Source organism: Eleutherodactylus coqui, chromosome 1, assembly GCF_035609145.1.
Source record: "Eleutherodactylus coqui strain aEleCoq1 chromosome 1, aEleCoq1.hap1, whole genome shotgun sequence".
Taxonomy (NCBI): Eukaryota; Metazoa; Chordata; class Amphibia; order Anura; family Eleutherodactylidae; genus Eleutherodactylus; species Eleutherodactylus coqui.
In genome coordinates this window covers 251,149,287-252,168,890 of record NC_089837.1, presented here as the reverse complement: position 1 = coordinate 252,168,890, position 1,019,604 = coordinate 251,149,287, and the positions used below count along the sequence as shown (strand labels likewise).

At 42.2% G+C, this 1,019,604-nt stretch overlaps 1 protein-coding gene across 1 annotated transcript; it reads left to right on the top strand.

Annotated features, from left to right (window-relative positions):
* Window positions 1–62,682: 62,682 nt before the first annotated feature.
* Window positions 62,683–905,753, top strand: GRIK2 (glutamate ionotropic receptor kainate type subunit 2). Its single transcript, XM_066608100.1, has 16 exons — window positions 62,683–63,053; window positions 321,616–321,783; window positions 327,740–327,997; window positions 417,076–417,257; window positions 425,076–425,129; window positions 433,703–433,876; window positions 552,564–552,707; window positions 552,923–553,030; window positions 577,786–577,899; window positions 585,347–585,553; window positions 662,795–663,018; window positions 703,198–703,316; window positions 746,505–746,722; window positions 823,635–823,860; window positions 874,715–874,965; window positions 905,274–905,753. The coding sequence occupies exons 1-16, from the start codon at window positions 62,924–62,926 to the stop codon at window positions 905,436–905,438; spliced, it is 2,742 nt and encodes a 913-aa protein (XP_066464197.1). The 5' UTR covers window positions 62,683–62,923; the 3' UTR covers window positions 905,439–905,753.
* Window positions 905,754–1,019,604: the final 113,851 nt, after the last annotated feature.

The following is a 1,019,604-nucleotide window of genomic DNA, read 5'->3' as shown; positions in this document are numbered from 1 at the left end:
AATTCCTGTGCTTTATTCCCCAAAGGGACGATTTAGTTAAAAATTCATCAATGATGGAGGAGTTAGGCTGAGAAATGGAGAGATCTTCCCCCAGATTATATAATTTTGAATAGTAGGTCTTGAATTCTTCTGCAATATGTTGGGGGTGAGATATCTCGGAAAGAAGATCGATAGAATCCACCAGGTAAGGGATTTTAGTTTTCACCCTTTAAGACTTATCCGTATTTGAGTAAAAATCGGCCTTATAGTAGATGGAGTCTTTTTTATAATTTTCTAAAAGGATTGATTTAAGTTTGTGTCTAAGTGCCATCAGATCTTCCGTAAGAGAGTTATTTCCTGAAGTCACCTGCAAATTTTGTTCTAATCTTTTTATTTTATTTTGGAGTTCCTTAATGTGCTTCTTTCTATTCTTCCTATATTGGCTACTAATTTTTATCATTATTCCCCTTATGATTGCTTTAAGCGCATTCCATATCGTAAAATTACCCATTTCTGGCTCTGTATTTAAATAAAATATTCATCTATAGCGTTGCAAATTATTTTTGGATTTTGGAGGATTTAAGTAGGTTTACATCATGTCGGCAAATTTTAACATTATTGTGGGAGTCTCCCAATTCGAGTTTTAATAGGATGGGTGATTCCTATGTCTGCTGCTCGAACACGGGGAAGCATCTATCTTTCTAACAGAAAAAGATCTATTCTTGAAAACGTTTTGTGATGTGGGGAGAAATAGGTATATTGTTTAGATGAGGAATTTAGACAGCGAAATACGTCATACAGGTTTTCCTTGTGAAGCCATGGGTTCAGTGTGCGTGCTGTTCTACGTTTATCTGTGGTGTCAATTGACTTATCTGAAATTATGTTGAAATCTCCACAGATTAATAATTTCCGCTTCTGAATTTTTTCAATTTTCCTAATTATATTTGTGCATTGTTGGATGCATAAATATTTACTAGAGTGATAACATGACCATGAAGATTGCCCAATAAAATTATATATCTACCATTTGGGTCTGAAATATGTTCGTGTAACACAAAGTTACTGTTTTGTCTAAACATAATGAGAACTTCTGCTTGTTTTTTTTAACAAATTCCATAAATATTTGTGGAAATTTTTGGAGGAAAATTTTGGACACGTTAACTCTGCAAAATGAGTCTCCTGAACACAAAATATATCACCATTTTTCTCCTTCGCCTCGCTCCATATCATCGCTCTCTTAAAGGGGGATTTCAGGCCCTTAGCATTTTGCGATAATATCCTGTCATGGTACATATAAAAGCGTATGGTTGCCACCTGAATCAGTGGTTTAGGGACAAGATTAATAAACTTAACACATATAAAAAACATTGCATACTCAGTAGCTTGTCTTTTCTCTGTACTTTTTGTTGTTGGACGTTGCTGTTCTTTGTACCTGTAGAACAAAAACAAAAACACAGAAAAAAACAAATAAACAACATCCAATAGGTACCAGTATCAGAACAGGTTGTAACACCTGCATGTGTTTTTGGGGGATAAGAAAAGTTCACCTGGACTTCAGCCTTTTTGGTCATTGATTCAGGGAAATACCAGCAGGGATTTTTCTTGATATAAAACGATTGATCAGAAAAAGCTGTTGACTTATCAATCAGGAGAAACACATGCCGTTGAGCTCTGCAGCTTTTTATGCTGTAGCGGATTTGTGGCCAGTAGTGTTTTTACCATCTGGATTCCCCATTTCGCGAGCATGGACTTCCCCTCCTTTGAGTTTAGTGGGAAAGCCCCATCTGTACGGAATATTGACCACTCTTAATAATGCAGTGATTTGTGCAAAGGCCTTTCTGCTTTGAACTGTGAATGCAGAGAGGTCTGCAAACAGATGTATGTTGGAGTAAGGGCTGGGTAGAGAACTAGATTTTCTTGCCGCAACATAAGTTGCCTCTTTAACGTGGAAGAAATGCACTCTCGTTATTACATCGCGTTGAGTAGCTTCCGATAGAAATTTCGGTTTAGGCAGTCTATGCACTCTGTCGATTATACGGTCATGTTCGAAGGTATTTGGCAGAAGAGTCGCCATGAATTTGGAGAGATAATTTTTTAGCTCAGACTGTCCAACATTCTCCACAATGCCTCTAAGTTTAATGTTATTCCTCCTGTTTCTGTCCTCTAGATCTGCCAATTTGTGTTTAATAGACATTACTTCCTCCTCTAAAGCATAGAGCGCATCAATTACATTATTATGCAAAGTTGTGAATTCCGCCATTTTGTTCTCAACATGGTCAGTACGTTCTCCTATTTCTTGGAGAGAATGATGAAATGTGGAGGATAAGTGCTTTATGTTATTTTGCAATTTGCCTCTTAGCAATAATAATCAGAATTTTGATAAAGTCTTCTGATGCAGGTGTATTAGATGCGGGAACTTTTACAATAAAATCTTCATCTTCCTCAGAGTCTTGCTGCAAATAAGGAGGTGTAGAGAGCCTGGGTTTTTGTTTTTTCAGGGCTATTTGAGGGAGATTGTGGCTGGGATGGAGGGTCAGAGAGCGGAGATGCAGCCATTTTATGTTTCTGCTTATTCATTGCGTGAGCAGCTGCAGGGCTTCTGTCTCCCTGAGTAATCTTTCCCTCATCTCCTGTGCATCTCAGAGATGTTCCCTGCTGTGGCAAGTGGGTGTCTCTGCATTTGTTTTGTGAGCCACTTACTGCTGAGGTGGGGCCATCAGGGAGCTCCCAGGCACCATGTTAAGTGAGCCCTGCAGTGATCTGTCACCTTCCCATCTCTCCTCGCTTCCCTCTCTTCTCTTCGGGCTCTTCTTGAAGGCAGGAATGATCTGGTGTCAGTAGCTGGACCTCCGATACCTGCGGCGGCCGTACTAGGCTTCCTCCCTACTTCTTCATCGGGCTCCGAGACTGTGGGGGATGGCAGCTTCTGGTTGAGCGCAGCCCGCTCCCAATCTTCAGAGCGCATCGGGAAGGAGTCGGAGACCTTCTGCAGTGGCTCTTTGAACAACTTCCTCTTTGGCATGGTGAGTAGGAGGTTTGGTGCTTGCTAAGAAGGGATGATCTTGCTGCTGGTATCGGGTATTAGTTGCTTTCAGGCTGGGTAGAGATGGAGCTCAGCCCGAGACATTCGTCTTCTCTCTGTCAGGCCACGCCCCCTAATAGGTACCATATTTTGAGCCATACGACATTTTGATTGCTTTCTATTCCATTTTTTCGTAAAGCAAATGGTCAAAGTTAGCTTTTTTTGCCATGTTTTTAATATTTTTTTCATGCAATAAAATATGATCTGCTCTATTGTTCTGCATATTGCTCAGAAAAGGTCGCCATAGAAGACTTTGAGAGATGCGCAGATACACAAGGGGAATAGTGGGGTTTTGACTTTTTTATTTTTTACTTTGCCCCTCCCCGCCCCTTGTCTGCCGCCAGCAATGGGAGGGGGCAGGAGGGGGGCAGAGCCAAACTCTGCCCCATTCCACCCCCTCACTTTGCAAACAGCCAGAAGGGAGGAGGGAGGCAGAGAGCTGGTAAGGGGGAGGGAAGACAGCCTAGATAGTAGCGTATATCGGCCAGCCGTAAAAACAGCGGCCAATAAACGCTCCTGTGAATAAGCCTTCAATCAAAGATTGAGCCTCCTAGGCAACTGTACCTGGCTGATACGAAGGCCGTCTTCAAACCTCTGGGTGCCATAGTACATTGTGGGGTCCAGTGGGTGACAGAGGGAGACTTCTCTCTGTGTAAGCCCTTTATATACCACTGTCACATTGAGCACAGAATGTAAAGGGTTAAACAAGTTTCTTTGATCCCTGCTGTTAAAGCAAGTGCCAGTCTGTCATCCAACAGCTAAACCTCCACTCTTCCTGGTACAAGAGACCTGTGCCTGGCTTTTGATGCAGCACCATCAAAACGTGTATACATCAGATTAAAGCCCCTTAAAAGCAGCCAACAAAAGGCGAATGGGCAGTCGTTAAGGGCTTAACAGCTGTTTCCATAAGCTGCACTCACATTACTTTTTACTACATACATTGGTGTTACATATAGTCTTCTTTTCAGGCTTCTTCACACAAGCTTGTTCGTGGAGAGAATAGAACCAATTGTTTTAAATGGGTGCATCCTCACTGTCGCTTTTACTCATGCATTCACACTCACAAAAAATTCACTATAGGAGTCTTTGGGAGGTGCACAAATGAGAGCTCACGGTCAATTGCAGAATGAACACACCGAGTACTAATTAGGCTGCACAAAAAATACAGTGTAACATGCAGATATGCATGCGATAGCGTGACTTTTTTGCACATTGAACATCAAGCTACCAGGTTAGTTTTTGCATTTACACTCCCGTGAAACTGGCCTAACTCTTCACTATTTGTAATATCTTAACCCCTTAGTGACCAAGCCTGTTTGCGCCTTAATGACCAGGCCAAATTTTGCAAATCTGACATGTGTCACTTTAACATGGAAAAACACCAGAAAGGTTTTGCATATCCAAGCGATTCTGACATTGTTTTTTCGCCACATGTTGTGCTTCATTTAGGCGGAAAAAATAGACCGATAGAAATTGTGTTTATTTATTAAAAGCGCCAAAATTGGGAAAATTTTGAAAAAATCGTCATTTTTTCACATTTCCAACTGCAATATCTTAAATATGTGCAAACATAATATAGAAATTTTTGCTAAGATTTATATTTCCACCCGTTTACTTTATTTTGGGCGCACATTGGAAAAACTTTCGTTTTTTTTTAACTATTTAGGAGACGTACAAATTTAACATTACTTTTTAGCATTTTGAGGAACACTTTGTTTTCCTATACCAAGCCGAGATTGGAAAGGCTCATGAGTGTCAGAATAATAGATACCCCCCCAAATGACCTCATTTTAAAAACTACACCCCTTAATGTATTCACTGAGGGGTGTCATGAGTATTTTGACCCCACAGTTTTTTTTCAGGAATTAATTCAATTTAGAGGAGAAAAAGTAAAATTTCATATTTTTGCAAATCTGTCATTTTAAAGACATATTTTTTTCCTATAGTTTACATGAAAATCAGGATTTACACCCCAAAATGGATACCCCTATTTCTCCCGTGTTCAGAAATATACCCATTGTGGCCCTATTGTTATATCTGAGTCCACAACGGGGCCCAAAATGAAAGGAGTAGTCAGTGTCTTTCAAAACAGAAATTTTGCTTGAAGTCCTTTTAGGCCCCATAGCACACATGTAGAGTTCTTGAGCGGCCAAAACCATAGAAAACCCCCACAAATGACCCCATTTTGAAAACTAGACCCCTTAAGGAATTTATCTAGGGGTGTACTGCATATTTTGACCCCACAGTTTTTGAATGAATTCAAACCAAGCAAAAGGAAAAAATTGTGATTTTCGTTTTTTCGGCAATTCTGTCATTTTAAAAACAGCTTTTTTTGTACAGCACACATATGAAGGAAGACTTGCACCCAAAAATGGATACCCCTGTTTGTCCCGTGTTCAGAGACATACCCATTGTGGCCCTAATCTTATGTCTGGATACACAACGGAGCCCAAAATGAAAGGAGCGACCGGTGGCTTTCGGAACACAAATTTTGCTTGAAGTCCTTTTAGGCCCCATTGCCCACTTGTAGAGTTCTTGAGCGCCCAAAACCATAGAGAATCCCCACAAATGACCCCATTTTGAAAACTAGACTCCTTAACGAATTTATCTAGGGGTGTACTGCGCATTTTGACCCCACAGTTTTTGAATAAATTCAAGCAAAGCAAAAGGAAAAAATTTGGATTTTTGTTTTTTTGGCAATTTTGTCATTTTAAAAACAGCTTTTTTTGTACAGCACACATATGAAGGAAGACTTACACCCCGAAATGGATACCCCTGTTTGTGCTGTTTTCAGAAATATACCCATTGTGGCCCTAATCTTATGTCCGCATGCACAACGGGGCCCAAAATAAAAGGAGTAATCGGTGGCTTTCAGAACATAGATTTTGCTTGAAGTCCTTTTAGGCCCCATTGCCCACTTGTAGAGTTCTTGAGCGCCCAAAACCATATAGAACCCCCACAAATGACCCCATTTTGAAAACTAGACCCCTTAACGAATTTATCTAGGGATGTACTGCATATTTTGACCCCACAGTTTTTGAATAAATTCAAGCAAAGCAAAAGGAAAAAAATAGGATTTTCATTTTTTGGGCTATTGTGTCAATTTAAAAACAGTTTTTTTTGTACAGCACACATATAAATGAAGGCTTTCACCCCAAAATGGATACCCCTGTTTGTCCCGTGTTCAGAAACATACCCATTGTGGCCCTAATAGACTTACAGGACCCATGGCTAGGCCTACAATGAAAGGAATACCCGTTGGATTTCAGGGTACCACTGAATAAATTTCAGGCCCCATTGCCCACTTATAGAGCCATTGAGCGGCCAAAACTATAAAGAACCCCCTCAAATGACCCCATTTTGAAAACTAGACCCCTTAACGAATTCATCTAGGGGTGTACTGCGTATTTTGACCCCACAGTATTTGAATGAATCTAAGCAAAGCAGAAGGAAAAAGTTACGATTTTCAATTTTTTTGGCAATTTTTTCAATTTAAAAACAGTTTTTTTGTACAGTGCACATAGGAATGAAGACGTTCACCCCAAAATGGATACCCCCGTTTGTCCCGAGTTCAGAAACATACCCATTGTGGCCCTAATCTACTTACAGGACGCATGGCAAGGCCTATAAAGGACGGAACACCTGTTGGATTTTAGGGCACAACTGAATAAATTCCAGGCCCCATTGCTTATTTGTACAGAATAAAGATTGACTCCCTAAAAATTCCCCCCCTCCCCCTCCACGCCCTTTTTGGCGTTCGCAAATCTTAGATAAAAGTAAAAATGTGAACTGTGTAGTATTTCCGAAGACAGGGGTAATTACGGAGGCTGGTTGGAATGGGCCCATGGGGCAATAAAACCGGGTATCCCCCCCCCCCTCTCATGCTTTTTGGGGGTATTTCATGACCTCAGTGGCGGGTATGGGGTGTAAAAAGTGGCGTTCCGTGAGTCTCCGTAAGCTTGATGAGGTGCGGCGGTCTCACACAGAAGGCGCTCAACAAGGTGCTCCTGGAACTGCAGGAAAGCGAGCGTTCCCGGGGCTTCTTGTAAAATACGTATTACAGGTAGCGGTCTGAATAACGCCGGGCTCACACTGGTGCAGGCGGAATCCGCTTGCGGAGGCCCACAGCGGATCCCATCTGTGAGCCCGGCTGTGACCCTGCGTACGGCTGCGTAATGTACTGCGCATAACTGCCTACTCACACAGGCGGTCATGCACAGTACACCTTTGTTTGTATTTCCCGCACCATCGCTTAGCGATGACGTGGGTACCCGCAGCCCGTATACAATGTAGTTGCGTATGGACTGCGGGTATATCCGCGACCATGGAGCACAATGGGCTCTATGTTGCCGATATCCGCAGTAAAATAGAACCTGCTGCGTTCTCTTTTCTGCGAGTGGATTACGCAATTCTGACCCGCTAATGTGAGCGGAATTGTGTAATCCAATGCGATTGATCTGCGTATTACCACGGATCAGACGCATGCGGAATCCGTCATTCCTATCCGGTCATGTGAGACCGGCCTATGGTAGATCGCTACCTTTTTATCACGTGACCGGGGACCGCTCAACGAGGCCATCCGTCACTGCTCCAGGCTCTCTGTGACCGTTGGTCGCTGGGAGCAAGGAGATTTTAAGTTTCCTGGGCTCCCTGACTCCTGCGCATGTGTCTGGCTTTTTGCCGGCAATCGCATGTGCAGAATCCTGGAAGGTCCACGGAGGAAGATCGCGTCGGGATTCAAATACGCAGGCCTCCGGTAAAAAGATTCATCTCCTCTCACCGATCGCATCAGTGAGGGGAGATGAAACTTCAAATTTTTTTTAAAACTTTTACGTGATCGCCATTATTGGATAATGGCGAACACGTGACCAGGAACCGCTCACCGCGGACCCCCATTAAATCTCCATGCTCTTGGCTACGTTTTGTAGCCAGGAGCAGGGAGAATTTAAATTATCCTGGCAATCCACAGCTTTTGCGCATGCGCCCGCCATTTTGGCGACGGGCGCGTGTGCAGAAGCTGTGGTAAGGTCCGCGGATAAATCTGGGGGCCTTAGGTACGTACTTTCATCCTCCCTCACGGATATGATCCATGAGGGGAGATGAAACGTACGCTTTTTAAACTTTTAAAAACTTTTTTTTACTTTTTTTTTTTTTTACACTTTTTTTTCACTTTACATGATCACTGTCATCCATTGGATGACAGTGATCATGTCCCCGGTATAATCTCTCTGCTCCTAGCTACACATGGCAGCCAGAAGCAGAGGGATTTTAAATTCCCCGGGGCTCGAGCCCGTCTGTGCACGCGCCCGATGTCAATCATCGGGCGCGCATGCGCAGACGGGGATTCGGGTCCCGGGACATCGGGACACCGCTGAGGACTGGGGGTGAGTATTTTCACCTCCCCTCATGGATCCGATCCATGAGGGGAGGTGAAACTGACTTTTTTAAAACTTTTTTTTAACTTTTTCGCGATCGCCGCTAACCATTGGATAACGGCGATCGCGGTACCGGGGACCGCTCACCGCAGTCCCCGCTGACATCTCCTGCCTCCCGGCTACCTACAGGAGCCGGGAGCCAGGAGATTTTAAATCTCCCGCGCCGCCGGGCCTTCTGCGCATGCGGCTGACGTAATGCCGCCTGGCGCGCATGCGCAGAAGACCGGCTTCGGGCCCCGGAGCGGCAGGAGAGCGGGGAGCAGCGTGCAGGACCTGGGTGAGTAATTTCAGCTGCTCCGATGGATCCGATCCATCAGAGCAGCTGAATCTTTAACTTTTATGTACTTTTATTTACTTTTTTTGCGATCGGCGCTATCCATTGCATAGCGCCGATCGCAATGCCGGGGGGGGCTCCGAACACCCCGGGATGACAGCTCCATGCTGTCAGCTACCTGCGGACACCGACAGCATGGAGCTGTCACGTCCACAGCCCGAGGGGCACTATTCTCTGCAGGAAGCATGTTTTTACGTCCTCAGAGAATAGAGCCCACTTCGGGAGGACGTAAAAACACTATGGGCTGGTCGTTAAGGGGTTAAGGGCTTAACGCATTATATAGCATGTCTGTGGTAATAAAATGTCATAATACTACCTATTGGAGGTTCTTTAATCACTCCATCCTAAGAAGGTGCAGTATTAATTTCAAATTTTCTATGTCTGAGGGACAGATCTTTAATTAGAAGTTAAGATTTCTCAGCAGCAATACATTAATTACCATCTTAAATTGTCATTATTCATCAACGTGGCAGAAGGGAGGTTATAAATCAGAGATCTAGTGAGTTAATAGAAAGCATGGGGAATCCCAGTCTTTGCATTTTTTTTCAGTAAATGAGATTTGAGGCCTCTTGGATTCTGATAAACTGTAAGTGATAACAGCTGATTTGATATTTTGGCTTATGAAACAGGGTAAGCCATATGGTAATTGCTAATGCTGGTGCCCATCTGAACATCTTTGACTATGGATTATAACACTCACCTTGTGAAAATACAAACATATTATTAATGGATAAAGGTTCCTAAGTTTGCTGGTACAGTGCTGTTGTGCATCAGTTACTATGTTACCGTTGCAAAGCATCACTAAAAGACACAATATGAAATCTGCAAGTTATACCTATTCTAATGAATCCTACCATTGATATGTACTTTAGGCTTCTTTCCCACGAGCGTATATTGGCCCGCCATTTTCACTGTCAGCTGATATACGCTGTGATCTTATGCATTGAATTCCAATACGTCAGATCACATGGCCGTATTTACGTATTTAGCGTGGCTGCTAAACTCCCTCCCTCTGCTTTCCTCTCCACTAGCTCCACCCCCATCCTGCCGCCTCCCATTGCAAAGAGCGAGCGGGGAGGGGAGAGGAGAGGTAACTCTTCGAAAGGGAGGGGGGGGGGGGGAAGGTGCAATGGCATAGCAGACTCAGCATATATGTGCCAGGGCCCATGCCGTGTGAACGGGCATACAAACGTTAGATTTGTGCGCCCATTCACGAGCTTTAACGCCACAGATGGTAGCGTATATCGGCTGACTGTTAAAACTGTGGCCAATATACCCTTGTGGGAAAGAAGCCTTACACTCATTCATACATGGTCAATGAAGGAGACAGTAGTATAAAACGGTGGTGCAGTTGCTAAAAAAATATAGCAAAAGTTGGGGAAAAATGCCTCACTGGAAAACGCCAAAATATTGTATAAGGTCTTTTCAAAGAATAATGACGGTATGAGATAGAAATTCCATGATTTCCTATTGTACACATGGCCACTGTAGTAAAACTAAGGCCAGCTTCACACAGACGAGAAAATCGTGTGAGAATTGTATGTTTCGAGACACACAAATGTTGCACAAATATGAACCTCATTCTTTTGAATGGGGTCATACACATGAGCAATTTTTTTCCTGCATTGCACTGCGATGTGATGTGGGAATCAAATCACAACCTGTCCTATCTTGTGCGTGCTCTCTAGAGGTGAGCGAGCATATTCGTCCGAGCTTGATGCTCGTTCGAGTATTAGGGTGTTCGAGATACTCGAGTCAATTACATTTCCTTCCCTGAAAGTTCTGTGCCATTTTCTGGCCAATAGACATGCAGGGAAGGCATTACAACTTCCTCCTGTGACGTTCCAGCCCCATCCCACCCCCCTGCAGTCAGTGGATGGTGAGAACAAGTGACCGCTGAGTATTTAAAGCTTTCCCGCCGGCTGCTCGCCTCAGACACACGCTGACGGAGATTAGGGAGGGTGCTGCTGCTATAGTTAGAGTGTTGCCGTCTTCAAGAACCCCAACGGTCCTTCTTAGGGCCACATCTGACCGTGTGCATTACTGTTGTGGTTGCTGGGAGCAGTTTTGCAATTTTTTTTTTTTTAATCGGGTGTGCAGGCTATAGCGTTATCAGGCTGCAGTCTGTACTACGTAGTATAGGGGCAGTATTGGTCAGGCAGGGACAGTGGTAGCGTGAAATCCTGTCTAGAAGAACCTCAACGGTCCTTCTTAGGGCCACATCTTACCGTGTGCATTACTGTTGTGGCTGCTGGGAGCAGTTTTGCACCAATTTTTTTTTTCATCTTGGGCTCTGCAGACTATTGTGTTCTCAGTCTGCAGCCAATTATACAGAGTATAGGGGAAGTATTGGTGAGGCAGGGACAGTGCTACTGTAGAATCCTGTCAATGAGTACCCCAAAAAAGCTCCTGTTTAGGGCTATCTGTGATTGTGTGCATTTAACTCCGTGGCTGCTGGCAGTTGTAGTACCTCACTATTGCACAGCTAGGTCTGCTTGCAGGCTTCTGTATTATTTTTTTCCTGGGTGCAGTTTGCGCAACATAAGCGCTGTTTCCCTCCAACTGCACGACAATAATTCAAAAAAATTTTAAACCGCTGTGTATCTGCCATCAACTGCATGCACAGTGGACGGCAACAGCCCCCGATAGAGGGAAACTCAGATAGACGCTATATAGCCTGCATTGCATTTCCCAAAAATTTTTAAAAAACCAAACTTCTTACGGCTAGCTGTGACTCTGCATTTCACTGCGTGGCTGCTCTATTCGTAATCCACCATGCTGAGGGGTAGGGGTAGGCCTAGAGGACAAGGACGTGGGCGAGGACGCGTCCAAGTGAGGGTGTGGGCATAGGCCGAGTTCCTGATCCAGGTGAATCGCAGCCGGCTGCTGCGGGATTAGGAGAGAGGAAAGTTTCTGGGGTCCGCAGCTTCATATGACAATTTTTGGGTCCACGTCGTAGACCTTTATTACAAAATGAGCAGTGTGAGCAGATCCTGTCGTGGATAGCAAAAAGTGCATCCAGCAATGTATCGACCACCCAGTCTTCCACGCTGTCCACTGCTGCAACTCTGAATCTTCTCGCTGCTGCTCCTCCTTCCTCCCAGCCTCCTCACTCCATGAAAATGACACATTCTGATGAGCAGGCAGACTCCCAGGAACTGTTCTCGGGCCCCTGCCCTGATTGGGAAAAAATGGTTCCTCTCCCACCTGAGGAGTTTGTCGTGACCGATGCTCAACCTTTGGAAAGTTCCCGGGGTCCGGGTGATGAGGCTGTGGACTCCTGGCAACTTTCTCAAGAGCTTTCAGTGGGTGACGAGGTCGATGATGATGAGACACAGTTGTCTATCAGTGAGGCAGTAGTAAGGGCAGTCAATCTGAGGGAGGAGCGCACAGAGGATTTGGAGGAAGAGCCGCTGGACGATGAGGTGACTGATCCCACCTGGTTTGATAAGCCAACTGAGGACAGGTCTTCAGAGGGGGAGGCAACAGCAGCACCAAGACAGGTTGGAAGAGGCAGTGGGGTGGCCAGTGGTAGAGACAGGGCCATAACGAATAATCCCCCAACGGTTTCCCAAAGCACCCCATCGCTCCAAGCCACCATGCAGAGGCCAAGGTGCTCAAAGGTGTGGCAGTTTTTCACTGATAGCGTGGACGACTGACGAACAGTGGTGTGCAACCTTTGTCGTGCCAAGATCAGCCGGGGAGCCACCACTACCAGCCTTACGACCACCAGCATGCGCAGGCATATGATGGCCAAGCACCCCACAAGGTGGGACGAAGGCCATTCAACACCTCCGGGTTGCACCACTGCCTCTCCCGCAGTGCCCCAACCGGCCACTGAGATCCAACCCCCCTCTCAGGACACAGGCACAAGCGTCTCCCGGCCTGCACCCACACCCTCATCTCCGCTGTCCTCAGCCCCATCCAGCAATGTCTCTAAGCGCAGCGTCCAGTTGTTGCTAGCACAAGCGTTGGAGAGAAAGCGCAAATACGCCGCCATGCACCCGCACACTCAAGCTTTAAACATGCACATTGCCAAATGGATCAGTCTGGAGATGCTGCCATACAGGCTTGTGGAAACGGAGGCTTTCAAAAACATGATGGCAGCGGCGGCACCGCGCTACTTGGTCCCCAATCGCCACTACTTTTCACGGTGTGCCGTCCCAGCCCTGCACGACCACGTCTCCCGCAACATTGTACACGCCCTCACCAACGCCATTACTGGAAAGGTCCACTTAACAACGGACACGTGGACAAGCACAGGCGGGCAGGGCCACTATATCTCCCTGACGGCACATTGGGTGAATTTAGTGGAGGCTGGGACCGAGTCAGAGCCTGGGACCGCTCACGTCCTACCCACCCCCATAATAGTGGGTCCCAGCTCGGTGCAGGTATCTGCCGCGGTGTATGCCACCTCCACTAAACCTTCCCCCTCCTCCTCCTCCAACGCTTCCTCCTCCTACGCAATTAAGATGTGTCAGCAGCACGTCGCCAGCAGTCGGTTTCGCACGGTGCGAAAGCACAGCGGTGGGCAAGCGTCAGCAGGCCGTGCTGAAATTAATCAGCTTAGGAGAGAAGAGGCACATGGCCCACGAACTGTTACATGGTCTGACAGAGCAGACCGACCGCTGGCTTTCGCCGCTGAGCCTCCAACCGGGCATGGTCGTGTGTGACAACGGCCGTAACCTGGTGGCGGCTCTGCAGCTCGACAGCCTCACGCACGTGCCATGCCTGGCCCACGTCTTTAATTTGGTGGTTCAGCGGTTTCTGAAAAACTACCCACACTTGTCAGACCTCCTCGGCAAGGTGCGCCGGGTTAGCGCACATTTCCGCAAGTCCAACCCTGCGGACCCAGCAACATCGGTTTAATCTGCCAGTGCACCGACTGTTGTGCAACGTGCCCACACGGTGGAACTGTCCGCGGCACATATTGGCCAGGCTGTATGAGCAGCGTAGAGCTATAGTGGAATACCAACTACAACATGGGTGGCGTAGTGGGAGTCAGCCTCCTCAATTCTTTACAGCGGAGTGGGCATGGATGGCAGATATCTGCCAGGTCCTTGGAAACTTTGAGGAGTCTACCCAGATGGTGAGCGACGATGCTGCAATCATTCGTGTCACCATTCCTCTGCTATGCCTGTTGAGAAGTTCCCTGCAAAGCATAAAGGCTGATGCTTTGCTGTCAGAACAGGAGACGGGGGAAGACAGTATGTCGCTGGATAGTCAAGGCACCCTCATGTCTTAGCGCGTTTTGGAGGATAAGTAGGAGGGGGGAGGAGCCAGAGGAGGAGGGGGAAGAGACAGCTGGGCCCACTGCAGAGGGTACCCATGCTGCTTGCCTCTCATCTGTTCAGCGTGTATGGCCTGTGGAGGAGGAGGAGGATCCGGAAAGTGATCTTCCTAGTGAGGACAGCGATGTGTTGCGTACTGGTACCCCGGCACACATGGCTGACTTCATGTTAGGCTGTCTTTCTCGTGACCCTCGTGTTAGATGCACTCTGATCACTACAGATTACTGGGTGTACACCCTTCTTGACCCCCGGTATAAGGAGAACCTTTCCACTCTGGGGTACATTTGTACTGTTGGTACAGCAATTTTTTGGGCGCTCGCCTACAATGTAATCCAAGTAATGTTTCTGGCCTTCGCCTACACTCATGGTACACCAATGTGTCAGGGGTTGGCCTAAACTCTTGCTACAGAAGTGTCTCCCGGGTCTGCCTGCCTGTACTTCTGCCACAGTAATGCTACAAGGGTCTGCCTATACTTCTGCTCCTAAAAAATGTTACTGGGCTCATCCTACACTGCTGCAAATGAAATGTTACTGGGGTATGTCTATACTGTTACTACTGAAATGTTACTGGGCTCTGTCTACACTGCTGCTACTGAAATGTTACTGGGGTCGGTCTATACTGCTGCAACTAAAATGTTTTTGGGGTCCGTCTATACTGTTACTACTGAAATGTTACTGGGGTCTGTCTATACTGCTGCAACGGAAATGTTTTTGGGATCTGTCTATACTGTTACTTCTGAAATGTTACTAGGCTCTGCCTACACTGCTGCTACTGAAACGTTACTGGGGTCTGTCTATACTGCTGTAAATGAAATGTTAGTGGGGTCTGTCTATACTGTTACTACTGAAATGCTACTGGGTTCTGCCTACACTGCTGCTACTGAAATGTTACTGAGGTCTGTTTATACTGCTGCAACTGAAATGTTTTTGGGGTTTGTCTATACTGTTACTACTGAAATGTTACTGGGCTCTGAATATACTGTTACTATTGAAATGTTACTGGGCTCTGCCTACACTGCTGCTACTGAAATGTTACTGGGGTCTGTCTACACTGCTGCTACTGAAATGTTACTGGGCTGTCTATACTGCTGCTACTGAAATGTTACTGGGGTCTGTCTACACTGCTGCTACTGAAATGTTACTGGGCTGTCTATACTGCTGCTACTGAAATGTTACTGGGGTCTGTCTATACTGCTGCAACTAAAATGTTTTTGGGGTCTGTCTATACTGTTATTACTGAAATGTTACTGTGCTCTGTCTATACTGTTACTCCTGAAATGTTACTGGGCTCTGCCTACACTGCTGCTACTGAAATGTTACTGGGGTCTGTCTATACTGCTGCAACTGAAATGTTTTTGGGGTCTGTCTATACTGTTACTACTGAAATGTTACTGGGCTCTGTCTATACTGTTACTACTGAAATGTTACTGGGGTCTGTCTATACTGCTGCAACTGAAATCTTTTCGGGGTCTGTCATACTGTTACTACTGAAATGTTACTGGGCTCTGCCTACACTGCTGTTACTGAAATGTTACTGGGGTCTGTCTATACTGCTGCAACTGAAATGTTACTGGGGTCTGTCTATACTGTTACTACTGAAATGTTACTGGGCTCTGCCTACACTGCTGCTACTGAAATGTTACTGGGGTCTGTCTATAATGCTGCAAGTGAAATGTTACTGTGGTCTGTCTGTACTGTTACTACTGAAATGTTACTAATACTGGGCTTTGCCTATACTGCTGCAACTGAAATGGGATTTATTAATGTACCGTCGGTGGCTTCCTGAGACCCACCCATGCTGTGGGTCCACTCCACACAGACTTCCCATAGGGGAGTTGTACCTGCCTGTGACTATTAATTTAAAAAACCCAGTCTGACTGGGGCATGCAGTGTGGGCCGAAGCCCACCTGTATTTTATCTGACGTTAGCTTAGCTGTCGGGGGCCCTGCAATGGGATTTATTAATGTACCGTCAGTGGTTTCCTGGGACCCACCCATGCTGTGGGTCCACTCCACACAGACTTCCCATAGAGGAGTTGTACCTGCCTGTGTCTATTTATAAAAAACAGTCTGACTGGGGCATGCAGTGTGGGCCGAAGCCCACCTGTATTTTATCTGATGTTAGCTCAGCTGTCGGGTGCCCTGCAATGGGATTTATTAATGTACCGTCGGTGGTTTCCTGGGACCCACCCATGCTGTGGGTCCACACAGACTTCCCTGAGCGGAGTTGTACCTGCCTGTGACTATTAATTAAAAAAAAACAGTCTGACTGGGGCATGCAGTGTGGGCCGAAGCCCACCTGTATTTTATCTGATGTTAGCTCTGCTATCTGGGGCACTGCAATGGGATTTATTTGCCGGCTGGACGCGGCTGAGCCCTCGCAGCTGAAGAAAGGTGTGCATTCTTTTTTTTTTATTTTATTCATCATTTCTTCTTGCTTTTCAGGCAAGGGCTTCTGTTTAAAGCCCTTCCCTGAAAAACAATTATTGGGTGCCGGCAGCAGGATCCTCTACCACAGCTGTCATCTGTGGCAGGTGCAGCAGGGAATTTTTTTTCCTCACGGCGATGAAGGAAACATCTGCAGCGGCAGACAAGTAAGCTTTTTTTTTTTACTTTTTTACACTAAAATTGTTGTTTTTTATTGAAGGGCTTATGTTTAAAGCCCTTCCTTGAAAACCAATGACGAGATGCCGGCAGCAGGATCCTCTACTGCAGCTGTCATATGTGACAGCTGCGGTTGGGAATTGAAGACTTCCTCTGCTGTATCTGTCACAGATGTGGCATGTGCAGCAGCGGGAAATTCTTTTTACTAGCGGGGATGAAGGAAACATCTGCTGCATGCGGAGGGTAAGTTTTTGGGGTTTTTTTACACTAAAATTATCGTTTATGTAAAGCCCTTCCCTGAAAAACAATTCAGGGGTGGCAGACCATTGTTTTCAATGGAGCTGCCGGCGGCAGCCACAGCTCCATTGAAAACAATGCAGAGCATGGGTCACCTTGAAAAATGCTCAAGTCTCCCATTAACTTCAACGGGCTTCATTACTTGAAACGAGGTCTCGAGTATTACGAAAAGCTCGGCTCGAGTAATGAGCAGCCAAGCATTTTGATGCTCGCTCATCTCTACACGTCACCTTTGATCTCTAAAGGTAACTATACTGTAATCACTGTCACTGTGTAGAAGGAATACTTGAATATCAAACCTTATTGAGGCAGACGTATTTCATTCCCTAGTCATACACTATTGAGGTAGCAAACCGATTCAAACTGCTTGACACTTTAGAAAATCATCCAGAGGAACTATGGCATGATATACAGTCCACAGTTCTGGAAACAGCCAGTAAGCATCTCATCTACAAGAAGCAGGAAAAACAACACTCTTGGTTGTCCAAGCAAATCCTCAGAATAGCTTATAAAAGAAGAGCAGCAAAGGCGGAGGGCACCAAAGTCAAAGTTTGGCAACTAAATGCTGATTTTCAGCAAGCAGCAAGGAAAGACAAGGAAATGGACTGGAATGAGCGTTACAAACAACTCGAAGCAGAAGCCATGAAAGGCCATATGCGAGGCCTATTCCCACAGGTCAAGATGGCCCAAAAACCTTTCTGGGCACACAACTGCACAATCAAAGGCAAAAATTGGAAGGAACTAAATGACCAACAGAGTATCAAGGATAGGTGAAGGGAATACTCAGAGTAACTATATGCCTGCAACCACATACCTGGACCATTGCATGAGATGGAACCTGTGGACTTGGAGCCATCCATTATGGAGTCAGAAGTTGTTATGGCAATGAATGAAATAACTAGCCAAAAAAAGCATCAGGCATAGATAACATATCAGCAGAGCTATTGCTGCCAGTACCAGTGAAAATCATCACAGCGCTGTGCCAGGCAGTATGAGTATCCAAACAATGTTCAAAGAACTGGAAAAAACTGTCTTCATCCCTTTACTCCCGAGGTGACTCCCGAACAATAGCCCTCATTCTGCATGCAAGCAAGATTCTTCTCAAAATTATACAGGAAAGATTGAGATTAGTAGTTGAAGCGGCACTCCCTGATGCACAGACAAGATTTTCGCAAGGACGCGGCACCCGTAATCATATTGCGGACCTTTGATAGACCATGGAAAAACCTCAAGAATACCAAAAGAATATCTACATGAGCTTCATCGACTACATCGAGGTCTTTGACTATGTCGACCATAACAAGCTATGGCAGGCCCTACAAGAGCTGGATGTATTAGCACATCTAGACAAGCTAATAAAATCACTTTATACTAATATAGAAGCCACTGTGAGAACACAGTATGGGGACACAGAGTGGTCTGGGATCGGCAAAGGCGTCAGACAGGCTGCGACCTCTCACCCTTCTTGTTTAACCTATATGTGGAAGTGATCATGTGGAAAATGGACATAGACAAATTGGAAATTGGGGTGAAAGTAGGTAAAGAAACATCAACAATCTCCGTTATGTGGATGACTCTGCTTGCAGAAACAGAAGCAGGTCTGAAGCAACTGATATGTAAGATTAAAACAAAAAGTGAAAAAATGGACCCTTAATGGGAATTTAAAGAATACTAAAATTATGACAACTGCAAAAAATGGCTAAATTGAAATCAGAATCGATAATGAGGTCATAGAATGCTTGCAAGACTTCATCTTCTTTGGCTAGAGATTTGATATCCATAGCACGTCTATTTAGGGTGGGGTCACACGAGTGTGTTTTTGTGTGTGCGTACCCACGCGCAAAAACACTCTTGTATTTGCAACATTGCATTCCCTATAGTGTGTGCACATGTCTGTACTTTGCAGGTGCGTGCCTGCAAAGATAGGACATGCATGTACCATTGGGAATGCACGCATTGTTTTCAATGGAGCCTCGGTTGCTGCCAGCGGCTCCATTGAAAACAATGGTCTGCCGGCACCCCTGCATTCTTTTTCAGGGAAGAGCTTTACATATAAGCACTTCTCTGAAAAAGAAACATTTTAGTGTAAAAAAAAAAAAAGTTAAAAAAAACGTACCTCTCCGTCACTGCCATGTCCCGCGGGGATGCAGAACACATCTGTGACAGATGCAGAAGAGGAATTCTAAATCCCTGCGGGAAATAAAGGATTCCCTACCGATTCTGCTGCCGGCACCCCTGAAATGTTTTTCAGGGAAGGGCTTTAAATATAAGCCCTTCCCTGAAAAACAAAGAAGAGTGTTAAAAAAAAATTTTAAAAACCCATACTTAACTCCCTTCGGCTCCTGGGCGCAGCCGCGTCTTCTCCTGGCTGTCCCCAACTCTGTAGATCTCAGCTATCAGCAGGTGGGGATTTAAAATGAGCACTTCAGCCAATCACAATCAGAGCTACCAGCAGGCAAGGATTTTAAATCCCTGCATGCTGATAGCTGAGATCTAGAGAGTCAGGGACAGTGACAGAAGTCAACGCTGAACCCCAGCAGCCGTCAATGGCTTTTCAGGGAAGGGCTTCAAAAGCCCTTCCCTGAAAAGCCATTTAAAAAAGTGTAAAAAAATAAATACTCACCAGCCGGGGCTCAGCCGCGACTTCTGCCGCTGTCCCCGGCTCTGTAGTTCTGAGCTATTAGCAGCCAGAGATTTAAAATCCCCGACTGCTGGTAGCTCTGATTGTGATTGGCTGAAGTCGCCGCTGAGGCCCGGCAGCCGAAGGGAGGTATTGATTTTTTTTTTAGACTATTTTAAATGGCTTTTCAGGGAAGGGCTTATGAAGGCCTTCCCTGAAAAGCCATTGATGGCTGCCGGTGCTTAGCGGCGACTTCTGCCACTGTCCCCGACTCTGTAGATCTCAGCTATCAGCCAGGGATTTAAAATCCCAGCCTGCTGGTAGCTCTGATTGTGATTGGCTGAAGCGCTCAGCCAATCACAATCAGAGCTACCAGCAGACAGGGATTTTAAATCCCCGGCTGCTGATAGCTCAGAACTACAGAGCCGGAGACAGCGTCAGAAGTCGCCAGTGAGCCCCGGCAGCCGAAGGGAGGTGAGTATTTATTCATTTTTTTTTACACTATTTTAAATGGCTTTTCAGGGAAGGGCTTATGAAGCCCTTCCCTGAAAAGCCATTGACGGGGATGCCGGCAGCAGGATTCTCTACCACAGCTGTCATGTTTGACTGCTGCGGTTGAGAATTGATGAATTCCTCTGCTGCATCTGCCACAGATGTGGCAAATGTAACAGCAGGGAATTCTTTTAACTAGCGGGGGTGAAGGAAACATCTGCCGCATGGCAGCGGCGGAGAGATACGTTTTGTTTTTTTTTATCCTAAAATGTTTTTTTTCAGGGAAGGGCTTCTATGTAAAGCCCTTCCCTGAAAAAGAATGCAGGAGTGCCGGCAGAACATTGTTTTCAATAGAGCCAGCGCTCCATTGAAAACAAGCACGCAGCTGCATACACGCGTGTTTTTGCTCGTACGTAGGTGCACACCTATGTATGCACCTATGTACGCGCGAGAACACGCTCATGTGACCCCACCCTCATGCTGTAGATTTAAACCTTTGAAATAAAACTCATGGCAGTACTGCAACAAAAATCGTTGCAAAATCTGCATTATTTAGGTACAGATTTGGACACTAGATTTGCAGTGTATTTGCTGCAGGTTTTCTGCTGTGGAAATTCCACTGCAGATAAACTATGTGCTAAGGTACTGATTTTTTTTTCCCCATTAATGCCCTGTGCAGTAAAAGCATCATACACTACACATTTAGACATTAAAAAACTAACTAACTAACCTTTTTATTTTGCTAACCTTTTTATTCCTTTTCTTTCCCTTATAAAGCTGGCCTGAAGAATTTTTCAAAGATGGCGCCACTGGGTAGTTCCCATGATGCACTCCCGATGACACATGACTTGAAGACCAGCGTCGTTATGGAGATCCACGCTTCACTGCTTTGAATGGAGCCGGCAGCTGGCCGGCCACATTCAAAGCAATGGGAGAGCAGGGCGAAGCAGTGCGATCTCCTGCTACTGCTGTGACAGCTGTAGCAGGAGAGTCCTTCATCTCCCTAGCATGTCCCCTCATCACTGGACACTGTGACAACAGTGTCCCACTTTCCAGTGATGAGGGGACATGCTTAGGAGATGAAGGAATCTCCTGCTACAGCTGTCAGAGCAGAAGCAGGAGATCGCAATCTCTAGCATTACTTTCATTGAAAGTGAAAGTAGCACCAAACATGCCCTAAACACACACATTCCCCTCCCCCCTCACAGTGCCCCCTCCACACTGCCCCCACACACATGCCCCCTCCACAGCGCCCTCCACAGTACCCACCTTAGTTTCCCCTCCCACAGTCTCCCCCTCCACAGTGTCCCCCACATTCCCACCCTCCACAGTGTCCCCCTCTAGTGCCCACACACAGTGCACCCCCAAAGTGCCCAAACACAGTGCACCCCCCACAATGACCTCCCCACAGTTCCGCCACACAGTGCAACCCCCCCAATGACCCCCCCAAAAGTGCCCTCCACAGTACACCCCCTCAGTGCCCCCACCACACACATGTTCCTCCACAATGTCACCCCCCACAGTGCCCACACACAGTGCACCACCCACAATGACCCCCCACAGTGCCCTCACCACAGAGTTCCCCTCCACAGTGTCCCCCCCATAATGATCCCTCTCTATGCACCCCTCCACAGTGCCCCCTCAACAGTGCTCCCCCCCACAGTGCCCACACACAGTGCACCCCCCACAGTGCCCTCCACAGTACACCTCCACCACACACATGCCCCTCCACAGTGACACCCCCCCACAGTGCACCCCCCACAATGATCCCCCCACAGTGCCCCTCCACGGTGCCCCTACCACAGTGCCCCCCATAAAGACTCCCCCACAATGACCCCTCTCAGTGCACCCCTCCACAGTGCCCCCTCAACAGTGCTCCCCTCACAGTGCCCACACACAGTGCCCCCTCACCCCCCACAGTGCCCTCCCCAGTAGCCCCCCACAGTGTCCCCCCCAAGTGCCCCCCCCCACAGTGCACCCCCCACAATGACCCCTCCACAGTACCCACCCACAGTGTTCTCCACAGTATCCCCCACAATGACCCCCCTAAGTGCCCCCACCCCACAGGGCCCACACACAGTGCACGCCCCACAGTGCCCTCCACACTACCCCTCCTCCACAGTCACCCCCACTCCACAGTGCCCTGCCCACAGTGCCCCCACCACAGTGTCCCCCACAATGCCCACACACAAGTGCACTGACGGCACCCCCCCCCCCAACAAGTACAGTGACACAGGTATATAGATAACACAGGACCCACCTTTCACATTAGACACAGCTCACCTCCTCCCCTCCCTGCACAGGCAGGATTACACCCTGTGATAAATGACAGTGACAGCCCCCCCAGCGTGACAAATTACTGTCACAGCCCCCCTCCCAGTCCACGCGACAAATTACTGTGACAACACCCCCCCCACTCTTTCCCCGGCGACAACTCTATGTGACAGCACACCCACAGTGACAAGTCTATGTGACAGCACCCCCACCCCCGGCAAGAAGTCTATGTCACAGCACTCAACAGTGACAAGTCTATGTGACAGCACACTCCACAGCGACAATTCTATGTGACAGCACCCTCACCCCCGGCAAGAAGTCTATGTGGCAGCACCCAACAGCGACAAGTCTATGTGACAACACATCCCACAGCAACAAGTCCATGTGACAGCACAACCCATGGCGACAAGTCTATGTGACAGCCCACCCTACGGCGACAAGTCTATGTGACAGCACACTCCACAGCGACAAGTCTATGTGACAGCACACCCACCCCCCGCAAGAAGTCTATGTGACAGCACTCAACAGTGACACGTTTATGTGACAGTACACTCCACAACGACAAGTCAATGTGACAGCACAACCACCCCTGGCAAGAAGTCTATGTGACAGCACACCCCACGGCGACAAGTCTATGTGACAGCACACTCCACAGCGACAAGTCTATGTGACAGCACACTCCACAGCGACAAGTCTATGTGACAGCACCCCCACCCCCTGCAAGAAGTCTATGTGACAGCACTCAACAGTGACAAGTTTATGTGACAGCACACTCCACAGCGACAAGTCTATGTGACAGCACACTCACCCCTGGCAAGACGTCTATGTGACAGCACACTCCACAGTGACAAGTCTATGTGACAGCACCCCCACCCCCCGCAAGAAGTCTATGTGACAGCACTCAACAGTGACAAGTGTATGTGACAGGACACTCCACATTGACAAGTCTATGTGACAGCATGCTCAACCCCGGCAAGAAGTCTACGTGACAGCACCTAACAGCGACAAGTCTATGTGACAGCACACCCCACAGCGACAAGTCTATGTGGCAGCACACCCACCCCCGGCAAGAAGTCTATGTGACATCACTCCACAGCGACAAGTCTATGTGACAGCCCCCTCCCTCGTGCAAGAAATCCTCGTGACAGCACTCAACAGTGACAAGTCTATGTGACAGCAAACCCCACAGCGACAATTCTATGTGACAGCACACCCCACAGTGACAAGTTTATGTGACAGCACACCCCACAGCAACAAGTCTATGTGACAGCACCCCCACCCACCACAAGAAGTCTATGTGAGAGAACTCATCACCGACAAGTCTATGTGACAGCACGCCCACCCCCAGCAAGAAGTCTATGTGACAGCACCTAACAACGACAAGTCTTTGTGACAGCACTCAACAGTGATAAGTCTATGAGACAGCACACCCCACAGCGACAAGTCTATGTGACAGCACACCCCAAAGCGACAAGTCTATGTGACAGCACCCAACAGCAACAAGTCTATGTGACAGCACACTCCACAGCGACAAGTCTGTGTGACAGCACCCCCCCTCATGCAAGACGTCCTTGTGACAGCACTCAACAGTGACAAGTCTATGTGACAGCAAACCCCACAGCGACAATTCTATGTGACAGCACACCCCACAGTGACAAGTTTATGTGACAGCACACCCCACAGCAACAAGTCTATGTGACAGCACCCCCACCCACCGCAAGAAGTCTATGTGACAGCACTCATCACCAACAAGTCTATGTGAGAGCACGCCCACCCCCAGCAAGAAGTCTATGTGACAGCACCTAACACCGACAAGTCTTTGTGACAGCACTCAACAGTGATAAGTCTATGTGACAGCACACCCCAAAGCGACAAGTCTATGTGACAGCACACTCCACAGCGACAAGTCTATGTGACAGCTCGCCCCACAGCGACAAGTCTATGTGACAGCACACTCCACAGCGACAAGTCTATGTGACAGCACACCCCATAGCGACAAGTCTATGTGACAGCACCCCCACCCCCCGCAAGAAGTCTGTGTGACAGCACTCAACAGTGACAAGTTTATGTGACCGCACACTCCACAGCGACAAGTCTATATGACAGCACACCCCATAGCGACAAGTCTATGTGACAGCACACCCCACAGCGACAAGTCTATGTGACAGCACACCCCACAGCGACAAGTCTATGTGACAGCACACCCCACAGCGACAAGTCTATGTGACAGCACCCAACAGCGACAAGTCTATGTGACAGCACACTCCACAGCGACAAGTCTATGTGACAGCTTGCCCCACAGCGACAAGTCTATGTGACAGCACACTCCACAGCGACAAGTCTATGTGACAGCACACCCCATAGCGACAAGTCTATATGACAGCACACCCCATAGCGACAAGTCTATATGACAGCACACCCCATAGCGACAAGTCTATGTGACAGCACACCCCATAGCCACAAGTCTATGTGACAGCACCCCCACCCCCCGCAAGAAGTCTATGTGACAGCACTCAACAGTGACAAGTTTATGTGACTGCACACTCCACAGCGACAAGTCTATGTGACAGCACACTCCACAGCAACAAGTCTATGTGACAGCACACCCCACAGCGACAAGTCTATGTGACAGCACACTCCACAGCAACAAGTCTATGTGACAGCACACCCCACAGCGACAAGTCTATGTGACAGCACACCCCACAGCGACAAGTCTATGTGACAGCACACTCCACAGCGACAAGTCTATGTGACAGCACCCCCACCCCCCGCAAGAAGTCTATGTGACAGCCCTCAACAGTGACAAGTCTATGTGACAGCACACACTATGGCGACAGCACTATCCTTCCCGGGCAATACATTGACATCAACACCCCCCCCCCCTGCCACCATCAAGGAAACCTGCACTTTGAGAGCCCCCGCAGGCACCCGACCAGCACACTGACAGCCCCCCCCTCACCAATAGGAACCCCGACCAGCACACTGACAGCCCTCCCTTTACCCCCCAGGCACCCCGACCAGCACACTGACAGCCTCCCCTTCCCCCCCCCCAGGCACCCGAAAAGCACATTGACAGGCCCCCCGCCTCCCCCCAGGCATCCAACCAGCACACTGACAGCCCCCCCTCTACCCCCCCCCCCCCCAGGCATCCGACCAGCACACTGACAGCCCCCCCTCCCCCCAGGCATCCGACCAGCATACTGACAGTAGCCCCCCCTCCCCCGAGGCACCTGACCAGCACATTGACAGCAGCCCCCCCCACCCCCACCCCCAGGCACCCGACCAGGACACTGACAGCAGCCCCCCCCCTCACCTCCAGGCACCCGACCAACACACTGACAGCAGCCCACCCTCCCCCCCAGGCACCCGATCAGCACACTGACAGCAGCCCCCCACCCCAGACACCCGACGAGAACACTGACAGCAGCCCCCCTCCCCCAGACACCCGACCAGCACACTGTCAGCAGCCGTCCCTTCCCCCAGACACCCGACCAGCCCACTGACAGCAGTCCCCCCTTCCCCCAAACACCCGACCAGCACACTGACAGCAGCCCCCCCTCCCTGCACACACGCGACCAGCACACTGACAGACCCCCCCCCCAGCACACTGACAGCCCCCCTTCCCACCTCCATGACAGCTGGACACTTGTAATCCTCACCGCAGCAGACCTGGACTGAAAAGAGCTACTGGGCATGCACGAAGAATACCAGGCTTGTCCACGGAAGGAGGGTCTCTACTGTGTATGTACGACTACTGGAGAAGCCGGCTGGAAGAAATAGTCGTATCCAGGGACGTCAGAATCGTCAACACAGCAGGGGCACCCCTGTAGGTGAGTACATAACTTCTGTATGGCCAATTTACAATGCACAATGTATATTACAAAGTGCATTGTAATGGCCATACAGAAGTGGACACACCCACTACACACATTAGTACCACCCCTTTAAGGCGGGACGCTGCTTGTGGGCCAGTGGCCTGTGCTTGCTAACCAGGCTAAAATTTGCCAGCCATCCCTTAGGAAAAGGAATAGTAGTTTAATTTCAGCTATAATAAAACCTTCTGAGGCTTCTTTCCCACAAGCGTATATCGGCCGGCCATTTTTACGGCCCATGGCAGCTAAGGGAGCCCATGGCAGTGGCCACAAGTGAGAGGGAGTTTAGCAGCGTGGCTGCTAAACTCCCTGCCTCTTCTCTCCTTGCCCTGTGCAGACTCACCTCTCCTCTCCTCCCCACTCGTTCTTTGCAATGAGAGGGGGCGGGGGGCAGAGCTAAGCACCGTCCCGTCCCGCTTCATCCCATTGCAGGCTGTGGACAAGTGGCGGGACGTGGGTGGAGTTAAGCTCCCGCCCTCTCCCTGTCCCTTGTCCGTAGCCATCTATGGGAGGAGGCGGGAAGGGCCTAATAGCCCCGTCCCACCCCTTCCCGTTGCAAAGAGCGAGCAGAGAGGAGAAGAGAGGTGAGCCTGTGATGGGGAGGGAGGGAAAAGGGGCGACGGCATGGTAGTCTCGGTGTATGTATATGCGCCGGGACCCATGCCGTCTAAATGGGTGCATAAACATTTGATTTATGTGCCCATTCACCAGTTTTATCTCTCCTAACGTAGTGTATATTGGCTGGCCGTGAAAACGGCAGCCAATATACACTCGGGGGGAAAGAAGCCTGAGTAGTAAAGGCAGTGAGACCATTGATAAGCATGTGCTTTTCAAGCCTAATTAATCTCCCAATAAGTGTTTGCAATATGTGTTTATAGTGGAAAATATAGCATATAGCAAACTATAAATACACAATGACTCCAGTCATTTTAAAACATAAAACCAGAACACTTGTGTGTCATTATTTTTCATGTTTATTAAATAAACTCACTCTCATATATTATCTCTTAGATTTCATCTAGGATCAAATAATTAGCAATTCATATCTTAGCCCTTGCTGTTAATTTAGTTTCATCTAGGGTTATACAATAGAAGAGACAGAAGGAAAGCTTATTGCTTGCTTAACGTTATTTGAAAACCCCATTGAAATCAATGGTGGAAAAAATGCAACTACCCTGTTTCCCTGAAAATAAGACATACCCTGAAAATAAGACCTAGCATGATTTTCCAGAATTTTGGAGGATGCAAAATGATTTTTCAGGCTTTTTAAGGATGCTTCAAATATAAGGCCTACTCCAAAATTAAGCCCTGCTAACAGTTAATTAAAAAAGTCAATTTAAATAGTGTCCAGGCAGCTATACATGTAAAAAAGTTAAACCTTTTTGAACAAAAATTAATATAAGACACTGTCTTATTTTCAGTGAAACACGGTATTTAATTTCGCCTTATGCTTTCTCTCCCAAACTAGGAACAGAGAAAGAAAGCCTGAACAGAAGCTAAACACTAGTATGAAGCAACACAGATCATCACAGGTATAACACTGAAAAAGTAGATGCTTTGAAAGGCAGACTATGGAACTCTCTGTCTGAGGACATGGTGATGGCTAATTCTACTATATTTCATGTTATAGTCACAAATTACTTCAGAAGGGTTGTTGATCCAGAGATTATTCCAATTGCCAGACTTGAAGTCAGGATATTTTTTTTTCCCTTAAAGGGGGAAAATTGGCTTCTACTTCATTAGGGTGTTTCGCCTTCCTCTGGATCAACAGTGGGCAGGTCGTAGGCTAAACTAGATGGACATGTTTTTTTTCAGCCTAACATACTATGTTAGCATAAACAAGTATATTAAACTGCAAATATTTTCATCATATATTGAATACACTGAATGCAGTACAGTAGTTTGTTAAAATACTGTTTCATAATCATAATTGTTTTGTTTTACAATAAAAAAGCTATTAGGAAACATGGATCGATTATTGCTTTACCCTTGATACCCAGCCACTGCTTCCCTGAAATGAAAAGATTTTCCTTTCAGACAAGTCACCACAATAATTCTAAAATATATTTCAGGTTTGGATTCAAAATAATAAAAGATGTCTTCAACAAAAGTAAAGCCTATCAATATTAAGATAAGAATACAGCAATGCAAAAGGGAAATCTGTTTTCTATTCTCAAAGCTTCTTTAAAGCTGTGCTGTAATAAATCAACACAATGTATATCAGCTCAATTCAGTTAAATTCCGAGGTTGGGTATAGTAGTTTTTTGTATTTTTTTTACATAAACTTATGGTGCAAAGTGTTCTTTTCAGTTGTCTTGCTCCTTAGGTTACTACAGCGTTTCCCCGATTATGAGAACCTGTCTTATATTAATTTTTGCCCCAAAAAATGCATAGGGTCTTATTTTCAGGAGGTGTCTCATACTCACCTAGCAGGCGCTGCCCAGGTTCCTCCTGCTAGTGTCCGGCACTCCGGCAGGCTTCTGTGTCGGCCTTAAAGCAGATGGAGCATCTCTTGCTGGTGATGGGGCTTAAATACCCCGCCTCCAGCAAGCGATTAGACTGATTGGTTCACGAGCACCGCCTCAGCCAATCAAAGCCAGTGCTTGATGAACCAATCACAGTCATTCAATGATGTCGTTCAATGAATGGCTAAAAAAAGCAACTAGGCAGCATAGATAGGTGCAAATAGCGTTGCTTCTTCTTTTCTCCCATAAAGCACAGATACAGTGACATTTCGACCATTCCGGTCTTTGTCTAGATTGATATTGTGAATACTGAAAAGCAAATCAGGGGGAAATCTCAGCATCAAGATGGTACCTAATAAGCATTTTTGCCAGAATGGTTCCTAAATTTTCCAGAGGTATAATGCATATGAGCAGTTGTGGGGCGTGGCTTGGCCATGCGAGAAGATGGCAGCGTGAACCTGGAGCTCCGTGCCGTTACTCACCTAGAGTGACTCTGCAGCAACACTTTGGGACCCTTTCAGCCTTAAAGTGCTCCCCTGCCTTCTCTGTCTCGTCACAGAGCCTCCCGATCCCAGCTGCAGTGTCTGGATGAGTTCTTTTCTGCACCTGAAGTCCCGCGTGCGAGTGTGGAGAACTCCTCAGACTTCTCTGCTACACTGTCGGGAGAAAGGGAAACTGAAGCAGCAGCTTCAGATTCAGCCACTGGATCCTCTCCAGAGAAAGAGCCAGAAGGACGGGTAAGTACTCAATCCACCTCCCCAACACACAATCAATTCGGAGGGAAACGTCAGAGCCCCCACTCACATCACCAGCCAAAATGGTGCTGTCCTCATCCCCTCATGGCTTCTCCCCTTCAGTAAGCCCACTAAAGCAGAGGCCCTGAAAGGAGGATTTTAACCCCTCAACTACTCAGTCCCCCTCTTTTAGGAACCATATTAAATCCCTGCCGTCATCAGCCCAGCCAGCCTCTGAGTCATTCATAAAAGATATGATGGTGGCACTGAGCGACTCTTTCCGCTCTAGCTTCACATCTCTCAACTCATCTCTCACCGCCACAATAGAGGCCATAGGTGAACGAGTGGCTCATACAGAAAACAAGATGGGCAAAATTACGCAAGTTGACATAACGTTTCAATAAATAGATACTAGAGGCAGATATTTGATGCTGTCAGGCTCCCTGAACCAAAAATCATTTACACTTGTTAATCTTTATGCTCCAAATAATGCTCAATTAAAACTTTTAAACAAAACTATTGAGAAGATTAGGAGGCACGAAGTGGGTAACCTCATTATATGCGGTGATTTTAAATTGTACCTAGTAAATTACTAGATTCTACAAGAGGATCCCTGAGATCGACTTATCACCGTGGTTATATAAAGAAACACTATGACACTTTTATATGCTTAAACACTTCTTCTAAGGAGTTTTTTTATTCGCCAAGATATAAGTCTTTCTCGAGAATAGATTTAATCCTGGTAAATAGATCCACTCTTTCCCATGTTATATCAGCCCAGGTCTGCACTACAATGTGGTCCGACCATGCACCGGTCACGATTACTTTTTTCATGGAAGGACTAGATAGGGGACCAAAAAATTTGAGAAACAATGTGTTTCTACTAAAACTTCCTAAATATAATACCATTATCTCGTCCACCTTGGAAGATTATTTTAAAAATAATGTCACTACTAATGTGTCTCCACTCACTATCTGGAATGGTCACAAGGCATTTATTAGAGGGGTCCTTATTAAAATTGGTTCACAACACAAAAGGGAAAAAACCCAACAAACTAACAGATTGATGGACCAAATTTCCACTATTGAAGACCAAATTTCAAGAGCTCCCTCTGAATCCCTTCATAAAGAACTATTTAATTTCAGACAAGCACTCAGAGTTAACATTATGGACAATTTCGACAAAGAAATGAGATCCTCCAGGGCATCTTTCTATGCGTCCAATAACAAACCTTCCCGAATGATGGCCAAACTTGTTAAAAAACAGATACAAAAATCTAAAATCCCGTACATTTTGGACCCCAAAAAATCCATCAGTTAAACTGCATCACTCCTCACAGATTATTGAATCTTTTTGTCAATATTACGAAATACTCTACAATCTGAAAGATGATAACAACACTCCTCAGCCATCCACCTTTACTATTGAGAAATTTCTAAGACACATTAATCTCCCAACTATCTCGGAAGTCCAACTTAATTTTCTTAACACTCCATTGCTCCCCTCAGAAATCACACATAATATTAAAACTCTAAAATCTCAAAAAGCCCCAGGCCCAGGCGGTTTCTCTAAGGACTATAATAAAATATTTTCGATCCCACTTGTTCCTCATATGTCTCGAGCCTTTAACTGGGGAATTACAGATGGCTATTTTCCTAAAGAAACTTTGGAAGCGATAATTGTAGCAAATCCCAAACCAAGCAAAGATCTTACCTCTCCCGCCAATTTTAGGCCTATTTCCCTTTTAAATTGTGACATTAAGATATATGCTAAAGTGTTAGCGCAGAGGCTTCTAGATATTTTGTCTGATATTATACACTCAGATCAGGTGGGATTTACAAAAGGGAGACAAGCCTCTGACGGGACCAGAAGAATATTAAATCTCCACAAACTCAAGCATACGCGTCTCCCAACAGTACTGGTTACTCTTGATGCTGAAAAATTTGACAGACTACATTGGGAATACGCATTCGCTACTCTCAAAAAGTTTGGATTTTCGGGCAATATATTTAATGCTTTTTGAGCTTTATACACCAATCCTTCAGCAAAAGTCCTAGTTGATGGTTCGCATATGAGCAGTTGCATAGCTACAGTGAATATATTAATATCCTGTTCTGGGGCTTCAATGGGTCCAAATATAGACAGTAGTGCATGGAGGTCGTATCAGACTATCAAACTATAGAATGACAGAGAGAAAAGCAGACAAATATTCTCAGGATTTTTTGTGACCTTCAGCACTTCAGATGCACTTCTTGATGATCTGTTTGTAAATAGTACAGCTTAACATTTACACATAATACGAAGGGAGAAAAATTTATTAAGGCACTTGCATCAATCTTTGTGATGTAAAGAAGTTGCAGATTTTGGTGCACACCTTCTTTGTACAAAATGTGTGACTTTTTTCAGTTTCACACAGCACTCACTACTTTTTTAAAAAGTGGGCAGGTCCTAAAGGGTAGCACATAACCTCACATGGCCCAACAAATTTACTTTATTTAAACTAGGAGATGGCGCAGATTATGGTTCAAAAACTGAGCTTGTTCATAGTTTGTGAAGAATTGATTTTCTGGCGCATGGAACCTTCTGTCGCGGAACCTTCCTTTGCGGAACCACGGCTTACTCAATTTGGAATGTTTACACCCTTCCATATTAATTCTGAATTGATAATGCGCATAAGAAGTTTTCACACTGACACAAGGTTCAGCATGCATAGCTTCCTCAATTCTAACTTTAATGATCGGCGTGTAGCCTATTTTAAGAGTTTAACACATCCGCCCATCTGGGCAGGTCAAAGATTACATAGATACAACGTATTGTTTAATTATTGGATAAGCATCTTGCAATTCTTCCATCCTCCGGTCATCTGTGATTGGCCATCAGGTGGTGGATGAAATGAGTGGGTTGTCTTGGAGCCACATGTGGTTCCTTCGATATGATTGGATGTTACATCATGAACTATAAATTGCACAAACCTCCCATGTTATTTGCATACGTTTCCAGTAAAATTGCTTGGGTAATTTCTGCGGTAACTGTTTCAGACTGCGGTTGTCCATGTCTGAGTTAACTGTCCTCCAAAATTGCAAAACAGATGGAAAATGTAACGTGTTTATACTATATATTATCTTGTCAGCGTTTTGAGAACAGAAGTTTCATGTTGGCTTCCCCATGTCAGCAGAGTTATAAAACAGATATTTTCATATGAGCGGAAGTACCTATTGCATAACTGTAAGAACATTATATTTGTAGCAAGACAGAAAGCGAATATGTATACAGAATGTTAAATTGACAACTGTCTACTGCCAAGGCCCACCGATCCATATAGATATATACTGGGCTTCCACCACAGACCCCCCTTGAAACTATCTGTTTCACTAAACTCGCCCTGCTCCGTCCCACCCCCACCGCTGACCCTAGACTCGCATTGTGTTGTACACTGGAGCTAGTGCTGCCATGGGGGTATAGGATGGTTCGACATCATTGTATTCTGGATCCATGATGACGACGTTTGCGCTGACAGTGGGCTTTTTGTTGGACGTCGTAGTGGGACAGGTGGACCAGGCAGTCATCAGGGTCGGAATACACTGTATGCAACAACAAACAGAAATTAGGATGACTATAAAGGTGACAAATATAATCAGGTTAGGAGAGGTGCGACTTTCACTATTTCAGGTAAACACTGCATAACTTGTATAGAACCCCGCCTTCTTGACGTTACCTCGATTCATCAACAAGAGTGCAAAATCAGGACTATCTAATAACTGATCAACATGACTGAACCCCTGTCTTATTAGTACGTGCATTATCATATATATTAGTCTGGAAGGAAAGAGCTACAAGGTGATTATTCCCACTTCCCTTTTCCAGAGGCGGCAAGGTAACAGGACCAGGGGCATTGTAACACCGGTATGTTGCGTGGACATAAGCAGAGTGCACTGCAGATAAAATAAAGCAAAATCTTAGCGAAAACCTATCACAGTGTTCTAAATACACAATGTTTTAAAACTTATTTTTCTATATTTTTCCCTTCTCCTGTTAGGTACCTAACTGAGGAAAACAGACTAAGGTTAGCTCTTTTTAGTTAGTGCGGTCAGCTTCTTAATGGCAACTGCGTCTTTACCTGTGGGTCACGTTTTGTCTGGAATGTAGGTACAAGTCTCCCCTATCATCTTACAGACACTCCCTTTTTTGGCTAAAATCGTACCTAGTGCCTTTCTATTTTGAAAAGTCATAGTCGAGGTAGGTCCTATTGGTCGACTAGTCCCTATAAGGCGTCTCTAGTATAATTTATAAACCGCTGTTAATTATAATAAACATAATTAATCCAGTCAACATTTATTTACCCTAATGATCGGGAAAATGGACTCGAATCTAGTTTTAACTTGGTCTCTAATTTTTAAAACTTGTCAGGTACCCCCCTTGGCTATCCTATGATGTCAATGTATACGTGTAGATCAAAACTACCACCAGGGGTCTCTCTTCTCGCTCTAGCATAATGTTACAATACTAGTAGCGTGCACAGGTACGCACGGCGTGGGACTCCCTAATCTTCACCCACACCAATGTCCCTCCTGGAGATAGTCCTAATGGTGAACACGTCCAGGTCGCCTCACCCTTGCGTCAGGGTTTTCCCACTGCCCGTAAGTCCCTACTCCTAGGAGGGGGGGATCCCTACCTCACCTCAGAGGGAGGCCATGGATTCCCTGGGCTCATTTCCAGGCATCCATACCCTCTATCTGTACAAGTTAACACCCCACAGGGTGTGCCCTCGCCGGAACCTAAGGTCTTCTGCACTATCCCTTGGCAAATGGGAATTCCACTGACAATCCATCTTAGGAGATTGGGGCAGGCACAGTACTAGTACATTTCTCCTTTTCTTTGGTAGCGTATGTGGTTGGCATTATCGGAACTGGCTCTTCATCTTTTTTAAACAAGGGAAATATTGGTGAGTTCCCCAAAAATCTCCCTCTACCCTGCCTAATTGCCTGGCAGGTGTAGTTTCCAGGGTAGTCAGTAATACTCTCTCTGGCGCAAAACACTTAAGTAGTTATAGAGTATTCCTTCTTCCATTTCTCACGGACAGTGTAATTAGCGGAAATGTTCGTGAAGAGACTAATAAACCACTCTTCAGCATCTACAGGGAGATTTAGGGGGACCATCCCCGAGTGTAGTCGGGCACTACCGCACACGCAACAGTTAGACTTGTTGCTCCTGTTAGCATTGTACCTCATCAACTCCAACCAGAGATTCTGGTCAGAGTAGCCAGTCGCTACTGTCAAGGTGTCCTCAAAAGGTAGGGTCGGCTATGATCATCATGTTCGTCAAGGTCTTTATCTTACGGCGGAGGGGGTTAATTATGGGCATGGGACTAAGTGAAGGCTTCCATTCGGCTGCATCTACCATACCCCTTATTTTAAACTTCCCTAAGGGATCTGTCCTCCCGTACCGGTATGTCCCCAGACAATAGTCGAAGGAATATGCGGCTACTTGAGCATTGAGCGAGTTATACTAGAAGGTAACCATACCCCCATATTCTTCCGACTAAGGATTCCAGTTGCCACCCTCCTCTCTCACTAGCCCTAACCAGAGTAATGTCCTTGGCACAACTAAGACTGGTCTCCCGGATCTGAAGCTTTCTTACAGTATGAAGCATGGATGGATCCATGTAAGTCTTTCGGCTAGTTTCACAGCTGTGGCAGTAGTCAGAAGCACCTGGTAGGGGCCATCAAATCGGGGCTCAGGAGGGTGCTTCCTGGGGAACTCCTTGATGCGCACCCAATCCCCAGGCTGCAAGATATGTGTCCCAGTGTCTGCCTCTGAGTCTGGAAGAGAACACCTGTGTACCTTCGTTTACCTCATTCACTTCCGGTACCCTGTATCTGCAGATTACCTCATCCATGAGCTTCTGTGTGGTTATCTGCTCATTTACCTTAGTATCAGGGTGGGCCTCCAACCTGAAAAAGACTCGAGCAACAACAAGCACATGTTCATACTCCCCAACAGGTGTGAGCTGAATTTGGTCAAATTGGCAATCTCTGAAATGGGTAGAGTGGTCAAGGCAAGTGTTATATGGCCACCTTACTTCTGTCCGGACTTGCATATGGCAAAGATCATGCTAACTGGACAAATGATGCAGCAGCTACAGAGAACCCAGGTGTCACCCATTCTTGTTCAGTGTCGCCGTCATCGCTGCTTTTGATTCTGGGTACCAGTTGGGCCATCATGGGGAACAGGGACCTCTGTAGGCAAGTTCTGTTGATTGTTCGCCATACGCCGTCCTGTTCTGTCGCTCCCGTCTTTTAGCCCATCTGCTTTCCTTAGTCGTTGACTTGTAACTGTAAAGTCCTTGACATATCAAAGTCCAAAGTTTTTATCAAAGTCCAAAGTTTTTATCAAAGTCCAAAGGTTTTATCAAAGTCCAAAGGTTTTATCAAAGTCCAAAGTTTTTATCACTGACTCATGCTGTCAGTATTTATTCTTCTTTCTTCCACCGCTGCCTTTGCTGTGTTGTCGGCGAGGATGTCATCTCTCGCGTCTCCGTTGTAGAAATCGGTGTGGATTCTCCATTGCCAGGTAGTAGTAGTAGGGTTTCCATGAGACTCTGCACCGCTGCACCATTCTTAATTGGCTGTCCTACTGAGATAACAAGCTGTCTGGCCTTCCATATTGGGCCATAATCATGAGCTATGCCAAATGCATTCCAGGAGTCAGTGTAAAAAGTTGCCGACTTACCTTCTACCACTCCACACGCCTCAGTGAGGGCCTCCGGTTCCGCTTCTTGCCCTGAGACATGCGGAGGCAGAGCTTCTGCGTTTAGGACATCTTGTTGTGTGACCTCTGCATATATGGTTCAGAATCATCAATCCTCACCCTGATACCATCTACAAAAGAAAACTCAAAATATGCATCATTAACAGTGTGTACATCACTACAATAATGTCAGAATCTTGTTGCACAGAATTTTTAAATAATTTTAAAAAAATAGCTGATCTGCCATACTCAGATCACCTATGCCTCCCCTCCCCCCAGGAATACCTGATTAAAAGAAGAGTAGCCGAGTTCAAGGTATTACAACATTGGGAAGAAATATTGGGGGAGGCATGGAAAGAGCACATTGTAGCCGGATCTAATAGGCCAGAGATAAGTGCTTGGGTTGCACTTGCATGAGTATGTTCTGGGTGTCATTTGGGGTGTGGACCACTAGGGGATAGTCCAATACCAACTTAGAAGATTTGTCAGCCATTGCCTGTACTGCTGCCACCGCACAAGCAGATGAGGGAGCTCCTCAAGTCATTGGATCTAACCTCATCTGCTGTGGGCTTGTGCGGAATTTGGCAACGGGTGTAAGTACGGGTATGGCCTGCAGAACTTGGTTAGTCTTTGGAGGCCTCCAGGCCTTACAGCCTTCTGCAAGAGAAATTAACAGTGAAATTGTGGCCGGTTGGCAGTTTTTTCAAAGCATCAGCACACAGCACCTGATCTGCGTGGCTGACCCTTCCCCCCTGGACCCTCAGATTTTTTTTTTAAACTAGGGGGATACTGTTTGACCCAGGGGTGTGTATCTGGGTCTCGTATATATTATCATGGTGGGTATATTCAATTTTCCTATGTCTGTCATGTAGTTGTCCCATAATTTGTCAGGAACCGTGGAAAGCTGAGTTTGGGACAGGAGAAAAAACAAAACTTTTTCTTCTGGCTATCTATGATTCTTACCCCCTCCTTGGATAAGAGACGTGTTCTTGCATCATCTAGCTCCACCCCTCTGAATCAGGCTAATCCCTTACTTCCTTATTCTCTCATTCAAGTTTGGCAGTCCTTGGGTACACATCACAACCCAATAAAGATAAAGTCTTATGCATCACACAATTTACATTTTACAAATTACGGGTCAATCTGCCCCGTTCCTCCTGTGGATACCTGGCCTTATCGTTACCTGCTTGTTTCCTATTCCTTGGCTTCTCTACCGTTTCTCTACAGTTTCTCTTACTCCCTGTAGTTTATTTATTTATTTTATATTGTCTGTGAATATACGTTACTTGTGCTGGGACTACAGGGCAAGTAACTTCCTCTTTTTAAGTCTCTCGCTCATGTGACAGCCCAGCGACAGGATTATAAGGGAGATAACGGGAGAACGTGGCTAATTTTTACTTTTACAACAGTTTTTTTGTCCCAGACTTCCGGCGACCGGGCAGATGCAGTCTCAGATGCCGGGCATCTCCATCTGATTGGTAATGTACTGCAATTCTCTCTATCCACTAAACTGTTATATTGAACGCTGGTGTCTTTGGCGTGTATTAATACAGACGCCATTTCAACCCACCTTCTCTTCCTCTTTTCTGACACTTAGGGAAATTCTAACGTCTAATGCATAAATCACATATATTATGTTGTAACTTTACGGTCACAGCGGTGACCACCTAACATTGTATGTGGTTACAATTGAATTGGGGGCTGCTAACATGTACGCTGTTGGGGACTTGGCAAACATAGACGTATTTTCTTGTGGGCATGGTGGGCTACGCAGTCTGTTACAGTTACAGTTTGTATTCTTAAGAGCCCCCTCAGGATGTGAGTGGCATATAACTTTTTACATTTGTATGACGGACGTATAGTTTATTTATTTATTACAGCACAGGAATTGCTTCCCTTCTATCAAGAGTTATGGCACTTCCTCTTTTTAAATGAAGTTAGCAGCCTTTTTTTTTTTTCCTTTCTAAACAATTACGGGCACAGTTGAGCAGGACTGATACTACTTCTATATGACAGACAAACAAACTATTCCTATATAACAACTCAGCAGGATTAGCTCTACACAACAGACAAGCACACTAACTTTATATAACGGACAGGTAGGACACACAGAAAGATTGCTTGATTAATCAATGATAACTTGACTCTCCACCCCTTCCACACTTTCCTGGAGGATGGAAGAATTGACCTTGGTACAATGTTTGTTGCCTTTCAATTTCAATCATGGCTGCCAGATTCATGATTATAAAAGTCTCCTCAGACGCCGGACATAATATGCCCCGCCCTAGAGTCTCTAGCATTTCTGTCGCTACACAGTTTATCAATCTACCCTCAGACGGAGGGACCTACTCGTGGACATTTAAACAATAAACAAATATTTGTGGACCACCATCCTCAAACAGTGGACCGTAACCACAGCGGTGGGCGGGGTAGGAATTATTCTGACCCATCCGAGGGTACTTTTCGTCAATAACAATCCTTTTTGGCAATTTGGGCAAGACATGGGTGGTATTCTCATACAATTAGACAGACAAATAGACGGAGCACCAGTACGGCTGGTTTAGTCTAAACTGCCCCTCGGGATACTGTCTGGCAGCCCCTCTGTCCTAGGTCTTTTACCAGACTTTACCGGAGCAGCGGTGCCTGTCCAGACGTTTGACCGTTTCCTGACTCTAAGGTTTTAGACTCCAAACCTGACCCGAGCAGGACCTCCTAGTCAAACTACCCCGACAGGTCCCCTTACTCTAAGGTTTTAGACACCAAACCTGACCCGAGCAAGGGGCCCTACGGGGACTTCCTCTCCCTTAAAGCAATTCACTGACCTTGCCAACCGACCAGTACTCTCAAAACGACAGGCATGTAAACATTCCTTTATATCTTATGACAGGTTCTTATCGAGTGATCGAGACTTATAAATACCTGTCGTTTGGTTCCAAATCGCTTGGCCTTGACATGGCACATAGGCGAGCCTGAACTTAGCCACACAGGTATAGATAATTAATTTATCTTATCGTGTTCTGAAGATTTTTATTGGGCCCACCAAGTCCAAGGTCGCATATGTCCGTGTCTCCTGTCCAAGCTCTATGGAACCCATCGATCACTCCCCGTACGGGCCACCAGCTGTCGCGGAACCTTCCTTTGCGGAACCACGGCTTACTCAATTTGGAATGTTTACACCCTTCCATATTAATTCTGAATTGATAATGCGCATAAGAAGTTTTCACACTGACACAAGGTTCAGCATGCATAGCTTCCTCAATTCTAACTTTAATGATCGGCGTGTAGCCTATTTTAAGAGTTTAACACATCCGCCCATCTGGGCAGGTCAAAGATTACATAGATACAACGTATTGTTTAATTATTGGATAAGCATCTTGCAATTCTTCCATCCTCCGGTCATCTGTGATTGGCCATCAGGTGGTGGATGAAATGAGTGGGTTGTCTTGGAGCCACGTGTGGTTCCTTCGATATGATTGGATGTTACATCATGAACTATAAATTGCACAAACCTCCCATGTTATTTGCATATGTTTCCAGTAAAATTGCTTGGGTAATTTCTGCGGTAACTGTTTCAGACTGCGGTTGTCCATGTCTGAGTTAACTGTCCTCCAAAATTGCAAAACAGATGGAAAATGTAACGTGTTTATACTATATATTATCTTGTCAGCGTTTTGAGAACAGAAGTTTCATGTTGGCTTCCCCATGTCAGCAGAGTTATAAAACAGATATTTTCATATGAGCGGAAGTACCTATTGCATAACTGTAAGAACATTATATTTGTAGCAAGACAGAAAGCGAATATGTATACAGAATGTTAAATTGACAACTGTCTACTGCCAAGGCCCACCGATCCATATAGATATATACTGGGCTTCCACCACAGATAGGCAAAAGATGAATCAAATTAGGTGCATCTTACATCAACCATATAAACTGTATGGCAAGAAGTCTGATCAGTAAAGTAGGTGAACTTGAAGTGAGAATTTCTGAAGAAAACTAGTATATAGTAGGAATAATGGAAACATGGCTTGATGAAAAATGCGACTGGGCAGCGAATATACAGGGTTACAATCTCTTCAAGAGAGATTGTGGGAACCAGAAAGGGGGAGGGGAGGTCTGTATGTTAAATCCCACCAAGGACTATGATGGCAACATGAGGGCATCCTCTACGCTTAGAGGAAAGAAGGTTACATGACCAATCACCAACCTAGAAGGGGGTTCTTTACTGTAAGTGCAGTGGAACTGTGGAACTCTGCCTGAAGACGTGGTGATGGTAAAATCAATAGAGTGGTTTAAGAAGGGAATAGACATCTTTTTAGAGCACTACATCATTACAGGATAAATAACTAGAAGGGTATTTGATCTGAGTATCTCTGACTGCTGGTCTTGGAATGTTGATCCAGGGATTATTCTGCCATTATGGAGTCGGGAAGGAATTTTTTCCCCCAAAATGAGGTAAATTGGCTCCTGCCTCATTGGGGTTTTTTGTCTTCCTCTGGATCAACAAGAAGTGGGGGGCAGAAACAGGCAGAACTAGATAAACATTTGTCTTTTTTCATTGTAGCATACTATGTTACTGTGTTATTAATAGGCATCAGACTAATACCATAATTTATGCATATGAACTGAAAATCAAAATATCCTTGTTTTATTACTAATATTGTTATTGTTGTTATTATTATTATATTACAGAATACTTTGAAGAAATTGTTTTCACAGAATTGTCTTCAGAGACCAGATAGTATTTATGATATATACTTTGGCACTGGATTTATCTCCACTTGATACAAGTGGATACATGATAATGTTTAATAATTACAACCAGAGCTATTGATATTGGCAGCATAGTTAAATGCAGGAAATATATTTTCGGTCTCTTGAATGATTAACCCTTTGCTGACAAGGGTTTTTGAATATTTAGCACCTTCAGTACTCAGGAGAATTTTCATCTTTTTGACGTGTACAATTCCTACTAAAAATAAGAGCTCAAAATGTGCAGAGTTCATATATACCAGGAATTACACACCTTGAAAAGTGCACTCCTAAAACTATTACATTCCCTGAAACAAGACAACCCGCTAGTTGCAGTAGTCTTGAGAGACTGTTACCATCTATGTCCACCATCACAAAACTTTGTGACAAGCAGGATTTGTTTATGCATTGAAACACACTGTAAATTTCTGCCTAAATATTAGAAGCAAGCAGAAAAACAAGGAAAATATAATACATCACAGTGTGAAAAGCATATATATATATATATATATATATATATATATATATATATATATGTGTGTGTGTGTGTGTATGTATATGAACAAGAGCTTGTATTCTCAAAAATGTTAGAATCGAGGTCATGCACTGTTTGTCTGTTATCCATGTACGTGTTAAAAATTAGGGATGAGCGAGCACCAAAATGCTCGTGTGCTCGTTACTCAGGACGAAATTATCGCGATGCTCGAGGGTTCGTTTCGAGTAACGAACCCCATTGAAGTCAATGGGCGACTCGAGCATTTTTGTATATCGCCGATGCTCGCTAAGGTTTCCATTTGTGAAAATCGGGGCAATTCAAGAAAGTGATGGGAACGACACAGCAACGGATAGGGCAGGCGAGGGGCTACATGTTGGGCTGCATCTCAAGTTCCCAGGTCCCACTATTAAGCCACAATAGCGGCAAGAGTGGCCCCCCCAACAACTTTTACTTCTGAAAAGCCCTCATTAGCAATGCATACCTTAGCTAATCACCACACTACCTCCAACAAAGCACAATCACTGCCTGCATGACACTCCGCTGCCACTTCTCCTGGGTTACATGCTGCCCAACCCGCCCCCCCCACCCGCGCACGACGCAGTGTCCAAAGCGCACACCAAAGTGTCCCTGCACAGCCTTCAGCTGCCCTCATGCCACACGACCCTCATGTCTATTTATAAGTGCGTCTGCCATGAGGAGGAACCGCAGGCATACACTGCAGAGGGTTGGCACGGCTAGGCAGCGACCCTCTTTAAAAGGGGCGGGGCGATAGCCCACAATGCTGTACAGAAGCAATGAGAAATATAATCCTGTGCCACCGCCATCAGGAGCTGCACACGTGGGCATAGCAATGGGGAACCTATGTGCCACACACTATTCATTCTGTCAAGGTGTCTGCATGCCCCAGTCAGACCGCGGTTTTTTATAAATAGTCACAGGCAGGTACAACTCCGCAATGGGAATTCCGTGTGCACCCACGGCATGGGTGGCTCCCTGGAACCCACCGGCTGTACATTAATGTATCCCATTGCAGTGCCCATCACAGCTGAGGTAACGTCCGATTAAATGCAGGTGGGCTTCGGCCCACACTGCATGCCCCAGTCAGACTGGGGTTCTTTAGAAGTGGACACATGCAGTTACAACTTCGTGTGGACCCACAGCATGGGTGGCTCCCTGGAACCCACCGGCGGTACATAAATATATGCCATTGCAGTGCCCAACACAGCTGATGTAACGTCAACTGTAATGCAGGTGGGCTAAAAATTAATTGGATTACACTGTAGGCGAGGGCCCCCAAAAATTGGTGTACCAATAGTACTAATGTGCCTCAGAAAAATTGCCCATGCCCAACCAAGAGGGCAGGTGAAACCCATTAATCGCTTTGGTTAATGTGGCTTAATTTGTAACTAGGCCTGGAGGCAGCCCAGTTAAAGTAAAAATTGGTTCAGGTGCAAGTTTCAACGCTTTAATGAGCATTGAAACGTATAAAAATTGTTTAGAAAAATTATATGACTGAGCCTTGTGGGCCTAAGAAAAATTGCCCGTTTGGCGTGATTATGTGAGGTTTCAGGAGGAGAAGCAGGAGGAGGAGGAGGAATATTATACACAGATTGATGAAGCAAAAATGTCCCCGTTTTTGATGGTGATAGAGAACGATGCTTCCATCCGCGGGTGCAGCCTACGTATTGCTTACGTATCGCTGCTGTCCGCTGGTGAAGAAGAGAAGTCTGGGGAAATCCAGGCTTTGTTCATCTTGATGAGTGTAAGCCTGTCGGCACTGTCGGTTGACAGGCGGGTACGCTTATCCGTGATGCTTCCCCCAACCGCACTAAACACCCTCTCTGACAAGACGCTAGCCGCAGGACAAGCAAGCACCTCCAGGGCATACAGCGCGAGTTCAGGCCACGTGTCCAGCTTCGACACCCAGTAGTTGTAGGGGGCAGAGGCGTCACCGAGGACGGTCGTGCGATCGGCTACGTACTCCCTCACCATCCTTTTACAGTGCTCCCGCCGACTCAGCCTTGACTGGGGAGCGGTGACACAGTCTTGCTGGGGAGCCAGAAAGCTGTCAAAGGCCTTATAGAGTGTTCCCCTGCCTGTGCTGTACATGCTGCCTGATCTCCGCGCCTCCCCTGCTACCTGGCCCTCGGAACTGCGCCTTCTGCCACTAGCGCTGTCGGATGGGAATTTTACCATCAGCTTGTCCGCTAGGGTCCTGTGGTATAGCATCACTCTTGAACCCCTTTCCTCTTCGGGAATGAGAGTGGAAAGGTTCTCCTTATACCGTGGGTCGAGCAGTGTGTACACCCAGTAATCCGTAGTGGCCAGAATGCGTGTAATGCGAGGGTCACGAGAAAGGCATCCTAACATGAAGTCAGCCATGTGTGCCAGGGTACCTGTACGCAACACATGGCTGTCCTCACTAGGAAGATCACTTTCAGGATCCTCCTCCTCCTACTCCTCCGGCCATACACGCTGAAAGGATGACAGGCAAGCAGCATGTGTACCCTCAGCAGTGGCCCAAGCTGTCTCTTCCCCCTCCTCCTCATGCTCCTCCTCCTCAACGTGCTGAGATATAGACATGAGGGTGCTCTGACTATCCAGCAACATACTGTCTTCTCACGCCTCCGTTTCCGAGTGCAAAGCGTCTGCCTTTATGCTTTGCAGGGAACTTCTCAAGAGGCATAGCAGAGGAATGGTGACACTGATGATTGCAGCATCCCCGCTCACCATCTGGGTAGACTCCTCAAAGTTTCCAAGGACCTGGCAGATGTCTGCCAACCAGGCCCACTCTTCTGTAAAGAATTGAGGAGGCTGACTCTCACTACGCCGCCCATGTTGGAGTTGGTATTCCACTATAGCTCTACGCTGCTCATAGAGCCTGGCCAACATGTGGAGCGTAGAGTTCCACCGTGTGGGCACGTCGCACAGCAGTCGGTGCACTGGCAGATTAAACCGATGTTGCAGGTTCCGCAGGGTGGTAGCGTCCGTCTTGGAGTTGCGGAAATGTGCGCTGACCCGGCGCACCTTTCCGAGCAGGTATGACAAGTGTGGGGAGCTTTTCAGAAAGCGCTGAACCACCAAATTAAAGACATGGGCCAGGCATGGCACGTGCGTGAGGCTGCCGAGCTGCAGAGCCTCCACCAGGTTACGGCCGTTGTCACACACGACCATGCTCGGTTGGAGGCGCAAGCCAGCGGTCGGTCTGCTGTGTCAGACCCTGCAGCAGTTCGTGGGCCATGTGCCTCCTATCTCCTAAGCTGAGTAGTTTCAGCACGGCCTGCTGACGCTTGCCCACCGCTGTGCTGCCACGCCGCGCGACACCGACTGCTGGCGACGTGCTGCTGCTGCTGACACATCTTGATTGCGAGACAGAGGTTGCGTTGGAGGAGGAGGAGGGTGCTTTAGTGGAGGAAGCATACACCGCCGCAGATACCAGCACCGAGCTGGGGCCCGCAATTCTGGGGTGGGTAGGACGTGAGCGGTCCCAGGCTCTGACTCGGTCCCAGCCTCCACTAAATTCACCCAATGTGCCGTCAGGGAGATATAGTGGCCCTGCCCGCCTGTGCTTGTCCACGTGTCCGTTGTTAAGTGGACCTTGGCAGTAACCGCGTTGGTGAGGGCGCGTACAATGTTGCGGGAGACGTGGTCGTGCAGGGCTGGGACGGCACATCGGGAAAAGTAGTGGGAACTGGGAACCGAGTAGCGCGGGGCCACCGCCGCCATCATGCTTTTGAAAGCCTCCGTTTCCACAAGCCTATACGGCAGCATCTCCAGGCTGATCAATTTGGCAATGTGCACGTTTAACGCTTGAGCGTGCGGGTGCGTGGCGGCGTACTTGCGCTTGCGCTCAAACAGTGGCGCTAGCGACGTCTGGACACTGCGCTGAGAGACATTGCTGGATGGGGCCGAGGACAGCGGAGGTGAGGGTGTGGGTGCAGGCCAGGAGACGGTAGCGCCTGTGTCCTCAGAGGGGGGTTGGATCTCAGTGGCAGGTTGGGGCACAGGGGGAGAGGCAGTGGTGCAAACCGGAGGCGGTGAACGGCCTTCGTCCCACCTTGTGGGGTGTTTGGCCATCATATGCCTGCGCATGCTGGTGGTGGTGGCTCCCCAGCTGATCTTGGCGCGACAATGGTTGCACACCACTGTTCGTCGGACGTCAGACGTCTCTGTGAAAAACTGCCACACCGTAGAGCACCTTTACCTCTGCAGGGTGGCATGGCGCGAGGGGGCGCTTTGGGAAACAGTTGGTGGATTATTCGGTCTGGCCCTGCCTCTACCCCTGGCCACCGCACTGGCTCGGCCTGTGCCCACACCCTGACTTGGGCCTCCGCGTCCTCGCCTGCGTCCACGTCCTCTAGGCCTACCCCTACCCCTCAGCATGGTTTATTACCAGTAGTGCAGAAACAGAACACTGTAATTAAATGTGCCGCTTATTGGCCTGTGGTTGGAGGCTGACTTCGCTTACTGAACGCACAGCAGAGCCAGGAAATAATTTTGCGCAAGCCTGCTGTAACACTTAGCTGGCTGCGTATGAATTAGGAGGACAACTACACCCAGCACAGACCCAGTACACTGAGGACAGTCACAGGCAGCCCAAATTGATTTTTTCCCCCAAATGTTTTTGGAAAGGCCCACTGCCTATATTCAATAAATATGTCTTCTGTCCCTGCGTCACCACTACTGGCCCTGGAGTATGTAAAATAACTGCAGACTGTTGCACTGTGGACTGGAATACAGCGGTGATTTAACAGCCAACACAGAGCCAGGAAATAATTTTGCGCAAGCCTGCTGTAACACTTAGCTGGTTGCGTATGAATTAGGAGGACAACTACACCCAGCACAGACCCAGTACACTGAGGACAGTCACAGGCAGCCCAAATTGATTTTTTTTCCCAAATGTTTTTGGAAAGGCCCACTGCCTATATTCAATAAATATGTCTTCTGTCCCTGCGTCACCACTACTGGCCCTGGAGTATGTAAAATAACTGCAGACTGTTGCACTGTGGACTGGAATACAGCGGTGATTTAACAGCCAACACAGAGCCAGGAAATAATTTTGTGCAAGCCTGCTGTAACACTTAGCTGGCTGCGTATGAATTAGGAGGACAACTACACCCAGCACAGACCCAGTACACTGAGGACAGTCACAGGCAGCCCAAATTGATTTTTTTCCCCAAATGTTTTTGGAAAGGCCCACTGCCTATATTCAATAAATATGTCTTCTGTCCCTGCATCACCACTACTGGCCCTGGAGTATGTAAAATAACTGCAGACTGTTGCGCTGTGGACTGGAATACAGCGGTGATTTAACAGCCAACACAGAGCCAGGAAATAATTTTGCGCAAGCCTGCTGTAACACTTAGCTGGCTGCGTATGAATTAGGAGGACAACTACACCCAGCACAGACCCAGTACACTGAGGACGGTCACAGGCAGCCCAAATAGATTTTTTTCCCCAAATGTTTTTGGAAAGGCCCACTGCCTATATTCAATAAATATATGTCTTCTGTCCCTGCCTCACCACCACTACTAGCCCTGGAGTATGTATAATTACTGCAGGGCGCAATGCTCTGCACGGCCGATATACAAAAAAAAAAAAAAAAGTGCAACACTGCAAAAAGCAGCCTCCACACTACTGCACACGGTTAGATGTGGCCCTAAGAAGGACCGTTGGGGTTTCTGAAGCCTAAAATACTCCTAACACTCTCCCTATAGCAACTCCAGCAAGACAGCACTTTCCCTGATCTCTGTCAGAACGCATCTGTGGCGAGCCGCGGGAGGGGCCGATTTATATACTCGGGTGACACCTGATCTCGCCAGCCACTCACTGCAGGGGGGTGGTATAGGGCTTGAACGTCGCAGGGGGAAGTTGTAATGCCTTCCCTGTCTTTCTATTGGCCAGAAAAGCGCGCTAACGTCTCAGAGATGAAAGTGAAAGTAACTCGAACATGGCGTGGTACTCGTTACGAGTAACGAGCATCTCGAACACGCTAATACTCGAACGAGTATCAAGCTCGGACGAGTACGTTCGCTCATCTCTATTAAAAATATATACTATACACCGCAAGCAGCTACCAAAATTAATATGCTATAGAGCATACACAGCATACTGTTTATAAAAATATATTTATACACATAACCACCTTCAGGCAACTTTGTTTATAAGTGAAAATTCTAATTTACAAGTAAAATACATACAATTTTTCTACTGATGAAAACTTTTCCATCTGTCAGGAGGGCATTAGACATTCCTTTGTAGTGATCATAAGCACTATGACTGTAACATGTAATGGGTATTACCAGAGAAGCATTCACCATATTCAGCATAGTTTACAGTAAAGATTGGGGCTGTGTAAATTGTAAACTTTATTGATATTTATTATAGATAAGCGAGTATACTCGCTAAAGGCAACTGCTCGAGCGAGCATTGCCTTTAGCGAGTATCTCCCCCGCTCGAGACTGCAGGTTCGGGTGCCGGCAGCGGGCACGGAGCTGCGGGGGAGAGCGGGGCAGAACGGAGGGGAGATCTCTCTCTCCCTCTCTCCACCCTGCTCCGTCCTGCTGACAGCCGCTACTCACCGCTCCCCCGCGCCGGCACCTGAACCTGCAGTCTCGAGCGGGGGAGATACTTGCTAAAGGCAATGCTCGCTCGAGCAATTGCCTTTAGCGAATATACTCGCTGATCTCTAATATTTATCTTTGTGGTGCGAGTATTTGTGCGACTTACCTGCTACTACGATCTGGACGTTGGTAAGTGTCTGGGTCGTGGAGTCAATAAATAGTCAAAATTAGTTGAACAGGAATGAAGAGTTGGATAAACTCATTTTCTAAAGAAAAAATTAGACTCCCATATATGACAACTGGAGAACAAGCATAGTCTGAATTGTTAGGCCAGGCTCATATGAGTGGGACGGATTTTGCATGCGGAAATCTGCAGCAGTAAACTACTTGCACATGGTCGCGTATGCATGCGAGTTTCTGCATGGATGTTCGTGGATGGACAGTGTATTGTCCGTGCGAAAAACGAACAAAAGCAGGGAATAACATCAGAAAGTAGTTCAACTCCCTGGAAACATCTTAGATCGCTCAGGCGACCGCTCAAGTGACATTCCCTTGTGCTATCATAGTGTGAGCTCTTCTGAGAGCCCTCAGCACGGGATACTGCTCTCTAGGCTTGGCTGCTTTTATACTTAAAAAAAACCCACATTCTTCTGGAAGAAGAGTCCATAAGAATAAGCAGAGGTTGCAGACAGGAGTCTGGACGGGTATGCTGCTCCCTAAACTCTGTTTTGCATGGTCTGCCCACAAACTCCTGCTTTCTTTATTCCACTTGTATCTGATCTCTTAGCAACGTGCGTATGAATCCACGACCATACGCAATGTTAATTGCGTATGCACTGTGGATTGAATGCATCCATAGAGATCAATGGAGCTCATACGCACGGAATCTGCAGTAAAATAGAGCATGCTGCGATTTTTCTTCCACTCTCAAAATCCACAATTCCTACTCGCAAATGTAGGCAAACTAGCGAAATTCAATGCATTTCAATGCCCGCATATTACTGAAATCGTGGAATACGTAATTAAAATCAGCTCATGTAAGACCTTTCCATTAAGGGGGGTGATAACATGAATAAAATTCCATGTTGCCCCTTCCCCTGGAGTGGTATGCAGTTATACAAAGACACAGCAGGATTTCATTTGCCTCCTTGCAGTTGTCACTGAAGTGAAATTTAAAGCTGTCTGAAAAAGGAGGGGGTTGTTTGTATCTCAGGATCTATCCTACCTACAACTTTGATTGTGGGCCTGTTTTAAAGTAAAGATTCTTGACTTCATAATCTAGTCTCTTCCTATAATACAGCCTGAGATAAAGTAATTCATAGCAAAGATGTAGGAGAAATGTGCTTGACAGAAAAGCATATACTGTATACAACTAGTGTATTGTATTGCCCTAAGTGCTATGGTCAATATTTTTTGTTACAACTGTATAAGAAAAAAAATATGTGAACCCTTTTGAATTTCTCAGATTACTAATAAAATTTGCCTTATTGGTGTTTAAATCACTATTACAGATAAACACAATGTAACTAAACTAATGATACACAAATAATTGTGACATTCATGTCTTTTACTGAGCACATTGAATAAACTTCTACAGTAGAGAGAGAAAAAGTAAATTAATCCTTACATTTAATAATCTATGAATCTATCTTTGAAGCAACGACCTTCACCGAAAATTTCCAGCAGCTTCATATAACGGTGCCTCCACACAGGTATTTACGTTTCTGGGCGGGCGAAAAACGCAGCAATAAGGCATATGTGTGTCTGCTTTGTAAAGTGCGTTGTTGTGCCTTTTTTCACACAAATCGAGCTAATGATGGCTTCATATGGAAACATAGGTGCATAAAAAGGCAAAAAAAGATGCAAATGTAAATGAAACCATTGAAAGACGTTGGTTTCATAAAACTGTTTTTTTACTCACTCTCACATAGAGCAAAAAAAGGCAGCATTTTAGTGTCCGTGGGGAGGCACCCTTAGGGCTCAGTCACATGGGCATTTGTAACGGGCGTCTTTCCGCACGTCAAAAAATTCACACTAGATAGAACCAATGCTTTTCAATAGCAGCGGTTACATCTGCAAATTTTATATACGGAAAAATGCCTGCGGCAAAAATTATGGGACACCAGTTCGCAAAACGCATGTAACTGCGTTCTGCAGCAAACCGGTTTTCAGTGTATGTGAAACCTTGAGCCTAATGGTGCCGGCAACCCCATTGAGAACATATAGTGAAGATCACGATCCTCTGCCACAGCTGGTTTTCAGGGAAGGGCTTATATTTTAAGCCCTTCCCCGAAAATCACTGCAGCGCTGGCCGGCAGCCCATTGCTTTCAATTGAGCCAGTTGTATTGCCGGCTCCATCGAAGTCAATAGGAGAACTAGACACTGTGACAATGGGACTCTCCGCAGAGATGAAGAAATCCTCTACCACAGCTATCACAGCTGTGGAAGAGGAGAGCGATGTTCTCTGTATGAAACCCCAGGTGAAACCCCTGGATGTGACAGAATCCAGGGGTTTCGCAACCAAGGAATCCGCTGCTGCAGCTGTCACAGTTGCAGCAGGGGATAGCGGGCAGCGCTCTGTTTGAGTGGATAAATGCTACTTGCAGCATTTTTTCCGCCGTGACGCCCGCTTCGGTCAGTCAAATTTTTGAACGCATAACTGATGCGTTCAAAAGTTTGTGCGTCAAAACGCCCGCGTGACTGAGCCCTTAGAGTTGTACAATGCTGAGGACGAATTTTGGACTCTCAGACTCAGACTTGGCCATTATGAATTGCAAATCTTTTTCATTTTCAACCAGTCTCTAGTTGATTTACTTGTGTGCTTAGGGTCAAGTATCACCCAACATTTTTTCAGCTTGAGAACATGGACTGCTGCCCTTACATTCTTCTGTAAAATGTTTTGATACACTTTAGAATTTATTCTCAGTGATTTCAAGGCATCCAGGCCTAGAGACAGCAAAGCTGACCCAAACCATGTTGCTCCCTCCCCAAGCTTCACATTTGGCATGAGGTTTTTGTGTTGGTGTGCAGAGTTCCATGTATTTGTCCTTGTCTTCTGACCATGCCACTTCCCTGCTACTTTTTTGGAGTAGTAGCAATCCTTTTCTCTGTGAACATTCGGTTTGTGCTTGGTTCTCCCTTGCTGTGAGCAATGGTGACACCATAGGCAACAGGGATTGTTTCAGGAGGGACACGTAGTGTCCCCATTGGGTTTTTATTCTAGTTTATGTAAATGTCTGAGAAAACAATGGCCACTGTGAAGGTATCCTGCATTTTAGGCATGTAGCTTGCCCTGCTAGTTTCCCCCAAACTATATAATTTTGGGCCGCCCTAGCTTAGATACTGTGCCAGCTTTATCAGTAGTGGATTTAAGCTTACCACGAATGCCCTGCCAATATCTATCCTTTTTTGATATTGTGTGTACCAACAGAAGAGCAATGCAGGAACAGGGCGGGCCATGGTCAGCCAGCCCCAGCTGTGAACAGGGAACCCTGACCTCTGACCTCAGACCCCTCCATTACAAGCTTTTTGGAAGGACCAAATCCAAGACATACTTCATGGTATGGCTGCATTGTTTTTGACCCCTTTAACACGTTATTTGTCCCCTTGCAGCAGAGAAGCCCCTGGCTCAGTTCTCACCATAGCTAGAGGCTTCCCAGGCATCGGTGGCTCCTCTCTGCTCCCCCTCAGCCCCTGGTGGAGGAGCCTGTGATCTGGGTCCTGGAGTCCCGCTCTGTGCCTGGTTAATCCCAAGTGCATGCTGGTCACTGTTCCCTTTAATATGGCCTGTGTAGACAGACCAAAGATTATATCACTATTTTTGTCTGGCCAACTGATGGAGCTGGTGAAATATTCATGAGCTGTTTCACAGATGGGGAGCGCATTATGATTGTGCCAGTGTCAATCAAATAATCGTCTTGCACTTTTAAGTGATCTTCTCTCACCTTTTAGGGGTTAATCAATGAGCGCACACCTTTATAAGGTCGCAGATAGTGCCCAAGACACCATTATTGTTCAATACGCCAGCCCAATAAGCCCCGCCAAATTGGCCTTGATACTTTCATGTACTATCCTTTTAAAATGTTTTTCATAATGAAAGAAACTGGCCACTCAATCATCTACTGAGCCTTTTTTTACAAGGTGCCTTAGACACAAAGGGACCTGCTGAACAACAGCTTGCGTGGATTAAAAAGCTGAAGGATAGATTATGGATCCTTACTGGCTCAAGAAGGCGAAGCTTAAAGGTAGCTCATAGAGCAGGAGATGGGGAGCCGTGTTTAAGAATAGTAGCAGCCCCCCTGCAGACCTTCTGCCTAGTATAATGCTGCTTTTATTTTTTTTTTTAAGGGTGTTTGTTAAAGGCAACTGGCACTTACAATCCTTCTTTTCCCAACACCGTTGCCACCAATTCCACATAGTGCGGGGACCACATGGTTCTTCAGGAACTTAGGCGCACACACTCTGCAGGTGGAAGTGTCCTTGCAGGTCTCCTGGAGCACCTTGCTGCCACCCATTGCTGGAGAGTTTAGAACTTACCTCTGGAAGTTTGAGGTCGCTCCATTTCGTGGCCGCTCCCACCAGTTCCTCCCCATCATCTCAAGATGCCTCAGGATCCTTGGCATCTGGGAAGTTATGTGCAGATAGGGCTCCTTTCACCGTTTGTTATGTGCTGCCCATTAGCTGGAGTAATTGTTCAGTTTCCTGCTGTCCCAATTTTTAAAGTTATATTTTGCTATTTACAGCTGTTTGTATTTTTTTAAGAGCAAAACAATACAAAAACAAATATTTTGTCAACAGACCCCAAAAACAAATCTGCCCTCTCAATTCTTTGTAGAGGAAAAATATAGCACATACAACTGTCCTCCAAATAGTCCAGCTCATGGCACATCCCACATTAGTAAAGAAAGGCTATTTGCTCAACCCAGCTGTCCAAAATGCAGATAGCTTATAGCTGAGCTGGGCAAAGTGATTAGATTTCCAAAGGATTAAAGTTAAAACAGTTTAATATGTTGTGGAGCCCCCACTCTTGCCCTGTTGCCTTTAAATGGGTACCCAAAAGTAAGTTCCAAAGGTTGACATTGGTAAAGAGGAATATCAGCTAGGTGGCCCATGTTGTGTCGAGCGATTGAGGCTTCCAGGTAATGACTAACACTTCATATCATTAGGAAGAAATATACATTGCATGCAGCTCAACCAATCAGACCAAGCACTCAAAAAACTAGTCACAGCTATTCTTTGAATCACTGAATGTCTGTTATTGGTTCCTCAAGTGCCAGCTCTGAATGGCTGAACCACATGCTTGGAAACCAATCAGAGGCAGAGCTTCCTGGAGGCCGGGGAAATGTCAGCACCGGAGAGGTGATGTATTCATTTTTTTTACGTAGCTACGGCTTATTTTCGGGGTAGGGCTTATATTTCAAGCGCCCCCCCCCCAAAAAAAAATCTTTGCACGTGGTGCTATAAAGTCGCGTTACTTTGTAGCAACACAAAAAAGATCTAAAATTAACCATTTTGCTGATAGATGCCTGCTGGTGTTTATACATATGAAGAAGAAACAATGGCTTTGTCCAAGCAGTTTAAAAATTTTACCGCTTTGGGTGTAGCAACATGTTTTGCACCTGCAAAGTGAAGATAAAGTAATGACTTTTTAGAAGCTGTCAAAAAATTATCCCATTTTGGGGAGTTGCAACAGGATTGGCATCTTGGAAAGTGAAGAAGTAGCTTTTTTTATGAATAGAGGGCCGAAAAAATGATCCCTTTCTGACATGACCTGGTTGATCTGTGTTTGGGTAGGGCTGGTAGTAGCAGCAGCAGGGGTCTTAGTAAAAGTAGCAGCAACATCAGTTGCACAGTATTAAATAAGCAATCGGACAGGAGATCTGTGGCTTAAAATCCTCTGCAATCCATGCCTGATTTATTTTTACAAACGCAAGTTTTTCCAAGATTTTGCTTGCCAGGTGACGACACCACCTGCTGCACTGAATACCCTCTCTGATACTACACGGCAGGGTGGACAAAATAGTATACCCATGAAAAACTCGGCCAGTTCTTGCCAATGTTTAAATCTGCTCACCCTAGAAGTCCATGGGGTCTAGGCTCAGGGTATAAGTTAGAGAATGGGTGCAGTCCTGGTATGACTGAACCTGGTTGTTTAGTTGGTAGTGGTGGTGAATATTCCTTTAGTGATGATGATGATTATTTGTGTTAGGTCGGCATATTGCATGTAAAATGTTTGTCATCAAGTTTTCTAAACTGAATGGGCAGTAGCGCTGGCAGAGGTGATGGATTGTTGACTCACTTGCAACAGGTGCCTGCCATTTGAAGGCCATCACAAACTGGCTGCATAGCTTGTCTCGATAATAAGCTGATTTTGCCTCGCTCTTAGAAGGCAGAAAAATTTCCTCCATTCTGATTTTACACCAATGGTCTAAAAGAATGGCTATCATGTATTCATCTCTTTGCTTCATGCTAATAATATGGCTGTCAGCACACAAGCAATAGTGCAAACAACTCGCTATACTCACCAGCATTTCTAAGGAACCACCAAGTTCACCCCATACTGCCATTGTTGTACATCATCATCATCACCATGGTCATCATCATAATCATCATCACTGTCATCATGTTGGGTATCTGACTTGTCCCCTATCCTTTCTTGTGATAACTCCATCTACAAATTTACCAGCTCCTCAACAATAGTGCTGATGCAAGCCAGATCTGATCCTTCTATCATCTCTTGCTGAATCATTGTCATGAGCGTTTGCTAGAATGAATATCCGCGACATAAAATTCTTCATTCCACTGTTGCCTCTACTGACAAATATTGTCACCTCTTCAAAAGGCCTGAACACATGACAAACATTAATGATCAGCTGCCAATTCTTGATCTGAAAATCACACTGGCTCCAAAATCTGCCCATCTGCTGCTGACAAAATAATTCACAGCTTTCCGCTGTTCGTACAGACGGTCCAACATGTGTAAGGTGGAATTCCAGTGCATTAGAACGTCACATATCAAGCTGTGTTCATTTTGTTGTTGCAACTCTAGGAGGACATGCTTAAACTCATAGGAACGGCTAAAGTGATTGCAAATTGGCCAGCATATGCTTCAACACAAAACATGTGTTTAAGAAATGTGTTATGACCAGATTGACCACATGTGCCATGCAAGCAGCATGTGTTATGTGGCCTACACACAGTGCAGAGACAATACTCTTCCTGTTATTAGAGACCACATTGCCCAGTGTGAGCTTGCAAGGAGACAGCCAGCATGGGATTTCCTTCTCTTTTCGTCCAGACACAGCAGGAGTAATTCCACGCTTCACCTTGCATCTATGAAAGCAGGGAGGAGCAGTGTAAGCTATGTTGATTGAGGAAGAAATATAGCAGGACTCAGAGAATAGGCTCTTGGTGTCGGAAAGTATCCTTAACACTCGCTCAACTGTAGAGGTGTTAGTAATGTCCTACCTTGTTGCTGTGGTACATCATACTGCTAAATATTGATCCAGCAGGCCATGAAAGTCTTGCACTATCCCTAGCCATTGTTGCTACTCCACAATTCAATGGTGGTGTGCACCTTGTGCACACTGACAATTGCGAGAACAGGCCCAGCCTCTCCTCCACATGATTGTACAAGAGAGGAATGGATTTCTTGGAGAAGTAATAGTGGCTAGGTATATGCCACCTAGGCTAAGCGTACTTAAAGGGGTTGTCCCGCGCCGAAACGTTTTTTGGTTTTTTTTCAATAGCCCCCCCGTTCGGTGCGAGACAAACCCGATGCAGGGGTTTAAAAAAAAAACGGATAGTACTTACCCGAATCCCCGCGCTCCGGTGACTTCTTACTTACCTTGCGAAGATGGCCGCCGGGATCTTCACCCTCGGTGGACAGCAGGTCTTCTGTGCGGTCCATTGCCGATTCCAGCCTCCTGATTGGCTGGAATCGGCACACGTGACGGGGCGGAGCTACGAGGAGCAGCTCTCTGGCACGAGCGGCCCCATTCAGAAGGGAGAAGACCGGACTGCGCAAGCGCGTCTAATCGGGCGATTAGACGCTGAAAATTAGACGGCACCATGGAGACGAGGACGCTAGCAACGGAACAGGTAAGTGAATAACTTCTGTATGGCTCATAATTAATGCACAATGTACATTACAAAGTGCATTAATATGGCCATACAGAAGTGTATACCCCAACTTTGTTTCGCGGGACAACCCCTTTAATCAGTTGCCTAAAGGCAATGGACTCAACCAGGCAGTATGGTTGTCACTGCACCACCAACAACTTGGCCAGGTGTGAGTTCATGGCAACTGGATAGCTGGCTCATAGTGTTGTTTGTTGGTCATAGATTCAATAATGGATATGTTACGGTATACTACCCTTGATACGCCAGCCCTGGTGCCCTAGATCTCACCCACAATCCCTGTCCCTGCCTGCTTGCCCCCACTCCTGGCTAACCCCAGGCAGGCAACTGGGCGGCGGTCCCTACTCTCACTAGGGACCGAAAAGGGATGCTGGCATACCTGAATGGAAAGAGTAGAATACCGTCAGAAAAGGCAGATGTAAATGACCAACACGAACAATACAAAGCAGAATTGAGGCAGATGGAAAAACCTGGCAAACACCAGCAAAGTATAGCAGACAAGATGACAGAGGCAGGAGACCAACACAGGCAGACTAGCTAGCACTCTGAGGGAAACCAATAACTGGCAGCTGGACAACAAGCCGGGGGGACGCGCCTCGACCGCCGGACCCCGCACACCGTCACCCAGGGAGGACCAGCAACCGCCGCATGGTAACAGGATAACTGATAGAACAGGGGAAGATAATAGTAATGATGACAACAATGATACTATGCTGCCTGTGGATGAGTCCTAGCTACTAGTCAAATGTCAGGGATTTGGAGCATTACACATACCTTGGGACTTTATATTGTGTAGCCTTGTGATACTGCTTCATGTGCTAATGTAGAGCCACAGCTTCTATGTTTGTGCCCTGGCCACGCATTACTTTCTGCTGCAGATCCAGCACAATGCCATGTTTTGTTTCATCGGGGAGGTATAGAAGAATTGCCATATGTAAGAGTACTGGAAACAGCTTGTATTACCACCACCTGAGCTTGGCCCTCCTCTGGAAGGAGCTGATCATACCTGCATGCCTACTCCTGGGATGTTTTGCAGATGTTCTGGCCCTACCTATGTGTCTCTGCCACTGCTTTCAGCTCCACAACACACTCAATAACCTGAGCTGACCTCACACAACTCCTCATCACTATGCTGTTGTTGAGTATCTTCCTTATTTTTATCACCTCGGGTGGCACCACACTAAGAGGGTCCAGTGGGGACAGAGATGATGGAAGGGAAAGGCTAATTGTCTCTAACAGTGTGCCAAGTAACTGCAGAAGAGTAGAAATCCACTGGATCTTGGCTTAAAAAGCATTGGAGTCTTCCTCCAGACATGACCAGAAGCAAGCCAGCCAGTCCATAATGGCTGTAGCATCCTCCAGAAATAACACGACAAATTGAAAAGACAGACAACCCTGTCTTGCTGGTGCAGCTAATATTTCAAGGCACATGGGTGTTGCTACTAGTACTGGACCTGTGCACTGCTTGCACTGTCACCAATATCTTTACTGGCAGAGGATGTGGGCCAGATGTTTGTCTCTACCATGTACTTTCCCAACTTTTCTGTTACCAAGCATTTTCATTTCTAATTTTGAAAACAGACACACACCACTGTGTGCACTGCTTGTAACTGCCCAAAGCTGTGTGGGCTACTCGAACAGAAAACATGTCTGAAGAACTTACATTCTTCCACTCCTCTAATAAATTGCACTGGAATAGATTGTGTGCAGATTACAACAGACACAAAACTCTGCCTTCAATTGCCCCAGCAAAGTACACTGTTGTCTCACACGGAGAGCTCCTTCAGATGAGCGTATGCACAAATGCACACCTTTCAACGCAATATATTTGCGCAGTGAACAAGGCTGATATGCAAGCGTCTGTAGTTTTCTGTCCCTTTATCTGCACACAGGACCTGGTCATATGCACTTAATACACCACCACCCTGATTTAAATAGGTCCAGATGTGTTCTCTGTAGCATGGATTTGTGCAGCGTAATGCACATTTGCATACTTCTAATAGACTTCTATGGGTAAGTTGCTGCGCAAATAGGCACAGAGAAATGTATTTGTGCGTGCATGAAATGCGCACACAAAATCGGGAAACGCGAATGAACTCTTGATATCAATGTGTTCTATTCTCAGTGTATTGTGCGCTTATATTTTGCGTGCACAAAAATGCACACAAAAATGTCCGTCTGAAGCTGCCCCGACACTGTCCCTCAGAAATCGGATGCTGCAGCTCTGTGCACAGCATATAAGGGCTCACTCAGACAAGCATAATTATCCTGCATATTACATGTGTATTCTTTTTACCCAGGTAATATACAATACACAGCAAATATGCATGTAAAGGCTCCTTCAGATGGGTGTATATGCAATTACGCATGCCTCAGCGCAACGCATTGGCACTGTGCACACCCCCGCCATGATTTAAAAAGCTATTTAGCCTAATAAGGTGCAGATTAAGGATGAGCGAGTATACTCGCTAAGGCACTACTCGTTCGAGTAATGTGCCTTAGACGAGTATCTCCCTGCTCGTCCATAAAGATTCGGGGACTGCCGCGGCTGACAGGTGAGTCGCGGCGGGGAGCAGGGGAGAGCGGGCGGGAGAGAGGGAGAGAGAGATCTCCCCTCCGTTCCTCCCTGCTCTCCCCCGCAGCTCCCTGCCCCGCAGCGGCTCCCGAATCTTTGAGGACGAGCAGGGGGATACTCGGCTAAGGCATATTACTCGAACGAGTAGTGCCTTAGCGAGTATACTCGCTCATCCTTAATGCAGATGTGTTCTTTTCCCTGCAGTTTTGCACTTTAAATTTACGTATCACCTTGCCTATTGTGAGTGCATTTAGCCAACCCCATAGACTTCTATGGGACCCTTTTGTGTGTAAACACACACAAAATAGAGCATGTTCTATTTTTTGGAGCATGCAAGAAAAGGAAATGAGAAAAAACCTGTTACAGATAGCAAAAGTGGACCCACTGTGCTAACCAACCAGTCTGGCTTTTGGACCAGACCTGGTGTGACTGGTAGCTGACCCCAGTGGTCAGAGGTACCTCTGCAACGCAATCTCAGATGGTGAATTTTGCAATTAGCTAATCAGAAAGATAGGAAGACCCCTGCCTAAAAGCTGTATAGGCGTCCTGATAAGAATGGCCCCACTATCTTCACCACAGGGCTAACTATTCCTAAATACATGTGTAAGGGCTCCTTCAGAGGTTCATATGCGCAACTGACTTGCAGGAATGCTGCTTTGCAATAAATGGCGTTGTAGAGACATTATTCTATTTCTTCATTTGCATAAATTTGAATGCATGGCCTTATAAAGTCTCCTCTCTAGGAACTCTTCCTAAGGAAAAACTGTACCTTCCCTGATTAACCTTAAAAACACAGTTGGCAAATAATGCTATAAAATGGGAAAAAAGTCATACTGACCCTTCCACTGACATCTCCCATCCAGCACCGCTCAGCTGTCATTCAATGAATGACTGAGCACTGCCTCTGATTGGTTACAGCGCTCAACCAATTAGAGGCAGCACTTTCTGTAGGCAGGGATTTTTCAATCCCTGGCCACCAGAATACAGAAGAAGACTGGTGGGCACCGGGGAGTAGAGCCAGACAGCGCTTCTAGGTGAGATAATTTTTTTTTCTTCTTTTCTACAGCTAGGGATGATTTTCGGGATGGGGCTATTATTTCAAGTCCTCCCCCCACCCCCTTGGAAATCATCGCTGCAGGGTTTGCCTTGTTCCCATTGCTTTCAATGGGATGGTAGCAAAGCCGGCCCCATTGAAAGCAATGGGATAGCATTGCGCATCTCTGCCACAGCTGTGACAGGGAATTCTTTCATTCCTGCGGGGAGTCCCCTCATCACTGAACACTGTGACAGTGCTTTCACAGTGTTCAGTGATGAGGGGACTTCCCACGGGGATTAACGGAACCCTCAGGGAGTGCCCTCATCCCAGTGGGGACCAAGGGGTTAACAGCTTCTGGCCGGAAGCACCTTTTAAATGCCCTGCTGTAAGCAGCGGGTAAGCTATACCGTGCGCAGGAGTTTCCATTAACTCCTGTTACCATAGTAGTCAATGGAAACTCCTGCAAAACATGCACCTATGTCCTACATTTTTAGGTGTGCGCTGTTTTGCACTTCAAATTCTGCGCATATGAACACTTCTATAGGAACCCATTAGTTCTTTTAGAAATATGCATTATGCGTGCACAAAACACACGCTCGTGTGAATGAGACCTCAATGTGTATACTTGTTATCCCTTTTATTGCTAAGGATACATATAATACACCATGAGTTTAAAGGGGTATTCTATGGAGAAAAATTAAACTAAAACCTGCTCAACACTGTATGAAAACATAAAAAATTAACACCTCACCTGATCCCCCGCAGCAATCGTTCTGATGGTGCCTGGTCCCCTGCTGCACTTTTATACCAGCTCCATCAGGTGAAGTGAGTATGACGGTTTATTTTTTTAGACAGTGCTGATCAGGTTTCAGTTCTTTTTTTTTGCCCTTGACTATTTTTTTAAATGCTCACTCTACAGTTTTAGCTTTCAAATCATACCAGGCTCATTAATATACAGCTGTAGCAGAGTTTAACTTGAGATTTTGGGGTGAATGCAGACGGCCGGGTCGGATTCCGACTGCGAGATTCTCGCAGCGGGATGCGACCTGTGCTCCTGCAGTGAAGCACGGCTTACCTGTCTGGCGTCTTCGCTTTGCTCTGCGGATGTGCCAGCAGGCACACAGCCATGTATGTGCAGTGCAGAGCGCGTCAGTGATGACGTGGCAGTGCGAGCCTCGCGCACTGAAATAGAATATGCCGCAATTTTGTTATCGCGTGAGTTTTCCGCAATCAAAATTGTGTCTGTCTGCATAGGATTGCATAAACCAATGCAATTCTATGGCAGCGTGCAACGACGGAAATTCCGCGTGAAATCTTGTCGTGGAATTACTGCCCTGTGCATGCAGCCTTAACATGCTAACTTTCTGTGCCACAGTTTGTTTATCATTCTATTTGCTTTACAATGGATTCTATTACATTAAGATAATGGGTCAAGACAACTTGTCACAAAAAGTTATTACACAAAAAGTACATCAGTGCAATATTTGGGGGCAGCGTTCAATCAGAGTCAGGGAGCATGATGAAAAGTTTTACCTCTTGGTCCTGTGTGTGGTAGGGGGAGCTGCAAGTGGCATCAGGAAGGAAGAACCTAGAGAGATATATGTCCTCTAACTGTCACATTTGAGGGGGGGGGAGCCTTTTATTGTTTTTCGCATAAAGAAGAGAAAATGAACAGTTACATATCAGGCACCCCCTGTGTCTAATCAGGCCGTATATTGACTCTGTCGCGTAAATATTATTGGCATCTGGATCAGAGATATTTACTCTCATCAGTTCTGATGAATGAATATAGGAATATATAGCTGTATTATTTTTTTTTAGGAGGTTTTGCTACATCGTAGGCTCTGCATGTTTTTTGAATCAATGTTACAGTTTGATTGAAAATTACACAAAGGCCCCCATGGCATTGCTGGGTGGCATTTTCACAATGTGCCAAGTGTCTGCTTTCAGAAAATATAGAGGTATGGGGGCGTTGTATGATTTTTAAAATTTTATGATTACGCTTTTATTTGCCTATATCCGATGTATATATGCTGTGGCAAGAAAGGGTTAATTTATCGTGTTACACTAAATGTGCCTGCTACATTTCTTAAACGGTTTATTGGTTTAAGAGTAAATTTCGATGTTAGCGAATAAGAAGCAAAGTGTAGGTGTAAACTACGTTAGGTTCCAGATACTAGCAAGCAATGGTGTCTCATATGAAAGTTTCTCTCTCTGATGAGAAATATCACTGCCTTCACCAATGATTTCAATAGAATAGTATAGGAAACGTTTACTGGGATTAACCTATTCAGTGCTAAAGTGGCCACACATGCCTACTTACCTACTATAATGCATGCAGTAGCTTTCATCTGAGAAGGGGTTAAATGGCTGAGCGAGGAAGAGAGCTAACTGGGGGATTGAGTTCCCATCCTTCCGATGCACATTACACCTAATGTAAAACTACAATCACAAGCGAAACATGCTAATATCCAGCAGAAGTGGCATACTGTAGGCAGCTAGTGCTATCTGTGTGATGGCATAAAGATAGTCTCCAGTGCTACGAGTCTTGCTGGGAAAGCAATGCTCTCTGCCCATGAAGAAAGGCAAGCAGCTTTTCAGCACGGGCATATCAGATCAGTTGCTTAATACAAATTGGGAAAGGCTGTCTGGCTGGCAGCCTTAAAAGAGAGGAGCTATCTCAATTTCTCTCACTTAATCTTGGCTGCACGTCAGGAGCTGTGCAGCAGTGCAGCAGAAAGGGAAAGCAGCAGACCCCTTCTACTAGCACACACACTTCCCTTATGCTACCATAGCTCAGCGATTTTTCCGAGCTGGATTATCTATTGATTGCCTTCCCTCCCCCTTCATCCCTTCCAGGCTCACCGGGATGTACATATACATTTGGATTTCTCAAGGATTCTCCCCCCTCTAACATGGATGTCCCACCATTCCTTGCAGTTGAAGGTTGCTCCTTGGTGCAGTGAATGAAGAACATGCAGGGATTGCTAATGGGTTTGGGAAGCGGATCCTCCTTGCTCATGTTGTCTCTGTGACCATGCCGTGATCGTGTCTGAGGGCCATCAGTCTATGTCCTCTCATTCTTCTTGCCCTACCGGGGAACCTGACACTTTATAGGGGAAAGGAGCCAAGCGGATGTACAGTGGAACCATGAAGGTTATGTGCCCTCTTCTAACTCATTCATTCTTCAGGTGCACCCTACGATTTGTCGCCTGCTTGTTTTGGATTGGGTATACTCAAGGGACCACACATGTTCTACGGTTTGGTAAGATTGCCTTTTACTTTGCTATGTCTTGAATGTAGTAAGCACAGTGGAAACAATAAACAGATGTCTGCTAGGTGGGTTTATTGCAGCCAGGTCTTTCTCGTGCACAATGAAAACACACTAATCTATCTCTGGTGTCTGCAGAAATGGATTATTGTCACTGCAGTCCAATGAATGGAACACTGACAGCTCTGTGATAATGAGGGATAGAATGGGAATGTGTCATTGTAGCTTAAGCAGGATTCTAGGAAGCTCTAATCACTGTCTTTTGCTATATGTTAGTCATCCACTCTTGTGGGAAGTGTGTAGTAAAGGGGAAAATCTAGTCAACAGTCTAGTAAATACATCAAAGATTATTTGTATAGTCTCAGTAAGCTCCTAACTCTTCTTATAAGATGTTTATTGGGAGTAAATTCCCTCAACAAGCCAATGAATGCCTTTATAAGCTCTGAGAGTAAGTCGCTCTTTATATCAAGACATGTGGGATAGAAGCACTAAAAAGTCTATGCTATCTGAAATAGGTAACATTTTCTGAATCTGTTCAATAATAGGTGATGAAGTACTATCAATAGTTGTTCTAGATGTATCTATGATCTTCAGGGCAATCATACATCAAGAGTAGTTAAAGTTTGTCCAAGTGGTTTCAGATAAAGCAAACAAGTGATAAACTGCTGGCAGAACAGAATAGACATCACAACTGAAATCATCTAGATAAACTGTGCATTAATATATATGAAAGCAAAGCGTTACTTATTCCTTTAAGTCTATCAGATTGAAAGGGAGCTAAACATCTATTACAATGCCAATTAATATTAGCAACAAAAAGATGAGTAGCTGTAGATATATAAAAAGTCATCAGCCTAATAAATAGAATTTAATGGTGCTGAATCCAAAGTGTGACTTCTTTCTGCCGCCATCTGGTTCTAAAGGTGATGCTTGAGGCATGTTACTAATAGCAACCATCTCTAGGAATGCTTGTTTCTTTGGAAGCAGTTACACACGTCTATATTTTGCACGTTGCAAGCAGAACCTAAGTATTACAATAGGACTCATGCTCTGGCATGAGTATTGATGATACAATGACATGAAATACAATTCACATAATGCCACTCATGCATTGAATCAATCACATGCTAGAGTACAGTCTCTTCTCAACTTATCAACACCCAAAGGTGCAGTTCTACCTATTAGGAATTATGGAAAGATCCCTTGTTCTCCATAAATCACATACAACAGAAGGAATCCACTGTCAAGAAGGACAACAAGTAACATAAAAATAGGAAGTCATGATGACAGTAATAAATTAGGATCCATTGTCACACCTATAATGTGCAGGGATGGCTGGGGAGTGAATTGCTGAATGGATTCTTAGTGATAGTAATGTGAACCTTGCCTAGCACCACACCAGGGAACATTTATTCTCTGATAGAAATGCTTAGAGGAGATTTCCCTTCGACACTGCTATGTATCTTGACCAAGACAGATGGTTTGCGGATGTGACTCAGTCATCCTGGTACCATGTTTTCCCACATCAGTGCCCTTTTTGCTCCACAAAAGACTATTCAATGCATTCTTCCTTTTTCTTTTTACAGAACATTTAACAATATTAATAACAATAGTAATGTGCAGTCCTGTGTTCCTTTCTGCTTGGCTGAGGTCAACAGTTGTCTGAAGAGAGTCTTCAAAGGACAACTAGCCGCTGATTTTCTGCCTCAGCCTGCAGCACTATGGCAACAGGCGAGTCCTTAAACAATTGCTCGGCTTTGAGCAGCTTGTGTGCAAGATACCGTACTCTCCTACCATAGCCCTGCTAACTGCACCCTACAGAATAGCATGCTGCTGGTTTGTAGTATAAGGTCCGCATGCATTCCCATATTTATGCTATCTATCTATCTATCATCTATCTATCTGTCTATTGATATATAAATATATATATATATATATATATATATATATATATATATATATATATATATATAATCATTCACACTTACTTCATGTAAGATTACACTACTGTTACCGGTGTATTGTAGTATGCTGTGAAGCTCTACTGCACTATTATTAAAGCATTTAAGCAACTCTACACTATCTTAGTGGCTTAACACTTTGGAAAAATAACTAAATAGCTTAATAGTCTTGATTCTGTACACTAATATATATATTTACTGTGGAAGCCAGAGATGTTTCCTATCACAACATAAAAGGCAGCCTGTTAAAAAGCAAAATCCATTGCTAGATAACAAGTAAATCCATTACAGATGATTTATTCTTTCCCATATGCTATTAGTCATAGATTCAATACTTTGCCAATGCCAGTCTGTATGCAACGTGGTGTCAGCCATGCATGTGAGCCAAGAAAATCATAAAATGTTATTCTCATAAGGCAAGAGTATCATTGGCATGGGTTATAGCTCTTAGTATTTTCACCGATAACAATAAGACTGGTGGGATATTATTCTCCCAGTTATAATGCAAGATGACTGACATGATGTAGAACCATCTGTTCAAAATATGCAGCTATTTATACAAAATTCATACACTTAATGTTAGTTAATTATATTTGCAGGTTTAAGAAATTAATCATTTTTAAGAAAAATTAGTCTCTCTCTCCCTCTCATCTCTCTTTCTGTCTGTCTACCTAGAGAGATCACTAACATCTCTAATAAGTTATAGATATGATTAATATATAAAACGTACAACTGGCCTTGCTTTAAAGAAGGACAGATAAAAAAAAGTCAATAAGTCAATAAAAGCTGAAATTACAGAAGTTGCTTTTGTCACTCTATATTAAATGTACTACTATAGAATTTGCACTAGTAAGTTCTCATTTGTTGCTGTCATTTTTTCTAATGGTTAATAATGAAGATATGTAATGACCGATAAAACAATAACATATCTTTTTTGACTGCCTTTATATGTAACTCATGAACAATAATGTTCTTGACTGATAGTTATTGCGGGTAATGCGGCACGACATGTTCTGAATGTCGGCTTTTATGCAGTGTAGTGTGGCATTGTGCACTGCTTCAGAATTAAATCCACCATGGTACTGACAGAAAAATAAGGAATACTACGCAGTTTAATATTTTGAACATTATTATAATTTTAATTACACATTATTAGTGTATTTTGGTAAATTTTGTATACATATGCCCTCTAGAAATCCATGCATTTCATCTATCTATCTATCTATCTATCTATCTATCTATCTATCTATCTATCTATCTGTCTGTCTATCTACTACTATTCTAATCTATCAAAAATGCTTAGCCGTTGAATTTAGTTATTTCAGCCTACTCAGAAAAGCTGATGTCCATCAGTGCATCAAGGTTACATCAACTCGGACAATACTGATTATGAACCAAAGGGACAGTTCATGTTCATCATCATCTCAAGAACTTTCAAACACAGTAAAAACCTTGGGATGAACGTGAGGTTGAATACCCCTTGAAGGGAAGAGTTTAGGAGCATTTTTATTGACTGGTCCAGATTAAACATTAGAGAGAAAGATTTCAATTTGATAACGTCACATCCCTTCCTGTTTTTCTTAGCTTTTTTCTACTGACAATTTTGTAAGGTAATTAAATTGGCTGATTGAAGTCACAGTGGTCATGGGGCGATAAAGACTATTTGGATTTAATGGAATTTAAAAACAACAGTGAACAGCATACAAGTCTTACAGACCAAGAATTTTAATGGCCCATTCAGGTGCTGACTAAATAGAACAAGCTGAACAAGTTTAATTGAAAGGGCAAACTGGATTAGCTGTATACAATCTTTATAGCTGCAGATAGGGGAATTAAAATTATTATCCCTTTAAAAGACTCATTATTACATTATCAAGATTTAATGTAGGTTAAGTAAGCTTCCTTCAGCTCAGAGTTTCTAGAACAGAAATGATTTAATAACAACAACTGATACAAAAGAATCAGGTAGCATTAATGTAACTCAATAAAGTGCCCCCTCATTCTGTTAAAGCAGTTGTTATAGCAAAGAGCAAATGAAAGGGAAAGGGGGAGACTAGGGGTTATGCTACTAGACATATGCTTTATTCTGCATTAACTGTCATTATCATAAAACCCACACTTCTCAGGTTTACCTTGCAGTATAGGAAATATTTGAATTCTTGCTTCTTTTGCCTTGATTCCTTGTACTGGGCTTTAATCTGTTCTTCTAGATTATTTTATATATATATATATATATATATATATATATATATATATATATATATATATAAAATCCTCAGGTGCACTATCATCTTCTATAACACTTTGAGTATGAGAGATGGTGACAGTCATCTGCGCTGTATTAGCACGGTATGTGCACTATTAGTCTTCTCAGTTCAGAGACTGGACCTGAGGTTCCCAATTGCTACAGAGTACTTGTAAAATTAGTGTCAAATTAGAAATTTTCATGTATCATATCAAGGGTAAGACTTATACAGATTTGATATATACCTAGACCTGGGGATACATATTATTATTTCAATGTACTTTTCTTTGTGTTATTCATATTATGCCTCATAGTGCAAGCTCCTCGTAATTTTTTCTCAGCATTTAGTGCAATGTTAGGAGGCACGCAAGCAATATGCCTATCGGTGACCTATTCAGCTTTTATATTGCTGTATGGTATCTTAGACATTATTCATTAGTGCTATGTTTTTGAATGTAAGAAAAATGCTTTTATTAAAAAATAACTGACAAAAATGTGACAATAGCACAACGTAATTACATTTTACGTATGACAAAGGATACTTCAAATGCTCATTGAATAGTACCACATATACATACTCAGTTTACCAGTGCAAATGGAAAATTATATTTAACATGTTACAGTAAATAAATCCTATGGTTTATGTACAGAGCCCATTTACAAATAGTAAAGTTCATAGACAAGTGCTATTTTTTGATTAAATATGTCAATGGTTGGGACTTTTAGTCTTTATTGTCGCCATGATCTGTTTGAAATTCATTGCAGCTCATTAAAATAATTTATTTCTATGGAAATGTTAGTTTTACAGGATAATGCTATCAGTGGTCTTTCCTTCTCTAAGGGTGAGGTTGCCATGTGATGTCATCTACTTGCCATTTACAAAAAGAAGTCAAAAGTTTAATGGGAAAACTACACAAAGATGAGGAACAAAACCAAGCTGCATGGCGTCTGGGAGGGAAGCCACCAGACATCTTAAGACACATATTACCCAGTGGGACCAATGGCTGCTTCATCCAGTTTTTTAAGCACTGGTCTTACTGGGGTTAATAAATAAGCATACACTGTACAGTCAATCTGAATCAATGATTCAAGTGGCCATTTTGTCTGATGGTTAGTGGATGATCGGCTTTACCATCTATTAAGCGTATTGACTACAGTACAACAGGGCTATCCATCTGCTGACTGGCCTCTTATCACCTTAAAGTATTCATGATCAACAACCTTTTTCTCATTAATAGGAGAGACCTCTGAGAGCTGTCAGCTGCAAAAATACTATTTTACATCTTTACTAAAAGTGCACATTTGGGACTATTAGGTAGTTTTTGCTTTCAGCTCGTAGGTTTGACCTATAAATAATAAGTAAGTGGCAAAATGGAAATAGGCAATGGCAGGGAGAAATGTGTCATCTATCACCAAGACTTATAAGAGTAGCAGAGTGTTTTAATAGAATATGATTGCTGTCAATGAAGTACAAAGTGAGTGAAAGAAATGAATGAATATCTAGTAGGTTGTAACTTCTGCCAACATTCTGTATGTTCATAAGGACCACTACTTGGATATGTGCGTTCACTCAAGGAAAGCCACTTCCGTTGTGTGTTGCCCCTATACGTTGTGTACACACTATTACAATGTGCAAATACATCTAGTGCTCAGTTATAAATGTCATAAAGTATATTTTTTTTAAGCTTTGACCCCAATTTAAGCTATTAATGTAGATACTATTGTGCATTCCAAACATCAAATGTTTTCTTTAAAAAAATACATACTCAACTTGCCATGCGTATTTATGTTTATTGTGTTCACAGTTCTGGTGATTAAGAGAAACAATAGCGATCAATGGAAAAATCTAAATAAGTTGTTCACTATTTCCCCTGGAGATCAAGGAGACTGAGGGTTGATAATTCTACTTTTACGTAGTGCTAATTATTATTTTACATTATCAGCCATTTCAGGCTGCGAGAGGCTGTTTGCAATTTCATCTAATGGGTTTATTACTGGACATGAAGGCTCATGGAAATACCAAGTTATACAGACTAAATCACAAGCTTATTTCAAATATTGTGAATAGTGATACACTGAGAAATGTTATATTCATTTATGTAATAGTGAGTAATATCAGTATCTTTTTATGAAGATGTCAACATTTTAGATTTAATGTGACTTTAAATCTTTGCCTAAAGTGATAATAATAGCAAATAACTGCAGTTTAAAAAAAAAAATCTGAAGTGAAGAAGGTAATGATTTGAAATGAAGTGAAGGATTAAGCATGCTAACTGGCTACACACCAGAAACTGTCTTGTAAATCAAAAGCACAATAGCTTTCTCAGGTCTATTTCATTAGCTTCATGTAGGCTAGTTCCCACACTGCAAAAACCGTCTGTACCTGAAGCCCCACCCAGCCATGGCTGCCAATAGCTGCATGATCTTGCCGACATTATACACAAGGTCGTGTGGCCATTGGCTACTGTGGCTTGACAGGTTTTCATCTGCAAAAGCTTTTTGCTGTGTGGAATAGCAGCCATAGAGAAACACAGCCATATCTTTTTTTTGCCACAAATCAGAGGAAGACATGTAGAAAATTCTTAGATGGAATGTTTCAAAATTGATTCTATCTGGAAGAATATATACCCCATTGATGTCCAGCTACTTACCCCACTGTAGCAAAAAAAAATTATATGGCACTTAGGTAGCTTCAGCGTCCTGAAAACAATGCCTTGGCACTTGACAAAGAATACGTTCATCTCACCCACCTCACACGTGAAAGTATCAATGGGTTGTATACATTTATACTCCACTAACATGCTTACCTATGTTTGGGTATAATTGGGATATTTAAGACCCACTTCAGGAATGCCCCCAAAACAGGCTAAAAGTCACATTTTGATGGGGTTTGCATAAACCCCACTCCATTTGTAGTCCGAATCAGGTAACTGTTGCACAAAATCAGGTCTGTATGCAAGTTTGCACTAACAGCTTTCAAATCTCATAGGCACAATCAACTAAGTGTCTTACGTAGTGAAAGAGTGGAGCATGCAAAGTACTGTGACATCAAAATTATTGCTTTGGTGGCTAACAACCCCCCGAAGGCATAACAACCTAAACTTCCTAATTTTTTTTATTAAACTGATCTTTAAATGCGATGGCAGATCAAAAAAGCTCTTCATTGGTTTTCAAATGTAAAATAAAGAAAACTATAAAGAAATGAACTTAAAAATAAAGAAACTTACTAAGATACGTTAATTTTCAAAATTACATTGATTGCTGGATTTGACCCCTGTCATGTGTTGCTGGAAGTGAAGTTTCTCCTTCTAACGGGTTTTTGTCATTAAAAAAATCACTACTTACATATTCCTCCCCTGTCAGTCTTCTTTCCGCATCTTCTCCTCGCCGGTTTTCTCCTGACGCCTGCAATTCCCTGGATCACGTCCCCTCCAGCCGGCTGGATCCTCTTCTTCCTGGTATGTAGCATACATTCACAGGCAGTTTCCTTCCTGCAGGTCATTGTTCGCTAAGTCATTAGTGACGTAGCGTTCACTGCCTAGCAGGGAATGAAAAATCCTATGTCGGGCTATTGCCGAGACTGCACATGCACGCTGTATCACGACAATAGTGCACGAACACTTGTGGTGAGACAGCGCGCATGCGCTGTCTCAGCGATGGCTTGGCATTCTCTGCTAGGCGGTGAATGCTACAACCCTTGGAAGACAGGAGAATGCTGAGAATAGATGCTCCATAACAGGAAGAAGAGGATCCGTCCGGCTTGCGGTGAGGTGACAGGGACTGGGGAGACCGGCGGGGAGAAGGTGCATAAAAAGACTAGGGGGAGGAATAGGTAAGTATTGATTTTTTTTTATGACAGAACCCCTTTATTGTCTAAAGGGGCAGGGACTTTCCTTCCTCTCTTTGCGTGTGACCTGTGTAAAGACCTGGCCTATCTGCCCTACTCATCAGCTAAGCAATTTCCCCTTCTCTTTCCTTTTATCAACTGTGACAGAGAAGGGGGCTGACTTAGCTAATGAACTCATACAGGCAGCCAGCCCTGTCATACACATCACCTACATATAAAGAGCAGGAGGACGCTCAACGCCATCTGACAATGGGTCACAATGTCACTATTAACAGGAGAGGCTTCACTTCTGGAACTATGGGACCATCTGTTTAGTTTTAAAAATCTAAATATATTGGTACTTTTCTTCATTTTAAATTTGCAAAATAATGAAACATTTATTCTAGTGTCAAGCAACCATTTTAAGTAACTCTGCTCAGTAACTGGAAACTAAGGGCTACAATAATAAGAAATTGATACAAAGCTGACAACTAGAATATTTCATATATTTGTGGTGAAAAAGTGGTTCTCTCAAATAATAAATCTCAAATTGTTTTTCCAGAGAAATCTAACTAGTAATGCAGGCTGAGTTGATTAATAGCATTGAGTGATGTTTGCCAAGCTTCTTCACCCTTTCTCCATAAAGTGTCATCTGGTTGCTATGAATACATTGATAAACGGTCACATAGGTATGTAAGACAGCTAGTTCTTTCCAGTTTATCTAAGGCAACTAGTCTACCTGAGACCACATAAAATATTCAGGTGAAGGTCAAATTGACACTGAGCAAAGAGCAAAAACCAAGCAAGGATGCTTAATAGCAAGTCCAGGTGCTTGGAAGTGAGCTGTGAACCGCATGTGATTACAGCAGATCAACCACTGCATGTACGGGCACCCTAACATACATTTCATGTTTTAACATTTCTAGTTCGTCGGACAATCATTATTACCAACACTGGCTGCAATTTATTGAGGTGAAAGGATCAATATCAAGGTTCAGTAATGACTGGGGTTGTACTGTATGACTGCATATTAAGTAGATTCATGGTGAGGTTGATTTTTTTAGAAGCCACTTTTACTGTGGTACTTAGAGGGAATGTGTCATCAGAAAATGACCAATTGCATAAATCGGACTTTTATGCTTAACAGATTTTTAAAAGAATTTTTGGTGATTTTTTTCACATTTTCGATGTCATAATTCATATTAAAAAAACAGCTAAAATCAGTTTTTTTTCACGTTGACCACTAAGAGTATAATAATAGACTATTCTGTAGAGAAGACTTTAGCAGTCATCTTATTATCATCACAGGCAGAATTAAAATTAAAGTGACATCTATTGCTAACACAGAATCCCCCCCCCCCCCCCAGTTACAACAGGTGATGGCAGGTGATGGCTACAACTTACCTCCAACCTTTACGTGTACTATGACCTTTGTACAGAGCATACATAGAATAGTCTCCTACAGAAGTCAATGGGTTAACTCCTGTCCATTGTGTGAATGGCCATGAGGCTATTGTAGATCATATCTCTAAAATCTGCTGTAAAGCATACTTCTGCAACAAAGGCAAGGTTGGTCCACCCCCATAGTCATGTACAGACTATAAAATAAAAAAATCTACAATAGGAAAATAAAAACAGATTAAATAAATGGAATATGTTTCACTATCTGGTTTTAATAAGTAAAAAATATAGGTGATTTTTTTCTAATACCGTTCCCCAGTAGCATCCGTCGTTAGTGTTGAGTGAGCTAATACAACATGGTAGAGGGAATAACTTGTAAATGTGATACAACCCTTTTAAGCTTTTTCACAATAAAGTTATGTGACATTTGTGATTAGCACGTTTCATATAAGCAAGACAATTATAGCAAAAGAATATTATTGGGGTAAGGAGGTAAACTTCAAAACTTCAAAATTTAAGACAAATTTTATATTACATTACACTGTAATGCAAGTACATATCAAATCTAAATGAAAAATCTGTTTTTCTGTGTTATGTAGCAAATGTCTAATAAATACTATAAAAGAAACATTGCAAGCTTCTTTTAATATTCAAGGATGAATGATAATAATCTAAAAATAATGAAAGTAGACTGAGCAGGCAAGACACAATATTACTATTATTATTATTGTTGTTCTTGTTATTATGATTATCATTATTGCCACTGATAATTCTATTGGTTTAAAGATTGTAAGCATCCGTGCATCCATCTATGTTTAATGGAATAGGTAACACAGAGTACATGGAGTCTAGATATCAATAGATATTGAGGAATGGGGCAAATTCAGTTCACATATTAAAAAGGCATCTATATGCCTCTTTCAACTACATATTTTCCTGAACTTACTTTCATATCTGCTCGCATCCACACAATCTCAATAAGAATAGGTGTGAGATGTGAAAGTGGACTTAGGGCCCTTTTGCATTGAAAAGTTATTGTTCTGATTATCGTTAGATTGTGCGAAACTGAACAATCGTCTGTACAGAGGTGTAACTAGGCGCTCTTGGGCCCTGTTGCAAAATCTGTTAGAGAGTGGGCTCCTTACCTACCATGTGCTATTTACAATACTGGTGTCTTCTTATGTGATGGAGGCGTCTTTGGGCCCCCTAACATTGCAGGACCTTGTAGAGACTGCTACCCCTGCACCCCCTAAAGCTAGACCCCTGGTCGTGTAAATGCTTCCAGCGACTGAACAATGTACAATAATACATTCACTTATCTTCAGATTTCAGTTTAGCCATGCATACAAACTGAACACCATTCATCTATGAATGACTGCCTGTTTATTGTGAATGGAGAGAGGCGGCCAGAAGCGATCTCTGAACGATTATAGCTAATGTGTTAAAATACAGTCAGTCGCTCAATAATCATCCCATCTAAAAGGACCCTTGGGGTAGTCTCAGACAAGCATAAGCACAATAACGCTCGCTCCTACACACTGGATTTACACAGTAAGGAAGTGTTTTGTGCGTGCATGCCTGCGCAAATACTGTACATTTTGCGCAGACACCACTTCTTCACATGGGCAGAGGGTGATTCCCGACACGCTGATTTAAAGTGATGTTAAGCCAAATGAGGTCCCAGCGTTCACGAGTATGCGCAGTGTTTTGCGTTAACCTGGGCGTACATTTGCACCCCCCCTTAAGATCCTAAGGAGACCTTTGATGCGCAAATGAGCACAAAAACAGAACATGTCGTGCAAGCGAAAGGTGAGAATGATCCCATTGAAAACAATGGGTACTATTCTCTGCGCAATGCATGCACAAACACGGTTGTGTGAGAGAGCCCTTAGGCCACTCTCACACCACCATTTTTTTAACCGCAATTACCTTTTGAATGCTACGTAATCACGGTATAAGTCTCCCATTGATTTCTATCATGCACAATTTTGGGAGGCTGCCTGCTCTATTTTACTGCGATTAACACACCTCATCATCCATCACAATGATAGGGCGCATTAAAAACCGCTGTCAGACGCAGTAGCCTGCGTCCAAAAACGGCGGTCAAAATAGGTGGCAAAATGCCACGATTCAAATTGCGGCGTTTTGCTGGCCTTGTGTGTGAGAGTGGCCTAAGATAGAGATATTTTAACGAATTTTACTGATATAAGTGTGCATGTAAACAAGACAGCAATTTTTGTTTAGTAAATTAAACAGAATATTTATTACATCATATTTTTTCTTCTAGGCTTATTAGTAGTAATACTACTTATAGTTTGTTTAACCCCTTCCCTCCATTTCACGTAAGGGTACGTCCTAGGAGCGGGGTACTTCCCGCAAAATGACGTACCCTTATGTCATAGGGATAGCACGAGATCATGACAAATCTCGCGCTATCCCACAGCGGGAGCTGGCTGTCGCTGACAGCCGGCCTCCTGCTGCAACAGCAGGGGTGCATCTCCGATGCACCCCCCGCTGTTAAACCCTTCCCTGCCGCGATCTATGTAGATCGCGGCATGGAAAGGGTTCACAGAGGGACCGCGCTCCCTCTGTGAAGTTGCCGGGCTCTCGCGATATATTCACAGAGAGCCCGGCTGATTGTTATGGCAACAGGACGCCAGACATTGACGTCCTGTATTGCCAGAGCCTGTGATTGCTGTATTGTTTTTACCTCTCAAAAAAAGCAATAAAAGTGATCAAAAAAGCTGTATGTTCCCCAAAATACCTATAAAAACTACAGCTCGTCTCGCAAAATATAAGCCCTCACAGAGCTCCGTATATAGAAAATTAAAAAAGTTACAGGACTTTGAATGCAGTGATTTAGAAAAAAAAAGTTTTCGAAAAAAAGGGTTTTTATTGCAGAAAAGTGTAAAAACCTAACGAAAAAGAATTTTGGTATCATTGTAATCGTACCGGCCCGCAGAAAAAATGTATTGTATCACTTATGCTGCATGATTGAGGCCTTAGTCACACGGGCGTAAATACGAGCGTATATACGCGCATAAAAACCCACGGGTGTTTTTACGCGCGTATATACGCGTGTAAAAACGCACCTACAAAAGATAGAAGATATTGGTGGCAATGGACATGGTCACGCGTTTTTTTACGCGCGTATATACGCGAGTATTTACGCCCGTGTGACTAAGGCCTAAGGACTCCGCCGATGCGCCCGTGTGACTGCAGGAAGGAGACGGACGTACCTGCAGATGGCCGTCTCTCTGCAGCGCTGGAGGAAAGAACATGTGACCGGCCTCATTGCCGGTCATCTGTTCTGTCCTCCGGCGCTGCAGAGAGACGGCCGTCTGCAGGTACGTCCGTCTCCTTCCTGCAGTCACACGGGCGCATCGGCGCCGGTGTACGGGTGCCGATGCACCCGTGTGACTGAGGCCTATCGCTGTAAAAAAAAAATGCCCAAAATCGATGGCAGAATTGATGCGTTTTCTCTCCCTGTTATCATTAAAAAAAATAATACAAAGTTGTACAATATAGTCCATGTACCCAAAAATGGCACCATCAAAAACTACAGTTCGCCACGCAAAAAAAAGCCCTTATATGGCCGCGTCGACAGACAAGTAAAAAACTTATGGCTTTTGAAAAATTGAGATGAAAATCCGCCAAAAATTGTTGCGTTCTTAAGCCCAAAATAGGCCATGTCTTTAAGGGATTAAAATCAATCAATATTCTCTCATAAGGAATAGTATAAGTGCTGTACAGTCCTAATTTTGTTCTATGATGAAAATCCTTGGTACATGAAATAATATTTCTCAAAAAAGCTGAAAATCTTTACATAATAAACGTTTATCTAATAGATACATGGAATATTAACAGAATTATATTTTGAGTTGTCTGTGTTTATACCTGCTCTCAGGGAGCTTTACAGAGCCTGTGGTGTAATACCTCTAAAAACAAGTGAAGTGTCAACAGATGTTGAAATACTCATCAACATATCACTATGCCCATCACACCATGAACACCCAGGGTACTTACTTCAAAGGTTAGATTTACACTGGACAAAATGTGATACATTTTTAACCTAGTGTTTTGAACACTGTAATAAGTAATTTCAGTACCCTCTTCATAGATCTTTTGATATACTGATTATTATTCTGAAGAATGCTCATCACAGACAATGTTCAAATGACTGTTATCTCAAATTGGGAAAAATAAGATACTTATTTTCCAAAAATGTTTATTGAATATAAATAGCTATAATATGAAAATAGGAAACTAATCCATCAAAATTTGAAATCAAGTTGTAGTGTATGGAAATTGTACATGTTGTCTGACCTTTATTGCTTAAAGTAATATTGTTAAACATTATTAATATTATTAGACACTGAATCCGTTTTACTGCTCTGTTTTGGAAGCAGGAAAACAGAATCCTCATGATGAACAAATCCGTCTCACAATGGAACCAAACTGTGCTGAATAGACCCCATTGACTATAATGGGCTCAGTTCGGGTTTCACCCACCTGGCATTTTTACTGGACAAAAAGTCTTGCTAGCAGAATAGATGGATAGATAGATAGATAGGTAGATAGATAGATAGATAGATAGATAGATAGATAGATAGATAGATAGATAGATAGATAGATAGATAGATAGATAGATAGATATGCAGCAAACAAAAGCAGCATTCTGCTAAGATAGGGTCACAAGAGATGAGCGAGCACCAAAATGCTCGAGTGCTCGTTACTCGAGTCGAACTTCCCGCGATGCTCGAGGGTTCGTTTCGAGTAACGAACCCCATTAAAGTCAATGGGCGACTCAAGCATTTTTGTATATCGCCGATGCTCGCTAATGTTTTCATTTGTGAAAATCTGGGAAATTCACAAAAGTGATGGGAACGACACAGAAACGGATAGGGCAGGCGAGGGGCTACATGTTGGGCTGCATCTCAAGTTCCCAGGTCCCACTATTAAGCCACAATAGCGGCAAGAGCGCCCCCCCCCCCCCCCCCGCACTGTGAGCATAAAGATCATTCTCCTCTGCCACAGCTGTAACAGCTGTGGCTAGGAAGAACGATGTTAGCCCATTGAATTCAATGGAGCCGGCAATACAGCCGGCTCCATTGAAAGCAATGCGCTGCTGGCAATCGCGGGATGAATTGTCGGGAAGGGGTTAAATATATAAGCCCTTCCCTGCAATTCATCCAGAAATGTGTAAAAATAAAAAAAATATATATACTCACCCGGTCCCGGCAGACGGAGCTCAGCGGCGGCCCGCGGCAGTTCTCTGAACTGCTCTCTGTAGTATTCAGCAGCCGGGGATTTAAAATCCCCACCTGCTGAATGAGCTGCCTCTGATTGGTCACAGCCTGACCAATCAGAGGCAGGTCTCACTCACACACCCATTCACGAATTCATGAATGGGTGAGTGACTGCTGCCTCTCATTGGCTCAGCGGGACCAATCAGTAACGAGTAACGAGCATCTTGAGCACCCTAATACTCGAACGAGCATCAAGCTCGGACGAGTATGCTCGCTCATCTCTAGTCACAACCACAATTCAGCCAGGCTTGAAAATAGCCCAAGTGCGAGAGCTGAAACATTGCGTCTATGGGGGAATACATACACTGATTATTTTACCAGACTTGGATGTGTTGCATAGTTTTGAGATAGATAGATAGATAGATAGATAGATAGATAGATAGATAGATAGATAGATAGATAGATAGCATAAACAATACTCAAAACACAAATGAGCTACTTTCCATAGGTAGAATGCCCATTATCTACCTATCTATCTATCTATCTATCTATCTCTCATATAAATGAATAGTGTTGCCTTGAGACAATGTAGGGCAGTGACCTACACTGTTTCTGCCACTTTGGAGATGCGAAAACAACATAACTTGCTGTTCTATGCTGTTTCCTTACTTCCAGTCATTTCTGAAGGACTAATGGAAATAGTGTAGAGCAGCCAGTTCAGTTGTGGTTGTGGCGTATGAACTGGTATTCCCATCTCAGCCATACAGTATTTTACTTAGATGGGAATACTCCTTTAAGAAAAATGTACTCTGTTCCTGTACTCCTTTAGCTATAGTTGCAATGTTCTACACTGTAGTGAAATTGCCCAAATTAGTAAGTAAAATGAACTTTAAATACTTTTATACTGAATATGTACAGTTCACTTTATTTCAGTTTGATTGGGTTGTTGTATAAAATATCCTATACTGAGAGACTGGTTATATTGTTCTCTGTAGACAACTTTGCTCATTTTTGCATATTTCTACAGTATGACATTTAACTTGGAAATATAACTGCCAGAAAACTTTTATTTAGCAATAAAGAGGAATATGTTTTGCTTTGTGCTTTTATATCTTACAATGCTACTGGAATATCAATGATGCTTCAGCTGTTATATGTGTAGAAATGGAGGGAACAGGATGAATGGTGTTTTTGACTAAGTGACAAGAGCATTTCTTCTGGAAAGAATTGTCCATTACATCAAATTTTCTGTCAACCCCTGTGTCTAAAGGTTATGGATAGCTATTCACTGATTTTTTTAAATTATTTATTTGCTTCCTAATTACAAAATTAAGCAATTTTCTAAATAGTCTTCACTAAAAATTTCATGTTACTGCTTAAGGTATGCTCACTTGACACAAATGACACAGATGACACAGATGACACAAAATTATACAATATAATTAATGCAATGGAGGACAATGTGCGGCTACAAACGGACCTGGATAAGATGGGGGCTTGGGCGGAAAAATGGCAAATGAAGTTCAATGTTGAAAAATGTAAGACTATGCACATGGGCAGGAGAAACGGATGTCACCAATATTCACTTATTGGGGTACCACTAGGGAAAAGTGATATGGAAAAGGATCTGGGGGTATTAGTGGATAATAGACTAAACTGGAGTAACCAATGCCAGTCAGCTGCTGCAAAGGCAAATAAAGTCTTGGGGTGCATTAAAAGAGGTATAGGGGCGAAGGACGAGAACATTATCCTTCCACTATATAAGGCACTTGTCAGGCCTCACATGGAATACTGCGTACAATTCTGGACACCGGTGCTCAGGAAAGATGTCACAGTGCTTGAAGGGGTTCAAAGAAGGGCAACTAAACTAATACATGGAATGACGGGACTGGAATACCCAGAGAGGCTATCCAAATTGGGACTATTTACTCTAGAAAAAAGAAGGTTAAGAGGCGACCAAATAACCATGTATAAGTACATGAGGGGACAACACATGGATCTCTCCCGTGATCTGTTTACACCCAGGACCACAAAGGTAACAAGAGGACATCCGCTACGATTAGAGGAAAGTAGGTTTCATCACCAACATAGAAAGGGGTTCTTTACTGTAAGAGCAGTTAGACTGTGGAACTCTCTACCGGAGGAAGTGGTGATGGCAAAATCGATAGAGGAGTTTAAAAGGGGACTTGATGTCTTTCTGGAGAAGAAGGATATTACAGGATATAAATATTAGGTTAAGTGTCAATCCTGGTATACAGGCAGGTAGGAACTATTAGGGGTTGATCCAGGGAACAGTCTGATTGCCATTAGGGAGTCGGGAAGGAATTTTTCCCCCAAAAGGGCTAATTGGCTTCTGGCCTTGGGGTTTTTTGCCTTCCTCTGGATCAACACAGTAGGATAGACAGGCTGGACTAGATGGACAATGTCTTCATTCGGCCTTACATACTATGTTACTATGTTACTATGTTACTTGGGAGAGATGCGCTGCGAATTTTCAGCAATGGGTTTCAAAAAATGCAAATACTCCACATTGTAATACAGTAGCACTAAAGTGGAAGAGATTTAGCAAAACTCATCCACACACAGTGCAAAATAATCTGTGCAGATACCATGCAGAAATTGGCCAGCAGTGCAGATTTATGCTGCCGTGAGAAAAAATACATGGGAAATATGAAAGTAACATATGCAGATTTTGCCATGGATTCAACATGAATTTCACAGCAGAGTTGTAGCAAGATCTCTAACATATTTTTTGCACTACATGGAAGTCTTGTTAGGGTCTGTGGATACTTCGTATGAGCCTTATATTTAGCATGTACATTTGGAAGGCTCCTGGTATAGATGCTAACTAAATGTATCCATAGGGTGTGATTAAATTGATGTAAAAAAGTGTCTTTGCCAGGCTAGTATGCAATGACATTCCTTTTGTTTAACTGTACAGGAAAACATTTACTGTGCTTTCCTATACGAAAGGTCGCTAAATACTTAGCAAGGAAAGAAGTGCATTTAGCAGCTTGCAAGGGAAGAAAAAAATATTTCACAGGATATGTGTGTGCAGAATAAAAGCAGAGTACCGAAAACAAAGTCTGAGGACACTGGTGGTAGTGAGGAAGGGAATCATACACTCATTAGCATCAGTGTGTGTGTCATTACAAGGGAAAAAACAGCTGTTGAAAAGGAAATCAGTCCAATGAGGAATTGTGTTAACAAAATAGTTCTCTCACACAGGGTTTTACAGGATGCATAATATTGTCCCGCTTCTTTATCAGTCTCGGTTTACATGGTGTGGATTCTGCTCAATCAAAAAAAGAAATGGTGAGATCTCAGCTGGGAAGTAAAGTACTCTTTCAGTGTCTCAGAGATAAATGCCAAACCTCAGATTTTCCATTCAACAGTTATACCATCTTGTTTTTAAACAGAATGTCAATTAAAGTATTAAAAAGGTGAAATGACTTTTTGTACTTAAAGGTATCCACCAGGAGCAGATAGGGAACTTAAAATGATCCTGCAAAAAATCTAAAAGTGACTTTGAATTGTTGTTGGTTGATCCAAAATTGCAGAGAATGGGCCAGCAAACCATTAGTTGTAGCCACATTGGTGGTTGATAGAGCCAATACAAAAATACATCTACCATAGAGCCCTATTGTGAGATAATGTAAACAATATAGTGAGGTATGGAGTACTATTACTATACATACAGTCCTATAGTAATATGGGACAGTTTCAAGGGAATTTAGTCAACAGGGCAAACATTAAAGTAGCTCCCAAACATCAAATAATGCTGACGATGTTAATAATGCTACATATGTATTGTGTAGGGGGTTGGTTATGTTGTGTCAATCAGGCAGGCAATTTGCAGCAAACGTTAAACATTTTACTATTCACATGTTTACATACTTCAGAGGAGGACATATTTCTTTCTGTGTTGCAAATAAACTACATACTACAGCTCATGGTATCATAAATCACAGGTCATGGGTCACTTATATACAAAGTATCTTTTTACTTCCAGTCCCAAGGTGTTCCTTTATAATACAGGAGTGATATAGGTGGCTATTCTTACCTGGGGTATCTTGTAAAAATCACAATAAGAATCAGTGCATTGAAAATGATTTTTTTTTTACCAGTTTTAAACACTAAAAATAACATGCGAAAATGGAAGAACAGAAGGCGCTGCCATACTGAATATGTAATAGCAGTATAGAGTTCAGACAGAAGTATTTTTTTTAATGAATACAGTTGAACAATGGCTATTTACAGTATTTTGTGATCTAACAGTGTAAGTGAATATTTAATTGTGGGACAACGCAATTAATACAAAAAGAAGAATGGTGTGGCCCTATTGCTGCCAAGTTTCTCTTCTTTCTTTTCTGGTGTCAGCACAATGTTAGTTTTGAAGTGAACATCCCAGTCAAATGTGATAGACCTGTTACTATAAAAAAAATATCTAACAGCTCTTTGAGGGAAAAAAAGGTAAGTAATCATCTTACAAGGACATAAAGGGCTTTGTCACAAGAAAAACTATTGGTGACCTATTCTCAGATGGAGCCCAGCATGACAGGAGTCCACCACTAGCGATCCTGGCCGATCAGCTAATAAGAAGTTGGTGAGGACAGCTGGAACTGTTAAAATGTCATGCATAGTGCATTGGTCCAGTTTGGTATTGCTGCTCTCTCCCAATGACGTTAATGAAAGAGAGCCGCAACACCAAACTGGACCACTGTTCGACAGTTGGTGTTTTGACAGTCCCATCCATAACAGCTTCTCATTGGTTGGTAGGCAGGGGTCCAAAGCTGTAGTTTACCGCCAATCTGCTATTGGTGACCTATCCTGTAGATAGGTTACCAATAGTTTTTCTCTGGAAAACCCCTTTTTAAACATTATATTAATACTAGCATCTTTTTTTTGTACAGTCATAATATTTAGATTACTTTATAAGAAAAAGCAAACCTATTTTTAGGAGAGTCCTGCGCGCATACAGTTGTACATGTATTTGTCCTGTGAAACAAGAATGGCAATGGCATTTGAATAAAGTTCCTTTCTTTAGACATTTCAAGGTGATGAACTCATGGCTTTGTCATTTCTAGTGACTTCTTAAAGCCTGTCAAATGACTGTTTACTTAATGAATGGTGGAGCAGTAAGCTCAAATGTCAGTTTATAGAGAAAAAACTACACTGCTAATCCCAACTGTTTGATCATTTATTTAATGTTAGGCATGGCTTTATTGCTTTTTAGCAATTGGGATTTGATGCCATTTGATATCAACTGCTCAAATGTTGTCTACCTCATGTTACGATCAACTCTAGTCTCTCACTATAACTACATAGAAGCTGAGGCTGGAAGCAGGCCAGAAGATGATGAGCAATCAACTAACTGAGAAATTAAACTGCAAAGCTCCCTGTGACTGCCAAATATCCAAACCTCCTTCTACTAAACCAATCTTAGACACTGTGTATATATAATTTTTGAAAAAAAAATCTTACTTTGCAGCACTTTCCCCACACCTGCCTAAAGGTTTTGCTCAGAACTATATATATAATACTGTATGCTCAGGACTGTATATATACAGTACTGAGGAAATCTTTTAGGCAGGCGTGGAGAAAATGCTGCAAAGTAAGACATTTTTCAAAAATAGAAGGCTTCTGTTTCACTCCAGTTTACTAATGCGCCAAAAATAAAGCCTAGAACCTGCTGATGAAGGCATGTTCTATTGTTCTCCTTGGTTACCCTGAATATTTGGCTATTATTACTATTTGTTTAGTATTGTTTTATCCTGCTATGTGTAGCAAGCTATTTTGTCTTAAGTAATTCCCTGAACAATACTCTAATTCAAATAAGCAGATATTTTATTTTACAGTTGACCAGCTTTAACACACAAATGGCATCTTTCTAATGAATGAATGTACTATGTACAGTGAATGAGAGGTGAAATTACCATATGTATAATCTCTGCAGACAGATCTTGGAGGCAAGGGGAATGAGACACTGCTAACAAAAAATAGAGCTATTTAATATTAGTCAATAAATTATTGCAGTCTTTATTTCCAAGTATTTTTTCAATATAACACCTATATATGTATATGACGTACATTGTATAACACCTACATATGTACATAGACGTACATTGTCTATGGAGTTGTGATCAGGCACTCATGAAGATACGCGGGGCTTTACTGTGATTTCATATGCAGACATGTAAGGGAAATTTATCATGATAAACATGCATAAAAATGAATTTTTGGTGAAAGGCTAGCATGCCCAAAAAATTGCAACTCTTTAAACTTATGCCACCTTGTGCCACTTTTTAAAAAAATTGGGCATGACTTGCCCACCTTTTAAAAAAGCGACACAAGGTGTTGTAAATTGAGGAAATATACCAGAAATGTACTACAGCCCATGGCTGGCATAGATTTCTATGTAGGTGCACATATGGCCCGAGATGCACCAATATATGAGGCAAGAATCTCTCAATACAGTATATGTATCATGTGCCGCCGGGGATCATATTAAGACTGGTGTTTGAAATGCCAGTTTTAATAAATTCCCCCACTAAGTTTTAATCCTGTCACATTCCAGTTGAATTCAACAGAACAGAATTCTGGCAAGCATTATTGTATGCTGTATTGTGAAGTATCCTACCTGACATACAGCATCTGATAGTTGCAGTTTTGGGGTTGGCACACTGACAACAGATATTCTGTATATCCATGAATGAGGTGATCAGCAACTCACACTCCATTACCTGTCAGTGTCCACCTCTGCAGTGAATATTAGTATAAAGAAGAAGACAAAAATTAAACAAATGGAAGTGTATACGTAATTATTTTTATTTAGTGTAACAGGAGACAATTAATGTAATATTTGAATAAGCATTATTACAATATTTGTACTTCTTTTTCTAATATGATTATTATTTTGTATTAAATGTTGTAATTTTTGAAATAAGGATAGATATGTTTATGTCAATGATTGTGCAATGTGCTTCTCCTCTTAAGCTATTTCTTTTACTTAGATTTATGTATCAAACACGTAGTGTTCTACAACTCACAACATTGCTAAGTATATACATGGTAGTACTATGTATTTACCAGTCTACTAAATCATCGCCATTGCATTGCTCGACAAAAATGAGTCTTATATTTTAATTAGCTTCCCACAGCTCTTGTGTTTTTGTTCTGTAATGAATGTTGGGTCAAAGGTAACACAGGAGTTTGCTTCAAGCATTCTATTATATGGTGCCTTCATCCTTTGAGTTAAATAACTGCTCTTTAAGTATGGCACTTATGTTGCATTAATATGTATATGTCATCATTTGGTAGTTATTCTCAGTGCCAATAAAAGTAAAAATAACACAATCTCAGCGCTACTAGGAACTATAATGATGGTAATTAATCATGAAAGTAATGATAATTTTGTGTTTATTATACAAAGCAAAGGGCTTTTATGTTAAACTTTATTTAGATACTTTGAAGACAAACAAGATGGAAATCAAAAGACATATGTACCATCAGTTTGTATTTGTTAAATGTCTAATCTACATTATTTGGGGGTATAGTCACTCTATATGATATACTTAAATCTACTATACTATAAAGATGTGTGGACCCTTACCTTTCCAAGAATTTTGTTAAGAACTCGTAAGAATTTCTGACAATACACTCTCATGACATGTTACCAAAAGGAAGTGTAAGGAAGGACATAGCTGTATTTTGGTCTACCAATTTTAATTAAAATGACCAAAGAAAGTGTATATGTGATGTTTCCCATTATTGTCTTTTTTCCAATTTAGGGTTCAGTCAGACGAGCGTTATTTTACTGCATAAATAGGTGCATGAAAAAAAACGCAAAAAGCATTTATAAAAAACGCGTGACTAAAGCTTTGCGTTTTTAATTCACACTTATTGTGCGGTCACATTGGCCCTATTGAAAGCAATGGGGGAGAATTGCTATCCCCAGCTGCGGCTATGACAGCTACAGCAGGGGATTCCTTGGATGTGACAGCAGCTGTCACATCCAGGGGCTTCACCTTGTTGTCCATGGGGCCAGCGGCAGCCTTGGTGCCTTCTCCCCATTGAAAGAAATGGAGAAGATTGCACTCCTCTGCCAGTGCTGTGACAGCAGTGGCAGGGGATTCCTTCATCTCCACAAAGAGTCCCCTCATTGCTTTCAATGGGGCCACACTATATTTGTGCGAATTTTACTATCGTGTGACCGCACAACAAGTGCATATTAAAAACAAGTCTGAAGCTTCGGTCACACGCTTTTTATACATGCTGCTGCTCCATTGAAAGCAATCTAATGAAGGCAACCCCTGCAGGGGGGGGGGGGGAGTGGCTTGAAATATAAGCCCTACTTAGAAGAAAAACCCTAGTTGCAGGAAAAAACCCCATAAAAATAATACATCACCCAGAAGAGCTGTCCATCTTCTCCCCTGTTCTTCTTCATTTCTTCTGGCTGGGAATTGAAAGATCCCCGCCTCCTGGAGGGGCTGCCTCTGATTGGTTGAGCGCTTTGACCAATCACAGCCTTTTTGGTCAAAGTGCTCAGCCAATCAGAGGCAGTGCTTCCAGGAGGCAGGGATTTTTCAATCCCCGCCCAGAAGAAAATGAAAAAAAAGAGTGCCGTGGAACCGAGAGAACACACGCCGGAGCTGACAGCACTTCTAGGTGATGTATTATATATTTTTTCCCTGCAGCTAGTGCATATTAAAAGGCTTTGACAGTAGGATTTCCTACTGTCAAAGTTGCGTCGTTTCACATGAAAACCATTGTCCTATTTTTTGCAGGTGCAAATTTTTCGCACTAATAAAACACGGACATGTAACCGCTTTCATTGGAAAGCAGTCACACGGCACATTGGCGCCGGTGTACGGGTGCCGATGCGCCCGTGTGACTGAGGCCTAAAAGAGACGTTTTTTTTTTTAATGCACCTATACATGCGTTTAAAAAAACGCTCATCTGACCTTGAGCCCTTATATAAATTTTAATATACACAAAGGATTCAGTAACTTATTCAGTAATTTCTACCTAATCTTTATCTATCACTATATAGAATATAAAGTATAAACACTTATCAGCTGTGCCATTAAAACTACCTACCTAATATTGTTTAGGTACCCCTTGTGCCTCCTCATGTGGCTTTAACTCATCAAGGTGTGGACTCTGAAGGTTCTTGTGGTATCTGGGACCAAGATGTTAGCGCCTGATCCTATAAGTCCTAGAACTTTCCAAGTGGGCCTCTAGGGATCAGACTTGTCTTCTCAGTATATCCCACACATGCTTATATATGGGGATTTTTGAAGCCAATTCAACATCTTGAGGTCTTTGTCATGTTCTTCAAACCATATCTAAATAATTTTTGTAGTGTAGCAAAACATATTATCCTGCTTCCATTAGGGAATATTGTTCCCATGAAGTATATGTTACCATATGGTACATGTCAAAATAACATCTATATAAATGCCTTGAGACACAAGGTTTCGCAGCAGAAAACTGCTCAGAATATTACATTGTCTTCACCAGCTTGCCTTCTTTCCTTTATGCTTCCTGATGACATCTGTTCTCCAGGTAAGCAAGGCACATGCACTCAGCCATGCACAACATGTAAAAGGAGTGTGAGTCATCAAACCAGGCCACCTTCCTCAATTGTTCCATGGTCTAATTTTGATGCTCATATTCCTATTATAGTCACCTTTGGCAGTAGAAAAGGTTCAACATGGTCTCTCTGAACAGCATTGTACTTAGAAAGCTGTGATGCATCATGTACTATCGTTCTGTTCTGATCTAGCAGAAGTGCTACTGTAGCGCAAATTGCTGAAAATGTGATAGAAGGTGTCATAATACATGATGCATTATTCCTATTATGCATCATGTATTATGACACCTTCTATCACATTTTCAGTAATTTGTGCTACAGTAGCGCTTCTGTTAGATCAGAACAGACGGCTAAGCCTTCTCTCCACATGCACAATAATGTGGCTTGGACACCCATGACTGTTACTTTAGGTAGGTACTAACCAATGCATACTTGGCACACCCCTGAATACCTACTTTTTGGCTACGTTCACATGCTGATTTTGTTGTAACAAATATCATCCCTTCATTTTGAATTCAATTGAAAAGATAAAAGACATCGCTGGCTTCTCGCTCAGTATCACCTCTTATGTGCAGCACTGAGCAGGGAGTGTTTACACGTAACGATAAGCCAGTAATCCAGGGATAGTTTTTTCACTGACTGAAAATCAGCAATAAACAACCGCAAATGAATAGAAAGCTATTTTTTTGCATTTACTTTGAGCGAATATTGCTCAAGTTCATTCATTTGAACAAATTTGAGCAATAATTGTTATGTGTAAATGGGCCAAAAGTACACAGCAAATCAGTGATGAAGTTAAATGTAAAGCTCCATTTATACAGGACGAATGTCGGTCAAACGATGCCCGACACTTGTCCCTGTGTTTCCTCGCTCCCGTGCTCTTGCTTGGGAGCTAGCAGAGCTGTCTCGTTCCACTCCCCCGCTCCTCTCCATTGAGATAACACAGCAGCCGTTCGCTACTGAACGGCCGCTGTTTAAACTAAATGATGAGCGATGACCTCATTGCTGATCTTTTATGCTGCATAAATGATGAGCAGTGAGCTCATCGTTCAGTTTAAACAGCAGCCATTTAGTAGCGAACGGACGCTGTTATCTCAATAGAGAGGGGTAGGGGAGTGAGAGGAGTGCTTAAAGGGGTTCTGACACAAATAATGTTTTTATGCTTTAGCAGCCATTGTTCCCTGGTGTGCCTAATGGACCCAGGGAACCTACGGTTTAATGGCTGCTAAAGCATAAAAAGATAATACTTACCTGTTCTCCTGTTGTTGTTGACATCAGGGGGGTCATCTCCCGGCAGGCGCTGTTCCTCCTCTTCTGTCTGCACGAGCCGCGCCGCTCCGGGATCGCGCGCATGCGCAGTGGAGAGGTGCCCTCTGACAGGAGTCAGGACGGGCTGCGTCTCCACTGCACATGCGCAGCACTCCGGAGTTCAGCAGGACGGACGGGCCGCCCACAGCAAGCACTGCTTGTGACGTGCTTGCTGTGGGCGGTCCGTTCGTTCACCTCGGAAGTGCCTGACGGACGGACCAGCGCAGGAAGCGGTCTTTTTGATCGCTCCTGCTCTACTTTAAAGGCACAGAAGAAGATGCCGGCTGGAGGGGACATGCCTGGCGATCGGGCCAGGCCAGGCAAGGTGTGTACAATTTTTTTGTTTGATGTCAGAACCCCTTTAAGCATAGAAGCCTCTAGAATTGTTAACCTAATATTTTTAAGAGCTAAAATAACTACAGTACAATATTACATGCTTTATCTATATAAAGATCATACTAAAATACAAATTTACCTTTTGAACAACATTTTACAATTTACATATACAGTGTACAGAATCTACATAAAATGTTTGGCAATCGATTTCTTTACAATATGTATTTTATACTGATCATATGGTATTCTAATCCACCACACAGTATATAATTCAGTACAATATTGGGCTAAAGTCTCAGAGGATGCCCATGAGCATACAATGCTTGCCATTCAAGGCCAATAATACCAACATACAGCACAGTACAAACATGTCATGCCCAAATAAAACCCAAATACCAAATAGTACTCAAACATAATGGACAAAAACAGGGCTGTATTGTCCCTTTTTAATTATGTCTTTATTAGCCTGTTGAACAGTTTGCCAAATCAAGTAAACTCTTGAGAGGTCACCAGAGTATATATATTTTTTGCCCCTGTCTATATTTACTTCTAATCTGCACTAATTATGGCCCAAAGGGAAGTTTGCTAAATGCTTGCCATTTGGCTTAAAGGGGTTGTCCCGCGCCGAAACGTTTTTTTTTTAACCCACCCCCCCACCCCCCCGTTCGGCGCGAGACAACCCCGATGCAGGGGTTAAAAAAACAAACCGGAGAGTGCTTACCTGAATCCCGGCGGTCCGGCGTCTTCATACTCACCTGCTGAAGATGGCCGCCGGGGTCTGCTCCCTCCGTGGACCGCAGCTCTTCTGTGCGGTCCATTGCCGATTCCAGCCTCCTGATTGGCTGGAATCGGCACGTGACGGGGCGGAGCTACACGGAGCCGGCATTCTGCACGAGCGGCCCCATTGAAGACAGCAGAAGACCCGGACTGCGCAAGCGCGGCTAATTTGGCCATCGGAGGCCGAAAATTAGTCGGCACCATGGAGACGAGGACGCCAGCAACGGAGCAGGTAAGTATAAAACTTTTGATAACTTCTGTATGGCTCATAATTAATGCACAATGTACATTACAAAGTACATTAATATGGCCATACAGAAGTGTATAGACCCACTTGCTGCCGCGGGACAACCCCTTTAAGCTTGAGAGAGAAGGCACATACTATATAGGTATTTTGGAAATTAATTAAGGGTTTTGCACCAGCTTCCTGGCACACATTGTAATTGCCCAAAACTGTGCGACCATTTTAATTTTTTGCCACACTTAAAAGAAAATGGATAGTGTTAACTGAAGGCCCTTGGCTATCATTAGAAATGGGAACTTATTATTTATTATGTTTTACAGTAGATGGGTGCATTCCCATGAACGTATATCGTCCTCATCTGCAGGGGGGGGTGGGATAGAAAAGCCAGGAGCAAGAACTGAGCTCCCGCCCCCTCTCCGCCCCTCTGCACTATTTGCAATGGGGAGAGGCGGGACGGGGGCGGGGCTAATTCTCAGAACTTTATTAATGTTGGGAAAATTACTGTGAATGGTGGGAAAATTTCTTGACTACAGTCACCAATCACCGTGCGTGATACATTTCTTCGACTTTAAACTTTTGACTGCAGATCAAGTTATTAACAATTGATTTTGTAAATTTTTAATTTAAAAGTGTAGGTACAACACTTTTTCCATAAACCAAGTTCAACAGATGATCACAATTCAACTAAACCAAACACCAAAATAAGATAAACAATATTACATTAACTATTACATTAAAGATGTACTGTATCTACAGTACTGTGCAAAACATTTAAGTAGGTGTGCAAAAAAGGTATGAATTTTCAAAAATAGAAGTGTTATTAGTTTATTTTTGTCAGTTTACAAAATGAAAAGTGAATAAACAAAAGATTAATCTAAATCGAATTATTATTTGGTGTGACCACCCTTTGCCTTTCAAACAGCATCAATTCTTCTGGGTAACTTGCATAAAGTCAGAGATTTTGTAGGATTGTATTCAGTTGGATAATTGATGAATTACACCAAACAGTATAGTCGAATCATCATTTTTATATGTAGGTTAAAATACAGTAATTAACTGAAACAGAAAAAGTTGTGTATGAGGCTTAAAACTGGGTGAAAACAACCAAATGCTGCTACAAAGGAGAAGTTGTGGAAAACAATTTCATGTCACAGGTAATACACCATGGGAAGACTGAGCACAGCAACAAGACATAATGTAGTTATACTGCATCAGAAAGGTCTCTCCCAGGCAAAGATTTCAAAGCAGACTGGAGTTTCAAGATGTGTTGTTTATGCTCTTTTGAAGAAGCTCAAAGAAACGGGCAACCTTGAGGATTGTAGACTCAGTAGTCAGTTAACGAAAATCAGTGCAGCTTATGAAATACACATCATGCTTACTTCTCTTAAAAACTGGAAGATGTCCAGCAGTGCCATCAGCTCTGAACTGGCAGAAACCAGTGGGACCCTGGTACACAAATTTACTGTTCAAAGAAGTCCTGCCAGGAGTTGTCTTCATCGAAAAATTATGGCCAAAAAGTCATACCTTTGACTTGGAAACAAGGCCAAATGACACAACTATGTACCAAAACATAAGAACTAGGGTGCTGAAAAGTGCCAGCAGCTGCTCTGGACTAAAGAGTCAAAATTTTTGGATTTCGCCACAAGAAAATCGCAGCAATATCCCATCGGTGGTTTGTGCGATATCACTGCGTTTTCTCGCAACGATAATGTGATTTTGTGGCGCTACAAGGTTGCAAGTGGTGTTACAAAGTCAATTTTTGGGAGAGGACTTGAAATATAAGCCCTACCCCGAAAGTAAGCCCTAGCTGCAGAAAAAACCCCCAAAAAAAAAAAAACCACATACATCACCTAGAAGTGCTGTCCAGCTCCACTGCGTCTTCTCACCGGTCCCCCGCAGTAGTCTTCAAGCATGTCTTGGAAAATCCCCGCCTCCAGGAAGAGCTGCCTCTGATTGGCTGAGGGCCACATCTCAGCCAATCAAAGCAAGCGCTTGATGAACCTATCACAGGCAGCGCTTTCTGGGGGCAGAGATTTTCCAATACCCAGCCAGAAAACATGCTAACTTTAATTTTTCCAGTCCGAAGATCGGTGTATTATATATCACATTGCTTGTAATGAAGAAAAATCTCTATGTTAAAATGAGAACAAATAAAGTTATAATTCTCTGCCAGTTCAATATACCACACACCTATCTTCCCACTGGAAAAATTATAGTTGAATTAAAGATGTAAGGTTTCAAAATTACAATCATTTGGAACCATGGTCTAACAGGTTTCCCCCTCCTGCATATTGTATGCAAAATTGGGTCCCCGTCTGCCAAACTGTTTTTATTCTTTATGGGTACTTCAACACTTTTGAGACACCCTGGATATACTTAAAGCACATTCCCAATGACCTGGACAAAGAAGGGAATGTGCCGTTGCTACAACAAAATTACTATAGTTTTCTAATACAATTTAGATTTGTAAAAGAAAGTGCCCAAATTAGCTGCATGTAGTATTACTGTAACTTCCTTATTGACATTATTGAAATACACTATTTAGCTGTGAGGTAGTACATTTGAAAGATTCAATGTAATACGCTGCGCAAATACGCTCATATAAATGAGCCCTAACTATACAATGACAATCAGCCCTGTGAAGGCAATCAAAAGGCTAAAGTGGCCCTTGGTGAAAATGAGTTTTAACACTCCTGATATAGATTTCCAATAGTCCAAATAGTATAACAAGTCATTTGCAGCACTCACCGACATTTGCATAGTATGCAAGACTGAAAAACGACAAATGTCTATCCAGTTCAGCCTGTTTCCACCCCCCCCCCTCCCCCTTGTTGATCCAGAGGAAGGCAAAAAAAAACAGTGCGACAGAAGTTAATTTCCCCCATTTTGGGGGAAATATTCCTTCCCAACTCCATAATGTCAGTCAGAATAATCCCTGGATCAATGTTTGAAGGTTCCTACCTGACTCCAATACTCGGATCAACAACCCCGCTTCTTATTTAATGTCTAAATCCTGCAGTGTTGTAGAGCTCCAAAAAGACATCTAGTCCCCTCTTAAACCCCTACATTGATTTTGCCATCACCACATCTTCAGGCAGAGAGTTCCACAGTCTCACTACTCGTACAGTAAAGAACCCCCTTCTATGTTGGTAATGAGACCTTCTTTCCTCTAAACGTAGAGGATGCTCTCTTGTTGCTTTCGTAGTCCTGAGTATAAACAGATCATGGGAGAGATCCTTGTATTGTCCCCTAATTTTTGTACACATAGTTATTTGGTTGTCCAATGCAATTATTTTATTCCATAATTTTAATTCAAGTTCAATCCAGAGACGTGTTTCACGTGCAACTCTGTCAGTTTGATATAGCACACACCTAACTTCCCAGTTTGAAAAATTAGAGTTGAACCCAAGATGAAGGTATACAAAATGACCATCATGTTGGTAACTGGCATAACAGGTTCCCCTATGTCCCTGCAACCTGTATGCAAAATCGTATCACTGTGTGCCAAACAGTTTTCATTCTATATGGGTGTTTCTACACTTTTGAGGTACTCTGTGTTGTATTGAGTGATGACTTACCAGACACATAATAACGTCATGTATTTTAGTGAGAAAGTATTACACGGTACTTATATTTACTTTGCATCCTCAGGATCTGAAATTGTGTTGTTTTCTCTCTTGAATGAGTACTGTATGTGATCCAGATGATTACTTGATAAGCTTAATGAAGATGCAATAAGACCATGCCCAGTGTAAAATTTCACATTACCTGCAAGGAGAAAGTTTCATGTTGTTTTTAAAACTTGCAAAACCCAGAGGGATTCATGAAAAATCTCTGAGTGACAATGTGTGTGAATATATAAATCATTTTTAAAAAGACCTCTCAGACGCTAACCCTTTATCTTTCCATCAAATACACATCAGAGGAAAACTATTTTGACATTTTCTTCTTTTCTATTCACACACAGAATCTTAAGGAAAAAAAAATGTCAAAGATACTTTTGGAAAAAAAGCCAAGGTTGGTTCTAGGCTAGTGAAGAGTTGTAATAGTATTTTGACTGATAACTAGATTTCACAATGCACATTTTATAGTGATTTTTCTATTTTTCTTCTCTTTTAGCAAAATGCTAGTCTGTCTAGTTTAATCAGCTAATCACATCAGCCAGAGCATGATACATAGACTGATTTCACCTTGTGAAGCAAGATGATCAATTATTTTATCTTGAACACTTAATCAATATTAAAACAAAAGACTTGAAAGAGAAAAGAAGGAAAAAATTATAATAGTTGTTACAATCCCCGACAAGCTAAGCACTTAAGACTCAGATGGGCGCATGTTATCTGCGCATTTAACACGCATTTTCTATGTGCGTATTACTTAGTGCTAAAACCCCATTGACTTATATTGAGCCCTTCAAACCTGTGTTTTTCACATGCATGTTTTACACACATGAAAAAAAAAATGCAACATGTAGTATTTTTGTGCTTAATATGCACCATTATAGACTATGCTTGCGTGAAATCCGCAGCGAATACAGATACTGCATGCATAATATGTAGCCAAAATACACTTGTGTGGGTGAGCTCTAACACTTTGATTATAACATAGGGATGTTACATGCATTGATGTAGTTGGCTTTCTTAAATGTTTGCTGCTTGAAAACTGTAATACAGTAAATACATCCAGAAATGCATTTCTCAAATATAAAGCCCTTAGCTTCAAATGTGATGATTTAGGGCTTATTCACATGAACACATTTATGCAGCATATTGCACATGTAAATTTGTGCGCACATTTGGCAATGAATAGAACCCATTTATTTCAATGGGTACATTCTCATGAATGTATACGTTCGCATTTCGTTCACACAAAAAAATGCAGCATGTACATTTTAAACTAATTTAACTTAATTGCCCATTGAAATCAATGGAAGCATTCTAGCGTGTTTTTTGCATACACAAACACAAGCAACATGCGCGTGTCAAAAATACAGTGCCAAAAATACACACAGGTGCATGCAAAAATGCAACGCCCATCACATAAATATGCAGCATAAATGCACGCATAAATGTGCTTATGTCCGTGTAAAGCCGGCCTAAAGAGGTATTCCCAAGATTTTTTGGCATATTTACAGGATGCAGATTTTACCTCCGTGAGCCACACCTATCTCTACTGCCCCCTGCCACCCTGAATGCAATGGCTAGAGTGGATCGGGGGAACAGAAATAGCTGAACACCCTGCACTATGGTGTTTTTGTAGCTCCCATAGAAGTCAATGGGAGTTCTGCAAGCTATGAAGCACAGCCAGATACACTTTTTTGTAACTCAGGAGCTGTAAACACCATGTAGCTCACTGTACTACGCTATATGTCTAACTCTTTTGGAGTTACAAAAACACCATAGCCCAGCTGAGCTTGGCTGTTGCCGTCATCCACCTAACTCTTATTCAGTAGTATTCCCATTTCAAAAATGTTTGACCATGATAGGAACACACCTTTAATTTTTTTTATACATCATTATAATGGTGTGAGTTCAGTTTTCCTAATAGGGCATCACATTCCTTCCACTAAGAAAGAGTTAAAGGTTTACTCTATGGTTGTAGTTGCCACTACTGAAGCATAGGGTTAGAAAAACATTGCTGCTTTTTCCAAACACAGCACCACTCTTGTTCATAGGGTTGTGTATGGTATTGCAGCTCAGCTCCATTGAAGTGAAAGGGATCTGAGCTGCAATACCAGACGCAATCCATGGAAAAGGGTGGCGCTGTGTTAAGAAGAAAGTAGTCATTATATTCTAACCCTGGCTTTAATGCATACCATTTAATTTCATCTACATCAGAAGAAAAGAAGAGTATTAAATAATACAATGTAATAAAAAAATTACTACTGTGTATTTTTTGTTAAAGACTACCTGGGTTTTCAAAAAATTTCTAAAGCAGCCCAAATTTTTATTGGTAGCTGCTTTGCTGCTGTTTGCACCCAGTTTGAGCTCTAGCAATTCAGTTTTTCATGTAGATTTTCCTACTTTTCTGTTGGCCTCCTGTGACAATCCACTTACAGCTGTTGGGCATAACCTAAATTGTCATTCTGTCTGTACTGTACTGGCATAGACTTCTTTTTCCACACTTCCCATGCTGCCTTGCACAGTCCTACTCCAATCAGCTGGAAGGCAGTATGTGAATGCTGCCCCTTTGTTGCATGAAGTAACTAGCAATGTCACCATGTTGCTGTTACCAATGTTCCCTCTAAATTGGGCAGTCTGGAATTTAAGAAGTTAGGGTACATAGGTGAGCACAAAACCAAGCACCCACGTATGTGCACAAACACTCGTGAATGCAGGGCCGTGCCCATTGTCTTCAATTGGGCCGCGGCTGCTGCCGGTGGCCCCATTGAAAGAATTGGGCTGCTGGCAACCCCTGCAGTGATTTTCGGGGAAGGGCTTTAAATATAAGCCCTTCCCTGAAAAACATCGCTGGTTTGTGTAAAAAAAAACCAAAACATATACTCACCTGTCCGCCGCTTCCGGGGCTCAGCCACCACTTCTCTGCTTGGTCCCCCGCAGTGTAGTGTAGTTCTTTGCAAGGGATTCCTTGGATGTGAAACATCTGGATGCTGTCACATCTAGGGGTTTCACCCTGTGGTCAAAGGGGCCGGTGGCAGCAGCGGTGGCCCTAGTAATAACATACAGAAAAGATCGCGATCCTCTGCTACAGCTGTGACAGCTGTGGCTGAGGATTTCTTCATCTCCGCAGGGAGTTCCCTCAACACTGAACACTGTGACAGCACTGTCACAGTGTTCAGTGACAAGAGGACTCCCTGCGGGCTAAAGAATTTCTCTACTACAGCTGTGGCGCAGGACTGCAATGTTCTCCCATTGCTTTCAATGGGACTGGCACTTCTGCAGCTCCATTGAAAGCAATGGGCTGTCGGCAAGCCCTGCAGGGATTTTCGTGGAAGGGCTTTAAATATAAGCCCTTCCCTGAAAATCATCCCTAGAATGTGTTTAAAATAAAATATATATATATATATATATATATATATATATATATATATACTCACCTCTCCGCAGCTGATGGGGCTTAGGCGCGTCCAGAAAGGTCTTCTCCCTGCACTGCTCTGAATCTTTTTCAGCAGGCGGGGATTTTAAATCCCCGCCTGCTGAAAGGGCTATATCTGATTGGCTGAGCGCTCAGCCAGTCACAGGCAGCGCTCAGCCATTCATTAAATGACAAATAAGCGCTGCCTGTGATTAGTCCCAGCACTCAGACAGTGCTGTCACAGTGTTCAGTGATGAGGAGAAATCCTCGGCCACAGTTGTGACAGCTGTGGCAGGGGATTCTTTACTCCCCACGGTGAGTCCCCTTGTCACTGGACACTGTGACAATGCTGTCACAGTGTACAATGATGAGGGGACTCCCCATGGGGAATATTGATACGTACAATTGACCTTTAGTGCACACATGTCCTATGTTTTGCAGGTACATGCGTTTGCATGCCTGTAAAACACAGACATGTGGACACACCATAGGGAATCAATGGTTCTAAAAGACGTGTTGTTTTGTGCTCACCTATGTAATAATAATAATAATAATAATCTTTATTTGTATAGCGCCAACTTATTCCGCACAGGCTTGTGTGAATGCACCCTTAAGACAACATACTATTGAGGTCAGTGAGACCAGTTGTGGCATTTTTTAACAATCAGTTTCCTATTGGCAGAAAAATGACTTTCTCTAACTGCTATATCACCCATCAAGTACTGGGCAAAAATCTTCATGTAGGTTTCGCTTAACAATACAAGATGTCTGGTGAGTTTTTCACATACTGCAGCAGGTATTTTATGTAGGAGCTGTAGTTTTTCAAAGTCTTATAGAAATCTGAACATAAATCTGACATTGCACACAGGTACAGGACTGAAGCAGTGCACCGCAGACCTAATGGACAGCATTATAGTACTAAAAATCAGGTGCTTTCAAGAGGTGACAATCTCAAATATGTCAAAACCAGAACACTTTTTTTTTAAAGTAAGGCACAGATAACGAAAAGTACCCATCACCATGGACCCATTTTTTGTGTTTGCGACCTTTAAAATATATCCCATCATTTTTCTAAAATAACTAATTACAGGGAATAATTGAGTAAATTCCCACAGAAATGGTTTATCTTGATAATTAATGTAATAATTTATTTTTGCAAAAAAAACCATTTCAATTTGATTATCATTTTACCCACGCTATCCACATTTTAACATTATAGGAGGAAACAATGATCCAAATAAGAACAAGCAAATTGATTAGTTTATTAGTGACAGTAATAAGAGTGCAGATAAAGAATTGGCATTTTCATGTTGTCCATGAAACAAAAGTCTATTGTCTGTTTTATACAAGCAACACATTTCCCCTTTAAGCGTGTGTTTCATGTCAAATGAATCATTTATATTAATAGCACAGTATTGGATTTTCTAAATGCTTTTATATGATTAATCCTTGCAGTATTGTATCAGAGAATAAAATCAAATATTATTCTTTCATTTAAAACAGATCTTCACCTTCCTGTCACTTTCCGAACTCAATTTAGTATCGGCCTCTCGCTTCATTGCACACAGTTATAACTAGCAGTAATAATAATGGCTTGACATAGCAGTGAGAATCCAGAGTACAGAATCTTGCCAATAGTAGCCATGAATTAATAAGGTAAAATTTTATTCTCCCTTTCAAGCTATTAAAACTTGGCACAAAGTTGAAAAAAATTCTAACAAATCCAATTCAACTCTACACAAAGATGAAAGTTTGGCTTCTGCATCTGTTTATTTTCAGTTACATGGCATATTTACCAGTCTTATAAAAGCCAGTATGTTTTCTGACAATTGTTGTTAAATTCAAAATTGTCTTATCAATATTAATAACAGCGATAACAAGAGTAAGAGTTTGTTATGACTTCTTGGAAAATCATCACCTTTTACATCTTAAATGCACAAAGTACATTGCAAAATGTCATTTTAAACATTATTATGGCGACAGTTTTACAATCCTGAGAAGCAGTGCTTGAAAAATACAAAGCACAGGGGTTATTTTAAGCACTATATTTTTCCTTCGAGAAGAGGACTTTCATAATGTGGCATGGGAAGGAGCATGCCACAGTTTCTTCCTGTGGAGTTTCATACAATGTATAAGAAAATCGTGCAGGGAAACAGAACATTCTATTCTTATGGATTCCATGAAAATTCCATGAGAAAATTGAAAACTGTGTTATGTATGGATCAGTACAAAAGCCCTAAATCATTTTATCAGCATTGCATAGAACTAATTATTGTAATCAAAGAGATTCATTTTACATGTCAAAATACCAGAGAAGCACAATGAAGAAAGAAGGCATCACAGTACAATCAAAACTGCCCCTCCTTGTAGAAACCTTACAACAGTTGCTTTAACCCTTTGCAATCCAATTTTGGATTCAGGGTTTCCTAGGCGGCTTGCTTTTTCTGCTGTTATACAATGGTGCCATCTGCTGGCTAGAGCCAGTACTGATGTATGGGACATGCTGGAGAGGCCCCCGACAACAGAGCGGTCAGTAATATACAGTAAGAATACCCTGCCGGCCGTCTTCCAACATCAGAGCTGTATAGCCTTCAATTGAAACGTCAGTCAGTGGATTGGAAAGGGTTAACATGTCCAAAAATGTACAGGAACATGCGTGAAAGCACCTGATCGCACTCTATTCAGAGCACAGTCATGTCATCGTCTACAAGAGCGTTTCTATGCATATGCTCATGTACAGGAGCCCTTAAAGAAGCTTGCTAGCTCTCCTGGTATGTTTTAGTAAATACTTGCATTGTTATTTCATGAGGAATACAACTAGACCAATTTTATCAATCTCGGAAATGTAGGAAAATGTATACATTGTGTTTTCTTATGCAGAACCCGAATAGGCATGCATGATAAGTGAATTGAAAGAACACCAAACCGACAGTCGCTGTGTTCTGTGCTGCCTCCTCCTGTCATGCACTAGGCATAACACAGTATATCAGTTGTGTTGTTTTGGATAGCATCCTTTTTTTATTTGGGAGTCAGAAGAGGAAATCTCAAGTATTTCAAATTTTCTCTTAATATTGCTCATCAGTGAGGAGTGATGAGTAATCAGGGATATGAGTTGGTTATTATAGAAACACGAAAAGAGAAAATGAGAAAAATATGTTTTTGTGCTTTATGAAAATTGCACATATTGCATGCATTAGTTCTAAAATTAACCCATTCACTGTTCGTCAGACTTCCTTGCAATAAATGTATTTAGTACATACTATTGAATACACACTAGTGCATATTATGTTATAAAAGTATGAAAAATACAAAAGTGATCATATTTGGTATGATAGTTATCATAGATAAAATAATGATTATTTCTTTGAAAAGAGCATACTCACCTGTCTTCAGCCTCACAGCTAAGTGGCTCCTGCTGCCCCAGCTCCGGCAGCTAATATGGATGTCTAAACTAATGGTGTGAGTACGCACATCCCGGACACCATAATGGTAGAAGTTTTAGATTGTGACACTGCTGCCCCTGATTGGCTGCAGTTGTCAAGTGAATTCCACAAGACATCCACACTGACAGCCAGAGTCCAGACCCCGGAAGCCACTCAGCCGTGTCATATTTAGCATACCGTATGTCCACATTATTGTTGGGCAGTAATGACAGTGTCTTCCCTACAGCAGAGATTGTACAGACTATAGGTAAGGCGTGTAAAACTCATTTTCATTAAGGGCTACATCAGCATTAAGGCTGCTTTCAAACGGCCATTTATAAAAGCTCATGCATACGGGCGTATTCATGCTTCATATCACGCATGTATTTTTTGCGTGTGTAATATGGACAGCTTAAACACCACTGATTTGCATTGCAATATTCAGACATGTTTTTCACATGAAAAAGACTCACAGCATGTACTATTCATGCATGAATGTAGCAGAAATCTACAGGACCTTCTTGCATTTTTTTGTGCATGTGAAAAACATAGTGGATATGTGTAAAAAATAGTGAAAGTCCAAATATGCAGGGAATATGCAGAGTTTCAGTCTGAAAATCACCTCATGTGAGCAGTTCATTCCCTTTAAAAATAAAAGAATCTCAACTAAAAGGAAACCAATGTGGCTCGACAAGACGGTAAAATGGGCAATAAATGAAAAAAAGAAAGCGTTCAAACTACTAAAGCAACAAGGCTGCGAATAAGCGCTAAAATCGTACAGGGAAAAAAATAAAATATGCAAAGATAGGATTAAAATCGCCAAGGATGAGGCGGAAAGACTGATCGCCAAAGAGAGCAAAAACAACCCAAAACTATTTTTCAACTGTATTAACATCAAAAGGATTTGCAGGGAGAGCACTGGCCCTTTAACAAATAATGCAGGGGAAATCATTCAAGATGATGGAGGGAAGGCAAATCTATTAAATAGTTTCTTTTCAAGCGTATTCACAAACGAAAAGGAAATACCACACGAGATACAGGGGAATAAAATAAACCCCTCACAAAATATGTCATACCTAATGCAAGAGGAAGTGCGGAACCGATTAAAGAAGATTAAAATCGATAAATCGCCAGGCCCAGATGGAATACACCCAAGGGTACTAAGGGAACTAAGTGATGAGATAGCTAGGCCGCTATACCTAATATTTCTAGACACTATCAAGACCAGTGTTGTACCATTGGATTGACGCATTGCCAACGTAGTTCCAATTTACAAAAAGGGGACCAAAAGTGAGCCTAGTAACTACAGGGCGGTAGACGGTAACGGGAACATTTTTTGAGGGGATTCTGAGAGACGCCATCAATGCGCACCTCAAGGAGAACGAGGGAATAACTCCTCACCAGCATGGATTCATGAAGGGTCACTCATGTCAGACAAATACGATCAGTTTCTATGATGAAGTAAGCTCTAGGCTGGACCTGGGAGAATCTATTAATCTCGTATATCTGGACTTCTCTAAAGCATTTGACACCGTGCCACATAATAGGCTAATATACAAAATGAGACTGCTCGGATTGGGTGAAAACGTGTGTAATTAGGTAAAAAATTGGCTCAATGATAGAAAGCAGAGGGTGGTAATAAATGGCTCATACTCTGATTGGGCCACCGTCTCTAGAGGGGTGCCACAGGGCTCAGTATTGGGCCTCATTCTGTTCAATATATTTATCAACGACCTGATAGATGGGCTGCACAGCAAAATTTCAATATTTGCAGATGACACAAAATTATACAATATAATTAATGCAATGGAGGACAATGTGCAGCTACAATTGGACCTAGATAAGCTGGGGGCTTGGGCAGAAAAATGGCAAATGAAGTTCAATGTTGATAAATGCAAGGTTATGCACACGGGCAGCAAAAGTGGATGTTACCAATATACATTTAATGGGGCACTGCTAGGGAAAAGTGATATGGAAAAAGACCTGGGGGTACTAGTGGATAGTAGACTAAACTGGAGCAATCAATGCCAATCAGCTGCTGCAAAGGCAAATAAAGTTTTGGGATGCATTAAAAGAGGTATAGGGGCGAAGGACGAGAACATTATCCTTCCATTATATAAGGCACTTGTCAGGCCCCATATGGAATACTGTGTACAGTTCTGGTCACCGGTGCTCAGAAAAGATGTTACGGTATTGGAGGGGGTTCAAAGAAGAGCGACTAAGCTAGTAAATGGAATGACGGGACTAGAATACCCAGAGAGGCTATCAAAATTGGGACTATTTACTCTAGAAAAAAGAAGGTTAAGGGGCGACCAAATAACCATGTATAAGTACATGAGGGGACAATACAAGGATCTCTCCCAGGATTTGTTTATACCCAGGACTACGATGGTAACAAGAGGGCATCCGCTACGATAAGAAGAAAGCAGGTTTCATCACCAACATAGAAAAGGGTTCTTTACTGTTAGAGTAGTTAGACTGTGGAACTCTCTGCCTGAGGACGTAGTGATGGCAAAATCCATAGAGGAGTTTAAAAGGGGACTTGATGTCTTTCTGGAGAGGAAGGATATTATAGGCTATTAATCTAAGGTTAATTGTTAATCCAGGTATACAGGCAGGTAGGAACTATTAGGGGTTGATCCAGGGAACAGTCTGATTGCCATTAGGGAGTCGGGAAGGAATTTTTTCCCCAAAAGGGCTAATTGGCTTCTGCTCTTGGGGTTTTTTGCCTTCCTCTGGATCAACAAAACAGGAGGCTAAACAGGCTGGACTAGATGGACATTGTCTTCATTCAGCCTTACGAACTATGTTACTATGAAAACACTGCACATTTTATGGACTGAAAAGGCATATGCACATGTGACTGTGCGTACTTCTTAAAATGGCTATGCATTCTAATGGTGTTTCTACTCTTCCACCTCTTTTGCACCAAGCTTCCTACTTTGGAAGGTGGCTAGAGTGCCTGGGTAGGGCCGTCAGAGCTGTGTCACCACCTTTGAGCTGCTGAACAGAGTGGTGTGGAGATATGCGCTGGAGCTCTGAATCCAAGATTGCACTCACTCTCTGTGTTGGTGCTGCCCCCTCTGCCATGCACTGCCATTTTCCTTGGTGTTCAGCCAGTCCTTCTGCGTATGGAGCTCATAGCAGGCCACATAAAATGATTTGGCGGACCGCATTCAGCTTGCAGACCTTGAGTTTAACACATATGCTGTAGGCTGGGATGTGCCGGTGTATCATGGGATTGATAGCACAAAATAATGAATGTGAAAGCAGGGAAAAATGTCAGCATCCAGATTGATAAACATCAGACAGGAGGCCATGCTGCTTGGAAGTGACAGCAGTATACATGGGATACAAGTGTGACTGGCAATCAGGTAAGGGATGCAGAGAGAGAAAAATTAGTCTTCACCAGAGTGGCTCTTTAACTATTTAATTGTTTCTGATATTTAAATGTAGTGATCAGGACTGAAGTGTTCTGATGAGAATATGTGGTGCTGTTTAGGTGTCATGGTAGCCTGGGACTTTTTGATGGCCTCCAGGGCTGCAATGAATTTAATGAATGGCTGAGCACTGCCTCTAATTAGCTGGGTGCTGTGACCAATCAGACCCAGTGCTTTCTGGAGGTGGGGATTTTTAAATCCCTGCCCAGGAGAATATACTTCAGGAGAGTGCTGAGAGCCAGGGAGAAGACACCCCGGAGCTGGACAGCATCGGAGAGGTAATCTATATATATATAAAAAAAAAATTCAAGCAGTGTGGGCTTATTTTCAGGGAAGGGCTTATTATCAAGCCCTTCCCAGAAAATCACTGTGGGGGGTGCCTTGATCCGATTGTTTTTAATGGAGTGGCAGCAGCGCCGACCCCATTAAAAGCAATGGGAGAACATTGCGATCCTCTGCCACAGCTGTGGCAGGTTATTTTTTTATCCCGCTGCAGTCCCCTCATCACTGAACACTGTGACATTGCTAGTGATGGGGGGACTCCCTGTCACATGACTCAATGTTACATACAGTACAGACGTACTGGTGGGTGCATGTTCTTTCTTGTGCAGGTGCGAGTATTTTGTGCCTGTAAAAAAAGGACATGTGACCACGTCATAGGGAACCAATAGTTCTAATAGATGCAATTTTTTGTGTGCACATAGGTGCGCGCAAAAAGACACTCGTTTGACTTCGGCGTTGTGTGCACAAGTTATTTTACTGGTTTGAAAAGCACTTGCCTACAAGGACATTAAAAGTAAACAATGATCAAACAAGTTCCTATATTCTGTAAAAATATTGTACATACGGAGTGGTAATAAAGTTGTTTTTTTATATTAAAGGGGTTGTCCCGCGCCGAAACGGGTTTTTTTTTTTTTTTCAACCCCCCCCCCCCCCCGTTCGGCGCGAGACAACCCCGATGCAGGGGTTAAAAAAGAACACCGGACAGCGCTTACCTGAATCCCCGCGCTCCGGTGACTTCTTACTTACCTGCTGAAGATGGCCGCCGGGATCTTCTCCCTCGGTGGACAGCAGGGCTTCTGTGCGGTCCATTGCCGATTCCAGCCTCCTGATTGGCTGGAATTGGCACGTGACGGGGCGGAGCTACACGGAGCCCCATTGAGAAAAGGAGAAGACCCGGACTGCGCAAGCGCGTCTAATTTGGCCATTAGACGCTGAAAATTAGACGGCAACCATGGAGACGAGGACGCCAGCAACGGAACAGGTAAGTGAATAACTTTTGATAACTTCTGTATGGCTCATAATTAATGTACATTACAAAGTGCATTAATATGGCCATACAGAAGTGTATAGACCCACTTTGTTTCGCGGGACAACCCCTTTAATATACAAATAACTTTATTTTCATAAAATCCCTGGAGAAAACTAATTTTCATTACTTTAATTATGTGTAAAGGCTACTTGGTAGTTACAATATGAAATATTAGTTTGTGGAATCTTTATTCACAATTTATTAATTTGACTTTACTTTAATGTTTAGTATTTTCTAACTGTTTTTGTAGTGTTTTTCTAGACTCTATAGCATATCATAAGATACTTATGAGAAAATAGTACCATACATGTTAAAATGCAATCTATGCTGTTCAAGCTCAATAATTTATGTATATATTTACTATATTTGCACAGTTAGGGCTTAGTCACACGGGCGTTTTTTCACGCGATTTGCGCATCGCATGACGGATGCGCATGCGCAAATCGCGTGACCGGCGCCGAAAAATCGGCCCAAAAATCGCCCGAAAATCTGCTCCTAGCCGCGTTTCATTAGAAACGGGCCGGAGCTGTCCAGCGCATTGCATTCAATGGAGCCGGCAATACAGCGGCTCCATTGAATGCAAGCGCTGCGGGCGAGTGTGGGATGAATTGTCGGGGAGGGGTTAAATATATAACCCCTTCCCTGCAATGCATCCTTAAATGTGAAAAAATAAAAAAAAAGGATGTACTCACCAGCTCCCGGCAGCTGGAGATCCCGGCGGCCGTCCTGCAGTGGGTGTGAAGGAGGTGTGACTCAGACTTGCCCCTGATTGGCTCAGCGCTGAGCCAATCAGAAGCAAGTCTCAGTCACACCCATTCATGAATTCATGAATGGGTGTGACTGAGATCAGCCTCTGATTGGCTCAGGCTGAGCCAATCAGGGGCCAGTCTGAGTCACACCCTTTCACACCCACTGCAGGCCGGCCGCCGGGATCTCCAGCTGCCGGGAGCTGGTGAGTACATCCTTTTTTTTTATTTTTTCACATTTAAGGATGCATTGCAGGGAAGGGGTTATATATTTAACCCCTCCCCGACAATTCACCCCGCGCACGCCGGCAGCCCATTGCTTTCAATGGAGTCGGCTGTATTGCCGCTCCATTGAATTTAATGGGCAAACATTGTTCTTCTCTGCCACAGCTGTTACAGCTGTGGCAGAGAAGAATGATTTGTCTTCTGTATGTTCTCAATGGGGTCGGCGCTGCTGCCGCCGGCCCCATTGAGCGCATATAGAGAAGAGAACAGGAATCGCAGATCGCAGATAGGTGCGATCTGCGATTTCTGTTCTCTAATTTATCGGCCGAGCGCATAAAAAGCGCTCATGTGTCCGATACCATTGCAAAGCAATGGTTTTAAAAAATCGCCGGACGCATGCGCATGCGCAAATCGCGGCAATAAACGCCCGTGTGACTAAGCCCTTATACATGAATTTAAAAAGACAATAATGATGGTGGAGGTAAAATAAATGGCCAGATGCTCCATTGGAGTCTTAATGGTTAGAAGAGCTCATACTTCTTTTAAGGCCTCGGTCACACGGGCGATTTTCCGTGTGACCTGCGCCTGCGCATGCGATCTGCGATCTAAGAGAACCATTGCTTTGCAATGGTATCGGACACATGAGCGCTTTTTATGCACTCGTTCGATAAATTATAGAACAGAAATCGCAGACCGCGCCTATCTGTGATCTGCGACTCCTGTTCTCTTCTCTATATGCGCTCAATGGGGCCGGCGGCACGGGCGATTTTCCGTGTGACCTGCGCCTGCGCATGCGATCTGCGATCTAAGAGAACCATTGCTTTGCAATGGTATCGGACACATGAGCGCTTTTTATGCACTCGTCCGATAAATTATAGAACAGAAATCGCAGACCGCGCCTATCTGTGATCTGCGACTCCTGTTCTCTTCTCTATATGCGCTCAATGGGGCCGGCGGCAGCAGCGCCGACCCCATTGAGAACATATAGTAGACAAATCATTCTCCTCTGCCACAGCTGTAACAGCTGTGGCAGAGAAGAATGATGTTTTTCCATTGAATTCAATGGAGCCGGCAATACAGCCGCTCCATTGAAAGCAATGGGCTGCCGGCAATCGCACCGAATGACAGCTGAGAGCTGCCCCTGATTGGTCCCTGCGCTGAGCCAATCAGAGGCAGCACTCACTCACCCATTCATGAATTCATGAATGGGTAAGTGAGAGCTGCCTCTGACTGGTGAGGCTGTGACCAATCAATGCGCTGGACAGCTCCGGCCCATTTCTAAGGAAACGCGGCTAGGAGCAGTTTTTTCGGACGATTTTTCGGCCCCGGTCACGCGATTTGCGGATGCGTTTCCGTCATGCAATCCGCAAATCGCGGGAAAAAACGCCCGTGTGACCGAGGCCTTGTAGGAAACAGTAAATGACTATGTTATGGCCTTCAAATGCCTGCAATTGTGCAACAACTTACATAATATCTTAGTCTTTCTTTCCAAAGATTTAATCCCTGATGATTCAATAAAATTTGAACAGTTTCCATACCCCTCACTGACAGGCACATCATCTATTCCAAGCGTAATAGTATTTTCTTCTTAACACTGTATGCTTTATTATTTTGAGCTTATAAGAATGGAATGACCCTCCGTTGTGAGAGTCCTGATTGGGGGATCCCCTCTATGATGTCCATATGCTTTAGGGATATGCGCAGGATTTCAATTAATTACTTTGATTGGTGCGTCCAGTGATGGCTGTGATTGGTTAAGCCAGCTGTCACTCAGCCAACTCAGCCAATCAGAGCAAGCAAAGATCACTAGCAAAAGATCCTCTGTCGGCTTGACAAGTGCTTCGCAGCCACCCCAGAACTACAGAAAACCGTGGCAGGGACCCCGACAGCAGCTGCTTGGTGACTATTGATTTTTTTTTCAGCCAAAACGCTGGCATAGTGCATGCCAGCACCTCTGAAACCAGGCAGAATCTGCAGTAAACACAGCACTGAAAAACGCTGCCTTTGTGCAAACACCTATGTGAGGGAGGCCTCATTATATGTGAAGCACCGAGCGAGGAACGTTTAGACACAGCAGGAAGTATGCGAACCAGCAATGATATTTATGCTGGTTGAAAGCGACTGTCAAGTGGGAACTGAATGAATAGTAAACAATCGCTTTGCATTTAGACATAACGATTATCGCACATTTTTTCATTTGAGTGAATTTTGCGTAATAATCATTCAGTGTAAATGGCCATTAAGGGAAATGCGATTGTTATCCTAATTAGGGACAGAGATTGATGTGAGTGATTGGAATCTCTAAAAAATACTATGGCAAATATTTGAGCTATATAAGGAAAAGGGAAAAAGAAGAAGAAATACAAAGCAGCACCATTTGCCCTTTTCTATTCCTTCAAAAAAATTAAGCTTCTTTGAAATTGAGCTAATTCTTTGCAGATATCATTGTATCCCAGCTTGCTATCTGCCTGTGTATATTCAGGGACTTCCATGCTGCAGATCACACAGAAATAGTTATAGTAAATGAGCAACCAGCCGCTACGAACACTTTAATCTATTGGAGCTAGATACTATCTAAACACATACTTTAGCAAAAACAGAATATATATGTAGCTCTATAGCTATTACTCTGCATATCAAAATGTATTCATAGCAGATTATTACCATTCACTTTGTAGACCCCAAAGAATAATTGTGAGCATTAAATAGACTTGCCCTGAAAACATTAAATACATATCTCATTTTATTATCAGTCTTTTCATTATTTTTTAAGGATTTACTTGAACTTTTGACTGCTATGGAAATGTAACTGTACATTGCTTTTTATTTCTACTTCTCAGCAGCATTTAGATGTACATATTAAGTTGGTGTTGTAGTTTTATTTCAATATCAGCTTCTTTAAGGTACTGTCTGAAATATTAGTATGATCTGCTTTAGAACTATTGTCTTAGAATAGATATGACCCAGTTTTTAAAGTCTTGCTGTAAATCATTCATTGTGCATAAATGATTCATAGTGCCTTCAAATGTATAATAACACCACTAAAGGTTATTTACTAGCTTCTGAATGGCAAAACAGCTGCACTGTAAATACAAACAAACCAAAGGGTATAGCCACTAGCTAGAAAAAGAATTTGTGGCTAGACTGGACTAGGAAGGCTGTAAATTCAATTGTGATAAGTTACCTGTAATTCAATGTATATTGAAAGTTAAGAACTTTAAATACAGGAAACCATTGAATGTCACCATATTATTGTGATTACCTTAAAAAAAAGTATTATGAAACCATAGGCACTCTGTTTGCCACTGTATGGTTCCTTTATATTGCACTGTATCAGCTTACCCAAGTTTTCACAGTGAAGGGTCCAAAATAAGACCTTACAGTCCCAGAAAAATCCAAAGGCAAGATATAAATCTCTCTAAACGGTAAGTGGAACCATTAATTCTGTCCCTAGCACTTCCTATTGGCTATTATGCCTATGGAGGCTATGAATGGCCATTTATAGACTAGTATATTTGTTTTATACAGAACTTGGGGACATTTAAATCAATTGGTTTCTTGGTCGCCTTCCACACTTAGGTAGATTGATATACATTTTTTGGTAAATACCGTATTTTTCGCCTTATAAGACGCACCCCCGTTTTAGAACGGAAAAATAGGGAGAAAAAATCATTACTCACCTCCCCCGGCGTTCTGCGGCGCTGCTGCAGGCTGTCGCTCCCTCCTGGTCCCCGGCAGAGCATTGCTTTCTGGATGCAGGGCTTGAAATCCCCACCTCCAGAAAGCTAATACTGTGATTGGCTAAAATGACATCATTGAATGGCTGTGATTGGCTGAAGGCGCACGTGTGTTAGCCAATCACAGCCATTCAATGATGTCATGAGGCAGGGATTTCAAGCCCCGCGTACAGAAAGCAATGCTCTGCCGGGAACCAGGAGGGAGCGACAGCCTGCAGCAGCGCCGCAGAATGCCGGGGGAGGTAAGGATTTTTTTTTTTTGACAGGAGGAGAGAAATCTTCTAACTGATCGCACATTTGTTCGTGCAATCGCGAATTTAACGCGCAATCGCGCTAAATAAATCGCGTCCGCGTGTTAAATTCGCACTAAAAATGGCGATCGTAACAAATTTTCAGCACATTCGCTTTATAAGACGCAGGAACTTTTCCCCTCCGCTTTGGAGGCGGAAAAAGTGCGTCTTATAAAGCGAAAAATACGGTATATATTTGATATGAGATATATCCAGGTATTTTGCATATTCATATTCATTGATTATGAGTACTATATGTATACCATTGTGAGCTATAGTTCAATAGTGGTGACATCTGTATCAGGATATCCTAACACTAATGTTAAAGGGATTTAATAAAATTAGATTTTTTCCTTTTTCTGTTTTTTTTGTATTCATAATTGAAGGCTAGCAGCACAATCGTGTTCCCTCTGTGTTTTGGGTTTTTTTTGTTTGTCAAATACATAAGATATAATCTGTGATGCACAGTCATGTAAATGAATCAATGGATTTAGGAATCCAGGGACTATGGATGTAATAATTTTAAAATGTCATACTTCAGCTATTAACTCCAAATATAAAACCTGTACTTAACTCAAGCGATGGTAATCTTTAAATAACATTTGCAATAAAATTCTTAATTAAAACATTGCTAAAAAAAAATCTGCAGATAATTGAATCTATGTTCAAGAGCAGCATAAGGCAACTCATTTTTTTTTCACAGAAGTGATGCCTGTGCAAAAATAAACCATGAAACAAGTACTGCAAAGCTTTAGAAGGTCTGAACATATGCATGTTGAAAGGAAGACATATGGACTTCCATATGTTATGATGCTTAGTCCGAGATGTTAAGAAAACTGCACACAAAGGCTAAACACATGGTACCAGTAACAAGTGTGTTTTGCCTATATTACTTACGTCTGATACTATTGATGTGGAAACTATTATTCATACACTTAGTATAATGATGTTAATCTTATTTTAAATGGTTGAAGGATTTCAGTAATGAGTTTCATCAAATAATGACTTGTTATATTTTTCTGAATAAAATACAAGATGTGAATTTACATTAGCCTTTCTTTGTGTCATATAGCTGTATAAACCAGCCTTGAATATTTCAAATAGCCACTATTTATTATTTCCCCAGAACATGGTATGATAGGGAATAACTTTATGATTGGTGGGGGTCCTAACACTTACATGAGAATGGGGGTCCTGAAGGTCCATGCATAAATACAGCGGAGGATCTGCATGCACACACCAGACCATTTATTTCAATGAATGTGCTGGTAACAGCTAAATGCAAGCAATCTCTGAAGTCTTCGGCTCCATTCATGCGGGGACCCTTAGGACCTCCATTCTCAGGTGGGCATCCCAGTGTTCATACCCCCACGATCATAATGTTATTCCATAGCCTGTGGATAGGGAATTAATGTTATCTCTTGGAATAATCTTTTTAACAGTGGTGTCATATGCAGGTTTTTGAGGCAGTTTTTTAGCCAAAGCCAGAACAGAATACAAAAGATATACGCTTCCGATAGATTACTTCTGGCTGTGGCTCAAAATACTTCTTCAAAAACCTGTGCATGAAATCAACTTTAGACTTGTTCTACGCAGTCTTTTTTTGCAAAAACGCCACTATGTGCACATTGTAAAACAAAAAACACTGTATAGCTGTCTTCTGTAAGTAATAAACTAGAAAATGCCCTGTCTCCAGCAGTCCCAGTAAAGATAAATGGAGCAGCACCCATGCATGCTTGACTGCTGCTTTACTCAATCTCCTGCTCACTTTAGGGTATGCAGTGAGCCCACAGTGAGGAAGAGAGTAGGACTTTATCTAGAGTACAAATGTATTTAAAGTAGATAAAGCTCATTATTGGATTCCACTTTGATGGATCACATGTCTTTTTATTGAGACATCACAGTAAGATATGAATAATCCTTGACCCTTATGACTTGCCACAACAAAGATATGGTGGAATGCTTGTTGGAACATGTATCCAGCTCAGAAATAAATCTGTCACTGATAGTCTTATAGACATTCAAATACAATGTTTACAACCATATCATAGATAATTGACATATACAAGTATATTCATAGTAACCAAATGTGGGAACTTTTTAAATACTGCAAAATGCACAGTAAATACACCAATTCCCTTAAATGTACTTACATTCATTTATTTCCATTAATTTCTCTTTCCATTAATCTTTCGGTTTTATCCAACCTTTGCAATTTCCAGCTACAGAAAACAAATTAGGGAAAAATCAGTTAATTGACTTTATTTGCTTTAATGCTGCCAGTCTATATTATCTGCTTTTTCTTAAATTGAGTTTGGGACTGCCAACTTTGATGGTATTACACTGCGTCTTGATATGCTGCCAGCATATCCTCAGCAAATATATTTAAATGAAAGCTAAGCTTCTTAAAATATTCATGTTATGCTCTAAGTATGGTTTATAGAAATTTGAAACCATTTAAGACTTTGAAACCTGTTATTTAGCCAAAAATAGTTCAACTGTGAAGCATACATAGGGTGTTCATAACTGTGTGCATGACTTACCTGAGGAACGTCTCATCTTTTTATTGTACACCATATACACTTTTATGAAACATGACAAGCTTTTTACAAAGTTTATTATCTGAGCTACTATAAAAGATCAGTTTTATGACATATGAAAATGAAGCACAGCTTGGAACACCCCAAGGCCATATCTCCCTAATTAAATGATTTAACCTTAAAGTCAGTGAGAAAACCATTGTTTTAAACAGGAAATTAAAAAACAATTCAATGCTAATTTTTAATGTTTATGCATAAGATGTTGGGTACAAATGCATGATGTTACCACATCATGGGCTCAGCATAGTCAAGCCCAAAGCAACAGGAATCTATTATAGTAGTATAGCTTTATTTTCTGAATGAATTAAAATGAATGATTTTGAAGTAGTCTAAGGGAGCATTGAGAAATGTGCACATGTAAGTAGCTTCAAACAGAGGCGTAACTTGAAGCTCCCGGGCCCCGATGCAAAACTTGTAAGAGGACCCCCAACTATAATGCTTTACTCATAGTACTGGGTTCCGTATATGGAGAGGAGAGGCCTTATGGGCCCCCTAAGGCTCCTGGGCCTGGGTGCAACCGCATCCCCTGCATCCTCTATAGTTAAGCCCCTGGCTTCAAATAGTTAAATCTTATGTTCTGTATAAAAAAAAAAAGTAGCATATACACATTATGGTACTGTAATTTTTTTTGGTGTGTGGGTGCGCATCTATTTCACATCATGTCCTCCTGTCTGTATCAGTCAATCAAATAACATAATTTCTTGTCTCAGTGATCAGTGCCCTAACAATCTTGGGTCACAGACAATAATTCAAATAGTGTCTATGAAGAGAAAAAACAGGCAAAATTCACCCATGAAACCAGAATCAGATATAGAAGGTAGCGAGTATCCTTGTTGCACAGGAGCGAGTATCATTGGCTTGCAGAGGAGGGCCAGAGGAGATTTCTCTCCTTGCTCTTCCCCGCCCCTCTGCATTCGCTTAACACAGCGCCCATTCAGTACTGAACAGCTGCTGTTTACACTCATCGTTTAGCTCATCTTTCATCATTTATACAGCCTAAATGATGAAAGATGAGCCAAACAATGATCTTCATTGTAAACAGCAGCCGTTCAGTACTGTGTTAAGTGAATGGAGAGGGGCTGGGGAGAGCAAGGAGAGAAATCTCCTCCAGCCTTCCTGGCCCCCTGCTTGCCGCTCTGTCAGAGAGCCAGCAATACTCGCTCCTGTGCAGCAGCATGGAAGCGGGTATATGTGGGGAACGAGTGTCGCACATCATTTGCCCAACATTTGTCCCATGTAAATGGAGCTTAAGTCCTGGGCAAAGTTTGGAGAATTTGTAAATTAAAAAATAGGGTTGTAGTGTGCATAAAGCTAGGAGTTTTATTAGACTAGTAATGGACGATTTTATTTAAAAATAATAGCCAACACTATAGATGAAGACTAGTGATAAGTGAAAAGTTTGGGTGGTTTACCTAACTTTTGCAAAAAGTTTGTTTCAGTCTGAGTTAGTTTGTACTGAACCGGAAATTTACCAGAATCACTAAAACTGGTATGTAATATTGTCTAAGAGCCATAGTGTTATACAGGGCTTTTATTGCTCTTAGACAGTGTTATACACCAGTGTTCAGGAATAGTGTTGAGCAAAGCAAACCAGCAAAACCCTGTTTTGGGCAGAAGTTTATTAAAAGCTTGATTTGGGTTTGTAGTGAACCAATCTGTTTGTCCTGGACTGCAGACAAGACCCTGTGGAGATTTGGTACCAGAGCAGGATGGGCATGTTGGCTTCCTATTCAGATGGCTAGACACAGGAGCTAACAAAACCAAGGGGTAAGAAATGAGTGGAGCACTCTGAACCCCTCTGACAAAACCCACCTCGAAGTGGAGCACCTGTCCTGAAAGGGACAACCCTACTACTTCCATGATGACCGGTCCACGGTCAGAGGGGAACCAGACTAGAGAAAATCAGGGACAAACAGAAACTGACAAATAATAAAAGACGAGAATACACCGAATATAAAACAAACAGAAACACAGAGAACTAACCAGAAAACAGGAATCAGAGTATAGACAGGAGAATTGAGTAAGCTTAATTAACCAAGACAACTAAACATAACCAGCAACTCCCAGCCAGGAAGAGTTGGATTATATAGAGAAAAGAGAGCAGCTCATTGGCTGACAAAACTGTCAATCACCAGCCACTACCTCAGCTGCAAGACTAATAAACCTGAACCAGTAAGCACAGGGGATATTAACTGTAGCTAGTCCGGATAGAACCCACCGTAACAAACATGTGCTGGCAGAAACTTGACAGTGTGCTGGCTGTAACATGACACAAACGTTTAGCAAAATTTGACCTGAGACAGAGATCTACTGGATTGGTTCACTCAACCTTAATGAGGATCATTGAACTTTTGGAACATACCATAGACTTCATACGATTTGATTTTGTTGTAACAGTATTTTTTAGTTGTGTTTCTTTCACAAAATGGCAAAGAGTATTTGAACAATTATTGGGGATATCATGCGATTTGCCAAGATAGACTGAAATCAATTACATTTTTCTTAGAAATGAATAAATAAATAAATGATAGCATAGTTTGTGAGGATTATTAATATTGTCATATTTCTTGGCTGATTCATTAACTTTCTGATCTTATACAGCTTCAATTGCATTTTGTTATACTATTTTTCAGCTTAAAGAGTACTTACATTTTTAAACTTATTTTCATAAAACAATAGCATAAGTGAATGTAAGATGTCTCTTCCCCCCCAACATCTGCTTCGTCCTTCCACCTCCCATGGACTTTTGTAGTTAAATGTGATCTGTCTGTGCATAAACTTTAGTGTATAGATGTAATCAGAACATGCAAAGTGAGTAATCAATGCATGAAGTCGAGGAGGAGAAGTGGCTAATAAGTGAAGAAAGGCATTTTTCTCTAGTAAGATATATTACAAAGTATCTATATTTGCCCGTACTATTGATTTATGGATAGTACAACATTATACAATAGTATTCTGGTTGGCTAAGTGAGAGGCTATCAAAGTGAGTCTGGAGGAGCATTGGCAATGTTTCTATTTGTAGAGAGCATCACAGGAGACAGCACCAGAAGTGTTTAAACAAAATTTCACAGCTGCATAATGTTCGTGTGAAACACAAAATAGGAGAAAAACTGATCAACTTGATGAAAGAAAAAAATCACTGGAGGCAAGCATAACCTTCCCCAATAGCTGGTATACAACCTCAGAAGGGTTCTACACTAGAGATGAGCGAGCACCAAAATGCTCGGGTGCGCGTTACTCGGGACGAAATTATCGCGATGCTCGAGGGTTCGTTTCGAGTAACGAACCCCATTGAAGTCAATGGGCGACCCGAGCATTTTTGTATATCGCCGATGCTCGCTAAGGTTTTCATTTGTGAAAATCTGGGCAATTCAAGAAAGTGATGGGAACGACACAGCAACGGATAGGGCAGGCGAGGGGCTACATGTTGGGCTGCATCTCAAGTTCCCAGGTCCCACTTTTAAGCCACAATAGCGGAAAGAGTGGGCCCCCCCCTCCCAACAACTTTTACTTCTAAAAAGCCCTCATTAGCAATGCATACCTTAGCTAAGCACCACACTACCTCCAACAAAGCACAATCACTGCCTGCATGACATTCCGCTGCCACTTCTCCTGGGTTACATGCTGCCCCCCCCCCCCCCGCACGACCCAGTGTCCACAGCGCACACCAAAGTGTCCCTGTGCAGCCTTCAGCTGCACTCATGCCACACCACCCTCATGTCTATTTATAAGTGCGTCTGCCATGAGGAGGAACCGCAGGCACACACTGCAGAGGGTTGGCATGGCTAGGCAGCGACCCTCTTTAAAAGGGGCGGGGCGATAGCCCACAATGCTGTACAGAAGCAATGAGAAATATAATCCTGTGCCACCGCCATCAGGAGCTGCACACGTGGGCATAGCAATGGGGAACCTATGTGCCACACACTATTCATTCTGTCAAGGTGTCTGCATGCCCCAGTCAGACCGCGGTGTTTTATAAATAGTCACAGGCAGGTACAACTTCGCAATGGGAATTCCGTGTGCACCCACAGCATGGGTGGCTCCCTGGAACCCACCGGCTGTACATAAATGTATCCCATTGCAGTGCCCATCACAGCTGAGGTAACGTCCGATTAAATGCAGGTGGGCTTCGGCCCACACTGCATGCCCCAGTCAGACTGGGGTTCTTTAGAAGTGGACACATGCAGTTACAACTCCGTGTGGACCCACAGCATGGGTGGGTGCCAGGAAGCCACCGGCGGCACATAAATATATCCCATTGCATTGCCCATCACAGCTGATGTAACGTCAGCTTTAATGCAGGTGGGCAAAAAATTAATTCGATTACACTGTAGGCGAGGGCCCCAAAAAATTGGTGTACCAACAGTACTAATGTACCTCAGAAAAATTGCCCATGCCCAACCAAGAGGGCAGGTGAAACCGATTAATCGCTTTGGTTAATGTGGCTTAATTTGTAACTAGGCCTGGAGGCAGCCCAGTTAAAATAAAAATTGGTTCAGGTGAAAGTTTCAACGCTCTAATGAGCATTGAAACGTATAAAAATTGTTTACAAAAATTATATGACTGAGCCTTGTGGGCCTAAGAGAAATTGCCCGTTCGGCGTGATTACGTGAGGTTTCAGGAGGAGGAGCAGGAGGAGGAGGATGAATAGAATACACAGATTGATGAAGCAAAAAGGTCCCCGTTTTTGATGGTGATAGAGAACGATGCTTCCATCCGTGGGTGCAGCCTACGTATTGCTTAGGTATCGCTGCTGTCCGCTGGTGGAGAAGAGAAGTCTGGGGAAATCCAGGCTTTGTTCATCTTGATGAGTGTAAGCCTGTCGGCACTGTCGGTTGACAGGTGGGTACGCTTATCTGTGATGATTCCCCCAGCCGCACTAAACACCCTCTCTGACAAGACGCTAGCCGCAGGACAAGCAAGCACCTCCAGGGCATACAGCGCGAGTTCAGGCCACGTGTCCAGCTTCGACACCCAGTAGTTGTAGGGGGCAGAGGCGTCACCGAGGACGGTCGTGCGATCGGCTACGTACTCCCTCACCATCCTTTTACAGTGCTCCCGCCAACTCAGCCTTGACTGGGGAGCGGTGACACAGTCTTACTGGGGAGCCATAAAGCTGGCAAAGGCCTTGGAGAATGTTTCCCTGCCTGCGCTGTACATGCTGCCTGATCTCTGCGCCTCCCCTGCTACCTGGCCCTCGGAACTGCACCTTCTGCCACTAGCGCTGTCGGATGGGAATGTTACCATCAGTTTGTCCGCCAGGGTCCTGTGGTATAGCATCACTCTCGAACCCCTTTCCTCTTCGGGTATGAGAGTGGAAAGGTTCTCCTTATACCGTAGGTCGAGCAGTGTGTACACCCAGTAATCCGTAGTGGCCAGAATGCGTGTAACGCGAGGGTCTCGAGAAAGGCATCCTAACATGAAGTCAGCCATGTGTGCCAGGGTACCTGTACGCAACACATGGCTGTCCTCACTAGGAAGATCACTTTCAGGATCCTCCTCCTCCTCCTCCGGCCATACACGCTGAAAGGATGACAGGCAAGCAGCATGGGTACCCTCAGCAGTGGGCCAAGCTGTCTCTTCCCCCTCCTCCTCATGCTCCTCCCCCTCCTCCTCAACACGCTGAGATATAGACATGAGGGTGCTCTGACTATTCAGTGACATACTGTCTTCCCCCGCCTCCATTTCCAAGCGCAAAGCATCTGCCTTTATGCTTTGCAGGGAACTTCTCAAGAGGCATAGCAGAGGAATCGTGACGCTAATGATTGCAGCATCCCCGCTCACCATCTGGGTAGACTCCTCAAAGTTTCCAAGGACCTGGCAGATGGCTGCCAACCAGGCCCACTCTTCTGTAAAGAATTGAGGAGGCTGACTCCCACTACGCCGCCCATGTTGGAGTTGGTATTCCACTATAGCTCTACGCTGCTCATAGAGTCTGGCCAACATGTGGAGCGTAGAGTTCCACAGTGTGGGCACGTCGCACAGCAGTCGGTGCACTGGCAGATTAAACCGATGTTGCAGGGTCCGCAGGGTGGCAGCGTCCGTCTTGGACTTGCGGAAATGTGCGCTGACCCGGCGCACCTTTCCGAGCAGGTATGACAAGTGTGGGTAGCTTTTCAGAAAGCGCTGAACCACCAAATTAAAGACATGGGCCAGGCATGGCACGTGCGTGAGGCTGCCGAGCTGCAGAGCCGCCACCAGGTTACGGCCGTTGTCACACACGACCATGCCCGGTTGGAGGCTCAGCGGCGAAAGCCAGCGGTCGGTCTGCTCTGTCAGACCCTGCAGCAGTTCGTGGGCCATGTGCCTCTTCTCTCCTAAGCTGAGTAGTTTAAGCACGGCCTGCTGACGCTTGCCCACCGCTGTGCTGCCACGCCGCGCGACACCGACTTCTGGCGACGTGCTGCTGCTGCTGACACATCTTGATTGCGAGACAGAGGTTGCGTTGGAGGAGGAGGAGGAGGAGGGTGGTTTAGTGGAGGAAGCATACACCGCCGCAGATACCAGCACTGAGCTGGGGCCCGCAATTCTGGGGGTGGGTAGGACGTGAGCGGTCCCAGGCTCTGACTCTGTCCCAGCCTCCACTAAATTCACCCAATGTGCCGTCAGGGAGATATAGTGGCCCTGCCCGCCTGTGCTTGTCCACATGTCCATTGTTAAGTGGACCTTGGCAGTAACCGCGTTGGTGAGGGCGCGTACAATGTTGCGGGAGACGTGGTCGTGCAGGGCTGGGACGGCACATCGGGAAAAGTAAAAGAATTTTTCGCAAGCCTGCTGTAACACTTAGCTGGCTGTGTATGAATTAGGACAACTACCCCCAGCAGAGACCCAGTACACTTGTGGACAGGAATACAGCGGTGATGTAAGAGGCAACACAGAGGCAGGAAAGAATTTTGCGCAAGTCTGCTGTAACACTTAGCTGGCTGCGTATGAATTAGGACAACTACCCCCAGCAGAGACCCAGTACACTTGTGGACAGGAATACAGCGGTGATGTAAGAGGCAAGACAGAGGCAGGAAAGAATTTTGCGCAAGCCTGCTGTAACACTTAGCTGGCTGCGTATGAATTAGGACAAGTACTCCCAGCAGAGACCCAGTACACTTGTGGACAGGAATACAGCGGTGATGTAAGAGGCAAGACAGAGGCAGGAAAGAATTTTGCGCAATTCTGCTGTAACACTTAGCTGGCTGCGTATGAATTAGGACAAGTACTCCCAGCAGAGACCCAGTACACTTGTGGACAGGAATACAGCGGTGATGTAAGAGGCAACACAGAGGCAGGAAAGAATTTTGGGCAAGCTTGCTGTAACACTTAGCTGGCTGCGTATGAATTAGGACAACTACCCCCAGCAGAGACCCAGTACACTTGTGGACAGGAATACAGCGGTGATGTAAGAGGCAAGACAGAGGCAGGAAAGAATTTTGCGCAAGCCTGCTGTAACACTTAGCTGGCTGCGTATGAATTAGACAACTACCCCCAGCAGAGACCCAGTACACTTGTGGACAGGAATACAGCGGTGATGTAAGAGGCAACACAGAGGCAGGAAAGAATTTTGCGCAATTCTGCTGTAACACTTAGCTGGCTGCGTATGAATTAGGACAACTACCCCCAGCAGAGACCCAGTACACTTGTGGACAGGAATACAGTGGTGATGTAAGAGGCAACACAGAGGCAGGAAAGAATTTTGCGCAAGCCTGCTGTAACACTTAGCTGGCTGCGTATGAATTAGGACAAGTACTCCCAGCAGAGACCCAGTACACTTGTGGACAGGAATACAGCGGTGATGTAAGAGGCAAGACAGAGGCAGGAAAGAATTTTGCGCAATTCTGCTGTAACACTTAGCTGGCTGCGTATGAATTAGGACAAGTACTCCCAGCAGAGACCCAGTACACTTGTGGACAGGAATACAGCGGTGATGTAAGAGGCAACACAGAGGCAGGAAAGAATTTTGGGCAAGCTTGCTGTAACACTTAGCTGGCTGCGTATGAATTAGGACAACTACCCCCAGCAGAGACCCAGTACACTTGTGGACAGGAATACAGCGGTGATGTAAGAGGCAAGACAGAGGCAGGAAAGAATTTTGCGCAAGCCTGCTGTAACACTTAGCTGGCTGCGTATGAATTAGGACAACTACCCCCAGCAGAGACCCAGTACACTTGTGGACAGGAATACAGCGGTGATGTAAGAGGCAACACAGAGGCAGGAAAGAATTTTGCGCAAGCCTGCTGTAACACTTAGCTGGCTGCGTATGAATTAGGACAACTACCCCCAGCAGAGACCCAGTACACTTGTGGACAGGAATACAGCGGTGATGTAAGAGGCAACACAGAGGCAGGAAAGAATTTTGCGCAAGCCTGCTGTAACACTTAGCTGGCTGCGTATGAATTAGGACAACTACCCCCAGCAGAGACTCAGTACACTTGTGAACAGGAATACAGCGGTGATGTAAGAGGCAACACAGAGGCAGGAAAGAATTTTGCGCAAGCCTGCTGTAACACTTAGCTGGCTGCGTATGAATTAGGACAACTACCCCCAGCAGAGACCCAGTATACTTGTGGACAGGAATACAGCGGTGATGTAAGAGGCAACACAGAGACAGGAAAGAATTTTGCGCAAGCCTGCTGTAACACTTAACTGGCTGCGTATGAATTAGGACAACTACCCCCAGCAGAGACCCAGTACACTGAGGATGGTCACAGGCAGCCCAAATAGATTTTTTTTCCCAAATGTTTTTGGAAAGGCCCACTGCCTATATACACTAAATATGTCTTCTGTCCCTGCCTCACCACTACTGGCCTTGGACAATGTAAAATTACTGCAGGACGCAATGCTCTGCATGGCCGATATACAAAAAAAAAAATAAAATGTGCAACACTGCAAAAAGCAGCCTCCACACTACTGCACACGGTTAGATGTGGCCCTAAGAAGGACCGTTGGGGTTCTTGAAGCCTAAAATAACTCCTAACGCTCTCCCTATAGCAGCTCCGGCACCAGCAGCACTGTCCCTCATCTCTGTCAGAATGCATCTGTGGCGAGCCGCGGGAGGGGCCGATTTATATACTCGGGTGACACCTGATCTCGCCAGCCACTCACTGCAGGGGGGTGGTATAGGGCTTGAACGTCGCAGGGGGAAGTTGTAATGCCTTCCCTGTCTTTCTATTGGCCAGAAAAGCGCGCTAACGCCTCAGAGATGAAAGTGAAAGTAACTCGAACATCGCGTGGTACTCGTCTCGAGTAACGAGCATCTCGAACACGCTAATACTCGAACGAGTATCAAGCTCGGACGAGTACGTTCGCTCATCTCTATTCTACACCCATCATATAGCAACAGAAGCCTGTACTAGTAATGCCTCTCCCACCAGAAGAAGATTCCTATTTCTTTTGGTTATCCGCTTGTATAAACAGCTATTCAGGTTTGGATTACATCTCTAGCTATGTTGCAGGGTCTTTTGAAATGTCAGATATTCCTCTTACTTTCTATTGTTTCAATAGATGATGTTGTGGAGGATTAAAGTTTAAACACATTCGATAAATTAGGTGCCAGTCTAGTCAATTTATGATTGTTGTATACTCAGCTAGTGATGAATCTATTGTAGAAAAAAAATCCTCAAAATTATATTATAATTGTTAGATGTTATCCAAAATAAATTGTCTATTTTTCAAAAATCAAACTTGATATACTGCTATAACATTTACTGGCCCATTTACACATTCATAATCTGAAGCAAAATCCTCATCAGATTTGTGCACAATGAACCTCCAATGCAATGGAATGTGGCTTCTGTAAACCCCTTTAACTTCTGTAGAAAAGAAAATCGTTGCAGATTTTTGTTAGGGCTGTGGAAAAAAAACATTCTCAAGAAGAATGAACATGTTCATTCTTCTGGTGAATTCTGCCTGTAGAAAACGTGAATTAGCCCTACCTATATTAGCCCCACTAAATGTGACCAATACTCATGTACATTTCCTAGCACATTAACTGCACAACTACAATAGAAATCCAAGTTTCAAGCTCAGGTTTCTGCTGAGAATCCTTTTTAAATATACAACAGATTTGCTATAGGCAAATCCATGACAAGTTACATACCCTAAGGATATCAGCATCGTCAGTAAATTTTTATGTTGCAGAAATAGTTTGCATAACCAATGTACAGATGTATCCACCCTTAACTTTTTTGTATTGATTTAAGTTATACAATTTGTCATGATACCAATTTAATACAGCCTCATGACATGCACTAGAAAATGTATATGTTAATGTATAAGTTTTTTTTTTAACCTAGGAGCCTATGAGTGATAGATGGCTGATGGATGGAATTCATCAAGAAAACTGTTGGACTTACACATTTATTTTTTTATGTTTGTTTAGACATGTTGAGTTTAGAGACAAGGAACAGCACATTTGTTTATCATCTTATGATCAGTGCTTCCTTTGTAGTATATGGAGGGTAGCCTCCCTTTTAATGTGAGTTTACAAATAATAGGAAAGAAACTGGAAAAGGCCAAAAGGCTTGAAATAAGTGCATAGGGATGTAAAGTATGTCTTCTGTGATTGAGGTCATCATCACTATCATTGTTTGAAAATTGTTGAATAATGTAGTGAGCAATGAAATGACATACTTTAAAAGCCTTGACTCATAGTTGCTCATTTTTAAGTTTTTACTTTATGATGCCTCAAATGTATGCTGATGGTACTTCGACATGAAAATTGTTGCATCAATATTTTACACAATAACTGTCACATTTTCACATTAAAGCAGAGATATTATATACAAGGGTAGCTTTTCATTTCAGTTTCATGTCATACACCACATTTTGCTTGAAATTATTTTCTGTCCTTGCTGCCTCAGTCAACATTTTTTAGCATTTCATTTTTCATGGTTCGGAATAAATTTGCAAATTCTAAGTTCTGTTAGAACATAAACATTCAATAACTAGTCTGTAAACTGTGGTCACATATAATAGCCATAAAGAGAGTTTTGTTGTGACTGTGCAAACACATTAGCAGAACAAAAATCTATTATATTTTGGAAGAAGTTAAAAAATAAACTGTCCAATTTATATATTAATTTCTAATATGTAAACATATACTGTAGAAAACTTGAACATGCAGTAGCTTGTAGGTCAGTATTATCTTTATTATAAAATTGCTAAAGGGTACCTCCAATTTTAAGTCCAAAATTTTGTGCTGCCTTATTTCATAATATATTTTTATAGTGGTTCGAAATTTCATCTATCTGATACAGAGCTCCTCATAAACTATCTATTCATTAAGTTTTGTAACAATGACTGGAAATATGAGCCAAATCCAGAGTCTTCTCCAGAAAAAAAATAGAACCATGTGCAGACAGACTGTTTCGGGGTGCTCTACCTAAGGAGTATCTATTCCTTTCCTGGCTCATAGCATAGACCTCTCACCTAGCCCAACAGCAACCTACTGCACACTACTGAAGGGTAAAAACTTTGCATTGTTCTCTTTTCCTGGAAGATTATAAAAATACTTTTAAAGTTATACCCATGACACCAATTTATATAAATTATAAACTTACTCCTTTCATCCTAAACTACATGTTTCATCCCTAGATTTAAGGGGCTCATCAGGGACCACAAATCCCCAACTTGTGTCACGATCAAAGTTGTATAGATAATGATGAATGTAACCACATTTCTGACAGTATTTACATTGACAAAAAAAAAAAAGTTATGACCACTGGAACACAAAAAACGAAACGATTTACTGGCTCTTGAGGCTAAAATTAATTATGTCACTAAGGGTTTAAAAATGCTTTTAAGACAATGGAGTTCTGTACCAAATATATTAACATGAGACATAAATTCAAAATCTACAACAAAAAAAGTGATTTTTTCAGTAGGGTTTTTCCAAATTTAATTTGACTGTTGAGGGCTATAGTAATCTCACTGCATACTGATAAAAGATTCCCCAAATCAGTATTTTAGTAGGAAATTGAGTTTTAATATAATGTATTTATTAAATTGGATGTAAGTTGGTTCCAACTGTTGCCAAGCTTCCAAAGACATAAAGTTATACTCTCATGAATGTTAGCATGCATCTCTCCATCCCTCAATTTACAATCAGTGATGGGAAAGACACTAGAACTACCCAATACCTGTAGCCAGACGTGCAGATCTGTGCAACTCATGAGAGTATCATCTGTAAAGTTAGGTGTACACTATTCATAAGTACAAGTTGTAGCCAAGAGATTTAGATGCAGCTTGCATTGGACAGCACACGGACACCAATCCATGTGTAGTTCGATAAGCATGAACACAACACATTGACATGCACTGGCATGTCCTATATCTTGTCTGTGAAAAAGACAGGCATGAGTTTTTTCATGTGTATCAGCAGTCCATGTGCACAAAAGTTCATGCTTACAGGCTATAATAGGGCCGTGTGCTATCTGTTGAATTATATGTACAATAAACAGCCCCTAAATACTCTAGGGTGCCAGGAGCCTTAACTACAGCATAAAAGGTACAATTTTCTATAGACAGTTGAACAGCACTGTACAATAAAATAATTATGCAAATTTCTAGACTGACACTATCTGCCCTGTAGAAAGTAAAGCATACCATTTTTTTCTTATTTCTATGCACAAATAGATAACCGCTTCATTTTTTTTGTAACATCCCACACAGACAGAAGATGTCTAAGGATAAATAACCACAAGGTCATTTGCTTTTCTCTTCCGAATTGTATAAAAAAGCACAGTAGCCTCACACAACTCGTGGTAATCAATGACATATTTAACATTTCCTGTTGTAAATTTCATGTAGACATAATAATGAGTCACAATGTACTTCCAAGTACTCACCATTCATTCAAGGTTATTATGTGGTAACAAAGCAGTTCATTTAAAAAGAGCCTCTTCTGTCTGATTTCACTTGTTAGAAAAAAGAATATATCAAGATTAAAGCTAAATGAATGTCATCATGCTGCAAAATTGCAAAACCACATGGTATTATTACCAGCTTTACACTATTTAGATAAAATAATTTTCCTTTGATATTATCACTTTATTATTAGTGAAATAGCAGACATTTATCTTTTAATGAGCCAAGTGTGTCCATCACTAAATGTTTTTGTATCTACAAAGAAGCTTCATCCAATTGTCTCTTAGTAGCTTGTTATATTTCCTGTTCATATTATATTCTTTTCAATAGACCTCAAAAACAAGAAACAGAAAATATATTAAGTCAAAATAAATATTATTATAGGTAGTATACTAGTAAGATGGACAGGACAATCATAAATTATAGGTCCGAGATTATGTCCCATTTAGATAGGACCGCAGTCGTCTTAACGACTGCACGAGGCCTGACATCACCGCTAGCATTTAGACAGGCAGATTATTGCTGGCCTCTCGCTCAGCACTTCCCATTCTTTATGAAGTCCCAAATGGGGAGAGCGTACACTCAGTGAGAAGTCAGCGAGCCAGCATTGAGTTTCAAGCTGGTTGAAAGTGAATGACCAGCAAACTGCAAATGAATACTGCACAATGGCTGTGCATTTAGATGCAACATTTATCGCGCAAATTCAGTACTTCGAATGAATTTTGCTCGATAATCATCTCATGTAAATAGCCCTTTAGTTGGAAAGCAGACAATAGGGATGTTTGTAAATTAATGATTCACTGTCTTTTAAACACTTATTGTGAGACCAAGAGAGCAAGAGAGGTAAAACCCCTGCCATAGGCACCAAGGCAGCTTGTCCCATCCAGGTTTGAAATGTATTGTATTTTTTGCTTTAGAAGATGCCCTTTTCTTCCTCCCAAAGCGGGGGAAAAAAGTCGCTGCATCTTATAAAGCGTATGTGACAAAATTTGTTCACATTTAAGCACATAATCGCGCTAAACAATTTGTGGTCGCGCTAACAAACTTGCATACCCGCGAACAAATGTGTGATCAGTTACCAGTTTTCTCTCCTCCCCACTGCCACCCACATGTGCCGCTGATTGGTCATGAGTGCCAGTGGGAATTGCTGCTGCTTTCCTGCCTCAACCAATCAGTTTCTTCCCTTCCTCCTGTTGAACAAGCGGCGCTGGGACGCGGAGCTCTGGTGTTTCGGACCTCTGCCGCTCCTTCTGCTCCATCGCCCAGTACTATCCCCTGCACTGTCCCTGGGTGAGTTCAAATAATTTTTTCCCTGTTTTCCCCCTCTAAAACAGGGTGCATCTTATCATCCAGTGCATCCTATAAAGTGAAAAATACGGTAACCAAAGGTTTGAGCTGTTTGTTGTAGAAAATTGAACGCCAATTTAAAGAGAAGATATAAGAACAGAGCTTAGGCAGATGCTAGGGCTTATTATTCATGTGCAGGCAATGGCAGACTTTGCATAAATATAAATGCTTTATAGTTTTGAGATAGGCATGGGGCACATTGTGACCCTGTTGCTCAAAGACTGATGTGTATATATAAGGCTGTTTGAATGTTTTCCGATCATCTGGTGAACAAGTAAACACTTGTTCATTATTTGAATAGTTCGTTTGTGCTGAGGTAAAAACCATCATTGTCAACATCACATCTCCTTATGGGCCATTTTGCATGGGCAGAATATTTCCACATTCGGTAGCTAAAAACATAGCTAAATCTTATGCTATGAATTTCCACTCCCATTATCTGCTTGTATTCATGCAGATCTTGGTGCAGAATTGCCTGCATCTTTAGCTGTGGAATCCAGAAATATTCCACCCCTTTTGAAAGGGCCCTATGTGTACCGGGGAACAGGAGATGTGCTGTCAACAGTAATTAAGAGTGTATGGGGGATGGATAATCAATCATATAAAAGCTCATCCGACTCCATGTTGTCAGCATTAGCCTATGCAAAGGCCCTTTAAATGCTTAATTGTACACATCAAATGGTAGTCATCTGCCTGTGCAAAAGTGCCCTAAACCTAGGAATATAAAAGTAAACACATTATACATATTCTCACTACCAACACTGTTAGTTGGCTTGAGAGGTTTTTTGCATAATTTATCCAAACTATCTAACAGTAAGATTATCCTTGTTACCCACAGGAAACCAATCAGAGCTCACACTTAATTTTTAGGAAATGAAAACTGAGCTTAAGTATCCAAACTAACAGTCTTAGTGTTAGACAGTTTGGATAATTGAGGTGCATAGTCTTGTAAAAACCTGCAAAGAACTCAAAAGGTTAATTGCCTACTAATTTTTTCTATTTTTGGCTGGGAAATGACTGAGAGGTGGATGGGGTTTAACCAGAGGCAGGGCTTAGCTATGTGTTCTACTTCAGTCACAGCAGATAGAGGAGACTCCTGCTGCAGCTAGTTGGCTTATAGACAAACAAGTCAATGAGGAAGAGGAACAATATAGGACTAAGCTTCTGAATGCATAGAGAAGAATCCTTTAAATATTTCCGTTTTAATTGCAATATGAAAAAAAATGAGATTAATGGAAAGAAGAGGATTAACGTAGGAGATGCTGGTATTTTTGGAAATCTTTTTAGAATACCATAAACAGCCCATGGTAATAGATAAATAGACAGAAAACAAGTTTAAATATATTCATAAAGGATTGTTTTCATGCTATAACTATACAGTTTGCTGCCATTTACTAGCATTAACCCCTTCCCGATATGCGCAGTACATGTATGGCGTAGCAGGCCAGTAGTTCCTGCATCCTGCTATATATGTACAGCATTGATAACCAAGTGGCACCCCAAAATGATACCAATTAAAATGTCAGTTTATTCGACAAAAAAACACGCTTTTACGCAGTCTCGTAGATAGAAAAAGAAAAAAAATGGGTTATCTGAATATGAAAAATTGGCCCAATAAAAGGAAAGCCCCAAAATCTACAAGGTGCAGCTTGATTTCTGAGGCCTGTGTTTGAGTTATGTTACACACTAGTGCCACATGTGGGATATTTATAAAAACTGTTGATTCAGGGTAATAAATATTGAGTTTTACTTATCTGCTGCTTTCTGATAAAGAGAAAAAAAATTAAAATTAAAAATCTGAAAGAAAAATAAAATTTGCATATTTGTCCTTCCTTTTGTTTTAGCTCATGTTTAAAACCTAAAGAGTTAACAAAATTTGTAAATGCCATTTTTAAAAATTTTGAGGGGTGCACTTTTTAAAATGGGGTGATTTATAGGAATTTCTAATAAAGAGAATCTCTTTTATAAGTGATCGCAAAACATATCAACCAAAATTCAAAGTAATATAAAGTACAATGTATCAAAAAAAAACATTCACAGAAAAACTTTCATAAGTAAAAGCATAACAAAGTTATTACCACAGCAATTTCCCCGTGCCTAGAGAAACAAAGATGGCTAAACCGCTTCTTTAGCTACTAGATGCATGCTGTGTATAGATTGTATTGGTAGCCTTAAGACACTACATGCTGTTTTGACTGATCAGGACTGCTCATGTGGACAACACTGGTTAATCAAAGTAGGTGTAGTGTCATATACTAATGATGCATACTGGTGGATAGTGTGCATCAGGTAGTCACAGAAGCTGGTGTGGCTATTTCAGTTCCTCCAAGCTCGGAAAGTCGTTTTAAAGTAACACATGTTAATTTTGCAAAACGTGGCCTAGTCAGGAATGCCAAAATTGCCTACAGGGAAAAAGGGTTAAAAGAAAAACGAAGTAAATTTCACTGTGCAGGGTCCATGCAGGAACGAGCAAATGGCATTTACTTGTAGGGAATGTTCAATAACTACTCACTTGTTCATTAATCTCCACTGGAAAAGGTTCTACTTCTATTGGATTTCATTGACTTCATTAACTACTTAAATTATCCCACTTTTTGCTCGACTGACAGTGACTTTGAGGGATTTTTGCTGCAGTGCTTAAAGTTGCCATTGTTCTAGCAGCAGATAAAACTGTTTGTAAAACTGTCCCTTAATTAAGTAAATGTCAGACTTTTTTTTATTCACAGTTCTTGAATACACTTATGAATTTACTGGGGGGGGGGGGGGGGTTAAGCATGTATATGTCTAAATGTACCTGTCTTTTTAATCACTGCATTTTTTTGCTGGATCCCTCATTACTATTTCTTATACAGTCATTAAATGGCATTACTCATTTGTGGTGAAGGTAGAACACTTTTTTCATGGACACTGGTTTGGAATGCAGAGTGAATTCCTTTCTTGTTATGCTGACCAAAGTTCTTCATTACAGAAAATACATTAATGCGACAAAGAAAAAAATAATCTCTATGAACCATTGATTTTTTTTTAATAGTGACAAGCAAACTTTTAAAAAGATTGGTTCAGTCAGTCCTGCTAGATTTCGTCAAAAGGTTTAGTTTAGTCTATATTATATTGAACTCAACAGAAACTTCACCAATACCTCTAAAGCCATAAAGTCTTGTATAACACTCTTAGGTCACCTAGGAGTGTATCTTAATACTTTTGAGCTGTTTCTGTTAATGAAGAAAAAGAAGTAAAAGGAGGAGGAGAAGAAGAATGAGAAGGGGAAGAAGAAGTATGAGAGGCATAAGAATGGGAAGGAGGAGAAGAAGCAGAAGGGTAAGAGGGAGAAGGATAAGAGAAAGAAGGAGAAAAAGAAGAAGATAACAAAGGGTAAGAGGAAGATTGAGAAGAAGAAGAAGGGGAAGAAGTTGAAGAAAGATAAGAAGAATGAGAAGGGGAAGAAAAATGTAACATGTACAGTCTGTAATTCCGAGTTCCTCCAATCATGAGTTGACTATACACACAAACTACCCATCCTACTTCTACATTTGCCCCTCTCAGTGCCATCTACACAGTAATAGTGCCCTTATTGTGCTCTCATAATGTAATAGTTTTTCAACTATGTAATTGTGATCCCTCTCCATTCTTACCACCATAATACTGAGTACAGATAGTTTTACTTGTTCAATATGCTCCTCACTTTAGTCACACTCTATGTTGCAGTGTCTTCTATACGTGCTGCCATCTTTAACTTCCTCTCTGGTATTCAGAACAAACATTAGAGGAAAGAAACAGAATTGGGGCAAGAGAATGACTCATCCAATAAAGGGTGGTCCAAGATATATATTTTTCTTTTTTGAAAAGCCATGGTCCTCCTGCAACAAAATTAGAATCATATACTCACCTCTCTCAACTCCCCACTGTGTCACCAATGTAATGTATATAGGCTGCAGCAGCCTGGTTACGAAGTGTCACAGGCTGCTGCAGCCAATGATAGAGCTGAGCGCTGGATCACTGAACACTGTCATTGGCTGCAGCCTGTACACAGGCTGACTGCAGCCTATAAACAAATACCGGGCATGGAGAATAGAGTGTCGTGGGAGATGCAGAAAGCTGGGAGAGGTAAGTATATGACTGCTAGTTATTTTGCTGCATTGGGAAATATGTTTTTTTCAAAGAAACTCAATCTCTGACAACCCCTTTAAGCCATGCTCCAATACTACATTTCATCTAGAAAAGATGTACAGGGGAGAAGATCTCCTGATCAGCAAGGGGTCTTAGACATTATGTGGAACTCTTCAATGGATAATTAGCAAATAATAATTTCTAAAGCATCCTCTTAATAAAATTGTATTATTCTCTTTTTACATTTTTGCTGCCAATCATGTTAATTTTCACTTATTTTCAAGGTACAATGTTATTGACATGCTAAGTATGGCATATCCATCTTCAAAATGTCAACATTTTCCATTTTCATAAATCAGATTTAAAGCAATATGAATTTACATCTTCAGCACAAATAAACAAAATCTGTCTCATACAACTGTCACCTGTCAAGTTGTGATTGTATTAATTATATAAAAGTGTATAATTATCCTTTAAATATAGAAGTTCTGCTTCTTTACACACTCTTGCTGTTATTTTGTGGCTTAATTTATTGACGCCAATAGAAATTGCAAACAGCAAACTGTAGGGTTGCACCTTGTATGATCAAAAAGATGACAATAGTTGTTAATTACACAATATAAAACATAAATAGACTAACTATAAGTTTAATCAACTGATATTTGAACTGACAGCATCATGAGGATACACTCTATTGTGTTTTCATGAATATCAAACGTGTAAAACTGTGTTAAATATTGCTCCTCAGTGATATATTCTGTACATGGAATGCCTCATAGAGTTCAAGAAAAAGTGAACCCTTTGGAATTACATAGATTTCAGCATTAATTACTAATAGCCAGTGGTCTGTTAGCTAAGTCAAAATTAAAGACATACACGATCCAGCTAATGTAATAACACACCAAGGGCTGTGCTGTCCATGTGTTTATTGAGCATATTGGGTAATATTCACAGTGAATCCTGAAATAGAATAACCTGGTAACCTGTAGATTCCTCTTTCACAATAATCACTTTCACCAAATATTTTCTGCAGCTGTAGGAATTTTCCTTCTTACATACCGCCCTATAAATGTGTTTCAGTTCAATAGTTCTATGATGCCTTGTGTATAGCCCTCTTCAGGTCATGCAACAGCATCTCAGTGGGTTGGAGGTCAGGGCTTGGAAATTCCAAAACATCACTCTTTTTGAACCATTCTTTAGTTTATTTACTTGTGTGCTTTGGGTGACAGTCTTGTTGCATCACCCAGTGTTTTTTCAGCTGGAGGTCATGGAGTGCTGCCCTTAAATTCTCCTAAAAAATATTTTAATACGGTGTATAATTCATTGTTTGCTCAATGATTGCAAGGCAACTAGGTCCCGAGGCAGTAAAGCTGCTCTCTTTGCCGCTCTACAAGCATCAGGTGATTGATAAGCAATAATGGAGAGAGCTGTCAAAACAAATCTATTTTGTAACTGTATGGATCCTGCTAACATCACTGACATGAGATCCCGGTTCCAGCCATCAGTGATTGTCCTTAGAAGCAGAGGCAGCACTGGCTGCCTAAACTCTTGAGCTGCTTAAAAATCATTAGTTATATTATAAAAAAATCTTCAAGGACAAGGTCAGATGTCCTCTTTCCCGGTTGTACAGTATATTTCTATTTGTGACATCTCCCCCTTCCTTGCTGTAATTGGTACTTGAACCCCCCCCCCATCAGCTGCAGAACACATCAATCTGACTGACAGATTCTGCAAGAAATTTAGTCCTCCACCTTATCATGTACAGCTATACACCATAAGGGTAGGATGAAAAGTCATTCCAGTTGCAATATGTTTTTGCATAAAATACATCCTTTCTGTTCAAATCACATTTAAAGCAACCATTTAATTTATACACTGGGTCACATACAATAAACATTTGCTATACAGTAGCATTTGTCATTCAAAGAGACCCACTCTTGAAGAAAAGTGTATTTTTAACTCCTTACTCCTGCAGCCAGTTTTGGCTTTCCTGACCAGGCCCCATTTTTCAAATCGTACATGTATCACTTTAAGGCCTCAGTCACACGGGCGCATCGGCACCCGTACACCGGCGCCGATGCGCCCGTGTGACTGACACCAGCAGACGGACGTACCTGCAGACGGCCGTCTCTCTGCAGCGCTGGAGGAAAGAACATGTGACCGGCTTCATTACCGGTCATGTGTTCTTTCCTCCGGCGCTGCAGAGAGACGGCCGTCTGCAGGTACGTCCGTCTCCTTCCTGCAGTCACACGGGCGCATCGGCGCCGGTGTACGGGTGCCGATGCGCCCGTGTGACTGACGCCTAAGTGGTAATAACTTGCTATTAATGCAAGTGATTCTGAGAATTGAACACCACTAAAAATTTTATTAGTGGTGAATTTCGGTTGATACATTTTGCAATTCTTTATAAAAGAATTTATAAAAGAGATTCAAAATTTGCAAAAAAGTTTAAAAAATTAGCAATTTTCAGATTTTATTTTTTTTTTGCTTGCAATAGCGATAATCATTATAGAATAACCATACAAAATAGTTACTAAATAACATTTACTATGTGTGCACGGTATGTCGATACCATTTTGAAAGTATCCAAAATGTATTTTTTAAGAGACCAATTCAGTTCTGAAGTGACTTTGAAAGACCTATATATTAGAGATGCCTCAAATCATCCCATTTTAAAACATGCAGCTTGCAAAAATTTCAAAAATACATTTACAAATTCTTTTAACCCTTTAGCTGTTACACAAGTGCTAAAGCAAAGTGAAGGATAAATTAGAAACTTTCATTTTTTTGGCAGATTTTTTATTTGAATAATATTCTATCTGTAAGTTAGAGATAAACAAAACTCAATAATACCCTGAATCTGCAGTTTTTATAAATATCCCACATGTGGCCCTATTTTGTAACATGACTCAAACATAGGCCGCAGAAATGAAGCATTACCTTATGGATTCTTGGGCCTACCTTTTATTGGGCCAATTTTTTATCACCGTGTTCAGAGAACCATTTAAAAAAAATATTTCTCCATCTACGATGCTGTGTAACATACATGATGTCAGCAGCACTCACCAGGGAATGGACATCACTGAATACAGCAAGGAAGCATGCCAAAACAGAGAACTGGATCCTAGTTCTCCACAAAATCCAGATAGAGAGCAATATAGATGTCAGACAGCATCCATCATATGTATAAATCCAATAAGGAAATTCTTTAATCTTCCCACATGAAACGTAGACAGCAATGTTTTGATCCCTAACAAGAATCGTTTTCAAACTAACTTGAATGTTCTTATTGGATTCATACACATGGTGGATGCTGTCTGACATCTATATTACAATGCTGTGTAAGGGTTTATGTTTTGCAGGATAAGCTGACGTTTTAATTGGTATCTTTTTGGGATCCAGACATTTTGGATAGTTCTTTTTATTTTTGCATCTGTTGAGCTGCTTGAAGGCAGTTTTATTTTGGGATGAGTTAATGTGTTGATTGGTAACATTTTTTGATGCATGTGACTTTTTGATGATTTTTTATTGCGTGTTTTGAAGCTGACTTTTTTTATGACTGTATTCAGAAAATCATAACTTTTTTATCTTATTTATAAAAGCTGTATGAGGGCTTGATTTTTGTCAGATAAACTGACATTTCGACTTGTACCATTTTTGGGGTGCATGGAGCCTTTTGATTACTTTTTGTTTCCCTTTTTGTGAAACAAGATGATCAAAATCAGCGATTTTGGAATTTTTCTTTTTTTTTTAAAGGATGTTCACCGTACAGGAGGAATAATATAATAATTTTATAGTGCCAAGGCTATAGTGCAGTGTATTAGCTGACATTGTCACGTTCATGACTAACAGGTCTAGTACTGTCAGGCCGCCGTATATGGCAGACCCAGAGGTCATGATTTGACCCTTGGTTTCCATGGCAATTATTGGCACTGTGTGATCAGATCATGCAAGTGATGAAGGGATCAAGGCGGGAGCTTTCCCCCTACAAACCTTTTAGATGCTTCTGTCTGCATGGATAGAGGCATCTAAATGGTTGAATCAATAGAAGCAGAACTAAGAGCCATCCCTTAGTGGTGAGACCACGGCAGTAAGTTACTGCCTTCTGAGTTCCTTGGTAATCAGCGCCATACATGTACATGGTGATGTGTAAATTACCGGCCCACTGCATTGTGAATGTAGGGTTTATTTTGGGAAGGAGTTAATGTACAGCTTTTGTTTGCTGGGTACCATTATATGAAATAGCGTAGTGTACTATACTAGTCCATAAATATTTTTTGTAGTGTTCTGAAATATACTAGGCAGACAGAGGCCAAAATGGATACTCTTTCGGCCTCCATTTGGCTAATGTAACCTAATAAACACATTTAGCGCATAGAGCATTCCTGACATACATGCTAAATGTACAGATAATGTGAAATCAGTCTAGATAGCCAAAAAAGTAGAACTAGAAGTTTAGAGTAAGAGCAGGAAATATGATAAAATAAAAGACTAACCATTACGCATTTGTTACATCCTCCACTACTTTGGAGGTTCCTGCCAATCATTGCTGTATATTCACATGACCACTACAGCAAATCATTGGTCTCAATGGTCTTATGCTGTGCATGCAACCATCACCGTTGAGGTCAGTGATTGGATACAGCAATCAAGTGGTCACACAGCAAGTGATCGCTGCAGCAAAACAAACAAATATCAGCCCGGACATAGAAGCTGCTGGGGACTAAGCAAATTAGCAATAGTTATTTTATAATGCTATGGGATGGAGGATGGGGATATAGGGAAGAAATGCAGGTATGTAGGAGAAAATAGGGACTGAGAACAGATGTGTTATGGGGAGATTATGATGTAAACAGAGACATGGCTCTATGGGGATTGTGATGAGGAAACATGGCTCTATGGGGTGGCAGGTGTTCTTTGATGGCAAGACATAATTCTGTGGTGGGACATTATGATGCAGAGACATGACTTTGGAGGGATTTACGTCTTGTGCTCATAATAGTGTGCATTTCAGCCCACATGGTTCACACAAACTGGTAGGGGGTCATTCAAAGTTTTCTATGGGGTCCAGATTTTCCAAGCTATACCCTTGTTTTTCAGATAACATTGCTTGTCTATATCCCCTGTAAATAATGTAGGTACATTAGAACTGCAACCTTTTTTATGGAAATGATGTAGACACAGAATATTTATATCTCTGTCTCTTCTGTTAGTGATGTAGGAACAGAAAGTGCTGCTTTCTGTCTCCATCTAAATCATGAATGTACAAAAAGTAATATTTCTCTGTAATATTTCTCACTCCATATGTGTATGATCTAGGCACCAATACTACTATGTACTTCTCACCTGTAAATGATGAAGATACAAATAGTACTGGTTATTTTCTCATCCTGTATGTGATATGAATCCAGATACTATTACCTCCTCTTTCTTCCTGGAAATGATATAGGCATATATAGTACTGTCTCCCTGCCCACGGCTATAAATACTATAAGTATAGAAAATGTGACCTGTTTTCTGCTGGAGATGATATAGAGACCAAAAGTAATATCTGCTGTCTCTTAGAGAATTGCGTATCAACATGTTACTGGCAACATAATGGATGGAAATTATAGTTTTTCCCAAATTAACAAAGAAGAGATTGTATAAAACTTTGCAGGGTTGGAAATTTCTATTAATCATTAATAATAAAAAGGTCATTGGCTGTTTCTACAGCTATTATAAATACTTTCTTCTTGTCATGAGATTAACACTGCATGAATAGTTACTTTGACATTTATTCTGTTTTATTTTTTATGATACAACATGAACTTTTCATGCATTAAAATGCATATTCTCAAATTATGAATAATAATGTAGAATGTGATCTGAACAGAGGCTTTTAAAATATTTTGAATTATACTCAATAAATCAGAATTTTTGTTGTAAATTCATTTAGAAATAATTTGTTGGAAATCTGAGATCATGGTTTCACACAGCAGAAAAGTTGCATATTTTTGCACTTAAGTGGGTATTACCATCTCAGAAATCCCATGCCAGGTGCTCTAAATATCAAAATAAAGCAATCACCCATTATATCAGGGGTGCACAGCTTTTCCTGGTCTGAGGGCCACATTGCCATACTGAACCACTTCCAAGGACCACAAGGATATTCCCATCTGGGACATTTATTTTATATCCTAAGTATATGCCATAACAAATCAAGGTAAATTTAACTTCCAGTACTCCTAGCTATTTGGAGAATTGGGGTCATCTTCCCCACAATCAGCACTCCAGAGAGTAGTAGACAATGTACTTGGCTCTCTCCATTTTATATGATGGATGTCCAGGTAATGACCTGGCATTTTATAAGTCACATAAACTACAATGGAGAAAGCTGAATGTGTATACCATGCTTCCAAATCATATACTCATTTCTGGAGTGCTAAACACGTCAAGAGACTTTATTCTCCTAATGTATAAGGGACCCAGACATGGCTAAGCAGTGCACCCTTAGTACTTGTTGGTTCCTGTTGCAATGCTATGTGCCACTTCTCTACATCCTGACATGGAAACTACATCTAAGCAGCCACTCATAGATATGGAGCAGAGGCGGCCAGCGTTTGCACACTTGTAACTTTACCTGTAGCATTTGGGTTTCCAAGATCTGAACAGCGCATGCACACTAGCATCTAGCCCAGCCACTGCTATCACTGTGCTATGCTATTTCTATCAATAGGAGGGCTTCTAAGCATTGCAAACAACAAGTACTTGTTCATGTTACCTAGGAACCATTCTGTTGAAAAAAAAAACAGAGTTCAGAGGTAGTGGTGGCTGGGCCGGGAGCTGGTGCACATGCACTCCTGAGATCCCAGTGACCCAGATGAAGTTCTAGTTTTAATAGGAATCAATTTCAAGTACATGTAACTTTCATTAATTTTTTGTGTGGGGCAAAAAAAAGCAATTTCATCATTGTTTTTTGGGAGTATCTTTATGATGTTCACTAGGTGGTATAAATATTATGTTAACTCTATTCTATAGGTCATTATAATTACAAAGCAAATTTCTATAGGTTTTATATTATGTTTCACTACTTTAGGACAATATAAAATGTATTTTACAAAAAGACTTTGTGTGTAACTAGATTTCAAGACCAGAGCAGTTTTATTTTTTCATTGAAAAAGCTGTATGGGGATTTGTTTCTTACAGGATGACTTGTAGTTTATATTTGCACCATTTTGAAGTATAACAACTCTTTATTACTATTCATTCCTGTTTTAGGGAAATGAGATGAAGATAAAAAAGCTAGTTTGATATTTTCTTTCTTTGAAATTTACAGTGGTGAAAAAATAATGTAACTTTTTATACTAAAGGAAATTTTATCGATATGACTAAACTAATTATGATTAGTTCCTTGTTTATTATTTATATTTTAAAATATTTAAATCTTTGTTAAGGGGCAAAAAAATTGTTTTAATTTCTTCTGTAAAAACATCTAGATACATGACTCATCAAGGATTGTAGCATCTGTGAGGTTAAACTGCTTAGAGGAGTGATTAGATAAGTAAGTGCTCAGCTTTTCACTCTGGGGAAAAAGAACCCCTGATGTGACAATCAGAGAGCAAATATATTCTCTGATTTATAAGGTGTGTGGGGGTATTAACATGAACAGAAGTCCCTTGCATACTCACCTGGGACAGACAAGAGAATCACATATCATACTCTGTTGCTGTCTTTTCTGGAAGCCCCCTTTCCCTTGTACACACACAGAAATGACAGATGGAAATTTTGTAGTCCTTACCCCAATTGAAAAATGTGTAGCTTTTGTTAAGTGCTATTGAAATAAATGCTCTTGGTGTAATTTTAAAGCAAATATTCTTGTACTTAAAATAACACCAAAATAATGTTGACAACACTGATAGAACCAGAGCTAAATCAGTTAGAATATAACAAGCTCAGTTAGTCCAAGGTTGTAATGTCCTTTTCCTACAGAACCAGATGTTTTCAGGGTGAACTGTGTAAGTGTGTGTTGGAGGGAGTGGTAAAATCCACAAGTGAAATAAGATCTATTCAGTTTTTTTCATTGAGGCCTTAGTCAGACGGGCATTTTTTCGTGCGATTTGCGCATGCGCATGCGTCCGGCGGTTTTATAAAACCATTGCTTTGCAATGGTATCGGACACATGAGCGCTTTTTATGCGCTCGTCCGATAAATTATAGAAAAGAAATCGCAGATCGCACCTATCTGCGATCTGTGATTCCTGTTCTCTTCTCTATATGCGCTCAATGGGGCCGGCGGCAGCAGCGCCGACCCCATTGAGAGCATATACTAGACAAATCATTTATGAATTCATGAATGGGTGTGAGTGAGAGCTGCCTCTGATTGGCTCAGCGCTGAGCCAATCAGGGGCAGCTCTCACTCACACCCACTCACACCCACTGCCGGCCGGCAGCGCTGAACTCCGTCTGCCGGGACCAGGTGTGTATATATATATAATTTTTTTTTTTACACATTTCTGGATGAATTGCAGGGAAGGGCTTATATATTTAAGCCCTTCCCGACAATTCATCGGGAGATCGCCCGCAGCGCATTGCTTTCAATGGAGCCGGCTGTATTGCCAGCTCCATTGAATTCAATGCGCTGGACAGCTCCGGCCCGTTTCTATTGAAACGTGGCTAGGAGCAGTTTTTTCAGGCGATTTTTCAGCCCCGGTCACGCGATTTGCGGATGCGCATCCGTCATACGATCCGCAAATCGCGGCAAATCGCCCGTGTGACTAAGGCCTGAATGAGGAAAACCCACAATCAGGGAACAAAATGTTATCGTATTTAGAACATTTCCATTACACAGTTTTTGCTGCTGGTCTTACATAAATTCTATAGATTCTGTCTTCTTCATTCTGGGCCTTTTAAAGGGATGTCTCAATTCTTTTTTTAATGCCATGATGCCGTGTCATATGAATTGAACATTTAGATCAATGCAGACACTACTAGGAGAACCAGCATTGTAAAAATAAAAAAATGGCTTTTCCAATGCAATAATGAAAAAAACAACAAAAATTGTTGTTTCCTTAAGCCTAAAACTTTCTGCATCCTTAATGGGTCAGCAATTGAAACTAATAGCAATATGCAAAAACTCTTTACAGATTTCATTCACTGAATACGCAACCATTTACAATTATTATAAATTAAAGGCATTTTAGATTAAAAGACTCTCTGGGCTAGGGATTCTTATTTATGATTACAGCCAGTGTACAGCACTATGGAACATGTTGGTGCTACAGTGTGTAAATAATTGGAAATGAATAAGCAATATCAGAGTTTCAGCTTCCAATTTAGTTTTACGGTTGGCATTATTTCAGGAAATACTATTTATAAGAAAAGCTAATGAGCAAACACATTTTTGACAGTCTAGGAATGTACATTTTGTTTGTTCTCCACGCACTGTTAGTTAAAGGCGTTTAAATAGAAATATTCTCTAAGACTGTAAAAAGCAGTTCACATGAGGTCTTACATGACTCAATTCAACATTTTCTTAAATTATTCAGTAATTAAATGAAAGTTCTTATGAAAAGGTTCACTCAAGCGTTATTCAGTCAGATTTTTAAACCCTGGGAGATCTGCAGGTTTGAGCCGTTGTGTGTTTTACAGTAGTAATTTAGGTTTATTATGTATCCACGTCATATAATCAGTGTCAATCTTTCATTACATTTCTAAAACATTTATTTTGTAAGTAACAGTTAAAAATATGTCTCAATAGGTGAAAAAGCAAACAATTCCACCACAGTTGTTGTAAGTCTCTTAAATACAGTAACTTGAGAAGAAAGACACATTCAGCACACAACAGCCAATTAAGAAGAAAAAAAATATATTTGCCAGCATTGAAATAATATGAAAAATGAGGACAAGTGATGACTGGGGACACTCTGTAACATATAAGACCTTTAAACAAAAGGTTGAGAATTAACATAATCTAAAATCTATTTTAAATTGATTATCTAGGAATAACAATAATCTAAAAAAAAGCCTCAAATGCTAACATTTTCAAAGTACTCATCTTTTAATTCTTTGCTGTTTAAATTGCTGTTTGTCTCTCCTTTTTTCACTAGTGGGTGATACATGCTATATGAGGGGGCTGAGCATACACCAGATGCTGCAGTGACCTTTCAACCATTATGACATCACTTTAGTAGTCTGTAACTGCCCTTCTTAATCTAAACTTACATGAATGTACTTACTTAAATGTATCCATGCTATGTTCATAAAAAAATGACATCTTTTTGTGTGTGTGCGCACAATTCCGTATCATGCCCGTATGTGATTTGTATGTCAGTTTTTTACTTCTGTGTTATCAGTTTTTTACAGATGCAAAAAAAAAAACATGCCCTGTGTTATGTCCGCTAGGCACACCAGGGCACCAAGCTTCAGCACAGATGCAAGACGGCATTTACACAAATGCCGTAAGCAAACACATACTGAACACCAAAAGTAGGACTCTGTATGAACTCATGGGCAGACATAACATATCCCTACTCTAAAGGGACAACTACCATGTGAAAACCTGCCTGCAAGCAGGGCAATTGTCCTGATAACGATGACCCTACGCTGAAACCCATGGCCCTACTTATCCCTGGAGGGAAAATGATCCACAGCAGGACAGGACGCAGCTCACACCAACTCACAGAACAGGACTATTCACACCTGGTGTTTGGAAACCTCTACAGATACTGAACATGTTGCTGTTCACCGAACACCCCAAGAACTTGCATGCAAGATCGAACAGAACTGTTCATACACCTTCTCTTGCACCTGCACAGACCCAATGAACAGAGCACTGTTCACACACATGTCTGGCCACCTGCACAGACATGCACCACACATCATACATAAATGCAAAACCCTAGGGTGACAGAGAAACACAACACAGAAACCCTACTCAGAGCTCACATGCATACAGATAACCCAAAGCTAGCGTAAGTGTCCTCACATCAAGGGGAAAGAGTCAGACACCATACTGACATACAGGGAATAGTGTCAGACATCCCTCACCTGGCACACACATACGACATCAGACGCCTGGAGGCTGCACCTATAAAAGGGACAGGTAGTGGGGGTATGCATATGATGCCGACAGGGACTACAGGTGTCTAGACCAATCTCAGGGAAAGTAAGAGAGACACTATAAACCAGACATACATAACATAGCTCAGAGTGGGATTAACGCAGAATGCATAAACCAGATGAAATGACCAGCATTCTCCAGCAAGAGAAGCTGGTATTTATGTGCAGCAGACCAGGGGGATTGGTTGGCGAATACCACACCCAGCCAGCTCAATTAATCCTCACCTGTGAAAGTGTGCTCATGGAAACCTGTAGAACCACAAGTCCAGCTGCACAACCTAAAAGTACCTCCTCTTAAAAAAAGGGGCCTCTGGACCCTTAGGTAATTAAAAAAATCATCCCCTCCTCCAACAGACACACGTAATACAGGACTTATCCTATGGGCTTGACACTAATGTAGGAATAACATATAGGAGGGGATAACGTATTGTGCACCCCTGAGCAGAACTACTGTGCCTTACACAACTGGCCTCAGTCAGAGTAGCTTGCAAAGACAAGTGCACAAGCCCAGAGGGGAAAAGATGGCAACCCTCTCTACTGACCTAATGTTGCATAAGACTTATCCATATGGGCCTAGTGCAGGACCCATACATGTCAGGTAGCAAGAGGCAGTTAAACACAGATACATACAAGAGCAGTCTGCAGTAAAAAGGTCATGCTGGTAATTATGTTGCATCTGCTGGGCGCACCTCACCCCAGCATGGAAGCACCAGTTCCGAAACCAGAATTATTGTACAACTGCACACATAGAACATCAAGGGAACAGTGAACTGCATATTGAACTCATGGGCAGACCTAAATCAAAGACTGACAAAACAGACAAAGGACTCACCTTGCATACCCACACGCATAACCAGATGGAATAGCTATCATAAGAACAAGGTATTAGTTTGTGGATTGGCCAAGTCACTTAAGCCTGCAAACCCACTTCAAGGGTCCTCATTATCTCATGGCCCCTACTCTAACGAGACAACATCAACATGACACCTGCCTGCAAGCAGCGCAATCATCCCGATAAGTTTGGCACTGCACTGGAACCTATGGACCTTATTAGCCAAGAGATGGAAAGCGATCCACAGTAGGACAGGACACAGCTTACACCAACACACTAGGGATAGCATGCCACACAGAACGGGGCTGTTCATACCTAATGTCTGGCCACCTGCACAGACACACCAAACACTCCCCTGTTCACGCACATATACACTGAACATGCCTGTTCCCACCTAATGTCCGGCCACCCTCACAGACATTGAACACGACACTGCTCACACCTATACACACACATAACAGTCATGCAAGAAAACCAAGCCCTAGAGTGAAGGGATACCAGCTTCCTCTTGTAGAGGGACTATACATATATATATATGCGCAGCAGACTAGTGGAGATTGGCTGGTAGGAGAACACTACACACAGCCAGTGGAATTATTCCACACCTCTGAATGTGTGCTCCTGCAAACTTGTAGAGCAACAGATTCCAGCAGCACATACCTCACACCCTGCTTCATTTTTTTTCTGGATCCCTCAGCATTGAATCTGTGAAATACAATCCCATTGACTTCAATAGGTGAGCTACATCCTTGAATCGGTTCAGAATAGCGCATGCAGCAATTTTTTTCAGTGTATACTGTAAGGCCTTAGTCACACGGGCGTTTTTTGCCACGATTTGCGGACCGCATGACGGATGCGCATCCGCAAATCGTGTGACCGGAGTCGAAAAATCGCCCGAAAAAACTGCTCCTAGCCGCGTTTCAATAGAAACGGGCCGGAGCTGTCCAGCGCATTGAATTCAATGGAGCCGGCAATACAGTGCTGCGGGCGATCGCGGGATGAATTTTCGGGAAGGGCTTAAATATATAACCCTTCCCTGAAATTCATCCAGAAATGTGTAAAAATAAAAAAATATATATACTCACCTTGTCCCGGCAGACGGAGTTCAGCGCTGCTGGCCGGCAGTTCTCCTGAAGTGCTCTCTGTAGTATTCAGCAGCCGGGGATATAAAATCCCCGCCTGCTGAATGAACTGCCTCTGATTGGTCACAGCCTGAATACATTGGGCAAACATCGTTCTTCTCTGCCACAGCTGTTACAGCTGTGGCAGAGAAGAATGATTTGTCTTCTATATGTTCTCAATGGGGTTGGCGCTGCTGCCGCCGGCCCCATTGAGTGCATATAGAGAAGAGAACAGGAATCGCAGATCGCAGATAGGTGCAATCTGCGATTTCTGTTCTATAATTTATCGAACGAGCACATAAAAAGCGCTCATGTGTCTGATACCATTGCAAAGCAATGGTTTTATAAAATCGCCGGACGGCATGCGCATGCACAAATCGTGCGAAAAAACGCCCGTCTGAGAATTAGCACATTGATTCCTATGGGTCCATGTGCTGTCAGAGTCTAGTCTGTTGTAGATTCAAACAACATGGTGACCAAAAATATGCTCATGTGAATTAGCTTATAATCATTTCCAGATATTCTAGATTTCCAATAAAAGCATTCTCTATCTGTAGACAGTTTCTTGATTATTTAAAGCCCTTATATATTTTTGTAATTTTTCGAAAATTTACATAGAGCTGACACATGAATATTGCAGTGCTGCTGTAATATCAGAACAAGTCTTGTTATGTGATCTGTTTTGTGTAGTTCCTAAAAGTTACCATATGGTTTCTCTGAGTGAAACATTTTAGTTACAAAATACAAGTGTAATATTTCACACATAAACCCATATCTTTAGATATCTAGATTAATTGAATTTAAGGTGATATAATCAAATATAAATAGTTATTACAGGAGTACCATTAATGTTGCCTAACTTCTTTATTTTTGTCAATTTACAAAATACAAGGTGAACGAGCAAAAGAGAAATAACAATGGCATCAGTGACCAGCCTTTGCCTCAGCATCAATTTTTCTAGGTACACTTGCACAAAGTCAGGGATTTTGTAGGATTATAGGCAGGTATGTGATTTACCAATTATGCCAAAGGTGATATTCATCATTTCCATATGTAGGCTGAAGCACATTCATAAATCGAAACAGCTGTGTAGAAGGCATAAACTGGATGAGGAGCAACTAAACACTCCTATAAATGTGAGGTTGTGGAAGACAGTTTCATGGCACAGGTCATGCACCATGGCAAAACTGAGCACAGCAATATGGTAGTTATACTGCATGAATAAGTTCTCACAAAGGTAAAGATTTCAAAGCATATGGAGTTTTCAAGATGTGCTTTTCAAGCTTTTTTGAGGAAGCAAAAAGAAAACTGGCAAAGCTGAGGACTGTAGATGCAATGACCGGTCAAGGAACCTTGGTGCAGCAGATGAAGGACAAATCATGCTTACTTCCCTTCGAAATTGGCAAATTTTCAGCAGTGGCATGAACTCATAACTGGCAGAAATCAGTTGGACCCAGGTACATCTATATACTGTTCGGAAAAGACTGACCACAAGTGGTCTTTATGGAAGAATTATGGCCCAAAATCCTTTCTTTTAACATGGAAACAAGGTCAAGTGACTCAGCTATGCATGAAAACATAGGAACTATGGTTCAGAAGAATAGCAACAGGTGCTCTGGACTGATGAGACAAAATTTGAAACAGTTGACTGTAAAAGAAGGCCATTTATTCACCAAAGTGCTGGTGCGTGGTAAAATAAGTGTCTGCATGCAACAGTGTGTCAAGAAGGGTGTCGCCTCTCCTTAAGAAGAACACCCAAAAAGTTTCTGGAGACACCTAAGGGGTGAGCAGGTCAGGGAATGGCATTGTCTCTCCCCAAGGAGAGCACCCAGAAGGGATGTGAGAAGACACCTAAGAGGTGAGTGAGAAGACTTATATGGCCATGCATGCTCCTTATGCAAATAAGGAAGATGGAACAATACCTCTGCAGTGCCACCTATTGGATGGCAGCATTCCTTCAAATCAATGTATGACTTTTTAAGTCTGTAAAACAATGAATAGGGTTAGGAAACCAAGCCAGAAAACCATACACAGACAGCTGTTTCAGGGTGTTTGCTCCTCATCAGAGTGCAGTATATTTTTGGCTTGCCTGGTGATAGGTGTATGACGTGGGTCAAGAGGAGTGTCATCTCTCCTTAAGGACTGCTCATTGCTGAAAAATACAGGCAGATACAGTTTTAAATTCAAAGGGTAGTCACACTGAATATTTATGTGATTTGGATTTCTCTTTTGTTTATTCATTTTAGATTTTGTTAATTAACAAAAATAAATTAACAGTACTATTTTTGAAAGCATTCTTACTTTTGCACACTACTACGAGGGGGTGCTGATAAGTCTTTGGCTTTACCCAGAAAGAAACGAGATAGGAAGATGAAACTTTACATTTATTCCACATACTCTCCACTGATGTCAACACACTTCTTACATCGGTATTCCATGTACTGTAAGCCTTGCAAAAAGATGGATTTCGGTTGTGCCTCAAACTAGTCATCCGTAGCAGCCATGGCATCAGAAATGGTGTGAAATTTGGTACCCTTGAGGTGTTTCTTTACATTTGGAAACAGATGATAGTTGGAGGGAGCTAGATCTGGTGAATAAGGTGGGTGGTCAACCAGTTGGAAGCCTAGCTCCACCAGTTTTGCCATGATCGCCTGTGCAATGTGAGCGGAGGCGTTGTCTAGCAGGAACAAGATTCCTTTGCCACGCCTTTTGGCCTTTAGAGCTGCCTTCAATTGGTCCAAAAGTTTAATGTAATACCTTGCATTGATGGTGGAACCATTTTGAAGGTAGTCCTCTAGCAGCATGCCCTCCTTATCCCAGAACACAGATGCCATCACCTTAGTGGCTGATTTTTGCACCCTGAACTTCTTTGGGCGAGGAGAACCACTGAGCCTCCACTCTTTTGACTGCTCCTTGGTTTCAGGGTCATACAAATAAATTCACATCTCATCCATAGTGACTAGCCAATCCAGGAAGTTCTTATCAGACCAAAAATGCTGACAAATGGATGGGGAAGTTTTCACTCGCATGCTTTTCTGATCTGTTGTCAAACATTTGGGGACCCACTTTGCAGATAGCTTCTTCATGTTCAAATGTTCATGGATAATGACACAAACACGTTCACGAGAAATCCCCCATGATGTCTGCTATTCCTTTAGCTGAAATTCGACGATTCTCCAGTGAGATCGTGCACAGCATCGACGATCTCTGGAACAACAACCTCTCTTGGTCGTCCAGGGCGTTCCGCATCATTGGTGCTGAAGTAGCCCGTTTTAAATTTGGCAAACCAGTTCTTAACTGTAGAATATGAAGGGCATTGATCCCCCAATGTCTGCGACATATCACCATGAATATCCTTCATGGACTTTCCTTGCGGAAACAAGAATCTTATCACTCCTCTGCTCTCATTTGCTGTGAATATTGCCTTAGACTCCGTCATTTTGTTTTCCCGTGTGCCTAGATCACTGTTGCCATAAGCTACAAGAAAAGATATATTAGACACATAAAGCTTTCATGTGATGCAACATTCGTTACCATGGAGACAAAAAAGAACACAAAACCAAAGACTTATCAGCAGCCCCTATATAGCCGCCCTGTATGTTATACATCAGTTTGCAATGTTGACATACATATAGTAGGCTCTCATATATTAGGACTATGTCTAAGAAAAAAAAAGTCTGTATCAACTATCCACTTTAATTGTTCACTTCATTTCAAGAAAAGGAATTTACCTGTAGTTCTTAAATACAGCAAGCCTTTTTTTCTACATTGCCTTGCAAAAGTAGTCACACTCCTCTTCCCCACCTTTTTTGTTTTATTTTTTTGCAATTTGGAATTAAAATGCATTTTTGAGTGGGTTGTACTATTTTTAATTTACCCAACATGCCGGCCGCTTTGAAGCCTTGCTTAGACAAGTGTTTTTTTTGTGCGTACAAATAACCATGCAAAAAGAATGCGTCTATTAGAAGTATAGTTTTTAGATGTACAAAATACTCACACCTGCAAAAAACAGGACATGCATGGCTGCAATGCATGCATCTAAAGTGCGTGATGCGAGAAAAGATAGGACCTGACATATCTTTGCTGCGTTTTGCGCAGGAGTGACTATTGACTCATATGGGAGTTGAATGAACAGGCAGCATGCATCCCGGATCGTATGAGCGAGCAAATTCTGCGTGAATGTAGATTATGGCTTTAGCTTAGTTCACACGATTTTTTCCCCATGCGAGTTGCAACGTTTTTGTGCGGCAATTTGTACGCAAAAAACAAAACGCTTGTCTGAACGAGGCCAGAAAGTGCAAAATATTTTTTACTGTGAAACAAATAATAATCAAGGCAAAAATAAAACAGAGAACTTTAATGTATATATGTATTCACCCCCTGAAAGTCAATTTATTGTGGAGGTACCATTGGCTGGGCACATCCAGACACTGGGATTTTGTACCTATTTTTCTAGGCAAAACTACTCCAACTGCTTCAAATTAAATGGGTTGCATTGGTGTTATCACTGGAAAGGCCTTGACACTAAAAGAAAACTTTTATTAATTTATTAGAATAAAAAACCACTTCCTAACCCACTAGGGTGGTTAACCTAAACAGACACACAACTACAGACAAAAACACATAAACATTCATCTAGTAGTAGGATGAATGTGCAGGGTTGGCAAGGGTGCGTTTGCCCCAAGATGTTGCCGGGTTATGATGTTAAATTATAGCGATAGTTGGATAGCGCTACGTACAAGGACAATTTAAGGTCATAAATGATGGATATAATAATCAATCAATATAGAGGATAGATATAGATACTAATTGATCAGCAACTATTTAATCCTTTGATTACGTTGCTTCAAGTATTGTATTGATAATAGTCCTATAGTACCATGTTGCTAAACGCACGTATTCGTGTGTATTGCCACCCTCCGAAATGATAATAATGGTTTATCCGGACCTGCAGTTTACTTATTCATGTAATGAGGGTCAGAAAATAATCTAACAACACCACTATGTAACGCTGTGACTAAACTGGGCTAGTTAACACCTGGAGTCACAGCTCAGTCACGGAATAATAACCGTGACTGAATGAAAAAATGTAGGAGCAATATCCTGTAGTTATAGGCCTGCTATGATCGCAGAGCTATATTAAAACATCGATCAGAACTGTAGTCTGACGTCAGTTTAAAGCTATCGTCGACGCATTTCCGCAGTGTAAGACGTTATTGGACACTACTTCATCAGGACGAGATGATAAGTGTAACGTTAGTTGTTGATAAGATTGAAAAGAGAAACAGTAGAACGCAGGTTGTTACTATTTGAAATAACTGCGTGTGCCTTGATATCTCTTTGACAATGAAAAGTGCCGAGAGGGCTGGTACTAGTTGTATATACGAGGAATGGAACGGTTGGATCGATATATTATTGCTAAAACCAACTATTGCTATAATTTAACATCATAACCCGGCAACATCTTGGGGTAAATGCACCCTTGCCAACCCCGCACATTCATCCTACTACTAGATGAATGTTTATGTGTTTTTGTCTGTAGTTGTGTGTCTGTTTAGGTTAACCACCCTAGTAGGTTAGGAACTGTTTTTTTATTCTAATAAATTAATAAAAGTTTTCTTTTAGTGTCAAGGCCTTTCCAGTGATAAGGTTATATTTGCTCTAAGAGCCTTAATTGTCACAGTGACGGTTGCATTGGTGTAGTGTACAAAACTCAAATCATGCTATAGATTCTCAATTGGATTAAGGTCTGGGCCTTGATTAGATTATTCCAAGACATTTCCATGTCTCCCCTTAAACCATTCCAGTGTAGCTTTAATAGTACATATAAGGTCATTGTCCTGCTGGAAGGCGAACCTTTGTCCTAGTCTCAAATCTCTGGCAGATTGAAACAGGTTTTCCTCAAGAATTGCCTTGTATTTACTGCCATCCATCCTTCCCTCAACCCTGACCAGTTTTCCAGTTCCCGCAGAAAAGCATCTGCACAGCATGATGCTGCTACCACTGGGCTTCACTGTGGTAATGATGTTCTTGGGTAGATGGGAACTGTTGAGTTTCCACTACAGATGTATTCCATGATAGTCAAAAAGTTCAATTTAGGTTTCATCTGACCAGAAAACCCTCTTCCATGTGTTTGTGTAGTCTGTCACTTGCTGTTTGGAGAACTCCAAATGCGTTTTCTTATGTTTTTGTTTAAGTAATTGCTTTTTTCTGACTTCTTAAAGACACAATAAAGAAACATGTCCTTTTAGGATGTGCGTGTTAAATCTTTATTGATACCCCAGAGGCTGCTCTACAATTGAACATACTTCCATCTCTAATGTGAACCATTCCTGCTACTTTAGGGTTATCATTGATGTTTCTCTTGAGTCTCCAATTAATTTGCCTGGTGTGTTAGTGTTGGCAGGTAGCCTGTTCCCATCAAGTTTGTAGTTGTGTCATATTCTTTTTATTGTGTTATGGATTAAATTAACTTCGTGAAATGTTCAAAAGCTTACGATATTTTAATATAACTCAATCCTGAACTATTTTTCTTCAGGACTTTGTTTCTGACTTATTTGCAGAGTTCCCTGGTCTTTATGTTGCTTGCTTAGTGGTGCCAAAGAACCAAGGTCCTTTCATTACTTTTATTTATCATGTGACAATTTTATAGCACACATATGAACCTTATTCAAATTAATATTTGACTTATAAAGTATATTTATTGGACCAAACCTTATTTAGGAGTTCATAGCAAATATGTGCTCCCAACTTTTCAGTTTTTAGGTATTTAATTTTCAAACATGTTTTTTTTATTTCACTCATTCCATTTAACAAGTTGAACTACTTTGTCAGGCCCATTACATAAGATATTAATTAAAATCCATTTTAACTCCAGGTTAAAGTGCAACAAAAGTGGAAAAACACCAACAGCACTTTCACAAGGCACCGTATGTTTTGATACATTAGACTAGTGGTTTCAAAGTGAAATGTGAAGATCGGTACTCAACATTTCCTTGAAAGGTTAAAGGCATATGAATAACATATGAACAGCTATACCACTGGTAAATTATACTCTTCCTATGCATTTCAAATCATTTTAGTCCTTAGTCAAGAATCAAGTGCCTCAATCGCTCATAAATAAGGTCCAGACTAGCCAGAAGCATATAGGAAAGACTGCATTTTACCACTACTTGTGCTGTTCACATGTTGCTCATTTGCTTTTAACCTTCCAATACAGAGGGAATTCAGGGAAAAAAATTAATATCCTGTGCTGATTCATTTCTTAATATATTTTAATAGTTGGAGCTCAGTTTTGCTGACATAGAGTTCCCGAATCCCTTGCATAGAGAAAGATAATGGGTAAACTTTTGTCAGCCTATAGCCACCAGTAAAGGGAGCCCATGAGCTTACTGCATAATTGTTTATACTTTAAGGTTTCTCATAAAATGAGAAGCATTAAAGCACCTAAGCTCTCTTCTTGTATGACTGCAGACAAAATTGTATCCTATAAGTCTATGGCTGTGTGAAGGGAAGCAGGTGGTTTGGAGTTTTTTTAATCAGAAAAACTGAGCTCCGATCCTTGTAACATTATGAAATTAATCTGCACAGATTGTTGTCCCAAAAATGGCATAGAGTTAAGGGTAGGCATTCACTTTAATGATTTTTATTAGATGCTTAGGTTATATTAGATGCTTAAAAATGAATTATTCTTGATATGTTTCACTTCTGTTACTATATAATAGCAAATTGGCTAAAACGGTCACATATCTTATGCTATAAGCAATCTATAGTAATTGATCAAATGGTTTCTATCACCATTCTGCAAATTACATTTTGCAATTCTGTAGTGACAGATGCAGTTCAGTTCTCCTCTTAGAGCACTCAGTTGACAGTTGGATTTGTTACTACTGATAATTGAACAGATACAGAAACCACACACCATCAGATGATGGATCGATCCACTTTTATTTAACTGCATACTGTGACATGGCACTTGTCACTCTCCTTATACAGAAAAGGGAATACCTGGAAAGCATGTTAATTCTATCCCTCTGTTATACAAACAAGAAGTTTCAACTGCAATTTTCTTATTAAAACCTATTATAACTGTTCTGCAATATGATATTAGGATCTAGTAGGGAATGCAATTACAGACATTAAATCTTTGCTTTTGCCCATTCTCCTAATGAGAAATTATGTCAAAAGAAATTGTTTTGGAATACTTATGTGCAATAGTTATTGTTAGTAGGCAAAGTAGTTTTAATTTATATACATTAATGCATGCAAATATGTATGTAGCTTTATATTTTACATGATGCAATATGGTGAGGCTTGATGTGATATATTACACAGGAACCTGCCACTGATTCATATGGAACATGTGCACTGCTTAGAATTATATGCTGGAATAATGATTCTACCTCCATCAGTAACATTAAGAAGACAAAGAATAAGGAAATGAAGACAGTGGATATTAGCAGGATGCCTTGCAGAATACTGAACAAAGCAGATTTAATTTGCATTAAATTGTATTCTGTGCTCCTGAATCTTTCAATGACTTGAATTAAAAGGTCCAAAAGGTAATGAACCACTAAATCATTCTGCTTTCCAGCAACATGTAACTCTACACAAAAGGCAAATGCACAGTACATTTGTTGTTAGGGCCTACTCTGATTTTTTTCTTCTTAAAGAGGTATACATTTTTTTCTATCCAGCTTGTGTGGATATTTTTGTAAAGCCAACAACTGAACAAGCAGCCATATTGGTTTACATTTTTAAATAGGCTTCTCTGACAATAAGCTGTCATATTTTAGCATATTCAATTAATAATAATGTAGCAATTTATTAAAAACATAATCCTATTTTATTCCATGCTATATGACCCTTTTCTTCAGTTTGTAAGCTAGGAAGAAGCAGAGGTCACACATGAGAACACTGTAAGCAATGCAGATGGTAGGAGATTGTTAATCACAACAACCCATAGATTGCTTAATTTTCTATTTTAGATGCATGGCAGCAAAGGTTTTATAAGACATTCCCTAGCCATATGTTCTATTACAGCACAAGCAGATCCAAGCAGTCAAGTATGTTAGGTCGAAAAACGACATTTATCTATCCAGTTCAGCCTATCACCTACCAGGCCCCTCACACTACCACCACCTATGTTGATCCAGGGAAAGGCAAAAAAAAAAATGAGGTAGAAGCCAATTTCCAATATTTAAGGAGAAGAAATTCCTTCCTAACTTCAATCTAGCAATCTGAATGATTATAACATATAATATTGTATCACTCAAGAAAGACATCCAGGCCCCTCTTGTGCTCTTTTATTGAATTTGCCATCATCTCACTGCTCTTACAGTAAAGAACCCCCTTTTAGGTCGGTGTAGAAACCTTCTTTCCTCTAGACACAGAGGATGCCCCTTGTTACTGTCACAGTCCTGGGTATAAATAGATGATGGGAGAGATCTCTGTATTGTCCCCTGATATAATCATACATAGTTATTAGGTTGCCCTTCAGCCATCTTTTTTCTAAACTTAATGTCTCCAATTTTGATAATTTCTCTGGGTATTGTAGTTCACCCATTCAATTTATTACTTTAGTGACCAGCATTTAAACCAGCTCAAGCTCTGATATGTCCTTCTTGAGTACCGGTGCACCAAACTGTACACAATATTCCTGTAAATTCCTCTGGCAAAATTATTTGCGTATTGGGGATGTAAAAAGCCAGACCCAGTAGCTTTTATCTGAAAAGTGACTGTCTTCCAGAAAACAGTGTACAATTCATCATTAAACTCTAGATTAATATTTTACATAAGTTACTGCTCGTGAATGTCAGAACAACAGTATTAAGAATTAGCAGTAAGATGAGTATGGGAAATAATCCCTTTTCCATATATAAGAGAACTTGTTAGATGTTGAATAATGAAATCTATGCTTACATTGCTATCCATTCATTCAACTATATTGTTTAAAACCAGATCATTATAACCTGACTGTACAAATCTCTAAGCAAATTAATTATTAATATGTCTGTGAGACAGCTGTGTTTATTTAAGTCTATGTTAACAATTGTGTTGCCCCAGCACTTCAGGTAAAAATAGCTCAAATTTGCAAATGTCATACTTGTACAAGATATATATGAGTAAGACTGGTTGCATCTTCAGAGCAGATAAACGGAATGCCGCATCCATCCTATGACAGAAACAAAAAGAGCAAGGAGGACCTCATTGATTATAATGCTTTCTGTCTATTATCCACCTAGCCCTTTTTTAATTTCCTGCTCAAAATAGTGCAGCACATTGCGTTATTATATCTGGCATTTTGTTCATGACTCTACATAGAGTCTCTGGCAATTATATGAACAGAGCCCAAAGTTAGGGTTTCTTTCACTAATGACAGTTTCCATTTGATGCCCCTCCCCCACAAAATGTTACATACAAATCTTTGATGACAAGCATTGTTAGATCTGTACTTAACTACTATTGTCAGGTGGTCACTCTGTTCTCCTTCCAGCATAAAGTGGAATGTTAGCGCCATTATTGTTAAAACTAAAGACCAATTTTAGGGGTGGAAAACTGGGTTATTCTCCAGGGTCCCAGTTGCTTATGGCTCTAGTGAACAACTTAAGATTGGTATGGAAAAACATTGCACTCCACTGTACCATTAGTTCTCACTCTCTGCCTACTACCCTATACGAATCTATATGTCCATAATATATAGGATGTATGTAGGGTATTAAATAGACATTGGAAGTATTACTTACGCATTGTACAACAACGCCATTGCATCAGAAACACATGGCAATGTCATGAGGGCATTATATACTGTAAAAATATAATAATTAGACATTATACATTATGGCAGCATAGCTTTGTATATGCATACTTTTTAATTATGACAAAAATGGTGAGTTGGGGGACATTACTTATAACTCTTGCTTTTGATGCCAGTGGCATTCCCCGCATCACAGAACACATGCCTCTGCCAACCCCTACCCTCCATCAACAATACCTCTAGGATATGGTTCTTTAATAACCTGGTGCAAGATGTTAAGGCAGCAGAATGCAGTCCTAAGCTCTCACTCATGACCTGAAGGTTGTGGGTTCAATCCTCACGTGGTTCAGGTAGCCGGCTCAATGTTGACTCAGCGTTCCATCCTTCCAAGGTCAGTAAAATAAGTACCCAGCTTGCTGGGAGGTAATAAACAAATAAGTTGGTGCTACACAAATAACAAGTTCCTTCCCCTTCCCTTTAAGAACCCGCATAATGTGAAAACAGCAATATGGGTAAAAATATGGTAAAGTCATCAACTGTTAATTAACTATACAGTAGTTTTTTATATGTAAAATAAATATTTTGATAAAGAATAGCAAGAAAGAGTAATAAAAACGATATTTTTAATATTTTATTGCAAATTCTGTGCAATGTAATAGATTAAAGGAAACCTGACACCAGCCTTAAAGGGGTTGTCCCGCGAAACAAAGTTGGGGTATACACTTCTGTATGGCCATATTAATGCACTTTGTAATGTACATTGTGCATTAATTATGAGCCATACAGAAGTTATTCACTTACCTGTTCCGTTGCTAGCGTCCTCGTTTCCATGGTGCCGTCTAATTTTCAGCGTCTAATCGCCCGATTAGACGCGCTTGCGCAGTCCGGTCTTCTCCGTGTTGAATGGGGCCGCTCGTGCTGGAGAGCTGCTCCTCGTAGCTCCGCCCCGTCACGTGTGCCAATTCCAGCCAATCAGGAGGCTGGAATCGGCAATGGACCGCACAGAAGACCTGCGGTCCACCGAGGGTGAAGATCCCGGCGGCCATCTTCGCAAGGTAGGTAAAAAGTCACCGGAGCTCGGGGATTCGGGTAAGTACTATCCGTTTTTTTTTTCAACACATGCATCGGGTTTGTCTCGCGCCGAACGGGGGGCTATTGAAAAAAAAAAAACCCCGTTTCGGCGCGGGACAACCCCTTTAAGCTCTGTCTCACACGAAGGTACTTGCGCACTGTTTTGGAGAATAAGGAGAAAAAGTAGTCATCTCCCACAGTATCGCAGCATGCACATTGTACATATGACATTAGGAACATGGACAGAAAGTGAGATGCATGGTCTATACAGACTCATCTCCAGTATTTTTAAACTCTTTTTTTAATTCAATCCTCAAACAGCCAATTTTCACAGGGGCATCTTTAGAATGTAAAACCCCAACTGCGTGACAACATGCTGGTGGTTTAGTGGCCCCTAGGCTCATGTCAAGTTTCATTTAAGATTATTTAATATATAAATATTTCCCTTATAATATTGTACTGTAATGTATATAGTTTTCAATCATCTTAATGCTATCCATATTCGCAAAGAATTGAGTGGGTTGCACAATGAACAGAAACGTCTATTTCTCTTACCTTTAGACACACTATTCATCTGTCTTAGGTCAGTAATGACTGAAAATAGTTCTCATCTTTAATGACATGTAAAACCTTTCAAGTCTAGGCTGCCAATCTTTAGAAGATTTGAAGCTACTGTAAGTTAGTCATTGCCATTCCTGATCTAGCTTGAAATCCTACTTCACATTCAATCTATGTGATAATTTAAGAAGAGAATGCAGGGATTGAAAGCTGAGTCTGAAATCATACTTCAGTAAGTGTAATAGAATTTGAGAGAAAATATCTAATAGTAACAGAAAATTTGATGGCTTTTAGAACATTAATTTCTGCAAAATGTACTTTAAAGGTTTTTCTCATAAATATTTTTAGATATGCAGAATTTTAGTGACATATTTAAAAGGATTTTTCCAACTAAACTAACCTTGTTCAGCCTCTTCAAAATCACTGCAAATAGCAAGCCCTCATATTCTACATAGACGGAAAAATAAAAAAAAGTTATGGCTCTCAGAATGTGGCAATCTAAAAATGCCCTCTATACCTTTCCAAAAATTGTTTTAATTGTGCAAAAGTACTAAACATAAAATAACTATGCTTATTTGATACTGGCATATTCATACTAAGCCGTAGAATAATCCTTAAAGATAACTGAAAAGCATGGATGCACACCTTCTGTATGGGAAAAATCCTGATTACCCATCCATATCCTTCTGATGATGATCAGTAGAATAACGTTAACTCATTATTTCTACCACATGCTAAATAGCAAACAAAAACACTTATAAACAATGGTGAAATTACTCTTTTTTGTAGTCCCCATAAAAGACAACTAATAAAAGCTAATCAATATCTATGTACTTTAGAATAGTGCCCTTTAAAAACTACAACTTATCTAAGAAAAAACAAATCCTTATATAGATAGGTATATGAAAAATAAAAAAGTAGTAGTATTTAAAATGCTACAAAAAAATTGCTTGAACCTCAATGATGGAAATGTTTGGAATAGCTGCTTTAAGGGAATCTGTCATCACTAGAGATGAGCGAGCATACTTATTAAGGACAAATACTTGAGCGAGTATCGTCCTTTTCGAGTATCTGCCTGCTCGTCCGCAAAGATTCAGGTGCGAGCAGGGGGCGGGGGGGAACGGGGGGGAGACCCCCGCTCCTCCTCCCTGCTCACTCCCGCAACCCACCGCTCACCCCCGCCGGCACACGAATCTTTGCGGATGAGCAGGCAGATACTCGAAAAGGATGATACTCGCTTGAGTATTTGTCCTTAACGAGTATGCTCGCTCATCTCTAGTCATCACCTTTAAGCCTCATAAACTACATAATGGCGCTCAATGGTAAGGGAGCTGGAAGTCCGGGGAACTGTGTTTCAACTGCACTGTGTCACTGTCAGCTGGTTCGCACACACAGAGTGACTCTTTTCAGTCAGCTCTGTGTGTGCACTGCCATTCATCTCTATGGGAAAGTGTGCATCTGCAGCCATCTGAAAATAGTCATGCTGTGCAAAAGCACAAAACTAGTAGTAGCACAGCCCAGGAATAAGGCACATGGTTTTATGAAACACAGCTCCCCTCTCCCATCACTCCTCCGCCATTTTTTTTCAACCTTTGAGCAACATAACATGGTTTATGGGGCTCAGGTGATGACATAAATGTTATTAATCCTTATATTACCATTACCATGCCCTCTAAACTGTGTGCTCTGAAAGGGAAAGAATTTAAACAACATATATACCTGTCTGTAGCATTTTGAAATTCTAACTCTATCATTTCTGGAGTGTACAGCTTAGAGGGAACTCTGAGTTTTGTTTTATTAAGTCATTGTCCAAGACAGCATATTGGAGCCCAGTATAGCTCACAAATAATGTTGCTGGTCTTGAATAGCTGGCCAATAAAATAGAGTTGATTTTTGCCAAATCAATCTGCATTAGTCCAGTCCGATTTTTGGTGAAAATCTAATTTCCAATAATGCCTGTTTCCGAGGTCAGCATGTAGCCAGTGAGCAGCCAGAGCAGTATGATGATGTCATCAAATGTATCCTCTATTTTGCAAATGGACAGCAGTTTTATTTGATGCCTGCATCACTTTACCTAGCCATATGTAACATAAGTACAGTGTAATCATCAGCCGTTTTATAGTTGAGTACAGAACAGAGAAGCTGCCTCACATTTATATGCCTATATAAAACATGGTTTGTTAAGGATAGGTATTCTACAGAAGAAATATTTCTGAGGTGTGAAAAAAAGCCTGTTAACTGGGGTTCTATTAAGAGACCAGAGAAAAAAAGCTGCATCACGCTTATATGCTTAAATAATATGTCAGCTGTTAGGGACAGATATTCTGCAAAGGAAATATTTCTGCTGGCTGTGAAAGCATGTATACCAGAAGAGAGCATAAACGGAGATATATTGGATGGAGAAGGAAGCTGTATCATGTTTATGTGCCTGTGTGAAATGTACATTGTGAGAGTGTACATTTCTGCTGCTGCCAACGTCTATAGCAGCAAAGCAGACAAACTAACTATTGCTTTGGCATGGGGAATATTGCATTTCACTGTTTGTGGCCTCAGACATTGTTCAAAGTCGCAGTCCAACTACTACAAATAATTTGCAGGCCTTATGCAGCTAAACGATGTTTGGGGAAAATGCACCGAATAGGAACAATGCATAAATATACAAGCTGTATTGTCTGGCTTTTGATCTCACATATAGTGCCACCCTGGGATTGCAGTTTCTTTATTTGGTAGTCATATTTGTTAAAATAAAACAAAAAGAAAACCAAACAGGGAAACAGCAAATACACACAGTGCATGTCAGCTGTCTCAAACATCATCCAGTGATGAGTTGACCAGTTCAAATTATTTGCATTTCTTATGCAGCTAGCAGTAGTTTTCTGCAAACTATAAAGTTGGCTGAAAAGTTATATAAAACTACACTAACAAGTAAACAAAAAATAAGGACTAAGTAAAAAAATAAAACTAAAAAGGAAACCTGAAGAAAGCAATGGGTAGGAGACATATTGGTAGTGGTGGTGGGGCAGGAGGTAGAAGATGGGCCAAATTGTCACTTCAAGTGGCTCCCACTGAAGAAACAGCTCTACATTCTGCAGGATGTGCTATTCCTTAGAAGTGATTCTGCCCCTTAGGTACATCTACAGTATGCAAAACAGGTCATAGAGTGGATGACACAGCATGCCTGAAATACCACCACCTCCTCTTCTTCTCAGTCGCAGGCACACAGCAGTCAGTCTACACTAGTTAGCCTTGAGCGTTCACCCTCTACTTTACCATGCGCCAAGACATTGCATGCACTGATGCCGAACCATTTTCTTTCCTCCAAAGAGGAAGGGGAAGGTGGGTCATTGTGTGCTGTCAGCCCTCCACAGGGAATGTATACTCAGGGGGTGCATTAATAGAGATGCCATATCCCAGTGCATGCTACGACAGAGCCCACTCTGAGGAGCAGAAGGACAAGGAAGCAGAGGTGGAAACGATGAAGTACCCAATCTAATGTGGAGAGGCAAGGAGAGTCATCAAAGCAGCTCGAATGGTGAGGAAGAAGAGGCAGATATTGTGGGCTAGAACTCGGCCAAGACAGTGAGTAGGATATTGCAGAAAAACAAAAGGGCTGTGCTGCTGCGCTCAGCTATTACTATTCACAGCAGCAGCAATATCAGGCTCACAGAACTTGTGCAGCCTGGGCATTCTTTGAAACTACAAGTAATAACCGAAGAGTGGTCATCTGTTAAATCTGCGGTAAGCATTTTAAAATGGGGCACAAGTGTATAGAATCTCAACACAATGTGTATGAACATCCACATGAATTCCTACCACCAGCTGCGTTGGAGATCCCACCTGGGTTAGAGGCAAAAAGTCAGCCATCAGTAGAGGCGACTACTCCCTACTAATCCTCCACTGCATTTGACACTGTTGACCATAACCTGTTGCTATGCTCCGCCTAAAGGATACTGCTCTCTCCTGGTTCTCCTATCTCTCTGACAGCTCTTTCAGCGACTTTTTCACTGGCTCTATCTCCTCTATACTTCCTCTCACTTTTGGGGTCCCCCAGGGCTTGGTCCTTGGCACCCTTCTCTATCTATACAGCCCCAACCGGACTAACCATTTGCAGATTTGGTCTCCAACATGACCTCTATGCTGATGACACCCAGCTATAGATGTCCTCCCATGACATCTCTGCATCTTTCCTCCATTCACCTCATTTTTCCACGCACTACCAGTTGACTTTCCCCAACATCTCTATATCAGTAGATGGCACTACCATATCCCCCAGACAGCATGCCTGCTGCCTAGGGGTCACATTGGACACGGACCTCTCCTTCACCCCCCCTACATCCAATCTCTGGCCCGAACCTGCCACCTGCACCCCAGGAACATTGCAAAAATTCAGCCATTCCTGACCATGGACACGCTAAAAACTCTCGCTGTTGCCCTCATCCACTACAAACTCAACTAATGCCGCTGTCTGTTAATTGGCCTTCCCCACACCAGACTCTCCCCTGCTGCTTTCCTTTTCCTGTTTCCGCCATGTTTCCTCCTCCTCCTCCTCCCAAAACAAAATTTTTCCAAAGCACAAGAAACAGTGTTACGATTGACCCCTACACAACTGTACACTATGTTAACCAGTTTATGGGAGGAGCACGGTGTTCCCTTAATGTGTGACTATTTCCATTCAATTTTGGGGCTTTAGCTGCATTGGGAACCTTCTGAAGGGCAAAATAGTGAAACTCCCTTGTCTTTAATGGGAGTCAGAATCGGCTGTAACAATTCATGATCATTTTGGTGAAATCGTCCTGATCCCAACATGAATGGATTACTCTACTAATCTCTCATCACTACTCACACGTTATAGCTTTCAGATAACATTTTAACATTTATTTTTATTAAGGTAGTCCTATATTTCTACTAAAGTTGGCTTTAAAAGAGTAGCCTCGTGAACATAACCCCATCCACCTGCACTATTTGAGGATATGGAAGTTATGGAAGGCTTTCTCCATTCTTGTACCTCCTATGAGTCAAAGTTGGTCCCACACTGGTGGGTTTTTATCCATCCACAGATTACTTGGAATTGAATTCATTTAACTGTTGGAAACTTTCCCCAACAAAGTCAAGCATTTTCTGTGGGTGGTAGGAGCCAGATCTGTAGCAATCAGTTAATAACCATGGCAGGTCGAAGATGTAAGGGGATGTCTGTAATTGATCTAGTACAAAAAAATTAAGCTACTTTACAAATAGTCTTGAATAAAAGTCATCCAATTTTCTCTCTACAAGCCCTATGAAGAACTACATATTTCCATGGTTGCACTAGGGTGCATTACCAAAAGAGAATGCAATATCAGTCAGAGAAACTTGGATCGATATCACACTTATAAAGTTGTGATTCTGAATATGATCACAATGCATTTTTGCTTTGAAAGTGCATTGCATCACATCTATGTACTTGTGATTTTCATGAGCGTTTTTCATGAGTGTTTTTTTCACGCGTGAAAAAAAATTGCAAGTGCTTCCAATAGTTTTCAATTGTAAAAATTGCATCACACTCGGATGTAAATCTCATGGCATGCGCAAGTGATACATTTTTTTTAAAGATCCTATAAGAAATAATGGGCTATTCCTTGCAAGAAATTGCTCAAAAATGTTGCAATCAGCAAATGTTCAATCTCGCAGCAATGCTGCAATAGAAAAGTTGCTTGTGCATACATACATTGAAATCAATGTATTATTAACACGAGTAGTGAAAACAGTGGTAGCATCAAAGTATGGTGAAAAAATGATCACCAAATCTTTATTGTCCCATGTACAAACAAAGAGGCAACGTTTCAACCCGTGAGGGTCTTTATGAAGCCTCACGGGTTGAAACTTTGCACATGGGACAATAAAGATTCGGTGATCATTTTTTTTCACCATACTTAGATGCTGCCACTGTTTTCACTACTTTGGATAACTCTATGTGAGCGGTGGGTTCATAGCTCATAGGGTGGCTGTTGCATCCTTACTCATCTCCCCATAGTGGGTATTCTGCTGAGTGCCGCTAGATTCTCTTTTTTTCAGATTGTGTTAACACGAGCGAGTTCCGTCCATATTGCTATCATATGGAACTTGCACTTGAAACTTGCCAATATGAATGCACCCTTACTAATGCTCTGCAGTCTAATCATGTACCTTCGGTTTTACAAAAGAAATGCTACTTATTTAGCTGTCTTCTAATCAATAACCAGGGGGCTCTTTGGTTTATTTCCCATCACACCCCAATCTTATCCCTTAACCTAATCATTAAGATAAATGAATTTTAGCATGTCAGTAAAAAAAGCACAATTGCAATGACTTAGGGTGAAAATAGATTGACATAGGCGCAAATACGCTCAGTGGCACAGAGTGTAGTTGTGCCTGAGCGATGGAAATTTCTTCTCCTTCACCAGCTTTTCAAAATCTTACGCTTTAGGGCGCCTACCCACTGGCGTTTGCGATTTTCGTGCGTGAAAAACGCAGCGCTTTCCGCGCATTTTTGGCGCGTTTTCGCGGCTTTTTCGAGCCTTTTCTGTTAATTTCCATTGACATTCATGGGTGCATTAAGAGAAAAATAAGGACACATATGCAACTGACAGTTCCTATGTTAAAAATTGCAACGGACCAAAAAAAAAACGCAAGTGGACAGGAACACATTCTATACTAATTGCTCTTCAGAAAAAACGCAAAACGCAAAGGAAAAAAAATCGCAAGTGGGTAGGCACCCTTATGTGTGGGGAATATAAGGCATGTCCTATCTTTTCTCGGCCATAGTATTCATGGCTGAGAAATCCCAGCAGTATAAATGAAACCACTGAATTTCTCAAATCAGTGGTTTTGTTTTATCCTGTTATACGGCAGTGATTATCATGACTTTATAAGTGGAGAAAACATGCTCCTGTGTCTAAGCCCTAATGATGCATTTACAACTAATGATTATCATTCAAAAAAATCATTCAAATGAACAAACATGAATGATTGTTTGTTTTTAAATGCAAGCAATGATTGAACGACCAATGAGAATTATGCTCTTTTCATTCCTTTTTCAGTTTCAGCAGGAATAAAAAATCATCATTGGCTCGTACACTTGTGTCTCATTGTGTCTAAACACTGAGCTGGAGTGCAAATGAGTTAGCGGTGACATCACTTGCTCTTTCAAACGATAATTGGCTTATCTAAGAGGGGCATAAGGGTCCGTTTACACCAAACACTATATTGTTTGAATGAGCCAACGATGTATTCGCTCCTTTGAACAATTTTTTTTGAGCAATAATCATTCCGTTTGAAAGGGGGCTAAGGGCCCTTTTACATGAACTGATAATTGTTCATATTCTCCCTGGATCTCAGGAATCTGAACAATAATCATTCAGTGTGAGTATTGCCAATGACTGAACAATGAACAATAATTTGTTCACTTATTGTTCATCGTTCCATTTAGTCAGGCATAAAAGCTGAATGATGATCTCCCTGTATTAACAGGTAGTCATTCATTTATGAAAGACTTCATGGTTAATATTAATGGACTGGGTCAAGTGAAAGCAGTCTCCGGCTTGCTCTGTCTTCATTCAGTGAGCGATCATTGCTCCTGTGTAAAAGCCTGGACAACTGTTGGGAGCTTAAATGCCCCAAAACTGTGCCGTGTAAAAGGGCCCTAAAACTGAATATCACATTCACTGCTTAAAAGGCTACTGTATTTCCAACCTAATACTCCTCTGGCAGTACCTCCTCTACGCAGCTGCCAGGGTGTTGGGGAGTATAGAAACAGCAGGACCGGCCATGCTACACTATTTCAGTAACACCTATAGAAGTGAATTATGGAAACAATATTGGAGTTTCTCAGATCAATATCGCACTCTTCCATGCAAATATTGTCTAACTTGGGAGACGGTTGATAATTATACTATACTTATAAGTATAGCTTGATTTTACTAAATGTCCATTCACTTCTTTGGGACTTGTAGAAACAGCATAGAACAGCCCACTCAGCTGTTACCAATCATCCCTGGTCACTACATACAGATGCAGGTCCCAGAGGTGGAACCCTCATTTATCAGACTTTTATATCATATTCTTTGGATATGCCATACAAATCTGAGATGGGAATAATTAGCTCATAATTAGCTCATAGTTTTTATTAAAAGTGGTTTTCTGCTTTATAGACATTTTTTCAGACTCTGGCTAGAGGCAATGTTTCCACCCAGTGACAGCGATCAACCATAAAACTTGTGAGTAAGGGCTTTTACCCACTAGCCTTTTTTTTTTAAAGCTGTGATATTGATGCAATTTTTTCAATGGGACTTTCTAATGTTAAAATCGCATCGCACAAAAATCGAAAGTTTGTGCGATGTGATTTTAACATTAGAAAGTCCCACTGACACTTGCATTAAAAAAACACAGCGATATTGCACCATTAAAAAACACTAGTGGGTAAAAAGCCCTTATTGAGATACAATGCAACTGTAAAACCACTTTATGAAAGTCCATATGGGTAAGTTTACATATGGTAGATTTATTGCAAAATTTGAACTGAAAGTCAATTTCATGTATCTGAATGAAGCTGTTTCCATAGATAACATATTGCATTTTTCTAATTAAAATCAAAATATGTGTTAGTAACTGTGTCTGTAGTTTATTCATTCCCAGAAATATATAATGATTATTCACCTGACATTGGAAATTCAGCAGTGCAGTACAGGAATGATTTATAACCTCTTAATCGTTAAGAATAGATTTTATAATTGCTTGTCTTTCCAATGCAAACAACTGAAGCAAATATTATGGGATATTAATGTGTAGAGAGCTGCTGTAGGCAACCAAGTACATGAGCAAGATAGCGAAATGACCACTGTGCTGTATATGTACATTTTATATAGCTTTATTACATGAATTATCTCAATACTTCAAACAGAGAAAACAACATAAAAGACATATGGGGGCACATTTATAAAGCATTTTGTACCAGTTTCTAGCATAACAAAGTTGAACATTTTTGTGTAAGTGGACATTTGCACAAAAATTTGCAAATTTCCTTCTTTCTGTGCCCATTTTTTTTTTAAGTGAGTGTGGCTTGTTCACAGGGGTGTGGTCACATTGGACAGTCAGATTTATGTATAATTTAGGCAAGAAACTGACATAAATTATACCAGAAATATATGCCAGATGGGGCTTGGTGTACATTTCTAAGAAGGCGCACACAACTTGCAGGGATATGCTCAATATGTTAGGAGGCATGCACACAGTGTTCAGGAGACAATTGTACTAAGTGCAACATTGGAAATGCTGGGTTTAGTAAATTTACCTCATTGTAGCTAATTGCAAACATACACATACAATTTTTTACAGATTTGCATGCTTATCTATGGTATGATTGTTCAAATGTATGTTGCCTGCTATCAGATTGTGATTGTTCTCAGTGAGAGAAAGCAAGTAGTCTTGTAGATATGATACTTTTTAATGGCTAACAAAAATACATGATGTTACAGCAAGCTTTCGAGTCTTCTATTACATGAAGATATCTCTCTATCATTTTACAAAAGTCACAGGGCTTTGAGCAACCATACATACAGGCTCTCAGGATATGGTAATACATCCACAGAGCACAAACACACTCTGTCAGGTAGGTCAGAACACTGACCTGCTGGCTGCTCCTTAAGTATCTGATTAATCAGCCAGCAGGCAGTGTTCCTCCTGTTGCATAATGTGATTGTTCCCAACAAGAGAAACCAAGTCATCTTGTAGATATGATATCTTTTAATGACTAACAAAAATACATGATGTAACAGCAAGCTTGCGAACCTCTCGGGCTCTTCGTCAGGCAAAAAATGAAGCAGCATTTTAGGAGATAGACATCTCCCCTCTATACACCACTGTCTTTATTACAATATGTATCTAGCTTTCATTGAGTTTAATACTAGCAGAATAATTCTTTAGGCAGCTAACCCTTCTTAGTGGTGGCTCCATTCAGACTGTTATAGGATAATCAGCGTACCAGGACAAGTTCTACAGGAAGTTGCAGGATTTATTTAAAAGGTCGACTGACTCAGACAGAGATAATCAATCCAAAGAACCTGAGTGCCTCAATAAGGAAAATACATAGACTTTTATAGCTCCACAAAGCTCACACATAGCCATATACATGTCACAATTCTATTGGATGCTAATACAAGCGACTTTTCCTGTTCATGTGATTTTTATAACTTGCAGAGAAAGAAATATATTTTGAAGAAAACTACGAAATTATGTTTTAGCTAAGACCAAGAACCACAAAAAGTGTCAGTTTGTGGTTAGACCATTTCCTGCAGCTTATGGTCTAGTAACATCTTCTAGAAGGACATCCAATCAGATATCTCTTTGCAATCATGGTTACAAATTCCTGTGGCTGATAAAAGAAAATAGCAGCAAGAGCGTCTGATACCAAAAAGCAATAACTGTAATAATTAACAAAACATTTTTCCTTTTCTCCATTACCACAAGAGAAAATTTTATAATTTATCAAGTTGAAACAAGCTTTCCTATAGAGATACAGTATCACTCAGAACAAAACAAGAGTCAACATTGACTATTAATGGCATAGTACATTTGGTTGAGTCCTCAGGACCATGTGTAACAGTCTATTCTCACCCACTATGGGCAATTTTAAATGTCAAATAGTATACATCTTGTTCTTTAGTAAAAACCATTGGATTTAATGTAACTTACATTTGGTAATCTTGACAGATTCATATCATTGAAATGGCATGTATCATGAGGAAACCATATGTGCCATTTGTAACAATCTATATATTATAACCTTTTAACAATAGCTACAAGTATAGTTATATGCCATAATGGCAGCAGTATTCTCATAACTGGTATTATAAGGAGTCAAAGGACCCATCTAAAGACCTGCCAATCCATATGCTTTTTTTTTTCATATCTGTGTACAGGCCATTATGTGTATCTCTAAAGTGCAGTAGCTGCATGGGGGATAACTTTATTGTTAGAACGTACTCATCTCTTTTAAAATAACAGATGGCCATAAGAATCACATTCTTCTTTCTTTGTATAGAGATGAACAAAAACAAAAATAGGAATGAATCATGCATTTGACTATAGCTTCATTAGTTAAATATAAGTATTAAAAGTAGTAGAAGAAAAATAAATGGGTAGATTTACTGATATCAATCCCCAAAATTTCAGCTTAAAATGTATCAAAACACTGGCAGAGTTATCACATGCTACATTTGTTATGTGTTTTAGACACTCTTGGTGCTTTACTATACCTTTTTCCAAAGTGTCTAAAGGGGTTATTGTTTTTCAATTTGACATATGTGCCTGATTTATAAATCTGATTGTTCTCAGTAAGAGAAATCAAGTAATCTTGTATATATGATACTTTTTAATGGCTGATGTTATAGCAAGCTTTCAGACCTCTCAGGGCCCTTCCTTAGGCATAATGGAACAAATCTAAAGATGTATTTACTATAACACAAGATCAAATGGGAGGGCACGAACATTGTGAACTTAATTTGCACTAGATAAATACCAGAGACAGAGGGTAGGAGGACAGAGTCATATTGGGAATATATATGAATAATAAATACCAGGGAGGGATGACCACAACAGTAAATAATTAGTTCAGTGACAAGGAATGTGAAAGGAATGTAAAATCTCTCCTTCAGACCTGCAAACAAAGAAGATGGAACAAAATCTCTGCACCACCACCTATTGGATAGCAGCATTCCTTCAAATCAATGTATGAGTTTTTACCAAGTCTGTAAAGCAATTATTGGGAATAGTACCCCTTCTGGGTGCTCTCCTTGGAGAGACACTATAACATTCCCCGACGCTGATAATGATATGCAACAGATTTTTCTTACAAAATACTGATCTAAAGTATACCACAAAATAAGTGGTAGAGAAAAAGCCATAGTCTATCAAGAACCAAATTTATTGCACAGCGTGTGAGCATTCTTGTTTTTGTTTATGCTTTTTAACTTTTTACCAGTAAATCTATTCCAATTTGCTTAACTATAACATTTATAAAATATATTTTAATTTGTAAAGGCTTTCTCTGGGGTAACCATACTCGAAACACATACTTTCATTTTCTGTTCACACTTTGATCCTGCACTTTCATCATACAATCTCTGGGAAGGGGCAGAGTACTATGCTCTCCCCAGAGATCAGGGTGTGGCAGAAGAGGTACATGCTGAGTCTTATCTATTTGTATATTATAGAATGTATCCTCATTAATACAGACCTACAGCACTCAGGGGTGTAGCTATAAGGTTGTTGACATTGCAGTCACACCCAGGCCCTGGTGCCTGAGGAGACCAAAAACACCCCAGGCATATAAAAAGGCTGTTAGATATTTTGCATTTGGGTCCAGAAATTTCAAGTTACTCTCCTGCCAGCAGAAAAGCTGACAATTTAGCTACAGAAAACTGGAAATGTCAAAACTGGAATATTTATAGGAAACCTGTCACTATATAAATTCTATACAATGTACTGGCATCACGTTATAGAACAGGACGACCTGAGTACTATATAGTTATATAGTTTTGTGTCAAACGATTCAGCATAATGATTGAAATTGTGCTCCTTCAATGCCTAGCCATACAGTGAGTGGTCTCACTTAATGAATAGGTGAAAGGAAAGTGGTGGAGCTACTCCTTGGGTGGATGTATAATGTTCGTTGATGAAAAGTGGTGCAAGTGTACGTAGGAGGTGTTACTGGTCAGATGTGTACCTGTACAAGACAGATCAAGAAGAACACATTAAGAGTGAAAGAAAAATTACTCAAAGCGGAAAAACCTCCAAAAATGGTGATGATGGTAAGATATGAAGATTTTATTATATCCGTAGTAAAGCCGCCGAACAAAAGCATTTCAAGGAAAAGTCTCTTCTTCAGTAATTCTGGGACATAACATGGTGGATGGCTTGGGTGAGGTATCTACACTTCAGACACCAGGAGCCACACCTGTAGCCTGGTTCTCTCCCTATAGTTTCCTTATTGGCCGTGATGGCATGGCAACCTAAATACTCACCATAGCCATCCAGTATCTCATGTCCCAGCAATTACTGAAGAAGAGGTTTTTCCTCGAAACACATGTGTTCTGCTGGTTTTACTCCTAATATAATAAAACCTTCACCTAATGAATGGCAGCCTTCCCTGTATAACTGTGTATACATAGCTGTCAATCACTGAATAGGACCACCCATTGGACTCAAAGGTATATAAAAAAACAGGGAGTTAAATGAATAAATGACAAAATATGCAGATTTCTTTCTCCACAAATCTGTACATAAGATCACTCAGCCCAACCTACCCATAACATACTGCCAACATGTAAGACTGCATGTTCAGCAAGACAGATTAAGGTTTTTGTATGGAATAAAAAAAATAATTATATGTTAATACCTGATTTCAATAATGGGTACATTTATTAATAATAATAATAATCTTTATTTATATAGCGCCAACATATTCTGCAGCGCTTACATTACAGGGGAAATAACACAAGACAAAGGTTACATGAAGTAATCAATCAATGGAAACAGTAGGGGTGAGGGCCCTGCTCCAATGAGCTTACATACTACAGATAATTGGGTAATACAGAAGGTAGAGGGCCTAGAGATGTGCATGGTATGGTGAAGTGGAGAATGAGGGATGCTATACACACAGACAATGGTCAGGCCGTATAGTGGCGAAATCGGGATGACTGCAGGTGCCGGTTGATTACAGCTAGCAGGGATTGCAGTCTGTAGGACAGGGAGCATGTTATTAGGTGGAGTACTAAGGGGTTTGGTTTAGGGGATATGGCATGCCTCCCTGGAGAGGTGTGTTTTAAACTTCAGGTGTACTAAGTTTAGTGTGTCAGTGATTGCCTGGATATTTTTTGGTAGTATGTTCCAGAGGACAGGTACTGCTCTTGAGAAGTCTTGGAGGCGGGAATGAGAGGTTCGAATTAAAGGGGCACTCAGTCTGATTTTATTAGCAGAGCAGAGGGCCCAGGCTGGCTGGTAGATTGAAATGAGGGAAGCAATATAGGGAGGGGCGGTGCTGTGGAGCGCTTTGTGGATGAGGGTAGTGAGTTTAAATTGTATTCTGCATTTGATGGGCTGCCAGTGTAGTGATCGGCCCAGGGCAGAGGCATCTGAGTAGGCTGGACAGGAAGATGAGCCTGGCTGCCGCATTCAGGATTTATTGGAGAGGGTAGAGTCTGGAGCAGGGGAGGCTGATTAGCAGAGAGTTGCAATAATCGAGCCAGGAGTGGATAAGGGCAACAGTGAGCGTTTGTAGAATGTCCACAGTGAGAAAAGGGCGTATTCTAGTGATGTTCTTGAGGAGCAGGTGACATGTTCGGGCCAGAGATTGGATGTAGGGGGTGAAGAAGAGATCTGAGTCGAATATGACCCCAAGGCAGAGTTATGGTGGAGATATCAGGATGAGGTCGGTTAGTAGAGGGTGGGAACACCAGTAGGTCAGTTTTTGAGAGGTTCAGTTTTAGGTAGAGAGAGGACATAGTGTTGGACACAGCAGACAGACAGTCGGTGGCATTCTGGAGGAATGTTGTTGTGACATCCTGGGAGGAAGCTGGGTATCATCAGCATAGAGATGGTACTGGAAACCAAATCTCCTGATGGTCTGTCCAATGGGGGCTGTGTAGATGGAGAAGAGGAGGGGGCTGAGGACCGAGCCCTGGGGGACCCCAACAACGAGGGGAAGAGGAAGGGAGTTAGAGCCAGCAAAGCAGACACTGAAGTAGCGGTCGGATAGGTAGGAGGAGAACCAGGAGAGGGCAGTGTCCTATAGTCCAATGGAATAAATCATAGTAAGGAGAAGTTTGCGGTCAGCAGTATTGAATGTTACAGAGAGGTCGAGGAGGATCAGTAGGGAGTAATCGCCCTTCGATTTGGCAGTAAGGAGGTAGTTTGACACTTTAGTCAGGGTGGTTTCTGTCGAATGTAGGGGGCGGAAGCCAGACAATAGAGGGTCAAGAAGAGAGTTTTCTGAGAGATAGCTTATAAGGAGAGAGTAAACCAGGCATTCTAGTAGTTTGGAGATGAAAGGAAGGTTTGAGATGGGTCAATAGTTGAGTCATCAGTCGAGTCAAGAGTCTGCTTCTTTAGCAGCGGGGAAATGATAGCGTGTTTGAATGAGGGGGGGGGGGGGAGAAATGCCAGAGGTCAGAGAAAGATTGAATATAATGGTGAGGTGGGAGATGACCACCGGGAAGAGGGAGCGCAGGAGGTGTGAGGGAAAAAGGTCGCTAGCGCAGGTAGTGGGGCGAGCGGAGGAGAGCAGTCAGGAGACTTCTTCCTCTATCGTTGGTTTAAGTGCAGAGAGTGAACAGGAGCTAGATGCAGTACTGACGAGACTAGGGTCGGGGCTAGTCTGGGATTTGGAGGTTATTTCCTGCCGGATGTCATCAATTTTCTTTTTGAAGTACGCAGCCAGCTCTTCAGCACTAAGATCTGTCATGGAGGGCTGCAGTTTTAGGCTGAGAAGGCAGTGGAAAGTGTCAAAGAGTGGAAAGTATCAAAGAGTCTTTTAGGGTTATTGGATAGTGAGGAGACAAAGACTTGTTTGGCGTAGTGGAGGGTGAGGTTGTATGTTCTGAGCATGAATTTAAAGTGGAGAAAGTCTGCAGGCTTTTGAGACTTTCTCCACAGCTGTTCAGCACACCTAGAGCATCGTCGGATGAATAACGTTTGAGGCGTGAGCCAGGGTTGCCGCAGTCTATATCAGATGGCTTGGGATATGGGGGGGGGGGAGGGGGAGGGCGCCGCTTCATCCAATGCATGTTTGAGACTGGTGTTGTAACGTGCAGCAGCCAGGTTGGGGCAGGAGAGGAGAGAGATAGGGGATAGAGAAGACTGTAGAGAGTCAGCAAAATTTTTGGTGTGAACAGCCTGAAGGTTCCCGTACATATGGGAGGTAGCAGGGTCTGGAGAAATGTTAGGGAGCTTGACAGAGAAAGAGGGAAGGTTATGGTCCAAGAGTGGGAGAGGGGAGTTAGTGAAGTTGGGAGCAGAGCAGAGATGGAAGAAGACCAGATCCAGAGTATTGCCATCCCTGTGAGTGGGAGAGGCTGGGAGTTGAGAGAGACCAAGGGAGGAGGTGAGAGATAGAAGCTGAGAGGCAGATGGGGAGATGGGGTCATTAGTGGGGATGTTAAAGTCTCCTAGGATGAGGGTTGGGATGTCGCTGGAGAGAAAGTGTGGGCGGCAAAGTGGTCCAGAAACAAGCGAGGAGCACCTGGGGGCAGTAAATAACTGCTACTCGCATGGACAGCGGATGGAAAGCTGTAGGGCACGTACCTCGAATGATGGGAAAGTAAGTGAGGGTAGTGGGGGTATGACCTGGAAAGTGCATTGTGAGGAGAGGAGCACACCTACTGCTCCCCCTCGCCTATCTTCCAGTCTTGGGGTATGGGAGAACTGCAGGCCATTGTAAGACAGCGCAGCAAGGGAGGCCGTGTCAGATTGCTGTATCCATGTTTCTGTTAGAGCTAGCAGGTTTAGGGATTTAGCAGTGAAAAAGTCATAGATGGTGGGGAGTTTGTTGCATGCTGACTGGCAATTCCAGAGCGCACATTGAAAGGAAAGTGGGGAGGGTATGCGTGGGCTAGTGGTTGGGCTAGTAGGATGTCTCAGTGGGGCAGGTGGGGAGTAATAGTTAGGGGCACTAGAGGGTGGGCCAGGATTGGGAGAGATGTCCCCTGCTGCTAGCAGCAGCAGTATAGCGAGGGTGAGCAGGTGATTAGGGGATTTATGAAGGTGATAGTTGTTTTTCACTGTGGCTTCTGGGGAATGGAGACGCTTAAGGAAAGTAAAGAGTGCATGTGAGCTGTGGATAGGTGAAGAAAAGAGAGAGAAGCTCATATGGATAGAATGCCCCAGAGGCAGGCTCTGGATGTAGGTTTGATAGTAAACAGTAAAGATAAGAAAAGAGACTAAAGTAGTGATGGTCAGGAAGTACAGGGGATTAGCACAATTATTGCGGCATACCTGTCTCTTGTCATGGTAAACTGCATAGAAGTCACATTTGATCACAGGCACACTTCATCACAGGGAGCACATGCGTACACTGCCACATGCGTGTTAGTGACGGGATACTACTTTTAAAACCAAGCAACAGCCAACACCTGGGAGGGACTAGTTCAATTATCTTTGTTAAGCAACTGGCTAGTGACCCACCCAGAGGTTTTATGGCTCACTTACATAAATAACACCTCCACACTAAAACTGGACATAGAAGAGGGGGATGATACTAAATGGGGGGAATGCACAAATATGACCAGTAATCAAGCTAGGCAAGAAACACTTACCAAAGACATAACTGTGAGAAGATGCAGGAAAATAGCAATGGTGCAATTTAAGCAGAGATGAAGCAGCAGGGGGTGGGTGGACTTCAGTTGCAGGAGAAAACACATTTTTCATAATACAAACTCTATAAATATATTCCATTCAACAAAAAGGCTATAGCTCGTATATGTACGTTAATGCAGCTTACGCAACTTTATCTTAGGAGATATTGCAATAAAAAGAAGTGCTACATATAGCAAGCAGTTCTAAAATACTTTTAGCGAATTACTCACATTAGAGAAGAAAATAATTCATCAAGTGTGATAAATCAGTATTTTCTTATACCTAGGCATCTCCTTAAAGATTGGTATATTAGACAGAAAGAATCCACAGGAAGAATTTTATCTCTGTTTGACGTTCAAAGAAAAGTATTCCAAATGAATGTTACTTTGTTCCCGAGTGTCCTTAAACCACTAAGTTCAACTCATTTATTCCTTTATTAGTCATCCAAGTACAATTTGATTGTGTGATTTTGGTGACATTTTAAAAAGCCATGCAGAACAAAATGTACAAGCTACAGATCACATTACTTTACTCTTTTATTATTATCAAATTCATTTCTAATTATGCAGTAAAAAAGCTAAAACTTTGTTTGGTGTATAGCTTTGCATTTTGTTATCAATGATGTTGGTGGAGGGGTATGCAGCCTATTATTTTATATAAGCACTTTCAGGTTTGTGTTAGATGGTTAAGAGCATAATTGTTGCATATATAGTGTAGATGGCCTATTTGCAGATTGCTCAGAAATGTTAATAGTGGAATCTCTGCTCTCCACTAGTCTGTTTCTCACAACATTTTCTCCTGTGTCACCTATATTCCTAAATTCACTATACAAACATACAAGAGCCTCCACCAACTTCTGACTTAGGCTTCTTTCACATGAGCGCATATCGGCAGGCCATTTCACAGCCGGCCGATATGTGCTGTGATCTGATGCATTGGATTCCAATGCATCAGATCACATGGGCATATTTCTGAGGTGTAAAAACACCCGGCCAATCCAATATAGCGTCGGCCGTTTTTATGTCGAGCCCAAAAGATAGTCCTGGGCTAAATGCCTGCCCTCTCCCCGTCCATAGCCATCAATGGGAGGAGGCAGGGTGGACTGGCACTTAGCTTTGCCCCGTCACGCCCCCTTCCATTGCACAGAACAAGCAGGGAGGAAGAGAGGTGAGCCTGCGATGGGGAGGGAGGGGAAATGGGAAATGGCCTGGTGAGGTTGGCGCATCTGTGCCGGCCTCACCAGGCCATATGAACGGGCGCAAAAATGTTTGATTTGTGCATCCGTTCACCAGTTTTTTCTTCCCCAATGTAGCGTATATTTCATGACCGTCCAATATGCGCTCATGTAAAAGAAGCCTTAGGATGGCTTCAGATGAGTGTGTTTTTGTGCGTGCATACGCGCCCACAAAAATACGCGTCTATTATAAGCAATGCATTCCCTATGGTGTGTTCACATGTCCGTGCTTTACAGGTGCGTGCCTGTAAAGATAGGACATGCATGCACAATAGGGAATGCACGCATTGTCTTCAATGGAGCCATGGGCGCTGCCGACAACTCTGTTGAAGACAATGGTCTGAAAAACAAGACAAAGTAGTGTAAAAAATAACAAAAAAACATACTTACTAGAGATAAGCGAGCATACTCGGCCACGCCCCTTTTTCGCCCGAGCGCCACGATTTTCGAGTACTTCCGTACTCGGGCGAAAAGATTCGGGGGGGCACCGTGGGGGAGTGGGGGGTTGCAGCGGGGAGTGGGGGGGGAGAGAAAGAGAGAGAGAGGGCTCCCCCCTGTTCCCCGCTGCTACCCCCCCGCTCTGCCACGCCTCCCCCCGCCCCCCAGCGCTCCCCGAATCTTTTCACCCGAGTACGGAAGTACTCGAAAATCGCGGTGCTCGATCGAGTAATTACTCAAAACGAGTACGTTCGCTCATCTCTAATACTTACCTTTCTTCAGCTGCTGGGGCTCAGCTGCATCCTCTCTGTACTGTCCCTGGCTCTTCAAAGCAGTTCTTTGAGCAGGCGGGGATTTAAAAACACTGCCTGCTGAAAGAGCTGCTTCTGATTGGCTGAGGAGCTCAGCAAATCACAGACAGCTGCTTGTGATTGTAATTGTTTTTCAGGGAAGAGCTTCAAATATAAGCTCTTCCCTGAAAAACAACAATTTTAGTGTAAAAAAAATATATAAAAATATACTTACCTGTACACCGCTGCCGTGTCCCCCGTGGGGATGAAGAACACATCTGCCTCATATGTTTTCTTCATTCCCGCAGGGAATAAAGAATTCCCTGCTGCACCTGCCACAGCTATGACAGATGCAGCAAAGGAATTTTTCATCCCTGCAGGGAATAAAGAATTCCCTACTGCAGCTGTCACAGATTACAGCTGCAGTAGCAGATCACGTTGCCAGCACCCAATAATTGTTTTTCAGGGAAGGGCTTTAAATATAAGCCCTTCCCTGAAAAACAAGAAGAAATGGTGAATAAAATTGATAAAAAAGAATACTCCCCGACTCTGTAATGCAGTTCTCCAGCAGGCGGGGATTTAAAATCCCTGCTGCTGAAAGAGCTGCTTGTGATAGGCTGAGCACCTCAGCCAATCACAGGTAGCTCTCGCTGAATGAATGACAGGTTAGAGCTGCCTGTGATTGGCTGAGCGCCTATGGCAGGTGTATCAGGGAATTCTTTTTCTACGCAGGGATGAAGAAAACATCTGCCCTTCCCTGAAAAACAATTTAGGGGTGCCGGCAGACCATTGTCTTCAATGGAGCCGCCGGCAGCAGCCAAGGCTCCATTGAAGGCAATGCACTGACCTTTGTACACGCGTGTTTTTGCGCACCTATGTTCGCACCTATGTACACACAAAAACACGCTCCTGTGAAGCCAACCTTAGAATGCTTTAAAAAGACCCAGAAAACATACCTTTTCTAAGAACCCTACAAGCTCAAGTATCCCTGCTGCCACGACTATTACATGAACAGCTTCCACCATTAACTACTTTTGTTTTGTCCATTCTCTTGTAAATTGTAAGGCCTCATAGGCAAGGTCCTCTCTGTATCATTTTGCAACTCCTTTAGCCCATGTTTATTGTTTCTGTTGTTTTTCAAATTTAATGAATTTATAAAGGGGTTCTCCAGACGAATACTTTGATCGGCTGCGGTCCACCGCTACTATCCGCAGCACAACACATTGGGGTACGTAATGGAAACAGTTAGCTCTAACCCATGTGTAGTGTCTGCCACTTTAATGACAGAACCCCTTTAAGACTCAATTGAGTTATCCTAATGAATTTTTATAAGTGACAAATGCTGCGCTATTAGTTAGCTCTGCTATATGTATAAATCAGAGTGTATTTATTTTACTGGTGCTTCAGTAGATACTTAATATTTGAAAGTGCACAGATAAGGCACACTAAACTAAAATATATATTTTACTATAAATATGTACTCAATGTGCAGGACAGAAAATAATAATGAATTTCAACTTTTTGTTTAGCTTCAAGCATGCTAGTGGGTTCTCTCTGGCTGATATTGGAATCTAGGTTGTTTGTTTTATAAAGTGAAATCATTATAACAGTTGTATTCTCCCAGACTCCTTCAGGAATGTTCAAATCTATTACAATTCAAGCCTGAAGGCTAATTTGTAATGTTTCTCCCAAAGCAATCAGTCACTAACCCTATCATAGAACATTACCTTTAGGCATTTTTTCTACTTAATCTTGTCTTCATGATGGCAGCATTTAAAGGGAATGTGTCATCAGGAAATGACCTATTAAATAAATCACATTTTTGTGTTAAATATATTTTAAAGAATTTTTGGTGATTTTCTTTTTAACTTTCAATCACAATCTCTGTTTAAAAAAATCATGAAATCCTGCATTTTTCACACTGACCACAGAGAAATACTAGTCGGTCATTCACTGATCTATTGAGAAAGCTTTGCCGCAGTCATCTCACTAACATCACAGGCAGGAGTACACTGAAAGGTAACACCTATATGTAGATAACATCTGATCCACCATTCACAACAGGGATGAACTGTGGCTATCTACTCCCCCTTTCTGTAAAATGCCCTCTGCACAGGTCTCCAAGCATGTCAAAAACTGTCTCCCATACAATGTCAATGGGTCCCCTCCTGTCCATTGTGTGAATAGCTCATGAGGCTGCTATAAAGTATATCTCTAAATTCTCCTAACCCCTTAAGGACCAGGCTGTTTTGTAGCTAAAGGACCAGACATCTTTTAGGGATTTTACCCATGTGGTGATTTTACTGCCCTATCTTTTTTCCTTTAGCTACCAAAATTAATTTGGCTAAATTTTTTTCCTGTGATATATAAGGCTAATTTTTTACATCTTTCTTCACTGTTCCCCCCCCCCCCCAATTTTAAGTCTTATTCGTAGTAAGGGCTCAGTCACATGAGCGATATTTTCACGCATGTATAGGTGCAATTAAAAAAAAATTGCACATTGCATGTAAAAAAATTGTGTGACCGGGTCCATTGACACTCATATGTTCTATCTTTTGCAGGTGCAAATTTTAAGAGCATGTAAAAATCGCACATGTGAAAGCTTTGATTCTATGTAGATCCGATTTTACATCGTGCCTATACATGCCCTTAAAAATCACTTGTGTGACTGAGCCCTGAAAAGGTGAAAAAAAGTTTCTTTTTATATTCATAGTTGCTTTTAAAATGCTCATTGAGCACTATGTAAAGGATAATTGATTTCATTGAATGGCCAAGCACTGCCTGTGATTGGCTGAGCGCTGTCATTTAATGAATAGCTGAGCGTTGCCTGTGATTGGCTGAGCCAATCATATACAGCCCTTTTAGCAGGCAGGGATTTTAAATCCCTGCCTGCTGAAGGAGATTCAGAGCAGTGTAGGGAAAAGACGCGGCTGGACGTGCCTGAGCCCCGGCAGCTGCGGAAAGGTGAGTATATAAATATATATTTTTATTTTTAACAGATTCTAGTGATGATATTCAGGGAAGGGCTTTTATTTAAAGCATCACGATCCTCTGCCAGAGCTGTCACAGCTGTGGCAGGGGATTCTTTACTCCCCGCTGAGAGGAAGAAAAGGGGTAAAGAAATCCTCTGCCACAGCTGTCACAGCTGTGGTAGAGGATTGCGATGTTCTCCCATTGCTTTCAATGGGACTGGCGATACTGCAGCCCCATTGAAAGCAATAGGCTGCCAGCAAGCAGTGCTGTCTCAGTGTTCAGTGACAAGGGGACTCCCAGCGGGGAATATTTACAAGGCAGCAGTGGAGAGGTATGTATATATATACTTTTTCTTTTTTTTTACACAAACCAGGGATGATTTTCAGGGAAGGGGTTTTATTTCAAGCCCTTCCCTGAAAATCACTGCAGGGGTTGCTGACATCCTATTGCCCTCAATAGGGCTGCCAGTAGCAGTCACTAGTACATGCTAGTGCAACTCGCATCTAACGGTCCGTGGTGCGCGCAAAGTTAGTGTTAGAATGCTTTCCATAGACTCCTATGGGAGCTGGAAACCATGCACCTCTGATTGTATGAATGGGCTACTTCAAATAGCTGGAATTCACCCGGTCACGCAATTTTTTACACACACAAGGGGCAATCTTTTTGCATGCCTATTTGTACATGGAAAAAAAAACTCATCTGACCGAGGTCTAAATGGCGAAAAAGTGATGTTTTTTGTTTTTTTTTTACTATTTTTAATACTTTTTAAAACTTTTTTCTTTTTATCTCACTAGGGGATTTGAATATCACTATTTCTTACCATTCTTATAATACACTTCTATAATTCAGTACAGCAGTTTATTATAAAGCCTATGTTTCTGGTGCCCAGGCTGTTATCCAATAAATGATCTTCCACTTCTCTTGTCATTAGAGATCTGTGCCAGCCTTCTGATGCACCGCCATAAAAAGGTGACTGCATCAGAATAAATCTCCTTAACAGTGGTCATTAAAAGGTGTATAGATGGTCATTAAGGGGTTACATTATCAAATTATGCCACACATAGGCACAAGAATGGCTAGGGCAAGATCCAAGTGTATATGGCTAATTGGACCAGCTGCTTGTTAGGCTTGATAAGTGTACAGTTTAATTTAAATTATTTAAATTTTTTAGGCATTTATAGGGGTTATCTCACAAAAATATTGTTTAAAATTAAATCAAACTCATAATTATAAGCATTTTTTGCATCTACACTTATTTCTTCTAAAAATTATACCCTCAGATATTCCAGGAGCATTGCTCAAATAGTGCTACCTGCTATTTCTATTTAAGAGCCTTTTTGTGAACATCTCAGCAAATGTTCCAAGGTGGTCACAATTACTCCATCCTGCTTCGGTGCTGTAATGCTGTCTTAGGTCTCGTTTACACGAATGTTGTAGCCGTTTCAGGAGGCGGACATTTTAAATCCCCACTTGCTGAAATAGCTTCAGTACAGTGCCAAGCACTGAGCCCCAACAGTGGTGGAGAGGTGAGTATGTATTTTTTTTACGCAAGCTGTGGATGATTTTCAGGGAAGGGCTTATATTTAAAGCCCTTCCCCGAAAATCATTGCAGTAGTTGCCAGCATCCCATTGTGTTCAATGGGGCCAATGGCAGCAACAGCATCATTGAAAGCAATGGGAGAACATTGCGTTTCTTTGCCACAGCTGTCACTGCTGTGGCATGGGATTCTTTACTCCCCACAGGGAGTGCTATCCTTACTGAACACTGTGACACTGCTGTCACAGTGTTTAGTGATGAAGTGATGAGGGGACTCCCTGCAGCGAATATTTTCACTCAGCATGGATCTTTCTAACGCGGATGTCCTATCTTTTGCAGGTGTGCGAATTTGCATGACTGTAAAAGACAAACATGTGAACTCACCTTTGGAAACCAATGGTTCTAATAGATGTGTGGTTATGTTCTCAAATACGCCTGCAGAAATATACGCTCATCTGAACGAGGCCTCACTCTCTTGTCACTTGTTCAGTATCTCTTCTGACATGAGAGAAGACACAGCAACTTCAGAAGCAGTCACTCACCATGTCAGGAATTCCTCCACATACCCAGTGGGACAGAGAGAGAGGCAAGACTGAGTATGTGTAACCATCTTGAAACAATTACTGAGGTGTACACAGAGTTGAAACAGCAGGCGGCGCTATTCTAATACAATTTTTTTTGCTATCTGAGGATATAGACATTTCTTAAAAGAGCAAATACAAAAAAAAGTATTGATAATTGTGTATTGGATTTAACTAGAACCTATATTTTTTTGGATAACCACTTCAAGGCTCGGTGAGACGAGCATTTTTTTCGCGTATGTATAGGCGTGGTTTTAAAACAGCTGTATTAGAACCAATGCTTTCCAATGAAAGCGGAAAAATGTCTGCTTTTTTACAAGTGCCAAAAATTTGCACCTGCGAAAGATAGGACATGAGAGTACAAATGCATCTGTTCACGCAATCGTTCTACACACGATGTCCAAAAAAACCCACTCGTCTGACAGAGCCCTTAATGTTCAAAAAATATGCAACATACCTACAGTACCACTATAGCTGCTGCTTTATAATCATCAAGTTTCTTAGAAAGTTTCATTTTTTATGCAAACTTTCCTTTAATTGCTCTCATCTAAACATTTTTAGGTTTTAGACACCCTTCAGTGTAAAATCTCTTTGCTTCTCTTGCTAATATTCACTCTCAAAGGGTGCTCAGGTATCTAGAGTGCATCAGGATTCTCATTATCTCATTGTACTCAGGTGACAAGCTTTACACAGTTTCTCCACAGTGATTACTCTTAGGGTTGTCATAGGGCATAGAAGAATGACAGTTTGAAGGAACTCACATATCTCTTCAGTTTGGATGTGCAAACCAGGGAAGAATTATTTCATTTGCAGCGCTAGTAAAAACCCTTTGTTAAGTGAAGTTATAGAACAAGATGTACAGAATTGGAATGTTTGCAGAAGTCATATAAATGTATATTAAATACTTTTAGCTTACCCACAACAGTCTTATTGTTTTTGCAGTGTGCACATTAACAAAGTTAGTAATTAGCAAACACAATTATAAACTATCCATCTGTCTGTCTTTCAAATACATATCTACTTGTATCATAAAATAATGCTACATAATATAATTGTCCAAGCACTTAATCCATTGAACTTGAACATTCTGAACCCTCATTTAAAATCTGTAACAGCTATCACATATCATTATTAGTACTGTCGTCTCCTATGAAGCAGGCAGACCCTTTGGGCATGCTCGGGCTACAAGGCCCAGGTGTAGCACCTCTGCATGTCCTACAATTATTTCCCGAATTGTCACATAAAGGTCAGTTTCATATTAGTATAATAAGCAAACATTTCTATGCCAGTATGATGCTTGGAAATCCTGATGTCAGCTAATAATGTCATGGATAGCTCTGATGCGTCTAGTTTGCATCATGAGTCCAATAGTTGGGCTGTATTTGTGTCCATAATACAAGGACATAAATGGGCCAAATTAGATGCATCTAAAACTGGCTTAATAATGACAATGAATATTTAAATCAAAGGTAGTTGTGACAAAACTTAAAAGAAAAATTTGCAGACGTACCTAAAAAGATTGCACAGAGAAATACGTACTATCTTTAATGTTTTATATCTAATTGCAATATGTTATACTAATTCAAATTAATATCGTTAATTATATTTAAATTTTTATATTGCAGGTCTAATAAATACATTGATGTAAAATGTATTCTTTGTACTTGTCAGATATTAGAGGACTAAGAGGAAGGGATTCATTTAGCACTTAGTATGCTGGCAGTGTACACACTTTTCCATATGGTGAAGCAGGACACTTCCAATCACTTTATCTACTCATTCAAACCCAGCCTGCTGCAGGAAATTAGCACTGTTCACACTTGTTTAGGCTTAATAAAAATCATTTTAGCTAAAGCTCAAAGTTAAGGTCACCATCTGCTGCGCAGAAATTCCAATATCAAATGCTTAGTCGCAGTGAGGAAACCTGCAACTGAGAGCAATCTACTGTATTTAAAATAAGAAAAAAATATAGGAGCGCACACACCCGTATGTACACACACACAGACACACAATGTAATTCAACATTATAAACATTTATGATATGATAGTAAAATTGCTGGCACCTCACTGATATAAAATATCAAAGGTAGCTGAAACGCATCAAGTATCCTCTACCTCCTAAAGTGTTCTTTCAGTGTCACTCTTCCATATTACTTGCATGACAAATTGAATGAAAATAATGTGATTAGTTTTATGCCTGCCAATAGCTTATTTACATTGTACATTTCCTTTATAGTTTGCCCTCTAGTTGGTGTAGCAGTTTTTTAATGCAAAACTTTTTACCATGACAGCGGTGTTTTTTCAAAATACAGATGTAGCCACGCTAAAGGCCCTTTTACATGTAATGTAACGAACTGACATTTTTGCATAATCTTTTGCATAAACTTTTAATCATTTCCATTTCCTCATTAGCTAAAGTAAACTCAGTACGAGTTGTTTGCTCAGGTGTGTTTATTCGAGAGATCTGTATGTATGTTAAAAATGGTAATACAAAATACAGGGAGACAGAGATGAACCAGAACTTTGTTTTTATTACTTGTCATGACCATACCGGCTATCTACAGTCCATGAAGACATGTGGGGGAAAAATATTGGTACTACAGACATTGTTAATATACCAAAAAGGTACTGAGATGGCTATGGACCACATTTACTTGCTTTACTGGAACGGGGTGGCGGTGGGGAGGATTATTTATAGAAGCATGGTGAGAAAAATATTTGGACCATTTATTTATTGATTGATTGATTTATGGAAGCAGGTGGATAAAAGGGATTGAGATTGTTTATTTATTTCTTAATGGAAGTGATAAAGAGATGAGAAATATTAAAGGAGAGGTGAGGAGGTTGGAGGCTGTTAGCAGATGAGGGGGAATAATGGACTGTAAAATGTGCAAACGTAGAAGGCTAGACACATAAGGAGTTGAGTACTGAGACCAACCAAGAGGTCAACCTGCAGTTTCAACCAGAGGCATAATCTATTTGGAAGGAGCTTTCTTTATCTTTAGTACGGTACACAGACTAATAGAAGCTGAAAGCCTTTTGTTAGGATATGGTGTAAATAATTATGAAGAAAGGTTTCTGTGGCTGAGTTGCAGTTGCTGATTGTTCCTGCAGTACCGACAGAATGTGACTCTGGCAATAAAATATTGTGCTATAATACACTTGACTGTGACTGTCAGGTACACACTGTTAGTATGACTGAGGCTGATTCAGTTAATTTACTAGACTACATGCCCATTTAGACACAATGACTATCGCTCTTTTGATGTAAATGTGCGCCCATAGTGCACTTTTCGTGCACCATTTGTTCATCCCTGAATTTAAGCAAGCTTAAAGTCAGCAATGAGCTTTATCAGCCCCGCACACTGAGTTCTCAATGGGACACCACTGATAGTATTCTTTTAGCTGGTATCCAGCTCTGAGTTCTCAGTGGGATGCTGCTGACAGCTCCGAGAACAAAGCAGCTGTTTGCAGATAACTGCACTCCTGCTGTCATCCGCATACAGCAGAAGCCTTTATTTACAGGCTAATAAACTGTTATGTAGCTACTTAGCTACTTAAGAGTTTATGCAAAGTGATCACTCAAAACTAGAGATAAGCGAACGTACTCGTCCGAGCTTGATACTCGGGCGAATATTAGCGTGTTCGGGATGCTCGGTACTCGTAACGAGTACCACGCGATGTTCTGGTTACTTTCAGTTTCCTCTCTGAGACGTTAGCGCGCTTTTCTGGCCAATTGAAAGACAGGGAAGGCATTACAACTTCCTCCTGTGACGTTCAAGCCCTATACCACCCCCCTGCTGTGAGTGGCTGGGGAGATCTGATGTCACCCGAGTATAAAAATCGGCCCCTCCCGCGGCTCGGCTCAGATGCCTTGTGAGTTAGCTGAGGGAAAGTGCTGCTGTAGGGAGAGCGTTAGGAGTTAGTGTAGGCTTCAAGAACCCCAACGGTCCTTCTCAGGGCCACATCTAACAGTGTGCAGTACTGTGTTAGCACTGTATTTTTTTTTTTTTTCAAAATTGGATCTGCAGAGCATTGCGCCCTGCAATAGGGACAGAAGTGGTGGTTAGGCAGGGAGAGTGTTAGCAGTGAGTGTAGGCTTCAAGAACCCCAACGGTCCTTTCTAGGGCCACATCTATCCGTGTGCAGTACTGTCCAGGCTGCTGTTAGCAGTGTTGCATTTTTTTTTTTTTTCTCAAAACCGGCTGTGCAGACCATTGCACTCGGCATTAATACTACAGGGATAGAATTGTGTAGGCAGGGCCAGAAGACATACATTATTCATTGAATAGACGCAGTGTGGCTTTTCCTTTGAAAAACAAGGGAAAAAATTCTATTTCGCCTGCCTCTGACAGTCCTCAGGGCTCTGGGTACGTGTGTGCTGCGTGCAGAACGTTAAAAAAAATCAGACGCAGCCAGCTACGTTTTACTGCAGGCTTGCGCCAATTTTTTTCATGCATGGGAAATCCCTGATCTGCTGTAGCGAATAACTTTGCATCACTGCAGTTCTGTGACACATTTGCAGGGCCAAAACACAGTTATTAAACTTAGTAGTATTCATTGAATACACGCAGTGTGGCTTGTCCTTTGAAAAACAAGGGAAAAAATTATATTTTGGCTGCAGGCTTGCGCCAATTTTTTTCCTGCATGGGAAATCCCTGATCTGCTGTAGCGAATAACTTTGCATCACTGCAGTTCTGTGACACATTTGCAGGGCCACAACACAGTTATTAAACTTAGTAGTATTCATTGAATACACGCAGTGTGGCTTGTCCTTTGAAAAACAAGGGAAAAAGTTCTATTTTGGCTGCAGGCTTGCGCCAATTTCTTTCCTGGCTTGGAAATCACTGGTAATACAGCATGCTGAGGGGTAGGGGTAGGCCTAGAGGACGTGGATGCGGCCGAGGACGCGTAGGCCCAAGTGAGGGTGTGGGCACAGGCCGAGCTCCTGATCCAGGTGTGTCGCAGCCGACTGCTGCGCGATTAGGAGAGAGGCACGTTTCTGGCGTCCCCACATTCATCGCCCAATTAATGGGTCCACGCGGGACACCTTTATTAGAAAATGAGCAGTGTGAGCAGGTCCTGTCGTGGATGGCAGAAAGTGCTTCGAGCAAGCTATCATCCACCCAGAGTTCTGCGCCGTCCAGTGCTGCAAATCCGAATCCTCTGTCTGCTGCTCCTCCTTCCTCCCAGCCTCCTCACTCCACTACAATGACACATGCTCAGGAGCGGGAAGACTCCCAGGAACTGTTCTCGGGCCCCTGCTCAGATTGGGCAGCAGTGGTTCCTCTCCCACCAGAGGAGTTTATCGTCACTGATGCCCAACCATTGGAAAGTTCCCGGGGTCCGGGGGATGAGGCTGGGGACTTCCGGCAACTGTCTCAAGACCTTTCAGTGGGTGAGGAGGACGATGACGATGAGACACAGTTGTCTTGCAGTGAGGTAGTAGTAAGGGCAGTAAGTCCGAGGGAGGAGCGCACAGAGGATTCGGAGGAAGAGCAGCAGGACGATGAGGTGACTGACCCCACCTGGTGTGCAACGCCTACTCAGGACAGGTCTTCAGAGGGGCAGGCAAGGGCATCAGCAGGGCAGGTTGCAAGAGGCAGTGCGGTGGCCAGGGGTGGAGGCAGGGCCAGACCGAATAATCCACCAACTGTTTCCCAAAGCGCACCGTCGCGCCACGCCACCCTGCAGAGGTCGAGGTGCTCTAAGGTCTGGCAGTTTTTCACAGAGACGCCTGACGACCGACGAACAGTGGTGTGCAACCTTTGTCGCGCCAAGATCAGCCGGGGAGCCACCACCAACAGCCTCACCACCACCAGCATGCGCAGACATATGATGGCCAAGCACCCCACAAGGTGGGACGAAGGCCGTTCACCGCCTCCGGTTTGCACCGCTGCCTCTCCCCCTGTGCCCCAACCTGCCACTGAGATCCAACCCCCCTCTCAGGACACAGGCACTACCGTCTCCTGGCCTGCACCCACACCCTCACCTCCGCTGTCCTCGGCCCCATCCACCAATGTCTCGCACCGCACAGTCCAGCCGTCGCTAGCGCAAGTGTTGGAGCGCAAGCGCAAGTACGCCGCCACGCACCCGCACGCTCAATCGTTAACCGTCCACATAGCCAAATTTATCAGCCTTGAGATGCTGCCGTATAGGGTTTTGGAAACGGAGGCTTTCAAAGCTATGATGGCGGCGGCGGCCCCGCGCTACTCAGTTCCCAGTCGCCACTACTTTTCCCGATGTGCCGTCCCAGCCCTGCATGACCACGTCTCCCGCAACATTGTACGCGCCCTCACCAATGCGGTTAGTGGCAAGGTCCACTTAACTACGGACACGTGGACAATCACAGGTGGGCAGGGCCACTACATCTCCCTGACGGCACATTGGGTGAATTTAGTGGAGGCTGGGACAGAGTCAGAGCCTGGGACCGCTCACGTCCTACCCACCCCCAGAATTGCGGGCCCCAGCTCGGTGGTGGTATGTTCGGCGGTGTATGCTTCCTCCACTAAAGCACCCTCCTCCTCCTTCTCAACCTCTGTCTCGCAATCTAGATGTGTCAGCAGCAGCAGCAGGACGTCGCCAGCAGTCGGTGTCGCGCGGCGTGGCAGCACAGCGGTGGGCAAGCGTCAGCAGGCCGTGCTGAAACTACTCAGCTTAGGAGATAGGAGGCACACGGCCCACGAACTGCTGCAGGGTCTGACAGAGCAGACCGACCGTTGGCTTGCGCCGCTGAGCCTCCAACCGGGCATGGTCGTGTGTGACAACGGCCGTAACCTGGTGGCTCGGCAGCCTCACGCACGTGCCATGCCTGGCCCACGTCTTCAATTTGGTGGTTCAGCGCTTTCTGAAAAGCTACCCACGCTTGTCAGACCTGCTCGTAAAGGTGCGCCGGCTCTGCGCACATTTCCGCAAGTCCCACACGGACGCTGCCACCCTGCGCACCCTGCAACATCGGTTTAATCTGCCAGTGCACCGACTGCTGTGCGACGTGCCCACACGGTGGAACTCTACGCTCCACATGTTGGCCAGGCTCTATGAGCAGCGTAGAGCTATAGTGGAATACCAACTCCAACATGGGCGGCGCAGTGGGAGTCAGCCTCCTCAATTCTTTTCAGAAGAGTGGGCCTGGTTGGCAGACATCTGCCAGGTCCTTCGAAACTTTGAGCAGTCTACCCAGGTGGTGAGCGGCGATGCTGCAATCATTAGCGTCACCATTCCTCTAATATGCATCTTGAGAAGTTCCCTGCAAACCATAAAGGCAGCCGCTTTGCGCTCGGAAACAGAGCCTGGGGAAGACAGTATGTCGCTGGATAGTCAGAGCACCCTCCTGTCGATATCTCAGCGCGTTCAGGAGGAGGAGGAGGAGCATGAGGAGGATGAGGAGGAGGGGGAAGAGACAGCTTGGCCCACTGCTGACGGTACCCATGCTGCTTGCCTGTCATCATTTCACCGTGTATGGCCTGAGGAGGAGGAGGAGGAGGAGGAGGATCCTGAAAGTGATCTTACTAGTGCGGACAGCCATGTGTTGCGTACAGGTACCCTGGCACATATGGCTGACTTCATGTTAGGATGCCTTTCTCGTGACCCTCGCGTTACACGCATTCTGGCCACTACGGATTACTGGGTGTACACACTGCTCGACCCACGCTATAAGGAGAACCTTCCCACTCTCATTCCCGAAGAGGAAAGGGGTTCGAGAGTGTTGCTATACCACAGGACCCTGGCGGACAAGCTGATGGTAAAATTCCCATCCGACAGCACTAGTGGCAGAAGGCGCAGTTCCGAGCGCCAGGTAGCAGGGGAGGTGCGGAGATCGAGCAGCATGTACAGCCCAGGCAGTGCAACAGTCTTTAAGGGCCTGGACAGCTTTATGGCTCCCCAGCAAGACTGTGTCACCGCTCCCCAGTCAAGGCTGAGTCGGCGGGAGCACTGTAAAAGGATGGTGAGGGAGTACGTAGCCGATCGCACGACCGTCCTCCATGACGCCTCTGCCACCTACAACTACTGGGTGTCGAAGCTGGACACGTGGCCTGAACTAGCGCTGTATGCCCTGGAGGTGCTTGCTTGTCCTGCGGCTAGCGTCTTGTCGGAGAGGGTGTTTAGTGCGGCTGGGGGAATCATCACAGATAAGCGTACCCGCCTGTCAACCGACAGTGCCGACAGGCTAACACTCATCAAGATGAACAAAGCCTGGATTTCCCCAGACTTCTCTTCTCCACCAGCGGACAGCAGCGATACCTAAGCAATACGTAGGCTGCACCCGCGGATGGAAGCATAGTTCTCTCTCACCATCCAAAACGGGGACATTTCTGCTTCATCAATCTGTGTATAATATTCCTCCTCCTCCTCCTGCTCCTCCTCCTGAAACCTCACGTAATCACGCTGAACGGGCAATTTTTCTTAGGGCCACAAGGCTCACTCATAGAATTTTTCTAAAAATTTTTTATACGTTTCAATGCTCTTAAAAGCGTTGGAACTTTAACTTGAACCAATTTTTCGTTAAACTGGGTTGCCTCCAGGCCTAGTTACCACTTAAGCCACATTAACCAAAGCGATTAATGGGTTTCACCTGCCATCTTGGTTGGGCATGGCCAATTTTTACTGAGGTACATTAGTACTGTTGGTACACCAATTTTTATGGGCCCTCACCTACAGTGTAATCATAGCAATTTCTATGTTCTTCGCCTGCTCTCATGGTACAGAAAGGTGTGTGGGGTTGGCCTATACTTTAGCTACATAAATGTAACTTGGGCCTTGGCTATACTGCAGCTACTGAAATGGAACTAAGACTGCGCTCCCACTATACTGCTGCTTCGGAATTGTTCCTGGGGCCTGTGTAGGCTGCTACTATTACTTAAATGGAACTTAGACTATGCTCCTCCTATACTGCTGCTTCGGAATTGTTACTGGGGCCTGTCTTGAGTGCTACTATTACTGAAATGGAACTAATACTGTGCTCCCCCTATAATGCTGCTAGTGATATGTTAGTGGGGCCTGTCCTAATGCTACGGCTGAAATGTTACGAATTCTGGGCTCTGCCTATACCGCTGCTAATGGTATGTCTCTGGGGTGTGGAAACAGAGGCTTCCCAAAGACATGATGGCGGCGAGGCCATTTCCCACCAACGCGGTTACTGTTAAGGTGCATATAACCACGGACACGTGGAGAGGACACGTAGTGCCTCAAAAACATCCCCCTCCTCCTCCAACAATGAAAACATTCTTGGCAAATGCCTTTGTATTGGTTCGTCTGGTGGCAGTCCAAGAATTTCACCTTTACCGACACAACAAGAGAGCCCCCCCACCATCCCCCCGCCACGGCCCACTTAATCCTGGCCACATTCCGAAAACCAACAAAATACAACCGTGCTACTAGGTCCGCAGTCACCACCACATTACCACCAACGCGGTTACTGTTAAGGTGCATATAACCACGGACACGTGGAGAGGACACGTAGTGCCTCAAAAACATCCCCCTCCTCCTCCAACAATGAAAACATTCTTGGCAAATGCCTTTGAATTGGTTCGTCTGGTGGCAGTCCAAGAATTTCACCTTTACCGACACAACAAGAGAGCCCCCCCACCATCCCCCCGCCACGGCCCACTTAATCCTGGCCACATTCCGAAAACCAACAAAATACAACCGTGCTACTAGGTCCGCAGTCACCACCACATTACCACCAACGCGGTTACTGTTAAGGTACATATTACCAGTCTGACTGGGGCATACAGACACCTTGACAGAATGAATAGTGTGTGGCACATAGGTTCCCCATTGCTATGCCCACGTGTGCAGCTCCTGATGGAGGTGGCACAGGATTGGATTTCTCATTGCTTCTGTACAGCATTGTGGGCTATCGCCCCACCACTTTTAAAGAGGGTCGCTGCCTAGCCATGCCAACCCTCTGCAGTGTGTGCCTGCAGTTCCTCCTCATGGCAGACGCACTTATAAATAGACATGAGGGTGGTGTGGCATGAGGGCAGCTGAAGGCTGCGCAGGGACAGTTTGGTGTGCGCTGTAGACACTGTGTCGTGCAGGGGGGAGGGGGGTTGGGCAGCATGTAACCCAGGAGAAGTGGCAGCGGAGTGTCATGCAGGCAGTGATTGTGCTTTGTTGTAGCTAGTGTGGTGCTTAGCTAAGGTATGCCATGCTAATGAGGGCTTTTCAGAAGTAAAAGTTGTTGGGAGGGGGGGGGGCCCACTCTTGCCGGTATTGTGGCTTAATAGTGGGACCTGTGAACTTGAGATGCAGCCCAACATGTAGCCCCTCGCCTGCCCTATCCGTTTCTGTGTCGTTCCCATCACTTTCTTGAATTGCCTAGATTTTCACACATGAAAACCTTAGCGAACATTGGCAAAATACAAAAATGCTCCGGTCGCCCATTGACTTCAATGGGGTTCGTTACTCGAAACGAACCCTCGAGCATCGCGATAAATTCGTCCCCAGTAACGAGCACCCGAGCATTTTGGTGCTCGCTCACCTGTACTCAAAACTTTAACTCAAACTGCTGTTTGAGCGAATTTTGAGCTATAATCTTTCCGTGTAAATGGGGCTTTAGAATCCTCTTTTCTGGTAAGCTCTTATCTAGTATATTCAGAGGTGTTACTTGAAGCTCATAGGACCAAAAGCGAAACAGCTACTGTGTACCATTTGTAGTACTAGGATGTTTATAGAATAGAGACTATTCAAATACCTCATCACTAACTGCACATATCTACAATGCTTAGAGAAAAATATCACTTTAGTTTACTATTTTATTGTAGTTTTTTATCCTGTTAGCGACTACTCATGTGCCTTTTTACAGCAATCACCAATGAGATACTGCTTCAGAAACCAGGCATGAGTATCCTGTGCTAGTTAAAAAAGGAGCTAAGCTGTCAGAATTCAGTAAGGGTCCTCCACTACCAGCTGCGATCATAGCTAACTTTAATCCCCACCATATAACTGTTGAGATGCCACGGTCAGTATGACTGGTCATATAAAATGTTGATAGAAGAAAGAGGCTCCCTCTGTCAGCCATCGGACCCCCGCGGTGCAAATCATGGAATTCCAATGTTTTCCTATGACATCGAGACACCCAACATAGGTCGCCAGGTCAGCCATTCATAGTGACCATTTAGGCCACGCCAGAAACATGGGCTAATAGGCGTATAGAATACAGGGTAAAACTGAATTATTGCTGTATATTTTACTTATGATCAAACTAAAAGAAGACCAAATCCGATAATGGGACAAAAATAAAACTGGTAAAAAAATTTAAATACAAATGTAAAATATACAGAAAAAAAACTAGGGGTAAACTGAAACCCCTCTCCACTTGTCCCTTATTATGTAAAAAAAAAACGTGTTTATAATGACCCCAATAAAAAAAATGAATGTTATTTTATTCACATGCTGAGCACAGTGGAAAAAAAGAAGCCAACATTGTTAATTTAGCATATCTTATATCACAAAAATGAAATAAAAAGCAATCATATTATCATATGAACTAAAAAAGATGCAATTTTAAACCATAGCTCATCCTAAAAAAACACATACATCTCTCATGCAGCTCAGTCAAAAAAAAAAAAAAATGCTACAGGTTTTTGAGTGCAGTGCACCAAAAAATTAAATTAAATTTAAAAAGGTTTATAATTAGAGACGAGCGAGCATACTCATCCAAGCTTGATGCTCGTTCGAATATTAGGGTGCTCGTGATGCTCGTTACTCGAGACGAGCACCACGCGGTACTCGTCTCGATTAGAGATGAGCGAGCACCAAAATGCTCGGGTGCTCGTTACTCGAGTCGAACTTTCAGTGATGCTCGAGAGTTCGTTTTGAGTAACGAACCCCATTGAAGTCAATGGGCGACTCGAGCATTTTTGTATATCGCCGATGCTCGCTAAGGTTTTCATTTGTGAAAACCTGGGAAATTCAAGAAAGTGATGGGAATGACACAGAAACGGATAGGGCAGGCGAGGGGCTACATGTTGGGCTGCATCTCAAGTTCCCAGGTCCCACTATTAAGCCACAATAGTGGCAAGAGTGAGACACCCCCCCCCCCCCACTGTCAGCATAAAGATCGTTCTCCTCTGCCACAGCTGTAACAGAACGATGTTTGCCCATTGAATTCAATGGAGCCGGCAATACAGCCGGCTCCATTGAAAGCAATGGGCTGCCCGCGCGGGATGAATTGTCGGAAAGGGCTTAAATATATAAGCCCTTCCCTGCAATTCATCCAGAAATGTGTAAAAATAAAAAAAATATATACTCACCTTGTCCCAGCAGAACGATGTTAGTCCATTGAAAGCAATGGTCTGCCGGCGATCGCAGGATGAATTGTCGGGAAGGGCTTAAATATATAAGCCCTTCCCTGAAATTCATCCAGAAATGTGTAAAAATAAAAAAAATATATACTCACCTAGTCCCGGCAGACGGAGTTCAGCACGGCCGGCGGCAGTCCTCCTGAACTGCTCTGAACCGCTGTGAGTAGTATTCAGCAGCCGGGGATTTAAAATCCCCACCTGCTGAATGAGCTGCCTCTAATTGGTCACAGCCTGACCAATCAGAGGCAGATCTCACTCACACACCCATTCATGAATTCATGAATGGGTGAGTGACTGCTGCCTCTCATTGGCTTAGCGCAGGGACCAATGTGATTGGTCCCGCTGAGCCAATGAGAGGCAGCAGTCACTCACCCATTCATAAATTCATGAATGGGTGTGTGAGTGAGATCTGCCTCTGATTGGTCAGGCTGTGACCATTCAGAGAGAGCTCATTCAGCAGGTGGGGATTTTAAATCCCCAGCTGCTGAATACTACTCACAGCTGTTCAGAGCAGTTCAGGAGGACTGCCGCCGGCCGCCCTGAACTCCGTCTGCCGGGACCAGGTTGGTATGTATTTTTTTTTTATTTTTACACATTTCTGGATGAATTGCAGTGAAGGGCTTATATATTTAAGCCCTTCCCGACAATTCATCCCCCGATCGCCGGCAGCCCATTGCTGTATTGCCGGTTCCATTGAATTCAATGGGCTAACATCGTTCTTCTCTGCCACAGCTGTTACAGCTGTGGCAGAGGAGAACGATCTTTATGCTGACAGTGCGGGGGGGGGGGGGTCCTCACTCTTGCCACTATTGTGGCTTAATAGTGGGACCTGGGAACTTGAGATGCAGCCCAACATGTAGCCCCTTGCCTGCCCTATCCGTTTCTGTGTCATTCCCATCACTTTCTTGAATTTCCCAGGTTTTCACAAATGAAAACCTTAGCAAGCATCGGCGATATACAAAAATGCTCGAGTCGCCCATTGACTTCAATGGGGTTCGTTACTCGAAACGAACTCTCGAGCATTACTGAAAGTTCGACTCGAGTAACGAGCACTCGAGCATTTTGGTGCTCGCTCATCTCTATTTATAATTCAAAGTACCAAAAATTAAAAAACTACATACATTTGGTATTGTTGTAATTCTACTAACCCACAGAATTAAATGAACATATAGTACATAGGTAATAGCATTAAAAAAGTTTTAAAAAATGCCAGAATCACAGTTTTTTTGTTAATATTTCATTCTTTCATCCAAAACATAGATTAAAAAGTAATCAAGCTATTATATGTTATTAAAAATGGTATCAATGGAAACTACAGGCCATCCTGCAGAAAACAAGCTCTTATAGAGCTTTGCTGATGGAAAAATCAAAATGCTATGGCTCTTGGAATGCAATGACGCAAAACTAATTTATATTCTTTTGAAAGTGTTTTTAGAGTGCAAAAATAGTAAAACATTAAAAAGCCTATATAAATTTTGTATCGCTGTAATCTTGCTGATCCAGAGAATAATGTTATCCGTTTATTTATACTGCAAAATGAACACTGTAAAAACTAAACTGCAAAAAAAGAAACAATGGAAAAATGTCAGTTTTTTCTTCCTCCTTCAAAAATATTTTATAAAAGTTACGCAATACATAACCTGTACCCAAAAATTAAGTTATTTAAATTCAACTTGTCCTGCAAAATACAAGCGCTTATGTGACCATGTTAACAGAAAGATAAAACGGTATGGCTCTTAAAATATGATGATAAAAAACTGAAAAAAAAGTGGTTGGTTATTATGGTCATTGATCATTAAGGGGTTAAATATTACACTTCTAACAGGAAATGCAAAGTCGTGTTCAAATCAGTTTATGAAATGAAAACAGCCAAATAGAAATATCATTAAGAAAGACCATATCTTAAAGAAAAAAAAATCTACTAAAGGAGATGGGGTGATATGTGTCTGTGTAGTCCATGTTTATTGAATTTCCTCAGGCAGATCTAAATCTCAATGACCCTTGGGAGGCTAAAACTTAATTAAAGGTACATTCAGCTCAGGCACAGCTTGACAATTTGATTTCTATGAGTCTAAGCATTATGCATATTTTGTGAAGGACACTTATAATTAATGAAATGATTTGAGATGTGCTCTGTAAGTCATTTTACATGCTTGTTTGTATCTGAAAACAATTTCACTTTTTTCCTCCTTACCTTTATCCTATGTTTATATGCCTCTGTACAATCTCTAAGGATAATGATGTGCAGTAGTACTTGTGATGTGAGATGTGTTTGACTTAGAGTGCTGCAAACAAGGTCATGAATTCTTGTATGAGCATCACATTTCATAATCTAATTTTCATATCACTGGTTAAAACTATTAACGTTGTAAACTTAATTATAATTTACTTTTCAGCTTACCGAGACTGACATTAATTTGAGGTCCTCTTACTATCTAACTGTTCCAAGTTATAAAACTTTATTATTCTAATTTAGCTGCAGAATTATTATTTATGTTTCACATAAAGTTATATTAATGTGAGGAATACACAATGACTATTTTATCATTATCCGAGTAAGTGAAACACAATGGTACAAAATTTAGCATAGCTGAAGACGTGTTCTTCTGCCCCCCAACTAAGTACTAATAAGAAAAATACAGTTTTATTAATACTGGAAATTTTTAGATGCTTTCGCTCAGGGAAAAATGGTGCAGCAGACAGGTAAAGCACTGTGTAAGGGAAGAGCAATGTAAGTGCCCATTGTTCTGGTGCCCTTCACTGACTTGACTATGGACGTTTTGGCCCCAGGAAAATTGCATTGTAAAATCTATAAGTTGGACTGAGGTTCATACATATAACCCCATGTTCTGGGTTATGTGAGTTTCTGGGCAGTAGAGCATATGAATATAAAGAAGAGAGGTCTGCTAAAATGTGAGCATAGAGTCAAAGACAGACAAAGAGAGTCCCAAAGTCTGAGAAGGAGTGGAAGCTCAGTTTTTGTCTATTTCTAAGTAGTAATAGAGAGATATGTGCTGGAGACTGAAATCCCCCGGAAGGGTCAGTCATGAAAGAGAGAGCAATGGAAGCTGGGGAGCTGGGAAAAAAACACACACAAATTTGGAAAGCAGTCCAATACTCAGCCAGGCAGGCAGAGATATAAAGTTTAAAACTAGTTTATCTATATAAAAAAAGACATTTTTCTATAGGTATTTTAATGCCCAGTGCTGAACTGATTTCCAAATTTTGCTATATGTTCTCTAATGAATTTCTACAGATGTCTAGTATCAGGTTTATGTTCTTTCCCCATCAAATATTTGGAGTCAATAATAGTAGTATGTATCTGTTTTGTGTGGTTCTTGCAAGTTGTTTTGTGACCTGGTACAAGCTAAAGTGACACTTTTTAAAAACTAGAAACTATTGTAAAACAATTTGAACTCAAATTGGGTTGACCATGCATTGGTAAGTATCTTTTGATAAGATGCAATCATTGTTGTGCATACTGTATGTACATGGCTGAGAGTGATCAGGAGTAGAGATGAGCGAGCGTACTCGGTCACGCCCCTTTTTCGCCCGAGTACCGTGATTTTCGAGTACTTCCGTACTCAGGCGAAAAGATTCGGGGGGCGCCGTGAGTGAGTGGGGGGTTGCAGCGGGGAGTCGGGGGGATGGAGAGAGAGAGGGCTCCCCCCTGTTCCCCGCTGCTACCCCCTGCACTGCCACGACTCCCCCCGCCCCCGGTGCCCCCCGAATTTTTTCACCCGAGTACTGAAGTACTCGAAAATCGCGGTGCTCGATCGAGTAATTACTCGAAACCAGTACATTCGCTCATCTCTAATCAGGAGGTAATTCTTGATAAAGGCAGTTGCTTAGCTGTCACAAGGATCCTTGAATGTGCTATGGTATCCTTACATGATAGACTGGTGTGAACGTTAAAATTATACCTGAATGTGGAATGCCATGATAAAGAGTAATGTAGCTTCCCTCTGACCTATTGTGGCACGTAAGGTCCAAGCAAAAGTCAAGAAGAAAAATGCTCCTAATGTAAGTTTCCCACCCAGAGTAAGTGTAACCATTAAGCTGTTCTACTACTAGAAGTAACTAAAAACACTAAGCTCTCTCTGTAAGAACAATAAAATCCTGTGTTCCTGTGCATAGTGTCTTTTGACATGCCATTGGGCAGTAGCCACATATCAGCTACACCATTATTGCATCATAATAAAACAGCAGCAAAACTATGTGGAAATACATTTCCTGGGGCAGCATGGTGCATCAGCGGTTAGCACTGTTGCCTTGCAACAGTGGGGTCTTAGGTTCAAATTCAAATAAGGGTGATATCTGCATGGAGTTTGTATGTTCTCCCCACATTTGCATATTTTTCCTCCAGATATTTAATTCTTCCCACCCTCCAACACTTTAAATATTATCGCCAACAGTGAATTTTGAAATTGTGAGCCTCAATGGGGAGATAATCCATAATATAAAGTGCTGTAGTACATATGTGCTATATAAATAAAGGTGAATATTATTATGTACATGTTGTATGCTGTAAATCTATCAAAATTGCAGAAATTATTTCAGGGAGTAAAACATTTGATAAGTCAACTTGTTCTTACCTATCTTGTCTTTGCCACCCTCTCATGCTGTGGCCACAGTCTCTTTGCAGCAATATTCTGATCCATGTCAATTCTCCCTTAGGCCTCGGTCAGACGGACGATTTTTCACCCGATTTGCGCATGCGTCCGGCAATTTTATAGCACCATTGCTTTGCAATGGTATCGGACACATGAGCGCTTTTTATGCGCTCGTCCGATAAATTATAGAACAGAAATCGCAGATCGCACCTATCTGTGATTCCTGTTCTCTTCTCTATTTGCGCTCAATGTGGCCGGCGGCAGCAGCGCCGACCCCATTGAGAACATATAGTAGACAAATCATTCTCCTCTGCCACAGCTGTAACAGCTGTGGCAGAGAAGAATGATGTTTGCCCATTGAATTCAATGGAGCCGGCAATACAGCCGGCTCCATTGAAAGCAATGGGCTGCCGGCGATCGCACAATGAATTTTCGGGAAGGGCTTAAAAATATAAGCCCTTCCCTGAAATTCATCCAGAAATGTGTAAAAACAAAAAAAAAACTACATGCTCACCTGGTCCCGGCAGACGGAGTTCAGCCGCGGCCAGCCGGCAGCTCTCCTGAACTGCTCTGAGTAGTATTCAGCAGCCGGGGATTTAAAATCCCCGCCTGCTGAATAAGCTGCGGGGATCGCCCGCAGCCCATTGCTTTCAATGGAGCCGGCTGTATTGCCGGCTCCATTGAATTCAATGTACTAGACAGCTCCGGCCCGTTTCTAATGAAACGCGGCTAGGAGCAGTTTTTTTGGGCGATTTTTCTGCCCCGGTCACGCGATTTGTGGATGCGCATCGGTCAAATCGCGGGAAAAAACGCCCGTGCGACTAAGTCCTTGTTATGATATTTAATTAAGTAATAGCAGTGGACATGAAAGACAATAAGTAATACAGTAATCTTGTGGATTGCATGGTCATTTGCTATAGTGATATAAGGGCGGAGAAGCCACAGTTTTTTTATGCTGCATAAACGATGGACGATGGCTGCTTTGTTATGTCAATGGAGAGGGGCAGGGGAGCAAGAGGAGAGAAATCTCCTGCAGCAGCCCCACCACACTGTCAGCAAGCCAGGACTACTTGCTCCCTGCAGGAGCACAGGAGTGAGGACCCACAGGGACACACAGGTCGTTTGCCCAACATTCGTCCTGTGTAAACCCAGCTTAAGTGAAGTGTTTTTTGTGATATTGGATCTTAAGTCTCACTGCCAGTTTTCATTAAGTCACTGAATGCCTATAGCTATGATAAATAATTTTTACCCTAGCTATTAAAGCATACCTGAGCTTTCATCAAGCTTTTTTAAATATACAGTAACAGGTTCACCTTACCCTTTCATTTGCTGCTGCTTTATACCTTGTTTCATGTCTGTAAGTTCTGATTTTCAGGTGGTCTTCTCCATTTTTTTGTCGCTCTGCGGTTTGCAATCCACTTTCAGGGAGGGGGCATGTAGCAAGCCTAGAATTCTGACAGTAGATCAATGTTCTTACTTCCTTGCCTTTACTTCCAATGGTACATTGTGCACACACAGACACACACCCAGGTACTGTAACAGCAGGAGAGTCAGAGACTGTGTAGAGTGTTATCACAGTGTCTTCAGATCTGTCAGCCTGCAGAGTGAGTGCATGGAAAGCTCCCTCTATCCTTGTCACCACAGAATCTCGCTACCTAATTACAGAGAGTGGATTCCAGAGAAGCTGGAAGGGAGACCCCTAGTAGCAGCCACTTCAAATGCGATTTACAGTGGTAAACAACACAATTTTTAGTGCAAGTATAGTACAGAAATTATGAAACTAACACAAGCTAGTAGATGAGCATAACGTTTCTGAAAAATTAGTGCCACTTTAAGATTTAGATTAAAGTCAAATAGTTTTAATATATTTTTTTCTTTTTAAGTACATTATTTTCTTTTATTAGCTATTGTTATGTAAGGTGAAGGTTAATTAAAGAAGGTAGCATGATCTTCTAGTTGTTATTAAATGCATATAAAAATGCAAGGTGACTGTTGATAAAAGAATGAAGCATGATCTTCTAATTGCTATTAAATGAAGGTAAAAACAAACCCACAGCATGTTGTGTGTCTTGTGAATGAACCTCTAGCTTGCTGTACCTCATAATTACATATAACAACATATAATTATTAAAATAGAAAGAAACAATGTGTTGGTAGTAACCAGAAAAGAAGAGACGCAGTAATTCTATGCATTACTAGCTATGGATGTAATCACTATAAGCTCCATTTTTTCACTGAACAAGAACAATCTAGTTTTCCTATTAGTTTTAAACTCATTTCACAAATTTATGTAAAGGACAACTGCTGTCTGCCTTTAAAAGCATGCCTCTGCACCTAAATAGAAAACTAACAGCATATATTGAAATGTTTGCTACAATCTGTTAAATGGTGTTCTCCTATATTAAAATTAGTACTATGCTTTACTGCACTAGTACAGATTTGTCCATCCTGAATTTACCACACATTTTGCTAACGTCTAAGATTTCCAACTATATAAATTTAGTACATTATTGTTGTGTGCTGCAATTCACATTGCAGCCTCTGGGTGTCTACATGTAAACAAATAAATACAAATAGCAGACTTCTTGACAAAGTATTAGAAAATCAGATTTTTCTTTTAAAACTGATCATCTTGTGCGTGCATCTGAAAAGATGTTGAGCAAGAGGAAAGGTATGGAAGAATACATCTGTAACAACATATTATAATCTTTATATATAATCAATATATTCTGCAGCACCTTACAAATCAGAGGGCGCATGCACAGAGGAAATTGAACATTACATAAAATTTTAAACTAATAAACAATTTGAACAGTAGCAATCAGCGTCCTGCTTGCAAGAGCATACAATTTATTAGAAAATAGGGGTGACATCAAAGGTAAAATTACTCATTTTACTCAACAGTGCAGTTTTTTTTAAATAAATAGGCTAAAATACATAAAGCTGCATGAACTGATCACTAGCCAGTAACTGTGTAAATAGGTAAAAGCAAAAAACCTGCAGAAAACTCTGCAAACTACGAAAATTTCTGTTCATCTGTCCACTGTTAAAAAAAAGGGAAAAGTTTGGTATTGTGTTAGCCAGGATAACAGAATGTTGTTATTATCAGTAAGGGCTCAGTCAGATGAGGGTTGGTTTTTGCGCACCTATTTGTGCAAAAAAAGGAGCTTCATGCATGATAAAAATGTGCGTGACCAAAGCTCCGTTCCCATTGTTTTCAATTGGGCTGGCACTGCAGCTACCAGGCCCATTGAAAGCGATGGGATGCAGGCAACCCCCCGCAGGGATTTTCGGGGAAGGGCTTGAGATATAAGCCCTTCCTTGAAAATCATCCCTAGCTGGTGTAAAAAAATAAAAAACATATATACATCACCTTCAGTTGCTGTTGAGGCTCCGGCACGCCTTCTATCTTCCATGCAGTCACTGCTCTGAAGCACTTTCTGGTGGCCGGGGATTTAAAAATTCCTCTCTCCAGAAAGTGCTGGTCTGATTGGCTGAGTGTTAAGCCAATCACAGGCAGTGCTCAGCCATTTATTGAATGACAGCTGAGCACTGTCTGTGATCCTTTATAAATCCCCAGCCATCAGAAAGTGCTTCAGAGCAGTCCAGGCATGGAAGAGAGAAGGTGCACCGGAGCCTCGACATCAGCGGAAGGTGATGTATATATATTTTTTTTGTTTTTACAGCAGCTTTGGATGATTTTCAGGGAAGGGGTTATATTTCAAGCCCTTCTGCGAAAATCACTGCTGGGGTTGCCTGCATCCAATTGCTTTCAATGGGGCGGCTGCAGTGCCAGCCCCATTGAAAGCAATGGGAGAAGATCGCGATCTTCTGCCACAGCTGTGACAGCTGTGGCAGGGGGTTTCTTCATCCCCGCAAAGAGTCCCCTTGGTACTGAACACTGTGACAGTGCTATCACAGTGTTCAGTGATGAGGGGACTCACTGCAAAGATATTTTACATGCAGCACGGACCTTGTCGCTGCATGGATTTCCTATCTTTTGCATGTGCGAGTATTTTGCACTTGTAATAGACATGTGAACACTACATAGAGAACCAATGGTTCTATCAGACACACTTTTTTTGCGCACATAGGCACACGCAAAAAATGCTCATCTGACTTCGTCCTAACAAAAAGAAATTATGTTAACGCAAGAATGGTGTTCATGGAAAAACATCATGAATGAAGGTGCTTCTGTTCAAAAAAACTATTGCAGTCTGCCTTGAAGTTTGTATAGGACTACCTGGATATATCACAGTGCTTCTAGGGAAATGCCCTATGGACAGACGAGACAGTAGTGGAACTTTTAGCACACATGTACAACGATATGTTTGAAGGAGAAAGATTACATCACAAAACAAAATCTCATCCCATTTGTAAAGCATAATGGAGGGAGCATCATGATTTGCTGTTGCTTTGGGGACTGGACACCTTGTGATCAATGACAGAGAAAAGAATTCTATGGTGTAGCAACACATTTTACAGGAAAATGTAAAGGCAGCTGTCTATGCAAGTAAATCAACTAAAAATTAGTCGAATAAGAATATTTGTGTTTTGAAATGGCCAAGTCAGAGTCCTGACCTTAACCCTGTTGAAATTCTATGACATGAGCTGAAGATGACTGTGCATGCAAGATATGCCAGAAATATTGATGAACTGAAGCACATTTCAGGGAGGAATGGTTCAATATTCCTCCTTTGTTGGTTATTATTTTAGTCGCTTCCGACTCTTTGTGACCTCGTGGACAGACCCACGCCAGAGCTTCCTGTCGGCTGTCACCACGCCCAACTCCACCAGTCCGTCACCTGAAGGATATCATCCATCCATCTTGCCCTTGGTCGGCCCCTATTCTTTTTGCCTTCCACTTTCCCCAACATTCATCCTTAACATTGTGCAGATATTTTTTGCAGCTAGCGGAAATGTTTGGCAGAGGTGATTGCTGTCAAATAGGATATATAGGCTAATAAATTTAAGAATTCGCTTACTTTTTCTCCCTATACTGTAAATATTTACTTAATGTGCTTAATAAAAGGCATGAATGGTATGACTATATGTTATTAGTTTAGTTAGGCTGTATTTATTTATAATTGTGACTTTGACAACAATCAGACCACATTTTATCAGTAATAAATGCAGAAGTCCAGGCAATTCCAAAGGGTTTACTAAGGTTTTCTAGCAACTATATAGACAAAATATAGAAATGCATCTTTAATGTATTTTGTAACAGTATACTTGATTCTTATAATAGTAAAATAAGCATGAATAATTCAAGATATGGTAATGAGAAAGAAAGCTGTTTGGTTAATACAGCAATACTGTAATTATCAAGTGGCAAATTAATACTAACAATTTTCAACCAAAATGTGCTAGTGAATATTAATGTGTATACTATATTTGCTGTGACTGTATATCCTTTAGTAGCTTGTAGTCATTGACTCTTTGAATAATTGAAACAGATTGCTAGTTCAGTCAAAGCTTTTATAAAGAAATACAGATTGAATACATTCTTCATTATATGTTATAGCTCTAATGCAATAGACAGTTACATGGTAGAAGTGAATATAAAAAAGATTTTTCATAGATGACAGCATTTTCTCTCTCTATAGAAATTTGCTTTCCCATGATGCACTTACATATGACATATGATACACTGAATAGAATAAATCATTTGTACAATCTTATATTTTCTCAGTACTATTTTTATCTATGTGATTTTTAATGTTCATTTCTAAAATATTCAAGACTATACTTTAAGCAGGATTAAAATGAATACAGCATTGTGGAACAGATTCAATTTTGATCCTGATATCTCAATAGCTGCATGCATTGTCATCAAGAAAACAAATGCCATAATGCATTATAAATGCTTCTAATGCACACCTTTTGTACCCAGAGTAATGTCGTTTAAGAATCTGAAAGCATAATATGATCCATATTCATGCAGAAACTGTGTGGAATAGAAAAAATATATAATTCCATTTCCTCAGTACAAGACATACTTTGCTGGTAAATCAAAAGATCAATTGCTGATAAGTAGAAAGGCTTCTCAGAATTTTGCTTAACCCATGAACTTTCTATAATTTGAGTCTGAATTAGTTATAATAACATCTTTCATTTTACTTCTAATGCAGTTGGAAAACTTAAACTGGAAAGAAAGCTTTGAACTAATTTATGAAAGTAAAATCTTCACTTTCTTTGAGAATTGTTCTAAAAAGCAATCAACACATTAACACACAGTGTCAGGAAATACCAGTTGGATATCATGACATATAATAATAACACTGTGTTACAATGGTATATTTCAAGTGTAAAAATCAATGTTCTTACCTACATTCAGGGTGCTAAAGACAAGTACAGCAACCAAAATTGTCTGTCAGACAAGATAATGAAGTTAGAGACATCATAAGAAACTCTGATATCCAATATTGTACCATTGTGTTACAGTATATTGATAATTTAAACCATGGGCATCACTTATTAAAACTATCTAACAGTAAAAATGTCTTTGTTGCCCATGGCAACCAATCACAGCTCAGCTTTTATTTCTGAAACTGCTAAGGTAAAACAAAACCTGGGTTTGATTGGTTGCTATGGGCAGCAAAGATAGTTTTACTGTTAGACAGTTTTGATAAATGAGGCCCCATATTTTTAGTGAAACAATATGGCACTCACACATGCCAAAACAAACCAGTCAGCTTTTGCTCTATATGTGGTAAATTAACATATGAAAGTCATAGGAAGATGTTGCCTGTATTATGGAAGGCTTAGAAACATTACTTTGAATGCGATGTCAGATATCAGGACAAGCTTTGGGCCCTACATTTCTGTGCCATTTCTGTGCCATTTGCTATGTAACATGAATAAACTAGTGGAAATGTACAGGTACATCAATGTCATTTGATGAGAACAAAAGTACCATGTGACAGAGTGTCACTTCTGTGTAACAAATGTCAGGGCTTTATAAATAGAAAATCTAAAAGTCACATTGTGTATCCCAACTTGCCATCTGCAATGAGGCTTGTACCATACTCTGAAACTATTCCTGTCCCCTTATATTCTTCAAGTGAAAAACTCAAAAATGATGAGACAACGAAGAAAGAGAACCATCCATCAAGCAGTGAAAGAAATGATCCTACTTTTAAACCTACTGGACATATAACTCCACACTTCTTAACACAAGCAGATTAAAATGATTATTCCATGAGTTAGGCCTAAGTAGGGCTTCAGATCGCAATTCATGAATTCATGAATGGGTGAGTGAGTGCTGCCTCTGATTGGCTGAGAACTGAAACCAATCAGAGGCAGCCCATTCAGCAGGCGTGGATTTTAAATCCCCAGCTGCTGAATACTACAGAAAGCAGTTCAGGAGAAAAGTCGGCTGGACGCGGAAAAAAGCTGCAAAAAGGTGAGTATATATTTATTTTTTACCCTTTTTTGGATGCTCTTCAGGGAAGGGCTTATATTTGAAGCCCTTCCCCGAAAATTACTACAGCACTTGCCGGCAGACCATTGCTTTCAATGGAGCTGGCTGTATTGCCGGCTCCATTAAATTCAATGGGAGAACATTGTTCTCCTCTGCTACAGCTGTTATAGCTGTGGCAGAGGAGAATGATCTTTAGTATATGTTCTCAATAGGGTCAGCGCTGCTGCCGCTGGCCCCATTGAGCACATATGCAAGAGCAATGATTTGCGCAGAACTATTAACCTAATGTCCATTGTTAGGCTTTCTGCTGCTATGGCAATGTATCAGTACCATACACATGACAGGGATGCTGAAAGGGTAACAAGAGGATCCTTCCATGGTCAGCTTTGCCCATGAGATCTAAGGGTTTAACTCCTTTATCCCATAAGACATATAGTGACATTCTGGGTGTTCAGGGTTTGTATGGAGTGAGATTGGGAGCCAATCACGCTCTATACAACGTGGGCACTGTCTGTCTTGCTAAAATGCAGAGTTTCAGAACATATTGCAGATATAAATAGTTTTGGAGATAGGAATATATCGAGCAGTAAAACACTTTGAATGCACACAATCGCAATCTGACCTGGCTTAAATACTATGGCATTGAAAGGGTCATTAATAAAGATGAGCGAACGTGTTCGGCTCCGCCCCTTTTCGCCCGAACACCGAACTTTGCGAGCAATTCCGTGCTCGGGCGAAAAAAGTTCGGGGGTCGCCGTGGCAGCGCGGGGGGGTGCGGCGGGGAGTGGGGGGGAGAGGGAGAGAGAGAGGGCTCCCCCCTGTTCCCCGCTGCTGCCGCCTGCGCCGCCGCGCCTCTCCCCGCCCCCCGGCGCCCCCCGAATCTTTACGCGCGGACACTGAAGTCCTCGGTAAAGCCGGTGTCCGGGTGCGTAAGTGTTCGTTAAGAACACGTTCGCTCATCTCTAGTCATTAACTCTATGAAAGGAGAAGATAAGCAAAAGCAGCTTATGTGCCACTAAGCCTTCTAGATTTTTAAATTGTGATCATGATATCCGTTTGTATTAAATTATAAGACCAATTTGTTATATTTATATTGACCTCTTAGTGACCATCCAAATGTGTTTTCACATCCTGGGTATCTGGGCTTTAATCTACTGGGCCGTAAAAACACACTGGACCTGCGATTGTGACAGATCTCTGCTATGGGCTGCCAGAGATGTGTGACCCCCAGTCACATGATCACCAATATCCAACGGTTAACGACGATCGCATAAAAGCTAAAAAAGTTTTAAAATGTTAAAGCTTCATCAGAGCTAAAACTAGTCACCTCTGGTGTCCGCAATGTCCCACGTTAATCTAAACCTGGAAGGACCTGCCGCTGGTTTCTGCGCATGCGCATCAAAGGCAAAATGTTGGGCACATGGGCAGAAGGTCGGAGAGCCCAGGAAGGTTAAAATCTCCCTGATCCCGGCTGTCAAAGATAGCAAAAGCAGGATGTCAACAGGGGTTGGGGTAACGGTGATCTTGTAAATTTAAAAAAAGTTTAAAAAGGTAAAGTTTCATTTCCCTACACAAAGGAAATTTTCATGACATTTATGAAAAAAATAAAATTTTATTTTTCACATGCTTTAAAATAATTTTTGCAAAAAATTTGGGGATCAGAATGCACAGTATACACCTAGATAAATAGGCTAAGAGGTCTAGTTTTCAAAATGGGGTCACTTGTGGGGAATGTTCTATCGTTTTGGCCTGCAATTTATTCAGTTGTGCCCTGAAAGGAAAAGGGCTGTTCCCTCTATTACAGGCCTAGCTGTGTGTCCAGTAAGCGGATTAGGGCTACAATGAGTATGTTTTTGAACACAGAACAAACAGGGGTATCAATTTTTGGGGTGCACGCCTTAATTCAAAAGTGTGCTGTACAAAAAAAACAGTTTTTGAAATGACACAATGGTATCAAGTAGAATTATTCCCTGTAATATTTTACAGCAACATCATGCATTTTTGTTAGCCAATAAATGGTATCATATCTACAAGATTACTTGGTTTCTTGCTCTGAGAACAATCACACATTGCTCTGGTACTGGCTAACACGGTACCAAATCAATTTTTTTCGCCACACACAGAGACATATTGGGTATGAAACTTATTAGCAATAGCTTGATATGTCTTAGAAAGTCCTCTTTTCTGCTAGTGACATAGTAACATAGTATGTTAGGCTGGATGAAGACAATGTCCATCTGGTTCAGCCTTTTTCAACCTCCTTGTTGATCCAGAGTAAGGCAAAAAAAAAAGCTATAATGACATCATCAGCGTATAGCCCAATCTTGTGTTCAGTAGCATCATGTACCCAGGGAGAGAAATGTATGACCTTGGCCAGGATTTCCACCACTAATGTAAGAATCATAGGTGGTAAAGGGTATCATTGACTTGTTTAATTGGTGATCGAAAATGATTTAGAAATATAAACCAATGCCAACACCGCCGCCAATGGACAACTATATAAAGACATAATGGTGCTTTGAGCCTGTCCTATTATACCAAATTTATACAATACTGCAGCAAGGTAGCCCCAAACGTACCCAATTGAATACCTTCTCTGCATGAAGGGACAGAAGCAGAGAAGGGATCCGGCACCTCTCTGCCACTACCAGAATATCCAGAAATTAGCTTGTCCCATCCAGTGATTGTCTGCCTTTGACAAATCTTACTTGATCCTTGAAAATAATAGAGCAAAGAATCTCCCAACAGCCTAGCAGACAAAATTGTTGAAAAAATTTTAGCATCTATATTAAAAAGCAAAAAAAATGAGAATTCCCTGGATGATCCACCAGTTTAGCAGGTTTGGCGAGAGCAATAATTGTAATGGATAAAATTTTTTTAGGTAAGGTTCTGCAGGCTTTAACTGCATTCAAAACTTGCCATAAGTGTGGAAACAATATCTTGTTGTGTTGTTTGTAACAGCCAGGCCATAGTGCCTTGTTGAATTTTAATGAAGCAATAGTTTTATTCACTTCTGTTAAAGTGAAATCCTCTGACAGGGCAGAAAGTTGAGCTAGAGATATAGAGGGGAGTTGTACTGAGTTAAGAAATTGGATAATTATAGCATCTGATGGTTTTGCCACAGAGGAGTTATGTTATAAATTATATAAGGAAGAGTAATAATCTGCAATAGTATTAGAAATATCTTTTGCAGTGAAAAATGTTTTCTCCATTAGAATTATAAAGAAAAGGAATCTTAGACTTATAAGAAATGTTTTTCAAGCAGTGAGCTAGCAAGGACCCAGCTTTATTGCTATGACTGTAGTATAAAGCTTTTAGTCTCCTTAGTGCTAAATCATATTTATATAAGTTAAGTGTGTGCAGTTGTTGATGCAACCTGGCAAGCTCTTGAGCTCTGAGTTGGCAATAAGATCATTTATTTAAGTGGGAAATACTTAGTATGGATTTAGTAATTGAAGAATGGAGGCGTTTCTTTCTTTTTTGTCTTTAGCTGCTAAACTAATATAGTGTCCTCTAATAAAAGCGTTATGATAGCACCATACCATTGTGTTGCTTAATTAATTATTACCGTTGAATAAAATAAATTCATCCACAACTGCTTCCGACTACTGCAGATATTTATTAGAATTAAGTATATAATGGTTGATTCTCTAGAGAATGGAGAGAGGTGGGTTAAATTTTTCAGCAACAGTTTTGTGGATGGGAGCGTGATCTGACTGTTTAATTAGACCAATCTCAAATGTAACAACTCTGATATAATTGTTGATCTACAAGGAAGAGGTCAATTCTCGAGTAAGATTTGTGAGGATTTGAGAAGAAAGTCTAGTTTCTTTCTAACAAATGTTGTATCCTCCATAAGTCTAACAAGCTTTCTTTGTGCATAAATTGAAATAGATCAGAAGCAACAGGTATAGTACAGTGTTACACATTTCAGAGAATATATCTCCTTTTTCAAGCTCAAAAAAGTCTAGAGCCGTCGGACCCAGCCTAGTGCTTTTGAAGAACATCCATTTAGATTTGATATTCCTGGATGTCAAAGCTTTCCAATGCTTTTTCACTGTCTTCTTGCTTTAGTAGTTCAAACGCATTCTTTTTTTTGTTGTTTATTGCCTTATTTACATCTTTATTGAACCACATTGTTTTCATCCTCTTCCTAACACTTTAATTCTTGTAAGGTATGTACTGTTCAAAGCAAATATTTAAGATGGTTTTAGAAATGTCATTGTCTATATTCATTGTTTGCACTCTAATTTCTGAGAGCATTCCCCAGTCAGTAAGGTTGTAAAGTTTAGTAGTTTTGGAGCTCCCTGATAAAACAGGACAAATTTATTATATTATATCATATCTATTTTCCCAGGTACCCTCCCAACCTGCACTCCAGTTATTCTGTCAGGTCTGTTGGTTAATATTAAGTCTAAACTAGCCATCCCTTTAGTTGGGTCCTGTACAAGTTGGAAGTTATATTTAGTTATTGACACAAACTTTCTTCCTTTATGAAATATGCAGGTTTCTTAGTTTATAGCCAAACAGTTAAAGTCCCCCCATAATAATTACCTTATTATGATTTTTCTCTTTGTCTATGTGCCTTAGTAATACATTTTCACTGAATTCTGTTACATTTGGTGGCCTATGAACTACCACTGTGAGGATTTTTGTATTGTTTTTTCCTTCATGTATCTCTATTCATAGGGACTACATAAATTTATCTCCTTCACATACATCTCCCCATGATGGGAGCTCTAAACAGAACTTTACATAAAGACAAACTTCTCTCCCTTTCCATTTTTTTTTTTTTTTTTTAACTCAAAGTTTTTTATTGAATTTTTTCCGGATAGCATATACAATAACCACAATGCTCGTGAATTACAGATACAGAAAAAAAAATTATTGGTACTGCATATGTACCACAAATATTTTTGTTAGGTGATAAGTCTCCCTCCCTAGACCACCGCTAACATTGGGTTCGGATCTAGGGGAGGGAGTCAACAGAAAACACTGTGAAATATCTCATTACATGAGTAGGATACATGGGATAATAGTCCCAGGATGAGATATGTAGCGTATAGTTATAGAAGCCATTAGAGGCCAATAGAGGGGGGCAGGTAATGGTAGGGTGTGGGGAGGGGAGAGAGTGGGTCGGTTGGGTGGGAAGGGGGGGGGGGAAATTAAGGGAAGGGTTATGGGTTCATGGTTATGAAGCGAGGGTGGAGTCTCATGCCAACTCTCTCCGGGGTCTTCCCTCTCTTACCTTCCACCTGTCAAAGCCACATGCTCCAAATCCTGAGTGCGCCATCGCTCAACGCCCGAGGCCAGCCCCAACGCTCAGAGACTGCGTATTATCGCCTGACTCTTCCACATCAGGCGGGTGCCGGCGCGGGCAGGTCGTAGCACCTGCTCCTTCCAGATCCGAGACCCGATGTTGATTCTCGGAAGCTTTCCTTCTCAGGTCTCTCCAGGGGTGCCATGTAATGATAAAGTCTTCCTGATTTCCTCTTGACCAGCTCGTGATTTCCTCGAGGTTGCATATTAAGTCTGCTTTTTCCCTCCATTGGTTTACTGGGGGCGGAGTTTGCTGGAGCCAGCACAGTGGAATTAATGCTTTGGCCGCATCGATCAAATGTGCTATTAGTTTGTTTTTGCGTGGGTGAAAATGGGCCGATGGCCTCCACAGGAACACCATGTCAGGTGTTAGGATGAGATTAGGGGACAATGCTCTCAGTTCTCTCTCTATTTCGATCCAGTATCCCAAGATGCCTGAGCATTCCCACCATATGTGGAGGAAAGAACCCACTTCCCCTCCACACCTCCAGCATTTATTGTGTGGGGCTAGTTTGTAGCTGAAGAGCCATTGGGGAGTTTTATACCACCTGACTAATAATTTATAATGGCATTCCTGCATAAGGACACAGGGGGATAAGCCGTAGGCCAGGCTCAAGATTAGTTTGGTGTCAGCAGTGGAGAGTGAGATCCCTAGTTCTTTTTCCCAAGTAATTAAGAAGGTGGGTTTAGCTTGCAAAGGGGGCGCTATGAAGCTCTTTCTTATGATGGAGATTTTCTTTGAGCCCGGTGTATTTGTTTTTAAAACGTTTTCGAATTGCGTCTTAGGTCTGGTTGATGTGAACTTAGTCTGGTAGTCGCCAAGTACTTTTTTGACATGTGCTATTTGCAAGAAGGAGAGGGAGTTATTGGGAGCTAGAGTAGATATGATCTCCTCTGGTGACTTGTGTGCTAGGTTCTGGATGTCTTCCAGCTTGCTATTTTCAAATTGTTTCCAAATACTCATGGAACCTGGGTCTTGATGGATCCCCACTAATCTACCTATCCCTCTGATGGGTGCCAAAGGGGAGGAGTCTGGCGCCAGCGATTGTTTGAGTTTATCCCATGTTTCACATGGGCCTCTAAGTAAGGGGTTAAACCCTTTTGCTCTAAATTGATGATTTATTGGGAACCACAGGTCTTCCGATAGTGTGTCGCTCTGGGAGGCCTTCACCAGGTTTTGAAGTATTGGGTCTCTCGACGGGTGTGTCAGGTCCACGCAGTAGCTAAGTTGGGTAGCCTGATAGTAGTCCTGGATGTTTGGCAAATCCATCCCGCCCTCTGTTCTCCGTCTTGTCATTAAGCTGAACGCTAATCTGGGTCTTTTACATCTCCAGACAAAGTTTGTGAAAAGCGATTTCAGCGATTTAAAGAAAGATAGGGGAAGATAAATCGGGATCATGCGTAGTTTGTAGATAATTATAGGTAGCACGTAAGACTTTAAGATGTTTTTCCTCCCGAACCACGATAAAAGCGGAAGGTCATAAAGCCTCAGAAGGGATTTTATATGGGGAATTAGCGGTTGGAAGTTATGTAGGTATAGATCTTCTATCTTTTTGGGGAGCTTTACTCCCAGGTAGTCAACCACCGTCTCTGACCATTTGAAGGGTGAACTGGGTCTCAAAGAGTCGCTTTGTGCCTTCGGGATTGAGATGTTTAAAATTATGGATTTATCAAAGTTTACTTTGAAGTTTGAGAGAACTCCGAAATCTTTTAGTATTGAAGTGAGTCTGGGTAGGCTCCTTTCTGGTTTGGTGATCACGATCATTATGTCATCCGCGAATGCCGCCGTTGACAAGGTATGTGAGTGGACCTTCAGTCCCCTGATTACTGGGTCCTGTCTTATCCATTGGAGGAGCGGTTCTAACGTAAGGATAAAGAGCGTGGGGGACAGAGGGCAGCCCTGCCTAGTCCCGTTATGTATATTAAAGGGTGGCGATAGGGATTCGTTCACTTTAAGTCTGGCATGCGGTTTTGAGTAGAGGGAAAAGATAGCTGTGACCAGGGCCTTGGGGAACTTAAATCCAAGCAGCACTCTCTCCATAAAGACCCAGTTCACCCTATCAAACGCCTTCTCAGCGTCAGTACTGACGAAGGCTGCTGGAATTTTACGTGCATATTTTGCCGCGTGGAGGAGTCTTAGACAGTTTTCTCTTCCCTCTCTCCCCCGTACGAAGCCTACTTGTTCGGATGTTATCAATGTTGGGATGAATTCTCCCATTCTCTTAGCCAGGAGTTTAGCCCATATTTTTACGTCTTGATTTATAAGCGAGATGGGTTTGTAGCTACTACACTGCTCAGGATCTTTGCTGTCCTTCAATATAAGGGTGATATGCGCTTCCTGTGCTTGCCTAGGAAGTTCAGATCCGCTCAGTAGGGCGTTGAACGTTTCGGCCAGTCTGGGGATTAATTGTTTCGGGAAAGCCTTATAGTAGGTTAAAGAGAGGCCGTCTGTCCCTGGACTTTTGCCGAGGGGGAAAGATTTAAGAACGTCTTCTATTTCTTTTTCGGTGATCGGGTCTGTTAGTGATGAAGCTTCTGCTGCTTCTAGTACAGGAAGGTTAAGAGACCCGAGGAACGCGTCTATATTTTCTATCATGTTCTGTCCCTTTAGGGGGGTCTCGTTTTCCTCCAGGTTGTAAAGCTTCGCGTAGAAGGTCTGAAATTCTTGGGCGATTTCATGTGTGGAGGAGACCAGGGTCCCTGCTTGCGTTTTTATGGAATGGATTGCATTCCTAGTTCTGGATTTCTTTAGTAGGGCTGTCATAAGTTTGCTGCCTCTATTTCCGTGGGCGTAATATGCCTGTTTGCGGTACATGTGTTTTTTATTCTATTTGTCAGTGAGGAGACATCGAAGTTGGTGTCTTTGGGCGGTTAGTGTATCTAGATTGTTTTTTGTTTGCGAGTGTTTTGCGACCTGTTCTGTTGTAGCTATTAGGGCTAGCAGGTTGTCTATCTGTTTCTGCCTCTGCTTTTTAACTTTAGAGCCCAGCGCAATCAGTAACCCCCTCATGTAAGCCTTGTGGGCCTCCCAGACTACAGGCTTTTCAACGCTCCCCTCTGAATTGATTCTAAAGTATTCCTCCAACAGAGTTTCTATCTTGGATTTTTCCTCCAGGGAATCTAGTAAAGAGTCATTGAGGCGCCATTTCCATTCGCATGGGACTGGCTGTGGTAAAGAGACGTCTAAGTGAATTGGAGCATGGTCAGAGATGGTAATTGGGTCAATGCTGGCGTTCTTGATGTGGGGTAAAAGGCCTGGTGAGGTGCAAAGGTAGTCGAGCCTATGGAAGGAGGCGTGTACCTGGGAGAAGAATGAGTAGTCCCTGGTGGAGGGGTGGCGGAGACGCCAAACATCCAGGACCCCCACTTCTTGCATGGCTCTGTGCAACCTTCTCAGTTTCACCTGGGAGATTTGAGAGCGGTTGGTAGAAGAGTCTAAAAGCGGGTTCAGGGTGACATTTAGGTCTCCCCCTAAGATGTTGTGACCTGTCGCAAATTGTTCTAGAGTCTCTAGTTGTCTTATTAACCAGGGAATTTGGTCTTCATTTGGTGCGTAAATATTGGCTAACGTTAATTTTGTGTTGTTGATTGAGCCTTTTAAAAATAACGCTCTGCCCTCTCCATCCTGTAGTAGGGAGTCTAGTTTAAAGGGAACTGACTTATGTATCATAATGGCAAACCCTTTGGAAGACGAGGCTGGGTGGGTGCTATTAAAATGTTGTTGCAATCCCAACCCTGGGAGGGTAAAATGTTTATCCTTTTTAAAATGTGTTTCTTGTAGCATTAGGATTTTTATCTTACATTTTTTGAGGAGGTGGGCGACGGCATGCCTCTTGCCTGGCGAATTCAGACCTCGAGCGTTGAGCGACGTGATGCGCACAGGAGTCATAGTGGATCCGATTCCTAAGAGAGGTTCTAGATCTGTAAAATCAAACAATGAGAGAGAAATAGGATAAGGCCTCGACCCAAAGAGTCCGCTCCTTCAGTCGCCTAGAAGCTTAATAGACTGCAGGCGTCAAAGGGGTGCGTCCGAGATATCCTCAAAAAGGGTAGGGGGGGGGTGAGAGCAGGAGCAGGGGCCTGAGCAGGGGAGCAAGGGAGGGGGGGGCGGAGAGGTAAAGACTATAGAAGTAACCGACCGATAGGTCAGTTAAAGACTACTAAACACTAAAAGGTTGCAATTGGGACTGCGGTATTGGCGGACTTCTCGAGCAAGTGCCGAGTATGGGGTACGGTGTCTCGTTAACGAGGGGGACACCCGTCCGACAGGGAGTCTCGCCTGACCGCAAACCGACTGATGCAAGAAAAGGACTAACAATAGTCAACAGGTTCGCAACAGTTAGGTTAGGCCTGGACCCAAATGGGGCTGGCCTCGTCACTGCCAACAAGTCATGTTATCAATGAATATATAATATCAAATATTATCAACTCTATAGAGAAACTGTCAGACAACAGGGGAGTGAACATCTCCTCCGTCAAAGTTCTGAACATTAAATTTGCCGTGAATTCTTGGCCAAACAGATACTCAAGTGGCTTCCTGGAGTGATCCCTCTTTGTTTTTCCTTTTCTTTCCTCTAGGGGATCTGGTGTCCCCTAGGTTCTGTTCGCCCTCTGCCAGGTACAAAGAGGGAAGTGTGGGGAACTCCGGAAGCGGAAGCCATGAGGGAATGTCAATAGGCTCCATCTCTAGGATATGCCAGCATTTCTGTAGGTCTTCCGGCGTGCGAATGTTATATCGACGGCCTTTGATGTTAAGTCCCAGTCCAAAGGGGAAGAGCCAGGAGTACCTAATGTCCCTGGCTCTCAAAGCCTCTAGTAAGGGTCTCATTAGGCGCCGTTTGGCTAGGGTTGTTGGAGCAATATCTTGGAAGAACTGTATTGGAGCTCCATCATACAGTATGTCCTTGTTGCGCCTTGCTGATTCCAGTACTGCCTGTGTATCTGCGAACGTAAGCAGCTTGCAGATTACATCCCTTGGTGGCTCCGAGCCCCCAGGGGGGGGGGTCGCAGGGATCTGTGAATTCGCTCTATTATAATTTGCGCGGCTCTTTCTTGGCCTAAGAGTGATGCAAACAGATCCGTCGCCACCTTGGGAAGGGCCTCCGCAGCCCATGTTTCCGGGATGCCCTTCATCCTGATGTTGTTTCGCCTATTGCGATTTTCCAAATCTTCTTGTAGCAGTAAGGCTCGGTTTAGCTGAAGGTGGTGTTCTCTGATCGTTTGCTCGAGCTCTGTTGAATGCGAAATTATTGAGGTTGAGGAGGCTTCCAGGGCCTCTACTCTTCTGTTTGTGTGCTTAACCTCTTCTTTAATCTCTGCAAGATCTAAGACAATTGGTTGTAAGGCTTTGGTGATTAGGTCTCTCATGAAGCTTCTGGATACTTGCTCCGTTTCTTCTCCTTCTGATGACGCTTCTTCGTCTCTGTCTATATTGGCCGGCGGTGGTACTGTTAGATTTAAGGCTTTTTTGCTGGAGGGATGTGGGGATCTGGAGGATCTCTCCTTGAGAAATTTCTGCATGTCTGACTGGCCTTTTGTTGGTCGGGGAGTACCTAGAGAATCGCTGCTTTTGTCTCTATTATTTTTCCCCATGCTGTGGAGGAGTTGATTCAAGCTTGTTTGTGCGACGAGGTCCGCCCCCTAGTGTGGTTTTATTCTCGGTTCATCAGGTGGGCCCTATTGCCCAATGTCGCTGTGAGGAAAACCCTGGCTGGGGTGGTTTGTTTCACGGTTTGACTGCGTGGATGATGCGGTCTGCGTGGCGCTTTATGGGTTGGGGAGTCTCCACTCGATCGTCTGGGCAGGGTATCAGTTAAAAAATTCAGGCTGGGCCTGTGTAGAATCTTTTGTGCAAGCTGTCTTCTGGTGCCCTTATGGCTGCTCTCCCTTACAGGGAGTGAAGAGATGGTGGTGGGAGAGAAGGGGGGGAGGGGAGGTGCGGCGTATAGGAGTGACCCCGTACGAGGGTTACGAGCAGGGGGAGAAAGTCTCTCAGCGCCTTCAGAGCAGCTGGGTTCACTGATGGGTTTGTTTTCTGCTCTGCAGCAGGGGGTAGTTCTGCGCTTGGAAGCTGGGGCTGCTCCAGGGGAGATGTTAGAGACCCCTTTATGCTTGGGAACAGGTGCAGTGAAGAGGGGTTGCTTTGCAGTCCCCGGGGACGGAGCTGTGCTGCCTGATGGGCTTAGCCTTTGGCCTCTTTTTATTTATCCCGTGCGGAGAGGGGGGCCGCTTCCAGCCCTCCACTTGGGTCTGGCTGTATTTCTCCTCTCTCCCAGCTTTAGTCGCCGCAGCCGCGGCGCCGCTTAATACTGGTCGGCCTGGGCCTCCCTCCTTCAAACCTTTGTCCGGGTAACCCCTCTGGGGGTTGCCGGACCGTGCCGCTTGTAGGTGTAGCCGCGGGGGCTCCCGCCCGCTTCACTTCCCGCCGCGCGCCTCTGGAGCGGCGCGAAAATCTAGTCCCCGACTTCCTTCTCCTCGCTAGGCCCGGACGAATTCTATGGCTGTGCGGGGCCCGGGGCGGCTTGTCTTGATCCTCGGCCTGCGGAGCAGCTTGTGCCGGTATTTGGCAGACTGTACCGGTGTCAGGAGCGCCGACAGGAGAGGTTTTCCTGATGGGGTTGCAGGAACTAAGGTCCCACGCGTCTACTCTCTCCGCTGGCTCTCCCTTTCCATTTTTTTAGGATCCCTGCTGAACAAACTACAACCCTGTAAGTTAACCACCCAGTCACAACTTTCATTTAACCAGTTATTCCCACTATATCATATCCTCAGGCATTATTACTTCCAGTTTGTCAATCTTATTGATCAAACTTCCAGTATTAATCACCATGCAGTTTAAAAGTTTTTGGTTATTTTTTAAGCATATCCCTATTAACTGTTCTGCCAGTTTTAACTGTGCGAAGCACCCATTTTCATTATTTAGTCCCAGGTCACTGTATACACTATCTTTCTCTCTATCTCTCTAATTGTCCTTCCCCACAAACCCTATTTTAAACACTCCTCCAACCTTCTAACCATCTTTCCCCCATTCCTGCACTCTCATTATTAAGATTGTAAATTTCCTAACAAATATCCTTTTATACTGCATATTATCCATGGTCACAGCACTTAATTTTTAGTTTTGTAGCAATAACTTACAGAGTTGGTATATAGCTCACATTTACAGTTGTGCTTGAAAGTTTGTGAGCCCTTCAGAATTTTCCATATTTCTGCTAATGACCTAAAACTGCATCAGACTTTCAAGCAAGTCCTAAACATAGCTAAAGAGATCCAAATCAAACAAATGAGCAGACTTGGTCATTTATTTATTGAGGAGAATTATCTAATATTACGTGTTTGTGAGTGGCAAAAGTATGTGAACATTTAAGATAAACAGATCATTTGAAGGTGAAGTTGGAGCTTGGTGTCTTCAATCAATTAAATGACAATCAGGTGCAAGTAAACAACATGTGCTGTTTAAAGAACAGGGTACTACCAAAGTCTAATCTTCACAACAGATTTTTGGAAGTTTATCTTAGCATGAACAAGCAGATTTCTGAGGTGCTCAGAAGAATAGTTTTTGAGGCTTGAAAAGGTTATAAAACTAACTCTGAAGAGTTCAAACTCCCCCAAACCAATCCACAATCAGACAGGCTGTATACAAATGGAGAAAATTCAAGACCATGATTTCCCTCCCCAAGAGTAGTTGACCAACAAAGATCACTCCAAGAGCAAGGCACATAATAGTCTGTGAGGCCATCTAAGAACCTAAGGTAACTGCAAGCAACTAAAGGCCTTTCTCACATAAGCTGATGTTTATTAGTCCACCATCAGAAGGACACTGATCAACAATGGTATGCATTGCAGGATTGCCAGGAGAAAGCTGCTACTTTCCAAAAACAACATTGCTGCCTAGCTGCAGCTTGGTAAAAATCATCTGTACAAGTCAGAAGGCTGTTGAAACAATGTTTTATGGACAGATAAGAGCAAAATATAACTTTTTGGCTTAAAGGAGTGGCACTATGTTTGGAGAATGAAAAACATTGCCTTACAGCATAAAGACCTCATGTCATATGTTAAACACGGTGGTAGTAGTTTTATGACTTGGACCTGTTTTGCTGCATCCGGGTCTGAATGATTTGCCATTTTTGATGGAACAATTAATTCTGAATTATACTAGCAAATTCTAAAGCCAAATATCAAGGCATCTGTCCGTAAGCCGAATCTCAAGAGCACATGTGTCATGCAGCAAGACAATGACCCAAAGCATACAATTTTTTTTTTACAAAAGAATGGTCAAAGAAGAATAAAGTTAAAGTTTTGCAATGGTCAAGCCAAAGTTCTGGTCTTAATCCTACAAAAATTTGTGGTAGAAATTCCAAGGAACAAAACTGCTTTAAATAGTGTAACAAAATGAAAGAATTAATTGTACATTGTATATTTACATTCCAAATACACAATCAGTAGATTGATTAATTCAAAATCAATCTACCAGTCATACAGTATTAATTGGTTAAATTAATCAAACATAATAATTCCCATAGCCATGCATAGATGCCCAAGTGTGCATTGTTTTGAGTACAGTCATGTGCAGTTGCAGGCAGTAAATCATCCAATTTTAGACATGCCAGCAAAGACTCTCAGTGGAACGGAACACTTTCTGCGCCTGTGTAATGAATACAACATTCACCAATTATTAAAGATTTATTAATTTACTGTTGAGATGCCAAAATTAAAGACTTTAATTTGTTATTTGCTGTACTATACGTTAATAACTTAAAAACTAATGCAACTATTAAAATAAAAAAGCTAGCAAATGCACTTAAATATTCTCAAAATCAAATAGATATGCAACATTTTGTTTTCCTGGCAGATAGCTAGGAAAATAATTTGATACAGAAATATTATTTTTTTATTTCAATCTTTTTGATAGAAGCTACTTTTTAAGGTTAGCTTCAAATATTACTTTTCTCTTAAATTAACTGATAGTAACTATGGATTTCTGTTATCTTTCAAATTTAAGATTCCATGTTGATATATATTTGTCACATTGCCTCAAAGTTTCCATATAGAAACAAAAACTGATTATAACAGGCTACTTAGAGGTAGCAGTCACACCTGAATGTTTATGACTTAAAAAGAGTTGTGCCACAATTTACTTTAATCACCTATACTTAGTATAGATAATAATAGTCTATTTGATGGGAATCTCAATGATAAGACCCCCGGTGGTCCTGAGAATGAAGGTTCTGGGTGCGCGCAGTGAGGAGAAGATTCACTGTACTGCTTGGCTTGTGCTACTCTGCTCAGCTACTATTATGAACTATTCAATGGATAGTTGATAAAAATCAATTGTAGAAAAACTATTATGACTAATGCTCACAGACCGATTTCTGCTGCGTTACACGTGACAGAAATCCACGTCATCATCTCGCAGCTATTCGGTTCTATTGAACCTAATAGCTCAATGTTCACGCTGTGGCATGTTCACCGTGGAATTTTGCAGCGTTAAAGAAATCATGGCATGTTCTAATTGCTGTGGAAAAACGTGCGGCCGGCTTCCATGAGGTTATGAGGTTTATGCCTGTATTAACCTCTGGAGTAAATAACCATGATTGTATTTCACTTTTTCCATACGTATTGCAATCTTAACAGTACAATACCTTGGGTACGCTCAAGAGTATGCAAACAGTTTAGGTAGATAGATAGTTGTACTGATTATATATATATACATATATATATATATGTATATATATATATATATATATATAGTTGTACAGATTACTGTGGACACTATACTGTAAAAAGTCAATGCATTTAACATTTCAAGTGAATACTGATGAAAAGTGTTACAATGAGAGATGAGCGAGCATACTCGCTAAGGACAATTACTCGAGCGAGCATTGTCCTTAGCGAGTACCTGCCCGCTTGGAAGAAAAGTTTCGGGTGCCGGCGGGGGTGGGAGTGGCGGAGAAGACCAGGGGGGAATGGAGGGGAGATCTCACCCCCGCTCACTCCTGCAACTCAGCGCTCACCCGCTCATCTCTAGTTACAATCAGAAACTATGTGTCATGATGTATATAAGTGCTGTAGATTAAAAGACTTACCAATGCATATCATATGCATTAAAATGGTTTGTTCTACTTGAATCATTATATGCACTGTACCTAAAGTTATTAGTATGATGAATATCAAAGTTTATTTAAATAATGCTTAATATGTATGGAAATGTCATAAAACGCATACCTGATATGAAAATAAGCCAATGCATTCGTGAAATGCACCATACCAATCTTCCATGGACTATAATTTATATTTACTTTAATAAACCATTCCAACTTCTAGCATATGTTTAACAATTCAAATAGGAGTCTGTAAGCAAAAATAGTTTATGCAGCAGAATGAACATCAGGTGGCACATTTAAAGGTAGTTAAACTCATGTATATAAATATCAATAGGTTTTCTGGGTTATGATGTGCTGATTTTAAAGCAAAAACAATACAATATTGTTCATAATGAAAACTTTGATGTGCTATTTAATGGCGGCATAAATATGCTTCTGCTAAACATTGACATATATGCTGTGCTAATGTAGAGCAGATCTATCATTAGACTATGTTGAACTTCTATTATCCTGTGTAACACAAAAAAAGCATTCTGCCATTTGGCAATTAGCAGCTATCACATAATACAGTGAAATTATAGTTATGTGCTCTTGAAAGAAGAATTTGGATGGGTGCTTCATCCAACACAGGGAGTCTCACATGGAAGAAACTAGCCTGCAGTTAATGCAGAAATTGTCTTTAATGGTGGCAAAAATTGTACTACAACTAGTTGCAACAGGAACAACAGTCAATATGTGCAAATACAGCCAATAAAATGAGTGGCTGTAATATTCACTCTGGGGACTTGAGCAACTCCAATTGCCCCAAATAGAAAGATGTATAGATAGATATGACTTACAATATACTTATATATTTAACACTTTAGTCTTAAGCATAATGGTTCTTCGAGCCCATTGAAAACATATGTGAAACAAACTATATATTGTAGATATAATGATCTTCCACATTTTTTTACTTTTAACACTTAAATTAATGTACAGAATTAATTAGTAATGTGTTCTACATATGGTAGCAATAGTAATTAAAAAAAACAGAGACTTTATCTGCATTTATGAAACAGTGAAGCCTGTCATACACTTAGGTCAGCTGTCAGCATCCAACCTTCTCAGCTGAGCCCAAGAGTGTATTTCAGGAGAATGAAAAGTTTCTAATCATCATTTAGCCCAATATCTGCTTATACAAACCATATACATTGGATTGTTAACGACTTTGGCATAAATCACCAACATTAATCGACTGTATTTGGAAAACTTTAGAACATTTGGCACTTCTATTATTGGATAACGCATTTAAAAATATTTTCTTCTTTAGCTCAATCCTAGGTCAACTCTATTCATGTCTTGGATCTTTAGTGCATTGTTTTTGACAAATACTGTATCGCTGTATGGTGAAACTCACATAGATGTGATTAAAGTTAAATTATAGAACTTATTACAATATGATGGATTTGTACAACAGAGCATAATTTACTTAAAGGAGCTCAGAAGACAGTTATAAAACCTTTTTTGCGTTCATTAAATCCAGTTAGCTTGCCCTTCTGTGTTAAGATATGGTCAGTCTAAGGCCTCATGTCCACGGGGAAAATCGGGCCCGCTACGGATTCTCCATGTAGAATCTGCAGCGGGTCCCTCCTGCCCCGCGGACATGAGCGCTGAAAATGCAAATAAATGAGAATAAACTTACCTCCGATCCGCTCCGTTTCTTCTCTTCGCGGCGGCGTCATCTTCTCTCGTCGCGGCCGGATCTTCATTCTTCGGCTCGGCGGATGTGCACGATGACGTCGGTGACGTGCCCCGCGCATGCGCCGGGCCGAAGCAAAATGATCCGGCCGCGGCTGAGAGAAGATGGCGCGGCGCCGAAGAGAAGAACCGGAGCGTGTAAGTAAAATATGATTTTTGTGTCCCGCGGATCCGGACGGCTTCCATAGGCTTCAATAGAAGCCCGCGGGAGCCGTCCCCGCGGGAGACCCGCATGAAAATGGAGCATGGTCTGGATTTTTTCATGCTCCATTTTTTTTTAAATCACTTTTATTGACGATCCGCGGGTATTTATCTACCCGCGGGTGGTCAATGCATCCCTATGGGGTGCGGATCCGCGCGCGGGAGAAGAGTTAAAATCCGCTGCGGATTTTAATTCTTCTTTTCCCCGTGGACGTGAGCCCTAAGACTGCATTACACATAGACTATAGTGATTAAATGTACCCTTTGACTTCTGTAGTTCAGTGTTCTTATGGGTACCTTTCTTAATTGAATACAAATCTATGAATGCTACCCCTGATAGAAATTGGATTTATTGAAGTGAACACTATACATAAAAGTTTTTGTCAATTAAATATAACATTTTGTTAAAGCAAACAACTAACTATACCAAATGCCTACATAAGTCCTAATTCATGTGCTGTTTACTTTAACATTATTTATTTTCTATATTACATACAAGGTATCCTATTAATTATAGCTTAATGCATAATATAAAACTAGCTTGGTAATAACTTGCTAAACTATGTTTTTACCTTACAATATAATAAATGCACCATGTACTTCAAAACAGCAGGTGTTTTTATCCAATAATACCTGAAGAAAAAGCACATTGCATAATTCAAACAACATAATATTAACACCATGGGTGAACTTGTTTCATAATGCATAAAGATCATACTTTGTTTACTTTAGAACATATCATACTAACAATTTTGATTATTTTCTTTTAAAAAGTACAATGTTTTACACATAATTAGTGCCTTACTATATCTAAACACTTACTAAATATGCAAACAAGTATGCAGGGTGTCTCGAAAGTGTGGTTCTCAACACAGTCTGCTTCAGATAACTCCATCATTCACATTCCCTGTGATGAAGAAAAACACTGTGCTAACATGAGAATGATTAAGGTTCAATTAAAATGAAGCAAACTGTTTTCATTCTATATGGGTGTTTCCACATTTTGGAGACACTGTGTATTTATTTAAAAAAAACTACTGCAATATCTGATTAGCAACTGGCAATAAATTACACAAATTTTCTATAGATGTCAGAGAGTATAGTCTGTATTTTTCCTGGAAGCAAAAGCAAATTTGGCAGATAATTCACAATAAGTAAAATGTATTACTGCAATGTATTAATGCAAAATAATTGTAAAAAGTTGCATGGTTTGAAATTGGTTTTTAAACATTTGTGTCATTTTTGTATCTGATCCAGTTTATTTGCTCCGTTACTGTTGTTCAGTAGCCAACACTGTATTGTGCAATGTGTATGTGCACTGAAAATTCTGACTGGCATATTTTCAAATAACTGGCTTAATAAATCTAACCCAATGCTCTGTTAGTACTATATATTATACTGTTCAATGCCAAGACAAGCTGATGCTTGCCAACAACCTTTACCTGGCCTTTCTGCTCGCTGCCACATTGCCCTGTTGAGTGTGCATTTAGTGTGCTGTCATGATATGTTATTCAGTACCAGAAGTTCGGAAGTCTCCCTGGAAGCAGTGTGCAGCTATATGTGAATCATCCAAGCCCCTGAAAATTATACTATAACACAACTATTTTATTTTGTGGTAAGAAAATTGCTCCTCTCCTTTTGCTGTTTGCATTGCTCTCTAGGCTAGTGTCTCAGTTGGTTATCTTTTGTCCTAGTCTTGTGATTGTCGAACAATTTTGAAGCTTATTAGCTTGTTTGTTTTTTTTTTTACAATTAAGGGCTCATTCGGAAGAGGGACCCATGTGAGCGCAAATTCAGCATGTCAAAAAAATTGATAAAAATGCCTGAATGGGCGAATTTTGTGCGCACAAGTCTCGAGCTTAATTATCACTACAATCACCGATTCACATGATTGAGAGCTGTGTGATGCAGGTAAAAAGTGCTGCTGTTTGGGAGTTCAGGGACGAGAGAGAGAGAGAGATTGCAGCAGCAGCCCAGAAGTCCCGAACAGCAAGTTTTAAATATCCTACTGTAAGCTCCTGTTAGTACCAGCAGGGCCAGCAGGTACTCCCCGAGGAAATTCCCCATAGCAGAGAGAGAGGGTAGGGCTAGTAGGTACTCCACAAGGGAATTCCCCACATCAGGGAGAGAGGAGGCGGGGCTAGAGTTGTATCCTGCGCTCTCTCTAGTCCCACCCCTCTCTCCTCCGCTAAGGGCGATTCCCTCGGGGAGTCCCTTCCAGCCCCACTCTCTATCTCCCTGCTAGCCCTCCCCCCTGTTTAGACCTGGCCTCTCTCTCCCTGCTGTGGGGGAATTCCCCTGCCATGGGGAGAGAAAAGTTACTCTGGAGGACATAATTACACTGACTTCCGTTATGTCTTTTAGCCCTTAAACTACCCATTAATGACTGTGCTGTTGCTGGGTACTTTGAGGGCTAAAAGGCATAATGACAGTCAGTGTAATTACCTCCTACACGGTAGCCCTTCTCTCCACTACAGGGAATCTCTTGCTCTCCCTCTGCATGTCATCTCATGTGAAGGAACCCTTAGACTGATGATGTCAGAGTTGCAGATTAAATGCAATCAGAAATCATTCTGATTGCATTTAATATCATTACTTCATTAAGGCTTTATTCATACGTATATGTGTGTTGCACTTAAGAAACCCAGGTAAAACATGCAATGAACAGCCCTCAGACAGTCGTTCATGTAATGACGATTTGCATGGACACTGCATACTACATATATGAAGAGGAAAGAAATCACACCAAAGACTGAGGCTTGTTACATTTTATTTCATTTCACAAAGGTTTCAGTATTATTGTACTGTTACTATAGGAACATTTCAGACTATTATCCTTTGTGCTAAAATATAAACTGTAAAACATGGGACAAAATACAATAAAATACAAATATACACAAGTTAAAAACATAAAATAAGTGCTTATATAAGTGCTGAATATGTGTTTTTAATTTGTCTATATATGTATTTTATTGGATTGCATCCTATGTCTTATGTTTAGTAATTTGTAACCCAAAGAGGGACAATAATCTGAAACATTGCTACAGTTAACGTACAATAATGTTGAAACCCTTATGTAATGATATAAGATGTAACAAGCTTTTATTTGCAGCCGAAAAAGACCGTGGTGCAGTTCCTTTCCTCTTCATATGTTCAGTATTGAGATGCCAATTTTCACCAGATGTTGCGCCGATTCTGGGATTGCTGCCATGCTGATAGTCTGGTGCAGGTTTTGCAGGTGGCGCTCCATCTTCTGGCCCTGGTGGGTGTGGTATTAGGTGAGACATGCGTAGCCACACGTGAGGCTAATTATCAGGCTATTTAGTCTGGCTGAGGCAGGACAGAATTGCCATTGGATCTTTAGTTTAGCTCTGACTGTGGTGTCAATCAGAGCTCTCTTCTCGATTGTTTATTTGCCTGCTGCATCTAAGCTAAGTTTGTGTTTATTTTCTATTTGTGTTGTATGCTTCCCGTCCCACGTACGGTTAACTAAGGGCCGAGGTACAAGGTCAGATACACCCTTGTCAGGGCGAATTGCCTGCGTATAGACAGGTCCCTGTCCCTGGGGTTATTTAGATAGTTCCCATGTTTTTGTTTATTATCGTTTTGATGTAGCTTGTGTATTTATTGTGCGAGATCTGTGGGTTACTGATTCAGCAAATCCTGGGTGGACGTGACACCAGATAGATGGGTGTGATGATTGCAAAAGATCTGTAGTGCATAATGATCCTTGTCCATAAAAACAGACTGAAATATGACACATAGTGATTTTTTTCGTACAGAATACTAGTCTATATGAAAAAAAAACTTGTGTGAACAACCTCAAAGGCTATAATGGGTCTGTCTGTGGACTATGTGGACAGCACACAAACAGAAAATATGTCTGTTTGAATGACCCTGGGTTTTCGTTTTCTTACTGTATAATTAATGCTGTTCATTTTTATTTTATTCAAACTGGATTTTCTGAGTCTTAGAACTGAAATGTATAACTGCAGAGGGATAGCATTGAAATGGTAGTTTAGAGAGCATAAAATGTAAATTCTGGTATTAAATTCAACAGTACACAAAATTGTGAAAGGATACGCTAACTCCATTTTCTTTCCTATAAATATCATTGAAGTATCTATGAACTGCTTGTAAGGTTATATTATTCATGATACCCTGCCCTATTTCTAGAGTAGCCTTATATTGCTTTTCTAACAGAGAAGAAACTTTCAACTAAATATTTGACACATTGATTTCAAAGTGTTTTGGCTTAGTAATATTTAGTAAATTGAATTTCCTTTTACAGTTGCATTTTTAATCAATAACACTTTATATTCAATTTTATCTTTTTAAATATGTTGCTTAAGAGTGCTTAACAATCATTCTGTTCTTCCTGGTTGCTGCTGACCAGGACATGTGACTGCAGCAGCCAATCACTGTCCACAGCAGTGATCTTCTATAGCCAGCAATTGGCTGCAACAGTCCCATGCCCTGGTCAGCAGCAACCAGGAAGGGTAGAGTAGCTGTGAAGCAATTTTCAGCCATGGGACAACCTTTTTAAGGAACAGCCTGTATAGTTATTCTTACATACACAGCATAGCAGTTATTTCATGATGAAAATGCCTCTCTTAACAGAATTATTATTGGTTTTAGTGAAAGCAATCTAAGTTTAGAGTCCCCACTTCTTACGCCCTAAGGTCTTTGTCAGACGAACCTTTTTTTTTTTTTAGCGTATGAATAGGCATGCTTAAAAAGCTCCTGTATTAGAACCAATGCTTTCCTATGAAAGTGTTCACATGTACGGTTTTTAGAGGCACTTAATAATCACACCTGCAAAAGATACAAATTCAACTGCTCATTTGATTTTTCTACATGCAATGTGCAATTTCTTTTTTTTGTGTGGCTATTTATGTGCTAAAAAAAGTGCTCGTCTGAACAAGGCCTAATATATAAGTGTAGAACCACAAAAAGATGAACGTACCCTTAGGCCTCAGTCACACAGGAGTTTTGATGGGCGTTTTTCAACATGTAAAAAGATCGCATTAGATAAAACCAATGCTTTTCAATGTGAGCGGTCACATGTGTGAATTTTACATGCGGAAAAATGCCTGTGGAGAAAAGTATAGGACACCGGTTCGCAGAACACATGTAACTGTTTTGTGTATGTGAAATCCCTGGATGCTGTCGCATTCAGGGGTTTCACCTTGCGCTTAATGGGGTGGCAGCAGCGTTGACCCCATTGAGAACATACAGTGAACATCGCAATCCTCTGTCACAGCTGTGCCACAGTTGTCACAGCTGTGGCAGAGGAGCGTGATGCTGTCCCATTCAATTCAATGGAGTCGGCTCCATTGAAAGCAATGGGCTGCTGGCAAGCCCTGCATTGATTCTTTGGGGAAGGGCTTAAAATATAAGCCCTTTCCTGAAAATCAATCCAAAAATGTGTAAAATATTTTTTTTTAAAACTCACCTCTCTGCAGCTGCCGGGGCTCAGCCGAGTCCAACTGGCTCTTCTCCTGCACTGCTATGAGGAGCTTTCAGCAGGTGGGGATTTAAAAGGGCTGAAAGGGCTGCCTCTGATTGGCCGAGCACTGTGTACAATCAGAGGCAGCTCTCAGCTATTGAATGACAGCTGAGAGCTGCCTCTGATTGGTCCCTGCGCTCAGCCAATCAGAGGCAGCACTCACCCATTCATGAATTCATGACACACAATGCTGTTACAGTGTTCGGTGACAAAGGGACTTCCCACGGAGATGAAGAAATCCTCTGCCACAGCTGTCACAGCTGTAGCAGAAGAGCGCGATGTTCTCTGTATGTCAATGGGGCCACCGCAGCTACCGCCGGCCCCATTGACCATAGGTGAAACCCCTGGATGTGACAGGGCTGCTGGCTAGCCCTGGCAAGCCCTGCATTGATTTTTTGACCATAGGTGAAACCCCTGGATGTGACAGCATTCAAGGGTTGCACATCCAAGGAATCCTCTGCTGCAGCTGTCACAGCCACAGCAGGGGATAGTGGGAACCACGCTTTTTGAGCAGATAAATGCTGCTAGGTGCGGTTTATCCTCTGTGATGCCTGCCTCGGTCACGCAAATTTTTGAATGCATCAGTTATGCGCTCAAAAATTTGTGCGTCAAAACGCCCATGTAATTGAGCCCTTAATGGGGATTTGCAACTGGGAAGGTAAAATGGACATCTTCTAGTAAATCATAAGTTAGAACAACAGCTACAATTCAGTAATTACATCCATTTACCCCTTAAGAACCAAGCACAATAAATTTACAATACTTGGTCCTTGAGTTTAAATCCTGGCCAATAGTAAAAATACAGTGCAGGATTAAAATTTCTATTCCTGCAATCTAGCAGGAGCAGGTCATGTCCTCGACTGTAAGTCACCTGTAAGGACCTGGAGGAGAAAGTAAAAGCAGTTTTAAATTGCTTCTGCCTTTTCTCTTGCAGGCTTCATAGTGCTCAATGAGCACTATGTAGTGAAGAGAGAAACCGCCCCAGCGATTATGTGACCACAGACTGCCCCCTGCCACATCAAAGTTGCAGTGCCCTAGCAGACCCTGATTAGCTCTGTTGGTGACTATAATAAAAAAACGTAGGAAGTTTTTCCCTATAACTGGAGCTCCAATGGATGCCCCAGTTACAGTGGGAAAGTGTGAAATAAAAATAGGCAATGTAAATGACTCAATCAGTGTTTTTTTTAAAAACTTCATAAAAATTCAGAAATTGATTTGAAAGAATGCTGCTGTCCAATAGGTGGTGCCACAGAGCTATTGTTCCATCTCCTTATGTGCAGGGTTAAAGAAGAGATATCAGATATCATAAAACTGTCACATTCATTAGCTCTTAGACCACTCACACTTTACTCTACTGGCTAACATGGTACCAAACCCGTTTTTTTGTGCTGCAAATTTGATGTGGAATTGGTGTAGATTCTACTTTGAGAGTGGCTTCAGACGAGCATGTATTTTGTCCGTGCATATGCACGCACAAAAACACGCATCTGTTAGCCCCAATACATTCACTATGGTGTGTGCACATGTCCGTGCTTTACAGGTGTGTGCCTGCAAATTTAGGACATGCGTGCACCATTGGGATTGCACGCATTGTTTTCAATTGAGCCACGGCTGCTGCCGGTGGCTCCATTGAAAACAATGGTCTGCCAGCACCCCTGCGTTGTTTTTCAGGAAAGGGCTTTACATATAAGCCCTTCCCTGAAAAATAAAAAATTAAGTGAAAAAAAAAACTTACCTGTCCGCTGCTGCTGTGTCCACTGCAGGGATGAAGAACACATCTGCTGCATGCAGCAGATGTTTCCTTCATCCCCGCTAGTAAAAAGAATTCCCTGCTGCTACATCTGCCACATCCCCGAAGAAATGACGGGCAAGAGCTGCCTGTGATTGGCTGAGCACTTCAACCAATCACATTCAGCTCTTTCAGCAGGCGGGGATTTAAAATTCCCGCCTGCTGATAGATCAGCACCACAGAGCAGGGGACAGCAGGAGAAGACATGGCTGAGCCCCGGCAGCTTAAGAGAGGTGAGTATCTATTTTATTTTGGTTTTTAAAGCACTTTTACTGGATTTTCAGGGAAGGTCTTATATTTAAAGCCCTTCCCTGAAATGAATAAACGGGGTGCCAGCAGCAGAATCCTCTACGGCAGCTGTCATGCGTGACAGCTGCGGTAGAGAATTGAAGAATTCCTCTGCTGCATCTGTCACAGATGTGGCAAATGTAGCAGCAGGGAATTCTTTTTACTAGCGGGGATGAAGAAAACATCTGCGGCAGATGTGTTCTTCATCCCCGCAGGGGACACAGCAGCAGCGGACAGATAAGTTTTTTTTTGTTTGTTTTTTTTACACTAAAATTTTAGTTTTTCATGGAAGGCCTTATATGTAAAGCCCTTTCCTGAAAAACAAAGCAGGGGTGCCAGAAGACCATTGCCGTGGCTCCATTGAAAACAATGCACGGACCTGCATTTACGCATGTTTTTGCACGTACATGGGTGCACACTTATGTACGTACCTATGCATGCTCAAAAACACGCTCATGTGAAGTCACCCTAAATCCACAGAAATAAAAGCCATATAAACATGGTCTTAAGTTACCTATTGGTGCAGCACTTGCAGCTAGGAATGTTACTAAGGTCTTAAAAGATCAAGGGTGCAATCCCTAAGATTTATATTCCCCCTCCTTCTCCCATGCAATAATAATCCTCCTCTGTGAACTGTGCACACTGATCCTTATATGCGCTCCCTCCACAATGACAGTGCCCTTATATGCTCCTTTGTGCCCCAACACAGTGTTAGAGTTCTCTCACCTGCTCATGAGGATCTTCACTCCCTACAATGTAGAAAACAGTGCAATAACCCCCCCCCCCCACGCCCTTCCCAGAATACACAGCGTAGAGTCTGACTCTTCCTACTTATTTGACTGATCACATGCTCAAGGTGTTATCAAAGTTCCTCGAGATGCTACAGCAGCCTTTCTATATATGTGACTGGTCACCTGATCATCACATCAACAGTTTTATAGTATCTCTTCCTCTGCTCTTCTGCAAAAATCAGCTTATGACTTTTTTGATTGTAGCATGGTCTGGCACTCCCCATCCTCATTGCACTTCGGGCCACTGGCGTACGGTGAGGGGAAGCAGGGGTCGCAACGGCAACCCGGCCCTTGAGCTGAGGGGGCCCAGGGGACCGACGCTGTAAGCCACATGATGGCTGAGAAGGGAGAGAAGAGGAGGGAGAGAAGAGGGGAGAGAAGAGGGGAAAGAAGAGGAGAGAGACGGGAGGCAGCTCCGCGGGTCAGCAAGAGCAGAGGGGAGGGCTGTTACAACTGGAGTCGGCAGCCAATTACAGGCTGCAGACTCACACGGCGCGCGGCCCTCCCACTGATAGGCTGCAGCTGTGAGTGGTCACAGCTGCAGTCTATCAGTCTCTGCCGGCCAGCGATTACCAGGGGGAGGGGCTAGTGCGGCTCTACTCACCTCCGGAGCGCTGGATGCACAGGATCTGAGAGAGGACCTGTGGCTGCAGATCACATGACCAGGCTCTGGTCATGTAATCAAAGTACGGGGGACTTCCCAATACAGGCTGCCCAGAGACTGCTGCAGAGATGAGTAGAGAAGGAATTGTAATTATATATGCATAGCTGGTATAAGTTATACCAGCTGTGTATATATATAATTATGTACAGGAGATACACAGGTTACACCAGCATGGGACATACCACTATATACAGGGATACAGGGGGATATATATCCTGTATATAGTGATATGTACCATGCTGGTGTAACCTATGTATCTCCTGTATATTATATATATATATATATATATATATATATATATATATATATACAGCTGGTAGAAGCTCTACAGCCTGTATATAGTGATATAGTCCATGCTGGTATAACCTATATACAGAATGTATAACTTATATCAGCTGTACATGTATGAATATATCCAATTTTGGCCGATATCACTGTATACAGGAGATGTATATACTTATACATCTCCTGTATATAATTATATATGTAAAGCTGGTATAGCCTGGATATATACTGTATATTATTATATATGTACAGCTGGTATAAGTTATACATCTCCTGTATATAATGATATGGACTATGCTGGTATAACCTGTGTATATACTGTATATAATTATATATGTACAGCCGGAATAACCTGGGTATATACTATATATAATTATATATGTACAGCTGCTATAAGTTATACCTCTCCTGTATATAATTACATATGTACAGCTGGTATAACCTGGGTATATACTGTATATAATTATAAATGTACAGCTGGTATAACCTGGGTATATACTGTGTATTTGAACTCTTTACACACAACTTAAAAACACATCATAAACCTGCATACAGTTTACAAACCGCATGTACTGGTTGAATCCATGTGCGGTTTATAATAGTGCATGCGGCTTTTGGATGTAATTTTAATTGTGCTTCAAAAATGCAACAAAATCCATGAACACAGTCTTTGGCCGGCCGCATACAAGCGGGTCGGATTCTGCATGCGTGAGCCCGCAGCGGAATCCAACCCTGTGCCCCACTGGCATTCATGCGTACCGGTATTTTCTTTCTTTTTCTGTACTGCGAATGGTCCACAAGGCGAGCCGTCGGACCCGCGAAGTACAGTTTTTTTTCTTTTAATCACTGACTTTCCAGCGCAGTCGCTAGTTGATGACGCGGGTGCTTGCGACTTTTCCGCAATGTCAGGGCAGCTGGTCACACGGCTTACATTGAGTTCAATGGAGGCCGTCCGTGCAGAATCTACACTAAAATAGAGCATGACATGATTTTTCCTCCGTGAGCTGAGAACTGCAATTGATTTACGCTCGTGTAGAGGAAAAAACACTTTTCCATAGCATGCTGTGGGGGCGGTACATGCTGCGGAATCTGTAGGCGGATGCCCGCTCCATATTCCGCAATGCAAATCCAGCCGTGTGCAGCCGACCTTAGGCTAATTTCACAGGAGTGAGTCTGATATTGGGCCGTGAAACTATGCCCCATATCACACTTGCCAATGTGTGCTGTGCACACGGATGTGAGGGGTTGTTGTGTTAAAACCAGCTTGCATCACATCATCATATTCTTGTGTGAGGCAGAGAAAAAACAAACAAAAAAAATCGCTCCTGTGTATGATCGTATTCAAAAGAATGGGGTTCATATTCATGTGTGATTTGTGCATCACATTTTTTGCGGCCGTGTGAAAGCAGCCTAAGACATTACCAAGAGGTTTTTACATAGTCAAGGAAAGGAGTCCTGATGAGAAGGCTTACGCCAAGGGGCTACATCATGTTTGTAAATTAGCACGGTTTAGGTATAGGTACAGGTACAGATGGAAGGGGCCCAGCTGAACTTTCGCACCCGGGCTCCTTAGCCTTTAGGTATCCCCCTGCTTCGGGCACATTTCCCTCTCATCCCCACTAGCTATACTCCTGAAGATGTAGCTCTCTGAGAACTGTACTGTAACCACAATCAATTATGTGCTTGTGTGTTTATCACATGAATAGGCACAGCACAAATGCAGTCCATAGTTTAGACACTTCTCCAACCTTCTAGCAATCTTCTCCCCCAGTACAGCTGCATCCTCCCCATTGAGATGCAGCCCATCCTTATGGTAGAACTATAGCCAACAGGAAAGTTGTCCCAGTTTTCCAGGAACCCAAAAGCCTTTTTCCTACACCAACTCTTGAGCCACATGTTTACCTCTCTAATCTCCCTCTGCCTTTCTGGTGTGGCGTGTAGTACAGGTAGTATTTCAGAAAATACTACATTGGAGGTCCTTGCTCTAAGCTTACATCCCAGTTGAAATCATTTTAAGGACCTTTCATCTACTTCTAACTTTGTCATTGGTGCCAATGTGCACCATGACTGCTGGATCCTCACCAGCCCCTCCCAGTAATCTGTCAACACGATTTGCAATGTATCAAACTTGAGTACCAGGAAGACAGCACACCTTTTGATGATCTCGGTCTTTGTGGCAAGTTGCTCTGTCTGTCTCCCTTACAAATGAATCTTCCACTATCCGAACCTGTCTAGCCTGCTCTGTGCACTTATTCCTCTTCTTACTGGAGCATACATCCCCCTGGCGGTTAGAGGCCATGTGGAACTACAGCATTGCTAATCCTTTAATGGCATTCCCCTCATTTCCCAGGTTTGCAAACTTGTTGGGGTGTCAGTTGAGGACTAGCCTCTCTGGATCTCTTCACCCTATCTCTCCTTCTAACTGTCACCCAGCTCACTGCCTGATCATCTTGCACTCCCATATAAGACTTTTAACAATATGTTTTTCTGCTGGATTTAGTATTCTATGAATTACTTATATTCTTCTCTATAGTTAGCCACTTGAATAGCTCTGTATTTTTCGGCTAGGAGCTTTTCACTTTCTCCTTTTGTTCCATTTCAAATACAATCTTTTATGTGGTAAGAAAAATTAACTCCTGCATTTATCTTAATATGCCCCCTGAATGGCCAGTCTCTTTCTTTGTGAACTGTAATAAATCAAGTGCACGTCACAGTCTATGCTTCTGTAAACTTCACTATTGCTGCCTTTCTCAGCTTTAACTGTCACTCTCTCTAATTTAGCATTATGTTATTGGTATGAAAGCAACTTTTTACTACTGAATCTTTAATCTGTCTAGCTAGCTTTCAACCTTCAGGGTTTTAGAAACATTTTTTGTCCATTAAAAACATTTATTATCAAAGGCTCAACTTTGTCCTTATAGAACAATGGCATGAATTTTATTAAAACATATTGTACAAGACTCATTGCATTTAGTAACAAATTGCGATCAGTAAAACTGAAACTGATTGGATTTTGCAGTGAAAGAATATATTTAGTGATTGTGTTGTTTTCATTTATTAAACTTTCACATTTTTATAAATAACACATTTTATGAAGATAAATACATGCATAAACCAATAATATTTGTTTTAATATGTTTATGCTTTTTTTTTTACTAGCTCTCAATATTTTGAGGCTCTTTTAATTTATATTATCTTATTGTTAGTCAATTCCAAAAGTTATAATTTTTCCAAACATGATATAGTAGGTTACTGATTGTTTGTGTTGATTGCATTGTACTCCATATCTTCCACGGTATAAAATAAAAAGAGATACAAGTCATCCATGCCATAAACATGAAGAAAACCCATTTAACTAGCTAAACTCATCCATAAGCAGGTTAAAAGGGATTTTTCCTTATTGCTTTTATATAGCTTTGGGCTCCCCATACCCAAAACATACTGTGGCCACAGCATCTGACCTACGATCATCACTGAGCTGTCTTATTGGCAGGCTGCAGCCTGTAAACAATATGTCATGAGGGAGACCTGGAGTTGCCTGAATGGGGACTTGCAGGGAATGAGAAGAGGTGAGTATGAGGTCTTTATTTTGTTTTTCACAGAGGGACCTGTTATCTTGGAGAACCTGTTCAATAGAAAATAATTAAAATCAGTCTAAGCGACAAACAGTTCATCTCAGTCAATCATATAGACCAACAAAAAGATGTTGACAAAGTCTCTCATTAACTCCTTAAGGATTAATTTCAGTAAATATATGGTGCTTGGTCCTGGACTTTAATCCCGGCCGTAGCAAATGGATTTAAGTTGGATTAAAGCTCCTTTCTCCTGCAATCAGGCAGGAACAGGTCTGGGTTCTTAGCTATCAAACACAACTGAGGACCTGTAGGAGAAGGAAGAAGTGTTTTTTTAAACTGCTTCTACTTTCTTCTTTCCAGGCTACATAGCACTCAATAAGCACTATGTACTAGAGAGTGAAAGCAGAAGTCTTATTTCTGCTATTTGATCCAGTAATCACTTGAACACGAGAAGGTCCTGATCAGTTCTGCCAGCACCTACTGTCAGACTAGAGGTATGTTTTTTCCCTGTAACGGGGGCTCCTATCTATGCCCCAGCTACAGTGGAAAAGTGCGAGATTAAAAAAAAAGACAATGGTAATGACCCCCAGGAGGTTTTATACGACGTCATGGGGGCATAGATGGCAAAAAAATAGTTCCAAAAATAATTAAAGAAAATTACAGAAGAAAATAAAAATATATATGTAAAAAAGAAACTGACCCACCACCGACACCAAACAAGACCGTCGATATATGGGCCCTGTAATCCAAGACTAAACAAACTATATATAAAAACATCTGAAACAAAATGAGGAACCTATTCCTGTACTTTATTTTAGCATAAATGTACTTATATTAAAAAAAACAAACTATAAATTTAAAAAATATATTTGTACCTCTAAAAAAACTAAAAATAGGAAAAAATAGCCCTATATGTCACAGAAAAGGAATTGCAGCAAAAATAATTTTTTTAGCTGAAGAAAAAAATGGGGCAGTAAAACCACCGCATGGATAAAATTCCTAAAAAGGATTTGGTCCTTTAGGGCCAAAGTACCATTGTCCTTAGGGATTAATAAGAGATATCAACGTGTTAGTAAGGCTTTATTCACAAGAGAGTATATACGCAGCTATTTACCCGCATAAATACGCTGGCCATCTGAGTGAATGCAATGGCTTCAATGCATGCATTCAGATGGCCAGCATATTTACGCGGGGAAATAGCTGCGTATATACGCTTGTGTTAATAAAGCCTAAGGGCTCCTTCACATGAGCGTATGCATATTTGCAGTCATCTGCACATGCCAGTGAATCGTGTGAATGAAGAAATTAAGCGATCAAGTCCTGTGCTTAGTTAGCGTTTTCTCGTCCATTCACATATTAGCAAAAAATACGCCGAGCCCCGGAAATCCCTCACTCAGCATAAATCCTCAGAATGACTTCAGATGCCTAAATAGAGGTATCTGTAAACTTTTCTTCCCGTTGGATGCTGCTAAACTGCCTTCCCCTTTCTATTTTTCAAGCTCCCATAGAAGCGAAGCAAATATCGGTCGAAAAACAGATCCAGACCTATCTTTTTCAGCAGCGTATAACTGCGGTCACCGATTTCGGTTGCATATGTGCTATTTTTTCTGGTGTGACATTTTTATGTTCCATAAAATTGCCCATGTGAACAAATGCATTAGAAGCCAGTGCCTCAGATGGTTGCGATTTTCAGCCGGTGAGAAAATACTTATGTGAATTAGGGCGAGCACCCACTGGCGTTTTTTTACCTGCGTTTTGCGTTTTGCGTTTTTCCTGCACAGGCATAGAGATAACATGTGTTCCTGTCCACTGGCGTTTTTTTTGCGTTGCGTTTGCGTTTTTAACATAGGAACTGTCAGTTGCATATGTGTCCTTATTTTTCTCCTAATGCACCCATGAAAGTCAATGGAAATTAATGGAAAAGCCGCGAAAACGCCGCGAAAAACGCGCGGAAAAATCGCGAAAACGCTGCGTTTTTTTCCCGCAGAAAACGCAAACGCCAGTGGGTGCTCGCCCTAAAGCCTAAAGTTCCATAATATGTTAAAAGCACCCAAAGCAGTCTAAATGTTTGATGTTTTTACATATTTGTGCCTCCTAAAAATCAGTGGTCGTAATGTCTGAAGAGCTTTGAGTATATTTCCACTTCACTTCAACTAAACTGTGATTGGCTAATATGAACAAAAAAAAGATACAAAATATAAAGAATGATTGTCCTTTCCTTTTTTTAAAGTTTCCTTTCCTTTTGAATATTTAACATTTTACTGCACACAAAATCATTTATATATTTCTATAATCAATTGTTTTAAAACTGTAATATAATATATTTAGTGCAAAGTGCTCTTAGCAGATTTAATCTTAAGCTTTTTAGTTTAAACATTGACCTTATATATAAGAAAAAAATATCAAATATTTTTTTTCTTGATGTTAATTTAAATTACATAAATAAATTGCCAGATGCATATAATTTATGTACTATAATATCAGGGATACCAATGGAAATTAAAAGTGCCTATATTGGCTTTGAAATACACTACAGGGAGTTTAATTATCTCAGTTTTCATTCAACAGATCAATTTCCACTTTGGTTATCATTATAGGGGAGAAAAAACAGTTTAACATTTTGGAAATGTTTAAAAGATGACATTTAGAGATGAGCGAGCACGCTCATTTAAGGCTGATGCTCGATCGAGCATCTGTCTTGTTGAGTAACTGATTACTCGTTCGAGCATCATGTGGGGGGTGGGAGTGAGAGAGATCTCTCTCCCCCCGTTACCCCCCGCCGCCCTTGCTGCCCCCCCGAATGGTGCTCGGTTGAGTAATCAGTTTCTCGACACAACCGATGCTCGATCGAGCATCAGCCTTACACGAGCGTGCTTGCTCATCTCTAATGACATTCAAATCAGGGATATGCCTCCCAAAGATAACTGAAGAAAAATAGATGATTGAGTTAATCTAAGTTATAAAAGTGATATAATTACTAACTAATCAATTTGGTTATCTTTGCGATCAAATAATTAACAAAGTACAGAAAATAATCTGATCTTAAAAATCAAGGCCCATTTAGACAGGTCGATTGTAGGGCAAACGATTCCGGGCACTCGTCCCCGCATACACTCACTCCCGTGCTATTGCACAGGAGCTGGTATTGCTGGCTCACTCACAGAGTGGCCAGCAGGGTTGCAAGGAGGCTGCAGGAGATTTGACTCCACGCTCTCCCCTGCCACTCTCCATTGACTTAAAATAGTGGCCGTTCAACACTGAACAGCTGGTATTTACACTGAACAATCATCGTTCAGCTCACCATCCAATGTTTATGCAGCATAAACAATGGACGATGAGCGTTACTAGCTATCATGCAGCAGCAGGAGAGCGAGTATGTGTGGGGATGAGTGTCGGGCATTGTTTGCCCGAAATTCGTCCTGTCTAATCGGCCTTTAGTTCATCCTCCACTGATGCAGTGGGTATCGATCAAAAGTTTGATAACATTTGGGCCAAAAGGACAAATTTATTTTTGCAATTTGGGTAGTATATCTTTATTATAATATTACAAATTAACTTAGGAAGCAAAAGGTGCCAATGAAATAATAATGATACATTGATTTATCCATCATGATCTGCTGTTTTAACAAAAATGTAATGCAAAAAAACTCTAGCATGAAAGTGCTTTTCAAGATACTAATTTACATTTACACTTGTTACATTTTTACTGCTAACATCTAACTCTTATGTTAATATGCTTTTCTATTATTATTAAATCAAGATGATTAGCCCTTTTACATACCAATTTTTAAAAAATTATGTTTCTAATGTCACTTTATTAAAATCCCATGAACAACTATAAAGCCTATGGGCTCTGCATGGCCTTAAGGTCAGAAGTAAACACTATACTAGAGCCAAAAGAGGACCCAGGGTAGCCTGAGTACCTAGGTAAAACATAGTAAAGGGCCCCTTACCAACCATCAGTTAAAATGCACTTGATCTCCTTAGCCTATACACCTTATTATGGTTGTAATAATGGGCCTTATTCTGATGAGTGTGCCTTTTACTATGCTGCAACAAAATACTGACATAGGTTTCCCGTGCCAGAAGGAGAGAGGGCTCGGCTGTCTCATGACAGCTAGGCTCCAGTTCTAATAGATGGGAGCATAGAAAACTCTGGTGACAGTGGTGTAACCCTTTACATGTCACAGTCAATGCGACTACTGCATGTAAAAGGTTGACAGAGAGAGAGGGCTCCCTCTGTCACCCATCAAACCCCCAATATATAATTTCAGGTTGCAGATGGGTTGCTATGGCACCTGAAGGCTTGAAGATGTCCTCTGGCTCTGCCATTTGAGGCGATCAATGCTATTAAATTTCAAGTCCCCTACAAAGACAAAAATGAAAAGTAAAAAAAAAATCATAAAAAATTCAAGTAAATAGAAGTAAAGCATGTAAAAAAATATAAAAATATTTAGTATAATCCTAATCGGAGTAACCCGGAGAAGTAATTTAACACATTACTTATATCACAGGGTGAGCACTAAGACCAATCTTTTGACACAGTTTATAAAACCGGCAACTGAAAACGGTCACGGATGTACTATTTTCCCGGTGTGATTTTTTTACACACCCAAAAATCGTTCATGTGGATGAATACATTGGAATCCAATGCTTCACATGGACATGATTTGGGGGCAATTTATTGATGCAGCTAAATAGCGGTGTATATATGGTCATGTGAATCAGGCCTAAGAGATGCAGTAGATTATGAAGTCTTCGAACAGATTTCATCACATATACCTTCTGGTTTTTTTCGGGGGCGAGGGAGTAACTTATGCCCTAAGCTCTGTGAAACTTATCATAGTAGAGTAAATAATAATAATTATAATATTATTATTATCACCCATTTTTATACTAATAGCATACATCAATGTCAATCATCAGAATTCATAATGATTATGAGAATTATTATTATTTTATTAATGTTATTTCTTATTTGTGTAAATACATGCACTTTTCTTTAGAGAACTAATTGCATTAAGAATAGGTTAGTCGACTTCTGGTGTACAAATTGGTTTGAGGGAAAAGAATTTAATTATACCTTATTGATGCCAGCAGTTGGTATTTTGCTTGTCTAATTCAATGAGAGTAAACCCCATACTGAGTCCATTCATTTAAAATACTTATTTCAAACTGAGGAGTGAATAGCAGTGGGGCGTTGAATACACAATTAATGTCACCCTTTGTGGTAAGCTTGCCATTTACGTGTTTGGAAATATACAGTTTGTCTTACTTTGTTTAGCTACAACAAAAGTTTTTTGTGTTTTATTTTCCATTATTTATTTCAACAGGAACATTGTCTGTGAAATGTTAAAATTTTTGCATTTATAATTCCATTTCTGCTGTTGACATATTGTATGTTTTTTTTCTAAAATAATGGTGCTAAAAATCTGTATAGGGTCTTTGGGATATTACTGTATATAATTCCTATATGCAAGCACTTACAAACTGGTTTTGTATATATTATGATACTTTCTGGTATAGGGCTCTTCAAAGTTTGACATTGTTGAAATATCACTTGGATATGCTACTACTATTTGATTAGCATGGGTAAGCAGTAGAGATGAGCGAGCATGCTTGGATAATGCAGTTACTCGAGCGAGCATCGCTCTTCACGAGTAACTGCATTCTCATCCGAGCAGGCTCGGGGGGGCTGCAGGGGTAAGCGGGGGGCGGCAGGTGGTAGCAAGGGGGGGGGAGAGAGAGAGAGATTTCTCTCACTCTCTCCCCTGCTCCCAACCGTGTCTCCCTGGCGCCCCCTTCCCCCCGAGCCTGCTTGGACAAGAATACAGTTATTCGAAAAGAGCGATGCTCGCTCCAGTAACTGCATTATCCAAGCGTGCTCGCTCATCTCTAGTAATCAGGTATAATACTTATTTGAAGCCTGAATGGCTGGATTATTTTCTCACTATGCCACCATTCAACCACATGGAGAAAGTCAAGCAGGGCTATCAGCAGGAAAAGGGGCTTGACACTTAATAATACTGTTGCTATCTTATTCTAAAAATTGGCTAGGGTCACAATGGTTAGATTGGTAGACTGGATGTTGGTGATTGCATATCTTGGTAATATGTAGTCAAGGTCTACCCTGAGACAGCTCCAAAAAACTGATTTCTAAGCTTAATAAATTCCTCTTCTTTTTTTCGTGACTGACTTTAATATTTTATTATAACATGTCATAATATGTTTACTTTATGCAAAAAATCATAAATCCCCTCCCCATGAAGAATATAGATCTGGTAGTAAAGCCTCATGCATGTGATCATGTATTGCTCTGTAAAATCTTTAAATTGTAATAAGCCATAATAAGGTATATTTTTCTTCCATATGCTTTATATGGAAGCTGAACAAGTTTTTTTTAGGAATAAAATAACTTGTGGCATGTTTCATCAGATGCCATATTAGGGAACTATGCTGCCCTAAAATGGCTATTTGAAGTACCTCTTTATGGACCATCCAAAATGAGTTTAATTTTCTAAAGAACAGAATTCAACGACCTGGCTCACTCTTAAAGGGGTTGTCTCGCGAAAGCAAGTGGGGGTATACACTTCTGTATGGCCATATTAATGCACTTTGTAATATACATCGTGCATTAAATATGAGCCATACAGAAGTTATTCACTTACCTGCTCCGTTGCTAGCGTCCTCGTCGCCATGGTTCCGTCTAATTTTGGGGTCTTCTTGCTTCTTTAGACGCGCTTGCGCAGATCCGTCTTCTCCCTTCGGCTCCGCTCGGCAGCATCGGCGATTTGGCTCCGCCCCCTTGTACGCATCATCACGTAGCTCCGCCCCATGATGTGTGTCGGTTCCAACCTCCTGATTGGCTGGAATCGGCACGTGACGGGGCGGAGCTACGCGATGATGCGTACAAGGGGGCGGAGCCAAATCGCCGATGCTGCCGAGCGGAGCCGAAGGGAGAAGACGGATCTGCGCAAGCGCGTCTAAAGAAGCAAGAAGACCCCGAAATTAGACGGAACCATGGCGACGAGGACGCTAGCAACGGAGCAGGTAAGTGAATAACTTCTGTATGGCTCATATTTAATGCACGATGTATATTACAAAGTGCATTAATATGGCCATACAGAAGTGTATAACCCCACTTGCTGCCGCGGGACAACCCCTTTAACTAAGGAAATACTAGATAACTTCTACAACAAATTAAAACATCACTTTATCATCTATAAAAGAGAGAAGCTTAACAGACTGAGGATAAAAGCTGTCCTCAAAGAACCAGAAAAAGAATTTAATTCACGCAAGAATTTGGATCCATCGTCCTCTATGGTGAATTCTCACAGTACAAGCCAAGCACAGTACAGATGAAGGTAATATCCAGAGGATTAATGTTTTGTCCCACAAAAGCACTCAATAGCACTCAGTTCTGCAGTAATGTGGAGGAATTCTTCTACAGACTATGACTGAAAGGATTTTTTAAATGTCAGAATAGATACAATACCACAAGCCAATATGGAACAAGAAGCATTAAAAAGAAGAAAAAAAGCAAACTGGACTCCACAGTCCAGATACAACTAAACCCTAGATGAGTACATGGACTGCTTCAGAAAAAAAGGAAAATTGAAGATCTTGGACAAACGCCACAAAATTACGTATAATCTCAATGTGGAAGAGAGGAAGGCCATAAAGGCACGCATATCTAACAAAGATATTAGCATTAAACCAGCAGATAAAGAAGGAGCGGTAGTAATCACAAATACATCAGATTGCATCTAGGGACTACTCTCTGAGAAAAAATACTACACACAACTAAAGGAAGAACCCACCAACCAATATATATATAGAGAAAGTCAAATGCATAATCAATTATGCTGACCCGACATCATCCTCCCTACTGGACCTTATACCAGACCAACCCAAAATTGGCACCTTTTACGTGTTACCCAAAATGCATAAAGAGAGTAACCAAGAAAGCCAGTCATTTCTTGCATTGGAACCCTAACTGAGAATATCTGAGGCTGGGTTCAGAATATCCTATAAACTCTAGTGAAATGCACACCTAGTTATGTTCAAGACACCACATACATCTTCTGTAAACTATCAGCCCTAGGTCCACTACTAGAAGGCACTATGCTGGCAACTTTGGACATAGAATTCTTGTACTCCAAAAGCCCATACAAGGATGGCATACCGGTGTTTCCTCTAAAATAACAATCTAGCCATGGAGTCAATCCTACAACTGATCAGGTTCATACTCCATCATAATGACTTATTATTTGGGAAAGACATGTACCTACAATTTACATGTAGCGCTATGGGGAACAAAATGTAACCTTTATTTGCTAACCTTTTTGTGGCCAAACTAGAGAAAGAATTCTTGCCTACTCTTGTAGTTAAACCTCTAACACACTTCTGGTGCATTGATGATCTATTAATAATCTGGACAGTCTTAGAAGATGAACTGCGGACCTTCCAAAAGCACTTCAACAAGTTCCATCAGACTTACTCTCAGCCAGTCATAATATTAGATACATTTCCTGGACATGACTATATACATGAGAAAAAATACCATGCAAACCTCAATCTACCACAAACCTACAGGATATCCAGCATATCTATGCTGGAACAGCTTCCATCTAAGATACATAAAGAAGTTTCTCATCTAAAGTCACACTCTGTGGTACATTCAGATCTGTTCAGACAGTGAAGACAGGAATCAGCATTTGTCGTTTCTAAGAAATGCATTCCTACAACAGGATTACAATCCACTGGTTATAGATGAGCAGATCCACAGAGCAGCCCCCTGGAGTACAAATAAAAGTAAGAGAACAGCAGGGTGCCCCTAGTGGTCACATACAACCCCCAAATGAACATCCTGAGGAAAATCACTTCTGCTCTCCAACCCCTATTTCCATAAAGACAACAGACTTAAGAAAACATTCTTTTATCTCACCTCTCATACAAATAGCTGCCAACTTAACCCCTTAGTGACCATGCCATAGACATTTTATGCCCTGCTTTGCTGGTCATTAATCCCAGGGTCGTAAAAACATGTTTCCTCTGGGAATTAAAGCCCTGCAGGCTGTGGACAGGACAGTTGTATGCTGTCAGTTACCAGAGAAAGCCAACAACCTAGAGCTGTCATGGAGGGCTGTAGGAAGACACCTCCACCCCCCAGGCACATTAAGGTAAATACAAAGTAAAATAAGGGGAGCTGAGGATACTCACCCCTGACCTTCATGATGTCCTGCGGCATTCTGGTCCTCCAGGATCTGACGCTGGTCTTCTGCACATGCATGCCAGATGTCATTACATCACGCGCATGCGCAGAAGCCCGGGAAACCTGGGAAATTTAAAAACTCCCAGCTCCTGACTAGTATGAGTAGCTGAGAGCAGGGAGCTGTCACCAGGAGCTGCTGTATGCGGTTCCCAGTCACATGATCTCTGTTATCCAATGGATAACAGTGATCATGTAAAAAAAAAGTGTAAAAAAAAAAAGTTTGTGATCATATCCGTAAGAGGAGATGAAATTACGTACCTAAGGCCCATGGATTTATCCGCGGACCTTACCCCAGCTTCTGCACACACACCTGTTGCCAAAATGGCAGACGCATGTGCATAATGGTGATCACGTAAAAGTAAAAAAAAAGTTACAGTTTCTTCTCCCATCACAGATCCGATCTGTGAGGGAAGGTTAAATTACCTACCTAAGGCTTTCAGCGATGTCCACTGATTGGATCCTTATCTGCAGACATTTCCCCACCTTTGGCACATGGCATTGCCAAAATGGCAGATGCAAAGCAGAAGCTGTGTCACAATGTTTTCCTATACCAAGCTTGCAATCTTGGCTTGGTACAGGAAAACAAAGTTTTCTTCAAAATATTGCCAATTAATGTTAAATTGGTTCATCTCCTAAATGGTTAAAAAGAAACTAATTTTTTTCAAATGTGCATCCAGAATAAAGTAAACAGATGGAAATATATATCTCATCAAAAATCTGTTTAGTATGTTTGCACATATTTGTTATATTACAGTTGAAAATATGAAAAAAAACAATTTTTTTTGTAATTTTTTGGATTTTGGCACTTTTAATAAATATACACAAATTCTATTGGTCTATTTGTACCATGTAAATGAAGTACAATATATGGCAACAAAACAACATCAGAATTACTTGGCCATTTAAAACCTTTATGGAGTTATTCGTTGTTAAAGTGACACATGTCAGATTTCTAAAATTTGGCCTGGTCATTAAGGCGCAAACAGGCTTGGTCACTAAGGGGTTAAGAAGTCTCCTTGTAAGAAGTTTGCTCTCATCACCAAGACTGGCACTTCTCCTTATAAAAGAAAATGCAGGACCTATACCCACGCCCTATCAACAGAGATTGCCCACATACCCAACACACAATGGGGCTATAAAATCATTGATGCTTTCTCCCATACATCCTCCAATATGTGTACAGAATGTGCTGTACAAAATGTCCTGAAAGAATCTACATTGGAGAAACAAAACATTAGGCACAAACTAGGATGAATTTGTACAGACAAAATAACGCAGAAGCTGGAGTTTTAATATTCAAATGACTTTTTAAAAATGACAGAAGCAGAAAAGTATGAGTATTTTAAATGGAGAGCTTTCCAGACATTAACATGTGCGCTCAATTTGTCCTCAGAGTATATGTCATGCTACTGGACACTTCACACCCATCAACTTATTCTGTAATAATCACTTCTCATACACAATCATTTATCTTATATACAATCTGTAGTCATATAACTTTAGTTTATCATCATGATCTCCTCCCATTTGTCATCCTGCCTGTTTTAAATATAGGTTAATCACATTGTCTCTGTTCTTTTGTGTATAAATGTTTCCTGAGTTATAGACTTACCAGTGCCTGATGAAGGTGCTTTAAACAACTTTGAAAGCTTGCATATATATATATATATATACCCTGTTTCCCCCAAAATAAGACGCGTCTTATATTAATTTTTGCTCCCAAATATGCGCTATGTCTTATTTTCAGGGGGTGTCTTATTTTTCAATGAAGAAGAATTCCCATTTAATGTTTAACAAAAAAAAAATGAACATTCGTTACCGTATATACTGCACAGAACTGTAGTTGTCACCACAAACCAATATAGCTAGACAAACTGTGAAAACAAAGCAAAAATTACTCAATGACAGTCATGTCATCATCTTCTGGCACAGAAAATTTGCCTGACTCACATACAGGGCCACAAAAAATAAAAGCTGTAAAGTACCTGGCTCCCACACACTGTCTGGAGACTGTAATGCTCACCCCCTAAGGCTGGAAATACACTCTGTGAGAACCCAGCCTTAAGAATCACACATATGGTTGCTTGACTCGCACACAGAGCCATAAAAAAAATAAGGGCTGTAATTTAAGTAACGTACCTGTCTGCAGACAGAAGTTCCTCTTGTAAGCAGGGATGGTATTGCAGCTTCCGGCCACCAGGGGGAGCTCATCACAGCAGCCATGTACAGCAGCAACAGAACGACAGTATGGAGTTTTCCAGCCAGCAAGGGGAGCTCACAACAGCACACTCGTACAGCACAGGAGGAGGTAGGAGACAACGGGGATGGCAGCAGGGGACAGGCCTCTCGACTTGCCTGCACACTTTAGTATGCCTTATTATCGGGGTGTGCCTTATATTTGCGATTTCTGCAAATTTCTTAATGCGTCTTACTTTCGGGGGTGCCTTATTTTCGGGGAAACACGGAAATATATATATATATATATATATATATATATATATATCTTTATATTTCTGGTTAGCTAATAAAGGTATCCCCTCCACTATACCTTTGTCTTTTTTTATACAAAAGTATTTAACATTACTGATTACTGATATGGTTTTATATGGATCTACTATAGGGTGTCACATGAAGGATCTATAGAATGGAGAAAAGTAAAATGGAGTAATTTAATAGGACTGGCATTTCATATACAATATCATGCACATACTATGTTTCCCCAAAAATAACCAAATAATCAAAGTTGCGGCAGCACTCCGTTGGATTCAACCACAATAATGGGAGGGAACAGGAAATAATGCGTAAAATCTCGTGCAGGAGGAACCGACTCCCTTGGATCCTCAAAGGTCATCAATTCATAAAGAAGTAGCGAGCAGCGCCAGAGATGGATACATTTTCTTTAAAAGCGCATCAATAGATGCCTCTTTATTATATTCAATACATCCAGTAAAGCGCACTAAAATAAGACCCACCCCCAATAATATGCCTTACCCTGATTTTCGGAGAGGGGCATGAAATATAACCCCCCCCCCCTCCAAAAAAAAGCCCTAGCTACGCTACATGAAAAAAAAATGAGGTCATTGATTGAATGGCTGTGACTGGCCCATCAAGCACTGGCTGTGATTAGCTGAGGCTGAAGCTGTTTAGGGACCACTTTACAGTTCATAAACGAGACAACCCCTCTGATATCAACATGAAAACACCTGAACCAAGATTTGATACATTGCTATCTCATTATTTATTAGAGGCATCTTTGGCAGCAATTATCACCTTGAAAATTAAGTGGAAAATTCTCTATTGCCTTTGCAATGCAATTCACTTTTTATGGTTTGCTAAATAATTTTCGCTCCTCTATCAGCTTGTTTTGGGTGAGTGAGTGCTGCCTCTGATTGGCTCAGCGCAGGGACCAATCAGGGGCAGCTCTCACTCACACCCATTCATGAATTCATGAATGGGTGTGAGTGAGAGCTGCCTCTGATTGGTCAGGCTGTGACCAATCAGAGGCAGTTCATTCAGCAGGTGGGGATTTTAAATCCCCGGCTGCTGAATACTACAGAGAGCAGTTCAGGAGAACTGCCGGCCGGCCGCGCTGAACTCCGTCTGCCGGGACAAGGTGAGTATATATATATTTTTTTATTTTTACACATTTCTGGATGAATTGCAGGGATGGGCTTATATATTTAAGCCCTTCCCGAAAATTCATCGTGAGATTGCCCGCAGCACATTGCTTTCAATGGAGACGGCTGTATTGCCGGCTCCATTGAATTCAATGCGCTGGACAGCTCCGGCCCGTTTCTATTGAAATGCGGCTAGGAGCAGTTTTTTCGGGCGATTTTTCGGCCCGGTCACGCGATTTGCGGATGCGCATCCGTCATGCGATCCGCAAATTGCGGCAAAAAACGCCCGTGTGACTAAGGCCTGAAAATGTATCAGAACTTTGAAAATTTATATTGACTTTGCTTTATCAAAAAATGATAATCACAGATCAGTTGATGGTCCTAAATTATTTTTACTCAAGCTAGAAGGATACAAATTAAAACAAAATGTATCAGTGTAGTTTATTTACGCAACAAAGAGTGAGAAAATGTGTAAATTTAATCATATAGTAAGAAAATGCCAATGTAATAAAACATATCTAATTAGCACGGCATGGTCAAGAATCATCAATGCATGTATACCAATTTGCTGGTGTAATTACATGGAAAAATATTATACTTGAATGTATCTAAAATAGCAGGCAAGCCTTCAGACTCATAGAGTGAGTCTCATTTATTAATACTTTTCAAGCAAAAAAGTGTTGGAAACCAACAGGTCAGACCTTGCACTGAACTTAGATACAAAAGGTAGTTAGAAATAGTACAGTTGAAGGTGCACGGACCACCTGTGGATCACTGAGTCAAAACAACTGAAAAAGTATAATTCCAGCACCAATGAATTACATTTTTGTCCTAAATTCCTTGATTTTAAAAACAGCTACAATGGCCTATGACTTTCAGTAGAGGAATACTTTTATTCATTGCTATAGACATCAAACATTACTTAAAGGGGGTTTACCAAGATTACAACTTATCGCCTTTCCACAAGTGATTTATCCATTTGCTAATCGGTGGGATTGTCACCATTGAGAGTACTGCTGATCTCAAGAACATGCCCTATCCTCCTCACTGCAAGGGTAATTGCACCCTTGCAGTGAGGAGAAGACTAAATGGAGTGCTGGTTGCTCAAGCATGCTGAAGCTCCATTTACTTTCAATGGGATTGCAGAGATTCCCAAGCAGATATTTTCGTCAGTGCCATTGAAACGAATGGGGAGCTGACCACTTAAGCTTGGCCAGCACTCCATTCATTATGATGTCTCACCACTTCTCACTGCGGGGTGAGAAGCGACCCCTTCAATGACAGACAGAGGGTAAATGACACCCCTGTGCTTTAGAATGGTGAGGGTCTCAATGATGAGACTCCCACAAATCAGCAAGTTATCCCCATCTCGTGGTTAGGGGTTATGGGATAATTTTGTAATCTTGGTGCAGCCTCTTTAATAGCTGACCAATCATCTCTGTAGTGGGGGAACATATAATTCATGACTTCTTAATTGAGTACATCTGATTAAGGTTACATGAACCTTTGAATTCCTGTCCAGAAGATACATCATCATAGAGTTGCTACTATGAACTTTGACTTCATTTTATGCCTGAAAAGAAAATACATGACTTCTGGTAGTCAATAAAGGTGCTGCAATTGAAAAACACAATTGTGTGTTCAATTAGTACAATGAATATTGTTGTTATTAGAAACATATCATTCGTGGATAAATGGTCTGTTCATTCACCAAAGATCTCTCTCTTTGGTCACAAAACATCATTCCATGACTGGAATGCCAGAATTGGTTATCCTAAGTTACCGGTATGTAGTTTTCTTATTCAAAAAATGCAGCTGTCACACACATATGGGCATGAGTAATGAGCACCGCTATTGTGGTTTAGATAATTGACTACAATGATAGAATTGCAATACATTGTTTATCCTTATGTATTCATTTATTAATGTACCATAGTGAAGATACATTTTGTGATGGGAGCATTAAATATTGTGTAATGTCTGTATCCATGAGTAAAGGTGTTCCCCACCTGAAACACATAGACCAATTGTTGTAGCTATTTTTAACATAGAAAAATAAAAGACAAAAGATTTCATTCATTGGTGCTAGACTTTATGAACCACTCTCTTGCTTTTTTTAAGCCTATGACACATTCATCACTGGGCATATTCTATGTTGATAAATGCTGTACAGAGATGAGATGCTGGCACGTCAGTGTTTAAAAATGTCCCTTAGGGCTCTTTCACACGGGCGGCGCTGTCAGCCTACAGTGTAGCAGCATGCATAGCTCACAGCTACACTGTTCTAAAGATCACATAAATAGGCTAATTGAAGCTACTTGAAATAGCCAGTTCACACGATCCAAGGTGCAGGCTGCGTGCTTTTCAACTCCCATAGGATTGAATGGAAAGGTCCTATCTTTGCACGCACCTAGGAACTGACATGCGAGTTTGCACTTGCATGTCCTATCTTTGTTAGATGCGTGGATTCCGCGCATCTAATAATCGTGCATGTAATCTCCTCTATAGGAACCCATTGGTTCCTATAGAGGCGAATTCTGTGCGCACCTCTCATGTGGGCTGACAGCGCCCGTGTGAAAGAGCCCTTCATATGTCTTTCCTGTGATTGCTATATATTCATTTTTCATAGGTAGTTGAATATAAATTTAATGAAACATTACCGATGCATTATATCAGAAAAAAAATATGATCATCCTCATTTGTAACGATCCCTAGTGTCACTTAATTAGGTTGAGTCCTACTGTTAGGTCTGAACACTTTGTTATTGTGTTATTCTACTGCTTTGGGATTCAAGTAAACTAAAATATTCTTTGGAATTAAGAAGCATAAGGTATTCATAGCTGTTATATCAAGCTATATATCAACGTCTTTAAATGGAAGCACACAACTTTAGAGTCAAAGTTTATTCCCATGAAGTCAGGGAGAGTCTACAACACATTCATCACCATCAAAAGGAGGTTTCATAATTAATTGTCATGCTAATTATAATTCTCGTGTGCCACATGCTACCTATCATTTCAGCAACAATTCAGCAGTTGAATTGCCCAGGGCTTTATGGCATAGTTATGATTATCCTATGATATTAAGTTTAAAATTCAATTCATTAACAACAACTAAGCCTTTTAAAAAGTTAAAGTGGATGAATATATTACTTGTCTTAGCATTGTGGGTGGTTTAAAATGTATTTCTCCTTCGTTGCATAGTGACAAAAAAATGAAGGCAACCGAAAAATACCAGAACTCATTACTGTATGTTCTTTCTTTATTACTGTCCAATGCCCCTCTTTCCTTATAATTTATGGAGGTCCCAACTATAAATATTTCCTTATGTAATTTTACTTCTATGTAAGCAAATCCCTAAAATTACAATGGAAATCTCATATTCTACGAAGTTTTTTTATTTTATACTTAAAGCCGAGGGACACACAAACGCTTTTGTTTTTTTAATGCACAAATAGGCGTGCAACAAGATTGCCCCTCACATGTTGAAAAGATCACGTGAACGGGTGAATTCCAGCTATTAGAAGTACCCTGTTCACATGATCAGAGGTGCATGTTTCCCAGCTCCCATAGGAGTCTATGAAAAGCACACTCCAAAAAATGGTCCTGTGACAGAGGCCAAAGGCTGTTTATGCAATTGCAACCATTGTTTTATTGTGCTAATACAAAATCTTTGGAAATAGCCTTGATTAAAAGTATCCTTTTGTTGTTTTTTTTTACAACTTTTATGCATCAGCATAGTTAGAGCATATGCGCAAAACATTTGTAGCCAGATACCATATACCTAATCTCTTCAACTCCTTTCCATACTTCTTGATAATTTACCAAATGTATCGTATGAAAATAAGAGTTGGACGAAAGCACAAATTTGCCACTAGGGCAAAAAGAATATTCTGTTCTTACACTACTCTAAATAAAGTGCTCTAAGATAATAGTATGACTATATAACTGTAATGAATTTATATTGGAACACTCTGCCCACAGGCAGTGGAGGATGAAAAGTGAATAATCCACTGTAAAATGCAAACAAGTGGAAGGATATGCTTGCAGTTACACATAGTGATGAGCTATGTGTCGGCATCGGGCCAATTTCATGAAAATCATTGTGAATCTGGACGGTCAGTTCCTACTCTCATTAAAGTCAATGAGAGTAAAAATTAAGTTCACTAACGTTCCCTCCAGAAAGTCCCCAATGCAGCCAAAGTCGAATTGCATGGGAATACACCCATACATATGGGGAACACTGTGTTCCTCACAAAAATTAGTCAAAATAGTGTACAGTTGTGTAGGGGGTTAATAATAGCACATTGGGTGTCACTGAAACAAAAGAAAGTGCATACTCTGGCCACTTTTCCAACTTGGACACCCAGAATTCAAAGGGGTCAACATGATGACTGAGGACATCCACGTGGGAGCTGATATACTCTGGACTCTCATGGATAAATGCTGGTTGTGACTGTGAGTCCTACCTTGTGCATTTGCTGCAGGCTGAGAAGGGCTGAAAAAAATTATGCACACCTCTGTTAGACTTTCCTTGCCACCAGTGGTGAGGTTACTGTGGTGGCTTCATGATTGGCCAACATAAGCCACAAAGCTGCGTTCAATTGCAGATGCATCTCCACGGCCATGCAAAAATGTTCTGCTCAAGCTACTTAACAGTCTGTCCTGATAGTGCTGCACTTTACAGTCCCTATCCACTGACTTGTAGCAGGAATCAAGAAAGGTGGCCACCCAGTAATGATCTGATGTTTTGATGTGGGCTATGCAATGGGCCTTCTGCAAGCACTGCAGAAAAAAACACGCATATGCCTCAATGGGCCTAATGGTGATGTCCCACATTTCTGGGTGTCAGGCTTAAGAATCTACTCTGGCTGGTCCTGCCATCCAAGCAGAAAATATAGGGTTACTGATGGATGGAAAGAATGTTGAATAACTGCCTCTAGACCTATATTATCACCCTCCTTTTTGTGTTGCTCTTCCTCCTCATTACATTTTCCCATGGGTGGAGAAATTTGTTGGAGAAGAGACCTCCCTTTGTTGCCTAAATGCACTCTCCCTTCTGTGCTGAGTAATGGTGGATTGGCCAGACAGTTCAGAGATTGGTATCTTTTCTGCCCTCCTTCTGTTAAAATAATATAACATTTTTCCTGAGACCATATAGCATCTGTTCCAGCAGGTAGACAATAGGGATGGTCATACTGAACAGTGCGTCAAGACGATTGGCGATTTTGGTTGCTTACAGAAAGTGACCATTCTGTATAAAATGCCTGTTAAAGGCATACACCATTTGGTACTCGGTGATTGCCCTCTCTGCTGGCTTAGTTTGTGCAACAAATGTAATGTGAAATTCCACCATGTAGGCATATCACAGATGAGGTGGTTGGGTGGTAGCCTGGACTGTCACTGAACCTCTACCAGGTGAGAGGCAGCTGGGTGGGAATACTGAAAGTGTGAACAAAGTTTCCTGGACTTTTCCAGCAGTGGATGTAAACCTTTGTAATTGTTTAGGAAGGCTGTAATACCAAGTTTATCACATGGGCCTGGCAAGATACATGTGTGAAATTGCAAGGTAAAGGGCTGCCAGCAGGCTGTCCCTGTTGTCACTCGCAACTTTGCCTGGATTCAGATTGTCAGATCTGTCACATTCGGATATCTGTGCTGATGTGAAGAGTGTTGAAAAAAGGTACAAAGAAGTTGAATAAGAGAAGGATGGGTAGGAGAAAGTGAAGAGGGGACAGATACAGATGAATGTACTGCAAGTCTTAGTGGTACCACATGGCATCATGTCCCACCTACAGGCCATTGAACTATTGTGCTATTAAGGATATGTAATGCTGCTGGCCATGCTTGTTGGACTACATGTCCGAGGTCAGGTGCACCCTGCCACTGACAGTATTCTGTAATGCTGGGAACATGCTATCACTCACATGGCTTTTTGGCCAAAGAAATGGTGGCTGGGAATCTGGTACTATGGGTTAGTGTAGTATCACATTGTAGAAGGCATTTGTTTCTATCAGCTGGAGGGGCAGAATTTCTCTTTCAAGCAGCTGTGCAATGCTTACAGTCAAGCTCTGTGCTTGTGAATGCTTTGGGTGATATTTTTATATTCTGATAGCTAGGGCATGGAGGGCTAACTAGCTGGAATATAAAGAAGATGTCAATATTGTGAAGATGGTAGTAAAGGTGGTGGCTCAACTTTTGCTCTCTGTTTCCCACTCCTGGATCTGTACACTGACGCTCATTAATTGTAGAGGAGAAACCTGAAGTAGGCATGCTACTGCCCTTACACAAAACTGCCTCTCTATGCTCAGAGGCTACAGCATCAACAGGGAGGAAGATGGAAGAAGAGATAGCTATGGCAGTGTAAAACAGAGTAGGATCAGGATAACTTTCTAACCTCTAGCCCAGGTGGGCTCTCCAAAGCAGTGGGTGGGGGAAGTTCATGTGGCTGTTCATACACATTGTATTGAAGTTCTTCACATTCTTGCTGCATTTTAAATGCTTACCACAGATTGTGCAAGTAACCATTTTTCTATCATTTCTACCTGTAATTTCAAAGAAAGCTTAAGCTTCACAATTCTTGTGAACAGATCTAGCTGTGGGCCTGATGTTGCTGTTGCTGTGATCAGTAGTAGCTGAAGCTGGTTGCACTTCTACGACATCTTACTCGCTACCTTAGCAGGGTGCTTCCCTGCAACAACCTCCTTTTTAGAGGACCTACTTTCACTTCCTCTTCAGAGGAAAAAAATGGTTGGCATCAGTGCATTCAGTGTTTTCGCATTATCCCTCTGACTGTTTGGACAGTCGCATTGACCTCCATGACACTGAATGATCAAAGAGTTCTAAGACTGATCCATATAGACTGCTTCAGAGGGTGCAGGGGATTTGGAAGGGGGTGAAGTTGAGGGGGGGTGCTCATGACTGACTGAGGCAGACTGACTGATATGTGCCTGGGACTGAGAGGAAGAGAAGTGGTCATACTTGAGGCATGCTGTTTCATCCCCTCTATAACCTGTTTTGAATCCTGCAGATGTAATGCACAAGGTCCACAACTTTGAAGGAATGGCAGCAAGCTTGCTTCTCCTCCTGCAGAATGTAAAGCTGTTCAGTGGGAGCCCCTTGAATTCCATGTTGGCCCATCACCTACTACCACTATATGTACACCACCTATTTATTTATTAGTTTTTATTATTATTTTTAAGGGAAGTTTTTTGCAACTTTTCAACTTACTTTGTAGTTTGCAGAAAACTGCTGCTAGCTATAAAAATGGAAAGCATTTAAAGAGACCAGGATGAATGAAAACAGAACTTACACACATGTTTAGAAGGAAGAAAAATATGTTTATCAAATGGAAAAACGAGGGACTGTTGAGAAGGCCGAACTTTTAACTTCCTATTTTGTATCTGTTTTCTCTCAGAAAGTAGATGTAACATCAACTGATCTTCCCTGTGCTATTGGGGGAATAAAAGAATGCAGGCTATCTATAAGCAGAGAGATGGTGAGGGAACACTTAGCTAACTTAAATGAATTCAAGTCTCAGGAGAAGCCCCAGAAGATTGGAAAGGGGCAAATGTTGTCCCTATCTTCAAAAAAGAGAAGAAGGTGGATCCAGGAAGCTACAGGCCTGTGAGCCTGACTTCTATACCAAGAAAGATCTTTGAGCAAATTATTAAACAGCACGTATGCAAGTACTGGAATAAAAATGGATTAATTAACCAGAGCCAGCATGGGTTTGTAACAAACAAGTCATGCCAGACCAATCTAATTTTCTTCTATGACAGAATCACCGACTGGGTTGATCAGGGAAATGTGCTGGATATAGTATATCTTGACTGTAGTAAAGCATTTGACAAAGTTTCTCATACCATACTTATTGAAAAAAAGACCAAATATGGGATTGACAAGGCAACTATAAGTTGGATTCACAACTGGCTGAGTGATCATGCTCAAAGAGTGGTCATAAATGGCTGCACATCCAAGTGGAAGAATGTGTCAAGTGGGGTACCACAAGGCTCTGTCCTAGGCCCAGTGTTGTTCAACATTTTTATAAATGATGCGGAGGAGGGAATTGATGGGAAACTGATCAAATCTGATGACTACACAAAGCTAGAAGGGATAGGTAACACTATGGAAGAGATAGATAGTATTCAAAAAGATCTAGAAAAGCTTGAACAGTGGTTGGCGACTAACAGAAAGGTATTTAGCAAGAGGAAATGCAAAGTCCTACATCTAGGAAAAGAAAAATGAAAAAAACACAAACAGAATGGGAGGAATTGGGCTAAGCAGCAGCACATTTGAAAAAGACTTGGTTATACTAATAGATCATAGACTGAACATGAGTCAACAATGTGATGCAGCAGCCAAGAAGGCAAACACAATTCTGGGATGTATTAAGAAAAGCATAGTCTAGATCACGTGAGGTAATTATACCCCTCTACTCTTCCTTAGTCAGACCTCATCTGGAATACTGTGTCTAGTTCTGGGCATCTCACTTTAAAAAAGACATAGACAAACTGGAGCAAGTTTAGAGGGGAGTTACCAATATGGTGAGGAGTCTACAAATCATGTCCTATGAGAAACTGTTAAAGGATCTGGGTATGTTTAGCTTGCAAAAAAGAAGGCTGAGAGGAGATTTAATAGCTGTCTACAAACATCTGAACGGCTGTCATAGTTGAGAGGGATCAGCCCTATACGCATTTGCACAAGGAAAGACTAGAAGCAATGTGATGAAACTGAAAGGGAGAGACACAAATTAGATATTAGAAAAAACTTTCTCCTTCAATAGAAGTGTTCAAGCAAAGGCTGGACAAATATATGTCTGGAATGATTTAGTAAATCCTGCACTGAGCAGGCCATTGGACCAGATGACGCTGGAGGTCCCTTTCAACTCTACTATTCTAGGATTCTATAATCCTAGCTGCATAAGGCCTGCAGATAATTCATAGCATCTGCACTGGCGATTTTAAACACTGTCTAAGGTCACTGACAAACAGTGTGTATTTACTGTTTTCCTGTTTTGTTTTCTCTTTGTTGTACATTAGGAAAACACTATCTACTAAATAAACTATAATCCCTGGGAGGCATAATATGTGAGAATGGAGGACCACACTTTATGACTTGTTTGTGCACTGCCCCTGTTTGGCACAGTATAATTGAATTTCCCAAACCCCACTGCTAGCTGTGTAAGCTATGCAAATAACTCATAATGTATATTTTTATACATTGACAGCAGCAGAAATATGCCATTCATGTTTTATAAATGCATATTAACAGGATGTAGCTTCTTTCTCTACTCCCTCCAGTAGAACCCCATTTAGGTTATCTGCTTGTATATAAGCTTTCCCAACCAACAGCAATATATCCTCTGTAGAATATCTGTCCCCCAATTTCTTTACCTTCAACCTGAATAACCCAGTTGCTGTGTCTTAATAAATTTCTACCACTGAATAGTTTATTTTTAACGCTCTATTAGGGCTGGTTCAGACTAGCGCTGTTTTCTCACTGTTAGCAGCTAGAAAACATCGTTGCTATAGTGCTGAAAAGATTGTGTGAATAGGCTACTTCAAGCTATGTGAAGTAGCCTGTTCACACGATCCGAAGTGTGAGGTGCATGCTTTCAAGGCTTCCATAGAAGCCTATGGAAAGCACGCAGCAATGATAGAACATGTGCACACCTATCTTTGTGCACACCTCGAAGTTGACATACGAGTCTGCATTTGCATGTCCTATCTTTTGTTAGGTGCCCTAATTCAACGCTCACTGTGGTTTTCTCTGTGTGTGCAGTTTCCTTTTTTTGTCTACATTGTCTCATTGTTACATTATAAAACCTTCCAAATTCTGAAAATATCTAGTCTTATGTGTCTTGTTTTGAACAAAAAGATAAATGCACTTAGATGTTCAGGGTTCCAATCACTTCAATTACTACTTACAGAAATCTAAGTATAAAGATAAAACCATTTTAATGTTTGACTTTGTTGTTAACAACGCAGGAGGTGTACTGTTTTATTGTGTAAATAAACATTATCCATACAGAAAATCAAATAAGAAAATACATGATGTCAAAATTATTCCAATCTGCTTATAGTTTTTCAAGAAATGATGCATGAACAGACTCAGTGTGAATTTATCTTTCAAGACTTCCAATTCATTAATTGCTTTGCTAATTGCCTCATGCAGATTTGTTGGCTCAAAGATTTTGGTTGCATTTTGTGCTTAATATTTACAGCAGTTATCCATCCATTACCACTGACAGTTTAAAAAAATAATTGTCCATGAAAAAGAGCCACTAAAAGAACACTATAGAAAGATCTCATTATATCCTAAACAGTTTCAGAAGGCATTTTATTCAATTTCTAACTAATTATTTCAATGCCCAGTTGATATTAAATGTTGTATAGAAGTGTTTTTTTTCTTCTAAGCAATACCATGGCAACTTGACAGAGTCAGTGTTGGCATTCCTGTAAAAGTTTCAAATCAGCTCATTTTGTTTTATGTATGAATGTCTGCAATCAGTTATTCCTGTAAATGTGCCCAAAATATTTCTGGCAAAACTCCACTTTTTTGTTTCACCAAGGTTAAACACCTGGTTACCTGAAGATGAAGCCATTTATAACATTAGCATTGATGGTGGATAATATGTAGAACAGGAACTAATGTTTCATATAAAAATGTTTATAAATAATAACATTATCTCAGAAATCAAATACAGGAAAGGTGTCTATTTTTTTTTATTTCATGGACTGGTTTTCTTGCCCTCACTATAAGAAAGGATATAGTTAATGTTGCCTATTAACCTAAAGATTTGTTTTGAATTTAACTGTACATTTGAATTCCCTGAATACCATACAACATATGCTGCTATTTTGAAAGAATCACCTATGGTCTAAAAATGTGTTTGTGTATTCTGTGCCATATGTCTGCTCTGCTTATACAGAAAATCAGTATGGAATTGGCTGGAAAAAAAGCACATTTTTTTTTGTTAAGGCAAGTGATTATAGCATAACATTTTCAAATCTAAAGAAAGGAAATAAGGCAATCCACCCTTAAAAATTATTAAATAGGAGCTGAATACACTAGTTTAAATCTATGACACCAACATAGATAAATGAATATGTAAAAGAGAAGAAACCGGAAACCGTCTCTCAAGGTTACTTGACTTGTAGAAATGGGAAATATATTCAAATATAACATATACCATTTATTATAATGTCTTAAATCATCCAATAAAATAAAAATATAGCAAATTAAATGATAAAGTAAAAACTTGGAAAGGCTCAGCTACAAGTAAACAAAATATCTGCTGTGGGGCCCTTGTGACTACAAAATAATCACCTTGCTCAATAAATAACAAAATATTTTTTCATTGTTTGGTTCATTATGAATGCAATAATACCTGTTATGTGTTGCCTCTTTATTAGAGATGAGCGAGCGTACTCGGAAAAGCACTACTCGCTCGAGTAATTTGCTTTATCCGAGTATCGCTGTGCTCGTCCCTGAAGATTCGGGTGCCGGCACGGAGCGGGGAGCTGCAGGGGAGAGCGGGGAGGAACGGAGGGGAGATCTTTCTCTCCCTCTCTCCCGCCCGCTCTCCCCTGCTCCCCGCTGCGACTCACCTGTCAGCCGCAGCGGCACCCGAATCTTCAGGGACGAGCACAGCGATACTCGGATAAAGCAAATTTCCGAGTACGCTCGCTCATCTCTACTCTTTATGCATTTTTTTTGTATTTTATTCATTTGAAATGGATTTTGTGGGAAAATGTGTATTTTTTTAACTGAATTATTTTACTATGGTATTTTTAGTCCCTAAAGGGAACTTGAACATGTGATAATTTGATCACTTGTAGCACACTGCATTACTTATGTAGTGCATTCTACTAAGCCTATGACAGCAGCCTATTAACTCATTAGGAACCAACCATAGTAAATTTACGTCACTTAGTCCTGGGCTTTAATCCAGGCTGAGAGTAAAACTATGGTGCGGGATTAAAGCCTCTGCTTCTGCAATCAATCAGACACAGCTGATAACCTGGAGGAGGAGGAAGAAGTGATTTTTAACCCTTTCTGCCTTCTCCTTTCCCTAGTACACAGCGCTCGATGATATTTAGTGCTGCGGAATAAGTTGAAGCTATACAAATAAAGATTATTATTTTCCCTGCAACTGGGGCTCCTATGGATGCCTCAGCTACAGTGGAAAAGTGTTAAATAAAAGAAAAATTGTAAACGTCCTCCAGAGGTCTTATATGACATCATGGGGGACATAGATAGTAAAAAAAATACATAAATAAGTAAAACAAATTACAGAATAAAATAGAAAAAATATACATAAGAAAGACAATAACCCAAAATTGACGCCAACCAAAACCATCACCGTATGTGCCCTGTAATCCAAAACCATACATATTATATACCAAAACATCCAAAACAAAATGTGGAACCCATTGCTATACTTTATTTTAGCGTAAAAATATTATTTAAAAAAAAAAATTCTAAGGCCTTAGTCACACGAGCGTTTTTTGCCACGATTTGCGGATCACATGACGGATGCACATCCGCAAATCGCGTGACCGGAACTGAAAAATCGCCCGAAAAAACTGCTCCTAGCCGCGTTTCAATAGAAACAGGCCGCAGCTGTCCAGCGCATTAAATTCAATGGAGCCGGCAATACAGCCGGCTCCATTGAAAGCAATGCGCTGCGGGCGATCGCGGGATGAATTGTCGGGAAGGGCTTAAATATATAAGCCCTTCCCTGCAATTCATCCAGAAATGTGTAAAAATAAAAAAATATATATATACTCACCTGGTCCCGGCAGACGGAGTTCATCGCGGCCGGACTGCAGTGGGTGTGAGTGGGTGTGAGTGAGAGCTGCCCCTGATTGGCTCAGCGCTGAGCCAATCAGAGGCAGCTCTCACTCACACCCATTCATGAATTCATGAATGGGTGTGAGTGAGAGCTGCCCCTGATTGGCTCAGCGCTGAGCCAATCAGAGGCAGCTCTCACTCACACCCATTCATGAATTCATGAATGGGTGTGAGTGAGAGCTGCCTCTGATTGGCTCAGCGCTGAGCCAATCAGGGGCAGCTCTCACTCACCACCCACTCACACCCACTGCAGGTCGGCCACGCTGAACTCCGTCTGCCGGGAAAAGGTGAGTATATATATATATATATTTATTTTTTTTGTTGTTTTTACACATTTCTGGATGAATTGCAGGGAAGGGCTTATATATTTAAGCCCTTCCCGACAATTCATCCCGCGATCGCCCGCAGCGCATTGCTTTCAATGGAGCCGGCTGTATTGCCGCTCCATTGAATTCAATGGGCAAACATCGTTCTTCTCTGCCACAGCTGTTACAGCTTTGGCAGAGAAGAATGATTTGTCTTCTATATGTTCTCAATGGGGTCGACGCTGCTGCCGCCGGCCCCATTGGGCGCATATAGAGAAGAGAACAGGAATCACAGATCGCAGATAGGTGCGATCAGCGATTTCTGTTCTATAATTTATCGGATGGGCGCATAAAAAGTGCTCATGTGTCCGATACCATTGCAAAGCAATGGTTTTAAAAAATCACCGGACGCATGCGCATGCGCAAATCATGAGAAAAACGGCCGTCTGACTAAGGCCTAAATGTTAAAAAAAATCATTTTTTTAGCTTTTTACACCCAATGAAACTAAAAAACAGAACAAAAGTCAAAAAACAGTCCTATGTGTCACTATTAGAGATGAGCGAACACGTTCGGCCCCGCCCCTTTTTCGCCCGAACACCGAACTTTGCGAACACTTCAGTGTTCGGGCGAAAAAAGTTCGGGGGCCGCCGTGGCAGCGCGGGGGGGTGCGGCGGGGAGTGGGGGGGAGAGGGAGAGAGAGAGGGCTCCCCCCTGTTCCCCGCTACTGCCGCCCGCGCCGCCGCGCATCTCCCCGCCCCCCGGCGGCACCCGGACCTTTACGCGCGAACACTGCAGTGTTCGGCAAAGCCGGTGTCCGGGTGCGGATGTGTCCGTAACGGACATGTTCGCTCATCTCTAGTCACTATGTAATTTTGGGAGCTGAAGGAAAAAAATAGGGCAGTTAAACCACCACATGGGTAAAATTCCTGAAAAGTGTCTGGTCCTTAAGGTACAAAACAGCTTGAGCCTTATCAATGATAGCAACACCCCCTTCCTCTGTTATCTGCTTCAACACTGCAGTTGCTATTGATTATGGCATGAAAGGATACTCCTAAGCACAATTATTTACATTATATTTTCCAAGTGGTATTAGCACAGTTTTTTGTAGCCGATCTTTATCCATATTTTGATTCTATTACTATTCTATTTTTTATGTAGTGGAAGATTTAGAAAAAGTATCATAAAGAGTATCATAAAGGGTACATTTTAATCTACCTCCCATTGCTACAAATAAAGTAGCCTTGAGCCAGTTTTTTTTGTATACATTTTAAAATCTAAGTTTCTAGTTGCATGCTATATCACTATATTAATACATCTCACTAAGAGCTTATATACACGAATGTATATTGGCTGGTGTTTTCACGGCTGGCTGATATACGCTTCCATCTGAGCAGCCCTCCCCCTTCCCTCCTCCTCACCATTGCTGTCCAGAGACAGCAATGGGAGTGGGCGGGACAGAGCAGAGCTTAACTCTGCCCCATCCCACCCCCTCCATTGCAAACGCTGGAGTGAAGAAGAGAGGCAGAGAGCTGGTGAAGGGGAGGGAAGCGAGGGACTGCTAAGATGGAAGCGTATATCGTCCGGCCATGAAAACTCATGCAGGACTTACATGAGAATAAGACATGCTGCAATTTTTCCATCTCGACGCATGTCCTAAGGCAAAAAATCTGCTCTATCTTCACGTGAGTTTTGTGCATCTCGCAAATCAAAAAACTCGCATGAGAATATTGGCCATGTACATACAGACTAAGGGCTTCTACAGATGAGCGTAAATATATATAGACTCGAGAGAGTGTGACGTACTTGCTCTGTGAAGGGAGCATTTTTACCGGCTGTCACATATGTATCAGCGCCAGGCCCATTCATATCAGCGTGGGGCACACCGACGCACATGATGGAACAGCTGGGCGGCCTAATTAGTTCCTAGTGTTATTGCCTAACATTGGAAAATCGCAAAGTTAAGAGCGTGATTTTGTGCAGACATAGATTCCAATGGTGCCTTGCACGTAACAAAAGAGTATGTGTATGAAAACTGAGTGCAAAAACGCAGAATGCGAGGAACCTATTAAAATCAATGGGCTCTATTCTCAGCGGTTTGCGCAAGTGATTTTGCAAAGTTGCCCAGGTTAAGAAGCCCTGAAACTTTAAATCCCTGCCTGCTGAAAGGCCTGTATCTGATTGGCTGAGTGTTATGATCATGTGGGCAGACTAAGCACGGGGCCCACATGATCGTGACCAAAGAGGACTGGGTACGCACACACAAGTAGCACACAGGTTTCAAGCAACTGACCCAGTGCTACCGGGAGGTTGAGCTGGCCCTATCTAAGCGGGGACATTGCCCCAATAAGGGCAACCCAGCGGTCTTTAGATCTGGGCCCTAGCTGATCCTAGGAGCCACGCACCAGAAAGGGACACATTCACATGCCACATGACAGGGATAGAACAACAGGACACACAGAGCCAGAATACACAGCATACAGCAGTCAAAATGCAACCACTAGTAACAGATGATAAGCTGAATATAAATACCAGGTATTAGTTGACATTTTGTACAAAACATGAAAGCTAGCAGGCCAATTCATGGCTCCTGGTTATACTGCTAGTCCCTACACTAACCAGGAGTCCTGCAGAACTGGACAGAGCTCACACAGAACTCTGCAACAGGACAGGACACAGATTGCAGGTCGCACAGCAAGCTAACACAAAACTGACAAAATATAAACGAACAAACGGACATGAACCAGCAAGACACAGCTCACATAGAAAACTTCAACAGACAAGGATTCATGACTGCTCACCCTGAACACCAGACAGAAACTGACCAGGAGCTGGGTTTATATGTGAGCAGAGAACCAGGAGATTGGCTAGCAGGAAGTACCACACCCAGCCAGCTCAATCAATTAACCCTGTAAGGGCTGTGCTCCTAGGACGCTTAGAACTACAGATCCCAGCAGCACACGTAACACTGAGTGCTCAACCAATTACAGACAGCACTCAGCCATTCATTGAATGACAAGTGAGCGCTCCTTGTGATTGTTCACAGTGCTCAGCCATTCATTTAATTTAATGAATGGCTGAGCGCTGCCTATGATTAATTGAGCGCTCAGCCAATCAGATACAGCCATTTCAGCAGATGGGTATTTTAAATCCCCGCCTGCTGAAAGAACTTTACTACACTGCCGGGGACCAAGCAAAGACTACGTGCCTGAGCTTCAACAGCGGTGGAGAGGTGAGTATATATATTTTTTACACAAGCCATGGATGATTTTCAGGGAAGGGCTTATATTAAAAGCCCTTCCCGAAAATCACTGCAGTGGCTGCCTGCATCCCATTACTTTCAATGAGGCGTCCCACAGCAGTGGCGACCCCATTGAAAGCAATGGGAGAGCATCACAATCCTTTGCCACAGTTGTCACAGCTGTCACAACTGTGGCAGGGGATTTTTTTACTCCCTGTGGAGGGTCCCCTTGTCACTGAACACTGTGACAGTGCTATCACAGTGTTCAGTGACAAGGGGACTCCCCGCGGGGAATATTGACACGCAGCATGGACCTATGTGCACGCATATCTTATGTTTTGCAGGTACACGCATTTGCATGCCTGTAAAACACGGACATGTGAACGCAGCATAGGGAACCAATGGTTCTAATAGACGTGTGGTTATGTGCGCACAATTGTATACACATAAACACGCTCTTCTGAATGAGCCCTAAGGATGTGTTCACATGTGCCAGATTTGGTTTGGATTTTGTTTCAAATACAAAAAAAACTTTAACTCTTCAATAGTAATGGTGAAATTTGCTAGGAATCAATGTTAAAATCCACAACAAGCTTTGGGGATCCACACCAAAATCTGCTGCAGAAAACATGCTGAGGATTTTGTTGCAAAATCTGTCACATATACATGCACCCTAAGGCCTCATTCAGACAAGTGTTTTTTTGCACACAAATAGCAGCGCAAAAAGTACGCTTGTTTTAGAACCAATGGTTTCCTATTGAAGTGTTCACATGAATGATTTTTAGACATAGATTTTTTGGCATGATAGAATAAGGGTAGAGGCACCAGGATGGGATAAAAAAAGCAGAAGGTAGTGGGAAAGGGCATATGTACCTTGGAAAGGTCAAAAAAGCAAGCATAGTGACATAGAAGGGAAGGGCAGAGAGCTTAAGACCAAAGCAATCTCATGAGGACATTATGTTACATTACATAGGGGTGCACTTACTTTTGCAATTACCATTGAATAATCAAGTTGTGACCCTTTTACTTTTCCTATTTAGAACCTAAAGAATGCTCATGCCAAATTTCATGCTTGTAAGACACCGGGAAGTTAGAGAATTAGATTAGGTACATTACATAGGTGTGCCAATAGTTTTGCATTTAGCATTGAATAATTAAGCTGTGACCCCTTTACTTTTCCTATTTGGGACCTAAAGAATGGTCGTGCCAAATTTCATGTTTGTACAAACCCGGGAAGTTAGAAAATTAGATTAGGTACATTACAATGCTGTACCAATACAGTGCCAATACTTTTGCACTTATCATTGAATAATCAAGTTGCAACCCATTTATTTATAAGGAATGGTCATGCCAAATTTCATGCCTGTATGACACCGGGAAGGTTCATTACATAGAGGTGCCAATACTTTTGCAATTTGCATTGAATTTTTGAATTGTGAGACCACTTTACTTTTCCTATTTAGGACCTAAAGAATGGTCATTCCAAATTTTATGCTTATACGACACAGGGAAGTTAGAGAATTAGATTAGGTACATTACACAGGGGTGCCAATACTTTTGCACTTAGCACTGAATAAGCAAGTTGTGACCTCTTTACTTTTCCTAGTTTAGATCTAAAGAATGGTTGTGCTAAATTTCATGTTGGTATGACACCAGGGAGTTAGAGAATTAGATTAGGTACATTACACTGCGGTGCCAATACTTTTGCACATAGCATTGAATAATCGAGTTTTGACCCCTTTACCTTTCCTATTTAGGGCCTAAAGAATACTTGTGCCAAATTTAATGTTTGTACAACATCGGGACGTTAGAGAATTAGTGGCAAGTCAGTCAGTCAGTGAGTCAATCAGTCAGTCAGTAAATGAGTCAGTTAGTGAGTCAGTCAGTGAGGGCTTTCACTTTCTATAGATTTTGCACACACTTTTCAAACATTTTAAAAGTCCTATTTAATACATTGTTTATCTGAAAATATTTCCCAAGATTCTAATAAAATGTTTAAGTACATGTTTAAAATAGCACTTTTTAATAATCCCCCAACTGTGTAGTGCTGTGATTATTATCAAGAAGACACATTTTATAAAATAAATGAGAAGCCCAGCATATTATCTTAGGGATAATAAAGAAATATGCCATTTAAATTGATTTTTACATGAATAATCTTACAGCTCCTGCTGTAAATATGCCCATATCAGTAATGCATTGTCTTTGATTATTAATTGCATAGGCTTTTGGGTAGAACTGTCTCGCAGCTTAACATCTGTTTCTATTTACTGGATGAATATAAGCATTATATACTTGTACAGAGGAGTGTGTTTTCTATATTATGTATCTATTCTTTAAAGTACATTAGCATCTAGTCTTGAACTTTGTAAAATACTAAAAATATTAGCATTACTTTGGTTATTCAATTATCACCGAGATTTCAGTATATTTTTGTTTCGGCAGATCTATCTTAGTAAACTATGCAAATGATCATAAAATGTGCAATGTCTACGTATATATTGATTTTAATAGGCTTGTCTTAGTTAAAAATTCTGGAGTCGACAGTACATGGTTAAAAACATCAAAGTAAAGGTGTCGTCAGACAAGCTTTGATGAAAATACTCTATTTTGCACAGAGAATGAGTGTATCTTGCGAGCATGCCTGTACCAATACATTGCGTATTTGCGCCAACACCCCTCATTTAAAAGAAGTGAGAATGAAACCATTGAAATCAATAGGTTATAATCTCTGCATTTTGCAAGCGTGATTCAGTGAACGATCCTCACTCCTGTGTGATAGCACAATAGCGATTATGCTGGAATCCTAGGTGTTAAAGGACTCTAAGTCATACTCCCCACTCTGATCTCTCACTGCTCCAGCTCCACTGCTGTCTTCCTCATTGGCAGCATGTCTTCATTTTGGCTGCAGCAGTGACATTCTATGCACATAACCGCTGCAGCCAATAACTGGCCTCAGCAGTTTTGAGCCATATACCAATGAGACCAGTGATTGGCTGAAGGTCATGTGTGTACAGACTGTCATTGCTGCAGCCAAAGTAAGTACAGACTAATGATAAAGATAGAAGCGATGGGACATCAAAATTTTGGGTATGATTTATTTTTAGTCATTTAGTTGCACCTCCAGAATTTTTCACTAGCTTAGAAAACCCCTTTTATACTATTGACATATCAACAAATGCCTTTAATGGATTGTTCTCTTACATCAATAAAATTTCTGGCTGAACTGACATTAGTGCTAAAGGGGAGATGTTAAAGCTGCGTTCACATGTGTTTTGCAATTTCTGATTTTGGGTTCATTCTTAGAAGCATAAACCGAAAATAATGCAGCCTTATATCCATCACATAATATACACCAATGGTCCCCGATGGACACCACATAGTTAGAATGGCGTCAATCATGTTGCATCATGGTTTCTTTCATTGCATGAGAAAAAAAGTAGTGGATGCTGGGCATTTTTTTTTTTAGTAAATATTACAGAAACTACAATGAAAACTCCAAATGGAGCCTCCAGTGCAGATGAGAACTTAGCCTAAGCTTTCAAATTTATACAAATTATTGTCACATACAATAGCCATATCTGCCAAGTTATTGATGCCTGTCAGCCCTTTTTGACATAAAGAAACTTAAGGTATCTGGTTTCTCCAAGCAGAATTGAAAGGCATATTAAGTTAACGGATTGTTTAGAAAAATTTGAGTAAAAATGCAGAGTGAGTTGGATAATACTGCGGCATACCCCCTGCCAAATTTCTGTGTCTATTAAAGGGGTTGTCCAAATATCCTTAGGACAGGCCATCAATAGTAGATCAGTGGAGGTCTAATGCCTGGGATCCTCACCGATCAGCTGTTCTCAAGGCTTATGCATGTGCAGGAAGCAGACAGCTCCATTCCAACCGCAGTGGCCAGGCTGGAAATTGTAGGCCATTCACTTCAGTGGCAACTTTGCCAGTAATACCAAGCCTGGTCAATGCAGTGGGAATGAAGCTGTGTTTTTACTGCAGCAATCAGTTTGATGCATGAGTGCAATGGCCCTCGGAACAGTTGATCAGTGAGGATCCCGGGTTGCGGACCCCAACTGATCTACTATTGATGACCTATCTTCCAGATAGACCATCAATAGTTTGCAATTGGACAACCCTGTTTATGTCATAATATAAATATATAATTTTTAGAGTCAGATGATAAAAATTTTGTTTGCCTGCAGCCATAACATTTTTAATAAATTTTAATAGTACCTCATCATTACTTACTAAAGCTTTTGACAAGACTTTTACTCTTAAAATACAGGTCCATATATTCAACAGACTTTTGAAATCTCAAGGATTTTGCAGTAACATTGAGGAAAGGTTTAGATGTACTCAGAGTCTAAGACCTTAGGGGATCCTATCTGCACTGCCATTTGACCAACATTGAATAAAGTCAGGTGAAAATTGTCTCTTCCTAAAAGAGGTGCTCACAGTCTCATTAACTGTGGTTATTCTGTCAGATCATTTATAACTAACATAACCTGGAAGATCCCTGGAGGACATGAAAGTTCTCATGTACAACCTTTAGTCTGTTAAATTGAATCTAGAATACATATTTTATTCAGTTCTGTTTAGTTGAGTTACTACTAGTTTGAACTATTATAGATTAAATAATTGCAAGTTTTGTACATATAATATTTTCTAAAAGTGAGCAACTTTTAAAATTATATTCGCACATATTCTCCATTATTTTTAAAGAACAGTATAAAGGTACTCTAAAATGTTTTTTTTTCAAACTATTCCTCAACCATGGCATATCATTCCCAAACTAGTAGCACCTTTAAATATTATAGTTTCTAGTAGCACCAGGGATATCATAGTGTTATTGAAACTTGGCACTGGTGTCAACACCATATCATTGGCAATAAATATTTGACCAGTAATATTTGTGATATCCTTTTTTTATGACCCATTTGTAGCTCCCCACTGTCTGTCATACTTTAACCTGTTAATGACACAGGATGTATGGTTTATATGGAGGTGGATCGGGTTCAAATTTCCTCCATATAATGCAGGTGCTGACTGTTTCTAAGACCTGACATCTTCCGGCAGCAGCTGCAATTAACATGGAGGTGCTGTTTGGTTACCATGGCAGCCAGGGGCCTTCTGAAAAGCCTCCAGGGCTGCTATAGTAGATTACCTATCAAGCCACCGTCATAGATTGCCTGTCAGATCACGGTATAATCTAATACTGCAGGAGTGAACAAACAATCGCAAGTTCTTGTTCCCTATACACATTAAAAAAAAATTTTTAAGTTTAGAAAATTTCTATTAATTATTAAAAAAATAAAAGGTAATAAAAGTTTGAAAAAATATATTTGGTATTGCTGCCTCTATAAAAAGTCTGATCTATCAAAGCAGTGTATTTTACCTCATGGTGAACGTCGTCAGAAAATAAAAATATACAATGTCAGGATTGTGCTTTTTTGGTCGTCCCAACTCCAAGAAAGCATGTAATAAAAAATGATCAAACAGTCGCATGTACTCATTAATGGTACCAATAGAAACTTAAAGATGTCTTGCAAAAAATAAGCGACTCGTATGACTATGTTGACAGAAAAATAAAAAAATTATGAGTGTCAGCCAAGTTTAAAGGCTATGCAGCCTATTTAATCCCCAGTGTGTTGTTTTCCCCATTGTGTTAATCGCCATTGTGTTGTTTTCCCAAATTGCATACATTTGCGCACCACCAATAGACTCCTATGGACCTTTGGTGCTCAAATACACACTAAAATAGAGCATGCTAAGTCCTTTTTTTGTGTGTGTGCATTGCATGAAAATGAGAATGAATCCATTGAAAACAATGGGTTCTATTCTCTGCACATTGTGCGTGCAAATATGCCCATATAAGGGCTTTTACCCACTAGCGTTTTTCTTCGCTGCAATATCGCAGCAGTTTTTTTTTCCCCAAATGTCAATGGGACTTTCTAATGTTAAAATTGCATTTCACAAAAATCGCAGCAACACAAACTTGCGATTTCTGTGGGTAAAAACCCTAAATCTGTCTTAACAGTAAGGCCCCGTTCACACAGGCGACAGCAATATCACTGCGACAAAATTGCAGCAATATCGCAGCATTGTTCCCGTGATTTTGTAGCGTTAGTAATGCTTTTTCTTGCATCACAGAATAATCTTGCATCACAGAATAATCTTGCATCACAGAATAATCTTGCATCACATCACTGCCGCCCATAAAAAAAAATCATTTTTATTCATTAATATTAATTGCGAAAGTTAATGGGAGTTTCTCATGTTAAAATTGCATCGCATCGAAAAAAAATCGCAAATTTGTGTGATGCGATGTGATAAACAAGTTTTTATCTCAAAACCACCTTGCACCACTTTGGAGAAGTAGCAATACTGATCCTTCGGGGAAGTAGAATCACAGAGTTTCTCATCACATTGCATGCAAGTAGCACACGATGCGATGCTGCCACCGTTCCCATTGTAAACACTGGGAGATGCAATGCGATGCCAGAGCACGCAAAAAATTAGGATGTGCCACGATTTGTTTCCCGCATCGCAGTGCTATGCGGGGAAATGTTGCTCATGTGTATGACCCCATTCAAAGTAATGGGGTTCATATTCGTGCAAGATTTTTGCATTTCGCAAAGCACAAATCTCGCACAATATTTTCAGCCGTGTGAAAACGGCCTAAGGGCTCAGTCACACAGGCGCATCGGTACCCATACACCGGCGCCGATGCGCCTGTGTGACTGACAGTTAGAAGATGGCCGTACCTGAAGACGGACGTCTCTCTGCAGCGCTGATGAAAGAACACATGACCGGCAATGAAGCCGGTCACATGTTCTTTCCTCCGTCTTCAGACGGCTGTCTGCTACATGCAGTAACACGGGCGCCGATGCGCTTGTGTGACTGAGCCCTCAGTGTTATGATAAACTAGGAACATCTATGAGAAACATGGGGAGTAACTGGGCAAGGGCTATTTATTTTTCCTAATTGTACTTAAAGTTGCGCTGAGCAATATGACCTAAAATACTAAAAGGAGATACTACCAGCTTCTGAACTTTTAGTCAATCTTCAAAACTCCACTGAGTTAGCTGGGACAACTTCAATGAGGGCTTGGAGATAGAAGGGGACTTGGAGTGTTTAACAGTAGGTGAAGCAATAAAAGAATAAGCTTTATTTGATAATTATAGCAATGTGTTTTGACGCCACACCGGTGCCTTCACCTGGTATGTTCTTATACATGAAGGGATGGACAGAACATTTACCCCTTTCCAATCCACTGTCTGACCTCTGAAGACATTATGATTTAAGGCTGTACAGCTCCGATGTTGGAAGAAAATCTGTTGGGGTTCTCTTACTGTATATTGTCAGCTTCTCTGCTGTCAGAATCTATCCAATGTGTCACCTCATGCAGTACTGGCTTTAGCCAGCATATAGCGTCGTTGTATAACGGCAGAAAAAGAGTAAGCCCCCTAGGAAAACCAAGATGAAAATTGGTTTGGAAAGGGTTAAAAGCCACAGCAACCATGGTGAGTGACGTCATAGCAGTCATGTGATCAAGTCATATGACTACCAGGACCTTCAGATAATATTATGTAATATTATGAAAAACATTGGCTGCTGCTGATTTCTGACAGGTTCTTTAGCATGTTGTTTTGCTAGCACAACATCTTCAGTTACCATTATTGCTTGTATTCTGTATTTACTTGTTCTAATGTGCCACGCAATGGAGTGCTATGTTGTCTTATTTTTCAGCTGGGGCAACTGAGTAAAATATAATTTGATATTAGGCGGGCCACTCCTCCGCATCCCATTGAGCAGTCAGATATCTAGCAGCAACTTAGACCCTGCTTCCCTGTCAGACAAATGTAGAAGGAAGGATGGTTATTGTAACTAAACTCATCCATGCCACTGTCGAGAGGGGTAATCTATTCCAACAATCTGTCATAGATTTTAAATAGGATATGAACAGGTTAATATTTATTATTATAAAATCAGAGACAGATCTTGAGTTGTTTATACCTTAATAGGTAATAGAAGAAGGTTAGAGCAGTGGAGGAGCAATGGCTACCTTTGTATGGGTAAATTATTCAATGGCATTATATGGAATTTGGCCAATTAATGAGGCCTGACATATCTCCAGACTGGGTGAAAATTGCTAAAATGGTGTGAAGGGATTCTTTAGGGTCCACAAAATATAAAAGTGTCATCCACCTATAAACGTATCTTTTCTTGTGTAGGAGGAAGCACAAAACCCTTAATCCCTGGTTCCTGTCTGAGACGAATCAATAGGGGTTGATAGCAAGGACACATAAAAGCGGAGAAAGGGGCCAGACTTAATTTGTACCCCTAAATAGTGGGAGGGGAAGTCCAACCATTTACCATGACTTTTGGAGTCTATTCTCTTGGTCATCTAGGCATTAATATAACTTAGAAACACCTTATTTGACTTCTCCCAACAGCGAAGAAGTAGTTTGGTCCTCAAGAGGGCTAACTCTTTATTTCGACTTCTGTTACCCATTCATGGATGAATTGAACATTTTGATGAAGAAGGGTGATATCTACCTAAAAAAATTTTTCCATGCAGGTCATAAGTGAGGCCTGAAAAAGGTTCAAATAGCAGCAAAAACTTCTTGGGTGCCAGGATTAGGCACAGGCAGGATTGGCTCTTCAGCACTGGATGTTTGTGATGAAATCTCATACAATGAAGGGGCGAATATAGCAGGGTTCACCTGTTCTGCTTTACAAAAACTGTCCAATTTGTCCAACACTTTTAGTAGGAGTTATAGTAGACAGTCTAGCCCACAACAGGGTGGCATTCGATGCAACAAAAGTAAGATGCACACTCAGTGTGGGGGACTATAACATCTTGCGGTCAGCATAACAGTTTAAATAAACCTAGAGATATGCAGGGTAGAGAGCCAAAAATGAATTGGTCCCAGAAGCAGTGTACTTGGAGTTGACTTGTAAACACAGTTAATTTCACAAACGAACTGTGATCTCCAAGAGGGCAGGCTTGGGCTAGAGGTCTGAAGACAGAAATTTGTACATGAAAGCCTCCTATTACATAACTAATTTATGTTAAGACAAACCACTAGGAGGCAGTAAACTTCTACTTAAAATTTAGGCACTGGGAAAAGGTGTTTATGAAAATAGAACTCATCTGAGATCCTATTCTGGAAAAAGTTGAAGCACAAGTCTTCTGATATGCAGTGCATGGAAAAACGTACAGATCCAGATATGGTGATCCTAAACAATTAGGGCTGCGAACTTGCTTACAATCCCAGAAGTATGAGAGTTACAGGCCTATTGGAAGCTTCCCAGGCACTTTTTTTATTCACTAGGCTGAATCAACTGGTAAAATGATCTAGCTAGAATATGATACACATTAGTGCTGAAGAGAACAAATGCTGTTCTGCTGGCTACAGTGAGAGACTGAGAGTATAATGCCCCCCTCCACAGTGCCTCCACTGCTGGGAATCTTTCCGGGACCACAGGGATGATAATGGCCCCGTATGGCTTATCCCCCCTCCTCCTCATCTGCCCAGTCTACGAACATCAATCATCCCATACTGGGGGTTGCAGTCACTCCCTCCTCCTCTGGCCACCATCACGACCCCTGCACAGCACTTCCAGTAGCAGGAGCCAGAGCAAATCAGTGCTCCAAGCAGTGGGAGACCAGGCACCACAGCAGATCTTCCAATGACATCCTCTCCTGGCCAGTGCTTATGGTGCCAGATGATGCCAACGGCATCCAGGAGTGAATGCAGATGCAATAGGCCGGCCTCAAATCCCAGACAGCAGAAGCAGATTCCCAGACTCTCAAAGAAGCAGCAATAATACTTGAGGGTAAGTCCAGGAGTGAAGGATGGGGATTTATCTGTGCTTGGAAGATTTAGCACTGTGTCTCAGAAACACTAAAAAGCTGTGTCCCTTCAGTCAATGGCTAGCCTTGCCTTCCAATATTTGTGCTATATTTTTGCTCCATACTTATTCTTACATTTCCGCTCTTTACTGTACTCACTACGTTCCCTGTTCATACATTTTGTAACAATGCACAGCCCAGTTTTATCTGATGAAGGGATTTTGTTGCTACAAAATGGGTTATATTCGCTAGTTTAAATAAAAGTTAGCTCAAGTCATGACTCTCATTCAGTATGGGCTATTGAAGGTGTATGCCACATCCTCGTTTTCTTGCCTTAATCTACCATCTGTCTTATCACTCTCATTCATCTATAGTGTAGCCATCAAAAGACCACTGAATAATGATGAACTACAACTTCCAGATTGACGTGAAGTGTAGTCCAAAGATTTATTAGTCCCCATTCACATCTGTGCCAGCAGTTCTGGTCTATTTCCATTGTTTGGCTGTCCTCATTGCTGAGCAATGAAAATGTTGAAACACTCATGCTAGACCCGAACAATGCCCAATGGACCCCATTGATTATAATGGGGTCCATCAGGCTTACAGTATACTCACCAGTATTTTCCTGGACAAAAATACTGCATTGCGTGTTAATTTCATCTAAGATTTTTTGAAGGATCTCTACCAGAGGCTCTGGAAATTTTTTGAAGGATCTCTACCAGAGGCACAACACAGATGTGAGTAGGGCTTTAAAATTCACAATGCAACATGTTTTGGGGCTCATAAATACTACAGTATAAAATATTGCTTACAATGAGATTTAAACTTAACACACACAGCAGAGTTTAATTTGCAGAGCCTATTCAGAGGCATATAGATGAACTTCGACTCTGTACTACAGAGTCAAGGCATTCTATGCTGCCATATGTTGCCCTAGTGCTAGGCTGTATTAGGGAAATATTCTCCCCTCAAAGCAAACTATCTAGAGGACATAGTTTCAAGATGGTGCTTATTAGATCATAGTACAAACTCTGATGGAACAAAACAATGTATGCCTCTGGATAAAATTAAACGGCATATGATGGCACTAGCATACCTTCCTCTTGGTTCTATATTACATCTCCATACACCTTGAAGGTTGTACTGAGCTCTGATAGATCCATGTGCATGACTTTGAGTCTACCTTTTGATTCTACCACAGCTTAGTGAATAGCTCCTGCTTTGATACACTTTCCTTAGGTACATTTTTTTAAATTAGCATATTATTTTAGCTAGATACAAAACTGTTGTTGCTAACATGACAAAATAATATGCATATGAAAAGCAACTCCTACTGCAACAGCTGTATAGTGTACAGCAGTGCTTTGATAGCATAATTGTTTAAGTTTGCTAATTTTATATGAGACATGATGAGAAGTTTTCTGTTACTCTTGCAAAGGATGAAATGTTTACTTTATTTTTGAAGCATTCAGCACTCTCACAACTAAAACCCCTGTAGTAAGGATTTTTAACTATACAGAGCAATTAATCTTAGTTCAGCAACAGCACAGGAAGAAAACCCTGTTCTGCCTTCCTTTTCATAAATTCGTGCTGTTATACATATCTTCATATACAAACTCTTCATTATTTGTAAGCTTTGCTTTTCACTGAGAGGTTTGCATTTAGTTTACAAGCAAAGCAAATATATTTTTCTTTATTTTAGGACTTATTGTAATAAAGTATAGCATAAGCATAGTATAGTATAGCATGGTATAGTATAAAGCACCTAGAAGTTGTCAGAATCAAATCAAACTTTATATATGGGATTGTAACATTGATATAGGTAAGTGATTTACAGTTCAGAGCAAAAGAATAATTTATTTCAGAAAACTGAACACTTGAAGGGAGGCTCTAGTACACTATTGGACCGCCTCTAGCTTGGGCCCAACTCATAGGCTGTTGAAGTTGGCATCCCAGATGGTTCTGTACATGTTCTATTGGTGAGAAATCTGGTGACGAAGCAGGCCATAACAGTCTGGCAAATTTGTGAAGGCATTCCTGTGCCACCCTTGCTGTGTGTGGTTGAATATTATCTTGCTGGAAATTGCCTGTTGATCGTCCTGCCACTACAGACAACACATGTGGTTGAAGGATGTCATGCACATGTCATTGAGCTGTCATTGTCCCTCATATCACTACTAGGGGCCACCCAGACCGTCATGCGAGTAGTGGGGCCAGTGTTTCACTTCACCTCTAGGTGAAGTTGGGTGTTAAAGGCAGTTCAGGTAATGGGCTCCGTGAGACCAAATATCCTTCAGCCAACCCCCTGGACATTGTTCCAACAGACACAGGGGCCTATAATGATGGTGCCTCTCTACTGGTGGTATGTTGAGTGCATCCTGAACCTGGTCACTTTGTATAGTCACTTTGTGTATGCCCTCAGTCATCCATTGGTCCGAACAACATAGTTAAGTAATAGGTTAGGCTAAAAGGATACAATGTCTATCTAGTTCAGCATGTTTCCACCACCATTGTTAATCCAGAGGAAGGCAAAAAAACACAATCAGACAGAAGACAATTTAGCCCATTTTGGGGGTAAAATTCCTTCACGACTCCATAATGGCAGTCAGAATAATCCTTGGATCAAGGTTTGAAAGTTCCTACTTGAATCCAAGACTCAGATCAATAATTCCACTGGTTAATGTCTATATTTTGTAATGTCAATTGTGGAACTGAAAGAAGCAGTGGAAGACATAAATGCATGGAGAACATTGATCCATAGAGTGACCAAAGGTCGGATGCAACTGAACGGATAATCATCATATCCTGTACTATTATAGCAGTCTAGAAAGGCATCTAGTCCCCTCTTAAACTCCTCTATCAATTTTGCTATCACCACGTCCTCAGACAGAGAGTTCCACAATCTCACTGCTCTTACAGAAAAATAACCCCCTTTTGTTTGGTCAGGATGACCTAGGTGGCATGCAATTCATTGATACAACTATCCAGCTTCTCGCATTCCAACAGTGCGCCTTCACGCAAACTCTGTTAATTGGGCAAAATCTCTTTGATTGCATCATAGAGGCATGTGTAGTGGTCAGCAAGCTCTACACAAGCGGAAAAAGAGGCCCACTACACATAAGTAGCCTCTGAGAGCCTTTTTATATGTTAAAACTGGAACCAATTTTATGGCCTCAGGTTACAAAACCATTCATCTAATGATGACACAATACTAATCATTTGCATATCTGCCTAAGATGAAACTGCATGCTCAGTTTTGCAGCAACATGACACCTGCTTCTAGGTGCTTGATTGTTTCCTGACATGTGCATGCTCTGTGCAAAACAGTGTTTAAACCAACTTTTTCTGATAAGGAATCAGCATAAGTCTGCTGCCTCGTCTGTTTCAATAAGGTGTTGGAGACACCAGTTTTCTCTTCTTAGCCAGGAAGTGCTAAGATAGGAATACCCCTTTAAGTATTTTAGCAAATAAAATATTGTAAAGTATTGTTACAAAGAGGTGTGGCTTAATTGTGACAATGTGTTCCTACATTTTATCACAAAATTTTAGCCGGACATTAACACCTTAATGCCTCAGTCACACGGGCGCATCGGCGCCCGTACACAAGCGCCGATGCCCCCGTGTGACTGACACAGGCAGACGGACGTACCTGCAGATGGCCGTCTCTCTGCAGCGCTGGAGGAAAGAACATGTGACCGGCTTCATTGCCGGTCATGTGTTCTTTTCTCCGGCGCTGCAGAGAGACGGCCATCTGCAGGTACGTTCGTCTCCTTCCTGCAGTCACACGCGCGCATCGGTGCCGGTGTACGGGTGCCGATGTGCCCGTGTGACTGAGGCCTCAGGCTGCAGGACATAAATTCACATCCTGGCAGGGTGGTAGTTACTACAATAGGACATAAACTTATGTCCTGTGGATGACTTGGGCTCAGTAGTGAGCCCGTACCTCCATGCAGTGTGAGCTGGCCTCCCGCTGCAACAGCTTAGATTGATGAGAACAGCAATCCCTATTCCTAACTCCTTACATGCCACAATCAATGTACATTGCAGCATGTAAAGGATTCACATAGAGAGCACACTCCCTGTGTAATGTCATTGGCCCTCTGCAATTACATTGCAGAGGGCTGTTGTGTTGCAATGGCAATCGGATGTCATACATTGGTGTCAGGGCCTGTTGTCCCCTGTGTAACCAATGTGAGCGTTAATGCATTGCAGTACATTTGTACTTATGTACTGCAATGCATTGTCATAGTGATTAGAGCTTTTCTGGCTCAATTTGCCTACCGGACCTTTTCCCTATTTGTATAAAAAAAATTAAAGAAACATAATTTGAACACTATTTATCCTGCACAGCAAAACGCATAAAACAAAAACGAGAAAATTAAGGCAAAATAAAAGTGGAAAAAAAATCATATGTACCCCAAAATGGTACCAATAAAAACCACAGCTCGCTACACAAAATACAAGCGCTCACAGAGCTCCGTCCATGAAAAACTAAAACAGTTATCAAAAATGATACCAATCAAAACTACAGTTTGCCATGCGAAAATTAAGCCATCGTACATCCATGTTGAAGGAAAAATAGAAAAGTTTTGGCTTTTGAAAAGTGGAGACGAGAATCCACAAAAAATACCCCAAAGAGGCCATGTGCTTAAGGGTTAATTGAAGCATAGTTGGTAAAAAGTTAGACAAAAGTGTATAAAATTAACCAAATCTATCATAGAATATGAGCCACTGTATGAAATTTTAGACTGCTTACTGTAAGCTTCTACTGTCTAACTATTAGTAAATCTGTCCCAATATGTACTATATGATGAATCTTTTTCACAAGGAATTCCTTTGTCATATATTTTCTATACAATGACTGTTAAAATAAGTTATATTATTCAAATATCATGTTTGAATAAATCCAGAAATGTATTATAAAGAAAGGTAAAATTTAAAATATAGACTATGGGCAGGCTCACAGGAGCATAATTTCACCGTGTATTATGTGTGCGATGTAGGGGTGTGCAATACATGGTCAATGGAGTAAATAAAAGTAGATTGATTGTCACTGACCCACTATGGGCTCCTTCATGCTGCGATTGCAATTTTGCCACAGGAAAATTGTAGCAAAATCATGCCTTTTTTCCTGTGATTTTTGAGCGTCAGCACTCCTTTTTTTGCAAAAACATCAAAAGTCAATAGAACTTTTTAATGTTAAAAATGGATCGCACGAAAATCCTGCTTTGCGATGCGGTGAAAAGGAGATAACATAGGGTGACAAGCAAAATTAAAAAAGCGAAACACCGGACATGCTGTGATTTTTTTTTATGCAATATCACATGAGTGAAAACATTGCAAATGTGAAGGAAACCATTGAAAAGCATGTGTTTCATAATTTTACGTTTTTACTTACTCTTACATTGCACTATTTTTTTTTTGCCAGTGTGAAGGCGCCCTTAGACTAGCGTTGTTTTTTTTAAAATAATACACACATAAAAAACAACGCAGCATGTTTTATTTGAGGCTGGATTCAGACAAATGTATATCGGCTGGGTTTTCACGCCCAGCCGATATACGTCATCTCTCTCTGCAGGGGGGGAGGCTGGAAGAGCCAGGAGCAGGAACTGAGCTCCTGCCCCCTCTCTGCCTCCTCTCCGCCCCTCTGCACTATTTGCAATGAGGAGAGGCGGAACATGGGCGGGGCTAATTCTCGGAACTTAGCCCCGCACCCGTCCCACCTCCTTTCATTTCAAATAGTGCAGAGGGGCGGAGAGGGGGTGGAGAGGAGGCAGAGAGGGGGCGGGAGCTCAGTTCCTCACACTGCTTTTGCCCATATAACTACATTTGCCACATGACTCTTAAGGCTCTTTTATATATTTTGTTGTATTGTGAGTATTACTAAAAAAGAACTTTCCATAAGATTCTTGTTTCATCACAGAATATATTGTCGTCTTATTGTTTTTTAAAGCAGTGAGAATGAATTGAGTAAAACGTTGCGTGGATGAAATGTATGGTCTTTTAAGTATTCCTGGAAACCTAAAAGGAGAGGTATGCTTCCATTCCCATATGGTGTTCTTCAGCACCAATGCAGTACAATAAGTACTGCTTGAACTTTGACATTAAAAGAGACTGGACACTTTAAGGCCTCCTGCTCACAGCCAGGTCGGATTCCGCCTGCGAAATCTCGCAGTGGAATCAGACCTGGCGCCCCCCCCCCCCCCAGAGACCCTATACTCACCTCTCTGGACCCGCGTCGGGAGTCTCCACCGGATCGCATGTGCAGTGCAGCGCATAACACGCCAGCACTGGGCAGTGACGTGATTTCCCACAATACTATCTCTGTGCTCACAGCGTGGAGTATTGCAGGACGGACGGCTTCCATTGACTGCAATGGAAGCTGTCCACGTGATTTTCCGCGATGAATAGGACATTCTGTGATCCTCCCCCACGAATTGAAAATTGCAATTGATTTCCGCTCGTGGGCAGGGGAGAATCTGTTAACATAGCATGTCTATGGACGGCTATTGCTGCGGGATTCGCGGTGGGTGTCTGACCGCAAATCCCACAGCGATTATCCGTCCGTGGGCATTCGGCCTGTCGCATCCAGTGTTTAAAATGTTGTTGTGTATTCTATTAGTATATTTCGCAATAGGCATTGTTATCTATAGTATGTATGGGGGCATTAGTGGAATTTCACAATTAGCATAAGCCCAGCATATGATGTGAATAGGGCCAAAAACTAGAATATATATCTATATGCATTTTCGGTTAGGTCAAACTGAGGTTTATAACAGTTTTTAGATAACACAATGTTATGCTATAAAACGGACAATGAAGCTTTGTATAAACGTCTATCAGATAGATAGACAGACAAACAGGCCGACAAATATACAGATAGATAGCTTTTTATGTAAAGCTTCATTGTCCCTATATGTTATAGCATAACATCGGATTATCTAACTCTTATAAACCTTGGTTTCACATAAAGAAAAATACATATAAAAAAAGTAATCTACAACTTAGCTTGAAACAGGTAAAATTAGTATTGCTGGGGGCGTGGCCTAACCACCATACTGAGAAGCCGCACTGAGAGAGAGCCCGCTGGAGAACACCCTAAAAACTAAGTTTGGGGACATCCTCTCCACTCATCTAAGGCCCCTCAAGCTTTAAGAAGTCCTCCCGGAGACATCGGGAGCGTCGAGACCGGAGCGGGGACTCCGCAGAAGCCGCTTTGAGCTACGGCAGCTGAGGCCTAGCTGACAGGCCGGAGCCGGGGGCTAGATTTCCGGCCGCAAGAGACCGCGGCCTGCACGCCGGCGAGCGAAAGCAACCGGAGCACTCTGTAAAGGCAAAGGAAGCTCCCTTGCCCTGCCACATACACCGGTGGAGCCGGAGCTGACACAGCATAGGCATAAGGAGCTCCGTGACGGCGGCGGGCGCGGGAACCATAACGGTAAGCCGGCACCTGCAAACCACACATAAGGCTGTCACACATAAGCCTTAAAGAGACAGGAGCCCCCGCTCACCTCTCCGTTCCCAGCAAAGGAGGCCAGTGCCTTCCACAGGAGGAGACAGTGCTCACCCATAAGCACAGCAGGATTCCAGCCCAGAACTGAGGCAGACATCCAGCCGACAGTCACAACTAGAGGGCACTCTGTACCACACATAGAGTGCTTCTCATAGACAGTACTGACCTGCACAGACTCTCTTCCTGCAGAGGTGGCCCACGTCCCCCACCTCCCAAAACCACCTACCTCCTTATCTCCCCATCTCTATTAAAGAAACAGGAGTGTGCCCCAAATACTCTTCCCCCTATAAAAAAAAAAAAAAAAAAAAAAAAAAAAAGGGGAAAGCAGTAGAATGACCATGTTCTAAAAAAAATTCATATTAAACCGTGCCCTACGCAAGAGTCTTAGCCTTAGCTATCTCCAAAATGGTAAAGACAAAAGATAAAGCAGTTTCTACGCCCGGACAGCAGATAAATTCCAAGAACCAACCCGACTTACAGCGCTTTTTAAAGAAACGTAGCGCTCAATCTCCAGCAGGCCCTTCCAAGAAAAACCCACCGCCGGTTACAGAAGACGATAATATGTCGGCTTCTGATATTGACAGCGACAATGATACAGAATGTAGCAGTGCACATAGATCGAGTATAACCAAGAACTTTCTCAAAAAAGCGCTAGCGCAGGCGCTACATCCTATACTGAAAGAACTGACAGAAATAAAAACAGAAATCCACCAAATAGGTAACAGAGTTGAAGATCTGGAGAATACATACACTGATCTCATCGCGCAAACAAACGATTTGACCGACCATGTAGATACACAAAGAGACCAGATTGACAGAGCCTTAGTCTTAATTGAGGATCAAGAAAATAGAAGCCGTAGACGAAACATTAGACTTAAGGGTATTCCGGAGTCTATTTCAACTGATGCCTTGAGAAGTGCTGCCGCAACCATATTCACTGACCTCTTAGGCGAAGAACGAGCCAGCCAGATCATCATTGAGAGAATTCACAGAGCCCTAAGACCCAAACCAAAAACCGGAGATCCTCCGAGAGACATAATTTGCGGCCTACTCTCTTTCAATGATACCCATGCAATATTAACAGCATCTAGAGACAGAAGCCAATTAAAGTATCAGGACGTTGTCTTCCAAATATACCAAGATCTGGCTCCTTCTACCCTCGCAAAGAGAAGGCAACTTAAACCCCTCCTTGAGGCACTTAGAGCAAAGAACTTACAGTACGCATGGCTCTTTCCTTTCGGCCTGGCGATTCAGAAAGACGGTAAACGGATCACCATACACACTCCGGCTGATCTGGAGAAAGCTTGGAATGTGCTGGGGATCTCGCCAATCCAGATCACCTCATGGATGCCTCTGGGGGGGAGAGATGGGGACCGGAGACTAGAGAAGCAGACCCCTTGGAAGACCGTCTCACGCTCCAAATCCCCCAAAAATAGGAGATCCAGAGCCAGGCTCGACTTCCAGCAGGCACAGAGTACTGAGACCCCCATACTGCAAGATGGTTGAGAAACCGAATGGTGTCAGAGCTGAAGCAGAAGATGCAACTCACCTGATTGACATAGACCTGTCGTCCTTTGGAACTATCATATCCAGAATGTGTATGACTTAAACTAACTCCAACTTATCTGGCTCCCCGGTCCCCTGTGTTTTTTTTTTCTTTCCCCTTCCTTCTTTTCAACCCTCCCATACGCAGTAGAGGACCCGTTCGAGACACGCTTGCAGCGAACCCGAATTCGCCTTGGAGGGAAAGACAAAGCTAGAACAAGAGACTTGATCTACCTCTGATAAGTACCGCCATGCACCACCACCTGTTTAATTACACTTAATTTTTGTGGCGCCCTTTCGGAGACTAGTCACCACAAGGCTATGATATGACATAAAGGTGAAGGTGTTGTCTGGTCTCGGAAATGTGACACTCTCCGATTGGCCCGTCCCTTATTTTTGAGACGGGCCCGACCCAGCGGACGTTAGAACATGTCTTCTGCCTTTTTACTTCTTTTCGCCTCCTGGCGATGATGCGAGCCGAGGCCCATCCGGCGACCCTTCCGAAGAGTTGACTTGCTGTTTTCATATATGCATTGTTGGGTTGTGTCTGGCCTCCTCCCCGCTCCTCCCTCCACGCGTTGTGTGTCTGGGGGGGCCGGGTGGCGGTCACGCACATACCTACAGTGTCAGTTGGTATTTTGGAGTTAATTGATACTTGACACAATGTTTTACGCACAGACATAATTACGCTCGCTTGTTATATTTGAGATGGGCACGGCCCAGTTGGCGCTGGAGCCTTTCTTCTTCTTTTTTTTGCTCCTTTTCGCCTCCTGGTGACTCTGCCAGTCGAGGCCCATTCGGCGACCCTTCGGAAGATTTACCTTATTGGTTCAATGTATGCATTGGTGGGCTGCGCCTGGCCTCCTTCCCGCCCCTCCTCCCATGCGGCATGTATTTGGGGGGGCCGGGTGGTGGTCACGCGCACACCTGCAATGTTAGTTTGTATTCTGGAGATACTTGATACTTGACATGATGTTTTATGCACAGACATAATCACGCTCGCCTGTTATATTTGAGATGGGCCCGGCCCAGTTGGCGCTGGAGCCTTTCTTCTTTTTTTTGCTCCTTTTCGCCTCCTGGCGACACTGTGAGTCGAGGCCCCTTCGGCGAGCCTTCGGAAGATTTACCTTATTGGTTCAATGTACGCATTGGCGGTTGCGCCTGGCCTCCTTCCCGCCCCTCCTCCCCCGCGGCGTGTATCGGGGGGGCCGGGAGGTGGTCACGCGCACACCTGCAATGTTAGTTTGTATTTTGGAGATACTTGATACTTGACATGATGTTTTTATGCACAGACATAACTATGCAAGAATTTAGCATGCTAAGAAAATTTCATGTTGTTTATTAGCACTTTTATGCATTAAGTAGGGCACGTTCCACCTACAACACTTAATACACTTAGTTTTACGATCCTTTTCCTCGTTTTGAGAAGGATTGTTTTTCTATCTTACTCCCGGACTCCACTGGGAACACTCTCATAGAATTCCTTGTTTTCTTTTTTTTACAATTCAATCAATTTCTTTTTCTCTCTCTCTCCCTTCCCCTGTCTCTCTTTCCCCTCTCTTTCCTCCCTCAAACTCCTTCTTTCCCCCCTCCCCTTCTATTAACCAACTCGAAGACCACACCTAACCCAGCCAAAATAATACGTTTGGCTGTTTTGGTACTTGCAGCATAAACGTATTCACTCGCACCTCAACCCATAATGGCGGAAGAATACAAAATCACAACCCTAAACGTAAAAGGTATGAACTCACCTCAAAAGAGAAGTAGAATAAGGTGGCTCCTTAAAAAATTAAAATCCTCAATAGTCTTCTTACAGGAGACTCACATCAAAGGTGAAAATACCCCAAAACTTTCTAAAAAAGAATTTGATAAATGGCACTTTAACAATCACCCCTCAAGCGCGTCCAAAGGAGTTGCTATAGCACTTCACTCCTCGGTTCCGTTCATCCTTGAGAAAAAATTGTCAGACACAGAAGGGAGAATGCTCTTCCTAAAGGGTAAAATTCACTCCGAAACATATACTCTGGTAAATCTCTATACTCCTAATCAAAATCAGATTGCATGGCTGCTGGAAGCTTTAAACAAACTCAAATTATTTGCAGAGGGCAAGATAATAATAGGAGCTGACCTTAACCTCACCATAAACCCCCTTCTAGATTCATCCTCAGGGAAATCCCAGATATCTCAGAAAGCGCGGAAAAAATTAATTAGCTCACTCCAAAACCTTCAAGTCATTGATGTTTGGAGAACCCTTAACCCGACAGTTAAAGACTACTCATTCTATTCCCAAGTACATAAATCGCATCAAAGAATTGATTATATCTTTATCTCCTCAGCCTCAATGCACCAAATAAAAAACCCGAATATAGGAAACATAACAATTTCTGATCACGCACCTGTAACAGTCTCTCTTACCAAACCGAGCTCAATGAGCAAAAACTGGTCATGGAGACTAAACGAATCTCTGCTGGAAAACCAGGAAATAGCGGAAAAAATAGCCAAAAATTTGGACCTTTTCTTTAAAGAGAACGTTCAAACTCAAGACAAACAACCGCTGGTCTGGGAGACTCACAAAGCGGTGATCAGAGGTATATTCATAGCCCTAGGAGCAACTCAGAAAAAACGTAATCAAAAGGAGATTGACGACATACTTTCACAGATTTCTATACTAGAACGGATAGCAAAACAAAAAAAAGCACAAGAAGCCCAACCTAAATTAACAGCGCTTAGAGAAAAACTCAAAGATATTTTAAATAATAAATTCGCTAAATCCCTACTATACTTTAAACACCAGTTATATGCACACGGCAATAAGGGAGGTAGACTCATGACCTCATACATCAAAAAAGCGAGGAGTAAAACATACATCCCCACAATTGCTGACGGAGCGGGAAAATTACATCACAGTTCCATAAAAATAGCTCAAGCTTTTCGAGAGTTCTACACAGACCTATATAATTTGAACAAACTAGACAACACTGAACTAGAAGATAAAAAGAAAAAAATTGAGGACCTACTTGCCCCATTAGCTCTCCCAAAACTGAACGAGGAAGAGGCCTGCGACTTAACAAAACCAGTAACTTTAGAGGAACTCACATCTGTCTTAAACAGCTTCGCACAACATAAAAGCCCTGGGCCAGACGGCCTCCCACTGGCCTATTATAAAAAATATCAGGGAATTATCTTACCTCAATTGGTTTCCTCCTTCAACGCCCTGCTAGAGGGAGCACAACTACCAAAACAAGCCCAAGAAGCTTACGTTACCCTTATACATAAGGAGGGGAAGGACCCCCATTTGTGCAGTAGCTACCGACCCATTTCGCTTCTAAATTTAGACGTCAAAATATGGGCCAAACTAATTTCTAGAAGAATTAATAAAATAATACCGAGGCTAATTAACGAAGAACAATCTGGGTTTGTGGCTGGTCGAGAGGGGAAAGACAACTCTGCGCGCCTTCTTCACATTATGAGATACGCCAAGAATAAAAAACTACCCCTAGCCCTGCTAGGTATTGATGCTGAAAAAGCATTTGATAGAGTAAATTGGACCTTTATGCGAGCTGTATTAGATAAATTTAATTTCCCTCCCTCCCTCACACGAGCTATTTTCTCACTATATTCGAACCCGCACGCAAAAATAAAAGTCAATGACATATTCTCCCCACCTTTTTCAATCTCAAATGGAACAAGGCAAGGCTGCCCCCTATCCCCTACTCTTTTCATCCTCTCAATAGAAATTCTGCTGCAGATGGTTAGACAAAGCAAAGATATACAAGGCCTAAAATTAGACCAACATCAAATAAAAACTCTAGCTTTCGCAGACGACATATTATTCATTCTAACAAATCCCGAAAAGAGCCTGAACAAAATCAATGAATTATTGCAATTGTATGGTACAGTCTCAAACTTCAAAATAAATGCCGCCAAATCTACTGTATTAAACATCACACTCCCTGTAACAGCCGTAAAAACACTACAGGCATCCTCACCCTTCAGCTGGGCCAAAACTTACATCGACTATTTAGGGATACGGATTACAAAAAACTTAGAGAATCTGTATAATAAAAATTTTGCTCCTCTTCTAGAAGAAGTGATGATGTTACTTAAAACATACAACTTACCATTCTTAACCTGGTTTGGCAGGAAAAACCTGATCCAAACATATATTGTACCAAAAATTCTATATAAACTCCAAATGATTCCAATTCGCCTACCAAACTCATTCTTTAAATGCATTAAGTCAAACTTCTCTAAATTCCTCTGGAATAATAAGCGTCCTCGCCTTTCACATAAATTGCTAACACAGAAAAGGGAGAGAGGAGGAATAAACCTACCAGATATCGAAAAATATTATAAAGCTATTCAGCTCAACAGATGGCTTGAATTAGTGAATCCATCTAAAAACCAAGTCGTAAGCTCTCTGGCACATGCCTCATATGGAACAACCTTCTCAAAGGACTTATGGTGCCCCTTAGGCAAAATTTACAAAAAAGCTACAAATGACCCACTTATAAGCGGTGCCTGCGAGATTTGGGACCTTCTACAAGAAGAATTAGCTCCTTTCCCCTCTCCTATAACACCCTTAACTCTTGTTCCAGAGATTTTAAACATAAAGCTGGATAAACATACAGAAAAACTTTGGACCCTTCTAAACAAACTTACAATAAACGACTTGTGGTTTCATCGGGCATCCAGAGATACACAACTCACTGAAAAACTACTAGCTCTGGTCCCGCATCCCCCTCTCGACCATCTACAGACCTTGCATTTATCAAAAACCTTGGATAGGTTCAATAGAACATTTTCATCCTCCCGCCCGCCGACGGATTTTGAAAGAGTGGCCACAGCCAGACAGACACACAACAGGAAACTCTCAACTCTCAAAAAGAAATTCATCGATCGGCAGGATATTACCAGACCCACATTTATTAGATCCTGGGAAGCAGAACTTAAGATTAATTTGTCAGATAAAGAGGTTAAAACTATCTTAGAAAACGCTCATGGACACTCCAGGTGCATCAGATTGCAAGAAAATCATTATAAGTTACTAACACGCTGGTACAAATCTCCAGAATGGCTTTTTGCCTACAAACTCGCGAACTCCAATACATGCTGGCGATGCAGTGAACACATCGGCTCTCTGGTGCACATCTGGTGGTCCTGCCCGCGAATAAAACCCTTCTGGGATCAAGTTGAGACAAAGATACGAGACATAACTAGCAGCGACTTTAGCCTCCTCCCGGAGCATGTCTTTCTTGCTAAACCGTCTGCAAACTTCAAGCCCTCCAAAATAAACTTGATCACGCACCTTCTAGCAGCAGCAAAAACTCTTATTCCCTTAAATTGGCTCCAACCCCAAGCTCCCACCTTCTCGCAGTGGCTGTCAAAAGTCAATGAAATCCGTAGATTTGAGGAATTGTCGAGCTGGGCAAACAGAACGCATACACAATTTAGGGAAACTTGGAGTTCTTGGACTAACTCTTAGACTTAGCTGTAGGGTTTGGAATAGCCTATTATCTTAGGTTGACACAGCCGATTAAGACGTAAGCTGATTACTGGCACGTTTCATACCTCTTTCTCATAAATGTTACACCGCCGGAGATGCAAGAGGTGCCTACCCCCTATCCCCCCCTCCCCCCCCCCTTCCTTTTCACCGCCCTCTATCCTCTCTTGTCCTCCCCACCACTCCTGCACCCCACAACTCTAACTCTATTATTACTTTCTTTCTACTTTTCTCGTTAAAAAAAAAATAATAAAGGAAAATCGATCTCGTTTCTGGATTTTGTTCAGCTAAGATTATATGCAACTATTATTACCTGTAATGTTACGAATTGTTGTTCATATTTGACTTCCTTCAATAAACAAAGAATAAACAAAAAAATTAGTATTGCTGATTACTAAGTAATCATTTCAGAAAAGTGATTTTTTTAACCCAAATTAAGATTACAAATAGTTAGTTATGTGTAAAAGACAGTTTTGTATTTATTTATAAAACCATATTATCTTTATGAGAAGATCAAATTTTACGCCTGTGCATATTACAATTTCTGTCTATTTTTCAGTGTTATCTCTGTTCCTTACATCTGGCCCATTTTTCTTTTTTTTTTAAGCAAAAAACTCACAGCATAAAAGAATGTACTGATGTTTTTATTCATCATAATTATCATCATAATAATGGAAACTCATAGTCCGGTGCATCATTCAGTGTAGCTAACCATTATAAAGATTGTTTGCATAATGGATCCTTCTGTATCTTTCAGCGCCATAATGTTGGGAACCTCCACAGGTGCACATATAATAATTCATGTGGTCTGCTTAATTAACTTCTTTGTATATTTAATTCAGCATATTGTTATTAGATTGGCTATTGAAATCTTGACAAAGTGATTGTAGATTCAGCTGTTTAAAATCAGCTAGTTGATTTTTTTTTTGCATTTTACATCTCTTTAGCAACAGCTAGACAAAAGCACTCTTGATTTCCACAAATATATAGCAATAGATATTGGTATCAACAGTTTTATGAATAGATCATTTCATTAAACCTGAAGTGTGAGATAATGACTACAATTTCAAGCATACTTTATATTTATATATAAGTAATAATGGAAATACAATTCTGTATATATTATAGAAAGATCTTACTATGGACCCACGGTACATCAACGTGCCTCCAATTTAATATGGAGGTGCAAATAGTTTTTTTCCTTATGGGATTCAAATAAAATAGGTCAAAAGATTGAGACATGCTCTACCTTCTCTATTCTCTTTAAAGGCCCTTTTACACTAAATGATTATCAGTTAAAAAAAAGCGTTCCAAGGAGCAAAACTCAACGATAACACTGTGCAACAAATTTTTTTAAAATTTTCATAACAGAAAGTAATGGATAGATTTCTGTAAAATTAAAACCTGCTGATTACACTGGTAACATTGAATAATAGCAGCACGCCTCATTTTTAAGTTCTGAACCATTTCCTTTATTTAACAATTTGAACGTGCTGTAATATTACTATTCAACTGTTTTTGGTAAAAAATGACACTTGGATCTTGACTTCCTCCTGTAAGAAACTTTACTTACCCTCTGTAAGAACCAGCAAAAGTTGCCCATCATATTGGGATTGTACTTCCTTTTGTAATGGTCTTCAATGACTGAGATGTCTTGTGTGTGTAATATGCAGTGAATAGAATCCATTTATTTTAACGGGTTTGTTCACATGAGTGTATTTTTTCACACGATGTACAATCACATGAAAAATTACGTAGCACGACCTTGTTGGGGCATATTACACACTACAATAAGACATTGAAGTGATTGAGCAGGCACAAATATGAAGGGAGTACGCAGGAAACCTGCGTATTTGCACACCATTTCAATGAGCCTGTCTACGTTCTTTTTTCATGTGCAAATATGCAGTGTATTCGTGCCTTTAAAAACTCGCTGGAGCAGGTGAAAAAGGCGGACATAAGTGATTTTTGGTTGTGCAAATACATATCGCATTTGCATAACTGATATTTGCTTACGTCCGTGGAAATGAGCCCTAATAGCGATCCCCATAGTAGCCACAGTAGTGACAGTGACCCCCACAGTGGCCTTAGTAGTAATAGTAAGCCCTATATTAGCCCCAGTAGTAATAGTGACCCACATAGTGGCCTCAGTAGTAATAATGACCCCCATAGTGACCCCAGTAGTAAATGACCCCCATAGTAGCCCCGGTAGTAAATGTGTGCTCTATACTTGCACCAGTACTGTCCTAGACAGTGGACCTAGTAGTAACAGTGTCCCCTATATTTTTCCTGAGTAGTAATAGTGACCCCCATATTGGTCCAAGTAGTAACAGTGTCCCCTATATTGGCCCGAGTAGTAATAGTGACCACCATAGTATTCCCAAGCATGCTGCCCAGCCAGAGGCCAATAGAAATCCTCCCATTCGATCAGGAATAGGTAATCTGTCATCATGAGGCACAGGTTTTATTGCAGAAGGTATATCCGGATACAAAATTTTATCTTTTTGTTTACGGAAGAAACCTTTGGCATTTGTCATGCAGAAATACCAGTCGGTATGGTGGTCTCACCACTACGGACTATATTAATGCATAAACTAGTTTTTTTTCACTGTTCAAACTCTGCACTATTGCATGTGAGTTTAAAAAGAATAAGTGGAAAGAAAGTTCCTGTCCTGTGTTTCTCGCATGCAGGAAAACTACATGTGAGAAACATAGGGTGAGTCCTAGCTTTTCTTATGCATAGCATTAACAAGCGAGAATCCCGATAGTGAAAACAAAACCATTGAACTAAATGGTTTCATTTTTCCATTTATGTGGCCGTGAAAATGGAACAAAAACACACCCAAATGTTTAAATCTTAAACGATATAGTCCAAGGAGGTGTGAACTCTTCTGCATTTCAAACCAATATGGTTCTTGTTCACAGCCTCCTTACCTTAAATAGCATTAAAACAGCTTACCTGATATTGTGTAGGTGCCTCTTATGCCATCAAAGCAGCTCTGATCTCAGAGGGAAGATAAATTGATTTTGACTGAACATACTGAAATTGATCCCCAAAAAAGCCCAGATGTATATATTTATATCCAATGGAATGAACTGGATTGGTTAATAGATTTGTTCTATTCATGTTTTATTATATAATACCTAAACATATAATTCTAAATCAAGAACACATAGAAACACAGCACAATCACATACTATATTTTACACAGAAAAATCATACACAGTCTGCCATATAGTGATATTACTTCTTTAAACACTTCAGCCTTTATGTATTCTGAATAGTGCAGCTGCTGGTACTGATGTTAATCATCGTGATGAGCTTTTGTATTCTTAATGCCAATGCACACTGTGTCTCCCCACTTTGTTCCCCTAAGCTAAGCTGTCTGGTTTTGATATAACACAGTAATTTGAAATGATGCCAGATAATTGCTGTTTTGTGAAGTATCAGCTCTCAGCAAGCCCCTTCATCTCATCCCAAAATTTACAGAATTTGATGCTACCACTGCTGTAAAGTGAAAATACTCTTTTCTTTACTTTTACATGTTGATGATTTTGCATTTTTGTACGTTGTCTATATTAATTTATATTTTTCCATCTTAGAATAGTGTTTAAGTAATAATTATTTAACCATTACCAGGTACATATATTAGCAAAAAACTTCTCTGAAGTCAGCATCTCTTCATGCCAATTTTATCGAGTTTCTATATAATACATTAACAGCGATGCTTCAACTTAGAGCAAGTCTTTCTCAATCATTTTTCTATGCCAAAATGTTTTTGAATAATATGGAAACTCAATAAAATTGTCACGAGGAGATGCTGACTTCAGAGTACTTTACTTGGATATCATTACCAGGAAGGGATGCCCCAATGAGTGAGTCTGGTGAATTCCTTGGACCTTACAACATATGCAATTTGGTCCAAACTGGTGTAGTCCTTGCTTGCTGCTATACACTGGTACATATGTTGTCAACAATACTGTCTGATCTTTTGAAATTAATATATGCTGTGCAATGCCTGCCAAGAAACTGAAAGCTGCCTTCTGTAGGAGGGCTTAGTCAGATGAGTGTGTTATTTTGCGCGCCTATGTGCACGCAAAAAATTGCGTTTATTGGAACCATTGGTTTCCCATGAAGTGTTCCTATGTCCGTTTTTTAGAGGCACAAAATACTTGCACCTCCAAAAGATAGGACATGTGTGCCTAGAATGCGCCTGTAAGGTCTGTGCTGCGCGTTAAAGATAGAACTGCACTCTGCACAAGTGCAAGCTGCACATAATTACATCGTGTGAACACACTATTTTGCATACATGTAAAAAAAAAGCAAAATAACACATGTATCTTACCAAGGCCAGAGTGTGCAATATTTGTGAATTCAAAAACAAAATGTTTTTGAAGTTGACCGTGTTAAAAGATCTATTCATACATAATAGTTTGCCTGCTCTAAAACAAGATGGTTAGGAATTAAAAATGACAGGCATATGAGGAAAAATGTTGCAAAGTAAGGCCTTAGTCAGACGGGCGTTTTTGCGCATGCGCATGCGTCCGGCGATTTTTTAAACCCATTGCTTTGCAATGGTATCGGACACATGAGCGCTTTTTATGCGCTCGTCCGATAAATTATAGAACAGAAATCGCAGATCGCACCTATCTGCGATCTGCGATTCCTGTTCTCTTCTCTATATGCGCTCAATGGGGCCGGCGGCAGCAGCGCCGACCCCATTGAGAACATATAGTAGACAAATCATTCTTCTCTGCCACAGCTGTAACAGCTGTGGCAGGGAAGAACGATGTTTGCCCATTGAATTCAATGGAGCCTGCAATACAGCCAGCTCCATTGAAAGCAATGGGCTGCCGGCGTGCGCGGGATGAATTGTTGGGAAGGGCTTTAATATATAAGCCCTTCCCTGCAATTCATCCAGAAAAGTGTTAAAATAAAAAATATATATATACTCACCTACTCCCGGCAGCCGGAGTTCCGCGCGGCCGGCCTACAGTGGCTGTGAAGGGGGTGTGAGTCAGACCTGCCCCCTGATTGGCTCAGCGCTAAGGATAATACTAGGAAATTGCCATAAGAGCATGCTGTGATGTTGAAAAAAATGCCATTGGCTCAAAACACACACAAAAAGTGAAAAAGCGCAACAAAAATTTGAATAGTTTGCTGTGTGTTTCATAACCCTATCACATAAGCAGATAGAAAGAGTACCAGATCTACTTACTGAAGCTGCCTGGCGGGGGCAGTCTGATTATCAATTATTCAATATTGTCCTAAATCAGATAAGAGATTATAGGTATAGAGTCATGATAATATAACCATTGAAAGCAATGCCTTCGCCTTGTCACGATTTTCACACTCGCAAAACATTCCACAAATACGGTCGTCTGTTTAAGCCCTAAAAGTGGAACAAGTTTATCTAGTTTGACTGAAGGATCCTTCACACAAATGTGTTGTTACAGCGCATTCTGCACACCTGTTTTATTTGAGAAATATGCTGTACCAACCTGCCATAGGCCCCCATGCTGCCAATTACAGATATTGCAAGAAATATGTGTGCAATAAAAATCGCAGCATGTTCTGTCCTCACAAGTATCACTCCAAGACAGTGCATAGTGATTGGCTACCCGCAGCAAGTACGCAATGTCTTTGCTTACTTGTTGCGTGCTGTGAGACTGTCACATGGGGGCAGCATGCAGCAAATTACGCTCATGTGCAGCTGCCCTAATGAAGGGAAAATCTTACTAGAGTCTCATTCAGATTATTGAAATTCAGTAAACCCAGTGTAGTGAGTCTGACGGAGATTTAGTGGTAGAAGTATCAAGAAAAAGGATCCAAAATATTAGTTCTGAGATGCATTTTCCGTTACAATTTTGCAATATATTTATAGTGAATGGGTTACAATGGTCAAACTAAAACACTATTTTGTATACTATAGTTTTTACCGTGGCCCTTTTGGGGTACTATGGATTCATAATATGGTAAATTATGATGGTAGACATTGTATGTACTGCAGGTTCAGGGAGTAAAACTTAAGCATGATAGAAATTTCTGTTTTCGCTATGTACCCAGTTGTAGCTTTCTTGTTCTATACAATATGCTTTTTTTCCACTAGTACAGTAATTTAAACATGCTAAACCTAGAGTTTGCATGAATATTAGAAATAAATATCCATGCTTTTTTCTTTCATGTATATTCTGCCTTTCCTGAATGAATGTGAAAAAAGCAAAACTGTATTTACTGCATTGAATATCCATCATCCCCAGTTATGTCAGTATTCTTTTATTTAAAAGGAAAAGCTTAAAATTTCAGATAATAAACACTGCTACAAGGTATTTAATGTCTGTGTGCAAGCGAGTTCAATTTATTTGTTGCTGCACATTTTTTGCACTTCACAGAAGCAAATAACAACGTTTCAAAATTCTTTTCTCAGTGGTATTGGCATATTTACTATACAGACAATTCAGAGGAAAATGCGTTCAGCATATGTAGGCTTCTGTGACAGGATACCCATAATTACATGATGTGCAGAGTTCTGAAAATGCTTTGTATACGTATATGGAATAGAAAATAGATTGCTTATCTTTTGTGTGTTTTAGCTTCTGTATAGATACACACAGTGCTTCCATAACACAAAAATAACAGCAGAGAGAGGTTGCTTTCTACTTATAATCTCTATGTTTTGTTCTATTTGTGCAGTTTTAATTCTTTTTAACAAAAAAAAGCTCAAACAAAGCTTTTTTTTTTCTCATCACATGATATTATTCAAATTTCTCATAAGATACATGATGCAAATTATTTTTGTTTTGCACTTTACTTCTTCTATATAATAAATTAAAGAAATCCTCTGGTTCAGGACAAAACTATGTCCCAAAATCAGGCGGTAGAGGAGATATATTACCTGTGCTTGATGTTCTCCGATGTCCTTCCGTTCCGTCATTATTATATTCCATTTTGAGGTGGTCCAGATGGCTGTTGGCATCTTCTAACTACACTGTACACTGCTGTGATTGGCCAGTGCTGATCAAATGAACAGTACTGGCCAATCACACAGCAGGTGTACTATATTGTAAGTCGCATCCAAGGGTTTCACTTTGTTGTCAATGGGGCCAGCGGCAGCAGCACTGACCCAATTGAAAACATAGGGGGAAGATCATGCTCCTCTGCCATTGCTGGGAGAGTGTCAGCTGTCACAGCAGTGGCAGTGGATTGCTATCTGTGACAGCTGTGGGAGGGGATCCTTTCATTGTAAGTGGACTCTCCGTGACGAGGATTTTCAGGGGGGGGGGGTTGAAAAGGTGCTTGAAATATAAGCCCTACCTCAAAAATAAGCCCTAGTTGCAGAAAAAAAAAGCATACATCACCTAGAGTGCTTTCCGGCTCCGGTGTGTTTTCACCCCTGTTCTTCTTTTCTTATGGCCATTAAATTGAAAAATCCCTGCTTCCTGGAAGCACTGCCTCTGATTGGCTGAGCACTGTGACCAATCAGAGGCAGTGCTTCGAGAATGAAGAAGAAGAACACTGTTAGAGACCCGGAAGAGAAGACGTGCCAGAGCCATACAGCGCTTTTAGGTGATGTTTTCTTTTTTTCTTGCAGCTAGGGCTTATTTAAAAGCTTTGACAGTATTGTCAAAGTTGCATCACACTGCATGAAAAGCGCATTTTGGTGCAACGCAATGCTCCGCTTTTCTAAACGCTGTCCTATCTTTTGCAGGTACGATTATTTAGAGCTTGTAAAAATCAGACATGTGACTACTTTCATTGGAAAGCATTGGTTCTAACAGAGATGCTTTTTTAGCGCACCTATTTATGCGCTAAAAAACGCTCGTCTGACCAAGCCCTTACTCTGAATTTAAATTAATATCTAGCAAACCAAAACAAGAGTTTAAATGTAAAATGTTAAACTTTTTTACTGTGATAGCGTAAAACTTTTAGTGTAATTGAAAATATAGTTTTAAATACACTCTAAAATAAATTTATGATTTTTGCCTCTTTTAAATGTCCTTTTCTAACTTTCTCTGAGGTATTCCCTAAGGATGTTTTAAAGTTTAGTTTAATTAAGTTTGAAATAGAAAGTATATTTCAGCCACACAGCTTTTATCTGGAAGTTAAAAGTATAAAGATGTAAACAAATAATTGTTGAGGGAAAATAATAAGTCTAATTATTTAAATGCACTAAATAGAATAAGTCCCATGGGAGAGGATCACAAGGAGCAGTAGAAAGTGCTTGTGAAGTTATTGATGTGAGCTGCCGTTGACTACAAGAAGAAGAATTAGAAAAGGACTGTGTTTTGCAGTTAACTTGACAGATTTATCAATTTATCAGGTTCACAGAGTTCTTTAGAAATTCTTTACAGCCTCCCCATTCTATAATAACTAGAAAGTAGGCCACAAGAAAAAATTTCAACCTTTTAGGTTTCTAAGCCATTATTGTATCTATAATCGTCTAATTGTCCAGGGAAGAACAATTTGAGGATCATTCCTTGTATAGTAGAATACAAGAGAATATATAAAATAATATAATTGTAAAAAAAATATATATAAGTGTGAAAATGGTATCACATTGTTTTATTCATCAGAGGCTGATATACCCTATAACGAATAATTATATATGCAATAATTGCAAGGAAGCATCCAAATGTTTTCAAACAATAGGTCCAAAGGAAATGTGTGACCATGCTGGATTTAAACTGAAAACTTCTGTAATTAGTGCACTTGCCCCTTCTTTCCGTCTGTATTTATCTACAACCTATATTTCAAGTCTGACCTTCTTTGATGACAGTAATTGTTTATAATATATACCAGGTAGAAAAGATGGGTTGCATTTCACTAAAGAATATGTAATTGTTCTCAGTAAGAGAAGCCAAGTAATCTTGTAGATATAATACCTTTAAATGGCTAACAAAAATACATGATTTTATAGAAACCTGGGTGCCCCCCCAGGGGAAAGATGATTTCTTTCCTCGACCCACCCCCCAGGCATCCCCACACGCCCCAGGCGCCCTCCCCAAGGACACCCCTATTGCCCTCCCTCAGACCTTTCATATTCTCCACTGATGCAAGAACCCAATCATTTTTTTAAAGACTTCGTAAAAATTCATACATTGATTTGTAGGATTGCTGCCATCCAATAGTTGGTGCTGTAGAAGTATTGTTTCATGTTCCTTATGTGCAGGTCTGAAGGAGAGATAACACACAGGCCTGTCACCTCTTAGCAGCAATGTAGAGATCATAAAACTGTCACATTCCTTGCCAGTGGACTAATTAGGTATTTACCTCTCTGGTCATCCTGTCTGGTATTGTTTTAAGTACAATTCAGGATCCAATTTATGTGCCCTTTCATGTATGAACATTTGGATTTATGTATGCCCCATCCAAATTTGTTTCATTTTAAAGGATTCAGAGAAGATCCAAAAGCTCGCTATAACATCATGTTTTTTTTTAGCTATTAAAAGGTATCATATTTACAGGATTACTTGGTTTCTCTTACTGAGAACAATCATATTTTTATCTAAAGAAGATTTCACTGCTTATACAATGATCCTGCTGTGTTCAGTATGCTGCTCAATACTTGCTAGTGATAAGCAATTGCACTAATATTTCACAATGCATTTAAAAGGCTATATCAATGTCACATAGACTTATTTATATGACATATCCGCATGAAGCTTTGAGGGCCCAATGTGATTTGGTAAAATATACTTTTTTCAGTAGATAAAAGGACCGAACTGTGACCCTTTTCCCAAATCCCCATGTATAATTGGAGATGACCATGGTTAGCACTCCTAAAAGAAGAAAAACACCTTGAATCAAACCCTGAATTTGTATACTCAACAGTGTCAAACAGAAAAGTATCACTTACCCTAATTAATATTTCTGTTTAATAATCATCATTTAAATTAAATATCTACTCTGAAAGATTTAGTTACCATTCGCAAACCTCGCTGTGGCATCCTATTTTGCATTTTCAGCAGCCGTTGAACTATTAACGACCAACTCCAGAGATATGTAAAATATTAAGTGTGGGTGATGTCATTGAGAACCTCTCTAAGTAATTTAGAGATTATATTTCTTAAATTTCAAATCAGAAATCATACTAAATTTTCAGAAAATGCATTCCAACTTTTTAACTTTTATAAGGAAACACCTTTATTGCAATTCTACCCTGCACATTACCTTATTTTATTACAACACTAGAAATGTGTGTCACTAATATACTGTGCTTCATTTACTGGCTCCTTTCACCATCTGTTGGGGGATTCTTCTACTTTTGATGACTCTGTATGAAATGTGAATAGATCCTGTTCTCTTAGCACTAATTCTAGCCAAAAAATGTTTTTATTCACTATACATGCAGATGTGATGTATCCATTATTATACCCAGAGGTGCACTGTAGCAATTCTTGTAAAATGCCAGCTCCACCCAGATTAGTTGTGCCGAACTCTTTTGAATTGGGATTTGTCCTACTAACAAATTATGCATGCATACTGCAGTGTGCCAGCAGGAGTAATAGCATGTGCTAAATCTACATCAACACTCACAGATCAAACTGTGTCTCATTCTCCATCTGTCCTGTGCATTTTTCTAGCTACTTCAAAGGCTACATATACTCTTTCGAAAGAGAGATTCGCTGTCTAGTACATCTATTTTCTTGAATTCCCTTTTATCTACTCTAGATAGCCTCTTCTGAAAAAAGACAGCAGTCTATAATTTACTTTTCAGAACATGAAACATCTACTACTATGATATTTCACCCTTTCAAATCATATTTTACTTATACTATGTTAAACATTAAATCTGATTGAGGTATATTATCAATGAAATCAAGTTTTAATTTATTAATTTCGATAGACTATTTGTATTAGACATTTTTTTTGCAAATTAGAGTAGATGGAAATTTAAGCAATGCGTTCACACATAACATTTACCGAAGCACCATGAAACAGCAACATTTATAATGATGTAAACTATAATTTTATATTACTGGTGCCAAAAGTGGATGTTCAAAATCATACTGAAGTTTGAGTGTCCATCCATATTGCATTAAATTGTACAAAGTTCTGTTGATATGACTTATTATGGAAAAGTAGACTATGCATTGACATTTTTTTCAGCAAGGATCAATATGTCTGCAAATCCTTTTTACATTTGCAGTCCTGTGCTGATGACAGTCTGACAGCAGTTAAGTGCAGACATAAAATGAACTGCAGGATGAAGTGTGTAAACAATGTGGAAGCGTACTTCAGAACATGTTTTAAGATGTGCTAGTTCAGTTGATATTTCAAAAAGATTCCAATATTATTTCATGTAGGAATGATTGTTACATGCGAGCTTTGGTAATAACAGCAATATTATGAGAAATTGTGAGTGCAAAATATAGGAACAGAGTTGGACTCTCCCCATCCCCCTTAAAATGACCAGTGTTCTGACAACTGTTGAGACACTGGTTTGAGTTCTGAATTTGTAGAGTTGGTCAAAGAAATAGATATTCATGTGCAAAATATACAGTATTACTGCTAGTATCTAGTTAGTTAACTTTCATGCTTACTATTTTTGTAGTGGTCAAGATGATTGTATTGGAAAAAGACATTCAAATCATGTAAATTTGTAGCAAAGAGTAATTTAACCCTTTCAAATCCATTGTCTGACGTCTTAAGTAGAGATGAGCGAGTATACTCGCTAAAGGCAATTGCTCGAGCGAGCATTGCCTTTAGCGAGTACCTGCCCGGTCGAGACTGAAGGTGCGGGGGAATGGTGAGTAGCGGCTGTCAGCAGGAGGGAGTGGGGGGGAGAGAGGGAGAGAGAGATCTCCCCTTCGTTCCTCCCCGCTCTCCCCCGCAGCTCCCTGCCCGCCGCCGGCACCCGAACCTTCAGTCTCGAGCGGGCAGGTACTCGCTAAAGGCAATGCTCGCTCGAGCAATTGCCTTTAGCGAGTATACTCGCTCATCTCTAGTCTTAAGACATTATGATTTAAGGCTGTACAGCTCCGATGTTGGAAGACATCCATCGAGGTTCTCTTACTGTATATTGCCAGCCTAATGTGTGACCAATCAGAGGCAGCTCATTCAGCAGGTGGGGATTTTAAATCCCCGGCTGCTGAATACTACTCACAGCAGTTCAGGAGAACTGCCGGACAGACGCGGCTGAACTCCGGCTGCAGCGGAAAGGTGAGTATTAGAGATGAGCGAACACCAAAATGTTCGGGTGTTCGTTATTCGTAACGAACTTCCCGTGATGCTCGAGGGTTCGTTTCGAACAACGAACCCCATTGAAGTCAATGGGCGACCGGAACATTTTTGTATTTCGCCGATGCTCGCTAAGGTTTTCATGTGTGAAAATCTGGGCAATTCAGGAAAGTGATGGGAATGACACAGTGACGGATAGGGCAGGCGAGGGGCTACATGTTGGGCTGCATCCTAAGTTCACAGGTCCCACTATTAAGCCACAATAGCGGCAAGAGTGGGCCCCCCCCCCCTCCCAACAACTTTTACTTCTGAAAAGCGCTCATTAGCATGGCATACCTTTGCTAAGCACCACACTACCTCCAACAAAGCACAATCACTGCCTGCATGACACTCCACTGCCACTTCTCCTGAGTTACATGCTGCCCAACCGCACCCCCTCCCCCCCACAGCGCACACCAAACTGTCCCTGCGCAGCCTTCAGCTGCCCTCATGCCACACCACCCTCACGTCTATTTAGAAGTGCGTCTGCCACGACGAGGGACCGCAGGCACACACTGCACAGGGTTGGCACGGCTAGGTAGCGACCCTCTTTAATAGGGGCGGGGCGATAGCCCACAATGCTGTACAGAAGCAATGAGAAATACAATCCTGTGCCACCGCCATCAGGAGCTGCACACGTGGGCATAGCAATGGGGAACCTATGTGCCACACACTATTCATTCTGTCAAGGTGTCTGCATGCCCCAGTCAGACTGGTTATATGCACCTTAACAGTAACCGCGTTGGTGGTAATGTGGTGGTGACTGCGGACCTAGTACCACGGTTGTATTTTGTTGGTTTTCGGAATGCGGCCAGGATTAAGTGGGCCGTGGCGGGGGGATGGTGTGGGGGCTCTCGTTGTGTCGGTAAAGGTGAAATTCTTGGACTGCCACCAGACGAAGCAATGCAAAGACATTTGCCAAGAATGTTTTCCCTGTTGGAGGAGGAGGGGGATGTTTTTGAGGCACTACGTGTCCTCTCCACGTGTCCGTGGTTATATGCACCTTAACAGTAACCGCGTTGGTGGTAATGTGGTGGTGACTGCGGACCTAGTACCACGGTTGTATTTTGTTGGTTTTCGGAATGTGGCCAGGATTAAGTGGGCCGTGGTGGGGGGATGGTGGGGGGGCTCTCTAGTAGTGTCGGTAAAGGTGAAATTCTTGGACTGCCGCCAGACGAACCAATGCAAAGGCATTTGCCAACAATGTTTTCCCTGTTGGAGGAGGAGGGGGATGTTTTTGAGGCACTACGTGTCCTCTCCACGTGTCCGTGGTTATATGCACCTTAACAGTAACCGCGTTGGTGGTAATGTGGTGGTGACTGCGGACCTAGTACCACGGTTGTATTTTGTTGGTTTTCGGAATGTGGCCAGGATTAAGTGGGCCGTGGCGGGGGGATGGTGGGGGGGCTCTCTAGTAGTGTCGGTAAAGGTGAAATTCTTGGACTGCCGCCAGACGAACCAATGCAAAGGCATTTGCCAACAATGTTTTCCCTGTTGGAGGAGGAGGGGGATGTTTTTGAGGCACTACGTGTCCTCTCCACGTGTCCGTTCCATGTAAGCAATAGTAGCACTCAAGACAGGCCCCAGTAACAATTCTGAAGCAGCAGTATAGCGGGAGCGCAGTCTTCGTTCCATGTAAGCAATAGTAGCACTCAAGACAGGCCCCAGTAACAATTCTGAAGCAGCAGTATAGCGGGAGCGCAGTCTTCGTTCCATGTAAGCAATAGTAGCACTCAAGACAGGCCCCAGTAACAATTCTGAAGCAGCAGTATAGCGGGAGCGCAGTCTTCGTTCCATGTAAGCAATAGTAGCACTCAAGACAGGCCCCAGTAACAATTCTGAAGCAGCAGTATAGCGGGAGCGCAGTCTTCGTTCCATGTAAGCAATAGTAGCACTCAAGACAGGCCCCAGTAACAATTCTGAAGCAGCAGTATAGCGGGAGCGCAGTCTTCGTTCCATTTCAGTAGCCTTAGTATAGCCAAGGCACAAGTGACATTTATGTAGCTAAACTGTAGGCCAACCCCACACACCTTTCTGTACCATGAGTGCAGGCGAAGAACATAGAAATTACTATGATTACACTGTAGGTGAGGGCCCCAAAAAATTGGTGTACCAACAGTACTAATGTACCTCAGTAAAAATTGGCCATGCCCAATCAAGATGGCAGGTGAATCGCTTTGGTTAATGTGGCTTAAGTGGTAACTAGGCCTGGAGGCAGCCCAGTGTAACGAAAAATTGGTTCAAGTTAAAGTTCCAACGCTTTTAAGCTAATTGAAACTTAGAAAAATTGTTCAGAAAAATTATTTGAGTGAGCCTTGTGGCCCTAAGAAAAATTGCCCGTTCAGCGTGATTACGTGAGGTTTCAGGAGGAGGAGCAGGAGGAGGAGGAGGAGGAATATTAGACACAGATTGATGAAGCAGAAATGTCCCCGTTTTGGATGGTGAGAGAGAACGTAGCTTCCATCCGCGGGTGCAGCCTACGTATTGCTTACGTATCGCTGCTGTCCGCTGGTGGAGAACAGAAGTCTGGGGAAATCCAGCCTTTGTTCATCTTGATGAGTGTTAGCCTGTCGGCACTGTCGGTTGACAAGCGGCTACGCTTATCGGTGATGATTCCCCCAGCCGCACTAAACACCCTCTCCGACAAGACGCTAGCCGCAGGACAAGCAAGCACCTCAAGGGCATACAGGGCTAGTTCAGGCCACGTGTCCAGCTTCGACACCCAGTAGTTGTAGGGGGCAGAGGCGTCACCAAGGATGGTCGTGCGATCCGCTACGTACTCCCTCACCATCCTTTTGCAGTGCTCCCGCCGACTCAGCCGTGACTGGGGAGCGGTGACACAGTCTTGGTGGGGAGCCATAAAGCTGGCCAGGCCCTTAAAGACTGTTGCACTGCCTGGGATGTACATGCTGCTCGATCTACGCACATCCCCTGCAACATGGCCCTCGGAACTGCGCCTTCTGCCACTAGCGCTGTCGGCTGGGAATTTTACCATCAGCTTGTCCGCAAGGGTCCTGTGGTATAGCAACACTCTCGAACCCCTTTCCTCTTCGGGAATCAGAGTGGGCAGGTTCTCCTTATACCGTGGATCGAGCAGTGTGTACACCCAGTAATCCGTAGTGGCCAGAATGCGTGCAACGCGAGGGTCACGAGAAAGGCATCCTAACATGAAGTCAGCCATGTGTGCCAGGGTACCTGTACGCAACACATGGCTGTCTTCACTAGGAAGATCACTTTCAGGATCCTCCTCCTCCTCCTCCTCCTCCTCAGGCCATACACGCTGAAAGGATGACAGGCAATCAGCCGGTGTACCGTCAGCAGCGGGCCAAGCTGTCTCTTCCCCCTCCTCCTCATCCTCCTCATGCTCCTCCTCCTCCTCCTGTACGCGCTGAGAAATAGACAGGAGGGTGCCCTGACTATCCAGCGGCATACTGTCTTCCCCCGCCCCCGTTTCCGAGCGCAAAGCAGCTGCCTTTATGGTTTGCAGGGAATTTCTCAAGATGCATAGCAGAGGAATGGTGACGCTAATGATTGTAGCATCGCCGCTCACCACCTGGGTAGACTCCTCAAAATTACCAAGGACATGGCAGATGTCTGCCAACCAGGCCCACTCTTCTGAAAGGAATTGAGGAGGCTGACTCCCACTGCGCCGCCCATGTTGGAGTTGGTATTCGACTATAGCTCTACGCTGTTCATAGAGCCTGGCCAACATGTGGAGCGTAGAGTTCCACCGTGTGGGCACGTCGCACAGCAGTCGGTGCACTGGCAGCTTAAAGTGATGTTGCAGGGTGCGCAGGGTGGCAGCGTCCGTGTGGGACTTGCGGAAATGTGCGCAGAGCCGGCGCGCCTTTACGAGCAGGTCTGACAAGCGTGGGTAGCTTTTCAGAAAGCGCTGAACCACCAAATTAAATACGTGGGCCAGGCATGGCACGTGCGTGAGGCTGCCGAGCTGCAGAGCCGCCACCAGGTTACGGCCGTTGTCACACACGACCATGCCCGGTTGGAGGCTCAGCGGCGCAAGCCAGCGGTCCGTCTGCTGTGTCAGACCCTGCAGCAGTTCGTGGGCCGTGTGCCTCTTATCGCCTAAGCTGAGTAGTTTCAGCACGGCCTGCTGACGCTTGCCCACCGCTGTGCTGCCACACCGCGCGACACCGACTGCTGGCGACATGCTGCTGCTAACACATCTTGATTGTGAGACAGAGGAGGAGGAGGAGGAGGAGGGTGCTTTAGTGGAGGAAGCATAGACCTCCGCAGATACCAGCACCGAGCTGGGGCCCGCAATTCTGGGGGTGGGTAGGACGTGAGCGGTCCCAGGCTCTGACTCTGTCCCAGCCTCCACTAAATTCACCCAATGTGCCGTCAGGGAGATGTAGTGGCCCTGCCCGCCTGTGCTTGTCCACGTGTCCGTAGTTAAGTGGACCGTGGCAGTAACCGCGTTGGTGAGGGCGCGCACAATGTTGCGGGAGACGTGGTCGTGCAGGGCTGGGACGGCACATCGGGAAAAGTAGTGGCGACTGGGAACTGAGTAGCGCGGGGCCGCCGCCTCCATGATACTTTTGAAGGACTCCGTTTCCACAACCCTATACGGCAGCATCTCAAGGCTGATGAATTTTGCGATGCGGACGGTTAACGTTTGAGCGTGCGGGTGCGTGGCGGCGTACTTGCGCTTGCGCTCGAACACTTGCGCAAGCGACGGCTGAACGGTGCGCTGAACTACACTGCTGGATGGGGCCGAGGACAGCGGAGATGAGGGTGTGGGTGCAGGCCATGAGGCGGTAGTGCCTGTGTCCTGAGAGGGGGGTTGCATCTCAGTGGCAGGTTGGGGCACAGGGGGAGAGGCAGGGGTGCAAACCGGAGGCGGTGAACGGCCTTCGTCCCACCTTGTGGGGTGCTTGGCCATCATATGTCTGCGCATGCTGGTGGTGGTGAGGCTGTTGGTGTTGGCTCCCCGGCTGAGCTTTGCGCGACAAAGGTTGCACACCACTGTTCGTCGGTCGTCAGGCGTCTCTGTGAAAAACTGCCAGACCTTAGAGCACCTCGGCCTCCGCAGGGTGGCATGGCGCGAGGGGGCGCTTTGGGAAACACTTGGTGGATTATTCGGTCTGGCCCTGCCTCTACCCCTGGCCACTGCACTGCCTCTTGCAACCTGCCCTGCTGATGCCCTTGACTCCCCCTCTGAAGACCTGTCCTCCTGAGTAAGCGTTGCACACCAGGTGGGGTCAGTCACCTCATCGTCCTGCTGCTCTTCCTCCGAATCCTCTGTGCGCTGCTCCCTGGGACTTACTGCCCTTACTACTACCTCACTGCAAGACAACTGTGTCTGATCGTCATCGTCCTCCTCACCCACAGAAAGTTGTTGAGACAGTTGGCGGAAGTCCCCAGCCTCTTCCCCCGGACCCCGGGAACTTTCGAATGGTTGGGCATCAGTGACGATAAACTCCTCTGGTGGGAGAGGAACCGCTGCTGCCCAATCTAAGCAGGGGCCCGAGAACAGTTCCTGGGAGTGCTCCCGCTCCTGAGCAGGTGTTATTGTAGTGGAGTGAGGAGGCTGGGAGGAAGGAGGAGCAGCAGACAGAGGATTCGGATTGGCAGCAGTGGACGGCGCAGAACTGCGGGTAGACGATAGGTTGCTCGAAGCACTTTCTGCCATCCAGGACAGGACCTGCTCACACTGCTCATTTTCTAATAACCGTCTCCCGCGTGGACCCATTAATTGGGCGATGAATGTGGGGACGCCAGAAACGTGCCTCTCTCCTAATCGCGCAGCAGTCGGCTGCGACACACCTGGATCAGGAGCTTGGCCTGTGCCCACACCCTGACTTGGCCCTCCGCGTCCTCGGCCACGTCCACGTCCACGTCCTCTAGGCTTACCCCTACCCCTCAGCATGCTGTATTACCAGTGATTAGATTTCCCAGGCAGGAAATAAATTGGCGCAAGACTGCAGGCCAAATATAATTTTTGCCCTTTTTGGAAAACGAAAGGCCCCACTGCCTCTAGTGAATGAATTATCTAAGTTTAATAACTGTGCTGTGTCCCTGCTTATGTGTCACAGAACGTGAGGGTAGCAGAGTTATTAACTGTGGCAGAGCAGGTATTTTTTTTCCCAATTAAGGAAAGCAAATGGCGAACCCAGCAGTAAAGCGTAGCTGGCTGCGTATGATTTAGCAATGTTTTTCACGCAGCTCACACGTCTCCACAGGCGTAAGGACGGACACAGGCTGGACAAATAGATTTGTTTTCAGTTTTTTCCCACCAACAGGCAGCACTGCGTATATTCAATGAACCTGCGAAGTTTAATAACTGCGCTGTGTCCCTGCTTATGTGTCACAGAACGTGAGGGTAGCAGAGTTATTATAACTCTTGGAGAGCAGGTATTTTTTTTCCCAATTAAGGAAAGCAAATGGCGAACCCAGCAGTAAAGCGTAGCTGGCTGCGTATGATTTAGCAATGTTTTTCACGCAGCTCACACGTCTCCACAGGCGTAAGGACGGACACAGGCTGGACAAATAGATTTGTTTTCAGTTTTTTCCCACCAACAGGCAGCACTGCGTATATTCAATGAACCTGCGAAGTTTAATAACTGCGCTGTGTCCCTGCTTATGTGTCACAGAACGTGAGGGTAGCAGAGTTATTATAACTCTTGGAGAGCAGGTATTTTTTTCCCCAATTAAGGAAAGCAAATGGCGAACCCAGCAGTAAAGCGTAGCTGGCTGCGTATGATTTAGCAATGTTTTTCACGCAGCTCACACGTCTACACAGGCGTAAGGACGGACACAGGCTGGACAAATAGATTTGTTTTCAGTTTTTTCCCACCAACAGGCAGCACTGCGTATATTCAATGAACCTGCGAAGTTTAATAACTGCGCTGTGTCCCTGCTTATGTGTCACAGAACGTGAGGGTAGCAGAGTTATTATAACTCTTGGAGAGCAGGTATTTTTTTCCCCAATTAAGGAAAGCAAATGGCGAACCCAGCAGTAAAGCGTAGCTGGCTGCGTATGATTTAGCAATGTTTTTCACGCAGCTCACACGTCTACACAGGCGTAAGGACGGACACAGGCTGGACAAATAGATTTCTTTTCAGTTTTTTCCCACCAACAGGCAGCACTGCGTATATTCTATGAATAATAACTGTGTTGTGGCCCTGCCTATACAATTCTTTCCCTGCAGTATCAATGGAGGGTGCAATGCTCTGCAGAGGCGATTTTGAGAAGCCCAAAAAAAATGCAGCACAGCCAACAGCAGCCTGGACAGTACTGCACACGGATAAATATGGCCCTAGAAAGGACCGTTGAGGTTCTTGAAGGCTACACTCACTCCTAACACTCTCCCTGCCTATGCAGCACTTCTGTCCCTAATGCCAGGTGCAACGGTCTGCAGAGGCGATTTTGAGAAAGAAAAAAAAATCCCACTGCTAACAGCAGCCAACACACAGCTATCAGTGGCCCTAATAAGGACCTTTGGGGGGTCTTGAAGCCTACACTAACTACCAATTCTTTCCCTACAGCAGCTCCGGTATAAACAGCACTGTCCCTCATCTAACTCACACCGCATCTGAGGCGAGCCGCGGGAGGGGCCGACTTTTATATTAGGCGAACACCTGATCTCGCCAGCCACTCACAGCAGGGGGGTGGTATAGGGCTTAAACGTTGCAGGGGGAAGTTGTAATGCCTTCCCTGTCTTTCAATTGGCCAGAAAAGCGCGCTAACGTCTCAGGGAAGGAAGTGAAAGTAACCAGAACACCGCATGGTGTTCGTCACGAATAACGAACATCCCGAACACCCTAATATTCGCACGAATATCAAGCTCGGACGAACGCGTTCGCTCATCTCTAGTGAGTATACATTTATTTATTTTTTTACACATTTTAGGATGATTTTCAGGTAAGGGCTCATATTTTTAAGCCCTTCCCGAAAATTCATCCCGCGCTCGCCGGCAGCCCATTGCTTTCAATGGAGCCGGCTGTATTGCCGGCTCCATTGAATCCAATGGTCAGTGTTCGCTTAATCGAGACGAGTACCGCGTGGTGCTTGTCTCGAGTAACGAGCATCTCGAGCTCCCTAATACTCGAACGAGCATCAAGCTCGGACGAGTATGCTCGCTCATCTCTAATCATTAACCTTTAACTTTTCAACAGTGTGTTGTTAGACAAGTAAAAGCAGTTTGTTAAGTTACATATACATGTGCATTGCCTTTTATTTGCATTGAAATTATTTGTAAAAGCCCAGCTGTGAGCAAGTAGCAATAATTGCTGATAAGTCATTTCAGTGGAAAAAGGACAATTGAAAAGTCCAGGAAATAAATGTGCACAGTATGTAGTAGTAATATCAAAAAGGATTTTTACATAACAGTGGTATATATACATCCTATATGTATGTCTATGGAAATTACTACATGAGCAATTGCAAATGTATCACATCTCATTGATTCTTTTAAAGCCAAAAGGGGTGCAAGCCCTATGGAGCGAGTTGTCATAAAATGGTAACTAATGTTCACTGGCAGCCACTAATTTGTCAGATGTAAAGTCACTGTGCCACACACTGATTTGGCTTAGGGCCACATCCAGAGGTGAATCCTAAGGTATTGTGTTCTTCACCCTTTAACCCCACCAGTTAAAATATGGGCTTCACTGTGGGATCCATAGGCTATTACTCTTGAAGTGGTCCCAGTAATGTGGCAGCTGATGCAACCATAGATCCTGTGTGGTTCCTGAAGGTATGACCAGCAGGACAGTCAGACAATCCAGGTCAGGGTATGCAGCACACCTTCAGGACAAGGATCAAGCTGAAGTAACACACAGGATGCATCCAACATAGTATAAGAAGCCAGAAGTTGGGGGAAGGAAGCAGACAGAAGTTTGGACAGTATAACAAATGGGGTTTAAGAGCAAAGACAGGAACACAGTCAGGATTAAATGGGAACCAGAAAATCAGGGAATACTAAGAAATTACCTTCAGCAGTATCAAAGGACCACAAACTCAGGTGCCCTCCACAGGGAAAAAAAATGTAAAGTGCATGTTTACCTTTTAAGAGCATGACCATGTGTGCGTGTGCCCTCTGAGCCACTGTCTGTGAGCAAGCATAGGCTGGAGCAGGGTGTCTGCTGAGGAAAAGTTTCAAACACATGCTGTGTCCACCAGGAGGGGTAGGCTGTTGCCATAGCTGCAAACTGTAACATAATCCTACAACTATTCCTTAGTCTGTCCCTGCTCCACACAGCTTTGAACTTTTTCTGATGAGTTGAAATGTAGATGGCAAAACATGTAGCCAATAAGGAGTTTTTGTAGTTGTAGGGTGTGGTTCCAGCATAGGATATCTTGTTGCTCTTGTTTGCACAGTAAACTTGCTTACTGTCAGTTTGGAAAAAAAAGGTTTATTAAAATAAACCTATTATAGTATTAACAGCTGCCACTGCATCGGATCTCTATTTTTTTCTTTTTGTTTTTTTACTTTAATTTTTTTTATTGAAAATCATTTTGGCAAATAGTAAAAAAGTTCAATGCAAGCTTTTGGTCACAAAGTCAGAACATTGTAACAGAAATATTGCAATAGAATTCTGTATCCAATCAAACAAAAGTGAAACAAAGAAAATGAAAAGATTAGCAAAGTTGTCAATAACAATAGTTCAGTGAAACATGACTGTCACATATAGCTAGCTATAGCTGATTTACAGCCAGATTATACAATGCGGTCTACATATTTCTTTCTTATTGGTAGCACATTTGATACATTCAGACCAAAAATTATTGTTTATTAATTTAATTATATCAGATATAGAGGGGATGGAATTGCTTTTCCAATTCTGGCAAAAGAATATTAAGAAGAGCAGTGGGTAAGGTGTTAGGTAATTGACCTATATCTATACTTAGAAAGGTCATTACAGGATGAGGCTGAATTTATATGTTACTAAGGTTTGACATTAATTGGAAAATCTGTTTACAATAGCTCGTAACACAAGGACAGTCCCACCATAAGTGTAATAACGTACTATCTATTGAACCACATCTCTAACAACAATTAGAAAACTGATGACAATTTATTGAGAATGGAGGGGCTAAGATGCATCTATAAAGTATTTTGTGAGAGTTTTAAGAATGATTTGTGTATATCTGCATAATACACCACTGATAATCTGAGACTGAATTTTTTAAATTTACCTTCCTATTTCTGTTTCAGTCCATCCATAGGGTACACATAGTTAGAATTCCAAATGTAGATCTCATTTTATGACAAATTGCTACTACAGTTGTTGCTTATAATCTACTTGTTGTAATAGACAGATTTTTCTTTAGCAGGTGATTTTTTGCTATTTTAATTGACATTAATAGTTCTAGGTTTTTTTTAGATTGATGGCCTATAGGCCAGGAATATTAGGTTGGTGGCATATGACTCCTTGCACCTGCAAGTTAGTGCTGCAGCGTCTTCGTTGTTTGCAATGCTCTATACTGCACAACACAATATTTTTTGTATAGCAGCTATGCTTAGCGTTGCATTCAATATCCTTTATAATCACTTCAGTCATGTTTTGTTTATGCAGTTATTGATTTATTGTCATGAATTCAGGGGTGACTCGTTTTCATTTTTTTGCTGAAATATGAACACTATGATTTTCATACTTCCATAACTTTAAGTAAAGTACAAAGTATAACACTGAGGCTAAACATAGGATTTGGCTTCTGGCCAAAGGTACTACTTGTACATGACCTAATTCCATAGTCTAAATTAGTTTATTTTATATCAAGGGATTCAGCTAGTTACCTTCCAGAATTAGAATTCCTTTTCTGACTGAAAAATGATAAGACAATAAGCTCTGGCACCCCATTAACTGGTACCAAAGGGAATCAAAACCTTAAGAATTAATCTCTATTTCTTAAAAAAATGGTTTTAACTATTCAAACTGACACATACTTAAAATATCTTCAGAGCACTTGGTGATATATGGAATAGTCCAAAGTTTTTAATACCTTGGAATTATACCCAGCATTTAGACATGCAGGGCTTCCTACAATCCTCTTGAGATAATTAACAGCATTGGGGGAAAAGGATAGAAAAACACTTAAAACTTCATTCATAATTGCCATATCCAAACAGGTAATATTACACTAAATGATTCATATAGTTATCAGTCACAATAAGAATTTGTCATCCTTTCCTAACCAGAAAATTATCTTGTAAGTTCTGGTGGTTCGTTGAAAGGTCCCAAGTGGGACAAAGCCTTAAATATACATTTGGATCTGGATTGTCTACAGAAATAGCACTAAACTTCTCCAACAGAGAAACCCATATTTTTTTTCAGACTCATCTGTGACTTGTGGAGTAGGCTGAAATAATTTGGAATTATACTGTGATCAACAGAGATTCTTGAAATCCTCGTTAAAAGAATGATGGAGTGGTTAAAAGATGGAAAAAGTATATAGGGTCATTTAGAATCACCATATCAAAACACATATTAATTATGCTTATTTTACTTGTTAAATTAGGTTGGATTTTTCTTACAGTATTGCCAGTAATGATAATATAATAAACTTCAATATGACACAACATAAATATGTTAAAATGTAATAGCAGTATAATAAGTCAAGCCTGCTTTATGTTTGTTCATATTGTAGCATTTTATTGCCTTAATATTGGACCTATGTACTTCATAAATCTTGGTTGAACACTACAGTATGTCAGTGGTTGAGCTAAAGTGCAGATTGTACAGTATGTGAGAGTTATTATATACAATAGTTATAGGACCTGATAAATGTTCAGGTCTCACAAGGATTCCTGTGGACAATTTCCTAGCTTTAGCACAGTCTCATTCCATGGATGAATACACATAAGTCTATTACTGTTTGCTCTCAATAGAGTGCTTATCCTCTAAATGTTGAAACCACAGCAGGATCTCCTGCTGTGGTGAAGCCTACAATGTATACATTTGATCACTTACGATAAAATGTTTTCAATAATGGCATATTTTAATTATGTTGTATCAACCACAAAATAACATAGTACATCGTAGAATTACTTAATGTTTATTTCTGTTTACATTGTTATTTTTTATCTTCTTTTGAATATGTAATAGCGAAAAACATATTCCCTGTATGGTTTGGCAGGCATGGATTATACTTGGATGGATATATTAAACAGTAGCACTCACTGTTTCATGCAGCCTGGTATTTATTTCAAAGCAGAAATAATTTCTGGCTACAAAAACAGTACATATAGGGTACATATAATATGGACTGTATGTTGCGAGAGCAAGAATAGGGCTTCTATGAATTACACAAAATGGAGAGGTATAAGGAATGTAGAGTTAGGCTTGAGCTATACCGAACTGCGATTAATATGACTGTGAAACTACTTTAACTTGACCATAGTTCATTTTGGACTGGGATTTTGTAACATGGCCAATCATCTAGTCCTTGGGTGTTGCATGTTTATTGGGATTATTTAGAACTGGCCATTTTCTGATATCGGTTTGAGATATATAATATCTCCACCTTTCAAATGAGCTGTATAAATGTAGTGTATTTATTACAAAAAAAAAGATTTTTATTACAATTTGTGACTGTTAAAGGGAAACTGTCATTAGTCTTTAGCAATATAAACCAAGACCACCACTATATTAAGGAGAGTCCAATCTTTTACACAAATATCTTTGCATGTCTGCTGACAAAGCATACTTGGGTTATTGAAGTAAATAATTTTGGTATTCTGCATGTGAATGAGGCAGAGCAGTCTAATTGGCATGGCGGACCATCTCTGCTATCAAGTTGTTCTGCTCGTAAGTCTGCCCCCTCTCCTCATCAGATGTGAATGATGTAGTAGGCATCATTCACGCTATACTCCCAATCTCATGCAAGAGGTCATCAATCAGCGCATGTCAAGATAAGCAGTGAAATTCTGCCTACAAAAGGACAGATCATCTGTGCATGTCCGGTTGACGACTACATAGCACTATGCCTGCTACATTATCTATGGCTGAGGAGGTGAGAGGGATGGAATTATGGGCAGAACAAGATGCTACTAGAGATGGTCTGGCATGCCCTCCAGACTGCTCTGCCCTTATTTACATGTGGTGTGCCCAAATTACAAACTTTAATAACTGAGGTATGCTTTTATTAGCAGACATTCAAAGATAATTGTTTGAAAGAGTGGACTCTCGTAATTATAGCACTGGTCTTGTTTTACATTGCTAAAAACTGAGGACAAGTTCCATTTAAATTATGTTTAATAAATGAATTTAATGTTTGCTCTGCACAGTACAACTTTGAATGGAGAAGAGAAAGTTTGCTGTAAGTTGGCAAATGTACTCATGTTCTCTTAAACTGAAATGCATCATTCACTGAAAAAGGGCTGTCATGAACAGAGATGAAAGTTCCACTTGGGAAATCAAGCAAAGAAAGTTACTTCAGGACATATGTACCTTGTGATAAAATCCTTGAGCACCATTTCATTGTGGGAGAAATGAAATGCTTTTAAATTGCTTCACAATATGCTTAGCAGTCCGTAAATCAACAAGCAATCAAGGTTTTCATTATATAAGGTGTAAGTCAAGAATTATCCTGTGCAGATTATTGGTTGGTCTTGCTTTCTCAGGAAAACCAGTTCATCATGAGATATACTATGCTACTGTAAGTGGAGTTTGTGTAGGATTTCAAAGTTTATATCGCCAATGTTCATATCTTATGTCTACAAAACATCATTCAAATGAATCCAAATTACATATAGGAAATCATTACGTTTTACCAAAGCTTTATTATGAAGACATCTCTTGTTAATTCAGTATGCCCCATTAGGGCATTTGAACATCATTGAACAGGGTTCCTTGCTTGAGACTTCTCTTAATGATTTGGAATGTAAAGCTGCTCTGAAAAATGGCTCTCATTCAAGCAGACTTTAAGCATTATGGTATTAGAGTATAACTAATCCTCTGAAGTCAACTAGTGGTCCTGTATGGTCAAGGCTTTACCCAGCAAAAAGGGTCTGTTTATGGGGTATGCCATGAATGAGACCTGGAATAATCAGCTGTTCACCTCAGATTTTGCTTTCTAAAAGGGGTCGTGTCTGATGGCATAACAACTTTAAGTAGTCTAATACATATCACTCACTGTAACCTTGGATGCTAATAAAATAATTTAATGAAATACAAATGCATTGCTCATTAACATTAGTGGTTTAACATGCTATGTCATTATAATAGCATGCCTATGTCATTTGTATAGCCCAACAGTCAATAAAATGTATTGGGCTGCGCAAATAGCATTAGGCACTGAACTATCATTCAGCACACCATGTTGACATTATTGACACGCCAAACATTAATTTAAGAAGCGATAAATCTGTAATGGATATCAGTATTGGACTGCAGTGCCTACCGGTATAATTGATCCTGGTGATACACTCTATAGCTAAATGCAAATATTATCTGACTAGCGTTGCATTCTCCATACTATTGAATGAAAATATGTCTGCACTTGCAGGCTCCTCTGTCTGCATTGAAATATATGAGAATTGGGAGATTTGGTGCCAGTGGACTCCCTTTCTTCTGACAGGAAATCATCTTAGAGAAGGCATTAATGGTCTAAATGTACAATAGACTTTGCAAGGGCAGGGCATAAAAGACATAATTGCAAGGGACTCTATTAGGGGAGCACAAAAAGTGACAGAGGCTTTGTGGGGGCAAGGGACAGAAGGTACAAGGTTTCTGTGAGGTGCTTCTATTAGGGCAGAAAAGCAGAATCAGGTGGCAAGAGCTCTGTGTTGGGGGTGGTGGGGTTGAGAACATGGAGGACAAGTGATAGAGTGCCTTTAGGAGAGGAGAGCATGGAGGATGGTAGGGGTACTAAGAAAGGCAGAACATGGGATAGATAAGGTGGTAAGAGTTATGTATGGTAGAGGCTCAAAAGATGCTATGGGCTCTTTGAGTGGAAGCAGTGGCATAAATTACAAAAGGTGACAGCATTTCCTGATCTCTGTGTGGAACGTTTTGGATACATATGGATGGGATTGTGAAAACTTCACCTAATTGTAGTACACTGTGAATTGCTGCAGATTAACAGTGTGTGAGGTACACACCACAAATATGCAGCCAATCCACAATGTCTTATAATAAAATTGTAATTTATAGTAAATATCTTTTGAATGTATTTAAAATGTAAAAGGCTTGATTTCAAAGCATTTTATCTATTTCACCAGGTTGTGAGTGAAATGTTCTTTATGTCATCTTATGAAATGAGAAATTGACATGATTTCTTTAACCTTTCAACTGCTACTTGACATACAATTTGCATTGGTACAATGAGGGTGTCAGTACTTGACAGGAATGTGCTGAAGCTGGTTGGAGAGACTCATATACCAAGCTTCCGTCAGAAATTAAGTGAAGAATGTTAAAACAGACAGTTTATCCCAGATACTTCAGATCATTCTCAGAGAAGTTTTCACAATATTTCTGAAATTCTGCGTGAAATTTTGAAACAAGTCTAAGGACTGTCAGCCGAAACCTAAAAATAAAATGGTCTTACCATAGACCTTAATGTTAGTAATGAAGCACTGAGGGGGAGATTTAATAAGACTGGTGCATCATATTCTATTAAATCGAAGCCTGCTGGAATAAAATGATACTGAAGTAAATTTGGAAAAAAAGTCACAATGTTTTTTTGTACAGGTTTGTGTTATTCCCTCTCCTTCCCCAGTTTATCTACAAAGTATCCGTGGCTATATAATTTTTCACTAGTTGCAATTCTAATATCTTCAATTGAAACCTCACTCGTACAACATGTCATGGAATTTGCATATTTACCAACTGTTTAATCTAGTTATTTCTTACTCAAAGCCATAACTAGGTTATTAGGTTTCTTATTAACATGGCATGTGCTTGAGAAACATGGGAAACATTGTTATGATCTTAGGAAGACTTAATTAGTTATTGGACCTTTCTGTAAATCTTTAAAGAGCCCCAAATTTACATTTATCAACATTAAACAAAGTGGATTTAATACCACTTTCTTTTACACTTCGTGGCATGAATCCGCATTTAGAATTTGCTCTGTCATTAGGCAAAATCTGCATGCAGAATTACAACTTGGAGACAAACATTTCTATGTAAAATATAACTTACTGCATCAGAATTCCACATGCAGATTTTGCGCACAGACAGGGTATATTCAATGTGTAAATCTACACCAAAAAAATTGTCAGAAAGCCGTGGATACTAAAAAAAATCCCCTCTGTGTGCATTTACTGAGCAGAAGAAAGCGGACATGGACTGCAGGGATGGAGCATGCCTTTAGGGGTAAGAAGGAGCTGCAACCTCCAGTCTCTGGATAATTTAAATAAAATGGGGTGTTGGATTTGAGGGTAAAAAGTGAGGAGAGTGGGAGGGGAGGCACATTCTGCAAAGGGACATCAGTACGTGCAACCTGAGGAGAATCTAATGCACCTCTCTCTTTGTATACATATTTTATTCCTCGTTCTTCTAAAGTAACCACGATTTCATAAAATTTTCTGTGCAAACAGCACGTAAACACCAGTATCAAATTAACTTGGGTGAAGCCGGGTATATCAGCTAGTAAAAAAATATATTGCATTTCTTCATCTTCTTAAAAATGACTGTGCATGTATAAATCTCATACACTAAGCATATGAGGTGAAAGTAAAAAGAGCAGTTTCAATCTTGACCAAAGTGTGCATAATGCACATATTGTTTATATAGCTAGAAATAGAACATTGTGTATCAGCCTCCAAAGTAGACTAGATTAATTTTATGTGAAGGATCCTATCACAATTGATTATAGCAGAAATATATGTCTTCTTTTAAATTCTCCATGGAGGCAATGTTGCAAAATTGCTTTCCACAGACAAAACAAAGGTTTGCTTCCTATCTTACAAGGAGCTATATTTGCCCATCATGAGCACATTAACCGTGTCTATCATTTCTGTTTAGAATTCTATTGTCACTTGAGAAACAATCTTCCACTTCACCAGCATGCCAGCTTACATGCGTTATATTTTTGTATTCATATTCCTCATGTAACAATTTTCCAGTTGCCTTAACAAAATCTATCAAATCTATTGTTATTTTCCTTTTACTTGAGCCAGAATTTTCTACTTTGCTTGTCAGTTTCTTTCTTAGCGATTGCCCAGCTTTCATTGATATTCAGGAAAGATTTTCCTTGCCTCAGTTCTATCTACCATATCATAACTATGTCCTTTCTATGACCTTCATTTTATCATTCTGTCAATATTAGACAAATTGTTCTAGCCACTAGTTTGCATTTCAAACACAAACTCACACATGTGTGAGGGCACTAACTCAATACTATGGCTGAATATCAACATTTTTGTAGTTCTTTACTGGTAATGTCAAACCACCCTTTACAGAACAAAAATGTAATTTTGCTTTAATATTTACTGAAACTCAGTTTTTGTATCCTTCAAATTAAGATCTCTACTTGACAAATGAGTTTTGGAAAATTTCTAAGCAATTGAGCAAATTCAGAAAGGGCTGGAAGTGGTTAGAAATCAGTTATACTCAATGCTTCATTTTGCATGGATTCAGCACCACCACTCTTACCCTCAAAGCCAGTCTTGTGGAAATGTTTTATAGAGAAATATGATCACTGTAGACAATCAGTTTTCTCAGTGTCATACATCTCATGATTGATGAAGTTAGTGGATGGGAGCAATGGCCATGTGTATATACAGAATCTCACTCCTGCAGCCAAAGTAAAACACACACCTCTCGTGAGGGTCATACCTTCAGCACTGGGCCATTGTGGGGTTGGAAGCTGTAAGTCCCAAGCAGCAGATCCTCATTGATCTCATATTGATGACCTTGTCTTCATTCATAATTTCTATCTGCATTATATGGTTAGAACATTTATTAAGATGAAACTCCCCTTTTAAATATGCTTTTAAAACCTATTTTAGTGGATCATAGTGAAAAACAAGCAGTGTGCTTTTATGCCAGGTAGATGCATAACTGCTTGATTAAAATTTGAATTATTCATACTTTGAAGCTGCTTTAAATCAGGGGTTAAGTGGCTAAGATGCTTCATAAACCTCTAATAGTAGATTTTCCGATCATACTTTTACAGATGTAATGTATATGAACTGCTAGAAGTTCAGAAAATTAATCTTCTGTGTAGATATGGCCTTTAGCTTTTTTGCGAAATTCGATTTAAAAAAAAACTTTCATGCAAGAAAGCTAACACTATTTCAACAATTAGTGCAGTTTCAGAAACAGAGGTATATCTTACCTTAATGGTTTCAAAAATGACTATCTTGGATTTAAATTGATTTTATCTGTACCTCTTCCGTTATTTTCATTTCATAAATTAGCATTAGCCAATATTAATGCACATTCAAGTTGTAAACCTTTCTTTTTTACATTAAATATTTCTTTCCATGATAAAATACAAAATCACTTAAAAATATTTTGAATACATTTAACAAAGATAGTTTTCCGCACAATTTATGAGAAACTTCATAAAGCTAAAGGTACTTTCAATTTTTTAGGGAATTGATCTTTACTAGAGATGAGCGAGCATACTCGTCCGAGCTTGATGCTCGTTCGAGTATTAGGGTGCTCGAGATGCTCGTTACTCGAGACGAGCACCACGCGGTACTCGTCTCGATTAAACGAGCACTGACCTTGAATTTAATGGAGCCGGCAATACAGCCGGCTCCATTGAAAGCAATGGGCTGCCGGCGAGCGCGGGATGAATTGTTGGGAAGGGCTTAAATATATAAGCGCTTCCCTGCAATTCATCCAGAAATGTGTAAAAAAAAAATATATATATATATATATACTCACCTTGCCGGCTCCATTGAATTCAATGGGCTAACATCGTTCTTCTCTGCCACAGCTGTTACAGCTGTGGCAGAGGAGAATGATCTTTATGCTGACAGTGCGGGGGGGGGGGGGGTCTCACTCTTGCCCCTATTGTGACTTAATTGTGGGACCTGGGAACTTGAGATGCAGCCCAACATGTAGCCCCTCGCCTGCCCTATCCGTTTCTGTGTCGTTCCCATCACTTTCTTGAATTTCCCAGGTTTTCACAAATGAAAACCTTAGCGAGCATCAGCGATATACAAAAATGCTCGAGTCGCCCATTGACTTCAATGGGGTTCGTTACTCGAAACGAACTCTCGAGCATCACTAAAAGTTCAACTTGAGTAACGAGCACCCGAGCATTTTGGTGCTCGCTCATCTCTAATCTTTACTAAATGTGTTAAACAATGCAAGATAGTGTTACTATCATTACAATTTTAAATGTGGCTCTTTGGCAACAATAGGGACAGCATGTGTTTCTCTGCATAAAATTAAATTTCCTATCATATTATTTTCTTTTTCTTAATCTACCACTGACATTTATGAAAATATATTTTCTTTTTCAAAGCACTGCATAATATTCCACTAATTCCTTAAGCATGTTATGTGCTTGCCTCCTATAGTTAACATAATTCAATTTGAGTATTGAAGATTTTTTACCACAAACGTCTTTCACTACAAATGTTCCAGTTGTCTTGTGTCCCATATATAATCATGATACTGTGAAGAAAAATACTATTTTTAAAAAAACGTATATCTAGCTGTAAAAATGTTTACACATTTATATAATATTCATTTACATTATGAAGACAACCCCTTTCCATATGCCTTATTCGGAGATTACTATTATCACAGAGGGGATCACTCCCCACCCTGACCCCACAATTATAAAGAGTGGAGAAGCACAAAGAACAACTCTGGCTTTTACAGAACTCTATTTAATAGTTGCCCATTCATTTGACATGCTGACATATATTTGAACATTTCTCCTGCAGTTGATTTCCAGGTTGGCTTCAATGTAAAAAGAGTTTATATTGAACAAAGATTAGAGTGCTGCAGTGCTGTTTCTTGTATTTGTAAAGTGTATATGCTTATGAGCATGGGAGACATAGTATAGTAAATTTGTGGTACATCTTTAATATTCCTCTTGCTTTATATGCACAATGCAAAGGCATTATTGTAAATTAAAAATATTGCAAAGAAGAAATATGTGCTATCCTCCAATGTAATATAAAGTTGGATAAAGTAAAAAAATAAAATTCTAACATGTCTTTTCTATTTGCAGGGGGAATTTTTGAATATGTTGAGTCTGGGCCCTTTGGAGCAGAAGAACTAGCTTTCAGATTTGCAGTGAATACAATTAACAGAAACAGGACATTACTTCCGAACACAACTTTAACATATGATACTCAAAGAATAAACCTCTATGACAGTTTTGAAGCTTCTAGAAAAGGTAAGGTTCTTATATGCTACCTTTAAAGTATTAAAATAAATATATAGTTAAGATATTGAATATTTTTTTTACTTTTAAGCCTCTTTTCAAAGAACATATCAATATTATAGAAGGAACTACACTTAGGGGCTCGCTCAGGCAAGCACTGTTTTCACGCTGCTAGTAGCGCACACAACGTGCTTCTAGAAGGAACCAATACTTTCCTATTAGAAGTGCGTTCTGTGTGCTGCTAACAGGAACCAATTAGGTTCCTATAGTGGCATACAAATGAGAGAATGTTAGGGGTGCTGAATCATCGCACCTAACAAAAGATTGAACATGCAAGTGCAAACTTGCATGTCGGATCCAAGGTGTGTGCAAAGATAGCACATGCCCTATCTTTGCTGTGTGCTTTCCTTAGACTCCTATGGGAGCCTAGAAATCACGTAGCCCACACCTAGTAGCTTGAAGAAGCCCGTTCACATGATCTTTACAGCACTATAGTCGCAATCGTTTCTCTTGGCTATAGTGCGTGAAAATAGAGCTTGCCTGAACTAGCCTATACTTATTCATATATCAGCTATACTCGGCTATACTTATTATCATTGATTTATGTAATGTCACTACTTCTTCAGGATACCAAAAAAGCTGTGGCAGGGTCACACAGAAATATTGCCACCCTACTAGTCCCCCTACTTCCTCCCCCAAAATATTTACTTTGTAAAACAAATGAACAAATGACTACCAAAATAACTGTAACTTAGAACAGCATCAAACTCAATCACTAAGTTTTGCACCTGGAGACCTAAGTGGTGCCTTCACATAGGAATAAACACCTCCAGCTCTTTTAATGTACAGTCTGAAAAAAACTAATAAAAATGGATCTGTCATTATAATATACTGTTCTATTCAAGTGCAACATATTATAGTCACAGGTTTGTTAGGCTGTTACACCATATAAAAATAACAAAAAATATTGTGTCATTTAGTTAATAGCAGTGAGGTTTTTTTTTACTGGAGCTGATGATGTTATTATCACTGGTAACAAGATATTTTGAGTTCACACTAGTAAGATTTTCTTTGCCTCTGCTGGGCAAAATTGTGCATAGTCCAAATGGTGTGACAGCATCAATGGAGTATCAAAAATATATTATTTCATGACAATAGCCTGCAAGAAAAAAAAAAGCATTTTTATTTTGATACCATATGTATGCTGTTGCATTATTTTGACTATGGATGGGCGTTCAACATATTCCTAAATTGAGGTGAATTTTGCATTCAAATGCACAAATTGTGTGGCTGTTGACAGTCTTTTGTTCCCCCAAGACAACATTCTGTAGTGTCTGCATTATTCTAACTAGTACAAAATTACGATACATTGCAAAACAGATCAAATAGTTCTTTTAATTTGCATAATGTGTCCTTTAATCCCAGCCATTTCTTTTAAGAGCCATAACTTGCATAGCTGTATGAAAGCTTTTTTAATGGCTAAAGGCCCTTTCAGACAACGTGAATTGCTCAAAAATCGCTCAAGGCCGTCTTTTGATTGATTCTCGTTTTGTCTAAATGCACTGACGTCATGCAGTTTTCGTACACAAGTCGCTGATCACTGAATTCTAGCTTGATAGAATTGAGTGATCAGCTGTTATCAGTGGAGTAGGCTGTTATCAGCCTGCTGCACTGATAACATTCTCTGTGCCTGTGTCTTGCTGTGAATTCACAGGGTGCATGGGCTGTAAGCACAATTTTATATGGTGTTTCCATATTTTTGACTACCCTGTATATTACCTTGAGCAGACTATAGTCACTATGATATCATAACAAACAAGACTATAAAAAACATTAGTTAAACATAAAACTGAGAGACAACTAAAAAATAACACGATGGTAGTTATCCATATGCATAACAATTTAGTTATATAATAAAAGTCAAGGGAAGCAGAGGAGTAGGGGTTATGCTCTATAGATGGAATTATGCTAATTATCAGGTGACTATGTAGTTAGAGAGGTGGTAAAATAGGAGGGATGTATGTTAACTTCAGTAAGATCAGGAGGCTGGGAGCTGAGAGCTGCCCCTGATTGGTCCCTGCGCTGACCCAATCAGAGGCAGCACTCATTCACCCATTCATGAATTCATGAATGGGTGTGAGTGAGAGCTGCCTCTGATTGGTGAGGCTGTGACCAATCAGAGGCAGATCATTCAGCAGGTGGGGATTTTAAATCCCCGGCTGCTGAATACTACTCACAGCAGTTCAGGAGAACTGCCAGCCAGACGCGGCTGAACTCCGGCTGCAGTGGAAAGGTGAGTATAAATGTTTTTCTTTTTTTTACACATTTTAGGATGATTTTCAGGTAAGGGCTTATATTTTTAAGCCCTTCCCGAAAATTCATCCCGCGCTCGCCGGCAGCCCATTGCTTTCAATGGAGCCGGCTGTATTGCTGGCTCCATTGAATTCAATGGTCAGTGCTCGTTTAATCGAGACGAGTACCGCGTGGTGCTCGTCTCGAGTAACGAGCATCTCGAGCACCCTAATACTCGAACTAGCATCAAGCTCGGACGAGTATGCTCGCTCATCTCTAGTTTTTATTCATGTTTGGGTGGATGGGGTACACTAAAAATGCAATTTGGGCATAGTGTATTTTAATGACATTCATCATCCATGATAAATAATAAATATTTGAATAGTTTGTACTTTTACATAATGATAATAATTAGCATTATTTTTCATTTTTGATTTTTATTTAAAAATTGGGAGTTAAACTTTTAATATTTTTTAAATATTCTCATCAACTTAATTTACCATTTTTTGTTCTGCTAAGGGAATTGAAATTGAACATAAGGGAATTAGGCCTCCTTCACACGGGCGACAAAGTCGCGCGATTTTGTAGCATTGCTACGATGTTACAAATCGCATGTATGAGAAGCCCATGGTATCCTATGGACTCCTTCACACATGAGATGTTTTGTAGCATGCTACAAAACGACACACAAACCTCGCAGGTCCGGCGATATGCCTGCGACATGCTAGGTTTTGTAGCCCATGTTTCTCTATGGAGCCTTCCTCTCTGTTGCATCGCATCGCACAAAAACGCGGTTTGCATGCGATGCGATGCAACTTTGACAGTAGCAGATGCTATAAAGTCGCGTGATTTCGTAACGTCATATGCGACTTTGTAGCGTTACAAAATCGCAGTATTGCTGCGATAAAATCGCAGCGATATCATACGGTGCAGCGATGCGATATCGCTGCGATTTTCTCGCAGCGATGCGGTGTCGCCCATGTGAAGGAGGCCTTAATCATTTTTACAATGTACTGCAGTAGTTCTATATTGCAAATGTACTGTAAGTTTATTAATCCCTGTTAGTAGCTGTTGCAGGTGTGAGTTGGTTATTTTAGCTCAGCTGCCACCCACTTGGTATGGATTGATATCAGTTCTTGAGACTTCTGCATACCTCTCTCATGACCTTTTGCATATGTATACATCATAGGTCATTATGGGGTCAATACAAGAATAAAACAATAAAACTGGACAAAACAGAGGATTTAAGACTGAAATACAAATTTTATATTCAGCAAATCCACAATTATTTTTTTTAATAACTATGATGACAAAAATAATATACATTTAATGATATTAGCATCTTCAAAACAGATATGGCACATTACCACCAGTATTTGTACCATTTAAGGGCTCAATCAGACTAGAAAATTTTAACCGCATTTATAGGGACGTTTTTAAAATGGATCTGTTAGAACCAACGCTTTTCAATGAAAGTGGTCACATGTCTGGATTTTACATATGTTTAAAATTTGCTCCGGGAAAAATAGTACAGTGTAGTACAGGTATTTTTTCAATGCAATGTAACATTTGGACTAGTTTGTCAGGTCATTACATAAAATCTAAATGAAAATCTGCTTTAATTCCAGCCTGTAATGCAATGACAGGAAAAGCACCAAAAGGGGTTAATTCATTTGCAAAACATTATGTGCTGGATATTTTGACCTGTTGACTTGATCAAGCAATCAAATCAAATATTGATTTTAACTCAAAACATTGAATGCTAGATTAATATTTTAAAAGCAAATCTTTGACATTTCAACCTATTTTAAAAGCTTGTTCTTCAGCTTTTAAGTGAATCCCGAATAGTTAAATAATTGCATAACAAAATCCAGTGGCAGGATAACAATTTAAATTCTTACAGAGACATGAACACTTCTTTCAAGAAAATATGACAATGCATTTCACCAATCTATTAATGACAATATTTGCTATATATATTGCTATATGCATAGCTAGAAATCATTATTGGAATATTCAGAAATTAAAAGTGCTTTTCATATTATAGTGGTACTTATCTTTCTCTCAGATATTTGCTATAACTTGAGGTTGAAAGTCGTTCATCTAAAGGTCACATTAAAACCTTGTAGTGTGTTTCCTGCAAGTGAAAATAATCCTTTTGCAGTCATCTTTATGCTATAAATTTGACAAGCTTTCCGATTCGCAATCATTTCCATTAGTAAGAGGGAGCAGAGATCAGCACAATAAAAGTACGTAAATGCCTATTAGATATACATATGCACTCCTAGAGTTCATCACAGAGCAAATCTTAATGGATTTTTAAACACCCAAAGTGTATTGGTTAGTAGCAGCAAACAGCTTTATGACAAAGGCAAAAACTCTACAAATCAAGACTAATCTATATTTGACTGAATTGAAGTATTGTATATGGTCATTCTATGTATGCATCTACATGAGTCAATAGAACTGTATAGGAAAACAACTCATTCGAACATTACTTTTATACTATTGATTCAATCCATGTTTTAAAAAAGTATTGGCAAAGAAAATAAAGCTAAACGATTTTGAGAAGGTGTACATAGGAAGATTATCATTTAGGGTTCAGTCAGATGAGGGAATTTTTAAAGCATTATAGGCGCGGGGGAAAAAAATGCACATTGCGTGTAGAAAAAATCGTGTGACCCGGTGCATTTGCACTCACATGTCCTATCTATCGCTTCTAAAAAAGTGACATACGGCCGCTTTCATTGGGAAGCATTGGTTCTAATAGATCAGTTTTGAAAACGTGCCTATACATGCGTGAAAAATTGGCTCACCTGTCTTATATGTGTGTAAATATATATATGTATATATAGTCTCCTCACCGAAGTCATATTTGCAGGCGCCAGTTAGCCTGTGCTATCTTGTAAACAGGCTGCTGCAGCTAATGATAGGACTCAGCAATCATCACGGGTAGCAAGTTTACTGACTGCAGTCTATAAACAAAACAGTACAGCAGAGATCCGAAAAAGCAGTGGAGGACTTGCAAGGAGTGGGAAGAGAGGATTTTGAATTTTTTGAGCTCTTCATTATGTTTACACACTGGGAGATCATTTGTAAGAAAAATATTTTATCTCGGGTAACCCCTTTAAGTACTATGCACACTTTGCAAGTTATCAAAGTGCAGAAAATAAATAAACAAACAAACCCCCTTTCCATATTTTATTGCATATGGAAGCCAGACAGGGGTATTCCCAGTTTGGGACCCCATAGTTTTCCAGAGTAGAAAGTTATTAAGAAAAAGGATCTTGATGTATTGACAATGTCTCGATCATGAATTTCATGGTTGGCTATTCATTTGAAGGGTGTTATGCAATAATCTATTTCACCTGCAGTAGTCACAGCAGGAAAATGTATGGCTGGCCATATCTTCCCCAGTAATAATAGCTGATTGCTGAGGATATCAGCAGCAATATTTGCAATGAACAGTTGATCTCTGATAAGTTTTCCATCTAAAAGGGGTTATATTGATGATAAAACCTTTTTAACAGTTAAATGACAAATTTTGCTCTGTTTTATCATTTAAATTGTATATTATATTTATATACGAATGTATAACCATGCTACACTTATAAGCAAAATATATCTCAATGTTGCAAACAACCAACAGTTGTTTTTCCTTTTTTTCTTATTTCAGCTTGTGAACAGTTGTCTCTGGGAGTGGCAGCTATATTTGGACCATCACACAGTTCTTCAGCAAATGCAGTCCAGTCTATATGTAATGCTCTTGGGGTTCCACACATCCAAACTCGCTGGAAACATCAAGTTTCAGATAACAGGGATTCATTCTATGTCAGCTTATACCCAGACTTTTCCTCATTAAGTCGAGCAATTCTTGATTTAGTGCAGTTTTTCAAGTGGAAAACAGTTACTATCGCCTATGACGACAGTACGGGTAAGAGGAAACTTCTTAAAAACCATCCTAAATATTGCAATGCAAGTGATAAATAGATTCACTACAAGAGATAGATTTAACAAGCTAGTCTTTAAGCATTTTCTTTTAAACGAGTCTCATTTTAAAGATCTAAAACAGTCTGAAGAAACTATTGATTTAGTAAGATCACTCTTTTGACCTTCTGTCTGCGTAAACAACATAGCATTTTCCTCTCTGACCTTCCTAAATGTTAATCGAACCCAATTCGTGCCATTGGGACTCAAGACACCATGCTTTTTAACATGTTATCTCTTTTTATTAAAAGAGTCTTGAATTTAATTAGACAAGTTTCTGGATGCCTAGGATATTTGATTTCATTTTATTTGATGAAGTAGATCATGGTGATTGTCAGTTATTAATAATTTGCTCAGACTTTCCAGTTAGGTCTGGAATACAGTAGCATTTCTTTATGTAGGTGTCAATGTTTCCATGCTTAGCAGTGATTTGAATTCAATAGTTGTCATGCAATAGCTGTCTGGTTTCATCTATTTAATAGCATTACAGTTTTATCATAATACTGGAGCAGTATAAGTACCCCAATGACGTTTATTGTGTGAATGACCACCCTCGTGGTACATAATTGACACACAAATGTTATAACTTCAGCAGGCATAATGGCTCATGAAAAATTATAATTAAACTAACACTGAGTCTTGGTTTAATTATGCTGCGAGAAGAACAATATAACTTGGCAGAAATCAATTGATTTACTTCCTCCATTAGTAAAGGGCTAGGTGGCTCAAAGCATTCACAGTAAGGTTTGCTATGCATGTGCAGAAACCCTGTGATCTCTAATACTATATATCGTGCCTTGCAAACTTTGAAAATCCTACAATATGTTATGTACACCATGCACGTTAATTAGAAAGGAGTTATTGAGGTGGTCTCCAAAGTAAGCTACTTTGAGAATGTAGTATTCTTTGTCCACCCTAATCACAGCTCTACATAAATATTTACGACTGGGTTTCCAAGTGTTGTATGAGAAAATATCAGTCCCCCTTCCTAGAGTCTTAGAGCCTTTTTAAATGGGATGATAATGGTTCACATTTTTGCTGGATCGTCGAGAATCTGAAAAATGTTAGCATGAACAAGACAAAACAGTAATTCTGACATTGTTTTTCGAGGATCTTTTTTTAGAATGTTTATTGTGTGGGATAGGCAATGTGGTCATTATGATTGAAGTGATATTACTTATGAATAGAATTTTTTGCATACCATACCAAAATGCCTCGCATTCATGGGGAAATAATACATTGGCAAGCGTGATATTAGTCTGTGAAATATTGCACTCGCCTGTAGGAACATTAGCAATAGACTGACTGCCACATCTAAGGCCTAATTTGGAATAGCAATAAAGTGTAGAGGTGCGACATATATAGAAGATTTAAAAGAAATGTATATATGCAATACTTTTCTTGTAAAACATAGATTGAAAAAATAAAATGTGGAAGCATTCCTTTTTTTCCAAAAAATGTGTAAAATACAGTATTGCTGTAATTAAGATAAGAGTTTAAATTAATTTTCAAAGTAAAAACACAATAGCATTTTCATTTGTAGTGTTAATTATGTGTAATAATAATAAAAAATATAGCATTATTATAAAGAATCAGGACATATTTTCCCAGCCAAGGACATATCTCATATGACGTTGCTGTCTCTGCTACCAGGATTGCATGGTTTGTTTATCTTAGATTAGTGATAGTTCTTCCACCTATTTTCAACCCAATACTCTGATCATTTAGGCCCAGCCGCCTCATGATCACTTCCAGATAGAGGTTGAAAACAAAAGGAGAGAGGATGCATCCTTCTTTTGTGCCCTTTTTGATCTTAAACCATTCAGTATCCCCATACCTGGTTCTCATTGTGGCTTCTTGATTACTGTAGAGGGACTTGATCCCAAAGCTTATTATGCTCAATGCAGTCGAAAGCCTTGGTGTAATCAATGAAACATACATTATCATTTAATAACCCCTCTGTACCTCATTAAGTCATTTATTGACTCCACAACCAGCATTACAATTGGTGGTGACTTCTGGCTAGAGGAGCCAGGCGGAAACATGTGACTGCTGTGGCTAATCTGAGACCTCTGATAGCCATAGAGGTCATGTGTTTTCAACAAGCCCATCTACTAGGAAGTCACCAACGATACCAACTTTGATGAAGCACAAAATTGAATGAAGTTACCTGTGTTACCTGCGATACCAAGTTTATATAGACATGTTTATGTAGACATATAAACAATATAAACATGTTTTTAAACGAAAAATTTGAATCTGCATCATTGCATTTCAAGACCCATGAGATTTTTATTTTTCCAGCAACAGAGCTATGTAAGGGCTTATTTTTTATGGGAAGAGTTGTAGTTTTTATTGGAACCATTTTGAATTACATGTGACTTTTGGATTGCTTTTAATTACATTTTTTGGCAGGTAAACAAAACAAAAATATTAATTCTGGCATTACTTTTTTAAAATTACTGTTACGGCATGTTTACAAATGTAGCAATATCTACTATTCTTTTAGGTATTTTATCTTTTTAAGACTTGGTTTTGTTGAGTAAAATATGTTCTTTACTGGATTTTTTTTCTTTAAATTAAACGTTATTTTTTAGTCCCTGAGGGGGACTTGAATATGTGATTTTTTTGATTGCAAGGATAGTAGATGGCAAAACCTATGAAGTGCATTTACTAAGGCTATTAAACTATGTTGTAGGCAGGACCTAATATACTGAATTACATGGCAGACATGGAGGCTTTTTTCAGGCTACTGGCTGTCATGGGAACCCATTGGTACCTTGCAATTGCACTGCAGGGTGCTGATGGGTGACAGAAACAGCCCTCTCTCCCTTTCATGCTATAATTGCCACCTTAAAAACATGTATGTGCAGGTTTAAAGCCCATTAATGACGACTGTAAAAAGGCATATTTGTGGTCACCAAGAGGTGAATATATATATTTTTCTTATTTTGAAATCTGTTAGTGGAAAAAATATTACTATGATTAATCTTGTTATTTGTATAGCACCAACTTACTCCACAGCTCTTTCAAGTAATTTATTTATTACCCCTAACCAAGCTGGGTACTCATTTTACTGATCTCAGAAAGATGGAGGAATTGAACTCACAACCTTCAGGTCATGAGCAAGCGCTTAGGACTGCATTTCTGCTGCCTTAGCACGCTGCACCACACAAATTGCTGAGTTTAGTCATAAAAATATCAGCTTTCCAAATGAAGAACAATAGAAATTCACATTTCATAAAAACCTTCAGTAAAGTCAAATATTTTAAAACAGGCCAGGGACACATTCTTAAAATACCTTTAGACAAGCCTTGCTGTACAAACACTACTGCTGTTTTACTGCCTGTCTTTCTTCTTATCATATTATGGATTTTTAATGGATTAACTGAAAGAAGAAGTTTCATGTTCTCAAAATGACATCCATGCTCTTTATCCATACATTCTGCTTTTCACAGGAAGCAGGAAACTACTATTTGTGCATATTTTAATAAAAAAATATTTTTGAAGTTTCATTAAATAGCTTCATAGCATAGAGAAACTTGTTTCCTCTGGGAATCTAACACACTATACTTTGTAGCTGATTTTTGGCGGATAGTTTTATTCATAAGGATATAAATAAAACTATATGCTGAAAAAGAGCTTAACAATAGCATATGGAAACTGAACTTAAGTATTGAATGCAGAAAACTGCATTAGGAAAAAACTGAAGAAGATATACTGTATTTCCCTCCTTAATATGTCTTGATATTTTATTAAGTGCAATGGGATACTACTGGGACAAAGCTTAAAGCCTGTTTTAACCCCTTCCTGCTCCAGGGCGTAAGTTTACGTCCTGGCAGCGGTGTACTTCCCGTAACAGGGGTGTAAACTTATGTCCTGGGGATAGCGTAAGATCACTTATGATCTCGCGCTATCCGGAAGTGGGAGCCAGCTGTCAGTCATAGCCAGCCTCCCGCTGCAACAGCGGGGGTGCATCAGAGATGCACCCTCCACTGTTAACCCTTTCCCTGCCGCGATCTACATAGATCACGGCATAGGAAGGGTTCACATGGGAGCGCGCACCCTCAGTGAAGTTGCCGGGCTATCGCGATATAATTGCAAAGAACCCGTCTGGTTGCCATGGCAACTGGATGCCAGATACCTGTGTCCTATATTGTCAGAGACTGTGATCGCTGTATAAGCGATAAGGCATTGCAGGACAGTAGTCCTGCAATGCCTTATCACAGCAATCATTAGTGCTGTGCTGTAAGTCCCACAGAGGGACACAAATAGTGTAAAAAAATATAATAAAAATGTAAAAAAAAGAAAAATGTTAAATAAAATAGTAAAACAAGCCCTTTTTTGTGATTTTTCTCATATTAGCATAAAAAAGATTAAAAAAAAAACTAGAATCCCACATATTTGGGATTAAGTTGCACATGCTTTTGATTCGGCACAGAAAACAAGCATAAAAAAACCGCTAAAAAACGGAGGCAAAATGCTAATGTTTAGCATTTTGCCTCCCTAAAAACGCAATAAAAGTGATCAAAAAAGCTATATGTACCCCAAAATGCTACCAATAAAAACCACAGCTGATCTTGCAAAGAATACGCCCACACAGAGCTCTGTACATAGAAAAAAAAAAAGTTACAGGACTTTGAATGCAGCAATTTAGGGGAAAAAAGGTTTCCGAAAAAAGTGTTTTATTGCAGAAAATTGGAAAAACCTAAAAAAAATGTAAGAATTTTGGTATTGTTGTAATTGTACCGGCCTGGAGAAAAAATGGATTGTGTCATTTATGCTGCATGATTAAAACCAAAAATCTATGGCAGAATTGATCCGTTTTCTCTCACTTTTATCATAAAAATTACTAAAAGTTTTATTATATAGTCTATGTACCCAAAAATAGCACCATCAAAAACTACAGTTCGCCACGCAAAAAACAAGCCCTTATATGGACACGTTGATATAAAAGTAAAAAAGTTATGACTTTTGAAAAATGGAGATGAAAATCCGCCAAAAATCATTTTGTTCTTAAGGCCATGTCTTTAAGGGGTTAATATACATTATACTAAGTTTGGTGGCCATTGAAACAGAATATTCATTTGATCGACGAGAGCAGATTGAAAGAAGCAGTTTATAGCACAGGGAAATTTTATATCTATTGAAGGAATACTTCCAAAATATTTTAATTAATGCATTATAATATATAATATATAATTCCCTGAAAAACATGAAAAAAAGGTGATAAAAAATAAATAAATACTCATCTTTCTTCAGCTGCCAGGACTCAGCCGCTTCCAGCCAGCTCTTCTTTAAAATCCCCGACTGCTGAATGGGCTGTTTCTGATTGGCTGAGCACTGTGACCAATCAGAGGCAGCTCTCAGCTATTAAATGACAGCTGAGAGCTGCCTCTGATTGGTCCCTGCGCTCAGCCAATTAGAGGCAGCACTCACCCATTCATGAATTCAAATTTTTTTTTACACCAAAATTCTTGTTTTTTAGGGAAGAGCTTATATGTAAAGCTCTTCCCTGAAAAACAATTCAGGGGTGCTTGTAGACCATTGTCTTCAATGAAGCTGCTGGCAGCAGCTGCAGCTCCATTGAAGACTATGTGTGCACTCCCTATAGTGCACGTATGTCCCACCTGTAAAACACGGACATGTGAATACAGCATAGGGAATGCATTGGTTTTAATAGAAGCGTGTATTTGTACACGCGTATGCACGCACAAAAACACGCTCGTGTGAAGCCACCCTTAGTGACCGGCCTATAGTGTTTTTACGTCCTGCAGCTGCCAGACATGTATGGAAGGAGATCGCAGGGTGATCTCCCTCAATACAATGCGGGAGTTTCTTACAGCCAACACTTGGAGGCAACAGCTTTGATAAGCTGCGCGACTCATCTGACCTGTTAACCGTTTAAATGCCACTGTCAGTTCTGTCAACGGAATTTAAATCCCCCGAACATTGTACTTGATGAGATCACATGGAGCCATGTGAGTGTCATGGCAGATGGACGGCCTTCTGAATGGCCCCAGGGCTGTCTTATCAAAAATGCCTATCAAGCTATCCCCGTGGGGTGGCTTGATAGATTGCCTGCCCGCTAGCAGTATGATGTAATGCTATTGCATTACATCATACTGCAGAAGTGATCAAAGCATTGCAAGTTGTTGTTCCCTCTGGGAACTAAAAAGAAAGTAAACATAAGATCAATAAAGTTTTACTAACTTAAAAAAAGTAATAAAAGTTGCCATATTTGCCATATTTATAATGAAAGAATCTAAATAATAAAAGAAAAAATACATATTTTGTATCGCTGCGTCCGTGAAAGTCCACACTATCAAAGTAATGCATTATTTACCCCGCATGGTGAATGTCGTCAGAAAAAGTAGTAATGAATGCCAGAAATGCGCTTTTTGGTCACCCTGCCTCCAAGAAAAAATGCAATAAAAAGCGATCAAAAAGTCCTATGTATTCCAAAATGGTATCAATGCAAACTACAGGACGTTCTGCAAAAAATTTGCCCTTGCACAACTATGTTGATGAAGAAATAAAAAAGCTATTGCATGCAGAAGATGGTGGCAGAAAATATTTTTTTTTAAATTAGAGCATTTCCAAATAGTCGACATTCCTGCTTTGTGCTGGGATGCCAAACTGTGATTTGATAGCCAGAGCCACAGCTACCATGGTCATTTTCCTCTTCAGTTCTGATTGGTTTGTGAGAATTGTACCATTATCGCTGTTATTTGGTCAACTACCTATAATGGGCAGCTCTCTGTGACAGCCATTGTCATGCTTTTGTCAAAAACAAAAAGGCAAAGACATGGTGATAGTTTGATGCCATGATCTAAATAGCACTAAAGTGTTAGTATTTGACTATACATCATCCTATAGTTCAAACACATTCTCCCAATTTTCACTCCGAAGTAGGGTATCTTCCATAACTGCTTCTTGCTTTATAGATAAGCCTTCCTGTATTAATTTCTCATTTATCTCTATTTGAATTATTGTCCACTGCACTTTCAGGGGCCTAAGCAGCTTGAGTAAAGCATTTTCCTATGACCTGCAATGGATTACAGCTGTGCAGCTCATGGCGGACAAGCAGGAAACCGCTGCAGCAGCACCACCATTGGTGGCAAAAAAAAGTCTCCTACCTTACCCCCCAATGCAATATGTCAAAATTGAAATACAGAGCTATAGTTCTAATGTTTCCAAAAGGAATATGCTGTTGCAGGTGGTGGTGGTGGAACTGCTGCTGCTCTCCATCTCCTGTCAAGCTTTCTTCTCTCCCTCTAAAATAAAAGTTTTCGAAAGCACACAACACAGCTTTAGCTGTGCAGCTTTTTCTTGAGAAGGTCATTGTCTGGCAGTTCTGTCCATCTGATAGAATTTGCCCTTGATAAAATTTATGAAATTGCTTTTAGAACAACCAAAACACCTGCTGCCTCGCCTGGTGTAATTTTTGGTAACTCTAGTGCTTTTTCTTGGAGGAAGAGGCCCTTGCTTGAGTCTTGTATTCACCTGCTACAATTTGTCCTTGAAATATTTATGACATTGCTTTTAAAGCAAAACGAACACCTGCTGTCTTGTGCAGCATAATTTTTGGTGGCTCTACAGATTGTTTTCAGCTGGTGGAATTTGCCCTTGTAAAGTTTATGATGTTGCTTTTAAAACAAGAAGCACACCTGCTGCCTTGCATAGCGTAATTTTTTGTAGTTCCACAGCTAACCTGTGAAGCAGGCCCATTCTTGAGTGTTGTATTCAGTAGAAATTGTCCTTGTAAAATTTATGACATTGCTTTTAAAGCAAACAGCACACCTGTTGTATAGTGTAGTATTTTTTGGTAGTTCTCCAAATGTTCCTTGGAGCAGGTCCATGCTTAAGTGTTGTGTTCACCTGCTAGAAATTGTCATTGTTAAATTTAAGACATTTCTTTTAAAACAAGCAGCAGCTGTTTTCTTGCATACTGTGATTTTGGTACCCCTACAGCTTGTGTTAATCTGGTAGATTGTCCTTGTAAATGTCTTTGACATTGCTTTTAAAACAGGCAGCACACCTGATGTCTTGCATATTCTAAGTTTTGGTAGCTCTGCAGCTGTTCCTTGAAGCAAGTCTGTGCTGGAGTGTTGTGTTCATTTTGTAGAACTTTGTCCCTAGAAAATTTTTGATATTGCTTTTAAAGCAAGCAACATACCTGCTGTCTTGTATATAATAATTTTTGCTAGGTCTACAGCTGTTCTTTGGAGCAGGTCTGTGCTTGAGTATTGTGTTTACCCTGGAGAATTTGTTTTTTAAAAATTTATGATATTGATTTTAAAGCAAGCAGCATACTTGATGTCTTCTGTAATATAATTTTGGTAGCTCTACAGCTGTTTCTTGAAGCATGACCTTGCTTGAGTGTTCTGGTCACCTGGTAGAATTTCTTCTTTTAAAAATTATGACTTTTTTCTTTTTTAAAAAAAAATCACATCTATGGTCTTTCTTTTGATCTCAGAGATTCTATGTTAGTCTTTTTTTGTTTTCAGTGACACCCCTGTACTATGATTGACCCCCATACCACTGTACACAGTAAACCCCATATGTATGGTTGAATTCCTATGCAATTTGGGGATCTTTGGCTGCATTGGGGACCTTATGGAGGATTAATTACTGGATCCAACTTTTTCTCCTTTTGACTTTAATGGGTGTCAAAATCAGCTGTTTCACAATGATTTTAGTGGAATCAGCCAGATCCCATCACAAACCAAAGATTAGATTAATCGCTCATCACTACTCCAGACATATGAACACATACATTTTTTAACATATTAGTACAGTGTGTGAAATTACTTGTGAAATATTACAGTTAAAATAGGGGTAAAAAAATCAAATTTAATAATTAATAAAAGTTGCAAATTTTGTCAGCCTGCTTTTACCACATACATATAATATGTGGCAAAAGCTGCATCAGAATTACTTGAAGTTAGGGTACGTTCAGACGGGCGTATTTTCGCGCGTACATACGCGCGAAGAAAACCGCGCGTCTATTAAAACCATGTAGTTCCTATGAAGTGTTCATATGTCCGTGTTTTTACTGCGTGCGAACGCGCGCAGCAACGAAGAAAGATCATACGTGGCTGTTTGGTCCGTACTGCACTGCTCTTAACATTGGCTCCTATGGGACACGCAGCACGGGAGTCCGGTCGTGTGAACGACCCAATAGACAGCAATGTAGTTTTTTTTTTTTATGCCAAAGCAAAATGCTTTTGTGTGTTTCCCTTTGCATTAAGCACTCCATGTTGTGTTCCGGCAAAGGGGCCGTTAAAATCCAAACACTGGAAAAACAAAAAAAACCTGTGCATGTGATCACAATTACCAATAGTCTCTGTAGTGAGAAATGATTTTCAATAAACACTAGATGAGAAAAATAGAGAAAAACAACAGGGGTGAAAAACCACAACAAAACACATAAAAGCCAACTACAAAAAAAAGGTTTAGAATAGGGGAAAAAAAGGAGTATAAAGGAAGAAACGTAGTAATCAAAAGTTCGCTGGGGCGCCAAAGAAATCGTGTGGCTCACAACTATCAATACATAAAATACTGGTGCCGTGTATATTTGCTGGGATGCTGATACAGCTCAAGGTATGGAGTGCATCTATATGCGCTCCACGCAGCCAAAATCCAAATTTCGAACACGCGTATCTCAAGCACGGACCTTCGTTCGCGCATTTTTGCTGGCGCGTTCACACGCTCACATGTACGCGCGGATTAGCGCATTCGCATATGCTCATCTGAACGTACCCTTATTTTGTAAAATGTTCACATACTATTGATTTTCAGGATCTAGCTTGTTTCTTAAAGGGGTTGTCTCGCGGCGAAAGCGATTTTTTTTTTTTAAAATGGACCCCTGCATTATGCCCTGTGAAAAAGAAAGCATGTGTTAGTTTTTAAAAAGCACATTGCACTTACCTGCATCAGCGTTCTGCTGCTTCTTCATTCCTTCTTTTAAAGATGGCGCCGCTGGTCTTCTCCCACGGTGCACTGCGGGTCTTCCCATGGTGCACCGTGGAGTTTCTTCTTCTGTCTTCCGCGTTCCACTGCCGATACAGCCACCTCATTGGCTGATCGGCACCACGTGACAGAGGCGGAGCTACGATGACGACGCGGTGACCAGCTCTCCGGCACAAGCGGCCCCATTCACCAGGCAGGAGACCGCACAGCGCAAGCACGTCTAAAAACCCCAGAAGACAGCGAAATTAGACGGAGCCATGGCGACGGGGACGCTAGCAACGGAGCAGGTAAGTGAATAACTTCTGTATGGCTCATATTTAATGCACGATGTACATTACAAAGTGCATTAATATGGCCATACAGAAGTACTTAACCCCACTTGCTGCCGCGAGACAACCCCTTTAAGGCCAAAACAGCTTTTGAATTTAAGGCATTAAAAGTGATAGTGTGCATAGAACTAGGGGTTGTTTTAGACTGGAGAAGTCTGGTTTTTGTGGCATTAAGCTTTAAGAAATATTAAATTATATAATTGTTTTGTTTATTGTTTAACTTGCTGACTAAGGGAACTGAGTCTAGTGAACATAAAAGCTCATGAAAACTGTCCCACTGTTAGTGGCTGCAACTTCTTCTGGTATTCTTTATCTTCTGTACATTATGAAGATTGTAAGGGTGTGCACCAAGGGCCACTTAATGGAATACTCCTTGCTGTAAGTACCCCTCTCACAAACAAACCTCTTTAGGGAAGAAATGCATTCAATGCACCATGCTGTCCTTACAATTACTGAAACAATAGAATTTACAATATGTAACTATTGTAATTTTTATACATATTATTTACATTTATTGCTTCCCATTTGTTTTCATAAGAAAATTAATTTTTCAACTTACTGCTTCAATACAAATTTCTTGACATATTACTTACATTTATTAGTTTGGCAATTGTTTGTATAAAGGTAATCTTTAATTGAAACTTGGCTGTATTTTTTCTTTATGATAGTGTAGAACATTAGAGTCTTAATAATAAATTATAGACAATTATTCCACATAATGTGCATTCCAAGTAATAAACAAGTTTTCAGAGTCATCCCATTCATCGTTAAAATTTGTAATAAGCATGTGTTGTTCTGTTTTTACAATGCTTGAGTCATATAAATGTCTAGATTTGTTGAAATGTAATCTACATCATTAACAAGAAATATTGACCAATGCTTCTGAGTGAAAAGTTATTTAGTTGGTTTATTATTGAAAAATGTAACTTCTCTTCCTGTTGGTACTTTACAAAGTGTTTCTAGAATTCCATTGAAAAGTGACTAACAACTATTTACAACCAAGTAGGGGCATTACTAGGCTCTTGCAAGATTAGGAGCACAAACACTCCCCTCCCAAAAAAAGAATAAAGCAATTTATGTAGTTATCATATAACATTACTATTGTTAGGGGCAAAGCAAAAATGTTACCAACAATAACACCATACAGGGACTACCACATCATGACCACTACATGTGACCACCAAATTTTTGCAAAATAAATGCACTATATAGAGCCCCTTATTTTACCTCATGCAGTGACCATATAGCAGTATATACCAGTTCTACACAGGTATTCTGCTGATTGTATATATGATTATAGTTAGAGTTGAGCAAACATACTCTGCCGAGCTTGATGCTCGTTCGAGTATTAGCATACTCGATGGTGCTTGATACTTGAACGAGCATCAAGCCGTGTTCAACCCCACCCCAGTTCTTGGCTCCTCCCCGCTGTGTCTGTTTTGGCCCCACCGCGATGCAGTGCGCCTCAATGGCAATTTTTTTGTCTGGCATGCAGGGGAGAAAGAGAGAGAGAGAGAGAGAAAGAGACAAACCTAAAAAAAAAAAAGCTTGGCACCCAGCTTCCCACATACAAAAATGCTCGAGTCTCCCATTGTAGTCAATCGGGTTCGTTACTCGAGTAGAGTTCTCGAATATTACGAAAAGCTCGACTCGAATAACGCGGACCCGAGCATTTGGGTGCTCGCTCATCTCTAATTACAGTACAGATCTATACTGTTACCCCTTGTAAGATGATAATGTTCCTTAAATGGCTCTTCAAAACGGAATGCTCTAATGCACCTCTTCTAAAGCATTGCTCCCTTCATGAAGTAATAATGCCCCTTCATGAACGCCTTCTAAGTTCATAATGGCCCTGCTTGACCACCTTATAAAATAATAATGCCCCTCTGTGGCCCCTTTATAAATTTGTAATGTGGTTGAATGGCCTATTATTAAACAACTATGCCTGGGCCTAGAAAAAAAATAGACTTTCTGCTCACCTGATCTTCAGCCCTCTGCTGAATGCATAGTCTTTTTCATGTTCTTGCACAGCCAGCTGCCTGGCAAAAGTTGCGCTATGTAGTGATGTTATTGTGCTGCTTGCATTAGAATGCTGCATCCTGTGTCTAGTCCTGGTGACCTGTGCCCTCTGGTGGGGATTGTAAGCTTTTTTATGGTTTTCAAATGTGTTGGAGGCCTGTTGACACTGATAAAGTAGAATGCCATGCTTGCGCATGGAACCTGGGGAAGCAGGACAGAGCTCCTGTCTTATGGTGAGTTACACAGCAAAAATAAATTGGTTCACATAAACACAGTCTCAAAAGAGACATATAAGATCAAAATATGCAAATGAAATATACAAAGGGGTACATTTGTAAAAAGTTTTAAGCCAACTGGCATAAAAAAGTCACAACATTTTACACAAAGATAAGAATTTGCAACCTTTCTGCAGTGGCCTCGACAGTTTTTTTGAAAGCTTGTCAGGAGGGGGCTGGACCAACAGATTTATATATAATTTATGCCAGTAACTGATGTAGGTTATACCAGAAATGCATGTCAGGGCAGACCTGGTGCACATTTCTGTCTAGGTGCAAGGATCTGCGTGCACCTCTTCATGTAATCAGTACATTCTGCACCTGGGGAAATTGCCCTAAGCCTGGCGAAGGAGATGCCAGGCTCATTATACAAAGCATTCATTGTACATAGAAAATCAATCTGGGGAGCAGAGGAGTTGATGGTCATCAGCACCAAAAGTCGAGAGCAGATTTCACCAACACCATTCCATGATTGTCTGCAGAAAACTTATAAACTATCAATGACGCTGCATGATATTTCTATGAAGTTATCCAATAAGATATTTTACTCCTATTCTGTCAATTGATGTAAGCCAAAACTTTCCTCTTAACTAAAAGAAAGGCACTACACAGGTCAGAATATCATGATTAAGGAATGCAAATAAAGAAGATGAAACAATACCTCTGCAGCACTACCTATTGGATGGCAGGATTCCTGCAAATCAATGTCTGACCCTTTATACAGGTCTTAACAAAGATTGGGAATTGCAAATCCTCAAAAATCCTCTTATTTGCATATTACCCAGAGGAGCATGCATGCCCTTATAAGTCTCCTCACTTACCTTCTAGGTGTTCTCTTCAAGGAGAGACGATATGCCTCCCGAATCAATATTTTTTAAAAATTTCATAATGTGTAGAAATGAGCTCATGTTGCTAACACTCTCTGGTTTTTTTGCAATAAAAAAGAAAAAAAAGGAAATAAAAACATTTCTTTTCACTCAAATACTTGAATTCCTTAGGCCACTCTCACACATGTACTTTTTACTGCGATTACCACAGTGATTTGAACGCTGCACTAATCGCAGTACAATCGTCCCAATGATTTCAATGGGGCCTCACAGACCTGTGCCTAAGCACTGTCTGCTGTATTTTGACACATTTTTGTGCTTTTTAATGCACTTCATCACCCATCACAATGATGGGGTGCGTTAAAAAAAAAGTTGTCGAACATAGTAACCTGCATTCAAAAATGCCAATTAAAATTGCAATAAAATGCACCAATCAAAATCTGGGGGTTTTACCGACGCCGTGTCACAGAGTGGTGTTATAATGTTTTACACACAGCTAAATTTACAGCACACACATTCCTAACTTTGTTCGAGTAACCAGTTCCTCCAAAATGGCAACTGGTTGTAATGTTATCTTTGCACCTTGCACGGACTCAAAATTTACTGTCACAACTCGTTTACTTTCACTACTGCATCGCTATGTTATCTTCTGTTAACATATTGCAGTCTCATAACATACTTTCACTCATGAAATATTGGCTCTCTCACGTTCAGCTACTATTCATCAACATTGGCATACTTTTTACAATACATTCCAGCTTCAAGTTGTTCTACATACACAATTCAAAAAGAAAAAATAAATCTACAGCTGTGACCGTACAGCTGTTTTACATCATTAAATAACATATTTGTAGGCGCTATTGCAAAATGCTGTCCATTTATCTCAGTGGGTGTCGGCACTGTGGAACATCTTGTGTAGGTGTCCAGCAAGTCTAGAAGAGAGCTTAACAGCTAACAACCCACTGGGTCCAATTGCTATTTTCTCCCTCCTCAAAACTCCTTAATCTCACATCACATCTCACCACATCCGTGGATTCATAGAAAGTATGAAAGCAAGAATACTGCTATCTAGCCAGCATAATTGCAGTTCAAACTATCCCACTGTTTTTAAGTGTCAGCCTGTGCTAGGTGTAAGAAAGGGGTTTTTCCAATCTATGAGTATATGTTGAATACCCCTTAATATCTTTTAATAAAATAATCATAAAGGTATCCCTGCCAAGACATCAATTACCCTGGTGCTGCAGCAGAATAATGGCTTCTAGTTAGCCATTAACATGTGCAAAACTGAACACAACTTAAAGGAATCTATTAAAACAGCAATTCAGAGTGAAAAGAGGTGAAAGAAGTGAGTGGTAATCAACAATAATACTGCTATTCCAAAACTTAGCAGAAATTAAATAACTGCCACATTCACTACACATAAGCATCCATTACAACAGAGCCACTGTAGCGTAATAGTGCAAAAATGTGTCCTGAGCTTGTAAAATAATAATTAAAGCTAAGGATAAGAGGTAAAATCCAAAGCAAGAGTATCAATATACATTGTCTCACCAGTGATTAAATGAAAACCATGTGATGTGGGACACACTGTTCACAGATTGTGACCAGTACTAGTTAAAACTAGCCTGTTATAAGCATAGTTAGAAAGGTTACTTGAACTGCTTAATAGAAGTCAGCAAGAACTATATTGTGAGAGATGCTTCAGCCGGTCACGTCTAACTCATCTGTTCGTGATACAGAGGCTACTGACATCACCCAGCAGCTACAGAAGCTGGTGAAACCCAAACCCAATGCATTTCTTGCTCAGGAATAGGCGTGCGGCTCTAAGGGCTTATTTAGACGACCGTATATCGGCTCAGTTTTCACGCCGAGCCGATATACGGTGTCCTTGTCTGCAGGGGGGGGGGGGAGAAAGAGCCAGGAGCAGGAACTGAGCTCCTGCCCCCTCTCCACCCCTTGCCACTATTTGCAATAGGAGGGGCTGAGATGGGGGCGGGGCTAAGTCCCAGCACTTAGCTCCACCCCGTCCCACCCCTCCCATTGCAAATAGTGGCGAGGGGCAGGGAAGGGGCGGGAGCTCAGTTCCTGCTCCTGGCTCTTCCATCCCTCCCCCCCCCCCCCGCAGACAAGGACACCGTATATCGGCTCGGCGTGAAAACTGAGCCGATATACGGTTGTCTAAATAAGTCCTAAAGTTGGTTCATAGTAATAGGTGCCTCACAAAAAAGACTTCTCCACCCTTCCAATTTGTGCAATGAACCATTTACCCCTTAATGAAGTCCAGTCATAGCAACCCTCCATACCAAAAAAGAATAAATAGAAGAAAAAAGATAGCAAAGAGATGAATATTCATACAGAATGTATACATCTCTAGCAAAGTAAGAAATAACACATTGCAATGCAACAAAGCGAAATATAGGAAATGTATATTCAAAAAAACCCACCAAATCTCAATCTTAGAGTTTAGGATTCCTATAGTGACACAATTCACTGAACAGACAGGCTTATTAAAAAAAAAAAAAACAAGATAAAATAATTGGGCACCTCCTATTGGATTAGACCAGTTTTGTTTATAGAAAGGTGAAAAAGAGAACCTAGTGGCCCCTATGGTGGTGGAAAACAACTACAGAGAGTATGATATGGAAAGTATGAGAGTAGGTTTTACCCCCTGTAGAAACTGTGACATTTGCCATAAATTGCATATTAAAAATCGTAGCTCTTTTACAATTGCTTTTATTATTATGCTACCAGCTTTGGGAACCTTTTTATGCTTTTGCTGTACTATGGCACCATTCTAATGGATGCTTATGCATATTAAATGTAGCATTTATTTAATTTCTCCTAGGTTTTGAACTAGCAATTTTACTCTTGACTACTACCCATTTTTTGACCTGTTTGAATTGCCGTTGTAATAGACCCCTTAATATCTGTTCATGGATTAAAGGGATAGAGATTCCTGGTGCTAGCAACACCCCTGCAACCAACTTGAACATCAGTAATTACTATTGAGGGCTCAGTCAGATGGGCGTTTTTATGTGCGTACGTTATCTGCATTTGCGATCCGCATATATTAACAACCAATACTTTTCAATGGCAGCGGTCATATGCCCATATTTACCTGCACACAAAAATGCAGAGCGGTAAGTATAGGGCAGTGGATTTTAAAACGCAGGTAACTGTGGCATCCGTCTTTTTTGGATGTGAAACCCCTGGATGCTGTCACATCCAGTGGTTTCACCTTGTGCTCAATGGGGCCGGCAACAGCAGCACTGTCCCCATTGAGAACATACAGGGAAGATCGCGATCCTATAGCACAGCTGTCACCGCTGGGGCAGAGGAGCGCAATGTTCTCCCTTTGAATTCAATTGAGCTGGTGCTACAGCAGGCTCCATTGAAAGCAATGGGCTGTCAGCAAGCCCTGCAGTGATTTTCGAGGAAGGGCTTTAAATATAAGCCCTTCCCTGAAAAATCATCCCTAAAATGTGTAAGGAATAAAAAAAATATACATACTCACCTCTCTACAGCTGCCGGGTCTTCTCCTGAACTGTTATGAAGTGCTTTCAGCAGTGGGGGATTTAAAATCCCTGCCTGCTGAAAAGGATGCATCTGATTGGCTGAGCACTATGATCAATCAGAGGCAACACTCTTCTATTGAATGACAGCTGAGAGCTGCCTCTGATTGGTCACAGTGCTCAGCCAATCAGAGGCAGCTTTTTTCATAAGTAGGGATTTTAAATCCCCACCTGCTGAGAACACTTCATAGCAGTTCAGGAGAAGACTCAGCTAGATGCACCTGAGCCCCAGTAGTTGCAGAGAGGTGAGTATATATATTTTTTATTTTTTACACATTTTAGGGATGATTTTCAGGGAAGGGCTTATATTTAAAGCCCTTCCTCGAAAATCACTGCAGGGCTTGCTGGCATCCCATTGCTTTCAATTGACTTGGCTGTAGCGCCAGCTCCATTGAATTCAATGGGAGAACAATGCACTCCTCTGCCACAGCTGTGGCAGAGGATTTCTTCATCTCCGCAGGGAGTCCCCTTGTCTCAGGACACTGTAACAATGCTGTCACTGTGTTTATTGACAAGGGGACTCACCTTGTAGATGAAGACATCCTCTGCCACAGCTGTCAAAGCTGTGGCAGAGGATTGCAATGTTCTCTGTATGTCAATGGGGCCACCACTGTTGCGGCTGCATTGACAACAAGGTGAAGCCCCTGGATCTGACAGCATCCAAGGGTTTCATATTCAAGGAATCCCCTGCTGCAGCTGTCAGAGCCGCAGCAGAGGATAGCGGGCAGTGCACTTTATGTGCACGAAAACACGGCCAAGTGCGTTTTTTTCAACGTGACAGTAGCTCCGGTCACGCAAATTTTTTTAGACATGCGTTTTTCCGCACATAAATTTGCACAAAAAAAATGCCGATCTGGCTAAGCCCTAATAGAGCATTTTTCCCCACATCTCTATAAAATTGATTACTCAAATATTACTTTGCATTTGAGCATTTTTTAGATATTACATTGATTAATGTGTCTGTAGATGTTCTTTATACAAAACGATTCAGCTGAAGGAAGATGATTAGAGATGAGCGAACGTACTCGTCCGAGCTTGATACTCGTTCGAGTATTAGCGTGTTCGAGATGCTCGTTACTAGAGGCGAGCACCACGCGATGTTCGAGTTACTTTCACTTTCATCTCTAAGACGTTAGCGTGCTTTTCTGGCCAATAGAAAGACAGGGAAGGCATTACAACTTCCCCCTGCGACGTTCCAGCCCTATACCACCCCCCTGCAGTGAGTGGCTGGCGAGATGAGGTGTCACCCGAGTATATAAATCGGCCCCTCCCGCGGCTCGCTACAGATGCATTCTGACAGAGATGCCGGAGCTGCTATAGGGAGAGTGTTAGGATTGATTTTAGGCTTCAAGAACCCCAACGGTCCTTCTTAGGGCCACATCTGACCGTGTGCAGTACTGTTGAGGCTGCTTTTTGCAGTGTTGCACTTTTTTTTTGTATATCGGCCGTGCAGAGCATTGCGTCCAGAGCATTGTGTCCTGCAGTAATTTTACATAGTCCACGGCCAGTAGTGGTGGTGAGGCGGGGACAGTGAAAGACATATCCAGTCTATATAGGCAGTGGGCTTTTCCAAAAAAAATTAGGAAAAAAAATCTATTTGGGCTGCCTGTGACCGTCCTGACTGTACTGCGTCTCTGCTGGGGGTAGTTGTCCTAATTCATACGCAGCCAGCTAAGTGTTATAGCAGGCTTGCGCAAAATTCTTTCCTGCCTCTGTGTTGCCTCTTACATCACCGCTGTCATCCTGTCCAGAGTGAAACAGTCTGCAGTAATTTTACATAGTCCACGGCCAGTAGTGGTGGTGAGGCAGAGACAGTGAAAGACATATCCAGTCTATATAGGCAGTGGGCTTTTCCAAAAAAATTTGGGAAAAAAAATGTATTTGGGCTGCCTGTGACTGTCCTGACTACTGCGTCTCTGCTGGGGGTAGTTGTCCTAATTCATACGCAGCCAGCTAAGTGTTACAGCAGGCTTGCGCAAAATTCTTTCCTGCCTCTGTGTTGCCTCTTACATCACCGCTGTCATCCTGTCCAGAGTGAAACAGTCTGCAGTAATTTTACATAGTCCATGGCCAGTAGTGGTGGTGAGGCAGAGACAGTGAAAGACATATCCAGTCTATATAGGCAGTGGGCTTTTCCAAAATAAATTGGGAAAAAAAATCTATTTCGGCTGCCTGTGACCGTCCTGACTGTACTGCGTCTCTGCTGGGGGTAGTTGTCCTAATTCATACGCAGCCAGCTAAGTGTTACAGCAGGCTTGCGCAAAATTCTTTCCTGCCTCTGCTGTGCGTTCCGTAAGCGAAGTCAGCCACCAACCACAGGCCAATAAGCGGCACATTTAATTACAGCGTTCTGTTTCTGCACTACTGGTAATACAGCATGCTGAGGGGTAGGGGTAGGCCTAGAGGACGTGGACGCGGGCGAGGACGCGGAGGCCCAAGTCAGGGTGTGGGCACAGGCCGAGCTCCTGATCCAGGTGTATCACAGCCGACTGCTGCGGGATTAGGAGAGAGGCACGTTTCTGGCGTCCCCACATTCATCTCACAATTAATAGGTCCACGTGGTAGACCTTTATTAGAAAATGAGCAGTGTGAGCAGGTCCTGTCGTGGATGGCAGAAAGTGCATCCAGCAATCTATCGACCACCCAGAATTCTGCGCCGTCCACTGCTGCAACTCTGAATCCTCTGGCTGCTGCTCCTCCTTCCTCCCAGCCTCCTCACTCCATTACAATGACACATTCTGAGGAGCAGGCAGACTCCCAGGAACTGTTCTCGGGCCCCTGCCGAGAATGGGCAGCAATGGTTCCGAATCCTCTCCCACTAGAGGAGTTTGTCGTGACCGATGCCCAACCTTTGGAAAGTTCCCGGGGTCCGGGGGATGAGGCTGGGGACTTCCGGCAACTGTCTCAAGAGCTTTCAGTGGGTGAGGAGGACGATGACGATAAGACACAGTTGTCTATCACTCAGGTAGTAGTAATTGGAGTAAGTTCGAGGGAGGAGCGCACAGAGGATTCGGAGGAAGAGCAGCAGGACGATGAGGTGACTGACCCCACCTGGTTTGCTACGCCTACTCAGGACAGGTCTTCAAGTGCAGCAGCAGGGCAGGTTGGAAGAGGCAGTGCAGTGGCCAGGGGTAGAGGCAGGGACAGACCGAATAATCCACCAACTTTTTTCCAAAGCGCCCCCTCACGCCATGCCACCCTGCAGAGGCTGAGGTGCTCAGCGGTCTGGCAGTTTTTCACTGAGAGTGCAGACGACCGACGAACAGTGGTGTGCAACCTTTGTCGCGCCAAGATCAGCCGGGGAGCCACCACCACCAGCCTCACCACCACCAGCATGCGCAGACATATGATGGCCAAGCACCCCACAAGGTGGGACGAAGGCCGTTCACCGCCTCCGGTTTGCACCGCTGCCTCTCCCCCTGTACCCCAACCTGCCACTGAGATCCAACTCTCAGGACACAGGCACTACCGTCTCCTGGCCTGCACCCACACCCTCAACTCCGCTGACCTCGGCTCCATCCACCAAGGTCTCTCAGCGCACCGTCCAGCCGTCGCTAGCGCAAGTGTTGGAGCGCAAGCGCAACTACGCCGCCACGCACCTGCACGCTCAAGCGTTAAACGTGCACATAGCCAAATTTATCAGCCTGGAGATGCTGCCGTATAGGGTTGTGGAAACGGAGGCTTTCAAAGGTATGATGGCGGCGGCGGCCCCGCGCTATTCAGTTCCAAGTCGCCACTACTTTTCCCGTTGTGCCGTCCCAGCCCTGCACAACCACGTCTCCCGCAACATTGTACACGCCCTCACCAACGCGGTTACTGCCAAGGTCCACTTAACAACGGACACGTGGACAAGCACAGGCGGGCAGGGCCACTATATCTCCCTGATGGCACATTGGGTGAATTTAGTGGAGGCTGGGTCAGAGTCAGAGCCTGGGACCGCTCACGTCCTACCCACCTCCAGAATTGCGGGCCCCAGCTCGGTGGTGGTATCTACGGCGGTGTATGCTTCCTCCACTAAACCACCCTCCTCCTCCTCCTACGCAACCTCTGTCTCGCAATCAAGATGTGTCAGCAGCAGCACGTCGCCAGCAGTCGGTGTCGTGCGGCACGGCAGCACAGCGGTGGGCAAGCGTCAGCAGGCCGTGCTGAAACTACTCAGCTTAGGAAAGAAGAGGCACACGGCCCACGAACTGCTGCAGGGTCTGACAGAGCAGACCGACCGCTGGCTTGCGCCGCTGAGCCTCCAACCGGGCAAGGTCGTGCGTGACAACAGCCGTAACCTGGTGGCGGCTCTGCAGCTCGGCAGCCTCACGCACGTGCCATGCCTGGCCCACGTCTTTAATTTGGTGGTTCAGCGCTTTCTGAAAAGCTACCCATGCTTGTCAGACCTGCTCGGAAAGGTGCGCCGACTCTGCGCATATTTCCGCAAGTCCCACACGGACGCTGCCACCCAGCGCACCCTGCAACATCGGTTTCATTTGTCAGTGCACCGACTGCTGTGCGACGTGCCCACACGGTGGAACTCTACGCTCCACATGTTGGCCAGGCTCTATGAGCAGCGTAGAGCTATAGTGGAATACCAACTCCAACATGGGCGGCGCAGTGGGAGTCAGCCTCCTCAATTCTTTACAGAAGAGTGGGCCTGGTTGGCAGACATCTGCCAGGTCCTTGGAAACTTTGGGGAGTCTACCCAGATGGTGAGCGGCGATGCTGCAATCATTAGCGTCACCATTCCTCTGCTATGCCTCTTGAGAAGTTCCCTGCAAAGCATAAAGGCAGACGCTCGGAAACAGAGGCGGGGGAAGACAGTATGTCGCTGGATAGTCAGAGCACCCTCCTGTCTATATCTCATCGCATTGAGGAGGACGAGGAGGAGCATGAGGAGGCTGAGGAGGAGGGGGAAGAGACAGCTTGGCCCACTGCTGAGGGTACCCATGCTGCTTACCAGTCATCCTTTCAGCGTGTATGGCCTGAGGAGGAGGATCCTGAAAGTGATCTTCCTAGTGAGGACAGCCATGTGTTGCGTACAGGTACCCTGGCACACATGGCTGACTTCATGTTAGGATGACCTTTCTTGTGACCCTCGCGTTACACGCATTCTGGCCACTACGGATTACTGAGTGTACACACTGCTCGACCCACGGTATAAGGAGAACCTTTCCACTCTCATACCCGAAGAGGAAAGGGGTTCGAGAGTGATGCTATACCACAGGACCCTGGCGGACAAACTGATGGTAAAATTCCCATCCGACAGTGCTAGTGGCCGAAGGCGCAGTTCCGAGGGTGAGGTAGCAGGGGAGGCGCGGAGAGCAGGCAGCATGTACAGCACAGGCAGGGGAACACTCTCTAAGGCCTTTGACAGCTTTCTGGCTCCCCAGCAAGACTGTGTCACCGCTCCCCAGTCAAGGCTGAGTCGGCGGGAGCACTGTAAAAGGATGGTGAGGGAGTACGTAGCCGATCGCACGACCGTCCTCCGTGACGCCTCTGCCCCCTACAACTACTGGCTGTCGAAGCTGGACACGTGGCCTGAACTCGCGCTGTATGCCCTGGAGGTGCTTGCTTGTCCTGCGGCTAGCGTCTTGTCAGAGCGGGTGTTTAGTGCGGCTGGGGGAATCATCACAGATAAGTGTACCCGCCTGTCAACCGACAGTGCTGACAGGCTTACACTCATCAAGATGAACAAAGCCTGGATTTCCCCAGACTTCTCTTCTCCACCAGCGGACAGCAGCGATACCTAAACAATACGTAGGCTGCGCCCATGGATGGAAGCATTGTTCTCTATCACCATCAAAAACGTGGACCTTTTAGCTTCGTCAATCTGTGTATAATATTCATCCTCCTCCTCCTGCTCCTCCTCCTGAAACCTGACGTAATCACGCCGAACGGGCAATTTTTCTTAGGCCCACAAGGCTCAGTCATATAATTTTTGTAAACAATTTTTATACGTTTCAATGCTCATTAAAGCGTTGAAACTTGCACCTGAAACAATTTTTATTTTAACTGGGCTGCCTCCAGGCCTAGTTACAAATGAAGCCACATTAACCAAAGCGATTAATGGGTTTCACCTGCCCTCTTGGCCGGGCATGGGCAATTTTTCTGACGTACATTAGTACTGTTGGTACACCAATTTTTTGGGGCCCTCGCCTACAGTGTAATCCAATAAATTTTTTGCCCACCTGCATTAAAGCTGACGTTACATCAGCTGTGCTGGGCACTGCAATGGGATATATTTATGTACCGCCGGTGGCTTCCTGGCACCCACCCATGCTATCGGTCCACACGCAGTTGTAACTGCATGTGTCCACTTCTAAAGAACCCCAGTCTGACTGGGGCATGCAGTGTGGGCCGAAGCCCACCTGCATTAAACATGACATTACCTCAGCTGTGCTGGGCAATGCAATGGGATTTATTTATGTACCGCCTGTGGCTTCCTGGCACCCACTCATGCTGTCGGTCCACAGGGACTTCACAATAGGGAGTTGTACCTGCCTGTGTCTACTTATAAAGAACCCCAGTCTGACTGGGGCATGCAGTGTGGCCCGAAGCCCACCTGCATTAAACATGACATTACCTCAGCTGTGATGGGCAATGCAATGGGATATATTTATGTACCGCCGGTGGCTTCCTGGCACCCACTCATGCTGTCGGTCCACAGGGACTTCACAATAGGGAGTTGTACCTGCCTGTGTCTATGAATTAAAAACCCTGGTCAGGTTGGGGCATGCAGTGTGGGTCAAAGCCCACCTGCATTTAATCTGACGTTAGCTCTGCTGTCCAGGGCACTGCAATGGGATACATTTATGTACAGCCGGTGGGTTCCAGGGAGCCATCCATGCTGTGGGTGCACACGGAATTCCTATTGCGGAGTTGTACCTGCCTGTGACTATTTATAAAAAAACGCGGCCTGACTGGGGCATGCAGACACCTTGACAGAATGAATAGTGTGTGGCACATAGGTTCCCCATTACTATGCCCACGTGTGCAGCTCCTGATGGCGGTGGCACAGGATTATATTTCTCATTGCTTCTGTACAGCATTGTGGACTATCGCCCCGCCCCTTTTAAAGAGGGTCGCTGCCTAGCCGTGCCAACCCTCTGCAGTGTGTGCCTGCGGTTCCTCCTCATGGCAGACGCACTTATAAATAGACATGAGTGTGGTGTGGCATGAGGGCAGCTGAAGGCTGCGCAGGGACACTTTGGTGTGCGCTGTGGACACTGGGTCGTGCGGGGGGGGGGGGGGGGGGTTGGGCAGCATGTAACCCAGGAGAAGTGGCAGCGGAGTGTCATGCAGGCAGTGATTGTGCTTTGTTGGAGGTAGTGTGGTGCTTAGCTAAGGTATGCATTGCCAATGAGGGCTTTTCAGAAGTAAAAATTGTTGGGAGGGGGGGGCACTCTTGCCGCTATTGTGGCTTAATAGTGGGACCAGGGAACTTGAGATGCAGCCCAACATGTAGCCCCTCGCCTGTCCTATCCGTTGCTGTGTCGTTCCCATCACTTTCTTGAATTGCCCAGATTTTCACAAATGGAAACCTTAGCGAGCATTGGCGATATACAAATGCTCGGGTCGCCCATTGACTTTAATGGGGTTTGTTACTCGAAACGAACCCTCGAGCATTGCGAAAATTTCGTCCCGAGTAACGAGCATTTTGGTGCTCGCTCATCTCTAAAGATAATCATATAAGTATTACACTATTATTATGCATCATATTCTCCTACTGATTTTGTTACTTAAGTATTTTAGTTCAAGAGATGAATGTTAAATATTCATAATTTCTATTTTTCACATTTTATCAGTGGCTTATCTATAGGGCATGCGGAAGTGCAAGAGTAGCTATGCCCTTTATGTGAAAGGGCCCAAGGATTTCTTTGCCACATGAAAGTAGCAGTATTCTCAAAAGGCAACACAAATGTGATGGCATTTAATAATAATTATACAACAATGTAATAAATGCACAAATATATATTATACATCGCTTCCTCCTAAAAAGGCAAGTGGTTTTAGAGAAAGGGTTAAGGATTAATAAAAATTAGCATCAAAGGAAAACAAGTACTGTAGAAACTATTGTGTTAAAATGATTATGCAATTTTAATAGACACAGTGCTAAGAATATTTCCTATAACATGCTTTGAAAAAAAAAAAGAAAAGAAAACTTTTCTATCATAAAGGATTTATTTGGGCACTCAGAGTGCAGTATTTGCATATGAAGCATAATCTATTCTGCTGTACATTAAAAAAAATCTTGCTGTGGCAAGAATTTGATATTTTCATGCTACCAATTGCTTTTATATTAGCTGAAATATAGCTGACTTCTGCCATAATCACTGGATGATGTCAAACAATCATCCTCTGCTTCTTCTTTGTCCTGTCTCACTGTTCTTAGTCTTTGTCGCTATGCAGAAGTTCAGTCCCATAACACAGAAACATTCACTGTTCTGCCAATTAGTAACATAACATAATGAATAAGGCTTAAAAAAAATGCCCCTTTAAACTCCTTAACAAGCCAAGTCATATATATATATATGTAATTTGATACTTAGAATTCATTGTTCTATCAAAGATCACAAGGGGTTCAGGCTCTTAGGGATCAAAGCAGCCACAAACCATAATTCCCCCATCACTGTGCTTCACAGTTGGGATGAGGTGTTCATAAACAGTTTTCTATTTTTCTTCCAACTTAGCAATTTGCATTTGTGCTAAAATGTTCCACTTTTGTCTCATCTGTCAATAGATCATTTCTGAGAAACATTGTGGAATATCCAGATGGTTGCACAGTGGACAATTAAACAGATGGTTTTTTTTTTAAGTTTGTACGTCTTTTGCCATTACCCTTGGGTTCTTTATCAACCTTTGTCAGGATTGCCAGCTGAGCTCTTGGAGTAATCTTAACAGGATGCTCACTCCTGGAGAAGCAATAGTCTTGAATTTTCACCATTTGTAGACAATTTGTTCAACCCTAGATTGATATAAATGTAGGTCTTTCGAAATGTTTTTGTAGCATTTTCTACTTCCATGCTTCTATATAACCTATCTTCTTAGGTCTTATGGGAGTTGTTTGCATTTAAACATGGTTCACAAATGTAAGGACCCACATTAATGTGTAATATTGTCATAGAGACATAAGGAGAGAGATGCATAAAAATTAGTACAAACTGTAGTGATGGACAAAATTTGAGTCAGAATTTGAACGTAACTCTTCATTCTCACTGGACTTTAACTAATTGACTGATGGTCTGGTATAAAAAGGAACAAGTTTTGCTGCATAGCTAAACTAAGTTCTAGAAAAGAGCAGAAATACAATGGCCCAGAATGGGCGCAGTTCAAGGCCAACAACAGGAATCGGGGGAACATGAGCTAGGAAAAGTATTTCCAAGCCTGGATAAGGCAAAGGACTAGTTCTGAACAGGATCAGCTGAGACGCCGAACGTATCAAACTGTAAATGAGGCCGACCTGTGTGAATTATATGTGTGCATGCAGCAACAAAGTGCAGATAGCTAGTGAATACACAGCAGGCCCCCTGCAACATCCATTGAAAGTGTTAGGGAGAAAAGACTGTAAGAGATGCTGGTATGTGGATCAAGCCCCTTATCATTGTACTGAGATGTTTTTCAGTAGAAAATATAAATCAAATTTAGAGGTGGATATTTGCTAACCCCACAAAGAAACTGGGTATTATGTTCTGAAATCTGTACGTCTGTTAGATTGTATTGATCGTAGGTATATTATTGTTATTGCTCAGAAAGTTAATCCAAGTTAACCATAGGTAATGGCAAAAGAGGACCTGGCCACCAAAGAACACAATAGCTTGATACTATCAAAGCTGATACTGGCATAGATATTAAAATGCAAAATTTTAAAAAAATGGAGAGAGCTTGCCTTTAGGGTCGCCAAAGGTAAGGAATGACTAAATGGCTAAAAACAACAACACCTAGAAGTCAAAGAAAAGAAAACCTGATTATTTACTTATTATTATCCACTTGTTTACATCAATTTGCATTCTAAAGTAAATAAGGTTGCTTTCACATCTGTGTTGTGGGTTCTGTTTTCCTGTTCCATTATGGGAGCAGGAAAGGGGAATCCCCATGCTGAATGGATTTGTCTTATGACTGAACCAAGCAGTGCAGAATGGACCCAATTAACTATAACAGGGTCCATTAAGTTTCCATTCAGCTGACCAGCATTTTGTCGAACAAAAAATTTGTGCAAGCAGGTCTTTTTTTCCAGCATTATGTGCAGATCTTCCATGGAACCTCTGAACTGAGGTTCCAGCACAAATGTGAAAACAGCCTAACATACATTTTCGCTACTCTATCTGCTGCATCATATCTTGAGACTTGCCCTGTCATAGCCTGATCTATTACACACTAACCAATTTTTCTAGTTAAAAAACAGATTTGTCAGTAACCAGGATTTGTGTGCCTATATTAAAGAGGCAAAGCATCTCCTTGGAGATAACACGTCCAATCTCATCTTCTTAATTAAGTCACCTTTTGTCACTTAGCTCTCGAAGTTATAAAAAAAGATATTTACTTACGCTCAGTGGTACATAGATGGTACAACTCTTTGTGTGCTATTAGTTTAGTTATATTGCGCTTGGCTATAATTTTAATTTAGATAATCATACCACATTTTATTAATAATTAGAGATGAGCGAGCACCAAAATGCTCGGGTGCTCGTTACTCGGGACGAACTTTTCGCGATGCTCGAGGGTTCGTTTCGAGTAACGAACCCCATTGAAGTCAATGGGCGACCCGAGCATTTTTGTATATCGCCGATGCTCGCTAAGGTTTTCGTTTGTGAAAATCTGGGCAATTCAAGAAAGTGATGGGAACGACACAGCAACGGATAGGGCAGGCGAGGGGCTACATGTTGGGCTGCATCTCAAGTTCCCAGGTCCCACTATTAAGCCACAATAGCGGCAAGAGTGGGCCCCCCCCCCGCACTGTCAGCATAAACATCGTTCTCCTCTGCCATAGCTGTAACAGCTGTGGCAGAGAAGAACGATATTTGCCCATTGAATTCAATGGAGCCAGCAACACAGCAGGTTCCACTGAAAGCAATGGGCTGCCGGCGATCGCGGGATGAATTGTCGGGAAGGGCTTAAATATATAAGCCCTTCCCTGCAATTCATCCAGAAATGTGTTACATTAAAAATATATACCGGCGTATAAGGCGACGGGGCGTATAAGACGACCCCCCAACTGTCACCTTATACGCCGGGAATACAGCGGAGCAAAGAATAAAAATCATTACTCACTTTACTGGGCGTTCTGCGGTGCTCCTGCAGGCTGTCGCTCCCTCCTGGTCCCCGGCAGAGCATTGCTTTCTGGACGCAGTGGTTGAAATCCCCGCCTCCAGAAACACACGTGCCTTCAGCCAATCACAGCCATTCAATGACATCATTGTCATTGGCTGTGATTGGCTGAAGGCACGTGTGTTTCTGGAGGCGGGGATTTAAAGCCCTTCGTAGAGAAAGCAATGCTCTGCTGGGGACCAGGAGGGAGCGACAGCCTGCAGGAGCACCGCAGAACGCCAGGAGAAGTGAGTAATGATTTTTATTCTTTGCTCCGCTGTATTCCCGGCGTATAAGGTGACAGTTGGGGGGTCGTCTTATACGCCCCGTCGCCTTATACGCCGGTATATATTTTTATTGTAACACATTTCTGGATGAATTGCAGGGAAGGGCTTCTATATTTAAACCCTTCCCGACAATTCATCCCGCGATCGCCGGCAGCCCATTGCTTTCAGTGGAACCTGCTGTATTGCTGGCTCCATTGAATTCAATGGGCAAACATCGTTCTTCTCTGCCACAGCTGTTACAGCTGTGGCAGAGAAGAATGATTTGTCTTCTATATGTTCTCAATGGGGTCGGCGCTGCTGCCGCCGGCCCCATTGAGCGCATATAGAGAAGAGAACAGAAATCGCAGATCGCACATAGGTGCGATCTGCGATTTCTATGGCCTAAGAAGGACCGTTGGGGTTCTTGAAGCCTAAAATCACTCCTAACACTCTCCCTATAGCAGCTCCGGCATCAACAACACTTTCCCTGAACTATGTCAGAATGCATCTGTGGCGAGCCGCGGGAGGGGTAGATTTTAATACTCGGGTGACACCTAATCTCGCCAGCCACTCACTGCAGGGGGGTGGTATAGGGCTTGAACGTCGCAGGGGGAAGTTGTAATGCCTTCCCTGTCTTTCTATTGGCCAGAAAAGCGCGCAAATTTCTCAGGGAAGAAAATGAAAGTAACCCGAACATCGCGTGGTACTCGTCACGAGTAACGAGCATCTCGAACACCCTAATACTCGAACGAGTATCAAGCTCGGACGAGTATGCTCGCTCATCTCTATTAATAATCAATACCGAACTCTAGGCAGTTCTAAATGGTTCATTTTTTTGTCACTGTGGCTGTGACGTCTTTACATAGCGCTGAGCACCTTCTATTTGGTTTTAATGGGAATTCCCCCCCCATGTCTAGAAAAAACTATGCAAGAAACTACTTCTATGGGACTGTTGAATAGTATCCTACCTATTTTGGACTGGGTATTTGAAGTATTCTGAAGCAACACTTCATTTTACACCCTGGTTAGGAGGTGAAATTTTACACTGTCTGACTATTTTTGTAAAAGCTCCAGCAACTTCCCCACAATGTTGTACAGTAAATTAACAGGCAAGCCACAACACAAAGAGACAAATCATGTGCGTGTGCAATGTAGTTTTACTGCCAAGATTCTGTGGAAAGATTATACAGCAAGTGAAAGTGTCTGTAGCATCCATAAAATTCCAACCAATAGCATGTTTTTACAGCAAAAATACAACTAAAAATACTGTGCCTTATTTATCAAAACTGTATTGAAAAATTGTTTATGTAGTAACCAATTGTTGCGCTAAAATGAAAGCTACTCGTGATTAGTTGCTATGGGCAAAATTAAGGTTTTTTTTTAGATAATTTTGATGAATGAGGTCTATTGTCAATGTAAAATTTAAGAACACTATTAATTTCACCAGTATTGTAAGATTTTCTTCATTCCCTGTACATTTATAAAGCAAGCTTGTGAATAATGATGGGGTCTGACAAATACCTGTCTGCAGGTGCATAGCTAAAGACTCATGGGCCTTGGGCCCTCTATATGCACAACTTCTCATTATGTCCGCTGTCTGTGGCTTATTTGCAGCTTTCAGCTGCATTATTGAGTCTTTTAACCCTTTAGTGACGAAGCCTGTTTGCGCCTTAGGGTGCGTTCACATGAGCGTGTTTTGTGCGTACTTAGGTGCGTACATACGTCCGCGTACATAAGCCCTTCCCTGAAAAGCCAATAAAAAAGGTAAATTAAAATAAAATCAATACTCACCTCTCTTCAGCTGCTGGGGCTCAGCCACGACTTCTGGTGCTGTCCCCAACTCCGTAGTTCTGAGCTACCAGCAGCCGAGGATTTAAAATCCCCGCCTGCTAGTAGCTCTGATTGTGATTGGCTGAAGTGCTTCAGCCAATCATAGTCAGAGCTACCAGCAGACGGGGATTTTAAATCCCCGCATGCTCCTAGCTGAGAAGTATAGAGCTGGGGACAGCGGCAGAAGTCGCCCTTTCCTGAAAAGCCTTTTTTAATATAGAGTGGGAAAAAAAATCTATACTTAGCTGTTGGGGTCCAGCCGCGACTTCTGGCTCTATCCCTGGCTCTGTAGTACTGAGCTATCAGCAGCCGGGGATTTAAAATCCTCGCCTGCTGGTAGCTCTGATTGTGATTGGCTGAGCAGTTCAGCCAATCACAATCAGAGCTACCAGCAGGCGGGGATTTAAAATCCCCGGGTGCTGATAGCTCAGCAGCGCTACAGAGTCGGGGACAGCGGCAGAAGTCACCTCTGAGCCCCGGCAGCCTTCAATGGCTTTTCAGGGAAGGGCTGAAAAGCTTTTCAAAATAGCGTGAAAAACCAAAAAAATACTCACCTGCCGTGGCTCAGCCACAGCTTATGCAGCTGTCCCCGACTCTGTGGTACTGAGCTATCAGCAGTGGGGGATTTAAAATCCCCACCTGCTGGTAACTCTAATTGTGATTGGCTGAGCAGTTCAGCCAATCACAATCAGAGCTACCAGCAGGCGGGGATTTTAAATCCCCGGTTGCTGATACTTCAGAACTACAGAGCGGGGACAGCTGCAGAAGCCACGGCTGAGTCCCGACAGGTGAGTTTTATTATTTATTTGTTTGGTACACAATTTTAAAAGGCTTTTCAGGGAAGGGCTTATGAAGCTCTTCCCTGAAAAGCCATTGCTGGGGATGCCGGCAGCAGGATTCTCTACCGCAGCTGTCATGTGTGACAGCTGCAGTTGAGAATTGAGTAATTCCTCTGCTGCATCTGCCACAGATGTGGCAGATGTAGCAGCAGGGAATTCTTTTAACTAGCAGGGGTGAAGGAAGCATCTGCCGCGTGCGGCAGATGTGTTCTTCATGCCCGCGGGGGTCACAGTATCGGCGGAGAGGTAAGTTTTGGGGGTTTTTTTGCACTAAAATGTTTCTTTTTCAGGGAAGGGCTTTTATGTAAAGCCCTTCCCTGAAAAAGAATGCAGGGAGCCGGCAGAGCATTGTTTTCAATGGAGCTGCCAGCAGCATTAGTGCCCAAAACAACAAAGAACCCCCACAAATGACCTCATTTTGAAAACTATACCTCTTGACGTATTCATCTAGGGGTGTAATGTATTTCTTGACCCCACAGTTTTTGAGTAAATCTAAGCAAAGCAGAAGGAAAAAAAATATTTAAATTTTTCTAGCAATTATGACATTTAAAAAAAAACAGTTTTTTTTATTATACAGAACACATATGAATGAAAACTTACATCCCAAAATGGATACCTCTTTTGTCCTGTGTTCATAAACATACCCATTTGGGCCCTAATATTATGTCCGTATGCACAATGAGGCCTAAACCGAAAGGAGCGTTACACTTCAACTATTTTTAACTTTTACGTGATCATCATTATCCAATCACATGACCGGGAAAGGCTCACCGCGGCCTCGGTCTCTGCTCCAGGCTCTCGGCAGCCTTTAGTAGCCAGGAGCAAAGAGATTTTAAATTTTCCGGACCCTCCGCAGCTTTTGCACTTATGTCCACCATTTTGCCGATGGGCACATGCGCCAAAGTTGGGGAAAGGTCAGTGGATAAAGATCTCTTTGGGAGACATCACCAGAGGCCTTAGATAAGTAATTTCACCTCCCCTCATGAATCAGATCTGCGACGAAAGGTGAAATGTAAACTTTTTTTTACTTTTACGTGATCGCCGTTATCCATTGAATAGTGGCGATCATGTGACCAGGGACCGCGTATCGCAGCCCTCCGTGAAGTATCCGGCTGTCGGTTACGTTTGGTAGCCAGGAGCAGGGAGATTTTAAATTACCTGGGCAATCCACGGCTCTTGAGCATGCGTCCACCGTTTTGGTTACAGGCGCATGCGCAGATGTCTGGGTAAAGTCTGTGGATAAATCCAGGAGCGTTAGGTATGTAATTTAATCCTCCCCCGTATGATCCATGAGGGAAGATGAAACTTTTTAAACTTTTTTTTAATCACTTTTTAAAACTTTTTTTTACTTTATATGGTCGTTGTTATCCATTGTATAATGGCGATTATGTGACTGGGAACCACATACAGCGGTCCCTGGTGAAATCTCTCTGCTTCCGGCTGCACATGCTAGCCGGGAGCAGAGGGATTTTAAATCTCCCGCCTCATGTTTTAGTCGGGCATGCATTTACAGAAGACAATGTAAGATGGCCGTAAGTACTTTCCGGACCAGATTTTTGTGGGACATCACAGGGGATGGGGGTGAGTAGTTTTAGTGCCTCTCATGGATGATATCCGCGAAAGGAGCTGAAACTCTAACTTTTTTCACTTTTTATTTACTTTTATGCGATCGGTGCTATCTATCGGATATCCCGGCCCCCTCATGACAGTTCCACATTGTCAGCTACCTCCGGCAGCATGGAGCTGTCACATCCTCAGCCATCGTGACTTTAATCCTCAGAGGAAGCATATTTTTACATCCCTGAGGATTAAAGCCCACTTAGCTAGGACATAAAAAGGCAATGGGACCGTCACTAAGGGCTTAAGGAATCTAGCAATGCAGCACTAGCTTGCAGCGATATTTCTAGGGTCTTGAAAGATCAGGGGCTCAATAGTCAAGATATATGTTTTGCCCCTCCCTCTCCCTAGCCCAAAAAAATATAGAAAATTAAAGATAGGCAAACATTTAAAACATGGAAAGCTATGACACAGAAGCTCAGCATTATGTATAGTGGTATACCTCTAAATAATGTATTCACTATATGATGGTCAGATACTAGTTTTACATAGTGAAAAGTGAATGCTGTGCAGTTGCATTCGGTTACATCCAGTAACCCACAGGAGACATATCTAGAGTCGTTCACTTGTCTTTGTCTTCTCTAACCAGGTCCACAATACCATGGAAGGTTCTTTCAACCATGAATCATCTTTGCAAAACTTTCTACCCTACTGTTCACACACAGTAATAGTGCTCTCCTTTGTGCCTCACACAGTATTAGAGTCCCTTTTTTTTCCTCCACAACAGAAACTTGTAGGCTGATAGGCACTATTTTACAACACACTAAAACGGTTCTTCATCACCTCCCTACCTATACTGTATCTTTCAAAATCAGTGAGCCCTGAATTAATGATTATAGTATAGTACAGCAGTTTTATTTTCTCTTTCCTTGGCAAATGCAGAAAATTTACTGCAAGAGAAGAATATAAGATGCTTACTAAATCTAATCAGCATCTCAACTCTTAGGTTACACTGCAGCAATAGAGAGCTCTAGGGTCCTGAAAAATGTTTCAGAAGGGGTTGTGAGGGAATTACAGAGGCAGAGATCATAAAGACAGGAAGTAGAAGAAAAAAAAATGCCTGCATGTCCACCACTGCGGCCTGACACAGAGTGGAGAGGAGATGATACGGCAGGAGTCCAAGTCTGCATCAGTGTAGTGGGCCTGTTAGAGTAGAAGTCTGAGTTGTGATCAATGTATAGCTATGCCACTTACTGTATTCTATAAGGGCAAGTCTGGCCTACTAGGACTAGAAAGAATTAAAGAGTAAAAATGGAGAAAACAAATACATTGGGGAGATTTAAAATTCACCAGTTGTCTGTTGATTTTGCACCAGAAAGCTGTCTTACATACTGTGTACCACATGTATCATGTGTTATAGACACTTTTGGGCACTTTTTCATCTCACCCTAAAAAAGGGACATGATTTCATTAAAAGGATGCAAAGGGCACAATTTTTGCTATTCGTTATACTGTGGGTGCCATATTATATTTGATTAATATACAGGCCCGGAGACCCTCCCAATGAACACACAAGTACATGGTGTACACCAAAAGGGATCTGTTCCTTATTTAGACAGGTAAAAGTTTATATAAGCTTTCAAACTCAGGAAGTTGGGTCATTTAGGGTTCAGTTACAGCATTTTATGTGCTGATAGGTCATTCTCATAGGGAGGTATTTGCAAGGTAGCTGTGAGCTCCGGGGAGGAGCTTCCCTTGAGCATGCTCTATTTATTCTTAAATTGTTGTCCAAAGGAGATACTTCCTGTTTCTCTCCCGCCATTTCCTATCCTTTAACGCAAAGACATTCCTTTTTGCCATGCGGCTATAACTTGAGCCCTGAATAAGTTTACTGCTGGTCAAACTGGTTTGACCTGTTTTTGGACACAATACACTGCTCCTTCAATTCTTGTTGGGAATGTTCCCTTCCCCCAGAGGTTTAGATTAGAGACACATTTTAGAATCTTTACAGCTGACAACAGAAAATACACACAAAAAGGCAAACCACTCAGCCATCTCCCACAAGGGTATAACCTTAATGTGACATTATGCAACAAATATTGCACTAAAATATTGTCATCATTTTTGACATGAACTAAGCCAACTAATAAATGGTATGAAGTCTAAATAATCTAAAGTTACTTTGGATTTGTCATTCAGTAGAGTCACTGTGATAAATCTAGTGGATTTAAACACTTCTGATATAGATCGTTTGAATTGTCTCATTATTATACAGTTTTCTACATCTGCCCCAGTACACTATGTGCTTAAGGAAAACATAAATTGCCCCTGGACCATTTTAGTCTGCCTGAATGGAAGGAAAGAGAAAATTTGTACTCAAATGTTGAAAATTAAGAATTCTCACAATGTTATTGCCTTTGTTGAACATAAATTTATAGCAATGGTCTTAGGTTCTTTTTATATGGGATGATTGTCAGCGCACAAAATTCCCAACAGTCATCCCAGTAGTAATAGCTCCTGTGCTTTTACACAGGAGCCATCATCAGTGAATCAGCCCGTATACACAGGCAGTTGTACATCTATGAAGGTGAATAAAGGTGTGTGGTGGAAGTAAACTCCAGCCTGCTTTAAATATAAGCCCTTCCCAGAAAATCAAGTAAAAGTGGTTTAAAAAACAAAAAAAATAGATACTCACCTCCCTTCAGCTGCCTGGGCTCAGCCTTGTCTTCTCCTGCTGTCCCCTGCACTGTGGTGCTGATCTATCAGCAGGCAGGGATTTAAAATCCCCGCCTGCTGAAAGAGCTGAATGTGATTGGCTGAGGTGCTCAGCCAATCACAGGCAGCTCTCCCCGAATGAATGACTCAGCCAATCACAATCAGAGGCCAATCACAGGCAGCTCTCCCCGAATGAAGTGCTCAGCCAATCACAATCAGAGCTACCAGCAGGCGGGGATTTTAAATCCCCGGCTGCTGATAGCTAAGAACTACAGAGACTGAGACAGCGCCAGAAGTTGCGGCTGAGCCCCGGCAGCTGAAGGGAGGTGAGTATTTTTTTTTTAATACACTTTTTAAAATGGCTTTTCAGGGAAGCCATTGACGGGATGCCGGCAGCAGGATTCTCTACCGCAGCTGTCATGTGTGACAGCTGCGGTTGAGAATTGAAGAATTCCCTTTGCTGCATCTGCCACAGATGTGGCAGATGTAGCAGCAGGGAATTCTTTTAACTAGCGGGGGTGAAGGAAATATCTGCCGCATGCGGCAGATGTGTTCTTCATGCCAGCGGGGGTCACGGCAGCGACGGAGAGGTAAGTTTTTTTAAATTTTTGTTTTGTTTTGCACTAAAATGTTTCTTTTTCAGGGAAGGGCTTATATGTAAAGCCCTTCCCTGAAAAAGAATGCAGAGGGCCGGCAGAGCATTGTTTTCAATGGAGCCGCCGGCAGCAGCCGCAGCTCCATTGACAACAAGCACGCAGCTGTGTTCACACGTGTTTTTGCTCGTACTTAGGTGCGGACGTATGTACGCACCTAAGTACGCACAAAAACACGCTCGTGTGAACGCACCCTAAGTCCTCTGCAAATCTGAAATGATGCCTAAAAGCATTCTAAAAATGAAGAGCCCAAAATATACAGCGTGATCTTTCCAATGTGGGTACTTCAAATCCTCACGTTAATTGAATTGATCTTTAAAAATATGTTTCTGAACATTTTTGAAAAAGTATAAAATTCCTATTAACTTTATTAAGCCTATATAGTTCCTAAAAATAAAAATACAAGTCACAGAGGCAGTAGTCTATTTCTAATTGAAGCCCTTCACAGAGTAGACTAAGATTAAAAGATTTAAATTTTATTTGATTAAATTAAAAACGCAAACCACAATAAAGGCACGCAAGGGGGACCCTAGATGTTGTCCATGGAGACCAAGTATATAGGATTTGTTATTACTGGGCGGTGGGCAAGACCACAGGCCGCTTCCTATGTATTCTCCATGTAATATCAGTCCATATTAGACATCTGAGAGGCTCACAGTGGTAGGTGCTTGAGCACTTTTCTACTGTAAACTCTGATATGTAGAGCGCGGACCAAGTGGCAGCACATCTAGGTTATCAGAGTTGCATATTTAGTATTTACACTTCAACGCATTTCTCCGCAGATTAGGCAGGTCATCAGGAAGTAAAATGAGCCCTATGAAAGACTACTTTAAGTCAGTAGTGTATTAGTTACTGTCCTTATACTCAGTGAAAGTACACTGGTGAGACGTTCTCATGTATAGAATTTAGATAGAGATTGCTCAGATTGCGTGACTAATAAATATATTCAATCTATTAATGGCTATTGGGAGCTGTTAGAAGAAAGCCAAACTTTCATAGCAACGGGGGACACATTCAACATACCAGACCATCTATTACAGCTGAATGCTATTCATTCAGGCCTGGTTATATCAGGCTTGATAGTCAGAGTCTGATATGAGAAGTGTCACCATGTGGTTAAGCTAATTGTAGCTTGGTATGGTTTGCGTATCCAAGCATAGAGAGGTCCCCTGAAGTTGTTGTCTGGTCAAAAATGGTTTGGCCAGAGGTAGCTAGCTACAAAAGAAATGGCTAACTGGCTAGTGGTGGAGATTGTCTACCTATGCTGGCTTAGATTGTATAGCTTGAATAGTCACTAGCTGAAAATTTGTCTATCTATACTAGCTGGATTGATAGAAAATAGATTCAGTTCCCAGCAGAGTATCCCCCCAAAAAGGGTATAAACAAAAGTAAAGAAATTAACATCCACCCACAGTCTGGATGGTAGACTAGAGCATGGGGAGCTCGCTGCTCTGCCAAAGCTTATATAGTGTGCCAGAACCAACCATGGGGTGGGCCTTCAACAGCCCACCCAATCGTAAAGTAAACAGTACCAGTCAAAAGTTACAAGCTCCTATATGGGATCATCAATACATGCTAGTCCTCATTTTTATGCCTTATAGCAGATGGAGTATGTTAATCAGTCAGCCTATATGCATGCCGCACACTTTGTGGCCAATGCATGTCTAGAATTCACTTAAAACATTACAATAGTGTCCCTGTGGTTGTCATGGCAACCAGGCCAGCAGTCAGCATTACCCCACCTCTCCTGAGTTGCCTCAGATACTAGTGATGACACGTATGAAGGGCAAAGAACAGCGGCGCCATCTTGGAAGCTGGCAAGGGGCTAATCTATGCTGAAAGCATTTTAAAAAATTAAAATAGATTTAAGAAATGCCTATAGATTTCGTGAATTTAAACTTGACAGTTAACGCATTATGTACAAGTACAGCAAACTTTAACTTTACTTTTCAATTACTTTACTTTTGCTAAGTGTCAATGTAAAGTTTGCAGCAACTGTGTACTTCAGGGCTCGTTCAGATGAGCACTGTTTTCAGTGAGAAATCAGTGCAGCTATAGTGCTGAAAAAATGTGTAAACGGGCTACTTCAAGCTACGTGTAGTAGCCCATTCACACGATCCGAGGTGCATACTACATGCTTTCAAGGCTCCCATAGGAGCCTATGTAAAGCACGCAGCAAAGTTAGGACATGTACTATCTTTGCGTGCACCTCAAAGCCGACATGTGAGTTCGCACTCTCAGGTCCTATCTTTGTTAGATGCGCTGATTCAGCACATCTAACAATCGTCCATGTGAACACTTATATAGGAACTAGAGATGAGCGAACGTACTCGTTTTGAGTAATTACTCGATCGAGTACCGCTATTTTCGAGTACTTCAGTACTTGGGTGAAAAGATTCGGGGGGCGGGGGGAGGTGTGGCGGCACGGGGGGTAGCAGCAGGGAACAGGGAGGAGCCCTCTCTCTCTCCCTCTCCCCCCCACTCCCCGCTGCAAGCCCCCACTCACCCACAGCGCCCCCCAAATCTTTTCGCCCGAGTACGGAAGTACTCGAAAATCGCGGTACTCGGGCAAAAAAGGGGCGTGGCCGAGTACGCTGGCTCATCTCTAATAGGAACCTATTGGTTCCTATAGAAGCATGTTCTGTGCGGTATTTAGCAAGTTTGTGCGTTTGCGATTTTTGTGCGATGCGATTTTATCATTAGAAAGCCCCATTGGAAAAAACGCAGTGATATCGCAGCGTTAAGAACAACGCTAGTGGGTAAAAGCCCTAAAGTAGATAACTTGAGATTTCGCACTGTTTTACTCTCATGGTCACGTGAGGCTTTAATATGTAGAAGCATTCCCGTGTTATTATCCTATAAAGTGACACATGCAAGATTTCAAAAATGGGGCTGCATCCTGACTATCCAAATAGACCATGTCCTTCAGGGGTTGAATTGTCGCTCTTATTAAAATAGTTTTAGAGATAATAAAGAAATAAGGATTGTTTTAGTTGCATTTTTCACATAATGGAAATTAAAACTCTAACTATTTTTTCTAGTTTACCTTCAAGCAGTATCTCAATATTACACATTTTCCACACAATGACATATCACTTGAAACTCCAAGCAAGATATGGCAGCTCCTGCTACTAAGAGTTTTGTGCTCTTTATATTGATACTCTAGGGAGTCTAGCAAGCTGAAAACCATTGAATATGTGCCAGCATGTACTGTATTTATTTTTAAGACTGTGTTGGGAAAAACAAATGCCCTTTGCTAGTTGTTCACCAACAAAGTAAATATTTGGAACATAGGGGCACCAAGAGGGTTTTAATCATCTTAAAGGATGAATAATCAGAATCATCCTAAAGAACACCTAAGTTTTAAGGACAAAGATTATATAAGTAAAGAAAAGTTGCTCCATTATCTTATTTTATTATTTGTGAATTATGTTAGTGATACTGTAAGGAATACATGGAGGTGCATCCATTTTAAAATGTACCTGAGTTTTCAACACACTTCCAAAATACACCTCTTCTTACACACTCATTTACTGTGATTCGCACCCTGCTTCATGTCTATCAGTTCTGATTTTCAGGTGATCTTACCTACTTTTCTGTTGCTCTGCTGTTGCATTCCACTGTTGGCGAGGGCATGTGTAGTAAGCCTAGCATTCAGCCAGTAGTTCACTGTCCTGATTTCCTTGCCCTTACTTCCCATGCTGCACTGCAATATTTGGATGCCCACCCCTCTGCTTCCCTGTATAATCAGGCATTTAGAGACATTCTGTCCAAATGGTTAGTAAATCCACTATAATATGTGTGTATAATATGTGCACACATATCCATACACTGTGACAGCAGGAGACGCAGAGACTGTGCAGATTCTTATCACAGTGTCTGTCAGCCTGCAGACTGTAAATGCATGGTAGCAGCTCGTGAAAAAGCTGCTCCCCCTATTGCTATGGCAAAATCAATGTGTCCTTGTTACTATAGAGAATTGTACATAACAACAGAGAGTAGATTGCAGAGTAGCTGGAAGGAAGATTCCTCTAGTGGCACCCACTTCAAACATGATTTACAGTGGTAAAGCTACAACATTTTTTCTGCAAGTATATTAGAGAAATGCTGAGAATAACACAAGCTAGTAGATGAACTGACGTGTCCCTTTATTATTTACTATAGGGCTCTCATATGGTGCTGGTTAGCAATTCTACACCCTTAAGCATCTGGAGTAAGAGGAATTGATGCTTGTTGTCCCCATCTCTATTTTATGACACTTGTGATAAGGGGCAGAGCATGTAACTCCCTCACTGGTGATGAAGGACCTTTGATGACATCACCATTATGTCATCAGGGGCGGAGCATGTAAGTCGTTCACTCGGGATGAGCGTCACCATAATGTGGTCGTGGAGGAGGATGATGGTGACATCATGGTCCTTCATCTCCACTGCTGTGCTGCTTCTGATTCCTGTTGTATGGAATTAACAATGTATGTAGCAGTGCTGTGTGTGTGACGTGCATGTAGCACAGCTGTGTGGTGCATTGTCCACCAGAAACACTGGTACTATAATTTCCTAATAATTACTAGTATACTTGCAAAATGTGAAATAGTGTGAAATAGCCGTGACAAATACATCATATTCCAAATAATAGCATATTAAAATACTGCAGGGGTAGCAGGCATAAAAATGTTTTTATTTTGTGATAACAATCTGTGAAAGGTTGTTAATTCTTGCAGTGTGGAAAGTCTTGTACAGTTCGAAGGGTCTTGCAAGACATACAAACATAAATACAGTGATCTGTATTGTAAAATGTTTGTAAATCCAGTGGTTAGTAATTTAGGAGATCACTGTCAGAGCGGTGAGTGAAGTGTCTTTGGAGCATTTGCAAATTGAATTATTATTGTTATTAATTTATATAATGATGGCATCATATAGCCCAGGACTAAATGTACTTTTGATAGCTGTATGGTGCAAATATAATACATTAGGAGGAGAAAAGCCCACCCAAGCTGCTTTATAGCCTATGGTATAGTATAAGATTATTAAAAAACTGCACTAATGATATACTTGGAGCTTTATAGTTTTTTGAGGAGTATTTAACCCATTAGTGACCACACTTTTTTGCTTTTTTCCATTTTCATTTTTTCCTCCACCCTTTTGAAAAATCGTAACTCCTTTATTTATCCATTGACACAGCTGTATGAGGGCTTCTTTTTTGCAAGATGAGCTGCATTTTTCAATGGTGCTATGTAATGTACCATATAATGTACTGAAAAACTTAAAAATTCTAAGTGGAGAGAAATACAAAAAAACAACATTCCACCATCTTTCGGTACGTCTTGTTTCTACGGCGCACAAATTGCAACAAAAATGACATTATAACTTCATTCTATTCTTTTTTACTGTAGTATTTACATATATATTTAAAGATATTTATTTTTTTAAAATCATTTTCTGTCTCCATCTTCTGCGCAAAATAACTTTTTTATTTTTCTGCCGACATAGTTGTGCAAGGGCTCATTTTGTGCAAGATGTCCTGTAATTTCCGATGTTACCATTTTTAAATAGATAAAACTTTTTGGTCACTTTTTATTTGTACATTGTATTTTAGCCCCAGGGGGTGCCACAACATGCGATACTCTGATCACTCCTGCTATAGCATTACATCATACTGCATTCTGACAGGCAGCCTATCAAGCCACCACACGGGGATAGAATAATAGGCATTCTGCCATGACTGTCCTGGGGCCTTTCAGAAGGCCACCAGCTTCCATAACACCTGCAGTTGTAATAAACAGCAGACACCCGTGATCTCCCTCCATACATGTCCTGCAATGGTAGGTTGTAAAAACACAATAGAGTGGTCACTGAGGTCACTTTTATTGCAAATATAGCAACACAGGGTTTTTTGAAATTTCATAACTTTTTTTGATAAAACTTTATTGTTCTTATTTGTACATTTTATTTTAGCCCCCAAGGGGTGCCACAACATGTGATGCTCTGATCGCTCCTGCTATAGCATAACATCATATTTAGATTTTTTTATTGCAAATATGGCAACACAGGGTTTTTTGAAATTTCATAACTTTTTTTGATAAAACTTTATTGTTCTTATTTATAAATTTTATTTTAGCCCCCAGGGGGTGCCACAACATGTGTTGCTCTGATCACTCCTGATATAGCATTATATCATACTGCATTCTGACAGGCAGCCTATCAAGCCACCCCACAGGGATGGCATGATAGGCATTCTGCCATGACAGTCCTGGGGCCTTTCAAAAGGCCACCAGCTTCCATAACACCTGCACGGCTCCCCAATCTCACCACAGGGGACAGGGAGTGTACTGGACTCCTGAACATTGGTCAGGGGATTGAAATGGCATTTAAAGGGTTAACAGCCCAGATCGGCCATGCGGCCAAATGGGGCTGTTGCCCACAGGTATCAGTTGCAATAAACAGCAGACACCCGTGATCTCCCTCCATACACGTCCTGCAACGGTAGGACGTAAAAACACAATGGGATGGTCACTGAGGGGTTAAACCTTAAACATGAAGTTAAAATTGATAACACTTATATGATTTTAATCAGGTTAATGAATGTTAAGGCTCCTAATACCAAAAAAAACATATAGAAAACTGAATAATGGTTTGCAAAGATACACTTTTTGTCAAAAATAAAACAAGCATCTAGAAGGAGTTGTTGTTTTGCTGCAAAACTCGGCATGTACTGGCATGATATGCAAATGACTAGAGTTGTGCAGTGATTAGATGAATGCTCTTGCCACCTGAAGCCCTAAAAGTGGTTCCACCCTTGATCTATAAAAAGACTCTCGGAGGCCACTTGTGTGTAGTGGACCACTTCTTCCACTTGTGCAGACCTTATTAGCCACTAGACATGACTCCATGATGCAATCAAAATGTTTTCGCTTGGCTATCAAAAGTTTGAGAGGTGTGCATTATTAGAATGCGAGAAGCTGGATGGTTGATTGGACAAATTGCCTGCCACATGGGCCATTCTGACCAGACTGTTAGGTGGTGTTGGAACACAGGTGCTTGGGTAAAAGAGAGATGGGTGCCTGCTGTTCAGCTGTTGACGACGTAATGTGGGGATAGGTTATGAATCATTTATAGCTGCAAGACCTGTTTAATACATGAACTCTAAGTTAATGTTTATACACAAGACATATTACAGTTTTGAGTATAATTTTATTAAAAGAAATGTATGAAATGCTATTCATTTTAAAAAAAATTTAATATGCCAAAAACATAAATTTTGAAATTCCACAGTTTCATAATTTTCCATTATGTTATGAAGTTTCCAAAATACAGTGATGTTTCTAAGCATTGTGTTTGTAGTAAAATTGTATCAGTTTAGCAGACATAATTGAAAATGAAAGTAGCTGTATCATTATATTTGGATTCTGTTAGAAATTATCCATTATGCATTGTCAACACAGCAATCGAGCCACAGGAGGTCTGTATTTATAAATGAGATTCACACCAACTTGTAAATGTGCTAAACTACATGAGCTGATTTAGAAATTGTTAAGCTGTAATGTGTTAAAATGCTTTAAACTATCAATAAAAGCGTCTTAGCCATAACTTTTATTAGGCATTTGTAGATTTTATGGCAATTAAAAATAAGAATTATGCTTACTAAAGTTTTACTTAACATTATAACAGATTTTATTTACATAGCAGTAATATATCCCACACCTCTGTGTAATGTTCTATTAGTAATCCTGCAATAATGTGAAATGGATGCAGTCAGTCAATCATTCACTGTAGTCCAAGAAAATAACTTTAAAAGGGATTCTCAGAAACGTAAACACCAATGACCTGTACTTAGAATAGCCCATTAATGTTTGGTTGGCAGGGTTCTTCCTATGAGACCCCAAGGTCTGTGCAATAAAAGTGCTGCAGAACTAATTGGTTCCCATAATTGATTACACAGGCCCAATTGTTTATCTATATGGGTGGCTGTCCCTGATACTAACATTTTTATCAGTGTATATGCTTCTATATTTTTTATTTTTTTGCACAGGGACACGTGCATTTTTCAATTCTAACAGTTCTATGGACCTTTTTAGATCTTTCTTTGATTAAAAAATAAAAATAATGCAACTGCTTTGCTAATGTTTAAAATCAACCACGTGGGAACAATTTTTAATACAAAGGAAAGCCTAATTTGAGGCTTTAAAATTCCTGTCATTATTTATATACATTTGTTTTTGGGTTTTGCACACAGCAAAGGCTCATTTACATGTAACGATTGTCATTAGAATGACTGAACGACTGATTTTTAAACCTAACAACTAGCAAAAGAACTACCAACTATTTTTATGTATGCTAAAACTAAGTGACCAACGACATGTGAGCAAATAGTGCACAATGTCTTCGCATTTACACATAACAATTATCGCTGACTTTTGCTCATTTGAATGAAATTTGAGTGACAATTGTTGCGTGTAAGTGGGCTACAGCATATATGGATATTTGCCCATGATTTTTTTATATAGCTGTTTGTTTTTAGAAAGTCAAAGTGTCAAATAAGCCTGCAAATAATTATTATCCAATACAATATATCACATCTAACAAATGTAAAATAAATTATTTTGTATATGGAATTTAAATATTTGTGTTTTGTGCATTCAGGCTGGTACTGTAAATACAATAAATGTAACTATGCTTTTAATCACAAAATTATAGAGCTGGAAGGGACCTACAGGGTCAATGTATCCAACCCCCACCTCAATACAAGATTCACTAAATCATCCCAAACAGAAGTCAGTCCAGCGTCTGTTTGAAGACGTACATTGAAGGAGAACACACCACCTCCCATGGCAACCTGTTTTACTTTGATCACCCTCACTGTCAAAACATCTAATTTGTTTATTTTCCCTTTCAGTTTCATTCTATTCCTCCGTCTTTCCTTGTGCAAATGAAACTACGGCTGACCCCTTTGCACTGAGACAGCCATTCAGATATTTGTAGACAACTATTAAGTCTCCTCTCCGCCTTCTTTTTTGCAAGTTAAACATAGCTCTTCTCTGAACTTGCTCCAATTTGTCGATGTCATAATTCGACACATTATACCAGATGAAGTCTGACTAAGAAAACGTAGAAGGGTATATTACCTGAAGAGAGCTAGGTTCTATGCTTCTTTTAATACATACCAGAATTCTGTTTGCCTTTATTGCTGCTGCATCACACTGTTTACTCAAGTTCAGTCTCTGATCTATTAGTATACCAAAGTCTTTTTTCACATGTGCCACTGCTCAGCCTAATTCCTACTCTTCTATATGTGAATTTTGTCTTGCCCAGATGTAAGACTTTGCATCTCTCCCTATTAATTACCATTCTGTTAGTTGATGCCCACTGTTCATGCTTGCCTAAACCTTTTTGAATCATCTCTGCCTCTTCTCTAGTGATAGATATTCTGCCTAGCTTTGTGTCATGAACAAATGTGATCCTCAAGAAACTCCATCGATTGGATCCTTCCTACCCTCTTTCTGAGCCCATTAAAATCAGCTTTTTTTAAATCCAACCTTGAAGTCTGAGTCCTCTCTGGTCTTCTTCCCTTTGTTATCCAAAATTCAAGAATAGCATGATCACGGCCTCCTAAAGTCCCAGCCACCCTTACCCCCTCAATCATTTCCTCCCTTTTGGTAAGAATTAGGTCCAACATAGCAAATCCCCTTGTTTTCTCTTCTACCTTTTGGAAGATAAAGTTGTCAGCAAGAGAAGGTAAAAATTTGATGGATCCAATACTTTAGCCTGAGAGAGATTCTCAACAAATGTCTGGATAGTTAAAATCTCCCATGATCACTATGTCACATTTTTTTGAGAACTTGGCCACCTGATCTATATCTTTTGCTATTCCAGGCTGCCTATAATAAACGCCTGCAATTCTCTAAAGCTTGAATCTCAGTGAAGATGTACACTTTCCTAACATGCAATGCAACACATCCACCTCCTTTTATTAAGTATGTATCCTAAATAGGTTGCACCCTAACTCTAACAAGTTTTTGTGATGCCTATGACATCATATTTTTCTACCTGTGTTAGGAGCTCCAACTCTCTCTATTTCTTTCCCATGCTTTGTGTAGAAAAAATTTAGTTTGTGGTCAGTGTCTTTTACTTCCCTATGTTCCTTCTGATTCTTTTTTCTTAGTTTTTCTATCTACTTCTAATAACAAGGTTATCTATTGTATTCATTAGCTGTATATTTTTGCCTGGCCTTTCACTTCCATTCACATATTGTTCTAGTTTAAAGCTTTTCTAATGAGTGTAGAAAGGTGCCTGCCAAATATTCTTTCCTGTCTTTTTAATGTGCAACCTGCCTCTAGAAAGGAGTGCATCATATAGGTAATTCACTACTTGGTCTGGAAATTCAAATCCTTACTGAAGGCACCATCGATGTAGCCAGTTGTTCACCTCTGGAATACTGTTTCAGCTACTTATTTTATTGCCATCCACTGGGACGATGAATGAAAAGACTACCTGTGCTTCTAGTTTTTTAAGTGTCATTTGTCCCTACATGTATTAGTAGGATTGGGTAGTAGTCTGTAGAACTGAAAAGTCTTGACAGCTCATCAGATGCATTTTTAGTTTTTGCAGCTGGAAGACAACACACCTCTCATGAAGCTATATCAAGTTTACAGACAGCTGCCTCTGTTCCTTTTAACAGGAAACCCCCACAACCACCACTCTCCTTTTTTTCTTCATCCAATAGGATTCTGAGTGCTTACTAGACTGTTCTTTGTGGGCAAAGTCATTTCTTGACAAACCTCTTTATTGAGATGTGAAACCCTAATAACAGTCCCTGAGCAATATGGGTGCTGACTGACTCCTGATCCTTCTGTCTCATTGGGTCACATGCTTCCATTCTTCTGAAGGCAAACTGAAAATGTATTTTTCCTTCAAACATTCTGAAGAGTAACTTCTGCTCTGTCAGGGAAATCCTCTTCTTCCTTAGCCCCTTAACGCTAATGGATGTAAGTTTACATCTTGGCTTTGGGGTACTTAATGCAATAGGACATAAATTTATGACCTTTGGATGGTGCGGCATCAGAAGCTGAGCCCATACTGTCATTTTCCTACATGCCATGATCTACATAGATTGTTGCATGTAAAGGGTTCAGAGATATTGCCATGGCAGCCAGATGCGAGATACTGGTGTCTGGGCACTGCCATTCTCTACGATCGCTATTGTAAGCAATAAGGCATTGCAGTATGGAAGTACTGCAAGGCATTACCATAGCGATAATAAATGTAATGGTTCAAAATTGATATTAAAAAACACACTTTCCTCTATTTGATATTTTTTTACATTTTTCATTTTTTATAGACATATTTGGTATCATTGTATCCATAATGACCTGTACAAAAAAATTAAACACACTATTTAAACTGCATGGCAAAAACTGTTAAAAAAAACTGTAAAAAAACAGAGGCAAAATGCTTATTTTGTTTGTTTTTCCCTCCCAAAAATTCAATAAAAGTGATCAAAAAAGCTGCATGTACCCCAAAATGGTACCAATAAAAACTATCAGCCCATTACACATAAAACAAGTTCTGTTTTGCTTCAGGAAGCAGACAGCTCTTTATATTATTTAGTGGCCCACGATAGTGCTGCAGGCTGAGTCCTATTGATTTAAATGGTATTCAGCCTGCATTACCAACTTTGGCCACTGTGCAGGGCGCAGAGATGTTCTACCTTCCTGTGGTTTTCCTGCAGCAGAATAGATGTATGGCAGGGCTGAAAACTGAATACTTACCTACCCAATCTGACATGTCAAGAAGCACTATATCCTGTATGGAGCAAAAAATGGCCATATCTGCATGATTTAGCAATATTTGCAAGTGGCTATTTGAAGCTATAGGAGATATGTTTGGTGGAGGTAATTAGTGCTAAATGGGATTCTGAAAAGCAAAGGTTCACTTATTTTTTTATCTGCACTATGAATTGTGTGTTCAATGGAAGACATGCATTGTACAGCTGTTGGTGGGGTTTTAGTTTAGTTAGATAGCAATCAGACCACATTTTATCAGTGATCAATGCAGAAAATAAGGTATTTCCAAAAGGTTCACTTACTTTTTCATCTAACTATACCCTTTTTTATTTCTTAATTTGTTTTGATTTCTAAGTTACATTCTTTTTTATATATGTTTATTTGCAGAATTAAGTAAATATTATATGAGTTCCAAAATATTTAAAGGGGTTGTCCCGCGAAAGCAAGTGGGGTTCAGCACTTCTGTATGGCCATATTAATGCACTTTGTAATGTACATCGTGCATTAATTATGAGCCATACAGAAGTTATTCACTTACCTGTTCCGTTGCTAGCGTCCTCGTCTCCATGGTGCCGTCTAATTTCAGCGTCTAATCGCCCGATTAGACGCGCTTGCGCAGTCCGGTCTTCTCCCTTCTGAATGGGGCCGCTCGTGCCGGAGAGCTGGTCCTCGTAGCTCCGCCCCATCACGTGTGCCGATTCCAGCCGATCAGGAGGCTGGAATCGGCAATGGAACGCACAGAGCCCACGGTGCACCATGGGAGAAGACCTGCGGTCCACCGTGGGTGAAGATCCCGGCGGCCATCTTCGCAAGGTAAGTAAGAAGTCACCGGAGCGCGGGGATTCGGGTAAGTACTATCCGTTTTTTTTTTTAAACCCCTGCATCGGGTTTGTCTCGCGCCGAACGGGGGGGCTATTGAAAAAAAAAAAACCCGTTTCGGCGCGGGACAACCCCTTTAAGGAAGTCATAATTTACTCATATAATTGTTCTCTAAATTACTGAAAGCAATTATTGTACAATTCAAAAAATTGATTTTTCAAGCATACATTGTTCTATGGCAACTTATAATTTTGTATCTTATTGTTTTCCTGCGTGATTTAACCATTAGAATTTTCACTTTGATTCTCTAAATTGTGTTTCTCCAGCAATGCTATTTCAGCATGCAGGTTATGTGATAAAATATATGCTGTAATCAAGTAGACTGTCAAAGTCATATAAGGATAGATATAAAAATGTCTAACTGGAAATTACTTGTGAATCTTTGCTGGACAGTAAAGGCAAGACAATAATTAATGTATAGACATAACTTTTGCTCAAGACATTACCTAAAAATAAGATGTTAGTATCGGTTGTAGATTGAGATGCTGCTTTATTAAGTAAGCAATCTTTTAATTGTATGATAATCTGTATCAGATGGGCTAATGGCTCAGTATAATAACTAAGCAAGTCCCTCCTTCTATTACTACTAGAGATGAGCGAACTTACTCAGTAAGGGCGATTTCGCAATCGAGCACCGCGATTTTCGAGTATTTCACTACTCGGGTGAAAAGTACTCGGGGGCGCTGTGGGTGAGCGGGGGGTTGCAGAGGGGAGTGGGGGGGAGAGAGAGAGCTCCCACCTGTTCCACGCTGCTATCCCCCACTCCCCTCTGCAACCCCCCGCCCCACAGCGCCCCCGAGTACTTTTCACGTTCGCTCATCTCTAATTACTACCAATGGAGTAGTAGAATGAAGGGCTTGCTTAACTATTGAACCTACAGCCTGTCCTTCACCTATAACATCACCAACATCGGAGGATCACTATACCAAGTGACTCCTTGCTGGAACTCAGCTGGAAGTGGTTAGTCTGACTCAGCAAGTTCCTGTATTTCAAATTCCCTAGTCCCTTTAAATATAAAAAAACAGCTCATTAAAATAATCAAAAGCACAATTGGTATCATCTTATCCATAAAAGTAAAATTTATTGAATTATTTAACCCATATGTTGAACATCAGAAAAACGAATACGCAATGCCACAATTGCTCCTTTTTGGTCACTCTGTTTCCCAGAAAAAAAAAATAATAAAAAAATAATATGCACCACAAAATGGTATCACTACAAGCTATACCTCACTTTACAAAAAGCCCCCCCCCCACCCCCACACACACACAGTTTATAGAGGAAAACGTAAAAAAACTTATGTGGATTATAAGATGGTGACAGGAAGCATTTTAACAGTAAATTTAAATCTTTTTAAGTAGTACAACATAAAAAGAACACATATTTGATATCACCATAATAGTAGTGACCTATAAAATGATACCATGTCATATTCACCACACAATGAATGCTGTAAAAATAACCCACCACAAAATGTCAAAATCATGTATTGTTTCATTCCCCCCCCCCAAACTTAAAAAAAAAAAAAAATTACAATATATTAAATAGTACATTAATTGGAACCATTTAAAATTACAACTCATCCAAGCAAACTATAATGTGACTATTTTGCTGGAAAAATAAAGTTATAATTTTTTGAAAGTAGGGGGAAAAATGAAAACAAAAGAGCTGAAAAAAGTCTATGGTGTAAGGAGTTAAATAGTAAATAAATGAAAACAAATGAAAACAAAGTTTTGGTACAGTGTTCAGTGACAAGGGGACTCCCCGTGCAGATGAAGAATTCCCCTGCCACAGCTGTCACAGCTGTGGCACAGGAGCATAATCTTCTCTGTATGTTCTCAATGAGGTCGGAGCTGCTGCCACCAGCCCCACGGACCACAAGGTAAAACCCCTGGATGTGACAGCATCCAGGGGTTTCACATCCAAGGAATCCCCTGCTGCAGCTGTCACAGCCGCAGCAGGGGATAGCAATGGCACCGCACTTTATGTGCGAATTTTGCCATCGTATGACCGCACAACAAGTGTGAATTTAAAACGAGTCTGCCGCTTCGGTCACGCAAATTTTTTACACATGCATTTTGCATTTCTTTTCACTCACCTAAATGCATTAAAAAAACGCTCATCTGACCGAGCCCTTACAATGCTGAAAAAAGCATCATAATAAAAAATAAAATAATATATAATTACTAGGGATGAGCGAGTATACTCGCTAAGGCACTACTCGCTCGAGTAATGTGCCTTAGCCGAGTATCTCCCTGCTCGTCCCTGAAGATTCGGGAGCCACCGCAGCTGACAGGTGAGTTGCGGCGGGGAGCAGGGGAGAGCGGGCAGGAGAGAGGGAGAGAGAGATCTCCCCTCCGTTCCTCCCTGCTCTCCCCCGCAGCTCCTCGGCCCGGTGCCGGCCCCCGAATCTTTCGGGACGAGCGGGGAGATACTCGGCTAAGGCACATTACTCGAGCGAGTAGTGCCTTAGCGAGTATACTCGCTCATCCCTAATAATTACCCGTTCTGGGCTTCTGTAATTTCAGCATTGAAGGAGGTAAAAAAATCCTGTGGGGAGATTTACAGATGCGGCGCTGAAACTGCACGTGTCAGGAGCAGGTGAATATATGTTCTTTTAATATTGAACAATCAGTTAAAAAAAAAACACTGTTCTTAAAGAGAACCTGTCATTTGAATAGAAAAAATTAGACTTAAACAGAATAGGAAAAATCAAGAAATTGAATATTAAAAATTATGTAAAATAAATGATTAAAATACACAATAAAGGAAAATAGAATTGATAGAATCCTGTCATAAGCTGCACTTAAATTAATTTTTACGTTGATAGTTTTGAAAACTGTCTTGGGGTATGATCATACGTTGTGGAAATATTGTGAATTTTCCAGTGCAAATCTGCAACAATCATATCAAAAGCTGCTGCTCCAAAATCCACTCCACTGTTGTAATACAGATCTGCAGCAAATTTCACGCCTTCTGTTGAAGGAGTGCAATCAGCTATGAATCTGCACCAAAATATGCATCTAAATCCATAGCAATGGGATGTTGGTGTGGAATATTGCACAACCTGCAGTATTTCCGGTTTGTGTGAACGTACCTTTGAACAAACTTTTTTGATTTGAGGGTCACATTGTTAGGTTGTGCCACTCTTAAGGGCAACAGTTAAACTCACAGGGACATTGGCCCTGGATTGCCAAACAGGGAGATAGGGAATTATTATCCTGAAATATATAAGCCTCAACTATGGAACCTCCACCTATTAGATATTGATGACATACAGTATCTTGCAGATATATCATAAATATCTCAAATAGGAAAAACCCTTTAATTATGAACTTTGTGAAATTGATATTTTGTGTTATATTTAGGACACTGTGTGAGGGGAATACTATTTATGAGAAAACAAAAAGCAATGCATTGTCATATTTGGTGCTATACTTTGCATAACACAGATGAAAGTATTGCTTGGGTCCTTTGACAGTCATGTCTTTCAAAACTATGGATATTGGCAAGCATGTTTGTGTTCCAATAGTTATGGTACACACAGTGACATCACAATCTATATGTGGCCCCTGAACCACAGGTTGTACACTTCTGGTCTAGAATAAATGGCATAGCTTAAAAAGAATTAAATGGTATACATTAGAGATGAGCGAACGTACTCGTCCGAGCTTGATACTCGTTCGAGTATTAGCGTGTTCGAGATGCTCGTTACTAGAGGTGAGTACCACGCGATGTTCGAGTTACTTTCACTTTCATCTCTGAGAAATATGCGCGCTTTTCTGGCCAATAGAAAGACAGGGAAGGCATTACAACTTCCCCCTGCGACGTTCAAGCCCTATACCACCCCCCTGCAGTGAGTGGCTGGCGAGATCAGGTGTCACCCGAGTATATAAATCGGCCCCTCCCGCGGCTCGCCACAGATGCATTCTGACAGAGATCAGGGAAAGTGCTGCTGGTGCCGGAGCTGCTATAGGGAGAGCGTTAGGAGTTATTTTAGGCTTCAAGAACCCCAACGGTCCTTCTTAGGGCCACATCTGACCGTGTGCAGTACTGCTGAGGCTGCTTTTAGCACTGTTGCACAATTTTTTTTTTTGTATATCGGCCGTGCAGAGCATTGCGTCTGCAGTCTGCAGTCATTGTACAAGTATAGGGCCAGTACTGGTGAAGCAGGGAAAGAGATATTCAAGCTATATAGGCAGTAGGCTTTTTCCAAAAAATTGATCGCCGTCATCCCGCCAGAGGGAAACAGTATACATAATATTATACGCTGCCTACAGTATCTATCTGCTGGGGGTAGTAGTCGTAATTAATACGCAGCTAAGCGTTACAGCAGGCTTGTGCAAAATTGTTTCCTGGATCTGCTGTCTCTGTTACATGATCGCCGTCATCCCGCCAGAGGGAAAGAGTATACATAATATTATACGCTGCCTACAGTATCTATCTGCCGGGGGGTAGTAGTCGTAATTAATACGCAGCTAAGCGTTACAGCAGGCTTGCGCAAAATTGTTTCCTGGATCTGCTGTCTCTGTTACATGATCGCCGTCATCCCGCCAGAGGGAAACAGTATACATAATATTATACGCTGCCTACAGTATCTATCTGCTGGGGGTAGTAGTCCTAATTAATACGCAGCTAAGCGTTACAGCAGGCTTGCGCAAAATTGTTTTCTGGATCTGCTGTCTCTGTTACATGATCGCCGTCATCCCACCAGAGGGAAACAGTATACATAATATTATACGCTGCCTACAGTATCTATCTGCTGGGGCTAGTAGTCGTAATTAATACGCAGCTAAGCGTTACAGCAGGCTTGCGCAAAATTGTTTCCTGGATCTGCTGTCTCTGTTACATGATCGCCGTCATCCCGCCAGAGGGAAACAGTATACATAATATTATACGCTGCCTACAGTATCTGTCTGCTGTATCAGCTCAGCATTTTAAAAAAATAGAAGCAAAATACTTAAGGCCTACTACTGGCCTTTGGCCACTTGACTGCTTCTGCGCTGTGAATTCCACTAGCTCAGTCATACGCACCTACGTCTCACTACAGGAGTGCGCAAAATTGTTTCCTGGCTCTGCTGTGCATTCCGTAAGGGAAGTCAGCCTCCAACCACAGGCCAATAAGCAGCACATTTAATTACAGCGTTCTGTTTCTGCACTACTGGTAATACAGCATGCTGAGGGGTAGGGGTAGGCCTAGAGGACGTGGACGCGGGCGAGGATGCGGAGGCCCAAGTCAGTGTGTGGGCACAGGCCGAGCTCCTGATCCAGGTGTATCGCAGCCGACTGCTGCAGGATTAGGAGAGAGGCACGTTTCTGGCGTCCCCACATTCATCTCACAATTAATGGGTCCACGCGGTAGTCCTTTATTAGAAAATGAGCAGTGTGAGCAGGTCCTGTCGTGGATGGCAGAAAGTGCATCCAGCAATCTATCGACCACCCAGAGTTCTGCGCCGTCCACTGCTGCAACTCTGAATCCTCTGGCTGCTGCTCCTCCTTCCTCCCAGCCTCCTCACTCCATTACAATGACACATTCTGAGGAGCAGGCAGACTCCCAGGAACTGTTCCCGGGCCCCTGCCCAGAATGGCCAGCAATGGTTCCTCTCCCACCGGAGGAGTTTGTCGTGACCGATGCCCAACCTTTGGAAAGTTCCCGGGGTCCGGGGGATGAGGCTGGGGACTTCCGGCAACTGTCTCAAGAGCTTTCAGTGGGTGAGGAGGACGATGACGATGAGACACAGTTGTCTATCACTCAGGTAGTAGTAATTGGAGTAAGTCCGAGGGAGGAGCGGACAGAGGATTCGGAGGAAGAGCAGCAGGACGATGAGGTGACTGACCCCACCTGGTTTGCTACGCCTACTTAGGACAGGTCTTCAGAGGGGGAGGCAAGTGCAGCAGCAGGGCAGGTTGGAAGAGGCAGTGCGGTGGCCAGGGGTAGAGGCAGGGCCAGACCGAATAATCCACCAACTGTTTCCCAAAGCACCCCCTCGCGCCATGCCACCCTGCAGAGGCCGAGGTGCTCAAAGGTCTGGCAGTTTTTCACTGAGAGTGCAGACGACCGACGAACAGTGGTGTGCAACCTTTGTCGTGCCAAGATCAGCCGGGGAGCCACCACCACCAGCCTCACCACCATCAGCATGCACAGACATATGATGGCCAAGCACCCCACAAGGTGGGACGAAGGCCGTTCACCGCCTCCGGTTTGCACCGCTGCCTCTCCCCCTGTGCCCCAACCTGCCACTGAGATCCAACCCCCCTCTCAGGACACAGGCACTACCGTCTCCTGGCCTGCACCCACACCCTCACCTCCGCTGTGCTCGGCCCCATCCACCAATGTCTCTCAGCCGTCGCTAGCGCAAGTGTTGGAGCGCAAGCGCAAGTACGCCGCCACGCACCCGCACGCTCAAGCGTTAAACGTGCACATAGCCAAATTTATCAGCCTGGAGATGCTGCCGTATAGGGTTGTGGAAACGGAGGCTTTCAAAGGTATGATGGCGGCGGCGGCCCCGCGCTGCTCAGTTCCCAGTCGCCACTACTTTTGCTGATGTGCCGTCCCAGCCCTGCACAACCACGTCTCCCGCAACATTGTACGCGCCCTCACCAACGCGGTTACTGCCAAGGTCCACTTAACAACGGACACGTGGACAAGCACAGGCGGGCAGGGCCACTATATCTCCCTGACGGCACATTGGGTGAATTTAGTGGAGGCTGGGACAGAGTCAGAGCCTGGGACCGCTCACGTCCTACCCACGCCCAGAATTGCGGGCCCCAGCTCGGTGGTGGTATCTGTGGCGGTGTATGCTTCCTCCACTAAACCACCCTCCTCCTCCTCCTCCTACGCAACCTCTGTTTCGCAATCAAGATGTGTCAGCAGCAGCACGTCGCCAGTAGTCGGTGTCGCGCGGCGTGGCAGCACAGCGGTGAGCAAGCATCAGCAGGCCGTGCTGAAACTACTCAGCTTAGGAGAGAAGCGGCACACGGCCCACGAACTGCTGCAGGGTCTGACAGAGCAGACCGACCGCTGGCTTGCGCCGCTGAGCCTCCAACCGGGCATGGTCGTGTGTGACAACGGCCGTAACCTGGTGGCGGCTCTGCAGCTTGGCAGCCTCACGCACGTGCCATGCCTGGCCCACGTCTTTAATTTGGTGGTTCAGCGCTTTCTGAAAAGCTACCCACGCTTGTCAGACCTGCTCGGAAAGGTGCACCGGCTCTGCGCACATTTCCGCAAGTCCCACACGGACGCTGCCACCCTGCGCACCCTGCAACATCGGTTTAATCTGCCAGTGCACCAACTGCTGTGCGACGTGCCCACACGGTGGAACTCTACGCTCCACATGTTGGCTAGGCTCTATGAGCAGCGTAGAGCTATAGTGGAATACCAACTCCAACATGGGCGGCGCAGTGGGAGTCAGCCTCCTCAATTCTTTACAGAAGAGAGGGCCTGGTTGGCAGACATCTGCCAGGTCCTTGGAAACTTTGAGGAGTCTACCCAGGTGGTGAGCGGCGATGCTGCAATCATTAGCGTCACCATTCCTCTGCTATGCCTCTTGAGAAGTTCCCTGCAAAGCATAAAGGCAGACGCTTTGCGCTCGGAAACAGAGGCGGGGGAGGACAGTATGTCGCTGGATAGTCAGAGCACCCTCCTGTCTATATCTCAGCGCGTTGAGGAGGAGGAGGAGGAGCAGCATGAGGAGGATGAGGAGGAGGGGGAAGAGACAGCTTGGCCCAATGCTGAGGGTACCCATGCTGCTTGCCTGTCATCCTTTCAGCGTGTATGGCCTGAGGAGGAGGAGGATCCTGAAAGTGATCTTCCTAGTATGGACAGCCCAGTGTTGCGTACAGGTACCCTGGCACACATGGCTGACTTCATGTTAGGATGCCTTTCTCGTGACCCTCGCGTTACACGCATTCTGGCCACTACGGATTACTGGGTGTACACACTGCTTGACCCACGGTATAAGGAGAACCTTTCCACTCTCATACCCGAAGAGGAAAGGGGTTCGAGAGTGATGCTATACCACAGGACCCTGGCGGACAAACTGATGGTAAAATTCCCATCCGACAGCGCTAGTGGCCGAAGGCGCAGTTCCGAGGGTCAGGTAGCAGGGGAGGCGCAGAGATCAGGCAGCATGTACAGCACAGGCGGGGGAACACTCTCTAAGGCCTTTGACAGCTTTCTGGATCCCCAGCAAGACTGTGTCATGGCTCCCCAGTCAAGGCTGAGTCGGCGGGAGCACTGTAAAAGGATGGTGAGGGAGTACGTAGCCGATCGCACGACCGTCCTCCGTGACGCCTCTGCCCCCTACAACTACTGGGTGTCAAAGCTGGACACGTGGTCTGAACTCGCGCTGTATGCGCTGGAGGTGCTTGCTTGTCCTGCGGCTAGCGTCTTGTCAGAGAGGGTGTTTAGTGCGGCTGGGGGAATCATCACAGATAAGCGTACCCGCCTGTCAACCGACAGTGCCGACAGGCTTACACTCATCAAGATGAACAAAGCCTGGATTTCTCCAGACTTCTCTTCTCCACCAGCGGACAGCAGCGAAACCTAAACAATACGTAGGCTGCACCCGCGGATGGAAGCATTGTTCTCTATCACCATCAAAAACGTGGACCTTTTAGCTTCATCAATCTGTGTATAATATTCATCCTCCTCCTCCTGCTCCCACTCCTGAAACCTGACATAATCACGCCGAACGGGCAATTGTTCTTAGGCCCACAAGGCTCAGTCATATAATTTCTGTAAACAATTTTTATACGTTTCAATGCTCATTAAAGCGTTGAAACTTTCACCTGAACCAATTTTTATTTTAACTGGGCTGCCTCCAGGCCTAGTTACAAATTAAGCCACATTAACCAAAGCGATTAATGGGTTTCACCTGCCCTCTTGGTTGGGCATGGGCAAATTTTTCTGACATACATTAGTACTGTTGGTACACCAATTTTTTGGGGCCAATTTTTTACAGTGTAATCCAATTAATTTTTTGCCCACCTGCATTAAAGCTGACGTTACATCAGCTGTGATGGGCACTGCAATGGGATATATTTATGTACCGCCGGTGGGTTCCAGGGAGCCACCCATGCTGTGGGTCCACAGGGAGTTGTAACTGCATGTGTCTACTTCTAAAGAACCCCAGTCTGACTGGGGCATGCAGTGTGGGCCGAAGCCCACCTGCATTTAATCGGACGTTACCTCAGCTGTGATGGGCACTGCAATGGGATATATTTATGTACCGCCGGTGGCTTCCTGGCACCCACCCATGCTGTCGGTCCACACGGAGTTGTAACTGCATGTGTCTACTTCTAAAGAACCCCAGTCTGACTGGGGCATGCAGTGTGGGCCGAAGCCCACCTGCATTTAACATGACATTACCTCAGCTGTGATGGGCAATGCAATGGGATATATTTATGTACCGCCGGTGGGTTCCAGGGAGCCACCCATGCTGTGGGTGCACACGGAATTCCCATTGCGGAGTTGTACCTGCCTGTGACTATTTATAAAAAAACGCGGTCTGACTGGGGCATGCAGACACCTTCACAGAATGAATAGTGTGTGGCACATAGGTTCCCCATTGCTATGCCCACGTGTGCAGCTCCTGATGGCGGTGGCACAGGATTATATTTCTCATTGCTTCTGTACAGCATTGTGGGCTATCACCCCGCCCCTTTTAAAGAGGGTCGCTGCCTAGCCGTGCCAACCCTCTGCAGTGTGTGCCTGCGGTTCCTCCTCATGGCAGACGCACTTATAAATAGACATGAGGGTGGTGTGGCATGAGGGCAGCTGAAGGCTGCGAGGGACACTTTGGTGTGCGCTGTGGACACTGCGTCGTGCGGGGGGGGGGGGGGTGTTGGCAGCATGTAACCCAGGAGAAGTGGCAGCGGAGTGTCATGCAGGCAGTGATTGTGCTTTGTTGGAGGTAGTGTGGTGCTTAGCTAAGGTATGCATTGCTAATGAGGGCTTTTCAGAAGTAAAAGTTGTTGGGAGGGGGGGTGGGCCCACTCTTGCCGCTATTGTTGCTTAATAGTGGGGCCTGGGAACTTGAGATGCAGCCCAACATGTAGCCCCTCGCCTGCCCTATCCGTTGCTGTGTCGTTCCCATCACTTTCTTGAATTGCCCAGATTTTCACAAATGGAAACCTTAGCGAGCATCGGCGATATACAAAAATGCTCGAGTCGCCCATTGACTTCAATGGGGTTCGTTATTCGAAACGAACCCTCGAGCATCGCGATAATTTCGTCCCGAGTAACGAGCACCCGAGCATTTTGGTGCTCGCTCATCTCTAGTATACATGCATTAAAAATGCAAATCATGCAATACATGCAAATCATTGGTGTACATGTATGCTAGAAGTAGAATAGCATAAAAATGAGAAGTGCATGCAGCATGCCTAATAAATTCCATCAAATTAATCATATTGCATCCCTTTTCACCATCTTGTAAATTGATGCCTCATATGACAGTACTGATAAATCTCACAAACCAGGGTTGTAACTAAAGGCTCAGGGGCCCGGGTGCAAAAGTTCAGCTGGGGCCACGCCTTCCATCTGTACCCATATCCAGAGGCGTAACTTGAAGATTCAGGGCCCCAATGCAAAATCTGTAACAGTGCCCCCCCCAACTATAATGCTTTAATCATACTACTAGGCTCCCTATATGGAGAAGATAGGCCTTATGGGACCCCAAAGGGTCCTGGACCCGGGTGCAACCTCATCCCTTGCATCCCCTATAGTTATGCACCTGTCGCTAACGTATTTGTAAAGTGCGATATTGTTATATACTGTTACAAGAGAATAAAAGTATTAAGATGTTTTTATGTAATTTAGAATTTAGCAATTTAATTTTAGTATATCTTGATCTATTGGTTCTTTGCATTTACTGTAAGATCAAATATAAACAGAGAAGAAACAAATGAAGTAATACAAGTAAACAAGACCACTGCTATAGGTATGGTGAGCATAAATTGTTCTCTATTATCTTCAAAACACAAACAACATTAAAGACTGATATGTCCCCTACTGTAGGTAATAATGATGTTGAAAGACACCAAAGGAGAACTGCAACTGCACAGAAGCACAATACTATATTTAAGAGATCACACAATTCCCAGGAGTTTTGCTATATATAAATTATGTGCTGTAGGGGGTATGTCATAACTTCTGTAATAAAAACTAAGTATGCAATAGAACATTTTTTTTTTATTTTGATGTTCTTGCAACACTTACTGTTAGTGTTAAACCTCTCATAATGATTTGATAAGTAGTTTTATATAATATTGGCAGTGGATTTTATTCCACTGAAAAGCAACTTCTTTAAACATTTAACTTCTTAAAGATTTGAACATCTAATTAAATATATTTTGGCTAATAGATGTTTTAAAGATGTGAGCAGGTATAGATAGTTATATAGATAGACCATTTTACTTCGAAGCATGAGTTCAAAATCATAGTTCTCCTTGTCTGGTTTGGTCTTGTGCCTGTGCACATTGGCCTTCATCATTGTTTTTCAAGGCTGAAAAGTCAGAACTGAAGTTAAATTTTCAGACCCCTGGCAAGAGTCCGAAAGAAGAAGAAACTCTCTCAGGTAAAAGTAATGGATCCAACACATTCTCATCTGCTCTTGTTGACAACTTTATCTTCCAAAAGGTCGAAGAGAAAACAAGGGGATCTGCTATCTTGGACCTAATTCTTACCAACAGGGAGGAAATGGTTGAGGAAATAAGGGTGGCTGTGTCCTTAGGAGGCAGTGATCATGCTATCCTTGAATTTTGGATAAAAAGGGGAGGAAGACTTGAGAAAACTCAGAACTCAAGGTTGGATTTCAGAAAGGCAGATTTCAATGAACGCAGAAAGAGGGTAGGAAGAATCAAATGGCTGGATGTTCTTAAGGACAGAAATGTCCAAAAAGGTTGGGAAATATTGCGAAATTAGATTCTCAAAGCACAATCGTTAACAATGCCAGAAAGAAGGAAGAATAGGAAGCATTTAAAGAAACCAGGATGGATGAACGCAGAAATTGCACACATGTTGATAACAAAGAAAAATATGTTAATCAAATGGAAGGAGGGGGAAATATGTAAAGAAGAATATAATGCAGTCTGCAGAAACTGTAGGGCAAGTGTCAGAAAAGCTAAAGCTAAATGAATTGAGGCTTGAAACAGAGGCCAAAAGCAATAAAAAAAAGCATTTGGGGGTTATGTCAAAAGCAAAAGAAAAGTCAAAGATGCTATTGGATGCTTACAAGATGAAAATGGTGAATTGGTTAAGAATGATGTTGAGAAGGCCGAACTTTTAAATTCTTATGTATCTATTTTCTCTCAGAAAGTAGATGGAACATCAACTGATCTTCCCTGTGCTATAGGGGAAATAAAAGAATGCAGGCTATCTGTAAGCAGAGAGATGGTGAGGGAACACTTAGCTAACTTAATGAATTCAAGTCTCAAGGTCCATATGAATTACATCCTAGGATATAAAGGAAGCAGCGGAGGTAATTGCTGAACCGCTCGCCACACTTTTTGAAAATTCCTGGAGAACAGGAGAAGTCCCAGAAGATTGGAAAAGGGCAAATGTTGCCCCTGTCTTCAGAAAAGGGAAGAAGGGGGATCCAGGAAACTATAGGCCTATGAGCCTGACTTCTATACTGGGAAAGATCTTTGAACAAATTATTAAATAGCATGTATGCAAGTATTTGGATGAAAATGTAGTAATTAACCAGAGCCAGCATGGGTTGGTAATAAACAAGTCATGCCAGACTAATCTAATTTCTTTCTATGATACTATCACTATAGTATCCTTCTATAGGTTGATCAGGGAAATGCGGTGGATATAGTTTATCTTGACCTTAGTAAAGCATTTGACAAAGTATCTCATACTATACTTATTAAAAAAATGACCAAATATGGAATTGACAAGACAACTGTTAGGTTGATTCAGAACTGGCTGAGTGATCATACTCAAAGAGTAGTCATAAATGGCTGCACATCCAAGTAGAAGAATGCATCAAGCGGGGTACCACAAGGCTCTGTCCTAGGCCCAGTGTTGTTCAACATATTTATAAATGATCTGCAGAAGGGAATTGATGGGAAACTGATCACATTTGCTGATGACACAAAGCTAGGAGGGATAGCTAACACTAGGGAAGAGAAAGAGTATTCAAAAAGATCTAGAAAAGCTTGCACAGGGGGCAGCGACTAACAGAATGGTATTTAACAAGGAGGAAATGCAAAGTCCTACATCTGGACAAGAAAAATGAAAAAAGCACATACAGAATGGGAGGAATGGAGCTAAGCAACAGCACATGTGAAAAAGACTTGGGTATACTAATAGATCATAGACTGAACATGAGTCAACAATGTGATGCAGCAACCAAAAAGGCAAACACAATTCTGGGATGTGTTATGAGAAGCATAGAGTCTAGATCACGTAAGGTCATTATCCCCCTCTACTCTTCATTAGTCAGACCTCATCTGGAATATTGTGTCCAGTTCTGGGCACCCCACTTTAACCCCTTAATGACACGGCCTATTTTGGCGTTGAGGACCAAGCGATTTTTTGGTATTTTTCCATCTCCATTTTTCAAAAGCCATAACTTTTTTATTTTTCCGTGGACGCGGCCGTATAAGGGCTTGTTTTTTGCGTGGCGATCTGTAGTTTTTATCGGTGCCACTTTTGGGTATATAGACAATATCGTAAAATTTTATTTTTTTTTTTAATGATAACTGGGAGAGAAAACGCATCAATTCTGCCATAGATTTTTAATTTTTTTTTACAGCGTTAATCATGCAGCATAAATGACACACTAACTTTTTTCTGCGGGTCGGTACGGTAACAACGATACCAAAATTGTTATATTTTTTTTAGGTTTTTACACTTTTTTGCAATAAAACCCCCTTTTTTTTGGAAATCTTTTTTTTTCTCTATAGCTGCATTCAAAGTCCTGTAACTTTTTTATTTTTCTATGTACGGAGCTCTTTAAGGGCTTATTTTTTGCAAGACGAGCTGTAGTTTTTATTGGTACCATTTTGGGAAATGTACGGCTTTTTTGATCACTTTTATTGCATTTTTTGTGAGGCAAAATGCTAAAAATTAGCATTTTGCCTCTGTTTTTTAGCGTTTTTTTTTACGCTTTTTGTCGTACAAAATAAAAAGCATGTTCAACTTTTTGTACACGTCGTTACGGACGCGTCAATATCCAATATGTGGGGTTTTAGTTTTTTTTTCCCTTTTTCTATGCTAATATTAGAAAAAGCATAAAAAAGGGTTTTTTTTACATTTTTTTTTTACATTTTTCTTTTTTTAACACTTTTCTTTTCTTTTTTTTATACTATTTGAGTCCCTCTGAGGGACTTACATCACTGTGCCTATGATCGCTGTCATAAGGCATGGCAGAGCTACTGCTCTCCCATGCCTTATCGCTTGTACAGCGATTATAGGCACAGGCAATACAGGACGCCAGTGTCTGGCGTCCTGTTGCCATGGTGACAGGCCGGGCTCTCGCGATGACATCGCGAGAGCCGGCCGGAGACACAGAGGGATCGCGATCCCTCTGTGAACTCTTTCCCTGCCGCGATCTACTTAGATCGCGGCAGGGAAGGGGTTAACAGCGGCGGGCGCATCTCCGATGTCCCCCCGCTGTTGGAGCGGGACGCCGGCTGTGACTGACAGCCGGCTCCCGCTGCGGGATAGCGCGGGATCTTATGTGATCCCGTGCTATCTCCAGGACGTACCGGTACGTCCTTTTGCGGGAAGTACCAGGCTCCCGGGACGTACCGGTACGTCCTGGAGCAGGAAGGGGTTAAAAAAGACATAGACAAACTGGAGCAAATTCAGAGAAGAGTTACCAAAATGGTGAGCAGTCTGCAAATCATGTCCTATGAAGAATGGCTAAAGGATCTGGGAATGTTTAGCTTGCAAAAAAGAAGGCTGAGAGGAGACTTCATAGCGGTCTACAAATATCTGAAGGGTTGCTACAGTGGGTGATCAATGAGTGGAACAGGTTACTACAGGAGGTGGTGAGTTTTCCTTCAATGGAGGTGTTCAAACAAAGGCTGGACAAATATCTGTCTGGGATGATTTAGTAAATCCTGCACTGAGTAGGAGGTTGGACCTGCTGACCCTGGAGGTCGCTTCCAACCATTCTATGACTCTATGACTCTAAGAGGGACCTATTCCTCAGTAAAAAAAAAAAGGTTACTTTGATTGAGATTAAGTAAACAGATTGACCTTGTTGTTTCAAAGTTGTGTAAAGATTTTTGCACCTTTGCCATATACATTTTAAAAATACATTCCAATTACATTAGAAGACCACATGACAGGTTTAAGGGATGTCACCGTCTTTTTACAATCACCTGCCAGATGCTGTGGTGCCGGACCACTAAAACAGTGGTCCAGCACCATGGTATATATGTTGATTCTACAGTATATAGTTTTGGGCATGGGGCCCCAAACTATATTAAAAAACTGTTGAGAAAACTCAGTTAGAATCAAAGATTTGTACTCCAACTACATATTTCCTATTTTTTCTAGCAGTTTTTGTAGCAGCAGGGCAATTTAAGGCTATGTTCAAAAGCAGCAGATCTGTTATAGAAATTTATGCAACTATTGCAGTAATCTGAATGGCGTTTTCAAGACAACATGCACATGGAACAACTGAAACAACCCCATTCAGATATATGAAACCAATTTTCAGTTGTAGAAATCTACCATATATAGTAGCAGTGCCATATGAGGCATGGTTGATATACCTAAACATTAAAAAAATTATCTTGCTCATGTCATTGGAATCTGACAACATTCTGATGACTAAAAATAATGCTATGTAGACATACACTCTGCAGTATCCATGGGTTTGTATGAGGCATCCATATACCAAAAGTGTGTCTTTTTGACTTATTACACATATGGTGGGATTTTGACTGGATGACCTTTTTTCATTATATAGATAAAGATTTGACTGTAAAACAATCAACACAAAAAAATGATACATTAAGGCCTGTTTCACACGGGCGATGCAATATTGCGTTCATTTTTGTGCTGCATGAGGTATTTATTTCAATTGAAATTTTCGTAATACAGTAAAATGTACATTTTTTTACATTATTATTAATTGGTTTATATTTGCATTGTTTGTCTTTACTGGTAACATGTTTTTGTTTCTGTGCATCTCCCATACTCTGGAGGACACTGCCCTAAAAACCCATCAGCTCAGAAAGGATTATAACTAGAGATGAGCGAGCATACTCGGCCACGTCCCTTTTTCGCCCGAGTGCCGCGATTTTCGAGTACTTCCGTACCCGGGCGAAAAGATTCGGGGGGCGCCGTGGGTGAGTGAGGGGTTGCAGCGGGGAGTGGGGGGGAGAGGGAGAGACAGAGGGCTCCCCCCTGTTCCCTGCTGCTACCCCCCGCTCCGCCACTCCTCCCCCTGCCCCCCGGCGCCCCCCAAATCTTTTCACCCGAGTACGGAAGTACTCGAAAATCGCGGTGCTCGATCGAGTAATTACTCGAAATGAGTAGGTTCGCTCATCTCTAATTACAACCTATGGTAACTCTGCTATCACTACTCTACCATACAAGCACCCCTCGAGTATTATCTCCTTCATCTTGCCCTGTAGATTTTAAGCCCTTGCAACCAGATCTCTCCCTCCGTAGCCGTCTGTCACTTATTGTTTTTTGTTTGTTCTTATGTTATGTTCCCAAACCCTTTTATTATGTACAGTGTACTGAAGTTAATGGTGTTAATGACCTGTTCTAGTACCTTTATTCGAGGTGCACTTCTGTGCATTTATTTATTTATCTTACATATAAAGATAAATCAACTATTTGGTGCAAAACTCCTTTTATATAAAACCGGATACAATTTTAAGAAAAATTTCCATTTATTGAATTTAGTTAATGACTCCAATTTCTCACTAATCAAATTTAATACAATATTGTTAGATACTAGCAAACTCTTGACAGCAGTAATGCACATCACAACCTCTGGGTAACCATACACATGCAAATGTAGTATACACATCTTGTGACAAATTATTGTGAAATCACTATTTTCATTTCAAGACAAATCTCGGGATAGGTTACACCAAGAGGAATGGTAAGAAAGGACAAATATGTTCCTGCAAGTGAATGTGGGCACCTCTGAACTGAATATACACAATATTTATGCATAAACATATATTAGGCCATAGAGTAGTACTTACAATTATTTTTTGTGTTTACTTTTTTTTGTATTCCATTTACAAACTATTATCCATGTGTAGAACAACAACGGCCTAAGCAGATCATAAATTCATAATTCAGAAAATGTGTTTCAGTTTTTTTATGGGCAATCTATTTTATTGCTTCTACAAAAGAAAACTTTTTGGTTAATTCCACCTTGATAAACAGGCCTGCAATTGCATTAGTGAATTAATAACTGTATTTGCTAATACTGAAATCACATATGCACTGACCAGTACTGACGTACACTGTTCTCTGTGTTGATGTTATGTCTTTGTGTGTGATAGTGCCCATACGGGCAGGCATATTTTTGATCCATATGCTGTCCGTGTGTTCCACAGTCACTGTACACAAGCAGTCTTTTACATAGACAGGTGGTACGTGTAAAAAATTGCTTCATGTCATGTTCCAAGCTATTTTGACAGGTGCGAATAGGACATGTGATGTACACTATCCATGCAGATCATGATTGTGCTGTTCAGTGTATGTTGAACCCCAGTTTCTCAGGTGCAACATGCACACACCCATCTGAATGAAGCCTTATGCCAGATTCCCACGAACATATTTGAGTAGCGTATTACACAAAAACATTGTGTGCACACTATGCAGTGAAAAGGCACTCTGCATTGATTACTAATGTAACTTGGTCTGATAGTTATCCAGGTCACAAATGGAAAAATGCCTCTCCAGCGCCACATATTAGAAGGCAGCATTCCTGCATATCAATGTATGACCTTTTAATAAGCTTTGTAACGATGATTGGGAATATTTGGGAAAGCCAGTGTCTTTCCCATGAGGAAAAGATAACTGTGTATATACAGCTGTTTCAGGGGTCTCTTTTATAGGCAAATATAATCTTACTAAACTAATACTATACAGTTGTACCTTTCATGTTTTTTAGCACACTGAGTATCCACAGTGCAAGGAGATAAAGTAAGGGAAAATGTGTATTATTCACTAGAGATGAGCGAGCATACTCGTCCGAGCTTGATACTCGTTCGAGTATTAGGGTGTTCGAGATGCTCGTTACTCGTAACGAGTACCACGCGGTGTTCGGGTTACTTTCATTTTCTTCCCTGAGAAATATGCGCGCTTTTCTGGCCAATAGAAAGACAGGGAAGGCATTACAACTTCCCCCTGCAACGTTCAAGCCCTATACCACCCCCCTGCAGTGAGTGACTGGCGAGATTAGGTGTCACCCGAGTATTAAAATCTGCCCCTCCCGCGGCTCACCACAGATGCATTCTGACATAGTTCAGCCGGAGCTGCTATAGGGAGAGTGTTAGGAGTGATTTTAGGCTTCAAGAACCCCAACGGTCCTTCTTAGGCCATAGAAATCGCAGATCGCACCTATGTGCGATCTGCGATTTCTGTTCTCTTCTCTATATGCGCTCAATAGGGCTGGCGGCAGCAGCGCCGACCCCATTGAGAACATATAGAAGACAAATCATTCTTCTCTGCCACAGCTGTAACAACTGTGGCAGAGAAGAACGATGTTTGCCCATTGAATTCAATGGAGCCAGCAATATAGCAGGTTCCACTGAAAGCAATGGGCTGCCGGCGATCGCGGGATGAATTGTCGGGAAGGGCTTAAATATATAAGCCCTTCCCTGCAATTCATCCAGAAATGTGTTACAATAAAAATATATACCGGCGTATAAGGCGATGGGGCGTATAAGACGACCCCCCAACTGTCACCTTATACGCCGGGAATACAGTGGAGCAAAGAATAAAAATCATTACTCACTTCTCCTGATGTTCTGCGCCGCTGCTGCAGGCTGTCGCTCCCTCCTGGTTCCCGGCAGAGCATTGCTTTCTCTACGAAGGGCTTTAAATCCCCGCCTCCAGAAACACACGTGCCTTCAGCCAATCACAGCCAATGACAATGATGTTATTGAATGGCTGTGATTGGCTGAAGGCACGTGTGTTTCTGGAGGCGGGGATTTCAACCACTGCATCCAGAAAGTGTTCACATGTTCACTGCTGTCCTCCATTAGCAAAGAGAAAAAAAACAAGACTGATGTTTGTGGAAGGATACCATGAAGGAAGCTGCTACTGTTCAAAAAAGAGAAAATATTGCAGTCCATCTAAAGTTTGTACAAGATCAACTTAATATTCCACAGTGCTTCTGGGAAAATCTTCTGTGGACAGGCAAAACAAAGGTGGAACTTTTAACCCCTTAGTGATGGCCAATATGCCTTTTTACTGACCCACTAATGAGCTTTTTACTGACCTCACTAATTTGCAGACACATCTTTTTAAGGGTTCTTTCACACAAGTGTATATCGGCCACCATTTTCACGGCCGTCCGATATACGCTATGATGGGAGGAGTAAAAACTCATTAATCTAACATTTGTGTACCCGTTTACATGGCATCGGCCCCGACTCATATACGCCCAGGCCTTCTATGCCGTTGCCATTCCCTCCCCCTCACTGGATCACCTCTTCACTCCTCCCCATTGTCTGATTGCAATGGGAGGGGGAGGGGTGGGGTGCAACTAAGCACCGCCCCATCCCACCTCCGCACAATGCTGGCTGCAGCCAAGGGGTGGGGAGGGGGAGGGGTAAGAGCTTAGCTCCCCCCCCTATCCTGCCCCTTGTTAGCAGCCAGCAATGGGAGGAGGTGAAATGGGGTAGTGCTTAGCCCTGCTCCCGTCCTACACCCTCCTATTGGAATCAACCAGAGCAGAGGAGAGAAGAGGGAGGGAGTTTAGCAGTTACGCTGCTAAACTCCCTTCCACCTCCCTTCTCTGGCTGCTGTCATTGGCTCCCATAGGAGCCCATGCAGCGGCCGACTTATTCTGGCCCAAAAGATAGTTTCAGGACTATGGTTTGAGCCTGACGTAAAAACACGCTTTGCTATATTGGCCGGCCGGGCACTTTTATGTCGCGGGAATACGGCCATGTAATCTGATGCATTGGAATCCAATGCATCAGATCACAGCGTATATTGGCCAACCATGAAGACGGCGGACCCATATACGCTCGTGTGAAAGAGCCCTCAGTCAGTGGCTTGGCTGACTACTGACTCCTTCTCTAACAGGCAGTAGCAGAGAAACATCAGATCCTGGCAGTTTAATCCTTTACATACCACAATTAATAAGAACTGCACCATGTAAGCAGACATGACAGGGGACTCTTCTGTCAGAAATCAGCACCCTGCAGTGTGATCACAAGGTACCAATAGGCTTTTATTGCCGCTGGAAGCCTGACAAAGACCTCCATGTCTGCCATGTAAGTCAACCTATTAGACCCCACCTCTGGCGGAGTCTACTAAACGGCTTTCATAGGTTTAGTAGAACGTACCACATAAGTAATATAATGTACTATTGTAGCAATCAAACTATTGCATCTTCAAGTTCCCTTGAGAGACAAATATAGCGTCAAAAAATGTTCAAGAAGGTTTAATTTGAAAAAGAAAAAATCCAACTAAAAATATTAAGAAATTTTTTAAAAAGGAGCACATAATAGGTATTACTGCATTCAGTATAATCCAGACAATGGAACTATTTTGTTTTTTACCCCACAAGGTAATTGCTGTAAATATATATTTTTTAAAAACTCCAAAAGTTACATGTACCTCAAACTGGTACCAAAAAAACTGCAACTCTTCTCACATAAAACAAGTCCTCATATAGCTGTGTTGCTGGAAAAATAAAAATGTTATTGATCTTGGAATTGTTTTTATTTAAAAATGTGTTTTAATTGTGCAAAAGTAGTAAAAAATTTTTTTTTTAAATTATAGAAACTTAGCATCACAGTAATCATGCAGATCCAGATAAGAAAGTTGTCATGTTATTTTTACTTAATGGGGAATGCCATAAAAATAAAAGCCAAAAACATTGGTGGTATTTCTGAGGGGTTTTTCAACCTCCTTGCTATTTTTTTTTTATAAAAGGTATACAACACAGTATATGTACCCCAGATTGGTGTCATTAATGGTGCCAAGCACTGGCATAACTATAGGGAATGTAGGGAATGCAGTTGCACCCAGGCCCAGGAGCCTTAGAGGATTCTCCATATAGGGAGCCCAGTACTATGAATGAAACATAATAGTTTTGCATTGGGGCCCAGGTGCTTCAAGTTGCAGCTCTGCATTAAGGGGTTAAGAGACGTTGAGGGGGGCAAGATAAACTTTTGCACCCAGGCCCATGAGCCTATAGGTACGCCTCTGGTGCCAAGTCCAACTTGTCCCAAAAAAAACAAGTCCTCATAGTGCTATGTCAATGAGTTCTGGCTCTTCCGATGCCACAATAACAATCACTTAGTCTTTAAACCAAAATAGGTTAGTCACTAAAGGGTTAACATAATGTCCAATGCTAGGTTTAGAGAAAAAAGGAACACTGCACACCAACATGAAAACCTTAACCTACCTGTGAAGCATGCATGAGGGAGCATTGCAGTTTGGGATTGCTTTGCTGCCTCAGGACCTGAATGCTTTCCCTGCAATCATGAAGGTAAAAATAATTTCTAAGTTATATCAACTTATATTATAGAAGAATGTAAAAATAGCAGTTTATGACCTCAAACTGAATAGACAAGAAAATGACCCAAAGCACACAAGTCAACTAAAATGTGGTTGAAAAATGAAGATTTGTGTTTTGGAATGGCCAAGTCAAAGTTCTGACCTTCACACTATCAAGATGCTGTGGTTTGACCTGGAGAGGGCTGTGCATGCAAAACATCCAAGAAGTATTGATGAACTGGAGAAAAGAATGATCCAAAATTCATTCTCAACAATATACAGTATGCAGATTCTTAGCTACAGGAAATGTTTGGTGGATGTGATTGCTGCTAAAAGGGGATCTACATGTTATTACATTCAAAGGTTTACTTACAGTACTTTTTCTTCCTGCACTGTGGATTCTTACTTAAATTGCTCAATTACAACCATACCATGGCTCTTTGTGTGTTTTTAGCATAGTTACATTTTGTTTGTCTATAATTGTAATTTAGATAACAACCACATTTTACTAGTAATCAATGCAAACATCTAGGTAACTAAAGGGTTCACATAATTTGTCTTGAAACTATATATGTTAAATGTAGTACTCAAAAGTGTGTACTTAGCCTTAGCCCTTACAAGGTTCAGTTTATGCAAGGATACACCCTGCTGACAAAGAGTTTGATAATGCCCATTTGTAAGAAAAGATGCTCTATATTTCCTATTTTAGATGAAATGCAGGTCTATACTAGGGTAGTTAGTTAATTATTTTTGCTGTCAGAGACAGCTGGGGAGAATTGGGATTACAAGGATTCATTTACAGCAGTTACTGCAGCTATGAGCTTCATAAGTGACCACAAATGTAAGTGTGGGAGCATGTGAGTGTGGTGTAATTTAAAGTGTATTTGTCCTAAACCAGGAACTTGAGATTAAGTGACATTAGATTCAGGGATTTTAGAATGGAATGGCTTATATTAACTAACTGTTTATTTTTCAATTGCATAGATTACTTGTTTTTTATCTGTATTAACCCTATCATTTAAAATATGCTCCATGTCTGACAATGCTATCAAGTTCACATCTTTGCTATGAATTCATTCCTTGAACAGCTGTTCAAGGTTGCAAGCTGTTGTACGAGATGTGTGCATGTTGCACATTTGGGATCCTGGAACTAACTGAGCATCTTGCAACACTCACTGAGCAGAAACTCACTGGGGCACATGAAGGATGGATGGTAGCATAGAAGTGCACAATGATGAGGCAGATAACTGGGTAACAATTAGATAGATGGGTAGAGCAAAACATGTCAGAGAGGTTAGTCCTGATCTGACACACCCTAAGAAGTTTGTAAAGTTGGTGGATAAGGGAAATGTAATTCAGGATTAGCATTGCCACAGCATGACATGTCCTCTAAAGAGGAGTGTCTGCTCCAGTAGAAAGGGGAATAGAAGTACAGGACAGGCTAGATAGCTCCTAGTAGTGGGGAATTATTAGGAGGACAGACAAGGCAATCTCTCACAAAGACAATTATTGTTAAACAGTGTGTTGTTGTCCATGTTGGACAAATTATGGGTTATCTTGACAGATTACTGGGAGGTATGGTGAGGACGCAGCGGTCATGGTACATATTGGCACTAATGACAAAGGTAGAGGTAGGTGGAATGTGCTTAAAATGCTTTCAGGGATGTAGGCTGTAAGCTTAGGGTAAGTACCTCCAAAGCAGTATTTCTGAAATACTACCTGCACAACGTGCCACACAAGAAAGGTAACAGAAGATTACAGAGGCATACAAGTGTCTCCAGAGCTGGTGTAGGAAGCAAGGGTTTGGGCTCCTGGTGAACTGACTGACTTTGCTGCTGACTACTGGATCAACTGTATTTGTGGGCTTCATTTCAAAGGGGAGGGTGCAGCTGTGTTTGAGGAGAAGGTGGCTAGAAAGTTGGAGGTGTATTTAAACTGGGGACTGGTAAACCACAGAGATAGAGAGGAAGATAGAGTAGAAAGTAACCTGAGACTAAGTATTAAAATGGGGATAGAATGGTGGGAGGGGTTAATACAGTTAGAACAGTGAATAAGATCACACCTCAAAAAAAAACTTTTAAGGTGTGAATGGGTGGATTCACATAAGTAGTTGCGAATGGGCAGAGGCACGTGAGTGGTTGCAAATGTCTTGAGGCACATGAGTGATCATGAATGGGCAGAGGCATATGAGGAGTGTGATCTAGTTTATCTTCATTACTTCTGTAAGTAACTTTGTAGATCACCACTAAAATGTCCTCCATACTTGACAATGCCATCCAGTGTTCTACTTGTGTAATGTATGCAGTCTTTGATCAGTCATTTGAGGGTGCATTCTGTTGCGCAAGATTCATGCACATTGCACATTAGGAAGCCCAGATCCTGGATCTAAATAAGCAACTGGCAACACTGAGATACACTGGCACCATGGAAAGTAGTTTGTTGCTCACTGAGCAGGCACTCGCTAGGGCAGATGTGGGGTGGATGGTAGTTTTGGAGAGAAGGATGAGAAAGGGTCAAGGGAAAAGAACCAAGGAGGCTAGTCCTGAACTGGCACACAGCAACAAGTTTGCAAAGTTGGCAGATGAGGTGGATGCAATTACAGGGTTAGCACTGCTGCAGCATGACATGCCCTCTGACTGCCAGGAAGATGACTGCTCCAGTAAGAAAGGGAAGGGGAACGTAGGACAAGCTAGATGGGTTCTAGTTGTGGGGGACTCAATTATAGGTGGGACAGACAGGGCAATCTTCCACAAAGACTTGGATTGTCAAATGGTGTGTTTTCTTCTTGGTGCTAGAGTTCAACAGATTGTGGATAGGGTTGACAGATTACTGGGAGGGGCAGGTGAGGAGCCAGTGGCCGTGGTACACATTGGCACCAATGACAAAGTTAGTGATCTATAGAGGACCCTCAAACATGATTTCAGGGACCTAGGATCTAAGCTTAGGACAAGGACCTCCAAGGTAGTTTTCCTGGAAATACTACCTGTACCACCAGCCACACCATAAAGGCAGTGGTAGATTATGGAGGTAGATAAGTGGCTCTAGAGTTGGTCTAAGCAAGATGGGTTTGGGTTCCTGGAGAACTAGGCTGACTTTGCTGTTGGCTACAGGCTCTACTATAGGGATGGGCTGCTTCTCAATGGGGAGGGTGCAGATGTGCTGGAGTAGAAGTTGGCTAAAAGGTGGGAGGAGTGTTTAAACTAAGGACTGGGAGGGACCAAAGAGATTGGGAGGGAAGACAGTGTAGACAGTGACCTGGAACCAAGTAATGGGAATGGGAGTTGAGCAGTGGGTTAGGTTATTACAGTTAGAACTGACAGAGCAGCTAAAAAGACCATTAGTAGCATAATGAATACAAATAATAACAACCGTACAAATTGTATGGTAACGAATGCAAGAAGCCTGAGCAGTAAAGTGCGAGAGCTTGAAGTGAGAATGCCTGAAAAAACTATGATATAGTAGGAATAACGGAAACATGGCTTGATGATAAGTGTGATTGGGCGGTGAATTTAGAGGGTTACAATCTCTTCAGAAGAGACAGTGGGAACCAGAAAGAGGGAGGGATAAGTCTGTATGTTAAATCCTACCTAATGCCAAGGCTACGAGAAGATATGGGTGTAGGAGATAAAAATGTGTAATCTCTATGGGTACAAAAGCAGGAAGGAAAGAATAATAAAATCTTAATAGGAGTTTTCTATAGGCCACCCAAAACAACATAAGAAACTGAAAACTTATTGCTAAGAAAAATAGAAGAAGTGTCAAACCGCAATGAAGTAATTATTATGGGAGATTTAAATTATCCGGATATAATATAGGAAGATGAAACCTGCAAATCTTACAAGGGCAATAAGTTCTTAAAAACAATTAATGATAATTACCTCACTCAACTTGTACGGGAGCAAACCAGAAAAAACCATGGGGGTGCAGGTTGAAAAACACTTGGGAAATAGTGACCACAATATATATATGGGCAGGAGAAACGGATGTCACCAAAATACACTAAATTGGGTACTGCTAGGGAAAATTGATATGGAAAAAGATCTTGGGGTACTAGTTGACTGTAGACTTAACTGGAGCAATCAATGCCAGTCAGCTGCAAAGGCAAATAAAGTCTTGGGGTGCATTAAAAGAGGTATAGGAGCAAGGGACGAGAACATTATTTGTCCACTATACTAGGCACTTGTCAGGCCCCATATGGAATACTGTGTACAATTCTAGACACCAGTACTCAGGAAAGACATTGCAGTGCTTGAGGGCATTCAAAGAAGGACAACTAAAATTAATAAACTGAATGAAAGGACTGGAATACCCAGAGAGGCTATCAAAATTGTGATTCACCCTGGAAAAAAGACAGTTATGGGGCAACCAAATAACTATGTGTAAATACATTAGGGGACAATATAAGGATCTCTCCCATGATCTGTTTGTACCCAGGACTGTGACTGTAACAAATGGGCATTCTCTACATTGAGGCCTTAGTCAGACGGGCGTTTTTAGCCGCGATTTGCGCATGCGCATGCATCCGGCGATTTTATAAAACCATTACTTTGCAATGGTATCGGACACATGAGCGCTTTTTATGCGCTCGTCCGATAAATTATAGAACAGAAATCGCAGATCGCACCTATCTGCGATCTGCGATTCCTGTTCTCTTCTCTATATGCGCTCAATGGGGCCGGCGGCAGCAGCGCCGACCCCATTGAGAACATATAGAAGACAAATCATTCTTCTCTGCCACAGCTGTAACAGCTGTGACAGAGAAGAACGATGTTTGCCCATTGAATTCAATGGAGCCGGCAATACAGCCGCTCCATTGAAAGCAATGGGCTGCCGGCGTGTGCGGGGTGAATTGTCGGGAAGGGCTTAAATATATAAGCCCTTCCCTGCAATTCATCCTAAAATGTGTTAAAATAAAAAAAAATTGTATACTCACCTTTCCGCTGCAGCCGGAGTCCAGCCGCGGCCGCTGTCAGTTCTCCTGAACTGCTTCTCGGCACTATTCAGCCGGCGGGGCTTTAAAATCCCCGCCTGCTGAATGATCTGCCTCTGATTGGTCACAGCCCTGACCAATCAGAGGCAGGTTTCACTCACACACCCATTCATGAATTCATGAATGGGTGAGTGACTGCTGCCTCTCAGCGCTGAGCCAATCAGGGGCAGGTCTGACTCACATCCATTCATGAATTCATGAATGGGTGTGAGTGAGACATGCCTCTGATTGGCTCAGCGCTGAGCCAATCAGGGGGCAGGTCTGACTCACACCCCCTTCACACCCACTGCAGGACGGCCGCGTGGAGCTCCGGCTGCCGGGAGAAGGTGAGTATATATATATTTTTCATTTTTACACATTTTAGGATGAATTGCAGGGAAGGGCTTATCTATTTAAGCACTTCCCGACAATTCATTCCGGGCTCGCCCGCAGCGCATTGCTTTAAATGGAGCCGGCTCTATTGCCGTCTCCATTGAATGCAATGCGCTGGACAGCTCCGGCCCGTTTCTAATGAAACGCGGCTAGGAGCAGATTTTCGGGCGACTTGCGCGCACCAGTCACGCGATTTGCGGATGCGCATCCGTCATGCGATCCGCAAATCGCGTGAAAAAACGCCCGTGTGACTAAGGCCTTAGAGAAAAGAAGGTTTCATCTCCAACACAGAAGGGGGCTTTTTACTGTAACAGCAGTGAGACAATGGAACTCTCTGCCTGAGGACATGGTGATGGCAAAATTGATAGAGGAGTTTAAGGGGGGAGTAGTTGTCTTTTTTGAGAATAATAATAAGCGCTAGACATTAAATAACCAGTGGGTTTGTTGATCCAGGTCTTAAAGTCAGGTAGGAACTTTCAAACATTGATCCGGGGATATTCTGACTGCCCTTATAGAGTCAGATAGGATTTTTCCCCACCCCCACAATGGGCTAAATTGTCTTCTGTCTCATTGTTGTTGTTTTTTGTCTACCTCTGAATTAACAAGTGGGGAAGGTGGAAACAGGCTGAACCTTGCCTTCTTCCAGCCTAGCATACAATGTTATTATGTTACTATGTAAAATAAATTTAAAAAAGACCTTTAAACTTCATGGTGACTAATTTTGAATAGTCTGACCAATAAAGTTGACAAACCAGAACTAATAATGTTTAATGAAAAATATGACATAGTGGGAATAACTGAGTCAAGGTTGGATGAAAGTTGTGACTGGGCAGTTAACTAACAGAGTTACATTTTGCTCAGAAGAGATTATAAAAACCAGAAAGGGTGCAGGGGTTTGTCTTTATGTCAAGTCCTGTTCTGTTAAAAGCACAAACTATGGAAAGATATGTTAAGGAAATTAATATTTAAAGTCTTTATGGATATAAATATATGGAGGAAAAACACATGATAAAATCCTCAAAGAAATTTGCAATCAGTCACCAAATATAACGGAATTCACTGAAAATCTATTACTAAGGCAAGAAGTGGCAAATCACAATAAGGTAATTATTATGAGAGACTTCAACTATCTGGTTATAAATATGGAAACTGAAACATACAGCTTTCTGTTAATAGCTAAAGACAATTCTGTTTCCCCAACTTGTGCAGGACCCAACTAAAGGGAAGGTGCTTTTGAACTTATTATTATTAACCAGTGTACCTGACAAAATAAGAAAGGTGGAAGTTTGTGGGCACCTAGGAAATAGTGACCATAATATAATAACTTTCCAATTGTCTTTCAATAAGCTGTTTGGTTGAGGAGCCACAAAAATACTGAACTTCAAGAAGGCAAAATTTAATCAGCTCAGAGATCCTCTTAACCTTTTGTCTGGGAAAATGTCCTCAAAAATTAGACATTAAGGGATTAGTCACATGGGCGCATCCGGGCACTGATGCGCCGGTCTTCCTGCACCAAGAAGACGGCCGCACCTACAGTGCGGAAAACTCTCCGCAGTGCCGGAAGAAAGAACACACGATCGACAATAGAGCTGGTCATGTGTTCTTTCTGCCGGCGGTGCAGAGAATCGTCCGTACCTGCAGTGCGGCCGTCTTATCCTGCAGGAAGACGGGCGCATCGGCGCCTGGATGTGCCCATGTGACTAAGCCCTAAGTAGCAATTTTTTTAAAGCATCCTGAATAGTCACTGTGATCGGTTCATACCTTATTGAAATAAAAGAGTTATGAACAGGAGTAAACTAATATAGCTAAACAAAGATGTAAAGGGGGCAATGAACAAAAGAAAGCATTTAAACTTCAAAAAACAAGAAGGTAGTGAAGAAACATTAAAATGTCCTAAGGAAAAATACATTTTGTAAAAGGCAAACAAGAGCAGCAAATGTGGAAACAGAAGGACTCATTGCCAAACAGAGTAAAACTAACCCTAAAATGTTTTTCATTTAAACAGTAAAAAGATTAAAACAGAAAGTGTTTGTCCTTTTAATTTAGGGCAAAAGTATAGAGGGGCTACATGCAAAAAGCAAATCTATGACAAGTAAAATAAAGAGTGACAAAGTGAACTCTCCATTAAATGTCACTCGTCTAACTGAGGGAGAAATTTAGAGCTGTCTTTAAAAAATTATCACTGGGTTCTCATGGCCTCTGGGTTTAAAAAAGGGGTGAAAAAGTGAGCCCAGAAACTATGCGCTGGTAAGTCTAGTTTCTATTTTGTTTAAAATTTTGAAAGGTTTCTAAAAGATGCTATCCTGGAGTAACTCAAAAAAAATAGTCATATAACTCCATCGCAACATGGCTTTATGAGGTATCAGCACTGTCAAACCAATCTGATCAGTTTCTACTAGAAAGTAAGTTCTAGACTTAGGAGAGTCATTGGATCACATAAATATAAAATTTATCCAAAGCATTTGATACTGTATCGCATATGTGGTTAGCATATAAAATGAGAATGCTTGGTCTGGGTGAAAATGTGTGTAAGTGGATAAGTTACTGACTCAGTGATAGAAAGCAGAGCATGGAAAACATTAAAGGGGTTCTGACATTAAAAAAAAAAAAAAATTTTACTCACCTAGCCTGGCCAGAACCGATCGCCAGGCATGTCCCCTCCAGCCGGCATCTTTTTCTGTGGCTTGTAGAAGCAGAGCAGGAGCGGTCAAAATGACCGCTCCTGCTCTGCTCCGTCCATCAGTCACTTCCGAGGTGAACGGACGGGCCGCCCACAGCAAGCACGTCACAAGCAGTGCTTGCTGTGGGCGGCCCGTCCGTCCTCGCTGAACTCCGAGATTCTGCGCGTGCGCAGTGGAGACGCGGCCCGTCCTGACTCCTGTCAGAGGGCACCTCTACACTGCGCATGCGCGCAATCCCGGAGCAGCGCGGCTCATGGAGGAAGAAGCAGAAGAACAGCGCCTGCCGGGAGATGACCCCCCCCCCCCCCCCCGGTGTCAACAACAACAGGAGACAAGGTAAGTATGAGGTTTTTATGTTTTAGCAGCCATTAAACCGTGGATTCCCTGTGTCCATTAGGCAGACCAGGGAGCAATGGCTGCTAAAGCATAAAAACATTATTCATGTCAGAGCCCCTTTAAAAGAGGAATCGGTGCATATGATGAGAACATTGTTCTTACTCTATAGAAAATCACTGGGTAGACCACACATAGAATATTGTTAGAGTATTGGGCTTCAGTGCTCAAAAAAGACATATCAGAGCTTAAGTGTGTTCAAAGGTGGGCAACTAGGGTAATAAATTATCTCACTTCATTGTCACATTAGTAAATTCAACTTATCACCATGACAACATTGTCTGGAGAATTGCAGTGTTCTATTAAAAGAAGTCAGCTATGAAAGTGGTGACTTAATAGGTACATTAGAGGTGCTAAGGGGGTAATAAAAAAATCCTGGGTGTGAAACCAATCTAACTTCTTATTATGAAACACATGCATAAAGACATAGAAAAGAGTATACTGTTAATAGAAGAAAAAGTTACATCAAGCAATTTATTAGAAGGCACGGATCATGCGCATTGAAGCTGGCATGATTAGAGGAGTCCATATAGTGTCTGAGCCTTTGGGAATAATGTGATGCTACAAGTAGAGCAGATCTGCAGCACAGTTTAACTAACAGTTGATATTGATTGGTTTATATTATAATTCACGTTTCCTTACTTTATGAAGCTACATAGATCATTACATTGTGTCAGAAATATTTAATGAGTGGGAGGTAAAGGTCACATTGCTGCTTTTTTTTGCGCAGGTTAATGCAACAGGTAAATACAGCTTTTGAAAATATAAAAAAATGGCTCATTTAGATTGAATAATGACACTGGCAGCAATAATCCTCCAGGTAGCAGCGAGTATTTAGTATGAAACATTTAAAGTTAGTTTATACATTAGCAGGTAGGCTAAATAAAGCTCCTTTTAAAAGAAGTGATAAATCGTTTGCACAGAGTTCGCTCAACCGTTCGTTCAAAAAACTTATACAGGTAGATAAATCTTTCATATTTTGTTCACTTGCTAGTTTAGTTGTTCACATTCACTGTACCAGTGAATGAGAACAACTAAATGATCGTTGTTTACATGTAACAACGTTTGAACAATGATTTTTATGCCTGCATAAAATGAATGGCAAACGAAAATTGAATAAATTCTTGTACAATGTTCAATTGTTGGCCATGTCGACCATGAACGGTTATCATTCAAATTTGCACAGTCTAATGATGTTTTGAATGATAATCATTCCATGCAAAAGGACCCTCTGGTATTCTTCACATGGGTGTGATTTAGTCCTGTTATGCAGCTGTAATTATTATGGCCACATAACGAGATGAAACAAAACCATTGATTTTAATGGCTTCATTTTCGTTAGCAATATTCTTGTCTGTTAATAGTATGGAAAAGAAAAGATAGGACTTACTCTATCTTTCCCGCATGTAGTTAATACTATGTGTGGGAAAGATAGGGCAGGACTTATATTCCTGCTGCTTTATTCAAACTCGCATACACTAGCACTAAGTTTTCTGAGCTTAAGAAGAAAAAAAAAAACATCTTCATGTGCAAATATGCTCCGTAGCAGCAAGCGTAGTTGCGCATATGTCTATCTGTTTTTGCCCTAACAAAAGAGGGTTGTCATTAGACTCCTTACTGCATTGAGCTGGCTGTGTACTGGCGAAACCAGCTTACGAGCCTACTTCAGATACACAGAAGAGCATGGATTTCTTTGATCCTTCGGAGAAGCAAGTAACTTTAGGCAATAACTAAAGGCACAGCTATGCACCAGAAACACATCAGAGAGGTTTTTGTAGTGGTGGTCATCTTTCACTTTTTAATATTTCTGAAATTAAGTGGATTTTTTATATTTTTTTGGGTCTCCAGATGAGCTGGAATTCTTTTCAGTTTTGATTTTGACCAAACCACTCCATGATGATTATGCTAGATTCTGGTGTTAACAATCACAACATTTTGTGGCTTGCTTGTGCAAAATATTTGTGATTTTTGGTGGTTTGCACCATCGTTCGGCACTTTTCTGAAAAGGGAACGTGGCTTATCAGGATGAGATGTGGCCACCCTAGACCAACATATTTATGTATAATTTATGCCAGAAATTGTCATCAATTTTACTAGAAATGTACACTAGATAGGATCTGGTGTAAATTTCAGTGTAAATGCATAGAGGTGCTGAGATGCACCTAATATATTAAAATGTGTATGGCTCTTCATGTATTAAGTGCATGCACTGGAGGAAATATTAAGAGCAAGGTTTTAAAAGGCCAGGCTCAATAGATTTCCTCTTCGTTGTTTGAAAATACCTGCTAATTGCTAATACATGCTGTTAGACAGAGTAGCATGAAATTGCTGACAGATTCAATTTAAGTCTCTGTTTACATTAGCCTAATACCTATTGTTTCACAATAGAGTCTTAATAGGATACTGGACTTCAGGTGGAATCCAAGGAACCTTGACAGTTGATTTCTTTGGTGGTTCCAGTTAGAGTTTCCTTTTTTTGCCATAAGAGTAGCTTTGTTGATAACTAACCATAGATTAAATATCCACCCTTTTTATATTACATCTTTAAAGCAGTACAGCTATGTATACATATGGGTAATGCTTCTATCATAGATTCTGTTCATGCATTGCTATATTTTCAGTCCTCGATGAAACCTGAATGACTCCAGTATAGGTAAATGAGAACTGTCAACTCCAACATTGTCTTCAGGTGCCAGATTCATCATAAACAGAAGCTACAATGCTCATTTGCACAGAGTCTAAGAACTCTTTTTTCTGATATAGAGCCCCAAATCTACTGTAAATAGAATAAGTTAATAATATTGTCAGGTTTTGCTCCTGGGACCTGTAATTCTATGGGTTTCTAGGAGCACACAGCCACAGGTGTGGTATGATTGAGCTGGCTGGGTGATAAGAATATGCTTTGTCTTTTGTTTATTTTTTCCTTTTCAGCAGCTTTACAATTACTTGTTGTGTTAAGGTAACATAGGTAGCGCAGAATAGTGTTGTAGTATACCAGAGATTTAGGCCTCCTTCCCACGAGCGTGACGGGCTCCGCAGCGTAATATTCCGCTGTGAAGCCCGTCACGGCGCCCCCCAGAGCCCCTATACTTACCTGCGGGAGATAGCGTGAAATCGCTTCCCCGCCCACCGCCGCGCGTCACCGCCCGTCACCGCCCACCGCCCTCGCGTCACCAGCCGTGTCACGTGCACGGCCGGCCGTGTCACGTGACGCGGCCGGACCGCGTCATTTGGCGTCATATGACGCTCGGCGGTGGGCGGGAAAGCGTTTTTTCACGCTATCTCCCGCTGGTTACAGCGGGAGATAGCGTGAATGGACGGCTTCCATTGACTGCAATGGAAGCCGTCAGTGCGTACAGCCCGTCCTCACCCGCAGAAAATAGAGCATGCTGCGGGTGAGGACGGGAGAAATCGCGGTGCGTAATTCCGCGGTGGAATTACGCATCGTGAGCATTGTGCTATTAGGTTCAATAGAACCTAATAGCTGCGGGCAACGCAGCGGATTTTCGCCGCGAATTACGCGGCGGAAATCCGTTCGTGGGAAGGAGGCCTTAATAAATGCATCACCAGGTCATTTTGAGGGACAAAATGCAGTATATATGTTAAAAGTCAAAATAAAAAACACACTTTATTATGGAAAAAATAAACATAAAATTTTTATCACTGTGCTGGTAATGACTCATATTATAAAAATATTAGGTCTGTTGTCCTCTTATCCTGCATGGTGAACTACATAAAAAAAAGATGCAGAATTGCTATTTTTTATTCATCCGTAATAAAAGTCTCAGGTACCCCAAAATGGTGCAATTGTAAACTAAAGCAATAAACAGGGACTCCCACAACTCATTTAAAAAGGGGCAATGCAACTACAGCTCATCCTGCAAAAATTATTAGCTCACTTAGTTCCACTGGGAGAAACTTAAAAATGTTATGGATCTTGAAATGCAGCAATTTAAGTGCAATTATTTTATTTTTTTAAGTGTTACTATTGTGGAGAATAAAAAAGATTGTAAATAATAAGAGATCTGTGCAGATCTCTTTTTCTTTACAATCTTTTTTATTTTCTTCTTGGGGGAGATTCTCTGTTTAGAGAACCCCCAATTGTTTCTGCAGCTCTCCCTATTATTAGAGGATATGAACTGTCCAACAAACAACTAACCGGTGACTTTTAAGGCGCTCTCTGAATGTTGTTCGCATATTTGGACTATTGTGGAGAAGTAGTAACACAAAGGCAAAACTACATAAATTTGATATCACCATAATCGTATTGACCCGCAGAATAGAGATAATATGTCATTTATATTCCCCCCCCTTTAAAGAAAAAAAACTATGCTGGAATTTCTGGGCCTCCCCTCAAAAAAATAATAAAAGTTAAACAATACATTATATGTTCTCCAAGGTGGCACCATTAAAATATAAAACTCATCCCGTAAAAAACATTAGTTCATATGACTATATGGATGAAAATGTATAGCTCTTGGAATGTAACAATATACACATGAAAAAAATTGCCTGGTCATTGAGATTTAAAATAAGCCAGTCACTAAAGGGTTACGCTTTTCTACATCGGTAATAATAATAATAAGTATGCTGAATATGCCTATGTTCCTCTGTAATGGTAGTTGCAGAGCAGTATATAGGGCCTTAGACTACAGATGCATACGAATGCAGTGTATATTAGCTAGTGAGAGAAGTGGTGCGGCCATCCTTGTTTATCTAGTACCGGAGGGTCGCTTGATCATAAGCTTATTAGGTTCCATTTGATACCAAAAGCAGGCATAGTTCTTACACTGTACAATAATACAAATATAGTATGTAAAATTTTGTGAATTGCAATTATCCCTTAAAACGTCAGTGGTTACCATACTAAATATTGAATATTTCTATTAACATTAGATTTATTAAATGTCACAGAAATTTCTGCTATTGATAAAATATCAAAAAGTAATGTACATGTACAATGCACTGGTATCATTTACTAGGAATATAAAAGAAAAACAGATTTAACTTAAAAAGCAAAACTCACAGTAGGTGGAACAGTCTCAACTGAATCTCACAAAGATGTGCTTTTGGTAAATTGTTAAAGTCTTTGATCAAAGATTGAATCATTTTTGACATCAAAGAAAATGTGTTAAAAGAGAAACTTTTCTGCATTGCAAATCAATCCTAAAATAAAATCCTCCAAATATGTCAGGAAGAGGAAACTGAAAAAGCAAGAAAATGCATGATATCACCAAAATATCAAAACATGTCATCTACAAGCAAACTAAGACTGCACATGAAAGCAAGAGAAATAGAATGCACATGCCAGGAAATATTTCCTGTTCCTCTGTATAAGTTCATATGACACATATTTAAATATACTGTATAGTCTGAATACTAAACACAAACACATGCAGTAATAGCAGAGTTTTTGAGAGTTTTATCATAAAAGAAGACTAATATTATATTTCTGCTCATAAGATTTTAGAATTCTTCACATGGTAGTCAACAGCCACTATAGTACTATGCTTATTCTTTACAGCAGAGGTCCCCAACCAGTGGCTCATGAGCTACATGCGGCTTCTGACCCATTGCTGTGTGGATCATCATGTCAGTCCTGAGTTGTGACAAGATGTACTGGCAACTGTGATTGCAAACATATGATAAACACCAAACAGTGCCAATTCAAATGCCACAATATAGTGTCAAATGTCACAGTGAAATATCTCTCAGTATATGATTTCAATAACATGGTATCTTGTGTTTGCTCATTTAGGATGAGGCTACATGGCAATTTTGTCCGCGGTACATATTGTACATTTAAAGATCGCACTAAGGCCCTGCTACATTGCATTGTAATGCAAGCGAATGCAGTTGTACTGCAACTTGCAGGCTGCTGAAACCCGAATATTACAAAAAGCCTATCAGTTTGGATTACTTGTAATTGTCATGTCCGCAACACATTTGTAAGCAATGTAGCACGGCCTACATAACCCTAGCCTAAAAATTTCTCTCCTCCATTTACATGTGTGAATGTGACCCCCAACCATTGCCAAAAGTTAAATGTGGTTCACAAAGTACAAACTTTTGGGACCTCTGCTTTAGGGCAAGTCACACAAAATAACCCTTACATTCCCATATATTCATGCCAGCCATGTAAAAGTGCACACTTAATAATATCACTCACATAGAGTAGTAATCACTAAATTCTAAAGCTAAAGTCCTAATGGGACATCAGCTACAGCCCTGCTATTTAGTATAGGCCCATAAAAAGCTTCATAGATATATTCTGAAAAAAAATATCACCAAACAAATATCCAGTTAAAAAAAATCATTAATACATGACTAAACAACACCCCATATTCAAAAGAATATACTTTGGGTAGTATTTTAAGCCAATTCATTTGGGAGGCCAAAAACCCAATTTATTAAAGTAGTGGCACATATTGGCAGGGTGCTGGTCAGGGTCTTTTTTATAATGGGTGCACTGAAGTTAGGAATTTGTACACCCGGGTACAATAAGTAAAAGTTATTGATATTTCTTATCCTACCTAGAGGAATTCCTTGGCATATTTGTAATCATGGGAACCTTATTTTGCCTTGATTAGCCATGTTTATTTGCATACCAACACATCTATTATTATGTTAGTCTTCAATGTGTGGTACCAGAACAGCTTTCCACTGCTGACAGTGATTTGACAAGAAAGTTGATGATCCTGGAAATGCAATTTTCCAGAAACTTCTCTGTGACCAATTTCTAGATGTTGATGTGTTCATTCCGTTTGGCCTCAATACTTTACAGGTGTCTTTAACTAAGATGTCAAGGTTGAATGTGTTGCCTACATATACTTCTTTGAAAAACAAGAATAAATGCCAGTGCTTTATAATTGAATGTGACTATGATAGTTCCACATTAATAGTGCCGTAGCAGAAATAACCTGTGTTGTCATTACTATTCTATGGGTAAGTGGCTAGTTGCAAACTGCCTACTTGCAGAAGTTCATTGATGCACAGCCAAACATTAATCATAATAATTGAATATTGTATTCTGTTCCCACTTGATCAAATCATTGGCAGGGCTTTAATCATTTTAAAATGTATTCTATTTTTGCCTGGATAACCTGTGTACCTACTCATAAGCAAACACTTTTGGTTAAAATAATTGTGTAATGTAACAAAAGAAGAAACTGCTTTTTGTGCTTCCGCATTGCAAATGACACTTAATGTGCATTCTTCCTAATGCTGGCACTGTAGCTTTCAATTAAAATTCAAGGAGACAATAACCGGAATGAATAAGAATGGTACTTTGGCTTTAATATAAATTCATGATGTCTCACGGAGCAACATCAAGAAAATACAAAGGAAATATATCAACAGGATCCATCTCAAGATTTTACATGCAGTATCTTTTCTCTAAATCACTATAAAAATGTTAATGTCTGACTAAATATTAACTACTCAGGTGATGCATTAAAAAAAAAAGATAAATAATTTGTCCAATGCCTACATTTTTGGATTTCAGTATTTGGAAATTAAAGGAGTGTTCCTATTTTGGCCATGGACAAATGGTAGCCTGTGGAATTTACCGCAGCTTGTGGTGCGTCATGCAGCCTATTCCATCCTGTGTGAAAGGTCCATTCAATGATTCCAACACTTCAAATAAAATCCTCTCTTTATAGACTTGAAAAGATTTGCACATTGCTCTGTGACCTGAGTGATTAAAATAAGAGTCGAAGATGAATTTACACACGATTTTCAACTAAATGTATACATTACCAGTAATAATATTTCTTGACATTCTTAAAATGACAATTATGCAACTTTTTTTTTGATGCACATATAAAGCCACTGGCTGTAGTCTGTTTATAACAGCCGGTCTATTTTAATGGAGAACTCTATTCAAATATTACATCCCTGCCAGCAGAGGAAATAGGTGGTGTTCATGATCTCTGTCAATTCACTATTTGTAGAATCAAGAGGTTAACACTATCTGTGCAGTGGCAGTGGGCAGGACAGAGTGGAGTTTAGCTCCGACCCTGCCCACCCACTCCCATTGCAAACGCCAGATTGGAGGAGAGAGGCAGAGAGCTGGTTAGGGGGAGGGAAGGGGGGAACTGCTTAGATGGAAGCGTATATCGGCCAGCCATGAAAACCCGACCGATATACACTCGTGTAAATAAACCCTAACTCTGTAAATCAGTTCCATTAAATCTAAACTCTATTATGTGATACGTTGCTATTATTCAACTAATTTCAGCCTTGAAATCTGTAATATACTAAATGTCCTATAGGGTTTTTCTGATATATTTATTTCCTATGCAAAAGAATAAATAAAAAAATATACTCAGCACAGCGCTGAAACGCCGACTATGCGTTCCAATGATATGGCATACAACAGGTGACTGCAATCGGTCTGCAGGCCTGGTGACGTCCTGTAAATCTGTCTTGTTGGCTTCTAATATAGAAGCCCAAAAGCAGGTTTATGGCAGATCACTGATAACAACTCTGCCAGCCTCCCATTGGCTGCAGCTATTACATGGGTAAACAACATTATAGTTCTCTGTCTTTTTGTCTAAATTATTGTTTGTGACATAAATTGGTCACCATGTTGTGTTGATCGAATATCCCAAAAATCAATTTTGGGTTGCAATGCAAAAAAAAAAAAATGTGTGTGAGGTGTGTATACTTTCACAAAGAATGTTTATTTAGATTATGTGATTATCTGTAGTGGGTATATGATTACATGGGTCCTTATCCAGCAGAACCTTATTCTCCTCTAGTTATTGACATCACTTGCATGCTCAGCTAATCTAAGCATCTATATGTATGGGGTGGATGGAAGGAATAGCTGTCAGCTGAAGGAACATTCGGTTAACAGCTTTCTAAAGCATATAGCCTCCTTAAATTTATCCACAGACTTGTAAACTAGGAAAAGTAGATTACTATATGGTCCATTGGGGCCATTCTGAGCAGAAAAATGCAGTGTAAACTTAAATAATATGGAAGAGATAAAAAATGGCTGTATATTGTATGTTTAATATGTATATATTACTGGATCAGTCAGACACAAGAAACTAATAATGAATTTATATATGAAAATTTAATAACCTGCTGGTGCAGCTCAAAAACCTTTACCTTGATTTACTAGTAAGGATATTAATTATATACACATTTCAAAGTACCGGTAGTTTTCATGGCAAAAACTTTAGACAATCTATCCTAAGGAAAGGTCATCAATAGTTAATCACCAGGCACCTGACCCATGGGATCCCTAGTGATCATCTGATTGCATGGTTGTCAGTGTAGTGGGACTCATGTGCATCGTACGAGATGGGATGAGGAGTAGCCTAAATGGCTTCACTCCCATTGAAATCAATGGAAGCTGAAGCAGCTATAAGACTAGTGGCTAGAGATGAGCGAACGTACTCGGTAAAGCACTACTCGTCCGAGTAATGTGCTTTATCCGAGTACCTCCCCGCTCGTCCTGAAAGATTCGGGGAGCGCCGCGGAGCGGGGAGCTGCAGGGGAGAGCGGGGAGGAATGGAGGGGAGATCTCTCTCTCCTTCTCTCCCGCCCGCTCTCCCCTGCTCCCCGCCGCAACTCACCTGTCAGCAGCGGCGCTCCCCGAATCTTTCAGGACGAGCGGGGAGGTACTCGGATAAAGCACATTACTCGGACGAGTAGTGCTTTACCGAGTACGTTCGCTCATCTCTACTAGTGGCACTTCCACCACCGACACTAGGGATGGGCTCAGAAGTGTAATAGTCTCAGCAGCTCCCATTGACCTCAATGGGAGTGAAGTCAGCTAGGTCACTTCTGGTCCCGTCTTCCATTATGCAAGGCCATGCCGACAACACTGACAGCCAGGCCAAGCAATCAGGTGATCACCGAGAATCCTGAGCAGCAGGTCCCCAGTGGTTAACTTTTCATGATTTGTCCTGAGGATACATCATCAATAGTTTTTGCATAGAATGCACAAGCACATGAAGTTGAAATATTAGATTTTTTTAATAACTAATTGAAATTGCCTTTTAATTACCTTGCTCATATACAGTGTTAAATTGTGTAACACAGTTGGTCAAAGCCTATATCATTGACTCTTGTTAATATATTTCTTTTACTAGGTCTTATTCGCTTACAAGAGCTGATTAAGGCTCCATCTAGGTACAATTTGAGACTTAAAATCCGTCAGTTACCTCTTGATACAAAGGATGCCAAACCACTTCTGAAAGAGATGAAGAGAGGCAAAGAGTTCCATGTAATCTTTGATTGCAGCCATGACATGGCAGCTGGCATATTAAAACAGGTAAGCTCAAAAATAATTGACCAGAATTACTGCAATACAATTCTATTGTATATGTACAAATAAATACTATGCTGTTCTGAGTATATTGTAATTGATAAGCATTTGTATCTTTATGGAAGTATTTTCAGAAATAAAAAAAAACGAAATATCTTTCTTAGAGCTTGAAGTCCTATAGCATGACGGAGTGAAGAATTTACAGGGTAGTCCAAAGTTATGGAAACACCTGAATAAATAGAAAATGGTGCTAAGGAGCCGCTATCTTGGAACCAAGTCAATATTTTCAAATGGGAAGAGGTGCATTTGACATATATTTTGATAGAGAATTTCACAAGGAATCTGAATCTGTGCTTAAATGTCATGCATCTTTATTCCCGACAAAGTTATTAACAATATTTCCATGACATGGAACACAACAACTATCTACCAGAGGATATGCTCAATGTGCTCCCCATTGTTTCGAATCATAAAGGCTATCCTCTTCTCCCATTCATGATGCACTGAGAGCAACATATCAGCAGAAATGCTTGCACAGGCATCCAGGATCCACTGTTGCATCTGACCAGACTCTGGATTTTCATTGTGTAAACCCTGGGCTGGACGTCACCCCACAGGTAGAAGTTCAAAGAGTTGAGATCCAGTTAGAACAGGGGACACTCAAACCAGCTATTATTCCCAAACCACTTCCACAAAAACTATTGATCAAAAAACCTGGAGACATATAAATTGGTGGCCTCCCTAATAGATATGGCTAAGGCATTGATCCCTTTTCTGTGGCTCCAAAAAACTCCCCCTTCACTCTCACAATGGAAGGAAAGAGTAGACCTGCTATATAACTTAGAGGAACTATCTAGTTGGAAAATGGGCACACACGATGCTTTTGTGCAGAGATGGACCCCTTGGAAGTGGATAGCTTAAACTTCAACCCTACAGGGGCAAAGAGAACAATGAGTACTAAGTCAGTGGTATATATACAACTGACACATTAGGAAGAAAGCAACAGGACAAACCTAACCTTAAACGGCCAAACAAACCTGAAAGATAATCCCAGAGATGGGACATTGGCGAGACCCCGGACATGGACATGGACACGGACATGGACACGGATGCGACTGTGGAAAATATTGGACCCTGTTGATTCCATATCAAGAAAGAGACCTTGAGACCGAGATGGCAACATAACTCCTATCAGCGTGGACTCTGTTTCATCTTCTCCTTCTACCTACCCCCCTACCCACGCTATGTGTTTTACCCACATTGTAAGCTAATGAGTATGATTGTACCGTCCATGTGAGACACTCTTTTGTTGTGTTACTTGTTTGAAATATGGAAAAACTTCAATACAAACTGATTGCTAAAAAAAATTGGAGACATCAAGGCCATGATGTGGAGGGGCACCATCCTGCTGGAAGAATTTTAGGAATGCACCATCTTTGTTGCACAGTAACGGAAATACCTCATCAAGTAACAATTACATATACTTGGCAGCAGTAAGGTTACTGTCGATGAAGAATGGGCCCACTATATTTATACCCCACGCATTGCACCGCACCATGCTTTCTGTGTGCCAACCATCTTGGAGGGAACTTTTTAGTTTGGGTTTGTGTTGGACCAGAAGCAAAGGTTTTGTTTGTTGATTTCCCTATTCACGTAGAAGTTTGCTTCATCACTGAATAATACTGCTTCTCTGAAATGTGGGTCCCATTGCAATTGGTGTGACACCCATTCCACAAATTCAACACAGTGATCAGGACCATCCTCATTGAGATGATGCAGCAACTGGGTATTGTACAGGTGTCATTTGTGCATAGCCAGTTTCTACCTTATGGTTGTTCTACTCATCCCGCTCTACTGTGACAGGCACCAGGTGCTACAATGTGGGCTCTTACAGAAAAACGTCAGGGTGGCCATTGTTGTTGCTTTATCTGTGGCAGTTTTGTTATGTTTACCTTGTGGCAGGTTCAAAACAGGACCCTTTTGCCAAAATTCGGCAAGCAATTTGCCAACTGTGCCATGGTGGATGGGCATTCTACTAGGGTGCCAACATTGAAATCTACTGCAATTACTTGATTCTGCACTCCCAGGAGATCAGTGTTAATCTTGCAGTCGTATCTGTATCTGTAAAGAAAAAATTGCTAACTTTTGCAGGAAAACGTATTCACACTTAAGCACAGATCTGGATTCCTAGTCAAATTTCCTATCATATGTCACTTGCCCCCCTTCCCATTTGAAAATATCGACTTGGTTCCAAGATGACAACTTTCAAAATGCCTGCTGCGTTTGGCACTGTCGCCATGTTTGGCACTTCACACATTTGCCCCGTTCCCCTTAGCAACATGCCACACACAGAAGGAATTCCCAACTACTGTTTTCAGTTTATTGAGATGTCTCCATACCTTTGGACCACTCTGTGCATTAGAATTCTTGTAGGTACCTAATTCTGTGTTAATAGTAAATTTACAGCACCTTTACATTTTTAGACATAAAAACTAATTCTTTATGTTTATTTTGAACAAGCATCTTTTTCCTGTTTTCAGAGACACATCTTTCTGGACTAAAGGTTTCCATATATATTAGACAAAGTTGATGAAAATAGATAATTTCAACCAAAATCGTTGTTATTTTGGTGAACTTTTACAATAAATGATCATTTTAACCAACCAATTTGGAATAAAGTCAGCCGTGTTTGAAAATTTTCCTTAAAAGAACATTTCCAAAAATATGTTTTGATCATCTCTCAGTGTTATTGAACATGTATGGCTAGTTTAAGGATTGTGGAGGCCAATACGAACTAAAATGTGTGTCTGCAAAAATCAACATACTTCCATTTAATGTGTATCGCCACCTTCATAGACCAGGATGGATGTCATTAGAAGCATAATGAATATTAGTTTTGTTCAGTTGTCAACATATACACAGTTTAATGCTGGTCTCACACAACCAGATTCCGTTGCAGAATCCATAGGCAGCATCCGCACAGAGCATGCGCCTTAAATGGTATGCATTGACAGGTGTATGTTTCGCTTTTTCCTTCACACTCGTGGAAACGAATTGTGATTTCCAAGAGCGAAGGAAAAATCACAGCATGCTCTACTTTGCTGCAGACAACTTCTATTGAAGTTAATGGAGGCCGTCCAACCCACAGCCCATCTGCAATAAACATTGTGGATAGGCCGCGGGTAAAAAAAATCTGTATTGCGCATGACCGAAGGCAAGTGTCCGCGGTCATCCTCAGTAAAGAAATTACAGGTATACTGGGTCACTGGCTGTGGTCGGAGACAGATTCTGCTGTGGGTTCCCGCATGCGGAATCCGACCCATCTGTGTAAGACCAGTTCTAGGCTTACCAAAGTATGTTTACAAAAGATCTATAAATACACTACCAGATTTACATCTCAAACACAGAATTTCTTGCGTCTTAAGCTCCTTTTAGACACAACGAGATGCTTGATTCTCGTTTGCCTGAGCAAATAAGCTGGTGACATTATTACTGGCTTACTCGTGCAGCCTGCTTAGACGGCACAATTCTGGTTGAGAATCATGCAGTTCTCGCTCCCTTCTCATTCAGTTTTTTACATTCCTAAGTAATCTTGTAGATATGATACCTTTTAATGGCTAACAAAAATGCATGATGTTACAGCAAGCAAGCTTTTGGGGATATCGCCCCCTTTTTCAGGCTATGATGAAACTAGTTTGAATGGCACATAATTATAACATACAGATGCAGAGGGGAGGGGAACACATTCCTGTTGATCTAACTTATGATTTGGAGGGTTGTCCTACTCGAATCATATATATATATATATATATATATATATATATATATATACATATATATATTTTTTTTTTTTTTTTTTTTTTTTTGCTTGAAAACTTCATAAAAATTCAGATCTTAAATTGTAATAATGTTTGCCATCCACTAGGTGGTGCTGCATCTCCTTCCATGTGCAAGTTGAAGGAAAGATAAGACACATCATAAAACTGTCCTGAGCTCAGTGGACTGATTTACGATATTCATCTCCACTCTGTCTATTTTAAGTTTTGAGTGCAAAACTGTCTCAAATTTCTGTGTGTGAACATTTATTAAGATCAACCGGAATGTGTTCCCTCCCCTCTGCATCTGTATGTTATAATCATGTGCCATCCAAACTAGTTTCATTCATTAGCTTAACGAAGGGGCGATATCCCCCAAAGCTTGCTTTCTGTAACGTCATCCATTTTTGTTAGCCAATAAAAGGTATCATATCCACAAGATTACTTGGTTTCTCTCACTGAGAACAATCACACATTGCTCTACTGGCTATGGTCGCCGGGGATTGGCTGGCTCGGATCGCCTGCGAGAATTTTCGCAGCGGGATCCTACCCGCATCCCTGCAGGGACCAGTGCGGCTTTCACCTGCTTCCGCGGCTCCAGCTCTGTGATGTGTTAGCTGCCACCCAGATGGCGCATGCGCAGAGTGAAGCCGATGCGCCGGGAGTGACATTTCTGTGCGGGCAATTTGAACATGCCGCGATTTGTTTTCCACGTGTATTTTCATGCGGACAAATTGCGGACGTCTGCATAGGATTGCGTTTTGTAATGCAATCCTATGCAGGTGGGCATAGGCAGAAATTCAGTGGGAAATCCTGCTGCGGAAATTACGCCTGTGAGCAGGGGGCCTAACTCGGTACCAAACCTTTTTTTCATTTTACATTCCTATATAAAACACTGAATGAGCAGTGTTTAAATTGCAAGAGAAGTTCACAAGCCAGCATTGATTTCTATGCCAGCTGAAACTGAACAACGAACGAGAAAATTCTCGTTTAAACATTGTCTGGTGTTACACCAAATGAATATCATTCACTTTTTTGGTTATTTCTATGATCTTGTAAATGATAATTGTCCCATCTAAATGCATCATTAGACTCTGGCAATCCAGTAAGCCACAACTGAAGTCACATAAGAATTGCTAGATTCCATATTTTACAATATATCTAAGCTCTGATCTACAATGCATAGCTGTGATCCTTTCGCCCTAACCACTGGCTTTTTTTAGATGGCCTGCTTTTTGTCTGTGTTTTCCACCTGCAATTGGAATTTACAAACAAAAATAATTGCATTTGTGTTTTACACTGCCTAAAATAATATTTTGGAAAAAAAAACAAATAACACAGTAGCTCGCTTAATTATTACTTAAAGTAAGAAAATCATGGGATGGTTTCTTTGCTATCTGCTCATGCTCAGTAAATATAAAATATGACTGAGGCCTCGGTCACACGACCATTTTTTGGTCCGATCTGCAGACGACCAAATGCATCCCAATGGGAGCGGTCACATGTCCGCTTTTTATACGGATGTGCGATCAATTATAGGACACAACGATTCGCAGAACGCGCCTATGTACATTCAAAAATCTGAGCGCAGGGACCAATCAGGGGCAGCTCTCAGCTGTCATTCAATAGCTGAGAGCTGCCACTAATTGGTTCCTGCGCTCAGCCAATCAGAGGCAACACTCACTCACCCATTCATGAATTCATGAATGGGTGAGTGAGAGCTGCCTCTGATTGGTGAGGGCTGTGACCAATCAGAGGCAGCCCATTCAGCAGGCGAGGATTTTAAATCCCCGCCTGCTGAATACTACACAGAGCAGTTCAGGAGAAATGCCGGCCGAACGCGGCTGAACTCCGGCTGCAGGGAAAAAGTGAGTATAATTTTTTTTTATTTTTACACATTTCAGGATGCTTTTCAGGGAAGGACTTATATTTTGAAGCCCTTCCCGAAAATTCATCCAGCGCTCGCCAGCTGCCCATTGCTTCCAATGGAGTCGGCTGTATTGCCGGCTCCATTGAATTTAAGGGGGAAACAGTGCTCCTTTGATCGGGCCCGTTTCGCTGAAAATGCTGCTAGCTGCAGATTTTTCGGCTAATCGTCGGCCCCGGTCACACAATTTGCGGATGCGCATCTGTCATGCGATCCGCAAATCGCGTGAAAAAACGCCCGTCCTGTCCACGGGCCAATTTTCACTGCCTTCCCTGTGGCGATAATCCGGCCACGGGGAACGCAGTGAACACTTTCCATAGCGTTGCTATGGAAAGTGCAGCCTCCTGTCCACGAGTGGATAATCATAGCGATTCTCCACTTGTGGGATTTAAATCACAGCATGCTGCGATTTGCTGCAATTCTCCATGGTGAGCCTATCTGCCAGATAGGCTCAGCGCAGAGAACTGTCAGCTGTCATCTGCTCCCTGGCGGTGGCTACGCCCATTGCAGGTGCCCTTAATCATCCCCATATTTTAGCATAATTGTGAAACCCATAGATTTTAGTTGTCACACCAAATTTATTTGATAAATGTAGTCAAATTTGGCATATATGGAAAAAAAATGGCAATGCTTCTCTATCAAGGGATTTATTCAGGTGAGGCTGCCTGTCCAGATCTCCCGTAGCAGATCTCCACCATGGGGGCCACCCGTGGGGAGCAGGAGACTGTTGATGATTCTCCGCACTGAGCCTATCTTACAGATAGGCTCAACTCAGAGAATTGCAGAAAATCGCAGCATGCTGCGATTTGAATCCCGCAAGCAGAGAATAGCTATGATTCTCCGTTCATGGACGCCATGGCTGCACTTTCCATAGCAATGCTATGGAAAGCTTTAGATAGCATGATTTGGCGGAATCACGCCTCTGGACATGCAGCATAACTAGTCACATGACAAATAAAATAGAAATCTGAATACATAACTCCTTTCGAATGAATGGGACTCTTTCTATGGGTCCAGATCAGTTGGATATTAGGACAAAATCACTGCAACTACTTTTGACCATATGTACAAGCAAATATTGATAAGTCCTCTCGTCCCCCTCCCCGTATCTTCTTTTTTGTACCTAATGTACTGTATTTTATTATGTTGTGTCGGAGATCTGACAATTGTTGTAAGGTGATAACTCACCTTTTTGTTTCTCTTGTGTTTCAATAAAAAGAGATTGTACCAAAAAAAGAGGAAATCTGAAGGCATGTAAGGCATCTTGAGTCCATATAATGACCTTCATACTATTTGATGAACTGTATCAGAAATTTATCTTTCACTAAACTTAGCAACACATTAATAAACAGGGTCAGCTAGATAGTCACTCGGATGATTAAATGTGTTTAATGTAAATTGATAAATACATTTGTACTTTTCATTCACATTTTATGTAGCGTTTTAATTATTAGAAAAATATTATACACTTACTTATTGATTTGTTGCACTTTTCAAAGATGCTGCGAAATAAATATATGTTTTGAAATGCCATACACTCTAAATTCATATTTACAGTTTTGCAGTACTTAAAATCCCCCAGAATGTTGTAAATATCTAAAACTATTTACTTACAAAAAATATTCAGGCTATTGTGAAAATGTATTGCTTAAAGCCTTGCAGTATGCATTATTTATAAAGTTATTAATATTGCAGTAGTCTAGCAGTGAGCAACCTTTCATTTAATTTTATTGTCAGCTAAAAGAAGTTGTCAGTGGCAGAACTATATTTTTTTATTTTAAATTGCTAAATGCATTGCTAAGATTTTCTAGCAGCTCGTCTTATTCAAAGTATAACGTTACACAAAAAATTGCTATCATAGTGTTTGTATATCCACACAAATACATACATGCAGTATAGTCCTATTTGGCAATATGAAAAATTTCAATGCGTGGAACACAATATTATTATCACTGTGGGAGCTTTTAAATTATACCATGATGTAATAAGTTATAACACTGGCATTTTTGCAGCTTTTTTATTGTAAAACTCACTTAATGTACTTTGTAAAAGAAAAAAAAAACTTTATTCTTTGTCTTACAGGCTTTGGCAATGGGAATGATGACAGAATATTACCATTATATTTTTACAACTCTGGTAAGTAAAACTCTTAAAGACTTTTCAGAATACATCATGTGTACATGAGGAATAACATTACTCCTGACTAGAGATGAGCGAGCACGCTCGGTAAGGTCAGTTACTCGAGCAAGCCTCGCTCATCTCGAGTAATTGCCTTCTCCTCCGAGCATGCTCGGGGTGGGGGGTGGAGGGCGGTAATGAGCTGCGGGAGGTAGCGGGGGGGATAGAGAGAGAGATCTCTCTCACCCCCCCCCCCCCCCGCTCTCCCTTGCCGCCCCCGCTGCCCCCCCCCCCCCCGAGCACGTTCGGAGGAGAAGGCAGTTACTCGAGATGAGCGAGGCTCGAATAGCTGACCTTACCGAGCATGCTCGCTCATCTCTACTCCTGACCATTATATGGTATCCTGAATTTTCCCCTCTGCAATGATTAATTTTTTTAGTTTTCCATGCACTTAGCTCCACAGTGGATGGAGAGTAGCTGCTATATTATCTTCCATGCATAACACACAGAGAAAAGAACATGCTTTGCGCCTTTAAATCTGTCTCACATAAAGTCATAAGCAGCAGCATGGAGAAGTAATTAGAAGTGAATCTAGCACTGGGGATAGAAAACTTACTAGTTGCTACAGTAGCCTCTCTATGCCTTTCATTCTTTTTTGAAGCTACTCACTCCTCCTTCCTCTCCACAGAAATATGTCGGCTGCAACTATAGGTGCTTTTCTATATTGAGTGCTATAGTTGACAGATTTTTGGAAAAAATATATATTTACTACAACCCTCGTTGAATATCAGGCAGAGTATTTTTCACTGAGGCAGAGGCAAAGTCTATAACCTAGGTTCTAAAGCCCTTCACAGTATAGATGACAAATTAAAATGTAGAATTTTTATTAAATAAAATTAGTATAATAAAAATCTACATTTTAAGTTACGCTGTCTATACTTTGAAGGGCTTAGGCAGAGTAGCTTTCGAAATTAAGAAATTTCTGGGTAGTTTCTATCACTTTGGAAGCTCACTTATCTAACAAATGTGCAATGGGGCCCGGAATTTATTCAACATTGCCCTGAAAAAACAAAGAGTGCTGTCTTCAGTTTTGTGTCCAGTAAACAGATTTGGGCCACATTGGGGTATCTATAAATCTAGGAGAAAGAAATTGCTATATTTGGGGTGTATATTCATTTCCATCTGCACTGTACAAAGAAAAAGCTATCTTTAAAATCACACATTTGTAAAAAATGTTGTGCTTTTTTCATTTTTCTCACCTATTTTGCATTATTCCTGTAAAGCCTGTGAAGTTAAAATATACAACCCAGCCCTATAGAAATATATTAGCAGGTCTAGTTATCAAAGTTGGGTCATTTGTAGGGTTTTTATGTTGTTTTAGCAACCAATGTCTCAATAATTATTTGTGTTCAATAAGCCACTGTATACTTTTTTGGGCCCCGCTCAGTATCCAGAGATAAGATTAGGGTCACATTTAGCATAATTCTGAACACTGGAGAAACAATTATACATTTTGGAACACACATCCTCATGTTTATGGGAGCTGTGTACAATAAAATCTATCTTTAACCCCTTAAAGACACTAGACATACAGTTACATCCTATGCGTTTCCGGTATGTACGAAGGTGAATCTTACAGCCTATAACCACCAGCAACAGCTGCAATCAGCACTCCCGCTGATCATTACTGTAACCCTAAAAATCTGACAGCAGCAATTAAATGCCCCGATGAATGTTTGGGGGTCCCGAAAGGCCCGCTGCAATAAGATAGTGGGGTTCTGTGTGGTTGCAATTGCAGACAGGGGTCTTCTTAAAGGCCACAGGCCTCCATTGCATATTGCCTTGCAAGCCATGTGACTTGATAGACTGTCTCTCAAATCATGGTATAATATAATACTATGGTATTACATCATACTGCAGGAGCAAGCAAACCATCGCATGTCCTTGCGATATCACTGCATTTTTTAACGCGATTGTCAGGCCTTAGTCACACAGGCGTTTTTTCACGCGATTTGCGGATCGCATGACGGATGCGCATCCGCAAATCGCGTGACCGGTGCGCGCAAGTCGCCCGCAAATCGCCCGAAAATCTGCTCCTAGCCGCGTTTCATTAGAAACGGGCCGGAGCTGTCCAGCGCATTGCATTCAATGGAGACGGCAATAGAGCCGGCTCCATTTAAAGCAATGCGCTGCGGGCGAGCCCAGGATGAATTGTCGGGAAGGGCTTAAATATATAAGCCCTTCCCTGCAATTCATCCTAAAATGTGTAAAAATAAAAAATATATATATACTCACCTTCTCCCGGCAGCCGGAGCTCCGCGCGGCCGTCCTGCAGTGGGTGTGACGGGGGTGTGAGTCAGACCTGTCCCCTGATTGGCTCAGCGCTGAGCCAATCAGAGGCATGTCTCACTCACACCCATTCATGAATTCATGAATGGATGTGAGTCAGACCTGCCCCTGATTGGCTCAGCGCTGAGAGGCAGCAGTCACTCACCCATTCATGAATTCATGAATGGGTGTGTGAGTGAAACCTGCCTCTGATTGGTCAGGGCTGTGACCAATCAGAGGCAGATCATTCAGCAGGCGGGGATTTTAAAGCCCCGCCGGCTGAATAGTGCCGAGAAGCAGTTCAGGAGAACTGACAGCGGCCGCGGCTGGACTCCGGCTGCAGCGGAAAGGTGAGTATACAATTTTTTTTTATTTTAACACATTTTAGGATGAATTGCAGGGAAGGGCTTATATATTTAAGCCCTTCCCGACAATTCACCCCGCGCACGCCGGCAGCCCATTGCTTTCAATGGAGCGGCTGTATTGCTGGCTCCATTGAATTCAATGGGCAAACATTGTTCTTCTCTGTCACAGCTGTTACAGCTGTGGCAGAGAAGAATGATTTGTCTTCTATATGTTCTCAATGGGGTCGGCGCTGCTGCCGCCGGCCCCATTGAGCGCATATAGAGAAGAGAACAGGAATCGCAGATAGGTGCGATCTGCGATTTCTGTTCTATAATTTATCGGACGAGCGCATAAAAAGCGCTCATGTGTCTGATACCATTGCAAAGCAATGGTTTTATAAAATCGCCGGACGCATGAGCAAATCGCGGCTAAAAACGCCCGTCTGACTAAGGCCTCAGTGAGACTTTCTAATGTTAAAAACACATCGCAAGTTTAAGCTTTGTAATTTTTGTGCGATGTGTTTTTAACATTAGAAAGTCCCGTTGACTATTGCTTAAAAAAAACGCAGCGATATTGCTGCGTTAAAAAAACGCAAGTGGGTAAGAGCCCTAAGGGTGCATTCACACGAGCATGTGCTGGTGCATACATAGGTGAGCACAAAAACGGCGCACCCACGTACATACACAAACACGCGTGAATGCAGTTTCATGCAGCATTGCTTTCAATGGGGCAGCGGCTGCTGCAAGTGGCCCCATTAAAAGCAAGGGTCTGCTGGCCACCCCTGCAGTGATTTTCCGGGAAGTGTTTTAAATTTAAGCCTTTCCCTGAAAATCATTCCTATCTGGTGTAAAAAATAAAAATATATATATTTACTCACCTCTCCGCTGCTGCCGGGGGTGAGGCGCATCTAGCTGCTTGGGTCCCGTCACTGTAATGAAGTTCTTTCAGCAGACGGGGATTTAAAATCCCAGCTTGCTGAAAGGGCTGTGTCTGATTAACTGAGCGCTCAGCCAATCACAGGCAGCGCTCAGCCATTCAGACACAGCCCTTTCAGCAGGTGGAGATTTTAAATCCCCGCCTGCTGAAAGAACTTCACTACAGTGCCGGAGACCAACAGCTAGACGTGCCTGAGCCCCGGCAGTGGCAGAGAGGTGAAGATGTATTTTTTTTATTTTTTACACCAAATAGGAATGATTTTCAGGGAAGGGCTTATATGTAAAGCCCTTCCCCAAAAACCACTGTGGGGGATGTCGGCATTCTATTGCCCGTTTGTGCCTTTATGACCAGGCCAAATCTTGGAAATAATTTTGTTGTGCGCATCCTCATTTTCATGTGCACTAGAAATACACAATTGTCTTTAAAATGACATATTTGCAAAAATATGAAATTTTATTTTTTGGCACCCCGTAATTGTTTTTCAGGGAAGAGCTTTAAATATAAGCTCTTTCCTGAAAAACAAACATTTAAATGTAAAAAGAAAATAAATAAATAAAAATATACTTACCTGTCCGCTGCTGCCGTGTCCCCCGCAAGGATGAAAAACACATCTGCCGCATGCGGCAAATGTGTTTTTCATCCCCGCGGGGGAAAAGAATTCCCTGCTGCACCTGTCACAGATGTGACAGATGCGGCATAGGAATTCTAAATCACCGTGGGGAATAATGAATTCCCTACTGCAGCTGTCACAGATGACAGCTACAGTAGCTGATCCAGCTGCTGGCACCCAGTAATTGTTTTTCAGAGAAGGGTGTTTAGGTATAAGCCCTTCCCTGAAAAACAAAGCAAAGTAAGGTGAAAAATAATAAACACCACATACTCACCTTCCTTCAGCTGCTGGGGCTCAGCCAAGTCCTTTCTGCGCTGTCCCCAGCTCTTCAAAGCTGGGAAGAAAAGATTGCCTGCTGCACCTTTCACAGATGTGACAGATGCGGCAAAGGAATTCTTAATCCCCATGAGGAATAAAGAATTCCCTACCGCAGCTGTCACAGATGAGGTGCTCAGCCAATCAGAAGTAGCTGTTTGTGATTGGCTGAGCACCTCAGCCAATCACAGACAGCTCTCACTGAATGAATGACAGGCGAGAGTTGCCTGTGATTGGCTGAGCCTCTCAGCCAATCAGAAGCAGCTCTTTCAGCAGGCAGAGATTTTAAATCCTCGCCTGCTCAAAGAACTGCTTTGTAGAGCCGGGGACAGCGCAGAGAGGATGTGGCTGAGCCCCTGCAGCTGAAGAAAGTTGAGTATGTGGTGTTTTTTATTTTTCACATTACTTTGCTTTGTTTTTCAGGGAAGGGCTTATACCTAAAGCCCTTCCCTGAAAAACAATTACTGGGTGCCAGCAGATGGATCTGCTACCGCAGCTGTCTGTGACAGCTGTGGTAGGGAATTCTTTATTCCTCATGGGGATTAAGAATTCCTTTGCCGCATCTGTCACATCTGTGAAAGGTGCAGCAGGCAATCTTTTCTTCCCAGCGGGGATGAAGAAAACATCTGCTGCATGCGCCAGATGTGTTCTTCATCTCCACAGGGATTTAGAATTCCTGTGCCGCATCTGTCATAGATGTAGCAGGTGCAGCAGAAAATTCTTTTTCCCAGCGGGAAGAAAAAACATCTGCTGCATGCGTCAGATGTGTTCTTCAACCCCGCAGGGGACACAGACAGGTTAAGTGTATATATAATTTTTTTACACTAAAATATTTGTTATTCAGGGAAGAGCTTATATTTAAAGCTCTTCCCTGAAAAACAATTACGGGGTGCCGGCAGACCATTGTCTTCCATGGAGCCGCCTGCAGCAGCGGCAGCTCCATGGAAGACAATGCAGGCATTCCCTATGGAGCACGCCTGTCCTATCTTTGCAGGCATACGCCTGTAAAGTACGGACATGTGAACACACCATAGGGAATGCATTGCTTGTAATAGACGCATGTTTTTTTGCACGCAGCTGCACTCACAAAAACACGGTCGTGTGAAGTCACCCTAGTCCTGTGCTGTATTTATAAACATGATATGGCATATCACAGCCATTCATATTAGCAGGAACCAATCACTATGGTCCCTGCTGGTTACTATGCCAAAGGCACTTTGGCATTTGTTTCTACTGCGCATGTGCAGATCCCGCTGCTGCCCATCACTTCAGGAGGCTTCAGGGGCTTTAGGTGAGTATTTCCATCTCTCCTCATAGATCCAATCCATGAGGGGAGATAAAACTTTAACTTTTTAAAAACTTTTCTGTGATCACCAGTATCCATTGGATACCAGCGGTCCCTGGTGACATCTTCCGCCTCCTGGCTACTTCAAATGTCCCCTGACAATTCAGTCTTCTGTGCATGCGCCCCATTCTTCCCTTGGTACGCATGCGCAGAAGACGGCGGAAGGTCTATTCAGGAGTAGATCATTGCTGGACATCGGGAAGGACGGAGGTGAGTAGTTTCAGCCCCCATCATGGATCCGATCCATGAGGGGAGCTGAAATTCTAACTATTTTGTAGTTTTTTATTTACTTTTATTGGTTATGCCAATCACATGACTGTGGTGGGGCTCCTCGCGGCCCCCCATGACAGCTCCCGGTTGTTGGCTACGCCTGGCAGCTGACAGCATGGAGCTTTCACATCCACAGCCCACAGGGCTTTAATCCCTAGGGGAAGCGTCTTTTTAGGCCCTGGGGATTAAAGCCAACCAAAGCAGGACATAAAAAGTCTATGGAGTGGTCACTAAGTGGTTAATACTTTAGCACAATAAAAACATTTTTACTAGGAAAAAAAATGTTTGCATTGTCATATTTATAGGGATGCAAGTTTTTCATTTTTCCATCTATGGAGTTATACAAGGGCTTGCTTTTTGCTGAATGAGTTGATGTTTGCTTTAGTACTAATTTGCAGTGCATAAGACTTTTTGATCACTTTTTATTTCAATTTGTGCACCTTCATATAAGCATAAGCGTGCTTGTAGGCTTGTGTTGTTTGTGGAATGAAAGTTGAGTATTTGCGTGTGCAACTGCCTTTTTTACTCTACTTATTGCATATGCAAGTCATGAGCAATTGCATGCAAAGAAAAAACACTTTTTGCTCCCAGCCATTGAAATGGTCAAATTCATTAATGAGTGTCATTAATGAATGCATGCTGTGGGGTATTTTGCGTGAAGCAATTCCACACACAAAATATGGGCTTGTGAACGAACGCATTGCAACCATCAACAGATTGGATTGCGGGGATGTCAATAGGGTAAAGGAGGAAGCTATCTCCCTCTTTAAGCCCTGTAGATGCCGCTGCCTGTATCGACAGCAGCATGTATAGGGTTAAATTACCAGGATCAGAGCTAGGCTCGATCCCAATACTTACAGTGGTAACATGGCTGTCAATTACACTAGCAATTTTGTTCTGGTTATGGGACAGCTTAGCTTCTGAGCCTTCTGGCAACTAGTGCCGTATATATGTACGGCATGAGAAACTACTATCCAGCTGCGTCATACATGCATGGTTCATGTTGGGAAAGGGGTTAGTATATTTTATTAAAGAAACATCAGAACTCATTAACAAATGGCAATCATATTTGGTATTGCCATATCCGTTACAGCACTGAACGGAACACGATATTTATGATGCACAATAAATTTTGTAAATAAAAAAGGTGCAATTGCTTTTTTTCGCATTTAACCTATAGTAAAAGTTAATATAAACTAAAAACTTAGTAGTATTTATTGAAAGATGAAAGCGTAAAAAAAAAATTTCAGTTATGTTGATATAGGATGAAAAAAGTTGTGATTATGAATTTGGGAATGCAAAAATATAATTAAAAATATTATCTAAATAAGTAAAATACCCAGATTTCTGTAGGTAAAAGTGTGCTTACAACTGCCTCTCTAATTTTTACAACACAAGAAGAAAATTACACACAGAAAACTGACAAAAATGTCACTGACACTATAAATGGTGTATAATATACTGCGTGTATAAAAAAAGTTAAGGCATATTAATTGGCCTACTGTGACTTTATAGCCCAAGGACCCTTGTAGATGGGGTTGCCAGCCCTGCTATAATGTTATACGAGCATAGTAGGTTTATCTTACTACATATGAAAATTTGCAGTGTTTTACTTTAAAATTATTTTATTAGCATTCCATGTGCTCTTTAAAGAGATATTCTGGGCAAAAACTATTAATGATCTATGCTCAGGATAGGACATGAATTATTAATTGCCAGGGACCAAAGGGGATCCCCAGTAAGGAGCTGTTAAAGTAGCGTGATGGACATGCATCATAGGGAACAGGAACAAAAGTGCCCTGGCTGGCTTCACTATTACACTTATGGCACTTCCAACTCCGACACTGGGAAAAGACTTGGAAGTGCAATAGCGGCTTCAGCTCCAATTGATTTAGATGGAAATGAAGCTAGCTAGGTCACTTTTGCTCCAGTCTTCTATGACACACATCTGGCCCGCTGTACTGACAGCAGGCTAGACAATCAGCTCATCTCCCGTTATCCCAAGCAGTGGGTCCCGAGATAGGTCATCAATAGTTTTTAAAAGGGAAAATCCTTTTAATATATACATTTTTATTATGTATCCCCACGGAAAAGCAATGCTGATCCACAGCATGCTGAGACTATGTAAGAGTGTTATATAGTCCAAAATGTTAAGTTAATTCCCCATTCCAAGAATCAGTTGGAAGATTGAGCTATTTTTGTTTTTTTCATTAATTCAACATGTCAAAACATACATATTTTGACTATTATTTCCCAATCCTAAATTTTTAAGGGGTATTTCTAAACCTCAGTGGTACAACAACTAAACTAAAAGTATTAGCACTGAAAGTGTTTATTCTATTTTATTTCTAAGCATCTTTACAAGGAATCAATTGAAGATCACATTTTATTCAATTAAATATGCTTTATTATAGTTAATGTATTCATTTTCTTTGCTTTCAGGACCTATTTGCATTGGATGTTGAGCCATATCGATATAGCGGTGTTAACATGACTGGGTTTAGAATACTGAACATAGAAAATAGCCAAGTACTCTCTATTATTGAAAAATGGTCTATGGAAAGATTGCAAGCACCCCCTAAACCAGACTCAGGATTACTGGATGGATTTATGACGGTAAGATGTCTGCATTTATTTCTCTAAACTGAGAAATATACCTTTTTATAGTTGCAGAAATACAATTATATTTAACTCCTGCATGATCAAAGCCTTTTATACCATAAATGCTCACATCAACATTTCATATTTATATAGCAATACACTCTAAAGGCTCGTTCACAGGCACAAGCATATTTTGATTCGTGAAAACACTGTATATTCACGGACCTATTCCCTATGTATTTCAGCCCTTCTGTCCGTTTTTCACGCTCGTAATTATACAGCGTATTTTCGCTTGTAAAAACTACACAGAAGGGCCTATTGTTTTGATGTGCAAATACGCAGTGAAGTACACAGTGAATGGTCATTATGGTGCCCCCAACAGTTATCCCTGCATTGCACTCTTTATCAATAGAGCTCTGAGTTTTAACTTGTCTTCCAAAATCCCACAGATGTTTCAGCAAGGCTTCCCCTTTTTCCTGTTCTGCAGAAGTCACACAAGTGTCCTGCTTTTCCTAATTTACATAACAAAGCTTCGTTCCTTTAGTAGCAGCATCATGACTTCTCCATCCCACAGTAATCACAACAAGGCACTGATAAGCATGTATACACTAGCTGCTATTACATTTTCTCATAACAATTTGTAAAATTGTGTCTTTGAAACTTTGCTGCACACCTTTAAAAAAAATAAATACATTTTTTTCTAGTTAAAATGTATGTTTCAATCATCACTGTTTTACTGGATGTACAAAAAAATAACAAAGATTAAGGAAAGCTGATATCATCAAATACAGAAAGAAATTAGATCAGCAATTCAGGTAAAGACTAGAGATGAGCGAACATTCTCGTCCGAGCTTGATGCTCGTTCGAGTATTAGGGTGCTCGAGATGCTCGTTACTCGAGACGAGCACCACGCGGTACTCGTCTTGATTAAACGAGCACTGACCATTGAATTCAATGGAGCCGGCAATACAGCTGGCTCCATTGAAAGCAATGGGCTGCCGGCGATCGCGGGATGAATTGTCGGGAAGGGCTTAAATATATAAGCCCTTCCCTGCAATTCATCCAGAAATGTGTAAAAATAAAAAAAAAATATACTCACCTTGTCCCGGCAGAACGATGTTAGCCCATTGAATTCAATGGAGCCAGCAATACAGCCGGCTCCATTGAAAGCAATGGGTTGCCGGCGATCGCGGGATGAATTGTTGGGAAGGGCTTAAATATATGAGCCCTTCCCTGCAATTCATCCAGAAATGTGTAAAAATAAAAAAAATATATATACTCACCTTGTCCCGGCAGATGGAGTTCAGCGCGGCCGGCCTGCAGTGGGTATGAAGGGCGCTGAGCCAATCAGAGGCAGATCTCACTCACACCCATTCATGAATTCATGAATGGGTGAGTGAGTGTTGCCTCTGATTGGCTCAGCGCAGCTCTTAGCTGAATGACAGCAGTTCCGCACCACAGTGCAGGGGACAGCAGGAGAAGACGCGGCTGTGCCCCGGCAGCTGAAGGGAGGTGAGTATCTATTTTTTTTGTTTTTTAAATCACTTTTAATTCATTCCAGGGAATGGCTTATATGTAAAGCCCTTCCCTGAAAAAGAATTCAGGTGTGCCAGCGGACCATTGTCTTCAATGGAGTCGCCGGCAGCAGCAGCGGCTCCATTGAAGAGAATGCCTGCATTTTTATTCTTCTTTACACTAAAATCTTTCTTTTTCAGGTAAGGGCTTATATTTTTAAGCCCTTCCCGAAAATTCATCCCACGCTCGCCGGCAGCCCATTGAATTCAATGGGCTAACATCGTTCTTCTCTGCCACAGCTGTTACAGCTGTGGCAGAGGAGAACGATCGTTATGCTGACAGTGGGGGGGGGGGTCTCACTCTTGCCACTATTGTGGCTTAATAGTGAGACCTCGGAGCCCGAAATGCAGCCCTGCATGTTGCTCCTCGCCTGCTCTATCCATTTCTGTGTTTTTTACATGACTTTGGTGATTTGCTAAGATTTTCACAAATGAAAACCTTAGCGGAGCACCAGTCATATACAAAAATGCTCGAGTTGCCCATTGACTTCAATGGGGTTCGTTACTCGAAACAAACTCTCGAGCATCACTGAAAGTTCGACTCGAGTAACGAGCACCCGAGCATTTTGGTGCTCGCTCCTCTCTAGTAAAGACATAATATATATTCTGCAACGATCAAAGAGGAGTGCAATATAGATAATTACTGCCTGAAAATACAGTTTGGGTAACTACTGTATGCACACCTATATACAAGCATTCACACCCTGCGACATATACACACATAGATACATACTTGCATACATATGTACTTTTACAACATCTGCCTAGTCAACTCACTGGATCTCTCCATCTCCTGGGTAAGACGGTTTGCAGCACACAGGAATTCACTTTAACATAATGTATTCTCTTTTCATTCTGTGTTCAGCCAGTTTTATTGCTTGTTTGCACAGCAAAAGACTTCTCAGCAACACAGCAAACACTTAAAAATAAATCATTGGCCATCTAGGTACTCACTAGCACAGTCACAGTGTCTCTCACTGCTGAAGTGTAAGGCCTACTGCCTGCCACCCCAAACATAACAGGTTTTGGTCATTCCAGCTGCATGACTCCCATGGGCTAGCATACCTTCTCTTTCCCAGGTTTGGCACATTGTGGAGGTAGCTCATACCTTCCTTAAAGGCCTCTTCCACTTGACTGCTAATTACCTCTTTAAGCAGTCCAGCTTTTCTTAACTCCTTTATATCTTCCTAAACTTTTCCCAGATAAAAAAAAACACACACAATAATACCCAACCCTGAAGCATTCATGCCGAGGTTACATGTTATGTCATTTTATGTTTCTTGAACAGATATCCTACCTCTTCAGTAGCTACATTGTTACAATACATACATTCCCACACACATTTAGACACTGACAGACATACACGTACTAGGGTGGCCCTTAGAGATATGGCAAAAAATAAAGTAGCAGCTATACAGCACGACAAGCATCCAAATTTGTTACATCTGCTAAAAATAATGTTTGGGTAAAGGTTTAGCTTTAAATTCCAACTGCAAGATGGTGCTCAAAACATGCATATTATGAGAAATGGCGCTTAGGCGCAAGATTTCCAATTACACAAGATACAGCATTAATATTAACACTTTGCTTTTGCAAAAGAATCACTATACTGTAAAACATTAGGTATTGACAATGGCATTTGTCCTGAGAATCTATGCATTTGTGCTGTTTGTACAAAAATACCTCAAACTATATGAAACTAGTCAAAATTACGAAACAAATACTTGTGAGTCAGTGCGTAAGGACTGGACAGCAGACTTGGTGATCTGTGTTGGAACAGTTCTGCGATTTGCTTCCATGACTTGAAGCAACAGTTGTTTTTCTTCTTCATTAGTAAAAAGTCTGAAAATTCATGGTTTTTGAGCATAATCTTGTCATAGACATAAGAGCCTGAAACTGCCCCAAACAAAGGGTTGTTAAAAGGAAAAAATTAGAGGGTGTCTTGCTTTGTAGTTGAGTCTTTTGGGCCACCCTAGCACACACATTTAAACACTTATCGTTAGACACATAAATTAACACACATACAAACTGACACAAATACTGTATATACATACTGTGACAAAAATATATACAAACATTCACACATGCATACACACTGTGACACATTCACACTGAAATATAGGTATATATATTCACTGTCATATACACATATATACACCCTGTGACACACACATACACATTTTCTGCTGGATTTCTTTCATAGAAGAGGTGGAGACAGCAGAAAGTTCTTCCCCTCCCTTTTATCTTCTCTTCAACTCAACAGGTTTTTGTATGTAATGCTGTCTAGCATCTGCTGGTGAAAGACGAACAGCTTCCATATATTGTTTACCTTTCACTGGTAGATGGCAGACAGCAATATATGCCGACTGTAAATGAATATGACCTAGAGGGAGAGAGCAATTGTTAGGATCCAGGAAGAGTGGGAGAACAAGGTTTTAACCCATTATCCCACCACTTGTGTATGCTCTTGGAGCTACAGTATGTAACAAGCTAGAGGAACATGAAACAGTTCTTACTAAAGAGGATGTGCATTCAAAATTGATTTTAGTAAAATGTCTGCTTGGCTTATGTTAAATGGAACTGCATACACACAATGATGACCTATATATTTCAAATACAATCCAGTTTGTAAAGTACATGAATTCAAATACAAGATGTTGCTTTTTGCAGGGCTTCACCTAAATCACTGTGGCTCTACGAGTTAAAACCTTAACATGTGCACCCAATAAATTCCATCCTTTGAAGTAATATCCCTTCCTGGTCTCAACAACCTGGTTCTTTTCAAAACCTTTTCTTGTTTCTAAGCAATGAAACATACTGCTATGGCCTATTCACGAGTCCTAATCCAAAATGGTATTGCCAGTAGTCCACGATGTGAAAGCTTTTGTATTTGTTCAAAATAAAGGGCTTCTTGGAAAATAAAAAAAAATGAAATTGTTCCTTTATCTACCTTTTTAAGATATTTTTAATTTTATTTCTCTGCTATTTTATGTTAGTCTTTGAATATCTGTCTTGACGAAGTACTACTTTGGCACATCCTTTTCTTTTACCATGAATCAGTTTAAGTAGTGTCAAGCTAAAAGAAAAAAATGAGTTGCTGTCCTTTCCTGGATTTTGGGTAGATCGATTTTACCTATACTTTGATAAAAGTTTTATTCAATGTTTTTCATAAACCCCTGTCCAGTAGAAAGCATATTTAAACAAGTGCCTGTCACCTTGCATTTACACCTTTTCTACACTGCTTACTTATAGTGCAGTTCATTTGGAGTGGTTCTAGCAAAGAGAATAACACCAACGTAGGCCTAATCCTATCTATAGAAGCATTCCTTAAGTGTCTAAAGATTTGCCTCTATGGCATGTAAACTCATGTGTATCACTATCCGCAATCTTACCTTCCTAAGACCATTGTCTATACCTGGTGCCGTAGTGTTTTAGGTTAGCAACAAAACAGAGTGTTATTTGACATGTTCACACAAATGTTTCATTCTTTCCCATAATGCAGCATGCAACAAATTCAACAGGCCATTTGTCATTTACATTTATTTGTTGTTGCCCTAAAACAATGCATTGGTAGTTAGAAAAATACTGGAAATTGTTGATAAATGAGTCTTCTCCCATTTTTTCTGACATATTTATGAGTCTCGAAAATTGTAGCCCATGGGTTTCATTAAATAGCAAATGGAAAGCTCCATACATAATGGGTGCAGTTGGCACATAGTAGTATAATAGTATGGGTGTTCAGAGTATTAGACTCTGGGGCTCCAGCACAGGATGGGGAGCCACTAAAGAAGGTGAGTATGTCTTTGTTCCTTAATTAAAAACATTCTATGCTGAATAATATTCTGTTTTCGCCTTTTTAAAATCTACACATTTATTTTTTTAAGAAGCTTACAATAGCAAAATAGTGATCAATTTGTGATAGAATGTGGTAATGTTGCCAAGAATAAAAAGGTCCTATATGTGTTATGTTAAATTGTAGTACGCTCTTTCTTGCTTCATTTCTATAGAACATTGTATGACATACAGCTTGCTGTTATAGTGTTTTTGTTAAATGGAGCTAAAATAATTCTAAGTATTTTAGAAATATGCATATGTGAACAATTTGTTTCTGCAATTTTTCCTGTTGGAAAATATAAGAAACTCAGCAAAAATCTTAGTGTTTGAGAAAAATACCTATTATTGCTATTGGTACACACTCATTTGTCATTATATAGCTCCACAGTGCATACACACTAGGCCTTTACTGTAGCTGGAGAAATAAATAGAAAAAAGGAATTGCATTCATGGATGGGCTCACAAGGATCAGTTAACTCATTTAATTGGTCCCTAAAGCAGCAGTCAGAGAGTTTAAACATTTATCAAGACAATACTGAACTATTGCTCTACTTTTTCAAATGTGTATGTGCAGGTTGATGATACAAATGAGTGACCAAGATAATTGGTATAATTTCAAACAGCGCTGTCAACAATCTTTTTTTGCCTTTGTAATTGCATGTAATGTTGGTTTTTTGCGTTGTTTAGCTAGCAACGTGAGATTAAAGCTTGTATTTATGATGACACAGAATGCTTTTTTTTTTTCAATCTACAAATTAACTTTAATAGTTTTTGTCAATAGAAAATATAGAGACTACAAATGCAGGACACATGCTTAATTATATATTGTGGCATTCAATATATTACAGATTTCAACCTTTTCAATTTAACATAGCTATTTGTTAAATATTTAATATTTTTATTACAAATATCTTAATTCATAATACCTTTTTATTGCTTTACATTGCTTTAGGATTTTTATAGGCTAGTTTGGTTCTTTTGAACACCACCTAATTACAATTTTACCTAAGTAGATTAAACATGTATATTCTATCATTAAAATGTACTCTATCTCTGTTCATCTATCTATACATAGTATTACTTTAAGTTGTTCAGGTCTTAACTTACATTTACAGTTGACTTCCCTTTGTCAGCTATTGTAAAATCTTTCTGGTGTTTGTTTGTGTTATAATCTCTGTTTTTCTGTTAGGGTACCTTTAGGCTGGGTTCACACAGGGCGGATTCCAGTCGGAAATCTCGCGGTTTGGCCGCAGCAAAAACCGCGAGATTTCCGCCGGGAGAACCGCCGCGGTTTAAGCCGCGGCCGCTTTGAAGCGGCCTGGCCGCATGCTTTTCCGTTGCGGCCGGCTCTCCCATAGAGGAGAGCGCGGCCGCGATGTAAATAAACAAAAAAGGAAAGGTAAACAGACATGCTCAATCTTTGGAAACCGCGGCTGCGGCGGCCGCAGCTTCAGTTTCAACCGGATTTACCGCAGTGGATTAGCCGTCCCGTGTGGACGAGATTTCTGAGAAATCTCATCCACATGGCTGGCTAATCCCGAGATTAGCGGCCGCGGGCGGTTTTGCCGCGGGTGGATCTGCTGCGGCAAAACCGCAGCAAATCCGCCCTGTGTGAACCCAGCCTTACACTCAGCAATCATTCAGTCTCCTAGAAAAGTCACATATGCATAAAAAATATCAGCTATTTGAAAGCTTTTACACAGAGTGCTTATTCTTCACTGGTTGCTTGCCGAGACATCATTTGTAGAAGGTATCCACATGCAAATTTGTCTTCAAATTATTCAAATACGAATGACTGTGACTTTATGCCAGACAACTTTTGATCAACCAGTGACTATTTTTTATATGAGCTGAAATGAAACAACTAGTGACTCGTTAGTGAATTATCGCTCATCACCCTGTTATTGACTGTGTTTACTGTCATGTGCTTCTGCTCTTTTGAGTGATTATTTGGATGATAGTAGTTCCGTGTAAAACCATCCTTTTTGATTACCTGTTTTCTGCTCCTTCTCTGTGTACCTGTTTATCTGTTCCTGCCTACTCTCATTATCCTGTACCTACCCCGACTTTTTCCTGATATATGCTTATTCCAGGTTTTGATCTCAGCTTGACTGACTACCCATTTGCAAGCCATCCTAGCTCATGTAGTTCTCCTGGTATCTGATCCCTCTCTGTCCTTGACTGTGTGATTAAGTTTGGCTTTGATATACCCTGACTTCCCAGCATTAACCTTGGCTTGTATTGACATGCTTATTGGTTTGCACCACCAAACAATAACTACTGGTCCAAGTAATGGTCCAAGAAAATCTAAAGAGCGTGGAAGGGGGAGGTTTGGTTGCTTAATTCCTGGCAGCCCATTACATAAAAATTACATTTTTTTCATTTGTTGACCAGCAGGGATCCGCTACCTGGAACCCCGCTGCTTAGCTGTTTTCTGGTGCTGCTGTCAATACGGTCAGCAGAGGAAGCAGAAAGTGCTGACAACATTGCAACAGCCTGGGTTAGTATTGTAGGCACAGCTCCCATTGACTTTAATGTTCTACTCTGAATGAAAAAGACACAATTATTCAGTTATGGCATACTGGTATCAAATGCCAGAACTGAGATCTCTTTATGTGCCCTTTGATGGTAAATGTAGTGTCAGGACATTGCTACAATCCTTTTCTTTTAAAAAAATTTTTATTCCAGATAATAAAAAATAAACACTACAAATTCAGTCATATAAGTTGATCTATTTGTAATTTTCGGCAGAGATAGCAGAAGAAGATTTAAAGGGGTTGTCCCGCGGCAGCAAGTGGGTCTATACACTTCTGTATGGCCATATTAATGCACTTTGTAATGTACATTGTGCATTAATTATGAGCCATACAGAAGTTATCAAAAGTTTTATACTTACCTGCTCCGTTGCTGGCGTCCTCGTCTCCATGGTGCCGACTAATTTTCGGCCTCCAATGGCCAAATTAGCCGTGCTTGCGCAGTCCGGGTCTTCTCCTGTCTTCAATGGGGCCGCTCGTGCAGAATGCCGTCTCCGTGTAGCTCCGCCCCGTCACGTGCCGATTCCAGCCAATCAGGAGGCTGGAATCGGCAATGGACCGCACAGAAGAGCTGCGGTCCACGGAGGAAGAGGATCCCGGCGGCCATCTTCACCGGTAAGTATAGAAGTTACCGGAGCGCGGGGATTAAGGTAAGCGCTGAGCGGTTTTTTTTTTAGGTCCCTGCATCGGGGTTGTCTCGCGCCGAACGGGGGGGGGTTTGAAAAAAAAAAAACCCGTTTCGGCGCGGGACAACCCCTTTAATATCCTAAGAATGAAAGAAATTACTCTTAGTAAATACTGTATCACAGAAGTGATTGTGTGATGGTCAGTGACGACTTCTCTCAACCTAATATATGACTTCTGAAGCTGCATAATAAAAAAAAACTTGATTAATATTTAAGCACTTACTTTCTGTCACTGGTCACTGATGTCACTGGTGAGCATTGTGACCATCCTGTTACTTTGGAGTGCTTTTCACAGGCTCACTAGCATGTCGTGTCCCTGCAGAACCACCCCAGGTACCAACATTCTTATTCCCTGCCTACATCTTTCAGCTGTTATGCTGTGCTACGCTATGCAGCACTTTTTTCCTTTACTTGCCATAAAGCCTAGTCACAGGTAAGACCCTAGAGGCAATTTAAAATGGTCTTCAGGCAAATGACGACTGTAAAAGCCTCTTACAGTGATCATTCAGGAAGCCAGTATGATTTTGCCTTCTTTTTACTGCTCTGTGTGAAAGGAATCATTCTAACTACTAATCTTAGGCTGCTTGAACACATCATGTATAAAATCCACATATTACAACTGGAACAGAATCCGCACTGAAAATCTGTGTGCTCATTTTCAATATGAGTGGATTTGGTTTAATATTTCTTGCAGATTGATCCTGCAGATTTTTTATGTGGATCTTGGTGCAGAATTTTGAAGTTGTAAACACAAATAAACAATGTGCATCCGCGAACTTTGTGCAGCCTGTTATAAGTGTCTGGGTCAAAACTGTGCATTGTGCGTGCGGGTGTTCCCTAGCATTTTTTTTTTATAAAGTGTAGGTGGATTTTTGTAATTATTATTTTTTTTGTTTTCTTAAATTTGTTTTAACTTTGTCCACAAATATATTATATGAGTTTTTTATGTTATATAAAGCCAAAAAAAAAAGGTTTAGAATAGGAAAAAAAAAGGAGTATAAATGAAGAAACATAGTAATCAAAAGTTCGCTGGGGCGCCAAAAAAAATGTGTGGCTCACAACTATCAATGCCTTAAATACTGGCGCCGTGTATATTTGCTGGGATACTAATATAGCTCAACGTATGGAGCGCATCTGTGTGCGCTCCACGCAGCCAAATTCACAATTTAGAACACGCATATCACAAGCACGGACCTTCGTTCACGTGCATTTTTGCGCGCATGTTCACACGCGCGAATGTACTCGCGAATTAACACATACGCATACGCTCATCTGAACGCACCCTCAAGGTGTTGATTACATTTATAGGTTTGTCCACTTTTGTTGAAACCAGAGGAAAAGGGTCATTTTTTCCTCTTGTATGCAGACATTGTTGTTGATGATGATCATTATTATGATTCAGTTGAGGCCAAATCACTTTATGAATCATCGTTCTACATGCTTCCCTATCCTTCTTTCAGCTCTTCCATGTGACAGTTTGTTTCTGCCCTGATTGCGTCCAGCCAGCATGTTCTTTGACATCCTCTTTTTCGTGACCCACTGACTGCGCTGAGCATTATTTTTTTTTCAGAGTATTGACTAGCATAAAATGACCAAGGTATGAAAGTTGTTGTTTGGTGATTTTACCCTCTAGCGATATTTTTGTCTTGATATGCTCTAGGAAAATCTTGTTGGTGACCATTGCTGATCATAGTATATGCAGCATTCTTCTTCAGTACCATGGTTTAAAAGCATCAATTTTCCTTCTATCTGCCTCCCTGAGTGTCCCACATTTGCATATGTATATGGAGATCGGAAAGATGATTGCATTTATCATTTGGACCTTTGTAGCAATGCCAGTATATCTTCAATATCTTTACCCTTCCTTGTATTGCACTACGGCCAAGTGCAATTCCTCATTTGATTTCTGGTTCTGATTCTCCATTGCTGTCAATCTTGGATTCAAGGAAGAGGAAATATTTAACCACTTCAATTTCCTCATTGCAGACATTAGAAGGTAACACATTTTATTTTTACTAATAAGAAATATTCCTGTAGGTGCTGTTAAATACTATAATTTTTATGCATCCTCACAAGTTCCATTCTTTCATACACATAGGTGTGTCCAGCTTCTGAATCTTCTGAGGCCTTCACTGACACCAAGACGAGGATGTGCTTTAGTACTGAAGAAAGTTTCTTAATCACATTATGGTAAACTAAATTTGTCTTTGCTGTTCTTTAGGACTGAGTTTGTGTATTTTTTATTAGCCTTGCTAAGAATGTCTGATATATGTTCTTGCTTTAAACAGCTATATCTTAGGCTGCATTGCAGATAGAGTTCACATATGGCTTTGTTTTAAACCTAAGAATCTAAGTTTTATCTGCAGATGTATGATAATGTTTGATATTAATAAATTAGTTATGTTAGTCACAATGTGACATGAAGCTGGACATAGATGTCAACATCCCGCACAGGCAACAGTAATCAGGAGGTTGTCTTCTTTCATACATAGGCTTTAAGTGTGCATTCCATGCTAGTTAGCCACATGTAGGAGCTACAGTAGCAAGAACATTTGATTCCACTTTTGTAGATGTTGCGTCTTGTGATGTTAATAAAAGTTTGTTTCTAGCTTCCATTTGTCTGTGTCGGATTAGTTGGTTCTGATTCCTGATCTTAATTCCTTACTTCGGGCTGAAAAATGTCTTCCTATTTGTCAGGTATGTCATTTTCTCCATTGACATTGCTTATAGATCTTCATTCAAAAATGTATAATAATTTTGAAATAAAGTAGATGAGGCCTAACTAATGATTGTTAAATTATGCAGCATATATTTTTTTATAACACAAAATTACACTTTTGAAAGTTACAATCTTTGTTTAAAGGCCATGTCTCATTATGTTCAGAGTAAACATGATACACAGGGGTTCGCCATATTACTCTTCATTGATGGACCCATGTTCTAGAGGATAGTTCATCATATTTTTGAAGGAATTGATTAGAAAATGTAAGATTTTGATTTATTTTGTTAATGTTCAATAAGCCAATATATGCAGAAGTACATAATACATTATTGCTTGTTTGAAATATGCCATACATTGGTTTATGTTAAGATCAAAATAGGTGATGGCTACATGACTTGTTTAAAACATCTACTAAAAGACAATTATTGTTGGTCATTGCAGATATCCATTGGATCTTGAACAAAAAAACATTCCAAGCAATGAAAACCAGAGAATAAACAACAGTGTCATGTCCACAAAAGACACATTGATGGTGCACATGTGAAAGAAAACAGCTATGCCATGAAATACTATCACACAGAAGAAACAATTTTGCAGGAATACTTTAACCCTTTCCAACCCAATTTGTATCCTGGTTTTCCTAGGGGGGTTTTACTCTTTTTCTGCTGTTATACAACAGCGCTGAATGCTGGATAAAGCCAGTACTGCATGAGGTGACACGTTGGATAGGCTCCGACAGCAGAGAGGCCAGCGATATACAGTAAGAGAACCCCAACAGGCGTCTTCCAACATCGGAGCTGTACAGCCTTAAATCATAATGTCTTTAGACATCAGACAGTGGATTGGAAAGGGTTAAATGCTGAAAACGCACCTCATTCATTTCAATGGGCAAAACATTGCGTATTAAAATGCAGAAATGCATGAAAATAGAACAAGCAATGCTTGAAAAATGCAGTGTTAAAAATGCTGCATTTTAATGCTTTTCTAAAAAGCCTCATTGAAATCTATGGTAGCGATTGACAGCGATTTAGTGCTGCGCTGAAAACGCAGCATTAAATGCAGAAAAAAACACCTGTGTCATAGTGGTCTAACATGACACCTTTTTAAACAAAGAGACCTTGTGTATTGTAGGAGTGACTGGGTAATAAACGTTGACATACGATATATTTTTGGAATTTTATGAATGTAGCATGATATGTTTACGAAAAGCTACACTCATATACATATTTATTATTTTCCCATTGTTTTAAAAAAATACATTTAAGGAACACTCACAGACATAACTTCCAGCTTTGTATCAAAAAAGATCATCAAAATAAACTGACTTATGTTTCCATGATGATAATGATCCACTACCATCTTACTTCGATAAATTTCTATGAAAATGGACACATAGTGTTTGCTATCAAGTGCCTATGTCATTATTAATTGTAGACAAAGAAATGACAAAATCATATAGTGCACATATTGTATAATACTGTTGTTAAAGTGGATTATGTCATAAATATTTTTTGTGATGCGTGAAAATTAAGGATTAGAATCTTGAAGTGAATATGTAATTTTTTATGTGAAATAATGTCAATCCACCACGGTGTGTACTGCAGGGTGCAAAAGTGTAGCTCTACAAAAAAGATTTCAAATAATTTAATAAATAATGTCAAAAACTTTCAGCAATCCGATTGTTATTACAGAAATAATGAAACCCTGGTTCATGAAAAAGTGTGAGTGATGTTGTATCTTAAATGGAGATTGACCTTCCTCAGACAGACACAGATTGACACAGAAGAAAATTGTTGAAGGGTGTTCCAGTATTTCATAGTAGCAGGACCTACACAGCCAGCAGTCCTAATATAGTTTTTTAACATGGCACAAGTGATCACATTTTGATCTTTTTTTATCTGTGATGCTTTGTGATGAATCATGAACATCTATAGACTTTAATAAATCAAGGTACTACGTCCTAACACATTTCCCCCCTCACTTTCCCCTTGGTAATAGAGGATTCATCAGGGGATCTCATGAAAAGAAACATGTGTAGTTAATAGATGAAAAAAAGACCCAGCAGCAATATGGCAGCATTAAAAATAAGACAAGTGGGTAGAAGCCCTAAAACCAAGAGCCATAAATATATCTTTATGATCCTCCAAGATGTGCCTAGCTATAGGAATATCCCATCTATGGTGAAAGTACCTTAAATTATTTCCAATTCTTCTTCCCTTTATGGAGCTTGCTAATATTTGATTTGATTTTGCAATATTTTTGTAGGTATCAATATATTTTAAATAAATGAGGCATGCTGAGAGATATAAACTAGAGATGAGCGAACGTACTCGTCCGAGCTTGATATTCGTGCGAATATTAGGGTGTTCGGGATGCTCGTTACTCTTAACGAGCACCACGCGGTGTTCGGGTTACTTTCACTTTCCTCTGTGAGACGTTAGCGCGCTTTTCTGGCCAATTGAAAGACAGGGAAGGCATTACAACTTCCCCCTGCAACGTTTAAGCCCTATACCACCCCCCTGCTGTGAGTGGCTGGGGAGATAAGGTGTCACCCGAGTATTGAAATCTGCCCTTCCCGTGGCTCGCTACGGATGTATTCTGACATTAGTTCAGGGAAAGTGGTATCGTGTTGGAGCTACTATAGGGAGAGTGTTAGGTGTATTGTAGGCTTCAAGAACCCCAACGGTCCTTCTAAAGGCCATAAATCGTCTCTATATGCGCTCAGTGGGGCCGGCGGCAGCAGTGCCGATCCCATTGAGAACATAAAGAAGACAAATCCTTCTTTTCTGCCACAGCTGTAACAGCTGTAGCAGAGAAGAACGATGTTTGCCCATTGAATTCAATGGAACCAGCAATACAGCAGGTTCCACTGAATGCAATGGGCTGCCGGCGATCGCAGGATGAATGGTCGGGAAGGGGTTGAATATATAACCCCTTCCCTGCAATTCATCCAGAAATGTGATACACTAAAAATATATACCGGCGTATAAGGCGACGGGGCGTATAAGACGACCCCCCAACTGTCACCTTATACGCCGGCAATACAGTGGAGCAAAGAATAAAAAGCATTACTCACTTCTTCAGACGATCTGCGCCGCTCCTGTAGACTGTCACTCCTTCCTGGTGTTCTGCGGTGCTCCTGCAGGCTGTCGCTCCCTCCTGGTTCCCGGCAGAGCATTGCTTTCTCTACGAAAGGCTTTAAATCCACGCCTCCAGAAACACACGTGCCTTCAGCCAATCACAGCCAATGACAGTGATGTCATTGAATTGCTGTGTTTGGCTGTGTTTCTGGAGGCGGGGATTTCAAGCCTTTCATAGAGAAAGCTTTAGTCCGTGGACCAGGAAGGAGTGACAGTCTGCAGGAGCGGCGCAGATCGTCTGAAGAAGTAAGTAATGCTTTTTATTCTTTGCTCCACTGTATTGCCGGCGTATAAGGTGACAGTTGGGGGGTCGTCTTATACGCCCCGTCGCCTTATACGCCGGTATATATTTTTAGTGTATCACATTTCTGGATGAATTGCAGGGAAGGGGTTATATATTTAACCCCTTCCCGACCATTCATCCTGCGATCGCCGGCAGCCCATTGCATTCAGTGGAACCTGCTGTATTGCTGGTTCCATTGAATTCAATGGGCTAACATCGTTCTTCTCTGCCACAGCTGTTACAGCTATGGCAGAGGAGAACGATCTTTATGCTGACAGTGGGGGGGGGGGGGGCCCACTCTTGCCGCTATTGTGGCTTAATAGTGGGACCTGTGAACTTGAGATGCAGCCCAACATGTAGCCCCTCGCCTGCCCTATCCGTTGCTGTGTCGTTCCCATCACTTTCTTGAATTGCCCAGATTTTCACACATTAAAACCTTAGCGAGCATCGGCGAAATACAAAAATGCTCCGGTCGCCCATTGACTTCAATGGGGTTCGTTACTCGAAACGAACCCTCGAGCATTGCGAAAATTTCGTGCCGAGTAACGAGCACCCGAGCATTTTGGTGTTCGCTCATCTCTAATATAAACCTTTTAAGGCAATCCCCCCATCAAGTCCTGAGAAAGCATTATGTGGTAATAGTCCGTCAACTGATTTATTTGTGTCTATTTACCACTTGATCGCTGCAATGAAGGTTACTTTTATTTAATTGGGTGAAGTGTCAGGGATTGTGTTTTATTATAACCATACTTAAGAGAGATTGTTCCATGAAAAATATTGTTTACAGTTAAATGCAGTCCGTAATTATAATCATTTTTTGTATTTACACTTATCAAAAAATGTTTCTATACCCAGAAGATGACAAGACCAAATGTAGTGTACAGAATTGCCGTTACATTCCTTTTACTATTTCCACTTTTTATGTTGCAATATACAGCAAAACAGATTAGAAAAAAAATACAAATTCCACACGGATGAAGTTGTGGATAACAAGCTAGTACAATAATATAAATAACACCTATGATAACCATAATTATTTATTGGCCATAAGAAGAACTACCGTATATACCGGCGTATAAGACGACTTTTGAACCCCGAAAAATCTGCTCTGCAGTCGGGGGTCGTCTTATGCGCCGGTAATACAAAAAAAAAAAAAGTGTAAAAAAAAAAAAATTTATTACTCACCTCCCCCGGCGTTCTGTCGCGCTCCGGCAGGATGTCGCTCGCTCCGGCAGGCTGTCGCTCGCTCCTCGTCCCCGCCGCAGCATAGCTTTCTGAATGCGGGGCTTGAAATCCCCGCTTCCAGAAAGCTAATACACACGCCGGCAGCCATGACAGCATTGAATGGCTGTGATTGGCTAAAGCACACGTGGCTTCAGCCAATCACACTATTCAATGACATCATTGAATGGCTGTGATTGGCTGAAGGCGCACGTGTTAGCAATCACACCCATTCAATGATGTCATTGAATAGTGTGATTGGCTGAAGCCACGTGTGCTTTAGCCAATCACAGCCATTCAATGATGTCATGGCTGCCGGCGTGTGTATTAGCTTTCTGGAAGCGGGGATTTCAAGCCCCACATTCAGAAAGCTATGCTGCGGCGGGGACGAGGAGCGAGCGACAGCCTGCCGGAGCGAGCGACATCCTGCCGGAGCGCGACAGAACGCAGTGGGAGGTGATTAATAAAATTTTTTTTTTTTCTCCACTGAATACCGGCGTATAAGGTGACAGTTGGGGGGTCGTCTTATACGCCCCGTCGCCTTATACGCCGGTATATACGGTAAGTAAAAGAAAAATACAAATATTTTGTACTTTTAACTATATTAACATAATTTAAAACTTTACTGCACGTTAAGTGTTAGCAAACAGTTGGATGATCAAAACTAGAGATGAGCGAGCACCAAAATGCTTGGGTGCTCGTTACTCAAGATGAACTTTTCACGATGCTCGAGGGTTCGTTTCGAGTAACAAACCCCATTGAAGTCAATGGGCGACTCGAGCATTTTTGGATATCGCCGATCCTCGCTAAGGTTTCCATTTGTGAAAATCTGGGCAATTCAAGAAAGTGATGGGAACGACACAGAAACGGATAGGGCAGGCGAGGGGCTACATGTTGGGCTGCATCTCAAGTTCCCAGGTCCCACTATTAAGCCACAATAGCGGCAAGAGTGGGTCCCCCCCCTCCCAACAATTTTTACTTCTGAAAAACACTCATTAGCAATGCATACCTTGACTAAGCACCACACTACCTCCAACAAAGCACAATCACTGCCTGCATGACACTCCGCTGCCACTTCTCCTGGGTTACATGCTGCCAAACCCCTCCCCCCCCCCGCACGACCCAGTGTCCACAGCGCACACCAAAGTGTCCCTGCGCAGCCTTCAGCTGCCCTCATGCCACACCACCCTCATGTCTATTTATAAGCACGTCTGCCATGAGGAGGAACCACAGGCACACACTGCAGAGGGTTGGCACGGCCAGGCAGCGACCCTCTTTAAAAGGGGCGGGGCGATAGCCCATAATGCTGTACAGAAGCAATGAGAAATCCAATCCTGTGACACCTCCATCAGGAGCTGCACACGTGGGCATAGCAATGGGAAACCCATGTGCCACACACTATTCATTCTGTCAAGGTGTCTGCATGCCCCAGTCAGACCGCGTTTTTTTATAAATAGTCACAGGCGGGTACAACTCCGCAATGGGAATTCCGTGTGCACCCACAGCATTGGTGGCTCCCTGGAACCCACCGGCTGTACATAAATATATCCCATTGCATTGCCCATCACAGCTGAGGTAACGTCAGGTTTAATGCAGGTGGGCTTCGGCCCACACTGCATGCCCCAGTCAGACTGGAGTTCTTTAGAAATGGACACATGCAGTTACAACTCCGTGTGGACCGACAGCATGGGTGGGTCCCAGGAAGCCACCGGCGGTACATAAATATATCCCATTGCAGTGCCCAGCACAGCTGAGGTAACGTCAGGTTTAATGCAGGTGGTCTTCGGCCCACAGTGTATGCCCCAGTCTGACCGGGGTTTTTAATACATAGACACTGGCAGGTACAAATCCCTAATGTGAAGTCCCTGTGGACCCACAGCATGGGTGGCTCCCTGGAACCCACCGGCGGTACATAAATAAATCCCATTGCAGTCCCCATCACAGCTAAGGTAACATTAGGTTTAATGCAGGTGGTCTTCGGCCCACACTGCATGCCCCAGTCAGACTGGGGTTCTTTAGAAGTGGACACATGCAGTTACAACTCCGTGTGGACCGACAGCATGGGTGGCTCCCTGGAACCCACCGGCGGTACATAAATATATCCCATTGCAGTGCCCAGCACAGCTGAGGTAACGCCAGCTTTAATGCAGGTGGGCTAAAAATTACTAGGATTACAATGTAGGCGAGGGCCCAAAAAAATTGGTGTACCAACAGTACAAATGTACTTCAGAAAAATTGCCCATGCCCAACCAAGAGGGCAGGTGAAACCCATTAATCGCTTTGGTTAATGTGGCTTAATTTGTAATTAGGCCTGTAGGCGGCCCAGTTAAAATAAAAATTGGTTCAGGTGCAAGTTTCAACGCTTTATTGAATTGAGAATTGAAACGTATAAACACTGTTTACAAAAGTTCTATGACTGAGCCTTGTGGGCCTCAGAAAAATTGCCCGTTCGGCGTGATTACGTGAGGTTTCAGGAGGAGGAGCAGGAGGAGGAGGATAAATATAATACACAGATTGATGAAGCTAAAAGGTCCCCATTTTTTATGGTGATAAAGAATGATGCTTCCATCCGCGGGTGCAGCCTACGTATTGTTTAGGTACCGCTGCTGTCCGCTGGTGGAGAAGAGAAGTCTGGGGAAATCCAGGCTTTGTTCATCTTTATTATTGTAAACCTGTCGGCACTGTCGGTTGACAGGCAGGTACGCTTATCCGTGATGATTCCCCCAGCCGCACTAAACACCCTCTCTGACAAGACGCTAGCCGCAGGACAAGCAAGCACCTCCAGGGCATACAGCGCGAGTTCAGGCCACGTGTCCAGCTTCGACACCCAGTAGTTGTAGGGGGCAGAGGCGTCACGGAAGACGGTCGTTCGATTGGCTACTACTCCCTCACCATCCTTTTACAGTGCTCCCGCCGACTCAGCCTTGACTGGGGAGCGGTGACACAGTCTTGCTGGGGAGCCAGAAAGCTGTCAAAGGCCTTGGACAGTGTTCCCCTGCCTGTGCTATACATGCTGCCTGATCTCCACGCCTCCCCTGCTACCTGACCCTCGGAACTGCGTCTTCTGCCACTAGCGCTGTCGGATGGGAATTTTACGTTTGTCCGCCAGGGTCCTGTGGTATAGCATCACTCTCGAACCCCTTTCCTCTTCGGGTATGAGAATGGAAAGGTTCTCCTTATACCGTGGGTCGAGCAGTGTGTACACCCAGTAATCCGTAGTGGCCAGAATGCGTGTAACGCGAGGGTCACGAGAAAGGCATCCTAACATGAAGTCAGCCATGTGTGCCAGGGTACCTGTACGCAACACATGGCTGTCCTCACTAGGAAGATCACTTTCAGGATCCTCCTCCTCCTCCTCAGGCCATACACGCTGAAAGGATGACAGGCAAGCTGCATGGGTACCCTCAGCAGTGGGCCAAGCTGTCTCTTCCCCCCTCCTCCTCATGCTCCTCCACCTCCTCCTCCTCAATGCGCTGAGATATAGACAGGAGGGTGCTCTGACTATCCAGCGACATACTGTCTTCCCCCGCCTCCGTTTCCGAGCGCAAAGCGTCTGCCTTTATGCTTTGCAGGGAACTTCTCAAGAGGCATAGCAGAGGAATGGTGACGCTAATGATTGCAGCATCGCCGCTCACCATCTGGGTAGACTCCTCAAAGTTTCCAAGGACCTGGCAGATGTCTGCCAACCAGGCCCACTCTTCTGTAAAGAATTGAGGAGGCTGACTCCCACTACGCCGCCCATGTTGGAGTTGGTATTCCACTATAGCTCTACGCTGCTCATAGAGCCTGGCCAATATGTGGAGCGTAGAGTTCCACTGTGTGGGCACATCGCACAGCAGTCGGTGCACTGGCAGATGAAACCGATGTTGCAGGGTGCGCAGAGTGGCAGCGTCTGTGTTGGACTTGCGGACATGTGCACAGACGCGGCACACCTTGCCGAGCAGGTCTGACAAGTGCGGGTAGCTTTTCAGAAAGTGCTGAACCACCAAATTAAAGACGTGGGCCAGGCATGGCACGTGCGTGAGGCTGCTGAGCTGCAGATCCGCCACCAGGTTACGGCCGTTGTCACACACGACCATGCCCGGTTGGAGGCTCAGCGGCGAAAGCCAGCGGTCGGTCTGCTCTGTCAGTCCCTGCAGCAGTTCGTGGGCCGTGTGCCTCTTCTCTCCTAAGCTGAGTAGTTTCAGCACGGCTCGCTGACGCTTGCCCACCGCTGTGCTGCCACGCCGCGCGACACCGACTGCTGGCGACGTGCTGCTGCTGACACATCTTGATTGCGAGACAGAGGTTGCATAGGAGGAGGAGGAGGAGGAGGGTGGTTTAGTGGAGGAAGCATACACCGCCGCAGATACCAGCACCGAGCTGGGGCCCGCAATTCTGGGGGTGGGTAGGACGTGAGCGGTCCCAGGCTCTGACTCTGTCCCAGCCTCCACTAAATTCACCCAATGTGCCGTTAGGGAGATATAGTGGCCCTGCCCGCCTGTGCTTGTCCACGTGTCCGTGGTTAAGTGGACCTTGGTAGTAACCGCGTTGGTGAGGGCGCGTACAATGTTGCGGGAGACGTGGTCGTGAAGGGCTAGGACGGCACATCGGGAAAAGTAGTGGCGACTGGGAACCGAATAGCGCGGGGGCGCCGCCGCCATCATGTTTTTGAAAGCCTCCGTTTCCACAAGCCTATACGGCAGCATCTCCAGGCTGATCAATTTGGCTATGTGCACGTTTAATGCTTGAGCGTGCGGGTGCATGGCAGAATACTTGCGCTTGCACTCAAACACTTGCGCTAGCGACGGCTGGACGGTGCGCTGAGAGACATTGGTGGATGGGGCTGAGGGCAGCGGAGGTGAGGGTGTGGGTGCAGGCCGGGAGACGGTCGTGTCTGTGTCCTGAGAGGGGGGTTGGATCTCAGTGGCAGGTTGGGGCACAGGGGGAGAGGCAGTGGTTCAAACCGGAGGCGGTGAACGGCCTTCGTCCCACCTTGTGGGGTGCTTGGCCATCATATGCCTGCGCATGCTGGTGGTGGTGAGGCTGGTGGTGGTGGCTCCCCGGCTTATCTTGGCGCGACAAAGGTTGCACACCACTGTTCGTCGGTCGTCTGCACTCTCAATGAAAAACTGCCAGACCTTTGAGCACCTCGGCCTCTGCAGGGTGGCATGGCGCGAGGGGGCACTTTGGGAAACAGTTGGTGGATTATTCGGTCTGGCCCTGCCTCTACCCCTGGCCACCGCACTGCCTCTTCCAACCTGCCCTGCTGCTGCACTTGCCTGCCTCTCTGAAGACCTGTCCTCAGTAGGCTTAGCAAACCAGGTGGGGTCAGTCACCTCATCGCCCTGCTGCTCTTCCTCCGAATCCTCTGTGCGCTCCTCCCTCGGACTTACTGCAATTACTACTACCTGAGTGATAGACAACTATGTCTCATCGTCGTCGTCCTCCTCACCCACTGAAAGCTCTTGAGACAGTTGCCAGAAGTCCCCAGCCTCATCCCCCGGACCCCGGGAACTTTCCAAAGGTTGGGCATCGGTCACGACAAACTCCTCCAGTGGGATAGGAACCATTGGTGCCCATTCTGGGCAGGGGCCCGAGAACAGTTCCTGGGAGTCTGCCTGCTCCTCAGAATGTGTCATTGTAATGGAGTGAGGAGGCTGGGAGAAAGGAGGAGCAGCAGCCAGAGGATTCAGAGTTGCAGCAGTGGACGGCGCAGAACTCTGGGTGGTCGATAGATTGCTGGATGCACCTTCTGCCATCCACGACAGGACCTGCTCACACTGCTCATTTTCTAATAAAGGTCTACCGCGTGGACCCATTAATTGTGAGATTAATCTTGGGACGCCAGAAACGTGCCTCTCTCCTAATCCCGCAGCAGTCGGCTGCGATACACCTGGATCAGGAGCTCGGCCTGTGCCCACACCCTGACTTGGGCCTCAGCGTCCTCGCCCGCGTACACGTCCTCTAGGCCTACCCCGACCCCTCAGCATGGTGTATTACCAGTAGTGCAGAAACAGAACGCTGTAATTAAATGTGCCGCTTATTGGCCTGCGGTTGGAGGCTGACTTCGCTTACGGAACGCACAGCAGAGCCAGGAAAGAATTTTGCGCAAGCCTGTAGTGAGACGTAGGTGCGTATGACTGAGCTAGTGGAATTTACAGCGCAGAAGCAGTCAATTGTCCAAAGGCTACTAGTAGGCCTTAAGTGTTTTGCTTCTATTTTTTTAAAGGCTGAGCTGAGACAGCAGACAGATACTGTAGGCAGCGTATATATGTATACTGTTTCCCTCTGGACGGGATGACGGCGGTGATGTAACGGGCAACGCAGAGCCAGGAAAGAATTTTGCGCAAGCCTGCTGTAACACTTAGCTGCGTATTAATTAGGACTACTACCCCCAGCAGAGACGCAGTACACTTAAGACGGTCACAGGCAGCCCAAAGATAGTATTTTTCCAAAATTTGTTTGAAAAAGCCCACTGCCTATATAGACAGTATATCTCTTTCACCTTTCCCACTGTCCCTGCCTCACCACTACTGGCCCTATACTATGTAAAATTACTGCAGACTGTTTCCCTCTGGACGGGATGACGGCAGTGATGTAATGGGCAACGCAGAGCCAGGAAATAATTTTGCGCAAGCCTGCTGTAACACTTAGCTGCGTATTAATTAGGACTACTACCCCCAGCAGAGACGCAGTACACTCAAGATGGTCACAGGCAGCCCAAAGATAGTATTTTTCCCAAATTTGTTTGAAAAAGCCCACTGCCTATATAGACAGTATATCTCTTTCACCTTTCCCACTGTCCCTGCCTCACCACTACTGGCCCTATACTATGTAAAATTACTGCAGACTGTTTCCCTCTGGACGGGATGACGGCAGTGATGTAACGGGCAACGCAGAGCCAGGAAAGAATTTTGCGCAAGCCTGCTGTAACACTCAGCTGCGTATTAATTAGGACTACTACCCCCAGCAGAGACGCAGTACACTCAAGACGGTCACAGGCAGCCCAAAGATAGTATTTTTCCCAAATTTGTTTGAAAAAGCCCACTGTCTATATATACAGTATATCTCTTTCACCTTTCCCACTGTCCCTGCCTCACCAGTACTGGCCCTATACTATGTAAAATTACTGCAGACTGTTTCCCTCTGGACGGGATGACGGCGGTGATGTAACGGGCAACGCAGAGCCAGGAAAGAATTTTGCGCAAGCCTGCTGTAACACTTAGCTGCGTATTAATTAGGACTACTACCCCCAGCAGAGACACAGTACACTCAAGACGGTCACAGGCAGCCCAAATATATATTTTTTTCCCAAATTTGTTTGAAAAAGCCCACTGCCTATATAGACAGTGTATCTCTTTCACCTTTCCCACTGTCCCTGCCTCACCAGTACTGGCCCTATACTATGTACAATGACTGCAGACTGAGGACGCAATGCTCTGCACGGCCGATATACAAAAAAAAAAAATGTGCAACACTGCTAAAAGCAGCCTCAACAGTACTGCACACGGTCAGATGTGGCCCTAAGAAGGACCGTTGGGGTTCTTGAAGCCTAAAATAACTCCGAACACTCTCCCTATAGCAGCTCCAGCATCAGCAGCACTTTCCCTGATATATGTCAGAATGCATCTGTGGCGAGCCGCGGGAGGGGACGATTTAAATACTCGGGTGACACCTGATCTCCCCAGCCACTCACTGCAGGGGGGTGGTATAGGGCTTGAACGTCGCAGGGGGAAGTTGTAATGCCTTCCCTGTCTTTCTATTGGCCAGAAAAGCGCGCTAACGTCTTAGAGATGAAAGTGAAAATAACTCGAACATCGCGTGGTGCTCGCCTCGAGTAACGAGCATCTCGAACACGCTAATATTCGAACGAGTATCAAGCTCGGACGAGTACGTTCGCTCATCTCTTTTTTTTTTTAAACACATTTTTATTGAGATTTCCAAATACAAAACCAGGTTACATACAAACAAGATTGCAGTGATAAAGATCGCAAAGCTAAGAGTGTTTCTCCTGGCGACAGAATTTTCAGTAATTTTACAATTTGCAATAAACTACATTGAAACAACAGATTTTTTTTTTTTTTTTTTTTTCTTTCATAAACAATATAAACTAACTTTATCTTGGTGGGCTACATAAGGTGTCATGATAGCCTTCGTTCTATACAAACATAAATTAAAGCAAAACCTAAGTGGGAAGGGGACGGGAGTAGGGAAAGAGGGGTGGGGAAGGAAAGGGGTAGGTGGTGCTATGCGCTTATGTGTGGGGTTGCCCCCTCGGTCTTACTTTGCGGTCGCTGCCTCCTACCAGGAGGAGGGAGCCTGTCTTAGGCGCGGTCGGTCTGCCAGGCGTGGTCCACGCCCGTGTCCCTCGCACCGTCTGTTCCAACGTCCGGGGCCTCCCTCACGGTACAGTTCGTTTTTCTTTTTTTTTTTTTGTTTTTTTTGTTTCAGTGTTATAAATGTAATTATGGTTGAAGGTCCTTTATTTTTAGGCCTATGTGTTTCCCTGAGGTTCTCGTACCAGCCCCGGGAAATTCCCGGCGCCGTGAGGCGGGCCTCACTGGGGAATTCTTTTCCACAGCTCCCATTCCTTTAGAAATTTGTCCCGAGTATTAGTTTTCCAACTCGTTAGCTCCTCTAGATTGTATATTAAATCTACCCTGTCTCTCCACTGTGCTGTGGTAGGGGGGGATTTTTGTAGCCATCTAGTTGGGATTAAGGCTTTTGCGACGTCTAACAGTAGGGCAATGATTTTATCCTTAAGGGGGTGGAAGTTATCCGTCGGTATCCAAAGGAGCACCATTTCTGGTGTTAGTTTTAGATTTGGTTTAACGGTTTTGATTGCTCCTTCGATGTCCTTCCAAAAGGAGCCCAGTGCTGGGCAGTCCCACCATATGTGTCTGTACGAGCCTGTCGCGGTGTCACATCTCCAGCACTTCTCGTGGGGAGCTAATTTGTGCGTATATAGCCATTGGGGTGTTCTATACCACCTTGCTAGAATCTTGTAGTGGCTTTCTTGTAAGAGTACGCAGGGGGATAATCCGAAGGCCAGTCTGAGGATGATTTTTGTGTCTTCCGCGGAGATGGTGATGTTAAGTTCGCGTTCCCATGAGGTTAGATAGGCTGGCTTATATCCTGTATAGGGTGAGATGTGTTTTTTGTGTAGGTTTGAGATGATCTTATTTTTAGGGGCGCCTTCCAGGTAGAATTTCTCGAACGGTGTTAAGGGCCTAGTTGATTTATATCTCTTGGCAAAGTCCTCTATTGTTTTAGTAATCTGAGCTTTTTGTAGGAAGGGGATATTTAAGTCTGGGGCTAAGAGCTGAACAGCTTCTCTTGCTCCTTGGTGAATTATGGGTTGTAGATCTCCTAATTTGATTCCTGCGAACCTCTCCCAGACGCTCCTAGACACCGGGTCTGGCTCAAGCCCTAGTAGTTTACCCAGAGTGTTCATGGGCGTGATTGGGGAGGGGTCCGGGGCTATCTTGGATCTCAATGAGTCCCAGGTCTCGCAGGGGGCCCTCAACAGGGGATTAAATCCCCTGGAGCTGTAGCTGCGTCGAGAAGGGTGCCAGAGGTCGTCAAGTGTGGTGTCTCCATGAGCGTATTTAGCCAGGTTTAGTAGCAAAGGGTCTCTTGTCGGGTGTACAAGGTCCAACCAGTAGCTGAGTTGGATGGATCTGTGTATGTCTGGAACATGTGGCAGGTCAATGCCCCCCTCCCCTCTCCTTCTGGAGAGCAAGGTGTAGGCTATACGCGGTTTTTTCTGTTTCCAGATGTACTGAGAGAAAAGTCGTCGGAGGGATTGGAAGAAGGACCCGGGTATGTAGATCGGGAGCATGCGCATTTTGTATGTTACGATGGGAAGGACATATGACTTGACAATGTTCTTTCTTCCGAACCATGAAATATATGGCAAGTCATATGACCGTAGGATGTTTTTGATTACCGTGAGGAGAGGTTGGAAGTTGGATGTGTAGAGGTTTTCAGTTTTTTTGGTAATTTTAATGCCAAGATAGTCTATAGCGTCTTCCGTCCATGTGAAGGGGGAGATGGACTTTAGTGTAGCACTGGCTTTCCGAGGGACCGATATATTGAGGATGGTCGATTTTGAGTAGTTTATTTTGAAGTCCGATATGGTGCCGAATGATTCCAGCAAAGAAATCAATTTGGGTATGCCTATTGCCGGATTAGAGATCAGGAACATGATGTCGTCCGCAAAGGCGGCTGTGGTGAATGAGAGGTTACCTGCTGTAATTCCTCTAATTTCTGGGTGTGTTCTGACTTTGTGTAGCAAAGGTTCTAGGGCCAGTACAAAGAGGATCGGGGAGAGCGGGCACCCCTGCCGAGTTCCGTTACGAATCCCAAATGCGGGTGATAGAGTGTTGTTTACTCTCAATCTCGCATGTGGGCTACTATAAAGAGAAAAGATTGCCGATATCCAGGCGTTTGGGAAGTTGAAGTTGGCCAGAACTCTTTCTAGGTAGGTCCAATTTACTCGATCGAACGCCTTTTCGGCGTCAGTGCCTATTAATACCAGTGGGGTTTTTTGTAGTTGGGCTAATCTTATTGCGTGCAGTATTCTGTGGCAATTGTTCTTTCCTTCCCTACCCTTTATGAAACCTGCTTGTTCCTTGTGGATCAATTTGGGGATGAGGTCTTCCATCCTCTTGACCATGAATTTTGCCCATAGTTTCATATCATGGTTGATGAGTGAGATTGGTCTGTAATTCGAACAGGACGTGGGATCTTTGTTCTCTTTGTGTATGAGTGTGATGTGTGCCTCGAGGGCTTGTTTGGGGAGTTCACCTCCCTGCAGGAGGGAGTTAAATAACTCTTTTAATTTGGGGGCTAGGGTTGGTTTAAAGGTTTTATAGTATCTGTCTGAGAGGCCATCCGGCCCCGGACTCTTGCCTGCCGGGCTTGAGTCGATTAGGTCCTCGACTTCCTGGTCAGTCACTGGTGTCAGTAGGGCTAGTGCGGATGTCTCATCTAGTTTTGGTAGGTTTGTTGTATGTAGGAAGGAATTAATTCTTTCTTTTTGCAGGGCTTGATCTATTGGGCTTGGACGATCCCTCAAGTTGTACAGTTTTGTGTAGTAGGAGTGGAAGGCTGAAGCTATGTCCTGGGAGTTGGTGGCTATCTTACCCGACTGATCTTTTATCGCGCTGATGTGGTTTCTTTTCTGTGATTTTTTTAATAAAGCTGTCATGTATTTGCTGCCCTTATTGCCTTGGATATATACCGATTGTTTGAGATGTAGATGATTTCTGTTGAATCTAGAGCGTAAGAGGCTTCCCAACTCTCTCCTTTTGTCTGCTAGTTCATCTAAACTTCTTTTTTTTTGTGAGAGTTTCGCTATGCTTTCTAGTTTTGCTATTTGAGAGAGAAGGGTGTCAATCTCACGATGCTGTTTTTTCCTAATTTTAGCTCCAAGGGCAATGAGTAACCCCCTCATGTAGGCCTTGTGGGCCTCCCAAACTATCGGGGTTTTTGGCTCAGTCCCGCTGTTGAGCTGGAAGTACTCCTCTAGGAGTTCCGTAAGCTTAAGTCTATCCTCTTCTTTATCTAGTATTGTATTATTCAAGCGCCAGGTTCGCTCCCCCGGGCCTTCCGAAGAGATCCTAACGTCCAAATGGATGGGCGCGTGATCTGAGATCGTTATGGTCTCGATTTTAGCCTGTCCTACCTGTGGCAAGAGGGAGTTAGAGATAAATAAATAGTCGAGTCTTTGAAAGGACTTATGAGGTTGCGAATAGTGGGTGTAGTCTCTGGTCGTGGGGTTAAGTGTTCGCCATGCGTCTGTTATGCCCAAATCCTCTAGTTCTTTAATTAGCCTGCTGAGTCGTCCCTGCGAAACCTGGGATCTGCCCCTAGAGGAGTCAAGGAGGGGATTAAGAGTTATGTTTAGATCCCCGCCCAAAATTATCGCTCCCATGGCGAATTCTCTAAGAATTTTTATTTGCTTGGTGACCCACTCTGTTTGTCGGGTATTTGGAGCATACAGATTTGCTATTGTTAGTTTCACCCCGTTGAGGGTGCCTTTTATGAAAAGAGTCCTACCTTCTTCATCTGAGTATTCCGCCAGGGTCTCGAAGTGCACCGACTTGTGGAACAAGATCGAGACCCCCTTGGAAGCCGAAGTGGGATGGGAGCAGTGGAAATGCTGTGTAAACTGTTTCCCCGGGAGGGAGAAGGGCCTATCCCCCTTGATATGTGTCTCCTGTAGGAGGAGGATTTTTGTGTTGTATTTTTTTAAAAGCTGTGAGATCCCATACCTTTTTCTCGGCGTGTTGAGGCCCCGGACGTTGAAAGACGTGCACCTTAGCTCCTCCGTCAGCGACGTTGACAGTGGTATGCTGCTGGACATCTGCAAAATGAGGAAAAGATTTTAATCCAAGGGAAAGTGGTTTGGTACGGGGGTGTATCGGTGGTTCCTGTTCCGCCTTCGGGTGGCGACCGATCAGGGGCGCGTGGCCAAGCCGCTCTTTAGTGAGACGGGTTAGTCACTGGCTTTCAGATGGCACAATGAAAAAATGTGGATAAAGGGATGAGGGGTAGGTGGGTGAGGTTGGGGTGGGTATAGGGTTTTTGGGGAAGTAGGTTTCTACTACAAAAACAAAGACCGTAAAGACGGTAATCAAAATGCTCCCTCTCTGTATGGGAAAGGGCTGCAGGCGAGTGGCAGACTATGATCTGCCCTCGTCTATTTTTTCGGGGGAACGGGGGTAACTGTCATAAGTTTTAACTTTGAACAGAAAAGCTTGCCTGATCTGGACGAGGCAAACAAGCACCCCTTATCAGGGTGTATAGTTATCATTATTCTACTTTCAGGAGAATGGGTACGGGTAGGGCAAGCAGGGAACTTCATCCCGGGTGTCTCGGGTGGAGGGCTAGAGATGGGGGGAGAGGGGGGCCCCGGTGCGGCGGCGGGGTCCCCCGTCGTTTCACCTAGTCTGAGACCAGGTCATGGCGGGTGTAGTAGAAGGTCTGTGATCAGCAATCATGGATCGTCGACTGTACTTTCCTCCCTGGGTTTCTTCCTGTGGCTGTTCCTGGAGGAGTTTGCATGTGTTGCTATTCTCCAGCTCTCCGTAGCCGGTAGCTGGGGTAAAGCAGGGATGTCTGGCAACGGGAGCCAGTTTGGTAAGTCTATCGGCTCTAGGTCCAAGAGCCGCCAGCTGCCCCTCAGATCCTCCGGCGATCTTATGTTGAGCCTTTTGCCTTTATGTGTTATCCCCAGGCCAAAGGGGAACAGCCAGGCGTATTTGATGCTTTTGGCTTGTAAGGCGTCCAGTAGTGGTCTTAATAGCCTTCTCTTGGCCAGGGTGGTAGGGGCTAAGTCCTGATATAATTGAATTGTGGCCCCTGCGTATTGGAGGTCTCGACGGTTTCTTGCTGCCTCCAAGATGGCTGCTGCGTCTGGGAATGTCAGCAGCTTGCAAATCAAGTCTCTAGGAGGTTCCCCTGTGGCTGGTTGCGGGCGTAGGGCTCTGTGTACCCTTTCTATCTTCATCTCCTTTGCTCTCTCAGCGCCCACCAGTGAGGCAAAAATCTCTAAAGTCACTTTTGAGAGGGCTTCCGCCGCCCACGATTCGGGGACCCCCTTAATGCGAACGTTGCTTCGCCGGCTGCGATTTTCCAGGTCCTCCTGCATAAGGAGAGACCTGTTGAGCTGTTGGTGTTGAGCTTTTAATATATGCTCCATTTCCAGTGCGTGGGAGGTGAATGCTTCTGAGGTGTTCTCCAGCTCCTCTACCCTCCTCCCCATATGCCTCATTTCTTCTTTGATGCCCGTCAGCTCTGTCAGGACCGGGCTCAGAGCGCTGGAGATAAGCTCCCTCATGAAGCTTTTTGACACTGCTCCGTCTTCCTCTCCCTCCGAGGACGACTCACCCTCCCTCACTGTCGGCGGTGCTGGGGCAGCTGCGGGCGCCATCTTGCCTGAGGAGCGCGGGGAACTCGTGGTGCGCTCTCTCAGGTACCTCTGCATATCAGCTTGTCCGCGGGCCGGTCGGGGTGTCCCCAGATGTTCTCCGCTCTTCTCCCTGCTGAATTTGCCCATTTTAGCGCTTTATTGCTGCTTTGGGGTGCTTGCGGGCTTGCCTCGGTGCCGGAGCTGTCTCACTGCACGGCCATCAGTCTCCGCGGTCAGGCTCCGCCCCCCGTTCGCTCATCTCTAATCAAAACCCATTGATGATTTTAACAGACATTAAATGCTAAATTGTAAACTAACAATGCTTTACATGCCAAACAATAACCTTTAATATTGTTATCAGACACAAGCAAAAATACTTATTGCAGCATAAAAAGTTAAACTCTACCATGAAGTTAAAAAATAAAGTATTTAGGCCATGAATTCTGCTGCAGAAATGTACCGTGCTTTCAAGCCTCATCCTCTTATATACCTATTAATCTTCGAAGCTGTAGTGTGCCTCAAGTCAAAGCTTTGTATGCATAATTAGTATGACCTAACAAGTGCTACAGATTCATTAGCATAAAGTTTTCCTTACTAATTGCTTTTTGCCATCATTTGATTTAGTTATCTGCTTTCATCATATGTGGATTAGGGTACAGTTGTTCTATTTTAAGAAATAATCCTATACTTTGATGTTCCCATTAGAGCAAGGTGCAATTAAACATTACTTTTCATGCCTAGATTCTCTAAAGCATAAATTGGAACTTCAAAATCCTTTTATGATATTGTAGTCAATATATATAATTTTATAACTATATGCAAGATAAAAATAGCTATGTATGGAGAATGTGCACCCTATATTTTCAAATTGTAGTGCTTCTTTTTTTACTTCTTTGTATGATTCTCTACATTACATAAAAAATAGCATTTAATCTTACACTTTTTAAACTATTTTTATGTGGTAATTGCACATAGAGTGATTTTTTAACTGGTAGTCCAAACCATTCTACATTGTTTTCAAAGTGAATGAAAAAGGCTTCCCAAAATGATATGTTTCTTTGACTTATGTACAACTCAATTGAAAATGGTTAGGATCAATTATAAAAAAAATAGGTTTTGTTAAATGTTTTGTAAAATGAAAGTAGTAACCTGATTGGCTGAATATAAGAACAGTTCATCTGCAGCTTACATCATTTTTTGATCCACATAACTATTTTCAACCAATAACTTTTTAAAACCTTTTCAGTTAGTGATTAAAAAAACCTTTCAAAAATGTCACTCTTCTCTTAAAAGAGCAGAGTGTAAGCTATAATTACTGTAGCTATTATAGTCTGCATTTTTAAATGAAATTATTTAAACTTTTTTTGAACACATGAACATTTTAGCATTCATTTTATATGAACAATAGATTTTTATATTCTTTAACTGAACTGTAATTTTCCTTCAGTGAGCCCTACCGGAACAAATGTTATCCAAACTCATCAAAATTACCAATTATGACTTTGATAGATAGACACTGCTATATGTAAAGGATCAGTGACCCATATTTAACAATTTCCTAATGTATTTTTATACTCATATTTAAGTATATGTTACTGACATGGCCAGTAGCTTGTTGGCTTAAAACTGTAATGCATAAAATATATTAATTTTTGCATATGGTTCAAGTTATTTTACATTCTAACAATGTACGACCTGTGCAAGCTTAATTTTAATTTAACAGACAAAGGCTGTTTCTCATTAGACCATAACATGCTATTAGGCTGTAAGCTTTATGCATCATAATCATGAGAGACTGCTTGAGAGTACTTTATTACTAATTTATTCATGACTTACAAAATTCTTTAGAATGCAGCATTGAACTCGGGAACTTTTGAATAAAGATTTTCTTTCAAGATTGGACCAATCATGATGTCATTAATAACAGTGCAAAGGTTAATACTTAGGATGGGATTCATCAAACAAAAATCCCATGAACACATCATCTATTACTGGTATATACTGTAAAGGTCAATAGTGTTTGTTTTATGATTGTAGCGTAATTATGATTTGACATATTTTAATCTGTCGAGAATACTGAATTATGTTGTGTATTCATGGGCCATTTAACTATGACAAGTAAAATAAAGTTATTTTCAATATGTAAACCAGGGGTGCAGCTAAAATCTCATGGGCTTGTGTGCAAACATTAAGCTTGGGCCCACCCAGCTACTCTGCATGGCTACTGGCCATGGTCAACCTAAAAAAATAATATACATATATATGTGTGCATATACACATAGATAGATAGATAGATAGATAGATAGATAGATAGATAGATAGATAGATAGATAGATAGATAGATAGATAGATAGATAGATAGATATGTGACAATATTTATAACCCAGCAGTTTACATACAGTTATTGGGTTCTAGTAACATCTATAAAATGCAGTTAATATATAATAAATGCTAGTTCTACATCTACATAGTGTTAGAAATTACAGAGCAGTTACTTCAAGTAATTTTTGAAGTAACATCTTCTTTCCTTCCTGTCATCCACCTTTACTTTTTTCTCCATCCAGCTCAGACTGCCATGAAGATTTCTTAAGGTTATGACTAAACTGCAAACTCTCTATCTCTGTCGTGCTGCTACCCCAATATTCTTTTCAGTGCCTCCCCCATTAAAAGTGCCATCTCTTGTGTACTACAAAGTAATACTGCTCACACACAACACTAATTCCCCCGTACTGACCAACATAAGAAATAGTGACTAATTTCTGCTCCCACACTGTAATGATAGCTATTTATGCCCAAATGTAGTAATTATTCCCCTCTATGTCTACTCACAAAGTAATAATGGCCACCATGGGCTACAGAATAGTAATAATACTCCTCTATGTTCACAAAGTAATAGTGGTTCCTTTGTGCCCCTAAAAAGGGATTTCTGAGTAGTAAGAACACACAGCCTTCCTGATTCAGCAAACAGTAGGGCTGCACTTACATTGCCTGTCTAGTTATGTGGTCAGAGGTGACAGACCATTAGTATGAGATGGCTTCTTCTGGTTAAGGATGGAAGCCATGGGTGCTGGAAATAGCACCTGTAAGTAACAAGCTGTAACTGTTTTACTGCTGGTGAGATGGCATCTGTTCATCATATATAGCATGGGATTGTGAAAGAGGACACATTACATACTGTGCTCACTGAGGGATTTCCAACAGATGACACCCCAGGGGTCATCTACAGTGATAGGAAGAAGGCAGCACAAATGCCTCATTTGTAAGTTCCTATGAGCGAAGCTCGGCAATGTTAGTGCAATTGCAACCCCTATTACTCCTATTGCTATGCCCCTGATATAAATATAAAGAAAGTTTACTGCATTAGTCCATGTACATTTACATACAAGTCAATTCACAATTGACTAGTGTAATTACACTCCAAAGAAGTACATCTTTAATATGAAAAGATATCTCAAGATGGGATGCACATTAATGGATTCATAATGTAAGTTTGAGGACAAACCATATGCCCTTCTTTGTCCTCAGTGTAGTGACTCAGCAAGACGGGGAAAAGGGGCACTGATCAATGGCTCATAGTCATTGTAATTGGCTGTAGAGCAGTTTACTGTGAATAGAAGACATTGTTCATTCACTAAAAAGTTGATACAATATGATTGGTTCCCTAAACTGTCACATAGTACCCACTGACAATTTAAATTCACCCTCACAGACTAAAATTGGATAACTGAGAGCAGATAGAATGTGTCATAACAACGTTGACACATTTTATCCAGTCTTTAATTGACAAGCCAGACTGCCTTTTGATTGGCTGGCACTGGGTATGTGATGGCATCAGCCAGTCAGCCAGTCACAGAAGAAAACAATCAGAATATAGTCATCACTCATTGGCACAAAATGATAGAACAAAATACCAGGGAAACTGCATGCACCCCATTCTTTTTATCAGCAGCTAAGATATTGTGCTGTACATTTCACCACTGCACACTGTGTAATTTTGCTAAAAAACGGACCAGGTCGCTTAAGCTCTTGCCATATACAGTCCAGTAGCACAGTAGGCAGGGAACAAAGCTGGGGCAGGATAGCCAACCAGCAGCTGTCCAGTCAATTAGTGTAGGTGCCGCTCTGGAGATCTGAACTTTCAATAAGCAAACCAAATATGCACCCTGTGTCTATACTGCCTATTGACAGCACACATAGTCCCCTCCTACTGAACTACACTCTGGATCTTCAGAACATTATAACCTTTGCCCTGCAGTTCAGTCTGCAGCCTCAGGCTCATGGAGCCCATATCTATAGAGTACACTAGTTGTTACTGGCTACATAAACTGTCAGAAAAAAAATAAGTTTCGATGTTCTTCCTATGCTTGTGTGGGTTTCTTCTTGATAATAATCACTTTTATTTATATAGTGCATATATTTATTGAGGAGATGGAGGAGAAAGAAGAATGGTGGATCAGGGGCTAGCACTGGTGCCTTGCAGTGCTGGGGTCCTATCTTCAAATTTGGCCAAGAGCAACATCTGCATAAAGTGTGTATGTTATTCCTTAAATCACCTTAATTTATATAGTTCATGCATTTATTGAGGAGAAGAAAGAAAAAGAGGCATTGTGGTTCAGTGGTTAGCACTACTTCCGTTTAGTGCTGAGGGCCTATGTTCCTATCTGACCATGGGCAACATCTTCATGGAGTTAAATAAATGTGATTATTATGAAACACAGCGAGAACATGCAAATTCCATGTAGATGTTGTAAGATTTGAACCTAGAACCCCAGCACTGCAAGGTGACAGTGCTCACTGCTGAACTACAGTAAAAGACACTCCTCCCTCTCCTCCAGAAGCAGGAAACAACTGCAAAGAGTGCTTTTCATTCTACAGGACCAAACATTAGTTTCAGCTTTTAATTACTATGTTTACTTAATTTATGCTGTGGTGTATTTGTTATGATATTGTTCACTTACTGTGAAGTTCTCCCATAGATATCTTTCATCGCTGGGGGTCCTATATATGGGACATAAGGTTATTGGCGGTGGAGAGTTCTAATTAACTCTTTTTTTACTTTTAATACTAGACATGCAGTATTAAATTTAAAAAAAAAAAAAGATTTCAGCCAAGTAGTTTCTTTCAGACAATAAACTATACTTTTTTTCTTCTTGCACCGACAGTACTAGGCAAGAGCATGTACACTTCTTTTGGTCGATTCTTTTCTTATAACCTTTTTTATGTAGAGCACCAGACTGCAATGCTGGATATGTAATTATAGCATTATTCTGTGTCATTCGGCATTCCTTATAGTTCTGTCTATAGTAAAGGAGAACCCACCATTTTTTCCATAGCAGGTGTTACTCTATTTCTGAATATGTATAAGATACAGCACTTGCTGAGTTTTAGGATGCTGCAAAAATAATAATAAAGTCAGTTTATTTGCCATCATGCTTATGTCAGTGCTGTGTATTCCAGCAATAAAACTTCCACATTTACAGGAAAACACTAATTCAGAATTTCTCTCTGTGCTGTTTTCTGCTATAAGTGGCATAAATAGGATCACATCATTACAGGATAGTACTGATATATGCAGGTGTTTCATTGAAGAAAAAAATCGATTAAAACAAAGTGGCAATTAACAATTGCATATATCAAAACGCCACTGTTAAGGCTCATTCAAACAAGCATATGCTTTTTTACAGTCCCCCGCACGTGCCATAAAATCGCGTGAATGAAGAAAAGCCGTGATCGAGTCCTGATCTTAATTAGCATTTTTTCATCCATTCACATGGGCAACTGTGGCTTCCTGACGAAAAAATACGCTGCTGTTCGGAAATCCCTCGGTTGGCAGAAATCCTCGAAATGACTTCTAATGATTAAATAGAGCCAGCTGTGTTCCTTTCCCAGTGTTGCATGCAGCTAAACTCCCACCCTCTCCCTTTTTCTCCTCTGCTTCCATAGAAATCTATGGGAGATTCCAGTGTATTTCGGTCAAAAGATAGAGCACGACCTATCTTTTGCGGCAGCGTATAAATTTGGTCACATATGTCGTATTTTTTGCAGCGCAACATTTTTACGTGGCTAAAAATCAAGTATCTGAACGAATACAATGGAAACTAATGCTTCAGATGGTCACGATTTTTGGCCAACATATTTACGTGGCTAAATAGCTGTGTAAAAACACTCGTGTGAATGAGGCTTTATGTTGTGACTTTTTCTATGATCTATTGGGTTGGCTCCTGCTTGGTCACAACAGGAAAAGATCATGATGCTGACTTCCGTTTACTTATTCATTTACATACCCTTACAGTGCATATACATTTTTCAAGTCTTACAATACTAAATTAGATATATTTCTCAATTTATGTATATTTTTAGACTGATTGGTATAACTATTGAGCAATATTGTAATAGTAGTCAATACAAAACAGTACTATTTCATATCACTATGTACAGCATTTTCAAGTGGGAAATAAAACCCAGTGGTACTATAATATAAGAAAGCACAACTCTGGTCTTTCACATGTACTATAAGCCATCAAATAGGCCTAAATTAAATAATAAGACCTTCCACAGGAAGTAATGGAATAGCATTAAATCTTTTGAGTTCAGTGGGCAGTTAGAGGAGCTAATGGAGGAACCATGCTGTGGATGCATACATTTTAGCAGAAATTTCTTATGAAGAGGTGATTGAACATTATGATATGAATAGCTGTGCTAAACGCATGGAAATTTCCTGCCAGAAAATAAGAAGATTAAGGCTTCTCTACCAGATAACGGCTCACTGGAGGAATGTAATAGTAGTGAAGTAAAATCTGAAAACAGATGATTTCCCATTTAATAGTCCATTGACTTTCCTCTTAGAGTCATTGCCTTTACTGTGATGGAAATGCTCTTTATTTTCATTTCACAATCAAGCTCAAGCTGTTTCAATATGGCCCAGGCTAGTGTTTTGTTTTGCTTTTAAACAAAAAGAAGCTTTATTCATTAAATCTAAAATTGTTCTTATTGTCTCAGTAAGTCTTCCCCAACATTATGCAAGTAATCATATTATTGGAGAAATAGTTACAGACAATGTCTACTAAGCATACACATATTTCTACCACAATCCAATCGAATATATCTGACATACTCAGGGAGGGACTGCTGGCATCTCTCCTTTATTTGAAACCTTCGAAAGTGTTTGTGCAATTTCAAATCCAAATAAACTATATTCTCCTTGAATTATCAATGTCAGAGTTGTGTTTCTAAACAGCTAAAAGAGCTTTATCATTAATAGATCACAGTAGAATGAGTCAGTGCAGCAGACAGGATTGCAGATAATTTTTCAAGTGCTCTAAATCATGGAGAAAAACATTAGTGCGGGGTGCTAAACATTATTTGATGGAATTGCTGCTGATGTAATACATAATCAGAGGAATTGTACTTCCATTGTTTGTGTGTGGGATTTTTGAGGTTGAGGTAAATTACATCACAATATGCCAGTCATTTTTATGATAGCATTAAAAGTTGGGATTAGAAACTGCATTCTTGTTAATTTTTTTCTAATGAGAAATTTAAATTTTATCCATATTTTTTTTAATCACATTTCCCCACAGGTGCTGCGTGGTATTGAAACTTAACTCAATTCACTTCCATGGAACTGAGTTGCAATACCAGAAATCACCCATCACCCATTTTAACACTGTTTCTGAAAAAAAACCTGTTTTTTCAATCCTCCTAATCCATTTAAGGATATGTATACAGTTGTTAAAGGTCTTCACTCTTTCTACCATGTTCCTATCAAGTCAGCAAACAATAAAAAGCATTAAATAGAGATGCAGCAAGCAATATTGTTAACATAATGCGTCTACACTATTTGCGTACCCCAGCAGTTAATAGACGACAATGAACTATGCAAATAGCATAAAGTGCCGAATGAACGTTTGACATATTAATGAGATTTAACAGATTGAATATTTGTTTGGCACCTGCTATATACTGTATCTGTAGTTCTGTATACATGTTTTTCCTTTCTATTTTTCTTTTCATGTCACTATTATAAGAGTTCAGTTTTCTCACTGATATCTAGTCCCTTATGAAGAGTAACTAGTGCATGCCATATGATGGAGTCATATTTTTCTAGCAGCATTTTTTTCAAGAGGTGAATATGGTGCCTCTTTGCAGAAACCACGTGTGGGATGTTTCTGTCACATAGCAATTATACATCCACAGTCAGGCTTGGCACAAGCTACTCTTAGAGCATGCCACGGTTTATTTCACACTGAATTAAACATTGAGCTATTAAGTTCAATAGAACCTAGTAGCTGCAGGGCAACGCCACAGATCTCTGAATGCAGAGAACAGCAGGTGGTATTTTCTCTGCATTCAGGTCCATTGTTCTGCCATGGGGCTGGCAAGGGCTATCTGCTGAATACAATGTAATCCATGATCTTGTGGAGAATTCAGCACCATGGACAGCAAACATAGCATGCGGTCTGTGTTATCTTCTCTCCGGCTGAATTATGGATTTTATACACAGCTAAAAATCATCGTTCAACAAGTGAAAGATGGGAACATTTACACACAATGATTATCACTCAAATAATGGCTTTTGAGTGGATTTTTAGAGATAATCATTTAGTGTAAATGGGCCTTTATCATGCCAGGGTAATTGCCATTATAAGCATTACCAACTCCAACATAATCCGAAAAAGTAGAAGGACAAAACACTCAAAACAATAGGTAGATAAGAAATGCAATGAAGTGCAAAAAAGTCATTAATTGCAAACAATTGTACTAGGGAAATTCCAAGTATCAATAATGTGATAGAAGGTCCAGGGAGATTACTCCTATAATGCATGATCACAAATGTGAGAGCATGTAACTCACGTTATCCCACAGAGAGCAAAGGAAGAGGGTGGGGGACCAAAAGTGCTAGTGGCAATTCCCTTATTAGGCAAAGATGACACTAGCGATAAGCATGGGGCATTTCATCCTCCAACCTCTTCCTTTGCTCCATGTGGGGGAACTTGTGAGTGTTTTTTTTTCATGTTGTATGTACATATTGTGTATATGTTCTGATAAAGATTATACATTTTTTACAATTTATCAGATTTTTGTGCCTATTCACTATACTGTACATGCACGTCTTTTTCTATTGCTACAAATCACTAGGGCATGTCACCAGAGTAGCCACTGATTGGTGGAACAAATAGGCCACAGAGATCAAACAAGCCTGTGGTTGTTATCAGGAAGTCAAAAAGAATGTCAAAGCCAAAGGATAACACACAATCATAGCCATGAATAGAGAACAGTCAAATACTAGTAAGAGAACAGGAACCAGTGAGGCAGGCAAACGGGTAGTCAGGGAAATGTCAGAGAGAGCACAGCAGGTATATTCAATAACTGGCAAAGGCTTAAATGAATGAGGCATTTAAATAGAGCAATGATCACTCTTATAGGATCCTGAAGAATTACACTGATTGATCTGCTGACCTGTCAATGAGGCTCAGCCAGTGGCAGCATCCAACAGCAATGATTTTTACAGAAACTAGAATGGGTATATATATTACAATATTGCAGCACATTAAGTGTCTAGGAGTCAGTATTAGGCTAGCATCAGATACAGGAAGAAATACAGATATAGGAACCTGAATAAAAAGCTCCGCAGTTGAAACTTTGAAAAAAATAATAATAGGATTCCACATTGAATACATTTTTTTATAGATAAAAGCAGTTTATAAATAATTGTTTGATGTAAGGTCATATAATTTTGTAAATTGTTCCCTAAAGTATCCAAACCACTGCTTATGTTCAAACACCCCACATAACCATTGATTAGAGTGAATTATTTCATAGAGGTGCATTTGCAGAATACTAATAGATCACAGCATGATAATTTCCAATGTGGAAGAGGATGGAAAACATGAACTACTGTTTTAAAAGCTTCTGTGTGTGACAACTCTTTATTAGCGGCAAGCAATTAAATGTATTAAGAGTCCTTGTTTTTCATGGTCTTTCAACCATAGAATACTAAAGATGCATATCTTATAATTAGAATTTCCCATTCCATTGTCCTGCTAAGGAATGCACTGTAATTCTGGCAGCTAGACGACACAGTTGGCCTCTGTTCCTTTGACTGCAGATGTCTAATTGCAAGCAAATATTTTATTCAAATGACTCATTATAAGCCAGTAGATGCATAATATGCCTGTGCAATCACAAAAAATGTACTGGAGGAGATAAAGTAAATGTGATTTACAAATAAAATCATGCATCTATGGATCACTATGCGTTTGATTTTGAGTAACCATTTTAAATTCATCACAATTATTTTACTTTAAATCCAGTGATATAAGCAGAAGCTGAAATAATTAACAGCATAACATTTACAATTTTAATTGTAAGGTCGATACCATAGCTTGGGTATGTACAGATGCAATGCTATATCTAAATAAATTACATTCCAATTATGTTCTCCTTGGTTGACATTTCCTTAATACTTTTTTAGTTTTTGTACTACATCATATTACAGGGATTGTCTGAACTGGACTGCTACCGCTCCAAAGCTGATTGTCACGAGTATTGCTGCTGAAACCCCTGGCAATCAGCTAGTGTTACCAAGGAAGACTAAAGGGCAATTTACACGGGACGAATAGTGTTTAGAATTCGTTCAAACAAATGAAAATGACCGATAATCATGCCCTCTAAATGCAAAAAAAAAATCATTTACTTCTCATTATTGCTGTCTTTAAGTCAGCATAAAAAGTATTACTGGATTGTAGGCTTCTCGCTAACTATAGACGCTCAGCGCGTCACATAGAAAGGGAAATGCTGAGCGAGAAGCAAGCCACCCAGCAGGGATCTCTACTTGTCTAAGCACTCTTCACGAGCGCTAACCACCTTAGCTATGACGTCAGTGCTCCTGCAGTTTGACTTTCATCCCATCTAAATGGGAAATATGGGTAATTACATATTTACATGTCATCAGCCATTAAATAAGAGATAAGATATGACATAAGGGCCAAAAATTGTATCTATTCAGCATGATAAGGGTTTTTCAAGCACAGTGTCCTGCATATGAGCTACATGTGTCCTAATAGAGCATATGAATAGGTGTTGTCCCAGGGATTCTGTACGGTCTGTCATGGAGAGCGTGAAGATCTTTCATTTTATCTTTGCTCACAAAAGCTACACTTAGTGAGCACCCAACTTAATTCAGAAAGGTAATTGCTGAAACAGTCCATCAAATAGAAACTACAGACACCACAGTTCTTGCTTGCTATGTATAGTTTACTGAGCAGTATGTGTATTAAAAGGATCACACAACAGGTATAGTGCAAAGTAAAGGCATAATAGAAATAAGCCTTGCATTTTATAGTCCACAAATTGGCATAATACCAATGATTGCGAAACTAACCTATGGTCAAATCTGAAACATTTTTGGGAAATTACAGGGAAAATATGTATTTATGCATTTACTGGAGATTTCGTAGTAATGACAAATAGAGATAAGCGAACGTACTCGGTAAGGGCGATTTCGCAATCGAGCACCGCGATTTTCGAGTACTTCACTACTCGGGTGAAAAGTACTCGGGTGCGCTGTGGGGCGGGGGGTTGCAGAGGGGAGTGGGGGGTAGCAGCAGGGAACAGGTGAGAGCCCTCTCTCTCTCCCTCTCCCCCCCCCCACTCCTTGCTGCAACCCCCGCTCACCCACAGCGCACCCGAGTACTTTTCACCCAAGTAGTGAAGTACTCGAAAATCGCGGTGCTCGATTGCGAAATCGCCCTTACCGAGTATGTTCGCTCATCTCTAATGACAAATTTAAAGATATATTTTTTTACAGAGAAAGGAGGATTTAGGATTTTGAAACACTAATTTTAGGTCATGGAAGAGCAACAAAAGCCACTATATCTCCCTGACGGCACATTGGGTGAATTTAGTGGAGGCTGGGACAGAGTCAGAGCCTGGGACCGCTCACGTCCTACCCACCCCCAGAATTGTGGGCCCCAGCTCGGTGGTGGTATCTGCGGCGGTGTATGCTTCCTCCACTAAACCACCCTCCTCCTCCTCCTCCTCCTCCTCCTACACAACCTCTGTCTCGCAATCAAGATGTGTCAGCAGCAGCACGTCGCCAGCAGTCGGCGTCGCGCGGCACGGCAGCACAGCGGTGGGCAAGCGTCAGCAGGCCGTGCTGAAACTACTCAGCTTAGGATAGAAGAGGCACACGGCCCACGAACTGCTGCAGGGTCTGACAGAGCAGACCGACCGCTGGCTTGCGCCGCTGAGCCTCCAACCGGGCATGGTCGTGTGTGACAACGGCCGTAACCTGGTGGCGGCTCTGCAGCTCGGCAGCCTCACGCACGTGCCATGCCTGGCTCACGTCTTTAATTTGGTGGTTCAGCGCTTTCTGAAAAGCTACCCGCACTTGTCAGACCTGCTCGGAAAGGTGCGCCGGCTCTGCGCGCATTTCTGCAAGTCCCACACGGACGCTGCCACCCTGCGCACCCTGCAACATCGGTTTCATCTGCCAGTGCACCGACTGCTGTGCGACGTGCCCACACGGTGGAACTCTACGCTCCACATGTTGGCCAGGCTCTATGAGCAGCGTAGAGCTATAGTGGAATACCAACTCCAACATGGGCGGCGTAGTGGGAGTCAGCGTCCTCAATTCTTTACAGAAGAGTGGGCCTGGTTGGCAGACATCTGCCAGGTCCTTGGAAACTTTGAGGAGTCTACCCAGATGGTGAGCGGCGATGCTGCAATCATTAGCATCACCATTCCTCTGCTATGCCTCTTGAGAAGTTCCCTGCAAAGCATAAAGGCAGACGCTTTGCGCTCGGAAACAGAGGTGGGGGAAGACAGTATGTCGCTGGATAGTCAGAGCACCCTCCTGTCTATATCTCAGCGCGTTGAGGAGGAGGAGCATGAGGAGGATGAGGAGGAGGGGGAAGAGACAGCTTGGCCCACTGCTGAGGGTACCCATGCTGCTTGCCTGTCATCCTTTCAGCGTGTATGGCCTGACGAGGAGGAGGAGGAGGAGGATCCTGAAAGTGATCTTCCTATTGAGGACAGCCATGTGTTGCATACAGGTACCCTGGCACACATGGCTGACTTCATGTTAGGATGCCTTTCTCGTGACCCTCGCGTTACACGCATTCTGACCACTACAGATTACTGGGTGTACACACTGCTCGACCCACGGTATAAGGAGAACCTTTCCACTCTCATACCCGAAGAGGAAAGGGGTTCGAGAGTGATGCTATACCACAGGACCCTGGCGGACAAACTGATGGTAAAATTCCCATCCGACAGCGCTAGTGGCCGAAGGCGCAGTTCCGAGGGCCAGGTAGCAGGGGAGGGGCGGAGATCAGGCAGCATGTACAGCACAGGCAGGGGAACACTCTCTAAGGCCTTTGACAGCTTTCTGGCTCCCCAGCAAGACTGTGTCACCGCTTCCCAGTCAAGGCTGAGTCGGCGGGAGCACTGTAAAAGGATGGTGAGGGAGTACGTAGCCAATCGCACGACCGTCCTCCGTGACGCCTCTGCCCCCTACAACTACTGGGTGTCGAAGCTGGACACGTGGCCTGAACTCGCGCTGTATGCCCTGGAGGTGCTTGCTTGTCCTGCGGCTAGCGTCTTGTCAGAGAGGGTGTTTAGTGCGGCTGGGGGAATCATCACAGATAAGCATACCCGCCTGTCAACCGACAGTGCCGACAGGCTTACACTCATCAAGATGAACAAAGCCTGGATTTCCCCAGACTTCTCTTCTCCACCAGCGGACAGCAGCGATACCTAAGCAATACGTAGGCTGCACCCGCGGATGGAAGCATTGTTCTCTATCACCATCAAAAACGTGGACCTTTTAGCTTCATCAATCTGTGTATAATATTCATCCTCCTCCTCCTGCTCCTCCTCCTGAAACCTGACGTAATCACGCCGAACGGGCAATTTTTCTTAGGCCCACAAGGCTCAGTCATATAATTTTTCTAAACAATTTTTAGACGTTTCAATGCTCATTAAAGCGTTGAAACTTTCACCTCAACCAATTTTTATTTTAACTGGGCTGCCTCCAGGCCTAGTTACAAATTAAGCCACATTAACCAAAGCGATTAATGGGTTTCACCTGCCCTCTTGGTTGGGCATGGGCAATTTTTCTGCCGTACATTAGTACTGTTGGTACACCAATTTTTTGGGGCCCTCGCCTACAGTGTAATCCAATTAATTTTTTGCCCACCTGCATTAAAGCTGACGTTACATCAGCTGTGCTGGGCACTGCAATCGGATATATTTATGTACCGCCGGTGGCTTCCTGGCACCCACCCATGCTGTCGGTCCACACGGAGTTGTAACTGCATGTGTCCACTTCTAAAGAACCCCAGTCTGACTGGGGCATGCAGTGTGGGTCGAAGCCCACCTGCATTAAACATGACATTACCTCAGCTGTGATGGGCAATGCAATGGGATATATTTATGTACCACCGGTGGCTTCCAGGGAGCCACCCATGCTGTGGGTGCACACGGAATTCCCATTGCGGAGTTGGGGATTCCCAGTTGTACCTGCCTGTGACTATTTATAAAAAACTGCGGTCTGACTGGGGCATGCAGACACCTTGACAGAATGAATAGTGTGTGGCACATAGGTTCCCCATTGCTATGCCCACGTGTGCAGCTCCTGATGGCGGTGGCACAGGATTATATTTCTCATTGCTTCCGTACAGCATTGTGGGCTATCGCCCCGCCCCTTTTAAAGAGGGTTGCTGCCTAGCCATGCCAACCCTCTGCAGTGTGTGCCTGCGGTTCCTCCTCATGGCAGACGCACTTATAAATAGACATGAGGGTGGTGTGGCATGAGTGCAGCTGAAGGCCAGGGACACTTTGGTGTGCACTGTGGACACTGGGTCGTGCGGGGGGGGGGGGGGGGTTGGGCAGCATGTAACCCAGGAGAAGTGGCAGCGGAGTGTCATGCAGGCAGTGATTGTGCTTTGTTGGAGGTAGTGTGGTGCTTAGCTAAGGTATGCATTGCTAATGAGGGCTTTTCAGAAGTAAAAATTGTTGGGAGGGGGGGGGCCCACTCTTGCCGCTATTGTGGCTTAATAGTGGGACCTGGGAACTTGAGATGCAGCCCAACATGTAGCCCCTCGCCTGCCCTATCCGTTGCTGTGTCGTTCCAATCACTTTCTTGAATTGCCCAGATTTTCACAAATGGAAACCTTAGCGAGCATCGGCGATATACAAAAATGCTCGGGTCGCCCATTGACTTTAATGGGGTTCGTAACTCGAAACGAACCCTCGAGCATCGCGAAAATTTCGTCCCGAGTAACGAGCACCCGAGCATTTTGGTGCTCGCTCATCTCTAGAAGTGAACAAAGACAAACACATCCCCGGTCTACCATCACAGCTGGGGATGCTGTTTGTTATTTTGTTGCTTTGAACAGGGGCTTGTTTGTTTGGGTTGGGAGTTATTTCTCTCCTGAACCTTATGCCTATTTTCACTGGGCCTGACCATTGCATCCTCCCCTGACTTTCACTTGAATATTTATAATTTTCTCTAAGATTCACTCAGTACTTTTTCGATAGCTTTTAATCAGTGGTTCCTGATGAGGCTACACTACTACAGCTGAAACGCGTAGAACCGATCAGTTGAACCATTTACTACTTAGCTTATCCATCTCATTTTTTTTCACACTTTTATGGATAAGCGTTTTGTATTCTAAGTGAGAGATTTTCATTTGGCATAAATTAATTATTTTCCTTTTGGGATATACCGTATATACTCGAGTATTAGCCGACCCGAGTATAAGCCTAGTCAATAAGTTTTACCACAAATAAATGGTAAAACTTATTGACTTAAGAATAAGCCTAGCTATACTTGAGTATATACTAGGTAAAGAAAAAATGCAATATTCACCACCCAGCCGTCATCTGTGTCCCTGGCGCGATGACCTCCCAGGCGGTGCGGCAAGTTGCTTGAGAATTCTCCCTGCTGTCATTTCCCTGCTCAGCTTTGAATTCCCCCGCCGTCAACACTGTAAGCTTTGTAATTAGATCGAGTGACAGCCAATCACAGCCGGCGCTCGATAAACCAATCACAGCCATGATGTCCTCCACTGAATGGCTGTGAAGGATAGAGCGCCGGCTGTGATTGCCTGGTGCTCGATTCAATCACAGCGCTTACCTACACAGCGCTGATGGCGGGGGAATTCAAAGCCGAGCAGGAAGATGACAGCGGTGAAAATTCTCAAGCAGCTTGCCACACTGCCGGGTAGACCATCGCGCCAGGGACACAGATGCAAGCTGGGAGGGGAGTATTGCGGGTTTTTTGTTGTTTTTTTTTTTTACCTCACTCGAGTATAAGCCGAGGGGGGCTTTTTCAGCATAAAAAAATGTTCAGAGAAACTAGGCTTATACTCGAGTATATATGGTATATTGGCTATTGAGCCAATCATTTATGCTGTTATTGTAGATACAAGCGTGGTACTTTTTGGACGTTTTTTTTTGTTTGTGTTTGTTTACTTCCTATAGCCGTGGGTTGGTTTTATTTTATTTTAGAAAGAAAATAGACACTCAGTGAAGCCCTAAATAGAAAGAAGGATGAACAGATGTAATAGTTCAGCCTAGTCCAAGTCCCCCCTACATACTCCAATTAGCCACTGACAGAGGTGAGCAAAGCATAAATACAAGGGGGAAGGTTAACTCAGTGGAAATTTTGAAATATGAGAAACCCAGAGCAGAGGTAACATGCTGGCCTGCTGACTCCTTTACATCAATTTAGAGACTATAATACTTTCAAATTCCTTGTCACTAGACTAATTAAGTATTTACTGTAATCCCTTTCTGATATATATCTAAGTTCTATTAATCACAACATGTCTGTGCCCTCGTATCCTGCTCTGGAATTGGTTGCAAGTGCAAATTTAGCATACCATGTTTGTACCCTCCCCTGTGATCATGTGTATATGTTTTTGTATAAATACATCTGTAGTTCTGTTCCACTATGCCTGAGGAAGAACCCTGCATAGGTTTGAAAGCTCGTTATAACATTATGTATTTTTGTTAGCCATTAAAAGGTATCATATCTACAAGATTACTTGATTTCTCTTACTGAGAACATTCACACTTTGCTCTACTGGCTAACACGGTACCAAACTTTTTTTCATTTTACCTAATTGAATATACCAGGATGTACAGTGCACACATGGAACTGCAAATAAGCGAGATGGAACAATATCTCTGCTCAGCCACCTTTTAGAAGGCAGCATTTCTGCAAGTCAATGTTAGACTCTTTATACAAGCCTTCTAACAATGACGGGGAATTGAAAGCCAAGCCTGAATCCATACACAGACACAGCTGTCTGATCAATCAGATCAAGCTGTGTTATCAATTTATCATCTCACAAGACCAGTAATGTGGAGCTCAGTGTGCTCTCTAAGGGACTTTCATTCTATTCTACTAAAATGCTCAGCAAAACAGAACTCTGCAGTGACATAGAGAAATATTTCAGGAGACTAAGACTGAAAGAATTTTTCCATGAGAAAGGGGACACAGCAACCTGGTCGCAACCACACTTTAGACAACTATATCGACTCCTTTAGGCATGAAGTGCATTCTACTATACTGAACAAGCAGAAAATGAAGCATTTAATATGCAGGAAAGAAAGGCCATCTATGCATTCAAAACAATCACTATTAAGCCTGTAGATAAAGGTGGGGCTTTCGTCCTCATGAATATATCAGACTACACAGAAGAAGCAGACAGACAGCTGTTGGACACCAGATACCACACCAGACTGAATTAAGACCCAATTCAAAAATATGTGAGGGAATTATGAAAGGTCATTAGAAACCTGTTTGAGGGCTTCACAAAACTTTTGGACTTGATACCGGAAAACCCCAGGGTTGGTGTATTCTACATGCCTCCCAAACTACGCAAAGCTGGCAACCCAGGGAGGCCAATTATCTCAGGCATGGGAACACTCACAGAATAAATCTCAGGATGGGAAGAAGGTGTCCTTAAACCACTAGTGAGTAATACAACCAGCTACTTGCAGGACATCAAAGACGTGCAGAACCGTTGGTCCCCCTCCCTGATGGTGTCATCCTGGCCACCATAATGTGGAATCATAATACTCCAGCATCCCACATGAAGATGGACAGACTGCCTGCCAGGCACATCTTGAGGCCAATATGGTTGCATCTGAATTGGTGTTATTACTCACAAGACTCATCCTCACACACAATTATTTCTCCTTTGGCAAAGAGGTATTCCTGCAGCTCACCAGAACTACCATGGGCAGTACAATGACACCACAATATGCAAACCTTTTCATGGAAAACTGGAGAGTGACTTTCTGGCCTCCTGCTTCAGCAAATCATTGGCCTACTTCTGCTACATTGATGACATCATAATCATCTGGACCAACACCAAGCAAGAACTTGTAAAATTCCATGAATGATTCAATGCATTTCACCCCACCATAAACCTGTCATTAAGCTACTCATACACAAAAATCCACTTTTTGGACATCAACATAAAAATTTCAAGCAAGTAAATACAGACATCCCGAAAACCATTTGATTGGCCCACATATCTCAGATGGGATGGTTCCCATCCTAAACATATTAAAAAGTCCATCATCTACAGCCAGGTAATCAGATACAACCGGATCTGTTCTAACCCAACAGACAAAGAGGAATATTTATACCATCTTAAAAGAATATTTTTAAACTACGGCTACTATCCCACTTCAGTTGATGACCAAATAACCAGTGCCACTAGAATACCCAGAAATCAACTGTTCCAATATGGAGAGAAGGAATAAAATGGCTGTATACCTCTAGTAGTGACCCACAATTCACAGCTATAGGTACTAAGAAAAACTGCAAAGAAACTCTATCATACCCTACCCCCTTCTGTGCTACAGGCAACCTCCAAATTTGAGGAACCTTATAATCAGGAATGCATTGCATTTTGTTAGCCATTAAAAGCTATCACATCTACAAGATTACTTGGTTTCCCTTAGTGAGAACAATCATACTTTGCTCTACTGGGTAACACGGTACAAAACTTTTCTTGTTTAAGCATAAATACTGCATTGTTCACAAGAACAAAATAATGGAAGATCAGATCCCCAAATCACACAGCACTTAAAAGATCTCACAGTGTGGACAAAACAAAACAAAAAAACATCTATTCAAGTCCTCTCTCAACTTGCTGACAATATGTTCTGTTGTGTCTTATTACTTCTCACTGGTTCTGGTGTAGTAAATTCTTACTGGTAATATTTTTGGATATTGCCATTATTGGTTTTGCATTGTTCTATTTTCCCATGATTATTTTAATGTCAGTTTAATAAAAGTTGTATCTTAATAGGCACCTTTTTAAATGACTCTTTCTATAATTTGAGGTTTCTACTGCCCTCAGTGATTTCATTTGATAGGCTTTGTAGTTCACTGGGACACATTAAAGACCTTGACACACAGCTCATCTGACTCCATTTTGTATCTTTACTTATTGTATCTTTACAGAAGCTTTTTTACCATAGAAGTGGTCTAAAATTTATTACTATTTAATGTAAAGACATTCACCAGGTTTTTCTTACCAGCTATTGCACATTATTGATCTTCACTTGGGGTGCAAGGTTTGTAGTGCACTGGAAGTTCTGAAGTTCAGTTCTGGATGAAAATAGCAAAAATGAAACAGATTTCTTAAGAAATGGTTCAGTCTGCGCTTTTTCTTTATACAATTTTCAAATTTACAACTTTACAAAAAGAAAAGTATATCTTCCAGGTCAAGAGTTGGCAGCTTGATATTTTATTTTGCAAATAGACCTATATCTAAGGCTTAGACAATTTTCATTTATTTACTTACAGAATTAAAAGTAATGTATCAACCATATTTTTTTTTTACAAATTAAAACTAAGCAGTGAAACATATTTTATTTTTTAATCTGTTTTTACTTTCTGAGGCCTCAGTCAGATGAATGCTTTTTCTGAGCGTGAATAGGCAAGCAAAAATATCGCACATTGTGTGTGGAAAAAAATTGCAGGACCGGGTGAATTCCAGCTATTTGAAGTAGCCTGGTCACACAATCAGAGTGTGTGTGGTGTGTGGTGCATGTTTTCCAGCTCCCATAGGGGTCTATGGAAAACACACTCCCAAGATAGGACTGGTACTATCTTTGTGTGCACCATGGACCTTTAAGGATCGGTCAGATGAGCGATTTTAAGTGCATGAATAGCTGCACTAAAAAAAGAAAATGGCACATCGCATATAGAAAGATTGCGTGAATAGATGTATTTGCATAGCATCTTTTGTAGGTGCAATTTTTTTAGTGCTTCTAAAAAACGTACATGTGAACACTTTCATTGGAAATCATTGGTTTTAAAAGAGCCACCTTTTAAGCGTGGCTATTAATGAACAAAAAAACAACAACACTCTTCTGACCATGCGCTTATATTTGAGTTGCACTAGCATGTCCTATCCTTGGCATGTGCAAGTATTTTGCACCTTTAAAAAATGTACATGTGAACACTTTCAGCCGCGGAAAAAACGCTTGTTTGACTGAGGCCTAGATTTTTTTAAATTATTTTTTTGTACATGACTATGAAGGTGGCCATCTTGCCCGAGCTTCAGTTAATAGTGCTAAGAGATTTGCTTTACAGCAGTCAAACGACGGCAATTGAGTGATAATCGTCCCATGTAAATGCAAAAAAACTGTATACTATTCGTTCACTTCTCTATCACTGAGTTTTGTCAACATAATAAACATCACTGTATTGTGGGATTCTCATTGAGTATAAATGCTCCCTGATGCGCACTTCACATAGAATGAAGAGTACTGAACGAGAAGTTAGTGAGTAGATCGTGATCCAGCAGTGAATTCTGTCTGCCTAAACACTCTGCATGAGCGATAACGACCTTAGCAGTGACGTTAGTACTCGTGCAGTCATTTAGATGACTGTTGTCCTATCTAAATGGGACATAACTCAATAGGATATTTTCCAATGACACATTCCTTTTAAATACTACCATTAATGCAGTGTGATCAAAGAGAATAGGTTCACTCTGTTCTTTAACTATGACACTTATAATAGCATATATATTTAAAATAGTATTGTCCCTGTAATATGTGTACACTATTTGCATTAGGTAATTTATATGATTTGCATGGGCTGATACCAAAAATGGCAATACTCTGTCAGTTTTGTGCGCATATATTTTTTAATTTTAAAAACCCCATTATAATAATTGTTTATATGTAATCTTTACTTGTTTTATGTATGGGATAAAGGTTTAAAAGTGTGAGCATTAGTTATTTAAAATATTTTACTCTCTAACTTTCCTGTCTATTTGCTTATAACTAGAGATGAGCGAGCACCAAAATGCTTGGGTGCTCGTTACTCGGGACGAAATTATCGCGATGCTCGAGGGTTCGTTTCAAGTAACGAACCCCATTGAAGTCAATGGGCGACTCGAGCATTTTTGCATATCGCCGATGCTCGCTAAGGTTTCCATTTGTGAAAATCGGGACAATTCAAGAAAGTGATGGGAACGACACAGCAACGGATAGGGCAGGCGAGGGGCTACATGTTGGGCTGCATCTCAAGTTCCCAGGTGCCACTATTAAGCCACAATAGCGGCAAGAGTGCCCCCCCAACAACTTTTACTTCTGAAAAGCCCTTATTAGCAATGCATACCTTAGCTAAGCACCACACTACCTCCAACAAAGCACAATCACTGCCTGCATGACACTCCGCTGCCACTTCTCCTGGGTTACATGCTGCCCAACCCCCCCCTGCACGACCCAGTGTCCACAGCGCACACCAAAGTGTCCCTGCGCAGCCTTCAGCTGCCCTCATGCCACGCCACCCTCATGTCTATTTATAAGTGCGTCTGTCATGAGGAGGAACCGCAGGCACACACTGCAGAGGGTTGACACGGCTAGGCAGCGACCCTCTTTAAAAGGGGCGGGGCGATAGCCCACAATGCTGTACAGAAGCAATGAGAAATATAATCCTGTGCCACCGCCATCAGGAGCTGCACACGTGGGCATAGCAATGGGGAACCTATGTGCCACACACTATTCATTCTGTCAAGGTGTCTGCATGCCCCAGTCAGACCGGGGTTTTTTATAAATAGTCACAGGCACGTACAACTCCGCAATGGGAATTCCGTGTGCACCCACAGCATGGGTGGCTCCCTGAAACCAACCGGCTGTACATTAATGTATCCCATTGCAGTGCCCATCACAGCTGAGGTAACGTCCGATTAAATGCAGGTGGGCTTCGGCCCACACTGCATGCCCCAGTCAGACTGGAGTTCTTTAGAAGTGGACACATGCAGTTACAACTCCGTGTGGACAGACAGCATGGGTGGCTCCCTGGAACCCACCGGCGGTACATAAATATATCCCATTGCAGTGCCCAACACAGCTGATGTAACGTCAGCTGTAATGCAGGTGGGCTAAAAATTAATTGGATTACACTGTAGGCGAGCGCCCCTCAAAATTGGTGTACCAACAGTACTAATGTACCTCAGAAAAATTGCCCATGCCCTACCAAGAGGGCAGGTGAAACCCATTAATCGCTTTGGTTAATGTGGCTTAATTGGTAACTAGGCCTGGAGGCAGCCCAGTTAAAATAAAAATTGGTTCAGGTGCAAGTTTCAACGCTTTAATGAGCATTGAAACGTATAAAAATTGTTTAGAAAAATTATATGACTGAGCCTTGTGGGCCTAAGAAAAATTGCCCGTTCGGCGTGATTATGTGAGGTTTCAGGAGGAGGAGCAGGAGGAGGAGGAGGAATATTATACACAGATTGATGAAGCAAAAATGTCCCCGTTTTTGATGGTGATAAAGAACGATGCTTCCATCCGCGGGTGCAGCCTACGTATGGCTTAGGTATCGCTGCTGTCCGCTGGTGAAGAAGAGAAGTCTGCGGAAATCCAGGCTTTGTTCATCTTGATGAGTGTAAGCCTGTTGGCACTGTCGGTTGACAGGCGGGTACGCTTATCTGTGATGATTCCCCCAGCTGCACTAAACACCCTCTCTGAAAAGACGCTAGCCGCAGGACAAGCAAGCACCTCCAGGGCATACAGCGCGAGTTCAGGCCACGTGTCCAGCTTCGACACTCAGTAGTTGTAGGGGGCAGAGGCGTCACGGAGGACAGTCGTGCGATCGGCTACGTACTCCCTCACCATCCTTTTACAGTGCTCCCGCCGACTCAGCCTTGACTGGGGAGCGGTGACACAGTCTTGCTGGGGAGCCAGAAAGCTGTCAAAGGCCTTAAAGAGTGTTCCCCTGCCTGTGCTGTACATGCGCCTCCCCTGCTACCTGGCCCTCGGAACTGCGCCTTCTGCCACTAGCGCTGTCGAATGGGAATTTTAGCATCAGCTTGTCCGCCAGGGTCCTGTGGTATAGCATCACTCTCGAACCCCTTTCCTCTTCAGGAATGAGAGTGGAAAGGTTCTCCTAATACCGTGGGTCGAGCAGTGTGTACACCCAGTAATCCGTAGTGGCCAGAATGCGTGTAACGTGAGGGTCACGAGAAAGGCATCCTAACATGAAGTCAGCCATGTGTGCCAGGGTACCTGTACGCAACACATGGCTGTCCTCACTAGGAAGATCACTTTCAGGATCCTCCTCCTCCTCCTCCTCCTCCGCCCATACACGCTGAAAGGATGACAGGCAAGCAGCATGTGTACCCTCAGCAGTGGCCCAAGCTGTCTCTTCCCCCTCCTCCTCATGCTCCTCCCCCTCCTCCTCCTCCTCAACGCGCTGAGATATAGACATGAGGGTGCTCTGACTATCCAGCGACATACTGTCTTCCCACACCTCCGTTTCCGAGTGCAAAGCGTCTGCCTTTATGCTTTGCAGGGAACTTCTCAAGAGGCATGGCAGAGGAATGGTGACGCTAATGATTGCAGCATCCCCGCTCACCATCTGGGTAGACTCCTCAAAGTTTCCAAGGACCTGGCAGATGTCTGCCAACCAGGCCCACTCTTCTGTAAAGAATTGAGGAGGCTGACTCCCACTACGCCGCCCATGTTGGAGTTGGTATTCCAGTATAGCTCTACGCTGCTCATAGAGCCTGGCCAACACGTGGAGCGTAGAGTTCCACCGTGTGGGCACGTCGCACAGCAGTCGGTGCACTGGCAGATTAAACCGATGTTGCAGGGTGCGCAGGGTGGCAGCGTCCGTCTTGGAGTTGCGGAAATGTGCGCTGACCCGGCGCACCTTTCCGAGCAGGTATGACAAGCGTGGGTAGCTTTTCAGAAAGCGCTGAACCACCAAATTAAAGACATGGGCCAGGCATGGCACGTGCGTGAGGCTGCCGAGCTGCTGAGCCTCCACCAGGTTACGGCCGTTGTCACACACGACCATGCCCGGTTGGAGGCTCAGCGGTGCAAGCCAGCGGTCAGTCTGCTCTGTCAGACCCTGCAGCAGTTCGTGGGCCATGTGCCTCTTCTCTCCTAAGCTGAGTAGTTTCAGCACGCCCTGCTGACGCTTGCCCACCGCTGTGCTGCCACGCCGCGCGACACCGACTGCTGGCGACGTGCTGCTGCTGACACATCTTGATTGCGAGACAGAGGTTGCGTTGGAGGAGGAGGGTGGTTTAGTGGAGGAGCCATACACCGCCGCAGATACCAGCACCGAGCTGGGGCCCACAATTCTGGGGGTGGGTAGGACGTGAGCGGTCCCAGGCGCTGACTCTGTCCCAGCCTCCACTAAATTCACCCAATGTGCCGTCAGGGAGATATAGTGGCCCTGCCCGCCTGTGCTTGTCAACGTGTCGGTTGTTAAGTGGACCTTGGCAGTAACCGCGTTGGTGAGGGCGCGTACAATGTTGCGGGAGACGTGGTCGTGCAGGGCTGGGACGGCACATCGGGAAATGTAGTGGGAACTGGGAACCGAGTAGCGCGGGGCCGCCGCCGCCATCATGCTTTTGAAAGCCTCCGTTTCCACAAGCCTATACGGCAGCATCTCCAGGCTGATCAATTTGGCAATGTGCACGTTTAACGTTTGAGCGTGCGGGTGCGTGGCGGCGTACTTGCGCTTGCGCTCAAACAGTGGCGCTAGCGACGTCTGGACGCTGCGCTGAGAGACATTGCTGGATGGGGCCGAGGACAGCGGAGTTGAGGGTGTGAGTGCAGGCCAGGAGACGCTAGTGCCTGTGTCCTCAGAGGGGGGTTTGGATCTCAGTGGCAGGTTGGGGCACAGGGGGAGAGGCAGTGTTGCAAACCGGAGGCGGTGAACGGCCTTCGTCCCACCTTGTGGGGTGCTTGGCCATCATATGCCTGCGCATGCTGGTGGTGGTGGCTCCCTAGCTGATCTTGGCGCGACAAAGGTTGCACACCACTGTTTGTCGGTCATCAGGCGTCTCTGTGAAAAACTGCCACACCGTAGAGCACCTTGACCTCTGCAGGGTGGCATGGCGCGAGGGGGCGCTTTGGGAAACAGTTGGTGGATTATTCGGTCTGGCCCTGCCTCTACCCCTCTCCACCGCACTGGCTCGGCCTGTGCCCACACCCTGACTTGGGCCTCCGCGTCCTTGCCCGCGTCCACATCCTCTAGGCCTACCCCTACCCCTCAGCATGGTGTATTACCAGTAGTGCAGCAACAGAACGCTGTAATTAAATGTGCCGCTTATTGGCCTGTGGTTGGAGGCTGACTTCGCTTACCAAACGCACAGCAGAGCCAGGAAATAATTTTGCGCAAGCCTGCTGTAACACTTAGCTGGCTGCGTATGAATTAGGAGGACAACTACACCCAGCACAGACCCAGTACACTGAGGACAGTCACAGGCAGCCCAAATAGATTTTTTTCCCCAAATGTTTTTGGAAAGGCCCACTGCCTATATTCAATAAATATGTCTTCTGTCCCTGCGTCACCACTACTGGCCCTGGAGTATGTAAAATAACTGCAGACTGTTGCACTGTGGACTGGAATGTGATGTAACAGCCAACACAGAGCCAGGAAATAATTTTGCGCAAGCCTGCTGTAACACTTAGCTGGCTGCGTATGAATTAGGAGGACAACTACACCCAGCACAGACCCAGTACACTGAGGACAGTCACAGGCAGCCCAAATAGATTTTTTTCCCCAAATGTTTTTGGAAAGGCCCACTGCCTATATTCAATAAATATGTCTTCTGTCCCTGCGTCACCACTACTGGCCCTGGAGTATGTAAAATAACTGCAGACTGTTGCACTGTGGACTGGAATGTGATGTAACAGCCAACACAGAGCCAGGAAATAATTTTGCGCAAGTCTGCTGTAACACGTAGCTGGCTGCGTATGAATTAGGAGGACAACTACACCCAGCACAGACCCAGTACACTGAGGACAGTCACAGGCAGCACAAATAGATTTTTTTCCCCAAATGTTTTTGGAAAGGCCCACTGCCTATATTCAATAAATATGTCTTCTGTCCCTGCGTCACCACTACTGGCCCTGGAGTATGTAAAATAACTGCAGACTGTTGCACTGTGGACTGGAATGTGATGTAACAGCCAACACAGAGCCAGGAAATAATTTTGCGCAAGTCTGCTGTAACACTTAGCTGGCTGCGTATGAATTAGGAGGACAACTACACCCAGCACAGACCCAGTACACTGAGGACAGTCACAGGCAGCCCAAATAGATTTTTTTCCCCAAATGTTTTTGGAAAGGCCCACTGCCTATATTCAATAAATATGTCTTCTGTCCCTGCGTCACCACTACTGGCCCTGGAGTATGTAAAATAACTACAGACTGTTGCACTGTGGACTGGAATACAGCGGTGATTTAACAGCCAACACAGAGCCAGGAAATAATTTTGCGCAAGCCTGCTGTAACACTTAGCTGGCTGCGTATGAATTAGGAGGACAACTACACCCAGCACAGACCCAGTACACTGAGGACAGTCACAGGTAGCCCAAATAGATTTTTTTCCCCAAATGTTTTTGGAAAGGCCCACTGCCTATATTCAATAAATATATGTCTTCTGTCCGTGCCTCACCACCACTACTGGCCCTGGAGTATGTATAATTACTGCAGGGCGCAATGCTCTGCACGGACGATATACAAAAAAAAAATGTGCAACACTGCAAAAAGCAGCCTCCACAGTACTGCACACGGTTAGATGTGGCCCTAAGAAGGACCGTTGGGGTTCTTGAAGCCTAAAATACTCCTAACACTCTCCCTATAGCAGCTCCGGCACCAACAGCACTTTCCCTCCTCTATGTCAGAATAAATCTGTGGCGAGCCGCGGGAGGGGCCGATTTTTATACTTGGGTGACACCTGATCTCGCCAGCCACTCACTGCAGGGGGGTGGTATAGGGCTTGAACGTCGCAGGGGGAAGTTGTAATGCCTTCCCTGTCTTTCTATTGGCCAGAAAAGCGCGCTAACGTCTCAGAGATGAAAGTGAAAGTAACTCGAACATCGCGTGGTACTCGTCACGAGTAACGAGCATCTCGAACACACTAATACTCGAACGAGTATCAAGCTCGGAAGGAGTACGTTCGCTCATCTCTACTTATAACATAAGAAACGCTGGTCCAATTTTCACAGAGTTTCTTCAATTATTTAACTATATTATCGGGTCAAAAAGAATCATAGAGTTGGAAAGGACCTACAGGGACATCTGATCTAAATCATTTCTCAATGCAGGATTCACTAAATCATTCGAGAGAGATGTCTGTCCAGCCTTTACTTGAAGACGTCCATTGAAGGAGTATTCATCCCCTCACGGGGCAAACTGTTTCACCCATTGATCACCCTCACTGACAAAACGTTTTTTGTAAAATCTAATCTGTGTCTCCTCCCTTTCAGTTTCATCCCATTGCTTCTAGTCTCTCCTTGTGCAAATGAGAATGGAGCTAATCAGTCTGCACTGTGACAGACCATCAGATATTTTTAGACAGCTATTAAGTCTCCTCTCTGCCTTCTGTTTTGCAAGCTAAACATTCCCAGAACCGTTTCTCATAGGACATGGTTTGCAGAACTTCTCCTGCTCCTGCCCTGGCTGACCCGCACCCCACAGGCAAACAGATCTAATCATTAACCCTTTTGGGACCCACCAATTGCTTGTATGTTTTAAACACCAGCTGAACTGACGAAGGGGCTATCCCCGAAACGCGTTTTCATAAGCTGATCACATATTTTATTAAATAAAAGAAGTTTCCCAAACCTTTGGTCACTTCCTATTTGTTTTAACCTGGAGTGTTGCGCCTTCTCCACTGCCAGTTTTTAAGTTCTATTCTCTTACATTTTTTCAATAAGGCTGCTATAAGATACTTTATCAAATGCTTTTTTAATGTCAAAATATACTTGATCAACTATATTTCTCTGATCAACCCAGGCAATGATTTTGTCATAGAAGAAAATTATATTAGTTTGTTACAAACCCATTGCAGCTCTGGTAAATTGCTCCATTTTTATCAAAGTATACTTTAATAAATTGTTCAAAGATAATTGCCGGTATAGAAGTCAGACTCACAGGCCTGTAGCTTCTTGCGTTCACCATCTTCCCTTTTTTGAAAATGAGGACAACATTGGCTCTTCTCCAATCTTCTAGGACTTTTCCTGTTCTACAAATGATTCATCAATTATCTCTGCTGTTTCCTTTAGTATCCTAGGATTCATCTGAACCTGGAGACTTTAATTAATTTGCATTAGCTAAGTTTTCCTTCACCAGAGAAAACAGAAGCAAAATAGAAATGTAAAAGTTCAGCCTTCTCAACATAATTTTTAACCAATTCACCATTTTCATTGACATACTCCAAAAATCCTTTTTTTTTTATTGTTTTTGGCCTCTGCTGCAAGCCTCAATTCATTATCAGCGTTAGCAATTCTGACACTTGCCCTACAGTTTCTGCAGACTGCATTATATTGTTCTTTAGATATGCCCCCCTCTTTCTATTTGATAAACACATTTCTCTTCCTTTTTAGCGTGTTTAAGTTCTGTGTTATAATATTTGTATTTTCAATAGCATGTTGTACCCTTATTATTAAAGTTGTTAAGCAACTTAAATACTACATTTTAAGATTCATTTAATTTATATGTATACTAAAAAAACTATCAATTTTTAATTTACATATCTTGAAAAAATACATTGGGGCACGTTTATGACAGTCTCCAAGGCCTTGGTCAGACGAGCGATTTTTTTAGCGCAAGCATAGCTGCGCTTAAAAAACGGCTCTATTAGAACTGATACTTTCCAATGAAAGCGTCCACATGTACGTTTTTTGAGGTGCTAAATAATCACACCTGCAAAAGGTAGAATATGTGAGTGCAATTTCACCCGCTCATACAATTTTTCTACACGTGATGTGCAATTTTTTTTTTGCACAGCTATTCATGCGCTAAAAAATTGTTCATCTGACCGAGGCCTAAAAGAGTAACTGTCTTAGTTGTCCACAGCAATCAATCACAGTGCTTCTTTCATTTTAATTAACAGAGGTTAATTTAATTGCTGATAAATACATGCCTCCCGGTGTGTTGAATGTCTTCTGAATGGAAAGATCTACATGTCACTGCTGGTAGAAAAATGCACATTTCTCAATGCAAGAATTTTTTAAACAAAGATTTTATTAGGTTTTCAAATCTTAACATTGTTGACAAAGCCCAAGTCAGCAAATGCAGATAAAATATAACAAAGAAAAATGGGAAAGGGAATAGAGGATGGATTGGAGGGGATAAAGCCAGGTCTAGGGAACAGAAGTGATTTAGGGGAGTGAATGGGAGGCACCTCATTGTAAGGCATAGTGCAAGAGTTCCAGCTTGGTGGTAGAGGTGGGTTGTCATACACCACCACTGTACTCCTGTAGCCTACATGTGGCATAAAGGTAGGGGGCTTGTGTAGAAGTAAGACCTGTGAGCATATCTTAACTTCGTTGTTTTCTCTATTTTCTCTGAACAAGTCAAGCCTAGGATTCCCAATTTTTCCTGAACTGCCTAAATCCATCCTGCTGAAATGCAATTAATTACTCAAAGAGAAATTAAAAGCTGAGGTATCTTCCAATTCCTCAATTTTGGGAATTAGTGGAGTCTTCCACTTTTTTCTAATCAGGAGTCTCACAGCATGAAATACATGTCATGTGATAACCCTATGAGCGCTGGGTAAACATTTTATATTTAGCAGGTGTAGTGCCATTTCAGGCTTAAGCCAAAAGTTGGCTATGTGCAGCTTGGTGAGCAGAAGATGGACTTAATTCTAGTATCCAGATATCATGGGACACGACCAGAATATATGGAGGAGGGAACTTACCCCTCCACATCCGCCCCCAGCAGTCAGTGATATATGTTTCCCCATCTGAGATAGATGCACAGGGTATAATGCCATTTGTTCAGTAATTTTTGATACTGCTCACAGTGGGAAGTAGAGGATGTTGAGTTGTAGGCCCATTTCAGTGCTCATCCCATTCTGTAGTGGGGAATGTTTTGCTTAAGTCTTTTTCCTAGTTCAGGAATTGTATAATTTTTTAAAAATTTGTTTGTGTGTGTCAGGAGACAATAGAGAGTGTTCGTATTTTTTTTGTGCGTGACTTGATTAGGTTGCAGGAGCTCACACAGCAGCCATTGTATGGCAATGGAGGTTTTATTATTACTTTTTAGGTAGTTACTGATTCAGAAGTATGTATATATACTTTATATACATTTCTGAGCCTGAAACGCCAAAACAGCCCTGCACCTGGGTAAAGAAGATAATACGATTTCCAAATACATATCTATTAGTATCATCTTCTCTAGGTCACCTTTTCAGGGAAAGGTCAGTAATCAGTAAGGTCAGACTGTGTAAGGGGAGTGAGAGATGGGTCCTCACAGATGCAGATGGACACGGTGAGTCTCAAACCGTACTCCACATATGGATAGTGGCAGCCATAGTCCCAGAATTGCTAGGCAGGGCATAGGGCCCAACTGATGATGCCAGAAGGAGAGACAGTCAGTTTTTAGTGTGGAGAGGGAGGACTCTAGTGTGGGCCAGGATTTGTTTGTGTCAGTGCAGCACCAGTATTTAATTTGGTCTTGTAAGAAGGCATTATGTGACCATACTGTCTAATAAAGGACTAATGTGGATACCTAAGTACGGGAACATGGAGGGGCATCACTGAGAGCTATATTTGTTTATTAGGAACTTCCTGTCCCTATCTTCTATGCGGATGCCCATCATCTGCAATTTATTTGTGTTTACTTTATAGTAGAACACTGAGCTAAATTGTTTAAGGATAAAGGTCAGATGCGGTAAAGAGAGCCTAGGGTCAGTAAGTGAAAGAATGACATTGTCAGTAAAGAGATTGTATTTATGTTCGGTCATGCCCTGTGTAATTCCTGTTATCAGTGGGTTAGTCCTAACAGATCTTGCTAGGGGCTTCATCACCATGAAGAAAATTTATGGGGAGAGAGGGCAACCTTACTGCATGGTATTCGAAATTTGGAATTACCATGACAATACTTCATTGGCCAGTACTGAAGCATGTATGGGCACATATGAGTATAGAGTTAAGATGGCAAACAAAATTGACCCCTCAAGGCCAAACTCTCTAAGAGTCTGGTGCATATAACCCCAATGCACTCGGTTGAATGCCTTCTCTGCATCCAGGGCAAGGAGCAGAGAAGGCACTTGGCTGGTTCCCATACTCTCTACCAGGTCAATTAGTCACCTTGTTCTGTCCGGGGCTTGTCGGCCTCTCGTGAATCTCACCTGACCATTTTTGATTATCTGAGGAAGAGCCTACTGCCAACAACTTTGACGTTTAATTTAATGTCTGAATTTAATAAGGAGATTGGGTGGAAGTTGGCAGGGGAGTATGGTGGTTTACCCTCTTTAGGGACTGTAAGAATCGTTGCTTTTAAATTTTTTGATGGCGTATTATCAGTCCGCAGAACATGATTGAAAAAATAGGATGCGGGGAATTAAGTCTTCTATTGAACATTTGGATATATTCATTGGATTTGCCTGATTTCAGAGAGTGGATGGCACGCTCTAGGTCCTCTGCTGTTATCACAGTGTTAAGCCCTAGAAGTTGAGCTATAGTGATACCAGGAAGGTTGAGCTTTGATAAGATGTTTGTGATAAGCTGGTCATTAGGTTGGAAGTGGCACTATCCTGGGAAAGATTACACAGTCCACAATAGTAGTCACTAAATTCTTGTGCTATTTCCTGCGGTGACAGAACCTTTTTCTTTGTTGTTTGAGAAAGAAGGTAGGGAATTCTTGTCTTCATCCATGGTGCCTTGACTCTATTAGTCATTAATTTGCTGTTTTTTACAATCTGGGCTGTTATTTGTGAAGAATTCTCTAATGTGTTTTTCAATGTGTAAGGCGTTCAGTTTAAGAAACATAATGTAGGCTTAATTTTTCCAGGAAAAAGTATTGTAAGGAGAATGAGCAAATTTTAGGGATAAGGTGATCCGAGCATGATCTGACCATGTAATGTCACATCGAGTCACCATTGGAAGTAGCCATTTGGAAGCTAGGAACATGTTGATGCATGTATATGTGTCATGTCCATGGGAATAGAAGATCTACTTCTTTTCTGAGGTGTGTTTGCATTGTCAAATGTCAAATTGATCTTTACGTATCAGCCGATCAGATATGTGGGGAGGAGGCCGTTTGCTTCAAGTTGTGGAGTCCATATCTGGGTCCTGTATGATATTAAAGTCTCCACATAGGATGAACTTCCCATTCGTTGACAGCAAATTGTACTCCTGCTTTTTTTTCATAGACTTGGAGTAGAAGACATGAGGGAAGTTTTTCTTAAACAATCTGGGGGGATTACATCTGCTTCAGATCTCTTAACTCTTTCCAGAGGCGAGAACGCTTGTAAGGACTAGTAAGACCTTTAATGTTAAAGGACAAGATCTTAAAATTTATAATTGGAAATTACTTTTTGCTTGGTGTGTCCCCAGAATATCAAACACAGGTGATTATGTGATGGAGCTAAACTAGAGAAGTGCCTCATGTAGCCACAGGGAAGAGCAGAAGGTAATCAGGGAAAGACACTTAAGGGAAGAAGGGGGAAGACTAATAACAAATGAAGAAACATATACTTTAACACTTAACATAGTATGTCAGACCGCGCAAAATCAAAAGATTTGCTAGAATTACGTGACTGAACCTGAGATCTTGATGTAGATTATTAAGCTTTAAATACATCGCCTACTCTCTCCTACTCCTGATGTAATTTAGGAGAAGAGTGTTTTCCATGGCTCGATCCTTGTTTGAGGTCAGTGTGAAAAGGTTTCCCCAAGAGTCCAGCAGTTCCGTGCCCTTATCCAAAGTTGAAAAGACGTGTGTGGTTCCATCTCTGGACACTATCACCTTAGTTGAGGGGCTCCCCTTGTATGTTATGGCGTGAGAGCACAGTGCCTAGGTGATCGTCCCAAGCTTCTTCTTTGTGATTATTGTAGATTGTAATAAATCTATGACTAATAAAATATTCTGAAAACGAGGTCAGTGCAGTCACCCAGTGCCTCTACTGAGGCATTTACGCCTGCTAGCACCATTGATATGTCTTTTTGTATTGAGCTATGCAGCATCATTATGGCTTCTTTCAGAAACACTTCAGCAGCCACTTGATTTTTGAGTATGTATTGCAGTGAAATGTCTCCCTTATATGTGGGTGAGGCGGAGTGTTGGCGATGCTTTCTGCTTTACTGAGCTATTAGAAGGAGATGTTGAGGAGTCTGTAATCTGTGGAGGTGTTGTGATGGCCAATGCAAGCCCTGCTGGACTGTAAGGCTGGAGCTCTCTTTTGTTTGTTGCAGGCATAGTGGAGTGAGAAGTGTTTGAGTGAAGCACCAACTCACCATTATTTGACAGTGGACTGCAGTTTTTCCTCCCATCAGGGGAAGGAGGATCTGAGACCGAGTTCCCTCTGCATCTCTCTGGAGCTGGAGTGGGAGACCTCGTAGCCAGCACCATCTTGTAATGCCTTTCGCTGGTAGTGCTGGAGTGGGAGCTGGAATGAGCTCATCCACAGGGTTCTTTCATGCTGGCAGGTTTCCAGAGGGAGAGGAGAAAACGGCAGAGCCGTTCTCTACCTTTTCAGGGATGCTGTTGCTTTGACATGCTGTGTCTATATCACACACTGCCGGTGGTGATTTCTCCTCACCCGCACTCCGCTCACCACCACTGCCTCGGGTCCCATAACAGTCTGTAAGCTTCTAATGGAAACAGAACTGCCAGTTCCATGACCTACTCAACTCCAGTGCGACCAAGTTCTAGTGCCAATAATTTTACTAAGAAACATAAATCCACCAAAATCATACAACAGCACCTGTCTGCAAGTCCATAGTCTGCAGAATAACCTTATAGAAGTAACTTTTTTAAATTGGTTACAGCATTGGAGAAAAGGTCTTGATACAAAGAATACTGATTATTCCTACAGATATTTCCTTATAGTTTAAATGGTTGCAATTCCCAGTAAAGCTTTGTTTGGAATAACTATTAATGAAGCACAAGGACAAGCATTGAGGGTGGCAGGCTTGGATTTGCGCACTCCATGTTTTTTGCAAGGTCAACTTCATGTAGTGTGCTGGTGATTAAGTTCAAAAAGTAAAAAAAACATTCACATGAACAACCTTTTTGTCAGAATTTTTAACCAAAAAAATTGGAATGGAATCGGGCGTAAATAAAACATACTATTTCAAATGGTTTTATTTACAGATGCAATTTTTTATTGAATGACCAGCCTAAACAAAAAAAATCGCAGCATGTCCCATTTTGCTGTGATTTTTGGACCCATTCAAGTCTACCGGTGTGATTACAAAATGCATTGTACTTTTATTCCTTTTTTTTCATGTGCGACGATGGTGATCATATAAAAAGTGTGTAGAACTTTTAATTATATCATTTGGCCTATCATTCATTTTATAACATGCATAAAAATCAGATGCAAAATAGATGAAAATTGCACTGAAGCATTAAAGAAACAAAATGAGAATGTGTGAAAATCACACACAAAAAAATTGGTCCAACTTTTCAGGACTGAAAAAAAATGCCCATATGCATATGCGCTAATCTTTATCTTATCACTACAAAATGGCAAAACAAAAAAGTGGCTTATAAAAAAAACTCTAACACGAGCAAAACTGTGAGTACAGCTACTCAATTAAATTCAGTTTTAACATGGTAGGAGCCATGAGCACAGCTAGTCGGTGTATAAAAGTAAAATCTTTTGCTGCTTATAATTATAATGTTGGTATTTTAGAATGAAACATGCAATTAAAGTATGTTCCAGAATAGTAGGACAATTTAAAATCTAAAACTATATTGTGCCATTTACTAAGGGCTTTACCCCAATTTTTTTGTGCATGCCAAATTTGCACAATAATGTACCGTTTTGTTTAGCTGTTTTGTATTCCTCTCACAATTTTTCAAAAGTGTTGAGAGACAAATAGGGTTTAGTATGAGAAAACAAGGTCTGTGATAGGCCGACAGAAACTGAAGTAAATTATGGCATAAGTCATGGATTTCAAGTTCTATAAAAGTCAGAGATGTGCCAAATATATTAAGTTGCATGTGAATGAAAAAAAAAAAACAGACCAAGAGCATGGCGTAATTTTGAAAAAAAAACCATAAACCTAAAAAACTCAGCATAAGTGAAAAGATATGCTATTGCAAAAAAACCCCACAGTCTTTATAGAGTTTATCATATTTTACTTTTGGCCTGCATCTAACATCTAGAAAAGGTTGTTTTTCAGCTAAATATGTAGCAAAAACACAGCATTTTTGAAAAGAAAAAACTATATGTGACCAGTCCAAGATTATCAAACAGGGCTCCTTCCCACGGACGGATTTCTGCCGCGTTGCCCGCAGCTATTAGGTTCTATTGAACCTAATAGCTAAATGCTCACGGTGCTGAATTCCATCTCGGAATTCCACACCGTAAAATCACCCATCCTCACCCGCGGCATGCTCTATTTGCCGCGGGTGTACGCGCGGACGGCTTCCATTGCAGTCAATGGAAGCCGTCCTTCACGCTATCTGTCACTGTAGCACAGCGGAAGATAGCGTGAAACCGCTTCCCCGCTCTATTGCACATGCGCGCCGAAGCGTCATGCGGGACGGAGGACACCGGATCCGGAGGTAAGTATTGGGGTCTCTGGGGGGGCGCCGTGACGGGCTCCGCTGCGAAATTCCACGGCGGAGCCTGTCACAGCCGTGGGAAGCCGGCCTTAAATAGAAGCTTACATAAATTTTGCCAAAGTCCAATACATATACAAAGTACTTTACCACAAAAGCAACATGTTGGACATCCATGACTACTGTATACCAAAAAGCCATACTTTATTAATATATATTCAAAATTAATATATATTTCAAATATACACATACACAAAGAATAAAACAAGGCAGGTAACCTCATATGTATATATATATATATATATATATATATATATATATATATATATATATATATATATATATATATATATACTACAATCTGATAAACCACCTAAATGTGCTTCAATCTCAAATATAAATTCATGCCAATCCTCAAACAATATATCATTATTCCCTATAAATGCATAATATATCATAAGCTGCAGGTGCATGTTGTATACCAGCAGCATATAGACAGAGGGAAAACCCCTTCATACTTGATGCACGTTTCACTGAGGCGTTATCTGGGGTATATATGTATGATATATGAATTTATATATGAGGGGCTACCTGCCTTGTTTGATTTTTTTGTGTCTGTGTATATCTGTTCTGTTTTTATCTTATTATATGGAATGTATAGATATTAGAGATGAGCGAGCGTACTCGTCCGAGCTTGATGCTCGTTCGAGTATTAGGGTGTTCGAGATGCTCGTTATTCGAGACGAGCACCGCGCGATGTTTGAGTTATTTTCACTTTCATCTCTGAGACATTAGCATGCTTTTCTGGCCATAGAAAGACATGGAAGGCATTACAACTTCCTCCTGTGATGTTCCAGCCCTATACCACCCCCCTGCAGTGAGTGGCTGGGGAGATCAGGTGACACCCGAGTATTAAAATCTGCCCTGCCCGCGGCTCGCCACAGATGCATTCTGACAGAGATCAGGGACAGTGCTGCTGATGCTGCTATAGGGAGAGCGTTAGGAGTTATATTAGGCTTCAAGAACCCCAACGGTCCTTCTTAGGGCCACATCTGACCGTGTGCAGTACTGTTTAGGCTGCTGTGAGCAGTGTTGCACTTTTTTTTTTTTGTATATCGGGCGTGCAGAGCATTGCGTCCTCAGTCTGCAGTCATTGTACAGAGTATAGGGCCAGTACTGGTGAGGCAGGGACAGTGGTACAGGGAAAGAGATATACATATAGGCAGTGGGCTTTTTCCAAAAAATTGGGGAAAAATAGTATATTTGGGCTGCCTGTGACCGTCTTCAGTGTACTGCGTGTCTGCTGGGGGTAGTAGTCCTAATTAATACGCAGCTAAGCGTTACAGCAGGCTTGACTGCTTCTGCGCTGTGAATTCCACTAGCTGAGTCATACGCACCTACGTCACAGTGCAGGCGTGCGCAAAATTGTTTGCTGGCTCTGCTGTCTCCGTTACATCACCGCCATCATCCCGCCAGAGGGAAACAGTATACATAATATACGCTGCCTACAGTATCTGTCTGCTGTACCAGCTCTGCATTTAAAAAAATAGAAGCAAAATACTTAGGGCCTACTAGTGGCCTTTGGCCACTTGACTGCTTCTGCACTGTGAATTCCACTAGCTGAGTCATACGCACCTACGTCACAGTGCAGGCGTGCGCAAAATTGTTTGCTGACTCTGCTGTCTCCGTTACATCACCGCCGTCATCCCGCCAGAGGAAAACAGTATACATAATATATGCTGCCTACAGTATCTGTCTGCTGTACCAGCTCTGCATTTAAAAAAATAGAAGCAAAATGCTAAGGGCCTACTAGTGCCTTCGGCCACTTGACTGCTTCTGCGCTGTGAATTCCACTAGCTGAGTCATACGCACCTACGTCACAGTGCAGGTGTGCGCAAAATTGTTTGCTGGCTCTGCTGTGCGTTCCGTAAGCGAAGTCAGCTTCCAACCACAGGCCAATAAGCGGCACATTTAATTACAGCGTTCTGTTTCTGCTCTACTCGTAATACACCATGCTGAGGGGTAGGGGTAGGCCTAGAGGACGTGGACGCGGGCGAGGACGCGGAGGCCCAAGTCAGGGTGTGGGCACAGGCCGAGCTCCTGATCCAGGTGTATCGCAGCTGACTGCTGCGGGATTAGGATAGAGGCAAATTTCAGGGGTCCCCAGATTCATCTCCCAATTAATAGGTCCATGCGGTAGACCTTTATTAGAAAATGAGCAGTGTGAGCAGGTCCTGTCGTGGATGGCAGAAAGTGCATCCAGCAATCTATCGACCACACAGACTTCTACGCCGTCCACTGCTGCAACTCTGAATCCTCTGGCTGCTGCTCCTCCTTCCTCCCAGCCTCCTCACTCCATTACAATGACACATTCTGAGGAGCAGGCAGACTCCCAGGAACTGTTCTCGGGCCCCTGCCCAGAATGGGCAGCAATGGTTCCTCTCCCACCGCAGGAGTTTGTCGTGACCGATGCCCAACCTTTGAAAGGTTCCCGGGGTCCGGGGGATGAGGCTGGGGACGTCCGGCAACTGTCTCAAGAGCTTTCAGTGGGTGAGAAGGATGATGACGATGAGACACAGTTGTCTATCACTCAGGTAGTAGTAATTGCAGTAAGTCCGAGGGAGGAGCGCACAGACGATTCGGAGGAAGAGCAGCTGGACGATGAGGTGACTGACCCCACCTGGGTTGCTAAGCCTACTGAGGACAGGTCTTCAGAGGGGGAGGCAAGTGCAGCAGCAGGGCAGGTTGGAAGAGGCAGTGCGGTGGCCAGGGGTAGAGGCAGGGCCAGACCGAATAATCCACCAACTGTTTCCCAAAGCTCCCCCTCGTGCCATGTCACCCTCAAGAGGCTGAGGTGCTCAAAGGTGTGGCAGTTTTTCACTGAGAGTGCAGACGACCGACGAACTGTGGTGTGCAAGGTTTGTCGCGCCAAGATCAGCCGGGCAGCCACCACCACCAGCCTCACCACCACCAGCATGCGCAGGCATATGATGGCCAAGGACCCCACAAGGTGGGACGAAGGCCATTCACCGCCTCCGGTTTGCAACACCACCTCTCCCCCTGTGCCCCAACCTGCCACTGAGATCCAACCCCCCTCTCAGGACACAGGCACTACCGTCTCCCGGCCTGCACCCACACCCTCACCTCCGCTGTCCTCGGCCCCATCCACCAATGTCTCTCAGCGTAGCGTCCAGCCATCGCTAGCGCAACTGTTTCAGTGCAAGCGCAAGTACGCCGCCACGCACCCGCACGCTCAAGCGTTAAACGTGCACATAGCCAAATTGATCAGCCTGGAGATGCTGCCGTATAGGCTTGTGGAAACGGAGGCTTTCAAAAACATGATGGCGGCGGCGGCCCCGCGCTACTCGGTTCCCAGTCGCCACTACTTTTCCCGATGTGCCGTCCCAGCCCTGCACGACCATGTCTTCCGCAACACTGTACGTGCCCTCGCCAACGCGGTTACTGCCAAGGTCCACTTAATCCTGGCCACATTCCGAAAACCAACTTAATAAAACCGCGCTACTAGGTCCGCAGTCGCCACCACATTCCCACCAACGCGGTTACTGTTAAGGTACATATTACCACTCTGACTGGGGCATGCACTGTGGGCCGAAGCACACCTGTATTGTATGTGACGTTAGCTCTGCTGAGCAGGGCACTGCAATGGGATACATTAATGTACCGCCGAAGCCCACCTGCATTTAATCTGACGTTAGCTTTGCTGTCCAGGGCACTGCAATGAGATATATATATATGTACCGCCGGTGGCTTCCTGGGACTCACCCATGCTGTCGGTCCACACGGAGTTGTGACTGCCTGTGTCTACTTATAAAGAACCCCAGTCTGACTGGGGCATGCAGTGTGGGCCGAAGCCCACCTGCATTAAACCTGACGTTACCTCAGCTGTGATGGGCAATGCAATGGGATATATTTATGTACCGCCGGTGGGTTCCAGGGAGCCACCCATGCCGTGGGTCCACAGGGACTTCACATTAGGGAGTTGTACTTGCCAGTGTCTATGTATTAAAAACCCCGGTCAGACTGGGGCATGCAGTGTGGGCCGAAGACCACCTGCATTTAATCCGACGTTACCTCAGCTGTGATGGGCAACGCAATGGGATATATTTATGTACCGCCGGTGGCTTCCTGGAACCCACCCATGCTGTCGGTCCACACGGAGTTGTAACTGCATATGTCTACTTCTAAAGAACTCCAATCTGACTGGGGCATGCAGCGTGGGCCGAAGCCCACCTGCATTAAACCTGACTAGAGATGAGCGAACGTACTCGTCCGAGCTTGATGCTCGGGCGAATATTAGGGTGTTTGGGATGCTCGTTACTCTTAACGAGCACCACGCAATGTTCGGGTTACTTTCACTTTCATCTCTGAGACGTTAGTGCGCTTTTCTGGCCAATTGAAAGACAGGGAAGGCATTACAACTCCCCCCTGTGACGTTCCAGCCCTATACCACCCCCTGCTGTGAGTGGCTGCGGAGATCAGATGTCACCTGTGTATAAAAATCGGCCCCTCCCGCGGCTCGCCTCAGATGCGTTGTGAGTTAGCTGAGGGAAAGTGCTATTGTGTTGGAGCTGCTGTAGGGAGAGTGTTAGGAGTGAGTGTAGGCTTCAAGAACCCCAACGGTCCTTCTTAGGGCCACATCTATCCGTGTGCAGTAGTGTGGAGGCTGCTGTTAGCAGTGTTGCACTTTTTTTTTTTTTCAAAATCGGCCGAGCAGAGCATTGCGCCCTGCAGTAATACTACAGGGACAGAAGTGGTGGTTAGGCAGGGAGAGTGTTAGGAGTGAGTGTAGGCTTCAAGAACCCCAACGGTCCTTCTTAGGGCCACATTTAACCGTGTGCAGTACTGTGCAGGCTGCTGTTAGCAGTGTTGCACGTTTTTTTTTTTTCAAAATCGGCTGTGCAGAGCATTTCGCCCTGCAGTAATACTACAGGGACAGAATTGTGTAGGCAGGGCCAGAAGACATATATTATTGATTGAATATAGTCAGTGGGCCATCCCTTTAAAAAAAAAAGGGAAAAATTCTATTTGGCCTGCCTCTGACAGTCCTCAGCGTTCTGGGTACGTGTGGTGGGTGGAGAACGTAAAAAAAAATCATACGCAGCCAGCTAAGTTTAACAGCAGGCTTGCGCCAATTTATTTCCTGGCTGCGAAATCACCGCTCTGCTGCAGTTAATAACACTGCACTTCTGTGACACACAGCAGGGCCACAGAACACATTTGTTAATTGATTGAATATAGTCAGTGGGCCTTCCCTTTAAAAAAAAAAAGGGAAAAATTCTATTTGGCCTGCAGGCTTGCGCCAATTTATTTCCTGGCTGCGAAATCACCGCTCTGCTGCAGTTAATATTAACACTGCACTTCTGTGACACACAGCAGGGCCACAGAACTCATTTGTTAATTGATTGAATATAGTCAGTGGGCCTTTCCTTTTAAAAAAAAGGGAAAAATTCTATTTGGCCTGCAGGCTTGCGCCAATTTATTTCCTGGCTGCGAAATCACCGCTCTGCTGCAGTTAATAACACTGCACTTCTGTGACACACAGCAGGGCCACAGAACACATTTGTTAATTGATTGAATATAGTCAGTTCTCCTTCCCTTTAAAAAAAAAAAGGGAAAAATTCTATTTGGCCTGCAGGCTTGCGCCAATTTATTTCCTGGCTGTGAAATCACCGCTCTGCTGCAGTTAATATTAACACTGCACTTCTGTGACACACAGCAGGGCCACAGAACTCATTTGTTAATTGATTGAATATAGTCAGTGGGCCTTTCCTTTTAAAAAAAAGGGAAAAATTCTATTTGGCCTGCAGGCTTGCGCCAATTTATTTCCTGGCTGCGAAATCACCGCTCTGCAGCAGTTAATAACACTGCACTTCTGTGACACACAGCAGGGCCACAGAACACATTTGTTAATTGATTGAATATAGTCAGTGGGCCTTCCCTTTAAAAAAAAAAAGGGAAAAATTCTATTTGGCCTGCAGGCTTGCGCCAATTTATTTCCTGGCTGCGAAATCACCGCTCTGCTGCAGTTAATATTAACACTGCACTTCTGTGACACACAGCAGGGCCACAGAACACATTTGTTAATTGATTGAATATAGTCAGTGGGCCTTTCCTTTTAAAAAAAAGGGAAAAATTCTATTTGGCCTGCAGGCTTGCGCCAATTTATTTCCTGGCTGTGAAATCACCGCTCTGCTGCAGTTAATAACACTGCACTTCTGTGAAACACAGCAGGGCCACAGAACACATTTGTTAATTGATTGAATATAGTGAGTGGGCCTATCCTTTTAAAAAAAAGGGAAAAATTCTATTTGGCCTGCAGGCTTGCGCCAATTTATTTCCTGGCTGCGAAATCACCGCTCTGCTGCAGTTAATAACACTGCACTTCTGTGACACACAGCAGGGCCACAGAACACATTTGTTAATTGATTGAATATAGTCAGTGGGCCTTCCCTTTAAAAAAAAAAGGGAAAAATTCTATTTGGCCTGCAGGCTTGCGCCAATTTATTTCCTGGCTGCGAAATCACCGCTCTGCTGCAGTTAATATTAACACTGCACTTCTGTGACACACAGCAGGGCCACAGAACTCATTTGTTAATTGATTGAATATAGTCAGTGGGCCTTTCCTTTTAAAAAAAAAGGGAAAAATTCTATTTGGCCTGCAGGCTTGCGCCAATTTATTTCCTGGCTGCGAAATCACCGCTCTGCAGCAGTTAATAACACTGCACTTCTGTGACACACAGCAGGGCCACAGAACACATTTGTTAATTGATTGAATATAGTCAGTGGGCCTTCCCTTTAAAAAAAAAAGGGAAAAATTCTATTTGGCCTGCAGGCTTGCGCCAATTTATTTCCTGGCTGCGAAATCACCGCTCTGCTGCAGTTAATAACACTGCACTTCTGTGACACACAGCAGGGCCACAGAACACATTTGTTAATTGATTGAATATAGTCAGTGGGCCTTCCCTTTAAAAAAAAAAAAGGGAAAAATTCTATTTGGCCTGCAGGCTTGCGCCAATTTATTTCCTGGCTGCGAAATCACCGCTCTGCTGCAGTTAATAACACTGCACTTCTGTGACACACAGCAGGGCCACAGAACACATTTGTTAATTGATTGAATATAGTCAGTGGGCCTTTCCTTTTAAAAAAAAGGGAAAAATTCTATTTGGCCTGCAGGCTTGCGCCAATTTATTTCCTGGCTGCGAAATCACCGCTCTGCTGCAGTTAATAACACTGCACTTCTGTGACACACAGCAGGGCCACAGAACACATTTGTTAATTGATTGAATATAGTCAGTGTGCCTTTCCTTTTAAAAAAAAGGGAAAAATTCTATTTGGCCTGCAGGCTTGCGCCAATTTATTTCCTGGCTGGGAAATCACTGGTAATACAGCATGCTGAGGGGTAGGGGTAGGCCTAGAGGACGTGGACGCGGCCGAGGACGCGTAGGCCCAAGTGAGGGTGTGGGCACAGGCTGAGCTCCTGATCAAGGTGTATCACAGCCGACTGCTGCGCGATTAGGAGAGAGGCACGTTTCTGGCATCCCCACATTCATCGCCCAATTAATGGGTCCACGCGGGAGACCTTTATTAGAAAATGAGCAGTGTGAGCAGGTCCTGTCGTGGATGGCAGAAAGTCCTTCGAGCAAGCTATCATCCACCCACAGTTCGGCGCCGTCCAGTGCTGTAAATCCGAATCCTCTGGCTGCTGCTCCTCCGTCCTCCCAGCCTCCTCACTCCACTACAATGACACATGCTCAGGAGCGGGAAGACTCCCAGGAACTGTTCTCGGGCCCCTGCTCAGATGGGGCAGCAGTGATTCCTCTCCCACCAGAGGAGTTTATTGTCACTGATGCCCAACCATTGGAAAGTTCCCGGGGTCTGGGGGATGAGGCTGGGGACTTCCGGCAACTGTCTCAAGACCTTTCAGTGGGTGAGGAGGACGATGACGATGAGACACAGTTGTCTATAGGTGAGGTAGTAGTAAGGGCAGTAAGTCCAAGGGAGGAGCGCACAGAGGATTCGGAGGAAGAGCAGCAGGACGATGAGGTGACTGACCCCACCTGGTGTGCAACGCCTACTCAGGACAGGTCTTCAGAGGGGGAGGCAAGGGCAGCAGCAGGACAGGTTGCAAGAGGCAGTGCGGTGTCCAGGGGTAGAGGCAGGGCCAGACCGAATAATCCACCAACTGTTTCCCAAAGCGCACCCTCGCGCCATGCCACCCTGCAGAGGCCGAGGTGCTCTAAGGTCTGGCAGTTTTTCACAGAGACGCCTGACGACCGACGAACAGTGGTGTGCAACCTTTGTCACACCAAGATCAGCCAGGGAGCCACCACCAACAGCCTCACCACCACCAGCATGCGCAGACATATGATGGGCAAGCACCCCACAAGCTGGGACGAAGGCCGTTCACCGCCTCCGATTTGCACCGCTGCCTCTCCCCCTGTGCCCCAACCTGCCACTGAGATCCAACCCCCTCTCAGGACACAGGCACTACCGTCTCCTGGCCTGCACCCACACCCTCACCTCCGCTGTCCTCGGCCCCATCCACCAATGTCTCGCACCGCACCGTCCAGCCGTTGCTAGCGCAAGTGTTTGAGCGCAAGCGCAAGTACGCCGCCACGCACCCGCACGCTCAAGTGTTAACCGTCCACATAGCCAAATTTATCAGCCTTGAGATGCTGCCGTATAGGGTTGTGGAAACGGAGTCCTTCAAAAGTATGATGGCGGCGGCGGCCCCGCGCTACTCAGTTTCCAGTCGCTACTACTTTTCCCAATGTGCCATCCCAGCCCTGCACGACCACGTCTCCCGCAACATTGTACGCGCCCTCACCAATGCGGTTAGTGGCAAGGTCCACTTAACAACGGACACGTGAACAAGCACAGGCGGGCAGGGCCACTACATCTCCCTGACGGCACATTGGGTGAATTTAGTGGAGGCTGGGACAGAGTCAGAGCCTGGGACCGCTCACGTCCTACCCACCCCCAGAATTGCGGGCCCCAGCTCGGTGGTGGTATGTTCGGCGGTGTATGCTTCCTCCACTAAAGCACCCTCCTCCTCCTCCTCCTCCTCAACCTCTGTCTCGCAATCTAGATGTGTCAGCAGCAGCAGGACGTCGCCAGCAGTCGGTGTCGCGCGGTGTATTAGCACAGCGGTGGGCAAGCGTCAGCAGGCCGTGCTGAAACTACTCAGCTTAGGAGAGAAGAAGCACACGGCCCACGAACTGCTGCGGGGTCTGACAGAGCAGACCGACCGCTGGCTTGCGCCGCTGAGCCTCCAACCGGGCATGGTCGTGTGTGACAACGGCCGTAACCTGGTGGCGGCTCTGCAGCTCGGCAGCCTCACGCACGTGCCATGCCTGGCCCACGTCTTTAATTTGGTGGTTCAGCGCTTTCTGAAAAGCTACCCACGCTTGTCAGACCTGCTCGTAAAGGTGCGCTGGCTCTGCGCACATTTCCGCAAGTCCCACACGGACGCTGCCACCCTGCGGACACTGCAACATCGGTTTAATCTGCCAGTGCACCGACTGCTGTGCGACGTGCCCACACGGTGGAACTCTACGCTCCACATGTTGGCCAGGCTCTATGAGCAGCGTAGAGCTATAGTGGAATACCAACTCCAACATGGGCGGCGCAGTGGGAGTCAGCCTCCTCAATTATTTTCAGAAGAGTGGGCCTGGTTGGCAGACATCTGCCAGGTCCTTGGAAAGTTTGAGGAGTCTACCCAGGTGGTGAGCGGCGATGCTGCAATCATTAGCGTCACCATTCCTCTGCTATGCCTCTTGAGAAGTTCCCTGCAAAGCATAAAGGCAAATGCTTTGCGCTCGGAAACGGAGGCGGGGGAAGACAGTATGTCGCTGGATATTCAGAGCACCCTCCTGTCTATATCTCAGCGCGTTGATGAGGAGGAGGAGGAGCATGAGGAGGATGAGGAGGAGAGGGAAGAGACAGCTTGGCCCACTGCTGACGGTACCCATGCTGCTTGCCTGTCATCCTTTCAGCGTGTATGGCCTGAGGAGGAGGAGGCGGAGGAGGAGGAGGAGGAGGAGGATCCTGAAAGTGATCTTCCTAGTGAAGACAGCCATGTGTTGCGTACAGGTACCCTGGCACACATGGCTGACTTCATGTTAGGATGCCTTTCTCGTGACCCTCGTGTTGCACGCATTCTGGCCACTACGGATTACTGGGTGTACACACTGCTCGACCCACGGTATAAGGAGAACCTTTGCACTCTCATTCCCGAAGAGGAAAGGGGTTCGAGAGTGTTGCTATACCACAGGACCCTGGCGGACAAGCTGATGGTAAAATTCTCATCCGACAGCGCTAGTGGCAGAAGGCGCAGTTCCGAGGGCCAGGTAGCAGGGGAGGTGCGGAGATCGAGCAGCATGTTCAGCACAGGCAGTGCAACACTCTTCAAGGCCCTGGGCAGCTTTATGGCTCCCCACCAAGACTGTGTCACCGCTCCCCAGTCAAGGCTGAGTCGGCGGGAGCACTGTAAAAGGATGGTGAGGGAGTACGTAGCCGATCGCACGACCGTCCTCCGTGACGCCTCTGCCCCCTACAACTACTGGGTGTCGAAGCTGGACAGGTGGCCTGAACTCGCGCTGTATGCCCTGGAGGTGCTTGCTTGTCCTGCGGCTAGCGTCTTGTCAGAGAGGGTGTTTAGTGCGGCTGGGGGAATCATCACAGATAAGCGTACACGCCTGTCAACCAATAGTGCCGACAGGCTTACACTCATCAAGATGAACAAAGCCTGGATTTCCCCAGACTTCTCTTCTCCACCAGCGGACAGCAGCGATACCTAAGCAATACGTAGGCTGCACCCGCGGATGGAAGCATCGTTCTGTATCACCATTCAAAACGGTGACATTTCTGCTTCATCAATCTGTGTATAATATTCCTCCTCCTCCTGCTCCTCCTCCTGAAACCTCACGTAATCATGCCGAACGGGCAATTTTTCTTTGGGCCACAAGGCTCACTCATATAATTTTTCCAAACAATTTTTATACGTTTCAATGCTCTTACAAGCGATGAAACTTTAACTTGAACCAATTTTTCGTTAAACTGGGCTGCCTCCAGGCCTAGTTACCACTTAAGCCACATTAACCAAAGCGATTAATGGGTTTCACCTGCCATCTTGGTTGGGCATGGCCAATTTTTTCTGAGGTACATTAGTACTGTTGCTACACCAATTTTTTTGGGCCCTCACTTACAGTGTAATCATTGTAATTTCTATGTTCTTCGCCTGCACTCATGGTACAGAAAGGTGTGTGGGGTTGGCCTACACTTTTGCTACATAAATGTAACTGGGGCCTTGTCTATACTGCAGCTACTGAAATGTGAAAGAGACTGTTATCGCCCTAAACTGCTGCAATGGGAATTGTTACTGGGGCTTGTCTTGAGTGCTACTATTACTGAAATGGAACTAAGACTGCGCTCCTCCTATACTGCTGCTTCGGAATTGTTACTGGGGCCTGTCTTGAGTGCTACTATTACTGAAATGGAACTAAGACTGCGCTCCCCCTATACTGCTGCTAGTGAGATGTTAGTGGGGCCTGTCCCTAATACTACCGCTGAAAAGTTAATAATTCTGGGCTCTGCCTGTACCGCAGCTAATGGTATGTCACTGGGGTGTGGAAACAGAGGCTTCACAAAGACATGATGGCGGCGAGGCCATTTCCTACCAACGCTGTTACTGTTAAGGTGCATATAACCACGGACACGTGGAGAGGACACATAGTGCCTCCAAAACATCCCCCTCCTCCTCCAACAATGAAAACATTCTTGGCAAATACCTTTGCATTGGTCCGTCTGGTGGCAGTCCAAGAATTTCACCTTTAACGACACAACAAGAGAGCACCACCACCATCCCCCCGCCACGGACCACTTAATCATGGCCACATTCCGAAAACCAACTACATAAAACCGCGCTACTAGGTCCGCAGTCACCACCACATTACCACCAACGAGGTTACTGTTAAGGTACATATTACCAGTCTGACTGGGGCATACAGTGTGGGCCGAAGCCCACCTGTATTGTATCTGACGTTAGCTCTGCTGAGTAGGGCACTGCAATGGGATATATTTATGTACCACCGGTGGGTTCCAGGGAGCCACCCATGCTGTAGGTGCACACGGAGTTTAACCTACATCTGTCCACTTCTAAAGAACCCCAGTCTGACTGGGGCATGCAGTGTGGGCCGAAGCCCACCTGTATTGTATCTGACGTTACCTCAGCTGTGTTGGACAATGCAATGGGATATATTTATGTACCACCGGTGGCTTCCTGGCACCTACCCATGCTGTAGGTGCACACGGAGTTTAACCTACATCTGTCCACTTGTAAAGAACCCCAGTCAGACTGGGGCATGCAGTGTGGGCCGAAGCCCACCTGCATTAACCACGACATTACCTCAGCTGTGATGGGCAATGCAATGGGATACATTTATGTACAGCGGGTGGGTTCCAGGGAGCCACCCATGCTTTGGGTGCACACGGAATTCCCATTGCGGAGTTGTACCTGCCTGTGACTATTTATAAAAAAACGCGGTCTGACTGTGGCGTGCAGACACCTTGACAGAATGAATAGTGTGTGGCACATAGGTTCCCCATTGCTATGCCCACGTGTGCAGCTCCAGATGGAGGTGGCACAGGATTGGATTTCTCATTGCTTCTGTATAGCATTGTGGACTATCGGCCCCCCCTCTTTTATGGGGGGGTCGCTGCCTAGCCATGCCAACCCTCTGCAGTGTGTGCCTGCTTTGCCTCTGGCAGACGCACTTATAAATAGACATGAGGGTGGCGTGGCATGAGTGCAGCTGAAGGCTGGGCAGGGACAGTTTGGTGTGCGCTGTGGACACTGGGTCATGGGGGAGGAATTTGGCAGCATGTAACCCAGGAGAAGTGGCAGCGGAGTGTCATGCAGGCAGTGATTGTGCTTTGTTGGAGGTAGTGTGGTGCTTAGCTAAGGTATGCATTGCTAATGAGGGCTTTTCAGAAGTAAAAGTTGTTGGGAGGGGGGGGGGCACTCTTGCCGGTATTGTGGCTTAATTGTGGGACCTGTGAACTTGAGATGCAGCCCAACATGTAGCCCCTCGCCTGCCCTATCCGTTGCTGTGTCGTTCCCATCACTTTCTTGAATTGCCCAGATTTTCACACATGAAAACCTTAGCGAGCATCGGCGAAATACAAAAATGCTCAGGTCGCCCATTGACTTCAATGGGGTTCGTTACTCGAAACGAACCCTCGAGCATCGCGATAAATTCATCCCGAGTAACGAGCACCCGAGCATTTTGGTGCTCGCTCATCTCTAAACCTGACGCTACCTCAGCTGTGATGGGCAATGCAATGGGATATATTTATGTACCGCCGGTGGGTTCCAGGGAGCCACCCATGCTGTGGGTGCACACGGAATTCCCATTGCGGAGTTGTACCTGCCTGTGACTATTTATAAAAAACCCCGGTCTGACTGGGGCATGCAGACACCTTGACAGAATGAATAGTGTGTGGCACATGGGTTCCCCATTGCTATGCCCACGTGTGCAGCTCCTGATGGAGGTGGCACAGGATTGGATTTCTCATTGCTTCTGTACAGCATTGTGGGCTATCGCCCCGCCCCTTTTAAAGAGGGTCGCTGCCTGGCCGTGCCAACCCTCTGCAGTGTGTGCCTGCTGTTCCTCCTCATGGCAGACGCACTTATAAATAGACATGAGGGTGGGGTGGCTATGAGGCCAGCGTGTGGCATGAGTGCAGCTGAAGGCTGGGCAGGGACACTTTGGTGTGCGCTGTGGACACTGGGTCGTGCGTGGGGGGGGGGGGGTTGGGCAGCATGTTACCCAGGAGAAGTGGCAGCGGAGTGTCATGCAGGCAGTGATTGTGCTTTGTTGGAGGTAGTATGGTGCTTAGCTAAGGTATGCCTTGCTAATTAGGGTTTTTCAGAAGTAAAAATTGTTGGGAGGGGGGGGCACTCTTTCCGCTATTGTTGCTTAATAGTGGGACCTGGGAACTTGAGATGCAGCCCAACATGTAGCACCCTCGCCTGCCCTATCCGTTTCTGTGTCATTCCCATCACTTTCTTGAATTGCCCAGATTTTCACAAATGAAAACCTTAGCGAGCATCGGCGATATACAAAAATGCTCAGGTCGCCCATTGACTTTAATGGGGTTCGGTACTCGAAACGAACCCTCGAGCATCGCGAAAAGTTCGTCTCGAGTAACGAGCACCCGAGCATTTTGGTGCTCGCTCATCTCTAATATATATATATATATATGTAGAGAGAGAGAGAGAGAGAGATAAAGTTTGTTTTTTTTGGTATTGTTATTGATGACCATTAGAAGTATATGTCTACATCTAGGAAAAATGCTGCAGATTGTGCTTGCGGAATTTCCACATAGAAAATCCACAGCATTTACATTACAGCCCTTTTAGATGCCTTTTAACAATAATTGGCTTATATGCAAGACAATTTTTAGATAGATGTTCAATGATTCTGTGTTCTACTCTTGTGTATGTCGACATGATTTTTGTGAACTTTGAAGAGCATGACTTTATAGAATGTGGTTATACCAACTATATTAATAATTATATATTATATATATATATATATATATATATATATATATATATATATATAAAACAGCAAAAAGTACAATTTAATCTGTATTAATTTAATTATTTCCATTTTTAATATTAATGGTTTCATTAACTTAGTTACTGTAATTCCATATATAAATCAATATAAATAAAAAAAACATTTGGTTTAATGCAAAAAGTCATAAAAATTCAAACAGAGTACGTAATTTCAGCAACAGGTGAATAAGTACAGTATATAACATTTGTAAAGAAATAGGAAATTGCATTATTCATCTAAACCTTTTGGTGTCAGTGTATTCACAGCAGTTCATTCACTAAGGAATTGCACAATTTGAATCTTCCATACAAGTATTATATCTAGTAACTGATTATTGCTGAAAATGGTAGTTTTATTTTTTATTATTATTATCAGAAATTGTCTCATTAATAATGTTTTTCTTATGTTATTTTCTCCTAATAACATTTACTAGATTACTTAAGAGTTGTTGATTCAAGGAGTTAACCTGCTTGTCAGATTATAGTCAGGAAGGATTTTTTTTACCTAAAATGTGGAAAATGGCTACCATATTTTTCTGACTAGAAGATGCACATTTAACTCTATAATATGGAGCTAAAATCTCTGCATCCTATATTCTGAAATACACTTTAAAATCTTTCTCTGTCGTCTTTCAGATGGCAGGAGGGGTTTTATAGCTGAACATTTATATTAAACATCTTCTAAAAGAGTTAATGTCTCTTTCACCATGCGTATCCTGTCAAATCAGCTACAGTTTGGCTAGCAGTGTGGTGCCTGTGGAAAGGACAAGGGGGACAGTGCATCAGGAAAAATCCCCTTGTACTCTGATTAATTGGAGTCTTTAGAAAGAGTTCTCCTGCGTGGATGCTGGCAGTTTGATAGCTGGAATAGAAACAGGAAGGGTCACCTTACGCAGAAAATCTTGCATTTCATCCCTCTGTTTTGCCTTCCTGCATCTAGCGTCATAATTTAGTGGCACTGCTGACATCTCAGGACTGTTCCAGGGGATTGAAATGTAGTACATAAATGGGCAGAGATAGGCTCTCTTCTCTGTCAATTAAAGTACATGTCCACTTGAAAAATGCAATTCGCGCAGAATCTGCCGTGGATTTCCGTGGCGGATTCCGCGGCGGATTTGCGTTAAATGGTATTTTTTTGCATGCAGTTATCCGCACACATTGCTATCAATGTGATAGCAATGTTGCCGCGGCAGAATGGAGCATGCCACGTTTTTTCTCCCGCGCGTGAAAAACGCAATTCTTTTAAAATACCATCCGCTGCTGCAAAAATCAATTTAATGGGCCGCGGATGGCCAATGATTCCCTATGGGCAAAATCCACAGCAGATTCAGCGGCGGAATCCGCAATTCCATTTAGCTAGTGGACATGAGGCCTTCGTCCTCCATTTTTCTTTCACAACATTCCCGGATTGGCCAGCCTGCCTGTGTACATAACAATAGGAAACAATTATTATAGCTCAAGTTCTCCTATCAGTATAGTGTTGCTCTACATTAAAGTTATGGTATGTAATAGCAGAGAACAGGTGTAATATTCTATAAATTGCAAATACCCCACCCCTCTTTAATATTTACATACAGTATATTCTGCATTATAGTAAAGACAACCATGTCCCCATAACAGTGTGTCAGTAACAGATCTCTACTTAAGAGAGTAAGGTGCGCATGTTCCAATAACAGTGTTTTTTTTATCCACAAATGTCCCCATAAGGATTCTGGCACACTGGAGAGGGTGATATTGGGTCGTGATTCACAGCCTGATATTGCCCTTGCAATCCTTCTGAAAACTCCTTGATGCCAGGCGTTTTCACATGAAAACAGCCTCGCATCCCTGTGGGGGTTCCCTTCATAGCTGCTGCAGCTGTCACAGCCATGGCAAGTGATCACAATGTTCCCCCACTGTTTTCAATGGGGCTGGTGCTGCTGCCGCCGGCCTTATTTAGAATGTGTGGAAACCCCTGGATGCGACAGCCTCACATCCCTGCGGGGCTGAAATAATCCCCCGCTGTGGCTGTCACAGCCACGACAGGGGATCGTGATGTTCTCCCATTGTTTTCAATGAAGCCGGCGGTGCTGCCTGCAGCCCTATTAAAGACAATGGGTGATTTCGCAAAAAGAAAGGAGATGCTGTGATTTTTTTTCCATGCAGCATCACAGGAGTGAAAACATCAAAAATGAGAATGAAACCATTGAAAATCATTGGTTTCATAATCATGCATTTGCACTCACTCTCACATAGATGTCTTTATAAGGGCTCGTATAAAGATGTCTTGTAAGGATTGTGGGCGCACTGGTTAGGAGTGCACAGAAAGTGCTTCAGTAGGAAACAGTTGTTTCCTATAGAAGTGTTCAGATGCAGGAATTGCAGCTGCACTAAATACTCGCATGTCTCAATGATAGGACATGCAAGTGCTATGCCACCTAGCTCCATGGTGCACGCAAGGATAGGACCTGTCCTACCTTTGCTGCATGCTTTCTTTGGGCTCATATGGGAGCTGGAAAGCATGCAGCTTGCACCACAGATTGTGTGAATTGGCTACTTCAAGCAGCTTGAATTAACTAATTTATGTGATCTTTACAGCTGTATAGCCGCGATCGTCACTCACGACTATACAGCGCGGGGGCAGCGCTGGTGTAAAAGAGCCCTAACAGAGAGCCAGCCACAGATGAATAATTGATTTTCTACATATGTCATTATCTATTACTTTAAAAGATTATTAGTTTATTATGTTATAGATTTTAGAACACAATTTGGTTGGAAATGTTTTTCTTACTTAAAACAAGTGTGTCTTATAGTCCAGTGTGTCTTATAATACAAAAAATGGTATATTACTAAGTTATTATGTAATATGCATTAATCCTAATTCATTTCAAAGAGATGATAAAATACTAAGCCAACTTGTTTACCTCTTTTTTTGAACTTTCCTGTGAAAAACAGTTAAAGATTATTATAAACTATTATAATACCTGAATGTTCTATTTGCCCATTTACAGGCAATTTAAGTAGTTTTGTTCTGGGTCGCTGTGCTTTTTTTTCCTACAAAGCATACTTTTCTGTGGAAAGCTGAAGCCATTATATTTTATGTTGACTTCTAACCAAAGGGTTATAACTTGTCAGAAAAACCAACAAATGTTATATTATGTGATGTTTTTCGCCATTGTTTACTTCTCAGAATGTAATTGCCATAATTTAGTTGACATGAACAGTTGCTATTGACAAAAAATGTGTCCTTAGTCTACACTTGATGAATGACAAGCAACATTACAAATGTGGTATGTAATCAGAATACCCCAAACTATGCTGAAATATGTAAAATTAAGCTAAAGTCACAGTTTATCCCTAAAGCTAGAATGTTAACATTGATGCATTTAAGCTATCACATGAAGTGCCATGATGGAGCTCTCACTGCACCATGGCCCTCACTATATTTTTCACAATTTAATGTGTAGGAAAAACAAAATGTTTCTATTTAAAGTATTTATAGTTATTTTTCTAAAAAAAAAATAATTTTATTTAATTAAACCTGAAAACACATTTTCCTAGCTTTGTGCAAAATATATTAAATATCAGTTTTTTTTCATAACCTTGATTACAGAAGGTGTCTCTACAGTTTAAAACATGTTTTTTTCCTTCCAAATGTAGCATGATTGTAGCAATTATACTGGCATGTAATTTAGCTTTTGAACATTAATGCAGTTTTGTGTGAATGTGGTGAAACAACCGAAGTCGGCATTCTTTTCTACAATTTGGTATGCTGTATAATTCTGCCCATGATACACAGCATGATTTCACTTTACACATGCCCAGTCCATAGGAAGGGTGCATTCAGGTGAGTGTGTTTATGTGTGTTCATACGTGCGCTCATAACCACGCATCTATTGGAACCATTGGTTCCCTATGATGTGTTCACATATCCGTGTTTTACAGGCGTGCAAATGCGCGCACCTGTAAGAGATAGGACATGCGTGCACCGCATAGGACCATGATGTGTGTAAATGTTCCCCACAGGGAGTCCTCTCATCACTAAACACTGTGACAGCACTGCCACAGTGTTCAGTGAAAAGGGGACTCCCCGTGTGGAGTAAAGAATTCCCTGCCACAGCTGTGACAGCTGTGGCAGAGGATCTCAAAGCTCTCTGACAGATTTCAATGGGGCCGCCGCTCATTGAAAGCAATAGGATGTCAGCACCCCCACAATAATATAAGCCCTTCCCTGAAAATCATCCATAGTTGTAGTAAAAAAATAAAAAAAAATACATACTTACCTCTCTATCGCTGCCGGGGCTCAGGCGCATCTAGCCTCTTGTGTCCCGTCACTGTAATGAAGTTCTTTCAGCATTTAATTCCCCGATTGCTGAAAGGGGTGCGTCTGATTAGCTGAGTGCTCAACCAATCACAGGCAGCGCTCAGCCTCTCATTGAATGACAGCTGAGTGCTGCCTGTGATTGGTCACCACTCAGCCAATTATAGGCAGCTCTCTGCCATTCATTAAGTTCAATTCCCCACCTGCTGAAAGAACTTCATTACAGTGACGGGACCCAAACAGTTAGACCTGCCTGAGCCCTAGCAGTGGCAGAGAGGTGAGTATATATTTTTTAAAATTTTTTACACCAGATAGGAATGATTTTCAGGGATGGGCTGCAGCCCCATTGAAAGCAGTGCTGCATGGACCTGCATTCATGTGTGTTTGTGCACGTACATGGGCGCGCCGGTTTTGTGCGCACCTATGTACGCACCAGCACACACTCGTCTGAATGCACCCGAAAGTCTTATCCTCAATTATGTTAGATACAGGTTGATTGCATAGTCACCTGTTAATGCAAATACATTGTAACAAAAGCTGCCAGCAGTGTGAGGAGAACATGGTCATGAATGGTTTTGCAGATGACTGGCTAGACTATACAAACGCATTTAGATACACCAAACTACTGTATTATTATCAGTGCTGATTGACAATGTAATATGTAGATCAGCACTTGTTATTACCATTACATTTGCCATATAATTGCTATTATGGGATAATCAATTGTTAACCCCTTAGTGACCAAGCTTTTTCCCATTTTTCCATTTTGGTTTTTTTCTCCTCCCTTTTAAAAAATTGTAACTCCTTTATTAATTCATCAAAGTATCTGTATGCGGGCTTGTTTTTTGTGGGCCAAGCTATATTTTTCAATGGTACTATTTATTGTACCATTTAATGTACCGAAAAACTTTTTAAAAATTCTGAGCTGAGAGAAATAGAAAAAAAAATGAAATTCCACTATCTTTCTGTGCGTCTTCTTTCTATGGCATAAAAACTGCAACAAAAATGACATGATAACTTTATTTTATGTGTCAGCTCGATTATTATGATACCAAACTCATATAGTTTTTTTTGCTGTACTACTTGTATTTTTTTAAATTATTTTTTGCCACCATCTTCTGTGCGCAATAGCTATTTTTCTGTTGACATAGTTGTACGAAGACTCATTTTTGTGGGACGTCCTGTAGTTTGCGTTGGTACCATTTTGGAATTTTATAGAATTTTTTCTTGGAGACAGGGTGACCAAAAAAAGCACATTTCTGACGTTCTTTATATTTTTTGCTCAAGATGTTTATCATATGGGGCAAATAATGCATTACTTTGATAGATTGGATTTTTACGGACGCAGTGATACAAATATGTATTTCTGTTTTATTATTTAGATTCTTTTATTACAAATATGGCAAAAAGGGTTTTTTGAACTTTTATTTTAAATAATTAGTTAGACTTGCTTGTTATTGTTCCTATTTTAATTTTTTAAAATTCCCCACAGGGTACAACAACTTGTGATGCTTTGATCGCTCCTGCATTGTGATGTAATGCCATAGCATTACATCATACTGCAATCTGACAGGCAGTCTATCAAGCCATGCCACGAGGATGGCTTGATAGGTATTCTTCCATGACAGCCCTAAGGCCTTTCAGAAGGCCCATGGCTGCCATGACACCCACACGGCTCCCCGCAACTTCATTGCAGGGGGCCATATGGGACCCCAAACGTTGTTCAGGGGATTTAGATGCTGCTGTCAGAATTGACAGCGGTATTTAAAAGGTTAGCAGCTCTGATGAGCCACATCTGCAGGACGTAAAAACATGATAGGCCGGTCACTAAGGGGTTAATATAATAATTAATTCCCATACAGCTTGCAATTCTAAGTAGCACATCCCCGGCTTATGCTAATGAGTTAGCCCTACCCTCCCCCCATAAATTATGTGTTTATTTGATAAGCATTTGTTAATTTCTTGGCTGACTGCTGCCATGTTTCAATGAGATGATGATGGTGAACAAATGCTCACATGAACTTTTATTTGTCTAATTATGAACCCTTTATAAAAGGTTTTAAGTCTTTAAAGAGAACCTGTTATGTCCCAACAGCACCATATGCTAGGTTATGGTGCTGTTAGGGTATGTGACAGGTAGCAGGGTGATGTAATTTTTATACTCATCGGCTCCCTGGTTGCATTGGTGTTCCCCTCTAAACTCGGTGTGCAGCACAAAAATTGGACTTTTTAGGAGAGCGCATGTACAGGACTCTGAAAAGAGTCAGATCTTCATGGAGCGTGCCAACTTCAGAGTGGAAGTCCACTGGATAACAGAAGTGGGTGAATATAAAAAATACATCACTTGGTTCCCGGTCACGTCCCCTAACAGCACCATAACTTAAAGCCCTTGTTGGGTGCAGATGCTCGACAGGTTGACCCAGCAATAATCATTCATGTGCTTTTACACAGGAACAATCATCGCTAGTGAATGGAGGTGGAGTGGAGACTGGGATCGTTCTGGCCCGCCTTCATTCACAATAAGCAGACAGTCATTTATAAATTCTTTTTTTTTTTTGTCACTCATTTGGGGCATGTATTTACACTGAATGATTTATCAGCCTGAAAAAGGCCCCTGTGTTCATGGTGCTGTAGGAATGTGATAGGTTCCCTGTAGACTGAGGTATTCACAGTAGATCAACACTTTTTGATATTCAACATGGCTTTTTTAGTAGTTCTGTCTTATTCTTTAGCAATAAAGTTGAAAAGTCAGAAAATCAATGTTTTCAAAATTAATTACAATCAAGACAGCTTTATCCTGCTGACAAGAAAAATATAGGATGTAAATAATTAGATGAGCTATTGTGATAAATGCTCTATTGAATAATATAGAGAGGTTGGAAAACCTGTGATAGAGAAGATGATTGTTGTATAACAACACAATCTAAATGTAACAGATTATGTTTTTATCTGAAGGACAACCTCTGTAAATATGAAAAAAAAAAATGATTCCTCCTATTAAAAAGTTCAAGAAAATGTACTGTATATTGTATTTATATAAAAGTATTCCTTTATTTTTAGTTATATGATTATATAGTACATTTTTAAACTAGTTTACTAAAGAAAGTACTGCATAATGAGTCATAGTTTGCATCATGCTGTCTGTCCTTGTTCCATAATCATACCACTTTGTTAATTTCTTGCCTTTGCTATTGCCAAATTAATATTAATTTATAAGAATAAAAATTTGTAGTTTATTAAATTTAACTAATGATTTTGTACTTGCAATACATGCTTTTATTTAGCTTAAAGTGACGCTCCAGGCACATTTTCATAGAAGAAAAAAAAATAGACCCAGTAGGGTCATTCAGGTTACCAGGGCTGTTATTTCTTTCTCTAATCTCTGAAAGGAAATGTTCCACAAAACTCTGTACACTATGAAGTAGGTCCTTGAAACCACAGGCGATAAGACATACTGCTGCATGTTATTGGCAGTAGTTGTTAAAACAATTCTCCATTCTCTAACATCACCCAGTGATCTTCACTGATTGGCTCCATCTACACCAGATTGACATAGAAAAGCATTTGCTAAAATTCACTGGTATTACTTAAACAATGGTATATTTTGCTGTTTCAGAACTATACTTGGACAATGAAAACAAGATTATTATAAGTAATGCAGCATTATGTTTGTTTCCTTGGAAACCACAGAGAAGGCCTTGAAAGAAAGATGTTTACCATCATAACATACAGTCATTAAACTGCATGTAGTGACCTTGGGCATTTGTTAGAATAATTCAATATATATTCTGACATTTTACAGTTTAAATTTAACAAGATGCTACTGCTCTTTACTATCAACAACAACAACAAAATAATTCAAGATTTATCAGGAATTTATGAAAAGAACTGAATATTTTAGAGATGTTTTCATTAGTTTACATGGAAGTACTATGCAAAGTCTGTAAATATAAATGCATATTTTAATATGTGTTGGAAGATTGTAATCATGTGCACTCTAACGGCCCATTTACACAAAGCGATGATCACTGACAAATTGCTAAAAAGTGATCGTTTGAGCGATAATCGTTGCGTCTAAATACGCGACCATCATGCACTTTTTGTGCACTGCTGGCTGATCGTTAAATTTAGTCCAACCTAAAAATAGCCCTGTGGTCTTATCAGGACCACAGGCTGAGTTCTCTGCGGGTAATGCTGATAGCATTGTTTCTCATCGGAGAAAAAGGTATCTGAAAGCAAATAAGAGCCCTCTGGCTATAATCATTCAGCTAAAGGCTTCATTTGCCTGCTAATAAGCTATTAAGTAGCTGATTAGCTACTTAAAAGTTTATGCAAAATGATCTCTCAAAGCTGTCACTCAAACTGTGGTTTGAACGATCTTTGACCAATCAGCGCTCGGTGTAAATGGGCCCTAACTTTACCCTGCCCTATAATTAATCAGTGCTTAAAAGGTTGTGCCTCTCATATTAGTCAATATGTTCCTCATGTAAATACACACACATTGCTTTCATTATATAATAAAACAACCAATCAGGAAAAGCCTCAAGGTATTTCAATTTCAGATAATAACATTATATATTATAGAGGAGGGGACTCACCTGGTGCCTGTGGTCTAGCCCCCGATTTAGGAACAGACTGCAGCACCTCGATATAGGTCCCTCCAACTTCTGATCCAACTTACTCCCTTTAATCAAAAGAACACTGGTGAGCTGCAGTATGCTTTCACCGGATGTCAGAAGAACCCCGGGTAATATATCAAAGGAATCATATTGAAAAATTGATCCTGTGCTCCTTTCAGTGGTAGAACATAAAATTCTTCAAATAAAGTTCAAGCACTTACTTTTGGGGGTGGTATCCTCAATGGAGACCCCCAATCCTGGAATGTGTGCCTTATAAATCACAGTTGCCGATGCAGAGGAGTCCAGACCTCTTTAGAGTAATAATTACTAATTTATTGCAAACACAAACACAGAAAAAACACAGATACACTGACAAGCATCCAAAACCAAACGGTCAGTGTATTTGTGTTTTGTTTCTTTTTTTTTTTTTTGTGTCCCGCAGCCACAGAAGGGCTCACACCCCGGGAAATTTTAAATCCCTCTGCTCTCGGCCGCTGTATGCAGTTGCCAGTTACATGATCACTGTTATCCAATGGATAACAGTGATCATGTAAAGTAAAAAAAAAAGTTTAAAAAAGTGTAAAAAAAGTTTAAAAAGTTAAAGTTTCATCTCCCCTCAAGGATCATATCCATGAGGGAGGGTGAAATTACGTACCCAAGGCCTCCAGATTTATTTGCAGTATGTACTCTGGCTTCTGCACACTTGCCCATCACCAAAGTGGCGGACGCATACACAAAAGCCGCAGATTGCCCGGGTTTTTAAAAATTTCCTTGCTCCTGGCTACCAAACATGGCCGAGAGTGTGGAGATTTCACGGGGTTCCACAGTATACGTTCCCTGACTATTTTATCGCTGCTATCCAATGGATAATAGCGATCACATAAATGTAAAAAAAAGTTAAAATTTCATATTCCGTCACGGAACCAATGAGGGAAGGTAAAATTACTTACCTAAGGCCTCCGGTGATGTCCCCCGATGGGATCTTTATCAACTGACCTTTCCCCGACTTCGGCACATGTGTCCATTGGCAAAATGGCAGACACAAGTGCAGAGAGGCTAGGGAGATTCCGGTAGCCGAGAGCCTAGAGCAGTGACCGAGGGCTGCGGTGATCACGTAAAAGTTAAAAACAGTTGAACTTCAATACTCCTATCGGTTTGGGCCTTGTTGTGCAGCCAGACATAAGATTAGGGCCACAACAGGTATATTTCTGAACACAGGAAAAACAGGGGTATTCATTTTGGGGTGATAGTCATCATTCATATGTATACTGTACAAAAAGAACTGTTTTTAAAATGACATAATTGCTAAAAAAAATGAAAATCAAAATTTTAGCCTTCTGCTTTGCTTCGATTAATTCAAAAACTGTTGCATCAAAATACACAATACACCCTCAGATAAATTTGCTAAGGGGGCTACTTTCCAAACTTTGGTCATTTGGGAGGGTTCTCTATCGTTGTGATGGCTCAAGAGCTCTACCAGTGTGAAATTGGGCCTAAAACGCCTTTAAGCAAAACGACTGTTCCAAAAGCCACCGATGGCTCCTCTTGGTTTGAGCCCCGTTGCACATACAGATATAAGATTATGGCCACAACGGGTATGTTTCTGAACACGGGGCAAATGGGGGTATCCATTTTGGGGAGCAAGTCTTTATTCATACGTTTACTGTACAAGAAAAACCGTTCGTAAAATGTCGCGATTGCCAAAAATATGAAAGTCATAATTTGTCCTTCCGCTTTGCATAGATTCATTCAAAACCAGTGGGTTCAAAATACGCCGTACACCCCTAGATAAATTGTTTAAGGGGTGTAGTTTCCAAAATGGCATCATTTGTGGGGATTCTCTGTTGTTTTGGCTGCTAAAAGACTCTACAAATGGGCAATGGGGACTAAATCACCTTCCAGCAAAATGTCTGTTCTGAAAGCCACCGGCTGCTGCTTTCGGTTTGGGCCCCGTTGTACATACGGACAAAAGACTAGGGCCACCATTGGTATGTTTCTGAGCACGGGGCAAACAGGGGTATCCATTTTGATGTGTAAATCCTCATTTTCATGTGCACTATAGAGAAAAAATATGTCTTTAAAATGACATATTTGCAAAAATATGAAATTTTATTTTTTCTCTTCTAAATTGCATTCATTCCTAAAGAAAACCTCTAGGGGCCAAAATACTCATGGCACCCTTCAGTGAATATATTAAGGGGTGTAGTTTTAAAATGGGGTCATTTGTGGGGATATCTATCATTCTGACACCTATGAGCCTTTGCTTGGTGTAGGAAAACAAAATGTTCCTAAAAGTGTTGATAAGTAATGTTAAATTTGTACGTCTCCTAAATGGTTACAAAAACATAAAGTTTTTCAAATGTGCATTCAGAATAAAGTAAACAGATGGAAATATATATATTAGCAAAAATGTGTATGTTCGCACATATTTGAGATGTTACAGTTGAAAATGTGAAAAAATATTTTTTTTCCCAAAATGTTCCCAATTTTGGCACTTTTAATAAATATACACAAATTATATCAGTCTATTTTTACCACCTAAATGAAATACAATGTGTCGTGAAAAAACAGTGTCAAAATCATTTTGATATGCAAAACCTTTACAGAGTTATTCTATGTAAAAGTGACACGTCAGATTTCCAAAATTTGGCTTCGTCACCAAGGTGCAAACAGGCTTAGTTACTAAGGGGTTAATTAGGTGTCAACATAATAGTTTTATCCAGACCTATTCTGCAAGTTCTCCACACATCACACACAAGTATCAGTGTAATTTCAATTGGAAAGATTCTTTTCATGAGAAAAATGTACTTCTTTGACCAGGATTGTATCAAGCAGTCCAAAAATATGTAACTTCTATAACACAAATTGAGGTGCTTTAGTTGAATTTATATGGTTTTGTGGTTTGTCATCTTTTTCTGTACCATGAACTAACTTTTATTTATGTAAAATAAAATTATACATTTTTGCTACTTTTCCTTGCATTGGCACTCATTCTTTGTAGGCTCACAGTCACATTACTTTTATCTTAATATTTGACAGTATTTTCTGTCTTAAAGGTTTAGTCCTTAGTTGCTCAAACCCTTTAATGGATAATTGAAAAGAGAATAACAAATACCAAACTTTCAAAACCAAGTGTATCCAGGAAGCTTCACCGACTTTCCCCTACTGAGTACATGGACATAGTAAGCCACTCTTAGAGCACCACAAAGATGTTCCAGCACTTTAGAAATATGAAAATAACCTTTTTACATGAATAATCATAAAGTAAAAACTGTGCATAGGATATATAACAAACTACTTAGGCCTATTCACAAGACATGCTTGAAAAAAACATGTGTTCCTTACTATTTTCTTACTATTTGTCAGCATATTTTCTATTAGCCATTAACTTTTTAGTATAATGTAGTACAGTTATCCTTAATGTGCATTCACATGAGCGTGTGCATATGCGTGCAGAGGTGCGAACAAAACCGCGCACCCACTTACATGCACAAACACACGTGAATGCAGGTCCGTGCCCATTCCCTTCAATGGGGCCGTGGCTGCTGCCAGCGTTCCCATTAAAAACAATGGGCTGCTGGCAACCCCTGCAGTAAGTTTTGGGGAAGGGCTTGAAATATAAGCACTTCCCTGAAAATCATCACTGGTTTGTGCAAAAAAAAAAAAAATATATATATATATACTCACCTCTCCGCCACTGCCATTTAAATTTTCCCCGCGGGGAGTAAAGAACTCCGTGCCACAACTGTGACAGCTGTGGCAGAGGATTTCTGCGGGGATCTCTGCGGGGAGTACCCTTGTCACTGACAGCACTGTTACAGGGGATTCTTTACTCCCCGTGGGGATGAAAAAATTCTCTGACACAGCTGTGACAGCTGTGGCAGGGGATTCTTTACTTCTTGCGGGGAGTCCCCCTGTCACTGAACACTGTGACAGTGCTGTCACAGTGTTCAATGACAAGTGGACTCCCCGAGGGGAATATTTACATGCACCACGGACCTATGGTGCACGCATGTCCTATCTTTTACAGGTGCATGCGTTTGCATGCCTGTAAAACACATACATTTGAACACACCATAGGGAATTAGTGATGAGCGAGCATACTCGCTAAGGGCAATTGCTGAAGCGAGCATTGCCCTTAGCGAGTACCTGCCCACTTGAGAGAAAAGGTTCGGCTGACGGCGGCGGGCAGGAAGTGGCGGGGGAGAGCAGGGAGAAACGGAGGGGAGATCTCTCTCCCTCTCCCCCCCCCCTGCTCCGCCTGCTCACTGCCGCAACTCATCTGTCACCCGCGCCGGCAGCCGAACCTTTTCTCTCGAGCGGGCAGGTACTCGCTAAGGCCAATGCTCGCTTGAGCAATTGCCCTTAGCGAGTATGCTCGCTCATCTCTATAGGGAACCAATGGTTCCAATAGACTCATGGTTTTGTGCGCACATGAACACGCTCGTCTAAATCCACCCTTAGTCCTAATTGTATACATTGATTTTTACATACACAATACCTTACCATAAATTCCTTCCATGACAAATTCCTGTGCCCATCTCAGTGGCAGAAACATTTCAGGAAAATGTCATAATATATATATATATATATATGTATATATATATATATATATATATATATATATATATATATATATATATATATATATATATATATATAGCCCAAATTTCATGGGATATCTTAATGAATGTGAAGTTTATATCTAAGATCAGAAACAATAGTATAGAGTTTTTGGCCGTCTTGGTAACAGCCTATAACAGCAGTTTGTGCACAGAAGGTTATAGAAAGTCAATAATGAGAAACACTTATCTGCATTAGAATAGCTACCATCCTGATTATGTCAAAAAATCTGTGCCATATGGGCAGTTCATACGTTTGAAAAGATAGGAAACCAGTAATTTTGTTCAGATGTAATACTACATTAAAAAACAAAATTGGTAAAAAGTAAATATAAAGTAAAATCACAATGTTGGTTAGTAGAGATGAGCGAGCATGCTCGTACAAGCTTGATGCTTGCTCGAGCATTAGCATACTCAAAAGTACTTGTTACTCGAGCGAGCACCACGCGGTGCTCGGGTGCTCGAGAAAATTTCACCCTCTCCTCCCCACATGTTTATTTTCTTGCTAAAGTGTATGAAAAATAGTATTTTGCATACACTTTAGCAAAAAATAGACAGGGTAAAATGAGTACAGTCTTATTATATAGTGCAAATGGACAGGACACACACTAAATTGTTTTCAATGGAGCCGCGGCCGCTGAAGACAATGGTCTGCTGACACTCCTATAAGCTCTTCCCTGAAAAACAATAATTTTAGTGTAAAAAACCCTAAAAAACGTACTTGTCCGCCGCTGCCGTGTCTCCCGCGGGGATGCAGAACACATGTGCCGCATGCGGCAGATGTTTTCTTCATCCCCACTAGTAAAAAGAATTTCCTGCTGCTGTACCTGCTACATCTGTGACAGATGCAGCAGAGGAATTCTTCAATTCCCTACCGCAGCTGTCACACATGACAGCTGCAGTAGAGGATCCTGCTGCTGGCTCCCTGACATTGAATTTCAGGGAAGGGCTTTAAATATAAGCCCTTGGCGTGGCTTGGCGATGGCAGCGTGAGCACCTCAGGCATTTAGCTCCCGCCGATCCCGCTACTAAAAACCCGCAAAAAACAGCACACAGCAGCCTAACAGACCCACCGTTACATCTATGGGACGCAGAAGAGTCTCCAGCCGCGCTACGGCGCCCCCAGAAGCAGGTCCGACCGGGATACAGCGCTTCATGCAGCCCTCAGGAGCCGCGGGATCCGGATCCAAGATGGCGCCGGGCCGAGCGCGCAGCCTCTCCTCACCCCCCGACCGCAACAACGGGACTCCCAGACCTGTCAGCCACACCGGAGACAGCTGTTACTCCTGCTCGGCAGGAGAGGAAGATATGGAGGAGGAAGCACAGAGCAGTACACCAGCGCCAGCACAGGAGGTGAGCTCCCCCCACCCACCAGTGTCTCCTGATAACAGAAAGTTACCAACAGCAATCAACTCGAAACCTGTTCTAAAACATAGCCCACTCTGGGTTCTTTCCTTTCTTGTTCTTTTTCAGATCAACATACTTACCTATGTTTAAGTAATTAGTATGCTATTGATAAACGTTATAAGAGTTACATAAAAGTGTTTTTACAGTTAAAACAAGATACCTCAAGAAGAGCGAAATTGTAATCTGAAAAATGAAGACAAATACCTTGTATGTCAACACTGTTTACTTTATACCTAGTTTCACTAAATTGCATTTATTGTATATCACTGATAGACTAAATAAATAAAAATCTATTGAACTAAATATAAGCCCTTCCCTGAAAAACCAGTAAAAGTGTAAAAAACAAAAAAAATTACATGCTTACCTCCCTTCAGCTGCCGGGGCTCTGCCACGTCTTCTCTGCTCTGTTCCCGGCTCAGTAGTGCTCATCTATCAGCAGGCGGGGATATAAAATCCCCGCCTGCTGAAAGAGCTGATTGTGATTGGCTAAGGCGTTCAGCCAATCACAGGCAGCTCTCAACGAATGAATGACAGGTCGCCCCCCAATCTCTCTTTGCACATAGACTGCTGATACAGTCCATCAAAAGGCGAATCGACGGTCGTTAAGGGGCTAAAATTCTACTAGACATGATTTCCTAGTGTGTTGCCAACCATCTGGTGGAAGAAAAATAGTGGTCCCATGAGCTAATAACCCCTAAGTTATCACGTATTGGTGTTTCAGATGTAGGCAAGAAAATGATTCACAGATATGCCAGAAAGGCACGATATCCTGTAATGTGAGGAATGTGCTCGTTTTCACTGAGAAAGTTACTGTGTTACAGTTAAAGGGCAAATAACATTTAAGGTTTGAAACTGTATATGAAAAGTCTGTTGCTATGCATTGTAGAGATTTAAGGGCCGAAAGCCTCGAAGTTGCAGTCACTGTTTATGATAGATTATTTGTGTGGTGGATACGAGACTGTCACTGCTGGTATAGTTTTGCAATGTATGAATCCCTCAAGCAGACAATCTATTGAATGCTAAAATGATTATATGGACATTTGGTGTTAAGGCACTTGCTAAGTACAACAAAAAAGTTTAGTACCGTGTTAGACAGTAGAGCAAACTGTGAATATTCTCAGTAAGAGAAACCTAGTAATTTTGTAGATATGATACCTTTTAATGGCTAATAAAAAGGCATGATCTTATAGCGAGCTTTCAAACCTACTCAGGACTTTTCTTCAGGCTTAATGGAATAGATACAAAGAGGCACATGGTGTAGTCTACTATACTGGATAAGCAGAAAAATTAATTATTTACTATCAATATGCAGGAAATAAAGGACAACTATGCACTCAACAAGGAGATCACCATTAAGCCCATATATAAAGGTGGTACTATAGTCCTCATGAACACATCAGACAACAAGAAAGAAGTAGACAGAAAGCAGATACTACACCAGACTGGATCAAGACCCAACTCAAAAATATCTGGGGGAATTGAAAAGGTGATTAGAAGTCTGTCCGTGGGCTCCACAAAACTTTTGGACTTAAAAAAAACCCTAAATCTTGTTATTTGTAAAGCGTCAACTTATTCCTGAGCATTTCCACGTTTATTTATCTATTACCCCTCCAACAAGCTGGGTACTCATTTTACCAACCTTGTAAGGATAGAAGGCTGAGCTAACCTTAAGATGGCTACCTGAACCAGGACGGGATTAAACTCGCAACCTTCAGGTCGTGAGCGGGAGCCTAGGACTGCATTTCTGCTGCCTTAACACTCTACACCACATGAGGCTCAATACTGGAGAACCCGGGTAGGAACATTCTACATGCTTCCCAAACTACACAAATCTGGCAACCCAGGGAGGACAATTATCTCATGTGTGGGAACCATCACTGAAAGAATCTGAGGATGGATTGAAGGTGTCCTCAAACCACTGGTGGGAAACACAACCAGCTACTTGCAGGAAACCACTGACCTAATGAACAAACTGTCAACCATAGGTCCTCTCCTGGATGGCGCCATCCTAGCCACCATGGATGTGGAATAGTTATATTCCAACATCCCACACAAAGATGGATACCAGATTGGTTTCAAGGTGTACCGCTTGCCACATACACCTTGAAACCAATGGGGTTGCCTATGATTTGGTGTTACAACTCACAAGATTCATCCTCAAGCACAATTATTTCTCTTTTGGCAAAGAGATATTCCTGCTACTCACTGGTACCACCATGGGCAGTAAAATGGCACGAGAATATACCCACCTCTTCATGGCAAAACTGGAGGGTGACTTTCTGGCCTCCTGCTCCATCAAACAATTAGCTTATTTCTACTACATTGATGACACCATAATCATCTGGACCAACTTCGAACAAGAGCTAATAAAATTTCATGAGAGATTCAGTGCATTTCACCCCACCATAAACCTGACATTAAGCTACTCATATACAGAAATCAACTTTTTGGACACCACCATAAAAATTTCAAACAACTCAAAACAGACATCCCGTACCAAAAACCGATTTATTAACCCACATACCTCAGATGGCACAATTTCCATCCCAACAACATCAAAAATTCCATTGTTTACAGCCAGGCCATCAGATACAACCGGATCTTCTCTAACCCAACAGACAGAGATGAACATTTACAGAATCAAAAAGGACCTTTTTAAATCAGGGCTAACATCCCACCTCAATTGATAACCAAATCACCAGAAAAACATATTCTTGGACCCTCCCGTCCTATGTTATTAACTTTATAATCAGTAGTGCATTGCCCTCTGACACACAGGAACTTATCCCTGCAATCTAAGGAGCTATAAAAACTGTTCACAGGTACTGAACATGGACAGGATACCAGTCCCCAACACACAGCAGGACTATAAGATCCCAGGAACATTCACATGTTCCACGTCCAATGTTGTGTACCTGTTCTTGTGCAGTAAATGTCCTGTTGGGGGTCTTTATGTTGAAGAAACAGAACAAAAACTGAAACTGAGGAGGAGGTCTCATCGCCACACAATAAAAGAAAGATAGAAACAATTACCTGTGGATGAGCATTTTTCTAGTCACAGACACAGCATATAATATATGAAAGTTACTTTATTAAAAGGCAACTTGAAATCTCAACATCATAGAAGAATTTGGGAGTTTATAACTATCTTTGACACTCTTAAGACCGGAATTAACACCAGAGGTGATTTCATGCATCACTGGAGATTATAAGAATTCTGTAGCACCGATAAGACACAGACCTGGTGACCCCTTTACACCAATTCAGAGACCATAAAACTTTCACATCCCTTATCAGTTGACTAATTAAGTATTAACTCTTCTGCTCATCCTGTTCTGGTATTGTTTTAAGTGCAAAAAAAAAATACAACACCATATCCATGCCTTTTCATATGTATGTGTATATAAATGTATGTCTCTTCAGATCTATTCCATTAAAGGGGTTCTGTCATGTAGTGTACATTCTCAGCATTCTGCTTCATGCATGTCAGTGTTCGCTATGTCACAAGTGACATAGCGTTCACTGTTGGCAGGGAATGTTGTATCTTCATTAGCATGCTTTAGCATGCAGGCACGATCTATTGCCATGACTGCGCATGGGCAGTGTCTAGCTGTAATTGTTCATACACTTCTCATATACTATATGAACACTAGTGAGGAGACCCCACACCTGCATGCTGGAACACGCTGCCAAAAATTTGGCTTTCTTTGCTAGGCAGTAAATGCTACGTCACCAGTGACGTAACATACACTAAGCTGCACGTAGCAGAATGCAGAAAATGAATGCTACATAAAAGGAAGAAGAGAATCCGGCCGCCTTTGGGTCACGTGACCCAGGGAACTGGAGGAGCCAGAAGAAAATCGTTGAGGAGAATATGTAGTAAGAAGACTGCCTGCAGAGGAATAGGTGAGTATAGATTTTTTTTTTGTAATGACGAGACCTTTTAAGCCTGAAGAAGAACTTTAAATAGGTTTAAAAGCTCGGTACAAGATCATGTCTTTTTGTTAGCCATTAAAAGGTATCATATCACAAGATTATTTGGCTTCTCTTCCTGAGAACATTCACATTTTGGCACTTAGTATATGAAGATCCTCTATAGTTAATAGGCAGATGGCTAGGTACTGTTTTGATGATATGAACACTAAACAACAGTGTGAAGGTTCCTGTGTGTTTATGCAAAAAAAACCCTGGAAAAGCCATTATGTTACTATGCTTTTACTAAAATCTTGTTATGATTACCTAGTGGAGGAATTATGGCAGTCCCTTGACCTATTAACCCCAGGTTTATATACATTCATTATAGGTACACCAATATGATGCTCATTTTGCAAAAAAAACAAGACCTCATATGGCTGTATTCACAAAAAATAAAAAAATTATGTTTTTCAGATTAAAAAAAACATTAATGGCGCCATTAATGCTAAAACTACATTTCATCTTTAACCTGTTAGAGATTGCAACATGTCTTTTTACTTACTGACCTTACTAATGGGATTTAAACTTGCGCAGGCATCTTTTTAAGGTAGTGGGTTGGCTGACTATTGACAGCCAAATTCCTACTCCTACAGGTAGGACTGGAGAAACTTAATATCCTGGCAGTTTAACCCTTTACATGAGACAAAAAATTGCAACTGTAGCATGCAACCAGATTACACTGGAGGGGTTGGAAAGGCTGTTCCTGTCACCCATCAGCAGCCCACAATGCAATCGCCGTGTATCAAAGGGTTCCCATGGCAGCCAGAAGCCTGAAAAAAGGCTATTAGGCACCACCTCCTGAGTCTAATTGGCTGCTTTCATAGGCTTAGTAGCATGCGATATATAAGAAATGCAGAGTACTAGTCTAGCGATCGAACAATTGCATCTTCGGGTCCTTTCCTTCAAAAAAAGGCTCTAAAAATTCAATAACATTTAATTTAAAAAGAAAAGTTCAGTTTAAAAAAAATACAAATGTTTCCCCAGAGAAACCCATTTTAACTGGATAAAATACCCCCCCAAAAATGTTAAACCACCACATGATAGTGGTCATTACCGTGCTCATAATGAATGAACCAGGCAATGAAAATATTTTGTTACTTATCTCGCATGTTGAATGCTGTAAAAATAATTTTAAAAATTAATGCGAGTTACTATTTTTCTCCTTTTTGTCTCCTAAAAAATGAAACACAAAGCAATACAGGAGTCACATGCACCTCAAACTGGTACCAATAAAAAATACAACTCTTTACACAAAAAGAAGACCCTCACATAGCTCCGATGCTGTAAAAATAAAAATGTTATGAGTCTTAAATGTGCCGATGCAGATTAAATTGTTTTTCTTTAGAAATGTGTTTTTATTGTGCAAAAGTAGTGAAAGATAAAAAATAGTTATAAACTTGGTATTGCATTAATCAAGCTGATCTAAAAGTTTTCATGTTGTCTTTACTGAATAGTGAACATCACAAAACAAATCCCCCAAACAATAGTGGAATTTCAGCACATTTTTCACATCTTCCACAACCAAAATGTAATAAAAGTTATATGCATCCTAGAGTGGTGCCATTAAATAATACAACTCATCCCAAAAAAACATCCCTTGTATTGCTGCCAGCAAATTATGGCTTTTGCAATATGATGATAAAAATCACTTGGTCCTTAAGATACAAAATAAGCTGATCTCTAAGGGGTTAATGGGTCAAACAGGAAATTTGAGACATGGCTTGAGCTATAAGCAATCATGGTTACATAAAAAGAAATTACAGAGATTTGAGATATGGCTCAGAAAGATGGTTAGAGCTATAAAAATTTAGTGTTTTAATGCTCCGATTTTTATTAACTTCTCCTGGGTTCTCTTTTGATTAATTCAAGTTTCAGATCATAGGTTTAATTTATATTTGCTCCTAAATCGCTTATAAACTGTCATACAAAACTACAATGATATTTGTTTCTTTCCCCCAATTGTAAGCCATATGGGATAACTCTTTTGTAAAATGTAAAATATTTCTTATGCTATTTTGTATAATTGCTCCCACAGCTACAATTCGGAAAGAGTCAAATCACAGAAAAATTGGAAAAAAAGTAGAGGTCCAAAAAGCATACAATGCAATTTACCAGTTCATAAAACAGCAAAATTAAATCTCTCCTGAAGATTTATTAAATTTTATTTAATAAAATTGTGTGTGGGATGCGTGAGCAAGTGTGAATTAAGTGAAATTATTTCAGGGACAATATATTTTATTACCTGTTGATGATGTGAACTGTTCAAGGCATTTTTTCTTTGTTCTAATTAATTATCTGTAGTAGCTAAGATTATGAAATACAGAATAACACGTGTTTATATTTCCTGCTAACTTTCTCTACTTAGGAAAGTTAACCGTGTGAAAACAATACCACTGTGCAATTACATTGAAAAAAAACAAAACAAATTATTTAATGAAATATGTTGCTTTTTTGCTTAAACTGAATTTTATATGAATGCACTATATTACCTTATATTTGTTAATGATTAGAAAAGAAGCAGAAACATATTCTTTTTTTCACACATCCTTTAATTTTATGAATGTATATGTTTTATTCTATTTCCTTTAACTTAATATGGGGGCAACAATCCTGCCCTAGCTGATTGCCTGAGCTGTGATCATCAGTTCCACAGATTTGCTTTAAAGCAGGCACCTGGACATGTGTAGATGTTAGTGTGCAGGTAGGGAGGAAAGGAAGCTAGCTCCATCACCTCTGCTCAATGCTGTGATACTGTGTTATTTGTCTTCTCTTTAATAACAGAAGTTTAACCTTTCATCACAATTTTGCCTTCTTAGGCCTTAGTCACACGGGCGTAAATACGCGCGTATATACGCGCATAAAAACCCACGGGCGTTTTTACGCGCGTATATACGCGCGTAAAAACGCACCTACAAAAGATAGAACATATTAGTGGCAATGGACATGGTCACGCGTTTTTTTTACGCGCGTATATACGCGCGTATATACGTGCGTATTTATGCCCGTGTGACTAAGGCCTAATGCAGAGGTGTAGCTATAGGGGATATAGAGGTAGTAGTCACACCCAGGCCCTGATATCTGAAGTGAGTTAAAGTATTAAAATGGCACATAATGGTAAGTGGGCCTGTTATAGATTTTCAGATGTACATTCTGATGAAAGATCCTCTGAAAAAATGATGTCTGAATCTATAAGAAATTAAGTATTTATGTACTTAGAATATACGGAAATGTATTGCCCAAATCCTTCAACTGTAAATAATATGATGAATACACCCATTAATGATACATGCAAGGTATCAATATGAATTACATTTGGGATAGCACAACAAATGTTTTAGAATATTTTCAGACATCACTAAAGCTAAAAATACATATTGAAACAAAGAGGAGTAGACTTTCCATATTTTTTTCTATGCCATTTTCCATATAAATTAAAAGCTAGATAATCAGCACTCTAAACTTGCCATGTGCCAATCACTAAGAGTTCTCTGAAGAGCAAGTAGGCAATATAAATACACATTTTGTGCACTTTATTGCTGACAGTTCACTAGAATTTATGTCCTATAACTTTTAATGATAGTTCTGTATATTTCAGGAATGTCTAAGACACATTTTAAGAAAAGGAACTGTCAACTGAAATAATGATAGGCTCCTCAAAATGACATACCTTGTGCTTCATTTGAAAGCTTTTGAGTGACAAGACGTTGCTACTGACAATCATAGTGCATGCTTTGTTGAACCGTTCAGTATGGGTTTCCCCACATTCTCAGGTTCTCTCAGTATTTAAACATACATCATGGATGATATAAAGCAACAAAACTAATTAAGAAATGCAACATATTGTTTAAATTCACATATTTGTTTTATTTATTTTAACTAAAATAATAATTTGATGATTACAATAATGATTGTGAAATATTTATTTTTTAATTTACACCTCTACAAATAAAACTGCCTAAACATAATAGGACAACTCTTCTATTTAAAAAAAAACCCTGAAAAATTAAGCTTTGCTTTATCATTTTTTAGGTCTAGCCCATCAAGGAGAAAAGCCAAAGGATTGAAGTGACCCTCTTGGCCTGAACAAACAAGGATAGCCGCATCACTTCTCTGACTACCTGATGCACACTGTGCATATGGTGCATCAGTAGTCTAAAACACCACATGCTGCTCTGACTGTACAGTACTGCTCATGAAGACAGCCCTGGTTAATCAAAGCAGGTGTGATGTCTTAAGGCCCTTTTACATGGGCTGATAAATCATTCAGATTCCTGCTTTCAGTTGTAGTCTAAACAATTATCATGTAGTGTTAATGCATGAGAATTAGTTTGTTTCTCATTCATCACTCAGTTTCTGCATGCAGAAAACTGAATGAGCGATCAGCCCACGTAAACAGGCAGTTGTTCACTTATAAATGACTGCCTGTTTATTATGAATAGAGGTGGGTGAGCTGGAACGATTCCCGACCCGCTCGCCTCAGTTCACTAATGATAATAATTCCCGTGTAATAGCACAGGAATGGTTATTGCTGGGACGACCTGTAGAGCATCTGTGCCCAATAGGTCGTCCTGTGTAAAATATCCCATAGACTAATGATGGTTACTCGGATGATCACCTGCCCACTCACCTCAATTCACTAGTGATGATGATTCCTAGGTAATAGCACAGGAAGGATTATTTGGATTATTTTTCTGGGACGAACTGTTGGGTATCTGTGCCCAATAGGTTGTCCCATGTAAAAGAGCCCTTAGACAAGGGATGCATACTAATATGCAGTGTACATCAGGCAGTCAAAAAAGCTAATGTGACCATCTTTGTTTCTCCTTGCCTGAAGGCATATATCTATATTCCACAACACTTCTGCTCTATTCACAACCTGATTGGTTGTTTGGGTTGGCCGATTCACATTGATTGGTTGTTTGGGTTGGCTGATTCACAGTGATTGGTTGTGAATAGAGATGAGCGAGCATACTCGTCCGAGCTTGATACTCGTTCGAGTATTAGGGTTTTCGAGATGCTCGTTACTCGTAACGAGTACCACGCGGTGTTCGGGTTACTTTCATTTTCTTCCCTGAGAAATTTGCGCACTTTTCTGGCCAATAGAAAGACAGGGAAGGCATTACAACTTCCCCCTGCAACGTTCAAGCCCTATACCACCCCCTGCAGTGAGTGGCTGGCGAGATTAGGTGTCACCCGAGTATTAAAATCTGCCCTTCTCTATATGCGCTCAATGGGGTCGGCGGCAGCAGCGCCGACCCCATTGAGAACATATAGAAGACAAATCATTCTTCTCTGCCACAGCTCTAACAGCTGTGGCAGAGAAGAACGATGTTTGCCCATTGAATTCAATGGAACCGGCAATACAGCAGGTTCCACTGAAAGCAATGGGCTGCCGGCGATCGCAGGATGAATTGTCGGGAAGGGCTTAAATATATAAGCCCTTCCCTGCAATTCATCCAGAAATGTGTTACAATAAAAATATATACCGGCGTATAAGGCGATGGGGTGTATAAGACGACCCCCCTACTGTCACCTTATACGCCGGGAATACAGTGGAGCAAAGAATAAAAATCATTACTCACTTCTCCTGGCGTTCTGCGGTGCTGCTGCAGGCTGTCGCTCCCTCCTGGTCCCCGGAAGAGCATTGCTTTCTCTACGAAGGGCTTCAAATCCCCGCCTCCAGAAACACACGTGCCTTCAGCCAATCACAGCCAATGACAATGATGTCATTGAATGGCTGTGATTGGCTGAAGGCACGTGTGTTTCTGGAGGCGGGGATTTCAACCACTGCGTCCAGAAAGCAATGCTCTGCCGGGGACCAGGAGGGAGCGACAGCCTGCAGCAGCACCGCAGAACGCCAGGAGAAGTGAGTAATGATTTTTATTCTTTGCTCCGCTGTATTCCCGGCGTATAAGGTGACAGTTGGGGGGTCATCTTATACGCCCCGTCGCCTTATACGCCGGTATATATTTTTATTGTAACACATTTCTGGATGAATTGCAGGGAAGGGCTTATATATTTAAGCCCTTCCCGACAATTCATCCCGCGATCGCCGGCAGCCCATTGCTTCCAGTGGAACCTGCTGTATTGCTGGCTCCCTTGAATTCAATGGGCAAACATCGTTCTTCTCTTCCACAGCTGTTACAGCTATGGCAGAGGAGAACGATCTTTATGCTGACAGTGCGGGGGGGGGGCACTCTTGCCGCTATTGTGGCTTAATAGTGGGACCTGGGAACTTGAGATGCAGCCCAACATGTAGCCCCTCGCCTGCCTTATCTGTTGCTGTGTCGTTCCCATCACTTTCTTGAATTGCCCAGATTTTCACAAACGAAAACCTTAGCGAGCATCGGCGATATACAAAAATGCTCGGGTCGCCCATTGACTTCAATGGGGTTCGTTACTCGAAACGAACCCTCGAGCATCGCGAAAAGTTCGTCCCGAGTAACGAGCACCCGAGCATTTTGGTGCTCGCTCATCTCTAGTTGTGAAGCGTCAGGCACATTTTTAAATTTGCACTTGTTGTTGGTCACACGACAAAATTAGCACATAAAGTGCGGTCCCATCACTATCCCCTGCTGCGGCTGTGACAACTCCAGCAGGGGATTCTTTGGATGTGAAACCCTTGGATGCTATCACATCCAGGGGTTTCACCTTGTGGTCAATGGGGCCGGTGGCAGCAGTGGTGGCCCCCGTTGACAACATGCAGAGAAGATCGCGATCCTCTGCCACAGCTATGACAGCTGTGGCAGAGGATTTCTTCCTCCCTGTGGGGAATCCCCTTGTCACTGAACGCTGTGACAGTGCTGTCACAGTGTTCAGTAATAAGGGGACTCTCCGTGGAGAGGAAGAAATTCTCTTCCACAGCTGTCACAGCAACAGCAGGGAAGAGCGATGCGACCACACTTTATTTTAGTTGCGTTTTGTGATTCGATGTCCTATTTTCTACCGATGCAATTCTTTTGCATATGTATAAACCAGACATGGGACTGCTACCATTGAAAAGCATAAGTTCTAATAGATGCGAATCGCAAACACAAAAAACATGTGCAACAAAAAACGCCTGTCTGACCGAGCCCTAATAGAGAAAGAAAGCATAAAAAATATATTATTATTCACAAGTATCACTATTCCTTTAATAACTGACTTATAATAGTAATAGAGTCCACCTAGCTAAGGCAATTACATATTATAAACATTACTTAATAAAAGCTGAGCGGTAGGTTTGGATGTTATTCAATTTGGCCTTGTTACTATTTGGCAAATTGCCATTTATTTGGTACTATTTTGCATTAGTATTTGCAAACAAACACCAAGAGGAGAGCACAGGACAGAGAAAAGTATTCACACCTTCTCCATGGTTTGGATTTACTCCTAGTTTTGGCTTACAAACACTGATGCAATGCACTAACTAAACTACACCTGTGGTATTGAAGCCTCATTAATAGATTTAAAAGGGTGTATGCACAATCAGGGCTCCGTCACACGGGTGTTTTTTCGCACGATTTTTTGTGCGCATAACTGATGCGCTCAAAAAATCGTGTGACCGAAGCTGGTGTCACAGCGGAAAAAATGGCTCTTCTCCCTGCACTGCTCTCAGTAGTATTCAGCAGGCGGGGATTTCAAATTCTTGGCTGCTGAATGGGCTGCCTCTGATTGGCTGAGCACTGTGACCAATCAGAGGCAGCACTCACTCATTCATGAATTCATGAATGGGTAAGGCCTGCCATTGATTGGCTGAGCACAGGGACTAATCAGAGGCAGCTCTCAGCAGTCATTCAATAGCTGAGAGCTGCCTCTGATTGGTCACAGTGCTCAGCCAATCAGAGGCAGCCCATTCAGCAGGCAGGGATTTTAAATCCCCGCCCACTAAATACTACTAAGAGCAGTGCAGGGAGAAGAGCCGGCTGGGTGCTGAAAAGAGGTGAGTACACATTTTTTTTTACACTTTTTTAGGATGGTTTTCAGGGAAGGGCTTATATTTTAAGCCCTTCCCTGAAAATTACTACAGCGCTGGCCGGCAGACCATTGCTTTCAATGGAGCCGGCTGTATTGCCAGCTCCCCTAAATTCAATGGGAGAACATCATTCTCCTCTACCACAGCTGTCACAGCTGTGGCAGAGGATCAGGATCTTCAGTATATGTTCTCAATGGGGTCGGCGCTGCTGCCGCCGGCCCCATTGAGCGCAAGGTGAAACCCCTAGATGCAACAGCATCCAGGGGTTCCACATACACAGAACACCGTTTTGTCGCAGAACGCAGTTATATGCTTTCTGTGTATCGTTGTGTCCTATAATTTTCGCTGCATGCATTTGTGCGCATGAAAAATTTGCACATGTGACCACTCCCATTGAAAAGCATTGGGTCTATACAGGTGCGGATCTTATAACATCTTCCTACTCTATCAGTAGGCACAGTGGGTGAATTTGATGACTTTGCACCACAATTTTGGCAAAAAGAAGTTGCAGTTTTTTGCAGAAGTTATACTTGCATAAAAATGTGTGACGTCTTTGCCTTCCTATGCCACCCTTTCCACTTTTTAATAAAGTCTAGTGAGACATAGTGGGCGGAGGCATGGGCATTTGTGGCCTAATAGATTTTCTATAATTTCTGCCAGAAATTGACTGAAATTATAGCATAAAATCTACTTCAGCTCAGAAATGTCATAGATTTTTGCATTTGGTGCATGGATGACCCAAGATGCACCAATTATATTAAGAGTTTCATCCCTTGTATAATATTTTCCACATCTTCCTCCAGCAAGCTATAGATTAAAACTGACATATGAGATATCGGTCTCAATAAATTCCCCCCTATATTTTCTTCTAATGTTAACCAGGTATATTTCTGACCTTTTCTTTTTCTGGATCACCTAAAAATGTATTTTTATGTCTGTGATGTATTCCTAGGAGTATTGAATGAATTTTATTGAATTAATGCATGTGATTCTAGTTGTAATAGTAAAAAAAAAGTATACAAGTATGTTATGAATATACTGTAATTATTATTATTGGACCAAACATTTTAGAATGCTACGTATAATACATATAATTTGCAGTAAGGAATGGCTATTTCCTGTCCAGCCGTGTACAAAAAGTTCATGCTTCCTCTATATATTGACAAGTGATGGCCGGTCAGGATGCATTACATATACTGCTGAGCAGCAATTAACTCCTACAGAATATCTTGCTTTTATATGGCATAGAAAATCTCTTTGATAAATGATCACCTTAGAAACATATATTAAACACATAAAATTAAATGCAAACATGGGTATAGCCTGCAACCAGCATGGCAAAAGTTCCATCTAGCCCGAGGTCCACAGGGTCCTTACAAATCCTGTAATTATCCTGAGCCATCAGAAGACCGCCAAGTCTTAAACCTCCTAGATTAATTCTTTGACTGCAACCATGCCATCCTAATCTATATGTAAGCTAGGAAACCAAAAACCAAAATCACGGTCTATCCTGTTAATCACAAATTATATGGTTTACCATGCCTAGTTTTTCTCTATGGTCATGGAACATACTGTAGGGCCACATTCCCACAGCCAAGAAAAGATGCACAAATCTCTCATAAATATAGACCCCACTTTTTTGAATGGGGTCGAACACATGAGCAATTATCAAATATTTTCAAATAATAACAGAATGAAAATTCCTAAATGGAAGTGCCAAGCCGGATGTCAGAACTAATGATAAATGCAGCAGATGAATTCCAGCACCAGTCAAAAAATAAAAGCCACTGCTTTATTGAAAACTCATTAAAAATCCAATGAGCAAATGAATAAAAATTATTCTCCTATGTATTTTGGATCTCTTGGAGCTTTATTCATGGCATACCTTCTCACAACAAATGTAACATCCAAAAGGCTTCCCAAGAGAAAAGAGCATGGAATCAATCCCCTCCACAAGCAAATCTTTACCCTTTCAGGACATCTATAACCTTAAGAGATGATATTTCCACAGTATGGACTTCTAAGAAATGGCAGGCGGCACGAGAAAGAGCATGGTTATTTGGATTTCTATTACACGAATAAATAGACATAAAATGTTCAACTATATGGACTGTTAACTTCTGTGATGTACACCCAACATGTTATAATTGACAATCGGTGCAGACTATTAGATAAACAATGTAACAAAATCTACAATTAATACATGACTGAATATGAAACTGTGAAGAACAGTTTTCTTCCTGCTCTGTGACCCTTCATTGCTGTTAACGACTCTCTATTGAAAAGGTTATCTAAATGGTTGAACAATTTATTGCAGCCTCTTCTGACTTAAGTACCAGGACACATCAAGGATACTAAGTCATGGGCAAACTCAGTTGGACATATAATTCATCATGGATCACATGTGGTGTTCAATTCCTATATTCCGTGATGCCACATGATAAAGTGTTAGTTGCTTTGGGTCATCACTTGGACAGATACAGCAACTTCTCCAGGGATCTGGTTTCCTCCAGTGACATTTTTTTCTTTTGACCCACAATTTCTTTTCATTTAACAACAGTTTTCATTTGCAGGTCTGTGGATGCCCTATAGGCTTTTCTTTTTCACCCTGGTTATCTAATCTATATGCTGCCTGGTGGGAGAAGTGTTATCTGCATACGTCCCATAACCCTTTTTTGACTTATATTGAGAGGTACACAAATGACCCCCTCCTGATTTGTCTACTTCTGTGTTGGCTTTGGATTTTTACAATTACATTAACAAAATCAATAATAATCTAATTTTCTCTCTTAAACATCACAGTAAAGGCCCATTTAGACACAACAATCACTCAAAATTCGCTCATTTTCCATCTTTTGAGCAATAATCGTGTGCATTTACACGACAAGATGACAACATGATCGCTCAATATACAGCAGTTTGAGTGACAGTTTCGAATATTCACTTTGCATAAGCTGTTAAGTAGCTAAGTAACTACTTAACAGCTTATCAGTGTGTAAATAAAGCTCACACTGTATACAGAAGACAAGTGAGACCGCTAACTTCTATATACAGCTGTTCCCTTCTCGGAGTGCTCAGTAGTTATACAGCTGAGCGCTCCGAGCAGGGTATATAGAAGACAAGCGGGGCTGCTTGTCTTCTGTATACAGCAGTTTTCTTCTCAGGGGCATAGCTGGTATACAACTAAGTGCTCCAAGCGGGGTATGCAGAAGCTGGACTGCTTGTAATCTGCATACTTGTAATTTGTTCTCTGAGCAGGATACCAGCTGAAAAAATAGTATCAGCTGTATCCCACTGAGAACTCAGTGCACGGTCCTGATAAGGCTGATCACTGACTTTAGCTTGCAATCAGCAAAAAGTACACAAAAAATGCACGACGGCCACACGTTTAGACACAACGATTATTGCTCAAAAGATGGAAGATGAGAAAATTTTGAATGATAAGTGTCTTAGTGGGCCTTTAATTTAATCCTGTTTTGAATATTTGGCTTTCTGGAAATCATAGTACAAAAAGAATAGAAACCTAATGATTTAGGAAAACGAATGCAGAAACACAATGTTATATTCCATAAATTGCCATTCCTATTTTGTTAATAAATTTGTTTATGAGTATGATTCAGATTACAAATTTATCTCTTTTAGATTTAGGCCCAATGCACACGGGCGTATATTTGCATTGCGGAATCCGGAGCAGGCATCCGCCTGTGAATTCCACAGCAATTACTGCCCATAGACATGCTATAGAAAATCGCTTTTTCATGTCCAAAAGCAGAAATCCGGAATAGTCCCAGATCCCGCATCATCGCCTAGCGATGACGCGGCATTTTATGCACTGTGCATGTGCGCCAGCGCACTGGCCAGCACATCTAATACAGAAGAGACGACTGCGGACAGATATGCAGGGGTCACTGGCCAGACAATGGATTGAATTCCGCTGTGGGATTCCGCATGCAAAATCAGACCCAGCTGTGTACATTCATCCTTAGATAGAAAAATTACTCTAGTGGTGTCATAAATTGAGCTAAATCTTTAACTAATAGCACACCCAGGGATTTTTATTTATCTGATCATTGTAAGGATGAAGATCCACAATGTTCCATTGTATTCTTTACTCCCTACAGTGTTGATTTTTCAGCTATTTCTAAAATTATAAGTAATACTTTGTTTTACTACATCAGGATGATTCAGTAGCCCGCATTATTGAGTCAGGTGTTAGATTTGTCACCAGGAGGTCTTCCACTATTGGTAATAGAGTTTCTCTGAACCTGTATACTTCTCCTCCTGCTAGAAAGAACTGTCTTAGTTGTCAGGGGTGTTTCCACTGTGAATGCAATAGATGTAATTTATGTTCAAAAATTATACAAACCAAATACATTCTATGCCATAACAGTTCTACACAGTTTCATTTTCAGTTATTTATCAACTGTATCTCTTGTTACATTGCTTATCTAATAGTCTGCACCGATTACAATATGCTGGGTGTACATCATGAAGGTTAAAAGTCTGTATAGCTGAACATATTATTTAGTCTATTGTGCGTGTGACAAAAATTCAAATAAATGTGCTCTTTCTGGTGTCGCCCTCTATTTTTTAGAAATCTGGGCGGCGAATGTGTAGTCTCTTAAGCTTATCCGCATCAATAAAGTTTCATGGCCTGCCAATGGAGGGGATTGATTCCATAAACTTCTTGCCAGGGAAGCTGTTTAGATTTTTAAAATTGAATGTGAGGTTTTCTGACGGTTTAAATTATAGTGCAGATCTTCTATATTTCTATTGACCTATTGGATAAGGTGATTATGCATATATTTGGGAGTTATTAATACTTTTCAGCTCACGTCATATCCTTGCACATCTATATAATGTTCATATTTGTTATGAGAAGGTATGCTATGAATAAGGCTCCAAGAGAGCCAAAACGAGTAATTTTCATTCATTCATACATACATTGGATTTTTAATCTCAATAAAGGATGAACTTTTATTTTTTGATTGGTGCTATAATTAGAGATGAGCGAGCACCAAAATGCTCGGGTGCTCGTTACTCGAGTCGAAGTTTCAGTGATGCTCGAGAGTTCGTTTCGAGTAACGAACCCCATTGAAGTCAATGGGCGACTCGAGCATTTTTGTATATGACTGGTGCTCCGCTAAGGTTTTCATTTGTGAAAATCTTAGCAAATCACCAAAGTCATGTAAAAAACACAGAAATGGATAGGGCAGGCGAGGAGCAACATGCAGGGCTGCATTTCGGGCTCCGAGGTCTCACTATTAAGCCATAATAGTGGCAAGAGTGAGACCCCCCCCCCCCCTGCACTGTCAGCATAAAGATCGTTCTCCTCTGCCACAGCTGTTACAGAGAAGAACGGTGTTAGCCCATTGAATTCAATGGAGCCGACAATACAGCCGGCTCCATTGAAAGCAATGGGCTGCCGGCGAGCGCGGGATGAATTTTCGGGAAGGGCTTAAAAATATAAGCCCTTACCTGAAAATCATCCTAAAATGTGTAAAAAAAAATAGAAATGGGCCGGAGCTGTCCAGCGCATTGAATTTAATGTAGCCGGCAATACAGCCAGCTCCATTGAAAGCAATGCGCTGCGGGCGATCTCACGATGAATTTTCGGGAAGGGCTTAAATATATAAGCCCTTCCCTGCAATTCATCCAGAATTGTATAAAAATAAAAATAAAAATATATACTCACCTGGTCCCGGCAGACGGAGTTCAGCTGCGGCTGCTGAATACTACAGAGAGCAGTTCAGGAGAACTGAAGCCGGCCGCGGCTGAACTCCGTCTGCCGGGACCAGGTGAGTATATATATATATTTTATTTTTACACAATTCTGAATGAATTGCAGGGAAGGGCTTATATATTTAAGCCCTTCCCGAAAATTCCTCGTGAGATCGCCCGCAGCGCATTGCTTTCAATGGAGCCGGCTGTATTGCCGGCTCCATTGAATTCAATGTGCTGGACAGCTCCGGCCCGTTTCTATTTTTTTTTTACACATTTTAGGATGATTTTCAGGTAAGGGCTTATATTTTTAAGCCCTTCCCGAAAATTCATCCCGCGCTCGCCGGCAGCCCATTGCTTTCAATGGAGCCGGCTGTATTGCCGGCTCCATTGAATTCAATGGTCAGTGCTCGTTTAATCGAGACGTGTACCGCGTGGTGCTCGTCTCGAGTAACGAGCATCTCAAGCACCCTAATACTCGAACGAGCATCAAGCTCGGACCCGTATGCTCGCTCATCTCTAGCTATAATTCATCTGCTTCATAACATAAACACAGTTCATCCAACCTGCAATGTTTCAATGCTTTCAGAGGTTCACAGCACCTGCTTCTTTCCCTAGGCTGAGAAAGACTCACTGCTTTTCAGCCTTTTTCAAATGGCTATCACACCTGACCCTTAATCAACATCCTCAAACTAGGACTGTCTGGATGGAGTGGGCGTCCATCTTTCTTTGCTGGATGTAATACCTGATTGCCATAGATAGGTGAAACTATACATCTTGGATAAATATATACTCTATCTACCACTTCTCCACGTGGTCTATAACATCAGAAAAGCTCAGAATTGTACAGATAATTACACAGATTGAAGCTGGAGCTGCATGGATGGAAAATTAGGCCTTGGTATACCTTGATGCCACTAAGGCATTTGATCCTATTAAATGGCTGTTTCTACTCCATATTCTTTGCAAGTTCAGCTTTGAGCATATATTTATTTAATGGGTTTCTCTCTGTGCACATCATGCTACACAGAAGAACCAGACAGAGATGTCTCCTATCCCCTCTATTGTTTGCTTCAGCTATTGAGCCCTTGGTTATTATTAGGGAGAAATCACTGTTAAGAGAGCAAAACTATTGGTCAGCAGGAAGACTGAATTGCGTCTTTTGTGGATGATTTAATGCTTTTTATTTCAAATTGATACGACAGATAAAATAAACAAATTTGTGGAATTGTCAGGTTTACACATCAGCTAATCCATGTTTTCTATCATGTCCCTCTCACAAAGCCATGAACTGCATTTTATTGAATCATTTTGTGCTCTGTAGTTTAATTATAAATTCAAGTACCTCAGGATTCATAAGAAAAAATGACTCTAGAAATTCACTGGACTAAAAAATGTTGACCCTTTTAAGTCTAAATCTAAGATATAGCGGTCTGCCCCTTCTCCTGCCCAAATATTTGTATACACTACAACAAATCCTTCAATATGTCAAGAGTAAATTTTATCAAACTATAGATTCTCTCATGGTCTCATTCATTTGGGGCCGTTCCCAAATGAAACTCCAATTTATCCCCCCTTCAGCGTTTGGGACAATCCAAGCCTTTCTGAAATCTACACATTGCTGGTTGCTCAACAGTGGAAGCAACTGTATGGATAATAATTTAGGAGATATTTATATTAATAATTTTGTAGTTTCCTTTGACTTTAGATACTTACAAATTAGGCATGCCTTGAATATGTAGTTCTTCACTCCTAGATCATGCATATCTCATTATCCTTTAACCAACATATGACACTCTCAAGGCCCATGAGGTCTCATATCTAGTATTTATTCCCACTTATATTAAAAAATTTGACATGTGACTCCCTCGGCTTTGAACAGATCATGGATACCGCAAATAAATGACAAAACACTTCAAATAATTTAAGCATGACCTTTCAACAGCAGCAAAAAATAGAGTAATCTAATTGTATTTTATACAATAATGTTATCTTAATAGCTGTCCGATTACTAAAAATGGGGAGGGTATCATTTACTGAATGCATAAGATGTGCAGTTGCATGTTCAAACTTGTGGCACATGATTTTGGAGTCCCCAGCTACACAAGGTTACTGGAAGAAGGTCATAGTTTTCCTCTCTGAGATTCTCACTGAAATTGTATTACATAACCTGGTTGTCTGTTTATTTTGTTCCTGATGAGGAGACCTGATAGGAATATTCTTAGTTTATGCTATATGAATCCCCATTTTTGGCTAGAAAGGCAATTTTCCTGTATTGGATGGATTGCATACTCCCATTCCAACCTATGTGGAGAAATGTATCAATTTTATAATTTCCTTTTAAAGAATTGCCTATAAAGGCCAGTGCTACACTAGGGCATTTAAAAAGTGTTTGGCTTATGGTGTAACTTACTTGTCACCCTATATTCTCCAAGATCATTCTTCTCATTTATGTCAAGTTTTTGTAGATATTTCTCTACCTGTGACCTTTCGGCTTGGAGCCTATGACCTCTGGGTTCTACACTAATACTGTTGCGAAATATGTCTACGGAAACCAACTGTTAAATCTCCTTTGTTAATAAGTGTAATTGTTGAAAAACTTTAATATCATTCTTTATATGTCAGTGCTTCACTCTTATATTGTCAATGTACTTTGACATTTGAATTTTAATAATTCTGTACTGTGCTAGCAGTAAGATGAGTTAGAAAAAAATTAAAGGCAGGCATTTAATTAAATATTCCTAAAGCAATATACTGTTCTTAAACTTTGAATGTTGAAAACAGTAATAAATGCTCTTTCTTTACACATACCCTTCAATGCTATGAAATAAAAAAAAGAATACATAGACTCAACATATATTTGTTCATGATATGGCATATATTTACACATCCTGGTTTGACTGGCCCACCAGGTCCCCAATAGGAGAGAAAACTACATTTTTCAAATAACGCTGATAGCCATAGAACGTATACAAAAAGACAAGATAACTAGTATGGTAGCCAACTAGGTCCTAATGTTAGTGCTTACTAGAGCCATCTACTGTTGCCACATCAATATCAGGCATAGTATCTTCACAGATAACAGCTATAGTGACTACAAACATGCGAGCGCAAAGTCCTTAGAAATGTCAGAGTTTCCCTAACATCACAGGAAAGGAATTTTAATAACTTTTACACGCCTTTGTATAGCAGTTGTTAAAGGGCTTTATTCTGAAGCATGTGCCTTTTTTACGGTGCTGCATTGGAAGCCTGGAATGTGTCTCCCGTGACAGGGGGAACAGGAGCTCTGCTGTCTAACACCAACTCTAACAACCTGAGAAACTGCTGATCCCAGCTGTTTAACCCTTTACATGCCACAGTCAATGTGACCACAGCATGTAAAAGGCTGATAGAGGGAGAGGGTTCCCTCTGTAAAGCACTGGCACTTCATGATGTTATTTCAGGCTTCCAATGGGTTGCTATGACACCAGGAGGCTTAAAGATGGATAGCATTGTGGTCCTCTGCCACAGCTGTGACAGCTGTGGCAGGGAATTTTTTCATGCTCGCTAGGAGACCCATCTTCACTGAACACTCTGACAGTGCTGTCACAGTGTTCAGTGAAGAGGGGACCTTCGTGGAGCAGCTATGCTACTACAAGCACAGCTGCTCCAGTGAATGGTATCTGAAACTTTGCTCGTTTAGGGCCTGCACACACTATTTTGGGCACATGTAAAAAAAAAAGCACGGCACTTCGGTCATGTGTATTTTGCACATCCGTGGAGCACATTTTTTGTTTCACATAGGCGTGCAAAAAATACTCGTCTGACCGAGCCCATAGCATGTAAACCACACAAAAAGACGACAAATTTGCTATCAATATCAATATTTTTGCAGTTTGTAATTACCCACATAAAAAAACTTAGTACATTATTTAACCTGCACTGTGTTTGTCATGAAAAAAGTATTAAAAAAGACGTGGTGAAAATTGCTGCTTTTGCATATCTTGCATCACTAAAAACAGAATACAAAGTGATCAAACGTCATATTGATTACCAAATTACCATTAAAAAATATAACTCATCCCCCCCCCCCCCCCCAAAAAAAAAAAAAAACAACCAACACAGCACCATTGATGGAAAAAAATGTGCAAAGTCCTTGAATGTGGTGATAAAAAAATGTGAAAACCTGAACAAAAAAAGGAAAAAAACTATATAATTTGGTACTGATTTAAGCATACTGACCACACAACTATTTTAACATATTATATATATCAAACACATAGTGAATTTTTGTTAAAACTTTTTTTTAAAACATGGCAGAATTGTAGAATTAAATATAAGCCCTTCCCTGATAATCATCCTTAGCATGTGTAAAAAAATAAAAATAATATATACTCACCTCTCCGCCGCTGTTGAATTATGAATGGTTTAGTGCTACCTGTGATTGGCTGAATGCTCAGCCAATCACAGGCGGCGCTCAGTCATTCATTGAATGACAGCTAAGTGCTGCCTGTGATTGTTCACAGCACTCAGCCAATCACAGGTAGCACTCAGCCATTCATAATTCAATGAATGACTGAGCGCTGCCTGTGATTGGCTGAATTCTGTAACCAATCACAGGCAGCGCTCAGCTGTCATTCAATGAATGGCTAAAAGCAATGGGAGAACATCACAATCCTCTGCCACAGCTGTCACGGCTGTCACAGCTGTAGCAGGGGATTCTTTACTCCTCGCAGAGAGTGCCATCATTACTGAACACTGTGACATTGCTGTCACAGTGTTCAGTGATGAGGGAACTCCCCACATGGAATATTTACATTCAACATGGACCTGTGCATTTGCACGCCTGTAAAACATGGACATGTGAACACATCATCGGAAATCAATGCTTCTAATAGACGCACGGTTTTGTGCGCACGATTGTATGCACATAAGCACACTCGTCTGAATGAGCCCTCATAGAGCTTTGTCAATGGTAAAATAAAAATGTTATGGCTCTTGGAATGCAGTAACAAAACAGCAAATTTAAAAAAAGGGGTTTTAGTGTACAGAAATAGCAAAACATACAAAACTGTATGAACTTGGTATTACCATTATTGTGCTGACCCACAGAATAATGTTATTATTTTTTACAGCATGCTGCATACAGAAAAAATGCTGTAAAAATGAAATCCAAAAACAATTGCGTAATTTCTTTTTTTCCCCAAATCTCTCTTAAAAAATTAATAAACATTACACAATCTAGTATATGTAATCCAAAATGGTGCTGTTAAAAAATAGAACTTGTCCCTCAAAAACAAGCCCCTCATATTGCTATGTTGATAGAAAAAAAAAATAATGCCTCTAGGATTGCGATGATGAAAAAAACTGAGGTTGGTAAGACAGGTTCAGTACTAAGGGGTTAAATCAGTTGTGCATTTTAACAGTAAACTAAATTACTTGTATTATTTTTATTGATCTCCTGAAAGGAAAGTTTTTGCAATCTTTTAGAACTTGTTGTGAATTTATTGTTAAAAGCATCAATTCTATAAAGATCATATTTTTTTTTCAGACTGATGCAGCACTGATGTATGATGCAGTACATGTGGTTTCAGTGGCTGTACAACAATTTCCACAAATGACAGTTAGTTCATTACAGTGTAATCGTCATAAACCTTGGAGATTTGGATCACGGTTTATCAGCCTCATAAAAGAGGTAAGTCTACATTTTATGACACATATAAGATTGAACATTCAAATTTGCTGTAAAAACAAGGTGAAATCCATTTATCCTGTAAAAAATATATGGATTGTGAGAAAAACAACCCACAAGGTAAATTCTTTACATTATTATAGTATTCTTATTTTTGAAACATTATTAGGAAAAAACTTTCATACCTTACAGAAGCAAATTGTTATATTCTTTCTTAGGCTCACTGGGAAGGCCTCACAGGCAGAATAACATTCAACAAAACCAATGGCTTACGGACAGACTTTGATTTAGATGTGATCAGTCTCAAAGAAGAAGGTCTTGAAAAGGTACTTGATATGTTCAACCTATGGACACAAAGATTTGCAAAATATTGAATAGTAGAATAATGAGGGCTGCTCTTCATGTTTTAGCTGTTTATACTTTCCTTGAGCTTGGGATAGTAAATTAAATTTAGGCTATTAGCAATACAATAAACCACTAATGAATACACCCAAGAGTGTTTTTAGGAGTTGCAGAAAGTAAACTGCTAACGGTAAATTAAAGAGCCTCATATTCCCAGTGCAAAATTTGCTGATTGTATTTATTATTCAATTGAACAATACAAATAATATATTTCCAAACCTAAATCCCAATGTTGTTGACATAATGAATGTTAAATTTAATTTTCAAAATAATATTAATATTTATAAATTTATTGATTGAGTAGAGTTTATTTTAAAATGTGGGTAGAATGTTTACTAGTTGGCTATAGAACTCTAGAAGTACTTGTTACAACTTTTATTGTAGGGATCTTCAGGGTTAAGGGATCAACTAGATACCGCAGCCCTGTCTTGTATGTTAAAAAAAACCTCAATCCATTGTTATTGACATCACAAAAGATCATAAAGAGAGCTTTTCAAACCTATTGCTTCAAAACTGTAAGCAGACATATTGTATATATTTTAGCATTAAGATTTCATTCACTAAAACTAACAACTAGAGATGAGCGAGCATACTCGTCCGAGCTTGATGCTCGTTCGAGGATTAGGGTGCTCGAGATGCTCGTTACTCGAGACGAGCACCACGCGGTACTCGTCTCGATTAAACGAGCACTGACCATTGAATTCAATGGAGCCGGCAATACAGCCGGCTCCATTCAAAGCAACGCGCTGCCGGCGATCTCAGGATGAATTTTCGGGAAGGGCTTAAAAATATAAACCCTTACCTGAAAATCATCCTAAAATGTGTAAAAATAAAAAAATAAAAATATGTCAGCATAAAGATCATTCTCCTCTGCCATAGCTGTGACAGCTGTGGCAGAGAAGAATGATGTTAGCCCACTGAATTCAATGGAGCCGGCAATACAGCCGGCTCCATTGAAAGCAATGGGCTGCCGGCGAGCGCAGGAGTGAGACCCCCCCCCCCCCCCGCACTGTGAGCATAAAGATCGTTCTCCCCTACCACAGCTGTAACAGCTGTGGCAGAGAAGAACGATGTTAGCCCATTGAATTCAATGGAGCCAGCATTACAGCCAGCTCCATTGAAAGCAATGCGCTGCGGGCGATCGCGGGATGAATTGTCGGAAAGGGGTTAAATATATAAGCCCTTCCCTGCAATTCATCCTGAAATGTGTAAAAATAAAAAATATGTATATACTCATCTTTCCGCTGCAGCCGGAGTTCAGCTGCGGCCGCCGGCAGTTCTCCTGAACTGCTTCTCTATACTATTCAGCAACCGGGGCTTTAAAATCCCCACCTGCTGAATGAGCTGCCTCTAATTGGTCATAGCCTGACCAATAAGAGGCAAGTCTCACTCACACACCCATTCATGAATTCATGAATGGGTGAGTGACTGCTACCTCTCATTGGCTCAGCGGGACCAATCAGATTGGTCCCTGCGCTGAGCTAATGAGAGGCAGCAGTCATTCACCCATTCATGAATTCATGAATGGGTGTGTGAGTGAGAACTGCCTCTGATTGGTCAGGCTGTGACCAATCAGAGGCAGCTCATTCAGCAGGCGGGGATTTTAAATCCCTGGCTGCTGAATACTACAGAGAGCAGTTCAGCGAACTGCCGCCGGCCGCCGCTGAACTCCGTCTGCCGGGACCGGGTGAGTATATATATATTTTTTAATTTTTACACATTTCTGGATGAATTGCAGGGAAGGGCTTATATATTTAAGCCCTTCCCGAAAATTCATCCCGCGATCGCCCGCAGCGCATTGCTTTCAATGGAGCCGGCTGTATTGCTGGCTCCATTGAATTCAATGGGCTATAATCGTTCTTCTCTGCCACAGCTGTTACAGCTGTGGCAGAGGAGAACGATCTTTATGCTGACAGTGCGGGGGGGGGGGGGGGCGCTCTTGCCGCTATTGTGGCTTAATAGTGGGACCTGGGAACTTGAGATGCAGCCCAACATGTAGCCCCTCGCCTGCCCTATCTGTTTCTGTGTCGTTCCCATCACTTTTGTGAATTTCCCAGATTTTCACAAATGAAAACCTTAGCGAGCATCGGCAATATACAAAAATGCCGGTGTCGCCCATTGACTTTAATGGAGTTCGTTACTCGAAACGAACCCTCGAGCATCGCGGGAAGTTCGACTCGAGTAACGAGCACTCAAGCATTTTGGTGCTCGCTCATCTCTACTAACAACCCATTCCAAAACATAAAAAAACTAACTCTATACATTTCATGGAGGCCACCAAAAATATAATTAACAGATTGAGTGCCACAGTAGAAAAAAAATTCCTTGGGCCCAAGGTGATTTATTACAAAAGTAGAATGCAAATTTTAAAAACATAAAAATCCTTTCTAATGTAATGGAAAATTTGTTATTTTGTTATCTGTGTGTGACTTATATGCAGCATGGCGTGCAGTGTAAACATTGATTCTAGTGCCACATGACTTGTCTGTCACTCGCCACATACTTATTGAATTTATTTCTGAGAATTGTCATTCCACATTTAGAGTAGATCCAAGGTATCTCTGCATGACAGCTCTGAATCATACCCCATAAGTATGTGCAACAATGTCATGTACCATGCAACTCCCAAAGTAAAGAAGTATGTCACTTATTTATGCTTCATGAAGCACCAGGCTCAAAACTAGCATGAGTTAAATATAACTCAAATGGTATTTAATATATCAATCAGTCAAACTGCCAAATAGTGAAGTTGGATGTGTTCAGTTATTCATTTTTAGTTTTACACAGTTCATTACTGGTGTTTATACCATTTCAGTTGAAACTGTTCTTGGTGATTTTAAGTTTGCGTGCACTACTTGGCCATATGCACTCAAATAATAAAACCTTTGTTAAAAAAATTGCACTTACATTGTTTCCAGGGGAAGTTTGTAACTGGGTAGTTCTAATATTGATTATTCATTTCTGCTCCTGTTCAATTTAGTACAGTGTAGATTATAGCTTTAAGTCAAAGCTATTGTTTATCCCACTATTAATCTATCAAGCCATGCCTATAGCGGATATTATTGGATAAACGTAACCAATACACACTAAATGGGGTACTGCTAGGGAAAAGTGAGATAGAAAAAGACCTGGGAGTACTAGTGGATTGTAAATTAAACTGGAGTAACGAATGCCAGTCAGCTGCTGCAAAAGCTAATAAAGTATTGGTGTGCATTAAAAGAGGTATAGGGGCGAGGGACGAGAACATTATTCTTCCACTATATAAGGCACTTGTCAGGCCTCACATGGAATACTGTGTACAGTTCTGGTCACCGGTGCTCAGGAAAGATGTTACAGTGCTGGAGGGAGTTCAAAGAAGGGCAACTAAACTAATACATAGAATGAAGGGACTGAAATATCCGGAGAGGCTATCAAAATTGGGATTATTTACCCTGGAAAAAAGACGGCTAAGGGGTAATCAAATAACTATGTATAAATACATGAGGGGACAATACAAGGATCTCTCCCATGATCTGTTTATACCCAGGACTGCGACGGTAACAAGAGGGCATCTGTTATGTCTAGAAGAAAGCAGGTTTTATCGCCAACACAGAAAAGGGTTCTTTACTGTAAGAGCAGTGAGACTGTGAAACTGCCGGAGGATGTGGTGATGGCAAAATCCATAGAGAAGTTTAAAAGGGGACTTGATGTCTTTCTGGAGGGGAAGGATATTACAGGATATAAATCTTTGGTTAATTGTTAATTGAGCTATACAGGCAGTTAGGAACTATTAGAGGTTGATCCAGGGATTAGTCTGATTGCCATTAGGGAGTCGGGAAGGAATTTTTCAACCAAAAGGGCTAATTGGCTCCTGCCTCTTGGTTTTTTTTTTGCCTTCCTCTGGCTCAACCACAAAGGAGGATAAGCAGGCTGGACTAGATCGACTTTGTCTTCATTCGGCCTTACATACTATGTTACTATGCTATTACATCATACTGCAGGAGCGATCAAATTATTGGAGGTTCATATCCCTCATATCCCGCAACTTTGAAAAATGTAAAAATTAGTTTTAAAAAGTTTTATTAATCATTAAAAAATATAAAAGGTAATAGAAGTTGACGAAAAAAAACTTTTGCCTTATAATAAAAAAAAATTTAAATTGAAAACCCCCCAAAACATATTTGGTATCGCTGTGTCCATAAAAGTCAGATTTATCAAAGTAACACATTATTTACCACAGACGGTAAACATCATCAGAAAATAATAAACACCATAATTAGGGTCTTTTTGGTACCCTCATCTCCAGGAAAAAATGTAATAATAAGCAATCAAAAAGTTGGGCAAAATGGCACTGGTAGAAACTACAGCATGTCCTCCAAAAACCAAGCCCTCACACTGCTATGTCGACAGGAAAATAGAAAAGTTATGGCTATCAGAAGATGGCAGCAGAAAATATTTTTTTTTCTCCAAAAATTCTATTTTTTAAAAGTAGTAATAATATTAATCACCCCCCCCAAAAAAAATATTTTTTTAAGTAGTACAAAAAAGAAAAACTATATAAATTTGGTATTTTAGAAATCTTACTGACCGACAGAATAAAGTTATTATGTAATATTTGATGCAATGTGTACACTGTAGAAACAAGACAGCCCTCCTCCCAAAGATGGCAGAATTTTTTTCTTTTTCCACTTCCCTACACTTCGAATTTTTTAAAAGATTTTCATGACATTATATGGCAGATTAAATGGTACCATTGTAAAATACAACTCGTCACACAAAAAACAAGCCCTTAGATATCTATGTTGATGGATAAATAAAAGAGTTAAGATTTTTTAAAAGTAGGGAGGAAAAAAAGCAAAAATGGAAAAAGAAAAAAGGGCTGTGTCCTTAAGGCATCAAGAATACAGTATTATTAAATATCATATGTAAAGATATGGAGCCTACTCTCCATAATTCTATATAGTATATACAACTTTCTATATATATCCCTATGATGTGATTGTATATACTACATGTTTGCTTTTGCATGACAGCAAACCTTTGTGTGTGTGTGTGTGTGTATGCATGTGTTACTTTGTCGTAGCCCAGTCTATTTATGTATTTTTAGAAATCATTATGAAAAGTTATGTTTTAATGAATCAGTCCAGAGAGAGTGTGTTGGGAGGTGCATTATTTTATTAAATAACTTTTTATTGAAATATTTTTATTTAACAGTCCAATCAAAAGCATAGTCATTAGAGATGAGCGAACGTACTCGTCCGAGCTTGATACTCGTTCGAGTATTAGCGTGTTCGAGATGCTCGTTACTCATGACGAGTACCATGCGATGTTCGAGTTACTTTCACTTTCATCTCTGAGACGTTAGCGCGCTTTTCTGGCCAATAGAAAGACAGGAAAGGCATTACAACTTCCCCCTGCGACGTTCAAGCCCTGTACCATCCCCCTGCAGTGAGTGGCTGGCGAGATCAGGTGTCACCCGAGTATAAAAATCGGCCCCTCCCGCGGTTCGCCACAGATTTATTCTGACATAGATGAGGGAAAGTGCTGTTGGTGCCGGAGCTGCTATAGGGAGAGTGTTAGGAGTATTTTAGGCTTCAAGAACCCCAACAGTCCTTCTTAGGGCCACATCTAACCGTGTGCAGTAGTGTGGAGGCTGCTTTTTGCAGTGTTGCACTTTTTTTTTTTGTATATCGGCCGTGCAGAGCATTGCGCCCTGCAGTAATTATACATACTCCAGGGCCAGTAGTGGTGGTGAGGCAGGGACAGAAGACATATATTTATTGAATATAGGCAGTGGGCCTTTCCAAAAACATTTGGGAAAAAAAATCTATTTGGGCTGCCTGTGACTGTCCTCAGTGTACTGGGTCTGTGCTGGGTGTAGTTGTCCTCCTAATTCATACGCAGCCAGCTAAGTGTTACAGCAGGCTTGCGCAAAATTATTTCCTGGCTCTGTGTTGGCTGTTACATCACCGCTGTATTCCAGTCCACAGTGCAACAGTCTGCAGTTATTTTACATACTCCAGGGCCAGTAGTGGTGGTGAGGCAGGGACAGAAGACATATATTTATTGAATATAGGCAGTGGGCCTTTCCAAAAACATTTGGGAAAAAAAATCTATTTGGGCTGCCTGTGACTGTCCTCAGTGTACTGGGTCTGTGCTGGGTGTAGTTGTCCTCCTAATTCATACGCAGCCAGCTAAGTGTTACAGCAGGCTTGCGCAAAATTATTTCCTGGCTCTGTGTTGGCTGTTACATCACCGCTGTATTCCAGTCCACAGTGCAACAGTCTGCAGTTATTATACATACTCCAGGGCCAGTAGTGGTGAGGCAGGGACAGAAGACATATATGTATTGAATATAGGCAGTGGGCCTTTCCAAAAACATTTGGGAAAAAAAATCTATTTGGGCTGCCTGTGACTGTCCTCAGTGTACTGGGTCTGTGCTGGGTGTAGTTGTCCTCCTAATTCATACGCAGCCAGCTAAGTGTTACAGCAGGCTTGCGCAAAATTATTTCCTGGCTCTGCTGTGCGTTCCGTAAACGAAGTCAGCCTCCAACCACAGGCCAATAAGCGGCACATTTAATTACAGCGTTCTGTTTCTGCACTACTGGTGATACACCATGCTGAGGGGTAGGGGTAGGCCTAAAGGACGTGGATGCGGGCGAGGACGCGGAGGCCCAAGTCAGGGTGTGGGCACAGGCCGAGCTCATGATCCAGGTGTATCGCAGCCGACTGCTGCGGGATTAGAAGAGAGGCACGTTTCTGGCGTCCCCACATTCATCTCACAATTAATGGGTCCATGCGGTAGACCTTTATTAGAAAATGAGCAGTGTGAGCAGGTCCTGTCGTGGATGGCAGAAAGTGCATCCAGCAATCTATCGTCCACCCAGAGTTCTGTGCCGTCCACTGCTGCAACTCTGAATCCTCTGGCTGCTGCTCCTCCTTCCTCCCAGCCTTCTCACTCCATTACAATGACACATTCTGAGGAGCAGGCAGACTCCCAGGAACTGTTCCCAGGCCCCTGCCCAGAATGGCCAGCAATGGTTCCTCTCCCACTGGAGGAGTTTGTCATGACCGATGCCCAACCTTTTGAAAGTTCCCGGGGTCCGGGGGATGAGGCTGGGGACTTCCGGCAACTGTCTCAAGAGCTTTCAGTGGGTGAGGAGGACGATGACGATGAGACACAGTTGTCTATCACTCAGGTAGTAGTAATTGGAGTAAGTCCGAGGGAGGAGCGCACAGAGGATTCGGAGGAAGAGCAGCAGGACGATGAGGTGACTGACCCCATCTGGATTGCTACGCCTACTGAGGACAGGTCTTCAGAGGGGGAGGCAAGGGCAGCAGCAGGACAGGTTGGAAGAGGCAGTGCGGTGGCCAGGGGTAGAGGCAGGGACAGACCGAATAATCCACCAACTGTTTCCCAAAGCGCCCCCTCGCGCCATGCCACCCTGCAGAGGCCGAGGTGTTCAAAGGTCTGGCAGTTTTTCACTGAGAGTGCAGACGACCGACGAACAGTGGTGTGCAACCTGTGTCGTGCCAAGATCAGCCGGGGAGCCACCACCACCAGCCTCACCACCACCAGCATGCGCAGACATATGATGGCCAAGCACCCCACAAGGTGGGACGAAGGCCGTTCACCGCCTCCGGTTTGCACCGCTGCCTCTCCCCCTGTGCCCCAACCTGCCACTGAGATCCAACCCCCCTCTCAGGGCACAGGCACTACCGTCTCCTGGCCTGCACCCACACCCTCACCTCCGCTGTCCTCGGCCCCATCCACCAATGTCTGTCAGCGCACCGTCCAGCTGTCGCTAGCGCAAGTGTTGGAGCGCAAGCGCAAGCACGCCGCCACGCACCCGCACGCTCAAGCGTTACACGTGCACATAGCCAAATTTATCAGCCTGGAGATGCTGCCGTATAGGGTTGTGGAAACGGAGGCTTTCAAAAGTATGATGGCGGCGGCGGCCCCGCGCTACTCAGTTCCCAGTCGTCACTACTTTTCCCGATGTGCCGTCCCAGCCCTGCACGACCACGTCTCCCGCAACATTGTACGCGCCCTCACCAACGCGGTTACTGCCAAGGTCCACTTAACAACAGACACGTGGACAAGCACAGGCGGGCAGGGCCACTATATCTCCCTGACGGCACATTGGGTGAATTTAGTGGAGGCTGGGACAGAGTCAGAGCCTGGGACCGCTCACGTCCTACCCACCCCCAGAATTGCGGGCCCCAGCTCGGTGCTGGTATCTGCGGCGGTGTATGCTTCCTCCACTAAACCACCTCCTCCTCCTCCTCCTCCTACGCAACCTCTGTCTCGCAATCAAGATGTGTCAGCAGCAGCACGTCGGCAGCAGTCGGTGTCGCGCGGCGTGGCAGCACAGCGGTGGGCAAGCGTCAGCAGGCCGTGCTGAAACTACTCAGCTTAGGAGATAAGAGGCACACGGCCCACGAACTACTGCAGGGTCTGACAGAGCAGACCGACCGCTGGCTTGCGCCGCTGAGCCTCCAACCGGGCATGGTCGTGTGTGACAACGGCCGTAACCTGGTGGCGGCTCTGCAGCTCGGCAGCCTCACGCACGTGCCATGCCTGGCCCACGTCTTTAATTTGGAGGTTCAGCGCTTTCTGAAAAGCTACCCACGCTTGTCAGACCTGCTCGGAAAGGTGCGTCGGCTCTGCGCACATTTCCGCAAATCCCACACGGACGCTGCCACGCTTCGCTCCCTGCAACATCGGTTTCATCTGCCAGTGCACCGACTGCTGTGCGACGTGCCCACACGGTGGAACTCTACGCTCCACATGTTGGCCAGGCTCTATGAGCATCGTAGAGCTATAGTGAAATACCAACTCCAACATGGGCGGCGCAGTGGGAGTCAGCCTCCTCAATTCCTTACAGAAGAGTGGGCCTGGTTGGCAGACATAGCATGTTTATGGGCAGTATTTGGTGCTAGATCCAGAGGCGAACGCCTGGTCCGGATTACGCAGTGCAAATACGACCAGGTGCATTGGGCCTTAAGAAGAATGCTGACTTTCCTATTTTTTACCTCAGGAGAAGCTGTCTTCATTTTGTAAAAACAATGCCTGAGCATGGATATACAGTTACCTATTTGAAAGCAATGGAGGTAAATTATTAAGACTGTAGAGCACAATTGTAGCATACAAATTTGCAAATTGTGGTAAGTTGTCTAATAATTTGCAAATTTGCCTTTCATTGTGTTTCTCTCACCACTTAAAGAAAAAGTAGATGGGGTTTAGCTAAAAAAGCCTAACAAATTTACAATAATTTACTCCAGAAATGATAAATTATAATAATAATCTCTGTCAGATCATAGCTGCTGTTGATGTAAAATTCTTACTCACAGATAGCAAAATATGCACCAAATATATTATGAGGCAAAACGAAAAAAGTTTAGTACCGCAAAGTATCATATCTAGAGATGAGCGAGCATACTCGTCCAAGCTTGATGCTCGTTCGAGTATTAGGGTGCTCGAGATGCTCGTTACTCGAGATGAGCACCATGCGGTACTCGTCTCGATTAAACGAGCACTGACCATTGAATTCAATGGAGCCGGCAATACAGCTGGCTCCATTGAAAGCAATGGGCTGCCGGCGAGTGCGGGATGAATTTTCGGGAAGGGCTTAAAAATATAAGCCCTTACCTGAAAATCATCCTAAGATGTGTAAAAATAAAAAAATAAAAATGTCAGCATAAAGATCGTTCTCCTCTGCCACAGCTGTAACAGCTGTGGCAGAGAAGAACGATGTTAGCCCATTGAATTCAATGAAGCCGGCAATACAGCCAGCTCCATTGAAAGCAATGGGCTGCCGGCGAGCGCAGGATGAATTTTCGGGAAGGGCTTAAAAATATAAGCCCTTACCTGAAAATTATCCTTAAAGGGGTTGTCTCGCAGCAGCAAGTGGGGTTAAGCACGTCTGTATGGCCATATTAATGCACTTTGTAATATACATCGTGCATTAAATATGAGCCATACAGAAGTTATTCACTTACCTTCCCTGCGCTGGCGTCCCCGTCTCCATGGCTCCGTCTAACTTCAGCGTCTAATCGCCCGATTAGACGCGCTTGCGCACAAGGGTCTTTTCCCTTCGGTTCGGTCCGGCAGCAGCGGCGTTCTGGCTCCACCCCCTTGTGCGCGTCATCGCGGAGCTCCGCCCCGTCACATGTGCCGATTCCAGCCTCCTGATTGAATTCATGAATGGGTGTGAGTGAGAGCTGCCTCTGATTGGTGATGCTGTGACCAATCAGAGGCAGCTCATTCAGCAGGCGGGGATTTTAAATCCCCGGCTGCTGAATACTACTCAGTGCAGTTCAGAAGAACTGCCGGCCAGACGCGGCTGAACTCCGGCTGCAGCGGAAAGGTGAGTATACGTTTTTTGGTTTTTTTTTACACATTTTAGGATGATTGTCAGGTAAGGGCTTATATTTTTAAGCCCTTCCCGAAAATTCATCCCGCGCTCGCCGGCAGCCCATTGCTTTCAATGGAGCCGGCTGTATTGCCGGCTCCATTGAATTCAATGGGCTAACATCATTCTTCTCTGCCACAGCTGTTACAGCTGTGGCAGAGGAGAACGATCTTTATGCTGACATATTTTTTTTTTTATTTTTACACATATTAGGATGATTTTCAGGTAAGGGCTTATATTTTTAAGCCCTTCCCGAAAATTCATCCCGCGCTCGCCTGCAGCCCATTGCTTTCAATGGAGCCGGCTGTATTGCCGGCTCCATTGAATTCAATGGGCTAACATCATTCTTCTCTGCCACAGCTGTTACAGCTGTGGCAGAGGAGAACGATCTTTATGCTGACATATTTTTTTTTTTATTTTTACACATATTAGGATGATTTTCAGGTAAGGGCTTATATTTTTAAGCCCTTCCCGAAAATTCATCCCGCGCTCGCCTGCAGCCCATTGCTTTCAATGGAGCCGGCTGTATTGCCGGCTCCATTGAATTCAATGGGCTAACATCGTTCTTCTCTGCCACAGCTGTTACAGCTGTGGCTGAGGAGAACGATCTTTATGGGGGGGGGGGGGTTCTCACTCTTGCCACTATTGTGGCTTAGTAGTGAGACCTCGGAGCCCGAAATGCAGCCCTGCATGTTGCCCCTCGCCTGCCCTATCCATTTCTGTGTTTTTTACATGACTTTGGTGATTTGCTAAGATTTTCACAAATGAAAACCTTAGCGGAGCACCTGTCATATACAAAAATGCTCGAGTCGCCCATTGACTTCAATAGGGTTCGTTACTCAAAACGAACTCTCGAGCATCACTGAAAGTTCGACTCGAGTAACGAGCACTCGAGCATTTTGGTGCTCGCTCATCTCTAATCATATCTACAAGATTATTTTGTTTCTCTTACTGAGAACAATCATACTTTATTAAGAGGCATGCACTATTAATAATTTTGCTAAAACATCTTCAGTATAGTTTGGATTAAGACTGACATATAAAACGTCAGTCTTAATACATTCTCTGAATGACTTTTTTCTACAGTCATATACCATCATCAGGGACATTCCTATCATCAGCTTGAGCCTTTGGTGGTATTACAAGCTAAGAACTACTGGCTGAATGATCTTTTCAGCAGCTACCCTGCAAGACCGTGCTACTACCTTTAAAAAGTCAATGATCTTCTAGCCTGATGAAGGATCGATATAAGAACAGAAAGCTTGCTGTAAAATCATGTATTTTTGTTAGCCATTAAAAGTTATCATATGTACAAGAATACTTGGTTTCTCTCATTGAGAACAATCACACTACCTTTAAAAAAACAATCAAATAATCAATGTTCTTCCTTAACCTCTTGAAGATCTGACTGATTTTTTTTGTTGTTTCTTTTTCATTTCTTAATTCCTGCCTTTCAAGTACAATAGCTTCCTTATTTTCCTATATAAGGGCTTGTTTTTTGTGGGACATGTTTTATTTTAAGTGGACTAAATAGAGAAAGAGACACAATTGTTTAATAGATTTTTGGGCTTTGTTTTTTGCGGCATACACAACTCACTAAAAAGGGCATGTTCACTTTTATGCATTATTTCTGTAGATCAGTACAGTTACAGTGATTTGAATTTTATACAGGTTTTTAATTTTAAATACCTCTAAAAATAAAAAAAAACCTTTACTCTACTTTTTGCCTCCACATTCTGAGACCTATAATTTTTTTCTTATTTTTCTACAGATGTGGCTGTGTGAGGAAGCATTTTTTGCAAAATAAGGGCACAGTCAGATGAGCGAATTTTTCACACATTATAGGCGCGGGGAAAAAATTGCATATCACATGTAGAAACAATTGCGTGACCGGGTGCATTGGAGCTTACATGTCCTATCTTTTGCAGGTGTGAATTTTATTAACATGTAAAAAATGCACATGTGATTGCTTTCATTGGAAAGCATTGGTTCTTTCACAAAAATGCTTATCTGTTGAGCCCTAAGCTGTAGATTCCATCGATACCGTTTTTGGGTACATACAAATTTTTTATCACTTTTTCATGTCATTGATTTTTATTGAGAGATTTTAAATATACAAATACACATAATATAGTTTTTAAAAATACTGTTACAGAGAAAAAGTGATATGCTTGTATGCAATCAGCATTGTTACATATGATGTAAAGGAACACAATGAACAATATTAAACACTCATGTAACTTCAGTAGATACCAGGTAATACAGAACTAAAACTAACAATTAACAAACTGACAATTACACTGTGACTCAATGTAGTCCAAGTAGGTTTGGTACTATTGAGTCACTAAGGTATGGTACAATGTTTTTTTCCTGAGATTTCTGGTATGAGAAGTCTGTATAAGTTATAGATATCTCATACATATATGTGGAGTTTATTAATGTAATAACTTCTTCAAGTTTAGGAATGGTGGAGCACTTCCAGTGGCAAGTAATCACTAGTTTAGCAAGTAGGAGAATTTTGATGAGTAATATTTTGAGAGGGATAGTGTAAATGAATACCAATAAACAACAAAGCAAGTTGTGGACTTTTGTAGACTTTTTGATGAAGAGACTAGTTTAAAGATTGATTCCCAGAAATTGTTCATCATTGAACATCCCTATAAAATAAGGAGTACATTATCTCTACTGCTACAACCTCTCAAGTATGTTAGGTGGGGAGATATGAAGCCCTTCCCTGAGAAGCCATTGACGGCTGCCGGGGCTCAGAGGCGACTTCTGCTGCTGTCCCCGACTCTGTAGATCTCAGCTGTCAGGATGCAGGGATTTAAAATCCCCAGCTGCTGGTAGCTCTGATTAAGATTGGCTGAAGCGCTCAGCCAATCCCAATCAGTGCTACCAGCAGGCGGAGATTTTAAATCCCCGGCTGCTGATAGCTGAGATCTACAGAGTCGGGGACAGCCAGGAGAAGACACGGCTGAGCCCGGCAGCTGAAGGAAGGTGAGCATTAATTTTTTTTATTTTTTACACTATTTTAAATGGCTTCATAAGCCCTTCATAAGCTCTTCCCTGGAAAGCCATTGACGGGGATGCCTTACAAGGTATAAAAAAAAAGAGGTTTTAAGCTAACTGGAGAGGCAAACAGGTTCTGAATTTGAACCCAGTGAAAATAGATCTCTGCCTTTTACCAAAATGTTAATTGTGAACTTTGCATTGGTAAATAATAACCATATACCTTTCAGGAACCCCCAAGCCCTCTACTCATTTATCCTTTGTTAATAGAGTAAATGAGAGTCTTGGTTTACAGAGTCAACCCATATAAGTTTTGAAATTATTGCTTTAATTGCATAGAAAAAGCTAGTAGGTATTGGGAGTGTTCTCTATAAACAAGGGAGTTTTGGTGAAAGCAGAATCTTAAACACTGCAATTCTACCTAGACAGGACACTTCAAACTTAGAGGATCTTCTGAGATCCTGAGTGTATATTGTACAAGAGGGGTTCATAATTAGGGTTATACAGTTGCTTATACAAGTCAGTAAGAATAATGCCTAAAAATTGAATTCTCTCAGATTGACATTTTTTTTTTCAAAATATATAAGATGTCTTGGGAGAGATTGAAAGGGAGGATCTGGTATTTTGAAGTGTCGAATTTGTAGTAAGTGATATGTCCAAATTGTTTCAATTGATCACGGGTCCATTTCCAGTGACCGCTCTGGGTCACATAGTAACAAAATTACATTATCAGCATATAGGTATATGGCATGGATGTGGTTTCCTATCTGTATGCCTTTTATTTGGCGGTGGTCTCTTAATATTTACATGAGTACCTCGATGGATAGAATAAAAATTAGAGAGAATCCCTGACAAGTTCTGAGCCATTAGTGAAAACTCTTGCTAATGGGTTTTGAGTATAGAGCAGAAGTGGCATTCAACATAATACCTGAGAATCATATTGACCTTAAACCTGAAAAGGCATATTTTCAGTTTATTTTCCACATTTTCCACATATAATGACAGTAAGAGGGAAGGTATTATTGTTTCTGGTCTAGTTGCTAGTAATTTAGCATATATTTTCAAATCAAAGTTTAAAAGCAAAATAGATAGAACAATATCTGGGCTTTTGCTAGGTTTTGGGAGAGTAACTATTAAGGTTCTATAGCAAAAGATCCCTTGCTTATTGCGTATTGAAAGATTTCATACAGATAGGAAGAGGGAATGTGTTGAAATGCCTATAGTAAATATAGGAAAACCCATCAGCACATAGGGATTTTCTTGTCGGGTGAGATTTTTATATGTCAACAATTTTAGTGATAGTGATAGGGGTGTTTATAGAGTTTTGTTGGACTTCAGTTAGCTTAGAGAGCTTTATTTTTATTAAAAAGATTGAGTAGGAAAGAGGTCATCCTGTCATTCATTCGGGGAGAGCTGCCTGTGATTGGCTGAGCACCTCAGCCAATCACATTCAGCTCTTTCAGCAGGCGAGGATTTTAAATCCCCACCAGCTGATAGATCAGCACCACAGTGCAGGGGACAGCAGGAGAAGACATGGCTGAGCCCCGGCAGCTGAAGGGAGGTGAAATCAATTGCCGGCAGCAGAATCCTCTACCGCAGCTGACATGCGTGACAGCTGCGGTAGAGAATTGAAGATTTCTTCTGCTGCATCTGCCACAGATGTGGCAGATGTAGCAGCAGGGAATTCTTTTATCTAGTGGGGATGAAGGAAACATCTGCCGCATGCGGCAGATGTGTTCTTCATCCCCGCGGGGGACACAGCAGCGCCGAACAGGTAATTTTTTTTTTTAAAGCTCTTCCCTGTAAAACAATTCAGGTGTGCCAGCAGACCGTTGTCTTTAATGGAGCCAGCAGCAGCAGCGGCTCCATTGAAGAGAATGACTGCATTTTTTTTTTTTTTAAAACACCAAAATTTTTCTTTTTCAAGGAAGAGCTTATATGTAAAGCCCTTCCCTAAAAAAGAATGCAGGGAGCCGGCAGAATATTGTTCTCAATGGAGCCGCCGGCAGCAGCGGCTGCTCCATTGAAAACAATGCGTGCATTCCCTATGGTGCACGCATGTCCTATCTTTGCAGGCACGCACCTGCAAAGTATGGACATGTGCACACACCATAGGGAATGCAGTGTTGTAAATACAAGCGTGTTTTTGTCACACAAAAACACGCTCGTGTGAACCCACCCTTAGTCTTAGCTGAGGGGGTATTTAAAATTTTCACTATTTAGCAAGGTTGGTGCTGTCTGGGAAACCGCATTTGTATTAAATCTTCTTATCACAATGGGCATATGTAATAGGTGACAGTTGGCGACGTTGTTGCAAACTGGCAACTGACAGGTCTATGTATAATACTATTATTTGGAACAGTTCTGGCAACTTGCTTTTTTTCTGGCAGCTTTCATAATTTTTTCTTCCATGTGAAAAAAAGGGTATTCATGCCAAAACATCTATGGGTGCGCTTTGAGACGTTTTTCAGACTGTGAAACCTCTGGAGTCTGTCAATAATTAATTCCTGAGATGGGAGATCAGGCAGCAGCATTTTTATGAAACACTGCAGATATTACATAAGATAGTGAGCCAAGACATTTTTAGTGATCCCCCTAAATTTTACATTATTCCGCTGGGATCTGTCCTCTAGGTTAGTGACTTCGGCTCTTAATTGATGAAGTTCTGTTTCTAAGTTGTAGTGTGTTTTTATGAGCTCATTGTGATATAAGGCAAATTCACCTATTTTGGATTCCATGTGTAACATATGGTTCTTTACCTTCTGAATAGCCATAATCATAGGGTTTAAGAGTTGGGCATAGTATGTTTGCAGTGACTAGTGTAAAGCTTGTAACATGCTTTTTTTTAATGGACTCTGTAACGGAGTTGTCATAAACAACTTGCATCAGATCAAAGCTATCTGGAATAATCAAGGGAAGCCCAAGTGTCCCATGAGTGTGTGTGTGGCACCAACCTCTGCTCCCTCTGAAATCTGCAGCCTTGATTTCTGCTCAGCAGGGGTAGAGGATGCTGTAACTGTCATAGAGGTAGGTGAGCTGTGAGCATAATGTGGAGTAGGGGTGTCATGTCTATTGTCTGGATGATCCCTTGTGGGGATTTGCATGTCTAGCAGAGAGGTATACTGCTTACTAGAGGGCAGAGGAGAGTTTGTGTTGCTGCTCTGATCAGAGGAAGGTGACTCTTTGTGTTTTCAATCTCCTGTGAAGCCAGTGAACTAGCCTGGGGACTTCATGCAGTGCTGTCTTGCTCCTGCATCTGATGTTGTGTAAAGCAAAAGTTCAGGAATTTCTTTGGTCAACAATTTTATTCTTTTAGGTATCTTGAGGGTAGATTCTATGTCTGGAGGGAATTTTAGAGCTGAAGTTGAAGGTATTAGTTGCTTCAAGCCTTAGTTTAAAAAGTTGCATTAAAACTACAGTGGAGTTTATCTAAAAACATTGTGTTTAAATTAGTCCTTAAATGGGTTATCTGCTTTAAAAAAATAAACATAGATAAAATAAATGTAAGAGACCAAAAAAAGAACCAGTACTAATCTGTTCTATGCTTTGGTGATCCATTGCTGCAACTCCTGCGGTCCCCAGCAGATCTCCTTTTACATGCAAGCTGCAGTGGCATTTCATACTGCTGCTGACTGCTGCAACTAATGAGTGGTGCAACACTCATTTGCTGTACTCGTTACACCATAGCTCCCATCACTGAGAGGTAATGCCAGAAATACAGCATGTTACCACTGCAGCTACTGATTGTCTGCAGCGGCTACATGCTGTCTTTGTGTGAACGAAGCCTGAAAAATCTATGGGACATTGAATGCTGGATCACAGGGAAAAGAAGAAGTGAATATGAGCTCTTTTTTAAAAATTCACACTTGGAGTAATTTTTTTTAATCAAGTTAAACCCTTTAAATACCCTCTCCTCAATTTAACGCTGCCTAATATTCATTAATTTAAACAGTCCATGAATGAAGAGTCTAAATAAGGCCAAATTTACAAGGCCGCAGCCCACATGTTTTAGTGCATTGCACAACGCACAGAACTAGCATGAAAATAGTACCCATTGTTTGCAATGGGTCTATTTACATGGACTTTTATTCTCTTGCAGTGAGGATATGAGATGGAAAAATCACAGAATGCCTTATTTTTGTGCAACTCTCATATAAGTATAGAACATGTAGCTGTGCGATCTCGGGCTCAAATCACTATCAGCCATGTAAATATTGACTGAGGACACTATTATGAAGTGGAATTTTGGGATGTCACATTATGACACCACACATATTATGTCTCAGACAGACATAGCCCAAAATTTGGAATATTTTCAGAGGATTAATGATTGGTGATCTGCAGAAAATAAGACATAAAGATCCTCTAGATACAATTAACACAGTCGCCCCAAATAACAAAATCTCTAGCACACACCTAGTGCATACCAAAGAGTGTATAACAAGCTTTAAAAAACAATACCCTTTGTCGAGACCACTAACTAACTTTGACAAACTATTTAGCAACACTGAAAAGAATGTAAGGAAAATTGCTTTACTAATAAGGAACCATACCACTATCTCAACCCTTAGTAGACCAACTAGGGAGAAGGAATTGTGTATTAGAATATCTGACGCAGAGCTCAAAACAATCTTTAGGGCAGTGTTTCCCAACTCCACTCCTCAAGGCACCCCAACTGTTCATGTTTTCAGGATATCCTATAGTAAGAACACATGTAGCAATGTCTGAAGCTCTGACAATAATTACATCACCTGTGCAATACTGAGGAAATCCAGAAAACATGACCTGTTTGGGTGCCTTGAGGACTGGAATTGGGAAACACTGCTTTAGGGTTATATATGGTGTCTTTCCATGTGTTCAACTGCAAGAAAATCACTATAAACTATTAGCCAGATGGTATAGAATCCCAGAGTGGCTTAATGCATACAAACTTGCCGAGTTAGACAAATGTTGGAGATGCCAGAAACACACTGGCTTATATCTGCATGTTTGGTACAAATGCCCCAAAATTAAACAATTTTGGTCAGATATAGTAAAAGAATTAAAATTAACCCATTAAAAAAGGTTATATTATCACCAGGTATAATCTCCTTAAGTAGACTCAGCACTTCCTTCAGCCAAGTATGAAATTAGCTTCATACCTAATTGTGTCAGCAAAAACTACAATACCTCTCTTGTGTGGAAACCCGGAACCACCTATAGTTCTTCTTTGGAAAAATAAAGTTAAACAAATATGAAGATTTGAAGAGATCCTAAGTTGGACTAATCAATCACAAACAGAATTTTCTAAAATGTAGTCACCATAGTGGAATTATGCAGCCTAAGATGCATAGAAGCTTCACTGCATGACACGATCAAGTAACCAGTAAAGTAAAAAACATCACTCCTTCTTCAAATATGGAGCATGGGATGTACAACAAAATGCAGAAATGGAACTGCTTCACCAAAAAAATGGAAATACGTAAGATCTGAAGACACAGTTTTGGGACAGTGGTATTTACTCAACCTCCTTCCATCCACCCCTTTTTTTTCTTTAACTTCTTTACTAGAGATGAGCAAGCATGCACGTCCAAGCTTGATGCTCGTTTGAGCATTAGCATACTCGAAAGGACTCGTTACTCGAGTGAAAGCATTTGCATAATAGGCCCAAGTGTGTGTATTGTTGATCCACACTATATAACAAGACTGTACACATTTTACACTGTCTGTTTTTGACTTAAAGCGTACATAAAATACCCTTAGTCAGTGTCCTGTCAATCCGCACTATATAACAAAACTGTACACATTTTACACTGTCTATTTTTGGCTTAAAGCATACGTAAAATACCCTTAGTGTGTGTCCTCTCGATCCGCAGTATATAACAAAACTGTACACATTTTACACTGTCTATTTTTGTCTTAAAGAATACACAAAATACCTTGCAGTTTGCGTAGCATTTTGACGCAGTGCATTATACAACATGATCAACACTAGGGGTAAGGGTCGAGGATGTGGACTTGGGTGTCTGAATGAGGGTGTGGGTAGAGTCTGAGGTCCTGGGCGGGGTGAAACCATGCCTGCTGCTGAGGGAGAAGTAGAACGCTGCGCATCTACGCTCCATAGCTTCATCTCACAGTTTTGTTAGTCCCCGTGGTACACAACTATTAATACCACAATTATGCGATCAGGTGCTGACATGGACAGCGGATAATGCATCCAGTAATTTATTCACCATCCAGTCTTACACACAGTCCATTTACGCTAGCCAAGGGACTATTCTGGCCAACACGGATTACTGGGTGTTCACCCTTCTCGACCCACAGTATAAGGAGAACCTTTCCACTCTCATTCCCAAAGAGGAAAGGAGCACGAGAGTGATGTAATACCACAAGGCCCTGGTGGAAAAGCTGATACTAAACTTCCCATCTGACAACGTTAGCAGTAGAGACGTAGTTCAGTAGGCCAACTAGCAGGGGAGACGAGGGGAAAAGGCAGCATGTCCAGCACAGGCAGGGGAACACTCTCCAAGGCCTTTGCCAGTTTTATGGCACCCCAGCCAGACTGTGTCACCACTCTCCAGTCTAGGCTGAGTAGGAGGGAACAGTGTAAAAAGATGGTGAGGGAGTACATAGCCAGCCGTACCAATGTCCTCTATGATCCCTCTGCTCCATACACCTATTGGGTGTCAAAACTGGACAGATGGCACAAACTTGCGCTGTACGCCTTGGAGGTGCTGGCCTGCCCTGCCCCTAGTGTGGTATCAGAGAGGGTGTTTAGTGCTGCTGGGGGGATTATCACAGATAAGCATACCTGCCTGTCAACTGACAGTGCAGACAGGCTTACACTTATTAAGATGAACAAATGCTGGATTTCCCTAGACTTCTCTTCTCCACTGGGGGAAAGCAGCTTAACATAAAGTATCTTTAAGCTAAAACTGGAGAACCATGCACCCTCTATCACCCCAAAAAAGGGTAGAAGTAGCTTGGTCTATCCTTCTCTGATCTTCCTCCTCCCCCTTATCCCTCTCCTCCTCCTAAACCAGTACGTCAGCACGCTGAGCAGCCAATTCTTTAGAGGGCCAAAAGGCTCTGTAAAAACTATTTTTTTCAGAGGGCTGCCTCCAGGCTCTGTCAAAACAATTTTTTCTGAGGGCCGCCTCCAGGTTCTTGCCCCCAATTTTGAAGAGGTTTCCCACTAGAGTTCAGCAAACGTGCTGGTTCCAGCTTCATATGCACACAGATTCCACAAATATATCCCAGCCCAGTGTCCAGCTATCTGACACTGAGACAGAATGAATTGTCCTGGTTTGGCCACTCTAATTTCTTCATAGTACATGCTGTCTTTCCCTGGGGCACTGGTTAAAAAGCCCCTTGGGGAGAGGCAGGGGCTGGGACAGGCGGTAGCTTGCCTGTTAGTGGACCACCACCTGGATCCCATTAAGTACGAGCTCTATGTTAAAAAAATATTTCAAGGGGTTCACCTACATTCTGGGTAAAGAAATCTTTCAAGGATACACCTATACTTTTGGTACACAAATCTTTCAGGGGTTCGCCTATACTCTTAGTAAACAAATCTTACAGCAGTTCACCTATACTCTTGGTAAACAAATGCCCTGCACTCTCGCTCAAAAAATCTTTCAGGTTCTCACCTGCAATCTTGGTAAAAAAAATGTCTTCTTCTTAAAATGGTTTGTTTTCTTCATTAAAAATGTAGAAGTACTGGCATCTGAGTACCCCTATGCTGGCGTTTGTGGCTAATGAAAGGCTGCAATGGAGGTGGCATGGGATGGCACTTACAATCATATATTAATTCGTCTGTGATTTGTCAGCTATGAAGCACAATTTTAAAAGGGTCACATGTCGTACGGAAATGTATCCCATCTTTGGCCACTAATTTCTTTACAGTTCATGCTGCTTTCCCTGGGGCACTGGTTAACAAGCCCCTCAGGAAGAGGCAGGGGCTGGGACAGGTGGTAGCTTGCCTGTCGGTGGATGTCCACCTGAATCCCATTAAGCAAGTACGAGCTTTCGCTCATAAAATCTTTCAGGTTTTTATCTGAACTCTTGGTAAACAAATCTTTCAAGGGTGCACCTTACTCTTGGTAAACAAATCTTTCACAGTTTCACCTGCACTCTTGGTAAACAAATCTTTCAGGGATTCAACTGCACTCTTAATTAACAAACCTTTCTAGGGTTCACCTATACTCTTGGTAAACAAATCTTTTAGGGGTTCACCTGCACTCTGGCATCAGTACTGGCATCTGAGTCCCCTTTGTGCCCACATTTGTGGCTCATGAAAGTTTGTTACGGAGGTGGCATGAGATTGGGATTATGATAATATGTTAATTTATCAGCAATTCTCATCAGCATTGTTGGCTATCGCCCACCATCTGAAGTGTGTGTCTCCTGTTCCTCCTCATCCAATACACACTTATAAATAGACATGAGGGTGGTGTGGTGATTAAGCGACCGTGTGGCATGAGGACAGCTGAACGCTGCACTGGGAAAAATTTCATCACACTGTGGCCTACTGAGTAAGCGAAGGGGTGCGCCTTACCCAGTCTGGGATGGGGACAGCTAGTTGCTGCACTGGGAAAAATTTCAGTACCCTGTGGATGTAGGCTCATGCCTGCGTCCTGGTGGGGATTAGACAGCAATGCCAGCATGTAACACAGGAGAAGAGGCAGTAGTGTCACCTACAGGCAGTGATTGGCCTTCGTTCCACCTAGTGTGGTGCTTAGCTAAGATGTGCCAGCTCATGTGCCTTGCGGATTATGGTCTGTCCCAACTAAATTGTTAGGGGGGTGACCACCAGGCTCTTGCCCACAATTTGGCTTAATAGTGCGACCTGGGAGCCACAGATGCATCCATGCATGCTGCCGCTGCTGTTCCTTATCCATTTCTGTGGTGTTTCCATCACTTTCTGATGTTCTCAGGTGAATCACACACCCTCCCCTATGCAGAGCATGGGTCACCTTGAAAAATGCTCGAGTCTCCCATTGACCTCAATGGGGTTCGTTACTCGAAATGAGCTCTCGAGTATTACAAAAAGTTTGGCTCGAGTAATGAGCACCCGAGCATTTTGGTGCTCGCTCATCTTTATTCTTTACCTCTCCCCTCCCTTTTTTGCCCCCTTTATATCTAGTCGCATGCTTCTACATTTCCTAGAGTATGATAGTTTAATTGAAACATCACAAAGGGATGTGTTAACTTACAAAGACTTTGTTGAAATTGCTTAAATACTAGTCTATAAGTGATTACTTAACTAATTACTACAATGTGTTGCAAGAATTGGAACCCGTTATAAATTTAATGCTGTTAGCATTTCTACTTATTATGCTTTTTAAAAAATGCATTGCTAACACAATTGTTATTGAAATGTTACTATATGAGTCTATAAATGGAAATTTTAATAAAAAGAGATTCAACAAAAAAAAACACAGACGTAGCCCAAAGTTTTATGTCCCCTGTATTACGCGCCTATTTTTTACATGTATCAAAGATGTATGTAAGTGTGTACTTTCTGTTCATGTTAAATCCGAATAGCGTATATTAGTTCATATTTTGCACCAAAATAGGACATGCTGTGTTTTTATTCACATGCATTAAAAAACACAGCTATGAGTGGCCCAGTGGAAATCAATGAACTTTTGAACCTTGTATTATGCCCATGACATCTGCTAAAAGTCTGTTTCAAGCATCTACTACTCTTTCAGTTAAAAATGTTTCCTGAAATTGCTTATTTCCCTCCCAACTAATCTTAGATTATATCCCCTTGTTCTAGTGTTTAGCTTCCCAATAAAAAAAAATACTTTCCTCCTAAACCTTTATTTATACCTGCTGAACATATTTAAGAGTTTTAATCATCCTCCCCCTCCCCTCTTAATATTGGAAACTGGAGATATAGATATGTCCTTCTAAGGGCTCCTTCACATGGCTGTAGGCATTTTTCCTTGTGCCCACCATCGCCTTAAAGATGCGTGAACGGGCACACAAATCTAACGTTTGTGCACCTGTTCAGATGGCACAGGCCCCGCCGCGTACACTCCGAGCCCGCAGCCTGGCCTCCCTCTCGCCGTCTCACCTCCTCTCTCCTCCCGTCTGGCTGTGTACAGCCGATTGTCCACAACCAGCAATGGGAGGGGGCGGACCGAACAGCCAGAGGGGAGGAGAGAAAAGGAGAGAAGAGGGAAGTAGTTAAGCAGTGTGTATTTCGGCACATAAGTTTCAGGACTATCTTTGCAGGCAGGCGTGAAAGCACTCGGTGCTATATTGGTCTGGTTGGGCGCTTTCACGCCACGGGAATACGGCCATGTGATCTGATGCATTGGAATCCAATGCATCAGATCGTAGCGTATATCGACCGGCTGTGAAAACGGCAGCCGATATATACCCGTGTGAAAGAGGCCTAAGGCTGCTTTTACACCTGCATTATGGCTCAGTTTGGGGGTTTCATCTTTCACCTCCAATTTTGGAGGAGAGAAACTAAAGAAAAAAAAAACGGATATTTTTTTTTGTATTGTTTTCCTTTTTTGGACAGGAAAACAGCACAATCTTCAGTGTTATTTTTCGGTAAAAAAAATACGGTAACCTCCGGAATGGAAGCAAATAGAAACCTTTCTAATTGCTTTCTGTTTTTTTAAAACCCCATTAAAAATTAATGGGGGAAAAATGGATCCATTTTATTTTGGTTTCTTTCCTCCAAAAATGGAGCAGAGAGAAGGAAACTCTGAACTGAATCCTAACTAACGCAGGTGTAAAAGCAATCTAACTTTTCTTTTTGCCTGGCATACTGTATCCTGAGATGAGTGCTGCTAGATGACCAGCTGTGAAAAAAACAAGACTTTATGATACTCTTTCAGATGTTTATGTTATAGGTTTCCATATGTGGTCACCTAGTGATCATGATGTGAATTGCAGCCTGTTGAGTGCTTACCAGCATACAGTGATTATTTATTAAACATGTATTGTGTGAAAATGGAATTCTTAATTAAATTTATGAAAGTTAAGAATAGACTCATCTATACAATTACTGTTACGTTCACCCATCTTCCAGAACTCAAGTTAGGGCTTTCACTTCCACTTTAAAATCAGTCATAGCAATCCCTCTGCACTTCCTTCAGTAAGCAGAAAAATGAAACCCTTTACCACAGCATCCAGTGGGCACAAAAGTGGCTCTTTATCTCAGTATTTATTATACTCTCCTTTCAGTCCACTAATATTTGCATGTTGTGCTAAATGTAATAAATACTTAATTGGGTTATTGTAATAACTTTATTTTCTTTTGTTTTCCACAGATTGGTACATGGGACCCTTCTAGTGGCTTAAATATGACAGATAATCAGAAAGAAAAACCTGCAAATATTACAGATTCCTTATCAAATCGGTCACTTATAGTAACCACAATACTGGTAAGATTGTGTTAACATTCTTGAATAAAAGGAATTGGAATCCGATTTTTTTTTAAAGGAACACTTATTTTGCATGTCATACATCACAATACAGAACAAGGGAGAGTCATCAAGAATACTTCACAAAAGTAAAACATTACAGTTTTCTCAATCCCTTCAGAGTTTATAATACCCCTCCCCCCTTTTTTATTTTAAGCAACTTTGGCCTTTATAACAAAGGAGACCAAGACTCCCAACCTGGGGAATCATAACAAATAGAATAAACAACTATAAACTAAACCCACAGCTCCAGTATGAATATTGTGTATACATATTGTCCCTGTGAGTCACAACAACCAATAGAGAAAAGAGGAGTTAGTCAGATACACCCATCTCAGTATTGGGGCAGTCAACCCACTGAACCTATATCTTAGTGAACTTCGCAGGGCATTCCCTAGCTATATATGTCAATTTATATAAAGGAGCAATACTGTTTAACTCATGCAGCGAGGCTGCCCTACTGGGTTTTTTGGGATGTTTCCAATTAAGCAATATTACCTTTTTAGAATAGAAAAAAAGCAGTTTGTATAGGGTGCGTGCTGCAGCATCGACCAGAATGCCCTCCACAAGGCCAAAGTGACAGACCTTAGGGTGTAGAATACATGGTGCTCCCAGATGAGTCTCCATGAACTCAAGTACATCCCTCCAATAAGCCTGTAAAACATGACACTCCCAGAACATATGCATAATTGTGCCTGTATCCATCAAGCACCTTGGGCAGTCTGAACTAGGAGATAAGCCCATTGCATTTAGAAGGCTAGGAGTATAATAGACTCTTTGAAGGAACTTTATTTGTATTAGCCTGTCTCTAGTGCTTATTAGGGGAGGCCCAGAGCCTGCCAAAAGGCCTCTCTGGTCATCCGAGTCCAGGTCCGGTATATCCAAGCCCCATTTTTCAAGAGCTCTGTCTCCCAGTGAAGCAAGGCTACACGTCGGCTGTCTATAGAAACAGGAGAGCAGCTTCAGGATATTAGCCAACTGTGCCAACTCCTTCAGCCGAGTCAAGACAAGGGGGATACTCAGGCCCTTAAATTACGCTCTGAGGGCATGGCGAAGTTGGAAATACCTAAAAATGTGGAATCCGATTTTTAACATAACCAGTTACATTGTTATATTTGTAATACACTTAAAGCTACAGTGTGTGTGTTCCTTACAAGCTGATCTGAGCTGAAAAGAATTGCTCTTGAGCTGAATTATTAAGCAAAATTCTCAAAATGTTGACCTAAATTGCACCCTTCCTTTTTGATACTGTTTGTGCTTCATTAGACATTTTGGAAAGTGTCTAGAAAAATAGAGTGCTTATCAGGATTTCTAAAATGTAGCAGCCTTTACTAATGCGGTTCACTACAGTTTTGTCGCAAAGTAAACCAGCTGAGAGACAGCATAATGAATAGAAAAAATATCTAGCAAGATGAGCCAAATACACAATATCATATAGAGTGCACCATTGGGATAAACTTGTTTCATCTACAGAAGTCCCAATTCAGTACTTATTCGCTGTAATGAGATAAGTAATAAACAAATCATCTTTCTTTACAACATATATAACTTGGTGATAGCAGCTATATATACTTAAGTTTTCCCACTTCTATTTATTGATGACCTATCTTCAGGATAGGTCATCAGTAGCATATCCGTGAGGGGGATTGTAGCAATCAGCTTTTTCCTGGGCTCATGCCTGTGTTCATGGAGTTCTGTACAATGCGCAGTGGCCACAGCTGCTATTATATCCTGAGTCCTATTAACTTTAACAATACCAGCCGGGGCAACTGCACAATATACAGATCTGCATACTTCCAGCGCATCTGCTACTGATGACCTATCCTAAAGATTAGTCATCAATGGCTAGAAGTGGGAGACCCTGTTGAAATGTAAGTAACACTTACAAATAATATCACAATCACCAATTTCTGTGAGTGAGTAAAAATGCTCCATTCATATGGATATATAAACATGTTCTTTATTAAATTACTTTGGAGTTCTATAATTCCTTCCTTTCTATGTGTTTTTGACCCTGGATCAAGGTCAAGATTGCTGGAAACCACACTTTACCTAACAGGAAGTCCAGATACTATATTTATATAAACTGGCAATTTTTTTTTTAATATTCACAGTGTGGGGAGAAAAAGTAAGTGAACATCTGTGTTAATTATTTCTCTGAGTTAATTACAAGTTGAGGCAATAAGATTCAAAGTATGGATTTAAGAGGTGTTTTGCCCATTAAATAAAGGCACAAAAAGCCTAGTTTGTAGGGTACTCCTAAAAAATGTTGAGTTAGTGTAACTACATTTATAACAAGCTGTAAGTTAATAGATTGAGAGATTCCCCTGCCATTTCACAGGTTCATGGGGAAGACTCAAATTAAATGAGTAAACAGGCCCTCGCTCCACTGCTGCACTGATAATACAGGACATTGGTAAGATGCCATCTTGAAGATATGGTGTGCCCCCCACAGTTTGGAGGGGAAAAGTTGTGAGAAAGGTTTCCCACTGTAGCACCTGTTTGTGGCTAGAAGCCAGTAAGGGTATTACATCTTATAGTAGGAGTCCACAGAGAAACTCAGAATTTCTGTAGTGAGCCAATGTGAGCTTACTTACTAGATTCATGCACAGACAACAGGGTTCTCCACTTATCCCATCCTTCATTCACAAACAGCCAAGGTCTGATCATTCCACTCAAGACCAAAGTTAACATGATTGATTCAGAGTTATCCTTATGTTTCAGAGCTCTCTGTATTTCTGAGATGTTTAATGTTTATAATATTTATGGTAAATTGGCAAACAGCAATAATAGGATGAAATACCATTGTGACAGATTTATTAATGCTATCTAAAATTTGGACAGTATAAACCACTGTTACAGTTGTAACCTATGGTAGCACAGGAAGTCCATGCCTCACATATATCCAGGACCACTAAATAAGAGACTTCAGTGTTCCAATGCAGACAGCACAATAATTATACTGCATATCACTCCCTCCATCTACGCCAGAGGAGGACTCTGTACTTGCAAGGTGAGTATAAGCTATTGTACTATTTTTGGGGCACCGGATGGCATTATTACCTTTAAATAGATATCTATACTGAGAAGACCACTATTACACTGTAGGGTATAAGGGAATGACAATATTACTATTGGGGTACAAAAGATGACACTTTTACTACCTGGTGAGATATTACCACCTGGGTCATTATATGGAGTACTACCTAACACAATTACTATAGCACTATTATTTTTAGGGTCACTATCTATCTGGAACTATTGTTTTCCTTGGTGTTGTTTGTGTGTCAATATTTTTTGTGGGCAAATACTTATAGTTATGGCAATATTATTTTTGTAGAACAGTACTTGAGAGTATCGTGCTACATAGTAGGTATAGTAGTAGGGGAAGATGGGGCAGAAAGAGGCACAGAAATGGGAGAGCTTGAAAAATTAGGAGCCAAAGATATCTGTGTTGCAAACCTTGCAGAGACAACTCATGGCTCTAAGGACACTTTTATACAAGACGACTGTCAGTCGCACATGCACCCGACAGTTGTTCCAGCGATGATCACTCCTGGGCTTTTACATAAAAGCATTTATCGCTGAAGGAATGGAGGCAGAGTGGGCCATGGTCATTCTGGCCCACCAGCCTCCATTCTCATTAAAAAGACAGTCGTTCATAGATGAGCGACTGCCTGTTTACATGCAGAAACTGAGTGACAAACGATAACCAAATGGATTATCGTTCATTGCTTAGTAAGTACACGCATTTACACTGAATGATCATCGTTCAGAATCCCACGATCGAGAGAGAAACTGAATGACGATCAGCTCGTGTAAAAGGGCCATAAGGCATGTCAGCAAATTGGATAGAAAAGACATGAAAAGTGAAATACTCCAGAGAGGACATCACCTGTGAGTAAATGTATATAACTATACTTTAATTAAATATACGGTACCCATGTAGAGCATATATCTACAGTGCCACTATATGGACACTTTATGGTAGTAATATTGGTCCTTGTGTAACCATTATGATTAGGATGCACCGTTGCAGTTGTAAAAATATCTTACCTGGCTTGAGGGCCCATGCAGGATGTTTCCCCCCAGTCTCGCGCTCAAAGCCTTAGCTGCATCTCTGACCAACTGTAATGAGATTGAGTTTTCCTGGCTTGGTGTTCCCCCTTACTTGACTAGCCCCTTCAATAGTTGTTTAAGGACTGTTATAATTAGTATAATACACTAAATAAAATGCAATCCCAATTCCATAATAGTTGGGACACTGTGTAAAATATAAATAAGTGTGAAGAAAAAAAGAATGCAATGATTTAGAAATCTCATATAACCATATTTTATTCATAATAGAACACATATCAAAAGTTGAAAGCGAGACATTTTTTCATTTAATTTTTAAAAAATGTACTCATTTAGAAATCGATGGCAGCAACACATCTCAAAAAAGGTGAGACAGCATCATGTTTACCATTGTGTAGCATTCCCTCTTATTTTTACATCAGTCTGTAAATGGCTGGGAAGTGAGAAGACCAATTGTTGGAGATTTGGAAGTGGAGTGTTTTCCCATTCTTGTCTTATGTGGGATTCTAGCTGCTTAAAAGCCCTGGGTCTTCTTTACCAGATTTTTCATTTAAAAAAATGTGCCATATGTTTGCTATTGCTGAAAAGTGTAGACTTCAGGCAGGCAAGTTCAGCACCCAGACTCTTCTTGTTCAAAGCCATACTGATGTGAAGGATGCTATATGTGGTTTACCATTGTCTTGTTGAAATATGCAATGCCATTTGTGAAAGATATCTTGTTTGGATGGGAACATACGTTTTTCTAAATCCTTTATATACTGCTCAACATTGATAGTGCCTTTGAAGATATGAAAGCTGCCCATGCCATAGATGCAGGCTCTTGAACGATGCGTTAACTAGCTAACTAGTCCTTCTTCTCTTAACTCTGCAGAACATGGCATCTGTGGTTTTCAAAAAGAATTTCAAATTTTGATTCATCTGACCACAGAACAGTTTCCCATTTTGCCTCGGTCCATTTTAAATTAACTTTGCCACAGGAAAGACACAGACATTTGTGTGTCATATGGCAGTTGTGTGGATATATGGCTTCTGTTTTGTATGTTACAGCTTAAGGCCTTAGTCAGACGGGCATTTTTAGCCGCGATTTGCGCATGCGCATGCGTCCGGCGATTTTTTAAAACCATTGCTTTGCAATGGTATCGGACACATGAGCGCTTTTTATGCGCTCGTCCGATAAATTATAGAACAAAAAATCGCAGATGGCACCTATCTGCGATTCCTGTTCTCTTCTGTATATGCGCTCAATGGGGCCGGCGGCAGCAGCGCCGACCCCATTGAGAACATATAGAAGACAAATCATTCTTCTCTGCCACAGCTGTAACAGCTGTGGCAGAGAAGAACGATGTTTGCCCATTGAATTCAATGGAGCGGCAATACAGCCGCTCCATTGAAAGCAATGGGCTGCCGGCGTGCGCGGGGTGAATTGTCGGGAAGGGGTTAAATATATAAGCCCTTCCCGGCAATTCATCCTAAAATGTGTTAAAATAGAAAAAAATTGTATACTCACCTTTCCGCTGTAGCCGGAGTCCAGCCGCGGTCGCTGTCAGTTCTCCTGAACTGCTTCTTGGCACTATTCAGCCGGCGGGGCTTTAAAATCCCCGCCTGCTGAATGATCTGCCTCTGATTGGTCACAGCCCTGACCAATCAGAGGCTGAAAACACTCACACACCCATTCATGAATTCATGAATGGGTGAGTGACTGCTGCCTCTCAGCGCTGAGCCAATCAGGGGCAGGTCTGACTCACATCCATTCATGAATTCATGAATGGGTGTGAGTGAGGCATGCCTCTGATTGGCTCAGCGCTGAGCCAATCAGGGGGCAGGTCTGACTCACACCCCCTTCACACCCACTGCAGGACGGCCGTGCGGAGCTCCGGCTGCCGGCAGAAGGTGAGTATACAATTTTTTTTTATTTTTACACATTTTAGGATGAATTGCAGGTAAGGGCTTATATATTTAAGCCCTTACCGACAATTCATCCCGGGCTCGCCCGCAGCGCATTGCTTTCAATGGAGACGGCTCTATTGCCGTCTCCATTGAATGCAATGCGCTGGACAGCTCCGGCCCGTTTCTAATGAAACGCGGCTAGGAGCAGATTTTTGGGCGATTTGCGGGCGACTTGCGCGCACCGGTCACCCGATTTGCGGATGCGCATCTGTCATGCGATCCGCAAATCGCGCGAAAAAACGCCCGTCTGACTAAGGCCTTAACTTGCATTTTTTGATTGTACAGCAAACTGTGTTCACAGACAATGATTTGTAGAAGTATTTCTGAGTCCATGTAGTGATTTGCATTACAGAATCTTGCCTATTTTTAATATGGTGATTCCGGAAGGCCTGCAGATCTCAAGCATCCAATATTGACTGTTGGCCATGTCACTTGTGCACATGAATTTCTACAGATTCTCAGAAGTCATCACAATTTTACATTGAGGAACATTTTTGTGAAACTGCTCCATAGTTTTTAGATGCAGTTTTTCACAGATGGGGGAACCTCTGACCACCTTTGCTTCTGAGGCTCTGCTTTTAGACATGCTCTTTTTATACATAGTCATCTGACTTAATAGAAAACTGATCCTCAATTTGTTTTCCATTAGGATCACTTACTTTTCTAGCCTTTTGTTGACCCGGTCTCAACTTTCTTGAGATATGTTGCTACTATCAATTTCTAAAAAAGTTAATTTATTGAAAATAAATGGAAAAATGTCTTAATTTCAACTTCTACCAGTAATATGTATTCTATGTTCTATTGTGAATAAAATATGGTTATATGAGATTTCTTAACTTTCATTTTCATTTTACGCAGCGTCCCAACTATTTTGGAATTGTGGTTGTATTTGCCTCTTAAACAAGGTAATAAAAAAGGTAACACAGTGAAATACTGACAGTAAGTATTTTTTTACAATGTTGCATGTGTGCATTAAATTGTACAAATGGGCATTTTAATATTCTTTTTTGAGTATAAAAAAATTCCAAGCCTGAGATTCTTTTTTGTCAAATAAAGGAATTGTTTTGTATAAAAACAACTTAAAGCATAGAGAACACTCTAAGAAATAGTTGCTGTAGATACAAGAGAAAAAATAATACAGCACCATTTGAAGGATTTTTCAAATAGTCAATTACAAGTAGGTTATTTGATTATTCCAGTTACCTCTATTCACTGATATTTCTGAAAACCATTTGTGAGTCAACATGAAAAATGTGGGTTTGCAATCTGAAAATCATTGTTATTCATCACCTTACAAAAGAACACTGAAGTGTAAAAACATGGTGTGGACAATGTAAAGATCAAAATTGAACATCAAAGCCAAATAATACATTTTATTCTACAGGAAGAACCTTATGTGATGTTTAAGAAATCTGATAAACCACTCTATGGAAAGGAAAGATTTGAAGGCTATTGTATTGACTTGCTTCAAAAGTTATCTGAAATCCTGGGATTTAAATATGAAATTAGATTAGTGGAAGATGGAAAATATGGAGTCAAGGAGGATACCACACAGCAGTGGAATGGAATGGTTCGTGAGCTTATGGATCATGTAAGTTCTTTATTTGAATATTTCTGCTATATATCTATTTAATGTGTATCTAGAAAAGTACACAATTGTTTATTTTGCTTCTTCATTTTTGCTAAATGACTGAAGCATTTTACATACCTTTCAAGCCTGTTTTCACATTTTGTTTGTTTTTTAACATTGTATTTTAAGAACTATAGTGTACTTGAAGATGAATGCAGTTTCACTTATCATGTTCTCATCGAAGTTGTGGCAATAAAACATTATTTAAGTTTCTATTTTTAAACTTTTTAATTTTTTGTTACATACCTGCGTAGCCAATTTTTAGCTCTAGATCATTAGATAGAGCTATAATCAATGATTCACACTACACTGCATTGTCTATTGAGATCAGAAATCCAACTCTTTACTCACCGATTATGTTATTAACTATGGCTGATGTTCTTCCCTTTCTCTGTTCTTCCCTCAAGCTTTTATGTTGCAGAATTTCCTGTTCTGATAAAATTCTGTATATTAGTACAAACACTTTAGGACTGCAATAAATAGTTAATTCCCAGTATATTCAAAATAAAGAATGATAAACTACACCAAAACAATTAGACAGTGCTTTTCAAATAAACCTCTTCCAAGGCAAATAAGCTAGGCTGCAAGAAGAATGTTAACAAGTTTTTATTGTTTCCTTTGTTGGACATGAAACCAACGCTAGGAAAAAAATATGTAGTTCTTGGAACCATTGCAAGAAAAGTTATTGAGGGCAAAAAGGTTACTACTGGAGATGAGCGAGCACGCTTGGGTAAGTCAGTTACCTTGCTCTTCTCGAGTAACTGCATTCTTGTCTGAGCGTGTTCAGGGCGGCGGCGGGGAGTAGCGGGGAGTAACGAGGAAGAGAGTGAGAGAGATCTCTCTCTCCCCCACCCTACTGCCCCCCCCGAGCACGCTCAGACAAGAATGCAGTTACTCGAGAAGAGCGAGGCTCGCTCAAGTAACTGACCTATCTGAGCATGCTCGCTCATCTCTAGTTACCACCATTTACAGGACTAAAAGTTTACTGTTCCAAAACAAACCCTTTTAACATAATTGGCTCAAATTTTAATGAAAATAAGTTAAATTTAAATGAAAGATATAGTTTTTGTTTATATATTCTGTTTTTCAGATGCATAAATGTCTTCCATTTTTCTTGCCGTCTTTTCTCATTGGATTCTGACATTTAATGTTAGACTAACAAACAGTACCTAATAAAATTATACTTTACTTTAAAGAGCAAATAAACACCAGTAAAAATAATGTAAAACTTTGATTTTACTTCCCAAATTGCTTAGCAAATGTTGTTTCATCTAATTTGTCTTATCTAAGTATCAAGGACTGGAAAGCGGTATATATTCCTAAGAGGGCAATAGTAAATTAAAATTTACATTGAACTGCACTCATAATTATGGCTTTGCATTTCATATGTTTGATTTAAAATAAAAAATGAAAGATTCATCTATTTCTTCAGGCATATTAATTTCATATAGTACATTTAATTATGCTCTTAACAACTTTTTAAAATATCTATTTTAGTAAAAACAACATTGGTAGCCTAAAATTACTATAACAACTCCAACTCCTAGAGAAAGTTCCTTTTTAAATTGACACTAACCTGGCACTCATGAATTCATGAATGGGTGTGAGTGAGGGCTGGCCTCTGATTGGTCAGGCTGTGACCATTCAGAGGCATCTTATTCAGCAGGCGGGGATTTTAAATCCCCGACTGCTGAATACTACTCACAGCTGTTCAGAGCAGTTCAGGAGAACTGCAGCCTGCCGCGCTGAACTCCGTCTGCCGGCACCAGGTGAGTATATATATATTTTTTATTTTTACACATTTCTGGATGAATTGCAGGGAAGGGCTTATATATTTAACCCCTTTCCGACAATTCATCCCGCGATCGCTGGCAGCCCATTGCATTCAGTGGAGTCGGCTGTATTGCCGGTTCCATTGAATTCAATGGGCAAACATCGTTCTTCTCTGTCACAGCTGTTACAGCTGTGGCAGAGAAGAAGGATTTGTCTTCTATATGTTCTCAATGGGGTTGGCGCTGCTGCCGCCGGCCCCATTGAGCGCATATAGAAAAGATTTCTCAGGGAAGAAAGTTAAAGTAACCCGAACATCCGAACATCGTGTGGTGTTCGTTACGAATAACGAACATCCCGAACACCCTAATATTCGCCCGAGCATCAAGCTCGGACGAGTACGTTAGCTCATCTCTACTGTTTATGCCTTAGTGGCCATGCCAAATTTTGAAAAATCTGCATCACTTTAACAGAGAATAACAGTAAAAGCTGCGTGCATTCAAAAAATTCTGACATTGTTATTTCAGAACATATTGCATTTTTTAGGGGGGAAATAGACCTATATGATTTGCATATATTTATTGTAAAAAACAAGTTAAAAAAAGTTCTCAACTGCAGAATATCACATAAGCAGATACATACTGTCCAATATATATATATATATATATATATATATATATATATATATATATACTAGCTGATATACCCGGCTTCGCCCAAGTTAATTTGGTACTGGTGTTTATCTGGTGTTCACACGGAAAATCTTATGAAGTTGTGGTTACTTTAGAGATACCGAGGAAAAAAATATGTTCACCATTTTGCATGGTTCTTTGCGTTACCCAGGAAACACCACGTGGAAGTAACCATGAGACGTTTCCTTTATATAAAATGACATCAGGAAGTGAGAGAATTAGATTACGTACATAAAATTTGGACGCTAATTCTTTTGTGCTAGAATTGAAAAATCAAGTTGGGACCTATTAACCCTTTCCAATCCACTGTCTGACCTGTGAAGACATTATGATTTAAGGCTGTACAGCTCCGATGTTGGTAGACATCCGTCAGGGTTCTCTTACTGTATATTGGCAGCCTCTCTGCTGTCGGAGCCTATCCAACGTGTCACCTCATGCAGTACTGGCTTTAGCCAGCAGATAGCGCCGTTGTATAACGGCAGAAAAAGAGTAAGCCCCCTAGGAAAACCAGGATACAAATTGGACTGGAAAGGGTTAACTTTTCCCATTTATGATAAAATCAATGCTTGTGCCAAATTTCATGTTTCTACGACATCGGGAAGTGAAAGACTAAGATTATGTACGTAACATTTGGACGCTAATTCTTTTACGCTAGAATTGAATAATCGAGTTGAGACCCATTAAATTCTGCTATTTATGACATAATCAATGCTTGTGCCAAATTTCAAGTTTCTATGACATCGGGAAGTGAGAGAATTAGATTCCGTACATAAAATTTGGATGCTAATTCTTTTGTGCTTCGAATTGAATAATCAAGTTGGGACATATTAGCTTTTCATATTTATAACACAATCAATGCTCGTGCCAAATTTCAAGTTTCTATGACATCAGGAAGTGAGAGAATTAGATTCTGTACGTAAAATTTGGACGCTAATTCTTTTGCGCTAGAATTGAATTGAATAATCGAGTTGGGACCCATTAACTTTTCCTATTTATGACATAATAATCAATGCTCGTACCAAATTCCAAGTTTCTATGACATCGAAAAGTGAGAGAATAAGATCACATATGTAAAATTTGGACGCTAATTCTTTTGCGCTAGAATTGAAAAATCGAGTTGGGACCCATTAATTTTTCGGATTTATGACATAATCAATGCTCATGCCAAATTTCAAGTTTCTATGACATCAGGAAGTGAGAGAATTAGATTACGTACATAAAATTTGGACGCTAATTCTTTTGCGATAGAATTGAATAATCGAGTTGGGACCCATTATCTTTTCCTATTTATTACATAATCAATGCTCGTGCCAAATTTCAAGTTTCTATAACATCAGGAAGTGAGAGAATTAGATTCCGTATGTAAAATTTGGACGCTAATTCTTTTGCACTAGAATTGAATAATCGAGTTGGGACCCATTAACTTTTCCTTTTTATGACATTATCAATGCTTCTGCCAAATTTCATGTTTTTATGACTTTGGGAAGTGAGAGAATAAAATTACGTACGTAAAATTTGGACCCTAATTCTTTTGCGCTAGAATTGAGTAATCGAGTTGGGACACATTAACTTTTTCTATTTATGACATAGTGAATGCTCGTGCCAAATTTCAAGTCTCTATGACATCGGGAAGTGAGAGAATTAGATTCCGTACGTAAAATTTGAACGCTAATTATTTTGCGCTAGAATTGAATAATCGAGTTGGGACCCATTAACTTTTCCTATGTATGACATATTCAATGCTCGTGCCAAATATCAAGTTTCTATGACATCGGGAAGTGAGAGAATTAGATTACTTACGTAAAATTTGGACGCTAATTATTTTGCGCTAGAATTGAATAACCGAGTTGAGACCCATTAACTTTTCCTATTTTGGACATAATCTATGCTATATCCTAACTTTACTTAACATTTTTTTTGTAAATATGTAATTTTACAGATAGGTTTATTTGTACAGTGCACATGAAAATGAAGACATGATTGATACCTTTGCTTAATTCTTGTTCAGAAGTATGCCAATTGTGACCCTAATCTTATGTCACACAGCAGGATTCAAAAGGAAAGGTGCACACAATGGCTTTCAGAACACAAATTTTGCTTGAAACAGTTTTAGGCTCCATTGCATACTAGTAGCGGTATTAAGCTGCTGAAACTATAGAAATTGGCAGCAAATAAACACATTTTTAAACTAGTCATTTTACTGCTATCACTGACAAACTCCTTAAAATATAACCTTTAATCAAAAATACTAAAATCTAAGAGTGCGGCTTGTGGACACAGACAACATAAAAAATAGTCTTCACTGATAGGCACTATAGATAGTAACTATATGAAAAAAGCAACTATCTCTAAGGCCGCCTGCAGACGAGCGGGTCGGATCCGGCGGCGAGAATTCTCGCCGCGGGACCCGATCCGAGAGCCTGCAGTGACGAGCGCGTACTCACCCGCGCCTGGCGGCCCCGGCTCTTTCATGTGGCGGCTGCCGCGCAGCCGGCGCATGCGCAGACCGGAGCCGGCGGCCGGGTGAGTGCGAGCCCCACACAAAAATAGGACATGCCGCGGTTTGCTTGCTGCGCGAGATTTCGCGCGACCAAACCGCGGCCGTCTGCATAGGAGTGCGTATTGTAATGCACTCCTATGCAGACTTTCAGTGGCGGAAATCCCACGGGAAATACCGCCGCGGGATTTCCGCCCGTCTGCAGGCGGCCTTAATGTGTGATAGACACAGCACTATTTCATAAGAAATTGTGATAGGAGACGGCAAAAATGCACGTGTTTCCTAACTAATTAGGCAGTGCCTGTCTGCCCGTCACTTATAACATGTAGGCCTGCCCCAACAGAGACAGAAGTGAGGACAAATTGTGGATAGGTACAAGTATGTAGATAAGACCAAAAAGGTAAAAGGTCTGATGCGGAGGAATCAAGTTAGATATAGGGCTCTACATATAGGCCCAACTGTAATGTAATTTGATTACTGAGTGATTCCCCAAAGGTTCACTGAAAACGGTTCTAGTGTATCTCGGAGGAATCAAGTCAGATATAGGGCTCTACATATAGGCCCAACTGTAATGTAATTTGATTACTGAGTGATTCCCCAAAGGTTAACTGAAAACGGTTCTAGTGTGGCTCAACGCGTTTCTGTCAGTAGCCCGACTCATCAGGAGTAGAGATGAGCGAACGTACTCGTCCGAGCTTGATGCTCGCTCGAGTATAAGGGTGCTCGAGATGCTCGTTACTCAAGACGAGCACCACATGTTAAGTGTTTGCCAGCTTTATGGCTCCCCAGCAAGACTCCGTCACCACTCCCCAGTCAAGGGTGAGTCGGAGGGAGCACTGTAAAAAGATGGTGAGGGAGTATGTAGCCGATCGTACCACCATCCTCCGTGATGCCTCAGCTCCATACAACTATTGGGTGTCAAAGCTAGACACGTGGAACGAACTTGCGCTGTATGCCCTTGAGGTGCTGGCTTGCCCGGCCGCTAGCATCTTGTCAGAGGGTGTGTTTAGTGCAGCTGGGGGAATCATCACGGACAAGTGTACCCGCCTGTCAACTGCCAGTGCCCACATGCTTACACTCATAAAGATGAACACAGCCTGGATTTCCCCAGACTTCTCTTCTCCACCGGCGGAGAGCAGCAGAACCTAAAGATTCTTTTAGCTGAAACCGCAGATAAAAGCACTCTTCTCTATCATCGGGAAAACGGGGCATTTCTCTTTGTCAATCTGTCTCTGACATTAGTCCTCCTCCTGCTACTCCTCCTCCAGAAACAACATGTCATCGCGCTGAATGGCCAATTTTTCTGCGGCCCAAAAGGCTCATCTACATCTACCAATGTTTTTACAATTTTGCGATGTTTCAAAAGTATTGAGACTGTAACATGAACCAATTTTTTCAACAGGGCTGCCTCCAGGCTCTGTTGCAAATTAAGCAACAGTGATCTGTATCTTTAAAAAAATGTTTATTGGTTTCACCTGCCTTCTCGGTTGATAAATTTTTCAGAGGTACACTTGTACTCTTGGTACACTAATTTTTGGGGCCCACGCCTACACTCTTATCCAACTAATTTTTCTGGGCTTTGCCTATGCTCATGGTATCCCAATGTTTCAGAGGTAGACCTATACTATTACTAGAGAAATTTTACTGGGGTCTGCCTGCCTGCCTATACTTCTGCTACAAGAAAGTTACAGGGGTCTGCCTATACTGCAGCCACTTACACGTTACAGGGATCTGCCTATACTGCTGCCACAAGGATGTTACTGGGGTCTGTCTATACTGCTGCTCTGTTAATTTTCCAGGGGTTTGCCTATACTGCTGCCACAAGGATGTTACTGGGGTCTGCCAATACTGCTGCCACGTTAATGTTACAGGGGCTACAGAAATGTTACTGGGATCTGTCTATAGTGTTACTACAGAAATGTTTCAGGGGTCTGCGTATACTTCTGCTACAAAAATGTTACTGGGGTCTGCTTATACTGCTGCCACGTACATTTTACAGGGGTCTGCCTATACTTCTACTACAGAAATGGTGCTGGGGTCTGCCTATACTTCTGCCACATAAATGTTACAGGGGTCTGCCGATACTTCTGCCACGTAAATGTTACTGGGGTCTGTCTATACTTCAACAACAGATATGGTGGTGGGGTCTGCCTATACTGCTGCTACAGAAATAATACTGGGGTCTGCCGATACTGCTGCTACATAACTGTTACTGGGGTCTGCCCATACTTCTGCCACATTAATGTTAAAGGGGTCTGCCTATACTGCTGCCACTTAAATGTTACATGAGTCTGCCTATACTTCTGCCACGTAAATGTTACAGGGGGTCTGCGCATACTTCTACTACAAAAATGGTACTGGGATCTGCCTATGCTTCTGCTACAGAAATGTTACAGGGGTCTGCTTATACTGCTGCTACAGAAATGTTACAGGGGTCTGCCTATACTGCTGCTACATAACTGTTACTGGGGTCTACAGATACTTCTGCCACATAAATGTTACTAGGAGATCTGTGTATACTTCTGCTACTAAAATGTTACTGAGGTCTGCCTATACTTCTGCCACGTAAATGTTACAGGGGTCTGCCTATACTTCTGCTACAGAAATGTTACAGCTGTCTCCCTAAACTTCTGCAACATAACTGTTACTGGGGTCAGCTTATACCTTTGCTACAGGAATATTACAGGGGTCTCTGTATACTATGGGTGCACTAAGTCTTCCCATCGCGGTGTTCTACCTATCTGGCCCCCCAAAAAAACACGACTGACTAGGGCATGGATTGTGGGCCGAGGCCAACATGTATTTCCTGTCACGTAACCTCAGCTATCCGGGGCACTGCAATGGGATTTCTTTCTGTACCGTCTGTGTGTTCCTGCTAGCCACCCATGCTGTGGGTGCACACAAACTTGCCATAGCGAAGTTGTACCTGCCTGTCCCTAAAACACTGACAGACTTGGGTAGGGTGTAGAGTGCAGATGGTTTACCCCTTGCGTTGTCGATGAGGTATCCGACACCCAAACAGAAGGAGTAGAGTGTGGACACATGGAGTCCCCATTGCTATGTCACTCGCAGCACCTTGGGCCACACAAGGTGTTTGTTGGGACAGAGTATTGTTGCATTGTGGAGATGTGTAGAAGTGCTGGGCTGGCAGTGGAGTCCCCTTTATGCCCACGTTTGCAGCTCCTAACGGAGGTGGCACAGGATTGGAATGAAGATCGCACGTCAATCTATTATCAATTTTCAACAGCATTGTGGGCTGTCGCCCCCCCCTTTTAAAGAGGGTCGCTGCCTGGCCCTGCCAACCCTCTGCAGTGTGTGCCTCCGGTTTCTCCTCATGGCAGATGCACTTATAAATAGACATGAGGGTGGTGTGGCTATGAGGCCAGCGTGTGGCATGAGGGCAGCTGAAGACTGCACAGGGACACTTTTGTGTGCGCTGCGGATGCAGGGTCGTGTGGGGGGGTTGGGCAGCATGTAACCGAGGAGAAGAGGCAGCGGTGTGTCCTGCAGGCAGTGATTGTGCTTGGTTGGAGGTAGTGTGGTGCTTAGCTAAGGTGTGCTTTGCTAATGAGGGTTTGTCCGAAGTAAAAATTGTTAGGGAGGGGCCCACTCTTGCCGCTATTGTGGCATAGTAGTGAGACCTGGGAACCTAAGATGCAGCCCTTCATGTTGCTCCTCGCCTGCCCTATCCGCTTCTGTGTCGTTTCCATCACTTTCGTAGGTTTTGCGGATTTTCACAAATGAAAACCTTAGCGAGCATCGGCCATATACAAAAATGTTCGAGTCGCCCATTGACTTCAATGGGGTTCGTTACTCGAAACGAACTCTCGAGCATCGCGGAAAGCTCGACTCGAGCAACGAGCACCCGAGCATTTTGGTGCTCGCTCATCTCTAATCATGAGCCTATTTCAGGAGTGAACTGTATAACTATTAAATAATGATGGACCTAGTAAATGTCCTACTAGAAAATCTGGGGGATATCCTCAATGATAAGGATAGTGTCTAGTAGATACTAGAACACCTCAGTATAGAGGATGTATAAAGTGAGGGCAATGCCCTGTGGTGCTAGGAAGGATGGTTCTCAATGGTCAATGTTCACATAGATAAGTTGCGTGTATCACCATATATGCTAGATGGGCCCAGCAGTATCAATTGGTGATAGAAAAGAAATGCCCCAAAGACCCACTTCCTAAACTCAGGTAAATTGCAGAGATAAACTGCTTAGATATGAGTATAGTAATAGCCAGGTATCTAGTCAATACTAGCAGCAAACAAAATGGTGAAATGTTGGTAAGAGAACAAAAAACAATAAATTCAAAAGCCTAGCAGCATCTCCAGCCTGTTCTTCATCCCCGCAGGGACATGGCAGCGGTGGACAGGTAACCATTTTTAAATATTTTTTTTTACGCTAAAATTCTTGTTTTTCGGGAAGAAGCTTGTATGTAAAGCTCTACCCTGAAAAACAATTCAGGGGTGCCGGCAGACCATTGTCTTCAATGGAGCCGCCGGCAGCAGCAACGGCTCCATTGAAGAGAATGCGTGCATTATTATAATTTTTTTTTACCCTAAAATTCAGTTTTTTCAGGGAAGAGCTTATTTTATGTTTCGGTGCTTGAGGGGGTTTAAAGAAGGGCAACTAAACTAATACATGGAATGAAGGAACTGGAATACCCAGAGAGGCTATCAAAATTGGGATTATTTACCCTGGAGAAAAGACGGCTAAGGGGTGATCAAATAACTATGTATAAATACATGAGGGGACAATACAGGGATCTCTCCCACGTTCTGTTTATATCCAGGACTGCGACTGTAACAAGAGGGCATCCGCTACGTCTAGAAGAAAGCAGGTTTCATCGCCCACACAGAAAAGGGTTCTTTACTGTGAGAGCAGTGAGAACTCTCTTAGGGGCTCAGTCACACGGGCGTTTTTATGCGCGTATATACGAGCGTATATACGTGCGTAAAAATACGCGTGACCATGTCCATTGCCACCCATATGTTCTATCTTGTGTAGGTGCAATTATTTTTAACGAAAGCAGTACAAATGGAGTATGAACGTTTTTACGCGCGTATATATGGAAAAATGCCCGTGTGACTGAACCCTGACTGAGGATGTGGTGATGGCAAAATCCATAGAGGAGTTTAAAAGGGGACTTGATGTCTTTCTAGAGGGGAAGGATATTACAGGATATAAATCTTAGGTTATTTGTTAATCCGGTTATACAGGCAGGTAGGAACTATTGGAGGTTGATCCAGGGATTAGTCTGACTGCCATTAGGGAGTCAGGAAGGAATTTTCCCTCAAAAGGGCTAATTGGCTCCTGCCTCTTGGGGTTTTTTGCCTTCCTCTGGATCAACAACATAGGAGGATAAACAGGCTGAACTAGATGGACATTGTCTTCATTCGGCCTTACATACTATGCTACTATGTTATATGTAAAGCTCTTCCCTGAGAAACAATTCAGGGGTGCCGGAAGACCATTGTATTCAATGGAGCCGCCGGCAGCAGCCACAGCTCCATTGAAAAGGAATGCGTGCATTATTTTTTTTTTTACACTAAAATTCTGTTTTTTCAGGGAAGAGCTTCTATGTAAAGCTGCGGCTCCATTGAAGAGAATGCCTGCATTATTTTTTTTATTTTTTTTTACACTAAAATTCTGTTTTTTCAGGGAAGAGCTTCTATGTAAAGCTGCGGCTCCACTGAAGAGAATGCCTGCATTATTTTTTTTTTTTTTTTACACTAAAATTCTGTTTTTTCAGGGAAGAGCTTATATGTAAAGCTCTTCCCTGAAAAACAAATATGGGTTACCGGAAGACCATTGCCTTCAATGGAGCCACCGGCAGCAGCCACGGCTCCATTGAAGGCAAGTCACTGACCGGCATTCACGCTTGTTTTTGCATGTACATGGGTGCGCACTTATGTACGCACAAAAACACACTCGCGTGAAGCCACCCTTAAAGATTAGTTAGTGATCATATCCCAAAATTAGTGGACTGGGAAAGGATATTGAAAAAATTACAGGGGGGTAAACTCTGTTTAACTGTCTAAGAGAAAAAACAACCTACTCGGAGAACACTAATTGTAAAAAGAATAAATTGACTCCTTATAAAGAATTCCCCCAAGCCCCCTTTTGGTGTTCCCTAAATCTTAGATAAAATTAACAATTTACAATTGTGTGAAAAGTCTCAAAACAGGGGTAATAACAAAGACTTGGTCGGGACGGGCACACGGGTATGATAAAACTGGGCATCCTTCCTCCTTCCATGCCTGCTGCAAATCCGGCAACTTTTTTGGGGGTATTTTCATGTCACAGTAGCAGTGACAAGATATAGGAAGTGACACTTTATGTGCCTATATACCTCCCCAGAGTCTTATGATTGCCGAAGTGTGGTGGTCTCAAATAGAAGGTGCTCAATATCTAACTCCTGAAACTGCAAGAATATGAGCATTTTCTGGGATTCACTATATTTTTATTCCAGGCCGTGGTCTTTTGCTTCACTAGATTTTGCTGAAGTACTTGCATTTGCCTCATGGAAGAATTCACATAGTGGCACAATAATGTAGTAATTATATGTACACATGGTAACCCTTATACAAAAATAGCACTAGCAGCTCCTAGTTTTTCCGCTAATGCCAATATTATCTGCAAGTGCAATTATTATGCTCCTGCCAATTCCAATTACTGTTGTATTTAAGTAACTCTACCGTCTACCCTTGCAGGAGCATAGGCATTTCATACATTTTGTAATATAACAAACATGATGCCCTGAAACCTTTTATTGGTTCTTTTGCTTCATAAGGATTCCCATAGCATCATAGTTAGAGATGAGCGAACGCGTTCGTCCGAGCTTGATATTCGTGCGAATATTAGGGTGTTCGGGATGTTCGTTATTCGTGACGAACACCATGCGGTGTTCTGGTTACTTTCACTTCCTTCCCTGAGACGTTAGCGCGCTTTTCTGGCCAATTGAAAGACAGGGAAGGCATTACAACTTCCCCCTGCAACGTTTAAGCCCTATACCACCCCCCTGCTGTGAGTGGCTGGCGAGATCAGGTGTTCGCCTAATATAAAAGTCGGCCCCTCCCGCGGCTCGCCTCAGATGCGGTGTGAGTTAGATGAGGGACAGTGCTGTTTATACCGGAGCTGCTGTAGGGAAAGAATTGGTAGTTAGTGTAGGCTTCAAGACCCCCCAAAGGTCCTTATTAGGGCCACTGATAGCTGTGTGTTGGCTGCTGTTAGCAGTGGGATTTTTTTTTTTCTCAAAGTCGCCTCTGCAGACCGTTGCACCTGGCATTAGGGACAGAAGTGCTGCATAGGCAGGGAGAGTGTTAGGAGTGAGTGTAGCCTTCAAGAACCTCAACGGTCCTTTCTAGGGCCATATTTATCCGTGTGCAGTACTGTCCAGGCTGCTGTTGGCTGTGCTGCATTTTTTTTGGGCTTCTCAAAATCGCCTCTGCAGAGCATTCCACCCTCCATTGATACTGCAGGGAAAGAATTGTATAGGCAGGGCCACAACACAGTTATTATTCATAGAATATACGCAGTGCTGCCTGTTGGTGGGAAAAACCTGAAAACAAATCTATTTGTCCAGCCTCTGTCCGTCCTAACGCCTGTGGACACGTGTGAGCTGCGTGAAAAACATTGCTAAATCATACGCACCCAGCTACGCTTTACTGCTGGCTTCGCCATTTGCTTTCCTTAATTGGGAAAAAAAATACCTGCTCTGCCACAGTTAATAACTCTGCTACCCTCACGTTCTGTGACACATAAGCAGGGACACAGCGCAGTTATTAAACTTCTCAGGTTCATTGAATATACGCAGTGCTGCCTGTTGGTGGGAAAAAACTGAAAAGAAATCTATTTGTCCAGCCTGTGTCCGTCCTTACGCCTGTGGAGACGTGTGAGCTGCGTGAAAAACATTGCTAAATCATACGCAGCCAGCTACGGTTTACTGCTGGGTTCGCCATTTGCTTTCCTTAATTGGGAAAAAAAATACCTGCTCTCCAAGAGTTATAATAACTCTGCTACCCTCACGTTCTGTGACACATAAGCAGGGACACAGCGCAGTTATTAAACTTCGCAGGTTCATTGAATATACGCAGTGCTGCCTGTTGGTGGGAAAAAACTGAAAAGAAATCTATTTGTCCAGCCTGTGTCCGTCCTTACGCCTGTGGAGACGTGTGAGCTGCGTGAAAAACATTGCTAAATCATACGCAGCCAGCTACGGTTTACTGCTGGGTTCGCCATTTGCTTTCCTTAATTGGGAAAAAAAATACCTGCTCTCCAAGAGTTATAATAACTCTGCTACCCTCACGTTCTGTGACACATAAGCAGGGACACAGCGCAGTTATTAAACTTCGCAGGTTCATTGAATATACGCAGTGCTGCCTGTTGGTGGGAAAAAACTGAAAAGAAATCTATTTGTCCAGCCTGTGTCCGTCCTTACGCCTGTGGAGACGTGTGAGCTGCGTGAAAAACATTGCTAAATCATACGCAGCCAGCTACGGTTTACTGCTGGGTTCGCCATTTGCTTTCCTTAATTGGGAAAAAAAATACCTGCTCTCCAAGAGTTATAATAACTCTGCTACCCTCACGTTCTGTGACACATAAGCAGGGACACAGCGCAGTTATTAAACTTCGCAGGTTCATTGAATATACGCAGTGCTGCCTGTTGGTGGGAAAAAACTGAAAACAAATCTATTTGTCCAGCCTGTGTCCGTCCTTACGCCTGTGGAGACGTGTGAGCTGCGTGAAAAACATTGCTAAATCATACGCAGCCAGCTACGCTTTACTGCTGGCTTCGCCATTTGCTTTCCTTAATTGGGAAAAAAAATACCTGCTCTCCAAGAGTTATAATAACTCTGCTACCCTCACGTTCTGTGACACATAAGCAGGGACACAGCGCAGTTATTAAACTTCGCAGGTTCATTGAATATACGCAGTGCTGCCTGTTGGTGGGAAAAAACTGAAAAGAAATCTATTTGTCCAGCCTGTGTCCGTCCTTACGCCTGTGGAGACGTGTGAGCTGCGTGAAAAACATTGCTAAATCATACGCAGCCAGCTACGCTTTACTGCTGGCTTCGCCATTTGCTTTCCTTAATTGGGAAAAAAAATACCTGCTCTCCAAGAGTTATAATAACTCTGCTACCCTCACGTTCTGTGACACATAAGCAGGGACACAGCGCAGTTATTAAACTTCGCAGGTTCATTGAATATACGCAGTGCTGCCTGTTGGTGGGAAAAAACTGAAAAGAAATCTATTTGTCCAGCCTGTGTCCGTCCTTACGCCTGTGGAGACGTGTGAGCTGCGTGAAAAACATTGCTAAATCATACGCAGCCAGCTACGCTTTACTGCTGGCTTCGCCATTTGCTTTCCTTAATTGGGAAAAAAAATACCTGCTCTCCAAGAGTTATAATAACTCTGCTACCCTCACGTTCTGTGACACATAAGCAGGGACACAGCGCAGTTATTAAACTTCGCAGGTTCATTGAATATACGCAGTGCTGCCTGTTGGTGGGAAAAAACTGAAAAGAAATCTATTTGTCCAGCCTGTGTCCGTCCTTACGCCTGTGGAGACGTGTGAGCTGCGTGAAAAACATTGCTAAATCATACGCAGCCAGCTACGCTTTACTGCTGGCTTCGCCATTTGCTTTCCTTAATTGGGAAAAAAAATACCTGCTCTGCCACAGTTAATAACTCTGCTACCCTCACGTTCTGTGACACATAAGCAGGGACACAGCGCAGTTATTAAACTTCGCAGGTTCATTGAATATACGCAGTGCTGCCTGTTGGTGGGAAAAAACTGAAAAGAAATCTATTTGTCCAGCCTGTGTCCGTCCTTACGCCTGTGGAGACGTGTGAGCTGCGTGAAAAACATTGCTAAATCATACGCAGCCAGCTACGCTTTACTGCTGGCTTCGCCATTTGCTTTCCTTAATTGGGAAAAAAAATACCTGCTCTGCCACAGTTAATAACTCTGCTACCCTCACGTTCTGTGACACATAAGCAGGGACACAGCGCAGTTATTAAACTTCGCAGGTTCATTGAATATACGCAGTGCTGCCTGTTGGTGGGAAAAAACTGAAAAGAAATCTATTTGTCCAGCCTGTGTCCGTCCTTACGCCTGTGGAGACGTGTGAGCTGCGTGAAAAACATTGCTAAATCATACGCAGCCAGCTACGCTTTACTGCTGGCTTCGCCATTTGCTTTCCTTAATTGGGAAAAAAAATACCTGCTCTGCCACAGTTAATAACTCTGCTACCCTCACGTTCTGTGACACATAAGCAGGGACACAGCGCAGTTATTAAACTTCGCAGGTTCATTGAATATACGCAGTGCTGCCTGTTGGTGGGAAAAAACTGAAAAGAAATCTATTTGTCCAGCCTGTGTCCGTCCTTACGCCTGTGGAGACGTGTGAGCTGCGTGAAAAACATTGCTAAATCATACGCAGCCAGCTACGCTTTACTGCTGGCTTCGCCATTTGCTTTCCTTAATTGGGAAAAAAAATACCTGCTCTGCCACAGTTAATAACTCTGCTACCCTCACGTTCTGTGACACATAAGCAGGGACACAGCGCAGTTATTAAACTTAGATAATTCATTCACTAGAGGCAGTGGGGCCTTTCGTTTTCCAAAAAGGGCAAAAATTATATTTGGCCTGCAGTCTTGCGCCAATTTATTTCCTGCCTGGGAAATCTAATCACTGGTAATACAGCATGCTGAGGGGTAGGGGTAAGCCTAGAGGACGTGGACGTGGACGTGGCCGAGGACGCGGAGGGCCAAGTGAGGGTGTGGGCACAGGCCAAGCTCCTGATCCAGGTGTGTCGCAGCTGTCTGCTGCGCGATTAGGAGAGAGGCACGTTTCTGGCGTCCCCACATTCATCGCCCAATTAATGGGTCCACGCGGGAGACGGTTATTAGAAAATGAGCAGTGTGAGCAGGTCCTGTCCTGGATGGCAGAAAGTGCTTCGAGCAACCTATCGTCTACCCGCAGTTCTGCGCCGTCCACTGCTGCCAATCCGAATCCTCTGTCTGCTGCTCCTCCTTCCTCCCAGCCTCCTCACTCCACTACAATGACACCTGCTCAGGAGCGGGAACACTCCCAGGAACTGTTCTCGGGCCCCTGCTTAGATTGGGCAGCAGCGGTTCCTCTCCCACCAGAGGAGTTTATCGTCACTGATGCCCAACCATTCGAAAGTTCCCGGGGTCCGGGGGAAGAGGCTGGGGACTTCCGCCAACTGTCTCAACAACTTTCTGTGGGTGAGGAGGACGATGACGATCAGACACAGTTGTCTTGCAGTGAGGTAGTAGTAAGGGCAGTAAGTCCCAGGGAGCAGCGCACAGAGGATTCGGAGGAAGAGCAGCAGGACGATGAGGTGACTGACCCCACCTGGTGTGCAACGCTTACTCAGGAGGACAGGTCTTCAGAGGGGGAGTCAAGGGCATCAGCAGGGCAGGTTGCAAGAGGCAGTGCGGTGGCCAGGGCCAGGGGTAGAGGCAGGGCCAGACCGAATAATCCACCAAGTGTTTCCCAAAGCGCCCCCCCGCGCCATGCCACCCTGCAGAGGCCGAGGTGCTCTAAGGTCTGGCAGTTTTTCACAGAGACGCCTGACGACCGACGAACAGTGGTGTGCAACCTTTGTTGCGCAAAGCTCAGCCGGGGAGCCAACACCAACAGCCTCACCACCACCACCATGCGCAGACATATGATGGCCAAGCACCCCACAAGGTGGGACGAAGGCCGTTCACCGCCTCCGGTTTGCACCCCTGCCTCTCCCCCTGTGCCCCAACCTGCCACTGAGATGCAACCCCCCTCTCAGGACACAGGCACTACCGCCTCATGGCCTGCACCCACACCCTCATCTCCGCTGTCCTCGGCCCCATCCAGCAGTGTAGTTCAGCGCACCGTTCAGCCGTCGCTTGCGCAAGTGTTCGAGCGCAAGCGCAAGTACGCCGCCACGCACCCGCACGCTCAAACGTTAACCGTCCGCATCGCAAAATTCATCAGCCTTGAGATGCTGCCGTATAGGGTTGTGGAAACGGAGTCCTTCAAAAGTATCATGGAGGCGGCGGCCCCGCGCTACTCAGTTCCCAGTCGCCACTACTTTTCCCGATGTGCCGTCCCAGCCCTGCACGACCACGTCTCCCGCAACATTGTGCGCGCCCTCACCAACGCGGTTACTGCCACGGTCCACTTAACTACGGACACGTGGACAAGCACAGGCGGGCAGGGCCACTACATCTCCCTGACGGCACATTGGGTGAATTTAGTGGAGGCTGGGACAGAGTCAGAGCCTGGGACCGCTCACGTCCTACCCACCCCCAGAATTGCGGGCCCCAGCTCGGTGGTGGTATCTGCGGAGGTGTATGCTTCCTCCACTAAAGCACCCTCCTCCTCCTCCTCCTCCTCTGTCTCACAATCAAGATGTGTTAGCAGCAGCATGTCGCCAGCAGTCGGTGTCGCGCGGTGTGGCAGCACAGCGGTGGGCAAGCGTCAGCAGGCCGTGCTGAAACTACTCAGCTTAGGCGATAAGAGGCACACGGCCCACGAACTGCTGCAGGGTCTGACACAGCAGACCGACCGCTGGCTTGCGCCGCTGAGCCTCCAACCGGGCATGGTCGTGTGTGACAACGGCCGTAACCTGGTGGCGGCTCTGCAGCTCGGCAGCCTCACGCACGTGCCATGCCTGGCCCACGTCTTTAATTTGGTGGTTCAGCGGTTTCTGAAAAGCTACCCACGCTTGTCAGACCTGCTCGTAAAGGCGCGCCGGCTCTGCGCACATTTCCGCAAGTCCCACACGGACGCTGCCACCCTGCGCACCCTGCAACATCACTTTAAGCTGCCAGTGCACCGACTGCTGTGCGACGTGCCCACACGGTGGAACTCTACGCTCCACATGTTGGCCAGGCTCTATGAACAGCGTAGAGCTATAGTCGAATACCAACTCCAACATGGGCGGCGCAGTGGGAGTCAGCCTCCTCAATTCCTTTCAGAAGAGTGGGCCTGGTTGGCAGACATCTGCCATGTCCTTGGTAATTTTGAGGAGTCTACCCAGGTGGTGAGCGGCGATGCTACAATCATTAGCGTCACCATTCCTCTGCTATGCATCTTGAGAAATTCCCTGCAAACCATAAAGGCAGCTGCTTTGCGCTCGGAAACGGGGGCGGGGGAAGACAGTATGCCGCTGGATAGTCAGGGCACCCTCCTGTCTATTTCACAGCGCGTACAGGAGGAGGAGGAGGATGAGGAGGAGGGGGAAGAGACAGCTTGGCCCGCTGCTGACGGTACACCGGCTGATTGCCTGTCATCCTTTCAGCGTGTATGGCCTGAGGAGGAGGAGGAGGAGGAGGATCCTGAAAGTGATCTTCCTAGTGAAGACAGCCATGTGTTGCGTACAGGTACCCTGGCACACATGGCTGACTTCATGTTAGGATGCCTTTCTCGTGACCCTCGCGTTGCACGCATTCTGGCCACTACGGATTACTGGGTGTACACACTGCTCGATCCACGGTATAAGGAGAACCTGCCCACTCTGATTCCCGAAGAGGAAAGGGGTTCGAGAGTGTTGCTATACCACAGGACCCTTGCGGACAAGCTGATGGTAAAATTCCCAGCCGACAGCGCTAGTGGCAGAAGGCGCAGTTCCGAGGGCCATGTTGCAGGGGATGTGCGTAGATCGAGCAGCATGTACATCCCAGGCAGTGCAACAGTCTTTAAGGGCCTGGCCAGCTTTATGGCTCCCCACCAAGACTGTGTCACCGCTCCCCAGTCACGGCTGAGTCGGCGGGAGCACTGCAAAAGGATGGTGAGGGAGTACGTAGCGGATCGCACGACCATCCTTGGTGACGCCTCTGCCCCCTACAACTACTGGGTGTCGAAGCTGGACACGTGGCCTGAACTAGCCCTGTATGCCCTTGAGGTGCTTGCTTGTCCTGCGGCTAGCGTGTTGTCGGAGAGGGTGTTTAGTGCGGCTGGGGGAATCATCACCGATAAGCGTAGCCGCTTGTCAACCGACAGTGCCGACAGGCTAACACTCATCAAGATGAACAAAGGCTGGATTTCGCCAGACTTCTGTTCTCCACCAGCGGACAGCAGCGATACGTAAGCAATACGTAGGCTGCACCCGCGGATGGAAGCTACGTTCTCTCTCACCATCCAAAACGGGGACATTTGTGCTTCATCAATCTGTGTCTAATATTCCTCCTCCTCCTCCTCCTGCTCCTCCTCCTGAAACCTCACGTAATCACGCTGAACGGGCAATTTTTCTTAGGGCCACAAGGCTCACTCAAATAATTTTTCAGAACAATTTTTATAAGTTTCAATTAGCTTAAAAGCGTTGGAACTTTAACTTGAACCAATTTTTCGTTACACTGGGCTGCCTCCAGGCCTAGTTACCACTTAAGCCACATTAACCAAAGCGATTAATGGGTTTCACCTGCCCTCTTGGCTGGCCATGGCCAATTTTTGGGATGTACATTAGTACTGTTGATACAGCAATTTTTGTGGGCCCTCGCCTACAGTGTAATCAAATTAATTTTTAGCCCACCTGCATTACAGCTGACGTTACCTCAGCTGTGTTGGGCAATGCAATGGGATATTTCTATGTACCGCCGGTGGCTTCCTGGCACCCACCCAGGCAGTGGGTCCACAGGGAGTTAAACCTACATGTGTCCACTTGTAAAGAACCCCAGTCTGACTGGGGCATGCAGTGTGGGCCGAAGCCCACCTGTATTACGCACGACATTACTACCTCAGCTGTGTTGGGCAATGCAATGGGATATTTTTGTGTACCGCCGGTGGGTTCCAGGGAGCCACCCATGCTGTAGGTGCACACTGAGTTTTTAATACATCTGTACACTTCTAAAGAACCCGTCTGACTGGGGCATGCAGTGTGGGCCGAAGCCCACCTGTATTACGCACGACATTACTACCTCAGCTGTGTTGGGCAATGCAATGGGATATTTTTGTGTACCGCCGGTGGGTTCCAGGGAGCCACCCATGCTGTAGGTGCACACTGAGTTTTTAATACATCTGTACACTTCTAAAGAACCCGTCTGACTGGGGCATGCAGTGTGGGCCGAAGCCCACCTGTATTACGCACGACATTACTACCTCAGCTGTGTTGGGCAATGCAATGGGATATTTTTGTGTACCGCCGGTGGGTTCCAGGGAGCCACCCATGCTGTAGGTGCACACTGAGTTTTTAATACATCTGTACACTTCTAAAGAACCCGTCTGACTGGGGCATGCAGTGTGGGCCGAAGCCCACCTGTATTACGCACGACATTACTACCTCAGCTGTGTTGGGCAATGCAATGGGATATTTCTATGTACCGCCGGTGGCTTCCTGGCACCCACCCAGGCAGTGGGTCCACAGGGAGTTAAACCTACATGTGTCCACTTGTAAAGAACCCCAGTCTGACTGGGGCATGCAGTGTGGGCCGAAGCCCACCTGTATTACGCACGACATTACTACCTCAGCTGTGTTGGGCAATGCAATGGGATATTTTTGTGTACCGCCGGTGGGTTCCAGGGAGCCACCCATGCTGTAGGTGCACACTGAGTTTTTAATACATCTGTACACTTCTAAAGAACCCGTCTGACTGGGGCATGCAGTGTGGGCCGAAGCCCACCTGTATTACGCACGACATTACTACCTCAGCTGTGTTGGGCAATGCAATGGGATATTTCTATGTACCGCCGGTGGCTTCCTGGCACCCACCCAGGCAGTGGGTCCACAGGGAGTTAAACCTACATGTGTCCACTTGTAAAGAACCCCAGTCTGACTGGGGCATGCAGTGTGGGCCGAAGCCCACCTGCATTAAGCACGACATTACTACCTCAGCTGTGTTGGGCAATGCAATGGGATATTTCTGTGTACCGCCGGTGGGTTCCAGGGAGCCACCCATGCTGTGGGTCGACAGGGACTTCACAATAGGGAGTTGTACCTGCCTGTGTCTATGAATTAAAAAGCCCGGTCTGACTGGGGCATGCAGACACCTTGACAGAATGAATAGTGTGTGGCACATAGGTTCCCCATTGCTATGCCCACGTGTGCAGCTCCTGATGGCGGTGGCACAGGATTCTATTTCTCATTGCTTCTGTACAGCATTGTGGGCTATCGCTCCGCCACTTTTAAAGAGGGTCGCTGCCTAGCCGTGCCAACCTCTGCAGTGTATGCCTGAGGTCCCTCGTCATGGCAGACGCAATTCTAAATAGACATGAGCGTGGTGTGGCATGAGGGCAGCTGAAGGCTGCGCAGGGACACTTTGGTGTGCGCTGTGGGGGGGAGGGGGTGCGGTTGGGCAGCATGTAACTCAGGAGAAGTGGCAGTGGAGTGTCATGCAGGCAGTGATTGTGCTTTGTTGGAGGTAGTGTGGTGCTTAGCAAAGGTATGCCATGCTAATGAGGGCTTTTCAGAAGTAAAAGTTGTTGGGAGGGGGGGGGGCCCACTCTTGCCGCTATTGTGGCTTAATAGTGGGACCTGTGAACTTAGGATGCAGCCCAACATGTAGCCCCTCGCCTGCCCTATCCGTCACTGTGTCATTCCCATCACTTTCCTGAATTGCCCAGATTTTCACACATGAAAACCTTAGCGAGCATCGGCGAAATACAAAAATGTTCTGGTCGCCCATTGACTTCAATGGGGTTCGTTGTTCGAAATGAACCCTCGAGCATCACGGGAAGTTCGTTACGAATAACGAACACCCGAACATTTTGGTGTTCGCTCATCTCTAATCATAGTGCATATTGCTCAATGCATCTCTGGAAACATTTATATTCACTTTTTTTGGACAAAGTAAAGCCAGTGTCATCAAGAATCTATGTAAAAATGGTCAGTGGGACATTGCTAGACTTAATCATTCCTTTTGATTTGTGAAAAGAAATGGGATGCATATTCACTGAAATTTTTTAAAATGTAGTGCATCTATCATGCTCTTCTGATCATTAGAAGGCTACAAACACTGTACCACTGACAGGATCATTATGCTGTTCTGAAATATCACAACCATCTTAACTTACAGAGACTAGAGATGAGCGAGCACCAAAATTCCCGGCTGCTCGTTGCTCGAGTCGAACTTTTTGGAATGCTCGAGAGCTCGTTTCGAGTAATGAATCCCATTGAAGTCAATGGGGGACTTGAGCATTTTTGTATGGGACCGATGCTCCGCATAGGTGATGACTTGTGAAACACCAGAAAACATCAGAAAGTCAGGGAAACACCACAGAAATGGATAGGGAAGGGCAGGGGCAGCATGTATGGCTGCGCTTCTGAGGCTCCCAGGTCCCACTATTAAGCCAAATAGGGGCAAGAGCCTGGTGGTCACCCCACTAACAATTTACTTGGGACAAACCCTCATTAGCAAGGCACACACGCTGGCACATCTTAGCTAAGCACCACACTACCTGCAACCATTGACAATCACTGCCTGCGGGTGACACCGCTGCCTCTACTCCTGGGTTACATGCTGGCATTGCTGTCCAACACCCCCCCCCCCCCCCCCCGCACGACCCTGCATCCACAGCGTACCCAAAATTTTCCCTGCGCAGCGTTTAGTTGGCCTCATGCCACGCGCTCGCTTCATGGCCACACCACCCTAATGTCTATTTATAAGTGCCTACCCAATGAGGAGGAATCGGAGACACACACTGCAGAGGGTTGGCAGGGCTAGGCAGCAACCCTCTTTGAAAATGTGGGCGATATCCCACAATGCTCTTGAGAATTGTCAGGAGCCGCAAACGTAGGCATAAAGGGGACTCAGGTGCCAGCACTTCTACACATCTCCACTATGCACCCTACCCAAGTCAGTCAGTGACTTTGTGCCGGACAGGTAAATCACCGCTATGGGAAGTCTTTGCGCACCCACAGCGTAGGCAAGCCGAAGGAACCCAAAGACAGTAATAAACATGAAGAAATGATAGTGTCCAAACATGCCAGACTCTCACTGTGCCGAGTACATAGGTCTCTGCACACACCCTCAGCAATCGTGGGCATAGAGCAGACTCCGATGCTAGTACAGCTGTGAAGGTCTCATCAATGCAGTAACGCTCCTCTTCTTTGGCCCAAACCAGTGTCTCAGATAACTGCGGTAGCACGGGAAAAAATACATGATGCCCAGTGCTGATCCCCTGACCCCAAGCAGGAGGAGGAGGTGGCATTACAAGCCCAAGACACCATGACCAGGACCCGCAATACGTGTGGGAAGCACTTGAGCTGGCCCAGGGTCAGGCTCGGTCCCAGCCTCCACCTTGTGTGACCCAAGGTGCTGCGAGCTACATAGCAATGGGAAATCCATGTGTCTCCACACAATTCATTCCGTGTAGGTGTCAGATAGCTCAATACCGCAATGGGAAGTCTTTGAGTTTCTTGGACTCGCCTATGCTGTCGGTGCACAAAGATGGTATTACACAAGAAGAAATCAGAGTGCCCAAACATGGCAGAGTTTCACTCCGCCAAGGACCTCGGCCTTGGCCCACATTTCTGCCCTAGTCAGTCAGTGTATTTGTGCCAGACAGGTAAAACACTGCGATGGGAAGTCTTTGTGCACCCACAGCATAGGCGAGCCCAAGGAACTCAAACATGGATTACACATGAGGTAATCAAACTGCCCAAACATGGCAGAGCCTCACCCTGCCAAGGGCCTCGGCCTTAGCCCACATTTCTGCCCAATTCAGATAGCTGATCACTGAACAATGCAATGGGGAAGCCTTTGTTCACTCACAGTATAGTCGAGCCCCTGGAACCCCGGGACAGTATTAAAGAGGAAGAAAAGAGAGTGCCCAAACATGGCAGAGTTTCACCCCACCCAGGACCTCGGCCCACACTTCTGCGCTAGTCATTCAGTGTATTTGTGCCAGATAGATAAAACACAGCAATGGGAAAGCCGTCTGCACCCTAGCCATGTCAGCCCCTGGAACTGAAGGAAAGTATTACACATAAAGAAATCAGAGCACCCAAACAAGGCAGTTTCACGCCGCCAAGGACCTCGGCTCACACCCTCAGTGATCGTGGGCATAAAGCGGACTCGAATGCTAGTGCAGCTGTGAACGTCTCATTAATGCAGTAACGCTCCTTTTGTTTGGCCCAAACCACTGTCTCAGATAACTGTGGTAACACGAGAGAAAATACATGTTGCCCAGCACTGATCCCCAGACCCCAAGCAGATGGAGGAGGTGGCATAATAAGGCCGAGAAACCATGACCAAGATTGGACCTGCAATACCCTGTGTGGGAAGTACGTGAGCGGGTACGTGATTCATCCTGATTTCTGGATGAATTGCAGGGAAGGGCTTATATATTTAACCCCTTCCCGACAATTCATCCCGCGATCGTCGGCAGCCCATTGCTTTCAATGGAGTCGGCTGTATTGCCGGCTCCATTGAATTCAATGGGCTAACATCGTTCTTCTCTGCCACAGCTGTTACAGCTGTGGCAGAGGAGAACGATCTTTACGCTGACAGTGGGGGGGGGGGGGGTGTCTCACTCTTGCCGCTATTGTGGCTTAATAGTGGGACCTGGGAACTTGAGATGCAGCCCAAAATGTAGCTCCTCGCCTGCCCTATTCGTTTCTGTGTCGTTTCCATCACTTCCTTGTGTTTTGCAGATTTTCACAAATGAAAACCTTAGCGAGCATCGGCGATATACAAAAATGCTCGAGTCACCCATTGACTTCAATGGGGTTCGTTACTCGAAACGAACTCTCGAGCATCACTGAAAGTTCGACTCGACTAACGAGCACCCGAGCATTTTGGTGCTCGCTCATCTCTAGTCAATATGCATATGTGACCTTAATTTAATGTTTGGATTTATATTCTTAAAGGGGTTGTCCCGCGCCGAAACGGGTTTTTTTTTTTCACCCCCCACCCCCCCCCCCCGTTCGGCGCGAGACAACCCCGATGGCGGGACTGAAAAAAAGAACAGCACAGCGCTTACCTGAATCCACGCGCTCCGGTGACTTCTATACTTACCGGTGAAGATGGCCGCCGGGATCCTCTACCTCCGTGGACCGCAGCTCTTCTGTGCGGTCCATTGCCGATTCCAGCCTCCTGATTGGCTGGAATCGGCACGTGACGGGGCGGAGCTACACGGAGCCCCATAGAGAACAGGAGAAGACCTGGACTGCGCAAGCGCGTCTAATTTGGCCATTAGGCCATTTTAGACGGCGAAAATTAGACGGCAACCATGGGAACGAGGACGCCAGCAGCGGAGCAGGTAAGTGAAAAACTTTTTATAACTTCTGTATGGCTCATAATTAATGCACAATGTACATTACAAAGTGCATTATTATGGCCATACAGAAGTGTATAGACCCACTTGCTGCCGCGGGACAACCCCTTTAAGCATTGAAAAATTTGAAAAATTAAACTAAACTGCTTCTGTACTCCAAAATAACAATGGGCATACATATGTACACAGCTGAGTATATAGTTATATCAACCCCAAAAAGATAGTCTCAATACACAGATAAGGAATATATAAAAAGATTATTTATTTACCAATCATATTAAAATATTACTATTTAAAATGTATACGTTTCACAAAAGACTGCAGCCCTCACACAAAAACGATACATCATCAGTGGAGATGAGCGAGCACCAAAATGCTCGGGTGCTCGTTACTCGGGACGAAATTTTCGCGATGCTCGAGGGTTCGTTTCGAGTTACGAACCCCATTAAAGTCAATGGGCGACCCGAGCATTTTTGTATATCGCCGATGCTCGCTAAGGTTTCCATTTGTGAAAATCTGGGCAATTCAAGAAAGTGATGGTAACGACACAGCAACGGATAGGGCAGGCGAGGGGCTACATGTTGGGCTGCATCTCAAGTTCCCAGTTGCCACTATTAAGCCACAATAGTGGCAAGAGTGAGACTCCCCCCCCCCCCCCCCGCACTGTCAGCATGAAGATCGTTCTCCTGTTACAGCTGTGGCAGAGAAGAACGATGTTAGCCCATTGAATTCAATGGAGCCGGCAATACAGCCGACTCCATTGAAAGCAATGGGCTGCCGACGATCGCGGGATGAATTGTCGGGAAGGGGTTAAATATATAAGCCCTTCCCTGCAATTCATCCAGAAATGTGTAAAAATAAAAAATATATATATACTTACCTGGTCCCGGCAGACGGAGTTCAGCGCGGCCAGCGGCAGTCCTCCTGAACTGCTCTGAACAGCTGTGAGTAGTATTCAGCAGCCGGGGATTTAAAATTCCCGCCTGCTGAATGAGCTGCCTCTAATTGGTCACAGCCTGACCAATCAGAGGCAGATTACACTCACACACCCATTCATGAATTTATGAATGGGTGTGTGACTGCTGCCTCGTCTGCCGGGACCAGGTGAGTATATATATATATATATATATATATATATATATATATTTTTTTTTTTTACACATTTCTGGATGAATTGCAGGGAAGGGCTTATATATTTAACCCCTTCCCGACAGTTCATCCCGCGATCGCCGGCAGCCCATTGCTTTTAATGGAGCCGGTTGTATTGCCGGCTCCATTGAATTCAATGGGCTAACATCGTTCTGCCAGGACAAGGTGAGTATATATATATATATATATTTTTTACACATTTCTGGATGAATTGCAGGGAAGGGCTTATATATTTAAGCCCTTCCCGACAATTCATCCCGCGCTTGCCGGCAGGCCATTGCTTTCAATGGAGTCGGCTGTATTGCCGGCTCCATTGAATTCAATGGTCAGTGCTCGTTTAATCGAGACGAGTACCGCGTGGTGCTCGTCTCGAGTAACGAGCATCTCGAGCACCCTAATACTCGAACGAGCATCAAGCTCGGACGAGTATGCTCTTTCATCTCTAATCATCAGTCAAATATGCATTAGTATAATGGTTGATGTCCCATATGCCTGTTACAATGTATAACCAGCATCATATCACAATACAGTAATAGTAGTCACATGTTACCATGCAAAATAAATAAACATACTTATCTATATACAGTATATAAAATTGAATGTATGCGTGTCTGTTTGTCCTTTATGCGCTACTACACCATTCATCCGATCGCCATGAAACTCTGGGAAGTTGTTGAGTACACTCCTTGGAAGATTATAGGCATAGTACATTTATGCTATGATAAATGGCGCGCGTGCGTGCGTCGTCGACAGTTATGACCCCCCCCACGTAGATCGTTCGATTTCCATCATTGCCACTAATTTTCTCGCTTCCCAATGTCATAGAAACTTGAAATTTGGCACGAGCATTGATTATGTGAGAAATAGGAAAAGCTAATGGGTCCCAACTCGATTATTCAATTCTATGCGCAAAAGAATTAGCGTCCAAATTTTACGTACGGAATGTAATTTTCTCACATAGAAACTTGAAATTTGGCACAAACATTGAATATGTCATAAATAGAAAACGCTAATGGGTCCCAACTCAATTATTCAATTCTATGCGTCAAAGAATTAGTGTCCAAATTTTACGTACGGAATGTAATTTTCTCACATAGAAACTTGAAATTTGGCACGGCATTGAATATGTCATAAATAGGAAACGGTAATGGGTCCCAACTCGATTATTCAATTCTATGCGCAAAAGAATTAGCGTCCAAATTTTACGTACGGAATGTAATTTTCTCACATAGAAACTTGAAATTTGGCACGGGCATTGAATATGTCATAAATAGGAAAAGCTAATGGGTCCCAACTCAATTATTCAATTCTATGCGCAAAAGAATTAGCGTCCAAATTTTACGTACGGAATGTAATTTTCTCACATAGAAACTTGAAATTTGGCACGGGCATTGATTATGCCATAAATAGGAAAAGCTAATGGGTCCCAACTCCATTATTTAATTCTATGCGCAAAAGAATTAGCATCCAAATTTTACGTACGGAATCTAATTCTCTCACTTCCTGATATATATAAATGAATGTATGTCTGTCTGTCTGTCTGTCCTTTATGCATTACTACACCATTCATCCAATTGCCATGAGACTTTGGGAAGTTGTTGAGTACACTTCTGGGAAAATTACTGCCATAGTACAACTATCCTACGATAGGTGGCGCGCGTGCGAGCATCGTTGAGAGTTATGCCCCCCAGACAAAGATCGTTTCATTTCCATCTCAAGCACGAAAGCAAAAGGCATTACGAGCAACGGGATGAGTGTTCAACCAGAAAATGATGCATCCGCCGAACGTATCGCAAGACAATTGCTGCATATTGAGAATGCTGAGGTAAAATGAAAGCTGTGCTGTGATTGGTTGCTATTTCTTATACTGCTGAGGTAACATGAAAGCTGTGCTGTGATTGGTGGCTACTTCTTATACTAATGAGGTTGCATGAAAGCTGTGCTGCGATTCGTTGTTATATATTATACCACTGAGGTAACATGAAAGCTATGCTGTGATTCGTTGCTCTATATAATACCGCAGAGGTAACATGAAAGCTGCGCTGTGATTGGTTGCTATTTTTTATATTGCTGAGGCAGAATAAAAGTTGCGCTGTGATTGGTTGTTATTTCTCTTACTGCTGAGGTAACATGAAAGCTGCGCTATGATTGGGTGTTATATTTTATACTGCTAAGGTAACATGAAAGCTGCGCTGTGATTAGTTGTTATATATTATACCACTGAGGTAACATGAAAGCTGCGCTGTGATTGGTTGTTATCTAAAAATATAAAAACGAATGAATGTATGTCTGTCTGTCTGTCTTCACAGCAACGCGCGACGGGTAAGCTAGTCTATATATATAAAATTGAATGTATGCGTGTGTCTGTCTGCGTGCGTGTCTGTCTGTCTTTGTCCTTTATGCGCTACTACACCATTCATCCGATCGCCATGAAACTTTGGGAAGTTGTTGAGTACACTCCTGGGAAGATTATAGGCATAGTACATTTATGCTATGATAAATGGTGCGCGGGCGTGCGTCGTCGACAGTTACGACCCCCCCCCCACGTAGATCGTTTGATTTCCATCATTGCCACTAATTCTCTCACTTCCCGATGTTGTAGAAACATGAAATTTGGCACAGCCATTGATTATGTCATAAATAGGAAAAGTTAATGGGTCCCAACTCGATTATTCAATTGTAAGTGCCAAAGAATTAGCGTCCAAATTTTACGTACGGAATCTAATTTTCTCGCTTCCCAATGTCATAGAAACTTGAAATTTGGCACAAGCATTGATTATGTCATAAATAGGAAACGTTAATGGGTCCCAACTCGATTATTCAATTGTAAGCGCCAAAGAATTAGCGTCCAAATTTTACGTACGGAATCTAATTTTCTCGCTTCCCAATGTCATAGAAACTTGAAATTTGGCACGAACATTGATTATGTCATAAATAGGAAAAGCTAATGGGTCCCAACTCGATTATTCAATTCTATACGCCAAAGAATTAGCGTCCAAATTTTACGTACGGAATGTAATTTTCTCACATAGAAACATGAAATTTGGCACGGGCATTGAATATGTCATAAATAGGAAACGCTAATGGGTCCCAACTCAATTATTCAATTCTATGCGCCAAAGAATTAGCGTCCAAATTTTACGTACGGAATCTAATTTTCTCGCTTCCCAATGTCATAGAAACTTGAAATTTTTCACGAGCATTGATTATGTCATAAATAGGAAAAGCTAATGGGTCCCAACTCGATTATTCAATTCTATACGCCAAAGAATTAGCGTCCAAATTTTACGTACGGAATGTAATTTTCTCACATAGAAACATGAAATTTGGCACGGGCATTGAATATGTCATAAATAGGAAACGCTAATGGGTCCCAACTCGATTATTCAATTCTATGCGCAAAAGAATTAGCGTCTAAATTTTACGTACGGAATGTAATTTTCTCACATAGAAACATTAAATTTGGCACGGGCATTGAATATGTCATAAATAGGAAAAGCTAATGGGTCCCAACTCGATTATTCAATTCAATGCGCAAAACAATTAGCGTCCAAATTTTACGTACGGAATCTAATTCTCTCACTTCCTGATATGTATAAATGAATGTCTGTCTGTCTGTCCTTTATGCATTACTACACCATTCATCCAATTGCCATGAGACTTTGGGAAGTTGTTGAGTACACTCCTGGGAAGATTATAGGCATAGTACAACTATCCTACGATAGGTGGCGCGCGTGCGAGCGTCGTCGACAGCTATGCCCCCCAGACAAAGATCGTTTGATTTCCATCTCAAGCACAAAAGCAAAAGGCATTACGAGCAACGGGAGGCGTGTTCAACCAGAAAATGATGCATCCGCCGAACGTTTCGCAAGACAATTGCTGGATATTGAGAATGCTGAGGTAAAATGAAAGCTGTGCTGTGATTGGTTGCTATTTCTTATACTGCTGAGGTAACATGAAAGCTGTGCTGTGATTGGTGGCTACTTCTTATACTACTGAGGTTGCATGAAAGCTGTGCTGCGATTCGTTGTTATATATTATACCACTGAGGTAACATGAAAGCTGCGCTGGATTGGTTGCTATATATAATACCACAGAGGTAACATGAAAGCTGTGCTGAGATTGGTTGCTATTTTTTATATTGCTGAGGCACAATAAAAGTTGCGCTGTGATTGGTTGTTATTTCTCTTACTGCTGAGGTAACATGAAAGCTGCGCTGTGATTGGTTGTTATATTTTATACTGCTAAGGTAACATGAAAGCTGCGCTGTGATTGGTTGTTATATATTATACCACTGAGGTAACATGAAAGCTGCGCTGTGATTGGTTGTTATCTAGATATATAAAAACGAATGAATGAAGGTCTGTCTGTCTTCGCAGCAACGCGCGACGGGTAAGCTAGTACCATATAAAGCACAGACCTAGATGCACACACATTATACTAATGCATATTTGATTGATGATGTACTGTTTTTGTGTGAGGGCTGCACTCTTTTGTGAAACTTATACATTTTAAACTGCTTCTGTGATTTATATTCTTAAACACATTCATGCAAATTAATGTATATTGTATATGCAGATTACATAAAAAACAATTTATTGTGCAGTTTTCTTCACTGCTAGATTTACATATGTTCAGTACCGCACAACTTTTTTCTGGTCTGAGGGTCACATTGCCATAGTGAACCACTTTAAAGGGCCTCAAGGGTATTCTCATCTGAGACATTTATGGCATATCCTAAGAATATGCCATAATAAATTGAATTATGTTTCACTTCAGAACTCCCTGCTATTAGGAGAATCGGAGTCAACTCTCCCCCAATCACCACTTTAGAGAGGAGAAGACAATGCAGTGGCTCTCTAAATTGTATATGATTGATGTTGAAGTAGTGGCCTGGCATTTCATGTCCTATAAACTACATTGGAAAGAGCTGCATGCATATACGATGCTTCTAACCCATATACTCATTTCTGGAGTAGCAAATGGTTCAAGAGACTTTATTCTAATACTAGCTGATATACCCGGCTTTACCCGAGTTAATTTGGTACAGCTGTTTACGATGTTGTGGTTACTTTAGAGTAACCGAGTAATAGAATATGTATATGCAAAGAGGAGCATTAGATTCTACTCAGGCTGCATCTGCACCGATGTTCCACTGCAGAATGTGCAACCCCTCCCATTAATGTCACTTAGGACCTAAAGCATGCTCGCACCAAATTTCATGCTTGTATGACTCCAGGAAGTTACATTATATAGGGGTGCACTTACTTTTGCAATTAGCATTGAATAATTGAGTTATGATGCCTTTACCTTTCCTATTATTAAGGACATTACTTATCCTATGTAGGACCTAAAGAATGCTTGTGCCATATTTCACCATTGTACGACAACAAGAAGTTACATTACATAGGCGTGCCAATACTTTTACACTTAGCTTAGCTTTACTTTTCTTATTTAGGACCTAATGAATGGTCATGCCATATTTCATGTTTCTACGACACTGGAAAGTTACAGAATTAGTTTAGGTACATTACACAGGGGTGCCAATATTTTTGCAATTAGCATTGAATAATCGAGTTGTGACCCCTTTACTTTTCCTATTTATGACCTAAAGAATAATTGTGCAAATTTCTTGTTTGTATGACGCTGAGAAGTTAGAGAATCAGATTAGGTACATTACATAAAGGGGCCGAAACTTTTGCACTTAGCATTGATTGATTGAGTTGCAACCCCTTTACTTTTCATACTTAGGGCTTAAAGAATGTTCATGCCAAATTTCATGCTTGTATGACATCAGGACGTTAGAGAATTAGTGGAGAGTCAGTCAGTCAGTGAGTCTGTGAGTCAAGTGAATAAGTGTGTCAGTCGGTCAGTGAAGGATTTCACCTTCATATATATAGAATATACAGGACACAGACAGTGGTACACAGTGCACCCTTAGGCCTCGGTCAGACGGGCGTTTTTTCGCGCAATTTGCGCATGCGTCCGGCGATTTTATAGAACCATTGCTTTGCAATGGTATCGGACACATGAGCGCTTTTCATGCGCTCATCCGATTAATTATAGAATGCTGAATGACAGCTGAAAGCTGCCCCTGATTGGTCCCAGCGCTGAGCCAATCAGAGGCAGCACTCACTCACCCATTCATGAATTCATGAATGGGTGAGTGAGAGCTGCCTCTGATTGGTGAGGGCTGTGACCAATCAGAGGCAGCTCATTCAGCAGGCGGGGATTTTAAATCCCCGACTGCTGAATACTACTCACAGCAGTTCAGGAGAACTGCCGGCCGGCCGCGGCTGAACTCCGTCTGCCGGGACAAGGTGAGTATATATATTTTTTTACTTTTTACACAGTTTTGGATGATTTTCAGGGAAGGGCTTATATTTTTAAGCCCTTCCCGAAAATTCATCCTGAGATCGCCCGCAGCCCATTGCTTTCAATGGAGCCGGCTGTATTGCCGGCTCCATTGAATTCAATGCGCTGGACAGCGCTGCACTGCTCCGGCCTGTTTCTAATGAAACGCGGCTAGGAGAAGATTTTTCGGGCGATTTTTCGGCCCTGGTCACGCGATTTGCGGATGTGCATCCGTCATGCGATCCGCAAATCGCGGCAAAAAATGCCCGTGTGACCGAGGCCTTAGCATTTGTCCATTTCTGTTTCCCTGCTATCTTGCATTCCTCTTCATATAGAAACTAAAAACAACCACAAATAGATATTTCTGTGCTCAGATGATAAGGACTACACAGAATGGCATTGAGAGTCACATGTTGTGCACCCCTGCATATGTTTATCCTTTGCAAGAACCTGGATTTAGAGTAGGAAGAATATTTATCTTCATAATTAATCCTAGCACCATGGATTTTTTACTAGATAATTGTTCTGGTCCTTTTCAATCTAGTCTTGCTTGTGTAAACAATACATAATTACAACTGCATCCAATAAATTTAATGTTGTATCATAATAGTAGGAATTAAGTGATGTGTTTAACACATTCTGACTTCTAGCTTTCTGTTACTAGAAATGAAGGATTTTCTTTTCTGGTGCAATGATGTATTGAATTTTTTCATTGAATGATTAATAATAGTGTTATTCTACATGCTATTAATATCATTCTAATACTGTTTACTTGAGATTATCAATCAATCTATCTATCTATTTATGTATCTGGCTATCTCCTTAATAATTTGGATTAGGCAAGGAGCTTATAAAGTTCTCTGCCTGATTACTTATCTGCCTGTTTATGCTGACCACTGTGGTAAAGTGGAAATATCCACTGTAGGCTAGGGTTGCCCCAAAAACTCAACTTTCAATTACAAAGCAAGACACCCCCTACTTTTTTCCTTTTAACAAACCTTCAAACCGTTATTTGGGGCAGAGTTTCACGTTCTTACGTCTATGACAAGGTTGTTCTCAAAGACCATGAATTTTTAGACTTTTTACTAATGATGAAAAAGAAAAACAACATTCAAGTCATAGAAGGAAATCACAGAACTGTTCCAACACAGGTTTCCAAGAAGTCTACTGTCCAGTCCTTAAGCGCTGACTGACAAGGATTTTTGTAATACTTTTGACTAGTTTCATATATTTGGAGGTATTTTTGTAGGTACAGCACAAATGTATAGATTGTCAGGACCAAAGCCATTGTAAATACCTAATGTTTTACAGTATAGTGATTCTTTTGCAAAAGCAAATTGTTAATATTAATGCTGTGGCTTGTGTAATTTGAAATCTTGTGTGTAAGCGCCATTTCTTATACTATACACCAGTTTTTAGCACCATCTTGCAGTTGAAATTCAAAGATAAAACTTTACCCTAACTTTTCTATTAGCAGATGTAACAAATTGGGAAGGTATCTTGCTGTATAGCTGTCACTTCATTTTTTGCCATAAATCTATGGGCCACCCTACTGTAGGGTTTTGCCAGGCTCTTCTGCTCTTGCAGCTGATCCTGAGTGATCACACAGCCCTTATGGCTGCTAATCTTGTCTGCATCATCTGTGAGCTCCTACCAGCTTGCTCTGCCCTCCTGGCTGACTGATGATACAGCCTGAATGATGTGCCTGTCTATTGCTGCAGTGTGTGATATGTCAGTAAGACCTATTTGCAGTTTATCAATTGACCGAGCATTGGAGTGGGGCAATCAGTGTGTCAGTGTGGACACTGCTCTGTGCATGCCTACGTGTACTTGTAAAAAGTGCCTATCTTTCTCTGTGAGGCCTTAGTCACACGGGCGTTTTTTCGCACGATTTGCGGATCGCATGACGGATGCGCATCTGCAAATCGCGTGACCGGGGCCAAAAAAATCGCGTGAAAAATCTGCTCCTAGCCGCGTTTCATTAGAAACGGGCTGGAGCTGTCCAGCGCATTGAATTCAATGGAGCCGGCAATACAGCCGGCTCTATTGAAAGCAATGCACTGCGGGCGAGCGCAGGATGAATTGTCGGGAAGGGCTTAAATATATAAGCCCTTCCCTGCAATTCATCCAGAAAAGTGTAAAAATAAAAAAAATCTATATACTCACCTTGTCCCGGCAGACGGAGTTCAGAGCGGCCGGCCTGCAGTGGGTGTGAAGGGGGTGTGAGTCAGACTTGCCTCTGATTGGCTCAGCGCTGTCCAGGAAATGAGTTATGTTAGGAAAGCTTATGCCAAGGAGCTAGATTATGTATGTAAATTATTTTTTCAGCTGCACGCAGAACAGTTTAAGTATGAATATAGGTACATGTACAGGTAAGAAAGGGAAGCCCAAAATGGACTTTTGCACGCGGGCCTCTGAGCTACATGTGCTGGCTCTCATTGTAGAGCTTCTATAGGGCATTTTGCAAAAGCATAATGATTAGCCACACACAGAAAGGATGTCACAGGAATGGCCCCAAGCTAGAAGTGTCCCAACAGAGTGCTAGAGCCTCCCTTTAAGTGTTCCATTTTCTGCTCTCTCTCTCTCTCTCTCTCTCTCTCTCTCTCTCTCTCTCTTACTTAGGGTAACCTGCTTCTTCTTATATTGTTTGATTGCTTTTATTGTATCCAGTTTTTCCTCAGCCTGTATGTCTTTTGAAACTTCTTGTGGGTAGGGAAAATGTTGTGAGGCCTACTTTAGCTGTGCAGCCAAAGAAAGTTTCATATGATGTTCTCTTAATCCCATAATGAAAAGCCCTGTTCTTCATAAGTTGGACACTATCTAGCCCCTCGCTCTAGCGGTCAGTTTTTTTTTTGTTTTTTTTTTAATCTTGCATTCAAGTACAAAGCATATTTTTAATGTTCTGATTAGTTCTTTTGACACTACCCTGGCTTTGTAAATGGCAAGGCTTGCCATGGACTATCTGCAAAGTCAGCTAGTATTCCTTTTGGCTGCCAACCACATTTTTCGCAAATTTCCTGCAGTTGTCGAACTGTAGAATCGATGGAGTTTGCAGAACTATTTTTTCTGCTAGCTTTCATGTCAGAGCCCTGAGAACCACAAACTCGGGGAATTATCTTGGTACACCATTATAAACTTGTATTCCCTATCAGATTGAGACTGAAAATTGATAAGATCAACCTGATAATGGGAATTGAAATGGAAAAAAAACCCTAAGCTTAACCACAGCTTTTTGTTTTTCTGGCACGGCTCACAATGGTGAATGTACCATTTAATATCATGATGAGTAACATTTTTGTACTTGAGTGAAAGTTCTTTCGACTTTTTTTCGTCTTCCCTAGCCAATGGCCAGATGCGCCTAATATAGTAAGTTAAATAACTCAGAGTCCAAGAGACAAAACTGGATATCACTGATGCTTTTTTAGGAGGATAAATCAACTTACCTTTGTTTTCTACTGCCATGATTTCATAGCAATTTAGTAGCCAATAGTCCCATAGTTCCTACTTAATAGTCATCATAGCCTTTTTCACATCACTTGCTAATGTGTGGTAGATGGTTTCGGATAGAAAAACGCTGTTTTTAGCATCATTGGCTTGCACTTTAGATAGTTCATCAAAGAATCAATGTTGCATGACAACATGCTGTGATTCATGTCTGAACACTACTGCCTCACATGGCTTGATTCTTGCTACCTTGTCATATGACAATAAAAATATCAATGGCGGGCAAGGACATAACAATTATGATTGCAGAGTATAAGGTAATGGGTTACTTTTTCAAGGGGTGCAATTTTGCTGTGCACTTTAAGCTTGTGATCTGAGGTGAAACAACAGCAGAAGTAGGAAGTGTTGCATAGTACCTGAATCTTTGAGTCAAGGCCCATGGCAGTAAGCCCTCCATTGTCTCTCCCTTTGACTAAGTAAGTCAAATTTCAAATCAGTGACGGAAAATGGACTCTGAATGAGGAGTGCTGAAAAGGGCCTATCGTAATATCATGTAGAAGCATCATGCTAACAGAGACCTAGACCTGTCCATTAAAAGCAGTGTTGGCCAGTGGGCATTGAATGGAAAGATCCAAAAAGGACACTTGCTGACATCTTGCGGCAGTTTTATTCTGAGAGAAGGAGAACCAGACCTATCTTGCCTTGCATGCAGCGTGGAGGCGGTGTGGCCTCTGGAGTCTGAACTGTCAGCATGAGTGTAGTGGAGACGCAAGAGGCCTTGGTGGGCTCTGTCAGTAGTGACTTTGGATTGTAGCAGTAGGGTGGCACATTGAAAGATGATGGAGGATGATATTATGAAAGCTGGAATAATATATATATATATATATATATATATATATATATATATATATATATATATATGTTGTCTCACAGGATCACTGTCTTTGGAGTAAGATGGTTGGCACACTGAGAAATATTCATCCAAACATAAGATTTTTGTTCAAAACGGTCCTCAGACAGTCTTACTCTTGACATATGCTGCCAAAACAATTCAGACTACCATCTCAAAATAAACTCTTTGCCATCTTGCCTCTAGCTAAACATTTATATTGTCTCTCACTCTCAGCAATCTATCCTGCATCTCAAATATCAGTTTCCATACTTGTCATCATGATGTTGACACCTCTAGACTTCACGATGCCTGTCCTTCCCTAGACTAGGAGTCATACATGAAGGAACTCCCTGAACTGTCTACTAATAAGATTAATGGCTTCTAATTAGGCTCTTTAATAGCAAAGAGATGAGAATCTTTAGAATTTAACCTGCTGCAAATTATATTAATGAATCCATGCATTGTAGTGTTAATATCTATATCTATCTACCTGTGGGCTCTTTTACACAGGCTTCTGTGTTTTTACGCTCGCCAGCTGGTGCCGTAAAAATGCATGAGCAGGTGCACAAAGCTAATGTTTGTGCACCCGTTCAGATGGCACAAGCCTGGTGCATATACAGTGAGCCTGCAATGCTGTTGGGTGGGGGGAGACAGTTTAGTTCTGCTAAGCTGTCTCCCCCTTCCCTTAGCTTCCCTTAGTTTCCTGCCCAATGCTATATTGGCCAGCTGGGCACTTTTACGCCGTGGGAATATGCCTGTGTCATCTCATACATTGGAATCCAATGCATAAGATGGTAGCGTATATCGTCCGGCTGTGAAAACGGCGGCCGATATACGCTCGTGTGAATAAGCCCTAAAGTATATAAAACCTTTTCTTCTTGCTAGAAATCCTAAACTTATGAGTAGTTGATAAACAAAAATCTTCCAATTCCACAGAGTAAAAGGAATGCTCCAAGCAAAGCTTATGTACCATGCAATGTATTTTCCAGGGCCTAAGCAAGTGGTCCCTGCATAGGGATTGAAATAACACTAAAGAGAGAACACTGGTGCTTTCCTCGGTGTATTGGGTTTATCCAGAGTGTTCTGCAAAGAAAAGCAAACTAGTATTCCAAAACAGCAGCATGAAAGACTGAGTTTACAATCCAGAAGCAATAGATAGTAGGTGGTATAACGGGTTAATAAGTTAAAAGACGCCTATCAGAAAATTAAAAACAATTTCCTTAGTGTACATGAAATATGTAGATAAAGTTACACATCTAAAGATTTAAAAGATGTGATGACAGCATGTTTATAACAAAAGCCATAATGCTCTATTGAATCCATTGAATGACAGACAGCAGTGGCCTCTGACAGACCTTACTGACATAATGTGAATATAGGAAAACTCACTGAAAAAAAGATAAATAATGGGGCAGCAATAAACTGATAGCGACTCTATAACAGCTACTACCTAGAAATAATATTAGAGTCAAAACAACAATATGAAATAATATGAAAATAGGCAGGAATCCCTAGAATACCTACAGAAGGGTGGCTTCACATGAGCGTGTTTTTGTGCGAGCATTGTGCGAGCTTGTGAAGCAGGGAATTCTTTTTCCCCAAGTGGATGAAGGAAACATCTGCCTCATGTGGGGGGAGACTCCAATTACAACAAGGGGGTGCAAGTTTGTGCAGAATAAGCACATGCAGTAGATTATCTTCTCTGATTCTCTGAAAATGATCTCAATCTGGGGGTCCCTGAAATGAAGGGGTCTCTTTCAAGATTGCAATAAAAAGGCTTTGCCTTCCCGACCTAATGACTGTGTCTGATCAATGATTGGAGGTCACTATTCCACATATTGTATAAAGGCTCATCATAGTCGTTTAGTGCTCGGTATCCATTGGATAGCGTGGTCTCTGGGATACGGGTTTCTACTGTGGAACTTAGGGATATATCTATAAACTAAAACCCCTAAGGTCCCTATTCACACTATATATGTTTTGTTCTGTCTACTTCAGATTTTAAATTTTCTAATAAAGTTAGTAAGTTTTATTAATAAAAATTCTTCTTTGATGATTGTTTTGAGACAAACTTGAAGGATTACTGCTTTGGTGATAAACCCTTTTGCTCCTGCATCTACAACTTCTGCTCCTATACCTTCAGCAGAAAAGAACTATCTTCTCCACTGACATAGTCTTGAATCACTGTACTCTGCCTGGCTGCTAGTTGGGCACAGCATAACTCTTCCCCCATCAATTTTCTTTAAGATAAGACTAGGAGTTTAGTAAGCTGACCCTGTATTCAAAAATTGAAGTCGGAAACTTTATTTTCCTAAATACACGAATTCCATATCTGTATTGTTTCATTCTTTACTCATTTAGCACAAATATTTTTTTTAAGTGCCTTCAGGTTCCATACTTATATGATAGAGACTGTCAGTCACTGCTTGATTTTATTTAGAAAAGGTACACCTGGGTGACTAGATGAAGCATAAACTAATCTCAGTTTTCTGCCTTAAAGGCAGATGGAAAAGGATAAGTTCACTTGGATCCTCAGGACATACTAGTTGAAGATTACTCTTGTGTATCATTGCTAGTTTTTATGCTTCAAGCACTGTATAAAATTCTTTCAAGTTCTGAACATCTATCCAGAAAAGAAAGAAAATTTCACAGCTGTAGATGTAAAGTTATTTTCTAAAAGTTACTTCAGTCATTTTTCATGTAGTAAATGTATGTTTTAAGGCATACTGTCACTCTTTATATAAAACACTGTTAAATGCCCACATATTAAATATTCCCCCTCATGGACAGCATTACTTATATATGTTCACAGGGATTCTAACTGTACTGCTTTTCATTTGTCTTTTGCTTCATAGAAAGCCAGTTAATAAAGCGATTTTAGGTTATTTAGGTTCTATTCACACTCTCGTCATAGACTTGGAATTCTTAGGATCCATGACAGATCCATTATGATTCTTAATAATTGCTATGATCCATTGGCAGATTTATCATGTCACTAGTTTTTTCACTCCTATTAAATTAGGAAGGGATTGTCAGGTTTTTTTTTTAAATCACGTATTTAATGTTTTTATTGCAGAAAATACCACAGCATTCTGTAGTATTCTAACTGTCAAGGAGCAATGAACACCTGATGGAAAACTCATAAGCTTATTCAGTTTTCATTCATACACTCTACTATGCGGACCTACATTATTTTTGTGTATAAATTCAGAGATAGGATTTTAGCATATATAAAGCATACTTAAAGAAACATTCTGTGTCATACAGGTTGAAGTCAAAAAGACTGATCCAGCACTATATCTCAATATTGGTGTCCTATACTGAAATAACAATTACGTTCTTGAATAGGAAGACATGGATGCACTACATGATGGTATGGTGCATGGGCTCATGGGGGCACCAGAATTCAATTTTGTGCTGTCGCACCTGTAAGGAATAGATTTAAACCCCAATGGCACCCATGGGCAGGGACCAGAGAAAGATTTAAACAGGCCCTTTGAAGATGAGATTGGAATTGTGGGTTTCACAGGTGCTATGTACATTAAGTAGAGTCACTGAAAGTCTGGTTACCAACAAAATCATTACTCTCAAGATACTGGTTACTGTGAATCATGTGAACATATTTCAGGTAACCTCAGAAAATGTCTTATAGAGATGCATGAAGCTGGAAAAGGCTACCAAATTATTTCTAAAGACCGGTGTGTGCATCAGTGCAGGACTAGACAATCATGTACAAATTCCTGTTAATATCATTCCAAGGGTATAATGGGCAATCCTGAAAAGATGAGAAAGAATCCAAAGTTGACAGTAAAAGACCCTAGTAGTAGACTCTACAAACTGTAAAAACTTATTTTCAAGTCTCCGCTATTCACAGGAAGGAATGTTCCAAATCTGCTCCTCAGCACTGTGTGAATCGTGTTCTCATTACATTGGTAGAGTTAATGGCTACTGAAATGAAAGCTACAGGTTATTAAATAAAATGGTTATACTCTAAATGTTTACTCAATGTGCCTAATAAAAGAAATTAATAGTACAACTTTGTATTAAGTTAGTTTGTGCTTGTCTATAATTGTGGCTTACTGTAGATAATGAAAAGATTGTATTTTCTAAATAGTAGTCAATAAAGAAATCTAGGTAATTCCAAAGGGTTCACTTATGTTATCTTGCAACTCTAAGTTAGGTCTTCATCAATATATAGTTCAAGTTGATTAGAAGGCAGCTTTCTTAAGTCAGCGTCCAACCTTTTAATAGGTCTTGTAACATGACTGGGAATATAAGTTAAAATTTGAATTTTCTTCAGAAGACACCTATAACTATGTACAGACAGGTTGTTTCAAGGTTTTTACCCCTCATCAGGTTATTGGAGGTTTCTGTCCAGCTCGGTGAGTGAACTAACATGTGGGTAGCAGGCTACAGTTTCACCTTGTGAAGACCATCAAGAATGCATAGGAGACTTAGAGGGCATGCAATTCTCTTCTGAGAAATTTGGTATGCAAATGGCAGATGTTATAATTAGAGATGAGCGAACACCAAAATGTTCGGGTGTTCGTTATTCGGAACGAACTTCCCGTGATGCTCGAGGGTTCGTTTCGAACAACGAACCCCATTGAAGTCAATGGGCGACCAGAACATTTTTGTATTTCGCCGATGCTCGCTAAGGTTTTCATGTGTGAAAATCTGGGCAATTCAACAAAGTGATGGGAATCACACAGAAACGGATAGGGCAGGCGAGGGGCTACATGTTGGGCTGCATCTCAAGTTCACAGGTCCCACTATTAAGCCACAATACCGGCAAGAGTGGGCCCCCCCCCCTCCCAACAACTTTTACTTCTGAAAAGCCCTCATTAGCATGGCATACCTTTGCTAAGCACCACACTACCTCCAACAAAGCACAATCACTGCCTGCATGACACTCCACTGACACTTCTCCTGGGTTACATGCTGCCCAACCGCCCCCCCCTCCCCTCCACAGCGCACACCAAAGTGTCCCTGGGCAGCCTTCAGCTGCCCTCATGCCACACCACGCTCATGTCTATTTAGAATTGCGTCTGCCATGACGAGGGACCGCAGGCACACACTGCAGAGGTTGGCACGGCTAGGCAGCGACCCTCTTTAAAAGTGGCGGAGCGATAGCCCACAATGCTGTACAGAAGCAATGAGAAATAGAATCTTGTGCCACCGCCATCAGGAGCTGCACACGTGGGCATAGCAATGGGGAACCTATGTGCCACACACTATTCATTCTGTCAAGGTGTCTGCATGCCCCAGTCAGACCGGGCTTTTTAATTCATAGACACAGGCAGGTACAACTCCCTATTGTGAAGTCCCTGTCGACCCACAGCATGGGTGGCTCCCTGGAACCCACCGGCGGTACACAGAAATATCCCATTGCATTGCCCAACACAGCTGAGGTAGTAATGTTGTGCTTAACCCTTTCCAATCCAATTTGTATATGGTTTTCCTAGGGGGCTTACTCTTTTTCTGCCGTTATACAACGGCGTTATATGCTGGCTAAAGCCAGTACTGCATGAGCTGACACGTAGGATAGGCTCCGACAGCAGAGAGGCTGGCAATATACAGTAAGAGAACCCCGACGGACGTCTACCAACAACGGAGCTGTACAGCCTTAAACCCTAATGTCTTCACAGGTCACACAGTGGACTGGAAAGGGTTAATGCAGGTGGGTTTCGGCCCACACTGCATGCCCCAGTCAGACTGGGGTTCTTTACAAGTGGACACATGTAGGTTAAACTCCCTGTGGACCCACTGCCTAGGTGGGTGCCAGGAAGCCACCGGCGGTACATAGAAATATCCCATTGCATTGCCCAACACAGCTGAGGTAGTAATGTCGTGCGTAATACAGGTGGGCTTCGGCCCACACTGCATGGCCCAGTCAGACGGGTTCTTTAGAAGTGTACAGATGTATTAAAAACTCAGTGTGCACCTACAGCATGGGTGGCTCCCTGGAACCCACCGGCGGTACATAAAAATATCCCATTGCATTGCCCAACACAGCTGAGGTAACGTCAGCTGTAATGCAGGTGGGCTAAAAATTAATTTGATTACACTGTAGGCGAGGGCCCACAAAAATTGCTGTATCAACAGTACTAATGTACATCCCAAAAATTGGCCATGGCCAGCCAAGAGGGCAGGTGAAACCCATTAATCGCTTTGGTTAATGTGGCTTAAGTGGTAACTAGGCCTGGAGGCAGCCCAGTGTAACGAAAAATTGGTTCAAGTTAAAGTTCCAATGCTTTTAAGCGCATTGAAACTTATAAAAATTGTTCTGAAAAATTATTTGAGTGAGCCTTGTGGCCCTAAGAAAAATTGCCCGTTCAGCGTGATTACGTGATGTTTCAGGAGGAGGAGCAGGAGGAGGAGGAGGAGGAATATTAGACACAGATTGATGAAGCAGAAATGTCCCCGTTTTGGATGGTGAGAGAGAACGTAGCTTCCATCCGTGGGTGCAGCCTACGTATTGCTTACGTATCGCTGCTGTCCGCTGGTGGAGAACAGAAGTCTGGGGAAATCCAGCCTTTGTTCATCTTGATGAGTGTTAGCCTGTCGGCACTGTCGGTTGACAAGCGGCTACGCTTATCTGTGATGATTCCCCCAGCCGCACTAAACACCCTTTCCGACAAGACGCTAGCCGCAGGACAAGCAAGCACCTCAAGGGCATACAGGGCTAGTTCAGGCCACGTGTCCAGCTTCGACACCCAGTAGTTGTAGGGGGCAGAGGCGTCACCAAGGATGGTCGTGCGATCCGCTACGTACTCCCTCACCATCCTTTTACAGTGCTCCCGCCGACTCAGCCGTGACTGGGGAGCGGTGACACAGTCTTGGTGGGGAGCCATAAAGCTGGCCAGGCCCTTAAAGACTGTTGCACTGCCTGGGATGTACATGCTGCTCGATCTACGCACATCCCCTGCTACCTTGCCCTCGGTACTGCGCCTTCTGCCACTAGCGCTGTCGGCTGGGAATTTTACCATCAGCTTGTCCGCAAGGGTCCTGTGGTATAGCAACACTCTCGAACCCCTTTCCTCTTCGGGAATCAGAGTGGCCAGGTTCTCCTTATACCGTGGATCGAGCAGTGTGTACACCCAGTAATCCGTCGTGGCCAGAATGCGTGCAACGCGAGGGTCACGAGAAAGGCATCCTAACATGAAGTCAGCCATGTGTGCCAGGGTACCAGTACGCAACACATGGCTGTCCTCACTAGGAAGATCACTTTCAGGATCCTCCTCCTCCTCCTCCTCCTCCTCAGGCCATACACGCTGAAAGGATGACAGGCAATCAGCCGGTGTACCGTCAGCAGCGGCCCAAGCCGTCTCTTCCCCCTCCTCCTCATCCTCCTCATGCTCCTCCTCCTCCTCCTGTACGCGCTGAGAAATAGACAGGAGGGTGCCCTGACTATCCAGCGGCATACTGTCTTCCCCCGCCCCCGTTTCCGAGCGCAAAGCAGCTGCCTTTATGGTTTGCAGGGAATTTCTCAAGATGCATAGCAGAGGAATGGTGACGCTAATGATTGTAGCATCGCCGCTCACCACCTGGGTAGACTCCTCAAAATTACCAAGGACATGGCAGATGTCTGCCAACCAGGCCCACTCTTCTGAAAGGAATTGAGGAGGCTGACTCCCACTGCGCCGCCCATGTTGGAGTTGGTATTCGACTATAGCTCTCCGTTGTTCATAGAGCCTGGCCAACATGTGGAGCGTAGAGTTCCACCGTGTGGGCACGTCGCACAGCAGTCGGTGCACTGGCAGCTTAAAGTGATGTTGCAGGGTGCGCAGGGTGGCAGCGTCCGTGTGGGACTTGCGGAAATGTGCACAGAGCCGGCGCGCCTTTACGAGCAGGTCTGACAAGCGTGGGTAGCTTTTCAGAAAGCGCTGAACCACCAAATTAAAGACGTGGGCCAGGCATGGCACGTGCGTGAGGCTGCCGAGCTGCAGAGCCGCCACCAGGTTACGGCCGTTGTCACACACGACCATGCCCGGTTGGAGGCTCAGCGGCGCAAGCCAGCGGTCGGTCTGCTGTGTCAGACCCTGCAGCAGTTCGTGGGCCGTGTGCCTCTTATCGCCTAAGCTGAGTAGTTTCAGCACGGCCTGCTGACGCTTGCCCACCGCTGTGCTGCCACGCCGCGCGACACCGACTGCTGGCGACATGCTGCTGCTAACACATCTTGATTGTGAGACAGAGGAGGAGGAGGGTGCTTTAGTGGAGGAAGCATACACCTCCGCAGATACCAGCACCGAGCTGGGGCCCGCAATTCTGGGGGTGGGTAGGACGTGAGCGGTCCCAGGCTCTGACTCTGTCCCAGCCTCCACTAAATTCACCCAATGTGCCGTCAGGGAGATGTAGTGGCCCTGCCCGCCTGTGCTTGTCCACGTGTCCGTAGTTAAGTGGACCGTGGCAGTAACCGCGTTGGTGAGGGCGCGCACAATGTTGCGGGAGACGTGGTCGTGCAGGGCTGGGACGGCACATCGGGAAAAGTAGTGGCGACTGGGAACTGAGTAGCGCGGGGCCGCCGCCTCCATGATACTTTTGAAGGACTCAGTTTCCACAACCCTATACGGCAGCATCTCAAGGCTGATGAATTTTGCTATGCGGACGGTTAACGTTTGAGCGTGCGGGTGCGTGGCGGCGTACTTGCGCTTGCGCTCGAACACTTGCGCAAGCGACGGCTGAACGGTGCGCTGAACTACACTGCTGGATGGGGCCGAGGACAGCGGAGATGAGGGTGTGGGTGCAGGCCATGAGGCGGTAGTGCCTGTGTCCTGAGAGGGGGGTTGCATCTCAGTGGCAGGTTGGGGCACAGGGGGAGAGGCAGGGGTGCAAACCGGAGGCGGTGAACGGCCTTTGTCCCACCTTGCGGGGTGCTTGGCCATCATATGTCTGCGCATGGTGGTGGTGGTGAGGCTGTTGGTGTTGGCTCCCCGGCTGAGCTTTGCGCGACAAAGGTTGCACACCACTGTTCGTCGGTCGTCAGGCGTCTCTGTGAAAAACTGCCAGACCTTAGAGCACCTCGGCCTCCGCAGGGTGGCATGGCGCGAGGGGGCGCTTTGGGAAACACTTGGTGGATTATTCGGTCTGGCCCTGCCTCTACCCCTGGCCACTGCACTGCCTCTTGCAACCTGCCCTGCTGATGCCCTTGACTCCCCCTCTGAAGACCTGTCCTCCTGAGTAAGCGTTGCACACCAGGTGGGGTCAGTCACCTCATCGTCCTGCTGCTCTTCCTCCGAATCCTCTGTGCGCTGCTCCCTGGGACTTACTGCCCTTACTACTACCTCACTGCAAGACAACTGTGTCTGATCGTCATCGTCCTCCTCACCCACAGAAAGTTGTTGAGACAGTTGGCGGAAGTCCCCAGCCTCTTCCCCCGGACCCCGGGAACTTTCGAATGGTTGGGCATCAGTGACGATAAACTCCTCTGGTGGGAGAGGAACCGCTGCTGCCCAATCTAAGCAGGGGCCCGAGAACAGTTCCTGGGAGTGCTCCCGCTCCTGAGCAGGTGTTATTGTAGTGGAGTGAGGAGGCTGGGAGGAAGGAGGAGCAGCAGACAGAGGATTCGGATTGGCAGCAGTGGACGGCGCAGAACTGCGGGTAGACGATAGGTTGCTCGAAGCACTTTCTGCCATCCAGGACAGGACCTGCTCACACTGCTCATTTTCTAATAACCGTCTCCCGCGTGGACCCATTAATTGGGCGATGAATGTGGGGACGCCAGAAACGTGCCTCTCTCCTAATCGCGCAGCAGTCGGCTGCGACACACCTGGATCAGGAGCTTGGCCTGTGCCCACACCCTGACTTGGCCCTCCGCGTCCTCGGCCGCGTCCACGTCCTCTAGGCCTACCCCTACCCCTCAGCATGCTGTATTACCAGTGATTTGATTTCACAGGCAGGAAATAAATTGGCGCAAGACTGCAGGCCAAATATAATTTTTGCCCTTTTTGGAAAACGAAAGGCCCCACTGCCTCTAGTGAATGAATTATCTAAGTTTAATAACTGTGCTGTGTCCCTGCTTATGTGTCACAGAACGTGAGGGTAGCAGAGTTATTATAACTCTGGCAGAGCAGGTATTTTTTTTCCCAATTAAGGAAAGCAAATGGCGAAGCCAGCAGTAAAGCGTAGCTGGGTGCGTATGATTTAGCACTGTTCTTCACGCAGCTCACACGTCTCCACCGCCCGTAAGGACGGACAGAGGCTGGACAAATAGATTTGTTTTCACTTGTTTTTCCACCAAAAGGCAGCACTGCGTATATTCTATGAATAATAACTGTGTTGTGGCCCTGCCTATACAATTCTTTCCCTGCAGTATCAATGGAGGGTGGAATGCTCTGCAGAGGCGATTTTGAGAAGCCCAAAAAAAATGCAGCACAGCTAACAGCAGCCTGGACAGTACTGCACACGGATAAATATGGCCCTAGAAAGGACCGTTGAGGTTCTTGAAGGCTACACTCACTCCTAACACTCTCCCTGCCTATGCAGCACTTCTGTCCCTAATGCCAGGTGCAACGGTCTGCAGAGGCGATTTTGAGAAAAAAAAAAATGCCACTGCTAACAGCAGCCAACACACAGCTATCAGTGGCCCTAATAAGGACCTTTGGGGGGTCTTGAAGCCTACACTAACTACCAATTCTTTCCCTACAGCAGCTCCGGTATAAACAGCACTGTCCCTCATCTAACTCACACCGCATCTGAGGCGAGCCGCGGGAGGGGCCGACTTTTATATTAGGCGAACACCTGATCTCGCCAGCCACTCACAGCAGGGGGGTGGTATAGGGCTTAAACGTTGCAGGGGGAAGTTGTAATGCCTTCCCTGTCTTTCAATTGGCCAGAAAAGCGCGCTAACGTCTCAGGGAAGGAAGTGAAAGTAACCAGAACACCGCATGGTGTTCGTTACGAATAACGAACATCCCGAACACCCTAATATTCGCACGAATATCAAGCTCGGACGAACGCGTTCGCTCATCTCTAGTTATAATGCTTTGACAGTGCCACCTATTAAAAGGTAGTTTTTAAATAGGCTTTGTAACATTACTAAGAATATAAGTCCAAACCAAAATCTTTTCCAGAAGGATAACCATTGTTAGACATTGACTTTAAGGAAAGCTACCTTCTAATAGGTATCTTCTGAAGAAGATAACCATGGTCAGAAATTTATTAATAGGTGGCGTAATATATTCCATTTACAGACTAAATTCCCCATATGAGAATTGCACTGCCTTTTAAGTCTCCTCAAACATATTAGGTGTCTACACAAGGAGAAACTCTACCCCTTCCTAACCTACATCATAGACATTTTAACCAGCCAGCCAGCAACCTACTGTACACTGATGAGAGGCGACCCCCCATCCCCATAAAAACAGGCTATCATTTTTATTCGGGAAAATACTATGGTTTAGTTTTGTATTCCCTATAGGGAAGTTACCTTCTAATAGGTGGCACTGCTGAGGCATTGTAACACCTTGCATTTGCATACCAAGTTTCCCAGATAAGCACTGTATAGCTTTTCGAGTCTCCTCATACCTACTAGGCAGTCTGTACATTGATTGATTCTCATTTTTTTTTTAGCATGCTTTGCTTCTGCTGCACTGTACAACCTCTAATATTTTTATGGATAACAAAAAACAACAACCTTTAGAAACGTAATAAAATTTTAAGAAATAAATAAATAGATCAATGCTGAAATGAGTGTGTACAAACCATATAGCTAGTATGTATGAATGACCTTGACATTTCCTATTACATTTGCTTTAGGCAATTTTTTGTCTGTGAACTGCAAGTATTGATATTTTTATTACAAATATAACATGTTAGAAATATCACATCTTTTATTTTTGTGTTTCTTTCCTTGACTGTTTACTTCAAAGTTTAGCATTTATCTACAGAGATACTGTATTTCCTAAGGATATAGAAGCAGGAGAACAAGGTGCAACAACTACATTCTACCAGTTTTACCAGAAATGAAGTTGTACGGCTATATATATATATATATATATATATATATATATATATATATATATATATATATATATCTATCTCAGAGTAATTGAAGAAAAACACCTTCTTCTGCGCTCGTGTTGTAGTCTTTTGAAATGGTTCAACAAGAATTAGTTTTCGTTGAACAGAATATTAGGTTCCAGCTTATCGTTTAATGCACAAAATTCAGTGTTACATCAGGTAACAAGTGACAAGACAGGTTCAATATGGTGCAACGCGTTTCAGCGTCTAACTGATGCCCTTATCAAACATTACAAACGGGTCAAACATTGCCTTTATATATGTAATTCATGCTCGCTTACTTGCCTCATGTTCGCCAAGTCAGGACAGCGCATGCGCGCTGCTTCCTGAATCGCATCTGCGCTCCATTCTGACGTCTATCTAACGCATGCATAGTCCTCCTTGGAACGCATCTGCGGTCAAGATCGGTATAAACCCTGCACTGCGCTCCATTACGTGCTCCTTCTAGCACATGCGTGATCTATATATATAAAATTGAATGTATGCGTGTCTGTGTGTATGTCTGTCTGTCTGTGTGTGTGTCTGTTTGTCCTTTATGCGCTACTACACCATTCATCCGATCGCCATGAAACTTTGGGAAGTTGTTGAGTACACTCCTGGGAAGATTATAGGCAAAATAAAACTATCCTACGATAAATGGCGCGCGTGCGAGCGTCATCGACAGTTGCGCCCCCCCCACGTAGATCGTTTGATTTCCATCACTGCCACTAATTCTCTCACTTCGCGATGTCATAGAAACTTGAAATTTGGCACGAGCATTGATTATGTCATAAATAGGAAAAGTTAATAGGTCTCAACTCAATTATTCAATTCTAAGCGCCAAAGAATTAGCATCCAAATTTTACGTACGGAATCTAATTCTCTCACTTCCCAATGTCATGGAAACTTGAAATTTGGCACAAGCATTTATTATGTCATAAATAGGAAAAGTTAATGGGTCCCAACTCGATTATTCAATTGTAAGTGCCAAAGAATTAGCGTCCAAATTTTACGCACGGAATCTAATTTTCTCGCTTCCCAATGTCATAGAAACTTGAAATTTGGCACGGGCATTGAATATGTCATAAATAGGAAATGCTAATGGGTCCCAACTCGATTATTCAATTCTATGCGCCAAACAATTAGCGTCCAAATTTTACGTACGGAATGTAATTTTCTCACATAGAAACATGAAATTTGGCACAAGCATTGATTATGTAGTAAATAGGAAAAGCTAATGGGTCCCAACTCGATTATTCAATTCTATGCGCAAAAGAATTAGCGTCCAAATTTTACGTACGGAATCTAATTTTCTCGCTTCCCAATGTCATAGAAACTTGAAATTTGGCACGAACATTGATTATGTCATAAATAGGAAAAGCTAATGGGTCCCAACTCGATTATTCAATTCTATACGCCAAAGAATTGGCGTCCAAATTTTACGTACGGAATGTAATTTTCTCACATAGAAACATGAAATTTGGTACGGGCATTGAATATGTCATAAATAGGAAACACTAATGGGTCCCAAGTCGATTATTCAATTCTATGCGCCAAAGAATTAGCGTCCAAATTTTACGTACGTAATCTAATTCTCTCACTTCCTGATATATATAAATGCATGTATGTCTGTCTGTTTGTCCTTTATGCATTACTACACCATTCATCTAATTGCCATGAGACTTTGGGAAGTTGTTGAGTACACTCCTGGGAAGATTATAGGCATAGTACAACTATCCTACGATAGGTGGCACGCGTACGAGCATCGTCGACAGTTATGCCCCCCAGACAAAGATCGTTTGATTTCCATCTCAAGCACGAAAGCAAAAGGCATTACGAGCAACGGGATGAGTGTTCAACCAGAAAATGATGCATCCGCCGAACGTTTCGCAAGACAATTGCTGGATATTGAGAATGCTGAGGTAAAATGAAAGCTGTGCTGTGATTGGTTGCTATTTCTTATACAGCTGAGGTAACATGAAAGCTGTGCTGTGATTGGTGGCTACTTCTTATACTACTGAGATTGCATGAAAGCTGTGCTGCGATTCGTTGTTATATATTATACCACTGAGGTAACATGAAAGCTGTGCTGTGATTGGTTGCTATATATAATACCGCAGAGGTAACATGAAAGCTGCGCTGTGATTGGTTGCTATTTTTTATATTGCTGAGGCAGAATAAAAGTTGCGCTGTGATTGGTTGTTATTTCTCTTACTGCTGAGGTAACATGAAAGCTGCGCTGTGATTGGTTGTTATATTTTATACTGCTAAGGTAACATGAAAGCTGCGCTGTGATTGGTTGTTATATATTATACCACTGAGGTAACATGAAAGCTGCGCTGTGATTGGTTGTTATCTAGATATATAAAAACGAATGAATGTATGTCTGTCTGTCTTCGCAGCAACGCGCGATGGGTAAGCTAGTCTTAAATAAAATACGTCTCTGGTCCATGTGAAACATGAATCAAGCGCATGCGCACTTGCTCATGGAGCGTTACCTGCACTGCATAGCATAGATAACATATTCTACCAATTCTTATTGCACTATATAGATGGGAGGTTGTGTAATCATACTCAGTCTCCACAATGAATTTAACTCACCAATCATATTTTAAAACATAGGATTATACATACATACAATTATACAGAATTCATTTTCATTTCAATACAAAATATACAATATAAAAATCTGTGTAAGGCCTTAGTCAGACGGGCGTTTTTAGCCGCGATTTGCGCATGCGTCCGGTGATTTTTTAAAACCATTGCTTTGCAATGGTATCGGACACATGAGCGCTTTTTATGCGCTCGTCCGATAAATTATAGAACAGAAATCGCAGATCGCGCCTATCTGCGATCTGCGATTCCTGTTCTCTTCTCTATATGCGCTCAATGGGGCCGACGGCAGCAGCGCCGACCCCATTGAGAACATATAGAAGACAAATCATTCTTGAGAGAAGAATGATGTTTGCCCATTGAATTTAATGGAGCCGGCAATACAGCCGGCTCCATTGAAAACAATGGGCTGCCGGCGTGCGCGGGATGAATTGTCGGGAAGGGCTTAAATATATATGTATTGCCGACTCCATTGAATGCAATGCGCTGGACAGCTCCGGCCCGTTTCTAATGAAACGCGGCTAGGAGCAGATTTTCGGGCGATTTTCGGGCACCGGTCACGCGATTTGCGGATGCGCATCCGTCATGCGATCCGCAAATTGCGCGAAAAAACGCCCCTCTGCCTAAGGCCTAAATGAGTAAAAACTCATATAGATACTATAGCTCAACTCTATAACAGGATGCAATCATAATGCGATCAAATAAAATCCTATAAATATAATGCATATATATATATATATATATATATATATATATATATATATAAGCTATTAAAAATCTCCATAAAAATCAATTCATTAAAGCATATCTTTTCCAGACCAAGCCTTCTATTAATTTATTCCATTTGAAATACATATTTTCGTTTTTGCTAATTTATTAAAATTATATTAATTACATTTAAATAAAATTATATATTTATATTTTTTCAAAAATGTCATTCAGACCATAAGGGACCAAAGTATTCATTCTATAGATCCAGAACATTTCTCTTGCATGCACTTGAGAAAAGGAATGTGAAGTGATGCATTCTACGGATGCATTCACACGAGCGTGTTTTTGTGAGTGCATACGCAGGCACAAAAACATGCTTGTACTTACAACAATGCATTCCCTATGGTGTGTTCACATGTCCATACTTTGCAGGTGCGTGCCTGCAAAGATAGGACATGCGTGCACCATAGGGAATGCATGCATTGTTTTAAATGGAGCCGCGGTTGCTGCTTTACATATAAGCCCTTCCCTGAAAAATAAACATTTCAGTGCAAAAAAAAAAAAATTCACCCCCGCTAGTTAAAAGAATTCGCTGCTGCTACATCAGATGCAGCAGAGGAATTCTTCAATTCTCAACCGCAGCTGTCACACATGACAACTGCAGTAGAGAATCCTGCTGCTGGCATCCCATCAATGGCCTTTCAGGGAAGGGCTTTATAAGCCCTTCCCTGAAAAGCCTTTTAATATAGTGTGAAAAAAAAATTATACTCACCTGCCGGGGCTCGGCTGCGACTTCTGCCGCAGTCCCCATCTCTGTAGTACTGAACTATCAGCAGCTGGGGATTTAAAATCCCTGCCTGCTGGAAGCGCTCAGCCAATCACAATTAGAGTCAGGGACAGCTGCAGATGCCGCGGCTGAGCCCCGGCAGGTGAGTATTTTTTTTTACGTTTTTCACACTATTTTGAAAGGCTTTTCTGGGAAGGGCTTATGAAGCCCTTCCCTGAAAAGCCATTGACAGCTGCTGGGGCTCAGCAGCGACTTCTGCTCTGTGGCGCTGCTGAGCTATCAGCAACTGGGGATTTTAAATCCCTGGCTGCTGATAGCTCAGTACTACAGAGCCGGGGACAGCGGCAGAAGTCGCGGCTGAGCCCCGGAAGGTAAGTATAGATTTTTTTTTGTCACACTATATTAAAAGGTTTTTCGGGGAAGGGCTTATGAAGCCCTTCCCTGAAAAGCAATTGACGGCTGCCGAGGCTCAGACTTCTGCCGCTGTCCCCGGCTCTATAGTTCTCAGCTAGCAGCATGCGGGGAATTAAAATTCCCACCTGCTGTTAGGTCTGATTGTGATTGGCTTATGAAGCCCTTCCCTGAAAAGCCATTGACGGGGATGCTGGCAGCAGGATTCTCTACCGCAGCTGTCATGTATGACAGCTTTGTTTGAGAATTAAATAATTCCTCTGCTGCATCTGCCACAGATGTGGCAGATGTAGCAGCAGCGAATTCATTAACTAGCGGGGGTGAAGGAAACATCTGCCGCATGCGGCAGATGTGTTCTTCATGCCCAGGGGGCCACGGCAGCAGCGGAGAGGTAAGTTGTTTTTTTTTGCACTAAAATGTTTCTTTTTCAGGGAAGTGCTTATATGTAAAGCCCTTCCCTGAAAAAGAATGCAGGGTGCAGGCAGAGCATTGTTTTCAATGGAGCCACTGGCAGCAGCTGTGGCTCCATTGACAGCAAGCATGCAGCTGTGTTCACGCGTGTTTTTGCTCGTACCTAGGTGCGGACATATGTACGCACCTAAGTACGCACAAAAACACGCTCGTGTGAACGCATCCTAAGGGGGTAACTTTCAACTTTGTACAATCTTTGTGGTGTTTTTTTCCAAAAAATGCTGTGTGGTGTATCCAGTAGAGATGTGAAATCTATGCTGATTCATGCGGGAATTCAGGGCATTAGTGGTGCGCCCAATGTACTACAATCCATAGGGGCATTTGACAAGATAAATCACATACTGTGAGCTGCATTTTAAAAACTGTTTAATTTAATCGTTCTCTGCTACTGATTTATAAAAACTTCTCTTTTCCACTGTGTTATTATTGGGCAACACTTACAGCGTTTTCGGCCACATCTATAGACACCCACCGGGAATTTTGTTCCTGAAAATTTCACCAGAAATTTTTATTATAGGATTAGATGGTGCAAGGGTGTTCTGTAAGGTCTTATTTCTATGATAGATTATTCTTAGTTTCTCCTGAATTTCTTTCTGCAAAAACGGGTCCCTTTTTAAAATATCCCAATTTTTCTTTCAAATTCCTTCAATTTGGCTAAACTGAGAGTTATATTTAGTTATAAAAAGGATATTTTCATTAAAATCATTGTTGGTCTTTTTTTGACCATTTTTTTAATCAATATCTATTCTTGTACTCTTTTGGCTTGGTTAAGTAAGAGCTTTATTGTAGGCTGACTCAGTCAGACTTGGCGGATAACCTTTTTCCGTAAAACATTCTTTTAATATCAATGATTGTGTTTTGTGCATCCCAACAGAGGAGCAGCTTCTCTTAATACGCCTAAACTGCCCAAAGGGAATGTTAGTTTTCCAATTTTTCTTATGGCAACTTGAATAATTTCAAAAACTATTACAGTCTATGTTTAAAATGGGTTCTAGTCCGTATTTTGCCATCCATCGATGATAATACCAAATATTTTCGAGTTGCCATAAGAAAAATGACACCAGGTGAGTTCATCCTTATCCATTTTTCAGGTTCATATATCTAGGCGCTGACCTTTATACTGTGTCTTATATATTTAATCAGCTGTGCATGATAATGAGAAGTACAATTGTTGTCAGTACTATTGGTAAACACGAGTATAAAGTACACCATGTATGATATTATGTTTCTAGATGACAAAATGAAGCTTATAAAGAAAAGTGAACCCTACTTATGGGAAAATATGGTGGGAGGCAAATTATGTTTTGGGGTTGCTTTGCTCTGTCTGGAACTAGCAGTTTTGAACATGTTACAGGAACAATAAAATTAGAAGATTATCAGAGCATTTTAGAGTGAAGTGTATCCTAAGTGTAAGAAAACTAGTTTAAGGGGCATAGCCTGGACAAGCAGCAAGGTGGATGCACTCACTTTGAGCCCCCGCTCTCCGACCCTCCAAAAGGCCATATAGACTGGGAATTCAGCACATAACTTTCACAGGGACCTTACATCTGGACACTATCCTGCATCAGCCACCCCAATGATTGGACATCCTGAAGGCCCTATTCTCCTTTGACTTTACTGTGACTTACTGTATTAAATGCACTAGCCAGCACCCACTGTCCTGGTGGACGTTTGCTCCGGACCTTTTCCAACCTCTTCTGTACAGTGCTGCCTCATGTGTTAGTGGACACACTACCCACGGGATACTTCCCTACATCCTAGAGGGTCCTCCTGAATTCAAATCTGTATTGCATTGTATAGCCTGCCCAGATCATGAAGCCAGTAGGCAGGAGATCCACACAGCTGCCCATGGTTTCTTGCCTTCAGCATTATACAACTTTTCCTCTCCCCTAGCTCTGAGGCTCTACTATTCATCCACCCCATTATTAGCACCAGAGGGTAGCCTCCTTCATGAGAGACCATGCTGTACACAGTCAGTGTGTACCAACTGCTCTATGGAAGCCTACGTGCATGTTTGTTACAGAACCCTACCTTCCTACATTTGAGAACTCTGATAGAGGTAACTTTTTTCTGCACTGTAGCTTTGGGAAAATTTTTGGACATTCCACCTCTGCATTAAGATCCCTACACACAGGGGAGTTATATGGAGTGTTATATCCAATTGACACCTTTTAGGGACATTAAACTTGCTATATACTGGTTCTTACACATACACTTGTTTATCCAGACCTTCAGTCCAAGCCTGTTCCCATTTGAACTAATTTGCCTAATTCAACAGTGTCTATAGGTCACCTGTACAGCGCATTCAACTCCAGCTCATTCTTGTGTGTCTACCCTACCTGTTACCACTGCCTGCAGGTTAATATGTATCACCATAAGTTATAGTCCACAACATTATAAGCGGTGCCTGATGCCTCTCACTACAGTGCAGTGGCTTTATTTGTTCCTGCACTGTTGTCTGGGCTTGCTAACATGGCTCCTACAGAAGTTAATCTTAAAGTGTGGATAAAGAGGCCAAATTTCGCAGATCAGAGCAGGTAACTAGTTCAATTTGATTCTTCATTCCCTGAGATTCCACTACAAATGTGCAATGCTAAGGAAATGGATTCCCCTGCTCATAATCCTGACACCAAGAAAATACTGGCTGTGATTCACGCTTGTCAGGTTTTGATCATGACCTGCATAGGAAAATTAAGGTGGATATTTTTTTCCTCCATCAGGATGCATGACGTACCCCTGAATGACATATCCAACTCTCTTGAAGACTAAACTACTCCATTGTCTGGCTGTGTGAATGAAATAAAGTGTTTCTAGACTATACCAACACTTAGATGGCCAGGAAAATAGACTCAGAAGATGTAATTTGCACTATGTGAATCCTGCATTGAGCAGGGGGTTGGACCCGATGAGCTTGGAAGTTACTTCCAACTTTACCATTTTATGATTCTCTAATTTGCCTTCAAAACACTGCTGGAGTCTTAATCCTTTCTGGCTAAAAATTCTGTCTCTGCGATCATGCTTTCGAATGGATTACACTTTTTCCTGCTTTGAATTCTCTGCTTTCTAATGCAGTGGCAAAAATTTTTGGAGGACAAAGCAGGTAGCTCTTTAGCCTTTGTAGTGTGGGATGCTTTTAAGGCATTTGCGCTTTATACTATGTTCCTAGCTATCAATGGTCTTAAGAAGGGGCTAGCTCATGCCAAATTAAAACTAGCCAATAACATGCTCACTGAGGAATTGCAGTACATTAATAACTAGAGAGTATAAGCCAGATTCGTTATATCAGACCCTTGTAAATGAAGCAAACTTGCTTAGTAGTGCCCCAAAAAAGCTTTTTTCTCTAATCATGAGCATGGGGACAAGTGCGTCAGACTCCTGGAATGACTTGTTAAAGGGAATAATGCCCCTCTTGTGGTTTCCCTTAGGCAGACCTCAGATCCCCCAGAAATATTGTATGCATTCTGAATTTATTGATAAACAAATATTTTGCTAATGGGACAAAAACATGTTATTTACATGAAATTGAGTGTGCTGAATCTGAATTTGCAGTCAAAATTCACATAGGATGTCTAGAATCTTAAGTTATAGGCCAACTAGAGTTTTGTGACAGCTTAGTAGATTAGCCCATGTACCGATGCATGGTAACATTATAATTGCTGCACCATTACCTGCATCATGCCTTAGGGCTTAGTCAGACGGCCGTTTTTAGCCGCGATTTGCGCATGCGCATGCGTCCGGCGATTTTATAAAACCATTGCTTTGCAATGGTATCGGACACATGAGCGCTTTTTATGCGCTCGTCCGATAAATTATAGAACAGAAATCGCAGATCGCACCTATGTGCGATCTGTGATTCCTGTTCTCTTCTCTATATGCGCTCAATGGGGCCGGCGGCAGCAGCGCCGACCCCATTGAGAACATAAAGAAGACAAATCATTCTTCTCTGCCACAGCTGTAACAGCTGTGGCAGAGAAGAACGATGTTTGCCCATTGAATTCAATGGAGCCGGCAATACAACCGTCTCCATTGAAAGCAATGGGCTGCCGGTGAGCGCTGGATGAATTGTCGGGAAGGGCTTAAATATATAAGCCCTTCCCTGCAATTCATCCTAAAATGTGTTAAAATAAAAAAAAATTGTATACTCACCTTTCCGCTGCAGCCGGAGTTCTGCCGCGGCCGCTGTCAGTTCTCCTGAACTGCTTCTCAGCACTATTCAGCCGGCGGGGCTTTAAAATCCCCGCCTGCTGAATGATCTGCCTCTGATTGGTCACAGCCTGACCAATCAGAGGCAGGTTTCACTCACACACCCATTCATGAATTCATGAATGGGTGAGTGACTGCTGCCTCTCATTGGCTCAGCGGGAGCTGCCCCTGATTGGTCCCGCTGAGCCAATGAGAGGCAGCAGTCACTCACCCATTCATGAATTCATCTTGTGCTTCTGAAAGTAACAGTCCTGATAGGGATCATGAGGATGATGTTGCTTCTGACGAATATTTTGAACCAAAATCTGAACAGGGTAAGCCCCACCTGCTGATTCAATGTGATTTAGATGATTGTCTTCATCAAAAGAGAAGTCTGAATTGTTAGCCTCCAGATTACAGAAATAGACAGGAATGTACATATTTTCATGATCGTCATGCAAACTTAGTATCATATTATAAACTGGAAAATGACATTTGTTTCTATACTGACGTAAATGGCCTTATGCTGGCGCTAGATTGCATCTATGTGCCTGAGCAGTGGAGAGTATGTATAGACTCTATATTGCTGCACAATCGCAACAAAAAGCCTTCTGTTCCCATTGCTCATGCTGGGGGAATGAAAGAGATATATGAGTCAATAGAACTCCTTTGAAGCTTATCAACTATACTATTCAAATTATAACTGGAAAATTTGTGGTGACCTGAAGGTTGTGGCACTCCTGTTGGATCTACAGTTGGTGTACACAAAACACATGTGCTTTTTGTGACTATGGAACAGTCGCGATGGCAGCAATCGTTACAAAGTGACGCAGTGGCCATCCAGAGTGGAGCACACTGTTGGCAGATACAATGTGCTACATGCATCACTGGTTGATTCAATGAAAGTTTAACTTCCACCACTTTACATTAAGCTGGACCTAATGAAAACTTTGTCATGGCTCTCGATCATAATGAAAATGGTTTCCAGTATCTGAAGGATGAGTTTGGAAAAAACAAAATGGAAGCCAAACTAAAAGCAGAAATTTTTGTTGGTCATAAAATCTGCAAATTAATATGTGATGCAACATTCAGATCCGATTTGAACTCGCCACTTCAGATGCATTTGTGCTAGTTGTGCAAAAACTTTTTTGGCAATCATCTGGCTGACAACCATGCTGAACTTGTAAGTAAAATGTTAGCAGTGTATCAGCAACTTGGCTGTCGAATGTCATTCAAAATTAATTTCTTACATTCTCTTCTGGATTTTTTCCCTACAAATTTGGCTGACGTGAGTGATAAACATGGGGAAAGATTCCAGCAGGATATTGCCACCATGGAAAAAAGATACCCAGGCCACTTCAACCCCAACATGATGGGTGACTATTACTGATTTCTGCAGCGGTCAATAACAGACACTCACAAACTACTTTTGAACAGTGCATGTGTGTTGCAGAAAGACTCAAGTGAACTTGTTATTTACATGCTTGTTACATCTCAGTTTTGAAGCACAATTTAGCTATGTACAGTGGCTGTACAATGACAATAAAATCAGTTTCTTGCATCTGTATGAATAGCCAATGATACCATGTATGACTTCAGAACCCAACGTCCTAGGCAAATGCGTCTACAGATTTGGACTCTACACACTCTGTTTAGTATAGAATACATGAAATACCTCAAGTAACAGACAAATATTTTTTTTCTGTGATCCAGTGTTATCAATTCTTATTGTCTTCATATATTACTGCTACACTCGCTCAAATAGCGGCATACCTTTCTGACGTCCCTCTGCCTAACCTTTCTGTGAAAGACATGCCTTTCTTGATAGTCCCATTACTGCTGAGGAGATACTCAAAGCTATGGCATCCTTCCAAACTGCCCAATCTCTGCTAATGATGGTATCCCCATTAAGTTTTATAGCAAATACGCAGAATGCCTGGCCCCAGGTCTTGTCTGAAGCATTGGAAGCCTCATTTTTGTCCAAATCCATGATGGCCCCAGGTCTTGTCTGAAGCATTGGAAGCCTCATTTTTGTCCAAATCCATGATGGACGCCACCATTATAGTTCCCCCAAGCCTGGGAAAAACCTTCAATTTTGTGCCTTTTATCAACCCATCTCAGTCCTCCAAAAAGCTGTTAAGATACTGGGTAAGTTATTAACTATAAGACTGAACTCCGTTATTCTTTCCCTCATACACTCAGAATACATTTGTTTTCTGCTGGGTAAAACGGTGCCCTTAACCTCCACAGACTCTTTTATAACTTACAGGTCACGCATGAAGAGGTGGGTATTAAAAAAAATAGTCTCTCTCAACACTACTAAAGTACTCAGCATGATAAAGTGGGATTATATTTTTGAGACCTTACTTCAGTTTGGTTTTGGCCCATCATTTAATAAATGGATCTGTCTACTATACTCCACACCACAATCCAGGGTCAAAATTAATTGTTGGATCTTCCTTCCCTTCTCATTATTTAGGAGTACATGCAAAGGCTGCTCCCTATCTTCCCTTTTTTTATTTGCTTTTGCTATTGAGCCTCTGATGATATGTTTCAGGCAGGAACTGGGATTAAGGGCTTTGTTCTCTCTAATATGCATGAAAAGGTTAGTTTACATGCAGATGAAATCTTGTTATACCTGACGGACCCAGAGGAGTACCTCCATATCACTTTAACAGTTTTGATCCAGTTTGGGGATATGTCAGACCTTACCATCCATTGAGCTAAGCCCATATATTATGGGTGGATAGTTATGCCCCTATGAAGGCACTACTGTGGTGATCTTCCATCACTTACTAAGGAATAAAGTCTTTCCAGATTTTAGTCCTAAAAGCTACTCATTTCTAGGCTCTTTTTTACACCTGATATGGTCCTGCCTAAAAATTCAGTTTTTTGGGGTGCAAGTTATTCAATTCCTGAATGATGAAATGGGGTCTCCTGTCCCACTAAATTGGTATTTTCCTGCTACCAACTTACATTTCTAACAGAAGTGCTATGCTATGCTAAAAAAGTTATCGCCCAAGGGGCAAGGCTTGGCGAGCTAAGAGTGAGGAAGCATGCTGCTGAGCTCTGCCATTAGAAACAGACTTTTTTGCTCAGATCCAGGTTTCCAGAAGGAAAAGGGACACAGCACACCAGCCAGCAGTTCTGTGGACACCTTCAAGGGACTTTTTGGAGCATCCTTGCTGCTGTACAGAGGGTGAGGGGGCTGTGGTCCAGCACAGCCTGTACTGCTGCACACATCCTTGACCTGGATCGATGGAACCTGCGCCCGGAGGCGTCTAGCACTGTCAGCCCACAGTGTCCATAACTTTTGCACCAGGTAACTTCTAGACCTGTCAGAGGGGAGGTGGCACCGCTCTGTGAGGTCCTGGAGCTGTGTCTCCTGTCATTCTCACCGCAGCTGGTGGCCCGCGGCTCAGTTCATATCTCCCCTGGGTCCTCTGTTACCTCTGCCAGGATCTCTGGTGTTAAGCATGTCCCTGCTGCCCGTTGGAGCCAGCGCTAGTGAGGTGCTGCAGACAGGGTTCTTCTCAGGGAACGTCAGCAGCTCCTACTCCCCTGCAGAACAACTGCTATTTTAGGCTGCAGACAAAGGGGTCAATCACACTGCCCCTGAACAGATAGGGGGAGGGAGCGAAGAGAAGCAACAGTACATATATATAACTCCCTAACAAAAGTGCAGGGAGAGGAAGACTGCCGGGACACCTCCACTCCAGCACAACTGCACACATCTGGAGAATCATCAGAAGAGCCTGGACATCAGGGACACTGCGCAAGTCCAAGAAGTTTTGTACCCTTGACATGGACTCATTTAAATCTCCTAGAAGAGGGTTACCTAATCATAATGCTTGATTGTTACTTCCTTTTTCTAACCACATTGCACTGTCTAGCAGCATCACTTTCCCTCAATTTCTTCATCTTACTCTTTCTTTGCCATATGTTTGTTTGCTTCTGCTTTTATTTAATAATTTCTCTACAGATAGCAGTCTATGCTGGGAGTCACGGATTCTCTGTGCCTTTTCACGTCCCCATAACTTTCTGATTTTTGCTTGATAACCTGGTTCCGGATAGGACATCGTCCTTAAAATCTGGTCCAGCAGCAAAAGGTCATACTGTGTTTGTCTATTGTTGGCCTAACAACAGCTAGTTGTGATAGATTTGTGGTTCTATTTTTGTGTTCTTAATTTTGTTGACAGTACTGCTGATGTCGTATGCTTAGAAAGTACTTCCCCTAATTCTATTTATGGCTGATTTACACCTAGCTTCATTCAACATAAAGGGTATTAACATTCCACAAAAAAGGTCTAATTTTAAAAAAAAACTACACCCCTATTTTCAAAAATAACATCTTCACTAAATGGTTCAACACCTGTATGTCATTGAAAAGGCATAGAGGTGTAGCTATAGTTTTACATATTGCAAATTATAAACACCTTAACTGATCCTGAGGGTTTATTTTTGTTAAGGGTACGATTGGTGACAGAACATTTACCTTGGCTAACATATACGCCCCAATTTACTATCAAGAGTCCATTTTTACTAAAGTAACTAATAGAGTTGAGCAAACATACTCTTCCGAGCTTGATGCTCGTTCGAGTATTACCGTACTCGATGGTGTTCATTACTCGAACGAGCATCAACCCGTGTTCGATCCCGCCCCAGTTTTTGGCTCCTCCCCGCTGTGACATGCCTGTTTTGGCCCCTTCCCACTGCGAAGGAGAAAAAAAAAGCTCGGCACCTGGTGTCCCACATACAAAAATGCTCGAGTCTACCATTGTAGTCAATAGGGTTTGTTACTCGAGTAGAGCTCTCGAATTTTACAAAAAGCTCGACTCGAGTAACGCGGACACGAGCATTTGGGTGCTCACTCATTTCTAGTAACTAACCAATTGCATGAATTTTCTGAGAGCGATCTCATCTTGGGTGGAGATTTCAATGTTTCACTCAACCCCACCTTAGATACCTGGAATGGCTCCTCAGTGGTCTCCTTTCCCAAATTAAAAAAATAAAAATAAAAATTGCTAGTGGATCTCCATCTAGTGGACCTGTGGAGAGTTCTTAACCCAGAGACAAAAGATTTCTCCTTCTACTACCCAGTTCATAAAAAATATTCAAGAATAGATTATCTATACACTACGCACTCTTTGTTAGATTCAATCACCAAAACGTTCTCTAAACCAATTCTCTATTCAGATAATGTCCCTATTTTTATGAGGATGACTATTTCCCCCAAGAGGAAATGACAATCTGTTGAAAAGCAAGGAGAATATTGAATATATAGAAAGAGGCCTACAGCATTATTTCAGCGAAAACGCCTTGGAGCCATGTGATTCTATGATTATATGGGAGGCCCATAAGGCTGTAATAAGAGGATTATTTACTGAACTGGGTGGAAGAAGGAAAAAAGAAAAAGATAGAGATCATTTCTCTCATTGAGCAGATCCTGTAATAAGAAAACTTTCTCACTCTATCACGAAAAACAACTGTTCAACTTGTGCATCAATTTAAAAGAGCTTTGAAATCAAAAGTCTGAAAAGTACCTCTTCTTCGCAAAATACAAACACTACGCTTTTTCTGACAAATGCTTTAAAAAGCTTGCAGCTCTAATTAAAATTCAGAATGCTAAAGCATTCATCCGCAAAATAAAGGATAAAAGTGATAAAATACACCACAAAACCGCAGACATTTCCAAGAATTCTACTCTATTTTATATAATATCCAAAGCCCTATAGATTCATTAACAGTTAAGTGTCAAAAGATCCGCAATTTTTTAGACTCAGTTAACCTCCCTAGCATACCCACAAGCCAACTACAATCTCTCCTCAAACTGATTTTCCCTCAGGAAGTGGAGGAAAATATCCAGTCAGCCCCGAATCAAAAAAGCCCAGGTCCCGATGGCTTTGGCTCCCTATACTTTAAAGCTTTCAAAAAAATTCTTTCTCCACATCTAGTTCATTATTTCAACTCCATTAACGCTGGTAATCCTTTCCAAAAAGGAGCGTTGACAGCACATATAACCCTAATCCCTAAAGAGGGAAAGGATGCTACCTTATGCAGTAGTTACAGACCCATATCTTTAATTAATACCAATGTTAAATTATATGCTAAGATTTTAGCCAACAGAATAAAATAAATCTTGTCTGAACTAATCAACCCTGAACAAGTGGGCTTTATACCAAATAGAGAAGCAAAGGACAACACTTCAAAACTTCTTAACCTAATTCCCCTAGCCCTTCATAACAAATCTCCATTAGCCCTCTTCACCATAGATGCTGAAAAGGCCTTGATTGGTTATTTCTCAGAATGTCTCTTCAGAAATTTGGTTCCCCAGAAATATTTATAGACAAGATTATGGTGCCTTATTCCCTTCCCTCAGCTAGGATCAAAATTAATTCTGAAATTTTCCCCAGAGTCCAGATTAACAATGGAACCAGACAGGAATGCCCCATGTCCCCTTTATTATTTGTTCTAACTATAGAAACTTTTTTGGAAAAAATCAGACAGAATAACAAAATCACGGGTATGAAGTGTGGCTCCAGGGAACAAAAATCAGCCTCCTATGCAGACGACATGCTGTTCTTCCTCATGAATCCCAAAACTTAAATTCCGTATATTTTACAATATTTAAGATTTTAAGGAAATTTGTTTGATAATATTATATAATTTACCGTCTAGGTGGGATACATCTTTTCTTATTAGCAAAATAACATATGTAATACATAACTCTAGTTGCCGGGAGTTCTAAAATAGGGATGGGAAAGGGGAGGGAAAGGGAAGTCGGAATGAGAGGGTTGCGGGTGGGGAGGGACAGAATCAACTAGGAAATCAACGTTTAAAGACATCATGATAGAAACTTGTTGCTCCAAGAAGTCCACACTGAATCATATATTGAAATGGCCTTATTTTTAAAGGCTAGAACTTTCTCATAAATGCTATGTTCAGACACAATTTGTATTACTTCCCTCACTTGGGGCATCTCTGCCATTTGCCACCTTCTAGCTATAAGCAGCTCTGACCCTAACAACATATGGCTTATCAATTGTCTGGTCAGAAGTTTCATTATTTTTAAGACTAGGAGAAGAAGGGCTGTACTCGGAACCTCGGATGTTAATCTCTGAAAATGTGTTTATCATGGAGAATATGTCATTCCAGTAGGATGAAATCAGTAGGCATGACCAAAATATATGTAGAAAGGATCCCTCTTGTCCACATCCTCTCCAAAAAAGGCCTCCGAGATCAAGCGTCTGTTTCCTAGTTGTAAGGGTGTTAGTATTTTTAAATGCGTTTCTATCATATTAGCACAGTTAGTAGCTTGCTTTGCTTGTCTAAAAGATTCCTTCCAACTTTCTATTAAGACCATTATTCTCAGATCCTTTTCCCAATTTAGGAGACAGCATTTTTTCCCCAGTCTCAAGTCTCCTACCATGGAGTCGTAAAAAACCTTTTTTTTTTTTTTTTTTAATTACCGTTTGAATGTTGTTAGACTTTGTGATTATAGTTGAGCGAACATACTCTGCCGAGCTTGATGCTCGTTCAAGTATTAGCATACTCGATGGTGCTCGCTACTCGACCCCGCCCCAGTTTTGGCCCCTCCCCACTGTAACGCTGCACACGTCATTGCTAGTTTGTGGGTTTGTGGCTGGAGAGAGAGAGAGAGAGAGAGAGAAGAAAAAAAAAAGGCTCTACAACCGGACGGTCACATACAAAAATGCTCGAGTCTCCTATTAAAGTCAATGGGGTTTGTTACTCGAATAGAGCTCTCGAACTTTACAAAAAGCTCAACTCGAATAACGAGGACCCGAACATTTTGGTGCGCACTCATCTCTATTAGTGATACTTATTTGGGGAAAATTATTCTCTGTAGGTGGGTTGCTTGAAAAATCGATTGTATCTGAAAGTATTTAAACATCTCAATTTTAGGTATACCGTAGTTCTCAAGTAATATCGGGAAAGGTTTAAGAGTGTCATTGTTAAAGAGATTAGAGATAAATTTTATTCCCTTCTTAGACCAGGAGGTTTGTTGTAATCCAGGGATAAAATACTTTAGGGTATTAATAGGAATCTGTTTAACTTTAAAAGTTATAGTTTTCTCTGAAAGTTGTGTGAATTTAGTCCAAGCTTCCAACGTTGCTTTCAAAGGAAGTGAAATGGGAGGAATGTGTAATTTCAAGCTTAGAGAAGCATATCGAGCAGTTAGAATTTTTGCATAGATCAAGGAATTTAAAGACTTCAAATTAGGTATTTCTGATTCTAAGTTGGGCTGACTGACCGATGTAGATTGAGTTAACCGGGATTCCGATTGGTTGAGTAGTAAGGCTTATCGGTATGCCTCTAAGTTAGGAAGATCAACTCCTCCTTTATGATATATGGAGGGACAAAATAGAACGCACCACTTTGGGAGGTTTCACAGCCCAGACATAGACAGTAGAGATGAGCGAGCACCAAAATGCTCGAGTGCTCGTTACTTGAGTCGAACTTTCAGTGATGCTCGAGAGTTCGTTTCGAGTAACGAACCCCATTGAAGTCAATGGGCAACTCCAGCATTTTTGTATATGACTGGTGCTCCGCTAAGGTTTTCATTTGTGAAAATCTTAGCAAATCACCAAAGTCATGTAAAAAAACACAGAAATGGATAGGGCAGGCGAGAAGCAAGATGCAGGGCTGCATTTCGGGCTCCAAGGTCTCACTATTAAGCCACAATAGTGGGAAGAGTGAGACACCCCCCCCCCGCACTGTCAGCATAACGATCGTTCTCCTCTGCCACAGCTGTAACAGCTGTGGCAGACAAGAACGATGTTAGCCCATTGAATTCAATGGAGCCAGCAATACAGCCGGCTCTATTGAAAGCAATGGGTTGCCGGCGTACGCGGGATGAATTGTCGGGAAGGGCTTAAATATATCAGCCCTTCCCTACAATTCATCCAGAAATGTGTAAAAATAAAAAATATATATATACTTACCTGGTCCCGGCAGAACGATGTTAGCCCATTGAATTCAATGGAGCCGGCAATACAGCCGACTCCATTAAAAGCAATGGGCTGCCGGCGATCGCGGGATGAATTGTCGGGAAGGGGTTAAATATATAAGCCCTTCCCTGCAATTCATCCAGAAATGTGTAAAAATAAAAAATATATATATACTTACCTGGTCCCGGCAGACGGAGTTCAGCGCGGCAGGCTGCAGTTCTCCTGAACTGCTCTGAACAGCTGTGTGTAGTCTTCAGCAGCCGGGGATTTAAAATCCCCGCCTGCTGAATGAGATGCCTCTGATTGGTCACGGCCTGAAAATATAAGCCCTTACCTGAAAATCATCCTAAAATGTGTAAAAAGTAAAAAAAAAAATATATACTCAACTTGTCTCGGCAGAACGATGTTAGCCCATTGAATTCAATGGAGCCGGCAATACAGCTGGCTCCATTGAAAGCAATGGGCTGCCGGCGATCGCACAATGAATTTTCGGGAAGGGCTTAAAGATATAAGCCCTTCCCTGCAATTCATCCAGAAATGTGTAAAAATAAAAAAAATATATATATACTCACCTCGTCCCGGCAGACGGAGTTCAGCTGCGGCCAGCTGGCAGTTCTCCTGAACTGCTCTCTGTAGTATTCAGCAGACGGGGATTTAAAATCCCCGCCTGCTGAATGAGCTGCCTCTGATTGGTCACAGCCTGACCAATCAGAGGCAGCTCTCACTCACACCCATTCATGAATTCATGAATGGGTGAGTGAGTGCTGCCTCTGATTGGCTCAGCGCAGCTCTCAGCTGAACTCCGTCTGCTGGGACCAGGTGAGTATATATTTTTTTTCTTTATTTTTACACATTTCTGGATGAATTGCAGGGAAGGGCTTATATATTTAAGCCCTTCCCGAAAATTCATCCCGTGCTCGCCGGCAGCCCATTGCTTTCAATGGAGCCGGCTGTATTGCCGGCTCCATTGAATTCAATGGTCAGTGCTCGTTTAATTGAGACGAGCACCGCGTGGTGCTCGTCTCGAGTAATGAGCATCTCGAGCACCCTAATACTCGAACGAGCATCAAGCTCGGACGAGTATGCTCGGTCATCTCTAATAGACAGTCAATTGACTTAGAAATTTTTGAATTATTGATTGAGGAACTGGTAGTGGTAAAATTCTGAAATAATATAATATTTTTGGGAGGATCAACATCTTGTACAGTATTATGCGGCCAATCTACGTGGATTGATGTTTTTAAAGTTGTTTAATTATTCTTGTAAAGTTTTCAGTAGGGGAAGATATTTAACTGACACTATATCTCTAAGCAGAGATGGATTCCAAGACAAGGGATACTTTTGGATTGCCATCGAAAGGAAAATTCTTGTTTTATTTCTCTTTTTTCGTCTTCATTTATATGTATGCCTAAAATGAAGAATGCCAGAAATGCATGTTTTCAGTCACCCTGTCTCCAAGAAAAAATGCAATAAAAGCGATCAAACTACAGGATGTCCCGCAAAAAAATGAGACCTCGCACAGCTATGTGGATGGAAAAATTAAAAAGTTATTGCGGTCAGAAGATGGCGGCAGAAAATAATTTATAAAAATTAAATATCTTTTTTTTTAAAAAAAAAAAGTAGTACAGCAAAAAAAACGATATCAGTTTGGTATCGTAGTAATTGTACTGGCCCATAGAATCAATGCATCATGTCATATTTGTTGTAGTTTGTAGAAACAAGATGCATCCAAAAATGGTGTAATTTTGTTTTTTTATTACTCTACTTAGAATTTTTTAGAAGTTTTTCAGTACTTTATATGGCACCATTGAAAAAAAAAAAAGTTGTCCCAAAGAAAACAAGCCCTCAGACATCTATGTCGATAAAAAAAAGAGTTACAATTTTTACAAGGGGGGAGGAAAAGTCGAAAATGGAAAAAAAGAGTAATGCCCTTAAGGTGTTAAATAATGCAGAGTGCCAATAATGTTGACCACAAGCTTTAACCTTAGAAATGTTGCATGCAGTCATTTTAGGACTATCATATTTCAATGCTGTAAAATAGTTAAAGTTTAAAGACAGTAAATTGTAGATTTTATTTAGGTATAAAAAATGCAAAAAAGGGAGCATTTCAGCTGTGCAGGGTTCTTTTCAAACCAGTATAAATAATTTCAAGACATATTCCATCTATTTATATTTATATTTAAATCCATCTTTAACATTGGAATAGCCATGCCATTTGCTGTATTTACCTGAATAATAAAGCAACAGATATATGTGGCAGTAATGATGAAACCATGTTTGCAAAGCTATGTACAGTAGCAAATAAGAAAAGACATCCACAAATGAAGTTTGTGAATAAAATTAACCAACTGACAAATGCAGAGCTTTATCACCTAGGTCTTGTTGACCGTATGTGAATCCAAGTCTTCATCTGCATCAATATGCACATCCTTTAACTAGCACCGAAACCCATCATTACTTGATGGCACACGCTGTGTTGTGTAATCCTTTCCAGAGATAAGAAAAGTTGCAGTATAACAGGAAAATAAGTTGGATATGCCTCTGCTTCAGAAGTCCTGTTCATTTTTATTTAAAGTACTTTTACAATCCATTTCCTACTGATGAGAAAGTAAATCTCCTTCTGACTAGTCTAGAAAGGAAACAAAGTTTTAGGATTTTGGAAAATAATTAAAGAGCATAGAAGGGCTGTGTTGTAGTTTACCAGCATTAAAAAGTCCCAAATGTTTGTATGAGTGGGGTTTTCTCTAAAAATGTTCAAACTTTTTATGCTTCTTTACTTTTAAATCATGGATAGAAAGGAGGTCATGATTTGTGTGGTGGGAAGTTTGTAGATAGATTTAAAAGCTATGAGGGTGGCAATTGGGGACAATTTTTCCACTTAAATGCATGTATTTTGGGCTGATGATCATTTTTGCAATACAGTTTAAATATAAATTTTGCACATTTTGTCATTTGCAGTTTCTACATATTACTGTATATAAACTTTGCAGTCTAAGTTTAGGAGGACAGCAACCTCTGTTAACGAGGTTGGACATACTGCTAAGGGTCCTTTTACACAGAACAATTATCATTTAATTAATAGCTGGATCATGCAAAACTGAACAATAATCCTTCAATATAAACACAGCCATCAACTAAACAAAGCAGGCATAAAAAACTGCCAATATTGGTCCTTGTAAACAGGTAGCCATTCATCTAAAACGACTGCCTGTTAAATCTTAATGGAGGTGGAAGTCTGAAAGAGATCTCCATCATTCTCTGCCTCCATTCCATGAACAGTTATCGCTCCTGTGTGTAAACGCTTGCAGTGGCATGTTAATGACTGTACCAACATAGTGGCCCCACTATTTACTGTTCATTCTATCTATCTATCTATCTATCTATCTATCTATCTATCTATCTATCTATCTATCTATCTTTATCTTCTCCCTGCCCCTTCCTATCACATTGCAGCCACTTTCTGTTCAGTGCTCTCTCAGAAAATTTTAGCTGACTGCCCACTTTAACAAGACACAGCATGGTGGAGGGATAAAGCTCAGGCTACACAGTGACTTTGGCTGTTACACATGTCAAATCACCAAACAACACAATACAGCCCTACAAAATTGTAAACTTATAAAAGTCAATGCGATCATTTTGCAGCTTGCAAGCTACCATTTCTGAAAATTGCAATAAATTCTGAGAATTTGTAATTCATGCAATTGGTTTTGGTCACAGTAACCTGAGAAGAGCAATATGAACCCATTGCCTTCCATTACTTTGCAATATCACAGGACAACTCTGCAATCTTTGGATATATGACTTGTGTCATGGTCAAAGTCACCATATAGCCCTAGATAAACAGCTCACAGAGATGAAAATAACCCTGCAAGTGTCAGTCAAGCAGCAAGCTTCTGAGAAGTCTCTCCCTTCCAGTTCCACTCCAAAGAGCTATGTAAATAAACTATATTTGTAAAGTTCCCTCCGTGGGGAAGTATAACTTTCCCCAGATTGCATGGCAGATGTAAACCATCAAGACTCACAGGGGTTTGTAGTTTTATCCAGAAAGAAAAGTAGCTTTGCCATTTACAGTTTGTATCATAAACACTACCTATGGAATGTTCATGTAGCATATTCTGACAATGGGTTTGGTATAGAGGCACGGGTGCAGTTAACATGCAGGTCTAGAGAGTAGTCAGAAGGGAAGCTTGGGGTCAGCATTTGGAGGTCTCAGTTTGCAGTACAGGTGGATAAGGTGAGTAGTGCAGTCAGAAGGTAAGCCAGGAGTCAGCAGTGGGAGGTTTCAGTAGAATTGCAAAGGAGCAGGTGGTAGAGGAGCTAGATCAAGAGCTAGCGGAGCACAATAGTCATCCACTGATGCAGTAGCAGGGTCAGTCTTTTATGATGAGCCTAATCAGGGACAGAGGTGGGATCTGGACGAGAAGGCAGGAACCAGGATCATGAAACAAGGCTGATAGTAACGTAAGGTACTGTCTACAGACTGGATGGCTCAGTAGTGAAAGCCACTAACTGGAGAGCAGGAAGTCACTGCTTCGATTCCTGACAGCTAAACTACAGCATCAAGAGACAGGAGTACACTGACTCCACTGCCTCCTGAATTCCTGCTTGCTGCAATCTCAATATATGTTCCAGTGGAGATGTAGCCTCACACAAGTGTAACCACTTTTTCATTAAATTGTATAGAGAAGCTGAGGATTCCTTAAGTGAGAAATATATTTCCTATGTATATTCCATAGGAAGACAACTTTAAAGGAAATGTATTGATTATATAGGGCATTTTTCAGTTACTTTTAATATTTTTCTATACAAAATTCTATTTATTTATAAAAATTGCTAACATACATTATGTACTGTGGCTTATTTCTTTTCTGCTTGCAATTATTATGTCAGCACATTTGTGTAGTATATTTTACTACTACCCTGTTCCGCTAAAGATAAGATCTGCACCGAATATAAGCCCTAGCCTAATTTTCAGGGAGGCTTGAAATATAGCCCCTAACCTGAAAATAAGCCCTGTTACATGACATTAAAAAAAAGAATATAAAACCTAGCAGGCTTGGTCCAGGTCTCTCCCACTGTTCTCTAAAGGCTCAGCGCAGTTCCCACAGTCCTCAGCCACTTGTGCAATATCACTTCCTGGTTACGAGATTCATAAATCCCAGCTCCAGGAAGCAATGGCTGCTCAGCCAATCAATGCAACACTGGATGAACCAATTTAACCCATTCCCACTGCAGGGCGTAAGTTTACGTCCTGGGAGCGGGGTACTTCCCGCAACAGGGCGTAAACTTACATCCTGGAGATAGCGCGGGATCACATATGATCCAGCGCTATCCTGCAGCGGGAGACGGCTGTCAGTCACAGCCGGCGTCTCGCTGCAACAGCGGGGGGACATCGGAGATGCGCCCGCCACTGTTAACCCCTTCCCTGCCGCAATCTAAGTAGATCGCGGCAGGGAAAGAGTTCACAGCGGGAGCGCGGCTCCCTCTGTGTCTCCGGCCGGAACTCGCGATGTCATCGCGAGAGCCCGGCCTGTCACCATGGCAACAGGACGCCAAACACTGGCGTCCTGTATTGCCTATGCCTGAGATCGCTGTATGAGCGATAAGGCATGGGAGAGCAGTAGCTCTGCCATGCCTTATGACAGCGATCATGAGGGCAGTGGTTAAAGTCCCTCAGAGGGACACAAACAGTGTAAAAAAAAGAAAGATTTAAAAAATGAATTAAAAAAATGTAAAAAAAAAGAGTAAAAAAAACATTTTTTATGCTTTTTCTCAGATTAGCATAAAAAAAGGTAAAAAAAAAATAAAACCCCACATATTTGGTATTGTCGCGTCCGTAACGATGCGTACAATAAGTTGCACATGCTTTTGACTGTGCACGGAAAAAACCGCTAAAAAAAAAGCTAAAAAAGTGAGGCAAAATGCTCATTTTTAGCATTTTGCCTCACTAAAAACGCAATAAAAGTGATCAAAAAAGTCGTATGTATGCCAAAATGGTACCAATAAAATCTACAGCTCGTCTCGCAAAAAATAAGCCCTCATAGAGCTCTGTACATCAAAAAATAAAAAAGTTCCGTGACTTTGAATGCAGCAATTTAGAATAGAAAAAAGATTTTAAAAAAAAAGGGTTTTTATTGCAGAAAAGTGGGAAAACCTAAAAAAAATGTTAGAATTTTGGTATCGTTGTAACCGTACCGGTCTGCAGAAAATATGGAAAGTCTCATTTATGCTGCATGATTAACGGTGTAAAAAATAAATAAAAAAATCTATGGCAGAATTGATGCGTTTTCTCTCTCTGCTATCATTTAAAAAAAAAATAATAATTTTACAATATAGTCTATGTACCCAAAATTGGCATCGATAAAAACTACAGTTCGCCACGCAAAAAACAAGCCCTCATACGGCCGCGTCGACGGAAAAATAAAAAAGTTATGGCTTTTGATAAACGGAGAAGAAAATCCGCCAAAAATTGTTGCGTCCTTAAGCCCAAAATGGGCCATGTCATGAAGGGGTTAATGGCTGTGATTGGCCACAGCTCAGCCAATTAATAAATTCCACTTCTAAAATGTGATGGCTGTTTGGTTCTTCCACTGCTGCTCGGTCAATCAATGCAGTGCTGGATAAACCAATCACAGCCATCGCATTGGTTCATCCAGCACTGCATTGATTGGCTGAGCAGCAGTTGAAAAACCAATCACAGCCATCATTTCCTAGAGGCTTGTATTACAGGGGCAACACGTTGAGAAATTCTTTCCACAAATTCTCTGTAAGCCTGGCCGGAATAGCTTGCCATTCCTTGTGCAAGGCTGTGAGAGGAGATTGTTGCGAAGATGGGTGTGGGTGGCGGTGTCGTACCAATCACTCCAGTTTGTCGCGCAAGTGCTCAATCGGATAAATGAATAGTTATTATAAAATGAGCAGCTTTTTATTTTACCCATGCCCTTCTCAGCAAACCATTTGGCAAAATCAGTATTTGCATATTTGCTGATTTTCTGCAGTGTCCAAATACTTTTGTCCATATAGTGTATGTCTTTCTATGTCAACATATTATTGTTTGTTGTTTAATAGTGAATTTGGCACAGATTTTGGCTTAGATTCCATGTCTAAATCCTTACAAAAATCCATGTCTCATTCCTTTAAAGAGAAAATCAGATTTTTCCACCATAGATTTCAAATCTGCATTGTGGAAAATGTTAATGACATCTTAGGGCTCATGTCCACGGGGAAAAGAAGAATTAAAATCCGCAGCGGATTTTAACTCTTCTCCCGCGCGCGGATCCGCACTCCATAGGGATGCATTGACCACCCGCGGGTAGATAAATACCCGCGGATCGTCAATAAAAGTGATTTTAAAAAAAATGGAGCATGAAAAAATCCGGACCATGCTCCATTTTCATGCGGGTCTCCCGCGGGGACGGCTCCCGCGGGCTTCTATTGAAGCCTATGGAAGCTGTCCGGATCCGCGGGACACAAAAATCACATTTTACTTACCCGCTCCGGTTTTTCTCTTCGGCGCCGCGCCATCCTCTCTCAGCCGCGGCCGGATCATTTTGCTTCGGCCCGGCGCATGCGCGGGGCACGTCACCGACGTCATCGTGCACATCCGCCGAGCCGAAGAATGAAGATCCGGCCGCGACGAGAGAAGATGACGCCGCCGCGAAGAGAAGAAACGGAGCGGATCGGAGGTAAGTTTATTCTCATTTATTTGCATTTTCAGCTCTCATGTCCGCGGGGCAGGAGGGACCCGCTGCAGATTCTACATGTAGAATCCGTAGCGGGCCCGATTTTCCCCGTGGACATGAGGCCTTAATGTTTAATGTGGATTTGCATTGGAATTTCTGCATGTGGATTTTGCGGAAAAATAAGCAGCAGAAATAGGCAACTTGAGGGCTTAGTCAGACGGGCGTTTTTTCGCCCGATTTGCGCATGCGCATGCGTCCGGCAATTTTTTAAAACCATTGCTTTGCAATGGTATCAGACACATGAGCGCTTTTGATGCGCTCGTCCGATAAATTATAGAACAGAAATCGCAGATTGCACCTATCTGCGATCTGCGATTCCTGTTCTCTTCTCTATATGCGCTCAATGGGGCCGGCAGCAGCAGCGCCGACCCCATTGAGAACATATAGTAGACAAATCTTTCTCCTCTGCCACAGCTGTAACAGCTGTAGCAGAGAAGAATGATGTTTGCCCATTGAATTCAATGGAGCCGGCAATACAGCCGGCTCCATTGAAAGCAATGGGCTGCCGGCGATCGCGGAATGAATTTTCGGGAAGGGCTTAAATATATAAGCCCTTCCCTGCAATTCATCCAGAAATGTGTAAAAATAAAAAAAATATATATACTCACCTTGTCCCGGCAGACGGAGTTCAGCGCGGCCGGCCGGTAGTTCTCCTGAACTGCTCTCTGTAGTATACAGCAGCCGGCGATTTAAAATCCCTGCCTGCTGAATGAACTGCCTCTGATTGGTCACAGCCTGACCAATCAGAGGCAGCTCTCACTCACACCCATTCATGAATTCATGAATGGGTGAGTGACTGCTGCCTCTGATTGGCTCAGCGCAGGGACCAATCAGGGGCAGCTCTCACTCACACTCATTCATGAATTCATGAATGGGTGTGAGTGAGAGCTGCCTCTGATTGGTCAGGCTGTGAGCAATGAGAGGTAGTTCATTCAGCAGGCCTGGATTTTAAATCCCCGGCGCTGAGTACTACAGAGAGCAGTTCAGGAGAACGGCCGGCCGGCCGCGCTGAACTCCGTCTGCCGGGACAAGGTGAGTATATAATTTTTTTTTTTTTTTTTACACATTTCTGGATGAATTTCAGGGAAGGGCTTATATATTTAAGCCCTTCCCGACAATTCATCGTGAGATCGCCTGCAGCGCATTGCTTTCAATGGAGCCGGCTGTATTGCCGGCTCCATTGAATTCAATGCGCTGGGCAGCTCCGGCCCGTTTCTATTGAAACGCGGCTAGGAGCAGTTTTTTCGAGCGATTTTTCGGCCCCGGTCACGCAATTTGCGGATGCGCATCCGTCATGCGATCCGCAAATCGCGGCAAAAAACGCCCGTGTGACTAAGGCCTGACTGTGAATTCCTGCCATGATTTTGGAGGCGGCATCGATTCTGAAAAATCTGCATCAGATTCTGTCATGCATACATATAACCTAAAGGCATCATAATTTTATATAACTGACTAATATGCTTAACATTAAAAAAATTTTGATCACAGATATTTACATACATATATAGTGGCACACTACACATTAGCCTACTATACTGTTTGATAAGTTTTAGGCCTCCTGCACACGGGAGGGGCAGAACCCGCATGCGGGATTCCCACAGCAGGGTTCGACCCGGTGCCCAACCGGTCATCCCAGCTTACCTGTCCGGTGGCTTATACACACGCTGCAGATGTGCTGGCCGTCGCACATGTGCAGTAGCCAACAGTGCTGGGGGGTGACACGTATCCCACAATACTTCCGCAGTATTCACTGCGGAAGTGCCGTGAGACGGATGGCTTCCATTGACTTGCGTAACCCGCACAAAATTGCAACATGCTGCGATTTAGGCCGGCTGTCCACGGGCGATGTGGTATCCCGCGGTGAAGCTCTGCCACAGGAGCCGCCGGTGAATCTCCACAGGTCAGCCCTATCTAATAGATAGGCTGACCGCGGAGAATCGTGGCAATTCGCAGCATGCCGCGACCAGAGAATTGCAATGATTCTCCACTCGTGGACAGGTGCCCGTGCTTTCCATAGCAATGCTATAAACTGCCGTGGACAGGGGGCCTTATTCTCTACAAGCGGAAAATAGCAATCGATTTCTGCTTGTGGAGATGAAATGGTATTTTGCCATTGAATACTATGGGCTGTATTTGCGGCAGAGTCCGGAACCAAACTCCGCAATGCAAATATGCCTGTGTTAACGCTAAAGGTTTTCTATTTTTTAGCTGGACTTCTTAAATAATCAATATACCTATTTTCTTTTTTAACTTATAAGTAATTTGTGTTTCTTTTTGTCTCTCTTAACAGAAAGCTGATCTTGCAGTTGCTCCACTGGCTATCACATATGTTAGAGAGCAAGTCATCGACTTCACCAAACCATTTATGACTCTTGGAATAAGTATTCTGTACCGAAAACCTAATGGTACAAACCCAGGCGTCTTCTCCTTCCTGAATCCTCTTTCCCCTGATATCTGGATGTATATTCTGCTGGCTTACTTGGGTGTCAGTTGTGTGCTCTTTGTCATAGCCAGGTAACATATCTACTTTGTGATTGTTTGACAATTATGTCATTTATTCTTCTTATCTGTAATTGTCAAAGGTCACATGTTGTATTCTGTGCTTACTTTTTTGTTATTCTTTATGCATTAGTCATAATCAAGGCTCTCACTAATAACTGTTATTTTAAGTACATATAGGTTACACAGTGTTAGCCACATAACAGACCTGTAAATTATCAGCAAGTAGGGAAAAGCACTTAATATGCATTTTAAGATTGCTGCAATCCCATTTTGCTATTCATGAGCAAGCATTTTGTTTAAGACACATAACTTTGACTTCAATTCACAGGATATCATTATCAGGCATAATGATTTCTGCACTTTTTAATATATAAGAAGCAAAGGTAACCATACACTTTAGAATAAAGTTGATGAAAGCAGACAATTTCAAACAAAATGATAGTTTTTTGGTTGAAATTTAAAAAATGTATGATCATATCAGTTGATATGTGACACATTGTGAGTACCTAGATAGAAGTTGGGCATTTTTGAAACTTTAAGCCAATTGTCAAACGAAAGAGCTTTCATTCACAAAAGAGCTTTCCTTGAAATAACATTACTAGAAACATCATTCATTGTAACTAAAAACTCAGTAGCTGACATTCTTTGTTACTGTATATTATGCAATATATTGATTTATTTGTTGAGATACCACATGTATTATGGATTCAAATCTCTGTGGCTGCATTATGAAAAACATTGCAATGCAGCCTGGCATATCCCACTAGTAGAATAGCTCTGTTCCTCTGATGATAGGTTCATTGTGCATATTATTTAAAGTTATTTAAAATGTGCAAAGAATCAAGTTCATACAATTATACAGTAACAAGAAATATGTTTGAGATTATTATTCATTGGAATTTGTAGGCTATACTGGTTCAGAAGATCAAAATGTGAAATTTGAATAGCCTAAATTTGCTGCATATATGAAAACCTATTAGTCCTTATTAAATATTTCTCCATGGTGTGGCTTATTTTTAGCTCCTTAATGCTACGGAATGTACATTTACAGGATTTGTTTGAAGGGGTATTGGGAATCGATCTTCCTGCATAAAATGTGGGTGTCGGCTGTTTCTTACAGCTGACACCCACCCACAACAGCTCAGATCAGCACCACCACTGACCAGAGCTGTTAACCCTTTACATGCTAGCATAAATTCTGACAGTGATATGTAAATATCACAATCAATGAGATCGCGGGATGCTGTGCGGCTGCCATTGCAGATTGTCTTTCAAGCCATGCCTGACAGTTTGAGGACATGTCCTTATCTCCTGAAGAAAATCTAGGAATAGCAATCTATGGGTGCTTTCACATGTGACCAAATATTCTGCAAGATGCTGCGGGATATTCCTTTGTGCTGAAAAATCCACTCCAAAATCGGCATGTCTAATGTGTAGTTGATGCAGAATTGAAAATGTAAAAATTTTGTTGGCACTTCCACATCAAAAACCACATTTCAACTTGCAGAATATTTAATCTCATGGGAAGGTACCCTATCAGTGCAGGTCATGATACTATATAGCTAAATAATAGATTAACCTAATTTTAGTTCCTATGTTTATTTAATAGAATTTACAATTTACTCTGAATGGTATTAACTTGGTATTAGAAGACTATATTACCAAATTACTTTATAGCATTTTATTTTCTAGCCTCTAAAGAGCATATTAACTTAATTACATTATGTAAAATGTCAATAATCAATATGCAAAATGACAATAATCCATATGTATATCAGTAAGCCCTTCAAAGGACAAATTGATTTATTGCTAGTTTTTCATAGATTCTAAGTTTTATACGCTACTACTGCTTCTAGTACTACAAATAGCAATAATGATAAGATGCACATTCTACAAAGGCTACCTCTTTTGTCTCTTAATACTAGATACAATCAAATTTAACATGTATTCCAACTCTTCTTTTAGAAATATGGTCATCAAAGACTCATCCTATTTATCTACTATTCTGTATACTCGCTTATGTAACACAATTTGCCTTACGAGGTCAATTTTAAATCCAGTTTTTTTCCCCTTCCTGTATGCAATGTAATATTGCTTCACATTATACTTATTTGAAATGCCTTATAGTACACTACAACAAATCAAGTATACATCCTGCATTTGTTACTGTACTATAAATCTGCCAGCTATGTTAATCTTCATTTCTAGTGCATTTTTTGTCAGTATTAGCTTCCCACACTTCTGCCTGCTCAGCTTTTTTTCGAGACCTCTTGTGTATTGCTTCCTTCAGAGCTGATTCAGAGTTACAATAAGTAGAACAGATCAACAAATGAAGATTAAAAGACCAGTGAATTCCAAGGGGAAACAAAGGCATTGCATAGATCCGTTTCAACAGTCACCTTAAAAAAAATCTTGCTTTCACCAATAAAATTAAGTAAATAAGAAAGAAAGACACTACATTTTTACTGTCTAATTCCAAATATAACTGCCCGAAAACATTTGAGTACATTTATAAAACTGTCACAAAGAGCATTTTGAAGTCTATCCTATGTATAAAATATACCCTATTTATATAGTGTCTGGCCACCATACTTGCACTGTAGGTATTAGTGTGCATGCCTTAAAATATGCTACCTATAGCATTCTGATACTTGTCAAACCAATTAAATGACTTTGACACACAACACATAAATTGTATGCCACTCTGGTCTATGGAAAATTGTTGTCAAAATGGCACTTTTTATAAATATGCTCAAAGGACATTCAGTACAAAACATAAAAGCAGGCTATGTAGATGCCATTGGGCTCCAGTAGAGAGAACTTGTCTTCTCTACAGGTCCTAGTAACCTAAAGCTTATTAAAAGCAGATTTAGGGCAAGATAAGCAACTCTTTTCCAAGGTGATTACCACTTACCATAAGGGGCCTCATTTTGATGTTTGATATGGGTTCACCTTACATCTATACACATTATATATGTTTTTCTCATGCTGGATCCAACACGGTAAACAGTTACTGGTGAGAGCCTTAAGTATTATGCAGTGTTTTAGATGTGTAACACTGCATTTGTAAACTATACAATGCTATAAGTAAATAGTATTATACTGCTGATATGTTCTGTATTTATTGGTCATCAAATATCGATTGCCTTATTTTACCATTCATTATATTTTGGTCTATTTGTATTGAATTTTTATATTTATTTTTTGTTATAAAGAATCAACTTTTACTGAGGCTAAGAGAGTTAAAGTCTGTGATCAATGTGCCCTTTCTTTCTGAAGAATATTTGTTTTAGATTTTTGACCTTGCTTCAAATACTTCACATGATACATTATATGGAAGAACAGTCTTAAAGGAACCATTATTAGTTAATAGTAGACACAGAATTCAGTTTTTACTTTAACTAATGTAATAAGCACAACAAATTAAAATATAGATTCATTTTATATTTAAACGTTTATCATATGATTCATTTTCATTCAAAAAGTCCTGGGGATCTGATAAAGCGGTTTTAATAGTGGTATCTGGACAGAATAAGGCCAGATAGTGTTCTTCTCTGTTCAGTCTTTGGTGATATACTTTCTTTACAGAAGGAGTCTTTCTAGCAACACAGCCTTACTACTGCAGAAGCTCAGTCTACTGCATAGCAACACACTAAGCATCAAATACTAGTGTAAGCATAGTGGAGGGGGCTAAATTATGAGTATTGTCACATGCCCCTCCACATGCAACAATTTCATTCATGGGGGAGATGTCAGGATGGAAGAAGGAGATCAGATAAGCGGGGGCATGGCTTTGGTCTTTCAGAAGAGTAGATATTATTATGTATGTATATTAGTAGAATATTAAACCCTTCAAGTTGTACAAATCAAGTAACCACATTCCTTTATATATTAGCCTATGTTTCACTTCAATCATCACAGTGGTCATGCCATAAAAAAAACAACTGTGTAGCCCCTAGCCTAATTAATCTGGCAATAAAATGAATAGTTATTAGACTGCATTAATCTCTCAGGGCCAGACTTATTTTGGCCTTCAGGAATACTGGAACGTTTTGTATTTTGCATTGTAGCTTTAGGAGAATTTTTTATTTTTGTATTGATTTGGCTGAATAAGGACTGTTTCAGTGGAATGAGATTTACTTGTCAAAGGTTACATTTTGGGTTATATATAACTGATTGATTAACTTTTATTATCTTTGTGTGCGGTATAATGCTAACCCCTTAGTGACCCTCAACACACCTTTTGGTGGTAAATAAAGAGCCTTATTCCCTCTTCATGGCACATTGGAATAAGAATGGCACAGATCTCCAATGCTGGTAGTAGTGGGGTTTCAGCGGTCTGATATTATCCAGGCTCCAGCAGTAAACCTCCGATTCCAGTCATTTAACATTACACATGCCAAGGCCAATGTCACATTAACATGCTAAACTCTAAGAGAATGAGGGGCCTCCCTCTGTCACCTATCAGACCTCCCTGCATAATGATTGCAGGGTGCCAGTGGCCTGCTATGGCATTTTGAGGCTTTGAGAATGGCCACCAGGTCTACCATCTATGGTGGCCTATGAGGCTTTCCCAGGGGAAAAACACTGCTGTACTGAAGTATTGTTCCAGTTGTTCCTAATAAAATTCAAAGCCCCTAGTGGAACAAAAGTAAAAAAAAGTGTTAGTAAATAGTAAAAAATATAAAACAAAATAAATGGTCAAAATTCCACCTTCTCCTCTTTCTATGTAAATAAAACAAAAGTACACTGATCCACATAGATAGGGCATTAGTTAACCTGCACAGCAAAAACCTTGAAAATATTAAGCTAAAAATAATTTTGCATATCTTGCCTTACAAAAAGTGAAATAGATAGCGATTAAAAATTCATCTCCGTAAGGGAAAGTGTCCCAACAGCACATAGCCTCCGTGATATATCCTCAATCAATAATAAGCATGGCAGCAACCATGGGTGTACTAAATCACAACGCGTTTATTCTCCCATAGTAAGGGCTCATGTCCACGGGCAAAATGAGATTTAAAATCCGCAGCGGATCTCCCGCGCACGGATCCGCACCCCATAGGGATGCATTGACCACCCGCGGGTAGATAAATACCCGCGGATCGTCAATAAAAGTGATTTAAAAAAAAATGGAGCATGAAAAAATCTGGACCATGCTCCATTTTCATGCGGGTCTCCCGCGGGGACAGCTCCCGCGGGCTTCTATTGAAGCCTATGGAAGCCGTCCGGATCCGCGGGAGACCTAAAATAGGAATTAAAAGCATTTACTCACCCGCAGCGGGCCGCGAAGCTCTGCTCTTCCTCACGGCCGCATCTCCCTTGCTTCGGCTCGGCGGATGTGCCCGGCGCATGCGCGCGGCACGTCGACGACGTGCCGGCGACGTGCCGCCGGCGTCAGGAATTCATCCGCCGGCCGAAAATGAAGATCCGGCCGTGAGGAACAGCTGACCTTCCCCGCCCGCTACGGATAGGTAAATGCTTTTAAATTTCTATTTTCGGCGCTCATGTCCGCGGGGCAGGAGGGACCCGCTGCAGATTCTCCATGTAGAATCTGCAGCGGATCTGATTTTCCCCGTGGACATGAGGCCTAAAGTGAAGCGATGTTTCAGTCAGCAATTTGACCTTTGTATGCTTGACAAAGGTCAAATTGCTGACCGAAACATCACTTCACTTTACTATGGGAGAATAAATGCGTTGTGATTTAGTACACCCATGGATGCTGCCACATTTATTATTGATTAAAAATTCATATTCATCACCAAATAATACCATTAAGGGTGCAATATAGTAACATAGTAACATAGTAACATAGTATGTAAGGCCGAATGAAGACATTGTCCATCTAGTCCAGCCTGTCTATCCTACTGTGTTGATCCAGAGGAAGGCAAAAAACCCCAGGGCCAGAAGCCAATTAGCCCTTTTGGGGGAAAAATTCCTTCCCGACTCCCTAATGGCAATCAGACTGTTCCCTGGATCAACCCCTAATAGTTCCTACCTGCCAGTATACCAGGATTGACCCTTAACCTAATATTTATATCCTGTAATATACTTCTTCTCCAGAAAGACATCAAGTCCCCTTTTAAACTCCTCTATCGATTTTGCCATCACCACTTCCTCCGGTAGAGAGTTCCACAGTCTAACTGCTCTTACAGTAAAGAACCCCTTTCTATGTTGGTGATGAAACCTACTTTCCTCTAATCGTAGCGGATGTCCTCTTGTTACCGTCGTGGTCCTGGGTGTAAACAGATCGCGGGAGAGATCCATGTGTTGTCCCCTCATGTACTTATACATGGTTATTTGGTCGCCTCTTAACCTTCTTTTTTCTAGAGTAAATAGTCCCAATTTGGATAGCCTCTGTGGGTATTCCAGTCCCGTCATTCCATGTATTAGTTTAGTTGCCCTTCTTTGAACCCCTTCAAGCACTGTGACATCTTTCCTGAGCACTGGTGACCAGAATTGTACGCAGTATTCCATGTGAGGCCTGACAAGTGCCTTATATAATGGAAGGATAATGTTCTCGTCCTTCGCCCCTATACCTCTTTTAATGCACCCCAAGACTTTATTTGCCTTTGCAGCAGCTGACTGGCATTGGTTACTCCAGTTTAGTCTATTATCCACTAATACCCCTAGATCCTTTTCCATATCACTTTTCCCCAGCGGTACCCCATTAAGTAAATATTTGTGACATCCGTTCCTCCTGCCCATGTGCATAGTCTTACATTTTTCAACATTGAACTTCATTTGCCATTTTTCTGCCCAAGCCCCCATCTTATCCAGGTCCGTTTGTAGCCGCACATTGTCCTCCGTTGCATTAATTATATTGTATAATTTTGTGTCATCTGCAAATATTGATATTTTGCTGTGCAGCCCCTCTATCAGGTCATTAATAAATATGTTGAACAGAGTGGGGCCTAATACTGAACCCTGTGGCACCCCGCTAGCGACTGTGGTCCAATCAGAGTACGAACCATTTATTACCACCCTCTGCTTTCTATCGTTGAGCCAATTTTTTACCCACTTACACACGTTTTCGCCCAGTCCGAGCTGCCTCATTTTGTATATTAGCCTATTATGTGGCACGGTGTCAAAGGCTTTAGAGAAATAGTTCCTGGGTCTGGCAGGGAGCAGACACAATGTTAGGAGGAGAAGTGAAAAACAGCACAGGATGTCTTCACTCCACATAGTGCCCACAGCCAGACTGGAGGATTAGAAAAGCATGTAATGATGGAAATATGTGAATAATTTCATGAAAAAATGCAGAAATTATGAATAAACCACTTTATGTAAAATGCTCTGCCTGCAATACAGATGACTGTAAAAGCACAGTAAATAACAGATTTCCCTGTATTCGTTCTCCCAATACAGCTAGTTGAATGCAGATTTCCCTGGCAGCTATTCTGATAGCTGAATGAGGAGCTTTTCCTACTAAAAATGTCCAGCATAGACTGATTCTTTACATTTTTGCATATTGTAAAATGCTTATAGTCACCTGCTCATTAACTTGTTAAAGACTAACCACAGTAACTATACGGTTACTAAAAGTTAGTCAACTTTTTAAAATTAAGCAGTATACTTTAAAAAAAATCTTTTATTTTTAGTTATTGCACACATTACCCCTTATAAAATAAATAAATCTGTTAAAAAAATATTAAAATAGCCCTATATGTTATTTTAAAAAGCCAGCAAAAATAAGCGTCATAAAACAACCACATGCGTAAAATCACTAAAATGTGTCTGGTCCTTGAGGACTGAAACACTCTGGTCTTAAAGGGATTAAAAAATGTAAATGACAGAAACACTTCAAAGGGTAGCTGTGATTTACTACACATATTAAGGGTATGCTCCCACAAAACTGATTCCCATGGATTAACTCCAGCATAAAATCTGCATCTGCATCGTGAATTACAATTTGAAATTCAGCAGATTTCCTGAAGATTTTTCCCTTTGTATAGCATTTAAAAATTCTGACCACATAAACATCCAGATGCATGTCAACTCTGTTGTGGGTTTTGCACAGATTCTTCCACACCATATGGATGACATTTGTTAAAATCTGATATACAAGTGGACTGTACCGTAAATGTTTCCATGCTGAAATTCTACACTGAAAATCTGCAGCATTTACACCAAATTGGAACATACTCAAAGTATTAACTGCTTTTCTGAGATATTCATATATCTGCTGTTCCAGTTGCAATTAGTGCTAACAAGATTTATCTAGACAGTGACTTTAATTTACAGGGTAGACAATGTGCTTTTGGATTTCAAATATAAAAGCATCGAAGATTGATGGCAGAAAAAGACCACATCATCCATCTAGTCTGCCCCTATATTATTTCCTTTTTTTTCTTTCTTACAATAGATATATGTTTATCCCTGGCATACTTGAGTTCACTTACTGTTAACTTTTCAGTCACATCACTTAAAGTTTATTTCAAACATTTACTACTATTTCAGTAAAATATTTTCTGACATTTAGTTTCTGAATAAAAAATTTCTGCCTTAAAACCTTATTTATACCTTTAAAATATTTAAAGTTTCAATAAAGACTCCCTTTCCCTTCTTTCCTCTGTGTCATAAAAAATTAAGTGCTTTAAGTCAGGCTGCTTTCACACTTAGGGCTCAGTTTAGGCTTTCCATCTCTCTACTCTGTTTAGGAGAGAAAATGGAATAAAACTGATGAACATGGATCCGTTTCTTTTCACCATTGATTTCAGTGGGGTTTAAAAAAAAAAACCAAAAAAAAAAAACAGAAAGGCTTTTGTTTGCTTCCATTTGTCAGGTTTCTATTTTTTGGGATGGAAAAATAGCGCAGTCTTTAACCTTATTTTTCTATCCAAAAAAAATGAAACCCTGAACTGAACCCTAATACAGAGGTTAAAGCAGCGTCAGTGCTAGTCTATAATTGCTAATACAATCTTTTCATGTACACACAATCAGCAAAACAATATTCTCTATTATCAGAAAGTTACAGATACTTTCCATTTTTACAGTTGTCATAGTATAATGGGATGATTTTATAGATCAAATTATTTACTAAAGCATACATCCATTCCTGTGGTGACCAGTTAGACATTAGGGCTGTGCATGTAAGCCAATAGTCAGAAGCTGCCCACAGCTCCTTTGCTAATTCAAAAATACCAATAAGTAAACCCAGTACTACTTTCATTCAGGATTTAAATTAAAATCCTTATCAACAACAGAGCTACATGGAGCAGTTTTGTTTAAAGTGTTGAGCTCATATTATTGAACTTTCATATGCAGTATATTCTTTACATATAGAGCAATTTCATTAAACAATACTAAAGTTGAATACAAAAAATTGCCCCTTTTAAAAATACAGTTTGAAAAGACATTCTTAAATGAATCTTTATGCTGATTTAAAAAAAAAAAAAAGATTCAGAGAAAGTACTCAAATAGACTGCAACATAACCACATAAGATACTTTGACATTTTCATATGTAAAATGGAGAAGCTTAGTACAAATGAGGTCATTTAACATACATGAAGGAAGAAATAATCTTCAAAAGATATCCTGTAACTTTGACTATCCAGCAAATATGAAGAACCACAAACACAAATTCATTACACAAATTCCTGTATCGTTCATTTGTACATATGTGTGTGTGTGTGCAAACTGTATTTGAAGTAAGGACAAAAAAATCTGTCTTATTGTTTGTTACTGGCATTTTCAAGATTATAATGGGGAAAGGGCAACAACTGTCATCTAAGTTGGTTCAGAATATGCATCAACTGTTTTATCATCTAAAAATGAAGATGTTGGTAAGTTAAAACAATGTTTAGCACTGCTTATGCATTTTATAAGGTATAATCTTTCCAAATGAATGCTAGTTATGACTTTGAGGTGAGGTATTATGGGCTTACTCTTGGCAAGGTATGGTAATACTTTTACCAGATGTATATAAACTTTCATTTCTTGTGCGTATATATGTATTTCTGTACATTTTCATCTATGTAAGGCAACTTACATTTGCTATGAAAACTGGTTTTGCTATAGTTGAGTTTTACACTGGCTAAATACAGTAAATATATCACCGTAGCAGGAGAATCACAATTATATAGATGGCCTTCACAGGTAAGATTCTAAAATATAACTTTTAATGGATCAGGTTAAAATTATATAAATGGCCACAAAGACAGACAAACACAAAAGTGCATGATATGGTATAGACAATGGTCACCCCAAAGTACAGGTGACCCAGCTTATGATAGCCTGGGGCAGCGCCCGAACAGGAAATATTTTGGCTACTTGCAATATATTAAAATAAACCAGCCTGTATAATGTAGACTTAAGGCCTTAGTCAGACGGGCGTTTTTTCGCCCGATTTGCGCGCATGTGTCCGACGATTTTTTTAAAACCATTGCTTTGCAATAGTATCGGACACATGAGCGCTTTTTATGCGCTCGTCCGATAAATTATAGAACAGAAATCGCAGATCGCACCTATCTGCGATCTGCGATTCCTGTTCTTTTCTCTATATGATCTCAATGGGGCCGGCAGCAGCAGCGCCGACCCCATTGAGAACATATAGAAGACAAATCATTCTTCTCTGCCACAGCTGTAACAGCTGTGGCAGAGAAGAACGATGTATGCCCATTGAATTCAATGGAGCCGGCAATACAGCCGGCTCCATTGAAAGCAGTGGGCTGTCGGCGAGCGCGGGATGAATCGTCAGGAAGGGCTTAAATATATAAGCCCTTCCCTGCAATTCATCCAGAAATGTGGGTGTGAAGGGGGTGTGAGTCAGACTCAGCGCTGAGCCAATCAGGGGCAGGCCTGACTCACACCCCCTTCACACCCACTGCAGGCCGGCCGCGCTGAACTCCGGCTGCCGGGACAAGGTGAGTATATATATATTTTTTTTATTTTAACACATTTCTGGATGAATTGCAGGGAAGGGCTTATATATTTAAGCCCTTCCCGATAATTCATCCCACACTCGCCCGCAGCGCATTGCTTTCAATGGAGCCGGCTCCATTGAATGCAATGCGCTGGACAGCTCCGGCCCGTTTCTAATGAAACGCGGCTAGGAGCAGATTTTCGGGCGATTTTCGGGCCCCGGTCACGCGATTTGCGGATGCGCATCCATCATGCGATCCGCAAATCGCGTGAAAAAACGCCCGTCTGACTAAGGCCTTAGTTTAAAGAAAGGGGTGATACTGTGTCTATATCAATAAAAAAAATGGACGGGTAATCGATAACTTGGAATGTTTTTAGATCCTTGCTTCAATATACATGTGAAGGCTAAATACAGTAATGCCAAAGGATATTTAATAGAATGGCATATGGATCAATGCATAATAAAACATTATAACTTAGGGAAGGAAAAAGGACAAGTAAATTCTGAACATAAAAAAAATATATTACTATGAAACATGTATTCACCCATTTAATACATGCTTAATCTTTAATAATTCAACATCAGACTGAATGTTCATTATAAAACTATCAATGATGCATGATACAAATATACTATATTGATTTTTTTTGTTACTGTTTTTATGCAATATATGTGTTAAGAAATGACCACCAAATATTATTAATATATTGTAAATATGAATATTACATTAATTTCAAATGCAACATGTTAATATAAGCATTATAAATTTATATTTTTTATAAGGTAAAAATTACAAACCTATATTTTGCTTTGTAATGTTTCCATAATTACTCATGGTTTACCTCATTAAAATAACTCTTATTAGAGTAGGAGTGGGATGTCAAACATTACATGCACATACAGTATCTATCCTGTACATTAATATGAGCAATCAAAATATGTATAGCCTCTCATTGACTGTTCTATAGAAAATTGAAATCCGGAGAAATATACAGCAACTATACATCAAAATCCTAGAGCTGACTACTCTACGAAAGTAACTGTTTGCCAAATATCTCTTTGTTGTTGCTGTTTCCACCAGCCTTCCATTAAATATTTATGATCTCAGTATGCATATTTATTCAATAGTATTAGTTCTTTTGGCCTTATCTTCTGGCAAAATAAAGCATTATGCATGTTAAAAACTCAATTCTCATTCCCCTGAAATTTGCCACACAAATTTCACAAGTCACCATACATATTAGACTATGTGTATAGGCAGCTTTAAATTCCCTATGACTTCCTTGAAGCCAACTGATAAAATAAGGACTTTATTTGCATTGTAGACACTAATGCAATATAACATTTGTAACTGCAGTAGTCTTGTAGAGTGAAAGATTTATTTACTGAGTATATATAAGAGACTTTACCTTATTATTATCCTAATATTTGAAGTAATTTTAGTATAACAGTAGACAGGACATACGGTAGATGTTTATAGTCGTAAACAAATAAGGCATTAAAGTCTTTACATGGGGTTTTTATAGAGAGTATTTTCAAAGAAAATATAGTAAAGTGCTCATTCATTGAGACTCCCAAGAGATTTAGTGGCAGTACATAGCAAAAACCGTGGCAGAATATTGATTGTTCTTGTTTAACCTGATGATGCTGTTAATTATTAACCTTTCCACCTCATTTTGTTCTCTTAAAAGCTGGCAAGAACTGGAACTTTAGATTAGATAACACTAAGTGACTGACATTTGCTGTCAGAACAAAGACCTAACATTCACTTGCACAGAAAAGAGCACTGATTATATAAACTATCTTGTCTTTTTCAAAAGTTCTATGATATCTGGATTATGTGAGGATAAATACATTTTTCTTTATTCTATCTTGTGTAAACATATTCTCAAAATGCTTTTTTCTAACTAACATTCTGTTCTATGTAATAATTGAAAAAGCTACAGTCTATAACAGAGAAATAAAAATAAATAGTATCTAATGTAAATGCAAACCTTCTTTTATGGTACTTCAGACACCATCTAGTTAGTTTCCCTGAAAATAAGCCTTGGCAGGATTTTTCATGATGCTTGAAATATGAGCCCTACTCCAAAATAAGCCCTAGTTATAGTTAATAAAAAAAGTAAATTTAAATTGTTTCCAGGCAGCTATACATGCAAAAAAAGGAAAATATTTGGAGCAAAAATTAATATAAGACCTTGTCTTATTTTAGGGGAAACAGGGTACCTGTTATTGGCGTAAGTTCAGGGTGACCTCACAGAATCAATTCTGGACCACATGATTTACATGGCGGTGAAAAGGGTAGTGCTATTGTCTCCCAGGTGCTATGGGAGAAGCATCTTCCCAGCTGTAAAGTTGCCTAATAGGCTGGCTGGGTGGTCGGTCATCTCATTCACGTGTTTTGATGGGGGGGGGGGGTTAAACAAGAACATTAAACTTTATTTTTTTAAAGACATAAAAATTGCAAAATTACATTTTTTTCTCCAAAATTTGCCATTTGAAACATTAACAATAATAATAGGTTATTGTTTGTTGTTTTTTTTCAAATAAAATGTAAGCAAGTACTACTTTTACTGCTACCAGATGAAAAGCTGCAAATTGCTATGGTTATTTTAGCATTTATGAATTTTTAATTGATACCTGTACCTTGAATTTTACTTTTATTTTATCATTACATTTGATAAACATTATTTTAGAAAGCAATTATAAATGCTGACATTTATGTATGGAATTTACAATATTTTGATGTTTCATATACTAATTATACTCCAATTGAGGTTTTAAATTATTAGACTGTGCTTACAGTTCTAGAATTTACAGTATAATTATGTATAGAGTGGGGTCCAAAAGTCCAGAGACCACAGTAAAAATCTAACATTAGTATAATTGGAAAATAGATATGTTCAAGCTTTGTTTGAAGACAATAGAGAAAGGAAAGTTGTCATCAGCTTTCTTTCATCACCCAACCTCACCCTATTGTATAGTACATTTATGGGAGCATGCAAAGAATGTCAGGCATTCAGTAATATCACACAGTACTCTTTAGAACATTATTAGAGATGAGCGAGCATCGCTCTTCTCGAGTAACTGCATACTGGTCCGAGCAGATTTGGGGGGCGGTGAGGATGTGGCTACCCCCGCCACCGCCTGCTCACCCCCATCACCTCCCCGAATCTGGTAGGACCAGTATGCAGTTACTCGAGAAGAGCGATGCTTGCTCGAGTAACTGCCTCAACCGAGCGTGCTCGCTCATCTCTAAACATTATCTATCATGCAAGAAAAAAAATTATAACATTTTCTTCAAAATAGAGGGCATGCTGTCATGAAAGCAAAAAAGAGAAAAAACTGAAAACATTTAATAAATTCTATTTCTTACATAAAATGTTGATAATATAATTGTGAACACATTCTGGAGTAAATCCTAAAATAATACAAGCTGTAAGAATGTATTCTTGTTGAGTTTTTGGAACCATCTGCTTATAAACAGTATTATGCAAATGTTTGGGCGACCCTTGCCAAATAGCATGCTTTTGCTGCAAATGTTTCCTGTTTATTAGCTGAACTTATCACAGAAAAAATGAAGCATAAAATTTGACATGCGAGAAATTGTTGACACCTTTCAATTTGATTCAGTTATGGTATTTTCTGTAAGTCATTAGAACTTAATTCTGCAGCCATTCAATACATTTATGTTCTTGTACTTAAACTTAAGAGCTCTAAGCTGTCAACTGTGTGTCTAAAAATATAATTTGCTTTCTCAATATTGATATCAATATACTTGGTATAACCTACAGTAGTTATAATGCCCATTATTTGAAAGGCCATAACAAATATAAGTAAATGCCTTTTTTTAAGTCAAAACAAGAAAAATCTCTGATAGACTCAGGATATGTTTTATATACTCAAAGCAAAATGCCACATATTTACTAGTTACACTATTTGGCTGTTAATTCAGTCATTATGCAGTGTTGCTTGCACAAATATGAACCGCATGTATGATTCATCAGAACAAATACTTACCTGCAGTCTGCTCACAAGTCAGCATTTCACAAATGCTACACAGCATGTACAGATATAAAAAACACTAACTTGACATGGCCATCAGCACAACCCCTGTTTCCATTCCCTTATAGGATATATTGATGTCATACAGTAGAGTTCCTTATGTATGACCCAGAGCATAAAGCCATTCAGAAGAGTAGTTCATATTCTGGCAGATCTTCTGCCAACCTAATATTAGAGGACAGCCATTCATGTAAATGGCTGCCATATACTAATATATTTCCCTTGAAAAAGAGCTGTAAAGTTGGCTGCAGGTTTCCCCCAGCAAAATCAGCTGATTGCCAGGGGACCTCGAGAGTGGTATTTGGGGTGATCAACCAGAGCCTGCATTCTAGGAGCGGTTGTGCATCTTGGCAAAACCCCCTTAAATACATAGCTGCAGCAAATGTTAACTGCATGTTTTCAATTTCTTCTGTTGTGTTAAATATCAGTTTAAAGATTGCTGCATTTAATGCATTTAAGGTCTCATTCACACAAGCGTGTTTATGTGCATACATACCTGCGCACAAAACTGCGTGTCTACATAGAACCATTGGTTCCCTATGCTGTGTGCAGTTGTCTGTGTTTTACAGGCATGCAAATGCACGTACCTGCAAAACATAGGACATGCATGTAGGCATAGGTCCATGCTGCGTGTCAATATTCCCTGTGGGGATTCCCCTTGTCACGGAACACTGTGACAGCACTGTCACAGTGTTCAGTGACAAGGGGACTCCCTGTGGTGAGAAAAGAATCCCCTGCCACAGCTGTGACAGCTGTGACAGAGGATTGCAATGTTCTACCATTCAATGGGGCTGCTGGTGGTGGCCACATTGAAAGCAATGGGCTTCATGAATGGGTGTGAGTGAGACCTGCCTCTGATTGGCTCAGCGCTGAGCCAATCAGGGGCAGGTCTGACTCACACCCCCTTCACACCCACTGCAGGCCGGCCGCGCTGAACTCCATCTGCCGGGACAAGGTGAGTATATATATATATATTTTTTTTACACATTTCTGGATGAATTGCAGGGAAGGACTTATATATGTAAGCCCTTCCCGACAATTCATCCCGCGCTCGCCCGCAGCGCATTGCTTTCAATGGAGCCGGCTGTATTCAATGCACTGGACAGCTCTGGCCCGTTTCTAATGAAACGCGGCTAGGAGCAGATTTTTCAGGCGATTTTTGGGCCCCGGTTACGCGATTTGCGGATGCGCATCCATCATGCGATCCGCAAATCGCGCGAAAAAACGCCCGTGTGACTAAGGCCTTAGGAGAATCTAACGCTCCTCTATGTGTACGTATTTTATTCCTCGGTTTCTTCAAAGTAGCTTTGACTACATAAAACTTTCCTAGCAAACAAATTTTCCTTCAAATTAATTCAGGCGAAGCCGGGTATATCAGCTAGTATATATATATGAGCATAATATAACTTCCCTGATTGACATTCATTCACTGTAGTTTTCCTTATCTATCTAGGCTGAGAATACCATGATAACTTTTTCCAGTTTTATGCACATAAATCCCCCATTCTGCTGCTACCTCCATTTCTCTCACTGCCATCTTCACAGTAATAGTGCCACCCCATTTGCTCCGCAGAGTACAGTGTCCAATTTTGTGCCCCAGAAAGTAAAAGTTTTCCATATAGTAAAAATTTCCCCCATAATGCTCACCATATGCCTCCCTTAGAATCCACATTGTACATTATCTTTGTGCATCTGAGAAGGTGCTATCTGACAAAGACTTGCTCTCCTCCCTGTCTCCTGCTCATACTGAATTGCAATCAGAAGATAGGGAAAGAAGTCTGGCTATTCCTGGAGCTGCAGTCTGTCAAAGAGCAGCAGCTGCATGAGGGTTAAAGTTTGTCCTGCACCCACCACTGGCTAATGGTACACCAATAAGAGGTGTGGAGGCTGCCTAAGGGGGTCATTTCACCATACCCCTCCCCCTCCAAAACTCCTCCAATGTCGAGTATTGGGGTCGATTGGAAGGACAATCTTTTCCTTCCTAGAGCATGACACTTTATTATTCAAGCATACTGTCACCTACCCCTTTTTGACCAGTAGTGACAATGTATAGAAATCTAGAATATAACTCCAACCCAATATGAAGGGCGATACACTAACAGCATCCTTTCATAAGTGATATTACTTCCTGATAGTCACGTAGATACTAAATCTGACCTATGTGATCATCACATAGTCAATTTTGTCCTGCATATTTTAAACTGCAAATCAAACAGTTATTAATGCAATTGGAAAATTTGTATCAAATTCATAGCATTTACAAAACACAATCAGTAACAGCACTATGTAGTGCTTTTTTGGAGGAGGCACGGCTTAGAGGTGTAGCAGATGGAGTTTTTGCAGAGCCAAGTTAGTCTCAGGTTTCTGTTTTTAAGGTAAGACGTAGCAGAGTTGAGATTTAGGCCTCCCTCACACAGGCGCTTTTGTACAGCATTTAATGCTGCATTTTCAATGCTGTGCTGAATTTTCTGTTTTTGGCTGTTTTCAGCTGTGTGTCGGCAATTGAAATGAATGGGCAGCTGTGTGTCTTGGCAGCATTAAATGCAGGTTGCTACCCTTATTTTGGGGGGGAAGGGGTGGGGCTTGGAATATAAGCCCTACTCCGAAAGCCACACTATGTGAAAAACAAAAAACAATACTCACCTAGCAGGCGCCGTCCGGGTCCCTGCTATGGACAGGCTTTCAGGCACTTGTCATTACCTACAGAGCATCTCTTGATGGTAACGGGATTTAAAGACCCCACCTCCAGTAAGACATTGCTCGGATTGGTTCATCGAGCGCTGGCTCAGACGATCAATTTACTGACGAAGAGGGAATCTAAATTAGTATAGCCCTTTCACAGATCGCTAAAATTATAAATTCTTTATTAAATAATTACTAAAAAGTCCTTGCACAGTGGACTGCTAAGAGAAGAAAGACAAATAAGCATCACATAACAATCGCATCCCCGTGTATGGTACTAGTGGTTTCCCACAGAGATGTATATATTGAATTCCTTGGTTCATACCCAATCTCCACTGGTAGATACTTAGATACTAGTCAATTTTATGGGGCATCCCAAAATGAGAGGGTCCCTATAGAAAAAATGTTGCAGCCTTAACACATCGGCCTGCACATATTAGAGTAAAGTCAAGCAAAAGTAACCTGATGTATATAAACCTTCAAGATTTGGTTAATGGACTCGCCCACAATGGGATGTGTCCAACCAAATTCAGTTTACAGATCGGAACCGAACAAGCCTTATTGAAATATTCTAAGTAATGTGTAAACTGAATTTGGTTGGACACATCCCATTGTGAGCGAGTCCATTAAGCCAAATCTACAGCAGATCCATTGCATATGTAAGCACCCTTAAATGTTTGCACTTGACTGAGAGCTTGAAAACATACACACAGAGGCATACAGTAACGTTTAATTTGGCTCTAGTGCGATAACTTACTGTCACACAGTTTATTTACACTTTCAATAGCTTTCCAATGCGGTTGTTGCATGAGTGTAAGAAAACAATAGTTTTTCAATGGCCTGGCATAGGATAAGTTGTTGCAGAAAGTTCTCACAATCAAGTTCAACTTTACTACATCTGTAATTTGATGCTGTTAAGCCCCAATGCAAACTATATTACAGGGACCCCCAACTAGAAGGCCATCTTCACACATGGCGGAAATGCTGAGGAATTTCCACTCCAGAAATTCGGCAGCATTTACAATTCAGGCAATATTGAGCTTTCAAAAATCTGTTTCACACAGTGTGAAAATTTCCCGCAGTGAACCTACAGTTTTTGAAAACTGCATCAAAATCTTAATCCACAGCATTTTTATTTATGCTGCATATTTCAACTCTTGAAATATAAGAGTTAAAATTCACTGCATTTATGTAAATATATTTGCAGCGAAATATGCACCATTTAGGTGTAGATTTGGCCTATGTATATTTACTTCCTAGTTTTCCGTTGCAGAATGTCTACAGTGATTACGATTGGTTGTGAAGATCTAATACTTACTGTATACAGTACTGGTCTCCTGGTATGAGGAAGAGACCTTATGGACACCCTAAGGCTCCATGGCGTGGAAGCAATCATACACTCTGCATCCACTTTAGTTCCAATCTTACGTACATACCAAAGTTCTGGTGATTATATGGAAGTCAAAAGAAGAAAACGTAAAAACATTTTACAGGATGTTTGTCATAACTAAACTTCCTAATAAGATGAATTGGGTTTACACATTGACCAATCAGACAAGTTTGGCTGTGTCTGGCAATTAGTACATTTGGACTTAAAGGGGTTGTCCCGCGCCGAAACGGGTTTTTTTTTTTTTTCAACCCCCCCCCCCGGTCGGCGCGAGACAACCCCGATGCAGGGAGGTAAAGGAAGCTTACCGGAGCGCTTACCTTAATCCCCGCGCTCCGGTGACTTCAATACTTACCGCTGAAGATGGCCGCCGGGATCCTCTGCCTCCGTGGACCGCAGCTCTTCTGTGCGGTCCATTGCCGATTCCAGCCTCCTGATTGGCTGGAATCGGCACGTGACGGGGCGGAGCTACACGGAGCCTGCATTCTGCACGAGCGGCTCCATAGAAGATTGCAGAAGACCCGGACTGCGCAAGCGCGGCTAATTTGGCCATCGGAGGGCGAAAATTAGTCGGCACCATGGAGACGAGGACGCTAGCAACGGAGCAGGTAAGTATAAAACTTTTTATAACTTCTGTATGGCTCATAATTAATGCACAATGTACATTACAAAGTGCATTATTATGGCCATACAGAAGTGTATAGACCCACTTGCTGCCGCGGGACAACCCCTTTAAGCTTCAAGGTAAATACTTAGTTAACATGTTGCAGGTCTTATCAGTTGTCATCATTACAGATTACTATATGCTCTACTAGCCACTTTTTTCTTCTTTAAAGGGTGTGTTCAGTTATCTCACTGGGCTCACTGTAGTAAAATAACAAACTGATCAGTACTTATCTATCCGTTAACTCTAGGATCCAGCACTGCAGCCCCTCCATGATGCCAGTGTCTATTCTGACAGATGAAATCACCGGAAGTCACGTGACCGCTACAGCCCATCACAAGCTGTAACATCACCGCTTGTTTTCCTGGCATCAGAGCTCACATTCTTGGCATGTAATGCCAGGAGAGCCCTACGGTGGTGCTTTAGCTTTTAATTAGCTGCAGCGGTCACCTGACTTCTGGTGAGGTGACATCAGCTGTCACAAAAGACAGCAGGAATATAATGCTGGATTACAGCAGCTGAGGAGGGTTAAGTACTGTTCAGTTCTCAGGCTAAAATCTTAGAAGAAGAAAGAAAAAGCCACCAAAAAGTTTATTTTGAAGTCATATTGAAATCACTTGCGGTGACTAATAAAATATTTAATTTTAATTGAGATACACTTTAGAACAAAAATCAGTAACAATGCAAAGATGGAAGCATAATATATCATTTTTTATAACTTTGCTTGGAAGCTTTTTTTAATGTCAGACCTATTTATAAAGCATTTTTTTTCTTTACGAACAGTACAGAGAACGTTTTGCATATACTGTATGCCAAAGTTTGGCTTCCAATTCCAATAAGGTACTAGATAGATAGATACGGTAGATAGTTTATAAGGTCTATGGATACTAAATATCCATGTTTTGAACAGATAGAAATACGAGTATATGGGCTGCTTGTGCATTTATACATATTTTTACATATTCTGAAACAAACATTCATTAAAAATGTAATTTATAAGACTATCACCTTGTTAGTATTGTAGACTACATAGTGAAAATTGATGTTCAGAAACAGAATCTTGTTATTATATTCTCTTGATTGCATCTAATTTATACAATGCTAATTCAGTGTATCACATGCCACAACAAGTTGTCCATTACTACATGTTTCACTTTCATTGATTTATAATATATTTTTACTTTCAATCAATTTTTAGACATGCTTTAATAGTAGATGTTTTAAATATTACCTTTTTGATTGCTTATAAGGACATTATGTCTGAAATCTCGATGTCTGGTAAGATTCTCTCCATCTTCTACTCTAATTTTTTGCAGCTTCATTAAATGCCAATTCATTTTAACAGTAATGCAAAGACACAATTCCAATTTGCTACAATGACCTTAATTTTGTTAAATAATATCAATGAAAGAGTAAAAAGTTCTAGCTTAACCCTTTCCATCGCAGCCAATTTTTGGTTGCTTTTATTGTCTTTTCTTCATCCCTACCTTTCAAGTACTTTCATTTTTTGTTTTTTTCCATTGATATAACTATATAATAATTTTTTGGGGGCGGGTAAATTGTATTTTTCAATAGTGTCATTTAATGTGCCATATAATATATTAAAATGTTGAAAGTGGAGTGAAATAAAATAATGAAATTCCACAATTGATTTTTTTATTTTATTTTATGGCATTCATCATGCAGTGAAAATAATGTTATCTGTATTGTGAAGGTCAGTATGATTTCCAAATTTATGCAGATTTTGTTTTTACATGTGCACGCTAAAAGTAAAAAGTTGCTGCGATGTTGTGGTTATATTTTTTAAAAACTATGGCACAGACATGTAATATTTAATATCAAGTGCCATATTAATCACTTGTCATGTTATTTACTTTGGTGACTATTACAGCTGTCTATGTCCATCCACTGTCAGCAGAAGAAAGTGTTCCTCAAAGATTGCATTAGCACATCACTTATCTGAAGCATGTACATCTAGAGGCATTGCATGCTGTGCTTGGTGATTTTAATCAATGCAATTCAATCTGTTCTAGTACTATCAACATCTAGCAAAATCAATGAGAGGGATGAAGGTAGTGAATTATCGTCTTACTTCCATGGGGAATGTATTTCGTAGGGTTAGAATTCTGGGTTTGGGGTTGACCCAAGAACTAATGGGAGGGCTAAGTTATTGATCTTTGCTGCCAGAGATATTGATCTATCGTAAAGGCTAATTATGGCCTTTAGGTCCATTTAGACTTGACGATTTTTTGTTTGAACTCTGAATGATATCAGAGTATGCTTGTTTGCTTGGGCAGCTTGCTTATAGAAGCAGATGCATTGTTGGATCATTCAAACAAGAAATTATTAAAGTTGTTCACATTCACTGTATGTTTATTGAACAAGTCAATGATTTTCTTTATGTCTGCATAAAATGAACGATGAATGAAAAGCAAATGATCTATCTTTCATCGTTCGATTGTTAGCAGTGTTTACACTGAACGGTTCACTAGTCAACAAATTTTAACTTCTTTTCTAGTTTGCAAATAGGTTGATTTGCCTAATTTTGGTGTGCTGAATTTAGTGGAAGAATCAGATTCTATGTATCATATCACATTTCCGAGATGCATAGCTCTAATACAGAGACAATAATATAATATTGGCAAATATTGACTGGTTTTAAATCCCCCAAAAAATAAAAATAAGGCTCAAAACTCAGTAATGTTTTTCTGGTAATGTATTTGTGAAAATTATGCAAACAAAAGCATTAAGATTTACATATCGCAATGCTCAAACTGATTTGGTTTGGCAAAATAAGATGATGAAGCTTTTCCCTCGTATGGTGTCTCCTTAACTGGAAACTAACAATAATCCCCCATCACTGAAGAGCTCTAGTATCCTTGATAGTGATGCTCAATACTAAAGATATCTTGGTAAAAGCATTCACGCTGTTCATCACTGAAGGCAACAAAATTTTCCAGGAAGAATTTGAGGTGCAATTGTAAAAAATGTAAATCTGTAAGCAGTGCTACAACTTTTAAACCACAGCATATCTGCCACTCATGATCTTCATGTTTGATTGCCTCCAGTATCAAAGCCATGCTTTCATATGTTTTTCTTATATCCACTGCATATGCCAAAGGCAGTGACTGGAGTTTGCTGCCATTATGCAATACTGCTGCTTTAAGATGGTTTTACTGGAATCAATAAATAGTCACCACTCCTATGTGTTATGCTGAAAACCCAACTCCATAAAACCATTCATGTGTACACACATTGAATTCTACATTTCAAAATATACAGATAAATGGCTACTTCTTTATCTAAAAGCTGAAATCTTTGTCCCTTCAGCTAGGAGATTCCATTATTTCAATCTAGAACCCAATTGTTCAGCTCCCTGTTTGGAAAGCTGTAAATCACGGTTGTGCCTCTCCTGATTAGCTTTCCTCTGATTGGTACGATCCAGTGGTTTGCAAGTTATGGACAGGAATAGACTAGCCTTCTCAATGAGGCACAGGTTTATGCACTGAAGACGCATCTGGGCATTTTATTTTATGTCTGGCCTTACTGCAGTGTCCTGCAATATTCCGGGGCAAAAATAACAATTGGAACAGTAAATGGCATGGCTTGGCGCTTTTCTTTCATCTGTTCTGTAAGAGTAGTTGTGCAGGCTATGCAAGCAATACGAGGTGCAAAGTAGTTATCCTGATCCCCTAGAGCATAATCAAAATACAGTTTAAAAGCCTTCTTAATTAAATCAGTGATTAGCTTCCTGTGGGTATTTGGACTGAAGTTTACCAGTTGCCATAGTACTACCTATAACTCTGTTATGTCAGAATGTTTCGCTAGCTCACACAGGAAACACAAAAAATACAGAAAAAACACAAACTGAGGTAACAGAAACTCAAAAAATACAGATATGCTGAGGTAACAATGAAGAGAAGTCCTTAATGCAGGATACAACATGCACTAAACACCTCTATAGGCTAATGTCAATACTTGATTTAATTTTATAGACATACTTCACCAGAAAAGGAGAGCACAAACACAAAAACCTTTTTTAAAAATAGAAAAAACATCTAAATCACATAAAAACCTTATGTGATGCATCATTTCTAAAGGCCATTCGGATTCTACACCAAAAAAATCCATAAGAATTCATGTATCACATACCAGAAACAAAACGGCTGTTGACTAGTGTTATCGTTCATTTTTGCTGATTTGAATGATATTTTGAACAATCGTTCCTAGTAAAATGGCCTTAAGAATGTTCATTGGTAGGATGAAAGAGGAATAAGTTGTTAAGCTACAGGATATGCTGAATAGTAATGTTGAGGGCATGTAAATGGGTATGTGGGAACTGACTGACAAATGCAGGGTTACATCTGATTCTTTTTGTGTTTAGTCATCTCCTAATGTTGATAACTTGATGCAGCAAGTTATTGTGAAAAAGGCCATTGAAAAGGTATTGATAAGTCAAGAAAAAGTTCTGTGCCACAGGTTAATGCATTAACTATCAAGTTAAGCTTTGCTTCATCTGTATAATGTGCTTTATACAGATGTGTCCACCCGAGGTGTAACTTGAAGCTCCTGGGCCCCGATGCAAAACCTGTAACAGCCCCCCATCTATAATGTTTTATTCATAGTACTGGGCTCCCTATATGGAGAATAGAGGCCTTATGGGCCCCCTAAGGCTCCTGGGCCCGGGTGCAACCGCATCCCCTGCATCCCCTATAGTTACGCCAGTGGTGTCCACCCTTAACCTTTTCTTGAATTCCTTTGATTTATATAATCTGTCATTATACTAATTCTATACAATCTCAAGCCATCCAGTAAAAAAGTATCAGTTAAACATATGTTTGTTTTTTTAACACAGGAGCCTATGATGGATAACTGACAGTTTTCTGGCAGTAGACATCAGTTAACGCATCTATTGGACATATACATTTTTTCTGTTTTTGCTTAATATCTTGCCCATACTTCATGCTATATATTGAGTTATGAAAAAAGTTATAGACACCCTTTTCACCTTTGTCTGAGAAAGGGACTCCTATGAACATGCTTAGTGTACATATCGGAATCTTTCCTAGTATACAAGTTGAAAATATGCCAAAAATTTGATGTCAATGGAGCCATAGTGGGATCAACTTAATGATTTTATCTGAGGTCTGAATCTTTGGGCCCTAGTGGTCCCATAGAGCGATAGGCTGTGGAAGTAGAGTGGTCATTTCAGGTATCTTATAATGAAGTATATGAAGTAAATCACTGATGGAAATGTGCAAAAAAGAAGACTGCAGGAGCAGGTGAAATTCCTCAAAGATTTTTTTATCTGTGTTGCACATGATTTGTCACCAGTTTTTGCTAACATTTTCAACCTGTCTCTTAGAGAGTGGTCCCTAGTTGCCTTTAGACAAGGTTGTTGTGCCAGTTAAGTAAAGGTTTCTATGGAAACTATGGCTGACTATTGTCTGATAGCCTTGACACCTGTAGTGATAAAGCGTTTTGATAAAATAAATATAAATGAAGTGGTAGCAGGTAAAGACATTTGCTATTTGCACACAGGAATGACAAATCAGCAATAGATACTGTAACTTTAAGCTATGTAGAGAATTTTAAATCATGTTAACATGGTTTTGTCTATGTGATAGTATAGTTTTTTTGGGGGGGGGGGGGTCGCAGCTTTTAATATTATGATATTGCATTACTTAAAAAAAAAAGTTTGTTTAAAAATTGCTTTTCTCATCATATTCTGAGTAGTGTTGCTCATTTTGATTGGTTGAGTGATAAAATTGGCCTAATTTTATCAGAATCAAAATGGAAGAAATGGAAATCACTCAACCAATCAAATTGATGATTGTTGGCAAAATTTGCAGAAAAATCTAATTTCCCATAATACTTGCTACAGAGGTCAGCGTGCAGACAATCAGCAGCTAGGGCACATTGATGATGTCACCAAATGTGCCCTCAATCTTGCATATGGGCAGCAGTTTCATTGGCCACTTACATCAAATGACCTGTCAGTAAACATAGGCTCTGTGTAACCAGCAGCCATTTTAAAGTTCAGCACAGGAAGAGAAGCTGCATCACAGTTATATGCCTATGTAAAATGTGCTCTGTTATTAGGGACATATATTCTACAGATGATATATTGCTGCTGGATGTGAAAGCTTGAATGTAAGCAGAGAACTTAAATGGGGTTATCTTGGAGGGACCAGAGAAAGAAGCTGCATCACATGTTTATGCCTACTGCATATGAAACGTGGTCTGTAAATTGGGAGAGGGGATCTTTCTGCTCCTGTCACTGTATATAGCTCCAAAGCAGATAGACAAACTGAGCTTTGATTTAGGGAATACTGCAGCTCACTGTGCCCTTAAAAGTCATTCAAAGTCACAAGTCCAGCCACTGCTATGAATTATTTGAGGATTCTATGCAGCTAGCAGTGTGGTAAGGAAAATTCAATTGCACTCTGCCAAAGGGGGGCATTCGACATATGTGTGGCTTTCTGTTCTCACATATCATGCCGCCCAGGGATTGCAGTTTATTTAGTCTGCAGTGTTTTTTGTCTTACTATGAAAAAAAAGGAACCCAAACAGGAAAACATCAAAGACACACAGTGTGTGTCAGTGACCTCAGCCATTATTCAAAGTCACCAGTCTGGGGCCACTATGACTTTTTGCAGGCCTTACCCGGCTAGCAGTAGGGTGAGGGAATTCATTCATGCTGCGTCAAACAGGGACAGTTCACAAATATACAGGCTGTTCCGTGTGGCCTTCTGTTCTCACATATCATTCCACCCAGGGATTGCAGCTTATTTAGTTGGCAGTGTTTTTTTTTGTTGATATAAAAGAAAAATAAACTGAGACAGGAAAACACCAAGTACACACAATGTGTGCAGCCGCCTCAAACGTTCAGTCATGAGTCCAGCAACTACAAGCTATTTGTAGACTTTATGCCGCTAGCGGTGGTTTTCTGTGAACTGCAAAGTTAGTTGAAAAGCTACATAAACTACAATAAAAAGTAAACAAAAAAGAACTAAGTACAACCTCAATTCCGTAAAAGTTGGAGCACTATGTTAAATGAAAATAAATGCTAAGAAAAATAGAATGCAATGATTTGGAAATTTCATATAACCATATTTTATTCCCAGAAGAACATAGGACACATATCAAAAGATGAAAGTGATATATTTTTCCATTTCATTTTAAAAAATTAACTCATTTAGAAATTGATTGCAGCAACACATCTCGCAAAAGTTGGGAAATGGGTAAAAAAGCCTGACAAAGTAAGTGGTACCAATGAAAAACAGCTAGAAAGTCAGTTTTCTACAAAGTCACTTGTCAGTGTATAGAAAGAGCATACTGAAGAGGCAGAGTCTCTGAGAAACAAGGATGGTCAAAGGTCGACCAATGTTTAAAAAAATGCATTTAAAAAATGTAGTACACTGTCATGACAATGTTCCTCAATTTAAAATTGTGAAGACTTTGAATATCCCGCCATCTACAGTACATAATATCATCAAAAGATTCAAAGAATCTGCAGATATTCAAGTGCATAAGGGACAGGGCCAAAGGTCAATGCTGGATGCTTGAGATCGATGAGTCTTGAGATGTTACTGTATTAAAAACATGCATGATTCTATAATGCAAAAAACGGCATGGATTCAGGCATACTTCCAGAAATCATAGTATGTGAACACAATTCGCCATGCAATCCGTAAATGCAAGTTAAAGCTGTACCATGCAAAAAAGAATCCATATTAACACAATTCAGGAACAAAGGCACGTTCTCTGGGCCAAAGCATATTTAAAATGGTCTGAGCCAAGAAGGAAACATGAAGAAAACAAGGGATAGCTGACGTGTCATGGTAAATAGCGATGTATGTGAGAGTGGGCAAAGTTGGTACCTCAAGTGGCTCTGACTGAAGTAACAACTCCAGGTTCTGCAGTAGCAAGGCAAGCCCACTGTCAATTCTTAGAAGGGATTCTACTTGTGCATTTCACAGCATGCCTCAAATATCACCTCCTCCTCTTCCTCCCAGTCTCAGGCACACAGCAGTCAGTCTGCACCACTCAGCATCCCCCCTCTACTTCACCCCATGCCAAATTCGTCATATTCCCCAAAGCAGTCCATATGGATCAGTCTGAGCTGCTGTTTGATCATGCAATGCAATCAGTGTCAATGGGGCAATCTAAAGAACCAAAGGGAGAAGACCAAGACATTGAATGCACTGATGCCCAACTATTTTTCCCTCTGACAAAGATGAGGATGTGTCAGTGTGTGCATCAGCCTTCTAGAGACAATGTCTACCCAGGGGGTTGCGGAAATGTAGGTGCCAGCTCATGTTACTCACTGTTACATAGAGTACACTCAGGAGGAGAAGGATGATGAGGATGAAGAGGAGGTAGAAAAGAATGAAATACTTCATCAAAGACGGAGATGGAGGAAGAGTCATCATAGTAGTTTGCAGGGGGAAGAGGAAGAAGAGGACATTGTGGTGTAGCTCCCTGCCGAAGACAGCAAGCGCAGTTTTGCAGAAAAACAAAAGGCTAGTGTCACTACCCTCAACTACTACTAGCAATAACAGCAACATCAGGCCCACAGCTAGGTCTGCTCACAGGACTTATGCAGTCTGGGCATTCTTTGTAACCACAGGTGATGACAGAAGATTGGTTGTCTGTTAGATCTGTGTTGCACATTTAAAAAGCAGCAATAATGTAAACAACCTCAACACAGCATGTATAAACAGCCACATGAACTCCCGCCACTGTTTGTCTTGGAGAGCCAACCTGGACCAGAGGGCAAGATTCAGCCTCATCTTATGCCCTCTACCACTGCTCTAGCTGCCTCTTCCCCCCCCCTCCCTATTCCTGCAGTAGCCTCTGAACACAGAGAGGCAGTTTTGTATAGAGGCAGAAGCATGCAAACTTTAGGCCTCTTCCCTGCAATTGATGACCGGGCTGCAGATTTCAGAGCCAGGAGTGAGAAAAGGAGAGCAGAAGTTGAACTACCCCCACCTCCACCTTCAACGACATTGGCATCTACCCCATATTTCAGTATGTCCCAGGTTAGCAGCCAGCCTTCCATCTCCCAGCTATGGGGATGTAAAAAAGTATATACCATTACAACCATCTACGAGCACAAAGTTTGAATGCACATATTGCTCAGCTACTTGCAATAGAAATGCTGCCCTTCAGGCTAGTGTATACAGATGGCTTCCACAATGTGATGTTCTGTGCTAACCCACAGTACCAGATTCCCAGTCACCATTTCATTGCATGAAAAAATGTCCCTGCATTGCCATATGAGCTGTAATGCATCCCTGGCATTGCAGAAAGCTGCAAGTCGCAGGGTACGTGTGACCATGGACATGTCATCCACCAAGCATGGCCAAGTACATTATATATCCTTAACAGCACAAGAGTTCAATGTCCTGCATGTCAGGCATGAAGTTGAAAGTGGTAATACACATTTTATGGTACTCCCAACACTTGCAGGACATTCATCAATGTCTGTTCCCTATTCACTCCCCTTCTCCTTTTCTTCCTCTACCTCTTCATAAGACCTTTCAACACTCTCCACATCGCACATATATCCATGTGGGACAAAATCCAGCCTGCATACAGTGCTGCTCATCGTAAAAGCCAACATGCTGTCCTAAAACCCATATATTTAGGGGAGTACAGCCACATAGCTGGAGAGCTGTTGACAACTTTGCAGGCCAGCCTGACATGTCGCTGACCTGACACATTTTGAAGCCAGGTAGGGTTGTGTGTGACAATGGGGCCAGCCTGCTGACAGGCCTTCACCTTGGAAATTTCACACATGTACCTTGCTTATAGTGCAGAGCTTCATAAACAATTACCTTGGTTTACATCTGCTGTTGGAAAAGGCTGTACTTCCACCTGCTGGAAATACAGCTACAGTTTTGGACTACCATCCAATTGCCTTATCTGTGGCATTCCTACATGGTGGAATTCTACATTGTATAGGTTACAGAGGCTAAGCCAGCAGCAGAAAGCAATCACAGAGATGGTGTATGCCATTAGCAGGCACTATATGGAGGTCAGTAACTCGATGCTTGTACAGTGTTTTGTGTGCCCTTTTAGCATGCTTTGAGGAAGCAACCAAAATGGTCAGTTGTGATGACACACTAATCAGTATTACCATACCTGTTGTTTCTCTGCTGGAGAAGAAGCTACAGGATCTCAGGGACAATGGCACATTTGAGTCACAGGAGGGGATGAAAGAGATACCCACCTTCCAACTGCCGGCTTCTCCAATGTTTTTCTTCACCCATGAGAGAAGTATAGAAGAGGAACAGCAGTGGGAGGAAGAAGAGGTTAGTGATAATATAAGCCAGAGCCAGGTGATAGGGCTACAAAATGTTCCTTCTATTCATCACTAACCTCAGCTATTCTATATGGATCACAGGACCAGCTGAAACAAACTCTTAGGCCTAACCCCCAGGATTATGGGCCATCACTCTTTGGCTATTTAAGGCATATGAATGATTTTATACTGTAGTGTTTGCAGAAGGGCTATTGCTAAGTCAATATCAAAACATCAGATGGCCACCCTCCTTGATCCCCACTTCAAGGCCAAAATGACAAATCTCATTCCGACAGTGGAGAGAAAACTCAAAATGCAGCTATATCAGAACAGACTAATAAGCAACTTGAGCAGAGCATTTTACCATGGCCATGGGGATGCTTCAATAATGAATCACAGCTCTGAAGCTCATGGTTAAATAAGCTGGAAGCCATCACAGCAGCAAAGAAAGTCCTACAGAGGTGTGGCATAGCATTTTCAGCCCTTCACAGCATCCAGCAACAGCTCGGGGTAGAACTCACTGTCACAGGCAGCACTTATCCAAGATGGTTCCAGAGTATGTCAGCTCCTGTGTGGATGTTTTCAGACATGGCATTGGCTCTTTTATTTTCTTTGTGTCTAAGCTTTGATAGTTCCTACCTAAATATAAGACCCGGCACAACAACCCCTCTGGTCACCTAATGTCTATATCCTGTAGTATCCTTCCGCTCGAGAAAGACGTCTAGACCTCTCTTAAACTCCTCTATCGATTTTGCCATCATCATGTGCTCAAGCAGAGAGTTCCACAGTCTCACTGCTCTTACAGTAAAGAGCCCCCTTCTATGTTGGTGATGAAACCTGCTTTCTTCTAGACATAGCGGATGCCCTCTTGTTACTGACACAGTCCTCTGTATAAACAGATCATGGGAGAGATCCTTGTATTCTTATCTGTTTATTTACAAACACACCTGGTTATTCTCTCACACAGTTTTCTGTATGAATATGTTTTGTATCCTATGTGTATGCTTATAAATTGTAAGCTCTAGAGAGCAGGACACTCACCCTCATTGTTCAAGATATGCATTGGTTTACAACTGGATGTTCTTACCTATTTTTTTGTATGTTTGTGCACACTCTATAATAACCCTGCACAATTCAACATCAGTTAATGCCAATTGCTCAAAAGGGTTAAGCTATTGGGGTGTTTTGACTTATGGCATGGCAACAAAGAGTGAGAAATGTCTGTTATGAAAGATGGTTAAGACGATTGGAACTATAATTGGCTGTAATGTCCATTCATTTTTTATGTCATAAATACCTTCTTAAAAATAGAATACTTTATATAATTAAAGCAATTTAACATATTTTCAGCTGCTCTCATTGTAACTACTGTATTACATCCCTTTTCCTGTGTAAATACGTATTCATAAATGACATAGTCACATGCAATATTATTTTGTGTTTTAAAACATAATATTGCAAATGCCCTTCAGAGGGCTTTCATTGCCATCATCCATCTCTACAAAAGAGAATTTTATGTTTCATTTTTTACATGGTTTTTATTTTTGCAAGCGCAAAATATGCCTCAGGGTAAAACAGAAATGTGTCATTCTATCAAAATATGATGTTTTCTCTAACCTTGACTTATATTAGTTCAAAGAGTTTTCTTTTACAGTTCTGTAATATTTAATCTCCATAAACAGTCAGACACAACATACCTATCTTTTTACTGGTAGAAAAAGGCAAAGTAAACACCAAAAGAGATTCTGATGTTCCCTTTTATGTTAATCTACTACACTAAGAATTTTAGGGCACTACAATGTCCCTTGAGTATTAATTTTTTCATTTGTTTATTGGATTGTGTAATAAGGAGAGTTAAGGCCCACTTAGGCACAACGATTATCGCTCAAAATTCATTCAAAAGCCATCTTTTGAGCAAAAATTGTTGCGTGTAAATGTGCTCATCTTTTAGTTTTCTGACAAACGATGGATTTCAGTTTGGCTTGAAATCTGTCATTTATCAGAACAGCTGATAAAATGGACGCAAGCTGTGTTCTGCCTGGGGACTGCTGATAACAGCTGATTACATTGTTCCAGCTGTTCTCAGCTGTCAGCCCCACCAGTAGTACAAAGAGAAATTATTCAGAGAACAGCGGGTGCTCCTCTGAATAAATTCAGCTCCCAGTGGCTCACAGGCTACTAATTGGTACAGGCTACTAATAGGCATTAGTGCCAATTAGTTAGAGTATGCAAAATGATCGCTCAGAAGACATCTTTTGAGCAATCATCTTTGTGTCTAAATGCACCATTATACACTTCTCTAATTACTCAGAGTATTTTAATGTACATATGCTAATGTGATTAAAAATTGCCATCAAGTTAAGAAATTAGGCCTCCAGAAGATCCCATTTTTCTTCACCTTTTTCCATGGCAAAGTTTATGAAGCATTGTGTCTTTCCATAACAGAGGCATCATTAATTAAATATCATAATTCTTATGAGGATGAGGCATTGGGGTGTCTCAACACTTTTACAATACTGCTTTCAGTAAGTATCTTGTGAAAGACAACAACTCTGGCATGGATACATAGATTCTGTGTTTGCAATAGGCAGCTCAGTCTGGATTAGTGGATACGTTTGTAAAAAAAACAACAAATTAATGGCCCTAAATACAGAAGATCAGAAAGGTTTTTGGATACTGCATGACCATCAAGCATGTAGATATATGCCTTTTAAATCACACCCCTATAGTAGGCATCAGGATAATTTGACAGTTGTGTTAGAGTTAAGTGACATCTTAGGATCCATTTCTGGGACAGCTCCCAGTGGTCAACACTACTAGAAATGACTTTAGTTCAAATGAGGACAGAAAGCCATACTTATGTGCCATAAACTTATTGGTAGCCTTCCCTCTATGTACAGTGATTCACAGATAGTTGTCAACCACTGATAGGACCTTCTATTGGAATGTTCAGTCAGAATGTGTATAGGTTTAAATGAATAAAATAGAAGTTATATGGAATATTTAATCATAACACTATATATCAATCTACTCAGAGCCTCCTTCTCTATAACATTATGCCTGTCGTTTGGACAGTATGTTTGAGCTGTCAGATTTCCTATAATAAATATACAACTGGGTATTTCCAATCAGCCATGATTAATTAGTGTCATAGTTTGCAGGAACACCCACCCCCACCCCCAACTGGTAACACCCAGTTATCAATTTATTCATACATTTCTATGAGGAATAACTGAGGAACAAACATTGCCGAGTTCTAAGGAAAGATGCTCCAAATGTGTTATTTTATAGGAAAAAGACATTTCAATAGTGGTGATAGATGCTCTTTCATGCTTTTGCTAAATTGAAATTGGATTTTATAAAGTATATTAGCAGTATTCAACTTAGATCTCAAATTATATAGATACGGTACTTCTTAAATTGAATTTGCGGTGCACTACATAATTAATGCTGCATGCCTATATTATTTGCATGACCCAACAGTCATTAGCTGGGAATAGCTACACAAAAAGTGCAACGCATCAAATTATTGTTCGGTGTCTTAAATACAGAGATCTCATGCGCCAAATTTTGGTTTGGCAAACACTTCATCTGTAAGTGTGAAAAAGACTCATTTGAAGCATCCCTAAGTAGGAGTACTGTTCAGATCTTTTTTTGTTTGATGTTTGATGTCCTGAAGGAAAATGGAAAAGTTTTTCACCATTTTATACTAAAATATCAATCTCTGTTCTTATATCTATTTCATATGCAAATTATAAAAATGTGGTTTGTTTTTTATAACTTGATTTCCATACATTCATATAAAGCATGTCATTTAATATTCAATTCATTGCACATACTGTTGTCTTTTTCTTTTTTTTGAGTAAGTTTTTTTTAAAAAGATATGTTAAAAAGTGTTCCAATGTGTATGTCATTGCCTTAATGCATAGAATAGACTTAAACCGTAGCAAAGTGTTCCAATTTTTTTTTCCGTCTAGAAAATCACCAGAAAGCATTGAAGCTTCCATGACTTTACAGCATTAACTTGAATTTGAGCATAGTTAGAATAAAATAAACTTCCACAAGCTCTATTGCAATGACAAATAATTTGGGTCATATTGATTGTTATATATTTTTTAATTGTAACCTTCCTAATCAGCCTTATGAACAATATGTCAGTTAATCTGTAGAGTGTGAATGTGACATTCTTTTCTTTTTTTTCAAGTAAAGGCTTTTAAGACAGGAGGTGTTCTAATATTGTATTAGTACAGTGAAAATGGAGTGTTTGATCCTTTGAATATTAATGTGTTGGAAAGAATATAGTAAAGAAAATTGAATTCTCTGAAGTGACAGGAACCTTATTCAAATAGTTTTGATTAAATGAAAGATTTTCACACAATTGAGAGGAATGAATAGCAGTTCATCTCCAAAGTGGCTTTTAAGACTGAAGAAGTTGGGAAAAACAGTATGTCATTAGCAAAGTAATTAGACTTTCAAACATCTTTAATTAGTTGCTGTCTTTAGTCTACTTTTTTTGTAAACTGCTATAATCTGATTAAATTGTTTATTTGTCCTGGCAGAAGTAAACTTACTTTACTGTTTAAACTACACCTAAAGTTTGGAAATTCATGTGACTGTAATTTATATGGGTAGCTATAAATGTGACACCAGGTTTTGGGCAATACAATTGAAGCATTTTTTTTCTCTTTCTAAAAAAATGTAGGTTCGGGAATTTCAGAAACACATGTATGTCTGTCTTTGGCTTAATAAAAAAAAACTTGTACCATAACTTATACATTTTCTATATTATATAGGGTGGTAGAAACCATACAATGATGTTAAGCTGTGTAACATACTATGCCAAAATTACACTGCTTTGACATATGTTGGGCCCTTAGAAAGTCATGGGTAATTTGTAGGATAGTTTGGTTACTTTTCTTCCTATAGTGAAACGTTTTTCTGACATAATGAGTGAACGTAATGTAAACCATGTGTATTTTTGTATAATCATATGACTGTAACAATATTCCTGGAAAATAGCACTCCTCTATATGGAAGAAAAATATACTTGCTTTCAGAGAAGCGCTATTTTTCCTAGATTTAACAGGCAAGAGTCCGTATGTCCAGGAGCTGCTACATGGGCATTTCACCCAACCAACTACAATCCTTCTTTGTACTGATGAAAAGCAAAAAATCAAAACAAGGACTTTCTGCAAATGGGTGTTTCAGTGTTGACTGATGTTGCTAGTCATTTCTCAATAGTCTATAATTGGTTGGATATTGGCGTACAGGGTAGCTACCTAGCGAACCAGAGACAGTTTTCTTTTTCTATTAGAGAGCTATTGTGGTTGCTTTTCCCAGAGATTATTGCCTGTAAGACTCCATACATCAGTTGGATCTAGACAAAAACAATAAGTGCCTTTGAAGAATTATAACAATATATGAGCAATTTATATTGACTTCAAAAGAGACATATAACTGTGCTAGAAGTATAAAAGGAAAAGACACAGTGTATGAACAGTATTAAAAGAGTATACTGTAAATTAGAATAATTAAACCCCATATGTAGAAAATTCACTTTAGGCCTTATTGACACATGCATTAGAGACTTTGCTTTGAGACTCTGGTGCATGTCTAGCACAAAATAACAGAGAAAATAGCATAGCATATTGAGCTATTTTATGTGGAAAAGTTTGTCCTGCATGCTAGAAGCTGAACCTATCTTATAATAGTCAATTGGGTATTCTGGCACTGTTCTGGTTTGACATGTCCTGGAGCTGAAAGTTCCAGTATTTTAGCTATTTGGCTTCCAGAATGGTACCAAATGAGGCCCCAGAGCACATGTGAATTAGGCCTTAGAGTGCCATACGTAAAAAGTAGACATAGGAGAGGTAGCAATAGTCTTAAAACATTTTTTTTCAAAGAAAAACACTGCTGTTCTGGAATTCTGAAGCATGTAAAAAGTCAAATTAAATCTTGTGCTTTTCCCCTAGTATCTCCAAGGATAGAAAACGACGAGTTTGTAGCTTTCATATTTATTAATCTCTATAAAAATAACATAGTAGCATAGTTCCTAAGGCTGAAAAAGACATATATCCATCCATTGAAATATATTTTAATTTGCATAGAGGTAATTGAATATCAGGTTAAGTTATATACCCTGGTCCATAGTTGATAATGCCAAAGGTATTGCACTTCGTTTTCTGTAACCAAATAAGCAAAGTTTTGGCCCCAAAAATGAATTTATATTTTCCAATCAGATTCAATAGTTTTAAATAATGCTGTATTAATTATGTATTTCAGGTTAGAATGTTTCTACTATAACTCAATAATTTGTAGCATATTATTTCAGTTGTATTCTATTTTGTGGTATTTCACAGTTTACTTAATCACTAAACCACTAGAAATTTGTAACCTAGTTATTTTTTCAGTTACTTAAAAATTTTTTGCTAGGTTCTACTCACATCAAACATCCATTATAGACTTAGTTATTAATCACAGAAATTTATAACTTCTAATTTGTATATTTCCAAAAGGGATATATGTTTATAAAAAAGGGGTATATTTGAAAATTGACTCAAAAGGGTGTGAAGGGAAAACATTTTAAATTCTACACAGAATGTCTTTAAAATATGAAACATGGTATTTAACAAAAAACATTTGTGGATATAACCGACAAAGTGATTTAGAACCAGTCACATCTTGGGTTGGGTGTTGCTCTACTAAAAGTAATATTTGGTGTGTCATTTTAACACTCTTTTTATGCCTTTGTTTAAACCAGAAACAATTTATTTTTCTGTATAGAAAAAAAGAAGAAATAAATCTTTAAATAATATATTTTTTCATGGAAATTGAAACTTCAAATTCATACAAATATATGTAGAGGAGAAGTACAATCACAATCACATTTACCCAGAATTTAAATGGAAAGTTCATTATTTGACAATTTCCAAAGTAGCATAAAAGGTTGCACATTTGTTGCATTTTGAATCAAATGTCCAAAGCTGTAATTTTATTGACTTTTGCATAAAAAGAAGACAAAAGCAAATAACATTTAAAATATGCTTCTTACAAAATTTTCTGTGTGTGTTTTACACTAAAGTCAATGGACAATAGATTGGACATTTTGTGTAAGCTCTTTCACATGTAAAACAGAGTTTAGAAATGCTAGTGTGAACCAACAGTGGCAAGTAAAGTACAATATTTGCTCAAGAATGATTAGAGGTCTACTGCTGCTCTAAATTTGCATCTCATTGATTAGTTTTCTTTGACTTTTATATGGTAAATATATCAGATTAATTATATAAACTATTAATTACAATTCTCTACATTATGTAATGTTTTATGAATAATGATAATCTTATGTTTAATATAAAGCTATATTTTCTAAAAATGTTTCTGAACTCCAGTGCTCAAAATATTGTACAGGACTTATAGTAAATGCCTTAGAGATCCAAACAACACCAAAAAGAAAGCACAGTTTTAAATGTAAAAGTTCTAAATTAGGAATACTTTGCTGTATTATCTACTGTTAAAGCGTTTCTCTGAAATATTCCAGTGTTCTATGTTGAACAGTTTTACTGGAATTTAATAAAAAATTAAGAAATTATTCCTTAGGGCTCAGTCAAACGAGGTTTTTTTTAATGCATGAATAAGCACTCTAAAAAAATTGCAATGATGCACGTGTACAAAGCGCGTGATTGTAGCCAAAAATTGCAAATAAATAGTACTTCCCCATTGAAAGCAATGGGAGAGAATCGCTATCCCCTTCTGCAGCAGATGATTCCTTAAATGTGAAACCCTGGATGCTGTTACATCCAGGAGTGTCACCTTGTTGCCAATGGTGCGGCACTGCTAAGGAGAAGATCATACTCCTCTGCCAATGCTTTGACAGCTATGTCAGGGGATTCCTTCATCCCTGCAGGAAGTCCAGTCATCATTGTACACTATAATAGCATTATCACAGTGTTCAGTAATGAGGGGTCTCCCCAGGGAATGAAGTAATCCCATTCCACAACTGTCACAACAGTGGGAAAGGAGCACAATCTGTGACAGCTGTGGCAGGAGATTCCTTCATTTCCAAGGGTAGCCTCCTCATCACTGAACATTGTGACAGCACTGTCACAGTGTTCAGTGATGAGGGGACTCCCCACAGTGAGGATTTTTTTTGGGGGGGGGGCTTTAAATATAAGTCCTACCCCGATAATAAGCCCTAGCTGCATTAAAAAAATATATTAATACATCACCTAGATGTGCTGTCTGGCTCCGTGTGTCTTCTCCCCTGGTCTTTTTCATTTCCACTGATCAGGGATTGAAAAATCCTTACCTCCTAGAGGCGCTACCTCTGATTGGCTGAGCACTGTGACTAATCACAGCTATTCAATCAATGAATGGCTGTGATTGGTCACAGCGCTCAGCTAATCACAGGCAGAATTTCTAGAAGACCAGTGCCGGGGACCCAGAGAGAAGACACGCCGGAGCTGGACAGCACTTTCAGGTGATGTATTATTTTTTTTATTTTTGCTTGCAGCTATAGCTTATTTAACCCCTTGAGTGGCAGGTTTCCTACCACCCTGTCGTGCCCACCAGGGCAGGTTTTTTAAAATGGTCTAATCATTGAATTTCAACTAGTTTTGCAGTTGCGTCTCAAGAGCCATAACTTTTTCATTTTTCCATTGACATAGCCATATGAGGGCTTGTTTTTTGCGGGACAAGTTGTGATTTTTTAAACAGGGAGGAGGAAAAAAAGAAATGGGGAAAAAAGAAAAAAGGGGCCATGTCATTAAGGGGTTAAATAATGTATTAACTTCCTTCTCTGGGTCATTACGACGCACATGGATACCACATGTGTGATTGTATTTTTGATTTTTTACAAAGTAAAGGGAGACAAGTGTTTTTTTAATTTTTTAAATAATTTTTTTACTTTTTTTTTTTTTAATTTTTTTAAAAATTTTTATTTTTTTTTGTCCCTTTAGGGGACTTCCACAGGGACCCATCAGGACCCCTGATCACATTCCAGGGGTCCGATGGTGACAGCCCTTTACATGCTGCAGTGACAGCCCTTTACATGCTGCAGTCACATAGACTGCAGCATGTAAAGGGTTAACACAGCAGAGATCGGAGGTTTTCTCTGATCTCTGCTGTAAGAGCTAGTACCTTGCTGTCCTCTGACAGCTAAGCACCAAGCTCTCCCTGCCACAGAGACCATCGGCTTGCTTCTGACAAGCCGATGGTCTCTATGGCAACCTGTAAACAAAGCAGGACATTGCCGACATGTCGGCAATATCTTCTGCTGGTTTTTCAAAGCCCTTGCTTTGTTCTCTGTGGGACTGTGCAGGCAGAGCACACTGTCACAGCTTGTGGCATTGTGCTCTGCAGCTCCCATAGTGATACATAGCCCGGAAATCTTCCGGGCTATGTCGCTATGAGCAGTGGAGCTCGTCACGGAACTTTTCCGGGCGTGCCACTCAAGGGGTTAAGAGCTTCAACAGTTTTTCTACTGTCAAAGTTGCATGCCATCGTGCGAAAACCACGTTTTCGTGCAATTCGGTGCTCCGCTTTTTTTAAAAGCTGTTCTATCTTTTGCAGGTGCAATTTTTTCGCGCTTGCAAAAATCAGGCATGTGAGCGCTTTCATTGGAAAGCATTGATTCTAATAGATTGGCTTTTTTCACGCACTTATTCATGCACGAAAAAAAACTTGTCTGACCGGGGCCTTAAACAGAACTAATTGATAGATTTGTAAATGTAATAGTACTGCATACACATTGCTCTGAGTCACTTTATACATATTTGCCCAGTTAGTTTTCTGTCTGTATCAGCAGCATGAAAAATATTTGGGTCCTATCAGTACAATATTATCAAAAATACTGACACACACAAAAAAAAAGTGCATTAAAAGAATACTACTGTAAATCCAGTCCTGTTAATCTAGTGCTAGTAGTTATTAACACCTAACAAGCATACTGAGTGGAGTGCACTGGAGTTAGGAAAAAAAATGTACGTGTAAAAGCTATTCTATAGTATTTCTGTCAATATGTATTGTGTGTATATTTTATAGAAGTAATTATATAAAAGTTTGCACTATTTATATATAGTAAAAAGTATTTATTTTGTGTGATACAGTTGATTTGAAGTGGCATTTTTTTAAATAACATAAATCTTTCTGTTCTTTTACAGTGATGGTTGGTGGATATGTCTTCCTCTTGCTGGGTTAATTTTTTTTCCTTCACTTGTCACAGGTTTAGCCCATATGAATGGTATAACCCACATCCTTGCAACCCTGATTCAGACGTGGTGGAAAACAATTTTACCTTGCTAAATAGTTTCTGGTTTGGCGTTGGAGCTCTCATGCAGCAAGGTATACGATTCAGCCTTTTCAATCACTTGGGCACCATGTCCCACTATTTTCTGGGGATATATCTCACTATGGTACAAGATGCTTGCATGGGTGCCTCTGTGCATGTAGCCATATTCAGCTTCACATTCATAATGAAGCATCTAATAATAGGCATCATCTAACTCAACTCAATTAATTACTCTAAGAACATAACAAGTGTTCTTGAATCTTACATTTCCATGACATTTGATTGTAATCAACTTAATAACATTTCATAAATCAACAATATCCCATTAGCAACTGCAAAATATGGCTTTTAACATCTTCACTCCCTGTTATCATTTAAAGTGCTTAATTTATTATGGTAATTTTAAATAAATAATGAAATATTAATTTTTATATTTAATTTGAAAATGTTTAGTTAATTAAATATAGCTATCAAAATAACATGTGATTTGGAAATATAAAATATATCATTGATCTATATTTTTACATCAGACATAAACTAAACAAATTCAACACATAGCTTTTTAAGAAAATAATAAAAATAGATATTTATAATTTAAATGCAGTTGTAGAATTACAATGTAAAGCAATGTAATAAAAATAAAGTAAAAATGTTTCATTAAGTATGTTTGATTTTTAAAAGTTATAGCCTTCTTAAGGTAAAAACTTTCAAAATTTTTAAAGATAAACTAAAAGCATTCTTGCATATGTATAAAGGTATACATGATAGAGGAGACCCGTACATTTCTTGCTGTCACTTCCACTTCAGGAAACGGTGGGATATGGTGCTGGACTTGACGTTACCTTGGGTACATGATAGTCAGCCCCTAACCGGCACTCTGATATAATTTCAGGTCTGTCCAAAATATTTCTAGGATGTAAACTTGTAATAATTGGGGAACTTAGTAAAAATGCTTTCTTACTACAAATAATTATTTCTTCCTTGTCTTTTATTCTGACTATTTAAATTTTGAATGAATAAATAGAAGAAAGAAATGTTATTAAATACTGTATACATCTGAGAAAAATACATTAGCATTAGAAAAATGTTTATATATTACTTGAGCTTTTTATTTTATTTTTGCTTTGTGGCAAAGTTTTTTTTAAGATAAGAACAGCTAGGCTTTCCTTTCAAAAGTGATAACCAACTACTACTATATGGTAAGAAATTGTTTAGATTAAGTTTTTCAACAAGTCAATACCAAAGTTCATTAAAAATATTAACTTCATGATATTTTATACAATGAAATAATTGTATTTACCCCAAACTAAAATGTTGCTTAAAATTAGCCCACAATGCCTTAAATTCATTTTATTAAGTGAATGGCAGGGAGTAGTGATGTAACAGTTACATTTCAAGAAAAAGTAAGTGAACCTTCTGGACTTACCTGGATTTCTTTATTGATTACTAATAAAATGTGGATCTGTTATGACTATAGTTTACCTGCAGCTTGTTGTATCCTTGGAGTGATCTTAGCATGGAACCTGCTCCTAGGGAGAGTAGCAATGGTTCTGAATGTTCTTCATTTGTAGATAGCTATTCTTATCCAGATCTTAAGAAATGTTTGTGTAGCCTTTTACAGCTTCATGTGTCTCTATAACATGTCTTGTGAGGTTTTCTGAAATATTGCAACTGTTTGTGATTACCTTAGGGTCTGTTTACACCAAACAATTAATCATTTGAATGAGAAAACAATGGCAGACTTCATTCGTTCAGGGAGCATTCACACAAGCATGTGCGTACATAGGTGCGCACAAAACCGAGCACCCACACACGTGCACATACATGTGTGAATGCAGGTCCATGCCCATTGCCTTCAATGGGGCTGTAGCTGCTGCCAGCGACCCTATTAAAAACAATGGGCTGCTGGCAACCCCTGCAGTGATTTTCGGAGGAAGGGCCTAAAAATATAAGCTCTTCCGTGAAAATCATCTCTGGTTTATGTAAAAAAAAACAACAACTATATATATATATATATATATATATATATATATATATATATATACTCATCAGTCCCCCTGCGGGGAGTCCCCTTGTCACTGAACACTGTGACAGCTGTGGCAGGGGATTCTTTACTGCCTGCAGGGTGTCCCCTTGTCACTGAATGCTGTCACAGTGCTATCACAGTGTTCAGTGACAAGGGGGCTCCCCACTGGGGAATACTGACATGCACCACTGACCTATGGTGCATGCATGTCCTATGTTTTGCAGGTACATGCGTTTGCACACCTGTAAAACATGGACATGTGAACACACCATGGGGAACCATTGGTTCTAATAGACGCATGGTTTTGTGCGTACCCATGTACGCACACGCACACACTTGTCTGAAAGCACCCTCACTCGTGCAGCCTGTTTATACAAGCATATACATTGTTGGCTTATTCAAATGAAAAATCATTCAGTTGTTCACATTCACTGTATGTAAGTGAATGATAATGAATGAACAATCAGTATTTAAACCGAATGATTAATGAATGAGCCAACAATGATTTTTATGCTTGCATAAAATAAATGATGAACAAAAAGCAAACAATTTATTATTCATTGCTCGATTGTTGACTGTGTTTACACTTAGCGATTACAGTTTATTTTCGCTCATTTAAGTGATTTTTTTTAATGATAATTATTCAGTGTAAAGGGGCCTTTAGTTAGATTGTGGGGTTTTTTTTAAATGTCACTTAAACAACAGCCAGACTTCGTTTTGTAAGTAATGCAGGAATTCCAGCAAGCGGTTCACTTATTTTTTCTTGTACAAACTTACATGAAGATACAACAAAAATTTGAGTTTTGTATTTAATTTACCTTTTAAGTACAGTCTATACCATATAAAGGCTTATTTATTGACCACCCTAAAAATCCTGACATCATGTAATAATTAAACTAAATTAAGTTCATATTAGCAATTGGACAGGCATTAGATTAGAGAATTCTTTATGCAGTACCTTATTTTAAAGCCTTAATGACTGCCCATATGTCTTTTCACAGCAGCCATTAATAGTCTTTATTCTAATGCAATTGACTTTTTATGTGGGCTGCATTAGTAGCCCATGCCAGAAGGAGTAGGTGCTTAGCCAATGGATAACAATCTGGCACCTGCTTGAACAGCAAGGACTGGAGAAACCTTCAATCCCCATTGCTCAACCCTTTACATACGACATTCAATGCGCTTGCAGTATTGATAAGGCCTACAAGGAGGGGTCTCCTTCTGTCACTCATCAGTTTCCCTCCCCATGTGATTGAAGGGTCTCAATGGATTGCTATGTTCAAGCTTCTGGGTTTTTCCACCTACAGTGGTCTACGAGGCTCACCATCTGGCTGAGCTTCACAGGCTTTATAATACAGTTCTATCCTGAATTATAGTAGTGTATTATAAGAATGATAGTATGGTGTTCAAAAATGGGTATTTAAATCCTCAGGCTTGATACTGTCAAGGCTGTTACTGGCATGGATATCAACCAACTAAAAAAAGCAATGCAAAATAGGAAAGCTTTAGGGCTCATTCAGAAGAGCACTGTCCACTGACATTAGAGCCATGCTCAGGATGCACTTCTATAGGAACAAATGGGTTTCTATAGAAGTGTTTACATGAATGATTGTTAGACACACTGAATTAGCTCATCTAACAAAAGATAGGACATGCAAGTGCAAACTCGCATGTCAGCTCTGAGTTGTGCGCAAAGATAGGAGCTGGAGCTGGAAAGCATGCAATTCACATCTTCGATCGTGTGAATTGACTACTTCAAAGGGGTTTGAATTAACCCGCTCATGCAATCTTTAGAGCAGTATAGCTGCGGCTATACTGTGGGCAGACAGCGCTCGTATGAAAGAGTCCTTAGGTTCACCAAGGGTCATGAACAAATGAATGGCTAACAACAACAATGGGACGAAAATAAAAAAAGTTGAAAAACTGCGAAAAATTTTTTAAAAAATAATAAAAATAAAATTCAAAATGTCAAAACCCCCATTATTATGTTAAAAAGAAAAAAAACAACAAAACATCACAAATCATCACAAAGAAAAAAGCTTAATATTCAACCTCCATGGGGCACGCCATAAACAAATGCGCAAAACTAAACAAAAATAGCTAATTTTGCCTATCTCACCTTACATACAACAGAATAGAAATCATTGAAAGCAATAGGATGCCGGTAAATATAAGTCCTTCCCTGGAAATCATTGTGTTAAAAAATTTATGTATTTAAAAAAATAAATAAATAAATAAATAAATAAATATATATATATATATATATATATATATATATATATATATACACACCTCTCCACCACTGTCGTGTAAATATTGCCCGTGGGGGGTCCCTTTTGCACTGAACACTGTGACAGCTGTGGCAGAGGATCGTGATGTTCTCCCATTGAAAACAATCGGCTGCCGACAATCCCTGCAGGGAATTTCGGGGAAGGGCTTCAAATATAAGCGCTTCCCTGAAAATTATTCCTAGAATGTGTTAAAAATAAAAAATATATATATACTCACCTCTCGGCAGCTGAAGGGGCTCTGGCGAGTCCACCCATGTCTTCTCCCTACACTGCTCTGAAGCTTTTTCAGTAAACAGGGATTTAGAATTCCCGCCTGCTTAAATGGCTGTATCTGATTGGCTGAGCACTCAGCCAATCACTGGCAGCACTCAGCCATTCATTGAATAACAGCTGAGTGCTGCCTGTGATTGGTCACGGCACTCAGCCAATCACAGGCAGCGCTTGGCCATTCATTGAATTCAGCTTTGTGACAGCTGTGGCAGGGTATTCTTTACTTCCCGCGGAGATGAAGAAATCCTCTGCCACAGCTGTAACAGCTGTGACAGTTGTGACAAGGAATTCTTTACTCTCCACGGGGATGAAGAAATCCTTTGCCACAGCTGTGACAGTGGATTCTTTATTCCCTGCGGAGATGAAGAAATCCTCTGCCACAGCTATGACAGCTGTGTCAGGGGATTCTTTTCTTCCCACGGGAAGTCCTCTTGCCACTAAACACTGTGACAGTGCTGTCAGTGTTCAGTGACGAGGGGACTCTCCGCTGGGGAATATTGACACGCACCACGTACCTATGGTGCACACATGTCCTATGCTTTGCAGGTACGTGCGTTTGCATGCCTGTAAAACACGGACATGTGAACACCATAAGGAACCAATTGTTCTAATAGACATGTGGTATTGTGCGCACATGCTCGTCTGAAAGCACCCTAAATTTATAAAATGATCGTACTGGCCTGTGGAATTAATTTCATATATTATTTATATTGCACAGTGAATTCTGTAGGAATTAAAAATGCCAGAATTGCAGATTTTGTTAATCTAGACTCTAGAATTAATGTAATTAAAGTCAATAAAAATGTTATATGTTCACAAAAATTAAATAATTAAAGACTAGAGCCCATGCCAAAAAAACCAATCCCTTATAGAGCCCAGTCGATGGAAAAATAAAAATGCTATGGTTCTTGGAATGAGGCAACATACAAGCAAATCTTTTTAGAAAAGTGTTTTTAATGTACAAAAATAGCAAAAAACCCCCAAACTATAAACTTGGTATTTCTGGAATCATGCTGACCTACAGGATTATGGCTCAGTAATATGAGAATTGTTTTGTGCGCACCTATGTGCGCAAAAAAAGCGCATCCATTAGAACCATTGGGTCTCTATGGCACTGGTCAGATGTCCGTCTTTTACAGGTGCGAAATATATGCACCTGTAAAAGATAGGACATCCGTGCCTCTCATGCGCAGAATGGACCTAACTGACGTGCATAAAGAATCCCTATGTGGAGTTTCCTCATTACTGAACACTGTGACAGCACTGATGATTTTCAGTGAAGGGCTTATATTTAAAGCCCCTCTCTGAAAATCACTGCAGGCCTTGCTGTCATCCCATTGCTTTCAATGGGGCTGCAGAAGCGCCAACCCCATAGAAAACAATGGGAGAACATCGTGCTTTGGCGAATTCTTCATCACCGCGGGGAGTCCCCTTGTCACTGAATACTGTGGCAGAGCTGTCACAGTGTTTAGTGATGAGGGGACTCCCCGTGAAGATGAAGAAATCCTCTGCCACAGCTGTCACAGCTGTGGCAGAGGATTGCAATATCTCTGTATGTTCTCAATTGGGTCGGCGCTGCTGCTGGCCCCACTGATCACAAGGTGAAACCCCTGGATGTAACAGCATCCAGGGGTTTAGTAGAAAAGATCAGGTAGCAGCATCAGTAGGTACAAAGAGCACATTCAAGGAATCCCCTGCTGCAGCTGTCACTTTGGGGAACAGTTGGTGGATTATTTGCTTTGGCCACCCCACTGCCTCTTCCAACCTGTTCTGCTGCAGCACTTGCCTCCCCCTTTAAAGCCCTGTCTTCAGTAGGCTTTGCAAGCCAGGTTGGGGCAGGCCCCAGTAGTAATAGCGACCCCTATTGCAGTACAAGTAGTTATAGTGACCCATATTGAGGCCCCAGTAGTAAAAGCATCCCCTATATTGGTCCCAGTAGTAATAGTGACCTCTATTGTTGCCCCTCTTCGGTCCTCCACTGCCTCCACCAATGCATCCCAGCGCAGTATTCAGCTGTCTCTAACCCAATCGTTGGAACGAAAGCGGAAAAACGTGGCCACCCACCCGCATTCACAATCTTTAAACGTGCATATCGCTAAACTACTCAGGCTGGAGATGTTGTTATACAGGCTAGTAGAAACGGAGGCTTTCCGCAACATGATGGTGTGCCGTCCTGGCCCTACACCAGCACATCTCACGCGACATAAACCGTGCCCTCACCAACACGGTTACTGGGAAGGTCCACTTAATGACGGACACATGGACAAGTGCTGGTGGGCAGGGACACTACATCTCCCTGACGGCACATTGGGTGAACTTGGTGGAGGCTGGGACCGAGTCTGACCCTGGGTCCGCTCACGTACTACCCACACCAAGGATTGCGGGTCCTACCTCAGTGAAGGTTTCACTGGTGTATTATGTCACCTCCTCCAAACACCCCCCCCTCCTCCTACACCCCCTCCATCTCTCTATTACCATGTGTGAGCACGTCGCTGGCAGTCGGTAGCTCGAGGAGCTGCAGCACTGAGGTGGGCAAGCGTCAGCAGGCTGTGCTGAAACTACTTAGTTTGGGAGAGAAGAGACACACCGCCCAAGAGCTGCTGCAGGGTTTGACAGAGCAGACCGACCAGTGGCTTTCGCCGCTGAATCTCCAACAAGGCATGGTTGTGTGTGATAATGGGCGTAACTTGGTGGCGGCTCTGCAGCTTGGCAGACTAACACTCGTGCCATGCCTGGCCCACATCCACATGTGCAATCTGGTGGTTCAGCGCTTTCTGAAAAACTACCCCCATTTGTCTGACCTGCTCACCAAGGTGCATCGCGTGTGCGCCCATTTCAGGAAGTCCACCACAGATGCTGCCACCCTCAGGATACTGCAACAGCGCTTCCAGCTGCCAGTACACCGACTGCTGTGCGACACGCACTGGAATTCTACATTGCACATGTTGGCCAGGCTGTATGAGCAGCGTAGAGCCATTGTAGAATACCAGCTGCAACGTGGCCGGCAGAGTGATAGTCAGCCTCCGCAGTTCTTCACAGAGGAATAGGCATGGATGGCAGTCATCTGTCAGTTACTATGAAAATTTGATGAGTCTACACAAATGGTGAGCGACGACACGGTCATTATCAGCGTAACCATCCCGCTGCTTAGCCTGCTGAGAAGTTCGCTGCTAAGCATAAAGGCCAATGCTTTGCAGTTAGAACAGGAGATGGGGGATGACAGTATGTCACTTGATAGCCAGACCACCCTCACGCCTGTTTCTCAGTGCGTATTGAAGGAGGAGGAGGGGGAGGAGGAGAAGGAGGAGGGGGAAGAGATTGCTGCCTACACTGCAGAGGGTACCCATGCTACTTTCCTCACATCTGTTCAGCATGTATGGGCTGAAGAGGAGGATCATGAAAGTTATCCTCCTAGTGAGGACAGCGATGTGTTGCAAACTGGGACTTTGGCACACATGGCTGCCTTTACGTTAAGCTGCCTTTCCCTTGACCCTCGCGTTAGACGCATTCTTGCTAACCAGGATTACTGGCTGTCCACCCTTCTCGACCCACAGTATAAGGAGAACCTTTCCAAAGGAAAGGAGTAAGAGAGTGATGCAATACCACAAGTCCCTTGTGGAAAAGCTGATGCTAAGGTTCTCATCTGGCAATGCTAGCAGTAGAGAACATACTTCAGTGGGCCAAGTAGGGGAGGTGCGGGGATCAGGTAGCATGTCCAGCGCAGGCACGGGAACACTTTCCAAGGCCTTTACCATTTTTCTGGCTTCCCAGCCAGACTGTATCACCACTTCCCAGTCTAGGCTGAGTCACAGGGAACAGTGAGAAAAGATGGTCAGGGAGTACATTGCCGACCGTACCACCGTCCTCCGTGATCCCTCTGCTCCATACAACTATTGGCTGTCAAAGCTGGATACATGGCACAAACTTGCGCTGTACGCCTTGGAGGTGCTGGCCTGCCCTGCCGCTAGCGTCTTATCTGAGAGGGTGTTCAATGCTGCTGGGGGGGATCATCACGGATAAACGTACCCGCCTGTCAACTGACAGCGCCAACAGGCTTACACTCATTAAGATGAACAAAGGCTGGATTTCCCCAGACTTCTCTTCTCCACCGGTGGAAAGCAGTGGAACATAAAGATTTTTTCAGCTGGAACAGGAGAACCATGCATGCTCTATCAAGCCCAAAAAGGGGAGAACTTACTTGGTCTATCCCTCTCTGATCTTCCTCCTCCTCCTCCTAAACCGGCATGTCATCACGCTGAACAGCCAATTTTTCAGAGGGCCAAAAGGCTCTGTTAGCAAATTAAGCAACTACGAGCTCTATCTTTAAAAAATGTTTCTGTGTTTCACCTGCACCGTAGATAAACCAATTTTTGGGGGGTACACCTGCACTCTTGGTACACACATTTTTGCATGCTTCGCCTATACTCAAAGCAAACCAATTTTTCAGGCCTTTGCCTATACTCATAGCAAACCAATTTTTCCGGGCTTCGCCTACACTCTTAGTAAATAAATGTTTGAAGTGTTTGCCTATACTCTTGGTACACCAATTTTTCAGGGGTTCACCTATACTCTTGGTACACCAATTTTTCCAGGCTTTGTCCAAACTCATGGCAAACTAATTTTTCTGGGCTTTGCCTATACTCACAGCAAACCAATTTTTCAGGCCTTCGCCTATACTCTTAGTAAATAAATGTTTGAGGTGTTTGCCTATACTCTTGGTACACCAATTTTTCAGGGGCTCACCTATACTCTTGGTACACCAATTTTTCCAGGAGTCAGCTATACTCTTTGTACAGAAAGGTTTCAGGGGTTCACCTATACTCTGGCTGCAGAAAGGTTTAAGGGGTTTGCCTATACTCTGGGTACAGAAATGGGTACACAAGGGTTTTTCCATAGCGGTGTTCACTCAGCTATCTGACACATACACAGAATGAATTGTGTGGGTACACAAGGGTTTCCCATTGTGGTGTTCAGCTATCTGACACATACACAGAATGAATTGTATGGGTACACAAAGGTTTCCCAGCGTGGTGTTCAGCTATCTGACACATACAGAATGAATTGTGTGGATACACAAGGGTTTCCCAGCGCGGTGTTCAGCTATCTGACACATACACAGAATGAATTGTCCTGCTTTGCCCACGCCAATTTCTTCACGGTTCATGCAGTCTTTGGAGTGATCAAAGGAACCGTAACTGATTTAATGAGACTTTCACAGGGTCACTGTATTGCTGTGCTGACAACTTTGGGAACACCTCCTGCCTAAAAGAAATCTTCCATTTTAGAAAGGGTTGCTGAATTTTGCTGATCCTTGGAAGTGCTAGCATTCGAGTCCGCTTTATGCCCACGTCAGTTCAGGGTGTGGGCAGAGGCCAAGGTCCTGGGCGAGGTGCAACTCTGCCATGTTTGGCCCCTCTAATTTCTTCATACTTCATGCTGTCAATGGAGCTATCAAAGGAACCGTAACTGATTTAATGAGACTTTTACAGGATCACTGTATTGCTATGGTGACAACTCTAGGAACCCCTCCTGCTTAAAAGAAATCTTCCATTTTAGAAAGGATTGTGGAATTTTGCTGATGCTTGGAAGTACTAGCATCTGAGTCCTCTTTATGCCCGTGTTAGTTGAGGGTGTGGGCAGAGGCCAAGGTCCTGGGTGGGTTGCAACTGTTCCGAGTTTGGCCAGTGGAATTTCTTTGTGGTTCATCCAGTCTTTGGGGCGATGAAAGGAACCGTAACTGACGGCACATTGGGTCAACCAGGTGGAGACTGGGACCGAGTCTGACCCTGGGCCCACTCTCATGCTTCCCACATAGAGGATTGCAGGTCCTACCTCGGTCACGGTTTCTCGGGCTTATTATGTCACCTCCTCCTCCTTGGGGTCTGGGGATCAGTGCTAGTCGACATGCACTTGTTCTCGTGTTCCCACAGTTATCTGAGACACTGGTTTGGACCAATCAAAAGAAGCGTAACTGCTTTAATGAGACGTTCACAGCAGTACAAGCATCCAAGTCCTCTTTATGCCCGTGTTAGTTGAGGGTGTGGGCAGAGGCCAAGGTCCTGGGTGGGTTGTAACTGTGCCAGGTTTGGCCAGTGGAATTTCTTCGTGGTTCATCCAGTCTTAGGGGTGATGAAATGAACCGTAACTGACGGCATATTGGGTCAACCAGGTGGAGGCTGGGACCGAGTCTGACCCTGGGCCCGCTCACGTGCTTTCCACACAGAGGATTGCGGGTCCTACCTCTGTCACGGTTTCTCGGGCTTATTATGCCACCTCTTCCTCCTCCTTGGAGTCTGGGGATCAGCGCTGGTCAACATGCATTTGCTCTCGTGTTACCACAGTTATCTGAGGCACTGGTTTGGACCAATCAAAAGAAGTGTAACTGATTTTAATCAGATGTTCACAGCAGTACTAGCATCTGAGTCCGCTTTATGCCCACGTTTGTTGTGCATAGTAGTGCGCACTAGGCTTTGGCAAGCATTCTGGCTGTATAACAGGTCAACTCATTATACACTGCCTGTTTTTGTATGTCTGCAGATGTATAATGCCCTGAGTGGTAAACAGCCGGATTGGTGTAGGTGTGGTAAACACACGCATTCCTCTGGGTCAGCGCTAGTCGGCATGTATTATCTCTCGTGTTACAACTTACCACAGTTATCCGAGATACTGGATTGGAGCGTTCACAGGAAGCGTAACTGATTCAATGAGACTTTTACAGGGTCACAATATACCTGTAGTGGCTAATTTTGTGACACCTCCTGCTTCAAACCAATCTTTGGTGTTAGTATGGGCTGCTGCATTGTGGAGATGTGTAGAAGTACTGACATCTGAGTCCCCTTTATGCCCACGTTTGCGACTCATGACAAATTTGTGACGGAGGTGGCATGGGATTGGAATTATGATTGTATGTTAATTTATCAGCAATTCTCATCAGCATTGTGGCCTATCACCCACAATTTCAAAGAGGGTCACTGCCAGGCCCTGCCAACCCTCTGCAGTTTGTGTCTCCAGTTCCTCCTCATCCAAGCCGCACTTATAAATAGACATGAGGGTGGTGTGGCTATCAAGTGAGCGTGTGGAATATGGACAGCTGAACGCTGCGCAGTGAAAATTTTGTGTGCGCTGTGGACTCAGGCTTTTGCAGGGGATTGGACAGCAATGCCAGCATGTAACACAGGAGAAGAGGCAGTGGTGTCACCCGAAAGCAGTGATTGTCCTTTGTTGCACCAAGTGTGGTGCTTAGCTAAGATGTGCCAGCGCGTGTGCCTTGCTGCTTATGCTCTGCCCCATGTAAATGGTTAGGGGGTGACCGCCAGGTTCTTGCCCACAATTTGGCTTAATAGTGTGACCTGGGAGCCTCAGATGCACCCATGCATGCTGCCCCTGCCATTCCCTATCAGTTTCTGTGGTGTTTCCATGAATTTTTGATGTTTTCAGGTGATTCACACAACCTCCCCTATGCGGAGCATCGATCACCTTGAAAAATGCTTGAGTCTCCCATTGACTTCAATGGGGTTCGTTACTCGAAACAAGCTCTCGAGCATTAGAAAAAGTTTGACTCAAGCAACGAGCATCCGAGCATTTTGGTGCTCGCTCATCTCTAATCTTAATAAATCTTGTGTATTCAAAATTGGCTAATTGAATTTCTGACTGAATTTGGTTTATCTGATATATCTGTTATATTATTTTTCTATAATATAGCTGTCATACAGAAACTTAATTTTTATAAGACATTAAGCCTTTTCTAATGCCTAACACTAGTAAGATATGAATAGTAAATTTACAACAAAAGAAGTTGTTAGTTCAGCAGTTAAAGTCCTTTCTTATTATGAAGTAATGATACTAATAAGGGCATATTTAGATAGATTGCATATCAACAATCTACAAAAAAACACAGTACAATAAATTTGAGTGTCAATTTCTAAGTCTCCTTCATATGCAGGTTTAAGAGCATGCTGTCAATTTTCAAATTTTCAATGTGCCTACTATGTTAAGACATGCCAAAAATTTTCTTGATGGATTCTAACCTTTGCAATACAAAGTATGAAATATATGGAAAATCTGCAGCACGGTGTATTTCAAAATCTGATTGAAGTGTGATTGTTCTTAGTGAGGCCTCAGTCACACGGGTGCATCGGCACCCGTACACCGGCGCCGATGCGCCCGATTGACTGCAGGAAGGAGATGGACGTACCTGCAGACGGCCGTCTCTCTGCAGTGCTGGAGGAAAGAACACATGACCGGCAATGAAGCCGGTCACATGTTCTTTCCTCCAGCGCTGCAGAGAGACGGCCGTCTGCAGGTACGTCCGTCTGCTGGTGTCAGTCACACGGGCGCATCGGTGCCGGTGTACGGATGCCGATGCGCCCGTGTGACTGAGGCCTAAGAGAAACCAAGTAATCTTGTAGATATGATACCTTTTAATGGCTAACAAAAATACATGCTGTTAATGCGAGCTTTCGGGCCTCTCTGTGTTTTTCATCATTGTAATGCATATAGATTCTGCTGCTGATTTCCTGTGCAACTGCCGTATTTGAACTCAAAATACTTGTTGCCTTAGTTTTTTAGGTCTTAAACGCATGGACATGTTTTTCTCCCCTTATACATATGTGATAATCATGGACGTATGAGGGTACAAAACAAAACCACTTTTCAATGGTTTAGTGGTTTTGTTTTCACTACTAGAATTTCTTGGCCATGAATACTATGGCCAAGAAAAGATAGGATATGCCCTATCTTTCCAAGACATCTTGAATACATTGTGTGGGAAAGATCAGGCAGCCCCTTTCCTCCAGCTGTTTTCAAATACCTGCGCTCTGCCACGGAGTTTGAGCTTTCAGCGAGAGGGAGAAAATTTCCTTTGTTTAGGCACAACTACACTCCATACTGCCAAGCATAGTTGCACCCATGACAGTGTTTTAAGGTCTTAGATTTAGTTTTTCATTATAAACTTGTAATAAAAAGGCCATGTTCAGACTATTTGTTGCTGACTGCACACCAAAATCCAAAAATAAGTAAGCATAATCCATTCACATTGTAGTGGATTTTTGTACTGCAGATTTGAGGGCATGGTGTGTTTTTTCAAATCCATACTTAGGATGGATTCATATGAACGCATTTGCAAAGGCATTTCCTTACATGAAAATTTTGTCCATATAACATGACAAAGCGATGCCTTTGATTTCAATAAATTTGTTCAGGAGAACGTGTTTTTTCAAAATATTTTTTTAAAATCTTCATACGCGAAAAGATAGGAGCTACTCTATCTTTGTCAGTTATTATGCTGAAAGTCAAAAAAGGGAGGGGAGAGAGTTACCCTCCATTCAACGCAGGGAAAAAAAGACAGCTGGCCCTAATTTGACATTTAATTGCCATTCTATTCACCGGGAAGGGTGTAACACATGAGCATGTGAGCTGGCATTTCAATCGCAAAAAAAAAAACAATCTATCTGCTAGCACAGACATATCAGCCTGCTTCTTGCCATCTTCTAACTTTGTTCATGCAAAAATACGTTCTGTACCGGTGAACACATTTGTGCATACACTCGTCTGAATAAGCCCTTATACTACAAATTTTCACAAAGGATTTCTCCATTTACAATTGTAAACAAATTCTGCTACAAGATCTGCATGTTTCATAGCACTCATTCACACCAGCATTCAGCTTACACTAAGACTTCCCTTCTCTTTGTTCAATTTTTGGAACAAAAAGATAGGATTAAAACAGAATTCAATGGCTTTATCTTTTTTACCCATTGATTTCAATAGTTTTTTTTTTTTATTATTAAAAAAAAACTAAATGGAAAGCTTTCACTTTGCTACCATTCTGTTAGGTTTCTGTTTTTTAACCCCTTAATGACACGGCCTATTTTGGCGTTGAGGACCAAGCGATTTTTTGGTATTTTTCCATCTCCATTTTTCAAAAGCCATAACTTTTTTATTTTTCCGTGGACGCGGCCGTATAAGGGCTTGTTTTTTGCGTGGCGATCTGTAGTTTTTATCGGTGCCACTTTTGGGTATATAGACAATATCGTAAAATTTTTTTTTTTTTTTTTTTATGATAACAGGGAGAGAAAACGCATCAATTCTGCCATAGATTTTTTTTTTTTTTTACAGCGTTAATCATGCAGCATAAATGACACACTAAATTTTTTCTGCGGGTCGGTATGGTAACAACGATACCAAAATTGTTATATTTTTTTTAGGTTTTTACACTTTTTTGCAATAAAACCCCCTTTTTTTGGAAATCTTTTTTTTTTCTCTATAGCTGCATTCAAAGTCATGTAACTTTTTTATTTTTCTATGTACGGAGCTCTTTAAGGGCTTATTTTTTGCGAGACGAGCTGTAGTTTTTATTGGTACCATTTTGGGAAATGTACGGCTTTTTTGATCACTTTTATTGCATTTTTTGTGAGGCAAAATGCTAAAAATTAGCATTTTGCCTCTGTTTTTTAGCGTTTTTTTTTACGCTTTTTGTCGTACAAAATAAAAAGTGTGTTCAACTTTTTGTACACGTCGTTACGGACGCGTCAATATCCAATATGTGGGGTTTTAGTTTTTTTTCCCTTTTTTTATGCTAATATTAGAAAAAGCATAAAAAAGGGGTTTTTTACATTTTTTTTTTTTACATTTTTCTTTTGTTTACACTTTTCTTTTCTTTTTTTTATACTATTTGAGTCCCTCTGAGGGACTTACATCACTGTGCCTATGATCGCTGTCATAAGGCATGGCAAAGCTACTGCTCTGCCATGCCTTATCGCTTGTACAGCGATTATAGGCACAGGCAATACAGGACGCCAGTGTCTGGCGTCCTGTTGCCATGGTGACAGACCGGGCTCTCGCGATAACATTGCGAGAGCCGGCCGGAGACACCGAGGGAGCGCGATCTCTCTGTCAACTCTTTCCCTGTCGCGATCTACTTAGATCGCGGCAGGGAAGGGGTTAACAGCGGTGGGCGCATCTCCGATGTCCCCCCGCTGTTGGAGCGGGACGCCGGCTGTGACTGACAGCCGGCTCCCGCTGCGGGATAGCGCGGGATCTTATGTGATCCCGTGCTATCTCCAGGACGTACCAGGTACGTCATGTTGCGGGAAGTACCAGGCTGCCATGACGTACCAGGTACGTCCAGGAGCGGGAAGGAGTTAAATAGAACAAGTAGAGCTGCAGACTGCGCTATTTGTTCCTTTAAAAAACAGAGACCTAATGGAATGGAGTAAACATCATTGGCAAAGCTGTATCTCTAAATGCCTTTGATTTCATACTAAGGGCTCATGCCCACAGTCATGTGTGTAAAATGCAGTGTTTTACACTTACAGAGCCTGTATGTAATGCCAGCATAGAGCTGGGTGTATGGGGTGAGTATGGCACTGTACATGCCTGGGAATCTGATAACCCTGGCATGCGCAGTGTGTTTTTTTTTTAATTCCCCACTCTGTTCAGAGCGCGGATGTGTATCGAATTGCTGCCCGTGTGCAATGTATTGTTGCTATTTTTTATGCTGTATGGGAGGCTATGAACAAAGCATGCCACTGTGTATCTACAGGGTGGCATCTGTCTGATGAATATATTGTAGGTATTGGTATAGAAATTAGACAAGGAAAGTCTCTTATCACTGTTAATAATTAAAAACACTCAAATTTATTTGTAATAAGAGGTTACAAATAAAAGACTTAAGCAGAGAAAGTAAGTAGTGAGAATAATAATCTCCCTATTACCCCGGTGCCAGGGGGTTTAAAGTGAATTTCTGTCTAACTGCTACCAGGAATCTTCCTTACAGGTTTAAGATGTTAAACCTTGATTAATGTACACAGGGAGAGGGGAAGGGAGTACATTTTGTTTGTATTCAGATTATATGAAGAACTTCTCTTACTGAAGTCATAGTTTATAGGGGTGAACATATTTTATAAGGAAAAGATATGTATTGGCATTTGATTAATCAGTATACATTGGTATACCATTCCTATTTATACTTTCAATGTTCACTTCAAAATGCAGTGTGAATATACCCTAACTCAAAATTTGAGCTTGATGTGGGTAAAAGGAGTGAAGAAAGCTAAGGTCTATGGTTTAGTATGTTAGTGTCCTTAAAAAAATGCAGCTTGAAAAATACAAGTTTGTGTACCTAGGGTCCAACAAGACTACATACTTAGGGGGTCGAAAATATGTGAGGGTGGAAACATGGATATGCTAGAAGACACAGCATTCAGATGATTGTTTTTACCAGCTATCTAAATACAGATTTGTAATACTTAAACCATGGGCAATTTGAGGAAAATGGAAGAAAAATCTTCCAACCCACCAACATAACCTTAGTAGACTTTTTTTTTAACTCAAAATGCATGTGGAGGAACACTTGCTACTCAATAGGTCAGAAAAATGCTTGTCTTTGTCAGCACTGTTGTTGACTGCATAACAGAACATTGATGTTTCATGCCTACAAGAATGTCACATGGCATGGGAATCTCAAACACATAATTCTCACAGAAATGCACTATTTAATGCTCTTGGATGTTCATTTATGTCAACTTAAGTTGACCATTAACAACGTTTTCAGAGTACCTTGACTAAGGAATATAAATTTTAAAAAAGAGGATGGTATATTAAATACCGCAATAGTTAAAATCAAATAAATTACTCTGCTTTGAATACTTTCTGTACTGATCCATTGACAGAAATAATCAAAGGATAAAAAGCCATCCCCTGAATAAATGTAAATGAGGATCCCCCAATTTGATGCTGGTGCATCAAAAGGGGCAACTTATATTAAACCACCTACTAAAACTGTTCACATTCTGCTCAGATCTTGTTTTTTCTGATGTACAAATACCAGACTAAAGAGATTTGATTTGCGAGGGTTGGCATCTACAGATTTAGCAAAGTTTAACTTAAAACATAACATTGACAAACAGTTCTGTACCACAGTTCTCGACACGAATTATCTAACTTCCCGGTGTCGTACACGCATGAAATACGGCAGGAGCATTCTTTAGATCCTAAATAAGATTACAACTCGATTATTCAATGTTAAGTGCAAACGTATTGGCACCCCTGTTTAATGTACGTAATCTAATTCTCTAACTTCCGGTGTTGAACAAACATGAAATTTGGCATGACCATTCTTTAGGTCCTAAATAGGAAAAGTAAAGGGGTCACAACTCGATTAATCAATGCTAAGTGCAAAAGTATTGAAACCGCTATTTAATGTAGCTTCCCGTTGTCGTGCAAACGTAAAATTTGGAGCAAGCATTCTTTAGGTCCTAATTTGGAAAAGTAAAGGGGTCACAACTCGATTATTGAATGCTAATTGAAAAAAGCAAGTGCTCCCCTATGTAATGTGACTTCCCGGTGATGTACAAACATGAAATTTGGAACTAGCATTCTTTAGTCCTACATAGGAAAAGTAAAAGGGTCACAACTCGATTATTCAATGTTAAGTGCAAAAGTATTAGCACCCCTATGAAATGTAAATTCCCAGTGTCGTACAAGTGTGAAATTTGGCACGAGCATTCTTTAGGTCCTAGATAGGAAAGGTTAAAGGGCCACAACTCGATTATTAATGGTAAGTGCAAAAGTATTAGCACCCCAGTATAATTTACCTAATCTAATTCTCTAACTTCCCGGTGTCGTACAAGCATGAAATTTGGCACCACCATTCTATTGGTTCTAAATAGGAAAAGTAAAGGGTGTCACAGAACGATTATTCAATGCTAATTGCAAAAGTATTGGCACACCTGTGTAATATACCTAATCTAAATATCTAACTTCCTGGTGTCTTACAAACATGGAATTTGGCAGAAGCATTCTTTAGGTCCTAAATAGGAAAAGTAAAAGGGTCACTGCTCAATTATTCAATGCTAATTTCAAAAGTAAGAGCACCCCTATGTAATGTAACTTCCTGGTGTGGTACAAGTATGAAATTCAGCAGGAGCTTTCTTTAGGCCTTAAATACAAAACTTAATGGGGTCACAACTCGAGTATTCATTGCTAATTGCAAACACCCATACGTAATGTAACTTCCCAGTGTCGTTTAAGCATGACATTTTACACAAGCATTCTTTACATTCTAAATAGGAAAAGTAAAGTGGACACAACTCGATTATTCAATGCTAATCACAAAGTAAATGTAACCCTATGTAATGTCACTTCTCTGTGTCGTACAAGCGTGAAATTTGGCACAAGCATTCTTTAGGTCCTAAATAGGAAAATAAAAGTGGTCACAACTTGATTATGCAATGCCAAATGCAAAAGTATTGGCACCCCTATGTAATGTACCTAATCTAATTCTCTAACTTCCTGGTGTCGTACAAAAATGAAATTTGGCACAACCATTCTTTAGTTCCTAAATAGAAATAGTAAAGTGGTCACAACTTGATTAGTCAATATTAATTGCAAAAGTAAGTGCATCCCTATGTAATGAAAGTACGCGGTGTCGTACAAATGTAAAATTTGGCATGAGCATTCTTTAGGTCCTAATATGGAAAAGTAAAGGGGTCACAACTTGATTATTCAATGCTAATTACAAAAGTAAGTGCATCCCTTTGTAATTTGACTTCCCAGTGTCGTACAGGCATTCTTTAGGTCCTGAATAGGAAAAGTAAAGTGGTCACAACTCGATTATTCAATACTAATTGCAAAAGTAAGTGCACCTTTATGTAATGTAACTTCACGGTGTTTTACAAACGTGAAATTTGCCTCAGCATTCTTTAGTTCCTAAATAGAAAAAGTAAAGGGGTCACAATTTGATTATTTAATTCTAATTGCAAAAGTAAGTGCACCCCTATGTAATGTAATTTCCCAGTGTTGTACAAGCATGACATTTGGTATGAGCATTCTTTAGGTCCTAAATAGGAAAAGTAAAGGAGTTACAACTCAATTATTTAATGCTTGTTGCAAAAGTAAGTGCACTCCATGTAAGGTAATTTCCCAGTGTCATACAAATGTGAAATTTGGCACGAGCATTTATTAGGTCCTAAGTGAGGAGAGTAGGAGGGGTGGCACATTCTGAAAAGGGACTTTGGTACATGCAGCCTGAGGAAAATCTAATGCTCCTCTATGTGTATACATATTTTTTTCCTCGGTTCCTCTGAATTAACCAAACCTTCATGAAAATTTTCCTTGCGAACAATAGGTAAACACCTGTACCAAATTAACTTGGGTTAATCCGGATATATTAGCTTGTCCACAATATAGGGAGCCTTCTTAGTTCTTGATATTCATTATAGGTAAGCTAACCCTGCCTTCTGCCACTGATGCAAAATTTACTTTCTATATTGTGTATGACAAGAAAGCTACAAATCAATGGTGAGTGGATGTTGAAATACTTAAATGATGAATACTGTGGGCTGCACTGCATATGCACATCATGATGAGGACTACCTTATTTAGCTTGCACTGTAGCAGAAAAGCAGTGAATTTATGAAAAGTACAGCAAGTTTTCTAAATGAATGCAAAAATCTACTTAATGGTGGACACTTCTCGAACACTTCTCTAAGCATACTCTGGAAACCCACATTCTGCTAATCCCAAAAGAAGGGAAGGATATGAAATTTTGTGGAAGCTACTGCCTTATTTCCTTGTGTAACACAGATGTAAAATTGTGTGCTAAATTTTACTCCCTAGTAGATTTCAACATATTTACCTTACTTAATTGGCCCTGATCAGGTATGCTTTGTTAAATATTTTGAAGGTAAGCACAAAACCTCTAGTCTTATTAGTTTAATACGCCACACAGGGTACTTTTAGTCCTTCTCGGCACTGATGCCTAGAAGGCATTAAACACAGTTCACTGGGCATACATCTATGCCACATAATATAAATTAGACTCCCTTCCCATTTATTTTGGCCACTTTCTCTTTATATAAGTCTCCTAGAGCAAGATTGCAAATTAATGGCACCTTTGACATCTTCAGTGGCACAAGGTAGGGCTGCTCCCTCCCCCAGCATGTGCAGATAACCTACTTTTGATCATGCCGAACCCTGAATCTGCTTTATCGCACATTCTAAACATCTTTAAACAATTTGGAGCTGTATTTAATTTCAAGATAAACCGCTCAAAATCCGAGGTACGTAATATCTCAACACCACCTGCCATGATTAAAGATCTCCATAAACTTGCCCTTTTAAGTGGCCAGAATTACATTAAAAATATAGGATTTCTTACAAAATTCCTTTCTGATCTCTCTTCAGTTAATTATATCCCACTGATCTAAAAAAATTGAACCGAATTAAATATGCTTAATATCTCTACTTTCTTGGGTAGTAAGTAGAGATGAGCGAACGTGTTCGTCCGAACTTGATATCCGTGCGGATATTAGGGTGTTCGGGATGTTCGTTATTCGTAACGAACACCATGTGGTGTTCGGGTTACTTTCACTTCCTTCCCTGAGACGTTAGCGCGCTTTTCTGGCCAATTGAAAGACAGGGAAGGCATTACAACTCCCCCCTGCGTCGTTCAAGCCCTATACCACCCCCCTGCAGTGAGTGGCTGGGGAGATCAGGTGTCCGCCTAATATAAAAGTCGGCCACTCCCGCGGCTCGCCTCAGATGCCTTGTGAGTTAGATGAGGGACAGTGCTGTTTGTACCGGAGCTGCTGTAGGGAAAGAATTGGTAGTTAGTGTAGGCTTCAAGACCCCCAAAGGTCCTTATTAGGGCCACTGATAGCTGTGTGTTGGCTGCTGTTAGCAGTGGCAATTTTTTTTCTTCTCAAAATCGGCTCTGCAGAGCGTTGCACCCGGCATTAGGGACAGAAGTGTTGCATAGGCAGGGAGAGTGTTAGGAGTGAGTGTAGCCTTCAAGAACCTCAACGGTCCTTTCTAGGGCCATATTTAACCGTGTGCAGTACTGTGCTGGCTGCTGTTAGCTGTGCTGCATATTTTTTTTCTTCTCAAAATCGCCTCTGCAGAGCATTGCACCCTCCATTGATACTGCAGGGAAAGAATTGTGTACGCAGGGCCACAACACAGTTATTATTCATTGAATATACGCAGTGCGGCCTTTTGCTTGTAAAACAAGTGAAAACAATTCTATTTGACCTGCCTCTGTCCGTCCTAAGGGCTGTGGACACGTGTCGGCTGCGTGTGCAACGTTTAAAAATCAGACGCACCCAGCTACGTTTTACTCCTGGCTTCGCCATTTGCTTTCCTTAATTGGGAAAAAAATACCAGCTCTGCCAGAGTTATAATAACTCTGCTACCCTCACGTTCTGTGACACATTAGCAGGGCCACAGCACAGTTATTAAACTTAGATTATTCATTCACTAGAGGCAGTGGGGCCTTTCGTTTTCAAAAAAGGGAAAAAATTATATTTGGCCTGCAGTCTTGCGCCAATTTATTTCCTGCCTGTGAAATCAAATCACTGGTAATACAGCATGCTGAGGGGTAGGGGTACGCCTAGAGGACGTGGACGCGGCCGAGGACGCGGAGGGCCAAGTCAGGGTGTGGGCACAGGCCGAGCTCCTGATCCCGGTGTGTCGCAGCCGACTGCTGCGCGATTAGGAGAGAGGCACGTTTCTGGCGTCCCCACATTCATCGCCCAATTAATGGGTCCACGCGGGAGACGGTTATTAGAAAATGAGCAGTGTGAGCAGGTCCTGTCCTGGATGGTAGAAAGTGCTTCGAGCAACCTATCGTCAACCCGCAGTTCTGCGCCGTCCACTGCTGCAAATCCGAATCCTCTGTCTGCTGCTCCTCCTTCCTCCCAGCCTCCTCACTCCACTACAATGACACCTGCTCAGGAGCGGGAAGACTCCCAGGAACTGTTCTCGGGCCCCTGCTTAGATTGGGCAGCAGCAGTTCCTCTCCCACCAGAGGAGTTTATCGTCACTGATGCCCAACCATTCGAAAGTTCCAGAGGCTGGGGACTTCCGCCAACTGTCTCAACAACTTTCTGTGGGTGAGGAGGACGATGACGATCAGACACAGTTGTCTTGCAGTGAGGTAGTAGTAAGGGCAGTAAGTCCAAGGGAGCAGCGCACAGAGGATTCGGAGGAAGAGCAGCAGGACGATGAGGTGACTGACCCCACCTGGTGTGCAACGCTTACTCAGGAGGACAGGTCTTCAGAGGGGGAGTCAAGGGCATCAGCAGGGCAGGTTGCAAGAGGCAGTGCGGTGGCCAGGGGTAGAGGCAGGGCCAGACCGAATAATCCACCAACTGTTTCCCAAAGCACCCCCTCGCACCATGCCACCCTGCAGAGGCCGAAGTGCTCTAAGGTCTGGCAGTTTTTCACAGAGACGCCTGACGAACGACGAACAGTGGTGTGCAACCTTTGTCGCGCAAAGCTCAGCCGGGGAGCCAACACCAACAGCCTCACCACCACCAGCATGCGCAGACATATGATGGCCAAGCACCCCACAAGGTGGGACGAAGGCCGTTCAGCGCCTCCGGTTTGCACCCCTGCCTCTCCCCCTGTGCCCCAACCTGCCACTGAGATGCAACCCCCCTCTCAGGACACAGGCACTACCGCCTCATGGCCTGCACCCACACCCTCATCTCCGCTGTCCTCGGCCCCATCCAGCAGTGTAGTTCAGCGCACCGTCCAGCCGTCGCTTGCGCAACTGTTGGAGCGCAAGTACGCCGCCACGCACCCGCACGCTCAAACGTTAACCGTCCGCATAGCAAAATTCATCAGCCTTGAGATGCTGCCGTATAGGGTTGTGGAAACGGAGTCCTTCAAAAGTATCATGGAGGCGGGGGCCCCGCGCTACTCAGTTCCCAGTCGCCACTACTTTTCCCGATGTGCCGTCCCAGCCCTGCACGACCACGTCTCCCGCAACATTGTACGCGCCCTCACCAACGCGGTTACTGCCACGGTCCACTTAACAACGGACACGTGGACAAGCACAGGCGGGCAGGGCCACTACATCTCCCTGACGGCACATTGGGTGAATTTAGTGGAGGCTGGGACAGAGTCAGAGCCTGGGACCGCTCACGTCCTACCCACCCCCAGAATTGCGGGCCCCAGCTCGGTGGTGGTATCTGCGGAGGTGTATGCTTCCTCCACTAAAGCACCCTCCTCCTCCTCCTCCTCCTCTGTCTCGCAATCAAGATGTGTTAGCAGCAGCATGTCGCCAGCAGTCGGTGTCGCGCGGTGTGGCAGCACAGCGGTGGGCAAGCGTCAGCAGGCCGTGCTGAAACTACTCAGCTTAGGCGATAAGAGGCACACGGCCCACGAACTGCTGCAGGGTCTGACACAGCAGACCGACCGCTGGCTTGCGCCGCTGAGCCTCCAACCGGGCATGGTCGTGTGTGACAACGGCCGTAACCTGGTGGCTGCTCTGCAGCTCGGCAGCCTCACGCACGAGCCATGCCTGGCCCACGTCTTTAATTTGGTGGTTCAGCGCTTTCTGAAAAGCTACCCACGCTTGTCAGACCTGCTCGTAAAGGCGCGCCGGCTCTGCGCATATTTCCGCAAGTCCCACACGGACGCTGCCACCCTGCGCACCCTGCAACATCACTTTAAGCTGCCAGTGCACCGACTGCTGTGCGACGTGCCCACACGGTGGAACTCTACGCTCCACATGTTGGCCAGGCTCTATGAACAGCGTAGAGCTATAGTCGAATACCAACTCCAACATGGGCGGCGCAGTGGGAGTCAGCCTCCTCAATTCCTTTCAGAAGAGTGGGCCTGGTTGGCAGACATCTGCCATGTCCTTGGTAATTTTGAGGAGTCTACCCAGGTGGTGAGCGGCGATGCTACAATCATTAGCGTCACCATTCCTCTGCTATGCATCTTGAGAAATTCCCTGCAAACCATAAAGGCAGCTGCTTTGCGCTCGGAAACGGGGGCGGTGGAAGACAGTATGCCGCTGGATAGTCAGGGCACCCTCCTGTCTATTTCTCAGCGCGTACAGGAGGAGGAGGAGGAGCATGAGGAGGAGGGGGAAGAGACAGCTTGGCCCGCTGCTGACGGTACACCGGCTGATTGCCTGTCATCCTTTCAGCGTGTATGGCCTGAGGAGGAGGAGGAGGAGGAGGATCCTGGCAGTGATCTTCCTAGTGAAGACAGCCATGTGTTGCGTACAGGTACCCTGGCACACATGGCTGACTTCATGTTAGGATGCCTTTCTCGTGACCCTCGCGTTGCACGCATTCTGGCCACGACGGATTACTGGGTGTACACACTGCTCGACCCATGCTATAAGGAGAACCTGCCCACTCTCATTCCCGAAGAGGAAAGGGGTTCGAGAGTGTTGCTATACCACAGGACCCTTGCGGACAAGCTGATGGTAAAATTCCCAGCCGACAGCGCTAGTGGCAGAAGGCGCAGTTCCGAGGGCAAGGTAGCAGGGGAGGTGCGGAGATCAAGCAGCATGTACATCCCAGGCAGTGCAACAGTCTTTAAGGGCCTGGCCAGCTTTATGGCTCCCCACCAAGACTGTGTCACCGCTCCCCAGTCAAGGCTGAGTCGGCGGGAGCACTGTAAAAGGATGGTGAGGGAGTACGTAGCCGATCGCACGACCATCCTCGGTGACGCCTCTGCCCCCTACAACTACTGGGTGTCGAAGCTGGACACGTGGCCTGAACTAGCGCTGTATGCCCTGGAGGTGCTTGCTTGTCCTGCGGCTAGCGTCTTGTCGGAGAGGGTGTTTAGTGCGGCTGGGGGAATCATCACAGATAAGCGTAGTCGCTTGTCAACCGACAGTGCCGACAGGCTAACACTCATCAAGATGAACAAAGGCTGGATTTCCCCAGACTTCTGTTCTCCACCAGCGGACAGCAGCGATACGTAAGCAATACGTAGGCTGCACCCGCGGATGGAAGCTACGTTCTCTCTCACCATCCAAAACGGGGACATTTCTGCTTCATCAATCTGTGTCTAATATTCCTCCTCCTCCTCCTGAAACCTCACGTAATCACGCCGAACGGGCAATTTTTCTTAGGGCCACAAGGCTCACTCAAATAATTTTTCTGAACAATTTTTATAAGTTTCAATGCGCTTAAAAGCGTTGGAACTTTAACTTGAACCAATTTTTCGTTACACTGGGCTGCCTCCAGGCCTAGTTACCACTTAAGCCACATTAACCAAAGCGATTCACCTGCCATCTTGGTTGGGCATGGCCAATTTTTACTGAGGTACATTAGTACTGTTGGTACACCAATTTTTTGGGGCCCTCACCTACAGTGTAATCATAGCAATTTGTATGTTCTTCGCCTGCACTCATGGTACAGAAAGGTGTGTGGGGTTGGCCTACACTTTAGCTACCTAAATGTAACTTGGGCCTTGGCTATACTAAGGCTACTGAAATGGAACTAAGACTGCGCTCCCACTATACTGCTGCTTCGGAATTGTTACTGGGGCCTGTCTTGAGTGCTACTATTGCTGACATGGAACGAAGACTGCGCTCCCGCTATACTGCTGCTTCAGAATTGTTACTGGGGCCTGTCTTGAGTGCTACTATTGCTGACATGGAACGAAGACTGCGCTCCTCCTATAATGCTGCTACTGATATGTTAGTGGGGCCTGTCCTAATGCTACGGCTGAAATGTTACGAATTCTGGGCTCTGCCTATACCGCTGCTAATGGTATGTCTCTGGGGTGTGGAAACAGAGGCTTCCCAAAGACATGATGGCGGCGAGGCCATTTCCCACCAACGCGGTTACTGTTAAGGTGCATATAACCACGGACACGTGGAGAGGACACGTAGTGCCTCAAAAACATCCCCCTCCTCCTCCAACAGGGAAAACATTCTTGGCAAATGCCTTTGCATTGGTTCGTCTGGTGGCAGTCCAAGAATTTCACCTTTACCGACACAACAAGAGAGCCCCCACACCATCCCCCCGCCACGGCCCACTTAATCCTGGCCGCATTCCGAAAACCAACAAAATACAACCGTGCTACTAGGTCCGCAGTCACCACCACATTACCACCAACGCGGTTACTGTTAAGGTACATATTACCAGTCTGACTGGGGCATGCAGACACCTTGACAGAATGAATAGTGTGTGGCACATAGGTTCCCCATTGCTATGCCCACGTGTGCAGCTCCTGATGGCGGTGGCACAGGATTATATTTCTCATTGCTTCTGTACAGCATTGTGGGCTATCGCCCCGCCCCTTTTAAAGAGGGTCGCTGCCTAGCCGTGCCAACCCTCTGCAGTGTGTGCCTGCGGTTCCTCCTCATGGCAGACGCACTTCTAAATAGACATGAGGGTGGTGTGGCATGAGGGCAGCTGAAGGCTGCGCAGGGACACTTTGGTGTGCGCTGTGGGGGGGAGGGGGGGCGGTTGGTCAGCATGTAACCCAGGAGAAGTGGCAGCGGAGTGTCATCCAGGCAGTGATTGTGCTTTGTTGTAGCTAGTGTGGTGCTTAGCAAAGGTATGCCATGCTAATGAGGGCTTTTCAGAAGTAAAAGTTGTTGGGAGGGGGGGGGGGCCCACTCTTGCCGGTATTGTGGCTTAATAGTGGGACCTGTGAACTTGAGATGCATCCCAACATGTAGCCCCTCGCCTGCCCTATCCGTTTCTGTGTCATTCCCATCACTTTCTTGAATTGCCCAGATTTTCACACATGAAAACCTTAGCGAGCATCGGCGAAATACAAAAATGCTCTGGTCGCCCATTGACTTCAATGGGGTTCGTTATTCGAAACGAACCCTCGAACATCGCGGGAAGTTCGTTTCGAATAACGAACACCCGAACATTTTGGTGTTCGCTCATCTCTAGTAGTAAGTAAAAACTTCCTGAAATCCCACAGCTGCAAAATGTCTGCAAACAGTCCCCATGTATATTTTGCAATCCTTTTCCCCCACGATGCAACAGATTTTTACCTGTTTCCTTTAGAATAGTAAAAAGCCAAGATTACCCCATAGATTATTGATACTCAAACCTCAAAATGGCAGCCTGGGAATTCTGGGCTCTCTCTACTATTACAAGTCAATTATTAAGTGTACATGGTTGCACTAGGATGAAAGATAGTTCTTTTATATAGAAAGAAGTATGCTGAGCCCTCAGCACTTGGGTTGTCTGTGATTGTTAAATTAAAAGCCCCTGACACAGAACATTGGTACTCTGAGGGAACAATGAACGTTTTCCACTGGTATTTAGCTTCTTTAAACCCCATTAGAACAATCTCCTTGCTGGTGCCTTTAAGCTCTCCCCCACTAAATTTAACCCCTTAAGGACCAGGCTGTTTTGTACCTGAAGGGCCAGACAATTTGTAAGGATTTTACCCATGTGGGGGTTTAACTGCCTCATTTTTTTTCTTCAACTACCAAAATAATTTTTGCTGCATTTTTTTCCATGACATACAGTGCTATTTTTTATATCTTTTTCACTGACTTTTTCCCTCTTTTTTAGCTTTATTGGGGGGTAAAAAGCTAAATAAAATGTTTTGATATATAATATGTATGGTTTTGGATTACAGGATGCATATGCTGACTGTTTTGTTTTGCTTTGGCTATGGCTTATTTTCTTTTTTATATAAATATTTTTATTTTATTCTGTAATTTTGTTTTACCTATTTATGTTTTTTTTTTTTTTTACTATCTATGTCCCCCATGGCGTCATATAAGACCTCTGGGGGACATTCACATGTTTTGTTTTTTTATGACACACTTTTCCACTGTAGCTGGAGCATCCATAGGAGCCCTAGATACAGGGGAAAATATCGCCCTGTAGTGACAATAGACACTGGCAGAGCTAATCAGGGTCTACTAAGACCCTGTAGATCTGCTGTGTCAGGGGATCCCAGCAGTCACGTGACCACAGGCTTGCATAGTGGAAGAACCACTTCCACTTTACTTCATAGTACATAGCGCTCATTGAGAACTTTGTACTAGGGAAAGGAGAAGGCAGAAGTGGTAATACCCACTTTTTCTTTGGGTTCTCAGCTGTGACTAACAGCTGACAACCTGACCTACTTCTGATTGATTGCAGAACAGGGGGTTTAATCCCCCACCATATTTTTACTATCAGCCAGGATTAAAGCCCAGGACCAAGCACCATAAATAAACTGTGCTTGCCCCTTAATGGGTTAAACAATTCCCTCACTTTTCTAGATAACTGGAGACTGGTTTCACATCACGATCAACAAATTTTTCAAAGACAGGGTAGTCCTACAAATACACTTTCTGTCCCTAATGCCCCTTTTACTTTGGGCGATAATCAAGCAATCCTCATTTACCTGAACTATCACCAGCTAATTGGTGCTGGGGCAGTATGTTTAGAGTGCATGATTCTGAAAATCATGCAGTTCTCATTCACTAATCATTCAGTGTTTCACGTTCCTGTGAATCCTTTCATTTTTAGTGTTTAAACTGCACAATAATTACATGAGCAAGCACCGATTTTTAGGCTGGCTGAAACTGAATGATGAATGAGAAGCGCGTGGTTCTAATTAATCACTCAATTGTTAGCGTATATTCAAATTAAACAATTATCATACAGTTTTGCTCATTTGAATGATTTTCTGAATAATAATGGTTCCATGTAAATGCAGCATTAGACCTACATGCTACCTTCTTAACTTGCTACAGCTCACATTTCAAGGAATGAGCAAACACTTTTTAGCCAAATTCACTACTAATTATGAGCCTTCTTGGTCAGAAATACATTTGATACTTCCATGCCCTCATGTTTGATCTCTAAATTATATGTGGGCCTCATACAACAAAAGTAACTTTTTAAAGCAAGCATTATATTCACCTCGGAAAAAGGGAATTTGGTATCTCCTTCTCAAAAGAAACAACCTCTTTTATCCTCCACACTCCCATGGTTATTCCAGGTGTAAAGATCCAAGAGAATTCTTATAAAACCTTGACTAGGAGGTACCTATACAACCCTAACCTCATACCTTCTGACAAATGCTGGCATTGCGATACTTTCACTGATACAATAACCTACATTTGGGTGGACTGCCCTAAGATTCACGGTTTAAAGTCTCTGACCTTATTGAACAAATTACAAGTATAATAATTTCACACACATCGTCACTATCTATTACTCCGGGCTCTCTCAAGCACTTTTCACCCTAAGCTAGATGATTTAACCACACAAATGATTACAACAGTGTAACTATTAATCCCATAGAACTTGTCCGTAAATACAGCTGCTGATATCTAAATTACCAACTACTGGCACACAGGGAGAACTGTGTAAATAGTATTGTTTACTATAATTTTATTAAAACTTCTCCAAGGTTTTGTTATCATACACCTTTTCCAGGTCTACTATGCCCTATACAACGTTTTTTTTTTGTTATCTTAACTTGTGTTTATTGACCTTATACAAGTGACTGTTTGAGTAATTTGAATAACATTTGGTTCCAGTGGTGAAAGTTTCAGAATGTCTATATATATAAAAATAATTATTTACATAAAGACATGAGAATAGAGATGAGCGAGCACCAAAATGTTCGGGTGCTCGTTACTCAGGACGAAATTTTCGCGATGCTCGAGGGTTCGTTTCGAGTAACGAACCCCATTGAAGTCAATGGGCGACTCGAGCATTTTTGTATATCGCCGATGCTCGCTAAGGTTTCCATTTGTGAAAATCTGGGCAATTCAAGAAAGTGATGGGAACGACACAGCGACGGATAGGGCAGGCGAGGGGCTACATGTTGGGCTGCATCTCAAGTTCCCAGGTCCCACTATTAAGCCACAATAGCGGCAAGAGTGGGCCCCCCCTCCCAACAACTTTTACTTCTGAAAAGCCCTCATTAGCAATGCATACCTTAGCTAAGCACCACACTACCTCCAACAAAGCACAATCACTGCCTGCATGACACTCCGCTGCCAGTTCTCCTGGGTTACATGCTGCCCAACCCCCCCCCCCCCCCCCGCACGACGCAGTGTCCACAGCGCACACCAAAGTGTCCCTGCGCAGCCTTCAGCTGCACTCATGCCACACCACCCTCATGTCTATTTATAAGTGCGTCTGCCATGAGGAGGAACCACAGGCACACACTGCAGAGGGTAGGCATGGCTAGGCAGCGACCCTCTTTAAAAGGGGTGGGGCGATAGCCCACAATGCTGTACAGAAGCAATGAGAAATATAATCCTGTGCCACCGCCATCAGGAGCTGCACACGTGGGCATAGCAATAGGGAACCTATATGCCACACACTATTCATTCTGTCAAGGTGTCTGCATGCCCCAGTCAGACCACGGTTTTTTATAAATAGTCACAGGCAGGTACAACTCCGCAATGGGAATTCCGTGTGCACCCACAGCATGGGTGGCTCCCTGGAACCCACCGGCTGTACATAAATGTATCCCATTGCAGTGCCCTGGACAGCAGAGCTAACGTCAGATTAAATGCAAGAGGGCTTCGGCCCACACTGCATGCCCCAGTCAGACTGGGGTTCTTTAGAAGTGGACACATGCAGTTACAACTCCCTGTGGATCCACAGTGGTGGCAGCGTCCGTGTGGGACTTGCGGAAATGTGCGCAGAGCCGGCGCACCTTTCCGAGCAGGTCTGACAAGCGTGGGTAGCTTTTCAGAAAGCGCTGAACCACCAAATTAAAGACGTGAGCCAGGCATGGCACGTGCGTGAGGCTGCCGAGCTGCAGAGCCGCCACCAGGTTACGGCCGTTGTCACACACGACCATGCCCGGTTGGAGACTCAGCCAGCGGTCGGTCTGCTCTGTCAGACCCTGCAGCAGTTCGTGGGCCGTGTGCCTCTTTTAAGCTGAGTAGTTTCAGCACGGCCTGCTGACGCTTGCCCACCACTGTGCTGCCACGCCGCGCGACACCGACTGCTGGCGACGTGCTGCTGCTGACACATCTTGATTGCGAGACAGAGGTTGCGTAGGAGGAGGAGGAGGAGGGTGGTTGAGTGGAGGAAGCATACACCGCCGCAGATACCACCACCGAGCTGGGGCCCGCAATTCTGGGGGTGGGTAGGACGTGAGCGGTCCCAGGCTCTGACTCTGTCCCAGCCTCCACTAAATTCACCCAATGTGCCATCAGGGAGATATAGTGGCCCTGCCCGCCTGTGCTTGTCCACGTGTCCGTTGTTAAGTGGACCTTGCCAGTAACCGCGTTGGTGAAGGCGCGTACAATGTTGCGGGAGACGTGGTCATGCAGGGCTGGGACGGCACATCGGGAAAAGTAGTGGCGACTGGGAACTGAGTAGCGCGGGGCCGCCGCCGCCATCATAGCTTTGAAAGCCTCCGTTTCCACAACCCTGTACGGCAGCTTCTCCAGGCTGATAAATTTGGCTATGTGCACGTTTAACGCTTGAGCGTGCGGGTGCGTAGTGGCGTACTTGCGCTAGCGACGGCTGGACGGTGCGCTGAGAGACATTGGTGGATGGGGCCGAGGACAGCGGAGGTGAGGGTGTGGGTGCAGGCCAGGAGACAGTAGTGCCTGTGTCCTGAGAGGGGGGTTGGATCTCAGTGGCAGGTTGGGGCACAGGGGGAGAGGCAGCGGTGCAAACCAGAGGCGGTGAACGGCCTTCGTCCCACCTTGTGGGGTGCTTGGCCATCATATGTCTGCGCATGCTGGTGGTGGTGAGGCTGGTGGTGGTGGCTCCTCGGCTGATCTTGGCGCGACAAAGGTTGCACACCACTGTTCGTCGGTCGTCTGCACTCTCAGTGAAAAACTGCCAGACCTTTGAGCACCTCGGCCTCTGCAGGGTGGCATGGCGCGAGGGGGCACTTTGGGAAACAGTTGGTGGATTATTCGGTCTGCCCCTGCCTCTACCCCTGGCCACCGCACTGCCTCTTCCAACCTGCCCTGCTGCTGCACTTGCCTACCCCTCTGAAGACCTGTCCTCAATAGGCGTAGCAAACCAGGTGGGGTCAGTCACCTCATCGTCCTGCTGCTCTTCCTCCGAATCCTCTGTGCGCTCCTCCCTCGGACTTACTCCAATTACTACTACCTGAGTGATAGACAACTGTGTCTCATCGTCATCGTCCTCCTCACCCACTGAAAGCTCTTGAGACAGTTGCCGGAAGTCCCCAGCCTCATCCCCCGGACCCCGGGAACTTTCCAAAGGTTGGGCATCGGTCACGACAAACTCCTCCAGTGGGAGAGGATTCGGAACCATTGCTGCCCATTCTGTTCAGGGGCCCGAGAACAGTTCCTGGGAGTCTGCCTGCTCCTCAGAATGTGTCATTGTAATGGAGTGAGGAGGCTGGGAGGAAGGAGGAGCAGCAGCCAGAGGATTCAGAGTTGCAGCAGTGGACGGCGCAGAATTCTGGGTGGTCGATAGATTGCTGGATGCACTTTCTGCCATCCACGACAGGACCTGCTCACACTGCTCATTTTCTAATAAAGGTCTACCGCGTGGACCCATTAATTGTGAGATGAATGTGGGGACGCCAGAAACGTGCCTCTCTCCTAATCCCGCAGCAGTCGGCTGCGATACACCTGGATCAGGAGCTCGGCCTGTGCCCACACCCTGACTTGGGCCTCTGCGTCCTCGCCCGCGTCCATGTCCTCTAGGCCTACCCCTACCCCTCAGCATGCTGTATTACCAGTAGTGCAGAAACAGAACGCTGTAATTAAATGTGCCGCTTATTGGCCTGTGGTTGGAGGCTGACTTCCCTTACAGAACGCACAGCAGAGCCAGGAAACAATTTTGCGCACGCCTGTAGTGAGACGTAGGTGCATATGACTGAGCTAGTGGAATTCACAGCGCAGAAGCAGTCAAGTGGCCAAAGGCCAGTAGTAGGCCTTAAGTATTTTGCTTCTATTTTTTTAAAATGCTGAGCTGATACAGCAGACAGATACTGTAGGCAGCGTATAATATTATGTATACTCTTTCCCTCTGGCGGGATGACGGCGATCATGTAACAGAGACAGCAGATCCAGGAAACAATTTTGCGCAAGCCTACTGTAACGCTTAGCTGCGTATTAATTAGGACTACTACCCCCAGCAGATAGATACTGTAGGCAGCGTATAATATTATGTATACTGTTTCCCTCTGGCGAGATGACAGCGCTGAAGTAACAGAGACAGCAGATCCAGGAAACAATTTTGCGCAAGCCTGCTGTAACGCTTAGCTGCGTATTAATTAGGACTAGTACCCCCAGCAGATAGATACTGTAGGCAGCGTATAATATTATGTATACTCTTTCCCTCTGGCGGGATGACAGCGCTGATATAACAGAGACAGCAGATCCAGGAAACAATTTTGCGCAAGCATGCTGTAACGCTTAGCTGCGTATTAATTAGGACTACTACACCCAGCAGATAGATACTGTAGGCAGCGTATAATATTATGTATACTCTTTCCCTCTGGCGGGATGACGGCGATCATGTAACAGAGACAGCAGATCCAGGAAACAATTTTGCGCAAGCCTGCTGTAACGCTTAGCTGCGTATTAATTAGGACTACTACCCCCAGCAGATAGATATTGTAGGCAGCGTATAATATTATGTATACTCTTTCCCTCTGGCAGGATGACGGCGCTGATGTAACAGAGACAGCAGATCCAGGAAACAATTTTGCGCAAGCCTGCTGTAACGCTTAGCTGCGTATTAATTAGGACTACTACCCCCAGCAGACACGCAGTAAACTGAAGACGGTCACAGGCAGCCCAAATATAGCATTTTTCCCCAATTTTTTGGAAAAAGCGCACTGCCTATATAGCCTGAATATCTCTTTCCCTGCCTCACCAGTACTGGCCCTATACTCTGTACAATGACTGCAGACTGCGGAGGCAATGCTCTGCACGCCCGATATACAAAAAAAAAAATTGTGCAACACTGCTAAAAGCAGCCTCAACAGTACTGCACACGGTCAGCTGTGGCCCTAAGAAGGACCGTTGGGGTTCTTGAAGCCTAAAATAACTCCTAACGCTCTCCCTATAGCAGCTCCGGCACCAGCAGCACTTTCCCTGATCTCTGTCAGAATGCATCTGTGGCGAGCCGCGGGAGGGGCCGATTTATATACTCGGGTGACACCTGATCTCGCCAGCCACTCACTGCAGGGGGGTGGTATAGGGCTTGAACGTCGCAGGGGGAAGTTGTAATGCCTTCCCTGTCTTTCTATTGGCCAGAAAAGCGAAATAACGTCTCAGAGATGAAAGTGAAAGTAACTCGAACATCGCGTGGTACTTGTCACGAGTAACGAGCATCTCGAACACGCTAATACTCGAACGATTATCAAGCTCAGACGAGTACGTTCGCTCATCTCTACATGACAACTAAAGCTTAACACCAGTCAAAAATAAAAATTGAATATTGCTGCAGAATTCATACTCATCGTAAGTGCATGAAACCTTGTTTCAAAATGTCAGTAACATTTTCTACAGACCTTGTACGATACTGTGCAAACGTTTTAGACAGCTGTAGACAAAATGCTGTCAAGTAAGGATGCTTACAAAAATAGAGGTGGTTTTTTTGTCAACAAAATGCAAAGCGCATATACAAAGTTGAACTCTAAATTAAAACAATAATTGTTGTAACCTCCATTTGCCTTCAAAACAGCATCAATTCTTCTAGGTACATTTACACAGCTTTTGAAGGAACTCAGCATGAAGGTTGTTCCAAACATCATGAAAAACTGACCACAGATTTTTTGTGGATATAGGTTTGCTCAAATGCTTCCGTCTCTTTATGTAATCCTAGGGAGACTCGATGATGTTGAGATCAGGGCTCATTGAGGCCATATCATTAATTCTATGACTCCTTCTTCTTTGCACTGAAGATAGTTCTTGATGATATTAGCTGTATGTTTGTTGTCTGCACACCAGTTCCTATGTTTTAGCACATAGGTGAGTTGCTTAGCCGTGTTTCTATGTCAAAAGTATTGCTGCTTGGTCTTCCATGAAGACCACTTATAGCCAGTAAATTGGTGTACTTGAGTCCTACTGGTTTCTGCCAGTTCTGAGCTGATGGCACTGCTGGACATCTTCCAGTTTTAAAGAAAAGAAAGTATGATGTCTTTCATCTGCTGCACTAAGTTTCCTTGACTGACCACTGCGTTTATGGTCCTCATCATTGCCTATTTCTTTGTGCTTCTTCAAAAAAAAATTGAATATCACATTTTGAAACTCCAGTTTGTTTTGAAATCTTTGCTTGCAAGAGACCCTACTGATGCAGTATAACTAACTTATGCCTCATTGCTATGCTCAGTCATGCCATTGTGTATGACCTGTGACATGAAACTCTCTTCTACAACCTCACCTCTGTAACAGAGTAAGGCTGTTCCTTGTCCCATTTTAAGCCTCCTATATAGTTATTTTGTTTCAGTTAATGAATGTGTTTCAACCCACATATGAAAATGAACATCATATCACCTATTTGATATAATTAGTTAATCCTATACCTAAGTATAACCTTACAAAATCCCTGACTTTGTGCAAGTGTACCTTAAAAGATTTGATGCTGCTTTGAAGGCAAAGGGTGGCCACACAAAATATTGATTTGATTCAGATCTCCCCTTTCTTCATTCCCTTTGCATTTTGTTCACGGAAAAAAATAAACTATTAACACTTGTATTTTTTAAAGCATTCTTATTTTGTAGTGTTTTTTCCCCACATCTGCCTAAAACATTTGAGGTTGGATCCCAGGAATGCAGCAATGACCCTCCACTGCCCTCCATCAAGGATCTTAAAATGAACCATTTTACTGCCCTAGACCACCAGGGCTTTTATGACTTAAACAATGATATGTATTGGTGTTTAGGACTAGTATTGAGCAAACCAGTAGAATCCTGTCTATGGTAGAACTTTGCTAAAAGTTGTGCCAAACTGAACTTTTAGCAAAGTTCTACCCAAATTAGGATTCTACTGGTTCAGTTCAGTCAACACTACATAACTGTGTGATGGTATCAGATAACATAAACCACATTAATGTTCAATGGGCATGGACTGTTCTTGGGATAAAAGGGGAAGAGGGGAAAGGTTCATACTTAGTATTCAAACGGTAGACATAATGAGGACATAACAAGCTTTTTGTTAGAACAGTAAAATGAAACCTTAATTCAATAAGTGAGTACATTAAAGATTTAGGTCAAATCATGGTTTTCAGCTGTAAATATAAACACAATGAAATAATACCACCTACTAGATTTTCCCAAATTTTAATGGAATACTGTTTTTTTATTATTTGAATTTTGGCTGATTTGTAAAAATACTACACAAATACAAGTAAAAATACTTTTGCCCCAGTTAAAAAAAAAATTTCAGTCCTTATTTGTTTACGTATTGCCTGTTTTACATATGCTTCCATATGAACTATGAAATATAAATATATTATTAATTAACTATTGTAATCCATGTCATTGTTAGGTTCACACACCATACTATTGTATGTAGAGATTGATAAAGGGTTTGGCAAATAGAATCCACTACAAATAACAATTTTGGATTACTGCTTCTTTTTTACATTTCTTTATAAACTAAAGTTGACCATGAGTGTTAAAGCATTAGGATTATGAACATTCTGCAGTAAAAATGGAATAACATCACATTCATGTTGCTAAAGTTTGGCTGCAGAATGCACACCAAATTTCTGCAACTTAGCACAGCAGAATGTAAGTGTAAGGGCTTCAAAAGACAAGTGCATGTGCAAATACGCTCGGTGCTATGGAGTGTATTTGCACATGAACCAGTCTAAAGTTTTTTTTCCGTTCAAACTTTGTGCTATTGCACGCTGAAGAAGAAAAAGCAGAAAAGAAGGGCAGTACTTATCTTTTCAAACACATATAAAACATACATACGAGAAAGATAGTGCAAGTTCTATCATTTCTCGCATGTATGATTATTATGCAAGATACATGCATTTGAAAACTAAACCATTGAAATAAATGGCTTCACTTCATCACATTTTGCAGGCATAATTTGGACGCCTAAAAACTTTCAGAAAATACGATTGTCTGTTTAAGCCCAAAGGGGATTTAATGAGCTTTATTCACTCACAGTGCACACAGCAATCTACAGCTGATTCTGCTTATGCTATGGATTCTTGAATCTTCAGCATGCCCTATCAGTGGCATATATTTAATGCATTACTAGTGATGAGCAAAAGTTTGAAAGATTTCGTTCAGCCGCTTTGCTAAACTTTTGTAAAAAATTCATTTTAGTTCAACCAAATCAGAAGTTCACTGAAACCCCTAAAACTGCTGTTTAACGCTCTTAGCTCTCCTTCGCACGACTGTATGCATTTTTTGAGTTCGGCTGTACGCAGCATTTATTTGCATGAATGAATATTTGACCTAACATTATTCACTTATTTAATGTCATTCACACAGGGCGCTGCTGCATGAATGTAAAAAAATATGCTGAAGCTCCTGCGCTATCTTTCTTTTTTTTTGCACACACAATAGCGCTGGGATTGAACAGTAAAAAAATGAAGACTTGTTCATGGTCAAATATGCTCCGTTGCGGCGAGCACATTTGCGCACATGTTTGCCTGTTTAATCCCTTAAGGCTTTGTCACACAACCATGTTTGCACAGGTATTTGCACTAAACAAAGAGAATATTATACATTGATTTTAATAGTTACAGTGTCATAAGCGCATTTTGTACAGAAAAAAGTAGTACCTACTCTATTTTACTATGTTTTGTGCAGAAAAAGTCTGATAGAAGTCTGTAGATGGTGCACAAGGGGAAGGGTGTGACACTGCACAAAATGCAGGCATAAGAACACAGAAAAGGTCTGTCAAGTGCACATGTGAACTAGTCTTGCATGCTCAAAAGCACAGTACTATTTGCATACATGCACACAACAATGTACCCCTTCAAGCCTTATTCATACGCGAATATGCGTTATTGCAGCAAGCATTTTGGCACATAGCCTTCTGTGAAGCTACCCCTAGGACTCCTTTACATGGGAGATTTTGAGTGCAATTTTGCATGCACTAAATCACTTGTGCAAACTGCATTAATTCAAACCCAATGATTTCAATGGGTTTACTCTCCTAGAGCATTTTTGCAGGCAAAATTCGGTCTTGCCAAGAAGTAGGCAACATGCCCTATTTTTATGCTCATTTACGCACCCAAGGCCCCATAGGAGTCTATGGGGTGCCAAATGCATACTTTCCTTGAACAAATTCACACACCGCATTTTGCTGTGTTAATTGATAACATTGGGTACTAATTAGGCTGGCTTGCTTAATAAGTTTGAGGGCCTGGTAACTAAGTCGGTTGGATCGCCAATTAATTCAGCTAGCCTGCCAACTAAGTTGGTTGGACCGCCTACTAAGTAGGCTTCCTCACCTGTTCAAACATAGCATGGTTGTGTCCCATACCAATGTAAACAAGCCCAGCAGCAAAAAAAAGTACTGTAAAGGGGCACGTATACGCTTGTAAAAGGACGTGATAGCGCTTCATTCAGAGTGCAATCACATCATGCTCTAGCGAGCATGAATACGTCAAGCTTGTGTGAAGGAGCCCTTACACAGTGTTTGGAATTAAACAGATGAATGTATGTGCAAATATGCTTGCTGCAATGGAGTGTATTTGCACATGAGCAAGTCTTAATTTTTTTACTGTTCAAACCAAGCGCCATTGTACGCGCAAAAAAAAACCAAAAACAGAAAGATAGGGCAGGACCTATCTTTTCTCGCATGTATGAAAAATACATGAGAGAAAGTTAGGACAAGGCCTATGTATTCTCGTGCGTAGGAATTGCGCATGAGAAACATGCTTGTGAGAATGAAACCATTGAAAACAATGGTTTTGCTTTGTCAAGTTTTGTGGGTGGGATTTACATGTGCGGAAAAACATGAGCAAACATGTTCATCTGTTTAAACTCTTATACACCAGTGTTCAGAACTAGTGTTGAAGAATCCAAACCAGTAGAATTGTGTTTCTATATAGCCTTTCCCGAAAACTAGTTTGGATGGCGCAACGTGATTTAATACAATGAAATCTACAGCTCAATTCCCACCAAAATCATCAATAAAACCCAGTACAACTCGCAGATTTCATTGCAGATTTTTTTAATGATGATTCCACAGCATAAGGGCTTATCCAGATGGCCATAGGCACAACTACTATCGACAATACAGAGCATAGTTGTGTCTGAATGAAGGAGATGTATTTTCCCTCCCCAGCAGTTCAAACTCCACACCTGAGTGCAGGAATTGGAACAAAAGGCAGGAAAACAGGTGGTGAAAATGAAAGCACTAAAATCCTATAGATAGCAGTGGTTTTGTTTTGTCCTATTATACTGCCGTGATTATCACGGCATTATGAGGGCCAATTCAGACAAACATATTTGTGAGGCATTTCTGCCGCACTACCATATCACCACCCTGCTGCCCCCCATATTGTTTAAGCAGTATATTCTACTATATTCTAAGCTATCAAACAATCACTAGTTCAAGTGCCTTATTGGGCCAAAAAGTAACAATGGGTTGAAAAAGTTTTTACTTATTATAAAAATAAATCTAAACTTTTTTCCCCCCATATTTAAAAGTCTTACAAATTGAAAAATTATTTAATTTGTCCAGTATGTTTTGCCAGAAAAAAAATTCAGAGCATTTAATAAAAAGCTATCATACCTCGTATGGCTACGTTTTGCATTATACATGCCCGCGTATCACATGTAGACAGACATGCACAGTGGAACTTTATTTTTTTAATTCCCCACTCCAATGCACCAATGCATTGCGTATCGATTGTGTATTATATGCAGGCTATACAAATGTATTTAAATGATCATGCTGTGTACATACGCAAAGAAATAGAGCATGCTGCAATTTATTTCTCTTGTGTATCAATATGCAGTGTCTACATGCTGGTGTGCACAGATCAATAAAAGTCCATTGACTTTCATTGATTCCATTTGCTGCGTATCATGTGTCTGTGCAACGTACACGTAAAATGCAGTGAAAACATGGTATTGGACATGACCCCTAACTACTGTCAGTCAAGTTAGTAGAAAGTAGTTTTCCTAAAAAAAGTTGCTCCCATCTCAAACATGTATGGGGTATTTACACTATATGATATCAATGTCTGACACATGTGGATTACACCTCTGAGACGCACAACTATGTAAAGGATTGGGGTTTCCTTGACTTCAATCCTACCTGTGTAGTGTAGTTAAAGACACCACTGCTATCTTGTGTATAATTGCAAACAAATAATGAAAATTTGTACCAATTCTTCTACTGTACCCTGACCTTTTACTGCAGATTATAGGTGTATTTCTTAAAACTAATGTGAAGATTTAGGCCGCCTGCACACGGGCGGAAATCCCGCGGCGGTATTTCCCGCGGGATTTCCACCACTGAAAGTTTGCATAGGAGTGCATTACAATACGCACTCCTATGCAGACGGCCGCGGCATGTCCTATTTTTGTGCGGGGCACGCACTCACCCAGCCGCGGCTCCGGTCTGCGCATGCGCCGGCTGCACCGCAGCCGACACATGAAAGAGCCGGGGCCGCCAGGCGCGGGTGAGTACGCGCTCGTCCCTGCAGGCTCTCGGGTCAGGTCCCGCGGTGAGAATTCTCACTGCCGGATCCGACCCGCTCATCTGCAGGCGGCCTTACTGTATTTATTTTATGTTTACATACACATTGGTTTGTTTGCTAATATTAGTTTCTTTATGGTTTGGAAATTATTACAAATGTGCCCTTACTTAACTTTCCTCCTTTATTGTCACATCCAAAAATGTCAGGCAAGAGATATTTGTCAGTGAATGGCTACCCAGTGGTGTGTTGTGAGATTTGTTGAGGGTTTTCCTAGCATGCCACAATAATGTATTAAATGTCTATTGTGAGAAATTGGAATCCTTAATTCTTTAGTGGAATAGGGAAAGGGACTTATTTGTATAGTGCTTTCAGGTAATTTATTTATTATCCCCCAGCATGCTGGGAAGGATGGAAGACTGAGTCAACCTTAAGCCATGCGGGTATTGAACTCACAACCTTTAGCTCTTGAGAAGGAGCTTAGGACTGAATACTGCTGCCTTAACACTATGCGCCAACAGAACAGAGTTAAACCTGTCCATAAACATTTTAATATGGCACAGTAGGTGAAGCCCAATACAGGTGTCCCATACCTAGTATAGTTGGAGCATAGCTGTCTGATGACAGCAGGGCTCCTGCTTTAATGGCTAGGATTAAAGAGACCCATCAATAGTAACAGTGGAATCAAAGTGTTTTCGGAGGGAGTGTGCCTTCTTAGTCACACAACAAACCTCCCAGCAATGTGATTGTAGGTGTCATTGAGTTATCATGGTAGCTAGAGTCTTAAAAATGATACTTGAATCTGCTATGTATTTTAAAGTCACCTTGTTGCACTAATTAAGTTTTATGAAAAAAAAAGGTCAATTCCAAGCAAAAGAAAAAATCCATGTGTTTCCCTTAGAAAATGCTTTTATTACAAAAATTATACAAAATAAAATCCACATAAATGTCATTACTGTATTTGTAATAACTTAAACTATAAAAAGATTACATTATTGAGTCATGGTGAATTCTAAAAAAAAAAAATTCTTAGAAAAGTGCCCTTAACTGCTAGTTTTTGTTCATTAGCCTCCCAAAAAACAGAAAAAAAATCTAACTCTTGTATAAACTCTAAAATGTAACTAATAAAAACTAATACTCATCCTGTCAGAAAGACCTTCGTGCAGCTCCATCAGCTGAAAAATGAAAATGTTATGAGCCTTGAAATGTGGCAGTGCAAATATTTTTTACATTTATTTCATTGTGCAAAAGTAGTGAAGTGTAAAAAAAAGTATACAAATTTGGTATTGCCAGAATTGTTTTGCCACATATATTAAATTATTATTTATACTGCATGGTGAATGCAATAATAATGGCAAGATTGCAGTTTTTTTACCCCCTGCTAGAAAGACAATAACATTAATATACTATATGTAGGCCAAAAAAAAAACAAGTCATCATATGGCTTGGTTGGCTGAAACAGGCCTACCACTAAAAGGTTTGTAAAGATTGAGGAAAATTAACAATAGACATCTGTATTTTGTTGAGGTAATCATATAAAGCAAAAGTTGTCCTATCTTGTGTTGTATTTCCCTTTGTTGGTACTCAATGTATTAAAGGGGTTGTCCAGGTAGAATACACCTTTTAAAATAAAAGCCAAAAGGGTTAAAAACAACAAAACAAAAGGTGCTAACCTGTCCTCAGCCCCAGTGATCCAGTGCTGCAGCCCTGTGATTCCTTCTGCGCCTGTTGCAATTCAGAGTCCGCAGCATTACCGTGCATTCTCCTGCCATCAGCAGTCGCAGCCTATGCACCATGATGCCAGGAGTTCAGAATGGTGATACTGAGGCCTCTGATTGGCAGACAGTGGTCTGTCACGGGGCTGCAGCGCTAAATGTTTGGGACTGAAGATGGGTTAGTACTACTTATTTTTTGGTTTTAACCCTTATGACTCTGATTTTAAAAAGTTAGCTCTTAAAAGGACAACCCTTTTAAAAGGTGCCTCTTCATATATTTGGGGTATCTTTGGAACATCCATGCATCAAATTTGAAAAATACGTCAGCTACAAGCCAACATAGATTTCAGCAATAATTTACATGTGTTTATGGCACAACCTATAGTAAATATGACGGCTTATGAGTGGTCATGCCCCGGAATTCTAATCCCTACTTACTTTTTTAAGAACTATAAAGGCCAGTGTTAAATTGCATAAAGTCACATATTTTGGTGCAAAAAATGACATGTGCCAAAATTATACAATAAATTATCATTTTGGGATTGCTAAAATGCGATTTTTACATATATTGCTTTATTACAGTTAATTTATTAATAAACGGATTTACAATATCTCCCTTGATTTCCACCAGGTTCTGAACTTATGCCTAAGGCTCTCTCTACAAGGATAGTGGGAGGAATATGGTGGTTTTTCACACTCATCATCATTTCCTCATATACTGCCAACTTAGCTGCCTTTCTCACAGTTGAACGAATGGAGTCCCCTATTGATTCTGCTGATGATTTAGCTAAACAGACTAAAATTGAATATGGTGCTGTTCAAGATGGGGCTACAATGACTTTTTTTAAGGTACGTTGTCGATTACTTGTTATGTCAATGTGACATTGTTATGATGACAAGATAATTATAATATTATGAATGCAATTTTCCTAATAGCACAAAAAAACTAAGTTTAAACTTGCAATGTATCAACTAGACTTTACTTGTTTTCTCTGAGAAATCCTATACACAGATGTAGAATATTCTAATAGTAAAAACTTTATAAGAAATTAGTCAGAAAATGTCATATATATGTGTATGTACATATTATCTGTCGCCTATTTAAGGCTTGATTTTGAAAATCCAGTGTCAAATGTTGTAAGATATAATTTTTATTATGTTTCAATTTATTGCCCCAAATAATCCACAATGTATCTGGAAATAAATTTTACTTTCTGTAATATTTGTATAATTTCAAAATAAATACTTTCAGATGTTGTAGGGCTGCTTTGTCAATAAAGTAGCACTGAGGCCTTAGTCAGACGGGCGTTTTTTGCCGCGATTTGCGGATCGCATGACGGATGCGCATCCGCAAATCGCGTGACCGGTGCGCGCAAGTCGCCCGCAAATCGCCCGAAAATCTGCTCCTAGCCGCGTTTCATTAGAAACGGGCCGGAGCTGTGCAGCGCATTGCATTCAATGGAGACGGCAATACAGCCGTCTCCATTGAAAGCAATGCGCTGCGGGCGAGCCCGGGATGAATTGTCAGTAAGGGCTTAAATATATAAGCCCTTACCTGCAATCCATCCTAAAATGTGTTAAAATAAAAAAAAATTGCATTCTCACCTTCTGCCTGCAGCTCCGGGCAGCCGTCCTGCAGTGGGTGTGAAGGGGGTGTGAGTCAGACCTGCCCCCTGATTGGCTCAGCGCTGAGCCAATCAGAGGCATGCCTCACTCACACCCATTCATGAATTCATGAATGGATGTGAGTCAGACCTGCCCCTGATTGGCTCAGCGCTGAGAGGCAGCAGTCACTCACCCATTCATGAATTCATGAATGGGTGTGTGAGTGAAACCGGCCTCTGATTGGTCAGGCTGTGACCAATCAGAGCAGATCATTCAGCAGGCGGGGATTTTAAAGCCCCGCCGGCTGAATAGTGCCGAGAAGCAGTTCAGGAGAACTGACAGCGGCCGCGGCTGGACTCCGGCTGCAGCGGAAAGGTGAGTATACAATTTTTTTTTATTTTAACACATTTTAGCATGAATTGCAGGGAAGGGTTTATATATTTAACCCCTTCCCGACAATTAACCCCGCGCACGCCGGCAGCCCATTGCTTTCAATGGAGCGGCTGTATTGCCGCTCCATTGAATTCAATGGGCAAACATCGTTCTTCTCTGCCACAGCTGTTACAGCTGTGGCAGAGAAGAATGATTTGTCTTCTATATGTTCTCAATGGGGTCGGCGCTGCTGCCGCCGGCCCCATTGAGCGCATATACAGAAGCGAACAGGAATCGCAGATCGCAGATAGGTGCGATCTGCGATTTTTTGTTCTATAATTTTTCGGACGAGCGCATAAAAAGCGCTCATGTGTCCGATACCATTGCGAAGCAATGGTTTTAAAAAATCGCCGGACGCATGCGCATGCGCAAATCGCGGCAAAAAACGCCCGTCTGACTAAGCCCTGAAATTGTTAATTACTATAATTTATAGTACTATTGCAATGACCTACTCAGTTAGTGATAATTCAGCTACCATTATATATAAACTAGTCAGTCCTATAAATTGATTCATTATAAGGGTTTTCCGGAATATTTAATTAAGTACTAAAAAAAAGCTAACACTAGAACATGAAACAAATTATAATATACCTGTCTTAGTAATTCAGTGTAGTTCCAATAGTAGCTTTGCTGAACTATTCCTTGCACTTTATATTTATCATCCACATGTGATGATGTGGCTTACATAAGATCAATTATTATAAGGTAGGAGGTTATATGTGTTAAAAAAATGCACATATACTGTAGATTCAGAAAGGATAATGATTTGTCTACAGTGCATCTCCTAAATCAAAATATATTAGTTAAGATTCTCATGTGAATTTGTTGACAAATATTATATATATTTTTCTCTTTAATAAATTTTGAATAAGTGTTAAAAATTTGGATTTGAAAGCTTTCTAATGCATCTAGTTCCTCAAATTGATTTGTAGCAAAAATGACTGTTGAGAAGCAAATTATACTATACATGTGACATTTTTGTGCCTTATTGGTTTGTTTATGGCATTATCATTATCGACTTATCAATTACATTTGATAAGAAGCATTTGGTTACTAAAAATAGTTTTTTGTATTTGTTCATCCCAATATATTGCTATTTTCTAGGATTAGGAGCTGTATAAGACTTTACTCAATCTGAGTACCAGCAGGTCAATGTCTTCTACCTTAGTATTTTTCAACTTTTTTAAACCAAGTATTTCCAAGATTATTATTACATATCATGCTATAATTAATAACAGCACATGATGAGGCAGGTACACTGCAGAGTATACACACCACAGGTTACAAATCTAGTCACTTCCAACTAGTGCTTAAATTTTTGGTTCATAAACATTTACTGTGATGACATTAAATATTTATGAAACAAAGATTCATGCAGAGACTTTAGTGATATTTATGGGGATTTGTCAGAGTAGACCAAGTTCTATCCTATGTTCCTCTAACATAAGAGCTTTTTTTAGATGATCATAGCCATATAATTTGGTAAGTTGAAGAAAATACTGGAGCTAGAGTACTTGCTGTTAGCTTGTTCTTTCCATCACAGCTTTGTGCTGCTTAGCCATGCTGAGAACTAGAAACAACAACAGTGATATCACCTCTGACTTTAGAGATGCAAAAGAATTGTTATCCCCTTTGCTATATCACACTGTTACTGTGCTGAGCATAATTACTGTCATTGCTTCCATCCAGTTCTGAAATCATCTTCCCTCCTTTAACAGGACCCAATACCCAGGCTCTTTTATTGCTTCATCATTAGAGATTAGCGAGCACCAAAATGCTCGAGTGCTCGTTACTCGAGTCGAACGTTCAGTGATGCTCGAGAGTTCGTTTCGAGTAACGAACCCCATTGAAGTCAATGGGCGACTCGAGCATTTTTGTATATGACTGGTGCTCCGCTAAGGTTTTCATTTGTGAAAATCTTAGCAAATCACCAAAGTCATGTAAAAAACACAGAAATGGATAGGGCAGGCGAGGAGCAACATGCAGGGCTGCATTTCGGGCTCCGAGGTCTCACTGTTAAGCCACAATAGTGGCAAGAGTGAGACACCCCCCCCCCCCCCCCGCACTGTCAGCATTAAGATCGTTCTCCTCTGCCACAGCTGTAACAGCTGTGGCAGAGAAGAACAATGTTAGCCCATTGAATTCAATGGAGCCGGCAATACAGCCGGCTCCATTGAAAGCAATGGGCTGCCGGCGAGCGCGGGATGAATTTTCGGGAAGGGCTTAAAAATATAAGCCCTTACCTGAAAATCATCCTAAAATGTGTAAAAAAAAAATAAAAAAAAATGTATACTCACCTTTCCGCTGCAGCCGGAGTTCAGCTGCGTCTGGCCGGCAGTTCTCCTGAACTGCTTTCTGTAGTATTCAGCAGGTGGGGATTTAAAATCCCCGCCTGCTGAATGAGCTGCCTCTGATTGGTCACAGCCTCATCAATCAGAGGCAGCTCTCACTCACCCATTCATGAATTCATGACCAATCAGAGGCAGCTCATTCAGCAGGCGGGGATTTTAAATCCCCGGCTGCTGAATACTACTCACAGCAGTTCAGGAGAACTGCCGGCTGGCCGCGGCTGAACTCCGTCTGCCGGGACAAGGTGAGTATATATATTTTTTTTACTTTTTACACATTTCTGGATGAATTTCAGGGAAGGGCTTATATTTTTAAGTCCTTCCCGAAAATTCATCCCGCGCTCGCCGGCAGCCCATTGCTTTCAATGGAGCCGGCTGTATTGCCGGATCCATTGAATTCAATGGTCAGTGCTCGTTTAATCGAGACGAGTACCGCGTGGTGCTCGTCTCGAGTAACGAGCATCTCGAGCACCCTAATACTCGAATGAGCATCAAGCTCGGACGAGTATGCTCGCTCATCTCTATTCATCATCAATCATAATTCTCTATACTGTGAAACTCCTTTAATTTAAATTTAAAAGCACTATACTTTGTCCAGTCTCTTGGTATTAACCCCTTAACCACCGATACACCTTTTAAGGGCTGTATCACCTATCTATGTATAAAGAGAGATCATGCAGCCATCTCTCTGCATACACTGCAGGTGCTGGCTGTTTCTTATAACCAACACCCGGTGGCAACAGCCCCGACAGACTGCACGGCTCATCAGAGCCGTTAACCTTTCAAGCACCCCGAACACTGCTTAGGGGTCCTGTACACCCCTTCAATGAGATTGCAGGGATCCGTGTGGGTGTCATGGTGGCCAGGGGCCTTTTAAAAGACCGCAGGGTTGTCATGGCAGAATGCCTATCAAGCCATCCCTGTGATGGCATTACATCATATTGCAGGAGCGATCAAGGCATTGCAATTTGTTGTCCCCTGTGGGGACTTTAAAAAAAAGTAAAAATAAGAACAATAAAGTTTTATTTAATAAAAGTAAAAAAAAAACCTTTTGCCATATTTGTAATAAAAGAATTTAAATAATAAAAGAAAAAAATGGAAAAAAGCTTGGTCACTAAAAGATTAAAGAAACTGCACCACCAACATTGGCTACTTCATTCTTCCTTTGACCGCAGGCAGCCACCATTGTTATATCAACTGCACTACTACTTGTATCCTCATCCTTTCCAAGTGGTTGCTATTTGAAACCTTCCTGGTCAACTTACAGTATGTTTTTAATGATTAGCTGAAGGTTATGTGTTCTCTCATCACTTAGCTATTTGGCTTCCTGCATGCAATGTACTGCTGACAACCTGGAATTCAGAGACAATATTGTGGACAAAAAAATACTTTTAGCTGCATGTTACTTTAGATACCTTTACATGAAGCAACTATTGTTCAGATAGTTGATCAAAAATAATTAAAGCGTACGATTGACAGGTATTTTCTTGCTTTTAAACACAGTGATGCTTGGCCAATAATTGTTTGCTGAGATATGTTAATAGAGGGGATGTCATACAAGTTTGTTCACAAGTCATTCAAATATAAATGACTGACTTTTCCACACATGACTTTTGATCAACCAATGACTATTTTTTTGGTAAGCAGGAATAAAACGACGAGCGACTTATCAGTCATCACCTACCGTGTTTCCCCGATAGTAAGACACCCCCGATTGTAAGATATATCGGGGGTTTCAGGGGGGTCGGCCAATGTAAGCCGTACCCCGAAAGTAAGACATATGTCTTACTTTTGGGGAAACACGGGGGTATTGCCGCCTCCCTCTCATCTAGCTATCTCCGGTACGTCCTGGAGATAGCGCGGGATCACATAAGATCCCGTGCTATCCCGCAGCGGGAGCCGGCTGTCACTCACAGCCGGCGTCCCGCTGCAACAGCGGGGGGGCATCTAGCTATCTAGCTATCTCCGGTACGTCCTAGAGATAGCGCAGGATCACATAAGATCCCGTGCTATCCCGCAGCGGGAGCCGGCTGTCACTCACAGCCGGCGTCCCGCTGCAACAGCGGGGGGGCATCTAGCTATCTAGCTATCTCCGGTACGTCCTGGAGATAGCGCGGGATCACATAAGATCCCGTGCTATCCCGCAGCGGGAGCCGGCTGTCACTCACAGCCGGCGTCCCGCTGCAACAGCGGGGGGGGCATCAGAGATGCGCCGCCCCGCTGTTAACCCCTTCTCTGCCGCGATCTAAGTAGATCGCGGCAGGGAAAGAGTTCACAGAGGAATCGCGATCCTTCTCTGTCTCCGGCCGGCTTTCGCGATGTCATCGCGAGAGCCCGGCCTGTCGCCATGGCAACAGGATGCCAGACACTGGCGTCCTGTATTGCCTGTGCCTATAATCGCTGTATAGGCGATAAGGCATGGGAGAGCAGTAGCTCTGCCATGCCTTATCACAGCGATCATAGGCATACTGCTGCAAGTCCCTTAAGAGGGACTCAAATAGTGTAAAAAAAAAAAAAAGAAAAATGGAAAAAAAAGAAAAATGGAAAAAAAAAATTTATTTTTTCCAATATAAGACATACCCCGAAAGTAAGACATAGTGGGGCTTTTGGGGATAAAAAGAAAGTAAGACACTGTCTTACTTTCGGGGAAACACGGTAGTAAGTAGCCATGTTCACACTGAATGACTGTCATTGAATTCACTTTTTTAAGCAGTTATTTGGTGATAATTTTCCTATATAAAGTTACCTTTAGAAGATTAGAAGAATAATGCCCCCTGTCCATTGCGGAGGCGGAATATTGCTAGCGATATTCCGCCACGGGGGATGAGGGGAAAGAGCTGACAGGTCTCAGCAGTGAGCCTATCTAGTATGCTGTGATTTAAATCCCTTGAGCAGAGAATCGCTATGATTCTCCACTTGTGGACGCCGGCTCTGTGCTTTCCATAGCAACGCTATGGAAAGCTTCACACAGCGTTGACTAATATTACTAATTATATTGAACATTTGACTGTACATAGCAAAATAAATGATGGTACACATTTTTTATTACATTGTGATAAGTGATTAAACTTCTTATTATGGCATAATGTGGTGAAGACCCATCATGCATAATTTCTTCTACAATACGAATAGATATAGTATTTTGTAATATTTCTCATGCGTACTAATACATTTCTCATGTGCTTGTTTATCATTTAGGGCTTGGGCAGACAAGTGTGGTTTACACACTGCTATAGCAACCAATGAGTTGCTATATAAGCGCTCACATAGACCCTTTTTAGAAGCACAGGATCTGCCCTTCTAAAAAATCACAGAGAGCGAGTGCCGACTTGCTTGTATGCTCTGTGGTGCACGCTGTGCAGGGTGCTTTCCATAGGCTCCTATGGGAGTAGTGGAAACATGCAGCCCGCACCGTGGATGTGGGACCAGGCTGCTTCGCGGAGATAGAAGCAGCCTGATCTTGCGATCTTTTTCAGGATGACAGCAGCATGGTGTACACATTGCTTAGCAGCGTGTAAACCACGCTCCTCTGACCTCGGCGTTACTGTTTATCACTTCTCCTACTTGATACCAATACACAAGGTATAAGCACCTTGAAAATGTTCTAAACGGTATAAATGACAATCACCCATAATAGTGTAACAAAGTATTTCTTTATAATTTATTTTATATCATTGTTTGTTCATTTTGAATACTAAAATATTTATTTTAGTATAAAAAAAGTATTTAATGTCTAAATATTTCATTATTCTGTATAAATAAAGAATTTTTTGTTGATTGTTGAAATTGATAGTTGTTTAAAGCACTAAATTGTTTAGTATTACATGGATTTTAAGAATGACACTACAACAATATCCACCAATTTTACAGGTGATTTCATTTAATCATGTCAAAACAATGACAATGACTTGGAACTAAATTTATACTGTAGGTCATAAATTTGAAGCTTTCTCTGATGTTTCCATGGAGCTAAATATCTATGTCATCATGACCTTGATTGCAGTATTCTGTTTCATTTTAACATTTGCAAAAGACAAATAATAAAAATGTCGGATTCTGCAGACTAAGTTTAGAAAAACTTCTTTAATGATTAATGTTTTTGACAGAAAGTAATATATGACTTTAGAAGAGTTATGTGTTGCATTTTTACCATTTTAATGACATTCATTTTTGAACACCTAGTAATATTTTGCACTTTATTTTAATGGCTAATTTTGTAGAGAAATCATTAGCATTGCTAAATATTCACATTATTTAATCCACAGAGAAAGTGTACAATTAACCTAAAGGAACAAAACTAAATAGTAGTATTATAAAAAATGAATTAAATGACATTTCAAAATTTGAATAACATTTGTTTTGAAAAATAATTCTGTGGATCTTAACTTTTTTTAATTGAAGAATGCAATGACACCTTAACATGAGTAGAACTGCTTGATCAGTGGTCCTGCATTCATAGAGATAAGTAGATTATGGTATAAAATTAAGAAAGTAAAGGAAATTATTGACCATCATTATGTAAAAGCATTAATAATAAATTTAAAAAGTTCATTATAGAATTAAAGTAATTTTAGAACTAAGAAATAAAGGGGTATTCCAGGATGATCAGTAGGGACCTGTCACTTCGATCCCCGGAGATCAGCTGATTCCTGAGTATACTGTCACTGCATTTACTGTTGAAAGGATAACGCTCTTACTATAGTGCAATGTCCTTGGTTGGTACTGCAGCACAGCTCCCATTGAATTAAATAGTAACTGTGACTGCAATACCATCTCAGGCCACTGCGCTGTGGTCAGCACTTTTTGCTTACTTTTTGATGTATTAATAATACATCATTTAGAAGCACTGTCAGCTCAGACACATGTTCTCCCTGGGTCCGCAGCACTCTTCTTCATTTTCTTCTGGGCGGGGATGGAAAAATCCCCGCCTGCTAGAAGCACTGCCTCTGATTGCTTGTGATTGGTCAAAGCGCTCAGCCAAGGCAGCGCTTCCAAGAGGCGGGGATTTATCAATCCCTGGCCAGAAGAAATGAAGAAGAACAAGGGAGAAGACACACCTGACCTGGACAGCACTTCTAGGTAATGTATTTTTTTTTTCCTGCAGCTATGGGGTTATTTTCAGGCTAAAGCTTGTATTTCAAGTCACCCCCCACCCCTGAAAATCCCTGTAGGGGTTGCCTTCATCCCATTTCTTCTAATGAAGTGGCAGTAGCACCGGCCCCATTGAAAGCAATGGAATAGCATTGTGCTCCTCTGCCACAGCTGTGACAGCTGTGGCAGGGGATTCCTTCATCCCTGTAGGGACTCCCCTCAACACTGAACACTGTGGCAGTGCTGTGACTGTGTTCAGTGATGAGGGGACTCCCTGAGGAGATGAAGGAAATCCCCTGACACAGCTGTCACAGATTGCTCTCCTCTGCCACTGCTGTGACAGCTGTTGCAAGGGATTCCTTCATCCCCGTGGGGAGTACCTCCATCACTCTGACAGTGCTATCACAGTGTTCAGTGATGAGGAGACTCTCTGCAGAGATGAAGGAATCCCCTGCCACAGCTGTCACAGCTGTGACAGAGGAGTGCAATGTTCTCCCATTGCTTTCAATGGGGCTGGCGCTGCTGCCGCTGGGCCCATTGACAACAATGTGAAGCCACTGGATGTGACAGTATCCCAGGGTTTCATATCCAAGGAATCCTCTACTGCAGCTGTCACAGCCGCACAGGTGATAGCGATCCTCTCTTATTACTTTCAATGGGGCCGCACTATTTATGTGCGAAGTTTACTATCGTGTGACCGCACAAGTGCAATTAAGAATGCGTCTGAAGCTTCAGTCACATATTTTTTATACCTATTCATGTGTGAAAATAATGCTTGTCTGACTAAGCCCGAAGTTTAATAAATAGTTTTTAAAAAACTTTTTTTTTTTTACCATTATTAAACTTTATTATGTATTACATGAGGAGTCAAGACACACAAATGAATTGCACATATTTGGTATCACCATAATCATAGCAACATGTAGAGTAAATCTGTACAATTCTTTAGTTTTAGTGAATAGGGTGAAAAAGAGAATTTTTAATTTCCTTCAAAATATAAATCAAAATATTTTTTTTTACCTTTATTTACTCCAAAAGAGTATTAAAATAAAGTATAACCTGTCCAATTTTACATCACCATAAACATGGTAAAGTTATCACTACCAGACTGCCAATATGCAAAAACAAAAAGTGATTCAGCTCTTCAAAGGTGGATTCTGGTTTCACCAAATAATTGTTGTTTTAATATAGTGAAACATCATTTTACCAGCAACAATTTTACTATTATACTTTCCTTATCAAGTCTTTTGCTTGAAGTCATTCACTAACAAGCTTCATTGGTTATTATCAGATGAATAAAAATCGCTCTAGACTATTTAATGGACACACAAGTGCTTGTCTTGTAACAGTTACAGCTGTGTCTTCTTATGAACTTTGTACTTGTGTGTCCATCACGTGACCAGGACTAACTTTTACCACAGGAATAAAATGATGTTTTCTATTAAAAGACAGCAAAGAGAAGTCATGAATTCCAATAGGAATTAATATAGAAAATACAGCTGCAAGAAAAAGTAAGTGAACCCTTTAAAATTACCTTGATTTATGAATTGATTACTAACAAAATGTGGTCTGATTGCTTTCTAAGTTACAATTATAGACACACCCAATCTGAGTAAACTAGTGCACAGTTGTATTGTTTATGTATTTTATTAAGTGCATTGAGTATATATCCACAGTGCAGGGGGAAAAAAACTAAATGAATGTTTCACAATGTTTCTGATAAAATATTCTACAGATGAAAGTGGATTTTTTTAGCAGAAATGCACAGCACTATGTTTAGAGGAAAAGAGCATAGCAACAGCAAAAGCTCATTCTAAGGGCTTATTCCCATGAGCGTATATCAGCCGATATATGCTTCCCTCCCCCTCACTGCCTCGCTCCTCCACTAAGCACCACTCTGTCCCGCCCACTCCCATTGGTGGGTATGGACAAGGGGCCGGAGCTTAGCTCTGCCCCATCCTGCCCACTCCCATTGCAAATCGCTTGGAGCGGAGGAAAGAAGCAGAGAGACGGTGAGTGGGAGGGACAGCGTATATCGGCTGGACAACGCACGTTTGAATAAGCCCTAAATGTGAGGCATAGTAGGAGGAGCATCATAGTTTAGGGCTGTTTTACTGCTACAGGAAACATTTGGTGAAAGTAATTGCTAAAGGGGATCTAAAGCTTATTAAATTTAAGGCTTCATCTACTCTTTCTCCCTGTATGTGAAAGTTTACTCGATCTGCTCAATATAAGACAAGAATGGTACAACTGTAATAATTGAGTACTGTTGCATATTTGTGAGAATCAATTAGTTTTCAGCTCACCAAAAATGCAAGTGATTATTAGCTGTTTACTATTAAGTGATGCAGGTGATCAGAGCGATCTCTGGCCTGCTCCACCTCTATTCACAGAATGACTAGTTATATTTTTTTGTCTTAAGTATTTCTTATGTGACTTTGATAGCGATCAGTACATATTTTATTAGTAATAAGTTCACAAATCTAGGTAATTACAGAGGATTCTCATATACTTTCTTATAATATAAATATATATAATATGTGGTGACTTGGGAACATTCGCTCACATCACAGGTAGACACCAGCAGGATAAAATCCAATTCTTCATTTATTTACACCTTCAAAGCAACATTAGCCTGCTTTAGCACAGCTCTCAGCAATTAATTTAAGTGCTCTTTACTTCAGGCTTTCAATACTACACAGTCCAAGTGCAGCTCTCACCCAGTTTTCTTTAGGACAGGTTCCACACAACTTTCCTCAGGAACACTTCACCCAGTTTTCTAGGGCAATTCACCCAGCTTTACCAAGGCACGCGATCTGTCTTTCAATGTCCAGGTGTCTCCCTGAACCTCTCTCTTTGGCTCTCAGCCAACTTCTCTCCTTGTGGCAGAAACTGACACCTTTATCCTACTTCCTACCACATGCACTCATGTTTTCCCTCATCTCAGGCACCAGAATGCGTGTTCAGAGCCTAGAGACCATTCTGTGTACTGCACCTCTACAATATATATATGAGCCCAATTTTAAAAAAGTTGGGACATTGTGAAAAATGTAAGGGGCCATTTCTACCATTGTGTAGCATCCGCTCTTCTTTTACAACACGCTGTAAATATCGGGGAAGTGAAAAGACCAATTGCTGGAATTTTGGGAGAGGAATGTTGTCTCAACTGTCCTGGGTCTTCTTTGCCAGACTTCTTGTTTTTTAATGAACCAAATGTTTTCTATTGGTGAAAAGTCTATACTGCAGGCAAGGCAGTTCAGCACCCAGACTCTTCTTCTATGAAGCCAGTCTGTGTTTTAACATTACCTTGCTGAAATATGCAAGGCCTTCCCTGAAAAAGATGTTGTCTGGATGGGAGGATATGTTGCTCCTAAACCTCTATACACTGCTCATCATTGATAGTCCCTTTCAAGATGTGTAAGCTGACCATACTATAGATTCTAATCTAACTGCTTACTATCAGAGATGCAGGCTTTTGAACTGTGCACTAATAAATAACAAGCTGGATGGTCCCTCTCCTCTTGAGTACACAAAGAATCTAAAATTTTGATTCGTCTAAACCCAAAACAGTTTTTTATTTTGCCTCAGACCATTTTAAATGAGCTTTGGCCCAGAGAAGTGGTAGCTGTTTTTGGACTGTGTTGATGTATGACTTCTTCTTTGTATGATACATCTTTAATTTGCATTTGTGGATTGCATGGTAAACTGTTTTCACAGACAATGATTTCTGGAAGTATTCCTGAGCCCATGCAGTGATTTGCATAACAGAAACATGCCTGTTTTTAATGCAGTGCCGCATGAGGCCCCATAAATCTCAAGCATCCAGTATTGACCGTCGGCCTTGTCCCTTGTACACATTTTGATGATATTATCTACTGTAAATGGTGGGGTATTCAAAGTCTTCACAATTTTATATTAAAGAATATTTTTCAGAAATCAGTTCTTCACAGATTGGTGAACCTCAGACAATCTTTGCTTTTGAGAAATTTTGCCTTTCTAACATATTCTTTTTAAACACAGACTGTTATTTAGTAGAAAATTGACCCTACCACTTACTTTTACAGCCGTTTGTTAAGCCTGCCCCAACTTTTTTGATATGTATTTGGCCATTAATTTCTAAATGAGTTATTTATTTTGAAATGAAATGAAAAAAAGTCTCACTTCCAACTACTGATTATGTGTTCAATTCTTTATCTATATATATAAAAATGAATGTATGTCTCTCTTGTCCTTTATGCATTACTACACCATTCATCCGATCGCCATGAAACTTTGGGAAGTTGTTGAGTACACTCCTGCGAAGGTTTATGGCATAGTACAACTATCCTACGATAGGTGGCACGCGTGCGAGCATTATCCACAGTTATGCCCCCCAGATGTAGATCATTCGATTTCTATCTCAAGCACAAAAGAAAAAGGCATTATGAGCAACGGGATGCGTGTTCAACTACAAAATGATGCATCCGCCGAACGTTTCGCAGAACAATTGCTGGATATTGAGAATGCTGAGGTAAAATGAAAGCTGCACTGTAATTGGTTGCTATTTCTTATACTGCTGAGGTAACATGAAAGCTGCACTGTGATTTTTTGCTATTTCTTATACTGCTGAGGTAACATGAAAGTTGTGCTGTGATTGGTTGCTATATATTATACCGCTGAGGTCACATGAAAGCTGCGCTGTGATTGGTTGCTATTTCTTATACTGCTGAGGTCACATGAAAGCTGCGCTGTGATTGGTTGCTATTTCTTATACTGCTGAGGTCACATGAAAGCTGCACTGTGATTGGTTGCTATTTCTTATACTGCTGAGGTAAAATAAAAGCTGCACTGTGATTGGTTGCTATTTCTTCTACTGCTGAGGTAACATGAAAGCTGCGATGTGATTGGTTGTTATTTCTTATACTGCTGGGTATACTGAAACCTGTGCTGTAATTGGTTGCTATTTCCTATAGTGCTGAGGTAACATGAAAGCTTTGCTGTGATTGGTTGCTATTCCTTTTATTGCTGAGGTAAAATGAAAGCTGCACTGTGATTGGTTGCTCTTTCTTATACCGCTGAGGTAACATGAAAGCTGTGCTGTGATTGGTTGCTTTTTCTTATACTACTAAGGTTACATGCAAGCTGTGCTGTGATTGGTTGCTATTTCTTATACTGCTGAGGTAACATGAAAGCTGGGGTGTAATTGGTTGTTATATATTATACCGCTGAGGTAAAATGAATGCTGCGCTGTGATTGGTTGCTATTTCTTATATTGCTGAGGCAGAATAAAAGCTGTGCTGTGATTGGTTGCTATTTCTTATACTGCTGAGGTAAAATTAAAGGGGTTGTCTCGCGCCGAACCGTTTTTTTTTTTTTCCATAGGCCCCCCGTTCGGCGCAGGACAACCCCAAGGGATGTGTTAAAAAAAATATATATATTACTTACCCGAATCCCCGCTCTGTGACGTCTTCCTTCTTCCTACTTCTTCCTTTACCAAGATGGCCGCCGGGATCTTCACCCACGATGCACCGCGGGTCTTCTCCCATGGTGCACCGTGGGCTCTGTGCGGTCCATTGCCGATTCCAGCCTCCTGATTGGCTGGAATCGGCACACGTGACGGGGCGGAGCTACGATGACCAACTCTCCGGCACGAGCAGCCCCATTCACCAGGAAGAAGACCGCACAGCGCAAGCGCGTCTAAAAACGCCAGAAGAAAGCGAAATTAGACGGATCCATGGCGACGGGGACGCTAGCAACGGAGCAGGTAAGTGAATAACTTCTGTATGGCTCATATTTAATGCACGATGTACATTACAAAGTGCATTAATATGGCCATACAGAAGTGTATAACCCCACTTGCTGCCGCGAGACAACCCCTTTAAAGCTGTGCTGTGATTGGTTGTTATATATTATACCGCTGAGGTAACATGAAAGCTGTGCTGTGATTGGTTGTTATATATTATATTGCTGAGGTAACATGAAAGCTACCCTGTGATTGGTTGTTATATATTATACCACTGAGGTAACATGAAAGCTGCGCTGTGATTGGTTGTTATCTATATATACAAACAAGTATGTATGTCTGTCTGTCTTCGCAGCAATGCACAACGGGTAAGCTAGTTGTGAATAAAATATGGTAATATGAGATTGGCAAAACATTGCAGTCTCCTTTTCTTAACCTCAATTCTCAACGTTTTGGAAATTGAGGTTAACTATATATATATATATATATATATATATATATATATATATATATATATATGCACATTTTGGGGGAAAAAAGTCAAGCACCTAGAAAGAGTTGCCATTTTGCAGCGAGACTCTTCATGTGGTTACACTTCAGTAGTCAGATATGTAAATGATTGGAATTGTGGCATAATTAGAAGAGTTGGCTTTCCACCTGTGCACCTAATAGTGATTCTAGCCTTGGCCTATAAAAAAGCTCTCAGAGGCTACTTTTGTTGTGGACCTCTTTTCTGCTTTTGTAGAGCTTGTTGACCACTATGATGCACTCAGAGAGATTTCACCCAGTTATCAATGTTTGATATTTATTAGAATGCAAAAAGCTGGATAGTCATATTGATGAATTGCTCACCCCCTGGGATGTTCTGGCTAGACTGTTAGGAGGTGTTGGGACCAGTGGATGGATGAGAGCATGCACACAATGTTACCAGGCTCAGGATGCCCTCAATAGACCACCAGTAGAGAGGATTGTTAGATTGTTTAACAACCACAAGCTGCTCTAATTGTTTAGTTGTCTGCCATCCAGAGGCAGGTGGCACCATCATTACAGGCCCTGGTATTATTACAAATAATAAAATTCGCTTAAACCCTTTTAAGGCCAAAGACCTTGTCTTTGGGTTGCTAAAATAGTAGCTAACCATTTGTATTGATCAATTCAAAAATTGTTCATAAAGAATTTTATTAATAGTGACTTCTATTATTAACTTGTTTTCTTTATGATAGAGATGAATCTCATAACAAAATTTTCTACCAAATCAGTCATCAGTCTCTGTATCTACTGTAAGTACCCTGGCAAAGGCAGAGTAACTTTTTTGGTGCACTCTTTGAACTAACTGTTGCACAGTTGTTGAAGACTGTTAGAAAGTAACACTATTGAGGAAATGATAAAGAATCTAAATTCACTTAATATAACGGTACACGCACACATGCTGAAAGAAAGTTGCACCTGAGATTCTCTGGTGCTACTCGGATCGGACAATACATAGAATCCCTATTCATTTGCATGTACATGTGATATTCGAGTTTGAAAATGGGACAAGAGAAGGACATGCTGCAATTTTTATTTAACTCGGACTATTCATCTGAGTAAGGCCTCGTTCACACGAGCGCTGTTCCGAGCTGCTAGGCAGGGAGAAAACAGAGCTGCCAAAGTCCTGAGAAGATTGCGTGAATGAACTGCTTCAAGCTCTGTGAAGCAGCCCGTTCACACTATCTAAAGTCTTTCAAGCTCCCATGGAAAGCATGAAGCACAGATAGGATATGTCCTATCTTTGCACGCACCTTGAGCCAACATGTGAGTTTGCATTTGCATGTCCTATCTTTGTTAGATGCGCTGATTCAGGGTGTCTAACAATCACCAATGTGAGCGCTTCTATAGGAACCTATAGAAGAGGTTTTTTAGCGCTCCTTAGCAGCGCTAAAAAAATGCTCGTTTAAATGAGGCCTTAAAGAAAGCCCATGTGTATACACCTATTTAAATAAATGGATGTTATTTCTGTCCAATTTTTGGACCGATTTTTTTGTCCAAAAATCGGACAGAAATATCATCCATGTGCAAGTAGCCTTAAGCTGAGAAATTGTTGCATGTATAGTTCCTGAGCAGATATACAGAATGGCTTTATCATACTCTAACATAGCAGGTGTAGTATTTACACAAATGGAATTAAGGATGCTTACATTTTATTTCCTGTAGCTTACGTAGTCAATTTTTTCCCCCATTTATCCTTTTGTAAAACCAATTTCACAATCATACAATATATGCTTGGATGTCATTTCATGAAATATGCTACTAGAAGTCATCGCTGTGTCTATACTATAGGTTTCTCCAGAAAAGACAATGTAAAGTGTAGAAGCTTGTATGTTTTTTAAGCTGATAATTCATTGAAGCAAGAATTAAAAAAAGAAAGACAGTGTTATTGATAAAGATGTTCTTCTAGGTTGCAGCGTTTTCTTTTGTGGCACTATCTAATGAGCTTGTTTCAAATCACAGCATGAGAAAAGTACTTCTCCTGTAGTGTATAATAAGCTGCATCGTAAAATGTTGCATGAGCAGTTCCTACTACTGATTGGATTCTGAGTGGTATAGTTAAATGCAGTCAGATGTAAAAAATGTGCTGTCTTTCTGAGGAAAGTAAACTTTGCCTTAGGCTTTCATGTTAGGTTTACTGCTCAAAAACATTTTAACCCTTCAACTTGTAATCCTGTTTTACATTAGCTTTTTTAAGTGTGGGTAAAGATCCAATACTATGAAACTATGTTATAAATATATTGACTGAACAAAATTGCCTGTTTTTTACAATTAGTAAGAAAAACCTCAGTAACAATTTTTATATAGTTGAGAAGGTTTGAACTGACAGATTTTAGGAGGACTAAATATGCCTTAAAAAATTGTAATAAGCATCTTGAAACCTATATATTTTCATGTATTAAACAATGGAATAACGATAGTTTGCACCAATAGAATTTACAGTCTACATGAGTTCAACATTATGCATTATTTTAGTGTATTATGGGTAACAAATATCACTATTATAACAAAGTAAAGCTAATGCCTTGTTCACATTGGGATCAGAGGCTCAATTTAGTAGCTGATTCTCAAGAAAATCCTGGACAAAATAGCATTACATGCAATGATATTTCATCCAGGAAAATACTGGATTGCATAAAGGTACCTGGATGGAACCCATTATAGTCAATGGGTTTCATCTCGTGTCGTTCCAGTCCAGCATATACCAAATCCGGCAGTTCCACCTTTGCCATTGTTCAGCTCCATCCTATGTTTGGAGACAAAAGACAGTCCTCGTTAGTAGTGTTGCTCATCATCTATGTTCATCATAATCAACTGGGAGATAACATCATATAGATTTATGCATAATTGAATCAAATCACCCTGACCGGATTTTTAGCAAAAATCGCCAGAAAAATATTTTAATAATAGGAACGAGTGAGTTTTTCTCCTATTAATGTGGCTCATTTGTTAACACTGTTGCCTTTCAGTGCTGGGATCCTAGGTTCAAATCCCTTCAAGAGTAACAGCTGCATGGACTTTGAAAAACACCATCCACATGTTGCCCTTGGCCACATTTTAATCTACAGATTCAGCAGCGCAAAGCAGCAGCACTGATATCTGAGCCACCACACTTGTCTGTCCTATGGTAGAGGAGAAGAACAGCAGCAAAAATAAGCACAAAGAGTTTAGAAAAATGCCATCCAGGGGATGCCCTTGGCTAGATTTGAATCTTCACCTCCAGCCCTGCAAAACAGCAGTGCTAACACTGAGCCAACACACTTGTCTAGTCTATTTTAGAGGATACAAACAACAGCAAAAATGAACAGAAAAAGATCATGAAAATTGCATTCAAACTTTATCTTTTGTGAGATTAGAACATAGAACTCTAGCACTGCAAAGCAGCAGTACTAACAACTGAGTAACAGCAGCTCCTCCAGAGGAGGAGAACAGGAAGAAAAAAACACAAAGAGAACATAAAAGTCACCTCCAGATTTAAACCTAGAACTCTAGCACCACAGGTCAGCAATGCTAACAACTGAGCCAACACACTTATTTGCTCTGCCTGCTCCAGAGGACAAGATGGAGAAGAATACGAATAATAAACAGAAATGGAACTTTCAAACTCCATGCAGAAATTAGCAATAATCAGCTGTGGACCTAGAACCCCAGTATTACAAGGCAACAGTGATAGTCACTGAGCCATCAAGCTTCTCCCTCCTGCTGCTTCTTCTGATCTGGAGGAGAAGAAGAAAAAATAAGGAGGAGAAGATCATCTTAGTCTTCTTCATCACTTTCTTCCCTTTCCCTTTCTATATTTCTCTTCAATCTCCTTCTCCTCTTTATTCTCCTTATTATACTGCTTATTCTCATAAGTCTTCTTCTTCCCCTCTGGCTGAGGAGGCAGAATAAAGTGGAAGAAGAGGAAGAAGAAGGGAGAACAAGGAAAAAGGAGCTCAAGCATGATGGCCCAGTCATTAGCACTTTTGTTCTATGTTCAAAAATGACCAAGGGCAATATCTTAGTGTTTATTTTTCCTGTTATTTGTCTCCTCCTTCTGATCAGTACATACAAGTGTAGTGGCTCAAGTGATAGTGCTGCTGCATGATAGTGCTGGAGTTATAGGTTCGAATTTGACAAAGCACAACATTTTGGATGGACTTTTTTTAAGTCCATGTAGATGTTTTCCTTGATGTGCTTTGAAACTAGAATCCCAGCATTGAAAGAAAACAATGCTAGCAACTGAACCATATTCATAGTAAAAGGACACACAGATTATTGAAATCATATTTTTACTACCATTGATTTCAATGTGAGTCAGAATCAGCTATCCTGATTAATGATCATTTTTAGAATATTGGGTTGGACATTCCAGACCCAAATGTTTCATTAATCCTGCAACATTAGTTCACACGAGTGTGAATGAGCCCTAAGTTAGAATTCTACATCAGGTCATACAGAAGATACTGTATGAGAGCTTTTGTGCTAAAGTTGTTACTAAAGCAAACTAAAGTTGCATAAAGCTTTTGACCAATATAGCTTTAAAACATTCGAAGACCCCAATAAGAAAACTAAATGTCTCTTTAGGAGAATAAACATCATTGCATCTACTCCACTTGGGAGTGTTGCATATTCTTCAAGATTAAAAATTTAATTTATAGCCACCAACAAGAAAGAAAAAAATAATTATTACATATTATGGGGGTGGAGCTAGCAATAATTCTACCATTTCAACACTATGTGTTGATACTTCTTAAGCCTTTCCCACCCCAGGATGTAAATTTACATTATTGATTTTATATATATATATATATATATATATATATATATATATATATATATATATATATATATACTTCTTCAGATCTATTCAATTAAAAATTGACTGCCTTGTGTCCCCCATTTCCTCAATAACAGTGTATACAAATACAACATTGAATGTCCCAATAATAAAATCCTCTTGCCATTCAATTTTCTCCAAAATTATGTAAAATATCACTTGTATCACTCAAGTAGGCTGGAAGTTTCTTTACACAATTTTGTTGATGTTTATCTACAAACTCACATATGTATATTTTTTTTTCTTATTTATTCTGTTTTGGTATGGAGGGATGCTGTGGTTGCTTCAGGTACAAGGAGAATAAATTGGAAGGTGAAGAGGGATCTTTCTTGTCAGGCATCTACTGCTTTGTATAGAAACCCTTTAAAGCCACGTGTTGCCTATCCCTGAGGTAGAAACATGTTTGTTTTCACGCACTTTGGATTTAAGCTTTAGTGGTTTCTGTAGCTGCTGTGTGACATCACAAGCCTGTGTATTGCGGACACGTGAGTTAAATACTACTACAAGCTGATGCCCATCGCGCAATATTGTTTCTGCTGATTGCGATCAAGCAATTCAGGTAGCCTATCAATCCTTATAATAGAAGAGTTTTACCTGGCACTGGTTATCCTCACGCATATGGACTGTGCATCTGACATGGCTTTTACTTCATCACTGGTGAGATATATATTGATACCACTGCTTTGAATTTCACCTCTTCTCTTCTAGTTCTGTTATAATTGCTTTTATTTTACCAGCTTGGGGCAGCTTTTTATTCTTTTATGCTACTGTGGCAAACAAAGGAGTAACAGCAGTACTAAAGATAAGAACTCTATAAATCAAAACATTTTTGAGCATGCAAGCTGAGTGAGTGTGTGTAGATGTATTCTAACTGTACTGTGTTCTAAGTATCTTGTGTCTTAAGTGCGTGGTTTGGGATTAGTGACTTTGGATTTAGGGACTTTGAAAGAGTAAGTTATTTAATTACTGCTTATTTATTTGAAATATTTGCATATATGTTTTTTATCTAATCTATGTATATGACCCCCATTTAGAATGTGCTCCATGATTGACAATGCCATCCAGTACTTAAATAGCCATTCAATTGTGCATACTGCTATACAAAATGTGAGCATGTTGTGCATTTAGAAGCCCAGATCCTGGATATAAACTTGCAGCTTGTAACAATTTGATCTATTGGCACCATAGAAAAGAGTTTGCTTCTCACTGAGCAGGCATTCTCTGGGGTAGATGTGGGGGTGGATGTTAGTTTGGGAGTGCAGGATGAGTGGGCAGCTAGCTGCGTGACAGGAGGGGTAGAGGGAAGAGATCCATGGAGGCTAGTCCTGAACTGACATACCCCAACAAGCTTGCAAAGTTGCCAGATGAGGGGGATACCATTACAGGATTAGCTCTGCTGCAGCACGAGATGGCCTCTGACCACCGGGAGGAAGTGGAAGCAGGGCTGGCTAGACAGGTTCTGGTAGTGGAAAACTCAATTATTAGGGGGACAGACATGGCAATCTGCCAAAAAACATGGATCATGGAATGGTGTGTTGTCTTCCTGGCACTCGAGTGCTACACATTGTGGATCAGGTTGACAGATTATTAGGATGGGCTGGTGAGGATCCAGCAGTCATGGTACACATTGAAACTGAATACAAAGTTAAAAGTAGGTGGAAGGTCCTTAAAAACAATTAGAGGGAACTAGGATATAAGCTTAGGGCAAGAACCTCCAAAGTAGTACTTTTTGAAATACAACATGTACCTTGTGCCACACTAGAAAGGCAGATAGAGATTAGGTAGGTAAACATGTGGCTCAAAAGTTGGCATAAAAAAGAGGGATTTGGGTTCCTGGAGAATTAGGCTGACTTTGCTGCAAGATACAAAATCTACCATAGGGATGAACTTCATCTTAAAAGGGGAAGGTGCAGTTGTGTTGAGGGAAAAGATGGCTAGAAGGTTGGAGGAGTTTTTAAACTAGAGACTAGAGCAATCAGAGAGATAGAGGGGAAGAGAGTGTAGACAGTGACCTGTGTGACAATGTAATGAAAATGGAGGTGGAGTAATAGGAGTGGTTAATACAGTAAGAACTGGCAAAACAGTTAGTAGGGATGCACTCAAAATAAAAACCAAAACCTTCTTAACAGTATGATGACTAATGTTAGAAGTCTGCCCAATAAAGTAGACAAAATTCAATTAATAATGTCTGAGGAATAAATAATGAAAGCTGTGACTGGACAGTAAACTTCCCAGGGTAGAGTCTGTTCCGAAGGGATAGTAAAATCCTATTTAAAGCCCACACTACTTAAAAGTATATGTGAGAGAGATGAATATATAGAGTCTTTATGGATAGAAATTAGAGATGAGCGAGCATACTCGTCCGAGCTTGATGCTCGTTCGAGTATTAGGGTGCTCGAGATGCTCGTTACTCGAGACGAGCACCACGCGGTACTCGTCTCGATTAAACGAGCACTGACCATTGAATTCAATGGAGCCGGCAATACAGCCGGCTCTATTGAAAGCAATGGGCTGCCGGCGTACGCGGGATGAATTGTCGGGAAGAGCTTAAATATATAAGCCCTTCCCTGCAATTCATCTAGAAATGTGTAAAAATAAAAAAATATATATATACTCACCTGGTCCCGGCAGAACGATGTTAGCCCATTGAATTCAATGGAGCCGGCAATACAGCCGACTCCATTGAAAGCAATGGGCTGCCGGCGATCGCGGGATGAATTGTCAGGAAGGGGTTAAATATATAAGCCCTTCCCTGCAATTCATCCAGAAATGTGTAAAAATAAAAAATATATATATACTTACCTGGTCCCGGCAGACGGAGTTCAGCGCGGCAGGCTGCAGTTCTCTCAGCTGTCCCTGCGCTGAGCCAATCAGAGGCAGCCCTCACTCACCCATTCATGAATTCATGAATGGGTGTGAGTGAGGGATGCCTCTGATTGGTCAGGCTGTGACCAATCAGAGGCATCTCATTCAGCAGGCGGGGATTTTAAATCCCCGGCTGCTGAAGACTACACACAGCTGTTCAGAGCAGTTCAGGAGAACTGCAGCCTGCCGCGCTGAACTCCGTCTACCGGGACCAGGTAAGTATATATATATTTTTTATTTTTACACATTTCTGGATGAATTGCAGGGAAGGGCTTATATATTTAACCCCTTCCCGACAATTCATCCCGCGATCGCCGGCAGCCCATTGCTTTTAATGGAGTCGGCTGTATTGCCGGCTCCATTGAATTCAATGGGCTAACATCGTTCTGCCGGGACGAGGTAAGTATATATATATTTTTTATTTTTACACATTTCTGGATGAATTGTAGGGAAGGGCTGATATATTTAAGCCCTTCCCGACAATTCATCCCGCGTACGCCGGCAACCCATTGCTTTCAATAGAGCCGGCTGTATTGCCGGCTCCATTGAATTCAATGGGCTAACATCGTTCTTGTCTGCCACAGCTGTTACAGCTGTGGCAGAGGAGAACGATCTTTACGCTGACAGTGGGGGGGGGGGTCTCACTCTTGCCGCTATTGTGGCTTAATAGTGGGACCTGGGAACTTGAGATGCAGCCCAAAATGTAGCTCCTCGCCTGCCCTATTCGTTTCTGTGTCGTTTCCATCACTTTCTTGTGTTTTGCAGATTTTCACAAATGAAAACCTTAGCGAGCATCGGCGATATACAAAAATGCTCGAGTCACCCATTGACTTCAATGGGGTTCGTTACTCGAAACGAACTCTCGAGCATCACTGAAAGTTCGACTCGAGTAACGAGCACCCGAGCATTTTGGTGCTCGCTCATCTCTAATAGAGATATTTGGAAGAAAAAGTCAAAATAAAATCCTCATAGTAGTTCTCTGTAGACCACCAAATAGAACAAAAGCTACTGAAAATCCATTGTTGAAGCAAAAAGATGAAGCAGCAAATCACAGTGTGATAATTATTATGAGGGACTTTAACTATATGGATATAAACTGGGAACTGAAACCTGCAGATCTCTTAAGAGTAACAAGTTTATGCCAATTACTACTAGATTACTAAAGATTACCTTACGCAATTTGTTCAGGATCCAACTAGGGGGACAGCCATTTTAGACTACGTTAGGGATAGGAGAAAACCAATATGGCTCAATAAAGATGTAAACAGTGCAATAAACAGCAAAAATAAAGTGTTAAAACTACTAAAACAAGAAGGCAGCGAAGGAGCATCAAAAACTTAAAGCCAATTTACACGAGAGGATAATCGCTCAAACGACAGTTTGAGCAACAGTTTTGAGCAATTATTTTGCTTAAAAAATAATTGGTATTCAAGTAGCTTCTCAGTTACTTAAATGCCAATTATGTATGTTAATAAAGCCTTTGCTGAGTGCATGCTAATAGCACGAGGCTATTAGCTGTGCTCAGATCCTTTGTTCTCCAAGGGGAAAACAATGCTATCAGCACTCCCCCATGGAGAATGACTGATAAAACTGATTGCTAAAATCAAGCTCACTTAATTTTAATGATCAGCGAAAAGAGCCCGAAATGCTGGTGCCCCGTGCCCATTTACGCGCACCGATTATCGCTAAAACGAACGCCGATGAGCGAAGTTTTAGCAATAATCGTCCAGTGTAAATGTGCCTTTAGAAGGAAAAAAATTAATTATGTAAAAAGCAGATTAAAGAAGCAAAGGAGACCCTAAACTGTTATTCAATTATATAAATAGTAACGATATTAATACTGAAAGTTTGGGCCCTTTAATAACTAATGTTATTGCTGACTTTTCATCAGCATGAAAACTTTCACTGGATCTCTAGCTTCTCGTTCCGTGTAAATGCTCACTGCTCAGTGCTTCACGTAAAAGGTGAAGCACTGAGATAGAAGCCAACAAGAACCCAGCAATCCAGCAGTGAAGTTTGTCTGTCTAAATGCTCTGCGCTAATGACCTTAGCAGTGACATTGGTGCTTGTACAGTCATTTAGCTAACTGTCATCCTATGTAAAAGGGCCATTAAAAAGATTAAAATAGACAAATTGGTTGTTCTGGGTGAGAATGTGTGTAAGTGGGTAAGTAACTGTCTCAGTGGTAGAAAGCAGAGGTTGGTTATTAATGGTGCATACTCTGATTGGCTCACCATTACTAGTGAGGTATCACTGAAGTCAGTATTGGAGGGGTCACTGTTTTTAGTGGGTTACCACAGGGGGCAGTATTGGGCCTATTCTTTTCAATATATTTAATAATGACCTGGTAGAAGAAATGCACAGTAAAATATCAATTTTGTGTTAATTTCTTTACACGGTGATACAATACAGTATAAAGAAATTAACACAAGAAAGTTTGGGACTTGGGCAGAAAAGTGGCAAATGAGGTTTAACACTGATAAATGTAAGGTTATACACATGGGCAAGGGAAATACATGTTACCATTACATACTAAATGGGAAACCACTGGGCAAAGCTGACATGGAAAAGGACTTGGGGATTTTAGTTAATTGTAATCTTAACTGGAGCAACCACTGTCTGGCAGCTGCTGCTAAGGCAAATAGGATCAAGGGGTGCATTAAAGAATTTAGAGGCACATGACAAGAACATTGTTCTTCCTCTTTACAAGTCATGGGTCTAACCACAAGTGGAATATTGTGTACAGTTTTGGACACTGGTACTCAAGGACACATCAGAGTTTGAGCGGTTTCAAAGGCAGACAACTAAAGTAATAAATGGAATTGGCAGACTGCAATACCCAAAGAGGTTATCAAAATTGGGACAATTTAGTTTAGAAAAAAGACAGCTAAGGGATGACCTAATAACTATGTATAAAAATGTAAGAGAAGAAATAAAAAGAAAAAACTATAGACCTGCGCTACTTATCATATAGAGAGCCAATAATAGGTGTCTCAGAAGCCAGCCTCAGATTAGAGACAAAGAGGTTTATTTAAACAAAATAAGGAGGTCGCTTGAGAAAGGCCTTTAATACGCCGAAACGCGTTGCAAGGATTCCGCAAGTATTTTGTCATTTTATGAGGCTGTGACCTCCTTATTTTGTTTAAATAAACCTCTTTGTTTCTAATCTGAGGCTGGCTTCTGAGACACCTATTATTGGCTCTCTATATGATAAGTAGCGCAGGTCTATAGGTTTTTCTTTTTATTTCTTCTTTGATATTATCCAACCTCTTATGAGGAACGGAGCTATGTTATGGCCTGCATCTCTCCAGTGAGCTGGATCATCTCATTATCGATTTTGGTGATTTTTGGATAAAGACCACCTTAGGGTGACATGTCAGGCACCAGGTAAGTTATCACACTACTATTATTGTGATTACTTTTAAGGTGCTTGGCGCTCTCCTTGACCTTGATCTTTCTATAAAAATATAAGGGGTCAGTATAGAGATCTCTCCCATGATCTATTTATACCCAGGACTGTGACGGGACTTCTATCTTCTATGTCTACAGGAAAGAAGGTTACTACACTAATATAGAAGAGGGTTCTTTATTGTTAGAGTAGTGAGACTATGCAACTCTCTGCCTGAGGATATGATGATGGTTAATTTGAATATAGAGTTCAAGAGGGGCCTGGACATCTTTCTTGAGCGTTAAAATGTTACATGTTATAATCACTAATAATTTCAGAAGGGTTGTTGATCCAGGGATTGTGCCAATTGCCAGATTGGAGTCAAGAGGGAATTTTTTTCTGTTACATGGGGAAAATTGGCTTCACCACATTGTTTTTCTCCCCTTCTTCTGGATAAACATTGGGTGGAAGGTAATAGGCTGTACTAGATAGGCATATTTTTGGCATTACATACTATTTTACTGTGCTATGTTATTATAATACTTATGCATAGTGAATGTGTTATTTATTTTATTCCCATCAGTTTTGGACTAGCAGTGTTACTATTGATTACTACTCGCTCCTTTCATCTGTTTGTGCACTGAATTGTTATTGTAATAGCAATTATATTTTGTCGCTGTAAAGTAAATTTTTAAGTGTTAACTGCAACTCAAGCAAAATTGCAACTACCAAGAAGTCTGCAGAAAAAATTATAAAAAAGCTACAATCAGAAAGTCAAAATACATTAGAAAATGGATTATGCACCTAGTTTTAATAAAAGTAAGTGAGGGAAAACAGTTTGTGCTAGAAGAAATTTCTATGTATCAATCAGCAGTGGGTAATATAACATAGAGGCCCAGATAATAAAATTATCTTTAATGACACTGGAAAGTGCAATGGAACATACAGTAAGAATAGGTGGAACATTTTATATCTTATAGGGCTAGGAAATCTAATAGTTTTGTTAAATCTGCTTTAATTTTTATTTACTGCATACAGCCTAGATAAATGTAAAACACAAATATGTACACGTCACATTATGATCCAACTGAATTTCTTAAAACTGATTACAGATCATTTGCTGGAAAAGCCCTTACTGTAGATCAAAATATTTTTCCAGTTGTTTTCGTAGTCCTAGGCCCTATCCTGTTTTCTCACTGTGTCCCTTTTTGAATAAGCTATCATTAAATGTTTCTTTCTGTACCATATTTACGCACATGATTCCCAATTATATGTTTCTTCTAGTTACATTACTCTTGCACTGCTGCATAACAGAAGTGATTGTTTGTCCATTTTCCAATATTATGTCCTCTCTCTATATGAAACTAAATCTTTAAAAAACTGAATTTCTTATAACTGATCTCACTGAGTGGTGCTACCATAAACCATAGGCATCACGCCCACTGTCTTGTGGTTATATTTGACTCAGGTATTTCCTTTGCTCCCTATAATGAATTTTTTGCATGCTCATGTCACCTGCACCTCAGAAACACAGCGAAAACCTGCTCATTTATTACTGTGCAAACAGCTAAAATTTGAATTGTTGCATGGATTCATTCTTGTCTTGACTACTGTAACTCTCAACTAACCGGTCAGATCCACACCAAAATCCACAGCATGTTTTGCACTATGGATTTTTGTGCAAATGTGTACCAAAAAATGTGCAAAATCCACAGTATTTGATGGACACAGTCAGGTTCGCACTGGACCTCATGATTACAGCTCCTGTAGCTGCTTCAACAGCCCCTTTCCCTGACTTTCAACAGAGAAAGTTTTAACTCTTCCAGACACACCCACACAGCTGTGCCACACATCTGATTAGCACACAGGCCATTCTGTGCACCGCCTTGCCACATATCCCCCTTTCTAATAAAGGCCAAGGGCCTAATCACAGCCCTTGACTCTCCAAGGTCAAAACTCCAGGCTCAGGAATCTCTCTTTCTCTCTTAGGGTGGCTGTCCCTTCTCTGACACTTTTCTAGCTGCCACTTCTCGCTTTTAAATCTCTTTTTGAATCTCATCTCTCTCATGCTCTCACTCCATCACTTGTTGATTCCTGAACTATCGTCTCTTCTGTTGCCTCTTTTCAAGTTCTTGTGTAGAGTCTGTTTCTACTGATTCTGTTTTATTATTCTCTGTAACTTATTTTACATTGTTCTTTTCACCTGTAACTTCTTTGACATTATTTTCTTCATACACAGCTTCTGATGCCTCTTTTCCAGTCTCTGCTTCTTTAGTGGCTTCCTCAGTTTTAGCAGCCTCACCTTCTGCCTTTTCCCTGGTCTATTGTACTTCAGAGGATTGTTCACCCCCTATCTGTTGCTCAGCTCTCGCTTTCTCGGTGTCTCCACTGAACCATTTTTCTGCATATTTACTATTATTAATCTTTTCTGCATCAAACAACTTATCAAACTACTGTCTCTTCTCCCAGTTGGACACAATCTGATATTGGTGCCCATGCTCTATAGTCATATCTTCTACTTGCTGCTGAAGACTTGTTTTAAACTTCTCTACTTTATCATAGGCAGCTGCTTTTTCTTCATAGCATTGATTTGTAGCTTCTAATTCTCTTCAAATTTTCCTCTTCCGCGCTTCAACAGAATCCAGGGATGCAGTATTCTTCTCCATTTTCTTTTCCATATCTGACACCTGAGCCTGAAGTGTTGAAATCTACTTTGACAGGTTTTTCTGCATCTTCCTCTAACTGCCTGAGGAACATATTTTTCTCCTATTCCATTCTTGTCAGCTCTGCATTATCTCCAAGCCTCTGGTGCATCTCTTCTTACACCAGTTTCTGAGACTCTTGCATCTGCAATTTCATTCCTACTTGCAGTCTATTTTACTTTTCAGACAGTTCTATCTGTAACCTGTTGCCTTGTGATTTTTATGTGTAGCTCTTGATGTTGCATCAGAGGCGCTCATTCTCATTTAAGACAATCACAATTTCTTTTTTCAACTGAGTGGCTTCTATGAGAGCATTCTCTCTTTAACTCTGGAATCTACCTGTTTCCTCTTCTATCAGTAGCCTTCTGCCTCTTTTGGCCTTAGTCAGACGGGCGTTTTTTCGTGCGATTTGCGCATGCGTCCAGCGATTTTTTAAAACCATTGCTTTGCAATGGTATCGAACACATGAGCTTTTTATGCGCTCGTCCGATAAATTAAAGAACAGAAATTGCAGATTGCACCTATCTGCGATCTGCGATTCCTGTTCTCTTCTCTATATGCGCTCAATGGGGCCGGCGGCAGCAGCGCCGACCCCATTGAGAACATATAGAAGACAAATCATTCTTCTCTGCCAGAGCTGTAACAGCTGTGGTAGAGAAGAACGATGTTTGCCCATTGAATTCAATGGAGCCGGCAATACAGCCGGCTCCATTGAAAGCAATGGGCTGCCGGCGAGCGCAGGATGAATTGTCGGGAAGGGCTTAAATATATAAGCCCTTCCCTGCAATTCATCCAGAAATGTGTAAAAATAAAAATTGTATACTCCCCTTTCCGCTGCAGCCGGAGTTCAGCGGCGGCCGCCGGCAGTTCTCCTGAACTGCTTCTCTATAGTATTCAGCAGCCGGGGCTTTAAAATCCCCGCCTGCTGAATGAGCTGCCTCTAATTGCTCACAGCCTGACCAATCAGAGGCAGCTTTCACTCACACACCCATTCATGAATTCATTCAATCTGATTGGTCCCGCGGAGCCAATGAGAGGTAGCAGTCACTCACCCATTCATAAATTCATGAATGGGTGTGTGAGTGAAAGCTGCCTCTGATTGGTCAGGCTGTGACTAATTAGAGGCAGCTCATTCAGCAGGCGGGGTTTTTAAAGCCCCGGCTGCTGAATACTATAGAGAAGCAGTTCGGGAGAACTGCCGGCGGCCGCCGCTGGACTCCGGCTGCAGAGGAAAGGTGAGTATATATATTTTTTTTATTTTTACACATTTCTGGATGAATTGCAGGGAAGGGCTTATATTTTTAAGCCCTTCCCGACAATTCATCCCTCGCTCGCCTGCAGCGCATTGCTTTCAATGCGCTGGACAGCTCCGGCCCGTTTCTAATGAACGCGGCTAGGAGCAGATTTTTCGGGCGATTTTTTGGCCCCGGTCACGCGATTTGCGGATGCGCATCCGTCATGCGATCCGCAAATCGCGCGAAAAGACGCCCGTGTGACTAAGGCCTTGCAAGTAGACACAAGCTGGCAAATTCTATTTCCAACTGCACATCATATCTTCTATTCACAGCCTGACAGGCTTCTTCTGCATACATATTGGCCTCCAGAAGAATCTCACGTCTGTAGAAGTTCATTTTGAACTCTGAGCAACTGTTCACTTTCTGTCTCATTTTAAGACACCAAGGTCTGCACTGACTACATCTACTGTCATAAGAGAAGCAGCCTTCTTTTTTCCCTTCTTTTTCTTTGTAATTTTACTATCTGCAGTCCAAAGGTACAGTGGGTTGCTATTAACAACTATCTCAGTTTCACAGGAAACTACACTAGCAGCACTTCTTTCTAGTTTGTCTTAACTTTTAGTACTACATACACTAGCAACTACCTGAATTTCACAGTAAACTATTCTGGCAACACCTATCTTTAGTCTGCCTTCAGTCTTAGTACTGCATGCAGTGTTTCCATTATTTCTACCATATCCCACTAGAGGCACATTTGAGCTAACTCCCACATGGGTAATGGCTGAACTCCCTGTAATAACCTGTTCAGACTCTGACTTCACCTGTGCAGATTGTGGAATGCCTTCATAAATTCTAGACATTTCATACAGAGAACAAACATTTCATAATCCTTCTCACATAAGGCTTCTGTGCTAATGGAAATCTTTTTTGTATGTAATACATATTTTTATTAATACATTTTTCAAATATTTTCATTAGATGCTAATACACAATGTATCACTTTCAGTGCACCATCCTGCAAAGAAAACATATCATGTAGCATTTTAATCACATTTTTTTCAGTGCACTCTTAAGACATGTCTCTTGTATTTGCCAGTGCACCAACCCGCAAAGAAAATACATCATGCATTTGCCATGACTTTGCCTTGTCATCATCACCATAATCTTTGGCATTAGAAATTTCCTGCAAAACATTTGCAGCATCTGTCTTCTTAGTCCATACTGTAGCTTCTCAAGACAGACTGATAAAGCTCTTGGAACACAGTTCACATTATCAGTTACTGCGACTCCAGCCAGCAACTATTTACAGACTTGTACAGACTGATGAATGGAAGGTTCTGTGGGAGGCTGCACTTGATCCTTTCCCTCCAACAACTGCCAAAAATAAGAGAAATCTGCCCAGTGTAACTATCGCATTTATTGTAGTACATTTGACAAGTTCATGTTGTATAGTCTAATAGTCAGTCACAAACATAACAAAACAGTTTCACCCCTTTAAGGCCCTTTCTCCATGAACAGTAATCTATATCAAAGCATTGAACCTCCTGCTTGCGTCCAACTTGACCGATTGTCAGATTCCACCCACTGATAATTTGCATGTCCTCATACATATCTTTGCTGGCCTCCTGGCTAGAAGACACTCAGGTGCACAGCTCTCCATACTGTGACAACAACACGAAAAACAAAGCCCACCGACTTGGTTTCAGTTGTTCTCTGCTACACAATACAATACGTTGCCACAGCAACTGCGCTTTTTGATCTCCTGATCCTTTACATTTCTGTACTCGGCTCACAGCAGACTTATCACATTCAGTCGAGGACAATCTTCAGCCACAACGGCTCTTTACAGCAACTTTATCCATGGAACAAACACATTCCATACTTCTGAGCATCTTTGTGCACCATTCCTTGCCCACATCCTGCACCATTTGTGGTAACTTGGGGATTATTTACTCCCGAAGATCAGCATCTTCACCTCTAAGATGGTTGGCACCTCTCTCACATAGACACTGGACCATGGATTACTTCCACCAACTTTATTGAATGCAGCAAAGGTTTTACAGCATTTGCACCAATGCATGAGCACCGGCATACAGCAGAACTTCTGGGTTTACAACCTGCAGTATCCATGTCTAGGGGGTGTCCTCCCTTGTCAGACTAATGATGGATACAGCCTAGTTATCACTAGACTTCAGGATTACAACTTCTCCAGACACACCACTACAGCTGTCCCTGCTGATTATCACATATTCAAGTGCATAGAATGCCTGTTTACAGCCCCCTGCAGGCCATTCTGTGCACCACCCTGTCACTATATATATATTTATATTTACACATATATGAGGGCATATCATCCTGGTAACTGCAACAGGTTGTATGTAAAATCTATTAAACTTTACAGGAGAGACAAAAAAACATTCCCATTTTTACCCATCATCTTGATTCAGCCTAAATAATAATAATCTTTACTTATAGTCCTACAGAAAGAGAGAAAATGTGATGGTTTCCCATTGTTTTGTTGACTTACATATTGCAATCAGTGTAGTTCACTAGATTGTATCCATTTTGTATCCATCTTTTATCGTGTATGTTTTAGCCTTTCGTATTATATTGTTGTCATTTTCCTTTAACAACAACTTTGCAGATATACATTCAGCAAAGCCTTCATTGTTTAGTATGTTCTGTACTGAGAGATAAGAAAACCCAATTGACAGCCTCGGTATCATAACCAGTTCTTCGAGAAAAACTATATCTTATTGTTTATACATTTGTATACATTTTGTTTTGAGAAACATATTACATGTGATAGAATTATTTTGTTTACTTTTACCCTATATAATGGAATATACTGTTATTAGAGAGGGATGATTTCCATTTACATCTGGTGTATGTGATTTGTTAGCGTCTTCAATACTCAATCAAAATAACAAATAATTTGGATACCCAAAACATACCAAATAGAAAATATTTGCTCTAATATTTCTATATAATGCAGTCACTATATAATAGATACCAGTTCTACATCTACATAATACTAGAGATTTAATACAGTTACTTCCAGTCATCACAGGTAACATCTTCTCTAACTGGTGTTGTCCACCTTTTCTTTTCTTATCTATCTAGCCCAGACTGCCATGAAGCCTTCTGTTTTCATAGATCTGTACCATACTGTTTTATGTTACTCTCCGTTTAGAAATAATTAGTTATGTACATTAGTGGCCAAAATTGTGGAAAGTGAAATTACCTGCTCTGGTGATGTTTTTTCTTTTAATATCTTTATAAGTGTAGCCTTATTCATACCAAATTACTGTTTAGCATTGTTTTATTGGTGACCAGTCCTCCCTTTCCCCAGTTTTTTAAAATTATGTTACTAAGTTCTACAAGCATCACAATTAGAGATGAGCTAGCATGCTCGGATAAGGTGGGGATAGCGGGGGGGGGGGGGGGGGGGGAGAGAGAGAGAGAGAGATCTCTCACTCTCCACCCCGTTCCCATCTGGTTATTTAGCTAAACCTTTGTATAAAATTCAGATAATTGAACAAACTGTGATCCATTACATTCTACACTAAATTATATTTCCAATTATAAATAATTTTATGGTATTACTACAAAAAAAAAAGGGAGTCATGAGCCATTGAACATCAAACATGCACTTCTATTCTATCTAAGCTTCTATTATTACATAATTTATGTTGTCAATGGCAAAGGATGCATATTCCTGGCGTCCTGTTGCCATGACAACCAGCCGCATGTCGCCGATTCGCCCCTTCTGCTATCAGCACGCTAGCCCCCTGCTGGCACCGCTAGCCGCAAGCATGCTCCTGCTGTCTATCCCCCCCCTGCCCTGCTGCTGATCAAGGCAGCTGGGATCTAGCTGATAGCCGCAAGCTGGCTCCCAGTGTCACCCCTGCTCCCACTGTAACCCTCCTACTAGCGCGGATAGCCGCACGTCGCCGGCTTCCGATGTAACCCCTCCTTCCTGACGCTGATAACCGTGGGCGGGGGATCGCTGGACATATTTAGGATTTCAGCCGCAGTTCAGTACCGCTGCTGATTAGAGCCACCTGATTGGCTCTTCGGCACCACGTGACTACACAGCGTGCACGTGGATTGCCTTCAGCAGCCGTGCACTACACACTACAGTTAAGCAGCTGTGCACTACACACTACACTTAAAGGGGTTGTCTCGCGAAAGCAAGTGGGGTTAAGCACTTCTGTATGGCCATATTAATGCACTTTGTAATATACATCGTGCATTAAATATGAGCCATACAGAAGTTATTCACTTACCTGCTCCGTTGCTGGTGTCCTCGTCTCCATGGTTCCGTCTAAATTCGCTGGCAGCTTGCTTTTTTAGACGCGCTTGCGCAGATCTATCTTCTCCATTCGGCTTGGCTCGGCATCACCGGCATTTTGGCTCCGCCCCCTTGTACGCGTCATCGCGAAGCTCCACCCCCGTCACATGTGCCGATTCCAGCCTCTGATTGGCTGGAATCGGCACATGTGACGGGGGCGGAGCTTCGCGATGACGCGTACAAGGGGGCGGAGCCAAAATGCCGGTGATGCCGAGCCAAGCCGAATGGAGAAGATAGATCTGCGCAAGCGCGTCTAAAAAAGCAAGAAGACACCGAAGTTAGACGGAGCCATGGCAACGGGGACGCCAGCAACGGAGCAGGTAAGTGAATAACTTCTGTATGGCTCCTATTTAATGCACGATGTATATTACAAAGTGCATTAATATGGCCATACAGAAGTGCTTAACCCCACTTGCTTTCGCGAGACAACCCCTTTAAGCAGCACGGGGTTAGGTTTAGGGTTAGGTTTAGGGTTACCTAAACCTAACCCTAAACCCTAACCCTAAACCTAACCCTAAACCCTAACCCTAAGCCTAACCCTAAACCTAACCCTAAACCCTAAACCTAACCCTAAACCCTAACCCTAAACCCTAACCCCGTGCTGCTTAAGTGTAGTGTGTAGTGCACGGCTGCTTAACTGTAGTGTGTAGTGCACGGCTGCTGAAGGCAATCCGCGTGCACGCTGTGTAGTCATGTGGTGCCAAAGAGCCAATCAGGTGGCTCTAATCAGCAGCGCTACTGAACTGCGGCTGAAATCCTAAATATGCGACTGCCGGCTCCCCTGCTCCTACTGCGGCAAGACCTCTGAAGTGTGATGGTGGCTGGGCTCCCCTGCTCCCACCGTGCTGGGACCTCTGAAGTCTGAGGGCGGACGGGCTCCCCTGCTCCCGTCGGGCCGCGCTGGGATCTCTGAACTGTAAAGGTATGTGTATCTGCCTGAAGCTGTGTCTATGCAGCTAATTTGAAGCTTCCCTCAGCCTAGGGGCATATCGCTGAGGGTGTGCATGCATCTGCCAATGAGAATCTTTGGGTGTTCTCTTCTCCTCAGTCCATCTCCACCCCTCAGGCTGGTGGCGTCCAGATACACTAATACCTCACCAATCCATAACTTGTAAACTGCATACCAGATATCCCAGCTTTGCAGGGTGCTTGGAATTAAATCATAGTGGTATTTAATAACAAGGACCCTGCAAAGCCATGATTATTTGTAAACAGTATACAACTCTATGCAACATAAACTGTTTTGCAAATTCCAATAAAATTAATGGGATGTGGATTCGACACATAAGCCACATGAAACTGGCATGGATTCTACACTGATTCCAAGTGATATCTGCAGTAAATTATGCCATATGAACACAGAAAAATAGTGACTTATACTATCTACCTGTATATAATACAGTATTCAAACTGCATACTGCTTTCTATATGCACATGGAAAAGATTGCGCAGTGTTAAAGGAATATTATAGTTTCAGCAAATAAGGGTTATTCTATGTATATTAAAAATTTGAATATTTCCCATATTAATGCCATATGGTTTTTGAAATCTCTGCTCTGGAAACAAGCTATCTGCCATGTCTGCTTCAAGTGTGCAATAACTATAAACCAAAAATACCCACTTGGCAATGCTCGCACCGCACTACCAGCAACCCCTGAAGTATGAGGAAAAGCCAAGCAAAGGAGGAAAACTTTCCCTAAGGGGAACAAGAGGGTGACAACCTCTGCCTAATAGTGGATGGCACACCCTTATGAGGATAATAATAATAATCTTTACTCATATAGCGCCAACATATTCCGCAGCGCTTACATAGACAGGGGGAATACAGAAAGACAAAAAATACAAAAATTACAGAACCACGGTTACATAGTAATCAGTTGGTGGAAACAATAGGGGGGAGGATCCTGCTCCAATGAGCTTACATACTAGAAGTAATGGGGTGATACAGAAGGTAAAGGGCTGGAGATGTGCACGGTATGGCGAGGTGTGTGACAGCAGAAACGGTATGACTGCAGGAGCGGTTTATGATGGCTAGCAGGGATTGCAGTCAATAGGTCAGGGAGCATGTTATCAGGTGGAGTACAGAGGGGTTTGTTTAGAGAATGCGGTATGCTTCCCTGAAGAGGTGCGTTTTTAGAGTACGCCTGAAGTTCTGTGAGTCCTGGATTGCTCGGGTAGCCTTTAGTAGTGCATTCCAGAGGACTGGTGCTGCTCTGGAGAAGTCTTGGAGGCGGGAATGAGAAGTTCGAATTAAAGTGGCACTCAGTCTGGTTTCGTTAGCAGAGCGGAGAGCCCGGGCTGGGTGATGGATTGAGATGAGGGAGGCAATATACGGAGGGGCTGCGCTGTGGAGGGCTTTGTGGATGAAGGTAGTGAGTTTAAATTGAATTCTGTATTTAACAGGCAGCCAGTGCAGTGACCGGCACAGGGCAGAGGCGTCCGAATAGCGGCTGGACAGGAAGATGAGCCTGGCTGCCACATTCAGGATGGATTGGAGAAGGTAGAGTCTGGTGCAGGGGAGGCCGATCAGCAACGAGTTGCAATAATCGAGTTGAGAGTGGATGAGGGCAACAGTAAGAGTTTTTAGCGTGTCCACAGTGAGAAAAGAGCGTAGTCTTGCGATGTTCTTGAGGTGCAGCTGACATGTTCGGGCGAGAGATTGGATGTAGGGGGTAAAAGAGAGATCAGAGTTGAATATGACCTCAAGGCAGCGGGCACGTTGTCTAGGAGTTATAGTGGCGCCACACACCGAGATGGAGATGCCAGGATGAGGTCGGTTAGTGAAGGGTGGAAATACCAGTAAGTCAGTTTTAGAGAGGTTTAGTTTTAGGTAGAGAGAGGACATAGTGTTGGAGACAACAGACAGACAGTCAGTGATGTTTTGGAGGAAAGGTGCAGAAATGTCACGGGAAGAGGTGTATAGCTGGGTGTTGGATGCATCCAGCTCTCGTGCCTGTGCCACTAACTCTGATAAATGACAATGTTGAACCACCATACAAGTAAACAAAACTTCAAAGAATACATCTCAGTCTGTACTTATCTGAAAATCTGCTGGAAGAACCACTGAAACCAGATCCAGAGATGGGAAGAGGAAGGGACATGTTATTTGTATAGAATCAAATTATTCTGCAGCGCTTTCAGGTAATTTGTTTATTACCCCCAAGCAAGCTAGGTAATCATTTTACTGACCTCATAAGTCTGCATCACATGAGACCCAGAGATGTCCTCTGTTACCAACACAGAACCCAGGCAAGGAGGAAACAAAAAATCCTCCCTAACTACCCCAGGCTGTACACCAACAGCTGACACACCCACCAGAGTTAAAGAAGATAAATGCACAGTCAAACTCAAACTGACACAACACAATCTTTGCTTACTTATAATGGATCTGCTCTGTTCTTGTGATGAATATACAACTGCATGGCTTATTAAAACATGGATTTCAAATAACTGTACTGCATGTAAAAATGCAACTGTATCTCCAGCACATGACCAAGACTGCACAAAGTAAGCAATGAAGATATAAGGGGAAAGTGCTACTCCACTTACAAAAATGCAGTTAAAGATCTTGGAACTTACTAGACACTGCAGAGGAACTAAACTAAATTTCACTTTGTGCAATGCTGAGTTCCATTAGTTTTCTTCAGCTGAAAGGCTATTCTTCAACTCCTTACTTGCACTGTATTTAATTACTCTATTACCAAAACACAATGGCCGGAGAAACTACAGTCACACATTTAGTAAGTACTTTTTTCTTATCAATCTGGTTAGCTGTAATGTGCTAATTCTTTTAACTGAGTAAATTGTCATCACAGCTAACCACATAGCACACAATAAAGTCACATTGGTGGCCTAAGGCCTCATGTCCACGGGGAAAATCGGGCCCGCTACGGATTCTCCATGGAGAATCTGCAGCGGGTCCCTCCTGCCCCGCGGACATGAGCGCCGAAAAGGAGAATAAATGAGAATAAACTTACCTCCGATCCGCTCCGTTTCTGCTCTTCGCGGCGGCGTCATCTTCTCTCGTCGCGGCCGGATCTTCATTCTTCGGCCCGGCGGATGTGCACGATGACGTCGGTGACGTGCCCCGCGCATGCGCCGGTCCGAAGCAAAATTATCCGGCCGCGGCTGAGAGAAGATGGCGCGGCGCCGAAGAGAAGAAACGGAGCGGGTAAGTAAAATGTGATTTTTGTGTCCCGCGGATCCGGACGGCTTCCATAGGCTTCAATAGAAGCCCGCGGGAGCCGTCCCCGCGGGAGACCCGCATGAAAATGGAGCATGGTCCAGATTTTTTCATGCTCCATTTTTTTTTAAATCACTTTTATTGACGATCCGCGGGTATTTATGTACCCGCGGGTGGTCAATGCATCCCTATGGGGTGCGGATCCGCATGCAGGAAATCCGCTGCGGATCCTAAATCCTATTTTTCCCGTGGACATGAGCCCTAAAAGGTCCTTTTCTGCTATTAAGCTCATATTGAATAGTTTAAATGCATTCATCTATAGATGCATCAACATCAATCTATAATGTTTAAAAGCAGTTCACTATAATACTGAGAGTAATAGCTGCAAATGAAATTATTCTAGATTTCAAGACCTGTTTTTTTGCCTTGATAAAATGTTTCATTTTCCCTAAATTTTACAGAGCGGTTTAATGGAATCACAAATTTTCATGATCGTTCACTGTTCCATGGAGAACATTAAGGAAATATGTCTCAAAACTAAAATCAGCTAACAGCACATTTTTCGGTATCATTTTCCTTTCTATGGTTTGATTTTATATGCAAACATTTACATATCCATCATGCAATCTAAAGCTTGGGGAGGATTAATGGAACGAGCAGACATAGTGACGGTTCTTTTGCTGTTATTTGCCAGCAGCTGCAGTCAAAGACTTGAAAGAGTGGCTTATAGTTATTTTTCATTTCAGTCAGTAGAAGAAGAAAAGTATTCCTAAAACAAAATTACAATTGGCTGAAGCAAATGATTTATTTTCCTGCTCGCATGTACACAAGCAACTCCATTACTGTCCGATACACACTGTCTGCCTTTTTCATTTTAACTCTATGAACCATGAAAATTGCTGTTAGATGGGAAAGGGTGCTTTGGGGCCTTCTGTTTTTGAACTATTTATATGCTGATGCCACATGTTGTCAGTGGTTATGTTATTTAAAAACTTTACAAGCCTGAACGGAACTCAAAGGTCAGGATTTTAAGAATAGCAAAGGAGTTACACATATAGTGATCTATTCGTTAAAGTTATCTTAGTCTATGCTGACGTGTAATTAAAAAAAGCAATTTCTAATAATAAATATTATAAAATGCAAATAAACTATCTAGGATAAAATATTTTAGAAAATTCATTTTTTTCATACATTTTTCAAAATGCTATCTATATTTTAAAAAAATCTTGGAAGATTGCCGTTTTTACAATGGTCACTGAGTCATTGTTTTAGCCTATATTTTTTTTGTTTTGTAGTGGCCAGTTTTTATAAGCACTCATTTCATTATTATCAAAGGTCAAACTCAAAATGAAAGCTAACAACTCAAGATTTGTTATCTGCCTCTAACTTAAGGTCCATTGTTTCCTCGCTACCATGCTTCTGCATGGGAGCTAGCAGAGCTGCCTCACTCATGGAGCAGCCAGCAGGGGGGCGGGGGTAGTGCATTGAGATAACACAGTGGCCACTATTTGGACTGAACGACGAACTGATCGTCCATCGTTTATGCTGCATAAAAGATCAGCGATGAGCTCACCGCTCATCGTTAAGTTTAAACTGCAGCTGTTCAGTAGTGAATGGCCACTGTGTTATTTCAATAGAGAGGGATGGGGGAGCGAGAGGAAAGAAATCTCCTGCACTGTCCCACCCCCCTACTGGCTGCTCCATGAGCGAGCCAGTTTTGCTAGCTACCTTGCAGGAGCGCAAAGTGAGGAAACACAGGGACAAGTGTTGGGCATCATTTGCCCGACATTGGTCCCATTTGAATGAACCTTAAGTTGCCATAGGATAACACTATTGATTAAATTAATCAATGCAGCCTAATTTCTCCCTCATCCTCATCTTCCCTGCACAATAACTTTTGTACAGAACATGCTAACAACACTTTACCATATAGGTTAAAGATGAATATTGTTTATAAATCTCTGTAACCACTGTTCAGAGTTCAATGTAGTATCTCAGCCACAATCATGTGAAAGAAGCAAATTAAAAATATGTAATAAAAAATAAAGAGTTAAAAATGAACATGTTTTAGGCCTTAGTCACACGGGCGTTTTTTGCCACGATTTGCGGATCGCATGACGGATGCGCATCCGCAAATCGCGTGACCGGGGCCGAAAAATCGCCCGAAAAATCTGCTCCTAGCTGCGTTTCAATAGAAATGGGCCGGAGCTGTCCATCGCATTGAATTCAATGGAGCCGGCAATACAGCCGGCTCCATTGAAAGCAATGGGCTGCGGGCGATCTCACGATGAATTTTCGGGAAGGGCTTAAAAATATAAGCCCTTGCGGGAAATTCATCCAGATGTGTAAAAACAAAAAATATATATATACTCACCTGGTCCCGGCAGACGGAGTTCAGCGCGGCTGGCCGGCAGTTCTCCTGAACTCCTCTGAGTAGTATTCAGCAGCCGGGGATTTAAAATCCCCGCCTGCTGAATGAGCTGCTTCTGATTGGTCACAGCCTCACCAATCAGAGGCAGCTCTCACTCACACCCATTCATGAATTCATGAATGGTTGAGTGAGTGCTGCCTCTGATTGGCTCAGCTGTTCTATAATTTATTGGATGAGCGCATAAAAAGCGCTCATGTGTCCGATACCATTGCAAAGCAATGGTTTTAAAAAATCGCCGGACGCATGCGCATGCGTAAATTACGCGAAAAAACGCCCGTCTGACTGAGTCCTTAGAGTGTATTTTTAACAAGTTCAAGGACAATTAAAGTGATGAGGTTATGGGGGACCTCAGCAATGAGACAAGATGACCACAGTTTAATGTATTCAAACTTGAGAGGAGTAAATTAAACGGGAACACAATGAATTTATAAAAAATATATTTACACCTGGAAAAAAATCAACACAGTTTAAAAGTCAGAGGGGTACTTTAATAGTGAAGTAGTCTATGACAATAAGGATTTCAGATGACAATCTTATGTAGTGTGGTCATTTTGGTAACCAGGCATAACACTGTAAAATAGTATATGGTTGAACCACAACACATACTTACCAACAACTCCACAGCTACTTTACCAACTGAACAAACATTGCAAGTTGGAAGAAGAGCTTCAGTAAGGGCACTGTTTCTCCTTGTAGAAGGTGCCAAGTAGGCATGAGGAAACATATGTCCATGCAATGCTTCTCTGAGAAATTTGCTATGAAAATAGGGGATGATACAGCACCTTGGTAGTGCCACCTACTGGAAGGCAGCTTACTTTTACCCAACTATCCAGAAATTTACTATATACAAATGAGGGGGAAAAACTTTAAAAAATAGTCTGTTTGAGCATAGTTATATTTTCCTCTGGTTTCGGTTTATATCCATAGTCATGTTACAATGCCTGGTAAAAGGTTTGGGCATTAACTTATAGTAAAGCTGCCTTATAATTGGTGGCACTGCGGAGGCATTGTACAATCTCCCATTTGCAGCTGGAAGAAAAAAAACTGAGATTAGTATGGACATAGGAGCAGATTTACTAATAATCTCTAAAAGTTAGACAGGCAAACTTAGATTAGACAGTCTTTAAATTCACCAGATTTATCACATTGGCTCTGTTAAAGGTAACGTAATAAACTATCTAGTCTAACTTTATATCACATATTAGTTGGCATAGTTTATGTCAAAAATTTTAGCCAAAATTTCTGCATATTTTTGCCACAATTTGGCACATTTAAGCTATACCTGCTCTTCAATGAAGCCACGTCTGTTTGTTGAACATATTGAGAAAAAGTGTCAAAAAGTGTCTAACATGCATCATAAATGTGATGCAAGGTATGTTTGAAAACTTTTTAGCACTATTTGCATCAGAAAACTCAAAATGCCAACAGTAAATCTTCCATATAGTATTGTAGAAAGTAAATTTTTTTGTCATTCTTTGAGCAATTAATTTATAGACAGAACAAAAAATGGTTTGGTACCATGTTAGCCAGTAGAGCAAAGTGGGAATTTTCTCAGTAAGAGAAACCAAGAAACTTTTATGCCTGAAGAAAGGTCCATGGAAGATCAGAAAGCTTGCTATAACATCATGTATTTTTGTTAGCCATTAAAAGGTATCATATCTACAAGATTACTTGGTTTTTCTTACTAAGAACAATTACATTTTATAGACAGGTTCACACCAGCCTACTAGTGCAGTAGAGGACCTTCCAGCTCAGCATAAAGATACCCCATTTGAAGTGTACTTTGCAGCTAATCCTTTACCACTAGGATCTATTTCTTATGGGTAGATTAACAAATACCCTAGAATCCAAGCGAATATACACATTTTCAGCATAGATAGGAGGTGCAGAATAATTTTGAATGGTGGCATTAGGTAACCTTAATCTAACACTGTTTATAGAATCATAAAAATGGTGTTCTCCATTCTTTAAACTGTAAGAGATATAAGGGCGCCCACCCACTGGCGTTTGCGTTTTCCGTGGGAAAAAAACGCGTTTACCGCGATTTTTCCGCGCGTTTTTCGCGGCGTTTTCGCGGCTTTTCCATTAATTTCCATTGACTTTCATGGGTGCATTAGGAGAAAAATAAGGACACATATGCAACTGACAGTTCCTATGTTAAAAACGCAAACGCAACGCAAAAAAAACGCCAGTGGACAGGAACACATGTTATCTCTATGCCTGTGCAGGAAAAACGCAAAACGCAGGTTAAAAAAGCGCCAGTGGGTGGGCGCCTAAGGCTGTAATACAGCCTGGCTAGTCTTAAAAAACAGCAAATAACATGAAGAATGGTTGCTCTTCAGTGTGTGAATCCAACCAAAACTCTGTTCCTTTACATGTAATTGGAGGCATACAGAGGTACAGTTAGGCTCCTTAGACTTAGTTTACATTCATAATAAAAGTTTTGAAATGTTAAATCTGTTGGAGCCAAAGCAGAGTCACTAGTAGGATATGTGCTTCAGTCTTCTACAGCAGAAGGTTTTTACTTGCCTGAAAACCAAATTCACTGGCAACCAGGGCAAAGGGAAGTGGGAGGCATGATCTCATTCTGAGCCCAGCGCTGATGTGGCATAGTGGTATAACACCATCAGGTTTGATTGGCTGGGTGGCTAACAAGATGGTAAATGGCATGTTTTTCAAGGGCACTTTCACTGTGTGAGGATAGTGGGGTACTAAAAAGTGTTCGATCTATGTGGAGGGTACTAAGGGGAATTTTGAGGCTCTCAAAGTGTGAGGAGGGTAATAACAACAGACTTCTACTGTTTGAAGGGGATTTTCATTGTGTTAGCTGGTACTACTATTGTGAAGGGAACACTAAAGGATTACTATTATTGTGTGGACAGGCACTTTTACTGTGTAGAAAGGAAAAGAGAAAGAGAACAACTCAGAGACCATGCCAACTTTGGGTCACTGTATTTAACTGTACTTTAATTGCAGCATGATTCCTCCAGATATTCTGGTTTCTCCCAACATTCCAAAAACATACACATAGGTGAGTATAGATTGTGAACCCAAAAGGGACAGAACCCAACACCAAGTAATGTAACGTGCTGTGTAATATGCATGCACTATATAAAGAAAGTTGATTATTAAAAAGGTAGCTGAGCATCTGTGTACAATTGATGGCTACTACTATATGGTTACTTCATGATAGTAATATTAGTATTTGCATAGTGCTTTTTATTCAGTAACAGTATGGTAGCTTTAGTTGTTGTGGTGGTAATATATGGCCATGATGTGGTGATATTATTTCTCGCTTAAATAGTGGCAATACATGATAACTATATGACTGTATTATTTTGAGGCAGTCGACAGTAGAACTTTGCAGAGCAGCAGGTATAGGAGCTATTATACCCAAACATAAGCAGTGTCATTCTCTATTCACAGAGTCTGCTGTAACATACAGCTTGCCCTTCCTGTCTTAGCACTTGGAGAGAACACTGGCTGAGTAGTACTAGTTTTGTAAACAAGTGTTGCCTTACATCACAGGAGCACTAGGCCAGGCAAAGAAAGATAGAGTTTATAAGAACTGTCGGAATGTATAAAATTACATATTTCTGCAAGGGCAGTGAGTAAAGACTGTTTATGAGTTCCCATGTTTCTCAAGTTGAGAAGCATCCAGGAATAGTTGTTGAAGCTCAGCTGAGGATCAGATTTACAAAAGACATCACAATTCTGTACAGACCTTGGTCTGCTCCTAGCAGTCTCTATTTTAGCAACTGCAGTTAATTGACTATTTTTGGGCTTAGTTTAAAGGGGTTGTCCTATTTTTTATCTGTTTTGCTGCAGGAAGCATACAGCATGTGCAATAGTCCGGGATGGTACTGCAGGCTTAGTCCTATTGAAGTTAATAGGATTCTGTCTGCAGTATGAACCCAAGCCACTGTGCAATATACATAGCTGTCTACATGGTCTTAGCAGACCCAGATCAGCTCTGTTAGCTACTGTCACACTAGAAGGATGTTTGCAGTGGAAAAATGTGAAATAAAAAAAGGAATGTGAATAATACCCAGAAGTCTTATATAAGATCATGGGGACATAGATGTTAAAAAATAGTTACAAAAATAAGTTTTAAAAAAACTACAGAATAAAATAAAAATATATATAAAAACTACCCACTGCTGACACAAACCAAAACTGCCACCATATGCATCCGGTATTCTAAAACTACACAAATGATATATTAAAAAGTCCTAAAAAAATATGGAACCCATTCCTGTACTTTACGTAATTGTAAATATACAAATTTAAAAATAAACTATACATTAAAAAAATAATTTTAAGCTTTTTATCCCTAGTAAAACTAAAAAATGGAAATAAAATTCAGTGAAATAAAAAATTTAAAATATCCTTTAACCCCTTGAGTGGCGGGTTTCTTACCACCCTGTCAGACCTACCAGAGCAGGTTTTTTAAATGGGCCAATCATTTAATTTCAACTAATTTTCTAGTCGCGTTCCAAGAGCTATAACTTTTTCATTTTTCCATTGACACAGCCATACGAGGGCTTGTTTTTTGCAGGACGAGTTGTATTTTTTATGGCATGATTTTTGGGTATATATAATGTACTACATAACTTTTGTAAAAAAAAATTGCAGGGAGATTGGGGGAAAAAAAGAAATTCTGCCATTTGCTTATTGGATTTTATTTTTACGGCGTTCAGCATGCAGAATAAATAATGTGATAACAATTCCGGCAATACCAAGTTTATACAGCTTTTTTATATTTTGCTATTTTTGTACATTTAAAACTTTTTTTTCTTAAAGATTTGCTTTTGTGTCGCCACATTCTTCATTTATCTAATTTTTAGGAACATGTAAAATTTTGATCGCTTTTTATTCCATTTTTTCTAGTGGCAAGATTAACAAAATCTGTAATTCTGGCATGTTTTTTATTTCTATTTTTCACTGCATTCTCTGAGTAGTGTAAATAATATATTAAAATAATTCTACAGGCCAGTAATAATAATAAACTTTATTTGTATAGCACCAACATATTCTGCAGCGCTTACATAGACAGGGGGAATACAGAAAGACAAAATACAAAAATTACAGAACCACGGTTACATAGTAATCAGTTGATGGAAACAATAGGGGTGAGGGTCCTGCTCCAACGAGCTTACATACTACAAATAATGGGGTGATACAGAAGGTAAAGAGCTGGAGATGTGCACGGTATGGCGAGGTGGAGAGTGAGCAATGTTATACACAATGGTCAGACATTTAGCCGTGTGTCGGCAGAAACGGTATGACTGCAGGAGCGGTTTATGATGGCTAGCAGGGATTGCAGTCACTAGGACAGAGAGCATGTTATCAGGCGGAGTACAAAGGGGATTGTTTAGGGAATGCGGTATGCCTCCCTGAAGAGGTGCGTTTTTAGAGCACGCCTGAAGTTCTGCGAGTCCTGGATTGCTCGGGTAGCCTTTGGTAGTGCGCTCCAGAGGACCAGTGCTGCTGTGAAGAAGTCTTGGAGGTGGGAATGAGAAGTTCGAATTAAAGGGGCGCTCAGTCTGGTTTCATTAGCAGAGCGGAGAGCCCAGGCTGGTTGATGGATTAAGATGAGGGAGGCAATATAGGGGGGCGCTGCGCTGTGGAGGGCTTTGTGGATGAAGGTAGCGAGTTTAAATTGAATTCTGTATTTAACGGGCAGCCAGTGCAGTGACTGGCACAGGGCAGAGGCGTCCGAGTAGCGGCTGGACAGGAAGATGAGCCTGGCTGCCACATTCAGGATGGATTGGAGAGGGTAGAGTCTGGTGCAGGGGAAGCCGATCAGCAACGAGTTGCAATAATCGAGCCGGGAGTGGATGAGGGCAACAGTAAGCGTTTTTAACGTGTCCACAGTGAGAAAAGAGCGGATTCTTGCGATGTTCTTGAGGTGCAGCTGACATGTTCGGGTGAGAGATTGGATGTAGTGGGTAAATGATAGATTTGAGTCGAAAATGACCCAAAGGCAGCGGGCATGTTGTCTAGGAGTTATGCTGGTGCCACACACTGAGATGGAGATGTCAGGATGAGGGTAGTTAGTGGAGGGTGAAAATACCAGTAAGTCAGTTTTAGAGAGGTTTAGTGAGCCAGTACAATTATGCCAATACTAAATTGTAATAGTTTTTTTGTTTTTCGCAATTTTTTCACAGTTTAAAAAAAAAAAAAAAAAAAAAGAAGTAATAAAAGTTTAAATCACCCTACTTTAGCCATATCTATAATAAAAAAAATCTAAGTCATAAAAGAAAAATACATATTTGGTATCACCGCGTCTGTAAAAGTCTGATCTATCAAAGTAGTGCATTATTTACCCCAGATGGTTAACGTAGTCCGAAAAAAAATGAAGAACGCCAGAAATGCACTTTTTCAGGTACCCTGTCTCCCAGAAAAAAATGCAATAAAAAGCGATCAAAAACTCATATGTATTTTGAATTGGTGCTAACATAAACTACAGGACATCCCACAAAAAATGAGCCCTAACACAACTATGTTGACGAAAAAATAAAAAAGTTATTGCACGCAGAAGATGCAGCAGAAAATACATTTTAAAAATTAAATGTCTTTGAAAAAAATACAAGTTCTACAGCAAAAAAAAAAAAAACTATACACGTTTGGTATTGTAGCAATCGTACTGACCCATAGAATAACGTTATCATGTCATTTTAGTTGATCTTTGTGTGCTGTAGAAACCAAACACACTGAAAGATGGTGGAATGTCTTTTTTTTTTCATTTTACTCCACCTAGAATCTTGTAAAAGTTTTTCAGAACATTATATGATACTTTAAATAGCACGATTGAAAAATACAACTCGTTCCACAAAAAACAAGCCCTCATGCAGCGACTTCGATGAATAAATTAAGGAGTTATGATTTTTTAAACGTGGGGAGGAAAAAAAGAAAAGGGGAAGAAAGAAAAAAAGGGTCCGCGTCATTAAGGGGTTAAATAATGTACTATCCTCCTTCTCTGTGTCATTGCGATGCAGGGATACCACATGTGTAATTTCGTTTTTCATTTTTTTACAAAGTAAAGAGAGAAAAGTGTTTTTATTTTTTTTTTATAATTTTTTTACTATTTTTTTTTTACTTTTTAAATTTTTTTGTCTCTTTAGGGGACTTCCACAGAGACCCATTGGGACCCCCTGATCACATTCCGGGGGTCCGATGGTGACAGCCCTTTACATGCTGCGGTCCCATAGACCGCGTGGGGGGACTAGATGGACAGAGGGTGGGGTGGGGCAAATCATAAAGTAAAAAAGAAAGCATAATGCCCATGTGGTAGCAGAGATAGGCCTCCATGCCGACTGTTCGGCTTCCCACAATAAATGACAAATGCCAGAACTCTGCCACCTACAATGAATCTGCGTCTCTCAGAAGTTAGTTACCAAAGGACTTTGACCCTACTAGGGAACATGACTCAACCTGTATGCCCAATCTGAGATCTCAAACTTTTACAAGGCCTCCATATCTGCATAAATTTATCAGGTGTACCCCTAGACCAACTAGACAATTCCTCCAAGTTGAAAATCAAATCAACTTTCTCAATCCATTGTATCAAATTTGTATCTTTTTGTAACCAGTGTATGGGTATCAGGGCTTTAGCTGCATCGATCAGAAAGGCAAGCAGTTTATTTTTTAAAGGATGAAACACCACTGAGGGTTTCCACAGAAAAATCATCTCAGGGGAGATGATCAAATTTGAGGAGATTTTCTTCATCTCATTCTCCACTTTCTGCCAGAAGGGGGTCAAAATCGAGCTACTCCACCACATATGAAGGTAAGTACCTTTGTCACCATCACATCTCCAACATCTACCGTGCGGAGCCAATTCATAAGCATGAGGCCACTGAGGGGTCTTGTACCATCTAGCCAGCAGCTTATAGTGGCTCTCTTGTGCCAGGATACAAGGGGAGAGGCCAAATGATGTACTCAGAATTAACTTACTATCATTAGAGGAGAGAGAGATACCCAACTCTTTTTTCCACGAAGTGAGAAAAGTAGGTTTAATCGGCCCAGTTGGAGAAATAAATTGTTTACGCAAGGAGGCAATTTTCCTTGATTTAAGATTAGCATCATACAGCGTTCTTTCAAATTGCGTCCAAGGTCTGGTTGAATTGTAGAGCTTAAGGAATTCCCTAAATACTCTTGTTAAAGCCCTCAAATTTCTTACAGACTGACATGGTGCATGGGTCGCATGGTAGGTTTAACAGTTTAGGAATAATTCGTACTGGTATGCACGGGGAGGGCCCTGGGGCTAACTCCTCTCTCAGACCTGCCCAGACCTCACAGGGACCTCTGATCAAAGGGTCAAAATCTTTCGATCTACATTTATTTAATTGTGGGAGCCATAAATCCTCTAAGAGGTTATCTCCACTGAAACCCACAGCTAAAGAGAAGAGTAATTTGTCTCCCAACGGTTGAGCCAGGTCCATCCAATAACTCAACAGGGAAGCTCGGTAAAAATCTAGGACATTAGGTAAATCAATGCCTCCCTCCAATCTTCTCCTGATCATCAGGCTGTATGCCAATCTCGGTCGCCTCTGTCTCCAAACAAATCCAGCAAAAGCTGAACGTATAGCCTTAAAAAAGCTTGCCGGTAGATGAATGGGGAGCATCCTGATCCTATAAAGAACTATTGGAAGCTCATAAGATCTCAGAATATTCTTCCTCCCGAGCCACGAGATGAAGGGCAAATCAACCTAACCTGACCCAATAAAGGAAGAAAATTGGCAGCATATAGATCTTCAGCATTTTTCATTAGCTTGACTCCCAAGAAGTCTATTGATGTCTCTGTCCACGCAAAAGGGGAGTCAGCTTTCATGGCCCTACATTGCAGTGACGGAATAGAGATGTTTAATACCGTAGACTTTGAAAAATAAATTTTAAAATTAAAGACAGCTCCAAACTCCTTTAGGAGCTCTGCAAGCTTAGGGAGACCATTTTCAGGATCAGTGATTAAAATACTACGTCATCAGCGAAAGCGGACGTGTTGAGCGAATATTATCTGCATTTTATTCCTCTAATATCAGGGTCCTGTCTTACTTTCAGAACAATGGGTTCCAAGACCAAAATAAAAAGGGTAGGGGAAAGTGGGCACCCCCGTTTCTATTGTCAAACCGAGGGGACAAGATATCATTAATTTTCAGTCTAGCATAGGGCTTTGAGTACAAAGAAAAGATGGCAGAGACAAACACAGCAGGCACATTAAAATGGATAAGGACTTTCTTCATATAAGACTAATCAACTCTGTCAAATGCCTTTTCGGCATCGGTACCCACAAGGGCCAGGTGAATATTGTGCCGTTGAGCAAAGTGAGCATGTAGCACTCTACGCCAGTTGTCTCTGCCCTCCCCCCGCACAAACCCAGTCTGCTCCTCTCTAATCAGAGAGGGAATATACTTTTCAAGCCTTTGGCCAAAAGTTTGGCTCAGAGCTTGACATCAAAATTGATCAGAGAGATCGGCCTATAGCTACCGCACAATTTGAAGTCTTTCCTTTCTACATCAAGTTCCTCTCCCCCAAACTAACTGATATTCAGGCAGATACTTTAGTGACTCCGGTCACTAACTCTGAGGTGGAACTCCTTTTTGCCTCTTGCCCCCCGGGTAAAAGCCCAGGCCCAGATGGACTAAATCTTCCATACTATAAAGCATTCCGTACAATCTTAATACTAAGATTGACAGAGCTCTTTAATGCGCTTCTAAAGGGAGAAACGTTACCTCAGCAATCCCAGAAAGCACATATCAGTTTAATTCACAAAGAAAATAATCTATTAGCTCTTTGGATCTCATCTCTTCAGTAGGTGTTTTATGCATTCCCAAATTGTATAATTGAGCGTAAAACCACTGAAATTCATTTGCTATAGTAGCCGGGGATATAACCGAATTGCCTATAGGGGTTTTGATAGATTTGATAGTACTTTTAGCCCTTGCTTTTTTAATTAATGAGGACATGAATTTGCTCCCCCTATTTCCTCGCGCAGAAACTACATGTTTTAGGTACAGATGTTTCTTATTAAATTTAAACTCTAGGCAGTGTTTTAGCTCCATCCTCAGCTCCGTCAGCCTCTCCAGCTTAGTTTTCATTTGGGAAAGTTTTACCTCCTCTTCTAATTTGGCTATTTGACAAAGTTTGTCATCAATAATTTTTTGTGTCATTTTTTTAACTCTAGAGCCCAGAGCTTTAAGCAAACCCTGTACAAAGGCCTTATGTGCCTCCCATACAACCGGTAAGCCCGAATCTTCCCCTATATTAAGCTGAAAAAACTTGTCAATGAGTTTAGCAAGGTTTTCCCTTTCTTCATGGGAGTCCAATAGTGCTGCATTAAGTCACCATCTCCACTCTTGTGGGGTTGTTTGAAATGGTCTGAGATCTATATGCACTGGAGCATGGCCTGAAACTGTCATAGAATTTATTTTAGCCCTGTCTAGAAATGCAAGGAGATCAGAGGAGACAAATATGTAATCCAATCTCTGATAAGAGGCGTGGACCTGAGAGAAAAAAGAATAGTCCTTTGTAGTAGGATGTAAAGAGCGCCAAGCATCTATAATGCCCAAGTCTTGTAAAGTGCGATTGAGTCTTTTTAGCCTGAGCTGTAATATCTGGGAGCAACCCACCAAAGAGTCGATCAGAGGGTTTAGAGTGACATTTAGGTCCCCACCAAGAATTATATGTCCATCCGCAAAGTGTTTGAGGACCTCTAATTGTTTTGTTATCCATGGTACCTGGTCAACGTTGGGAGCATAAAGGTTTGCTAAGGTTAATTTCACATTATTGACAGAAAAGGACTCTACGTTCCTCATCTCCATATTGGGATTGGAATGAGAAGTTAATGGTTTTGTGGAAAAAGATTGACACCCCTTTGGAGGCTGAAGTGGGATGAGCGCTGTGGAAACCCTGTAAAAAAATGTCTGCCTGGTAAGGAGAGGCATTTTTTCTTTTTGAAGTGTGTCTCCTGTAAAAAAAGAATCTTTGTGCCATACCTTCTTAAGAGGAGAGCGACATTGTGCCTTTTCATTGGTGAGTTGAGACCTCTAACATTGAATGAGGTGAATGAAAGATCCCCCATAATGAGTTAGAAGTAGAGATGAGCGAATATACTTGTTTCGAGTAATTACTCGATCGAGCACCGTGATTTCCGAGTACTTCCGTACTCAGGTGAAAAGATTCGGGGGCAGCCGGGGGGCGGGGGGAGGCGTGGCGGAGCGGGGGATAGCAGCGGGGAACAGGGGGGAACTCTCTCTCTCTCCCTCCCCCCCCCCCACTCCCCGCTGCAACCCCCCACTCACCCATGGCGCCCCCCAAATCTTTTCACCCAAGTACGGAAGTACTCGAAAATCACGGCGCTCGGGCTAAAAAGGGGCGTAGAGATGAGCGAGCACCAAAATGCTCGGGTGCTCGTTACTCGGGACGAACTTTTCGCGATGCTCGAGGGTTCGTTTCGAGTAACGAACCCCATTGAAGTCCATGGGCGACCCGAGTATTTTTGTATTTCGCCGATGCTCGCTAAGGTTTCCTTGTGTGAAAATCTTGGCAATTCAAGAAAGTGATGGGAACGACACAGCAACGGATAGGGCAGGCGAGGGGCTACATGTTGGGCTGCATCTCAAGTTCACAGGTCCCACTATTAAGCCACAATAGCGGCAAGAGTGGGGCCGCCCCCCTCCCAAAAACTTTTACTTCTGAAAAGCCCTCATTAGCATGGCATACCTTTGCTAAGCACCACACTACCTCCAACAAAGCACAATCACTGCCTGCATGACACTCCACTGCCACTTCTCCTGGGTTACATGCTGCCCAACCTCCCCCCTCCCCCCCACAGCACACACCAAAGTGTCCCTGCGCAGCCTTCAGCTGCCCGCATGCCACACCACCCTCATGTCTATTTAGAAGTACGTCTGCCATGAGGAGGAACCGCAGGCACACACTGCAGAGGGTTGGCACGGCTAGGCAGCGACCCTCTTTAAAAGGGGCGGGGCGATAGCCCACAATGCTGTACAGAAGCAATGAGAAATAGAATCCTGTGCCACCGCCATCAGGAGCTGCACACGTGGGCATAGCAATGGGGAACCTATGTGCCACACACTATTCATTCTGTCAAGGTGTCTCTGCATACCCCAGTCAGACCGGGCTTTTTAATGCATAGACACAGGCAGGTACAACTCCCTATTGTGAAGTCCCTGTCGACCGACAGCATGGGTGGCTCCCTGGAACCCACCGGCGATACACAAAAATATCCCATTGCATTGCCCAACACAGCTGAGGTAGTAATGTCGTGCTTAATGCAAGTGGGCTTCGGCCCACACTGCATGCCCCAGTCAGACTGGGGTTCTTTACAAGTGGAAACAGATGCATTTATAATTCCCTGTGGACCCACAGCATGGGTGGGTGCCAGGAAGCCACCGGCGGTACATAGAAATATCCCATTGCATTGCCCAACACAGCTGAGGTAGTAATGTCGTGCTTAATGCAGGTGGGCTTCGGCCCACACTGCATGCCCCAGTCAGACTGGTAATATGTACCTTAACAGTAACCGCGTTGGTGGTAATGTGGTGGTGACTGCGGACCTAGTAGCGCGGTTTTATTTTGTTGGTTTTCAGAATGTGGCCAGGATTAAGTGGGCCGTGGCGGGGGATGTTTTGGAGGCACTACGTGTCCTCTCCACGTGTCCGTGGTTATATGCACCTTAACAGTAACAGCGTTGGTGGGAAATGGCCTCGCCGCCATCATGTCTTTGGGAAGCCTCTGTTTCCACACCCCAGAGACATACCATTAGCAGCGGTATAGGCAGAGCCCAGAATTAGTAACATTTCAGCCGTAGCATTAGCGACAGGCCCCACTAACATATCACTAGCAGCATTATAGGGGGAGCACAGTCTTAGTTCCATTTCAGTAATAGTAGCAGCCTACACAGGCCCCAGTAACAATTCCGAAGCAGCAGTATAGTGGGAGCGCAGTCTTCGTTCCATTTCAGTAATAGTAGCAGCCTACACAGGCCCCAGGAACAATTCCGAAGCAGCAGTATAGGAGGAGCATAGTCTTAGTTCCATTTAAGTCATTGTAGCAGCCTACACAGGCCCCAGGAACAATTCCGAAGCAGCATTATAGTGGGAGCGCAGTCTTAGTTCCATTTCAGTAGCTGCAGTATAGCCAAGGCCCAAGTTACATTTATGTAGCTAAAGTGTAGGCCAACCCCACACACACTTCTGTACCATGAGTGCAGGCGAAGAACATACAAATTGCTATGATTACACTGTAGGTGAGGGCCCCAAAACATTGGTGTACCAACAGTACTAATGTACCTCAGTAAAAATTGGCCATGCCCAACCAAGATGGCAGGTGAAACCCATTAATCGCTTTGGTTAATGTGGCTTAAGTGGTAACTAGGCCTGGAGGCAGCCCAGTTTAACTAAAAATTGGTTCAAGTTAAAGTTTCAACGCTTTTAAGAGCATTGAAACATATAAAAATTGTTTAGAAAAATTAGATGAGTGAGCCTTGTGGCCTAAGAAAAATTGCCCGTTCAGCCTGATTACGTGAGGTTTCAGGAGGAGGAGCAGGAGGAGAAGGAGGAATATTAGACACAGATTGATGAAGCAGAAATGTCCCCGTTTTGGATGGTGAGAGAGAACGTAGCTTCCATCCGCGGGTGCAGCCTACGTATTGCTTACGTATCGCTGCTGTCCGCCGGTGGAGAAGAGAAGTCTGGGGAAATCCAGGCTTTGTTCATCTTGATGAGTGTTAGCCTGTCGGCACTGTCGGTTGACAGGCGGGTACGTTTATCTGTGATGATTCCCCCAGCCGCACTAAACACCCTTTCCGACAAGACGCTAGCCGCAGGACAAGCAAGCACCTCCAGGGCATACAGCGCTAGTTCAGGCCACGTGTCCAGCTTCGACACCCAGTAGTTGTAGGTGGCAGAGGCGTCACGGAGGACGGTCGTGCGATCGGCTACGTACTCCCTCACCATCCTTTTACAGTGCTCCCGCCGACTCAGCCTTGACTGGGGAGCGGTGACACAGTCTTGCTGGGGAGCCATAAAGCTGTCCAGGCCCTTAAAGACTGTTGCACTGCCTGGGCTGTACATGCTGCTCGATCTCCACACCTCCCCTGCTACCTGGCCCTCGGAACTGCGCCTTCTGCCACTAGCGCTGTCGGATGGGAATTTTACCATCAGCTTGTCGGCTGCGACACACCTGGATCAGGAGCTCGGCCTGTGCCCACACCCTCACTTGGGCCTACGCGTCCTCGGCCGCGTCCACGGCCTCTAGGCCTACCCCTACCCCTCAGCATGCTGTATTACCAGTGATTTCCAAGCCAGGAAAGAAATTGGCGCAAGCCTGCAGCCAAAATAGAATTTTTTCCCTTGTTTTTCAAAGGACAAGCCACACTGCGTGTATTCAATGAATACTACTAAGTTTAATAACTGTGTTGTGGCCCTGCAAATGTGTCACAGAACTGCAGTGATGCAAAGTTATTCGCTACAGCAGATCAGGGATTTCCCATGCAGGAAAGAAATTGGCGCAAGCCTGCAGCCAAAATAGAATTTTTTCCCTTGTTTTTCAAAGGACAAGCCACACTGCGTGTATTCAATGAATACTACTAAGTTTAATAACTGTGTTGTGGCCCTGCAAATGTGTCAGAGAACTGCAGTGATGCAAAGTTATTCGCTACAGCAGATCAGGGATTTCCCATGCAGGAAAAAAATTGGCGCAAGCCTGCAGTAAAACGTAGCTGGCTGCGTCTGATTTTTTTTAACGTTCTGCACGCAGCACACACGTACCCAGAGCCCTGAGGACTGTCAGAGGCAGGCGAAATAGAATTTTTTCCCTTGTTTTTCAAAGGAAAAGCCACACTTCGTCTATTCAATGAATAATGTATGTCTTCTGGCCCTGCCTACACAATTCTATCCCTGTAGTATTAATGCCGGGTGCAATGGTCTGCACAGCCGGTTTTGAGAAAAAAAAAAAATGCAACACTGCTAACAGCAGCCTGGACAGTACTGCACACGGATAGATGTGGCCCTAGAAAGGACCGTTGGGGTTCTTGAAGCCTACACTCACTGCTAACACTCTCCCTGCCTAACCACCACTTCTGTCCCTATTGCAGGGCGCAATGCTCTGCAGATCCAATTTTGAAAGAAAAGTAAAAAATACAGTGCTAACACAGTACTGCACACTATTAGATGTGGCCCTCAGAAGGACCGTTGGGGTTCTTGAAGCCTACACTAACTCCTAACGCTCTCCCTACAGCAGCTCCAGCACGATACCACTGTCCCTCAGCTAACTCACAAGGCATCTGAGCCGAGCTGCGGGAGGGGCCGATTTTTATACTCGGGTGACATCTGATCGCCCCAGCCACTCACAGCAGGGGGGTGGTATAGGGCTTGAACGTCACAGGGGGAAGTTGTAATGCCTTCCCTGTCTTTCAATTGGCCAGAAAAGCGCGCTAACGTCTCAGAGAGGAAACTGAAAGTAACCGGAACACCGCGTGGTACTCGTTACGAGTAACAAGCATCCCGAACACCCTAATATTCGCACGAATATCAAGCTCGGACGAGTACGTTCGCTCATCTCTAAAGGGGCGTGTACGAGTAGGCTCGCTCATCTCTAGTCAGAAGTAATAAAACCAGTCAGTAACCAAATGACAAATCAACCATCTATTGGGTAGCTTTATACGAGGAGAAAAATGCTAGATGTCAGAATATTAAAAACTGATTATATCCGTTCAGAAGTAATTTCAGATGCGCCCCTTGAGGGCTCAGTCACATGGGCATTTTTACGCACGTAAAAACGTTCATACTCCATTTGTACTGCGTTTGTCCAAAAAAGAAATCGCACCTACAAAAGATAGAACATATGGGTGGCAATGGGCATGGTCATGCGTTTTTTTTACGCGCGTATATATGTGCATAAAAACGCCCACATGACTGAGCCCTTAGGGAAAGGAAAGTAGGGAGAAGGGAAGGTGGGGAAGAAACCAACGTGAAACAACGAAAAATAAGGCTTTTCACTGAAAAATCGAATAAAAAGTATTAAAACCCCAGAGTGGTTGGGGCAGGTCTCTCGAAAATCAGAGAGAACTACCAAAGGTCTGGGAGAGAAACAGATGCAACTGCAGTACACTGTCAGCTGCAAAAAAATATTAAATATACGCAGCCTGACCTGACAGGCACGGTCTTAGACCTCTGCATTGGGGAACAAAATTTAGGCAGTGTGGTCTTTTATCTGTAGAAAACAACACACAGATTAACCTAGGAACCTAAACATTATAAAGTGGCAGCGAGAAGGGACTGAGGTGTCCCTCCACAGGTAATGAGCGGACTCCCCCTTCGTGCCCTCACCCACTCACTAAGACGTAAAACGGGTTACAGGCAGCAGATACGGATGCTCACCCCGGATCCACAGAACATACAATTACATTTAGAATGAAAGCTACTCATGGGAGAAAACGAGAAAACGAAAGGCGAGTCAGTGCCTTAGACACGTATGTCAATACTCAAGTGTCGTGACCTGCCAGCTCTCCTCTTGCTTTTTTCTCTTTGCCTCTAGGCAATTTAGAGCTTCCCACTAGAAGCCATTTTTCTGGTCGCTCTAATCTACAGAATCTTGGAAGGTCTAGAAGAGGTAGCCAGCAGGGAAGCTCTATCGGATCCAGACCTAGGTGCTGCCAGCTGTCCTGTAAATTCTCCGGTGAATGGATATTGAATATCTGCCATTTCTAATTAATGCCAAGTCAGAATGGGAACAGCCAAGCTTATTTAATTTCTTTGGCCCTTAAAGCGTCCAGTAACGGGCGTAACAGACGACGCTTTGCCAGGGTGGAGGGTGCTAAATCGTGGAAAATTTGTAGCGGTGCATCTGCATGGCAAAGGTCCTTATAGTTTCTTGCTGCTCTCAAAATGGCTGCCACGTCTGGGAATGAGAGCAATTTGCAGATGACGTCTCTTGGTGGTTCAGAAGCAGGTGGCAAGGGTCTGAAGGCTCTATGGATACGTTCTATAGAGATGATGGAAGCCCTATCAGACCCCAACTAAAGAGCAAATATTTATTTTGCCACTTTTATCAGTGAATCTGTTGCCCACGACTCCGGGAGACCCTTTATGCGCACATTACTACGTATGTTTCTGTTTTCCAGGTCCTCCTGCATAATAAGAGTTCTACTGATATGGGAGTGCTGTTCAATAAGTACTTGCTCCATTCCCAGGGCATGGGAGGTGATGGAAGCTGTTGTGGACTCCAGCTCCTCGACTCTCTGTTCAATGTGCTTAAAGGGGTTGTCCCGCGATAGCAAGTGGGGTTAAGCACTTCTGTATGGCCATATTAATGCTCTTTGTAATATACATCGTGCATTAAATATTGGCCATACAAAAGTTAGTCACTTACCCCCTCCGGTGCTGGCGTCCCCGTCTCCATGGCGCCGACCAAAGCTGCCTTCTCCCTGGATTAGACGCGCTTGCGCTGAAGGAGCCGCTCCGGCGAGCTCGCGCCGCACAGGGCTTCTGCACATGCTTAACCCCACTTGCTATCGCGGGACAACCCCTTTAATGTCTTCCTTAATTTCAGCCAGCTCTGAGTGCATGGGGGCGCATGCGGGGACCATGATGCATGCGGGGACCAAGCGCTCTGGTCTTTCAGAAAGCGCTGCATGTCAGCTTGTCCCCTGACAGGCTGTGGCTTTCCCTGGAGCACACTTCCTTTCTCCCTGCCAATTTTCCCCATGTTGGGCTGCTGTAGATAGCTGATGTGGGTCCTGGATGGTGCCGCTGAGACAAAGCTCTTCACTCAGAACTCCATCCAGGCCAGGCTCCGTCCCCAAATTGCCTTTTAAATTTGACAACATCCCTTCATCCAAATGTCAACAGGCATATATTATTATAAAGGGGTTTCAGCTTTGGATAATATCTATTTTTTAGAAGGGCCCGACCTTAAAATAAGCTACACATTGGATGTAATGTTATTTTCAGCTGTAATTTTTGGGAGAACTCAGTAGTATAATGTTAAATTCTCTTGCAGTACCGCTTCAGACACTTTAGAGGACATGAAGCATAACACAGTACCTATAGAAATCTATAAACTTTATTACCCATAGTGTAATGGGAGTTAGGTTCTACAGTGCGAGAAATACGCTTTATAGCAATTCTCTAATCTGGCTAATAGATGATAGACCTGAATACGATTACAATAATTCTGGAATCCCGTATAGCATATTTGAAAGCACTTTAAAGTAAAGTGTTTATTACTAAATGTACTCTGCGAAAATAAAGATTGTGTGTGTAAATCCTGTTCTTTCTTCCATGATTTATTAGATAGTTTTTTGAATATTTTCACTGTACTGCATGTGTTTAATGGTTTCTACTAGGGATGAGCGAACGTGTCCGTTACGGACACATCCGCACCCGGACACCGGCTTTGCCGAACACTGCAGTGTTCGCGCGTAAGTGTCCGGGTGCCGCCGGGGGGCGGGGAGATGCGCGGCGGCACGGGCGGCAGTAGCGGGGAACAGGGGGGAGCCCTCTCTCTCTCCCTCTCCCCCCCACTCCCCGCCGCACCCCCCCGCGCTGCCACGGCGGCCCCCGAACTTTTTCGCCCGAACACTGAAGTGTTCGCAAAGTTCGGTGTTCGGGCGAAAAAGGGGCGGAGCCGAACGTGTTCGCTCATCTCTAGTTTCTACCAATCATTTTATGAATATTGTCCCACAAAAAAATATTGTTTATAGTACCACCCAACTCATCATGTTAAATCTTTTTTGTAATTACATTTATTTAAAAAAATCTTTCTATCCCCAGATATTGCAGAACTAATGTTCAAATCAGGGAGATGGGTCAATACCTCCACAGCTCCACCTATAGCAAGGCAGCATTCCTTCAAGTCAATGTTAGGTAGCGAGAACTGATGTTAGAACAGTGCTGCCTGCTCTCTTTAAACTGTGTTCATTTCAGTACTTGTTTCATTTCCACAGTCTTGTTTCGCTCTCTTCCCCGTTGCATAGAAGCAAGGCATACTAGGTCTGTCCACCTTGAAAGCAGAGTTGCTAACTGTCAAGAAATTCCTAGACAATCTATAAAAATAGTGCACTCTTTTTCCCCTGTCCGCAAAAAAATAGGGACGTTCCATGATTTTTTTGAGTGCATTGATACTTGAGCAGATTACTATGACTGTAATTATCGTAAATGCTGGTAATAAGTTTATATTAGTATCTGAGCTAGGAACACTTTTTCCTTTATAATCTATAGCTTTCATTATGGTTTTCCAATGTGCCCATAAAGAATGTTGGTTGTCCGTGATTCTTGCGTAAGTTGTCCAGAAGAAAGATACATTCAGGTTTCCAGCCTGCTTGAAACATTTACTAAGGTGGACTGGATCCTGAAATAATCCTCAATAGAAACAGCAGGTGCTATTTTAACTACAAATAATACTTTTTGTGGGATATCCCCTTTAATTATAGAATGACTTGCCTGGTTAAAATGCAAACTTATTTAAACATTGCTCCAACCTCATGTCGATAATTAAATTTGTCTTAAATCTTGATAAGTAACATTAACTACACCATTTAACTTCAGTCAGAGCCAAAACTGCTCCTAGAAGTTGCAATTTGTTAATAAATTTTAATTTAGACTTACTCTGCAGCATCTACTTGATAATATGGTACAATTATCAAAATTGTCTTTTGTGAACATTATGTAGTCAATTGACATTTCCAAAACTTATATAAAAGGGTTTCAATTACTGTATATTATATCTATTTTGTCTACTTAGGAATGCAAAAAAGACTGAAAATATCTAAAATATTTAATATTTAATACAACAGCATATGGAGGCTCTACACTAGATATTTAGTGTGCTGCCATACATACTCATTTGCATGACACCATATTACGGAAATATTATCTCCTAGACGCAGACACTGTTTCATCTAAAGGTAGCCATACACATTAGATAAAGATTTGCTGAACCCACCAGTTTCAGCAGTAACATTTACTTATCTAATGTTTATGACCGAGTTCTGAATCTCCCCCAACAGTAGATGGGGGAAAGAATGTTCTGTCACAGTTGGGTTTCAATCATTGTCCAAATTCTCATTGCAAACAGTGAATTTCGGGCAATAATCAGCCCATGTACATGCAGCTGCTGACTGGGCACGGGGCAAGAAATCACTCACCTGATGGAGTTGCTTCTTTTTAAACAAAACGAAAAAGCAAGTGACTATCAGGTCATGTAAATAGGAGCTGCTTGATGTTTGAGTGACTACTGTTTTCTGTGAATGGAGGCGGCTGGGCATTTCCATATCCACTCCACCTCCATTCACTTGAATGACTATCACGCCTGTGTAAAACAGTAGGCAGCAGTTCATGGGACAGTTGTCCCATTTAATGTACCCTTAGTTTCTTCTCCCTAATGAGAACATATACAAGGTTAGCCAAGTGAGCATGTAAATGGAAATGTTAGGAAAAATAGTTGTTGGAAAAACAAGCATTTGGCCATTGGAAAACAAAAAATTTGAACGAAAAGCTATTCGGATTGTATAGCCAGCTATAAGCTGTGCACATTGGAAAACGGGGTTAACATCTCACAGCTTCCACACCTTGAATAGAGATAGAACAAATATTGGGCTAGTTGACCTCGTTTGTTTGGTCTTTTAAAGTGAATCTGACTTTTCAGAATTTTTCAATGTGGAATAACACTATTTCTGGCCTTTATATGACTTTTATACTGAATTTGTATCAATTTTCCCACGGTATATCGATATATCTCATTCTTATCCTCTCAGTATGGTGAGAAGACCCGGATGATGTGTTGTATATGCTATTTTCTATAGATTATACACATAAACTGTAGAGACTCTGGTCTCTAAATGTCTGTAACACACAGACTCACACAGATAAAATTATTACTGTACAGCAAGAGTGAGCAGTAGAGATGTGAATTTTGCAGCTAAAACACAGTAAACAGTCACATCCTTCTTCCCTCCTTCCCCCCTCTGCTCTGCCCTCTATTCATTTCAATGATCATGATGACTCATTCCCCTCCTCCACTTCTGTTCTAAGGACTCTATGTCTTCTGTCACTCATTAGACAATACACAGTGGATAGCAAGCTAGGAGAAAGGGAGACAGCTGAATAGTAGGGCTGGGCTATAATAGGTGGGCTGGGGAACAGCAGGAATTCCCTCTGGCACTCAGTAATCAGCTGTTCTAATGGGCGGCTCTTCTTTCCTGCTGTGTGATAAGAATCACACATCCATTCACCCATATAGCTATATAACTGGGGGGGGGGGGGGACCATAGATATAGTTGATTGGTGCCTAGTTGTGTTGAAATGTATACCTCACCATAATCAGAGGTGCCTTGCAGGGTTCCTGAAAAGTTTGGTGACAACTAATGGAATCATCATTGTAATCTAACTCCATCGTTGCCTGGTCTGGGGGAGTTCCAAATATTTTTTCTTATCTTAATATCAGGTGTGTCTTATAAAGCAAAAAATATGGTATGTTTTATCCTTTGAGGAAAAAATCTGTATGATTTCTTGTGAAAATGAAGGCACGCTAAGGTACAGATCTAGTAATCTCCTTATGTACAAAAAGCACAAAGTAATACCTATCATTACAGGAAATGTGATATTGATCCAATAAAATATCTTCAATGACACATTGGGTAACCCTTTCTACTAGCCCCATCAAAATGGACAGAGCTCATTGGACATTGGGCCCCATAATAGTGGGGAGTCAACCGAGAAATATTATTTGTTGTATCACTAATTTTACTTAGAAAAAAAATCATGAATAATGTCTGCTACACCCTTCTTCCACATGGACAGAACATACCTTTCTGGTATGGTTAAACTCTTGTCTCAAAACATGAGGGATTTAAATTCTAACAGCACACAATAGTTAGCTCTTCAGGAACTTCATAAACTAAAATTTGACATTGCATTTCTGTAAGGAACTCTCCAGTTTTCTTTTGCCTTTATTAAACAGGGGTGGTATCCTACTGCATATTTAGCCAATAGCAGCTCTAAAATTGGTAGCTATCCTTAATGCTTGTTCTTTTCCATTCCAGCTTTCACCTTCCTATGAAGGTGAATCCATAGGGTTGCTTTCTAATTCTACAAGGCTACTTAAATGAACTTCCTGTGGTTCTATGCAACATCTATGGCCCCCAATAGAAGCAAATCTCTTTTCTAAGGAGTATTTTTTGAAAACTATCTCAATTGCATGGGTTTCTTGGGATATTGGGAGGTGATTTTAACATGCTATTTTCTGAATGTAGAGACCACCAATCTCTATCTGCTTGCCCACTGCCCCTGGCTACTACATAACTCTCTAAAGCTTTTCAAGTTTTAATGCATGCTCATTCATTATGTGATCTATCTTGGGAGGATTGATTAATCCACTCTCGTATAGACTATAGACATTTGTGGGAACATACCCACCCTCAGTATTTTAGTTATCACAGATCTAGTCCATATCACTTTGGTCTGATCATGCCCCACTTTTGATTTCCCTTATATTCTCATTCGCTTCCCAATCTATACATACATGCCATTTGTGCCTAAATCAGTCCCTTCTATCGTGTCCCCTTTCAGATACTGAACTGTGCCTTTCTCTGCAGAACTACTTTTCAGAAAATTCTCCCACAGCTTCTTTAGACTCTGTACTATGAGATGCACACAAGTCAGTGTTCTATTGCCATGTGTATGAAAAAAGCTAATATTTTGCGTTTAGCTGTCAGTAAGAGTAGGCTTCGATTTTTCAAACCTTAGATGGTATTATGCTCTACTAGAACCTTTCTGAAGCAAATAGTTGATCAGCAACCCTCCGGTCCTGGGAAAACATTGATGGCTGCACCTCTTCCCTGACTACCTGATGCACACTGTGCATTAGTATGAATTGATATTCTAAGACACCACATGCTGCTCTGACTGGTTGCTCTTGTGGACAGCAATGGTTTATCAATAGCAGCTGCAGTGTCTAATGATGCATCCTAAAGCACAGTGGGCATCAGGTAGTCAGAGAGGCTTGTACAGCCCTCTTTGGTAGTCCACGCGCAACAGCTTGCTAATAAAGAGTTCTAGCATACATAGTAACATAGTATGTCCATCTAGTTCAGCCTGGTTCCACCCCCCTTGTTGATCCAGAGGAAGGCAAAAAAAGGAGGCAAGACCAATTAGCCCCCTTGAGGGAAAAAATTCTTTCCAAACTCCATAATGGCAGTGAGAATAATCCCTGGATCAACGTTTGATAGTTCCTACCTGACTCCAAGACCTGGATCAACAACCCACTGTTTATTTAATGTCTATATCCTGTAATATCATAGCGCTCTAGAAACGAATCTAGTCCCCTCTTAAACTCCTCCAACTATTTTGCCATCACCACATCCTCAGGCAAAGAGTTCTACAGTCTCACTGCTATTACAGTAAAGAACCTCCTTCTATGTTGGTGATGAAACCTTCGTTCCTCTAAACATAGTTTCCGTCACAGTCCTGGGTATAAACAGATCATGAGAGAGATCCTTGTATTGTCCCCTATTGTATTTATACATAGTTATTTGTTCACCCCTTAACTGTCTTTTTTTCCAGGGTGAATAATCCCAATTTCAACAGCCTTTCTATTCCAGTCCTACCATTCTGTTTACTAATTTAGCAATTCCTTCAAACACTGCAACATTTCTCCTGAGCACTGGTGTCTAGAACTGCACACAGTCTTCCACGTGAGTCCTGACAAGTGGAAGAATAATATTCTCATCTCTCTCCCCTATACCTCTTTTAATGCACCCCAAGACTTTATTTGCTGATTGGCATTGACTGGTGACATTTGTTTCTCCTGCCCATGTGTATAACCTTACATTTATCATTATTGAACTTCATTTGCAAATTTTCTACCCAAGCCGCAAGCTTATCTAGGTCCATTTGCAGCCATACATTGTCCTCCTTTGTATTAATTACCTTGTATAATTTTGTATTGTCTGCAAATATCAATATATTTTGCTGTGCCGTCCATCTATCAGGTTATTGATTTAATATATTGAACAGAATGGGGCCTAATACTGAACTCTGTAGCACCCCACTAATGACAATGGCCCAATCAGAGTATGAACCATTTATTACCACCCTTTACTTTCTATCTCCGAGCCAGTTCTTTACCCAGCTACACACGTTTTCACCCAGACCGAACCGTCTCATTTTATATATCAGCCTATTATGCGGCACAGTGTCAAATGCTTTAGAAAAATCCAGACATACGAGATCAATAGCCTCTCCCAGGTCCAGCCTAGAATTTACTTCATTGTAGAAGCTGATCAAATTAGTCTGACTTGATCGACCCCTCATGAACCTATGTTGCTGAGGAGTTATACTGTTGTTTTCCTTGAGGTATTTCAGGATAGCATCTCTCAGAAACCCCTTGAATATTTTTCCAATTATTTTTAAGTGAGACTTACTGGCCTGTAGTTACCCTCCTTGACCCCTTTTTATATATTGGAACCACATAGGCAATACACCAATCCAGTGATACATCCCCATCTCAATAGTGTCCCTAAGTATATGAAATATATGGGTCTATTCCATTTGGGCTTGGCAATTTGTCAATCTTAATCTTTTTTTAACCGGCTCTGCCCTTCCCTCTGGGTTAGGCAAGTAATATTTTGCAGAGGGCTCGTTTTATCCCTCTCCATTTCGTGTCACATTTTTTTTTTTTCGTTCATACACTTGAAAAAAAAAAACTATTCAATGGATTTGTTTTCCCTCCATCATCTTCTATGATTTCTCCTGTATTATTTGTAAAAGGCCAGTGCTCTCATTGAAAATCCGTTTACCATTTATGTAATTGAAAAATGGTTTAGGGTTATTTTTGCTCTCTTTGGCAATCAGTCTCTCTGCCTCCTTCTTTGCACTTTTGTATCTTTTCCTTACATACATTTTTTATTTTCCTGTATGTTTTTAGTACTTCTTCACTGCCTTCTTGTTTTACTAAATAAAAGGCATTCTTTTTTTTGCTTACTGCCCCCCTTACAATCTTGTCAAGCCACATTGGTTTCCTTCTACTTGTAGTTCTTTTATTTTTAAAGGGTATGAACTGATCACATGAGGTAATTAGGATGTTTTTAAACTTCTAACATTTGTCGCCTGTACTATTATTTTTGAGGACACTGTCCCAATTAATGTTGCTGATAATAGTTCTGAGCTGATCAAATTTTGCTTTACTAAGGTTTAGATTTTTGTTGCTCCCTGATAAGGCTTTCTATTGAATGACAGCTGGAAATTAATTATATTGTGGTCACTATTTCCCAAGTATCCCTCAACCTGCACCCCTGTGATTCTGTCAAGTTTGTTAGTTAATAATAAGTACAGAGTGGCCCTTCCTCAAGCTGGCTCCCAAACAAGTTAGGTAAGGTAGTTATCTTTAATTGTTCTCAAGAATGTATCACCCTTGTGAGATTTCCCATATTATATCTGGATAATTAAAATCTCCCATAATCATTACTTCATTGTAGTTTGACACCTCTTCTATTTGCCTTATTAATAAGTTTTCAGTTTCTTCTTTTATTTTTGGTGACCTATAAAAAACCCCTACTAGGATTTTGTTATTTTTCCCTCCCTGTATTTCTACCCACGGGGATTCCATGTGTTCATCTCCTACACCTATATCTTCCCATAGCTTTGGCATTAAGTAGGATTTAACGGACAGACATACCCCTTTCTGTTTCCTACGGTCTCTTCTGAAGAAATTGTAACCCTGTAAATTCACTGCCCAATGGCACTTATCATCTAGCCATGTTTCCGTTATTCCTACTATGTCATAATTTTCTTCAGTCATTCTTGCTTCAAGCTCACCCACTTTATTGATCAGACTTCTTGCATTAGTTGCCATACAATTGATATGCTTGTTGTTATTCTTTATATTCATTATGCTACTTATGGTCCTATTAGCTCCTCTTTCAGTTCTAACTGCTCTAGCCCCTCCCCCCACTTGACCCTTATTCCCAATACTTGGTCCCAGGTCACTGTATACACTGTCCTCCCCTCTTTTACTCTTTTTGCCCACCCCCCTCCCAGTCCCTAGTTTAAACACTCCTCTAACCTTCTAGCCATCTTCTCCACCAGCACAGCTGCACCCTCCCCATTGAGATGCAGCCCATTCCTACTATAGAAGTAACGAAAATAAACTAGATCACACTCCTCACGTGCCTCTGCCTGTTCACAACCTCTCACATGCCTCTGCCCGTTCACAACCTCTCACGTGCCTCTGCCCATTCGCAACCTCTCACGAGCGCCTTAATTTTTTTTTCTTAAATTGATCACACGCTCTCACTGCCTGCTCACTCTCAGTCATAAATGATTTTCTTCACTTACACACTCACTCTCTTAAACGCCCACACTCAGTCACACACTTAGACACACAGACACACACTTAGACACACAAAATATACTTATCCGCTCTTGTCAGCAGCTCCTCTTTACAACCCCTCTGCATCCAATAATGTCACCTGCAGGCTCAATGTTGGGACCTCTCTTTCTCTCCCGGCAGTCACACTCTCTGACCTGCTGCTCTGTTACCTGCTCTCTTCTCCTCTTCCCCCCACCAGATAGATCCTTCCAGCAGGAAGAGAGCTTAAGCAGATAGTGATATGTTATACTAGACTATGTTTTTATGTATATGGAAATAAAGCATACACACTGCTGGCAAAAAAAATGACATGATCAAATGTCATTTTCAACTTCATATGCCATCAAAGACAAGACTGGTTTTATCCAATATGAACCTACCCCCCTCCCACTCTACATTACCCGCTAAGCCCTCAGCTTAGAACCGCAATATCAAAGAGTATCTCTTACCTTGTTCTCTTCTTAAACTACCTCCTGAGACCCTCCCGTCCCTCAATCAAGATAATTTGCCAGTTGAACTGGAGGTAACCCTCAAGGATCTCCTATGAATAAATTCATGGGGCCCACAGGAATAGTGGGATTCTCATTTCTCATAGATTACATCTTTTCAATTCTTTCCTGCATGGAACAGTCATACCTGCCATGAAGCAGGCTTCACATATCATAGTATTGGTTTTACGATCATGTGGGCAAACTGAGCACTGGGCCCACACGATCACGACCAAGGTGGACTGGGTACACACATGGGTTTCTGGCAAACTGACACTGTTCTACATGCAAGGTTGACATGGCCCTACCTGAGCGGGGACATTGCCCCAATAAGGGCAGCCCAGCAGTCTTCAGATCTCGGCCCTAGCTGATCATAGGAGCCACACACCAGAACAGGACACATTCACATGCCACATGCCAGGGACTGAACAACAGGACACACAGAGCCAGAATACACAGCATACAGCAGCCACAATGCAAACACTAATAGCAGATGATAAGCTGGATATAATTGCGAGGTGTTCGTTCGTACATTGGCCAATGAACTTAAGCTGCAAGCCCCGGCAAGGCCCCTCGAATCTTGCAGTCCCTACACTAGCAAGACACATCTACTAGAAGGCCCTAGAGGCCAACCTAGTGCAGACATAGCAAACAAACTCAGCAGACCAAACTAACACAAAATAAACGTACAAATGGACATGAACCACAAGGCACAGATCACACAGCAAGCTGCAACAGACAAGGATTCATGACTGCTCACCCTGAACACCAGACAGAGACTGACAAGGAGCTAGGTTTATATGTGAGCACAGACCCAGGTGATTGGCTAGCAGGAAATACTACACCCAACCAGCTCAATTAATTAATCCAGCAGCACACGTAACAATTGGCTAACTACAATCCATCTATGATCCATAGTAGGTTACCAGGCCCAATTAAATTCACAAGTGATATTTGGCACCAATGTTATGTTAAATTCCAACTTTCAACCCTCAGATCTGCTTTTATAGCTTTCCTGCATTCCCCACTAATACCAGATAATTTATCTTCTGCTGTTGACAGGTCATGGCATTCTGCTGGGCATTCCACTTTCATGACCTTGTGGCTCAATCTTCCAATAATCCATATCTTTTTCTTGTCTTAAGGGAGAAACTCGCTATTTCACTTGTAACCTCTTACCACTTCTACCAAATTAAGCATTATTACCACTCTATATATGGCTCTACTCTCTTTGCTAATTTGAACACATTTGTCTACAATGTCCAGATTCACCGGGTTTTATTTCTCAAATATAATGCCTTATCAATGACAGATTATTGACACCATCTTATAAACATTTCTATATGGTTAGATGGGAATTGTGGCTACAAAGAAATATACCACTCTCTTTGTGGTCAGTGATTTGGTCTTGTGAGAAAAAAAACTCTGTTCACTCTACAAGGAGAATCAATATAAATATCTGATAACATAGTAGTACATGACAGCTCAGTAACACTTTCCTAAATATTTGCTGGCATTGTAACTCCCAAGCAGCCAATCTCTATCATAATTCTGGGCACACCCTCTAATCTTTCCCTATTGGTGTATGATCCATTCTTTACTTCAGAATTTATGTAACATTTATATCTCAGTGGAGCGAGTCATCAGGCTATATAATCCCCCCACCCCCCCAAAAAAACATTTGGACAATCAGTATCAGTGCAGCTAAATGCCCTATTGCACTGTTTTGGCAGCCAGCTGCTCTCCCCTCTAGGTCTGACCTCTATGGACATATTAAAGATATTCTCTTCCTCGAGTACCTGACAATTATCTCACGAGTTACTTTAATCCGTAACATGTGAGATAATTCTATTCTATATTGTCTTCTTAGGATTCTTACACAATTGTTATAAGTTTGTAATGGCATCTCTTTAAAAGTTATCCCTATTCTTTTTTGTGAGACTGTGTGAGCAGCCCTCTATTTTTTATAGTTTTGCTGGGTACTTGTTTTATATGTGTTTTGTATTTGCTACATGTTGCACCCTTTTACAAGCTTAGATTGCTGAACCATAATTAGGATGTCAGCAAACTGCAGATTTATTTAATAAGCTAATTTTATATTAGACACCCCATTTCCCTGGGGTGTTTTTTTATGCTTCTCCCTTTGGAAAAATTAGAATGTTCAACTTGCTGTTTTCTTCATACAATGATTCATATGCTTTGTTGAATGAAAAAGGACCAACTTCTGTATTTTAATTACTAACATTTCATAACGGTACAGTTTAAAAGATTAGCACTACTCTTATCACTAAAATCTGTGAAACCCAGTATATCTTGATTGTGTAGAATTTGTTATTAGAAGAATAGCAGGTGCTATGAAATCATTGACACGTGACACTAGAGCTTAGTGGACCGCAATTATCTCAGCTTTTTTTTAACATACAGCACTTTTTATATTATTTTGAATCATTTAACTTTCTATCCAATAATCAAGATATCAGAGAAGCTGTAGAAATTTCCTAGAATGTTCTATAACATTAATTTTGCTGTTATCTTGTTCTTTTAGCATAAGAGCACATGCTAATATTGCAATGACTTTTTATCACAGTGCTTTGTCTAGTTATACTATCTAGATTATAAAGCCAAAATAGCTATACAAGCTTACGCCCTATAACTAAAAAGCTCTCTAATATTTCAATCTATGTCTTCTTATAGATGCATACACAATTTAGATCACAACAAATAATTAAGTCATAAAAAGAATCAATTTCACAATGTTAAATAAATATATTCTCTAACACCATATTTTTACCATATCTACCATATTGTTATTGCACTGTTTTGCCATGTAATGCACTAACCATGTTTCTTTGCAGGTACTGGGAAGGCTCAATAGTTAACTGCTTATTATATTGTAATGTATTTGACTGATTCTGGGTTCACATGTGTGAAAGTGAGCATAGCACCACATGGGCTCTGTCAATGGTGAAGTTTGGGACTGTAACTGGCATTGCTTTGCATGTGTCATGGTTTGTTGTTGTAATATATTGGCAGTGAGTGCAACAGTGTCCATGAGCCTGACTGGAACATGAAAGTCATATAAGCATTCCCTTGAGATTGGAATTGGGTTCTGCAAGTGTGCAACTGAGCCAAATAAACCTGGCATCCTAAACTGTTGACCTGGCCTCTTGAACTGTGTATTGTGGCTTTGTGTTGAGTTGCAGTCTGAAAAGAGCAAGCATTCTTGATAAAGTTGGACAGTTGCAGATTGCAACCTGGAATTCCGTACAGTGTGTTTTATCCCATTCATGTTTGTGCTTTATGAAGTACAGTAACATAGACTGTAATCAATAAGCTAAATACCCTGCTAAGAAATTGAACCATTAAGCAGTGTACCATCAGTGAGACAGTTTCTTGTTATTTTCAACCAGCAAACTAAGTGACCTTGTATTGTTACTGCAGCCATGAGGCTATGTGCCTCGTATAGAATCTGTAACCAACAAATTGTGTGTATTATGATTATAATCTCTACTGTTTGTGTCTCCTGTGGAGTAAAGCATTCTTAAAGGGGTTGTCTCTCGCCGAAACAGGTTTTTTTTTCCCATAGGTCCCCCGTTCGGCGCAGGACAACCCCAATGGATGTGTTAAAAAAACCAAAACATGTTACTTACCCGAATCCCCGCTCTGCGACGTCTTCCTTCTTCCTACTTCTTCCTTCACCAAGATGGCCACCGGGATCTTCACCCACGATGCACCGCGGGTCCTTTCCCATGGTGCACCGTGGGCTCTGTGCGGTCCATTGCCGATTCCAGCCTCCTGATTGGCTTGAATTGGCAGACGTGACGGGGCGGAGCTACGATGACCAGCTCTCCGGCACGAGCACAGCGCAAGCGCGTCTAAAAATGCCAGAAGAAAGCAAAATTAGACGTATCCATGGCGACGGGGACGCTAGCAACGGAGCAGGTAAGTGAATAACTTCTGTATGGCTCATATTTAATGCACGATGTATATTACAAAGTGCATTAATATGGCCATACAGAAGTGTATAACCCCACTTGCTTTCGTGAGGCAACCCCTTTAAGTTTAAAACTTGTATGTGCCTCAGTTACTGCACCATCCTTGAATGGGGCATTGTGAGCGGACTAATAAATATACATAAAAGCTGACTGCCTTACCTGTGGGCAAAACTATTGCTGGAAGAAAGCAATCATGCTTTTTTAATCTTGTACAATGCTTTCAAATGTTCATCTCCTACTAAGTTGAAATGAAAATTAATTTTCTTTTCCTCTGTGTATTACTGAGGAGAATTTGTGTTAGAGAGCAGCATTTGTAGTTCTCTGTGCACAGTCTATAGAACACAAAACAGCAGCCAGGTTCCTCTGCAAATTCTGAGGGAAATGAGAATAAGATGTACACTCTGCGGAGGGGAAAAATAGCAAAAAATGCAGGATACAAATCATATAATAGCTATAAATAGTATTATTACTAATGCACACACACATGGCAGCTTATTCTAAGAAGTTAGGTATGTTTTAAATTTCACATCATTGTCATATTCCAAAGTGCAAGTGTTCCCCATGGGCAGCTTCCTGGGTGATGAATACAAATTCATCACAATGTTCTGATGAATTGCTGGATTCATTCTGTCATCAATTGAGTTCCTTGTGCCTGTGTAGCACATCTAGCCCCAAAACAGCAGAGTTCCAACTCCATGTTTCACATTATTTTGTTCCAGCTGTTTCAAGTATTCTCTATGTTATACTTGGCGTAGTGTAAGCCATCCAATTTGTGACATTAAAGGAGATGTCCCGAGGCAGCAAGTGGGTCTATACACTTCTGTATGGCCATAATAATGCACTTTGTAATGTACATTGTGCATTAATTATGAGCCATACAGAAGTTATAAAAAGTTTTATACTTACCTGCTCCGTTGCTAGCGTCCTCGTCTCCATGGAGCCGACTAATTTTTGGCCTCCGATGGCCAAATTAGCCGCGCTTGCGCAGTCCGGGTCTTCTGCAGTCTTCTATGGGGCTCCGTGTAGCTCCGTGTAGCTCCGCCCCGTCACGTGCCGATTCCAGCCAATCAGGAGGCTGGAATCGGCAGTGGACCGCACAGAAGAGCTGCGGTCCACGGAGGAAGAGGCCATCTTCAGCGGTGAGTAGAGAAGTCACCGGAGCGCGGGGATTAAGGTAAGCGCTCCGGTGAGCTTTCTTTACCTCCCTGCATCGGGGTTGTCTCGCGCCGAACGGGGGGGGGGTTGAAAAAAAAAAAAACCCGTTTCGGCGCGGGACAACCCCTTTAATATAGTCTATGTTTGTTCAAGTATTTTTATCTGAAACAATGGCACCATTTTTGCTTATGTGTTTTTCTTTGCATTTCAACAAATTGCCTGGCAGTTCTATTTGAAATATTTCTTAATCTACTTGTCTGTGGCATGATATTAACAAAACCCATCATTTTTCACTTCTTGATCTGAGTTTCATCTGAATGTATTAACCTTTTTTTCAAATTTTTGGCATTGTTAATCTTTTTGACTTCCTTTCCAGATTTCTTGATTTATAATATAAAGTTTAATTTATTTTATTCACTGATTCTTTGACTGTTCTTTTTGCTTTTCAAAATTTGGTGCAGCCTAGATGAAATGAACAAGGATTTTTCAAAAACGTACCAAAATTTGTCTGCAAATTAAGTTGGGGATTATATACATATATAATCTTCCATAATCCTCCATCTTCCTATGCACATATTAGTCCTTATCAATAACTGTAAATTCCTAAACTTAATTAAATGTGTTAACTAATAAATGTCCATTTGACAATGGACTTTTTTGGTGAGCAAATTGAAAGCAATTCTTTAAATAAGGAAAATTGGATTCTACCTCATTGGATTTTTGACTTCCTCTGGATCAACATTGGGGAGTAATATGCGGAACTAGATAGACATACGTCTTTTTTCAACCTAACATACTGTTACTATGTTGCAGCTAATGAGTGAAAATGGATTTTCTGTTTGCCCAAAATCTTTTCTACCTGTCATAAATGTTCTAGACAATCCTCTGTAGTGATTATCGTTATGGCTAAGGCTAGTTGGTGTTGAAAGTAGTCAGCATATTTTACCATTAAAATGGTTACGCCATGGATAGGGGCTATGTAAAATGTATATATTTTGTTAATACTTGCCTGTGTCACAGCAATGATTAAAAATATACATTTGTGCCTAAAATGCATATACAAGGAGAGGTTTGCACACAAAAGTAATGTAAAAATAATAGATGAAGGTATACAAAGCCCATGAATACTATAAACATCTACATCAACAACAGCTTGTGCTCTCAAAAAACACTGAAGAAAAAGTCATGGAATATTTGGCCATTATCTAGAAATCTGTTAAAAATATATATGGCATACCACAAACTGCGACTATGCTACAAAAATGTCCATTTTCTGAGAGTGCACAGCATGCAGTATATAGAAATAGAACTCAAATGCATCCCCCTTCATGTAGATGTGCATCAATAATTATAAGCAAAAATTGCATGAAAATTCAAATTTGCAACTAAGTTGAGTATTGAAGCAGATCCTATGTGTAAATATAATGCACAGTACTCTGCAAAAACTATGAGGTGCAAGTTGTTAGAGCAGTTGACATGTCAGCACATCCCCTATAGCCCTTCTCTTCTGTGCAGCATTAACAAGCGTTCACTAAATGAGGGTATTTCAAGTTGCTCTATCTCAGGCTTTGTAACTGCAATCTACCATGAGATAGAATCATTATTATAACAGCTTAAAGTGAGAGCTGCAAGTTTATGCAACTTATTACATATCACAGACCCTGGGAAATAGTGAGGTAAATCACATACAATGTTTACTAATTATACTTTACTTCTACCCCACAAACGTCATTATTGTTTATTATAAATTAGACATCATACAGTATATTACAAACCATTTTAAAACACATTGATGAGTGCCTCATTCTAGGCTGGCAAAATTTTAAGGAATTTTTTTAAAGACACTGTAGTATTCATCTAAATAATAGTTCTATATAGACTGGGTTGTAGTCCATGTCTCTGCTATGTATATTCATGTGACACAGTCATTGTAGGAAGTAAACATCCCCCACATATATTTCCACTGTGGTTAGAGTGTGGGAATGCCATTTATGCACAAGATTTTTTACTCATTTTTATATAGTACATACATATTCTGCACCACTGTATACAGTGGGTGCAGAATATGCATGTACTATATAAAAATACCACTTACATTAAAGGGGTTGTCCCGAGCCGAAACAGGGTTTTGTTTTTTTTTAACCCCCCCCCCCCCCTTTCGGCGCGAGACAACCCCGATGCAGGGGTTAAAAAAACAAACCGGGTAGTACTTACCCGAATCCCGGCGGTCCGGCGTCTTCATACTCACCTGCTGAAGATGGCCGCCGGGATCCTCTCTCTCTGTGGACCGCAGGGCTTCTGTGCGGTCCATTGCCGATTCCAGCCTCCTGATTGGCTGGAATCGGCACGTGACGGGGCGGAGCTACACGGAGGCGGCATTCTGCACGAGCGGCCCCATAGAAGACAGCAGAAGACCCGGACTGCGCAAGCGCGGCTAATTTGGCCATTAGAGGCCGAAAATTAGTCGGCTCCATGGGAACGAGGACGCTAGCAACGGAGCAGGTAAGTGAAAAACTTTTTATAACTTCTGTATGGCTCATAATTAATGCACAATGTACATTACAAAGTGCATTAATATGGCCATACAGAAGTGTATAGACCCACTTGCTGCCGCGGGACAACCCCTTTAAGCTCCATTCACATGGGGGCTCAGAATGTATGTTCCCCTACCAGTATGTTTTTGGAGTGTGGAGGAAACCTGAATATCTGGAAAAAACCCATGCAAGCATGGGGAGAGCATACAAACTGGCCCTTGGCCATATTTGAACCCAGGACCCCAGCACTGCAAGGCAACAGGGCTAACCACTGAGCCACCGTTCATATAAACTTTGAGAGACAGTTAGATCTACCTGTAAGAATGTGAGGTAGGCGGGCTGGTCTGAAAATGGCTTGCATCTCAGGAGATGATGCAGTCTGTCACAGTCCTTTTTTCAAAGCCAAAGTTTTTACTTCTAGCTGTAATTTATCCCAAGATGGCGCCCTTAGCAGAAGGATCATATTTCATATGACTTTGGCTACTGAAGTTCCTGCCTGACAGGGCATGTAAGTTAGATCCTTGGCAAGAAATCCGTTAATGATAGACAGCCTTCTCTGGAATATAAACTAAAATAATCACTGGAAGGTAGTTCTATTTTAAAGATTAATTAAAACTTTGGCTATAAAAATACAGAAATCCTAACCAGACCTAGTGTGTTAATATTGCATAACCTTATGGTATTAGAATATATTAAAACATTAGTCAATTGCTTGAATATAAAAAAATAATTACTCAAAACCAGTGAAAAGTACACATAGTAAAGTTGCCTAAAGCAACCAATTATGATGCTGCCTTATTTTTTTCAATTAGCTTCTGAAACATGAAAACTGGGATGTGATTATTTACTGTAAATAAATTCCATTTGTTTGTAGTTTTAATAAATCTAGCTCCTTATGATTTAGTGGAAAACATATTGGGGAGTTTATTCAAAACTCGAGCAGGGGAACTTATTGTTTGTTACTGCCAATAGCTCATCTTTTACCTTGCCTTGTTCTAGATAACAAATCTTCCTTTAATATTTCTGTAAGCACTGTTTTACAAACTGTACGAATGTTATATATGAGAAGTGACCCTTGGAGTGGCAGAATGTTTTTGACAACACAGTCTCACCTTCTTTAACACAGTGACAAACACATGGTGTGCATTAAACACTTTTTGGTGACTCCCACCCTCATGCATCTCCCAAATCCTTTCTGCTTTGGAAGTAGTCTTCATATTTAATATATCACCCTTAGTTTCCAAGAATTCTAGAGTACATGAAATATTTGAATTTGAGAAAACTATAAAAAAAATTGGTGGTCATATATAACATTCAATTGATATCATTTAAAGTAAATGAAGATATGCTTTGAATTATATGTAGTAGAAATTAACTGTTCATTTAATGTAAAGCTATATTTTGAAAAGAAGCAAAATAATTACTAGATTTTTAAAATATTCATCACTTGAACCCATTACATAACAAATAGCTCTTGTTTGTTCTCTCTTAGAAATCTAAAATACCGACATACGAAAAAATGTGGGCCTTTATGAATAGCAGAAGCCAGTCGGTACTTGTCAAAAATAATGAAGAAGGTATCCAGCGAGTGCTCACCTCTGATTATGCCTTTTTAATGGAGTCAACAACCATTGAATTTGTCACGCAACGCAACTGTAACCTAACACAGATTGGAGGCCTTATAGATTCTAAAGGTTATGGAGTTGGAACTCCCATGGGTATGTTGCTTGTCAATTATTTTGTCTTTGTTCATTTATCTCAGTTTAAGTAAGAATAAAGTAAATGTCTTGCCAACAATTCAATTTAGCTTAAAACCCTGTTTATAATTGTAGCATGTTAATAGGAAAAATGCATTATAATTTGATTACAGAATTTAGAAGAAATATGAAAAGATGTTCTGAAAAAAAAAAACTAAAGATAGTTAAAATGAAATAAAGTAATATTTCTTTGAATTTATTAATACAGTTTTGGACAGAAAACAGCATTAACATTTTATTTTAAAATATTATTATTGTAACATTATGTGTTAAATGTTTAATTCGATTAATACTATATCAATTGCTGAGCTAGACAACAGTAAAGGCAGAGCGACCACAGCAATGCAAAAAAAAAATTAAACCTGTGTTGTTTGTGTGTGTCCAGGTCTAGAAACTTCCTGACAATTGGGTTTTTGTTTAGATTTACAGCTTCCAGACTTTTGTGTAGTATATATGGTACAACCCCTGTGGAAGAAAGAATGACAGGCACAATAATTACCCTATCAATTGTCCACAGGTGTTTGACATCCTGTGCGAGTTCAGTGTATTTATTTATTTTCTCAGTGTATGTATTTTGAATGTTGTGAGTATTTAGGATGCATATGTCTATGATGGATGTGATTTTGTTATGTTTGTCAATGAGTGTGATGTCTGGTCTGTTGTGGTGGATTGATTTGTCTGTGTATTATTATTATTATAGTGTGTTAAATGTTTAAGGCCTCATGCACACAGGCACGCACGTATTCCGTGTGGGAGATCCCACACTGAATTCTCCTGTGCCCGCCGCCGGCGACCCTGCATACCTGTCAGAAGTTGTCTTCTTTCTGTATGCGGATGTGCCGCTTCACTCCTGCATAATTGCGCAGTACAGATCTCTCCGCACCGTCGCCTAGGTGATGACGTGGATCCGTGACACTTCTGCAACGCTCATTGCGGAAATGCCACAGCATGGACGGCGTTCCTGCGTATCCGCTTTGAAAATAGAGCAGATGCGCTATGTGCAATTTTATTTCACATAGCGTGCAATTAAATTGGGTAATAGGCTGAACTAGATTGACATATGTCTTTTTTTCAGCCTTACATACTATGTTAATAAATTGTTGCTGGATGAACAGATAGAAGACGTTTTAAACTGTGATCTCTCTGCATTGTAGGAAATAGGGGAGGGGAATACTGACTCTTTAAAGGGGCTGCCCAGTGGTTACATAAAAAAAGTCCAAGGTTTAATTCTGACAAAGAACAGAAAAAAATCACTAATTGCTGACAAAAAAAATTAGCCTATACTCATTTCTTTCATCACTCTCTTCACTGCTCCTGTCCTTGCTGCTCTAGTCTCCACTTGCTTCCATATGGCACAGTCATATGCCATCTAAGTGTGTGACTATTGTGGACAATCTGTGGCCAAGGAACAGCTGGAGCAGTCATACACTATTATGGAATCTAACTGCGCAGCAGGAGCAAAAGAGATGACTATTAGGGATGAGTGAGTATACTCACTAAGGAACTACTCGCTCGAGTAATGTGCCTTAGCCGAGTATCTCCCCGCTTGTCCCTAAAGATTCGGGGGCCAGAGGGGAGGAACCGAGGGGAGATCTCTCTCTCCCTCTCTCCCGCCTGCTTTCCTCTGCTCCCCGCCGCAACTCCCCTGTCAGCTGAGGCGGCCCCTGAATCTTTAGGGACAAGCGGGGAGATACTCGGCTAAGGCACATTATTTGAGCGAGTAGTGCCTTAGCGAGTATACTCGCTCATCTCTAATGACTATAGTCTATTTTTTTTATTATATAATACAGTATATCCCCACTTTAGAAAAAAATGAACAGGTTTTTTGAAATGTGTTATGAATAGAGATGAGCGAACGTACTCGGTAAGGGCGATTTCGCAATCGAGCACCGCGATTTTCGAGTACTTCACTACTCGGGTGAAAAGTACTCGGGTGCGCTGTGGGTGAGCGGGGGGTTGCAGGGGGGAGTGGGGGTGAGAGGGAGAGAGAGAGGGCTCCCCCCTGTTCCCCGCTGCTACCCCCCCCCACTCCCCTCTGCAGCCCCCTGCCCCACCGCACAGCCGAGTACTTTTCACCCGATAGTGAAGTACTCGAAAATCGCAGTGCTCGATGGCAAAATCGCCCTTACCGAGTACGTTCGCTCATCTCTAATGATTATGTGTACATGTAGTCAAATATCCTTAATAGAGATGAGCGAGCACCAAAATGCTCGGGTGCTCGTTACTCGGGACGAAATTATCGCGATGCTCGAGGGTTCGTTTCGAGTAACGAACCCCATTGTAGTCAATGGGCGACCCGAGCATTTTTGTATATCGCCGATGCTCGCTAAGGTTTTCATTTGTGAAAATCTGGGCAATTCAAGAAAGTGATGGGAACGACACAGCAACGGATAGGGCAGGCGAGGGGCTACATGTTGGGCTGCATCTCAAGTTCCCAGGTCCCACTATTAAGCCACAATAGCGGCAAGAGTGGGCTCCCCCCCCTCCCAACAACTTTTACTTCTGAAAAGCCCTCATTAGCAATGCATACCTTAGCTAAGCACCACACTACCTCCAACAAAGCACAATCACTGCCTGCATGACATTCTGCTGCCACTTCTCCTGGGTTACATGCTGCCCAACCCCCCCCCCCCCGCACGACGCAGTGTCCACAGCGCACACCAAAGTGTCCCTGCGCAGCCTTCAGCTGCACTCATGCCACACCACCCTCATGTCTATTTATAAGTGCGTCTGCCATGAGGAGGAACCGCAGGCACACACTGCAGAGGGTTGGCACGGCTAGGCAGTGACCCTCTTTAAAAGGGGCGGGGCGATAGCCCATAATGCTGTACAGAGGCAATGAGAAATATAATCCTGTGCCACCGCCACCAGGAGCTGCACACGTGGGCATAGCAATGGGGAACCTATGTGCCACACACTATTCATTCTGTCAAGGTGTCTGCATGCCCCAGTCAGACCGCGGATTTTTATAAATAGTCACAGGCAGGTACAACTCCGCAATGGGAATTCCGTGTGCACCCACAACATGGGTGGGTGCCAGGAACCCACCGGCGGTACATAAATATATCCCATTGCATTGCCCATCACAGCTCAGGTAATGTCATGTTTAATGCAGGTGGGCTTTGGCCCACACTGCATGCCCCAGTCAGACTGGGGTTCTTTAGAAGTAGACACATGCAGTTACAACTCCCTGTGGACCCGCAGCATGGGTGGGTGCCAGGAAGCCACCACCGGTACATAAATATATCCCATTGCATTGCCCATCACAGCTGATGTAACGTCAGCTTTAATGCAGGTGGGCAAAAAATTAATTGGATTACACTGTAGGCGAGGGCCCCAAAAAATTGGTGTACCAACAGCACTAATGTACCTCAGAAAAATTGCCCATGCCCAACCAAGAGGGCAGGTGAAACCCATTAATCGCTTTGGTTAATGTGGCTTAATTGGTAACTAGGCCTGGAGGCAGCCCAGTTAAAATAAAAATTGGTTCAGGTGCAAGTTTCAACGCTTTAATGAGCATTGAAACATATAAAAATTGTTTACAAAAATTATATGACTGAGCATTGTGGGCCTAAGAAAAATTGCCCGTTCGGCGTGATTACGTGAGGTTTCAGGAGGAGGAGCAGGAGGAGGAGGATGAATAGAATACACAGATTGATGAAGCAAAAATGTCCCTGTTTTTGATGGTGATAGAGAACGATGCTTCCATTCGCGGGTGCAGCCTACGTATTGCTTAGGTATCGCTGCTGTCCGCTGGTGGAGAAGAGAAGTCTGGGGAAATCCAGGCTTTGTTCATCTTGATGAGTGTAAGCCTGTCGGCATTGTCGGTTGACAGGCGGGTACGCTTATCCGTGATGATTCCCCCAGCCGCACTAAACACCCTCTCTGACACGACGCTAGCCGCAGGACAAGCAAGCACTTCCAGGGCATACAGCGTGAGTTCAGGCCACGTGTCCAGCTTCGACACCCAGTAGTTGTAGGGGGCAGAGGCGTCACCGAGGACGGTCGTGCGATCGGCTACGTACTCCCTCACCATCCTTTTACAGTGCTCCCGCCAACTCAGCCTTGACTGTGGAGCGGTGACACAGTCTTGCTGGGGAGCCATAAAGCTGGCAAAGGCCTTGGAGAATGTTCCCCTGCCTGCGCTGTACATGCTGCCTGATCTCTGCGCCTCCCCTGCTACCTGGCCCTCGGAACTGCACCTTCTGCCACTAGCGCTGTCGGATGGGAATGTTACCATCAGTTTGTCCGCCAGGGTCCTGTGGTATAGCATCACTCTCGAACCCCTTTCCTCTTCGGGTATGACAGTGGAAAGGTTCTCCTTATACCGTGGGTCGAGCAGTGTGTACACCCAGTAATCCGTAGTGGCCAGAATGCGTGTAACGCGAGGGTCTCAAGAAAGGCATCCTAACATGAAGTCAGCCATGTGTGCCAGGGTACCTGTACGCAACACATGGCTGTCCTCACTAGGAAGATCACTTTCAGGATCCTCCTCCTCCTCCTCCGGCCATACATGCTGAAAGGATGACAGGCAAGCAGCATGGGTACCCTCAGCAGTGGGCCAAGCTGTCTCTTCCCCCTCCTCCTCATGCTCCTCCCCCTCCTCCTCAACGTGCTGAGATATAGACATGAGGGTGCACTGACTATCCAGCGACATACTGTCTTCCCCCGCCTCCGTTTCCAAGCGCAAAGCGTCTGCCTTTATGCTTTGCAGGGAACTTCTCAAGAGGCATAGCAGAGGAATGGTGACGCTAATGATTGCAGCATCCCCGCTCACCATCTGGGTAGACTCCTCAAAGTTTCCAAGGACCTGGCAGATGGCTGCCAACCAGGCCCACTCTTCTGTAAAGAATTGAGGAGGCTGACTCCCACTACGCCGCCCATGTTGGAGTTGGTATTCCACTATAGCTCTACGCTGCTCATAGAGTCTGGCCAACATGTGGAGCGAAGAGTTTCACCGTGTGGGCACGTCGCACAGCAGTCGGTGCACTGGCAGATTAAACCGATGTTGCAGGGTCCGCGGGGTGGCAGCGTCCATGTTGGACTTGCGGAAATGTGCGCTGACCCGGCGCACCTTTCCGAGCAGGTATGACAAGTGTGGGTAGCTTTTCAGAAAGCGCTGAACCACCAAATTAAAGACATGGGCCAGGCATGGCACGTGCGTGAGGCTGCCGAGCTGCAGAGCCGCCACCAGGTTACGGCCGTTGTCACACACGACCATGCCCGGTTGGAGGCTCAGCGGCGAAAGCCAGCGGTCGGTCTGCTCTGTCAGACCCTGCAGCAGTTCGTGGGCCGTGTGCCTCTTCTCTCCTAAGCTGAGTGGTTTCAGCACGGCCTGCTGACGCTTGCCCACCGCTGTGCTGCCACGCCGCGCGACACCGACTGCTGGCGACGTGCTGCTGCTGCTGACACATCTTGATTGCGAGACAGAGGTTGCGTTGGAGGAGGAGGGTGGTTTAGTGGAGGAAGCATACACCGCCACAGATACCAGCACCGAGCTGGGGCCCACCATTCTGGGGGTGGGTAGGACGTGAGCGGTCCCAGCCTCCACTAAATTCACCCAATGTGCCGTCAGGGAGATATAGTGGCCCTGCCCACCTGTGCTTGTCCACGTGTCCGTTGTTAAGTCGACCTTGGCAGTAACCGCATTGGTGAGGGCGCATACAATGTTGCGGGAGACGTGGTCGTGCAGGGCTGGGACGGCACATCGGGAAAAGTAGTGGCGACTGGGAACCGAGTAGCGCGGGGCCGCCGCCGCCATCATGCTTTTGAAAGCCTCCGTTTCCACAAGCCTATACGGCAGCATCTCCAGGCTGATCAATTTGGCTATGTGCACGTTTAACGCTTGAGCGTGCGGGTGCGTGGCGGCGTACTTGCGCTTGCGCTCAAACAGTTGCGCTAGCGACGTCTGGACGCTGCGCTGAGAGACATTGCTGGATGGGGCCGAGGACAGCGGAGGTGAGGGTGTGGGTGCAGGCCGGTAGGCACTCGTGCCTGTGTCCTCAGAGGGGGGTTGGATCTCAGTGGCAGGTTGGGGCACAGGGGGAGAGGCAGTGGTGCAAACCGGAGGCGGTGAACGGCCTTCGTCCCACCTTGTGGGGTGCTTGGCCATCATATGCCTGCGCATGCTGGTGGTGGTGGCTCCCCAGCTGATCTTGGCGCGACAAAGGTTGCACACCACTGTTCGTCGGTCGTCAGGCGTCTCTGTGAAAAACTGCCACACCTTAGAGCACCTTGGCCTCTGCAGGGTGGCATGGCGCGAGGGGGCGCTTTGGGAAACAGTTGGTGGATTATTCGGTCTGGCCCTGCCTCTACCCCTGGCCACCGCACTGGCTCGTCCTGTGCCCACACCCTGACTTGGGCCTCCGCGTCCTCGCCCGCGTCCACGTCCTCTAGGCCTACCCCTACCCCTCAGCATGCTGTATTACCAGTAGTGCAGAAACAGAACGCTGTAATTAAATGTGCCGCTTATTGGCCTGTGGTTGGAGGCTGACTTCGCTTACGGAACGCACAGCAGAGGCAGGAAAGAATTTTGCGCAAGCCTGCTGTAACATTTAGCTGGCTGCGTATGAATTAGGACAACTACCCCCAGCAGAGACCCAGTACACTTGTGGACAGGAATACAGCGGTGATGTAAGAGGCAACACAGAGGCAGGAAAGAATTTTACGCAAGCCTGCTGTAACACTTAGCTGGCTGCGTATGAATTAGGACAACTACCCCCAGCAGAGACCCAGTACACTTGTGGACAGGAATACAGCGGTGATGTAAGAGGCAACACAGAGGCAGGAAAGAATTTTGTGCAAGCCTGCTGTAACACTTAGCTGGCTGCGTATGAATTAGGACAACTACCTCCAGCAGAGACCCAGTACACTGAGGACGGTCACAGGCAGCCCAAATAGATTTTTTTTCCCAAATGTTTTTGGAAAGGCCCACTGCCCATATACACTAAATATGTCTTCTGTCCCTGCCTCACCACTACTGGCCCTGGACAATGTAAAATTACTGCAGGACGCAATGCTCTGCACGGTCGATATACAAAAAAAAAAAAGTGCAACTTTGCAAAAAGCAGCCTCCACACTACTGCACACGGTTAGATGTGGCCCTAAGAAGGACCGTTGGGGTTCTTGAAGCCTAAAATAACTCCTAACGCTCTCCCTATAGCAGCTCCGGCACCAGCAGCACTGTCCCTGATCTCTGTCAGAATGCATCTGTGGCAAGCCGCGGGAGGGGCCGATTTATATACTCGGGTGACACCTGATCTCGCCAGCCACTCACTGCAGGGGGGTGGTATAGGGCTTGAAGTTGCAGGGGGAAGTTGTAATGCCTTCCCTGTCTTTCTATTGGGCAGAAAAGCGCGCTAACGTCTCAGAGATGAAAGTGAAAGTAACTCAAACATCGCGTGGTACTCGTCTCGAGTAACGAGCATCTCGAACACGCTAATACTCGAACGAGTATCAAGCTCGGTCAAGTACGTTCGCTCATCTCTAATCCTTAACTTCAGCTGATGTCATGTACAAAACCCAGGCACTAGTTAAATTCATTATCAGTAATACAGCTGCTGACATATGCATACACACCAAGCCACAAGGGCTCCTGTGTTGTGTAGATGATGTCAGTGACAGTTCAACATTTTAAACATGCAGACCTATGAACATTGTATGAATTGATGGAATTGAGCATCTTTTTAGTGGAAAGGCCATGAGTGTGACTTGTAGCACAACCTTTTGATCACTTTTTAGATTTTCTTTTTAATGGAGATGGGGTAAGCAAAAAAGTGAAGTTCTGGTGTTGTTTCTTTTTTTCCTATAGCATTTACCATGCAGGATAAATAATACTTTATTTTAATAGATCTGATTTTTATGTATGTGGCTATACCAAATATATTTTTTGTTTGTTTCCTATTTTAAAAATAGAACAGTAAAACTGTTACTTATTTGTGTTTTTTGATCACTTATAGAATATACTGCAAGGCTTCAGCATTGCAATATATTGTATTCTGACAGGTGTATTAAGCTTTGCCACAGAAAAGGCTTAATATGCAAGCAGCTATTTCATCACAGACAATCTCATCACCGGTGAGCTATTCGAGTGACAGAGGGAGCTCCCTCCCTTTGTCAGGCCATTCAAATGCCGCTGTCAGAATTGACAACGGCATCAAAATGGTTAACAGCCACAATCAGAGTTATATCAATTCTTTTAAGAAAAGTTGAGTCTTTTTTCTATCACCCATCCATAAAAGCCATGCTTGTTTAGTGTTTTGTCATTAGGAACATAAATACTGAATATGCTTTCATGAGCCTATAGGTCACATAAGGTACAGATGCTCTTAGCTTTTATCTTTTTCTGAGTATTAAACAACCTGATATTGAACTGAATGTCCTTGTGATACGCACTCCTGACAAAATTGGCAACTGTCTTGTGATGTGTAATTGTAAACAGTTTTTCTCACTGTGGATTTCAAATTGTTTAGAGATGGCCTTATATGCTTTCCAAGATTGATGAGCAGAAACAATTGCTGCTTTGAGGTTATGGCTAGGGAGTTCTTCACCCCAGCCCTGTCATTCTTTCTTGGAAGATGCAAATTCATATCTAAGTGCTGTAGATGACCAAGCTTCCAAACCTTGTTATTTTAGAATACAGTCCCACGTAGCAGTTGACACACAGCTAACGCGGGTTGTGGAAGTGATTTGGCTGCCAACCCTACCAGTGAAATATATCCATGTCACTTGCTAATGAATGAATTGTTCATGAGCTGTAAGTTGTTAATATCCACAGTTTGCATAAAACTGTGCAGCGACCAATACATGAGATATTAATCTTTATTAAGATAGCACTAACATATTTCACAGCGCTTACAAGACAGGGGGAACAGAAACAAAACCATGGTTACATTTAGTAATCAATTGATGGAAAAAGTAGTGGTGAGGGGCCTGCTTTAACACGCTTACATACTACAAATAATAGTGTGATAAAGAGGGTAAAAATCCTTATATAGATGGCAACACACCCTCAAGATAATAACCTTATAGAAGTGGTGACACATCATATAGATAACCTAGTTTGGTGCATGTGATTATTTGTTTATTATTCTCTTATTATATTTCAAAATAGGAAGGGTGTACTTAATATTTCCTACCAGGTTTCTGAATGTTGGTTTATCTTTTGGCCAATGTCTCCATATTGAAATTTATAGTGTTTGTTGTTGGTAGAGATTTTTTATTTGTTTATAGAAAATAAGAACGACATTAGTTATTTAAGTCCTAAGAAATGAAAAGATAGAATTGATAATGTACTCTCTTTATTTTCCATGACTGAATAACAATCTAGGATTAGGGTGTGGTCAAACACACTCCAGCGTTAATAATTAACATCAAAATCTTTATTTGGTTCTCAATAGGAATCATGGTTACTTTAGATGTAGGGAAACTTTGGTGATCAGATTAACTCACTGTGAAATGGAACTTTTCCATTGGTATTTAATACTATCATATCATTTAATCATTACTATGACTAAATGACATATGTTGCTCAGTACAGTTATGTCTCTCATGAATTCATTACATTAATTTCAAAGCATTATCCCTATTCAGACTTTTTATTCTGCCACTTGTGGAAAGCATTCATCAAAGCTAAGCCAATTCTTTCATAGAAGCTCTTCAGTGCAATTGGAGAAATTCTGTCATTTCATCAAAGGAACAAAAAAGACTCTATTTGATTGAGATCATAGTGATTTACATGGATATACTCACACAGAACCTCAGAGTGAGGTAATCAGGCTGAGAAGCTGTATTATGTTTAAAAAAAATGTTTATAAAAAAAGACTAAAAATGCTATGTACTGTAGATGTTGATTTAATGCTTTCAGAGAATATGCCGAATATGTGAGAAATAAATTATATAACTATGTCTTCTAGATATTAACTGAAGATGTACTATTAAAAAAAGGAAAATTTTAAGGGTATGCAACTCAACCATTCACCAGTTTTAAACATTCAAAAGATGTATTGCTTCATTAGTATTTTCCTACTGAACAATCCTGTAACAATGAAGCATAATTTTCAATGTTTCCTAAAGATAAACAAAATTGTTTCCCGATATCTAGGCTTGATCTAGAGAAACAGAAGATAAGAGCCCAACTAAATAAATTATAAAATGTCTAAAATCACTTAGCATCACTACAAGTCTATAATGTGTAGTGATGTGTCCAGCAAGACTACAGAGACAGATGAGCATTTGTCCATATTTATCTGTATTTATCTCTGTAGTTGAAGACAGATTTTCCCTAGCAACATTCCTTATCTACAGAGATGCATAGTAATAGTTGTATCTTTTAAAAATGCATTTTTCTCTTAAAAGCACCTTGAATAGGTTAATTATACTACTGAAAACAGTCAGAAAATTGCTTGCTCTTTATGTTAGGAAAAAAGGAAATAAATGATAGATACACATTAACTTTTGCCTGTGATTGGACACTAAAGGAAAATAAGCTAATACATTAATGGCCATTTGAGTCTCCTCACTTAGTTTATAGTATATAGTTGCTCTCCCTAAGGAGAAAAAAAAGATAGCGTTTCTGACCCCCGTCCCAGGCCTCTCACTAGCAAAGCCAGATTCCTACTGGCTGATTTTTGGTCTTGGTTTCATACCTCTAAAAAGGATTACTATAAATTAAATAAAAGCTCCATTACAATGTTAGTTTATGTAACATGGAATCTTTTCAAAATCATAAGAAATCTAGCAATGCTACCAGCTAAACCAATTCATAAACTACTGAAACCATCGAACATGGAATCAGTCAGGGGAGGAATCCAAACTTACGGTTCTGATGTCGACATATAAAGACAGCAGTTGTGCTCCTTCAGCCAATGATCCAAAATGCCTCACTACATGGTGACCCATGGAAATACCTTCTTAGCCACAAAGACACTAACCATCCAAAGGTTCTGCACATAGAATCAAAGAATTGTACACTTTAATTCACTAAATCAGCCTAGAAAAATGTCTGTGTAGCCTCTGTTAAAAAATGCTATTGAAGAAGAATTAACCACCTCCCATGGCAACCAGTTCCACTCATTGATCACCCTCACTATCAGAAAGTTTTTTCTAATAACTAATCTGTGTCTCCTCCCTTTCAGTTTCATCCAATTGCTTCTAGTTTTTCCTTGTGCAAATGAGAATAGAGTTGTTCCCTCTGCACTGTTACAGCCCTTCAGATATTTGTAGATGGCTATTAAGACTCCTCTCAGTCTTCTTTCTGGCAAGCTATACATTCCCAGATCCTTTAATCGTTCCTCATAGGGCATCAAATGGACAGTTTTCTTCCTTCTTTCAATATGGACATGAGAATGTAGATTAAATAGCAGTCTTTAAATTCCTGAAAAGAGGATCAGACATCACACATGGTTCTGACCACAATTAGATATGCATTAGCAGAAAACCTTTAATGTACACCTCAACTACTAATAGTTGGCAGTAGAGATAGATAAGAGAATCTTCAAAGATCTACAAGTGCTCCCCTGCACCCAATTAGGCAGGCTTAGCTCTCCATGAAAAGATATTTGATAAACTAGAACAGTCGCTGCAAAATCTAGAAAATAATAGGGGTAATCTATCCACAAATTCCCAAAGACCTTGAAGGAATATAAGTAGTTGTGGTGTATCATTTTAAAAATAGATCCTACCACAACAACTTACAAATACTGGATTCCATCCCATGACATAAACTGGTACAACTTTGTAAAAAAGATCCTCTCAAAGCCTTTGGACTTTCCAATCCCTATAAATTATAAACAGTTCTTGTTTAGTCCCTGACAGGCTGCAAGGCACAGCAAATGACAGACAACAACCCAAGCCCAGGCAGGTTATACTAGCTGTACTTTACTAATAAAGTAGCCTATTTATATACATTCAAAATGTGCAATACCGGGGGGCGTGGTATGGATGGTGGAGAGAACGAAAACAACTGAGTGAGCTCCACAAAGAAACTGTTGGCAGAAGCAACAGAAAACAGCTGATCCAGAGTAATTAAGAACAGTAGCAGCCAATGCTCAGTGGGTGATGCCAAGAAGAAAGTCAGTGAAAACCGGTCTGAGGAGTGTGACAGACTTCTTCCCTGCACAGGATGCTGGAAGTGAGGCGGAGATGCAGGCTGTGGCAGTGAAGCAGACAGAGATGGTGGGGGCCAATGGAACTCCACACAATGAGCTGGGAGAGCAGATTTTCCCTGATCCCTTGCCTTGTGAGCAGGCAAAAGGTAGAAAACAAAGAGTAGGGGGAGAGCACAGAAACAAAGATAGTTCCCATCAGTGTGCCACATCCAATACGGTGCCTGAGGAAAGGCAGGGAAACAGAAGGGATTCCTCTTATGATGGTTTGTAGGTACAAAGGCCAAGAATGGAGGTGATATTTCATGTCCTTGTCTCTATGCCAGATGAGGAAATGTAGGAAATTGAGAAAGTTGGAGATCCAATCCTGGGCATCAGATGCTCAGGTAAAGCAGCTTCAGAAAGTTTTATTAGAGAAATGATGCTAGCATTGAGTCTCTGCAAAAAGACTTGGCCTCCATGCACACAGATATTAACTCTTCCATTGCTGAAATAGGGGACAGAGTGAACCATCTAGAAAACAAAATGGGCAAAAAAAACCTAGCTTGCATAACGAGCTGATAGATGAGCAATACAAACTCAAAGAAGAGCTTGAAGCAATCAAAAATAAGATGTCAGATCTTGAGGATCGCAACTGGCACAATAATATAAAGGTTAAAGGAATAGTGGAAGCAGTACAACCAGGAGCACTAAGAGAATATGTCCAGGGATTTAGCAAGGTTCTACTTCCTGGCACCATATGTGGAGAAGAAACAGTGAACAGAGTGCATTTATTACCATGGCCTAGAATGCTGGCAGAAAATATCCCTAGACATGTGATACTGTGTATCCATTTCTATCATATAAAAGACCAATTGATATATGCAGCGAGAAAACTCCAAGCTCTCCCACCTCCATATGAGAACATCACGCTTTTCTCCAATTTGTTCCAAGCAAACATGATGACCAGAAGAGAATTCTCACAGATAACAACCACTTTACACAGCAACAAGATACTATACAAATGGGGATTCTCTATCAAACTGATATGTATGAAAGATGGGGCCAAAGTTATTACCTCAAATCAGAGGAGGGACAGAAACTCCTACAAAGCTAGGGCAAATGCTAAACTCAGTTGCTGAAGAGGAAGAAGCAATGAAAGTCTCCTCCACACAGCATAATATTATGGGCATCGCTTACCAAAGCTTGTAGTTTCTAAGCTCCAGTGCATGAGGACACGATCCAAAATGGCTGAACTTTATTCCATCAAAGAGCTCCTTCTTATAGCGAGAAGCAATTGTACTCATCAGAGAAGAAAACGTGATGCTCGAGTTAGTTCTCAAACTCGATTCCAGTGAATTTCAAGCTTTCCACATTGAATTATAGACACAGGCACTGGTGTTACAATACTTACCTAATGAAAATGCCTAGATAACAACAAAGGATTAATTAATCCCTCCAAGAGTATTTCTTACATAATGCACCCCAGAAATGAATCCTTTTATAGTATGGAATGCACATATATCCGTAATAAGGAGTTCTATGGTACAACAGGGCTCAATATACAAAAAAGCAAAAAGATAACCTCTCTTTTGCCCTTGACAAAATAACTAGAAAATAAGGGAGATGGAATAAATGCCACCTATTGAAAGGCAGCATTTCTTCGAGTCAAAGTCAGACTTTTTATACAAGCCTTGTTACAATGACCAGGGATTAAAAGCAAAGCCAGACTCCATGTACATACAGCTGTTTAAGGGTTTTTGCCCTTCATCAGTGTATAGTAGGAATCTGGCTTTGCTAGTGAGAGGCCTGGGATGGGGATCAGAAATGCTATCCCACCCACTGGATTCTCTTAGAGAGGTAACTAGATTATTTTAGATGCATTTGGAAGGGTGTCATACTACAAGGGAAACTCTAATAAATCCCAAATTTGGTCAATTAACACCCCCTAAACAATTTAAAGAGATCATCAAACAAGAGTTTCACTCAATGTGGAATAACTCACAGAAAACGAAGCTAGATACACAATATATACTACAGGAAAAACTCAATCGCCATTTAACCTTGTAGCATGCAGCAAGCCAGATTGAAATATAGAGGAGCAAAAATGTTTTGACACAAACTGATAAATGCGGATGTTAGTATTTTAGACCCAAAACATGTAAGCTGGCATGCCACGGGAAGGCCACTGCGCGTATACCAGAACCTATGCTATCTCAAAATTAACTACATAAAGTCACAGAGGTAAGAAAAAAAAAATCACCTCTGTGATTTTATATATGGTTAATTGTGAGATAGCATAGGTTCTGGCGTACGCGCGGTGGCTTTGCACAATGATACTCCCTATCCCTTTAAAGTCATAACACTTCTACAAAAACAAATCCTGTCTTTTATCTGGAATGCTAAAGAACCAAGAGTTGCTGCCTCTAATTTGTATGCACCAAGGGGCAGAGGAGGCATGGGAGTGTTAGCATACTATATTGCCAACCACACTAAACAAATAAGATACTGGAACACTCACCCAGAGGATGTTAGTTAGCTAAACTTAGAACAATAGCTTGTTTGGGGTTAACCTCTACAAGCTTTACTTCTTGCGTTTTCTTGTGACCCATCCCTCACTCTGCCAGAGCATCCTTCAATAAAGGCCCCGATGATAGCTCTGATCCAGATAGTGAAAACCTCTAAAGAATCTTTCCCAAGCGAAGGGGCACCTCCACTGATTGTTGGAAATTGTCATTAGCGACTTGTCGAACAAAGGAAGAAGGGAATTAACTACATCCTAGATTAATATCAGAGGAGAAGATTAAAACATTTGAAAACCTGAGAAAGGAATACAAGGCTCCATGCCCAAATGTGCTTAAATATCTTAGAAATAAAAGCTTTGTCAATAGTCATGCAACCTATGATATTTCTTTACCAAAGAACTCCTCTGCTTATTGCAAAATAATGGAGATAAAGACTTAACTATTCACTTCTAGACCACCCTGACTTTCAACAAAGCATCTCCAAATACCTATGGTATAGGAGTTTGTAGAGTCCAACACTTAAGAAAATCTGAATTTTCCACTGATTTGGGAAACTCACAAAGCTTAAATCAGTAGTGTCTAGCTTAGTGCAAAAATATCTCCCTTTCTGGAAAACTCAAAAATATTCTGAAAATCAGAGCCACAAAACACCATATATACTACAGACATAGACCAACAAGAGACAAGACCAACATCATGGGTCATTTCAAACAAGACAATAACCTCCATGGACTAACAAGCAATTTCTGTTCTCATATAATCATTATTATTAGAAGAATGAACATCAGTTGTTAACAACCTTCCTCTGGCCAAAAGTCCAGGTTCTGATGGTCTTCTTTAATATAAGACAAAAGATCTGAAAACATTTTACTGCCCCAAAATGTCTGCATAATGTTCCACCTAATAAGCAGGATTTGAACAAATCTCAGGGAATATATAATCACACATGTTATTGAATAATAGAATGGGAAGATAACATATCCATATAACAAAACTAAAAAAAAAATAATAAAACAACATAAAAAATATATAACCTGAATGAATCCTGGCAAATTTTTGAGAAACAAATTAAGGTAGCAGGTCTATTATTCACAGCTAATACAAAAAAAAAAAATTACACATAAAGATATTGTATTGTGGTATTATTGGGAAAATTATGTAAGTAAAGCTTCCATCCAGAATGTTCTGTGAGTCTTTTGACTACTGTGAATGTTTGAAGTAGAATGGTTACAACGTCTTCTCCATCTTCTTCTGTGCTGTCAATGTGCCGGGTGGCACATGCACAGTACAGGGGACGCCGCGCCATCACTATGGCGATGACGGGGCCTCTTGTGCTGCGAATGTGCTGGCCGACACATGCACAGTTGAGAGGACGCCGTACTGTCGCCATAGCAATGACATGGCTCCTGCGGTCATTCCACAATGATGATTGTGGAATGGCCGCAGCACAGATGGCTTCCATTGAATTCAATGGAAGCCGGCCATTCATATCCCGCGGCAAATCACAGCATGCTGAGATTTCTTTCCCACAAGCGGAAAATCACAATTGATTTCCCTTCTTGGGCAGGAAATCATGTTTTTCCATAGCATGCTATGGGCTGGAGGCAGAATCCGGCTCTGGATTTTGCAATGCAAATCTGCCTGTGTGCAGGAGGCCTAAGCGAGAAATTTCCTCCATACCAACGTAACATTAAAGATGAAATAGTAAGGATTTAACTTCATTCCAGAAAAGAATAAATACATAACAACTCTGGAATAGGTGTAAAGTATTGCCTATCTCTGAATTTCAGCAGTAGAAGAGGATAGTTGTGTTAGGATAAATCAGGGAAAGTCTATGTGGCATAAAATAACATCTGTATGAGTTTACCTGTGGATTCTAGGTAAACCAAGCAATGGGAGTATTTGTTAGCTGTCAACCAAATGATCTGTAACCAAAAATACTGATCAAAAGAAAAACCTAAATATTTTCCCCATTTATCCACACATGGCAGCAAATCAAACAGATGTTTATCAGAAAGAGCCTTGTAAATTCTTGACAAACCTATATACCAGCATGAAGGATTAAAGTAATATAGCCCAAATGGAGTCTTAGCAGGCAAAGCAGTGTTTTTACAAGATTGTATGAAATGTCAGAATTGAAAAAACGTATTAAAAAATCTCCTTTGGGGATTCAAAATATAGTTATAATATTGGAGAAGAGTTTAGGTGATTTTGATCCATTATCAGACTCATAATAAAGATAATGACCTTATACCAGTTTGCAAAATACAGATCTGGAATGAAATATTGAATGTGAAAAGAGGGTTAAGAGTTCTCAATAATAGTTTTTTACACATTACTATTGCTTTCTAGAAGGATAGCCCAGCTTGAATAGATGAGCAAGGGGATTTTGAGCGACCTAATATAGAGGATATATAATTGCAGGTGCAAAGGAGTAAGCTCCGGCAAATATTATTCTATTAACACATAACCTGAGGAACCTGATTCCTGTGTAGCCAGCAGCAAACTTGATCAAGATCAAGCATAGCAGCGTGGCAGCTGCTGTAAACATTAGGAAGACTAAGCCCTCCTTTTAAAACCGGAGCATATGGTTGGGCAGCAGCTACACTTGGCCTTGAGGATTTGCATACGTATTTGAATATGTTAAGTAAAGCGAGTGACTTATGGAGATAATTGTTGTGATTCACAACCATGGCCACCATCTTGCTTCACCTGTCCCTGCTCACCACCATAGACCACATCTCCTCCTGTCTATGGCAGACACTGTGTGCACTGGTTTCTTGTCAGGCCCTATCTCTTCCCTGAAGGACATGCACGCACATTCGCAATCTTAAAGGCCGCTATATGGAATTTTAGAATCTTTTAACATCTTTGTGGTGTTTTTGAATTCTCTTCGCTTTGCAGGCATTGCTGCAGATAATTTGTCAAAGTCGGAAATGTTTTTAAATCTCTCTGGTAAAGCAGGATTTTTTCTGACCACAGACAAGAGTTTCTCTTTCACATGCTAAAGGTTATACAAGCAAGCACATCTCTTGGTACGCCAACCCTTAATCTTTTGGATTGAGAAATATGGTGAGCCCTGACTATAAAAAGTTCAGTCTGTGGAAGACTGGCAAAAAAATTAACAAGAAACTCCAGGAATTTGTTTGATTTAATCGTGTTTAAGATAATGCTAAAGCGGATTTTGTTACTGTGAGAATAATCTTCCAGGTCAATTACTTTAGCCCAGAGTGCTGCAATTTACTCATCATTGTCAAGGGTATTATCTACTAACTCATAAGCTTTTGAAAATTCAGCCATTTTTTGTTAAAGATGTGCTGTACAGTTTCCAATTTCTGCAATATATTTTTGCAACAGTAAAAGCACTGACTGGACATTTGCTTGGATGGAGATTCTTTGCTGATACAACTGTGTTTTTAGTGTGGCTTTAGTAATGGGTTAGTTAAAGGGAATCTATCAGCTACTTTGAGCCCTATCAATTAAGCTTAAAGTTTCAAAGCAGCTGACTCACCAAGTCCTGGGATGTAAGTTTATAATTACATTCCCCACTGTTTTTGCACTATAAGTGACTGCTGCAGTGCATTGAGTGCCGTGCTAAGTAGTCCTTTCATTCTAAGTTTAGAATGAGACACACCACTCAAAGTGCTGGAACCAAGAAAATAGTGGGGAAGGTAAGTATAAAACTTGCATCACCAGACTTAGCTTAGCTTATAGGTCTCAAGGTAGCTGTCTGAGCCTATTTATCATTATTAGAAAGCAAAGAGGAGTCTCCATTGAAACTATGAGGCTGGGTTCCTGGTGCACAAATTCATGCTGTAACTCTGCTGGCTGCTGTATACATGTTGCCTCATGGCAATGTAAAGGACAAAAGGAGGAGAATGAGTGATGTAGTGAGCTTGTGAAGTATGCAACACACTACTTCAAAAAACTTCAGAAGAGTCATGAGACACAATACAGTCAGGTATCACTTGTCAGGCAGGGGCAGAAATAGAGTGTGAGGAGCATATAGATGATGGAGAAGAGTAGGATGACTCACTCATAACTTGTTGAGGTCTGCCAGCACCATTTTGGAAAAAGATAATCACAGGGAAATACTCTGTGAATATTGTAACATTATGCATCATTTTTGGTTTGGCAACTTGCCAGAGATCAGCAAGTATTTGTCCACAAAAAGTAGGCATTTTAGCCACTTGTGCACTGATTTGAGCTGCCAAAACTGACCTGAAGTGACAGAGCTGCGGAGAACTGCGACCTACTCCATTTACTGCCGAACATGCCTCAAGTTTTGCATTCTCAAAGTATCCAGAGTCTGCAACAGAGAAACATTAACATGGAATGTAATTTATTAATTGGATTTCTTACTTTTTTTTTGTTTAAAGAACACTTCTGGAGTACAGATATGAAGACAAAGACATACAGGGAGATTTATCAACGTTATGACTTTTTGAGCAGTACGCAACTTTGTGTCATTTTCCCAAAAAGGGTGTATGGCTTGTCAGGGCTGGCCACCCCAACCAGACACATTTATTTATAATTTACATCAGAAACTGGTGTAAATTACACCAGAAATCTACTCCAGCTGCTAGCTGGCATGGATTTCTATGTAGGTGCATAGAGCATTTGAGATATGGCATGTGCCTCTTGATATATTCGGTACATTGTGCGCCACCGGGAATAATATTAAGACCAGCATATGGAACATTGAAAATGAACTATGTCTGAAAGGTTGCACGGAAGTCTTAATTTAATTGTTATCCAAATGTTTGCAATGTGAAAGTCTTCTAATTTCTAAGGAAGATTTTGTGTTTCTCTTTATTTTTTGTAGTAATTAGAGATGAGCGAACGTGCTCGGCCACGCCCCTTTTTCGCCCGAATACCGCGATTTTCGAGTAGGGAAGTACTCGAAAATCGCGGTATTCGGGCGAAAAAGGGGCGGGGCCGAGCACGTTCGCTCATCTCTAGTAGTAATCTTATCACGAGTAAGACCACACATGGTTCACAGTGTACAGCTTTGGGCATAAGTGCACAATCAAACCACATTTTATTAGTAATCAAAGAAGAAATCCAAGTTTTTTCAAAAGGGTTTACTATTTCTTGTAACTGTAGAGCTAATAATTGGCTAAATACAATCAGAACAACCATATTTTCATACTTTGGAAAATCCCAGTTAAATACAAACTATATTGTAGTACATAGTTTTTTTATGTATTTGTTACACATAAAGGGCTTTATGGTCCTTGTGTTTACTATTACAATATTGTTTCTATATTGTTACGCCAACTTGTCATTATTTCAAGGGGAACAATTTTCCACTTCTTTTACCCCATTATACATAGGATGGGATTTAGACATTCTAACATACATATTTCAAGCCTGATCCTTACCTATTGCGTAAGATATTGTTACAGCATTTGCATATGGGGCTTTAGGAAACATGCACATTATAGTATTTTTTTGTATTCACAGGATTTTGCCCTCTTTTTTAGAGCTATAAACTATTCTGCCCTCTACTAACAATAATATTCTTTAGTAAATGTAAATATCAATAAACTTAAAAAAATGACTGATCTCCCATTAGTTTAATCTAGCCCTTCCAGGAAATAAAAATTCTATTTGTTACAAATGGGTTAACATTCATAGTCACAGTTTAAATCAGCTTCCCTGTGTACTATAGCAGATGGAAATGCAAAATTTCTTATGCAGCCTGCAGGTGTTTTGAGCTGTGTCTCTGGTCACAAAAAAAGAAAAAGAAAACAATTTGTGCTTTGTACTGTGAAATTAAACTTCACACCATTGTCACTCTAGATGGTTGTATTAAACACTCAATATTTATAACTACCATGAACACTCATGACTAGAAGACTTTGACAACTAATATTACTATCCCCACTAATAAATAATTATATTATAATAAAGTTTAGGCCTATAATAAAAAAAGTATATCTACACGATTTATTATTAACATTCTTATTTTGGACCAAAATGTTTGAAAATGATGTACATGTACTGTATGTTCTGTATTTTTATATAGCTTTTAGTAACATTAGATAGAAACATTAGGACTGCATGTAGAACTAATTTTCTGGCAAAAGGAAGGACATCTGTGCAAACAGGAGGGACACCTCTACAGAAACAGATGGATCCCGTTATAAGTGAATGAGGCCCATCGGGTTCTATTTGTGTCTGTCGTGTGGTGGATCTGGAACTTGAACTTTGCCCAAGCAAATGTGTACAGAACAGCCATTTTTAAATTAATTTCCCTTTAACTACCTATACTTATCACTGAATAATTGCATTAAAATATTACACAAGTTTCATGTACATACAACATATTAGATGATTGGAATGGACTACAACTGTGAACTGAGCCTAAGGTCAGCTTCAAACAGCCAATTGTAAAATGTCTATAATAAAGATCCTTAAAGGGGTGGTCTCGCGAAACCAAGTGGGGTTATACACTTCCGTATGGCCATATTAATGCACTTTGTAATATACATCGTGCATTAAATATGAGCCATACAGAAGTTATTCCACTTACCTGCTCCGTTGCTAGCGTCCTCGTCTCCATGGTTCCGTCTAAATTCGCTGGCAGCTTGCTTTTTTAGACGCGCTTGCGCAGTCCGGTCTTCTCCATTCAGCACGAGCCGCTTCAGTGTGCTCCCCGCTACAGCTCTTCTGCGCATGCGCAGACGAGCTGTCACTGCTCGGGAGCGCGCTGAAGCGGCCATTCTGCACCATCCTCTGTTAGAGGAAGGTGCAGAAACTGGAGCTGCCCAGCGGAGAAGACCAGCCCAGCCCAGCAGCCCCGAGAAGCCTCCCAGGTAAGTGATGGGTCGGGGGGGGCTGCCGCTGCGCCGGGGGGGGCTGCCGCTGCGCCGGGCTGCGCCGGGGGGGGCTGCCGCTGCGCCGGGCTGCGCCGGGGGGGCTGTCGCTAGGCCGGGGGGGCTGCCGCTGCGATGGGGGGTGCTGTCGCTAGGCCGGGGGGGCTGTCGCTAGGCCGGGGGGGGCTGTCGCTAGGCCGGGGGGGGCTGTCGCTAGGCCGGGGGAGCTAGCGCTAGGCCGGGGGGGGCTGTCGCTGCGATGGGGGGGGCTGTCGCTAGGCCGGGGGAGCTAGCGCTAGGCCGGGGGGGCTGTCGCTGCGCCGGGGGAGCTGTCGCTAGGCCGGGGGGGCTGTCGCTAGGCCGGGGGGGGGGCTGTCGCTAGGCCGGGGGGGGGGCTGTCGCTAGGCCGGGGGGGGCTGTCGCTAGGCCGGGGGAGCTAGCGCTAGGCCGGGGGGGGCTGTCGCTGCGATGGGGGGGGCTGTCGCTAGGCCGGGGGAGCTGTCGCTAGGCCGGGGGGGGCTGTCGCTAGGCCGGGGGGGGCTGTCGCTAGGCCGGGGGGGGCTGTCGCTAGGCCGGGGGAGCTAGCGCTAGGCCGGGGGGGGCTGTCGCTAGGCCGGGGGAGCTAGCGCTAGGCCGGGGGGGCTGTCGCTGCGATGGGGGGGGCTGTCGCTAGGCCGGGGGAGCTGTCGCTAGGCCGGGGGGGGCTGTCGCTAGGCCGGGGGGGGCTGTCGCTAGGCCGGGGGGGGCTGTCGCTAGGCCGGGGGAGCTAGCGCTAGGCCGGGGGGGGCTGTCGCTAGGCCGGGGGAGCTAGCGCTAGGCCGGGGGGGCTGTCGCTGCGATGGGGGGGGCTGTCGCTAGGCCGGGGGGGCTGTCGCTGCGCCGGGGGAGCTAGCGCTAGGCCGGGGGGGCTGTCGCTGCGCCGGGGGAGCTAGCGCTAGGCCGGGGGGGCTGTCGCTGCGATGGGGGGGGGCTGTCGCTAGGCCGGGGGGGCTGTCGCTGCGCCGGGGGAGCTAGCGCTAGGCCGGGGGGGCTGTCGCTGCGCCGGGGGAGCTAGCGCTAGGCCGGGGGGGCTGTCGCTGCGATGGGGGGGGCTGTCGCTAGGCCGGGGGGGCTGTCGCTGCGCCGGGGGAACTAGCGCTGGGGAGCCGGGGGCTAGCGCCGGTTACCTGCTGTCTGGTCGGCGGCTGCGGGGCGTCTGGTCGGCGGCTGCGATGCGTCCGGTTGCCATGGAGACACAGCTGGCGGCGTCTCGGGAGCGCGCACGTCGGGCTGCAGCGAGCGACTGGGAAAGAGCCGGCGGCCATCTTGAGGAAACTTTTATAACTTGCTGAAACGCTGGAACGGTAAGTACGAACCAGCTAGAAATGTAATTTACAGGGGGGCTTAGTAATGTGTGTTTAATGGGGGGGACTGGGCAAAAAAAAAAATTAACTGCTTCCTCGAGACATCTCCTTTAATATGGTTGTGTTACAGATTAAGGCCTTAGTCACACGGGCGTTTTTTCACGCGATTTGCGCATCGCATGACGGATGCGCATGCGCAAATCGCGTGACCGGCGCCGAAAAATCGCCCGAAAATCTGCTCCTAGCCGCGTTTCATTAGAAACGGGCCGGAGCTGTCCAGCGCATTGCATTCAATGGAGCCGGCAATACAGCCGCCACCATTGAATGCAAGCGCTGCGGGCGAGTGTGGGATGAATTGTCGGGAAGGGGTTAAATATATAACCCCTTCCCTGCAATGCATCCTGAAAAGTGAAAAAATAAAAAAAAAGGATGTATTCACCTGCTCCCGGCAGCCTGAGATGAACTCATGAATGGGTGTGACTGAGATCAGCCTCTGATTGGCTCAGGCTGAGCCAATCAAAGGCAAGCCTGAGTCACACCCCCTTCACACCCACTGCAGGACGGCCGCTGGGATCTCAGGCTGCCGGGAGCAGGTGAATACATCCTTTTTTTTTATTTTTTCACTTTTCAGGATGCATTGCAGGGAAGGGGTTATATATTTAACCCCTTCCCGACAATTAACCCCGCGCACGCCGGCAGCCCATTGCTTTCAATGGAGCGGCTGTATTGCCGCTCCATTGAATTCAATGGGCAAACATCGTTCTTCTCTGCCACAGCTGTTCCAGCTGTGGCAGAGAAGAATGATTTGTCTTCTATATGTTCTCAATGGGGTCGGCGCTGCTGCCGCCGGCCCCATTGAGCGCATATAGAGAAGAGAACAGGAATCGCAGATCGCAGATAGGTGCGATCTGCGATTTCTGTTCTCTAATTTATCGGACGAGCGCATAAAAAGCGCTCATGTGTCCGATACCATTGCAAAGCAATGGTTTTAAAAAATCGCCGGACGCATGCGCATGCGCAAATCGCGGCAATAAACGCCCGTGTGACTGAGCCCTTAATTGCATCAGTATTTCATCAGTATTTTATCTGTATTTGCCTGCATATTTTCTTGCGTTACTTTCATTTTCTATTGGCAAATATGAATCCATTATTTGCCCAATAGAAAATATCACCAATGAATGCAAAGACGGAGACAAATATAGATCAAATGTTGCTGAAATACAGATGAATCTGTATTTTAATAACTTTCAATGGACTATAATGGATGGATTGTTCATCACGAATTGGTAAAAGTAATACATGTTGCATTTAAAAAAAAATGGAAATGAAAAATAGCCCATATAAATAAACTAGCTGATATACCCAGCTTCGCCCGAGTTAATTTGGTACTGGTGTTTATCTGGTGTTCACACGGAAAATCTTATGAAGTCGTGGTTACTTTAGAGATACTGAGGAAAAACATATGTTCACCATTTTGCATAGTTCTCTGCGTTACCCAGGAAACACCACGTGGAGGCAACCATGCGACTTCTCCTTTATATAAAATGACATCAGGAAGTGAGAGAATTAGATTACGTACATAAAATTTAGACACTAATTCTTTTGCACTTAGAATTGAATAATGGAGTTGGTACCCATTAGCTTTCCCTATTTATGACATAATCAATGCTCGTGCCAAATTTCCCGTTTCTATGACACCGAAAAGTGAGAAAATTACATTCCGCACGTAAAATTTGGATGCTAATTCTTTTGCACATAGAATTGAATAATGGAGTTGGGACCCATTAGCTTTCCCTATTTATTACATAATCAATGCTCGTGCCAAATTTCACGTTTCTATGACACCGAAAAGTGAGAAAATTAGATTCCGTATGTAAAATTTTGACGCTAATTCTTTTGCGCATAGAATTGAATAATGGAGTTGGGACCCATTAGCTTTTACTATTTATGACATAATCAATGCTTGTGCCAAATTTCCTGTTTCTATGACACCGGAAAGTGAAAAAATTACATTCCGCACGTAAAATTTTGACGCCAATTTTTTTGCGCATAGAATTGAATAATCGAGTTGGGACCCATTAGCTTTTCCTATTTATGACATAATCAATGCTCGTGCCAAATTTCCCGTTTCTATGACACTGGAAAGTGAGAAAATTACATTCCGCACGTAAAATTTGGACGCTAATTCTTTTGCGCATAGAATTGAATAATGGAGTTGGGACCCATTAGCTTTTCCTATTTATGACATAATCAATGCTCGTGCCAAATTTCACGTTTCTATGACATTGGGAAGTGAGAGATTTAGATTACGTACGTTAAATTTCGACGCCAATTCTTTTGCACATAGAATTGAATAATCGAGTTGGGACCCATTTTGTTTTCCTATTTTGGAGATAATCTATGCTTCTGCCAAATTTCATGTTTCTACGACATTAGGAAGTTGGAGAACTTTTGGCGAGTCAGACAGTGAGTGAGTAAGTGAGTCAGTCAGTGAGTCAGTGAGGGCTTTCAGCTTTATATATATATATAGATTCAGAGGTTTTAATTAACTTGGTACTATGGTTCTCAAAATACAGGCCAAATATGCCTGTATAAAATATGCTTGTCTGAAAGAGGCCTATGGACACTTTTGCATGGGAATATTCTGATCAGTTTTTGCATCAGTGTATATATGTCAAAAACAGGATTGTAACATAAACAGAGAAAAGCATAATGTAAAGAGTTATACATCTCTTATGTTGGTTTTGGCTTGCATATACTGTATTAATGAAAAATATGTCCATGTGAAGAATAGGGCAATTTTATTTTATTTTCAATACTCAGATTTTATTGAGTTATCAAAGAGGCAATACATAAATATACTGCACTTTATTAACACTAACCTGTGTGCAATAAATAGCATCAATAACAAAGTACAGATAAGCGGCTAGCATAAGTGAGGGAAAGGTGGGGGGGTGGGGCAGAGGGGGTGTTGGCAATATATAGGGGTTTGAGGATAGGGTTTTGAGAATAGATCAGAGCAATGCAATTGTTTTGCAAATTAAAGACCCATGTGCTTTAACTTTTCAAAAGAAAGAAAGAAGAAGGAGGGATTGTGGCAACAATAGCATTGAAATATTGATGTGTTACGAAAATTGGAAATATCATGAGTGGATAGTTTAACCAAGGTGTCCAAGTTCTGAGGAGTAAATCATGTCTCCTATAAATGTGACTTGATATTTCTTCAAACCTAGCAATCTGATGAACTTTATCGATCCAGGCCTTGAGAAGAGATGGTGAGATTTGCAACCAATGTAATAAGATTACCATTATTGCTGCCGCAATTAAATGTGTGGCTAAATTATGTTTGTAAGGAGAAAACAGTAGGCTGTATAGGTCAAAAACTATCTGCTAGCATGTGAGCTTAAATTTGAATAGAGTACTTTCTTTTCAAAGTTCGTCATCCATCGCTACTCATCCTAGTATATCTCAAGCAGAAAAACACACCCTTATTTCTGAAAATTTACATAGGCTTTAGAACACTTTCCTATTAGCACTTTTTTGCAGTTTGTTTCTGTTAAAATATTCCAGAACTAATGTTAGATTACCATTACTTCCTGTTTATATTCTGTGTCCCCCTCAGTAATTGATGCGGTGATTTACAGAGTAACTCATATAAATTTTTTGAAGAAATTATGTCAGGAGTGGTTACATTATTTTCATGTTGCCTATTGTATCATTAGCAACATATTATAGCAAAGATCGCTCACTACAAGGATCACATTTTATTCCAAAATGCCCCAAATCACATCACAGCAAATCCTGTTTTGTGGAAATGATATATGTTGGATTTAAGTCACTTTGGAAATTACCTCTTCAACTGTTCCAAGGTAGTGTTTTGTCTGTGTAAAGCACATTGTTGGTGTTTGGGTTTTTCTTTGCATTGTCTTCTCTGACTCTAGTGGGTGTATTGCTGTTGGAGCACACCTAGGGCTGATTGGGGAGGGGTTTTATTTCCTCTTCACCTTGGACTATTCAGTCTCCCTTTGAAAGTGAGAGAGATCAGTGCTGGGGGCAACTGTTCTTCCTGAGGTTGAAGTCAGAGTTCTGCCTGCTTTGTACAGATAAGTTCTGTGATTTTTTGCTATTTGTGGAGTGGGATCATTTGGTTTGTTTTATCTTTATTTTCAGAGATCAGGGTAAGACAGTACCCCAGGTTCCAGTGTGACTGCATCTTTAACGAGACGATACATTGACTATTTAGGCAGGGATGTTCACATGGTAGATTCCCTTAGGAAGACTTCCTTTTTATTTTATTTTTCTCTTCCCATTAACCATTTGCTTTCCTCGATCTGTGGAGTTAACAATTACCAGTTGTTAATTTCAATTACACAGTTACCGCTCACTGGCAGTGGTTGTGACAGGTAGTCACAGATACTCAGTATTGCTTCTCTCTCTGCTCCACTGGGTATATAGAAGGTTTCCTGGTGCAATGAGCGGCTGCTTCTGAAGTTGCTGCATCTTCTCTGATGTTAGAAGAGAGGCGGAGAAAGTGATAGGAGAGTAAAATATTGTTATTGCAGAAAAACAAAACTGAGTACATGTGACCACATTGGAACATTTCAATTGAGGTGGACTAGACACAGAAAGGCTCTTTAATAGAAACATCAGGTGACATTATTGTAACATTAGTCTCGGAATAGATGGTGATAGAATTTTTTTAAATAATCGTAAATATTGCAATGTTTATACTTATGGGTTCAAATTACTTTAAAAAAATACTAATTTTCATGGGGCAACCACTTTAACGTTTGCTGCATCTCTGTATTTAACACATTAAGCTACAAGTTAAAAAGTTTCTCGTCTGTATATCTAAACTGCAAAAAATTATTTTGCAAAAGCACTTTCGCTTGTGATGTTCACAAGTAAATGTTTACTGCAGAAATTACATTAAAAACTGGAATAAAATGATTTTACTGATTTGGAAATTATAGAAGCATTGTTGTGTTGAGCTATGCACTCTTAAGTTGACTCACAAAGATTCAAATGCAACTAGCCTATGCTGAGAGATTTTGATTAACATCTTCAAGCTCATTGCATGCTGTGTGGCAGCAGGAAAAGTTATGAAAATGTTAGCGTGAAGCCACAAATGGAAAAAGATAAACACGTGATTGTTTTTGGAGATATGAAACCAGTTTCTGGATTTCACACGCAACAATCAGAAAAACATTTATTAGCCAATTTATATTATTTACATATATATCTTTGCTGCCAACATTTTTATTTTTCTTTGGCATTACAACATATTTTGTCATAGCTATGCATGTTTTTGAAATCTATTGTTGTAGGTCAGTAGAAATATAATATCTACCCTATTATATAAATAAGCAGGTTTTGTCAGGGTGCATTTTCATTTCACTGTTTTTGCAAAGCTAACAATGCTGTAAATCATACATGCTTTTCAAAATTAGATTGATGCATTGTAAATATAATCTGCAGGCTCAGGTAAAATAATGTTAAAAGCTATCTTCTATGGTATAATTCTGGCTTGAAAAATGTTTTTTTTTTCTAGTACTTGCCCTATAATCAAAGCAAAATTACACTCTCTATTGAATTTTGTGACTGCAAAAGACACCTACATAATTCCACTATAATTTCAATGTAATAAAGGATGCTCACCTTGAAGACAATGGATAACCATCTGTCTCCGATAACAAACATGTTGTAACATGTAAGGAATGGATAATGGAAGAATTCTATTCTATAATCATTAATGGGATTATTTAAAATGTTTTGTATACTGTACAGTTTTGACTGCATAAATTAAGTGTTATATTTAGAGATGAGCGAACATACTCGCCCGAGCTTGATACTCGTTCGAGTATTAGGGTGTTCGAGATGCTCGTTACTCGTAACGAGTACCACGCGGTGTTCGAGTTACTTTCACTTTCTTCCCTGAGAAATTTGCGCGCTTTTCTGGCCAATAGAAAGACAGGGAAGGCATTACAACTTCCCCCTGCAACGTTCAAGCCCTATACCACCCCCCTGCAGTGAGTGGCTGGCGAGATTAGGTGTTACCCGAGTATTGAAATCTGCCCCTCCCGCGGCTCGCCACAGATGCATTCTGACATTAGTTCAGGGAAAGTGCTATCGTGTTGGAGCTGCTATAGGGAGAGTGTTAGGAGTATTTTAGGTTTCAAGAACCCCAATAGTCCTTCTTAAGGCCATAAATCTTCTCTATATGCGCTCAATGGGGCCGGCGGCAGCAGCGCCGACCCCATTGAGAACATATAGAAGACAAATCCTTCTTCTCTGCCACAGCTGTAACAGCTGTGGCAGAGAAGAACGATGTTTGCCCATTGAATTCAATGGAGCCAGCAATACAGCAGGTTCCACTGAAAGCAATGGGCTGCCGGCGAGCGCGGGGATGAATTGTCGGGAAGGGGTTAAATATATAAGCCGTTCCCTGCAATTCATCCAGAAATGTGTTACAATAAAAATATATACCGGCGTATAAGGCGACGGGGCGTATAAGACGACCCCCCAACTGTCACCTTATACGCCGGCAATACAGTGGAGCAAAGAATAAAAATCATTACTTACTTCTTCTGACGTTCTGCGGTGCTCCTGCAGGCTGTTGCTCCCTCCTGGTTCCTGGCAGAGCATTGATTTCTCTACGAAGAGCTTTAAATCCCCGCCTCCAGAAACACACGTGCCTTCAGCCAATCACAGCCAATGACAATGATGTCATTGAATGGCTGTGATTGACTGTGTTTCTGGAGGCGGGGATTTCAAGCCCTGCGTCCAGAAAGCAATACTCTGCCGTGGACCAGGAGGGAGTAACAGCCTGCAGGAGCGCCGCAGAATGTCAGAAGAAGTAAGTAATGATTTTTATTCTTTGCTCCATTGTATTGCCGGCGTATAAGGTGACAGTTGGGGGGTCGTCTTATACGCCCCGTCACCTTATACGCCGGTATATATTTTTATTGTAACACATTTCTGGATGAATTGCAGGGAACGGCTTATATATTTAACCCCTTCCCGACAATTCCCCCCGCGCTCGCCGGCAGCCCATTGCTTTCAGTGGAACCTGCTGTATTGCTGGCTCCATTGAATTCAATGGGCAAACATCGTTCTTCTCTGCCACAGCTGTTACAGTTATGGCAGAGAAGAATAATCTTTACGCTGACAGTGCAGGGGGGGGGGCCTACTCTTGCCGCTATTGTGGCTTAATAGTGGGACCTGGGAACTTGAGATGCAGCCCAACATGTAGCCCCTCGCCTGCCCTATCCGTTGCTGTGTCGTTCCCATCACTTTCTTGAATTGCCCAGATTTTCACAAACGAAAACCTTAGCGAGCATCGGCGATATACAAAAATGCTCGGGTCGCCCATTGACTTCAATGGGGTTCGTTACTCGAAACGAACCCTTGAGCATTGCGAAAATTTCGTCCCGAGTAACGAGCACCCGAGCATTTTGGTGCTCGCTCATCTCTAGTTATATTGTATGTACTTCCATTGATGGTTTGGGGTGATTCCTTTGTGTACACAGATTGATCCCACATTCCAAAAATATATTGACTGATCAAGCAGTATGTGAACATCCTTCCTAATTATCCTTAGACTGGTTACACAATTTTTTTGTGGCAGTTTTTTGAGCCAATGACAGGAGTGGATCTTCCATTGTATTTCACATCATATCAGTTGAATCCACTATGGGTTTTGACTCTGGAAAGTGCATGAAAAGCTACCACAAAAACTGCCTCAAAAACCGGTGTGTGAAACTACCATGAGGCCTATTTTTCACTGTCATATTCCATATCCGTATTTGTTTCATGTTTTGCAGACCATAATACGGAGAAAGCTAAAATGTGTGTATTGAATTATATTGACAAATAAAATATTTGCATATTTTTAAAATGCAGCATATGCTGTAAGTGCAAGTTGCACTTCAAGGAAAGACATGTCATTAATCTGTGTGAAAAAAGGAATGTACATAGCCTCATAGGTCTACAATTGGGCCATATGCTGCCTGTGAATTAATATGGACAGCGCACGGCCTCAAATACAGTAGTGTGGCAGAGGTCTTATGGATATAACACTCTTAGGGCTCCCACCCACTAGCGTTTTTTTCTTCACTGCGCTGCGAGAGTAAGTGAAAACTCTCGCAGAGCAGTGCGAGAAAATTGCAGCGATATCGCTGCGCAGTCTTTTCAATGGGGCCAGCGGCAGCAGCGCTAGCCCCATTGAAAAGATATGGAGAATGGTGCGGACTTCTGCCACAGCTGTGACAGCTGTCACAGCTGTGGCAGGAGATTTCTTCATCCCCACGGGGACGAAGGAACCCTCTGTCATAGCTGTGACAGCTGTCACAGCTGTGGCAGAAGTCAGCGGCATGCTATCCCATTGCTTTCAATGGGATCGGCACTGCTGCCGATCCATTTGAAAGCAGTGGTTTCTAACAAGCCCTGCAGAATGCTTATCGGAGAAGGGCTTGAAATATAAGCCCTTCCCCGATAATCATAAAAAAGTGGTTAAAAAATAAATAAAAAAGTTACTCACCTCTCCTGCTGTCAGCCGCATCCTCCGGCTGGCTCCCCGTCACTGCTGTCCAGCACTTTCAGCAGATGGGGATTTAAAAATGAAGTGAATAGCTAAGAGCTATCTGCCATTGGCTTAGCACTCAGCCAATAGCTAAGCAGTAGCTGCTATTGGCTGAGCCCTCAGGCAATCTGCACAGCCCTTTCAGGAGGCGTGGATTTTTAAATCCCCGTCTGCTGAAAGAGCTCAGTAGCAGTGTCGGGAGCCAGCCAGAGGATGCGGCTGACAGCAGGAGAGGTGAGTAACTTTTTTATTATTTTTTTAACCACTTTTTTATGATTATCGGGGAAGGGCTTATATTTCAAGCCCTTCTCCGATAATCATTCTGCGGGGCTTGTCAGAAACCACTGCTTTCAATGGGATCGGCAGCAGTGCCGATCCCATTGAAAGCAATGGGATAGCATGCCGCGGACTTCTGCCACAGCTGTCACAGCTGTCACAGAGGATTCCTCCGGGGATGAAGGAAACTCCTGCCACAGCTGTGACAGCTGTCACAGCTGTGGCAGAAGTCAGCGGCATTCTCCATATCTTTTCAATGGGGATAGTGCTACTGCCGCTGGCCCCATTGCGAAGACTGGTGATGTCGCAGTGATATCCCAGCGATTTTGGGATATCTGCCTGCGTTTTTCTCGCACTGCGATGCGAGACTTTAACTTTAGAATCGCATCGCAGTGGAGAAAAAAACGCCAGTGGGTGGGAGCCCTCATTGAATTCTGTGGAGAGTGATTAAAATATGGATGCATCAGTATTGTATCCATATTTGCACCTGTTCTTGTATTGAATGGTATTAGTTTAGATCGTGCAAAAACAAATTAGTTTTTGATAAATAGAAAATAATACTGATTAATTCAAATATGGATGGAAATAGATATGCAGTACTGATGAAGTGCTGATGCCACATTGATTAATTGTGTTTCAAAAATATGTCCTTATTGGGGTGCCATTTTACAGGTGTTCATAAACATTCTCACGAGAAAGATGTTTTAGGGTATGTTGACACATAGCATAAATGCTATAAAATTTCTGCAGCGGAAAACTTCACAGTGCAAATTTCACAGCATTTCTGCATAAAAGAAACATGTCAAAATCTACACCAACTGGATTTTGATCAGGAATCTGCTGCCTATCCGCAAGTGCCAAGCTGCTGGTCAGGTGATGCCATTGCCAAATCACTTTACCAGCAGCTTGGTCATCTTTTTTTTCTGTAGAGGCTGCCGGGTGACATGTGAAGGGGCAAGGTGAGAAGAAGCCTGTGAGGCTCAGCCTTCATAGGCTTTTCAATACCCTACTATAAGAAGAATGATTAAAAATGGTGCTATTCAAGTCCCCTAGTGGGCCAAAAATAAAAAGTTTAATAAGTATTAAAAAAATAGTAAAACAATAAAATAAAAATGTCAGAACCCCACGTTCCAACCCTTTAGTATGTAAAACAAAAAATGATTTAAAAAATCATCCATGTGGTATTGCTGCATTCATAATGATCCAGAGGTAAAAAAAATTAGTACACTACCTAACCTGCACAATGTGCGTCATGAAAAAGAATACATGAAAATGGCAAAAATAACTAATTTTGCCTATCTCGCGTTACAAAAAATGGAATAGAAAGTAATTAATTGCATGGATCAACAAATAGTACCATTAAAAAGTACAACTCGAGACTTCTGGTTTCGGCAACATGCTGTATGGACACACGTCCTAACCTGCACTGGAGGAGAGAAGCGAAGGTGAGAGCTGAGTCTGGTGTGTGGAAGAAATAAATGCGAATCAAATAGGCAATGGGCACTTATGAAGCTGTAAGCAGGGACAGCACTGCCAGCACTTACAATCAGCCCACAGCTGATTAATTTATTCACCTCATTCCTGGGAGGTGCCAGCACATGAGCAGATATCTCCCTCCCTCTGTCTCTGATTCCGGGGAGAGCTGGCTCACAGTGAGCACATGGTGACTAGCCATTAAACCACCATTGCTGCAGAGTGACTCTGCTACAGGTATTATCCCCCTCCGCCTCTAGTGAGGATAAAGTGCTCTGGTGACCAAAAAAAAAAGCACAATGTCATACAGAAAATTCTTACATTAATATACAAAAAGTACCTAGAATTTGCATTCCAGCAGTTTTTGCCAAACATTTTCTAGAGCTTCACTGATAAGGCAGAGCATTTCATGCTGAAACAATCTGCTGATTTTATCTCCGACTTACTTATAGCCACTCTGATACTATGATGGACTGAACTCCTCACACAAATATATAGACACAGGCAAAGGAACTGCTTAACCCTCAGTCTATGGATGAGGTTCTCATGAGGATCGGTAGAAACAAGACAAAACAATAGACAGTACACCTAAATTGGCGCATACAGGAGACCCACAGACAATTGACAAAACCTCCTCTCCTCTCCCTTCTCCTTCTATCCAAGAGGGTTCTGGAGACCTATTTAGAAAAGATACAATGAGGATTGATTATAAGCTTTTGGTGATTCAAGTGGCAAAATTGCCCTTAACAGACATACAAGGAAAACTAACATACACAGTTTCTGACTCCCTGAGCCAAATTCAAGAAGAAATCTTGCAGCATGATGCCTGTCTAAACAAAGTTGAACAAAGAATAGACTCATTAGATTCAGACTGCAACTCTGTCTATAAGCTCATAAATACTATTATTCAGGAAAATTAAAAGTTGTGGGACTGCTTAAAGGATATAGAAAATCGACATTCCTGAGAGTCACCTACAGAAAGATTTATGCCAAATATGTAAAGAAGAAATTCCATTTGCTTTGGGAATCGCATCTTCTGGTAAAACGGAGCAAGCTCACCGATTAGGACCAGACCCTCACATATGACAAAATAAAGCTATAAGAGATCCTAATTCCTGCCAATGTATGGTCATAGTCAAGTATCTAGGACTTTAAAAAGCTGCTAGAATGCTCTAGAATTCAAGTGACATAAAATCTTGATTTTTGCGGACTTTACTGCTGAAGTTTAATACAAAAGGAAAGCTTTCTCCCCTATATGCTCAGCATTGTACAGGAGCAGATCAAGTTTGTGCTGATTTATCCGGCAACCCTGAAGATATACAGTCACGATGGCTCCTGTTTCACCTACCAAGACCCTGATTTGGCAGTGATGGAACTTGAGATGCCTCCTTCACCAGCTAATTCACTTTCATTTCTGACCAACATTCCAGTCTGGAGGTCCAGGAAACCAAAGGGATAGGGGACAGTAAGGTCATCACCATTGTCAACAGGTAGACCTGTCAAGTTCTTTTACGCCACCTACAGAACAACGCTGTAAGAAAGCATGTCTGATGAAAAATGGGACATTACACCATACTGGTAATATGAGACCTCTACGGGTGTTTATATTTCTATGTTACTCTGTTGTTGGCGAGATTTGCTCTCACCCCTAATGGCTTCTACATGCAGGAGCATGGTCGACTCATGATAAAGTACATTTGAAGTCATTCTGATGAGACAAATGTACTCTCTGTGGTATGGAAATGATGGAAGTCTAATTGTACGTTCTCCTTTTGGGTGCTTTTGATCCTCATATCTAAAAGAGTGTATTTTTCTACTTTTATTTTTTTACCTTTCATTATTTGTAAGGAATGTTTTGGAAGCTATGTTTAATTTGTCAGTTGGCACCAAGGAAACATTATCTCTTAGGACCCTTAAATACGATCTTTATCAACTTTATACATTCTATATATCACTATGCAATTTATTTAGTTGAATTTAAAGTGACTCAAATCCCCACACAAACAAATGTTAGTGCTTAGGCATTTATATCACCTGAAAGCAGATGTAGCCCTATTACAAGAAACACACACAATGGTAATTAATTATTTCCGTACGGAGAAACAATGGGTAGGTGAGGTATATGGTTCTCCAGCTACACACTCTAAGGCAGGAGTTTTGTTACTCTGTGGAGGGGCGCAGGATATGAGGTGAGAGATCACTGCCATTATTTAAATGGTAAAATTATTCATGTCTGATTAAAAGGCCCAGTAGAGAAATTTAGTTTGTTCAATATTTATGACCCTAATAGTGACAACAAACCATTATTTAAGGAGTTCTCAGACAGACTGCTAAACAACCAAATGCAAACTTAAATAGTGGGCAGAGATTTTAACTCTGTCTTTAATTCCATAGAAGATATACAAAGTCAAATTTCTCATCCCCAAACCTCTTGTTATCAGGATATTATCTTCCAAGAATTCAGTGATTTTCGATTACAAGCTGATGGATGGCAATTTAGCCTGGAGGGTAGGAAATTTGCCTTCTACTCACATGCACTCGACTCATGGTCAAGAATAGAATATGCTGCTGTCCCCAAACTTATTATCTAAAATGGATATTGATCATATCCGACCATACCCCAATCATATTCAGTATGAGAGACCAACTCCCCAGAGGCACTGACTTCCAGAGGAAGTTCCCCTCGTACTTAGTCCAAGATGAAAACTTTAAAAGCTAATAAGGGGCTGGTGGCTGAAATTCATAGCTGACAATGCTGAACACTTGGGTGATCAACAGCTGATACTACGAAAGTGGTTCTTAGAGGTAAAATAATTTCATACCAGCCAATATAAAAATAAACAGCAACTAAAATAGAGCAATATAGTTCCCAGTTGCAGTCCATTAATACCAATTTTCAACCATCTCCAGTCCTGCAGACAAAACAAACATAGTACATGGCTAAATAAGCCTGTAAATCGTGGCTACAAAAACAAAAATTAAAACACTCTTATAAAGAAGCTCATCTGTTCAAATTTGGCAATAAAGCTGGAAAGCTGAAGGCTAGGCTAACAAAAGTCTCTTTTAATGCACAAACCGTATCCTGCTAAAAGATATTATGGGCAGGCTTCAAAATCATCCTAACATAATCACGGATATATTCTGTAATTATTATGTCCAATTTGCAAAATCATGAAAATCCAGATACTGCAGTGTTTCTTCCTCCTGATATTTCAATACCTTTACTTACAGAGGAGGAGAAAGAACCACTAACTATACCCATCCCAGCAATATTAACTATAGCTGCTGAGAAAGCTTTTAATAATATCTCATGAAAGTGGCTTGAGGAGGTTTTTTGCAGGATGGGATTTGCAGGAACCTTTTTTTTTCCTATATATGGAACTTATATACCTTAACAATGACTTATGTCCCAGGGTTCTTATCTCCTAGGTTCCCATTTCAAAAAGGCACCAGACAGGGATTTCCTCTATCCCCAGTATTATTTAACATAGCCATTGAACCTCTGATTCAGGTCCAGGAAGGCAGTTTTTTTGCTGAAGATGTTTTGCTGGCTCTGGCCCATCTAATAGAGAGCTCCCAAGGGTTTTTATTATCCCAGATTCCTTTGGCACACAGTTGGGATTTAAAATCAGTGTACCAAAATGCGAACTACTGCATTTAACACCATAGACAAATTCAAAACTAATGGGTATGACAGATACCAAACTTCCTATTACTTTAGCTAAATCATTAATTAAATACTTGGGAATAAACATAGGAAAAAACTCAGAATCAATATATACACTTACCATTTTTTTCACTCTATAGGACACACCAGGCGATAAGATGTTTAGAGGAGGAGAAACGGGAAAAATATTTTGAACTCACCCAGGGACAGTGTAGGGGATTGTACCAGGCGACGGAGTAGAATAAGTAGCATAGCTCAGAAACATCGAAGCTACATAACAGCAGTAATCATGTATGGGGTGAGGAAGGGAAGAAGCCAAGTGGTGGAGGAGGGGGAGCTACAGCAGTTCCTGCTGGTGCTCATCATCAATCAGCAGTTCATAAGGAGAGGCAGTGCAGAGGAGAGAGAACTAGTAAATGATTGTGCGTTTGTTCACGAGTTTGCGTGACCACGATTTAGTTTGTGCAATCGTGCATTAAGCTCACAATCATGTGTTAAACTCGTGATCATGCTGGCCAGCTTGAATTTTGGCATGTTCGCTCTATAAGACACACTGACTTTTTCCCTCTACTATGCGTCTTATAGAGCAAAAAATACAGCAACTACCCTCCTTTAATACTTAAAATCATTAAGGAGCTGCATAAATGGAATAATCTACCGCTATCTGTTGCCACTTAATTAAAATGATCAGCTTTCCCAAACTCTTATACCACTTGCAAACGATCTCTCTACTTTTGAATCGCAAAGTCATTGGAAAGCTCCACATAGCTTATTGCTCATTCATGTGGAACAATAAGTGTCCGAGAATAGCATTAATGAAACTTATACTCCCTAAGGATAGAGGCGGTACTGAATTTCCTAACATAAGAACCTACAACCTGACGAGTCTGTTCTGACACTCCTTGGACTGGCTCTAGGGAACTAATTATTTTTCACATTTCTCCTTCTGGGCAGACTTTCTCTCTCCATGGCATCTAAATACTCTTCTGCACACTAGCTTTTCAAATCTTCCACCTTTGGTCAGAAAATCACATCTTGCAAAAAACATGACTACAACCTGGAGGGTTAAAGTTTCAAAGCAAATTAAGATATGGAGACACCCAGAATTCAAAGAGGGGTGGGAAAGCAAATTATTTACACAATGGCAAACCAAAAGTATAGAGACCATCCCACATATATTACATCCACAGTAACCTAGACCAGAAACTTTTCCAGGACTCTAAAAAGCTTTTGAGCTCCCAAACACACACTTCCTCTCTTATGCACAATTGAGGGGGTTTCTACTCACCAACTTTTGACAAATAGATAAAGAACATATCTCTAACCCACTAGAACTCTTAATCACCTTCCTCTCATGAAAACACTCCCTCTCTAGTTTGGAATTCGACAGCTCATCAATATTTTAAAAAGAGTCAGAAGAAATTGAACAGAAAATTACAGATGGCTAAGAGCAATGAGCAAAGTCATCTCCAACAAAAGATGGAGAGAAACTCAGTTTAAAATCATACATAACGTCATATATGGTTTTGATATCCCATCACATCCCAATGCACCCGACAAACTGTTGGCCTGCCCTATATGTAACAAGCTAAAAAACAAACATGTTCCATAGCTTATTAAACTGTCCTGAGGCTCGAACATATATTGGGCAGAGATAAGATTACTAATACACAAGGTCAAAAATATTTTAATACCATTGACACCCCAGGTTTTTATGTTCCATTTTCTCCGTGTTGAAATACAATAAAGACATTTGATTCATGCTGCTTTTATAATAAGCAAACATTGCCTATTAACACAATGGCTAGGGACACTAACTCCAAAACTCACAGACATAACACACCAACTAAAGCAATTTTTGTATGTGGAAAGATTGGAATTAGAACATAGGGTGGAGTTATGGGCTTCAGGCGTTTAAAAAAAATAGTATGCGTTCATTGAAGAATGTTTCATCACACAAGAAATTGTAGAATGTATTAAGTCAGTCAAGGATACTTCATGGTAGCTTAAACTACATAATCCAAACCAATTGCATAGATTAAGAATGATTACGAAAGAGAAGAAGATAACCAACGAGCAACAATAGATAATATATTGGAGATTGTGATCCAAAATTCATAACCAATAACAAGCAAAATTTCAATTTTGATTTAGAACACCAATATTCAGGTGTAATATTGAGTGCAGAGAATGGTAGAGTGATCTTGATGCCCAGAAAGTTAGTTGGTTAAAGTTTTTTAATATTTCATAAGAACATGAGACAATAATGGGAATAACATAATATAACCTACTTTCCCCTACAAGTCTCTCTGTAGTCCAATTCAATTTACCAGGCCTAGGTGGTTTATTACAGTGATGGAGATTTGTATAACTATACAAGAAAGTGATACTGATTTTCACACGCCTTTCTTCAATATGTTGTGAAGTGTTTTTGTTTATTTGTATTTTGTACTATAAAACCTAATAAAAAGAGTAAAAAAAAGGACAACTCTTCTGCTAAAAAAAACCTTACACAGCACCATTGACAACAAAAGAAAAATATTAGGGGGTCTTTGAATGCATTAGAACATGTACATGACAGGGGTATCGTCTTTACTCTTTTTAAAATTCTAGTTATGGTAACCTTGCTTCAAATGATCCAACTAAAAGAAAATATAAAGATGAGCGGGGTTTTTTGCACACTTATGTGTGCACAAAATATGCGCTGCACGGATGTGAAAATGCACCTGACCGAAGCTCCATGCCCATTTCTTTCAATAGGACCACTGCGTTGCTGCCGCGCTATTGAAAGCAATAATAAGCAGGCAAACTGCGCAGGGGATTCTTTCATCCCCACTGAAGTTGCGGTTCCATCACAGTGTTCAGTGATGAGGGGACTCCCGGTAACATCACGCGATGTTACGTGCAGCATGGACCTTCCCGATGCACGCATGTCCTATCTTTTGCAGGTGCAAGTATTTTGCGCCTGCAAAAAATGGACTGTAAACGCATCATAGGAAACCAATGGTTCTAATAGACGCACTTTTTTTGTGCACATAGGTGCGCGCAAAAAAATGCTCGTCTGACTTCATCTTAAGACTGCAATGACCAAATACATTCCCCTTTTCCCTCAAATTTGTTTATAGCGTTGGAACTGTTATTCATAACATGTAAATCCTGCAAGTACTTTCAATATTTTCTTATTACAATATTAATAAAGAAATATTTTTAAATTAAAAGCCTGAATCAAGTAAAAAGGTATTTAGAGGGAATGTAAAATAATTAGATGAATACCTATTCTCTTTTCCCTTATCTGTAGTTTAGGATCCGCTCTTGGTTTTAATTAGAACAAAAAAGAACAGCAATAGCAAGAACACGCAAATTGAAAATTGGATCAAAGTTGCAGTGTGAAACAGGCCCTACAACTTTCTTCCCTTTATTTTCCACTCCTGATTTCTCCTAATAAAGGAAAGCAGCATTAGAATTGCATTTTATTAATAAGGCCCTAGGCTCTTTTTCACATGAAGGCATAATGGCTTCCGTTTATGAGGGTATCCACTGAACTTTGCTGGATCTGTCCCATAATGGTCCCATGGCACGCAACATACCGATTGACTTGTAATTGCGTTATTAGATTCTGTCAAGATGTCTGTCATTTTGATAGCACTGAATGTGTCACTTTTTTACCACAAAAAATAATGGAATTTGCAACAGTTAACTTAATGCTTTTCTTTTTTTACTTTTGTGCATCTTAGTGTTTTCAATATGTCTCTTTTCATGGCAGAAGTGCTTTCAATAACATCATTTTTATGCTCTATGAATACAGTTTTAATCAATAGTTCAGTGAAGCTTAGAACATGAATAAGGTCTTAAGGAAACATAAATTTAGTGCATTATCTCCTTGCTTTACTACTGGGTTTTTGTAGAGGATTGGATTATTATTATTTTGTTTGGATGCTCTGTTTGAAAATCCATAAATAACAATTCACTTTGTTTTTAAGAAAGTAATAGAATTAAAATGTTTCAGGCCTGAGGCTTCAAACTGCCACCATCAAAGATGGTTCATAATATGCTCTGCCATATACTCATTTTAAGGCATTTAAGGCTTATATCCTCTTTAGTGATTCATATTTAATGACAGCTAGTTACCTGATATAATTTTGAATATTTTGCATTCCAAGGATTCTAATTATGGAATAGACAATGGAAATACAAAATAATAATTTCATGTAACAATGATAAATGCATTGATTATTTACACTGTGATGTGTGCAATTAAAGGTTTTAGCAGTGGCTAACCATCAAATTGTGATGGCTTGGAGTCAGGTTATGGATTGTGGCTTAAACATGCCAAAAAAAGATCTTGTTTTAGGTGGCCATACTGTATATTCTCATTGTTTTGCCACCTGCTGTTACTGGGCAGAACAGTTACATGTTACATATTATTACTGGGACTCATCCAACTCTGATTTCCATTACTTTTCACAGAAATTATTTAAATGAAATAGATCACAAAATTAAAAGATGCCTTTTGAAGGATAATAAAATGGCCTGAGCCAAAACTACTGATTCTCATGATATGCTCCCTTCTTATTTTCAGAGCTGAATCACGGTTGGTGGAGGCCACTGGGTAAAATACTTGTTAGAGGCCTCCTTATGAGCAACAATCACATATAACATGTGGCTAACTTAAAAGAGTTCTCTGGAGGCTTAAAAACAATTACTTGAAGGTAAAATACAAAAAGACCCCTATAAATGCCTAGTTAATGGCTCAATTTACTCTCCCTCTAAAACCGCCTTTCTGATGACTGTCAGGTGCGACAATAGAATGGATAAATGGCATACAATAGATAAAAATCAGTATACAAAAGGAAATTACATAATGTAGTGTGTCAACTTGGGGGATTAGTCACTAAGGATCATCATCCTCCGCCATAGATGGTTGGGACATACCCACAGGGACGCATTTTAACAGTAGATATTTGTTCTACTTTGGCTTCTGCCAGCTTTGTTGCATCTTCATATAATGACAATGCACAACATTTAAAAGACAATATCTGCCTGGCTAACCTCTAACTTAATATTCAGATTCCCTAGCTGGCTAAGACTGCAGTTCTATGACCCGCATCCTCAAAAGATCACATCTTCAAGCATACTCCCAGTTGGAGCATAATTAGCCAAATTTGCAAGCTCCAAGGCAATGAATCCTTTTCTCTATTACATTGACTGTCTTATATATCTATAATTAGGCCACCTAATGGCCACTTTAGTAGCTGCATTGCTATGATAGATAGATAGATAGATAGATAGATAGATAGATAGATAGATAGATAGATAGATAGATAGATAGATAGATAGATAGGTAGATAGATAGGTAGATAGATAGATAATTAGATATAACATGCCAACTAAGAGTAAATGCTAAACTAGTAGTGCCCCGCATGATAGATTCCAGTATACTGGAATGCTAGATGTGATGTCATAAGTGGACAAAGTCAAAAAGTTGATACTGCATTAAAGACTCCACTGCCTTTGAAACATTTATAGGTTTGGTGCATATTATTAACATATAATGAAGAATTTTTTATACATTGTCTCTGGAATATCTTCTCATCCCACCAAAACCACTGATCACCTACCCACTGATTGCTGGGTGTCCAACTGCTGAGTATCCCAGGAATCACAGGAATGGTTCACGCTTCATGAGTCTGCTAGTGGATGTAGTGGCTACAAACATGTGTGGCCATAATTCCATTCACAGTCTATGGAGACAGCCAAACCATCCACTCAACCAGCTTCCTAAAGCTAATTGAATGGAGCAGCATATATGCACAACCACACAATTCACTAAGGGGACTTGGGTGTGCCATTCTCATCATCACTAGGAATTCCAGTGACTAGACCTCCATTATTTTGTGTATAAGTGATAAATGTTTTTGATGGGGAACCCTTTTAAGGATGTGTTCACAGAGTCATAATTTCTGGTGTAAAATGCATAAAAATGCATTTAAAAAACTGCAATTTACTATATGTTGCATCTATTTTTCTGGCATTTTCCAATTCCCATAGAGAAGTCTATAAGACAAGGCCAGAAAAAAAACACCATGCCCAGAGCATATTACATCTTAAAATTAAATGCCACTGACCCCAAAACACCACCAAGTCTCACAAACCAAATGGTTTATATGTAGTGCATCTTACATTGTAAATTCTATGATATCATCTGATTGCAAAAATAACAACCCTGTAAAAAAATGCTATGAAAACATGGCGTTTTTCACAAAAATGCTGTGTGTGAAGCCAAACTAATTATGAATATTCAGAATACACTAATTTCACTATTAGGAGTTAGTATCTTATATCCTAAAACTATCCTGCTTACAAATAAACTGCTATTTAAAGAATAATTGCTTTGCTTTTGTACACAAAGGCTCTGTACTATGCTCATTTAACTATTAGAAGGATAATTATTCAAAAAAGAAAACAAAACAGGATTTTTATGGTTAAGCTATCTTTATTGATGCGGATTCTTTAAAATTATCATTCTTGAAATATACTGTTGTAATTGTGACCAGACTAAAAACAGTCACCTTCTTTCATACATATATATTTTAAAGTCCCATTATTGTCTTTTCAGCTCATAATTGCGTCTATGTATTAGCGTGTGCAGAAACTGTAATTTTGAAAATTTATTTCATAAACCCATTTTAAACAAAAGCTGTTTAGTCCCATTCAGCTCCCTGACATGCTTAAAAAAACAGCCTTTCTGCCAAATGTCATAGTTGTCATGGTGTTAATCTGGGCTTGAATGGAATATAGCACTGTGGTCAATTTTATCTTACTTTACATATGTAGAGTGTTGTTGCACAGACATAATGTAATGTATTTAACCTCTATATATGTCAAATGAATTAGTGTAATGATGTAAAATGGTTGTCTGGTTTAGAAAGCCCATTTCTTAATATTAGGAAATTCTGAGCTAAATGAGAGAAATCTCTTATTCATCACAGCTACAAAAAAGATTTCCTTTTAGACACTATCAAAAGGTTTCAATGACCACAATCTAATATTTGATTTATGCTATGGTGGTTATACAATGGAATTTAACTTTTGTTGTCAGATTGCCCAGTACTAGAATCAAAGAAATATAGAGTTGGAAGGGACCTCCAGGCTCATCCAGTCCAACCCCCTGCTAAATGTAGGATTCTCTAAATCATCCTAGACAGTTGTCTGTCCAGTCTCTGTTTGAAGACTTCCATTGATGGAAAACTCACCACCTCCTGTGGCAACCTGTTTCACTCATTGATCACACTCACTGTCAGAAAGTATTTTCTAGTATCTAATCTGTGTCTCTCCCATTTCAGTTTCATCCCATTGCTTTTAATCTTTCCTTGTGCAAATGAGAATAGGACTGATCCCTCTGCACCGTGACAGCCCTTCAGATATTAGTAGACAGCTATTAAGCCTCCTCTCAGCCTTCTTTTTTGTAAGCTAAACAGTCCCAGATCCTTTAACTTTTCTTTATAGGACATGGCTTGCAGACTGCTCACCATCTTGGTAACTCTTCTCCATCTTGGTAAACTTGCTCCAGTTTGTTTATGTTTTTTTTTTAAATTGGAGTGCCCAGAACTGGACACAGTATTCCAGATAAGATCTGACCAAGGCAGAATAGAAGGGGATAATTACCTTATGTGATCTATACTCTATGCTTTTCTTAATACATTCCAAAGTTGTTTGCGTACTGCATCACACTGTTGACTCATGTTCAGTCTGTGATCTATTAGTATACCGAAGACTTTTTCACATGTGCTGTTTAGCTCAATTCCTCCTATTCTTGTTTTCCTTTTTTCTTGCCTAGATGTATTACTTTGCATTTCTTTGTGTTTAATACCATGCTTTTATTCACCAGCCACTGTTAAACTGCATTTGTTATTGGTGCAATAATATCATGGCAAATATTTGGCAGTCTAGCTATCAGTTATTTGTAACTATTAAGAATAAGTTTTAACCTACTGTACAACTTCCGAAGTTTGGTCTATCTTGTAGGACATTTTTTTTTACATTTGCAGTCTTATATGAATAATAAATCCAAACTTTTAAAATCAATTACATGGTGATTTCTTAAAATAGCCACAGCTAAACAAATTTCTTCAAGATTCCAAATGTTGGAAGAGTATAGACATAATGAGGAGGGAAGAGGTAAATAAGTATTGCATTAACTGTACATAGACAAAGCTTTATTGTATTAAAAATAATTACATCATTAGCAACTTCAAAACATTCTTACCATGTTTCTATGGTAATTGTAATAGCACTAGTTGTCTAAAAGAAACATTAATTCTGTAAACAGCATTGCAATTTGGCATGTTATAAATAACGGACAATTGAGAGCAACAGTCTAAAGTAAAAAAAAATACTGTTATATAGCCACTTAATAAAGATGAGAGCAGGGTTGTTGATGATCAGTTAGCCAATAAAATTATGCTGATTTTTCCTAAATCCAATCAGGTTAGCCCAATATGATTTTTGGAGAAAATCATCAAGGAGGATGAGGTATATCTTTAATGAATAGGGCTCAGTGATTAGCAATGTTGCCTTGCAGTGCTGAGATTCTGGGTTCAAATCTAATCAAGGACAACGCTTTCAGACAGACAGATTTTTCCCTTCATCAGATTTGAACCTAGAGCTCCACCACTGCAGGACAGCAGTGATAACAACTGAGCCACCAAGCGTCCACCTCCTTCAAAGAAAAAAAATCAGAATAAGAAGAATATATTCTTCCTCTTGTTTTTCTTCTTTTCTGGAGAAGCAAAAAGCAGTAGGAGGAGGAAGAAAGAAGCTTCGTGGCTTAGTGGCTTGCACAATTGCCTTATAGCGCTGGGGTTCTAGGTTCATTTCTAACTATGAACAACACCTTCATGAATTTTGTATGTTCTCTTTATGTTTAGGCTTCTTTTTCTTCATCTTCTCATCTTTAGAAGGGAGATGGAGGAAGAAGTATGGCAGCCTAATTGTTAACACTGCTGCTTTGCAGTGCTAGTTTTCCAGGTTCAAATCTGTCCAAGTTCAACATCTGTATGGAGTTTTCCTATTCAGATGTTGTCTTTGTTGAGATTTGGGCCTAGGACCCCTGCACTGCAAGACAATGGTCCTCCTCTATTTTTACCATCATTGACTTTAATGAGTATCGGGTTTGGGTCAACCTGATTATTTTTGGAAAATTGGTCTGCTCACTCCCAACCATTACTAGATAAGAGTACTGCAGGTAATCTGCATTAGCAAAAAGTAAGAAGATTAATAGGATGAAGATTTCCCACTTTACCTATTAAGGGCTTTGTCAGACGGGCGTTTTTTTTTTTAACGCGATTTGCGCATGCGTCCGGCGATTTTATAAAACCATTGCTTTGCAATGGTATCAGGCACATGAGCGCTTTTTATGCGCTCGTCCGATAAATTATAGAACAGAAATCGCAGATCACACCTATCTGCGATTCCTGTTCTCTTTTCTATATGCGCTCATTGGGGCCGGCGGCAGCAGCGCCGACCCCATTGAGAACATATAGTAGACAAATCATTCTCCTCTGCCACAGCTGTAACAGCTGTGACAGAGAAGAACGATGTTTGCCAATTGCATTCAATGGAGCCGGCAATACAGCCGGCTCCATTGAAAGCAATGGGCTGCCGGCTAGCGCACAATGAATTTTCGGGAAGGGCTTAAATATATAAGCCCTTCCCTGCAATTCATCCAGAAACGTGTAAAAATTAAAAAAAAAATATCTACTCACCTCGTCCCGGCAGCCGGAGCTCAGCCGCGGCCGGCAGCAGTTCTCCTGAACTGCTCTCTGTAGTATTCAGCAGCCAGGGATTTAAAATCCCCGCCTGCTGAATGAGCTGCCTCTGATTTGTCACAGCCTGACCAATCAGAGGCAGCTCTCACTCACACCCATTCATGAATTCATGAATGACAGCTGAAAGCTGCCCCTGATTGGCTCAGCGCTGAGCCAATCAGAGGCAGCACTCACTCACCCATTCATGAATTCATGAATGGGTGTGAGTGAGAGCTGCCTCTGATTGGTCAGGCTGTGACCAATCAGAGGCAGTTCATTCAGCAGGCGGGGATTTTAAATCCCCGGCTGCTGAATACTACAGATAGCAGTTCAGGAGAACTGCTGCCGGCCGCGGCTGAACTCCGGCTGCCGGGACGAGGTGAGTATATATATATTTTTTTATTTTTACACATTTCTGGATGAATTGCAGGGAAAGGCTTATATATTTAAGCCCTTCCCGAAAATTCATCGTGGGATCGCCCGCAGCGCATTGCTGTCAATGGAGCCGGCTGTATTGCCGGCTCCATTGAATTCAATACGCTGGATAGCTCCGGCCCTTTTCTATTGAAACGCGGCTAGGAGCAGTTTTTTTCGGGCGATTTTTCGGCCCGGTCACGCGATTTGTGGATGCGCATCCGTCATGCGATCCACAAATCGCGGCAAAAAACGCCTAGCAGCGCTAGCCCCATTGAAAAGATATGGAGAATGCCGCGGACTTCTGCCACAGCTGTCACAGCTGTCACAGCTGTGGCAGGAGTTTCCTTCATCCCCGCGGGGCTAAGATATTGCTATTCATGAATGAATAGCTAAGAGCTATCTGCCATTGGCTGAGCACTCAGCCAATAGCTAAGCAGTAGCTGCTATTGGCTGAACCCTCAGCCAATCTGCAAAGCCCTTTCAAGAGGCGGGGATTTTTAAATCCCCGTCTGCTGAAAGAGCTCAGTAGCAGTGTCGGGGAGCCAGCCGGAGGATGCGGCTGACAGCAGGAGAGGTGAGTAACTTTTTTATTATTTTTTTAACCACTTTTTATGATTATCGGGGAAGGGCTTATATTTCAAGCCCTTCTCCGATAATCATTCTGCAGGGCTTGTCAGAAACCACTGCTTTCAATGGGATCGGCAGCAGTGCCGATCCCATTGAAAACAATGGGATAGCATGCCGCTGACTTCTGTCACGGCTGTGACAGCTGTCACAGCTGTGGCAGAAGTCAGCGGCATTCTCCATATCTTTTCAATGGGGCTAGCACTGCTGCCCCTGGCCCCATTGAAAAGACTGGCGATGTCGCAGCGATATCCCAGCGATTTTGGGATATCTGCCTGCGTTTTTCTCGCACTGCGATGCGAGACTTTAGCTTTAGAATTGCATTGCAGTGGAGAAAAAAGATGCCAGTGGGTGGGAGCCCTTATAGTGAGTTCCAGTTAAGCTGATTTTAGTATCTACTAAAAAGTAGTCCAAATAAGGACAACTGGTAAACCTGACACAACCTGAGGTGCAGTGACATGTGCGGGCAGCAAAGGATACCTTATCTAGGCTAATCCTACAGATGAGAGAGATATAGCAAAAATTTCTGAGAAAGGTCATGTTGGCTATGTTGTGAGAAGGTGTGAGAACGTACAGCTCACTGCAGGTGAAGGTGCATAGCTAAACAATGCTGAAAGAGGCTACAGTGGGAATGTGATCATCAGAACTGAACAATGTAACAGTCGAAGAAGCAGGCTTGGAAGGATGATTCTTTTACATCATGTGGATGGCCGGGAGTTTTGTGTCACTATCCTGGCCAATAGATGGCACATAATGCAACATGAAAAGATGATATACTAGGCAATGTTCTGCTGGGGAACCTTGGGTCTTGACATTCAAGTGGATGTTACTTTTACATCTACTTCAATACTGTTACAAAGCAAGTATATTCCTTTATACCAATCATATTTCAGAATAGCACTGGCCTCTTTCAACAATGCTACCTTGAAAAAAATTGTATTCTAAGAAAAATAACAGAGTTTAAAATGTTAACTTGGTCTCCAAACTTCCAAGATTTCAATCCAAGTAAGCATCTATATTGATAAATAATAATCATCTTTACTTATATAGTGCCAATTTATTCTGCAGCGCTTTCAAAGCACGGGGAGCACAAACAATAAGACGATTACATGTGGTATTCAATTATTTGGAAACAAACGAGGTGGGGGTGATACAGGAGGTACAGGGGCAGGAGACGAGGCACATGAGCACACAGACAGTACAAAAGTTGCATGTAGTATTCAGTTATTGGGATACAATCTGGAAGTGGGTGGCAAGGAGGTAAAGGGGCAGGAGATGTACACAATAGGAAAAATGGATGATGCGGGGAACCATAGGGATGGGCAGGGGGCATGTTGCATGGGTAGGAGATTAGATTAGGAGATTTGATATCCATCTTTGAAGAGGTTCATTTTTAAGGTGCATCTGAAGTTCTGTGCATCAGGATGTTCAGCGGTAGGGTGTTCCAGAGGACCAGTGCTGCTTTGTAGATCAGATGTTAGTAGATCAGAGTGTGCGGGCTGGGTGATGTATGAACAGGAGGGAAGCAATGTACGGTGGTGCGGCGCCATGGAGAGCTTTGAGGGTGAGGGTGATGAGTTTGAATTTAGTTCTGTAATGGATGGGCAGTCAGTGCAGCAACTCGCATAATGCTGAGGCATCTGAGAAGATGGATCCTCTACTGCAGCTGTCATGTGTGACAGCTGTGGTAGGGAATTCTTTATTCCCGTGCAGGGATGAAGAAGTCCTTTGCCACATCTGTCACAGATGTGGCAGGTGCAGCAGGGAATTATTTTTCCCTGCAGGGATGAAAAATACATCTGACACATGCAGCAGATGTGTTCTTCATCCCTGCGGGGACACGGTAGCGGAGGACAGGTAAGTATATTTTTATTTTTTTACATTTTTTTTTTACACTAAAATGTTTGTTTTTTAGGGAAGAGCTTATATTTAAAGCTCTTCCCTGAAAAACAATTACGGGGTGCCGGCAGACCATTATCTTCAATGGAGCCGCCGGCAGCAGCCGCGGCTCCATTGAAGACAATGCATGCATTCCCTATTGTGCACGCATGTCCTATCTTTGCAGGCGCATGCCTGTAAAGCACTGACATATGAACACACCATAGGGAATGCATTGCTTGTAATAGACGCGTGTTTTGTGTGCACGTATGCACGCACAAAAACACGCTCATGTGAAGCCACCCTGAGGCCTCGGTCACACGGGCATTTTTTCCCGTGATTTGCGGATCGCATAAAGGGTGCGCATCCACAAATCGCGTGACCGGGGCCGACGATTTGCTGAAAAAGCTGCACCTTGCAGCGTTTTCAGTGAAACCGCCCCACACTGCCCGCTATCCTCTGTCACAGCTGTGCGAATCGTTGTGTCCTATAATTGATCGCACACCCGCCTAAAAAGCGGACATGTGACCGATCCCATTGGGATGCATTTGGTCTATAGATCTGCAGATCGCAAGCGCATCTGCAGATCGGACCAAAAAACGGTTGTGTGACCGAGGCCTTAGTCTGTGCTGGACTTGCTAAGAGTTATCAAACTAAATAATATTTAATCAAATAAAAATTATAATAATAAATGGTATATTTGCAATTTGTTGAACTGTAGCAGTTTTGTTTTGTCTGAATGAAGAAGCTCAGAGAGGCTGTGTATCAGATCCCTTGTTAGGCCATAATGGGTTGTGGAGTACACAGTGGTCTTTTTCTTTGCGGTGGAAAATAATAGCATTTGGGGCTAAGGATAAGATGGCTTGGTGCTGAGAAGGTTTGATACTGTGGCTTTCTATGACAGTAGGATGCTCATGGAATACCATATTGCCTTTTAATGTATGACTCAGATGAGTAGTTTACCCTTGTGTATGTGTACATGGAGGACTGGGTGAAGAGGTCTGAAGTCCATTCAGGTTATTCAGGTGGCTATTCAGGTTATTCTAAGTATTATTGATTCACGATCGTGGCGCACAGCCAGCAGCCTGAAATTTAGCTCAATGGTTCAGTCAGTGGTATAGGCCGCAATAATAAAAGTCCATTTAGGCAGCAAATATATAAATGAAAATGCTTCAGAAGAGATGCAAAGGGTGGTGAGCTGTGTATCAGCCCTCGTATAAGGAGGATGGTGGCAGATTTCTTTGCAATGTCGAGGTTGTTTTATGCTAAATTATGTAAATAATACAATTGATAAAATAATTATATATTTTAATATTTGTAGGTTCTCCATACAGAGATAAAATAACCATAGCCATTTTACAGCTTCAAGAAGAGGGAATTCTCCATATGATGAAAGAAAAATGGTGGCGAGGCAATGGTTGCCCAGAAGAAGAAAGTAAAGAAGCTAGTGCTCTAGGAGTACAAAATATTGGCGGCATTTTTATTGTTTTAGCTGCTGGACTAGTGCTTTCTGTTTTTGTTGCTGTTGGAGAATTTCTGTACAAGTCAAAAAAAAATGCTCAACTAGAAAAGGTAAGCTTCCATTATTATTCATCCAGGTTTCATATTTTTAAAATTATGCCATTTAAAATATAGTATATTAAGAAAATTTGATCTTATTTGCATAGTGCTATCAAAGTAGTGCTTTTAACTGTAATAGATTTCATCATACTAGATCAACAAAACGGTATAAAAGATCTAAAGCCACAAAATTATTACCTAAAAAATAGTACAATAACTATTACAATAATAGTATTATAAACATCAAGCATGTTCATTGCTTCAACCCATGATATAGCATAAAACGATTTGTCATAAAAACCTCATTCAATGTTTTATTTATTCTAATATTGTATTTTTTTGTAGCTCTACGCAGCAGTCAATTCCAAACTTATTTATTTAGTTAACCACTCAAGGACCAGCCTATTTTGTGCCTTAATAAATTCATATTTTTTTCCTTTTTGATTGTCACCTTACAAATGCCATAGCTTTTTAAAAATTTCTCTTTATTTATCTGTCAACATAGCCGTATGAGGGCTTGTTTCTGGAGGACAAGTTGTTATTGGATTATGGGACATGATAGAAGATGCCCCTTCTCTCTGAAACCACTTTGAAAGTGTTATTAGAATTGAAGGATTAAACACCTGGGATGTGAGGTTTCTCTGAACACAGCAAAGCTCCTGCTCGACTTGGCACGGGACTCCCCTTCTGGGATATTACCTGCCACATTTTTTTTCAATAATTTTTATTGGGTTTTATAATAAACAAAAGATAAAAGAAAGTTGATATATTTGTTATGTTAGACTACAACTTCTGTACTGTGACATAAATATTTTAAACATACAATGCATTGCTAAATAGTAATGAAACTAATGTTCCTTCTTACAAAGCAAAGAAAATAGTTGCCAGGTTAATATAGTATGTCACTTGAGTACTGGATATCAACTATGAACCAGGAACTTTAAACTTGTGTGTACCACTTGAAGGCTGACTTGCTACACTTTTAAACAGCACAAGGGCCCAATTAAAGCCCGTTAGTGACTGCCTTAAAAGCACGTATGAGCAATCACTAAGGCTGTAAAAGGATTGTGTCCTAAGAGAATCCCTCTCCTTATGTGATAATATGTTGTCATAGAGGATGTCATATAGGGGATCTCCCACTCGGGGCCCCCCTCTTTAAGACAGAACAGTTAGCTCCTGCTTCAGCAGACTTAAGGTATCCATGTATTACAAAGAAATATCTGCCTGGTCTTGAGTTCCCATAAGAAAATGAACTGTTTGCTGGGAGAATTGTGATCCAGACCAATGACAATCAGCTGTTAGCTACCATAACTCATGTCTGAAAGGAATTGTCTGTAATGCATAGTTCCATCAAACTATATTTTACTTGATAACAAGCCACCAAAATATGTCTTTAAATCCAGGTAAAAAGATTGTACATTCAACGGAGGATAAAAAATTTATTCAGAAAATTGTTAGATGAGTGGCTCATCCATTGTAATATTTACAAGTTAATATATTTGAATCAAGCATGCTTGCTTGATAAAGCTCTACTATAAGGACTTCTCATTTTTAATTCATTCCATTCGACCTCATTAATGAACTTTTAGAGAAAATCTACCAAGCATATTCCTCATACAATCTTTAACTTTTATCCGTCATAATTGTAGAAATAACTGCTTAAAGGCAGTAGCTATAGCAATTACATGTTCCATTGAAACTGAGAGACCCTGGGTGGTATCAGGGCCCTCCTCCAGGGAAAAGGGGCTTACCTTCGATCTGGACAAGGTCTTGAGTGTGAGTGGATATCCTAGCACTGGAGAAGGACTACTCTCATTCTAGGGTGTTGGCTTCATTACCATCATCGGCAATTCCATTTCTAGTCCGTATCTGTAGAAAGTACTCAGTCACAGGTCTGAGGTAGAAGAGACATCGGTTTGCGGCATACAAAGAAAGAGGGGTTGGTCATAATGCTAAAATTCTTTATTTAACCAAAGCAAACAAAGTTTCTCAAATAGCTTCTGAATGATTGGAGATATCACTTCTTGAACGTTTTGTAACAGTCCATGGTAACAAATGTTCTCAATATCGAGGACAGTCTGTCTTAGGCCTAAGGCCACATGCACATAGTTCTCCAGAATAAACAAAAATGTAAGTCCACGGACAACTGACGATTGCCTCTCTTTACGTAGATGCTTGAAGGCTAAAGCAGACGAGGAAAGAATTACAGGCCCTGGGATCATACTGTTGAACACTAAAGTAGTATGCAGAGCGGGGTTCTTATGTTTTTGGGAACACATTCTATCATGCAATAACCTCCCCCGATCCCCCTTCCAGGGCCACCCACTTTCCGGAGACCAGTCCGAGGAAGGTGGTCCAATAAAACAGGGATCTGTTTGAAGACCTTGATGTAACACTCTACTAATGGTTACTGATGCTGAGCATCAGAGCCTATTCCTCTTATGTGAGCACCAGCATATCTAGCATGACCATGCTGCTCCTGTGATTCTCCCCTTCATAACATCAGCTGAACAATGTAATCCCTGACGTCTAGAGGTTGGGTTTGTTATATGAAAACAATTGCTTATTGACAAACAAACAGTGAAAATAAGATAAAGACAATACTCTGGGCTCGTTACGCTACACGCTTGTCCAAAAGCAATTCCCCCTTAGACTATAATGCCTTAAGGTGGCCTCACAAAGTGAGGTGTACTCAGATCATAGAGCAGAAGCTATAGTGATATACAGGAGATCATCCACACTGCATGTAAAATATGGATGAACCACAGGTCAATGTCTAAGGTGGCACAGGGCAAGCTGCAGATTTTGCCCTATTCAGCAGCACAAACACCAAAGGAATGTTCAAACTCCATTATAGTGGGGAAGATTATTGGTTGGCAATAGCCTTATATTACCTGCAAAACACAGAATGCAGACCTGTGAAGAATCAGCGACAACAGCAGAATACACAGGGCTAGTCAGCTATGCAGTTGTCTTGGATTGTTGCAATGCATAATATGTCTGATATGGTATTTTTCATAAACATATGGAAGACAGCAGGGGAACTAGGCATCATGAAAGCAGATGAAAATAGTTTTCATTGGAGTTTTCCTTTAATATATTTATTATGACTGGATGGAATACAATTTGGTAATACTTTCCAAAAACATCATTGCATAGTAATAATAAAAAATGTAAAACTTAAATATCAATAGTTTTCCTAGACACCACAAACTGAATTGTTTATATTTTATATGCATTCCTTATGAAATTGGGGTGTTGGGATGGCATATCCACCGAATTTCCTTTCTTACTAAATTTTCTTCTCTAATACCAGATCTCTAAACTTTTTTGAACTTTTCCATCTAGCAAAAAGAAATTTTGACTATTACAAACAAATACAAAAAAAATGTTGGTGCCACACCACAATAAAACAAATTTAACAAAGGCCATTCCTCAAACCTTTATGGAGACTAGACATATTCATTCAGTCTTTTTTGTCAGTTTTCACTGTTTCATTTTTATCTTATAGTGTTCAGAAGAAAAGGAAACAGTGAAAGCTGCACTTTGATAAAAGGATTAGGATTGATTGAATACGTGTAATCTCCCATTATAACATTAAGGTTAGTTAAGTTACCAGTGAGAATTTTGCTTTATTGAGGAATAGTAACAAAAAACATTACGCTTGTTTATGTTTGGACGATTTGGAAAGTCCTTTACTTCACTTTATCCCTTGTATAGTTTGCAAATAATTTATATTTTACACTTATTTTTTCTAGTCTTAGTATCCTCTAATTATGGTGCTTATTGTAATATATATTACAGAGCACAAGAGAAAAAACCTGGTATATAGTGCAGCCTTCTAATGAAACTTCTATTTAGCAAGTTGGTGACATTAAGTAGAAATTAAGTAGTCTTCATGATTATTATTATTATACCAGCAAATAAATGCAAAGGGCCTTTTCATCAGTTAAGCTGGGAGATAAACAGTAGAATGCTGCTTAAATACATGGAATGAGGAACAATTACACAGGCACCGTTCTGGGAATAGAACTTCCTTAGTGTAGCTTTGGGGGAGCAGACTGTCTATCTCCCAGCTTAACTGATGAAGAGGTTCTTAGCCTCGAAGCATGTTTTATTACTGTTATTATAATAATAAAGTCTTCACCAATTTGCTAAAAAAAACTTTTGATTGGAAGCTTGCACTGTGCACCAGGTTTTTTATGCAGTGCTCTGCATTATACTTTGTGCCCTCTCATTAGGGTGAGGAGTCCACCTACTTAGCACCACCTCTATTTCATCTTTATTTATACTACCTACTTCAGGCATCATTTTAGGTTTGCTCTGCTCATCTACATATACATTCTAATGTATAGGCAGTTTTATGTATACAAGCAATATTCATTACTACATAACAAGCCATAGACACACATGGGAACTGTACTGTATCTCTTGATTTCAGCTGCACAAGTACTTAAGAGGAATTAGTAATCCAGATATATAACAGAGATATTTAAGAAAATAAAAACAAAATCTGTACAATGTTGCTCAGAATTTTCTGTTCATAGTCTCCTGCTGTAATAATAGTAGTTACATTGTAACGTGATTTGTGAAATAACCTGAGCATTGCAGGTATACTTTCACTGACCATAAATAAGGTTTTTATTTCATTTGAAATGTTTTTCTAAATGGTTTTGGATGCAAAAAAACACCATAAAAATCATTTGCGTCTTTTGACTAATGTCTGCTTTTTTTCACTCTCCTTTTTTGGTGGTGCTTTCTAGGCACATAGGCACTTTTTTGTCTTATATAAATGCCTATGAAAAAAAACTACAAAAAAACACCATACTCAGAGTACGCTGCTATTTGCAAAAGCTGTTATTGACCAGAAAAAGTAAGAAAATAATGCCACTACACAAAAAGTTTGTAGGGCATATGATGTATTAGTGTTAACCTTCTGCAAACATTTGTCAGAAAAAATACTGTTTCAAAACACCAATAAACGTGGATGGATTTTTTTTTATTGTAAAAAATGACTATGTGAAACCTTCCTTAAATGACTTTTCTAGAAAACTAATCTTTCCCCAAAACTAATCTCCAATTGTGACTCCTTTTTGACGAGTCATATGTTGAAAAAATATATATTTGTATACATAATAATGTATGCAGATGATACGAGGGGCTGCTGATAAGTCTTTGGCTTTACCCAGAAAGAAACGAGATAGAATGATAAAACTTCACATTTATTCCACATACTCTCTACTGATGTCAACACACTTCTTACTTCGGTATTCCAAGTTCTGTAAGCCTTGCAAAAAGAAGGATTTCATTTGTGCCTCAAACCAGTCATCGGTAGCAGCCATGGCATAAGAATTGTTGTGAAATTTTGTACCATTGAGGTGTTTCTTCAGGTTTGGAAACAGATGATAGTCGGAGGGAGCTAGATCTGGTGAATAAGGTGGGTGGTCAAACAGCTAGAAGCCTAGCTCCACCAGTTTTGCCGTGGCCGCTTGTGCAGTGTGAGAGGAGGTGTTGTCTTGCAGGAACAAGATTTCTTTGAACAGCTTGTTGCACCTTTTGGCCTTCAGAGCTTCCTTCAATTGGTCCAAAAGTTCAATGTAATACCTTGCATTGATGGTGGAACCATTTTGAAGGTAGTCTACTAGCAGCACGCCCTCTTTATCCCAGAACACAGACGCCATCACCTTAGTGGCTGATTTTTGTACCCTGAACTTCTTTGGGCGAGGAGAATCACTGTGCCTCCACTCTTTTTACTGCTCCTTGGTTTTAGGGTCATACAAATAAATCCATATCTCATCCATAGTGACTAGTCGATCCAAGAAGTTCTTATCAGTCCGGAAACGCTGACAAATGGACTGGAAAGTTTTCACTCCCATGCTTTTCTGATCTGTTGTCAAACATTTGGGGACCCACTTTGCAGATAGCTTCTTCATGTTCAAATGTTCATGGATAATGACACAAACACGTTCACGAGAAATCCCCATGATGTCTGCTATTCCTTTAGCTGAAATTCGCCGATTCTCCAGTGTGAGGTTGTGCATAGCATCGACGATCTCCGGAACAACAACCTCTCTCTGTCGTCCAGGACGTTCCTCATCATTGGTGCTGAAGTGGCCCATTTTAAATTTGGCAACCCCGTTCTTAACTATAGAATATGAAGGGCATTGATCCCCCAATGTCTGTGACATATCACCATGAATATCCTTTGCGGACTTCCTTGCAGAAGCAAGAATTTAATCACTCCTCTGCTTTCATTTGCTGTGAATATCGCCTTAGACTCCGCCATTTTGTTTTCCTGCGTGCCTAGATCACTGTTGCCATAAGCTACAAACACAACCTTTTGAAAACATATATATCAGACACATAAGGCTTTTATGTGATGTAACATTCGTTACCATAGAAACAAAAAAAGAACACAAAGCCAAAGACTTATCAGCACCCCCTCATATTTAAACTATGAATTGAAATTAACTAAAGGCCCATTTAGACACAACGATTATCACTCAAAATTTGCTCAAAAGCCATCTTTTGAGCGATAATCATTGCTTGTAAAAGTGCCCATCTTGCACTTTTCTGATGAACAATAAATTTCCGTTTGGCATGAAATCTATCATTCAGCAGAACAGCTGATAAGAAGGACTTGGGGAACACTGATTACATTGTCTCAGCTGTCAGCCCCTTGCCAGAACAAAGGAAATGTATTCAGCTAACACTGGGTGCTCTCTTCTCTGAATACAGCTCCCAGAGGCTCACACTCTACTAATTGGCACTAATAGGCAATAATACCAAGTAGTAGTTTATGCAAAATGATTGCACAAAAGCCATCTTTTGAGCAATCATCCTTGTGTGTAAATGCACCTTTAGGCCTCGGTCAGATGGGCGTTTTTTGCCGCGATTTGCGGATCGCATGACAGATGCGCATTCCGCAAATCGCGTGACTGGGTCCGAAAAATCGCTGGAAAAATCTGCTTCTAGCCGCGTTTCCTTTGAAACGGGCCGGAGCACCGGAGCGCTGTCCAGCCCATTGAATTCAATGGAGCCGGCAATACAGCCGTGCAGTTCTCGTTAAGCCGTCGCTGATCGCTAATCTTTGCATGCTGAAAGATCAGCATTCAGTTATCAGAAATTCACAGCGGGATACAGCTAATACTATTGTTTCAGCTGCATCCCGCTCCCTTATGACCAGCTGGTTATGAAGAACAGAGCGCTCCAGCTCTGTTCTCCATACCCAGCTCAAAGCGCTCGGCTGTATAACAGCCGAGCTCTGCGAGCGGGGAACAGCTGGATGCAGAAGAGAAGCGGGGACACCCTGCTTGCCTTCTGCATCCTCCGCTCGGAGCGCAAGATGGTCTCTCAATGTTTGAGCGATCACATTGCGCTGAAAAGATTTTTTGAGTAATAATCATTGTGTCTAAACCAGCCTTAACTTAGACAATTATGAGAAACAGTTTGGCCAGCCTGCATCTGTGACTTGTAACACCATTCTGGAGTCAAACTTCAAAATGTGATTTTAATTCCGAACTACCCAGCATTTCAGTATAAACCATATACAGAGATAATGAGTATACCAGTCTCAGTTTCATGATGCCCAACTCTATAGGCTACATATGGTATATTCATCCTTGGAGTGTAGAAAGTATTACTAGTGCTGCTTGTCTTGATTGAACTGCATTTTTTCAAAAACCGTACATGATGACAGAAGAGTGATCATCTGTAATTTCTGCAATGAGAATCATAAATGCAGCTAAAACATAAACAACCTTAATACGACTGTAAAAACCGGAACATGACTTCCCACCACCTGCCCCTTTGGAAAGCCCAATTGGGCCATAAGGCAAAGAGTCAACCTCACCATGCTCTCTCTTATGCTGCTGCAGTTGCCACTTCCTCCATATCCCTTCTTGTTCATGCAGTAGACTCTAAGCACAGAGAGGCAGTTTGGTATAGCATGCATACTTCGGGCCTCTCCTCTGTAATTGATGACTGTGCTGCAGGCTTCAGAGCCAGGAGTGTGAAATGGAGGGCAGAAGTTGAGCCACCACGATCACCAATTTGAGAAGTTGAGCCTTCACACCTACCTCATATTCCAACATGCCCCAGGTCAGCAGCCATTCCCCCATAACCCAGCTATTGGGACATAAAAAAGAAATACCAGCATTCAAAGGCACAGAGCTTGAACATAAACATTGCACAGCAGCGTGTAATGGAAATGCTGCCCTTCAGGGTAGTGGACACAGATGTAATGCACCATACTAACCCACAGTACCAGATTCTAAGCTGCTATTACTTTGCCCAAAAAGCCATCCCTGTGCTGCACTGCTATGTGAGTGATAACGTGTGTCTGATATTGTAGAATGCTATTAGTGGCAGGGTAAATCTGACCACAGACACATTGCCTAGCAAGCATGGACAGGGGCATTGCATATCCTTAATAGCACACTAGGTCAATATCCTGCAGGTGGAGCATGAAGCCAAACGTTGTGGTCCACATATCATGTTATCCTCAAGAGCTGTGGGACATTCTTCCTTGTTAGTCCCCTCTTTAACCTCTTCTTCCTCCTATTTCTCTACATAGAGAGAGCTCATGCTTGGCTGTTCTGCTCACCTGGCAGAATTTTTCCATTTCAAAACATATGACATTGCTTTTAAAACAAACACCACACCTGCTGGTGTAGTGTTTGGTAACTCCACTGCTTTTCCTTGGAGGAGTAGGAGGCCTGTGCTTGAGTGTTATGTTCACCTGTCAAAATTTGTCCTTGTAAAATTTGCAACATTGCTTTTAAAGCAAAAAGTAGTCCTACTGTTTTGCAGTGCAAAATATTGGTATGTCCACAGCTGTTCCTTGGAGTAGGCCTGTGATTTAGTGTTATGTTCACCTTGCAGAATATAGGCTTGCAACAATTATGACATTGCTTTTAATAGGAGCAGAATTTTTGGTAGCACTACAGTAGTTCCTTGGTGTAGGCCTAAATTTGAGTATTGTGCACCTGGCAGAATTTGTTCTTGCAAAATGTATGACATTGCTTTTAAAACAAGCAACTTCCTGCTGTCTTGCACAGCTAAATGTTTGGTAATTCTACAGCTGTTCCTTGAAGTAGGCCCATGCTTGAGTGCTGTGCTTACCTTACAGGGTTTGCTTTTGCAAAATTGATGGCATTGCTTTTATAATAAGCACCATACCTGCTGTGTTATGTAGCATATTTCTGGTATCTCTACAGCTGTTCCTTGGAGCAGGCCTGTGCTTGAGTGTTGTGTTCATCTTGCAGAATTTCTCCTTGTAAAATGTATAACATTGCTTTTAAAACGAGCAGCATAGCTGCTGTCTTCCTTGGCACAATTTTTGATTGAGGATGATACCCATCTGCTAAGATTGACCCCTACACCAATGTACATTTTGACCAATTGTTGGGAGGAAAACAGTGTTCGCCAGATGTATGGCTGCATTCCCATGCAATTTTGGGTGGTTTGGGCTGCATTTGGGGAACTTCTGGAGGTCAAATTACTTGACTTCATTTTTACTTATAATTTTTCTATGATTCAGCATTGGCTGTCCTGATTCACAATGATTTTTGTAAAAACAGCCCAATAACGACATGAACTGATTATTCCATTGATGGCTTATGACTATGTAGCAGGTTTGTAATGACACTAAAAATTCAGAACAATAAACCTGGTAGAAGAAAAGATTATGACTTATATACAGTACAGATCATAACATTTCTGAATATTTTAGCTTGTGCATTTCACTTGATAACTACGAAATTACTACAGCATGCGTCCACGTGTCCAATCAAAATGTTAGCAATTTAGAACCTGTCCAAATAGCAAATTACCTTGCTATTTCATTCAAAATATTGTAGAATGGAAAATCATCACGTGTTTTCTTCCACCGGTATTCACACAAGTCTGTGACGCCATGCACATTTTTTTGAGTATTTTGTTTTTATGTGTACCCAATGGTATTCGATACGCTGGGTGTGGGCACCTGTTAACTGGTCGATGAAATTTTCAGAATGATTCACCGCCTGGTAAATGTAATAAGAACCGGGCCACATGGATATGTTCCTATAGGCAAGTTATGTTGTTGAGCAAACTGTGTAGCTGATTCTTCCGTACCGATCATAGCACAAAATTCGAACATACCAAGCTATCACAGCCATGATTTCACTAGTCAAATTGATCAAATTGAAAACAGTCTTTGTTGCCCCTAGCAACCAATCACAGCTGAGCTCTCATTTTACCACAGTAACTTCAACAATGAAAGCTTCGATGCAATCGGTTGCTAGATCGGTTCTGTTGCTATAGGCTATGGACAGTTTTGATAAGTCACAGTTTATCTGTTGCTGACCTCTCATTTTACCACAGATACATTTTGACACATGCTTTAGTAATACCGATAACCACTATGGTGTATTGTTATATTGAATGCAAATATTGTTGTTCACTATGCAGCTTTAGTGCACAGTAATGCTTATATAGCATTTAGAAATCTAAAATTAGAGATATATAGATCAATTCATTTCTAAATTTATCTTATTTTAATTGCCATATATACTACAATATGCGCTGACCCGAGTCAGCCGGGAAAACTTGTTGATTCAATTTTAAGCCTAGGGTGGGTTTATGCTCGAGTGAGGTCCATGCACCATTGCTTTCAATGAGGCCACTGCATGTGTAAAAAATAAAAAAAAAAAATACTCACCTCTCCACTGCTGTCGGGACTCAGGTGCGTCCAGCCACTTGGCAGTGCAGTGAAGTTCTTTCAGCAGGTGGGGATTTAAAATCCCCACCAGCTGAAAGGGCTGTATTTGATTAGCTGAGCGCTCAGCCAGTCACAGGCAGTGCTCAGCCATTCATTGAATGACAGCTAAGCGCTGCCTGTGATTGCTCACAGCGCTCAGCCAGTCACAGGCAGCGCTAGGTCATTGATTGCATTTAAATCCCTGCCTGCTGAAAGAACTTCACTGCATTACCAGAGGACCAAGTGTCTGGGTGCGCCTGAGCCCCGACGGCAGCGGAGAGGTGAGTATGTATTTTTTTAAATCTTTTATACATGTTAGGGATGATTTTTAGAGAAGGGCTTATATTTAAAGCCCTACCCCGAAAATCACAGCACGCAGCAGCAGCCCCATTGAAAGAAATGGTGCATGGACCTCCACTCAAGTATAAACGAAGGTGGGCTTTTTCAGCATAAAAAGTGTGCTACAGAAGTTGGCTTATACTCGAGTATATATGGTAATTAAATATTATACAGAGACCTGTGTTACAGCACAAGAAAATTGGAAAATCTATTTTGAAAATGTTACTCTTTTATCATAGATTTTGAATTTATGTCTCAAGCATCTGTTGCTTATGCATAACTTAGGTGCATTAAATGCATTAACCTATTAGGGATTAGTGTTGAGAGATTATTAAATATTTGGTTCAGGAGTATCTAACCAAATTTTCAAAAAATAATCATGAATCGGAACAGTCGATTCAGAATCCCATTGATTTCAATGGGATTGAAGATTGGCTTGACTAATGCTTGTGTATGTTCTTCTATTATTGTGGCTCAGCTATTAGCTCTGTTGCTATATTCAAATTTTATCAAGATGTAATATCTGCATGAAAAAAACTCCATCTAGCCTTTGGCCAAATTTGAACCTACAATTCCAGCACTGCAAGGCAGCAGTGCTAACAACTGAACAACCACACTTATCTCTTCTGTTCCAGAGGAGACCAATAATAGCAAAAATAAACACAAATATAATATATGAATCCAATCTAGGTGTTGTTCTTGGTCAGTTTTAAACATAGAACTCTAGTGCTACAAGGCAGCAGTGCTAATAATTGAGTCATCACGCTTGGTTTTCCGTTTCCGGATGAGGAGGCAGAGAAATACAAAGCACACAAAGAAGAAGAAAGACAAGAAAGAAGATAAGTAGAAAGAGGAGGGAAAAGGGAAGAAGGCATTAAAGGGTTCTAGGTTCATTGTTGATTATGGACAACATCTTCATGGACTTTGCATTTCTCTTTGTGTTTATTATTCTTGTTCTCCATCTTTTACTCTTCTGGAGAAGGGAAAAGAAGGAAGTGTGGTGGCTCATTTGTTAGTAATACTGCTGCCTTGCAGTACTAGAGTTAGAGGTACAAGTCTGTCCAATGGCAACATCTGAATGGTGTTTTTATGTTCTCTTTGTCTTTAATCTGCATGTTCTCCTCCTCCTCCTCCTCTAGAGTAGAAATGACAGATGTGGTGTCTCAGTTGCTAGCATTACCGTTTTTCAGTCCTCGATTTCTAGATCTAAATTTGTCCAATAGCAACAACTGTATGTTTTTATGTTCTCTTTGTATTTATTCTTATTGTTCTTTTCCTGTGGAGCAAAATGATTGGTGTGGGGCCTCAGTTATTAACACTGCTGCTCTGCTTTGCAGTGCTGGCTTTGTAGGTTCAAATCTGGCCAAAGGCAACATCTGGACTGGACTGGAATTTTTAAAAGTCCATGTGGATGGTGCCCTTGATTGGATTTGAACCTAGGACCCCAGTACTGAAATGAAACAATTTCTTACAACTGAGTAAAATTAATAGACGAACATACACATACACTTCTTTAATTAGTAAAACAATTTTCTTCAGTTTTAGCTACAAACTAGATGACCCAATTCGATTTTGTATAAATTGGTACGATTTTTTTGCCCAGCCAATCATGATGCGCAAAACTATTATTGATATAACTAAGTTTTGCTTTAACTTGAAGGAAATCCAACACATCAGGAATCACATGAAGAAACCTTAATATGCAAGACAACAGGATTAAAAACCCTACATAAGTCTTAAAAGCAACCTACGCATTTTGAGCAATAGCTCTTATTTATGGCATGTTGTGTTAACAAGGTAAAATAGAATAAGAGATAATATATGCAAATTGCAAACAATGTAGTAGACAAAAGTGATGACAGGCAAAATACAATCTAGAATTGGAAAGACTAGTATTCTAATAAGAATACTGATACATTATATCAAATCTGTGATTTAAACGATCAGAAAATCGAGTCCCCAGTGCAAAACTCCAGTATGCTTCACTTTTGTGATCACCTCCTTTTTTTGGTCTAAACACCCTGTCAATACCCTAGACAATCATGTTCAATGTGTCTTCATTATGGTAGTCAGCAAAATGCTTTGAAATTGCAGATAGAAGATTGGCTCTGTTCACACTCTAATTCAAAAGTTTGCAAATGTGGACCTTCAAAGGACAGGTGGTGCAGCCCATGTACTGGACTCTGCACTGGGGATATGAATTCAGGTAAACTGCAGAAGAAGAACTGCAAATAGTATAAGAGTGAATATGAATGTTTTTGCTATTTTCATATGATTCAAAGGTACCATCCATCTCAATATGTTTGCAAACTTTGCTTATTCAGTGACCGCACCCATAACAGTCTTTTGTAGGTAACCAAGAAAAACATAATTTTTCTTCCTCTAAAAAACAGGGGGAAAATATATGGATGTAAAGATACTATTTTTGCTTTTTTTAATTACAGAACATTGTATAATGAATCTGTGCATTTTTTTCATCCACACATTTCAAAGCCATAATAATTTCATTTTTCCATTGACGTAGCCATATTTGGACATAAATGATACCATTTTGTAATACATATAATGCATTGTATAGCTTTTATTAATTTTTGAGTGAAGGGATTTTTTTATTTTTGGTTTTGTTCGCACATAAACAATAGTCGCTTAGTAACTTAGTAATAATATGTAAGGTTGAAAAAATGTTATTTGTCCATTTAGTTCAGCCTACTATTCTGCAATGTTGAGTCAGAGGAAGAATAAAAACCCCATGTGGTCAAAGCCAATTTTCCTAATTTTAGGGGAAATAAACTTTGTCTCAATCTCCAAATCTGGCAGCCAGAATAAAATCCCTGACGTAATATAGTGACTATATCAGGTAATTTTGTTACACTCAAGAAAGGCATTTAGGCTCCTCTTGAACTCTTTTAGTGAGTTCATCATCATGTCATGACAGATAGTTCCATATTGTCACTGCTCTTATACTAAAGAAGCCCCTTCTTTATTCTAGACAAAGAGCATGTCCCCTTGAAAAATTCACAGTCATTGGTATAAATAGATCATGGGAGAGATCTTTGTATTGACCCCTGATATTTTCATACATACTTGTTGCCCTTCAGCCATGTTTTTTTCTAAATGAAATAACTATAATTTTCATTATCTCTCTAGATATTTTAGTGCATCCTTTCTATTTATTACTTTAGTTGTCTGCCTTTGCACCTACTCAAGCTCAGGTATGTATTTCTTGTGCACTGCTACCCAAAATTATACATAATATCCCAGGTGTATGTGGTCTGAGCAGTGATTTGCAAATAGGGAACAATGTTCTTATCACGCACACATATACCTCTTTTGATGTACTTCATGATACTATTTGCCTTGACAGCAGCTACCTAACATCAGTTGCTCCAGTTAAGCTTACAGTTCACTAAAATCACCAAGTCCTTTTCCATATCAGTTTTATCCAGTTTTTTCCCCCATTTAGCATATAATAAGGATATGTAAAGTGGATATATAAAGTCTTCATAACCTTGTTAAATTGCATGTTTTTGTCTTGTAAAAAATATCTGTAAAAATATTACCCATTTAAGGTTTATTTCCACCTTCAATATGACCAATTATCCCAAAATGTTAGGATGAAAAACATCCTTGTGCGTGCAAAAACACACGTGAATGCAGGTCCGTGCATTGCCTTCAATGGAGCCTCGTCTGCTGCCGGCGGCTCCATTGAAGACAATGGTCTGCCGGCATCCTGCAATTGTTTTTCATGGAAGGGCTTTACATATAAGGCCTTCCCTGAAAAAAAAAGAATTTTAGTGTTAAAAAAAAAAAATACTTACCTGTCTGCCACTACCGTGTCTCCGTGGGGATGAAGAACACAACTGCCGCATGCGGCAGATCTTTCCTACATCCCCGCAAGGAAAAATAATTCCCTGCTGCACTTGCCACATCTGTGACAGATGCAGCAAAAAAACTCTAAATCCCCGTGGGGATGAAGAACATATCTGCCGCATGCGGCAGATGTTTCCTTCATCGCTGCAAGGAAAAAGAATTCCCTGCTGCACCTGCCACATCTGTGACAGATGCAGCAACTGAATTCTTCATCCCTGCAGGGAATAAAGAATTCCCTACCACAGCTGTCACAGATGACAGCTGCAGTAAGGGATCCAGCTGCTGGCATCCTGCAATTGTTTTTCAGGGAAGAGCTGAAACTTCCCTGAAAAGACTTTCCCTGAAAAACAAGAATTTTAGTGTTAAAAAAAATACTTACCTGTCCGCCACTGCTGTGTTTCTGTGGGGATGAAGAACACAACTTCTGCATGCAGTAGATGTTTCCTCCATCCCCACGAGGAAAAAGAATTTCCTGCTGCACTTGCCACATCAGCTGCGGCTCCATTGAAGACAATGCGTGCATTCCCTGTGGTGCACGCATGTCCTAGTTTTGCAGGCACACGCCTGTAAAGCATGGAAATGTGCACACACCATAGGGAATACATTGGTTCTAATAGAAGCATGTCTTTGTGCGCGCCTATGCATGCACAAAAACACGCTCGTGCGAAGCCACCCTAAGACTAATACCTTCTTGATGTAATCTTTGACTTTATAACAGCTTTCAGTATTTTTGGGTAGGTTCCTATCTTCCTTACAAAAGTGCTCCAAATCTGTCAGAATGTCACTGTTGTGCCAAATTTAATCCACTTCCTGATGACTGTCTCACTGTGTTCCATGGTTATGTAATGCCTTGGACATTTGTTTGGTACGCTATTCCTGACATATCTTTCAACAATCAGATCCCTTTGATGTGTTGTAAGCACTTTATGGACCATGGCTTGTGTTGAAATATTTAACTAAGAAAATGTCAGGAAAATCCAACCAGAACAGCTAAACTTCATATAGGGCAAACCAGAATCACTTTAAATAATGGCAACTGTGTACTGACTACTATTTAACATGAGTTTAAACATAACTGGCTAATTAAGAATACAACCACAACCCAAAATCCCATCTGCAGTCTGTTCACCTTTTCAGGCACCTCTGCCTGTAATCTGTCACCTTCTGTGATTTTTACTTGTAGCTCTGGAAGTTGAGTCGCTACTATTTTTCTCTTGTGTTCAGAGTTACTTTTGTCTTGCCGAAGTACCTTTACCTCATTGATCAACTCATTATGCTCACCTTTCAGAGCTGGTTTCGTTTGCTCTAGCTGTTGGACCAGTCCTCCATAGCTTGGGCACATTTATGTTTAAGCTACTGGACTTTAGCTTTATACCTAAGCTTTTCTTCAACTGGGTCACCTTTAACTTTTGGGCTCTCATTTGTATTTTGAGATTTTGCTTCTTTTCGTGGATATTTCAAAGATAATCCTCATATTTTTTTGTCAATTCTTCCAAGTCTTGCTTTAACTGTATCTTTTATTTGCAGCTTGACATGCTTCTTCTACGATTATCTTGGCCTTCAAAGGTATATCTATGTAAGCTTGCATCTGTACAAGCTCCTCTTGAAGTCTGAGCAACTGTTCACCTTCTTTTCTATTTTTGACCTCATGATCTTGACTGACTATATTTCCTGCCTTAAGAGAAGAAGTGCTTTTATTATCTATACTTTCAGCAGTCATTTGGTTGCTACTAGCAACTACCTCAGTTTCAAAAAAAACTACACTGGCAACAGCCCCTTCTAGTTTGCCTTCACTCTTAGGACTATATGCACTATTTTGTTATTTCTACACGATACCACTAGGAATATACTTGGGTTAATTCCCACATGGGCTGTGGCTGGACTTTCTTTACTAGCCTGTTCATACTCTGCATTCACCTGTGCAGTTTGTAGAATACTTTCACAAATTGTAGACATTTCATACACAGAAGCAGACATTTCATAAAACTTATTAGATAAGGCTTTTGTGTCAGTAGCATTAGAAATTATTTTCTGCAACATATTCTGATCAATATACTCCTTGGACATGTTTTCACTGCACCATCCAGCAAAGCAAGCATATTATGCACATTACACATTATTTTTCTGTCATTTTCATTATACACTTTTAGAACATTGCATCTATCAGTTCTTTGAAGTCCATACTGCACAGAACCAACGGTCATTAGAATGATCTCACCACTCCTCATGTGGAAACCAGGGACTTTTGCTTGTCTCCTTAAGATTTGGCAATAAGGTGCACACTGGTCTGTACCTTTGCACTTCCAGCAACAGTCTCTCTGCCTACTGGCGACAGCGGCCTGCCACTGATGTCAGTCTCCAGTGGCAACCCTGGCTGTCTGTTGTTGCACAGTTGCTTTTGAGGACCGCACCACACTCCAGTGGGGCTTTACCTCTTTACCTCTGGATATCCACACATGACTGGTCTCTTTAGCCAAGAGTCCTTAAAAATCACCAGGTTGTCTTGCTGTTGCCCCTACCAACTAGACATGCCCACATCCCCTACCATATGTGGCAATATCTGCATGAGGGGTGGGGTCGATAAAGACACAGTGGCTACTCAGTCCATATAAAGGTCCAACCAATATTTATTTGTCTTGATTCCAGCAATAGAACAGAAAACCTAGTGGAAAAACAGCAGGCGCTGGCAGCACATTCACAAAATAAACACTTGCCTGTCAAGGCACTAACTACACAGTAGTTTTTCTGAGATTCTTCTGACATGCCTCAAATTTTCTGCAAAACAGCAGCAGTCCACAATGGTAGATACCATACTCAACTGGGTGTCAGTCTAGGGACATCCTTCCCTGTAAGGCCTTAGTCACACGAGCGTTTTTTGCCACGATTTGCGGATTGCATGACGGATGCGCATCCGCAAATCGCGTGACCGGGGCCGAAAAATCGCCCGAAAAAACTGCTCCTAGCCGCGTTTCAATAGAAATGGGCCGGAGCTGTCCAGCGCATTGAATTCAATGGAGCAAGCAATATATACTCACCTTGTCCCGGCAGACGAAGTTCAGCGCGGCCGGCCGGCAGTTCTCCTGAACTGCTCAGAGAATGAGCTGCCTCTGATTGGTCACAGCCTGACCAATCAGAGGCAGCTCTCACTCACACCTATTCATGAATTCATGAATGGGTGTGAGTGAGACCTGCCCCTGATTGGTCCCTGCTCTGAGCCAAACAGAGGCAGCACTCACTCACCCATTCATGAATTCATGAATGGGTGTGAGTGAGAGCTGCCTCTGATTGGTCAGGCTGTGACCAATCAGAGGCAGTTCATTCAGCAGGCGGGGATTTTAAATCCCCGGCTGCTGAATACTACAGAGAGCAGTTCAGGAGAACTGCCGGCCGGCCGCGCTGAACTCCGTCTGCCGGGACAAGGTGAGTATTTTTAATATTTTTATTTTTACACATTTCTGGATGAATTGCAGGGAATGGTTTATATATTTAAGCCCTTCCCGACAATTCATCCCGCGCTCACCGGCAGCCCATTGCTTTCAATGGAGCTGGCTGTATTGCCAGCTCCATTGAATTCAATGGGCAAACATCATTCTTCTCTGCCACAGCTGTTACAGCTGTGGTAGAGGAGAATGATTTGTCTACTATATGTTCTCAACGGGGTCGGCGCTGCTGCCGCCAGCCCCATTGAGCGCATATAGAGAAGAGAACAGGAATCGCAGATAGGTGCGATCTGCGATTTCTGTTCTATAATTTATCGGACGAGCGCATAAAAAGCGCTCATGTGTCCGATACCATTGCAAAGCAATGGTTTTATAAAATCGACGGACGCATGCGCAAATTGCGCGAAAAAACGCCCGTCTGACTAAGCCCTAAGACTTGCGGCATCACAGTTTGGCACGCATTGGACCCCAGGCTTGCAGCTCTCTCAGCTCCTTCTTAGCTATCTCTGGTCCCAGGGAGTAGCTTCCAGCAGCCTCAGTAGGGTATCTCTTTCACTGCATTACCAATATATATATATATATATATTTATTTATATATTTTCAATATTGACCCCTATAGTAACTGCGACCTAAACGTGGTATGTGCCACTGATAACCACCCCTGGTTTTCTATCACTGAGCCAGTTATTAACCTGATTACACACATTTTTGCCCAGATCAAGCATTCTCATTTAATATACCAACATTCCATGTGTTACAGTATCAAACACTTTTTAGTTTACCCGATTCAATCTTGAACTTACCTCCCTGTGGAAGATGGTTTGGTTTGACAGGACCAAAATAATTGCCCAATAAAATAATGCACCTTTGACAAAAATAAAATTGTAATATAAAATCACTGAAGCATAAAATCAAATAAATAACAAAGGTGAACTAAAGTAATGTCAAATTGTATCGCTTCTTTCATTATGAAATAATTCTTCAAGTAGGTTTGGATCAAAGTAGAGTGCAAAATATTGTAAAACTCATACCTACTGACTGTCTTTACGGTTAGGTGCACACTAGTCATACTGCAAGTTATTAGACAGGAAACAGATATACGTCCATGTATTGTCTGTTATATAAGGACTATGCACATTGATATTTACTGGCATGTCCTATTTCTCATACATGAAAGGTATAGGAATAGGATATGATATAAGTTTTTCGCGAAAACCACAGGTATGTGTAAAAAAGGGTGATATATATAGCTGGAGTCTTAAAGAGTAACTTAACCTCTGAACATATAAAATTTTAATACATTTAAAATAAAGAAAAAAAAAAAAGAAACTCTGTAAAGTATTTCGATTTAAAATTGCCTACTATTATATGCCCATGTATTCATGGTTGTAAATGATGTAGTCTGAGGCTGCAGTCATACTCCCTTTTATCTTTCCTCTACTTTTTGCTAACCTTCCAAATATTTGTTAGAAAGATGTCAGGGGGCTAATATAGGGCATATTACAGCATCATCAGACTGCATAGGGTTTGTTTTTAGTTTGTTATCATACAGACATAAAACTGCAGTATATTTTAATCAAGTATATATAACACATATTTGTTTCTTTTTTAATTAATTTTAGTTGCATTTGGAATAATAAAATGTGTCGCATTTTACAAATCCATTAATTAATACTTCCTTAAATTAGACTTCCTTGTCTTAAAAAACTTTTAAAACAATGTATTAGAAAGCAGACAAAAGGCAATCTATACCATTCCACTGTCATGGAAATGCTTACAGGAAGCAGAAATAGAACCTCTTTGGGGCAATCCTTATATGCAGTGATTACAGAAGAGAGAGACTGTACCTCTGTGTGTTATGTTTGCTTTTTGGTGTTGAGCTTAGAGCACAACATCTTGTTGTGCCTTGAAACAGTGGTCAAGAGCTGATGTTCCTGTGCATTTCCAGTACTCAAATGGAAGGCTGTCAGCATATGTGGCAAGTGAGCATGCAGGAAAAAAAGAGGTGGTGTACAGTGCTGCATTAAAAAAAATCTGAAAAATTTAGGCACTTTTCTATTCACTGGACATTTTAAAACCTTTATATGTTTCATGACCAGATTTGTCCCTTTGTCAGTACCAACAAATAGACCATATAATGTAAGAAGTCACATGTGGGTATTTAACAGCAACCCCCCCCCCAACCTTAATCTCAGGTTCAGATCTGTTCAAAGGTGAAGGGATGTAGGTGGGAACAAACAGTCCAATTCATGCATATTAATTAGTTCATAATCATCAATGGACAATAAATAGATAATCTACATAATAACATATCATGCACATGCCAGTTACCAAGTTTAAGGCACATAGAATTATTGTATGCTTATGGAACTTCATAGGGAGTTTTGTTACTTTCCTCTGCATAAGAACATATATATTGTTGCAAAGTTCTACAGTTCTGATAAACTTACAATAAAATTATGGGGCTATAGTAATTTGATATATTAAAAAAATTGTTATTAAAAAATTTGTAGTGTACAGATACAAGTTGGAATTCATCGATGTCTGTAGAGTTCTTTTTCACAAGGCTATGAGAGCTTCCCAAGGACAAAAAGATTCAAGTGAGAAGTACAACTCAATTTTAAGTTATAACATGAGCCTAAGTGGGTAAAGAAAGTTTTACTCTGTTATTGTCTTATATGAAGGATTTGCATGGACATTTATATTCTATGTGAGTTGTTACTGCTCGTTCGAACCTATGCCCTTCCCCTTTTGTCCTGATTTGACCCTTAGATCGCATTATTTTTCTGATGCTAAATACTTGCATCTAATTTCTTGCATTATCTAGTAGTGTATTTGCTATCCTGCCAAAGAAACAAATGTAATCTGGAAATATAATGACACTTTAAATTAACTAATATTGAGAAAAACTATTAAACTTACCTTTGGGTGGATTTTGTATGGCATTGCTATGCTCCAAACACTACTTTCTTTCTTTCACAAGCTACTGCTATTGACTGTAATTGTATATGTCTCGTGGTATAAATATGTACCACTGCCAGAGCTTACTGAGTTTACCTCACTGTAAATAGAATAAAGTCATGATTTTGCAAAAAAAGTAGTATGTGTACAGGTGTTTGCAATCATGTATATATTTAAAGCAGTTGTAAAAGATTAGTACAGTTAGTAGTAGTAGCAGCAAAAGAAATAATTTAAAAAAAGAACAGCATCACAGTTTCAAAAAAACGTAAAAAAAACTATGAAAAACACATACTTTACATTACTTTTTACCTTTAACTAACTTAAACTGGGGAATAAGAATGTTTATTTTACTCACCAAGTACAGTAAGTCCCATGCTGATTCTTTTTTCAAAGTAGGTTGTCAAAGATTCTTTGCTTTGTCAACATTCCCTAAAATTTTGGTTACTGCTTCTGGCTTTATAAGACTCAATTGAAAATCTCCAACTGTGCAGTACATCATTCAAATTCCCAGAAGGAGTAGCCTGTAGAGACAAGCTTATTAGAAAAGAAACCCACAGGAGGGCCTCATATGCATTCAGGGCTAACTTCAGTCAAGATGGAAAGCATTTTGATTGATGTATACTAGAAAATGTAAAAACATTGACCTCAAACACACGCTATAAGCTGCAAGATTACTGCCATTATTGCTTTAAGACATTTTAACAAGGTTTCAAACAATATCTGACGTGCAACGCTAGAGGTAATGAACTTCTGAACAAACCTTGCACTTTCATTCTGAATTTTGAAAGTGTCTTTCAAAGAAACCGTATCAAAGGGCAAAGTAAAAGATTCAATTTATTTAAAGTGAGTGACTAGAGCTTTCTTTCCTACAAAGAAAAGCAGAAATATAATTTGTGTTCCATCACAAACCTCTGACAACCCTTTTTTGTGTCTCGTCTTGTCTATGCATTACCCTTTTTCTTTTCCATTTAGTTAAAACAAATTGATCCATTATGAATAAATGCATGATTCAAAATATAATGTAATCACTGGCACATCATTTATTTAGCTACATATAAATTGTTAATATGATTGTTGTCCTAGTAGCAAAAAAGAACACTCACATTCACATGAACTTTATAACAAGGCTTCAAGGTGTTTAGCAACACATTATTCAAGGCTGCAAGGAATTGCAGGAATTGCTTTCGAAACTTGCAGATATAAAATGACGCTGTTAAGCTGGAAAACTAACCAAGATACTGCTGGTAAATCATAAAGTCATTTTTTATAGTAAAACAAATAAAAGGATCCAGCATTTTTGAGTATCGATATAAATAAAATGTTGTTTTCAGTACAATTCTTAAAGCAACTCTTATTTTATTGTCCAGGAAATGGAATGGAAAATACACAGCAAATTTTCACCAAATCTGCAGTGGCTATATTCACACCTAAATAGTACAGATTTGGCCGTGTTTGTATTACGCGTCTGCTGTGGGATTTTACTCTTGTATTTCAAGGGTTAAATTCTGTAGCATAAATTGGCATCATAAATAGACATGCTGCGGATGCAAATTTTTCACAAACAATGCAGATTTGTTGGGAAAATGTTCTGCTCCGTATGAGGAAGAGTTTTTAAAATTCCGTCTGCATAGCTTGTACTGAAAATGCTCCAGAATTTCCAAAGCAATTCCACCAGCAGAAATTCCACAGCATTTCTGACCCATGTGAAGGCAGCCTTACAATCCAAATATTTCCTTTGCATTTCTTAATACATTTGCTATTTATATGTTCAGGTATCAATTGAGATTTCTGCAATTGACAGTATTAGGGGTTCTTCAGATGACTGTATTTATGCACGTTTTCTGTGCACACAAAAAAATAGGACCTGTTATGTATATTTGCATATTGTACAGCAAAGGCCTCCATAGAAATCTTTGGGAAATGCACAAATATGTGGAAAAATGCGCAACATGCTGCACAATTCCGTCAAAAACAGAACACATCTGGACGTCATTAGGTTGAATAGCCTTTTAAATCATGGTCCGCAATGGCAAAACATACAGTACTACAGTCTACCTTGTTCATGGCACAAATGCATTGCTCTGAATCGTGCGCAATTGCAGTAAAAATTACTTGTTATGGGCTCGGTCAAGGGAGCATGGTTTACATGCTGCTAAGCAATGTGTGAACAACGCTGCTGTAATCCTGAAAAAGCTCCGTGAAGTAGCCTGGTCACACATTGGTAGTACTTCTAGCTCCATGAAGTAGTCCGGTCACACATCACTGGTGCAGGCTGCGTCCTTCAAGGCAAGTGACAGTGTTGCAAATTGTTGATTTTAAAGGGGTTGTCCCGCGAAAGCAAGTGGGGTTATACACTTCTGTATGGCCATATTAATGCACTTTGTAATGTACATCGTGCATTAATTATGAGCCATACAGAAGTTATTCACTTACCTGTTCCATTGCTAGCGTCCTCGTCTCCATGGTGCCGTCTAATTTCAGCGTCTAATCGCCCGATTAGACGCGCTTGCGCAGTCTGGTCTTCTCCCTGGTGAATGGGGCCGCTCATGCCGGAGAGCTGGTCCTCGTAGCTCCGCCCCGTCACGTGTGCCGATTCCAGCCAATCAGGAGGCTGGAATCGGCAATGGACCGCACAGAGCCCACGGTGCACCATGGGAGAAGACCTGCGGTGCATCGTGGGTGAAGATCCCGGCGGCCATCTTGGTAAGGTAAGTAAGAAGTCGCCGCAGAGCGAGGATTCGGGTAAGTACTAAACGGTTTTGTTTTTTTAACCCATGCATTGGGTTTGTCTCGCGCCGAACGGGGGGCCTATATAATAAAAAAAAAACTGTTTCGGCGCAGGACAAGCCCTTTAACTGTTGAAACCTAACCAAGTTAACCTTATATTCTGATTAGAACCACTTGTACCACATACTACTTGATTCCAAAGTACTAAGCAGGTACAAAACATTATCATACCTAATAGGAATCAATTATGAATTATGTATACCTTGCAACTATCTAAAGTATTCTCAAATTTTCATGTAGGGAAGTTTTTACATGCTGTAAAACTGTCCACATTCACATACTTGAAAAATATTTAATGAGAATTATATTCAGCAAATAATATAAGCATCAGAAGCAACATATAGCTTTCCCAATTGACTCATACTTGCTACTTAATGATATAAAATCTACATTAAATTTGGTGAATTAAAACTCTTGAAGTCATGCCTCGCACCTATGAAAGACTATTTATTATTAAATCAGAGTTTTTTCAAAACAGAGATCCTAGCTCCAATTGTCAATTTTTCTTGACAAATAGAACTTTAGGAGAACAATCATTTTAATTAAACTGACTCTTGCAATTAAGGGAAAATTTAGCTTATGCCAAGTTTTTTTTCTAATATAAGCTAAAAAAACGGATTCAAATTCAGTCTCTCACATTCCAAAAGATCTCACATAACATTAATGCTCAGGTACTTTATTTGGGGTTTAACTAGAATCAAGCTTTCCAACATCATTCATAGAGAAATACTGTAATGTGGACTTGCATCAATTGACTAGTAAGCCATAAACTCTAGAAAAAAAATTGTCATAATCATAATAGAAAGGAAGGGATCAACAAAATAAATCAATATATTATCCACAAAATAAATCTTAAATATTATCTTCAGTTAAGCCATATTTGAATACATTGATATCTGCATCTTTTCAAATTTTGCAAAAAAATTTAAAGCGAGAGGGAGCATATGTGCCATATTCCTCTCTCAGTAGAAGCATGCACAGCTACATTATTTTTTACTTTTACCGTTGTGAAAGGGTAAGTATAAAAATCCTAAGCCAGTTTGCTCGTTTCTAACATTTTTTATGAAATCAAATGCTTCAAAAACCTCAATATGTGTTGCAACTCATTACTGTTAAACAGCTTGTCAGCAAACACTGTATAAATTGATGTTCAAAAGCTGGTTATCAGGTTTAAATATCACTATGAATAATACTTCTTACATGGACTTCTGAAAGGCATGTTTTATATGAAAATAAGGGAGTATCTCCGTCCTGAATTTTCCACAGATGTGCAAAGGTGCACTGTTCAAGCCTGGTGTTTTACCACAGGTTAACTGATCCACAGCAATGTGCAACTTCTCTAGAGAAATTGGCACTTTGAAAAACCTCTTTTGTTTACTATAGAATAAGCGATAAAAGCCTGAATGGTGGGAGTCTCACCACAGAGACCCCTACCAGTTCTGAGAATGGAGGTCCTGTACCTCCATCTTCTTGTCAATGTGGACCTACTACATCCACCCACAGTGACATCAGATTGAATGGAGCAGTGGGAACACACATGAAGCCCAATTACCTGCAGCAGTCCCATTGAAGAGCCTCATGTTGCGAAGAGTGTTAAGGCAGAAGAAATGCAGTCGTAAGCTCTCGCTCATAATCTGAAGGTTGTGGGTTACATCCCCGCTTGGTTCAGGTAGCTGGCTAAAGGTTGACTCAGTCTTCCATCCGTCTGAGGTCAGTAAAATAAGTACCCAGCTTGCTGGGGGTTAAAAATGACTGAGGAAGGCAATGGTAAACCACCCCACAAAAACAGTCTGCCAAGAAAACATCACAATGTGAGTCAGTCATGACTAGGTGCTTGCACCATGGGACTTTAGCTTTACTTAGTCCCATTGAAAATGAATGAAGCAGTACTGAACATCTATGACTGCACTCCATTCAATCTCCTCTTCACTGTGGAGTGGCAGTGATTCTGCAGTGAGGAAGAGAGATGAACATCAGTGTCTCTGCAGTGAAGCCTCCATTGATCAGAATTTAAACTCAAACCAGACATGTTAATTAATTCAGATAATTGACTATGACTCAAGACTAGACCCTTAAATCAATTGAAACCTAATTTCAGTCCCCAGACAAGACTCATTTACATTCCGTGCTACCTTGTTTCTCTTGAACTCCAGACATAGCCACACACAGAATTCTATTATAGATAGGTATCATCAGAACAGTGTGTGGGGGCCCACACACTATATTATTTCACTGGATGCTGTCAGGACCCAGGTTGTAAGTACCCGTAGCAGAATAGAGACCCAAGAGAAAGGGGACTATGTGTCACTGCCCCTATCTATTGAATTAATTCCATAAATAAAGTTAAAATAAAGCCATAGTGGTTTAGATGATGGTGGGGGTGGGGGGATAATGATGATTGATTTGCAAAATGAGGAGTTATTTTTAGCCTTTAAAAGAGTTGCTAAGTTATAAGCTATTGATAAGCTATCCTCATAATAGGTCATCAATAATAGATTTGCAACTGTTTGTTGCATGGGACACGCACTGATTAGCTGATCACCAGGCTGATGCACTTCATACAGCTCTGTTCCTACTGCATTGGCCAGGCTTGGTACTGCAAACCAAGTTCTCATTCATTTCAGTGCTGAAATACCAAACCTAGCTGGTGCAGTGGGAACAAAGTTGTCTGCTTCCTGTAGAAATCTGTTCACTGCATGAGCACACCAGCCCAGCAAACAGTTGATTTGGTGTGGGTCCCTGGCGACACAAACCCACCAATCTACTATTGATGACCTATCCTGAGGATAGCACATCAGTAGTTTACAACTGGGCAATCTCCTTTAACTTAATAATAATAATAAACTTTATTTGTATAGCGCCAACATATTCCGCAGCGCTTACATAGACAGGGGGGAATACAGAAAGACAAAATACAAACATTACAGAACCACGGTTACATATAGTAATCAGTTGATGGAAACAATAGGGGTGAGGGTCCTGCTCCAACGAGCTTACATACTACAAGTAATGGGGTGATACAGAGGGTAAAGGGGCTGGAGATGTGCACGGTATGGCGAGGTGGAGAGTGAGCGATGCTCTACACATAGACAATGGTCAGACATTTAGCCGTGTGACGGCAGAAACGGTGTGACCGCAGGAGCGGTTTATGATGGCTAGCAGGGATTGCAGTCAGTAGGTCAGGGAGCATGTTATCAGGCGGAGTACAGAGAGGTTTGTTTAGGGAATGCGGTATGCCTCCCTGAAGAGGTGCGTTTTTAGAGCACGCCTGAAGTTCTGCGAGTCCTGGATTGCTCGGGTAGCCTTTGGTAGTGCGTTCCAGAGGACCGGTGCTGCTCTGGAGAAGTCTTGGAGGCGGGAATGAGAAGTTCGAATGAAAGGGGCACTCAGTCTGGTTTCATTAGCAGAGCGGAGAGCCCGGGCTGGTTGATGGATTGAGATGAGGGAGGCGATATAGGGGGGCGCTGCTCTGTGGAGGGCTTTGTGGATGAAGGTAGCGAGTTTGAATTGAATTCTGTATTTAACGGGCAGCCAGTGCAGTGACCGGCACAGGACAGAGGCGTCCGAGTAGCGGCTGGACAGGAAGATGAGCCTGGCTGCCGCATTCAGGATGGACTGGAGAGGGTAGAGTCTGGTGCAGGGGAGGCCGATCAGCAACGAGTTGCAGTAATCGAGCCGGGAGTGGATGAGGGCGACAATAAGCGTTTTTAACGTCTCCACAGTGAGAAAAGAGCGGATTCTTGCGATGTTCTTGAGGTGCAGCTGACATGTTCGGGCCAGAGATTGGATGTAGGGGGCAAAAGAGAGATCAGAGTCAAATATGACCCCAAGGCAGCGGGCGTGTTGTCTAGGAGTTATGGTGGCGCCACACACTGAGATGGAGATGTCAGGATGAGGTCGGTTAGTGGAGGGTGGAAATACCAGTAAGTCAGTTTTAGAGAGGTTTAGTTTTAGGTAGAGAGAGGACATAGTGTTACAGACAGCGGACAGACAGTTAGTGATGTTTTGGAGGAAGGGTGCAGGGCACGGCAGACTTACAATTTAATCTAAATTGTGCCTTTTAGTTGCTATGCTATAATAAAGATGAACTGAGAAAAATATCATCACTGTTATGCTGTTTTAATTTTGTTTTATAAAACAGTAGATAAACAATGAGAATAATTTAATTTAGTTATTGAGCTATGTTTACACCTGTGCTTGTTCATTCTTCTAGTAGCCACTTCCACAACATGCAGTTTTGATATTGAGTAGAGATGAGCGAGCATACTCGTCCGAGCTTGATGCTCGTTCGAGTATTAGGGTGCTCAAGATGCTCGTTACTCGAGATGAGCACCACGCGGTGCTCGTCTCGATTAAACGAGCACTGACTATTGAATTCAATCGAGCCGGCAATACAGCCGGCTCCATTGAAAGCAATGGGCTGCCGGCTAGCGCGGGATGAATTTTCGGGAAGGGCTTAAAAATATAAGCCCTTAGCTGAAATTCATCCAGAAATGTGTAAAAAGTAAAAAAAAATATATACTCACCTTGTCCCTGCAGAACGATGTTAGCCCATTGAATTCAATGTAGCCGGCAATACAGCCGGCTCCATTGAAAGCAATGGGGTGCCGGCGAGCGCGGGATGAATTTTCGGGAAGGGCTTAAAAATATAAGCCCTTACCTGAAAATCATCCTAAAATGTGTAAAAAGTAAAAAAAAAAATATACTCACCTTGTCCCAGCAGAACGATGTTAGCCCATTGAATTCAATGGAGCCGGCAATGCAGCAATGGGCTGCCGGCGATCGCACAATGAATTTTCGGGAAGGGCTTAAATATATAAGCCCTTCCCTGCAATTCATCCAGAAATGTGTAAAAATAAAAAATATATATATACTCACCTGGTCCCGGCAGACGGAGTTCAGCCGCGGCCAGCTGGCAGTTCTCCAGAACTGCTCTCTGTAGTATTCAGCAGCCGGGGATTTAAAATCCCCGCCTGCTGAATGAGCTGCCTCTGATTGGTCACAGCCTGACCAATCAGAGGCAGCTCTCACTCACACCCATTCATGAATTCATGAATGGATGAGTGAGTGCTGCCTCTGATTGGCTCAGCGCAGCTCTCAGCTGAATGACAGCTGTGGCAGAGGAGAACGATCGTTATGCTGACAGTGCGGGGGGGGGGGGGGGTCTCACTCTTGCCACTTAATAGTGAGACCTCGGAGCCCGAAATGCAGCCCTGCATGTTGCTCCTCGCCTGCCCTATCCATTTCTGTGTTTTTTACATGACTTTGGTGATTTGCTAAGATTTTCACAAATGAAAACCTTAGCGGAGCACCAGTCATATACAAAAATGCTCAAGTCGCCCATTGACTTCAATGGGGTTGGTTACTCGAAACGAACTCTCGAGCATCACTGAAAGTTCCACTCGAGTAACGAGCACTCGAGCATTTTGGTGCTCGCTCATCTCTAATATTGAGCTATAAAAGCAAAGATAACTTGAACAGACCCCATTATAACATGGCTTTCATTATATACTGAAGTGAAGAACCTAACATAAAATTATACTTTATGTTCCTATATGGTTATAAGTAATAGAATTTCATTAACAATGAAAGGAGGCCTTGTAGGAATATGCATATTATGCTATCATTTTGCTTTCCACTGTAAATGTATTCACATGTATCCTCTTTGAGAAGACAAACCACCTATATAACAATGTATACCGACTTAATATTGACTGAAATATGTCCTGATAATTAGTAATTTTCTGAATTAGCAAATGTATGCAAGTACAGAGCCAGAGCATAAATACGGTGTGAGAAATAAAGAAATAATTTGCCTAGCAAATATGAAAATGTGCAAACTACAAATGTTTTTGGATGTGTTTTTCAGAGAACATATGTCTCAAATGCATTTGCCTATAATGTGCATCACCAGGCACTAGTTGGCAGATAAATAATTTTACTGACAAGGTGAAATTTTCAATGAGCTTTCGCAGCTTGATAAGTCATTTTAATTACTATGTGATGCATATTTAAGTGACAGCAGTTTGTTGGAAGCTTCAGGCAGAAACATGGTAAATTTGCAGGGTTGCTTAGCTGATATGCTGCGCCAAAAGAATAAATCTTTAATAGTTTATATACCCCATATGGATTTTGCTTGCAAAATTGATTTTCAACAAAAACATATCTTTTTGTATTTGCAGAGATCCTTCTGTAGTGCAATGGTAGAAGAATTAAGGATGTCACTAAAGTGTCAACGACGGTTGAAACATAAACCACAGCCTCCTGTAATAGTGAAGACAGAGGAAGTTATTAACATGCATACTTTTAATGACAGAAGATTGCCAGGAAAAGAAACAATGGCATAGAGCTGGGTGTCAGGCATCCCCAAGCACAAACTGTCAGCTTTTTGTTTTCTTTTTCCAAACAACTCTGCGAGAATGTTTCCTGTGGAAATATGCAACCCGTGCAAAATAAAAATGAGTTACCTCATGTCGCTACGTCTATGAACTTGAGACTTAATCTGATCCGTCAGTCAGACTAGAACTGCAAGAGTCATGGATAAATCAAGAACTTCTGCGGAGGTTGATTTTTTTTTTTTCTTTAAGGGGTCCATCATTCTTCTGAATGTAAATGTGTATGTTTTGTGGTTGCTTTATAAGGTCCCAAATGACAAAAAAGGATAACAGGTTATTTTTGAAACTTACATTATTAAAAGAAATTTTAAAAAAATTCCAGGATAACCAATGAAGAATGAAATCATAAACTGTATCTAAACGACTGTATGTTCTTTGCATTTCTATGGCAAAGATAAAGGAAAATGTGGTGGTTTCTTGCCCAATACAAATGTCTAAATCCATTCTTAAGTTGAAATGGCAACATTAGAACATGACAGCATTCTAATTCATCACTATACATGATTATACAAACAGTACAGTATGAGAAGATTCTTAAATGCTTTGTGGACTCTGTGTTTCACTGTCGTAAATAAAACAAAATGTCAGTAAACAAGGCAATAATTGTATCGATCAATTTAACTAGATTGCAGCATTTCTGTGTGCAGAATATTTATGCTGAGACAGCTGTTATGGAATACAGAAGAATAACCTATTGTGTATTGAAAAGAGGGAAACCGTGGATTTGCCAAACAGGATTCATCTTTGACAACATGGATTTTTTTAAAAATGAGTCCCTGTTTCCTTTTGAACCCTACTGAGCCTCTGCAGTTCCCTCCAACTGTGGAAAATGTATGGGCCTCCTAAAAGAACTTTCCACAGGGAGCTTCAAATGGACTGCATTCATCAATACAGTCAGTGTTAAATGAACAAAATCCTTGAGCAATTTTTTTTTCAAAAAATGTTCAGGTTTATTTGTGGAAATGCAAGATTTCTATAAAAATAGTTTTTGTATGGAGATTTTTGTAATACTTTTTATCAACAAAATCCAAACATACGTTTCTTCTGTCAGGGGTGTGATGCCAAGCATAAACGGTAGTACGTGAGCACCACCAACGTTTGGTGAGATTATTTTTATCAAATTCAAATTCAATATAAAACATTTATTTTCAAGTTCAGTATTGCTAGTTGCACTACCAGCACTGCTTCCCATGCCATACCCCTGATTTTCACAAAGCTAAGAACATACTGTAATGATCAATTGTGTGTAAATGGTTAAATACACAGTCTTCTTGACCACATTGTGATAACAGTTGAAGTGCACACAGTTTCCTGTTTGAATTCAATGCACAAAATAAACTTAAGCAAAAATTAAATTGATTTATCTATTTTATTTTGTATACCAGATATAATTTTATTAACCACATTTCATATATGTGCTATATAGCGCAATATCTACTATCTACTATAATCCTTTGGTAAATATTATGGCTATGCAACCAGTATAGTTTTGAAATACGTTTTGTGAGCTAAAACTAAGATTCAAAAAACAGTATATTGCATAAATTTTTTATTCTGTTAGGCCCACTTCCACATTTGGCTAAAGAAAATAAAGCCATGCAAAAGCTGCATTGTAAGAATAAGGCCTCAGGACTTATGAACACAACTGTACTATAGCTTCTTACAAACTCTGACTTGTTTGGAACCACAATACAGCATTCATTAAGACCCTGCTGTAGCTCTGAAAGTTTCTGATTTCAGAGACAGAAATACAAAGACTTTTTACTGCATGAATACCATATAAAACAAATCCTGGCATGCTAAACTGGATGCCCTACTACTGAGGTATTCTTAATTATAGACAGTGTCTCAAGTGGAAATATATCTTTGTAATATGGTGTTGTAAGGAGGCACAATATGATGGCACACCAATCCATAGTACATTTGACCAAAAAGGAAGTAGTGTGCATATTAGAGATAGATATTGAATGCATTTACATTGAATGTGTTGCTTTTTAAATTACACTGTGATGAGTTTGAATTCATAGCTTTTAGTAACATGATAAGAGTTTAATCTTAAAGGGGATTACATAAGTATAAAAACATGCCTGCTTTTTCCAGAAACATTACTATGCCTGTCACTGGGTTGCATCTGGTATTCCAACGCTGCTCCAATGAATTTTGCTGTGCATAGCACACGCAACCTGTGGACATGTGAGGCACTATTTTAAAAAGAAAAGCTGCTACATTTTTGGAATTCTGTGAAACTTCTTTAATTCTTTTCACAAACCAGCAAATATATAGTTATTTCAGTACTAAATATTATATATTTTGAGCTTAATTGTATGCAATATATGGATTAAATATTTTCCAGATTTCAAGTGATTGAAAGCTTAAAGGCTTTAGGATTTGAAAACTATGTAATGTGATAATGTGAAAAATTAACAGGAAAGCAGCACATAGAAATCTCTAATGTTTAGAAGTTGTGTTCTAAAACTATGCACACAACAGAGTACTTTTTATACTGAGTATTCTGCTGATTTAGGGCAGTTTCAGATGGCTAGAGCACAGGAGTTTGGAAAAAAATGGCGAAAGATAGGTGCTGCCCTATCTTTCCCGCATGTAATTAATACTACATGCGGGAATAATAGGGCAACTCCTATCTTTTCTCACCCATAGAATTAACAGGCGTGAATCGTGATAGTGAAAACGAAATCACTGAAATCCATGGAAATCAGTGGTTTGGTTTTGTCCCGTTATGCAGCCGTGATTGTCATGGCCACATAACAGGAGAAAAACACCTTAGTCTAAATAATCGCTAGGGGCAGCTTCAGACAGATGTGTATGCACATTCCCCTGGCGAAGTCAGCGCACAGAAATATGGCTCTTTTCAGATGAAGGGTGCGTGCATTCGTATGCATCTCTATGGGAGTGTGTGTGCAAAGCCTTCTGAAAAGAATCACACTTGCTGAATATGCCAGAGGACGCTGAAAGAATAGGAGACTGGGCGAATATGAAAAGAGGCTCCCTAGAATCCACATCACATAAATTATGTACATCATAACTTAGTTTATGGTGCTTATAGTTGATATCAGGATTCCTTTGAAGGTAGTTTGATAAAGGTAAATGTAAGATAAGTTGAAAAACCCTATAGGACTGAAAATGTGGTCATTTTTTGAACATACTGTTTATTCTGTCATATTTACGTGTGAAAATTTGCTTGTTAATAATAGACTCCCACATGCCTTGATGGCTCTCACCCAAACTTGGTACATATACATGTCATGATTCAACTAAACTACTAGGGAGATGGGTGTTTCAAGTCTTTATTGCTCATAGTAACCAATCACAGCACAGCTTTCATTTCGCTAGAGCAGCTTAAGGAACGATGATTGGTTGCTATGTGTAACAAATAGTTTCAATAAATGAGGCCTATTGTATAATCTATGGTATGATTTAGGATGCTTTGTGATCAGCATGGTAAATAATTTAGACTTGTGATGGATCCAGCAGTCCTATGCGAAAATGGAAACCCATCGGAAAAATCCAGCCGAAAGCAGATAAAGTAAAATTACTGTGGGCAACTGAGACAAATGAACAATGTGACCAATAACTTAAGAATGAGCAGGAAAGAGACAGAACATAAAGGGCTGCAAAGACAGAGTCAGTGCATCAAGTGTGGTAAGGCATTTGAATTTTTTGATGGGAGGTTTTACATATGATTCATACAAGTACTACGACTAATATCCAAATGTTATTATTGCACAAATTAACCAAATATGTAACAACTGTCGTGCCAAAAAATCTTAAACAGAGTTTCCTGGAATGTACCATAAAAGGGAAACCCAGGCAATGTATATAAGCTAGTTATCTTTTACTGATGCTTGCAAGGAACAAATGTAACAAATTCACAGAGGCAGAACACGTCCAGCGATTAAATTGCCAGCTCACTAGTTGGACCGACAAACTAATAATATTAAAATGTAACTTTTATTAAATAAAATTTTAAAAGTTCTATGAATGGGCAAACTTATGGACAAGCAAACATATATTCATACGTGCAGCGGAACATGGAACAAAAAGCTATGACTGTTCCATTAACGGGTAGCATCTCTGAACATTCAAAATCGAGCTGTTAATAACACGGAATCTGGATGCATAACTAGATATAATTTATCTTTTCTTTTTTTCTGGGATTTATTTATACATAATCCCGTATGAATATATGTTTGTTTGTCCATAAGTTTGCCCATTCATAGAACTTTTAAAATTTTATTTAATAAAAGTTAAATTTTAATATTTTTAGTTTGTCAGTCCAACTAGTGAGGAAGAAATAAATGTGACTTAAAGAAAGTGTAAATAACTACTTGCATATTTCGTTAAATTGTTTTTTATTTCTGTTCTCATTTTGGAGAAGTTTAAGCATCCTACAAATCATTTTTTGTTACTACTAGAGATGAGCGAGTGTACTCGTCCGAGCTTGATGCTCGTTCGAGTATTAGGGTGTTCGAGATACTCGTTACTCGAGACGAGCACCACGCGATATTCGAGTTACTTTCACTTTCATCTCTGAGACATTTGCGCGCTTTTCTGGCCAATAGAAAGGCATGGAAAGCATTACAACTTCCTCCTGTGACGTTCCAGCCCTATACCACCCCTCTGCAGTGAGTGGCTGGCGAGATCAGATGACACCCGAGTATTTAAATCTGCCCCGCCCGCGGCTTGCCACAGATGCATGGTGACAGAGATCAGGGAAAGTGCTGTCTTGCTGTAGCTGCTATAGGGAGAGTGTTAGGTCTTATTTTAGTCTTCAAGAACCCCAACGGTCCTTCTTAGGGCCACATCTGACCGTGTGCAGTACTGTTGAGGCTGCTTTTAGCAGTGTTGCACAATTTTTTTTTTTTTGTATATCAGACCATTGTGTCCTCAGTCTGCAGTCATTGTACAGAGTATAGGGGCAGTACTGGTGAGGCAGGGAAAGAGGGAAAGGTGAAAGAGATATACTGTCTATATAGGCAGTGGGTTTTTTCAAAAAAATTGGGGAAAAATACTATCTTTGGGCTGCCTGTGACCGTCTTCAGTGTACTGCGTGTCTGCTGGGGGTAGTAGTCCTAATTAATACGCAGCTAAGCGTTACAGCAGGCTTGCGCAAAATTGTTTCCTGGCTCTGCTGTGCCCGTTACATCACCGCCGTCATAGCGCCAGAGGGAAACAGTATACAATAGATACACTGCATACAGTATCTGTCTGGTGTTTCAGCTCACCATTTAAAAAAATTGAAGCAAAATACTTAAGGCCTACCACTGCCCTTTGGCCACTTGACTGCTTCTGCGCTGTGAATTCCACTAGCTCAGTCCTACGCACCTATGTCTCACTACAGGCATGCACAAAATTGTTTCCTGGCTCTGCTGTGCCCGTTACATCACCGCCGTCATAGCGCTAGAGGGAAACAGTATTAAATAGATACGCTGCATACAGTATCTGTCTGGTGTTTCAGCTCACCATTTTAAAAAATTGAAGCAAAATACTTAAGGCCTACCACTGCCCTTTGGCCACTTGACTACTTCTGCGCTGTGAATTCCACTAGCTCAGTCCTACGCACCTACGTCTCACTACAGGCGTGCACAAAATTGTTTCCTGGCTCTGCTGTGCGTTCCGTAAGCGAAGTCAGCCTCCAACCACAAGCCAATAAGCGGCACATTTAATTACAGCGTTCTGTTTCTGCTCTACTCGTAATACACCATGCTGAGGGGTAGGGGTAGGCCTAGAGAACGTGGACGTGGGCGAGGATGCGGAGGCCCAAGTCAGGGTGTGGGCACAGGCCGAGTTCCTGATCCAGGTGTATCGCAGCCAACTGCTGCGGGATTAGGAGAGAGGCAAGTTTCAGGGGTCCCCAGATTCATCTCACAATTAATGGGTCCACGCGGTAGACCTTTATTAGAAACTGAGCAGTGTGAGCAGGTCCTGTCGTGGATGGCAGAAAGTGCATCCAGCAATCTATCGACCACCCAGTCTTCGAACCCGTCCACAGCTGCAACTCTGAATCCTCTGGTTGCTGCTCCTCCTTCCTCCCAGCCTCCTCACTCCATGAAAATGACACATTCTGAGGAGCAGGCAGACTCCCAGGAACTGTTCTCAGGCCCCTGCCCAGATTGGGCAGCAATGGTTCCTCTCCCACCAGAGGAGTTTATCGTGACCGATGCCCAACCTTTGGAAAGCTCCCGGGGTCCGGGGGATGAGGCTGGGGACTTCCGACAACTGTCTCAAGAGCTTTCAGTGGGTGAGGAGGACGATGACGATGAGACACAGTTGTCTATCAGTGAGGTAGTAGTAAGGGCAGTAAGTCCGAGAGAGGAGCGCACAGAGGATTCGGAGGAAGAGCAGCTGGACGATGAGGTGACTGACCCCACCTGGTTTGCTAAGCCTACTGAGGACAGGTCTTCAGAGGGGGAGGCAAGTGCAGCAGCAGGGCAGGTTGGAAGAGGCAGTGCGGTGGCCAGGGGTAGAGGCAGGGCCAGACCGAATAATCCACCAACTGTTTCCCAAAGCGCCCCCTCGCGCCATGCCACCCTGCAGAGGCCGAGGTGCTCAAAGGTCTGGCAGTTTTTCACTGAGAGTGCAGACGACCGACGAACTGTGGTGTGCAAGGTTTGTCGCGCCAAGATCAGCTGGGGAGCCACCACCACCAGCCTCACCACCACCAGCATGCGCAGGCATATGATGGCCAAGCACCCCACAAGGTGGGACGAAGGCCGTTCACCGCCTCCGGTTTGCACCACTGCCTCTCCCCCTGTGCCCCAACCTGCCACTGAGATCCAACCCCCCTCTCAGGACACAGGCACGATCGTCTCCTGGCCTGCACCCACACCCTCACCTCCGCTGTCCTCGGCCCCATCCAGCAATGTCTCTCAGCGCAGCGTCCAGCCGTCGATACCGCGACTGTTTGAGCGCAAGCGCAAGTACGCCGCCACCCTGCGTGTCGTGTGTGACAACGGCAGTAACCTGGTGGCGGCTCTGCAGGTCGGCAGCCTCACGCACATGCCATGCCTGGCCCACGGCTTTAATTTGGTAGTTCAGTGGTTTCTGAAAAGCTACCCACGCTTGTCAGACCTGCTCGGAAAGGTGCACCGGCTCAGCGCACATTTCCGCAAGTCCAACATGGACGCTGCCACCCTGCGGACCCTGCAACATCGGTTTAATCTGCCAGTGCACCGACTGCTGTGCGACGTGCCCACACGGTGGAACTCTATGCTCCACATGTTGGCCAGGCTCTATGAGCAGCGTAGAGCTATAGTGGAATACCAACTCCAACATGGGCGGCGTAGTGCGAGTCAGCCTCCTCAATTCTTTACAGAAGAGTGGGCCTGGTTGGCAGACATCTGCCAGGTCCTTGGAAACTTTGAGGAGTCCACCCAGATGGTGAGCGGCGATGCTGCAATCATTAGCGTCACCATTCCTCTGCTATGCCTCTTGAGAAGTTCCCTGCAAAGCATAAAGGCAAACGCTTTGCGCTCAGAAACGGAGGCGGGGGAAGACAGTATGTCGCTGGATAGTCAGACCACCCTCATGTCTATAACTCAGCGTGTTGAGGAGGAGGAGGAGGAGGGGGAGGAGCATGAGGAGGAGGGGGAAGAGACATCTTGGCCCACTGCTGAGGGTACCCATGCTGCTTGCCTGTCATCCTTTCAGCGTGTATGGCCGGAGGAGGAGGAGGTGGAGGATCCTGAAAGTGATCTTCCTAGTGAGGACAGCCATGTGTTGCGTACAGGTACTCTGGCACACATGGCGGACTTCATGTTAGGATGCCTTTCTCGTGACCCTCGCGTTACACGCATTCTGGCCACTACGGATTACTGGGTGTACACACTGCTCGACCCACGGTATAAGGAGAACCTTTCCACTCTCATACCCGGAGAGGAAAGGGGTTCGAGAGTGATGCTATACCACAGGACCCTGGCGGACAAACTGATGGTAAAATTCCCATGCGACAGCGCTAGTGGCAGAAGGTGCAGTTCCAAGGGGCAGGTAGCGGGGAGGCGCGGAGATCAGGCAGCATGTACAGCGCAGACAGGGGAACACTGTCCAAGGCCTTTGCCAGCTTTATGGCTCGCCAGCAAGACTGTGTCACCGCTCCCCAGTCAAGGCTGAGTTGGCGGGAGCACTGTAAATGGATGGTGAGGGAGTACGTAGCCGATCGCACGACCGTCCTCCGTGACGCCTCTGCTCCCTACAACTACTGGGTGTCGAAGCTGGACACGTGGCCTGAACTCGCGCTGTATGCTCTGGAGGTGCTTGCTTGTCCTGCGGCTAGCGTCTTGTCAGAGAGGGTGTTTAGTGCGGCTGGGGAAATCATCACGGATAAGCGTACCCGCCTGTCAACTGACAGTGCCGACAGGCTTACACTCATAAAGATGAACAAAGCCTGGATTTCCCCAGACTTCTCTTCTCCACTAGCGGACAGCAGCGGTACCCAAACAATACGTAGGCTGCACCCGTGGATGGAAGCATCGTTCTCTATCACCATAAAAACGGAGACCTTTTAGCTTCATCAATCTGTGTATTATATTCATCCTCCTCCTCCTCCTGCTCCTCCTCCGGAAACCTCATGTAATCACGTCGAATGGGCAATTTTTCTTAGGCCCACAAGGCTCAGTCATATGACTTTTGTAAACAATGTTTATACGTTTCAATTCTCATTAAAGCGTTGAAACTTGCACCTGAACCAATTTTGTTTTTAACTGGGCTGCCTCCAGGCCTAGTTACAAATTAAGCCACATTAACCAAAGCGATTAATAGGTTTCAACTGCCCTCTTGGTTGGGCATGGGCAATTTTTCTGAGGTACATTAGTACTGCTGGTACACCAATTTTTTTGGGCCCTTGCCTACAGTGTAATCCTAGTAATTTTTATGGGCTTCGCCTGCACTCATGCTACAGCAAGGTGTGTGGGGTTGGCCCACACTTTTGCTACATAAATGTAACTGGTGCCTTGTCTATACTGCAACTACTGAAATGTGAAAGAGACTGTTATCTCCCTAAACTGCTGCAACGGGAATGTTACTGTGGCCTGTCTTGACTGCTACTACTACTGAAATGGAACTAATACTGTGCTCCCCCTATACTGCTGCTTCGGAATTGTTACTGGGGCCTGTCTTGACTGCTACCATTACTGAAATGGAATTAAGACTGTGCTCCCCCTATACTGCTGCTTCGGAATTGTTACTGGGGCCTGTCTGGACTGCTACTACTACTGAAATGGAACTAATACTGTGCTCCCCCTATAATGCTGCTAGTGATATGTTACTGGGGCCTGTCCCTAATGCTACCGCTGAAATGTTACTAATTCTGGGCTCTGCCTATACCGCTGCTAATGCTATATCACTGGGGTGTGGAAACGGAGGCTTCCCAAAGACATGATGGTGGCGAGGCCATTTCCCACCAACGCGGTTACTGTTAAGGTGCATATAACCACGGACACGTGGAGAGGACACGTAGTGCCTCAAAAACATCCCCCTCCTCCTCCAAAAATGAAAACATTCTTGCCAAATACCTTTGCATTGGTCCGTCTGGTGGCAGTCCAAGAATTTCACCTTTACCGACACAAGAGAGCCCACCCACCATCCCCCCGCCACGGCCTACTTAATCCTGGCCACATTCCGAAAAGCAACTAAATAAAACCACGCTACTAGGTCCGCAGTCGCCACCACATTCCCACCAACGCGGTTACTGTTAAGGTACATATTACCACTCTGACTGGGGCATGCACTGTGGGCCAAAGCACACCTGTATTGTATGTGACGTTAGCTCTGCTGAGCAGGGCACTGCAATGGGATACGTTTATGTACCGCCGGTGGGTTCCAGGGAGCCACCCATGCTGTGGGTCCACAGGGACTTCACATTAGGGATTTGTACCTGCCAGTGTCTATGTATTAAAAACCCCGGTCAGTCTGGGGCATGCAGTGTAGGCCGAAGACCACCTGCATTTAATCGGACGTTACCTCAGCTGTGATGGGCAATGCAATGGGATATATTTATGTACCGCCGGTGGCTTCCTGGGACCCACCCATGCTGTCGGTCCACACAGAGTTGTAACTGCATGTGGCTACTTATAAAGAACCCCAGTCTGACTGGGGCATGCAGTGTGGGCCGAAGCCCACCTGCATTAAACCTCATGTTACCTCAGCTGTGCTCGGCACTGCAATGGGATTTATTTATGTACCGCCGGTGGCTTCCTGGGACCCACCCATGCTGTCGGTCCACACAGAGTTGTAACTGCATGTGGCTACTTATAAAGAACCCCAGTCTGACTGGGGCATGCAGTGTGGGCCGAAGCCCACCTGCATTAAACCTCATGTTACCTCAGCTGTGCTCGGCACTGCAATGGGATTTATTTATGTACCGCCGGTGGGTTCCAGGGAGCCACCCATGCTGTGGGTCCACAGGGACTTCACATTAGGGATTTGTACCTGCCAGTGTCTATGTATTAAAAACCCCGGTCAGTCTGGGGCATGCAGTGTAGGCCGAAGACCACCTGCATTTAATCGAACGTTACCTCAGCTGTGATGGGCAATGCAATGGGATATATTTATGTACCGCCGGTGGCTTCCTGGGACCCACCCATGCTGTCGGTCCACACGGAGTTGTAACTGCATGTGTCTACTTATAAAGAACCCCAGTCTGACTGGGGCATGCAGTGTGGGTCGAAGCCCACCTGCATTTAATCTGACGTTAGCTCTGCTGTCCAGGGCATTGCAATGGGATTTGTTTATGTACCGCCGGTGGGTTCCAGGGAGCCACCCATGCTGTGGGTGCACACGGAATTCCCATTGCGGAGTTGTACCTGCCTGTGACTATTTATAAAAAACCCCGGTCTGACTGGGGCATGCAGACCCCTTGACAGAATGAATAGTGTGTGGCACATGGGTTCCCCATTGCTATGCCCACGTGTGCAGCTCCTGATGGAGGTGGCACAGGATTGGATTTCCCATTGCTGCTGTACAGCATTGTGGGCTATTGCCCCTCCCCTTTTAAAGAGGGTCACTGCCTGGCCCTGTCAACCCTCTGCAGTGTGTGCCTCCGGTTCCTCCTCATGGCAGACGCACTTATAAATAGACATGAGGGTGGTGTGGCTATGAGGCCAGCGTGTGGCATGAGGGCAGCTGAAGGCTGCGCAGGGACACTTTGGTGTGCGCTGTGGACACTGGGTCGTGCGGGGGGGGGGGGGGGGGGTTGGGCAGCATGTAACCCAGGAGAAGTGGCAGCGGAGTGTCATGCAGGCAGTGATTGTGCTTTGTTGGAGGTTGTGTGGTGCTTAGCTAAGGTATGCCTTGCTTATGAGGGTTTTTCAGAAGTAAAAATTGTTGGGAGGGGGGGCCCACTCTTGCCGCTATTGTGGCTTAATAGTGGGACCTGGGAACCTGAAATGCAGCCCAACATGTAGCCCCTCGCCTGCCCTATCCGTTTCTGTGTCGTTTCCAGCACTTTCTTGGGTTTTGCAGATTTTCACAAATGAAAACCTTAGCGAGCATCGACGATATACAAAAATGCTCGGGTCGCCCATTGACTTCAATGGGGTTTGTTACGCGAAACGAACCCTCGAGCATCGCGAAAAGTTCGTCTCGAGTAACGAGCACCCGAGCATTTTGGTGCTCGCTCATCTCTAGTTACTACCGTTTGGCATGAAAGGCATGAAGACACCTGAATAAATTGAAAATGTGGTGGTAAACGTAATCCTTTGTGTGGCATATTGCTAAGGGGAAGAGGGCAAATCTGAGAAGGGCACTGTCCAACATGGCATCCATTTTTAAGCCGTCATCTTGACGCTAAACTTGACACTAAACTGATATATATATGATAGAGAATTTGATCAGGAATCTGAATCTGTGTTCAAATGGCATGTACCTTTATTCCTGAAAAAGTTATTAACAATTTTTCTGTAACGTGGAACACAACGATGATCCACTACAGGATATGCTTGATGTGCTCCTTGTTTCAAATCATCAAGGCTATCCTCTTGTTCCATTTACAATGCACTGAAGGAAACACCTCAGTATGTCAAGGATCTACCGTTGCATGTGCACCACACTCTGGATTTTCACTGCATAAGCCCTAAACTTGACATCACACCATAGGTGGAAGTTTAAGGATGAGATCTGGTGAGCAAGGGGGCCACTTCACCAGACCAGAATGCCCAATCCACTTCCCTGGAAACTGGTCATCCAAAAGCTTCATGCTTCATGTCTGTAATGTAGAGGGGTGGTACCATCCTGTTGGAAGAACACTGGGAATGTGCCATATTTATTGAATAGTAATGGGAACACCTTGTCACGTAACAATTGCAGATGCTAGGCAACAGTAAGGTTACTGTCAATGAAGCATGACACCATGGCTTTCTGTGTGTGCCAACCATCTTAGAGGCATCTGTGTTAGACCAGTGGTGAAAGTTTTGTTTCTTCATCTCCACATTCACGTAGACATTTAATTCATCAATGACCAGTATGGTCTGTGTGAAATGTGGGTCCCATAACAATTGCTGTGACACCCATTACCCAAATTCAACAAAGCAATTGGGATCAGCAATATTGAAATGATGCAGCAACTTGATCTAGTATGGGTTTGATTTGTGCATAGCCAGTATCCACCCGCTCTCCTATGACAGAAGCCAGGTGATACAATATGGGTTCTTGCAGAAGGATGCCAGGATGAAATTTTTTTTTGCTTCATCTGTGGTAGTTTTGTTACGTCTACTTTTTGGCAGTCCAACATAGAACCTGCTTGGCAAAATTTGGTAAGCTATTTACCAACTGTTCCATGGAGGATGGGTGGTTTGTTAGGGTGAAAAACTTTAAAATCTGTTGCAATAACTCAAGTACTGCACTCCCCAAAGATCACCACAATTTCTGTCCTCTCCTCGAGTGTTAATCTTGCAAAGATATCTGTGTCTGCAACAAAGAGAAAACAGAATAACTTTAGCAGGAATAAATGTGCATCACATTTAAACACAGATTTGGATTTCTCATCCAATTCTTTATCAGATACATATGTCACATGCACCCCTTCCCATTTGAAAATATTGACTTGGCTCCAAGATGGTGGCTTTAAGAATGGCCACCGTGCTCCACACCATCCTTCACAGATTTTCACCCTTCCCCCTAGCAATAAGCCACACACAGGATGGCATTTTCAACCACCATTTTCTATTTATTCAAGTGTCTTCATACCTTTGCACAACCCTGTACTATGTTTATAGAAGTAAAGTGAGCAGAGATCAGTGGCATTTTAACATATTCGGTGTAACATTTTCCTTTTCATAAGATACAGAGCACCATCATCATATTTCATTTGTAATGAACACCACAACGCTTTTTCTACTTTCCTACACTTTTAAAAGATAGATTATGCATTGCATGAAGATGACCTTTATCTATATGAAATGAAATATGACACACTTATCTAGGTTATTTTATGAGCCAACACAGATTTTCCTATTCTTGATATTCTCATATTAGATTTTTCTCCCACAAGACTGAAAATCTGTAGTGTTTGCTGTTGCTTGAATACCTTGAAACAGTTCAAAAGCATGTCATGAATAACTATATTCCTTAGGAACAGAAGGCTCAGGTAAGTTTAATGAAGAAGAGTATTTCACAAATAATTCTAGATGTGGTTGTATAGGATTTGAATTGCTTTGTGAAATACGTAATATAGGAATTGCAAACTCCTATCTTCAAACAGGACAACCCATTTAACAGATATTTAGAAACAGGAGTTTTGTCTCAAATTTCCCTAAACTGTCCTGCTTATTTGGACAAATTACTGTTGCTATCTTAAAAAATCTAATTTTTATAAATGGTACAGCTGTATGACCCAGTTAAAAATTTGTGCAGTACAGAGCTATGACACAATACCTATAGAAATTTATGGAATGACATAGAACCATCCTATAGCTCCGATTTCATATTGAAATTTTCACAGGTCTTCATATGAAAATTGAGGCATTTCCATCAGATGATGTTTTATGGATACAGTTTATTTTCCCATAAAAGCACTGTAATGCAGTACAATATAGAGTTACAGCAGCATGTGGAGGATATACCCTAATTGTGCAAAAGGCGCTACATATTTTTTTCAACTAAACTTAACCCCTTAGTGACCAAGCCTGTTTGCGCCTTGATAACCAGGCCAAATGTTGGAAATCTGACATGTGTCACTTTAACATAGAATAACTCTGTTAAGGTTTTGTATATCCAAGTGATTCTGACATTGTTTTTTCATCACTTATTGTACTTCATTTAGTTAGTACAAACAGACAGATAGAATTTGTGTATATTTATTAAAAGTGCCAAAATTGGCAACATTTTGAAAAAAGTTTCATTTTTTTCACATTTCAACTGCAATATCTTAAATATGTGCAAACATTCTGTACAAATTTTTGATGATATACATATTTCCATCCGTTTACTTTATTCTGGATGCCCATTTGAAAAACTTTTGCTTTTTAATGTTTTAGGAGACATACAAATTAAACATTAATTATTAACATTTTGAGGAACATTTTCTTTTCCTACACCAAGCCGAGACTGCAAAGGCTCATAGATGTCAGAATGATAGATACCCCCACAAATTATCCCATTTTAAAACTATATTCCTTAATGTATTCACTGAGAGGTGTCATGAGTATTTTCAGGAGTTAAAGGGGTTGTCTCGCGGTGAAAGCGATTTTTTTTAAATGGACCCCTGCATTATGCCCTGTGAAAAAGAATGCATTTGTTAGTTTGTAAAAAGCACATTGCGCTTACCTGCATCAGCGTTCTGCAGCTTCTTCATTTCTTCTTTTAAAGATGGCGTCGCTGGTCTTCTCCCACGGTGCACCGCGGGTCTTCCCATGGTGCACCGTGGAGTTTCTTCTTCTGTCTTCCGCGTTCCACTGCCGATACAGCCACGTCATTGGCTGATCAGCACCACGTGACGGAGCTTCGATGACGACGCGCAGACCAGCTCTCCGGCGCGCGCGGCCCCATTCACCAGGCAGAAGACCGCACAGCGCAAGTGCGTCTAAAAACGCCAGAAGACAGCAAAATTAGACGGAGCCATGGAGACGTGGACGCTAGCAACGGAGCAGGTAAGTGAATAACTTCTGTATGGCTCATATTTAATGCACGATGTATATTACAAAGTGCATTAATATGGCCATACAGAAGTGTATAACCCCACTTGCTGCCGCGAGACAACCCCTTTAATGCAATTTAGAGGAGAAAAAATAAAATTTATATTTTTGAAAATATGTCATTTTAAAGACATATTTTTTTTCTAAAGTGCACATAAAAACGAGGATTTGCACCCCACAATGGATACCCCTGTTAATTCCATGTTCAGAAACATACCCATTATAGCCCTAATATTATGTCCGTATGCACAACGGGGCCGAAACCGAAAGGAGCAGCCGGTGGCTTTCAGAACAGACATTTTGCTTGAAGGTGATTTAGGCCCCATTGCCCACTTGTAGAGCCCTTGAGCTTCAAAAACGACAGAGAACTCCCACAAATGAACCCAATTTGAAAATTAGACCGCTTAATGAATTCATCTAGGGGTTTACTGCATATTCTGACAACCACAGTTTTTGAATGAATGTAATCAAAGTAGAAGGAAAAAACTACAATTTTCCTTTTTTTGGCAATTGTGTCATTTAAAAAACGTTTTTCTTTTGTACAGCACACATATGAATGAAGACCTTAACCCCAAAATGGATACTCCTGTTTGTCCCGTGTACAGAAACATACCAATCGTGGCCCTAATATTATGTCCATATGCACAACGGGTCCCAAACCAAATGGAGCATCAAACTTCAACTGTCTTTTAAATTATACAGGATCACCATTATCCTTGTATAACGACGATCACGGGACCGGGGGACGCTCACCGCGGCCCTCGGTTATTGCTCCAGACTCTTGGCTACCTTTAATAGCCAGGAGCAAGGAGATTTTAAATTTCCTAAGCCCTCCCCAGCTTCTGCACTTGCGTCCGCCATTTTGGCGATGGTGCATGCGCCAAAGATGGGGAAAGGTCTGTGGATGAAGAAAACCTCAGGGGAAATCACCGCAGGCCTTTGGTAAGTAATTTCACCTCCCCTCATGGATCAGATCTATGATGGGAGGTAAAACTTCAACTATTTTTAACTTTTACGTGGTCGCTGTTATCCATTGGATAGCAGTGATCATGTGACCAGGGACCACGTACCGCAGTCTCCTGTGAAATCTCCAGGCTCTTGGCTATGTTTGGTAGCCAAAAGCGGGGAGATTTTATATTATCCCGGCAATCCGGCAATAATCTGTGAGTTTTAAAACTTAATCCAAATTGTGCATTTCCCTTTAAAAAGGAAACATAAGGCTACATTCACATGGGCAAGCATCTCATGCAAGCTTTGTGCATTGTGAGATGCTCAAAACTTGCACAAATATTAACTCCATTCTTTTGAACAGACTTAGTCACATGAGCGACCTTTTTTCCTTCACAGCGTTGCTGAGAACATAAAAATTACCGAATGCTCTATCTTTTGGCGTTAACTCTGAATGCCTTGCCCATTGTTTTCAATATGACCTTAAGGCCTCGCTCACACAAGCGTTTTGCCCGTGCGTATGTGCGTGCAAAACAGAGCTGCACGGATTGGCAAAAAAAGCATGTAAACAAAGCTGCGTGCCAATTGAATTCAAGGAATGGCTGAGCACTGCCTGTGATTGGCTGAGCACTGTGGCCAATCACAGGCAGTGCTCAGCTGTCCTTGAATGACAGCTGTGCACTGCTTCAAAAGTCCAAATAAGCAAATAGGTGCAGCAGCACTCCACTGGAATGCACCATTAGGTGCGAGGTGCGGGTCTGGTGTGCAAAGCTCAACAAGTCCTGACTCCAAGGACTAACAACTTCATCCAAACATAAAGTTAATTGAGCAGCACAACCATTGATTCCAGACAGTATTTCTTTATTGATCCATAAAGGCCAGAGCAGCAACATTTCAAATCCTTCTGGAAGGAGTTGAAACGTTGCTGCTCTGCCCTTTATGGATCAATAAAGAAATACTATCTGGGATCACTAGTTGGGCTGCTCAATTCACTTTCTATTTATATGGCTGAGCGCTCAGCAAATCAGACACAGCTTGTTCAGGAGGCGGTGATTTTAAATCCCCACTTGCTGAAAGAGCTTCAATAACAGTGCAGGGAAGCCAAGTGGCTAGACGTGCCAAGCCCCGACAGCGTCGGAGAGGTGAGTGTGAATATATATATATATATATATATATATATATATATATATATATATATATATATATATATATATATATATATATATATATATATATATATATATTGTACACAAGCTAGGAATGATTTTCAGGAAGGGCTTATATTTAAAGGCCTTTCCCAAAAATCAATGCAGTGTTTGCCTGCATCCCATTGCTTTCAATGGGGCTGCCGGCAGCAGCGGCAGCCCCATTGAAAGCAATGGGAGAACATCGTGGTCCTCTGCCACAGCTTTTACAGCTGTGACAGGGGATTCTTTACTCCCTGTGGGGAGTGCCATTATCACTAAACACTGTGACAGTGCTTTCACAGTGTTCTGTGATGAGGAGTCTTCCCGCAGGGAATATTTATGCAAAACACAGACCTATGCAGTGCACGCATGTCCTATCTTTTGCAAGTGTGCAAATTTGCACGCCTGTAAAACACTGACATGTGAACACACCATAGGAAAACAATGGTCCTAATAAACATGTGATTTTGTGCGCACATAGGGCAAAACAATGCTTGTGTGAATAAAGCCCAAAAACATTGCATGGCACTCACATGCTGTGCAATGTGCATGCAAATACAATGTGATGTATTTGATCCTCTGACAAGCGTGAAACAAGCGCCTGAGGACTGCAATTTTCACACAACCGATGCGAGGTGTTTTTCAGTGAAAAATGCCATGCATGAGCATGAAAAACGCTCATTGGCGAGCACAATATTGCACCTGCCTGTGTAAATGTAGCCTAAGACAAATATATTATAAGTTCACAAGTGTGGGTTTTATTTGAAAATACTTTAATGGCCCTTTGGGAAATTATACTTTTTAACAGCAATTATAATAGGTATCAGACTGATTTGACAACACCTTTTTCTGACCGTTTCTAGTAATAAAAAAACATCGTTTATTTTATAATACCAGTAAAAATCAATCTTAGAATGGAAATTAACTAAGTACACCTTTATGTTTGATATAATACACTGATATAGAACTCCACTCAACCACTTTGAGAGCTAGGTTGTAAGAAAAAAGGAAAGTCCCCAAGAATGACTGAAAAAAATTATTCAAAGGTCATTGTGACAACATATTCAAGAACTCAATACTCCCAAGGGATCATCCAGAGAACTGGATAAATCGTCAGTTGTGCCAATAACTGCTATTACAATATTAGTAACATGAGATTTTTGGAAAAATTGTTGGAAACTCTTGCTATTTAATGTCTGTGTTTGTACCTAAGATATCCCCATTGCAGCCAAATTTTTCAAGAAGTGGGAGACTTTCACTAAATCACTTAAAGGGGTTGTCTCGCGAAAGCAAGTGGGGTTAAGCACTTCTGTATGGCCATATTAATGCACTTTGTAATATACATCGTGCATTAAATATGAGCCATACAGAAGTTATTCACTTACCTTCCCTGCGCTGGCGTCCCCGTCTCCATGGCTCCGTCTAACTTCAGCGTCTAATCGCCCGATTAGACGCGCTTGCGCAGAAGGGTCTTCTGCCTTCGGGTCACACGTCATCGCGTAGCTCCGCCCCGTCACGTGTGCCGATTCATGTGACGGGGCGGAGCTACGTGATGACGCGTAGAAGGGGGCGGAGCCAGAACGCCGCTGCTGCCGGGCAGACCCGAAGGCAGAAGACCCTTCTGCGCAAGCGCGTCTAATCGAGAGGGCTCCCCCCTGTTCCCCGCTGCTACCCCCCGCTCTGCCACGCCTGCCCCCGGCACCCCCCGAATCTTTTCACCCGAGTACGGAAGTACTCGAAAATCGCGGTGCTCGATCGAGTAATTACTCGAAATGAGTAGGTTCGCTCATCTCTAACAATAAAGATATGATATAGCACACCTGAATGGCTGGATAATTTCCAACACTGGTCGTTTGACTTGGGAAAGGATCTAGCTAACTTTGCAGGGATATAATAGCATCTGGTCAGTAGTTTGAAACAAACCTTTATTAGGTTAACATTTGAGTGTCAATCCTTTGGCACATTTAAAGGAAGACAGCAACTGGGTAATAGTGAACTGTTTCCCAAAATCTTCCAGTTGAGAAGATGGGCTCTTTTTGTGTCTATCATATCACTTTAGAAAACATCATAACACCCTGTTACGAGGGACCGAGATACAGGGAGAGTATTGGTTAGAATCTTGCTCAACTAGTGTGGTATCGATGCCTTTTGGAACTATAAAGATCTCTGGAGACTAGAGATGAGCGAGCGTACTCGTCCGAGCTTGATGCTCGTTCGAGTATTATGGTGTTCGAAATGCTTGTTACTTGAGACGAGCACTACACGTTACTCGAGTCAATTCCATTTCTTTCCCTGAAAGTTTTGCACCATTTTCTGGCCAATAGACATGCCTGGAAGGCATTACAACTTCCTCCTGTGATGTGCCAGCCCTATCCCACCCCCCTGCAGTGAGTGGCTGGTGAGATCAAGTGACCGCTGAGTATATAAGGCAGTCCCGCCCGCTGCTCGCCTCAGACACACGCTGGCAGAGATTAGGGAAGGTGCTGTTCCTGCAATAGGGAGAGTGTTAGGCTGTTAGCACCTTCAAGAACCCCAACGGTCCTTCTTAGGGCCACATCTGACAGTGTGCATTACTGTTGTGGCTGCTGGTAGCAGTTTTGCACATTTATTTTTTGTATATCGGGCGTGCAGCCCCATTACACCGCTGTGTGTCTGCTGTCAACTGCACACACAGCGTACAGCGACAGCCCCTGATAGAGGGGAAGTCAGATACACGCTATATGGCCTGCATTGCATTTCCCCCCAAATTTTTTTTTAAATCCTTCTTACGGCTACCTGTGACCGTCTGCATCTCACTGTGTGGCTGCTGGGAGTTCAGGTGCATCACTATTGCATATTGCACAGCTAGGCCTGCTTGCAGGCTTCTGTATAATTTTTTTTCTGGCTGCAGTTTGCGTAACATAAGCGCTGTCTCCCTCCAACTGCACGCCAATGTTTTTTTACACCGCTCTGTGTCTGCTCATCCACCATGGTGAGGGGTAGGGGTAGGGCTAGAGGACGTGGACGTGGATGCGGGCGAGGATGCGTATTTCCAAGTGAGGGTGTGGGCATAGGCCGAGTTCCTGGTCCAGGTGAATCGCAGTCGGCTGCTGCAGGATTAGGAGAGAGGAAAGTTTCTGGGGTCCCCAGCTTCATGACCACGTCTCCTGCAACATTGTACGCGCCCTCACCAACGTGGTTACTGGGAAGGTCCACTTAACAACGGACACGTGGACAAGCACAGGTGGGCAGGGCCACTATATCTCCCTGATGTCCCAACCCACCCCCAGAATAGCAGGCCCCAGCTCTGTGCTGGTATCTGCGGCGGTGTATGCCACCTTCACTAAACCTTGCCCCTCCTCCTACGCAACCTCTACCTCGCAATTAAGATGTATCAGCAGCACGTCGCCAGCAGTCTGTATCGCGTGGCGCGGCAGCACAGAGGTGGGCAAGCGTCAGCAGGCTGTGCTGAAACTAATCAGCTTAGGAGAGAAGAGGCACACGGCCCACGAACTGTTGCATGGTCTGACAGAGCAGACCGACCGCTTGCTTTCGCCGCTGAGCCTCCAATCGGGCATGGTCATGTATGACAACGGCCATAACCTGGTGGCGACACTGCAGCTCGGCAGCCTCACGCACATGCCATGCCTGGCCCACGTCTTTAATTTGGTGTTTCAGAGGTTTCGGAAAAACTACCCACACTTGTCTGACCTCCTCGACAAGGTGCGCCGGGTCAGTGCACATTTCCGCAAGTACAACACGGACGCTGCCACCCTGCGGACCCTGCAACATTGGTTTAATCTGCCAGTGCACAGTAAGCTAAAAGATTAATGGGTTTCACCTGCCCTCTCGGTTGAGCAATTTTTCTGGGGTACATTTGTACTGTTGGTACACTACTTTTTTGGGCCCTCGCCTACACTGTTATCCAAGTAATTTTTCTGGCCTTCGCCTACACTCATGGTACACCAATGTGTCAGGGGTTGGCCTACACTCTTGCTACAGAATGTAACTCGGGTCTGCCTCCCTATACTTCTGCCACAGTATTGCTACAGGGGTCTTCCTATACTTCTGCAACAGAAATGTTACTTCGGTCTGCCAATACTTCTGCTACTGAAATGTTACCGTGGTCTGTCTATACTGTTACTACTGAAATGTTACTAATACTGGGCTCTGCCTATACTGCTGCTACTGAAATGTTACAGGGCTTTGCCTATACTGCTGCAGCTGAAATGTTACTTGGCTCTGCCTATACTACTGCAACTGAAATGTTACTAGGCTGTGCCTATACTGCTGCAACTGAAATGTTACTGGGGTCTGCCTATACTGTAACTACAGAAATGTTACTGGGGTCTCCCTAGACTTCTGCAATATAACTGTTAGTGGGGTCAGCTTATACCTTTGCTACAGGAATATTACAGGGGCTGTGCATAGTATGAGTGCACTATGTTTTCCCATCGCGGTGTTCTACGTATCTGGCCGTATCAGTCATTGGAGCGGTGAAAGGAAAGGTAACTGATTTACTGAGCCCGTCGCAGATGAACTAGCATCGAAGTCCGCTTCATGCCCGCGTTTGCTGAGGGTGTGGGCTGAGGCCTATGTCCCAGGGGAAGTGCAAGTATGCCAGGTTGGGGCTGTGGAGCTTTTTAGATATACAAAAATGCTTGAGTCGCCCATTGACTTCAATGGGGTTTGTTACTTGAAACGAACCCTCGAGCATCGCAGCAAAGGCAGGAGTGAGACACCTACCCCTAGGTCTCCAGACACAGACACGACCAACATCAGTACCCAAACTAAACTTGAATTCATCACAGAAGACAATCTGGTTCCATTCCGTAGCAGTCCAGTTTTGCCGTTCACTACATCACTACAAACAGAGGTGATGGTAGGTGGGTGTTAAAGGCTATACTTGTAATGGGTGCCATGAGACCAAATGTCTTTCAACCATGTGCCTGGAAATGGTTCAGATAGACACAGGGGCCTGTAATGATAGTGTCACCTGTCTCTGGATGGTGGACAACAAAACAATTGGAGCTGTCTGTGCTTTTCGGACAATCTTCTCTACTGGTGGTCTATTGAGGTTGTGTCCTGAGCCCATTCTCGTTGTATGCATGCCCTCACGCATCCACTGTACCCAACACCTCCTAACAGTCTGGTCATAATGATTCAGGTGACAGGCAATTCATAGATTGCCACCAGCCCAATGATGCAAGAGCACACAGCCAGATAGAACATGCCACTATTTGTTTCCCACACAGCATTGCATCGCAGTGCCATGCAGGAAAACATTGCTTACGTGTATGACCCCATTCAAAAGAATAAGGTTCATATTTGTGTGAGATTTGTGCATCTTGCAACGCACAAATCTTGCACGATTTTATCGGTCGTGTGAAGCCGACCTGACAGTGATGATTATGTCACTATTAGAGATGAGCGAGCACCAAAATGCTCGGGTGCTCGTTACTCGGGACGAAATTATCGCGATGCTCGAGGGTTCGTTTCGAGTAACGAACCCCATTGAAGTCAATGGGCGACCCGAGCATTTTTGTATATCGCCGATGCTCGCTAAGGTTTTCTGGGCAATTCAAGAAAGTGATGAGAACGACACAGCAACGGATAGGGCAGGCGAGGGGCTACATGTTGGGCTGCATCTCAAGTTCCCAGGTCCCACTATTAAGCCACAATAGCGGCAAGAGTGCCCCCCCTCCCAACAACTTTTACTTCTGAAAAGCCCTCATTAGCAATGCATACCTTAGCTAAGCACCACACTACCTCCATACCTCCAACAAAGCACAATCACTGCCTGCTTGACACTCCGCTGCCACTTCTCCTGGGTTACATGCGGCCCAACCCCCCCGCACGACCCAGTGTCCACAGCACACACCAAAGTGTCCCTGCGCAGCCTTCAGTTGCACTCATGCCACACCACCCTCATGTCTATTTATAAGTGCGTCTGCCATGAGGAGGAACTGCAGGCACACACTGCAGAGGGTTGGCACGGCTAGGCAGCGAGCCTCTTTAAAAGGGGCGGGGCGATAGCCCACAATGCTGTACAGAAGCAATGAGAAATATAATCCTGTGCCACCGCCATCAGGAGCTGCACACGTGGGCATAGCAATGGGGAACCTATGTGCCACACACTATTCATTCTGTCAAGGTGTCTGCATGCCCCAGTCAGACTGCGGTTTTTTATAAATAGTCACAGGCAGGTACAACTCCGCAATGGGAATTCCGTGTGCACCCACAGCATGAGTGGCTTCCTGGAACCCACCGGCTGTACATAAATGTATCCCATTGCAGTGCCCATCATAGCTGAGGTAACGTCCGATTAAATGCAGGTGGGCTTCGGTCCACACTGCATGCCCCAGTCAGACTGGGGTTCTTTAGAAGTGGACACATGCAGTTACAACTCCGTGTGGACCCACAGCATGGGTGGGTGCCAGGAAGCCACCGGCGGTACATAAATATATCCCATTGCATTGCCCATCACAGCTGATGTAACGTCAGCTTTAATGCAGGTGGGCAAAAAATTAATTGGATTACACTGTAGGTGAGGGCCCCAAAAAATTGGTGTTACCAAATTGGTAACTAGGCCTGGAGGCAGCCCAGTTAAAATAAAAATTGGTTCAGGTGAAAGTTTCAACGCTTTAATGAGCATTGAAACATATAAAAATTGTTTACAAAAAGTATATGACTGAGCCTTGTGGGCCTAAGAAAAATTGCCCGTTCGGCGTGATTACGGTTTCAGGAGGAGGAGCAGGAGGAGGAGCAGGAGGAGGAGGATGAATAGAATACACAGCTTGATGATGGTGATAGAGAACGATGCTTCCATCCGCGGGTGCAGCCTACGTATTGCTTAGGTATCGCTGCTGTCCGCTGGTGGAGAAGAGAAGTCTGGGGAAATCCAGGCTTTGTTCATCTTGATGAGTGTAAGCCTGTCGGCACTGTCGGTTGACAGGCGGGTACGCTTATCCGTGATGATTCCCCCAGTCGCACTAAACACCCTCTCTGACAAGATGCTAGCCGCAGGACAAGCAAGCACCTCCAGGGCATACAGCGCGAGTTCAGGCCATGTGTCCAGCTTCGACACCCAGTAGTGGTAGGGGGCAGAGGCGTCACCGAGGACGGTCGTGCGATCGGCTACGTACTCCCTCACCATCCTTTTACAGTGCTCCCACCAACTCAGCCTTGACTGGGGAGCGGTGACACAGTCTTGCTGGGGAGCCATAAAGCTGGCAAAGGCCTTGGAGAATGTTCCCCTGCCTGCGCCGTACATGCTGCCTGATCTCTGCGCCTCCCCTGCTACCTGGCCCTCGGAACTGCACCTTCTGCCACTAGCGCTGTCGGATGGGAATGTTACCATCACTTTGTCTGCCAGGGTCCTGTGGTATAGCATCACTCTCGAACCCCTTTCCTCTTCGGGTATGAGAGTGGAAAGGTTCTCCTTATACCGCGGGTCGAGCAGTGTGTACACCCAGTAATCCGTAGTGGCCAGAATGCGTGTAACGCGAGGGTCTCGAGAAAGGCATCCTAACATGAAGTCAGCCATGTGTGCCAGGGTACCTGTACGCAACACATGGCTGTCCTCACTAGGAAGATCACTTTCAGGATCCTCCTCCTCCTCCTCCGGCCATACACGCTGAAAGGATGACAGGCAAGCAGCATGGGTACCCTCAGCAGTGGGCCAAGCTGTCGCTTCCCCCTCCTCCTCATGCTCCTCCCCCTCCTCCTCAACGCGATGAGATATAGACATGAGGGTGCTCTGACTATCCAGCGACATACTGTCTTCCCCCGCCTCCGTTTCCAAGCGCAAAGCAGCTGCCTTTATGCTTTGCAGGGAACTTCTCAAGAGGCATAGCAGAGGAATGGTGACGCTAATGATTGCAGCATCCCCGCTCACCATCTGGGTAGACTCCTCAAAGTTTCCAAGGACCTGGCAGATGGCTACCAACCAGGCCCACTCTTCTGTAAAGAATTGAGGAGGCTGACTCCCACTACGCCGCCCATGTTGGAGTTGGTATTCCACTATAGCTCTACGCTGCTCATAGAGTCTGGCCAACATGTGGAGCGTAGAGTTCCACCGTGTGGGCACGTCGCACAGTAGTCGGTGCACTGGCAGATTAAACAGATGTTGCAGGGTGCGCAGGGTGGCAGCGTCCGTGTTGGACTTGCGGAAATGTGCGCTGACCCGGCGCACCTTTCCGAGCAGGTATGACAAGTGTGGGTAGCTTTTCAGAAAGCGCTAAACCACCAAATTAAAGACATGGGCCAGGCATGGCACGTGCGTGAGGCTGCCGAGCTGCAGAGCCGCCAGCAGATTACGGCCGTTGTCACACACGACCATGCCCGGTTGGAGGCTCAGCGGCGAAAGCCAGCGGTCGGTCTGCTCTGTCAGACCCTGCAGCAGTTCGTGGGCTGTGTGCCTCTTCTCTCCTAAGCTGAGTAGTTTCAGCACGGCCTGCTGACGCTTGCTCACCGCTGTGCTGCCACGTCGCACGGCACCGACTGCTGGCGACGTGCTGCTGCTGCTGACACATCTTGATTGTGAGACAGAGGTTGCGTTGGAGGGGGAGGAGGGTGGTTTAGTGGAGGAAGCATACACTGCCGCAGATACCAGCACCGAGCTGGGGCCCGCAATTCTGGGGGTGGGTAGGACGTGAGCGGTCCCAGGCTCTGACTCGGTCCCAGCCTCCACTAAATTTACCCAATGTGCCGTCAGGGAGATATAGTGGCCCTGCCCACCTGTGCTTGTCCACGTGTCCGTTGTTAAGTGGACCTTGGCAGTAACCGCGTTGGTGAGGGCGCGTACAATGTTGCGGGAGACGTGGTCGTGCAGGGCTGGGACGGCACGTCGGGAAAAGTAGTGGCAACTGGGAACCGAGTAGCGCGGGGCCGCCGCCGCCATCATGCTTTTGAAAGCCTCCGTTTCCACAAGCCTATACGGCAGCATCTCCAGGCTGATCAATTTGGCTATGTGCACGTTTAACGCTTGAGCGTGTGGGTGCGTGGCGGCGTACTTGCGCTTGCGCTCAAACAGTTGCGCTATCGACGACTGGACGCTGCGCTGAGAGACATTGCTGGATGGGGCCGAGGACAGCGGAGGTGAGGGTGTGGGTGCAGGCTGGTAGGCACTCGTGCCTGTGTCCTCAGAGGGGGGTTGGATCTCAGTGGCAGGTTGGGGCACAGGGGGAGAGGCAGTGGTGCAAACCGGAGGCGGTGAACGGCCTTCGTCCCACCTTGTGGGGTGCTTGGCCATCATATGCCTGCGCATGCTGGTGGTGGTGGCTCCCCAGCTGATCTTGGCGCGACAAAGGTTGCACACCACTGTTCGTCGGTCATCAGGCGTCTCTGTGAAAAACTGCCACACCTTAGAGCACCTTGGCCTCTGCAGGGTGGCATGGCGCGAGGGGGCGCTTTGGGAAACAGTTGGTGGATTATTCGGTCTAGCCCTGCCTCTACCCCTGGCCACCGCACTGTCTCACCCTTTGCCCACACCCTGACTTGGGCCTCCGCGTCCTCGCCCGCGTCCACGTCCTCTAGGCCTACCCCTACCCCTCAGCATGCTGTATTACCAGTAGTGCAGAAACAGAACGCTGTAATTAAATGTGCCGCTTATTGGCCTGTGGTTGGAGGCTGACTTCGCTTACGGAACGCACAGCAGAGGCAGGAAAGAATTTTGCGCAAGCCTGCTGTAACACTTAGCTGGCTGCGTATGAATTAGGACAACTACCCCCAGCAGAGACCCAGTACACTTTTGGACAGGAATACAGCGGTGATGTAAGAGGCAACACAGAGGCAGGAAAGAATTTTGCGCAAGCCTGCTGTAACACTTAGCTGGCTGCGTATGAATTAGGACAACTACCCCCAGCAGAGACCCAGTACACTTGTGGACAGGAATACAGCGGTGATGTAAGAGGCAACACAGAGGCAGGAAAGAATTTTGCGCAAGCCTGCTGTAACACTTAGCTGGCTGCGTATGAATTAGGACAACTACCCCCAGCAGAGACCCAGTACACTTTTGGACAGGAATACAGCGGTGATGTAAGAGGCAACACAGAGGCAGGAAAGAATTTTGCGCAAGCCTGCTGTAACACTTAGCTGGCTGCGTATGAATTAGGAGAACTACCCCCAGCAGAGACCCAGTACACTTGTGGACAGGAATACAGCGGTGATGTAAGAGGCAACACAGAGGCAGGAAAGAATTTTGCGCAAGCCTGCTGTAACACTTAGCTGGCTGCGTACGAATTAGGACAACTACCCCCAGCAGAGACCCAGTACACTGAGGACGGTCACAGGCAGCCCAAATAGATTTTTTTCCCCAAATGTTTTTGGAAAGGCCCACTGCCTATATACACTAAATATGTCTTCTGTCCCTGCCTCACCACTACTGGCCCTGGACAATGTAAAATTACTGCAGGACGCAATGCTCTGCACGGCCGATATACAAAAAAAAAAAAGAAAAGTGCAACACTGCAAAAAGCAGCCTCCACACTACTGCACACGGTTAGTTGTGGCCCTAAGAAGGACCGTTGGGGTTCTTGAAGCCTAAAATAACTCCTAATGCTCTCCCTATAGCAGCTCCGGCACCAGCAGCACTGTCCCTGATCTCTGTCAGAATGCATCTGTGGCGAGCCGCGGGAGGGGCCGATTTATATACTCGGGTGACACCTGATCTCGCCAGCCACACTCTGCAGGGGGTGGTATAGGGCTTGAACGTCGCAGGGGGAAGTTGTAATGCCTTCCCTGTCTTTCTATTGGCCAGAAAAGCGCGCTAACGTCTCAGAGATGAAAGTGAAAGTAACTCGAACATCGCGTGGTACTCGTCTCGAGTAACGAGCATCTCGAACACGCTAATACTCGAACGAGTATAAGGGTGCATTCACACGAACGTATATCGGCTCGGTTTTTACGCCGAGCCGATATACGTTGTCCTCGTGTGCAGGGGGGGAGGATGGAAGAGCCAGAAGCAGGAACTGAGCTCCTGCCCCCTCTCTGCCTCCTCTCCGCCCCTCTGCACTATTTGCAATGGGGAGAGGTGGGACGGGGCGGGGCTAATTCGCGAAACTTAGTCCCGCCCACGCCCCGCCTCTTCCCATTGCAAATAGTGCAGAGGGGCGGAGAGGGGGACGGGAGCTCAGTTCCTTCTCCTGGCTCTTCCATCCTATCCCCCCCCTGCACTCGAGGACAACGTATATCGGCTCAGCGTAAAAACCGAGCCGATATACGTTCGTGTGACTTCACCCTCAAGCTCGGACGAGTATGTTCGCTCATCTCTAGTCACTATAGTTAATCATTTTGAAAATAGCATTCTAAGCCATGAAATTTTTAACTTGATTATTTTCTCTCACAGACAGTATGACACTAACTAATAATCATGTATTTAGATTACCAGCCTATCAGGCATTTACCAATTTGATACATGTTAGAAAGCATATCCATACTGCTTTACCTTCCTGTGCTGTATGCAACATAAGAGAAGCATATCTGGATCCCAAAAGAAAGTACAAAAGGTTTAAAACTTATGCTGACATTGTACCTACTAACCTTGATTCAGAATTGAATTTCTAGTGATCGACAATTGAAGTTTGTAATGTTATATAATCTGGGGGCCTTGTGGCGCAGAGTGTTAAGGCAGCCATATGCAGTCCTAAGCTCTCCCTCACTACCTCAGGGCTCAGTCAGACGAGTGGTGATCCGCGCGTATTTCCACACGGAAAAGCACCTGCACCATGTGCGGACGAAAATCCACATGACCAGGTCCATTGCCAGCCATATGTTCTTTTTCTGGCAGGTGCGGATTTTCGTACGAACCTGCGGTGTGGGCGTTTTTCCGTGTGGAAATACGCGCGGATCCCCGCTCGTCTGACTGAGCCCTGAAGGTTGCAGGTTCAATTCCCATATGGTTCAGGTCGTTCAAGGTTGACTCAGCCTTACGAGGTTGGTAAAATGAGTACCCAGCTTGCTTAAATAAATTACCTGAAAGCGCTGCGGAAAATATACAAAATAACAAGTCCCTTTCGCCCTTATCAGCCAAGCATCCTACATGCTTTCCTTGCTGCTTGATCACACTGAGTACTCATTTCGAGGCTGTCAGAATTTCTAAATGCTTCTCTTCTGAAGTCCTAGTTAAAACAGAAAAAATAATCAGATACTCATTCCTAGGATTTCTTCTAGGATAATGTAAAAGTGCATTATTTTACATTTGGAAACATTGAACTGTACTTTGCATCGTTTTGTTCAATTATTCAGTAAGACTTAATCTGTCCCATGTTCAAAACACCACCAGAAGTATCAATCCTATTGCACACTTGTGTGTCATCTGCAAACAGACAGACCTTACCTGTTAAACCTTCTCCTATGTCACTTACAAACATATTAAAAAGAAAAGGACCCAGAACTAACCTTTGTGGTACACCACTTGTAACTACTCTGTTTTCAGAATACACTCCATTAGCAGCAACACTCTGATAGATATACTTTAAGTGCTCAAATATCCTCTTTTAATGAGAGTTTCCATTAGTTTAACTAACTGTCCTGTAGCTTTAATTAGAATCTCATTCCACCTTCTTGTGGTGTGATAGACATGATAATTAGTTAGTATAAAATGTCTATTGATTTGTATAAACCAAATGTATTATGCTATTGTAATGACTTTTTAACTTAGTGGAGGTTAATGGCCACACAATCTCATCATGGTATTTGTTGGACAATGGTATGGTGAAAGATGTGTGGTGTAATGTTAGCTGAGTACATAAAGTTGCACAAACAGCCTCTAAGAGTTAAAGGTCATAGTGTTATATGTATACTCGTCCAATACTGAGTGTTTTCCTAGCCCTCTTCCACCCCCCCACACAGACACTATTTAAACAATGAGTTGCCACGTACACAGACATTGCTTAAGGTTGCCTACATGCTAAGAAGACAAAGTCCAAGCTACATCGGGCTTGAGGAAGGGTGGGCAGAGAGGCGGGAGATTCTATATGATCCGACAAATGAGAATCTTATATGTTACTGATGTAATCTGTTGCACGCCCATTAAAGGGCAGGTGTTATGTGTTATAATAAAAAGCCTGAGGCACTACACATTGTAGAGACTCTCCCGGTTTAGACCAGCATTTGTGTCTGATCTGGTCGATGATGTGTGCACACTATACAATTTGGAAGCTACAAAATACCCCGAAACCTGCTGGAGAAAATATGATCTAGCACAAATTGGTGTCCCTGGGTGGGCCGAGTAGAGATTTTTGATTTCTTTCATTCTGGAAAAATACAGAGATCGGCAGATAGCACGCAGAACTCAGGGGCCCGAAAAACTACAGAACACGGTAAGATTGTTTTATGTAAATCTACCGATGTGAGCTGATTTCTAACTGCTAATCTGCCTGCTTCTGATCCAGAGTGATAAATCAATGAAAGGCAGGTAATATAGTTCTTTCTACTCGGAAAAGACCACCGTTTTAACCTGCCTAAGGGGTATTCTGTATGCTGGGTATGATGTCTTAGACGGTTAAAGATTGTGTATACAAGACCAAGAGATAAATTCTGTGAGGGTTAATGTGTCAGAAGGGCGGACTTGGCTGTTTAAGTCTGAGGGAACACGCCAGAGAGAGACACTTACTCCTAGGTAACTAGTGTGAGGTTAGGAAAATTTATGATACGCATATTTACCTGTATGATTGAGCGTGTTATGTTCTCATATGTGAAAAGGTATATACGCGGGAATTATAGCCGTGCTTTGTGTGTCGGCTGAGGGCTCCAGAAACTCTTGGTCATTGAAAATAATAAGTCTTTGTGTGTTTCAGACGTTTAGGTTAAAGAATGTGCAGTGTTTATTATTGGGGGAGGGTTACTGATAAGAGAGTGGACTGAAGTTAAGCCACTGAAAGCTTTTCCCAGTTAACCTGTTTGTTCCCTTTGCCTATAGTGTTAATGTGAAGAGGTGGAATTTAGTAAAGGAGTTTTACTGTGTCTAGAAAGTTTAAATAGGATAGAATAAGCAGGCAGAATAGAATGAGGGATCATTACAGGATGTTTTGGAATATGCAAAACATGTAGAAACGTTTTACAAAGAAAAGGATCAGGAAAAGTTGCAGAAATGAGTATGGTAAGATAGACTGCAGAATGTTTTCAGAAGATGAGCAGGAAGCCCAGCAGAAAGAAAGGTGTTTTAGCTAGTTTTTGCTAGGAGGTGGTATAATGTAGGAAAGAGATTCAAGAGGGGAAAGCGTGTAGTGGGGGATGTGTATTGCTTATGAACAATGTAATGCCTTTGTGTTGACTACAGCCCCTCCCTGTAATGGCGGCCGCACTTGCAATGTTTAAAACCCCACATAGTGTGACTCTGCAGCAAATGTGGTGAGCCCTGCCCCAACCCTGAAGTTACTTCCCCCCATGTGCTCACTTTCAGGGTGTGTGATGTTACTTCCGGCCATTCCAATCCGGGATAGGACTAAGCCCTGCCCCTTCCTCCTCCAGCAGCCATCTTGCCTCACCTGGGAAACTTGTAGCCCCGCCCCTTTCTGCTTCTGGCGGCCATTTTGCTGCACTTGGGAGGCCTACATTCCCTAATGCCACTGTATCCAGTGCTAACCTCATGATTGTCTGAAGTAAGGTTTTGTTTGACCGGACTTTGTTACACTCCAAGATGTGGCCACTTTGGATGTGTGATAAGTTCAGGGAAACAAACCTTTGTGAAGATGCAGCTTGGGACATAGTAGATGACTAAGCTGGTTTATAGTGCATGGAAGATTGGAGTTGATGCATGGGGGACAGAGGCCAGGAATTCATGACAGGGGACGCTCTCTCATGTTCCCAGGGCTCTGTTTTCCACTGCCTGCTTCTCCAATGGATGTTCAGACAGATGATGTTACGGAAGGCTCCTACAGATGGAATAATTTCCCTATAGTCACCCAGCAAACTTTTTCACGCAATTTGATGAAGTAATTTTACTTTTTATGTGAGAAAGAGGGACTAAATTGCCCAGAGTAGGATGTTAATTCATCCGTATTCTTTAGTTTTTTCCTTAAGTCTTTTGTATATTCTAGTGTCCGTCTACACTGAAGCTATAATTATATTCCTACAGGAGAGTGAAAGTTAAACGCTGGACATTCCCTGAAATACTATTACACTGGGTGACGTAAAATTTTACTTGTGTTGCGCCCCCTTGTGTTAAAAAATGCTAACTGCGACCTGAAGAGAAAAAAAAAAAAAATCTAAAGGATATTTTCGCTCAGACTTCGCTGCATACAATGTCACCTTGACCTACAAAGTGCTTGTTTTTGTGCCTCTTGGTTTCCTTTTTCAACTTGTACTAGTTTGAACGCAATTACTCTTTTTTCCATTGAGTATTCCGGTTCAAAAGGGGGGAGGCATAGGTGATCTGGGTCATAGATGATGTAGGTGTTGTAGATCAGCTATTGGGTTTAAAAAAAAAAAAAAAGGAAATAAAATAAAAAGGAAATAAATGATTTTGTGCTACAAGATTCCGAGCCATGTGAAATAGAACATCAGCACGATTATTTAGTACTAATACAGTAAGAAACTGCAGGTATGCAAACAGTTACCAGAACCTCTGTTGACGATGCATATGTTGAGCTTTTTGCAGATGGTACCAGGGTGAGGATTGATGACTCCACATGGGATATGCAGTGGTCACACAACAAGATGTCCTAGAAGCAGAAGCTCTGCCTCCGCATGTCTCAGCACAAGAAGCGGAATTGAAGGCCCTCACTGAGGCGAGTAGAGTGGCGAGAGGTAAGACGGCAATCCTTTACACTGACTCCTGGTATGCATTTGGCATAGCTCATGATTACGGCCCAATATGGAAGGCCAGCAGGACAACCAATTGAGAATGGTGCAGCGGTACAGAGTCGCATGGAGGCCCTACTTCTACCTGACAAAGTTGAGAGTTCGCACCGATTCCTACACTGCAGAGGCGAGAGATGACACCCTCGCTGACAGCATAGCAAAGGCAGCGGCCCTCAAGCCGTGGAAGAAAGAAGAAAGATACTGACGGCATGAGTCAGTGGTAAAAACTTTGGACATTGACAAAATTTGGACTTTGATATGCTAAAAGACTTTTACAGTTACTAGCCAGCAAGGAAGGAAAGAATAAATGGACTAATATGGGAGCAGCAGAAACAGGACCGTGTATGGTGAACAGTCAACAGCACTTGCCCACCACAGTTCCTGTATCCCATGATGGCCCAGCTGATGGACGGAAAGACCCACCTAGTAAAGCAGCAATGACGACGACGCTTGAAAGAGGACGGGCGACTTCTGGGTTCTCTGTAGCTGCTGCATCATTTGTCCAGTTTAGCATGATCTATGCCATAGGTGAGTCAGAGCAGAAGTAAATTTGCCACATCTCACTTGCCGGGACCACTCTACCAATTTCAGGGATTGCAAATTGACTACGTTCAGCTCCCACTTGTTGGGAAGTATGAATACGTGCTTGTTGTTGTTGATGTCTTTGCAGGTTGGAGGTCGACCCTGTTACCAAGGCAAACAAGTAGGTAACCGCAAAGAAGCTCATGAACGAGGTAAACTGTGAATATGGGGTACCAGAAGTGATTCAGAGTCAGACAGAGGTATAAACTTCGCAGGTGAATGTAACATGTCATGTCTGCTCTGGGTGTATCCCAGGCCTTTTACATACTCTACCATCTTTAGAGTAGTGGAAAGGTGGAGAGACTTAGTGGCACGCTAAAAAGTAAGATACTTAAAAATGACGCCACTTTGGAAAGACTGCCATCCAATAGCCCTATTCAGTGTTAGATATGAACCCAGGGGGGATCATACATTATCTCCCTACGAGATTGTTTGGGCTAGCCCCAAGGCTAGGTTGTTACTATCCTCAGTAGTTACAATTACAATCTGATGTGTTGACTAAGTATGTGATTTCCGTTGTTAAAGAACTAACCAAAGCCTGTGCACAGGTGTTCTCTTCCAGACTCAGAGGCAGACACTGGGACACATATCTTGCAGCCTGGGGACTGGGTGTGCGTCAAGAAGTTCCCCAGGAAGCACCCTCTTGAGCCCCGATTTGATGGCCCCTACCAGGTGCTTCTGACTACTGCCACAGCTGTGAAACTAGCCGAAAGACTTACATGGATCCATGCTTCATACTGTAAGAAAGCTTCAGATCCGGGAGACCAGTCTTAGTTGTGCCAAGGACATTACTCTGGTTAGGGCTAATGAGAGAGGAGGGTGGCAACTGGAATCCTTAGTCGGAAGAATATGAGGGTATGGTTACCTTCTGGTATAACTCGTCCAATACTTAAGTAGCCGCATATCCCTTCGACTATGGTACTATGGTCCCGTGTCTAGGCGCAAGATCTCACCGCAGGCCAGATTTAGCTCAGTCCAGCTGGTTATATGACTTATATACCCGGGGAATACAATATGTTTGCGCCACTGATAATGTCTGGGGAGAAGACTGCCGTTATTGGGGATTAGTGGGATGGAACGCAGGAACAGACTAGTCATATAAACTGCGAAGTGCCTTAAATAAGAAAGATAAGAGCGGGAAATCCCTAATTAGTCGTATAACCCTCTTTGAGAATAATAAGGACAGCAGGTATTGGAAGGCTGAACTTAGTATGTTGCTTGGTTTTAATGCGGTTTTTACACTAACCATGGGAGATCCAAGCCCGGGGGACGGGGGGGGGGGGGGGGACGTACAGTCTGGGGACATACTGATACGGGAGGACAGATCCCTTAGGGAAGTTTAAAATATATGGTAGATGCACCCGAATGGAAGCCTTCACTTAGTCCTGTGCCCATAATTAACCCCCTCCGCCGTAAGATAAAGACCTTGACGAACATGATGACTATAGCCAACCCTACCTTTGTGGACACCTTGACAGTAGCGACTGGCTACTCTGACCAGAATCTCTGGTTGGAGTTGATGAGGTACAATGCTAACGGGAGCAACAAGTCTAACTGTTGCGTGTGCGGGCGGTAGTGCCCGACTACACTCGGGGATGGTCCCCCTAAATCTCCCTGTAGATGCTGAAGAGTGGTTTCTTAGTCTCTTCACGAACATTTCCGCTAATTACACTGTTCGTGAGAAGTGGAAGAAGGAATACTCTATAACTACTTAAGTGTTTTGCACCGGAGAGAGTATTACTGACTACCCTGGAAACTACACCTGCCAGGCAAATAGGCAGGGTGGAGGGAGATTTTTGGGGAACTCACCAATGGGTATTGCACCTCCTACAGTACGATAGGAGGGGAATGGATGCAGAATCAGGTCCAGTCCTCAGGAGACGTTTACTGGCTTTGTGGAGACATGAGGTAGAGGACCCGCCTGGAGGGAAATTGGACAGGGGAGTGTGCCTTAGTAAAGCCCTTATGCTCCTCCACATCCTGTCAGACAGCATTGAGGATAATGAGGTTACCCCAATAGTTAATTTATCTCGATCCAACTCAGTCTGTGTTTTGTGGTTATCCTGTCATGTTGGTCTATCCTTGTTTTCCGCATAGGTACGGCGGTTCCTTCCAGTCTTGTCACTAGGTAGTGTAGGGTCAGTGCAGGCGGCCTGGACGTGTCCACCATCTGGGCTATCTCCAGGAGGGACATTGGTGTGGGTGAAGATTAGGGAGTCCCAGGCCGTGCGTACCTGTGCACACTACTAGTATTGTAACATTATACTAGAGCGAGAAGAGACACCCCTGGTGGTAGTTTTGATCTACACGTGTACATTGACATCATAGGATAGCCAAGGGGGGTACCTGACGAGTTTTAAAATTAGAGACCAAGTTAAAACTAGATTCAGTCCATTTTCCTGATCATTATGGTAAATAAACGTTGACTGGATTAATTATGTTTATTATAATTAGCAGTGGTTTATAAATTATACTAGAGACGCCTTATAGGGACTAGTCGACCAATAGGACCTACCTCGACTATGACTTTTCAAAATAGAATGGCCTTAGATATGATTTTAGCTAAAAAGGGGAGTGTCTGTAAGATGATAGGGGAGACTTGTTGTACCTACATCCCAGACGACACGTGACCCGCAGGTAAAGACGCAGTTGCCATTAAGAAGCTGACCGCACTAACTAAAAAGAGCTAACCTTTGGGACCAGCACTCGCCATGGATGAGCGGGTGGTAAAGGATCCTGGCACAGACGGGCGTCGCTGTTGTATGTAAACTGATGATTACCTTTTCTGTTCTAGTCTGCTGTGTTATCCCCTGTGTCAGAGAGACCTGTGAAACTGATGCTGGAAAAGCTACTCCCACAATGAGTTCGCTGGATGCATCCCCAGAAGGAGTGGACAAGTCCTACACCCCCTTGAAGACTCTAAAACGAACCTTCAACGAGCTCCGATTATAGGCTCACACGCAGAGAACTGTGAAAATTTGATGGGAAGAGTTAGAGGATAGACATTTTAAGGGGGGATTGTGATAGACATGATAATTAGTTAGTATAAAATGTCTATTGATTTGTATAAACCAAATGTATTATGCTATTGTAATGACTTTTTAACTTAGTGGAGGTTAATGGCCACACAATCTCATCATGGTATTTGTTGGACAATGGTATGGTGAAAGATGTGTGGTGTAATGTTAGCTGAGTACATAAAGTTGCACAAACAGCCTCTAAGAGTTAAAGGTCATAGTGTTATATGTATACTCGTCCAATACTGAGTGTTTTCCTAGCCCTCTTCCACCCCCCCACACAGACACTATTTAAACAATGAGTTGCCACGTACACAGACATTGCTTAAGGTTGCCTACATGCTAAGAAGACAAAGTCCAAGCTACATCGGGCTTGAGGAAGGGTGGGCAGAGAGGCGGGAGATTCTATATGATCCGACAAATGAGAATCTTATATGTTACTGATGTAATCTGTTGCACGCCCATTAAAGGGCAGGTGTTATGTGTTATAATAAAAAGCCTGAGGCACTACACATTGTAGAGACTCTCCCGGTTTAGACCAGCATTTGTGTCTGATCTGGTCGATGATGTGTGCACACTATAAAATTTGGAAGCTACAAAATACCCCGAAACCTGCTGGAGAAAATATGATCTAGCACAGTGGTTCTGAACAGTGGTACCCCAGGACCCTGTACAACTTATTTGCAATACAAAGTGTGTATTGCCATCTCCTTGTTATTTAGCTAATCATGGCATAGTTTACTTTATTCTATGCTTAGCTGGCTAATCACCTGAGAGTTTCTAGATTTGGCTGTTATTGGTTCTAGTGTAAAATCCAAAGGGACTGCCATTACCGCTTTTTGTCCAATTTTACTACTTTATAACTAATGCTATTTCAGATCAGGATGGTAGATCCCACTGGATTAATGCAAGCTATAACTGCTCATCTTTTCAGTTCACTATTCATCAATCATTCCGAACGGTACAATTTTCAGTGACTCTTAACAACAGCAAAGCAATTAGCTCATGTACATGTGCAATTTTAATCTTAAATATGTTTTTTATAACAGTAGTAAAGAATCTTACAAGGATGCAGCTTTCAATTGCTGTCTTGGGTATAGACACTTATAATTTGAAATGATTAGTTGAATGCATGCTCATAATTTGTAACTTTGACCTTCTGCTTTATCTGTTTTTTTTTTATTCCTAAGTATATGTGCCTGTTTGGTACTTTTGCTATTGTAATTGTGAAAATGAGAAATGAAACAGTTTGATAAAAAAAAATAATCTTGCATATTAAAAATATAAAAATAAAAATAGCATACATTTTGTGACTAAAGTAACTATGTTCAATGGCAATTACAGCAAGGCTGTAAAAGCACTGACCTGTGATCAGGCCGAAGTTGTGTAAGATCAAGGGAAATGTGGGAATACAGGTGTGTTGCACTTGAAATCACTGACAGAAAGGATGTCGCAGACACGGTATCTTGAGGCAAAGAAAACTTTACTTACAGTTGAGGGAAATAAGTATTGCACATCTCTATTGAGGTACAAAACATAAACAAATGCAATTCAATAAAGCTCTGGTGGTAGTGATAGTGGCTCCTTCAAGTGGCTAACCTTAATAGGCATGTCTCAGTCTCTATGATTCTCTCTCTTCCTCACTTGCCTGTCAATTATACACCTTGTGGTATGTCTGCAATTAAAAAGTAATTGATGTAAGATGAAGAGAACCCTGATGTATGCAGCCAGGTCCACAGTGAATTATGTCATCTAAAACAAAGCACACCAAATTTTTAAAATTGTGAACAAACAAGAAATGTATATTATACAATATGTTGTATAATATTATGTTTTCAGTTTTAAACTTTATTTTTAAATAGTTACTCTACATTTGACTTACTGCATTTAAAATAAACCAAACTTGATTCATATTTAAGTATGCAAGGTAAGGAAGTTTCCCTTTAAGGCAAATCAATTTCCTGAAGTTGACACAAGTTGATATATTAACTCACTATAATTTGCACAAGCAGTCAATGTGGCAATGTGCTGCTGCTAGCCACAATTAAAGTTTCAAATGATTTGGGACTTTCCAGTACGTGAGGGATAATATGCAGAAGCACATGCACACAAAATATTTCCTTAAAACTATAAAAGGAGTGCCAAGATTGATTGTGATAAAGAACATCTCAACCACAATCTTTGAACTCATATAAAACTATATTTTAAGTTATTTACATTCTTTACGGGCATATTTTAAGAGATTTTCCTACCAAAATATATATTCCCTATATACAGCATATGGAATAAATGTCTGGTGGCTGCGATTCTGATTGCTGGAACCTTGAAATCTTCAGCCAATGAAGTTATGATGTACATGCTCAACCATCAATCCATTCACATCTATGGTACAGACAGAGACCAAACCACTCAAAAATCTGCCTTTGTCCCATGGAAAAAGAATAAGAAGCAATGTATTACAGTGAACCAATCAAGGTCCAGATTTCAACCCAATTGAAAGGCTGGGGTGAAACCATATAAGAGTTGGACATAAACAAATGAACTGTTTATGAAGAAGAGTGGGCTAAAATTCCTTCAGAACAATGTGAGAGTCTGCTAAAGTCATACAGAAAATGATTACTTCAAATTATTGCTAAGTTCATTCTACATGATACTGATTTGTGTATTTAATTATTTCACACACTGCTTCTGTTGTTTGGCCTTTTTGTTAGATAAATGACAAGGTACAAATTACCATGTATTGTTGTTAATTCAAGGTTGTATTTACCTAATTTTTAGTCGATCTAAAGACCAGATATTATTTTTAGTATGCCCTGATACACAAAACCATAGAATTCAAAGACTGTGTACTTTATTGTAACCTTACTACCAAGATGTCAAAGCGTCTTATAGTTTCAATAGGCACTTAGTTGTGGGTGTTTAGTTTTGTTAGATAATTCTACATATCAAAAATGTATGTCCCAAATGATATAATACCCTCAATAGCAGTAACAATCACAGAACTCAATAACAGTAATACCTATAGGGCCTAAAATAACAGTAAAAAACATATAACACCCAATAAAATTAACTTTCTCAAACTGAATTTACATGCCCAACCAACATTCACATCAACAGACAGAGACCGATCTACTCGAAAATCCGCCTTCATTCCATGGAAATGAATAGAAAGGTTCTCATGCATGCACACCACTGGTTCACTTACAAAGGCATTTGAAAGCACAGTTCTTGAGATTACTAGGGTCCCAGAGGTTTAACCTTCATTGATCAGCCATTGCTCCACTATTCTGTGGACAGGGAATAAATGTCTTTGGTTGTAAAAATTCCCCTAGTTTTAACATTTTGTTGAGCCCAGTTCAAACATTTCTTGAACCTTTTCATACACTTCAACATTTAAAGATAGGAAAGCCATAACAACCCTAGTACTGTATTAGAGAATAATTAATAACTTAAAGAACAGCAAAATTTTAAGTTGACCTTCATGGGGTGTGAAAAGTGCAAACTCAAGTACAGACTTTTCATATTACCTAATTTTTAACACCAATATTTCCTTGATGGTGTTTGTAGCTACAGGGGTTCCATAAGTGCTTCAGATGGCTTCAGATGGCCCTCTGTACCATCTCAGCTTCAAATGTACCCCCACACAGTGTTTTAAACTACAATTTCCCTAATCCAATGCCCATCAAATGTGCAGCTGCATATTCTTTCAAGAGTCCCTGTCAGAGATCGTCCGCCTACAGAACAGAATTCTAGAAAATGGAGAAACCATAACAGGCGCAATGTACATTGCAAGCAGAGTGTTTTAACAATTTTCTAGCTTTACAACAGGGGTGTACAGCTCCAGTCCTCAAAGTACGTCAGAAGGTCATGTTTTAAGCATTTCCTATAGTAAAAAAAAACAGTGGCAATGTCTAAATCACTGACAATAATTATATCACCTCTGCAATACTGAGGAAATCCTTAAAACATGATCTGTTCGGCTGCTTTGTGAACTGGAGTTACACACCTGTTTAGAAGATATAATACATCACTCAGATAAATGGTTGATGCATCACCCAGATAAATAATGAATACAGTGGTTAGTGCATGAATTAGTTAGGTACATATCTGTTTTATACATGACCTTCTTTCAAACTGGATCAAAAAGGGTGTTGTTATGCAATATGTTTTAAAAGGGTGCTTCTAGCAATTATATAAGCTTTCCTGAGGATATAATACATCTTCTTTTAGTGTCCGGTAAAGCGATTTATAACATTTGTTTACCATACTGTATGTACACTGTTCCCTCTAAGCTGTGCACACTAGAATTAGGAGAGTTAAAATGCAGGTCGAGCTGCTACTGGGTACATGAAGCCTCTTTAGTATGCTTTAATTCTTTCCTTTCCAGAGTGCATAGCTTAGTGGGAAAACTGCATGTGTCCATCCTTAAGTGTTAGTGAATTATGTTAGACTGTAAAAAAATAGATATTAAGCACACATCTATATTTAGGCCTAATGCACACAGAGTCGCACAGAGTCTGCATGAGGAATCCCGCATGAAATCCGCCTGGCGTCCGTGTGTACCTGCCTTTCTTGATCTGTACTGCAGATGGACCGCATGGCTTACCGTCAACATGCGCAGTACATATCTTTTTTTAAAACTTCTGCTTTTCCCCCGGAATCCCCGGCCCATCCACAATGTCAATTATGGATGGTCCGTGGATTGGATGGCTTCTAATTTCCATTGACTTCAAAAGAAGCCATAATTGTGGGAATTGCAGGAAAATGGAGCATGCTGTGATTTTCCATCCCCAATTGGTTTCCGCTCCTTTGCATAAAGAATAATTTTTCCATAGCATCCTATGGAGGGTTAATTGCTGCAGAACCCGGAGGCAGATGCCCGCTCCCGATTCCACAGCAAAAATCTGACCATGTGCATTAGGACTTACATGGAGCTAACGCTCAACATGACTATAAGTGTCTTTATACACATTGATTCAAAGAGTGAAGGAAAGTCTATATTATATGAAAGCCCTTCACAGACTAGACTTTTTAAAAACTCATAGATAATTTTTATTAGATAATCATTAAAAACACTCACACTAGGATTCAACAACTGTGGCGTGAAGCCCATGGACACATATATAGGCCTCAGCACAGACTAGACATTACACAGAACTCAGACCCAGATATAGAAGAGTAATACTCTCGTCAGCTCATAAAAGAATGACCCTGTATATTGGGTCTAGATGAAGTAACCCAATTTAAACTATATGTCTGGGAATTGGACAATGCGTATGCTTCTAATAGTATTGACTCATTTAGTCGGTGATAGATGAGTTTTAATATCCCATTCTGCCAACTATGAAATTTAAGCTCTTCTGGCTCAACGCATTTCCCCACCAATATGGCAGATTCTCAGGAAATGCAAGAGCCCAATTATGAAGACATATAACAGAGATTGTTAACTATACGAGTAACAATTAGAGGACACTTATTTTTGGTATTACAACAGTGGCAACAAAAGTTCACTCACCCTATTATCCACATGATCAAAGTCCAATACTGGTTCTGTAATGTACTGTTGGCACCTGATTTAAAGGCGCTGAATATTGACAGAAGCAGTGGGTTAGGAGCAGTTTATTAAGACCAGTACTGATTCAATAATGTATTAGCAGTACCTGATTTACAGGTGCTGAGTACTGGCTAAAGAAATAGCTAGATGAGAGCTTGAAAAGCAAAAGGGCTTATCTAAGGCAGCTAGGACGATCCCTATGCTAGCCTATTGATACTAATAGTGCCTATTGCTGGCTTCAATCAGCCCCTTCCTACATCTAGATTAGCCCCTTAGAGATCTTTTCAAAATAAAAAAAGCAGAGCCCATGCCCTTTATACAGGGTCCATCTAAATCCAATATACAGGGTCATTCTTTTATGACCTGACTTGAGAGTATTCCTCTCCTATATCTGGGTCTGAGTTCTGTGCTATGTCTGTTACTGGGGTGCTGATTCCCATATATGTGTACATGGGCTTCTCGCTACTGTTGTCTAGTCCTAGTGTGAGTGTTTTTAATGATTATCTAATAAAAATTATCTACGAGTTTTTAAAAAGTCTAGTCTGTGAAGGTACAATACACATTGTGATCAAATTGTAACAGCCAACTGGCTAAGCAACTTCATTGTACACTGAGAGCCAGTAGTCAATCATCCATATGTAGTCTTTTGCAAATTGAAAACACTTCCACTATACAGCTGGGATTGCTGCTGTCAGAAGCCCCACCAATATGCAAGTAGCTATGGCAAGGAAACAAATTAAGTGTAAACTAGAGATGAGCAAACGTACTCGTCCGAGCTTGATGCTTGCTCGAGTATTAGGGTACTCGAGAGGCTCGTTACTTGAGACGAGCACCACGCGATACTCGAGTCAATTCCATTTCCTTCCCTGCATGTTTTGCGCCATTTTCTGGCCAATAGACATCAGCAAGGGAGCCACCAGTACCAGCCTCACCACCACCAGCATGTGCAGGTATATGATGGCCAAGCACCCCACAAGGTGGGACGAAGGCCTTCACCGCCTCCGGGTCGTACCACTGCCTTTCCCCCTGTGCCCCAACCTGCCACTCAGATCCAACCCCCTCTCAGGACACGGGCACGAGTGCCTCACGGCCTGCACCCACACCCTAACCTCTGGTGTCCTCGGCCCCATCCAGCAATGTCTCTCAGCGCAGCGTCCAGCTGTCGCTAGCGTAAGCGTTGGAGCGCAAGCGCAAATACGCCGCCACTCACCCGCATGCTCAAGCATTAAACGTGCACATTGCCAAATTGATCAGCCTGGAGATGCTGCCGTACAGGCTTGTGGAAACGGAGGCTTTCAAAAACATGATGGCAGCGGTCCCGCGCTACTCGGTCCCTAGTCGCCACTATTTTTCCCGGTGTGCCGCCCCAGCCCTACACCAGCACGTCTCCTGCAACATCAATCTTGCCCTCACCAACGCGGTTACTGGGAAGGTCCACTTAACCACGGACACGTGGACAAGTACTGACGGTCAGGGCCACTATATCTCCCTGATGGCACATTGGGTGAATTTAGTGGAGGCTGGTACCGAGTCAGAGCCTGGGACTGCACACGTCCTACCCACACCCAGAATTGCGGGTCCTTCCTCGGTTCTGGTATCTGCGGCGGTCTATGCCACCTCCTCTAAACCCTCCCCCTCCTCCTCCTCCAACAATGAAAACATTCTTGGCAAATGCTTTCGCTTTGGTCCGTCTTGCTCCGGTTCAAGAATTTCACCTCTAGCGGCATAATACGAATGCCTCCGGCCGTCCCTCTTAATCATGGCCCCAGTTCCAAAAACCAACAAAATAGAACCGGGGTCCTATTCCATTATTCCTAGCTGAAGCATTCAGCCGACCCCCGGTATAAGGAGAACCTTTCCACTCTCATTCCTGAAGAGGGGTTCGAGAGTGATGCAATACCACAGGGCCCTGGTGGACAAACTGATGGTAAACTTCCCATCTGACAGCGCTAGTGGCAGAAAGCACAGTTCCGATGGCCAAGTAGCAGGGGAGGCGCGGAGATCAGGCAGCATGTTCAGCGCAGGCAGGGAACACTGTCCAAGGCCTTTGGCAGCTTTATGGCTCCTCAGCAAGACTGCGTCACCACTCCCCAGTCAAGGCTGAGTCGGAGGGATGCCTCTGCTCTATACAACTATTGGGTGTCAAAGCTGGACACGTGGCACGAACTTGCGCTGTATGCCCTGGAGGTGCTGGCTTGCCCTGCCGCTAGCGTCTTGTCAGAGAGGGTGTTTAGTGCAGCTGGGGGAATCATCACGGACCAGCGTACCCGCCTGTCAACTGCCAGTGCCGACATGCTTACATTCATAAAGATGAACAAAGCCTGGATTTCCCCAGACTTCTCTTCTCCACCGGCGGAGAGCAGCGGAACCTAAAGATTCTTTTCGCTGCAAGCGCAGATAAAAGCACTCTTCTCTGTCACCGGTAAAACGGGGCATTTAGCTTTGTCAATCTGTCTCTGACATTAGTCCTCCTCCTGCTACTCCTCCTCCAGAAACAACATGTCATCGCGCTGAACGGCCAATTTTTCTGCGGCTCAAAAGGCTCATCTACATCTACCAATGTTTTTACAATTTTTCTAAGTTTCAACAGTATTGAGACTGTAACATGAACCAATTTTTTTTAACAGGGCTGCCTACAGGCTCTGTTACAAATTAAGCAACAATGAGCTGTATCTTTAAAAAAATGTTTATGGGTTTCACCTGCCCTTTCGGTTGATAAATTTTTCAGAGGTACACTTGTACTCTTGGCACACTAATTTTTGTGGCCCACGCCTACAGTCTTATCCAACTAATTTTTCCGGCGTTCGCCTACGCTCATGGTATCCCAATGTTTCAGAGGTTGACCTATACTATTACTACAGAAATTTTACTGGGGTCTGCCTGCCTGCTTGCCTATACTTCTGCTACAAGAAAATTACAGGGGTCTGCCTATACTGCTGCCACTTACATGTTACAGGGGTCTGCCAATACTGCTGCCACTTGAATATTACAGGGCTCTGCCTATACTTCTGCAACGTAAATCTTACAGGGGTCTTCCTATACTGCTGCCACAAGGATGTTACTAGGGTCTGCCTATACTGCTGCCCCATTAATTTTACTGGGGTTTGCCTATACTGCTGCCACAAGGATGTTACTGGGGTCTGCTAATACTGCTGCCACGTTAATGTTACAGGGGTCTGCCTATGCTTCTGCTACTTAAATGTTAGAGGGGTCTGCTTATACTGCTGCTACAAAAATGTTTCAGGGGTCTGCTTATACTGCTGCAACAGAAATGTTAATGGGGTCTGCCTATACTTAAATGTTACAGGGGTCTGCCTATACTTCTGCCACTTAAATGTTACAGGGGTCTGCCTATACTGCTGCCAATTAAATGTTACAGGAGTCTGCCTATACTTCTGCTACAAGAATGTTACTGGGGTCTGCCTATACTTCTGCCACGTAAATGTTACAGGGGGTCTAGATATACTGCTACTACACAAATGTTACAGGGGTCTGGCAATACTGCAGCTACATAAATGTTACAGGGGTCTGCCTATACTTCTGCTAATGAAATGTTACTGGGGTCTGTCTATACTGTTACTACAGAAATGTTAATGGGGTCTCCCTAGACTTCTGCAACATAAATGTTACTGGGGTCAGTTTATACCTTTGCTGCAGGAATATTACAGGGGTCTGTGTATACTATGGGTGCACTAAGTCTTCCCATCGCGGTGTTCTACCTATCTGGCCCCCCAAAAAACCCAGACTGACTAGGGCATAGCGTGTGGGCCGCGGCCAACATGTATTTCCTCTCACGTAACCTCAGCTATCCGAGGCACTGCAATGGGACTTCTTTATGTACTGTCTGTGTGTTCCTGCTAGCCACCCATGCTGTGGGGTGCACACAGACTTGCCATAGCGGAGTTTTACCTGCCTGGCACTTTAAAAAAAAGACAATGTCTAGGGCATGGACTGTGGGCCGCAGCCAACATGTATTGCCTCTCACATAACCTTAGCTATCTGGGGCACTGCAATGGGATTTCTTTATGTACCGTCTGTGTGTTCCTGCTAGCCACCCAAGCTGTGGGTGCACACAGACTTGCCATAGCGGAGTTGTACCTGTCTGTCCCCAAAACACTGACAGACTTGGGCAGGGTGCAGAGTGCAGATGGTTTACTCCTTGCGTTGTCGATGAGGTATCCGACACCCAAACAGAATGAGTAGTGTGTGGAGTCCCCATTGCTATGTCACTCGCAGCACCTTGGGCCACACAAGGTGTTTGCTGGGAAAGAGGCTGACCCAGGGCCCGCCCGCTCACATACTTCCCACACCAAGTATTGTTGCATTGTGGAGATGTGTAGAAGTGCTGGGCTGGCAGCGGAGTCCCCTTTGTGCTTACGTTTGCAGCTCCTGATGGAGGAGGCAATGGATTAGAATGAAGATGGAACGTCAATCTATTATCAGTTCTCAACAGCATTGTGGGCTATCGCCCCCCCTTTTGAAGAGGGTCGCTGCCTGGCCCTGCCAACCCTCTGCAGTGTATGCCTCCAGTTTCTCCACATGGCAGACGCACCTATAAATAGACATGAGGGTGGTGTGGCTATGAGGCCAGCGTGTGGCATGAGGGCAGCTGAAGGCTGCGCAGGGTCGTGCGCGCGCGCGTGCGGGGGGGGGGGGGGGTTGGGCAGCATGTAACCCAGGAGAAGAGGCAGTGGTGTGTCCCACAGGCAGTGATTGTGCTTGGTTAGAGGTAGTGTGGTGCTTAGCTAAGGTGTGCTTTGCTAATGAGGGTTTGTCCGAAGTAAAAATTGTTGGGGGGGGGGGGGGCACTCTTACCGCTATTGTGGCTTAATAGTGAGACCTGGGAACCTGAGATGCAGCCCTGCATGTTGCCCCTCGCCTGCCCTATCCGTATCTGTGTCATTTCCATCACTTTCGTAGGTTTTGCAGATTTGCACAAATGAAAACCTTAGCGAGCATCGGTGATATAGAAAAATGCTCGAGTCGCCCATTGACTTCAATGGGGTTCGTTACTTGAAACGTACTCTCGAGCATCGCGAAAAGCACCCGAGCATTTTGGTGCTCGCTCATCTCTACTGTTAACTGATCAATCATTTGTCTCTTGTAACATCTGCCATTAATGTCCACAAAGTTTGTATTAGAGGGCTCGACAGCTGAGCACACTTCATTTATGATAGGTGTTGGCTGTCTTTGACAGCTGACACTCCACCACAATTCCTGCGATCAATGACAGCTACTTTTCAGCCATTAGCTGTTGAAGTTGCCAATTCTGTCACCAGCATTTAAATATCTCAAGAGAGGGAAGGAGCAACCTCTGTCTCCCGAATGCTCCCCACAATGAAAAAGCCATGGCAATATAGTGCAATAATGCAGTATAGCTGTATATAGGGACAAAAAAAAGTAAAAATAAATGAAACATTTTAAAAAACTTTCCCCATTTTTTTAAGTGAAAACATAATAAAAAATAGTGGTATCACCACAAACATGAAAGTCTGAGCTATTAAAATAATGTATTATTTATTCTGCATGGGGAATGCAATCAGGAAAAAAATACAAAAAGACAGAATTTTGTTTTTTGGTCACCAACATAAAATGTAATAAAAACAATCAAAAAGGTGCATGAGTGCTCTCATGCTCCACCCCTGATTACATGGTGGTGACGTCATCACAGGTCCTAAAGCATATAAAACATGCAGAGCCTGACAGCAGTCGTGTGCTGACAGGACCTTTGATGCTGTCACCCTCATGTGATTAGTCACCGGCTCCTAGTTCTGCCCCTGATCGCATGGCGGTAACGTCATCGCAGATCCTAAACCAAAATAGGCCAATAAACAATGTATGCAACAGAGCCGTTTGTGCTGTGTGTTACACGCATGTAGCAGAGCCATGTGTGCTGTGTGTCACGTGTGTGCAGCAGAGCCATTTGTGCTGTGTGTCACGTGTATGCAGCAGAGCCATATGTGTTGTGTGTCATACTCATGTAGCAGAGCAGTGTGTGCTGTTTGTCATGTGCATGTAGCAAAGCTGTGTTTGCTGTGTGTCATATGTATGTAGCAGAGCTGTGTCTGCTGTGTTTGACGTGCATGTTACAGATCCATGTGTGAGACACATGTAGAAGAACTATATGTTCTATGCGTGATGCACCTGTAGAAGAGCCATGTGTGATGTGTGTCACGTGCATGTAGTAGAGCCTGTGCTGTGTGTCATGCGCATGTAGCAGAGCCATTTGTGCTGTGTCACACATAAAGCAGAGCTGTGTGTGCTGTGTGTGAGGCACATGTGGCAGAGCAATGTGTGGTGTGTGTCACACGCATGTAGCAGAGCCGTTGGTGGTGTGTGTCATGTGTGTGTACCAGAGCCATGTGCCACACGCATGTAGCAGAGCCATGTGTGGTGTGTGTCACTCGCATGTAGCAGAGCCGTGTTTGCTGTGTGTCATGCACATATAGCAGAGCCATGTGTGCTGTGTCATGCACATGTAGCAGAGCCGTGTCTGCTGTGTGTTACACGTATGCAGCACAGCTGTGTGTGCTGTGTGTGATGAGCATGTAGTAGAGCCATGTGTGATGTGTATCACGTACATGTAGCACAGCCATGTGTGCTGTGTGTCACACGCATGTCGCAGAGACATGTATGCTCTGCATCACGTGCATGTAGCAGAGCCGTGTGCGCTGTCATGCACATGTAACAGAGTTGTGTGTAATGTGTGTGAGGTGCATGTGGCAGAGCCATGTGTGCTGTGATTCACATGCATTTAACAGTGCAGTGTGTGTCACGCATGTAGCAGAGCCAGGTGTGCTGTATGTGAGGCGCATGTAGAACAGCTGTGCGTGCTGTGTGTCATGCACATGTAGCAGGGCCTTGTGTCATGCACATGTACCAGAGCCATGCCTGCTGTGTGTCACGTGCATATAGCAGAGCTGCATGTGCTGTGTGTCAGGGGCATGTAGCATAGCCATGTGTGCTGTGTTTTACGCACATGTGGCACAGCCATGTGTGCTGTGTGTGATGCGCATGTAGCAGAGCCCAGTCTGCTTTGCGTCATGTGCATGTAGCAGAGCAATTTGAGCTGTGTGTCATCCACATGTAGCAAAACCATGTGTGGTGTGTGTGACTTGCATGCAGCAGAGCCATGTGTGTTCTGTGTCACACGCATGCCGCAGAGCTCTGTGTGCTGTGTATTACATGCATGTAGCAGAGCCATATGTGGTGTGTCACACGCATGTAGCAAAGCCGTGGGTGCTGTTTGTCATGCGCACATAGCAGACCCGTGTCTGCTGTGTGTGACATGCATGTAGCAGAGCCATGTGTGCTGTGTGTTACATGCATGCAGCACAGCCATGTGTTCAGTGTGATGTGCATGTAGCAGAGCTATATGTCATGTGTGTCATGCATATGTAGCACAGCCATGTGTGCTGTGCATCTTGCTCATGTAGCAGAACCATGTGTGCTCTTTGTCACATGCATGTAACAGACCTGTGTGTCACGTACATACAGTAGAGCCTTGTGTGCTGTTTGTCACGTGCATGTAGCAGATCCATCTCTGCTGTGTGTCATGCACATGAAGCAGAGCCATTTAAGCTGTGTGTCCCACACATGTAGCAGAGCCGTATGTGCTGTGTGTGATGCGCACTTGGCTGAACCACGTGTGCTGTGTGTGGCGCACATGTAGCAGAGCTGTTTGTGCTGTGTGTGATGCACATATAATAAAACCGTGTGTGTTGTGTGTCACGTGCATGTAACAGAGCCGTGTGTGCTGTGTGTTACACACATGTAGCAGAACTGTGTGTGAGGCACATGGAGAAGAACTGTGTGTGCTGTGTGTAATGTGTGTGTAGCAGAGCCATATGTGCTCTGTGTAACATGCAATTAGCATAGCTGTGTGTGCTGTGCCATGTGCATGTAGCAAAGCCTATGCTGTGTGTTGTGCGCATGTTGCAGAGCTGTGTGTACAGTGTGTCAAGCGCAGGTAGCAGAGCCGTGTGTGGTGTGTCACACGCATGCAGCAGAGTCATGTGTGCTGTTTGTCACACAAATGTAGCAGAGCCATTTGTGCTGTGTGTGATGCGCATGTAGCAGAACCAGGTGTTTTGTATATTACGTGCATGTAGCATAGCCATGTGTGCTGTGTGTCATTAGCATGTAGCAGAGCTGTGTGTGCTGTGTGTGAAGCGCAAGTAGAAGACTTGTGTGTATGACGCGCGTGTAGCAGAGCCATGTGTGATGCCCATGTAGCAGCTGTGTGACACGCGCGTGTTCCAGAGCCGTTTGTGGGGAGTGTGACGCGCATGTGGCAGAACGGTGTGTGCTGTTTGTCATGTGCATGTAGGAGAGCTATGTGTGCTTTCTGTCATGTGCATGTAGCAGAGCAGTGTGTGTGTGACACGTACATGCAAGCAATGATGGTGACATCATCACAGGTCCTTAACCAGCAGGTCCTAAAATAGCAGTTGTGTGCTTACAACTCCAATCTCTTTCAGTATATCAGTCAGTAGCGCATTGCGCCACCAGAAACACTGGTACTATAATTCCCTAATAAGTACTAGTGTCAATAGAAATGACAGGTTGTCCCACAAATAATAGGCCTTCACACAACCCCATGAATGGAAGAACAGAGTTCTAGTGGTCAAAATTTGATGACATAAAGTAATTTTTTTTAAAGAAGATATTTTATTTTTTAAAATAAATTGTAGCAGTGCATTACACAGAATGACATGCAGAGTGTGATAGTCAGGCATTCTAATACCTGCAAGAGGGAAAGAAAGGGTTAATACTAGAGATGAGCGAGCGTACTCGTCCGAGCTTGATGCTCGTTCGAGTATTAGGGTACTCGAGATGCTCGTTACTCGAGACGAGCACCACGCAGTGCTCGAGTCACTTCCATTTTCTTCCCAGAAAAGTTTGCGCCGATTTCTGGCCAAAAGAAACACAGGGAAGGCATTACAACTTCCTCCTGTGAAGTTCCAGCCCTATTCCACCCCCCTGCAGTGAGTGGCAGGGGAGATCAGGTGACACCCGAGTACATAAACTGGGGCCGACCGCGGCTCGCCACAGATGCACGCTGAGAGACATTAGGGAAAGTGCCGTCTTGCTGTAGCTGCTATAGGGAGAGTGTTAGGCTGTTATCTTCGTCTTCAAGAACCCCAATGGTCCTTCTTAGGATAACATCTGACCGTGTGCAGTACTGTTGAGGCTGCTTTTAGCAGTTTTGCACATTTTTTTTTTTTTTATATCGGGCGTGCAGACCATAGCGTCCTCAGTCTGCAGTCATTTTACTGAGTATAGGGGCAGTACTGGTGAGGCAGGGACAGTGGTACAGGGAAAGAGATATACTGGCTATATAGGCAGTGGGCTTTTTCAAAAAAATTGGAAAAAAAAATCTTTGGGCTGCCTGTGACCGTGTTCAGTTTACTGCATGTCTGCTGGGGGTAGTAGTCGCTCACTATTACCCAGCTAGGTGTTACTGCAGCCTTGTGCATATTTTTTTCTGGCTGCACTGTGCTTTTAATAACCACAGTCATCCTCCAACAGGGAAATCCATATACAGGCTATATAGGCAGTGGGCTTTTTCCCCAAAATTGGAAAAAAAATACTATATTTGGGCTGCCTGTGACCGTCTTCAGTTTACTGCGTGTGTGCTGGGGGTAGTAGTCGCTCATTATTACCCAGCTAAGCCTGTGACCGTCTACAGTTTACTGCGTGTCTGCTGGGGGTAGTAGTCGCTCATTATTACCCAGCCTTGCGCATAATTTTTTCTGGCAGCACTCTGCTTTCAATAACCACAGTCATCCTCCAACAGGGAAATCCATATACAGGCTATATAGGCAGTGGGCTTTTTCCCCAAAATTGGAAAAAAATGCTATATTTGGGCTGCCTGTGACCATCTTCAGTTTACTGCGTGTGTGCTGCGGGTAGTAGTCGCTCATTATTACCCAGCTAAGCCTGTGACCGTCTACAGTTTACTGCGTGTCTGCTGGGGGTAGTAGTCGCTCATTAGTACCCAGCCTTGCGCATAATTTTTTCTGGCTGCACTGTGCTTTCAATAACCACAGTCATCCTCCAACAGGGAAATCCATATACAGGCTATATAGGCAGTGGGCTTTTTCCCAAAAACTGGAAAAAAAAATACTATATTTGGGCTGCCTGTGACCGTCTTCAGTTTACTGCGTGTGTGCTGGGGGTAGTAGTCGCTCATTATTAACCAGCTAAGCCTGTGACCGTCTACAGTTTACTGCGTGTCTGCTGGGGGTAGTAGTCGCTCATTATTACCCAGCTAAGCGTTACAGCAGGCTTGCGCATAATTGTTTCCTGGCTCTGCTGTGTCCGTTACATGATCGCCGTCATCCCGCCAGAGGGAAAGAGTATACATATATATGCTGCATACGGTGTCTGTCTGGTTTTTCACCTCACCATTTAAAAAAATTGAAGCAAAATACTTAAAGGGGTTGTCCCGCGAAACAAAGTTGGGGTATACACTTCTGTATGGCCATATTAATGCACTTTGTAATGTACATTGTGCATTAATTATGAGCCATACAGAAGTTATTCACTTACCTGTTCCATTGCTAGCGTCCTCGTCTCCATGGTGCCGTCTAATTTTCAGCGTCTAATCGCCCGATTAGACGCTCTTGCGCAGTCCGGTCTTCTCCGTGTTGAATGGGGCTGCTCGTGCTGGAGAGCTGCTCCTTGTAGCTCCGCACCGTCACGTGTGCCGATTCCCGCCAATCAGGAGGCTGGAATCGGCAATGGACCGCACAGAAGACCTGCGGTCCACCGAGGGTGAAGATCCCGCCGGCCATCTTCACAAGGTAAGTAAGAAGTCACCGGATCGCGGGGATTCGGGAAAGTACTATCCGTTTTTTTTTTTCAACACATGCATCGGGTTTGTCTCGCGCCGAACGGGGGGCTATTGAAAAAAAAAAAAAACCCGTTTCGGCGCGGGACAACCCCTTTAAGGCCTACCACTGGCCTTTGGCCACTTGACTGGTTCTGCCCTGTGAATTCCAGTAGCTCAGTCATACGCACCTAGGTCTCACTACAGGCTTGTGTATAATTGTTTCCTGGCTCTGCTGTGTCCGTTACATGATCGCCGTCATCCCGCCAGAGGGAAAGAGTATACATATATACGCTGCATACGGTGTCTGTCTGGTTTTTCACCTCACCATTTAAAAAAATTGAAGCAAAATACTTAAGGCCTACCACTGGCCTTTGGCCACTTGACTGGTTCTGCGCTGTGAATTCCAGTAGCTCAGTCATACGCACCTAGGTCTCACTACAGGCTTGCGCATAATTGTTTCCTGGCTCTGCTGTGTCCGTTACATGATCGCCGTCATCCCGCCAGAGGGAAAGAGTATACATATATACGCTGCATACGGTGTCTGTCTGGTTTTTCACCTCACCATTTAAAAAAATTGAAGCAAAATACTTAAGGCCTACCACTGGCCTTTGGCCACTTGACTGGTTCTGCCCTGTGAATTCCAGTAGCTCAGTCATACACACCTAGGTCTGACTACAGGCTTGTGCATAATTGTTTCCTGGCTCTGCTGTGCGTTCCGTAAGCGAAGTCAGCCTCCAACCACAGGCCAATAAGCGGCACATTTAATTACAGCGTTCTGTTTCTGCTCTACTCGTAATACACCATGCTGAGGGGTAGGGGTAGGCCTAGATGACGTGGACGTGGACGCGGGCAAGGACGTGAAGGTCCAAGTCAGGGTGTGGGCACAGGCCGAGCTCCTGGTCCAGGTGTATCGCAGCTGACTGCTGCGGGTTTAGGAGGAGGCAAGTTTCTGGGGTCCCCAGATTCATCTCACAATTAATGGGTCCACGCGGTAGACCTTTATTAGAAACTGAGCAATGTGAGCAGGTCCTGTCGTGGATTGCAGAAAGTGCATCCAGCAAACTATCCACCGTCACCACCCAGTCTTCTACGCCGTCCACTGCTGCATCCCTGAATCCTCTCGCTGCTGCTCCTCCCTTCTTCCAGCCTCCTCCCTCCCAGCAAATGACATTCAGAAGAGCAGGCAAGCTCCCAGGAACTGTTCTCGGGTCCCGGCCTTGAGTGCGAAAAAATGGATCCTCTATCACCTGAGGAGTTTCTCATGACCGATGCCCAACCTTTGGAAAGTTCCCGGGATCCGGGTGAGGAGACTGGGGACTTCCGGCAACTGTCTCAAGAGCTTTCAGTGGGTGAGGAGGATGATGACGATGAGACACAGTTGTCTATCAGTGAGGTAGTAGTAAGGGCAGTAAGTCAGAGGGAGGAGCGCACAGAGGATTTGGAGGAAGAGCAGCTGGACGATGAGGTGACTGACCCCACCTGGTTTGCTAAGCCTACTGAGGACAGGTCTTCAGAGGGGGAGGCAAGTGCAGCAGCAGGGCAGGTTGGAAGAGGCAGTGCGGTGGCCAGGGGTAGAGGCAGGGCCAGACCGAATAATCCACCAACTGTTTCCCAAAGCGCCCCCTCGCGCCATGCCACCCTGCAGAGGCCGAGGTGCTCAAAGGTGTGGCAGTTTTTCACTGAGAGTGCAGACGACCGACGAACTGTGGTGTGCAAGGTTTGTCGCGCCAAGATCAGCCGGGGAGCCACCACCACCAGCCTCACCACCACCAGCATGCGCAGGCATATGATGGCCAAGCACCCCACAAGGAGGGACGAAGGCCGTTCACCGCCTCCGGTTTGACCACTGCCTCTCCCCCTGTGCCCCAACCTGCCACTGAGATCCAACCCCCCTCTCAGGATACAGGCACGACCGTCTCCCGGCCTGCACCCACACCCTCACCTCCGCTGTACTCGGCCCCATCCAGCAATGTCTCTCAGCGCAGCGTCCAGCCGTCGCTAGCGCAACTGTTTGAGCGCAAGCGCAAGTACGACGCCACGCACCCGCACGCTCAAGCGTTAAACGTGCACATAGCCAAATTGATCAGCCTGGAGATGCTGCTGTATAGGCTTGTGGAAACGGAGGCTTTCAAAAGCATGATGGCGGCGGTGGCCCCGCGCTAATCAGTTCCCCGATGTGCTGTCCCAGCCCTGCACGACCACGTCTCCTGCAACATTGTACGCACCCTCTGGGACCAAGTCAGAGCGTGGGACCGCTCACGTCCTACCCACCCACAGAATTGCGGGCCCCAGCTCGGTGGTGGTATCTGCGGTGGTGTATGCTTCCTCCACTAAACCACCCTCCTCCTCCTATGCAACCTCTGTCTCGCAATCAAGATGTGTCAGCAGCAGCACGTCGCCAGCAGTCGGTGTCGCGCGGCGTGGCAGCACAGAGGTGGGCAAGGGTCAGCAGGCCGTGCTGAAACTACTCAGCTTAGGAGAGAAGAGGCACACGGCCCACGAACTGCTGCAGGGTCTGACAGAGCAGACCGACCGCTGGCTTTCGCCGCTGAGCCTCCAACCGGGTATGGTTGTGTGTGACAACGGCCGTAACCTGGTGGCGGCTCTGCAGCTCGGCAGCCTCACGCACGTGCCATGCCTGGCCCACGTCTTTAATTTGGTGGTTCAGTGGTTTCTGAAAAGCTACCCACGCTTGTCATACCTGCTCGGAAAGGTGCGCCGGGTCAGCGCACATTTCCGCAAGTCCAACACGGACGCTGCCACGCTGCGGACCCTGCAACATCGGTTTAATCTGCCAGTGCACCGACTGCTGTGCGACGTGCCCACACGGTGGAACTCTACGCTCCACATGTTGGCCAGGCTCTATGAGCAGCGTAGAGCTATAGTGGAATACCAACTCCAACATGGGTGGCGTAGTGGGAGTCAGCCTCCTCAATTCTTTACAGAAGAGTGGGCCTGGTTGGCAGACATCTGCCAGGTCCTTGGAAACTTTGAGGAGTCTACCCAGATGGTGAGCGGCGATGCTGCAATCATTAGCGTCACCATTCCTCTGCTATGCCTCTTGAGAAGTTCCCTGCCAAGCATAAAGGCAGACACTTTGCGCTCGGAAACGAAGGCGGGGGAAGACAGTAGGTCGCTGGATAGTCAGAGCACCCTCCTGTCCATATCTCAGCGCGTTGAGGAGGAGGAAGAGGAGGGGGAGGAGCCTGAGGAGGAGCAGGGGGAAGAGACAGCCGGGCCCACTGCTGAGGGTACCCATGCTGCTTGCCTGTCATCCTTTCAGCGTGTATGGCCTGAGGAGGAGCAGGAGTAGGAGGATCCTGAAAGTGATCTTCCTAGTGAGGACAGCCATGTGGTGCGTACAGGTACCCTGGCACACATGGCTGACTTCATGTTAGGATGCCTTTCTCCTGACCCTCGCGTTAGACGCATTCTGGCCACTACGGATTACTGGGTGTACACACTGCTCAACCCACGGTATAAGAAGAACCTTTCCACTCTCATACCCAAAGGGGTTTCGAGAGTGATGCTAAACCACAGGACCCTGGTGGACAAACTGATGGTAAAATTCCCATCCGACAGCGCTAGTGGCAGAAGGCGCAGTTCCGAGGGCCAGGTAGCAGGGGAGGCGCGGAGATCAGGCAGCATGTACAGCACAGGCAGGGGTACACTCTCAAAGGCCTTTGCCAGCTTTGTGGCTCCCCAGCAAGACTGTGTCACCGCTCCCCAGTCAAGGCTGAGTCGGTGGGAGCACTGTAAAAGGATGGTGAGGGAGTATGTAGCCGATCGCACGACCGTCCTCCGTGACGCCTCTGCCCACTACAACTACTGAGTGTCGAAGCTGGACACGTGGCCTGAACTCGCGCTGTATGCCCTGGAGGTGCTGGCTTGCCCTCTGGCTAGCGTCTTGTCAGAGAGGGTGTTTAGTGCGGCTGGGGGAATCATCACGGATAAGCGTACCCGCCTGTCAACTGACAGTGCTGACAGGCTTACACTCATAAAGATGAACAAAGCCTGGATTTCCCCAGACTTCTCTTCTCCACCAGCGGACAGCAGCGGTACCTAAACAATACGTAGGCAGCACCCCCAGATGGAAGCATCGTTCTCTATCACCATAAAAAGTGGGGACCTTTTAGCTTAATCAATCTGTGTATTATATTCATCCTCCTCCTCCTGCTCCTCCTCCTGAAACCTCATGAAATCATGCCGAACGGGCAATTTTTGTTAGGCCCACAAGGCTCAGTCATATTACTTTTGTAAACAATGTTTATACGTTTCAATTCTCATTAAAGCGTTGAAACTTGCACCTTAACCAATTTTTATTTTAACTGGGCTGCCTCCAGGCCTAGTTACAAATTAAGTCACAGTAACCAAAGCGATTAATGGGTTTCACCTGCCCTCTTGGTTGGGCATGGGCAATTTTTCTGAGGTACATTAGTACTGTTGGTACACCAATTTTTGGGGCCCTCGCCTACAGTGTAATCCTAGTAATTTTTATGGGCTTCGCCTGCACTCATGGTACAGCAAGGTGTGTGGGGTTGGCCTACACTTTTGCTACGTAAATGTAACTGGGGCCTTGTCTATACTGCAACTACTGAAATGTGAAAGAGACTGTTATCTCCCTAAACTGCTGCAACGGGAATGTTACTGTGGCCTGTCTTGACTGCTACTACTACTGAAATGGAACTAAGACTGTGCTCCCCCTATACTGCTGCTAGTGATATGTTACTGTGGCCTGTCTAGACTGTTCCTACTACTACTGAAATGGAGCTAATACTGTGCTCCCCCTATACTGCTGCTAGTGATATGTTACTGGGGCCTGTCTAGACTGCTACTACTACTGAAATGGAACTAATGCTGTGCTCCCCCTATACTGCTGCTAGTGATATGTTACTGGGGCCTGTCTAGACTGCTACTACTACTGAAATGGAACTAATACTGTGCTCCTCCTTTACTGCTGCTTTGGAATTGTTACTGGGGCCTGTCTTGACTGCTACTATTACTGAAATGGAACTAATACTGTGCTCCCCCTATACTGCTGCTAGTGATATGTTACTGGGGCCTGTCTAGACTGCTACTACTACTCAAATGGAAATAATACTGTGCTCCCCCTTTACTGCTGCTAGTGATATGTTACTGGGGCCTGTCTAGACTAGACTGCTACCACTACTGAAATGGAACTAATACTGTGCTCCCCCTATACTGCTGCTTTGGAATTGTTACTGGGGCCTGTCTTGACTGCTTCTATTACTGAAATGGGCGGTTGGGCAGCATGTTACCCAGGAGAAGTGGCAGCGGAGTGTCATGCAGGCAGTGATTCTGCTTTGTTGGAGGTAGTGTGGTACTTAGCTAAGGTATGCCTTGCTAATGAGGGTTTTTCAGAAGTAAAAATTGTTGGGGGGGGGGCACTCTTGCCACTATTGTGGCCTAATAGTGGGACCTGGGAACTTGAGATGCAGCCCAACATGTAGCCCCTCGCCTGCCCTATCCGTTTCTGTGTCGTTCCCATCACTTTCTTGAATTTCCCAGATTTTCACAAATGAAAACCTTAGCGGAGCATAGGTCCCATACAAAAATGCTCGGGTCACTAGAGATGGGCGAACGTACTCGGTAAGGGCGATTTCGCAATCGAGCACCGCGATTTTCGAGTACTTCACTACTCGGGTGAAAAGTACTCAGGTGCGCTGTGGGGCGGGGGGTTGCAGAGGGGAGTGGGGGGTAGCAGCGGGGAACAGGGGGGAGCCCTCTCTCTCTCTCCCTCTACCCCCCACTCCCTGCTACAAGCCCCCGCTCACCCACAGCACACCCGAGTACTTTTCACCCGAGTAGTGAAGTACTCGAAAATCGCGGTGCTCGATTGCGAAATCGCCCTTACCGAGTACGTTCGCTCATCTCTACGGGTCACCCATTGACTTCAATGGGGTTCGTTAATCGAAACGCACGCTCGAGCATCGCGGGAAGTTCGACTCGAGTAACGAGCACACGAGCATTTTGGTGCTCGCTCATCTCTAGTTAATACCTTAGTTGTAGCAAGAGTTAGCTACAAAAGAAGCAGCTGTGATGGAAGCAGGAGAGAGAGGACCAATGCAGCAGAGCTTAGGTGCTGCAGGCTGGTGGCCTAGCAAAGGCCAGAGTCCGATAGGGATGACAACCCTGGACTCACACCCAAGGTGGGGTGCATATGAACTGTGTTTTCGTTGTATGCTGTGTGCTGTGAAAATAAAGTCTGGCAGGAGCCAGAGATAAAGAAATCGACGTCTCTGGAGTTTCTACATGTTTGGTGCGCCATTTCCATATAAGAGAGGTCAGCGATCCCGAGGTGAGTGCACCCAGCTTGCTACAATATATACATAAATAAATTTGAAACTCCAATTGTACTGACCCACAAAATAAATTTAATGTCTAATTTTTGCCACACATGCATGCCATAAGAGTAAAAACTCCTATAACATTGTCACAGATGTTTTTTTCTTTCATTTTGCTTCACTTAGAATTTTTTTAAGGGTTTTCAGTACCATTATATGGCCTATTAAATGGTACCATGCAAAAATAAAACTTGTGCCACAAGAAGCAAGAACTCAGACTGCTATGTGGACAGCAAAACATAAAAAAGTATGAATTATTTTTAAAGCGAGAAGGACAAAGCAAAAAATGAAAATAATGGCCATGTCATTAACCCCTTAGTGACCAAGCCTGTTTGCGCCTTAATGACCAGACCAAATTTTGGAATTCTGACATGTGTCACTTTGACATAGCATAATTCCGTAAAGGTTTTGCATATCCAAATGATTCTGACACTGTTTTTTTGCCACGTTTTACTTCATTTAGGTGCTGAAAATAGTCCGATAGAATTTGTGTATATTTATTAAAAGCGCCAAAATTGGGAAAATTTTGAAAAAAATTCATTTTTTCACATTTTCAACTGCGATATCTCAAATATGTGCAAACATACTGTACAAATTCTTGATAAGATATATATTTCCATCTGTTTACTTTATTCTGGGCACACATTAGAAAAAGTTCAGTTTTTTTTTTTAAGCATTTAAGAGACGTACAAATTTAACATTGATTTTCAGCATTTTGAGGAACACTTTGTTTTCCCGCACCAAGCCAAGATTACAAAGGCTCATAGGTGTCAGAATAATAGATACCCCCACAAATGACCCTATTTTAAAAACTACACCCCGTAATTTATTCACTGAGGGGTGTCAGGAGTTTTTTTACCTCACAGATTTTTTTTCAGGAATTAATGCAATTTAAAGGGGAGAAAAAATAAAATTTCATGTTTTTGCAAATATGCCATTTAAAAGATGGGATTTTTTTTCTATAATGCACATGAAAATGCATATTTGCACCCAAAATGAATACCCCCGTTTGTCCTGTGTTCAGAAACATACCCATTGTTGACCTAATCTTCTGTCCATATGCACAACGGGGCCCAAACCAAAAAGAACAGACGGTGACCTTCAGAACAGACATTTTGCTTGAAGGCGATTTCAGCCCCATTGCCCAATTGTAGAGCCCTTGATGGACCAAAACGATATAGAACCCCCACAAATGACCCCATTTTGAAAACTAGACCCCTTAACGAATTCCTCTAGGGGTGTACTGTGTATTTTGACCCCACGGTTTTTGAATGAATCTAAGCAAAGCAGAAGGAAAACATTACGATTTTCAGTTTTTTGGCAATCATGTCACTTTTAAACCCGTGTTTTTTGTACAGCACACACAGGAATGAAGACTTTCACCCCAAAATGGATACCCCTGTTTGTCCCGTGTTCAGAAACATACCCATTGTGGCCCTAAAATTATGTCCGTATTCACAGCGGGGCCCAAAACGAAAGGAGCAGCCGGTGGCTTTTAGAACAGACATTTTGCGTGAAGGCGTTTTAGGCCCCATCGCCCACTTGTAGAACCCTTGAGCGGCCAAAACGACAGAGGACCCCCACAAATGACCCCATTTGGAAAACTAGACCACTTAACGCATACACCTAGGGGTGTACTGTATATTTTAACCCCACAGTTTTTGAATGAATCTGAGCAAAGCAGATGGAAAAAAATTACGATTTTAATTTTTTGGGCAGTTGTGTCATTTTAAAAACATTTTTTTTTGTATATCGCACATAAGAATGAAAAAGTTCACCTCAAAATGGATACCTACTTTTGTCCCGTTTTCAGAGACATACCCATTGTGGCCTTAATATTATGTCTGTATGCACAACGGGGCTCAAAAGGAAAGGCGCATCAAATTTCAACTGTGTTTTAAATTTTACGTAATTGCCATTAGCTATTGGCTCACTGCGGCCCTCGGTCACTACTCTTGGTGGCGTGTGCGTGCGCAGAAGCCGTGGTGAAGTCCACGGATAAATGCGGTGCCTTAGGTACGTTATTTCATCTCCCCTCATGGATATGATCCGTGAGGGGATATGAAACTTAAACTTTTTCTTCTTTTTTTTAAACTTTTTAAAAACTTTTTTTTACTTTACATGATCGCTGCTATCCAATGGATAGCAGCGATCATGTGACCAGGAACCGCATACAGCGGCTCCCGGTGACATCCCTCTGCTCTAGGCTACACATGGGAGCCGGGAGCAGAAGGATTTTTAAATTTCTCTGGCCGCGCGCGCCTTCTGAGCGCGCGCCCGACGTATGACGTCTGGCGCGCATGCGCAGAAGGCGCCGGCGGGACCTGGAGACTGGGACACCGCCGGTCATATCGGCGAAGGCGGGTGAGTACTTTCAGCTGCCCCGATGGATCCGATCCACCGGGGCAGCTGAATCTTTAACTTTTTAAAAAACTTTTTACTAACTTTTATATGATCGCCGGCATTCGGTAAATGCCGGCGATCATGTGACCGGGGGAAGGGACCCGCGGCCCGGAATGGCAGCTCCAGGTTGCCAGCTACCTCCGGGAGCCGGCAGCATGGAGCTGCCACGTCCCCTCAGCTTGCAGGGCCTTGATCCCTGTAGGAAACATATTTCTATGTCCTCAGGGAATAAGGTCCAGCAATTGAGGACGTTTAATAGACTATGGGCCGGTCGTTAAGGGGTTAAGGGATTAACAACAGTCAATTAAGTATTAACACTGAATTCATATACTAGCTGTGCTGACTAGCACAATGCCAATATCAATATATAATATATAGATGTGCGGGCAACATTTTATTCTACAGTTTGGTACACAGATGTGTCCCTTAACTTATCTGCAATTTGGTTTGTACTGAGATGTGGAATGTGAGATCCTTGCACTGTATCTTCAATACAACTTTTCAGACAGTAGGTGGAGCAGTGATTAATGAAAGCTCTTTTTTTATTCCATTGTCTAGGCATTATAACAGCCTCCAAGCTGGACTGACAAGTAATTGTTATACATCTCATTAGTTTAACACCTTGACACCTGAGATACAAAGATGGACATTTGGTGAATTGGCTTTATTCTGTCATTGCCTCAAGGAATCATTAAATTACTTTCACCGTTAATTAAAACTATATAAAACATGGAAATAAAGTTACAGGAAAAACCTAAATATGGATAAGCTAAATAAGTGTAGGTGATCATTATTTGCAGAACTCTGGCACTAAGTAGTTCTACCACTGCATAACACTGCACATATTATATCTTATTTAGACTCTAAGGAAAGTTAGATTACAGTCAGGGCTCGTTCACATGAGCGTGGTTTTAGCGCAGTATAGGTGCGCAAAAAAGTTGTGAACTAGCTATTTTTCATGCGCAGAAGACCTGAGCAAATTCACGTGCTGCTTTAAAAAAGTGCAGCTGCTCCAAGAGGAGAAAGAGATGAAGCCCCACAGAACTTCAGGATTTCCGCATAGCCCTGCTTTGTTTCTCCCTGCTATGGGCGATTAACCCCTAGCCCCGCTCTCTTTTTCCATGCTATGGGTTTATTCCATCATAACCCTGCTCTGTCTCCTCCTACGATGGATCTATTCCCTTATAACCCCATTCTCTCTCTCCCTGCTATAGGGATGCCTGAGATATCCCCATAGCGCAAAGACAGTGGATGGGGCTAGAGAGAGAGAGAGTGGGGCTATAGGGCTTCTCACAGGGATCCCCAATAGCAAAGAGAAGGGCAGGGCTAGAGAAGTCAGGGCTAAACGACCCTGTAACCCTGCCAAACCTCTCTCTCTTAGGGAGAGAAGTGGAGGGAGTCCCCTACTGCCCCCTGCTGCTGAGGAATTGCTCAGCAGCGGGGCTGGAGGAATTCCTAGTTGCTTACAGTAGGCTATTTAAAATGCGTTACCCAGAAGCACATTTTAAATGTCCAGCTGTCAATTGCTGTTAGTCCCTGCTGGGATTAAGGGAACCCTCGGTGCTTCCCCTCATCCCGGTGTAGACTAACAAGAGATTACAAATGGACATTTAAAATGTGCTTCTGGGCATTTTCTGAAATACTCCCTGTACCATGTGCCACACAAGAAAGGCATCAAGAGATTAGGGAGATAAACAAGTGGCTCCAGGAGTTGGTGTAGGAAGGAGGGGTTTGGGTTCCCAGAGAACTGGGCTAACTTTGCTGTTGGCTACAGTCTCTACTGTAGGTATGGGCTTCATTTCAATGGGGAGGGTGCAGCTGTGCTGAGAGAGGATGGCTAGAAGGTTGGTAGAGTGTTTAAACTAGGGACTGGAGGGGAGGGCAACCAGAGAGATAGGGAGGAAGATAGTGTACACAGTGACCTTGGGCTAAGTAAAGGAAATGAGGTGGAGCAGTGAGAGTGGTTAGAACTGGCAGAATAGTTAGTAGGGATACATGTAATATAATAATTAACCAAAACCTTCTAAACTGTATGGTGAATAATACTGGAAATCTAACCAATTAAGTAGACAAACTAGAAGTAATAATGTCTGAGGAAAACTACAACATAGTGGGGATAATGGAGACCTGATTGAATGAAAGCTGTGACTGGGTAGTAATTACAGTCTGTTCAGAGGGGATCATAAAAACCAGAAAGGGGGAAGGGTTTGTCTTCATGCAAAGTCCAGTTTAAAGCCCACATTATGGGAAGACATAAGGGAGGGAGATGAAAATGGGGATTTTTTATGGGTAGAAATACATGAAGGGAAAAACAACAATAAAATCATCATAGGGGTTTTCTATAAACCACCAAATATAACAGAAGCTACTGAAAGTCTATTATTGAAACAAATCGAGGAAACAGCAAATCACAATAAGGTAATTATTATGGGGGACTTTAACTTTACAGTTATAAACTGGGAAGCTGAAAACTGTGCATCTCATAAAGGTAACAATTTTCTGTCAATTAATAAAGATAATTACTAGAGATGAGCGAATATACTCTTTTCGAGTAATTACTCGATCGAGCACTGTGATTTTCGAGTACTTCCGTACTCGGGTGAAAAGATTCGGGGGGCGGGGGAGGCGTGGCGGAGCGAGAGGTAGCAGCGGGGAACAGGGGGGAGCCCTCTCTCCCTCTCCACCCCACTCCCCGCTACAAACCCCCACTCACCCACGCCCCCCCCCCCTGAATCTTTTCGCCCGAGTACGGAAGTACTCGAAAATCGCGGTGCTCAGGCGAAAAAGGGGCGTGGCCGAGTAGGTTCGCTCATCTCTAATAATTACCTCACCCAACTTGAACAGGACCCGACTAGGGGGACGGCCATTTTGAACTTAATATTAATTAATAGACTTGACAGAATAACAGGAGAGCAGATTGGGGGGTGCCTGGGAAATAGTGATCTTAATATAATAAATTTCAACTAGTCCTTTAAGAGAGAGTTTTATAGGTAAAAATTAGAGATGAGCGAGCATACTAGTCCGAGCATGATGCTCGTTCGAGTATTAGGGTGCTCGAGATGCTCGTTACTCGAGACGAGCACCACGCGGTACTCGTCTCGATTAAACGAGCACTGACCATTGAATTCAATGGAGCCGGCAATACAGCCGGCTCCATTGAAAGCAATGGGCTGCCGGCGATCGCAGGATGAATTGTCGGGAAGGGCTTAAATATATAAGCCCTTCCCTGCAATTCATCCAGAAATGTGTAAGAATAAAAAAAATATATATACTCACCTGGTCCCGGCAGATGGAGTTCAGCGCGGCTGGCAGCAGTCCTCCTGAACTGCTCTGAACAGCTGTGAGTAGTATTCAGCAGCCGGGGATTTAAAATCCCCGCCTGCTGAATGAGCTGCCTCTAATTGGTCACAGCCTGACCAATCAGAGGCAGATCTCACTCACACACCCATTCATGAATTCATGAATGGGTGAGTGACTGCTGCCTCTCATTGGCTCAGCACAAATTCATGAATGGGTGTGTGAGTGAGATCTGCCTCTGATTGGTCAGGCTGTGACCAATCAGAGGCAGCTCATTCAGCAGGCAGGGATTTTAAATTCCCGGCTGCTGAATATTACTCACAGCTGTTCAGAGCAGTTCAGGAGGACTGCCGCCGGCCGTGCTGAACTCCGTCTGCCGGGACCAGGTGAGTATATATATATTTTTTTATTTTTACACATTTCTGGATGAATTGCAGGGAAGGGCTTATATATTTAAAGGGGTGGTCTCGCGAAACCAAGTGGGGTTATACACTTCCGTATGGCCATATTAATGCACTTTGTAATATACATCGTGCATTAAATATGAGCCATACAGAAGTTATTCCACTTACCTGCTCCGTTGCTAGCGTCCTCGTCTCCATGGTTCCGTCTAAATTCGCTGGCAGCTTGCTTTTTTAGACGCGCTTGCGCAGTCCGGTCTTCTCCTTTCAGCATGAGCCGCTTCAGTGTGCTCCCCGCTACAGCTCTTCTGCGCATGCGCAGACGAGCTGTCACTGCTCGGGAGCACGCTGGAGCGGCCATTCTGTACCTTCCTCTGTTAGAGGAAGGTGCAGAGCTGCCGAGCTGTCCGGAGAAGCCGCCCAGCTGTCCCGCCATCCAGCTGTCCTGGTAAGTGATGGGTCGGGGGGGCTGCCGCTGCGCCGGGCTGCGCCGGGGGGGGGGGCTGCCGCTGCGATGGGGGGGCTGTCGCTGCGATGGGGGGGGGCTGTCGCTGCGCTGGGGGAACTAGCGCTGGGCCGGGGGGGGGGCTGTCGCTGGCCCGGGGGGGGGGCTGTCGCTAGGCCGGGGGAACTAGCGCTGGGCCGGGGGAACTAGCGCTGGGCCGGGGGGGGGCTGTCGCTGGGCCGGGGGGGCTGCCGCTGTGATGGGGGGGGGGGCTGCGCCGGTTACCTTCTGCCTGGCGGTGGGTGACTGGTCGGCCGTGTTCACTCCAGGGGTCCGGTCGGCGGCTGCGGGGCGTCTGGTTGCCATGGAGACACAGCTGGTAGCGTCTCGGGAGCGCGCACGTCGGGCTACAGCAAGTGATGCGAAAGAGCTGGCGGCCATCTTGGGAAAAAGTTTTATAAGTTGCTGAAACGCTGGAACGGTAAGTAGAAACCAGCTAGGAAAGTCATTTACAGGGGTAATTAGTAATGTATGTTTAATTAGAGGGACTGGGCAAAAAAAAAAATTCACTGCTTCCTCGAGACATCTCCTTTAAGCCCTTCCCGACAATTCATCCCGCGATCGCCCGCAGCGCATTGCTTTCAATGGAGCCGGCTGTATTGCCGGCTCCATTGAATTCAATGGGCTAACATCGTTCTGCCGGGACAAGGTGAGTATATATTTTTTTTATTTTTACACATTTCTGGATGAATTGCAGGGAAGGGCTTATATATTTAAGCCCTTCCCGACAATTCATCCCGCGATCGCCAGCAGCCCATTGCTTTCAATGGAGCCGGCTGTATTGCCGGCTCCATTGAATTCAATGGGCTAACATCGTTCTTCTCTGCCACAGCTGTTACAGCTGCGGCAGAGGAGAACGATCTTTATGCTGACAGTGTGGGGGGGGGGGTCTCACTCTTGCCACTATTGTGGCCTAATAGTGGGACCTGGGAACTTGAGATGCAGCCCAACATGTAGCCCCTCGCCTGCCCTATCCGTTTCTGTGTCGTTCCCATCACTTTCTTGAATTTCCCAGGTTTTCACAAATGAAAACCTTAGCGAGCATCGGCGATATACAAAAATGCTCGAGTCGCCCATTGACTTCAATGGGGTTCGTTACTCGAAACGAACCCTCGAGCATCACTGAAAGTTCGACTTGAGTAACGAGCACCCGAGCATTTTGGTGCTCGCTCATCTCTAGTAAAAATACTAAACTTTTGGAAGGCCAAGTTCGATCAGCTCAGAGATTTCCTTAAATTTATTGACTGGGATAATGTCTTCAAAAGAGTACAAACAATAAATGGGTAATGTTTAAAAACATACTAATTCAATAAACAGTAAAAGAAAGCAGTTAAACTACTAAAACAAGTAGACATCAAAGAAGCATTAAAAACCTACAAGGAAAAAAATAAATTATGTAAAAATCAGATAAAAGAAGCAAATATAGAAACAAGGAGAGCAAAACTAACCCTAAACAGTTTTTTAACTATATAAATAGTAAAAAGATTAAAACTGAAAGTGTTGGCCCTTTAATAAATAATGTAGGAGAAATTGGGGGCGTGGGGGGGGGGGGTCATGGCCCAACCATCATAGAGTGCAGTCGCACAACAACAGAGCTCCTCAGTATACAATTAGAGCTCATAAGACCCTAGTGTGTTGCCTCGGTGGGCAGGAAAAGGAGGAGAGACCTATCTGTGCCATTGGAAGCTCTGAGAAGAGGAGCCATGGTTTGAGGCCTAGTCAAGCCTCTGAGCAAGGGAGGCCAACTGCGACTTAAGGGCAAGTGCCTAAAGCAGGGAGACTCAGGCTAGATGCCCTCCACGGCCCCTCCAACTACCACAGATTGGCTGAGCAGGGTTTCTGAGCTGGAAGAGCGAGAGGAGGACAGAGGCTGCTGCCGCAGCAACTGACGTGGGAGCTGTGCAGTGATGTCTGACACAGTCTACCAGCTAGGGAACCTGCTGTCCCACTGACTGAGAATCCTGAAGAAGCAGGGCTGTGAAGTGCTTCATGATAGAGAGCCCTGTGCACACACTGGGACTGGAAACTTCCATACACCAGGGGCTGGTGATCGTACCCAGGGAGAAAGAAACCTCAGTCACAGTGATTACCAGCACAGCACCATTAGACACTTTGGGGACATTCATCCACACCTTCAGTATTAACATCGCTCCAAGTGTCACACAGATAATATTTCCTTGCTGAGACCTAGACACATTAATTTCAATTGAGAGAATCTCTCCCTGGATGGTGGCAGACCACGGGCCCCACTATCTCACCCAAGAATACTCAACTTGATCACCTTCATACATGATCGTTGATTTATACCATATGAAAACCTAAATATATTTCACCTGATCCAATTCTCCCCTAGAAGCAACCCAGCTTGCAGAACCAATATGCTTAGAACCATGTCCTAGCTTTGTGTCCTACGCAGTGACAAAGGTACAATTCAAACAATAAAATGGTCAAGACATCAAAGGAATCAGTCAGACTTTGGGTCAGTTGTCAGCCACCAAAAGCCAAGCGGACTTGCAATGCTACTTAAAAAAGAGAAGTGCCCACTACCCCGCTGGAGCCTCTAAAAAGAACCAACTACATACGAACGAAGGAGACATCCTTGCATATTCAGACATAGATAGCAAAAATGAGATGGAGCAAAGTAATTCTCAAAGATCAAATATACCTAAAGATTTTCTTAAAATGGCCTTAGCACAAGCTGTCCTTTCAGAACTAAATGATATAAAAACAGAAATCCATCATGTCGGCAACAGAATAGAGGAGTTGGAGGGTACTTGCACTGATATTATCACTCAATACAATGAACTCCCTGATCACACAGCGATGCAAAGGGACCAAATTGATAGAGCGCTGGTACTGATAGAGGATCAAGAGAACAGGAGTCGGAGGCGTAATATTAAGATGAAAGGACTTTCCGAATCTTATATAGCAGACGGGCTCAGAGATATGGTATCAAAAGTATTTGCAAACTTCCTGGAAAGAATTCATAGGGCCATACGTCCCAAACAAAAATAAACAAAAACGGGCGATCCACCATGTGACATAATTTGTAACCTTCTCTTCTTCAATGACACACAAGCAATTCTACATGCCTCAAGAGATAAAGACCAAATAAACTACCAGGGCTCCACTATTCAGCTTTATCAGGATTTGGCCCCTTCCACATTAGCTAAAAGAAGACAAATGAAACCATTCCTAGAAGCTCTCAGAGTTAAAAAAAAACCTGCAATATGCCTGGATGTTCCCTTTCGGGTTGATAATACACAAAGATGCCAAATGTATCACCATCCACAACCCTTCTGATCTAGAAAGACCCTGGCCCATGCTAGGCCTGGAACCAATCCAGATTCCCTCCTGGATGCCACAGGAAAGAAGGAAGCCCTTCCAAAAACAGCAGTGCAGACGCCTTGGAGAGAGATCTCTCACTCTAAGTCTCCAAAGAATAGAAGATCCTGAACTAGACTTTATTTTCCTATTAGTGGCAGATGGCCCTTGGAGCGGATCCATTTCAAATGCCAGCTTTCACCGATGGACTACAGAAATTGGGCTCTGAGATATAGCCATCTCAGACACCACCATAGCTCTACTGAGAACTTTCTTGGCACCACCGGTTTAGAAGGGCAGTTTGACACCTCCGACAAGTATAGATTTTATATAACATTATATTGTAACCTCATTTCATGTTTTTACTCAAAAGACTATTGATTGATCTTGGTTGACTGCTGTCTGCAATCAGTCCAGCTGGGTGGGTGGCTGGGGTGTGAATTTGGCTTCCTCCTTCCCTGCCTTGCCTCCGGTTCCGGAGTGGCTCTGGTCGACTCATGGGGAGGCCGTTTTGCTCCTCTCGATTGGTCCTGATCATATCCACCATGCTATGGGCGAGGAGGCAAATTAAGAACGTGGGTGCTTGTGCAGAGCTGACCTGTACGTTAGTCCCAGAATGAATCAATGTGAGATGCCCGTTGTATTCTTCTTTCAGTAGCTATCTACATGGTTTGTGGACTTATGGCCTGCAATTTATACCTGTCACTGACTGTGGCTGGGTGGGGCACTCGGTGAGCAGGGTTTGAAAGCCCCCTCTCCCTTTGCTCCCCCCAGCTTAGGCCATTTGGTTCTGAATTCTTTAGACACATTTATCCTACAGTGTTTCACTTGACCCCTTCAATTTGACAAATAAATAGGAAATACAATCCTGTGGCCAATTGGGGAAAATTAAATTTCTCTAAATTGGTCAGTCGCGTGCTGCATTAAGTAGGTATACATTATGTTGGACTAAACTCCAATTCAATATTCTGACAACTCGGTTATCGTAAAACGTAGTTGTTTCAGGTATAAAAGCTCGATTTAAGTGCAAATGTAGTACTTGCCCTCTAATTCCAGTTTATACCTCATCCAATCTGCAAACATTTTCTGAGAGAAGATCTCTTACCGGACAAATTTATATATATACACACACATATATATATATATATATATATATATATATATATATATATATATATATATATATATATATATATATATATATATATATATATATATATATATATATATATATATTTATCTTACCCTATTGTCACACTAAGGTTTACCTGCTAGCTAAAAATGACAGATTAACTTATTTTCATATCTTTAAATACTAAAGGACTGAACTCCACCCAAAAGAGAAGTAGAGTAATGTGCCTCCTAAAGAAACTAAAAACATCAATTGCGTTTTTACAAGAAACACATTTTAAGGGAACCACAGAGCCAAAGCTCCAAAGAAAACCATTTGATAAGTGGTATTTTAGCAACCATCCTTCTAGCGCATCCAAGGGAGTGGCCATTGTGATACACACTTAAGTGCCATTTGTCTTTTATAGCAGCTTATCTGACCTGGGGAGATGAATGATGTTTTTAAAAGGCAAAATCTTAACAGAAACTTTTACATTTGTAAAATTATATGCGCTAAACAAAAACCAGGTTTGCTGGATCACCGATGCTTCAAAAAAACGTTATCTTTTCACGGAAGGTAAAATAGTCTTGGGCTCTGATCTCAACCTTAATTTAAACCCTATATTAGATTCTTCCTCAGGGAGGTCCCAGATCACACAACAGGTGCACAAAAAACTTCATCAAGTATTTCAGAGCTTACAAATCTCTGATGCTTGGAGAATGCTAAACCCCTCATCCAGAGATTACTCTTTCTACTCCCCTGTTCATGGTTCATACCATAGAATAGATTGCATTATTATTTCCTCCTCATTGATCCACCAAATAAATAACAGAAATATAGGAGATATCACAGTTTCAGATCATGCCCAGGCTTCCCTGCTAACTTTATGACAGGCTCCTCTGCTCTGCCTGGGTCAGGCTGTAACCGCATAACAGGCTCCCATTACGTATATCCCCTTAGTGGTGATTTCACTGCACATAAGCAAGTTTTGGCAACTAATAAAACCTCCTGACAGCAGGGAACAGAAAAATACTGCAACCCAATAAATATATGCCCAGGCAGTAGCCTTATAGACCCCCCCCCCCTCGAGTTCACCACAGTGGAAGCCCGCTCCAAAGCCCCAGCGCACGCAGAGAATACAACCGACTATCCTCAGCAGCAGACTACATGGTGTGAAAAGGAAAAAAACTAAGCAAAATAAAGAACCTTTCTCTTCAAATAGCAATGATGCAGATATTTGGGAGACTCATCCAATAAACAAAAAAAGAGGCACTTCGACTATGCCACTCTCCATGGAAACGACAAAGCCCATTAAATCGAACACCACTAGCTTGCTGAAACAATGAGCCTGCTACTACTTTCACCCTGACAACTCAGATGAGCTATCCCTAAAAGACATGCCATCTAGAGATGAGCGAATATACTCGTTTCGAGTAATTACTCGATCGAGCACCGCGATTTTTGAGTACTTCCGTACTCGGGTGAAAAGATTCGGGGGGCGCCAGGGGGCGGGGGGAGGCGTGGTGAAGCAGGGGTAGCAGCGGGGAACAGGGGGAGCTCTCTCTCCCTCTCCCCCCCACTCCCTGCTGCAACCCCCCACTCACCCACGGCGCCCCCTGAATCTTTTCACCCAAGTACGGAAGTACTCGAAAATCGGTGGCGCTCGGGCGAAAAAGGGGCGTGTCTGAGTAGGTTCGCTCATCTCTAATGCCATCTAATTATCAAGCAGCCTGTGAGATGTTTCTGAAAGAAGCAATGATGGCACTTCACACCTCAATACAAAAAGACATTGCTGCTGACTTGTGAGCATAAACACATCAGTAAAGGCGTTGGGAGAATGAGAGATTTTGCTTCAGCCCACAACTCGCTAGTAGACTCCCATAACAACCTGGAGGAGAAAGTAAAAACCCTACAAAATAAACTTGCAGATATTGAAGATAGAAACCGGAAAAATAATGTCAAATTTAGGGGCATTCCTGAATCAACTGCCCCATCCCAACTCACAGATTTCTATAGAGTCTGATCCGAGCTGTTCTTCCACACTGCTCCCCTCTAGACCTCACCATTGATCGAGCACACAGGCTGCCAAGGGCTCCAAACATATCATCTTTCACCCCTTGAGATGCCATCACCAGAATTTTTTTTTTCACATTAAAGAGTAGCTTTTGCAGGCCTCAAAATAAATACCAACTCTGGCAGCCCCATCGCTTTACTGACCTCTCTTAAACCACAATAGCAACTAGGAAGAAACTGGCACCCATAACCTCTGCTTTGAGAACCCACAATATAAGATACAAATGGGGCTTTCCAACTGAAGTCATTCTCTCAAGAAATGGGAAGACTCATACTTTTGCTACATTTGACTAAGGCCTGCAACTGCTGGAGATGTAGGACATCCCTCTTCCTACAATGCTAAACGAAGGCTGAACCTTGATGAACAACATCTCTCTCAAGATCACCCAGGAATGGAGTAACACAAGCAAAGAACTCTAATTGCTGGACTCAGATGCTACAAGCACAGGTTCCGTCGCAATAATCCCGCAAACTCTCCCCAAGTTTGCGCAGTCTGACTCACTGCACGGTTTTCTTTATGTTATTTGTTGTATTTCTCCCAATCTTTTCAGTTTTCTACAATGAACCTCACTCAATATGTTCCAACCAATATGCTTATCTCCTGACATATTGTACCAGAAAGCACCACAGAATTGCATATTTATGCTATTAGTCCCATTTAATGCATTACTTCCAGATTTATTATGGCTTTAAAAATAATGTCCCTTAATGTGAAGGGCCTGAACAGCCCATTTAAGAGATCTCTTTTATGGAGAGAAATTAAGAGGTCTAAGGCTGAAATAGTTTGTATCCAGGAGTACCACTTTCAAAAATCTGATGCTCCCAAATTGATCAGCAAAGACTTCCCCCAAATATTTAACTCCAGTGGTCCAGAAAGAGAAAGCAGGTGTTTTCATTGTGATTAAGAAAACAATTGCTTTCCAATTGCTGAAGAAGATTTCAGATGATAGGGGAAGATTTGTTTTTCTGGTATGCAAAATTAATAATATAACTTTTACTATAGCAAATATATATGCTCCCAATACTGCACAGATCCCATTTTTAACCCCTTCCCGCTCCAGGACGTACATTTACGTCCTGGAGCGTCGGGGTATGTATGCAGAGAGGTCGCGGGGCAACCTCTCTGCATACAGCACAGGCATCAGCTTTTGGCCGATCGCGGCTAATAACCCTTTAAATGCCGCTGTCAATACTGACAGCGGCATTTAAAGCCTCCGAACGCTGTTCAGGGGTCCCGTACAGCCCCCCTGCGGAGAGATCAGGGGAGCCGTGCAGGTGTCATGGCTGCTGGGGGCCTTCTGAAAGTCCCCAGGGCTGCCTTGAGAGACTGCCTATCAAGCTATCCCCATGGCGTGGATTGATAGGCTGCCTGTCAGAATGCAGTATGACGTAATGCTATAGCATTACGTCATACTGCAGGAGTGATCAAAGTATCGCATATTGTAGTCCCCCACAGGGACTTAAAAGTAAAGTAAAAAAAAGAACAATAAAGTTTTTTTAATTGTAAAAAAAAAAGTAATAAAAGTTTAAATCACCCCCTTTTGCCATATCTATTATTAAAAAGTCTAAATAATAAAATAAAAATATATATTTGGTATTGCCGCATCTGTAAAAGTCCGATCCATCAAAGTAGCAAATTATCTACCTTGCATGGTGAACGTTGTTCGAAAAAATACGCCAGAAATGCACTTTTTCAGTCACCCTGTCTCCCAGAAAAAACACAATAAAAAGCGATCAAAAAGTCGTATCTATTCTGAATTAGTACGGAAACTACAGGACATCCCGCAAAAAATTAGCCATCGCTGAACTACGTTGACAAAAAAATAAAAAGCTATTGCACGCACAAGATGACCGCAGAAAATAATTGAAAAAAATTAAATGTCTTTGAAAAAAAAAAATACAAGTTTGGTATCATAGCAATCGTACTGACCCGTAGAATAAAGTTATCATGTAGTTTTTGTTGCAGAATTTTTAAAAAGTTTTTAGTACATTATATGGTACATTAAATAGCACCATTGAAAAATAAAACTCGTCCCGCAAAAAAACAAGCCCTCAAACAGCGAGGTCGATGGATAAATAAAGGAGTTATGAAAGGCTGCATCATGAAGGGGTTAAATTCTGTACTCAAACAAATCGCGCATCTGATTAAAGGCAACCTTCTACTCTGTGGTGACTTCAATACTATTCATAATCCAGAATTAGACTCTACATCTAGAAGCGACAAGCCTCCTCCCATCTCTTTGAATGGATGTGGAGAGAGGATATTTATGATATATGGCGCTGTAAATATGCCTCTGAGGGCTTCCATTCACTGGAGTTTTTTTCTCCACTGCGATGCGATTCTAAAGTCTCGCATCGCAGTGCAAGAAAAACACAGGCAGATACCCAAAAATCGCTGGGAAATCGCTGCGACATCGACAGTCTTTTCAATGGGGCCAGCGGCAGCAGCGCTAGCCCCATTGAAAAGATATGGAGAATGCCGCTGACTTCTGCCACAGCTGGGACAGCTGTCACAGCTGTGGCAGAAGTCCGCGGCATGCTATCCCAATGCTTTCAATGACAGCAGGAGATGTGAGTAACTTTTTTATTATTTTCTTTACCACTTTCTGATGATTATCGGGGAAGGGCTTATATTTCAAGCCCTTCTCCGATAATCATTCTGCGGGGCTTGTCAGAAACCACTGCTTTCAATGGGATCAGCAGCAGTGCCGATCCCATTGAAAGCAATGGGATAGCATGCCGCGGACTTCTGCCACAGCTGTGACAGCTGTCACAGCTGTGGCAAAAGTCCGTGGTATTCTCCATATCTTTTCAATGGGGCTAGCGCTGCTGCCGCTGGCCCCATTGAAAAGACTGGCGATGTCGCTGCAATATCCCAACGATTTTCTCGCACTGCTCTGCGAGAGTTTTCACTTACTTTCGCAGTGCAGTGGAGAAAAAAACGCCAGTGGGTGAGAGCCCTGAGACGGATTATACTTTCTATTTAAAGAAACATAACTACATCGGATCTCTTGTCCAAAATCTCCACTTAAGCTGCAGCGCACAAAGTAGACCCCTTACTATCTAACCTAATACCATTAAATAATGCAAGAACAGGACTACAAGCACATCTGGCATTAGACCATGGAAACCATCTTAAAAGGCTGAAAATGATGCACTATCACTGACATAATAAGGCAAGCAAACTAATAGCTAACAGAGTAAAAGCAGCAAAAGCCAAGTCCAGAATCCCCTTTGTAATATCTCGAACAACAAACAAAATTTATAGCCCACAAGAAATTGCAAATGAATTTAGCAAATACTACAATCTACTTTACAATTTAAATTGTGATTAAGAAACCCCTCAACCCACTAACGAATTAATCAGCAAATTTCTCTTAACAATATCCCTTCCATGCCCTTCCCAGCAGCAAATCCAAGAGCTGAAGCTTCCCACTTCAAAGCAAGAAATAGATATAGCTATCAGGTCATTAAAACCAGGGAAATCTTCTGAATCTCCTGGATGGTTTTTCTAATGAATATCTCAAGACATTTAAGCCTCGTTCACATGGGCTACAAAATCTTGCTACAAAATGCATTTATGTGAAGTCCATGGTTTCCAGTGGGTTCTTTCAGGCTACAAAACATAGCGATGATTTTATAGCAAGATTTTGTAGCCCATGTGAATTAGGCCTTAAACCAATCTTACTTTCCTATATACAGAATTTTTTTAACCACGTAATGATCACAGAAGTCACCCCGTGGGACAACTTAAAAGTATACATAGTAACTATCCCTAAGGAGGGTAAAGCTCCAGAGTCCCCAAGCAACTTCTGGCCAATCTCACTTCTCATTTCGGATATTAAAATATATGCAAAGGTTATTGCCAATCAACTCTTTTCCATCTTCTCTCAGCTCATTAAAAATGATCCAGTGGGCTTCATTAGGGGCCGTCAGGCTCCAGACGGGATAAGAAAATTGATCGATTTTGTGTCTAGATTGGGGGCCAGTCGAACGCCTTCTCTGCTCTTAGCGTTGGATGCGGAAAAGGCGTTCGACCGGGTACACTGGCTACTTATGCAGCAGGTGCTGGAGAAATTTGGCCTTGGTGGTTGGATCATCTGCCCCATATGCGCGCTCTATGCTGCCCTATTGGCTTCTGTACTGATGAATTGCATTCTTTCTGAGCCATTCCAAATTACTAATGGCACATGCCAAGAATGTCCTTTGTCCCCGCTTATCTTTTCAATGATGAAGGAACCACTAGCAGAGTCCATAAGAGCTAACCCCCTTATTAAAGGTATTGCCCTTGGAGCGGACTCACACAAGATCAATTTATTCAAACATGTAATAATAACCCTAACAGACTCAAAAGTTTCAATCCCCCATGTGATTTGCACCTTGCAGCAATTACTATAAGGTAAACTCTAACAAGTCACAAATGATAGGAATCCACTTGTCAAAATCAGACGAGAGTCTGTTACGATCTGACCTATTTCAATAGTGCCCTACATCCCTACCCTATTTAGGTATAATGTTAACTCTCTCAACCGATGATCTTCCAGCTGCAAACTTCCCTTCATTAAAAATGTTGCTACAGAAAGAGCTAGACAGATTGGCTATGTTCGAAACTAACTGGATGGGTAAAACAATATTATGCAAAATGCTTATTCTTCCTCGTATTTTATAACTCTGTAGAACAATCCCTGAGGCGATTCCTTAGTCAATTTTTTCAGCACTCCACCATCAAATGAATAAATTCATATGGCGAGTAGTAAAACCCAGAGTGGCCTTCTCCATTTTGACTAAACCCTTAAAATTTGGAGGTATGGGTTTGCCCGATCTTCAAAATTATCATAGAGCCTATTTGATTGACCAAGGCAAGAGAGAGAGCCTTCATAAAAGTGATAATTTTGGTCAGAATTCATGCACTGTGTTCAGAATAGACTGCCTGGATATCAGCAGAATGTTAACCTTTTCTTAAGGTGAACTGTGTATTATGATTTATGAGTTATATTTCTGTTCTAAGGGGCTAATTCTCCTACAGTAATTTTGATATTTTTCTGACAGTATTATTGTGCATTGTGAATGAAGTATTAGTAATTTACGGATTTAGTTAGCTAGCATTAAGCACTATGGTAAAACTTAACTGTGTACTTGTTAATATAACATATCTATTATGGATTTTTCAACAAATGTACATCAAAATCTAAATGTAGGCGTGGATTATTTTGTGGATTTCAGTGTCAGAATATTCAGCAGTGTGTTGCAGAAATATTTAGATAGGTGTAAAAGCACCATCTTCGTAGTAATTATAATTAACAATAGTAGCAGCTAAGGGTGGCTTTACATGTGCAAACTATCTACTGATTAATCGCTAAAAAAAGTGAATTCCAAAAGCAGTCCTTCAATGTAAACACAGCCATCTGCATCAAAATCTGCATGGCCAAAGTAATCTGCACAGACTCCAACTGTAGAACAGCAGCTGAAAATCCACAGCTACTCTACCGTAGCGTTTTCCATGGATCCGTGAGTAAATTTAGCCCAATGACTGCTTGCCATTGTAGTGTATGACCTTTTTGAAAAACTATACAGACACAGACTGGCCAATGGGAGCCCTTGGCTAACGTCTACACTAATAACTTGTGAACAAAATATTACTATGCACCCAGTTGTGGACCGTTTTTACATGGAACAACTGATGCTTACGTTCACTCTTTGGAATGACTAATTTGGTGACAATTGACACATGTAAAGCCACTCTATGATGGGCCTCAAAATCGATTTCCCTAATGGACCCTATTTATCCCAGTCCAAGCCTGTCACCATTAATGTGTCTCAGTTGGTGTCTTGTCATTTCATTTAATCTGTTTCATTGGTACAGTATATAGTGTAGGATTTAGGGTTGTGAGGGAAGAGAAGAGAGTAATGAATAGAATGCCACAAGGGGTCTATGAGTAACCAAAGGCTACAAAGCTAAAGGCCCTATTACAATGAATGATTATTGTTTGAAAAATCATTAAAATAATTAACAATAATCATTCAGTGTAAATATGGCAAATAACCGAACAATGAAAGATAATTCGTTTGCTCATCATTCGTCGTTCCATTTTGAAGGCATACAAGTGATCGTTAATTGTTTTTTAATTTCAGTCTAAATAGCTATGGCCTAGTCATTCACAGACTTGACGGGAGTGGTGATTGTTTGTCAGGGTATGCTTTCATGCACCACAAAATGTTTTGTGGTACAGAGCCGTCAGAACAAAAGTGTTTTTAACACACCTACAAAGTGCTCTACTATTAGCTGTTAAAGCATTGAATGATTGAAAATACATCAGGATTAGAGATGAGCGAGCACCAAAATGCTCGGGTGTTCGTTACTCGGGACGAAATTTTCGCGATGCTCAAGGGTTCGTTTCGAGTAACGAACCCCATTGAAGTCAATGGGTGACCCGAGCATTTTTGTATATCGCCGATGCTCGCTAAGGTTTCCATTTGTGAAAATCTGGGCAATTCAAGAAAGTGATGGGAACGACACAGCAACAGATAGGGCAGGCGAGGGGCTACATGTTGGGCTGCATCTCAAGTTCCCAGGTCCCACTATTAAGCCACAATAGCGGCAAGAGTGCCCCCCCCTCCCAACAATTTTTACTTCTGAAAAGCCCTCATTAGCAATGCATACCTTAGCTAAGCACCACACTACCTCCAACAAAGCACAATCACTGCCTGCATGACACTCCGCTGCCACTTCTCCTAGGTTACATGCTGCCCAACCCCCCCCCCCGCACGAACCAGTGTCCACAGCGCACACCAAAGTGTCCCTGCGCAGCCTTCAGCTGCCCTCATGCCACACCACCCTCATGTCTATTTATAAGTGCGTCTGCCATGAGGAGGAACTGCACACACTGCAGAGGGTTGGCACGGCTAGGCAGCGACCCTCTTTAAAAGGGGCGGGGCGATAGCCCACAATGCTGTACAGAAGCAATGAGAAATATAATCCTGTGCCACTGCCATCAGGAGCTGCACACATGGGCATAGCAATGGGGAACCTATGTGCCACACACTATTCATTCTGTCAAGGTGTCTGCATGCCCCAGTCAGACCGCGTTTTTTTATAAATAGTCACAGGCAGGTACAACTCCACAATGGGAATTCCGTGTGCACCCACAGCATGGGTGGCTCCCTGGAACCCACCGGCTGTACATAAATGTATCCCATTGCAGTGCCCTGGACAGCAGAGCTAACGTCAGATTAAATGCAGGTGGGCTTTGGCCCACACTGCAGGCCCCAACCTGACCGGGGTTTTTAATTCATAGACACAGGCAGGTACAACTCCCTATTGTGAAGTCCCTGTGGACCGACAGCATGGGTGGGTGCCAGGAAGCCACCGGCGGTACATAAATATATCCCATTGCATTGCCCATCACAGCTGAGGTAATGTCATGTTTAATGCAGGTGGGCTTCGGCCCACACTGCATGCCCCAGTCAGACTGGGGTTCTTTATAAGTAGACACAGGCAGGTACAACTCCCTATTGTGAAGTCCGTGTGGACCGACAGCATGGGAGGGTCCCAGGAAGCCACAGGCGGTACATAAATAAATCCCATTGCATTGCCCAGCACAGCTGAGGTAATGTCATGTTTAATGCAGGTGGGCTTCGGCCCACACTGCATGCCCCAGTCAGACTGGGGGTCTTTAGAAGTGGACACATGCAGTTACAACTCCGTGTGGACCGACAGCATGGGTGGGTGCCAGGAAGCCACCGGCGGTACATATATATATCCCATTGCAGTGCCCAGCACAGCTGATGTAACGTCAGCTTTAATGCAGGTGGGCTTCGGCCCACACTGCATGCCCCAGTCAGACTGGGGTTCTTTATAAGTAGACACAGGCAGGTACAACTCCCTATTGTGAAGTCCGTGTGGACCGACAGCATGGGAGGGTCCCAGGAAGCCACAGGCGGTACATAAATAAATCCCATTGCATTGCCCAGCACAGCTGAGGTAATGTCATGTTTAATGCAGGTGGGCTTCGGCCCACACTGCATGCCCCAGTCAGACTGGGGTTCTTTAGAAGTGGACACATGCAGTTACAACTCCATGTGGACCGACAGCATGGGTGGGTGCCAGGAAGCCACCGGCGGTACATAAATATATCCCATTGCAGTGCCCAGCACAGCTGATGTAACGTCAGCTTTAATGCAGGTGGGCAAAAAATTTATTGGATTACACTGTAGGCGAGGGCCCCAAAAAATTGGTGTACCAACATTACTAATGTACGTCAGAAAAATTGCCCATGCCCAACCAAGAGGGCAGGTGAAACCCATTAATCGCTTTGGTTAATGTGGCTTAATTTGTAACTAGGCCTGGAGGCAGCCCAGTTAAAATAAAAATTGGTTCAGGTGCAAGTTTCAAAGCTTTAATGAGCATTGAAACGTATAAAAATTGTTTACAAAAATTATATGACTGAGCCTTGTGGGCCTAAGAAAAATTGCCCGTTCGGCGTGATTACATGAGGTTTCAGGAGGAGGAGCAGGAGGAGGAGGATGAATATTATACACAGATTGATGAAGCTAAAAGGTCCACGTTTTTGATGGTGATAGAGAACAATGCTTCCATCCGCGGGTGCAGCCTACGTATTGTTTAGGTATCGCTGCTGTCCGCTGGTGGAGAAGAGAAGTCTGGGGAAATCCAGGCTTTGTTCATCTTGATGAGTGTAAGCCTGTCGGCACTGTCGGTTGACAGGCGGGTACGCTTATCTGTGATGATTCCCCCAGCCGCACTAAACACCCTCTCTGACAAGACGCTAGCCGCAGGACAAGCAAGCACCTCCAGGGCATACAGCGCGAGTTCAGGCCACGTGTCCAGCTTCGACAGCCAGTAGTTGTAGGGGGCAGAGGCATCACGGACGACGGTCGTGCGATCGGCTACATACTCCCTCACCATCCTTTTACAGTGCTCCCGCCGACTCAACCTTGACTGGGGAGCGGTGACACAGTCTTGCTGGGGAGCCAGAAAGCTGGCAAAGGCCTTAGATAGTGTTCCCCTGCCTGTGCTGTACATACTGTCTGATCTCCGCGCCTCCCCTGCTACCTGGCCCTCGGAACTGCGCCTTCGGCCACTAGTGCTGTCGGATGGGAATTTTACCATCAGTTTGTCCACCAGGGTCCTGTGGTATAGCATCACTCTCGAACCCCTTTCCTCTCCGGGTATGAGAGTGGAAAGGTTCTCCTTATACCGTGGGTCGAGCAGTGTGTACACCCAGTAATCCGTAGTGGCCAGAATGCGTGTAACGCGAGGGTCACGAGAAAGGCATCCTAACATGAAGTCAGCCATGTGTGCCAGGGTACCTGTATGCAACACATGGCTGTCCTCACTAGGAAGATCACTTTCAGGATCCTCCTCCTATTCCTCCTCAGGCCATACACGCTGAAAGGATGACAGGCAAGCAGCATGGGTACCCTCAGCAGTGGGCCAAGCTGACTCTTCCCCCTCCTCCTCATCCTCCTCATGCTCCTCCTCCTCCTCCTCAACGCGCTGAGATATAGACAGGAGGGTGCTCTGACTATCCAGCGACATACTGTCTTCCCCCGCCTCCGTTTCCGAGCGCAAAGCGTCTGCCTTTATGCTTTGCAGGGAACTTCTCAAGAGGCATAGCAGAGGAATAGTGACGCTAATGATTGCAGCATCGCCGCTCACCATCTGGGTAGACTCCTCAAAGTTTCCAAGGACCTGGCAGATGTCTGCCAACCAGGCCCACTCTTCTGTAAAGAATTGAGGAGGCTGACTCCCACTGCGCCGCCCATGTTGGAGTTGGTATTCCACTATAGCTCTACGCTGCTCATAGAGCCTGGCCAAGATGTGGAGCGTAGAGTTCCACCGTGTGGGCACGTCGCACAGCAGTCGGTGCACTGGCAGATGAAACCGATGTTGCAGGGTGCGCAGGGTGGCAGCGTCCGTGTGGGACTTGCGGAAATGTGCGCAGAGCCGGCGCACCTTTCCGAGCAGGTCTGACAAGCGTGGGTAGCTTTTCAGAAACCGCTGAACCACCAAATTAAAGACGTAGGCCAGGCATGGCACGTGCGTGAGGCTGCCGAGCTGCAGAGCCGCCACCAGGTTACGGCCGTTGTCACACACGACCATGCCCGGTTGGAGGCTCAGCGGCGCAAGCCAGCGGTCGGTCTGCTCTGTCAGACCCTGCAGCAGTTCGTGGGCCGTGTGCCTCTTATCTCCTAAGCTGAGTAGTTTCAGCACGGCCTGCTGACGCTTGCCCACCGCTGTGCTGCCGTGCCGCGCGACACCGACTGCTGGCGACATGGTGCTGCTGACACATCTTGATTGCGAGACAGAGATTGCGTAGGAGGAGGAGGAGGGTGGTTTAGTGGAGGAAGCATACACTGCCGCAGATACCACCACCGAGCTGGGGCCCGCAATTCTGGGGGTAGGTAGGACGTGAGCGGTCGCAGGCTCTGACTCTGTCCCAGCCTCCACTAAATTCACCCAATGTGCCGTCAGGGAGATATAGTGGCCCTGCCCGCCTGTGCTTGTCCACGTGTCCATTGTTAAGTGGACCTTGGCAGTAACCGCGTTGGTGAGGGCACGTACAATGTTGCGGGAGACGTGGTCGTGCAGGGCTGGGACGGCACATCGGGAAAAGTAGTGGCGACTGGGAACCGAGTAGCGCGGGGCCGCTGCCGCCATCATACCTTTGAAAGCCTCCGTTTCCACAACCCTATACGGCAGCATCTCCAGGCTGATAAATTTGGCTATGTGCACATTTAACGCTTGAGCGTGCGGGTGCGTGGCGGCGTACTTGCGCTTGCGCTCCAACACTTGCGCTAGCGACGGCTGGACGGTGCGCTGAGAGACATTGGTGGATGGGGCCGAGGTCAGCGGAGTTGAGGGTGTGGGTGCAGGCCAGGAGACGGTAGTGCCTGTGTCCTGAGAGGGGGGTTGGATCTCAGTGGCAGGTTGGGGCACAGGGGGTGAGGCAGCGGTGCAAACCGGAGGCGGTGAACGGCCTTCGTCCCACCCTTGTGGGGTGCTTGGCCATCATATGTCTGCGCATGCTGGTGGTGGTGAGGCTGGCGGTGGTGGCTCCCCGGCTGATCTTGGCGCGACAAAGGTTGCACACCACTGTTCGTCGGTCGTCTGCACTCTCAGTGAAAAACTGCCACACCTTTGAGCACCTCGGCCTCTGCAGGGTGGCATGGCGCGAGGGGGCGCTTTGGGAAACAGTTGGTGGATTATTCAGTCTGGCCCTGCCTCTACCCCTGGCCACCGCACTGCCTCTTCCAACCTGCCCTGCTGCTGCACTTGCCTCCCCCTCTGAAGACCTGTCCTCAGTAGGCGTAGCAAAGCAGGTGGGGTCAGTCACCTCATCGTCCTGCTGCTCTTCCTCCGAATCCTCTGTGCGCTCCTCCCTCGGACTTACTCCAATTACTACTACCTGAGTGATAGACAACTGTGTCTCATCGTCATCGTCCTCCTCACCCACTGAAAGCTCTTGAGACAGTTGACGGAAGTCCCCAGCCTCATCCCCCGGACCCCGGGAACTTTCCAAAGGTTGGGCATCGGTCACGACAAACTCCTCCAGTGGAAGAGGATTCAGAACCATTGCTGCCCATTCAGGGCAGGGGCCCGAGAACAGTTCCTGGGAGTCTGCCTGCTCCTCAGAATGTGTCATTGTAATGGAGTGAGGAGGCTGGGAAGAAGGAGGAGCAGCAGCCAGAGGATTCAGAGTTGCAGCAGTGGACGGCGCAGAATTCTGGGTGGTCGATAGATTGCTGGATGCACTTTCTGCCATCCACGACAGGACCTGCTCACACTGCTCATTTTCTAATAAAGGCATACCGCGTGGACCCATTAATTGTGAGATGAATGTGGGGAAGCCAGAAACGTGCCTCTCTCCTAATCCCGCAGCAGTCGGCTGCGATACACCTGGATCAGGAGCTCGGCCTGTGCCCACACCCTGACTTGGGCCTCCGCGTCCTCGCCCGCGTCCACGTCCTCTAGGCCTACCCCTACCCCTCAGCATGCTGTATTACCAGTAGTGCAGAAACAGAACGCTGTAATTAAATGTGCCGCTTATTGACCTGTGGTTGGAGGCTGACTTCCCTTACGGAACGCACAGCAGAGCCAGGAAACAATTTTGCGCACGCCTGTAGTGAGACGTAGGTGCGTATGACTGAGCTAGTGGAATTCACAGTGCAGAAGCAGTCAAGTGGCCAAAGGCCAGTACTAGGCCTTAAGTATTTTGCTTCTATTTTTTTAAATGCTGAGCTGATACAGCAGACAGATACTGTAGGCAGCGTATAATATTATGTATACTGTTTCCCTCTGGCGGGATGACGGCGGTGATGTAACGGAGACAGCAGACCCAGGAAACAATTTTGCGCAAGCCTGCTGAAACGCTTAGCTGCGTATTAATTAGGACTACTACCCCCAGCAGACAGATACTGTAGGCAGCGTATAATATTATGTATACTGTTTCCCTCTGGCGGGATGACGGCGGTGATGTAACGGAGACAGCAGAGCCAGGAAACAATTTTGCGCAAACCTGCTGAAACGCTTAGCTGCGTATTAATTAGGACTACTACCCCCAGCAGACAGATACTGTAGGCAGCGTATAATATTATGTATACTGTTTCCCTCTGGCGGGATGACGGCGATAATGTAATGGAGACAGCAGAGCCAGGAAACAATTTTGTGCAAGCCTGCTGTAACGCTTAGCTGCGTATTAATTAGGACTACTACCCCCAGCAGACAGATACTGTAGGCAGCGTATAATATTATGTATACTGTTTCCCTCTGGCGGGATGACGGTGGTGATGTAACGGAGACAGCAGAGCCAGGAAACCATTTTGCGCAAGCCTGCTGTAACGCTTAGCTGCGTATTAATTAGGACTACTACCCCCAGCAGACAGATACTGTAGGCAGCGTATAATATTATGTATACTGTTTCCCTCTGGCGGGATGATGGCGGTGATGTAACGAAGACAGCAGAACCAGGAAACAATTTTGCGCAAGCCTGCTGAAACGCTTAGCTGCGTATTAATTTGGACTACTACCCCCAGCAGACAGATACTGTAGGCAGCGTATAATATTATGTATACTGTTTCCCTCTGGCGGGATGACGGCGGTGATGTAACGGAGACAGCAGAGCCAGGAAGCAATTTTGTGCAAACCTGCTGAAACGCTTAGCTGCGTATTAATTAGGACTACTACCCCCAGCAGACAGATACTGTAGGCAGCGTATAATATTATGTATACTGTTTCCCTCTGGCGGGATGACGGCGATAATGTAACGGAGACAGCAGAGCCAGGAAACAATTTTGTGCAAGCCTGCTGTAACGCTTAGCTGCGTATTAATTAGGACTACTACCCCCAGCAGACAGATACTGTAGGCAGCGTATAATATTATGTATACTGTTTCCCTCTGGCGGGATGACGGTGGTGATGTAACGGAGACAGCAGAGCCAGGAAACCATTTTGCGCAAGCCTGCTGTAACGCTTAGCTGCGTATTGATTAGGACTACTACCCCCAGCAGACAGATACTGTAGGCAGCGTATAATATTATGTATACTGTTTCCCTCTGGCGGGATGATGGCGGTGATGTAACGGAGACAGCAGAGCCAGGAAACAATTTTGCGCATGCCTGCTGAAACGCTTAGCTGCGTATTAATTTGGACTACTACCCCCAGCAGACAGATACTGTAGGCAGCGTATAATATTATGTATACTGTTTCCCTCTGGCGGGATGACGGCGGTGATGTAACGGAGACAGCAGAGCCAGGAAACAATTTTGTGCAAGCCTGCTGTAACGCTTAGCTGCGTATTAATTAGGACTACTACCCCCAGCAGACAGATACTGTAGGCAGCGTATAATATTATGTATACTGTTTCCCTCTGGCGGGATGACGGCGGTGATGTAACGGAGACAGCAGAGCCAGGAAACAATTTTGCGCAAGCCTACTGTAACGCTTAGCTGCGTATTAATTAGGACTACTACCCCCAGCAGACAGATACTGTTGGCAGCATATAATATTATGTATACTGTTTCCCTCTGGCGGGATGACGGCGGTGATGTAACGGAGACAGCAGAGCCAGGAAACAATTTTGTGCAAGCCTGCTGTAACGCTTAGCTGCGTATTAATTAGGACTACTACCCCCAGCAGACACGCAGTAAACTGAAGACGGTCACAGGCAGCCCAAATATAGTATTTTTCCCCAATTTTTTTGAAAAAGCCCACTGCGTATATAGCCTGTATATCTCTTTCCCTGCCTCACCAGTACTGGCCCTATTCTCTGTAGAATGACTGCAGACTGAGGACGCAATGCTCTGCACGCCCGATATACAAAAAAAAAAATTGTGCAACACTGCTAAAAGCAGCCTCAACAGTACTGCACACGCTCAGATGTGGCCCTAAGAAGGACCGTTGGGGTTCTTGAAGCCTAAAATCACTCCTAACGCTCTCCCTATAGCAGCTCCGGCATCAGCAGCACTTTCCCTGATCTCTGTCAGAATGCATCTGTGGCGAGCCGTGGGAGGGGCCGATTTATATACTCGGGTGACACCTGATCTCGCCAGCCACTCACTGCAGGGGGATGGTATAGGGCTTGAACGTCGCAGGGGGAAGTTGTAATGCCTTCCCTGTCTTTCTATTGGCCAGAAAAGCGCGCTAACGTCTCAGAGATGAAAGTGAAAGTAACTCGAACATCGCGTGGTGCTCGCCTCTAGTAACGAGCATCTCGAACACGCTAATACTCGAACGAGTATCAAGCTCGGACGAGTACGTTCGCTCATCTCTAACCAGGATGTATGCCACAGGTACTACATTAAAGGGGTTGTCCCGCGCCGAAACGTTTTTTTTTTTTTTAACCCCCCCCCCCCCGTTCGGCGCGAGACAACCCCGATGCAGGGGTTAAAAAAACAAACCGGAGAGTGCTTACCTGAATCCCGGCGGTCCGGCGTCTTCATACTCACCTGCTGACGATGGCCGCCGGGGTCTGCTCCCTCCGTGGACCGCAGCTCTTCTGTGCGGTCCATTGCCGATTCCAGCCTCCTGATTGGCTGGAATCGGCACGTGACGGGGCGGAGCTACACGGAGCCGGCATTCTGCACGAGCGGCCCCATTGAAGACAGCAGAAGACCCGGACTGCGCAAGCGCGGCTAATTTGGCCATCGGAGGCCGAAAATTAGTCGGCACCATGGAGACGAGGACGCCAGCAACGAAGCAGGTAAGTATAAAACTTTTGATAACTTCTGTATGGCTCAGAATTAATGCACAATGTACATTACAAAGTGCATTAATATGGCCATACAGAAGTGTATAGACCCACTTGCTGCCGCGGGACAACCCCTTTAAAGCTTTGAGGGGTCATTCCCCATTAAGAGCACCTGTAGAGTGCCATGTGCCATCTTCACAATGAAGATTACTTCATTCAGTTGCCTGCAATTAGTGGCCACTTTTGTGAGGTCATACTCACAGAAGTGAACGCTTCTAACTGTAAAAGTGAGCGTCTGTTTGCTTCAGCTTATGGGCTTGGGGAGCCATTAAGGGAGGAGCTTATCACAGGACATCCAACATGTTATATGGCAGTTCCCTTTAGATTGGGGCATATGGCTAAAAGAGGAAAGCAAAAAACGAAGGGGCAGGAGCAGTAGGACTTTTATTTGTTACAATTGCAGAGTAGAGGGGCATATTAGAAGGACCTGTTGAGACCCACTTATGGGATGCTCTTCTCTGCAGTGAAGGGAAGAAAAAAAGAGGTTAAAAATGCAAAAGGTGAGGCTGCTACAAGCAGTGTAAAAGTAGTTGGTGGCTTTCCCAGTGTCTTTTTCTTTAATGCCATAATGCTGTTAAACTATTAATAACTAATTGTGTAATGTGTGCTTCCTCATATTCTATTCATATTGCTACTTAGACACTCAGAGAGATATACCTCTTTTATTACTAATAACTAATATTTGAAGTTTTTTAAAGGTTTTGTTTGTTCTATAATATCTTTTGCAATATTTGAATTATGTAGCAGTGCTGAAATAGCTTTTATGTGTAAAACATTAGAAAGCCATTGCTTCACAAAGACAGATAGAATGAGTCATGTTATGTGTTCAAGGACACAGAAAAGGTGGGGTGAGATGCATAAAACATGTATCGCTGTGAAAACTAACCACTGCTTGCTTGCATAGAATGAAATATTGTGCAGTGTGTTGGATGAATGGAAGGTTTTGAATTGATTGTGGTTTTGGAACTGTGCAGTGTTTTGGTTGTTTGCACAGTTCCAGAGCTGACTGGTGCTTGATGTATATTGTGAAAATGAGATGGTGGATAGCTGGTTGGGAGAAAGGAAAGAAAATGAAGAACATGAATTAAATGGTTTTTACCAAGTATGTGTGTAAACGGAAAAAAAAATTGAATAGGAAAGATACAAGAAAGTGATAAAAGACTTGTCTGAGATGTGAATGTGGAGACAGCAAATTTCAAATTAGAGCAAGAAGAATCAGACAATTAGCCAAATTCAAGGGGGTGGAGCTAGATGATGTAAGGGTACGCAAAGGGACGACCATCTCCTCAGCAAAGCAGGGGTTGAGAATCAAAGGCTATGAGATACTAAAAGCTGAAAGCCAAATCTTGGGCTGTTAGGAAAAGCTGGGTGAATAAAGACATTTTTGCCCTTGACAAATCTGATGAGGGCTTTGCAAATCAAATCAGATTAAGGCCTTAGTCAGACGGGCGTTTTTTCGCGCGATTTGCGGATCGCATGACGGATGCGCATCCGCAATTCGCGTGACCGGTGCCCGAAAATCGCCCGAAAATCTGATCCTAGCCGCGTTTGATTAGAAACGGGCCGGAGCTGTCCAGCGCATTGCATTCAATGGAGCCGGCGATACAGCCGGCTCCATTGAAAGCAATGCGCTGCGGGCGAGTGTGGGATGAATTGTCGGGAAGGGCTTAAATATATAAGCCCTTCCCTGCAATTCATCCAGAAAAGTGTTAAAATAAAAAATATATATATACTCACCTGCTCCCGGCAGCCAGAGTTCCGCGCGGCCAGCCTGCAGTGGGTGTGAAGGGGGTGTGAGTCAGACCTGCCCCCTGATTGGCTCAGTGCTGAGCCAATCAGAGGCAGGTCTGACTCACACCCATTCATGAATTCATGAATGGGTGTGAGTCAGACCTGCCTCTGATTGGCTCAGGCTGAGCCAATCAGGGGCAGCTTTGAGTCACACCCCCTTCACACCCACTGCAGGACGGCCGCGCTGTACTCCGGCTGCCGGGACAAGGTGAGTATATATATATTTTTTATCTTAACACATTTCTGGATGAATTGCAGGGAAGGGCTTATATATTTAAGCCCTTCCCGACAATTCATCCAGCGCTGTCCGTCAGCCCATTGCTTTCAATGGAGCCGTCTGTATTGCCGGCTCCATTGAACTCAATGGGCATACATCGTTCTTCTCTGCCACAGCTGTTACAGCTGTGGCAGGGAAGAATGATGTCTTCTATATGTTCTCAATGGGGTCGGCGCTGCTGCCGCCGGCCCCATTGAGCGCATATAGAGAAGAGAACAGGAATCGCAGATAGGTGCGATCTGCGATTTCTGTTCTATAATTTATCGGACGAGCGCATAAAAAGCGCTCAAGTGTCCGATACCATTGCAAAGCAATGGTTTTAAAAAATCGCCGGACGCATGCGCATGTGCAAATCGCACGAAAAAACGCCCGTCTGACTAAGGCCTAATAATGCATTTGCTTAAACGGTATCACATTTCCAATGTGGATAGATTTTTGTAAATTATTTTGCCCTATTATAGCTTTTCCACTTTTAAATTAATGAAACACTTACAATTAAAATATTTCCATAGTTCCAAATTCAGCTACATTCTTTCTGCTAAAATTTGGAGAGCTGGGAAAAATGTGTGCTAATTAAGCTTCTCAATGAATCCTTGCTGCTGTGTAACTATACACTCAGTGTTCTGTGATATGGTAGAGTATCTCTCTCCTGTAAGCATTGCTTCTAGATATTCCTGATACAGTGCTGGTTGGGGTATGGTAATATTATCTTCTGATGCAATCATGGGGAATCTGACATGAAAGAAAATAATTGGGTTTAGATTATTTGGTTAATGACACAATAGAATTTTCAACACCCTGAATTCAAAAATTTAGTATATGGATTTAATTTTCTGAATTTCTCATTCTACATTGTGGAATATAGTTTACTTGCAAATTTCCTTTTTAGTTAGAAAGCTCACTCAGACGGTAAGCTGACCATGGGTTGCCCAACAGCTATGATCCCCCTCGACCAGCTATAATCTGTAGATACAAAACAACACATGTTCTATTTTTAATTTTAATGTATCTGCAGAGTAAAAGTATATTCCTACATCAGGTTTTAGGAGCAATTGTAATAAGGGCAGTGAAACTAGCAGGGCACTTTGGAAGGAAAAAAAAGATTAAAATCCCATGTCTAAGGCAGATGTCAACTGTGGTTGCAGAATTGTCTCCCTTATGCATAAGATTCTGATGCAGTTCCTAGTCAGCAGCACTGTAGATATGCTACAGAATTTCCACTTCTCAAGGTGGGTGAACAGTTAATTTGCTTGTCATAGGTGGGTATGGCCCGTATAGGATGATATAGCCCATATAGGCTATCTTTTGGCTCATCTATTTGACAGCCCGCTACCTAGTCGGAATCTTGCATTTTTCTACACAGACATTAAGGGCTCCCACCCACTTGCCTTTTTTTCACGTGTTATAGCTTGCCTTTTTTCATGCCATATGGGCTCCTGCACACTTGCGTTTTTTTCCCCCGTTATAGCTTGCCTTTTTTTCATGCTATATTGGTGCTTTTTTTTCATGCGATTGTCAATGGGACTTTCTAATGTTAAAAACCCACCAACTTGCAAAGCGTTTTTAACATTAGAAAGTCCCATTATAGCTTGAAAAAAAGGCAAGCTATAACGTGTGAAAAAAAGGCAAGCTATAACTCGTGAAAAAAACGCAAGCGTGCAGGAGCCCATAGTTTGTACTGATTCTTCATCTTTTGTTTTGTTTGTTTGTCTCTCCCCTTTGATTACCCCTCTATCCATCCCCCGTTGTTGGTTATATCTGTTAATCCATCCACCTGTTGTTGGTTCCCCCCTTTATTCCTTAGAACCATCCATGACAGCACTCCAATTTAGCTCCCTTAATGTCAAGGGGTTTAACACCTCCCAGAAAAGATAGCAGATCCTTTAACTCATGCACAAAAAGCAGGTTCAGGTATTAAGAAACACATTTTAAGGTGGGACACATCCCAGACTTCGGGGATTAGTTTGTACATTGGTTTCATGGTGCCAACTCATACGGTTGATCTGGTGGGGAATCCATTTCTCTCACAGGCCACTGGCTTACTCGTCCAGCGATTAGACCCGCAGGGCAGATACGCAATTATTAAGATCTCAGTGGGTGCTAAAAATGCACCATAGCTAACTGGTATGCACCAAACCAGTGCCAAGCTACAGTTTGCCTCACTTTTCTGAATGTCCTGGCTGAGCTTGCTGAAGGGGAACTTGTTGCCAGGGGAGATTTCAACTTGACCCTAAATCTGGACATTGACATGTCTGCTTGGGAGAGGTGGGGTTCCCACTAGTCAACTGAGGTCGCTCAAAAAGTCACTACATACACTTCAGCTGGTGGCTATATGGCATTCCCTATATCCACAGGATCGTGATTATGCTTTTTTTCACATCCAAACAATTCCTATAGTAGGATTCACTATTTCCTATTAAGCCATCATGCACTGTCCTGGCACCCTTCAGCTAGCATGAGTGGCATGATATAGTTGGACCATGCTCCAGGTTATTTGAGCCTTTCCATACCAGACTAGGTTGACAGTCAGTGGACCTGGCGCCTAAATGATAATATGCTGTGGGATAGTTTGTGCATTGCTGAAATAAAGGAACATATTGATATGTTTACAGCAATACATTCCACAAAGGATATGCTGATGCCTACCCAATGGGAGGTGTTGAAATGTGTCTTGAGAGGCCTGTATCTCAAAAACATGGCACACGGCTTAAGAGAGAAGGGACAGCCAAGATAACAGCTCTAATGGATACATGGATACATGCTTTAGAGACTTCACACAAACAATCATTATTTCCATCTACATTTGTTAAACTAGTGAAGGCCAGAATTGAGCTGGAAGACAAACTAGTTCAAAAATATCTGCACTTCAGAGATCAGGGTAAACGCTTGTACTACAAATATTCCAATAAACCCGGTAGACACTTAGCTCACCTACTATACCCTAGGACAAAGGGCACCTTTTTTCCCTGTATCAAAACCATGGCTAGTGTTGATACCCACATTCCCACAGAAATTCTAGAGACCTACCAGAACTACTACTCCCAACTATATGGTTTGAGACATCAATTTGTTGATATGGCCCCTGATTCCCTACGGGATCACATGTCACAATACATAACGGAGACAGCTTTGCCACCCATTTACATCACTATTAGAGAAATACTAGAGTCAGATATCACCACAGACAAGATTGAGGAAGTCATTAAGACTATGCCAGCAAGGAAGAGTCTAGCACCATACAGCTCTACGCCTGCCTTTTACAAACTCATGAGATAACAACTCACTACTTCCCTGGTGAAGGTCTTTTCTGAAATATCGTACTTAATCTCCCCTCCCACGCAAATCTCTTGAGGCACATGTTAGTGTCATATCAAAACCAGTCAAAGGCCCCATGGTCTCCACCAATTATAGGTCGATATCATTAATGAATGTAGATATAAACATTTTCTCAAAAATTTTGGCCAACAGGTTAACTCCCTACTTGTTCTCTATCCTTCATACAGACCAAATGAGCTTTATCAGAAGAAGGGATGCGAGAGACAATATTATTAAAGCAATACTGGTAACAGCTAAGGCCAGGAGCAAAACAGACCCCATGTGCGTGCTATCTGTTGATGCCGAAAAGGCTTTTGACAGAATACATTCTACATACATGTACCACTCTACCATCTTTGCTGCAGGAATTTGAGAAGTTTGGCTACTTATCCAATTTCAAAATGAACTACTCCAAATTAGAGGCCCTAAATATTTCATTATCACTAGCAGAAGAAAAATGTAAGGAAGAACAATTCCCGTTTAAAAAGAAAAAAGAGGCTATAAAATATCCAGGCACGTATATCCCAGCCAACCATGCTAAACTGTTCCTATTGAACTATCTAACCCTTCTAAAATGTACACTAAACGACTTGCCTTCCTGCGCCAACCAAGACTTATGTTGGTTTGGGCAGATAAACGCCCTTCAAATGGACGTACTCCCTAGGTTCTTATACCTTTTTTAAGCGACTCCTATCATCCCACAGAAAATTTTTCAATTGGCTAAGATCAGTCACGATCAAATTAGTTTTGTGCAGATTAAGGTCTCAATTAGATATCTATCGCTTCCCAAAGCAAGGGGAGGAATAGGTTTACCAAACTTTAGGCCATACCACACAGCAGCAGTTCTAGTAAACAATAGACGGCTCTGGAGCAGGAAGATTGCTCAATTCCTTTAAGTCATATCCCGTGGATCAGAGCTCAATCCATCTCTCCTAACTTCATACTGAAAAGGACATTTGAGATGTGGGACACGATGATTCACAGACAACACTTATCAAGGGTAGATAGCCCTATCACATCCCCTTTTCACAACCCAGCATTCACACCTGGCCAGGTTAGAGATAGATTCTTGGGTTGGGTGGCATATGATGACATCCAGGTTCACCAAATCCTCAAGGGAGCCTCGTTACTAACCTTCCAGGATCTGAGGGACAGGTTCAGGGGATTGGATCTCTCCTGGTTTACCAGCTACCCTCCTTCCTATCTAGGTTGGGGGCTTCTTCGGGAGAACGTTAGCACTATTTGAGGAGTTGTTCTCCTTGCAATCTCCGCTGGCACAAGCTGTTCAAAAACAAACAACTGTTACTTTACTCTGGGCAACTTTTGAGCTAAAATCAAACAACTAGTGACCAATTTGCACTGTTCTTATTTGTCAATTAATAAATAAGAATAATGCAATTGTTTTCTTTCTTTTTATATTTAACCCATAATAAAAGTTAATAAATGAAACCTGTTTGTTAATTTTTAAAGTTTGTGGTATGCCTATAAAGTAATATAGCAAAATGTCTGTAAGTTAAAATAAAAAATGCAAATGTGCAGCTAATATGTTTTTTGAATAACTCACTGATACAGCTAAGCCAAAGTAAGACTGTTAGTGGATTCAATCAGTTTCAGACGGTCTGTTGTCTGCAGCTACTGAAATGAGTTTATGGAGTAATAACACTTTCACTCAGGGTGTTTTTCAGGTGTAGAAGCATCCTCAAGTTGTCCCAGTAAAAATTACTTCTGTGTTTTCACACAGGAGCGATGATTAAAGTAGTTCATAGACAAACCTGTTTATACATAATAAAAATGAATAGGATGTCAGCATCTCCTTCCAATATATTTTTATTATCCCATGAAACATATAGATAAAATGCGACATTTGAGCTCATAAGAGCCTTTTTCAAGCATAATAGCCCATTCTCACATAGTTCTTTAAATACGCAAACTCCCCCTCTATAATGACATTCACAAACCAATGAATAGTTTATACATCAGATGTCATAAGAAAACAGCTTACATAAGCCTGTCAACATGCTCCATATATGTGTATTTTAAAAATGTCAGCAATCAAGTGGGCATCCAAATGGAGGGGCCAATATAACCAGAAGATCTACATTCTCCAAGGTTTCCTATTCTATTAGCACATGACTATGCTCCTCATGATATCATCAAAGCTTTCCCACTTCTTTAGTCAAAGTTTCTGCACTGTCTATAGTAACCACTAATCAAGATGAACTGCCACCATACTTACCACAGCAACACCCCTTTCCTGTAATCATCATGCTCATACAGGTCCCCACCTACTTACCATCATGTGACTGCGGTAACACAGTAGTGAAAAACCTGGAACAGCATGAAACCACTACTTGCCCAAACTTGAGGATCAGAATTATATTCTATATGCTGCAAAACATTATTTCCCAACAGGTAAACAAATTGAATTCTTTGTGTTCTATGTCTCCTCCTACCCACTACTTTCAAAGTGTCTTTTCTCTCCACATTAACCAAACACATGTCTATGTCTAATAAATCCCTCGGCTATTTCCAGTCCAAGCACTAAAAACACATTTCGTCAATTCTTTGTTCCAACATCTGATCAGTTAAAAACCACATGTCTTACCCATAATAGCTGTGTTAGGTGCACTGTTCAGATGCAATCTTCTGATTCTGTGTCTGGCAAATATGGGCGTCGGCCCATTCTCCCTGTTCCCTGAGCTTATATTCACTCTGTTCTAGCACTCCTAGGGTTAATAGCTTCTGGTCTCCTGTTCAGCTGATGCTCCTTTTCCAATCATCACCCTATATAGCTGCCCTGGGCCTTTCAGACCTTGCTGCAGTGTTGATGAGAGTTTGTTCCCTTCACTTCATGCCCAGCCGCTGCTTCGGCAGTTACCTTGCTACTTTGCGTTCTGCTTGTGCTCTGTGTTCTTTGTCCGTGTACTCTGTAGTGTGTTGTTCCCGTTGTCCGCTTGTGTTTATCCTTGTCGGCTTCTTCATCCTCTGTTTCTTTACTCCCCAGTGTTGTTCTATCCTTTTCTTATAGGTGTTCTGGCCCACCAGGGTAAGTCAGCGCCTAAAGGAAGACCATGGGGTCGTCCCTATCGGGTCAAGTGCTTCGCTTGCAGGCAGGGGTCCCCCTCTCCTGGTTATCAGTTCAGGGCAAGATACCTTCCCTAGTTCCCATCTATATACGGGGCTGTTCATCTGGTATCTTACCTCCCATGCTAAGGTTGGCTCTTAGCCGTGCTGAATCGGATCTTCACCTACCGGTAGGTTGACACATTGGTTCTACATCCACAGTCCCTCCAAGCTGACTTCATGGTAATGAATCTAACACATGTTTAGGATTATTGCTGCCATAATGCAAAAGATTATGTCTTTCTGTAGACTTAATGACTAAATCAGATTTCAATTTGTCATCTTCCTTATAAATGACAGTATGCCAGAATTGTAAAAAAAAAAGTGGATACAGTTTTAATAAATGATAAGTCCAGTACACAAAATGTCAAATGTCTATGAAATTTCTCCAACCCCTCAGGGAAACCTAACAAAATGGCCAAAAATGTTGTCTATCAAGTGCAACCAGCACAGGATGTACCTCATAAAAAACTGAACCATACAAATACTGGTCCTCAAAGGAGGCAATATAGATGTTAGCATATGGAGGGATTGCATTGGACCCCATCACAGTGCCTCTCTGCTGCATAATGAAGTCATCACCAAAGAGAAAATATTTTCTCCTGAGATCAACCCCCAGCAGGTTGAGAACCAGATGTGCACAATCAGGAGCACACCCCGAGCTGAATAGCATATCACAGACAGTGTTCAACCTCTTTGAGTCAATGGGGTATAGAGATATACTATATCAAAAGAGACCAAATAAAATGTCTCTGGAATTGACAACTCTACCAACTTACATAAAAAAATCAGCTGCAATACCTACTGCAAATAAGATGCAATCATTGCAAATCACTGTAAATATTTATCCAAAAAAATGGCATCAGACAAAAAAAAAAACGATTCATGATTAATCAAAATGGAGGCTCCCTCAAATTCCTGTTTATCTTTGATAGTTTTAAAGAAATTCACTAAACCAGGTAGAATTAAGGTAAGAGTCGTATATGACCACATTCTATAAAAAAAAAAAAAAAAGTGACGGAGTGTTCTGATTTAATCAAAGAAAAATAGCTCTGGACGTAACTGTCATAGGTTTTATAGATAGATAAGAGAGGAGGTGCATTACGTCATCAGATTACATAAATGGATACATTTTGGCATAAAAATTATCTTCCCATAGTCTTGTGCAACAAGATTTGGCCAGTGTGTCACACCATCTGGTATACTGACCATCATTATTACAAAATCTTGCACAATACACATTTCATTCTAACGCACTGGCCGTGATTTTGAGATGATAAATCAGCTTTTAAGGATATCTCAGGATTCTGGAAACATGTTCTATGTTATAATTAATTCAAGGCTGCTAAGAGGTCAGTATATCCTCTTTCTGACATCTTAAAACATCAAGCCTTCTTAAAGGGACCAGATGTATCTATCAACTCCCTCCTTTTTATCATCTCAAAAACACCAGGACCTGCTTTTTCTCACCAACCTCTTATCCTGCCTAGCCAAGACTTGCTCCGGGGGCAATTTATGAATCTACCCATAATGCCCCACCACGGTTCAAACCTTTTCTGTCCTTGCATCTATACTCTAAGCATCATGCCATATGCAATTATGGGAATATATTTAGATATATCAGAAACAATAATTAAATAACATATGGTTACTATATTAGTCTATGAGGAGTATAAGTTCAATAATATGAAGGAAAATAATAATCCATTCTCATTTATAGTCCAATATGTACATTATTTGCTTCTTTATGATGACAATAGGTGCCCACAGTGCATTCAGTTGTCAAACTCTTTCAGGTTTAGGATGCTTGTTATGTTCTACTGAAGTTTTTCTTGGAAAACAACTACAATTAGTTTTCATAAATGTAACAATTTCATAAATGTAACAATAATTACAACAACCAGAATTAGGAGCACAACCTGTAAGAACATAAGCACAACACCACATATCATACCACCTAACCCTTTGAACCAATTTAGCGGGTTCAAGTAAGATAAGCACTTTGGCCATGCCATTTCCTCCTCAGTTAATGCTTTACGGTACAGTTCCTTTACTTCTCTGGCCTGTTCTATGTTGTGTGTGATCTGCAATGTCCCAGATGAATCAATGTAATGATAACATGATGGACCCACTATTTGACATAATAGTAGTTTGACCAACTTGTAATGCTGTAAAATAATCTAGCACCACTGTATGCTGATTAGTCACTAGGATAAACTGTCTACTGTAGTCATTTTCAACCTCAATTGCATCAAACAGCTTATCTGTAATGTGATCAAAGGCATCTCCCAATACTTCTATTAACTGCATGTTTCTTAGTGAATTAAAGACCATACCAATAGGATCAACCAAAGCTGCACCTGTTTTCCCTGCCCAATGAGTATGAATAACATGTACCTTTCTATTAGTTTTGTCATGTTTATACAGCATATGTGAAGGGACATGTTGATAGGGGAATTAATCTTTCTGTCATACTCATGTTGCTAGCTCCTACCTAGTTAATGCACATGTTCCTCCTGCCGCTCACCAACATACCTTGTTACCATACACTGCATAAACCCCGTCAGGGAGCCTAACTTGTTTTCATTCTTTGAATAAGTAGCTTGATCTTTCAATGATTCCAAGAGGATTACGTTTAAAAAAGATACCAACAACAGTTTATGATGATAATTTTTTGTCTAGTTGGAATTATATTCTCTCTGAATGCTCTGTGAAATTAATGAGATTAATAATTGATAATGAACAACTGAAGATAAATAAATTGCAGAAAGATATACAAGATATCGAACATAAATTGAGAGTAACATTGAATTCCACAAAATGAGGCAACTTAATACAAAAGAAAAAAGCTGCCTGGCCAATCCTTGCTGAAAATGGGAAAGGTCCGATAAACCTTTGCTCAAGTTTGGGAGAAGGTATGTGGGTCTTCAGATTTCTGGCGGATAACCATACCCTCTCTCCAACCCTGAAAGAAGAAGTCGCTTGCCAGTGTTGGTCTGCTATTTCTTTGTAGGCATCCTGAGCTTCCTGTAAAGCCTCATTTAATTCCTTCTGAATATCTGCAAACACTGCCAGTTTGTGGTTGACCGTCGGGACCTGAGTGTTGGTAGGAAAGGCAGAAATGAAGATAGGGTTTATCCGGTAGTTGGCATAGAATGGTCTCTGGGTGGTTGAACTGTGTTGGCATTGTTGTGGATGAACTCTGCTGTTGATAAGTAATTCAGTAATTCACCCAGTCATCCCGAAGACCCAGCAGAAGCAGCAGAAATACTGTTCCAGAGCCTAGTTAGTTCTCTCGGTCTGGCCGTTAGACTGAGGATGAAAGACAAAGGAGAGACTCATGGTAGTTCCCAGGGTTGTGCAGAAGTGTTTCCAGAACCATGAGTTGATCTAAACCCCTCTGTCTAAAAAAATATCATCAAGAATTTCATGTAGTCGGACAACTTCACGAATCCAAAAGCAAATAATGTCACAGCGGCACTACCACAAAACCTCAACTGCGGGAGGTAACTGGAAATAGGATGCAAAAAAAGGAAAAAAGACCAGACTCCATTGGTCCCTCTAAATCCATATAGCACAAACAGCCAAAATAAGCAGCATCAAGAGTGTCTTCATTAAAATCGTATCCATCTGATGCTTCTTTATTTACTCCATAACAGGTTAACAGCACAACGTTTCAACCGACGCAGGGGTCTTTTTCAACTTCACAAATCATCAACTTCACAATGTGCTCAGTGGTGGGAATCTTTTATATGGGGATGAAGTGAGCCATCTTTGTGAGTTGATCCACAACAAGGATGGTAGTCATTCCTTTTAAGGGGGCAGGTCCACTATAAAGGCCATAGATATAGATCCCCATGGCCCGGATGGGATTGTAAGAGGTTGTAGGAAACCCAGAGGGCAAGCTCATGGCATCTTATTCCAAGCACATACTTCTTCGCATCCCTCCTGTAGTCAGGCCACCAGCAGGAGTTCCAAAGTCTTTGTGACCCCCAAGGGGATCGGCAAGCTTGGAATCATGTACTAGTTTATGGACTTTGAGTCGCCCAGCCTTGTAAACATATAGTTGGTGTTCTTGCCTCCAAAGTTCATCTTTGAAAGAAAGCTTCACCTCCTTAGGATGACTCAGGAAAAGGTCATTTTCATATCCTCCCTTAAGCTTTGTCAGAAGGTCTTCAGAGTGTAGGATACCCAAGAAATTTGGGGGGACAGAATTGTGTAGTCTGTATATAATCACTCTTCAGGCTCCAAAAGTGTTCTGGACAATGCATCCATCTTGCCATTTCTGGAAATGGGGCACTAGGACACAATGAAATTAAACCTGGAGAACAACAGGGCCCATCGTTGTTGTCTAGAAGAAAGCCTCCTGGCAGAATGGAGAGATTCTAAATTCTTAAGGTCAGTAAGAACTGTTACTGGATGATGGGCTCCTTTCACAAGGTGCCTCCACTCGGTAAAAGCCACCTTGATGGCCAGAAGCTCCTTGTTCCCGATGTCATAGTTCTCCGCAGGTGATAAGGTGTAGGACCGAAATGCACAAGGATGTAGTCGCATCCTATCTCCGATTCATTGTGACAGGATAGCTCCCACTATGGAGTTGGAGGCATCCTCTTCAACAACAAAAGACAACTCTGGTCTTTAATCGATCAGTACTGGTGCTGAAGAAAACAGAGTCTTTAATTTCTCCAAGCCATTTGTGCCTCTGGGGACCAGAAAAATATGTGTGCTTTGTTTGTGAGGGAGGTGATGAGAGAGATAACTTTTGAGAAATCTTTAATAAAACTTCTGTAGAGGTGCACAAAACCGATCAGGCACTGTACTTCTTTCAAATTTCTTGAAATGGGCCTATCCAGGATGGCTTTAATCTTGCTGGGATCCATACTTAGGCCATCTGGGGAGATAATGTATCCCAGAAATTGCATTTGGGTCTGTTCAAACTCACACTTCTAGTTTGATGTACAGACTATTCTCTTGGAGTTGTTTCAAGACCCCCCAAACGCACCTGCAATGTTCCTCCAAGTTATCGGAGAAGATGAGGATGTCGTTGAGATATGCCACTATGAATTGGTCCTACTGTTCTTGAAATATATCATTGATAAAGTGCTGGAAGGTGGCAGGAGGATTACAAAGGCCGAACATCATCACTAGGTATTCAAAATGTTTATATCGGGTTCTAAAAGCAATCTTCTTCTAATCCCCTGGGTGAATCCATACAAGGTTATAGGTCCCTCTTAGATCTAGTTTAGTGAAGATCTTGGTGGAGCGGAGTCTCTCTAATAATTCTGGAATCAAGGGAAGGGGGTAGCGTTTCTTGACTGTAACCCTTATTAACTCCCTATAATCAATACATAGTCGCAGGTTGGAGTCACTTTTTTCCACACAAAAAAATATGGGCTTCCTAGCCGGGGAAGAAGATGGTCGAACGAATCCCTTTTTCAAATTGTCGTCCAAGTATTCTCGGAGTACCTTCAACTCCGATTCCAAAAGGTTGTAGATCTGCCCAAACAGAATAAAAACACCAGGGAGCAACTCCACTTTACAACCGTAGTACCAATGAGGAGTTATTTGGTCAGCTTTTTTCTTGCTGCAAATACCCCTGGACCTCTGATATTGAACTGGTAACTTCTCAAAGTTCTGTTTACTATCCTCAAGGGCTCACTCTGGTTTAAGTTCAGATGGTACTATCTTACAGTTCTTCCAGTATTCTGAAGGGAAGACAATGGTCCTTGATTCCTAGTTAATAGAGGAATTATGGGTAGAGAACCAGGGGATTCTGAGAATCCCCGGGAATTTAGGTGATGAGATGAGTGGAAAGCTGATCGTTTCCAGCTGGTCAGATTTCATGTGGAGCTCTAGTTTAATTGTTTCTTGTGTGATGGGTCCCGAGGACAAGGGTGATTGATCCATGGTTTCCAAATCAACAGGTATGGGCTTTGGTCTGCTTGTAATGCTTTTGCCAAGAACAAATCTAAAGTCCATGAAGTCTCCCCCTACTCCTGAATCTAGCATTGCCGAGCAATGTATCTTCCGATATCCAATCGAGGAGAACAAAATGGTTTAACAGAGGAAAGGTTTTCATGCTGTCTAGCACTATTGGTGAGAAGGCATGTTTGGCAGCATCCTGTTGTCTTGTAATGGCTGGACTGGATACAACCTTGATGTGTTTTTAACTGTCCTCTGAAACTTATTTGGGCTGTTTAAGGCATAATTTCCCAAGCTTTCACAATAAAGGAACAGATTTTCAGCATGGTGCCTTTCTTTTTTAGTAGTGGTAAGGGGTTTATGGACGACATCAACCTGCATCGCTTCTGGTGCAATTTCAGTTTTTGGCTGGGGATTCAACATGAATTGACTGAAGGAGTAAGAGGTGTAGGTGCCCAAACCCCACAGGCTCTCTTTTTGCCACTCAGAAAGTCTCTGGTCAATTCGGATGCCCGGCTGAATAAAATTTTCCAGGCTGTCACGGGTCTCCACTCTAGCGAATCCATCCTTTCCCCACTCAGATAATCCCTGATGGAATTGGCTTTGTTTTGCAGCTGGGTTCCACGTATTATCATTCGCCCAGCGACTTGACCATTACAGTTATGGATCAAATCTACAATGTCTAAATTAGTGTGCCACAGCAGAGGATAGATTACATAGCCAATGACAAGGGCAATGCTCTGTTGCCAAATATATGACAGAATTTTGTCGCTGGGTGGCATATACTACATTGAACTAAGCCACCCAGAAGAGTCAATTTCGACAAGGACGATCCAAACCAGTAAAGGATAAGCTTTGCAGAGTCAAGACCCCTGACAACTAGGAGGATTTTATTCAGTTGTGCACTTGTGTGTATCAAAGACTTACTAAACATAAGAAGGAGAAGCTACAGGCTTTTGGAAACCACCCAGCCTTTTATTTTAGCCAACAGCATTAAATGGCCAGATAATCTGCAAACCTCTTTCCTTAGCAAAGAAGGAAAGGCACTGTACGGAGTAGCTCAGTCTGCATTGCAGGAGCTCAGTATATTATGCCATTAACTGTCCCAATAAGTTCCAAAATACTATTACTGTTACCAGTGCCAAGATCGTAGGCAAGTCTGACATTCCAGGTCTCAAGTGACAGGCCATCCCATTGCTCACTCAAGAGAAAGATAAGGCATGTCCCTCATCTTTCCACTTCATCATTCCAATACATGTCTCAGTTGGGGACCAAAAAGAGGAATTTCATGGAATTTAAATACGCTCTTGATAATAACACTGGAGGCAGGACAAAACCAATACCAATGGATATGGAAACCATGAATGGTTCACCGTTGTCTTTGTGGCCTGTAACTCATGAGACCATCAAACTCTAAATCATTATTACTTGATCACCATGAAACAATTAGTTTTCACCTTATCTTTTCACCCAAGTTTCCAGTTATATTAGGAATCCCTTGATTAGCTACCCACAATACTTCCATCAGCTGGGACTGAAAACCATTACCTTCCCCCCTGAGTACTGTAAAGAAAAATGTCAGATGCCACTACCCAGAGCTGCCAAACTTTCCCAATCTGGCAATTCCGGAGGCTTGGCAGCTAGCTGGAAACATCAAATCCCCAAGAAATAAAAAGAAGAAAAGTAAAGAAGCTGCACCAGGGGGCAACATCTGAGCCCGGATCGGCACCTGATGACCTATCACTATGTTACAGATTGTGGTTCTCTCCTGAGGGGGATCCCGTTAATGACCAGGCCAAATTTTGGAAATCTGACATGTTGCACTTTAAGGGCTCACACCCACTTGCGTTTTTTTATCGCTGCAAAATCGCTGCGTTTTTTAATGCGATTGTCAATAGAACATTCTAATGTTAAAAATACATTGCAAGTTGGTGCTTTTATATGTCTTTGGACTGGAAAAGATGTCGAAGGGGGACAGTGTCGTGCTCATTAGGATCTGTCTATATGGCCTGATGACCACGAGGATTCGTTGGGCAGAGCTCATTGGGCAGGACATAGAACAGTGTTGAAATGTTTATTCCTTTTAATTTATTTGAATAAGAAAGTGAATTATTTGTTGTAATGGAAGAAGTTATCAAACCTAGTAGTGTTAAATATTAGAGATGAGCGAGCACCAAAATGCTCGAGTGCTCGTTACTCGAGTCGGACTTTCAGTGATGCTCGAGAGTTCGTTTCGAGTAACGAACCCCATTGAAGTCAATGGGCGACTCGAGCATTTTTGTATATGACTGGTGCTCCGCTAAGGTTTTCATTTGTGAAAATCTTAGCAAATCACCAAAGTCATGTAAAAAACACAGAAATGGATAGGGCAGGCGAGGAGCAACATGCAGGGCTGCATTTCGGGCTCCGAGGTCTCACTATTAAGCCACAATAGGGGCCAAGAGTGAGACCCCCCCCCCCCCCCCACTGTCAGCATAACGATCGTTCTCCTCTGCCACAGCTGTAACAGCTGTGGCAGAAAAGAACGATGTTAGCCCATTGAATTCAATGGAGCCGGCAATACAACCGGCTCCATTAAAAGCAACGGGCTGCCAGCGAGCGCGGGATGAATTTTCGGGAAGGGCTTAAAAATATAAGCCTTTACCTGAAAAAGAAAGATTTTAGTGTAAAAAAGAATAAAAAAGCAGGCATTCTCTTCAATGGAGCCGCTGCTGCTGCCGGCGACTCCATTGAAGACAATGGTCCGCTGGCACACCTGAATTCTTTTTCAGGGAAGGGCTTTACATATAAGCCATTCCCTGGAAATGAATTAAAAGTGATTTAAAAAACAAAAAAAATAGATACTCACCTCCCTTCAGCTGCCGGGGCACAGCCGCGTCTTCTCCTGCTGTCCCCTGCACTGTGGTGCTGAACTGCTCTCATTCAGCTGAGAGCTGCGCTGAGCCAATCAGAGGCAGCATTCACTCACCCATTCATGAATTCATGAATGGGTGTGAGTGAGATCTGCCTCTGATTGGTCAGGCTGTGACCAATCAGAGGCAGCTCATTCAGCAGGCGGGGATTTTAAATCCCCGGCTGCTGGATGCTACAGAGAGCAGTTCAGGAGAACTGCCAGCTGGCCGCAGCTGAACTCCGTCTGCCGGGACCAGGTGAGTATATATATATATATTTTTCTTTACACATTTCTGGATGAATTGCAGGGAAGGGCTTATATATTTAAGCCCTTCCCGAAAATTCATTGTGCGATCGCCGGCAGCCCATTGCTTTCAATGGAGCCGGCTGTATTGCCGGCTCCATTCAATTCAATGGGCTAACATCGTTCTGCCGGGACAAGGTGAGTATATATTTTTTTTTACTTTTTACACATTTTAGGATGATTTTCAGGTAAGGGCTTATATTTTTAAGCCCTTCCCGAAAATTCATCCCGCGCTAGCTGGCAGCCCATTGCTTTCAATGGAGCCGGCTGTATTGCCAGCTCCATTGAATTCAATGGTCAGTGCTCGTTTAATCGAGACGAGCACCGCGTGGTGCTCGTCTCGAGTAATGAGCATCTCGGGCACCCTAATACTCGAACGAGCATCAAGCTCGGACGAGTATGCTCGCTCATCTCTATTAAATATGTATATGAAAAATGTCTTTCGGTCATGGCAAACAGTTCAATAAGCATTGTTTTATAGCTAAGATTTGAATGTAATTTTTTTATATGAAAATTCAATAAAATGTTTTTGAACAATAAGGACATTTATGTATGGAATATGTTACTAGACTTATATACAGCTGTTTTCTAATGCCAGCTGACAAACTATTGAATAGTTTGTGAATGTCATTATGGTGGGTCAATTTGTTTATTTAAAAAATAATGTATGGATGGTCTATTATGCTTGAGAAAGTTTCTTGAGCTTTGAGGGCTCATGCCCACGGCCGTCGCGGATTTCCGCCGCGGGAGTACCGCAGTTGTAAACTAAATGCGGCCGACACGTGGAATTTTACAGCATACTTCTATTTCCTGATTTACACTGCAGGCGGTCTCAATTAACATAGTATTAATGGAGACTGTGGAAAAATGCTGCTAAACTCCCTCCCACCTCCCTTGTCTGGCCGCTGTCATTGACTCCCGTAGCGGCGGATGTATTCCGAGCACAAAAATAGTTCCAGGACTATGTTTGCTGCCCGGCAATATATTTGCCAGCCGGTCTCTTTTACACCGCGGGAATACATCTGTGTGATCTGATGCAGTGGAATCCAATGCATCACATTTTAGCATATATCAGCCGGCTGTGGAAACGGCGGCTGATATACGCCCGTGTGAATAAGCCCTGAGGCATATATTTAACTGATCTCTGACCCATAGGTTATAGAGGTATCTTTTAATGGGGCTGTCATAAAAAAGCTAATGTTAAGCTAGGTTTAACCCCTTAAAAACATGGCCTATTTTGGGCTTCAGGGCATGATGATTTTCAGGGGATTTTCATCTCCACTTTCCAAAACCCATAACATTTTTTATTTTCTATAAATGAAGCTACACTCTTCATTGGTACCATTTTTTGCATAACGAGTATTACATTTTATTTGGATGGCAGGGAGAAAAAAATACCACATTTGTCATTGTTTTTTGCGTTATTTTTTTAAGTGTTAATCTTGCCGCATAAATGACATGATACATTAATTCTGCAGGTTGGTTCAATTAGAAAAATACCAAAATTACATATTTTGAGGATTTTTTCTACTTCTGTTGAAAAAAAAAATGCTTTTTTTCCTTGCATCTGTGCAAGTCCCATAACATTTTTACATTTTCCATCAACAGAGTTCTGTGAAGGCTTTTTTTGCATGATGACTGACTATTTTTGTACACACTTTTTATGTCCCTGTAGAATTGATTGTATGATCACTGCACACTGTACTGAAATGCAGTATTGCTAGCAATCATATGCCATGGCAGATCTGGACGCTAGGCAATGGCGTCCGGTGGCCATGGTGACACATCGACACTCCACAATGACATGATCATGGTATGTAAGGGGTCCCCTCTTGTTGTTTATAGACTTCATAGTCCCCTGACCTCCTGCTTTTTCACTGCTCTCAGTAACCTCCACTTTCCAACAAATTACTCTCCGTGGTCAACTTTCTCTCACAGACTGCATCCCATGGCTCCCTCACTTTAGCTTCTCCAACATACACAGTCATGTAAAACACATGATTTAATTCTTTCAGCCCCCTTTAAAGTAGTTCCATGCAAAGAAACATTACTCTCTTTCCTCCAACCTCAACATACAGTGCAGCCCCATGCAAAATGATATTCTCCTTCCCTTAAATTCCTCCAACATAAAGTTTAAAAAAAATACCCTCCTACTTCAGATGTGTAACTTGCAGCTCCTGGGCCCCAATGCAAAACCTGTAACAGGGCCCCCAACTATAATGCTTTATCCATAGTACTGGGCTCTCTATATGGAGAAGAGAGGCCTTATGGGCCCCCTAATGCTCCTGGGCCAGGGTGCAACCGCATCCCCTGCATCCCCTATAGTTATACCAGTGCCCTACTTTAAGCCAAATCCAATATACAGTCCCATGTAAAACATATGACTCCCCCTCCTCAATATAGTTTTTGTTGTAGTTACCCGCTTAGTCGCTCACGACCTTTGGCAACCCTAAAATTGAGCCCCCATCCATGTTTTTTGGTTTTGCACTGCTTCTTTCAGTTGTGTGATATCCATGCCAGTATCAGCTCTGACAGTATCAGCCGTTATGTTCTTTGGTGACCTGGTCTTCTTTTGCCACTGATCTGTCCAAGCATTATAGATTTTTCTAAAGACTCTGCTCGCATTACATGGCCAAAATACATGAGCCTGGTCATCCTCCCCTCCAGTGATATATCGGGTCTTACATGATTCAGGATTTCTTTGTTACTCTCACCATCCAGGTCATGTGTAGAAGCTTGAACGCATCAATCCTCCTTCTATCAGAGTAGGGACCCACTAAAAAGAGGTGAGAGTGAAGTTAGCTAGTGGGCTTATAGAGTATCATCAAAATGTATACTACGTTTTATGTTATTAATTAAATCTGCTTTGAATGCTGTTTTTGGTATTTGAAACGTGCAATTAGCCTCTGCGGCTTCAAACAAACATAATTCCTAGCTTTTTCATATGGGCGCCCATTATAGGGAAAGATTTTTTGTAAATTACACATTAGCAGTAAGAATCGCCATTGCGGTGTTTGGTGTGGGGGAAACAAGCGCATTCAATATGCGTAACATTTAGTTAGGCAATGCTAATTGGCAAGTGGGAAACTACTTATTTGCAGTCATTAGGCTAAAATGCCTTATTTATCTGAGTGCTTCCCTCCACTGTGCGCAAAGAAGCCAGCCCTGTGTTTGCCTAAAATACAATAAATTGCTCCCATGTGTTGCAGAGACAGTCCATATGATATATTGAACTGTTTATACGAATGTACAACAGCAATGCAGTTCTATAAAATCTTTTTTTTTTTTTGCATTTTTCATAAAATGGACAAATTGCACAGGAAGTGGAGGAGCTGCCAGAATCAATACCGAAAAGAGTTTTCCAGCAGAAGCACCAGTGGTTCAGTGGTTCCTTGCAAACACCCCCACTATTTGACAGAGCAGTTGTCATTTCTTTGCCTGGTCCTCAAGTAGATAGCATAAGTATTTTAAATTTATCATGCATTTACTTTCAGATGCATTTCAACATTTTTTTTAACCTGCAATGAAACCTAAAACACCCCACAGAAGCTTCATCTATACAAAAAATCTGTTAGTGTACCTGACGTGAGCCTGCTGTTGTCTTTGGCGTGATTAACTGCATCCACTATGCAGCATCTTTAACATTCACAGTATTTATGCAAAACAATAATGTGGCTCATTTCGGATCCTTGCCAACAGAGGAGCAGACACAATAGTGGATAATCCGCAGGGGAATATTTTGGCTTTGCCAGCATGTTCTATTTCCTTAGGGCTCAGTCAGACAAGCAAATTTTGCACACATATATAGGCACATTTTCAAAATAGATCTATTAGAACCAATGCTTTCCAGTTAAAGCGTTCACGTGTACATTTTTAGAAGCGGTAAAAATTCGCACCTGCAAAAGATAGGACATGTGAGTGCAAATGGACCTGGTCACATGATTTTTTCTACACACAATGTGTGATTTTTTTTTCCGCGCCTATAATGCGTGAAAAAAATTTCTCATCTGACTGAGCCCTTAAGGAGTAGATTACATGCTCATTTTTTGTCTTTTACCATTTTTTGCCATGGACTTTTTGTCCATGGGTAACTTTAGGTCAGCATGAAATTAATCAGCACTGATAAGACGGACAGCCCGCTGAGTTCTCCGCGGGCAGCACTGATAACATTCTTTAACAGCTGCTGTCCTGCTGGAGAACAATAGTGATGTATTTAGAGAACAGATCCCCTACTGTTCTCTACATATATGCAATTGAAGCTAATAAGCTTCTAATGGGCTGATTAGCTCATTAGTAGCTAATGCAAAATGATCACTCAAAACTGTTAGTTTCTGACGAATTTCGAGTCATCATCTGTGTGTGTAAATGCACCTTTAGACATGTATTTTGTTTAGCTGCAATGACAATGAAATAAGTCACGCATTTTAAGCATCTTATTGTGTCAATTTAGGCCCTTTCTCAGAAACTATCTCCTTCCTTTTCTATAGCACAGGGCTGCATCAAGTCTATAGCCATTAACCATTGCAATGGGTATTATGCTTTATAAACTTTGGAAACCTTAATTCAAGTGCCCTCTTTTAGACTGCATAGCCACCAGAGGATGCACCCACATCTTATGCCTCCTTCTTTGCCCCTCCAAAAACATGCTATGCCACTCACCAAATGTCCTGGAAATAAGCCAGTTTAGGAGGACATCATTTAGCTAAGAATTCATGGCAGAAGATACAAAAAATGAGCGAAAAAGCACAAATACCAAAAATACTCAAGCACTCTCTGTTCTCTTCCAAAAGAGAGCAAATTGCATTGTCTTGCTCAGGTGAGCTGTATTTCAGCGATATGAGAATGGGCTGCACATGCAAATCAGCAACTCTGCATCTCTTGGAGAGTGAAAGGGGCAGTAAAATTGTGTGTAAAAAACATACAGCGACGTGATAAAACATTTTTTTCAAAGAAAATGCCTTGCAAGAACCAGGAAATTACACGCTCACTATAGTGATATCACTGCGAGTTCCTTGGGCCCAATATTACACTCTTGCCCATGTAAATGTAGCCTAACATTACATAATACTAAAGTGCAGGGATTTTTTTCTTATGTTCAATGAAAGTTCCTATAAAATTTTAAGAAAGCTATATATTTTGTTTATTAGTATGCAAATAAATGTATTTTATGCCAATTAAAATTCTAAAGCCCATAAAAATAAATCTGTTTATAGGTTTCACATAATTAGACAAGATGTATTTCCACTCCTAATTCCAGTAATTGCAAAATAGTTCCAAATTGTCTACATTCGCAAACTATTACAAAGAGAAACTTATCAAACAAGCTCAACTTTCAATTTTTACTTTTGATTTATACATCTAGACAATTTAGTTGTAAAATAAAGAAGTATATAAATTCTTTCATCTTCGTGGCCTAGTTTAAAATGATGCGTAATTCAGTGCACAAATCTTTTCCTAGCAGGGAATCATTCTTTCAACTACAAAGAAACAAATGAGATATTGGAGAAAGAGCATGTCTTTTCCGCTCAACCATATGCTTAGCTCTCAATCAATTTCAGCAATGTTATTTTTGGAGCACAAAAACCAAGATTGTTATGAAATTTGTCATCCTAAAACACTTATGGCATAATAAGGTTAGAGTTTTTCAAACTGCTGATTCGGCAACTTAACCCTGCAGCAAATCAGTTATCCATGACATAATCTGATTTCTAAAAGAGCTTATAGTTTTAATTGAATAAAAATGTTGACTAAATAGCCAACTATGCTTCTTAAAATATGCGTTGTATTGCCTAATACTATTGTATTATTTGAATATTGCTATGATAGGTTGTTGATTTCTTACTGTAAATTGCTCTTATAAATCTCTACTGGTACTAATTACATACTGAACAGTTGGATATGTTAGTTATTAATCTTTTATACAGCATAGATGAAGAATACATTTAATGAAAATGATTAGACGTTGCTTTTGCCGCAAATTGTCTTATCCTGTAATAGTAGAAATTTTTCTTTGGTTCAATACTGAATTTCAAAGAATTCTGTCTCAGTTGCTAACAAAAAAAATCAGCCCACATCTTGCACCAGATTTAGTTTTATACACGTTTGGCACCTTCATTGACCATTTGTATCTAGAAGAGGGTGAGTTGCTAAGAGTTTTAAAATGCACCAAATTTTATCAAATTTGCAGCAACATTTTATATATCAAAAGCAGTCTAAATTTACAACAACAGGGCGTGGCCTAGCTGGCAGCATGAGCAGATGTAGGGCTGAGAGCTCCTTAGCCAAAGTCTAAAATCTAAGGGAATACTGACTCACGGATCCTCATTCCCCCCAAAAAACAGTTCCAACATTACCCCTGAATGAAGGGGAGTAAAGAGAGGGGCTTTACAACTCACCTGGCCGTTTAGGAAGATCGCTGCCGACTATAGCCCAGGAAGCCAGGAACTAGAGTGCTGGAAAGGTTTGCAGGAGCATGCCAAGAGGAGGAGCATCCCTTCATCTACAGCGGGGACGGAGTCCCCTAGAGTGAAAACTGTCTCAAAGCAGAGGTGAGGAGATGCCGGGAGGAAGAGCAGAGTGCCAACTGCAGCCTGCATGGCCAGCTGTTAGAAAGTCTGAAGCAGTGGGGGAGCCAATTGGCTGAGCCAATCTGAATCCATAAATGGAGTGAAAACCCCCACCAAGTACTGAGAGATTACTCTTGGCAGTGTGAAGAAAAGAACCCTCCGTTAACAGCACTCAGTTATTAGCATGGAGCTTAGGCACAGTAGAAAGAACTCTAGCCCTGGCGCTGCACAACGATCTTCCCTCCCTTCTCATTACAATACAACACTAGGATCGCCCCTCCCTCCTTATCACAATACAAGTAAAGTAGAAACCCCTCTGTCTTCTATTTCTCACCTTCATTCTTATCAAAAAGCAGCAATAGGTAAAGCCAGAAGCCACATACCTTACTACTGTATGAAGACAGAGTTCTGCTCTAACTTTTCCAGCCGCTTTAATTAAAGGGGTTCTGTCAGCACAAAAATAAAAATTATACTCACCTGTGCCTTACCAGGCCATTCACCATGAACCTGCTGCTCTCCTGATGTCCCTCCAGCAGCCTTTCTATCGCAGTGCAGAAGCTAGCAAAGTGCCAGCCCCTGCCACTAATTCGACCACTGCAGGACGACAAGTACTGTGACCTGGTTCAGTGGTCAACGCGTCACAAGTGACGCGCCGCCCACTGATTAGCCTGGCCGCATCTAACCTCTGAAATTGACGGCTAGTGCACATATGTCCCCCTTTCCGGTGCGCTTGCGTACTTGCTGTCGACTCTCTGAGGATGTCAGAGGTTAGATGCGGCCAGGTTGACATCAACGAGCAGGAGCCGCTGGAAGATGACCCCTCACGCGGCAGGTAAACATGGGAGGAAAGAAATACAACGGGATTAGGTAAGTTTACTTTGTTTTTTAACTCTTTTCTGTCCACAGGTTACACTGTACAGGGATGTAGGGCAGGATGCAGGTGAGTATAATTTTTTTTTATTTTGCTGACAGAACCCCTTTAAGGGCTACAAGCTATTCTACATCTAACATCAGCCAGCCATTCAATATCAAAGCTCTCTGCTGCCACCTAGTGGAGGAAAATAAAGGACACACATTTCAACTATTCACTGATCAGATTAACTGCTAGCACTGATTGTACGATGTTGATCTCCATTCTCAACTGCAGAAAATAGAAACTGAGGATTCAGGGACTATTACACCCATTAATCCTGGGCTCTCTATGATAAAGACGCCAATCTGGCCCTGTTCTCATAATCTTAACAACTTCACAAATTTAAAGAATCATCCAGAGAACTTTACAATAGCAGACTGTAAAATTGGAGGACACACCATCTTGGTGATCCCAGGTGGAGGTGGGAGACTCTCACTTGCAACACAGCCTGGGTTTTCTCTCTACCACTAACAGTCTGCCTATACCTGCATCCCCTCCCTTACCTCATCCATTCGAAGATGATCTTCCTAAGGGACTTAGAGCCCTAATTTTTTGTGATAGGCAACTCTCTACCTCAACGAATCTCTACAGTTGGCAACACCTGGACTGCCATGCCATCTAGTGACTAATTGTAGTTGCGGTTCCTAAACAATCATAGGTGGACATTAAAATCTATTTTGCTCATGCTGTGAGATCTACAAATCACATAATCCAAAGAAAGCATGCATGGTGGTAATATGTTGTCATATTGAACCCCGACTTGTTGGTGGTATGTCATACCCTTAAGCCATGATATTTAATCTTACAAATGAACAGACTTTCTTTACTATAATCAAGCTAACTATGCCAAAGTACAGGAAACAATCCAGGGCATCTCCACTCCAGAATACATCCAAAGCAACTCCAGAAATTTTCCAATCCCGACTACCTCCAGATATGAAAGGTCAGGACCCTGGCACCCCTCCACATCCTAGAATCGCGATCACATTCTATCGACCTCCCTCTCGGGCAGCTCTACTCCCTCAAGCTTTGATACTAAGGAATTATATGAGAATATTCAACTATTTAAAAAAGAGCTACAAGGCACTATCTCAGAATTCTTCTAAACAAATACAAGAGCTTGGCCAAAGGGTTGATGAAGTCGAAACCAAGACTGATTAAGTCATTGGCACAATGGATCTTGATAGAAACCACATTGAAGAAAATCAAAATAAAATTG

What these genes read in the sequence shown, in the direction of transcription:
- GRIK2 (XM_066608100.1), top strand. Translation starts at nt 62,924, where the DNA reads ATGTACAGTGGAACCATGAAGGTTATGTGCCCTCTTCTAACTCATTCA. An exon ending in TTTTGAAGCTTCTAGAAAAG is followed by an intron (nt 321,784 to 327,739) that starts GTAAGGTTCTTA and finishes TTCTTATTTCAG; the next exon opens with CTTGTGAACAGTTGTCTCTG. An exon ending in AAAATGCTCAACTAGAAAAG is followed by an intron (nt 874,966 to 905,273) that starts GTAAGCTTCCAT and finishes TTGTATTTGCAG; the next exon opens with AGATCCTTCTGTAGTGCAAT.